Here is a 1,009,674-nt window from a genome sequence, read left to right as displayed (position 1 = left end):
TTGTCCATAGGGCGTACTTGACTTCGGAGAGGTTACGACGGCACTTCCAGGTGCTTGACGCCAGGTGCCCGAGGTGTTTGGAGCCAGAGGTAGATCTGGATCACATGCTGTGGGGATGCCCGAAGTTAGGGGAATACTGGCCGGAAGTCGGTGAACTCCTGAATGCTGTTACGGACAGGGAGATAGACTTTGATATGGCTGCGTGCATGCTCCTCTGGTTCCCGCATACCAAGAAGACTAAAGTAACGAGCAAATTCATTGATTTGGGGATCATGCTGGCACAGCGTGAAATAACCTGGCATTGGAAGTCTAAGGAAGGCCCGTCAGTGAGGACATGGAGGAATGAGCTGTTGAGGTGGTCAGGCTGCGAGAGTGTGCTTAAGTTGCGTCAGGCAACTAGAACTGGCAACGAGAAATGTCTGGAACTGGCGCGGTCCTGGGAGTTGGTAGTACAGGCGTTACGGGACTACGTAACAGACGGTGCGGAGGAAGACTAGAGTTTGGCTGAAATTCCATGTGACGTGCATGTTTGTCTGAATATCCTGATGGATGACGTGCCTCAGAGCTGTGAGAGATTCTGGATGCCCGCATTAGCAGCAGTTATGGGGGGAGGAGGGAGGAGAGGGGGTGTTCGTGGAGTGGGTAGTTTAGCACCGCGAGGCAGTATATCAGACCCGGATGGCCCAGTGAAGAAATAGATTGGATCTGCAGGGAGCGACCATAGGGGCAGCCTGGGGATTGGCGGTGCGGGGGGGGAGGGGTGTTGTGGGGTAAAAGCAGACATTACACAACATAACTGACCTACAGCCCGGACAGGGCACACACTGAGGCATTTCCCGAGGAATGATACTTTGAAGCGCCGCCCAGCCTCCGGGATGTGGGCTAAATGGCTGTGTATTTCAATACTGTCATATTAACTGTCGGGAGGCCATAAGTGTGTGGGTTGGCCTATTGAATGGTTTTATTTCTGACTCTGCAATAAAAATATATTTTTAAAAAAAAAACATCGACCCCATCTGGCCTCTCTGTTTACGCAACCCAAGGAGCAAATCAAGAGCCTGGGCATCTGGCTTGACCACACCCTCACCTTCAACCATCAGGCTTCCAAGCTAGCTGCCACTTACTTTGGGTTGATGAGACTGCTTCGGAAAATTCTTCCCCTCCTCCCATTCCACTCGAGACGAATTATGGTTCAAGGATTGATCCTCTCCCGCCTCGATTGTGGTAACGCTCTGTACCTTGGAGCTCCCCAATTCACACTGAACAGACTCCAGGTTATTCAGAACTGTGCGGCAAGAATCCTCCTGAACATTCCTCGCCGAACCTCAGTAAGAACAAGACTGAGAGACCTTCACTGGCTCCCGGTGAGAGCCAGAATCGAATTCAAGAGCATGTGCATTGCACATCGCTCTTATTGGGGAACAGGCCCCCCCATCAACTCTCCCCTTTTGAAAGCATATCAGCCCACCCGTTCTCTCAGATCCGCGACCTCTCACCTCACCTCAGTACCACGCATCAGGAAGGCCAGATGTGGTGGTCGATCGCTCTCCTACAATCTAGCTAGGATCTGGAACTCCCTCCCTCTCCACATCAGATCCGAACCTAACCTCCTCACCTTCCGGAAAACCCTTAAAACCTGGCTATTCAGAGGAGCCGCGCTAGCGACCAAGATGGCCGCTTGAGCATCGGCTCCGCCGGCCGCCTCATCCTGACCGCCTATCCGGCATAATATCCTGTACCCCGTCCCCGCTATCTGGTGGAGGACCATCACCTGAGTCACTAGGTGAAATTTTGGCTCGCTTGCCTGCTCCGGCGACTGATTATCGTTGTCGAAAGAATTGGGGCCTACGATATCGGAGCCCGGGACCTCGAGTGTGCCATTGCCCGGGGCGCAGTGCGACAACATCGGACACCGAGACCGGAAGTGGCCGGCCGGACCATCCTTTGTTGCACCCGAGTGGCGATCGGAGTGCCATCGTCCTCCCTGCGGTACCCTACAGTCTACTCTCGCAAGACCCCTTCCTGCTCGATTGAGGAGTGGTGGGTTTCTCCATCCTTTGCGATTGAGATGGCTTCTCGTGACCCTGACAAGCCGAAGACACAGAGATCGCACCGCCCGGTCCAATCGAACCGGATCGACAAATATGCCGTCTCCAAGGGATCCCCGTCAGAGGCGAAGCGCTCCCCTGTCCGGGGCCCCGTGGGAGGTCCGACTGATGATGATCCGACCATGAAGGAGATGATGGCGGCCATCAAGGGGATTCAATCCTCCTTGGGGTCAATCGATCTAAAGTTGGACACTGTCACTATCGAGGTGGGGCTTGTCAGGGCCGACCTCACTAAGACCTCCGAGAAGGTTAAAGACTTAGAGCTTAAGACGGGGAGCCTCATCGAAGACGTGTCTGAACTGCAGAGAGCGGTTTCGGATCTCAGGGTGGCCCGTAATCAGTTCGATCGTAAGCTCGATGAGTACGAAGGTCGGGCGAGACGAAACAACATCCGCATCCTTGGGGTCCCGGAGCGAGCGGAGGGGGCATCCCCGGACCTCTTTGTCGAGGAACTCATCCTGCACCATCTGAAACCCAAGGGTCTGAGTAACATTTTCACGGTGGAGAGGGCTCACAGGGTGGCCGGTGGTCGCCCGAAAACTGGGGCACTTCCCCGGCCCATTATTGCCAGGGTCCTGAATTTCCGGGACAGGGACGCCATTTTACAATCCGCGAGAGCATCAGGCCTGCTGGCCTACGAAAACGCTTCCTTGCTCTTCTTTCCAGACTTTACCCGGATGGTGCAGAGGCAACGGCAGGGATTTGTGGCTATCAAGAGGAGGCTTCGGGATCGGGACATGAAGTACTCGATGATGTACCCTGCTCGCCTGCGGATAGTGCATGCTGGCAAGACTTGGTTTTTCGATTCACCGGAGATGGCGGCGGACTGGTTCGATCACATCGGGGACCCGGGTCCTGAAGGCCGTACTCAACCTGAGGACGAGGAGTGATACCCCATTTGATGATGGCTATGTACTATTACTTTTTCGTATTGCGGGGCTGAAGGGGGGTTTATTGCACTTTACCCTCCCCCCCTGTACCTTCTAATGCGAGACTATTATTCTTGGGTTTTCTAGGGGGGGATTGGGCGGTCTGGAGTGGGGGGGGGGCTGGCGACCTGTTGTAAGGTCCTCCTCCGTTTTTCTACGTTTAGATCTAGTTTTTGGGGGCGACAGGCACACTGCGAGTTGGGGATGTGTACATGTTACATGCAGGGGTGCAGGGTGGGGGGAGTTCGTACTCAGGGTTTGGGGGGAGGGGATGTTGTTGTGTTTGTGGTTAGTGACCGATGCATGCTATGGAATCCTTTGAATTGTGTTCGATTGTCATGTACCGATGACTACATCTAGACAGGGCCTGGGATTCTCGGTCCTTAGTTGGAACGTTAATGGCCATGGAGACAGGATTAAACGCACTGCTGTGAACCAATTAATTAGACGGCGTACGCGAGATGTTGTCCTGTTGCAGGAGACCCATTTGCTTGGGAAACGCTGTTTGGCCCTGCACAGGGGTGGCTACAGACTGGTGGCACATTCAGGTTTTACCACGGGATCCAGGGGAGTGGGTATCCTGGTTAAGAATTCCTTCCCGTTCACTGTTCAGTCTACCTGGTCTGATAATCGTGGGCGCTATGTTGCCATCTCTGGTGCATGGGAGGGTAGAACTGTGTCGCTTATGTCTGTGTATGTTCCCCCATCGCTGCAATCTGATACCTTTAGTGACCTGGGTCGGATGTTCTTGGCTTTGCCCATGGCCCTTATGGTGATCGGGGGTGATTTTAATGCAGTCGCAGATGGTGAACTTGATAGGCTCCCCGCCCTTGCTTTGTTGCCCTCTCGCAGGTGGTTGCCCGATTTTCTATCAGTTACGGGCTTAATAGATGGCTGGCGCACTCGACACCCGGGTGCGACGGAATATACGCATGTGTCTGCGGCGCACCGCTCCCTCTCTCGCATTGACCATGTCTTGTTGCCGGCGGCCCACGCGGCCGTGGTTGGCGAGGTGTCACATTTGGTGCGGGGGGTTTCTGACCACTCGCCAGTATGGTTACGTTTGTGTGTGGGACGGGGAGATGTGGGCAGGATTGCCCCCATCCCCGCTTGGCGCTTGCGAGACCCCGTGGTGAAGAAGGAGCTGGGGCGCGTGACTGAGTGCTACTTCAGTGAAAATGAGGGCTCGGTCGCCTCTAGATGCTCGCTCTGGGAGGCTTACAAGACAGTTGTTCGGGGGGAGGTCCTCTCGCTTGTTGCCGACCAGAAATGGAAGAGAAGGGCTGAGCTAGACAGGGTGGAGGCGGAGCTATTGACCCTAGAGACTGCTGCTTCCTCCGGGGGCGACCCGTGGGCGAATCACCGCCTCGGGCTGCTCTGGGATGAATACAAGACTTTGACTCGTGACACCGCTAGGGCGCAGCTCGATACCACCCAGGATAGGATTTATGAACATGGGGACAAGGCCGGCAAACTGATCGCTTGGCTGGAAAAGGGCGACTGGGGCTCTAGGCTGGTCCCGAGCTGCAAACTGCGGGCTCTGCGGCCACGTCGGATCCCCAGTTGATAGTGGAGGAGTTTGCCCGCTACTACTCTGGGATTTATACCTCTGCTGGTGTATTCTCTGAGGCGGACAATTCGGATATGTTGTGTGATATCACCTTGCCTGTACTGTCGGACGAAGATAGGGATTATTTGGACTCTGCTCTCACCAACGATGAGGTGGCGATGGCCATCCGGGGCATGCACTCTGGCAGGGCCTCCGGCCCTAACGGTCTTCCCATAGAATTGTTCAAGCCCAACGCCGATCGGCTGGCCCCCTACATTAGGGGCATGTTTCTTGAGAGCTTGGAGTGTGGTCAATTGCCGTACGATCAGCGTGTGGCCAACATTGTCGTCATTCATAAGGAGGGTAAACCTCGGTTGGAATGTTCTTCATATCGCCCGATCTCGCTCTTAAACGTGGAACCTAAGGTTCTGGCGAAAGTACTCGCCACACGGCTTGTTAAGGTCATATCCACCCTGGTGCATCCCGATCAGTCTGGATTCATGCCCCGGAGGAATACGGCCCTTAATCTTAGGCGCCTTCATGGTGTTTTGGCCAATGCCGCCTATATTTTTGCAATTTTCACCCCGAGTGGGCTGGGTATGCTCAGACGTGAGTCCCAGGCTCTCCACACCACTGGAGTCAAGCTATCCAGGCTGAATGAAGGCTGATAGCCAGAAACCGGTCCTTGGATGCTTGATTCCGGTCTGGGAAAGACATGGCTTGGTAGTTCGGACTGGACTGTTCCCATGAGGCACAGGGTCAGAGCTGATTTGCATATAGCCAGTGTCTAACCTATGACATTGTTCTACATTCTGTCCATCAACTGTGTTTTTTGCAATTTTCACCCCGAGTGGGCTGGGTATGCTCAGACGTGAGTCCCAGGCTCTCCGCACCACTGGAGTCAAGCTATCCAGGCTGAATGAAGGCTGATAGCCAGAAACCGGTCCTTGGATGCTTGATTCTGGTCTGGGAAAGACATGGCTTGGTAGTTCGGACTGGACTATTCCCATGAGGCACAGGGTCAGAGCTGATTTGCATATAGCCAGTGTCTAACAAAGGGTGATGTGGAGCACAAAAAAACGATGGATTTAGGCTCAGATCCTTGTACTGGGGTGAATGTATGACATTGTTCTACATTCTGTCCATCAACTGTGTTTTTTGCAATTTCCACCCGAGTGGGCTGGGTATGCTCAGACGTGAGTCCCAGGCTCTCCACAACATTGGAGTCAAGCTATCCAGGCTGAATGAAGGCTGATAGCCAGAAACCGGTCCTTGGATGCTTGATTCCGGTCTGGGAAAGACATGGCTTGGTAGTTCGGACTGGACTGTTCCCATGAGGCACAGGGTCAGAGCTGATTTGCATATAGCCAGTGTCTAACCCAGGGTGATGTGGAGTGCAAAAAAACGATGGATTTAGGCCCAGATCCTTGTACTGGGGTGAATGTATGACATTGTTCTACATTCTGTCCATCAACTGTGTTTTTTGCAATTTTCACCCCGAGTGGGCTGGGTATGCTCAGACGTGAGTCCCAGGCTCTCCACACCACTGGAGTCAAGCTATCCAGGCTGAATGAAGGCTGATAGCCAGAAACCGGTCCTTGGATGCTTGATTCCAGTCTGGGAAAGACATGGCTTGGTAGTTCGGACTGGACTGTTCCCATGAGGCACAGGGTCAGAGCTGATTTGCATATAGCCAGTGTCTAACCCAGGGTGATGTGGAGTGCAAAAAACGATGGATTTAGGCCCAGATCCTTGTACTGGGGTGAATGTATGACATTGTTCTACATTCTGTCCATCAACTGTGTTTTTTGCAATTTTCACCCCGAGTGGGCTGGGTATGCTCAGACGTGAGTCCCAGGCTCTCCACACCACTGGAGTCAAGCTATCGAGGCTGAATGAAGGCTGATAGCCAGAAACCGGTCCTTGGATGCTTGATTCCGGTCTGGGAAAGACATGGCTTGGTAGTTCAGACTGGACTGTTCCCATGAGGCACAGGGTCAGAGCTGATTTGCATATAGCCAGTGTCTAACCCAGGGTGATGTGGAGTGCAAAAAAACGATGGATTTAGGCCCAGATCCTTGTACTGGGGTGAATGTATGACATTGTTCTACATTCTGTCCATCAACTGTGTTTTTTGCCTATATTTATGAGCCGGCCATTTTACTGTCTCTGGACGCCACCATGGCTTTCAACCGAGTGGAATGGCCCTATCTTTTCACAGTGCTGGCCAAACTGGGATTCGGCCCCGGCTTTATTGGCTGGGTCCGACTCCTTTACTCTGCTCCCCTCTCACGTGTTGTTGTGAACAACCACAGATCGGGTAATTTCGCTCTTGGGCGTGGCACTCGTCAGGGCTGCCCCCTCTCACCGTTACTCTTCGCCCTAGCTCTGGAGCCCCTGGCAGCCTGGGTGCGCTGGGACCGCTCTATCAAAGGGTTGCGCTGGACCCCGGAATGGGAGGATAAGATCTCGCTTTATGCGGACGACATCTTATTGTATCTGTCCTCCCCCCGGGCCTCTTTGATCGCATTCATGGATGTTCTTGCCATCTTCAGCAGACATTCTGGATTTTTAATAAACTGGGCTAAATCGGTGCTGTTTGTACTGAGCGGAGATCCCCCTAGGGTCCCCGCGAACTGTCCCGTGAGGGTGGAATCCACCAGCTTCCGCTATCTGGGTATTCACATCTCCCTGGACCCCGCGGTGCGCCACAGGCTAAATTTGTTACCTCCCTTGGTCAGGCTACGTGCGGACACGGTGCGGTGGAAGGCGTTGCCTCTCACCATGCTGGGTCGCGCCACCCTCTTTAAAATGATGGCCCTTCCGCGCTTCTTGTCTGCTCTCCAGAACTCCTTCGATTCGGTTCCCCCCTCGTATTTCCGCGAGATAGTCTCTTCAGCGCGGCCTTCTGTGGGAGGGACGACTACGCATAGCTCTTTCCAAACTGATGTTGCCCTGGTATGATGGTGGGATTGGCTTGCCGAATGTCCGTAAATATTACTGGGCATCGCAGCTGGCCCCTGTCAACCAGGCGATTTATGGCTCTCCGAATGATCCTGGTTACGAGATGGACCGTAGCCAGTTGCCGGGGGGTGACTTCACCCGAGTTTTGTACGCTCGCCGTGGTCGTTTCCCGTTGACGGGACCCACCTTGTGCTCCACGAAAGTGTGGCACGAGGCAAATACTGCCCTTCGTTGGGCGGGACGTTTGACTCTGTCTACGCCGCTCTGGAGCTCAGAGAAGCTTGGGATGCTCTGGAAATCGAAGGGGTTTGACCGGTGGGATCTTATTGGCATTTCACGGATTCGGGATCTTTGGGGTAAGAACGGACTCTTGACATTTGAGGAGCTACAGGCTAAGTACCAGTTGAGCGACACCGAGCGGTTTCGCTACCTGCAGGTCAGCCATGCTTTGAGGGCGGTGGTGCCCAGCGGCGAGCCATTGCCGGAGTATTCCCCCCTGGAGGATCGCCTACTCGACGGCCTCTTACCGACCAAAGCGATCTCCCTCACGTATCGTAAACTGATCAACCACTCGGAGGACCCGCTGGTGCGCCTTCGCGAGCAGTGGGTCGCCGATGGTCTAGTTCTGGATGATGAGGATTGGACAGAGGCGGTCGCGTCCCCTAGAGAGGTAGCAGTACCAATGAGGCTGCGTTTGATCCAGCTTCGAATCCTGCATCGCTCCTATGTTACGGGCCTGGGCTTGCAGAGGATGGGGTTGGCTGATTCGCCTGACTGCCGCAGGGGATGTGGGATGCCGGGATCGTTTATACATATTCTTTGGGAGTGCCAAGAGGTTCGTGAGTTCTGGGACCGTATACATGCGGAGATGAGTGAAGTTTGGGGGGTGCGGGTTGACCCCGAAGCAAGGCGATGTTTGTTAAATGTGTGGGAGCCCACAGACCTGCCGAGTCATGGTAGGGTGTGGGTTACCCTGGCGTGTGCGATTGCCAAGCGCAACATTGCGCGGCTTTGGGGGGCGGCCCGGGCTCCCAGGGTTGGACAATGGATGGTAGATCTCGACTGGTGCATGTTTCGTGAAAAATCTGTTTATGTGTCCAGAGGGAGGCCCCGTAAATGGGTTAAGATATGGAGCGCCTGGAACGCTTATCGTGGGGACATTTGCGAGCCACCTGCATTGGAGCCCATAACTGTGGACATGGAAGGTTCTTAGGCCTGCTTTTCTATTATCTGCAATGTATTGTCGTGCACACATAAGTCATTGGTTGTACTTTGCTGATGAGATTTCTGCATTTCGGTCACTGTTTTTATGTGTTTTGTTTTTCAATAAAAAGATTTAAAAAAATAAAAAAAAACTGGCTATTCAGCAAAACCTCGGCCTAAAACCTCACTCCGCCTCCCCCTCCCGCCTCTCTGAATCAGCTCAAGCTCCCTATAGCGCTGGGACGCCCCTGGGTAGCCAACGCGCTTTACAAATCCTAATTCCATTCCAAGAGAAATGCATTTAAAAGTGTGGAAGGAGCTGATAGGAAAAGCCTTCAGTTGAAGGGAGTTTCTAAAGATGCCTGCAACACCTCCCCCAACGTTGTCAATTCTGTCATTCCTAACTATAGAATTGTAAGGGCCGACCTAGCCGCGCCTGTCTAAATTCGGCATGAAAACTACAATTCCCATGATGCCATCGTCATGGAAGTACTTAGGCGAGGCGGCGCAGGAGAGGGTGCGCGTAATTCTGAACACTTCCTGGTTTGCCGGCCAGACAGAGGACTTACTGTCGGCCATTCCTGTTGTGCCTCCGTTGCCCTATGGGATCGTGGGGATTCTATGTCCTGATCGGAGACTTCAACTCTGTGAGTACCCGTCGACCCTTCGTGAGCGGAACGCGGTAGTGTTGCTACGCGTTACCGTGTCACGTTTGTAGGAGTTCTGATTTCATTCCGGATTGGAGTTTTGCCTTCATTCGGAGCAGAGCACAGTAGTGGGGTTAACTGCGCGCCGCTGTTCCTTGACTCCTTGTTTGTTGTGTTGCTATTGGCAGTACCAGATGCGGTGGTGGTCGCAACCACGCATTACCGGCCTGCTGGGTTAAAGACTGTGTTTTTCTTCCCAGAACGTGGTGGTGGTCGCAACCACACGTTACTGCATTTTTACTTTTCACAAGTGTTCTCTTCCCGGAGCACGGTGGTGGTCGCAGCTACGTGTGACTGGTGGACATATGCAAAGACTAGAATTATGCTCAGGTCGAGCTAGAGAATTCTGTAGGGTTATCAAATTACTTTTCCTTCTTTTGCTTTGCTTCATTCTACAGAGATCTTTGGTGGTCGCAACCAGGCTTCACAGTCTCTTTCATTGGTGAAACGCTGGTACAGAGACTCTTATTGCCTTACGTCTCTGATGGAAGAAGTCATTCCTGTTATTTACTTAATTTTTACTTGAAGGATTGGGGATGATTTAGGATCAGTATTATTGTTCCAGTATACATTTGTGGTATGTTTCAAGTTTCTTGTGACATGGGGGGGATATAAGCAGGAGTAGAGGACAAAGAGATTGTAAGGCTTAACCTCTCTATATCTTCCTCAGATTGCTTATTGAACCTGGAAGACGGACTTGGGTGTATGCTTGTCTGTCCAGAAAGACCTTTGTGCAACAGGTATTACTCCTTTATTAGCGAGACATTTTGAGAGTAGTCTATATGTATGCATAGTGCTTATACTGCCCTTTTTTTGTTTCAGGTCTCCTGGTCCCAGAGGGTCTCCCCCCCCTTAATTTTTCCCTCACCTGATGATTCGAACACCCTGTATGATATATACTCAGGGTGTTGGTAACGTCTGGAGGTGGACCCTTACTAGCATCAATCAGATTCTGCGGAGCGCCATCCTGACAAGAATAGCCTGTGGGAAATAGGAGATCAAACATAGAGTGAGAGGTATCATTGAACCAGGTCTCTGTGAGGAAGAGCATGTCAATATTGTGAAGGGTGATGGTATCGGAGATTTCAAGTTTGTGTTTTACTGCCGATCTGCAGTTGTGGAGCATACAGCGCAGCTCTGGCAAGACTGTTTTGGTGACGTGGGCACTTGGGCTCTGAAGGGTGATCGGGATATTGTACTTATACGGGGGTGCTCAGGAGTGTTTAGGTGGATGCTTGGTTCTGACAGAGGAGATGGTGGGAATAGAGTAGATAGTAGGGTTCTTAGGAGATGCAGGTTGAAGAAGGGTGGCGTTCAAGGGCTTGTGTGAGTTAACAAAGTTTGCAGACGACAGGTTGAGCTTGGCTCTAGTGGGGTGAGGGGGCGAGGTGCATCTCGTGTGAAGGTGAAGGGTTTCCAAAGGAGTAGAGGTGAATGGAAAGGTGGAAATCTTGGAGCTTAAAAGTAAAATGGCAGCTACAAGCTGGGAGATGGAGGTGATAAGAGAGTCTAGCTTATGTTCCAGAGAGAGTAAGGCAGAGCACGGAATGTTGGGTGGCTCGATGGAAACAGGAGGGGGTGGAATTGGTGGTGGAAGGCAGGGAGAGGTGGTGGACAGGTGGAGAGTTGGGGTATAGGGTTCAAAAGTGGGGAAAGGTGGAGGTTGAGAGCGGGAGTTGGTGAATCAGAGCTGGAGGGGGAGTTGTCTTTGTTGGTGTGAAGGAAAGGAATTAAGGACATATTTAGGGGGAGATGGGTGCGGATCAGGGCGGTAGGGTAGAAGGAGAGGGGAGGAGTGTGTGGAGTCATGGGAATGTAGGAGGTTTGGGAGGAAAAGAGGGGAGGTGGTTGAAAAGGTCCTGTCAGCTAGAAGAGGAGGCTGTGGGGGAACGGGCATCTGGCAGAGTGAGGGGTGTTGGGAGAAAGGGAAGTTGTAGAAAGGAAGTGGTTCTGATAGAGCAAGATTTCGCATCGCGACTTGCTCGATTCATGAACCTCGACTTGTCATAACCTCATAACAAACGTACGTTATTATTAATATCCTTATTTTGGATACGCATGAAAGGTAGCGAAGCTTGCCTATGTGTTTTACTAAAATAAGCAACCCCTGTGTCAAAAATGGCCGCTGCTTGCCTTTTCGCTTTTGCGCATGCGTTAGTCACACTCACGTGACTCTACGTAGAGGTAGTTCTGGAGGGAAAGGGGGCGCATGCGTAATACGCAGCTTTCGTGATAACGTGGTGATGCTCGTGCAGTTGCTCTCGTGTCAGTGTATATATTACTAATGTCTAATTGCATAGTATATTTTTTGGATGATAAAATCTGAAGTACAAAGTCACGACATGTAATACATTCATTTATTTCTATGTGCTAATTTGTTTTCGCTTACTTTTCATGTATCCTCGGCACTGAGGGGTGATGGGGCTGGGGAGTCCATCTTGGAGTGCCGCATCGCGCATGATCAGCGATGGCGAGGTGGCATTGAAACCAAGCCAAAGAAGGTTGCTGCCAGAGCCTGCATGGGAACGTGCACCTTCGCCCAGCAAGAGCATCTAGATTGTATTATATTGTAACACATTGTATTCTTTTGCATTGTATTCCCTGCGACTTCTCGTGGGAACCCCAATTTTGCTAGGCGGCACCTTAGGATGCAAATTAGGCCTCCAAATAGTCTGTTCTGATTGGTGTGTTAACCAAATCCTACCTTAGGACCAATCCAAATTGGGGATTCTGACACTTTGCAACATTTGGGGGGTTGGTACCCTGTCCCAAAACAGTATATCTACCCTGGGTTCGCCTAGGGAAATTGTCCGACTTGTCTGAATAGCTGACCTGTCACTGACCCAACGCACTCAATAGGTGACTGAAGATACAGAGTACTGCGGAGCACTCTGTCCGAAATTGACCATAGACTAAGGTTTTACTAAACCTTAAAAGTGCTGGCGGAGCACTTTGCTGGGAACTCGCTGACCCAATCGGGGTTCTGATCGATAGCTGCAGAGAGGGTGGAGCGCAGGCGTTGCTTCCAAACTGCGGGTGCTGGTCGTGTCCTGGTGGTCCTGTCCTGATCCTAATCTGAGGGTTTCCTGTCCTGTCCTGGGTGTCCATTCTGCACCTGCTGTCCATTGAGGGGTATCCTTCCTTGAGGGTTTCATGTCCTTAACTGACCCGTGGCCAGGGTTGGTTTCCACACCAGTCTAGGTAAATATTGCTCTGAATCTCTTGAAACTGCACCTTTCTTTTTTTCTGTCTTTGCTTCAATAAAGACATATCTTTGCATATGATAAGTTTTTCCATGCCTTCCGCAACTCATTGCATCTCATGAAACGTATGCATTTATTTTCATAGCATGTTCCTATGTTACCCTTCCTTTTACAAAATTATTTTTCCCATTTGCAGTTTATAACTTGTTTGATGTGTTCTATAAACTTTCTCACTAAACTGAATGAAGAGATTTTTCTGAAGTTATAGCGTGTCCTATTTTCCCACGTTAACCGAACTGTTTAGATTTCTAAAGTTTTCCCATTCCCTAGCATAAATGATACTTGCCCTAGTTATTTCTTCATCACCCATGTTCACTCCTACATGATTAGTTTACTAGCTTAGCAGGTTCCCAGTCGCATTTCTCTTGAATCCAAATGTTTTGTTATCTTGCTTACTGACTATCTGCTCAATGTAAATTGGATTTTTACACTGAATGAACTTTAGATAAAACTTTATAAAACTTCTAGTTGTCCGTGGTCATTTTATGAAAAGTAAAGTCATTTATTGAAGAGTATATTATTTTTGCTGCCTTTCCTTTTACAGCTAGCTCCCTGATCCATGGTGGTCATAGGTACCCGTAACGGTGGATGGTAAGTCGGGTACACTAGGAATTATCGAGAGGAATCCCACAATTATTGGTAGTAGATTGTGAGGTCATCCGATCAATGTATCTGGTGATTTGAAATATATGGGCCCGAAGCCGGAAGTGGCGAAATTATTGGTCGGGTGACCCGCGATCTCTAGCAGTAATTTTCTGGTAGCAGAGTTATGGTTAGGGAATAGTTAAAGGTTAGGCAGGACTAGTTAGTCTAGCTAAGTCGGAAGCTGCTAATATATTGATGCTGCTACGAAAGTAGGCACTTCGGGAGATATGATCAGTCACTTGAAATGTTTGCTTTAAAGAATTATGAAATGTTTTAAACTGTTTTTCTTATTATTATACTGATATATGTATTAACCCATTTCGTTCGTAATTGTTAAATGTTTTGTTGGGAATCCCCGGGGAATTGAATAGCGAGTGGTGAATAGAATCCATTCGTGTTGAGGTCACCTGTTCTAAGGAAGGTTGGTGCAGGTTAGGCAGAACTGGAAGCACTAACTAGGGTTTTTTCCGAATGAATGTTTGAATAAATGTTAGTAACGAGGTTCATTGGCAAAATTCCCATTGTGGCATAAACCTATTTAGGGTCACATCGGAAGAGTAGCAGGTTCATCGGAGCTTGGGTGAAAGCAAAGGGGCTCGCTGGGGAAACCTTAGTCTCGGATATATCCCGGTAAAGTGGATGAGTCTGGGGGAGTAACAGGTTCTCCGATGCTAGAGTGATGGGTAGGCAGAGAAGACCTATCCGTAGTGAGTGAAAAGTAAATGGAAGTAGTTTACTTGCAGTGAAAAATTTCTTTCTATCTAGACACTTGAGCACGGTGGCGAATGTGTAATTGTTGTAAAATAACCAAGGACTAAGCACTTTAGAAAGTAAGAAAGTTTCTGTTACCTTGTGAAGGAGGGAGTCAGTCGCGGAGCTGCTCTGACGTCACTCCGTGCCGCGCTGGGATTGGTAGAAGCAGCGGGCGGGTAGCGGAGCTGGTATTGTAAAGGAGGGGTGAGCGCCGAAGCGTGAGTACTGTCTCGCGAAAGGGCCGCGCACCCATTGGTCGAGAATATTTGAACTCGTGCATTTTATTGGCCGCACGAAAATAAAAGACGCATTCGGATTGGGAGTGACTTGTAAACAAAGCCGCTTGCAGAAATCGTATGTGGCACACGTATACTCCGGAGACTAGACCCGATCCAAGATACCTAGGGTTTGGAAGAGATCAGTGGAAGACTAATAGATACGACATTATGTACGGAAACAAGCGAAAGTTGTCCCTTGTAAATAAAGTAAAGAATTACTTCAAAAAAGACAAGCCGATTAAAACTAGAGAAGGTGTTGTCATTCCGCCACCAAATACTCCCGCATCTTTTATGATGTTCGATAAAGGGTACAATACCTGTGTATGGTTGGAAAATTGGGCGGAATACACAAAGGATGACGGAGTATTGGCGTTTCCGTTAGATGGAACATTTAACAGCAGGATTCTATTTAATTTGAGAACCCGAATGAATGATTTACACCCCAGACCTAGATTAACGCAGTACGAAGCACTAGAGGAATGGGAGATTGAGGCTTTTGAGAGGGACAAGCCCCGAATGGATAAAAGGTTAACTAAGTTTTACCCAAAATTGAAGCAGGAAGCCCGAGCCAAAAAGATGAAACAGTGGAGACAGAATATGATTGTTGAGGGACTGTTTCCCATGATGCCAGCAGAAGATCCTCCTGGGGGGGGAAAAGGACAGAGAAATCCAAACACTGGGGGCCCCTCGGAGAATCAGATGACGAATTGTTAGATGACATATGCATGAGAAGTCCGCCTCCTTATAATGAGGGACACAGACCTTCGAGTGCAGGGGATATTCCCCGGAGACCTCTACAAAGGGAAGAGGTCAGGTCCGCAAGTGTAGGAGGGGGTTATCTAATTCCTCCTTATCCTGAGAGTCTAGGACCCGTAGAAACCAGAAGTATTTACCCCAGGAGACCCATAGGTGGGGTGACGGGATATTCACGTGAAGGAGATTTTTGTTCTCGTCCCCCCTACGGAGGTGAGGTGAAATCCTTAAGTTCAGGAATGCCGTTATTACAGCCACAGGATGAGGAAGAGCTGAGGATTCTAGGCACAGGAAGTTTGTTCCCAAGACCTAATTATGGCGGAGGACCAAGTGAAACACATCCCACTGCCCCGAGTTATGCTCCCACTCTAACCCCACAGGTGTTACATGACAAATCATTGGACAGGTTATTAGAAGAGAAAGAGCGAGAAGCGCTAGCAAAGCAGAGAGCTGAGATAATACAGAAAATGTCACAGCTAAATACAAGTCCTGAAGCCTTGACGATCCCAGTAACTATCGGACCAGTGGTTCCGTTGTACGGGGACCGTCAAGGGACTCCGAAAACTCCAGTAATTACTCCTGTCATTGCACCGACCAGACCAGAACCCTTAATTGTAGATGACCAGACAAGTGAGTGCGAGTCGGAGGTCTCGCTGATAGATCTGCCCGTTAGAAATACCGGAAAAAGGATACAGAAAAGACATAATCCTTTTAATGCGAGGGAAATTCAAATGGAATCGACCTCGGGTACTAAGAGTGTCACATTGGTGACTCCTGAAGAAATCGAAAGATGGAGTCAAGAATTTGAAAAACAAGCGTCCCCAACGAAACCTTTAGATCTCTACAAACTGAGAATAGAAATAGAGGAATTGATGGCAGGAAACGTAGGATTAGACAGATTAAATACCTACTCCGAAGACGAAATGCTGTTTATCTGCAAGAGTCTCACCCGAAATACCCGAGTACTTTATGAAAAACTGACAGACACTGCTGCTAGCATGGGAATAGATATTTCAAAATCGAAACCGCTGCAGAAACCATATAGGGCAGATTTCTCAGACAAGGATTTGGAAAACTTGAATGTTTCAGGGAAGAAAGCACAGGTCAAAGAACTATTGACAGTATTACAAAAATGGGGAGATGTGGAAAGATGGAAAGCCAGATGGGCCAAGAAAAAGGATCAGGCCAGGTCTAGGCAGGCAACTCCCGAATTTGTTCTAAAGGAAGCTGACAACCAGAACAGCTATGCCCTATGCGCGAAGTACCAGGTGGAAAATATGTACACGTCCCATGGTCCAGACAGGATATTGTGTCCTTTACCAATGACTTCCGAAAATTACGCGAGAAGCCCGTGGATTAGTATAGGCAGGTAGAAAGATTTGTAAAAGTACAAAAATGCCTGTGGAAGGACCTCGATGGGATCTTCGACATAGTGGTCCCTGTAGATCTGTGGACCGAGTGTAAAATAGCCATAGCTTGGCCTAGTGAGGAATACGCGAGAGACGAAAAAACAGGGGAACCATCGAAAGAGGTGATGAAAAAATATGAACAAGTAATTCAACATCTGAAAGCAAAGGTGCCCACAAAGGAAACTGATTGGACCAAGATAGATAGAACCACGCAAGAAAGAGACGAGACAGTGCATTCCTTTTATGAAAGGCTGTTGCAGGTGTTCAAAACATACAGTGGTATAGATAACATCGAGATGAAGGATATGACACACTTCATTTACAGGTTTGTAAACGGTTTAAGGCCCGAAATCTGTCAATGGATAAAGGATAATAAGATCTGTTGGCATACTAAAAAGATAGATGAGGTCCTACGGTACGCAAAGTACTGCGAGGACGAAATGGCAGAAAAGAAAAAGGCTCTCAAAGAGAAAGTGATGTGGGCTCAAGTAAAGCTCGCAGAACAGCAGGAAAAGCAGTTAAGCAAGATGAACAAAACTACCCCGAACCAAAGCCCTGGGGGTGGGGGTGGAGGAAAGCCCAGAGCGAAAATGAGTAGAGAGGAAGCCAAGAAGAAATTTCCTTGCCATCAGTGCGGGGAAATTGGACACTGGAGAGACGAGTGTCCCTATTTACAAGATGATAATGCCCAAACACCTGATTTAATTCCACAGACGCAGAATGAAAAACAAAGAAAGACCCAGCAGCAGGTAAAAACGATCCAAGTGCCCAGAGCACCAAAACCTATTTTTAAAGGAAAATCACCACAGGGTGATGACGTAGAAATCTGGGGAGGCAATGAGAATAGAAATACAGCAACTTCGTAGTATTTACTGAATGACACTTTCTTCTGTGACGACCAGTACTGACGGGGCCTGAGAGGGGAGGACGAGGAGTGCGTACTGGGCGCCTCCTTGCCGGTAGACCAGTCGGGACCATACATTGAAGGAAAGGTTGATGGAAATGATGTCACCTTTCTGTTGGACACTGGTGCTACCCGTTCTACTGTGAGAACAGTGGACGTTCCAAACCTACCCCTCTCGGGAGAAGCAATCCAAGTAGTGGGTGTATCTAATCAACTGATTAGTACACCTGTTACCGAGCCCATGGAGATCTCAATTGGAAATTTTAAACAAATGCAGATTTGTTGTCTGTGATACCAGTCCGGTAAACTTACTGGGACGTGATTTGCTGTGCAAAATGAATTGTACCATCTTTTGCACACCAAAGGGCGTCGAAATTCAAACTCCAGACGAGGACGGTATCTACAAGCTAATGTTAATTAGACCTGACTCAGAAATAAAACGAATGACTATACAAGACTTACCGGAAGAACTCCAGCAGACAGTGAAGCCAGAAGTGTGGGACTTTACAGGAAAGGATGTAGGATTAATGAAAAACGTAGACCCCATACAAATAACCATGAGAGAGAATGCAGTGTACCCCAATACCAAGCCTTACAGAATGAGTGCAGAAGTGAGAGCAGGGGTTGCCATTGAAATACAGAAATTGCTAGAAGCAAACATAATACAGGAAGTGATGAGTAGCCCGTGTAACTCACCCATTATGGGCATCAAAAAGCCTAATGGCAACTACAGAGTAGTTCAGGACCTAAGAAAGGTAAACAAGATAGTGGTTCCTTGCTGCCCTATTGTCCCGAACCCAGCAGTGATTCTATATCAGATCCCCTGGGATGCTGAATGGTTCACTGTGATAGATCTATGTCATGCATTCTTTTCGATTCCATTGCATCCAGATAGCAAATTTCTTTTCTCCTTTGCTTTCAACAGTCACGTGTATGTCTGGAATAGGGTCCCCCAGGGGTACACAGAGAGCCCCTCTATCTTTAATCAGATCTTGAAAAAATGTCTTGAAACTTTAGTCTTACCTGGAAAGTCCGTTTTGGTCCAGTACATTGACGACCTATTGGTGGCGTCTAAAAGTCATAGGGACTGTGTGGTTGACACCATTGCCCTACTGAATCACCTGAGTGAAAAGGGACATAAAGTGGCCCCTGAGAAATTGCAGTTTTGTACAAAATCAGTAAAATATCTGGGACACCAGATAGAGAAAGGCATCAGAAAAGTTACCTCAGAGAGAGTCAGAATAATTCAAAATATGCAGTTACCCCGTACTCAGAAAGAAATAAGAATGTTCCTGGGAGTTGTAGGTTACTGCAGGCAATGGATTGTGGGATTCGCAGTCCTTGCAAAGCCCTTGATTCAAATGACAAAGAAAGGAGCGAAAGATCCAGTGGAATGGAATGACGAGAGCTTGACATCTTTCACAAAGTTGCGAAATTGTCTGTGTACAGCCCCTGCTCTAGGGATGCCTGATTACTCCAAGGAGTTTGGCCTATTCTGTGACACCCGTGACAATTGTGCATTGTCAGTCCTGACTCAGGAACATGGCACGACCAGAAGGCCTGTGGCATATTTCTCTGCCACTTTGGATCCAGTGGCTGCTGGATTACCTGGGTGTTTGAAAGCAGTAGCTGCAACTTGCACCAGTTTAGAACAGAGTGAGTCCATTATCATGGGACATCCTGTAACTGTGTATGTTCCACATGCAGTTGTGATTCTATTGACCCGAACAAAAACTCAGTATCTCACCCCTAGTCGGCTGACTAAATATGAGAGGATTCTCATGGGTGCTGCAAACATTGTCATCACCAGATGCAACATTTTAAACCCCGCCACTCTACTCCCTGAATCAATGGTAATGGAAGATAAGGGAGATGATGAGCATGACTGTATTGATCTGACAGAGTTCAGTACTAAACCTCGCCCAGACATTAAAGAAACTCCTTTGCCTGTGCATGATGAGGAATGGTTTGTGGATGGTTCGTGCCTGAGGCATGAACTAGGGGGCCTAAGTGCTGCCTATGCTGTGGTCACGTTAATGAAAATTGAAGAAGCAGCTTATTTATTTGGAGTAAAGTCTGCACAAGTAGCTGAATTGATCGCTCTGATTATTTATTTTTTTTTTTTTTTTTTATTTAAAGACCTTTATTCAATAGGAAAGGCAAGTACAAAGCAACAAGAGCTCTATGGCTCGCATATATAGTACATCACAACTTACTGAAGCACAAAGGATCTATTACAGAAGAAAGAAGGTCTAATTTTAAAAGTTTTCCTTGTAGAATAGACATGAACAGGATGACGTGGCGCAACAGAACGACACCGGCAGAGAACAATCAGGATAGGCAATCACGAGGCATAAACAAACATCAGAGTCGTTGCGCGGCACCCAGGAAAGAAGCGTCTAAACCCCAGGGAAGGAAAAAGGGGAAAAAGAATAGTAGGCCCATAGAACAAAAAGAAAAACAAAAAACAAAAAGAAAGCATCCCCACCCCCTAAGTACCCCCCACCCTGCACCCCTGCAGCTGGCTACGGCCCGACCCCCCCTAGCAGTGTGCCTGTCGCCCAAAAAAAGGAGTCCCGAAAGATAGAGAGTGAGAAAAGGAGAGAATCCTAAAACTCTCGGAAAAAGAAAAAGAAAAGTGGGGAGGAGCCCACTACCCGTCCCCCAGCTCCACCATGTCGTACCAGTAGTTCCAACAGCGGTCTGACATTAAACAAGTAATGTGTATCCAATAAGCAGAGAAAATGAAGGCACAACAGCAGCGCGCAGTATCTGTAAGGCGATAACATCCAATCAAAGTACAAACCCCCGCTATAGTCTTCTAACCCCAACGATGTATGTCCGAGTCACTGAAAGAGACCAGATCCCCCGCCGCCCCACCCACCCGAATAGCACAGGAACAAGAAACAGTAGCCCCAATGGCGTACCACGGTCCCAGAGCACCGAGTGGAGTACTGCGGCAATATCAAGAAAACCAAGTATCGATAACATGCCCCCCATCAGTCACGATCCGTTATCAAAATCCAACAGTCCAATAATGGAAGCGGCTATCCTTGTCCCGTTCGTTCCGCGTCAGCGCAAATCCACGCCGCCAAAGCAGGCGTAGACGGCAAGCCAGGGAAGAAACACGTTGTAGGGGACCAGGTGCAGGCAGGGCGATGCAGTCTAGGAGTCCCAAAGAAAATGCCGGGTATGCCATCACAAACACTCCCAGAGTAGCCAGGGCAGGGAGGGAAAGCTCTGCGTACCTCTCTTCTCGGAGCGGGTCCCGGGGGACAGCAAACACGGCGAGGAAGGAGGGCTTGCGTCGTCGCCAAGGTCCCAAAAGATACGATGTCGGGAGCCACTCTCCCGCGACTAATGATAGCGACAAACTTGGGGTCACGAGAGCGCCAGCAACACCAGTGGACACCATCGGAGCGCAGGCGATAGTGGAACAAAGGGCGGTGCTGAGCCCCTGCGAGACGGCCATTTTAGGGCAAGTGGAAAAGCCGAGGATGTCCTCCATTTTGTCTAACAGGGCGCAGCCAGTGCGTAGAACCTCAGATTGGAAGGAGAGGACCGCTGCCAAAACGCTCCCAGAGCTGTAAGGGGGGGCACATAGAGTATCAGGCACGGTTCCCTTCATGGTGAGGCCGAAAGCATCATTCACGGCCAATCAACCACAACACACAGCAGCATGTCCGCCATAGCATTAGGCAGGGAGACCCCGGGTAAAAGCAGGCGCGCACCACAGAAGGACAACCAAGCGTGCTACGAAGGTCGATGCCGGAGCTTGAGTGCAAACAATAGTGCAGTCTGATAAATACGCCCTCCGCTCAGTTTCCTGGGCAGGTCGGAAGTCCAGCGCTAGTAGCGGGGCGAAATGCAGACAATAAGCACCCAAAGCACAACGCGAGTGTTCATAGCGTCAAAGTTGTAGCCTGGTGTAAGCGCCGCAGGGCAAAGAGCGCAACAGGATGCAGGTACAGGGTCCGCTGGTCGATGCGAGCTGCAAAGCGGGACCTCACCGTCACCAAGTCTGGAGGAGCTTATTCGATGGCCAGCTCCGATAGATACGCGAGGTCCCGGTCCAGACGTCGATGCGGGCCACCAGCTGCGCCCAAGTATTTCTCCAACTTGCCAAGGAGCAAACGCTTCAGGATTTCGGCATGGGTCAGCGAATCGCTTCCGCTGTCGAAATCAGCTACTGTATCGCAGGATATCAGGCAGGAGAGGCTTAAAGGCAGCGACGGTCTCCGGAGCCGAGGGACTACACGTCCGCTCCGAGCGCCATCTTGGCTCCTCCCCCTTCTGTGTGATCGCTCTGATTAGAGCTTGCAAATTGGGAAAAGACAAGAGAATAACAGTATATACTGACAGCCAGTACTGTTATGGGGTGGTGCATGACTTTGGCCAGTTATGGCTACAAAGAGAATTCCTGACTTCATCAGGCACCCCCATTCGAAATGGAAAAGTGGTTCAAGACCTTTTAGAGGCAATCCAGTTACCAAAGGAATTGGCAGTGGTCAACTGTATTGCTCATAAGAAGGGCCTTGACCCTGTATCTTTGGGAAACGATTTTGCTGATCGAGTGGCAAAACAATGCGCCATGGAGCAAATGCGAATAAATCCGAAGCGGGGTGAGACTGGAAACAGCTGCCAACTTAGGATGTTTGAAGAAGTGCCTACATGGGATGAAGTGAGAGAATGGCAGCATGTGACGCCCTGGGAGGAGAAAGAGAAGTGGAAGGAAGAAGGTTGTAGACCGAGACGTGAGGATGGTGTCATTGTGGGCCCGAATGGTATGGCTGTGTTACCCAGACAACTACTTGCCCCAATGGCCAGACTGATACATGAAGGATCACACATTGGTAGGGATGCCATGGTTATGGTATTTCAACAGACTTGGTACAACAAGAAGTTCAGGAAGGTAGCAGAGTCCCTTTGCCAGAGGTGCTTACCCTGTCAGCAGTTCAACGCTGGCAAGAAAACAGTAGTTGAGCTGGGGAAGATTGGAAGATCAGAGGGTCCCTTTGTGAGAATACAAATTGATTTCATTACCATGCCCCGTTGTGAGGGAAAGAGATATGTCCTTGTCATTGTCTGCCTGTTTTCAAAATGGGTAGAAGCGTACCCATCCTCCCAATGCGATGCCATATCAGTAGCTAAGATGTTGCTGAGAGAGCTAGTACCGAGGTTCGGGGTTCCAGTCTTTATTGACTCAGATAGAGGCGGACATTTTCAGAATGAAATCTTGGCTCAGCTCTGCAAAGCATTTGGGATCACACACAAACTGCACTGTGCATATCATCCAGAGGCTTCTGGAGTGGTAGAACAAATAAATGGCACCATAAAGAATAGATTGGCAAAAATATGTGATTCCACTGGCATGAACTTGCCTTGCCTCTTGTCCTGATGGGACTCAGAAGCATTCCAGATCGGAGAACAGGCCTGAGCCCCCATGAGATCTTGATGGGAAGAGTGATGAGACAAGCATGGGTACCAGGATACAAACTGTTAAGCATTTCTGATGATTTGGTACTTGAATACTGCAAGCAACTGGGTGACCAAGTGCGTTCTATCTCTCGCCAGATTGGGGCAGACGCCGTCGCCAACCCGACAACACCAGTTCACAAATTGGTTCCTGGTGACTGGGTTAAAATAAAGAAGCACACTCGTTCAAGTTGCCTAGCACCGAGGTGGGGAAAAAAGCGGCAAGTAATCCTGGTAACGACGACTGCTGTGAAGTGCGCCGGCGTTCCCAAGTGGATCCATGCCAGCCATACCCAGAAGGTGATACCAGACGAGGAGCCTGGAGCAGAAGGTTGTCCAGCTGAGGGGTCTGCAGATGTTGGTCCTGAAGTAGCTGACGACAGACGACGAGCACCAGCCCAGTGGAGGGTCCCGTAAACGTTGGCCCGGAGGTAGCTGATGACGCATGGCCAAGCACCAGTACTGCTAAACATCCAACGGAGGCTGGTCCAGAAGTAGCTGATGACGAGCTGCCGGGAATCTGGCCAGAGGATTGGATACCCATAGCCGATCTCTCTGGAGACCCCCTCAGAACAAGAGAACGAATAAGAGAAGACAGAGAATGGAATAGAGAGGTCGAGCAAGGCACAGGCGAAGACCCTCAGATCATTGAGATTCACATCAAGTCTGAGGACGAAGAAGAAGGTCAGACAGGGACAGATCAGGTGATTGACACACCTCCACTGACTCCTGAAATCGAAAAGGGACAGACTAGACATAGTGTAATAGTTCGAGCAGAAGAAAATCAAGGGATCGAAGTGCTTGAACAGGATCAGAGAGAACTAGAAGAACGTGTTCAGGACACAGAATCAGAGACATTTGAAAGCCAAACGCAAATTCAACCTGAACAAGGCCAGCTTAGTGACCAGGCAGAAGAAATAGATACAAGACCTGGGACTAGTCAGACAGGAAGGGAAGAAACAGAAAACGAAGCGCCACAGACAAGTGAAAATAAAAGAGCATTAGGAGAAAGCTCGATCGCAGTGCCAGCCAAAAGACTAAAGAAAAAGAAACACATTGAGCCAAGGTATGTTAAGAGACTGAAATTAAGAATAAAAACAGTCAGACGGGGGAGGAGCCTAGCTCGAGGACGGAATGGCTGCCTTTTAGCTCGGCTCCGTCGGCCCTCCGGCTAACCTCGACTATCCTGCAATATATCCTGCACTGCTACGATACTTCACTACAGAATTTGACATTTAAAGATCCACTCTTACTCACCGTCTGGTCCGGAGATTCCTGTGTGCTGTGGGACCGCGGCTGTGCCCTCGGTGAGATTGGGGCCTCCGGACACCCGAGACCGGGACCTCGCCTGCGGGACCCAACCGGCGGAGAAGAGATAGCCGGCCCGGCCGCGAAAGTGAGCCACTGGTGGGAACCGTTATGCGTGTGCCCCGGAGATCCTGAACCGGCCCGACGACTGGGCCGTGCGGCTGGAGGGGGACGAGATGTGTTGGGGGCTGACCGTGTGAAGGGGTCCCTTCGCCTTTGTCCTGTCCGGCGACCCTGCACCCCGCGCCTGGCTCTCGCCTGTGGGGCCTGCCACTGCACTGTTCGGAGGGGGGACCCCCCCCCCCCCATCGGGCGCTCGCTCATCCTGTGCCGGTGAGGCCGTTGTTGGGAGCCTCCGGAGGTCTGTAAAGTCCTCCATTTGGGAACTGTTTGGGGGCCCACGGTGGAGTGTGGGGCGGCGAAACTCACAAGATGGCTGCCGACAACGCGGGGGATGCTCCGCTCTGCATTGGTGCTCCATACCGGCCGGATTGTGCGGAGGCCTGGGTGTGTGCTCGGGCGCCCACGCCCGGAGATGTTCTGGATGCCTTGATGTCATTGTACGCTGTCTTGGCCCCCGGTGCCTCTGCCGACCCCATGCGGCTCGTCGCCATTGTGGGCCGCCGCTCTTCCATGCACCCCTGTCGTCCTGATGCCGCCATTGCTTCGCCCCCTTCGGCTGCGCCAGGAGTTGCTGTTGTTGTTCTTCGGCCGATTGATGGGCCGGTGACTTTTGACCCTCTACCTCCTCACCGCCTGGATTTCGAGGACTTCCACACGCCGCGGAGATCTGCTCCTTCCCGGATACTTGGGTCTTATGGTGGGCCGCTGCTCGATCCCACTTCGTTAGATTCGAACTTTTGTCCTGGAGGGGTACCTTTGTATTGTCGAATTGCACGTCTGGACTCCGGCTTGCCTTTGCTTGCCCTGTCGTTGCTACTACAATTGACTTGCTTTATTTACTTTTTGTATTCCCTCCGTACGAAGGCTCTCCCTGATTTATATCACTGCCGTGACTCTGGACAACATTACGATTATTTTGAGCTGGTGGTCCGCTCCACATTCTCCTTTATTGGGTTGGTTTCGTGGTTAAGAAGGGTTGGGGGTGAGTTGTACGACAAGAATAGTTTGCTGGTTTGCTTGCCCGTTGCACTGATGTATGTACTCCCTGACACGGTGAATCGTTAAAATCTCTTCCTCCTCCCCCTCCCTGTGATTTTTGCTGTATGTGAAGATGTAGTATTGACTTGATGCTTATTCATTTGTTGGTCGGGGGAGGGTCGCGACCGAATGTGTTTGCTCATATCCTCTGGCTCCTCCCTCACATTTATTTTTGTTTTGTATTTCTTCTCCTCCTCTTTTTGTCTTCTTCCTCTACTTTCCTTTTTTTCACTATATTTCGGGTTTCGGATTAGGGCGACAGGCACGCTGTTTGGAGGGTAGGCCGTAGCCTTCTGCAGGGGTGCGGGGTGGGACGGGTGGGCGGGGTCTTTCAGATGGTTTCTTTTGGTTCTATGGCCCTTTTCTATCCCTTTTTAGTGGTGCCGCTTCTGTCCTCGCTTCTCAGGCATGAGTGGGTTGGGGTCTGTTGCTATGCCACTTTTATCGGTCTCGATGCTTCGTTGCGACTTCCATACCCTTCTTTTTGCCAGCTCTTCACTTTCTTCTGTACTATTAGCCGCGGGTTGCCTGGCCCGGGGTGGCGCCCATCTTGCACGATTGTGTTTCTCCTTTTATATTTCTTATTTTGTTCTTTCTTCTTCCTTTCCCCCCCCTTTCTGTCCCCCCTTTTTGGTTTCCTCCCCTTTGTTTCCCCCCCTATTTTTCCCCCTTTCCCGATCCCTAACCCCCCCTCCCCCCCTTCCCCTCCCCCCTTTTTCCCAGGCTCGTATTGTTAGAAGTGGGTTTGGTTCGTATATTTTATCCGTTCCCCTTGCCTCTGTTAGCTGTTATTGGGTGGGGGACATAAGATCTTGGTAGCACTTGTATGCTTCTCCACTATATTTTACGTTTATTCTGTGCTGCGATCGACTAGTGCCCTTACATCCTCCCTCGCCCCCACCCTCCCCCGCTCCTCTCGTTTCAGCATGGGTGTATTCCTGTTTCTGGGTTAACCCGTATTTGTGCGTCAGTTATGAGCCTTGTCCCCTTATCATAAAATAGACCTCTTTTATCCTGAGATTGGGCCGTTATTGTCGCTTATCCCATTTCTAGAATTGTTTAATTATGTTTGCTCGCCTGCCAACTGACCTTGTGTCGCTTATTTTGACTCTTGATCGTCTTTGACTTGTGGCCGGCCGGTTTGGTTGTAGGCCCGCACATGTTTATCCTAATGATGCAAATAAAGGTCTTAAAAATAAATAAATAAATAAATAAAAAGAATAAAAACAGTCCAAGAGAAACTTGCAGATCTAAGAAGAAGTCCCCGAATTGCAGAAATACCTGAAGATAGCTCCAAGAGAAGGAGTGAGCGAATAAAAAGACAAAACGAAAAATATCAGGACCCGGAGTGGACCTACTTAATCTTGGAAAATTTTGAGGAACTTGACATCACTGACGAAAGTGACGGAGAACCAGTTGCTGAGTACTCCGAAGAAGAGGAAGACGAGCTCACCTGAGGTTGCACAGAGTAAGCTGCCTGTGTAAACTTACAAAGAGGGGTTGAGAAACTTCTTCTGAGCCAAAATGTCTGAGTCAAGAACAAATGGAAGGCCTAGTCGCAGTTGTTGCAAAACATGCTGCAAAGTATGTGTATGTAGTATAGTTATAGTTGTATTAGTTTGGATAGGACTAACAGTTTTCATTCCCTTTATGGTTAGTAAAAATACTAATATTTCCCCTACTCAGATCACTGACCCTGAAGAACTGACAACACGAAGTGTAGAAAGACGTGAGAAAGCACTCAAACAGACAAAACGAGACTTAGAAGCATCAGATGAGGAAGGACTACATTACCACGGAGTTAGGAATCAGACACACTCAAATGTTTTCGCAAACTTGTTAGTACATTATGTAGAGACTATGGAGATAGAGGATTGTTATGTCTGCATGAAGCTACCTACCTCTGTAGCTGAAGGCGTGACATACCATTACTTGCCCCTGACATATGGAATTTCCTGTAGTATTTTAGCAAGCTTATTTTACAAAAGAGGACCGTTACAGTACTATTACTCTAACAATGACGTGATCTTTTCTGAACTTCCCATTCGTGGAAATCTGAATCCTGTACATATAAAAAGTGACGTAATACGCTATATGGGAGACTACTTTTTGACTATAGGCAATATAGACATAGCTGAAGCACATAGAGACAACCTGACCTGTTCATTGCATGAACAAGAGAAAATATTTTTAAACATGGCAGAAAAGAGGAGGGAGAGTTTCCAAAGAAAGGCAAATGACAAAGGGCAGAAAACTCCTAAATGGGCTGAGAACATGGAAAGCACCTCAACTGGTGGGGCGGGACCTGCCCTGTTGCTGGATTTCGAGAAGAAAGGGAAACTCTGTCTTCACCGCGAGAAGACTGATTATTATAATAACATTTTCATTGGTTCCAGTCAATGTGAGCACAATTACAAGGTAATTGGAGGTTGGGGATTCAAAAATGGGTCAGAGCCTGTGTTTCCTGGAATTTATTATATATGCGGAGACAAGGCTTATTTCAAATTGCCGGATCCCTGGTATGGAAGCTGCTACTTTGGCATTGTCTTCCCGAAAATATACCATGTGAATGAAATTGCTGGAAGCAATGAAAATACTAACGGCTTAGTGCGTAGTAAAAGAGAAAGTGTAGGTGAAATAATGGGTAGTATTTTTAGTGCACTGATACCTGGAGTGGGAGTGGTTCTGAACACTCACAGAATTTGCAAATTGTCCACAGTAGTGGATGTGCCGTCTACTGACACAGCTCATGGATTTCTGCTGGTCAATACCGAAATGGTTGCGATCAGGGCAATGGTTTTACAGGACAGACTTGCTCTTGACACCTTATTAGCAAAAGAGGGCGGAGTCTGCCGGATGTTGAAGGCGCAACATTGTTGCACTTACATTCCGGACAAAAGCGTGCAGCTCAAAAGATATGTGAAAAACATTACTAATTTGGAAAAGGAACTCAAACCACTCGAGGTTGACAGTGCCTGGAGGAGACTAGTTGATGGTCTCTCGAATGTAGGTCACTGGTTTGCTAACTTAGGTAGAAGCTTATTGTTCAAAGTACTGATGCCAATTGGAATTATAGGTCTTATCCTATTTTTCATATTCGTCTGCTGCAAATGCAGAAAACATACTAAGAAATACCAGGTGAATGCGAGAGGAGTGAAACGGAATGCGGATGAGCTTGAATTGGAGGAAATAAATAATCAGATTTACAAAAGGGTGAAAAATTCTCACCCTACCAAAAGTGAGAAGGAAAACTTGAATCGAATGTTGGAAGAGATAGAGTTGTACAAAGTGTGAAAGAAAGTTGGCATCTGGTTCCATTTATTTGTGATGATAGTAAATATCATCAAAGAGGGGATTGATAGAGCAAGATTTCGCATCGCGACTTGCTCGATTCATGAACCTCGACTTGTCATAACCTCATAACAAACGTACGTTATTATTAATATCCTTATTTTGGATACGCATGAAAGGTAGCGAAGCTTGCCTATGTGTTTTACTAAAATAAGTAACCCCTGTGTCTAAAATGGCCGCTGCTTGCCTTTTCGCTTTTGCGCATGTGTTAGTCACACTCACGTGACTCTACGTAGAGGTAGTTCTGGAGGGAAAGGGGGCACATGCGTAATACGCAGCTTTCGTGATAACGTGGTGATGCTCGTGCAGTTGTATATATTACTAATGTCTAATCGCATAGTATATTTTTTGGATGATAAAATCTGAAGTACAAAGTCACGACATGTAATACATTCATTTATTTCTATGTGCTAATTTGTTTTCGCTTACTTTTCATGTATTCTCGGCACTGAGGGGTGATGGGGCTGGGGAGTCCATCTTGGAGGGCCGCATCGCGCATGATCAGCGATGGCGAGGTGGCATTGAAACCAAGCCAGAGAAAGTTGCTGCCAGAGCCTGCATGGGAACGTGCACCTTCGCCCAGCAAGAGCATCTAGATTGTATTATATTGTAACACATTGTATTCTTTTGCATTGTATTCCCTGCGACTTCTCGTGGGAACCCCAATCTTGCTAGGCGGCACCTTAGGATGCAAATTAGGCCTCCAAATAGTCTGTTCTGATTGGTGTGTTAACCAAATCCTACCTTAGGACCAATTCAAATTGGGGATTCTGACACTTTGCAACATTTGGGGGGTTGGTACCCTGTCCCAAAACAGTATATCTACCCTGGGTTCGCCTAGGGAAATTGTCCGACTTGTCTGAATAGCTGACCTGTCACTGACCCAACGCACTCAATAGGTGACTGAAGATACAGAGTACTGCGGAGCACTCTGTCCGAAATTGACCATAGACTAAGGTTTTACTAAACCTTAAAAGTGCTGGCGGAGCACTTTGCTGGGAGTTCGCTGACCCAATCGGGGTTCTGATCGATAGCTGCAGAGAGGGTGGAGCGCAGGCGTTGCTTCCAAACTGCGGGTGCTGGTCGTGTCCTGGTGGTCCTGTCCTGATCCTAATCTGAGGGTTTCCTGTCCTGTCCTGGGTGTCCATTCTGCACCTGCTGTCCATTGAGGGGTATCCTTCCTTGAGGGTTTCCTGTCCTTAACTGACCCGTGGCCAGGGTTGGTTTCCACACCAGTCTAGGTAAATATTGCTCTGAATCTCTTGAAACTGCACCTTTCTATTTTTCTGTCTTTGCTTCAATAAAGACATATCTTTGCATATGATAAGTTTTTCCATTCCTTCCGCAACTCATTGCATCTCATGAAACGTATGCATTTATTTTCATAGCATGTTCCTATGTTACCCTTCCTTTTACAAAATTATTTTTCCTATTTGCAGTTTATAACTTGTTTGATGTGTTCTATAAACTTTCTCACTAAACTGAATGAAGAGATTTTTCTGAAGTTATAGCGTGTCCTATTTTCCCACGTTAACCGAACTGTTTAGATTTCTAAAGTTTTCCCATTCCCTAGCATAAATGATACTTGCCCTAGTTATTTCTTCATCACCCATGTTCACTCCTACATGATTAGTTTACTAGCTTAGCAGGTTCCCAGTCGCATTTCTCTTGAATCCAAATGTTTTGTTATCTTGCTTACTGACTATCTGCTCAATGTAAATTGGATTTTTACACTGAATGAACTTTAGATAAAACTTTATAAAACTTCTAGTTGTCCGTGGTCATTTTATGAAAAGTAAAGTCATTTATTGAAGAGTATATTATTTTTGCTGCCTTTCCTTTTACAGCTAGCTCCCTGATCCATGGTGGTCATAGGTACCCGTAACGGTGGATGGTAAGTCGGGTACACTAGGAATTATCGAGAGGAATCCCACAATTATTGGTAGTAGATTGTGAGGTCATCCGATCAATGTATCTGGTGATTTGAAATATATGGGCCCGAAGCCGGAAGTGGCGAAATTATTGGTCGGGTGACCCGCGATCTCTAGCAGTTCTACTGGGCCCAAGGGAGGGAAATGGAAAGGGTTACCCAGGGGGAAAAGGGGGTAGCACAGCATTGCTGGAGGAGTGGGGGAAGGAGAGAGAAGCAATGGGTTTGTGGAGAAATCAGGGTGAGTAACGAGGGGAGGAGGGGGTAGAGAAGAGGGGGGAGGGAGGAATAAGGGGAGTGTAGGGAAAGTTAACTGGGGGAGGAGGTTGGAGGAGAGGTGGACTAAAAAGGGGGGTGGCTGGTAGGAATTTGGGGGAGGAGAAGAGATTGGATTACCAGGATGGTGCAGATTGGACGAGGAGCGTATTAGCTAGAGGTAAGGCTGAAGTGATGAAGGGGGGGCATACTGTGAGGGGGAGGAATAGGAGAGGAGGGCACAGGGGAGGGGGAGGGAAGAGGGCGGACCTGTGCTTCTCGAGGGTGCAGCCTATTGGAGTGTAGGGGGTGTAGGGGATGTAGGGGGTCAGGGGAGGAGAAAGGGAGTAATGGGTGGAGGCCTAAACGGTGCAGCTGGCACTACTCGCTGCGCAGCTGTAAAAGGCCTAAACAATGCAGCTGGCACTACTTGCTGCACAGCTGTTAATGGCCTAAACGGTGCAGCTGGCACTATTTGCTGCACAGCTGTAGATGAGGCAAAGGCCGCCAGGGCACTCAATGTGCCCTTTAAATAGATAGGTAGAAATGTTGCAGCTGCCCACGCTGTTGCTACATTAGATCTATTGTCCGATGGTAACGATTTATCAGTGGCACATGGATGATGTTAAGAGGAGAATTCCTAAACCAGATATGTGGGATACTGTCCGTTTGTCCATTCCAAGATGGCCCCCAAATGCAGAGGGAGGATCCAGCCCATTTCACTCTCTATGCACAGCCGAGCATAGAGACCAGGGAGGAGGGGGCACTCCTCTTCAGTTTCTTTGCCCAAAGGACAAGATGGATGCCCAAAAGCAAAGAATATAGATGAACAAAATGGGTGATGTCCCTCAATGGAAACACCAGAGCTAGGGAACACCAGACCATGCGCGTGATCCTTAAATGTGCCCACAAACACAGAGGTTAGGAAGAAAAAGAAGTCCGAGCCTTTCAGGCAGCTTTTGATGTGATCCAGAGCATGTGTCTGGGAAATGCAGGCCGACCGACACGTCCCCGCAGGGGACACAGATAAGAGGGCGGCCACCGTAGTGCCACAGGAAGGCACACGGGGCAGCCCAGCTCTTTAGGACCCTGGGGGGGTCCCGCGCGTCACTTCATTCCTGTGGTGGGCGGGGGAGAGTATATATTCCTCCCCCGCCCACCGAGCGGCCTCTTTGTCCCTGTCCCCTCACCCTGACGCCGTTGGGCCGGACAAAATGCTGGTCCAGGCTGGGCTGGGGCACAGGGTTGTCCGTCCAGGCATGGTGCTTATGTTTTATTTGTCCCGGAATGAGCATGGGGTCCGGTCGGATAGGGCGCGCTTTTCGGGTTGTTTTTGTAAAACAATGAAGCTCATGCCATTCCCAGCCCTTAAGGCATCTGGGCTGAGCTGATGGTGGTAGTTCCTCGTGCAGCGCCGCCTGTATTACACATACATGAACTGCTGCCACTAGATGGCAGTAGGCGCACACTATTGTGTAGCCTCTTACCTGCCCAACAGTGGTGGGGCTTGAGAGTCCATGGTGGGGCCTGTATGTTAAACGGGATTGGTGACCTATTGTGCGTGCCGGACGCTCTTGAGACCCTTCTGTTCATGCGACACTCTTTGGTCAGGGAGGCACTGATTTGCTGTGGTTGCGTCCATACTCACCACAGCACAGCAGGGGCAACACGGGCCCCGTCCAGGGGGCATGGAACGCACCGGCTCACTACTCCCTGGCACATGGGCATAGCCGTGTGACTGCCACTTTCCGTTTGACACAGTTGGCTAGAGTGGCACAAGTTCCCATTGGTGGTCGTTCTAATTTCGCGCACTGGTGTTGCTCTTCCTTGATTTATAGCCTACTAGTCAAGGCGTGTTTCGGGAGCTGAGCCCAATATGTCGAATGTGTGGTTGTACATTCCGGAAGGTTTTGCGTGGAGCCTATCGACAGCCTCGAGCGGCTAGTGGGAGTGGCAAATGTGGCAGCGGTTATCTATATAGGAAAGCCAATCTGGTTATCGGCACAAGCACCGGATTACACCCAGGCTTGGTTTGGGGTGCCCAGCGCCATTTTGCCTCATGATTTCCACATTTCTCGCTGTCTAGAACTAGGAATTTTATTGCCGCAACTCTTTTCTGCCTGTCCCGTGGGCGCGGAGCGGCCTTTTGATTTGCGGCCGCCGTGTTGGCTGCTCCTGGCAGAGGCACAAGGGCAATTTAGAGCACGGCACAGCTACGGATGCGGTGGATGCGTACTTGGGACACTTCGCAGTGCATGTAGGTGCCCGCGGGACATAGACATTAGGAATACAGTGCTGCGCTGTTTGATCAGGTTCCTTTTTGGTCCGAAGAACTAATAGTCTGCATTTATAAATGCCGAGCTTTTACTTAAGTGTATCCCGTGGGTACTGAGGCTGCAGTGCTACCAACGGCGTAAAACAGGTTTCAGTGTTGGCTCACGAAGGATTGATCATTAAAACCAGAGATTTTCTGGAAGTATGTCCCGCGCCTCCTGTATTCTGCTAACGTTTTGGTGTTCATAGTTTAATAAGCAGGTCTGTGGTGATTTTCAGACGACACGTGTAGACTGAAGCGAATTCTATTTACTAATGCTGCAGCGTCTGTCAGACTTGGAGTTTCCCTGCCTGAGTTTCGTGCATGGGAATTTCAGGGATGGACGATGTGATAGGATAGCTCGGTGGGTGCCTCTCCTTTAGGGTATCGAGCTCCGGAACTGGGTGCTGCAGAAAGTAGAGATGCAAGGAGCAAGATTGTTTATCTCGCAGCTCGAGTTTTGGTGGAACATTTACTATGTTTGCGTCCTGCGGCAAAGATGGAGCGGTTGATCCCTCATAATTCTGTCTCTTGGAGTTAGAATCCGGTTTACTGATGCGCAGGGAGTTCAGCCCATCCCTGAGTGTTAGAAGGGCTGCGATGCTGGCTCAAGTGTGAGAGGAGCTGGGAGTATGGGCGCAGCCAACCTCGTGGCGCTGCTTCTTGCGCCGGGGGGGCCCGGGGTCCAGCCTCGATGGGGGCGCGAACGGTGTCCCTTCGGCTAGCTGCCTTCCATTATTTATACAGAGCATTGGGAAGGATGCAGGGCCCTCCCATTACTGGTGCTGTTCAGCAGTGGTACAATCTTTTCAGGGGTTTTGTCACGCTACTTTGGGCATTTGCTGATAAGCTATGTTTCTCATCTTCACTGGATGACACTCTCAAATAGGCGTCACTCGTAGCGGAGATTTATCTCTTTCATGGGAAGGTTGAAAATGCCACACATATCAGTCTAAAAGGGGGCAGCTACGATCGACATGTTGGCCCCTTTTCCTCTGCCATCCTTTAGGAACCAAAATCGTACGTTGTACTGGGAACACGTCTGTTTTCGCTATTCAGCGAGTCGTGGTTTCTATCGCTCGCATGTATGTGCAGATGCGGCGCTAGACACTGAGCTTTATTCGCAAGAATGTTCGTGTCTGGGATAGGCCGGGTGGATTAGTCTGTTTTGGCAGTCTTTCAGGTCTGCTCTGGGTTCTTTTTATCTATTTAATTAAAGTGGGGGGAATTGGGAACGCTGCAATCTCTCAGGCCTTTGGCCCCTCCCGTGATGGTGTTTTTAGCAGTGGCACGTTGCCGTATGGGTTTTGTTCTTTGTCCTCCTATCGAGGCATCGCCTGATGGCTGCATGAGCGATTCCCGCCTTCGATAGGGCTTGCTACCGAGAGTGTCCCTCGAGTCTTCGACATTGACTCTATTCCATGGTATGGTCTCTTCTGGCAACACCCTCAGTGGCAGTTATCTTTGGGGCGTGCTTTCCCACTCATAATTATGCCTTTCTTTAGCGCGAATTTAACCCATAGGTGTCAGGCGCTTCTCAATAGGAACAGATTGGATGCATGGGAACACTTGCACTCGTGACACTTGACCTTCCTTGGTTGTGTCTTGAAGTTGCAACATAACGTCCTTTCCTTATTTTAGGCTCCCGCACTGCGGCGCTTAGGAGTACCTTCTTTATTGAGAGGTAAAGATTTCGTCTGTTGCATTTCGCAGGGCTTTAAGTGGGCCGGGTCTTAAGGGGTCTGAGCACCGGCAGTTTTTTTCAGGGGCCCTCGAAACGGGTCTCTATCGGGCTCTGTTTTGAGCACTGACACAAGCGGTCCGTTTTTTTTCCCAGATTTCAGTGACATCAGTTTGCTGTCCCTGCATTCCGGAAAAAAGTGCCAGGGCGCAAAACAGACCGATAGAGACCCGTTTCGAGACAGCCTGCACATCGATGTGCGCTGCACACATTGCTCACTTCTCATTAGGAGAGAAGTTAGGGCATGACGTCATGCCAGGTGAGCGTTGTGGAAGAAGGGAAATCCTTTTAAGAGTCATTTTCTTTCTGAAACGCAAGAGCACTGTGATGGTGTCACCAGGGCTTTAATTGGAAGCTTTGTCAATGTTCTATACAAGCCATAGTTGCAGCTTATTTATCTTCTGCAACTAATAACCATTGACAAAGCCAATAGTCCTGACTTGCTGTAGGTAGGATGTTACTTGTTGTATCACATATCTGGATGCAATGACCGAAACAGCAAAATACAAGTTGGGTGGCACACTGTGCTAAACTCAGATTTGTAGTGTGAGTGTTTTAAAGCCACGCCTCTAATTACACTGGCCACGCCCCTTTGAGAGACCCCCCAGTTTTTTCATCCCACTTAAAGCCCTGGCATTTCGTATGCCCTGAAAGGAAGTAGCGTCTGTCGGGGACGTTTTCTAGTCTCCAAGGCCGATGGCATGGCCCGTAGCGCGCTCGAGGTCATGCGCTGCACCGCGAGTCTCCCAGGTTCGCTTTGCGGGCCACCGCGGTCATTGGTTCTTCGCATCTTTCCAGGATTGCCGTGACCTCGTGTATGGCACCTTCTGGCCACCCTCGGGTCGGACGGCCTTGGATTGCTCAGGGGGCCGCTCTTTTGGTGCCACAGTGATTAGTGGAACGGGCGGCCTTTTTTGCAAGGTGTCAATTCAGTATGACAGTGTTCGGTCATGGGCACACGTGTTTCCCTTGGGCCTGCATATACATGTGAGGCGCAGATATGTGCCTAGTGGTGCACGATTAATAAGGCATGCGGGGGAACTGGGTTCGAGGGACATTTGTGAGCACAGTGTGTGAACACTTCTCAAGTGATTAGTCAAGAAATAACTGTCAGCCTTGAGCAATATATGCAAGTAGTAGCAAACGGTACATTACAGGAAGAAAGTGTCTTGGGTGCAAAGTTCTAATCAGTATTTACAAGTCGAGGTTTGTGCTGAAATAATTAGATCACTAATTCGCGGGAGCTTATGTAGAGTAGACTCCGTGGCACTCGCGCAAGTGCCAGAACATATCCCTATGTAAGTGGTAACTATCAGGGTGTTGATTAGAAAAGTTAGTGGGCATGTTCTATAGAGTACCAGACACGGGTAAAAGGAACATACTATCAATTCGCAGATGCTCAAATTACAAGTCCACTGTGGAATAAATGGGTGTTTTCCCTTATATTGACTGAGCATGTACTCTTGATTATTCCCCGGACAATATCTGGTGTGCTCTTGTTGAAACATTTTCATGAACACCCTGTAGCCATTAGTGTAATGTGTTTTCCGTTAGCATTTGGGGAGGCTGGGCTATTGCAGGCATCTCCCGTGCTGGGACAGTATATGTGCTTTGTACAGGACCTGGTGCGCAAGTAAGGGACCCGGATCTGCGAGCGAGTTAGCATGTCGCTTTATTGTATTTGCTGGTGACGGGCTGTTCTCAGGGATCTTCTCTCTCTTCCAGAAACGCAGTCTTCGTCTGCATGGTCAATCCCTCGTCTTGCTGGATGGCCTGCTGGGCGCGGAGCACGATCTAGGGAAGAATACACTGGGGTCCAGTGATTGGGTTTCTGGGTCAGCACGTCCAAGATTTAGTATGACTGTTTTCCAATTGCAGGACAATGGGAAAAAGTACACAGGCTCCACCCGTAGTATACAGTTAGGGCCTTAAAGTTTGGGAATAAAAGGGTGTGCTTGTTGCACTTAAGTATTGGGGTTTAGTGCCTCTGACATGGACGTAAGGTTATACTCGGAGATACATTGGCTTGTGATCTCATGCACAAGGACGGACAGGCTATGTTTATGTAGCCACTGACAGGGCTCGCAGGAGGGCATCACTTTTTTAGTGTATCTGGTGGAATTGTTTATGAAGCTATGCTGGGTTTTGAGCAACCATTGTGGAACCCTTTTCACTTGATGTACAATAATACACCGGTACTCACTAAAGTATAACTATGTTATGCTTCTTGTCATGGTAAGTCACCTCCGTCAAAAGGGGGAGGGGGTGCCCTTTCTAATTTCCTCGCCACGGGGTACTCACTGGTCATACTGGTAAATGCTAACCCAGCTAGGCGAGAAAGTTTAGGCTTGACTTCTTCATGGTGGAGACGGCCCGCCGATGCTACTTTCTACAACAAGATAACAGGGCTTTTGAGCCAGGGTGGGGGTTGCTGGTACACTGCACCATCCCTTAAGGGTCGCTAAGTAGCACTGCTGGGCTGTCAGATATGTCCACTACAACAGGAACGGAGTAAGTCAAGACCATGGGTGACCTTTGCCGTTGGAAATAGCGTGTTTTGATTGCTGGGGCCCATTATAATTCGACTCTTGCTGGCACGTTTCTGGCCAGACAGGGTTATGTCTCGACAAGAGGACCTGCATTTCTTTTGGCAGGAGTTGCTGGTAGGGCCCAGAGGTGGGCAAGTAGCAACAATAGTCTATTGAACGGCAAGGGTTTACACGGGGTCGAGGGCCCTCGGTTAGGTACTCTGGTGAGCGTTCGATCAGAGACAGTATTTATATGGTTGTTCAGGTGGAACCCGTGTAGCTCTGAAAAATGGTGGCCAGTTCATGAGGGATTATGCGAGAAAGCTTTATTGTGGCCTCTTAAGCTTGTGCACTAAGCAGCATTGACCATGTCAACAGATGGGCGGTTGGGAGTGGAGTGCTCCTTTGTAAGAAATTTAGGGAGGCTATGGCGTAGCAGCTTTTCCAGGCAATATACAGCACATCTCCTGATTAGATGGTTAGCCCTACAGTTTAGATGGGCCTGCACGAGCCACACAGATAACCCATACTTCCTGGCCCACGCCGAGACACTCACTTAGTTGGACCACAGCATTGCCAGTTTGCGATTCTCCGGCTAATTGGCACTTTGTTGATGCATTGTCTATTTGCTCAGAATTTTGGGCCTGCATTGGCCACACATACCTCCCCCGTCTGATCCCACGAAGACCCATCAGCTCTGACTTCACCTTGGTTCAAGCTGATACTTTTAGACTCCACTTCTTCATTTCGTGGGACACTTGGTGGTCCACATGCGGCCAGGTAGGCGATTGCTTTAGCTGTTTTTCGTGTCCGCAAGGGGCAGGCAATTTCCACAGTCTATAGTGCCACAACAGGGGTTGTCTCGCATTGGAGGGCCCTTGGCTAGGTGCTTGGGTAAGCGTTCTACCCAGACCGTATCTATGTAGTTGTTTTCAGGTACGAAAGTTGGGATTCCTCGTGCAGCGTTCACATACCAGAGAGTACGAGGAGGAGGTATTTGTCCCCTAGTTGCACAGCATGTATATACAGTTGCATAGGCTGCCTGATAGCGCATCATAGGGGCCAACCGAGGCCAAGCACAGGGGGACGACTTGCGCAAATGTCAAACCTTGCCAGGGCATGGGTAGCCATCGTTAGCTAGAGCCTGTGGGGGTGATGGGGTTCAATCCCAGTCTGGGGGTTTTGGGCCAGTTTTCCCTCGCCATGCGCTGCGGGGGGCAGCGGGCTCTAGGTGCCTCTGAAGATCAGGCAAGGGTGTGTTGGACTGAGGTGCGTGTAACTGTATTTATACTTTCTCAGACGGGTTCCAGCGGATACTCCTACCCACATATTGGGAACCTTGTGACACTCTATCTTGATTCGACTCCACCCCGGTGTATATAAAAGGGTCTCAAGTGGTTAGCAGGGTCCAGGTTCCTGTGACCAGGCGCTTGCTCAAGTAAGCAGCATAGGTTGATCCGTTGCAAAGCCTTGCAGTGTATCATGATCAGGACGCTACGCGCTCAATCCCCCTTTATGCTGGCCGTGACACCTTGTGCGTGCACCTAGGTCCTTTACTAGGGATTGCGCTGGTCACTGCAATGTTCTAGGGCACTTGATAGAACGACCACAACGATCTTACGGTGGGTCTCACCACCAGTGGGGGACAGGTAATTTACAGTGGTCGGACATGTCTCCATCTCTTTAGGCAAGGCGCTAGTCAGGGGAGGCGCTGGAGCCAACACACAGGAGGTCCTGTGCTGTATATAATTAAAGGGGCAGAGACACATATCTTGGTAGCCCGACACCGTCTCGGTGGAAGTATCTAGGCTCACACAGGTGGTTAGCAGGGACCGGGATTCGGTGTCCGGTCGTAGGGTCAGCAAGCAGGGTAGACCGCACCTGTTGGCCCTTCATGGAGGTTTTCAGTACCATCCACAGGCAACACACTCTCTTTCCCTCCGCCTTGTTGTGACACCAGGCTGCGTCGCCGGGGAGCTTTGGAGAAGTATCGTTAATTTGTCTGGGCTATGGGGCTAGCAGGCACTTTAGAGGAAGAACACTAGGGGAATTGCCACACGGTAGTGACAGAGGAGCTCTGTGGTCTGATTTCTTATCCCGAGCTCCAGTGGCATGATGCCCTGTGTGGAACAGTAAGGCAGCTGGCTCGCACGAGGTTTGCTGCGCCATGCGTAAATATCTTGGGCAGTGATTTTGCCTTTTACATGTGGGCTATAAGCCCAAGCCAAACTCCCTTGGTGTTGCTTGACTTTTGGGTCAGCGGTCCACGTGGGTATGGACCTGTTTTTCTGAATAGGGAAGAGACTCTAGTAATAGCAATTAAGGAACAGCTAGGAGGAATGCCGGCCTTGGTGGGGGGCCCTGGCTGCGACGGTCGCCACACCCAGGTCTGTGGAGGAGTTACAGGGCGATTCAGAGGCGGAAAGGTACCCGGGAATACCCTCTTCAGGAGCACAAAGGATGCTGAGGCCTAATATCCCCAGGAAGTCTGTGCGGTGGACCCTGGGGGTACGACCGCGCCCCGCTATCCTACGGGCGGTTGGAAACCTGTACAACCGGGGGTCACTTGAACGCTCCGCCCCTCGTAGGGGGGGGCGTGAGCAAGAGGGTGGACCAATGGTTCACCGGAAGTGGGAGGGGCTATCTCCTCCCATAACCGCTAAGCAACGATTGGCTAAGGCCACGTTGCAAATTGGCCCGTCAGGTGGTAGGTCGCGAGGGGCGGCTTGCCTTTTGGATCGCCTGTAAGATAACCCACCTTGTTGGCATTGTGTATATGCTAATAAACCTGCAGCTACGTTTCTCCAACAAAAAAGTTGTCTTGTCTGCTTATTTCTGCCAAATGTATGTTACTGTGAGTGGGCTGGTGAGTGGCGCCGATATTGGCACTATGCCAGAGTGAAAACGGAGGTTCTAAACAAAAAGGAAATCTGAGCCTTTCAGGTGGCACTGCTCACGCGCTGTGTGTGTGACGAGAGAATTCAAGTATCCTGAGCACTTCAATGGGCTCATAATTCGATCACGCATTCAGGAAGGGAAAGCTCTTAAAACGTTACTCACTAACGAAAAGACTGAATATACATGAGTTGTGCGCTCACAAAAAGACCTCTTTCTTTACCATAGAGTGCTGTCTGCTCGTTACTGTAAACAGACGCCGTGCAACAGATGGGTGCATACGCACCAGGTCACATGCTCCGTTGTAACTTTTAATGGTGTTTACAAAGTTGTTTGCTTCCGTTAGTCCTAAACATTAACACTGTAAATTTTGCTTTCAACTTCGCAAGTCATTCACGCTGTAAGCGTGTAATAAAATAACTGGCACATGATTCTTCAGATTTACATTGGTATTGTCCTTTTACAATACCCCATGTTGTGATTCTCAAGAAAAGCTTAGACTGGGCAATATATCTATTATCAATCAATCAATCAAATCACTTCATAAAAGTAACAACAAATCACAATCAACATTTCATTCAGTTTAAAACACACTAGATGTTATCAATAATTAAATTAAAATTGCAAGTAACATTGATTAAAATAAGATAAAGTGCCATGTTCCTTCACGGTTTATCATGAAGTCGACATGATCAACAATTTTCGTTTTCCAAGTAATTAAATTGTGATATGTACTTAGTTCGACAACATCTATCAAAATGGTAAAGTACTACGTGCCCTGACTTCTTGCTTTAAGAAAGAACCTACATGAAGGCATGTTTCATAGTCAGAATAATAACACGAGAAAACATAGCTCTACACTGTCTGATGTCCCTATATTTCTTTTAAAAAAATGGAATTAGGAATTTGCAAAACAATAAGAAATGTAGCATAGTTTGACCTAACTTATTGTCACACGGACAGGAAATCTTAGCAAGGTTTGGTTGATACCTAAGTGGAAAGCACAATAATTATTTTACAGTGTCGGCATGAAATCTGAATAGCAAGGAGCGCGCACAGCTCCCACAAGGCTGCTCTAAGTAAACAGGAGGTGACATCGAGACACACAAGGACAGATAGGCTGTGATGAGTGATTTACCAATTACCTTCCGTATTTTTTAAGCGATTTTCTTCAGTTTCCTGTTATTAACGTTGTCAACTTGTTTGGTCGTTATATAAGCCTTGTAGCGTAAACGTTAGGTGATCTTAACCCGTTGGCTGCTTCTGCTTTTTTGTGGCAGTGCGGCCGTTTTAAAAAACGGGCGCGGTCGCGTCGGCCATTGGCAGTCGGAAGCACCAGCGAAGTATTGCTGCCGTCGGCCAATGGCCGACGGCAGCATGGAAGGGTTTAAACAACATTCTTCACTCTTACATGCCTGCCCTCCATCCATCACCTTATGCCCACACAAGCTATGTTACCTATTTGTTGTTTATAATCGGTTTGGTTATTAGTTTATTTACTTCAGAAGGATAAAGGTACACTCAATATTTGTAGCCTACAACCATCGAATTATACAGGTCTACAGAGCAAAAATTCAACCCACTGAACTATCAGGAATATACTTATAGGGCTGGAAAGATGGGCTTTCATGTGAGTGAGGAGCCTTGTGTAACGCAACTCACCAAACGGAATCACTCCCAGACATTTCCAATGTGAACAGCACAGTCGCCCTTGTGAGAAAACGCCTTGTGCTGCTGTTTAGCATGGTACATCAATCAATCATGGATTTATAAAGTCTGGCAAATCACCTGAGAGGGTCTCTTGGCACTGGAGTTACTAACTACTTCGTGGTGATCTGTTTTATTCGAACAGCCAGGTCTTGAGTCCCTACCTGAATTGACGGAGTCATGAGGCAGTCCTGAGGTGTAGGGGAAGATTCTTTGAAACTTTGGCCCTTGGCCGCCAGGTGTGAGAAGGAGCGTCCTCCGCTGTTGCCTCAGCGGTTCTGTGGGAGGGGCGCTTGCGAGTAGAGGGAGGCAGATCGTAGGTGCCTGGTTTGTTAGTGGAAAGACATGTGTTTGTTAAAGTATACTGGTCCTTCGTTGTGCAGGGCTTTGTATGCATAGATGAACATCTTGAACTGGCATCTCTTCTGGATTGGGTGCTAACGTAGCTTTTTGAGGTGGGGTGTGAAGTGGGTCTGTCTGGGGAGGTCGTGGATGAGGCTTGCCACTGAGTTTTCTATTGTCTGTAGTCTCTTCAGGGGGCATGCGGTGATTCCTACGTAGAGTGCACTCCATTAGTACAGCCTGCTGGTAATGAGGGCCTGCATGATGGTCCTTCTGGTGTTCACTGGGAGACACCTAAAGAACTTGCGGAGCCTGATTATGGTGTGGAAGCAGGCGGATGAGACTGTGTTTACCGGTTTCTTCATAGAAGATGATGCTGAGGTTGCAGGTGTGGTCTTTCGGGCGGGGAATGGGTCGAGTTCAGCAGGACACCAAGCAAAGATGAGACAGTTGTCCTTCATCCAGTCGGGGACATTTACTACGCATCTGTGGAAGTTGGCTCTGGTGATGGAGAGGTCTTTTGACAGCAAGAGGATGAGCTGGGTGTTGTCAGCATAGGAGATGCTGTTGAGTCTGTGCGATCTGACATTGTTGGCCTGGGGAGGTCATGTATGTGTTGAAGAGGGTGGGGCCCAGAGGGATGATCCTTGGGGGATGCCGCAGATACATTTCTTGGGTTCCAAGGTGAACTGTGAGAGGCAGATTTTCTTGATTCTTTCAGGGTGGTATGAGGTGACCCATTTGAGGGCTTAAATGTATAAAGTCCGCCACTTGCTCGCTGCAGCGCTCGCATCTCGAGCCTTCCCGCAATCCATATCTGTAAAGTCTTTCTAGGGTATAATAGACTATTGAGGTATTTGAAGTGTATCAAGCGGTGTCTACCATTAAGGGAAACTCGTTTCGTATTAAGGCAGCAGTACAACCACATTTCGTCATCAATTTCCTTATGCAGGCCGCCCTGCTAGGCCAGGCGGGCTTTTGTATAATGGTTCTCCCTGTATGACATAGCTTGTTTGTAAGTTTTAGAAACTATTCCCGAAGGGGCTTGCGTTATTATAACTAAGGAGAGGGCAGTAACTTCCGGCGGTTCAGCCAGGTCAGTCCCCAGTAGCTATAGCAATGCATGTCGGGTCCTGTGATATTTGAACTTGGTGAGGAGTGAGGGCGTAATGTCACCCACAACCACAGAGTCCCAGCGCCTCCCTCAAATAATTCCCCTGTAGTGTTGACCCCAAAGGCGTTAAGTGCGCAAACCACACTCCCATCTCTACATGGCAGCAACCGATGACACCATTCCAGGGGAGCTAGGAGTGAATACAGAATAGCCCCCGCTTGCATCTTTAATAGGTGATGTCAGGCGTGAGTGGTCGCATTTATCGAGTTTAGAATGCCAGTTCTTCAGTCTGGAGGTATAAAGGAGGTGTTCTGGACTTCCTTGAGCTTGTTGCCAATCATCTTGCTCACAAGGCTAAAGATGTGTTGGGGACAGGGGACCTTGGGTGCTCCTGAGTGCAAGGAGTTCATGATGGAGATTGTGGCTTGAGTTGTGAGAGGGTCCCAATGGGTGAGCATGTGTTCCGTGTTTGTGTTTGTGGGTGTGAGCAGGCTGATTCTATCGGAGGCAGAGGGTTGGGGTTTGAAGTTTTTGTAGATGACTGAGATCTTGTCATGGAAGAAGTCCCCTAGTTCTTGGGAGGGGGTGATGTTGTTACCTGCAGCTGTGGAGTTGGAGAACTCTTTCACAATGGCAAAGAGCTCCTTGCTGCGGATTGTGCTGGCTTCTATGTGGTCTGCTAGTGCATTCTTTGTTTCTTTCAGGAGGCGGTAGTACTGGTTGAGTGCTGTTTTAAAGGTGGCATGGTCTCCTGTCTCTTTGCTGGTGCGCCACTTCATTTTTAGTTGCCAGCAGTTGCGTTTGGTGGATTTCTGCTCCGCGGTGAACCAGATGGCTCTTCTCGCAGGTCCTTTGGATTTGGCTGGCTTGGTAGAGGTGATTGTGTTGGCACATTCTGTGATCCACTGGGAGAAGTTCTTCACCAATTGTTCTGGGTTGGATGTTGTGTCTGGGAGGTGGTAGTGGAGAGCGTTGTCCCACTGGTCTTCTGATATCTTTTTCCAGTTTCTGCGCATGGAGCTACGGGGCATGGTGCCAGTGTTGGCAGGTACTGGGATGATAAAGTGGACGCTGTAGTGGTCAGTGTAGGTGAGCTAGGAGACATGATTGCTCTGTCGCTGGACGTGAAAATGGGGTTGAACGTGTGTCCCACAATGTGTATAGGGTCAGTACAAGTTGCTTGAGGCAGATGTTGCTCATCCTTTCCAGGAGGTCAGTTGTGTTGGTATTGCTTGGGTCTTCAAGGTAGAAGTTAAGATCCCCTAGGAAGATGTAGCGCACTGAATGAATGGTGAATGGGACGATGATGTCAGGGATGCATTGTAGAAGCAGGGGCATGGTCCTGGTGGTCTGTAGGTATCAGTGCCTCTGATGGTGCTTTTTCTGTCAAAGTGGAGTTGGAAGTTTAGATGCTCCATTATCTGGGTTGAGTCGTCTTAGGAGGTTGTGCAGCACAAGCGGTCCTTGTGAAGGAGCGCAATTCCACCTCTGTGTTTGTTGGTTTGTTCCTGGTGTGTTTTCTTGTAGCCTTCGGAAGTGCCGATCCCGATGTCCGGTGCAGAGCCAGGGATCAGCCAGGTTTCTGTGAGGATGATGCGGTCATGGATAAGGAATGAAATTGTGTCCCAGAGCTCCATGGTGGGCTTGCTGAGCGATCATGCGTTGAGTAGAATGCACTGAAGTTGTGCCATTGTGGTCTCACTTGGATTGGGAGACACAGTCGTGTTTGCGGAGTCTCCGCCATTGTTGGTTGCTACTGTGTCGCAGGTGAAGTAGAAGTGCTGGCAGGAGAATGGTCCTGTGTTGGTGCATGGAGACGTGTAGCAGCAGTTGTTGTCGATTATAGGAAGCTGGCTCTCTATATAGTACACTAAAATGAAGTACACTGTGTAGAGATTCCAGGTAACCCGTAGTGATTTAGAGGGGCTGGCTTTAAAAATCCCAAAGCGCTCTATTAGTGGTAGTGTGGGCGAGCAGTTTTAGGATTATCAGAGCATAGTGTTGAGCATTTATTGTACACACAGAGTCAATAAATGAGACATACATTCACTAAAGAAATACAACACCAATTTATAAACAAAAAGACATTTTTTAATTACTTTAGGCACCAATATCTTTGTGATCAGGTAAGTACTTTTTAACCCTTTGCATGCGTCGGACGGCCCCCGGCTGTCCGACGTCACAATGGGCGTGTGCGGAGGACGGCCGGGGGCCATCCGAACCACGTCCAGTCATAAATCACCCGCACCGCGGCGGAATTCGCGCCGCGGTCAACGGGTTAAGATAGGTTTTTAGCATTTAAATAGACAATACTGTATTCGGGGAATGTTGCCACTTGTCAACAACTTTCAGGACTGTTCTTCTGGACCTAAGGTAAGCAGGGGCCAGGGTCCAAGGCAGCACCATCAGGTCACCTCAGTCGGCTCTGGAGCATCCGGGTGCAGAAATGCTTTTTGGTGTCGGGTGCCCCGTTTAAGTCAATTGCAAAAATACCTGTAAGAAAGATGATGCAAGTGGGGACTGGGGGACCAGTCCGGTTGTACAAAAAGGGAAACTCAGGTCTATAGGAGTTCTGTGTCCCAGGGACACCGTTGGTGTAAGAAAGTGCCCTCTTTTTGCATGGTTGCACCCACTCTTTGCTAAACCGCTGATGTACTTTGACTGAGTGTTCCCTGGGTTCCTACCAAAAAGATATTCAGGGCCTATGTTCTTTCCCTGAACTGCATTAAAAACAAAATCCAATTGCCACTTTTTAGCCACAGGTCAGTCCCTTGTAAATGGCACCAAGGGCATTGTAGCCAGGGAAGGCCTCTGAGGGCTGCATCACTTATTGTGCCACCCTTAGAGGCCTTGTACCTTTTTATATATATATATATATATATATATATATATATATATATATATACACACACACACACACACACACACACACACACACGCACGCACACACACACACACACACACACACACACACACGCGCGCGCACACACGCACACACACCCTCCTTTTTTGCAGGCAGCATGTTTTGGTACAGAACAAAGTGAAGAGTTGACATGGCACACATCCCTGTGTGCCATGCCTCCAACCCACTTCCCTGGAATAGGCCGTCCGCCCCTCTAGCTGGGTTCACTATACCGGTGGTGAGGGTACAGGTGCATAAGCCCTGTACCCCTACAGTGTCTAAGCCAATTCTAAGACATTGTGAGTGCAGTGATGCCATTAAGAGTATATAGTGCTGGGAGTTTGTCATTACGAACTCCACAGCATCATAATGGCTTTACTGAAAACTGGGAAGTATGGTATCAAACTTCTCAGCACATGCCAGTGTGGGGTTTAATGAAAAATACACTTGGAGGCCATCTTAGAGATGCCCCCTGTAAAACGACCTAACACTGGTGTCCAGGCTGAGTGGCTGCTTGCCAGCTGCCACCACCAGACATGTTTCTGGACTCCTGGGTTGAGACCCTGCTGCTCTCGGGGGTCTAAAACAATGCACATCCTGGTAAGAGGTGCCAAACCTCCTCCTCCAGGATGGACAGGGTTCACAAAGGGGACGCTTCAAGGGCTTGCCGCCTTTGTGACCTACCCCATGCCTTTGCTGCTTCCAGCAACTGACCCCCACCGGTTTTGACCCCCACTTTGGGCAAGAGAATCGGCGGGAAAAGCAAGTGAGGAAGGAAGGTTTGCTCACCTTTGCCAACCCTACCCCTCAGGTAGGTGAGGTGTAGCACAACTCTCATTCCTCGCCAACTTGCAGACGGGGGTACCCAGCCAACCAGACTGAGGCATATGCCCTTCTCCTACTGGAGGGTGCTATAATAGGGGGTGTACCCACCCCAAGGAAGGGATCCATTGGTCCCAGGACCCCTAAATCTAGTATTTAGAGGTAATCCTGAACCTTGCTTCCTCAGGCAAGAATCAACAAGAAGAAGAGAAGAAGGACCGACCAGCCATGCCGAAGCTAAGAAGAGGAGGACGCCCACTGACTTGGCCCGAGCCCTACCGGCCTGTCCCCACCTCGAACCTGATCCAGCAAAACCCCGGTGTGTCCTGCAGCCAGCAACCTCAAGAACCCTGAGGCCTGCCCTGCCTTCCAAGTCAAAGACTTTGTTTCCCGTGAGCACCGGATTTGCTCACACACAGAGTCTAGCTCTGGCCAAGTCCGCGGGTCTACACCACTCTGCACTCGATGCATACGGCCCTAGTTCAAGTGGCCCAACACCACGAGAAGGTCGTCCCGGTGATCCGAACATGAGATCTGATGATCTCTGACCTGCCTCGAATCTCCAAGCGAAGCCTGAAGCCTCTTTCTGGAGGATTCCCCCCCCCCCCCCTCGACTGCGACCGGAGCTGGTAGGAAATCCCGACGTCTAAAGACAACCCTGCACCCGACGCCCCACGGCCTTGGGTGGTCCAACTGACGGTGTTCCAGCATCCCCTGGCATCCCAACTTACCTTTACAATCTGTGGTCACCTCCAGAAGATCTTCATCCTCGACCCTGCAGTCTTTGTTGCAAACAGAGACTCCTCACTGAAGTCGACAGGGCACCTGACACCAAACCAGCACCCTGCACCCAGCCGCCCTGGCGCTGCTGCGGGTGTACTTTGGGTGCTAACTCAGATCCCACTTTGCCCTGAGCCTAACACCAGGAGCTTTGCTCCCACCACCTTGTGGCCTGCTCATGAGCAGCCACCAACCGGAGGCCCCCTATCCCCTATGGATAACATTTGGCCTCAGCACTCTGCTTCCGGCCGCCCTAGTGCACCTGAGGGTGATGTGAGAGTGCATCCTTTACCCTAGGGAACCCAGGTTCTAACCCCAGAATACCAACTCCCACAACCAAGTACTTACCTGTTAACCGATAACCATATTTTCTCCATAGAAATACATAGAAATACATAGACTGTTTTTCCTTGAAAATTGTTCGGTGTGGAGTTGGCTTTGTATGAGAACTTGAAAAACCGCAAATAACAAAATCTGCTTTACTTAACTTTTCTCTAGGAAATGTCCCAGTGTGATATCTAGGCATATCACACTGAGTAGAAAAAGTAATCAGTAAAGTAATCAAAAGTAATCTAACAGTATTTCCACTGTATTGAAAAGATTTACAAACCTGAAATAAAGACATTTTCATTCAGCTTTCTTGTATTGTTCAACCTGCCTTCGAAAAGTATAATTTACACTTACCTGTACCAGGCTTGCTTGGTTCTAGAAAATAAATATAACTAAATAATATTTTGTATTCAAACAAATTGGTCTGAGTTCAGTCTTTGAGTGTGTGAAATCATTCGCTGCCAGAGTGTGTACAACAAATGCTGAACACTAACCTCTGATAAAGCCTTACTGCTCACACACACTACCACGAATAAAGAGTATGGTGCTATCTACTGTTACTTCTGCCTACCTTTGGGGTTCCACTGGACCCCGTAAACACTATGCCTCATTTTGGTATTGTATATACAGAGCCAGCTTCCTACATTCAGTTCACCCGTACTCGCACTGGGGGGCTCATATACAACGTTGCTTTGTCCGGCGGGGTCGCACTGCGGGAGGCTCTCGCGGTCATCGGTCTCTTGCAAAAGAGGCTGCTGGCGTGGACCGGGCTGTGGGGCTCAGGTGCAGAGGTTCTTTTCGGTGTCAGGACACAGTGGTCAGAGACTCTTACTTCGGGGTCGACATGTAGATGTGGGGTCAAAACAGGACAGCTGGGTCACACTCGGTGCTGGCCTCTGTGCTGCTTAGGTCTCTCATCAGCTGGTTGGTCTTTGTGGGGTCGGTGTCCGGATTGGACCAAGATCAAGTTTTGGCTGCTGCAAAGGGTTCAGTACCCCAGGTGTTGGTGCTGTAGAGCTCCTGGAGGGTCTATCATCTCGTTACTTGCTGGGGAGATGGGGCTGACCTCTGGGAGCACCTCCTCCTGGGTGGCTGCTGTGTTGGAGAGTCCAGTGGTCAGCAGATCAGTAAACCAGAGCTTGAGTTTCGGTAACTTCAGGATGCAGGGAAGTAGCTCCACTACTCTACTGGAGATGCTGGTTGTTTGGCAAAGGGCTGGCAGTCCTCCCAGGCTTTTGGAGGTCACCCAGTGGCATTACAAGTTGGTGCAGTTGCAGGGAGCAGCAGACAGGCTGGGAGGGTTGGCACCACGTCAGTGGCCGGTCCTTAGTTCTTGCTTCTTCGGCTCTTCTATGTCCTTCTTGAGTCAGTTGATTCTCATTCACAGGTGCCGAGGGCTCACCTACATACTAGATTGAGGGACGTGAAGGGTAGCAGCCAATGGCCCACTTATCCATGGGTTCACTACACCCCCTATATGACCACTTTCTGTGAAGGGTGGGCATTACCCTATCCCAGAGCTCCAAGTTCCACCAAAAACAAGATGGTGGAACCCTTCCTTCATGGAGCACATCTGGTAGTCCACTTTATGAGTGTTACTAACCTGTGTGTGCAACACACCTACCGCATAGTTAATTTCCCACCTGTCCTGATGCCAAAAGGACCTCAGGCAGGGGGTAGTATTCTCCAGGTCTGAAGGATGCCAGGGTTGCACATCAAATGTGGTAGAGACTTAGAAACCTCTGGCCTTTATTTGCAGATCCACTAGCCATCTCCTTGGAGGAGGTGAGAACATCTCCTGTCAGAGCAGGCATTGTTCTTTACCTCCTGAGAGTGCATGCTCTCACCCCGGGGCAGGGGGGGTCAGTAACTGCTTTGTGGTGGCCGGCTGGATCGGACCAGTCAGACAGCACACTAGAGGTTTCAGAGGGGACCTCTAAGGCGTCCTCTAGGTGCATGTCATGATAAGTCCAATACTGGAATCAGTATGGATTTATCAAGACAAGGTGTTTGATACCAAACACCATAGGTTTCAGTGAAGCCATTAGGTAGCTGCGTAACTCGTAATGACAAGTGCCCAGTACATACCTTAAAGTGGCTTCCCTGCTTAGTTGCAATATCTAGTAATCTGGACTAAACATCACAGGGGGCATATGTGCTCATGCAGCTATGTTATCACATAGGATATTATGCACCCTGCCATTGGGCTTTAAGGCCTGCTGTAGGGATGACTTACATATATCATACGCAGTGACTTGGGAATGGCACACAGGGGTGTGTGCCATGTCGTGTTTTCACAATTGTTTCCACCATGTCACGCAGCCTGCAAATTGTATGGGGGTTCCTTGGGTGGTATAACACCTGTTGCAGCCCTTAGAGGCCCTCTGTGGCACCTCTGCCCATTTACTGGAGATTTACAAGAGTGCTGAGGAGTGTGCCAACTGTATCACAATTGTATCAGTTTACCTTGTTTAGAGAAGGATCATTGGCATGGGGGCCTGGTTAGTGGACTTCCAGTTAAAAACATCAGCATTGGTGAATGAAAAGTGGAGGTGACCATGACAAAAAGGGGCACTTTCTTACATCGATGCGCTCGGGATCCAGGGCTCTGAGGTCTGCGGCAGCGCAGCTGTGTGGGGTGGAAGAACCAGGGTTCCTGGCGCGGGGCGTGGTCCAGCTTCAGACAGGTGCAGATGGACCTGCCTTTGGTGCGCTGGTGGCGCAGCTCTGCTGCGTCCTCCATTCAGTCAATCCTGGGAAGAGGGAGGGCTGCTGGGAGGCGGGATGGAAAGAGCGAGAGTGAGGTAGAGGGGAAAAAATGAGCAGCAGGGATCAGCGGAACAAGCAACGTACTACAGAATGAGAAGTCACGTGAAATACAAAGTTAAGCACAGGTACAATGTTGGAGAAAGTGGCAAATGGAGTATAGAGTTTGCAACAAGCGGTGGCGGGGATCGGTGGAAAAAGCAAAAGTACAGAGTGAGAAAGCAGGTGGAATATCAAGTTAAGCAAAGTTCAGCATATATACAATGTTGTAGGTAGCTGCAAATGGCTATGCAGAAAACACAATAACAGAGGTAAGGATAAAGAACAACAAGGCATTGCAAAAATTAGCCACCTCATGGTATCAGATCTAAAAATGCGTAATGCTTCACAAGGAGATTTAAATGACAATAGGTAACAGACTGGTATTATCGAGGTTTTCCTATGGTTGACATAAGTGGGACAGCAAAAGAGAAAATGTTCCAGAGTCTCTGATCGGTTGTGACATGTAGGGCACAATGGTGTTACAGCTTGATTCCCCCATGTGCTAATTCTAGAGTTTAGCGGTAGGGTTCCGAATCTAAATTGTATGTACAGAGCTTTGGCCTGTGGGGGTTCGATGTCATCCATAAATGTTTCAAAGCCAAACACTCATTTAACATTACAAAAACGAGTGGTTAAAGTGCCATGTGCAATACCCTCTGCATTATGATGATCCATAAATTCCCAGAACCTTTTTTTAAGGAGAGGGACCAACTGTTTTACTATGGACCACGGGTCCTCCCAGACGCACCCCAGCCCTAGTTCCAGGAACCAGGCCTTGATTTTAATTAACCATTTAATGCGGCCTGTTTGTTTGTGCAAGGCAATCAATTCTTCTAGAGCCTCCTTCAACGGGACCTGTGTGTTGCTGGTCCAGATTCCAATCCAAAATAGGAGTGCCCTAAGAATAGCAAAACGGTTTTAGGCCAAGATCCAGTCTTAGCTGCAGTAAGGGGGTGCTTGCAGGTAAGTTCAGGACTGCCCTGATACATTTGTTTTCAGCTAGGGTTAAATCTTTTAGGTTTTCCAGCCCCCATAGCTCAGCACCATAGAGTGCTGCTCCTAGACCTTTGGCCCTATGGAGCTCCAAGATAGGCGATACTGGGCGGTATGGTGACGCCCTAGCTCTCCAAACTATAGCACAATCAGTATGTTGGAGAATCAGAGTGCTCTTCTCGATTTGAGATGTCCAAACCAACCTATCACTGTTGCGTATGCCGAAATAGTCAAAATACCTGAACTGCTCCAGTACTTACTCACCCAGCTTAAGTTTACCCTTGTTTGATTTGTAGGGATTAAAGGTCATGTATTTTGTTTTGGAGCAGTTTATTTCTAGCCCCTTCATCCTACATACTTTATCAAATTTATTTAGTAGATTCTGAATCCCTTTGGGTGTTCTAGAGATTGACAAGGTAGCGTCGGCGAATAGCAGACAGGGCACTGAGCTGCATGCTAATCTTGGGGGATCACCACCACAATCGTACAGTTCTTCTATTAGCCCGTTAATGTAGAGGGTGAATAGGGTTGGGGCGAGGACACATCCTTGACTTACTCCTTTCCGCACTAATATGTCTTTTGTCAGACAACCTTCAGTGTCCCACCTGACCTTTGCATATGTATCATGGTGTAAGCGGGTCAAGTTGTTGAGTAAATATGCTGGGAGACCCAGTTCCCTCAGGGCTAGCCAAAGTTGGTTTCGATCTATCGAGTCGCAGGCTATTTTTAAATCCACAAATATAACGTATAGGTGGCCGCCTCTGATGGTCACTTCCTTCCAAATTAATAGGAGGAATCTAAAAACGTGGTCAGTGGTACTTGTGGAGGCTCTGAATCCTGCCTGAAGGTCTGACAGGATTTTATTACCCTCAATCCAGTTTTGGATCCTAGATAAGATAATTTAGCAAAAGATTTTTGGGGAGACATCTATAAGGCTGATCGGTCTGTAGTTGCTGGGCAACCCTTTTTCTCCCTTTTCATAAATAGGAAAGATCTCAGCTCCCCTCCAGGTCACAGGGATTTCGCCACCAGAAATTATGGCATTAAAAACTAATTTCAGTAAAGGACCCCAGATTGAAGGTTCAGCCTTGTACATGTCTCATGGGAGCTTGTCCAGGCCCGGGGCTTTCCCATTCTGTAATGCATTTATAGCTATAATGGTTTCCTCTACGGTGATGACTGTCTCCTCAGTTAAAACAATGTTTAACCATCTCGATTGCGAGCCAGGGTCAGACGAGGCACCTTATCCTGCGTAAAGCTCCTCAAAATACTCCACCCAGACGTGTGGATGTATATAAAAATCAGTTTCTATTTTTAGATTGGAGGATCCCTTAGACAAGAGATGCCAGAACATTTGGCTATTCTTTCGCTTTGCCGCCTTGACAAGCATTGCCCAGCATTCTACCTCCCATTCTTTTTTTCCTTGGATTGGGCACATTTAGTTCTTGACATCTAGGTGAAGTTTCAACTTAACCGCCATAATTAGGCCTTCTTTGGCTTTATGACAGGCCTCATTGTACCAAGGGGCTGTCTTCTGGTTTACAGGTTGACCTACATTGACCATTACATTGTTTAATAAATACTGGTCTATTTGCGGCAGTCAATTGTGAAAATATAGCCATGGTGTCATCTATACTGGTGGCAGTAGTGCTCAGATCAACAAGAACAATATATCTACAAAGAAAGCCTAAACGGCCATTATTTTGACAACAGTTCGGCCTTTGATGGTGTTGAGACCTTTGTTGCAGAGAAAATTGAGCGACTTAGACATTATCAATCAGTTCCTATGTGCTATAACATTTCCATAGTTTGTGACATGGATCAGAATCAAGGTGGGTGATGGCAAGAGTGTACCTGAATTAATTTATACAAACAAGGGGTGTGTACTTGCACCCCAGTTGCTCAGTCGCTATACTACTGATTTAAATATGATCCTAGAAGATGTGAGGTAATTTTCCCCGTAAATTGGTCAACATGTCCAAGCATTACAATGCACTGACCACGATATTATAATTGATATAAAGTGTATTGGCCTGAGGAGACTCTGGAATAGCTTGAATGAATATAACAGCCAAAAAGCTACTTGTCAAGATAACAGTCTTTGATAAACAAATCAAGAAGTACACATCATGGCACATAGGAGAAACAAAGCCTGAACAAACTCCAAAGCCTGATCAAATTCCAGCATTTTAACAATGGTAATGTATATTCAAACACCCACCAAAATATCCTCAACACTCCGAGATCCATTATTGCTGCAGGACAACACTTAAACCCTGGATTTTGTTTTACACCATTTTCAGGGACCAAGACATATCAAAGATTTCAAAGCGCAATTTAATTTGATGGTAAAGCTTCATAAGAGCAGCCTCACAAGCTAAATCCAATCTAGTCAATCCAAATGAATCCGTGTTAGTTTAGTGCTTTTTGGAAGATGGAACATTTTCATAAATGCATTACACTATAACATGTCTAATATCCTTGCTAATTTGCCAGGAAGGGCCAATTGATCATAAGTGACTGCAGGAAGCAATTTAACTTTCAGAATTTTACATACTGGTTCAGGAGAGCAGCTAATTAAGTTAAGATTTAGTCTGCTAAATCAGGGGAGGATCTAGGCTCATGGCGGCCCTGGGCAGGGAGCGTAGGTAGGGGATCCAGGCGGGGCGGAGCATGGAGGCCAGTGAAGAGGGAGGGGGGTCAGGGTGTTTGGAAGTGGAACAGAGCCGGAGGCTGCCATATCCCTGCCAGGGGCCGCCACGCAAATATGTATCCATCCTCAGTGGATTATTATATTAAGGATATATATTGGCGTGGTGGCCCCTGGAGTTTGGTGGCCCTGTGCAGGTGCACAGCTTGCACATGCCTAAAGCCGCTCCAGGCTAAGTGCAAACAATAAGGCACTTCCCTGATTCTTGATTGTGGCCAGATGATACATTTGAAATATAGTGTGAGAAAGTCAGATACCACGGTAATTAAAGGTATGTCCATGTGCCATGGGCTATGTAGAGTTTATGAAAGGAAAGCATGCAGACCTTCTGATTATCATCACTTCCTTCAATATGCCATCATGCAAACTGCTTGAAAGAATGGATGACATATTTTATTACAAAAATAATTATTCGCATGTGTTTTTGTTGTTCACGGTTCATGAATTCAGCCTTGGCCACCGCCCTTTTTCTCAAGCTCAGTGGAGTGCAAACTTTGTGGTTATAAGAGTCATTACAACGCATACAGTGTTGTTGTCCTGCTATACTGAATGAGTGAATGCGACTGCTTAATTTATAATGAATAAAATTACAACTAGCAGTGAAACAGTCAATGTTTGCCTCAATAACGGAAAAGTGTTTGTGCTTTGTTCTACAACAAACTTCTTAAATATTGTCATGAGAAAACTCTCCCTAGCAGTTAACTATTGGGTAATTATAGTATTCCGGTTATTAGTACCTTGTCTTGTATAATACATGGCATGATTTACAAGGTCTTTAGAGGATGGTGCGGTGCAACCCCTGGGGTACTGGCAGCACCCGAGCGTCCCCTGCTGATGTGGCAGGAGCAGAAATTATGGGCTGTCAAAAAAAAGATGCACTCATAGTGAACTGCGTTAAAAAAGATAAAAGTTTCTTTGATCACTCAAGGTACAACACACCATGATCACCCCTTAGCAAAAACCAAAAGTCTCTCAGGCTTCGCCTAAACAATGTTCTCATGGTGCCGGTCATAACCTGGAGTAGGCACTGTATGCGTTCTTTAGGGAATAGCGAACCATTGGCTGTCCTCGTGACCCGCTTTGCATCAACAGGATAATTGCTCACACTATACCACCCCACCTGAATTCCAAACTCCAGATGATGCGGCACCTACAATACTGGAGAAGTAACTAGCGTTGTCATAGGTAATAAGTCTCGACTTTGTGACCGCTATTGGCTTTGCCAATGTCTTTTAGTCAAGCAGAGGGGAGTGGTGTGACATAGAGCAGAGTGACGTAGATTAGATTGGTATAGAGGGGAGTGGAGTGGCTTACAGTAGAGCAGCATAGAGTGGGGTGGCCAAGAGTAGAGTGGCATTGGGTGGAGAGGCGTAGAGTAGCGAAGAATGGCATGGATTGGAGTAGAGTGATATGGGTGGCATAGTGGCATGGCACAGTGGAGTGGCATAGAAAGGCATTGTGTGGTGAGGAGTGGTATTGAGTGCAGTGAAGAGGAGTGACATGATGTTGAGTAGCATAGAATAGATTGGTGTGGCATAGCGCGCCGTAGAGTGTTGTAGAGTATACTAGAATAGAGTACAGTGGTATAGAGTAGGACAGTTGTGGGTGTAAGTAACTAAAGCTTCAATAGAGACGGCAGCTAGAGTGAAAGCAACATAAATAAGAAGCCATTTGCCTGTTTTAAAAGAAGGAAAGCCGATTGCACATCAAGGAGTAATGCCGAAAGAGTTATAAAATAATAGTGTGTTACAAAAAGACAAGGAAGAACACATGTAGTTGATACATCCTCAAGGGATGAACTAACACAAGAAAGGATGAGAAGACTACAGGACCTAAGCAATCAAATAATTGCAAATGAGTGACATTGAAAAGAACTAATGCTATGTTTCAGGTGGGTTTTTAGCCCACTGAATTGTAAACAATACATCTATCAGCACAGGTGCTATGTACGCAAGACCTAACAATAAATGTAACTATACCAGTCACTGTGCCCTTACACCAGACACCAACAATAGATATCAAGAGCTTGCTTGCAACATACACCATAGGAAAAAGTTCAGACTGTCATTCAAATTTCATCCATGGACTGTATCACATATAAAAATGGAACTTGGTGACAGCACACCAGGGACAACTTGCTTTAAAACGGGTTCCATGATTTAGGAGAGGTATGTAGTGTTGTACATACACCAGTTTCATCAAAAAACACTTTAATAAACCTCACCCGGCCTTGGAACACAACCGTGTGCTATATATAAAGTTTATAAAATCCTCCAGGATGAACTGGCTCCAAGGTAGTGTGAACTATTTAACTATATATATATAGCCCAGAAGGAAGACGTGAGTTTGATGGTGTGGTGCTTTCTTGTGTGCTCGTAACTCTGCCGCACATGTACTGGGCTTTTAAAAATATTTGCACTTACTTGCCTTACTTTTAAATTTCGTGCGCCGTAACCCTCAGGAAATAGAATTTTAAAATAAATTGTTGACTGCTTATTTTGCACGGTTTGTCCCCTCCTCCTGCCCTGAGTTCTTCACCTCTAGAGCGCTAACGCGGGGCCAGGAACTTTACCCTGACCCGCCTGAAGATTAGCGCTCTAGTTGTAAGGGGTGTTTCACATTTCTGGCTCCCCCCCTCCACTTCCTGCCGCCTACTTAGGCACGGATGTGGCGAACGCGCAGCGGGCGCGCCAAAGGCAAGCCTGTCTGCGCCTGTCCGCGCCAAGTCGGCGACAGACGTAGGCCACGCTGGACAAAACCCGGCAAAAATGGCTTATCATGCATGTGATCTCCGAAAGTTTAATCTTTCAAGTAAGTCTTTGTGCTGTATCCCCATAGGACAGATATGGGGCCCTTTTTCTTGTAGAACTTGTAGATGGACTACACCATGGTCCTCACCTGACTTCCTACCCCATTTAGATACTACTCCTACCTGTCTTCTTATTTTCAAAGGGGGGCTTATTAATGCACGTTCTATGTGCTGTCATAGTCAGGACATCAAGGAATTAATCATTGACCACCATCTAGACTTCCTCTTCATAACTGAGACGTGGCTCAATGATTTCAGGAACCCTGATCTGGCGATTGCCCACCCGCCCGGCTACGCCATTTTCAGGCTGGACAGGCCGAGTGGAAGAGGAGGCGGAGTGGCTATAGTTATTAGAAGTTCCCTGAAATGTCATACATTCAATTTGGGCCCCCTCAAAGGCGCTGAAGGCATAGGCTTTTCTATCATGCTCAATGCGGCCTCGTCCTTCACGGGTGGCATAATATATCGCCCCCCTGGTAGTGCGACCATGTTTCTTGAGTCCCTGGGGGATTCCCTAGGCCAACTCCTACTTCGTTATCCACACTTTACGCTCCTGGGCGATTTCAACCTTCAGTTGGAATCTAAAATCGATGCCCAGGCTACTAATTTTCATCAGACACTCGAAATCTTTGGGCTCCACCAAAGAGTGGCCCAGGCCACTCATTGTGCAGGACACACTCTCGATGGGGTCTGTTCTAACCTCCCCTCACTTGTGACACATATGCCTATTCCTCAAATTTGGACTGATCATTGTTTTATCCCGTTCAACATTAGCGTGCTCCGCCCTTTTAAAATATTAAAAGCAATTCAGCAGCCTCTACCCAATCCGAACTGGATGGCGGTTGCCGAAAGCATTATGCTTAAGCCTCCGCTGCAGCCTCAGGCCCCCAGCCTGTCTGGTGAAGTGGTCCAGGATTCGAAAACCTTCCACACATGGATGCAGCAAGTTATTGTTCCCCCAAAGTGCCCCTCTACAAAGGAGAAAAGGAAAAAGATAATTGCCCCCTGGTACACACAGTCCCTTGCTGAAGCACATCAATTGTGCAAAAAAAGTGAACGCAAATGGAGAAAAACCTATGACCCGATAGCGAAAGCTCTCTATGTAAAACATAGGAATACATATTTTTCTAACATTAAAATTGCCAAGAAGGACTATTATACTAAAGCCATTAAAGATGCCCAACAAAAACGAAAAACTGTTTTCTCCATAGTGAAATCTTTCACTCACCCTAAAGCCCTTCAACCTGAAATTCCGCCGTCTCAAGTTCTATGCAACCAGATTGCTTACTACTTTGAGGAGAAAATTTAACTTCTACAGGGGCATTTCCCGTCCATCCCTCTGTCCTCCACGCAAGGCCCCAATGATACCATGGAGACAACGGCTCACACTTTTAGTATGTTTAAACCAGTTTCTCTTTTACAAACTTGTGAAGCCATTATGGCCTGCAAATCGGGAGCGCCTTCTGACTCCTGCCCCCGCTGATTCTTCACCAGATAATTGATGTAGTTAATCCCATCATAAATGTCATAGTCAATGCCTCACTTAGTTCAGGTACTGTTCCTTCTGATTGGAAAAAAGCAATAGTGAAACCGTTAATGAAAAAACAAAATAAAAATACAACTGACCTTTCCAATCTACGACCAATATCTCTCCTCCCAGTTCTTGGGAAGATAACAGAATATATGGTCCACCAAGAACTCAAGAACTTTGTCGAAATGCATAATATTGTACATCCTCAGCAGTCGGGCTTCCGCCCTAGGCATTCCACTGAAACGGCCCTCATCGAACTCACCGACTCAATCAAACTTTTACAGGATGAAGGTAAAAACGCCGTCTTGATATTATTAGATCTATCGGCGGCGTTCGATACCATTTCCCACAAAATACTGATTGGTCGGTTGAGAGAAAAAGGTATTACAGAGGTTGCCCACGACTGGATAAGCTCTTTTTTATCTGAGAGAACACAAACCATTTCATTGGGACCTTTCCTCTCTAACGAAAAAAAGGTCACATCTGGAGTCCCGCGAGGCTCTATTTTGAGTCCGTTGCTATTTAATATTTACATGGTGCCCCTTATCACTTTAATTGAATCATATGGGATACTAGTAACATCGTACGCCGATGATACGCAATTGATTGTATCCTTAGATAAGAACTCCACAAATGCTGAACAGAACTTTCAGAATTGCCTGACGGACGTTTTTTTGTGGATGGAAAATAACCACCTGAAATGTAACGCTAACAAGACGGAAATACTGCCCATGGGTAAAAATGTCAATTTCAGCCCAAGCAAATGGTGGCCAGAGGGTACCACCGCGCCACCTAGTTCGGTGGAAGTAGCCAGAAATCTGGGTGTCCTTTTTGATTCCTCATTGTCCTTCGACCATCATGTAAGGAACGTTGCGGGTAGTTGCTTTAGCATTATAAAATCCCTAAAGAAATTTTTTGACTTCCTCCCCACTGCATCGAGAAAGGCGGTGGCAGTGGCCCTCATACTCTCCTGTCTTGATTACTGCAACGGGCTCATGGCAGGGGTTAAAAAGGTCACATTAAAAAAACTACAGAGCGTGTAACACGCTGCTGCAAGACTGGTACTAAAATTACCTAGAAAATCCTCCGCATCCACAGCCCTTAGGACTCTGCACTGGCTGCCCCTTCATAAAAGGATCCTGTTTAAAATCCTTCTGACCACCTTCCGAGCTCTCAGCAACATCGGCTCAAGGTATCTTTCAAGAAGATACACCCGTTACAATCCTACCAGAGTTTTGAGAACAGTAGGTTGTAACTTAATCACCATCCCCAAATTCCACTACAAAACACCAAGGGGGGAAAAACTTTCACTGTCCTGGCCTCTAAAGCTTGGAATGCCATGCCTAAAGAACTTAGACTCCTGGATCTAGAGAGCTCTTTCAGGAGACAACTAAAAACCTGGATTTTCAATTTGCCGGATGCCTATGTAATGGCCACCATTTAGTTCTCACTGTTGTGCCTCCGATTTCCTTAGCACCAGGATGCTCCTTCCGGAGCGACAGTTTGCGCTTTATAAATACCAAATACAAGAGTCCCGAACTCCTGGAAGGAGGCTACGATCATCCTTTTCTTAAAGTCAGGAAAGGATCCTTTTAAAGCCGACTCATATAGGCCAATCTCCCTGATCAATGCTGATTACAAGATCTTTATGAGTATTTTGGCAGGGAGATTGGTCAAGCTAGTCCCGCAGCTGATAAATATGGACCAAAAGGATTTATCCCGGGGAGGTTTATTCAGGAACAGACCCTACAGTTAATAGGTAGTATCGATCTAGCAGTGGCACGGTCAGAGCCCCTGGCTGTGGCGGCTTTCGACGCAGCTAAGTCATTCGACTGTGTCTGCTGGGCCTTCCTGTGGGAAACCCTAAAGATAATGGGATTTGGTTACATTTTTATACAGACCCTGATCAATTGCTACCAGGGCACCTCTGCAGTGATTTTGTTAAATGGCATGTTAACATCAAGCTTCAACATAACGAGGCTGGGCTGCCCCATCTCACCCTTACTTTTTGATCTATATATAGAGCCTCTCGCCCAAGCTATAAGATTGGATGAATCAATCACCCCTTTTAGCGTCCATCTATATAGCAGCAAGTTAACCCTTTATGCGGACTACTTGCTGCTGTACACTTATAATCCAGTCGGGTACTCCCTAGAGTGGAGCCCTCTTGGAGGAATTCGGCTCATATTCAGGTTATTTGGCCAATTCCTCCAAGACAGAGGTAATGTGCTGGAACGTCGACAATTGGGCTGGTAAAATAAGTAAGGAATTTAGATATCTTGGGATAACCATAGTTAATAACTTAGAGGATATCCCCCAGATCAATCTAAAGAGGGTGTCTAAAGAGATTGACCGCCTCTTTGTAAGATGGAAAAACCTGCCTTTGACAATATACGGCAGGGTCAATCTGGTAAAAATGGTCATCTTACCAAAATTAACTTATCTATTCAGTAGCATCCCCCTTGACTTTCCATGTAGAAATATTAGTAAAATTCAAAGCAAAATAGGCAGTGTTATCTGGTCTAATAAAAGCGCAAGGCTCTCATGGAAAAAATGAAGGCGCAAGCTTCTGAAGGGGGGGGCCTTGCTCTTCCTGATTTACTTTGATATTCTTTTGCTTTCCAGTTTAAAAACATTCGGACACTACTTACAACTACGGGGGGAACCAACTGGGGGAAGATATTGAATAAAATGGTTATCTTTGAGGGTGGAGGAGAGGGCTTCCTATATATGTTTGGGGCTTTGAGGTTTTTCAAAAAGGTTTGCCTAAAAGCAGCCTTAAATGTATGGTACAGGGTTAGAAAAAAATGGGGGAATCGGCTACTACTCTGAATTTGCTCCCAATTGGGATTCCCCTGGGTACCCGCATGCTTGGAGGATAGCCTTGCGCTGCCTATTAAAAAAGCTGGTATCCTGATCTGGTCCGATCTTATATCTTCAGACGGAGTCCACCCCTGGGAGGTATTAAGATCCAAAATAGGAAGCTCTTTCTCAAGATTTAAATATTTACAACTGGCCTCCTGGTTTACAGCAGAGAAAGAGTCTATTGGCAGAAACTGGGAAATGGAGCTTTCAGAATGCAAACCTCATAAACAAGCATTGGAAATGCAATAGGGCTCGCATTAGGAAAGTTTGAGCTATTGGTCTTATAAATGAATTTTTTTTAATTTATGTTTTATTTTTTAAAATAGCTAAATGAATAGCTTTGTCATTTACAATAGTTATAACTTTCACAAACACCTATAGCATTTGTAATGCAACATGTTTTGTATTTACGTGACTTAGATGTATTGATATTACAAATAACAATGGCTTTTAATTTTTTTAAATAATTAATACTTAAATAATTTATTTAATTTAGAATGGCAATAGCTTAAACTTTTGTAAATAACTTTTGTGAAGATTATGTTCAGTGTTTTTTATTGTGATGAAAATCCAAGAACAGAAGTGAAATATTAACATCTTTTTGTGATTTGTAATAAAGCAAGAAAGCTTGAAAACAGCTTGAAACATTGAAAGAACATATTTGAACCAGTGATGCTGTGGTTGCGCTGAGTGATGCTGTTGTTGCGCTGAGTGATGCTGTGGTGGTGCTGAGTGATGCTGTGGTTGCGCTGAGTGATGCTGTGGTTACGCTGAGTGGTGTGTGCATCGGTGGAGCTTAGTGGGTGCATTGGTGGAGCTGTGTGGTGGGTGCATTGGTGGACTTTGTTAGAGCATCGGTGGAGCTGTGTGGTGTGTGCATCGGTGGAGCTGTGTATTGGGTGCCTCGGCTGAGCTGTGTGGTGGGTGCATCGGTGGAGCTGGGTGGTGGGTGCATCTGTGGAGCTGTGTGGTGGGTGCATCGGTGGAGCTGTGTGGTGGGTGCATCGGTGGAGCTGTGTGGTGGGTGCATCTGTGGAGCTGTGTGGTGGGTGCATCTGTGGAGCTGTGTGGTGGGTGCCTCAGTGGAGCTGTGTGGTGGGTGCATCGGTGGAGCTGTGTGGTGGGTGCCTTGGTGGAGCTGTATGGTGGGTGCCTTGGTGGAGCTGTATGGTGGGTGCCTCGGTGGAGCTGTGTGGTGGGTGCATCGGTGGAGCTGTGTGGTGGGTGCATCGGTGGAGCTGTGTCGGTGGAGCTGGGTGGTGGGTGCATCGGTGGAGCTGGGTGGTGGGTGCCTCGGTGGAGCTGTGTGGTGGGTGCATCGGTGGAGCTGTATGGTGGGTGCCTCGGTGGTGCTGTGTGGTGGGTGCCTCAGTGGAGCTGTGTGGTGGGTGCATCGGTGGAGCTGTGTGGTGGGTGCATCGGTGGAGCTGTGTCGGTGGAGCTGGGTGGTGGGTGCATCGGTGGAGCTGGGTGGTGGGTGTATCGGTGGAGCTGTGTCGGTGGAGCTGTGTGGTGGCTGCATCGGTGGAGCTGTGTGGTAGGTGCATCGGTGAAGCTGTGTGGTGGGTCGTTCGGTGGAGCTGTGTGGTGGGTGCCTCGGTGGAGCTGTGTGGTGGGTGCATCGGTGGAGCTGTGTGGTGGGTGCATCGGTGGAGCTGTGTGGTGGGTGCATCGGTGGAGCTTAGTGGGTGCATTGGTGGAGCTGTGTGGTGGGTGCATTGGTGGAGCTTAGTTGGAGCATCGGTGGAGCTGTGTGGTGGGTGCATCGGTGGAGCTGTGTGGTGGGTGCATCGGGGGAGCTGGGTGGTGTGTGCATCAGTGGAGCTGTGTGGTGGGTGCATCGGTGGAGCTGTGTGGTGGGTGCTTCGGTGGAGCTGTGTGGTGGGTGCATCCGTGGAGCTGGGTGGTGGGTGCATCGGTGGAGCTGTGTGGTGGGTGCTTCGGTGGAGCTGTGTGGTGGGTGCTTCGGTGGAGCTGTGTGGTGGGTGCATCTGTGGAGCTGTGTGGTGGGTGCATCTGTGGAGCTGTGTGGTGGGTGTCTCGGTGGAGCTGTGTGGTGGGTGCATCGGTGGAGCTGTGTGGTGGGTGCATCGGTGGAGCTGTGTGGTGGGTGCCTTGGTGGAGCTGTATGGTGGGTGCCTCGGTGGAGCTGTGTGGGGGTGCATCGGTGGAGCTGGGTGGTGGGTGCCTTGGTGGAGCTGTATGGTGGGTGCCTCGGTGGAGCTGTGTGGTGGGTGCATCGGTGGAGCTGTGTCGGTGGGTGGTGGGTGCATCGGTGGAGCTGTGTCGGTGGAGCTGTGTGGTGGCTGCATCGGTGGAGTTGTGTGGTGGGTGCATCGGTGGAGCTGTGTGGTGGGTCGTTCGGTGGAGCTGTGTGGTGGGTGCATCGGTGGAGCTGTATAGGTGGAGCTGTGTGGTGGGTGCATCGGTGGAGCTGTGTGGTGGGTGCATTGGTGGAGCTGTGTGGTGGGTGCCTCGTGGAGCTCTGTGATGGGTGCATCGGTGAAGCTGTGTGGTGGGTGCATCGGTGGAGCTTAGTGGGTGCATTGGTGGAGCTGTGTGGTGGGTGCATTGGTGGAGCTTAGTTGGAGCATCGGTGGAGCTGTGTGGTGGGTGCATCGGTGGAGCTGTGTGGTGGGTGCATCGGTGGAGCTGTGTGGTGGGTGCATCGGTGGAGCTGTGTCGTTGGAGCTGTGTGCTGGGTGCATCGGTGGAGCTGGGTGGTGGGTGCATCGGTGGAGCTGTGTGGCGGGTGCATCGGTGGAGCTGTGTAGGTGGAGATGTATGGTGGGTGCATCTGTTGAGCTGTGTGGTGGGTGCCTCGGTGGAGCTGTGTGGTGGGTGCATCGGTGGAGCTGTGAGGTGGGTGCATCGGTGGAGCTGTGTGGTGGGTGCATCGGTGGAGCTGTATGGTGGGTGCCTCGGTGGAGCTGTGTGGTGGTTGCATCGGTGGAGCTGTGTGGTGGGTGCATCGGTGGAGCTGTATGGTGGTGTCCGTGAGTGATGTGGTGGTGTCCCTGTAATCTTACCTAGTCACTCTTGCGGTCACATTTTAGAGCTTCAATTCTTGAGTTTCATATTCTGTTGTATGCAGCTGTTTGCACCAAGGCTGAGCTTTGTTTCTACCATTTCCACTTTTGTCTGCCAGATGTTTGGAGACTTTTCTCAGAACGTAGGAGGAGGGAAAAATATTATATTGGAACGTAGCTTTTGCTGGCGGTGAAGTGCGGGAAGCAATTTCTGTAAACGACATGGGCAGCCTCAGCCTTTTATAAGCGCCACAGATATTAAATACGTGCAGTCAGTGTCCACTTAATAGGAAAATATTCAGCGGTACTGGTCTCACAAATTCTCAATTTTACAACAGGCCAGATTTAAGTCACTAAGGCATATATTTAACAAGATGCAGCTTTTGGAATTCAGAAGACAAAACATTATCTGATGGAACAGCGATAAAGGTATCATTGCTAACTAACCATTGAAATGGGGGTTCATTCATTTCTATTTGGTGCATGAAAAAAGGATTCTCAAGGTTTTTGGTTTCAAGGACAGCTTTTACATCACTGCTGAATGCAGACCTTGAAAACGCCTCCCTAATGACATGCACTCTACGTTCAGCAGTAGAAAGTTCCCTTTCCTGGCCCGTATGTTACAGACTAAGAGGTTAAGAGATGTACTTGGGGAGGGGAAGTTGGATCTGGCACGAAGGACAGAGACGGAGCGTTCCTCCAACACTTCACAAGTGTCCCTGAAAACCAAAAGCGTTTTTACCACTGTACGTAGCAAAACATTTTTAACACTGGAATACACACATAATTGCAATGTTCCTGCTCTAGCCCTCGGGTGAAACCTGCAGTCCGAAAGGGAACGTTTAAAATGGAATTAAAGGGTTAATGGTGAGAGAGTTTGAGCCCGTTCACTGTAACCCTGGGAGCTGGCCGAAGAGCTAGGATGGGTGCAGGATGGGGGGGGGGGTGCCTGGAGGCGGATAACAGGGAGGAATGTCTTAGACCATTAATAAACAGTGCCCATCCTAATGAGTTTAGAAAGCTGGAGAAACGAAACTCAAGGAGAGCGAGGCAGAGAGAGGAAACGAAACTTAGTGGAGGGGTTGAGGTTACAAGATTAGAGCGAGCGATGCATTAGGGAAGAGAACAGAAATTGAGCAGCAGCTGGCGGTAGACAATGTAAACAAGCCTGAAGCATACCTCAAAGAAACGGCCGGCCGTGAATAATTAGGGGGTGAGAAATGCGCTGGGAGGGCTGCCTTTGATGTGGTAATGCGAGGCAGCCAGGCAGGCGGCTGGTGGCATTGTGCACGCGCTTTTTAGGGCTTGCGCTTGCGCAATGACCTAAAAAGCACATGCACTGCAAGGAATCGCCAGTGGAATCGCCAGTGGTGGTTAAGCTCTGTTTAAGCCACAATAGAGCTTCACCAGCTATGTGCAGAAGCGCATCAGCAGGCGAGCCCTAAAAAGGAGGTTGGGTTTTGGTATAAGAAGCTTCTGGATGCCGACGATACAGATTTTCTACCACAGCATGCAGTTTGGAACATGTCATCCCTGGACTCCACTGCTGTCGATCTGTATGAATCTTCTCTCCAGACACTATATAAGTTGGTTAAACCAGCCTCGTTAAAAAAGAACCATTACTACGTTATCAACAGACTATATTATACCCCCATGAAAATAGCTAAATTTGCTCCTCTCTCCTCTTCAAAATGCCCAAGATGCGTATTCTCCCTTGCTCATGATGTACATATATTTTTTTGAATGTGTTATGTTAAATGGGTTTTTGGCAGAATGTGGAATGCGCACTTGGAGCCATTTTTAAAGTTAAGATCCATGTGAATCTATCTATAGTAATATTTGGCATCGATAATGATCTGATGAACTTGTTTTTGACAATACAAAAGGGCTTGCTTTTGCATTTGATTCTTATCGCTCGGAGGGAGATTTGCAAATTGTGGAAGGATCCACGGCCCCCACTATATGAGAACTGGCTGAGGGCTTCATTGGGTCTGGCCCGCTTGGACTTGGGACACTTGAACGATAATAGTCTTAACATCTGGTCACAACTCTTAGCATGGGGCAGAGAAATGAGACTGATTTAATGCTCCTAAGTCCAATGATTACACCAAGCTTCATGCGAAGAAGCTGGCCTGGCTAGGCCTACAGCCAATGCAGTAGCAGAAGCCTGGGGCGCTTAGGTTGGAAGGTTAGCTTTTGCTTATATTTACAGATGCTATATGGTGAGATGAGGACAAAAAAAAACACTTTAATAAAAGGCTCTGCTACACATTCCAGGCACAGAGCTACAGGTACCTCTAGGTGGAAAACCCAAGATTTCCACGTATCTACATACTCCCCAAGGTACACAAAAAGGGGGATTTCCCACCAGGGAGGCCTAGTATATCAGGGGTGGGATCTCCCACCGAGAGATTATCTGAATTCGTAGATCTGAAGTTACAGAAGCACATGCAAAACTTACCATCATACATCAGGGACAACAAGGACATACTGACTAAGTTCAAGGACCTTACTTGGTCCGATGATTTGTTTTTTGTGACCCTAGACGTGGTTGGCCTTTATAACTGCATCCAACACAAATTTGGGCTCATGGCAGCCAGGTCTTTTCTGGACAGGGAGGGGGCAGACTGCTACGAAAATAATAACATGGGCAAATGTTGCAGCTGATCCTCTGTAAGAACTATTTCCTCCATGACGGCACTTGGAATCACCAGAAAAGTGGAACAGCTGTGGGCTCCCGGTTTGCTCCCTCTTATGCCTCTTTATGAGGTGGTGTGAGAGGGAGCATGCCTGGAACATATGTGCCTCCCCCTGGACAGAACACATAGTCTTTTGGGGGAGGTACATTGACAACATTATCTGTGTCTATGGTCGTGCATAGAGCACTCCCTCAGGGACTATTTTCAATATCTTAACAATAACCCGTACAATGTCAGCCGGACTATGGAATTCCATAAAGAGAAAATGAACTACCTTGACCTCCACTTATACATAAAGGATGGTACAGTACAAAGCACCCTCTATCGTAAGGAGACGGCGTGTAATGGAGTGTTGCACGCCAGTAGCACACATTCCGGCTCTATGATTAAGAACATCCCTTACGGGGGATGGTACGGGTCAGGCGCAATTGCAGTGAGGAAAAGACATTTGAGAAAAATATTCGGGATGTTAAGATGAGATTTGGTGCAAGAGGATATGACAGGAGATTCTTGGACTCAGCGGAGAGAAGGGTACAGGCTCTGGCAGAAAGCAGTAAAAACACTAGGTATAGGGGAGGAAACACCGATGTTAGATTCATCACACAATACACTACATTTAGTGAAAATGTCATTAAACTTTTCATAAGGAACTGGTACCTTTTGGAGGAGATCCCTCCTTTACAGGGATCCTTAGAAAAGAATCCCTCGATCACATACAGTTCCATGGAATTGATCAGGTGGATGCAGGCCTAATGGGAGTGGGGTAAAAGAGAGCTATGCCTGAGTGCAATTCTAAATGGATATGCAAACTACGTGCGATAGACCAGGGTCACAATACTGATAACAAAATGCATTATTTCCTGTGCGGAAATCAAAAGAAGGGGTCCAACATTGATTTTTCTCATGTCTGAACCTAACTCACACTTACCAAGATGATGCGGACTGGCTTTCGTATCATTTGGGACCATGCATTCACCATTCAATGCAGTAACACTGATAGGATCCCTATTACGATTGTCCCTTTCCGCCTTTGGGACTGGGGCTAAAGTTATGCACACACAAATGCTTGTGACTATTTTAACCATTTCACAATTGCAAATAAAGTTTAATATATATTCTTGTTTAGTCAAATATTTATTTTACTTATTTCTTATTTATTCTTTCCACTTACCTTTCTCAATATTGTGAACTCAACTCTGGTGTGTCTTCTTAACTTTTTGATTTTGACATCTGCTAGTACCATTTACTTTTGTTTAAGATGGTCCATTACATCAACTTACTGACGCCTGTGTGCTCACAGGTATTTTTTGCCCTTAGATGGTTGTCCTTCCCCTTTGTTTTCCACATTATGCCCGTGGCATTTCTAGAGCCTCCCCCCTACATTGCCTTCTTTTTCGCTTTAGGGCTTACGACCAAAGTTATGCACAAGGGCTGTGCCTCTTTTTTGGGTGGGTTCTTGCTAGAACCGTTTTTAGGGCTCGCCTGCTGATGCGCTTGCGCATAGCTGGCGAGCTATATTGTGGCTTAACCAGAGTTTAACCATCTCGGCGATTTGTTGCTGTGCCCGAGAAAAACAAACTCAATGCGCAAGCGCATTTGCAAAAAGCGCGTGCACATCAAAGCCACCAGGCATCTCAAGCATCCCCCAGCCGGCATTTCTCCTCCCCTAATTATTCACTGCACGGCCGGCCGGCACATCAAAGGCTGCTGCTGCCGTGACTCGCATTTCTCCTCCCTCCTCCCCTTTCACTGCCTAGGCACGGCTACATTTGTTTGTTTATACAACACTTGTATTATTTTATTGGGCATTTATTTAACTTAACATGGCTGCACAAATTTGTTTGCATACTTTTGCTCATTTTCGCTGTTTGACCAGCAATGTATGACTGTATAAACTTGTTTATTACAGACAACAGGAGCATTCTTTTCTGGATAAATTTAACCCCCAAAGAACCCGCCCCCACCATGCGAGGAGCTTTCAATCAAACAGCAAGCATAGCAGCTGTTTTCCCGGCCGCTTTTCCCCCGGCCGCTTTTACTTTAAGACACACTTTAGCTCCTTCTTCTTATCTCTTTTCCCCTCCCCCTCTCGCCAGCCACATTTCTTTGCTTCCCTCTCTACCCCTCCCTCCACCGGCTTTCCTTCTTTTTCTTTCCTCCCACATCTCTCCATCCCATTCCCTCCCCCTGCTGCTCGCTGTCTTATCTCCTCCCTCTTCCTTTATCTCCTCTTCCTCCCCGGCACAGAAAGCTCTCGTGACCCGCAGTCCCTTCCCTCGCGCCCTCTCCCTCCTGTCGCCCTGATATCTATCACCAGTCCCCACACTCACATCATTCTCCAGTCTCTGCCCGCCTTTTCTTCTCACGGTCTCCTCTTTCTGTCTCCATCTTTTACGAACAGCCGTCTCCCTCCCTGCCCTCTTCCCGCAGTCTGCCTCTTCCTCCCCCGCCATGATAAACTGTTGTTTTCCATGATGTGCAGAGCAGCACCGCCCGGCCCAGCCCCACTCCCAATCTCGTGTCTAGTTTCACCGGTGCAAAGTGTGTCTGTACTTCTCTCACGTTAAGCTTTAACTGCGTTTCTGCACTGTGGCCCACGGCTGTGTCCGTCCTGTTTTCAGAGCACAATTTTCACAATCGCATGTCCACTGTTGGTGCTGACGGTTAATCATTCCTACCTTCGTTCTGTGCTCACCCCGACCCCTCTAGCTCTCTATTTCATCATACTCTTGTCTCTTATTTTCTTGCCCTTTGTTTCAAGCTTTTTTAAAAGTTTTGTTTTCATTCTTCTGTCCTTTTCCTGTTTTGCATTTTCTCTTCATACCAGTTTCTTCTTTTGTTGGTCCATTTTTCTTTCTTTTTTTCCTTATTTGTAATATCAATACATCTAAGTCACGTAAATACAAAACATGTTGCATTACAAATGCTATAGGTGTCACATTTGCGAAAGTTATAACTATTGACATTGTAAATGACAAAGCTAATATTTTACCTATTTTAAAAAATAACACATAAATAAAAACAATTTAATTTATAAGACCAATAGCTCAAACTTTCCTAATGCGAGCCCTATTGCATTTCCAATGCTTGTTTATTGTTGCAACATGACCAGAGAATCATTGGTGGTCAGGGACCGATTACATTTTCACACTGGGACTTTGTTGTCCCCTTATATGACAGGACGGTCTGTTTTGGCATAATTGGTTTATTTTTTGGCCACCCTCCTCTCGTATACCTGCCACTACAATATGGCGGTCCGGCTGCGGCTATTCCACACACATCATCACCTTACTCATGCAGTATTTTATAAGTGTAGCAGCCGGTGAGTTTGCTTGCCACTCCATTTTTGTGTGTGTTTTTTTTTCTCCTTTTCTCATGCTGCATGTACGGTTTATGATGTGCTACAGGAATAGGACCTTTTGTGATAATCGGGTTTCCGGTCTACTTGAAGGCGAGTGCAGATTAACATGCCCCTTGGGGATGAACTTTTCTAATTTTTCTTTTTTGTCAACCTACACACTTGGTGATATCTCCTCCGCCATTTCATCTAGACGGCCGCCTCTCGCCCTGTATTTTCCTAGCTAAATTTTTGCCATTCCAATATGGCAGGCCCGTAGCTCATACCGCCACAACTAGCTTTGCCACACATGTTGCTAAGACACGGGCCCAAGCACAGCGCTCCCTTGAGAGCGGTGAATGGTTACATGTTTGTTAATGGGCGATGGTTTTCGGGCTTTAAATATAAGTCCCAGCATGTGAATTGTTTCTTGTCTCATCAAGTCAAGTTTTTTTTTTGTTTTTCTTTGGCTTTTCTGAAAAATATTTTATTAGTTGAGTACTGTGGATTCTGTCTGAGTCCTGTGCTGTTTGTACTGTATTTCTGTTTCTGGTTATTGTCTGTGTTTTGATTTTGGTTATTTTATGTGTCAATTTCAGTCCTGATGAAGTTCTCCTTGTGGGAACGAAACACGTTGGCTGAGCTGTATGTGCTACTGATATCAAGAAAATAATAATTTAAAATAAAGGTTTTGAAACTATAACAGTGTTTTGGACTTTATTACCTGGCACACCCCGCTTGCGTCAACATTTCAGGCACCACGCAACGGCTGGTGCTGGGGAGTTAGTGTGCAGGACAAGTTACTTATAAAACTAGCATGAGGTACAGATCTATAAGTCCGCCGTTAGAATTTTGGATAGAAAAAAAATATCAAAAGCTTGTTTGCAACAAACACCATAGGAAAAAGTTCAGACTGTCATTAAAATTTCAGCCATGGACTGTATCACGTATAAAAATGGAACTTGATGACATAACACCAGGGACATCTTGCTTTAAAACGGGTTCCATGATTTAGGAGCGGTATGTAATGTTGTACATACACCAGTTTCATCACAAACACTTTAATAAAAGGCTCTGCCACACATTCCAGACACCGAGCTACTGCCAGCATCATATCTTTCTGTATTCTTCTTTTGTGCTGCGACACGTCAGTGAACAAGAATACAGAAATGCATAGGCTGATGTATAAATACTCAGCACTATACACTGAAACGTTTATTACTGATGATTTTTTTTTTTTTTTTACAGCCGGTGCTTCCAGAAATGAAAACTCAAAAAGGAGGTGCTCAATGAGGTGAGCAAAGTACAAATATCATGTATCGCAAGCCTGCATTTGTTTTGGAGGGCCTTTCTAATCCGCTTTAGACTGAAGTAGGTACTTTTGCACATTTATCTATCTACAAATACTCTGCTGCTCTTAGGAGTTTGGAAGCAAGAAGCATGAATAGTCCAAGTTAGGCAAAGGTGATGTTGGAAATACCTAATAGAAAGTGTGATATTTGAAATTGCAATTATAGTGTGTAATAATCTGGATTTTTATAACAAAAAATATATGTTGAATGTAAAATATTAAAAATAGTTTCGATCACATTTGAATAAGCAGATTTCAAGTATGCATTAAAAGACAACTCAAATAAAACACGCACAAAATCCATATTTTCTTAGTCACTGCAGTGTGCTCCATAGGAAATGTCAATTCAACAGCTCTCATTCCTGCAACATGGTTTTCCTGTTGTGTCTCACTTGTGTTGTGTTGATGCAGTCAGCACTCTATTTCTATTAGTAGTCTATAAAGTGGCAGATTGTTTTGTAAAACTGCCTTTGTTGACAATGTGGGATAGATAGCTTTTTGGTAGGCAGTGAATTGAAAACCTACATCACTGCTAACATTGTGAAGCTATGTTGAGTGATATTTCTCATTTAAATGAGACAAGCTTTCAATTTCAATACAAATGCATTGTGTAATGTTATAACCTACCACGTCTTAAGTCTTAACACAAATGTGACTGATTACTAAAGAGTATGTCTAGGAAAGTAGAACCTGCTTGCATGGTCACCCCCACTTTTTACTGGTGTCATTATGTTTTACTGACTAGTCTGACTGCGATCCTGCTAATCAGGACCTCAGTCTTGGTGCTTCTTCCCTAAATTGGACATGGGGTGTACTTGGGTAACTCCAGATTGGCTACTGGTTTACCCTTGTAAGTACCTAGTATATGGTACTAAGGTACCCAGAAAATAGATACACCAGAGGCCCCAAATGGGCTGAAGCATGCATTATGTCACCCATGGGTGACCACTCAAGACTACAGGTCCTCATTGCAGCCTGTGTAAGCTGGTGCTAGCACCACTTACAACAGATTTAAATTTCCTTATACCTGAGGTCACTGCACTTAAAACCTGTCATCCCTAAGCAGTTCAATCCTGAAGGCAGGGTGCACGGTCCCAAGTGTGAGGGTGCCCTTGCAGGAGCAGGACATCCCTACGACCCTCGGAGAGCATTCTCCTGGGATGTAAGTACATCAGCCATAGCTATACTTAGAGTGGCCATGCGTCATTACGTGCTGGCTATGTCCAAACTGGCTGTAACAAACCCTGTTGTGTTAGGTATCAAACATGTTGGAATCATACCCCCACACCGTAAACATAGTGTGGGGGTATGATTCCATGCACTGTAAAGCTCCTCCGCGAGGCCCTCAGTGCTCCCGGTACCAGTCTTCTAGACCCGGACAGCAAACTATGGCAGCTGCTGACCAGATACACAATTCTGCCCTCCTGTTGCTCAGTCAAACTTCAGCAGGACAATAGGTTTCCTATCACAGGGAGGTGTGACCACCTCCCAGACAGGATTTATTGTATTGGGAAAGGGTGGGGGCGCTTGCCAGTGCCACTAAACTGCTTTGAAGGGCATATTTAGTGCCCTCCTTGCATACTCCAGTTGGAACCAGTTCAGAGAGCCGTTGGCTCCCGGTCTGGATTGAAACTGTACAAAGGACATGGGAGTATCCTCCCCACTGTCCAGCACCTCTTCTGGGAGGGACCCCCTGAGTTGTCCCAAGCCATGGAAAATAGGGTACTTAAGGGCCTACCTGTGGGTGGGTCCCTAGATTTGTCGTGGGACCGAATTCAGATCCAAAACCACTTCAACTTCAACCATCTGGACATTCTGAACTTCGCTTTGGGAATGGAGACTGCAACTGGGAAAACTCCTGCTGCTCCTCGTCATCCTGCCGGTCTTCTGCAAAGTCTGTGTACAGATTCTTCGCAAGGCCTGTGGATAGCCAAGACACCCAAAGGAATCTCCCTTGGAGTGAAGGAGTCAATCCCCTGCATCTGCAGGCACCCCAACAAAGCAGTGTCGTCTGCTGTTCCTGAGCTCCTATGGACTCCGAAAGGTTCAGCAACACTGGTGGTGGTTCTGAGACCTGTACTGTCTTCACAGCGAGTTTGAAGCCAGCATCCCTCTTCAGAGCAGCTTGAGCAGTACCCGTGTGCACCGCGTCGACTTGCCATTGCCAAGGCTTGTTGATTCTCTTTACCAGAGATCTTCGGGCTCCAGCCTCAAGCATCTCCTGCAGCCAAGATCTTCGCCTGCACCGCATCCTTTGCACCGTGGGCTTTCAACCTTAGGCGAGCTTCTTGATGTCCTCTTGAGACTTGTGCCTCCGGCCAATGGTTCCTCTCAAGGGTCTTCTTTGGCTCCAGTGGGCTCCCCCGGGGCCTATTCTGACTTACCTTCTCATGGCGAGTCACTTGAACCTTGCTGGTCCCGACACTGCACCATTTTCTACAACCATGTTGATTGCCGTTGCCAAGGCTTGTTGGTGCCCCTGCCGCACACTGACCCCTTGGCTCTTGACATCCGACATGGGACAGTTTGTGAACGGCTTATGGTCTTCCACAGCGTCGCCTGGTCCGCACAACTGCAACTTCAAGGGCACGTCAACTCTCCTGCATCTCCGACATCGGTAGACATTCGACTTCAGTGCCTCCTGGTCAATCCTGAGTGGCATAGACTATGTCCCCTCTGCTTGCAGGTACCCCTCATCTTGAATCCACCTTTGGGTTCCACCAGACTCTTTCACCTTCTTCACTGAAGTCCTCCATTGTGGTCTACGTCAGTTTCCAACGTCACTTCGCACCTATGCACCCGGCTTACCTGGTGTAGGTATCCATGGATGGGGTGACTCTCCAACCTTCCATTTTCCATGGGGTTTCTTCAGGGTCCAGTGGGAAGGGTCTTTTTTTGGTCGAGCCTAGCGTAGCGCGCATGCGCTGCTCTAGGAGAGGGCCTCTTGGAATCCCTCCAGACTTTAATAAAACTTGTGTGTGTGGCTTTAGTATTGGCCACATTCTATTGGCCTTTGCGTGTGGCTTTCAAAAATTGAAAGCACGCAATTGCCCCGCCTTCTCTTTAAACGTGGACTCCCATGGCCTAGTTGTCTAGGGAGCGAGTAGCAGCATGACCAGGTGCCAGCTGCATTCTTGGTTCATATTACTGATTAACAGAGCACGGTTGCTTTCACTTTCGCAACCGCACTTGATTTCAGTTCCATAAACAGCACCCCCTCAGACTCTCGCATTGCTTTGTGTTTCTTTTCTTTTGGTTTGTCACCTTCCCATCAAACCAGTCTCCTCTTCCATTTGTACTGTTGAAGGCTTGGCCTAGTGAGGAAACAAGAAGGTGTGCTCAGGCGACTTCTTCTCTCCTGCTCTGCACCCCGTGGCCTACTTCTGTCAATCCAGAGCCTTTGAAAGACATTTCTGCCCCGTGCAGATGCCTCACGCCTCTATTTAGCGCCAGCGCCTCAGGCAACCTCACCCACCCCTCCACTGTATGCCCCTCAGCTCCAGGGTAAGGGAGGGGCGGCAGGCAGGAGCTGGGGAGGGCCAGAGGCCAGGCGTGCCGTTTCATTTTCCACATTCATAACCCTTGCTGTAAGTGCCATGTCACCCTGAGGAAATTGACAAGATGAATGCTTGGGAATGCTGGCAGTTCGCCGGGTTAACTCTGGATTTAGTTTATATTATCCTGCGAAAGCATTAGCAGCCTTTAGCATGTTTAACCCCAGCGCTGGGCTTTGTGAATGCCCCGTTTGTGTACAGATTTGCCAATGAAGCAGTAAGTTGTTTCATGTGCTCCGGTCCTCATTAAACATACACATCCTGCATGTATGTGGTGTGGTGGGTCTCTTGCTAACGTGGGCTGCAGGAAGCAGTCCAGAGAGCTGGGGGAGGTACCAGGAACGAGGTGCTGCCTGCAGGTGCTGAAAGAAAGTATCACTTAGCGTAGCTCCACCATCAGAGAAAGAGGCACACAGCACCATCTAGCCACCATTGGCAGAGGACAGCCAGGGTCAGATTGGGATCACGATTAGGCCCGGACACTTCCCCCAAACAAGCATTTACGTGGGTTTAGGCTATTGGTATTGTGAATGACAATGCATTTTATTTATATTTTGAAAACAAACATAAAGGGCATTGTCATTTACAATGCCAATAGCCCAAACTGCATAAATGCGGGACCGATTGCATTGCAAATGCTTGTTCTTCAAAACTGCAACCGTAACGTACCCATCAACTTGGAATGAGCACGCAGTAGATCCCACTCTGCACACATCCTCTGTGGGGTTCACCATGGGTGGTTCCTTGGGTCCCAGACTCTTCTACATCTTCTGAGTCCATTCTCAACTTTGGTCGTGGATCACATTCCACTATTCTAGTGTATGGTTTGGTCTGTTCCAGGAGACCACAGTGTATTTGTGCTACTTGGTTATATCTCCGGGTACGAGATATTGCAATGTGTTAGTAAGTGTTTATAACTAATACATATTTTTATAACTACACTGTGTGGTTCTTTTTCACTTAATCTACACCCTAAGTTTGAGTACTGGTAAAACAAGCTGCTTTACACTCATTCTGGACTAAGCCTGGAGGCTGCTCTCCACAGATACCACTTAGAGAGATTTCTAAGGTTGTCTAAGACCACTAAAATCACCATAAGGGTTGCCTGGATTAGTGTAGGATGCAGGACCAACATAAGTGTGCACCCTATGCTAAGCCAGCCTCTTACAGTATGGCTTTAGGCATGCATGTTGTTCATGTTTATAACGGACTGTTGGGGTGGTGCCTGTGTCTACTTTGAAATATTCTTGAAGTAATAAATAACTGTCAGACAGCAGTATGTTTCTTCAGCTTATTCTCAAGTTTCGATTTCCAACATTGTACTTTTTTCATATAATGTATATACATATTTTTTACAATATGCATATGACAGGTGTAGGAAGCTGGCTCTTTAGATAGTGAACCAAAATGAGGTACACTAAAGAGTCCATGCAAACCCCATTTGGCTCACAGAGGCACAAATGACACCCCCAAATACTCTCTTTTGTGGTAATGTGGGCGAACAGTTAGGCATATCAGAGGGTAGTGCTAAGCATTTATTGCGCGTGCACACACACGCACACACACAAAGGCAGTGAGACACACTCAATACAGAAATCTGACACCAATTTATAAAAAAAATAACACAAACCTCTATATGTATTTAGATACCAAGGTCATTGGAATCAAGTGAATACTTTTCGAGTTATCAATTGTACAGTTTTCAAAAGTTGACAATGCAAATTTTGGGAGCGGTAATGTTATGGGGGGGGGGGGGTAGAGAGGACATGTACTGCATTCGCCATTTAATAGTCTTTTACTGGAACCTTTTCCTGAATCTAAGGTGAGTGGGGGCAAGGTCCAAAGCCACACCAACAGGTCACCTTCTGAGGCATCCAGGTGAAGAGTGGTGTTCGTGTTGGGTGCCCCATTCACTTCAATTGGGGAAAGGTTAGTCAAAAAGAGGCTGCAAACTAGGACTGGGAAGGGAGTCTGAGGGAACCCACAAGGGGGGGGGGTGTTCAACCCTTGAGATGCTCAGGCACAGCCCACTTCTCCTCAGACTGTGGGGATCAGATGCAATGGGATCTTTTGGTGTCTGGTTCAGTGCTGGAGCCACTCGCAGCTGGAGGAGGACCAGCAGAAAGAGGCTGCAACTGGGAATCCAGTGTTGGCAAACCCGAGTGGGTTCAGCGTTCGAGGGTCTTGGGACCCCATTAGCAACGTCACCACCTCAGCATCGGGGTGGGGGCACTTAGAGGTGGCAGAGGTGAGTCTCTCGGTTTTGGTTTCTGCTGAAGAGGGGCAATTCCTAAGTTAAGATGCTACCTCCACCGCATGCCCCACCATACTAACTCAAGCTTCACTCCAACCAGTAAAAAAGGTCTAACAAGAACCATCACCACTTATTGCTCTTGCAGTACTTCCAAGTTTACACATGTGGCACTTTATGTTTTAAATGCTCTTGACACAATGCTTTTTGTGGAGTATAATTACTGGCAGTGGCACTAGGTGAATATTTAACATACTTTAGGTTTTCTAAAGTCAAATTGCAATAAAAGTAACTTTAAAAAAAGAATACCCACCTTTGGGACAATGCTGGTCGTCCACTTGAGGAGGAAGAACTGGTTTATGAGAGCACCTTGACAATTTTTAAGATTAGTTAAGCTGTGTGCAGTTCTAGGCTGCGGTTCTTAGGTGAACTTCCAACACAAACGAACCCCACCAGAACCCTTCTGATACTATACAATGAATGAAAACATACACTGGAGATTCTGTACTAGAGCTGCAGAAGATGCAAAAAAGGGTTGCTGTTACGCTTGATCCCCTGCACACAGAGATTTAGGGGTATGTTACCCAGATTGGGCAGCCAGCCTCCTCACTTTCAATGGGATGACAATCTATAGGATGTATGCACTAGACTTGTCCAGTAACTTGTTCCATCAGGAGTGTATCGCCAGCCCTACTTTATACCTCTCCAACAAGCTGTTCATTAAATCTCTTCTCGAAGTGGGAATCCCACTAATGGATATGCCACTGTCGGCGGTAAATACTGTGCAGGACCAAAAGCAGCTTGTGGTTGTAAATAAACTACTCTTTTAGGGAGCAGAGTGCTGACAATTTTATTTCTGGTGAATACATCACCTCTTTTGGCTCTTCCCCCTAAGTCTCCATATCATGGCTCGATCTCCCTGGCCTCGCCACGTGCTCACATAATGCTCTTTTAGCCATAAGTCAGCACTCATGTTATGTTGCATCAGTTCCTCAAACCGCTGCCACCACCCAAGTATGAACTGTTTGGCATATGATAAAGCCACATCTGCATATACATAATGATGGTGCTGGGCACCAATACTCTTTAAACATTGCGATTCTCCATTCACAAGCCACACTCACTGTTTTGCTAAGAAACCCTTCCTTATTGATGTACTCTGAAACCCAGACTCCTTCCCAGCCTGTGAACTTTACAGCTACTCGGTCTCTATTTCCCCAAAATCCCGCACAAGCACTGGGTGAGCCTTCCCACCTCCATTGTTTCAGATTAATTCAATCCAGGCCTTCCTTTTCTGCTGCAAAGCACCTTGCTATTCATACACAAGCGAACATTGCTCTAGATTCAGTTCTTAGTTCATGAAGTCCTTTAGACCACTAACTTCACCATAGCCGCCTTCAGAGGCAACATTACCTGAATCACAAATAGGGGACCTGTCCCACGGGAACAGGTGCCCCATTGTGAATCAGACACCACACTAACTTTGATGTTAGTATCGATCAATGGTTTACAGCGACAGCCACCAACCACCGATAAAATGAGTTAGAAATCACAGTTAAGAGGAGGCACCCCTCTCACTGAGTTTTATTGTGGTGGATCTGGATAGATATGCAAGATTGTAATACAGATAGATACGGCGTACAGAACAACAAACATAGGAGACAACACTGCACGGATTGTATATGCATTTCAGTGTTGAAATGTATCTCCAATACTGTTCGAATTTTGAAGCAACTAAAGGGCAGGGTCAAGACCTCGCTGAAATAAGAGCGGGACATTGTGAACTTTGGTTTACTGTGAGCAGATTAAGTAAAAACAAAAATACATTGTGGTGGGTAGGAGTGACCCCTCTAGCACCACCTCAGTACTGAAATTAGGGAGGAAATCTGCAAATCATTAAGACTTTTCCACCTTACACAATGCTTTTATACACTGCACCCTTGCATTTTGCAGTAGGAAAGGCCGTGATTTAACAAATAGACTTTCTTAACCCAAAATTCTGTGACATCTGGCTCCAATCATCAAAATATTTAAATCATTTTCTCTCTTACATAGATGCCTGGCATGTGTGACTTCTTTCATAAATATTGTATTATTAAGGGTACTATTTGGAGTTCCACATCACTAAAGCTGCTCTGAACTCAACATTTTATACTAATTACCTTCCATTCTAGGTATGCTGGATGCGACCCATGAATACACGTACGGAATCTGAATCTTCTGAGTCTGACAGAAGCATCAGATCAGCAGTGGTGAAATGAGACTTCATCTTCCCTGCACGCTGTAGCTATAAAAAAGGAGTACAGTTCATAGATTTCACAAAGAGGCTTTGAAGCAGCACACTGGACAAATGTCATATCTGGCCTTTTAATTAATCAAAATTGTGTGACTGTGGCCACTGAATTCTCCATGCTTATTTATGCAGCTGTACAGATGCACATAGCTGCAACTTTAAACCGTTTTGACCAGCGTCCAATTGTACGCAAACTGTATAAATGTTAAACTTCAGGAAATAATTTAGGTTTAAAAATAGTACTTACAAACTGTTTTAGAAAACAGGGGGTATAATAATCTCGCGGCACCCATAAATCTTATCCAAGAACCAGAAAACCTCTGCACCAGGATCAAGTTCCTCTACTTAAAATGCAATTCACCAGTCCTTAGGTCTTCCTGATTTCTTTCCTGATCGTTCCAGACCAGTCACTATCCTAAGCAGTGTCTAAGCTGTGTTCATGCCCAGTCGCCTCACACCACAGAAGCACATCAGTTGATGCACCCTTCAGCGCCTGCGCCAGGTCATAAAACTGGAAGCTTAACAATGAAACCAGCTACAACCTCAAATTTGCTATAGGACATTACAGTACAAGCTGATGTCCACAGTCCAGTGACTTCTGAAACTGAGGAAGCAGGCAACATGACTTCCTAAAGTGCCAAAATATTAGAGTATGAGAGTAAAGTAGGGTGCATGCAAATGACAGAATGTAGAGTAGTGGCAACTATTCACTTAGCAGTATCACACTTTTAGTACTCTTAACACCTTTATATGCAGTCAAAGGAAAAATCGATTTCTACAATAACCACTGTAAAGTAAAAACAAACCAGGCATGTTTCACAATAGCACACTGTTCAATTTCTTTCATGGTTCGAGTGTAACAGCATATTGAATTTAGATTTTATTTACAGGAGTAATCGATTTCAGCCTTTACAAACATCAGTGCTTTTGAATGTAGCAAGTAGCAACACACATCCTTATATTTGGCCAACAACTGCAGTATTAGGTTATCGATATAACATGCAGTGTCTAAACTTTTAGATTTGTCCGATCGTGGTACTTCTGGTATGGATCATCCACATACCAGTTCCTTCTCTTCCAGAAGGAAGTGGTCATTTTATCCAACAGCTTGCTCTGTGTTCTGTTACAGAAGACTATTTCTCTCAAGCGCCTTTTTCGTGCAGGTGTCTTTTTCCATAACTTCTTCTTGTAACCAGCCTATTGAAAATAAAAAGTACAAAATAACCAGAATGGTATAATACCCTTCACAAGAAGCTACATGGAAACAATTGTAACTATATTTTAAAATTGAAAACAAGAATATGAATTTGCAGATACAAGTACATTTGTTACACCTTTCCCTAAATTACAGTGCGCTTTTGGGGAGGGGGGAGGGGAGAGGGGAATAATTGCTTGCCCAAAAATAAAAGGGGCCCAATAGTTCTAGAAGCCACCTTTATCATATGTTAAACGATAAATGTCTCAGTGAGGAAACTTCTACTAATACATTTGGTTAAGCATTTTTTTTCAATGCTTATAGCAACTGATTAATTAACCCCTTCAGCGCTGATGACAAATACAGCTCGTCATGGGCGTTACCTGCGCTACGCGCATGACGAGCTGGCTTTGTCACGTAACGCGGGTTTTTTGAAAATCCAGCGCGCAGCGGGAAAACCCGCTAGAGGGCATGCGGTTAAGAGAAAGAAAGAAAAACATTTGCTCAAAAATGTTTGACATATTGTGTAATAAAGGAAAGGAAATTATATAATAGGCATGAACTATTTTGACTTCTAATTAGGCAGATATAGCAGGCTTAGGATACAATTTTGATTTAAAGACCCAGAGTAATTACAAGCACCTTCAAGCATTCTGAGGCATTAGTAAAGCCCATGTGAACCATAAATGATGAGCCAAGCCACTGGCAAACTAGGTAAGAGTAGACACACAAATTTGCGGACTAAGATGGATCTCGTGCAGAATGATGTCATATCGTTTTATGCAGATGACATACTCCTTTAGTTAGCACACCTGCCACATTCTATACCTAGAACGTTGGAGATTCTGGTTGCATTCAGGAAATTCTCTGTGTGTAAATTGTAGGAAAGTGCCCCCTTTTGACATGGTAACCCCCACTTATTGCCTCGCAATTGATGCAATTTTGACATGTGCTATGGGTTCCTACTATCCAGGTCCCCAAAGCCAGATCACTTTCCCTAAAACAGTACAATTGTTCCCCCAATTGGGAATACCTTTAGCACCACCTGTAAGTCCCTAAAGGCTGCAGCATGTATTGTGCCACCCTAAGGCCCCTCACCACATTCACGCAAGCTGCCACGGCAGGCTGTGTGACATAGTGCAGACAAAAGTCAAGACATAGCACACCTCCTGTGTGCCCTGCTGCAGACACTGCACACTATATATGTAAATCCCCCTTACAGCCCTAAGGCAGGATGCATTATATTTCATGTGAGGCCATATCTGCATGAGCAGATATGCCTCTATTGTGTCCAAGTAGATTCTTGGACATGGACAATGAATAGGGAAACCATCTTGAGCATATGTACTGGGCATTGGTGATTAAGAGTTCCCCAGCTACTTGATGGCTTCACTGAAACCAATATGTTTGGTAATCAAACATTTCATATTAACAAACCCACACAGATTCCAGTAATGGATTAATTAATACATGCACCCAGAGGGTAACTTAGAGGTGCCCCCTGAAAACCTACCAACCTCTAGTGGGCTGGCTGGCTGACTAGTGTAGGCCAGCCTGCCACCACCGACAGGTTTCTGATACCAATCTCTTCCCTCCCCACCCCTCCCACCCCTTCCAGGTGGGCATCCTGATGTGAACAATAGTAGTCCTCCATCTTGGTTTTGGTGGAACTGGGCTCACTGGGTCAGGGTTAAGCCTACTTCCCACAGGAAGTAGTCATATAGGGGGTGTAGCCACCCTAAAGGTTAGTAGCCCATTGGCTACCACCAGTCACCTTAACGCCCCTAAATTGAGTATTTAGGTGGCACCCTTGATGCCAGGAACTCTTCTTTGTCCTCTGATTCGAAGGACCTAGGAGAAGAGTTGCAAAAACAAGAACTCAAGACTTGCTGTGGTCTTTTTGGTACCAAACCCTGCCTGACTGGACCAGTCTCAACAATTGTGAAGGAACCGATTCGTGGTGCAGCTGAGCATCTGCCCAGAAACTCCGTAGACTGCCAGCCCTATGCAAATTGCCAGCAAACTCCCTTGTAGTTGAGGAGCTACTCCCCTGCAGTCCGCAGGCAACAAAAAATGCCCAGTTTACCGTGCTGCAGCTCCCCGGTTGTACTGATGCAGCAGCCACCCAGGAAGAGGTCACTGTGCTCCAGGAGGTCAGATCCATCTCCCAACCAAGTGAGAAAACACCAGGACCAACCAGAGCCGTCCAGGACCTATACCCAGGGTACCAGACCCCTTCCAGCAACCAAAACCTGTGTGAGTCCAATCCAGACTCCGACAACACCGGGATACCGTCAAGGGACATCAGCACCACAGAGATCCACTTCGAGTGGCATAGCTGTTCTGATTTGTGCACCCTCAACCGGCGAGACTGACAACCATAAGGCCCTGTGAAGCACCAGCCCACCTATTGGATCTCCACACAAGCGCCCTGGCCTAGGTGAGAACAGACTATGCTATCTTGCCCCAAGGACTTATTTGAACTGAGTCCTGCTGTTGTGAGCTTCCAAACTTGTCCCCAAGCCCCTCTCTGCAGCCTGGTTTTGTGCCCCCCCCCCCCCTTTCACCTCTCTACTTCGGTGTAGCATATAGGACTACCAACCCAACCAACACCTATGCACCCGGACGCTCCAGGGCAAGTAAGCCTTAACTGCTGGTAGTTCTTTGGACCTTACTCCCCTACCGCCTTAAGTCCTGCAAGGGGGAACCCTCCCCCTCGAAACCTACAGCAAGAACGTGCATACCAAATATATATTTTTCTTCCGTAGGAAAGCATTACACTTAAAGACATTGTGAACATTTTACTTACCTGTGAAATTCAAAAATTAAAAAGCACTTACTTGCTTACAAAGTTCTTGGTATCAAAATTTATATAAAATAAGAGTCATTTTTCTAAATTGGTCTCCGATTTATTCTTTGAATGGTGGTCTCATTTATTGCCTCTGTGAGTACAACAAATGCATAGCACTACCCTCTGAGAAGCCTAAACTGCCTGCTCACGCTACCAGAAAAGCATTTAGTTTTATCATTTTTGCCTCAATAAGCCAGCAAGGGTTACCTGGACTCTCTACACAGTATACCTCATTTTGGTACACTATCTAGAATGCCAGCTTCCTACATACATACATACATACATACATACATACATACATACATGAACTGGGGTGAGTTTGCGGCTTTTCCGATTAATCATTGGTGGCCGCTGGCGGACTGGAAATGCCCGATACAGTGATCATGTGAGGAGTTTTCTTATCTGGGAATATATGTGATGTTAGACCCAGCTGAGTTCCAGCGATGCAACATAGGAAGGGTACAGGAAGACTATAAGTTGGATGAGAGTTATTGGTGGAAGCTCCCAATATTGTTTCTGGGTAGAGTATCCCTTTATAAAATTTCTATGTAGGCTACAAAGTATGAAATACAGGAGCACTTTTTCTGGGCAACTGCTGCAGTGACAAGACAACTGCTATGGAATGGGATCGGGTCCCATAGAATAGTTTTGTCAACCCGGACTCGGAACCCTTATTATAAAGATAGATAGATATTCCATAACACCTGTTGCCCTTCGACGAAAAGCACACCAGCACATTTCAAAGCTTCAAGCCTTTATTAGGTACAGTGTGTCCTCTGCGCAAATGTCTTTTAAAAGCAGCTCCTCTGTCGTGCCTGATGCGCTTAGAAGATAAGTCTTCTTTCTCAAAGGCTTTGTGTTGGTGTTGAGTGCTCTAACAGGAGCTGCTTTCCATCCAAACTTGAGAACTACCCAGAGTTCTCTCCTTTTTTGCATAATTTATGCGTCACTCTATGCCTGAAAGGGTTTTGTTTTGACTTGTACTGGGTGCTCCTTTGTGTCTGGACAAAGCTATACCTCTCCGAAGCGCGCTAATTAGAGCGAAACAGACATTTGAGGTGAGCAGATCGAGTCTCTCTGGTGTTGAGAGTGCTCTAACAGGAGCTGCTTTCCACCTAAACTGGAGAACTATCCAGAGTTCTCTCCTTTTTTGCATGATCACTTTCTTATGCTTCTCTGCATTAATCTTGTGTACTCAATGCGGATTTTTACACCAAACACTATGTCAGACAGTGGTATTGAGATCTAGATACTTAGCAGATGGGAGAACTATGATGTAGAAAATCGTATGAATAAATTAAAACTGTCAAATATTGCCAGAGACAAAATGACAATAAAAAATTATGAAATGTAAAAAAAAAACAATAACTGTAGAAGTCCTCTATACACCCAAGAGTAAAACACGTTTACCTCCACAGTGTCCAAAGGAGGCTGCTATCAACATAGAATTTACAGGTGGGTAACTTCACAACAAGGATGTTTCAGGCGAGTCTGCGACAGCGCATTTGCTGCATGCTCTCTTACTTGCGAGGCATATTTTCTAAAGTAAAGGGCTTAGAGCCTGCCCATTGCTTACCTTTCATTGGCTTTATTGTCTCTGCTCTTTTGCAGACTCCTAATTGGCAAGCTCATGCCACGCCTCACTTCCTTTCTGAGGCAGAAGGACCGAGCACAAATTGATTAAACGTAATTAGTGCCCGTCCACAGCGATTCAGGTACTATTTCTTCTTACCCCCTCCTGCTCCCTTTCCCCATATCTCCTCCTCACGAGTTATTGCCCCTCGCCCCCTTTTGTTTTGGTGCCAACCACTTGCTGACAGCATGGATCGACTGACAGAACTTTCCATCCTTGATAGGCCTGTGTATTAAGTGCGTTAAATATGATATTAATATGTATCACCCATGGTGCTTAAAAGCAACCAATTGACTTTTGACATTGTGTGTGTTTTTTTTAAGCATTCTTTCTATTGTGCTTTAAGTGCGTCTTTCTAAAAAGACAGCACACAAATGGGCAAAGGCAGGTGCATGTCCCACCTTTCCCAGAAAATGTATGCGCCATAGCTTGTGGTTACTAGCGGGCGCGCCATCTGTTCGAGGTCATGTCACCATCTGTTTTTAATTAGCGCGTTCACCGCGCTGCCGTGCTCGCATGCCCCCGCTTCTCTCTCGCGCCATTCTTTTTAACCAACCCCCCCTTCACATGCCACACGCACAGCTCTGCCAATGTTTGCACTGAGAAACTTGTGCATTCGCTGTCATGCTAGGCCCATTGCTGTTGCCTTGAAGAAGAAAGGCAGCAGAATAGTGTTTTGACAGTGGCGGCAGAGGTAGCGAGGCCTCTGCTTGCACACATGGCTCCTGACTTTCTCTACTGTGCTCGCTTTCTGATTTGGTACTGGCATTATATAATAGAATCTTAACTTTAAGGCAAGCAGCCTATTAATCTTATGTTTGACCTCACAACCGCAGGTTCGAACCCCAGGGCGTCTGCTCAGCCTTTCATCCTACCAGAGGCCGACGGACTAATTAACATTAATTTGGTTGGCAATAAACATCTGTCACTCGGCACTAAGATGCAGCATACTCCAGCCCCGCCTTCACTTGCACACTGGGATAACTCACTTTTGCCTCCTTTCAATTTGGCTCCTGATTTTCTATACTGTGCTCGCTTTCTGATTTGGTACTAGCATTATATAATAGGAGCCAGCAGAGGCGGTGCGCAGGCTGCCACCTATTTTAGGTCAGGTTTCATTTACAGACCTTGCCGCTTTCATTAGAAAACGCGTCCCCTCCACCCCACCTCCACCAGAGTGTGCTTTCAATTTTTCTAAAACACAAAGAAACAGACACTAAATCAATTACGGTGACATCTTACTTTTCAGTGGAATCGTCAGAACCATCTAATGAGCGGACCTTGGCCAACAAGCCTACCCTGGAAGGTAGCAAGCAGCTGCTACAGTAGTTAAAACTCCTTAAAGACCACTCATGTCTTGGGGAGAAAGGGAATGATCCTCGTGGGCTGTCAGTAAATAGCTACATTGTGACGCTTAACCATTTGTTGACCGGATGATCATGCTTCTGGTTCAACAAAACAGAAGAACGGTAGCAATCAGCATTTTAACCAAACATCTACAGCAGGTAGGAACAGCGCAACGCTACAGAGTGCATCTTTTCGCTCCCCCACTTCAGAAATCTGCAAGCACTTCTCCTTCATTCCTTTTTATTTTTTGCATTATGTAGAGCGAAGGTATCAAAGCACTTTACATAAGTACTACTTCCATTACGGTGGGTGATAATGTGCTTCATAGCTAAACACTTATAAGGTCCCAAAGTTAAGACCTATTGGCTCTGCCAATGCTTGTTATAATGATGGACTGAAGACAGGAGAATAGAAGTCCTGGCAAAAGTGTGTTTTTCAGGTTGATGCAAGAGCCACGGATAAAGATTGAAGTACTTGGGGAACAAGTAACATTTCTCTTCCCCTTGATCGATTCAGTTACTTTACTGTACATTATTCCAAGGCGCTCTGAAACCCCTTCTGTATGGCTCACGCGATAATTAAACAAAAAAAGAGGCAATACAGTTTGCCTGCTTCAAGTGTGTGGGCGTTCCCCGAAAAGTACTCAAAATATGTTAACATTCGTACTCAACCCTATACTTTCTATCAATTGTGATCAGTTTGCATTAATCTGTTATGTTATTTTAATTTGTAGCATGCACCGATACTCACGAGTGTCTGTTTAAGCGAAAAGATGTGTTTTCAAGTTTTTTTTAATACTGCTGGGTCTTGTATGTTACGGAGAGTAAGGGGCAGCGCATTCCAGGCAACAGCGGCCTTCCTCGTCCACGAACTGCCACCTAGCCTCTGGTATTTTAATTGGGGCACCTGAACAAGGCGAAGGGATGAAGAGTGCAACTGTCTAGCTGGTACATAGAAAGAGAACCGTTTTTGTAGGTAGGAAGGGCCGAGGCCATGCAGGACACGGTGAGCCACAACCAGTGCTTTAAACTTCAACCGTTCCACCACAGGCAGTCAATGCAAAGATCGCAGGTGATGACGCACGCTGTTCCTGGCAGAAATACCCAGTAGAAGTCTGGCGGCCGCATTTTGGACCACGTGGAGCTTTTTCAACAAGTATCACGGAATGCCCATATGAAGAGCATTGGCATAGTCTAGCCGGGATAAAATAAGAGCACAGGTGACCGTTTCTCTCGCTGCCTGGGGAAGGAGAGGAAAAAACTTCCTCAGAGTCTTGAGAAGACCAAAACAGTTGCCGGCCAGCTTCTTGATCTAGTTTGCGAAAGAAAGGCTCTCATCGAACCACACCCCCAAGTTCTTGGCCAGCTTCCCGGCAGAGGTGGGCAAGCGAAACTCAGGAGGCCAGAGAGATTCCCGAAAATTGGGCGGAAATTCTCCGTATAGGAGAATCTCAGACTTGCCCTCATTACATTTTAATTGCGCCGCCGCTAACCTTTTAAAAATGGATGATAGACAGTTCCAGGCCATACCGGACACACCGATCATGGAAAGTCGTGAGAGAAGAAGAGAATGCGGGACTGTGTCGAACGCCGCCGATAGGTCGAGTAGAATCAATGCTGCCCTTCCCGCGGCATCCAGACACCCACGAATAGCCTCAACGACCTCCACCAGGACCGATTCGGTACTATGGGCGGCCCGGAACCCAGGCTGTGCTGGATGCAGAATACCATCCATCTCCACAAATGCTGTGAGTTGTTTGGTGACGACCTCCTCATAAACCTTGGCCAAGCCAGGCAAAAGAGATAGTCCGGTAGTTCCCCGGCTTAAGAGTGCCTAGAGGATTTTTTTTTTTTTTTTTTTAAAGTGGCAAGATCTTAGCTTGTTTCCATGCTACTGGGACACTGCCTGTCTGAAGGGACAGGTTAATAATGCTGTTCACCTCTGCATTAATCGTCTCTGCTGCTGCTAGTAGTCTAGCAGGGCAAGGATCCGTCGGTGAACCAGATTTTAAACTCTTGAGTATTTTGAGAGAGTCGGACAAGTCCACCGGCTTAAAAACATCCAAGCGATGTTCAGTAGCGCCAGGTGAGGACAGACCAATTGCCTCAGTCCCATTGCCACTAGATGAGAGAGTTGCCTGAATAGTGCGAATCTTATCCAAGAAAAAATTCGACAGGGTGTCGCACCAGGAGACGGAGTTGGAGGTGGAGGTGGATGACATGCTAGCTTGAGCCGAGGGAGAAGACATGGCTTGGCAGTTCGGGCTGAACTGTTTCTGTGAGGCACAGGGTCAGACTGATTTGCATATGGCCATGTCTGAACTGGGGTGGTGGAGTGAGCTAAAGAATGATGATGGATTAAACCCAGATCAGTTGACTGGGGGTGAGTGTTTGATTTGCTCAAGCGCTCCGTCCATCGTCCCCTTTGGTATTGCTTTGATTACCAATCCAACTGTTTTCTTTCGTGTGTTCCTTATGGAGGAAATAGTTTTTTGGCGTTACATGTGAAGATTGTGTTGTATTATTCTTATACATTGTTATTACAGTTTTAGTACAAGTTCCCGTTATATGTAAATTAGGTGTTCTGAAGTGTTCCAGCTACTGTATCCTAGCAACTGTTGTTGTGATTAGAAGAATGAGTTGGTGGGACAGAGGAAGAACTGCGAGCTGTGGAGGGGATGTCAGCTGTTGAGGGCTGCTGCCTGTATCTACAATAAATCCTTTCCTTACAACTTGTTTGCGTCCCTTATCCTTAAAAGATTGCATAATTGAATTACTTGTACGAGAAATGTGCTACGCATACCAGACAGAACCGTTGGTTTTCTGTAATACATACCCAGGTTCTGAGGGACACAGGATCACCCCATTGTTAGATTGATTCCCCCTCCCTTCTGGGCAGTCGGCCCTAACAATCTTACATCCCTCAGATGTAGCAAGGGTAATGACGGGGTCTGATGTAGAGTCAAGCCAAGACTCCGTAATGAACAACAAGACTAACGGACTGTCTTCAAGGAAATCAAAAACTTCCACGTAATGTTTCCTAAGGGACCGGATATTAATCAGGGCTGCAGAAATGGGGGGAGGACCCAAACGGACGAAGGGAAGGGGTGCTAACTTGGTCAGAAATAAGTCTTAATCCCAGCCTAAAACTACAAATTGGGCATACATTGTTGCTACCATTGGAAACATCCCAATTACCTTGAAGGGGACAGATGTTGGAGTTCCATCCCCTGAGTAGCATATACTGACCTCCTGCCCTGGGACCTGTCGGGCAGTGTGGCCGGCGCCGGCCGCCGCAGACAGGCATGCCTTAGGCGTGCCATCAGCGAGTCCGCACAGCGCGCATTTAAATAGGCCCGGGTGCCGAAAGACTAGAGTGCGCACTGCCCAAAGATGGCGCCTCTAGTTGCCATGGAGATGGACTAGGAAGTAAGTGCGGGACGCACTCCCGAACACGTCAGAGAAATATCGAAGTCCCCAAAGCCCATACCCTTCCAAATTCCCAATCGGTTTCTTCTGACAAGATACTTTAAATAATTAGATTTGATGAAAAATCTAGTGCCTATTGGGAATGGCTTTCAGTTTCAATATATGAAACCGGAAGTAGAGGCCTCGGAAACTAAGCTTGTGATCCTCATTCCACCTGCATCTTTCAAAAATAGTCACTTAACCAACTTAGCTTTTTTCATCATTCGAGAGAGAACCTCATCAAACAAAACCCACTGACGATGTTGGACATTTGATTGTGCTGATCAGTCCTTGTGCAGGTCTTATGACTTTAGTGAATTCAGTGTCGTAGCTATCAGTAGTACAGCAGGTGGACTGGTACTAAGGGAGGCGTGAAGGACCCACTGTGCCTTAATGATGGTTGCCTTTAACTAGCCATAGTGGCACTAGAATGGCTAAATTCCCTTGTTTTGCTTGCCTGCCTTGGGGCCCTTGTTGCCCTGTGCTAAGCACATCACTATGCAGTCAGCTGTGATACAGTCTCAAACAGTGTGATAAGTTGTGGTTTGAAATAGTGAAAGATGTAAGCTATGTGAAAATAAGCATTGGCAAAGGCAATAGGCCTGACCTATATGAGATCTATTGGCTTTGCAACCTGGAAAAAGTTAGTAAAAAAAACATAAAAGCACTAAGACGCAGCCAGTTTTGACCGAATCATAGCGTTTTCATTTTCTTTACTTTCAGCCATGTTGCGCAGCCATGCAACATGGTTAAAAAAAAACATTGGGAAAGCCAAGAGATTTTTTTTTATAGCAAGACTACTGGCTTTGCCAATGCTTGTTTTCATAAAGTGGTTCTGAGTGCCAACAAATAAATGAAATCAAAGTTCGAGTTGTCTATATGGTCACGCAGAATCCAGAGCTGAAAAACATCCCTTTTATTCACATTACAGTTATCTATAATGTTATGCTGTGTACGCCCTGAAATTAGCGGCACCACCTTCCTGCATAAACACTGAGGCAGGAGAATAATCGAGAAATCATATATATCACGGCCTGCCATCCAAATGTGTAATTTTCAACATTCACTCACCCCCAGCACACTTTGAAAGGTTCCCACCCCATCCAAATATTAAATAAAATACCTGGCCGTATATCACTCACTGACCGAAAAAGAAATAGTTTGTCTCCTGCCACCCACCTTCACCGCCCCTGAGAGCGGCAAGCCAGCTGACCATGGCTCAGAGACAGCCGCTTGTCGGCGTGGGATGTCTCTTCCCGTCAGCCGAGGTCTGTAGAGACCTACAAACAGGAGAGAAGGCAGGGGGCGCAGGAGAGGCAGGAAACAAGGCGGGTGACCTGGGAGAGGCAGATGAAACTGACAACCGCTGTCACCAGCTGTGATTGGTCTCTGAAGTCCCAGCCGATGCGGTGGGGTACAGGAGAAGTTAATTCATTTGTACAACTTTGTTGTAGGAGTAACCTTACATTCTGGGGTCCGTCAAGAGACTTTCTTTACCTAGTGTACAAAATACTTTTGGTTTTCTGCAACAGCTGAATAGCTGCAGGAACTTCTAGAACAATATGGAATCAAAAAATGACCATATTCCTGGCATGATCTCTGTATCAGCGACTTGAAAACAATTAGTAGATGAGATATTAAATGCTACAAATAACAGAAATGCTCTTACCTTTCTCCTTATCCAAAGACCGCAGTGCAATCGGAGAAACCTTTTGACAACAGCTTTCACAGTTTTTCTTTTTCCCTTACGGAAACCAAAATATGTTAACGTTCTTACTGGCTGCTGGGTAATGCGGGTGGGCAGAAAAATCGCACTGAAATGAGAACACAGGGTAAATGCATTAACAAAGGAACACATTTTGGGATAAGCATGTTCAGAGCATTAAAATGGCAACTGTCAAAATCGGCAGCTGATGGTAAAATGTTTTTTTTTTTGCAATGCTTTAGATAGAGTCATTACAATTACTACCAAGCAGTATCAGGATGCGATAATGATTTCCTAAGACATTCTTGGTGTTGATATTAAAAAAAAAACACACACACACACACACATACATACATTCACAGACAGAGCTGCCTCCAAGTTTAAAATGGACAGGCCCACACAGAATCAAATCAAAGCCTTTTCTCTGTTGTATGCTTACACTTCTCAATGCAATGTGTTGAAGCTGAAAGAACATTTAACATTATGCGCCGAGTTACATGATAAAAAAAAACACCACTGGTAACCCACTGTCCTTCTGATTCTACTATCTAACAAAAAGCTACATCACTTTAAGAACCACCTCACACACAATCTGACAACCTAACATACCACAAGCACATTTATCAGTAACACTGATCACTCAACTATGATTAATATTATTAAGTAGATGATAGGGGCATAGCAGCTATGGTGGTAATGTATTACCTTGTATAGGCATTCCACATTGATCATACATTTTTTTGATGGATGCGCGGAGGTGATCGCTGCACGGAATTTTGCAAATGGTGGCCCCTAATGTATGCTGGTCTGATGCGGTTACTACTACATCTCTAGTAATAGTAGCTCTGGAGGACTTTCATTGTACTTAAGTAGCTCTTATTATAATAATAATACAAATTAAAAAAATTGGCGACTGCTGCTCTAGCCCTTCCGGAGCTAGAGTTGTGGTGCAAAGTCATTCATTATAAAAACAATGTAAAGTCCATTCCTCTGGTGTGGAACAAGGAACTTACATATATGAAACCATATTCTATTGTAGTGGTCACGTGGTTACACCATGCAAACCCCCCTTACTTTATTTGACATACGATCTGCATTAAAATGTTTCTATCAGTTATGAGCAATGGAACTAATTTATAGGCAGACTGACAATTGCCCAATGAAGATGCTGTAAGTAAGAATCACAATAACGGGGAAAGCCTAAACCCATCTTCATGGATTAAACATATTATTTCATCCTGGGACAGAAAAGCCTTCTGAGAAGAGTCACAAATCTTTTTGGTTTAACATAGTATTATTGTGCCCGTCGGGTTACGACAATATGAAGTTTAAGAAACTAAATGCAGCAGGCGGATAAATACTTATTTTATTTCCTTTTTAGGTCTTGCCTGAGCCAGCGCATGCGCTGCTTGGAGAGACAATTTGTAAGCGGCTTTTGAAAGTGCCACCACCAGTCTTTTGGTGGCCTCAAGCTTGTGTGCACGCGCGCAGGGCCATCTGTTGCACCATTTGCTTGTTCTTTACTTTTGCTACAATCGCGGCACCTGCGCTTTACTTTAAGCAAAGCGCCGGTGCCGCGATTATAGCAAAAGTAAAGATATAGAAAAAAATATAAATTTCTTTACTTTTGCTATAATCGCGGCACCGGCGCTTTACTTAAAGGTAAAGCGCCGGTGCAGCGATTGTTGCAAAAGTAAAGAAATAGAAAAAACCATCTACTTCTCTACTTTTGCTATAATCGCGGCACCTGCGCTTCACTTTTAATGTTAAAGGTAAAGCGCGGGTGCTGCGATCATAGCAAAAGTAAAGAAATAGATTTCTTTTTAAATTTCTTTACTTTTGCTATAATCGCGGCACCGGCACTTTACTATTTACATTAAAAGTCAGCGCGGGTGCCGCGATTATAGCAAAAGTGAAGAAATAGATTTTTTTCTATTTCTTTCCGTAACCAATCCTAGCGCGCCACAGAATTCCTACAGTGCATGTATAGGTTTTTGACTTCCTCACATGTAGGTGATTAAGTTGTAGAGTCTCGTTAACTTATGCTATATGAATATACTTTAATAAATCTTTATTGAAGATTAAGGATATATGATGGGGCATAGCAGCCACTCCTTCCCAACCCAATCCTGATACTTCTGAAGACCAGGTAAGGCAGGGTCACTGAACTTCACATGTGGTATGAGAAAGGCTTCAAAGAGGCCATGTATACAACTCACCTGAGCATCACATACCTGAACAGGTGGGCAAGAGGTGAGCTCGGATTCCATAGTCACTGAATATAGCAACACTATGAAGAGGTTTTGTTATGCTCCTAATAAAAGTCAGTGCCAAAGAGAAGTTGACACCATTATAAGTATAAAAGTATAGGTAGTGTAATGCAATTTACGGCACAGCAGTCCTGGGAAATGCAGGCATGTACTAATAACAAGCATTGGCACAGCCAATAGGTCTCGCCTTTGGGGGACCTTATAGGAGTTTCGCCATGCAACAGTTGATGTTGTACCAGGATATTGTGCTGCCTAACTAAATACTTATAAGGTCCCAAAAGCGAGACCTATTGGCTATGCCACTGCTTGTTAACATTGTACTCCATGATCCCACTATGGGTAGATCTGCAAATTTATTACCAAAAAGAACATACCTTTTTAAAACTGGCACATTTCCCGTCAATGGGTTCAGATGTGTAGCTGTCTGAATAGTGGAGGATATGCTAGATTTGCATAGAAGAGGGGAAAATCCAGAAGCAAAGCGAACACCATGTGGAATGTTATTATGGGTCAGAGGAGTCAATTTCGAACATCCTAGAAAGAAAAAACATGCAATACTTAATTTTTAGATTGATTGCTTTTCCAAATATTTTGTAATGATTTTCATACACTAAATTAAACAGAGGACACAAAGTGACCTTAAGATTTTCTTAGTTGTATTTTTTTTTAAAATTGTCTCCATCACTGCAGAGTATGTAGAATCACGGATTGCAAGAGATCAATACTCCATCCAGATCTCAAATCCCCTAAAAGACCATTCTCTCTCCAAGGAACGTCAGACTTTAAAGCTAAGGAGTCCCCTGTTCACTGAAGAAGGGAAAGTTAACGTGACTGTGCCACTGATTATGCAGTCTGAAAACCTAATTGAAAATCCATGCTTAATCATTAAAACAGTTCCAAGAAGACCAAGCCCACATTTCATTTGCTAAAAGCCCTGAATCTGGAAGGATCCCTAAGATAGCATTTCAGTAAGGCAGCATTTACGAATTGACCTAATAAAGATTATTTTGGCCCAACCCAGTCACCCACAAGCAGCAACAGGTCACACAATGAAAGAGTTGAAATATCTATTGAGGGGGAGGGGTGGTTTGAGAGTGAAACGGGTGTAGTCACTGTAGCAGAAGCACGCTGCAGAGTACCAGCATTAGGTGTGCCTGGAGCACAAGAGAATAGTCCTGTAGAAAGAGAGAAATTATTATTAGGTGAAAATTGAGCGAGAGAATAGCAACGAAAGCCCAAAAACATGGATAGTTGACCCCTGCAGAACCAGCAACAGCTGAATTCCCGGGCTGTAGGTAGCTGGAGAGAAGACAGGGTTAGCCTCTGTAACGTAACAGGAGCAGACTAGATCTGCAGCAGAGTTTGGGGGGCTGTCTCGTACAACAAAAGAGTGCAGTGATTAAAGTTAGAGGCTATCTTTGAGTCACAGTAGTGAACGAACAAGCAGAGTAGATCTTGCCACTGAGAGCTGCAGCATAACGTACCCCCTCCTCCCCTATGCCCACAATTCCTGCTGCCTTGCCTGGCACTGCTGATTGCCTACATGACCAAAAGGCATATGTAGGAACCTTCTTGAAATATTCAGACAGTGTGCAATACAGTTTAGAATGAAAATGGCAATTTTGGTTTTGTCGGGTTTTTATAATGAACTTTCATTTTAAACTGGAAAACCTAATCATAATAAACTGTGGGCCAATGATGACTTCTAGGGGAATTTTCAAGTTGAAGGAAGACCAAATTAAGGGCTATTTTAAAGGGGATCTGGATAATAAAGACCGGATCTCAAGGAAACACATCAGGACTTTCACGGCGTGAAGTGCCTTTCAAGAACTCAATGAGTGAAGCCAGACCGTCCTGGATGGTGAAAGCTATCAAATGATTGGAACACTAAAACATAAAACTTGCATAGCGATACATTTTACACAATGTGTCATAAACCAAATGCCACTATGCTTAAAGCCTAAAGAGGTTAAGATTGAGAAAACTGGGGGTGGCACAAATGATGACTTAGTATTCAAAGGATTAGTGGCATGGTGCAAAAGGAGGCTATTACAGTACTGTAGCGTGATTTTGCAAATGTGGAAAATGGCAGAACTGTTTTTAGGGTGTGAGGGTGAGAAAGCCACGCCGTTAGCTTTTTCAATACATGTGTAAAGATAAGGCTGAAACCTCTTGGATCTATTGGCAGCCTTCGACACGGTTGACCACAAACTACTCATCAAAGCACTTCAAGAAAGGGCGCGAGCAGAGGAGGTGGTCCTACAGTGGTTCGCCTCTTTCCTACAGAACCGCACCCAAAATATAACAATCAAGAACTTCTCGTCTGACCCACTCCATGTATGTAGGGGTGTCCCCTAAGGATCAGTACTCTCCCCACAACATACATACATATATACATAAAAACAACAACATTCCCTTCCACCTCTATGCAGACAATACCCAAATTTACCTGGAAACATCCTCCATCGAAGACATCCAGAGATTGAACGTCTCTCTACGAGAAGTCCAGCACTGGCTCTCATGCAACCACTTAAAACTAAATCAGGACAAGACGGAAATCCTCCTCATCTCTAACAAAGAGGAGAACACCCAAATCACAGAATCGATGAAAACCATTGAGGCTCTCAATCATAACCTCATCCTAGCTGATTCCGCAAAATCGTTGGGAATCACTCTGGACCCCAAACTAGACATGAACAAACATCAAAAACACCAAAAAAAGCGCATTCCTCAACCTTAAACTACTCAACAAAATTAAACCCTTCATTCCTCTTAGTGACCTCAAACAAGCCACACAATCCCTGGTACTGTCCAGACTGTACTACGGAATTGCAACCCTCACAGAAGCAGCAAAATCCCATCTAGCTCCACTCCGATCAACTCTGAATGCGGCAGCCAGAATGGTCACCGGAGTAAAGAAATATGATCACATTTCGCCTGCAATTAAAGAGCTAAAATGTCTCCCTGTCGAAATGCGTGCCAGCTTCAGAACCGCTTGCCTCACGCACAAAGTGTTGCACACTGGGAAACCCGCCTACCTGGCTGCTAAACTACAGAAGACTGGGCAGTCAAGAAACCTGAGAAGCACAAACACTACTCCTTATCCCCCCGAAATCTCGCAGACATAAAAACGCATCTCGATCTTTTGCAGGCAATACGTCAAAAATATGGAACTCCCAGTACAAATCAGGACTAACCCCTCCTACATAAAATTCAAAAGGCAACTCAAGGACTTCCTCCTCAACCGATCTCCCCCAAACAGATAGCTACAAGCCAGTCGCCAAGGTCATACCATAGTCGCACACAAACACTTTGGCCTCAATGACCTCTACACAGTGACTACCTCCTGCCCCCCCCACTCACCGGCCGAACCCATCCGTGAGTCATGGGGTTCCCCAAGACTACCTCATACAGTCCCTGTACAGTCCACTGTGATATCTTACTTACGAGTGACAAGTTTCCTTTATATATACTAAATTGCTTAATGTATCCTATGAATGATTCTTGCTGTAAAGCGCTCAGATATCTTCGGGTCTGGCTAGCGTATATAAAACTCATAATAAATAGTTAAACTTTGCCTCAACAATTTCTAAAAAAGAAATTATATATATAGATTGCTTGCTTTGTGTTGTGCTTTCAACAAGTGGTGGTGGTGGAGTTTGCTTCCTGTGCTATATTTCGACTTTCTGTGGAGTGCTGGTGTAGCACCAATTGATCTGACCTCTGTGTGGCGTTCACTTGTGATGCACCGAAGTTGGATAAAAGAAGCAGGATTCCATCGCTAGTGAGATTACAATTGCATCCAATAGCTAAAATATTTTACTAGAGATGAAAATTACTTTAGGTTTCTAACAAAAGTTACTGTTAGATGTTTTGTACATAAATCTGATGTAAATATTCCTTGTCTCGGACTGCCTCACAAGCATTGAGAAAAGGAGCGACAGCCATCAGGCAAATAAATTATTATTAAAGAACTGCTTCAGGAGGATCAGAGCCCAAGTGTGTAAATCAAAGAAAGATGGAAGGATCAGCAAACGTACAGCACATGTAACTAAATTACACGGCTCCTCATACATTTGCAAGTGGCAATGGCAGTTTTAACGGAGTGTAGCTAAGCTATTAAATCAGACAAACAAACGGAACTCCAGCTTTGAGGCATTTCAGGAGGAACCATGTCCCATTCTAAGTCACTTTAAATACGTGAACCTCAGGATCCTATGACTGTTTTCTTGAGATAGCTTTTATTAGCTCTAGGCCTGGGCGGTGAACTTCACCCCGTTTGCGGAGTTTTCTGCACTCCGCAGGGCTTGCGGAGTGCAGAAAACTCCGCTTCGCGATGTGCAGCGGAGTTTTTCCCCCGCTCGCGATCGCAAACAGTAAGTTAGCTAACGGTAAGTTGGCGAGCGCGAGCTGCCACTCGGGTAGAATTTCTACCTGAGCGGCAGGAATACCAACACAAACTGCAGTACGCACTGCACTCCGCCACTTGCGGATTTTTTTGTAACTTCGCAGTGTTCCCCGAAGCAAAACTCTGCGAACTATGCCCAGGCCTAATTAGCACATCGTATTAGAAGGAGATTAAGATAAAATTCTTTTAGGAGGTTTGAAAAATGCACAATCAGGCATTTACTGCAACAAATCATGGTTTAAAAAAAGAATGGAAAGGAATTCTACTAAAGGAGGATGGGGTGCAACTAGAGAGACATTATGGATTCTCTAATGCCTTGCAAAAATCAAACATTTCCTGATCAATTGAGAATGGGGGCCTATGCACTAATCATCAGTCTCCTGGATTAAAGCAATGCTGTTTGGGTCCCACAGTCCTACTGCTCTACCATCAACATGGGCTTTCACGCCATGGGTGATCTTGTTCAAGAGGAAATTCTATTCAATTTTGCCCCTGCTTAAGAAACTAATGCCTACCGATCCAAGCCAGAATACAATTCAAAATCTGTTGTCTGTCTCACAAAGCCCTTCACCTAGGTAGTTATTTTTACCTAGCTGCACATCTTTCTATCTCTGGGGGTCAAAGAGGGCTTTAAAGTAAGGGCTCGCTCCTCCACAAACACTAGTCTATTGGGGCCACAATCAGTCTCTGGCACTCCCTTCCACTGTCCTCTGGACCCAACCAAGTCTGCTTGTATTCAGAGCTCCTGAAAGCTCACCTGCTCTGGCTCAATCTAATGTCTTGTAACCCTCCTATCTGATATTTCATATTCTATCCAGTGCCTCCTCTTTATTACTTTCTCCCTTTCAAGAAATGTCTGGTTATTTTTAAAATGCTCTTATGTTTCCCAAGGAGGAGCAGAGTTATCAAAAGTCAAATAAAATAAAAAACGAAATTTACTATGATCTAGACATAGGGAACTAGGGAGACGGTACCATGTCCAGACTATAAATAATTTTATTAATTTAGATATTTAACATTCTGTCATTCTTACATAGCACACTAGAACTCAGGGGCACATAATTTAAATCCAGCACATGGAACAATTGAGAAGATCAAGTGAGATGAAAGGTAGAAGGTAAACCTTCATCATATTGTAGTAGGAAGAAAGTGTGTCAGGTGAAGAGGACGTGAGAAAGTGACAAAGGAGAAGCATAAGGGGGTGAGGATTACTGTAAAGAACAAAGGGGACATCAAAACTAAATCATCTCAAAATTGCCAAGAAGAAACTGGACAAAATAACAGGGCTCTACTTAGAGGAACCTAGAAAGAACGTAGAGAAAATATTCGTCATTCAAACTTCCCAGCCTGCCTACACCCATTTTTTTACCTTTCAAACCAAGCCCTGATAAGTAGACAGTCAATATGGCTTTCATCTGGATAGCCCCACCATTAGCTTAGCAGTACTGGGGATATCCTGTTTAAAATACTATTATCGTAGGAATGCCATGGAAATGTCATTAAATAAATAAGAGCATCTCTATCGCTTTCTGTAGCTGTGAGGCGTTACCAAAGGTTGTCAAACGGTACAGGTAGTAAGTAAAAATGAATTGGCAAAAACGAAATGAAAAGGGCTGATTGACTTCTTGTAAAATAGACAATTGCTTAGAATGTAAAAACTGTTTTTATTTTGTTTGATAACAAATTATTCTTCCAGATGTTAGCATCATTGTTAACTTTTAGACGCACAGTGTGCAAACCACTACTACCAACATTAGAATCAGGCACGATGTTACGACGAAATACCTGTTGTGACTGTAGCCCTTGCCTGAAGATTTGGAATTCCAGAGCAAAGCCTAGAAAAGAGCAAAAATATGCAATCAAATATTATAGTGAAAGGCAGTAAGATAATGATCCAACTGTTCATATCCAATTCTTCGCAGTAACATTTCATACAATTGCAATGCTGGTGCACTGAAGGAAATTGCACTATTTATGCATCTTTAATCCAGATACTTCACACATCTCTTGCTGCCATCCACAGAAGTACCATGTGTAGTTTAGTGTCACAGTTAAAGTGAAAGCACACAACCCGGTCAAACCATTCCCCGAAATTTAGGAAGGGGTCTACTCTGAGGCCTTTATTTTGGGGCGGTCAATAACTATTAGCCAGTATCATATAGAAGCACTGAAAACTAACAATGTGCCAAGTATCACAAAGATCTTGGACTCAAACTAAGTTATTCCCTTTAGGCATTTGACCTTCTGTGGTAGTAATGTCAAGCCCTGAACGTTTACCCGAGCAGGTGGTAGGGTCTAAAAAAATAAATAAACAGATGCAGCATGACACTGTAAATTATACTCAAGGTTCAGCCAGTGCCATGACTTTAAAGTAGTGGTATTTTTAGGTGTCTCCTGCGCATGCGCTGATTAGGAGGACCTTTAGCAGTCGCTCTGGTCATTTTCAAGCACACACTCGTGCTTGTGGCGTCATCCACCTTGCGGGAGCGAGTAGGGGCGTGCCACAAGCATGAGTTCAGTGCTTGAAAATGAGCATGCTCTCCCAAGCGTGCACGCTAACCATTTGCTTTCAATTACCCTTCTCTCCAATCGCAGTTTGCCTTTTTCTGTCAGTCTTTCAACTCTGCGTTCCCACTCTCCTCCTGAAATATAGCTGGCTGAGAAGTATATCAAGCTCATAGTTCCTTAGCTGCTAAGCTGTCTACATTGACCAGTAAATGCGTGAGGCTAAAGATGTTTCTTCTGTAGAAGGTATCTCGCCGCCTCACTACTGAAGAGTGGCTGTCATCGGTTTCTACTGTTGAACTGCTGCACAGATGTCTTTTTGCGCCATTCTTTTTTTTTTTTTTTTAGTATTGTATAGTGCTAGCTAGACCAAAAGGTATCGGAGCGCTTCACAACATGTAAATCATATACAATAGTTAGCAAATGTTCAACTGTACAGAATAGGTCATCTAACTGATTGTTCCCAGATGGAATCTTGAGTTGAGAACGTGATGATCATCCCGAAGTTTTAGAAAAATTGGAGAGACAGTTGGAGGTAGTCTGGGGTCTGTCAGTTCCCTCGAGCACGGTCGAGGAAGAGGGCTTTGAGTAGTCTCTTGAATTTAGAGAACGAGGGTATTGTTCTGATGTGGGGAGGAATGGAGTTCCAGATTTTCGGAGCGTTACCAGCAAAGGATTTGGCTACGGTTCTGTGCTTGCGAGTTTTCAGGGGGATTAGCAGTAGAGAGTGGGAGCTCCTGAGGTTCCTGGACTGGCCTGCCCTGGTGAGCTTGGCTGCCAGGTATTCTGGTTTGCCTGTGTGCAGGGCTTTGTGGGTGATGCAGGCTGTTCTGAAATTGGCTCGCAACTCCACTGGGAGCCATCTGAGTTCTTTAAGGGCTGGAGAGATTGCTCAAATTTCTTAATTCCGGAGACCATTTTCGCTGCTGCGTTGAGTGTCGTCTTCAAGGGGGCAAGGTGGGATTTTGCTGTCCCTGTCAGGATTGCGATCCCGTAGTCTATTCTGGAGAGGACTAATGCTTGGGTGGCTTGCTGAAGGTCCTTGGGGGGAAGAGGAAGGGTTTTATTTTGTAAAGTAATTTTAGGTTGAGAAAGGCACTTTTAGCAGATTTTGAGATGTGTTTCTTCATGTCAAGTTTTGGGTCTAGGGTGATCCCTAGAGATTTCACTGAGTCTGCCAGAGAGAGGTCGCCATTGAGGGCATCAATGGCGTTGAGCCATTCTTTGATTTGAGGGTTATCATCTTTGTTAGAAAGGAGTAGTATTTCTGTCTTGTCTTGGTTTAGTTTCAGGTGATTGGTTGTGAGCCAGTCTTGTACCTCCTTGAGCGTATTGTTTAGTCTCTGGATGTCATTAATTGAGGTAGTTTCCAGATAGAGCTGAGTGTCGTCCGCATATAGATGAAATGGGATATTGGATTTTCTGAGTAGAGAGGTGAGGGGTTTGATGTAGATATTGAAGAGCTGTGGGGAGAGTACAGACCCTTGAGGAACGCCTCTGATGACCGGATGAAGGTCGGATTCGAAGTTTTTGATTTTTATTTTCTGTGATCGGTTGTGAAGAAAGGAGGAGAACCACTGGAGGACTGTCTCTTGTAAACCGACTCTATCTTGAAGAACCCTTAGGAGGAGGTTGACTGTATCGAATGCAGCCGATAGGTCTAGGACGACGAGAAGGCAGCATTGATCGGAGTCGAGTGACTTGAGTAGGTCATCTATGACGTTGAGGATTGCAGATTCAGTACTACATCCCTTTCTGAATCCCGATTGATGGGGATCTAGAAATTTGATGTTTTCAAGGTGAAGGGTTAGCTGGGGGAGCACGCATCTTTCCATGATTTTAGCCAAAAATGGAAGGTCCGAGACCGGTCTGAAATTGTTCAGATCTTCTGTGTCTAGACCTGTTTTTTTTAATAGTGGTGTGACTTGCCCTACCTTGAGGCAGTCTGGAACAGATCCAGAGCTCAAGGAGCTATTGATAATCTTGCACCATATTGGAGCTAGGACTCGCTTTAGGTCTTTGGTCAGGAGAGGCGGAAGTTGGTCCAGGGCGTGGGCTGAGGGTTTGGCCTTGGAGATTAGATTTACTATCTCTGCGTCCTGGATGGGAATGAATGAGGACCACTGTTGTGGAGATTTCATGGAAATGTTGACAAGGGTTTTGGGCATATTGTTCTCTTTGAGAGAGATGGGGTTTAAGCCCAATGCGAGGTCGATCTTGGCAATTTTGTCGTTGAAGTAGGTTGCGAAGCTGTTGCACTGAGCTTTGGATGCTTGAGTTAAGGAAGGAGTGGGTTTGGAGGTCTGATTTCTTATGATGTTGAAAAGTTCTTTGGGTCGATTTTTTGCATTTTCTAATGTTGAGCAGAAGAAAGCAGATTTTTTATTCTTGATGTGATTTTTATATGTCCTGCGGGCTTCTTGGAGTTGATCACGGTGGGGGGTTGAGGGATTATTCCTCCAAGTTCTTTCTACGGCTCTTAATTGCCTTCTTTCCTCGTTGATGTCAGTGGTGAACCAGGATCTGGAGGGGATGTTTCTAGTTTTTTTGAGTTTCACAGGAGCAATTTGGTCTAGGGTAAGCGTTAACTGAGTGTTATAGAGAGAGGTGATATCATTGGTTGAGAGGTGGTCAGTGGCGCACGGGAGCAGCAGATTGATTCTTTCTTCTAAGCTCGCTCGTGGAATTTGGGCTGTGTTTCTCACCCATTTGGGAGGGTCTTTCTTCTAAGCTCGCTCGTGGAATTTGGGCTGTGTTTCTCACCCATTTGGGAGGGTCTCGTTTTGGATTTGAGATAGTCAGGATTGGAAGGTTGATATGAAAGAGGACTATGTGATGGTCAGACCAGTCGACGGGGAGGATGTGATCGATGGTGATAGACTTCCTTTCCGCTATAATGGCGTCCAGGATAGCTCCTCTGTGATGAGTTTCTTCTAAGCAGTGTTGTGTCAGATTGTTTGCTTGAAGTAGGTTATTTAAGGATTAGGTGAGTTTGTTCTTGGTTTCATTCCATCTTAGGTTGAGGTCGCCCAGAATTATGTAGTTAGAGTTGCCTAGTGCGCAGTGGGCAATCAAGTCGGAAAGGTGAACCCCGAATTCTGAAGAATTGCCTGGAGGATGGTATAGAAGATGACAGAGTATGGGTCTGGACTCCTGAGTTTTGATGTTGACAGAGAGGCATTCAAAAGAGCTGTAGGCACAAGAGGAGGTTTCCGTGATGGCGATGTTACTCTTGTGGATGATTGCTATGCCTCCGCCTCTATTCCCTAGCCTGTCCTTGTTGATCATCGAGAATCCAGGGGGGACCAATATGTCCATAATAGGGTAGGAGAGGTTGTTGAGCCAGGTTTCTGTTATGAATGCTAGGTCTATGTCGTGGGAGAATATGGCTTCTGCTAATTCGGAGGTATGTTTAGAGGCTGATCTGCAGTTTATGAGCATGCAGTTGATGGGGGGGTGCTTCTTTATACTCGTTCGGTTGGGCCTTAGGGAGGAGGGCCAGGTGGGAAGGGGGTCTTAGGGTTCTCGGAGGGGGGTGTTTACTTCCGACTCCCGTGATTACTTGGATCGTGGATTTTGGGGAAGAGTTCAGTAGAAGTTCGGAGGATGCCTCGTGGGGTGTCAGGCCCTGCGGGGAAAGTGAGGATGAAGTTCTTGTGAGTGTTTCCAGGGAGCTGATCTTCCCTTTTCTGGGGGACCCGACTTTGGGTCTGGATGGGACGTATGGCTCTGTGGGGCGAGTTACCTTGCCTAGGTTAGGTTGGATGGGATCTACTAGCTCAGAGGGAGGCTGGAAGGACTTTTGGGTAAGGGTTAGGGTGGAGAGAATTTCACTCAAGCCTCGAACCAGGATTTCCAACTGTTTTTCTAGTAGGGAGAGGCGATGTGTCATGTTGTCACTGTAGGGAAGATAAGTGTCTGAATCCGGAGTGATCTTGGGTGAGGGAGAAGGGACCAAGAGAGGAGGGACCACTGGGTGAGGAAGGGTGTCAGAGGCCGCATTGTTCTTGATGGCGGGGGGTGGATCTGTGACTAGAAGGTAGTTTGATGAGGGACGAGAGTCCTGTTCAAGATGATTCTTGTGAAATGGGCTGCCTGGATGATCTATAGTAGGAGCAAAAGGAGAGGGGATTGATGCCTCAAGGCATCAAAGCATTCTGTAAACAGTGCTTTGTACGGGGAGCACGGAGAGGGCTCCGGCAGAGCAGGCTCTTCTGAACATGTGGGAGCTTTCCGCTGAGTGTGGTCAAAGTGACTTTATATGGAAAGACTGGAATTTCTCAAAAATCACTAGTGAAATCCGTATTTCAGATGTGTGCTTCAACTTGCAATGTGTGAAAAGACATGTAGCCGGCGCAAGAGGCCCAGCATAAGCACCTCTAATATGAACAGCACTTGTAAGACTTCTTTCTGTAGCACCCCACCCCTCCCAACTCTGTGTGTATCCTTCTCTTCACTTCTCTCCTCTCCCTCTCCTACTCTCCTCTCCCTCTCTCTCGCCTTCCCTCTAACCCCTTCTCTCCTGTCTCCCTCTCTGCACTTCTCTCCCTCTCCTCCCCTTCTCTCCTTCTCTCTCTTTTTCCCCTCATCCCTTTCTCCCCTTATCTCCTCGCTCCACTTCTCTCCTCTCTCTCTGTCTCCTTCGCTCTCTCTACTTCTCTCCGCCCACACTCCTCACATCCATGCTCTCCGGTTCTCCATCACTGTGCCCTCCTCTCTGCCTGGCTCTCCATCCTCTGCTTCGCTGCAGCCCCCTTCTTCCATGGTGCCGGCATCTCTCTCCAGACTCCCTTCCTCCCGTTTCCTTACCTCTCCGGGCTTCTCTCGCTCCATCTCTCACTAACACACCCTCTCATATTTTATATCTCAATGTCTCTCTCTTACTTTTTGGCACTCTTCATCTTTCCTTATCACCCTCCCACCGTATTATACTTCTCTCTTGCACTCCTTCCCTATCTCTCTCTCCCGCCCATCTCAGTTTTCTTTCACCCCTTCCAGAAGGGTGTAAAAGGCTGCTTATTAGGAAGCAGGGCGGGCAATGAAACAAACATCCTTCAGCTTCGTGTTGTACAAGCTGAAATCCTGTGATTAAAAACTAAACAGTAAAACAACTGATGTATCCCACCTTCCCTAACAGTTTCTGCCCCCTTTACATTTTCCTTATTCACCTACTGTGAACATCTGTCCATATCCCTCCATTAGGCTCCTCTGTCGTTTCTCCTGGTCCCCTCTGCCTTCTCCTGCCTTGGCAGGCTTGCTCATCCATCCACCAAGCATGCCCTTCCTCCATTCACTCCATGCCTGTTAACTTTACTATGGACTCTTCCCTCATACCTCAAACCCCATCTAACCGCTTGCCCCAACCAACAAAATTAAATGCTTAAATGGATTTATAACGTTGATGTTGTAATAAAACACCAGCTTGCAACTGAAACAAACAAGCATTGGCATAGCCAAGAGGTCGCGCCTTTGGGACCTTATAAGTGTAGTTATCCAGCACAATATCCTTGGTGCAATGACATCAAGTGTTGCATGGCTAACCTATTCTTTTCCACACCTCAAGTGGAGAAACGCCTACACTGGGAATGTAGCACCTCTATTTCTGGAGAACACAGCTTTAGGGTACTTGCAACAACATTTTTCTAACTTGTTGTGGCAAGATATTTTTCATCTCCATCTTTCACTGAGCTAGTTTGGGTTGTTTTGGTAGCCAATGGACAAAAGTCTAAGACTATGGGTCTTCGTGCCAATGCTAGTTTTTAACTTTTATAATTGGTATATTCATATTATATTGGTTTTAATGTATATCCATAATTGTTTGCAGCCTTGAGAAAGTCCTTTCGGAAGAAACGCGTGTTGGCTGCCTGTTGCTTATGTAATTGATTCTGGCAAGAAGTAAAGGACACATAGAAGGAAATAAAGATCATCTTGCGGACTTCCTCGCGGGCTTCCTCTTTTTTACAATAATGGCTAATGCCTACTTTACAGACTTGGACTGACTTTGGATATACCTCAGCATTTTATACTTTTATAATTGGTATTTTCATATTATATTGGTTTTAATGTATACCCACAGTTGTTCGCTGCCTTGAGAAAGTCCTTTCGGACGAAACGCCTGTTGCTTATGTAATGGATTCTGGCAAGAAATAAAGGACACATAGAAGGAAATAAAGATCATCTTGCGGACTTCCTCTTTTTAAGATGATGGCTAAGGCCTACTTTACAGACTTGGACTGACTTTGGATGTGCCTCGGCATTTGTGTAACACATTTGGGGACCTCAACGGGAAATGTTCTCCTTGGAGAGTCAGTTTGGTCTCCTAAAGGCGGTGGGAGGCTTAAAGCTTGGAGAGCACCAAAATATACTAAGGAACGGTAAATTACTTTCCGACGGACGAAGTGGGTGGATGTGCATTCGCAATTTGGCAGCTCTTCCTTGGTTCTCTGTGCAATTAACCTCTTAGACATCTTGAGGCACATGCGACCAAACACTCTTGAGTGTCCCTCTTCTGGATCAGCAAGGCCACTAGCCCTTTTTTACTTGCATCTGTTACAATGTATGTCAAATCACCTGGTTTAAAGCCTGTAAATCAGGAGCACTTTTGAGATCCAACTTGACCCTCACAAATTCTTCTTTGCACACCTCATCCCACACAAAATCAGTTTTTTTGCACGACAAACTTCTTAGATGGCAAGTTTTATCCGCAAAATTTCTTATAAACTTGCTGTAAAACTCAGCCATTCCCAAGAATGATACCAGCTTTTCCTTCGAACACAGTTCCTTAACATTTGCAATTGTATCTACCAACTCTTTCTTCAGTTTTACACTACTCCCAGATATGTGATGACCAAGATAATCTACCTCAGTCACTACACATCTACATTTGTCAAAACACAGTCAAGCCAGCTTTTATTAGTCTCTCTAACACTTGCTCTACTCTCCAAGCATGTTCTTCAATACTCTTAACAAAAATCAAAAGATCGTCCTGATAACACCTGACACCCAAAATTCCCTTGACCACATCACTCATAATCCTCTGAAACATGGAGGCAGCTGAAACTAATCCAAAAGGCATCCTTAAAAACTTGAAATGCTCCGATAGGAGTAAAGAAAGCAGTAAGCTCCTGTGAACTCTTATCTAGGGGCACCTGGTGATATGCTGAAGCTAAGTCTAAGCTAAGTCTAGAGTACTGAAATAACAAGCACCATCCAGTGTCGACACCATCTCATCTATATTCGGTAGCGGAAATTTGTCCACAACAACTTCTTTATTAAGCGCATGTAGATCCACACAGACAAATCTCATTGTTACTCTTTCTAGCCACGACTATGGGAGCCAACCACTGTCGCTTCCACAGGCTCAATCACACCAAGTAATCTGTCAATTTCTTTTTGTACAGACTCTTGCAGACTCAGTGGAATCCTCCTCACTTTTGCTGCAACAGGCTTTGCACCTAGCTTCAGTTTAATCCTGTGACTGTACCCCTTCAAACGTCCCAACGTATTCTTGAATAATTCTCCAAACTTCTTCACATACCTGTCCTCAACATCTATAGACTGCACCTGTACAGGAGGATTACCATTGGGATCGAGAATAATGTCAAGACGTGCTTGGGGTGTCCAACTCAGTAAGTTATCTCCCAACTCTTCCACATAGATCTTGGCATCAGTAAATGAAGTACTAAAAAGACAGCTGGAAAACCAAACATACTCTGGAGGAGTGCTTAAATAAAAAGAAAAATAATTGTGCGTGAATAGTGAGCAGTGGAAGTACACAAGTAATGCATCCATGATCCAGGGGAGGCACAAAAAAAAAGACGACGAATGCAAGTCCACATGCGCTAACGAATAAGCATTGGTAAATGCATTAGGTTTCGCCTACGTGATTAAAAATAAGCTGTTTTTTGATGGAAGGTGTAGCTTGCTTAGTAGTTGTACAAAATAGGTTACAGAAAGTCTGAGGAAAGATGGAAACATATACTGAACATGAATGGACACAGAGACCAATACCTGTACCTTATCCAAATCCTATCAATGCTCGTACTTACTGCTAAACTATAAATACAGGGATGCAATTCGCAGACTGGCAAGAAAAAAAAGTAATGTACAATATGCTGAATCCCAGATATTGTATTGCAATTGCATTTTTATAGCGCTTACTACCCCTGACGAGGCGTCAAAGCACTTTCATTCTACCCAGAGTTTACATCTGAGGTATGTGTAGCCCACTGCAAATTCATCAATCTAATGAACAATTTGCATAGAATGCAAAACTCGTAAGCCATGCTCTAATCGGCGAGGCTAAAAGTTACATGGAACAACAAAGCACCTCGGTTTCCAGAGGCTTGAGCGGGAGAGGACTCCTTCAAGAAGGTTGGGAAGGTGAGAGATGCAGCTGCAACGTCTCTGCCAGGGAGTGGTGCAGAAAAAGGTGCAACTGAACGCTTCGGACGTTCTTGTAAAATACAATGCATCACCCTGGGCACTTATCTAACCAGTTACTTTCACTGCAATTAACACAGCTCCGATAACGTTTAACCTAATTGGTGCAGGTTACTTTAATAGATTGTGAAATGCTATGATCGTGACTTTAACTCAACATGCACAACACCACATAACAAGGTAAATGATGGCCGTCTGCCCAGCACATCACCTGGATGGCACACAAACACTGTAATGCTTTGAGGTGCCATGGGCGTGCAGAGTGCAAGGTGCTTGGCAATCCGGACCTTTGGTGGCCTCAGCTAAATCTTTACTTAATATTCATTTCTGTATTGCTAATTTACATTAACATGGTTATTTTGAGGTTACGCGCTGCAAGGACAGGACAGCAAGCAGTTAGCTGTTGGGATCCGCACCAAAAGTACGTGCCGCTTCGTGGGCTTTCGTACATGTGGAATAAAGCCTCTTCAATCAATCATCTTGCCTACACTCAGCATTCGTTCGTCTTGTTACACAGACACTGTTCCGAGTACCTCCACTTCCTTAATTTGAAAGAAGGGAAAACTGAACTTCTGGGATATCCTACAATACAGTTAAAAGACCGGCACTTCCTAAAAGTAGACAAGTACACTGGGTAGTGAATAGTATTACTATTAGCACTAAAGCATTGCCCTAAACAAAACCCTACACGGTGCAGCAGACAAGATTGCCAGCTCACGACTTAGAGATGGATAGTCAGCGGTATAATATAAATAGTAGAACACATTTGACAGCCATGGCGCTAGTAACTCGAAGGTCACCTTTCTAGTGGACTTTGCCCAATTGGATCATCGGAACCGGGTCACCATGAATGTTCCGTAACAATCCACCCGGATCCCGCTACTCCAGTTACAAAACTCACCTGGTGCCGAGCCTCAAAGCCTGTGACCAGCACCGACCTCCGCTCAGCAGCGAGCTGAAGCGAACAGCACCAGCTGCCGCCATGCTTTCGCCGCACAGCCTGTCGGGAAACATTGTCCGACCTATCAGATAACTGCGTAGACAAACGATTGGATACAGTGGACCCACGGAGCGTACATATTGCAATTGTCCTAGCGGACGTATGTTTTCAGCTATTTAAGGAAAAATGCAATGATGTATTTGATGTGTATTAAAAACAAACGGATATATACAATTGAAAAACCTAATATTCCCAGTTGAAGGTTAATGTAAGAAATAAATTACTTCTGCAAAAACTGTGCCAATAATTAGTAAAATTCACAGTATGTGCACTTTTAAAAAATAAACAACGTTGCAATCAACTATTATTTTAATAGAACTTCAACATAGTTCACTTGTAGATGATATCGACATATTTAAAGATGGCCGGTAAACCGAGGGTAGCTTATTACTACCTCGCTCTTAGGCGAAGTTGTCTATGTCTATGATTCGGTATACGTGCCATGGACAGTGACAGGCATGAGCGCAACTATCTGCTCTAAGAGCGGGGTGGGGGATTGAACGAGCGCATGATGTATGGTGCCATAACACGACAGTCTCACAGTTTATCAACATTACACCTCAAAGTAGATTAATTGACTGTATAGCACGACATTTGATCATATCGTCTCGCTACTTTCATTGCTGCTATCAGAGGACATAACGGGCGCCCCCGCGGTTCATGTACAGGATGGACCAATCCAGTCCAGTCCCATAGCTCCATGTGGATGTACCCTGGGCATGTTTGTTGCTATCTTTCAACATGTAAATCGGTGACTTCTATCTTGGTAGTGTAACACCGGATGCCACCGGCAGCCACCATGGCGATCGGCAAAGAGATACCCTGGAGACGCTTGCAAGGGATCTCTTTTGGGATCTACTCAGCCGATGAGATCAGGTGAGGGCAGCTCTTGAATTAGAAATCTTGAAGTGCAGGTACTCCTGGCATCAGACCTGTCTGCTGCTGAAAAGTGCCGGCACTTTCCATTAAAAACATTGAAGCTGTGCTGAAAAGTTCCTATAGTGTCCCTTCTAAATTAAAGAAGTGTAGGTACTTATCTCTCGCTGGGCTTACCACCTTTCCCTATTTTTCGCCATGAAGTTTTTAAGTCATTGTACATTTTTCATATATATTTATATTTTTGTTTGTACATTCTGTGCTTGCTGTGTTTTGATATTGTGTTCCTTTTGCCTGCGTTGTTTTCATTCTATGGCCTGCTATTTTTGTTTGTTCCATTTTTAGGTCGAGCGACCTATCTCAATGCGCATGCGCATTGAGCGGGAGCTCGATATATAGGCGCTTAAACAAAGCTTACCGAGATCTGGCGATTCCATGGCGATTCCATGGCGATTCCATGCAGTGCCCGTGAAAAGGAGCTCAATGCGCAAGCGCATTGACATAGAAAAGCGCGTGCACAGGAAAGACAGCCATCTGCCGCCAGCAGCTTCACTTCATAGGGATCATTTCGCTCTCTCAGGCATTTCTCCTCCCTAATTTAGTCACTGCCGACGGCCAGCCGTACTTTCACTTTGACGGCGCCAGGCCGTCTCTTGTTAACTCCAGGTTCCGCCTACTGCACTTCATCCACTACCCGGATGATGAGATTGTCTACTGCACTTATCCGTGCCAGCGCTGCACTTCAGGTAAGAGACCCTCCTTCAGCCCTCGCTCAAGAACCTTACGCCCTTAGTTCTCTTTACTCAATCTGCGTCTTAATTTTACCTTCCCTTCACAGCACGCTTACTAGGACGGACCCGTCCTGAGACGTGCCCGTGTATTATTATTAGGGCTCCCGGTTTTCCGTATTTACGGATTTATACATATAAATACAGACGGAAATCTATATTTCCTTTGTCTGTATTTATATATATATAAACGGCAAAATACTAGCAAATTGTACCACGCTGCCGTCTGGTATTTTGCTACCAACGGGGCACTTGGAATGACTTGGGATGCCTGCTGTAGTTGAGGCTTCCCACACTTCAGTCTGGCAAGAAGGGGTGAAATAAACAACAAAGCCTCGTTAACATGTGAATGGTCTTTATAATGACCTGTGAAGTACTCGGGTGAGGCTTGTCAGCTTCGTTATCTCGCGCAGCAAGAAACTCCTGTCAGGGCGCCTCCTGGCCCTGACTGCGGCGGCGGATTCCTTCCAGAAAGAACACTGGGGTTTAGAGTATGGCCCCCTCCTTTGCTGGCTCATGCTGCGGGACCCCCGCGAGCGTAAATAGCTGTCTCTGGGAGCTGACTGCGGTGGCTGCTCACTGGTGTTTAGTGTATTGCCTCCTTCTTTGCTGCGGGGGAGGAGGGGCCATACAATGAGGTAGCGGTGACCATTTCATGGAGCCGAGTGGAGATTGTCACCAGGCACGGAGAGAGGTGAGCCAGGCGGCCGTGTTGCTGCTCTCGGTGGCACAGGCCATTGTTGCTAAAGTAAGTGTGCCTACAGTGTGGAGCATAAAACCATTTACCGGTGCGCTGGTGTTGTAATGTTTTAAATTCCAAAGTGCTGGCTGCACCAAACACACAACCCGCACTCGCGGCCACTGACACTTGATTTGCACATTTAGTTTAACATGCACAGACTGCAGTGCTGCTCTAGGTACGAACCGTTTTACACAGACTATTAACAAAGTCGCCCTCCCCAGGCAGTGCAGGACGTGCATGATCTGTGATATGTATTTGGAGACTGTCGCACGATGAAAGGAGCAGTGGTCAGAGTGAGCATGATTTGAAACTCAAACAAAACCTTACCTTCTTTCAGTGTACCACCTGTGTCTGAAGCCAGCACAAGCCACGAGTCTGCAGACCGAGTGCGGCTTTTTATTAGACAAAATAGTTAATGCACAGACTTTATGCCAAAAGTGTCAGTGAGACTGTGCCAAGCACGAGTTAACCTGCAAATTTACTTGTTATTGCTAGTGCGCGATTATGACTCGGTATCACTGATATCGGACACTACAATGAGGATGTTTAGTGTAAAATGTCCTAAATACTGTGTGACATCCGGCCTCCCATGCTGCGGCACTGGCAATCGCAGCCGTCCGGTAGGAGGCCTGAAACTACCCGATAGAAGCAAATTTCATATGCCCAGCTCTTCAAGTGTTGAAGAGGGGGGGGGGGCACTTCTGCGCCCCACCTGACTAAGAAAACATCTGCGTACTTCCGAGGGGCCCGAGGCACACCTGTCTGGTTCTGCCAGGGTCACCGAGCGCACAGTGCCTGGACGCCGCTCTCCAGCAGCATGATTGACACCAGTAAGCTGTGAACTGGACTGATGCATGATTTGCAGCGATTTACAACTGTCCTGAGCTCTAAGACAGTAAGACACAGCCTCTGATGGTGTGCCTGTCTACCTTACCGTGGATGCCTAGACAACATAGTCAACCCACTCGTAAGTAGTGTTGCCACCTTCTCCAAACAAATACCTGCCATTGGTTCACCTCTTTTTAGGATTTAAGAGTCAAATAGAATATACAATGTTATGAAAATTGTCTTTATAAAGTTTCTTCGTTTTTATAAATCGCCTTTCTGTCTGTTTACTTTAATTAGCATTAAGTTGGCTGTTCCAGAACATTGTAAAGTGCATTCTTCTTCTTGTTTTAACTGTTTAATGTATGTATTAATACGGGTAAAAAAAACCCGCTTTAGGTGCTTTTCACTATTTTTCCAAAGGCAATAAAATACTCCTCATGCCAAGAAAAAATCCAACCGGGTGTAACTCTACTGATAAGTGGCCAGTTCAGGAGGACATACCTGTGAACTGCTGCAGTTAATAAGGGCAATAATCCACAGAGGCCAGTCCAGCCCTGGTCAGACACAGGTGCTTATTACTGGAAGGAGCGTGAATGTGCAGACTGAGAGAATTTGACACAGCATTTGAGCCGGACCAGGACTGACTGTCACTTCTTCTTATTAAGGCCTTAAGCTATTTATGAGCTGACATTTGTGTCAGAAGGTGGTGTTAAGGGTCACATGGTACGGGCGGGGGGAGCGGGGGATACACTTTTTGTGCTGGTTCGTTCTGGGCTTCTCAGCACAGTTTGATCAGTTCATGCAGAGGGAGGATGAGGCATGTGATTCTGGTTTTAAGGGCAGTGAGGCTCATTAGCAGTCAGTATGGCCTCTCACATCCTAGTTGGTACAGTCGGGTTTCACAGTGCCCTTCCATTTCTTGTGCTGTGCAGCAGTTGTAAAATCTTAGAGTTTCTCGTTGCTCAAACGGGTGTAATTTCTGATATGTATATTATGTTGCGGTCTTCTTGCGAGAAAGTGTCACTCATAGTCGTTGAGATGTCACTCATAATTACACGGAAATTATGAAAATGTCACACATAGAAATCTAAAACCTTGGCAGCTATGTATACACTAAACATGTATGTCATAGGATGTTACACATTTCGAAGAATACATCTAATTTATATAATATTCAAGACAAATATGTTGAACTTACAGTGTCTGAATGATTAACTGTATTACATTAAAAGTGGAAATATAATGACTGTGACTGTTGAATTAATGTATGCAACTGCTGGCTGGCTGGGCTTTCTGCGCAGGCCACAAGGTCAAAAGAGGAGGCCATCCCTGGCACCTGCGGCACATGACTGGAACTTTTAAGCTGAGGGCAGAGGAGTGTAGCGCAGGCCAATATTTTTATTCCGGGGCCGTCAGTGGTAGTACTTTCTTGTGCCACTACAGATTGAAGGCCTTGTGATCAAACCCCACTTTGGATGGTGTGAAATTAAAAACTTTGGATACAGTTGTTGCACCAAGGATATTGTGCTGCATAACCACATACTTATAAGGTCCCAAAGGCGAGACCTATTGGCTATGCCAATGCTTGTTATTTGTTTTCTAGTACAATATAGACTATATTGTACTAGAAAACGAATAAAATTGTCAATTTAAATAAATGTGGAAAAATACTAGCTGTAGCGTCGTCTTTGCTTGTGGTAAAAATAAATGTGGATAAATACAGAAAAAATGGGCAAAAAATAAATATGGATAAATACAGACGGAAATGGCAAAAAAATAAATACCATAAAACCGGGAGCCCTAATTATTATATTTATTTCATTTTCCTCACTGAGGAAACGGCTTCCATCGATACCATCATTACCCCTACTCCAACCACGCTTGGCGGTAAGATGACGTGCAGTCCTTTGCTTTGTGCTTTACACCATCGTGATCGCCCGTGCCTTATACCCCGTTTCCCACACATGCTTAACGTTTCCCGCTCCTTTTCCACAGCGCCATTTGAAACGGGCCGCTTTTTACTCACAGGTACTGCCCCCTTCCTCACTTTTCTGCTCCTTACATGCTGCCCTTTACCTCTTAATTTCTCTTTTGCTCCCGCTTTTTATTGGCAATCCCTTTTCCGTCAATCTTAGTTTACTTGTTTTGAATACTTGCCTGTCACTTTTTAGAGTCTATTTCGATCTAGATCAGTTTCTAGATGGTCCGCTAATACTTATCGAACCGTGGCATTTTTCCTGTATTTGGGTAACTCTACAACTCTATCCTTCTTCATTATCTATGTAGGAAATGGCCATGCAAAATCCGTTTGGTTTTCTCTTAGAGACAACACGTCACCATCGTGAACACACCCAGTATGCCTCCAGACTATGCTTTTATTGTGTCTTCTCTTAGGTTTCTCTTCTGTGCTGTGGTATCTACAATGTACCCTCTTTCTGTTTCTGTTAATCAATTTGTGTAACTTCATTCACGACCGATTTCCCAGCCGGTTTGTCTTTTGTTTTGCATTAGAGGTACGCTCCGCATCTGACCCTGCTTAACATATAGACTGTGTAGTTTTTCAACATATTGAATCGTTTCATTAATTGTTTATCACCGCATTGGCCCTCTGAACCTTAAATTTTGAATTCTATCCATTTTGCCTCCCAGATGGAATACTCACCGTACTTTTAAATTCCTGTTCTACTCCCCCTTTTTACGCCTCATAGTCCTCCAATTTTCTGACGCACTTTACGCCTTGTGTTAACCCGAATATAGTGCTCCTTTTCCTGTGTTATGTATAGCCTCTGACGTTATAGTTGTCTAATTTTGCTACGGTTTTTCCTTTTTACATTTCTTAAATTACTCATCTGTCACCCCCAGCTTTTTTTCTATTACGACACGGGATGCAGCCACTGTTGAAATGCATTGTTAACGCGTTTTTAATCAATTAATACATGTTCAATTGATAAAATAGGATGTTGACGTGTGTCTGCTATAGGTGTCACATTTGCGAAAGTTATAACTATTGGCATTGTAAATGACAACGCTATTAATTTAGCTATTTTAAAAAACAACACATAAATAAAAAAAAATTCATTTATAAGACCAATAGCTCAAACTTTCCTAATGCGAGACCTATTGCATTTCCAATACTTGTTGTAACAGTTCTCTCATGTAAAGTATCTGGTTCTATTGTACAGTGGTTTGACACCTTCGGGTAAAGTCCGCGCTTTATAAAAATGCATTCAATAAAATAAAAAAACACATCGGCCGTCTGTTCAATTTTTAAGATTCTCAAAGGCCCGGACATTCTTCTTAAGTAGATCTTTCTATGAGATTGTCTGTGTTCATGGCATTTTTGTATTATGTTTACTTTGTTTGTCAGTCTGCGGTAATTTAGACAGCTGTAGAACACAATTTAAGGGCTTCCCTGTTACATTTACTGTTTAAAGTTTGGACTTATAAAGGGAAACATACCGGCTTTAGATGATTTTCCTAATTTTAGCACCGGCAAGGACTTCCAAATACCGGTAATGCTGGTATAAAATCGGCCAAGTGACAGCCTTAGATCTACCCTTTTAAAGCACTGGGTGAGGGGACAACATTATACTTAATCTACCTTTTTCTAAAAGCCAAGTTAAGTGTCAATAATGCTGCCTGTTTTGTGAGGGTGTTTACCTGCAGTGTCCTCGAAGTTCCCTTTCCTTGTAGTGGAAGCTATCCAACATTACAACCACTGATGGGCTGTTCCCAAATTAAACTATCCTGCAAGTGGAGCACCCCTTCTCTTGTTTCACCTTCTATCTCTCCTGAAAACAAGGGTGTGGATGTCTCAAGCCTTTTATTTAAGGAAATGCTCCCATTGTACATTCGCCGTGTAGGATGCCCCGTTCTATTTCCAGTTGAGACATATTGCCCAAATGTACATGTTCTTGAGGTTAAGTATGAATCTAGAAGTCTCGGCGTACTACATGCAGATCATTAAGCCACAAATGCAAAGAGGTTCCGTTCGCAGCGATGGAACTACACTAAAGCTAGAGCCCCTGTCTCTGGTCAGGGCTTGTATCCTCAAAGCAGAGCAGTAGTGCAGTTTCCAGTGGCTTACTATTTATTGCTATGCCCATTGCATTTTCATGCTTTAAAATCATCTCCGCATTTACTAGTCTGTCTTGTGACAGTTCTGCTTTGCCCGGGTGGCTATTACTTCTCCCTTTCTAGTATGTATCGAAGCAGATTGATCCATACCAGTGCCAGATACATATGGCTATTCAACTGATTACATCTGGTCAAATGTTGGCTTTTCGTTTCAACATTGTCTCCTGTTAATCAGATACTCAAAGAAGAGAGTCACCCCAATTAAGCCAAGAAGGGACTAGGTTGTTAGAAAACTTAAAACAAGCCTTGGCATAGCCAATAGGTCTCGCCTTTGGGACCTTATAAGTGTTTAGTTATCCAGCATAGTATCCTTGATGCAACAACATCAACTGTTGCATGGCTAAACATGTATAAGGTCCCAAAGGCGAGACCTATTGGCTATGCCAATGCTTGTTTATCTCTTTGCAACTTCTTTGTGAAAATTACTTTTGCGACAATTATTGTGCAATATATTTGTATTTACCCCTAACAAAGTCGTTTTACAAAAAATATTTGTCACAGAAAACAGTTAATGATCTCTTGCACTTTTGGCTCAAGACATGGAAATTTCATTCTGGACAATGTACCCTTTAGCTAGAGGATTAGGTATAGAATTTCCACGGGCAATGAGGAGCTGAGATCAGACAGACCAGGAGGGGGATGGGGTGGGTTAGGGAGGGAGTCTGTAGGGGGTTTGTATAAGTTCTTGTTAGATATATAAAAATGCACACCATTGTACTGACACTAAGGGTGTAAATTGTCTGTTCCTCAAATGATAATGTTGGTTCTACTTGGGTGGGGCCTGATTGTCCTTTGACAACATGTATTATGCCGGGAACGAAATCTTTTTGTGGTTTACTTAATGGAGATTGTTATAATTGGAAAAGACTGTACCGACTGAATCACCCTGTTACTGCATTTGCCATATTGCGGTCGCTAATAACGTGTGTAAAAAAAAAAAAAAAGGATCTCTTGCGTGACTAGCCATGCATAGAAAACCCAAAATTGCGAAAAAATATGCATGCCTTTGCTATTGCACACAGAAAAACTCAGCAAAACGTACAACAAAATGAAAGATTCTGCATACATTTTCCAGCTTGGCTCATTGGCTGGGTTCGAGTAAGTGACGTTCATCTCGTCAAGCGGGGACAATTAGTGTAGGAGGGCATGTGTTCATGCGTAAAGGCAAGAATAAACAAGGATGCCCGAGAAACAAACCTAAGAGAGAGAATAGTGAACTTTGAAAATCCTGCGTAAAGGCAAGAACAAACAAGGATGCCTGAGAAACAAATCTAAGAGAGAGAATAGTGAACTTTGAAAATCTGTGGCAATGAAAACAAGCGAACTGCACTTTTCAAGCACTCGTGCCTTACGGGAGCGGGCAGCGGCACGCAAGGGCCATTTGTTTGTAATTAAAGTGGCCGCGCCGCTGCTCGCTCCCGCAAGGTGGATGCGGCCACAAGCACGAGTTCTTGAAAAGTGAAGACCAATCCCTAAAGGCCTTCTACTAGAGCTGCCTATGTGTGACCTAAACAAGGTATCCCTTGTGTGCTATTAATTAATAGTTCACCTATGATCAAAAACAGTACACTGAACTAACAATTATACAATCATCAAGAAGAGGAGTATGTCAGGCTAGATCTAACGAGTAAGCAATCCTTAATTTCCTCAATATATTAAAAATGCCACTGCAGTCAAACACCTGAAGGAGCTTAAATCAAAAACAGACAAAACCATACTGTCGTTAAGACGCTTAAGTCTTCGCTTGGCCAGTCCCTCAGTCGAACCAATGCTGACAGTGCTCAGGGCAAAATTGATCCCCGCCATCTCGTATGGGCATATAGCCTACCCAGGTGCATTTGACAAAGTGGTCAATGCGGAAAGCGAAGGCGAAAGCCTACAAGATGGTGCTACAGGCCCCCAGATATGCTAGGAACAATAGGCTAAGGCTAGAAATAGGCCTTAAGCGACCATAGCTGGCACTACTGGGGGACCTGTTAAAATTCTATATCAGAGTATCGAAAGCGCCAGAACACACCTTTAAAGTACTCCCTAAAAACAATCTTTGGTGAAGTGGGCTCCCCATGGCACTGCAAGGTGGAACTAGCCATTGATGCACTGAAAATCGAGAGGAGGAGCCTGCCCCTGCACGAAATTCCATTTTCAGCCTGGGCCCAAGCCGTTAAGCGCCAAGTCCAGACGATCTCTTTTGGGCTCGACCTTGCATCCCTTCATCAAAACCCACTAACTCAGGCCCTGGATAAATCATATATTTCTGGTAAACCCCAAACATACCTGCAAGACCCAGTATCCGCCCACGTGAGAAAGAAAATTCAGTATTTTCGCCTCTTGGCCCTCAGGATCGCGGACTTTAACCCTAACTGGGCACGAACGGATGGCGCCTTAGCCTGCCGTCTATGCAACTATCGCAGAGAATCCTGGCTACACTTGCTGTGTTGCTGCACAAAGTTGGTCAACGACCGTCATCGCTTGCTGCGTCCGACCTTACGGAACTTAGGCTACAGAACTTGTAGAGAGGCCTCGGACTGGTGCCTTTCTGTTTCCGCGACCTGTCTGATAGCCAGGGTCGGGAAATTCATACATCAGGTAAAAATGGCACTCGACTCCCACTTAATGGCCACTAATCCCTAGGGTTCTAAGTATTGGGCCGGCGCTCTACCGGTGGCCCCAGTGATGCTAGCCCACAGTTACTTTAGGGTGCCAGCAAAGCAACTGGAATTCATCGCCCCCAGTCATCTAATCTGGGTTGGTTTAAGGGCCCAACGAGGTAGCCATCTATCGTCAACCGGCTTTGGCGCATGAACTGATTCTATCGAACTTTCACGTGCCTCTCTTCTTCTGTTGTGGAACAATGGAGTAACCAATACTCTCCTCCTTTTAAAAGAACTCTGTTCTGGACAACTACGCAGTTTTAACTGTCAGCATTTTAACCCAAAGTGGTATTTACTTTTTATGTGTGAATGGGGCACGTCGGGGGGGGGGGGGGGGAATGTTCATCAAGTTTTTATACTGTAAAGATTTTAAGTAATCGTGCAGTTCATCAATAAAAAAATATATATATTAAAAAAGTTCTTTATTCATTTATAAAAATATACATATTAATGGTGTTGCATTCATGAAATACATTTAATTTTGTTACACAGACAAAACAATCTTTTCAATTCCACAATTTTGTTAGTAATGCACCAGTGCACAAATTTGTACAAATCGCCGAAATATCTTAGTAAAATCAGATCACATACATAAAAAAAAAATGTATTACATAAAAATGGTATCTTCCACAGATCCAAACCTTTTACTACAGATTGCTTTACTATTTGTTGTGATTGAACTAACGTTGACGCGGCTGTTATTCAATCCACTAAGTTCACTTAATTACTTGATATACCAAAATGCATTACGTTGTTAAATTAAAATCACACGCTGAAACATGATTGCTCGAGCGACTAGGCATCATCACCTGTTATTAAATAGCTGCGTATTGTTAGCAGAACTATGATTGCTGTAACTGCTACTTAGATTTCCAAAGCCATGTGAAATGTCAGCATGGTGCTGCTAGAGCCAAGAGCAGTGTCCCTTACTCTTCAGAAGTGGTCTATGTCACACCTTTATTTTTCCCAGGCGGTAGTATAGAAAGCTGTTTTTGCCTGCGGTGCATCACAGCAATGTGGAGAGCAATTTGTGGTTTGTGGGACCGCTGTCTGAATTAAAGGAAATGCAAACAGAGATAATAAAGCGAGTGCAAGTAACCTGCATCATTTTAGATTGATGTGTTGAACTGCTTCTTTCACTTGGCAGTGTAATGATTATTTAGGAGGCAACTAAAAGGGTGGCTTCTTTAGAAGCCTCTCGACCAAGGCCAACCTATTTTGGTTTTGAACAGTAACTTTGAGTATTAGATGCAATTAGCCATTTTATTTTTATGAGGGTGGAGGATGAGTACAGTGTTTTTATATATGGATGGCCTTTTGAATATTGAACAGTTTCTGAAGGGCAATTGTCCATAGTGCTCTTCAGCCTGCACGTTCTCCTCATTGAAGTATCTGATGTTGTTTAATTTTAATATTGTGTGGGTGGCTTACATTGCTATTTGCGTCACTTTTTTCTTGGGGGGTGGAGCACAAGATTCTCCCAGATGTTTGAACCAAATCCCATTATTCATGAGTCCCAATATTTCATCACACCAAAATATTTACAAAAATAATTCGGCCTTGGAGTCTGTTGTTTATCTAGTGGTTAGGGACTACACTCCTCATCAGGAAAAACACAATTTAGCAAAGTTAAATGGAATAAAATGTTAAACGCATAAAGCACTGAGTTCTAGATCAACAATAGAGCTAAAAGAATATTTATTACAGAATAATTAAAAATGCGGTATAGAGGAGAAATGTATGGATTGCCGTGAAGGCTTAATACAGAATTGCAGATAAATACAAAATCTCAAATCTATACAATCCCCAGTTAGGCATATTCCAAGCAAACATTCTAAGTGTCAGACTCATAAAGGGAACTGGCAGCATGGCAAGTCATATACAAGGAAAATGATTAAAAAAAATCCCTTGAAAAACAATCTCAGAGGTTTTATAGACAAATCACACATTCTATTAATACATTCTGCACATTCAGCATTGTATGATCATGGTTAGGTTTATATTTGGCAAATCCGAAACAACAAAGTAATAGTTAAAAGTATGCAGTTATTTAGCTCTAACCCATTTCTTAGGTAAGGGAAATCTTCCATTTGCTTCCTCAGAAGCTGCACTCTGCAGATGTATAAGGAAAATGAAACATTTCTTAAACAATAGCTCATACAAAAGTACACGTCTTCAACAAAACTTCCAGTGGAATTCCTTGAAAATGATACTTTAGGTACATCAAGAAAGCTTCATTTACAATACACATTTTCTAACAAATGTTGTAAATTGCTAATATATTGATGTCATTCATTTGATGCTCTGCAGACCCTTGGGGGGAGATAGTTTTACAGCGGGACACTGATTGGGAAGAGGAACGAGCAGGAGAAGATCAATAGAACACAAGAAACTGCAACAATTTAAAAATAATGGCTTAAAACATGGAAATGTGGCATAACTATCCATAGCTTTATTTGCACTTCTAAGTGACATAGATAATTTGTTTAGGTGCAACCCCATTAGTTCATCGGTTACAACTCTATAGATCATTAAAACTCAAATTATTCCAAAATAATTTCCATGCAGTATTTGCATATTTTACATAGTTAAAAAAATACCATAACAATTCCCCCCTCTGATTATTTTATTAATCACTAAAAACCCCATTAATGACTTTGTTAATTTAACCATTCGTCTTTAATGTCTCCAGCTTTTTAGTTCTCGAAGTGTCCTACTCCATTCTTCTTATCTGTTAAAACGTTCAATGCAGATAATTATCTAACTCACAATAGTCCTCTGATCTCCTCCTTTTTTGAGACTTTGTCACCTTTTTTCTTTTCTTTCTTCTAATCATATCCTTTCTGTGTACACTTTATTAGTTTTAATGACAATAAAAAAGAAATTTCACACATCAATATTATTATTATAGGAAGCTTGCAGAAGTCCATCTCCAATACTACCTAGCTACTCACATACTCTCTCAAAACCACTCTAATTTCTTTATCCAGGAAACCACATTTTCCCAGATACCTGGCTCTTCTAGTGATTTAATTTCATGTGTCAGATTAGCTATGTTACTAATGTATCAATCAATCACTCCACTATAACCAGCAACAAACACACTGCAGGAGAGAGAGTATGAAAGCTCCAGTTGCTCATACATTACCCCTTCCCCAGCCGAGTTAGGTAGGAAAATACACATCAAACCGTTATTAGCCCACATAATATTAACATATTCTCTGATCATTCTTGTATATACATTAGCACAAAAACTACTAACTAAATACTTGTTCATGTACTGGTATCTCTTGTCTCAATTCCTTTTGGTTATTTCTAATTGCAGCATTACTAATGACATGTTTTGAAACATTTCCCTCAGGAATAAGTAAGCACACTAACGGGTCAACTACTATCACTAATATTAAAGTTAATAATGTCATCTCGAACATTTTACAGGAAGTGCTGTATCCAATCTACATGTTAGAGACAAGTAAATAAAACAAAAGCAAAAACAACATTCTTGTAGCACAGGCTTGAAAAGCAAAAATATCTAGTTTCTTTTATTTTCCTTTTCTTTCAGCTTCAAATCTAATTTTTTGTTAATGTGAAAAATTAAAATCAAAATAAGTTCCACTAAATCAGTTCATAAGATTTTCTCTGCATGTAATCTCTTTCAGTATTTTAAAACGTTAAACAGCATTCATTCCCGGTCCTATCTTGGGCTTCATTAAAAACACAATATTTCAAAGTCTCTAATTTACCCTTAAGGTGTTTTTTCCTCTGTATCTGTATCAGATTCTAGATCTTGGCGTTCTCATAATAATCATGGCACTCGTTCAGTGGGATGTAATCATCTTTATTCGTGTCATCCACTGATATTGTAGCCAGATATACCCACCCTGGTGAAGCATACTTCCGAATAGGGACTCTCCTTCTGGTGGATATTTTATCAGTCATTGTTTTACTCTCATTCATTTCCCAGGCTGACTGGTTTTCTGCCCTTACCACTGGCTCACAAAGTTTTCACTTGCAAGTTCTCTTCCTGGGACTTTCTTCAGCCCTTACTTTTTCAGTGACCGTCTCTAGTTCTCAGTTTCTCTCAGAATTACGGCTCTTACTTGATCTTTTATATTGATCAGACTTTTTATTGTTTGTTTTTCCAGCTGATCTCTTCCTTGAGTTAGCAGTATTAGTATTTAATCCACACTCTGATTTTCTACATAGGACAGCTACGCCTGTCACAGTGAAATTAGCTTTTTGAGCTTTTAAATACCATGCACCCTGCCTTGTGGGCGGCGAGATCTCCATAAGGGTGACTTATTAATATTAAAAATGAGTTTTTCTCCAGTGTTAAGGTTTTTTCTGACAGTTCAGGCTGAAGGTTACATTGCAGCAGTCAGGCTACACAGGATAGGCCTGAAGCCATGTTTGCTTTGCTTTATAGTGGATTGCACAGTAAGTGCTTCAGTGCACAAGTGAAGTGCACTTCCAGGCTCTGGGGGCACTTTTTATACCATATACAACAGTTCTTATAGGCAAGTTAAAGGTTCCAATTAGGAGTAAACCAATGTACCATGTTTTAAGGGGTAGCTTCGGCACTTTACTACTGTTTAGCATGGGTACAGTAACAATGTTTTAATGCCAGCAACAAAAATAGGGTACAGCATCCATATGTGCCTGACTGGTACAGACTCCAGAGATCACTGGATGCACTCTGCTCAGTGTATCTGTGAATCCCTCATTCCTTGCCCCAGTCATGTGGAGCACCTGTGGCCCATGTTGAGCACTGCTTTGTAGGCCTCTACTGTGTGTCATCTATTCCCTTCAATGCATACACCTGTGCTCTCTGATGTTCAGATATAGTGTTTATGATTGTCGGTCAATGTGCATTGAGGACTGTATCTTTGTATGCATGCTGTATGTTCCAGTATGTTATGTGCCTTTCAATGCTTGCAATCTACAAAAGTCAAATGTATTGGGCTATGTTTAATTTATTTGCCATCAATTTGATGGAGTTTAATGTCTTCTTGGTGAATCTAACACTTTCTTTTTTCCACCCTCACAGGAAATTGAGTGTGAAGGCCGTAACTAACCCGCGATACTTGGACAATGTTGGCAATCCAGCAGTGAATGGACTCTATGACTTGTCTTTGGGGCCTGCAGACAACAAAGAAGTGTGCAGTACATGCTCCCAGGGCTTTAACAACTGCCCTGGACATATGGGACACATTGATCTCCCACTTCCAGTCTACAATCCTCTCTTTTTTGATGTAAGTGTTTTTACCCAGAGTGCAAATTCTTTCTCTGGTTTGGTATTTGTTACTGTGCTATAGTTGCTGGCTTTGTATCTTCTATTTAGTTTCCAGTAAGGGTTCTTATGTTCCACTCTTCTGATCGAAGTGAGACGAGGTGAGGGTTTTGTTGTAATAGGTATGTTTGGACCCAATTGGAGGCTAAATATTTACTTTATTTTAAAATAGATCCCTTTTACCCATGTTAAAAATTGTTCCATAAACATTTCCTCCCAATGCAGCCTGTCATGTTTTTTAAACTCTGTAAAAGATTGATTCATTTTGGATTAGATGAACCTTTAAACTTGGCAATCCTGTAAATAATGTGATATAGCGATTGGTACATTCCAGAAACTCTTCAAATATGAAACCAGTTTTTTTTGCACTTTATTTATCGGATTCACGCAGATCTCTTTTTGTTGTGTGTAACGTTTTCTATGGCATATGCACAAAACCGGACTGCAGGAGTGTGAAATTCCTATAGCCCAACTCCCAGGACATATTGTTTGGGGTCAAGGACAACCAGTTTTCATGTTTATTTTGTCCTAAGGAAAAGTAGGGCCAACCCCCAGCAGCAAAACCCCCTTGGCTGCCAGTTCACAGTACCTCATTAAGAATCAGTGAAGGGCTTTATATGGAGTTAAAGTAATATTTGTGTTCATATGTTAATACTGTTTGACATACTTTTTATGGTTCATTAATGCAAAGCCTTTATTATTAGGGTGAGTGCTCTAAGGAAGTGTTTTAAGCTCAGACTGACTACTGACAGTGGTTCCAGTATAAAAATGTGTTCACATGTTTGCAAAGGTTAAAAATATGAAGCTACGTTTAATGCTCACAGAATGCTCTCCGATTAGATGCAAATATTTGGAGAAGCATGAAAGCAAGATTGAGGATTCTTAGTTTTCAAAATAAAATGTTCACAAAAAAATGCAACTGGGGGAAAAAAAGTTTTTCTAAACTACTGTGAAATTTTAGGTACCATTTCTTTGATGCATCATTTAGTAAAATGTGTTAATGCATGCTAGTATTTCCCAAAATATTCAATATGGAAATCAGTGGAGCCAGTTTAAACACGATTAGGGGAAACATGAAATTAAACAAGCATTTGCAAAGCCAACAGTTCTGCCATTGTTGGTCAGAGTTTTATTTTTGTTGATGCGTTTCTTGTTTTGACATGGTTTTTGTAAAACTTTGTTTTTTGGGCTACTGCGCCCTCACCATTACACCAAACATTGGCAAAAAGCAAAAGTATTTTTTGATCTCGAAAAGCACACATTGCCACAGTAGTCAGTTGCACTGAACAAAACTACTTTGTGTGCCAATATGCTGTTTGTGAAAGAACAGAATGCTGTCACTCACAGTGGAGTTAGCCGATTATTTATATATATGTATATATATGTGTGTGTATATATATGTGTGTGTGTGTGTATATATATATATATATATATATATATATATATATATATATATATATATATATAAAAAATAAATAAACATCACATCATTCATAGTCACATGCCATTTTACCAGATTTGGTTGAAAGCACCAGTACAATGATGCTTTTCTCTGCCTAGAACTCTTTAATATGATATTCCCATTTTATGGTGCACAATTGCCAGACTCCAGAAGAAACACAAAGGACTTTTATCGCTAAATTGGTGTTGACAATCCTTAAAATCAGCGCATTTTGAATGTGGATCTGCAATTCTGTGCTGTGTGTAAGACTGGTTTAAACATATTTGACAATACCTGCACCAGTAATAAAAAAAAACATTATTCACCTCAGCTGCAGTTGATCAGGAAGTTAAACTCTTTGAGACAACCAAGAAATTATGGATGACTACACTAGAGTCTACAGGTCTTAACCACTGGGAATTTGCTTAGATAACTTCCATTCTGTTGTATGTTTACATTGTTTGTTCAGTTACAGAAGAACCCTGACCATATGCAGATTATTAGCTCTGCTTCCTACGAGACTCTCAGCCTCAATTGCCAGTCTCCGTAACTTCTGCATAGGATTAAAAGCAATGGCAGATTCATGTTGTCTTCATCGATGAGGGGGATTATAAGTCTCTATACACTGCAAATCCAAATATCAGCTTACAAAGGCTACTATCAGGCTGGAATATTGAAGGATGGAAACGCTTACGCCATCCATTACCATTGTGAATTCTTCTGTGCGCACTCAATCACTCTAGCTCATCTGTGCCATTTCTCCATTCCATGTTTCTGGTTTTACCAATCCTTCGAATGCTTTTGAGATTTTTCAACCCATGTGTGTAACAGGGATAATTAATGCACAAACTTCAGTGTCCATCAACATTACATGCATAAAATAAGGCTAACCATTTGCAGAAAAGTTGATTTATTCTGAGGTTACTTCTTTGGTCTTTAGATCTTTAATCTGGCAAAAAAATCTAAATGTAGAAACCTTGAGCATGCTTTTGCATTGGGAATTAGCATAGTAAAATTAGTGTTTTTTTGTCTGCGCAATGCCAGTATACCCTGTCCTCCTATTAAATGCAATCAATTTTCCTGTAATATATATGCAGCATTTGTTGCTGTCCCACGCGTCTTTCTATTGTGTATATTAATTTGTGAATTAATTTTTGTGCATTTAGCATTCTTCATACGGGTGTTTCAGTGCCAACATCTCCTTTCCATCTCTTTTTTAATAGAAATGTTTGTGTATGTCCTTTAAGAAAACTTGTCAGGAGACATGCACACAGTAGAGCTTGTCCTTAAATGCACCTTTTTGGGATAGATGTATTTTTGTTAAAGACAGTACCGAAGAGATTAAAATACAATTTAATGCGTAGTGTACTTTCACTGTAGTTTTGTGGAAAGCGTAAAGAAGTTTCCTAATTTTTCTTTATTACTCTGTTGTTCATTTTGAATTGTATGCATTGCTCTCAGGCTACTAACTGTGGGTATTGTCAGCTCAGTATGTAGTAAGGTTTGGATAATCCCCCATTTATTGGTTTCACAGCAGCAGTTGTGACAGTAATTGAAGGCAAGCTCAGATTATATTGTCATCAGAGCTACATTTGCATGGAGGTTCAGATAGCGTCTACAGTCCACATAGCTCACAGGCACCCTGCTTTTGCGTTTGTGTGCATTTGTGAATGCAAACACCAGAGTAAATGGTGCCTATGTTTATAATTCATTGATACTGGGGAAGGGTTTGATTGAAGGCCTGAGCTTTGTAACTTCTTTTGGACTACGCAATTCTTCCCTGGTTCCCCTGGGCTGCACATAGGTGATCATTGGAGGCATAAGGAACAGTCTTTCCGCCTGAGCAGATACTCGTCTTCACACTGATTTTTCCAGCAACTGGAGAGCCTGGAAAAGTTTGTTGCCACTACTACAGGGGTTGGCGGTGACTCACCATAACTTTGCCCCTTGTTTTATCTCTCTTTGTTACTCGTTATGACTCTAAGGGAGAGAACCCTGCTGGGAACGGAACAGCATGACAAATGAGATATGAACGCCAACAGGGAAGAGGAGGAGCCTCTTTAAAGCGGGCATTCCCAATTTTCCTATGTTGCCAGTGGGACCGGTATGAACCGGGAAGAACCCCCTTAGGGGCACACCATTAAGAAACTGGGATAGAGTTGAAAGGGGAGGATCAACCTTTGCAGGACCCTACACAATCCAGGTCTTCCTACCAGTTAATGAGAATACTGCTGTTCTCTTGCAAATTACTTCCTATCTTTTTAGGCAGTTGGGGTATCCAGAAGCAACAGCTGAGATTGTGCGACTACTCTGGTTCTGCTCAGGGGAGAAGACTGCTGTTCTATAAGATGCTCTTATAGATGACCTTTTATTCATTCAGGAGATCCCAAATAGTACATCTGAGGAGGGTATCCCTAAGCTCCTGAGATGGACTAATTGGGATCTCAATAAGGAACAAGCTTAGCTTCTCCTTTATAAGAATGGAATACAAAGATAGGAATGACCTAAAATCTAAAGAAAAGTAAAAGTTGTAGAAGGGGCATTAAATAGCGTATTAAGACTAAATACTGTTAATAAAAAAGTCATATTAGACCCACGTAAAGGCTCCAGCGCCTCCTTGGCTGTAAGGAGTTTGCAAAAAGCAATCCCCTTTCCTCTTTTTTCGGTTTCGGCGAGACTAGTCATAGTTTACCCTAAGGAAGGGTACTCCTTTGCGGGATGCGGCCGCTTGTGTCCACGTGCATGTGAGTGGTAATCAGCGTCCACTGCTTGATAGTGGTGCATTCAGATAACGTGTGTAAATTAATGTCACCAGCAGGATCCAGCGTCTGATTGGGGATTGCCTGAGTGCCTAAATGCTCAGCATGTGTGAAGCTTCTGGTTTGGGGATTTCTAGATCATGATTCATCAGATTTCCACTTTGGTTGGGCTGTCCAGTTCATAGTTTGTTGCTTGTGTCTGTGGAGGTAAGTCTAGGATTTATGAAAGGATGCAAGTGCTGATTATACTGGTTCGTTGGATGAAGGGTCGAGGAAGGGTGATAGCTTAAGATTTAGGACAATGGTGGAATCACTGGACAATTCCAAGACCTAACATTTTGAAACGAGAGGCAAGACCAATCTCACTAGTCTTACTTGGCCTCTGCTAATACTCCTTTGTGGAGTGTCACTAGAGGTTGTGCTTATGAAAAGGACCTACACACATGAGTGCTGGCCAGTTGGAGGCCTCCGCTGTGGAAATTGATAGAATGAATGGAAAAATCTGAAAGCACTCTCTGTGGCAAATCTTTCTCTTGACTGGTTGGGTTCCTTTTTGAGCGGAAGGACCTTCCAGGCCTTTGATGGCGACTCCTGCTCCACTAGCAGACCTCTAAACTGCGGGGTACCCCAAGGCTCCTCCCTAAGCCCCACGCTGTTCAATGTGTACATGAGGCCGCTGGCTGAGGTCGTCCGACAATACGGTATCAAGCTCATCTCGTATGCGGACGACACTCAGCTGGTGGTTTCTCTGGCACAGAAGAACAGCAGGCTCCCCCAGTCCAACCTAGCAGCTTGCATGGAGGACGTCAGGAGATGGATGACAGCATCCTCATTAAAACTCAATGGCGATAAGACCGAGATAATGCTCCTTGGCCCCCCCATTCTCACTCCCATGGACCAGCTATGGCCTCCCAGTTTGGGTCCTCCTCCATCCCCGAAGGAGGACATTAAAAGTCTGGGAGTCTGGCTGGACAAAACCCTCACCTTTAACACTCAGGCAACCAAAACAGCAGCAACTTGCTTCGGGATTATCCGAATGTTGAGAAAAATCCTGCCTATTCTGCCCATGGAAGCTAAACAGGTTGTCATTCAGGGTCTCATCCAATCTCGGCTCGACTTCAACAATGCCCTTTACTTAGGAGCCCCTGACTACGTGCTGCAGAAACTTCAGCGCACACAGAACTGTGCAGCTCGCACGCTACTCCAAATCCAACGCAGAGAATCAGCTAAGCCAGGGTTTAGGTCACTTCACTGGCTCCCGGTTAGGGATAGAATAAAATTCAAGACCCTGTGCATATCGCACCAAGCCTTCCATAGAGCCAGACCTGAGATTAACCACACACTTCTCACTCCCTATTGTCCCGGTAAGTCACTTCGCTCAGAGAACGCATTCCTTGCTGCAGTTCCCAGAGTCAAAAGGTCCAGAGCAGGAGGCAGGTCCTTCACGCTCAACGCTGCTAAATTATGGAACTCCCTTCCCTTCTCACTTAGGTCCAACCCTATCCTTTCATCCTTCCGTAAAGAGCTAAAAACATACCTTTTCAGAAATTAGCTCCCCACCTGGATCTCTCCCCTCTTCCCTCAGAGCTCTGTTACTTTTACTTGGCGCTTGGACGCCCTCGGGCAGCAGCCGCGCTTTACAAAACCCCTTCACTTCACTTCACTTTCTTGGGTGAATAAGGGAGAAGATAGATGATGGAGAGTGTGTAATGGTTATGCAGTGAAATGGTTTAGAGTAGGGATCCTCCAAGAGACCTTTCGTGGCCAATGAGCAACATATTGTAATTGTAAATTGTATTTATATAGCGCTTACAACCCCAAACGAGGTGTTGAAGAATTAGTCTGGAATCCAAGATTAGAGGTTAATCATTAGTAGATTAGAAATAGTTGTTTTGTTTGCTTATGCATTAGTTGTGTTAGTTTTGTGCTCTTAATTTCTTGTGTGTATAGTGGAGTTCAGAGTAGGGATAGAATGATGGGAATTTATTCGAAAGGGTTAATTCGAAGGTTGTTTTCTGTAAGTAGTGATCATGTGTATGTTAGTTGGGGCTGATGTGTAACAAAGGAGGGGGAAGTTTGAGGAGGGTGTTTGGGAGTTCATAGTAGTCTGACGTTTTCATAGCCGGCGTAAACTCCTCTATATGTGCATCTGTACATACATAGAAGCAGCAATTATAACATGGTGTGATATACCCATGTATCTTGTGGTGTAATATACATTTTTGTCCCTTATATAAATGTATCTTCTTCTAATGGGAAGTATAGTTCAATGACACATTTTCCCTTAGTAGTGCTGCATACAAAAATACGCATGTACACCCCATTCTTCTTTTCCCTAAACATGAGAAGCAAAGTTAGAAAGAACTGTTTAAATGAAGATGTCAAAGTTAGGCAGCCTATTAATAGCGTTTGTGGCTAATAACATTACAAAGGACTTGATTCTAAACGCCACCAAAAACACAGAAAATATCGTGAATATGTGCAGCAAAATTGTAAGAACTTCATAAAACATTACCCCTGGCGCAGTCCTGTTTCAACTGCCACGCTTGTGAAACTGACCAATCAAGAGAGATATGCTTCTCTTAAAAAACGAAGCGCTGTGAACGAACAATTCACACCATGAACACCTTAATGCACTGATGAAAGCCCACTGCGCTGAAACGCGTCTGCAAAAATAAAGGTGTTTTCAAACCTTCCCGGAGTGCCCGTGTGTGCTGTACCTTGCACGCGTTGGAGCCGATATCTACAAGTGAGTCCCTTCCTCACATAAACGAGAGCACCCGCCTAGAGTTCTAAAGTCTGCTGTGAAGGAACTTGGAGCGTTGAACTATAACAGACGCTGAACCGTCTCTTCGTGGAAGGGCCCGCGATCATATGTCTGAATTATGCAAATTCGAGGTACAACTTTAATTATTGTTGCCTGCGGTCCCGACCTGTTAGAAGAGGCTTGGCGAGGAAAGGCGAGCACAGCGTTTGTGGCTAATAACATTACAAAGGACTTGATTCTAAACGCCACCAAAAACACAGAAAATATCGTGAATATGTGCAGCAAAATTGTAAGAACTTCATAAAACATTACCCCTGGCGCAGTCCTGTTTCAACTGCCACGCTTGTGAAACTGACCAATCGAGAGATATGCTTCTCTTCAAAAACGAAGCGCTGTGAACGAACAATTAACACCATGAACACCTTAATGCACTGATGAAAGCCCACTGCTGAAACGCGTCTGCAAAAATAAAGGTGTTTTCAAACCTTCCCGGAGTGCCCGTGTGTGCTGTACCTTGCATGCGTTGGAGCCGATATATATATATATATATATATATATATATATATATATATATATATATATATATCTATCCCACAAAAAATAAGTGTCAGAATTTAAAGGACAAAATTAATATAGACCACAATCACTGAAACTTTGATCGGTAAACTAGAATTTCAGCCATTTTCCTACAAAAGGGATAAAAAGGTAGGGCCTACATATTAGCCATATCTTCAATAACTGCAATAAAAAGGAAAGCAAAACTCTTAAGTTAGCACTAACATATGACAGTAAGACTGAGTAGCCTTCAGTGATCAAGAAAAAATTGTGAAACTACCCGCAGTGACATTAAAATGCAAACAGTTTGCAAAATAGAGATCTTCAAACTTTATGGTACATTTTTAACGGGCTGAACACATGGGACTTATGCCTCTACAAAAAATCCAATCCCCCCTGAGGTTGTTCCTTACATTGATTGCTTGTCTAACAATCATGATGGCATCTTGCAACGATCTCTCAGTTTCTTCCATGAACAGCTTTATACCGTCTCTCAATATTATTGTGCAGGTCTTTGGTTTTGGACATCCTTTAAAGAAGTTATACCTTTCACCTCCAACATACGCATGTGAAACTGAATTTTCAGCAAGATCCGAACCACAAGAGAACTTACTGATGTAGCTGTGATGGTAAAGTGTTAGAAATATGAATTAAACCTTAATATATCGGCCTACTATATTGTATATTGAATATATGAATTGGATTTGACATACATTTATAAATATGTGTGTGTATATATTTATATAAATGTGTGGGTGCATAATATGTATAAATATATCAGTCCACTCAAGGACCCGGAACAAGTCTTCAGTAAAGAATCGTGACCTCCTGGCTCATAGTTTTTAAATATTTAATCCAGAAATATGCATAGCTGTTTTATGGCACAGGTAACATGTGCCGGTCTAATTGAGACATTCCTCCGACCACCATATTGTTTTCTTCTCCAGAGTTAAAAAACACCCTGCAAAGCGAGTGAGGAGGAATGGAGATGTCTGAAGGGCTGGTGGAGTTTCAGTCGATGGTCGATGATTGATGTAGGATGGTCCTGGATTGTGGAAGGCCTTGTAGGCTAGCGTGAGGATCTTGAACTGGCATCTCTTCCGGATGAGGAGCCGGTGTAGGTTTCCGATGTGGGGTGTGATGTGTGACTTTTTGGGAAGGTCCAGGAGGAGTCTGTATGATCTGGAGTCTCCTGAGGAGCTGGGTGGAGAAGCCAGCGTAGAGAGCATTGCTGTAGTTGAGACAGCTGGTGACAAGGGCCAGCGTGACAGTCTTTTTGGTGTTGATTGGGATCCATCTGAAGATTCTGCGGAGCGTAAGAAGAGTGTGGAAGCAGGAGGAGGCAACTGCGTTGACTTGCCGTTTCATGGTCAGTTGGCTGCCGAGGATGATCCCTAGGTTGCGTATGTGATCTGTTGGTGATGGAGTTGGTCTGAGTTCAGCTACCCAAAAGCTGTGGTCCTAGGTGGAGGTATTGTTCTATCTTGTCGGAGTTCATTCTGAGGCAGTTGTCTCTCACCAAGTTGGCTACGTTGGTCATGGCGTTGGAGGGGTACTCAGTGAGTTGATTGTCGTCAGGCTCTAACCGTGGCTGTGGGATCTGATGACGTCTGTGAGGGGGTCATGTAAACTTTGAATAAAGTGAGGCTGCGTGAAGATCCTTGAGGTACACCGCCGATGAAGTTCTTGGGTGCTTAGGTGGAGGTAGGTAGCCAGATACTCTGTGTGAGTCCTGTAAGGAAAGTGCCGATCCACTTGAGGGCGACTTGTAAGCCAATTTCGTGGAGTCTGTTGATGAGGGTGTTGTGGGAGACGGTGTTGAATGCCACAGAGAGGTCGAGGAGGATCAGGTACAGAAAAACAGCATGAAAATTGCTAAACCATATAAGGTTATAGGAATACACAAATACTGTGATGGGTAAAGAAGGTGTGCAGTATTTATTCAGTATTTAAACTTCATCTCTTTCGCATGTATTCAGGAGGAAACACTGACTTCTATCTGAATGAGTTTCATTGATCACCACTGCACTGTTTGGGGGAGGAAAAAAACAAACTTTCATACACAGGCACACAAGTAGTCAACCAGAGCCCTTATATAGGAGTCCTCACCAGAATGGGATAACTATAGATGTAAGCACTAGACTTCAATCGAAATGAAATGATGGCTTTTATAAAGCTCGTGTTGGCTGTGGTGTCTTAGCGCTAGCTGTCGTTACTCTATTCAGGGACGGTCGGCTGATCGGCTAAGATTTATGAGCGAATAACCAGGTTTCCAATGCCCTCCTTAACAGCAGCAAATTGGTTTGTTTCCTAAGACTAATGGGCATTGTGTTTCATAATTTTGGGACCAAGTGTAGAAAACCTCTGCCACTCCACTTTAACGTCTTTATCCTTGGGACCACCAGCAGAGAGGCTGATGCTGATCTAAGCTCTCGCTGTGGTGTATATCGCCTAACATGTTGGTTGAGGTAGGCTGACCCCGCTCCATGCAGAGTATTATGCAAAATGCACATGGATTTAAAATGAATCCTTGCCTGGACTGGCAGACAGTGCAGGTCTCGACTAGCTTGGCTTATGGCGCTGAATTCTGGAATTTTGAGGAGTAAACAGGCTGCCACATTGTGTAGGGTCTGCAGCTTGCATAAGTACCAAAGCCTTAATGAATGTCTTTCTGAGGGTCATGGGAATAAAAGATAAAATCTTTCGAAGAACTTTCAGAGTAAAAAAGCATGAGGAGGTGATGTTATTTACCTGGTCAGATAGGGTGAACTGGTCGTCTATCTTGTCCCAAGGTTTTTAACTTGTTTGACAGGCTGAGGGCAAGGCCCTGCGGCTTCCGGCCACCAGGTCGAGTTCCAGATGGAAGTATCTCTTCCAAAGATGAACACTTCAGTTTTTCCGGTGTTTAATTTCAGACAGTTGTCCAGCATCCATGTAATAATCTGACTCATGCAGTTATTACATTTAAATGCCACTTCCTCAAGTTTGGATGTTAAGGAGACGATTATTTGCGTGTCGTCAGCATAACATACACCTTTAAGACCGTGGGAGTTTTTTTTAGGATTTGAAGCACTAAAAAACATATATAAACCGAATGATGGAATGTACTTCAAGTATATGCAAATTGATGATTTTATCGTTCACAAGATGAAAGTCAGGGAAGTTCAGCAATCAGACATTTTTAAATGTGTGTACTCAAAACGGACTAAGTCACTTATTAGTGAAGGTTATTATAACTTGAACAAAGATAAAAAAGATGATTGTGGTAAATTGGCTCTTAAATGGTCCGATCGGCTGGGTGTTAACATTTCTGCCAAACAGATCTCTACTACACTCACTCAAATTAATAGAGTGGTGCATTCTTCTAACATTAGGCTGCAAGCATATCGTACGGTTTGTCAACTTTATTACACCCCAGAAAGGATTGCTAGCTGGGCTCTAGAGAATCAGGCTAATGAGCGCACCAGATGCTCTAAGTGTTTATTAGAAGCTGCAAACATAGAGCATATGTTTTTCTCATGTTCCGCTTTAACTAACTTTTGGAAAGGACTAGAAATGATACTTAATATGAATTTGCTTGCTTTCCCACCTTTATCTGCTCATCTGATTTTATTAGATATCCAGGATGTGAACTGTCCCAACAGGGACCTTATTTCTATTATTTTTGCTTGTGCCAGACTAACTATTGCCAGATCTTGGATATCGCCAGATCCTCCTCATACAATAGAGTGGTGGAGTCTAGTAAAGGAAATTTACACAATGGAGATTGCTCTGGCGAGACTAAGGGGTCCTAACTCTTTGAAGAAAAAAGAGAAAGTCTGGATGAATTTATTTGGATAAGAATTGGGGAAGATGTTGGCTGGCTATTAGAGACATTTTTGCAAATTGAAAGATCATTGTTTTTCTGTTGTAAACAATGTGTTAATTGGTGTTATCTACTTCTGTTTGTACATATATTGTTTATATTTACCTCTTGCAATATCAATAAAGAGATAAAAAAAAAAAAAAAATAAGACCGTGGGAGTATATGAGTTTGACTAGTGGGGTGACGTAAATGTTGAACAAGGTAGGAGAAAGTGACAATCCCTGAGGGACCCCACAAGGCAAGGCATAGGGATGCGATTTATGTTCTTCCATCATAATGGATTGCTCTCTACCAGTTAGGTATGTATGATCGGAGAATATCAGAGGCTTTATCTACAATTCTTATCTCCACCAGACGCTGAAAGAGAGTATGGTGCTCAACCTTATGAAATGCGGCCGATAGGTCAAGTCACTGCTGACCTCCATTGGATCTAGGGTTGGCTTTTTGGTCTAACCAGAACTTTTTCCAGGTGTCGGGAAAATTTCCGGTGAGCAGAATGTTATTAAGAAGAGGTGTTAATTTGTTTGCAGGTATACTGGGAAAAACCATGGCAGGGCAGGGGTCCAAAGGAGATCCCGACTTTGTCAACATGTTGAAAGGTAGGGCCGAATTCGACCAAGAACCCTTCAGTATTTGCCCGGCGTTAGTCGCCTCTCATACCATTCGAGATTACCAAACAAAGAGGCAGGCGCTGGAGACAGAAGGCAGGAAACAGGAGTTTATTCCGACGGAGCAGAACACGTCAAATCAGACAACAGGGTATCTTCTCGAGGTGCTCTAAACGCATCCTTGAGGCCTGGCCTCTTATACACAGGTTTATTGCTTTATTACATGAAACACATTTTTGTCAATACTTTGATGTACGGAAAGACATCCTCGGAATCCTCACTTTGGGCCTGTTCCCACACACATTTACAGTAGAAGTCCCCACCCCGGTCACAGTGGGTGATGACTATCGCACACCAGGACATTCCGTCGATTCCCGGAATGTGTGCGGCCAATCGGATCTCATGGGGTGGGGGCTTTGATCTGCCATAGATTCGTTGAAGAGGGACAGCTTCCTACTGTAAGGGGCAATAAACCGTGTCCGCAGGGCTAGGTGATAGCCTGGGATCGGGCCGGACAATCGGGCACAGAGGAAGGGGGTTCATCAAAAGGATGTGTGATCATCAAAGGGACGGAGGGAGGTGTTAGCCGAGTACGGGATGTGGCTCCGAGGCAGGGCCGCACTGAAGGGGTGGTTTATGGCCCAAGCATGTGAGAACGTGGGCTGTCAGCGCGCGGGGGATGCTGGCGGGGTCAGAGAGGGAGAGAGAGAGACGCGCTGGCTATCGGCAGTGGGCAGAGAGGCCATGGCGTTCAAAATGGCTGCTACTTACGCGCACATTCGAGCTAAAAGGGGACAAGATGGCGCCGATAATGTTTACGTCGCAATCTAGATTTTAACAGTCCTCCCTTTTCAACATATCTAGCCAGCTTGTCAATTTATGTCTATCCCCATCATATTACGGATTTCTACATCATACAAAGCTTTCATGCGTTCAGCTTCAAAGTTCGGAGTCTTAGGGCAAACACAGTTAGCAAATAGTGAACACAGAGGTGGCAAGCATTGAATACCCAGGCAGAGTCCGCATATTACGACGATTGGTATCAGTACAATCATGAGCAACCTCCATCCCCAGTCCTTTACAGTACTCCAGAACATAACCACATGTAGTCGATGCGATAGGCGAGGAGGCAGTGCATACAAAATTACATTAGCTGTGTCATATGTTAGACCTTGGAGACGGGGATATTATTTAGACGATGTAGGAAATTCGTTCGAATACAAACATGATGTCATACAAAAATGTTCTGGCCAAATAAGGGCTATTAAGTATATTTCTTGAGGTCTGGACTTCATGGGGGTTAAAACTAGACGGTATGCTTATGTGCATAACTGGTGCTCTACAATCATCATGATACAGAGTTAACGATTTCTTGGGTATCCATGTACAGTTGAAAGTGACCGATGTAAGGTCTCGAAAGCTCAATTGGGTGATAATCAATACAAGTGGTTGGGAGAGGAATTCAACTTAATACAAGGGACAGTCAAGAGGTGGCAATGTTCAAAAAGGGTTCGTCTGTCCAGTGTCTTTTTACAGCGAGCCATCACTGGTAGGCTCTCATTGTTTTTTTTTCTTTCGTTGGCACTGTTGAGCACCGGCGGTGGAGCTATGCGTCCAGCTCTACTTCAGATCTCGCGTTGCAGGGTGTGGCCATTCTTTGCTCTTGGACCACAGTCCTGTGTTTGTCCTGTTCCTTAACTAACCTATCATAGGTACCTTAGGCGGGGTACCCGCATTCCGTTCTTCCTTCATGACAAACCCTATTCTATCTTTTGTGCTGTCTTTCGTCTCAGGGTCAAGTTCAAAAATTCCATATGAAAAAAGGGGGTGATGGGGGCGTGCTTTGGGAGGCCGAGGGAAGAGAGGGTGGAGTGGGATCAGATCTGAAACGGACCAAGGAGGGCAGAAATTTCAAGCAAGTGGGCCAATCAATCGGGCACAATGGGCTGGGACTTTCGGCACGAGCTCATCAATGTGCAGGGGCTTCTGGGCGGCCCTTCTTTCCTTCACTTTCCACGCTGAGAACGGTGCCTTGTCCCGCAACTCTTTGCTCTGTGGCTCCACCTTGGTCGAGGTCATAGATATTCCCCGATCTGCAGCCAGGCTGTGCGTCACATCCGGCCCCTCTCCTCCGACGACTGCACGTTATCCTTAAAATGAGTACAAAAAAACCCAATTTTTAGAGAATTGGCAGGGGAAGACGTTTATACACTTTAATTTCTCTCCCAACCCCAAGTAGTTGGGGAAACGTTCATTGGTCACGATAGGGTGGATGCTTAGTAATCCTTACATCGGTGTATGTTGTTAACTCATGCATCATTGCTGTAGTGCAGGTCGGCAAGCATTTTTTTTTATTTTCAAACAACATGTCTGTCTGGCGTTTTACTCTGGTTATATTTGCGAACGTGGCAAGAAGTCTGATATCTAAAATTTACATAGTTTATCGAATTCAGACCGGCTCCTTCAGTAGAGACTCGCGTTTGTCTAAAACAAATCCTGTTGAGCTATATGTTTCTTCAAGGTCTGTTAATTTATAAAAAATGTGAAATGCTGTTATCATGGGATTATAGCTACAGTCTTTAAGATTTTCTGGGACGGCTGGTACAGAACTGGGACCATTCTGGAGGAACGGGGACGTATCGGACATTCTGTTTTTGTACAATGGGCGGTGGTAATCCGAACGATGAGGGTGGTGTTACCAAAGTACTTAAGACAAAAGCCACTGACATATAGTTCCCTTATTAAGGGTCAGATTAGGGGACATCAGTCGTCTCACCTGTCCTTTCTTTCTCAGCCAATTAAGTTTCATCATTTTACAGAAAGGAGAGGCAGTAATATGGCAAAATACGATCGTTTTGTTTCTGTCAATTTGTTCAAACACTGTCGTGTCTAAAAGCCAATTATTCCCGTACCGGCGAGGTACAGTGTCGTCATTTATTAAAAAAGGGAGCGAGGGAGCCCTCAGAGGGAGAGAGCGTCGTGCGTACCAAATAGGCTATTAGTACACGTACAACATAAAAAGAGGGAGAGAGAGAGAGAGAGAGAGAGAGAGAGACGTGTACAATAATAGGCTATTCAGTGCACACACATATAGATTAGTACGGGTCAGTTTCACGTATAAAACACAAGCTGAGGGAAAACATAAATTCATAGTTTACGTATACACAAATACCAGATAGGGTGCGACAGTACATACATCAAGTACGAAAACTTAAGATAAAACAGAGGGCTATTTTTGGCGAAAGAGCCTTTTCATGCTGGTTGCATATTTTCAGTACTCCATTTAATTCATTTGGGGGTCGAGTTCTTCGTTCTCCTTCCTTCTGTGGAAAATTAGTACGGTTTGGTAAACATTATCTGCGCCATCTTGCCTTTTCCCCTGATGCCACACTTTTTGTTGTGCGCACCCGCCATTTTAGGTGCCTCGATCAGAACCACCCCTTTGCATGCCACTGGCCCCCAGCATAGCCCTTCGCCCTCACAAAAGCCCGCACGCTGACAAACCCCCTCGCTCGCACATGCTTTGGGTCATAAACCCCCCTTCAGCGCAGCTCTGCTTCAGAACCCCATCCTGTTCCCAGCGCGACACCTCCCTTCATTCCTTTCATGGTCCCAGGCCCTTTTGATACAAACCCCCTTTTCCTGTGTGCCCGTTTGTCTCCCTCGTTCCCAGGCCGACACCTAGCTCTGCCGATACTGTTTATTGCCCCTCCCCGTACAGTAGAAAGCTTCCCTCATCAAAGGACCCCCGAGTTGATCAAAGCCCCCACCCTATGAGATCCGATCAAACCCCCACATTCCATGAATCGGCGGAATGTCCAGCTGCGCGATAATCATCACCTGTTGTGACCGGGGTGGGGACTTCAACTGTAAATGTGTGTGGGAACGGGCCTGAAGGGGAGATTCGGAGGATATCCTTTCATACTTCAAAGCATTACAAGACTGTGTTACCTGCAATAAAATTCATTTAACTGTGTATAAGAGGCCAGGCCTCAGAGATGCGGTTAGAGCACCTCATGACGATACCTGCTGTCTGAACTGATGTGTTCTCCTCCGGAGAGAATAAACCTTGTTTCCTGCCTTCCCGTCTCCAGCGCCTGCCTCTTCATTGATTAATATTTCGTGGGTTAAAGAGGCGATACCGCCGGGCAAATATCGATTGTCCCTGACCTAGTTTCAACACTTCCTAATAGCAGACAATTTCTGTTGGTAACCTCGCTTCAATAAATACTTACTCCTTTTAATTGGTCGGACACTGGTCCAGTCGTGCTTATACTCACGGTGGTACCTTCCAACATCTAACAAATGTCGATCCAAGTTGAGGTAAAGGAGGGGTGTCTGTCGGATGTGCGATGGTGCAATTCTGACTTTTCTATGAGGATGGAAGAAGAGGGGGTGAATCTAAAACATGACAATATCCCTAATTTCCGGGCTGAGGGGGGATTTTGGATGAACCCCAACCCGGGGTATCCTTAACTTTTCTCATCTAGTCTGCACATTAAGTTGACTCACTGGTGCGCGTCATTTAGGGCGTTCATTTGGGATATCGGTTGGGGTCCGAGGTACTACAATAACCCTTCAAGTTTCTGGCGTAGGCCACTCTCCCATTCACTAGCTCCAGAGAGGGAGAGAGTCGTTCCTAGGTAAGGTAAGTGCTATATTCTTTTTCGTCCTTCACATGCAGGTATCATGTTCGGGCTCGTTTTTCTTATTCCATTAACCGCTCGATCCATACCTCAGTCATACAAAAAAAAGCATTCGTCTTTCAACCCAGACGTGCGCCACACATGAGCATTCATACAACACAAATCGGGGCCCACGCGCGCATTCATACCATACAATTCTTCTTCTTTCTGCGTGTAACACGGTGCATTCTGGGTCTTCTCCATACTCCAGCTGAAATTCCGACATTAACCTGCAGAGAAAGAGAAGAGGGGGGTGGAGGGGGTGACAGCGTACAAAGCACATCAGCGCGCAAAAACATGAAAATGTTTTTACCTACCACGTGCCTAACTTATCTTCTTTGGGAAGCAGTACCTTGCATCTCGGCGTTGCAGCCCAGAGGAACTGGTCTATTGTCCTATTCATAGATATATCTAAATATCCGGACCCTTTACCTATTGCTTATGCTGCAGGAATGCAAAAATACGACAGATCTTGACTATTCTTTTCGCATTGTTCGTATGTACCATGCCTTTCTAATTTTTTATAACCAAAATTGCTTCATTTTACTTGTCCTTTATTTATTTTGAAAATAGTAGCCTTTATCCGAGAACCTATCAATCTAAGTGACTGATATGAGGCTAGTTCTACATATTTTTTTCTTTCTTTTAAAACCTTGATTGAAAAAGATATCAGCATAAAAATACGGGCCTACAACCACGTGGACCGGCCACGGGGCAGACGGGAAATGTATGAGGTAAGGAGAGATTACACTGGTAGTATAGGAGTACGTAATGAGCGAGCCATTGTAATTGGAAAAACTTAAACGAGACAAATGGTTGCAGGATCAATGAAGGTTGATTTTATAATTGAAAGTAAAACAAGATCAGTTACAATGAAATTATCTAGCTATACATTTGCGGGAAAGTACCATGAGTAACGTTAATTCGAACTTTCAATAGTACAGTAATCAATAATACATCAGAACTTAATATCAATAGGGATATCCAAATGTTCAATCAGTACCCGTCCCCGCCCGCCCTGTGCTCCAAAACTGCATACATACCTCATGATATCAAGGCTGAGCAACCAGTACACATCAAGGAGTTGCGAGTCTCATTTATACCGGCGCCATTTTGGGCGAGGCCGGGCAGGTCCAGAATATAGTCAAAATGTCTCCACCAACCAGCGGTCGGACCAGAACCCCTTTCGGCAGTCCAAAAAGTTCCGTTAAATGACAACAGAAGGGACAGGCAACAAGAACCATCCGTCAAAGAGGGGAGGGCAAGTTCTTCCCTACCGGGTCACGTTGGGGCTCCACCGGAACTGATCGAATTGGAAGTCTACAGTGTTTCTGGATGTTTCAGACTGAAGCTGGCGACAGTATGAGAGCACCACCATCCCGTGGCTACGTCGTGGCCATTCCGCGAGCAATCATGGCAGTCGCTCCCCACCGGAAGTCTGCGGGAGTCGGGGGCCCCGGTGACTCTTGTAGAATCTTCAAGGCTGAGGGGACGCTTTCGGGAATGGGGCCCATGCCCTAGCAGTCAAGCGTCCGAGTTCCAGGGTTGCCCAGAGCCATCCTTGCAGGCCAGGCCCAAGTCTGTGGAGCCGACCGCCATTTCGTGAGCTCCGTGGCAGCCGCCTGTCGCTGTACCGCAAGAGGATGGTGGGTGAGACGCTGTAGCCGCAAGAGCAGGCGAAACTCAACCGGCCAAGTGAGGCACTGTGCTGCAAGAGCGGGCGCAACTCAGCTGGCCGAGTGAAGCGCTGGGGTGCAGCTGAGGAACCTCCACCTGGGGAGGTGGGGGAGGCTCGTTCGCGCCGCCTCTCCCTCCCAGTGCACCCCACGCGTCTTCTGGCGCAGGCATATGTGATGGTCGGACCAGGCAATAAGAGGGGGGGGTCATCAGCAAGGCATTCACCCCCCCCCCACCCGTGGCTCGCTGGATGCCACCTCAGGGTGGACGAATGGGAAGGCCAGTACAACAACATCGTGGCCGTGGTGCTTCCGGGCCATCCACCCAACGACCTCTTCGGCCGATGGCTTTTGTAGACTTTTTATAGCCCAAAGCCTACTAAAAAGTAGCTCAAAGTAGCCCAACATTGAAGGCGGGACAGGAACAGCGTTAAGCAGACGGCGAATGCATTTGGGCTTGTTGTTGCAGCCGCTGCCATGTAAATAGTTCTTTAATAAAAAGTTTTAAATAGTTGTTTTAATAAAAAGTATTAAATAGATACTTTGCTGGGGTGTTGTATATATTTATAATATTTGCATATTGTTTGTCGTTATTTGAGCGGGGTGGGCGGTGGAGCCGAGCTGTCTTGCAGCCATCATGGCGTCGAGCTCGATTCTTCTCACTAGTTTCATATTTCTCATGAGGGGTTGTTCCTAATGTTTCTATTTTAGCGAGGTCAAAAAAGAAAAAAAGAGAGATCCCATCAGTGGCCTACTGATTTTGCTCGATTCTTTTTGTTTTTCCTAACGATTTTTATGTTTTTGTTTGCTAGCACGATACAGCGGCTAACCCGCAATTTTTTATATATATTTATGTCCTTTTTATTAGGGGCGTCTTCCGGTGGAGCCGGATGATCTACCTCTAATAAACGGTCCGGGCTGAACCAACTACCAACAAACGGGGCAAAGATAGGCATGACGGGTTACAAAGGGGACAAAAGTCTGCACTACCTATCCTTCACTATTCACAAAGAATAAACGGAGCATGGCGACCCTGTGCTTATTTGTAAATAGAGAATAACCCAAAGAGAACCAATTCCGAACGATCAATGTTCGGTCAAACAATCATTCAAATGAGGGATAAAAATAGGCACGACGTATTACAACGGGGGCAAAAGCCTGCGTTACCTATCCTTCACTATTCACAAGGACTAAACAGAGTATTGCGACTCTGTGCTTTTTTGTAAATAGAGAATGATCCAAAGAGAACCAATTCCAAAACAGTAAATGCTTGGATAACAATCAATCAAATGGAGAGGGAAGTAGGCACGACGGATTACAAAGGGGGCAAAGGCCTGCGTTACCTACCCATCACTATCTGCAAAGACTAAACAGAGTATGGCGACTCTGTGCTTGTTTGCAAATAGAGAATCTCTCAGAAACAATCAAATGAGTAATACTAGTATTTTCAAACAATCAATTCGCAATTCGTCGTGTTTACACGACCTTACCCGGACCGCATGGACAGTTTCTCGTCTTCCGCTTCCAGCGCCTGATCGTCCTCTATTCTCCGTAATTGCTGTGGCACTCCTGATGGTTCCCAGTCAGGACCGTAGATCACTCGAGAGAGGTCTGCTCGGAACCGGTGAAGTTCGGATGATCGGCTGCCAGACGAGGGTCTATCGGGCAGGTGCACTTCCCGATCGTTGCAGTCATTCACTCTGTCGTTGGGACCTCTCTCACTGGATCCACGCGTCGCTGATGGGCCCCACGTTTGGGACGCCAATTGTTGAAAGGTAGGGCCGAATTCGACCAAGAACCCTTCAGTATTTGCCCGGCGTTAGTCGCCTCTCATACCATTCGAGATTACCTAACAAAGAGGCAGGCGCTGGAGACAGAAGGCAGGAAACAGGAGTTTATTCCGACGGAGCAGAACACGTCAAATCAGACAACAGGGTATCTTCTCGAGGTGCTCTAAACGCATCCTTGAGGCCTGGCCTCTTATACACAGGTTTATTGCTTTATTACATGAAACACATTTTTATCAATACTTTGATGTACGGAAAGACATCCTCGGAATCCTCACTTTGGGCCTGTTCCCACACATTTACAGTAGAAGTCCCCACTCCGGTCACAGTGGGTGATGACTATCCCAGACCAGGACATTCCGTCGATTCCCGGAATGTGTGCGGCCGATCGGATCTCATGGGGTGGGGGCTTTGATCTGCCATAGATTCTTTGAAGAGGGACAGCTTCCTACTGTAAGGGGCAATAAACCGTGTCCGCAGGGCTAGGTGATGGCCTGGGATCGGGCCGGACAATCGGGCACAGAGGAAGGGGGTTCATCAAAAGGATGTGTGATCATCAAAGGGACGGAGGGAGGTGTTAGCCGGGTACGGGATGTGGCTCCGAGGCAGGGCCGCGCTGAAGGGGTGGTTTATGGCCCAAGCATGTGAGAACGTGGGCTGTCAGCGCGCGGGGGATGCTGGCGGGGTCAGAGAGGGAGAGAGAGAGATGCGCTGGCTATCGGCAGTGGGCAGAGAGGCCATGGCGTTCAAAATGGCTGCTACTTACGCGCACATTCGAGCTAAAAGGGGACAAGATGACGCCGATAATGTTTACGTCGCAATCTAGATTTTAACAAACAGTAGTAGCTTCTCTACTCTGTCCAATGTTAGAGTATGGAATTCATGTAGAAAGATCTGTGTAGTTTCCTTGTCATCATTAAGTTAGTATGATTATTTTCCAGTTTTGCTGCTTGAAAACTCGTCGTAAACTTTGACTACTTTATCATAAAATAAATCTGCGAGTTTGTCGCAGAACTGTCGAGTCGAAATCCAGGCTCCAACCACTTAAGCCCTTGAAATGTAATTTTGTGCAGATTAGTTATGTTCTCTCTCTACTTTTTTAAAGATTTATGCTTGGAAGCGTATACATTATTTACAGATTCTTAAATCCCCAAATCTTCTGTGGTATGTACATGTCTGTGTGGATTGGCAATTAAATGCATTGTTTTCCCTTAGTCAATTACCCAGATATATCACAGTAGTTTACTGCTATATATGTTACAACGGGAGTACACTTGAATGGATAACTTCTACTCCTATTTTCCTCTGTGAATGGGGCAGATTTAACCTTTACATAAATAACACACTACAGTGTGTGTAGGGATGTTTGTGAACACTTTGTTGGACTCCTTAGTGTATGGTTTGGAAAGGCAGCTGACCCATGTGACCAGACATCCCCCTTAGGAACACAGACGTCATTGTTCCTTCTCTACATGATTTTAAGACACTTAGTAGTTGTTACCAGCAATGCCGTGGAGCTATCATTTTGAAATGACGGTCACTGCCATTGGCATAGCCATAGCTTGAAGATAGCGATGTTAGCAACCACTCCCACCATAAGTGACAGAAACATGATTAGTCAATTATTCAGCCACCTATTCTGCTTTGGGAAGCGGTAACCTAAGAATTGCATGTGAGTGCATGTCTGTTGAATTAGATTTTTTATTTTTGCTAAATAGCAGTATGTTTCTTTTTTTTTTAACTTATACTATCAATTTCCAGCACTGTGAACAAATCCTTTTATTGCGCCCAGTCTCCAAATTCTGTACCTACGGATAAGTATTACAAACCTGTAGCTACAAATGCGCATGCTCGGACTGTTCACACGTGATAAGTATTATAAACCTAAGGCTTCATGCGCATGCTCTGACTGTCCACACTAAAAAAAAAAAATTATATTATGTTATGTTATATTAGATTTGTAGAGCGCACAGCTACTCAAAGTATCCCGGCGCTAGATCCTGAAAGCCTACCACACTCATCTAAATAGGAAAAAGAAAAAGAAAAAAAAGAAAACCTCAGAAAAGCAGAGTCTTTAATTTCTTCTTAAAAACTACCGGATCCGATACCCTCCTCATGGCCAACGGAAGCACATTCCAAGCTAGGCCTGCTTTGCGGGTGAAAGAACACCCGCTCAGCCTGTAGCGATTGAAACGAGGGTTCTGCATTAAGAACTGGTCAGAGGAACGCAGTTGCCTAGAAGGTTTGTAAAAGACAAAGCGCTTCTGAAGATAGAGCGGACCCAACCCATACTGGGCCCATTGGACAATGGACAACAGTTTGAATTTGAGACGGGACTCAACTGGGAGCCAGTGCAGGTGACGTAGATGGATCCGCACACTCTGTCTTGGAGAAAGCCCCAGGAGTAGCCTAGCTGCCGCATTCTGGACTACCTGCAGCTTCTTTGTCAAATAACCCGGACATCCCACCAGGAGAGCATTAGCATAGTCCAGGTGGGAGAGGATCAGAGCCCGGACAACCGTCTCTTTGGCACCACCTGGCAAGAGGGGGAGAAACTTCCTCAGAATCTTCAGGGTGCTAAAGGAAGTCCCTGTTAACTTCTTCACCTGTGTTGCAAAATTTAAATTTTCCTCAAACCAAACCCCCAGATTTTTGGCTAGACCCTTCTCAATCAGAGGGCGCTGGAAGTCAGGCGGCCACAGCCTGGCTCTGAAATCCCCAGGAAACGAGCCGAACAGGAGAACCTCCGATTTTTCTTCATTGCACTTTTACTGTGCATTTGCCAACCAGTGAAACACCGCTGAGAGACAGCGCTGCACCGTGCTGACCGAGTCCTCACCCCGTTTCCAGGAGAACAGAAGCTGCGTATCATCCGCATAGGCCATCACCTTATCCCCCAAGGACTCCGCCGGATAAACCAGGGGAGTCACATAGATATTAAACAATAGGAGGCTAAGTGAGGAACCCTGCGGAACGCCAGTGGACAACGGCGTCGGCGCAAAGGCACAGGGGGGCAGCCATATTGCTGTGATCTATCCTCCAGGAAGGATCTAAGCCAGCTCCAAGCTGACCCCTCAATGCCGATAGCTGTTAAACGAGCGAGAAGGAGAGAGTGGGGCACTGTATCGAATGCCGCCTAGAGATCCAGCAACACCAGGGCTGCTCTCCCGCCGGCATCCAGACAGTCGCGTATAGCTTCCGCCACCTCCAGCAATTCTGACTCCGTGCTGTAAGAAGCACGAAACCCCGATTGCGCAGGATGTAACAGACCCGCCGTCTCTACATAGTAGGTAAGCTGAGATGTGACTGCCTTCTTGCAAACTTTAGCCAAACTAGGCAAGAGCGAGATAGGTCGATAATTGGCAGGAAGCAACGGATCCAGGGTCTGCTTCTTAAGAAGAGGTAGTATGAGAGCCTGCTTCCATGAAGGCGGAACACAGGCCTCACGAAGCGACTGATTAACCAGTAGATTAACTTACGGGTTGATCGTGTCGGACAACTCGGCCAGAAGCCTAGTCACACAGGGGTCCTTAGGGGAGCCCGAATGAAATGGCCTTGGCTGGGATCTCCTCCTGTAGGAGTCGACCCTCTAGCAGGGCGTATTCTGGTATCGTCTCCCTATCTAGTCCCTCAGCAGCCCATGCATGCTTCAACCGGAGGTATGGATATGCATGAGTGTCATGAAGTTGGTATCGGACTTGGAGTTTGCTGAAAGAGGCCAACACCCCTTTCTCTAGTACTTCCCCTATTTTAGAAATACCGATCAAGTCCAACCGCTTAAAGCCCCATAATTTCCCAATCTCGGTCAATCTAGTTCCCTCCCACAATGGGGTATCTCTGGTTGCTTTCCGGTCACACTTCATTTGCTGCTCAGCACTTTTCCATGCCTCTAGCGACCTCTGGGTCACTTGTAACAACTGGCTGCGTCCCTTCCCTCTGTAGATATAGTGTAGGTGGGTGCGTTCTTTTAATTGCATCCTTTCCAGCGTATACGTCTGATGATCCCCGGGTGCGTGAATCCATTCATTAATTACAGTGAGTTGTGTGAGGCTTTATAGTATGCCCTAATGTCAGGGAGGGCCAACCCCCCATTGTAGGGGTTTCTCTGTAGTGTATGAAGTGCAATGTGTGGATGGACCCAATCCCAGAGAAGCAGGCGCAGCTCGTTATCTATACTTTTGAATGTTGTCTCAGGTAACTTAGTATAGGTGTTTTGTAATACCTAAAGCAACTGGGGAAGCGTGATCATTTTATACATGGTGGCCCTACCCATGACCGTCAGTGGAAGCCTCCTCCAGCTCTTAACATTCTCTTGGAAGTTAGAGAGACCCCGCCTGATGTTGCGAGCTATGCTAGTCGCCACATCAGTGGTAATGTAGAGGACCAGGTATGTAAATCCTTCTGTCAACCATTGCAGGCAGCTAGGATAGGTTAGGGGCTCCACCCTCCTCACTCCCATAAGTACAAAGTAGATTTACTCCAGTTGATCTTATACCCTGCATGGCGCCCGTAGACTTAAAAAAATTTGAAGGATTTGAGGGAGTGTTTCAGTGGGGTTTGTCACATATAATAGTATATCGTCCGCATATAAGGATATGCGTTCCGCCTCCAACAATCGAACTTTGTCCACAAAACCACCCAGCCCCGTGGAGGTTCTAATAACACAGGCCAAGAGTTCCAGTATAAGGGCAAATAGTAAGGGAGAAAGGGGGCACCCCTACCTACTCCCTCTTTGAATCAGCCCATTAACGGAGAGAGTTCCATTCACCCGGACTCTAGCTTCCGGATTAGTGTATAATAGTGCCACCCAGTCCCTAAACCCCATGCCAAATCCACATTTCTCCAGCACGTGCCTCATAAAAGGCCAATGGATGGTGTTGAAAGCTTTTATTAGCATCTAGAGAAAGGAGCAGGTGTGCCTCCTCACGGTCCCGAACAGCAGCCATCCAGTTAGCCCCTCGCCGCAGGTTGTAGTGTGTGGCTCGTTTCGGCATACAGCCAGACTGATCTCCATGGATCAGAGGGGAGATAACGGTTAAGAGACATGCCGCAAGGATATTGGCCAGTATTTTGGTTTCTATATTTAATAGTCAAATGGGCCGATAGGACCCACAGTCCTCCGGGGGTTTCTCCGCTTTGGGTATCACCACCATTGTCGCCATTTTAAGGTCTGGCGAGAACGTCCCCTTGTCCCTGGAATCCTGAAACATTCTAAGTAAGTGTAGGGCCAATAGAGTATTATGTGTGTTAAAAAATGCCCCTGGGAGGGTTTTCCCCGACTTCAGCGGACTGTCCACACTTGATAAGTATTAAAAACCTAAGGCTGCATGTGCACGTGCTCTGATTGTTCGCACGCACTTGTCTTCAATGGATTCGGAGTGAAGTACTAAATGCTAATGATTAGAATAAACTTTAAATTAACATACTGTGTAGATGGTTTTGGAACACAACATTTTTACATACTTATTGCACATCTTTTCAATCATGTTTGTGGTGTGCCAGTGAATTCTTTAAGGCCTTGTCATTGATGTGGTAACTCTTCTTGTGGTTATTTGCCACCAATGCCGGTAACATGTAATTTTCAGTAAATCTGTTTTCTATTATCCTGAAGCTTATCCATTATAGGGTGGTTGCACCCTATGATATTGCCGAAAAGCTTTGCTGCTACATTTTAACGTGTTAGTCATTGTTCATCAAGAAATACTTTATTCGGTTCAATTTACAAAAACCATAAAAGTACACAAACATGAAAAAATAGTCCACAAGTCACCAGGCAGCATAAAAATGATAAAATACAGCATAAAAAGGGAGGGAGTACCCATTAAGATATGCAGCACATGGTGGAAAGAATTTAAAAACAACAGTATATACGACAATCAATAATTAAAAAAGTAATTGTAAGAAATTGAAAATTTAAAAAAAACTTGATTCAGGTAACAATGGTCGACATTTATGAAGAATCGTCTAGGACCAAGTGATCTTTTTGCTGAGTCTCACCGCTATGGTTAAAAATTTAGCCACGTTATACAGGGATGTGGAATTCCTATAGCCCGACGCCCAGGACATATTGTTTGGGGTCCAGGGCAACAAGTTTTAATGTGTATTTTGTCCTTGGGACAAGTAGGCCCAACCCCCTGCAGTACAAACCCTTTGGCTGTCAGTTTGCAGTACCACATTAAGGATCAGGGAAGGATACTGCCTATAGTTAAGTTAAAATTTGTGTGCATGTGTTAATGCTGTTCAAACTTGTATTTATGGTTCATTAATTGAAAGCCTTTATTATTAGGGTGAGCGCTCTAAGTAAATGTACGTTCTGCCTGCACTAAAGACAGTGGTTCCAGTATGAAAATGTGTACACACGGTTTCAATGTTTAGCAACATGAGGCTATGCATGATGCACACAGAATGCTCTGATTAGATGCAAATATTTGCAGAAGCTGAAAGCAAGATAAATGTTTCTTTGCTTTCAATATAAAATGTTCCTAAAAGATGAAAGTAGGGAAAAAACATTTTGCTAAACTACTGTAAAATTTCAGGTACCATTTCTTTGCAGCATCATTTAGTAAAATGTGTTGATGCATGCTACTATTTCCCAAAAATATTTATATTGGAAAATGTGTGTAACCAGTTTCAATAAGATTATGGGAAACAAAAATAAACAAGTCTTGGCAAAGCCAGTAGGTCTGAAATTGGTGGTCAGCTTTTTAGTTTTGGCAATGCGTGACTTGTTTTAGCATGGCTTTTGTAAAACCTTATTGATGTGAGAGCTGCCGGGCCCTCACCATTATAACAAACATTGGCAAACGCAAAAATAGTTTTTGGTCTCAAAAAAGCACACACTGCCACATTAGTTACCGGTACTGAACAAAACTAATGTGTGTACCGATATGCCCCTTGTGAAAGAGCAGAATGCTGTCACTCACAGTGAAGCCAGCCAATTCAGAGTGCAAGAGAATTTTAATAAACACAAATGGTCATGGTTAACGCAAGACTAAATTAGGGGCCCTATTATTAAAGAAAGTTACAAAAGTGCACCTTTGGTATATGGCCTTCGTGAATTCACAAGAATTTACATTAGTAGGGCAAGAAACTGTACTTCTACGAAATATTTGTGAACTGCATTTTAGCATGAGCAAATATGCATGTGTAGATTTGCTCATGTGAAAACCTGGATGTTTGAAAGTTCATTTTCCCTCCAACTACTTTTTTCCCAACTCAGAAAGAAGGTTTACGTCTGCCACTCTCAGGAGTAACTTTCCAAGATTTCTTAGTATGGGAAAGATTAGAAAAGATTTGTTGAAAACCCTTAAAACATGTAAGTTAGTAGGTTTGTACGGACTCAAAGGGGCATTCCAACCCTGGAACTACTGTTTATCACCATCTTCAGTCCCAGTATGTAGATCTGCGGAAACGTGGCAACATAAAATGATCACTAGTATTCAAACACTACTATGGTATATACCCTGGCATAATCAGAGAGGCTAAATAAGAGCTCTTATATAATGAGATTGCTGCCATAATTTGTGGCAGCACTACATGGCACCAAAGGGACAAGTGGATTTTGTTACAGGACAAGTAGATTTATGAAGCAACCTTCCCCATGGACAAGTAGATATTTTAATAAATTCCACACCCCTGGTTATAGATTTCCCATATTTCTGCTAAAAGTTGAAGGTACAACAAAGCTGGCTTAACTTGCCTAAATCCTTTCCCTTTTAACAAGGGTATAATGAACTTTTTCCTGATGCCTTTAAAGTGATCACAAAAAAACAGAAAGTGGACAGTATCCATGATTGAACAACCGTCACATTTGCACAGATCTAAGTCTGTACCCCTGGTCCAGCCAGGGCGGCCAGAAATTAATAAATGGATCTTGTTCAATCGGAACTTAGTTAAAAGATATCTGTGGTTGGAGTTGTTAACGACCTTAAGGTAAAGTTCCGGATCGTGGCCGGAGGAAACAACCAATTGATGGGTCCTGACAGAGGGCTTTAACAGCTCCCTGCCTTCTCTGTCCATTCCTCTGTTCAACAAAAAAGTGTTTTTAACCCATTTCAAATCACCTTTCACCAGACTAAAAGGTTTGTTGAACAATTCAGGCCGACCCAACTTTTCACACATTTGTTGTACATATTTCAACCAAGGGATCTTTTCCCAGTGATCTAGCATTAGGCAGTCCTTTAAGATTTCATGATTCACTTCAAGCTCTAGATTAAGCCAGACTGATATCCATTTTAAAAGGGGGGCCATGGGGATTCGGTCCTCCAAATAGTCCACGCCGTATTCCTGATGAACTATGAAGCTTGCCGTGGATCTTGGGTGGGAAAGAATCGTTTTTAAGAAGTTATCTTCCGTAACCTGGAGCGATGTAACTGGCCTAAAGCCCCACAGGTCTGCACCATACATAGCGATGGCAATACATTTAGCAGCATATACTTTTAAAACTGCCTCAATGGGCTTCACCCCTAATTTACGTGAGAAGCCCAGCACCGCAGAAATAGAGCGTGCCAGGACTTTTTTTTTCTCCAGCATTTGAGGGTGCCACGTAGAACCTTCATCAAAAACAACCCCCAGGTAGGGAAATCTGGGGACTCTTAACAACTTGTGTCCATTACAGTGCAATGTCATCACATTTTTTTTGGCCTTCGCTTTATGGCCCACCACCATAACGTGGGATTTACCAAAGTTAATGCTTAAGTCAAGGTTTTTCATAAAAACATAAAAAGAGTTCAACAGGCATTGAAGACCCACTGCAGTTCTTGCTAGGAGAGCGGCGTCATCCGCATAAAGTAAAGCGGGCAATAGATGTTTCCCTGCCCTCGGGATGTCCTTACACGCTGCACCCAAAACTCTACCCAAATCATTTATATATAGTGTAAAGAGCAGGGGAGCAAGGATGCATCCCTGCCTTACACCATTAGTGATGCTAATTTTTCCCGTGCAGTTCCCCTTTCTATCATAACGGACCGATGCTGTAAGGTCCCTATGAAGGTCTGCTAGGAAGTGCACAATATTTGGATCTATTCCAATGCTAAGGAGCTGACCCCACAGCTTGGATCTGTTTACTCGGTCAAATGCCGAGGACAGACCCATAAAGGCAATGTACAGAGATCCTTGCTTTGCTAGTGTGTACTTCCCAATAAGCAGTTGTAGATTTAGGCTTTGGTCGATGGTACTGCGCCCCTTTCTGAAACCGTACTGTAGAGGGGAAAGAGTATTAGTCTCCTCTAGCCATTCGGTCAGTTTACATAGGACCGCTCTCCCTAAAACCTTCACTGCAGAATCAATGAGGGATATAGGTCGGTAGTTGCCAGGGTCACCCCTATCCCCTTTTTTATAGATAGGGACAATTACCGACTGGGTCCATGACTCTGGAATTCCTGTTTTAGAGACCCTGTTAAAAACATTGGCTAAAACTTTGGACCAAAATAAGATATCGACTTTAAAAAGGTCGGAGGGAACGCCATCCGGTCCTGGAGCTTTATTACTGGTCATCATACCAATGGCCACAGCCACCTCTTCCTCGTTCACAATCAAAGTGTAAGGCAATTGGGAGAAGGCAGTCGTGCCCTCTGCCCCCAGAGTCTCTTGTTCGTAAACGGACCTAAAGTGCGAGTGCCATTTATATTCTTGGATTCCACAGTCCAATTCATTGTTACTAGGATCAGAAAAATAGGGTTGATTAACCACAGCCCAGAACTTGGCGCTACTTTTCAATACATCAGTTGAGGTCAGGTCAGCCCAGGCATCCTCTCTAATCTCACGCCGCCTTCTTTCGATGGCAGTCTTGTATTCTTTCCTGAGAGTAGCCACGAGCGATCTATCTACTGGTTTGGACTTAAGTGCTACCTTAAGTTTATGGTTAGCCGCTGAACAGTTCTTATCAAACCAGCCTTCCTTCCCTTGTGTTTTGCCTTTACCCTGACGCGTCAGGTTGGAGAAAATCTCGAGGCAAACCTTTTTATACGCCTCCACTACTTCACTGTCCCCCACCTGGTCATCCATACAGAGCTTTAAATCCTCCCTGCTACTGTGGCAGAGATTACAGAAAAACTCCTCTGGAATTATCTTGCACCATTTAATTCTGCGTGCTTGGTCAGTCAGCCGCATGTCACGTTTGTCTACCAAATTCAAACTACTTTCCTTGGTAACAATTACATTCTTAACTTTTAATACAACTGGATTGTGGTCGCTGAAGTGGGACCGCACAACTGAATAGCTAGTAATTTGGCCTCCACAACTACTACTAAGAAAAATATAATCAATCACAGAGCCGCTGCCATGACCTGTAAATGTGGGAATGTCCTCATCACATCCATTTGGCAGTATTAACCCATTTTCGGCCAACAGTGATTCCAAAAAGATACCCTGTTCTGAGTGTTCAAAATGAGTATTTTCCTTATCTGGAGGACCAAATAGCACATTTGAGGGGCATTTATCCTGACAACCATGGACATTGAAATCCCCCATTAATATGATGGTGCATTCCTGCTCAACGGACTCTTTGAAGTCAGTCAGGAAAGAATTTAACATCATCAAGTTACTGACTGGCCTGTCTCTATCGAAAGAATTATAAAAGTTTATAACCAAAACATTATGGTAACCCCTGTGGGTAATTAAAACCGCAAGACAATAAGGACAATCAGTAACTATTTCCGTATATATACCCGGGATTTTAGCGGAAATCAGAATAACCAAGCCCCCTCTGGCCCGCCCCCGCGTTGAGCTGACAACTGGTAGGAAGAAAGTAGTGAAACCATCCACTGTCAGTATGTTTTGGGTGTCCCAGGTCTCCTGTATAGCTATTATGTCCATAGTTCCTATGAAGTCCCTCCAGATAGGATCATCCACTTTATTTTTGAGACCCGCAATGTTCCATGTTGCCAGAGTTATCTCCCGGCTACCCAATGCCTGATCCATTTTTTTACGCAGTGGGGCCCCACCTTCAGCACCCTGATCAAAAGTTAGAGTTAGGTCAGTATTTAACACCTGCACGGCCAGAATACTATTTTCATTTTGCAGGGGGGTAGGAGAAATATTTTGCCTCTGTCTGAGTGGTGAGCCCTGTGTTGGTCAATCAACCCAATCCATAGTTGGCAGACACTCATAGCGATTAGCAGTTGGAATGTTAAAGTGATTTTCGTACCCATTTACAATCTGAAGGTGATAATATGGGTGACTATTCTGAGGCCCTACGGCGAACCCTCCTTGAAGCGGTCTGCCTCTTCTTCTCCTGATCAAATTCCATTCCTCATCACCACCCTCATCCCACCCATAAGGTTGCGCCTCCCCTGGGGGGTTAAACCTCTGTCTGGCTTTTTGTTCGTGTGGGCCCCTTAACCAGCTCCATCTTTTGTCCACTTGATTCCCAGGTAGGTAGAAATAAGAGAGAGGCCTAGCAGTAACAGTGCTTGCTTGATAACGAGAGGTTCCTCTACATATATGTTCTACCACCTGTGTGTTCTCAAAAGTGACCACAATGCAATCCCCTTGTAAGTTTTTTTCTGTTCCCGCCCACCCATGGGGTTCTTTCCACCATTAAAATATTGCTTGGGATATTCGGCGGTAGGGGATGGTTTTTAGAGAGCCAGTGGCACCCTTTATTTTTCAGTGCCTGGTAGGATTCTACTTCAGATGGTGAGATTTCCGTTGGCATCAGGGGACAGGCATCAGGGGGAAGATGGATGTTTCTTCGGGCCACTGCCTTATCTCTTGGGGCCGAGTCCAGATTTGGAGTCAGAGGTGTGGGATCTTTAAATTTGACTTGAGGAGTTGTATTGGGTTTGATTGAATTCTCTGTTTGTTTAGGGTCAGGGGTCTTTGTTTTAGCACCTCCCAGGTTTGAGGTATTACTAGGGTTCTTGGGAACATTATTTTTAGCCACAGTGACGCTTTTATCAGCCAGAGATGGCTTGTTTACTGTATTCACTACATGGGGTGCCTTGATGTTCAAGTTAAAGCTTGGGGCACTTATGTCCTTGTGAATATTTTTCAATACAGTTTCTAAACAACGTAGCCTAACCTCTATGGGTTCAAGAAGAGCTTTTAACATTTCAAAAATATTATTGTTTGCCATGCTTAACCCATTCCTATCCTGGCTACATTTGGCTAAATTATTAACTTCACCACTTAATTCCAGGATTTCCTCCAGACTATTGTCTATAATGGTGTCGTCTGGGAGGCTTAATGGCAGGCCAACTTTTATTGTATGCACCCCCCCAGTGTCATTTGCACAGGCTACCGAGTTGTTGTTCACAATTATCGGATCTAAGATGGTTTTGTCCCGGTTGTGGGTAGTCTGTGCTTTCTTCCCTTTGTAGGTGGTGGGTTTATTGGCCTTTTGTTTAGGAATTGCCCCCTCTTTCAAACCCCTTTGATTTGTAGCACTAACCAAAGGTGGATTATCTAGCTCATTACTGTCTGAGCCACTCTCTGTCAACAAATTAAGATTAGGGGTGGCCTCCAAGTCCTGTTGTGAGCTTAGATCATCAAAATCCCCAGCATTATGTACCATGGCAAGAGTGTTGGGGCGGGACTCGATGTTGGGCGTGCATGCCTGGGCAATAAGGCCTAAGGAGGATCTCTTAGCCATAGCTAAATCTTGGGACACCCTTCTGTCCCTTAATACAATCCCCTCATCAATTAAAGCATGGGTGCGAACAATAAAGTCGTCCGGAGTACCGGTTAACTTTTTCGCTCCTGCAACAGCCATGCTTCTAGTCTCGTGACAATTCATAACAGACCCTGCTACTATTCACCAATGACAGTTTGTAATATCAACACTATAATAACAGGCCCTTATGATTAAAACTTAGCAAAGACAATCAAAATACAACCCAGTTGATTAGAGTGAGATGTATGTAGGGTCTACAGGCTTACAGTTTTTGTGTCCAATAGTCAATGGGCTGATGGTGATCGGGCAGGGGGTGTGGCCCAGGCCAGGCTCCTCAGGCCTCTGAGGGCCACAGAGGGCCCGCCCTTTGCCCGGGCTTAGCCCGCGACCGCCCGCGCGCGTCCCGCGCTGCGGGGCTCCGTCTGGTGATTTAAAGCCCAGGCGCCGCCTGATGACGTTGGTACCAGGCGCCTGGGTTAGGGCTTCTGGGGGATGTAGTTTGCTGGTCACCGATGGCCGTTCCCCTCACGGCGTCTGTAGAATACCAAGGGCCGTTTCCCTCACGGCAGCGTGCTGGCAGGATTGACACCCTCTGCAAAAAGGTAAAGGAAAGCGCGTCATTGTTATTTACTTGTTTGAATGTTTCTGTGAGGGTAAGTAAGGTTAGAAGGTTCAAACTGTGCTCTCTCAATCTCAGTTTCTCTACCATCCAAGGAAAAGCCCTTGATGGTATATCTGGTGCCAGCGGAGAGCCCTTTCCTTGTCTTTCATTCATCCATTAAATTATTACAATTTAGACATCGGCTGCGATAGTGACAGTGCTCTAAAGAACGTCTCTAGAAAATGCATCGTGCTCTTGGTAAGGCTTTGTAGCAGCACACCGCTCTAGTCATACCACAGCATTATGGAATGGTAGCGCTTTAGCCTTCTCACCGGTCTTTGAATATGGTTGGTGTTGACCTATATCACACGCCTACTGCCATCACTGATACTGGACCACAAGCATCTTAAGTCACTACACGAAGATACCTCTAAATCTATCAATCGCCCAATTGCTCCTTTCTATGTAGAATTAAACTGTAACATTTTATTTATATGAAATTGTTGGTCCTGATGTGTCATGTATTGATCATGTTTACTGGTTAACAAGGGCATAAGTGTTTGAGTGGTGTATGTGCATTTTAGTAGCCAGACAAACCTTTAATTAGATTACTTCATTCCACACATTTGTTCCTTTCAGAAATTGTACCTGCTGGTTCGTGGTTCCTGCTTCAGCTGCCATATGCTGACGTGCCCGCGAGCCGTGATCCACCTGCTGCTGAACCAGCTGAAGGCACTGGAAGTGGGAAACCTTCATGCAGTGTATGAGATCGAGGCTGCACTCAATAGGGTAGGGTAGCTTTGCATTTTACTAAGTAGTCAACCATGCATCTCTAGTGTTACTTTGACTATACACTGAGATCGATAGCTGCACCTTACTCCAAGAAACAGAATGTCATCATATGTATGTATGTATATGTAAATGTATAGGCATTTATATAGCGCACTACTTACCCGTAGGGTCCCAAGGCGCTTCGACCGCTGCGAAACCCTTCCTGGCTTCCCTGAGAGATGGTCCCTTAATGGGTATCTCCAGGGTGAGACCAGGCATCCCCGGCGGTCTGGTGGGGCCGTTAGTGAAGATGAGGCAAGCTAATGCCCAGAGTTGCCGAGTGTGATCGCTGTTCAGAGTGGGCACCGAAGGGAGAGAATTATCGAGAGTGCTGACCCTGGTCCAGAAACCTGCCGCGCCGGGAATCGAACCCTGGTCCCGGGCCGTCCTCTGCTCTCGGGTCTGCCGCCTCTAACCAGTGAGCCACACTACTTCACATCTGATGGTTGTTATGAAGTGTGGGTCTAAAAATTGCCTTTTCTGAACTATAGGAATTCTCCACTTTTAAAAGATGTATTTTAGCCATTCAACAGGGAATACGCTTAACTACGTTTTGCACTTAAGTTGAAAAAACATTTCAGTCTGCATTAGTAGTTAAATATGCACGTCCTGGAGAAAAATTGCAGTGCCAGCCGAAAGTAGAAGTCTCTGCAAAGGTGTGGTGGTGTACCCTGTTACTTCTTTTCAGAACCACATTAAAGCTGCCAGCCAGAGTTTCCAGTTTTTATTAAAATGTCAGCATGTTTGGCTTTCCAGTTCCAGACACCTAGTACCTGTTTGTATACTTCATTGTAAGCCTGATTACCAATAACCAGTATTTCTGACCTCTGCACCAGTGAGGGTCAATCAGTAGGATTGCGGCATTGACCTAACTGACCTGACATTGATCTGTACAGAATGTTCAAGTTTATGCCACTGCAACCATGTGGCTCACAGAGATGGACAAACATGGTGCTCGTGTGGAATCTTACACCTGGTGTGCTTTTGGGCACCAGCGCTCTGCAGTACTAATACTATGTCCTTTCCAGTCACCGAGGTAGAGTGCACTTATCTTTTATGAAAGGTTTCCATCTTGTAATAGCTGCCAACATTATTGCACATCTACAAGATGCTGGGGAATTTCTTATTGCTATTCTAATTTGAGAGACCCTGAATAATATTTGTAACATATGTGTAGTTCCCCAAAAACAAACTGTGTAATATAGGCTAAATAAAGACTTGAGCATTGCTTACAGTGCAGCAGTCTCGTCTCAAAGATGGATCCACTTAATGATTGTGTATTTGGCTTGGAGTCAAGCAAGGCCGGGTAGCAACAAAATGTGTGTAACAGGTCCTGCAGTGATTTTCAGCTAACCAGCCCCATTCTGAACAGCTGTGTTCTCGTGAGGTATGTGTGATGCAGCAATTTGAGCTATATCAAGCAGAACTGTATGGCTATCACAGCCTCCATGGGGGCGGCCACCCCCTCATTCCAGTCCTCGTCCTCCAGCGACCTCAAATCCTGTGCCCACACCTCCCTCCTTTGACCATGGGATCCGGTTGGTTGCATAGCAACATCTGATTGAGGACTGACACAGTGTGTTACTTGATGTAAGCATGCAGGATTTTCACCTCTAGGGGAGAGTATTCGGGGATGACCGCGTTGGTCAGTAAATATGGCGTGAGTATCTGTTGGAGCTGCAGTGCATGTGATACTCCTCCTGCAGCCCCTGTAAGAACTTAAGAGACCCTTTGTGGAACACGTCGCCCAAGGCCGTTCTACAGATGGTGTCCCACCTAGCGAAGTCGTGAAGTGCTGAAACCTGGGTGAGACTGGTCTCCCTTCATAGCAGAGTCTCCAAAAAGAATATGCCTGCCCAACTCGTGGCCTTCGCAGCCACCGCCCAAATAGACAGCACTATCCAGGTGGAAGTGGGCCTGGAGCTCCAGATTTCTCCATATACAATTAATGCTGGAGGTTATCTTGAGCCATAACACCTCCATCCACTGCATATACCGGGTCCCGAAATGCCTCGAACCACCAGTCATTAAGAACCATAAGCGATACTTGGTGGCCCCCTGAGTTGGGTCCCACCCCCACTCCGGTTTCGGAGATTAAAAATCTGGGGGTGTGGTTGGACCCTACCCTCAGTTTTGTAGGCCATACTAAAAGGTTGGCGGCCTGCTGCTTTGGCATTCTGCGTAATCTGAGACCTGCACTCAAATTCTTTGATGCCGCGACCCGTCAACTTGTGGTTCAGGCGACGGTGTTGTCTCGGCTGGATTATGCCAGCTCCCTTTTTATAGGGTTAAATCAGGCCGAGCTCACCCGCCTCCAGCGAGTGCAAAATGCAGCAGCCAGAGCAGTTGTAGGCCTTCCTAGGTTTTGCCCTGTCTCTCACACCCTGCGTGCTCTCCACTGGCTGCCTATTAGGCAGCGAATTCACTTTAAGGTGCTTTGTATGTCCTTTAAGATCCTAAAAGGCCCTTCTGCTCAGATACTGCATAACCTTCTGTGTCCCTACATTCCTGGCCGTTCTCTTCGCTCTTCGGATCGTGAACTAGCAGCAGTTCCACGTTTCAAACGTAGCCGAGCTGGGGGACGTTCCTTTCGGGTGCGGGCAGCCACTCTGTGGAATGTCCTTCCTTTTGAAATCCGGACCCTTGTCGACCTGCTCTCTTTTCGTAGGGCTGTTAAGACTCTTCTGTTTCCGTAGCCCTTTCTTCTCTTTACCATCCATTTCTTAGTTATGTTGTGTGGCTGCCTTGTCGGGCGCCGGGACGCTCCTTCGCTGGAGCAGCTGTGCGCATAATAAATGCCAGTAACATAACATAACATAAGGTGAGCCTCCTTGTAGTATAACCGTAGATCTGGCATGGGTATGCCGCCCTTCAAAGGCAGGTCTACACCACTTTTCAAGAGCAATCCAGGGAACCCCTTCCCACCCCACAAAAGATCCCTTATCAGAATATTGGCCCTAGTAAAGAAACCTCACCTCATCAGGAAGGGGTAATTCTGGAGCTGCTACAAAAGTCGAGGGAGGGAAACCATTTTGAATACATCCAAACACACAAGCCGGGTCAGCCAATGGGATTACCAAAATGTTGCTTCTTTTGCCAGACCCACCAGTTGAGATTGGAGGTGAAGGTTGGCCTTATAGGCCAGGGCCCTGTCTTCAATAACAAATACCCCCAGGCAAATAAAGCCCAGAGGAGAGCACCCGTAACTCCGGTGCCTATGGCAAGGCCTTCGGGTTATGGGCAATAGGGTAAATGGGCGACTTAGCCCTGTTCATGCGAAACCGGAGTAGATCTCAAAAGATGTGTAGGATTTGTTGGACACGGGGGCTGGTTTTTGTGGGATTGTCTAGAAATAGCAAGACATCGTCTACGTACAGAGATATTCAGTCACTGACCACAGGGGACTACTGAAAGTCATGAAGCAAGGCACCCACCCTCACCCAAGCCACCAGGGGCTCAATTGCCCAGGCGAAGAGCAAGAGGTTAAAGCAGGCATCCCTCGCGGTTGACATCTGCCTCAAAGAGATCTCTGTCCGCTGGGGGTCAGATGGGTCACTGGCAGTTCCACCACAAACTGGTGCAGGCCGGTATGTGGGCCCACATCGTCAGGGCCATAGAGGTGCTGGTAATACAGAGCAAATGCTTCCGTTATGGCCTCGCTGGCAGGTATGTGTGAACCCTCATCTACATTGATGTAAGATCACCGGAGGACCGAGGGGTGCACATTTGACAGTGCAGCGTTTTGTTCGCTTTGTCCACCATTAATAAATTTGGCTAGGCGTAGCCATCCATGCCTCTTGGGTCTCCTTCATGTGTTCTTGCCTTAACATTGTTAGAGTGTGTAGGGAGTCACACAGGATTGAGACCTCTCCTGTAGCTAAATATTGCTGCTAATGCTCAAGGACTGGAGACTCCATGTCCGCCACCGTTTGTTGAGCTCGGCCCTGTGCCCCTTGTTGTAGCTGATAATCTCGCCACGAAGGGTGACCTTGAGGGCCTCCCAGAGAACACCCGGGGAGTCCACCGACCTGCAGTTTTCCTTCAATAACTGCTGACTGATATGTCAACAGGCTTCACAGAGCTCCGCTCTCTGGATCACAGTGATTCATGCACCACTCCCCTGCAGATCGACCAGGTCCACAGGCGAGGTCAAGCAGTATTGGTGAGTGATCTGACAGTCCTCTTGCTAATGACCGGACAGTAAGCCGACAGTGAGCTTCCTATTCAGGGAGGAGGAAATAATCAGGGTGGAAAAAGGACCTATGGGCATTCGAATAAAAGGTGTAACAGCACTCCAGGGGTGGTGGGCGAAAGATCTGTATTTTCCTCTTCTAAAACCATAAAAATTGATTAATGATGTTACTTTTTTATATTGGTGCAGATATCTTTTTTAGTGTGTGTATCATTGATTGACTGTGTGTATGCAACAGATGTCTAACACTCCTTCTTGATAAGGCCTAATGCTGTTCGACCACACTCCCAGAAAAAGAGCACTTTGGGATTGTTAAAGCAAACCCTTGTCCACTCATACGGGAAACTTGGACTCGTAACACAAATACCTCTTTTTGGAATATTCTATAAAGAGCCAGCTTCCTACATATACCAAAACGTACTGTGAGCTTAGAGCCTGCTTATTATTGGTTGGCTTGCTTGTCACTCTTATTTTCTGTGCTTGTGTCTTTCTTTCCTCGTCTTGTGTTTGTCCCTCCCTTGGAGCATAGCCTGTTTACCATCCTTTTGTTTGGCTGGCTTGCATCCTTCTATCACTCACATCGTAGGAACTGCTTTTCTTTTTCATTAAGTATTTCATGAGAGTGCAGGTTTTCTTGCTCTCTTGTTTTCTGCTTCCCCTTTTTAAATATCCTCTTTCGGTGCTTCTCTGCACCCATCTTCTAAGCACTCCTCAGTTGTGTTCATACCCTATGCCAATGCATGTTAAACTAGTGCACCCTGATCTGTACAGAGATATAATTTCAACTTATCTTTGTTCCATTCTTAAGAGGAGTAGCAATCACATTCATATTCTCCCTTCATGGAGAGGTTAATTACTCATTTTGTAACTCTTTGTTTTCTTTTTTAGTTCCTAGAAGGAAATGCAAATGCCTCTGGCAATGACATTCAAGAAGAACTAGATACGTTTACATCGGAAATACTACAGAATTATGACTCTGGTCTTCAGAGTTCACAAGTAAGGGAATTATTTTCTGAAATTATCTTGCAATTGCAATTCAGACCCAATAAAGCATGAATGTTGTGCCTTGTATGTAATTTTTCAACTATATAATCCTAAATGAAAAGTATTTTTATTGAAGTATTGAATGTTCAGTCGATAAAAAGAGAAACCTGTTTTAAAGCAATAAATAAGACGTTAGATCAATATTATAATACATTTTTCAAATTCAATAGTACTAATTTTATCGTCCAGGGAGGATGATACGAGTCTATGAAAGACATTGGCATACCTTGAGAGATTTGAACCTGTGAACTTTAGCTAATAAATAGGTCTTTGCTGCAGGAGTTTTAAACCACCTGCACTACTTTTGCATCAATTGCATGTTATCTAGTATGAGGCAGCCACAGGCCTGGTGGAGGTGTAAGAGAGAGAAGTGGATTAATGCACAGTACTCAAGCAGCCACTGAACCAAGTCTCAGAAAAGAACCATAGTCTATCCAATGTCGTCTTGCCTTACAGTTTGGCCGAAATGCATTCTTAGATTACTGTAGTCTGTCCTACCCCATACCGCCTGTCTTGGTGATAAATATGTATTCTCGAGCACCCCAATATGTGTTTGTAAGCATCTTCTTCATGCATGTATTTTATTCAGTCTGTCATATTACTTGTTCACCTATCAGGAAAACTATCCAACTACCTCGGAGATAAGGTTGGAATTGTAGTGGCCAGCACTCCTTTCAGTGCCATTTAGCATTTTCATCTAACTTGCAATTGGACCTTGTAAGCATTCATTGAAAGGTTCTGCAAAGGGCAGCCTTAATAATCAGCTTTTCTCCACTTAATGTCTTAATCAATATTTGAATAACTTCAAGATAAATTAAGTTTAAAAAATGTTTTAACAGGTGAAAAATGTCTGTGAGTGCAAAAGCAATCTGGTTGGCCAATTTTGGAAGGCACATATGAACGCCAAGAGGTGTCCTCATTGCAAGTAAGTATTGCAAAGGTTTGTTTTGCTGGTTTGACATAGAGAAACGTGTGCTCTCTTGAATTAGTTTATATTTAGTGCTGATGTATTTAGGCTCTGCTGCTCAGTGGTACAGCAGCAAGTTGCCGCACAGCTCTGATCAGGATGTCTTCAGTACTTGCTTTGCCCCAGCAGGCCAAGTAAATGACGACAACCACTTGATTATAGTGCACAGATGGACCAAGAAATCAATTGTACTAGGAATCCTAGATGTACCTGAAAATAGGGTGTGGAAAATGAGATCACTGCAGCCTTAAGTCAATTCTGTTGATATTGGCCCATCTCTTTTCTTTTTTGAGTCTCTTGATTAATTTCTAAAAGCTAAGCAGTGGTAAAGAATACAACTGGTGACCTCAACTCAGAAAATTAGCAACCAGCTCCAGAAAGCATATTTGAAAAAGTGGTAATGTGGTTTAATGTGCCAGTTAGCGAGCTCAAAGAAGTGATGCTAATTAGAGGTGGAACTGGGGTATCAATGTTGTAAAATAATCTTAACTCTTTCCTTTTTATTTGTCAGAACTGGAAGATCTGTTGTAAGAAAAGAACACAACAGCAAATTAACCATCACATACCCAGCTACTGTCCACAAAACCCAGAAGAATCCGAAAGGAGGGCTTCCGCAGATTGACAGTAAGGGGCCTTGATTTTGAATATGTCCCTCCATGTGATTATCATATTTAAGCATTTGCTGTATTCAGAAAGATTTACGAGTATTTTAGGCCTCCATAGTTGTGAGGGTGCACCATTTGTTTTCCAGATTTTTTTTTTACCAGGACATAAACTGTTAAAAGTTAGGCTGCAAACGTCAACATTATCGGCGCCATCTTGCTCTTCTTGAACCCATCCGTGCACGTAAGCGGCAGCCATTTTGAGCACCATGGCCTCCCTGCCCCTCGCTGATAGCCAGCGCGTCTCTCTCTCTCCCTCAACCTCGCAGGCACCCCCCGCGCGCTGACAACCCCCCCCCCGCTCTCACATGCCTTGAGTCGTAAACCCCTCTTCAGTGCAGCTCTGCCTCGGAACCCCATCCTGTTCCCAGCGCGACACCTCCCTTCATTCCTTTCATGGTCCCAGGCCCTTTGATACAAACCCCCTTTCCTGCGTGCCCGTTTGTCTTCCTCGTTCCCAGGCCGCCACCTGGCCCTGCGGATACTGTTTATTGCCCCCCCCCCGTACAGTAGGAAGCTTCCCCCATTAAAGGACCCTCGAGTTGATCAAAGCCCCCACCCTATGAGATCCGATCAACCCCACACATTCCGTGAATCGGCGGAATGTCCAGCTGCGCGATAATCATCACCTGTTGTGACCGGGGTGGGGACTTCAACTGTAAATGTGTGTGGGAACGGGCCTGAAGGGGAGATTCCGAGGATGTCCTATCATACTTCAAAGCATTGCAAGAATGTGTAACCTGCAATAAAGATCATAAACATGTGTATAAGAGGCCAGGCCTCAGAGATGCGGTTAGAGCACCTCGTGACGATACTTGCTGTCCGAACTGATGTGTTCTCCTCCGGAGAGAATAAACCTTGTTTCCTGCCTTCCCGTCTCCAGCGCCTGCCTCTTCATTGATTAATATTCTGTGGGTTCAAGTGGCGACACCGCCGGGCAATACTTAAGGATCTTTGTTCATCAGTTGTCCGTGACCTTTTTACAATTGGCGTCCCAAACGTGGGGCCCATCAGTGACTCGTGGATCCAGTGGGAGAGGTCCTGACGACAGAGTGAACGACTGCAACGATCGGGAAGTGCACCTGTCCGATAGACCCTCGTCTGACAGCCGATCATCCGAACTTCACTGGTTCCGAACAGACCTCTCTCGAGTGATCTACGGTCCTGACTGGGAACCATCAGGAGTGCCGTGAGGATTACGAAGAAAAGAGGACGATCGGGCGCTGGATTCGGAAGACAAGAAACTGTCCATGCGGTCCGGGTAAGGTCGTGTAAACACGACGAATTGCGAAATGATTGTTTAATTGTTTAGAAAATACTAGTATTACTCTTTGTTGATTCATTTGGAGATTCGCTGTCTGCAAACGGAGAAACAACAGGCTCTCCCTTTGCAAGCAGTGAAGGATAGGTAACGCAGCCGTCGTGCCTATCTTTCTCCCCCACTGATTAATTATTTGAACCTGAACTATTGTTCACTGACTGTTTTCTGGAGATTCTCTGTCTGCAAACAGGAAAGAGTCCCCCCCCCTTTTTACAGATAGTGAAAGGGTAGGTAACGCAGACCTTTGCGGGCCTACTTATTCTCCCCACTGAATTGTTTTGATTGACCGAACGTTGACTATTTGATATTGGTTCATGAGGTATTCACTGCCTGCAAACAACGTAGAATAGGAATATTCTGTCTAGTCTTTGCACGCAGTGATAAGATAGGCAGTGCTGACTTTTGTCCCCGTTGTGAACCGTCATGTCTGTCTTCTCCCCACTGATTGGTAGCCTGTTTAGCCCGCACCGCTTATTAGAGATGGACCATCCGGCTCCACTGGAAGGCACCCCTAATAAGGACATGTTCATGAAGCATGGATTGATCGCTATAGCCTATAACAAGCTGTGGCATAAATATACGAAAAAGGATCGAGAAAGTCAGTGGCCACTGATAGGATCCTTTGATGATGACAAAATAAACGCGCTAGAAGCAGCCCTTGGTAAAAACAAGACAACGCCCACTATGCTTGATAGTTTCGGCATGTGGCGCAAAGAAACTGAACAACGTAAAAAGAAAACTGAGAGTAGGTTGGGAAAAGAGCTGCGAAAAGCAGCCCACCTAGCTGCTCAGAAACTAGAAGGAGAGATAAAGGAAAGAGAGAAAGCCAAACAGAAACTAGAAATGGAAACATCAAGCCAGTGTCCGGTTAGAACGTCCTCCACGCTCTACCCTGATTTACCCTCGAGACAACGAGCCAACGATGATCTGCTGTTAGGTCCTCCGACCATCTACATGCCCCCTCCATATGCCCCTTCCCAACCCTTAGCACAGCACTCACCACCCCCAGGTACAAACGAGGGTAGCGCCACAGCTTCGGCCCCCATGGCCTCTGTGCCGGCCGAACCCCTTGTATTAAATACTACACAAACGACAACGTTAGGCGACCCTGAGACCCGAAGGGTTGGTTCTGCAAGAACAAGCAGACTAAGCAAAGATGAGCGAGCAGGGATCGACAAGATAGCAAGGGCACTGGTAGAAAGGAAGGAAGATGAAGAGTACATCACGGATATGTTTAACTCGTATACAGGGAGTCACAGACGACATTTTTCCGTACGACTGTGTTACCATGTCTTGAACGCATACGAGGACCGATATCGAGACAAAGGTCCCGAGAGCCTAACGACTCTGTACCGGAAGGTCGATATCGGGGATGAGGGCGAGTGTGATGTGACGGACCTCCTTACGCGTACGCTTGAGGTTTTCCGCCACCTCACTGAACGAGAATCGGGAACTAAACCCACGACATCCGTGGCGACCGAACCACAAACTGAGCAATCTAACACCATGATGCCGATACGAGAGGCTGCCCCTTACTGGGTTCCTCCCCGAGGTGCAGAAACTAACGATGATGCAAACCACCAAGATGCAAAAGGAAGGGTAGTGTACAACTGGGTCTACCAGCCATGGGACCGGCAAGAGATTCTGACATTCCGGAAATCTCTGCCTGACCTACGTAAAAACCCCACTGCCTTCTATACTGAATTGGGTACAGCCCTAGGTTCAACGATTATGACCCTGGCTGACATCGACTTGTTTTTCGGGTTATGTCTACCAGCTGATGTGTGGAAGCAAATCCGGAAAGTCGACCACCTTGAGCTGTTTGGACATACCTGGTCACAACTCGATAACATTGATAAACAACGAGGACCTGGACAAAAGCCGTTGAAATCCATTCTAGACCTTCCAGATAAAATCGTACAGAAATTAAAAACCCTGATTCCAGAAAAGAAAGTGGACTGGTCAATAGTAACGGCCTGTAGCCAGAAACCCCAGGAGGATGTATCGGAATACTTCTCCCGGTTTGAAACGGTGTTCTCCGATTACAGCGGCCAGGACATGACCACTGCAACCGGACACCATCTGTTTGTCCAGAATTATGTTAAGGGTCTGTCATCGGAGGTCTCCCAGAAACTACAGGCTAGCGAGAGTAGTTGGGCAGCCTCCAAACCTACGGCTATCCTCCAGATGGCCCAATATTATGAACATCAGAAAAATGAAAACGATAGGGCAACCGAGAAAAAGAAGAAGGACTTGAAAGAGAGGGTGATGATTGCCCAACTGCAAGGGGTGACTATAGGACGAGACCAATACCGGGGAAACTATCAGACGAACGTCCCTAAGGCTGCATTTCCCCAGGACCGCACTTTGACTCCCCACAGTGGACGTACAGACCTTAGAGAGGACCAGTGTGCTTTCTGCAAAGGAACTGGCCATTGGAAGTCCCAGTGCCCAGTTCTTCTGGAAATAATCAGAAACAAAGACCCCAAGGACATAGCAAGTGGACCGAGAAATAAGGGACAACAGCGAGGGCCCCCAAATGACACGACTAACGACAGATCAGGCAGACCGAATACATTTGATCGACCCAGGCAGAACCAATATCAGCAATCTGACTACGATGACGCCCACAACTTTGCATAGGACTGCCAAGGGCAAGGGAGGGATCCAGTCGACCTCTATGTTGACCAGCAAGGCCCTTACGTCACTGCTAAGGTCCTGGGTACAAAGTCTCCATTTCTGGTAGACACTGGCGCAACACGTAGTGCGTTATCTAAACGACTGATTCCAAGGGCACCCTTGTCTGGCTCACTTATAACATCGACAGGTTTCGATGGAACGCCCTCCACTAACCCTTTGTCTGCCCGATCCTCTTTGACGTAGAAAATAACACCACTGACACCACGTTTTTGCTTTCCTCCAATAGCCCTGACGCCATTATGGGACTTGATTTATTGAAACACTTCCGAGCGACAATAAGATGTTCTCAAGACGGAGTTCGAGTTTTCCTTTACGACAACCCCGTTCTGCTTAGACATTGCCCTCCCCGACGCATGTTTTCCATCACCGATGCTGACACATCCCTGCTTGACACTCTGCCTCCGTATCTGTGGGCCAAGACGGATTCGGACGTAGGGCGCATGTTGATTGACCCAGTGCACATTACTGTCCGACCAGATGCAACACTCCCGAAACTTCCACAATATCGGATATCGCCCGAGGGCGAGAAGGCACTGGTGAAGATTATTCAATCGCTGATAGACGCAGGAGTGGTAGAGGAAGTGGTTAGCAACGTTTGCAACAGCCCTGTTTTGCCCATCATCAAGAAACAGGGAGAGGGAGATGAGAAAGCATACCGTTTTATCATTGACCTACGAGAGATCAACAAAGTGGTGGTACCCCAGTACCCCGTGGTCTCAGACATCACCACCATCCTGACTTTGATTCCTTCTACTGCCACCACCTTCACTGTCATTGACCTCAAAAACGCATTCTTTTCCATCCCCATCCACCCAGACAGCCGATATCTCTTCGGCTTCACCCTAAAAGCCCGCTCATATAGGTTATGCCGAGCACCCCAGGGCTACACAGAAAGCCCTAGCATCTACAGCCAGGCCCTCAAGAAACAACTGGATCAAGTCCAGTTACCCGATGGAGTGGTGTTAGTGCAATATGTCGATGACATCCTTTTGGCAGCCGACACCACTCCTTTAGCAGTTACAGCCACCATTCAACTCCTGCACTTCCTTGCGGAAAATGGCCACAAGGTCTCCAAAAAGAAGTTACAATTCTGCCAACCACAGGTCACTTACCTAGGTCACCTTTTGTCCAAAGAAGGAAGGAAACTCACTCCCGACCGGATCCAAACCATTCTCGAAACTCCTGTCCCTAAAACCCAGAAACAGGTTCGTTCCCTACTAGGCCTCACCTCCTTCTGCCGACAGTGGTTACCGAACTTTAGCCTCATTGTGAAACCGCTGCTTTCTCTGCTAGCTAAAGACGTCCCCTTCCCACTCCCTTGGACCCCTGAGTGTCAAACCTCCTTCACGGAACTACGAGATGCCCTTTGTTCGGCCCCTGTCCTAGGTACCCCCGATTACGCAAAGCCCTTCTCCCTTTACACTCACGAGAGGGAGGGGTGCGCCTTATCTGTCCTGACCCAGTCCATTGGCCCAAAGCAACGACCGTGTGCTTACTTCTCTGCCACTCTTGACCCTGTAGCCAGAGCCTTGCCTGCCTGCCTTCGAGCTGTAGCTGCTGCTGCAATCTCTATCCGACAAAGTGAGGGGATCGTGCTCTCGAATTCCCTCACGGTACTGGTACCCCATGCAGTTGACACCCTCCTGAACCAAACCAAGACGCAACATCTGACGAGTGCACGACTGACTGGATACGAACTGACCTTGCTTGCACCCCATATCACCCTGAAAAGATGCACCACACTGAACCCGGCAACTCTGTTACCCTTACCAGAGAATGATCCCAATGTGCACCCTGTACATGACTGCGTGACTCTTACGGACGAACAGACCAGAAGTAGGGTTGACCTCAGAGACACGGCTTTCCCTGACCCTGACGGAGAGCTGTGGGTGGACGGTTCTTGCATCAAACTCCCCGATGGCACCACTTCCGCTGCCTATGCAGTCACCACGGCTCGAACTGTAGTCGAGACAGCCCGCATCACGCAACGATCTGCCCAGGCAGCGGAACTGATTGCCCTGACACGAGCCTGCATTCTGGCAGGAGGAACCACAGCGAACATTTACACCGACAGCCAGTATGCCTTCGGGGTGGTTCACCATTTTGGGCTCCTTTGGAGGGAAAGGGGATTCCTGACCTCACACGGCACCCCCATTTTGCACGGGGATCTAGTCTCCGCCTTGATCGAAGCTGTCCTTCTCCCCAAGAAGCTTGCAGTCATCAAATGCCAGGCACACAAAAAGGTGACAGACATTATTGGACAGGGAAATGCACTAGCCGACATCACTGCCCGAACGACAGCTGAAAACAGGACGACAACACATATGTACGTGACCAGGTCACAAGCAGAAAAATGGACTGACGCTAGGGACACTATCAGAGACATTGAAATGGCTAGCACACAGCACGAACTGACTGAATGGACCCGGGTGGGATTAAAAGATGACGAAGGCTGCTGGCGGACAAGAGACACGAACAAATGGTTGCTACCTGACTCGTACCTGATTCCCATACTGACTATGGCACACTCCCCTGCCCACATAGGATCAGCCCCCATGATTGAACTTGTCTCCAGAGTTTGGCACAATGATAAAATCACAGACTCCGCCAAACGTCTGGTCCAACAGTGCTTGATATGCCTGCAACACAACCCCGGGAAAGGAACTGTAGTACCCCGGGGAGGATTTGGGGTCCCAGATCACCCGTTCGAAGTCCTGCAGATGGACTACATCCAGCTAGACAGATGCCAAGGCCTGAAATATGTACTTGTTGTGGTATGCGCATTTAGCAAATGGGTGGAAGCATACCCAACCCGCGACAACACTGCTATGGCCACTGCAAAAGTACTGTTAAAGGAGTTTTTCCCCCGTTACGGCCTTTGTCGTATTTTATGGAGCGATAATGGCCCCCACTTCATAGCCGAAGTCATCCAACTCATCTTAAAGGGGTTGGGCATCAAACAGAAGTTCCACGCAGTCTTCCACCCCCAGTCTGCTGGACTTGTTGAGCGACACAATGCCACACTAAAGCTTAAACTGGCCAAGATAGTGGCTACCACGGGTCTGAAATGGCCAGACGCCCTCCCACTGGCATTGCTATCGATGCGTTCCACCCCCACCAAACATCACCTAACACCTTATGAAGTTGTTTTCGGCCGACCCATGAGTGTCTGGTCAGCACCGAAACCAACTTCCATTCATGACGTCCCGGACGTCCTAATGTCTGATTATCTGTATAAATTGACTGAAACTCTGTCTGTCATTCATCAGCAGGTGCAGCAGGCCATCCCCGATGCTTCCAGGGGTCCGGGTCACGCCATCCAACCTGGGGATTTCGTGCTGATCCGAAACTTTCAGCGGTCGAAGAGTTTGGAACCCCGGTGGACGGGCCCCTGGCAAGTGTTAATCACCACCCGGACGGCTCTTCGTGTGGAGGGGAAACGGCACTGGCTGCACGCACACCACTGTAAGAAGGTCTCCTCGACCCTGGCCACGACAGAAAACATCGACAACCAAGAAGAGCTCCTGAACAAGGACCGACCGTCGCTAACCTGCTATCCTGATACCGAAGCACTTGAACTTTCAAAATTCTCTGATCCCACTGTGCCATCCAGAGAAGGGTATTTCCTGCGTCGAAAGGAGGGAGCTTCGGCTAAGTAGACCACGAACTAAGTTGAATCTCAGAACGGTGACCCAAAGCAACCAAGGGTTACCTGGAGAGAAGCTAAACTAAGTCTGTGGTTCTGCCCACTACCGAGCACCTTGAAGATGAAGATGATGGAAGCGCCAGATAAGAAGATGATGGAAGCGCCAAATAAGAAGATGATGGAGGCAACAGGAAATACCCACTACAGAAACCCAAGAACAGACAGACTCCACAGCTCAAAGACAATTGCACTCTTCATCACAATCCTTTTCTGCTTTCTCCTCATGACCACACTCTGGATTGTGGAAGAAAATGCACCTGCTCACGAAACATTCCTGACCACTGCTCAGCCTACCACCATGAAGGAACATTATCTGATTTCGCTCTCTCCTCAACTCAGAGAGAGGCGAAAGGAGTTTTGGAATAACTCTTTCGTACAGCTACTTCACCAGCACAATCTCGCCACCAATGCCACCAACTGTTGGATCTGTGGGTTGCTACCCCACGCCACTGGACACTCGATACCATTCATCCCTTCACCCTTCTCAGTTCATGGCTCCTGCCTTGCTTGGCTGATCCTCCTGCAAGAAAGCTATAAGGATAATGCCACCTCCAGCAAAACCGTAACGCATTTCTTCCACGGGGTCTGGCGAAACAAAACAAAGACACACTTCTGCCCGCAGACCTCCAACGACTCAGTCCACATGGACATCCCTGCTAAAGAACGAATTGAAATGCAGGTGTTCAACAATCCAACCAGACCCACCTTCTCCTACCTGCGGAAACGAACGGCCGCCACTCTGACTGTGGCCCTATCAGTCATCAACGTCACAGGCCACATGTGCATAGAAGGACGTGGGACACAGCTGGTGGGTCGCAGTGCTTGCCGTTTTACCAGGACTTTGGACTCCATGGATCCACCTTCCTTTGTGTCGTCCCCAAACATGTATTTCGTCTGCGGCACAAAGGCCTACACCTGGCTCCCCAAAGGCTGGGGGGGCACTTGTTTCATCTCCTTCATCCTTCCTCCGACTTATGTGGCCCCAGCGAATCACCATAGACAAAAACGAGCCAAGGACATTGAGCAAGCCGACTCAACAGGAGCGCAGTTCCTCGATGCTATGAAGGGACTTGTTCCCCTCTGGGGCCCGATGGCAAACAGCCGTGCCATCCGACATCTGACTCAGGCAGTTGAGACAACAATGAACATCACAGCTGGTATCTTTGCTAACAACACCGCCGAGCTTCAAGCGGTCCGCTTGGTGGCCCTCCAGAACCGCCTTGTCCTAGATGTGGTTCTTGCGGACCGTGGTGGAGCATGCCGCATTATTGGGTCCAGCTGCTGTACATACATACCGGACAACTCACCCTCAGTGTACAAAGCCATCGAACATCTTCACAGACTCTCTTCAGAAGTCCACCAGGAACAGGAAGAATGGTCGCTTGGTGGTTGGTTCTGGAACACCGTTAAGAACTGGGGCTGGAGACTGTTCACCATTATCCTGATTCCTGTAGTTGTAATATGCGGTCTATGCTTAGGAATTCAATGTCTGCCACCTCTGTGTTCATTATGTACAAATTGTCTTTGCCCTAAGACTGTGGACTTTGGAAACGAACGCATGGGAGCATTATATGATGCCGAGGTTAGGAATTTGATGAAGATTGACATTGAGTAGGCAAGTTGGCTAGATATGTTGAAAAGGGAGGACTGTTAAAAGTTAGGCTGCAAACGTCAACATTATCGGCGCCATCTTGCTCTTCTTGAACCCATCCGTGCACGTAAGCGGCAGCCATTTTGAGCACCATGGCCTCCCTGCCCCACCTCGATAGCCAGCGCGTCTCTCTCTCTCCCTCAACCTCGCAGGCACCCCCCGCGCGCTGACAACCCCCCCCCCCCCGCTCTCACATGCCTTGAGTCGTAAACCCCTCTTCAGCGCAGCTCTGCCTCGGAACCCCATCCTGTTCCCAGCGCGACACCTCCCTTCATTCCTTTCATGGTCCCAGGCCCTTTGATACAAACCCCCTTTCCTGCGTGCCCGTTTGTCTTCCTCGTTCCCAGGCCGCCACCTGGCCCTGTGGATACTGTTTATTGCCCCCCCCCCCCGTACAGTAGGAAGCTTCCCCCATTAAAGGACCCTCGAGTTGATCAAAGCCCCCACCCTATGAGATCCGATCAACCCCACACATTCCGTGAATCGGCAGAATGTCCAGCTGCGCGATAATCATCACCTGTTGTGACCGGGGTGGGGACTTCAACTGTAAATGTGTGTGGGAACGGGCCTGAAGGGGAGATTCCGAGGATGTCCTATCATACTTCAAAGCATTGCAAGAATGTGTAACCTGCAATAAAGATCATAAACATGTGTATAAGAGGCCAGGCCTCAGAGATGCGGTTAGAGCACCTCGTGACGATACTTGCTGTCCGAACTGATGTGTTCTCCTCCGGAGAGAATAAACCTTGTTTCCTGCCTTCCCGTCTCCAGCGCCTGCCTCTTCATTGATTAATATTCTGTGGGTTCAAGTGGCGACACCGCCGGGCAATACTTAAGGATCTTTGTTCATCAGTTGTCCGTGACCTTTTTACAAAACGTACAAATATGTCACTGATGTATAGATCTATATAGTTTCCTGCTGTTGTAATTGAAAAGTGTCATAGCAAGTGTGTGTTTCATCAGGCACTTTATTTTTAGTATAACATTAAAAATTAGTATACCATTAAAAGACAACAGCTGATTATTATCACTCCATGCAGTTGCTTATTCGTGATTTTGCATACCGTACGTGTCCCTATAGCTCTTCTTTTGCTGTCTCTATACTATTGCTCCTCCAGTCAATTTGAACAGCACAAATGAAAAACAGAAGATGCTAACCAAGAAGCAAAGAAGTAAAAGAGGATTACCGAAGAGTATCTCAAGGCCAACCCACCCTCTTTAAATGGCTCGCTACAGTATGAATTACAACTTGTTCCAGAGAGAAGTGTGATGATTCAGAGGGTTCCAAATACTGAGACTAGGATTAAAAAGAGGCAGAGAGCCCTGGAGGTGAGTTTCTGAAAGAAGAAACCAGGACAGCAGCACCACTGTCTGTAAAGCAATTCCATGTTGAGCCCTGCAAAGAGCTCCAAAAGGACAGCACGTGTATTTACGTTGATCTAGGTGGCTTATTGCCGAAGGGTGTTAATTGCAATTCAGACCGCCTCCTATGCTGTGAGTATTAGCAGCAGAAATGGTTTGGCTCCAAGTGGTACTGGATAACCTAGCCAAGTCCATTGCAGGTCATAGAGAGCATAACAAGATTAAATCAGCCCCAAGTTAGCCTTGCTGCCCACAAATAACAGGTCCTAGGTTTGCAAGTCATGCTACTTGTAGGAAAGTACTCCTTTTTGACAAGGTCACCCCCCACATTTTGCCTGGTAAATGATGTGGTTTCGACTGGAAGTGCACTTGGTTACTGCTAACCAGGTCCCAGTGCCTGAGCTCTTTCCCAAAACTGTAAAATTGTTTCCCCCAATCGGCAAAACCTTTAGCACCCTCTGTAAGTCCCTAGCAAGTGGTATCTCTGGTACCCAGGGCCTGAGGTTCTACAGAGCATCCCTAAGGGCAGCAGCACGAATTGTGCCACCCTAAGGGACCCCTCACCAAGCACAAGCAAGGCTCCCATTGCAGGCTGCGTGTCTTGGTGCGGACAGAAGTGAAAATAGGTCATGTCACACATTCCTGTGTGCCATGTCCCCTAATGACTGTGTGTAATATTTGTAAGTCACCCCTACAGCAGGCTTAGCAGCCCTAACGCAGGATGCTGAATATTACATGTGAGGGCATACCTGCATGAGCGGATATGCCCCTGTGTTGAACAGTCCTATTACTGCCAGTACAAGTGACCAGGGAAGCCATTTTAAAACATGTGCTGGACACGGGTGAAAACAAGTTCCCCAGCTACATGATGGCTTTTATTGACGATAGGGATGTTTTGTATCAAACATCTTCTTTTGATAAACCCCACTGATTCTAGTAATGGATTTACCAGTACATGCACTCCTTAGAGGTGCCCCCTAAAAACCTACCAGCTTCTGGTGTGCTCCCTGACTGGTTTGTGCAGGTTGCTACCCTAGACACTGTTCTGACCTACTAGGATGAGAGCCTGCTGCTTTCAGGAGACCCAGAAGAAAAGCCTGTACGGAAAGAGGGTGCCACACCCCCTCCCACAGGATGATCTACTGATTCGCCTTCCCAGGTTGGCAAGCTTTAAAGAGCTGCCGCCTTTGAAATGCGAATCGGGCTCCTCTCCCAGGAGAGGAAGCCGCCCCTTTTGTCCACAGCCTCTTTGGCACCTGCACATGTGGCAAATTAGCTAGTCAGGTAGGCTTGCCCACCACCAGACTAGTACCACTCCTAAAGTGGCCTAAACCGATGTGGGTACGACTTTTTAGAAGTGGCCTTCATTGTGTTGGCACACTTAGAAACTCTGGGACAGGGTTATGCCCACTTCCCACAGGAAGTGGTCATATTGGGGGCATAGTGAATCCAAGGGTCAGCAGCCCATTGGTTACCATCCTACACTCCCCTAATGCCCCTAAATTCAGTATTTAGGAAAGACCCTGGCACCAGGAAATCAGATCGTGCCAAACTGAAAGATGAATAAGGGCGTGAAAAGTCGTATCCTGCAAGAACTGAAGACCCAGCAACTGACCCTCACCCCAACCCCGCTGGCCTGCCTGCAGACTTCGACAATTGCACCAAAAGCCGACATGTTCTGTGGCTATTGCATACACAAAGTCCGGCGGACCAGCCAGCACTTCACAAAGGAACCAAGACCTCCAGAGAAGTAGCAGAACTGCTTCCTTGCATCCTGCAAGCATCCAAAGACTCTTGTGAGGACTTCATGACCGCAGAAATTCGACGCTTGAAGACACAACTGCACCGGTCGCTCCAAACCCAAGTTAAAGTGGGCCAACTGTGTCATCGCGGTCCCTCTGCCCTCCAGAGACCGAGTCCGATGTGGTTTCGCCCCCATTGAACTCTCCGAGTTGCCTGCAGCCTCTGCACGCAGGCCCCCTCTACATAAGACAACGTGTATTTGTGAAGCGTGCGTACACCCCCATTGGGGCATCTTGACGCGAATAACAGATGTTATTGTTATTTTTACCCAAATCAATGGTACTCATTTCATTGACCTGAGAAAGGATGACAGGCTACCACGACTGCTTCCGTTAAGGAACACCCGATGCCCAAAAACACCTCTGCACCCATCCCCCCTGGGAGGTGGAGAAGAGTACTAAAGGTGTCCGTACGTCCCAGAGCATCGTGGGGCCTGAGCCCCTCTGTTGGTTCAGCCTGCCTGGCCTCCCAGTCTGAGCTTGCAGCCTCTTTACTGGAAGACCAAGCCCCATAGAGTAACATTGGGCACCCAACGGTGGTTGTACCTATGCACCCGGATACCCTAGTGCCGCTGATGTTGCCTTGAACCTTGCCCACCACTCACCTTAACTCCCGGAAATTGGTCCCATAAGTCGCTATACTGTACCTGAATGCCTCATTGACTTTTCCTCCCATAAGATAGCATTGCAGCTTCTAAAAATTACACTTTGTCGACTTTCTGAGCTGAAATGAATTCTTATTTAAAACGTACTTACCTGAACAAATTGCTTCTGGCCCCTAAACATACATAAAGAAATGTGTTATTTTTATAAATTGGTGTGGTTCTTCTTATTGAGTTCTATGTCTCCATTATTGACTAGTGTGTGTATTTTCAGATGCCTTTTACTCCTCTGTGATAGGCCTAAGGCTGCTCAACCACATTACCCCCTAGAAGAGGACTTTATGATTGACCTAGTAAGCCCCTGTCCACTCATAAGGGAACCCCTGGACACTTTACACAAAATATCTCATTTTGATATATCATATATAGTGGCAGGTTCCACATGTGGTTTTTAAACATAGTTGGATGTTGTCTACAAGTTGGTGCAGGATTACACCTGATTTGTTGATGATAAGTATAAGAGGCTCCATCTATACGTGAAATAAGGTCAGAGTTAGAATGTGTTCAGAATTTTTTTTTTTTAAATAATGTTCCCGTGCTGTATTTTTATGAACGATTGGAAGCACTAAAACAAGGCTCATCACAGGCAGCAGGCTTATATAATTTCTAAGGGATTATGTAAAGAAACTACAAGGTATAATAGGTAGAAATAATTCTGCCATGTTTTCAAAATGTTCGGAACTAAGACTCTCCTGACTGAAAGTCATGATTTTCTCTCCTCTTTACCTGTATGTTTCTGCTCACCTTGGATGCTGTTGTGCTGTGTGAGCCACACTTCGTTGACGCTCTATCTGATCTGTGACTTGTGGTAATAGTAGTAGTAAGTCTTTGAATTATAATCGCAACCGAGAGCACTTTTCATCCCCTACCCCATCCTCCTTGTAGGCAGCTTTTGACACATTTGCTGTCATTATTTTCCTAGACTTTGATGTATTATATTAGTTTTCCGAGCCTTTTATGTCCATAGGTTAAAGTGAAGTTATGTGCATTACAACGTATATTTAAAAATCCTCAAATTAAAACTGACAAACCACTGAAGTTCATAAATTATGGTTAGAACCACAACCCATAATTCCTACAACGGAAATGTCAGTCATAGATCGCACCTCTCATGCAATGCATTAGCAACACCTAGAAGCAAGATGTAATTAAGTAACGTGCTCAAGCTAGTAAATAATGCTGCATTCATAGTTGTCTCTTACAAAGTGGTAAAGGTAGTGTGGTATGAATTCTCTTCTTTAATATTATGTCTGTAGGATCTGTCGCTGTAGATACACTTGCTTGAAACTGCCATCTGGTGGGCTGGATATTTGCAACTTGTTTTTCTTCAAAGAAGTTTTGATTCGCAAGACTTAATGTGACTTCTTCTGAGGTCCACCGTGCACGAGGCCACCGGCTCCTCCTCCCATTGTTTTATTCTGCCATTGGATTGGACATTCAAGTGCCAGCTCCGACACCAGCAGGTTTTTCGTCAGATTCTCTGGGACCCCCTTTGAGCTTTCCTCCCAGAGACTTCAAAACAATTGCTGCTCATTCTGCACCCGGTCAGAGGGTTTTCACTGATCCCTGAGCACCTTCTTCAGAGGAAGAGCAATGCACCCAAGGAAATTGGGCACCCAGCTCCAAGTCCAGCTTGAAAAGTCACCCAACGTCAGCCAGTGGCGCCTCCATGCCCTTTCACCCCTCCACAGCCTCACTCCACACACAAGCCCCTCCAGAATATTTACACTTTGATTCATGCCCCGCGGTCCTTATTACCCCCTTGACTTGCACGGCTATGAAACGGATATATTTATAAAATAAGACTACATGGCTTTGCGAGGGAGCAACAGAGGAGGTAAAATTAAAGGTGAAGGGAGAAAGGCAAAAGCAGCACCTGAGGAAGGGAGAAACCCAGAGGGCAGAAGGAGAAGCACAAGGGAGAGAAAAACATGGGGTGATATTCGAAGCGCATGAGGGAGAGCACAACACTGAACTCGGGTTGGGGGTGAAGCACATGGGTGAGAGAGAGCAGCATGCATGTGTAAGAAGGAAAACAAATGAGAGAGGCAGCTGGGAAACACATGCAGTCTCATGAGTTCTTTACCAAAAAGAAAAACAGGTTCCCTAAAAGTGAGAAGTGGAAGGGTAGAAGCCAGCCAATTGGAGATGTGAAATGGCCATGCTCCAGGGGAGGGCCAAACACAAATTTGAAAAGTTGGGACAAGGCAAGCAATTCAATGAGAACCGAGTAAATGCATGTGACAAAGTAATTCAGTCGTAAGCAGTGGGCAGGCTGTATTCCCCTAGACGTTCCTGGTACACATCCATTGGGCTAGTGCAGTCTAGGGTTTGGATTTCCATCTCCTGATAAGTCATGAAGTCAGGGTAGGATAGTATAGCCCTGAGCAATGTCTGATTCCTGGTTTGAGAAAGTTGCCAAAGCCCTGGTGAACACGTACGAAGGAGTACAGCAAATGTGGTTTAGAGTACACGGTGTACTCTTGCTTTTACCCATGTTCAGCCCACCAGGCATTGTCCTACTCTATTATTCCCATTGTGTGTTAAAATCCTTGTTTACCCAAAACATTTCTGCCATACAATGAATATTAGTATTGTCTAGCTTAGATGACAATATATGATTAAAATCCCTCCTTATGATGAAAAGGAATTGTAGTGACGGCCAAAGAATGAGAGAGACGCTTTGTAGATAAAACCTTACAGCGTTTATTAAGAACAGTAGTTAACTTGACGACCTCAGCCACAGCCTCCACACAGTCAGCTTCGCATCGCTCGCCCCGGCGCTCGCCTTTGAACGCTGGTCGCGGTGACATTCTAAGTGATGTCACCGCGAGCAGCTCCATTACACGCGGAGCCGCCGGGGGGAATATGCAGGTGGGAGATACCACACATCCCCCTCCCCTGCGGAATGAACACATGAGATATAACAAAACAACAATACAGCAAAGTACTACATCATGACATATTGATCGAAATGTCTGGGGGGTCTGGTCACTCTCCTGCTAGACCTAACGCTTGGGTGGGGGAATGGCAACAGTTTCTTAGTGTCCGAACATTTGCTCCTCCTCGCATCACTCTCCCCCTCACCCTCACCCTCACTCTTGGAGTCATGCCCGGGTGGGTGAAATCTCACTACTCACCCCAGATTCCAGATCTTCCCCTCTTGAGTCTTCACAGCATTCTTGAACAATTTGGTGATCTTGGTTGGACTACTGTATCCTGACCAGCTTGCTCTACCAGTTGGGGTTCTGATCTTGATGCTATCCCCTACTTTGAATCCGGCCTTCCGTGTGGATTTCAGCTGGTCATATCTTTCCTTCCTTTTTGCCATGGCTCCCTCTTGTTTCTCTAGGCTTTTCGCTTCTTTGGAGTGGTCTGACCATCCCTTGTGCCACCCCATCCACCCAGGGGATAGCTTGGTGTTGGGTATCCTTTCACGGAGCAGCTCGAATGGGGTGACTCCCGTCGTTTGGTGTGGTGTGAACCTGTACGCTTCTAACCGCCTCCATGCTTCTTCTTTCCAGCTTATGCCACTGGCCTTGGCCAACTGTATGCTCTCCTTGAGGGTTTTCTTAAATCGCTCGACCATGCCATTAGTTTCGGGGTGATACAAGGCGCAACGCTTGTATTCGATGCCCCTCTCTCCAAGGAAGTCTTCCATTTCTTTTGAACACAATTGCACCCCATTATCCGTGAGTATGTTGCTGGATAGCCCTTCCCTGATGAACACCTCTTCCAAAAACCCAATGACTGTCTTAGTTGTGACTTCACTTACTAACTTCATTTCAGGCCACCTAGAATGCAAATCCATGAGCACTAGGATGTACGGTGTGCGCAACTCTCCAGACAATGCGCCCATGATGTCCAGTGCCAACTCCTCCCAGGGTCCTGACGGTGGCGGCCTGCATACCATCGGGGGTGTCAGTTGCTTCAAGACCTTGTCACTGTTGCTGCATGGAATGCAGTCTCTAATTTTCCTTTCGGTGGCAAGGTCCATGTTTGGCCACCAATAGCTCTCTCTGAGTCTTTGTTTGGTCTTGGTGATACCCATATGTCCTTCGTGGGCTATCTCAACAAGGTTGTCTCTCACCGACGCGGGTGGGACTAGTCTCGTCCCCCTGAACAGGCACTCATCTACTATGGACAGCTCATCCTTGACAACCCAGTATGGACGCAGATTTTCCTCCCGTTTATCCTCGTGTTTCCACCTGTTTTTTATTCTTTTGCACACCTCCTCCAAGACCTCATCTTCCCTCAATGCATTTTTCCATGTTTCCTCTCCTAACGCTCTCTGGATGGCGCAGACATTTTCCATCTGAAGTTCATCCGCTTCGTCATCCACCTTCCTTTGCTTCTCCCTCGCCTCATTCTCGTTGACCAGTCTCGACAGACAGTCTGCTGCGAAATTGCGCGTTCCCGGGACGTACTCGACGCCGAAAGTGTATTCTTGGAGTCCGACCACCCAACGCCTAATCCTACTGGAGATGGCATCCAGGCCTTTTTTGCTGAATACTTCCACCAACGGCTTGTGGTCAGTATGAAGAGTGAACTGTGTGCCCCACAGGAAGTCTCTGAATTTCCCCAATGCCCAAAATACTGCCAGGGCCTCTTTCTCAATCACCGAGTAGTTGGTTTCGGACTCCTGGAGTGACCTTGAGGCGAAGGCTATCGTTTCCTCTCCGTCCTTGCCTACTTGGGTGAGGACTGCTCCCAGCCCCTTAGCGCTTGCGTCGGTGGTGACCACAGTCGCCCGGTTGGGTATGTATGTCTTTAAGCTGGGGGCTTCTGCAAGTGCCCTCCTTACATCTTCAAACTCCCTCTGACACTCCTGACTCCAGTTGAACTCTGTCTCTTTCTTTAGCAGCAGCCTGATGGCGTAAGTCCTTCCTGCCAGGTTCTTTATGAATTTTCCGTAGAACTCCAACATACCCATCATTGACTTGATTTCGTCCTTGCTCGTGGGAGGCGCCAGTTTCACAATGGTGTTTTGTAGTTCAGCTTTGGGACATATTCCTTCAGCCGTCACCTTGTGCCCCAAGAAATCCAGTTCTGCGCAGCCAAACACACACTTATCCCTTTTTACCGTTAGTTCTTGTGACCTGAACCTTCCCAGCACGCGTCTCAGCCTCTCATCATGGTCTTCATGGTTTTTAGCAAATATGAGCACGTCGTCCTGGTAACACATGACACCTGGGATGCCTTTCAAGGCAATTTCTCTAGTTCGGACTGCACCTCTTCGTGGATGGCAATGGGAAGCTTCCTGACCTTGGCCACGACTGGCTTAGCGTTTTCTCTCAGTTTTATCTTGTGACAGTAGTTTTTTAAGCATCCTAACTCTTCTCTGAACACTTCTTTGAACTCTGTCACTACGTCTGTCTTGTGCTCCTGTATCTCCTGTATCAGGATCTGGGGATTGCTATTGGGATTGAGGTAGACCCCTAGCTCCTTCTGTGCTTGCCACCCCAAGATGTTATCCCCGACCGTGGACACATACACTTTGGACACAGTTGTCCTGTTCTTGTATTCGATTTTTCCTAGGAAATAGCCTTTCATAGAGATAGGGCGACCAGCATACCCCCCAGGCCTCAAGTCCATCTTTCTCAATATTATCTTCCCCTCGGACACACAAGTGAATTCTTTTGCATTAATAATAGTTATCCTTGAACAGGAATCGAACAATGCATCTAGCTCAGTGCTCCCCACTTTTATTGTGTCTTTTGGGCTGCTGACCTGACCCTCATCAACTTGTACCACAATTTCTTCACACGTGGCGTCATTGAAGCTTTGGATCTGCAACTCTTTGACCTGCACTACAATTTCGTCACAGACTACGTTCGTCCTGTCTCTACTCTGTCTACGGACCCCTTGCCCACACTTGCAATACTGCTTGAAGTGACCTTTCTTGCCGCACTTATTACATGTAAACCTGAGGGCGGGGCACTCTTTGTCATTAGCAAAGTGCCCCTGCTTGCCACACCTATAGCAGGTGCCCTTGAATGGTCCTCCCAATTTGCTCACCTTCTGTTCACTACCCGCTACCTTCTGGCCTTTGATCACAGACACGGCCTCACACTCGGTCACCACTTCACTGACATTAGGTTTGTCTTCACTTCTTTTCTCCCCGGTGTCTTGCTTTATCTCCCTGACGCACTGTAACATGTGCTCAACCTGTTTAGCTATAATGAGAACCTCCCTCAACGGTGGGTCATCCTTAAGCCACAACTCTTCACGCACACGCTCCATCCTGCAAGCCAATACAAACTGATCCCTGATCCTTTCCTCACTTGCCCCACCAAACTTGCATGTAGCTGCTAGTTTTCTCAATTCAGAGACAAAATCTTCAATAGATTCCCCCTCCTTCTGTGCTCTCTTACCAAAGTGGTACCTCTCCATAATTGTGCTTGTTTTAGGGAGGTAGTGTAAATCCAATTTCTTTAGACTTACTTCTAGCTCATTAAGACCCCTTGCTTCCTCCGTCCCTAACGCTGGGAGGTGGTCTAAAACCTCCTCTCCTTCTGCACCTAGGTAATATGCTAACAATGCTACCTTCCTTTTCAAACCAAGGTTAGGCCCACACACAGTGGCGTAATTCAAAAACACTTTTTTCCATTTTTTCCATTGAATAGTGGGGTCACCTGGGTTAGTCAGGAAAAAAGGTGGAGGGGTCACACTCTGCATGGTGAAAAGTCACTGAGCGATGTTGCACTCAGAAAAACCCAGAGAACAGTGTTTTAGTTCTACTAACCACAGTGTTAATTTAGTGCAGAGTACTATTTTCAGACACAAATGAGGCAAAAACGCATATAAAACATTGGCATTCAATTCCACTTTTGCATTTGGGGAGAATGTGACCCCTTCATGGGAACAGTGGTGGCTACGCCTGTTAACGCTGATATCAGCTCTGTATATCAGAGGACAACATTCCACACTAATAGAATTGCACAGCACACTCCCAAACTGCAGAGAGAACAACCCCACAGTTATGCTTCCTAGTCTTGTAGTCTCAGCCAGCACCCCTTAGAGCAGAATGCTACAGGCTTGTTCCACAATGCACGAAGACTGAGGATCAAGGAAACACTCCCCAGTGCACGATTCAAAACGGGGTGGAAACAACCGTTTCCCTTTGAATTCGAGGGGGGCACCTGAAGGAGAAGCACTGTTACTCTTCCAGCCTCATACATGTAAATGCAGAATGAGGAGAAGATGAAGACGCCATTCGCTGAAAAGCTGAAAGTAGTTGGGCAAACGCTTCACTGCTACTGTCTCTGATTCAAGCACAAAGCCCACTCTCCAGACCTTCAGGCCATCCTAAGCGTATTCCTTTATGACATGCGCTGAATAAAAGAAAAAAAACGTGAAAGAACACAATGCGCTCACCCCGCTTCCGTGACTGACTGTCATGAACCCACCCCTGTCTCCCTCGAGGGTGTTGTCCCAGTGCGCCAGATTCTATGTGCTCGAAATTCAGTCACAGGCTGGTTGTCGAAAATGAAATAGCCGGCGCCTCACGGAATGAGTCAGACACCCGCGGCAGCAGCCGCATCGCTCGTTCTCCTGATCACAGTCACGACTTCACTGCAGACCGATTGTAAATTTGGGTGGTCCCCACGGCGTAACTAAAGACAGCTGGGCATTCCTACTTCGTCGGGGAGGGACGGATAAATAGATCCCCTCTGACTCGCTGCCGCTCGTCTTCATGCCCCTCAGACACGCTTCTAGGCACTTTCAGCAGCTGCCCGCCATTATAGTTGCTGCACCCACAATTCTTTTCTTCAGTGGAAGTACAAAGGCTAGGTGGATGAGCACAACGCACCTCACATTCAGCTGACGAAAGTTACTTTTAACCATAGGCGGAGACAGACACCACTAAGAAGACGGAAACACAGCTGCTCCTTCCACGATCTCCCCTCTGCACTTTGCTCAGCACGGGATCGCAATATCATTCAGACATGAGAGTGTATAGTCCTCTCTTATTCATTCTCCATCTTCCGTTTTTCCTGCGCGTTAGCTAGTTGTTCAACATAGTGGGTTCAACCACCGCGCTACGATAGCTAGTAGGGGTACCTTACTTTAGTATTACATTCCGACGGGAATGGCCAAAGAATGAGAGGGACGCTTTGTAGATAAAACCTTACAGCGTTTATTAAGAACAGTAGTTAACTTGACGACCTCAGCCACAGCCTCCACACAGTCAGCTTCGCATCGCTCGCCTTGGAACGCTGGTCGCGGTGACATTCTAAGTGATGTCACCGCGAGCAGCTCCATTACACGCGGAGCCGCCGGGGGGAATATGCAGGTGGGAGATACCACAGGAATCTCGTTTAATTGCTTGTTAAAGTAGTTTCTCTGTGCCCCCTCAATTAGAAGGTGTTGTCCCGAAAACAGATTATTCCTAAATAAACTTTGCTCATGGGAACTTAGGCACATCGCTAAATTCTTCATGAATATGAGTATGATCCGTTTTTCATACTTTTGCTTTACTTCTACGCAATCATATTTGCTTCATTTCACTTTCATTGGCATGGTAAAAGAATGTAATTTTCTTACTTTCTCTTTAATGTTTATTTTGAAGTTTTGTTCTAAATAAATAATACATCTTTCCTTCTTATGAACTTCATGGATTTGAGACTTAGTTTAGTGTTTGTTTAACCGCATTGCTAATTTGAGTTGTTGATCCTGAGCACCTTGCTCCAACTAATTCTTGACTTCAACGCCGGCTTCGAGGGTGAGGCAATGATACTTTATTAGGTTTGGAAAATCAGAGGGTCACAAAGCATCCTGTAAGAAATCAGGACAATGTGATGCAGCACTGGGGGAAATCCCAAACAACCCCCAAAGCACCTGACCGAACAGTGAGATTCAAAATGAAACTTTGAATATGACTTAGGGTGATAATAGCGTTACCCATGGTTCCGTTCTGTTGCGGTAAAACTGTGTGCCCATTTTGCAATTGTTTGTAATAAGATCCCATCTGATTTAGCACCCATGCATTCCAATAATAAATCCTGCATGGAGAGAGACCTAGCTGGCGTCTCCATCTTGTTACATATCTGACTAACTTTGAAAGGGTCCAGTTAATGATGGTTGCAGAGTTAATTGTACAGGAATCACATTGTTGTTGGATATTGCATGACAACTGGTTAGTCGCCAAATCTGGTAAATTATCTCTTTGAGGGAGGATAAACGTTCTTACCAAGTTGAGAGTGGGATTTTTGTCATTTAATGGACACTGTGGGCCCGATTCACAAACGGCCTCCGTACTCGTGGTGGAGGCCCGCACTCCTGGCGAGACCTTCGTACTGCAGCTACGCATAGTGGAGGTCCCGCCCGAGTGCGGACCCCAACACGACTGGCTGGGCTCTGCCACGAGTGCGGAGGCCCTTTGTGAATCGGCATTCCAGTGTTTGATTTGCAAAAAGAAAGGGTGAAATATATACCATGATTCCATTATGGAGTATTGTTTTCACATCCAAATAATATAAGCAACTGGAAGATAAGTTAAGAGACTTAACAGATTTGCAACTACAGTCTCAGCTTGTCTGAATCATGTAAGCAATCCTTAGTGCTAAAGTGAAACATTTAACACCTTCGCCATGGGGCTAATTCCCCTGCGGCGCCGGGGGGGAGGGAGGGCGCGCGCAGCACCACGGTGCTTGTGACGAGCTCGGCTCGTCACACTGCACTGTGGCGCTGTGCCACGCCTGTTTTTCGGAACGCTCAGCACAGCGGGGGAATTAGCCCCGCGTGTGACATGACGAGCTCAGCTCGTCATCAGCACACGGCCACCGAGCCTCATGACGAGCTCGGCTCGTTATGAGCACGCAAGGAGTTAAAAGAATCTATTGAATGTACTATAGAAGCAATTATACCTCAACTATTTCATAGGAGCTAGTGTAGCAGGGCATATGCTTAAGGTAAAGTATCGCTCTGCACCCCACAATACTTCTCAGCATTACAGCAAAGGTACAGGACTAATCGTACTCTAGTCAGGGTACTCCGGATGTAACATTCACTTATATGTAAATCCTTCTAAGGAGGTGGGTGAAGCTGTATTTTCCACTTGTCAGCTCAGGGAGTCCTCGACTTTTAGACTGTAAGGCAAGACAGTGTTAGCATACAGCTCCGGACTTTAATTTGGGCAAATTTAACCAGTTAACCAGTTAATTTGCATCCAACATTGTAGATCAACTAGGTGTAGGAAGCTGACTCTTTATATAATATGCAAAAAAGAGGTATATTTTGTTTAGAGTCCAGGTATCCCTTATGAGTGGACATTGGCTTGCTTTTTCAATCCCAAGGTGCTCTTATTTCGGTAGTGTGGTCGAGCTGCCTTAGGCTTATCAAGAAGGGAGTGTTAGACATGTGTTGCATACACACTGTCAATAAATGATACAGACACACACCCAATGAGGAGCTCCACACCAATTTAGAAAAAAAGGATCTTGTATTGTTTTTGACACCAAGATCTTTGTTATTGGGCAAGTACTTTTTATAATGCCAGTTTTGAGGAAAACTGGAAAATACCCTTGTGTTGTCTCTAATGCAGTGCCTTTTATCCTATGGGGAAAGACATATTCTACATACGGGTACTTAGCAGCGACTTACAGGACCAATACTCTGCAGTTAAGGTAAGAATGGGGCAGAGTACAAGGCAGCACCAACAGGTTACCTCAGTAGGCACTGGGGTGTCTGGGTGAAGAGGTGCTTTTCGGCATCAGGCGCCCTGTTGGTTTCAATGTGAAGCAGTCCTGGAAAAGAGATTGCACGTTAGCCAGTCGGGCTAAACCAATTGGGGGGGGCTCAGATCTTGAGGGTTTTGGGCACACAGGGCCACCGTTGGTCCACAGCAACCCGGACTGTGGAGGGGGGCGGGGGGAGGGGTGTCTGGCAGTCTCGCACCGTCAAGACTTCTCACGGTTTAAGGGGGCCTGCGAAAAGAGGCTGTAACTGAGTGACCAGTCTGGCCAAATCCAAGGTGGGGTTTGACTCTTGTGTGTCTCTGCACCAGCTTGACATTGTTGGTCCACTTCGATTCGTGCTGGGGGCACAGGTGCAATGGTGCTTTCCGGTAATCAGGTTTTTGCTGTTTGGAGTCCTCACGGTTCGCCTTGGGTGCCTACAGAGTGCAGTGAAGTAGCTACGATACTCCACAGGAGAAACTGGTTGCTCCTTAAATTGCTGTCAGTCGTCTTTGGTATAATTGTCGGGGACAGCAGGCAGGCCAGCAGGGTAGGCGCCAGGCAGTTGCTGTTCCTCAGTTCCTGCTCTTCGTGTCCTTCTTCTTCTTAGGTCAACAGAACCTGCTGTCCTGGTGCCAGGGGCTCCCCTGAATACTAGATTTTGGGGCATTAAGGAGTGAGAAGGATGGTAGCCAATCGGCTACTTACACTTGGGGTCACTATACCCCCCTATATGACCACTTCCTGTGGAAAGTGGGCGTAACCCCGTCCCATAGTTCCTAATTCTGCCATCATCAAGAGGGCTGTAAGGCCTGCTGTAGGGGTGGCTTTCCTACTCTGCATGCAGTGACTGCAGGCATGGCACACAGGCATGTGTGCCGTGTGTTGTTTTCACTTTTATCTTCACCTAGACACGCATCCTGCAATTGTACTTTGCATGTTGGTGCTCCCTTAGGGTAGCGCAATACATGCTGCAGCCCTTAAGTACCCTCTTTAGCCTCCCTGCCCTAGGTACCCAGGATACCCACTTACTAGTAACTTACAGGCGTTGCTAAAGGCATTGCCAAGTGGAGGAACAATTGTACATTTAGGGAAAGAGACCTGGCACCGTAAACCTGGATAGCAGGGACGCAGAGTTCACTTCTGTCAAAATTACATCAGGTGCCAGGCAAAAAGTGGGGGTGTCATGTCAAAAAGGGGCCCTTTCCTACACTAGGTATTTGTGACCAAATGTCAGAAAGCACCGATCTTGTACTTGGGTTTTGACGGAAGCTCTACACCCCGGCACCACATGAAAATGGACCACACAGTATTACATGTTGGACATATAGGAGGTAAGGTGAATAGGATAAAAGAGAAAATCAGGAACTAGAGATTACTGCTTTGTCACTCTGCTGTGCATCAACGTCTGCATATTGGAATGAGTATCCAAACGGAAACAGGAGCACTTATTAAACCCACAGGATTGTTGTGCATCTATCTTAAATATTGAAAGGATATACCTAAACAACGTCTCTGTGTAACCAACTCTCTGTGTTCTTGATATGTAGCTGACCTAAATTAAATGTAGCGCGAATTGGGACAACTGAAGTGCTCAGAAGTTCCTTTCTTATTATTCCTTCAAAAAAAAATTCAAAGTTCCAGAAAAAAATGTAATTCCGAATGTCTTTAAATATTAATGTCTATGTGCTACTATAATTCAAAGTACTAGTTCCGACTGAACCTGATATTTAGAATACTCCTCTGAAACAGAATTTTTGTTCAGCAGGCTCTCAAGGACATATTTCTGTTTCCAACTGAAATCACAACTCGCCTACAAAGATGCCAAGTAAGGGTGACCAGGAAAGTTATACCAGAGTTTCCAAGATGACCGGTGCCATCTTCAAACATCATAAGAGTTAAGGGCTTGGTGGGAAATGTAGTCTTCTGTCGGACATCATCAAATAGTCTTTTCCACGTGGAGAAAGCCTTTCGCTGAGGATGCACTCTCAAACATTGCCCACCGCTCCACTTTTGAACCGACTCTTCGTGGGCAGGTTTGGTGAAAGGCACCTCTGTACCCACTGAGACACCATCAGCAGTAAGCCTTATTTCCACCTCTGCTTCCTGTGACCAAGTCTGAGACTAGTTGCAACTGTTACTTTTCTCCACCTGGACCTCCAATTGTGTATCATCTTCCTGTATTTGGATCAGTCGATGACACTGGGAGAAATCCACCAATATACAAGATATAGGAGAGAAAAGGGAGAGTCCTCTGGCATACCAAAGCTGAATGACGCCTCAAGAGATTCTGCAGCCTTTCGTTTTCCATATTTTGTGGCAAACAGATGACCGCGACGATTATTGTTACATATGGGAGCTGAAAGCTAAATAAAAATAAAGCTTAGTGCTGCATCTTTTCTGCTCCCATCGCTTTTCTTCAAGTTGCGATCTTGGCAATTGTTCAAACACTGTAAGTGCTCTTGGCATACCCAGATATCCTGATGCTGTATCAATCATTACTTTTGCCAATTGCAACAATAGACTTTCTATTAAGGACTTAGATTCATTTGTTTTCTTTTTCTACGTTTGTCAATCATCTGTCATCAAATATCAAGAAATTATATTCTAAATACTTCGGAAATGTATTTGGCCAGTACTTCAGTACTTTGGTAATGTATAGTGTGTTTGGCCATATCTGTTGTAAATGTGTTCACAATTTGAGCACTGCGTCGTCTGCACTATGAATACCTTTGTAGGAATTACACCTTGTTTTTTTAATTAATTTAATCAAAAAATCTTGGAAAGAAGCAACGTTTGTCCTCTACTTAATACCAAGTAATTAAAGTGTGAAGATTGATATTTATAGTTGTTTTGGATACCTCAGAGGTACATACAAGGTTTCCTTATAAAAATGACTGCCATGGGACAGTTGTTGAAACCTAATACGGTTACCCTACTTCTCATGGCTTGATAGGGTTTCCGCATTCAATAGGTTGACTGGTTGGGTTCTTCTGGTTAGGACCCAACGGAGGGCGGGTCCTTGAATGCCAGTCTTGTGCTGCCATCTGATCAGGATGGGGTGTAAGACAGCGTCAAAGGCTTATTAGAGGTGCAGTAGGATGAGGGCCACAGTTTCTCCTCTGTGTAGGATCCTTTTGATCTTATCTGTTGCTGTGATGAGGCTGTCTCTGTGTTGTGTTTGAGTCTAATTGGGAACAAAAGGGGTTAGGTCCTTTATGTGGTGAGGGCTAGACCTAATAACATTAGTAAACAACACAAAATGCCCAAACCACAGTTACTCAATACAATTTTTTGATGTAGGGTAAGAAACACTTTATTATCGCTTCCCTGGACACCATTATTTTGTGTCAACCATTTTGTATTTTCTATAATTTGAAAAAATTGCTGACAGAAAAAAGACATTGATTGCAAATATTTACAAGGCTGGACTAATGTTAGCAAACATTAAAGGCAAAGACTATTTACACATTTAGAAATCCTTAGAACACACAATAGAAAATATTCTCACATCAGACATTATTGAAAAAATAATAATACAAACATATCAATTACGAACAACAAAAAGCTAACAAACACTGAATGAGAGAAACTAGGGGTTGGGAAGATAAATGATTAAATATCTTGTATATTTTAGTGCTGGACCAGCCGGTCCTAGCTTTAGTTCAACAGTAATACTTTATATCTCCCAACCAATACTGCTGACACGTTTCTAGACCAGACTGGAGTCACTGGTCTGTCATCAGGGCTGTATGTATCTTGTATCTGTGGGATACAAAAGCAATGTTTTGCTTAATCTAGTGTGTGGGCTCCTTTTTATCATGCAGTAGCTGAAATGTCGGTGTGCGCTACATACCAAGGCTGCTCAGTGTTGAATTTCAGATCGGGTCTTTTGGGGGTCCGTTTAAATAAAATAACGTGGCCAAGCAGAGAAGCCTAAAAGAATTTAAGGGATGTTTTTAATTTTTATCATTACGAGATTGGTACAATATATTCACTAGCTAAAACCAGTTGGGGAGTGGAAGCATACCTTTTACTTTCAGTAGTGCCGAGTGCTGGCAGGGTCCATTAAAAGCGGCGTGACCATCAGTTTGGGTTCTGAGATATGGGAAAGATTAATATTCAGACGCTTAGCGGTGTGCACGTTATGTTAAACACTCGCTTGGAGAATTTGAGAAGGGATTGCCTACCTTGATTTAATCTCTCATTTGCGCATAAATGGAATTGTTGATTTCAGCATTCTACAAAGAAAAACAAAGCGCACCCTTAGTAAAATATTTTAACTGATTCAGCGCTCAGCAAGCGCGTATTAGTGCAAGTGGGACAAATACCTGTGGCTGGAGCTGCTGCTCTGTGCTGTGGGATTCGAATTTCTCTCAGTAAAGATGGCCGCCGCTATTTCCTGTTTGTTATATGCAAAAGCTATACTGATGCATTGTGGGGCATGTAGTCCCATGAGTCACATTTGCTTGAAAATAAAGGCTAGACGTACTGTCTACAGCACCTTATCTTAGTCTAAAGGTAATGGGTACGTCCTTCCAATTGTTTATTGTATCATGTATTTTAAAACAAAAAATGAGTACGCTAGATTGTACTAGAATTTTGGGTGGCTTCTCTGGGTCAGTGACCTGTTCTCATGCAATAGAGGACCAAGACCAGCGGGCAAGCCAGGGATGTCTAACCGATGCAAATCAGGACAGATGTGGTCAAATATGCGCTATCTCAGACAGGTTATTTAAACCAGTCTGTGCACTATTGAATTTTAAAATTAGATACGCTTCTTTTTGTAACAGAACGCGTTCGACGTCATGGCATTTTGACCTGGAGTTTACAGTGTATATGACAGACCATTTGAATTCTTGCTCATTGTGAGACTTCTCGCAGAAATGCTCCACCATTGGAGCAGACATGACCTTTTTCTTAATCCGCGATCGGTGCTGACTTATTCTGTGGTTGACTTGCTGGCTGGTTTTTCCAATATAAATTAGTTGGCACGGACATAGAATCAAGTACACAACGTTCTTTGTTCTACAATTAGAAAATTCTTTGTGCTTCCACTTGGTCCCATGGTGTACAAACTCGTCGCCTTCTATTGTGCTAGAGCAGGCGATGCAGTTACCACACTTGTGGTGACCCTCGATAGGCTTGAGATTCCATTGCGCCAATAAGTCGCTTTTGGTCTTGGGAATAACCACGTCAGCTCGGATGAGTTCCTGGCCAATGCTGCGGTTTTTTCTGTATGCAAAAATTGGTTTGGGGAACGGGCAGCTCAGCCCCTCCAACAAATGCCAATTCTTTAATACAGCCTGTCTCAATTTGTGGGTGTCCGGACAGAAGGTAGTGACGCACACAAGTTTCTCTAGAGGTGCTCGCTGTTTGGTTTGCAGTAGACATTCTCTAGGCGTATATTTTGCACGCTTAAGAGAGTGTTTGAGGAGCTTACGTGGATAACCACGCTCTTGCATATCACAGCAAACTGCTTGGGCATGCAGGTCATAGTCTTGTATTTCTGAGCAATTCCGTCTTATTCTTAATAATTGCTCATAGGGTAAATTAGCTTTTAGACTGCGGGGATGTGCGCTTCTGTGGTGTAAAATCGTGTTTCTGTCAGTGGCCTTCCTGAACAAAGACGAACCCAACCTCCCGTCCACACACCTCATTTCAATATCCAAAAAAGTCATATGACTGGGGCTATTTTCTATCGAGAATTTTATATCTCTGTGCCTAGTATTGAGCCATCCATGAAAGGCCAATAACTCGGTCTGACTCCCCTGCCACAGGAGCCAGACATCGTCTATGTACCTGTACCACTGTAGTATTTGATGTTTAAAAGGGTTATTCATGTCCACGAACCTTTCCTCATACTGCGCCATGAAGGGCACCACCATTTCTGGGGCATAAGGACATCCCATGGCGGTGCCCTTCACTCGCATGTAGAACTGGCCGTTGAAAGTGAAGTAATTTCTCTTCAGTGCTATTGCTGCCAATTCTAAAATAAAGGCAGTCGGAACTCGATGTATGTATGTATTTCGATTTATATAGCGCACGAATCACCCAGGGGTCTCAAGGCGCTTGCTTAGGGAACCCGTCCTGGTATTCCCCTGTGAGATACCCCGGCAGGGTATTCACAAGGTGAAAGCCAGGCATCCCGCCGCGAGGGGCCTAGTGGAGATTAAGCAAGCTATTGCCCAGAGTCGCAGAGTGTGACCCCGTGAGTCGAGTAGGCACCGGAGCGAGAATTGTCGAGTCCATGGAATTTTTTGAGCCCGAGACCCGCCGAGGCGGGGAATCTAACCCTGGTCCACGGCTGATCTCAGCTTCCGGGTCTGCCGCCTCTAACCACTGAGCCACACTTCTCCTTTCTCTCATGTCCAGATATATCTGCATGACTTCTAAGGCTTCTTCCTGGGGGATTTGGGTATACAAGGACGTGACGTCCATTGTAACCATGATTTGCGATTGCGGATCAAAGATGGTACCTTCGACTTTGTTAAAAAAATCGGTTGTATCGCGCAAATAAGATTTAACCTGGCACACAAATGGCTTTAAAAAGAAATCCACGTATTGCGCTATTGGCTCTAAACAAGAGTCACAGCCCGACACAATGGGACGTCCGGGGGGCTCTGTCAAGCTCTTGTGTATCTTCGGAAGAAGATAGAGGACAGGAGTCCTGGGGTACTTCTTTAAGAGGTAATCATACTCCTTATTACCCAGGAAACCACTTTCTTTGCCGGAGTCCAAGACTCTCGCAATTTGTCCCTGAATATCCTTTCTAGGTTGTGTTGTTTACTAGTGTTTGAGTCTAAAGCATGACTGTGTGGGGTTGAGGAGCTGGTGTTTGATAAGGTGGTCTGCGTGGTGTCTGTTGATGTCCTTTTCTAGGACCTTGGCTGAGTGGTAGGAGGGAGATTGATTGGTAGTTTGCCAGTTATGCGAGATCTGCTGCTGTGGTCTTCGGGAGAGGGTTGTCATAGCTTGCTCCAAGGCTTCTGGGAATGTTACTGTGTCAATCAGTGTGTTTAGGATGTGGATGAGTGCTGTGCTGATTGCCATGGTGGATCCTTTGTGGAAAGTGTGATGGGGGCAGGAGTCTGACTGGACCATGGAGCGGATAGTCTTCATGATCGTGATGGTTTTGTCTGTGGTGGTGGTGTCGCAGGAGACCAAGACATGTTTTCCAGTTTAGATCTGCTGGCTGACTGAGGTTTTTGTGGTCTGGTTGATGGTTGAAGTTGTCATATATGGCTGTGATTTTGCTGCTGATGAAGTCTGTGAGGTCAGTGCTCATTGTTGAGATGGTTTGGTGTTGCGAGCGGTGGCTGCGGGGTTGGTGAAGTCCTTGATGAGTGGGGAGATCTCCTTTTTGCAGTTTGAACTGTTAACAACGCTGTCTTCTAGGAAATCTGGTATCCCAGATTTGCTACTGGGAGTGACTCAAGGCGGATTTGAAGGTGTTCTTATCCACAGTTTCCAGGTTTGTTCTTCACCTCCTTGCTAGTTGTTTGCAGTGCCGCTTGGTCATTCTGAGTTCTTCCATGTACCAGCTGGCCTGGGTGCGTGTTAATTGCAGGGTGTGTTTGTGAGGGGCTATGGTGTCCGCTCAGGTGGATTTCCAGTTATATAAGTTTTTGATGTTGTTTGGTAGGTTGACAGTGTTCCCTGGTAGCTTTTGGGAGAGGGTTGAAGCTCCATCCTAGTCACTCCAGGTGGGGTTGGGGGGCGTAGGTTTGTTGACTGTGGTGTTGAATGAAGTGAAGACTGGGGCCAGAATATGACGAGTGGTGTGGATGGGCTTGTGAAAGTGAAAGGTGATAGGTGAAGGTTGAGGTCTCCTAGGAGGACGTAGACACAGGAGACCATAATTAAAGGGGCAACAAAGTCTGCGATGTTCATGAAGTTTGCACGGGCCCCTGGGGTTTGTAGACCAGGGCCAGCTCAAGGTGAAGTTTGCTGGGATGTGCAACTTTAATATGAGGTGCTCAATATAGCTGGATTTGGTTTCCATGATAGTGGTGTGGCAAATGGTATCCTTCAAAATGATGACGATTCCTCCTTGAGGCCTGTGTTGGGGGTCTTTCCTGATGATCTTAGTCTGACGGAGATGGTTGTGGAAATGTCTGAGCCAACGCTGGGGTCATCCAAGTTTCCATGAGAAAAAGGAGGTCTGGGCAGAGTTGCTTAGCAGGTCCCACATTTCTGTGGTATATTTACTGAGTGAGTGGGTGTTGATGAGTATGCATCAGAGTGAGGGGTGGGATGTGTGGAGCCTGGTTTGTGTGTGCTTCAGCGAGTTGGGTGCTGGGGAGCTGTTGGTGTGTTTTTGCTGGTTGTTGGAGTGATGAGTGTAGTTGTGCTGCAGGTGAAGGCTCCGTCCGTGTTCTGTGGTGAGGCGTGGCAGCAGCCTGATGAGCGGTGGCCGGCATTGAAGGTGTGGAAGAATGTAGTGGGTTGGTGATTGGTCGAGGAAGGACCGCCATTCCTGGTGCTTGGTGTGGACAGGCACAGGCATGCTTGCGGGGGAAGGGGAGTGGGAATGGGAAAGGGGGAGAGGGGGAAGAGAGGAAGAAGGGTGAGATCTTTTGGAGCCTTAAGGTGCTGAAAGAGTCTTAACCAGTTGGAAGACTGGTCGCAGGTAAGCCCTAGTGGGTACAGGGTATCCACCTGCTTAGTAAGTCAATCTTGGAGAAGTATAGACTGCTTCTGAAACTTTTTTTGGTTTAAACTACTTCATTACGCGAAGAGACCAAACCATCACGTGTTTCTATTCAGCTGTCTACCATGCTCTCCTAATTGTTAAGAAACAAAAGTAATCTTGCTCCATCACGTAGTTTGCTTTAAATAACTTCAGAAATTCTTCCATGTCTGGGTTTTTATCCTGGATACAATTGCTAAATTTGTTGAACTATTGAAGGTACTTGTTTGTTTATTTTTTATAATTGTTTATCCACCAGTATTTTGTTATTGCAGTATATTTCTTGGTAACCTTTTTGTGTTATATTTTGTGTTGTGATAACCTTTTTTTCAGACCAAGGCTACAAAACAGTAGCCTCACCCATTAAAAAGGTAAACATGTAGGTGAAGTAAACAAAATCCAAAAAAAAGACCAAGAGGTCTTGTGGTTATGTAGAAAATACACCACAAATACCTGTGGTACTCACAAAGTATTCCTAATTGATATTTGGTCTTCATATGGACTGTTATTAGAATGATGATAAAAGTTTTCATTAATGTTGTTAAATCTGACAAGTTTAAACTCCTTAGATGGAAACTGTGACCACACTTTTTATATATTTCTTCCTTAGCGATTGATGAATCTCAGTTGGGCAAGCGAGGTTATTTAACACCAAGCACAGCCAGGGAGCACATCATGTCTTTATGGGAAAATGAAGGTAGGTTTATGTGTTATTGTAATTGTGTTATTGTGTTTATTGTCTTGTATAACAACATCTGTAAAATTTGTAATTTAAATATTTTTCTTTCAATTTCTTTCATGGTTGCAACACTGTAGCAGGATTTAAATTAATACTTTTTTAGATGAAGATACCATTTGTGATTTTTGTATTCGATATGTGCTGTTCTCATTGATGTTCTTTTTATGAGAATTAAGTTGGCTTTAGAGGTAGGTGAATTTTTATCTAGGAGTATGGCTGTGGCTACAACATCTTAGTTCGTGGAAAATGAGTATGAACAAGGGAGACATACAAATGACCAGCCTCCCACATCTAGATGTCCTGTCAAGACTGATGGACAGAGAATTTGTAAATTGTGTCTCATTGCCTCTAACGCTCAGTCCATCATCCCCCTTTGGTATCGCTATATTTTATTCCTTGCACGAGATTTAGTCTCCTGACTAATGGGTTTATCCGGAATGGTTTTCAATTGAAGCTTTATGTCAAACATTACCAGAAAGTGGTCGGACCAAATGAAAGGAATCTGGGCTTTCATCGCCACTTGCGGATTATTATAAAACACTCCTTTTAGCGTATGGCCTGCTCTATGGGTGGGATTTTAACTAATTGAGACCAACCGAAACCCTCGAGTCTCCATTAGAGCTACTGTGTTTTCCAAGTTAAAGTTAAATCTCTGTCTTTAGCCGTCAAACCTTTCTCCAGGAGAGAATCCACATTTTCTATAAAAATTCTCCTGGGACCTGGGGGGCGATAAACTAAGACGCCTAAAAAGAATGTGTATTAGAAGGAGCCCCATTAGATTTGAAGGCTTCACATTCCAGTATGGCAATTGTTTAATGACCCATGACAGATAGTCCCAAAAAATCATAGCAAGAACCCTTACCCCGTATCAGGGATCCATCTACAAGGTGAAGCGTGAAGTTGGGAGGGGTCGCTGCCGCTTAATCCAGTCCTGATGTTTGGTCTGCCCAAGTCTCAGTAACCCAGGCAATGTCAATTCGATAGTTATCTATGAAATCCAAGAATTAAAACTGATGTTTTATCAGGGATCTGGCATTAAGAAGGGCACACTTGAAAGCCCCTTCGGTGGAAGTGACTGTGGAGATACCAAAGACTGGGCAAGCATCACTATTGTACTTTCCATATAGCCATGTGAAGGTACTATCACAGTTAGTGCAAACCAGAACTTTGTCTTAATGACAGTGCTAGAGTCTAAACATAAATATCCCTGGAACTTACCTCCAATGTTCAGTCCAGGAAGCGCTTCCCTAGAATAGACCGTGCTGGGTAAGAACTGGGGACCCCAACTGGCAGGGGGGGCTGGTGCTGAGCGCGGATGGGCGCAGACAGGCTTGCCTTTGGCGCACGAGCGGCGCGGACACGCTCCCTGCCTCATTTAAATCCCCCATGGGACAAGTGGGCGTCGTCCAGGTACCGGGGCTTTGTGACGTGTTAAAAGCAGAACAAGTAGGAAAAATTAAATAGAAACCAGGGTCCAGCAACCCCGAGTACCCACTCACCAGGCTCCCCTGGGGGGATTGCGCCTGAAATAGGAGTCATGCACTTCCTCTTAAAAGCACAAGGAGTGCAAGATACAATTAAACAAACACGCTTACGGAGTTTAAGGAAGCTTATGATAGTGCGAACAAGGTAATGTGTCATAGAGAAAGTGAGATAGGCACTGTCTGTACAATATTTACACACTATGCATCTTTAATTTCTTTTGACAGTTCAGAGCAGCGACTCGTGGTTTGCAAGTGTTCCAAATAAATGCCATCTTTTGTCTTCTAGAATGCTGATTCCTCCTCTCAGGCCTGGTACAGCAGACTCATCCACTGCTTAACACTGCTACGTTACCTTACTTGCCCACCTTACTTGCCTATAATTGCACACAAACAAATCATTCGATTGTCCTAAAAGCAATAAGATTTTACGTGCATCGCATCTTGCTGTGGTGACCCTTTTCTAAAACGGGTCTTCTGTGGGGTCTCCTCGAAAAAAGCTAGATTCAACTTGGAAGACACTCAATTTAATGTCGGAACTTTTTGAGTTTTTAAAAACTATTTCAATAAAAACTCATATATCCATTATTGAGTGACATTCAGTATAATAAATCATAATCCGATCTTTTATATATTTTTCAGTGCCACTCTGTTAAAATCCGGATTTTTTTTACTGTTTCTCCGAGTAATCTTTGATTCTTTTTTTTCTAGGATTTTTTCTGAATCGCATCTTCTCTGGACTTGAAAATAGTGGAGATTTGGAATCTGAATTCAGTCCTGATATGTTCTTTCTCGACCTCGTTGCTGTTCCACCCGCTAGGTAAACATGCATTTGTGATTTCATCCATTTACTAAAGGCATTAAGTTTGCATAACGACCTTCTTCCTTGTGGGTCATGAAGATGTTCTAGACTGCAAAATTAAGGCCATATGAAATAACTACCTATGTAAATTTCGATCTGAACCGATTTCAACCACCAAGTTTATACCCTCAGATATACTAGGACTGATCTTATATTAGTGTATATTTTAACAGGAAACTGTTTTTTTTTAATGTGAGTAATTTTCCATTTGTATCTTTACAATAATAGTCTGGTTTTACAGTACATTAGATTGCCTTCTCTGGGAGCAGACTGAATAAACTTCTTGTAGCTAACCATCAGATCATAAGCATCACAGCCAAAACTTTGAAAACTTTAAAATAGTCACATACAAGAGGGCCTGAAAGGATTCTGCTGCCGAGCAGAACACTTTTCTGAAGAGGTATTTCAAGTGGGAAGCAATTGTACTACTGTTACAGATATGTTTGTATATGTTCTAGTTTGTGCAATTCTCTCCTCTCCAGAGGCTGAAGAATTTAGGGAATATTTATTTGGAGGACAGAAATGATGAAATCGTAAGTAAGGAAACTAAGCTGAAACAGATAAGAATTAACATAGTAAGGAACATGAGCAGAATTACAGTAAGGCGGCTTTGCACTCTGAAAGCTTGACAGGCAACCTCAATAGTATTAATAAACCATAAACTTGATCCCATAAAGTGCTGGTCATGATCTAAATCTAAATCCGTATTTGTAAAGCGCAAACTACTCACCCTTGCAGGTCTCAAGGCGCTGAGGGCCGTCGTGGAAATTAAGTGAGCTATTACCCAGAGTCACATGGTACTGAGTTGAGCTGCCGCCGGAGCCAGGGATCGAACCGTGAACCCTGTGCTCTGAAGTCAGCTGCCATGGCCACTGCACCACACCTCTCCTACCTGATGAATTATTTTGTACAAAAGACTACATAATTGAAATCTTTAGAAGACAAGCAACACTGCAGATTAGAGATTATAAGTATCCTTTGTGGTGCAGAAATATGTAATATATGATATGATACAATGGCCACGTGGTTAACTCTGAAACGTAGACTAATTAAATAAACTAGAGGTTTTTAGCAGCATTACTAGCGCTCTTGCAAGCAGCACACACATGCTGGGGTAAGGACAGTGCTCAATTTGCTAAAGAAAGAGTGCCGGTGCCTGAAGCTTCGCTCAGAAGCCCACGGCTGGTGCTAATACATGTCTGCGTGCAGAATACCAAGTCTGCATAGTCTGGAATCCACCTCAGGTCTCTTTAATCCACTCCCCGACCCTTTATCTCAATCTTGAAGGTTCTTGCTTACTCTCTTTGTGAGGATTCCCCATGTTTCTCCTTCTTTCCCCTTTGGTAGATTCCCCTTTCTTGCTCTCGGATATGTCCAATAAGAACAATAAATGTCAGTGCTCAAAAATTAAGCGGCTCAAATTAAGCACTGGTTAAGTGTAAGTAACAGGGTAAGAAAAAACATTACTGTTGCAGAGAGGTTACAACTACACAAGCAATATAAGAATAAGATGCAAAGCCACATAAACTAATGCATGTACTCTGAGCTTATGGCCCTATTCTGGTAGGTGGGACTTTTGGAATGCTTGTTTTACCGAATTGTAATCTTTACAATTAGATTTATTTATATAGAGGGTACGAAATGCATTGAACATGTTGCCATTACCACTACATTAGAGCGTATCTAGACACTTCGATCAGCGAGGTAATTAGGTCTGTCAATTTTCATGTTGATTAATTGGTTTTGCAAGAATCCATTATATGGTCTGCTGTAAATTTGGTTTTGTATCTGTGAATTCAATGTTCTTTTATTTTTTTTTTAATGAGTTGAATGATTATTGTTGCAGATGGGTAGTGGTATCTACCTGTCTGCCTTCTCCTTGGCTCTAGTGAGGTCACGCCCTTTGTAGAGTGCAAGGGTCAGGGTGCATTGTTGATCTCTTTTCTTTTTCTATTTTTTCTTTCAATCCTTTTTATCGAGTTTTACATTTCATTAATTGCAGGAAAACAGTGCAGCAAACTAAGAACAGTGCAGCCCGCCCCTATACATCTTTCGTCATAATTAAAAAAGAAAACAAATGCTGATACGTGCAGAACACTTTTCATCTGTTAATACCCAATCAAGCCATACTGTGCCAGTTTGTTTATAGAATGGAGAAGTACGCTAGGACATTGCTCACCATGCGTCTCATATTTTAGCATATTTTTAAGTGCAACCCTTCCCCGGATAGATCCTCTCCTTCGCTGCAGCTCAGAGTTCCATTGATCCGGTCCAGTCAGGCAGCTGGGGCCCTCCACATAAGGGCAAGTTCTGGTTTTGCAATTCGCAGTCCCAAGTTTCTTCCAGCCCAGTTATTGTCCCACTCTGGCCTAATCCCCAATGATGGAAACTTCTGGTCCGTTCTCAAGGCACGCTCTGTTCTATGGAGGTGCGCTGACGTAAAATAAACTCTCTGGAAGTGTTTGAATTGGATATGGTGGAGCCTCGCCAGGTTCACTAATTCCCGAGCAGCCATCTTTGCCTCAGCCCGTTCATTGTCATCTGGGGAGCCCAGATCTTACTCCCACCGATCCATGAGAGTCTGCGTTGGGTCTGCCATGTTGAAAATTAAGGCTCTGTATAACCTGAAAATTTATTTTTGGGCTAATAGTCTAAGGATCCATTTGATCTTGAGCGGTTTGAAGTCAAAAATTCTCTGCAGACGCTTCCTAGAGCTTTTTAGTGCGTATTTGATTTGAAGATAGCGGAACAATTGTGGCTTGGTAAGTCAAAATCAGACTGTATCTGACCATATATTTTTATGCTAGAGGTTTCCCATATGTCTTTTACCCTAGATAGCCTGATGGTATCCCATCTGCAAAATCCAGACAACTGGGAGACTTGCGTTAGCCATTTACTATCCCAGTGGCGTGGGTTGGGTGAGTTTCTTTCATTATGTGACCATTCTACTCCTTGTCCTTGAGCGCACCCGATGCCATCATTCAAGGTCAAGCCTGGTGACCATGGCCAATTTCCTGGACACTTGGTGGCTATTTATTTAGTATAGGAGGAGTCTTGCACTCATTGTCACAACCTCCAATTAGATTGCAGAGTCAGCCCTGTCAGAGAACAAGTAGTCCTTTATTGGCAAGAACTGGGTAGCTAGATAATACCATCTTATGTCCGTGAGTCCCAACCCCCTATTCTATGAAATGTGTGCATATATTACAGGCAACCCTCTGGGTCTTACCGGCCCATATGTAATTCGGAATAGTGCTTTGGAGAGGGTTAAAAAAGTCTCCTTGGAGAAGGAGTGGGTAATTATGGAGGTTGTACTATAATTGGGGAAGGGCTATCATTTTCAAAAAGACTCCGCGGGTCCATCCTTCATTTTGGCAGTTTGCTTCAGAATTAGAAGTGAATTCAATTGAATACAAATGTTTACAGTTGCGATCTGACTCTAGCCCAGATCAAAACCCCATACAGAAATGAGCTTTAACAAACACCCTACTGGGAACAGCCAGGTCATCAAAGGTTTCTTATAAGTCAATAAATCTTGACATGCTCTTAATGATTTATAAATCATGTGTTAGCGCGCGCGCCGTTGGCGCGCCTAAGGCAAGCCCGTCTGCGCCCGTCTGCGCCCGTCCGCGCCTGTCCCGCGCCAAGCGCCAGTCACCTTGCTCAAATCGAGCCAATAGCACGCCGCGGATGGCCTAGACATAGTCTCTTAGAATTAAGACCTCCAGCAGCAGATAATCACTCAAAATACAACCCGGCCTCTCCCCCGGAGCACTTCAGCTGTTCTAATTGTCATTATTCTCTACACCCCCCGCCGCCTTCTTCATGTAAGGACATAAGAGAGAGATACCCCCACACTCCCCCCGCGGGAACTGAAAGCCTGTTTAGTCAACTGTCGATCCCTGCCCAAACACGCAAGCGACATCTGGCTCTCTCTAACAGCGAACGCCTGGGACTTAATGTTCCTTACGGAAACATGGATAAAAGAGGCTTTCAAACCCGATATTGCCCTAGCAGTCCCCCCAGAATATCAATTTATCGGGCTAAATAGACCCGGATCTCAAATAGGGGGAGGAATTGCTATTATCCTCAAATCCCACTGGAAAATTTCATCCAGAATGCTAGATAACCTGGGACCTATTGAAGCCATGTACTTCAGTATCTCTGAGGCCTCTCTCCTTATCGGGGCCGGAGCATTGATCTACAATCCCCCCAACACCACCCTCCCATCCATACCACAAATCTACTTACAATTCTGGCGGATCTCTCCTTAAAACACCCCATTTCACTGTCCTCTGGGACTTTAATTTACACACAGATGACAAAAACTGTGCAAAGGCCTGCTCCCTTGTGGAGACTATGGCGGGCATTAACCTTTCTCAAAAAGTTGTGGGCCCCACACACACTGGTGGTCATACTCTTGACCTGATTTTTACGAACCTACCCGGCCTCTCTACTTTTGCCCCCCTCCCCGTGACATGGTCCGATCATTATATTATTCCTTTTAATCTCATATTTCCACCCACTAAGACTTCCACAGGTAGGACAGAGAAGGTAGGAAGAAAGTGGTTTAAAGTAACGCTGGAAGCAATAGAGCCGGCATTTGCCGAGCTCAGATGGCAACCTTCCTCAAATATAAATGAGGATGTAGCGAACTTAAATCAATACTTCAATACGGCCATAGAGAAAATCGCCCCCCTTACCACTCTCTCCTCAGCCAGAACCAAACCCTCTGCGCCCTGGTTTTCCCAGTTGCTACGGGAAGAAAAAAGCAGATGTAAAAAACTAGAACGCCTTTGGCGTCGCACCTACGATGCAGACGCCAAAACAATCTACAGAATGGCGCTAAAAAAATTCCATAAAACCAAACAAAGCACAATGAAAGAATATTTCGCAAGCAAAATTAAACCTGCGGACAATTCAAGCAAAGTGCTCTTTCAAATTGTAAAAGATTCAATCCCGCGGTCCTCTCACACAAAACGGAACCCTGTCAAGAACTCTGTGACGGATTGTCGAATTTCTTTCACGAGAAAATTAATCTCATTTATGCCTCTTTTAATACAGCACAGAGATCGGTCTCGGAGATCGTGTCGCCTGAACCTACTACTACTAAGGACGCTATGCTTAGCGCGTTTCAACCTGTCACCTTAGACGCAGCATTAAATAAACTTCAGCTATGTAAGTCAAGCTCTCCCCTAGACCCCATGCCCGCTGAAGTTTTCGCTACCATTGCCCCTGCGATTGTACAACCTCTAGTAACCATATGGAACTCCTCTCTCCTATCGGGTCAGTTCCCGGAGATATGGAAACAAGCCACTCTCATCCCCCTTTTGAAAAAGCCAGATGCTGACCCGGCTGTACTCAGTAACTATCGCCCGATATCCCTGCTCCCAAAACCAGCCAAAATTCTAGAAAAAATTGTGTAATGTGTATGTCGCACCCTTGGCCAAGGTGATTGAGACATCCGGGGTTAGAGTGATCTCATACGCTGATGATACTCAGCTTATCTTTTCCATCAGAGATCACTTACCCCTGGGTTTTAAAAATTTCAGAACCTGTCTATCCAATATTGTAGCCTGGATGACTTCGAACACACTAAAATTGAATACAGAAAAAACGGAGGTGCTGTTTTTTAACCAAACCATCCCCCTGACACCCACCATCTGGTGGCCAGCGGAGCTCAACCCACCGCCCACCCCGGTAAAAACGGCACGCAATCTCGGAGTCCAATTCGATAACGAATTATCTTTTAAGACCCAGATTCAGAAAGTCACCTCCTCGTGTTTCGGCAAACTCTGCATGTTAAAAAAAATCTCCCCCTTTCTCCCCATTGATTCTCTAAAAACAGCGACGCACGCCTTAATCACTTCGCACCTAGACTATGCGAACAGTCTGTATGTAGGATTGCCGGCCTACCTACTTCACAGGCTACAGATCGTGCAGAACGCCGCAGCCAGGCTGATCTGTAAAGTCCCCTACCGCCATTCCATCTAACCCCACTTGAGAAAGTTGCATTGGTTTCCTATTACGGCTCGTATTAAATTCAAGGCCCTCGTATTAGTCTTTAGGGCGCTGAATGGAAATGTCCCCAGATACCTTAGACATATACTAAAGCCAGTAAAATCAGCTCTCAACCTCAGATCTAACCACCTCCGGCTCCTACTCCCACCCAGATTCCGTCTTGCAAGGAAGGGAGGCAGAGCTTTTGCAGTGGTGGTTTCCAAATTCTGGAACTCTCTTCCCATCAGCCTCCGTCTTATGGACACCGAATCTCAATTCAGGATCAAATTAAAGACCTTTCTATTCGCTGGATACTAATTCCTTTCCCCTACTGTCTGCAATCCTTAGCGCCTGGACAACCCCGTTGGGGGTAGCTGTGCGCTTAACAAATGCCAGAAATAATAATAATAATAATAATAATAATAATAATGATAAAGGTAAAGTGTTCCAGTATTGGGCTCCTTTAACTAAAAAGGCCCGGCCTCCCGCTCTGAATTTTCTCAATTTGGCAGCACAAGAAAATTTCCAGAGTAAGATCTCAGCACTCTAATCGGTCCGTATGCCTTAATTTTTCTTTGAAGAAACATCGGGCCCATCTTATGAACTGCCCTAAAGATGATACTAGCTTATGAACTGCCATATAGATGATATACATGGTCTTAAACAGGACTGTTTCGTGGACAGGGAGCCGAAGTGTGTCTTCATTTGGTGAATTAAAGGGGCAATTTTGAACTATCACCACATCTTCGCGTCCAGTGAAACATGAATTCACCCAGTTCACTTTGAGACCTGAAACTTCTCCATAAACCTTCAGGATTTGTATACGCTGAGGGATAGAAGTCTTGGGGTGCTGAACATATAATAGGGCATCACCAGCTATATAATCCACGTGTTCCTGATGGCCGTTTAGCCACCCACACATAATCATGAGATCTCACCCATTTAGCTAATGGTGCCAAAACCAGGGCAAAAAGAAGAGGGGAGATGGGGCAGCCCTGCCTGGTGCCCCACTTTATCAGGAAGGGAGTGGAAGATTACCCATTAACCCTTTTTGTTTCTCATGGGAATTTATATAGCAGATGGATGAGCATCAGACCAGAATTCATCTTCTCAAGGACTTGAGGCCTTTCTACTGAGTCAAACCCTTTCTCGAAATAAATCAAGACTAGCACTTCTCAGTGCAGTACAGTTGAGTAGGGGATCCTTGTGCCAAATCTAGCACCACCTGCAGCCTTTTGATGCAGTGTCTACTCCCCCTGTTCTACATGAATCCATTTTGATCCCAGTGTACTAGGGACTGAATTATTCCACCAGTCTACTGGCCAGCACTTCCGCTAGAATCTTTGTCTCCGTATTTATCAACGAAATGGGCCTCTGAGAGACGCACTCCAGCGGGAGTCTGCCCTGTGTATGCAGAACCACCAGAGTGGCTCCTCTCAAGTCATATGGCTAAATCTTCATCCAAGGGGTCTCTTCAAACATCATTATCAGTTGTGGGACCAGGTGGGAGGTATAACGTTTGAAGAATACCCTGGGAATTCATTAGGATCAGGAGCCCTTCTAGCAGGCATATCTCTGATGGCCTCCAAGGATTTCCTCTCCTAGAGTGTCAGCTTGGTAAGGGGGAGGTCCCGGAGAATGGGCCTATGTCTTGTCCCAGCTGTTGGTTCACGCTAGGCATAAAGCTGCGCATAATACGTGGCAAATATGTATGCTGTCTCCTGAGGACTGGTTACAACACCCCCTTCGGGGTCTTGGATGTGAGGAACAAATCTAACTTTGGTCTCCCTATTTGCGAGCCAATATATTAACTTTCCAGCCTTGTCTCCAGCCTCATAAATTCTATATTTTGAGGCCAATATTTCCATCTTGTCCCACTCCCAGAGCTTTGTCTTCCGAGCCTCTCTAACTACATCAATCCGTTGAGAGGAGCCAAGTATTCATGCGCCAGTAGGACCAGTCTTCCCATCTCCTTGCGAGAATTTTCATCCTATCAAATTTTCAGGAAACATTTAAAAGCCTTCCTTTATTAAGGTATACAAACAGAGCCACCCAATAATCCCGTGAGGACTGGGTATAATCAATAACACATACACAATTATCCTCAAAGGAATCGTTTTCACCAATTTCAATAATTCATATTGTCACAGAAAGTGATCAATCATTTGACTGAAAGCAAGGTACATACAGTTTCTCATACTGTTTTATTATTTTTCAAAAGAATATAGTATCAAAAATGAATTTATCAAACATGGCAACATAATACTACTATAATAATTGATTTCCAGTAGTATTCAACACCTTCTGCACTCTACATGGAAGAAATGAAATACCATGTACAATCAAATATAAACCAGTCATATGATTTTATCTAACATCAATGATATTAGAAAAGGCAGAACGGCGTCAGGCGTCGACGTTTCGGTCCTCCTTGGTTAATAAATCCATAGGACCATCCTCAGGACCCGTTGCACATAATATATCACTAACCACCAGCCGGTGGACGTGACGCCTCAAAGGCAGAAATATTTGACCGTTAAGGCATGAGGAAGAGAGACGTGAACGCTCTAGAACGAAAGAGATTACAGAATAAATCGAAGAGTTGGCATTGGAACCTCCCAGTTTACATACAGGAGTGAGTTGATAAATTTATTTGAAAAATATTTCTGCCTTTGAGGCGTCACGTCCACCGGCTGGTGGTTAGGTTAGTGATATATTATGTGCAACGGGTCCTGAGGATGGTCCTATGGATTTATTACCCAAGGAGGACCGAAACGTCGACGCCTGACGCCGTTCTGCCTTTTCTAATATCATTGATGTTAGATAAAATCATATGACTGGGTTATATTTGATTGTACATGGTATTTCATTTCTTCCATGTAGAGTGCAGAAGGTGTTGAATACTACTGGAAATCAATTATTTATAGTAGTATTATGTTGCCATGTTTGATAAATTCATTTTTGATACTATATTCTTTTGAAAAATAATAAAACAGTATGAGAAACTGTATGTACCTTGCTTTCAGTCAAATGATTGATCACTTTCTGTGACAATATGAATTATTGAAATTGGTGAAAACGATTCCTTTGAGGATAATTGTGTATGTGTTATTCCTTTATTAAGGCCTCCCCTTTTTAGTTTTCTCCTAGGGCTGTGTTTCTTAGTAAGCGCCGAGATGCCTCACAGTGATTCGTTGCGCTATAATAAGAAAGCATAACATAACATAACATAACCAGTCGCCTCCCTCTCAGAAATGTAAGTACAAATACAATAGGGGAATTGTCCTAAAGACATCTGGGAAGAATGCTCAAGTCTACGATCTCTGGGAGCAGACCAGCTGGAGCGAGGAAGTAGTCCAGTCTAGACTGGGTCCGGTGGCGCGGTAAATACTTGTACAGTGTGCGATGAGGGTGCACGATGCACCAGATGCCACACAAGCCCACGTACTGTACTCATCCTCTGACAGATGTTCCAAACATGGGAGAGTAAGCTTGTGGAGTCCAGTCCAAGAAGGAGTAAATTACAATCCCCCAATATTAGTTGTTTCGCTGGGACATTTAGTTTCAAAAATCCATCCTGTTTGGTGTTGGTTGTATTTTCTTTTTTGGCTCATAAGGAGGGACAATACAAACCTGCCATTTTCAAGAGAATGTGTTTCACTTTGAATGAGGCTATATTTTTTCATGCTGCCCATAAAGTTTGTCTATATGCCTGTCCTTCTAGATTAGAAAGGATGTGCTGAAGTTAAAGCCAACGCTGCTTGGTGCATTGGAAAGGGAAACTGAGCAGAAGTCTCAGCTTTGATGAGAGTTTAGTAGCACTGTTGGCAGTACATTAGTTTAGTTCCAGTTCACCGAGTTGCCTGTTGGTGGGTATTGTCTGCCTGCGTTGGTATTCTGTATAGTGATGCCACCCAGCCCAAGTCGGTCAGTCATCTAGCGATTTCCCCTCACCCAGGGTGAGATAATCCCCTGTGCTGTCCTCCCTTCATGTGGATGAATGTGCCAGGTACATGCACTGAAAAGCCCCTTTGCTCCATTTGGTAACTGTGTGTGCCCTACATCTTGTACAATGTGGCTCAATTAGAAAAAATCCCTCTTCAGGCAGTTTCATCAGACCACGTAAGTGTTATCTTCATGATCATTAAAGTTGAACATTCTTAATTTGGTTCATTCATGTGCTCCTGGATCCTAGTATTAGGAGCTGCATAATTTGTTTTTTATGTGATCATAAGCCTGGTACGTCACCAGCCTTTTTTTTGTGGTCGAAGCTTACCAGATCTGGTTGCAAAAAGACTTCTTGTGAGCATTCTGCAAGCTTCCCCGGGAATGCATTCTGCCCATTGCATTCTGCCCATTGCAGTTTGTAACTCCCATTTTCTGACTTTCTGCTTGCTAGCTTTGTTTGTTTTAGGCTGTCCAGCATGTCTTCATCGCTCCCGTGAAACAAAGCTGGTTAAACAATGCTCCTTGTGTTGTTTCAGGAGTCCTCGCTTTCTGTCACCTTTCATATTTGTTCTGATGTTGTCACGTTTTCTGTGCATTTAAAGACAGAGGTCAAATGTCACGCTCTGTCTTCCGAGGGAGCTTGGTGTGTACTTTTATTTCTCTGACTTCAAAGTGAAAGGATTTATGTGACATCTTGCCAGGTATTGGGAAGAAAGGTTTTTGTCTAGCACACAACAAAATGTAAGAATCTATAAATGAACAGTTCAAATATATCAGAATTAGGAAAGCACAAATGAAGCAATTTTTGGAAATTCGTGAGTGTGGTGGAAACAAATATTTATACGAACAAAACAAATCAGTAAATCAGCTGATGCTCTTTCCACACATTCTCATTTGTGCACTGTATAGTTTTATCAGTAAAACTGTATGTGCAAATGTAATGGTCATTTCAATAAAAAATGTGTTGTTTGTAATGGCAGTGTGCTACCACACCATGCATACTCCACTCTACAACACTCAACTCCACTCTATGCTGCTCTACTCTAAGCCACTCTACTCTACAACACTCAATGCCACAACACTCTAGTCCATGACACAACACTCCACTCTATGTGACTTCCCACTCTTCTCCACTCTGACACTCCGCCCGACAACACTCCATGCCACTTTACTCCACTCTACTGGGTTCTTGGGCGATAACCCTTCCTTTCTTATGGTCATGCCGTACAACGGGACTCACCTGGTTGGAGACCAGGCTAGTTACACTTTAGAGATTTTTAAGGAGCGCAGGGCTACAGCACACTCTCTGGGCCTCTCCGCCCGCCTCGCCAACCGCACCACTCTTGCTGCTCCCTTTGGAAATGTGTTAGAGCTATCTCATACCGCCAACCTGCCTCAGCAAGAAACAGAACCGTTTTGCAGTCAAGGCTGCAAGGCCCACCTTTCCTGCAGCCAAAGTCATCAGGTCATCCAGTCATCCCCCTCGTAGCCCCCCCTGCAATGCCCCTTCAGTGTGCTCATAGGGGAGCATCGCCACTTGTTGGTAGGCATGATCAAATGATTCTTTCTGGATTGCCAAGCAATAACTTCGAACAGGTAGTTCATGTACATCGTGACAGGGGCTATGTCTTACCCATCCTCTCATCTACTACATCTTCCGCCGCTTCCCCAGCAACTAAGATGGCCATCTCTCCATTTTGAGGCAGGAAGTGCAGCCCTTCTGGCCATGTGGTCTATTTTATACCAGTACCCTCTCAATGCCTCCTCCAGAAGGAGAAATTAAAAATGCTCACCCTAGCTTGGGTCTTATTTGCCCTTGACTCTGGATGGTGGTGTCGACCTGCAGGATGCCTATTTTCATATATCCACCCTGCCCGCGAGTTGGTGCTACCAGAAGTTTGTGGTGGGACACGAGCATTTTCAGGTCGGTGTGCTCCACTTTGGTCTCACTATGTAGAAAGTCCAGGCAACCCTTATTGGCTTACAGGGCTTGAATTTAATAATACTAAAAGCTCTATTTTGTGGTAGTGTGGACAAGCAGATTAGGCATATCAGAGGGCAGTGTCAAGCATTTGTTGTACACCCAGAGTCAATAAATGAGAGACACACTCAAGAAGAAACATGAGACCTATTTAGAAAAATAGCAGGTACTTTTATATATATTTTAACACCAAGAACTTCGTAATTGGGCAAGTACTTTTGGAGATATCAGTTTTTATATGCAACTAAAAATATCACGCATGCGTTTTTACGCTGTAATGCTTTAATTTGGAGAAAGAAACATATACTTCATACAGGTACTTGCACTCGTGTTCCGGTGGTCCCCTTTAAGACTTAGGATGCTAGGGTGTCAAGGTCTCAAGGATCGCCAGCAGTTCAGGTTTACCGACCCTGGAGTGTCCACTACTCCGTTAACCCGGAACAGGAGCCACCTAAAAACTGGCTGCAGAGGGGGATTTGGGGCAAGTCTGGTAGCTCCAAATGGGGTCGGGGGGGGGCTCAGTTCGTGAGGGTCTTGGGACTAAGGGTGCACAGTTGATGTTAATGGACCGAGAGTGGCCCAGCTGTGTTGTTTTTTTTCCCCCCTCTGCCGGTCTGAATGAGAGGCATGAGTGCCTTTGGCACACGTGACTAGCCGATCAAAACCATCTTCTTGGATGCAGAGGGTTTTGGTCGGCTGGTCTCGTGTGCCAAAGCCATGCCTGTCTCTCGGTCAGACCCGCAGAGGGGGACAAAACAGGACAGCTGGGCCACTTTCAGTGCTGGCCTCTGTGATTGTGACATCCCTCATCAGCTGATTGGTCTTTGTGGTATTGGAGTTTGGGTTGAACTTCAAACAAGCCTTTGTTGCTGCAAGAGGTCCAGTACTCCAGGTATTGCTGCAGGGTGGCTCCTTTTGTTTCCCAAATTGGTTGTGAGATAGATCTGACCCTCTGGAGCATGGTGACCTCCTCCTGGGTGGCTGTTGCGTCATTGGAACTGGTGGTCAGTAGATTGCTGAACCAGATGTTTCGGTCAGTGCTTGCAGGTTGCAGGAAAGTGGCCCCACCACTTGGAGGGATATGCTGGCTGGTTTGGGAAGTGCTGGCAGCTATTTGAGGCTTTTGGAGGATGCACAGCTGCAGGACAGTTCTCTGTGATTGTCAGAACAGAAGCAGGGTGTCTGGGTTGGGCACCAAAAGTCCGCAGGTAGTCCACAGTTCTCGCTTCTTCAGGTTTGCTTCTAGTTTAGTCAGAAAAATCTAAGTTCCTGGTGTTCAGGGGGCCACCTAAATGCTGAATTGAGGGACGTTAAGAGGAGTGAATGGTAGTAGCAAATGGGCTACTTACCTTTGAGGTCACTACACCCGACATATGACCACTTCCTGTGGTGAGTGGGCATAACCCTCTCAGAGAGTTCCTAATTCCACCAAAATCAAAATGAGGGAACCCTTCTTTCGTGGAACACATCAGGCAGCCTACCTTAGGGATGTGTCTAGCCTGGTAGTGCAACTTGCCTACATGCATAGCTAATTTCCCGTCTGTCCTGGTGTCAAAAGTGCCTCAGGGCAGGGGGTGGAGTCTCCCAGGTCTGGGGGAAGCCGGGGTCGCATATCAAAGATGGCAGGGGCCTTGAAGCGCCTGCCCTTGATATGCTAAATCGCTAGCCATCCTGCGGGAGGAGGTGTGAACACCTTCCTCCAGAGCAGGCATTGTTTCTGACCTCAGGGAGTATAGGCTCTCACCTGCAGGGGGTCAGAAACATGTCTGTGGTGGCAGGCTGGACGATACCAGTCAGCCAGCACACTAAGGGGCTGGCATGTTTTATTAAATACACTACTGGCATCAGTTTGAATGTGTTAAGACCAGGTGCTTGATACCAAACACCATAGGTTTCTGTAAAGCCATCATGTAGCTTGGGAACTTGTAATGACCAGTGCCCAGTACATATACTTCAGATGGCTTCTCTGTTTACTTTTACTATCTAGTTATTGGATTAAACTGCATAGGGGCATATCTGCTCATGCAGATATGTCCTCATGTATAGTATAATGCACCATTCCTTAGGGCTATAAGGCCTGCTATAGGAGTGACTTACATATACCACATGCAGTGCCTGGGCATGGCACACAGGGTGCGTGCCATGTCGTGTTTTCACATTTGTTTGCACCATTTTATGCAGCCTGCAATGGCAGTCTTCATGAGTTTGGTGGTGGGTCCCTTAGGCTGGCACAATACATGCTGCAGCCCTAAGGGACCCTCTTTAATAACCATGTCCTAGGTAACAGGGCTACCATTTACTAGGAACTTACAGAGGTGCTAAAGGTCTTGCCAATTGGGGAACAATTGAACAATTACCTTGTTTTAGGGAAAGAGCACTGGAACTGGGGACCTGGCAGCAGGAACCCAGTGCACTTCCGTCAAAATTGGCTCAAATACCAGGCAAAAAGTGTGGTTGAGCATGTCATAAAATGGGCCCTTTCCTAGAGGGGTTCTCTGGAGCGCGAAAAGGCAAGGCTATGAAGAGAAACATATCCAGCTGCATTAAGATCTTCTATGCATTGGTCAAAAAGCAGCCTCCAGAGGACAGCGTACTTGTTCTACCAGGGCCAAAGCTGTGACTACTGTGTTAGCATGTAGAGTCTCTGGCCTAGAAATTTGCCAGACGGCTACGTGGGCATCCCTCCATATGTCCATAAAGCACTGCAGTCTGGACAGTCCAGCCACAGAGAGCGGCATTTTGGCCGCTCGATTTTACAGGACTTTCTGGTTTGAGTCGATTCACAGATCCGCCTCCAATTTGCCACTGATGGTATCTTTTTAAAAGGTGAGGAAACTGCGGCTGGAAGTCTCTTTCAGGAAAACAGATTACTTGCCTTTGGTAAGCTCCTTCTGGTAGAGACTCTGTTTATCCGCAGATTCCTCCCAGACCCTGCCATTCTCCCCATTCAGTGACTGGACTCTATTCTTTAATAAGATCCCAAGTCTAGGAATCTGCTCACTGGTCAGACCAGTTTGCATTTGGGTGCTCTGCGTCAGGGGACACAGACAGTCTCTAAAGCAACTGACGTTGACTCGTGGAAGTGGCTCCATGCATCATTTCCAGAGCATAACAACATCAGTACAGAGCCGTGCAGTGCAACCTACCGGTGTACAATGGTGGTGCTGAAAAGTTTCCAGATCCAGTCTGACGTCTGGGGAATATTCAAAACTTGAGGAATCTGCAGCTAGATAGCTTCTAACAGAAAGAGCATTACCCAAAGTAAGTAGCTTGTTCTTTGAAGACATAAAGCAGCTGGCTAAGTTGTTATTAATGTGGCACTGGCCCAGGTCCCCCACTACATACCACAAAGTTCCTCTCGAAAGTAGCACCCCCATAAGCCAGCACGTACATGTTCTATTTATGTAGCACATTCAGTTGGCAATACAAGCCAAAATTATAGCCATATTTAGGAATACCTTTTTAAACAAATCCCCACTGTAGGCGAGAGCAAGTGAATACCAAAGAAGCTTATGCTTGTATCAGATATTGTAAAGGTTTGAAAAACTGAGAAAAATCATCAGTCCTCATTTAGGATATGGTGCTATGTTTTGAAAGTCAATGCTTCGGAAATGTAAGGTGTTTTTCAAAAATAAGACTACTTGTACAAGTTGAATGAAAGAATGGTTTTCCTCCATTGCAGGTATCGCCCTGTGAACCGCATGGGGGATCAGATGTTTACAAATGGTCAGACGGTGAATTTGCAAGCGGTCATGAAGGATGTTGCGGTGATACAGAAGCTGTTGGCACTGATGGCTAAGGAGCAGACCAAGCCACCAGAAGTGACCGAGACAGAAATCCAGCCGGTAAGGGTGGTGAAGGGTTAAACTTCTGCGGTGTAAAATCTGTGAAGAGAGAATGTGTTTATGTTGCTGCTTGGAGACCAGAGTAGCATGGCGATGTGTGGAAGCACGTCTTTGTGTGGTCCCTGGTGCATGAGGCTTTTACCACAGTATTATCCCATAATTTCATGCCCATATGTTACAGTAATGAGACGATTCCTCCATATGCTTGTTCCAGTTTCACACAATAGACTGAATTTCATGACATGCTTAATCTTATTAACTCAGTATGGTGACACCACCTGCTGTTCTTAGCTAATTAATTCCATCCTGCACTGGAAAATAATTGCATTGATGCTTGCGGGCACGCTCTATGCTAATCATTTTTTACATTTTTCAAATGGGCAGAAGATGTAGCCTTACGGCTAGAGGGTCGACTTTGAACCTGGGGAACCGGGTTCGAGTCTCGGCAACGACGCTCAACATCCTGTGATTCTGGGCAAATCACTTAATTTCCCCGTGCCTAACAAAAAAATGAATGTGTCCGTCTGTAACGAAACTGGTGCTCCTGTAAAGCGCTCTGATACCCGATTTCTCGGGTCTAGTTGGCGCTATTTAAAACCCTTTAAAAAAAATGTAGTTTTTGATTAATGGTGAGTGAGGAAGAATATAGCACTGCAATGCCTGAAAAAAACTTTCTGGTAATTCTGGCCGCAGGAATAGGTAATCGATATCCTCAGGCAGACTTACCCGTGGCTGGGCTCGCCAGAGAGAATGCTCTTGCATATTAGGCAGGCCTTGTACATTTTTAAATCCTGAAATATGTGGTCATCTTTGATTGACCTGTTTTGATAGCAAGACTAGTTGTTCTTTAGAGAATGCTGTGGCCACCGTCAAGACTTTAACCCCTTGCACACTCGTGACGGAACCATTCTGTCACGAGCCACGGTGGGGTTGTGCTGGTGACGTGATTCCGTCACGGCTCGACCGCCGAGCCTACGCGACGCTGATTTCACGCCTGCGCGGTGCATTCTATTGAGCAGGCGAGGCCGTTACGGAACCATTCCGTCACAAGCACAGCGCCACCGCGGCTCGTGATGGAGTGGGTCCGTCACGAGCATAGTGGCGCCGCGCGGCCCCCCTAGCACCGCGGCAGAATTACCGCCGCGGCCAAGGGGTTAATGAATTAGACAAGCCTGCTTGAAAGTTACACTATGTTAAATAGTGTTTCCAGACATGATCTGTGTGCATGGTTATCCATACTGCTCTCAGTATCCAAGCTGGAGCCGGCACTGGTAATAGCTAAATAAGTAGAGAGAGAATGAACTGACTTCACAATAAGATTCTTTAAATCTCTTTGGGACTATGTGCCTGATTTAGATCTCAGCAGGTGGGTTACTCCGTCACAACGGTGGCGGATATCCCGCCCGCCAAAATATAAATCCCATAGGATATCATGGGATTTATATTTCATCGGACAGGATATCCATCACCGTTGTGATGGAGTAACCCGTCCACCATGATCTACATCAGTCCCTAAATCTCTTTGGGCTATCCTTCCTTTTCTAGACTGGAAGATTTCATAACCAGATATATTGATGACCACAATTTGAGAGGTCCCGAAGTTGCTCCAGGCAGCTGGTTTTTTTACATTTAGGTGCGTTTTCTATCAATTAGTTTGTTTATATTTGCTTTTAACTCTTATCAGATGATTACCACTCGTGCTGGTTTCCATCAGTGGGATAGCTCAAATCTGCTGGAAGTATGAGCTGAATTGCTCATGGACTTCTGACTTCTGTTAGCTGTAATGTGTCTGTTGGCTAGCTCTCATTTGTTTTCTGATATCAGTCTAATACTTCAACTTTGTTTTTTTCTCGCTGTTCTGGTTTATTTACTCATTTAAGTGTAAAGTGCTAGAAACCACTCAACAAAGGCGTAAAAGCAGTTTAGAGTGCCGGTGTGTACAAAAGTGTCAGATAGTAGGATAGTGCTTTGCAGACCTTGGTGATGAAGAACTTGTTGGTCCATCAGATAGGGTAGTGCATATCTAGGACTTCCTATCAGATGTGTCTGGAAATAAGACATTACCTTGAAGGACAGGGCCCTGAATACCAGCAGTGAAGGAGGCATGCTGGTTTTAGGTGTTTGATCAGCCAGGACTCTGAGAACCAGCTGGGGGGTTGACATGATTATCCAAATGCCGCGAGGATCGCTGAGTCTTTAAGGAATTTTGGAAACTAACAAAGCACTCCTCAAGTCTCTCAGTAATTCAATATGGAGAAGCCCTAAACATGTACAGTTGGCGACCAACTCTCACTTATATCTGGTCGGCTGGGTAGTCGAGACAGTTTTGACAGTCCTGAGGCTTCCAGTCAGGATGAAAGGAGCAAACTGTGTAGTCAGGTAGTTCAGTGTTCGAACATGAAGCATCTTATGGTCTAGAAAAATGGATTAAGGGCACCAATGTACAATGTTATGTCTGGAGTGATGTTTTATGTCACTTCAAACCAAATATAGGATCACAAACGGAGAAGCATGGGATATCCATTTTACTGCTGGCCCCAAAACATTCTTGAAGTACTCTATATTTACTTTTGGTTAGTTCTTATCCTTAAATTTTAGACATGTGTCTTACCTGGAATACGGACTATAAAATATGCCTGTTTTGTAAATCCTTGTATTCTTTGGTTGGCACTAAAGACTTACGTCCTTTCCCTCACGCCTCAACTTGCATGCGCGTACCAGAATTAATCTATGTAAGTCATAGAGGTGATTTTAGTCTGGTAACAGAATATAGAGTTTTCTCTCTTCCATGGGTATGTTTACAGATGATGTTCTGCCTGTATAAATCATTGTTTCTTTCTTTCTTTTTTAAATGAATGATGGGTTTTAGGTGTGTGTAATATCTTTAACAAAACCTAAATTGATTGATATAAAAAAAGAATCCTACGAATGCAAACGTTTTCAAATTGCTTTTGGCATGATGGACCAAGCAGGTAATTTACCCCAACTTGTATGATTTTTCCTTAAGGTAGTATCGGAGGCGCTACATTATCACCTCATTTCGTTTCTGTGACCAAAAGCGGACATTCGTGGACACCTATTATTTTTTTTTTTACATGTGAAGGGCCTCATTTAGATATGGATTGTGTGGGGAAATTCTGCAATTTGTGGCAGAAGCAGTAAATTATCAGTTGGTAAATGAGGCTATTCTACCGCAGGATGGACTTCAGGCTGATAGTTCTTCAGGCTGATAGTTCTTCAGTTTTGCGCGTTCTCCAGAAATAAGAGGATTATCAGCAATGGATGCCGTTAACGAGTTGTCTAGGGAAGCACATAATGCGGGTGCCTCCGTGCCAGCAGCTGACGCCCCACGCGGCTCTTCAGAGTTAATCAGCCAAGAAAATGTGCCCAGAAGAAGGGATTCTGAATGTGCCCACAATGAAGTGGGCCTTGTGTCAATACCTCTGCAAGCATTTGGCAGTCCCCGGTAAAAAGCAATGGCACCCATATGTTTCCTGGTACAGTTAAAAATGTGAGCAGCTTGGGGCTAGCCTTGGTACACTCTTTTCACCTTTGGTGATCGCTACATTCCCTTGGACTATGAACTCCAAAGGCAGAGTAAACATATTTAAATGCAGTTTGAGTATTGCATCATTTGTATGTTGCCCTGATGCTTATTGGTTAATCAGTTTGGCAGCCAGTTTAGGTTGCATCACCATTCGATGCTTTAGGATTGCCTGCAAGCGAACACATTAAATTGTTGAATAAACCTGCAACACAACTTTCTTCGTTGCCTTCTAATTTGAAATCATACTCTAGGCCTTCAGCCACTGGTTATTCAACTGTCGGGCTAAGTTTTAGAGCGTGAATCATTTCTGGATACACATGCTGTAAAATATTCCGCCATCTAGTTGTTGGGTCTGGAAACTCTCCCTGAAGACACACCTCTCTCTCTCTCTCTCTCTCTCTCTCTCTCTCTCTCTCTCTCTCTCTCTCTCTCTCTCTCTCTCTCTCTCTCTCTCTCTCTCTCTCTCTCTCTCTCTCTCTCTCTCTCTCTCTCTCTCTCTCTCTCTCTCTCTCTCTCTCTCTCTCTCTCTCTCTCTCTCTCTCTCTCTCTATCTCTCTACCTCTCTCTCTCTCTCTCTCTCTCTCTCTCTCTATCTCTCTCTCTCTATCTCTCTCTCTCTCTCTCTCCTCTCTCTACCTCTCTCTACCTCTCTCTACCTCTCTCTCTCTCTCTCTCTACCTCTCTCTACCTCTATCTCCCTCTCTCCTTTTTTTTGTTTGTGGGCATCGTTGACCATTTGGGTTTAAACCCATCCTTGTATGATGTCAGACATGTGCCATGGAAATCCCTTGACACAGGCGACATTTTCAGATTCCTTTTTCCGCAGTTGGGTCTGGAAGCCTAAGAGAGAGCTTTGGAGTCGAGGAAGAAGGAAGTGCGAGAAGAATACACTATTTCTTCCTCTGAGTATCACTGTTGAGGGAACAGAATTGGCGACGACTGATAGGACGTAGGACACTGAAAAAAACATAGAAGATCACAGAGTGACACCGAGGTGAGAAGACTGATGCAACCAGACCTTGTGATTGTAGAGCTAGAAAGGGTCATAGAGCACACCCTCTTTAGTGTCTGCCCCGAGTGCCACCTCAAGTACGCACAGAAGGACATGCATGAGGTCTGTAACCTCTGCCTCCCGAAGGACCACAGCAAAGAGGACTGTGTGGCATGTGCAGAGTTCTAACCCAAGACTATCTGAGCAAGCCTGAAATAGCACTGGGAACACTATGCAACAATGCCACCGCATTGTTGCATAGTGTTGCACAGAGCACTTAAAAGACCTGGGCCTGTCGAGCGACGAGGAGGACATCCTGGAGATGGAGGAGACCCAAGGGGAAGGACCAGAACTCAAGCATATCATTGATGGCCAAAACAACAAGAGCCAAAAGAAAACGTTGAGGGAGGAACACAGACAAAAGGTAATTCCTCAGAGCCAAAGCACAGTCCACCCGAGAACCACAGACTCTAAAAAACCAGCAACGGCGCTAAAAAACATTGAACCTGGAGGGCAAAGTGAAGCCCAGGATGTCACAGAGGTCCAAGACAAGAGACCCTGATGCAGGCACATCTTCAAATTCTGCTTCGACCCTGAGAGAGGATCAAAGGCATGGGAAGGAGATGGCAAAAACCAGCTCGACGCCGTTCACGAAGATGAGATCCACAGTGGCATAGAAAGACCAATCGGCACTGAAAGCTGCTGAACCTCCAATGCACCTGATGTTTAACAATTCCTTAGCATTCTTTTCCCATATGCTTTGTTCATTTTGCAAGACCATTCATTAAGATGGCTTGCATGAAAGGCAGGGTCTTCTCTACGACCCAGTGTGAATCACAAGGAAGCAGAAGAAAGCTGTAGAATGTGTATTGGAAACCCATTGTAATGAGCACAGAAGCTTCAGTGAACACTTGTTTCATTTCATGGTCAAACTTCGCTGGAACTTCAACAGCCTTCTAGCCTGCTTCTCTCCCTGTAAACTCCCTTCTTAAGAAAGAAGAGACAAATCTATCTGGTCAGTAGAATGTGAATCAAACTATGCTGTTCTATGAGGCTATGAGTATTAGGTTTGCAAATTACAGAGCCAGGAACAAGTCAGGTTTGAGAAACTCCTCATCTAATCTGTTAATATTGTTTCACTTCTTGATTATCCAACAATTGCATCATTTCTCGCATGACCATGCATCTGCCGTACTGCCTCTACTACAGTGACTGATTGCTAAATTGACCTGACCGATTCCTTGGCCAGGGCCATGACCACTAATTGAGCTTGCCTTTATGTTTACTGAGCAGATCTACAGTGCTAACCATTTGAGTGTCAGTGCACAATGGTCATTATCCTTGTACTGGCCAGGTTGATGTAGCGGTCTGTCGCCGTATTAGTCTCAAGGAAGTCAGGTTGCAGTATTCTATGTTAAACAGATTGGAATTGTTGACACTATTATGAGCTAAGCGGTACAAAAGGGGGTGGTGATGGACGGAGCATCTGAACCAATCAAACACTCGCACCCAGTCAACAGATCTGGGTTTAATCCATCACCAATCTTTGGCCCACTCTACCACCCCAGTTCAGACATGGCCATATGCAAATCATTCTGACCCTGTGCCTCATGGGAACAGTCCAGCCCGAACTGCCAAGCCATGCCTTCCCTGGACCGGAAACAAGCTTCCTAGGACCGTTTTCTGGCATTACAGCCATCGTCAGCCAGGCTTGCTTGAATCCAGTGGCAAAGTGAGCAAGGGACTCCTTATTCAGGAAATGTACAAGACTCTAGCCATCGCACAGGGAGACAAGGTTATACACAGCAAGCCGCCTACAACCCAGAATGGGCCGGCCGCGTTACCAATACAGTGTGATTTAAAAACCTCCCCCATGTACGTCATCCTGTGTGCCAGCTGGGGAGTGCCCTAACCATCAGCTGAATTACACAGTCTGCATTCAGCCATCCTCCCCCCTCGTACCTTCCCATCGCCATGGCACCCCGAAGTTTTCACGGGGTACCGCGCACCCCAGGCATCTGAATTAGTCCAAAATTGACAAATCCTTCCCAAACAGTCCCACCCCATACCCAACTCCCAATACTCCCTGAGCCCCCCTGTAACTCCCCTCCTCCCCCCACCCTTACCCGTATCTCCTATTGTCCATGGTTCTCATCTACTCTCTCCGTTGGTCTCCTCCCTACTTCATAACTGGATTAGTTCCTCCCCCCTCCAGCTCGGACTCGGGTAACCTCAACAGTCGGAGGTATCTCGGACAAGTCACTTCCGTAAACTCAGAAGCCAGTAAAGATAGAAATGGCTGCCATAGCTCGGCATAGCACGCTCCCTCTCCTGCCCTGGACAGTGATAACCTTTCCATGCCCAAAACCATCCAAAGGCGGTGAAGCCAGCCCTGGCGTGTGGGTATTTGTCTCGTCCGCCAGTGCGCTGTAATGTTCTGTACCGTTGACCCCAATGCAATGGCTATCAGGCGGCCTCTCCTGGATTTTAAGGGATAGGTCAATGCATTAGGCAGTCCTAATAGGATGTAGGCGGGAAAGCGAGGGATATCTGTGTCAAAATGTTCGTTTACTTCCGTCAGTATCTGGTCCCAGTATCCCTGCAGCAAAGAACACTCCCAAAGCACATGAACCAATGTGCCTATTTGCCCACAGCCACGCCAACAAAGGGGATCCCTGCTGCTGTCCATCTCATACAGACGTTCGGGAGTGTAATACCAGTAGGTCGCAACCTTCGTCAGCGTGTCTGTGAGGCCCATGTGATAGGCCGAGTGACGTGCCCTATAGTACACCCCCTCCCACTCTTTGTGTGTAAGGGATCTTCCTAGCTCTCGTTCCCATCGTGCCCTACCCGAGTGGTATGTGTATCTGTGTTTGTGCATGAGCATCTTATAGAGATCTGAGATCAGTTGCTTATCCGTGGAGCGGGTGATCAGCCACCGCTCGAAGGCCGTCAAGCGCCTATCCGCCGAGGAGCGCACTTCTGTGTTGAGCGCCCAATGCCGGACTTGCAAGTAACGAAGCCTCTCTGACTCCGGGAGACCGAATTCCTGACGGAACTAAGGGAAGGGGATCGCGCCTTCTGGGCCATAAATATGATGAAGGGCACGACAACCGGCAGGTTTCCAGCGTGCAAAAGCCTTCCCATCCAGTCCCGGTTGAAAGTCCAGGTTCCCGATGATGGGGGTGAGGGGCGATGGGCTGGCGGTGAGTTCTTGACTAACCCCAACACGGTCCCAGATTTCTAGCGGTACTCTTGTGATAGCGGACGCGTAGAGATTAGGGGGTCTATGTTCCCGACGCATAAAAGGGATCTCCTGAAGGGTCCGTCCGGCGACCGCCTGGTCTTGAAATAGCCAGTGTCTCCCGGATTCCCACCAAACCCATTCCGCCAGGAAGCGCAGCTGAGTTGCCTGAAAGTAAGTCGCAAGGTCCGGGATCCCTATCCCGCCTAGTTCCGGTGCTAACATAGCTATCCGTAGCTTCAGGCGAGGCTTCCTCCCATTCCATATGAACCTTGTCAATTCCGATTGGATCAGTTTTATCCATCCTCGTGGGGGAGCAAGGGGAATTGTGCGGAAGAGATATAGAATTTGGGGGAGAATCGTCATCTTAACCGCTGCGACTCTGCCCAGCCAAGATATAGGGTAGTGCTTCCACTGCCCCAGCTCCCGCCGGATTTTCCGCCGCAATTGTCCATAGTTGATCTCTACGGAGGTCTGTAAGGAAGGCGCCAGTTGAATCCCCAGGTAGGGGGACCGACTCCGATGCCCACTGTATGGGAAACGCCGCTTGCAGGTGGGTGCGAGTGTCTGCCTTTAGTGACAGGTCGAGGGCCACTGACTTAGTCATATTGACCTTGAAGGCTGAGATCCGGCCAAACCACGTGAGGTCAGCGATACATGCTGGAAGGGAGCTACCAGGGTTGGACAGTAATATTAACACGTCATCAGCATACAGGCTTACGGTGTGGGTGTCGCCCCCAAACTTGATCCCCTGTACATCCGGATCCGACCGGAGTAGTTGCGCGAGAGGCTCCATATAGAGGGCAAACAACAGGGGTGACAGCGGGCAACCCTGTCTGGTTCCTCGCTCTATCCTGAACCTGGGCGACGTGCAGCCATTTACCCGAACCATAGCAGAGGGGAACTTATAGCAGTTCAACACCCTGGTTCGGAATTTGGGTCCCATGCCTGCCTTCAGTAACACCTTTTCTAAGTAGGGCCAGTGTACCCTATCAAATGCCTTCTCGGCATCTATGGCCAACAGCATATACTCCCCCTCCGTGCGGGCAGCCTTTTCGAGCAGGTGGAAGGCCCTTTTGGTGTTGTCAGAGGTCTGCCGGTCTGGGATGAACCCTGACTGGTCAGGGTCAATCGGGCCTCCCATGTATGGACCCAGTCGGGAGGCGAGAATCCCGGTGTAAAGCTTGAGATCTACGTCTAGGAGGGAGATAGGTCTGTACGCTCCGCATTCCGCGGGGTCTTTGCCTGGTTTGGGTATCACAGCGATGGAGGCCTCCAGTAGGTCTCTCGGGATCGCACCTTCCTCCGCAAAAGAGGTGAAGAGTCGGGCAAGTATTGGGGCCACCTGGACACAGAATGTTTTATAGAAGCTCGCCGGGAAGCCGTCCGGGCCAGGAGCCTTACCCAATTTGAGTCGCGAGATGGCCGCAATCACTTCCTCAGGGCCGATTTCCCTCTCCAAGCACTCAACCTGGTCTTGCGTCAACGCGGGTAGGGGGATGGCTGCTAGAAAATCTGCCTTCCCTTCCGGGTCTGGTGGGTCAGCCGCGTACAGGTCCTCATAGTAGGCACTGAAGACCCCCGATTTAGCGCTGTCTCCTGTCACTGTTAGGCCATCCAGCCCTCTCAATTCCCTCACCTCCCACTTCCGCGTGACCTCGCGTAACTTATGCGCCAGAAGGCACCCACAACGGTCCCCGCCCGTATAGTACGCATGACGCAATCGCAAGGCGGCGTATTCGGCCCTGTCCAGGTCTAAGGCTGCAAGCTGCTGGCGGGCCACTCTCAGTTGCCACCATACTCTCGGGGCCCCTGTCCTTCTGTGTATTTGTTCAAGTTCCCTGGTCCGTCGCGTAAGCTCGTCTCTTTTGACTTGTCGTTCCGCATTCTCTGCTGTCGCGACAGAAATAAACTTCCAGCCTTCAGTGCAGCCCACTGTGTGGCCAAGGTAGTGTCAGTGTTGCTGTTGTGAGTAAGGTAGTCTGTTATTACGCTTTGGATTTTGGCTGTCACCCCTTTCCTCTGCAGTAGTGATTCTCGGAGGCGCCACACTCTACGAGAGAGTTGCTCCGTAGGCACGGAGAGGCTAACTGTGATCGGCGCGTGATCGGAGATGGAAGCTATACCAATGTCAACGCTTGAGACAAGAGCTTGGGTAGCTGTGGAGGCGAGCAAATAGTCTAGTCGCGCGTAGGTTTTATGGGCAGCCGAAAAATATATGTAGTCCCGCTCTCCAGGGTGAAACGAGCGCCAAAGGTCCACCAAGCCCAAATCCCTCACTCGGGTCAGGCCCATGTCCGAGAGCGCTCCCACCTGTGTGGTGCGTTGACAGGACCTGTCCAGGGTGTTGTCAAAAACTAAATTCAGGTCCCCACCCAACAGGAGGTGACGGTCTGTTGTGTCTGTGATGTCTGTAAGTGCCCTGTGAAAGAATTTTTCCTGCCCTTCATTGGGCCCGTAAATCGTGCCAATCGTATATGTCACATCCTTCACTGCAAACCTATATACCAGTAGGCGGCCTTGAATTTCGGCGGTCTTACCCAGCACCTTCCCTCTAAACTTTTGTGCCACCAGGATCGCCACCCCCGCCTTTTTGTCAGGGCTTGAAGAGAAGAATTGAAAGGGGAATTTGTTGGATTTAAGCCGATGACAATCCCTGCCCAAAAGGTGTGTCTCCTGTAGGAGGCAAATGTCCGCTTGGGACTGTTCTAACTGTAGCAGTGTCGCTTTGCGCTTGACGGGGTTGTTCAATCCTCTCACATTTAAAGTGAGAATAGTTATCTCCCCCGTCGGCATCTAGCCATACTTGTTCGTGACCCTGCTGTGATGACCACCCTGTAAGATCTTCTTCAACCAATTAAAACCCCAGTCCCCCGGCTGTGCCTCGAGTCCCGGAGGAAGGACCAACCCTCCCAACCAATGAGCCATGGACCAATCCTTCAACCCCAACCCCTCCCCGCCCCTCCCCCCCGATCCCCCCCAAACTGATGTAGTCCTTCATCCTGAGATGAAAAGGAAAAAAAGCACCCAGCATGGGGTAGTCTTACGTATTTGTCCGGGAGCACTCTCCCGCCAACAGCCGCTCGGATTGAACGGGTAGATCTGCCAATAGTTCTTCGTGAGCCCTCATCATGTGGGCTCAGCATGACCATCAACTGCCACTGCCTCCACCGCCACCCGTTGACCGGCTGCAATTTCCGTCGCCGGAGGTTTCTTCACTCTCTTCCTCCGCTGCTGCTGGCGCCACTGGGACCTCCGCTCCTCCGTCTCCGGTGTGGCTCTCCGGGTCCCATCCTCCTCTTCCGGTTGTTTAATGCCCAACAGACTGCAGGCCTCCGAGAGCGATCGAAGTTGGTACTGTTTGTTCTCTAGCCGAAAGACCAGGCGGAAGGGGTGTCCCCAGCTGTATGGGATGTTCTTCATCTGTAGGTGGGTCGTGACTGGTTTAAAGAGACGGCGCTTATGTGGTGTGAGTGCCGCCAAACCCTGGAACAGCAGCAGCGACGTGCCCTGGAATGAGATCGGGTGCTTCTGTCGTGCCTTTTGTAGTATCTCCTCTTTCGTGCGGAAATCCTGGACACAGACCAAAATGTCCGGAGGCGCCATCGCCGACGCCCGAGGAGGACCCGTTCTGTGCGCTCTGTCAAGATGGAGCGTCGAGTCCAGTGGCCTCCCCAGCACATGATTGAAGAGCTCTCTGGCATAGCGGAACGTGTCCGGAGTGGCATCGGATACGGCAACATTCCTAATACGTATGTTATGGCGCCTTGAACGATTCTCCAGGTCTTCCATGTGAAGTTGAAGATCTACCTGTTGGTCATGCAGACGGATGATTTCCTGTTGCAGGGCCGCCAGCTCGGTATCTTTATTGTCACTCTTGGTCTCGAGATCTGCCACCCTTTCCCCTATGCCATCAATCTCCCGCCGGACTTCTTTGATTTCATTGGCAAATTCTGTCTTGAAAGTTTGAATGTCATCCCGCAGGGATGTGAAAAGGGATTCCAGAAATGCCTTTGTGATGGGCTCCGCTCCGCTGCCTGTGTCCTGCTCCATTTTCTTAGGGGCAGAGGCCGCAGTGTCTTTCTGTGGGGGAGGTTTGCGTTTTCGCGAAAAGCTCTTTGACCGTCTTACCGCGGGGGCCCCTGCCAGCCGACATTCCGTGGCCCCGATAGTTGCTCTGCTCGGCGGCTCGGTGCCCCCTCTCTGCAGCCGTGGAAATGCTCCCCTCCGCTCCCGCAGGGCGATTCTGGTTCTCCGCTGCGTCCGCGCCCCTCTATCGCCACTCTTGGCGCGTTCGCCTCTCTCCTTCTTAGCTGCCCTCCGTTGTTATAGTCTCACGCCGTCCCGCGCAGGCTCCGGACCAGTCGGACTCTTACTCGCAGCCCGGGGGGGGGGGGGGCACACACCCTTCCCGGCACTCCCAACCGTGTCACAAACTGCCCCCATGGCGTCCTCCTCACCATACCCGGCTCTCGGGCCGGTGGGCTTCCGAATCCGGCCTCCCTGAAGCCGTGGCCGTAAATGTAAGGCAAAGTCATGCAATGGCGCTTCGCCTCTCCGGGGGACTCCTCACTGCCTCGCCACCTTCGCCTGTAGACCAAGGCCTCCTCCACCTCAGCTCTCCAGAGCAGGCCCGTCTGTGAGGGGTGCTCACTTTGCCGTTTATGCACTCCCCTGCCCCAAACACAGGCCCCCTCTCACCGGCTTTGACTCCGGCCGCTTCTGCTGCACCCCTGGCCGTTGCTCCGGCTCCGGGACTCTCCTCGCGGCTCCGTGACTCTGCCGCCTCTCTGGGCCTCCAGCTGTTAAGAATCTCACGACACCAGTGAGTAGTAACTCCTTTAATATAGACCAACACGAATGCTCCTACAAGCGTGGAGCGAAGCTGCAGTCAGTTCGGCGATCAGCTGGTAACTGTCACTTCTGACAGTTATCAGCTGGTGACCTCACTGCGGTACGGTGTCCTCGCAGGGACACTGGCAAGCACTCAGGGTAAGGTGTCCCAAGAAGGACACACGTATTAAAAACACAACACATCCCCCTCCTTAGGGGAGATTTGGGACCAACAAGAACAGGAAGGAAGCATAAGGCTCCGCTATGCACATATATAGTCCTTAAGATTAGCTGGGGGTCCAAACGGTCTACCAGCCCTGCTTCTGTCCATTGGTTGCGCCAGGTTACAGACCGGGATGGCAGGTAGCCTGCGCCTTGCATCTACAGGTCTGGATGTAGAGGTCGAACGGTCCTCAGGTTGGATGTCTTCATGCACACCATCCTCACTTCTCTGCCCTGGGGTTGCAGGAAGTTCAATGTCAGAAACTGTGTCAGAAAAGGATTGTCTTGCCGTACTTCCCATCCGTGTACTGGACTGCTCTGTAGTGGCATCCAAGAGTGTGTTGTCCACTGCTTCATTTCCAGGATGTTTGTAAGCCGACAGTGCAGAGAAATGCCAGACCTTCCCATCACTCTGGCGTGCAGAATTGTAGTACACTTCGCGAACGGCAAGGGGTTTGGTGTATGTCTCTTGACCCTCGCCAACATGTCCGCTTCTTCTTACCTTCACCACATCACCTGCCTTGATCTTCACCTCCTTGCACCCGTGCTTTTTGTCGTAGTAACTGTTACTCCTAGATTGTGCTTGGGCCAGCCTTTCTTTCACCACCTCTGAAAACCAGTGTACTCTGCGGGCAGCCTTAACCCAACCCACATTTTCCTTCGTGAATGGAGTCCGTCCGCGCATGAGTTCAAATGGGCTGTGACCAGTAGACTCACACGGTGTTATCCTGTAAGCCCATACAGTCTTCATTATTTCATTCTTCCAGTCCAGTTGGTTTGTTTTGGCTATCTGAATGATACTTTTTAGTACTCTGTTAAATCTCTCTACAGCTCCGTTGGCTGCTTGATGGTATATTGGCGTTGTTATATGTCCAATGTGATGCTTCTTCAGGTATTCTTTGAATAGGTCTGAGGTGAATTGTACTCCGTTGTCACTTACAACTCTTTTTGGTAATCCCTCACGCGTAAAAGTGTCTTCCAATAATTGGACTACATGTCGAGAGTCCGCTTTTCTGGTGACCCTTACTTCTGGCCACTTCGTGTAGTGGTCACTTATAACAATTATGTATTTTAGTTCGTTTTCATCCGACACAGGTCCTATCACGTCAATGCCAACCATTTCCCAAGGCATGGATGGGCACTGTATTGGCTGCAGAGGAGGCCTGTAAGTCACATGGGTTTTATCTGCTTCCACACATAACTTACAGTTTCTCACCTTACTTTCAACGTCTAGGCTGATGCCTGGCCACCAATACGTGTTTTCCACCTTGTTTATACTTTTGGCGATGCCCAGATGTCCTTCATGGCATTCTTCCAGTATTTCCTTCCGGATACCCATCGGCGGCACGTATCTACCGCTTCTCATAAGTAGTCCGTCTTCTATGGATAATTCATCCTTCGCTTCCCAGAAAAGTTTCATTCCATCCTTTAGTTTATTCTCGCTGGGCCACCCTACCTTGACCATTTGGATTACTGTTCCAATATCTTTGTCCTTCATTTGTTCCTCCATCCATTCTTCCCTTGTTATTCTGCTGGAACATATCCATGCATTTGCCCTGCATAACTCATCCACTTCTTTTGTTTCAGTATCATTGTCGGTCTTGATAGGCATTCTGCTTTGTATTTCTGCGTAGTCGTTGGTGTCTGACATGCAAAGCACGGGCTCACGACTGTTTGGATCAAGCTTGATTCCCAAACTTCCTTGGTCCATCCATCCAAGCACAGATGGTCCAACTCTTGATATGTATAGTTTACATTGAGCCTCTCTACTCTTGAATGTAAACTTGAGACTTCTGTACCCTAATATTTCAATAGGTTTCTCATTGAATGATTTTATAATTATATTTGGTTCATGGAGTTCCTCACCGATTACCTCCTTGAATTTTGCTTCCCATACCTTTTCGTTCACGATGGTGTAAGGCGAGCCTGAATCTGCCGCAATGCTAATTTCCACCCCTCCAATAGTCATAGTACACATCGGTTTTCTTGTCTTAGTCCCTTTACCTGTTCCTTTTACCTCTTCTTGTTCATCGTCTATGTTGAGGATGTACATGTTTATGTCTTCATCTGTGTCTTCATCCAACTCATCTTCATTGTTTACCACTGCTTTTACATGCTGTGTTTTTTTCCTATTACATGCCTTGTTGAAATGTCCAATTAGGCCACAGAATGTGCACTTAGCTTCACGGGCGGGGCATCTAGAATCGTATGCCATGTGTGCAGTGCTTAGGCATCGGTAACAATATCTTTTCCATAGTTTCTCTTGTCTTCTTTCTGGTTGGATAGTGTCTTCTCTTTTTACAGTGTGCTTGCTAACTTTCCAATTCTTTTGATCCGACACTTTGCTGACATGGTCACATTCTTTCTTTATCTTGTCGTCTTTTAGCACAGCTTTGGCACATCGTCCAGTGAGTTTAGCTTTCCTAGCTATAACAATTATGTTCTGCAGAGGGTACTCCCCCTTGGCCCATAGATTATCTTGTATGTTTTCATTGGAGCCTTGCATTACAATTTGGTCTCTAATGAGTTCATCGTGTAGTCCTCCAAAACGACAGTTAATTGCTAGTTCTTTTAGAGTAGATACATAGTCGTCTATCGTCTCTTCCTTTCCCTGTTTCCTATGGAAAAATGTATATCTGTCTACCCCAACACAAACTGATATTATCCCATCCTCGTCGCCTGTATTGTTAAGAATCTCACGACACCAGTGAGTAGTAACTCCTTTAATATAGACCAACACGCATGCTCCTACAAGCGTGGAGCGAAGCTGCAGTCAGTTCGGCGATCAGCTGGTAACTGTCACTTCTGACAGTTATCAGCTGGTGACCTCACTGCGGTACGGTGTCCTCGCAGGGACACTGGCAAGCACTCAGGGTAAGGTGTCCCAAGAAGGACACACGTATTAAAAACACAACACAGGCGCCCCGGCCTTTCAACGCTCTGTCCCCGCGGCGCTTTTATTGCCGACAGCCGGATTCACCCGGGGGAACAGGCAGCAGCCTCGTCAACTCCGCGCCCGGGGCCTCGGGATCCAATGCGCGGCCCTCCACACTTGCCCGGGGTCGGGCCTCGTGTCTGGCTCGGTGGGGGATGGGCGCCTCGCGGGACGCGAGCGCCAGGCCGCTGGGCGAGTGCGATCCACCGCTTATGGCGTGCTCTCTGGTCTTGTTCCGCTCCGTCCACAGTCTCGGCAGCTCACGGGTCCGACACAGAGGACTTTGGAGCGCCAGAACCGGTGCTGAGAAACGGGCACCGGCGGGAGCAGTGAATTTACACGTCTGCTCTCGCCGCCATCTTCTCAAGTCCACTTTAAATGGGGAACAGAGGTAACCGTAAGATGATCCTTCAGACCCAAAGTGAGACCAGCGACCATCAATCAAATGGTACACTTTCAGGGGAGATTAACTTGTTGTGGCCTTACCAATGGAACTGTGAAAAAACGTTAACTCCAGAAAATTTAGAGCGATGCTAAAACACATCTGTTTGGAAAAGCTGCTCCTCACTCGCCCTTGCGTCGATCGGCACTGTCCTTACTTTCCCTGGTCTCTGAAGTCAAAAAGACAGCAATAAAAACATAAGGTAAACCACTTTTGTAAGAGACCTCTTTGTGTTGTCCAGTTTCTACTCCTTGGCCTTCCTGTAGTCCCTCGACAGCACTTAGAAAGCTGTTGCGAGATAAGGGTCTTACAAAGGATCAAACTTTAAAATTTGGTCAAAGGTTGCATGATGTCACTTCTACTAGCCCAGGCATTTTGTTGAATCAACAGCCATGGAAGAGGGATCAGATCAATGCAACTGGTTTGATGAGTCACTTTACCGAGCTAGTGGCTCGTGTTAAATGTAACATCCTTGTTGGAGTAGATTTATTTGAAACACATGATTGCTTGATCTGAATTCAATTAACTTTAGCCGGTGGGGAGTAGCTCTTTCTTCTGGTGAAATGTTTTTGGTTCCTGCCTGTCGTGACTGTTTGTGTTTCCCATTTTGTCACAGGTAGAAAGTCAAGAGCTGGATACCACGGACCGGGCATTCCTGGCCAATCTTGTAGGAGTGACCCTGACAGACAAGCTGTACAGTGCCTGGATCTATCTACAGAGCCACGTGAACATTGTATTTGACAGCGACATGGATCGATTAATGACAGAAAAATATCCAGGGATACGCCAGGTGAGGAACTGAACACCCCCATATTTCTTCGGGTTGCTGGGGAAGGGATTCTGCACATTTAGAAAATATTCTCCATGTGGAGAAAGCTATAAATTTACATGTGAACACATATTCATCAGATTTCTCATCTATTGTAAAATCTACATGAATACATTTTGCGAGTTGGTATGCTCTTGGAAATCTATGTGTATCGCAGGCTTTTTGTGAACCCCATCGAAGTTGGAAATCTTTTGCATACTTAGGAGGATACCTACAAGGGTAGATTTCCAACTTTTCCAACCTCCGCTTTTTGAATTGGACTCCTTAAGATCAGATTTTTCTAAGCACTCACAATTTTGTCGGGTATTAGATAATTACATCATTTGTATATTCTATTTTCTATTATGTTTATATTCTGCCAGTTTGCACTGGCCAGGCATATAAAAGGAATAGAGTCAAGCCCCTCAAGGAATTCAGCCCTCAGAATATTGAACAAAGCATATCCCAAATTTCAGTTTAGGATTGATCTTGTGACGTGACCATGAAACCCCTCATCAAACTAAAGAAATGTACCAGTCCACCTCCTTCCTACTTTTCCTGTACCTGTGCTTATTAATTACGTCCATTGGACTGTTGGGTTGGAGAAGCTAATTGTAACTGAAATCCCACAATAAATGTCAAGGTCTGTGCGGGTGCAATCTCAAAAGCATAGATTTCAATTATTTTACCACCCTCTAAGTGATGCCCAGTGTGACCAGAAGTCTTGAGTGTTGCAGGATTTGTAGAAGCCTTGGCAATTACTGCTAAACCCTTTGAAAGTCCTTACCGTTAGTGTCCCAAACTTTCACCCTCTAGGCCAACAGAGGAAGGCTCTAGATCAGTAGCCTTCAAACCTGGGGGCATAGCCCACTTTGCAGGGGGACTTGCATCCCACTGTCCTTGTTTGTGCCACAGCGAAGCCTTAAGCAGGTGTGCCGGGCATAAACGTGAAAGTGTGCCCTATTAAATAAAGACGCTGCCGGAGGGCAGCTACAAACTCGTGCTGCCCTGGGGGCAGCGCATCAAGTGAAATACGTAGCAGAGGCCTAAGAGCCCCTCTGCCTGCACTTGAGAGATGGGTTAGAGATCCCCCTGCAGGTGGGTGCAGCCAGTAACTTTCAGTGCGCCTCCTAAGGGCATGTTTGTCACTGTGCCTGTGCCGGTAATATAGTTCGGGCGCAGAGGCAGAGTGATTCCTTCATTTGCATGGAGCCGCGCCCGTGCAAATGAGGGAACGCCTTCTGAAGATAGCTATGGGGCTATATGTGGGCCATCGCTATCGGTATTACAGAAGGGGCCGCACAAGCGTCTGCACCCCTTCTGCAATACCATAGTGCCCTGGGAGCTCATACAGCAGGCGCACACGCCCGTTGTGCCCTGGTGCATTTCTAGGCTGTTTTCTTTAACCCGTCAATCAAATTGAGGGAGCGTGGAAGATGAGGCCGTCAGGCTGGCAGTGGTGCCAAGTTGCCAACCTAGAACACAGCTGCCCAGAGTTTGGGGTCTTGGAGTGATGGCCTAGGTGAACGTGACAACAAAGGAGAGGAGAAAGATTCACTATGATGTGTTTATAAATAGGCAGCTACTTTCTGGGAGACGAGGAGTAATAGCCCAGGGGGTAAGGGGTCAAAAGGTTGTAGGTCTAGAGTGTGTGTGTGTTTGTGTCTGTGTGTAAGTATTTAGGTCAAGCCTAGACGATGGCTCGAGCTGTCTGGTTGAAAAATACCTTTTGTCAGCTTAACAAGACGTTACGGTCAGCTTAATGCCCATTGCATGGTTGGCTTTGTCACTCTCATTTGCTTGCCTGTTATTAGATGACTTATGTTTATCTGTCCCCTGGAGCATAGCCTGTTTACTTGGGTCCTTCTACTGCTCACTTTTAAGCAACTTCTTTTTATTTCTTTTTTTGCTTCAGCCGTTCATGAGAATGCATGTGTATTTCATCTGTTTCCCTCATGCACTTCTCTTCCCTCCAGGGCTCTGCTACTTTCTCGTCTGTGAGCTTCTCCACCCCATACTCCGCGTTGATCTTGCCTGTGTGCTCGCACTTTGTCCTGTGTTTTCTCTTTCGCATGTGCATCTCTCATGCCCTCCTTGTTGCTTTCTCCCCCCACACACTACCCTAGAACTTGTCCATAAATGCTCCAGCAGTCTTAGCATCTTACAGTAGATCGGCAAGCCATCTAGTAAGAGGCAGGTAAATGAAAGTTGAGTTAAAGCAGCAGATCTTGAGATCTGTTTCTTCAGTCTTTTATGAGATAGTTTGCCTTAGGTGGATTTCGCTCTCGCGTGATACAGGGTTAGCCAACATGCTGCAGCAAGCAGGAGCTGCATACAGCTCGCCTCCACCCCCATAGGCTGTTACTCTGAGGTCTCGAGCAGGCAGTTGCCACTGCCTATTTGCTTAAAAGAATGCTTATCTCTTCTGCATTGGTACTGCAAGCATCCCCAGTATATCAAGGGGCATTAGTTGAGCCACCTCATAGGACAGGAAAGACAGTTTGAAAATGTGGCAGTTTCATCTTGGAAGCTAATAGTTGTGGATTAGCTGTGAAGGCATCATACTTGCGAACCTAGAACTTAAAGGTGTCATTGGCTTGTGTACTCACTGAGGTCCCTGGAGACCTGGCTGCCCTGCTGTGAGGTTGAAAGCTTGATGTTTCACATCCGGGAGTCAGTAGAAGAACTTGTGCTCCTATTCGCTTGTACTGGAGTGTTATTGGTGGCAGCATAACACTGGCAACGAGAAACACCTTCATGGAACAGGTGCATGCCTCCAAACAAGAACCCATGTATATGGACCTTGTGCTTGAATACCAGTCACTAAGGAGTGTTTAGAGACAAAGGCAGGATTGGTGACTGCTATATTTGATGATATTATTACCTGCAAATGCACTTGAAATATGGATTGCTGACTTCTGTTGTGGTGCCAAGGGGTTTGGATGCAGTCTACTTAAACTACTGGTAGCGGTCAGAGACTTTGCTACTGACATTGCAGACTACCTGTAGGACTGTCTGAGGGATGGCCTGAAGCGGATATCGCCTGCCAGTGAACTCTGATGAAGTGGATGATGAAGCTAGAGATTGTAACGCCCGGCAGGGACACACAATGGTTTGCTTTTGTTCCTGAAGCTCCTTATTCGCTGCCAGGCTTAGCAGAGTGCTGACCTCTTTTACGTGATGTCATGCGTTACCCGCATATATGATGCCATGCCATAATCAGCCATTTTGAATAGGGAAAGTGATTTTTCTGGCTGTGACGCTCTACAGGTTATATTTCCTCAAGACTTTATTAATTCTTCCAGGTTAAGATCTGCATCATACCTCACCTAAGCATAGCACAGCTTTGCTCTTGCAGATGTTCTAATTCCATGATTGAGGTACTGGGGATAAATTGTGAGTTTTTTTAGAGGTGATAACAATCCATTCCTTTACAAAAAGTTCACTTTTTTTCAGTGGCAAGATTTCTCAGTGTAAAGAAGATTCTTTGGAATTTACAACTTGTAATCAAACAGTTTTTATTAAAAATGAACACTATCTGCCATAATATATAGTGCTTAATGAGGTGGAATAAACTCTGAATGAATATTCCAAGTTTAACCGTGCAGCATAAAAGGTTCAATGCAATGATAATAGATCTCCACTCACATTATAATAATGGAGTGCTTATAATAGGATCTGTTACTCAAGTATTCTATAGTAGTTTGTTATTCCTAAATGTTTTATTGCGTATTACTGTTAAACAATCTTGAATTGTCTTAACATGTCTGCAAGAAGCAAGACTCAGCCATCGGTGCTTGTATATGAATACACGGGTCCTCTGCTATCTCGGAAGCAGTGAAGCAAAGTACTCAAAACATACCTTGCTGCTGTGGGCAGTGAACATTATTCAGCAAAAGCATAAACTGTGTGTGGACTTCATGGACCTCCACAAACACTTCCGGGTGAGTCACCAATCGCTTCCAAACATTTCAGAGACTGTGCTCGGAGGAACCACGTTATTCAGCATCACTGATGTAGCATCAGCCTATTACGTGCCCCAGCTTGCCGAATCTAAACATCTGACCTGTACTCTTTCAAAGTTCAAAGAGAACAGAAAAATATCCTGGAGGAAATTCCACATGCCTTTTTGTCCCAAAGCATTATATTGTTGTTGGGTCGAGACAGAGAAGATCATGACAGGATTTTGAAGCGTGTCTTGGAGAGATTGTAGTTGTCAGGTTTAACACTTAAGAAAAGTAAAAGTAGGTAGTATATGGTTCAGATGTTAAGTCTTTCTGAACTAGTCAAAGGATATTGGAATGTAAGGGAAGAATTGAACCTGACAGAGTGGAAAAGTTTAGAGGCACACGTTTAGTTCCTCCAGTTGACCTAAGAGACTTTTTACAATTCAGCACATGGCAGGCCCTTGGAAAGAATTTAACTAATGCCAGGGTGCTTAACCATTGCTGGTGGATAATAGAAAGAGTAGTTCTAGATTGTTGTCTTTGTGCCAAGAACGATAAGAACAAAATAGCCCACTTGGTACTTCTCTCCTGTAGAAATTCCTTCTGAAGCCTGGAAGATGTTGGGCTTAGAAATCGATGGCCCGTTTGAGATTCTGCTTCAGAAGGAATGTTATGTTTATCTGCTTGTTGATTACACCTCTGTGTGGGTAATGACCAAATATGTGTGTGTTCAGTGAATACCCAAGTAGTAACTGAATTTCTGAATGATGGATTTGCTCATGAAGGAATTCCCACATTTATCATCACAGATAGTGAAGTGCAATTTTTTCAGTTAGATTAGTGAATTTTTTTAACAATGTGTCAATTGAACATTTAGGAACTGCTCTTTATTTCCCGGAAGTCAATGGCCTGGTGGAACAAATAAGCATGATGGTCAAGGCATGTGTGCAAAGAGCGGTAGATACCATGATTCTGCTGAAAGATGTAGTGTAAGAAAACTGGAGGGGACATCTCAATATCCCCAAATCTGTAATATTCAAATCTTCCTTCTTTGCTTTAAAGGGTAGAATAGCCAATTCCAAACTCAACCCAGGTTGACTGTGTGGTAGGGCGGGAGGAAGGACAGAGACTTTACTTGTAGTCACCAAGTGTTTTATTGGTCTAAACACTCTTTTGCGGTAAGGTACAGGTCTGTAATAGGGTAGAGGGGGCTCCGATGTCTTCTCGGGCGACTCCCTATCCCTCGGTGAGATCCGTCCTCTCCTTCTGCACTCCCGTGAAGCGTCGTCAGGTCGAGGATCCGTCTTGGGGAGGCATTTAGGAAAACAAAACAAAGGACTCTGTTTGAGTATGGTGCTCAACAACTCAAACGATAGTGAGGGAGGGTAAGTGAGGAAACACTCGGTGCGCTGTACGTCTCCACAAGTGAGGTATGTGCTCGGGGCCGGGATACCGGGATAGAAGGAACGGGGGTGTCTATCGCTGAGGTCTTCCCCTCTTGCCCACCCAACCCGTGAAACGTTTGCGTACCTGCGCTAGCCACGCTCCTCCTGGAACGTGGCTGGGCAACCCACGGGGACGTTGGCCTCCTGGCTCCGACGTATCTCCAACCCCCTCTCCTCCTCATTCGTGTTCCGTCTGCTTCGGTCTGCTCTCGACGCTCTCACTTGTCCCGACTCCTCCGGTGTACACACACACCGTTCTCTCCCGGCTTCCTGGTTTTGACGACCCAGCCCCTTCTTCGTCATCCTTCAGGGCGGGGTTAGGAGTAAGCTCTTCCCAATTAAAGAAACAGTGTTCCTTTTCGTCGTAGTCGGAATAGTGTAGAAAACCCGGGTCAGTCCAGTTATCCTGTTGTTGGAAAAGAAAAGGAGAGACTGGGTTGTTTTCATGACATTCGGCCTTACTGTTTGGGTCCCGCATCTGGCCAGTCCGCCCCTGTCACAGACTGGTTACCAGCAGTAGGAAGAACAAGGAGGTAGAATGACAAATGAAAGGGGGATTGTTTACCCGGAGAGGAGTGTATCCGAGACAATATAATGCCTGATTATTAACAAGAAGTGTGTGAAACAAATATTGTGGAGAGTAGGTAATATTGTTCTGGTAAAAAAAGAAGGTTCACTTGGTAAGGAGACTCCAAATATATGGGACCCTTCATTATACTGAGGTACATAGGATGTTTTGGTTTTTGACACAGGTGATATGTGGAGTATGTCCGGCTGGTAATTTTGGCACAAAGCTGCAATTTCAAGAGGTGGTTCAAGGCACAAGGACATTTTCTGATTATCATGCTTGAGGTATTCCTAACAAATTCTCCACGTCTTCTTATGTTATCTGTGATGAAAGGTATGTAATAGGTAAAGGAGGTACTGTGGTAGGGTATCTCTGTGTATAGTCATAATCTAGTGAATAGTCCCGCCCATGTGCGTGGACCCCGGAGCAATCCAAAATAATCTCTTAAGGTGTCGAATAATGCAGAACTGCACAGACACCTAAGAGAGAATTAAAGACAGATAATGCAGCCTATATCCACAGGCTACACTGTCCAGTACTTCAACTAGAAATTCCACCAAAAATCCACAAACAGCAAAGTCTGTCCAGATTCCCCTTGCTTCAACAGCAAAAACCCTATGGAATGATAGAGAGGAAGACATGGACAGACAAGCCCCATAGGCTGCCATTATGTGGCTCAGAACAGGATACTGTGCCTTTAAGAGAACTTTCCAGAACTTCTCAGTATCCCAGAATGCACTGCAGGTCCCTTTAACTTTCAGTTCTTTTTTCCGGCTCCTGCAAGCAGGACCCTGGAGCATTGAGCTCTCCCTTTTCAAGGGTTTATTGGTGATTTTTTTCACATATTTGAGTACTTTTCTGAAGTACTTTGGGGCTTTGGTTCCTGGTGTGTGTGTTTTGGTGCACTCTTTAAGGACAATATGCCTGCATTATTCGACAAATGCCCTGAGTGCTCCAGGAAGAAGGCCAAGTCGGACCCACACGAGGTGTGTATCATCTGCCTTTCTTCATCTCATGTCCCAGAAGAGTGTGACATCTGCAAGGGTTTCTCTAGCAGGACCCTGAGGGATAGAATGAAGATCAGGCTTCAGGGCCTCGAAGACAGAAGACTGAAGGCACAAGGTGGGTCTGGAGGGGCTTCCTCTGCCCATGCTGAGGCCTCTGGGGGGCTCCCCAGGGGCAGGAAGACCAGCAAACGTCCCCATTCTCCGCCTGCGTCGATTGAACCGACTACGGCGTCGAGAGGGATGACTGCAGTCTGTTCCCCGTCTCCACAGGGCTCTGGGTCGAAGCGTCGTCGCCGGTCGGCGTCGAGGGAACTGAACAGACCGCCGTCGAGGTCTCCGGTGACTATTTCGTCGTCGGCGTCGTCGTCGAGTATTCAACGTCGAGAGGTGACCCGGCGTCGGCGTTCGCCGTCGTCGAAGAGGAGAAGGTAGTCGTCGAGGGAATCCTTGACGTCGAGGCGAAGATCGCCGTCGAGGCACAGGAGGTCGCCATCGAGGCACAGGAGGTCGCCGTCGAGGTGTAGGAGGTCGCCGTCGAGGCGAAGGCAGTCGCCGTCGAGGGATAGGCGCTCGCCGTCAAGGAGAGGAAGCTCGCCGACGCTCGCCGTCGGGTCGCCGTTCTTCAACGCCGAGAAGGCGCAGGAGTTCTGGTGCCAGGAGTTAGTCTGGCAGGCGTCAAGTGCCTATGGGAGACTCTCCAACGTCCCAGCCTAGTCAGGAGGGCGGGTCGCCGGGCTCGGTGTACTCCGTAGTGTATACCCCTGCTAGGCCGAAGCCAGTTACGCCTCCTCCTCTTCCATTACCCAGAGGACTTCCTCCGCGGGCTCCCACCCCGCCTCCACTTCCACCACTTCCACCTCATCCTCAGCCTCAGCCTCAACCTCAACCTCAGCTGCCGGCTGGCAAGCCTCCTCTGATTCCTCCGAGGACGGTTTCACTGCCTCGATGTCCAACTCCTCCTAAGGGGACCCCTCGGCCGAGGGCCCCAGCCAAGCCAAAGTCGCCCGCCCCGGTGGAACCGGCCGGACAACCGAAGCCAAGGAGGTCGCGATCCCGCTCCGGACGGAGAGGGAGGTCGCGCAGTCGTCACAGATCCATCACAAGGTCATGGCGCCACAGGAGGCGCGGATCACGGTCCTGCACGACTCGACCAGGACCTACTCCCCGACTTTATCGGAATCCCCGGGGACGAGAGTGTCTCCTGTGGACGACATCAGCACGTTCCAGGATGTTCTCCTGAGGGGTGCAGCAAAATTGGGAATCACGGTGACGGCTCCAACACCTACGACGTCCGTGATTTTTGAGACGCTTCATAAGAAGCATTTGTCTCGCCCTTTACTACCGCTCGTACCAGGATTGGTAGAGCCCGCGGAGGAGCTGTTCCTCACGCATGCAGTGACGAAAGCCGCGCCATCCCGGCTTCTTAAGAAGTACAGGGCCCCGGATTCCGACCCGGATTTTCTGCGGATAGACCCGATTCCGGACTCCGTTATAGTGACGGCAGCCAGGAAACAACATTCTACCTCTCCGTCTTCTACCGTGCCTCCTGATAAGGAGAGCCGATGGATCAACTCAGCTGGCAGGAAGGCCTGTGGGACGGCATCTACGGCCATGAAGGCCGCGAGCGATGCGGCTTTGCTAGGGCCGTATGATCGTGCCCTGTGGGAATCCCTCCAACAGTTCACGGAACTCCTGCCACGAGATAAGAAGGAGGATTTACAGGAGATCCTGAAGGAGGGGATGCTGGTATCGAACCAGGTCATCAGCACGGCTGCTGATGTCTCTCTTTTGGTGGTCCATGGGTACTGTCATGGGATCAACCAGCGGCCTCATGCTTGGCTCAGGCTCACATCACTCAAGCCGGAGGCCCAGCAGCAGGTGGCCATCTGCCCTTTTCGGGGGAAACTCTGTTCGGCAAGCATGCAGATGATGAGATGGCCTGCATGAAAGCGGAGGCCGAGACCCTGACGGCTGTGGGCTTGGAGAAGCCCAAGGAAAAGAAGGCCTACCGCCCGTTCCAGAGACGGTTCGGGGCACAGGGCAGAGGGCGAGGACAGGCTTCGGGACAGCAGCAGCAACAACAACAGCAGTTCCGGAGGCCCTTCCGGAAGCGCCCGAAGGGTAGAGGAGGCCAGCAGTCCTCTACAGCGAACAAAGGCCCAGCTGGGTCTCGACCCTGAGCGGTTACTTCCCCTACATCCGTTACCTGCTCCGGTGGGGGGAAGCGTTCAATTTTTTCTGGCAGAGTGGAGAAAAATTACTCGGGACAAGTGGGTGCTGAATATTGTTTGCAATGGATACAGTCTTCGGTTCACCAGCCCGCCTCCATCAATTCCTCCGGTCAGCTCAGTTTCAGCTGCGCGAGCTCCAGGCGGAGGCCGATGTCCTGTTACGGAAAAGGGCGATAGAAGACGTACCTCTATCTCAAAGAGGAAGAGGTATGTACTCCCGGTTCTTCCTGGTTCGCAAGAAGGACAAGAACGAGTTCAGGCCCTTTCTGGATTTGCGACAAGCAAACAAGTGGATTCGCAGAGAGAGGTTTCGCATGCTGTCATTGCATCAGATTTATCCTCGGCTGCAACAGGGAGACTGGCTGTGTGCTATAGACCTACAGGATGCGTACTTCCATGTGCCCATTGCACACAAACACAGGAAGTTCCTGCGATTCCAAGTCGGCGCCAATCATTATCAGTACACAGTACTGCCTTTCGGACTGAAGTCTGCACCCAGAACATTCTCGAAGTGCATTCCACTGGTAGCCGCACACCTGAGCTAGAACAAGGTGATTGTCTACCCGTACCTGGACGATTGGTTGATCAAGGCCTCCTCCTTCTCGGAAGCTCAAGCACACTTCCAGAAGACGTGTGTTCTCTTGAACAAGCTGGGGTTGCACATCAACATGTCCACATCGGTCCCGACTCCGGTCCAGTGTATACAGTACTTGGGAGCCTCCATCAATATGCTGTCAGCAAGTGTGTCTCCTTCGGAGGAGCGACGATTATCACTCCTTCGGAAGGCTCAGGCTCTTATGACCACTCCATCTACAACAGTGAGGACGGTGTCTTCTCTACTGGGATCGATGGCCTCTTGTATCTTCCTCACGCCACACGCACGGCTGCACATAAGACCGTTGCAGGAGTGCTTGGAGGATCAGTGGGATCAGAGGAAAGGATCTTGGGACGACAGGATACGACTGTCTCTGCATGCTCGTCAGTCTCTGAAGTGGTGGTGTTCGGCAGAGAATCTCCTGACAGGGGTTCCCTTCCACAAGGACATTCCCACGCAGACTATCGCGACGGATGCGTCTCTCCACGGCTGGGGGGCGCACTCCGGAGACTTACAGATTCAAGGGACGTGGTCCCAGACGGAGTCCATGTACCACATCAATTTCCTGGAACTCCGAGCTGTTCACTTGGCGCTGAAGGCCTTTCTTCCATCCTTCCAGACCAACTCTCTGCTTGTGCAAACGGACAATACGACCACAATGTATTACCTCAACAAGCAGGGGGGCTCTAGATCGCGCACACTGTCGCAGGAGGCGCAGGCGATCTGGCACTGGCTTCTAGTCAGAGGACTGACGATAACGGCTACCCATCTACCAGGTGTGCAGAATGTTCAGGCAGACGCACTGAGCAGTTTGATTCAGGTAAACCACGAATGGGTCATAAACGACGAAGTACTAGGAGAAGTCTTCGCAAGGTGGGGGACTCCCGACATAGATCTGTTCGCCACCGCCGAAAACAGCAAATGCCGAGACTTCGCCTCCAGGTACTACCAGCCGGGGACACTGGGGAATGCGTTATGGATCAACTGGTCGAACAGCTTTCTGTACGCTTTTCCACCCATTCCCCTGATTCCGACGGTGCTCATCAAGCTGTCCCAGTCCAGGGCGCGGATGATCCTGATTGCCCAGGAATGGCCTAGGCAGTGGTGGTTCACGGACCTACTTCACCGGTCTCTCCTTCCTCACATACGGCTGCCGTGCAGGCTGGACCTTCTCACGAAGTTCGGGGGGCAGATGTTGCACCCCAACCTCTCGTTTTTGAGTTTGGCGGCATGGCTCCTGAGATAGTGCAGTATGGCCATTTGAATCTGCCTGAAGATTGCATGGACATCCTGAAGGAGGCTAAGCGACCTTCCACTAGGACTTCTTATGCTTACAAGTGGAAGAGGTTTTGCATCTGGTGCAAGTCCAAGAACTATGACCCTACGACATGTAAGGAAGATGTCATCCTTCCGTATCTTCTACATCTGGCGCAGTCTGGCCTTAATGTCCATTCCATTAAGGTTCATCTTGCTGCGCTGACGTCCTACAGGAAATGCCCTTCACAGACCTCCTTCTTTCAGATCCCTGTGATCAAAGATTTTTTGAAAGGCTTGAAGAAAGTGTTCCCTCCTATCCGGCTTCCTTCGCCTTCATGGGAATTGAATGTGGTGCTGTCCAGACTGATGAAGGAGCCTTTTGAACCCATTCATAAGGCTTCGTTGCAGCACCTGTCCTGGAAGGCGGCGTTCCTCGTGGCCATTACATCGGCCCGCAGGGTGAGTGAAATTCAGGCGTTGTGTTGCCAAGAACCTTATACTGTATTTCATGCTGCTAAGGTTGTTATGCGTACTCGCCCTACATTTTTTCCAAAGGTTATATCTGATTTTCATGTTAACCAGACCATAACTTTACCTACGTTTTTTCAGAATCCTTCCTCTCCAGCGGAAAGGTCCCTGCATTCCCTGGATGTTAGGAGGGTGTTGAAATTTTATCTGGATAAAACCAAGGATATTCGTAGGTCATACCAATTGTTTATCAATTATGGATCAGTCAGGACGGATCTTGCTACCTCTAAACAGTCCATCTCGAGGTGGATTGCGTCCTGTATACAGTTGTGTTACCAAAAGGCTAATAAGACCTTAGGGGGTAAACCTGAGGCTCATTTCACCAGGGGCAAAGCTGCCACGACTGCTTTGCTCCGTAATGTTCCAATTGCAGAAATTTGCAAGGCGGCCACTTGGAAGTCGGTCCATACCTTTGCTAAGCATTACTGTCTGGACACTGATTCCAGGGCAGACGCTCAGGTTGGGCAGGCTTCGCTGCGAAATATGTTTGCACAATAGTGGTATTATTTCTCTTTTCTCCACCGCCGCTTTGGTGTGGGGATGGGCTTGCCATTCTATTCACTAGATTATGACTATACACAGAGATCCCCTACTACAGAAGGAGAAGTTTCTGTCCTGTAACTCCAGTTCTGTAGTAGGGTTATCTCTGTTATAGTCATAAGCGCCCGCCCTCCTCCCCGGTGGAGAGAGATATTCATGTAAGGAATGCTACAGGTCTGGCGTGTTACGCCTTCAAAAAGAACTGAAAGTAAAAGGGACCTGCAGTGCATTCTGGGATACTGAGAAGTTCTGGAAAGTTCTCTTAAAGGCACAGTATCCTGTTCTGAGCCACATAATGGCAGCCTATGGGGCTTGTCTGTCCATGTCTTGCCCTCTATCATTCCAGAGGGTTTTTGCTGTTGAAGCAAGGGACAGACTTTGCTGTTTGTGGATTTTTGGTGGAATTTCTAGTTGAAGTACTGGACAGTGTAGCCTGTGGATATAGGCTGCATTATCTGTCTTTAATTCTCTCTTAGGTGTCTGTGCAGTTCTGCATTATTCGACACTTTAAGGGATTATTTTTGATTGCTCCGGGGTCCACGCACATTGGCGGGACTATTCACTAGATTATGACTATAACAGAGATACCCCTACTACAGAACTGGAGTTACAGGACAGAAACTACTCCTACTGGAGGCCAAAATGGTCGGGTAATCTATGTTCTGGAATTATTATATTTCTGTAGTAATGTTCTCTTAATGTGTACCTGCATAGCAATTCTTGTTATTTAATTAATATTCTTGCTGTTATATGTAGGTTATCTTAGTAACTATGTGTGATCATTTTATAAGGGGGTGGTGTGTGTGTTGTGGATTAGTTGTGGGCTTTAGCAGTGAAGTCATCTTACTGTAGAACTTAGAACCATAGATGTCGTGTCCTCACTGAGGTTCCAATATTTGCAGCTGGAGAGCTGGCTACCCAGGTGTGAAGTTCATGGTTTAATGTTTCACATCCTGAAGCCAATAAAAGAACTTGTGATCATCTTCGCTTGGACTGGAGTGTTATTGGCGGCAACATAACATTGATGCGGAGTTATCAGAGCTGGGGAGATGTGGAGGAGACGGCACATACTGGGGATCAGCCCTCCTGGTTCATGTTGAACTGCTTTGAGGTATTGGAGAAGCGTGGCTCAATGGTTAGAGCGGCAGACCCTGATGCAGAGGTCTGGCCCGGGACCAGGGTTCAATTCCCGCCTCAGCGGCTCTTGGACTCAATTTCCCCAGACCTGATAATTCTTGCCTCTGTGCCTAGTCTAATCATGGGTCCCACTCTGTGACTCTGGGCAATAACTTGCTTAATTTCCACAACGGCCCCAGCAGCGCTTGGATGCCTGGCTTCACCTTGGGGGTGCCCAGGAGTGGACATTTCACAGGAAAGTCAGGATGGGTTCCACAGCGGTATGAATACAGCGCTACGGGACCTCTGGGTAGAAGTGCGCTATATAAATACAAACACATTTACATTTACATTTATATTTACATTTACATTTACATTTGAGAAGGGCATTGCCATAATTCAGCCCTAGAACTTACCAAAGCCTAAACTACTGTGTTTAGGAAGGCAGTTTCTCTTTTAGAAAGCATGGTTTGCCACACAGCCTTCCTCCTTATGGTACTGGTGTGCTGCTCTAAATGCATTTCTTTTTTAACAATGAAGTCAACACTAGCAGTGTGTTAAACTTGACACAAGAATACAAAAAACTGTTTTCAGGCAACTGAACCTCCCACATCCCTTTTGTTGGAAGTGGGTAGCCTGGCCTAGGGCAAGACATGCATTTCAGAGGCACAGTGTTAAGGTTGCAGACCACCCAAAAGTAAAACCCCGCAATAGCACACAAAAGAAAACGCTACACCATAAATGTAGGAAAATAAGCACTGCTTTATAAAAATAATATATATATCTCTTAGCTCTTTTCACTTTCAAGATTCACAGTTAAATTATCATACAGGTTGGTTGGATTATAGCAAGAATACTTTTTCAATTCTAAAACATAAGAACGACCAACATTTGTAAAACAGATAAATCACCTGGACATTTGGCAAATAATTCTTACTCTTTTATAATTCAATCAAGTAATGTCTGTACCCAGCTTACTTTATATTATTTCCAAACACAGCATTACTTTAAGTTTTGGCACAAACAACTTCTAAATCCAAGCAGAGCAACACTCCCATCTACATAGGAGACATTTAGATATTCGTATTACTCAATTGAAGGCCATTGGGTTAAGCCCACTTAAACCAGCATTTAATTAGGCCCCTACAGGTAGTCGAATGGAATTCTATGGAGTACACTATGCTTGATTTACACAGTACCAGTAACCTCCTTCTGATAGTACATAGTCATTGAGGGATTTCTCAAGTTCCTACCCACTGAAGGCTATACCACTGTGGAACAATGCTCATTGAATGAGTTATTTCTTGCTTAGGTTATAGCGTTTCTCTCCCCTTCCAATAATACCTCCTTACTTGCTTGTCAGGCGGTGATGTTCTTGTTGTATTAGAGGATGAGGGAGGGACAGTGGTTAAGACAAGGGGGAGACTCGTGCGGGTGAGGTATATTAATCTCTGGGGCCCCTCAGCTCTCCTCCGAGTATCACCAACACTCAAAGAGGCAGAAGGCCTCAGAATACTTCAGCCGCTCTTGGGCTTCTAGGCTCTCCCTTCCCGCTCGCGCTCGCCTCACCAGAGGGCGCTTGAGCAGGGGGGAGAGAAGCTCTTCTGCCTGGCTTCCGCCGAGGGACTCCCGGCGCCTCTCCTCACACTACCAGGTGTCGCGCTGATCCTCCGGTCATGCGCGAGGGCTCCTCCTCACTCTGGAAGGGGACGCGCTGTTCCCTGGGGCATGCGCGACGCTCTCCTTGCTCCCGCCTTCAAAGATCCGGCTCCGCCTCACGGAGCCTGACAGCGCCACCGGGCATGCGCGAGGGAGCAGTGTCTCACCGCCTGGGACCGCGCTGTTGATCTGACGCTGCTCTCCAACTTGGCAATTAACAAGGACTTCCCCCAGTCCACTTCTCACCACAGGGCACACAAATTCGGCTCCACAACGGCGCCGCTCGCCCAGTATCAGCTTGGGGTTGAAGAAGGGTGGAACAGCCCGTTTTCTCCTGGTCTCTGCTCTCCTCAGTGGCGCTCCACCACAGCAGGTGAGAGGGGACGCTCCAGGGAATCAGGGACAAGGGGACAGTCTAGCACAATTACCAGTCTCTCCAACTGGGCAGAGGACTGCGCTCCACAGCGCTGCAGTCTCCTTCTCCTATGGACTTCCCCTATATTATTTAGAAAAGGGGCCAGCCAGGCGCCCAGGGTCTCCAGTAACTTCCCACAGCGGGGCCAAGACAAGTAACCAACAGGGGAGTAGTGGGTTGGACCAATAAGGCAGCTTCCCAGTCCAGGAGGTCAACCCTGAGTCTAACCTCTTCCCACCCTCAGCTACCACCTGTCCTCCAGCTGACTTCCACAGGTAGACAAAATGGCTGCCCCGCATTCCGCCTTTTATAGGCTGCCCTTCAATGGTCCAGCATGGACCAGAAGGTTCTGGAATGCCCTATGTTAAGCTATGGCCAAGTTCTAGGTGTGACAGTTGGGGCAGTTGGTGGCCACCATTTTAGGTGGTGCCAACTTTCCTGTCAGAACAGGCCTCTGGGCCTGAGGTAAAAGACTATGGGGGGAAAAAGAACACCTATCCCCTTGACCAACACCTAAAAAAGTAGTAGACACAAAAATTATCAAGGGTATGAGGGGCAAAAAGGGGACAAAATAAATAATAATGAGGAGGGACTGCGCAATAAAAATCCAGACAGGTCTAACACCTTTGATACAAGTTTGGTTACAGAAGTGGGCCAAGCAAGCATTGTATAGTGGAAGAGGAGCATACGTTTTAGGTCTCGTCTACCAGGCAGCGCCTGGTTGTGAATGACCTATTGTGGACTTACCAGGAACTTACAATGGGCTTACACCATTCCCATTGTTAACCATTGGTTGACTTTATTGACACTATCATTTGCTTGTTACTTAACTTATGGCTATTTTTTTCCCATCTTGTCAATTTTGTGTCTGTCCCTCCCATGGAGCATATCCTCTTTATCATCCTTTTGATTGGTTGACTTGTATTCTTACACTGCTCAATTTTAGGTAATTACTTTTTTTCTTTTCTTCTTTAAGCACTTCTAGAGAGTGGATGTGTTTTCCTGCTCTCTCCCTTGTTTGCTTCTCCTACAGTCAACTACCCATCCCCTGCACTCTGTGTTGCTCTCTCCCTTATGTGCTCTTTGCTCTCCTCTCTGTATTTCTTTCCCATCTCCTGTGTTGCTCTCTCCCTTTTGTGCTGCTTCTCCCCTCTTTTTTCCAACCTGCTTTTTTTTTTTTTATTTCCCTACCCACTCCTGTTTACGTTTCAGCCACCTGCACCCATTACCATCGTATCCATACCCCTGCTGGTACTTTTTTATTTAAATTATTTTTTGTAAAAAAATTTTGAGGGTGCCACAGGAAATTGCTGTCGACGCTTTCACGTTACAAAAAAAAACGTTGTTGTGCTACTCAAATTTCATTTTTGTATTTCCTGATCTATCATGGATTGTAAATTCAAATTTAGTACCTTTACACATGCGTCTTGACCCATGCAGGTGTATAATCATCATCATGCATGCGCGCACCTAGGGTCAATATGTCACAAAGTTGACATCTACTAGCTTTGCCAACGTTTGGTAAAGTTGGCATGAGCCTTAGTTACCATGGCAGATTTTGGCCACGCTAAGGGCTGCTGCATTAAAAACTATCATAAGACCGCGCTGCCAAAAAAAGAGACTTCGGATATGGACGTTTATGTACACTTGGTGCATCCAGAATTAAAACTGCAGTCCTTCCATTGATAGTCCAGAGCGCTATGCAGAGGAAAGCCGGGACTATGCTGACCATTAAAAATGATGAAGTTTGAAAGCCAAATAAAAAGTTCATATTGTCAGGAATTTGAGAAGGATTTTTCTGGGCATCTGACTGTTGGTGGATGGGCTGGTTCATTTGCAAGACACTGTTGTGTTTTCTGCTTTGTGTGATTTTATACTGATTTGTGTTTTGCACACTTGCAGATCTTGGAGAAAAAGGATGGTCTGTTTCGGAAGCACATGATGGGGAAGCGTGTGGACTACGCGGCACGTTCAGTTATTTGCCCTGACATGTACATAAACACCAATGAGATTGGGATACCTATGGTAAGTAAACATAGTGTGCTCATACCTGGTAAATGCCTTGTTGCTAGAATGCTAATATCAATATTGCATGCTTGCGTCATATGATATGGAGTGCATTTTCCATGTGAGGCTGCCAGTGTCCATTTAAAAAAAGAGCTGTCTTAAGGGTAAGATACCTTTATTTGGCTTCAAGTCAAGCAAACCCTTTAATTCTTGTCTGAATGCCAGTCCTGATTTTTTAGTACTTTGTAAATACATAGGTGAGTAGAGTGTCTTTAGTAACTGTCAGCGGGGCAATGAGCAGTGCCCTTTTCTGTGCCTTTTGTAGTATGTTTGAATAAATCAGCATCCAGGTATGGGTGTCCGTGCACAGCTCGAGTACATGTAGTTTTTTGTTGTAACCAGGGGCAGTCCTGCCTAGTGCCACGCTTTACGAGTTTTTACACTAACACATTTTAGCTTATTCTCTGCATTACTGCACTTGAACTTTGTCACACATATTCAGAGCTCCTTAAAGCTTGTCCTTCATCACTCATTTATTTATTTATAGATTTATGTAGCGCATAGCTGCCCCAGCAACGGGGCGTCCCAGTGCTACCCAAGGAACAGATGCCAAATACCACTCTAACATACATAGACCGTTACACCGGAAAGAGCCAGCTCTTTAGAGCCTTTCGGAAGGTCAAATGATTCTGGAGTCCTCGGATAGACATCTGAAGGGAATTCCAAAGTTTAGCCGCTTGGACCTTAAAAGATCGACCACCAGCTCTGGCTCTTTGAAATCGGGGGGGTACACACCAATCCCAAGTTGGCAGAGCGAAGGGGGCGGTTCGGGATGTACTGAACTAGCAGATCTTGTCGCTAGTGTGGGTCGTAGGGGTATACTGTCCTTGTATACAGTCACTGTCCTTTTGGGGTCATCTGCAAACAACTGGTCATCCGATATGTCTCTCATTTGTATGTTGGGATCATGAAAGATGACACATGCCCACATCGTATGGGTGTGGTCACTTGCCATCAAAGTCCTATAGGCAGTAGATATCTCCAGAGCCTCTACTTCCAGGATGAGGTGTTTGCCTGCCACCTCAGATTAGGGGTCCTGGCGCCGGAAGAGAAAGTTCTTTGGTAATTTGACTAGTCTCCCTGTCAATTCAGGTGTTTCTGCTGCGATGGTATACACTGCCTTAGTGAAGGCTAAAATGTCTGAGGGTCTAGCCCTAATACAGTCACCATCTGAGGTGTGTGTGTGTCCATTGTCATGATGCATGTAGGAGACATTCCTGGTGTTGAACATATCAAAGGCCCATCCGCTGCACAGTGGATGGACATGTTTAATTTTGCGATAAGGTTGTGACTTAACAGGTTGGCACAGGCGGCCGGGGAGAATAAGTGACTGCTGTCAACATACCCCTCATACCCCAGGTTTAGTCAATGGAACCCTCATCACAGCCTCGGAGAACCCATGTGTGCCCATTGATGAATCTGACAGGGGGAGTCCCTTCTCACAAATACAGGAGCCTGTGGCCACAATGTCAATGAGAAAGTTGTACTCCTTGTCATTCATGGCTACTTTCACAGAGTGTTCCCCGTTTGGCCTGTGGGTTACAGATAAGACTGGACACGAGACTACTCTCTGGGCACTTTCATTGGGCATATCCTCCTATGTAATTTTGCTGAAAGGGGTTTCCTCCCCTGACAGTTACCCCTTCTTGTGTGTTCAGCTAAGATGGGCTTCATTGTCTGTTGTGGCCGGTACAGTATTTGGGATACGGCATGCTGTAGTTGCTGGGGCTGCAGCTGCAGTTGATGTTGCATTTGAGATTGGGGCTGGGGGTGATGCATTACTTGAGGACTCATGGCAGGTTGTGCCACAATGCCATCAGGTGGTGCCACTTGTTGGTCATATGTTGCATTGCCTGGTTTTTACGTTCATCACTCTTTTTGGACTACAGTCCCTAATGAAATGTCCTCGCTTCCTGCAATAGTGGCACATCTGTTAACTCTGGAATGTGTTTAATCTATTTCCCCCAAAACATCCTCACCTTCCTCTTTCAATCATGTTATTTTTTTTGTGGGCATATGGTTGAGGTTGCATTGGGATGCCTGCAGGAGGCACACCCTGGGATACGGCAGCTGAGTAGCGGCAGTGGCAGTTCCACCCTCCGTTTTCTTTGTCAACTTCTGCTGTACTAATTTGGCTGCTGCTTTTTCTATTTTGTCTTTCTTGCTCTTCTTTTCTTTTCTTGCCTCTTCATACAGATGTGTATTATGTGTGCTTGTATCTCTTGTCCATGGTTTGGCGTCTAAGGCCGCTATGTTGTCTAGTTTGTCTAGCACTTCGGCTGGAAGTCCCTTTTTCACTGTATTCTAAAACAGTACTGCATTTCCTCCAGTCACGTCCCAACTTTCACCAACTTTCTGTCTTCATGTTTCCTTCCTTTTGCTAAGGAATTGGGCTGGATCCTCATTTGGCTGCATTTTCTGTGCAATAAGGGGTCTGACCTGTCGGGATACATTTTTCTCAATTGTTTCCAAACTATTCCGCTGTAGTTATTAAAAGGACAATTCGTCACATCTAGGGTCAGTCAGAATTACATCCTATACTCATGCCTTCTTGAATAGTTATCTGTCTCGTCTTCTATGAGGGAACTTTTGAAACTCTTGATATCATCTATTGCAAGAGTACTCCCTGCAGTATGTTTTTCGAGAGATGCTAGGTGAGAGTATTCTGCTTAATTCAGAGACTCTGTCCATCACCACCCCTTGTTGTAAATATTTTTGTCCACCCTAAGCGTGGAAGGGTATACTCAGATGTGAGTCCCTTGCTCATTGCACCATCAGGATTCAAGCAAGCCGGGCCGAAGACAGCTGAAATGCCAGAAACCGGTCCCCGGAAGCTTGTTTCCTTCCCAGTGTAAGAATTGGCTTTTGTAGTCTGGTCTGCCCTGTTCCCATGATGCACTGGGCCAGGGACAGACTAATTTGCATACAGCCAGGTTCTGAAACTGGGATGGTGCAATGAGCTAAAAAACGGTGTTGGATCTAGCCCTGATCTCTTGACTGGGTGAGAGTATTCTGCTTAATTCAGAGACTCTGTCCATCACCACCCCTTGTTGTAAATATTTTTGTCCACCCTAAGCGTGGAAGGGTATACTCAGATGTGAGTTCCTTGCTCATTGCACCATCAGGATTCAAGCAAGCCGGGCCGAAGACGGCTGAAATGCCAGAAACCGGTCCCCGGAAGCTTGTTTCCTTCCCAGTGTAAGAATTGGCTTTTGTAGTCTGGTCTGCCCTGTTCCCATGATGCACTGGGCCAGGGACAGACTAATTTGCATACATCCAGGTTCTGAAACTGGGATGGTGCAATGAGCTAAAAAACGGTGTTGGATCTAGCCCTGATCTCTTGACTGGGTGAGAGTATTCTGCTTAATTCAGAGACTCTGTCCATCACCACCCCTTGTTGTAAATATTTTTGTCCACCCTAAGCGTGGAAGGGTATACTCAGATGTGAGTCCCTTGCTCATTGCACCATCAGGATTCAAGCAAGCCGGGCCGAAGACGGCTGAAATGCCAGAAACTGGTCCCCGGAAGCTTGTTTCCTTCCCAGTGTAAGAATTGGCTTTTGTAGTCTGGTCTGCCCTGTTCCCATGATGCACTGGGCCAGGGACAGACTAATTTGCATACAGCCAGGTTCTGAAACTGGGATGGTGCAATGAGCTAAAAAACAGTGTTGGATCTAGCCCTGATCTCTTGACTGGGTGAGAGTATTCTGCTTAATTTAGAGACTCTGTCCATCACCACCCCTTGTTGTAAATATTTCGAGAGATGCTATCCACTTTCAAGCCCCTTCAATGAGAGGTGGCAATTGGTTTTTAAGGCTCTTGGGGCAATGGTACAAAAAGTTGTACTCCCCAAACTTTGTACACTAGGGGCATTTGGGACAGAGGTACATAAACTAATCTTTCAGGATGCAGTGAATCATATTTTCTGGCGTACTTTTACCGTATGTGCAGACTCTTATGCATATAGGATACTCCCATTCTGAATCCCCTATACCCTGAAAAATGAACATCTCCACATTTGACATTTCTCAGAGTTCAAAAGAACCTTCTCGTGGCCATGGCGCCATTTGTGGTGCCAAGTCTTCTGTCTAACCCAGCTGTCAGTAAAAGGGACTACATTGTACCAACTATTTTCTTCCTCAGCCACTATCTCGTTTGGACTGAGTCCTTTTCTGTCTAGCAGTCCGAGGGGCACTGGGTACTGACCCAATGTATCCCTTCCTAATGTCACAAGTACTCCTATGTCAAATGTCCCTGTATAGGGCTGACCATGATAACCATCAAACTGTAAATTGTATACCTCAGTTATCCTGTTTCTTTTTGCTCAGGTGAGAGCTGTTATCATCAAATCCCCGTCAATGTCACCTCCTTCCAATTTTGAAAGGTAATGAAATGTGACCCCTTTGTTGTCCTTTCAAGGCACTTCCTTAGGAAAAGTTTGGATGTCCTCTTTTAATTTCTTGCTATTGTCTAGTTAAGCTTGCCTTCTTTTGAGGTTGGTCTCCAAGTCTGAGGCATGGTCCTGCTGCCCACCCCATACTAAACTCATGCCTCTTTATCTTCATATCACTCCTTTGGGTCACTGGGTCCATCATTCTGACCCTTCACCTATTCTCCTGTCCGTGCCTGACAGTGTTGCTGTCCTAACGTTCCCGGGGCACCTGATATTATTTGTGCTGAATCCTTTGCCATTTCTGGGGCCCAGAGGCTGAGGATATAAGTGAAACTTCATTGTCCCTGTCCTGTAATTTATTAGTATTGTCCTTGTCGTCATCGCCTTTTTCCTTCTGTTCAGGGGATGTCTTGACCATGAGTAAAGTGAGTTGTGCTTTCACCTGCCACATATATTTATTTCCAACACCGTCCGGTAGGTGTCTAGGGGTACTGGTGTTGGTAGGTTGGGGGGTCATTCGGACTGAGTGTAAAGACTCTTCCAGAGTCCCAGAGGTATTGGTGACTACCAGGCTGTGGGACCGAATGTGGGGCGTGTTCTTCATCTGATTGTACTGTATACATTTTAAGGGTCTGTAGTGGTATGGTGGTGGGGAAGATGTGGGAGTACGTATTATGTAGTCATCGTCAATCTGCTCATCTTTCTTTTCACAGAACACCCGCCATATGTATGAGGTTGTCTTCCTTTTTTCCAATTTATACCCTGTGTATTTGCTTTGCAAAAAAAATAGTCATGCGATTTAATGTTATGTCAGCAAATATGCCCTTTTGGGGACAGGCATGGGCATATTTTAATGTTGCGTTATGCCATTCTTTATTTTGTTTTTCTGTCCTAGCCTTATCTCTGAGGGACACCTTCACCATGTGCTTTAGAGGGGACCCCATGTCTCTTTGGTGGACATGGTATTCTATTTAGTCCTCAATTTGTTTTTAATGTAAATGCTCAATCTCCCTAGTTTTATTGTTTATGTAGTACTTGGTTGCACTTACTATTATGCCCTTTACACCGTAAGTGGACCCTAATCTACTTTGTGGGGTATTTTTGGACTTCACATACATAAATCAGTTAAAGATTGCCATTCAGGCTCACAAAGTCCTTCACTTTAATACTCCCAGGTACCTTGCGCAAAAACTTGAACTATCCTGTGGTTTTAGAGCCTCACGAAGCGCTACTACCTTCCTTCTGAAACCACTCATCCTTCACAAAAAAGAACTTGTCACCGAGCCTTCTCCGGCGCTGCACCAAAGATTTGGAATTCTCTTCCACCAGAAGTATGCAGAATCTCTTTATCTAAGGCTTTCAAATTAGAAGCTAAACGATTCCTTATGAACAAATTCTTACCCTAAGAGGGATATGCTCACATGCTCGGTTGTTGATATTGCATTTATGTTATTCCTCCCATCATATTGTAAAGCGCTCTGATATCCTTCGGGATCTTGTTCGCGCTATATAAAACTTTATAAATAAATAAATAAAAAATAAAATAAATAAATAGCAGATCCGCATGCCAGGCCCCGTTAATTACAAACGCTGATACTGTCTATCTGTTTTCAGTCCCTGATTTTCTCTATTGTACCTATATCTGCTGTATCTGAAAAGGGTTGAGGAGAGCTTATTTCCCAGGTTAAGTGCTCAGTGCTGCATGGCTGCAGGCCCCCATCTGCCTGCCCTCTGCTGCTTGTGAATTATGAGGGTCTGTGGTATGACCTGGCTGGCTCTTTGCTGCTGGTTTTGCTATAACACCGGTGATTTTGTCAGTAGTGGTGACTCTTCCAGGCTTATAATCATTGATTTTATTACTATAATTAACATATCACCTGAGGTGGTCATATCCATGGCCTAATAAATTAGCAACCATAATTCTGAAGTCAGCATTATATTTTCTTGTCCCTTTTTAAACAAACCATATTGTTGACTGTGTTTCAATAATTATATTTTTCAGTTTGCCCAGTGTTTGAAAACAACACATGTATATTAATTGCATTTGCAGGACTGGGTTTGGCAGTTTCTTGTCAAATAATGTCACACCACTGCAGGCATTATTTTGGGGGCCTTCTACACATTGCATAATATTTTGGACTCTCACCAAGTAACAGATGCTTCGTTTTAGATGTGTAGGAGTCTGGAGTATTGTTAGCCAATAGAAAAGTATCACTCCAAGTGAACTCTTTAAAGAACATGCGCGCTCAAGGCTTGAGGCTTCATCACTCATGAAAACCAAAGGGGGTTGGGCCACAGCTAGTGGCGTAGTAAAGGTTCCACGAGCCCTAAAACAGCCACTGTGCCTGCTGAACTAACAGTGGTGTAGCCCTGACTGCTGAAGCATTATGATTAAGCCAGCCTGAGCCCAGCTTTCAAATCTCACAGGTTGTGCCTACTGCCCTTCCTCTGCATAGGAGAGGGGCAGTTAAAGCCTGTGTGCCACAGAGGGCATCTCTTGACTTACGCTGTGCCGGGCTGATGGGCAGGTCGAAGTCCTCCAGAAGGAAAGGTATCTCAGCCTGCAGCCAGCAGACAAATAACTACATTGAAACTAATTGACAGGGCAAGACCAGAGCATATGAAATAGAGACCCTTCTGGGGCACGACACCTTGATCACTGTCGGATGCGGGCACGCCTCATTTTACATAGTCTATATATGACTATAGTAGATTCAATGAAAGTAGGTGAATTGGGTTAGTCGCAGGTTCAAAGGGATGGAGAGTATCCGGGCTGCCATCTGTGTCTCCTGCCATTCATCATCTCCCAACCCTCCCCTCACAGCCTCCCCCCCCCCCCGCCCCCTACCCACTCCCCACACCTGTGCCCAGGCATCTCGCACACCCTTGAGAATGTCAGGGTTGTTAAGCAGAAGGGACCGATACTGTATTGATATGACCTTCCTGCCCAAAGCCCCATTGTCAGTTTGACTTCAAGGGGGTAGTCCACTGGCACTTCATGTACAGCGTCTCAATATGTGTCCACGGCGTGACTTTGATTTTTTTTTTACTTTGTCGAGCTCGAACTCACTGATCCATCACCCAGACAGGAGATTCCCATAAGGTTCCTCTGGCTTAAACTCTCCAGTCTTGTGACCTGTTTCAACCGGTTTCCAGCCGTAGTGGGTGTTTGTGCTGTAAGTTTAAAATAAACACATTAAGGAGAGCCTGAGGAGATTTAAAGACCTGCAGGGGCTACCTCCCCAAAACTAGAAGTGAAACACAGGAAGGCCCCTGGGTCTCCACAGAGAATGAATTAATAGAGTTGAAGCGTGCAGGAGTATTCCGTTTATGGTGGGTGAGGTTCCCCTCACCCACCATAGGTAGCATGCTTCATCATCAGGAAACCTCCTTGCATCGCTAGCCTAGTCTTAATGCGGGCTACAACCCGCTCCCTGTGAGGTAGTAGCTCAGGGATGTTTTCAGTGTAGCAGTGTTGTATAGCTCCTATATATCCATATTTCGTGTTAAGTTAGCATAGGTACATTTCAGATTTAAACGCCATTTTTCCTTTCTTGCAACTTCTGCACACGACCCTTAATTGTTGACTTAGCTTTCAACCTAGTGGTTTGCCGTGGTGAATGTGAGAATAATATGTTATTGCTCTGATATCTGCTTTGTTTAATAAAACATGTCTGCACGGAGAGTGCTGAAGTTTCAGGAGCAACACGATATGGAATTGTTATGAGGTCTGATCTCCACGCCTTCATAGTCATAACACAAGTGCAGCCTTTGCCAACTTGGGCTTGAGGCGGGATTGATATTGCTTTGCACGAGAATTGTTAACACACTTGATGCGGTGCACATGCAGAGAGAGCTGGTGTATGCTGATGTGATTCCTTCATGCTAGGACACTAAGGTATGGGCCCGCCCTAAAACAACCCAAAGAGACCTTCTTAGATAATAATATAATATATGTGTTAGGGAGGGTGAGATATAAGTGTTGTTAACTCTTATTCATTACAGCATGTTAACATGCTGTCACCATTCGCTTTTTATGTCTTAGTAACTATGCTGATAATTTTGCTACTGATAATAAGTATACTTGTATTATCAAAGATACTGCGCCTGAGAAGACGGCATTAGTAAATAAACATTTCAAATGCACATGTGTCTTCTTTACTCCATGTTCTGGTTTGTAATGATAATATAACGAAAGAGTGTTCATGAGTCCCACGTACCCTGAGGTACTGTAAGTTCATGTTCTGGTTTGTCTAAACATTGGGTGTTTGATATGTCCAATGAGACACTGTAGCTAGCTCGGTAAGGGGTGAGTTGGTTGCTAAGGTAAGTTTTGGGACATCCTAATTTGCCGAGGTTCCACTCCTCTGTGCACAGTTCTGTGTGAGTACAGAAACCCTGCAACATGGCGCCCAACGGTTTCGGTGGTCTTATATCATGACACTCGAGTAGTTTATCGTTCATGCCTTAACCCTTCACGTCCGTTTCCGGAAAGCGGGGTGTTGGTGAAACCTACCTATTTTTTGAAATAGGTCTTTATTCAAGCTTGATTCTTACTTAAACGGTTTCTTTGAATTACTACCCAGTTGTGCTACAAAGTATTCTTTGTGTTTTCTTGTTTCCAATTCTGTGATGGCGGCAGCGGTGGCTATTGCGCAGCATAGTCGCGTAGCGGTACGCAACCATCTTCAGACGTACCAGGTCCCAGTAGATGGGATGGCTGTGATTTTCGTGGTAAGTGCAGATCCGGCGTTTCCTTACGAGTTGTTTTACTCTTGGGTTACGTTTCCGGCTGTGGACGCTAATTCTGGTTTGTACCACTCCTACACCGCCTCGGATGTCCCGGCTGAATATACGCCATACAGAGCTTTGGAAATACCTATTGATCATTGGCAGCATCGAGTTTGGTTTGATGGCGCCCTCCCCCACTCTTTGTCCCGTGCGAGGTTAGGTCCACTCTCGATTCCAGGTACTAATTGGCCTGCGCTGGGTGGCTTTACCCCGCACCCGAATCACGGGGCTTGTACCCTGATAGAAATTCGCAGGCTGCATGTAGTTTCCATTTCCGTGATTCGTGCTTTAGTGCAATACATCGGTCGACATCTTCCTGGTGGTCCCCAGGTGGGTGTGATCGCTCCCATGGAACGAGGCGGAATGCGTCTCAATCCTGTTATGGTAAATTCGGTTTTTGGTGCGCGTCCTGTTGACAACGATGACTTCCCATTCTGGCTAGCGGAGAAGTTTGATCAACTGGAGGCGGTTTTTCCGAATTCTACTCCTGCTGATAAACATAGAATGTTGACGATTACTCTACCGAAGGATATTACTCCTGAACTTGCTGACTGTGAAAGCTGGGGAAAAACTTTTGCGGCAGTTTATACGAGGTGCTTCGGCACCCCGTCTATGAATGCCCTGCCTGAAATCATTAGACGTGTTCAGAATGATCACGGTCCAGAGGCAGCGGTGGAATTGGGTATGCGCCTGTGTGGTTCTTTTGAGATTGTAAGTGATCTCATTCTCTCCAATGTTAAAGGAGATGCAGTTAACTTTCAGGTGTCGAATGCTTTGGCTGCTCTGCCCGATGCCGACAAACCCCGCCATTTAGCAAAGATTGTAGTGGCCGCTTATAAAACGATTGGCCGCACAAGTAGAGGTCTAAAATATTTTCCAGTGAAGGATAAAAAACAACCACAGGGACAATCTGCAGTGACAGATGCCCAGCCCAAGTCCAAGAAATCGAATTGGCCTAAAAAACAGACACAGGGGAAGCAGACAGTGCAGACTCAGGGTCCTTTTCCTGCAATACAAGCTCCTGCGCCATCCGAAAAAGTTTATGATTTGCGCGTGATTTGTGACAATTCCTGATGTTGGGGAACGGCTGATTCCCAACTCGGATCGCAGAACAGACTTGATTACAGCGGCTCATGAAGGTGTGGCGTCTGCGCATGCGGGCGTCTCAGCCACTGTAACGCAATTACAACAACGTTTCTGGTGGCGGGGACTGTACAAACAGACGCGTGATTATGTCCTTCTTTGTGACATATGCCAGCAGATTAAACCTTCAACTGCTACGCGTCCGCCTCAGACTCAGTTGTACATTTCTAATAAACCACTAGGCTGTGTTTATTTAGATCACTGCGGTCCATTTTCATCTGATACTGCGTATAAATACATCTTAGTAGCAGTTGACTCATGCACACGCTTTGTGTGGTTATGGCCACATCGCAGCGCTGATTCCCGGACTGTCATCAGAGATTTGCGTATCTTTATAGGGATTTTTGCCTGTGGTACCTTCCATTCGGATCAGGGTCCGGCTTTCGCCTCTAAGGCGTATAAGGATGCCATGACTTCGATGGGGGTCCAAGTCAAGTTTTCGTCACCCTACAGACCCGAGGGTAATAGTGTAGTTGAACGAATGAACCGTGATTTAAAGCAATCTTTGACAGCCCGAGTTATAGGCACTGGCAGAAACTGGCTGGCTCACCTCTATGGCGTGCAGCGTGCTCTTAATAATCTCCCTAGAAGGTCTCTGGGTGGGCGGACCCCATACGAAATGCTCTTTGGCATCAAGATGTTCGTCCCTGACCTTGACGGTCTAGACTCGGTGGTTCGCGCCACTGCCTTTGACGCAGATGAACATTGCAATGTTTTACAGAATCTACAAAAGACGAGAGACACTCTTGCAAAGGAACATTTGCCCTCCACATCGGATGATGCGTTGCAGATCCCGGTAGTTGGCTGGCTACCCCAAGTTGGAGAACTGGTTCGAGAGAAGATCGACAACAAGAAAGAGTTTGGTCCCTCCTATCGAGCTCCAGTCCCAGTGCTTGGAGTGAAGGGCACAAGAACAGTCATTTTACCACCACTTCCAGGTCGTAAGGAAAACAGGTTTATTTCTATTGACAATGTCAAGATACACAGAGTGGCCGATTCTTCTTAGCATGACACCGGCAGTTTCCTGTCCTTCCATTGTGAGAAATTCAGTTATGCACACTGCTTCTGATAATGAACCTGAGGTGGCAATCGATTTACCTGCTGTTTCCAGTCCATTATTGAATAATTTACCAGGAACTAACCTTGATGAGACAGACTATACATACCCCACTGATCTGTCCATGCCTGACCTGCAAGCTCGTTTAGCCACGGAATCCAGATTTTCATTTGACTCTGCTTCCCTTGCCTCGAAAAAACCCTCTAAAATTGCAGTATATGCCAGCCTGTTTAAAAAACATTTTTTGATACCTCCTTGGATATACATTTGGCTGGTCCTTTTTTCAGTTTACCTTTTTATGTCAATTGGTTTTGTGTTTTATTTTTTTCGGATTGTGAATGGACACTATGTCGAGGAGAGAACTTGCATTACTCATTTAAATGGAACTTTGGCCCCACTTTCCTCTTCACATTCTACACACAGATTAAAAAGAGACTTGACTTTGGTTAACATCACAGCGTGGCCTGTTCTGGATGGAATCGCGTGGGATGCAGTTCGTTTTCAGATTCATGGCCCAACGGAAGTCGTTAATGTCCCTAATGTACTAAGAGTTAATATGGGGGATGTAGTGAAACAAAACATTCGTTCTGATGATTGGGATGTTAATGCTGTGGAGAGTTTGTTTTCTGATTTAAAATATTATGCTGCTTTTGATGCTGAGGATTTATATTTAGAATCTGCTAATTATGGTGAATTGTTCTGTTACCAACATTATGGCAATCACTTCTTACACAAGACATCTTCCCGAAGGGATGCGGTTAATTTTACTCAGTGGGAACATTGCCCAGCACCAACACAAGGGAGTTCTGAAACGTTTCTTAAAAAGTATACTTATTTCACTGACTTTAATCAGTCCAATCCCGAGTCCTTTTATTTTAAATTTCACAAACAGCCACAGTCCAAGGTTCGACTTACAGATACAAAATTGTTATATTCAAAAGCCTTCCTGGATCAATTAGTAACTGGAGGGTATGAGTTATGGAAGGATACCATAGACCTTAAATCAGTTTGGGGCTCAAGGGCCTGGCAGGTACAAGGCACTGAGGCTTTGCACCGTGCATGTCTCATCCCAAATCATATGTGGTTTTTAAATGAAACCATTTCCCAGACCACGTGCTTTGGATTGGCTACGTCTAAAAGGTTAAACACCCCGTCTTTCCCGGAGTTGGAGGAATATGAGAATTGGAGTAATTTCACTAAATTGTCCATTAGAGAAATACAGGCTTTGCTTCTGAATTCCTCCTTTAACATTTCCAGTATGAATCCCAAGGGTTGGCTGCTTTGGCACCGTAGTGCTGATTCTTGCCAAAAGAGATTTTTAAATATAACTAACGGTTTTAGGGCTGTTAGATCTGATCCCCGTTTTGATTTGAGTCATACTGTCACCTCTTACTCAGTTGGCAAGTTGTGTCAAGCTTGGCTGAAACATTCAACTTTACCTGCGGTTAAGTATCACCTTTCCAAACTGAATGCAGACGTGGATTTGAATGATTTCATTAAAGGCCCGGCTAGTGGCAGGTCGAAAAGATGGTTATATGGGGTTTACAATGAAATTTGGAAACTCTCACAGATTGAGGCTGCTTCACGTCTTAGGGCTATTGATCAAGCAAATCTTGAAAAAGTGCTTGCGGTGGTTGACAATAGCATTAACGTGCTTTCCTCTAGAATTTACACATTAGATAATATTGTGTCGTCTGTTGTTGATATTGTGCATGATGAAGTGTCTGTATTATACCATGGTCAAAATCAATTACGTTCAATCATGCAGTTTGCATGGACACTACAGACTCTAAAAATGGGTAAAGTTCCCTGGGGATACATGAACGTTTCCTCTTTATTTGCACCGTTTAATTTGACAGACAAACAACGCTTGCTTTCAATGCGTGATGCTTCCTTTTCAATGCTCCATATTGAAAGGTTGGAATCTTTACCTTTCTCTGTGGCAGAGACCACTGCTGCTACGTGGCTTATCCACGGTTTGATAACACTGCCTTTTGCTTTATATAAGTTTTCAAATTGTATGAAATATGTGCCAATAGGTCGTTTTGAACCCTTAGGTAGCGGTTTTCTTCATGAGGTCTGGTCACTCCCATACACATACAGATGTTTCAAGGATGATCAAGAGGTTTATCTGACAGGGGATGAGTGTACTGAGACTCCAGATCATTCTTTAATGTGCAGACACATACAGTTGCACGGTTCATGTAACAAGGACCGCCCGAATATGGCTTGCGTTTTACAGGGCACGCCAGTTCCTGCTATCATCCCCACGTTTAAATTGTTAGAGAATGGTAGTTATTTAATGCTCAATAATGAAAACTGTTGTGGTTTGATTAAAGGTATAGCTTTCATAGTAACAGTTAGTGAGCGAGTTATTTGCTGCAGAAATGTTCTTTATCCTCCCACACGTGAACATAGGGAGTCTTCCATTTGGCCACAGATACCGACCTTGGGAGCAGAATTCAGCGGCATGGCTAGAATAAGAGCTCTATTGTCCCAGAAAGAGGTGGCCTTGAGCTCGGCCCGTGAAACTTTCGTGCTTCACATTGCTAACACCCGCACGGAGGTTCAGGCTCTTTTAAACACTGATTTGCCCTTGCATTTCGGAGCCATGGTCCGTTCTATCTTTAACGCGTCCTCCACGACGGGCCTAGCACATTTTTTTAAAGTTGTTAGCGGTGGTCTCGTGACTTCCTTTGAGAAGATTTTTGGAGTCATCCCTGCTTTCTTCCATTCTATTTTTTCATCCTTGTTTGGAGGGTTTCCGTTTTTGCTTGCATTAGCGGCTGGCGCATTGGTGGTTTTCTGCCTTTTTAAATATGGATGCCCTTCCTGTGCAAGACCACGCACGGCTACTACTGACGCGGTTTCGCAACCGCATGCTTGATTACTATGGCACACTGCCGTTAGCGACTCTAAGCACGGCTTTTGGATTATCTTTTCGGTTCTCCTATTTCACCTGTGTCCAGCCTGTATTTCGCTGCCTGACCTGTGATTTCCTTTGGGCCATTGATTTGTGTCTCTGCGGACCGATATCTGCTGACGTCGATTTTGATCAACTGATGAGTCCTATCATTGCTCACGAGTTGGTTTGTTCTGACGAAAGGATTATGGCCTTGGCGGTGGCACATGGACTAATGGGTCCCTGGGATGTGTTGTCGGCAGCGCGAAATTTCTTGGAACTAAGTTTTCTTGAGAACCCACCGAGCTGTCCTCTGATGGTTATAGAGGATCCGGTGCTGGCAGATCACGTATGTTCCTTTCATCTTTTAAATTGGATGGCTGAACTGTTTTCGGATGAGGACGGTGACTTCCTCCTGGAGGCTGTTGCAGCTTACTTTTCATATACGGTCTTATCATAGACACTGCCTCAAATTGGCATGCTGATTGATAGCATTTCCTTGGTTTATTGACTTTTGGTCAAGACATTTTATGTTTGCTTGCCTATTGGCTTGAGCCACTTTATATTTGTGGACTATTTTTTAGCATTAGTTTTTATTTTTGAATTTTTGTTCATGCTCGTTTATAACTGAATTCTGCTCTCATGTGATGGCACTTCTGTTACCTTATTTAGTCCGTTCTCGGATCATGGGGGGGTGTTGTATAGCTCCTATATATCCATATTTCGTGTTAAGTTAGCATAGGTACATTTCAGATTTAAACGCCATTTTTCCTTTCTTGCAACTTCTGCACACGACCCTTAATTGTTGACTTAGCTTTCAACCTAGTGGTTTGCCGTGGTGAATGTGAGAATAATATGTTATTGCTCTGATATCTGCTTTGTTTAATAAAACATGTCTGCACGGAGAGTGCTGAAGTTTCAGGAGCAACACGATATGGAATTGTTATGAGGTCTGATCTCCACGCCTTCATAGTCATAACACAAGTGCAGCCTTTGCCAACTTGGGCTTGAGGCGGGATTGATATTGCTTTGCACGAGAATTGTTAACACACTTGATGCGGTGCACATGCAGAGAGAGCTGGTGTATGCTGATGTGATTCCTTCATGCTAGGACACTAAGGTATGGGCCCGCCCTAAAACAACCCAAAGAGACCTTCTTAGATAATAATATAATATATGTGTTAGGGAGGGTGAGATATAAGTGTTGTTAACTCTTATTCATTACAGCATGTTAACATGCTGTCACCATTCGCTTTTTATGTCTTAGTAACTATGCTGATAATTTTGCTACTGATAATAAGTATACTTGTATTATCAAAGATACTGCGCCTGAGAAGACGGCATTAGTAAATAAACATTTCAAATGCACATGTGTCTTCTTTACTCCATGTTCTGGTTTGTAATGATAATATAACGAAAGAGTGTTCATGAGTCCCACGTACCCTGAGGTACTGTAAGTTCATGTTCTGGTTTGTCTAAACATTGGGTGTTTGATATGTCCAATGAGACACTGTAGCTAGCTCGGTAAGGGGTGAGTTGGTTGCTAAGGTAAGTTTTGGGACATCCTAATTTGCCGAGGTTCCACTCCTCTGTGCACAGTTCTGTGTGAGTACAGAAACCCTGCAACAGCAGCAGAGGTCTCCTAAAACCAGTAAAAGAGCAGGGTGTGTTGGGGGAAATCAAACTAGGTGAGTGGTGTAAGTGAGATAAAACTAACTCTAAGGTACGCGTAAAGTGTTATTGCGGCGTCCGTAGGTTAGACTAAAACAAGTACTATGAGAGGAGAGAATTCAGCCTCTCATGGTACTTGTAGCCCGCATTGCGTCTAGGCTCGCGATGCGAGGAGGATTCCCGATGATGAAGCATGCCACCCACGGGTGGGTGAGGGGAACCGTCCTATAAACGGAATACTCCAGCACGCTTCAACTCTATTACTTCATTCTGGTGTAGACCCAGGGCCCTTGCTGTGTTCCAGTTTGCCTGACCACCAGTTGATGTGAGTGAGTGCTGCATATCGGCTGAGGAAAGGAAGCCTAGTGACCCTGGGAAGTGAGTGCAGGAGTGGACCTCCATACAATAAATCTAATGTACTCGTTCTCTTAAGGGTAGTCCACTCCAAGCGCCATGAGCATTCTTATTGATCCCCCCCCAACAGCCAGTCCCCTATTGGTACCATTTGTGATGAACAGTAATAGAGGCAGACACCCCGAAGCCCCAGCCCCACCTCACATGAGTACCGGCAGCACGCACTTTGAAAAGGAGACTCTGGGTATTTTACCCACCCATACTAAGCGGGGCATCAAAGCCTGGAGATCCCGGAAGAAAGCAGGTGGTACCACAAATGGTTGATTTCGTAGAATGGAGAGTAACTGAGGAAAAAATACCATTTTATATAATGCCACCCTCCTTATCCGGTGTAACAGCAACGCGACTCATGATTCCAAGTCTCTACGTGTACGGCGCAGGACGGGCAATATTTTGCTATCCCAGGCTGTGTGAGGGTCACAAGAGATGTGCATACCCAGGTGTTAAAAACTGTCCTCTGCCTTCTGGGATTGTGCGTCTCATGAGTGTTGGACAGGTGTGCTATTAAGTGTACATATGTAGACTTGCCCCAATTCACAACTGGTCTGGAGGCCTCCTCATAAACTCAGAGTAAATGCCATAGGCGCTGTAATGTGTATTCTGTGGTTGCTGTAGGTCGAAGAGCATGTTGTCAGCATATAATGCTACTCTCTTCCGCTCCCTTTGTCCAAGGAAAGTCCTGTAGCTTTGCATCTCTTCTAAGCCGCTCTGCCAGTGACTCCAACGCAGATATTAATGGTGACCGAGGACAGCCTTGCCGTGTGCTGCGTTGAATAGGGAAGTAGGATGGAAGAACTTTTTTGACATTAACCCGTGCCACGGGTTATTGTAAAGGTTATCAATGCTCTAAATCTGTAGCCAATATGCATCTTTTGGAGAACTTCGAACAGAAAGGGCCATTGTACTGTATTGAATGGGTTTTTGTTGTTAAGAGGAGTGCCACCTGGCCCCGTAGTTCCTCCACTTGTGCCGGAGCCACATGGTTCCTCTGTAGACAAAGTCTCATGCTCTCCGTTGGCATAAAGTTTTGTTCTTCATGGACCAGCGATCTCACCACCAACTGCAACCCGCATGCTAGTGACTTGGCTAAGATTTTAACTTCTACTTTAAGGAGTGATAAAGGTCGGTACGAGGCGCAGTTATGAGATGTTTTATTCAGTTTGAGGATAACTGAAATTATTGCACAGCAAAGGGAGTTGCCCTGAGTCGCCCACGAGTTATAAAGATTGAGTGCGTGCGGTGCCAGTAATGATGAACCCCTTATAAAAACAATTCCACTGGACTGTTATTGGGCCTCTGGGTCTTGCCAGAGGGTGAGGTCTTTATTGCCTGTATCTCCTCCAGCATTAGTAGGGTGTCTAGCAATTCACGGTCCACCGCCAAAAGGGGCCGAAGGGAGAGGTCTTTTATTATGGGATGCAGCTGCTTCAGTAATTGGGGAAGGGGTTACGTTCATGGCGAAGATCAGTGTAATAGTCCACAAATACTTCGCTGGCACTTGCAGACCAGATGTCCCGTACATGTGTAGACCCAGGGGATTATCTCAAAATTAGAGAGAGGGACCCACCGTCCAAAGAGAGGGGAACCACAAAGCCCAAGGTCACAAAAGAGCCCTTTTGGACAAATCCACACTTCACACAACATTCATACACACATTGCCTCTCAACCGTGGAATGGTTATGGACACCAGGGATGCAGCAAAAAAAGGAAGAAATCTAAAAAAATCTAGAAAAGTAGACAAATGTATTCATAGTTAAAATACACCATATAATTCACAGTCTATCCAATGATGTAATCTTCATTAAAAACATACATATATCTATATATAAACCACATAAATGTACAGAGAAAATATTATACAGAAAAAATCATACAGAGAAAATTATATAAAAGAGTTGGGAACATAAAAGGAAAACCTAATTCCTATTACAAAGAAAAACCAATGAATCGTAAACAGATCAATTGTGGCAACTATTGTTCATTTTTAGAAATGCTGTAATTCGAAACTCTGTGGGATTTTTTCTGTATAATATTCCATCCCTGGTGTCCATAACCATTCCACGGTTGAGAGGCAATGTATGTATGAATGTTGTGTAAAGTGTGTATTTGTCCAAAGGGGTTCTTTTGTGACCTTGACCCGGGGGATTATCCTAGTATGTCTTCTTCTTAAGTTTGCCTGTCTTAGCTCCATGTTCATATATTCTGAACTTCGACTTGACCTAAGCCTGTTTAGCCGTATCTAATAGCCTATGTTGGAGTGTTGTATTTATTTTTTATTTATTTATAAAGTTTTATATAGCGCGAATAAGATCCCAAAGGATATCAGAGCGCTTTACAATATGTCACGGCATTCCCTCCAAGCTTTGAGCCATCTATTGAATAGTTCCATTAGTAAAGGAATTTTTATTTTTGGCTCCAGTCCTGATACATATATATATATTTTTAAAGAGGTGTCACATACTGTACCATTTTTTTGCAAACCTGCCATGATTTATTTTCCATGCACTTATCAAATAGACTTGGATATTCTTTTAAATATGTTTTGTCTTTTCCAATAGAAGTGCAGGTCATCGAATGGTATAAACATTGCCAGCATTTATTTTAATTTTATTTATTTTGAAAGAAGTTTTATAGCGCGCGAACAAGATCCTTACGGATATCAGAGCGCTTTACAAACAGAGTGGGATAAAAAGGCAAATGAGTAATAATTAAACAAAACATTTGAGGAAAGAAGTGTAAATGGTTACAAAACAAAAGAAAAACAAGGTAAGGTAGAATCGGTGCATAGGAGGTCAATATACATCCAAAATACACAATGTATGCTCGAGGTTGAGGATCCGTGCCTCCAATTCGTTGTCTCTTTTTTTGCCCCTTACTAGGGAGAGAGCCTTGTCCCATAACACCGTTTTAAAGGCTTCCCAAAGACTAAGCGGATAGGACACCAAAGGTATATTAAGATCAAAGCATTCTTCGATTATTTCATAAATAAATTCTGTGAAACCCGTTTTTCCAGCCACCAGGTGTTCATCGGGCCCCCCTAAGAAGGTGTGGAGACCCATTGTAATCACTGTGATCCAAGAGATCTCTGGGAAGAATGTGATCGCCGGTCGCTTGATCAATACATATTGGTGGTACGAACCGTAGTGTATCCTCGAGTTACAATTATGTGAGGCTAAGTATTGTGTGTATTCAGTAATGAGGGCAACAGGCATGCCATACATTGATTAAACTGATAGAAGTTGCCATCCTTGCCAGGGACTGAGGTCTTTTAGCTGCTGTGCGTGAGACTGTGTACTGGGTATTATTACATATTAGCATATTAAAGTCCGTCCCCCCACACCCTCCAGCCAGCAAGACCCCCTCTGCAGTATTTAGTAGTTCTGCTGCCAATACCTGAAGTGTACCGGCTACTGACGAGGGGGGAGAACAAACTTTGGGAAGCGACCCTAGGGAGCCATCCAGTATCCCCTTTACTATAACAAATCTACCCAGATCGCAAGGGGAACCAACACCCCTCAAGAGCCCTTATGCAAAGCCTGCATAGTAGACTTTTGAGTAACCATATTTTCCCAGGGAGGGGGTTCTGGCACCCAGGAGATGAGTTTCTTGAATAAGGAGAACTTCAGATGCATGTCGTTTAATGTATGTCAGGGCGGCCCATCGTTTGATTTTATAGAGGTGCCCGTTAACAATCCATGGCATGATTTTGAACTGATCAAGCGTTGTGTTAAGCAGCATCTCTACATAAAACAATTTAGGATTCGAATCTGCTTAGTGCCTTTATCAACCTCTTAACAAGCTTAGAAAAAGAACAATCCTTATTCTCTTAAACCCTCGACCCTATGCTTCCACCCCAGTAGCATTTGTCGCCCAAATTAATGTTAACACCCAACCAAACTTACAAAAACCCTACACAGTGATAAACATCCCTATGACATCTCTTAGTCAAATATTGAAAGAACTGTAGACCATTGAGGCTGGTCCAAAGGGCGGCCAGTGTATGCTCCACCATTCGAGGACACAGAGCGGCCATCAAACGTAATATCTGTGGAGTCTGCCCACTGGTCCCAGTTCTGGGTCGCCAGGAAATATTTCTGTTCCAGTGCAAGGTGTCCCCTACCGGGCGGAGACTTGAGCTTTGTCCTACATTCCCAGCCATTGCTCTGGTAAAGGTATCTTACCTCCAGTCATTCCCGCATTCTAGCTGGATGATCGAAGGTCAGAGTGATCTTCTGATATATGACTTTTAGTTTACCTGGCTACAGTAATATATATTATAATCTCCAGTGCACTTTGTTTTTCTTTGACTTGTGTGCATAATTTCCTCCCTACTGCACCAGCTTAATGTAATAAGAAAACATCAGATTTCTGTGCGAGTCCTATTTATGTTCTCCTTTCTCTCACACCGTGAGGAAACCCATGTCTATTTCTCTTTAATTCAGGAAGGGGCGATGGATGGTCTGGTGGAGTGGGAGGGGGGATATCACCAGGTGAGGGTTACTTCATCAGTGCTCAGTGTGCCCTCTCGATGAAGAAGCGCGGAGACATCTGATCTACTGGCAGGAAGGTTAGAAGCCAAGCTATCAGGAACTTTCCTGGTTGAGCGCCTTCAATGCCCACCGGGAAGCCTTTATAGTACAAATTAGCATTCCTTCATGTCCTCAATTCTGGCTGCCATTACTCCTCTGGTGCTTTGTAACTTCTGCACTGTCTGGCATAAAAACATGACCATGTCCTCCAGTGAGGAGATGTGGTCTCTGCCTCAGTTACTCATCCAGTAGCATTGCGTAGATTTTTTCAGAGGACAGCCACGTCTGCCCCCACCGATACAGTTTTATCCTCTGGGGGCCAGATGGGCGGAATGAATGGCCTGCAGAATCGCCTTGATATCGGAACAGATTCCCTCCCCACTGCCATCATGTCTTTTAAGGTTAGTATCTGAAAGAGACACGTTAGTGATAGATTCCTTACCTTAGAATATCCCCAGGCGTCAGACTGGGTCCGGAACTTTTTGCGTAGCAGTACCCTTGCGCGTCGGTAGGCGTCGTCTGCCGCTCCGCATCCGTCGTCGGCGTCGTGGGCGCCGTGATGACGTCGTCGGAGTACTTAGACGCCGCCTCCGCGTGCTGACGTCAGTTCTTCTTTTTTCCGCGCCAGCAGTGCAGATCCGGAAAAAGTGGTACCTTAGTCACTTTTTGACTAAAACTTTTTGATCTTTTTTGATCATCCTTTTTTGAGTCCTCGACTCCGAACGGTGCCGATAGGGATGCCTGGTTTTAAGCCCTGTGAGGATTGCGACCGGCTGATGTCGGTCACGGACCCTCACCGTCGGTGTCTCCACTGTCTCGGCGTCGACCACGACGACAAGACCTGTTCCGACTGCCGGGCCCTGACTTCGAAGGCTAGACGGGAGCGGTCCCGTAAGCGAATCGAACTCCGGCAGACGGCCCCGCGCCAAGAGAGGTCCCGGTCTGGACGGAGGTCGAGGGACCGGTCTCGGGAGAGGAGCTATCATAGCTCCGGGAGTCGACATCACTCCTCAGGGTCGAAGTCGTCAGGTAAGCACAAGAAGTCGAAGAGGCGTCATCGCTCTTCCGACTCCCCCCCGACGCTCGCGCGACGCGGCCAGGGGTTCAGGTGGCACTGCCCACGCGGCTCCGTCGGAGTCGCAGGCGCCGCGTCCGGCCTCATACCCTCCGGTCCCTGGGCCTAACGCGGCGCCGGAGGAGATCGAGCGGTTCCTCATGGCCATGAGGTCCCTCTCTCCTCCGACCGGCTCGGCGGCGCCTTCGGGCACAGCAGACCCGTCTGGGGATCCTAGCGGGTCGGGGGCTTCGGTCCAGACGCCGTCGGGTGCTTCGGCTCCGACGCCGCCGGTGCCTTCGGGCCCGGCGCCGCAGGGCCCCGCTGGATCCGGTTCCGGATCCGGGTCGTCGCCGGTGGACTGAACGACCTCCCCGGCACCGGCCCCTCAGGTGTCACCACCGGCGCCGTCCTCGTGCGGCTCCGTCCCCGACGCCTCCCTCGACCCGGTTCCGGCGCCGGAGTGGCGCCGCCCAGACGCCGTTCGGAGAGTTCACTTTCCATGAACCGACCCCATCCATTGCTAACCCTGAGTACCAGGAGATGGGTGATGAGGAGGATTGGGAGGGGTCTGAGGACTCTCTGGCACGTGAATGCCAGTCTCAAGAGGACTGGGCAGGTGAACTTGGGGAGGCCAGTGGTATAGACACTTCGCCTGACACTGGCTTTGTCTCGCCTCCTACCGTGGCTACGGAGGAGGGGGCAACCTATAGTGTGTGTGATGTTGATGAGGGCGCCAAGGCCTTGGGCCTTGAGCTCCCCGTCGCGGCCGTGAGGACTAACCTCCTCACCGAGGTCCTTAAGCCGCAGTCATGCTCAGCCGAGCCTCTGCTGCCGTTTAACGAGGCCTTAACCGACGTTCTTTTGGGCACTTGGTCCAAGCCCGCTACGGATTCGCCCGTAGATAGGAACGTGGCCAGACGCCACCGCCCGGCCCCGGGCGACCCATGTTTCCTGTCCACCCACCCCACCCCCGAGAGCCTGGCCATCCAGGCCTCCAATTCCCAGACCGCATTCCTGTCGGCTCCGCCGGACAGGGAATCCAAGAGGTACGAGCAGTACGGTAAAAAGATCTTCTCCTCCCTTAGTCTGGGACTGCGGTCTTGCAACACCGCATGCCTCTTGGGCTGCTACACCCACTCTCTGTGGGATACGGTTGCGGAAGTGCTGCCAGAGTGTTCCTTGGAGGTACGGCCAAACTCGGCCAAGCCCTTGTGGAGGGCCGGGATGCAGCCAGATATTCTATCCGGTGTGGGCTGGATACCACCGACTCACTAGGTAGAGCGATGGCAACGACGGTGGTGGTCAGACGCCACGCCTGGTTGAGGTCCGCCAACTTTTCGGCCGATGTCCAAAACACACTGAGGGACATGCCGTTTGATGGCCGTCGCCTTTTTGGCGACAAGGCAGACCATGCGCTTGAGCGCTTTAAGGACTCCAGGGCTACGGCCAAGTCCTTGGGCCTCTCGGCCCGCACCAGCAATCGGCTGCCTTTCACTCCTTTCGTGGCCATGGAAGGGGTGTACCCACACGTGCTGCCAGCCACGCTCCGCAGGGTAAAGCCCAACGCGGTGGCGGCCGTGGAAACCGTTGTGGCGGCGGTCGGGGTCAGTCCACACCTTCCCCCGCAGCATCCGCCTCAAAACCCTCCTAGTCCGTGCTTTCAGGCCCATGTGACGCCAGTGGGGGGCAGGGTTCGCCATCACCTCCTCCACTGGCGCACTGTCACGTCGGACAGGTGGGTGCCCCAGATCGTCCGAAGGGGCTACTCCCTCCCCTTCGAGGCGACTCCTCCAGCCATGCCACCGCAGAACCACCGGGGATCATTTGCGACTTCTGCAGGAGGAAGTTACGGCCCTCTTGGCCAAGGGGGCCATCGAGCGCGTTCCTGGGCCAGAAGTAGGGTGTGGTTGCTACTCCCACTACTTTCTGGTACCCAAGAAGGGCAAAGGGGGCCTACGCCCTATGTTGGACCTACGGAACGTCAACTGCTTCCTCCGGAAGGAGAAGTTCAAAATGCTGACACTGGCTCAGGTCTTGGCTGCCCTGGACCCAGGAGACTGGATGGTAGCGTTGGACTTGCAGGACGCTTATTTCCACATCCCCGTCCTGCCGGTCCACCGGCGCTACCTGCGGTTCACGGTTGCCCGCGAGCACTTTCAGTATACCCTGCTCCCCTTCGGCCTTACCAGCGCCCCATGGGTGTTCACGAAAGTGATGGCGGTGGTCGCAGCTCATCTGCGCAGGTTAGGGGTTTCAGTCTTCCCCTACCTCGACGACTGGTTGTTGAAGGCGGGCTCGCCCCAGTCAGTCGTCAGCCACCTCCAGACTACGGCAGACATCCTGCACCAGCTGGGGTTCTCCATCAATGTGCCGAAGTCACACCTGTGTCCATCTCAGAAGCTCTTCTTCATCGGAGCGGTACTCGACTCGGTGCGGTTTCGGGTTTATCCACCCGAACAGCGGGTCCGGGATATTCAGGCTCTGATTCCCATCTTTCAGCCGTTATCCCGGGTCTCGGTCAGGTGGACGCTGCGGCTTCTGGGGCTGATGGCCTCCTGCATCCTACTGGTGCATCACGCCAGGTGGCGGATGCGGGCTCTGCAGTGGGACCTGAAGTTTCAGTGGGCCCAGTATCAGGGCAACCTGTCCGACCACGTCCTGATCTCGGAGGGCACTGCGAGACAGCTGCAGTGGTGGCTCACGGACCGCGATTGGGTCAGCGGCAGATCCCTCTCCCTTCCCCAACCGGAGCACGTAGTTGTGACGGACGCGTCCCTCCAGGGCTGGGGAGGCCACATGGGAGAGGCGGATATCAGAGGCCTCTGGTCTCCGGCGGAGGCCCGGCTCCACATCAACCTGTTGGAGTTACGGGCGATTGGTCTAGCACTGAAAGCATTCCTCCCCTCTGTCCGGGGGAGTGTAGTGCAGGTGTGCACGGACAACACCACTGCCATGTGGTACTGCAACAAACAGGGCGGGGTGGGGTCGTGGCCTCTGGCAATGGCTGGAACGCCAGGGCGTGACCCTGGTGGCTCAACACCTGGCATGTTCTCTGAACGCCAGGGCGGACGAGCTCAGCCGGTGGTGCATGATGGATTACGAATGGCTTCTGAACTCGGACGTGGCGCAAGGCCTCTTTCAGCAATGGGGAGAGCCTTGGTTAGATCTATTCGCCACCGAAGAGAACGCGCAATGTCATCTGTTCTGCGCGTTGGAATTTCCAAGGCGGCACTCGCTCGGAGACGCTTTTCGTCGCGAGTGGAGTTGCGGTCTATTGTACGCCTTTCCGCCTATACCAATTCTGCCCAGAGTGCTGAAGAAGATCAAGCGCGACCGGGCACAAGTCATCCTTGTGGCTCCGGACTGGGCACGAAGGTACTGGTATCCCGATCTACTCAGTATGTCAGTCGATCCCCCGGTTCGTCTGCCTCTTCGGGAGGACCTTCTGTCGCAGCAGGGGACGGTCCTCCACCCGAACCTGTCCAGTCTCCACCTCCATGCTTGGAGATTGAGCGGCGACAGTTGAGGCCATTTGACTTGCCTCCTGAAGTCTGTAACGTCATTCTGGCAGCCAGGCATCCCTCCACAAAGTCGGTATACGCCTGCATGTGGAACAGATTTGTGGCATGGTGCACAGAGGCTGTGGATCCTCTCTCTGCCCCTCTTTCTGAGGTTCTCCTCTTTCTTCTTTCTCTTGCCCAGCAGGGCTCTGCTCTGGGCACTATCAAGGGCTACCTTTCTGCCCTTTCAGCCTTTCTGAGGCTGCTTGATCAACCTTCTTTGTTCAAGTCCCCCATTGTAAATAGATTTCTTAAGGGCATCACACAACACACACGTTCCCTCCTGCTCCGTTTGTGATGCCTCAGTGGGACTTGAACCTTTTTCTTACATTTCTGATGTGCGCTCCCTTTGAGCCACTTCACAACTGTCCTCTACGCCTTCTTACTCCGAAGACTGCTTTCCTGGTTGCCATCACCTCTGCCAGGAGAGTGAGTGAGCTCCTGGCCCTTTCTTGTACTCCTCCTTTCCTTTCTGTCCATCCGGACAAGGTTGTGTTGCGTACTAAGCCATCTTTCCTGCCCAAGGTTGTCACAGCCTTCCACATCGGGCAGTCCATCACTTTGCCAACCTTCTTTCCACCACTGCACCCCTCTAAAGAGGAAGAGCGGCTCCATCGTCTGGACCCAAAACGTGCGCTCTCATTCTACTTGGATCGCACACGCCAGTTCCGGGTGGATGACCAACTCTTTGATGGCTACGTGGGCGCTAAGGAGGGGAAAGCGGTACACAAGAGGACCATCTCCCGGTGGATCATCTTGTGTATCCAGGCATGCTACTCCTTGGCTAGGAAGGAGCCCCCTGTTGGATTGCGGGCTCATTCCACCCGAGCCACGGCGACTACAACTGCCCTGGGCCGGGGAGTGCCCTTACAGGACATCTGTCAGGCAGCTACGTGGGCATCGCTGCACAAGTTTGCAAGACACTACTGCCTGGACAGCCAAGTCCGGAGGGATGGCTTCTTTGGCCGTTCTGTCCTCCAGGACTTTCTGGTGTGATTATTGGTTCGCAGACCCACCACCGGGGTTGGTATTGCTGGGGTATCTATTCTAAGGTAAGGAATCTATCACTAACGTGTCTCTTTCAGATGCACAAGTTACTACTTGTGTAACAATATGTCTGTAAGAGACACTAGTTAGTGATAGATTCCTTACCGACCCACCCATCATCCCCGTTCTGCGAACCGATATCTCGGGTTAGGGTTACCCCCCTTCAGGGCCCTAGTTCAATAGCACCAGTGTTGGTTTTTAACATGGCTCAGCGCTTCTGGCGTGGAAAAGCTGTGTCTAAGAACTGACGTCAGCACGCGGAGGCAGCGTCTAAGTACTCCGATGACGTCATCACGGCGCCGACGACGGACGCGGAGCCGCAGACGACGCCTACCGACGCGCAAAAATTTCCGGATCCAGTCTGACGCCTGGGGATATTCTAAGGTAAGGAATCTATCACTAACTAATGTCTCTTACAGATATATCGTTACACAAGTAGTAACTTGTGCTATAGTGGCAGCGGCGCTGATAGGTTTCCTGTCAGGCTGGATAGGCTCCGCAAATCTATCCATTTTGCCCTTTTTGAGGCGATTTTGTTCCTGAGGGGAGAGGATGTGGCCTAACGGCCAGAGTTGCCGACTTTGGAGCCGGGGAACCAGGTTCTCGGCGTCTGCCCACATCATGTGATTGTGAGTAAATCAGCTGTAATTGCATTTGGTGCCTTGGGAGTATTTGGCTATAATGTATCCCATCATCCATAATGAGGAGCATGAGATGGAATAACTAATCAGGTCGCCCTCCACTCATAACATCAATATATCAAAAAAGACCTGATTGTGCTTGGACACAAAAATTTTCCAAGAATCCTTAAGGCAGGGTAGTAATATCTCTGCACAAAAGCTGGCTTCTAAAGAATGCCAATGACAGCCGGACCTGGGTGTTCAAATTTCAGTGTTTGTCAATCAACCACACTTGTACCCCCACTATGTTATGTTACGATTTTGTTGAAGCGCGACAGCTGCCCCAGCAACGGGGCGTCCCGGCGCTGAGAAATCATAGCATAAACTGCTGAGAGGGAGTTGGGAGGCCATAGGCTTAAGGCAATGGGAATAGGTGGGTTTTTATTGCCTTACGAAAAGCAGACAGATTGTCAAGGCGGCGAATGTTCAAGGGAAGGGAATTCCAGAGTTTTGCTCCCAGAAGCCTGAAAGAGCGGCCCCCGACACGGCAGAGTTTTGTGCGGGGGACCACTACCAGATGTTGGCCTAGGGAGCGGAGGTTGCGCTGGGGAATGTAGGGTGTTAGAAGCGGACGGAGGAGTTCAGGGCCATCGGTTTTGAGGATTTTAAAGGCAGTGGTGAGAGCCTTGAATTGGATTCGGGCTTCCACTGGGAGCCAGTGGAGTCTTTGTATGGTGGCTCTAACAGAGCATCTTCTGGGAAGGCCAACTATCGCCCTTGCCGCAGAATTCTGAATTTGTTGAAACCTGGTTATCTCAGCTTTGTTAGCGCCTAACAGTAGGACGCTAGCATAGTCTAACCGGGACAGGATGATGGATTGGACTATGAGCTGACGTGTTTTGTGGTCGAAGAACCCTAGTATGGGATTAAGGCTTCTCAATAGTCCGACACACGTAGCTGCTATCTTTTTGGTGTGGGTTTGGTAGCTCAGTGAGGAGTCCAACCAAACTCCCAGATTTTTTACCAGCGCTTTAGAGGGTGGGGTGGGGCCCAGCAAGGGGGACCACCAATGGTCGCTCCAACACCTGGGGTTTTTCCCAGGATCAGCACCTCTGTTTTCCCTGCGTTCAATTGTAAGCAGTTACCCGTCATCCAATGGGCGACGGCAGCCAGTCCACTAGTCCGTGTATACAAGCCAAATTTGTGAAAGGTCAGAAAGTACCTCATATAAGCATCACCAAGGGGGCTGCTGGTAGGTACTCACCAGTTTGCTCACGTTTATCATCATTGGTGACTGTCATGACAGTGAAAAATGAAATGTGTGTCAAATATCAATTTAAGAGGTCAAAAAAAGAAGAGATAAGTAGTGAGATGTGAACAGATGCACAAAAAGTGCTTATTTTGTGCTATCCCTCTTGGAACCCATAGTGAGATAAAGGAAACTAAAATGAGTTGCGACTCACTAGCAAATAAGCCTACTTTCTTGGATGCCGTGTGCCCACTCAGGTTAAAAACGGAAACAAAATGTTGCGTACCACTTCGATTAGGAAAAGGCCAACATGTTTCATTGCCTAAAACCTTAGGGCAATTTCATCAGGGCTCGAGCAGTCTTCACCTCACTGGTAGTTCAATGTGAGCCTGGGGTGACACGTGGTTGCCATCAGCATTCGTACCAGCAACCCACTTCCTGGGGGTGTTCTCCAAACGTTAGCCACACACCCCTGTAGACACACTCAGTTGCTGCCTTCAACGGACGCTCCCCCAGTATCACCTCCTGGGGACCGCAGTCTTGGCAGTGCGAAAACTGTCCTCCCCGCAAGATTGGAGGCACTAATCACCGACCGTGGCAATGGAGAAGACATTGTGCGGCCCCAAACGCAGCTCCTCAGACACGGAAGCAGCAAGAACAGCACACAAGTAGACAAATCGAGCATACACATACCTGCCAACTTACAATTTAATGCCACCGTGTGAGGAAGGGTGGGATCTCGTGCAGAGAGCTACGTAGGAGACCAGCTGCCCCACAGGAAGCCCCCCACCAATCTCCCGGAAAAAATGCAAACAAAGGGTCATTGAGGCTGTCGCCGATGTCCTGGGGTGTTTACACACCTTTTAATGGACATCGGCTGCTTACAGCCTTTAAAAACGAGCTGAAAATGTACTGGTTACAGTGGTTTTCACCTCGTCTTCCCTGCCACTGTGTGATTTTAGCTCTTCAAAGGGTGACCGTGTGAAGGGAGACGAAATCATGTGACACACGGTGGCACCGTGTGAGATGGCAGGTATGCGTGCACCTATTTAGTCCAGGCGGCCAAAGTCAGAACGTCTCTGATGGGCCAGGAGCCTCGAAGAAATCTACCTACCTTCCGCATTTCACTGCAGCTGCGGGTCGCTATACTGCGGCCGCCATCTTAATCGGGTCCAGTGCCTTACAATAACCCCTGCAGCCCAACAGATTCCAAAGCGGGGGCTCCTAAGCTCCAGGGGGGCCCTCCGGCACTGCGCTCGAGCGGCATCCCTGGCCTGAAAGCTCCCGACTGGATTCGTAGCATGGGGGCCCCTTCCATATACTTTGCAGGATGTCTCCCTCAAGTTACGTTACGCCACTGATCGGGTCAGGCAGAGGTCCCGCTACTATGCTGCTAATATTTAGCCATACAGGGTCCTGGCGGTCCCAATGGCCTTTCACCAGGGGATGCCCTGGGCAAATGCAGGGGACGGACAGTCTGATCGGAGGTGACTATTTCAGTAAAGACTTCACTTGGGCCTACCTTCATGCAGCAACACAGACACTGGACACGGTCAGTAGGGCGATGACGTGCTCAACCACGAGGTGAGCAAAAAAAAGATCGATTTATGCCCAGATCTCTGTACTGGGGTGAATGTATGACATTGTTCTGCATTCTGTCCATCAATTGTTCTTTTTGCATTTGTCACCTCGAGTAGGACAGGTATGCTCAGACTTGGGTCCTGTGCTCTCCATGCCACTGGAATCAAGCTATCCTGGCTGATGAGGGGTGAAAGGCCGAAACCGGTCCTAGGATGCTTGTTTCCGGTCCAGGGAGGACCTGGCCTGGCAGTTAGGGCTGGACTGTTCACATTGGGCACAGGGTCAATACTGATTTGCATATGGCTGGGTCCAAACTGGAATGGCATGGTGAGCAAAGAAACAATGGATTTAGGCCCAGATCTCTGCACTGGGGTGAATGTATGACATTGTTCTGCATTCTGTCCATCAATTTTTTTTGCGTTGTTCCCACAAGCGGTTGCCGCACCCTTTATTTGAACCCTCGGGCCTTGCTCGGCCCTTGGGATGTATGTGGAATAGTAGAGGCCGGGTGGCTCACTACGGCGGCGAGCTGCTGCCAGATTCGTCTGCAGCAGCACGATGATTAACACCTTCACTGCGGCGGCTATTCCGCCGCAGTGCTAAACGGGCGGGGCGGCCGCACGCTGGTGATGGAACCGCTTCGTCATCAGCCGCTGTTGGGCTGTGCTCATGACGGAGAGGTTCTGTCATGGCCCCGCCCGCTCAATAGAACGCCCAGCGCAGGCGCGGAATCGGCGCAGGCGCGGCGGCAGGGCCATGACGGAACCGCTCCATCATCAGCACAGCGCCACCGCAGCTGATGACGGAGCGGTTCCGTCATCAGCATCGAAAGGGTTAAGGGTATTGCAGATTCGGTCCAAGAACTCTGCAGTTATTCGCCCGTCGTGTTGCGCTGCCAAGGTGTGCGGATCTCATTTTGAATTAAGCTGGGAACAATGTAAAGCCTAAATGCATCTTGTGATGAGCATTCCCTGAAACTCTGCCAATAGCTTTCCTGCTGCATTGCAGCCTCTGTTTGATGAATTTCTCTCTTTTCATTTATTCTCAGATACACCAGCTGCTGCAGTACCATTTCACTTGTCATAACCTTTCCTTTTTTTAATGCAGTACCTTAATCATCCAAGCCACTGACCTGCCCCACAGGTTTGTGCAGTTCATGCCAGGACACCGCAGTGGCACGTTCGGACACGTAATGTCCCCCCCCCCCCCTCCCGACCTCCCCTCCGCCTTCTAAGACGGCAGTTAGATAGACCCACACAACTCCAGTGGTATAATGTGCCTGTGTAAGGCCTGAGTCCTACCTTTATTGCCTTGCAGTGAATTCTCAATGAAATGTTCATAACTCGTGTAACCACACTCCTCTTGTTTCCTGCGGGGCTGCCAGCTCGGTGGCACAGTAAGACCCTAGATTTTTTTGCCAAAACCACGCGTTGGCACAGTTACAGGGCCCATAGTTTCTCTAGGTACAAAGAATGCCATTTGACATGCACTTTGAGCGTAGCTTCTGCGAAGCTGACAGCGGCCCTGTTTGCACCTTGCAGGCAGGGGGCTCCCAGTGGAACCTGCTAAAGGGCTGAGCCGACCTCGCCCTTCTGCTGACATGTTTCCTCAGTGGCACAAGCAGCATAATGTGTGAAGGATGAACCCTCAGCAGACAGGCTGGCTATGTACACAGGGATTCTATTTTGATGAATGAATGTTAATTTATTTAAGTAGATCTCTGCTTTTGAGCGAAGTTTTTAATGAACCTTTATATCCATTTACAACATGTTTCATTACCATGATTTAGTGACAGACAGTTGTATCTAGGCAAGGAGGTTTTTTGCCGTGTGGTAACCTCCTGTGTGACACATGATGGACGTACTTTCAGATGACAGCCCATATTTTACTGAAGTACTATTAAAAAATTATAGGAGTACATTTTTATGTTGCCCCCATGGTTTTCATGAGGAGGTAATGTGAAGGAAGAAGGGTACAAACCTGTCACAGACACCTTAACATAGAACAAGAAGGTCATTCTGAAATAAACATTATTACACAGACTTAACTACGTTATTTAGATGATGATAAAGAATTACTCCTAGTATCACACATAAGGAATTAAATGTCACACTCAACCAGCCAGGCAAATACCACACATAACCCAAGTGGAAGCTTTGCAGCTGTTCAGTGATCGACTTCCCGCCTATGGTACTGATAATCTGGCATTGTCCTGTGTGGGCGACAGAGAGACAATCTGACTTGTCGGCAGCAGGGGGCAGCAGAGACCTGCGCACCGCGTCCTTACAACCATCCTCTGCTCTTGGGCCTTTCTCTCTGGCGCTTCGGGTGCGTGACTCAGCAGAAACCCCCGTGGCCGCGCGCAGGATGTGGCTGGAGGCCTCTAAATACAAACATTAGGACCTGCTGTCCCCACCTTCAGTGTTTTTTAGTTTTGACACATTACTGCCTTTAACACCGTTCTGTCGACCATCAGTCCAGTGTTCGTCGTTATTGTTTAATTTCAACCCTTCGATGGCTTCTGCCTCCGCTGTGACGCCCTTTCTGACCCTCGTTTCATGTTCAAACAAGCATTTGCAATGCAATAGGTCTCGAATTTTTCAAGTTAGAGCTGTTGGCGTTGATAATGACATTTTCTTTACTTTTGTTTTTTCATTTGCAGTTCAGTAATTATATTTGCGCAGCGCTATTGCCACTGGTGCAAAAAGAAAAAGTAAAAAACATTGTCATTTTCAACGCCAACAGCTCTAACTTTAACAAATGCGAGACCTATTGCATTGCAAATGCTTCTTTATCTGGCCATGTTGCAGGGTGCAGTAATCATGGGACCCCTTTTGGACTGGGTCTAGGGTTCCCTGATGGGTGTCAACGGAACACAAGGACCCCTGCATGTTTAAAACTCCACAACAAAACTCCTTGTTAAAGATCTCCCACGGAGAAGACCTTGTCCGAGCCAATTCCACACACTCGTAGGCTTTGTCACCCGGCCACCCTATTGCTTACTTGGGCAAGGGTTAACTCTTGGTAGGCTACAACATGGAGGCTGGTGATGATAGACACACTTTGCTTTTGTTGTGGTTCGGATGTGGCTTCAGTGTGTAGTGTGCGCTTTGCATCTTTCATGTGGTGTTAATAGAGATTGTAGGCGTGTACCTGTATCCTCCTCTGCGTTGCTGATGCTACGGTGACAAGTGTCCTGTGTTTTAACATTTTTATGATTTGAGAATTGTGCAGTGTGTGTGTCTGGGCGCACATCTTGTTACTCGGTGAATGCAATTCTGTCTCGGAACGCCCAGTGCGTCTTTGTTACGACTTCCTGCCGAGGTAAGATGGCAGTACATCAGGAGCCAACAGAGACGCCTCCACGGTCTGTGTAGCTTCTGTAGTATTCCACCCTGCGCCCTGAACTGAAGGCTGCTGTGCCTGCGCAGGGAGAGGCTGCACTGTGCCTGCGCAGGGAGAGGCTGCAGTGTGCCTGCGCAGGGAGAGGCTGCACTGTGCCTGCGCAGGGAGAGGCCGCACTGTGCCTGCGCAGGGAGAGGCCGCACTGTGCCTGCGCAGGGAGAGGCTGCACTGTGCCTGCGCAGGGAGAGGCTGCACTGTGCCTGCGCAGGGAGAGGCTGCACTGTGCCTGCGCAGGGAGAGGCCGCAGTGTGCCTGCGCAGGGAGAGGCCGCAGTGTGCCTGCGCAGGGAGAGGCCGCACTGTGCCTGCACAGGGAGAGGCCGCACTGTGCCTGCACAGGGAGAGGCTGCCGCGTGCCTGCACAGGGAGAGGCCGCAGTGTGCCTGCGCAGGGAGAGGCTGCACTGTGCCTGCGCAGGGAGAGGCTGCAGTGTGCCTGCGCAGGGAGAGGCTGCACTGTGCCTGCGCAGGGAGAGGCTGCAGTGTGCCTGCACAGGTAGAGGCTGCAGTGTGCCTGCGCAGGGAGAGGCCGCAGTGTGCCTGCGCAGGGAGAGGCCGCAGTGTGCCTGCGCAGGGAGAGGCCGCACTGTGCCTGCACAGGGAGAGGCTGCACTGTGCCTGCACAGGGAGAGGCTGCCGCGTGCCTGCACAGGGAGAGGCTGCAGTGTGCCTGCACAGGGAGAGGCTGCAGTGTGCCTGCACAGGTAGAGGCTGCAGTGTGCCTGCACAGGGAGAGGCTGCAGTGTGCCTGCACAGGCACAGGGAGAGGCTGCAGTGTGCCTGCGCAGGGAGAGGCTGCAGTGTGCCTGCGCAGGGAGAGGCTGCACTGTGCCTGCGCAGGGAGAGGCCGCACTGTGCCTGCGCAGGGAGAGGCCGCACTGTGCCTGCGCAGGGAGAGGCCGCACTGTGCCTGCGCAGGGAGAGGCCGCACTGTGCCTGCGCAGGGAGAGGCCGCAGTGTGCCTGCGCAGGGAGAGGCCGCAGTGTGCCTGCGCAGGGAGAGGCCGCAGTGTGCCTGCGCAGGGAGAGGCCGCACTGTGCCTGCACAGGGAGAGGCCGCACTGTGCCTGCACAGGGAGAGGCTGCACTGTGCCTGCACAGGGAGAGGCTGCCGCGTGCCTGCACAGGTAGAGGCTGCAGTGTGCCTGCACAGGGAGAGGCTGCAGTGTGCCTGCACAGGGAGAGGCTGCAGTGTGCCTGCACAGGGAGAGGCTGCAGTGTGCCTGCACAGGGAGAGGCTGCAGTGTGCCTGCACAGGGAGAGGCTGCAGTGTGCCTGCACAGGGAGAGGCTGCAGTGTGCCTGCACAGGCACAGGGAGAGGCTGCAGTGTGCCTGCACAGGGAGAGGCTGCAGTGTGCCTGCACAGGGAGAGGCTGCAGTGTCCCTGCACAGGGAGAGGCTGCCGCGTGCCTGCACAGGGAGAGGCTGCCGCGTGCCTGCACAGGGAGAGGCTGCAGCGTGCCTGCACAGGGAGAGGCTGCAGCGTGCCTGCACAGGGAGAGGCTGCCGCGTGCCTGCACAGGGAGAGGCCGCAGTGTGCCTGCACAGGGAGAGTGTGCCTGCACAGGGAGAGGCTGCAGTGTGCCTGCACAGGGAGAGTGTGCCTGCACAGGGAGAGGCTGCCGCGTGCCTGCACAGGGAGAGGCTGCCGCGTGCCTGCACAGGGAGAGGCTGCAGCGTTCCTGCACAGGGAGAGGCTGCCGCGTGCTGCACAGGGAGAGGCTGCCGCGTGCCTGCACAGGGAGAGGCCGCAGTGTGCCTGCACAGGGAGAGTGTGCCTGCACAGGGAGAGGCTGCCGCGTGCCTGCACAGGGAGAGGCTGCCGCGTGCCTGCACAGGGAGAGGCTGCCGCGTGCCTGCACAGGGAGAGGCTGCCGCGTGCCTGCACAGGGAGAGGCTGCAGTGTGCCTGCACAGGGAGAGGCCGCAGTGTGCCTGCACAGGGAGAGGCTGCAGTGGGCCTGCACAGGGAGAGCGTGCCTGCACAGGGAGAGGCTGCCGCGTGCCTGCACAGGGAGAGGCTGCAGCGTGCCTGTACAGGGAGATGCTGCAGTGTGCCTGCACAGGGAGAGTGTGCCTGCACAGGGAGAGGCTGCAGTGTGCCTGCACAGGGAGAGTGTGCCTGCACAGGGAGAGGCTGCAGTGTGCCTGCACAGGGAGAGGCTGCACTGTGCCTGCACAGGGAGAGGCTGCAGCGTGCCTGCACAGGGAGAGGCTGCAGCGTGCCTGCACAGGGAGAGGCTGCAGCGTGCCTGCACAGGGAGAGGCTGCAGTGTGCCTGCACAGGCACAGGGAGAGGCTGCAGCGTGCCTGCACAGGGAGAGGCTGCAGCGTGCCTGCACAGGGAGAGGCTGCAGCGTGCCTGCACAGGGAGAGACTGCAGCGTGCCTGCACAGGGAGAGGCTGCAGTGTGCCTGCACAGGGAGAGGCTGCAGTGTGCCTGCACAGGGAGAGGCTGCAGTGTGCCTGCACAGGGAGAGGCTGCAGTGTGCCTGCACAGGGAGAGGCTGCACTGTGCCTGCACAGGGAGAGGCTGCAGCGTGCCTGCACAGGGAGAGGCTGCAGCGTGCCTGCACAGGGAGAGGCTGCAGCGTGCCTGCACAGGGAGAGGCTGCAGTGCGCCTGCGCAGGGAGAGGCTGCAGTGCGCCTGCGCAGGGAGAGGCTGCGGTGCGCCTGAGCAGGGAGAGGCTGCGGTGTGCCTGCGCAGGGAGAGGCTGCGGTGTGCCTGCGCAGGGAGAGGCTGCGGCGCGCCTGCACAGGGAGAGGCTGCAGTGTGCCTGCACAGGGAGAGGCTGCAGTGTGCCTGCACAGGGAGAGGCTGCCGCGTGCCTGCACAGGGAGAGGCCGCAGTGTACCTGCACAGGGAGAGGCTGCGGTGTGCCTGCGCAGGGAGAGGCTGCGGTGTGCCTGCGCAGGGAGAGGCTGCAGTGTGCCTGCACAGGGAGAGGCTGCAGCGTGCCTGCACAGGGAGAGGCTGCAGCGTGCCTGCACAGGGAGAGGCTGCAGCGTGCCTGCACAGGGAGAGGCTGCAGTGTGCCTGCACAGGGAGAGGCCGCAGTGTACCTGCACAGGGAGAGGCCGCAGTGTGCCTGCACAGGGAGAGTGTGCCTGCACAGGGAGAGGCTGCAGTGTGCCTGCACAGGGAGAGTGTGCCTGCACAGGGAGAGGCTGCCGCGTGCCTGCACAGGTAGAGGCTGCAGCGTGCCTGTACAGGGAGATGCTGCAGTGTGCCTGCACCGGGAGAGTGTGCCTGCACAGGGAGAGCGTGCCTGCACAGGGAGAGGCTGCAGCGTGCCTGCACAGAGAGAGGCTGCAGTGTGCCTGCACAGGCACAGGGAGAGGCTGCAGTGTGCCTGCACAGGGAGAGGCTGCAGTGTGCCTGCACAGGGAGAGGCTGCAGTGTGCCTGCACAGGGAGAGGCTGCAGCGTGCCTGCACAGGGAGAGGCTGCAGCGTGCCTGCACAGGGAGAGGCTGCAGCGTGCCTGCACAGGGAGAGGCTGCAGTGTGCCTGCACAGGCACAGGGAGAGGCTGCACTGTGCCTGCACAGGGAGAGGCTGCACTGTGCCTGCACAGGGAGAGGCTGCAGCGTGCCTGCACAGGGAGAGGCTGCAGCGTGCCTGCGCAGGGAGAGGCTGCAGTGCGCCTGCGCAGGGAGAGGCTGCAGTGCGCCTGCGCAGGGAGAGGCTGAGGTGCGCCTGCGCAGGGAGAGGCTGCGGTGTGCCTGCGCAGGGAGAGGCTGCGGTGTGCCTGCGCAGGGAGAGGCTGCGGTGTGCCTGCACAGGGAGAGGCTGCCGTGTACCTGCGCAGGGAGAGGCTGCGGTGTGCCTGCGCAGGGAGAGGCTGCGGTGTGCCTGCACAGGGAGAGGCTGCAGCGTGCCTGCACAGGGAGAGGCTGCAGTGTGCCTGCACAGGGAGAGTCCGCAGTGTACCTGCACAGGGAGAGGCCGCAGTGTGCCTGCACAGGGAGAGTGTGCCTGCACAGGGAGAGGCTGCAGTGTGCCTGCACAGGGAGAGTGTGCCTGCACAGGGAGAGGCTGCCGCGTGCCTGCACAGGTAGAGGCTGCAGCGTGCCTGCACAGGTAGAGGCTGCAGTGTGCCTGCACAGGGAGAGGCTGCAGTGTGCCTGCACCGGGAGAGGCTGCAGTGTGCCTGCACAGGGAGAGGCTGCAGTGTGCCTGCACAGGGAGAGGCTGCAGTGTGCCTGCACAGGGAGAGGCTGCAGTGTGCCTGCACAGGGAGAGGCTGCAGTGTGCCTGCACCGGGAGAGGCTGCAGTGTGCCTGCACAGGGAGAGGCTGCAGTGTGCCTGCACAGGGAGAGGCTGCAGTGTGCCTGCACAGGGAGAGGCTGCAGTGTGCCTGCACAGGGAGAGGCTGCAGTGTGCCTGCACAGGGAGAGGCTGCAGTGTGCCTGCACAGGGAGAGGCTGCAGTGTGCTTGGCAGGGAGAGGCTGCAGTGTGCCTGCACAGGGAGAGGCTGCAGCGTGCCTGCACAGGGAGAGGCTGCAGCGTGCCTGCACAGGGAGAGGCTGCAGTGTGCCTGCACAGGGAGAGGCTGCAGTGTGCCTGCACAGGGAGAGGCTGCAGTGTGCCTGCACAGGGAGAGAGAGGCTGCACTGTGCTGCAGTTATAGGGACTGCACTGGCTATCCCTGTACATCACCATCGCAAAGTCATCATGTCTCCAAGTGTATCATTTCACTTCTACTATTTCATTTTAGGTAGTTGGCAATTATATCAGACCGCAGGATAGGTCAGTGAGTTAAACGCTCACTGCTGAAACACGCTGTGCTCTGCAGGTCTGAAGTTTGTGTCCTAGAGTCTGCTAACTTGACTGATACATGGGATAATGTTAACACCTGTTACTTGCAGGGTTTTGAAATGGCAGACTCCTAGTATAAGGTGCTGTATAAAGTACAATTATATTGTAGTGGTGGTTGAGGCAGTGTGATGGCACAGGATTCAACAAGATGATTTGTTTCTGAATTCAGCCCCCTACAATGCCTCATTGTAATCCTATTTAACCATACAATTAGTTCTGATGTTGCTTTATAAAAGGTTACACCCTCACATCTATGATTGTTTGGTAGTTTTACAATAGATTAATTTAAAACACTATGAGAATTAATATCTAGATTATACATTTGCACGTGCGGGATATCCTACATTTTTATATATCTCTTAAAAACTTACTGTTCATTTTCCCTTTGTATTTAACATTTGTCATCCGGAAACCAATATATACTGCATTTGGCCTGACTAACACAGGAAAACAGTTTCCTGCATCCTACAGCAGAAGGTGGGACAATGGGTAGGCAGAGGAGGTGCTTGTTCAAAGGACCTCTGTGAGGATCGGGTAACACTGTGCAGCCATTAACAGGCATGCAATGCTTAAGATACTGCTTCATGTCTGAGCAGGCGTCTGTGGCACAGACAGGAGGTGTTTTACTAAGCAACAGAACAAACTAGAAAACAGGAGTAATATGCTGCCTGGTGAAAAAAATAGCATTAAGTTAGTGACAGGATACAATTGTTTGGAATCAAGACCGTGGTAATAGATGTGATATGCCTGTTTTTTTTAAAAGTGTTGTTGCCATACAAATGTCAATAAAACATCAATAAAAATAAAATAAAAAAGTTAGTGACAGGAAACGCACTTTCACCGATACAGTAGTGCACAATAAAATCAGCAGGGCTATTTTTAGAGCCTTTACAGTAATTTTGTTTAAAGTATCCCAGTCGGCGAGATCGGAATGTCAATAAACCGGATCGCCTCCCTCCACTACCCAGGCAGTCGAGGTCGCTTGGGCCCCTTAGTACCTGTATTTATATCAGTACTTCTGATACGGGCGATGTTGCTGTGCCTCGAGGACTGGGCAAGCGCTGTGCATAATGATGACTTGAGGCACTCTGATTTTCAAAATAAAAACAGTGCAGTGTCCCTGAAGCGGGCACAGAGGTCATCAAAGTTTTAAAAAAAGAAAATGTAAAAACTGAACGCTGTCTCCCTACAGCGAACGCCGCGCTCAGGATACAATTTAGAGAGCATAGTGCTGTATAAGAAATCGGCCGAAATTGTCCCCACTCTTAATAAACAAAATAATGCTCCCCCCCCTTATAATGCAGACCTTATAACAAGCCAAGTAAAAGGTCCAGTGGTCATGGGTGGTAGCAAATGGAGACAAGGCGGTACCAAGGAGGGACTAACAAGCCTCATAATGAACCAGAAGCCAGTGTTTACGAAGGACAATGACACAAGCTAATGACAAATGTGGGTGGAGAGTCGGTGGGGCTTCCAGTGCATACCCTGATACAGCATGCCTCGCAGAGCGAGCAGCGCATGCACGCGGCCGCTAGGCTCGACCTAACCAGGTAGTTCAGTCAGGGAGTCTCAAAAGCAGGACCGAGCCCGGCTGGCCTGCTTCAGTAGGCTTCTTCCAGAGCAGGAAGAGTGGACTTACCGCATCCATTCCCCAATGGCCACATTTTAGTGGCTGCATCCTGCAGCGTGGGGCTGCTTTGAACATTCTTGATGGGACCGATTTTGGTTCCTCACCAGCCCCGATGCCAAGTGAACGTGGCATAGTGTATGTAGCGTCCCCAGTTCTTTATCTGATAAGCCACTAGAGTATCTTGCTGTAGAGGATGACGGAGGACGTCATATATTAAACATTATTGTCTGTTAACACACCCTCCTCTGCTTCAAATAACTGCAAATAAAAATGAAAATGAGAGTTTGAGATGATTTGTTAAGCAATTTATATGCAGTGCACGTTTATTTCTCAATTATTTGTCCTTTTAATGTCTTTTTTTGATGCTGCAGATCTAGACTGCGATTGTGGAGTTGCCCACCACAGTTCTTGTGTGAGGGTGCCACTGGACAAGATGAGTGAGCGTGGTGTAGTGTGGCTTTTATCTGCGATTGAGTTCCACGGGGAATGGTCAGTCTCGCTCGCATCCAGCTATGTGTAGGGTGATGTATGTTTGGCTTGACCGTGTGAGAAGCATCACAGTGGTGGTGTCTGTTCTGACCACACTCCTTTGGTTGTGAAGGTGTCCTCCTTTGTGTGGAGTCTTGATGGGCCCTTTCATGCACAGTTTGCTGAGCTGTTCTTTCTTATGTATTAGGCGAATGATTGTGCTGGTTTTCAGGTGCTGTGTATGATGTTGGTTGCCCATGTGAAGGTGTTTTTCCACTTACAACTTGGAGTGAAATACTAATTTGTTACCTGTTCTGTTCATTTGATGTTTTTTTGCTTGAATCTGTTGTTTTTAAGAAAAACAAGCCAGAATATACCTAAGCACACACACATGGTAGAGAGTTGACATATCCATATTCCATTGTACTGTGGAAAAGTAAATTTTGCCATGTTCTGTGTCCCTACGTGTTTCCCATCTTATGCTATATGTGCATGATTAATATGCATATGTATTCCCCATGATCGATTAAAGACGCAATTACAGTTGTGTCCAACTCTAGTATGCCAGTTTCCAGTTCTCGTGAAAGCTACGAGTGTTAGGCCTATGTAAAGCTACATTGCCACGTTTCTCAGTGTGCACGTTATTTCATTGAAAGTCCCCGTTTCTAGGCCTCAAAAGGGCCCGGACTCAGATTCAGCTCCTGTCTCCTGAACCCTCTCCAAGGAGCGATACAGCCCCCACGTGTATCCCTGACCCTTCACTTACTTCCTGCCTCACAGTGCCCGGCTCGGCCTGGCTCTGCCTGCCAGTCTGCCAAGAGTATGTTATGATTCTAGTTATCAGTCCAGCTCTCCTTCTCTGCATTCCTAAGCTACTGAATCGCATCAATAATTTCAGTCATCGTCTAGCCTTTACGTCTCCATGTAAGAGAAATACTGTATTTATGGTCATCTAATATTCCTCAACACACACTACATGTAGAATAATGCATGCACCAGTCTTAGTGTCTGTTAGCCTTTGCCCTGATAACTTTTGGATTCTATCAACATGTTCTCTAAACATCAGATACTAGATAGTGTTTAGGTACATGTCGCTCTGACTCTCCAGACTTTCGTCTCTCCTTCTAGCTCAGAAGTCATAGCCCCCAGCTTCTCCCTAGTAACACGTCATTGCCAGCTTGCGCGCACCACTAGGTTAGAGGTCCCGGCTCCTTAGGTAGCCCCCTCCATGTTTCCGCCCCATTTATGACATATTCCGTTACGTTTACATCACATGTCTATGTATACGCCCTGTTCACGCCTCTTGTTACACCTACTTTCTGCCTTATCTCTCACGACTGCTACAGGCCCTGCCCACTGCTACGCCTATTGTATTGAACATCATGTATTTTGTTTAAGTATATATACTTGTGCACTGTTATTAAAAGTTGCCATTCCATTCCTTTGTCCCTGCCCCGTGCAGCGCTGCCATCCTATTCCCGTGCAGGTTGTCCTGTTCCTGTCCTTTATGCTGTATTAAACCTGCAAACTCCTACTACCTCGAATCTTGACTCTTATTTATTGAGCTATCTGTTATTGTTATATCCAGTCAAAAATAGAGGTATTATTTATTTATTTACCACATAATGGCGCCCGAATAGGCACTTGCCCTTTCCCCACGCGCCGGAGAAGCCACGCAAGCCCCCTGATCCTCTGCAGCCGTGACGGAACCATACCGGCCACGTGCAGATATTTCTGCTTGAAGTATCCCTCAGGCCCACGGAGGAGACGGAGGTTGCGGTCCAGCGTCCAGACGAGGCGGTGGAGGAACGCGGCGAGTCCCGACCAGAGCCCAAGCCGAGAGTCCAAGTTCCGAGGTATCCGGAGGCCCACCTGTAACTGAAGTCCGAAGTTCGTCCGTCCGGCGTCGTAGCAGTCCAGTCCAGTCCGAGGCCTTCCGTTCTTGCTGCCCGGTGAGTACCGTTGCTGGGGTAGTATCTAGACAGGGTCAATTGCATTGTCTCTGGTCCGTGGGTTTGGGTACACAGATCCAACACGAAGTATCCACCTAGGTGGATGCGGGTCCTGACGTGTCTCTTTATGAGACCGGTATGTTTCGTACTGTTTCAGCAGTGCATCTAGTAACTCTAGTAAGTTCTAGTCTCGAGAAATTCATGTGTTTCTGTTCTCAAGTATTCCAGGTAATGTTTCTGTTCGAACTGTTGTTTTAAATGTCATTTCAATGTGTTTTTAATGTCGTGGTATGAGTGATCAGTCTCAAGTCATTATTGTGTTCATTGTGTATTGTAATTGTGTCTAGACTCCAGCCCAGTCATGCCATTGTTTTCAAAGTTACGTCAGTTAAGAACTAGAAAAGGTCTGTTAGAAGAAGCAGTTCCTGTCCCGCCTAGGGACAGTCCAGGTCATTTTATGTATCAAAAGCATGGCATAAGTGCCATATTATACCTAGATTTATGGGTGGAGTACACCAAACAGTTAGAAGAAAAGTATAGATGGCCCGTATCGGGTACATGGGATGCCGAGTGCATCATGCGAGTAGAAGAAGCATTATGGAAAAAGAAAGCCAGACAGTCACAGAAAGATGCCATCGAGTTATGGCGCAAAGAATCTCATAAAAGAACCGAAAAAGAAATCAGAAAGTCAGAATTAAGTAGAGAATCCTTAGAAAGAGCCCAAGAAAGGGAATTAATCGAAATAGGTGAACGAGTTAAAACCGAACAGTCAGACAGACAGAGGAATGCCCTCATTAAGGGTATGTATCCTCTTCTTGCCGAGGGCTTGCCAAAAGCAACCCCGGAAGCATCCAGTAATTTTCCGCCACCCTTCGTTCCGACCAAGCTACGTCACAAACCGACCGCAGCTGATATTTTTCTCTCGTCCTATTTGGACGACACAGTCCCAGAATATGCAAATCCTGTTCCGCCAGCTCCTGTAAATAATGTAAATCCTGCTCCTCCAGTCACCGGGGCACCTGTTACAGCACCTGTTACGGTACCCCCGGTCCAGCCTACATTACAAGTACCCGCTACACTGGTCACTCTGCCAGCACGAAGAGTATCAGTCGACGATTCCAGTTTAGGGGCCGCGGGAGGAGGTCCTCCGGGAACCCCGCCGCCACACAAACGTGTAACGTCAGTCGAGTTACATGAACGTGCGTTACAGCGTACGCCCAAACATCAGTCTGTTGCAGATATCAGACGAGCTCTTACCGAATGCCGTTATGATCCGGTCCCAGGTGATGATAGTATGGTTATATATTCATTACGTGTAAGACGGGTGACCGAGTATTTGGACACCCTACCGAATATGAAAGAAGATCTAGACAGAATGTATCGTTTCATTCGTACAGGACAAGATCCAGAAAGTATTGGTGAAGTCATGTCTCACAGAAAATCTGAGATCCAGTTCATGCTGTTAAAATTTCTGATCAATTGTTTAATTAGGGAACAAGATTCCCCGACTAAAGATCCGACCGAAATGAAAATTCTGACAAAGTGGAGTGATAATATAGCCGAGGGTAAGCACAAGACACTCAATAGTATAGAGAGTATGTACAAGAAAATACGTAAAGAAATAATAAGGTTACACGAACAACGCAAAGAAGCTCTAGGAAGCGAGAAAGAAAATGACTCTCCTACTGAAGAGGTAGACGACGAGAACACCGCCAGAATAGCGTATGTAGGTAAATCTAGATTTCCAGACCGACATTTACGCCTAGAACACAAGAAAACTGTTCCTCTTCCAGCACCAGAACAAGGTTCTCTAGAACAAGTATTTCAAGCTACCGATCACATTCTGAAATCACGAATCGGTTATAGTGAGTTAAGTACCATGCATGAACAAGAACTAGCCCGATCAGCAGTCCGATGGATTACTGATTCTACCACTTTTCCAGACGAAATAGTGGCACAAATGTTTCTGAAACTGCCCCCAGCCGAGCAGCGACTGGTGGGTATGTATATGATCCAACACCTCATTACTCTGTATGAGGGTCAACATTCTGATCCAGGTCCGTTACATGATGTCCTGAACGAATTACTCCAGTATAGATGGAAAGGTTTAGGCACCGATTTAATTAGTGTCATTCTAGAACAGCGCCACAAATATAGAACGTTCCTAAATCCGCATTTTGTTCATGTCTCACCTCCAGAAAGTAAACCGTTTTATATAGATAGACAGCATCCGTTACGAGAAGTACACCCAGTTAGGACAGCGGGTGGTGAAATGCAACGAGTATTTGTTTACACCCCAGTTACCAAGATGGAACTCTTAGAGATGAAGAAATTAATTCCCTGTCACGACAAAGATCCAGCAGGGTTCCACCGAGAATTAAAAGACATGCTCCGTATGGGAGAATACACGTATCCAGATATAATTAAAATGTTAAAAGTCCTGTTGCCTGCGGGCATATATGAAAAACTCAAGGAAAAGGATTGGGAGGTGGGAGAGAAAAAGATCGATTGGACAGCTCTAGAAGCTGAAGATAAGATACGAGTACCAGGTACCGGTCTTGGAGACAAATGTAAAGAATTACCAGAATTATTGATACAAGTTTTGCCTAGGTTATTAGCCACGAAAAAGGAAGACTGGGATGCAATCTCAGCATGTAAACAGAAACCAGACGAAGATACTAGTGATTTTTATTCTAGATTTGAGAAATGTTTTATAATAAACAGTGGTTTGAAGACGAGTAGCAAGTCATACCCTCATCTTTTTGTTACTAAATTAGTCGAGAATTCAAGTCCACAAGTTAAAAATCGAGTTTTGAAAGTCGAAAGTACTTGGCAAGCTAGTACCCCGTCCCAGATGCTCCAAATGCTCCAGTATCACCAGAATAGAATCAGAGAAGAGCAAGAACACGAGAGAAGACGTATGAAAGACACAAAAATGAAAGTACTAGTTGCACAATCTGTTCCTCAAGACAGTCAGAAGAGGGGTCCGAATCAAGCCAGTCATCCTGCAGCTCCCGTTAAAGGGACATGCAATTATTGTAAACAGCCAGGTAATTTCATAAACGAGTGTGCAGTTCTGAAACACAATATAGCCACTGGTAAAACTAAAGAAAGACCACGTCCGCCTAGACAAGAACAAGTTTCACAGACTTCTCAGCCACAGAATGCACAACAGACAGTTCCAGCACCGCAGCCTATAGCTGCAACACAGCATGTTACACAGCAGATGTACCAGTATGCACAATCCGAGTATCCAGAGTATCAAGCGTATTCATGAAACAGCCTAGAGAGGGAGGTAGGCTTGCTTCTCATCGAGATTCCTGTAGATCAAGAAGGTCCCTATGTTCACAGTCAAGTATTAGGGAAAGACAGAAAGTTTCTGATTGATACAGGGGCAAGTAGGACTACCATTAGTCACGACGAGGTTCCAGGGGCTCCGCTCTCAGGCTCTAGAAATGTTTCCCTTGGATTTTCAGGAAAGCCTATTGTAAACGAGATATCAAAGCCAGTTACTCTAGAAGTAGGTCCATTGTCCCGAACTACTGATCTATTGCTTACGAAGTCATGTCCAGAAAATTTGTTAGGCATTAAGACACTGAAAGAATTAGGTGCAGTTATTTGCTGTTCCCCAGAGGGGATACGTTTGTTTTTACGTGACTTTAAGGGTCACTATGTATTACGAGATTTTGATCCGAGATTGTCAAATGTCCCGCAACATCTATGGGCGCAAGGTCCAACTGATGTTGGTTTCATGCAAATCACACCCCATCGTGTGACTCTCAAGCAAGGTGTAGTGTTACCACGAATCAGACAGTACAGATTGCCACCTGAGGCTGTAGCAGCCTTATCCAAAATTATTGACGAGCTTATGGCTCAAGGAGTAGTTGTAGAAACTGACTCCAATGTATGTAATTCTCCTATCATTCCAGTCATGAAACGTACTGATCCAAATGCACCCGCAGTATATCGATTAGTGATTGACCTTCGAGAACTCAATAAATGTATCATTCCTCAGTACCCAGTTGTTCCAGATATCTCATCTCTATTGACAGCTATTGATCCTGAGGCAATATTTTTTACAGTAATCGACCTCAAGAATGCATTTTTCAGTGTCCCCATTCATCCAGACAGCCAGTACCTTTTCGGATTCTGTTTAAATGGAAGGAGCTATAAATTCACACGAGCTCCTCAAGGTTTCACAGAAAGTCCTAGTATTTACAGTCAAGCACTTAAGAGACAACTAGACAATATTCACATGCCAACTGACACTGCCCTGCTCCAATATGTCGATGATCTACTGATCACAGCCCGTTCTGAACGTGCTTGCGAGCGAGCGTCACTCACAGTTCTGTATTTCCTAGCCGAGATGGGGCACAAGGTGTCCCCTTCAAAACTTCAATTCTGTGTCCAGCAAGTGATCTACTTAGGCCACTTACTGTCCAAGTGGGGTAGGCAGTTGACACCTGACCGTATCCAGTTAATAGCGAGTCTCCCTCAGCCCAAGACACAGAAGGAGGTACGTGCTTTTATAGGCCTTACTTCTTATTGCAGACAATGGATTCCTCAGTATGCATTTCTAGCCAAGCCACTGATACAGTTAACGACACAGGAGGCAGCCGTATCGACTGTTCTCCCTTGGACATCTGAACATACACTTAGTTTTAATGAATTAAAGAAAGCCTTATGCCAAGCTCCTGTTCTAGCAACACCGAACTACAGTAAGCCTTTTACACTTTTTGTCACAGAACGCGATGGTACAGCATTATCTGTTCTCACACAAGATCAAGCCGGACAATACAAGCCCTGTGCTTATTTTTCGAGCACATTAGATCCAGTAGCCCAGGCTCTGCCTGCGTGCCTCAAGTCAGTTGCAGCCACAGCACTAGCTATCAGACAAAGTGATTCCATAGTATTAGGACATTCCTTGACAGTACAAGTTCCACACTCCGTGGAAGTTCTTTTAAACCGAACACAGACACAGCACTTGACCATTGCACGTTTAACAGGTTATGAACTGACACTATTCCAGCCACACATAGAAATCAGACGCTGCAACGTTCTAAATCCTGCTACCCTGTTACCATCAGTTACTTCAAATCCTGCCACACATGACTGTGTGGAAGTCATTAACACTATGACTAAGCCGAGACAAGACCTGACAGATATTCCGTTACCAGATCCCGACCTGACACTTTATGTGGATGGTTCATGTATGAGAACAAGTACAGGAGAACTAGTAGCCGCGTATGCAGTGACTACTGACACTGAAGTTATTGAAACACATCGTATTGACACCCTGTCTGCTCAAGCAGCAGAGCTAGTTGCTCTGACTCAAGCCTGCATACACGCCAAGAACCTGAAAGTTAATATTTACACAGATTCACGCTACGCATTCGGAGTTGTACACGACTTCGGAGTGCTCTGGCAGGAGAGAGGTTTCATGACTTCTCATGGAACCAAGATTCAGCATGGTCTCCTTATTCAAGCTCTGTTAGATGCAATACATTTACCGACATCTATCGCTATCATGAAGTGCAAGGCACATACTAAAGTTACTGACATTATTTCCCAAGGTAATGATCTAGCAGATCTAACAGCCAAGCTTACAGCACAGACTCCAGACATACCAGTTAACAAGACACCGACATCCACTCTCGAACAGACTACTTGTATGACAGTTAAGGATCCTACTCAAGATGTCATAGATATCCAGTTACATGCTACTCCCGAGGAAATCAAGAAATGGTCCGAACAAGGAGGGGTCCAGACAGATCAGGGATGGTTGACGAGGGGAAAAGCAACATGGTTTCTCCCCGACTCAATGGTTCAAGTCATTATCAATACCGCACATAGTCCAGCACACTTAGGAGAAAAAGCCATGTTAGACAGTATCCAGAACATTTGGTTTAACAAGCATTTACGAGCTGCAGCCAAGCAGAAAGTCCGTACCTGTATGATATGTTGCCAGTTCAATCCAGGTAAAAGTGTCCCGGTGGAACAAGGTGGATTCCAACCTCCTGACCACCCTTTTGAAGTCCTCCAGATGGATTATATTCAGATGGAGCGATGTCGAGGTTTCAAGTATGTCCTTGTAGTTGTATGCGCTTTGTCCAGGTGGACAGAAGCATATCCAGTCCCAGATTACACAGCCGCAACCACTGCCAAGCAGTTGGTTCGTGAATTCTTCCCCCGTTATGGACTCCCTAGGGTCGTGTATTCTGATAACGGCCAGCCATTCTCATCTGAACTAATGAAGCACGTTTCCCTTTTGTTAGGGTACCAGTGGTAGTTCCATTGTGTACGCCATCCAGAAGCAGCCGGTCTCGTAGAGAGACATAATCAAACCTTGAAAATCCGCATTGCCAAAATCTGTCAAGAAAAAGGTGTAGACTGGTTAGTTGCTCTGCCAGTCGCTTTGTTTTATATGCGCATGGTCGCACACTCCAGATCAGGTCTGTCCCCTTATGAGGTCGTATTCGGCCGCCCCCCGAATATGTGGGGTACACCTAGACCCCGAAGTATTACCGATGTTTCCAGTAATATGCTGACAGATTACCTAGCTTCCTTGATGTCTGCCCTACACTCTTGTCGTTCACAGGTTGCCGCTGCATTTCCCGACAATACTGAAGTCAAGCCACACGAGATCCTTCCCGGCACCCTGGTCCTCGTCCGCAATTTTGATCGTTCAAGTCCGCTGGAGCCTCGCTGGAAGGAGCCGAAGTTAGTCCTTCTAACCACCCGTACTGCCGTCAAGTTGGAAGGCAGGAAAGGGTGGGTGCACCTGTCACACGTCAAGAAATTTCACGGACTAAAAACTGTTTCCAAGAACATTTCCAAGGATTGTCAAGATTTTAAAGACTGCCAAGATACTATTCTTAAGGACTGTCCCGCAAATGACATTGATATCAAGCCCTCCCTGTTAGAGAAAACTCCGCAGCAGGAGTATAAAAGTAAGCTACGGTCTAGTAAAATAAGTCAGCCAGTTTAATTGTCTAAGTCCTCCCCTAGGTGAAACGGTTAGACAGGTATCTGACATGTATGAGATAGACCCCCATAGTGAGAGAGTTAGTCAAAACTCTATCCGATGTATCGTTTTTCTAAGTTTTATATTGTTTTTAAGCTTAATGGTTACCTGCACGAGTTATGCATTTCATTTATGTTTTCCAATTTCTCATGTAAATATGTTTTCTAATGCTACAGTAGAGCACACATTTAGTGATCTGCCTCCTCACGAACTATCCTATCGTCTTGCTATGCGCAATAACACATTTATCCGTATGTTGCATTATTCACACCAGACCAGCAATGCCACTAATTGTTGGGTGTGTGGTCGACTTCCCCCTTTCCAGACACCGAAGGGAGTTCTGCCACTGTTTCCTTATCCGTTTTCACATAATGGTTCATGTGGAGCATGGTCCACGTTAACGTCATCCTCAACTGATATGTCCCTTCTGAACAGTACATGTTTTCCAGACAAGCAAGGTCTTCCCCACAGAACAGGGTTAGATCTAGAAAATGAAGTTTATAATTTGGGTAATTATTCTTCGAATTTCATGGTTCTGAATGTTCAGTCTGATCCTACTCCAGACTTACCTGCTATTTCAGTATTACCAGTCAAAGGCGAATTATGTGTCCGAAATAATGGTTCCGTACATGTAGGACATAGTGATTGCACTACTATTGTTAAGTATAGTGACAGTGGGAAATCTATTTTCAAAGCTTCACGTCATTCTTATTTTGTTTGTGGTCAGACCGCATATGTTCGTCTGCCCCTCGATTGGGATGGAACCTGTTACATTGCCTTCCTACTGCCACCAGTTTTCCTAGCCCCATCTGATTATCATAGAAACACACATCTAGTACACATTAGACATAGAAGGGAGATCGAGTCCCCGATTGTCGATCAAACTGAAACTGCTCTAGAACAGTATACAGATTTCAATAGAGGATTCTTTTTCTTTATAGGACCTATCCAGAATAGTAAGTTAATCCGTAGGTTAACAAGAACTCTTGAAGCAGTAGTGAATGAGACTGCCTCTGCCCTAGGTAACTTAACCGAAGAGCAATCTGCTATGAGATTTGTCGTGCTCCAAAATCGTCTCGTTCTTGACGTCATACTGGCCGATAGAGGAGGAGCATGTAGAGTCATCGGATCTAGTTGCTGCATTTTCATTCCTAATAACGCGCCGTCTGTTTATTCAGCTATAACCAGACTTCATAAAATTGCCCATCAGTTACACCAGAATCCAGGTACCTGGACATGGTCCGGTTGGTTTTGGAGTATAATTTCTGCCTGGGGATGGAAAGTATTGTCCTTTCTAGGTATTGCAGTAGCGATCATATTCAGTTGCTGCCTCTGTATACAATGTGGCCCTGCGATTTGCGGCATTTGTGCTACCTCTTGTATTCCTAGTCCCAAGTCCCGTCCTAGATCCCGTTCCAAGAAATTTCGAGACGAGCAAATGATACTGTATGAAATGATAGATGGTATCATGAATATTGATGTTTCCTGATGGAAACGTAGTGACAAGGAGGGAATGTGGAAAAGTAAATTTTGCCATGTTCTGTGTCCCTACGTGTTCCCCATCTTATGCTATATGTGCATGATTAATATGCATATGTATTCCCCATGATCGATTAAAGACGCAATTACAGTTGTGTCCAACTCTAGTATGCCAGTTTCCAGTTCTCGTGAAAGCTACGAGTGTTAGGCCTATGTAAAGCTACATTGCCACGTTTCTCAGTGTGCACGTTATTTCATTGAAAGTCCCCGTTTCTAGGCCTCAAAAGGGCCCGGACTCAGATTCAGCTCCTGTCTCCTTCACCCTCTCCAAGGAGCGATACAGCCCCCACCTGTATCCCTGACCCTTCACTTACTTCCTGCCTCACAGTGCCCGGCTCGGCCTGGCTCTGCCTGCCAGTCTGCCAAGAGTATGTTATGATTCTAGTTATCAGTCCAGCTCTCCTTCTCTGCATTCCTAAGCTACTGAATCGCATCAATAATTTCAGTCATCGTCTAGCCTTTACGTCTCCATGTAAGAGAAATACTGTATTTATGGTCATCTAATATTCCTCAACACACACTACATGTAGAATAATGCATGCACCAGTCTTAGTGTCTGTTAGCCTTTGCCCTGATAACTTTTGGATTCTATCAACATGTTCTCTAAACATCAGATACTAGATAGTGTTTAGGTACATGTCGCTCTGACTCTCCAGACTTTCGTCTCTCCTTCTAGCTCAGAAGTCATAGCCCCCAGCTTCTCCCTAGTAACACGTCATTGCCAGCTTGCGCGCACCACTAGGTTAGAGGTCCCGGCTCCTTAGGTAGCCCCCTCCATGTTTCCGCCCCATTTATGACATATTCCGTTACGTTTACATCACATGTCTATGTATACGCCCTGTTCACGCCTCTTGTTACACCTACTTTCTGCCTTATCTCTCACGACTGCTACAGGCCCTGCCCACTGCTACGCCTATTGTATTGAACATCATGTATTTTGTTTAAGTATATATACTTGTGCACTGTTATTAAAAGTTGCCATTCCATTCCTTTGTCCCTGCCCCGTGCAGCGCTGCCATCCTATTCCCGTGCAGGTTGTCCTGTTCCTGTCCTTTATGCTGTATTAAACCTGCAAACTCCTACTACCTCGAATCTTGACTCTTATTTATTGAGCTATCTGTTATTGTTATATCCAGTCAAAAATAGAGGTATTATTTATTTATTTACCACAGTACCGAGGAGCCAGTGATAATTAAAACACGCTCGAGTCACTTCTATCTATACATGTGTTAGTCAACATGCTACAACCGACGTGAAATCCAGAGGTGACGAGGATCATATTAAACGTGTAGATATCTGCGTATGTACTGTGCGTGCAGAGATTTCTATGCATGGGAACTCCCACAGCAGTTTGTTAAAGTTGGTTTTCATAAAGTTGACAGTAGGTTGTCAATAGCAGTGGGGGGTCTAAGATTATTAGGTAAAAGAGGGAGACAACAAAAAAGGGGGCTTGGAGGGGATGAAAACTGGGGTGAAACTTACCCAACGTGGGCGCTACGGCCCGTCAAGCTTTCCCTAATGTTAAAAAGAATGTGGCCTCTGCTTACGTTCCTCCTTTCTACAAGCACTTTAGGTCGCAGAATGTGTACGGGGCAGACTCCGTGTCATCATAACATCTCCTACATGTGACTCGATGTGTGGGGTTGTTGTATCCATTCCTCCTGTTGCACTGTCAACTTGCGGCATGGCCTGGGCTGGTGTGTCGGTCAGTTTGGAAGTCCTGTAGACTAGTGTCCCAGTTCGCAACAATCAGGATCTTGCAGAGTCCAGTGCGCCATTCTCAGCCTGGACCCAAACCAGTAGTGACCGCCTCCAAGACGTTGAAGGGGGTGACTCATGCGACCACCAACGCCTGGTGATTAAGTGCTTGGCCGCCAATAGCCCTAGATCAAGAAAACGGGAGGTAACTCTCTGACTGTGAAACAGGCCCAGAATGCATGTCTCCCAGGCGTGCAGGATCGTGCGTCCCGCACATTCTGATAGTTGAGTCATGACCTGCTGCCAATATGTCGTAAGAGTGGGGCATGCCCATAGCATGTGCAGGAGGTCAGCGTCCAGCAAGTGGCATCTGGGGCAGTGGGCATCTGCGCAGTTAGAGTATCTGTTTTTTCTTGGATGGGGTTAAGTAGGCCCTCTGGGTTATGTAATATTGGAGAAGGCGGAAGCGAATGTTACGAGGGTCGTGAACTGGGCTCTCCAGAATAGCAGCCCATTCCTTATCTGTGCACGGACGGGTTAAGTCTATTTCTCAATGTTGTTGCAGAGGTGTGAGTTGGGTTGTATTATGATGTTGTACGCATTCAGCAAAACATTTGTGAGGTGTCTCCCCGTCCCAAGAACGTGCAAGTATTGAATAGTGAGGTGTGTCGGAGGTTCCCTTGACATGTCTCCCCATTTAGCCCCCAACACTGCAATGAATGAGGTATGGAAAAGGAACTGGGGACAGAATGTGGCCTTATGGCTAGGGCGGTTGACCTCGAAGCTGGGGAACCTGGTTCAAGTTTCGGCAACGATGCTCAACATCCTGTGATTCTGGGCAAATCACTTCATCTCCCCGTGCCTAACAAAAATGAATGTGTCCATCTGTAATGAAACTGGTGCTCATATAAAGCGCTCTGATACCCGATATGGGTCTAGTTTGCACTATATAAAACTCTATAAAAAAAAAAAAAAAACCTGGCCATGCGGTACTCCCTCTTCTTTCATCAGTGTGTCATAAGGTGCCAACTTGCCTTCCCTGAAGCGGTCCCCTAATGTGTGTGGGCCTGCCTTGACCCAGGTGGAGAGCCCTGCTGACCTAGGTAATGTTGTCTCTCCTGGGCATCTCCGGCCGAGGCAATGCAGGCGCATATGGGGTGGTGGCGTGTGGGATCTAAAGGCACCGGCAAAAGCATTTGTAGGCCACCTCCAGTAGCAGAGGTTCTGGTGGTCTTCACGAACACTAGGATCATAGTTAATTTCTCCTATTACGTCCAGGCCCATTATATCTCGAGTTCTACGTGTCTCATATCTCTATATCACCCTTTTCCTGTGGCCCACTCACAGTTTCCCAGAGGCAGCCCTTCTGGTCCCCTGGTCCCAGTTGCTCAGTATATATTTAAGGTTCCTTGTTTCGCTCTCTCTTTCTGACGTCATTCATACTCTTTGCCCGTCCCCTTCTTGTTCCTCCTTTTGTGCGCTTCATACTGCGCGCTCTTTTAAATAGGAAGTGGTACAAAAGGGGGTGGTGATGGACGGAGCATCTGAACAAATCAAACAAACACACCCAGTCAACAAATCTGGGTTTAATCCATCACCGTTCTTGAGCCCACTCTGCCACCCCAGTTCAGACATGGCTATATGCAACACCACCCCCTTTTGTACCGCTTTTAAATATGAAGGCAGACTTTAAATGGAGATTCAGAAGGAGAGCTAAAGAAAGATTAAAGATCTCGATGACAGGCACAAATGTCCACTCTGGAACTGGGTAGGATGATATGAGTAAAAGAACCTGAAAAGTGCATCTACCATATCTAAGGAGCCAATGTAGCCATCTGTCTGGGTTTTTTCAGCTATGTTTTTATTCAGTAGCTAAACACGCGCCTTGCTTTTCTTCTGTCATCTGATGGTGTTAATGTATGTGTTTCTATAAGATTTTGTTACAGAGAACCTACTGCTTCCTTTATTCTCTCATCCATGGGTGTTTTACTAATGTGACATTGTTGTTTTCTTTGTAGTTGTGGAACTCTTTTGCTATTTGATTGTCTCTCCCACATGGCTTGCAAGGCCTTACCTCACCCCCCAGTGCAATACGTATGACGCATCTCATTTACAAGAAGCTCGCTTATCTCTATGTAAGCTTCTGTGTAACTCCCCTCCTGACAACAAGAATCGCGCCCTGTATTCTCCTGTGTGCTTAGACAGTCTGCAAGTGTGGTTCGGTGCAGCGCTTGATCTAAACTGCACATGCGCCAACTTGGCACGAGCCAAGCTGCTTGTGCTTCTTTCCAACCCTGGATGGGGTCAGAATTACTGTGATCACTGGTGGAGCTTTGTTTTAGGCCTACAATGTTGGGTAATAATTTATCTGATCATTACAGCAGGTTGCAGTCACCAAAGACTGTCTTGTTCCTTTGGGTGACTTAGCAAATATATGTTAGCACTAGCATTTTCTTATATTGTTGGTTTTGATGCTGTTCACTGGATCAGCAACTCAGTTCCTCTATGTTTTTTGTTGTTGCAGTAAAATAATGCATAATAACATGACTTTTTTTGTGGGGCAACAGGATTACAAGCCACCTTCTTTACACAGTATAAACCAGGGGGCTCCAACCTTTTATATAGGAAGAGCTACTTATCTTCAAAGAAAATCATCCTGAGCTACTAATATTGTTAGTTTTGTAATAGTGACCATATAAGATAAGATTACAGTAGCGGTCGCCCTCTTCAAAATTACTAGCCGTGATCACCTCAGTGCATCGGGTAGGGCGCCTGCAGTAAAAAAAATGCCTATCAATTTGAAATTCCTCTACATGGGTAACACGTAACACCCATAGCTCCAATCCCCCTGGCACAAAGGTACTAATATCAATAAGAAGTCTCCCAACGACACGTGATTTATCACTCAAATGCCAGCTTTAAATGTATTTTGGACATTCATCCATTCGCCAAACTTCAGCTTACGAGTTCTGAAAATACACACATTTTCGTCTTCAATACTCACTCTCCATTTTAGTATACATATGTTACAAACAAAAATCTTCTAATTTAATACGCTGGGCTGCACATAGGAGAGCTACTTTCAGGTAGCCGAAGAGCTACCAGTAGCTCACAAGCTACTCCTTGGAGAAGCTTGGTATAAACCTTATTTTTGCATTGTTAGAAACATGAATTTTTTCATTTATCACAGGTTTCGCATTTTTGCCTTTTTTTACATTTAGAGCAGAGTTGGGAGTTTCACTTGTTGGCTTTTGGGGAAGGGGTGTGGATTGGGTCGAGGCCCGTGATGTAACAAGCGTGCCATGGACCCTAATTCTAGAGAGAAAATGAACCCTTACCCGCTTTGCAGGGCAGTGAACGAATGCCACAATATGTGTGCATATTCCCCTTCCACCCCTTGGAACAGTGCCACTGCACCTCCCGTGCTAAAGATAAATGTGACCGGGGTCCGACAGACCTTAAATTACCAATGAACCACTCGCCTGTCTGCCTTTTTCCTTTGTTTTTCAGTAATGTGTTCTTTCCTTTTATGCTCTCGAGCACCTGTTGTTCTCCCCTTTTGTGTTTCTGATGTAATTACATATCCCCTCCACCCTCATGCCAGCCTGTGGTAGATCCCGTAAACCATCATTCAGTGCTTAGTGTTTTAATAGGTAATTTTATTTTTATAAAGCGCAAACAATTACCCGGAGGTGTCTCGGTGCTAAAGGGGGAGGACAGAGAGAATGAGATTAGACTTTAGTAAAATGCCAAGTGGTTGTTTTTTGTCTTTCAGTCCATTATCATTTTCCTGAATGCTTTTCTTTGTACTTTATTTTGCCCTAGCCTTTCCTGCTCTTGTCTCTTGTTCATTTCTGAATCAGATGTGCCAGTGCTTTTTTTTTTTGGCATGTTTCTGTAAAGAAGGCGCGTGCTTCCTCTTAGTAGCGCCGTTGTCGTAATTCCTTCCCGGTGGACCGGCAGGTCTCCGGCGCTGATCCCAAGTGACTCGAATGGCAACTCTTACATCTTATCGTTCACTGCTAATGACTAGTTTCTGCTACACAAGTTCTGAGATGTTTGCAACTGCTTGTCCCTTGGGCAGGAGGGCGTGCCAGGACTCGGGCACCGTGTGTCGAGTAAGAAAACAATGTTCTTCTGTGCCCCTGCCTTCATATAGCAACTGAACCTCCAGCTCCCGGCATCCTCAGTTTTCACTTAAGTAGCCATGCACCCACCGCTTTACCTGTAAATGTAAATGTAAAATGTAAATTGAAACTTGTATAGCGCACTACTCACCCGCAAGGCTCTCAAGGCGCTTGTACGAATACCGCTGTGGAACCCATCCTGGCTTTCACCGTGAGGTGTCCACTCCTGGGCACCCCCAAGGTGGAGGCCAGGCATCCTTAGCGTTGTGGGGGCCGTTGTGGAGATTAAGCAAGCTATTGCCCAGAGTTGCACAGTGGGACCCATGCTTAGAATAGGCACGAGGCGAGAATTATCAGGTCCGTGGAATTTTGAGCCCAAGACCCGCCGAGGCGGGGAATTGAACCCTGGTCCCGGGCTAGACCTCTGCATCAGGGTCTGCCGCTCTAACCATTGAGCCACACTTCTTCACTGGGTTTTAAAGGTGACCACAGGAAATGTATCCGGGATGCCAATCATACCATGACTCTAACCCAGAGATTGTTGAATTGAAATAATTTATGTGGCTGTGGAATCGAGGAAGTTATCCACATTCTATGTATCTGTAACAGCCTTAGAGATACAAGGATAACCTTGCTAAAACCAACGTTCAGACATCATGGAGTTAGGTCTTGCAGACAAGTGGTAATGATGTGTTTTAATCCAGAGATAACACAGCTAATCTGCCGGCTAACTAAATTACTTGATATAACCGCAAAAAGACTGAAACACTTGCCCGTATTGGCTAAGAACTAACTTTCATCAGAATAGCCACTGTTTGGAATAACATCAACAGATTTAAAAGAGGATGGAGCAGAAGCTATTCCCAACTTGAGCCCTTCTTTGATTTTGTACTCTTACTATTTATTACTGTAAAAATGTTAGGTCCTTTTTAATAGCGTTTTTTATTGCATAAGAGTTAAATATTTTATTCAAAATGTATTCATGTATGCAATGGTTTTAATTATTCAAGCACAATAAAAATTTACCTTACCTTACAAGAATTCAAATAAACTGTATCAAATGTAAGATCTGCACTGGATTTCTCCTGTACTGTTGAGAGCCAGGAAAATGCCTGCACGTTACCCACAGGATTATCTGACTGAAGAAAGCTCAAAGAGGAGAAGTGTTATCCCTAGCCAAGAGTGTAATCCTCATCCAAACTTAATTATTGTGCAGTGCAGACGTATTGCTTATTACTTTGAAGGCCAGGAAGGTAGAAGACTGGATGCTATTAATCACCTATGTCAATTAAAACTATTGACTGCTGTGATTAAAAGTTGACACGGTACAGGTTGTGTGTACTTTAGGGTTGAATTAGAACTTCAGTCTATCTGCTTGCAGGCCGATATATACAGACATTTTTTTAATATAGTTTCTATAATTCATATGCAATCTGTAAGTGCAAGTGACTAGAATAAAGACCGCGGCCAAGCTTTGTGCCCAGAACCTGTTGAAAATGGCTGAAGGCCAAGTACATCAGTTGCACTGTTATGGGGGCTGGAGAAGTACCTGGCTGCAGGCTATGATGCAGACTAGACGCATGGGTGGTTGGTCGCTCCCAACTGATAGATCGTATAGACTCCGGCCTTAGGCCAAGGTCTTTATTCTAGTCACTTGCACTTACAGATTGCAATGCACAACAGCGGCTGCATGCACAGACAAGCCCTGGGTCCATCTTCTGCTATGCACAGATCAAGACTGAGGGTCTAGTTTCACGCCATACATTGATGCCTTGGGTCCAGAAGGAAGGATGTCCAGGAGGGTGGACCTTGGGCCTAGCTACAGGCCAGGCCCTTTGTTCAACTCGTGTTGCCCACTGCCAAAGGCAATATGAAGCAGGTGATATAGACGCACACACGGTGTCCCTACATTCAACCCTTTAATGTTCCTTTTGAAAACAAACCTCATAAATTTACTGGAAAATCTTAATTGAACGCGTGTGATAATTCTGAATTTATGTTATTGCTACACAAAGCATAACTCACAGTCTTGCTATACACGGCTAATGACTGCTAGTAAGGTTATGGACTAGAAGAAGGAGCACAGAGGGAAACACAAGAACTAGGACGCCCTCCACTCATTAAGTCACAACAATAATGATGTCCTAGTGCTCAAGGCAGAAACAATATTGTCAAGAAATCTGTGGCGTCACAAGTTGCACCAAAATTACAACATACCTCCCCTCTTGCAATGAATTTGGGGTAGGGGATGCCTCAGTCTGCTGCCACTATTAAAATAGCCCAACTCTGATAGACTTAACAAACATTTACAAAGCCCACATTCACCTAGTGTAACAAAGAAAAAAGGTGAGAAAGCGAGATGGCACCTCACGGGCGCAACACCAATCAAAAGTGCTTATATGCGTCGTATACACCATCATGCTGCAAAGTGTTAATATTTACCCTTCAATAATCCTAGCCTCTCATACCAGCCGGCTGGTATGCATGCATGCATGATGGTGTATGCGACGCATATTAGCACTTTATATTTGACTACGGCATCAAAGTGGGATAACCTCGATTCTGTTTATTGTTTATGTCTTGCTACAGTGCGCAAAGCCCAGTGTCCTTTGCAGTGGCATTGAAAGGTATATGCCCTGAGGGAATTCCCTGACACAAACCAAGGCAATGAAACATGTCAGCTGTGAGTAGGTTGTGAATCGATTGGTAGTATTCACAACCTCCTTTTTTAATTCTATATATGTTTTGTATGCAACAAATAGGAACAAAATTAAAGGAACTAGTCCTAGTTGCAGAATAGAATAGGTGTTATGTGTTAAATGTTGTACGTTGAGTCACATATAATTTTTGTTCACTGCATCACGCATGATCTTTTCTTTGGGTTTAGGACACGTTTCCGTTATAGCTTGATGGTACCAATGATGATAACAGGGCCATCCTGGTGAGTACCAGCCAGGGGTCCCATTGGTGTTGCACCCGTGAGGTGCCATCTCGCTTTCTCACCTTTTTTCTTTGTTACACTAGGTGAATGTGGGCTTTGTAAATGTTTGTTAAGTCTATCAGAGTTGGGCTATTTTAATAGTGGCAGCAGACTGAGGCATCCCCTACCCCAAATTCATTGCAAGAGGGGAGGTATGTTGTAATTTTGGTGCAACTTGTGATGCCGCAGATTTCTTGACAATATTGTTTCTGCCTTGAGCACTAGGACATCATTATTGTTGTGACTTTGCAAGTAAGGTTATGTCTGCTTGGTCTTCAGAGTAATTGTAACAATTCAAACTATAGTCAAAGGTTACTGTCTAAGCTAATCATGCAAATGGAAATATAAGTACAGGCCAACATCAGAATCATGTATTCAGTCGATGAAGACCCGAGTGTGATCAGAAAATTCTCCAATGTCTGTATGAAAGTTACAACACTGAGGGAAACTTACTGGCTAACTTGTCTATCAGAGGGAAAGTGTGGTGGAGAAATGTCAGATCTTGCAGGATTTTCAGCTCCTGCATCCTCTTAAGTCAGGCCATAGTTTCCACTAATGGTAGTACCGGTGGGTAGTTTCGCTGTGGGTAGTACTAGCAGGGTTGTGAGTTATAATTCATGTAGGCAATCATAACTTGCAAAATTTCAGGGGTTTTGTTTTAGAATTATTACTATGTTTTTTCTGTACAATTCTTACATTTTCCCCATGGCGACGGTACTGTGTTTGTACTACCTGAACAAGACCTTTTTGTAACTTCATTTTTTCAATAATATTTGCATAAATATAGGTGTACTGTCATTCAAATGGTTAATATTGCCTCATACAATGGCCTCCCCCGAGATTCAGGCCTCCCTTTGGGTGCATATATTGGGCTTCTCCAGGAGGGATGGTAACGAGTTAAGAATAATAGAGAGTGGGTTGGGAGGGACACAAAAAAGGTGTCTGTGGTAGGAAAACAATATGAAAACCTGATCTATAAAGGTCCTCAAGAATTTACCCACTGTATGGAAATATGTGCAGTGGAGGAGAAGTTGCAAGTTGGAACAGGGACTAGATAAATAATGGTGGGAAAAAGACTATTCGGTAACCTGGTAGGTATCGTACTATTTAATTGACTTTACATGGCTACATTCATAAGTACTCCAAGGATAATGGGGTTTTACCTGTTCCAGTTCAGATTGATGAACCAGGAAAGTTAGATTTTTTTTTTCTCTTCCAATTATCTTTATTGTTCTATCATAAACAGTTGCCTTGTATATACAGTAATAGTAACATTAGCAATTGGGCAAAGGTTATCAGGGCACCCAGCACAGCAAAAAGGAAACTTACAGGAGTACTGCAGCATAACCGGATGACCTCTCACGCTCGAAGGAGAAATCATCTAATCCCAGTAGAACAGTCAAATAGCACAACATAACTAGCTCCTGCTTCCCACTCCCCCAATCGCACTACCCACATTTGGCAAACATTTATATGTGTGGTCCACTTGCCAACACCAGCACCATGTACCCCCCGACCTACGCTCCCACACAGACGCAAACAGCACCCTCAGGCGACCGACTCACCGTCAGGCCATGCCAGCACTCCTGCCTCCTCTCTAGACGGAACCTTATTTGGGCGTAAGGACCGTATCCCCCCCTGTTGAACATCCGCACCTGGCACAGAAGATTGACCACTGTAATCATGCGTTAAGTAATCTGTACAGTCATTCAAAAAAATCGTCCCATTGATCCATGAGGTGGCATCACCATCTGTAGCTGTGGCATCAGCACGTACTGATAACTACGCCAAAGCACAGCAGGCGACATCTTTCTGCCACATGTGGACAAAGCGGCCGCCTTCCAAAACCTGGCGATGCGGCGCTTAGCGATTCTTAGTTACCACTGCAGTATTAAGGGGTCCTGTGGTAGAATAGAGGCTGTCATCTCTCACCAAAAGCCAACAGTCACCGGGTATGCCCACAACATATGGAGAAAAAATACATTCTATTTTACCGGTGTTCAGCTTGAGACAATTCTCTGTCATCCAGGCAGCAATTGCTGTCATTCCAGCAGGAAATGTTGCTTTGCTCAGATCTTAAACAACAAGGAGCTGAGGCAGGAGCCCTTGGGGGCCCTCTTGTCCAGCACCTAAGTGCGAGTCTTGAATGAACCTAAAGTTATTGTTTGGTTTCTATTAGAGAGAAAGTCGCAAAGCCAGTGTAGCGCTGTACCGCGTACAGCAGCGGCTGGCACAGGTAAGTGTGGTGGGGCAGGGCGGGGGCAGGACAGGGTGGGAGTGGTGGGGAAGTCGACAGGCGACTAAATAGGTATAATTAAATAAATAATACCTATTGTGTTGTCTGTCGTCTTCCCCCCTGCCGCGCTCTGCCCCGCCCCACCACGCTTACCTGTGCCGGCCGCCCGCATATACCAATCTCCTGCAGTCAATTGAGTAGCATAAGATGAGACCGTATCAAATGGTGCGGACAAGTCCAGCAGAACCAGAATTGATGGTATGTTACTGTCTAGTGATCATCTGAAATGGTCAGTGATCGCTATTGGAGCGGTTGCGATTCTGTGTGATGGTCTGACCCTAGATTAAGACTTGTCCAAGATCTGGTTGACTGCTATGAACTCTGTTAGCTGTTTATTTATTAGCCCTTCCAAAAGCTTGCCCAAAAGAGGCAGCAGCGAGATTGGACAGTAATTGGAAAGGTTAGACGTGGCCAAGTGGGCCTTTTTTGTGAATCGGCAAGACCTCTGCCGCCTTCTAAGTTGCTGGAATTTTCCCGGTATAAGTTGTCATTGAAATTTCCACCTAAATGTAACTTCACTTTCACCTCTGTTCTTTTCAGTGAATGTGTGTGTATATATATGTAATATATATTATATATAATATAGGATTTATTTATCAATATCCTGTGGTATACTACCCTTATTTCACAGGGAACCAGGTAATGTGGGAAATCTTTTGGGGTTCCTTGTGAAACATGGGTTTGATACTCATAATGAAAAGAACCCCCATACTGCTCAGCAGAGCTTTACCCATGTCGGGCCTCTAGGAATATGTTGGCAAGGTTATCTAAGTAATGCAGCAAGGTTATCTAGATTAGGTGTCAAAACAGGCAAATTAGTTGGCTCATATTAGCCATAGCCATATTACCTTTAGCTTTTTGAGCTAGAAGCAATCTTTTTAAATAAAATTTGGAGCTCATGTAGCAAATGTAAATTGATAATTATTTGGTAAATGCAGCAGCCACAGAATTGCATAAACCTAATGACCTCCACCATTGTCTGCTGTTGAATCAACAATTTATTCATAAAAGGTAAACCTAAGCTTTTTAATTCTAATCTGTGCTCATTGTTAGCTACGCCTTGAAGGAAACTTATTCAAGTGAATTCCCCCCAAATAAGGATGTAATATTAAGGTATTCCAAAAGGATAACGTATAATATGATCTTCTGTTTCAATCTTGGGGTTCAGGGAACATACTGCTTTGCAGTTTATGAATTACCAAAACCCTTTCAATGGCAATTGTGGACCATATTTTACGGTTACCTGTTATGTATACTCTAAATCTGTGTGTGTGTGTGTGTGTATGTGCGCACACGCGCCGTCTATCTGTATTCATGACGACATTATGGAGGTTTGCGCAAAATAGTGTGCCCAATTCCAGGTCTGTTCTTACCATCGTTAATGCACAAGTGACACAGGCCAGTGAGTGGTAGTCATTTACTGGTGGGATGGTGGTGGCTGTATTTTTTACACTATGTTGCTTTTTCATGTGGATTACCTGTGTACTAAAGCCCATGGCAGAATACAGATAAAGTAAATGTTTGTTTCCGTGCATGTTATAAATGCACACTGCATGCCATGATTTAGTGTGTGCTACTGAAGGCAGATCAAAAACGAGCTTTGATGTTGCGTCAAGTAAAACGGCCATTTTCAACTACATGAGGCATATCATACCAATGTCATGTAAGTATAGTAAGGCTGTACCTTAAAATTAATTTGTTTGAGGTTATTGAGTTGAAATGTAATGTGATGTTGTGTTTGCTAAGTCAAACCTGCCTCTGGATAAATATTTGACGATGCCCTGTTTTAGGGCAAGTGTGGGCAAAGATGACGTGTATTTGTAAAGCACACGTTCACCCGTAGGCATCTTGGCACTGAATAACAGAAATTGATTGTTACCCAACTCAATGGTGCTCCTTTTATTGACACCAAATGGATGAAAGGCTGAGTGGACCCGAAGAAATTAGAACCTATGATAATTAGGTCAAGCACAGGCCCCTGCAGTGGGTGCATTCGTCCACGAGCCCCCAGACCCGGCTCACACCTATTGCATAGGAGGATACTTGTTTCATTGTAGTATGGTTATAATGTTTATCACAAAATATTACATAGAATTGAATGCTCTGGTTTTTGCTTCTAGCTGAATTTGCGTGACACGGAATGGCACATTTTACGATTGAGCGGTAGATTTAAGTTGATTTCATACTGAGAGAGGTGCTAAATTATGCATGGCATATTAATCCTCCCGTACTGAGAGATTAAGGATTGTTCTTCATTCTTTATTAATAGGATCCCTGATGAAGTCCAATTTGTTGGACGAAACGTGTTGGCTTGGGCTGAGAATCTTTTTCTGAAGAATAAAAACTTTGTGCTTAACAGGGACTGGCTCCAGTAATCTGAATGGACTGAATGAAGAATGGATGTGGATTGGGATATATAGCGAACCTTCCCTTTTACTGACGTTTATGTAATTTTTCGGAGATTTTAACACTTTTTTAGTGCTCCTCTTTGCAGTGGGTCTGTCTTGGTGTCATAAAGAGGGTCTCTTGGCAGTGGGGACTGTAAGAGCTGTATGTAGCACGTTACCACAGACTATAGGTGGACTTCCGCAGGTTTAGTATATATTGGTGTCATTACTGCCCTTGGCTATATTTTGATGCTGTGTTGGTTGCGTTATATTCTCTACTTCCTGCTGGGATCATGAGCTGTATGTGCTCTGCTGAATAGAGGTGTGTTAGTGTGAATGAACTGTTGCCACACAGCAGGCTGGCCTATGGCCAGGACAGCTACAGTGACTCAACACTTAGAGGCTGTGTTTGCAGCAAGACCCACATCTTTCTTACATTTTATTGTTGCTTTGCTGTAAAAGGGAAATCATATTAAACATAACTGCATGACCTTTCTGCTAGTAGAGATGTGCCAGTTTCATGTACATTACATCACTTTCTTGCTCACTGTGCCACTACACTACAGGCAGGGACAAACCATATGCACATTAGTCTTATCCCCACCCCAAAAAAAAGGGACGGTCAAGGTTGAACTGCTAGGTCGAGACTTCTCTGTGCAAGAAGTCCTTCCACTACATATTTGTATCTATGGCAACTGAATTCTGTTAGTTAGCTGACTATCTTTCTAATTGGGTATATTTTCTTGATTCGACACTTTTAATAATCTTAGTAATTCCACAAAAAAATCAAGCATTTGTTTCAAGAACCGTAAAATTCATTAAGTACTAGTTACATTTGTAAATGTGCACTCAGATTAATTACTCACAATTAACAGAAGCTAAAGTCTTAAATGAATTACCACAACTTTTAAAATTGATATATTCATGCATCTGGTACAATTTTTAGTCATGTTCATAGAACATGCCCTTGTCTGGCTAAAACAAAGATGTATCCTAAATATAGTACTGCAAACCCTTCTTCACCCTACAAGTATTCGCCATAAAGTCACAGTCATTGGCCGTAATGTCTACTGAGGAATCTCCTCTCCTGTAATTATAATTAAATGTGTTTCCCCGCGTCTGTTATTCCAGAGCACATTCTGTTTTCCAAAGGAATTACATAGGGTTTCAGTTAAAATGTGGAAACCAGCTACTCTAAATTCCATTACCTGTTTTATATTTTATCCCAGAGGTGACTTTCTATCTAAATTCTTCATAACGTTCTTGCAGCATGTTTAAAGAATGTTGCCTTAGCATGTACTTTGGAAGTTATTCACGTTTGCTAGACTTCTGGACTGGTACATCCATCCTTAACTCAGACTGTGCAGCCGGTCGATTGATCCAGTAGCCCTTTTAACAGCCATTTTGCCCAGTTCACTATGTATGATGGTCGGTGGTTTTGATTTTACACTGAACTTAATCCGACCGTGTATTAAAAGCATCTGTTCTTTGCAGGTTATGGCTAATGTGAGGAAATGGAGTGTATTGTATGGTGTGGTTGTGCGACCTCGCCGTGCAATACTCACCAACCCCTTTAGGACCCTTGGGCTTCGTCTGTCAAACCCTCAGCTCAATCCTGGGTAGCTGTGGCACTGAGAGGAACAAAAAACAATTCAAAAAGAAATCAACACAACACTCAAGAAATCAGGCACCAATTTATAAAAATAGACTGTATTTATATAAGAATTTGGACACTGGAACATAAAAGATCCACTGGAGGGTTCCAGAGGTTTTGATTTTACAAGCAATAATAATTCAAAGCATTTGACTCAACCTCAAACAAGTCTTGGCAAAGTCAACGAATTACACACTAAGGTTTTTCCAGTAAAACTTTAAAAAGTGTCAATGTGTTTGGTTAGAAGAACTTGGGGTGACCAACTCCTGTAGGGAGCTAGTCATGGGGACCAGCATGGTCCTCCAGAACAGTTACCTTCAGAGAAGAAGCAGTCCCTCAGCAGTTCCAGTCTCTTTATCCGTGCTGCAATGGATACCTATGCAGTGGTCCTTATGCAAGTGTTGAAGGATGCATAAAATGCTGTAAGGATGCTGTGGATGCAACGTGGTCGATGGAGATCATCCTGCATGGATTCCTTGGTCCTCGAAGATGGTGATGGGGGTCTTGGTTGCAGGACCGAACTCCAGATGCCACTGGACTACCACACTCCAGTTGTCTAGGTCACAGGCCAATCCTTCCTGAGTTGATTACTCACCCTCGGAGGGTCCTACTCTCCAATAGCACTCCCGGGCTCAGTGGTCTCAGGTGCAACTCTGTGTGTCTGGTCTTGGTCTTTGGTGCTGCACGGTGGCGGTAGTAGAAGCTTGAAGACTTTGGACTACCCTCTTGCCCAGCAGGCTTCCTCAGCTGCTGTGTCTCTGTGCTGCAAACAGGAGGCCAGTCAGCTGGCCCTTTGAATTATCTTGGCTGGACTGGCCTTGGGGACACCTTCTCCTTGAGGAGGACACAGCAGGCACAGTCCCTTTCTTTGCTAGCCAACAGGCGCAGCCCTCATCAGTGCAGTCTCTATTTGCTGGTCCCTCGGTGCAGCAGGGCAGTCCATTTTTGGTCCTTCTTCCAAGTCAGTGGGGATCTATGATATACGTGCCAGGGGCGCCCTCTTTATGCTTGGAAAGTGCCCTCAAGGCAGGATGCAGTTTGTAGTCAATGAGATGCCAGGTACCCTCTCAAAATGGTGACCTCTTCCTGTGGAGTGGAGCCTCTGGCTATCCCAGGATGCACCATTCTGCCCACTCCCAAGATGGCAGACCTCTTTTTCAGTGTCCAGTGTGGCTACTTCAGGGCTATACGCCCTTGAGGGAACTGGTTTGGCAACTGGTTTCCTCTGTATGCGTCCTGTGCCAGCCAGTCTACCACAACAAGGAGGGCGGAAAAACTCTCGTGGAACAGACTCCATGTGTGCCCGGGAAGGCTTAGGAGTTTTAAATGGAACCAAGTGGCAGCTTTGGTAAAGCTACAGACTGCAACAAGTTACATTACCTTCGACTTGAGATATGTCTGGCTTAATGTAACAAATTGTTTGATACCTTCCTACTTTGGTCACACCATTCAGGGTTTAGAACAGCTGATGTGTCCGTGTGTAACCCTGTACTCTCCATCTGGGTGACCAAGTCTTTCCACAGTAAAACAGCTGTTTTGTGTGCTTCACTCTCAGGACTTGCAAAGTACATGTTCAGCCTGGGTCATATGTTGCACCCTGCCTTTAGGGCTCGATAGGCCTGCCAGAGCAGTGTCTTTGCCATTGCTTTCAATGGCAAAGACAGGCTAGCAGTGCATGTCTGCTCTACCAAGCTGGAATGGGGGACTTGATTTATTTGGGGGTCAGCCAGGGTGGCACATTCAGTGCTGCAAGCCTTGGGATACCCTTCCAGCTTGCATGTCCTGGGTACTAGGGTACCATTTACTAGGGACCTACTCTTGTTACCCATTTCCAATTGGGTATAGCCAATTCGACATACACTTTAGGATCAGGGTAGTCAGATTGAGGTTTGGTTTGGAGGCCTCAGTGCACTTTCAGAGTTGAAAAACCAGCAGCATCAGTCGAGAAACTTGGGGCGAACATACAAAAAAAAGACGCATTTCCTTACATCTACATCAGAATCAAGAGAGAAAAGCAATAAAGTGATGAGCAGAATGCTTAAATTAACTTGTCTGGTTATTACTCTGAACCTTATTCCGGTCCATTGCTTTGTTTTGCTCCTCATGCTACTCCTTACAGGGAGCAACCCACCTTAGTCTTTGTTTTGCTCCAATATGAACAGGTAAGCCTAACTACTAGACCACATCTCCTCTGAACAGGAACACAAACACCCAAGACCAGCTTGACCCTTGTTGTGCTTTACAAATAAGGGTCAGCTTGAATCCTATGGCCCACTGAGATACGCGACCTGCATCTGGCATAACCGCTGCACATACAGGATCACAGTGAGGACAAATGTAGTTCTCATGTTCACTATGACGTTCGACTTAAGCTGCGTATGGGTGTTTCCAGTAAAGTGGCCATGCTCTGTGTGGTCTGCAGAGGGCAAGGATTGGATGGGAATGTGGTCTAAACACCTTAATGACCCACTGGCAGGCACTGTGAGCAACTCATACTGCTTTCAGCCACAGGGCTCCCAATGTACCTTGCCATAAACACCCACATACAACTTGAACTTACCCAGATACCAGGTGATGACTCAGTTCACAATGTACACTATTAAAAAGACATATGTTACATGGAACTAAAACTAAAGAATACAACAGCTGGAAAAAGTAGACATTCAAGTAATAAAGATAACATAAAATATATGAAATGCAAACAAAAGACTGCTATGCTTACATGGATCGCCTTAGTTTTTTTACAGACGTTATTGAGAAATAGATCAATGCTTTTGCTTTTAAAGTTAAGGACATGAATATAGGAACCCATAAGGGACCCACTGCAAAGTCAGTTTTAGGTCGTGTGCACTTAAAGCCCTGGGTGGGTGAAACATGGAAAGGAGCCACAAAGCCTAATGAGATTGCACAGGTCAGCGGTGGTCTGAATGTGGGACAGAGGTAATGATGGAAAGGGAATGAAGTGGAATGGGACAAGAGTAGTGATGACCGTATCAGCAGAGTTGAGGGAGAATTTATGTTGAGATGTTGGGGAAGGCTATTGGTGAAAGCTTTGGGAATGGGGTATTTTTCCTTTCCACTCCAATAGCTTTGCTTTTGTTTGGGCCCCAAACAAACCCATCTATGTCTTGTCAAGACTTGGAGCTTCAGTCTACTCGCTGCTGCAACACGAAGGCAGTATCATAATTAAACAAACTAAGGACTGCAAAGCCGCCATGAGTGATTACCAGTGGCTGAGATTAATTAAAGCATGGTACCCTTCACTTTTCTTTTGTTTTTATTAGTTGTACATTCAGATCAAATCAACTTTTCTGTTATAGTTTCCAATTTGTGGTCCCAACAATTAACCCCTTTTTAGAAATAGTTTGAATTCAAATGTGTAATTGGGTACTTTATTCCAACCTCCTGCCAAGTACATTTACCAGCTGGATTAAACATAAGCTCAAGCTGTTTATAAAGATTCAAAATATCCTGCATGCTTGCCATTCCAGCATTTAAAACACAAAATCCTGGTATTTTTCCGAATTATTCACATGTATTCCTGTTATTTGATGTTTGAATACTCGATTCTGATTCATCTTAATTCTGTCAGCAACCCACGTAGTTAACACTTTACCCTACCTGTTAGACTTGGCACCATTGGCGTGGCTCTCCCTTCCATTTTTTTGCTGTTGCCTCTTGTGTTATTGCTGGTCTAGATGCTTTGGGCACTTTGCCTCTGCTGTTCAGTGCCAAAGTGCAAGTGCTCCCTTTATAAAATGTTATTATGTATTAGTGATTCCATGATTGTTTATTTGATTTACTTGTCAGACTCCAGGACAGTGCACCATGTGTGCCCAGGGCCTGTAAATCAAATGCTGGTGGGCTTGCAGCACTGATTGTGCAACTTCTAAAATTTGGCTCAGGCCTGCCATTGCATAGCCTGTGTGCAGTCTGGGACTGCCATGTCGACTTGGCATGTGCACATACTTGCCAGTCCCCAAACCATTCCTTTTCTGCATGTTAGTCACCTCTAAGGTAGGCCCAAGTTACCTCTGTGGACAGGGTGCATTGTATGTGAAAGGTAGGACATGCCTGGTGTGTGTGGCTTGTCTTGATAGTGAAATACTATCAATTTCGTTTTTCACTATTGCAAGGCTATCTAATCCCATAGGACAGAATGGGTAGTTTGTTTACAACATCTTATAAACATAACTGACCCTGGGAACAAGATCGAAAAGAAAAGTTTAGTATGCCTGGACTCAGAATGTTAAAGTGCATCTATTAGTGAGGAGGACTTTTTCATTCTGTGTTTGAAGATACCACTTTTAGAAAGCGGGTATTTTCTTGTCTAACCATCCAGTGTGCCTCTGCTAGGTTTGTGTATTGCATGTCTGGCTCTTGAATGACAGGGTCTGGTGAAGGGGCAGTGGCTCGAGAAGTCTGATGAGTCAGGGCTGGGCTGAATAGGGCTGGGCTGCATTTAGAGTAGGCGGAGGAGATTTCCTTTTCACCTGAATGGACCTGGTCTGTCTTCAACAATACTGTCTCCACCTCCTGACAGGAAGCTGCACCAGTGACAGAACTGGTTTTGGCTGGGTACAGACACTCTCTGCCTTCAAAGAACAAAGGATTTGTGTGTATTAAAAGTGGGGCCCAGACCCCAGACTTTTAGGTCACTTCTGGGAAATCAAGAGGAAACATTTGCCAAGGAGAAGAGCCAGAGAAGCTGTTGATTAATACTGCCCCTGTGCTGTTTGCTGTCTGAGGTTGGCCTGCAGTTGCTGCTTGCTGCCAAGAAAAGGAGAAGAAGGACTTTGCTGTTTTGCTTTGTCACCTGTTTAAAGAAAAGATCTCCAAGGTCTTGAAACGGAGCTTGCCTCCTGTTCTGAAGTCTCAGGAACACAAAGACTTCACCCATTCTGTCTCTCTGCATCTGGAACTGCTGTTTCAGTTGCTACAGAAGGAAATTGCAACACCGATGCCGGCGAGCAACGCCATAACCTGCACCGAAGTCATGAGTGCTGCTCTGACTTGCGACATAGGCTAGACGCCTGCTATCGTGCCGCATCGACCCCGAAGCTGACTTCATCATCGCGGAGCCGATCCTCGACATGGATGACTCCCAAATCCATCGACAGCGCACCGTCGTAAGGAACAGAGGCTTCGGCGCCATCATAATGTCACCTCACCGATGCAGTAAGGAACAGTCGCCTTGCCTCCCCTGCGCTGCAGTAAGGAACAGAGGCTTCACCTCCCCTGGGGTCTTAAGGAACTGACGCAGTGTGGCCCCAATGAAGCATCGCCTCCCTGACGCCGTGAACTTCCTTTGATTTTCATGGTTTTCATGGTACAGTTCTTTGTGGGCCTGACCCGGCTCACCTCACGGTTGGCGTCGTACTTTGGGATTTACACCGGTCACGATGGCGTTATAATTCCAACTGGAGTTATTTGTTGCTACCAGCTTTATTTAAGTTAATAAACTATTTTTAAGGATATTTTTCATACTGTATGTTGGATTTTTGTCGTTTGGTCTTCTTTTGGTTTAGATAAAGATTTCTTATTTTTCTAAACTGGTGTGGTGTCCATTTGTAGTGTTTTCACTGTGTTACTGTATGTGTTCACAAATGCTTTACACACTGCCTCTGAGATAAGCCTGTCTGCTCGTGCCAAGCTACCAAGGGGGTGAGCAGGGGTTATTTTAGGAGTGTATCCCCCTTACCCTGACTCGAAGCAAGGGCCCTTATTTGGACAAAGGTACCAACCTCTGACAACTAGAGACCCCCATTTCCAATACTACCTAATTCCTACATTAGGTGAACAGTATTGAGATTGAACAGAATAGAGTTAAGTATGCAAGCCTTGCTTAAATCCTCTCATAGTTTCATTCTTTTAGAACCATATCCCATCTTTCTAGTTCTCATCTTCACCTTCACCTTACAAATCCCTAGTGAGTTACAATGATGGTGCAATGCATTTTTTAAGTCATTTAATGTACTTGTTCGGTCCTGCAAATTAAATCCTGCTTTGTCAATGAAAAAAAACCCTGCTTGGTCAGTACACATGATATTAGGTGTGTGCTGCCCCTGTTCTCTAAATGCTTTAATTGTAGTTTGCCTAACTTCCAAACTAAGAGAGCGCAAGACAGAAATAATTTGACCAGCTTCTAGCTTCTTTTTTGTAAATGTGAGCTAATAGGTTGCCATTTCAAGGGTCTGGATTCTCTGCTTCAATAGCCGTTAGATGAAATACAAGAGTAATTATAATAAATTACATATGGCTAGATCCGGTTTCATAGTATCAATCGGAATTCAGTTTGGATGAGGTGTACAACAGGAATTAAGGCTTTGTTTGGTTATCGAAGGTTTGTGTTATTAAGTTAACCTGCTTCCAGGATTGCATCACAGTTTTTTCTTCCTGGCTGCGTGGAAAACCCCAGGCATGGATTAAGGTATCAATGTCACCTGTGCACACCTGCCACTCTTAGCAACCGTCGTCCAAACGACTCTTGAATCTCAAATTACTTTAATTACCTCATTCATAGCTTTCCAGCATTTGTGGTGTCCTGAAACCTATTTTGCAGTAATCCTTCTTTTATATTTCTTGCTCAATATTTTAACTTCCTCATCTGAGTTGATCATGTAAGATTTTTTAAATAAATTCTTCTTATTGCGGAGGTGTACGGATGCTTCACGCCATGGAGTGAAATAACAAACCAATTGTTTAGTGACATATCGTCTTTCCTATATGCCTTATGGTTATTTGGATCTCTGAGTTAAATAACCTAGGCCATGTTGATCACATATTTGACTACCACGGTCCAGCTGTTTTAAAAGCTCTCCATTTAGAGACTATTTAGCTGTTCTGACTATGATAAGAGTAGCTCACTTTATACTGCTGCTCTTCTTTACTCAGCCAATTACTGGCTTCAGATATAGTACCTTCCGTACTGTTATTTAATGTTATTGCAAACCTTTGGAGGACATAGTTGCTTTTCTGTCTACAGTCAATAGAAAAAATGGAATATTCATAAGTTGGCGAAGGAGTTGTCCAGCACTTTACTGTGTGTGGCAGATCAATCACAGGCCTGACATTTAGAGACCTTGTTTGTAATTCATATGTATATATAGTCTAGGTAATAACCAACATCCATATTTGTTTTGACACTTGTTTCTCTTTGGAATATTTAATAACTCTTTTTAATATTTCTGTTTCTGATGGATACTGCTAACTGCAGGATCCTCACCTTGTCTATGTCTTAACTGGATTTAGAAACTGAAAAGCAGTCCTAGGTTTCACCTTCTAACTTAGGGCCTGATTTAGATCTCAGCAGACGTGTTACACCGTCACAACAATGACGGATATCCTGTACGCTGAAATATAAGTTCGAGGCATATGAGATGCAGATTGTACATTTAGCAATAGATTGCCACCTGGTGTTGGGCTCGGATGATTGCAGGTTGTTGTTGTCTTCTTGGAAGAAGTCTTTGTAGTCACGAGATAGGTGACTCCTCCCTTGGACAATACTGCGCATGGTCATCGACTCCATCCTCAGATTGTTTTTTTCCGCCACTGGGTTCGGATGAAAGTTTTCCGCTCCGGCTAGAAAATATTTTTTTCGGCATTTTCGAAGCGTGAAACTTTAGACAAACAACTTTCGACATCGAAGACACTTTTCGACATCACCAGCTACATCCAGGTGTGTCGACGCGGGCCGATGGGCCTATCGGCGCCGTACGGCCTTTGCCTCATGGACAGAACTCCATTCAAGAGATGTCCGAAATGTCGAGCAAAATTCCCTCATAGCGATCATCACGAGGTTTGCAACCTCTGTCTCTCGCCAGAGCACGAAGAGTCGACCTGCACAGCCTGTGCCTCCTTCCGATCGAAAAAGACCATTCGGGATCGGAGGGCCCGTCGACACGAGATGAGGAGATCAGCACCAGCACCGGAGGCCATCTTCGAGGAGGAGATCGTCTCCGAGGACGAGAACCCACTCGAAGATATCTCCGAGGACGAGGCTCCACTTGTCGCCGAGGAAGACTCGCCTGATCTCCAGATCATATCGGGAGCAGAGGACTCGGACGATTCGATTCCATCTCGACAACCCGTGAGTACCTCTGCCCCTGCACAACAGACACTGCCCAAAACAAAGACAACGGTCAGCATTCCGCCCATGGGGCCCAGCCGAGACCGAAATTTACCCTCCAACGCCCCGCCTTCCGGCTTGGCTCCGAGGAAAAAGACTACTACGCCTTCCGGTGCCTCGGCACCGAAAAAACCGCATGTGCCAATTCCACCTCCTCCATTGGCACCGAAACATGCTTCGGCGCCCAAAGACTCTTCGGCACCCAAACCTAAACAGGCATTGGTGCCGAAACGAAAGACAGTAACGGAACCGAAAGCTTCGACTCCGAAACCATCCGGCTCCAAAAACAAAGACGAGAAGATAGACTCCGGCGCAACAGGCCCAACAAAACCTGTATCCATGCCGAAATCTTCGATAACGGTACCAAAGACCACAAGGCCTGATACACACAAGCCTAAACCATCTTCGGCACCGAAGAAATTGCCGCGGGACTCAATAACTCCTACTAAGGCAAAAAACACTAAAGAACCACTATCGACACCGAAAAAATCGGCGCCGAAGAAGATTATACAAGAGGAAGAACTATTTAGACCAGATCCAAAGCAGAAAAAGGTCTATATCAACCCAAAAACTGGACATGTGGAAGCAATTCCACACAAAAAAAGACCAGCAGACACACCACTTCCAACTGTAGTTCCTGCTAAAAAGGACTGTGCAACATCTCCAATGCATCCTTCCTCTCCTTCACCTTCTTCCTCTCCTATCACTCCATATATTGAGCCTATAACTTCTCGTGCTCAATCTCCTGCATCATCACACCACACTGACGAAGAGTATGACTTAGGTGGGGGGGGGATGATGTACCAGAGACACATACATATCCCTTAGATGAGGATGAAGCTGTCAACCCACAATATACCAAGGAAGATGAGGCATATAATTTCCAACCAAATAATGCATCAGACATCCCTGATCCTCAGTACTACCCAACAAGGATTTCTTATTAGACTCGTTTGAGCAGTCACAAAGATCTCTCAAATACTACCTATGATCAAAGGGGTCATTAAACATGCCCCAGAGATTTTTAAAGATCCAGTAAGGTGTAGGGTACTAAATCCAAGAATAGAGGAAAAGTATAGACCAGCACCAGCAGATCCTACCTATATTAAGGGACATCCACCATTGGACTCTTTAGTAGTGTCAAATGCACGTAAAAGAGCCAATTCCCATACTTCTGGTGACACAACCCCGCCTGACAAAGAATCAAAAACCATTAATGCGTCAGGGAAACGGATTGCTGCACAAGCAACAAACATATGGCGCATAGCAAACACACAAGCATTACTCTCACGCTACAATAGGGCTCACTACGACCAACTAGAAAAGTTAATGGAACATCTACCAGATCAATACAAAGATCACGCAGCAGAGCTCTTACAGGACGGCAAACTAATATCTAATGCCTCCATTAAATGCGCACTAGATGTAGCTGACACAGCATCTAGGGCAGTTAAAACCAGTGTTATCCTCAGATGTCATGCATGGTTACGCATTTCCGGTTTCAAACCAGAGGTACAAACTACCATCCTCAACCAGCCCTTCAATCAGAACCAGTTGTTCGGGCCAGAGGTAGATAATACACTAGAAACAATGAAAAAGGACACAGACACTGCTAAGTCTATGGGTGCATTACAATCTACCCAGATTAGAGGTTATTTTCGTCGCTCCTCTTATAGAGGAGGCTCCAAGCAGACCGGCGCAGATAACACATCATCTTTTAAAACACATACACAAACCTCCTCCAATAAGAGTTACTTTAGAGGAGGGTACAGAGGCAACAACAATAAGTGAAGAGGTAGAGGTAGCAACAACAACCGCTCCTCTTCCACTCCCAAACAGTGACTTCCCTCTGCCTCCCCTACATCATTCCACACCGGTAAGGGGCAGACTATCACAGTTCTACCTGTCTGGGATTCCATCACAACAGACAGGTGGGTAAGACAAATTATCCAACATGGCTACTGCCTAGAACTCACAGCAACCCCCCCAAACATACCACCCAGGCAGCGTCCAATGTCCACAGAACACATAACACTGCTTCAACAGGAAGTTCTAGCACTTGTACAAAAAGATGCTATTCAAGAGGTCCCCTTACAGGAACAAGGAACAGGAGTCTACTCCCTGTATTTCCTAATACCCAAAAAGGACGGGACATTAAGACCGATCCTCGACCTCAGGCCCCTAAACCACTATATTCAATCAGATCATTTTCACATGATCACTTTACAACAAGTACTCCCATTACTACAACAGGGAGACTTTCTGACAACACTAGACCTAAAGGACGCCTATTTTCATATTCCTATACATCCTCCACACAGGAAGTATCTAAGATTTGTCATACAAGGACAACACTATCAGTTCAAAGTCCTTCCATTCGGAGTCACAACAGCACCACGAGTGTTTACAAAGTGCTTAGCAGTAGTAGCAGCACATCTCAGAAGACAACAGATACATGTCTTCCCTTACCTCGACGACTGGCTCATAAAAGCAAGATCGTTCAACCAGTGTGTACAACACACAAAACAAACGATTCAAACATTACACGACTTAGGGTTTACGATAAACTACACCAAGTCGTACCTAGAGCCTTCGCACGTTCACCAATATCTAGGAGCTACCATAGACACATCATCAGCTCTAGCTTATCCCACTCAAGCCAGGATTCAAAGCATTCAGAACTTAGTCTCACTTTTTCAATGCCAACACTCTCTTCAAGCCAGAGTGTTCATGAAACTAATAGGCATGATGGCGTCTTGCATCTTCATAGTTCCTCACGCAAGACTGCAAATGCGCCCACTGCAAGAATGTCTAGCACAACAGTGGAACCAGGCTCAAGGTCAGCTCACAGACCTGGTGTTGGTAGACAGCGGTACATATCGCTCTCTGCAATGGTGGAACACCAAAAACTTGACAAAGGGACGGCCGTTCCTAGAACCTGTTCCACAAATAGTGCTGACAACACATGCATCCCTCACAGGATGGGGAGCCCATCCCCTGCACTATACCACTCAAGGCCAATGGAACAGCCAACAAAAACTGGCTCCACATCAATCATTTAGAGCTGCTAGCGATTTACCTAGCACTCAAGGCTTTTCAAGTAGAAGTACAAAACAAAGCTGTTCTAATCTGGACGGACAATATGACAGCTATGTATTACGTACAAAAACAGGGGGGGGGACACTCTCTGCAACTGTCCCAGCTTGCACAGAACATTTGGAGATGGGCCATCCCTCAAAACATACACCTGACTGTAGAACACCTTCCAGGAATTCACAATCAGATAGCAGATCTGTTGAGTCGTCAATCACAACAGATTCACGAATGGGAGTTGCACCCACAGGTTCTACAACCATTCTTCCAAATGTGGGGGCACCCACAGATAGATCTGTTTGCCACCCACGAAAATGCAAAATGCCCAACCTTCGCCGCCAGGTTTCCACACCCGCGGTCGGAGGGGAATGCAATATGGATGAATTGGTCAGGCAGATTTGCGTACACTTTTCCGCCTCTCCCACTCATTCCACTAGTAGTACGCAAGCTCAGACAACAGTCTCTGGAACTAATACTAGTGGCCCCCACATGGGCACGCCAGCCGTGGTTCACCACTCTACTAGATCTCTCACTGGTTCCACATCAGAAATTACGGCTCACGCCATCCCTGTTAACACAGAACCATGGAGAAATAAGGCACCCAGAACCAAGCCAACTGAATTTGGCGATCTGGCCCCAGAGGTCTTAGAGTTTGGCTACTTAAATTTACCACCAGAATGCATGAACATAATTAAAGAAGCTAGAAGACCCACCACTAGAGCATGTTATGCTGCTGAGTGGAAAAGATTTGCAATATACTGTAACAACAATCACATTGATCCATTGGATGTTTCCATCCAAAATATTATTTGTTACCTTCTACACCTACAAAGGTCCAACTTGGCTTATTCTTCCATACGACTGCATCTAGCAGCAATTGCAGCCTATTTACAAAATAGACAGCACCTATCTCTCTTTAGAGTACCTGCGATAAAAGCATTTATGGAAGGATTAAAACGAATAATCCCACCTAGGTTACCACCTGCACCAGTATGGAACCTGAACATTGTCCTTACAAGACTCATGGGACCCCCTTTTGAGCCTTTACACAGGTGTGAATTGCAATTCCTAACATGGAAGACTGCCTTCCTTGTTGCCATCACCTCTCTCAGAAGAGTTAGTGAAATACAAGCATTCACAATAGAAGAACCATTTTTTCAGATACACCCTAACAAAGTGGTTCTTAGACCTAATCCAAAATTCCTGCCAAAAGTGATTACTCCTTTTCACCTTAACCAATCAGTAGAGTTATCAGTGTTTTTCCAAAAACCAGACTCTGTTGCGGAAAGGGCTCTACACACCCTAGATGTTAGAAGAGCTCTTTTATACTAGACAGACGGGACTAAATCTTTCAGAAAGACAAAACAACTATTTGTATCTTTCTGATCCCCACACAAAGGCAATCCCATATCTAAAGGAGGAATTGCCAGATGGATTGTAAAGTGTATTCAAATATTTTATCAAAAAGCTAAACGTACACTAACAGTTCCTCCTAGAGCGCACTCCACTCGCAAACTAGCAGCCTCTATGGCTTTCTTAGGAAACATACCACTAGAGGACATATGTAAGGCAGCAACATGGTCTACCATACACACCTTCACTAAACACTATTGTGTTGACGTGCAAGCCAAGCAGCAAGCTGCAGTAGGCCAAGCTGTCCTTAAAACACTATTTCAGTATGCTGCAACGGATACAAGCGACCACCGCTAGGGGAGACACTGCTGCACAATCGTTGCTAAATGTACAATCTGCAGCTCATATGCCTCGAACGGAATATGCTACTTACCCCAGTATGCATCTGTTCTTGGCATGTAGAGCTGCAGAATTGTACATGCCCTCCCGCCTCCCCGGGACTTGTATCCATTCCAGTACTCATCTTACTTAGATGCACACGCATGGACATCCTTTCTCTTTACTTCTACTAATTCCATCATTTCTCATCATGGCGAAAAACAATCTGAGGATGGAGTCGATGACCATGCGCAGTATTGTCCATGGGAGGAGTCTCCTATCTCGTGACTACAAAGACTTCTTCCAAGAAGACAACAACAACCTGCAATCATCCGAGCCCAACACCAGGTGGCGATCTATTGCTAAATGTACTATTCGGCAGCTCTACATGCCAAGAACAGATGCATACTGGTAAGTAGCATATTCCTTCCTATTATATTGGGATATCCGTCACTGTTGGGCAATAGAGGGAGTCAGGCCCGGGTGTGAGCTACATCTGCTAGTGACAGGGAAGGCATCTTTGAAAGTAATTAAGTTCCTGGTCACAGCCTAGATGGCCATCATTTCAGGAGAGGGTCAACCCCTCTCCCTTTATCTCAGCTCTGGTAGTAACTTCAATCCTAATCAAGGAGCCATTCAGCTCCTGGATGACCCTGAACACTAGCAGAAAGGCTCATTTGGCTCAGGCAAGAAAAAGACAACTTTCTAAAGGTGTCATTCATAAAATAGTAATATAGAATCCGACTTATCCATTAAGTTGGGTTGGAAATTACTATTAAAATGAGTCCTTAAATAATTTTTCGAGCCTATCCCAAACTGAAGTTAACAATTACGAAGTGTTATAATGTTTTTTATTAAGGGAGAGCCGGTTTTAACGCAGTGAAAAGTGACTTTGGAGGATTTTCACTACCACAACATGTAAAACGTCAAATATACATGTGCTGCTTTTTGAATACGCACCATGCCCTATGAACCTTTAGGGTCTACCTTATGGATCATCTTAAGTATTAAAAAGGAAGGTTTAAGCCTGGCAAGAGGTTTATTATGCCAGGTTGAATTGGCAGTTTTAATATTGCATACCCAGGCTGCAAGAGACTTATATGTAAGTTATATAAGCCAATCATAAGTGTAGATAATTTCGACATGTTTTAGGGGGGTCAGAGCACAAGCAATGGGACCTAGACATTAGTGTTCCTGTGACCATAGTCAAAAACGTAGCAGCAAAAAATATAAGAATGACCTTGCAAAAAGGAGCATTTTCCTACAGCGGTCATCAGTGCACATGTTCACGAGCAATACTGCCTCTACAGCCAGGTGTTTTGTGATGGGCATTTTGCTTGCTCGGTCCTGCAGGACTTTTTAGACTGAGCCATTCCACAGACCAACCACCTTGGGAGGTACTGCTTTGGTATCTATTCACAAGGTGAGGAATCTGCGCTTTGAAGTATCCTTAAGAGGAACAAGTTACTTACCTTTGGTAATGCTATTTCTGGTGAATAGTCAGATTTCTCACTGTCCTCCCGCCTCCCTTTCTTCCGTCTTAAAATGTTCAAGTTTACGAATCTGTACATTGGTTCCTTTGATTCGCTGATGGGCTCCTAAACTGAGTATTCTGACAAGTGCATGAAAAAAAATGATGTCTCGACACATGGGTGGCGCTTCTATGTACCTCCGTTCATCACTCCTAAAGCAGAAAAAGGTTGTTGCTGAGTCGAATAGTGCCCCCTACCGGCGAGCAGGAGCACTGCCTTTGAGTTTCTGGATCAAGTATGGCACCTGGGGATACTCACAATATGAGGGATCGTTGGTTAGGTAGAGTGCCTGCAGCATATTCCTGCACGGTGTGGCATGCATGCCGCAACGTGCAGCAACTGGGGTGCAGTTATAGGGGGTCGCAACATGTGGTCCCCCCTGCATGCACCCTCCAGATCCAGGAGTGGCACAGGGGGCTTAGTTGCCTCCCTGCCACACTTTTCATGGCTGGCTCACCGACATGAACCGAGTGGTGGGAGGGCAACTCAGAATATGCTTGGCAGTGCCACAGAGGTGCTGCATATTCCTGCTCCTGACCGGTGCGCGACCGCCTGGTATCTACAGTGGTCCAGTGGCAGTCCGACCGCCCTTATCGTAATAGTGCGAGCGGGCTTGCAGTGTGGTGGTGGTCGGACAGCCACCGCAAGTACGATAGTCCTATGGACCATCGTACTCGTAATAAGGCCCTTACTATTGATAGGTATTTGTTGTGGCAGAAGTCACATTTTTAGCAAATTACAGCATTTAACATTTACAAAGTATTAAATGTTAATGCTTCCTTTTATTTGTTCTTTTTGAAGGCCATCTAGAACTTTTTATGTGCGGAGACTCCGCACTCGTAAAGATATTACTCGTAAACCCCTTTGAGAGTAGCAAACAATAGTAAATTTACACAAAAGTGTAAGTTTATCCTTGTGAATCAGGTCCTTTATGTTTAAATTAGTTAGCAAATGTATGTGGACCTTCAGAATTATACAAGGGGATAACCAGTTAAGTACTTGGCACGGATTCAGATTCCCTCCTTTTACTTGCAAAATCTCCTTTTAAGGTAATTTTATTCCCAAAAGGCATAGCTATTGATTTTAAGGTCTTGGGCTGTTTAAATAATAACAGAGTGTGTGTGTGGTTACCAAAACCCTGTTGTTTGTTCCAATTTTCCAGAGTTTACACATATATACAAAGGTTTACTATGTATATACTTTCAGTCTCTGCACAGTTTTGAATACCCACATCTGTTTATTTATTTGACAGTTGGTAAGGCATAATGGCTATTCCAACGGAGTGTCCGCGCGCTAGGATTCCACAAAAAAGGTGTGTTGGACTTGGCCCTTCTGGCAGGTTCACCCCTGAACTTTTTGCTTTTTGTATGTGACCTGGGGATGGTGATTCTTGGTTTCTGCACACTTTCACTGTGTCCCAGCGGAAAGTGCGTGCGCACTCTTGAGTGCGTGTGGTGAGATAGGCCTGCCCTCCCATAGGAATGCATGGGGAATGTATGTGTCCCTGGTAGTTCCTGATGCATGGGGTGTGCAGGCTCGAGTTTGGTATGTGCGAACTCGTGAGATTGAATGCTGCGCAATGATGTGTGCGGCATGAATGTGTCTAGTGTGGAAGTGCCACTTCTAGACATGGGTGTGCGTGTGCAGTGAGTGTGCTGGCGTGTGATTGGCTGGAGCTGGCTAGTGAGCCTGACTCCAGGAGTCTGGATGGGTCTGCCCCAGTGGTGAGTGGAGAGATTAGCATGCTGATGTGAGGGAGGGGAGCACCTGGGACCTGAATAGGGCTGGGCTTTCCCCACACAATGCTGGCTCCGCCCCCTGTGGTGCATCTAATGACCCTCGCCTGCCTAGTGAATGGAAAGGGTGGCTGAAGAAAACAAGGTAATCCAAAACCAGCTGCGACTGGTTTTTCCCCCACCCTGCACCCTGAGACAAAGGGATTTAGGCCCAGATGTAGGTAAAAAATATTTACCGATTCTTAATTACCGAATTTTACCGATTCGGTAATTAAGAATCGGTAAATATGAAGGGTGGACATGTAGGTCCATCCAGATGTGTATTTTACCGATTCGGTAAAAATCGGTATTTACCGAATCGGTAAATACCGACCGGTAATGCTCCATTCATTCCTATGGGCTTTGAAGCCCATAGGAATGAATGGGGCATTACCGGTCGGTATTTACCGATTCGGTAAATACCGATTTTGACAAGGGTGCAGGGGGTGTCACTTTGACACCCTCTAGCACCCCCAAAAAAGGGTTGGGGCCATATGGCAGGCATACCTGCCCTAAGGGCAGGTCTGCCTGTCATATGGCACAGGTGTGCATGCACACATGTGCACACCGGAATCGGTATTTCACCATCAAATTGAATTTGATGGTAAAATACCGATTTCTTAGGCCTTGTGGGACTCATAAGAGTCCCACCTACATATCAATTTTACCGATTCTGCAAAAATACCGATCGGTAAATTTACCGACCGGTATATTTACAGAATCGGTAAAATTACCGATCGGTAAATTTACCGAACGGTAAATTTACCGATTCAGCCCCCTACATCTCAAAATCCTTTTACCGGTCGGTAACGGCCGAATTCGGCCGTTACCGACCGGTAAAACCCTACCTACATCTGGCCCTTAATGTATAAAAAGGGGCTGTGTCCCCTTACAAGTTGTTCTCTTCTTGGATCCTGTTGCTGAGGGGGGGCTGCTGCTGCTGGGCGCCAGGAGGACCACCACTGAGGTTTGCCTCCCTGCCCCCACCTCCTGAAGGACTTTGTGCTGGTCTCTGGACTTTTGGGACCCTAGCGCTTGAGAGCGCTTTATTCTCACTTTCGCGGCTGCCCACGCTGCATACTGCCGTGTCTTTTGCCCTTGGGTGACCCCTGACGGGTGCCCACCCCGCCAGGGACCTGGTGCCGTTTTGTGCCCCCCAAGCGAGTGCCCACCTCGCTTTATTGTTGATCTAGAACGGGAGCCTACCCTGTATTGCTGCAAAGAGAATCACCCCGCGGGCCTCAGCAGCGCGACCCGGAGCCTGGGGGCTCGTCTGCAGGGCCGCGCTGCCATTGGCTGTCCCACCAGCCTACTGCGTGCTAGCCTGGCCGGAGGGTTGCCCGGCAACCAGGACTCTCGCGGCCTCTTCCCCAGCGAGGCCGCCATTTTGGAAGTCTGGCCAGAGGAAGGAGGTAGGCGCCGCAGCCGGAGACACCCCGGCAACCCAAGAAGAAGCTGACTGATTAGAGCGGAGTCCCCGGAACCGCCCGGTGAGTAAGGAGGGCTGGTGGGGGCTCTGCGAGTGCCACAATGTGGCCGGTCCCAACCCGGCTCCAGTTCTGAGCGGGCCCACCGTTGCGGGCCGCTCCAACCAGAGGGGCCATTGTTTTCAGAGTCCCCAGTGGGGGACTCCAACGATCGGGGGCATTTCTTAAAGCCCACGAGGCTTCTGGGAGCATGGTGACTTCGAGCCAACGAGGGCTCTGGGGGCAGATTTGGTGACAAGCCCCGAGAAGCTACAGAGCGCCTCAAGTGTTTATTCTGAGCCAGAGAGGCTCAGGGGCCTAGTTGTTTTACGAGCCTGAAAGGCTCCAAAAGGCGGCATTTCGTTGTTAGAGCCTGCGAGGCTCTAGGGGCATTTGTTAGATTTCGAGTCCCCTGGAGCGGTACTCCAACGGTGGGGCCATTTTGTGTGAAGAGCCCACGAGGGCTCCGGGGCACATTTGTTCTTTGGGGCCCGAGGCTCCCACTTGCCCCAAAGTTTGCTCTTGAGCCCACGAGGCTCCAACGTGTGGTGATTCAGCTGCCCAGCACTTAGTGGGCAGCTGCTACGTTTAGCCCCCCCTGACATTGGGACACAGGGCGTCCTAGCCCCCTGAGAGGTCAGTTGGCCTAGGGACAGTCACAGGTTGTGACCTTATGTAATTTCTGCGCAATTGTGTTCTTTGTTACACCGCTGAATGTATGTCCATGCATCATGTGTTTTTCCCTACACCTCTGAATGTTGTGATGCATCATGTGTAATGTTCCTATGACTATACCCCTAAATGTATAGTGATACTTAGGTGGTTTGTTCTTTCTAGTACAGGTGTGCTAGTGAAGCCCAGGTTCCCTGTGTAATATTCTCCTAAGGTGGTTAGGGTTGCGTAGGTGGTACTTACCTGGTACCAGTAGTTACTGGTTGTGTGCTCTATGTCCTATTTTGTGCTACAGTAATTTTATATTCTATGTTCTAGAAGTGCTATTTCCAACAAGTATTCTAAACCTAAAAGTGCATATTCCTGACAGTGTTCCATGTGGCCTTGTCCTGTACATATATTTTCCCTGTAAATTCTGCCCGTGCCGGTTGGCACATTGTAAAGTGTGTGTTTTTATCTAATGTGTTTGTTACAATACAAAGGCTATTTTTATACATAACCTTCTATGGAGTTTCCTCTGTGGTGGGCCTTGGGTGTTGTTGCTGGGTGCGCGCGCAAACACTTAACTCACATTGTCTCCGGGTTTAGCCTTACTGCTCGTGTCACATTACTAAGGGGGTGAGCAGGGGTTATCTTGGTGTGTAACTCCCTTGCCCTGACTTAGAGTGGTGGGCTCTGAAAAGTTTTGGCTCGAGCCCTGGCCAGCCAGAGATCCCATTTCTAACCAGGTGGCTACAAAGGATTCTACATAGAGGATTTTCGTGTTAGAGTGGTATGAAACAACCGGTTTTTAACTTCTTCCTGAAAATAGTTTGACTGTTACTGCCTGAGATGTAACCGTAACGCATTCCAAAGTTTAGCAGCAAGATAGCTGAAAGAGCACCATCCTAGACGCGCTCGAGCTATCCTGGGAACCAAAACCGCGTCAGAAGACCTTAAGCAGTGATTGGACTGGTATGGTTGTATCAGGGGGAATAAATAACAGGGACCCCTTAAGTTCAGAATTCTATGACAGAAACATAGAGCCTTAAAGGAGATCTTTCCCTCTCCTGAAGCCAGAGTAATTCTCGAAGGCCAGTGGCTGTGGAAGGGAATCCAGGGATGGTAAGCCTCATCCTTGTTGCCGCAGTCGGGACGCGTTGGAGCGTTCTCATTCTACCTTTGGTAATACCGAGGTAGAGCAAATTACAGTAGTCCAATCTGGACACCGGGAGGGCTTGAATCACAGTTTCATCATCAGGAAGCAGCTCCAGGATCTTTTCCTGCAGTACCATTGAAACGGTCGCTCCAAACAAAATCTGTGTTATGTTGAACTGAGATTTAAATATATCTAGGGGTGAAAAAAAGATTAGTTACAAATGTCTGCGGCTAAAAGCATGTTCGGTGTAACTATTATGGATGATCGGTTTCATTGTATGATTTAAATTATTGTTGAAATATAAAACTTTGGAACTTAGCGTCCAGACAGATGAATATTAGATATCTAATAAACCTTTTAGATTTACATGTTATGTTATGTTAACACATATTTATTGAGCGCGCGGCTACTCCCTGGAGTGTCCCGGCGCTAAAAAACATCCAAATATCAGTAACACAAACACAACCAAAGACTGCCAGCAACTCACAGCTGAAAGATCTAGCCCTTTCCTAAATATAAGAAGCTCTTGTGAGGCTCTTGACTAGTATGTTGTTAATTTTACTGATCTTTCGACCCTTTGTTAAGAAAAGAGTTTCTGCTCGTTTGCTGATGTATTAAGTTTAGATAAATTAATCCATGTTTTATATGTAATCTTGCATGAAATACTGATAAATGTGTTTGTAGCATGAATGTGGGGTGCAACCTTAAGGACTTTATCATAGACTGTCCATTAATCCTTTCATATGCTATTGTATCCTAATGCAGTGTATATCATACAGCAACAGCTATGGACAGAATAGAGAATTGTTCATGGAGAATGGAGTTTAAGGACCTAGCTATGGGATTCGCTTGTTTTTCAAGTCTTCTAGAAAAGCCCATTTCAATTGTTTCTTGTCAATTGTGTTGAAGAAAGTTTATGGCCATTACATTCTTGAGGTGTTTGTGGTGTTGTGAAGTTTAAAAGGATGTACCTAAATACAATTACTTCTTAAAAAAAAAGACTAGGTGATGAGTTATCTTCTTGAGGTCGGTGGAATGTTTTGAATACTTACATTGAAGTTTAGCATGCTTATTTTCTACAAAAATGTGTGTGCGCGTAGGTCAAAGGCTGTAGTCCGTTGTATGCCCTTTGTGTCATAGTAAAGCCTTCTGTTCTGGTGGCTACTCTTGCAGGTATTTGCTACCAAGCTGACATACCCTCAGCCTGTGACCCCTTGGAATGCCCAGGAGCTGCGGAAAGCCGTTCTGAATGGTCCAAATGTTCACCCCGGCGCTTCCATGGTGATCAATGAAGATGGGTCTCGTACAGCGCTGAGCTCCACAGACCCGGCACAGAGAGAGGCCATCGCCAAGCAGCTCCTCACCCCTCCAACCGGGGTGCAGATAACCGGAATGAAAGTTGTAAGTACTTACTATCTTGGATACCATTGAATGCCTAAATATTTAAACTCTGCAGTCTGTAGTATAAGAAATTGTGATGGAACCTGGTCGTGTTAGGCAACGACAAAAGCATTTGACCTTTTTTTTTTTTTACTTCCTACAGAATTCAGAAAGTTTTTACTTGTAAATTGGGTTCACATTATACCTGTTCTCTTGCAGCATCTGTGTCCTCCGGTCTGCCCATTAAATAGGCCAATATATATCGCCGGGGTAGCAGCTATGAAATGTGAAACACCAGTGGGCAACTAATTTTCACTGTACTTGCCCCGTTTACTTTATTTCTCTCATATACTGGTTACGTTCTTGACAAGCAACGCTTCGCCTGCCAATCCTTGTTTTATGTTCTTTCGTTAATAGAAAAATGTTATGGAAAATGCTCTATGCTGGTCCTGGGTGTATAAGTCACTTGAAGTTTATCAATGCAATATTATATATCATTACTTGCATGTCTAATAAAGCATTTAAATACAAAAGAGTAGCTCAGCAGTGAGGGGGCAGTGTGGGATAGCGGTCAGGAGGGGCGCTCAGCACTTCAGGAGTTAAGTTACTCCAAAGTCACTTCTACAGTGGTCAAATGACGTGCTGGACCTAAATGGCTTATTTGAGTAGACACTATATTCACTGAAACTGCATGAGTTTTTTTAAACACATTTTTAAGCACAGTTAGGAAACATCATCCAATAAATTATAAACAGATATTTTTAAGTGGAGCAATTTCACATCAGTCAAATTCCTAGTCTGGTGCTTGTTTTCAGTAGTGTTGAGTTCCAGGGAGATTGTTTTTTGATTCAGACCAAAAATACATATCTAAAGTGTGTAGCTATTTATTTTTCTGAAACAGTATTAGCAAATTTAAAGAATAATCTTACTTAAATGTATAGTAAATGATGGTGTCTAATTGATGTTTGTGTTTGCAGGTATGCCGCCACATAAAGAACGGTGATGTCCTCTTACTAAATCGGCAGCCCACCCTGCACAGGCCCTCCATCCAGGCTCACCGCGCCAGGGTCCTGCCTGGAGAGAAGGTGCTGCGCCTTCATTATGCCAACTGCAAGGCTTACAATGCCGACTTCGATGGTGATGAGATGAACGCTCACTTTCCACAGAGCGAGTTGGGGCGGGCGGAAGCCTATACTTTGGCATGCACAGATGAACAGTATTTGGTACCCAAGGCAGGTATTTTATTGTTTCCATTCTCAGTTTTTCCATGTTGAACTAACAGGTAATGTGTAAAGTTGGACCAGCAACATCATTGTGGATGTGTCTTCCATGATCACTAAACATAGAATATTGGGGACTGTTTATTATCCAAATAAGGCCTTTAGTATTCATTTATTTGTATCTTCTGCATCTACCATTATCGGTAACGCTAAAAAAAAAAAGTGCTTTGTGATGGCTAGACTAAGCTGTTTTACTGCCTCAATACCTCTTCTGTTATAGGGCCACCAACTTCTAACTCAGCAGTGTGATTTCCTATAGGGCTTAATAGATGAACCCACATACCCAATCATCCTATTTCTCTATATGGCTTCTTGGTGGCCGAATGGGCAGATTTCAAAGGGATTTTGTTTTAGTCACAGGGCTTTCCCTGTCCTTGACTCTACTTTTGTTCTGAGACAGCACATTAGTTTTTTTTCCAAAGCTTGAACCTGAGGTTGCTTTTGGCCAAACTTCTGGCAGTCCCCACAGTGCATCATATGACTTGGGCTATTTTGCGTTCCCAATGCCTGCAGTCACACCGTGTCAGATAACTGAACGATCATCTTCTTTTCGGGAAGAATCTTAAAACTTTGACTGTCTCCTCTAAGCTGTAAATGAGTTACTAATGTGTATCCCATGACTTCCAGTTTATCAATACACTGCCAGGACACCCAGTCTCTGAGTACTAGCACACTTTAGAAAATGTCTTAACAATAAAACTATTATAATCATGCTAATGGATATGGTGACGTGGTTTCCTCTTTTTCTCCTACACAGTATTTCAAAGAGATCAGAGATCGAGCCTTGAAGTTAACGGGCTCGTTTATACAGAGTCAGGGTGCTGAATGGCAATGATAGACATATTTTCTTCTAACAATTTGCTTTGGTGTTCTGTACTACCTAGTGATTGGAGATTTGGTGTTTTGGAAAACAGAGGTAAAGTTAGTTGGTGCAGAGTTGATAGAATTACCTTTGGTTGGAAAGAAAGGGAGCATATTTCAGAGTTAGCAAATTGAGTAGTGGGATATGCCAGTCACACATTTAATGTGAGCATTGAGTATCATTTCTCATTTGAGGTTGATTAGAAGGCGTTTGACGTTGATACTGGTGTGATTTACAGGCCAAGAAGTGGATGAGATTGATTTACAGGGAGGTTTGGTTGTCTTGGTGTTGCCGAATAGAAGTTATGTTATGTTCAATTCAGATTCAGTAGCTGACACAATATTTCTGAGGCATTTTGTTAGGTTTTCCCCATTGGTTCCTCCATAGATTGAGCTAAGTATCATCCACACAGGAGTGGAAGTTGGACAGGAAAGAATGCAGTTTAACTCTCTGAGATAAAACAAACGCACAACTAGAGAGGGAGCTGCCCATACTTAGTGCTACTTTGGAGAGATTTGCCTCTCTCTGGTGCTATAGGCCATAGTGAGATCTTGAAGATAAGAAGGCACGTCCTCGTTGCTACTTTAAGAGCTTTATTCAGGCTTTCAGTTCCATCGGCCATCCAGAAGTTGTATAGTCGATTATTTAAGAAGCCTAACTGTAGAAGTGATTCTAGAGTTTAGAAGGCATTGTTTGTTTCCGAAACTTGGATTTAGTTGGGTGGTGAATCTATTGTTGATGGTGGTTTTAGTGAGTATGGCTTACTTTGAGAGAGTCCACAGCAGTTCGCTCTTCGCATGGCTACTTGAAGTAGTGAAATACTAACTTATGAAGTTGCCAGCAGTGCAGACTTTGATGAAATGTGATGGTGCCAGGTGGCAAGGAGTGAATCTTCCCAAAGCATCATCCTCCCTCATCCCACCACTCACAGAAGCATAATCTTTAGTTTTTTTTATTCAAATATTGATGTTTTATAGCCTTGTCAATAAAATGATGTTTATTGCTGACTTTGTTAGATATATGGTCACGGTAGGTTAACTGTGACTGGATTATGATTTTGAATGGCTTAAGGACCACATTTATTTTATTTTGGGTCCGTTCTGAAGGGACTGATATGTACTATTTAAGGTTGAGTTTTCGTCACTTTCAAGTAGTTCAATCCTGTTGCACCAGCTGTTTCTCTTTTTGGAGAGTGCCTTGGAGTTCAACAGTCTCTGCAATTAGTATTATGAATGAATTAAATGGACTACATCAGATGAGTTTGGCAGTACTTTGCTTTTGTGGGGGCATGATTGTGCTGTTGGAAGAGTGATATTTATATTTATTTTACAGCGCTGGTATAGTGGGTGCTTGTCAAGAAGAATTGTAAAATAGGGCTAATACGGGGATTGCAGAGTAGTCCATCCAAGGGCTCATGTATATGGCTGGTTGTAGATCTGAGGCTTTCAGTCAATGATGTAAATATAGCCTTTGACATTTTTTTTGTAGTGCCAAGGTAATTGTTTTTTTAATGCAGCAGCAGGCTTTGGCTTGAAATCTGAGATCTGCTATTTAAGTGTATGTTTTATGGGATAAGAGTTACAGGACAAGATTTTCCATGAAAGTTGGTGTTGTGTGTGGTGAGGGTTTGGTATGGTCCATGTGTGCTTTTTTTATATGACTGCTGGTACATCTCTTCTTCAGCCTAATGGAATACTTCTCTTGCTGTACGTCAGCTAAGATGGTGGTAATGCCATCCAAGAGTCTACGTTAATTCATATTATGGAAGCAAAGGAGTTGAAAAGGTTAAAATGATACATCTCATCAAACAGTAGCATGAAGGATGGGCTTTAAACTAGTGGCTGCAATATTTAGCCCTCTGCTGAGACCGCATCAGCTATTGTTTCTCCCACTGACGATAGGTGACATGCCACAAATCCCACTGTCAGTCATCCCTGCTGCTGACCATAAACTCAAATACAGCCCACAGCATGGGTTCACCACAGTGGTTCATTGGCCACCATGTACTGCTACTGTGTATGTATGTGGTATTTGACTAGCATGAACTCAGCCGAAAGGCAGCGGAGCACTGAACATGGTCGCAGACAAAGATACAGGAGTAAATAGGTTCTAAGAGCAGTGGTGGACGATTACTACATTGTCATGGTGCCAGGGCCTGGTGCTTATCACTAATACTCCTGATATCAGAGACAGATATTGGCAGTGTTTGTTAATGGCTTTGGCAGGATGCGTAACTTTAACATATACATTTCCCCTACTCGTACTCCACTAACGTGTTTACGTACTTCATGTCGTCTTCTAGGATGGAAAGCCACTGGCAGGTTTGATTCAAGATCACATGGTTTCTGGGACACGCATGACAATTCGAGGACGCTTCTTTTCAAGGGATCAGTACATGGCTCTGGTTTACCGAGGACTGACTGACAAGAAGGGGCGTGTAAAAATGCTGGCACCAGCTATTCTGAAACCATGTCCTCTGTGGACAGGAAAACAGGTAATATCAAAATGCCCCCAGAGGTTGCAGATATTAATCCTTTTTATAGTGTCTGGAACTGCTGTGTTGTAATTATTATACTTTGAAGATGTTTATGTTTTTTAAGATGATGTCATAATCAGTATTGTATCAAATAATTTTACTCAGCTGGGCACCAGTGAGATGCTAAGCATGCATTGCCATGGTGGGGACCACAAATGTTTAAATTCTGTTGTCATGCTATACCGCCCATGTGATCTTTGCGCAGCGGGTAGAAATGGACCTCTGTGTTCTGTGGGGGGCAGGAGACCTTTACCCATCTCTTCTGAGGTGGGAGCAGATAACGCCACAAGTGCCCTCCGTGCCTTCAACATCACTCTAGTTCCTCCTGCTCCTCTGGTTGTCGCCCCACTGTTTCAAGCCCTTGCACCTTGGGCTGTCATTGTATTTCCTGTCTTGCTGGTGCTCATTTTGATGACACATGTTCATGTCCTTGCTCCCTCTTGGCCACTTCCTGTGTTGGGTGATGTTACTGACTTTGATGTTGGGGAGGGGCGATGGCCTCTAGAATCAGCCCTATCATTGTGTCCAAAAAGTGCTCTCATTAGAGCAAGATCGTAGGGATATGTTGATGCTCATTTCTGCTACTGGGTGTCTTAAGGTTCCCCCCTCGTCACAGGAAGGTACTCAGCCGGTGGATACTCTTGATAGAGACTGACAGGGCTTGCAGATTGCTGCTCGACCGGAACTGGGAGCGGGGTGCTGTTTGGGGGGATGCTAGTAAGAAGCACTGCTCTTGCTTTTGTTACAGGGGGATGATATTGCAGCATTGCTGCAAAATGGGCTCCCAGCAGGGGCGGATTGGCAATGCGGGCATTCGGGCATGGGCCGAAGGGCCGGTGTCTCCGTGCCCTCTGTGGGCCGTTTTTTTTCCTCCCCATTCCCAGCCACACAGTGAAGCTGCATTAATTTCTCTGTCTCTGTCTCCGTGCTCCCTGTGGACTAGGAAAGGGGAGGACAAAAAAACGGCCCACAGAGGGCACGGAGACAGAGACAGAGAAATGAATGCAGCTTCACTGCGCGGCCGTACAACGATTATCCCCTGTGGCCTCTCCTTCACCCCCTGCCCTGCAAAGCAATCACGCTGAGGGTGGCTGGGGAGGGGGTGATTGTTTGCAAAAATCAGCCTTCCTGGGTCCAGGTGTTGCTCAGGCCTTTGAGCCACTTTCACCTCGGCCCCCCAGGGGCCCACGCAGCACATCAACAGTGTTAGTTTTAACACCTCGCCCACATCCCTTCACATTCAGGGCATAGAGGGCGAGGAAGAATGGGTCTCGCTGTGGGGGCCAGGTGATATTTGGAACTCGCACCATCTTCACCTCAGCCTCCCCCTGGCTACCTTGGATGACCCAGCAGCTGTGTTTTGTGCACCCCTGCCAGGACATTGCCCTGAGGCCTGGAGGGATGGGGAGGGCTGATTAATTTCCTAATTGCAGGGGCCATACTGCTCTTCATGTGCTCCTCAGCTGAAGGTCTGGGGAGGGCTAAGTAGGTTAGTAATAGCAGGGGCTTCCTGCTTATTAGGTGCTCCTTCGCTGGAGGGCTTGAATAATTTTGTGACAGAAAGGGGCCTTGCTGTTTTTTTAGTTGCTCAGCATGTAGGCTATTGTCACCTTGGCCCTGTGTCCTGTGCAAGAAGAGTATCCTCTTACTTTCATTCCTTGTCTGTGCCAAACATCAGCACTACCATACTTGTCCAAAATCTTAATGTATTTACATCTAATATTCAAGGACATTGACGTGTGTTTTCAATATTACAACACAGTAGCAGCTCACTAAAATTACTGAAAATAATCTCAGTGACATCCTCCCATTTCTCATATGTGATGGCCTGTTTGATCTCAAAGAAATTTTTTTATGGATGTTGCATGAAACATAAACACATTTTTCTCCAAAATCTCTGTGATAGGTTCTTACTCATCGCCCATATTAAAAATAAATTTGAAAAAATGGTATTTAAAACAATCTGTTTAAGGAGTATGCATGGTCATTAGGGCAAGATTCTCTGCAGAACAGAGCTGGCTCTATCAGGGGGCTCCCTGAAAGGCTGGGGCCCTGGGCCAGAGCCCACATTGCTCATACCTTAAAACGTCTCTCTTCTGTGCATAGGCATATGTGGCCTGACGCCAGAGTTGCAGAGATCGGGATTCAAGTTTGAGTCCCAGCGTCTGCTCAACAACCTGTGATTCTGGGCAGATCACTTCATCGCCCAGGCCCTTAAATAAAAAATCGGATCATGTGTACTGTAATTGGTACTCATAAATAGAACTGTGTTTTTTGTATATGGACATCACCTGCTGGTTGTGAAATATATTTATGACTAGATTGTACAGATACATTTTCCAGCATTCTTTATACCCCAGACTGCCTTTTCCTCGTTTATGAATTCTTACTTTTGTTATTACATGTTCTATTCCCAGAGATTCCAGTCTTACCCTTTCTCCTTCACTTTGTGCTAGATTTCTGATTCATGTGATGATTAGAGTCTAGGACATAGCTGGTTGGGAAAGAGTATCTCTCGGCATTGTGCAGGGCGTTAAGACTGCAAGTAAGTATTCAGTTATCAGAACTGCAGTGCTCCTAGTCTTTACCAATGTTACCTGCTCTGTAAGCTTTAAAAGGCTTAATTTACTAAATATTTCTCTACAAATTAGACCTCAAAGAGTAACCAAATGGTGTTCCATGAAAGGGCACGCCCCTTTGAATGTGGGCCACGCCCCTTAATTGTGGGCCGCGCCCCTTGAATGTGGGCCACTTTTTTCGTCATTGCCCGGGCCAAATTGTGATCCCAATCCGACCCTGGCTCCCAGTGACAAAACGAGCCCCCATGACCACAAAACCGGCCCCCACCCCTACAGCTATTCTGGCTCTGGAGACCGGCCTTCCTGTTCTTCTTACCCTTCAACAGAGGATTCTCATAGTCCTGTTGGTAGAAATGTCCTATCAGGACATTGCTCCCTGGAAGGTTTTGGTGTAAAGCATGGTCCTTTAAAGGAGTTGTTGCGTACTTCTCTCTTTTGTGGTCGATTTGCAGATCTCACCTGCATTAGTCTGTGGCTTTATCCCATTGGACTAAATTGATAGGAAGGTGGATTTTACTCTGTATAAAGAACATTTAGCCTTGGCTGGTTCTACCCTACAATAGGTATCTGTAATTGACTGCTTATCGTCATCATGTGGAAAATCTGGTTTCAGTCTAGTCTTTCCTCAGTTATCCGTCTTGAATTTCCCACTTCTTAGCTGTAAATTTTCCAAGCCTTGTTTTAATCAGTGATGGAGGAGGAAGTTGGGCTTTGTCCACGCAGATTGAGCCAATCTGACTTTTGCGTCCGGCTCACAGCAATCTTGACTTATGTGTCCTAGTTCCTACACTCCCTCCAAAAACACTTGCCAGTGTGGGAAGGCTACAGTTTGCAGGCTTATGGGAGCAGAATGTGGTTGGCCTATTGGCCCTGGGACTCAGTTTCTCGATACTGTTTGGCTTGTCTGTTTCCATGACTTCAGACCCCCTGGCCCAATGAGCACTTGAAAAGGTCTTCCAGTTTCTTATGAATGGATCACAACCATGTGACCATCATCCCTGTTTCCAAGGATGAGTGATGGATGGAATGTATGCTGTCTTCTTTGTGATGTCTCTCGGGATGGGGTAGTTCCACTTAATTATTGTCTTCTGAGTATTTGAGGGTTTGTCACATCAATTGCTTCCTGAATGTCAACCAACCCGTAAGAGGATTTTTCTGATGTTCTTTTTGGTGGCTTCCGTACCTTTCGTGGTCATGTTTGATGGTTGCTTCATGTCGCCTTGTTGCTCCATTGGAGTTCATGGGAGTGCTGCCACAAATGTACGTTATACGTTTGTTGTGTTCACCAATGTGTTGCCTTCCTTGGGGGCTTCCTTCATGGAATTGGTTTTCACTTCTTTCCATGCCACAACGTCTGGATAGCAATGGCTACCAGTGCTACACAGTAGGTCTACTGCATCGTGGAGGATTTTTACTATCTCTGATTCTCACCTTCTTTCGGCCCTGCATTTGAAATGTGTTAGTAAGATGTAGGTTGTCCTACTTCTGCTTCATCCTTGTTATATGGTTTTTTAGGTTTCACCTGCGCAAGTGCTGCGCTTGAGAAATCTATTGTTTTTAATAGAAACTTAAAAGGGACTCACATCCGCCTCCTCTCTTTCCTGGCTTCTCATTGGTCCCTGTGCATGCCAATTACCTTTCCTCTATGTCTATAGGCTTGTAGCATATTTTCCCGCATTTAGCAATGCTTGTTCCTTGTCTGTGTCTCTTAACCTTTTTCTTAACCCGAAATACTGTTAACATCTGCTTCGGTGGAGCTATATTTTCATAAAGTTGTGCCTTTTACTCTTGCAGCATATTTATATACCAATTTATCACCTGGAGAGACAGTGATTTGCATAGAATCACAGGATATTGCAGAGGTGCAAACTGGGATCCCCAGCTCTGGAGTCTGCAGCTCTGGCCACTGCCCCACATCCGCTCCACTCCCGTGTTGTCCGTGAACTATTTCCTTCTACCAGACGATGATTGATGAAAACAGCTCTTTGTTCATTACAGAGGCGAAACCGATGCATTAGCAATGCTTGTCTTTTCTGCCTGCTCTGCTCGGGTGTGGCTGTAGACTCAGTGGGACTGTGCCTTCTCTGTTTGGGTGGTTCCCTGGGCCCTCCCTGCCCCCTGGCTCAGGGGGTGTCCGGTGTGCTTTTCTCAGGAAGTTCCCGGTGTCTCTGGCGAGCTCCCGTGCCCTGCAGTGTTGACTGACAGCTGTAACCCTCTGACGAGGCTTGAGCCTCTTTCGATGCTGCCGGTTGGTTTGTGTTCGTGGATGTCTGGGCGGAGGGTTTGGCTCCGACACCTGTGATGTTCTCGGGGTGGCCCCAGCGAGAGGACCAGCCTGTTGGACATCCTCTGCCCATGTTTCGGATGCGCTTCTAGCGCCTCGAACCCTCTGGCTCAGTCCGAGACTCCGCTGCGCTTGGTTTTGTTGACAGCTCGTGACGTCACGCAGACGGCGGCTGAATAGAGAAACCTTCATTCCGGCCACTCTTCATTCCTGCACCTATATTCGACTGACTTGAAATAGGGCGGTCAATGCCTCACTGTTCATTTGTGGGCACAGCTGTCTGTCACAGAGTAAAGTCGTTCTTAGACAGCTGCTGTTACACTTAATGTTTACGAAGAGGTGACGTTTTGAGAATAAAATACAATGCTGCCCATGTAGCACCTCCCTTCACGCTCCTGTAATTTGAAGCGTGCACTTCATGGTGTATTATTACCCAATTACATGGCACAAAGCTTAGCATTAAAAGCGGGGCAGTCTAATAGGATTCCATCTGAAGCTCAAGTTACGCCGCTCGCCCTGTCTGGCGCTTTGGCCGCATAATTAACTATAATTGGTCTGACTGAATTAGCTCAGGTGAGTCAGTTAGAATCGTTTCCTCCCCCTCGTCACATTTCACTTGCTGAATGGTGTGTCTTGAAGCGTACGCAGTCCTTTTCTACAAGTGTGTCCAGCAGGTTTTCATCATTGTGAATGGGCCGCGCAGACCTACCAAGGACCTTTACAATAAAGCCAGCATATACGTCCCTGGTAGAACCGTGGTCCCGTCTAGCCCCAATTAACCTCTTCTTCATTGGTTTCCAATAGGTTTACTGCTTTCAAGTCGCGCCATCCCACCCCGCCTTTCCATACAATAACTGATAATTGTTTTATACAACTTTGTGATTTTTATACAGTTGTTATTTTGAGTTATTGCGGTTGCTCAATATGATAATCTCTTTCTCCATTTTCTAGCTTTGTTAGCATCAGGAGATGCTATTATCCTACTCAGTGGTACTCAATTTCTCGGCCTCAGAAAGATCAAAAGATGAGTAACCTGATGGGATGCAAACCATGACTTATTGGTTATTCGCATGCCATTGCGTTAGCTTTTTTTCTTTGATAAGAGATATTTAGTCTTAAAATATTTCTGTAACCCAGATGACTTTGTTGACTGGTTATAAAGATGCCCCTTTCACATGTTGTGTTTCTTTTAGTAGTGAGCAGCCATCAATAAAGCGATGTTCCTTTTTATACTCGTGTTTATTTGACCCATTTTGGTGGCTGAATTAATGCATCCGTGTTCTGTAGGTAGCGTTTATTGTAGTCAGTGCTTTAAATATGAAAAAATAAGTGCAGGTACTCATTAATATGAGCTAGAGGTGTGGCAAGTGGGCGGGGCTACGGGCGGGGCTAAGAGCATTATATGATGATACATAGCCAGTGAGCCTACCTTTCATGAGTATTGGTACTCTCCTCAGCAGTAGAGAAGTGCCGGTACTAACAGGGATAACAATAATAAGAAGTGCTGGTACACAGTACCTGTGAGTACCAGCCCATTTAAAACAATTCCACTGCCCTTTTCCCTAAGACAAGGCTCTTCCTGGTTCCATGCCTTTACATAGGCATGTCCTCTCCATTCGCCTCTCATCTTTACCCAGCCTCTAAGCTTATCTCTCTAGTTCTGCTCCTCTTCCTCCCACCTTTTTGCTTACTCTCGCCACAAGTCTTTAATTTCCTCACTGTTTTTTCCCCTACTTGTCTCCTGTTCTCCCCTCCATGCTGTACTCATCTCCTAAGTTTGCCATCTGGCCAGTATTTTGTTCTGCAGTGTGTGTGTGTGTGTGTCTGTGTGCATCTGTCTGGGTGTGTGTGTGCCTTGGTGTGCGTGTGTGTGTGTCTGCGTGTGTGCCTGTCCTTTGTGTGTCTGTCCTTCTGTGTGTCTGTCTGTGTGTATGGGTGTGTGTGTCTGTATGTGTCTGTGTGTGTGTGTGTCAGTGTGTGTGTGTCTAGGTGTGTGTGTGTATGTCTGTATGTGTGTGTGTCAGTGTGTGTGTGTCTAGGTGTGTGCGTGTCTAGGTGTGTGCGTGTCTAGGTGTGTGCGTGTCTAGGTGAGCATGTGTTTAGGTGAGCGTGTGTCTGGGTGTGTGTGTGTGTGTGTCTGTGTGTGTGTGTCTGTTGCATGTCTGTCCGTCTGTGTGTCTGTCTGGGTGTATGGGTGTGTGTCTGTGTTTGTGTGTGTCTGTATGTGTGCTAGTGTGTGTGTGTGTGTCAGTGTATGTCTGTATGTGTGTCAGTGTGTGTGTCTGTATGTGTGTCAGTGTGTGTGTGTCTGTATGTGTGTCAGTGTGTGTGTGTCTGTATGTGCGTCAGTTGTATGTGTGTCAGTGTGTGTGTGTCTGTATGTGCGTCAGTGTGTGTGTGTCAGTGTGTGTGTGTCTGTCAGTGTGTGTGTGTGTGTCTGTAGGTGTGTCAGTGTGTGTGTGTCTGTATGTGTGTCAGTGTGTGTGGGTGTCAGTGTGTGTGTGTTTGTATGTGTGTGTGTCAGTGTGTGTGTGTGTCAGTGTGTGTGTGTGTGTCAGTGTGTGTGTCAGTGGGTGTCAGTGTGTGTGGGTGTCTGTATGTGTGTCAGTGTGTGGGTGTGTCAATTATAAGAAATGTACGAGAGTTATGACTTTACAGAAAAGTGTGTTTAAAAAAAATACAATTTCTAAGATGATTCATGAATACAGAACTCAACAAATAACTGGTATTTTTATCAGAAAATAAGTGTCAATCCTAACTTCACCTGTCACCTCACTTCTTTACATTCATCCCACCTCTTTCCTGCTATGTTCACCTCATCTTTATCCCCAACCAAAGCCATTGCCAGTTGTCCTGTAGCTCATTCCTAGAGTGCCGCAGCGTTCCCTGCTATTCGTTGCCCTATGGGCAGGGCTACCTTCACACCCATAGAGCCAGTACTCAGGTCAGTCACTGGTATCTTGTAAATACAGTGATTAGTGTTGGAGGGGCTCACAAAGAGGAGCAGCTCCTCAGTACTTAATTTGTAAAAAAAATAAGTGCCAGGGCTCAAAGTTTTATTTCAGAACCTCATTACCAGCGATGTTGACATTTGTTTCATCTACCACCAGACACTCTCTCCCTCTTCATCTCCGTTTTGCAGGTACTTTTCACTCTTACTTTTTCCTGTTGTCTCTATTTTCCAGTTGTTGCCTTCTTGCATCTTTACCCATTTTTACCTTTCTCTCCCGCGCCTTCTGGTCCCTAAAAATAAGTGCTGCTGGCCACCAGCTGCAATCACAAACTCAAATTATGCACTGGAAATAGTATTCGTGATGGTAGTGTTGGCCTAGATTTTGTCTCTCCGGGCCTTACTTGATATTTTAAAGTAAGCTGCCCTCGATCATGAGAAAGCACGCACATATTTGTTACCGCTGCTAAGTTGACATTAGTTAGTTATTGAAAGGCTTCTCCCTTTCTGTGTAACCGAGCATGTTGACCAATGCCCAGTCTAGGAGGAGGCAGAAAGAGGCATTCACTGGCAGATTCATAGTGAAGTCGATCGTAGCAGTCATATCCAGCTCAGCTCCGGCAACTATGTGCCCAAGAGGCTGTCCCAGGAAGAGAGACGCATGCAATGTCAGGTCACCACTGCACATGACGGGGAGAGGGAAACAAGAGGTCCAAAGTGAAGGTATTATTCCTAATTGGAAAAAAAAGAAGGCACAGTGACATGTATTCGTCCACCTACCCTCACCCACCACTTACATTTCTGAAGCACTCATGACACAGGCAGTGTCTAAGGGATGATAAGAACTGTAGGCTCCGCCCTACTAATGGCTCAGCTGGGGAGCCACCGTCGTAGGCCTCTGTGAAATATTTTATTAGTAAACGCTAAGCTGAGCACACAGGCTAATGTAATGTACGCATATTTTTATTTGCTCGTCACGTTCCTTCATCGTCCTAGGCGTGCGTTTCCAAGCTTGACTCGCCCCAGCAGAGTAGCCAGCCCCTACCAATACGTATCTAATTAGAGGCTCATGCAGGGTGCAGGCCTTATGATGAAGTGGGTAAAAGTAAAAGCAGCTCGAAGATGATTTGAGAAAAATACAGCAGCCCTGCAGCGTGCCTTCCTCTTTGAAAAATTATCTGCATCACAGCTGTCCGCGTAAAAAAATAGCTACAGTGCCGACCCTGGTAAATAAGTGCCGGTGCTAAGCACCGGCACAAATTAAGCACTGCCTCCTGTCCTGAATAAAAATATGCAAAGAAAACCGGTTTTGGCGAAGGCAGAGGATTTTGTTGGGCTACCACTCGCTTTAGTACAGTCAGTGCCATCAATATTTTAATTACAACTGGATTACTGACTGTCTTTCTTAACCCATTTACACACCTGATTGAAAGGGGCGGGGGTGAGGCTAAAGCACTTTCAGCTGAATGGTCATTGTGTTTGTGATCAACAGGGAAGGGTCTGTCTTGACCCTGTCCTGTTAATCACTGCGTGACGCACAGCAAGCCCTCTTAGACCCCTGCGGTCTCAGGCCATTCACAGGGCGCTGCTGGAATCTCCAGCAGGGAGAGGCTTGGCACGCTTACAAGCTCCTGTAAAGCAGAGCTGCATCTACCCTGTGCAATCGGAGAGACATAACCGGAGCCTGCAGTCCCGTTTATTAGGGTACCGGTACTCTCCCTTGGCTAATGAGAAGTGCCGGTACTGGGGGCCCGAAAATTCAGAAGTGCCGGTACTCAGTACCGGTGAGTACCAGCCCATTTAAAGCACTGATTGTAGTAAGCTAATACACGAATAAATTAAGTTAAGAAGGTAAATTATTTATTATTGAAATATAGCAGAGTAAATAACGTGACTGACCCTCTGGCCAGTCAACAGCAACTGACTAGAAGTGGAACGGCCAGTGCACATAGGAATGTAGAATGCATTGTGTTCAGCGCTCCACACTCTATAAGCAACATAGAAGATTACTACATATCCTCTTTCCTTTAACAAATAAAAACTTTTAAAGATGACTTAACAATTTCTTACAGAAATTCTATAAGGATCCAAACAAAATGGAAACATGACAAGCATCAAGAATAAATAAATGAATAAGGATACATAACAGCATAGAAAAACATAACTGTGAAGTACATGTCAATTAAACAAAATCACTTGCAAATATAATCTTTCAGATAACCTGGAGGACACCGATTCCTAAGCATTCTTGTCCCCCGAGTAGGTTGAATTGCATCCAAGGAACCTGACGAAATAGGAGTAGGAGCAGGGGCATCACCTCCTCCCTGTATAGCACTGTAAGAAGCAAAATGTCCTCGAGAATTACAAGTCAGATCATTGTCAGACATACTTAAAAACGTGTTACCCGAAACACTCTCACAACTATTATTTTTTACAATATCACCTGTACTTATTTAGCCCTTTTGATATAAGGCTACCCTCCTAAAATTCCACCTGTCACCATTATCAAGAACTACACCATAAGGTAAAATGGATTTAACCTTGAATGGTCCCAGATATTTCTTGAATGAGTTTCCAGATCTGCCAGACCGTACTTTCACCCAATCACCAGAACAAATTTTCTTCTCTAGTCTTTTATTGTAGCTCATACTACTTTGTGATGAACCAGAATTTGACTTATCCTTAACCATGTCTTTTGTTAATAAATCTTTCATCCAAGTGGGAACTAATTTCGTATTGGGTACTCTTCCACGCATAATCTCAAAAGGTGGTTTATTAGTAACATTGTGTACACTGGAGCGATAAGCCCATATCATTTCTGACACTAAAGAATCTGCATCTTTACCACTAGAAACTGCCATTTGAATGACACCTTTGATCAAACGGTTTGCCCTCTCAACAATTCCATTCCCCTGTGGATTGTACAAAGAAGTTCTACTATGTCTAATGCCACATGTGGATACAAACTCTTTCATTTCAACAGATGTCAACTGAATACCATTGTCTGTTAACAGTACAGAGGGTATACCCTCTTCACTCCAAATATTCCTCATCACATTTATTGTACTCAACGTAGTAATATCTTTTGTAAATTTTACTATCAACCACTTTGAATGAACATCAACCACAACAATACCAAAGCGTAAATTCTCTTTAAGACCATTCATGGGACCTATAAAATCCATGCATACAGTGTCTGAAATGTGGCCTTGAGATGCTTGACTACTGACCTTCAACCGTTTGTCACTATCCCTACAGACATCACATTTCGTGACCCAAGTATCTACGTCAGAAACCATCCCTGGCCACCACCAATTCATCCTAAGTCTTTTTTTAGTTCTAGTTTGTCCCAAATGCCCTTCATGAGCTATCCTTATTAGTTTGGCCCTCAAAGAAATTGGAGGAATAAACAAATCTCCTCTCATGATCAAAATATCTTCATAAACAGGGAGTTCATCTACTAATTTTACAAATGGTCTAACCGAGACAGGAACAGTGCTTTCTCTCCTGCAACCTTGTTGTATCAATTTCTTAAGTTCTAACATAGAACTATCCTTCACCATGGCATCAACCCATTCACCCGTAGTCAATGCCTGAGGTTCATATACATTCAACACATCCTGTACAAAGGCAACTTCACCCTCATTCTCTTTTTTGAGGACTGCCTCTATATCTACTGTGTCCCAGTCAAGTGACAATCTTGACTAGCAGTTTGCCTGTATGTTTCTCCAACCTTGGATATACTCTAAATCGTAACAAAATTCCTGAAGGCGAGAAGCTAATCTTGATAATCTTGCTGAGCAATTTGCATCACCACCTGGTAATAACACACAAATAAGAGGCTTATGATCGGTTTTCAATATGAATTTAGACCTCCATAAATAGATTCTAAAGTACTCACACGCCCAAGCAGCAGCCAAAGTCTCATGTTCTATAACTGAATAATTTTTCTCACACACAGTTAGCGTTCTGGATGCAAATGCTACTGTCTTTTCTTTTCCCTTATGAACTTGAGCTAACACAGCTCCCAGTCCAGTAGCACTTGCATCAACAGTGAGCACAGACTGCAGCATAGTGTTGAAAGGCGTAAGAATGTCAGCATTGCATATATCCTTCTTGATGTTATCAAAGCACATTTGTTGAACCTCACCCCACATAAAACTAACACCCTTTTATTAAGAGAGATCTTAATTCTACAGTCTTTGTTGAAAAATCTCTAATAAATTTCGAATAAAATTCGATTAAACCTAAAAATGAGCGCAATTTGTCTTTATCAGAGGGTACAGGAGCTAAACGAATAGCATTTAAGAGATCTTTTTTAGGTTTTACACCAAGTTCCGAAATTTCATAACCTAAATAGTCTACTCTATCCACTAAGAACTTACATTCTTCTTGTCTTAAAGTAAGACCAGACTCTCTAATTTTGAATAATCCTTCACGAAGAATGTGATTATATTGTTCTACTGTGTCCCCAAACACCAAGATGTCATCCTGGAAGAAGACAATGTTCTTCATCTCCTTAAAGAACACGTTCATCATTCTCTGAAAAATGCTCGCTGCGGAACATAACTCAAAAGGCATCCTAATACATTGAAAAATACCTTCTGTAGTGATAAATGACGGCAATGGTTGCGAATCTTCACGTAATCTGATTTGATGATATGCATTTTTTAAATCAAGCTTTGAGAAAACTTTACCCCCACTCAATGCTAGGACTAATTCATTAATGTTAGGTAGTGGAAATGTATCCACCACCACATTCTGGTTAAGGGATCTAAGGTCGATGCAGAACCTAAACTTGCCACCTGATTTCTCTGTGATAACTACTGGTGAAACCCATGGCGAACTCTCTGCAGCTTCTATCACCCCAGAATCAAGCATGTCTTGAAGCATTCCTTTGATGGCCTCCCTAGCCCCTAAGGGTGTTCTTCGTACTCTATGCTGTACCGGAATTGAGTTGGGCTTAAGAATTATTTTGTGTACGTATATCCCTTAAAACAACCTAACTCTTTCTTAAATACATCCTTAGCCTCTTCTAAGATTTCTTCTATTGAAGGATTATCGACAACTAAAACTTGTGTTGGAGCTCTCGGATTTATGATGATAGATAGATCAAATTGATGCATCCATCCTAAAATAGGAGGTCCATCTTTAGCTATATATACCTTGCCTTCTGTTAGCCTACCTTTAAACTCAATACTTGACTTCATGTAACCAATGAGGTCAATACTCTCCCCTTAATATCCCCCTGGGTTGATATCTTTAGGTTCTAGTGTGGCCACAATTTCTCATAAATGTGCCTTGGAATGATAGTATACATAGACCCACAATCGACCATTAAGTGTACAACTACTCCATTAATTTTGAATTCAGCCTTAGGTCTATTTTTCCAGCCACTTTGGTCATTAGGATCATCTACACATAGAATTCTGTCCACCTGTGAAGAAACTACATTGTTAGTGTCACATATGTTTACACTTTGAGACAAAGAAGTATCAGCACTATCTATCATGGCAACTCTCTGTTTGAAGGATTTCCTGCACATATTGGAAAAGTGACCTTTCCTACCGCATTTGAAACAATTTTTGTCAACAGCAGGACATTTCCGAATATCAGCATTATGGTATGTGCTACCACACCTAAAACATGATCTAAATTGCTGTCTGCCTCTCTGTGAATATTTTGTTCCTTTAGAAATTGCCGCAATGTCTGATTCTTCACTAGATACACAAGAAACGTTGGTAGGGTTGATTTCTCCTTTCTTGTTCATTTCTTGCATGCAATATTGTGAATGTTCCATTACTTTCGCTATCTCAATGGCATCTTTCAAACTTGGATGTTTCGCTGCCCAAAGTCTCTCCTGTGTCTTTTTACATTTACACTGTACGATTAGTTGGTCGCGAACTAATTTATCTGTCATCGGCCCAAACTTACACTTAAGAGATAATTCTCTTAGTTTCAAAACAAAGTCATCTATGGACTAATTTTCACTCTGTCTGTGAGTATAAAATTGATACCTATTCATTACTATGTTGATCTCCTTAGCGAATCTTGCTTCCAACCTTTTTTTTGTTTCCTCATATACGTCTTCAATTTCCTTACCATTGGGTAAAGTCGCTAAAGGTAAGTACTTGAAGATGCGTTGTCCCTCTTTTCCTAAATTATTTAATAGTAATGCTTTTTTCTTGAAGCGCTAAATTTAGATCCATCTATAGCATCTATGTGGTTCTCGAACATAGGTAACCAATCTTCCCACTCTACTGAAAGTGGTCCCGGAGAAGCTAAAAATACAGGAGGTGTTACTATTGTACCTTGGTTGGCCATTTTGAATAAACAAATATTAATATAAGTTGTATTATTTGTCTAAATGATTTTGAAGTCTTCTTTTCCAGAATCTAAAAAAATTTCACTTGTAACAATGGCAACAGTTCGAAAGTTAAGGTCAAGGCAAAAATGTTCTTTTAAAACTGTTTATTTTCAATTAAAAGAAATACCTCTATATTTATTATGCAATCGTCACCTTCCGATTATATAACTGCCGACATCCAAGTTTTATTTGTGTCAAAATTCGTCTCTCGTAGTACAGCTTCCCCGAGTATTTACTTTTACTTAAAATGGCCGCTACGTCCTCCTTACGTTTGTTTCAACACAAAGTAGAGCTTGTATTTCATGCGCGCCGTGCGTGTCTCAACAATCTTTCTTTAGGCGATCGAGCACAATGATGTTGTTCATGACCAGCTCGCGATTGCCTAACGTGATGTCACAGCTTGACTTGGCTCATCCAACGGTCACTCCCAATGCGCTACTACTATTTACTGTGTTTACTCACAGTTAAATCCGATTACACATCTGATGTGATAGCAACGACAATTCTTCTCAAATCGTCGCTTCCTTCATGCGACAAAATCATCGTTTTCTTCAAACGGCAATTCTCCTTCAACACGCTGGAATTCGTCAGCCACACTACTCTGCATAAATGACTGGGCCAGATCGTCGCCAAGAATTGTAGTAAGCTAATACACGAATAAATTAAGTTAAGAAGGTAAATTATTTATTATTGAAATATATCAGAGTAAAAAACGTGACTGTCCCTCTGGCCAGTCAACAGCAACTGACTAGAAGTGGAACGGCCAGTGCACATAGGAATGTAGAATGCATTGTGTTCAGCGCTCCACACTCTATAAGCAACATAGAAGATTACTACATTTATCAGAACAATACACCATTGTGTCTCACTTCTTTATTTACTTGAGCTCATCAACAAAAGTCTCTCTAAAGATTCCCTGTAGACTCATTAACAAGCCCACCCCATCTCTGTCTGATTCAGCCCTTCAGCAGTGACAATCCCTTAGGGGTGGCTTCTTGGTTGTGGTTTGTTCTTTAAACTCCCACATCACCTCTCAGCCTTTAATGCCCCAGCCAGGAATGTGTATGTTACCCCTTGCACCATAAATGTTTTGTAAAGGGCCATCCAATGCATGAACGCATTACCAAAGGGTATGATGGACGGAGCGTTTGAGCAAATTAAACACTCACCCCCAGTCAACTGATCTGGGTTTAATCCATCATCATTCTTTAGCTCACTCCACCACCCTCAGTTCAGACTTGGCCATATGCAAATCAGTCTGACCCTGTGCCTCATAGGAACAGTCCAGACGTGGGTCTCTTACTCACTTTGCCACTGGATTCAAGCTAGCCTGGCTGATGACGGCTGATGAGCCAGAACCCGGTCCCAGGATGCTTGTTTCCGGTCCAGGAAAGACATGGCTTGGCAGTTCGGGCTGGACTGTTCCCATGAGGCACAGGGTCAGACTGATTTGTATATGGCCATGTCTGAACTGGGGTGGTGGAGTGAGCTAAAGAATGATGATGGATTAAACCCAGATCAGTTCACCGGGGGTGAGTGTTTGATTTGCTCAAACGCTCCGTCCATCATCCCCTTTGGTATCGCTTTGTTCGCCCTAAGTTGGCAGGGTATGCCCAGACGTGGGTCCCTTGCTCACTTTGCCACTGGATTCAAGCTGGCCTGACTGAAGACGGCTGAAATGCAAGAAACTGGTCCCAGGATGCTTGATTCCGGTCCAGGTAAAGCATGGCTTGGCAGTTCGGGCTGGACTGTTCCCCTGAGGCACAGGGTCAGACTGATTTGCATATAGCCATGTCTGAACTGGGGTGGTGGCGTGAGCTAAAGAATGATGATGGATTAAACTCAGATCAGTTGACTGGGGGTGAGTGTTAGATTTGCTCAAACACTCCGTCCATCATCCCCTTTGGTATCGCTTTGTTCGCCCTAAGTTGGCAGGGTATGCCCAGACGTGGGTCCCTTGCTCACTTTGCCACTGGATTCAAGCTGGCCTGACTGAAGACGGCTGAAATGCAAGAAACTGGTCCCAGGATGCTTGATTCCGGTCCAGGTAAAGCATGGCTTGGCAGTTCGGGCTGGACTGTTCCCCTGAGGCACAGGGTCAGACTGATTTGCATATAGCCATGTCTGAACTGGGGTGGTGGAATGAGCTAAAGAATGATGATGGGTTAAACTCAGATCAGTTGACTGGGGGTGAGTGTTAGATTTGCTCAAACACTCCATCCATCATCCCCTTTGGCATCCAATGCATGAAGTCACAATGTTTCTCAGAACCCAAGGGGACCTAATCAAACAAAGGAACATTCTGGAATGTACATTGTTACTGATGTACAGCTGGGTAGAAAGACTTTCTTTCTTCTTAACCGGATGGGCCCATTAATTATGAAATAGTTCTTCGACTTGGATACTCCCTATAGCATACCCTTGCTGGCTAGCGCTTTTGGTGCTATCCAAGGCCCTAAATGTGAGGGCTGGAAGTGTATATTTATCCATTTTGTAACAGAAAACACGTCTTTGCCCTTTACTGCTGTCTGCTGCCAAGGCGATAGATACTACACATGCTTGTACACTGTTAGGAAAGCTGAATCAAATCAAATCAAAGATAGCTTTATTCGGTTTTTGTTAAAAGACCATAAAAGCACATAAAAAATACATCCTTTTTTATCATGATAGAAAATTATATAAAAGAATTTTAAAATGTTAAAAATACAATGATAAAAAGGCGTTGCGGATGAAACATTTCATGCGAAAGATATCTAGAAGAGAACACACATTAAAGTGGATTTTCTCCTTCTTTTAAGTATTTAGGCCATCGTAGATCTGCATCTCATTATGAACTTCAGAAATTTAGCAGTTGCAGCTCTGGTAGGTTCATCTTGTAGCAAATACAGTCTAAATAGGGCAATTCTGCATTGTCTGAGGCCCCAGGCCTTTAGGAGGGGTAACAGGTACTTCTTCCTTCCCCATTCGTAGTACTTGCAAAAAAGAATGCTGTGAATGTTTGACTGCACGGACACGTCGTCACATGGACAGTTTATTAATGTGCCGGACCAGTCATTGGGTACAGGAAATGTTATCATTCTATAAAAACATTCAGTCCTCATCCTGCTGAATAGCATCCGCGTATGACAGGAAGTTTCGGGTGCCAAGTATGGATGTAGTCCTGGACCATGAAGAAGACGACGATGAGAAATGACAGAGGATTTATTGCCGTCCAGATACCATCGCCTGCCTTCTAACAGATCTAAACACATTTCCTTCAATGCTTTTTTAGATGTCAAGGAGCAAGAGGTAGGGGTTAGAAAGAATTCTGGATGGCCAATGGAGTTACAAAACTTTTTTATATACAGAAGCCATGTGATCTTTCTGGCCGCGGCTAAATTCATGCAATCCTGTATCACTTCTCTATTAAAGAATGTTTCGTCTGATGTCCAAATTTTGTACCACAACATGATTGGTCGTATCTTAATTAGATCTACAATGTGTACGCGGGCCAGTTCACTGTGACAGACAGTAGTGGATATCGATTTTGGGACTGCTAGCAAGTACTTAAGAAATGCATTTTCAGTTAATTGAATTTGATTGCAGTCACCTGTCCCCCAGATGCCAGCCCCGTACGTTGCGGTGGAAACTCATTTGGCGACGTAGACCTTCAAAAAGATATCAACCGGTTTACCACCCAGTTTCTTGGCGAACTGTTTAACCGCGCCAATGGTGCGTGAGTACGCCAGGTTACGCGAGGTGATAGCTGTGGTCCAAGTACCTCTGTTGTTAAAAACAATGCCCAAATAAGAGAAAGTTTTGTTCAGGTCCATATTTGTACCATTTACGAAAGTTTTACATGCTAGTTTGGGATTTGGATTTGATGCACAGCACATCGTGTACGTTTTCCCCACGTTGATCTTTAGCCCTCTGGAGCCCATAAAGGTGGAAAAACCGTTTAGGGCCTTCTGCAGGCCCAGCTGGGTTCTAGACATGATGACGGCGTCGTCGGCATATAGTAAAATCGGGACCGACGCGCCGTTGATTTTGGGGAAATCCACCTCCAGACTAGACAAGTTATCAGCCACTTTATTTATGTAAAGATTAAAAAGGAAGGGCGCTAAAATACATCCTTGTCTCACGCCCTTCCCAATGTGAAATTTCTTGGAGCATTCGCCATTTTTACCGTAGCGTACCGAAGCCCCTGGATCTCTATATAATTCTTTTATGAAGTTTAGTATTGTTGGGTCTATCCCCAGGTCTTTTAGGGTGCTCCATAGTACGTTATGACTCAGGCAGTCAAACGCCGAGCTCAGGTCGACAAACGTCATATAGAGCTTCCCTTTTTTTGCCAAAGTGTATTTGCTAGTGATCAATGCCAAGTTAAGGCCCTGCTCTACCGTGCCTAGCCCACTCTTAAACCCATATTGGAATTTGGACAGTACCCCTTCCATTGTGGCCCAAGTTTGTAACTTGGTAAGAATGACTCTACCTGCTACCTTCATCAGGGAGTCGAGAAGTGATATGGGCCTGTAACATTTCGGGTCCTCTCTATTTCCCTTCTTATATATTGGGATCACAATGGCTTCCTGCCAGGTAGCCGGGAACCCTAACTTGATATAAGAATTTAAGACATTTGAAAGGAGCGGGGCCCAAAGCTCCATATTTTCCTTAAAAAGGTCTATGGGGGTGCCGTCTGGGCCTGGGGCTTTGCCACTGGCACTCTCTCTCAAGGCCTGCTCAACCTCGTGTGGGAGGAAGGTGATATCTAGTGGGAATATATCAGTGGTAGATGTCTCTATGGGAGGTGTGGGGAGGATGGTGTGAGTATATGCCGCAGGGGGGCCAGCCGTAGTCAAATTATCGCTTGAATAAAGCCCTGTGAAGTATCTGACCCATGTGTCCTCTGCAATGACTATCTCTAATAAGTCAGTTTTCCTATCTGTGAAGAAGGGAGCGTTGACTTCTTTCCAAAAAGAGGCTCCATCACGCAAGGAACTGGCCTTAATCAGGGCCTCCCAGGCGTGGGCTTTGATCTCTATTTTCCGATTCTGAATGGCATGTCTATATGTTGCCCTGGCTGATCTCACTACCTCAGTTATTTTAGGTTTAGCTTTTATTGCTTGGAGGAGATCGGTGTGGGCCTTCCTGCAGGCAGTATCAAACCACCCAGTAATTTGGCTGCTTTTAACGCCATTGTTTTGCTTCTTTGTTAGTTGTATGTTAACAGTGTTTAATATACTGTCATAGGCTATTCTTATTTTATGCGGATCGGGACAAGCTTCTAAGCATATCATGATCTCCCCCAGGTGCTCTGATAGCAATTCCTTTAGGAATTTTTTAGGGTCCACCTTAGCCCACTTGATCGTATACCCATTTCGGCTTGCCAACGAGATGGAATGACGGTATAGTGATTCGGATAGTTTATTGTCATTAGTGGCCATAGTGCCTGTAGTGAAATAAGCACTGATTGGAAAGTGGTCACTCATCGCCATTTCCTCTGTCGCAAAGTCCTGTACTATAGCCTGATGACTATTGGACATTAGCATGAAATCTATAATAGTCCCCTTGCCCCTGCCATGGAAAGTTGTTTGAAAGGGAACCATCGGCTCACATAGTTCATTTACGAAGCCTAAGTCCCAGGTGTGCATAAGTTGGTTCAAGTGGCTACCGAATAGGGTGTGCTCAAAGTGGGTACTCGGTTCACCTTTTAAGTTATAAATGCCACACCGGTCAGCACCACTGTGAGGACACAGGTGGCAGTTAAAGTCCCCAACTATGAGGATGCCGCCCGCCGTCTTAGACCCGTTGTTCAAACAGTTGTTTAAATCCTCTAGGAGCAGCTCACCCTCGTTGTGTGTAATGTTGTTATATAGATTAATTAGCGTGAGACTCGCACCCTTGCCCCTGAGGAGAAACCCTTGCCAGGGTTTGGATTTGCTGTACACGGGCCCCCCATAATCTATTCTCTCTATTGTCAGATTGGACAAGTTAGACAGATAGGTACATAAACCTCCTGAGCCCCTCCCCCGCTGCCCTAGACTTGGTGCTGAGAAGAGGGTACTATACCCCTCGATGTGGGTTGCCTCTTGATCCCAGCACTCCTGCATGCAGATTAAATCAAAGTTGTTAATAAAGGACAAAAAGGTTGGATCCTTAGCATTTTTCGAAAGGCCTGCGATGTTCCAGGATGTTAAGGCAATAGTGCATGTACTAGCTACATGTGTCGGGATTTTTATTTGAGCGATTGGACTTGCACTTACTTTTAGCCTATGCAACTCAAAGTTACATGAATCTTACCCGCTTATGTCCGTGTTGACTGAATTACCTAAGTGATTGTTGGAGTCAGTCTGACTAGGGGTGGGAAGTTCGTGTGTACCTAATAGATCAGAATTAATGCGTGAGGGGGGCTGGCTTGTGTGATCAATAGGGTATGTACTGTTGCTCCCTATGGGTTCACTCACTATCCTTGTGCAACATGGCTTGGAGCTATAAATCTGTGGGGTACTGGTTTGGGCCTCTCGTGGTCAATCGACCATGTCGAGACACTCGTATCTGTTTCTAGTAGTTAGCCCCCTCCAACCCTCTGTGGTAAAGTAATCCCTGCTAGGGGGACAGTATCTCGGTTCCCAGGCCCTGGGCCTGTGCCTGTTCCATGGGCCCACATGGTTCCAAGACCAATCCGAGCCTTGATCCCATAACGATGTGGCTCCATGGTCTTGGATGTTGGGAGATGGATAGAAAAAGGATAGGCGAAGGGCATCGACCCTTCTCTTTTTCTCTAAAGCGGGCCATGAGCAGATGTAATTGACTGAGGATGGGTCATCACAGGTGACTATGACACAATCCCCTTGTAGGCTTTTCCTGGTGTCTCCGATCCAATAAACTCTGCGAACGGAGGACATTCTGCACGCGGAGTGTTGATTAAGTGGTCGATTGAGACCTAACCATTGTAGCACTTTATTTTGGAGTGACCAAGATGGTTCATCCGTGTTATCTGCCAATTCAGGCACCCCCGTAAGTACAACGGTATAGGGGGATGACTCAGGTGGCAGATGTATAGAGCGCCTGGGTCTCGCTCCTTGCGTACCAGCCGCTGTGGGCTGAAACGCCACGGCGTTTGATGATAGCAACGGAGTGGGTTTTTGTGGGCGGCTTTTTAATACAACAGGGGTTGGCTGTGACTCTTTTTGAGGTGTATTCATCTGCACTTGTTTGACTTTTAGGGGAGCCTGGGGCGTGGCAACGGGTATCGGGGGGCTTTAGCTGCGCCTTCGATACCTTTGTAGATTGGGGCGTTATTTTAGCAGGGGGGCCTGGTTAGGTGGATTACCTTGGATCTTATTTGTTTTTTGCTTATCCCCCACCACCTCCTTAGATCCCAGGGTTTTCTGCGTGAATGGCTGAGCGGTCAGCTTAGCTAGCTGTTTTTCGACATTCATGAGGCTTTTCTCTATAGGTTGGAAGTGACGTTTGAGAAGCTCTCCTAGTCCTACTAGGAGTGAGTTATTGGCTGCACAAGTTTTACAAAAAGGCCCCTCCGCCCCTGTGCTGGTTGCTATTTCCAGCATTTCTGTTGGAAGGATGGGGGGGGTTAGAGGTTCTCTTTGACTGATGTGCGGTTTGCTCAGTGATAACAGGCGTGGGTGATATGATATTCATGGAGTTTAAAATGGCATTATTTGTCTTTTTTTTGTTTTTTGAACTTTTTCCATGTTTTGGTATAGCTCCCTCTCTACACCTCAAGGAATGGTCATCAATGTATTCGTTTTGTGTTTGGTTGTGAAGTAGGTCTGGCGTTTTTTCCAGATCATCAGTCGATTGTGAATCGAGGGAAAGCTGAGTAACCGAGAGATCCACTGAGCCAGGGACGGTGTGAATCTCTGTAGTAACAGTAGAGGGCGAAAGCAAAGGCACAGTTGGCCCCAGCTGAGTAGGAGTTTGAGCAGCAGCGAGAAGTCCCAAAGATGACCTTCTCGCTATTGCCAGGTCTCGGGAGACCCTGCGCTCCAACAGAATAATGCTTTGGTCAATGACCTCATTGGTTCTAGAAATGAAATGGTCTAAAGGGCCAGTAATTTGTGCGGCGTTCAAGGCCGTCTTGCTCCTGCTCCCTCTTGTCATGTCTGCTAGTTGTAAATGAAGAAAGTGATTATAAGAATCTAAAAAAACAGCAAGCAGATGATTCTGACACTACCTTATGGGGGCTAGCTATTTCTTTGACAGCTAGTGTTTCGCAGGGTATGTGGGATCACTAGAGGGAAGGGACAGGTAAGTCTAATGCCAACACAAGCAAACAAAGCAATTAAAAAAGAAGTAAGACAAGACAGGATTAATACAGACAAGCCTGCCCGGTCTCACCAGACCATAGTCCTGGGTGCTTATGTAGTCGATGACTAGGTCCCCAGACGTTGGGCCAAAAGAGGGGGGGCCCAGCCCAGCCTACTTCGGTCTAGAACGGGCTAAAACGGGCCCGCCCTTGGCCCGGGCTTCGCCCGGAGTCCCGCGAGACGAGGCCGGTGCTGAATTTAAGCGCCTCCTGGCGCTGTGACTGGTGATGCTGCGGCCTCAAGGGCTCCTGGACCTTGGAGTCCGCCCCTCGCCACACTCCGCACTGCGGCCCCTCGCTGAGGTGTTGAGAGCGAAGGGGCGGCAGGACGCAGGCGGGAGGTCCGCTGGCAGCAAGAAAGCACAAAAGCACGGATGAAAACCCACTCGAACAACAGAGTGGCAGTAGGGTCTCTTTTTCAGAACGCTGTATTAGTGACTCCTTTACATGGACGGCTGCTATCTATTGTCGATTCATCCAGCAGAGCAGCTCTGTCTCAGTCCCCGCCTGGTGGCTTGCATATTGAGCACGGTCTGTCTGCCATGGCTCCTTACCCTTCCCCTGACACTAAGAGTACCATATCACTGAACCAGGTCTGCCACTGTTCCACTCCTCACCTACACCACACCCTACCTGGTTTTTTTCATCAGCGCAAAGGTAGGATGCACTCGTGTTCACTGGGACTCAGGGCGGTCCAGTGTGACAATCACTGTGCTCCCTGCTCAACTGTCTTTAAGGTGGTATCTCACTTCTTAAATCCCTAATCCTCTAGTCCTCCTATAAGGGGTGATTTCAGTGTTTAACTTCAGAGGGAAATGCATAGTCCTGGGTCTGTGGTGTTCCGCAGCATTCTGGCTCACCATGCGGCCAGTAGTGGGAGGAGTGTCCCAGAATTAAAGCAGGAGTTTTAAGGTGGACCGTGCTGCTGTTTACATTGTACCATGCTGCTGTGTACATTGCACCATGCTGCTGTGCACATTGTACCATGCTGCTGTGTACATTGTACCATGCTGCTGTGTACATTGTACCATGCTGCTGTGTACATTGTACCATGTTGCTGTGTACATTGTACCATGCTGCTGTGTATATTGTATCATGCTGCTGTGTTCATTGTACCATGCTGCTGTGTTCATTGTACCATGCTGCTGTGTACATTGTAAGTTTGGAGTGTCCTACTTTTCCTACTTCCTGGAAAGAGAACTAGCCATCAAACAGACCTTCCATCTATTTCTTGACAACTCCACCAGGTGCATCTGAGTCTGCAGTTACTCCATCTGTTCTACTGACTGAGAAATGCTGATTCCATGTTCCTGACTCATCAGAGTCCGGTTGCAAAACTCACAGCAGGAATCTCTCCATAAGTTCTTTATGGGGTAGATTTGATACTTTATTCCAAAGATTTAACTTACTGGAGCTCAAGTGATGTCGATTTTCTCAAAGATGCTACATCCATTTTAGGTCTAGGCTGGTAACATCACTGGCCTATTCTACTCAAGGACACAGGATGCACGGGCTCTTCAATGCACAGCTGGCTGTAGACCTCTGGAAGCGAGCCATCGTTTGTACCATACTGGTATCCCCATCAAAAGGCCAGCCTCAGCATGGCTGAGCACTCCCCTTGCGTGTGTTAACACCAGCAAGAAGTCCTTGGGCCTGGTGTGCCAAGCATTAGACACCCTTGCAACTCACTCATACTCCATTTGGGTACACTTAGCTTCTTGGACTGGCCAGGACCCCAGGCTAATGCAAAATCAGGCGATGGTCTGATGTTAAATAGGAAAAAAGGTTCTGATTCCGCATGATCCCGCATGTCTTACCAAACATCCAGGGCACGGCGCTCATGCTGGGTCATCGAGACCCGGCCAGGTCTGGTTCTTGTGCATCCTGCTTTTTTATTCTCCGCACTATCCGTTCTATTTCTCGCTTTTTCTCTTTCCCTGCACTCAAACTGATCATGTCCGCACTGGTCCTTTCCCGCCTGGACTACGGGAATGCCCTGTTCAACGGCATCCCACAGTACAGCTTACGTAAGCTACAACTGGTTCAGAACCAGGCGGCTCGCCTTGCCTTCGGTCTCCCCAAATTCCACCACACCTCTCCCCTATTGAAGACCCTCCACTGGCTTCCTGTCCGGGAACGCGCATTGTTTAAACTAGGCTGTATGGCTTTTCAGGCCAGGTCGGGTCTGGCCCCTATCTTTATATCTTCAGCCATCAAAACCTACGTCCCCGGCAGAGATCTTCGTTCCTCGGCTCAACATCTCTTAGTAGCCCCTCGTTTCAGGAAAAAAAAACAGGGTGGCTCTAAATTTTCTACTCTTGCCCCCGTGTTTTGGAATTCCCTTCCCTTTCACCTCAGAGCCCTCACTGAGTATTCCCTTTTTCGCAAATCCCTGAAAACTTTCCTGTTCACTCAGGCTTTTTTTTCTTCTTAAAAACCTCTTTTCCTTCCCCCTGTCTCAGTTTATGCCCTTGCGGTTGACTCTGTCACGCAGGCTGTCTGCAATTTTAGCGCCAAGAAACCGTTCAGGTGTACGTTGCGCTCTACAAATGCTTTAAACTTAAACTTAAACTTATCCAGAGGAAGCACACTTGCCTCTACTAGTTAAAAGTCATAATGATCATTGAGAATACTGTGAGGTAAAGGAGCTTGAAATTCGGAGACAGCAGTATTTTAGGCAACTACCGCTCAATTAAGACCCTTTTACAAAAGCAAATTGAGTGAACTTACATGTCCCAAACTGATTAATGAACTTTAATCTTGAAGTGACATGACAATACAAATTCCATTCCTCTGTAGCACAGTCACATATACAATCTAGGTCAGCGCTTTTGTTGGGCCGCAAATGTCCTGGTCTATGTGATAGAGCGCGCAGGTCACCCAACCAACAAAATTTACCATACACGTATCGGGCCCATATATTTCAATACACCATTATTTACTGATCGGGCGACCATACACTCTACTACCAGTAACCCAGTTCCTTCCTATATATGTCTATTGTACCCGACTTACCAATCCACCGTCACGGGTACCTAATGACCACGATGAATCAGGGAGCTAGCTGTGAAGAAAAGGCAAACAACACAAATACCAACTTTATATCCTTCATAAGACCACAGACTCCGGGGAAGTTTTAAAGATTTTATCTAGATTTCAGAATCCGTTTCAGAAAGCATTAGATTTATGACAAGTAAACAATCAATAACAAAGATACCGAAGAGTACATATCCATAAAGGAAATATATCAAGCTGATCATTTATGAGTCTGTAGTAAGGTGAGAATGAGGAAACAACTAGGCAAATAATTTCAGATTAAAGGACGGGGAAGAATAAAGATCAAACTAGAAACTTCACAGTAAAATATTTCCCCATGAAGAGGAACTACAGGTAAGGTGAAAATAGACCGTACTAATAAACTGGTGCAATTACTTGAATCAACTAAAAGATGGGTAAAACAAAGAACCTCTGTATATCATGACCTGAAAAGGAAATGTACTCAAAGGATGGGTAGAAAATGGAACACGCTAGAATATCGACAATAACGTATGAGCTTTCATTCAGTGGTTTGCAAAAAGCATGGAAAAATCAATATATGCAAAGATATGTCTTTATTGAAGCAAGAGACAGAAAAATAGAAAAGTGCAGTATAGAGTTTCAGCACTATATTTACCTAGAATGGTGTGAAGACCAACCCTGGCCACAGGTCAGTTAAGAACAGGAGGGACCCCAAAGGAAACCCGTCATCAGCAGGACAGCAGGTGCAGAATGGACACCCCAGGACAGGACAGGAAACCCAGATTAGGATCAGGACAGGACCACCAAGGCACGACCAGCACCCGCAGTTTGGAAGAAACGCCTGCGCTCCACCCTCTCTGCAGCTATCGGCCAGAACCCCGATTGGGTTATCGTTTTCCCCAGCAAAGTGCTCCGCCAGCACTTAAGGTTTCTTTAACAAAACCCTTGAGTCTATGGAAATTTCGGACAGGGTGCTCCGCAGCCCTCTGTATCAAGTCACCTATTGAGTGCGTTGGGTCAGTGACAGGTCAGCTATTCGGACAAGTCGGACAATTTCTCTAGCTAAACCTAGGCTAGTTATACTGTTTTCGGGTCAGTGTACCACCCCCCAAATGTTGCAAGTGTCAGAATCCCCAATTTCGATTGGTCCCCAAGTAGGATAGGTCAACACACCAATCATATTTCATTTCTACAAGCTCACATTACATACTCTGGAACCACCTATTTGAATTTGGGGTTTCCATGAGATACTCTACAGAATACAATGAGACTTATACAAATGTAACTTTTGCAGAACATTTTAGCTCCATCCTGCTGGGTCGCAGGTCACTTTCTCAGGAGCATCTTGACTGTGGCTGCCAGCTGGCTGAGTTCCACTGTTCAAGGTTGTCTTCCCTCTGCCAGGGTGACATGCACAGTAGAGATTTTTTCCCTCCCAGGCCCATGAGTTGTGACACATGAAAAATAAGCGAAAAGAAATTAAAACATACAAATAAATGATTACACTGTATACCATGAATAGCTACTCTATACCCCTTACTTTATATAAACTATTTGCATTAGGTTTTAGTGCAAATAAACTATAACACGAAAACATCAGTGCAAGCTTCAACATGTGAGGACACCAAGCGACCATATTAATTACAATTGCGCAGGCGCAAAGGTTCCCACCAGAACTGCAAATACGTCACGTCACCTGAGTGTGACTAACGCATGCGCAGAAGAAAACCCGCCAAGCAGCGGCCATTTTTAGTAACAAACGTTATTAAGTTTTAGTAAACACATAGGCAAGCCTCGCTAGGACACCCAAATGTCAAAAAAATAAAGGGAAATTAGTAAGACAAACAGGTTGGATTACTTTGTTACATATTACTCGAGGTTCATGAATTCAAGCAAGTCGCGTAATATGCGACTCCTTGCTCCGTCATATGTTTAAGTAATATCCAAAATGACTAGCTCTGTTTGTGCATCATTGCAAAGGTGCTGAACTGTGCACCTTAGTCCAGTTTAAAACAAACACTTGCAATTATTCCCAAGCAAGACTCTGGGTGAACCTTCCAGTATTTGTTGCTGTTTTTTTTTTTATTTCACAAAACCATTTCAACAGAAAGTGTGCTGTGCTCACTATATGTGATCATACATATTATTCAACTCATTATACAATTGCCTAGCAATGAAATTAACCCAGCCACTATCTCTTGCAGTTCTAAGTGTTTTCGTCATCTGTTTGTCTGCAATTGGATAGCCAAGCGGCTGTGCCTCCTGTTGTGTGTTGAGTTGCAATGCAGGGTGTTTTCCTACATGAGTCTTCCTACTCGGTTGTTGCGTTCTCCTATTCTTATGTGGTGCTGGACTGCATGTAATCCCACCAGCGGTCCCAGCAGCCCCAGATTTGTATGCTATTTTTCTATGAGTGAGCAGTAGTCCACTCCTTTTAACCACTCTGAATTGATGTTTTGGCGGGGGGAGAAAGCCCACCGTTTGTTAGAATTGTCTGTTCTGGCTAACAAGCAGTTTAGCCGTTTTAGTGAACTGCTGTGTCTTGTACCTCCCAATTTCTTCTGAATTCCCAAGAGGAGCGGTTTTCTGCCTGCCTATCCGTCACCCAGCTTGGAGATCCCTGTATCATTCCATCGCTTGAATCCCTGTAGTTCTGAAACCTCACAGTGTAAGTGTCTCGTCCCATTCTATGTACTCAAGAGCTTTGTGCCACACCCTCACCATAACCCTTGTGACCTCAGGGAGGGTGTTTCCAATGATTGATGCATATAAGAGAGATTATGGGCTTATATCTGGAAACAGGTGTAGTTCGAGCCTAGTAGGTAGTCTCGCTCATCGAAAAGCCCGTTGTTCCTGGTGACCACTTGTGCTTCTCAAAAGTAAAATGGCATGTCTGCTACCCCCAGTCCTTCCTTACATACAGCTGAGTGCATTTAGTAAGTGAGATTCTAGACGGTTTGCCCATCCACAGATAACTCTGTGTCTGCTTGCAGATTGTCAAAAAAGTGTTCTGGGATAATTTATGGGTAGTTTTGGAGGGTGTAAAGTAGTCTTGGTAGAGCAATCATTTCATATAATGGGGTAAGGCCCATTATTCACAGTGACCCGGGGGGGGGGGTGCAGAGCATCTACAGGGGGCTAATATTTAGGTACTAGCTTTCTCGGGGGGCAATGAAATATGTATTCCTAGGTATTTGAAACTTCTGATCTGTATCTGAAGGTGTTTTTCTATTTTTAGTTAATGTGCCACCTCTGTTTCTGCCAATACCGGGACTGATTTTTCCTAGTTCATGGTGTAGGACATGGATGGGTTGTGCAGGAAGAGAAGAACATCGTCAGCGTAGAACAAAATGAGCTTTTTCTGACCCACCTGGCCAATGGTCCATTAGCAAGGCGAATAGCAGGGGTGAAGGGGCATCCCTGTCGCTTAGCTCACTCAGTCAGGAATATCTTATGCAATGCTCTGTTCACTCATACAAGGAGCCCATGGTTCTGCATAGTGTTTTGACACAGGCAACAAATCAAATTACAAAATGTATTTTATTTAGGATTTGGAACAGGAAGCTTAATCTTATGGAATCAAAAATCAAAGTCAATTAAGGCTAATCCATGAGGTCCCTTGAATTCGTGACCTCTGGCGAGTGCTGGGTCGTGTAAAAAGGCCAACAATGAAGCCGTTCTGGTCTCGTTGTATGCTTTATTATGTGTATAGGGATGATTTGTATCACCCTCCCACCCCCACTCACCTTCTGATCACAAGTCTTGGCCTGAGTATTTGGAATGGTGCACTACTGAGCTTCTCTTCCAAAGTAATATAGTACAGAATATACGGGCAACGCGTTTCGTTCAAATGTCATTGAACTTCATTAGGGCTTTTAAAGTAATACATAGGTCAAATGTCCAAATTGAGTAGTGAGGGTAATACCAAGGCAAGTGTAGCTTGGGTTACATCTCCATACGTTTATATGTCATGACCAGAGCTGGTGAATTTCAATACAAAACAGCTCCACGTCAGGGCTCTGGGTCTACTATCATCGTCATCAATACCGTAGCAGCATGGCGGAACACCTAGTCTCTGGCGGGTTAGTAATCCTACTTTACTAACCTGACGTGCATCTATTTCGTATTGAAATTCACCAGCTCTGGTCATTATATACGAAAGTATGGAGATGTAACCCAAGCTACACGTGCCTTGGTATTACCCTCGCTACTCGATTTGGACATTTGACCCATGTATTAGTTTAAAAGCCCTGATGATGTTTAATGAGATTTGAACGAAGCGTGTTGGCTGGAGTGTGTACGTTGATGCAAAAACTCTGATCTTTTCTAATAAAGGAGAAACCTGAAAAGGATACTTGTCCGTATATTCTGTGCTATAATACTTTCGAAGAGGAGCTCAGTGGTGCACCATTCCAAATACTCAAGCTTCTTGATCTGCGTTGCAGTTGCGCCTAACGATGGCAGGTGCAGGATTTGATGTGCCCAATTGTATTGATTATTTGAAATATTGACACACAAGGAACAAAACAGTGAGGTGAGGCTTTCATAGTCTGACGTCGCTCTGCCCGTTCACAAGTCTTGGGCCTTCTGTGCCTCCCCATCCTACCGCTGGCCTCTGGATGGCCACCTTCATAGCCTCGATCAGCACTGGTTGACTGACTATCCCATAAATGCCTCTGTTCACTGTACTGTGTCTGGGAGCTTCAGGCCTAGCCCCTAACTAGAATAATCTCAAAAGCAGGTCTGTAGCAAAAGAGGCCTGTGGACACCATAGGTAAAATGCTTGCCCAGCAGGAGGGTATGAGCAGCCTCACTTTCTCTCCTCCACAGCACTCTCCTCCTTTACCCAAAGCGGGGATACTCCATTAACTGCCTCGCCATGGCCTGTGCTCTATCTCTCAGACTGCGGCATGCGTGGTTCGACTGCCATTTTTGGTGGGGTATGGGTGGGTGCTGGTCACTGTGCTTCGTATACGCGCAGCACCACAGAGAGGGTCCCAGCATGCCAACAGGCCTTCAGCGAATCTGGGCTGCCGGTCGAAGAATACAGCAGGGTCTTGTGTCTCTCCGGTTATGGATATTTGCCATCATTGGGCAGCGCTATCACTCCACCCTCGCAACCTGCCTACCAGCTACTGGGCTGGCTGCCTATCTGCATCGTTTAAGGCTCCCTGGGTGGCGCACAATCAAAAGCTTCAGCACACCCACGGCTGGTTGGAACAGTGAGGCACTGAACACACCCCCTGGGCCACAAAAGGGGCAAAACCGTGCCACTCAGTCGTCTGTAGATCTTTCCTGCTATTGGGGTTGACACAGCATTTACTGGATGCAAAGGATATTGGGGGATTACTGAGGTTTAGCAGCAGAGCTAAATAAAGGATGACCTATATCTTCATGGCCTTGCTACATCAATTGTAGAGTTCTAAAACGTATTCTCTTCTTTAATACAACACCAATCATATGCTAAAATTGGGCGCTTCACTATAGTTAAAATGCAGATTCTGTGGGATTTTTGATTGAAGGTACGAGTCACCTTGATCAAAACATAAAAAACAACATAAGAGCAGCACAATTCTCTGATATTAAGCATAAAGGTACTTCTTGAAATAAATAAGGATGCATCTTTACATGGGGTATCACATAAATGAAGCAATACACCACACTGCTTTCTTCCTGTAATCATAGCTATACAAATGCACCAGGCCTGTAAAATTGACATGACCCGAAGGCGTATATTATCTGCATCACTTCATTACAGCCATGCCTGGGTGGGTGAGCACCCACTGAGGAAAAGAAGAGTAGAGGAAAATTACTCCAGAGTTTGTAGAGTTATGTTTAGAAGGACTTCAGCCATCTATTCCTGGACTTTGTAGAGAGTGCCATCTAGTTTAGTGATGTATGGATATGTCCAAGTTGAATGTAAATTCCCTAAAGGATCCTTGTAGATATTGAAGAATGTGAGGACAAGATAGAGCCTTGCTGGACCACCTTGGATTTAAGGTTAATATTGCATGCTTGTTTACAAGTTTGTAGCGACATTTAGGATAGTATCTAAACTATTTGAACACTTGGCCTCCACCGACTGCATGCATTTTTGTCATAGTAAGAAGGGTGTAATGATTCATGGTGTTGAAGGCCATGTTCACTTTGGGGAGAATAACTAAGCATGCCTTGCCTTTGCTTGGTATACAAAGCACATCATTTTCAATTCATAAGGTGGCAGTTCGGGTGCCACAGCCAGAAGAGAATCATGACTGCAGTTTTGAACAGAGATTGTTTATACCAAATAATGTGTTCAGTTGTATAGTTAAAGGCAATGGCCTTCCCTAGAATTGGGATGGACGAACTAGATCATATCATCTTGGGTTGTAAGGCCTGCACATTTTCTGCATTAACAAAACAAAGTTTCACTGATATGCTGTTAAAGTTCAAGACAGTTGCGTGTCACTGTCTCAGAGACCAGCTAACCTAGAATATTTTGATTTGATCAAAATTTCATTTCTGATAGGGAATCAAAAAAGCTTCTACTTGCCTAGCTGTTCTTTTGCAAGATTCTAACACTTTCATACAAATCTCAAGCCTCTTTTTGAACACTTCGGTCATCTGCAATTAATGTTGTTCATTAAGCATAATCATTTTGTTGACTCTTTTTTTATTGAAGGTTTGATAAAGTGTTTAAAACCTCTTATTTTTTCAGGTCGTTTCCACGCTGCTTTTAAATGTCATCCCAGAACATCACGTTCCACTCAATTTGACGGGGAGTGCCAAAATTAGTGGGAAGGCATGGGTGAAGGAGCATCCTCGCCCGACTCCTGGATTCGACCCCGAGACCATGAGTGAATCTCAGGTGGGTACTCTTAAAGAAGCTCTTAAGGTACATTCAGCAACACAGATTCATTATTGTTTTTAAGATTCATCTGTTTACAACATTGCATTGCTGTGGTGTGATTGATGTTTAAATGATCTTGATACACTCAGATTTTATGTTAGGTTATGCTAACAGGTTCATGTATAGTGTGCCAGTGATAATTCCCTTTAGTGTGGTATTGTAATGCGTGGAGTTGGTTCATTGGTCTCTTCTGACGCAGACTGGGTATATAACCTGGAGCCTGGTTAATGTATAGTTGATTCAGTATAGTTTTATTGGGCATATACCTGGGTGGACAGGGTACACTTTTCCATTGTCCAGTGCCAAGCATCTAGTTTGGGTTCTAGTAACATTTATTTATTTGTAGTTTAATGTAGTGCATTTCAAGTTAAAACCAATTAGTACAGTCGGTAGCTAATGGCTGATCACAAGCAGTCCTTGCAAGATCCTGAAATCCTGCAAGAAGGCCCAGCAGTCATCTTGGAGGCATCTAACTGCACTCAGCTTTCCAAAACAGACCTGCGTGAGACAGTGCAGGGAACGCAAAAGACTCACTTGATCCTTATTAAGAAAAATAAATCCTGCTTCTTCGAATCAGATCAACTGTGGAGTGAGTGATCTCAAATTGTAAAATTAGTCCTGCAAAGAAGAATGCAAGATCAAGATAATGACATAGTATGCACATGACAAATGCAAGCACTGAGAGTACCTCGGTTACTCAAGCAGGACTGCACAGTTTTCAGCGAATACTGGACAATCCCATGGCTAACATCATGCACAAAATTAAACAAATTAGCTTTTCCAACATTCATTATTTTTTTGTAAACTCTTTTTATTGAAACATCGCTCAGCATACAGTAGGTACAGGAATGACATGATAGTGAACATTCAGTACACATTTTGATTAAACTAGCAAATTGCAGAAGTGAAGCATGAGTATACATTTGAAATGGAGCCTTTATGGCCAATGACATTTTGTAGTATATAGAGATAGCAGACTTCCAAGCAACATTGTACATCCTTCCCTCCCCGCCTCCACTCAATCAATCAATCAGGGAATTGTAAAGCGTGCTACTCATCCGTGAGTAGCGCCCAAGGTGCTGGGGTGGGGGCAAGGGCAGGTGGATTAGTGCAGCTCCGTGTTAGCCGTACTCAGTACCCTCAACAGTTGTGTCAGTTATCCCACACATATTCCCACTTCTTCCAGCAGCCCCTGCTTTGATAGACCACCTGCTCTGTCCATTGGCACCAGTCTTAAGTTGGGCTCCCAGTCCTCTATACAAGTGGGAGTTGCAGCGCCCCTGCTCCACACAGTATTACGTTTAACCACCCCTGCTGCAACCACCAACCAGATCTTTTGATGTTTTGTCCAGCCCACCTCCCCTGTCGTAGTCGAAAGGAGTCATTTCGTGTCTAGGGGAACCTGCATAATTAAAACTAGAGTCATTCTCCGAATCACTCCTCCCTAATATAGCTGTAAGATCAGACACTCCGAAAGGATGTGAAAGAATGTGTCTTCTTGCCCACGCCCTTGCAAACGGAGAGCAGAGTTCCCCTTTCCTATGTTCTGAAGTAGGACTCTAGACAAGTATGATCTGTGCTGGATTTTCTGCTGCACCAGTCGAAAACAGATATAGATAACAACCTCTTGCAGACTTTGGAGGGCCTCTCTCCAGTCGTCCTCATCCAAATCACCTAGGTCTCTTACTTATGCCTCTCTCAATGCCATCATGGGCTCGGGGTATTGATTATTTTTTAGTAGACTATAGATATGGCTTTATCAGTTATAGGCTCCATGAGAAGGTGGTCTTCAAGCGGCGTTGCCTCCGTCAGTTGTTTTTCCTCTACTATATGTCTCCTAAGGGCATGTCCAATCTGTAAGTATCTACACCGCTCAGTCTCTGTCAGTACATACTCCTGTTGCAGGACCTCCATCGCAGCTGGCACTTGCACTCTCCAGAAATCCCCCAAGCTTTCAATGCCAATCAAGTCCCACTTCGAAAACATTTCAGGCCACCCACCTCTTGCAGTACGTCGCTGTCCCATAGAAGGGGGTTTGGTTAGTGAGCTTCTTCCCCCATCCGAAATAGTTGGTGGCCTCCCTCCATATGCGGATCACGGGTCTGGGTATGCAACAGGAGGTCTCCTGACCTACTGCCACATGACCTTTGCGACCGATAGCCTCTCTATCTACTTGGTAGGCTGGTTCACTACGATCAGTAAATACCCAGTCCTTAACTGCCACCAATTTAGCAGCTCAGTAGTACTTGAGTAGTACTCCTAATGACCAGTGCCCAGTACATGTACTTAAAATGGCTTCCCTGTACCATCTAGTAATTGACCTAAACAGCACAGGGACATAGCTGCTCATGTAGATATGCCTTCACATGTAATATAGTGCACCCTTCCTTAGGGCTACAAGACCTGCTGTAGGTGTGACTTACATATATTACATGCAGGGACGCTGGCATGGCACACAGTGAGTGTGCCATGTCGTGGTTTCACTCACGGTTTGCAGCATGAAATGCAGCCTGCAATGGCAGCCTGCATGCAATTTGTGTGAGGGTCCTTTAGGGTGGAATAGTGCACTTGCAGCCCTTATATAATAATGCAGCAGCCGTTAGGGAACCTCTTTAGCACCCATGCCCTAGGTACCAGGGGTACTGCTTACTAGGGACTTACAGGGTTGCTAAAGTGTGTGCCAATTGTGTTACAATTAGGGCATATTACCTTGTTTTAGTGGGAAAAGCACTGCCACTGAGGTCTAAGTGCAGGTCCCAGTGCACTGTCAGAGTTAATAACCAGTATCTAGTAGTTAACAAGCATTTGCAATGCAATAGGTCTCGCATTTGTGAAAGTTAGAGTTATTGTCTTAGTAAATGACAAATGTTTTTAATTATGTTTTTTGTTTGCAGTGGAGTGATTATTTAAAGAAAAAGTGTGTTCCAAAGCCATGCTTGTGCCTTGGAATTGTCGCACAAATTGTTTTTTTGCTTTTAAAATGGGGTACTGGAGGGAAAACTACACGTACCAGAATGCAACAGGGAACTAGAATCTACACCCATAACACAAAAGACGTGGTTTCTGTTTCCTTTTGTGTGGATGTACACAACAGCTAACTGTGCACGAACATACACACAGTGCACATACAGAGAAATCATAGTTTACAGACATAGCACACATGGAGTGTGCAAACAGCCTACAGAGATCACCTTGTTCACCTACTCTGGGCATAGATGCATCATGCCCACGGATAACGGAAAGTACAAGACACAATGCTTGTGGCATGCACCCAGAGCAGATGACACATAAACACTCACACAGGAGACTACATGTACAGCATTCACAAAAGGGACGCACGCACACAGTACGGTCAGCCTACCAGATAACTGAGTGAACGCACACAAAAACACATGCAGAATGCATTACATTAGAGTCAACCCCACCAGTAATCACAGCAGCTGCATGAGAGCTCTCGATGACCAGCGGAGGCACTTACTTATTTAAGCCATGCAAATTACTGTCTCCGTGGTGGCATGGAGTTGGGCGAGCCACACAGAAGAAATGAAATACACGGTCGCCGTTGTTGAAGTGTGGGATGCAGCAGAGCCGTCAGCTATACCAGCCTGGCCATGGCAAGTGAGCGTGGAGGGGGCCGAAAAGCCTGTGCCAGTGAGCGACCTCCTCAAGGTGTCATGATTAGTGCATGGGTGGGGGTGAGTGTGGGGAAGCGGGATGGGGTCAGATGGGGACAGATGGGGGGTTGTGACATGGAACAGGACTCGTGATGAGTGAGTGAAGGACTAAAATATAGTTTGGTGAGCGGCGCAGAAGAAAAGAAAGGCGCAGCCAGCATTGTTGAAGCTGAAGTGCGGCGTGTTGCACTGTTTAATAAAAAATAATATAAAGTGTGGCGTTTAAAAAAAAAAATAACAATATTAGGTTGCGTGCAGAATCAGAGCAGCTGCATGAGTTCTATTGATGATTAGTGTAGGCACTTACTTTGTTAAGCAATGCTAATGATTGTCTCCGTGGTGGCATGGAGTTGGGCGAGCCGTGCATAAGAAAATAAACTTGCATTCACCATTGTTGAAGCTGAAGCATGCCGCAATGTTTAAAATAAACTCAATATAAAGCATTGCGAGCTGCGCTGTTTATAAAAAAAAATAAGATGAAGCATGGCGTGCTACGCTGCTTAAAAAAATATATCCGGTTGTGTGCATTTCGCATTTACTTTGTTGAGCCATGCTAATGACGGTCTCCATGGTGGCATGGAGTTAGGTGACGCGTGTGCGAGCATAAGAGACGCTGTGCGTGAGCAAAATCTCCAGTCCTGGTGGGCAATCCAGAAAAGAGACAGGGAGGGGACCAAAAAGCCTCACAGCAAATCAAAAGCATAAACTGTGATGCGCGCTAATGAAAAGCAGAGGCGGAGCTTCCACCCCACTTCCAAAAGCGACCCGACAATAGATCTCGCAGAGCTAGCAGCGCATGCGCTGCGACGTTAGGCGAGACCTAAACGGGGGGCAAAATGTGGGGAGACAACTGCAACAAAATGTCAGTTTCCTACAAGCGCCCCTAAGGAAAAAATTGCTGATGCAAACATTGTCACCTATTTCAGTGTTTTCCTACTTATTTCCTTAGTTTTTTAATTTAAACTATTATCTTCTTTGGCAAGGCGATGAACGAGCTACACAATTGACCCCTTGCTGAATTCAGAATTGTACCTCCTTTTCAGGAATATGTTGTTTTTTGTGTTCAGCCGTGGGTTTTACACCTGTTTCTATGATTCCTGACACATCTCCAGCCAGGATAGAATAAATGCTACACCAAGCTTTTTCAGTGCTTTTCTGGAACTTTGTGCCGTCAGGCAGAGAAATAACGGGTTCCAACCAGTCAAGGTGTTTTTTAGGCGAGGTTCAGGCATCTGTTGCTAAGATGTGGACATTCGATTTATAACACATCCTTCAAGAAAGTAGTTAAACTATCCCTCATGAGCAGATTTCTACCTATTAACTCCCTTTCCGAGCAGTCTATACTCATCAACCACAATTTAAGATTACTGCTTGCCTGTTCCACCATTGTCCTTATGATTTCTCTGTTTCAACACTGAGTGGACCCTACCCTTATTGGGGATGTATCCTTTACTGTCCTAGATTGTGTCTTCAAATAAATAAACAAAAGCAACGTCTATTTTATGCACACTAACCAATATGGGTCTTTTTTATTACCATTAACCATGGATATAGGTGCGACAGACAGTGTCTCTCTCTCTTCTATATGTGAGAGTTTACTTTGGGTGCACAACCTCCCTCCTCACCCCCCACCAAACCAGTACTTTGGATGGTCTTCGCTCAAACTTATAAACACAACATGGGGCATATCCAGAGTACTAAAACATGTTTAAAGCCAAGGCAAGTCAGCAAAAATAAAATTGCACAGAGCGGTTCAGATTTTCAAAACCATAAGAAGTTTTGTGTCCCTACTCATGAGCAGATTTCTACCTAGTAACTTCCTTTCCAAGCAGTCTATACTCATCAATCACACCTTAAGATTACTGCTAGCCTGTTCCACTATTGTCCTTATGAGTTCTCTGTTTCAACACTGAGGGGACCCTACCCTTATTGGGGAAGTATCCTTTACTGTCCTACAGTATGATATTATGATCACTGCTTGCTTTTATGTTTTTGTTCTGCCTGATCTAATTGTTCTAACACTGAGATAATACCACCCTCAGCCAGGGTGTTGTCTCAGACTGTACTGTTCTCGATTATGACACCCATTTTACTATGTGTGTATTATGGTATTGTCTAGTTTAATCTATTGATCACAACACTGAAAGGTCACCACCCCCTTATTGGGGGGGTTGCTGTATCTTGTAATGCTCTAATTATTCTAATTTTTCTACATGTTTCATTACATAACTATATCCTCTCTAACAATTGTAAAGCGCTCTGATAACCGCGAGGGCCATGTTCGCGCTATATAAAACTCTTCAAATAAATAATTAAAATATATACACACCCACAAGAGGTGAAATGTTCAGAACTGCAAGTAAAAACCTTTTGATTTTTGGCCAATAAGAGGGCTTGCTCCTCACAGTACAAGCTAAGTTTACACTGCAAGCAATGGGGAGCTCATCGTCCTCCACAGTGAGAATGGCATCTTCCTAGAGCTATACTAATGCGGTTTCCTGCTCTGTGGTTGTAAAAGCTTTCTAGTTGTGGTTTGACACTCGGCACAGTCAATCTTGTCATTTGTCAGTTGAGCAACATGTTTTCAGATGTGTTAGAACCACAAACCTCATTTAAGAAATGTATTTCATAACTTTGGAAACCAACAAACCCATGTACTCCTATTAGTCATGATGACATGCATGTTCTTGTTCATCCGTTCCGTGAGAAGCGAGAAATAAAACTATCATGGCCCTGTGATATCTTACATTTGTGAAGTTTGTTTTTCATTGTTATTAGTTTTGGCTTAATCCACATTTGAAATAGTAGCCTCCATATGTATTGTGGTATTTCCTTTGTTGCGAGACATTGTTCTCAAGGCTGGTCTATGTATGTGCTTATATCAGCAGAGCAACAGAACGCATTATAAACAAGTAATAGTTTACTATGATAGTTCTAATAGAACTACTGCATGAACACTTAGTTGGACGGCGACTCTTATTAGGAACAATATTTGCCTCAAACACTGACCAACCCTCGTTTTTGCATCCACTGCCTAACAAATTGTCCAACTGGATTGTGATCCCATGGCTCATGGGAGATAATTTTAACTCTGTGATTGACATAGCCCGAGTCCGCTCCTTCCCCCCTTTGTCGCATACACCAGTCACCTCAAATGCACAGGCAATCCCTGACTGCCTTTCACATTGGCAGCTTGCAGACATATGGCGAGTATATAACTCACACACATGCGTGTATTCCTTTTATTCCTCTGCACACAGTTTACATGTTGGGCGTGATCGTTTTGTTGGGTCCCTACATCTGTTTCCCACTAGGTCGCACCCACTCGGGCCATAATCCTCAATATTTACAACTTACATGAGGGGACAACTTACCAGCTATACATACATGGCGGCTCCAGCCCACTGCACCCTTCCTTTCTCACGAATATGGGCACAGCCGCAGCAGAATATTTCTAGCTTAATGCTAACACCGCCACTAACAAACAAATGGAAGGCTTTTAAAGTGACCGCACTCTCATGCGTCTCGAAACACAGTCTGTAACAGACCCAGACTGTGTCCAGTGGCTGGCCGAAGCACGTTGTGAACATACATTTTCTTACTGGAGCAGCTCCGGTGCCTAAACTATGCAGCGCATTCCTCGTCCACTCCTGCGACGTCCGACCATACGGGTAGACTACTTGCGTGGTTGATACGGAAGGCCCAGGTGAGACAGCTCATTCTCATGCTCAACTCGTCCATGGGGCAGCGCCTTCACACCAAACACGAAATACATGCGGATTTAAATAGCCATTACACCTTACTTTACAAGTCGGTGGTAGACGCTGACCCGAATCGGCTAGAGGCCTTTCATTCTGTGATCCACCTTCCCAAAATCACACCTGAACAATGCGAAGTACTGAACGAACCCATAATTCTATCAGAAATCAGTGGGGCTATTAGAGCCAAGTCTTCAGGTCCTGACGGCCCACCAGCCGAATTCTACAAGGCATCTTCAATCAATCAGAGGTTTATATAGCGTGCTACTCACCCGTGAGGATCTCAGGGCGCTGGGGTTGGGAGGGGGAGGGAGGAGGAGGGCGGGCGGCTCCGGGTCAGCCGAAAAGCCAGGTTTTGAGGTCCTTCCTGAACGTGTGCAGGGTCAGGGAGCGTCTGATGTCCACAGGGAGCTTGTTACAGGTTTTGGCTGTGATGCGGGGAACCTCTGCCAGGGCGAGGTCGGCGGAGCTGAGGTTTCTCTTGGGTGCGTGGAAGGATACTCTCTCGTTGAGGTATTTGGGTCAGATGTTGTGGAGGGATTTGTAGGCGTGGGTGAGGAGTTTGAAGGTGACCCTCTTCTCAACGGAGAGCCAGTGGAGGTCTCGTAGGTGTTGGGTCATGTGCTCATGGCCCAGTGTCCCGAGGACGAGTCTGGCTGCGGCGTTCTGGATGGTCTGGAGTCTGTGCAGAAGAGTTCTGTTGATTCCGGCTAGAGGGTGTTGCCGTAGTCCAGTCTGCTGGTAATGAATGCGTGGGTGACGGTCCTTCTGCAGTCGGGGGGATCCACTTGAAGGTCTTGCGGAGGATGCGAAGGCAGTTGAAGCTGGCGGAGGCGACGGCGTGGATCTGGCGGTTCATGGAGAGGGAGGAGTCAAGGATGATGCCGAGGTTCCGAGCGTAGTCTGTAGGGATGGGTGGGCTCCCGAGGGCAGAGGGCCACCAGGTGTTGTCTCAGGCGGAAGTGCAGGGACCGAGGATGAGGACCTCTGTCTTCTCTGAGTTTAGCTTCCGGCAGCTGTCCTTCATAGAGGCTGCCACGTTCTTCATACCTTCCTGGAAACAGTCTGGTGTCTTCGGGATTCTTCGTGAGCGAGAGGATGAGCTGGGTGTCGTCGGCGTAGGATACGATGGTGAGCCCATGCTGTTTGATGATGGTAGCGAGGGGGGCCATGTAGATGTTGAAGAGTGTGGGGGTGAGTGAAAATCCCTAGGGTACTCTGCAGTTGATTTCCGTGTGTTTGGAGAGGAAGGGAGGGAGTCAGATCCTCTGGGTTCTGCCGGAGAGGAAGGATTGGATCCAGTCGAGGGAGGCTTCTTGTATACACGCGTCGTGTAGTCAGGCTGCGAGAGTGTGATGTGAAACGGTGTCCAAGGCTGCAGAGAGGTCTAGAAGGATGAGGGCCGCGGTGTGTCCCTGGTCGAGTAGCATGCGGATGTCGTCGGTGCCGGCAAGGAAGGCGGTCTCGGGGCTGTGGTTGCTGCGGAATCCAGACTGGGAGGCTTCCAGGATGGAATTCTCTTCAATGAAGGCTGTCAGCTGGGCCTTTACGAGTCTCTTGGTGACTTTGGCCGCAAAGGGGAGGAGAGAGATGGGCCGGTAGTTCTTCAGGTCTGTTGGGTCAGCCGGCGGTTTCTTGAGGAGGGGTTTGACCTCCACCCGTTTCTAGTCATCTGGGCAGATGCCTGATCTGAGGGAGGCGTTATTGGTGCGTTCAAGTTTGGGTGCAATGATGGTGGCGTTCCTGTGGACGATGTGTGGTGGGCAACGGTCCGTTGGGGCTCCTGAGTCGGTTTCCTTCATGGTAGCTGTGAGGAATTCGACAGTAGCGGGATAACAGGACGCGATGGTCAGCTTATCGGCGGCGGTGTGTGGGGGGTTGGGGCTTGTCGTTGGTTCGCTGAAGTTGTCGTAGAGGGCTTTTTGATGTGTTGCCTCGTTACTGTATTAGAGGACGCATCCTGCAATTAATTGAACTGCTTTACACTAAGCCTCTAGTTCATGTCAAAACAGTGTCTTACATATTCAGCCATATCCCAATAGACTGAGGCACCTGCCAGGGAAACCCGCTCTCCCCATTGCTTTTTCTTTGGCCATAGAACCCCTAGCTTTAGCAATCCGGGCACAGGGGGACTAATGGGGCACCCCACTGGGAGATGAATTCCATGCAATCTCATTATACTCTGAGGACCTCCTCATTTATCTTAGGGACACAAGACTGGTGCCCAATGCCCTCGCTGCAACACTTACAGAGTTCGCCGCCCTCTCTGGCCTACGGGTTAATTAGGCTTACTTTCCTTTACCCCCTCCTCTTCTGATCCTGCACTCATTCTCAATGGGGTCCCAGTTGAATGGCAACCCAACATGTTTCGCTACCTAGGGGTCTGGATATACCATCAAACTGCTGACTTGTTTGACTGCAGTCTCAAAAGGGCGACCACTGCCCTCCCATCCCAAATGTCATTCTGACGCACACTTCCGCTGTCCACCATGGGATGGGTAACTTTTCTCAGAATGGTGGCCTTACCTAGACTATTCTATTTCTTCACTAACTTACCTCTATCTCGCACCCCCATACACCAAAGCCCTAGACGGGTTCATGTGGGAGTTCATATTGAACAAATCTCGGTGTAGAGTAGCACTAGCAAAACTGTACCTTCCCACAGATCAAGGCGGTATCCCAGTACCAAATATGCAGCTATCCGACACTGCAGCGTTGACCCTGGCCTGGACCCGATCGGCAGGGCTCTGACTCTTTCATCCTTGCGCATGCGGGATGCCACCAAAGCCTTTCCTAACAGGGGTTGCATATAACTGCTACCGTCATAGCTTATACCTTACAAGGTCCATAACACCATATGTACCTGCGATACAGGCTCACCCAGAGGCGATGTAATCACCTCGTCAGCTGAGATCGCAACTTGGCTTGACGCTGGACTGCACTCTCTAGGAGACTTTTATCGAGACCGCGAGTTAGTACCCTATAATACATTGGCGAACAAGGAGGGACTGCCTCTGGGCTTGTTCCTGCTCCACACCTCACTGTTTGCAGCTCTTGACGACAAGTGGGAAGATGTGCTGAGAGACCCTACATGTACCTCACAATACAGTATCTTCTGCCTTATCCAATATTACATTACTCAGCAGGCATATCTCATGCCGGCAAAAATCATCAGATATTATTGGTGAACAGACCCATGCTACCCTAGATGTCATTTGCTGGACTCAGATCTCCTACACATGTTATGGGCATGTACTCACCTTCATGCTTATTGGCGACATGTCACTACTAAACTAGCCACGTACTCTGGTTGCACAAACCTACACACGTGGTAGGTATGCATTTTAGGGCTCATTCATAAGAGCAAGCGACACAAGGTCACGCCCCGATTCCTAGACCTGGGATTGATAGTAGTCAAACGATTGATCACCAGGCAATGGAAATCGCCTGAACCGCCCCCATTGCTGGTATGACGGCAGTCACTGCTGGTGGTAGCCCAGACTGAAAGCGTCGCATTACACAGAGAGAACATTTGGGGCTATGTAAGACACCTATTGCCACTTACTGGGACACCATATTGCATGATGTTTGACAAGATAATATGCTGGACTCTGGGCATGAGGACGTGGCAACAGAGGTGACTGGGCAGACATGATACCCGAATGTACTGAGATACCCTGTGTAGTTGAGACAGTAATGTAGGGTTAGCGTCAGCCCCACTCAATTAAACATTTGCTGCAATGAACATTAATGGGAATTGCACACACTGATATTTTCATATTTCTCTTCTCATTGGGGATTGATGGGGGTGGTAGGGAGCCGGGGAAAGCCAAGCTGGGTTGAATCACTGTTATTTAGCCTTATTTTTAATCCTCTCTTATTTTCTTTTAATGCGGTAATGTTTTGCTATGCCATTGACCATTGACCTGCTGAGGGCCCTCATCCGTGGCATTGTCGCTGATAGTCAAATGTGCAGGTTAAATGTACGGCGATTTAGTAGCGTGTTTATCAAAAATGTCATTGTAAACCTTTTTCCAGAGCTTTAAATTATGTCTCCCTCTCTTATTCTAACGAATGCCTGCCTCACTCACCGTATCCTTGTATATCATTTGCATCACCCTTCTCCTCTTTGGGAAATTTTGTTAAAACCAAAAAAACAATAAAATAGATTTTAACAAAAAAAGATTGAATAGAGTAAGGTAGACAACAGAAGTACAAGCATTGGGTGGGAATGAAGATGAGGATTACAATGTTGTGTCGGTGTAGTGCTATAAATAAATATAGGTTTTGCCACACGTCCGTTGAGTAGACAATGTTTCAAATGTGATCATTGCAAAAAAAAACTCTAGTTCTTGTCCGCAATAGATCTATTTTACTTTCTCATTGAGCTGAGTCACTCACAGTTGTCTTTTTTAACAATAAATGTATTTGTATTTTAAAATAGTTTCAATAATGTAATTTAACATTATTTCCTATGGGTGTGTTTTTTAACTCTCTACTACCTCCTTTGACTTTCATGGGAGGGTGTTGCAGTACCGGGTATTGGCCATGTGTGATACTGGACTCACTCCAGCTTTGAGCTGGAGTACATTTACTAGTGTTTGGGGAACTTTTTACTGTAGTAGAATTACAAGTGCAGTTTGTGAATAGCAAAGGACTTCCTCTTTTGTGGGTGGGTTATTTATTTAGTAATATACGCCACATTTTTCCGGTTTAGTGTCCGACAAATGTATGTAAATATTGATGTTATAACATTGTTATTGTGTTTATTGTTCTCTTTTGCCAGAGCAGTCAGCACATTATTGTGCTCTCACATGGAGTTCAAGGCTTCTGGTTTACATTGAGTTGTGCTTTGATGTTTGTTGCTATTGCAGCACTATGTTCTGTAAATGACTTCATCTCTGAACTAAAAGGTGAAAGGCACAGGAACTTTTCTTTTCTTAAAGACACCCCAGATGTTGTCTCCTGATGGTAAACTATATACCTATTTGAATCCCTCCACTTACTTCACAAGAGTAGGCTCATTAATAGTGTTTATCTCAAGCTTCACACAAGTGTGAGCAAGACAAGATCAAGGTGATTGCTGTAGGAAGCTGGTTCTTTATACAGTGGACCAAAATGAGGTACACTGTGTAAAGAGTCCAAACAAACCCCAGCTGGATCACAGAGGCACGAATGACACCGCAAATGCTCTCTTTTGTGGTAGTGTGGGCGAGCAGTCCTGTATATCAGTGGGTAGTGTCTAAGTATTTATTACACGCACAAGGGCAGTAAGTGAGACACACACGCAATAAAAAATCCATTTCCAATTTAGAAAAATAACACTCTTTTTATATGAATTTGGATACCAAGATCAGCGGAATCAGGTATGTACTTTTCGAGTTATGAATTTTTACAGTTTTTAAAAGTGCAGTTTTTGGAGCTGTAATGTTATCCTATGGGGTGAAAACATATACTGCTTTCGGGCACTTGTCAGCAACTTACAGGATTGTTCTCTGGGACTTAAGATGAGTATGGGGCAAGGTCCAAGGCCACACCAACAGGTCACCTCGGGGGGCTCTAGTGCGTCCGGGTGAAGAGGTGTGTTACAGCGTCGGGTGCCCAATGCAGTTCAATGGAAATGGGTCCGGTGAAACAGAGGCTGCAAACATGGACTGGGCTGCCAGTCCGGGGAGAACTCAAAGGGAGGCTCGACCCATGAGATGCTCTAGCAGGCAGGTACACTGTTTGGTCCACTTCTCCTTGGGCTGTAGGGCTCGGGTGCAGTGGTGTCTATTGGCGTGGGGAGGCGTGCTGGAATCACTCGTGGTTGGCAGGGCCCTGCAGAAAGAGGCTACAGGCAACAACGGGAAGTCCAGTCTGGCCAGAACCAAGGATGGGCTCGATATTTGTGGGCGTCAGGACCTCATTGTCACCGTCACCTCCTCTGGACTTGTGCTGTGTGGCGCGGGTGCAGAGGTTTGGTGGCGGCGGTCGGGGATTCACTCTGTCTTTGGTTCTGCAGAAGGGGGTAAACAGGACATCTGGGCCACTTTCATTGTGGGTCTCACTGTCCCTAAAGTCATTCTATGTGCATGTTGGTTTTCCTCAGCTTTGATGTCCAGGCTGGACACAACAAGCCTTGATTGCTGCAAGGGGTCCAGTACCACAGGCATTGGTATTGTATGACCCCAGTCAGTTCTGGTGTCCTAGCACTTGGAGGGAGGACGGATCTGACCTGTGGGAGCACAGCCATCTCTTCCTGGGCAGCTGCCACGTCAGTAGTCCTGGTGAGTGGCAGCTCGGTGAACCAGTTATTGCTTCTTTTGGTGCCTGCGGCTGCAGGGGAGTAGCTCCTCTACTACTAAGGATTCTGCACAGAGACAAGACAAGTCGGTTACTCCACGAGGGTGGGGTGTAGCAGGCAGGCTGGCAGGGTTGGTGACAAGTCATTCATGACCTCTGTTCTGAGGTCTTTGTCCACTCCATATTTTGTGTCAGTCGAAATCTGAGGACCTGGCATCAGGGATGCCACCTAAATACTGTATTTAGGGGCATTACAGGTCAGGTGGTAGCCAATGGGTTACCTACCTTAGGGGTGACTACACCCTCTATATGACTCTTGACTGGCTAATGTTCCCACCTGTGCGACTGCAATTGGGCCCTTGGCAAGGGGTGGTATTTCCCCTGTCTGGGGGGAAGCCAGATTTGCATATCACAGGCGGTGGATGCCTTTGAAGCCTCCTGCCTTGAAATGCAGATAACTGCCAGCCTGCCAGAGCAGGCATTGTTTCTGACCCCAGAGAATTTGGGCTCTCATCTCCAGGGGTCAGAAACACGTCTGTGGTGGCAGGCTGGCCAGGACCAGTCAGCCAACACACTAGATGTTGGTAGGCTTTCAGGGGGTACCTCTAAGGTATCCTCTGGGTGCTTGTATTAGTATTAATAAATCCATCACTAGAATCAGTGTGGGTTTATTACTACAAGGTGTTTGGTACCTAACACTATAAGTTTCAGTGAAGTCATTATGTAGCTGGGAAACTCCTTTTGACCAGTGCCCAGTACATAACTTGAGATGGCTTCCCTGTTCACTTGTACGGTCAGTAATTGAACTGGCCAGTACAGGGACATATCTGCTCTATGTCCTCTTGTGTAATATAATACACCCTGCCTTAGGTATGTGAGGCCTGCTGCTGGGGTGATTTACAAATATTACATGCAGTGTTAGGGGACATGGCACACGGTGTGTGCCATGTTGTGTTTTCAATTTTTAGAGCACCTTGTCACGCAGCCTGCAGTTGCAGTCTGCATGAGTTTGATGCTGGGTCCCTTAAAGAGGGACAATATATGCTGTAGCTCTTAGGGACCCTCTGTAGTACCTATGCCCTAGGTACCAGGGTTACCACTTACTAGGGACTTCTAGCTGTGCTAAAGGCCTGGTCAAGTGGGGATCAGTTGACCAGTTAACTTGTTTTGGGGAAAGAACACTGGCACTGGGGATCTGGTTAGTAGGAACCCAGTGCACTTCAGTCAAATTTGCAACCATTGTCTAGCAAAAGTGGGGGGTGGTGGACCACTGCAACAAAAGCCCAATTTCCTGCTGACATCAGGATATGGAGAATAGCTGTATATCTGGGAGCATCCTTGATAGTGCTGTTCATATGAATATGTCTAACCACACATTCCTCACCTTTTGAATTCAACCAGTCGCAAGGCTGGATCTTAACTTTTTCTGCAATTTCTCCCGCACACTGGTACTTAGTGCAGTAGTGAGCCTACAGAGGTTTTACACCACCTCCAGACGTTGTGACACTGAGTCACTGACGAGACTTCTTGAGAGTGGAGCTCTGAATCTATGTGGAAAGGTGCAGAAAGTACGGCATTTATCCACAGGGCAAGTTCAGGGTGCTATCCATGGGCAAAGTCTTGCTGGGCCTGATTGTGGGAGATCAGTTAGCGTCCTTGGTTCTCCATGACACACATTTTCACCTTCCAGTTCTCCCAGCCCAAAGACATTACCTGAAGTTCATGGTGGGATTTCATGGTCATGGTTGTGCCATTCAGGCTGACGACCATGTATTGTGTTTTGAAGAAAGGGCTGATTTGTTGTGGCAGCTTATTGAGGTGGTCTGGAGACCCTGTATTTTCATACTTGGAAGACTGACTAGATCAAGCAGAGTCCCCACCGCTGGTCGAGGTGCAACTTCAGCTCAGGATGACTCTTCCCCATAACTTGGGATTTACTATCATTACTCAAAAATCTCACCTCACTCCAATGCAGTGGTTGACCTTCATAGGAGGGCATGACCCTCATGAAGGCTTTCACTCCTCCTCAGAAGATCATGGCTATTTGCAAGATGATTCTCCAATTTCCGACTCATACACAAGTCTGGTTTCTGCAGGTCCTGTGTCTGCTTGGCCACATGGCTTCGTGGATCCATGTGTCTTTCTTACCAGCCGTCATTGTTTAGACCATCTCTAATGCCACGCTTTCTGGAAGGTTTACTTTGCTTTCTTTTCTTCCACTCTATCATTGTTCCTAAGTGGGATTTGAATTTCGTGTTGACTTTTTTAACCTCGTTAAAGCGATGGATGATCCATTGACCTTCACTACATTATCTCCATAGTGTAAAGGAAATGGACGGTCGCCACCTGCATTTTCTTTTACTTTCTAACGAAATTCAGGATGCGAAGATAGAGCTTCCCTTGCATCCAGAGTTTGCCTTTTTGGGATATGTGACTCCGCAGCATGCCTAGTTTGAAGAAATGTCTGAGTTTAGTAGGTTTCCCTGGGGGGCAGCTAAGCCCTGACCCAGATATTACTGCTACCCACATCGCCAAAATGGTTTCATGGTTAAAATGTGATGTCTCTGTGTTGCGTTTTGGGACCTTCCCTACCTGAGTGCTAGGCCCACCCACACAAATGGGGTACTGTTTTTATCTGGATATGTTAGCCAGAGTGCAAGAAAGAACACATTTTTCAAAATGCCCTCTGGGTTCCACGAAAGTAAGGTTAACCCAAAATTTAGAGTTGTACAAATCACCACTATTCTAAAAAGTGGTATCTTGGGTATATTTCCATCATACTTAGGTTTCCTTTATACCCATTTTTCAGTCATTAGATTTTACTGTATGATAAGAAGCATAGTGGGTACACAATAAAAAATCATTATCAGTTGCAGCTCAGTTGATGGCTCTGGGTACCACGTATTTTGACAACCAATACACACTGCATAGCTCTGTGGCCAAAGGATCTGACAGACGTAACAGTATATTGCTTTTGTAAATTGGTCATCAGGGCAAAAAATAACAGATGAAAACGTTATCAGCTATTTCTTTTTCCAAAAGATGTTTGCTATTTTTGATTTAAACTATTACTTTTTGGGGTAAACCATGAGTTTACACAACTGACAACACAATGAATTTGGAATGTTGTCTGGTTTTCAGAAATGTATAGCTTTCTAGGTTCACCTATGGTTTTCTTACCGGTTTCCACTACAAACTGGAAGGTGAAACCACAAAAAATAGGTAAAGTGGACTAAACACGTTAGAAATATGCAACTGAGTAGATTTTCTTTAACGGATCTGGTTGTTTTTTTAAAGCTCGGATCTTCCAATACACAAGCAAACCTTTTTGGTTGGTACCATTTTAGAAAAAAATTACATATGCTTTATTGAACTGCAGTATTTTCTTATTTTCCCCAAAACAAATGTTGCTGTATTTTGGCTATTTTCTGGATTCCCTTGGGTACCTTTAGACTCTCCAACATGTGTGATCAAAGGATACAAATTTTGGCCTGGAGGTCTTTTGTGAAAATAAAGTTCTGACATCCAAGCACGAAGTGCCCCAAGCATCAGAAAAAGGAATCAACTCTGGGGAATAAAAAGTGTGAGCAGTAGGCCTGGGCGGTAAATTCATGTTCCGCAGAAAACGCAGAGTTGCCAAAAATCCCGCCTTCCGCAGCTTTGTGGAATTTTTGGCTTGTTCGCGCTTTCAAAATGCGTGTTTGTTTGTTATTTCTCCCCAAGCATGCAAACAGCGTTCGCGAACAGGAAAAAAACATTGCGAATGGGCGGAACAAGCATTTCTGCGTGTTCGCTGAACTTTTCCGTGCTCGCGGAGATTTTTTACCGTTAAGCAGGGCTTTGCGTTGCGCAACTATGCAAGATCCGCCCACCCCTAGTGAGCAGCTAATGGTTAATTGCATCCCCTTTTGAGTTGAAATGCAGTAGCCCGGTTTGACTTCTCACTTTAAAGACAGCCCATAGGGTCGGAGAACTTCAGGCCCTCTCAGATAGTCCACCTTTTACAGTATTGTACCTAGATCAGTTGATCCTTCTTACCCGCCAAGCCTTGCTACCCAAGGTGGTGTTGGCCTTTCAAATGGGCCAGCTAAGGGGAGTGAGTACATAAAGAGGTTACCAGATGTACTGTTTCTACTACATAACTTGCACTCAGCAGGACTGAGTGGATGAAGTGGGCGTTCCTGAGGAAGACCCGCAGCCGAGGAAGCAAAATTCCCTAGAGCACCAGGGTCGAAACGTCGACATTTTTTAATTTTTGTGCCTGTACCCCTCATAGTCCCCCCTTCTTTCTCCTTCAGAACAATTTGGACAGGCCTATCAAACCAGCGGAAATAATACCGCTTGATTGTTGTTTTTTGTAAATAATTGAACCTATGCTCTAACTTTTCTCCTTTCTTCTCCACTCGAGCACCCCTTTTCACTTTGACTATAATTCTCTTAGTCTTTGCGCCGTCTAATTGAATTGTTGATGATAATGTAAATAATTGTGTCATCCTGTTTTTTGATAAATACAAATTTTGAAATGTGGGTTTGGTGTTCATTGCCTTTTCATTAACCTTCTTCTCCCATGTAGCTTGACTTCTCAAATGCAGATTGAATCGCATTTCTAAGCTATAAATTAACCTGTGGATTAAGTCAATCTAATTAATAGTCTAGGGCCGTTGTTTTGTTTATATCACTGATACCCAGGTCCTTTGATTTTGTGGGTGTTACCCCATTGATTTAATGTTCTATGATATAGCCATACCATATACTCTTAAATGCATTATAATCCTCGCGGTTAATGCTAACTTTGGTTTGGCTTTATCAAAACATGTTGTGTAAGGTGTCAAACACTTTGGAATACTACCCCCTTCCCCCGCCCCCCGGTAGCATTCCACCCTTCTAGAGGAAAAAGACATGTATGTAACAGCTTTATCCGGTTAAAGTTAAACAGAGCCTCAGCATCACAAAATGGATGCTGCTGCCACAGACACAAGTCTGACCTCCTGGTATTGGGGAAAACTCCAGCAAGGGCGGCCTGGATAATAGGTTTCCTGTCCAGAGAGGTGCCAGCACCTCCCCAGAAAGGGGTTTTGTGTATTGGGGCAGGGAGGGCTGCATTCAGTGAATGCATCTAGACACTGCCTGGGGCACACAAGGTGCTCCATGCATAGCCTGGTTCAAACCAGTTGCTGGGGCACTCCAGCCCCAGCTCTGGCGCGAAACTGGACAAAGGGAAAGGGGTGTAACCACCTCCTTCTCAGGTCCACCCATAGGAGGGACCTAGTTAGGTAAACCAGCCCCCATCCTTAGTATAAGTATAGGAGCTATGTTCCCTGGGACTTTAGATTATCCTGGAACGAAACTTTGATACAGAACTCTTGGACCTTCGACATTCTATTCTGACTAGGAGACAGAAGACATCTCCCTTGTGGTCAAGGAGTGACCACCCTGTTCAAACAGGCACCAACAGCAACTTTGCCAGTCTGCAGTTTCAAGGCTCCCGCCGGAACCCGAAGACTCTGCGATTCAAGATCTGGACTTCCAGACTTCTCTGACCCCGACCCACATCCACAGCAAAGCTGAGACCCATGGCGGACACGAGAGACGTGGGACCGGACATCTTGCACATCCTGCATTTTGCTACCTGCGCTCCTTTACTGAAGCCTCAGTAAGTTTTGCATTGGGGTACGAGAAGCCCCAGCCCCGAGCATCATTTGACCTGAACCCCAGGCCTCCACACTCCGCAAGTGTCCCGTGGGCCCCGCCTTTACATTTGTGCTCGACACGTCTTCCCGGCTCCTTGCCCGTTGGCCAGGGAGCCCCCTGAAATCGCCATCTTGAATCTGACTTGTGATCCTGGTTGCTCCAGGCTTGCTCCAGCTTCCCTAAAAAGGAGAAGCGCCACAGACCTTGCTGGTCTGCAACAGAGCCAATCTCGACATCCTGCGTGGGTTGCGGTTGCCAAGGCTTGTTGGGTCCAATCCGGATACCGACGCTGCAGTCATCTAGATCCATCGTGAGACAGCTCGAATCCAGCTCCTGGTCATCGTCGATGCCTCCTGGACCTCGTGGCTGAAGAGACAAACTCACCTTCTTCACCTTAAAGCACCCGACATCGCCTGGTTCCTTCCTGGTCACTGGCTAGTGACCCAGACCCTGTCCCCTCTGCTTTCAGGTTCTTCACATCTCCGATCCACCCTTGGATCCACCCAGACACTTTTCCTCTGGTCGCCTGCAGCACTTCTTTGCAGCTCTCCATAAAAAAACGACGACGAAACCCGACATCAAAAGACACCTATGCACCCAGCTTCCGTGGGTGAGGTAACACGAGTACTCTGGTAGTCTCGAGGGTATTGGCCCTCCTAGTGTCTAAGTCTAAAAGGGTTCCGTCCTAGTCCATCCGTAAGTGTCCTTAACTTGTAACTTTGTAACTTTTACGAACTCCATAGAAAGTCAATGGGAACCTGCGCCTGTGTTTAGACACTGCACGCGGCTCCCGTGGGCCTCCTACTCCCTACCCTTTGGTTGCTTAGTGTAGCCCCAGTGATTCTACAGACCCCAGGCCTACTTTCTAACTCTCACGTGGTACTTATACCACTTTCTTAGTATATGGTTAGTGAGGCCCCTAGGGCATAACGTATACTGTGCAACTTATTGTGTATTAACTGTGTGACTTGTATTTTATTTTTACCTCTGACCTCATAAAGAGTGCAGAGGGGTTGTGTTTAGATTAAATACATATATAGTTGATATGTACCTTGTGTGGTGTCCTTTCATTTGGTATTCAAGGGATTATATATGGTAAAACAACTTGCTTAACTCGCCTACTGAAGTCTTAGCCTGAAGACTGCTGGTTCATGCTACCACTAGGATACCTTTCTATAAGGTTGACTTTACAACCATCATCAATAAGGGTCGATTAGACTGGTGCAAGGTGCCCACTAGAACTAGTGGACATCATATGCCAGGCTAACTTCTGACAACGACAAAGTTTTACCGCCAAGTCTGACGCTTCGTTTGGGATATTCTAAAGTTGAAGAACCTACAGAAGATTAGGTATCTGCCATAAATATATTTGCTGACAGTAACTTTTTGTGCGTGTTTATTTGCAGTCCGTGCTTTTGTTTTGCAGTGAAGCTCAAGTGTTTTTTTTTATTTCAAGACCTTTGTTTTGGACATTGAGATGGGTGCTTATCAGACCGTATATTAATTTCCTTAATTTTAGTGTCAAAAACACTGATTGATTTCTAAACAATTAATGTAAAAACGTTAAGGTAATCCATGGCAACACTTTAGTTCCTGTTTACATTTCACATATTTTACTCACTCTTGCGCCCCTATCAGTGAGAGCTTCCAGGACTTTGTGTTTCTGAATTTTTAGTGTGTAGTATATTACTTTTGCATAGGGCATACTTTGAACTGAGTCACCCCCAGGTATTATAACAAGCCACAAATGAGAGCTGTGGAGTTGTCGGAGGGCAGTGCGAGTTTCTCACACTGTTGGTCTGTGTCAAAATGTTATTCAGAATACTAAGGGCCTAATTACGAGTTTGGTGACCCATAGGACCACCGAACCCATGGTGGCGGTCCGACCACCGCCGCACTGCGGGTCTGCCCACAGTATTACAACTGCAGCAGTTGGACCGCCACAGGACCGCTGCAACCACCAGGGATCCAAGATTCCCGCGGTGTTATGAAGGTCAGTGGCAGAAATATGATGGCAGTGCCGCAAAGGTACCGCCAAGCATATTTTGAGTTGCCTCACCACCACCCTTTTTATGGCAGTAAAGCCTGCCATGAAAAGGATGATGGTGAGGCAATTAAGGTGACCCTAGTAGGGCCCCCTGCAGCCTCAGGGCCCATGGGGTGCATGCAGGGGGCACATGTACTGCCTCCCTGTGGCATGTATGCCACGCATGCAGTAAGGTGCTGGTGGTGGTCTGCATTATAGGCTCTTCTATGAGCCTTGCAGACCCCCGCAGTCAGACCAGGATTTCACTCCTGATCTGACGGGCGGTGGCACCATGGGTTTGGTGGTCTTCCAGCGGATGGTGGAGGACTGCTACCGCTGTAGAACCACCAAACTCTTGAGAAGTCCCATAGTCTTCCAATCCTTGGTCTCTCTGCATAGAGCAAGGGTCTCGTATTCCACTTGCACTTGTGGTTTTCTGCAAATGTGTGTGAAGAAGGTACAGAGTTGTCAAAATATTGACAAGGCGAAAGTAAAAGAAAACGTAATGCTTACAGGTGAGTTGGTGCGTTGTGTGTTTGTCGGGCGGTGAAACAGGGGCGTTGCAAGGGTGCCGAGTGCAGAAAAGGCAGATGTGTCCTCTTAGTGCAGGACAGCTAGTAAAATACAACAATAAAGGGTCCAAGGGTCCCTAATGTCTTTGGGCACTGGTACCGCTGCACCATTGGTAGCTACGTCCCTGTGGTTGAAGTGAAGGAGAAGCTCAGATGTGCATTTAGGGGAGAGTAAAAAGAGGGCGCTAAAGAGGGAAAAGAGATGTGCAGAAAATAATGCGTACAAGTCTAACCGAGTGAACATTACAGCGATTGACCCTTCCCCTGGCCTCAGTAATGTTTACTTCTCAGAATCAGGCCGACGCCGACCCCCCACCTTTTCTCATCCCACTCAAAGCCGAGTGACTAACTCCACCGCATGTCTCAACCTGGCGACGTTTATTTATTTCAAAGCCGCCTTTTGCTTTGTGCCTCTTCGTTGCTGTGTGCGTGGTTTTCTTGAGTCGAAGGCCCAGTTTCCAGTCTGAGGTTGCGGGGCCGCCACCGCAGCGCTCTCGTGCGCACCGGAAGCGCGCGGTTTAGCTCGTGAGCTGGCTTTGTCTCCAGCACGCGACATCGTCATTAAAATGTTCTGCCTTAAAAGGCAGTTTGTGCTACATCTATTAGAGGAACCCTCACAAAATATGACCAACGGGAGCCTAAAACTAAAGACGCAGCGCGCGCCTTCCTTCCAGGGTTGTATCATGCACTGCGTGGATGATCGACTATTACGAAGCCACTTGCGGTCTCGTGTTGTCATCCCAGCGCCACCTTCCCGCACAGGAACCCCAGCGCGCAAGTTCCCATATTCCACGTGCAACTTATTCAGGCCTGTTTTACTCTAAGAATTCTGGTACTTGTAGTCCTAAATGTATGTGGCATGCACTCCTAAATGTATGTGGCAAGCACTATTAAAAACCCGTCACTAATAATGTAGTCACACATGGACATAGAAGATTGAATTATAAAGCAACCATTATATTTGCTTTGCCTGTAAACGTAGTAATTCTTTTTCTGCCTAAGTTTACTTCCTCATGTGCACCCTGGCTTCCTCCACACGCTGGATTTTTGATAGTGCCTTTAATTTTCGCATATTCTTGGGCCCAATTCACATTGTGTAAAAAAATTGTCAAACATAAATGTCGCCGATTTTGTTCCTCTGGGCTCTATTATAGCACACCTTTTTAAGCGATTGGGTGAAGTCTCCAGGGGTATAGGCAGAAAGGTAAGAATTCTGAACACTTCCACGCATGCTCCTGCACTCCTCGCTACATTGTCCATAGATGTAAGTGTGGCGAAAAAGCGCAATTGTACATCTAACTTTCTTGTGTTGGAAATATCTTTCCATACGGAGAAAAGTCTTTCCCTACACTCAGGGCTTTAAGTGGGATGAAAAAACTGGGGAGGGGGTACAAAGTGGCGTAATGAAGGGTGTGGCTTAAAAACAGGTAAGCTAAAAATCTATGCTTAGGATAGTGTGCCGCCTGACTTGTTGTATATTGCTGTTTCTGTCATTGCATCCCGATATATATTACAAGTAACATCATACCTACAGCAAGTCAGGCCTATTGGCTTTGGCAATGGTTGTTAGTTGCATAAGATAAATAAGCGGCAACTATAGCTTGTATATAATATTGAAAAAGCTTCCACTTAAAGCCCTGGTGACACCACGACAATGTTGCTGCTCCTGAATCTCAGAAAGAGAAGGGAAATCCAGAGAGAACATGTCTCTCTTTAAAGGATTTCCCTTCCTCTACAACGCTCACCTGGCATGACGTCAAGACGTAACTTCTCCATTAGTGAGAAGTCAGCAGTGTGAGCAGCGCACGTCGATGTGCCTGCTGTCACTGCAGGACCGCCTGTGCCAGGGCACAAAACAGAGCCCGATAGAGACCCCTTTCGAGGCCCTCAATAAAAACCTGCCGGTGCTCAGCACCGGTGAGACCCGGCCCACTTAAAGCCCTGCCTACACTCCTTTATACTTACAAGATGTTTGGGGCTTTTTCACACTCACGCAATCCAATTTTTTCACCAAGGCTAAGTGCGCACCTTAGAATCAAAAGCTTTAGGGCATGCCTGGGAGTGCTCACTAAGATGGGATTTAGTGAGTCGTCACAACGCTTGCAGTATCCATCCTGCTTGGTCTTCCCTGGAACATCAGTGGTCCCATCCCTGTCAACTGTGAAAAATGCCACCCAGGCACTCTCTGCAGAAGTTACTTCTGTCTGCGGACTTCCTGTGACTCCAGATCTGTCATTTCCGCTCAGATATAAAACATTTGAGACACCTAAACGAGGCCTGGCCAGGCCATTCAGGAGGTCTATGAATCTGTCTTTGGTACATGCACCATTTGAATGTAGGGTCATTGAAGAAGGTATTACACGTGCTGTGGCTCACCCTACTATAATTTGGTTGCCTTCAGCTGTGTGACTTCATAAAACTGCACAAGGCACCAGTTATACTGGCCCGTTTTTTTCTCTTATACTTCATATGCAATGAGTGTGTCGTTATTCGGTACCGCCCACGGGTCACGTGACTCTTGCATATCTCCACCATACTTTCATAAGGTTTTAACAGAGACTATGGTTTCCCTCACTAGAATAGTCTGCTGATCTGCATTAGTGTATTTTGGGTGCAATTAAGCACTCATCTAACTCAGTACCATTTTTTGGGTTGCACGGTTACCAGAAGACTCGGTGTCCCAAAGATGCGGTTCTCTAGCCCTGTGCATTGTGGGAGCTGTGGGCCTGGTTCACTGGAGTAGACGCACTAGAACTAACACACCTGAAACCAGTGATTTGTAAAAGAAAACCTCAAGGCTGGAGCATTGTGGCCTTGGAATCATGGGGCCGCTCGACAATCTTACTAAATAGGTAGTACAGTATTAGTAGTATATAAAATATATATATATATATTTATGAGTAAGTACTCTATTGTTCCTGCATGGGTTAGAGGCTAAACAAAACTCTCATCAGGTGCCGGTCACGGATGTGACTTAAGACTCTGAGTAGAATACACTCATTATTAATGCAGCCATAGAGGACTTTTTTAGCATAGATTTTAAATCATGCATATATTTTAGAAAGTTCCTTTTATCTGGTTGATTTTAGTAATGGGATGTTTTTATCATGAATAATGATTATAATTATTTATTGATGTTTCTTACTCGGTTTTGTAAATATTTATTGTGAATGTTTACAATAATAGCAATTTGCACTTGAACTTGGCACGTTTTGCACTTTGAATGTACTGTATTTAACAGCCAGATTTGCACAGGAGAATTTACAAGCGTGTAAGCCAATTTGTACTGTATCTTACAGTTAAGAATGCATTTACGCAGGAACTGAGTCTTTCATCCATATCCATCATGATTGAAATTGCACTGTCACTTTAAAAGCTGTTGATCTGCCCATGTGATGTGTCATGTGATCAAGGTCCGAGAGGGACCGAAACGCGTCATGGCGGTGGTGTTGGGCAAGTAACAGAAAATAAAGAAATATTTAGCACGATTTGGGTCTGCATCGTCTCTTGGGATTCGATTCCTGTGTGCTAGAGGCGAAATCAGGATATATATATATATATATAAACTATAAAATAGTACAGGGCAACTGTGCTGTGCGTTTACGGGTTCTTGTGTTAGGACAGCAGGATCCGCTGTTTCAAGTGGCAGCCATGTTGGACCCTAGGGCTCAGGTTTGCATTTACTATTAGCATGAAATGACTCTGAGGGAGCAATGAACTTAGAATTGCTGTGTCAGGATCCTGGGGAAATACGGTTAACACTGCTCGTTCAAGCCAGGCACTAGATCTAGGGTAACAACACTACTGGGGCACCATGATCTAATTGGCCTATCACTGAGATGAGACCACCCTCAGCCAGGGTGTTATCTCAGACTGTACTGTTCTAGATTATGACACCAATTTTACTACCTGCGTATTATGGTATTGTCTTGTTTAATCTATTGATCACAACACCGAACGGTTACCACCCTCTTATTGGTGGGTTGTAAAACGCTCTGATACCCGCGAGGGTCATGTTCGCGCTATATAAAACTCTTCACATAAATAAATAAATCCTGCCCAGGGCTTTCTTTTAGGAACTCAGTGCTCTCCAAGTCGCACCTCATTATTGTGTAATTCTTCTAGTCTTTGCTTCAGCTCAGTTGTACCAATCACACTAACACCTGAAAGTATGATGTGTTAAAAGAAAGCCTAGGACTCAAAACATGCTGTCCCAGTTACATGGACCCTTCTGGTCACACCATATATGTTATTAAGTATTTAAATGGGTATCCACACCAATTAGTTGGCCTTTTAGTACACCAAGGTGTATGTTGGTGGTTGTGGGTATACCCAGAGGCAAGATTCTCTGGTGGTGCCTGTGGACTGACCTGGCCCAGTATGATGTGTTTTGGTAGATGTTGAGTTTACCGTGTGGCTGTGCTCTTAAGTTAGAGGGGGAGCAAGAGGACCTGCCAACCAAACCCATGAGGCATCTTTGAGTTGTTACTTTGGAGCGTAATGAAGTGCGACTGTGGATCTTAACCTACCAGTGTCATGTCTGTGGTATACTCAGTTAACAAACAGGCTTTTCTAACCTTACAAAAACATATGGGTTATTACTGCACTTTCTTTGCTGTTGGTGGTGTGGTTGGTAGCAGTGTTTATGTTTAGGAATTTGTAGAGCGCATGGCTGCCCGAAGGCTTCCCAGCGCTAAAGAGTACTGTTTACAAGCTCTATCCATAAGGCGTCTACAAGGGGACAGCAAAGTTTTGAGATGTTTGCTGAAAACGGCTTCGTTGGGTAGGATTCTTATTTTTTATGGGAGGGAATTCCGCATCTTTGGTACCAGGTGGGCAAATGATCTGCCCCCCACCTTGCTCTTTTGGCTCTCGTTGTCCTAAGAAGCTGTTGCTGAGCTGATCTTAGATGCCTGGTCGGGATATACCTGGACATCATTTGTCTGTTTTATTGGGCCTTTTTCTGTTAACAGCCCTATATGCTAGGCATAGGGACTTAAACGTTATTCTAGTTTCAATAGGGAGCCAGTGTAGCTGTTTCAGTGCTTCTTTAGTCGAAGTGTGTTTGGGGATTTTTAGAAGGAGTCTTGCTGCCGCATTTTGTACTACCTGTAGTCTCTTTGTCACATATTTGGGTGCGCCCACGTAAAGTGAGTTGCCATAACCCAAGCGTGAGATTATAAGAGACTCAATGACTATTTTTTTCAGATGTTCTGGTATCACCTCAATAATCGTCCTTAGTATTTTAAGCAGAGAAAAATATATTCCTGACAGTTTCCTGGACTGGGAATCCATTCTGAGTGAGTTCTCCATCCAAACCCCCAAGTTTTTTATAACTGGTTTGGGGGTAGGTGGGTTTCCCATGCAATGGGGCCACTGTGTCAGGGGTGCCTGGATAATAGGTTTTCCTAGTAGAATAATCACTGTTTTTTCACCATATAATTTCAGATGAATATTGCCCATCCAATTTGCCACTCTCTCCAGACAGTGACTCAGCTGCTGGTTTGCGTTATCTATTAGTGAGACTTTCAGCTGTGTGTCTTCAGCATATGACACCACTGAGACACCATCTTCCTGTGCTATATTAGCCAGCTGCCGTACATAAATACTAAATAGGGTAGGACTAAGGCAAGATCCCTGTGGGACGCCACATGTAATTGGGAGGTGGTCTGAAAAACAGTCCCCTTCCATCACTTGGAAGGACCTGTCTTCCAAAAAAGAAGCCAACTAGTCCATGGCAATGCCATGGACTCCTATTTCCCTTATTCTCCCCATTAAAGTGGTATGCTCTACGGTGTCAAATGCTGCACTGAGGTCTAACAAAAGGATGGCAGCAGAGCCACCTTCGTCCAATTGTGCCTTTAACTCCTCTGTGACCACCAACAGTGCTGCTTCTGTACTATGCGAGCCTCGAAAACCCATCTGAGTGGGATGCAATATGTCATTAATTTCCAGGAAGTTAGTCAAGGTATTGTTTACATGCTTTTCTAAAAGTTTGCTGATAAATGGCAAAAGTGAAATAGGGCGTAAATTGCTAAAGACAGTAGGTTCCATGTTGGCATTTTTTGTAAAGACCTAATGATTGCATGCTTCTAAGGTTTTGGAACAGAAGTGGCTTCTAATGATAGGTTGAGCATTTCTGTTATGGAGGGTAAAATGGTCTCCAGTGCATTATCTAAAATCTGGGGCGGGGCTGGATCAGTAGGTGATCCAGCTTTAGTAACTTTTATTAGATTACGAACATCTTCTCCCTCAACACTAGGGAATCCAAGTCCCTTTCCTTTGGGAATTGGTCATATATTTCTATTACTTTTTTATGGAAAAAAAGTAGCTATGTCATTACACCTTTCAACTGAGACCGGGAGGGTTTTCGTATTTTCAATGGGGTTAGTTAGCGTTTTAACCACTCTAAAAAGTTCCCTTGATTAGCGGATTGAAAGATTTTTTTTCATAGAATTTAGCTTGAGCACTCTTCATATCATTTTGATAGGCCCTAATTAGCAGCTTGTATCTAGATTGTAAAACTGGATCCAAATTCTTTCTCCATAGTCTCTCACATTGTTTTTTCAATTCCGAAAGCTGTCCATTGTACCATGGTGCTCTTCTAGGGCATTTTTTATTGTTAATAGTTCTCATGGGGCACACATGTCAGCCGACTGGGTAATCCAGTCTTCCCATTGCTGATATTTTTCTTTTATATTACCAGCACATTTTGGAGTGTTGTCCATTAGGACCGTCTGCAAGGTTTCTGGGGCCAATCTAGCACAGCTACGCCTTACAACCGTTTGGGCTTGAGATTTCTCCTGCTGTACGGGTTTGGGTAGACCAAATCTAATTAAAAAGTGATCTGACCAGGGGACTGGGATAGTTGTTAATACAGTGATTTTGGAGTCATTAGAAAAAATAAGGTCAAGTATATGCCCTTTCTCGTTCGTGGGTGAGGTCACACGTTGCGTTAATTGTAGAGCTTCTAAATCACCTTGCAGCCGTTTGATGTGGGGGGTATCTTGTTCTTCAAAGTGAAAATTAAATCGCCCAAAATAGTCAAATGGGATTTCTCCATCGCAAGACTAATTAGGGAGTCAGGGAGTGCCTCCAGGAACCTGCAGGTTGTGCCTGGGGGCCTATAAATAAGTTCCCCAGAGAAGGTGCGGTTAGGGGATAGTGCTGTGTGAAACTGGAGACTTTCACATTCTGGGAGATGAAACTGATTTATAGTACATTTGAATTGACCTATCAGGATAATAGCTATACCACCCCCTACCCTCTCTGTCTGATCCACTCTGTGTATGTGGTAACCCAAAGGAAGGGTAAGATGGATGTCCGGCCTGAGCTGTCATTGAACCATGTTTCGGTCACAAACAGCATGTCTAAAGGATCTTCCTCTAATAAGGCTTCTATATCAGCGGTATACCTTGGGATTGAACGGGCATTGATTAGGCCTACGTTCCATTTGGGCCCGTAAGCACCATTAGTCCTAGTTTGCCTAATTGGGTTAGCGTGTAGTGTAAGTGTTTCATTGCCTCTATTGGACATCTTTATATTAGGCCTAGCATTGGATAACCTTACGGTAACACTTGCAGTTATTTTTCTTCATCGTCGCTGTATCTGTCTTAAAAAGTCTGTCCACATGTTCCATGATCCCTTTTCTCCCTGCTGCTGTATTCTTTTGTTGTTCTTCAGGATACATGCTCCAAGAGTATGTCCTTTTCTTAATCGTACCTTACTACAGCCGAGCAGGCATTCTCTCGAATTTGTGCAGATCAGCACAAAACCTGAACTGTTGGGTTCAAACTGGCCCAGGTGTAAACCATTTGTGAACATCATTATTCACCCAATATTGGTTGCAAATGTTTTTTTTAAGCGGTCATCTTTTTTCAGTCCTGTATCTTGTTTTTCAAGTTCCACTGTGTTTGAGAAGGCAAGTTATTAGAGCACCTATTTAGTTTGTTCAGAAGACGTTGGTGCAGGTGTTCTGCACCAATGTCGGGTGTTTTAGCTCACTTGTGTGTGTTCCAATATAAGGAGTGAAATTATGTAGCAGATTAGATCAGTGGTTCTTAAACCTGTGCTCCCCTGGCCACTTGGGGGTCTGCGAAGCCTACTCAGGGGACGCACGACTGCTTAGAAAATTAAATTATATCAGCAGATTGATAAAGTGTATATAAATAAAGAAGCAAAATGTAAAGTGGACATTTTTACAACACTCTCTAAATGTGAAGGAATTTGAAACTGGAGAGTTTGAACCAAAGTTTGTGTGGCACAAGCAAGCAATATATGTGTAAATAACAACATGAATTAAACAGCTGACATGGAAAGGTCTTAAATTAAAAATGTACTAACGAATTTGTTCAGATAAAAAGCTCTATTTCATTTAATAGGTGTTCATTTTAAAAGGAAAACACATATCGCACATTCAATTTACAAAAAATATAGCATCTCAATAAACAATTTTAAAACAAATCTTGTACAATTATCATAAAATTAATGACACAAATTATATAAAATTTACATAAATTCACAATAAGTGGCAGACAATATTCTCTCTATTTAAAAATTAAAATGAACAATATCACAGTAGGTGGCAAACAATATTCTCTCGACGCGCGTTTCTGCGTTTCTGCAAACGCCTTCTTCAGGAGCCACGTTTTTACTTCGTTAAAAAATAGGATCTTCGCTTGGTATAATTACTTCTTATTTTCTTTCTAGAGAGTCTGTTTGTGGTCGAAGGGATATGCCATAAAATCTCCAATTAAAACTTCAAGGGAATCATTAGCGTGTCTTGGATATTTTCTTCATTACGAAATGACCGCTAGATGATATAGTTGTTTTAAGGCGTTACTTCTTGGCAAATCTACGTGATAGATTCAGTTACAGGAAGGTATTATCGTTTCCTCGTTCTCAGATAGGGAGACGGTAAATCTCTAAATAGGCTCTCCTAACCAGTAAGTCCTTTCAATTTGGGATTTAACCGGTGTTTCCTGAGGAGACCTTTAATACGAAGATGGAGAATCGATAGAGGTGGGGCCGCGGCGTTGCGAGATAGAGCTACTGGCGTCTCACGACCGTTAACAAGTGATGTCATCCTAGCAAGCAAGCAAAGCATGTCTTCGCAACCCTCATCAGAAGAGCTTGCTTGTCTCTTCCATCCAAGAATCTATCCATTCAACCTTTCATTCATCCCACCATTTCCCCTGTACATTCTGGCATCCATTCACTCTTTTATCTATCATTCAGTCTGTCACCAGTCCGTCCGTCTGTCCCCACCTCCCTATCCAACTCTTCACTTATCCATTCATCCATTCACTCATACCCCTCTCGCCCCTTTCACGTTAATTATGAGCCTTAATCTGCGAGCTGCAGACACAAGGGGCCCATCAAGAACCCCATTCCGCCTGTAGCTGCTAAAGGGGGTACTAATGATTAAGTGGGGGTCCACTGAAGTGAAAAGGTTGAGAACCACTGGATTAGCACAGATACCACTTATAATACACAGGCCACCTCAGGGGCCATCTTGTGGCCTGTATAGCCGCTATGCCACAGAGAATGTGCATACAGCAAGATGGCTGCCTTCCGTTGGCTTACCTTAGTAGATTCTAGGCGTTGATCTGTCCTCGCACTCTGATTTTCACATTATCATCCTTGTAGTTTAAGCAAAGTGGCTTTGCACTATAGACCTCTACCTTTAAAATATATTTTGTCTTATTTATTTAAGTTTATCAAATGTTTTGCGTGGTATTTCTGTAGATGAAGCTTAAATGTATTCATAGTTTGTTTGTTTTTCTCCAGGTTATTATTAGAGAAGGGGAGTTACTCTGCGGTGTTCTGGACAAAGCACACTATGGCAGTTCAGCTTATGGCTTGGTGCACTGTTGCTATGAACTCTATGGTGGTGAGACCAGCGGTAAGCTGCTTACTTGTCTGGCTCGGCTCTTCACGGCGTACTTACAGCTCTACCGAGGATTTACAATGGGTAAGGGAACAGTGGAAGTTTTGTCATTGGTGCTTGGAAATAGTAATTTTAAGCTTAAATGGAGTCTGGCAGATTTGTATTATAAGCCATATAACTCTACTATTAACAAACGGTTCAATTGTGACAAATTTTTCATTTTGGAAAGATGAATGACTGAGTCATTCTTGCCAACATCAACATTTCCAAATTTGTTACCCATCACAAACTGCTGTGAAGTTGTTTCCTGTGAAGCTAGAGTAGCTTATCCAGTCATGGTTTAATTATTTGCATGCTCGTACTTTTAATTTTGCTGTTGCCATTATAAACACATGCAAAAGAAACAATTGATGGACGGAATGCTGGACAATGTAAATGTAAATGTTTTTGTACTTGTATAGCGCGCAGCTACCCGGACCGGGTCTCCCGGCGCTTGTACTCATCCCGCTAAGGAACCCTTCCTGTTTTTCCTTGTGAAGTGTCCACTCCTGGGCACCCCCATGGTGAAACCAGGCATCCTCGCGCTGTTGGGGCCGTTGTGGAGATTAAGCAAGCTATTGCCCAGAGTTGCAGCGTGGGACCCATGATTAGAATAGGCACTGAGGCGAGAATATCCGGTCAGAGGAATTTTGAGCCCGAGACCCGCCGAGGCGGGAATCAAACCCTGGTCCCGGGCCAGAGCTCTGCATCAAGGTCTGCCGCTCTAACCATTGAGCCACACTTCTCCACAATGCAGTTACACTTTTCGCCCTAAGTGGGATGGGTATGCCCAGACGTGGGTCCCTTGCTCACTGTGCCACTGGATTCAAGCTAGCCTGGCTGATGAAGGGTGACATACCCTGAAACTGGTCCCCTGATGCTTGTTTCCTCTCCAGTGAGGACCCGGCTTGGCAGTTCGGTCTGGACTGTTCCCATGAGGCACAGGATCAAGCCTGATTTGCATACGGCTGGGTCCAAACTTGGGTGGCGTAGTGGGCAAAAGAACAATGGATTTAACCCAGATTTCTTGACTGGGGGAGAATGTTTGAATCCATCAGCATTCCGTCCATCATTTGTTGCAGTTACACTTTTTGCCCTAAGTGGGATGGGTATGCCCAGACGTGGGTCCCTTGCTCACTGTGCCACTGGATTCAAGCTAGCCTGGCTGATGAAGGGTGACATACCCTGAAACCTGTCCCAGGATGCTTGTTTCCGGTCCAGGGAGGACCTGGCTTGGCAGTTCGGTCTGGACTGTTCCCATGAGGCACAGGGTCAAGACTTGATTTGCATATGGCTGGTTCCAAACTGGGGTGGTGTAGTGGGCAAAAGAACGATTGATTTAGCCCAGATCTCTTGACTGGGGGAGATTGTTTGAATCATTCAGCATTCCGTCCATCATTTGTTGTAGTTACGCCATTATGAACAAAGCACTACAATTCCCATGATGCAAATAAACAGCTTCGATAAGCTATTCACTCATGGCGGAAAACTGCATAAGATCTCTGCACAAAGTGGGTGTATTGATTAGCAGCTGTATCATTAGGTTTTGTATGACACAAAACCCATAGGCTGTAGCTCAGTAGAAGGTGTGTAAAGTAACATAGGGCAATTTGACGGTATTTTGCGTAAAACGTTGTTAAACTTTTCAGGCGATTTAAAAGCTGATGGAATGGCATAAGGCAATCTTTCAAGAGCTAATATTCTCATTTAATTTTCTTCTTTCTGTTATCACAGACGTGGAAGACATTTTGGTCCGACGCAGAGCAAATGTGAAAAGACGTAAAATTATTGAAGAATCCATGCATTGTGGTGCCCGGGTAAATTTTGTTTAATGATATCTTTTAAATTTGGAAATATGTTATGTCTTGCTTATCATACTTTATTATAGATACTTCTTCAAGTAGATTTTTCATCTAGCATTGTCTCCTTGCAGCAGACTGGATTCAAGTAATTAATCGCTCTGCCAGTAGGTAGTGTTGCTGTGGCACCTATAGCATATCTGTCAGATACCTTGGCAGAGAATAAAGGTGAAGACACATAAAGGATACTCTTGGCATGATTAATGTTGGTTAGAATTTATCTTGGTGCAGACACAGATTCATTGGTCTCTGTTGTTTCTTATGCTTTTTATCTACTAAACAGTTTGTAACACACACAATATTGCTTTACTAATCCTGCGGCTATCCATAATGCAGGAGGTACATATCTGTGTCCGAACAACACTCCCCATGTGTGAGTTATGGGACAAGAGCATATTGTACGCTAATTGTTTAGGGATTTTTAGGTCTAAATCTCACGCGTCACAGGGCTGACCAACAACTACTGTGAACTATTCTCCTCCTTGCTGAAATAAGCACCACAGGTCAGAGCATCAGGAAAGATGTGCCCATGAGTATAGGCTGCCCATGAAGATCAGTCTGATTCTTCCTAAAACTGCAATCCTGTCCTTTAAAAACTTCACACCCACAGGCAGGTAAGCTTTTCACCTACTGATGCTGTACCTAATCGAGGCCTTCAGATAGCTCATGATTAGTATTTTGATCTTCAAATGATGCAACAAAACTCAGTCAAGGTTCCCTCGCCTTTAATAGGTGCATTTAAGCAATGTGACAGCACAGGCATCTTCACTGGCAGGTCAGATCCCCTCGTCATCCATACTTTTACTCCAGTTACAGTGCTTGCAGGATTCCTATGCCTATAATGGATATTATTCTCAAACATGCTGTAAAATAGCATTGTTATTATTTTCTGATGCAGGGACCCCGGTTACAAGGTTGGAAGCTTTTAACATGTACAATGTCCTTTGTTAGTATTCTACTTTGAAACAAAATGTTGTCTGTTGATAGGAATACACTCCTGGGCCATTCTTTCCTTTTAATGTAGCTCCTACAGTGACTCAAGCGGTGGCTTGAGAGATGCTTCAATAAGCAGGTATCTTAAATAGAAAGGCAGCCTGTAAACACAGACTGAGACACAGTGATCAAAAGTTTTTTTAATGTTAATCAGCCAGCTTGGTAGTTGATGCTTCATTGAGAAAGCTGAAATCAAATGCCTTTTCTGGTTCCCTTCATTTGGAAATAAGAGAGGTTTTTTCCAAGGTATGTACCTCTAAGTGTTTGACCCTTGCAGTGCTCTGGACGTTTGGTGTGATGGCCAGTTTTCATCGTCTTAGAGAAGGCCACCAAGCCATCTAACTCAAAAAGGTAACATTTTAAAAAAGATTCATTCCTTGCCTCACATTAAGTAGAAACCAACATATCAACCTCCTTAAGCCATGGAAAAATGAGGGTGTGATCTTTAGGGAATGGTCTTCGTGCTGTTCCCCTAATAAAGGAAGTCATCATGTCAGCAGAATCAAGATCTAAAATATATCGCATAGTTGCAGCAAGCTGCAGCAGACCGGCCCAAGGGATATCCTCATTTAGCCCACATGCGACTCATCAATCTAAAGACCCAGTTTTTCAGAAACCAAAATTGTGTCCCATCTCAGGTATTAGCAGTTATATTGGCTATATTTCTGAGACCATTGGGGATTGCCTCGCTATCTTATCTACAAGATACTAAAAATACCCTAATTATCTCGGAGACTCCGCCTTTTGATATCACTACAGACTTCTTGATTTCCTTTGATGTAGAATCTTTCTGCCCCTTCATTCCTCAGGATGAAACTCTGGAAACCATACAGTCTTTGTTGTTGAACAGCCCCCGCCTCCTGTGTCATTCCTATTGTTTGTAAAAAGGCAGAAGGGAGGGTTCCTGCTGTTCTCGGACCCGGCAAGCGCCTGTCGGGCAGGAATTGCACGTCAGTGAGTAAGAGACTGGTTCCCGCTCTCTTTGCTTATTATTTACAGTGAGGCTGCTACATAAGTGGCCTGTCACAGTCATAGCAATGAATGTGGCTTTACAAAATGGTCCTGTTTAGAACCCGAGCACGCGACATTTGTCTGCCATGAAATTTGCTTTTGTTACTATAACGCAGTTAATTGGTGGTTACGTTTCTCAGTTTATGTTGTGAAGGGGCATGGTGTATACATACACGGTATGTCTCCTTGGTTAATACATAACATCAATGCACACAAATGGAATTCATCATTACCAGAAATGTGGCAGCTAAGCAGTCTGCCCCACCTTTATCAAACTATCATAACGGACCCTCATTTAATTAGTACTTCTTTTATGGCTGTATTCTTGTTTGGGTGGACATCCAACTTAAAAGAACAGATGATGGTCGGTGTTAGACGGGGACCTGGAGGGTCGGCCGAGCACAAGGGGAGAGGCCTCCGGTGAGGGCCGTCTCCAGCGATCGTACAGACAAGTAACTTCCCCCCCACAGATGGACACCACACGAAGGTCAGCTTAACACCTTTTATAGGCAATTCTTTGAGTAAGGTGGTACGATACAAGGAGATCAGGACCCGATGATCCTCTCAATTCTAGTCTCTATTAGGGGAAGGGGGTAGCGGGACAGTCTTGGTACCTACAGGTACTGAGGTGAAACGGTGGTAGCTCACAATCCTCGAACTCGGCGTTCGGACGGGTCAGACCGCGGCTGCGCCAGCAGGTCCCGAAGAGGTCGTAGGTGGCAACGGGCCGCGGCAGCGCCAGTAGGTCCCAACGAGGATGACGGTTACAACGGGCCGCGGCAGCGCCAGCAGGTCCCACGAGGATGAACGGTGCAGAAGGCCGCGGCAGCGCCAGCAGGCAGGACAATAGTTCACAAGGCAGGGCCGCGGCAGCGCCAGCAGGCAGGACGATAGTTCACAAGGCAGGGCTGCGGCAGCGCCAGCAGTCCGTCAAGGATGAGTTCTTCTCGGTGTCTCTCGACTCCAGGATACAACTGCCTTCCTGCTCTGGGGCTGCCTCAGTTATAGGTCTGGCGCCCTTTGATGTCCGGACCCTCGCACTGGGAGGTCGGGAGGTCCGGGATGAGGGAGTCCAGACACCCAGCAGGGGGGTGGAGCCAGCACCCGGGGAGGCTGGGGGCGATCGGCACCTGGCGGGGGAGAGCCATCGACACTTCTTTCTCCCATTAACCTGCCAAGTGGTCCGTTCACCTCCTGGATGGATGGTGGTGCCGGGATGTCTGGGCCCGCCCAGAGTTGGGGTCGAGCCGAGGCCACGCGGCCGCGTGGTGCAGTGTCCAAGATGGTGGCTGGGCCGGGCAATGGGGTTGACGGGGGCCTGGGCCCGTGGTACAGAGATATCCGGGAGCCGGCGTCCCGGAGGGGGACGGGTTGCGGGTTGCTTCTGCGGGTAGCACCCGGAGAGCCGATGTCTGGGCCCTGTCATGCGGGGAGGGAGCGAGCCCTTCGTGGGGCCTGTCCAACAGTCGGAATGCTAAACAATGCAAACCTTCACCGCCAGTCACAGATCTGGGTTGAAACCCATCGTTCTTTTGCTCACCAGCCCAGTTTGGACCCAGCCGTATGCAAATCAGTCTTGACCCTGCTCCTTATGGGAACTGTTCAGCCAGAACTGCCAAGCCAGGTCCTTCCTGTACCAGAAACAAGCATCCTGGGACTGGTTTCAGGGTAACACCCCCTCATCTGCCAGGCAAGCTTGAATCCAATGGGACAGTGAGCTCAGGACCCACGTCTGGGCATACCTATCCCACTTAAGGCGACAAAAGCAAAAAGAAAAGATGATGCTGAACAATGCAAACATTCACCCCCAGTCACAGATCTGGTTTTAATCCATTGTTTTTATGTGTGATGAGAATGTTACTGCAAAATAGAATCTATGGAGGCTAACCGAACTCTGAAGTATTCTCTTCCACCAGAGGAGGTTGATAGGGTCTATGTACTCCAAACCATATTCCAACACCACCAAGACGCATCACAATGTGCCAAATTCTGGAGTGCTCAAGCTTTGGGTGTATTTATCAAGTTATGTCAGTCTCTTCTTTCCAAATTACAGCTGCAGTTCTAGGCATACTCCTTATCTTGAGAGTTGTAGCAACAGAGTTGTGCTCTGATCTGTACACTCCTCTTTGCAACTACTAAGAGCTTAGAAGTTAAACGTGAGCTCAGTGGTGCTCGTATATTTCAGCATTTGAGTGCAGTAGAGGGAACCCAGCGCCCAATCGCAGGGGTTTGGAGATTTAGGTTGCTGTGTGATTGATTTAATTGGGCTATTCCTGTATTTCCCAAGCAAACACAAGGTGGATGGTAGAAAAGCACCAGATGGTCTGGGGTGTAAATTGGGTCCACTCATCTAAGAAAGTCCTTTGTTCAAGTTTGGTCAAAGATAGTCAAATTTTAGAGGTTGTGCCTACATCCACTGGAAGAGCTAAAGAGCTTCACAGTGCTGTAGTTTTTCTTTTGCTGGACAGGCCTATAGCTAGAAGATTAACAATTGAGTAAAGGAAAACATGCTCTCTGTGGGTGCAAACTAAATGCCGTGCCAGGCACAGGTACTTATTCTAGGGGTCAGATGCCAGACTGGTCTTAAGGAAAATCATTTGTGATCACTGTGCCCTTCTAAAAGCATTTCATACATACTGCACTGCACACACACACCACATGGTTTTGAGAGAAAAGAGTAATGAGTGACTGATATGGGTTTACTACTGTCGCCAGTATACTCTGTACCCACGTTTTCATACATGCGGGTCAGAAGGCTTGTACCCAGTGTTTAATTTGTCATTTAATCATTGCTGGCACCAAATGTTTTGTTCAGAAGCTCGCAGTCGGCACTATCGAAGACAAGGTTGCTAAATATCATGGCAGCTTAGTCTTAATTGAACTGTTTGCCTCTTTAACCTACCATTAGGCATTCCGTCTCTAAATCACCCTTTTAGGTCCTTTTCATGCATACTTTCTCCATTTGGCACTGTTTTTCCTTCTTTCTCTGCTTCTTTCTTTTTGCCTTGTGTGTTTTTCTCTCGTTTGTTCTGGGTAAAAGTCGGATGAGGAACAAAACGTTCTAGTACCCAAAAATAACTGCTGGTGGCCCCGCCTGCAACCACTGGCTCGAATTAGGCACTGCTCATATCCCTGAAATTTATAACCAGCTGCAAGTAACAGGCAGCCTGGTGAGGGTATTGTAGCCACCCTCTAGTAGGACTATACTGTTAGTCTAGCAGAATGGGAACTGTGCAAGAGAGCGCAATACCAAAAAACATATGTGCACCTCTCCTTGAGAGCAGGAATCATGTCCTCTGGGTGAGACAGCTACCAGGACAAAAAAAAACAGCAACATTGAGGCATGGTACCAGATTTGCAGTTGTGGACTTATGACCCAACACCTGTGATTCAGACAAGTCAACTATTTCTTTCAGGCTGTAAGAGCTGCATTCAACCTGCCAGAAACTGCATCAACCGAGGAGCTCCAAGGGAAGTGGGAGGATGCCCATCTCAGCAAAGAACAGAGGGACTTCAACATGGTTGATCTGAAGTTCAAGGAGGAGGTCAACCATTTCAGCAATGAGATTAACAAGGTCTGCATTAATAGATGGCGTTGAAGCAGTGGAAGTGCAGTGTTCTGCATTCTGTGTACAACATGTTTCACTGAAACATAGTCTAGTGTGACTACTCGAAATGTCAGATCTTCATCTTCTTGCAGAATTCAAGAAGTGAGGAGCAGGTTCTTATGTTTAGTGGCAGGTCTCTCCACGCTTTATGAGCGATGTCGGTGAAGACTCGACTGCCTGATCTGATTTTCGTTATGCGTGGGATATGTACAGTTAGGAGGCCGGGTGGGAAGAGGTGTTATGAATGTTTGTGAAAGTAGATGTGATTGTTGAGGTATGCTGGGCCAGTGTTATGTAGTGCATTGAAAGTGTGGGTGAGGATTTTGAGTTGTGATTGTTTGTGTATGTGGAGCCAGTGGGGCTCCTTCAGGTGTGCTGTGATGTGAGTGCGGCGTGGGAGGTTGAGAGTAAGTGGCCGCTGAGTTCGGAATTGTCTGCTGCCTTCTGGTGAGGTGTTTGTTGAGCCAAACATAGAGGGTGCTCCAGTAGTCTGGCTTGCTTGTGACCAGAGCCTGCATTACTGTTTTACAGGTGCAGATTAGGAGCCGTTTGAAAATCTTCCTCTGCATCTTCAGGGCATGGAAGCATGAAGCTGTGATGGTGTTGACTTGGGCAGTCATGTTGAGTTTACTGTCGAAGACTATCCTGTGATTCTTGGCGTGGGTGGTGGGGTTGGTGTCGGTTCCAGATCTGTTGGTCTCCAGATGGAGTCCCATGGTGAAGTGCTCTTCCTGAAGATCGCAATTTAGGCTCATCGGTGTTCAGCTCTAGACAGTTGGTCTTCATCCAGTGGGCAAGTTGGGTTTTAACTAACATTGACTGTGTTTATCATTAAACCTAGGCTTGCATGCCCCTGGGGCTTCACAGATCCTTCCCTGACAACAACCTACAGATGATGGTGCAGTCGGGAGCCAAGGGGTCAACTGTGAATACTATGCAGGTATTGTGTTCTCTTTGCGTTGTCAACTTAATAAAATCAGGTTTTTTCTGGACATAGATTTGGAGCTCATTTCTTCAATGTTGATTCATCTTAATGGGCTCATGTCATAAGACTGACCTTCAGCCATTCCTAGTTTTTCGGCTAGGGAAAGGACATTTTACCACTGGAAGTACAGATCTACAAATCACTTCACGCTTCAGCCTTTGGCTGGAGTTCCAGGACTGTCAGAATTCCACCTCCAAGAAATGGGGAAAGTAGACTGACATTGGAGTAACTTACAAAAGTGTAGATGTCTGTTTCCTTACGACTTGTCGAAGGGCTTGGTAGGGATATTACAATCTCCTAAAACTTGTTTTTGACTGTGCCTTATTATGTGTAAAGTAGCATATTCTTGGATGAGTGATTGCTGATGTGCAAAACCTTATAAGTGGTTCTTTACTTGCATGTGTATTTTTTCTATCTGTAAAGTTTTGTAGACTTTGCTTTAACCTGTCGAGTGACATGGTCTACAGGGTGCGTTCATTCACTTTTGTGTCTGTCCTTCTTGAATAGTTACAACAAGGGGTGGTGATGGACAGAGTCTCTGAATTAAGCAGAGTACTCTCACCCAGTCAAGAGATCAGGGCTAGATCTAACACCGTTTTTTAGCTCATTGCACCATCCCAGTTTCAGAACCTGGCTGTATGCAAATTAGTCTGTCCCTGGCCCAGTGCATCATGGGAACAGGGCAGACCAGACTACAAAAGCCAATTCTTACACTGGGAAGGAAACAAGCTTCCGGGGACCGGTTTCTGGCATTACAGCCGTCTTCGGCCCGGCTTGCTTGAATCCTGATGGTGCAATGAGCAAGGGACTCACATCTGAGTATACCCTTCCACGCTTAGGGTGGACAAAAATAGTTACAACAAGGGGTGGTGATGGACAGAGTCTCTGAATTAAGCAGAGTACTCTCACCCAGTCAAGAGATCAGGGCTAGATCCAACACCGTTTTTTAGCTCATTGCACCATCCCAGTTTCAGAACCTGGCTGTATGCAAATTAGTCTGTCCCTGGCCCAGTGCATCATGGGAACAGGGCAGACCAGACTACAAAAGCCAATTCTTACACTGGGAAGGAAACAAGCTTCCGGGGACCGGTTTCTGGCATTACAGCCGTCTTCGGCCCGGCTTGCTTGAATCCTGATGGTGCAATGAGCAAGGGACTCACATCTGAGTATACCCTTCCACGCTTAGGGTGGACAAAAATAGTTACAACAAGGGGTGGTGATGGACAGAGTCTCTGAATTAAGCAGAGTACTCTCACCCAGTCAAGAGATCAGGGCTAGATCCAACACCGTTTTTTAGCTCATTGCACCATCCCAGTTTCAGAACCTGGCTGTATGCAAATTAGTCTGTCCCTGGCCCAGTGCATCATGGGAACAGGGCAGACCAGACTACAAAAGCCAATTCTTACACTGGGAAGGAAACAAGCTTCCGGGGACCGGTTTCTGGCATTACAGCCGTCTTCGGCCCGGCTTGCTTGAATCCTGATGGTGCAATGAGCAAGGGACTCACATCTGAGTATACCCTTCCACGCTTAGGGTGGACAAAAATAGTTACAACAAGGGGTGGTGATGGACAGAGTCTCTGAATTAAGCAGAGTACTCTCACCCAGTCAAGAGATCAGGGCTAGATCCAACACCGTTTTTTAGCTCATTGCACCATCCCAGTTTCAGAACCTGGCTGTATGCAAATTAGTCTGTCCCTGGCCCAGTGCATCATGGGAACAGGGCAGACCAGACTACAAAAGCCAATTCTTACACTGGGAAGGAAACAAGCTTCCGGGGACCGGTTTCTGGCATTACAGCCGTCTTCGGCCCGGCTTGCTTGAATCCTGATGGTGCAATGAGCAAGGGACTCACATCTGAGTATACCCTTCCACGCTTAGGGTGGACAAAAATAGTTACAACAAGGGGTGGTGATGGACAGAGTCTCTGAATTAAGCAGAGTACTCTCACCCAGTCAAGAGATCAGGGCTAGATCCAACACCGTTTTTTAGCTCATTGCACCATCCCAGTTTCAGAACCTGGCTGTATGCAAATTAGTCTGTCCCTGGCCCAGTGCATCATGGGAACAGGGCAGACCAGACTACAAAAGCCAATTCTTACACTGGGAAGGAAACAAGCTTCCGGGGACCGGTTTCTGGCATTACAGCCGTCTTCGGCCCGGCTTGCTTGAATCCTGATGGTGCAATGAGCAAGGGACTCACATCTGAGTATACCCTTCCACGCTTAGGGTGGACAAAAATAGTTACAACAAGGGGTGGTGATGGACAGAGTCTCTGAATTAAGCAGAGTACTCTCACCCAGTCAAGAGATCAGGGCTAGATCCAACACCGTTTTTTAGCTCATTGCACCATCCCAGTTTCAGAACCTGGCTGTATGCAAATTAGTCTGTCCCTGGCCCAGTGCATCATGGGAACAGGGCAGACCAGACTACAAAAGCCAATTCTTACACTGGGAAGGAAACAAGCTTCCGGGGACCGGTTTCTGGCATTACAGCCGTCTTCGGCCCGGCTTGCTTGAATCCTGATGGTGCAATGAGCAAGGGACTCACATCTGAGTATACCCTTCCACGCTTAGGGTGGACAAAAATAGTTACAACAAGGGGTGGTGATGGACAGAGTCTCTGAATTAAGCAGAGTACTCTCACCCAGTCAAGAGATCAGGGCTAGATCCAACACCGTTTTTTAGCTCATTGCACCATCCCAGTTTCAGAACCTGGCTGTATGCAAATTAGTCTGTCCCTGGCCCAGTGCATCATGGGAACAGGGCAGACCAGACTACAAAAGCCAATTCTTACACTGGGAAGGAAACAAGCTTCCGGGGACCGGTTTCTGGCATTACAGCCGTCTTCGGCCCGGCTTGCTTGAATCCTGATGGTGCAATGAGCAAGGGACTCACATCTGAGTATACCCTTCCACGCTTAGGGTGGACAAAAATAGTTACAACAAGGGGTGGTGATGGACAGAGTCTCTGAATTAAGCAGAGTACTCTCACCCAGTCAAGAGATCAGGGCTAGATCCAACACCGTTTTTTAGCTCATTGCACCATCCCAGTTTCAGAACCTGGCTGTATGCAAATTAGTCTGTCCCTGGCCCAGTGCATCATGGGAACAGGGCAGACCAGACTACAAAAGCCAATTCTTACACTGGGAAGGAAACAAGCTTCCGGGGACCGGTTTCTGGCATTACAGCCGTCTTCGGCCCGGCTTGCTTGAATCCTGATGGTGCAATGAGCAAGGGACTCACATCTGAGTATACCCTTCCACGCTTAGGGTGGACAAAAATAGTTACAACAAGGGGTGGTGATGGACAGAGTCTCTGAATTAAGCAGAGTACTCTCACCCAGTCAAGAGATCAGGGCTAGATCCAACACCGTTTTTTAGCTCATTGCACCATCCCAGTTTCAGAACCTGGCTGTATGCAAATTAGTCTGTCCCTGGTCCAGTGCATCATGGGAACAGGGCAGACCAGACTACAAAAGCCAATTCTTACACTGGGAAGGAAACAAGCTTCCGGGGACCGGTTTCTGGCATTACAGCCGTCTTCGGCCCGGCTTGCTTGAATCCTGATGGTGCAATGAGCAAGGGACTCACATCTGAGTATACCCTTCCACGCTTAGGGTGGACAAAAATAGTTACAACAAGGGGTGGTGATGGACAGAGTCTCTGAATTAAGCAGAGTACTCTCACCCAGTCAAGAGATCAGGGCTAGATCCAACACCGTTTTTTAGCTCATTGCACCATCCCAGTTTCAGAACCTGGCTGTATGCAAATTAGTCTGTCCCTGGCCCAGTGCATCATGGGAACAGGGCAGACCAGACTACAAAAGCCAATTCTTACACTGGGAAGGAAACAAGCTTCCGGGGACCGGTTTCTGGCATTACAGCCGTCTTCGGCCCGGCTTGCTTGAATCCTGATGGTGCAATGAGCAAGGGACTCACATCTGAGTATACCCTTCCACGCTTAGGGTGGACAAAAATAGTTACAACAAGGGGTGGTGATGGACAGAGTCTCTGAATTAAGCAGAGTACTCTCACCCAGTCAAGAGATCAGGGCTAGATCCAACACCGTTTTTTAGCTCATTGCACCATCCCAGTTTCAGAACCTGGCTGTATGCAAATTAGTCTGTCCCTGGCCCAGTGCATCATGGGAACAGGGCAGACCAGACTACAAAAGCCAATTCTTACACTGGGAAGGAAACAAGCTTCCGGGGACCGGTTTCTGGCATTACAGCCATCTTCGGCCCGGCTTGCTTGAATCCTGATGGTGCAATGAGCAAGGGACTCACATCTGAGTATACCCTTCCATCTTTGGACTGGGTAAGAGTGGTCTGCTTAATTCAGACACTCTGTTCATCACCACCCCCTTTTCTGAATCGTTTTTGGCCACTATAGGTGTGGCAGGGTATACTCAGACATGAGTCCCTTTCTCACTGCTCCATCAGGATTCAAGCAAGCCGGGCTGAAGAGGCTGAAATGCCAGAAACCGGTCCCCGGTAGCTTGTCTCCTTTCTGGTGAAGAATTGGCTTGGTAGTTTGGTCTGCCCTGTTCCCATGATGCACTGGGCCAGGGACAGACTAATTTGCATATAGCCAGGTTCTGAGCTGGGATAGGGCAGTGAGATAAATAACGGTGATGGATCAAGCCCTGATCTTTGGACTGGGTAAGAGTGGTCTGCTTAATTCAGACACTCTGTTCATCACCACCCCCTTTTCTGTATCGTTTTTGGCCACTATAGGTGTGGCAGGGTATACTCAGACATGAGTCCCTTTCTCACTGCTCCATCAGGATTCAAGCAAGCCGGGCCGAAGAGGCTGAAATGCCAGAAACCGGTCCCCGGTAGCTTGTCTCCTTTCTGGTGAAGAATTGGCTTGGTAGTTTGGTCTGCCCTGTTCCCATGATGCACTGGGCCAGGGACAGACTAATTTGCATATAGCCAGGTTCTGAGCTGGGATGGGGCAGTGAGATAAATAACGGTGATGGATCAAGCCCTGATCTTTGGACTGGGTAAGAGTGGTCTGCTTAATTCAGACACTCTGTTCATCACCACCCCCTTTTCTGAATCGTTTTTGGCCACTATAGGTGTGGCAGGGTATACTCAGACATGAGTCCCTTTCTCACTGCTCCATCAGGATTCAAGCAAGCCGGGCCGAAGAGGCTGAAATGCCAGAAACCGGTCCCCGGTAGCTTGTCTCCTTTCTGGTGAAGAATTGGCTTGGTAGTTTGGTCTGCCCTGTTCCCATGATGCACTGGGCCAGGGACAGACTAATTTGCATATAGCCAGGTTCTGAGCTGGGATGGGGCAGTGAGATAAATAACGGTGATGGATCAAGCCCTGATCTTTGGACTGGGTAAGAGTGGTCTGCTTAATTCAGACACTCTGTTCATCACCACCCCCTTTTCTGAATCGTTTTTGGCCACTATAGGTGTGGCAGGGTATACTCAGACATGAGTCCCTTTCTCACTGCTCCATCAGGATTCAAGCAAGCCGGGCCGAAGAGGCTGAAATGCCAGAAACCGGTCCCCGGTAGCTTGTCTCCTTTCTGGTGAAGAATTGGCTTGGTAGTTTGGTCTGCCCTGTTCCCATGATGCACTGGGCCAGGGACAGACTAATTTGCATATAGCCAGGTTCTGAGCTGGGATGGGGCAGTGAGATAAATAACGGTGATGGATCAAGCCCTGATCTTTGGACTGGGTAAGAGTGGTCTGCTTAATTCAGACACTCTGTTCATCACCACCCCCTTTTCTGAATCGTTTTTGGCCACTATAGGTGTGGCAGGGTATACTCAGACATGAGTCCCTTTCTCACTGCTCCATCAGGATTCAAGCAAGCCGGGCCGAAGAGGCTGAAATGCCAGAAACCGGTCCCCGGTAGCTTGTCTCCTTTCTGGTGAAGAATTGGCTTGGTAGTTTGGTCTGCCCTGTTCCCATGATGCACTGGGCCAGGGACAGACTAATTTGCATATAGCCAGGTTCTGAGCTGGGATGGGGCAGTGAGATAAATAACGGTGATGGATCAAGCCCTGATCTTTGGACTGGGTAAGAGTGGTCTGCTTAATTCAGACACTCTGTTCATCACCACCCCCTTTTCTGAATCGTTTTTGGCCACTATAGGTGTGGCAGGGTATACTCAGACATGAGTCCCTTTCTCACTGCTCCATCAGGATTCAAGCAAGCCGGGCCGAAGAGGCTGAAATGCCAGAAACCGGTCCCCGGTAGCTTGTCTCCTTTCTGGTGAAGAATTGGCTTGGTAGTTTGGTCTGCCCTGTTCCCATGATGCACTGGGCCAGGGACAGACTAATTTGCATATAGCCAGGTTCTGAGCTGGGATGGGGCAGTGAGATAAATAACGGTGATGGATCAAGCCCTGATCTTTGGACTGGGTAAGAGTGGTCTGCTTAATTCAGACACTCTGTTCATCACCACGCCCTTTTCTGAATCGTTTTTGGCCACTATAGGTGTGGCAGGGTATACTCAGACATGAGTCCCTTTCTCACTGCTCCATCAGGATTCAAGCAAGCCGGGCCGAAGAGGCTGAAATGCCAGAAACCGGTCCCCGGTAGCTTGTCTCCTTTCTGGTGAAGAATTGGCTTGGTAGTTTGGTCTGCCCTGTTCCCATGATGCACTGGGCCAGGGACAGACTAATTTGCATATAGCCAGGTTCTGAGCTGGGATGGGGCAGTGAGATAAATAACGGTGATGGATCAAGCCCTGATCTTTGGACTGGGTAAGAGTGGTCTGCTTAATTCAGACACTCTGTTCATCACCACCCCCTTTTCTGAATCGTTTTTGGCCACTATAGGTGTGGCAGGGTATACTCAGACATGAGTCCCTTTCTCACTGCTCCATCAGGATTCAAGCAAGCCGGGCCGAAGAGGCTGAAATGCCAGAAACCGGTCCCCGGTAGCTTGTCTCCTTTCTGGTGAAGAATTGGCTTGGTAGTTTGGTCTGCCCTGTTCCCATGATGCACTGGGCCAGGGACAGACTAATTTGCATATAGCCAGGTTCTGAGCTGGGATGGGGCAGTGAGATAAATAACGGTGATGGATCAAGCCCTGATCTTTGGACTGGGTAAGAGGGTCTGCTTAATTCAGACACTCTGTTCATCACCACCCCCTTTTCTGAATCGTTTTTGGCCACTATAGGTGTGGCAGGGTATACTCAGACATGAGTCCCTTTCTCACTGCTCCATCAGGATTCAAGCAAGCCGGGCCGAAGAGGCTGAAATGCCAGAAACCGGTCCCCGGTAGCTTGTCTCCTTTCTGGTGAAGAATTGGCTTGGTAGTTTGGTCTGCCCTGTTCCCATGATGCACTGGGCCAGGGACAGACTAATTTGCATATAGCCAGGTTCTGAGCTGGGATGGGGCAGTGAGATAAATAACGGTGATGGATCAAGCCCTGATCTTTGGACTGGGTAAGAGTGGTCTGCTTAATTCAGACACTCTGTTCATCACCACCCCCTTTTCTGAATCGTTTTTGGCCACTATAGGTGTGGCAGGGTATACTCAGACATGAGTCCCTTTCTCACTGCTCCATCAGGATTCAAGCAAGCCGGGCCGAAGAGGCTGAAATGCCAGAAACCGGTCCCCGGTAGCTTGTCTCCTTTCTGGTGAAGAATTGGCTTGGTAGTTTGGTCTGCCCTGTTCCCATGATGCACTGGGCCAGGGACAGACTAATTTGCATATAGCCAGGTTCTGAGCTGGGATGGGGCAGTGAGATAAATAACGGTGATGGATCAAGCCCTGATCTTTGGACTGGGTAAGAGTGGTCTGCTTAATTCAGACACTCTGTTCATCACCACCCCCTTTTCTGAATCGTTTTTGGCCACTATAGGTGTGGCAGGGTATACTCAGACATGAGTCCCTTTCTCACTGCTCCATCAGGATTCAAGCAAGCCGGGCCGAAGAGGCTGAAATGCCAGAAACCGGTCCCCGGTAGCTTGTCTCCTTTCTGGTGAAGAATTGGCTTGGTAGTTTGGTCTGCCCTGTTCCCATGATGCACTGGGCCAGGGACAGACTAATTTGCATATAGCCAGGTTCTGAGCTGGGATGGGGCAGTGAGATAAATAACGGTGATGGATCAAGCCCTGATCTTTGGACTGGGTAAGAGTGGTCTGCTTAATTCAGACACTCTGTTCATCACCACCCCCTTTTCTGAATCGTTTTTGGCCACTATAGGTGTGGCAGGGTATACTCAGACATGAGTCCCTTTCTCACTGCTCCATCAGGATTCAAGCAAGCCGGGCCGAAGAGGCTGAAATGCCAGAAACCGGTCCCCGGTAGCTTGTCTCCTTTCTGGTGAAGAATTGGCTTGGTAGTTTGGTCTGCCCTGTTCCCATGATGCACTGGGCCAGGGACAGACTAATTTGCATATAGCCAGGTTCTGAGCTGGGATGGGGCAGTGAGATAAATAACGGTGATGGATCAAGCCCTGATCTTTGGACTGGGTAAGAGTGGTCTGCTTAATTCAGACACTCTGTTCATCACCACCCCCTTTTCTGAATCGTTTTTGGCCACTATAGGTGTGGCAGGGTATACTCAGACATGAGTCCCTTTCTCACTGCTCCATCAGGATTCAAGCAAGCCGGGCCGAAGAGGCTGAAATGCCAGAAACCGGTCCCCGGTAGCTTGTCTCCTTTCTGGTGAAGAATTGGCTTGGTAGTTTGGTCTGCCCTGTTCCCATGATGCACTGGGCCAGGGACAGACTAATTTGCATATAGCCAGGTTCTGAGCTGGGATGGGGCAGTGAGATAAATAACGGTGATGGATCAAGCCCTGATCTTTGGACTGGGTAAGAGTGGTCTGCTTAATTCAGACACTCTGTTCATCACCACCCCCTTTTCTGAATTGTCCTTCTTGAAAGGCAAACAAAGAATTCAGGTTTAAGGTCTCCTTTTAAGAGTTGTTCTCCTTTTCTCCTTTTGCAGATTTCCTGTCTCCTTGGTCAGATTGAGTTAGAAGGCCGGCGCCCCCCACTGATGGCATCGGGTAAATCTTTGCCCTGCTTCCAGCCTTATGACTTCTCGCCTAGATCAGGAGGTTTCGTGACTAGCCGCTTTCTTACTGGAATTAAGCCTTATGTGAGTTAGTATAAAAAATATTGCCATGTTTCTTTTAATATAATCAGTTACCACATGCTGGAAAATGCAGGTTGTTAAGTACCCTCTTATGCCCTTTCTGTCAAGTTTAGGTTAATTTTGAACTTTTGCAAGATGAGTTTTGTGGTTGCTCCCTCATTTTCAAGTCTTTTGGTCGCTGTGGTGAAGACTCCTCTTCGCTGTCTGCAGTGTTAATCAGCCAATTTAAGAATTTCCTAATTGTGGTGCAATCGGCAAAGCCATGCAGCAAGGTAGTGCACCAACAGGGAGACAGCATAATAACTTTACAGAGATCAGTATCAGTCGAAAGTTTGGCAAAAGGCTATTGTAAGATAATTGTGCAATATCTCTTTTCGTTTTTGTATGGTTATCCAGCTCAAACACGTGCGAAATCTGCAGCTTTCTGTCTGAACTTTTCTTAGATCAGCTCCTGCTTTTTAATGTTGTTTTAAATTTATTGACTTTCTTTACTCTGTTTCTCACGTGGGTTGTGCTCTCTGTGTTCTTTCTTAGGTCGTTGATTTATGCCGCTATCCAATGTGATTGTTTGACATCAGAGAGCTAATCATAGGAAATTAATTAGATTTTCTATGTATTACTGAAACATGGTTAAAAGAAGACTGCAGCATAGATATTGCAGTCGCTCTACCCCCTAACTATACCATCTGTAGGAAAGACGGAGAGGACGGTAAGGGGGAGGGGTGGCTGTCATTCATAGAGACACACTACAATGAAAGAATGTTACTTTACACCAGCTCAAGGGAGCAGAAAGCCTTGGCTTCTGCTGAGCCATAAACGGATCACCCTCATTTTCAGGAGTCTTAATCTATCGCCCCCCAGGCAACAGCAGTACCTTCTTGGACTCATTAGGGGAAACTCATGGTCAAACTCTGCTTATATATGCCAATTTTTCAATGCTTGGATATATAAATCTACACTTAGAATATAGTAATAACCCTGGGGTCACCACCTTCTTGGAAACGGTCACCCCCTTGGCCTGAACCAACTAGTTAAGGGGCGGACACACAGGACAGGACATTCGCTGGATGGAGTTTGCTCCAACTTCACCTCACTTTGGATAGAGGCACCTATCCCGCAGGCTTGGTCAGATCACTACTTTATTCCCCTGGCCATCCCAATACCCAAGACGGCACAAGCAGTCATGAATAGCCCTATGGGGAAGCCGAGGCGTAAATGGCATTTGCTTGCTACTAACCCCAGCTTGCCCATAATTGCCCAAGAAAAGATAACAACTCTTACTGGCGAGCCAGAAGAGGATTCCCAACGCTTCCACACTTGGATGACGGCCATAAGTGATGAATTAATTCCTTTAAAACACACTGCCAGAAGGGGCAAAATAAAATTACATAATGATCCATGGTTCACTAAAGATCTAGCGAAGCAACAGCTACACTGTAAACAATTAGAACTTAGATGGAGATGGGGCTGTGAGATAGCCAATTTACATATTTTTAAAACTCACAGGATTCAATATCATTCAACTTTCAAACTAGCAAAAAAAGAATACTTTGGGAATAGAATAGCTATGGCGAAGCAAAACCAAAAAGAGATATTTGCGAGCGTAAAATCTTTTTATCGGCCCTAAAGCCTTACACTCCGAAGTCCCTCGCTCTCTAACTCTTTGTAATGATATTGCAACATTTTTCGAGGATAAAATCAAGAATATTCAAAAAGATTTTGGAACACCTAGCTCACAAGAATCTGTTAACGAACAGGAGTCGGATCATAGGCAGGATAGGCCCGTCCTTCACGCCTTTCAATCTGTCACTCTATTTCAGACACACGAAGCAATCTTAGCTTGTAAATCAGGTTCGCCATTGGATGCATGCCCCCCAACGATACTATATCGCATCATGGATATAGTGAATCCTGTGATTAACGATATTGTGAACTCCTCGCTTTCCTCCGGCATAGTGCCCGATGAGCGGAAATTTGCTACTGTGAAGCCACTAAAGAAAAAACAAAATATAGATCCTTCTAATCTTTCCAACTATAGGCCCATATCCTTACTGCCAATCTTGGGTAAGATTACAGAAAGAATGGTCTATAAGGAACTCTCTAATTTTGCAGAATCAGCCCAGATCTTCCACCCTCGACAATCCGGCTCTCGCCCGAAACATTCCACGGAATCTGCTCTACTGGAGATATCGAACACTCTGAAATTTATCACAGACAATGGCAGGAAGGCAGTGCTGATCCTTTTGGATCGGTCGGCCAACTTTGATACCATCTCTCATAACATCCTCTTGGCCAGACTAAAAATCTTGCTGCACTTCCAACACGGCACTGGCCTGGATCACGTCCTTCCTGTCTAAACGGAGGCAGGCAGTTTAGTTTCCCTTGGCACCTTTCTTTCCTCAGAACGTACCATCACCACTGGAGTCCCACAGGGTGCCTTGCTTAGTCCACTCCTATTCAATATATACATGGCCCCGCTTATCTCCCTCATCTCGGCCTATGGGATTGAAACAACATCTTACGCTGACGATACTCAGCTGATCCTGTCCCTTGATAAAAACTCCACGGATGCTGAAGAAAATTTCAAAGCTTGTCTTACGGCAGTCACCAAATGAATGAATATTAATCACCTCTGATGTAACACGGATAAGACAGAAATCTTGTTGATAGGGAAAGATAATTCCTTTCAACCCAAGGATTGGTGGCCGGAAGAGGCAGCAGCCCCTCCATCTACTGTGGAGGTGACTAAAAACCTAGGGGTGTGGTTTGATTCCTCCCTCTCCTACAAACACCATACACTCAAGGTGGTGGGTACATGCTTTGGCCTAATTAAAACCATGAGAACATTATTTGATTTGATTCCGCTTGCTGCGAGGAAAACAGTGGCTGTGACATTAATACTTTCACGCGTAGACTACTGTAATAGCCTTCTGGCAGGGGTCAATAAATCAACTCTGAGGAGACTACAGGTAGTGCAACTCGCAGCAGCCAGATTGGTCTTAAAACTTCCCCATAGGGCGTCAGCATCAGCGGCTCTGAAAACTCTTCATTGGCTACAGCTACACAAGAGAATTCTATTCAAACTCCTGGTTACGACCTTCAGAGCTACTCGCCGACTAGGACCAGTATATCTCTCCACAAGATATACACCATACACCACAATGAGGACACTCCGATCTACATCTGCAAACCTCCTCACATTGCCTGGTTTCCAACTCAAGTTTCAAAACTTTATTCGACAGCAGTCATAAAAGCAATCTTACACTATTCCATACACAATAAATACTACAAGAAAGTTAAGAGCATTTCACTTTTTAAGAAACTCATTAAACATAATGCTGTCATTTAAAGAAAATTGACTACATAAAATCATACAATCAGCCATATCAATAATTTCATTAAACAATATCTAGCTGTTGTAAAGTGCGGGTGCGTATAGTCCATAACCAGCCTAGGAATTTTGCCACAGCAATCGCCAGAAAAGGGATACAAACAGATTCTAATATTCTTAGCGCCTCTAAACACCTGCGTGTTCCTACATTTTGGCAAGCTGGTTTTATCCATTTGCGTCGAGGATTAACTTACAAGGGACAGACAAACAATATATGGGCCGTGGTCTCTAACAAATCTTTACAGTAAGGACATTTATCATCCTGGTTTGTCGACCAATTTCGAGTGAACGCCTTTGTAGGTAGCGTCCCGATTCTAAACTGAAAATACAGTTTTCTATCGAGTGGTTTTTCAATGATGTCCCAATAGGGCTCACAGGATGGTACAGATTTAATGTTTAGATAACGTCCTGTTAAGTTTGTGTTAGAGCCTTTACATTGGGTGGACATCCATATCATTTCCCAGTATATGTTCTTTAATATATCCTTTGAGGGAAAACTTTCAATATTAGATGAGTTCCACAAATGGTCTAATTCCAGCTTACCAAGGAGCCCTTTTATTTCTTTTAGCCACACAATCGAGTGAAAACGATCTGCCCTAATGATATCCTTTAGGGCAGTTGCAAAGTGCACAAGTTCAGGGGTGGTCATAAGGCGTCTCCAGTAAAGTAGCGGGCGTAGTCGTGCCAGATCCTTGATGTGTTTCCTACCTAAATCATACGCCAATGCCACGGTAGGGGTACTTTGGGGGACCCCGACCAACCTTCGAAAGAAACTATTTTCTGCTAAAGTTAATTGCTTTAGATTGGAGTAACCCCAAAGTTCCGAACCATATAGAGAGGCACTAATCACTTTCATGTTATGTATTTCAAGGGCAGGGGTAATGGACTTAGTCTGTGAGGCTTTATATTTGTGAGCCACTACTCCTGCCAGTTGGTGAAACTTTAAGGCAGCCATATCGATAAGGTTTTTCCAGCTCAGGTTACATTGGAGGTTTATTCCCAGGTATGTGAATGCCTCGACTTGTTCTAGAGGGATACCATTAGAATTTATTGAGCCCCTAAAGGTGTTCCGCTGGTTTAAGCATATGAACTTGGTTTTGGATGTGTTTATCTCAAGTCCATGTGCTTTGCAGAACTCTCCGAAGGCGTTTACAGCTTTCTGGAGCCCGCTAGGTGTACGGGACACTATGAGCGTGTCGTCCGCAAACATGAGAACAGGCACACGCTCTCCAGCCAGAATCGGTGCATCAGTGGGCGTGCGACTTAGATGTTTTACAATACCATTAATATAGATGGAAAACAGTGTCGGTGCCAAGACACACCCCTGCCGAACCCCTCGTTAAACTGGGATTGTGTCGGTCACCTCACCCTGAGCACCCCACCTGATTCTAGCGTAGTTGTTCTCATGTAAACGGACGAGTAGCGTCACTAGTTCCGGAGCCATCCCAGCTTCAACAAGTACCCCCCAAAGCTTGGAACGGGGAACTAGATCGAAAGCTGATTTTAGATCTACAAATACAGCATAGAGGGTTCCTTTAGTGAGCATTACGTTCCTCCAATAAAGGGCTATAAAAAAAAAACCTGGTCTACTGACCTTGTACAAGGACGAAACCCTGCTTGGTAGGGGGATAGAATATCATTTTCATCGATCCAGGTTTGTATTTTATTTTGTATCATACGACCTATTATTTTTTGTGCAGAGTCTATAAGACTAATTGGTCTGTAATTACTGGGTAATGACTTGTTACCCTTTTTATAAACTGGGATGATTTCTGCTCCCTTCCAAGAGGTCGGTATGGGAGCACCTCTGGCCACAGAGTTTGCTAGCCACTCTTAAAGTACTGGCACCAAGTAGGACGGTCACTTAGGAACACATCTGCAGGTATGGCATCCATTCCTGGAGCACGGCCCCTTGTCACGCAATCCAGCGCTAAACTAACATCTTTTGTTGTATAAAGCTGGCTTTGATAGAGAACTGTGGGGGGTAAAGAATAATCCCTTTCAGTTGGCACACACGCATATTGGGGCCTGAAAAATTCTACCCATTGGTTTTGGGCTACGTTATTTTGTGGGGGTAGGGCCACCCCTCCTCTATCCCATTTGACCAGAGCCCAAAATTGACTCTGGTTCTTTGCGTCACATGCGGATTTCAGGTCCCGCCAGAGGGCCTCGTCCCAATTTTTCTTAGCCTCTTTTTGGGCTTTCCTATAGATGTCTCTCGCTTTTCTCACCCCTAAGATATTCTTATTTTTAAGTTCTATGCTAAGATTCTGGCGGGCTTCTCTACAAGACTTATCTTACCATCCTGATTTGGGCATTATATTTTGGGGGTTTCCTGGTTTCTTCTCCTTCTTAAAGAACTCCTGAAGCTTGGTAAAAAAAATAGTGTGGGCTTCAAACATAATTTCAGAGAAATTTCGCTTGTTAACGTGTCGGTTAATCTCAGCTATTTCTTCTAGCACAACTTTTTTAAGCTCCCCTAATCTCTCAACGTTCTCTATTAATCTGCCCCATTTAATGTGACGCTGATTATTCGAAGTTACAATATCTAGGGTAGTTTTAATTCCTCCTTGATTTATTTTTCTTAATCCTTCGGTTTCTTTAAGGCCCATACAAAGAGGATTATGGTCACTCTCCATTCGGGTTTTTACTTCCATGTCAATCAACCTATGCCATAATGTAACATCCACTAGGATATAATCTATCCGACTACAGGATCTGCCATTATCAAACGTTTTGTTTCCCTGTCGATCCGAGGGGGTTCGCCCATTTGTTGCTCTGAGTCCTCTAGCTAAACATAGGGCCTTCATTTGGATAGCCACCGCTGTCCATCTAGTAATTGCGGGAAGCTCTAGCTGCGGGATACCCCACTTACTATCCTCTTCTTCAGTTAAAGTTTGGTCTTCTAGGCCGAGCGGTTCAAAGGTGGTATTAACATCGCCCCCAACAATGAAGAGCAGGTGATTTGGGAGAGCTTCGAGCTCATGATCCAAAGCGGATATAACTTCTGATGTTTTGCCACTCGCTACTCCCCTAGCATAGATATTAAATATGACCATCCCATAACCATTGACCCAAGGAAGAGTGATTGACAATATAACGTCTATTAAAGAGCTCCTTTGTTGAATGCTGCAACATAGATTTTGGCGAACCCAAATTATTAGGCCCCCTACCGGTCGAACCTTGGGGTTTTTTATGGCTGGGATGTGGAAATTGAGGTAGCCTAGATGATATATTGGGGTCACAGACGATGTTTCTTGGAACAGTAGGATGTCAAACTGGTCTATAAATGTGCACCAATCCGGTGATGTCAGCTTATTTGAAATCCCAGCAATGTTCCAGGAAAGAAAAGACAACCCTGGCTCTACTGTTCCCTCTACATCTAAGGGGGCATAAGGTAGAAAAGAGCTTTGTAAATCATCCCCCAGCCCTATATCTAAATCAATATTGGTGTTATGATGACGTGTATGTTGAAACTCAGATGCAACTAGGTCAGGAACAGGACATGGTTCTACCATTGGGGGGTTTGGCTGTGTCTCCAAATATCTGTTCTTAGTACTACTGTTTAGAGTAGATGTTTCCTCTGTCGTTTTCCCCGAGAATGAGGGGATAGCGTGCATCAGACGAAGGTCCTTCTCTATGGGAGTGTCTACATTTTTTAACTCAGCTGGCTCGTTAGACACAACTCTGTCAGACTGTTTGAGTCAATCACACTCATTCAAGTCTGACAGTGCCCCAAACCGATTTTCAAGATTGATTTCCCATTCACTAGGTTGGGGGACTCTACCCCACTTGTGGGACACCAGATTCCATTTGGTCTTTAAGATACTTGGATTCCCTATTTTACTGCGCTGAAAAAAAAAATCCAGAGTTAATGGAATGATGTCTGTGCTCCTACGGTGTGGGGGAAGAATGTTCCTCAAAACCTCGGGAAGAACTTCTGGGTTTAGGAAATACAAAACTACACAGTCACCCTTGAATTTTTTTACGCCATTCCCTATCCATTCTACCCTTCTTGCCATGGTGATTTCCTCAGCTAATTGTTGTTTACCCCAAGGGGATATCACCATGTTGTTAGATAGCCAGTGGAAGGCTTTGCTAATCAAAGAGGCTGTAGATTCCACTTGACCCAGCTTTAGGAAGGGTACATTGGCCAGAACCAAAACTAAGGGGAAGCCTCTACAATTAATTGAACCGGGCCTTTCTCGGTGCCTGTGTTCATAAGTTTAGGTCGGAGAGCTTCGATATTAGTTCCCTGGTTAGTATTGGGTTCAAATTGATGGGGCGTTTGCACAATGGAGGTAGTTTTATCCCTGCCCTCTGTCTCTACATCTGGTATGCTAGCTATGGGGTCGGGTCTGCTTAAGGCTGGGGTTGGTATATTGGCCACCTTTTCCTCTATCTGATTTATGATGCCCCCTAGCCTATTTACCTCTATTGTTAAATGGTCAATTTTGGCTAACAGCGGTTTAACAGCATTCCTGATCTTAGAATCAATCATATTCACTAATATTTTGATTTGGTCATCCTCCAGTAACACCTTCCTACCTAACTCCCCATTTGTCTCAATTGTGGGTATGGGTTTAGGAGGGGAGACAATCCTTTTCCTGCTAGAACGTAACCCCCCACGTTTAATCTGGCCCTTTCTACATGTTCTTACTGCTCTAGTTACAGGGGGAGGCGCAGGGGAGGGGGGGAGGGATTTTACTGGGGTCATATTAGATTCATCTAGGGACTCGTTAACCAAATTAATAGCAGTTGAGGTGATTTGGTCAAGATTATCTTCCTGAGTAAAAACATTATCAGGGAAGTCACTGCAATGTACCTGTATCGGGACTTCGACCATATTTGAATCTAGCGAGGAATTCAATGTAGGGATTAAGGGAGAAGAGCTCAAGCCCAGGGATATCCTTCTCGAACTATTTATTTTACTAACTACTTGTACTAGGTAGTTATCCATGGTGTTGGAGGCTGAAGATGTCTTCTGTTTAGACATATTGCACTCAATAAAATAGTACCCCAGTTACACAGGGAGCTCAAATAAGCCAGTAATTAGCAAATAACAAGACAGACCAACATAAATGATACTTGGGGGTGTTAGAAACGGTAAATCTTACTAACAAAGCTCCATGGGAGAAAGACACGGGAGACAAAATAAGATTCCTGGCCCAGTCCAGTCACGGTCAGTCTCGGACTGTCTCAGACTGTCCGCCCTTTGTCCGGGCTTCGTCCCGAGCTGCGTCCCGTGCACGCGTCCCGCTGACGCGCTGTAGGGCCGCCTAAAATACTGGAGGCAAGCTGAAGGGGAGGAGACACGGGAAGAGGCGGCAGGTGTGCGCAGTATGGATATCGCACTGCCTGGTGGGCCTCGCAGTCCCAGTCCCAAGCTGTCTAAAAACTCCAGGCACGATCACCAGCAAAGGTAGCAAAGGCAGCAGACTTCAATCCTTGCGAGATAAGGCAGTATCCCAGAAAACCGACTGCGAGCGGCTCCCGCGGAGCGGGGGCCGCGAGTCGTGTTTTGAAGGCAGGCAGGCAGGACAAGCAGCAGAGGGGAGGAGACACTGGAAGAGGCGGCAGGTGTGTGCAGTATGGATATCGCACTGCCTGGTGGGCCTCACAGTCCCAGTCCCAAGCTGTCTAAAAACTCCAGGCACGATCACCAGCAAAGGTAGCAAAGGCAGCAGACTTCAATCCTTGCGAGATAAGGCAGTATCCCAGAAAACCGACTGCGAGCGGCTCCCGCGGAGCGGGGGCCGCGAGTCGTGTTTTGAAGGCAGGCAGGCAGGACAAGCAGCAGAGGGGAGGAGACACTGGAAGAGGCGGCAGGTGTGCGCAGTATGGATATCGCACTGCCTGGTGGGCCTCACAGTCCCGGTCCCAAGCTGTCTAAAAACTCCAGGCACGATCACCAGCAAAGGTAGCAAAGGCAGCAGACTTCAATCCTTGCGAGATAAGGCAGTATCCCAGAAAACCGACTGCGAGCGGCTCCCGCGGAGCGGGGGCCGCGAGTCGTGTTTTGAAGGCAGGCAGGCAGGACAAGCAGCAGAGGGGAGGAGACACTGGAAGAGGCGGCAGGTGTGCGCAGTATGGATATCGCACTGCCTGGTGGGCCTCACAGTCCCGGTCCCAAGCTGTCTAAAAACTCCAGGCACGATCACCAGCAAAGGTAGCAAAGGCAGCAGACTTCAATCCTTGCGAGATAAGGCAGTATCCCAGAAAACCGACTGCGAGCGGCTCCCGCGGAGCGGGGGCCGCGAGTCGTGTTTTGAAGGCAGGCAGGCAGGACAAGCAGCAGAGGGGAGGAGACACTGGAAGAGGCGGCAGGTGTGCGCAGTATGGATATCGCACTGCCTGGTGGGCCTCACAGTCCCGGTCCCAAGCTGTCTAAAAACTCCAGGCACGATCACCAGCAAAGGTAGCAAAGGCAGCAGACTTCAATCCTTGCGAGATAAGGCAGTATCCCAGAAAACCGACTGCGAGCGGCTCCCGCGGAGCGGGGGCCGCGAGTCGTGTTTTGAAGGCAGGCAGGCAGGACAAGCAGCAGAGGGGAGGAGACACTGGAAGAGGCGGCAGGTGTGCGCAGTATGGATATCGCACTGCCTGGTGGGCCTCACAGTCCCGGTCCCAAGCTGTCTAAAAACTCCAGGCACGATCACCAGCAAAGGTAGCAAAGGCAGCAGACTTCAATCCTTGCGAGATAAGGCAGTATCCCAGAAAACCGACTGCGAGCGGCTCCCGCGGAGCGGGGGCCGCGAGTCGTGTTTTGAAGGCAGGCAGGCAGGACAAGCAGCAGAGGGGAGGAGACACTGGAAGAGGCGGCAGGTGTGCGCAGTATGGATATCGCACTGCCTGGTGGGCCTCACAGTCCCGGTCCCAAGCTGTCTAAAAACTCCAGGCACGATCACCAGCAAAGGTAGCAAAGGCAGCAGACTTCAATCCTTGCGAGATAAGGCAGTATCCCAGAAAACCGACTGCGAGCGGCACCCCTCAAAACTAACGGAGGGAAATCTGCTACTGTGTTAGGTGCAAAGGCTTGGAATTTTATGCCAAACAAATTGAGATCGATGGAATCCGAAATGCAGTTTAGGAAAGCCCTAAAAACCTGGATCTGTGGAACAACTGACGATTCTTGTCTTGCCCTCATCTATGATCTTCATTCTCCACTGTCAAGCTCGTTATCTGTACAGCGCAAGCAGGCTCCCTTGGGAGTGACAGTTCGCGCTTTATAAATGCCAAATTTCATTTAATTTGTTAGTCATATAGCTACCGTTTCTTGAACCTCCCGGATAGCTGCTTTCTGCTACAGATATTTTTCAATGTGATTTTGTTTGGCCTTAAACTGCAGGTTTCATCCCAACTGGATAGGCTTTATCCACATGCCATTCATGCCTCCTTGACTCTTTGTTCTTGTGTCGTTGTAAATGTGGCCTTTCTAAGTGGCAGACTCCTTTTTCTTTTCAAATTTACAACACTACAGAACTGTCATTTTCTTCAACATTCCATGAAGCTGTAAATTTTATTCAGAATTATATATAGGAATCTGCCCATAATTAAGTGGTTTTACATTGAGTGGTTCCAAGAGGGCAATAATGGAGCTTTATGGTGCACACTGATGGAAAACCGTGCATTATTTATTTATTTGAAGAGTTTTATATAGCACAAACATGACCCGCGCGGGTATCAGAGCGCTTTACAATTGTTAGAGAGGATATAGTTATGCAATGAAACTGGACAGCTACAAATGTATGTTCTGCTTGCCCCCCATTCGCACCCCCTGTATGATGATCTCATGGACCTGTGGAAAGGGAGAGGAGTCCTGGGGGAGCTGCTCTCAACATGGCAGTTGTTACCATCTTTCCCCTCTACATCTCATTTCTATAAAAAAAAAAGTACCCAGTGTCCTAACTTGACCTCCTGCTGGTCAACCCTTCTCAGTCTTTATCAAAGGCATTGGGTAATAGTAACACCAATCATTTCAAGCACTTAAATGTTGCAGAAACAACAGTATGAAGCACTACATAAAGACTAAACCTTGCAGGTTTCATATCTGTTGGACAGCTAAAACTAGGTTCCTGAGGAGCTTGTCAAATTGCACATGTCAGACGCATCTTGGAGCAATACTAGCAGGACAAATGTTTTGAAGCCCTGACCACTAATCTCTCTCATGTTGGTCTAAAAGTCAGTCCAGTAATGTTCTAGCTTAGTGCCGATCCGGAAGTCATGGACCAATTCATTGTGGCTGCCAGTGTACACTGAGGGGCATTGAAGAAGCTGAAGTTCAGCCATGCCTCACATAGACCTTTGCCAGCCACCAGTCATCACTTTGACCATGTGCTCTCTTCATAGATGTTTTTAAAGTTGACTCTGCCAGAAGACATGTAGGTGCATTTGATTGGTCCAGTGAACAGTTTGGTAGTTAGTTCTCCACAGGCAGGAGATCAACTCCACATGTTGTACCTAACTTTTTAGGAAGTAAAGAATCTGAGAACTGTAGAGCGTAGATGCGTGGCCTTTCAACATTTAAAGCAGTATGATTGTGTGTGTGTATTCATTGAGAAAACACAAAAGTGATAGAGGGCCCAAGGGATTTTATAGATTTGCTACGGATTAAATCCGCAAATCCATATGATCAAAAAACAAACGATTAATGCTGGGTCTAATATATCAGTTGCCTACTAGAGGAAAAAAGATAACTACACACCTCCGTCATCAAGGATAAACCACAAGAAATTATGTAAGATTATTAGTAAGATTATGGAGTAAAGAGACCCTTTCTAATGGTTGGATTCCCATCATTCACCAGCGTGATTTTTATCATCATTTGAGCATCTGTTCTACCTATTCTGGGTGTATACATTGCCAGAATTTCGATATTTGACTTGAAATTCACTCTACAGTTCTTGAGAGAACCAGTTCTTGTGGTTAATTGTTTATCATGTGCTGGAGGTTGTGAATTCAATGTTTTTTTCAGATTTGTTGGATCATCGGACTAGAACTTTTTGCGTATCTTTGGGTGCTTGTGAGGGGAGATTCAAGCACCAAGTGTATAATGGACTTTGTGGATACACTGTACGGGCAGACGATGAGGTGTGCAGCAGGTATAGACTGGGACAGTGTCCCGGCTGCGGAACATAATCCTGGCATAACCTATCCTGGCCTCCAGATTTTCAAAGCTAGGTGCAGTGAATCTGCAACTAGATCATGTCTCTACCAGATAAGACGTTAACGAACTTGTCCGTTTTCTCCTTCGGACCCTGAGTGCCCAACAGATGGTAATGGGAGGTTGCGCAAATGCTTGTTTAGCGTGCTTAGTAACATTAACCCTCGTCTTTCCAACTTTCCAGTCTTCCAGTGACATTTCATCTATCACCAATACTCAAACTGTAAAAACTTCCCCTGAGATTGTAAAACTTTTCTGAGTCTGCCATGGTAATTGTATTGGTTTCTGTTTCAGGAATTCTTCTTTCATTGCATGGCTGGTAGGGAAGGTCTTGTGGACACAGCTGTAAAAACCAGCCGCTCTGGATATCTTCAGAGGTAAGTTCTCATTCCCAGTGACCCTCCCCACTTTGTGGGATTTGTTGTGAATTGTGGTTGATATCAAGCTTCTGAAGGGAATCTTTCCTTTCATAACATGGTGTTTGCTAGTGAACGGAACCTTTCGAGTTCTCCTCCCAGAGATGGTAATTCACGTGTATGAGATTTGGGGAAGCGTGAGGAGGCATAGCTGAAGAAATCCAGCACCGACAAGGCATTTGGGTCTGGGTTTCTATTAGTGAAAGTGCTTGGTAACTGATGGGTGAGTATGTGTGTTTGAGGGTTCTGTGGATGGGGGGGGTCAAGAAACCCAGGGTTGTGCACGTTTGTGTATGCTAGTGATTTCTTATTGATTCATGGTTGAATGACTGAGTGCATTGTTGAGAGAGTGAGCAGCAGGAGTGGAAAGTAGCCTCCCTATCGCCCACAACTATGACTTTGGACTACCATGTACCCACTCATCATCATGCTCGTTCATACGCCCATTCATTCATCTATCCATCCACATGTGACTGTATTCATTCACTCATTCATACATGCCCCCAGTCATCCTCATTCATCCAGGCACGCAGTCATTTACTCATCCAGCCACCCAGTAATTCCCTCATCCATCCATCCTTTGACCTAGTTTTGCATTTATCCATTTAACAATCCACACAAACACAAATTCGGCAATTAGTGAAGAAGTTCCTTCATTTTTTAAATAAACTTTAAAGACTTTTTTGATGTGGGCGTGTGTCTGTTTATATGTGCCTATGTGTACAGGTGTGTGTCTGTATGCTAGTAGCCATGTCTCAATGTTTATGGGTGAATGTTTTTTTTAAACATTTTTTTTATAGTTTTATTTAAGTTTTTGAATACAAACAATAGGAACTGCGAGTTCCAACAAAACCAGTCAGCATGACATTGCATTAATAAGACAGCATTACCGTACAAAGCAGCGGAGTGTTATATATAGAATAACACATCAGGTGAGCAGCTCGTACATTACAGTGATCAAAATAATAATTCACATACCTCTATCTTCAATTTCAACCATTTCAGACCTTAAACACCCATGGATCCACGGGGGCGCACGAATAGCAGATATCAGACAGGCTTATTATATCAAAAACATGCGTGTCTTTCAGAATATAATATCAAGGCCATCCACAACAAGACCTGAAGGTGAACATCATCGATCATCTATAGGCGGGCTGGGTTCAGGGGAATCGGCCTTACTGCCGTGCCCAAGTTAAGAATGGTTCTCAGATGTCACGTGGCCTCGAAGTCGAGGGCATTAAATCCCAGAAAACGCTGAGCTGCGCGTGTCCATACGTGACATCAGCCAGCCAATCCCTCATACAAGGTACTCTTTTCCACCGCCAGCTAAGGGCAACCTGTCTTCGTGCAAATAATAGGAGGAGAATTTCCCTGAACTGGCTGCCTTTTGAAGCCAGAATTCATCTGAAAATAGCCTGCTTGACACACAAGGCAGTACACCTGAACTCACCCGGCTACCTCACTCAGAAGCTGACAATCTCTGGCGGCTCTAGAAACACTAGAGGCACAAACAATCTTCTGCTGAAGCCTCGAAGATTCCGGAAGGAAAAAACTTACAAACGCTCCTTTTCAGGAATGGCACCTAGGATCTGGAACTCACTCCCTCCCGAAACCAGGCTCATCTCCTCTACTGCACTCTTTAAGAAAGAAGTAAAAGCTATCCTCATGGCTAAATACACCTGAACTATTATTTCGGACTCTCTAAAGACGCTGGACCAATCTGTACTACTTGTTCGACCGCTTTGCTTATTTGCATGAACTGTATTATTGATATGTATTATTGATATATATGTATATGATTGGCTTTGCCCCCACCTATTTGTACTGTTAGCGTTACTGACTTACCTGTTTGACTATGTTCCCTCATCTACCCCTTCCTTGTAAAGCGCTCTGATATCTGCAAAGATCTTGTCCGCGCTATATAAAACTTTCAAAATAAAAAAATAAAAGGAGTGCATGTAATTTGCGCTGTGTTGGTGGTGTGCAAAAGGTACAGCCCGATGCTCAGTCTCAGTGGGGGGACCTAAGCTCACCGTTTGGATAGAAGTCTGCAAATGTGTATAGGTTAATTTCACTCACCACGGTCTTACTCACCCCATCTTTAATGCAGGGAAGAATGGGGGTCCGTGTCAACGGTATGGATGGAGCATACAACAGAGGGACATTTGCCCTTCTACGAAGCGCATTCCACGCCAATCTCAGGGTGCCCGCAGTGTCCACGTCTCCACTGGGATGGCTTGACGCTTGATATAGCGCCACCCCAAGCGGTAACGGGGCCACTGCATCAATCTCCAATGCTACATGAGGTTGGTACGGCGTTGGGTGAACCCAGAAATAAAGGAACTGAGCTTGAGCGCATAAAGCGTATATTTGCATATCTGGAGCACCCAGACCGCCCTGTTGCAACAGGAGAGTCAATAGATCCCATGAAACTCTAGCTTGACCTCCAGCCCAAACCAGGGACAACAGCTGCGATCTCAAGGTGGAAAAGAAGTGTTGCGTAAGAGGAATGGGCACGTTGACAAAAAGGAATAGAAATTTCAGCAATATTATAATTGTGGCCAGCGCTATCTTTCCAGCAAGGACAAAGGCAGTTTAGACCAGAGTTCGACTTTACCCTCCAGCCAAGTGGATGCCCTACCGAAATTCAAGTTCCATAATCTCCTGCATGTCCCGGCTGAGCCATACTCCCAAATACTTGACTATGGGTGTATGTTTGAGTTTATGGGTGTATGTATGTGTTTATGGGTGTATGTATGTTTATGGGTGTGTGTGTATGAGTTTATGGGTGTATGTATGTCTTTATGGATGTATGTATACGTTTATGGGTGCATGTATGAGTTTATGGGTTTATGTTTGTTTATGAGCGTATGTATGGTTTGCCTCTCTGTCCTTATGTCGTTCTGTGCCTTTAGCAGTGTATGCCTTTGAACAACATTGCAGTATCATCCAGTTGCCCCATGGAAATGGATATCCAAGTATAAGGGTGCCGATTGCTACAGTTGGTTTCTTAGCCAGTAGTACCCGCCTTCTGTTGTTTCTTTAATACACTACCAGAGTCTGAAGTTTGAAAAGAAAGCCATTAATCAGAAGAAATAATGTGCTTTTTGACCGGATGCAATGATATCAGATGCCATAGTCAGTCGTTCGCGTTGTACTAATATTGGTTTGCTCTCTGGCTGTAAGTATTTTATTACTTGTAGTAGTGTACACTCCCACATTTAACACGGTAACCTCACCCTGCAATAAATAAATGCAGCCGAAGAAAGCCGCGATTCTGGTGCTCTCCGAGCATTAAGCTGTCTGAACCCTAATAACCCTCAGGCCTGGGGTGCTGAGTCTTTCCCTCACATGACACTCTCGAGGCTTCTATGCGCCTCATCTCGTGCGCGCCGCGGCTGCGGACAGCCGTCTGTTGCTTCCGGCTTGCTGAGGTGTTTCCGGTGAGGGCGACACTTTCGGCCCCTTTTCAGCAAGTCGCTGCACTATTCAAAGATTGCGTGTGGTGTGGGTGACACAGCCGTGCTTTAGCGGCTTTCATCTGACGGTATCTGTCAAAGAGAAACACACTGGAAGGAGGTTTGAAGTGGGACATGATGAAACCAGTCTGAGTCATGCAAAGAAGGGTGTGAAAAAGAAGCACCCCTCAGACAGTCGTGTAACTGGAACTGCATGAGGTCAGATGCCAAGATCGGTATTAAACACACACGCACAACTTTAAAATGAGCAATGACAACGAAACCTTCTGATATATCATCTACTTGGCCAAATTGTGAAGAGTTTCTTTCAACAAAAACATTTATCTCAAGAAAAAAAACGGACTTTTTTTACAGTTTCTTTTGTACTCGTGTAGCATTTCTATCGAATTCTCTGTTGAGTTTCCAAGAATTGTACCATCTCATGCCATAAAGGTGTCATGCATACATGGCTGACAGATCATGTTTAAACCGGTTTACCTTCCGTCTCCATGTCGGAGGGCGCTCCTTTTTCAGTTCTGTACATTCCATTCATGAGTAACCGGTTTCAGGTGTTCGACTGCTCAATGCGGCCCATTGAACCAAACCAAAGCTGCAGTTCCCAGACTGCACGGATGTGATGAGTGAAAACCAAGAACTGGAAACTGTCTCAGCCTGACACACACTCATGTGGTGACCTTAGCTCGTTTGCAAGTCGGAGCATTTGGTGCATCGTGAAAATGAAACAGAATAGTTAGTTGTAAAAAAAAAAACAGCAAGCAATGGCATAGCCAATAGGTCTCGCCTTTGGGCCCTTATAAGTGTTTAGCCATGCAACAGTTGAGGTTGTTGCACTAATTTATTTATTTTATTTTATTTATTTCACTTCTATAGCGCTACAGCTACCCAACAAAGGGTTTCCCGGCGCTGATGATTCAGTGCATTGAGATATTCAGATTTTTTTTAGATGTTGAACAGCCAGGTTTTTAAGGCCTTCCTGAATTTCAAGTGATTTGTTTCCTGCCTAAGGGTCAGTGGAAGAGTGTTCCAGAGGGAGGGTCCAAGATATGAAAAGGATCTGCCGCCCATTCTCGCCAGCCTGATTTTGGGGATCACAAATTGGTTGGCTGTAGCTGAACGAAGGGTACGGGATGGACGGTAGGGATGTATAAGATTTTGTAGGTACTTGGGTGCCTTGTTAGTTGAAATCCTGTGCATAAGACATAAGGATTTGAATTTTACCCGGTTCTCGATTTTCAGCCAATGCAATTCGCGGATGTACTTGGTGGTGGGTGTGGAGATGGGAATTTTCCACAGTAATCTTGCGGCAGCATTTTGCACTGTCTGTAGTCGTCGGGTTGTGGCCTTGTTGGCCCCCAGGTATAGCACGTTGGCGTAGTCGAGCCTGGAGGTTATCAGAGCATTGATGACCGATTTTTGGGTATTTTTGGGCAACATCCAACAGATTTTCTTCAACCACTTTAGAATCGCAAAGCAAGTAGCTGATGTCTTAGTAGCTTGCTGGTTAAGACTAAGTGATTCATCAATGATGACTCCAAGATTGCGGGCTGATTTGACTGGAACCGGGGGTGTACCCATCACATCATCAGGCCAGTGCTGGGGTCCCCAGAGTTCTTTGTTCTTGCCCAAAACAAGTAGCTCTGTTTTCTCGCCATTAAGTTTGAGAACATTTTTTCTCATCCACTCTGCGATGTTAGTGAGGCCGATTTTTAATGACGAGATGTTGTTGGAGTCCGAGGATGATAGAGAGAAAATAAGCTGTGAATCATCAGCATACGAGTACATGAGTAGACCAGACTCTTCTATCATTTTGGCCAGTGGGCTCATGTAAATATTGAAAAGCAGCGGGCTCAATATAGAGCCCTGCGGCACTCCATGTTTAAGGATCATAGTGTCAGAGCATGCTGATTGGGAAAAAACTTGGAAGGTGCGTTGTTCTAGTAGGGATTTAATCCAGTTGCAGGCGGCGCCCCTAATACCGGTGGCGTGGAGAGTTTGCTCAAGTACAGCATGTGACACAGTATCAAATGCTGCACTGAGATCCAGTAACAGCAAGGCAACCGTTTCTCCGCGGTCCAACAATAGACGGATGTTCTCAGTTACGCCCAGCAGGGTCGTTTCCGTCGAGAATCCTGTGCGGAATCCTGACTGATGAAGAGGTAGTAGATCCTGGGTGGTAATGAAATCAGTGAGGACTCTGTGAACATGTTTTTCCAATATCTTTGCAAAGGTTGGTAATAATGAGATAGGCCTAAAATTGGATGGCAAGTTGGGGTCTGTTCCAGCTTTTTTTTTTCTAAGGATATTGTGCTGGATAACTAAACACTTATAAGGTCCCAAATGCAAGACCTATTGCCTATGCCAATGCTTTTATTTTTTTTAATGAGTTAATGTGTATTTTTGCCCTTTTTAAGCAACAAATGTCTACTCTTATTCATTTTCGCATTTCATGCTTAAATATAGTGCTTAGTGCAAGTGTTGCATAATTTTGTGCAATTTTTGCATAACTTCACAAAAGCAGATTACACAGATTTCGTACATCACACATTTATAAGGTGGCTCCTTGCAGTGTTCACCATTTTAATGCTACTCAAGTAACACTAACCCTAAACCAGCATTGGGGTACCTGCATTAAAGCACTAGAATTCTACGTACACTATGTTGAGCTGAACTCACATCTATCCTCAAGTGAAATTCACTCGCCCACTAACTCCCCAAGAGGCTCTTCTGCCAGCTGATTATGCATTCCAATAATTACCGATTTCCACTGTGCCACAGTAGTGAAAGGCCTGTAACAGCGTAGCGTCATTACACAAGAAGACCAATTCTTAAAGAGTGAAACCAGGGATGCGCGAAGAACCCAACAAGGATACAGTTCAAGTCTGGGGTGCACTCACATTAAATCGGGGTGCATGGTAACTGCACTCATAACTGACTGAACGTCAGAAAAGTGGACGCTGTGGCCATCAAACAGTTGCGGCGGCGTAGCACGGATATGTGATACCAGCCAGTTGCGCTAAGTGCTTGAAAGGTGCAATGCGATGTGCTCCACAGGGGCTCACTGAGGATCTTAGCTCGATTGTAAAATGCACTCAGATGTGAACTGAAAGTTTAAAGTGCACTCAAGTGAAATGTTCAATGACTACTCTGCTGACTGATTTGCGTGTAGGGGGCATCGCAGCTGTTAGCTTGTTGTAGTGGTGGTGTAATAAGGGTGGGAGGCCAGCAGTTAAAGTGCCAAGCACTTGAAAAGTGCAACAGGAATGTCCAAGATGCACCAAAATGCTACGGATCCTAAGTGAGGCGGTGTGAGCAACTCTGCATCTTTATTCTGGAACGTTCCGATAATGCCAAGGCACCATCCAAAATACCATACACTGTCCATTCCTTCCTGGGCGAAGCCATTCCCGAGGCCAGTGAAAGCAGCTGTGTGCGTGTGTGAAATCTGGCAGATTACACACGCACGAGCATGTGAAAAGGTTGGAGCGATTCCAAAACTTTGTTTTCCTAAAGCAGTGCATGCTTGCTGCTCTAGGCTCGACCTAAAAAGACCTTTTTCATTTGGGTCTACACTAGGGGTGGGTGGAACTTGCGTAGTTTCACCCTGCGGAATTCTTCAGAGTTACATAAAAACTCAGCGAGATTCCATGGAGTTCCACGAGCATGCGGAATTTGGCACATCACGATCCACGGAATGATTTGTAATGCCGGGAGTTTTTGTTTCGTGATGTAAAATCGGCACAAACAACTTCACGCGGCATGCCAGAGGGTGCTGCTTTTTTCTGCCGCACAAGTAGATTTTCTATTCAAGTGTTAGCTTTCTCAACGCGAACGGTCGGGACTTGTCGCGACTGACCGAGTTCAGAAATGGGTCGAGGAGGCGTTCTAGCGCCCGAAAATTGCACTAGGGGACCCAAATTTGCACCCCCAACTTAGTGTTGGAGAGCAGTGCATGATAAAAAATGCCTCCATGCGGCAGTTGGTGGAGTTGTGCCGGAACTTCACGTTCCACGTGGAACGCAGAGTTGGCAGAACTCCGGCGGAGCGGAATATTTCATCCACCCCTAGTCTACACTTGTTCGACTAAGAATATGAAGCCCCTTTTCATTCTCGTGCTATCCCTACATTAATCCGGACCTCAATTTCATAGCAGTCAGCACTTTATCTGCTTGTTGAATATCTGCTCAGATTGTGTGTGACAACGGTGTCCTTGTATATTTAATTTAGTCTCTGCAATACTGTTCGGGGCTCAGAACATGTCCCAGATATGTCCATTTTGTGTAAATATAGGGACACAAGCTTTCCTTTTGTTATGTTAGGTTAGGTTGTCTTGTAAAGCGCATGGCTACCCCAGCAATGGGGTGTCCCAGCGCTGTAGACCACGGGGGATCCCGTCCTGGCTTTCCCTGTGAGATGATCCCTGCTGGGTATCTCCAAAGTGAAACCAGGCATCCCCGGTGTATGTGGGGGGCCGTTGTGGAGATGAGGCAAGCTAATGCCCAGAGTTGCCGAATGTGATCCCTGGTTAGAGTAGGCACTGAAGCGAGAATTATCGAGTCCGCTGACCCTGGTCCACGACCCTGGCGCGTCGGGAATTGAACTCTGGTCCCGGGCCGTCCTCTGCTTCCGGGTCTGCCGCCTCTAACCAGTGAGCCACACCACATTTTGCTCACCTCATCTCTAAAATGTGTTCTTATAGACATTTCACAGTTTATTTTCTGCACAGCTATGAGCTCTGCATTGCTATGGGGTATTTTCAGGTGTCTCGTGACCTTACTACAATAGTGGGACACCCTAAAATGTGTCTTGGGTGTGGTCATCACTGCTCAGAACTTCATATGTGCCCTTTCTCTAATGATAAACAGCCCAGCAGTACCACCAAAATCATGAAAATAATCTACTTGGCGATCTCCACCGACCCCTGCCCCCACCACATCTACAGACAACTGGAAACACGCATATGTCACAGTTCCCCTCAAGAAACCTTCAGCGGACCCGGAAGAGACCAGCTTCAGACCCATCTCGCCCCTGCCTTAGCCATCCAAAGTCATGGAGAAAGCAATTAATAGGTAACTCTCCAACCATCTATAACAGCACCATCTCCTAAACATCACTCAGTCAGGTTTCTGCAGCAACCACAGCACGGAAACCGCCCTCATTGCAGCAACTGATGACATTGCTCGACCTCTCCATGGCCTTCAACAGTGTCTCCCATGGTAGGTCTGTCATTGTGGAGGGCTTTAGACATGGATGAGCAGTTTAAATCGGTGACATTTCTGGATGGGTAGCCAGTGTAGCTCTTTTAGGTGGAGTGTGGTGTCTGGGGGTGTTGAGGAAGAGTCTGGTGGTGGTGTTGTGGAGTCTTGGTATGAGTTGGTTTGAAATACTAGTATATAGTGTATTACCATAGTCCAGTCTGCTGGTGATGAGGACCTTAACTTCCACCATCTAAGTAGGCAATTGTGCTCAGCCACACTCTGCCTCACACAGATAACACGCATCTGCAGAAGCAAAAGAGGAGGACACTCTTTTTCCTACTTCGCTGCCAAAGCCTGTAACAACCTTCCCCATCACATCAGTACCTCCCCATCTCTACTCGAAGTTCCGCAAGAAACTGAAGACCTAGCCGTTCAATTAGTAGCTCTGATTGGCCTGCACGTCTGCTCATGTGCCTGGACACCCCCTGAGGTGATAAGTGCCCTCTACTATACCAAATAAGATAAAATATGTAGAAAGGGCTGCAACTCTCAATTGGATCAGCATTTAGCTCATTTTGAATGTGTGTCTCGTGGCACGCCCAGAGAAAGAAATCATGAATAAAATGCGTCTGTAACTAGCAGGATAGCTGCAAAATACTCCAGTGGAATTATCCAAATGTGAAAGGTACTGCAACCAATCTATGGCGGAAGGGTGATGACCCGAATCCCATTTATAGGTCGAGGCCTGCCATATAGTGCAGCTGTCTGGTTTGCTAACAACATCTTGGAGACATTCAGAAAGTTTCCCTTGAGGAAGGCTGTACAATGTTATTTTATTTTTTTATCACTCAACAACATTTAAACGTCAGAAAATGATCTGTGTAGATATTTCAGGATATATCAGATTTAGAAAAGCAAAAATAAAGCACATTTTCGGGTAATTCTAAACTGTTGTGGAAACAGAAATTTGAACAAATTAATACACTAGGTGAGGACATTTCCACACATTATCATTTCAGCTCTGTATACTTTTATCAGTAAAACTCTATGTCTGTGCAAATGTAATGGTCATTTGAATTGAAAATGTATTGTCTGTATTGGCAGTACGTTTCCACACCAGGCATACTCCACTCTACGCCACTGCATTCTAATCTGCACCACTCCACTTTACACCACTGCATGCCACTCCACACTGTCACAGCACTCTACTCTGCACCACCCCATGCCACTTCACTCTACGCTTCTCTACTTTACACCACTGCACTCTACCCCATACTGCTCTACTATGTGCCACTGCACTCTGTGCCACTCCACTCCATTCTACTCCACTCCGCACCACTCCACTCTGCGTCGCTCCACTCTGCAACACTGCACTCTACTCTGTATGATTCCACTCTACACCAGTCCTCTCTATTCTATTCTATTCTACTCTACTCTGTCACTCTACTGTACACCACTATACTCTACCGTGCATCACTCCAGTATACTCAGAAATAATCTACTCTATTCCATTGCACTCAGCGTCACTTCACTAAGCGCCACTCGATTCTCCTCTACGCCACTGCACTCTATAGCACTGCTCTCTATATCACTTCACTCTACGCCATTCTAATCTACCGTACACCACTCTATGCCTCTTTACTATACCCTGCACCACTTTACTCTATTTTAGTGCACTCTGCTATGCGCCACTGCTCTCTTCACCACTGCACTCTACACCAGTCCAGTCTAGGCCACTCCATTCTATGCCACTCTACTCTACAACTCTTCACTCCAGGCCACTACACTCTACTCTGCACAACTCGACTGAAACAATCTATTCCATGTAACTCTACACCAATACTAGTGCACTTTACAACCCTGCACTCTCCACCACTACTTTGCACTACTACATTCTACTCCACTATACTCTACAACACTATGCCACTGCACTCTATGCCACTCTATTCCACTCTACACCACTGCTCTCTGCGCCACTCTACTCTGCGCTATTCTACTCTGCACCACTGCTCTCTGCGCCACTCTACTCTGCGCTATTCTACTCTGCACCACTGCTCTCTGCGCCACTCTACGCTGCGCTATTCTACTCTGCACCACTGCTCTCTGCGCCACTCTACGCTGCGCTATTCTACTCTGCACCACTGCTCTCTGCGCTATTCTACTCTGTGCCACTCTACTCTGCGCCACTGCACGTGGTGCCACTGTATGTGGTGCCACTGCACACTACCCTACTCTTTCCATGGGACACTGTCACTGCACTCTGCGCCACTCCTTTCTACTCTGCACCACTGTACTCTGTGCCACTACTCTCTGTACCACTCTACTATGCACAGTTCTTCTTTATGCCACTGTACTCTGCACCACTCCAATCTACACCACTCCAATCTGCACCACTGCACGCCACACCCTTACACTCTGTGCCACTCTAGCCTACACCTCTGCACTCTACCCTGCACCACTCTACTCTATGCCACTGCAATCTACTCTGCACCACTGTACGTCACTGAGCTCTATGCCAATGCACTTTATGCCACTTTACTCAGAAGCAATGTACTCTATGCCCCTACACTCTATTCCAATCTACTTTACACCACTTCACTCTAGACCACTCCACTGTACTACACTACACTCTGCTCCACTCTATGCCACGCCACTCTACAACACACAACTCCACTCTATGCCACTCTACAACAGTACTCCACTCTACAACGCTGTATGCTTCTCCCTCCATGCCACTCAATGGCACTTTACTTCACTCTTTTCTACGACACTCTGCTCCACTTTACTCCACTCCGACACTCTGTGCCACTCCACCCTATGCCACTCGACTCTGTAACACTCTACTCTGCCATTTCACTCTCCTACACTACTCCACTCTGTGCCACTCTCATCTATGACAATCTACTCCTCTCTACACCTCTCCACTCTGCTCTACACCACTCCACTTTACTCTACTCCACACCCTTCTACTTTACAGCACTCTGCTCCCTCCACACAACTCTATGGTGCTCAATATCACTCCACTCAACTCTATTCTACACCACACTAGGCGACTCCATATACTCCACTCTACGACACCCCACTCCATGCCACTATCTTTTACCCCTCTAACATTTAGGCATGCTGGTTTACAACTTGACTAAAACATATTAGCAAAGCCAATAATACTTGTGTAGGTGAGACCTATTGGCTATGCCACTGTTTGTTATGTATTGCTCATAGACAGCTTTAGCTGTCTGTTGTCGAAAGATCTGCTGGGTACAATACACTAAATAAAGTGACCTTTGGTTCATTGTGAGACATGCGTGTCTGTCTCATCCGCTTGCTTCTTGTGTGATGGTTTTCCTTCCTCTGTTACTGTTGGTACCTCCCCTAGCGCGTGGCTACTTTCCCCCTGGCGATTTTGCCACTTTGTTTCCTACCACGCCAGCCCAGCTACATCGTTGCACCCCGCCTCTTCCTGCTCGGTCTTGCTTTTTGTCGTTTGGAGGCAGTGATTGCTCTCTGTCTATCCCTGAATTTTTCTTATATTTGTATTACTTTTTTTAAAAACTTCTTCACGCAGCCTGTCAGCTGCAATTTGCTAATTGGCCTTTCTTTTCTCTATGATGCACTTTTGCGCGCTATTTACTTTTTACTTATCGCTCCAAGATGGGCGGCCATGATTTTGGAACAGTAAGTTAAAAGTAAGTATGCATGCCTGCGTATCCATCATCATGTTGGATTTTATTTTTGTTAATGCTGTTCAGCATCAGTAATATGCACATGTTTGTTGTAAGTCGTGTCGACATGAGCAGTCTCCAACCAGACCTAATAAGAATGTTAATTGATTAGAAAATGTAGGACTTAGTGGGCAGGTAGAACAAAAATTCTGGAAAGTCTGTGCTTCACAAAGAACCATCTAATTTGTGGATTGAGTCGAGTTAAAAACAAATACAAAGTTGTGTCTCTTTCTGCTGCAAGAGGTAATGGATCTTTTGCTACTAAAATAGTTGAAAGAATTGGTAGATTAAACCGGCCTGCCAGTCTGTCTTTCTTCCCCCATTTTCTCGCCATCTTTGAAAAGTACCAGGTGCCTGCAGAACGTATGGAAGTGTGCGGAGGGAGGAATCACCTGGGTCCCCATGCATTTCATAGTCACAAACTAGGAAATGATGCTCACCATGACCTTGTGTTTGTTGCTGGGATTTGCTGTCTCTTGTACTTATCTCTTTGGGCAGAAGAAACAAACCTGTGTTGCGTTGTTAGATTGGTGCAGCATGTCCCAGCTGAAAAGCTGGTGTGCAGGGGTGCCCACTGAGGATGGCTGCTTGGAATCACACTGTATGATGAGTAGATTAAAATGCAGCAATAAAGCATCTGCATCTCAAATGTGACCTTTGATACTCGATTAAAGGCAGCACACAGGTCATAGAGGTGAATACTGACTTGAAATGTGCAGGTTCAGACAATGAGGCCTATATAATATACTGCATTGGATGCACACCTGTATTAGTAAGGGCACCAACACAATACATTTTTTGTTCTGATACTTTACAGGCTGTTAACCTGTCCCATTGTGTATCCAGGGAATTCTCACTGCCTATGTGGGCAATGGACCAGACAGTGTGATTTATGTCTCTAACAAACTCTCATTAATCTGTTAATATAAGATGCAATATTTATGGTGTTTTATCCTAAACTGACCAAAATATCCTGTAACCTTGTGGTTCTCCCTCAGGTGCATTATAAAACACTTGGAGGGGTTGGTGGTGCAGTACGACCTTACAGTACGCGACAGTGACGGAAGCGTGGTTCAGTTCCTTTACGGCGAGGATGGCTTGGACATCCCAAAGACACAGTTCCTGCAGCCCAAGCAGTTTCCTTTCATCGCTGAAAACTATGAGGTAAAACCTGGGCAAACGTTCAAGTTCTTTGAGAGAATGACCCTAGGCAAACAGAAACAGAATCGAAGAGCAGAGCAGAGCCAGGCCTGGGGTCTGGGCATGGTCTTGTGGTGGAGATACATCTAATGGGGGTTGTCCTTATTTTTTTGCAGCACGTTTCAAAGAATGCCTGAATGAATGAAAAGGGTTCCTTGTACAGCACGTTCTCTGTATTTTAGTTATCTACAATATCTCTTCAAATTAGCGCTCTTACTCTTTTTGATTTGCTTGTAATCGAGAATGTCTACTAAGGGTGAATTTGTAGTCAAAAAAGACAGGAAGCCTCAGTCTTTAATTGTTCCCTCTGCCTCCTAGTTGAGTTCTATCTGGAATCAGCGGTCTAGTGAGTGGGATCCCCGCTGCTGCCAAAAACATCATATGCTCTGTAGGCCGGAATATTTGTTAATGAAGGCACTAGCCATAAGAAGAGCAGGAATACTGAATAAGGTGTAAATATGGAGGCGAAGCTCATGTCTTAACAAAAAGAGGATCCATGGGAAGAGTTTATTAGATTTTAAGAGTGCACATCGACAAGTGGAAGTGGCACTGTTAGTTGTGCAAAGAGATGCAGAAATGAGGAGTGTACCCTAGCACCTGAAGCCAGGAAGAACAAGACCTCCCACTACCGAAGTGCAATTCTGATATTTCTGGCCTAAGTCATGAAACAGAAAAAGAGGAGAAGAGATCTGAGTGACTTGAAAAAGAGTTTTCTTAGATCAGACATGGTGTTTATCGGTATTTGAACCTGCAAAAGTCCTGCGCAGTAGAGGGTACTTTTGTTTCACTCTTGTACAAATGTCTCCAAATCTTTCCACGGTGAAGCTATCCAGAGATAACGTTTTAGAATAGTCCCAGCTAAGTCAGAAGGTAGAGGCTAAACATTTTTTACATGCTTAGTTCAATTTAGGTGCTCAAAAACAGCTATCTTTGGTCTCCAGTGTCTGGTCCAGATTCATGTGCAGACAAAAGTGACATATTTTCCAACAGAGTATGATTTAGAGTCAAGGGTGCGAAAATATTTAGTCAATGGTGCATATAATTCGTTAGATACTACTGTGTAATGAGTTGTTATCATTAGCATCTCTAGTACTAGGTCATTCTGGCAGCTCGTATGTACGTATCTATGTATGAAACATTGTAAGAGGCACATTAAGAGGCGTCAAACAATAATTTACCAAGTCACATTTTGAATTTGTACTTATCCTATCAGAATTCATGTCTTTGTATATCCAGTTTGATGCCATATGTCAGTAAAGACCCAATCAGCGATACTAAAAGCGGAGATAAATAGCAAACTTACCCAAAGGACGGCTGAGCTATACCAGTCCCACCGAAATAAGATCTACGAAATGGGAGATAGGGTGGGTAAGCAGTTGGCCCTTCGAACTCGCCAAAGTCAATCTCTCAATTCAATTACGTGTATCGAGTCAGAAGGCCAAGAATATACAACACCTGAAACTATTCTAGAAGTTTTTCAAAATTATTATGGGAAATTGTATAAGAATGAGGACTCTGTGAATCCCAACGCAATTAAAGAAACATTATCTAAATGGGCAATTGAGCTCGAAGACAGATCAGGAATGGATAATGTAACTAGGCTGGATCTAGAAAGAGACATAACTCAAATAGAAGTGGAAATTGCGCTTGCAGAGCTAGCTTCGGGAAAAGCTGCAGGGCCCGATAAAATACCACTTGAATTTTATAACATTTTGGGCAATATCGTATCGCCTCTACTTCTTGATTTATTTATTGGGATTCAAGTTAGTGGTGTTCCCCCTAGGTCATGGCTGGAAACCAATATTGTAATTTTCCCAAAGAAAGATAAGCCCCCCCAGTTGCCCTCCTCATATCGACCTATCTCCCTTATAAATTCAGATTTAAAACTTTATTCCAAGATCTTGGCTAATCGGCTCAGGGGGATCGTCGAAAACCTGGTCTCCCCGTGGCAACATGGCTTCATTCCGGGCAAGGGCACTACGGACCACACCCGACGCGCTATTGCACTGTTTGATGCCGCAAATGCTATGGGGGGCCAGGTGTCGATGGTCCTCCTGGATGCCGAGAAGGCCTTCAACAGGGTTTCATGGGCATTCTTGTGGGCAATACTAGAACAAATTAACGTTGGACCGTGTTTGATGAAATCCATTAAGGCAATGTATTACTCACTGAAGGCTAGGGTATTGGTAATGGGCCAGGAATCTGGGTTCTTTAATATACTCCGGGGGACTAGGCAGGGATGCCCATGCTCTCCGATCCTTTTTGCCCTCTATATAAATCCTCTAATTTTAAAATTGCTAAAAGCCGAGGCAATTAGACCAGCTATATTGGGCCCCTTCCATACAAAAATATTAGCATATGCCGATGATGTGGCAGTAATAACATCACATCCCACTGAGGCTATAACAGAAATAGAACAGATTACTCAAACCCTCGGGCAGCTATCGGGATACTCCCTAAATAGGGATAAAACGATGGTCATCTGTACCAACAATGTATACTTTATTGATCCCAGAAGGGTAGAATCCGCTGTATATCTGGGAGTTCGAATATCTGCCAAAATAGACGAGATTGTTAAAATTAATTATGAACCGTTGCTTCAAAAAGTAAAGAAAGATCTTAAAAAGATTGACGGATTACATCTCTCAATCATCGGAAGAGGCAACTTCCTTAAAATGAATATTCTACCCCGGGTACTATACCTGTTTCGTGCGATTCCTCTACTAGTGGATGATAAAATCTTAAAGAGCTTAGAATCCCATATGAGTAAATTTATGTGGGGATATGGGAAGATCAGGAGATCTAGCCGGAAGCTCTCTCTACCCATTACCAGAGGCGGACTGGCAATTCCTGATTTGGGATTTTACTTATGGGCTGCTCTTCTACAACAGATGATGTCAGTATTTCATGTTAAACCTTTGGAAAACGAGGTAGGGGCTAGCTATATACCCTCAATATTTGAATTGTCCATTGGAGATAGGGCTAATGGTTTGTTATTGAAGCAGGTTGAACCCTCATACTTTAAGAAAGTAAAGTTTAAGGTTATAACAAGTGCCTGGATAACGTGGAGGAAAATTACGAAGTATATGAAAATTCCTAAACATAATAGATATACTTACCTATGGCATTCGTCAATATTGCCGCCACATGTATATGACGTTATTTCCAGATGTTGGGAAACATTAGGAGTATTAACAATAGGAGATTTCTTACTTCCCAACTATGGTCATAGATTCCAACAACTTCAATCCAAATTTGGAATCCCAAATAATAGTGTATTCAAATTTATACAAATTAATACAATTCTAAATCTAAAGGTTGCTGATATCTCTCTGGATATTATCCCTATAATTGATTGTATGTCTAGACCAACAACTAGGATTGGTACTATTTACGATATTTTAATTGAAAACCAACATGATCATTTAGAACCTACTGAAGTAGGTTGGTCCAGGAAACTAAATAACCCTAATGTGGATATTGACATGTCTTTGATACTCTCGATACAGTTGTTTATGTCTTCTAATTTGAAAGCTCAACTCTACAAAACTATCTATGATTTATATTTCACTCCTGCCAAACTTTACTCTTGGGGGAAAAGGTCTACTTCAGAGTGTCCAAGGTGTGGTAAAATTACGGCAAATTTATTACATATGCTCTATGAATGTGATAAACTACTAGTACTGAGAACAATGATTGCTGGGTTCTGGCAGGAAGTGTTCGGGCATTCAGTAGCCGAATCTCCTACCCTTTATATTCTCGGTTACGATAATACTCTGAGGCATACCAAAGCCGAAGAAATATCTCTCTTTCTGGGCACAGCAGTGTATAGAATAATATTAACAGCCCGCTGGAAGGATGCCGATCCCCATAATTTTCAGATTTGGCTCTCCCGGCTGTTAGGTATGTATAACCAAGAGAAGGCGATTTTCGCCTCTAAAGGAACAAAGTCAAGAGCTCGTGGTATTGAGATCTGGAAACCAATTGATAATTGGAAAAATGACATTAGAGATTTTGCATAAATGAATGTAATTAGGGTTTTATTTTCATTTTGCCATGTCCTCAGCATTCCTGCTTTATTTAAGCTAATTTATCTGCTTCTTATGACTCTTTGTTATATTTACTGAATCCTTTTTTGTTATTGCTTTATCTTTGTCTGTATCTGCAATTGTGAATTACCAAATAAAAAATATAAAAAAAAAAAAAAAGACCCAATCAGTATCTGTCACAGTAAATAGTGCCGCGCCACTGAGTGGTGTGGCTCACTGGTTAGAGGCGGCACACCCGGGAGCAGAGGACGGCCCGGGACCAGGGTTCAATCCCCGACGCGGCAGGGTCTTGGACCAGGGTCAACGGACTCGATAATTCTCGCCTCGGTGCCCACTCTAACTAGGGATCACACTCGGCAACTCTGGGCATTAGCTTGCCTCATCTCCACAACGGCCCCCCACATACGCCGGGGATGCCTGGTTTCGCCTTGGAGATACACAGTAGGGACCATCTCACAGGGAAAGCCAGGACGGGTTCCCCAGCGGTCTACAGCGCAGAGATACTCCTTCGGGAGTCGATTCTAGCGCTTTAGAAACCCACAATCAATCATCAATCAATCAATCAATTTGGGTGCCAACTCGTATGCCCACAGCCTGTTAACGATAGTTACGAACTGCTTGTAGTCATGGAAGCACCATTACCATGTCAGAGCAGGCAAATTCACTTCAAAACTCCCATGTGCTCTCTTTTTAAGCTTGGTAACATTTGCATAGGTTATGTGGACATTCCAGCCATCCTGTCTGCCAAAAGTTCGAGGGCCAGGCTTCGTATAATATATGTGAGGCGGATGTTAGTTCCATTTCTATCATTGTCATGTTTTCACTGTCTTCGTTTGAGCTGAATTTCTTATACATTAATCTGTGGAGTTGTACTTTCATGATTCCAGGTTTCGTACCACCTTCTAGGTGAACATCATTTATTGTGAGTAAGGATGGGTGAGGGCTGTTTGCCCACTATTTATGTGAGCGGGTAATGCAACTACATAATAAATTCAGTGTTTATGAATATATTTTTTACAGTGGTTTGTAAGATGCTAATATTGTCACCTTGCAGACACTCCTGACATAGAGTGTGCTAGAGTCAAATCTGTAGGTATCTAGGTAGGCATCAAGCCCATGGAGCTACAAAGTAGTATTGCTAAAGGTTATTCTCACTCTATTCCTACGGCCCAGCTATTTGCTGAATTGCTTCCAACCCAAGCTGGTTGTAGGGGCGGAGCGAGATGCTCTTTCAGACCAGCATGTAATGCTCCTTGTGAGCGATAGAGGCTGAGGTTGGGTAGAGTTGTCTGCACTGACTCCATCTGTCACTAACAAACTCTATGATGCATGTAGATGGAATGAAGACCTATGGGTCCCTGGCTCTTTTTATATTTAGCCTTCAGACTCTTGTGTTTGCGAGATTGACTTCCTTTTGCACTTTTGGCTACTTGCTTCCTTCTTGTAATGCACATATGCTCAAAAGACTGACCTTTTTAAAACCTTACACTCAAAACTAAATTCCGTCCACCTCCCATCTCCCCTCATTTTAGTACTGTTTTTACTATTTACTTAGATGTGTGTATTGTCCTGGGTTCTTGTCGTGTATGCACACCCCTCTATCCTCGTATATTGTATTTGTATCTGGTTGCACTGTACAGAGCTCAGAAGCCTTTGGTGCTAGGTTTGCACTTTATAAGTTAAAACACACCTGGAAAATACCTGGATAAATAGCTATCAACACCTCGCAACTAACCTTCCAAACGGGATTTCTGAGGCCAGCCTCCTCGCAGAAGAATTGCACAGGCTAAGATGAGAAGTTACTGCTTATTCTGCTATATTGCATTTTTATGTAGCATCTCTATTAAGAAGTCCACGCTCTCAGAGGAGGCCTTTGTAAAACGGGCCCAAAACGTCAACCATTGGGTTAGGCTCCATTTCCAGCTCCACTCTTGGTAACAATGGGCCGAGTGAGAGGTTATTGCAACCAGGTTCCTCTTGCTTCTGGCTCACAGGAGAGCCAACACAAAAAACAGGGGGCCTCAGTGTTTAATTTTTCCCCCTGCCTCCTAGTTGAGCTCTATCTGGAACCAGCGGTCTAGTGAGTGGGATCCCTGGCTGCTGCCAAAAACATCATACGCTCTGTAGGCTGGAATATTTATTAGTGAAGGGCAAAATGAAGGCAATAGCCATAAGTTTATCACTAACATAACATATTGGCTATTTAACTCTTAGAGTAGGAAGTCACCCCGTTATCAGGCCATAGGAGAACATCTTACATAGCGCCAGGAAGCCCTTGGGCAGCAGTGCGCTCTATAAATATCACTAACATAACATAACATAAGAAGAGCAGGAATACTGAATAAGGTGCAAATATGGAGGCGAAGCTCACGTCTTAACAAAAAGGGGATTCATGGGAAGAGTTTATTAGATTTTAAGAGTGCACATCGACAAGTGGAAGTGGCACTGTTAGTTGTGCAAAGAGATGCAGAAATGAGAAGTGTACCCTAGCACCTAGAACAAGACCTCCCACTACCGAAGTGCAATTCTCATATTTCTGGCCTAAGTCATGAAACAGAAAAAGAGGAGAAGAGATCTGAGTGACTTGAAAAAGAGTTTTCTTAGAGCAGACATGGTGTTTATCGGTATTTGAACCTGCAAAAGTCCTGCGCAGTAGAGGGTACTTTGGTTTCACTCTTGTACAAATGTCTCCAAATCTTTCCATGGTGAAGCTATCCAGAGATAACTTTTTAGATTAGTCCCAGCTAAGTCAGAAGGTAGAGGCTAAACATTTTTTACATGCTTAGTTCAATTTAGGTGCTCAAAAACAGCTATCTTTGGTCTCCAGTGTCTGGTCCAGATTCATGTGCAGACAAAAGTGACATATTTTCCAACATAGTATGATTTAGTGTCAAGGGTACGAAAATAGGTTCCTCTAGGGTAATGCGAAGGGGTAGCTACCATTTAGTTATGTCTGCTCGTGTCTTCGTAGTGCTATCACTTAATATTGTCATTAAGATATCTTTTTGGGAACCCTAGAAATGACTGGAAAAAGGCCTGAAATACAGTTCTAAGCTAACATATGGTATGACCAGTTTCTGATGATAACTCTTGTCTCAATATTCACCATTAGTTGGTTTATTACTTTAGGAAGTAGAATGAACCTACATATATTTATTCTAAGTCTTTTGACTGACAAAAATGTGTTTGTTCTTAAAAGTTCTAGCTTATTGTGTTCACTTGGAATTTATGAGGGTAGATATGTAGATAAATGATTAATACACTATAAGGCGTTACGGTGGCAGTTCTGAAAGGACGTGTTGACTTCTCATAAGCCTGTATTTTGTAGGGAATACTTCTTAGTGGGAACTTGTAGGTTTTTAGTGACTGGCACTTACATTTACCTATGAGAATACATGTGAATGATCGAACAAGGTATGAAAGTGAGAACAAAAAAAAAGTTCAGTGAGTTGTGATAGCAGTATTGAGGTGCCAAAGACACTGCTGATTAAGAAATTGCATAGTATGGGAGCCCTCAAGACAATTTTTGTAACAAAAAACAGATTTGATCAAAGTATGGCATTGTTATAGGGGATCGAAATTGATTTCACTCACTGGAGAAATATTGGCTACAGAGAAGAAAAAGGTGTGCTGTCGGAATATGGACAATGTCATAAATCGCTGCGACCCATAGGAGAAAAAACTATTATGCTTTTTCATGTAATCTTAGATCTGTCTGTTTATACTTGTTCATGTGATACCACAATTGTAAAATAAATAAAATTGGTCCCCCCAAAAAAAGAGAAGAAAAGGTTGCTGAAAAATATATAGGAGTTGTAGAAAAATCAGCATTCAAGGTACACAATGAGCAGTATCCTTATAGGATAGTTGTGTGTTCATGCAGGGTTGTGAAGGTCCTAAAATCAGCATATTGAAAGATAAATGCTGTATGCCTGTTCTCGGTACAAAAGGGGGGTGGTGATGGACGGAGCATCTGAACCAATCAAACACTCACGCCCAGTCAAAAGATCTGGGTTTAATCCATCACCGTTCTTTAGCCCACTCTGCCACCCCAGTTCAGACATGGCTATATGCAAATCAGTCTGACCCTGCGCCTCATGGGAACAGTCCAGCCCGAACTGCCAAGCCATGTCTTCCCTGGACTGGAAACAAGCTTCCGAGGACCGGTTTCTGGCATTCCAGCCGTCTTCAGCCCGACTTGCTTGAATCCAGTGGCAAAGTGAGCAAGGGACTCACGTCTCAGCATACCCTGCCACACTTATGGCGGCCAAAGCGGTAAAAAAGGGGGGTGGTGATGGACGGAGCATCTGAACCAATCAAACACTCACGCCCAGTCAAAAGATCTGGGTTTATGCCTGTTCTCTGCATAGGCAGGGGTAGTTAAGTTTCATAATGAGGACTGAAGTTTTCTCAGGCAAATGATTGCTGAATAACAGCGCTTTGGGTACGGTACTCTATCCACAACAAAAAATAATGCAGATTTTTCTTGCCTCCTATTTAGGAATAAACACTCTCTATAGGCTTTTCGGGTTGCTCTGTTGCCCCAATGCCTCTAAATGTGAACAAAAAGGAGGATCTTTTTCAGCACAAGTAGCAACATGAAGACCACATTTTATGAAGCTGTGTGTCAAAAAGATATATCAGGGGCAAAAATAATACTCTGTGTTTTTAGCCCTGCAATCGGGGATGGGAGCTTGTGCAAGATGCTAAACCAGAACATGCTGGACCAGGCAGTCTGGATCTCCCTGACAATCAGATATTTTATTTTATCTTCGGTCTTATTCCTCTTCAGTCTCAAATAGTTGGAGGTCACCTAATCCTGGATTGCTGCAAGGACATCTCTCAGCATTCACACACAGCCAGACCAATGGTGATCAGATGTAAGCAGCATCTGGTTGTCCTGGCCATGATGGAAATGTATAGATCACCTTAAATTCAGAAACCTTCTTAAGACAGAGCTGTTCCTAAACTAGTGTTGCCTTCCTTGCCTAAGTTCAATACTGTGCTTAGATACCCTTCCGGGGGTGATTTGTATGCATTATTAGCTAAAAAAACATAACATAACATAACATAATATAGTGCCTTGAAACTGAATGTCTGCATGACCTTACCCAGGAGCTAAGTTACAGATCCCTGCAGAATAAATGGGGAGAATGTGCTGAGTGTCCTGTGTGACACCACGAGATGTAGGGTGTTAAACTGAACAACACATGTGGACAGCCACCACCGGGGTCAGACCCCAGAGAAAATACCTAAAACCAACCCTGCGAAGGACCAGGTAGCCGAACGGTGTGTAACCTGCCTATCAGAATATCATGATAAAGCACCTCTTGCTGAGACCCCTAAAAGGATGACCATATTCTCTTAAATGGTACAAGACCATTACCTCCTCAATTATTGTAATTGAATCCTTCCAGTAAGCATGGACCTCTCCCCCTTCGTTAATAAGTATTTGATGCGGTCTTGTGAATATGTTTGATTCTGGTTGGTACTAAGTTCTTCCTATAAACAGTTCATGCACAATTAATTTCACTGTGCTAAATGCATCTTCTGTACAGAATATTGTGGCTTAGATGACTGACCATACTTGGTTAGCACAGATCTTGCCCAGGTCTTACACCCCCAGTCATGATCCAGTTACCATATCAAACCGGATGTGGGAGCTTGTGGATTTTTTCACTGAGGGCTGTATGATACTATAACTCAAAACTTGTGTATTTGTAAGGCTCCTGCTCATCTCTTAGCATGTTGTGGCACCGAATAACAGATGTTTGTTACTCAACTGAGTGGTACTCGTTATATTGACTCTTTAGGAAAGGCTGACTTCCCTAGCCGGGATTTGAACCTGTGACCATGAGGTCAGCCACTGGTAGGTGGATGCGTTATTCCACCAAGCTACCAGATCTGGGCTGCTTCTAATTGGCAGATATTTCATTTATCACTAGATTGGCTTTTGAAATTGGCTTTATTTCTTTTAAACTGTCCATTTCCTTTGCAAACATCGGCCGTCATTTTGAATTGGTCATCCTCTCATCGCTTGAAAGAAGTTGCCTTTCGGCTCTTTGATAAAACTCTGGTAACGTAGTATTGACATCCATGGTGATGTGTAGGTGGTAAGCGTCTTTCTTTGACAAGTAGGTGGTAAGCGTCTCTCTTTGAAAATCACTCCGATATCTTTTGGTAAGTTACATCACATCGCTTGCACTGCAGTGAAGGAAATCGGTTTAGTTCGTCGAGCAATATCAAAGAACCCTGGGGCATGTTTGCCATAGCCATTTCTATATTTAATCCAGTTTTACCAGAAATTTGCTTCGGCCATTCATGATCTACCTCCTGTTAACACACATCCAGACCAAGGTTTGGCTGCTCCCTTCCTCTTGGTCTTGTGATACTCTAGGGCAGCAGTTCTTAACCTTTGACCTCCATGAACCCCCAGTGAATGCTGCTGGAAGCTGAGCATCCCCTTCAAAGCAATTCGGTTTCACTTTCGGTTTCAATTTCTATGATTTGTACCTGGAACCACTATATAAAACCATCTATTAATCAAACAGATGCCCATATGAAGGATATTTAATTCACACAAAAAAAAACATGAAAACCGAAACTTTATTTGTAGTCGGAAAGTTGGAGATTTTTACATTCTAATTTTATTTCTGCAATACGAAGCAATATGCAACACTCTAGCATATCACTTGTCCTTTTTTCCTCCCAAGGCATGCTCTCTTTTTGTCGGCAGATACCAATAATTCATATTCATTTTTGTTTGCTGTTCTTGCTCTGCTCCCACAAATCAAACTTTGGATACCAATTTAACTTTTAGCTTTCGGTTTCAATTTTCTTCACATACACAGATCGTTTTAAACCATTCTACATATACTTTATTAATCAGGTAATATTAATGAATTTGATGACCAGCCAAGGACCCCCTGAATAGGTGTCGCAGTCTCTCAGAGGTCCTCGAACCACGGGTATCAACTACTGCTCTGGGGCTTCTCATTCCCTAAATGAATGAACACTTGCGATTTGTTTCTACAATTTACCTGTCCTTTTCCACATGACTCCCAGAAGGATGTAGACCTGAAATTAATCTAGGTATTAAATTAAGTCTGACTAGTATGCGTGCGTATATGTGTGTATATATATATATATATATATATATATATATATATATATATATTAAAACATTTTTTTTTTAACTTGGCCCATAAGTTTCATGTTTTTTTTTAACCCCACCTAATTTGTCCATTATTGGCTCAGTTATACAGCGTGTTGGGTAGGAGCTGACATATCCACTTATCTCTTACAAGTATTCAGTACCTTGGATGTTAATCCAGATATCGATACGAAAGAGGCATGCCACCCAAGCAGTTCCAAATACTGCAGGCTCTTTTTCAAGGCCCCTGAAACGGATCCATTTTTTATTGCCGTTTTTTGATGTGCTGAGTTAGAGGCCTGCAGCATTCAGGCACTACGTTTATTGTCACCTGTCCACCTAATCTAAACCACGCAACAGGCGCGTGCCTGCGTTCCTCGTCTGTTTCAAGTCTTTGTGCCACACTTTCAATAAACGTATAATGCAAGTATAGAATTAAGCCTCAATGCTGATGTCTCAGGGTTTTAATTGTTGTTAACACCCTCTGCAGAGAGCGTTAACAGCTATTAATTGACCTTCTATAGCCCAGTCCTTAGGCGAGGGAACATAGTGAGGGAAAGGGCAAAGAACAGCCAATGCTCGACAGTGGTTGTATTGATGGAGCGGTAATTTCTTCTGGTAGTTTCTCAATGCAAAACCCTCATGCTACCTCTAATTTACCGCTCAAAAGGTGTTGGGCCCTTCACACCATGTATTATCTTCAGGAGATTTTAAATAATCATGAACAGTAAAAACTGCAATTATTATTCAAGCCAATAAAGAGAGTTGTTGAGTATTTTAAAGGGTTTTAATTTCTAGTCCAAAGTTAATTTTTCTCTGACCCTTTATTCATTAGTAAAATATCAATCAGGTTACAGAATTTGGAAAACATGAAAAATATCAATACAGAACACATTACAGTCTGCATATAAGCATTACATGTAGTTATGAAAATGTGGCGCAAAATTTCAGTCACAATTCTTAGAGTTTCTAAGAAAAATAGTCTTGCAAGGCTAATCAATAATTAAATAGTTGGCAAAAATCTCCCATAAAGAGAAATACATGCATAAAACAAAAAATCTTTTTAGACCTAATTAATTAGTCAAAACTTAAAGTTTAGCATCTAAATCTAAAGAGCCTTTCTATCTGTTGCTGCTCTGTGCATCTCTCTGTGTCTAAAGAGCAAAAAGGAGGGAGACAGCCCGCCCTTCACAAGAACTCAAAGGAATGTGGCCTGATGTGCCAAGATATTACGTCGAAGCAAGAAACCTCCCCCTGAATCTCCTCGGACGCACCTCCCCTCCAGCAATCTCCCGGGACGTTTCGCGTACCTAACCCATAGAAGCCAGCTGAGCTGAGAAAAGCCAGCCCCCATCCAGAGAGGACAGTATTTATACCCTAATTATTGGCAGATTACACAAAGATGTAGCATCTTTCAGTAAAACCTGTACGTGATTGGTCAGTCATGATGGCATGAGGTCACACTACCCTGACTCATTCTAAAAACCTGACTTTACCAGTGTTAACAAAAGAAGCATACATGAATAACTACATTTATAAACGTTTGCAACATTTACTAGGAAAAATGTTTCATTCTAATTCTCTTCCTTCCTTCCACAGCGTAGTCAGAACGGATACTTTTAACTAACTGGTACATTGGCACAGTCACAAGAATGTACAGTTCAGGTTGTCCTTGACTTTTTGTCATGAGGAAAGCTGCCACAGTCTGCGCATGCTCCCTTCTCATTAAATTGCAAGCCATAGCCTTGATGGATTCACAGGCAGCCATGTTTTGTGTAGGCCCCAAAAATAAAACAAACACAAAGATAATATTAATTTCATGTAAATCAGCCCATTATGTTTCCCACGTGCATTATTAATTCACACACATTATAAAAAGAGGCGTTATTAACTGAAAATATTTATCAAAATATGCAACAAGTCAAAGTCCTTTAAGACAGGAATAATAAATCTAGATTACATGGATGAGCTGGGAAAAGAGAAACACATTCTATTAATCCTCAAAGGTAAAAAGGCCACTTTTTCTCTACATTGCAAAAAAAAAACACATGTTAATTCAGCAAAAGCATTTTCAGACCTCACTTTCATGTTTTTCATGTGCCATGTTTTTAACCTGCACCAAAATGTGCGTGGCAATTTAAATGCAGCCTGTCTGTAGCACAAAAATAACACAATGCCTGACTGCAGATGAAATCTGCTCCATCAGTATGACGTAATATTGAGATCAGTAACATCGACCTACAGCAATATTATTGTCGCTAACTCGACCTAGCCGCTCTATCACAGTATAAATATATAATTACTATTTTTACCTTCACCTCAACTTACCTGTACTTAGCCGCTCTATCACAATATAAGTATATAATTACTAGTTCTTACCTTCACCTCAACTAACCTGTACTTAACCTGTAATGTAATGGATGCAATATTTATTGTGATATTTTATTTATTTTAGGGTATACCTCAACAGCATGCTGGCAATTGGGCTATTGGCACCCAAACACCTTAATGTGCCCAGCACAGGTAGACAAACAGCCCGACTATCCCTTCTTTCTCTATGTCCTTACTTCACACGATCACTGAGCTTCGAATGCAGGCAAATACCAGTAGTTAGTCAAAAGGAGTATTTCCTACTGACCACTAAAATTGTTAATACTCACCTCTAAGCCTTATGATGGGCTGAGCCGTTGTCTGCATTCCATAGAAGGTTCAAATATTGGTTTGTATCTATAATGGCTCAAATAGGTCATGCAGGTTTTTGACATTGCAGCAGGCGCCGCTGTTCGCTACCTTTACCTGTTTTACCATTGTTTTAAATATATCTGATGCCAGGTCTTTTGGCTCTGTAAACATATACAAACTCTTTAGTTTATAAATAGGCATCCTGTGGTTGTCCCTATCTCTACGTCTTTTTTTTTTTTTTTTTGCAAGCGTCCATCACACCCAATGACGGGGGAGCTGGTCTGTTGGCTTTTGTGCCACAAGCTGCTTCTTTGGACCCAGAACAAGCAGGTTGAAGAAGGACGTAATTGTGGCAGACGTGGTAGGTTTTGCTGCTCATAGAGGTTGTATAGAAAGGGTGATTTACGTCTTTTGGACTTTTTGGCTTGGTCATGCTTAGCTCATAATTTACTAGAATGGATACACCTCTGCTTATGTTGTATTCATGATGAATCCTTAGCAAATAAGCTGTACAACATTGTGGTATATGATCTTTCTAGTGGACATTATCATGCCTGTACCATTTCCCCCTTAAGGCAGCTTTATGTGGATGAGGCTTGGCCAAATGGTGATGTGGAGCATCGTGTCTTGGGAACCGTGGCTGCGATGTGCCCAAATGTTTCTGTAGCATCTGCCAACGCCTATTCTCTTGATGCTTCCGATCATATGGCAAAGGCGATTTAATTAAGGCTGCTTGTCTCTCTGGTCCGTTGAGGCTTACGTGTGCATTTTCCCTAGCTACCTGTCCCATCACTAGGTCTCCCTCCCTGCTGTTGGAGACAAGAGGACCCATGAGACTCTCTGTAGACACTCCAGCTGTCTGTTTTGCTGAGATATGATAACATTGGGGACACATGACACTGCAGAGACACTTTGATGCCTATACTGAGCTCCTGATTTTCCTTCCAACAGCAGGACTTAGAAGTTAAAGCAATAGTGCGTTTGCAAGGGGTACTGGGGAGTCAGTCTGTGCAACAAATTAATAAGTGGACTAGTAGATGGTTAATGTCTATCTCATCTTCATTTAAAAAGATCTGAGGACAGTCTAGTAATATTTTTTGAAGAAGGACAAGATATCCAAGGTAGGCATAATTAGGCGGTGCTTGTTGCGTGTCCTGTTATTGCATCAGGTGAGACCGAATGTTCATCCCCTCGAGTGCTTACAGTGAGATCATTATTATCTGAGCTTAATTGGACAATGAACCTCAGTGGTCCTCTACTCTAGAAATATTAATTACAAGATTTTGTTTGGTGGTAATTATAAGACAGTATTTATTAAATGTATATGTACTGTATTTTCTTTAAACATCTTTAGGTTTCTTTTCTCAAAACCTTAGCCACGTGGTTCATTTCTAGGGTTTGCCAGCCTGTCAGACAATTTTAGGTTTCAAGTAGGCAAACTCAGTGGTAGTAAAAAGTACTGTAATCATTCATTCTCTGCTGGATTTTTTTGTAACTGAATTTTATTATTCTTCCCTGAATCAAATACATTATTTCATGAACCCTTTAAAAAATCTGTTGGCCTTCTGCAGATTGTGTTTCAGGGCCTCTCAGTACTGACTTGTCTTGTACCATTCTGGTCAGTATCTGTTAGGGTTACTCTCTTTTACCGGTGGTGTCCTGCAGCCACAATACTTCCGCACTGACACAGAATTACCAGGTACTCCATTTTAGCACTTGAGTCTCTGAGTAGCAGGGTCAAGCAGCCAGAGCTTACTCTAGGACGTGGTGTAGGTTTAAGAATGAAAAAACACAGACAGGCTTTCTGCATCTTTGTGCCCAGGATATCGAACAGCATCACAGCGGACATCATAACTTCCCCAACTTTCCAGCAATTCAAAAAGAAACTGTAAGACCCACCTCTTTAGACAATACTATCCTCCCCCACAAAAAAGACTCCACAAATATTTCCTCTCTCTGAATGACTTTAAAACATAGCCCTGGGCTCTTGCCCTTTTTTACTACTCCGATGCTTCAAATAAATGTCTGTGCTGTATCAATACCCTTACATGCATACATAAGTACAATAAAGCCCTAGAAATTGTGTTGCCTACATCCTTAACAAAGGGCTACTAAAATACCTGCCATCATATAACTGCATGTTCACTCATTGGGATCCTTGGAACTTGCTGAGTTCTCGTACCCAGAAAACTTGCCTCTGATGACCGCTTGTGGGAGGCTGCAGTCCAATATAGTGGAGTCCCGAGTCCCACTGGGCTTAGTTGGGACAATTGTCAAACAGTTAGGCCAAATCCAACGGTGTGTCCCAGATGAGATTTTATTTCGATGGAGGGGTATCCACAGGAGCCGGGGCCACCCACTAGGAGTCACAGTGGCAGCGGTGAACAAAAGTCAAAGGTCAAACGGTTAAAGTGACTACAACAGTAACTGACAATATCTATGGAACTGTATCCGCTAGGAAGCTGGTTCAAACTGTTCAGGATTCAGAGTACTACTGAATTCTTCAGCTGGGAGATGAAAACCAACATTCTCAAAGTCCAGCAACATCCTAAGAGAAGATAGCTACTGGCACCTTGGCGTCAAGGGAAGTGTTGGGGCGACATAAGTGGATCACTGTCCTCAATGTTGAAGGGCAGCTATTAACCCAGCTGTTGTTCTTGCTTGTGGTGGGCAACTGGGCCGGGTTAACTGCTGGACTCCTGGTGACTCTGTCCGTTGAATTACCCTTTCATTTCTTTCTAAACAGCTGGGTCTTGCCTTTCCTTCTGTATATCAGGTTACGTCTTCCTGGCAGGCTGCATCCTGCTCCTTCTGTGTGCTGGTAGGTCTTCCTTCTCTCATCATTCTCAGCGAGTCTGCAGGCTTACCCATATTTATACTCAGTGCTGAAGTGGTTCGACTACTGGCTCCATTTCTTTTCAAGGGTGCTGGTGACAGGCCTTCTCAGTGTTCAGATGAAACATTGACTAATGTGCAGTTGGAAAGTTTCAATACGTAACCATCTTTGGTGCCCAGGCCTTGCTTTGCCAGTCAGGCTGTTAAGGAGGATCCCAACAATCACTCTTGCCTCCCTGTGGTGAGTCTCCTTACAAGGAGGGATCCTCCAAACAGTCCTCGCACAAGAAAACACCAGAAACATCTCTGAAAAGAGAAGTCCTCTACTTCATCATTCATGAAATGGTCCCAATCTCAAGGAGCTTTTACTGGAATGTTAGGCTTCATCTGCCAATCCATCTCAAGCTGAGGTCTTTTGGCAGATCATGTGGGACTTTTTAGGACTCCCTTCTTCTCACTGAGCACCTTACAGGTCACAAAGGTAGACCAGACCTTTCTAATCTGGCAATTCATTTGGTTCTGACCCTAATTCGGTCTGATCTCTATGGCTCCACAGGCTCTGACCTTGGTGCCAACTCATTGGAAGCTGCCTCTGTCTAAAAAGATGACATGATCGATGGCACTTACTGACATGTCCGGTCCAGCTATCACTAGTTGCTGACCGTCTACCCAGAGCCCAGTCCGTTTGTACAATATTCCACCCTGATTTTGATACAATTGTCCCTTTCGTCTTTGGAGCCCAAATCTAACATCCTTACTAAAATCCTGCAGCTGTCTTTGGCAGCTCAAGGACCTGTTCTACCTTTCAACAATGTTCTTTTAGAAAGGGTTCTGGCTCCTTGGGGAAAAACAGTTTTATGGCCCAGCAGTTAACATGTAGATTGATTGACGCCACAGGTCCATGCCTTCTGATCTGTAGTTGTTGTGGACTCATTCTTCTCCTGATTGCCTGGTTGTCCAAAAGAATTCTGCAAAATAGAGTCCAAATGCTTTGCGTAAACCATAGCTTGAACTTGAGTCCAAACAGTTCGATTTCTAAGGTGCAAAACTATGCTTTTGGCTGTGTGGCTCTACACACCACCAGTGCAACATACCTCCTTGGATGGTATGTTCACGTCCTATGCGAAATGGTGAAGATGGTTATAATTAGCCTTCCAGATCATATTAAATGTTCATTTTCGGAGTTTATTAAAGATGGCCTTGGTACTACAAAACTGATTCTGAAATGTGGACTAGACTTAGCCAGCATTGTGACGCTCTCCATTGCTGTTCTGTTACCTTGGGTAACCAATCCTTTATACACCCCATTGAATTTTCTGGCAGCATTCAGGCTTCCTTAATAGATTGCTGTTGAATGGTGAGAGAATTGAAAGAAAGCAGACTGGTCCTCCTAGAGCTTCCAGACAGTTGTGCTCCTGCACCCTCACTAGGACTGACCTCCCAGGCAAAACAGTTCCACCAGCGATAGCCTTGCTTTTGCTACTCTTCCAGGTGTCAACCTTCCCAGCAATTCTCTTAGTTGGTTTAAACCCCACTTCTTTTCTACGAGAGGTGGATTTAAATCGTGGCAACTGCAGACTCTCCGTTGTTCCACTGGTTTAGCTGCCTCAAAGCTGCATTGATTTTCTGTCACATTTTTGGGAGCCAACTGCGAAGGTTTTTTGTGTGCTTCAGTTGTTCCACAAGGTTTACGTCCTCTTTTTCTTTACTTCTTCAGAACATCTTGCATCCTTACTCTTGGAGGTGGAAGGACAGGTGTTGCTGAAAAAAGGCACAGGCTAATTTTGTCTATGGAGGAGATGGGCACAACATTTTATTCCTTCTACTTCTTGGCCCCAAGAAGGACAGGAGCTCCAGGGCCATTCTGGACTTGAGTCATGTACGTCTTTGCCTGTCGGGGCAAATTCAGGATGCTGTCCATGACTGATTCTTTTGACTCAGTGCACAGGCTTGGATTCGTTCTTGCATTTCCAGTACGCCTAATGTCATCTGCCGATCTACCTAGTTCATAAACATTACCTCCACTTCATTGTTAGTCCAGCACTACTAGTTTGCAGGGCTGCAATTGGTCTTATTTTTTTAACAAATGTATTTTTGCAGTTACAGGGATGTTTGACTTGCATCATTTATTTTCAAAATCTGAAGTACGATTTCATATGATTGTATTAATCTTTTGTATACATCTCTTTGTAGTTTGAATTGTTCTATGTGAGTCTTGCAGGCATTCTAAGAATCAGATTGGCAGCGTTCTTCTTCTGTACGTTCAGACGATGTAGACATTTTGCATAATAAGTGATGCATTATGTGGGACATAGACGCTCGCCTCCTCCCGAGAGAGATATAAGTGCTTTTATATGAGTTTTATATGGAATCTAGACTCTCTCAAACTTATTCATACTGAGGACAATTTTTTTTTTCCTTAGAAAGTATATTCTAGTCCTTTTTCCTCCACAAATGTATTGGTCTGGAGTTTTCAGATGTGCTATTACTAGCATAGTCGCCAGCAATAAGTGGGGAATAAATTTGCCTGATGTGGTTAGTGGGTAGGTGCTATTCTCGCACAGAACCCCAAATAAGATTTAACGGGTGAAGAGGAAGGATAAGACCCTTTATACCTGCAATGTGTTTGGGTTAATAGTTTCTCTTTTGGGGGTTTCCTGTAGGTGTGTGCAAAATGTCTGTAATTTGCTATTGTATTTGCATAATTTTGGGAAATTTCACAAAAATAACGCATAATGCAAAATCTGGCATTTAACGCTATATTTTAGTGCGAAATACATCCATGCATCCATTTTGCGTTTAAGAATGAATTTTATGTTTATGAAAATTATAGTGCCGCAAATGCAAGTGGTGCAAATGACAGCCACTCGTGCTCCTGTCATTTGCTTCGTTCCCACATTATAATGTTGTGGCATAACTAAGCGATATGGTGTAATGGCGTAATTTCAAGAATTTTCCAAAACAAGTGTAACTTGAAACCCCACAATCACGCAGTTTAAGCCAGCATAATTGACATTTTTTCCTGCTGTACTTTCTATGGCTTTTACTTACCTGGTATATTTTTTGCTTTCTGTTGAAAATTTGCCTGCTCTTCCCGCCTAATATTTAATTTAGTTTGCTCATAATTTTCCCTCGTTGCCTTTATTAAAGATCTTATGCCTTAACTGCACACTATGAAAAAACATTCAACCCATTATAACATCAACAAAAAACATCATCTGTTGTGACTGGCGTTGCTTCCTCACTTTTAATTATTTTACCACAGTGACCATGTTAGTCCAAATAGTCATCATAGTCATTGGAATGCCAGCGTCTGTGTAAAGCACCCAGGCCCTGCTCGACCATGTTAGGCGATCAGCTTTTGTCTTGCAGTTGAGGGCCCCTTGATTAAACAATGGTTCCAAACTTGTTTTGTTAATGACTAGCCTTCCTGATTGTCAGTCTGTTTTTTTAGAGATCTTTCGTTTGAGTCTTACTGATAATAGTAGAACCGAAGTCTCATTCTAGCTTTGACGCATGTGTCTGGACTGGACCTTGAATTTGCCTTTGACTTGAGGAGTTAGGGTATCTGATGCTGGTCACTTCAGATGCTAGCCTGCTTTCTCTTGCTGATGGCATGTTATTTTTGTCTCTTTATGTTCTCTGCTCTATCTCTGGGGTTGCCATTCTCCTTGTGTATTCTTTGACTGAGCTTTTATTTTTCTTCTACTTTGTTGATTCATAGATTTTCTATCTCTCCATTTAATTCCTTCACCATGTGCTGCTTTATCTGTATCAAAAGTGTAATCTAAATGGGTAACCCCTCAGATATGGGACTTTTTCTTGTCGCAAGCAGGGAGTCTTTGAACTCTCTGCTTGTCACTAGTGTTAGCAGAGACATCCAGGAAAATTGAGATTATGTCTCCCCTGACATTCTGTGGTTTTTGTTTGTGAGCTGCCAATAGGATACTTTCCTTTCTGTAAAGTAATGTAGTTGTGTCATTAAGGTGGGAACACTATGGGTATGATCTAAGCAGATGTCATCGTCAATGTATTGAAGGAGGTGTCTGAAGAGGGCTTATGTATGAGCTTCCAGATCTCCATTATTAATGTCTTTAATGATTCCTCTTATGCTCATATTGTTCCTTCTGGAACGATTTTTGATGTCATTGAGTTTATTGAACAGTTCTCTCTTCTTTATTTCAAGAGTGATTAGTGTGGCTACTTGCTAATCCCACTCATGTGACTGTTATGACACACTACTTTCAATGTGATCTAATCTCATCTCGGCCTTCTGAAGAGAATGATCCAGATCTCAGATTACTTTACCATACTCCTTGCATAGAGACGGTATATCTTTCTGGAAATCCAAAAGTAGGGACCATGTCTCCTTTGGTGGCAGGCACATGAAAGTCTGTGTTAGTGAAATAAGCATCCTTGCTAGGCTGGTGGGATTCTGCACATCTGGACTTTGAGCTTCAGCTTTTGGGGATGCAGTGCATGTTTTATGAATGCCATTTTGGGGCCATTGTTTTCAAAGATGCCCTCTTGTGTACAGATTTGGAGTCCTATTGTAAGCCGGATTTGGTGTCGCATTGGAAGAGTTGTTTTCTCGTCATAGCCTTGTAGACGTCATTTCTCACTTTCTTGACTCTTTGATGTCAGGCTCTAACAACCACGGATTCTATATGCTATTGACTCTAGTCACTCCTGGTCCTGTATTTATTGAGGTGCTTCTGTCTTTTTTCTTTTTTTTTTGCATATGCAATCTTCTTACTACCAAGTCCTGCTCCCCCTTTGTTCTTTCAAATTGGCATGGTAGCTGTCTTGAATCTTGACACCCATGTGTGTGACTACTTTCGAGCTCCTTTTAATTGGTGGTTTGCTCCCACTTTCCCACTCCCAGCCTTATTATTGGTTTACTATTTATGGGGTGTTTCTCAGGAATGTATGATGATACAATGCGATCATGTTGATCGTGGTATCCTACAGTGCCTGTTTTACAACTCAAGTTGTTTCAACAACTTGGGCTGGAGGACTAAGGGACAGTACGATTTACTATGCCAACACCAATCTACGTACAGTAGGGAAGGTGTTGGATAGTAAATCGTACTATTCCTTAGCTTGCAGCACCCTCCAGCGCAAGTCGTTGAAACGACTTGCGCTGTAAAAACCGCGTTGTAAACCTACTGCGGTGAAACTCCCGCGTAGTAAAGGTCTTCTCCCGTTTCTCAGCTGGCGGAGTGCTTCAACAGAGTGCTATCTGTGGCAGCAGACAATTTCAAAAGTCAATACGTTTCTCGATTTGGCAGTTTGGCTGGTGAAGGAAGATTTCCCTGCACTACTTTCAAACCACCTGGGGAGCACCCTGACAATGTCTCATTGGCTGGGACGCCAGTGACCTACAGAAGTCCTACCTTGACCTTGCTCAGACACTGACGTTCATCCAGGACTCTACTTGCATAAGTGCTTTTCCTTTGCTTCGGAAGATCTCAGACATTCTGGATATGATCCTGATGTTTCGTACTTCAACTCTGATTCCAGTTTTGAAGGTTTACTACATGTTGGGCGTAATGACCTCGTGCATCCTTCTAGTGCCATCCAGTTCGTGTAGCATGAGGTACTTCTATTAGTGCATCAGACAGCAGTTGCTTCAACATCACTAGTGTGTCTCCCCTTGCTTGAGGATCTTCCAATCTGCATTTGCAGACCTCAATTGGTGGTTGTGTCCCTCCAACCTCACAGTGGAATGTCCCTTATTTCCTCAGTAATTCTAGGCCACTGTTGTTATGGAGGACTTTTTGACCTGGGCCGCTCAACCAGGGGAGATGATGGTATGAGACCGCATCAGGACAAAGCATGCACATCAGAGTTCTGGAGTTGATGGCTGTTAGCACTCAAGGTATTTTTCCTTCCATCTCGGGTCATGTTTTTTTTTCCTTCAGTTTTATATAGCGTCAATTCGACCTGGAGGTATCAGAGCGCTTTACATGAGCACCAGTTGCATTACAGATGGACACAATCATTTCTGCGCATGGGGAGATTAAGTGATTTGTCCAGAATCACAGGATGTTTGATCCGCCCCCCATCTTCAAAGTCGGCCGCTTCAGCTGTTGGTCAGGTCATTTCAAACAAACGCCGCCATACACTATATCCTCATTCATGATAGCCTCGGGACCCTGTGCTAAGGGACCTTGTGTTTGGGAAAGTGGGTTATGATGTATGTATTATTTTCCTTGTGGTGGGTTGCCTGGTAGGGATTATCAATGTAAACGTGTCTGTGGAAGATCCTGATAGAAGTTCTACCCTAATGTGATGGGTGTGACCTTTTCCCAGGTTGAGCTTCCCTGCAACAGCTTGTTTGCCATGGTTCTGAACACAAAATGCCAGCTGTTCTGTGCTCTACATTTCCCACCATGTGTCTTTCCCAGATCTACTTATGACTCGCAGGGACTGATTTATGTCTTCCGTGCAATCCACTAATCTCGAAGGCTGTACAGTAAGTGTGCGAGGATTTGGTACGACAGTCTGTTGGAACTTAGTATTTGGCCTCCTGTTCCGCTCCAGTACAGAGTAGATATGCTTTAGTCTGTAGGATGGTCATGTCCGCCACCTCACTCCTACAATGCTTCATCTGCATGCGTGGAGCTAAAGTGGTGCTAATTACACACTTTCAGCCTGCTGCCAGAAACAGCGGGTGTTGCCTGAGCTAAGCAAAAACTGTCCACCAAGTTTGCTTATGCTGGATGTTAAGACAAGTTTGTCTCTTGGTGCCGGACTGTGGGCCAAACCCTTTTGAAACTTGTGTATCTGACATTCTGTGCTTTGCGATTTACTCCGCTCAACAGGGGTTGGTGATTTCTAGTGTAAAGGCATATGTAGCTTCCTGCCTGCCTTTGTTTACCTCCCTTTCTCTCTTCATATCTCCTAGTAGTTGTTGTCCTGTGCTGTATATGTTTCAGCTCATGCCATTTGTTGTTCTACAGTTGGATGTACACTTGATACTGACTTTTCTCATGGGTTTGCTATTCAAATCGATACTCAGTTGTTCCTTTCTCCTCTTGACACACCCTGCAGCCCTGTAGTCTGCCTTTTCGGGGAATTTCAGGAAAGCATTATTTAATTTTTTTACCTTCAATGTTCACTTCGCTAGGCAATTTCTTATGATTCAGGCAACAACGTTTTTGCGTCCAGCCATGCACCTTAGATTACAGTCAAACTAGAGTTGGGATTTTCTTGAGCTCATTCAATTTATGAAAAAATTCATGTGACCTTCAGACGATCCCTGATGTGTCTCAACAAGGAAATTAACGTGATTGACCTTGACATGAAACAACTCACCCACTGTTTCATTTTTGGTGATTGTAAGTGTTCCGTGATTGTTTTGCTAGTAAGTGGTTCATTAGAGGCCCGTCACTTCCTATGGTCCACTGTCTTCCAAATCAACTGAGGGGGACATTTAGGGCCCGATTACGATGTCGGTCGGAGTTCTTACGATCGACCTAGTCAGTTTCCATTCTGACCGGCTGATTATGATGCAGCCAGTCGGAATTGAAACCGGCCGGTCTTTCTGGCTGGCTTACGATGGGTTGGACATCATGGTCCTTGAGACCTGGCTGTCTCCGGGGTTCTCAGCTGTTCTAGGGCATTGGGGCAGCTCCGTTTTGGACTTTGCGAGGGCTCCCTCTACACCTCGGCTCTGAATGGGTGTCCCTCCGTTTATAGGCCCGCCTGCCATCCAGCGCATGCAGTCCTCCCGGCCTCACTGCAGGAGGGCCAACCCACTCGACCACAACCCTGTCCAGGCCCTCTGCGCACCTCCAGTCCCAGCCACTCACGGGTGAGTGGCCGTGGCCTCGTTTCCTGTCTCCAATTATTATCAGCTCAAGTGGCACTTTTTCCCTGCCCTGATCTGACGTCGGGTGCACTGCAGTCAGGGGCTCACAATCCCAGGACTCCAGCCCCAGAGGGCCGCTGCCCATTAAATAAATCACCGGGCCTCCATGCAGGTGCCGCTGGTCCTCGCTGTGCAGCCCTCCGCTGGATCCGCAGCCCACAACTCTGTAATCCGAGGCTGGTGTTAGATTCACCCCACCAACCCCCGGATCAGTGCCCACCGCAAAACTAGTCAGGCAACACCATTACCGGATCAGGCACGCCGCATTCCGTCTCTTTTGATTTTTTGGGAACACAAAAATGCAACTGCTGTGTATGGCGGTCTGACGAATCTTGTTGGAGGTTCAGTCACATGTCAAGCAGCTCTGGTTTTTGATATTGGTTCCGCCAGGATTCAACAGGATATTTTATTTTGGGGCAGGAGCTCCGCTCGAGCACGTCTACTCTGCCATCTTCTCAGGCCACGCAACCCAAAAACTTGTGACTTGTTGTGTCTGCAGCGGTTACTAGGTTAAAGTCTTTAAGTTTTGTATTCATGGGACTGGCCATTGATTTAATGGGTCTCCTATCTTTTTTTTTTTCCTTTTGTTGTGAATACAATTGTAATTGTCTTTTATTAACCTATATAATAAGATATTCAGATTTAAGTAGCTCCAAATGGAATGAGACTTTTCTTTTTGGTATTTAGGTGGAACCAAGCATTCATTTATTGCAGTAAAATATATTTCAGGTTGTTAATAAATTTCTTTTCACTTTGCGTATGCTAGCTACTGTTTTCGACTATTAACAACATCATTCATTCTTTGGATCTGTTCACTAGGTGATAAAAATGTCTAAGCACTTAGATGAAGTTTTGGCCAAAATGACTCCAGAGCAGGCGAATGAACATTTCAGACTCATCAAGCGGTGGAGAGCCAAGAATCCTGTGCGTGTATCACGGCAAGGTGCATTTTTGATGTATAGTCAGAAAAAAATGGCTGAGCTCCAGGCGGAGGATCAGATGGGAGGGCTGATAAATGGAAGAAGTTTTGCCACTCAACTGGTATGTTTTTTTGCAATATGGTTAATTGTGTGATCTCTGCCAAATGTATACATCTGTCTGCACAACCACTTTGCCCTTTATAGCTTACTTAGTAATCCTGAATGGTCTTGCTCTAGGACAGTGAGACAGATGCAGTCTAGGATGTCTCCTGCCTTTTGAAGTGTGTCTCTCTAGGTCTTGCTCTTAAAGGTCAAAAATGCCTTGAGTGGCTAATGTTTTAACATACTTTGAAAAACCTACTCTTTTCTCCTTAGAAAAGCTAATGTCTTTCATGTGGCTTTTCTAAAGTATATTAGCTTCCTAGGTTCACTGGTGTTTATGTTGATTGTTGCTTCAGTGAGGGTGCGAATTGGCAAAAGAATTGCCTTGATCCAAGGTTCCTAGAGAACACAGGAGGTCTACCTATAGAACAGGATTGTCCAGCAATGATCATGGAGGGTTGGAGCCATGCCAGATTTTCAGGCTAAGTTTACAAATCTGATAGAGACATCTAGGCGCAGATTCCTTACCTTTGAATTCCCCAGGCATCAGACTGGATCTAGAAGATTTTTCTTGCGCATTACCCCTGCGCGCCCACCGGGTGGTGTTGGCTGGTTCCACGTGGCTGTCGGAGTCGAGGCATGGGGGTGGGGCCAGAGATGACAGGCCAGTGGAGAAGTGTTTTGCACTGTAATCAGAGCGCATTACGTTTTGGCTGCCCAATCAGTCATGAGCAATGAAGCTCTGTCCAACCCCAGCTGCGTTGCTTGATTGGAGAGAGCAGGGCACACGCTCCCAGCCTACCTGGGAGCAGAAATCCACGGCGCTCATGCCAATCTTGACACTGTTTTCATGCAGTGTCAGGATTGGCCGCAGGGGATTCTGGGACCCCGGTTCCCCCCTCCCTCCGCCCCGCCACTTAGCACAGATACCGGTCGCTACTGTCCGGAGGTGGTGCAAGGTCTCCTTCAGCAGTGGGCAGAGCCTTGGTTAGATCTGTTTGCCTCCACCAAGAACACGCAATGTCAGCAATTTTGCGCGCTGGAGTTTCCAAGGCAGTTCCTGCTCAGATACGCTTTCGTCTTGAGTGGTGCTCTGGCATCCTATACGCCTTTCTGCCCATACCATTCCTGCCCAGAGTTCTCAAGAAGATCAGGAATGCCTAAGCCTTAGTCATCCTTATAGCTCTGGACTGGGCATGGAGAGACTGGTATCTAAAGCTTCTACAAATGAGCATTTATCCTCCCTTCAGGCTGCCCGTTCGGGCGGATCGTCTGTCGCAGCAGCATTGGAGGGTCCTCCACTTGAACTTGTCAATATTTCGCCTTCTTGCATGGAGGTTGAGCGGTGGCAGTTGATAGCTTTTGACCTTCCTCCCGTAGCTGGTAATGTTATTCTGGCAGCCAGGTGTCCCTCCACCAAAATGGTATACGCCTGCCAAAATTTGTAATATATTGTACAAAAAAGTCTATTGACCCTCTTTTGTTCCCCTTTCCGATGTTTCGCTTTTTATTTGGACCCTTTCCCAGCAGGGCTCTGCTCTAGGTACCCTGAAAGGGTATCTTTCTGCTTTGTCTGCTTTCCTGATGCTGTCAGACCAAACCTATTTATTTAAGTCACCTGTTGTACATAGATTCCTAGATTTCTGAAAGTTCTTGTACATATGTTCCCACCGTCTCCTTTCATTATGCCTCAGTGCTCCCTTCATTTGGTTCTCACCTTCCTGATGTGTGCTGATTTCGAGCCCCTGTATAAATGTCCTGTCCCCGCTATTCACCATCAAAACAGCCTTTTTAGTGGCAATTATATCTGCAAGGAGAGTGCGTAAGCGGCAGTCTTCATCGTCCATGTTGGTGCTTTGCACTAGGGCCTCTTTCCTCCTGAATGTGGTAACACCATTCCATGTGGTACAATCTGTCACCTGGCCCACTTTCTCCTCTCCTCTGCATCCCTGTAAAGAAGAGGAGTGAATCCACCGCCTGGACCTAAAGAGAGGCGGATGTTCTACCTACGCCACACAAAAGAGGTCCAAGTGGACAACTAACTCTTCGTGGGATATGTTGTTGCGAAAAAAGGTCAGGTGGTGCAGAAAAGGACCATCTCGCGTTGGGTTGTTCTCTGCATCATGCTTTGCTATGCGCTGGCAAAGAAGCAGCGTCCTGAAGGCTTAAGGGCGCATTCCACCAGAGGTAAAGCTTCTACCACTGTGTTAGCACGTGGAGTGCCAGTCCTGGATATCCAGCAACGTGGGCATCCCTGCACATGTTTACCAAGCATTACTGTCTGGACAGTCAGGTCTGCAGGTACAGCCATTTTGCCCGTGCGGTCCTACAGAACTTTTTAGTCTGAAATTTGTCTGCAGTTCCTCCCTTGGGAATGGTATTGCTTGGGTATCTAAGGAATCTGCGGCTATATGTCTCTTTCAGAGGAAAAAGTTACTTTCCTTTGGTAACGTCTTATCTGGTAGACAATATCTAGCCACAGATTCCTTACCAATAGACCTATCCTCCCCACACTGAGGATAGGTTTCTAGGGTCAGAGCTGATCCCTTTCAGGGCACTTGTTTTCAAACACACCAATGTCAGTACACTTTATGACGCTGCACTTCTGGTGTGGAAAGTCGTGAAAAGTAACTGACGTGAGCGTGGCAAGGTGATGCCTATATAGGTGACACGGATGTCACTTCCTTCGCGGAAGATGTCGCCGACACCACACATAGCCGACCGGCACCACCTATCGGCGCACAGGGGTACTGCTCGAAGAAAAATCTTCCAGATCCAGTCTGATGCCTGGAGAATTCAAAGGTATGGAATCTGCAGCTAGATATTGTGTCTACTAGATAAGGCATTACCGAAGGTAAGTAACTTGTTTAAGTTTACATGAAATACATATAGGAATAATTTGCATAGTGAGTGATTATTTTGAAAATCTGATATGGCTGCCTACCTTATATACCACATTTGAACATCTGCTCCAAAGTATGATGACACATTAAGGTTTCCTGCTGACGTGGTGCACTTGTTTTGTGTTTACTTTATTAGGGTCACATCATTGACTTCACAAGTCTTGGGGCCATCCAGCGCCCGCTGGTCTTGGGGCTCACCAGCGCCCGCTGGTCTTGGTGCCCACCAGCGCCCGCTGGTCTTGGTGCCCACCAGCGCCTGCTGGTCTTGGTGCCCACCAGCGCCCGCTGGTCTTGGTGCCCACCAGTGCCTACTAGTCTTGGGACCCACCAGTGCCCGCTGGTCTTGGGGACCACCGGTGCCAGCTGGTATTGAGGCCCACCGGTGCCAGCTGGTATTGAGGCCCATGGTGCCAGCTGGCCTTGGGGCCCACCGGTGCCCGCTGGTCTTGGGACCCACCAGTGCCCGCTGGTCTTGGGGCCCACCAGTGCCCGCTGGTCTTGGGGCCCACCAGTGCCCGCTGGTCTTGGGACCCACCAGTGCCCGCTGGTCTTGGGACCCAACAGTGCCCGCTGGTCTCGGGGCCCACCAGTGCCCACTGGTTTTGGGGCCCATCGGTGCCCGCTGGTCTTGGGGCCCACCAGTGCCCGCTGGTCTTGGGGCCCACCAGTGCCCACTGGTCTTGGTGCCCACCAGCGCCCGCTGGTCTTGGTGCACACCAGTGCGCGCTGCTATTGTGACCCACCAGTACCTGCTTCTCACTCTGCCCACTTGTGCACATTCTCACAGTCAACAAGTGCCAACTTCTCACACTTTTCTGTATCGTCTGCTCCTACTGCTTATGTGTGCAGCTAGCGCCTCACAACGATCACCAGTGCAGACTAATCACTAGGGCCACAATATGATCACAATGTTTACACATCTTTCATGCAGTTATCAATTAGCGTCCGACTCCATTTTACCTACATTTGTGGTTAGTAAAATGACCTCGCCCTTCACCCAAGCATGGTGGCCCCTTTTATTGTGAAGTAGGGGTTCGAGAAGCATTTTATTCGCAGCTGACTGTCACGCCTCAGAGTTAACGAGCGCCTTGATCGAGGCCCTAGGTGTAGGATATGTAGGGTCACAAACTGCAAAAGCAAAAACAATTCCCCAGCATAAGCTCTTCCTTTCAGCTTGTGGGTCCTCGGTTCTACTAGCAGGAAGACGCAGTTTCCGCCTAGCCATTGCCAGTCACGTGCCTGCGGTTCAAGTGATCCGACTCGGGCACGTATTGCATCCGGTTCACGTTTGTGGCAGGCGATGTCACTTCCTGTCTCGTGGCCGCTTTCCTTGGTGCGTCACGCTCTGATCTGGATTTCTGCCAGAAACAGAGACTTCTGTCTCATCTGCTGTCCAGCTGCATGCACTCTGCATCGACTGCACGAAATGGAAAGAGAAATAAACGCATTGCAGCTGCCTTATACTTTCACGGGAAACGGCCATTACAACGCGGCCGTTTCCACGAATACATTAACCACGCATGCATTACAACGCATGCGTGGTTAACACGAAAGCCTTTACCACGCATACCTTTACTACGAGGTGTGTAGTAAAGGCATATGTGGTAAAGGTTCAAAATAAACATGGGGGGGTTGGGGGGGTCTCCCCCCCAAATAAAAACCTCACCTGAAATCGTCGTCGTTTAAGAAGAAACGGAAAGAAACTTCCGTTTCTTCTTAACGACGTACGACGTCACCACGCATGAATTAGAGGAAAAAGTTATGCGTTGATAAACCATTCCGTTGTAACGCATGCGTGGTAAAGGCATGCGTTGCAACGGAATTCGTTGTAAGAACATATAGCCTACTTTCACCTTTTGAATATAGTTAAAGATTGAAATGTGTGTCCCTGTTCGGGAATCTCATTGGCCAGTTAATGAAAGCTAAAACCTCCTTGTGTCGTGTCATATAGAAGTGACACAGCAAGGGCTAATTCCTCTGCCAGTTTTGGGCTGACTGGTGTCTCAATAGGTGAAGAGCTGGCGGTATTTTACTATCCTAGTGGTAAATGGCTGCTTGCCATGGGAACGTTATGTAGCTGTATTTATTGACGTATCTAAGGTAAACAATAGAACATTACACAGTAACATACCCAAGCAACATAAAAATCCAATGAAAACATAATAGTGAAAAACACAACAAAAGTGTAAAAACAGTACCTAACACCCACACTACAACACAACACAACACCTCACTTCATTCAGTAAATTTCCACAGCAGCACAAAAACCAACAGAACATGTCACCAGCACAAAAAACGCCTCCCATTACTACCTCCAGAAACCTGCTTTTAGCATACTTCAGTAAAAGTTATATACACCAAGCACTGCCTTCATTTATGACCTGGGACATGAAATAGCACCTTTCAAAAACAAGCATTGGTAAAGTCTGCAGGACTTACCTGTGGGAACTGTTGGTTTTGCCAATGTTTTTAGCCATCCTGTAGAGCATCTCTGATGCTGTGTAGCGTGGATAATCAAGGTGCTGTGACACCGCAATTGCATATTTTTGCAGGCACACGCACTACTCGTACGCTCACACAAAATGACACATACTTGAACATTGAAGGGCCGATGGTGGGCGAGCAACCGGAATCTTCGCTCACAATCCACAGCAAGAGCAGCCACCACTCGAGCAAAGAGAGCCAGGATGGGCGGGCGTGCCTTTTCCCATCTGGCTTTAAACATTTGGAATGACCTGCCAACAGATCTAAGGCTCACGGATTGTTACCTTACTTTCCGAAAAAAACTGAAAACCATACTGTTCCCTAAAACAGACTAAATTCTATGTCAGGACCGGAGGCTTCAGATTATGCTTTTGTACCTTCTCCACTGCTTTATTATAAAAGTCGCAGCAGCCAAAAAAACAATCAAATAACAACAGCCCTACCTTAGAACAAAGGATATGGGCAAAACAGAAAAGAAATGTCCATAAACCACAACTCCCATGAGTCCCATTAGGCAGTCCATAACATAGTCCTTCCTTAGTCTCCACCGCAGCTAGATATAGGACGTCCTTCTCATGACCACTTCCTCTTTCTTCGCTGCTTCGCAGCCAGTTAAGTGTTTTCCTCCCTTTCTCCTCAAGTTGGTGTTTATTGGGGACTGTTAAGGGGGTTCTTCGTTGTGTAATTGCTTGTGGTATTATTGTGGGGCTTATTGATGCGCTCCGTTTTTCTTTCAGAGCCCTTGTCGGTCGCGGGAGCACTTTATTGCTCTTACGCGCCTTTGCCCATGTTCTCGGCCGCCTCCGGCCGCTAGGGGGAGCCAAAGCGTCTCGTTCCCCTCAGCGCGGTGTCTCGCCAGAGAGCCGCGCTGAGGAGCTCGTTTCTGCCTAACGCTCGCCCGGTCGCCTCACCTTGACGCTCTCTGAGCCGGTATTCTGCCCCACAGTTCATTGCATCTACTTGACGCCCCGCTGGGGTCTGTACTGCGGTTCTGACCGCGCTGCCGCCTACGGGCGTTACTTCACACTCGTGCTTCCTATCAGATGAGTTCCTAGCGCGCAGGGAGGCGACAGAGGCCCGGTCTTTTATAGAGGGCCAGCGCGCTAGTGGGGTGAGTGTCCCTATATTCCCGGTTCCACTGGGCATTTTATAAGTGCAGCCTTGTTTCTGCCCCAAAATCATATCTACGGGCTACAGCCTGCTACCCTGTCATTCCATTAGACCTTCACCCTCCTAGGAAGGGGGCAGTGTGGTGTTGCTGAACGCTTGGTTGACATGGGGGACGAGTATTATGACGAAGAGGAGTCACAGGGCTACCTCAATGATGATGAATTCTATCAGGCCGTAGATAGCTCTATATATAGGTGCGTCACGGAGATAGTGGGGCCTATGGAGGAGCGCCTCTCTGCGCGTATCATACAGGAGTGCGAGAGGGTGACTCAGGCACATCTAGGGGTCCCGGTTAATCCTACGGCCCCGACGGGGAGTTCCCCCCCAGTTCCTAAGAAGCCCCGTAAGGAAGGGGTGTCGAGTGGGTGTGGATAAGGACGCCTTCGAGAGGCTGCGTGATGCATTCTTGGCGAAGGCGATAGATCCCTCCTCGTCGCCCTCCCCAACCCCGGGCCCCTCGGGTGTTCCCGCCAGTTCGGCCCCTTTGTCACCGGCGCCAACCTCCCCGGCGGACACCGATGACGACGAAGGGTATGAGCGTTCTTGGAGGCCTTCGGGCTCCGCCACCGAGATACCGCAGGATAGTTCAGGTATGCTGGACCCGGACGAGATAATCCATCCGAGGTCGGCGGCTTGGACCCCTGGGGAGAAGGTGGCGAAGTTTGTCGCTGGCCGCCTACGCAAGCCCTTAGAGAAAGAAGCAAGGAGCTGTTTGCGCGGGGAGTGCCCTAGGCCTACGCTTGAAGGGAAGGTTGCCCTGACCCCTGAGTTGGACCCCAAGATGGCTACCTTCTTGGCGAAGTTTGTTAGGGACCCTCGGAAAGGGATTGATCGCTCCTGGCGGGCTTGCCAGGACAAGCTGTTGGATGCCATAGGTCCCATAACGAAGATTCTGGACATGGCTGAAGAGGCCAAAGTGTCCGGGGCGGTCATTTCCCCCGAGGTCCTCTCTAACTAGGCGCAGAGAGTAGTGGTGTTCCTGGGGAATGCGAACTGCGCGTTGTCCACAGAACGTAGAAGGTCCCTCCTGATTAAGTTAGATCCTAAACTGGGAGACCTGGCCTCTTCTGAGGCAGGTGCAGTAGCCCAAGGAGGTCTATTTGGAGAGCCTTTTATTAAGGAACTGGGGAAGTTCGTTAATACCTTTACGTCCCTAGATAGGGCCCAGTCAAACATCAAACGGGTCTTCCACCAGCGTTTCTCCAGGGGGGCCGGTCGCGGAGGGGGCCGCGCGACCGGCCGTGGTGGTCAGCAACCGACCAACAGAAATCAAGGCTCCGGGCGAGGGCAGTACAACTCCTCGCAAAACTACAATAACTTCTATCCTACCAGAGGACAACGCTTCCGTGGCCGTGGTGGATTCAAGAATGCTGCTGGGACTTCCTCCAACGGTGAGTGTAATCTCGGCGGACGAGGTCCGCGTGGGGGGTCGTTTGGCCTTGTTTCCAGACGCCTGGGCCGCAATCACAGCGGATGCCTGGGTTTTACAGACTATTCGAGGTTTCCACATAGAATTCTACGATCAGCCCCGACAAGTCAGGCCACCTCCTCCTATCGTTTTCTCGTCTGCGGACGCGAGCCTAGTCGACGAAGAGGTTTCGGACCTGCTTCGCAAAGGCGCCATCTGCCCTTCTTCTCAGCACCCGATGGGGTTTCTGAGCAACTTGTTCCTGGTGGACAAAGTGGATGGTGGGAAACGCCCGGTTATCAACCTCAAAGAATTCAACGGTTGGTTAGTCTACCGGCATTTCAAGATGGAGGGGATTCATCTTTTGAGAGATGTGCTCCTTCCGCACGATTGGATGGTGCGTCTGGACCTCAAGGATGCGTACCTTGTGGTCCCTATTCATCCCCCACACCGTCGCTTTTTGCAGTTCCGTCGGGGGGGTCAGGTGTTCGAGTTTACCGCCCTTCCTTTCGGACTTTCTTCAGCCCCTTGGTGTTTCACCAAACTCCTTCGGCCGGCGATGGAGGTTCTGCGGAGCCAGGGCATCCGGATGATAGTCTATCTAGACGACATCCTGCTGATGGCTCAATGCCCCGAGCAGTTAGATCTCCAGCTGCGCCAGACCATTGCCTTACTCCAGGGTCTTGGGTTCGTGATCAACAGCGGAAAGTCCGTTCTGATTCCGTCCCAGTCTGTAGTATTCTTAGGATTCACCGTGAATTCCATTCACTGCACCCTCAGCCTTCCTTCTCGGAAGCTGGGGAAGATCCGTCACATCCTCCGCCAGACGATCTCACGATCACACACCTCTCTCCGTCAGATTGCCCGAGTGGTGGGACTACTGTCTTCCTACATCCAGGGAATCTTTCCGGGGCCCTTGCACTACCGAGCCCTGCAGCGCCTCAAGGCGCATCACCTCCGACGGGGCCTGACGTACGATCAGGTGGTTCCCCTGTCGGACGAAGTGAAGGAGGAAATGCGTTGGTGGCTCACGCATATGGAGGCCTGGAACGGCAGGGCGATTTTCGGTCCTGTACCAGACTTGGTGATAGAGTCCGACGCCAGGCGTGCAGGCTGGGGCGCTCGCTGTGGAGAGTTTTCCACAGGCGGCGCCTGGTCATCCGAGGAGCAGGAGCTCCATATCACCTGTCTGGAGTTGTTGGCCGGGTCCTTCGCGATCCAATGCTGGACCAAGGACACAGTTCGTTCTTGTGTCTTACTTCGCATGGACAATATCTCGGCGGTGAGATATGTCAACCATCTGGGAGGCCCTCGATCCAAAGCCCTTTCGGACTTGGCGAAAGTTTTCTGGGCTTGGTGCCTAGCACACCAGGTGTCGGTGACGGCGGAATACTTGCCGGGTTGCGACAACCGGGTGGCGGATTGGCATTCCCGATATGAGGGACTCCAGTCAATGGCAACTCGATCCACAGGTGTTCAAGTGGTTGGACGATACCTGGGGACCGTTCTCAGTGGACCTCTTTGCGTCCCGTCTGGACTTCCAGCTTCCACGTTTCTTCAGCTGGAGGCCGGACCCTCTAGCAGAGGCCACGGATGCCTTCCTCCAGGACTGGAGCAGGGAGAAGTCGTACGCATTTCCCCCGTTCTCGATGATACTGAGAGCGGCGGCCCATCTCCGTCGCCAACAGGCGGATGTGGTGATGGTGACCCCCTGGTGGAGGTCACAAGTGTGGTTTCCAGTTCTTCTGGAACTTTCCTGGGATTCTCCAATCCTACTCCCCCGGTTTCCGCGGCTTCTTCTCAACGCGGACGGGGAACCCCATCATCTGCTCACGCAGAGCTCGCTTCACCTCATGGCGTGGAGGCTTTCGGGCGACGTTGGTCGCTCCCGGGCCTTTCGAGACCAGCTGAAGATTTCCTCTCGAAAGCCTGGGCAGGCAGCACGACAAAGCGTTATCGATCTGCCTGGAATAAGTGGTCACGCTGGTGTCTTCGACGACACTTGGATCCCTTGGTCGCAGGCGTTGTTCCTGCATTGAATTATCTGGCGGAGTCGGCCGCGGCAGGTCTGGCCTATCGTACCATCAATGCAATGCGATCGGCGATCTCGGCGGGCCATCAGCCAGTGGAAGGAGCGCCTCTAGGAGAGCATCCTTTTGTTTGTCGCCTACTGCGGGGCGTTCGCCTGTCTTTGCCGCCAGAACCGCGTTACTCGGTTCTTTGGGATGTTAACCTAATACTGAATCTCTTGTTGTCATGGCCGTCGAATGAGTATCTGTCCTTGAAGGAACTTTCGGCGAAGTTGGCTATGCTCTTATGTCTGATTTCGTGCAGACGAGTATCGGATGTTCGTGCCTTGGATGTCACGGCGAGGGTTTTTTCCCCTGATGGGGTGATTTTTACCTTGGGGCGTCGCACGAAGTGCGCTTCACGGTCAATTTCTTATCCGAGCTTCGCGGACTCTCCCAAACTGTGTGTGGTTCAGTGTTTAAAGGTCTATGAGGACCTAACCTTGGAACTTCGCCCTCCGGGCGAGCGACAGCTGCTAATCGCTCTGCGTAAGCCACACAAGGCTGTCTCTTCTCCCACCATCGCCAGATGGGTACGGTGGATCATGCAGGAAGCAGGCATCGACACGAAACAGTTCGGTGCACATTCGGCTAGGGGGGCCATGGCCTCGAAAGCCTTTGCTGTAGGAGCCAGATTAGAGGATCTGATGAGAGCTGCTGATTGGTCTTCGGACTCCACCTTTAAAAGGTTTTACTTCAAACCGGTGCTTGATATTGCCCATTTGGTGGTGAGTAAGCTTTAAACTAGCATAATCTGAAGCCTCCGGTCCTGACATAGAATCGAAATTTGCCTAGCAGTGTAACGGTAAGTTTCAATTCTATTAAGGACACGGAGGCGAGGATTATCCCTCCCGGTCTCCGGTGGATTTTACCCGCCCGTACTGCAGTAAGTAATCTGTTTTCCAGTCTCATGTGGTTGTACCTTGCTGATGTGCAATTTACGTGACCTGGATGTCCTTTCACGGCTGATGTTGTGGCATTTTTCTTCATAGGAAATGAGGGTGCCAGGCAGGATCAGTGATGACATAGCGTGCCTCGCGCGAAGAAAGAGGAAGTGGTCATGAGAAGGACGTCCTATCTAGCTGCGGTGGAGACTAAGGAAGGACTATGTTATGGACTGCCTAATGGGACTCATGGGAGTTGTGGTTTATGGACATTTCTTTTCTGTTTTGCCCATATCCTTTGTTCTAAGGTAGGGCTGTTGTTATTTGATTGTTTTTTTGGCTGCTGCGACTTTTGTAATAAAGCAGTGGAGAAGGTACAAAAGCATAATCCTCGCCTCCGTGTCCTTAATAGAATTGAAACTTACCGTTACACTGCTAGGCAAATTTCGATTCTCCAGCTTAACGCACCAGCCCACCCTTGCAATCTTAGCGCCGTGATATCCTATCTAGGATGAATGTTGCGCTTTAGAAATACTATGAACATGAACATAAAGCAACATTAAGGGCCAGGTTGGGGTGGGTCACCATGGAGTGCCAGATGCGAGAAGAAAGCTTCACAACTGGGGGTGGTAGCAAGTAGCATTGGTGTGACGTAAGCATAACTGTGGGCGATGGTGGGGAGGAGTAGCAACAGGTGAGACAGAAGGAGGACGCAGGTAGGGGGAAGCAACATGGTGGATTGGGGTGGGTAGGAGAAGCAGCTGCAAGAGCAATTTTGGGTGGGTGGAGTAGATGCACGGGGAGAGCAAGCAACTGCGGAAGTATGGGGTTAGGGAGAAGAAGCAACGGGTGAGTGAGAAGGAGAGAACAGGTGAGGCTAAGCAACAAGGAGTGCAGCAGGGGGTTAGGAGCAGCAAGAGAGCATTGTGGAGCGGGCAGGGGGAGAAGTACTCATGTGAGAGATCAACTTGGAGTTGGTAAGAGAAGTCCTCTAGGAAGATGGAGTGCTTAAGAGAAAATAAAAAAAGTAGCTCCCTAAAAGTAAGCATTGGAAGGATACAAGTAAATTGGCAATGCTGCAGAGGGGGAACAGACACCAGGTGGGCAAGGCAAGCCATTGATAAGAGACAAGCAAATGCTAGTGACAGGAAAGCACACCTATGGTAGGCAATGGGTGGGTACCATGGCCCTCTGTGTTCTTGCTTAACCTCACAATGTCAAACAACAAAAGGCAGCACAGTTTTGTCAAGTAGGCAACCTGGCCTCTTTACTCTTATTGAGTGATGCAGAGCATACCGAACTAAGTAATGGCGCTGGTTAATCGAGTAGTTTTGGCAATGCGTTCAAAATAGCTCAATACTTTTAGGTTCGCCTGCTTAGATAAAATAACCCTTGATGTCTGTGTAATGGATTCCTGAATATTTTAGGATACATCTCTGAACTTCATGCTACCAACAGAGCTTCAAATGTTTGAGCCTCACTCGAAGACATGCCGTTCCACCACTCCACCAACACACTATATGCATGGAAGGATCCAGTGCATGCAAGACACTAAACTGAACATGCCTGCCTATGAAGCCCTGAGTCACAGCTAGACAAAAGTGGCTGCTGACTGATGTTATAGTCACAATAATTCATGTTGACACTTTAAATGCAGTGGCCCCAATGGGCTCAAAGATAGCTTGACTGTGCAGTAGATTATTGAATGCAGGTTGTGATGATGCATTTCCCTTTCAAGGAACTTCTAATGTTTGAGGTTCCTTTTTTAAAACAAAATATGCTCTTGCTGGTGTGCTCAAACTGTTCTTCCAGGGACACCTTGTGTGCTTTGACAGGGACACCATGTGTGCTTTGATTCCACTCGCTCTAAAATTAAGCTCCACTCACTCAAATTAATCTCCTGAGAAGCACAGGTCTTGTCAAAACTGCATTAGAAGCACCTGCACATTAATCCTTTGTAAAAAAAAAAATCAACCAGCACGAAGCTCCTACAAAAAAAGAATAATGAGAGATCTGGGGTCTAATGACCCATCTGATTCAATGTAACGTGTCAGGTGCGTGGACAGAAAATTGTCCACTACCTGGAGCTGGAAGGGAGAGTTTTACCAGCTGCATGAAAACGGAAGTGGGAAAAGGGATAATTATTGTGTGGACTGATTCAACACAGCAGCTCTAGGATGGGGCATAGCATCTATTTCCTCCCTCCCACAAGTGGCCAGCAAAGAGTCAGGATGACAGGCTGCAGCAGCAAACGGTCTGCTGCCTTTCAGCACCAGTAGCAGGAAGGGCCCCGTGCTTACAATCTGCACCGGAACAAAAAGTTGGTAAGAGGGGAAGCATGCGAGAGTCTGAAACCAGCTCCATAGTTAATAGCCCCCCCTGAAATTCTCACAATAGCTGCACTTATTTATTTATGCAAAACATTTATAAGGCACACTATCCCCATACTGGTATCCTGGCGCTGAGGCCTTTACCGGGACAGAAGCAGCTGCAACTGAATAAACAGCGAAGTGCACAGATGGGTTACTTGGGGAACAGCCAACATTTCAAGGCCTTTCTAAAGTGCAATAAATCAACTGAAGTTCTGAGGAAGGCTGTTCATAAAAGCCCGCCCTCGCTGTCTAATCTTCCAAAATTTGGCAATGCAGATAAGATTTGCTATTGTGGAGCGGAGACATCTCCCCTGGGGTGTATCTTTTCAATCTGTTTTGAAGGGGCACAGGGCCCTTGCCCTGAATTGCTTCGAAGACTATAAAGAGTGATTTAAAGACTATTCTCGGTTTCAGCGGTAGCCAATGAAGTTCCCTCATTGCATTAAATGCAGAACTACTCGGTCTGTTCAGCGCCAAATTAGCGGCAGAAGCTTGGACTAAGAGAAGCTTAGGGGAAGGACAAAGGCCACCCTGTGCACTTGGTACCTGCTGGATGTAGACACAGTAAAGATGCTAACAAGGGAATTTGTTCAACAATTGAATCGTAGGTGATTGATCGCTCAAATATTTGTGCTTCTGATCAACTGAATTAAATTAATTCCTGCTTTTGTTATAATTTGTCCCATAAATTAGGATACAGTAATCAAAATACTAAAGAAGAAAAGCTACACGGATTTTGAGTTTGACAATATCTCTTTATATAAATCTGTTCTAAAAGGGTATTGTTGACTACATTGAAAGAAGGCTATGCTATGCTGTGCTGAAAGATACTGCCATAATTTGCTGCGTGACTGATTAATAGAAACGCTGCTGTATTTGTAAATTTTAAACCTGTGACCAAAAGCGCTGAAAACGAACGCTGTTCGAGCGCCTCACTTTTATTTTTGCCACCGCGCCGATTTGATTTTAAAAACAGCACGGTGTGATGTTAACTGTGTACCTCACCTAGAAATACGTAGGTCCCCTGTAGCCCGGTCCTCGGCATGCGCTAGGTTTGTTGTGGGGAAGGCACAGGGCGGTACCTTCTTCCTGCCTCCTGGCTGGGGCAGGCTCTGATTGGACAAAGTAAGTTTGGAGAGGCGGAGCTGAACTAAAGCACGTCCTCTACAAAAATCAGTCCCTTTGTATGACGCGCAGCGAATACGCGCAGCACCCGCGCCAAACACCGCGCCAAACACCGCGCCAAAGACTAGCCTAAGACATGCCCGTCTGGGCCCGTCCGGGACAAGACGGGACATGGGGCATGACATCCTACATCCCTCGTGTTGCAGGTATGACCTCCATGCAATTAAAAGCGCTGCACCCTAAATTACATCACGACTGTATTGGCCTCTCGCCACTAGGGGACACATATTGTAACAACTGCAACTTAGAACTTACAAATATCCAACCCTATTCGGACCCAATACCAACTTCCCAAACTACAACTAAATGCTCAAATCGCACTCACCTCAACTACTCCTTCCTTAGCGTTAATTGCAGATCCCTACCTCAGCACAAATTAGACATCTTCACCCTTTTACAAGATGACGCCCCAAGTGCCCTCTTCCTAACAGAAACTTGGCTACACGAGAGCTCCGGACCAGATGTAGCTATGGCTCTCCCTGATAACTATGCTATTGTACGGCAAGATAGACAAGGCCAAGTGGGTGGAGGGATTGCAATTATATATCTTAAAGAATTTATTTGTAAATTGCTCCCAGCCAATATCCCAGACTGTGAAGCCGCCTCCTTCCAAATCACCCTCAACCCGAATTTCACTCTGTCTGGTCTGCTAATATATAGACCACCCGGGAGCGCTAACTCCTGGACAGCCAACTTAGCAAACCACATCGCCCCATTGCTGTTACATTTTAAAAATTTTACACTCCTAGGGGACCTAAATCTGCACCTTGAGGATCAAACTAATGTGGCTTGCTGTAATCTTATAGAAGATTTCACTGCTCTAAACTTAACGCTTCTCAACAGCGGTCCTACACACAGGGCGGGTCACCTATTGGACCCTGTTTTTTCGAATACCCCTGACCTAAAATGGACCCAAACCAGCCCCATATGCTGGTCAGATCACCATCTCGTTAGCTTCAGCCTAACTAGACCATTTCCTCCCAGGAATACTACCTGGCCTGCACAATCCATGAAAAATTGGAAATTATTAGACATGCATAGACTGAACAACGTACTTACAATTAGCACCCCCTCCTATGACCAAAATATGGAAAACATTGCGACAACTACCAACCAGTGGCTGGAAACAGCAGCCAACCAATGCCTTCCTTTAACGGGGGCAAAAAGAAATCTCCACCGCCCCCCTGCCCCTTGGTTCAATGAATCCCTCAAAAATGAAAAATCTAAATGCAAAGTTTTAGAAAGGAAATGGCGCAAAAACTACAACCATGAAAATAAAATAATTTACAATAATGCAAGAAATGCGTATCATACTTCCTGTAGGAAAGCCCGAGCCCTTTATGTGGCAAACACCGTTAACAATGCCACAAACAAAACAAAGACCCTATTTAATATAGTAAAGGATCTAGCAGGTGCGCAAACAACGGCTACAGCCCACCCGTTAACAAAAAAACAATGTCAAGACCTGGCGACATTCTTTAATGACAAAATTGAAATCATTGTCACAAATTTCACCGCTAGTCCCCAAGACATCGCTTTAAAGCAGTATATCCAAAATACCCCGGAGAAAGAAAAATCTCTTGAGAAATGGCCCCCCATAACTTTGGACTCCCTAAAAATGTCTTTGAAGTCCATTTCCTCAGGTTCCCCCTGTGATCCTCTCCCAGTTCGATTTTTAAAACAATTAGACACTTCCCCTTTAACCACTATAGCAAACGTGCTAAATACTTCTCTTCTAACTTCCACTGTTCCGTCAAGCTGGAAACACGCCATCGTGACCCCATTATTGAAAAAACCTTCAGCTGACCCCACGGTCCTATCGAATTATCGGCCTATATCTTTACTCCCCGCCTTTTCTAAATTGATGGAAAGACACATACATGCCACCCTCACTTCCTTCACGCTGAATAACAACCTCCTTCACCCATCGCAATCAGGTTTCCGTGCAGGACACTCAACGGAGACCGCTCTATTGGGTGTAACGGAAAAAATCCGAAAGCTCCTGGATGAGGGTCAGACTGTCGCACTCATTCTTTTAGATTTGAGTGCGGAGTTTGATACTATATCACACAAAATTCTCCTGACCACACTAGAGAGGTTCGGCATCCGTAACGAGGCCCTTCAGTGGATAAAGTCTTTTCTAACCGATAGATCCGTTCAGATCAAATCTAGCATTGCATGCTCAGACACGTTCCCCACTCCCTATGGAGTCCCACAGGGCTCCATCTTGAGCCCGCTGCTTTTTAATTTGTACCTGAGACCACTGGCCGATCTAGCCGACTGCGTTGGCCTTACCTTAATGTCATACGCTGACGACTCTCAGATAATTTTTTCTCTATCTGAGTCAAATCCCTCAACCCCATCCGCTCTGAAAAATGGTCTTCAGGAAATCTTCAACTGGATGACCACCAACCAGTTGAAGTTAAACGGGGATAAAACTGAGGTCCTCCTTCTGGGAAGAAAAAAAGAACTTTGGTGCCCCTCACATTGGCCAACAGAGATGGGCAACCTTCCCATTCCAGCCACACAAGTGAGAAATCTAGGAGTCATTATTGACAATACTCGATGAAACAGCAGGCAAATAAAGTGGCTGGCCTCTGTTTCACCATAATAAAATGGTTAAAGGAAATTATCTGGATGTTGCCCCAAAATACCCAAAAAACCGTAGTCAACGCACTAATAACGTCACGCATTGACTACGGTAACATTCTTTACCTGAGCTCAAAATCTAGCAGTGATCAAACGACTGCAAATGTTCCAAAACGCTGCTGCACGTCTCCTATGCAGGATCCCAAAGTTTGACAGAATATCAAAACACTTAAATGATTTACACTGGCTCAGGATAGAACATCGGATTAGCTTCAAAACCTTGATATATATGTTTAGAATTAAAACCAAAACTGCACCCGGCTACCTACAAGCCTTGGCCTCCCCCTATCTCCCAACAAGGGATCTCCGATCTCAAACAGCAGCAAATTTCACTGTTCCAAGATTCAAACTGCAAAAAACGGGAGGACGCTCTTTTGCTGTGAGAGGGCCCACTCTATGGAACTCACTCCCCCCGCAGATCCGGAAAGAAGAAAGCTATACTAAATTCCGGAAATGCGTAAAAACCTGGCTATTTCAGAAGCAATTGCAGTAATACCACAATTTGGCTATCTTCCTTCTATCCAATCGAATGTCACAGGCGCCGGGAAACCCTTTTTGGGTAGCTGTAGCGCCATACAAATGCAAAAAATAAAATAAAATAATAAATTGTTACAATAAATAAATAAAAATGTCATCAAAGACAAATGGACAAGAAATAAATGAATTGTTCTTAACATCCACTTGTGTTGTAGTCCACTCTTAATAAATGGATAACAGTGAATCTTGCACAATCTAAGACAATGATTCAGTTGTCTGAATTTCTTAAACTTGGAAGATATGGACAAAAAAAGTCGATTTGAGCGATCAATCACCTGCGATTCAATTGTTGAACAAATTCCCTTGTTAGCATCTTTACTGTACAAAACTTTAGCCCAAGCTCGCAAGGGTATATTGGGTCACCCATCTTTTATATAATTGGATGTAGGCACAGTCACAGGAAGTAAGTGTGCAACAGGTGGAAGGTCACCACCATGTGCTAGGTGTGAAGCGCCTGAATATGTGGCCGGTGGGGCGAGGGAGTAAACGACATGATCGAAAGTCTTGCTCAGCGCCCAGAGTCTGCCAATCATTGTGTCTGGTGGATGGATGCGCCGTATGAACTTCAGTCAATGGGCAAAGTATGTTATGGCAAAACCTAGGGAATACACTTAAAAAAAATTGAGGTGGCACTGGGGTTGTTTATTGAAAACGCAAAAAAATGTGTTTTGTAAAAGACATAAAAGGTCCTCCAGAGCCTTCATTTTATAAGGAGGTATAGATAAAATCCAGAATTCTATGGTTATAGTGATGTATCTAGACATAACTCATCCAATGCACTGCTTAAGACTCTGCAAATGCATCACAGGTACATTACAAATCATACCATGAATGAAACACAGAAATATAAGAGTCTTACCCTATTAGGATATTGTGATGCTGGGTGTCATCTGCATGATATAAGCATAATAATTATTGACGTCAGTGAAGTCACAAGTGAATTGTTTTATTCCCATCAGCATTGCTTTTGGTTTGTAAGTTATGGGTTTAATGGCTGTATGGATTGTGCTCCTAACCATAAATTGCGAATTTCTGTGGTTTTCAGGTTTGTTGCAACCATAACTGTATTTATGCTCTTAGGAAATTACATAAATAACACCACTGATAACATCACATAACACTTCATTATATACGTCATTGATGAACTCAATGAAGCTTGTTTGATTACTCTTTCTACATCTTTTGCTTGACAATGGACAGGGCTTTAAATGGGTTGAAAAAACGGGGGGTCGCTCTAAAGAGCGTGGCCAATGTAATATAGGGCGTGGCTTAAAAACAAATAAGCAAAAAATCTGTGCTTAGCATTGTGTGCCGCCCGACTTGTATTTTGCTGTTTCTGTTATTGCATCCAGATGTATGATACTAAAAGTAATATCATACCTACAACAAGTCAGGACTATTGACTTTGTCAATGGTTGTTAGTTGCATGAGATAAATAAGCAGCAACTATGGCTTGTATATAATATTGAAAAAGTTTCCACTTAAAGCCCTGGTGACACCACGACAATGTTGCTGTTCCTGAGTTTCAAAAAGAGTAGGGAAATCCAGAGAGAAAATGACTCTCTTTAACCCGTTGACTGCGGCGCGAATTCCGCTGCGGTGCAGGGTATTTTAATCAGTCTACGGGTTTGGACTGCCCCCGGCCGTCCCCTGCACACGCCCATCGCCACGTGGGACTGCGGGGGGCCGTCCTCAGCATGGACTCTCTTTAAAGGATTTCCCTTCCCCCTACTACGCTCACATGGCATGACGTCATGCCGTAACTTCTCCACTAGTGAGAAGTGAGCAGTCTGAGCAAGCGCACATCGATGTACCTGCTGTCACTGCAGTCCGGAAAAAAGCGACCGCCGGTGCCAGGGCACTAAACAGAGCCCGTTAGGAACCCATTTCGAGGCCCCATTTAAAAAACTAATGGTGCTCAGCGCCAATGAGACCCAGCCCATTTAAAGCCCATACAATGGAAATATATCTTTGTTTCTATGTCTCCTTTGTAAGGATACCCTGTACTGTCCCCATGCAACTACAGTTAGTATATATGAATATGCAATTAGAGCGAGTTTATTTACAGCAGCCATTCTTCTCTATATTCTTTGCAACAACACGTTTTTGCTGACAGTACTCCAGCCTTTCAAACTGAATTTAAAGTTTTAATGTAATCAAGGACGGTTTGTGTGAAATCCTAAACAGTGCTTGGAGAAAGTTATGGCTGCTAGCTCACCATAAGTGTTAAATTATGGCTTTTTGGTTTTTAATTTTAAATATAATATCCCATCAAATAGGATGTTTGTAGTGTTTATTTTAATTCTTGGTATTTTGTGTTATTAATAAACACCCATTTTGTTTTTCCTGGAAGTTATATAATTTGAAGGGTTGTTATGGTTCAGCGTAAAACCTATAAAATCGCAGACATTCCGCAGTTAGATTTAACTGTGCAACCATAAGGCCTTCTCAATGCAGTGCTATTAACGTCACACATGATTACATGTATGACAACACAAATTATGTGATCATTGATTTAATTTATGGAGTGACACATTTGCATCACGTAGAGACAAAAAGGAGCTCCATTTTGACTCACAAGTAAGACCTATTTCTGGCAGTCTTGCAAGGCAGTTGTAAGACTGCAGTACCATTGTCACCACCCAGATGTCCTCACGAAGGATATATAGAGCCAAAGGTTGCAGCAGTTGCACTCACAGTTACACACATTAAAGGCAGTTGTCTTGCTGCATTACCGCTCACAGCATTTCCACGTTTTTACACTAAATAGAACTATGAAAAGTTCATTTTTGTTTGCATTCAACCCATGTATACCAAATTAAGTTAAACAATCGAGCACATCCTCATGTCAGAAGGACATGTCGAATATGACTCTGATGCCATTCTTTTCATTGTACTTGACAGTAGCTAATTGACAACAAAGTAAATTCTAAATTCTCTTCAGGACCCTACAGAACCTTATATACCACAATATTCCGATGACGGCGAACCCGGCAACAATAGATGGGTTTCTTGCATCTTAAGCAGCCAGTTGAACTGCAGTAGCAGTAAAGCCTAGGACACCAAATAATTAACTCAGCTGCTTTCGCTCACAAACTGGAAATGTTACCAACTTGTTGAACGCACCCCAAAATAAACTTACATTTCAATTTAATGTAAGAGAAGATGAATCTACTCGAGGCCGGGGATCGCGGCCTGGTGCGGAGGCGTGCAGCGGGAGTGGCCTCACTGGGCTCCCTGGTGCCGGCCGTGTGCTTGTTTCGTCGGCGGAGCCTGCTGCCATCTGAAGCTCCGCCGTTTCAGCGCTTGTGACGCCCTGGAGGGCTCTCTGGGAGCACTCGGCGCGGCCTGTGATCTGCAGGGAGACCGGAGGTGAGGCGCGGCGCCCGCCCTCTCGCCTGGAGCTCCCGAGGGCTCTGTGAGGGGCCCCCCCGCCCGGATCGATGCCCCTGGAGCCGGGGCTTGGCAACTTACGTGACGCCCGGGGCGGAGTGGCCTTGTGTCCCGCCCTGAGGTCCTGAACTCTGGAGCTGAGGCCCTGCGGGACTGGGCCGCCATCTTATCCGCGGCTTAGCGGAGACACGGACTGCCTTGAGGCCTGTGTGCGGCGGGGGTTTACGGACCCCAGCGGCAGCGGTGTGCTGCTTCCCCCCCCCCCACGCGTACGGGGGACGGGTGCCTGAGCGCCTTCACGTTGGGCCGTGGAAAAAGGAAAAGGGAAGTGGGGGGCCGACCTCCGGTGTCCCTGACTCAACGCTTGGTGGAGCCGTTTCTCTCCGCTGCTGCTGGGCCCCGGCCCCTCTGGAGTGTGCTGGTTCCCCTGGACCCCTCCGGCGGCCTGGTGGGGAGAGGACTGCTTGTTCGCGCTTCGGCTGCTCCTGAGGCGCTGTTTCCTGGGCTGGTGGCCCTTGAGTGATTGACGCGGGGCTCAGCTTTGTGGGCAGGCTTCCCGGATCTCCAGGGGCCTGAAGACCCTTGCCCACAGGTCTGGTGGAGTGTTGGCCTCTCACGACATCCTTGCTCCCTGCATTGGCCTGCCGGACCCGAACTCCGCCGCTTGCTGGGCGAAGGAGAAGGGGTGCATCCTGTGTTCGCTCTCCTAGGACCCCTGGATCCGTCCATCTCCTGACCGCTCCAGGGCTGAGCAGGTGGCCAACTTCAACTGCCCCCCGCGATAGCCACTGCCCGGAGGGGGCGAGGGTGGTCATCATAGCCTTCGGCGCAGGTGTGTGGTCCTGCCTTTCTGCGGCCTGGGGTCCCCTTGATCCTCGAGGAACTGCCTGGAGCCCTCAGGCGGGGAGACAGGGGGTGTGAGAAGTCTCGGAGTCTCCCGGAGAGGAATTGTTGAGTCCTGTGACCTCCGGCGATGCGTAAATACAGGATGTCGAAGTCCACCCAGCCCAACACAATCACCCAATACACTACCCAGAGGCTGCCCTCACAAAGAATTACCCGTCAGACTGGCCAGGAGGAGGGTGCGGAGGGGCCGGCGGAACCATCCAGAGCTGAACTGCTGAAAGCTATACAGGGCTCCCACACTGCGCTTGAGCGGCAGATCGAGACAGTTTCTATTGATGTCAACCTCTTGCGCACGGACCTCCGTAAGGTGGCGGATAAAGTCTCCGACGCTGAGGGCAATATCACTCAACTACAGGGTGAGGTGGCCTCCCTCAAGAAAACAGGAACGACCATCACGGCTGCGACACATGCCCTGGAGCGAAGAGCGGAGGACGCGGAGGGTAGGGCGCGCCGTAGTAACATTAGGGTCCTAGGTGTACCGGAACGATTGGAGGCGGGCAACGCCGAACGTTATCTGGAAACTTGGATTCGGACCCACCTGTGCCCACAGGGACTGTCCAGTGTCTTTGTTATCGAGCGAGCACACAGGGCCCTAGTGCCGCCTCCGCGCCCGGGGGAATCCCCGGGAGCGATTATCGCCAAGATATTGAACTACACGGACCGGGACTGTATACTGAGGGCAGCAAGGGAAGCGGACAACCTCACTATTGAAAACAGCCGCATCTCCATATATCCGGACTACACCCAGCAGGTACAGGAGCAGCGGAAATCTTACCTGGCCGTGAAACAGAAGCTCCGGGAAATGAAGCTGCAGTATATGCTCTTGTACCCAGCTAAGCTCAAAGTACTCTCACAAGGTCGTGCTCATTTTTTCGAATCCCCGGCGGAGGTCTGGGAGTGGCTTGAGATACGCGGCGATGATCTACCACCGGGAGAACGAGGAGGTCCCCGGGAGACGTGGGGCACCCGCCCTCAGAGACGGCGCCGCGGGAGACGACGGCGCCGGTCGGCCTCAATGGATCCTGCAGAGCCTAGAATCATGGTGGGTGAGGATGGTGTTCTCCTGTTGGGACCACCCGGGGGGGAGGCGGGACCGGAGTCTCTGATCAGGTCTCTCCCTGGAGACACTTTGGTTCCGGACACTCTGCAAGATACGGTGCCCACCACAGACACCGAGGCACCGGTGATTCCTAAGACCGGACTACCCGAGACAATGACGCAGCCGGTCTCATCCTGAGGTACTTGTAAACTCCACAATGCTGTCCTTGAGGCGGGAGGAACTTTGATGCCCTTGCTGATGTTTTGTGAGGCGGGTGGGCTCCACTGTTTCCCGGGGAGGATGGGATGGAGCGGAGGACTTGCAACCAGTTGAGGGGGAATCTAGGGCGGGGTAACTGCATGCTCTGTTATAGTATCTTGCCTGAGTTTTGCTATGTTAGTCAGGGTCTAGCGGGGAGCTGGGAGGGGGGTGGGTGGGAAGTGCCGGTTGGGTTGGTGTGTGTGTGTGGGGGTTGTTTGGAACGGATGGGGTGGCTGTGCACGTCCTGGCACTGGCAGGGGGAGGGCAAGGTAGCATGTTTTGTTGTTTTTACTGCCTGTATGCTCGAAGGTGGGGGTGGTGGGGTGTGTTTTGGGGGCATTAAAGGGTTTGGGGCTTTCGAAGGTTGGGTGGGGTATTGGGGGACGATTGTTGTTGGCATCGAGGCACCGTTCAGGGTCACAAGCGGGGGAACCCACTGGAATGCGCTTACTGCCCCAGAAGGGCATCAACACAGGCCATGGGTTATAAGTTGATGACATGGAACGTGCGGGGGCTCGGCACCTGCGCCAAGAGACATAGGGTCCTGTCCTTCCTCCGCCGCCACGGGGTTGCCATCGCATGTCTGCAGGAAACACATCTAACAGATGAGGGTGCTCAAAAATTGGCTAAAAAATGGAGAGGTCAGATGTTCCACTCCTCCTTCTCTACCTATGCTAGGGGGGTATTGATCTGGGTGGCCCCCGGGGTGCCCTTTGCAGTCCAATATGTGGAGGCTGATATAGAGGGTAGGTACCTACTACTACGGGTGAAACTAGATGGGAGGGATTTCTCGATCTTGAATTCATATGCGCCCAATGTTGATGACCCTGACTTCTTCTCCCGGCTCCAGGATGTCCTGGTTTTGGAGCTAGATGCCCACCTCCTTTGGTTTGGGGACTTTAACTGTGTGTTGGACTCAGAGTTGGATAGGCATCCCCCCAGGGCCGGCACGAAACCTCGTATGACGGCGAACCTTCGGGTAGTGATGGCTAATCTGGGGCTTGTAGACGTATGGCGACAGCACCATCCCTCACAAAAATTGTATACCTGCTAGACTCCGACACATAATACACATAGCAGACTAGACAGGGTCCTCGCTGCGAATAGGGACGTGTCCCTCTCCCTGACGGTCACCCACCAGGCCCGCTTTTTGTCAGACCATTCCCCGGTGGCGTGCATGGTCCAGTGGCTTGCCCGGCCATCTCGTCCTCGGACTTGGAGGATGCCCAGGGATCTATTACAAGACCCGGTGGGTAAAGCCCATGTGGAGACAGCTCTTACTGATTATTTGGATTTGAACTGGGGTGGCGCTGACTTGTCCTATGCGGTCAAATGGGATGCCATGAAAGCAGTGGTGCGAGGTACGTGCATGGGCTTGACCTATGGCGTCCGGAAGCAGTTGCTCCGTGACCTGGATAAAGCGGAAGACCGCCTACGGAACTGTCAGGCTCTTTCGGACCCAGACGACCCGGATTTGGAGTCGGAGAGGTCGGCCAGGGAGGAGGTTCAGGACATACTGACTAGGCTTGATAAGTACACTCTGGGCCAGTATCGTCAGCGACTCCATCGCAAAGGGGATAAGGCTGGGAGACTTCTGGCCTGGATTCTTAGGAGGAAATTCGCCCCGGAACGGATAGCTGCTCTGCGCAACCCTGCGGGGAACCTCGTACATTCTGAGGCGGGTATCCTGGGGGTTCTACGGGCCCATCTACAGGCAGTATATGCTGCAGACCCCTCGGTTACGGAGTCCGGTTCTCGGGCTTACCTTCAGGGGTTGCCCCTCCAGACTTTATCGGAGGAGGCGGCGAAGGAGTTGGAGGTGCCCTTATCCCTGCATGAGCTCAAGGTCGCGCTGGCCAGTCTGCCGCGGGCCAAGACCCCTGGTGGGGAAGGGTTTCCCCCGGAATTTTATCAGACATTTGAGAAGGCCCTAGCGCCCCGGCTCCTGCAGGTCTATGGTGAGGCGCTGGAGAGTGCCGCCCTCCCACCCTCTATGAATCAGGGGGAGGTGTGCATGATTCTCAAACCTGGAGGCGACAGCTGCGACCCTGCAGCGTATCGGCCCATTACTCTCATTAACACGGACGCGAAACTTCTCACGAAAATGCTTGCGAATCGTCTGGCACCACACATGGCGCTTCTTGTGCATCAGGATCAATGCGGCTTCATTCCCGGACGCAACACCGCGATGAACCTCCGTCGGTTGAACCATATTATACATGAAGTACGCGATAGACAGGACCCCCAGGTCCTGGTGTCCATAGATCTGGCCAAGGCATTCGAGACGGTAGATTGGGGATATCTACTGGAGGTGCTTCGAATGGTGGGTCTGGGCCCCATCTACTGTAATTGGATCCGGATCCTTTATGGGTCACCTCGAGCTCGGGTTCGCCTTGGCGCGGCCCGTTCGGAGGACTGGCCCCTGGGCAGGGGCACGCGGCAGGGGTGCCACCTCTCGCCGCTGCTCTTTGCCTTGGCAATTGAACCTTTGGCGGTCCAGGTGCGGATCGAAATGGCGCGGTGGGGTGTCAGGGTGGGGGACACCGTCAATGTGGTCTCCCTGTACGCGGATGATGCTCTATTTTACCTAACTTCCCCGAATGAGTCGCTGCCACTCTTACTGCAGCTATTGGAACGCTTCGACGCGGCGTCGGGTCTCCGGATTAATCCTGATAAATCCCTAATTTTCCCCTTGGCGGGATATGGCCCCGACCAGCGGGCGCACCTCCCACATCTGGGGTTGCGATGGGAACTGGAAGCCTTCCGATATCTGGGCGTTCAGGTGGCGCCGACGGATGACCAGTTGCTGGCCCGCAATGCCGGACGCGTGGTGCGGTCCCTTCAGCAGTCCATCTCGTTCTGGAACACGCTTCCGCTTTCCCTCATGGGACGATTGGCGGTGGCTAAAATGGTGATGCTCCCGCGACTGCTGTACGTCCTACAGAATTCGCTGTGCCCGATCCCGACAAGCCTGTTTCGCACACTTGACTCACTCCTTACGTCATTGCTCTGGGCGGGTAAGCGTAGTAGAATTGCTTTGCACACTATCGTCCGGAGTCGAGAGGAGGGAGGTCTGGAGGCTCCGAGATTTGACCTGTACTATTTCGTGGCACAGCTCCACCCAGCTGCGCGCTGGTTCTCCGGCACGGCTAACTGGGAATTGGCCCTCTTGGCGGGACGGGCTGATGAGGAGACACTTCAGGTGGCACTGATGCAGGGACGGGAGCGGATGGGTCCTTGCCCTATGTGGTGAGACACGCTGCAACGATCTGGCAACGGTTCGTAGAGAAAATACTGCGGCGAGCCCCTTTCCATAGGGAATTGCCTGTGTGGATTCTGGCGCCTGTAATGCGGATGGCAGAACACATGTCCTTCCGTTCCTGGAAGGAGGGGGGATGTGAAACGTTGGCGGACCTGTACCCAGATGACTCCTTTGTGACCTTCGAGGGGGCCGCGGCAGCCTTTGGCCTGACGGAGGGACATTACCTACATTATAGGGGACTGCAGGACATGGCGCGAGTGACCTGGCCGCAGTTCCCGGAGGCGCCTCCGATGTCGCACACCCTTAACATTCTCCTTTCCTGTGGCAGGGGCCGACGGCTTACTGCATTGTTGTATGCCGCGATGCGGAAGGACTCGGTTCCTCCGGTCTCCCCGGCCTGGGCTGCGTGGGAGGCGGATCTCTGGGTCCCCCTGGAACCCGACCGGCGCAAACGAATCGGCACATTGACCCGTATGGTTTCGTGTAACGCACGGTTCAAGCTCATCCACTTCAATTTTATGCACCGCGCTTATATGACCCCAGTGTCCTTACACCGCATCTCCAATGACCGACGAGACGACTGCCCTAGATGTGGACAGAGTGGGGCGGGCTTTTTCCATTTAGCCTGGGAGTGCCCCCCGGTAGCGACCTTCTGGGGACAGGTGGTTGGGCGCATCAGGTGGATTACGGGATTCCGGATCGCCTTGGATCCACTACATTGTCTGTTAGCCCTGGTACCCAAGCCCAAAAAGAGTAAATTGTCCTATAAGCTGTTGCAACTGCTATTGGTGCTCGCAAGACGCAGGGTGGCCATCACCTGGATGGGTAGTCGAGCCCCGGAGCTGACATCTTGGCTTAGAGACTTCAAGGAATGGTCCCTGGTGGAGGAAACACACATGCAACATACACGCAGAGATGAGAAACTGCAGGAGGACCTGTTAGCATGGCGCATGATGTGTGCGGTGGGTTCTGTAGACAGTGATTCCGATGCCACAAGTGCTGAGCTGTTGACTCCACAGGGGTCGGTCTCCGGGGAGTGGTGCCTAATACCGCACGTATACCCTCTGTAAATAGGTGATTTACTTGCTATCCCTAATGGATCTGTGTTTGTTTTTGATATGATACCTGCGCCCAGATGGGCCCTGTTGACCTGAACGGAATGTATATACCTGGGTTTCACTGATGCCGAGTTTGTGGGGGGGGGAGAGTTTTTCCATTTGTTCTAGTAAACAGAAAAGAGCATAGTGATGATGTTTTTCTTTATCTGGCTGTAATACGGCATGTTTATTGATTTGTCATGAATACGGAGCCCTTGTCTTTGGTACCTACCTGCCACCCAGCCTCCGGGATGTGGGCTGAATGGCTGTGTCTGTTGAGATCTCACTGACTCCTTGCGTTACGGATGGAACATGTTTCGAACTGCTCAAATGTATCTTTTTACATCACGCTCAAAATAAAGTATTTAAAAAAAAAATGTAAGAAAAGATACATTTAAAGCAGTTTAATTTTTTTCTGTGGTTGTAATTTGTAATAATATAATAATAATAATAATCCACATTTGTAAAGCGCACAATCACCCGTAAGGGTCTCTTGGCGCTGGGGGCCGTCGGGAAGATTAAGCAAGCTATTGCCCAGAGTCACATGGTGCTGGGCTAATCTGCCACCGGTGCCGGGGATCGAACCGTGATCCCCAGATTCCAGCGTCAGTCGCCCTGGCCGCGGCGCCACACCTCTTCTTGGGGCATTAGTTTAGGGAGGGGTAAGTATCAACTTCAAGTACTAACCATAATCCATGTCAGGGTGAACCACTAAAGTCACTAAATAAACCTAAGCTCAACTCCCTGGTAGCTATGGCACAGAACAGACAGGCTTAATGTAGAGGCAAAGTATTGATGCAGTACTAAATAAGTAATGACGTTGTAATGCAAACCAATAAAAATCTCAAAATAAACTTAGCAAATAGAGTGACATCCAGTACACATAATGACAAAACTTTGATCAGGGGAACCATAGATATGCATTTTTAAGTAGAAACACAAACAAGCCCAGGACATAGGTGCAATTTGATGCCAATGGTGGTGGAGCATGGGTCGGATACTTGATCCAAGTTCGACCTGGAATTTTTTTTTAACTTCTTACTCTAGTCCTTTAAGTCCCAGTTTATCACAAGGTACACTTCTAAAGCCCCCCAGGACATCAGGGGAGGCACTTAGAGAATCACTTACAGACAGGCAAAGTCCAGTCCAGGTCCACTTGCCACTGATCAGCTGGGCAGGTGCAGGAAAAGCCTTTTGTAGTTTCAGGCAGAGGTCAATTTATGACCCTTTGAGTCCATGTATTTGTCCTGGGTACTAAAGAGAGCAAAGGGATTGTCCTCTAGAGCTGGTTCAGTCTTTTTGTGATCCAGGAGTGTCTGGAGATGCCATATTTATTTTTAGCACAAACTTATTTGTGGGAATGTCAAGAGGCCCACTGCGAAAGGGGCCTGACTTGCTGGGGAGACAGCAGAAGGGTGCAGGTCTGCGTGTTAGCAAACTCTGCTTGTGACAGGATAGGCTTCTACGAAGGTAATCAACTACTTGGCCATTCTGTCGCACAACATCACCTCCCCACAACCTATGCCTTGTCAGTGAGCTGGGAGCAAGTTCACACCTTATTCTCACCAAATACTAATTACTGTCTGGCAGATGCTGGAGAGCAAAATGCAGATTTAGCTTCCATGGACTTCAGGCAGGGAAAATGTAATGTATTAGATGTTACTTTTATGTAATAACTAGAAAAAATATGACTTCTCAATTTTAATCGATTTTTAATAACTATTTTTTTTGTTACTATCAGAATAGTTGTTTAATTTCATAGCTAGTACCATTGCCAAGATACAGTGTTAGTATTTAATAGAGCGACCCCGTGCTTTCCTATGGAACAGTCAACCTGCTAGCTTTAGCCATTGTACGGACATTTGGAACATTTAACTTTGTAATGTCCTACTTTTAAATAAAATGCACCCTGCCTTTATGGACACAAAGGCCTACTTTAGGGGGGGGACATAATAATATTCAAAAGAAATGTTTTAGGCCTGTCACCAGGGTTTATTTTGACAGGTTGAATTGGCAGTTAAAAAACTGCTCTGTCAGACTACAATGGTCTGGGGTCGGGTTACTTTTTGAGAGTAATGGGTGGCACAATATGTGCTGCAGCCCACTGGTGTCATTTAACTTACAGGCCTAGGGTATACCTTATACCATATAATAGAGGGGTGTTAGAAAATTAAATGTGCCACTCTGGCATATACTAATTTCATTACGATTAACAGGGAGCTTGGGGACTTTAATATTGGTTAGTAGAGGTAAAGTGTACAGAGTTCTATGGGCAACGGAAACTGTCAAGGAATAAAACTGGAATAATAACACATCAAAATTTGTATTTTCCAACATTTCTTACTGTTTTGCCTAAAAGGCATGACTGCCAAAAATGCTCAGAATAACCTTTGCCTATTTATTGCTGATTAACAATGACTGTAATACTAAAACTGTAAACATTAGACAATTTGTGGCATTGAGGGTATGTTATCAGCCCCTACAGTATGAAATCTATACTTTCATAGTTGAAATAATCAAAATGGAGGTGGAAACTTCAAAATTCACTTATTAAATTGTTGACAATTAAGGGAAATCCTAGCAAACAATAGTACATACCTGTTAAACCATGTATTAACTGTGGCTGTGTCCTACTCTGCGGCCATCTATATCCACTCTCGCACTGGCCCTGTTACTAATTCTTTCCTTAATTTAACAATATAAGATGAGCAGGAAAAAAGCGTAGCTAATTGCCTTAAGCTCAATGGCACACAAGAGCACTGTAGATTCATGCTGCTGGTTTCTTTAAGCTGCTAGAATGTACCCATAGTTAAAAACCTATTCTAGTGGACACGGGCCTCACAAAAACACAATTAGAACCATTGTAAATAGACCATCTATGTCGAGCTCTACGATAACAATTTGTATTCTTTTTAATTGTAGTTGTTGGAAAAGTGGTATTCCTTGGAAGAAAAGAGCAGGAGGAAATATCGTAAAAGAGCAGCTCTTTTGCCTGATCCATGCCTGGCAATCTTTCAACCTGATATTTATTTTGGGTCTGTATCAGAAACATTTGAAAGCAAAGTTGATGACTACATCAGCGAATGGGATACTCAGAAAAGTGTAAGCTGTGTCTCTTCGGAGCTGTCTTTAGAAAGGTAATGTTTCTTTGTGTTTCCGAAGGATCAAAATGTGGTAAAAATTGTAATGTTGTAAATTTATGAAGGAATATAACTTTGAGGTTGACTGCAAGAAGATGACCGATCGTGAACACTATCCCTTAAACTCCAGACTATCAACATTTTAACATTATAGTTGTCAGTACAAATTATAATGAATTCACTTTGTTGGCAACGATTATAACGCTAAAAGATTCATTTGATTATGAGTTGCATTTTTATACTGAAGTATAGTGTTCTATCAATGTAAATGTTACTAGCTACATGAATGAATGGATGTATCAACAATGACTAAATAGGGGGGCGGAGCTTGCCAGCGATGATGGCGGACGCCTAATCCCAGAGCTCCGCGCCATCGCCACTGAAATCCTTCAATAATCCTTACCCCACGAAGCCTGAAGGGTACAACGAGGTGCTACAACACCGCTGCAGCCCGCCGCTACCGGCTGCAATCAAAATTAACGGCCCGGCGACGCGCAGAGCCGCTCACGGCGAGAGAGCAAGTGCCGACACACAGGGCCGCTCCTCCCCGACCTGGATTTGATACGCAGCCCAGCGTGTGTGCCCCGACGTGCGGCGGCCGGACTGACCTTGGCCCGGTGGGACAGAGGTGACTGGGGGAGCGCGAAAGACCGCATCGCGGCGCAAGAAGTGAGCGGACAAGTTTAATCTGCCTGTGCGGCTCTATCTCTTTGCGGGGGGGGGGAGCCTCCTTTTGATGACACACGGGCGCCCACTCGACATTGTGTTAAGCGCCCCCTGGACCTGAGTACTCGGAGCTCCCGCGGTCTCCCCCACCCTGCTTAGCGTGGACACGTGGCACCCCCCTCGGCACTGCAGGACTTGGTGCACGCGCACCGCGGTGCTTGTGTCAGTACTATGGCGGCGTAGGACCCTGGGGGCTACTACTCGGAGCCCCCGAGTCACTTGTGGTGGACTGCTGACTGGAGAGCCCGCTTCGTTGAGGTATTCATGCTGCGCATTTGGAGATAAGGCCGCATTCTACTCACGCGGGCGGTGAGAACGGCACGCCATAGTGGAGACTTGGTGGTGTGCCCTTGAGGTGTCCTGGTGGAGCAGTGGGTGAGCGCATTAGATCTTCGCATCTGCGGAGTTGACCGCCCTGGAGGTGTGGAAGGGCCGTATCCCTGGGCCTGAGGTGACCTGCTAACTCGGAGACAGTGGAGAGGGTGGTCTGCTCAAAGGCTGATTACTTGAAGGGAAGACGTGACACCGGCTAGACGATTTGGCCGAACCCGTCTGGAGCTGCCCTGCGCATTGGCTACAGCATGGGTAAGGGGGACAAAACTCAAACCAAATTGCCCTTCGAACAGCGACGCACTAAGGCCCCAGAAGAGCCAGAAATGGAGTCTGCTCCACAGCCTAGGGGGGCGGAAAGCACTTTTTACGCCGACATTAAAGCCCTGTTGGTAACAATGGAAAAAGGCCTACAAGACAGCATGGCCTCCCTGGGCTCCAAGATAGATGCGCTCTCCTATCGAATGGACCGCATGTCTGAAAGAGTGGATAAACATGCGGAGCGCCTGGATATGGCGGAAAGGCGCATACTGGAGGTCGAAGGAGCACAAACGGAACAAGACAAAGTCCGTAAGCAGCATGATAGAATCCTGCAAGTAATTCAAGAGAAGTCGGAAGACTTGGAGGCCCACTCCCGCAGATCGAACATACGTATTACGGGAGTATCGGAGACCACCCAAACGGGAAAGATGGAGCTGTTCGTCGGGAAGCTGTTGACCTCGCTTCTGGGAGCTGACGCATTTTCCCCGATGTTCATAGTGGAGAGGGCGCACCGCTCGCTGGGCCCGCGCCCAAAGCCGGGGGCACCCCAGAGGCCGATTATTGCCAAGCTACTGAATTACAGAGACAGAGACACATCCCTGCGGATAGCACGGGGAAAAAAGACGCTGCAATTTGAGGGGTCTGACATCTCCATATATCCGGATTTCACTGCGAAAGTGCAAGAAGAACGAAGGCACTTTGCTCCATACAAGAGACAGCTCAGAGACCTTGGACTGGACTATGCCATGCTGTATCCAGCAAAATTGAGAATTAATCGGCAGGGCCATTCACACATCTTTACAGACCCAAAAGACCTCCACAAAGCATTGAAAGTATGAACAAAAGAAAATAGAGGCAGCCCCAGGAGCCGGAATGACGAGGAGGAAGCCTGTAGCCAGCTGAATAAACAGGACTAAATACTCAACATGTAATGGGAGCTCTACTCTGCACGGAGGTACCTCGGTTTGCTAGTTGCCCTGTGTTGGACTGGGAGTGTGACCCCACTACATGACCCATCTACGCACCTGCGCGCGTGGAGCCCGAGACACTGCAGAGGGTCCTGTGGGGGCCTGGATGATTAGACCAGCTGGTGAGACTGGTTTAATTTTCCTATTGCTGCCACGGATAAGCTGTTTTCGCTTGAAAAGCTGCTGCTTGTAAATTGCAGTGGGCAGAGATCGTTTATTTGACTTGATTAGGGACATTTTTGGCGGTGTGAGCACCAATTTGAAGCTTAGTTATCACAATTATCTGAACCCCTGTCGACTTTCGTTGGGATGCTTTCTTTTGGTATTGGTGGCGGAGGGGAAGTATGCGCAGGGAGTAGACTAAGGTGGGATTGATACACCTGGCAACCTCGGCCCCTGCGCTGTGAGCACTTTTGATCCCCCTTTGGGATTCCTTGTGTTTCCTGGGGGGTACTGGGAGGGAGACAGTTACATGCTAGGCCAAATTGGGGTAGGTCTGCTGTGGGAGGGAGTTGGGGGGAGCTCAGGGGGGAGTTAGTGGCCGAATTGGGGTTGGTCAGCGAGGGGAGAGGGGGGAGGAGGCCAGAGGGAGGGTCTCTCCTTGCTTTCCCAGTGAGGTTACACTGGATTTACCGCAACCACAGATGGCTTTGTTTGAATTGGGAGAAGTTTGTTACAAGTCTTTTGAGGCCTTGCCCAGCCTGATGTTTCACTTTATATCCTTTGCCTGCGCTGCTACACAACAGCTACACACATACACTACTGTGTTGCGCGATGGCTGAAACCGATATAGGCGAGGGGGGTGTACATATGCCTAAACTAACAGCCATCACTTGGAATGTTTGTGGCCTTAAGGACCACCGCAAGGTCAGGATGTCCTCAACTACCTGCAACGCCAACACGTAGATATAGCCCTGCTCCAGGAAACACATCTCCCTACACACAGTCAAATGGTTAGAAGCAGGGGGCTAGAGGGTAACATCTCAGCAGAGGGGTACACCACTAGCTCCAGAGGAGTGCTGACATGGGTGAACCCTAAATCCAAACTGCAGATACAGACCCTGGAGACGGATACTGATTGCAGATTCGTGATATCCAGGTGTCACGGTCCTGCTGTTGTAAACACCTATGGTCCGAACTTTGACTCGCCGGAATTTTACGAGACCCTTACCGCCAAGATCAAGCGAGTTGACCAGAGGAGCCCGCTACTCTGGGGGGGGCGATCTTAACCTGGTCTGGACCCGACCCTGGACCGGTCAGCCGGCCCTGTTAGCAGGCCTACAGCCGCCGCGCTAGAACTCCAAAGCGCTATAACTCGCTTGGGGTTGGAGGATGTATGGCGATCACGTAATCCTCATCAGGGTGGCTACACGCATTACTCTGCATATCATAATATCCACACCAGGATTGACTACTGGCTCGCCTCCTCCTCCCACATAAGCCGTATAAAAGACTGCAAAGTTTTGCCTAGAACATTGTCTGATCACTCACCAGTCTTGCTGGAATTGCGTATTCCAGGTAAATTGGTACCGCCATTTACGTGGCAGTTTCCGCCTAACTCACTACTTGACCCAACATTTAAGGCAGAGCTTGCGGCGGCCATAGATACTTTTTTTTAGCACAATGTGGGCTCGGTAGAGAGCTTCCAGATGATATGGGAGGCCTTCAAGGTCTATATTCGAGGTGTCGCACTGTCAAAGCACTCGGGCATACTTAAATCCACTCGGCGTAGGCTGGCGGACCTTGAGAGACAACTGGGACAGTTGGAGCGCAGGCAATGTAGTCTTGCGGACGACACTGTGGGAGAAGAGATTAAGTCCCTACTTGCGGAGTATCATGATGAAGCAGACAGGGAGGTCAAACACATGAGCAAGTACTCCACTGCTAGGGTGTATGGCGAGGGGGAGCGGCCAAGCGCAGTACTAGCAAACCTCATGAGGGGAGCGCGACGGCGTCAACACGTCACAGTAGTTAACACCCCGAAGGGGGAACCGACCACTGACGAAAGGGACATTGCCGAGGTCTTTAGAAGATACTACTCCGACCTGAAACTTGGAAGAGGAAAGTCAGGACTACTTAGGCCACATTGACCTCCCCGTCCTACCCGACTCTGACAGGGATTTCCTCACGCAACCTATAGATAAGGATGAGATTTTAGACGCCCTGGCTAGCATGAAATCGGGTAGCGCTCCGGGCGCAGACAGTCTCACTGCCGGCTTCTATAAAACATTTAAGGACCAACTGCTCCCACACCTATCGACACTATTTGATGACATCTGTGTAGAGGGCAGTATGCCGCAATCTATGAGGGAGGCACTTCTGGTTACCATTTTGAAGCCAGGGAAACCGCACGATGAGTGCAGCTCATATCGACCCTTGTCGCTTTTAAATGTTGACACCAAACTCTTTGCTAAGGTGCTGGCCACCCGATTGGCGCTCCTCGCTGGTAGCCTGGTAGCCCCGGACCAGGCAGGATTTATCCCTAGCAGAAACCTGGTCTACAACATAAGAACTGTTTTGGGGGTGATTCAACATGTTAGACCTGACAGAAAGGCGCTGGCCGTCATCCTAGACATGGAGAAGGCCTTTGACTCCGTAGAGTGGCCGTCCATCGCAACGTATTGCAACGTATGGGCCTGGGGCAGCCGTTCCTACAAATGATAGGGGCGCTATATCACGAGCCGAGGCCGCGGCTACGCATGGGAGATTTGGTTACGGACTCCTTTCCCATTAGCAGAGGGACTAGGCAGGGGTGCCCCCTCTCGCCTCTCCTCTATGCTCTTGTGGCAGAACCGCTGGCATGTGCCCTGAGAGAATACCACGGAAACGAGGGCATAGGCTTCCCGGGATACAAGATCATAGTGTCAATGTACGCAGATGACACCCTGCTATATGTACGCGACCCCGATAACAATCTATCATCAGTCCTTAGGGAGGTAGTCCGCTTTGGGGCACTCTCTGTCTTGCAGTTCAACTGGACCAAGTCGCTGGCCTTTCCATTCACGCCGATTACGCGACCAGCGACAATGGAATATCCCTTCCAATGGACCACAGACGCGGTCCACTATTTGGGTATACAGCTGCATACCGATGCGGACATCCTTTTTAGAGCCAATTATGGCACGGCCTTTAGAAAACTGGAGGATGATGTAATAACTTGGAGCAAGCTCCCGTTTCCTTAATGGGGCGCATATCCCTAATGAAAATGGTGGTGCTTCCCCTTTTTTGTTTTTGTTTACGACCTTGCCAATTATTCTCCCCAGATCATTCTTTGCAAGGCTGCGACAACAAATGATAAAGCTGGCCTGGGCGGGCGGACAGTCTCGTGTCCGCTGGACGACGCTTACCATGCCATACTCTATGGGGGGGCTTGGCGCCCCTGACTTGGAGGCGTACTACCGAGTAGCCCAGGCGTCACATTTACACACGTGGCTCCATGGAGACCGTGAAATCCCACATGTACGCATGGAGACCCTCTTCGCTGACCCTGATACACTCCAACACACGATTTTTCGCCCAATAGATCGCAGAACGGGTGTACTAGACTCATTAACGGCCACTAACCATGCATGGCACAGTCTATTATAGATACAAAATGGTGCGCTGCTCTATTCACCGGTAATGCCGATAGACTGGGCCAGATGGCTGCCCCCGCTTACGGAAAAGGGGGTAGTCGCTGCCTTACATAAACTGAACATACACACGGCGGGTGATCTGTTCACTGACGGAGTGGCTAAAACCTGGGAGCAGGCACTGGGAGCCTGTGAAGCGCCCCCTCTACTAACACGATTCCAAATCCACAGAGTGCGCAGTGCCCTGGGCGACCTACTGGGTAGCGACATGGCGGAGCCTCCGGAGGTCTCTGAGCTAACGCATGTAATCAAAACCACATCGCTCAGGGGGCTACTGTCCAGTTTATACAAACTAACGCAGACAGACACACGATACCCATACACTAAGGCACGATTGTCATGGCAGACGGACTTGGACACTGTCCTAGACGATGACACATGGCGATAATGCTGCAATATCACTTAATGGCCGGCATCGGCTGATCCACTTCAAATTCTTAAACCGAGTATACTACACTCCAGCTCGACTCTGCAGATATGGGCTGAGAGACTCTGCCCGCTGCGAAAGATGTAGCGCCCCAGAAGCTGATTTTTTGCACCTCGCTTGGCAGTGTCCTGGTGTTTTGGACTTTTGGGAGAAGATATTCGCAAACATAAGTGAGCTGACGGAGGTTGTCATTGCACCTAACCCTTTAATAGCCTTGCTAGGGTACACTAAACAACTCCCTAGGGCGATTAGACGCCTAGTAGATATGGGACTGCTGATGGCCCGCCGAGTTCTGGCCTGCTGCTGGATGAAGGGCCCGCTGCCTACTCTGAAACGCTGGGCGCATGACATGCTTTACTGCTGTACACAGTCAGAAAACTATAGTGAACTGCAACCCCCCCACTAGTAGGCCCAAGAATTTCTGGGGTTTGTACCACACATTCTTGTCGAGCAAGGAGAACACTGCTGAATCCACACAAGAATAGAATATGGGAGTGTTTATTGCCGGGAGCGAGGGGGACAGGACTCAGGGGGACCCCTCTGAACTGTGCAGGCTGATATGCGTAATGTCTCTCAATGGCAAAGTCTTCAATAGCTGTGATGGAACGCCTCCTGCCCGACTTTGGGTTGTTGGCTGAATGGCTGTGTATACCTATCTCTTTAATGAATATGCCGAACTGATGCTGTGTATGCGGAAGACTACAACAGTTTTGGGCGGGAGGGAGGGGGACTTGTAACTCCATCTTGCTGTTTTTTCTTATAAAATGCAATAAAGACATTTTAAAAAAAAACAATGACTAAATAATATTGTATTTTAAGTCTGTAATTGTGCTTCAGATAGGAACATTTTTAGATTTGATGAAAGACAAGTTTATGGTAACAAGCCACAATGAAAAGTAAAGCTCCTTCGTATATTTTGCGAAGCTGTGCTTGAGCCTAGATGCGGTCAAAGAGAAACTATTTGATTAAAATAAGTAAATTGTTTGACCATATTTTTTCTTACAAAAGTTGCACTTTAGATTGATACTTGCTGTTTTACATTTGGTAATGATTAGAAACTCGTTACTGAGCAAATCAGATTTTGGGAGCCAAACTTTAAGTAAAAAGGATTCCACAAAAAAAAAATTCATTGATGAAATAATTCTTACAAATGGTAGCAAAAGATCTGTATTTTCTTGAACACCCTGAGGAAAAACGTTTGTGTATGAAGACATTCCTGTTGGTGGAAATATCTAAATGCAGAATTTGTTCCCACTGTCTACACTGTGATTACACCCCATTAAATGTAGGGTTATTATGGTCCACTTCCTACCTTGGCAACCTACTTTGACAGGAGCAGATTTTCTTCTGTTTCCATCATGAGAAACCAACCACAAGTGATGTGTACGTGCCCTAAGTCTTATGGGGGACAGCTTTTACCTACTTTTTCAGGACACACAGAGGAATGTTCATGAACCCACCCCAAAGCTCAATTTGCAATGGGATAAATCCCAACATTCTGTTAGGGAAACATTCTTACAATACTGATAAATAATGCATGCAAATGTACACTTACAAGTGTTTTTCTGTGTGCCTGAGTTGAAAATTGGAGTGTAAAATTCTTTTAGTATCAAATTCAAAACATTTTCAAACAAAACATTTCAAACAAGAATAAGTAAAGGTTATATTTTGAATCAAAACATCTCTATTGGAAGACATTATGACTGAAATATCGAATTATTTTCAATTCTGACACCTATATTCATTAGTAACCATGGTGCTAGCAGATGGTCTGAACAGAACATAAAGAAACATATAACCTCACTGTAAGTATTGTATGGTATGTTGGTTGTCAGTCAGTGGCTCATTTTTCAGTTTCGTATTACCTCTTTACCTAAACTCTTTAAAGGAACTCCGTAAGGTGTTTAGAAAGCTGTTTACCAATTAATATGATTATCCCAGATGACTTATGAACACGCTACCAACCCCACATCCATCTAATTCTGCTGCTCTCAGGGCTCTTCTAGTCACCGCCAGCATCAGGGTTCAAAGCTTGAAAGTGTGGCCTTTTCTTGGGGTGGTGAGGGCACTCAAGGGTTACTGGGCTGTATCCTGTCTTGGTGTTAGTGTTTAAGGCCCCAATACGCTTTCACTTTAATTGGATACCAAGCTACTACCTTTAGGCTCTTTGCTCTATCAAGGTAATGAGGAGAAGCATTCAGTGTTTATTGTACTGCAGTTTTGAGAATAAGACAAAGTAGGGCACAATATACAATACTCACTAATGTCAATGACCTGTCAGTGTTTTATCTTTAATAAGAAATGAACATATGTTATCAAGTGGGTAGGTAGATCATTTGTGGATAGGCTAGCACCTTCTGAGGGCAAGATACAACCATAAATGTTAGTAAAAGCCATGGGTGCTGGACAGTCTGTTTTCTATAACATTGGATGTTTGGCCAATGTTAACCTTTAGGCCTGCGCTTGAATCACCATAGGAACCAATGCAAGTGTGACTGTATGGATTATTTTTAAGTTTATGCTTTCTGGCTACTGTTGCGGGCTGTTTGATTTGTTGGTGGTAGTTTCCTATCACTGACCATTACCTAAATCTACGTCTTTTGTCGAAGAAGCCTGCAATCAATCAGCTGTAGGAATCCTGTGCTAGGCTTACTTGATGGTGTATACACAGAATGTATTTATCTGATATTTTTGTGGCTCACTCCACTCAAAGCTCTTTGCATGATTTACAGTGATTTAACATGTGACAAACAGCATTTCTTACAAAAGAAAACAGCAAACAATCTTCATCCTTAACATATAGAGATTTTTAAAAAAGGGGACGCTACGTAGAACTGAGAACCACGGAATTGGAGAGAATACAACTGATAAGGACCTTTAGTGACAGAGAAAGTAATGAACAAGGAGGAAAAGGGGTAACCTATAAAATCAATAGAAGGAGCATTGATAGAGAATTTAGATAAAACGGAGACAACAGCTCATACTGAATATTAGTTGATGCAAGTTAGAAAGGTATAATTTCACTTCTTTTGGTAAAGACCATCTTATTCCGGTCTTGAGGGGAATAGAGCTCTATATTGAAGAGGTAGAATTAGCGAAGGCTTGAGAAGCTGCTTTTTTGTGGTGAACAGCCTTTACGACGCGGCTGTTACACCGCCGTGCCGTTACAACGCGGTCTTTTCAAAGCAAGTCGTTACCACGACGTGCGCTGGAGGGCGCTGCAGGACAAGGAATTTTTTAATTTACTATCCAACACCTTCCCTACTGTACGTAGGCTGGTGTTGGAATAGTAAATAAAAAAATTCCTAAGTCCGCACCCCCTCCAACGCAAGTCGTGGTAACGACTTGCGTTGAAAAAAACATGTTGTAGCGGCACGCGTTGTAAAAGTACGCGTCGTAATGCCGTACATCCCTTTTTTGTATTTGCATTTTTTTGTATTCATGATAAAATGTTGAATGCTACTGAGACTTTAAGAAACAACTGATAAAGAACACAGTTATTTAGGTGTCGCACAAATGTGCTTTTGTAGGTGATGCAAGGCAATTTATTATTCTGGCTTCTTGTGGCGGTCTTCTAACTCAGTAATGATGTGATTATATTCTTTGGATACTGAAATTAGTCTAGCAGAGACAGTATAATCACCCATAAAGAGCATAATGATGCTGGCTAGGATGGAAGTACTGTAGTCAATTTGAAAGAGGCCGCAAAAAGTGCTTTAGTGTTTTTCACAGTGTGAAGGGTTGCAATAGGTGATGGTCAGTCCACATGCCTTAGGAGTGGACCTTCTTTGACTACGTTAGTGAGAAACCATCTAATCCCAAATCTTTCAAACATTCGTCATTGGGGTTATAGTCATGTGAATGTTTGATCAGAATAGATTCATTGTTTCTGGTTTTAATTTAAAGAGATTGACAATATCTAATCTTTGAGGTTGGTGTGACAATATAGCACATTCATGTCACAAGTGGATGAAATCTGTACATAACGTTGGATATTGCCCATGTGCTGGTGAATAGATACTGTTTTCTTTAAGTGCAAAAGATGGATTCAGTTCCCGAGGTTACTGTAGACTTCATTTTCTAGCACTGGCAAGCATTTTTAGATAACAAGGACCTGATACCAGTCAGCAGCTATAAAGTTTAGTGGGACAGTGGCTTATAATGCACCTCAGTTTAGAATTCTACTTATATCTGCTTAGTTGGTCCTAGAATTAATTCCTCCAGGTATGATAATGGCAAGAGTTTAAAAGGTTATCCTTATTGTGGAGAAGGGGACATTTGGACTTGTTTACCACAAAATGACCACTTCCAGGTGAAGTTTTGGCATGGAACCACCCTTGGATCTGCATTGTGTGGTTGGAAGTCAGAAGCTTGTTTGTAACTGGTGGGGTACAACCCCAGTTGTGGTACTCACCACAGTGTTGGAAGTTGCCGTCGCTGAGGATGCTGCTGGGTGCCCTCAGAGGCCATAGTAACACCATCTTCCACAAAAACCAAGATAGCAGCAGTCTTTTCTGGACCTCTAGTCTGCCAGAGTCCTGGCAACAATATTGAGAGTCCTGGAGGCCCAGGTGAGTCCCTACCTGATTGAACTGTATCGGAATGAAGCTTTCATTGAAGGAGATAGTAGAGGCACTCATTTGCCGGGAAAGTGATGGAGGCGAGTATGGAGTTGGAGGCCTGTGATGCAGCCCAGTCCTTAATGGAGTGATGACCTGCCCCACATTTGACATCTCAAGACGCTGCCAACATGAGCAGTGTCAGACATAGAATGTTGAGGCGAAGACCAAGAACAGCCTGCTATTGTGGGTGTGGTCCTCACGTGGTGGGAGGCCCATATCATGTCCACCTGAGAGATATGCAGAGCACCCTGAGGCATTTTAAAAACAAAGTGCTGTATAAGATATCTGAAAGAGACAATTAGTTATAGATTTTCTGTAGCATTACCCCTGCGTGTCAGTAGGTGGCATCGGTTGACTCTGTGTCCTTCATCTGCGTCATGGTCGCCGGGATGACATCGCAGAGTCTACTTAGACGCTGCCCCTGCGTGCTGTCGTCCATTCTTTCTTTTTCCGCAGCAGCCAACGCAGATCCGGAGTGAGCGTGCCCCTTAATCATTTTTGACGAAACCTTTTTCGACTTTTGTCGATGTCTTTTTTGAGTCTTCGACTCCTGGTAGTACAAGTGATGTCCCATCGTCAGACCGGCTTCAAGTCTTATGACTCCTGTCACAGGTTGATGTCCATCACGGATCTGCACCTCATGTGTCTCTGGGGCCTGGAGCGTGACCACAACCCGAAGTCGTGCTCCGACTGCCAGGCCTTGAATCCAAAGTCTTTGCAGAAGCGGTCACAAAAGCTCTTGGAGACCCAGGCAGTCCACTCCACTTCGTTCGAGGTCCGGGTCGAGAGGAAGGTCTCGGGACCTGTTGCGGAGCCTCCACCACTCGTCATCAAAGTCTTCGCACTCCTCGGGTAAGTCAAGAAGAAGGCGAAGAAGCATCGTCGCTCTTCGCCTTCTCCCCGTCCGTCGGCCGATGCGATGCGGGACCCGGATCATCATCGGTCTCCAGCTCCATCGTTGGAGCCTGCTTCTGGGACGGCTCCGCGCTTCCCTCCTTTTCCCAGAGCTGGAGCATTCCCTGCCCAGGTTTAAGCCGTTTACGAGGTTCTTGATAGCATTTTTGAGCAGCCCGACTCCGCATGTGGGCCTTCGGGCCCCACAGACTCAGCTGGGGGCCCTGGGTCTTCGATGCCGGCGGCTCTGGTGCCAGAGGGCCCCTGAGGATCTAAGCCTGGATCCGGATCAGTGCCGGTCAACCTCATGGTACCTTCCCGTGCTGATTCCAGTTATGACTCCCCCGACACTGGTTGTACCCCAAACTGACGTCGACCCGAGCCTCACCCCCCGACTTGGACCCGGTCCTGGACCAACATCGCTCGATGTCTGTACCGGCGCCGGAGGGTACTTTTGTACCACTGTTCATCTCTGGTGTTCCCCATCGCCCTGAGTGGCGGCCAGAGGATGGTGAGGAGGACTGGGAGGGGTCTGGAGATCCTTTGGCTGACAAGTTTGAGGAGCCGGACTGGTGAGAGGAACTGGGTGATGGCAGTGGTTTGTATACCTCCCCAGACCTTGGCATGCTCTCCCCCCCTACCGTGGCTACGGAGGAGCAGAAAGGGAATCCAAGAAGCTGGACTACCTTGGGAAGAAGGTGTTTTCTTCCTCCCGCTTAGCGCTTCAGTCGGTAAACACCAACTGAAGGGCCATTATTCCCAATGGTATGGGTTACGGTTGCGCAAGTGCTGCTACAGTGCCCGGAGGAGGCCCGGGCCGTTCTCACCCGCGAAGTGGCAGTGGGTCGAGACGCAGCTAAGTTTGCCATTCGGTGTGGGCTGGGTACCGCCGACTCTCTAGGCGTAACAGTTTCCACGTCAGTAGCCTTGAGGCAGTACGCCTGGTTGAGGTCGTCTGGTTTCTCTGAGGATGTCCAATACACCCTTTTTGACATGCCCCTTGATGGCCGTCGCCTGTTCGGCGACAAGGCGGACTCTGTGCTCGAGCGCTTCAAGGATTCTAGGGCTACGGCCAGATCCTTGGGCCTCATTGCCACACCTCACTCCGTTCAGTCTGCCTTTCTTAGCTACGGAAGGAAGGCCCTACCACATTCCACCCACTCTGGCCACAGAGCTGCGCCAGCTACCCAGCCTCTGCGTAGCCGCGGACTAGGGACCCAGCGACGCAGGTATGGGGTCAGAGGCCAGGCCAGTCTACCCAAGACTCCCCTGCAGCAGCCTCCAAACCCTCCTAGTCCAACCTTCCATGGCAACCAGTTGCCAGTAGGCAGCAGGCTCCACCATCACCTCACCTACTGGCAAAACATCACTTCGGACAGGTAGGTTTTACAGATAGTCCGAAGGGGCTATTCCCTCCCCATCGAAACTACTCCTCCCTCCATGCTACCATCCTTCCATCACATGTCGGAGGATCACTTGGCCCTTCTCCTCCAGCAAGTTGCAGCTCTCTTGGCCAAGCTATCAAAAGGGTTCCTGTGCCAGAAGTCGGTCGTGGTTGCTACTCCCACAACTTTCTGGTACCGAAGAAGGACAAAGGGCTGTGTCCTATCTTAGACCTCAGGGCCCTCGCTGCTTCCTCCGGAAGGAGACGTTCAAGATGCTCACGTTGGCTCAGGTCTTGTCTGTCCTCGACCCCGGAAACTGAATGGTAGCGTTGGACTTGCAGGACGCCTACTTCCATATCCCCATCCTGCCTGCCCACAGGTGTTACCTACGGTTCACTGTAGGCCATGAGCATTTTCAGTTTACCGTGCTCCCCTTTGGCCGTACCAGTGCTCCTAGGGTGTTCACGAAAGTGATGGCGGTGGTCGCAGCTCATCTGTGCAGCTCAGGGGTTCCATACTTCCCTTATCTTGACGACCGGCTGTTGAAGGCGGGCTCGCCCCAAGCAGTCGTCTCCCATCTCCAGATTACAGCTGATTTCCCGCACTAGCTGGGGGTTCACTATCAACGTGCCGAAGTCCCACCTGACTCCCTCTCAGAAGCACCTTTTCATCTGAGCAGCTCTTGTTACAGCGCAGTTTCGGGCTTATCCTCCTGAGCAACAAGTCCGGGATATTCGGGCTATGATACCGATGTTTCAGCCTCTATTCCGGATTTCGTTTACAGAATGACTCTGAGGCTGCTGGGCCTCATGGCCTCCTGCATTCTGTTAGAGGATCATGCCAGGTGGCATATGCTGTCTCTGCAGTGGGACCTGAAGTTCCAGAGGGTGCAGCATCAGGGAAATCCTTCCAATGTCATCCAGATCTCAGAGCGGACTGCAAGTCAGTTGCAGTGGTGGCTAACGAACCAAGATTAGGACAGCAGCAGCTCCCTCTCCCTTCCCCAACAAGAGTTTACAGTTGTGACGGATGCGTCACTCCTGGAATGGGGTGGCCACCAGGGAGAGGCAGCGATCAGGGGTCTCTGGTCTCCAGCGGAGTCCGGTCTCCATGTTAACCTTTTGGAACGCCAGGCAATCTGTCTTGCACTGAAGGCATTACTTCTTTCTATCAAAGGAAGAGTAGTGCAGGTGTTCACAGACAACACCATTGCCATGAGGTACTGCAACAAACAGGGCGGGGCGGGGTCATGGATCCTAGGTCAAGAGGCTTTTCGCCTTTGTACTTGGCTGGAACATCAGGGCTTATCTCTGGTGGTTCAACACCAGGCAGGTTCCCTGAATGCCAGGGCGGAGGAACTCAGCTGCCAGTGCATGATAGCTCACAAATGGCACCTTCGCTCGGGGGTCTTTGTCAGCAGTGGGGAGAGCCTTGGTTAGAACTGTTCGCCGAAGAGAACGCGCAATGTCTGCAATTCTGCGCAATGGAGTTTCCAATGCGGCAGTAGCTCTGTGACGCTTTTCGTCGCGAGTGGAATTGCGGCCTCTGCGCGCTTTTCCGCTTGTACCACTTCTGCCCAGAGTACTTAAGAAGATGAAGCGTGACCGGGCCCAAGTCATTCTTGTGGCTCCAGACTGGGCATGAAGAGTCTGGAACGCCGAGCTCTTGAGCATGGCCATTGATCCTCTGATCAGAATGCCTCTTTGGGAGGATCTTCTGTCGAAGCAGCAGGGGACGGTCCTCCACCCAAACCTGTCCAGTCTCCACCTCCTTGCGTGGAGATTGAGCGGTGACAGTTGACCGCTTTCGACCTTCCTCCCTAAGGCTGTAATGTCATCTTGGCAGCCAGGAGTCCCTCCACTGAAATGGTGTATTCCTGTAGATAGAACACATTTGTGGCATGGTGCACAGCAAAGGCTGTGGATCCCCTTTCTGCCCCTCTTTCAGTGGTTCTCCTCTTGATTCTATCTTTGGCCCAGCAGGGCTCTGCTCTGGGAACTCTTAAAGGCTACCTTACAGCCATCTCGGCCTTTCTACACCTTCCTGATCTGCATTCTCTTTTCAAGTCTCTGATTGTAAATAGATTTCTAAAGGGCATTACTCATCTCTTTCCTCCTTCTCCCTTTGTAATGCCCCAGTGGGGCTTGAATGTTGTTCTTACTTACCTTATGTGTGCTCCCTTCGACCCTCTACACAATTGTCCTCTTCGTCGTCTTACCTTGAAGACCGCTTTCCTTGCCATCACCTCTGCTCACAGGGTGAGTGAGCTTCAGGCTCTTTCCTCCAAGACTCCTTTTCTTGCAGTTCATCCGGACAAGGTGGTCCTTCGCACTAGGCCCTCTTTTCTGCCCAAAGGGATTACCTCTTTCCACAATGGTCAGACCAACACATTGCCCACCTTTTTTCTGCCTTCGCACCCTTCCAAAGAGGAGAAGAGACTCCACCGTATGGACCCAAAATGTGCGCCGTCCTTCTACCATGACCGCACTAAAGATTTCCGGGTGGATGATCAAATCTTCGTGGGTTATGTGGGCGCTAAGAAAGGTGGGGCTATGCACAAACGTACCATCTTTTGATGGGTTGTCCTATGCATCAAAATCTGCTATTCTTTGGCGAAAAAAATAGGGTGTAAAAAGCTAGAGCGGGAATGGCGCAAAGGCTATAAGGAAATGGACAAGAGGAACCTAAAATACAGTCTTCTTGAATATAAGAAGTTGATTGCTCAAGCAAAACAAGAGCATTTTACTAACTGTATCAATCAGGCCAGTAACTGTTCAAAAGAATTATTTAGAACACTCTCTAGTCTTGTATCTCCTAAAGTGGCAGGGCCGCAGCCCAGCCAAGCTCTGTGTGACGTCTTGGCCACATTTTTTATGACTAAAGTTGAGACTGTTTTTAATGCTTTTTTGGGCTTAACGATGAGGTGCCCTCGGGGATGCAATCAGAACCCTGAAAGGGACGATCAACGGAAAGACACACTTGAAGAGTTTACACCTGTAGGCATGTAGAAGACTAAAAAAATGCTTCACGGGTTAAAATCAGGGTCACCATATGACCCATGTCCGGCAAAGGTAGCCAAGTTGGTGCCTGTACCTATTGCCTTAGCATTAACAACAATTTTCAACAATATGTTTGCCACTGGACAGATTCCCGCATGTTGGAAACGTGCATCGATCCTTCCATAGCTGAAAAAGCCAAATTTAGATACAATGGATCCCAACAACTATCGCCCCATCTCAAGGCTCCCACTCTCAGCCAAACTAATTGAAAAGATGATGAATCATCAACTCTGCGTGTTTTTGGGGACAACTCGCGCCCTGCACCCCTCCCAACATGGGTTCAGAGCATGCCATAGCACTGAGTCTGCCCTAATAAAAGCTACTGAGGAAATTAGAGGAGTAATGGACCTAGGGGGCAGAGCTGCACTGGTCCTGTTGAAACTTTCCGCAGCCTTCGACACGGTGCATCATGGAATTTTGATGGACCGGTTGAAGGACTGTGGGGTGCAGGGGATCTCTTGAATGCATTTCTGACTAATAGAGAACAGAGTGTGTCAATGGGAGAGTACGTATCAAAATCTTTTGTTCTACCATGTGGGGTCCCTCAGGGCTCCTCCCTAAGCCCCACTCTGTTCAATATATATGTCACCTCCTTGGCCCTGATTATGAAGTCTTTTGGCTTTAATCTAACCTCTTACGCAGACGATACACAAATTGTGGTATCAGTGCTGCCTGGGAGGGAAGATGGAGTGGCCTTACAATTTCAGGAATGTATGTTGGCGGTGGGTAGGTGGATGGGCGAAAACTGCCTGAAGCTGAACACATCTAAAACTGAAGTCATTGTTTTTGGCGTAAGTAATGACTTTTGGAGCCCGCAATGGTGGCCAGAAGAGATGGGTGTCCCCCCCCTTCCTGTGGCAAAGGTGAAGAACTTAGGAGTTGTAATAGATGACCAACTCACATTTAGGCCCCAGGTCAACGCCTTAACATCCTCAAATTATTTTCTTTTGAAAATGTTGCGGAAGATACTTCCTTTCCTCCCCGAAAGCAGTAAAAAGACAGTTGTTACGGCCCTGGTCTTACCCCAGCTGGATTACTGCAATAGTCTGCTGCTGAATGCCCAACAGGGGCTTCTTAACAAGATGCAGGTGCTGCAAAATGCAGTAACCAGACTCCTGACGGGTTTTCCAAAGTACGCATCCGTGTCGGGTGAACTCACGAGATTACATTGGCTGCCAGTGCGGAAGCGGATTGCTTTTAATGCCTTGTGTCTGGTTTATCTGAAAGAGACACGTTAGTATTAGATTCCTTACCTTAGAATATCCCCAGGCGTCAGACTGGATCCGGAAATGTTTGCGTAGCAGTACCCTTGCGCGTCGGTAGGCGTCGTCTGCGGCTCCGCGTCCGTCGTCGGCGTCGTGGGCGCCGTGATGACGTCGTCGGAGTACTTAGACGCCGCCTCCGCGTGCTGACGTCAGTTCTTCTTTTTTCCGCGCCAGCAAGCGCAGATCTGGAAAAAGCAGTAACCCTAGTCATTTTTTACTAACTTTTTTGATCATTTCTCGAAGTCTTTCGACTCCGATCGGTGCCATAGGGATGCCCGGCTTTAAGCACTGCGAGGATTGCGACCGCCTGATGTCGGTCACGGATCCTCACCACCTGTGTTTAACTTGTCTAGGCGTCGATCACGACGACAAGGCCTGCTCCGACTGCCGGGCCCTCTCTTCGAAAGCCAGGCGGGAGCGGTCCCGCAGGTGACTCGAACTCCGGCAGTCGGTCCCGCGCCGCGAGAGGTCTCGGTCCCATGGGAGGTCGAGGGACAGGTCGCGTGCTCGGAGCCACCACAGCTCCGAGAGTAGGCCGCACTCCTCCGGGTCGAAGTCGTCGTCCGGTAAGAAGCACAAGAAGTCCAAGCGGCGTCATCGCTCTTCGGACTCCCCCCGACGCTCGCGCGATGCGGCCGGGGGTTCGGGTGACACCACCCACGCGGCTCCGTCGGAGTCGCGGGCGTCGCGTCCAGCCCCACACCCTTCGGTCCCTCGGCTAAACGCGGCGCCGGAGGAGATCGAGCGCTTCCTCATGGCCATGAGGAAACCCTCTACTCTGACGGGCTCTGCGGCGCCTTTGGGCCCAGCGGACTCGTCTGGTACCCCTAGCGGGTCGGGGGGTTTGGCCCCGACGCCGTCGGGTGCTGCGGCCCCGACGCCGCCGACACCTTCAGGCTCGGCGCCGCAGGTTCCCGTTATCCCGACGCCGCTGGTGCCTTCGGGCCCGGCGCCGAGGGGTTCAGTTGTTCCGGCGCCACCGGCGCCTTCGGGCCCGGCGCCGCAGGACTCTGCTGGACCTCCTTCGGGATCTGGTTCGTCGCAGGTGGACCTTACGACCTCCCCGGCGTCGGACCCTCAGGTGTCGCCTCCGGCGCCGTCCTCGGGCGGCGCCGTCCCCGGTTCCACCTTCATTCCTGTTCAGGCGCCGGGACGGCCCCGATGGGCGCCGCTCCAGACGTCGTTTGGAGAGTTTCACTTCTATGAACAGGCCCCATTAGTTGAGAACCCTGAGTTTCAGGAGATGGGTGATGAAGAGGACTGGGAGGGGTCTGAGGACCCTCTGACCAGAGAGTGTCAGTCTCATGAGGGACTGGGCAGGAGACCTTTGGGAGGCCAGTGTCCTGGACACCTCTCCAGACACTGGTTTTGTCTCCCCTCCTACCGTGGCTTCGGAGGAGGGGGCAACCTACAGTGTGGTGCTGATGAGGGCTGCCAAGGCCTTGGGCCTTGAGCTCCCCGTCGCGGCCGTGAGGACTAATCTCCTCACTGAGGTCCTTAAACCGCAGTCAAGCTCGGCCGAGCCTCTGCTGCCCTTTAATGAGGCCTTGACCGACGTTCTTCTGGGCACTTGGTCCAAGCCCGCTACGGGTTCGCCCGTAGATAGGAACGTGGCCAGACGCCACCGCCCAGCCCCGGGCGACCCATGTTTCCTGTCCACCCACCCCACCCCCAATTCCCAGACCGCGTTCCCATCGGCCCCGCCGGACAGGGAATCCAAGAGGTATGAGCAGTATGGTAAAAAGATCTTCTCATCCCTTAGTCTGGGTCTGCGGTCTTCTAACACCGCATGCCTCTTGGGCCGTTACACCTACTCTCTGTGGGATACGGTCGCGGAAGTGCTGCCAGAGTGTCCGTTGGAGGTACGGGCCAAACTCGGCCAAGCCCTTGTGGAGGGCCGAGATGCAGCCAAATATTCCATCCGGTGTGGGCTGGATACCACCGACTCGCTAGGTAAAGCGATGGCAACGACGGTGGCGGTCAGACGCCACGCCTGGCTGAGGTCCGCCAACTTTTCGGCAGATGTCCAGAACACATTGATGGACATGCCGTTCGATGGCCGTCGCCTCTTTGGCGACAAAGCAGACCATGCGCTTGAGCGCTTTAAGGACTCCAGGGCTACGGCCAAGTCCTTGGGCCTCTCGGCCCCGCGCCAGCAATCGGCTGCTTTTCACTCCTTTCGTGGCCACGGAAGGGGTGTACCCACACGTGCTGCCAGCCACGCTCCACAGGGCAATACCCAACGCGGTGGCGGCCGTGGGAACCGCCGTCCTGGCGGTAGGGGTCAACGGCGAGGTCAGTCCACACCTTCCCCCGCAGCATCCGCCTCAAAACCCTCCTAGTCCGTGCTTTCAGGCCCATGTGACGCCAGTGGGGGGCAGGGTTCGCCATCACCACCTCCACTGGCGCACTGTCACTTCGGACAGGTGGGTGCTGCAAATCGTCCGAAGGGGCTACTCCCTCCCCTTCGAGGCGACTCCTCCAGCCATGCCACCGCTGAACCACCGTGTATCGGGGGATCATTTGCAACTTCTGCAGGAGGAAGTTACGGCCCTCTTGGCCAAGGGGGCCATCGAGCGTGTTCCTGGCCCAGAAGTAGGGTGTGGTTGCTACTCCCACTACTTTTTGGTACCCAAGAAGGGCAAAGGGGGCCTGCGCCCTATCTTGGATCTACGGAACGTCAACGGCTTCCTCCGGAAGGAGAAGTTCAAGATGCTGACACTGGCTCAGGTCTTAGCTGCCCTGGACCCAGGAGACTGGATGGTAGCGTTGGACTTGCAGGATGCTTATTTCCACATCCCCGTCCTGCCGGCCCACCGGCGCTACCTGCGGTTCACAGTTGGCACGAGCACTTTCAGTTTACCGTGCTCCCCTTCGGCCATACCAGCGCCCCACGGGTGTTCACAAAGGTGATGGCGGTGGTCGCAGCTCATCTGCGCAGGTTAGGGGTTTGAGTCTTCCCCTACCTCGACGACTGGCTGTTGAAAGCGGGCTCGCCCCAGACAGTCGTCAGCCACCTCCAGACTACGGCAGATCTCCTGCACCAGCTGGGGTTCTCCATCAATGTGCCAAAGTCACACCTGTGCCCCTCTCAGAAGCTCCTCTTCATCGGAGCGGTTCTAGACTCGGCGCAGTTTCGGGTTTATCCACCCGAACAGCGGGTCCAGGATATTCAGGCTCTGATTCCCATCTTTCAGCCGTTATCCCGGGTCTCGGTCAGGTTGACGCTGGGGCTGATGGCCTCCTGCATCCTTCTGGTGCATCACGCCAGGTGGCGGATGCGGGCTCTGCAGTGGGACCTGAAGTTTCAGTGGGCCCAGCATCAGGGCAACCTGTCTGACCACGTCCTGATCTCGGAGGGCACTGCGAGACAGCTGCAGTGGTGGCTCACGGACCGCGATTGGGTCAGCGGCAGATCCCTCTCCCTTCCCCAACCGGAGCACGTAGTTGTGACGGACGCGTCCCTCCAGGGCTGGGGAGGCCACATGGGAGAGGCGGAGATCAGAGGCCTCTGGTCTCCGGCGGAGACCCGGCTCCACATCAACCTGTTGGAGCTACGGGCGATTCGTCTAGCACTGAAGGCATTCCTCCCCTTTGTCCGGGGGAGTGTAGTGCAGGTGTTCACAGACAACACCACCGCCATGTGGTACTGCAACAAACAGGGCGGGGTAGGGTCGTGGACCCTTTGCCAGGAGGCTCTGCGCCTTTGGCAATGGCTGGAACTCCAGGGCGTGACCCTGGTGGCTCAACACCTGGCAGATTCTCTGAACGCCAGGGCGGACGAGCTCAGCCGTCGGTGCATGATGGATCACGAATGGCGTCTGAACTCGGACGTGGCGCAAGGCCTCTTTCAGCAATGGGGAGAGCCTTGGTTAGATCTATTCGCCACCGAAGAGAACGCGCAATGTCATCTGTTCTGCGCGTTGGAATTTCCAAGGCGGCACTCGCTCGGAGACGCTTTTCGTCGCGAGTGGATTTGCGGTCTGTTGTACGCCTTTCCGCCTATACCACTTCTGCCCAGAGTGCTGAAGAAGATCAAGCGCGACCGGGCCCAAGTCATCCTTGTGGCTCCGGACTGGGCGAGAAGGTACTGGTATCTAGAGCTACTCAGTATGTCAGTCGATCCCCCGGTTCGTCTGCCTCTTGAGGAGGACCTTCTGTCGCAGCAGCAGGGGACGGTCCTCCACCCGAACCTGTCCAGTCTCCACCTCCATGCTTGAAGATTGAGCGGCGACAGTTGAGGCCATTTGACTTGCCTCCTGAAGTCTGTAACGTCTGCAGCCAGGCGTCCCTCCACAAAGTCGGTATACGCCTGCAGGTGGAACAAATTTGTGGCATGGTGCACAGCAAAGGCTGTGGATCCTCTTGCTGCCCCTCTTTCTTAGGTTCTTCTCTTCCTTCTTTCTCTTGCCCAGCAGGGCTCTGCTCTGGGCACTATCAAGGGCTACCTTTCTGCCCTTTCAGCCTTTCTCAGGCTGCCTGATCAACCTTCTTTGTTCAAGTCCCCTATTGTAAATAGATTTCTTAAGGGCATCACACACACGTTTCCCCCTGTTCCGTTTGTGATGCCTCAGTGGGACTTGAACCTGGTTCTTACGTTTCTGATGTGCGCTCCCTTTGAGCCACTTCACAACTGTCCTCTTCGCCTTCTGACTTTGAAGACTGCTTTCCTGGTTGCCATCACCTCTGCCAGGAGAGTGAGTGAGCTCCAGGCCCTTTCTTGTACTCCACCTTTCCTTTCTGTCCATCCGGACAAAGTGGTGCTGCTTACTAAGCCTTCTTTCCTGCCCAAGGTTGTCACGGCCTTCCACATCGGGCAGTCTATCACCTTGCCTACCTTCTTTCCGCCACCGCATCCCTCTAAAGAGGAAGAGCGGCTCCACCGTCTGGACCCAAAACGTGCGCTCTCATTTTGTTTGGATCGCACACGCCAGTTCCGGGTGGATGACCAACTCTTTGTTGGTTACGTGGGCGCTAAGAAGGGAAAAGCGGTGCACAAGAGGACCATCTCCCGGTGGATCATCTTGTGTATCCAGGCATGATACTCCTTAGCTAGAAAGGAGCCCCCTGTTGGATTACGGGCTCATTCCACCCGAGCCACAGCGACTACCACTGCCCTGGGCCGGGGTTTGCCCTTACAGGATATCTGTCAGGCAGCTACGTGGGCATCGCTGCACACGTTTGCAAGACACTACTGCCTGGACAGTCAAGTCCGGAGGGATGGCTTCTTTGGCCGTTCCGTCCTCCAGGACTTTCTGGTGTGATTATTGGTTCGCAGACCCACCACCGGGGTTGGTATTGCTGGGGTATCTATTCTAAGGTAAGGAATCTAATACTAACGTGTCTCTTTCAGATGCACAAGTTACTACTTGTGTAACGATATATCTGTAAGAGACATTAGTTAGTATTAGATTCCTTACCGACCCACCCATCCTCCCCGTTCTGCGAACCAATATCTAGGGTTAGGGTTGTCCCCTTTCAGGGCCCTAGTTTGAATGGCACCAGTGTTGGTTTTTTAACATGGCCCTGCGTTTCTGGCGCGGAAAAGCTGTGTCTAAGAACTGACGTCAGCACGCGGAGGCGGCGTCTAAGTACTCCGACGACGTCATCACGGCGCCCACGACGCCGACGACGGACGCGGAGCTGCAGACGACGCCTACCGACGCGCAAGGGTACTGCTACGCAAACATTTCCGGATCCAGTCTGACGCCTGGGGATATTCTAAGGTAAGGAATCTAATACTAACTAATGTCTCTTACAGATATATTGTTACAGAAGTAGTAACTTGTGCTTAAGGCCCTCCAAGGCGTTGGACCGGCCTGTCTTTTTTCAATGGTATAACCCCCTCAGACAGTTAAGATCATCGAGTTCGTGACTGGTCATAGTTCCCCACATAAGGAAAGCACTATGGGGGTGTAGGAGCTTTGTGTTGGGGGCCACAAAGGCCTGGAATGCCTTGCCCTCTGCCTTGAGAAATACCACTGATCTTATGACCTTCAGGAAAGGCATTAAGACTTGGTTGTTTACACAGTAATCCCGTCGGTTCATATCCTTTTGGAGCATTTCATTAGCGCCAGGACACCTCCGGGTAACAGTGCGCTCTACAAATGTTCAAATAAATAAATAAAAAGGAACCTCCAGTAGCACTGCGCACCCATTCTACCGGGGCAACGGCTGCCACTACTGCTTTGGGACGTGAAGTCCCGCTCATTGACATCTGCCAGGCAGCCACGTGGGCATCTTTGCACACGTTCCCCAAACAATATTGCCTGGAAAGCCAAATCCACAGGGACGACTATTTTGGCCGCTCTGTTCTCCAGGACTTTCTGGTGTGAATTTGTTTTGCAAAGCCATCTCCGGGGTTGGCATTGCTGGGGTATCTATTGTAAAGTAAGGAATCTATAACTAATTGTCTCTTTCAGATGAACAAGTTACTGACCTTCGGTAACGATTTTTTTTTTTTTGCAGAGTTTTATATAGCGCGAACTAGAACCGAACCGAATCAGTTATCAGAGCGCTTTACATAGCACCAGTTACGTTACATGAGGACACACTTTCATTTTAGGCACGGGGAGATTAAGTGATTTGCCCAGAATCACAGGGGGTTATTGGCGTTGTTACCGAGACTCGAACCAAGTTCCCCAGGTCCGAGGTTGAGCGCCTTAGCCGTTAGGCCAACCCCTTCTCCCCAACGATATATCTGTAAGAGACATATATTAGTTATAGATTCCTTACCGCCCCACCCATCCTCCCCGTTCCGCGAATTGACTTCTAGTGTAAGGGACTCCCTTTCAGGGCCCTAGTTTTGGGCACCAGTGGTCAGTGTCCTGTGTGACTCTGCGCTTCTGGCGTGGAAAGTTGTGTCAGAACTGACGTCCGCACGCAGGACTTCATCCCGGGGAGCACGACGACGGATGCAAAGTCAAGCGATGCCACCTACTGGCACGCAAGAGTACTGCTACAGAAACATTCTCTGGATCCAGTCTGAGGCCTGGGGGTAATTCTAAGGTAAGGAATCTATAACTAATGTATGTCTGTTACAGATATATCGTTACCGAAGGTCAGTAGGTAAGTAACTTGTTCATTTTGGACATTTGAAAACCTGCATTGAGATCGCAAAAAAGTGAGGTTAGGATCCTGAACCATCAAGTGCCAGGTGTGGGAAAGACAGTGCAGGAACATGGAGATATTGCTATGGGGACTAAAGATTTATAGATTGTTAATACTCCTCTTAGAAGGACTATTGGCAAATAAAGTGAATGGTGTGGGTTTATTAATCTGGAGAATTGCTGCCCTGGATGGTGTTAGAGTTAAAATCAGAGGTCAAACAGTTTTTTAGTGTGTTTTCCTTGAAGGTGTAAGCGAACCTTCTGGGCCCATGATATGAGCCTCCCATTTGCCCACCAAGTGCTATGTCGATGGAAAGATGAATAAAGATAAAGGGTTGACAGAACCAGGGAATAGGAGGCAGCCTGAAATTGTTACTTGACTGTACGCAAACAAAAGGTGTGATAGTGTGGGACTCTATGGTGTATGAGTTCCAGGACATGAGTGCCATGTGGCCCCCACGATGCTAGCAGGACCTGCAGACCATAAAACGAGACCCTTAAAGGATCTACTTGGTTCCCAGTCAAAATGAGTGTCTATGAGAGAGAGAAGTAGTTTTTGTTTCCTAATCCTGCAGTTTCTTGCCTTAAGGAAGGGACAAAAACACCGATCTGAGTCTGCTTCATAACCCAGTGAGACACCTGACATTCTGATGCCTTGGGCTAGTCTGAGGATTTTCTCCATGTGAAAGCTGGCAAGAGTTGTGTTCAGCAATGATATCTAACTTTTAAATGTAACAGAGAGAATTTATGTTACCAGGGATCTGATTTCTTTATCTGTCTCTCGCCCCCTCTTCCTTAAATCCCCTGTTCAACCCGAACAGCTGTTCTGAAGTGGCAGAGTTGATTTAATTTATCAACCTTCTAACATAATATTGATTGATCTGTAGAGAGTTTGACATTTTGGCCAACAAGGATCCATTGTTGCAGTTTTGGTAGTTTTCTGAGGTTCCAGTTAAGGGCCATCATACCCCATGGACCCAAGGTGTTGTGCTGATAATCCGGCATTTGCTAAATCACCGCAAAAGGGGACCCATTTTGGCTAGGCCCCTTTGTAAGTCTAGATATTGACTAACCATTTTTTTTTATAAATGGCCTTCATGCACTGATTGTTCAAAACTCTGTCCAGACTCAAGACCCACCCCTTTCAAAAGAGCTTTATTGAGATTCTGAAGTTGTCAGGCCTTTACAAGAAGTTTTTCTTCTCAGAAATAATGTATAAGCATATAAGTTAGAAGTGTGTCAAGAAGCTAAAATATGATATGAGGCTGTACATATTATCTTGATGACTCTGGTCCATCCTACTACTAATGAAGGCTGAACAGTTAACATCTCATCATAGTACTCCCTGGAGGTTCAGGAGCTGTAAGGAGGCTTTAACTTTCTACAGGCCTCCTCTTTTGAGGGCATCATACCTTAACTCTGAACCCATTTCCCAAATGTGGACATGGTCTCAATAGCAAGACAATCTGAATTTCTGATATGATTGGCAACTCCACCTGTGCTGGCATGTGTCATGATCTAAATTGCCAGGTTCAGTTAAAGCAAATTAAATCTCTCCATTGAGCTGCTTTTGTCTTACCTTGTGTTGTCCATGTCCCCTTTGTACTGCTATTGTGAACATTTTTTTGAAGGTGATTGTGAATTATATCCAATATTGTCTTTTTCCATTCTCCTATTTAATTCTGCCTAGAGCTTTGGCCATAGAGATAACTAGGACAGGCAGCATTTGAAAAGTCAGGTTCACTTGGCGTATCGAACTCTTTGTGGCTGTTTTTTTTGTGTCCTTTTAGCAAGTCTGAGTCACTGTCCATTTTAAACATATTGAAATATTAAGAATTCCTCAGCCATACAGCTTTCTTGAGTTACAACTTGTGACCATCGCTAAACAAATCTGTTTTCCAAGACAGTTGTGTAGGAACATACCGATCCATGGTTTTCAAGTGCCTTACTGTAATATATCAAGTGGATAAGCTATACCACTATTAATCTGTATATGGTGTAATGTTGTTAATGCTTATAGTCGAGTTAATCATTGATGGCACTATGCCGTTGCCTTATTGTGTGCTTTTGAGGACTGTATGTGAGGCAGTCAGATTTATATCTACTTGATCTCTATCTTAGACATTAGTGGTTTACATTGTTTTGCAAAGTTGTCTTCTGTATTTGTGCTTGTTGACAATTCCACAAACCTGAAGGACAGTTGGTGGCTATAGACTCTATCTCCTGGTGCCAGTCAAAGCCTAGCACCATTATAGGACAAAAGGTCTGTTTGTGCAACTAGATAAGGGTGGCGCGGGGCACTCAAAGTTAATTTTCAACTTGTTTAGCATTTAGTTTATAGTTTGGTAATTATCTTCGCAACAATCTTCAGTCCAAAGTGCGTTCTATCTGCTCTTGGTTTGTTCTGTTTGCCCATAACCCCGCCGCTGTGCTAAAGAAAATACAACAACGAAGGAAACTAAAGGAACTTACCAGTGACGCGTCTGAACCAGAGGAGATGCACAATATATGATATGGTTCATTCTTCAAAGAATTCTGTCAGTGTGTTTACTACAGTATGTGATATGGGCAGCAGTGAAAGCTCATGCTCGTGGTGAGCCCTCCTCCAACATACAGTGAGATGTTTAGCAGAGTAGAAAGAGACACACTGTCGGGTAAGAGTCAATCATGGCAGGCCTGAGAATGCAGCCCCTTACTGACACGTTGCACAAGTCCATCGATGGCTGGTATGTGCTGTGACGTGCCTATATCTTGCAGTGTAGAATCGCATTACAATTTGCAGTGAATAAGAAGAGAGAGTTTACCAACCTTGTACAGTAGTCAAAATGTTACTATTTATCAGTAATCTGTTAATATGAGATGGATGAATCCCAGCTACTGATATCAATGAGAGAGAAGAGTTCGCTTCAATTGAGTTGCTACCATCAAAAACGGAGAACAGGCCTATTAAATTGTGAGCACACAAGCAGCATGTCCCTGGAGTCTTACTGCTTTTTTCCCTTTTTAGTCCTAGTGAAAATGATGGCCAATGTGCGATCGCTAGTGGCTGCTATGAATTCAGGCTTTACTTCCATCACTTTGCCTTCCATCACTTTGTTGCAGTAGACACCCTAAGCGCAGACGTGGATCCCACAGTTCGCGCTGGACTGTTCCTGTTGAACCAGGACCAAGGCTATTTGTATATGGCAGGTGTCTGTATTGATTGGCATCGAGTCCAACAATGGACTGGAATGTGGCCCTGATAGGACCACTCGTGGCAGAAGTTAGTTAATTCAAGCATTCCTTCCATCACTTTGGTATTTGATCGCAGAGTAGCTTGAAAATACCCGCAGGGCGACACAACTTGTGACTATGCCTATTTACATAGGAATGCTAGTGGCTGTCACTAGCACCCTTGCCTCACTACTAAAACATTCCTTGGAGGAGCAGTAATTGTGCTTTGCTCTCTAGGTTGCCCTCTAGGCTCTATGCCTCTAGTTCCAAGGTGGCCATTAGCCCCCTTGCCCAGGTGCCTTTGTCCCTCATTCATTCATTTGCATGGAGTCACAGCTCAGTGCAAATGAGGAAACGCCTCTATGAGATCGCGCAGGTGCCGAATGTCCGCCTACGCTGTCAGAAACATTTGCACTCTTGTGCCACTTGTGTTACCGCCCCAACTAATGATCCTCGAGCAGGGATGTCTTTAAAAGTGATGCATCTCTTGGAAATAATCTAGTTTCACCTCACCACTTCTGCTATTAGGCTCCTGTTACACTTGTAATTCTCTCACATATTCACAATTTGTATTCCTTCTGCTTGGGACTTTAATTTCCTACCTCTTGAAAGAACTTGTGACTAACTCTATATCATTTATTCCGGCAATCTTTCGTCTTTATTGTCCCTGTGCCGCTTCACTGAAATGGCTTCCTTTCTAACTCCCTCCCTAGGAGCCATAGTGAATGTTTGCTTAGCCCTCACTAATGTGTATTATTGATTGATCTTTAGTTCATGACCTCCTGCATCTCTGTCTCTGGATTGGTGCTCTGTTTCTTTGTTAGGATGTAAACATTACCTTTGCACTACTGTAACCCAGGTAATTGTGACATATGACTTCAATTAAGATGCAAAGCTCTTCACCTTCCTCCAGCACTAATATGCCTGTGCATATGTGACAGAAGAGTTACCCGCTACTCTGCATACTCAATACAGTTTTCCAACAAGGAGAAAGACAAGTTAGTGTGGTGTTGCAGTCTAGCCTTTTTCCCCACACGTCATGCGCTCGCTGTGCATTGTGGGTAATGTTACACTGAGGCACTTGGGGAGCAACTACCGTCTCGAGAGAATGTACGCTTTCCCTCTCCAATAAAGACAAATCATCTTCCAGCTCCTGTCTGCGAGTATTCTGTTAATGGTGGTACTATCACTACAAACTGGCGACGAGCTGAACAAACCCTTCAACGGATGCCACCGAGAAAGGATTGGGGGTGGTCCTGTCTTAACAGTCGGAGGAAGGCACAGAAGCTACTATAGGATTCGCTTCACGTTCCCTCGCCCCTAATGAAGAAAAGTCCTCAGTCATTGAGAAGGAAATGTTAGCATCCATCTGGGCCATGGAAAAATTCGACAGTACTTATGGGGGTCCAGGTTCACCCTGAGGACAGACCACAAACCCTTGATTAAAGTTTTAGCGTCCAGCGGGCATGTAAAAGCAACTCCACGCATTGCCGAGATGACACTAAGACTGTTAGACTTTTTCTATGATGTGGAGTATCTGCCCGGGAAAAAGAACAAAGTAGCGGATTACTTGAGCCACTCTGGCTCCATGGAAGGGGAACAAGCAAAAAGTGAATGGAATGAGTACACGGTCGCATTCACAGAATAACCGGAAAACATCATTAGCGCGCAGGATTGGAAAGCGTTTATGACAAGGATCTACTGCAAATAAGAAAATTTGTGATGCAGGGGTGGCCAGAGAAAGAGCACCTAAAGGAAGGACTAAAGAAATTTTGAGAGTTGCGTGATGAATTGTCCATTAGTGATGATACCATATTTCTGCTCAGGGAGGACAAAGTAATTCCCCCTAGAGATTTAACGGCACGCATCCTCAGCATAATGCACGAAGGACACCTGGGTATTGTAAAGTCAAAGAGGAGAGTAACATCATCATACTGGTGGCCTGGCGTCGACAACGAGGTCAAGAAGCATATGAGAGTGAGTGAACTGTGTGCGAATGCCGACAAATCGCTGACCATGCTAAGGCCTCCTTTGGGAGAGTTTAACACCCCAGACAACCCTTGGGAAGCACTATCGACATTCTGGGCCCTATTTTAGAAACTTGGGGTATACCGAAATACACTCTAGTCATGCTCGACAGATACTCCAAATGGCCCGAAGTGAAGGTGTGTGAGAAAACAGACACTTTCGACAGTCCTTTAGTTCCTAACCAATGCATTCCTGAGGGATGGCATTCCCAAATGTGTGACATGCGACAATGGCGTGGAAGAGAGCCTTTCACAAGAGACAACAAGGTATGGATGAACCTCAAACTACAAAGCAAATGGTCACCTGCAGTGGTCAGAAGCAACCTAGAGAAAGCACAGAGGATCTAAAAAGAGAACTGCGACATACGTTTCCCTAGCTAAAGTGGATTGGGTCAGAGTCAAATTAGGCTCCATATGCAAGAAAGGCAACAGCAAGTTTAGTGAGCCCCTACAGGTCAGAGAACGTTACTCCCATTCCGCCTAGCTGAGTGACGGAAAAGTATGGTCGCAAGTGAGGATGGCCAAATGCAGCGAAGTAATAAGATGGAGAAAGGACAATGTTCCCACAAACACAAAGGATGGATGGCTATGGATTGAGCTTGAAGGCCAATGACCAGCTGCCAACAACTGGGAAATCGCTAATAGCAAGGCAAGAAGCGGTGTTAGCGACACAGAGGAGACAGATAACTCAGATCGCACACAGTGCTCTTCACCTTAGGATGCTAATGACACTATAAGCTCAGACAATACGGAGGGACCAGCCGCTTTACACCACAGGGAAGTTGAGGGAAAGACATTAGGGTCTAACTCATCAGATGCGCAACCGTACTGGCAGGCCTGTGGTGTTACCCAAAAAATATGGTGAATACGATATACAAAATACTTGAGACATCACCGATCATATTATACGGCTCCTTCTGGGATGGGGGTGTAGCCTTGGAACAATCTTCTCCCTTCTTTGTTCCTTCCTTTTGCTGTTCCTTTCTATCTTTGTGCTTCTCTCTCTCTCTCTCTCTCTCGTTCTCTCTCTCTCTCTCTCTCTCTCTCTCTCTCTCTCTCTCCCTCACTCCTTCCCTCCTTCCCTCCCTCCCTCTCCCTCCCTCCCTCTCTTCTTTTCTCCCTCCCTCCCTCCCTCTCTCTCTGTCTCTCCCTCTCCTGTGCCCTCATGTTCCACCCCCGGACATCCACCCGCTGATAGCCATTCAGTTCTCTCTCGTACAGTTATCAATAAACAGTGTTACCTGTTGGCAACCACTCTAGTGGTGCCTAGTTTATACCATGCTAATGTTATGCGCGATAGGATGTACTCCTTGTGCTCTTCCTTTCTGTTAACTCTCCTTATCTATTGTTAAAGTACATTATGTATTGCAGGTACAAGACAACCACATAGGGAGACCCCCCTTCTGGTTTTGTCTTCTGTTGTTGCAAAGGGGGTAGATGTGTGGTGTTGCAGTCTGCATGTCATGCGCTCGCTTTGCATTGTGGGTAATGTTACACTGAGGCACTTGGGGAGCCACTGCCGGCTCGAGAGGATGTACGCTTTCCCTCTCCAATAAAGACAAATCGTCTTCCAGCTCCTATCTGCGAGTATTCTGTTCAGGGTGGTACTATCACCACAGTTAGTCCATATGAAACAATACTTTACAAATATACAATATGAACTCATTCAGCATTCACCGCGAACATTGATGGTCACTCTAGACCTAACTTGTCTAAGCCGGTGAGATTTCTAGCTGTTTCATTAGTTGGACTCCTTACTCTGTGCCCTATTCCTTCCCTTTGGGTGGCACTAAACTACTGCATGTTATTTAATACTTCATGTGCCCTACTTATACTCAGTACCTATGTATTCCATTTCTTCTCCTTAGGCTGTTTCAGTTTCTACATGTGATTGAGGACTGTTATGGCTGAAGAGGGCCTACCTGGGCCGTGCCCTTTTCCGAGGCACTTAGTTGCACTTTAAATGACCATCCTTGCCCAGTCTTGAAGATAACCCATTCTTTAATACACCTTTTGACTTGCCAAGTGTGGTTCGCCAATATTTTTACGATCTACTGTTAGACATTACTGCTCAAGAACAACGATTGTCTGGATCATATCCTTCAAAATTAGTTATCTGCTTGTTATCAATTCAGGTACTATCCCAGATGTGTTCCTTCATGGTCATGTAGACTAGATATTCCTCTGTGCCCTGCATATTATAGTGTATAATCTGAATATGTTGACTAAAACGATTTTTGTGGCTGTGTAACTTGTTTGTATCGTTATAAACTGCATGGATTGTGTCCAATTGACCACTTGGACACAGTTTTGATGGTTTTATCAGGTTTTTGCATGGCCAGCTCCCTGGCTGTCCTCTGTGCTCCAGTTTTCTTTTCTCCAGTCTTAATTTACTCATGTAGTGAAGTTCACCAAGTAGGGCGTGCTTTCCAAAAGAGGGAAATATTATGTCAAATAGGGATACTTAGATGCAGAAACCTTTGTGACCCGAGTCCATCCTCTCTAAACCACCACTATAAAATGTTAGATGATAACGGGCACTTTTTTTCACAGGAAAAGATTATGGCTTGCATGTTTTATAAATCCCCAGTTCATTTTATACTCCTTTAGATGTTTTTATTTTCATAGTTGATAATTCGCTGTGCCAATGATCTTCTTTAGATCTAGCTTTATGTTGTTTGGAAATTTGCCATCCAAATCTTCTTTTAAAGTGTGTGGGCAAATCGCAGGCCCTCAGCATGTCAGGAGCGTCCAGATGAACGTCAACGGGGCGCCAACGGTTCCCGGTGGCCCAAACCACTGACTCAATCCTGTATCTGGGGATAGAGTTAGCCCCCAATATTAAGCAAACAGTTGTTTTGAATTGTGCCAAGCTGACCCGACTGATTAGAAAGGAATTGGCCGGTTGGAGGCACCATCATCTTTCACTCCTAGGATGTATAGCAGCAATCAAGATGTCCATCCTGCCCAAGGCTGCCCAAGGCTCTATATTTATTCCAGACACTCCCGATCTTTTCTCCTAAAGGAACTATTGCCTCCATACAAAAATACATTTTCCACTATGTCTGGGTGGGCATACTGATTGTAGGGGTAGCAGGTATGCGTGCGAAACGCTAACCTCAGGTGATTATGTGCATTGACATCTGTTTTTAAGTACAACAGCCAGGGACTATGTTTAAATCTCAGATTTAGCAGTAAAGATGGGAAGCATTTAATCTATGGCTCATTATATTTTATATATTTCATAAATCTGTCGTGTTTTCCACCACAGGTGTGTGTTGTTATACAGTGGCAATAACAGTGGGCACCCCCATTTGCCCTGAAGAAGTTGCAGAAAGTACAAGCAACGAAACATGTTGGCACTATGACCCACCTGAGAGTACATATGGTGTGAGTCATTTTTACGTCAGAAGGTTTCACAGCCCAGAATAAATCATGAGTGGCCAGTGAACTCTTCTGTTTTAACTGTGTGAGATTCACCTTTCTTTCTCACTGGGGGTTTGTTGGTTTTGTGGTTTGTGTTAATTGTGCACGAAGCACAACAAGGGCAATACGTTGTCTTGTTTTGTTAGGAACTATCAGCAGATTGTGGGGCTGATATCGAAAAAACACTGTTACATGTTGTTAGTTTTTTCTGTTTCCTTTTCCCACTGTTATGAGAGTGAGTCACCAATGATGATAATTGGGTATACTGGCAATTGTGAGTCAGATAACCCGATTGGCGGTTCTTCCGTGAGGGGCTCACTCTCATTTCCACACTTTTTCCACAAGTGGTGTCTGGTGGGTGGTGGTACCACGACAGATTGTTTGGTTACCGTGGATGTACCGCATTGATGTTTGACACCTGGCTGGATTTGAATCACCAGAAAGATTGAGGGGCGGTGATAATACATAAAGCTTATTTGTATCACCAGTATCCATGCCATATTAGCAGTTTTCTAAGAGTGTCTTGGGTGACAGGCCGATTGTTGTGTGTTATGGTTTGAGTGGGGGGCGGCCTGTGCCCTTTTCTTCCCCCTGAGACTCCTTTTGTTTGGATATGGGTGGGCGCGCAGCCACGTATGCTTAGAGAGCTGAGCTACCTGACCCCGGAGGATGGGGGCTGGGGATCCCAAACCTCATGGACTACTTAAGGGCAGCTCAGATGCGATATCTGGTGGAGCTGAGTAGAGAGGAATCAGAAAAAAAGATGGCTATTCCAAGATAGGGCGATAGTGGGACTCCCAGTGTGGAAGGTGCTCTTCCTATGGAAAACCGACAGACCGGAGAATCTACAGCGGTCACCCATTACAAAATTAGTGATGGGGGTGTGGGACGGGGTGGCTGTTAAACGAAAACTGACGATGTTTCCCTCCCCATTTTCACCACTGTTTGAAAATAAGGAATTCACCCCGGGTATTGAGAGCAAGGCATATAGCGGTGGGCCACTTGTTTGACATCGAGGGGATCATCTCATTCCCACAGCTGCGTCAGGATTATTCACTGGCAGAGTCAGAACGGTTCCGCTACCTGCAACGACGATACTGCTTGCTTCAGCCCAACATACGCCCGCAAGTCAGTAGGAAACTGACGAGATATGAAAAATGGTTAGTCGTAAAGAGTAACGATAAGAAATTAATTTCCGAACTCTATGCCATGATCCGCCAGCCTGCCCCCAAGCAACCTACCCCTAGACAGAAACACTGGGCAAAGGAGATAGGTGGGGGAAAATATATTTAGGGCCAGGCATACGGCACAAAATCCTTCCAGCACCGAGACTGCTACCAAGATAGCGACGTATTGGTATTTGACACCAAAGCGGCTTAACAAAGGGAACCCAGACAGAAGTCCTAAATGTTGGCGGGGCTGCGGGGAGGATGGTACCCTGTTGCACGTACTGTGGGAGTGTAGCGTACTGGCATCGTACTGGTCTAGGATATTAGATGAGATTGACCAGAAGTTCGATACGCAGATTCCTCGATCACTGGTTTATATTATATTGGTGTTACCAAACCCATTGACATTCCCCTTAAAATCTCGTAGCGGGAAACAGGTGGGCTTAGCTTTAGGGGCCGCTCTCCAGAGCATCTTATCACATTGGGGGACGCCAACAACGCCAACGTATCTGGGGTGGCTCCACAGATTATGGTATGTTTTGGGAATGGAGCGAATCAATGCTACTTTGACAAATTCTGAAGACACATGTAGGGAAGTATGCAAGCCATTTATCACCCTTCTAGTGACGGAAGTTAACGAAATCACATGCCCGAAGTATCTCTGCTCCCTTAGACTAACAAATACATACTAGGTCCCGCAGAGTATATATGACTTCATCCCAGATTCATCTCCGTTTACCTGTTTGGGTGGAAATGAGAATACCCGGGTAGCGGTTGGGAGGGGGGGGGCTGTTTTCTAGTTTGTTTCTTGTTTGGGGGTTATAATAGACACATTATTTACAATTGAAATACCAACACATGCTATTTGATGTATGTTTAATATGCATCTTCAGCTAAAAGTTGAAATAAAGGATGTAATGTATAGCTGCTGGAGACTACGAAATGTGATGTAATCAAAGCACGTGTGAACACAGCAATAATTACAATGAAAAAAGATTTAAACCTAAAGTGTGATAAATATTCACAGAAAAACATACTAGTATATTCATATTAATTACCTATTGCAACTTTATGGACTTGATTACAAATTTCGAGCAGTACATTCTGATCCTTTCACAATGGTAGTTCAGATGGATTTGAATTCAGATATTTGTGGTAATTCATGCAATCCACGCTATTTTCCCCTGATAAGTGTTTTGGAGAACATGTGTGAAAACATTCAGATATATGTGGAACTTGATAGTTAAACATAATCTGCGCACCTAGTGTATCTGTGGTATTGCTATTTACCGGTTGCAGTAATTACTCCACCCTTTCTTCGCCCACTTGTAACCAGGGCCTTGGTTTTTATTCTGAATATTTTAGTTCAAAAGACACTTTTCTTATGTCAAATTATTTTATTTTGCTTTGTTTAAACACATTGTTTCTTATACTTATTAAGAGTTGTGTGAGTGTTTTATTGCAGTTGCTTTTTATTGTAAAATATATTTCCTCCACCTCCAGACTACAGCAGACCTCCTGCATTCACCGGGGTTCGCTATCAACGTGCCAAAGTCACACCTGACTCCTCTCAGATGCTTCCTGTCATCTGAGCTGTTCTGGACACAGTGCAGTTTCGGGCTTATGCTCCCAAAAGGGGAAGTCCAGGATATTCCGGCTATTTTAACGATGTTTCAGCCTCTGTCCTGGATTTCAGTGAGCCTGACTCTGAGTCTGCTGGGCCTCTTGGCCTCCTGCATTCTGCTTGTGCACATGCCTATTGGCATATGCAGACTCTCCACTGTGACCTGAAGTTCCAGTGGGCACAGCGTCAGGGGAATCTCTCCGACAAGGTCCAGATCTTGGAAGGAACTGTGAAGGACCTGCTGTGGTGGCTTATAAACCGTGATTGGGTCAGCAGCAGACCCCTCTCCCTTCCACTACCAGATCTGACAGTAGTAACTGATGCCTCATTGCTGGGATGGGGCGGCCATCTCGGCGAGGTGGAGAACAGGGACTCTGGTCTCCGGCGGAACCCGAGCTCAATATCAACTAGTTGGAGCTCCAGGCGATCCTAATGGCATTGAAGACTTTCTGCCCTCCATCCAGGGAAGGCAAGTGCAGTAGTTCACGACAACACCATCTCCATGTGGTACTGCAACAAGGAGGGTGGGTTGGGGTCGTAGACTCTTTGTCAAGAGGCCCTGCGTCTCTGCACAGGGCTGGAATAGCAGGGCATATCCCTGATGGTTCAACATCTGGTGGGTTCTGTGAATGCCAGGACGGACAAATTCAGCCAAAGTGGCATAGGGGATCACAAATGGTGTTTCCATCCGGAGGTGGTGTAAGGTCTCTTTCAGCAGTGGGGAGAGTCTTGGTTAGATCTGTTTTCCAAAGAATGAGAATGTGCAATGTCCGGAGTTCTGCTCGCTGGAGTTTCCAAGGCAGCTCTCTCTCAGAGACAGTTATCTTAACATTTACCCATAGAAACTGGTGCTTTGTACTGGAACTTCCTTTCTTCCGAAAGTGGTCACTCTATTTCATGTAGGCCAAACCGTCACTCTGCCTACTCTTTAAGTTCCGCCTTATCCCTCCGAGGAAGAAAAGCAGCTTCACCGTCTGGACCCAAAAAGAGCATTGTCGTTCTACCTTGACTGCACAAGAGTTCCGGATGGACGATCAACTCTTCATGGGGTATGTCGGAACGAAGAAAGGAAGGGCAGTAGAGAAGGATACAATGGATCGTCCTTTGCATAACAATCTGCTACGTATTGGCTAAGAAGCAACCCCCTGAGGGTTTGTGGGCTTATTCCACCAGAGCTAAAGCTTCCTCTACTCCAAAGAGAGAGGCAACGAGCTTGCAAGGTTTTTTAAAAACAAGGTGAAAAAGATATATATTCCCTGCAAGTGAACACTGATTCAGACAACTCTGCTGAGCAATCAGGGACCAGTGCTATTCCATAGTACAGACTCCGCCCTGTTGGTGGTCACGCTCTGGTCACGAGCCGACTGGACTACGGAAACACCCTCTACGCCGGCACCACCGCAAAACTCCAGAAAAAACTACAACGCATCCAGAACGCCTCAGCCAGGCTCATATTAGACATCCCGCGTAGAGAACACATCTCTGATCACCTGAAAAACCTCCACTGGCTCCCCGTCAATAAGAGGATCACTTTCCGGCTCCTAACCCACGCACACAAAGCACTCTACGAAATCGGACCCGAATGCCTCAACACACGACTATCCTTCTACACCCCCTCCCGCCAGCTACGATCCTCCAACCAAGCCCTTGCCACTGTACCTCGCATCAACAAAACCACCATGGGAGGTAGATCCTTCTCCTACCTAGCAGCTAAAACTTGGAACTCACTTCCCACTCACCTTCGCCTTACTCAGAACCACCTAGCATTCAGAAAGCAACTCAAAACGTGGATATTCGACAAGTAACTCCCCACCCTTCTTCAAGCGCCTTGAGACCCTCTGGGTATGTAGCGCGCTATACAAATCATCTGACTTGACTTGACTTGACTTGAAGTAACTCAAGGGAATCCTAGATCAGGGGTGTGTAGCGGCAATCTTGCTTCTCAATCTTAGTGCAGCCTTTGACACGGTTGATCACAACACTATGATCCTCAGGTTAGAGGAAGCAGGCATCACAGACACTGTGCTGAAAGGGCTGTCCTCATTCCTAGAAGATCGATTCTTCCAGATAATGGAAGGCGAGCACTTCTCAGATATCCTGCAAATATCATACCACAGGGATCCACCCTGAGTCCCACACTATTCAATTTATACATGCAACCTTTTGCAAAAATAGTGCAGGAATTTGGGTTATCTATTGTATCATACGCAGATGATACCCAGTTGGTACTATCAGTGACTGAGGGCCCACAATCCATCCACACCAATTTGTCCCACTGCATGGTAAAAGTAGCAGAATGGATGAACAGGTGCAGCCTAAAACTGAATGGAGAAAGAACAGAACTTATGTTCCTGGGAAATAAGTCTGTTCCTAGAAACATCATCCTCTGGCCTCCAGAACTAGGCAACCCCCCAGTCCCAGAAAATTCTGTATAAAATTTGGGAGTATGGTTAGACCACAGCCTTTCGATGGAGTCACAAGCCAAAAAACTGGCAGCACATGTTTTGGAATACTTCGTATGATCCGGAAGATTCTACCTCTTATCCCAGAACAAACCCAGAGAACTGTGGTTCAGGCCATGGCGATATCACGGCTGGACTATGGTAACTCCCTCTATCTGGGCGCCCCCAAATATGTACTGAACAAACTATAGCTGGTTCAGAATGCCGCTGCCAGGATACTGCTGGGCATTCCCAGACAAAACTCGGCGGAAGCCGCGCTGAAAGTACTGCACTGGCTCCCGATCCAAGCCAGGATTACATTTAAATCGCTTTGTATTGTCCCCAAAGCCATGAACAACAAAGGCCGGGCCCTAATAAAAAAGCTTGTAGTTCCTTATGTTCTTGGTAGATCTCGAAGATCCTCTTCAGATCTGCTCATGAAAAAGGTAAGAATAAAGAGGTCAAGATGGGGAGGAAGATCATTTGCACATCTGGCCCCTAGCCTGTGGAACTCCCTACTAAAGAAACCAACTACTAAAAGAGGAATTGGTATTTAGGAAAACATTTAAAACATGGCTCTTTCCCCGATAACCTCTTTGACCTGACGGCACCTTCTCCTCAGTGTTGGAAAGCCTTCGGGCAGCCATGCGCTTTATTAATCCATAAACATACTGTGTTCACTTCCGGAGTTCGGTCCCGGACATCTGCCAGGCAGCAGCGTGGGCTTCCCTGCTCACGTTTACCAAACACTACTGTGTGGAGAGTCGGGTCTTTACCCGTTCATTCCTGCAGCACTTCCCTTGTGTGAAATTGGTCGGCAGACCCACCTCCAAGGCGGTATTGCTTGGGTGTCTATCTTAAGGTAAGGAATCTGCTGCTGGAAGTCTCTTTCAGAGGAACAAGTTACTTGCCTTCGGTAATGCCTTATCTGGTAGACTATGGAGCCACAGATTTCTATCCGACTCACCCATCCTCCCCACTCTGCCGACTGATTTCTAGAAACAAGGCTTTTCCACTTTCAGGGCCATAGTTATCCATACCAGTTGTCAGTATACCTCGTGGCTCCGTGCTTCTGGTGTGAAAAGTCACAAAGAGTAACTGACGTCAGTGCGCCTGGGAACACCTATATAAGTTAACTGAGCACTGACTAAGTTAACTGAGCCGAATAATGTCAACTACTGGCGCACAGGGGTGCTGCTCATGAACGAAAAAATTCTAGATCTAGTCTGAGGCCTGGGAATAATTCTAAGGTAAGGAATAAGTAACTTGTTCTTCTACACATATGTCTTTTGGTGTTGCAGTCCAAAAGGCATTCTACTGCCTTTTCTGCCATCTCTGGTTATCCTCCTAGGAGGATGTGGATTTTTGTTTATCTTGCAGCTTAGCTAGTCATTGGGGAAGAATATACTTTAGTAGTAGTTTCAGGCAGTTGTTTTTCTTCCAGCCCTGCATTTTCTATTTCTCTCTGCTTGCCTCCATTCTACCCCTGTAAACCCCTCCCCCCTCCTCACTTTCCCTCTGCCTGAACTAATGGTTACCTAGAAGCACACATCAAAATTAACAGTGTTTTGAAAATCAATGGATTCCAAAAGTCTTGTGGTTACATGTGTTTATTTGTTTGTGTTTCAGATTGAAGACCTTGCTTCATTTGAAATGGCAGCGGGCCTTGTGTGACCCCGGAGAGGCAGTGGGGCTTCTTGCTGCCCAGAGTATCGGGGAGCCTTCCACACAGATGACACTGAACACCTTCCACTTCGCAGGTCGTGGTGAAATGAATGTCACGCTGGGTATTCCTAGGTTAGAAGATTGATTTGCCATTCTTATCTTTTCAGCACAACCTCTCTTGATTTTTGCCACAAACAACAAATGTCTTCTACCCCAATAGAGAAGAGGTTTTATAGGTTGAATGACACCATTGGAGCACAAACTCTGCATGCAGTTAAAAAACAGCAAACAGCCACCTCTTGTTTGTGAACATAAAGGCATGTAGAGACACTAAACAATGAAATTCAGTGTTTGTAAGTTGTAGCGTCTTTTTTTAAATTAATATTTTTGTTTTACCCTATTGGGGGTTGTGGAGTGAGGGGGTGGTTGGCCTACCTTCGCTGGCCTCCCATTTTGCATTGTGTTCCTCCATTCTCTTTTTTTCCTCTTTCTTTTATTGCTACTTGTTTGCTTTATTCTGGCTTGTCTGTGTCTAATTTTTTTTTATTAAAATGAAAACTGAAAATGTGTTAAATATTTAAATGTTGTTCTAGCCCTGCCAGAAATGTGCCTTGCCCAACTCTTAAAGGACCCTGCATCAGAAAGCACTAACACTCTAGTCTGGATCCAAAGGGAGCAATGCACGTTTCGGCCATTCTCCACATAAACTCCAGAGGGAACCACACATTTGCCGCATTTAGGCTAAGCTAACAGTACTGAGAAAGAGTAATGGGTTAAAGGTCAAAACAAAGACACTGGATAGCGTTACTATGGCTTATCACTCTTCTTGGCATTAACGTCTGTGAGTCACAGTGGATATCTGAAGACAAGATGAACATTTGATATTTGATCATCTATCCCGATCTATAGACCTGATACACCTTGGGAATGAATCTCTCTAGGTTTTAGAACTTGTGTAGAAGTGAAATATTGGTAGTCTTGAAAAGTAGAAGATAAATGATATTGCGTAATCAACGTGGTACTCATCCTTGAGCATAACCTCCTCTCTCACTATAGGGGCATGTACCATCTAATTGTGAGTACATGCTCTTTGCTGCTGATGCTATATATGCAAGATAGACTTTGTCAAACTGTAATGCAAATTAAACAATATTACTCAAACCGAATATCAATTAGTTTCTTCCCTAAACATCACAGGCACTTAAAAAACATTATGCGCATTGTGAATATTGTAAGCGTTTTCTTAAAGCAAGAAGAAATATCTTCAGTTGCTTCATATAACGGATTCCAGGAATGTTCAACAAACATTATAGTTATCTGCTCCCTCAAGGAAGTTCAGACTCTATACTTTACACTGCAGCGCGGATTTCCTTTTGCCCATCCACATACATATTGTTTGAGGCCACGGATAAAATCTTTGACTGCTTGTTTACATAATCACAGTATAGATATTTGAAAGAGAATTCGTATAAAACCTTTACAGCAACATCTGGGCAAAATTTAAATATTTTAAAAGCCCGATTCCTAAAATTGTATATCTATACATTGGTGCAGATTTAGGACTTGCATCAGTCATAATAGTTTACACAAGTAGGCCAAGAACCCATACTCTTAGCAGACTTACTAATTTAATTCTGTTTTTGCATAAGCAGATGTGCATGCATTGCTCATGCAAAATTCTGTTCTAGTGCATTTTCTCTTTCCCTACACTCCCTTTTTTCCTCTCCCTAAAAAAAAGTTGTATTCCTCTCATTGTCAGGAGTACAAGTCAACCCTTTTCCCATGTGGCAGGAGATTGAAGAGGTATTTGTGAATACCCTTAAATATGTGGATGTGCAAAGACTCGCAATGGAATTCCAATTTCAGAACTACCACTTCACGTCTACTTTCAGCCCCCGTATGTAGATTTCGAGAAAAGGGGCAAATGAGATCCTTGCTAGAATCCAAACCCTCATAACATATGAGTTCTTGCATACTCTGAGAGGCTATTACCTGGGTTCTAATATAAAAAGAATGCTGCCATAGTTTGTCATCTCAATGAATGACTCCAAAAATGATAAGTGGATTTTTTTACAGGATAGCTTGATTTCTGAAGCATCCCATCCCTTTGACGTTAGATATTTGATTAAATTCCAGAGCCCTGTTTAAATGATCAAAGTTTGTTTCTCTAAAAATGACATTATATTCTTACTCTACTTAGTTGTGTCCAGATTTCGTTTTCCCACACATGCTTCATTGAGAAGGTAAACATCCCTAAGATAGTACCAAGAACTGAAATACAGGCCCTGGGTGAAAAGTAGCTCCATTGCCTAGCAAGAGCCAAAATGTCTTTGACGTGGGCCCTGCCATTTCCAAATAACTTGAGACTCTATTAGAGTCAAAGGAAATGTTCTTGTTTGGATACCAATGTAAAGTACACCCTCCAAAGATGCAAAGCCTTTATCTCTGACATTTTGTGACAACCTCCAGGCTTTTCTTCCTTTGAATCCTGTTAGCGCAGGCAAGCTAGGACGATGATGCTAATGTGCTCACAGAGTGCTACAAAGTGAGTCACTGATCATTACATCAGAATGGTTCAGGCCGCCAATATTAGTGTGGATGAGCATTGTGTGAAATTGTGCTGCAAAAGTGACAAGGAAATAGGGGAGAAGGGTATCTGTTTGAAGATAGTGATAGCATCCCCAGTGTGGTTACAGTTCAGAGCACCATGGGTTTGCTGAGGGGGACTCTGTATAGTTAGCTAGCAGCAAATGCTGCCTGATCACATCAGATCTAAATCACATAAAATCACATCAGAAGTGGTGATTTTTGATCATGTGCCTATATAGCATGTTTTCATAATTCATACCTTCACCCATTAATTTCTTTGAGCTAAATCACATAGTTATTGTTAACCAACTCACTATTATTAATTTATTGATTTGGGTTGGATAAGCTGAGTGGGGTCGTAAAAAGATTCCTGTGTTGTATTAGTCCACTGGGCTATCAGACCCACCATTTATGAAGGTAGAGAGACACATGGGCTTACCGATTACCAAATTGTGTGTTTTAAACCAAGCTCAGTGGGCGATTCACTTCTCTCGAAGGCATAGCCAGTTTTTATGTTATGTTAATTTTATTTGTTTGCCACATGTTTAAAGAATAGCTTCCTGTCACCCTACATAAATACTTTATGCCAAGCTAAATACTATAGGAGGATGGAAGGGAGCAATGATATTAAGCTAACAAACCTATAATAATTCAGAATTGCATATTAAAAATCCATGTCTTGATATGCAGACTTTTTTTCGGGTCTAATTAAAGGAAAGGGCGTGTTCCACAGCTTGGCTGTCGTGACCGCGAAGGCAATATCTCCATATGTGACTGTTTGGGATCTCTGAATAGATTGATGATTAAGGTTTATAGACCTGAGGGAGAGAATGGGGAGAGTGAACTTGTTGGAAAGTCAGTTTGAATAATTTCCACTTATCGCTTTTTGGACAATGGCCGAAGCCTTGGGCTTGAATGGGAAGACAGTGGAGAGACTTCAAAACAGGGATGATGGGTAATTGAAGTGGGGTCTTAGTGATTCATCTGGTTGCTGCTTTTTGTACAAGTTGTAGGTAATGAAGGTTTTTCTGAGACAATGTGAGGTAGATAGCATTTGCTCAATCCATCAATATGAACAATTGCATTTACAACATGAGTGTGGAGAGGTTTTTTGTGAGTGTAAATAAGGATTTTCTTGAGAGTCTACAATTGAAGAAACATGAGGCAGCAACTATAGAAATCTAGGGGGCAAGAGTAAGCCCTCGATCTGTCTGGACACCAAGATTTCAAACTGTATTGGAGGCGAACCCATGCGGAATGGGCCAGCTGGCGAGACCCCTAATATTAGAGGTCGGGTGAAGTGGAAAGGGTCTTCAATTTAGCAGGATATAATATGACAAACGTTAGTGCTGTTACTCATCTGTCGAATAGAAAGAGATTTTAACTCTTATTAATAGCTTGGCAGTTGGAGGCTAATCAGCAAACATGGAATATTTCCATTTTCTGGTGGAGCATAGTTGCCAAAGTGTTGCATTTAAAGATTGAACAAAAATGCTGGCAAGATAGTTTCCTTAGTTCAGTTTGCGAATTGCCGAAGTGAATTGAAGCATTGCCACGACCTGACCGGATGGAATAGATCTATTTAATGACTGTCCCTGAGAAAACAAGATTGTGTAATGTGTGCAGAGGGATACTGGGGGCGATGGTGTTGAATGACACTGACAGGTCCAACAGGAACAAGGCTCCTACACTACCACCAACTGCTAACCTTTTCAGGTTGTCAAAGGTAGCTAAAGTAAAGTAAAATCTCAGTACTGAAACTGTGTTGAAAAGCTGCTTAGCACTTGTGCAAAAGACCTTTCACTTCCACATATTGTTGAAGTTGATTAAAGGCAACTTTTTTTCCTGGAGTGATCCTAAAAAAGACAGAATTGAAATATGACAAAATTTGCTCAAGTCTTGTAGTTTTTTTTTTAGAAAAGGTTTCACTTCTGTACATTCTGTGGTTTGGGCTAAGGAGCAGATATAAATAGAAAGCAGATCCTTTATAAAGCACAGTAGATGTTTCATGATGTTACCTGCACATAGGTCATGAGGTGACCTTGAAGAATGTCTGGTTGGTATAATATTACTTAACTGTTTGTCAGTGATGGGCAGAAGTTCTTCTAAAGGGAAGCCTTATTTTACAGTGGGTTTGATTGGTTGCTTATAGAGGATGAGAACAATCAGGAAATGTGTTGAAAAGTCATTGGAATGGCACATCCCGATGGATGGCTTAGGGTGCCATTAAGTCCCATACTACATAGAAGAGCTCCTTTGACATATTTAGAGCTTGACTAATTTGCTTGTAGAACTGATTAATTTTAGATCCCATATTTTCTCTTTTATACAACAGTAGGTTGAAAGGTTATCAGATCTATTTTGATCACCATAATTCCATCTCATTTTCTTTCTGCTAGAATTATTTTAACAGGCTGAAACCTTTATGATATGATCTTATAAGAGTCAAGTTAGAAGTTAGTCTCTATAAGACACAACAAAAATCAAAATGGTAAAGGCATTTGGATAGGGCCAACCAGAGAAGACACCTTGGCCCTCAGTATGAGTGGCTCTGGATTTGGGAGCACTAATACTGCCTGTGGAAATACCCGGGCCGCATTTTTGCAAGTTTCAATATTACTTCCCAATAAAGCATATTGTGTGTAATAATGCTGCAGTATCGTGCCTGTTCCCCGTTCTGCGCTCCAAATCTCAGAATCTTGTGGCTTTTCTCCAGCACATATTTCCCAAATTAAAATACTACATGGTGAAACTTGTGTCAAACCACTGTGTGATTTCAAAATGTATACAAAAGTTATTCTGCCGATTAGGTACAAAATATTATTTACACTATTGACACTCAGTTCTATATTATTAGCTAATTCAGAATAAAGGACTGTAGAAACTTCAGAAAAAAACACTTTGACACAAGGGAGGACTAAAGTACTGACAGTTAATCTGAATAATTACCTGTACCATGAACCCAGGAACTAGGGCCAGATGTACTATCTACTGCTCGCAAAATACTAATCGTATTCGGTGACCTGTAAAGAATTTAAGAACCGGCTTTTAAAATGTCTAATTATAGTGGATTGTAATACTAATGAGTTAGTTTGCAAATTGTATATCATTACGATTGGAGGCCATCACATGGATGGTGGCTTGCCGGGGTCAGCAAACCACTATGTCTGTGTTCGCATTTAATTTGAGAGAGCTTTTATGTTTTTGTAAATTCAAGGTTTTCTGTGTTTTTTAAACGTTTATTTGAGTTTGCAATGATCCCCTGGACCCCTACCCATTGTTCAAAGTTTCTTTTTTATATTCACCAAGGGGAAGGAGTTCTATGTGGATCCTTTCCATTTTGGGAATGCAATATCAGCTCCTTTGAGGTGTCAGTACATTTTGAATGTTTTGTTACCAGATTTCAATCACAAAACATTAAGACAATAGGTATCAATTCAGTATTTGGGTGGGATGCCTACATCATGCCACTGCCATATACTGAATCTATATCAATTCAGAATCCCATTTAAGGAGTCGAAATAAGTTTTATGAAAATGGTTTTGAGCAGTTATAAATGCTGAATTGGAGCATTAGCTACCACTAACATGCTTAGTACATCTGGCCCAAGATTCCTTACTGCTATTGCATATATGCAAAACCTACCTAGCTTGGGAGACAAGAGAAAATAGCCAGGTCCTTCTTGAAAGTAGACAAAACTGTATATATATATATATATATATGTGTGTGTGTGTGTGAAATATTCTGTGCATAATTTAATTGCATACATAATACATTACATTTTTTTCTAGATTGAGGGAAATTCTTATGGTAGCTAGTGCGAACATTAAAACTCCAATGATGAGCGTGCCTGTGTGCAACACCAAGAGAGCCCTAAAGAAGGTGAAAAGGTTGAAGAAACAGCTCACCCGAGTTTGTCTGGGAGAGGTAAATTTCAGAGCTTTAATGTTTATTTTGAATTCTCCTGCGCTTCCTACCACCATTTCCCTATTTCAGGGTTCCTTGTACTATTTAAATATCATGATATCAGCTTACCGCCCAAGGATGTTCTCTGACCAGAGTCAGCGTTAAAGTGTTCCCAGACTCTGAGGCTTTGCACCTGTACCTGGTCTTGCATTGATTCTCTCTTCACTGTGCATAGTATCCTCCAGTAATTCTGACACAGAATGGAGGTCACATAAACAATACAACCCCGCTAGATACATGTTTGGTTACACTATCCAATGTATTATCGAAAATTAAACCACTTTCTGCATATTATTTTTAGGTTTTGGAGAAGATAGAAGTGGAGGACACATTACGTGTGGAAAGCAAGTTCAGCAAATTCAATGTCTGCCGTATAAAATTCCACTTTTTGCCACATGTATTTTATCAACAGGAAAAGTGCCTGAGGCCAAATGATATTTTACGCTACATGGAAACCAAGTGAGTACTGTTTTACATTTGGGAGGTGAGATTGTTTAAAAAAATCTTGTTTAAAAAATGTGTGCATGGCATTTTGTTCCATGTATGGTTACATTTTCCTTTTGATAGTGGAGCCATATTGAAGAGAGATGTGCAGGACTGGCACATGTGTTTGAATATTGATTCAGACTGAAGAGCTAGATAGCTCTGCTGGTTAGATGTGGAAATAACAGGCTCCTGACTCTAGACTGTAGCAATAATTCTCGAGGCTGTTCTCCCAACAAACTGTAAAGAATATGAATCATGGTCCTTAAGACTAGTTATTACCGGGTTACAGTTATATACTTGGTATGTTAAGTCATTTTGTAGATCACTCGATTCATCCATAAGGGTGAGCAGGAAACACAGCCACCCAAAACCTAATTGCACACATAATCCGTGAGTTTCCTGGGTGGGACCACAGGGCGTCACATCAGTGTCTGCGGAGAACAACTTAGAGCTCATGGGGGAATTGTGTTGAGTAACCTCCTCCTCTTCGTAGTCCAACCATCTCCCCCCCTCACAAAGGCGAACACGCACTGCACTTCTGCGAGCAGAGTTTGAATCATGACTATTCTGGCTAAGATCAACCCTTGGCATTGAAGCAACCGCACGTTTGCACAAAGATAACACAGAAAAATGCCAAACCCTACTGTCACTCAGCTAAGCAGAGATACAAAACACCTGCTGACAGTAAAGGTTGAGAAAACTTACTATGTGCCTTGACTGTGTAGCCACTGTTTTTATACTCTTACAACATCACCCGCTTTCAAATAAACAGGTTTGATGCAATGTTTTTTGTCAAAATGCTCCTTAACCTCTAACTGAGCTCCCTCCAGTTTACTTCTTACTTGGTCAGCTGACCAGTCCACTCTCCTGGCTTCTGCTACCCAACCCACATTGTCCTTAGACATAAGCGTTCTGCCCCTCATAAGTTCTAAAGGGCTATGACCTGTGCTGTAGCACGGTGGGATGCGGTACGCCCACAAGGTCTTTAGGGTTTCAGATTTCCAAACCAAATTGTTGTTGCAAGGTAGCTGTATAATACCCTTAATCACCCTATTAAAGCGTTCCACAGTGCCGTTACCATCGCGGTGATAAACCAATGTCGTTTATGGACAGTCTTGTTTCTGTTCAGATAGCCTGCAAAGATATCTGATGTGAATTGGGTACCATTGTTACTGACTATGCACTTGGGTAAACCTTCCCTGAAAAAAACTCTCCCAGAAATGTTACTACACTGCAGGAGTCCGCTTTGGTAACAAATCCAATTTCAATCCACTCGGAGAAATGATCAATTAGTACTTTAGCAAACACATGCTCACCGCGATCCATAACTGGACCCATGATATCAATCCGAATTCTTCCCCATGGCATGGTGGGCAAGTGATGCGATTCAGCGGAGGTTTGAACGCGACTTGTGTTTTGTCAGAATTACAGCACTGCAGACATGTTGAATATTAAGTGACTTCTGCCACTCTTTTACATTTGGATTGTCTAGCTTCTCTCCCTAAAAGTGGTAACTTGATGAGGACGCTAAAGCCCTGATATGAGTGAACTGGAAAATTCCTAACCATTTCCACAGACTGAAATTTTGAATTGTACAGATTTAATCGCCCCTGGTAACTAACAAGATCATTGAAGTGAACTACCTTGTTAAATTTCAGAAGGATTTTAAAGGGTGAAAAATGCATAATAAGTACCAGAAATGCAGAATTAGGTGCAGAAAACACAACATTTGGCATTTTATGCTCCATATTGAAGGGCAAAACTCAGAATAGGTACATAGTAAAATCAGAGCCTAGAGGTACCTAATTTTATCAATTGAGATAACTATTAAATCCCATACCAGCCACTTCATAATCAAGACTTAAGATGCAAAGGTGTTCTTTTATTTCTCTTGTTGTGTAAATATTGAGCAGAACATAAAAAAAAGATCTTGAAGAAAAAGAAATATGAGCAGTGTCAATGCATCCCCTTAGAGAGAAGTTTTGCTGTAATTGAAGTTTTTCTTTTTCGAAGTGTGATTTTGTTGGGCAGTAAAAAACTTGTCAGTCTATTTAACCATATTTGCATTTGCTCTGCTTTGGTTTATCAACACCATGAATATGTTTTAGATAAACAACTAAAGGTTCCATCGTCTAGGTGTAATTGAGTGAATTAGCAAATATTTTCAATGTAGGTGCCTTTCCTTTTTTGTTGTGCCTAAAAACAAAATAAACATTTAAATCAAAAGTTAGTACAATTTAGTTATAAATCGTGGGGTTTTCTTACAAATTTCCGATTTCTGCCAAGGGATCAGATGTCAATCTCTTGGATACCCGCATATTGGGGCATTCCTTGAAATTGGGATTGTAAAGGTTTGCATGATACAAAGAAATGAGTGGATTTTTGCTATGGTTTTACTTCAGTAGTGTAAACGATCAGGAACATGGTCCAGTCTGGTTTGAGTATGAGATACGACTCTGGTTTTAAAGTAGATCGCTAGAGATTTGAGTTACTGGATGTGCATTACTGACTTTCATATTGAACTTTATCCTGACCCTCATGGGTATGGTCCTGTAGTAGCTCAGCCAATGCTGTGCCATCCGCATGTGTTCAGTATTGTCTCAATAATGTCTCCTGCCCCGTATGACAATATAGAGCAGAATGTCACCAGGCTCATCCTGTTCCTTGCAGCTTGAGGGCATGCGGATTGAGAAGCAACAGAGATGGGATGAAACTTGGGGTACTGTACCCCCTACCCCCATATGTGAGGGCATGTACCTGAGATCAGTGCTCACCGCCATCCACGACTGCTTTGATTCAGCATTTTTAGAAATTCGTGCCTCCAGTTCTTCTGAGCACCCACCAAGTCCTTTTGATTCGCAGAGTGTTACTGTAATCCGGATAGGGGTCTCCGAGTCACGTCTGACAGTTTACTAAAGTGTTTGATTGTGATGCAGGCCCTGCATGTTTTCTGTGCTTTGCTCTGTAAAGGAGGAAAAACTAGACTCTTAACCACGCATTGTGTTTTCAGGTTCTTCAAGCTCTTACTGGATGTCATAAAGAGAAAAAGTGCGAAGGCAGCATCGTTACGGGTGGTGAACACTCGCAAAGCCACGCGAAAGGATCTCGACAGTGCAGGAGAATCCCAAGGAATTAGGGTAAGAAAATGAACAATGTTGAAAGTGTTTGCCATTCCTTCATTTCAGTTCATCCGTGTAAGTTTCTGATTGTTTTGGTGCTTTTTTTCTCCAATCTTTTTATTGAATTTAGTAATTACTACATGAATTATAACACAGGGCTAGCGGAAGAAAAAGCTGTGCGAGCCAATTCTATATCATGACTCTTATCAAAAACATGCACAAGGATAGTATTTGTCATTCACAGCATTGTACACAGTCAGTGCATGACCCTAAAGCATATCAATCCTCACTGTTACCGTGCACAACCGGGATCCAGGGATCTATACATCATTTCTGTCATCTCCTGATGGATCATCAAAATGGTAGAGGTTGCCATAATTCCAGAATGTTTAAGCCATCTTTCTAGCCCTTAGGGTTCCTGAGGTTTTGGTGGTTGTAGACATATCGACTTCGAAAGGACCAGATCCTGGTTGGTGGTAGTTGAACTGTCCCACTTTAATGATTACCCATGGTCCTGTTTGGAACCCTCACTACCATAAGAAGCACTGGCAAAGCCAATAGGTCTCGCCTTTGGGAACAATAGGCTTCGTCAAAAGATTTTAGCTATGCTGCCGAGCATCCCCGATGCTCTACAGCATGGCCAAAGAATAACAAAAAAAGTTAACACAGCTACTGGACTAATATTGTGTGCGCACACACCATGAGTGTGCACTCCTGCAAAATGATGCGGGTGATGTTTTTTTCTGTTTGGTTGCCGATCCAATTTGGATCGTAGATAAAAGCAAAAAGATGCGCAAAAGGGTTTTTTCTTTCTCTTTTTCAAATGGGGAAGGGAGGAGAAGCAACTAGTGAGAAGCAGAGTGCAAAGGGTGAAGGAGAAGCTCAAAATAAATAAATAAATAAGGCAGAGGGCAAGAGGGGAGGGAGTGGGTAGGGAGGAGACTGCGAATGAGAGTCTGTGGGGCGCAGGGAGTAGCACACAGGCGAGAGAACAACAGCGTTAGCACATGAAGGCAAGTGCAACATGGAGGTAGGTGGGGAGAAGCACATATATGTCAGAAAGCAACATGAAGTGCAGGGGAGAGAAGTATATGAGGAATACAGCTGGTAAAAACATGCACTGTGATGAAGTGCTTACCCGAAAATAAAAAAGTTCTGCTTGAAAAACAAGACGTGGAAGCATAAAAGCTAACCAATCAAAATTATGGTAAAGAGTAAATGCTACATGGGAGAGACAAATACACGATTGACTAGCTGAGACACAAACAAGAATCTGGCAAATGAGATTGACAAGAAACCCAGCTAGGGGTAAGCAGTAGGTGGGCAACAAGCACTTGTATGTTCTTGGTAAACCCCCAATATGTATTGCAACAGACAGCACATGCTCTGTCTAGGAGGCAAAACCTACAGACGCTACCACAATTAATAGTTTTAAAGACAGAAGCCGTAAACGTAAAAAGCTGTCAAGACCACCCTTGTGAGTGCTTACTCACTAGTCTGTCTAGTCCTTACCAAAATCCAGCACCACCTGTTGGGCATTTGGATGTCTCCTTAACCAGATACTAGTGACTGGATAATGAGGTCACTGAGATATCCTCACCAGGAGCACCAGAGGCTGGGTGTGCTTGCAGTTGTTTGACTGGTGGGGGTTTTACTTTTAGGTTACATCTGTTTTTAGCGCTAACTTATTTCACTAGGACAATTTCCCATTTTAGGGAGTGACCTCTTGGTACCTGAGAAATAGCCAGGGAAAAACGTTGGGCTATCTGGAGCCCCACTGCCCAACTTTCAGGCTTTTTATGAGAGTTTGGCAATTAGATTATTGCGGCTACCCAAACTAGCCCCCTTAGATTGGCACTGCCATAGGCTCAATAGTAACAGAAATCATGCAGCTAACGCTAAGCCACAATTATAATGTTTATGATCATACACCAGACTTGGGTGATGCTTTTTGTGTATATTTTCGTTTTTGATTGAGGTATGTAGTTACTTGGTAATTAATGTAAAGTATCGATAGGATGTTGATGTCATTGACTATTATGTATTACTTCATACTGATTCTGAGTGTCTAACCCTTACCTACTCCTAGAGTAATCCCCACTATTCTGAGAGATTCATGTGCCCCTAATGTGTAACTTGGCTGACTAATTGAAATGCAATAATATTATGGGCGTGGGACATTAGATGGAAACGGTGGTAACCACACTGGTTGCTGCCTATTTCAGCCCACTAACAACCTGTCCTATAGAAACATACATCATGCGCACTACATATCATTTAAAGTGAATATCTCCAGGAATGTAATCTAGAACAACAAAAGTAATTAATTCTTAGATGTTGTTGCTCATCAGCCTGAAGATGATGATGAAGCCGAGCCTGACGATGACGTTCGGATTGTAGATGCAGAAGCAGATGAGGGGGATGATGATGCCACAGATGCGAAAAGGAAAGAGAAACAGGATGATGAGGTAAATACATTGTCTAGTACTTAAACAGTGTGCTCTTATTTTTCCATTACTTGGCTTTGGGTATTGGTTCATGTAACACTCCATAAATAGTGTGTTAGTGTAAAGTGTTCCAAAAATAAGTGTGAAAGTTATTGACTTGAAAAGATAGAACAGGCACTTTCATCTTAACATTTTTCAGCAGTATATATTGTGAAAAGCCACATTACAGTTAGTGTTACACTGCTTTCCGTCTACCTTTTCTGATTGTCCTGTTGCATAGAAGGCTGCTTCATATTTTTATCCCTTGCATATATCATGTTCCTGCCAGTCTCATTGTCTATGGCTCTTGGTCGCTTGGGCATTTATAATGTACGCTGTATATTGTAATGTTTTATATTGTTCTGCAGTTGGAGGCTGCAAAATCTGGCCTATTTTCAAAGTACAGTACATTAGATATATTCATTCAATATGTATCTGATGAATGAGATATAATGAGCCATCAAGAACATATTCTCCCAGTCACGTTAACCTCAAGCCACATTGCCCCTTTCAACGTGATAATAGCTACAACATAACTGTAGACATTTGCAAGCTTAATCTCTCCATAATGTTTGTCGAATCTTGAATTTGCTTATGCAATTTTGGTATAGTATATCATTCTTCGCTGTCTTTACTACAGTTGCTTTGGTTCAGTTTCAGCTTCTAAAAAGTACAGTTTTGAATGATACCAAGGAGACCACTGTCTTAAGGAATTCCATACCCAGGTTCCCATGGTTTAAAGATTGCTCCTGTTGCCTGCCTATAGCAAAGAAAACCTGGTCGCATGATGTGTTAGTTGGCACTTTGTGAGCCAAAATGAAATAGTTGGTGGGTACCGTAAAGAGAACTGTGCAGGGAAGGGAGCTCAAACATAGCTGCAGGAAAGTCAGGAGCACACAGGCAAGTGGTTCTGCGTCAATTGACCCTGGCCTTCAAGAGTTCGCTATTGTGCACAGGGAGATATTGCGGCCTATGAATAAGAGGGCTAACATGGTTGCGTCTGGATAACGTGATAACTGCCCAGCTTTGTGCGCCGTGGACCAGTTGACGTGTGTCAAACTGTTTAATTGAGGCACTTTACTTAATTGAGTTGCCATAGTCTTAGTGTTGGCTAATGTACCATAATTACGGGACAAACACATAGATTCCACTCCACAGTTAATGGATAAATGCCTGCATTGGCTATCTCAGCACCTAATGCACAAAGGAAGGAGTAACTATCGGTTACATTATGAGATTATCATGGCACGGAGAGTGGGCTGGGTTGGCAAATCCACCAAATCCATGGATGGTGACTGTGTGGTGGTGAACTTTGACAACGCATATATAGGCAGTGCCATTCTAAGTAATTGTCAGAGAATACCACCCAGTCGCACCCAGTTTATACCCATATCCCTCGAATATTTTTATAAGCAGGGTTTACAGCAAGGAAGGGACCAGAGGCAAAGACAAGTTCATCAATTAAGTTATGGGGGAACCACACTACCACCGTGGGGGTGGGGCTTCACAATAGATTTGCAGCCCTCTTCGATCTAGAGGCCTGTGACTGACTAACCTCAGTTGCTGGCCCCCCATCTGAGAGTTCCAACGCCCTAGCCCCTACAAGAAAGGGAAGTCCGCTGAGTCGGCAGACCCTGAACCAGGCAAGTACTACTAAAATCAAATTAGCCTCTTGGAACATAGCTGGAATTACCCAGATACTAGGAAATGAACAGTGGCATAAGCTTTGGCATCCCCTTCAAATCATCTGCTTACAAGAGTGTTGGTTGGTGGCGCCCGTTTTTGTGGCGGGTTATCGATCCCTCGACACTACTGCAGTTGCCTCTTTGTCGGGCAGAGCAAAGGGGGGGGGGTTAATAACTTTAATATCCAACACTCTCCCCCTGCAAGTAAGGATGGTAGAATCCCAAAATAAACAATTCCATTTGCTTTTATTTGAGGATATAGGTGACAGTCCCTGGCTCTTCATGAACTTCTACAACAACGAAACAGGGAGCCGAAGGAAATTAATAGTGGAGGAACTAAATGGGGAACTGGATAAAGTAAACTCTTCCACAAAAAAGTACCCTCTTATTAGCATTCTGGTGGGGGACGTTAACGCTCACCTTTGTAAGCATAATGAGGTTAGGGTGTCTGGGCTCACAGACCAACAGGGCAACCCCCTTCGCCACTTCATACATGATTAATTTGGTGATACCCTTAATAATATCTTCTACATGAGAGACTTGGGAATATCGAATAATTACGAAACCAGAACCTTAGATAAAACATTCAGGAAGGTTAGCTAGGAGTCTACCATTGACTTCATTCTAGTTTCTTCGAAAATTAGGGGGAAACTTGCCCACATTCAGACTACCTTCCACTGTTACAGTGACCATACAATTTTATTCAGTCACCTAAACATCCCCCATAAGCAGCACAAACACCAACCGATAGTCGGAAACATCTCCCTAATAAGGAAAAATGGTTACCAACGTAAGTGGGTTCAAGTGGTTCAACAAAACCAGGTATAAGCCCTTTTAGCACAAGTATGGGACAATATTTTACTATGCTTATCGGCGGAGTCTGCCTTGGTTCTACTAGCATCGCAGTTTGAGGTCCTGTTAGGGAAATTAAAAGACTCACTCACCCGCCCCAAGCATTCAAAGAGTAAAGTGCCTAGAGGCTGGTTCAACACACCCTGCTCACAAACCAGTAGTGCACTCGTTAATGCGCTACAATCTCAGCGGAGAGACCCCACTGAGATAAGTAGGCTACGTAGAGAGTATAAGTTTGCAAGAAGTGAAACAGAGAAGGAAATCAGGGAAAAAGCCTGGGACGACCTTCAGCAAGCTGCACACAGTGACATCTGGAAAGTAATTAATGCCCCCTACTTCAAAGACCCTAAAGACCCGTCCCTGGATGCTCATATGAGTGAGGACAACTGGATAAGATATTTTGAAGATATATTTGGCCGTGAAACACCCTCTGCCTCCTACTACCACCCTCCACTAGCAAGATACCTTGATATTTACATTGGAGAAAGTTAGAAAAGGGTTAGATGCCTGCGTCCCAGGGAAAGCAGTTAGGCCGGACGGGGTGCCAGTTGACCTCTTTCAAGACAATTATGAGCTGTGGGCCCTGTACTAACTAATGTATTCAATAGCTTATTGAGTGTGGGACCCCTAACATCCTGGAAGCACAGCATATTCGTCCCGATCTATAAGAAAGGGGACAGAAGTAGCCCAAAGAACTCAGACCCATCTCCCTACTGGATACCACGGCTAAACTCATGGGGCGGATACTACTAGCTAGACTAGAGGACTGGGCCCAGGAACATAACATCTTGATGGATTGTGTATCCCATCAATGGCTATGGACCATGTTGAAAGAGATTAGGATTGATCCACCAATACTACTTTTCATTCGGCAGCTATACGCCAATGCCACTGCCTGCGTTAGATATGGCCCAAATGGTGAATGCACACGCCCTTTTAAGATCGAGAGAGGAGTCAGACAAGGCTGCATGCTTGCTCCTTTTCTTTTCTCCCTTTATACGAATGGGGTTGGAGCCGCCCTGACTGACTCCCCTCGGGTCTGCCAATTTTCGACAGCACACTCCTTCCAGTATTGGCATATTCCGATGTTGCTGTGTTAATTGCCAGGTCTATGGTAGCCCTGCAAGGCTTAATAACATCTTATGCCTCATTCATGGCCTCAATAAACTTGATGGTAAATGAGTCAAAATCGTTCATCATTATAGCGGGAGCGCCTGGAGGTTCTAAACCACCCAGTTTTCATCTGGGTCCAAAGAAAATCGAGGTATGGAATCCTTTCCATACCGGAGTGTACTATTTGATAAAAATCACTCCTGGGAAAACCTTGGTTCGAGGCATATGAGCTGCAGATTGTACATTTAGCAATAGATCGCCTCCTGGTGTTGGGCTCGTATGATTGCAGGTTGTTGTTGTCTTCTTGGAAGAAGTCTTTGTAGTCACGAGATAGGTGATTCCTCCCTTGGACAATACTGCGCATTGTCATCGACTCCATCCTCAGATTGTTTTTTTCCGCCACTGGGTTTGGATGAAAGTTTTCCGCTCCGGCTAGAAAAGACTCTTTTCGGCATTTTCGAAGCGTGAAACTTTAGACAAACAACTTTCGACATCGAAGACACTTTTCGACATCACCAGCTACATCCCGGTGCGTCGACGCGGGCCGTTGGGCCTATCGGCGCCGTACGGCCTACGCCTCATGGACAGAACTCCATTCAAGAGATGCCCGATATGTCGAGCAAAATTCCCTCATAGCGACCATCACAAGGTTTGCAACCTCTGTCTCCCGCCAGAACACGACGAGTCGACCTGCACAGCCTGTGCCTCCTTCCGATCGAAAAAGACCATTCGGGATCGGAGGGCCCGTCGACACGAGATGAGGAGATCAGCGCCAGCACCGGAGGCCATCTTTGAGGAGGAGATCGTCGAAGAAGACGTCTCCGAGGACGAGAACCCACTCGAAGATATCTCCGAGGACGAGGCTCCACTCGTCGCCGAGGAAGACTCACCTAATCTCCAGATCATATTGGGAGCAGAGGACTCGGACGATTCGATTCCATCTCAACAACCCGGGAGTACCTCTGCCCCTGCACAACAGACACTGCCCAAACCAAAGGCAGCGGTCAGCACTCCGCCCATGGGGCCCAGTCGAGACCGAAATTTACCCTCCAACGCCCCGCCTTCCGGCTCGGCTCCGAGGAAAAAGACTACGCCTTCCGGTGCCTCGGCACCGAAAAAACCACATGTGCCAATTCCACCTCCTCCATTGGCACCGAAACATCCTTCGACACCGAAGGAATCTTCGGCACCGAAGCTAACACACCCTTCGGCGCCCAAAGACTCTTTGGCACCCAAACCTAAACAGGCATCGGTGCCGAAACCAAAAACAGTAACGGACCGAAAGCTTCGACTCCGAAACCATCCGGCTCCAAAAACAAAGACGGGAAGATAGACTCCGGCGCAACAGGCCCAACAAAACCTGTCTCCACACCGAAATCTTCGATAACGGTACCAAAGACCACAAGGCCTGATACACACAAGCCTAAACCACCTTTGGCACCGAAGAAATTGCCACAGGACTCTCCTCCTAAGGCAAAAAACACTAAAGAACCACTATCGGCACCGAAAAAAATCGGCGCCGAAGACGATTATACAAGAGGAAGAACTATTTAGACCAGATCCAAAGCAGAAAAAGGTCTTTATCAATCCAAAAACTGGACATGTGGAAGCAATTCCACACAAAAAGAGACCAGCAGACACACCACTTCCAACTGTGGTTCCTGCCAAAAAGGATTGTGCAACATCTCCAATGCACCCTTCCTCTCCTTCACCTTCTTCCTCTCCTATCACTTCATATAATGAGCCTATAACTTCTCCTGCTCAATCTCCTGCATCATCACACCACACTGACGAAGAGTATGACTTAGGGGGGGGGGGGGGGGGGGGGGGGTGATGTACCAGAGACACATACATACCCTTTAGATGAGGATGAGGATGTCAACCCAGAATATACCAAAGAAGATGATGCATATAATTTCCAACCAAATAATGCACCAGACATCCCTGATCCTCAGTACTACCCAACAACACCTTCCCCTCCAGAGGATAGTATTGGGTTCAATCATCTACTAAACAGAGCTGCACTTTACCACGGAGTTCCAATGCACTCTGATGCCATTGAGGAGGATTTCTTATTAGACACTTTTGAGCAGTCACAAAGATCTACTCAAATACTACCTATGATCAAAGGGGTCATTAAACATGCTCCAGAGATTTTTAAAGATCCAGTAAGGTGTAGGGTACTAAATCCAAGAATAGAGAAAAAGTATAGACCAGCACCAGCAGATTCTATCTACATTAAGGGACATCTACCATTGGACTCTTTAGTAGTGTCAAATGCACGTAAAATAGACTTCTGGTGACACACCCCCGCCTGACAAAGAATCAAAAATCATTGATGCGTCGGGGAACGGATTGCTGCACAAGCAACAAACATATGGCGCATAGCAAACACACAAGCCTTACTCTCACGCTACAATAGGGCTCACTACGACCAACTAGAAAAGTTAATGGAACATCTACCAGATCAATACAAAGATCAGGCAGCAGAGCTCCTACAAGAAGGCAAATTAATATCTAATGCCTCAATTAAATGCGCATTAGATGTAGCTGACACAGCATCCAGGGCAGTTAACACCAGTGTTATCCTCAGACGTCATGCATGGTTATGCATTTCCGGTTTCAAATCAGAGGTACAAACTACCATCCTCAACCAGCCCTTCAATCAGAACCAGTTGTTTGGGCCAGAGGTAGATAATACACTATAAAAAATGAAAAAGGACACACACTGCTAAGTCTATGGGTGAATTACAATCTACCCAGACTAGAAGTTCTTTTCGTCTCTCCTCTTATAGAGTAGGCTCCAAGCAGACAGGCGCAGATAACACGTCATCTTTTAAAACACATACACAAACCCCCTCTAATAAGGGTTACTTTAGAGGAGGGTACAGAGGCAACAACAATAAAGGAAGAGGTAGAGGTAACAGCAACAACCGCTCCTCTTCCACTCCCAAACACTGACTTCCCTCTGCCTCCCCTACAGCATTCCACCCCTGTAGGGGGCAGATTATCACAGTTCCTACCTGTCTGGAATTCCATCACAACAGACAGGTGGGTAAGACAAATTATCCAACATGGCTACTGCCTAGAACTCACAGCAACGCCCCCAAACATACCACCTAGGCAGCGTCCAATGTCCACAGAACACATAACACTGCTTCAACAGGAAGTTCTAGCACTTCTACAAAAAGATGCTATTCAAGAGGTCCCCTTACAGGAACATGGAACAGGAGTCTACTCCCTGTATTTCCTAATACCCAAAAAGGACGGGACATTAAGACCGATCCTCGACCTCAGGCCCCTAAACCACTACATTCAATCAGATCATTTTCACATGATCACTTTACAACAAGTACTCCCATTACTACAACAGGGAGACTTTCTGACAACACTAGACCTAAAGGACGCCTATTTTCATATTCCTATACATCCTGTGCACAGGAAATATCTAAGATTTGTCATACAAGGACAACACTATCAGTTCATAGTCCTTCCATTCGGAGTCACAACAGCACCACGAGTGTTTACAAAGTGCTTAGCAGTAGTAGCAGCACATCTCAGAAGACAACAGATACATGTCTTCCCTTACCTCGACCACTGGCTCATAAAAGCAAGATCGTTCAACCAGTGTGTACAACACACAAAACAAACGATTCAAACATTACACGACTTAGGGTTTACAATAAACTACACCAAGTCACACCTAGAGCCTTCGCACGTTCACCAATATCTAGGAGCTACCATAGACACATCGGCAGCTCTAGCCTATCCCAGTCAAGCCAGGATTCAAAGCATTCAGAGCTTAGTCTCCCTTTTTCAATGCCAACACTCTCTTCAAGCCAGAGTGTTTATGAAACTAATAGGCATCATGGCGTCTTGTATCTTCATAGTTCCTCACACAAGACTGCAAATGCGCCCACTACAAGAATGTCTAGCACAACAGTGGAATCAGGTTCAAGGTCAGCTCACAGACCTGGTGTTGGTAGACAGCCGTACATATCGCTCTCTGCAATGGTGGAACACCAAAAACTTGACAAAGGGACGGCCGTTCCTAGACCCTGTTCCACAAATAGTGCTCACGACAGATGCATCCCTCACAGGATGGGGAGCCCATCTCCTGCACTATACCACTCAAGGCCAATGGAACAGCCAACAAAAACTGTTCCACATCAATCATTTAGAGCTGCTAGCGATTTACCTAGCACTCAAGACTTTTCAAGTACAAGTACGAAACAAAGCTGTTCTAATCCGGACGGACAATATGACAGCTATGTATTACATACAAAAACAGGGGGGGGCACACTCTCTGCAACTGTCCCAGCTTGCACAGAACATTTGGAGATGGGCCATCCCTCAAAACATACACCTGACTGTAGAACACCTTCCAGGAATTCACAATCAGATAGCAGATCTGTTGAGTCGTCAATCACAACAGATTCACGAATGGGAGTTGCACCCACAGGTTCTACAACCATTCTTCCAAATGTGGGGGCACCCACAGATAGATCTGTTTGCCACCCACGAAAACGCAAAATGCCCAACCTTCGTCGCCAGGTTTCCACACCCGCGGTCGGAGGGGAATGCAATATGGATGAATTGGTCAGGCAGATTTGCGTACGCTTTTCCGCCTCTCCCACTCATTCCTCTAGTAGTACGCAAGCTCAGACAACAGTCTCTCAAACTAATACTAGTGGCCCCCACATGGGCACGCCAGCCGTGGTTCACCACACTACTAGATCTCTCACTGGTTCCACATCAGAAATTACGGCTCACGCCATCCCTGTTAACACAGAACCATGGAGAAATAAGGCACCCAGAACCAAGCCAACTGAATTTGGCAATCTGGCTCCTGAGGTCTTAGAGTTTGGCTACTTAAACTTACCACCAGAATGTATGAATATAATTAAAGAAGCTAGAAGACCCACCACTAGAGCATGTTATGCTGCTAAGTGGAAAAGATTTGCAATATACTGTAGCAACAATCACATTGATCCACTGGATGTTTCCATCCAAAATATTATTTGTTACCTTCTACACCTACAAAGGTCCAACTTGGCTTATTCTTCCATACGACTGCACCTAGCAGCAATTGCAGCCTATTTACAAAATAGACAGCACCTATCTCTCTTTAGAGTACCTGCGATAAAAGCATTTATGGAAGGATTAAAACGAATAATCCCACCTAGGTTACCACCTGCACCAGTATGGAACCTGAACATTGTCCTTACAAGACTCATGGAACCCCCTTTTGAGCCTTTACACAAGTGTGAATTGTAATTCCTAACATGGAAGACTGCCTGCCTTGTTGCCATCACCTCTCTCAGAAGAGTTAGTGAAATACAAGCATTCACAATAGAAGAACCATTTTTTCAGATACACCCTAACAAAGTGGTTCTTAGACCTAATCCAAAATTCCTGCCAAAAGTGATTACTCCTTTTCACCTTAACCAATCAGTAGAGTTACCAGTGTTTTTCCAAAAACCAGACTCTGTTGCGGAAAGGGCTTTACACACCCTAGATGTTGGAAGAGCTCTTTTATACTACACAGACAGGACTAAATCCTTCAGAAAGACAAAACAACTATTTGTATCTTTCTCTCCCCCACACAAAGGCAATCCCATATCTAAAGGAGGAATTGCCAGATGGATTGTAAAGTGTACTCAAATATGCTATCAAAAAGCTAAACGTACACTAACAGTTCCTCCTAGAGCGCACTCCACTCGCAAACTAGGAGCCTCTATGGCTTTCTTAGGAAACATACCACTAGAGGACATATGTAAGGCAGCAACATGGTCTACCATACACACCTTCACTAAACACTATTGTGTTGACGTTCAAGCCAAGCAGCAAGCTGCAGTAGGCCAAGCTGTCCTTAAAACACTATTTCACTATGCTGCAACGGATACAAGTGACCACCGCTAGGGGAGACACTGCTGCACAATCGTTGCTAAATGTACAATCTGCAGCTCATATGCCTCGAACGGAATATGCTACTTACCAGTATGCATCTGTTCTTGGCATGTAGAGCTGCAGAGTTGTACACGCCCTCCCGCCTCCCCGGGACTTGTATCCGTTCCAGTACTCATCTTACTTAGATGCACACGCATGGACATCCTTTCTCTTTACTTCTACTAACTCCATCATTTCCCATCATGGCGAAAAACAATCTGAGGATGGAGTCAATGACCATGCGCAGTATTGTCCAAGGGAGGAGTCGCCTATCTCGTGGCTACAAAGACTTCTTCCAAGAAGACAACAACAACCTGCAATCATCCGAGCCCAACACCAGGTGGCGATCTATTGCTAAATGTACAACTCTGCAGCTCTACATGCCAAGAACAGATGCATACTGGTAAGTAGCATATTCCTTACTACCAGAGCCCTAGGTATGGAAAGAAGTCTGCAAGCTATTATAGGCTTTGCTAAAAAGCTGGGCGCAAGCCCCCTGGAACCTATTAAAAAGATATATGCCGCAAAAACAAAGTCAGCAGCAACTTATGGGGCGGGAGTCTGGGGGATGGCCAAGGTTAAGAAATTACAGATGTTAGCAGATAGCTTCTTTAGAAACAGGGTGTCCCTACTGCAGTCTTTCTCCAATTTCCTCCTACATAGCGAAATTGGGTTGCCGTATATGACAGACTCAATTAGATTGGCCCCAATTCTGCTGTGGGTATCAATTTGGCGTAGAACTACTGTCAATCTAACGCAGCGCATAATTGAGGACTGTCTGAAACTGGAGCACCCCAATAAGATCGATTTGCTCAGTTATGTAGAGATACAGCTCAGTGAAATTGGAATGGGCCAATTATTCTGGAATCCTGTATCTTGCAAATTGGTGTCTAAACAGAAATCTTTCGAGGCTTTTACTCAGAGGGCGAATTTTACCCGTAGAAATAAGAATCGCCACCAAAAAGGCTTAACTGTATATGATCTCATTTCGAAAAGAAAGATGTTTCTTCTGTTTATCTAGTATTGTGCCTAATCAACACAGATTCATCCTCCTTCGCTTTCGTTTGAACCTCTTTCCCTTATTGATAGGGTTCCCGGCAACGCAATTTAAACACATGGATCTGATACCCTCTCCATGCGACTACCACTCGCCCCAATCAGATCTTCAACTCGTACTGTACTATACATTTTATCAGACAGAAAGAGAAGTTTTTATTCTTCCAATTTTAAGACGTAACAATGTTAGACAATGCATGGTGGCACTGTATTTTTTAAAATCACTCCCAGATCTATTTGTCTGTTTCTCTGTAGCCATCTTTTTATGGGCATGCTTGAGACCGAGAAAGTCACAGGGGAGCCTGTGGGTATAATGAGCTAATTACTGTAATTGTGTAATTTTGTAACAACGAGGCTCTGGGCACCATAATAATTATAGACTTTTTATGATCTGGAAGTTTTATTTGATGCATACTATTTTAATGTAACGTCTATGAATTGTGTTTGTAATGATTCTCTGCTTTTATGATCACTACCAAGTGTTCGAATGGAGATTTAAAAGTAAAGAGTTGCCATAGTCCAAACCTAGACAGAAACAGCATATTCACTACTAGGACATGATCTGGGCGATGGATAAAAGGCAAAATTGTTCTGGGTGATTTATTTGCAAAAAGCAACGCTGGGAACCTTTGTAACCTGGGTTTCAAGAGAGGGTTGCTTAGTGGTGGATCCCCAAACGATGCACACTTCCAGAAATCAGCGGTGAAGGGTCCATGACAGCTGGTCAGGTGGACGGGTTTCCGGTGTTGAAGTCCCAATTGGTGATGAGGAGGTTAGTCTTTAATGGATTTGACTTCAAGTAGCTGACTACCATCCACTGATGTATGAGGGTCCATGTTCGCTGATCCAGTAATCCCAGTGCTGGCTCTTAAAACTGTTGACAAACCAGAGATCAGTTCAGTTTCATCAGCGTGCATATGAATGCGAGCCTGTCCTAGAGGGTGCAGTTTGGCTAAGTTGCACATCATTTTTAACTAAGAGTATAACTAGAGTTTAACTAATAGTATGGACTCTTGGGGTATGCCTCAGCTAGGCAGTGTTGGCTGAGAGCTGAAAGGGGGAAGCATAAATCACTGACATCTTTCAGTCTGATATACTTTCAGTCATTCCTGCATTGAGCCAAGCATGAGATACCAACTTATGAGCATCTGGATATGGGAAGGATGGTGATCAGTGGCTTCGAAGGGGGCTGAGAGTTCTAGCAAGACCAGTGCTTGAACTACACCTTTGTTTGTTAGCCTCCTTAGATCCTCAAGCTTGGCTAGAACAACGAATTAAGTGCTACCGCCTTTGCGAACCTGCCTGACATGAATCCAGTAAGCTCCCTCCCACAGCAAATTGTTGGAATAGGGCAAATGGCAAATTTGCAAGCACTGTGAGTCGTTTGCATTAAGAAAGGTTTCTTCAGAAGTGGTTGAACCATGTCCACCTTACATTGCTTTGAAACAAAGCCCCGCTTCAAAAGAAATTGAACAGTGTAAATATTTCATGTACCCGACAAATCCGAAGGATTTCATGAATCATGCCCGACAGTTGTCTGCTTTAGAGCCGAAGGGTGAATGTTGACTATCACAGTCAGGAACTCGGTTTCAGTGATGATGTTAGATTGCTCCATGCGCCGTGAACTAGGATCTGTATGGGTCACTATATTCTCAGATAGCACAAAAGCTTTCTGTACCATATGTATGCAGATTGAACAAATCTTTTCATCCAAGAAGGTGGCCAAAACCTCGCATAGGCTGGCCAAGTGAGAAAGTCATGATGAGGTCTTCGCTGGACTTTGTAATGCCAGAATGATTCCGTACATGTCTTTTAATAGGATATGACTGATTTGGTGTGAAATATTGGATACATTTTTCTTGAACCTACAATCTGCTGCTAGTGCCAATAAATGGAGTAACAGTATCACTAGCTCATGATACATGGCTTTACACATTGTTTAACAAGAAATATTAAAATTAATATGGAATTGGAGAATGTGGCGCTCTGTTCGAGTTTCCCTAGTTAGCTCTCATGAGCCCTACACAACACTCTTTGCACTGCTGCACAATAGATTTGGTATTCCTTATGGTAATTTTATACCTCCATAAATTCAGTATTCTAATGTGCATTTACCACTTAAACCTAACCTAGGATTTACGTAGCTTGAAAGATGTTCACTTTTATTAACTATAAACCATGTCAGCTTAGAGAAGAAGTTTATCATTAGATGGTCTTTGTACTATCCCGGAAGACCAGTTGAGGCACATTTGGCACTAACTCCTCTAAGTGAATAATTTCACTAGCTATGTAATGCCTAAGATTTCACATACAACTGTGATCGCACACAGGATACACAAATCAGGACTGGTACCTCCAGGAACATTTTGCCACTGCCAATCGGAGACGGGTGATTTCATGCGTTGTATATAATTTGGAACATCCTCTGTCATGTAAAGGTGTTTACAGATATATTTGAAGTCTTCTTATTAGATCCGCTAACTAATGCTGCAGTTACCTATCTGGGAGCGATTGTTACTCTTAATGGATGCCTGGTTATAGGTGGCTTGTGTATTAGATTTAATGCTCGTCCACAGATCAGAACAGTGACGAGAAACTGGAGATGGGGATGCACTAGGGATTCTTGAGTGGCCTTTGTGCCACCAAAGCAGCATAAACATTCACTATGTATTTCTCTGTATGTCAACTCTTTCCTTGAATCCCAGTATCCCAGTGAAGTCCATTTGATGTGCAAGAGTCCCACTCCCTTAACACTTCCTGTGATACCACTACTCTGATGACTTCATCCTGGGCTTCCAATCTCCCACCTCTACCCAAATGTGAAAGTAAAAACTGTTTGATGGTATAAGCAGTTTGACTGACATCTTAATAGCCAAACCCCTTTACTTCCACATCCCATGGCCCTACATTCTTTTCACCTTTTTCACCACTTCAATAGTTTTTAAGTTCAATGAATAACTATTTGAGGACTACTTTTGAGGAGCAGCGTCCGACGTTTTATCAATTAATTGTTCAGTAAGCGTGCCATGTTTTCCCTTCAAAAGAAAAGGTTTTAAGATGAAGAATTAAATGGGTTTAGCAGGCAAATATGAGGCACATAGACAGTTGTTTTCATATTATGTTTCAAATAACTTGGATATAAAGCACTGGTTCTTGAGATGGTGTCTGAGGTGTTTGTCTTTTTAACAGTCTAAAGAAAAGGATTCACCATCATTTCCTCCATGATACAGTCTTTTATATTGTGCAGTCCCTTCAATGGCTGTAAATTCACTATCACACAAACTGGAAATATAATTGTACCAGGGAGCGTAAGCACAACACAGAAAAGGATTCTGCAGTTGTGTTGCAGTTCTGGAAAGTTAACTTGGTAGCAGGCCTTTGGGTCACAGTTTGGGGAGGGGGTTGATTAGATATGCTACAGGAGCATGTCTGAACCAGTGCCAAGAAGAAAATCCACTATGATGTCTTCCCCTAAAGAAGGTGTCTACATAGAGCTTTCATGTAGTCGCTTCACTCCGGTGTTCGCAGCAGTAAAGTAGATGCTTTATTTGTGTAGTTAGTTATTTAATGGGTATTTCAATCAGATATTTGTACGGTTGTGTTGAACTGTTCACTATGTTTTAAAAACATTTATGTCACAGTATTAAAACAGCATCTTGACTGTAGGATGCAAGACCTACTTTTAAATTATCAATCACTGAAATATCCCAGAAAAAGTTAACATTTCAATATTTTGAGTTAGATATGAACTATAAACATTTGCTGTACTGTACATTCTTTCTTTCAAATGTAGGAAAGTGCAGGTGCAAAATTCGTCTTGTGACATTGATCCAACATACACCACTTAATGTATTGTTAGGTGTAGTACCTAATTAGATCACTACTTTCAGCTGCAGCGGTACATGAGGCCGCTAAATATAGTCCTGGAGCACCCTCCCCTTGGAGAAAAGGTCATGGAGCTAAATATATTCCACAAAGAGAAGCTCAACTGTTCTACTGGAGAACAAACAAAAGAATTGCAACTCTTATGAAAGTGTCCTAATATGAGCATCAATTCCTATATACATCTTAAAGATGAAAGAGAGTTAACCTAATCCAACCACGGTAGAATACAGAAACACAGGCCGTGCCATTGTTGGTTCCAAGGCCTTGAAGCCAGGGGAGAAAAGCCGACTTTGATGTTGAACATCAATCGCTTCTGTTTGTGTTCATGGATAGCTAGAACGGGTTATTATTTTCAAGATGGAGTTTCCGGTTTGCAAAGATTTCAAAGAAAGGGTTGTCAAAAGCAAAAACAATAAATTGACATTTAACTTTAAAATGGTTATTAAAGATACATAACTAGCCTTTTTTCCCTGAAAAGTTTCCTCCATAACTCTGTTATTAAAGATGCAAACTAGCCTTTTTCCTGAAACGTTTCTTCCATTCCAATACATGTCATGGTTTTTCAAACGCCTTTATGTAAAAAAAAAGAATATAAATATTTATATTTTGTTTACTTCTTCCCCTGCAGATTGACTATGAGAGCGAAGAAGAATGTGATGGCAGTGAGGAGAATGCAGAAGAACCGAATGAGGACGACCCACCATCCCATACTAAGCGGGGCCGCTCCGATGCTGAGAATGGAGATGAGGACAATGGTGAAGCCGTCAATGAAGAACATCTTGAAAGTGCTTCTTTGCTCTCCAGTCAGGCAACAAAGAAGGGGCGCACCAGGCCTGCTCAGACTGAGGAGGCAAAGGAACTCAGAATAAACGCTGTCCTGAGCAGTCTGCAGGCTGTGGAGAGTTATACATATGACACAGAAAACGGATTGTGGTGCGAGGTGAGTGGACAGCGTTATGTTTTTCCGCATCTTGGTTTTCAAAAGTCTACACTTTCAATAGTACCGGTGGCCGAAGACCGGGATGAGGACCCAAAAATAGTTAATGCTTTGTAGTGGTGCATGCATGTGCCCCCCAACATAGCATGTGAATGTGCCTCCTTTAGTTGTTTTGACTAGAGTTGAGTCATAGCCTCATGCTTTCTTATCCTATTGTTTCATGCAATAATATTTTTCTTAACAGGCAAATGGGTGTTCTGTAACCTTGGTGCACCTCTTAATCTGTAAGCTTTGGCCAAATCACCCTGAAGTGTATCATGACAGTTCAGATATTTGGGGTGAGTTCACAGGATTCTTTGTTAATACACGTAGATAGCGGTGGGATAGCGAAGTTGTTGATGGTACTTTTCACGCTCCACTAGCAGCCACACCGTTGGGTAGTTGTAATCACAATTGACCGTGAGCCTTCCCTCGGACACTCTAAACCTGGCTAACTCCCCCTTAACAGACCCAATAAATCCTTTCAGACCTAATGACTGTAATAATCCATTATCAGTTTTTCGACCATCCTGGGAACGTTTGCCTTGGTCGCTTGTAGGCGCAACATGGCTCTGAGTTCATCGACAAACTTTCCACATCTAACTACAACACATAGACTGGCTTGAGAAAAGAAGAGCGTTGATGCTTCTTGGTAGGTGTGAATGCCCCGTGCCAAAAAGATTGGCTTTAGAAGTCTCCTCCTATGTCAATCTAAATTGGGGCAGCAGCACAGGAGGTGCAACCATGATTCATGTTTGTAATTGCAGAGTCTGTAGGCTCTGCCCCCACCCTGGCGAGCCCTTGCTGGATTAAATTCTGCAACTGGTAAACTAATAGCTTCATATACAGAATCGCTATGCTGGCCCTTCTGTTCATTGTTTCTAGAGAGAAGTTGTTCAAGTGGGAGTATGATAACCAAGTTCCTTAATAAGGTTTAATCCTGGACTCTCAAAGGTATTTACACTTGCCTGTTCATAACCTTTTTCTGGGCTGTGTAGAGCAGCTCCCCGTTCTTTAGCGCCAGTTGTTCAATTTGGAGGGACATAATGGCATTGTGCAGATACTGGTATTTTAGAGGTTGCCGTGGATCTCAAAGATGACTTTCAGTTGAACTTTTAGTGAGTTGGCGGGTGCCTTCACGATCCTTATATAGTATTTCAGTGTTGCTGGTTTGCTTGCTAATACTTGTCTTGCAACACCATATTCCATCCAGTTTGAGCCGTAACCCTACGCGTGTAGCTTGATTGCTGGAATATTTTCCCGAGCCCTGTGCAATGAATAAAATCCAAGACTGGTGAAAAGAGGCTGGAAAAGGATGTCACTCTCAATCCAGGACATTGGAAATGCTAAACAGAAATTGGTGAGGGAGGTGAAGAAAGGCCCTAACCTCCTGGTAGCATCAGTAAGCCCAACGTCGGAAGTAGTAGGTGTGACAGGCCTACCTGGTGGCTACTTGGCAGACATAGCAAAAGAGGACAGTAGGGAGATTTGCAGAATAGATCCCTGATTGAAAATGACTGATGCTTTTAGGTTTGGAGGTGTACCAGAAGCAGCTGTATTAAGATTGGGTCCAATTTAAAGCTACAGTCTTATCCGGTTTCAAGACGTGATCTTGGTATAAGCAGGAAACTCCATTGTCTCATTTGATTTTCAACAGGACATTGCTCAGGTGATGAGGTGGGTTCAAGTTTTGGTACGCTTATTGTTTACTACGAGGCATAGTAGCTCTTTAGATCATTGGGGAGGGAAGGTCGACGCACTCAGATAACTGCCTAGCAGTGAGAGAAGGTTTCACTTTCCTAAACCAGTCCCAGAATGGGTTTTGCAGTATGTTGGTGAATGTTGAGTCACAGTTCATAGCACCCCTCAACAAAAACTCAGCTTAGAGCCTAAATGTCAAAATATAAAATAAACTGGCTAAAAGATTGGCAATCATAAAATATTTTGTTGTATACTTGTGTCTACTGCACTTTTGTTCAGCGACCACAAAGAGAGCGGGACTAGCCATATTTTGTGGTCTGTATTTACAGTGACCATGAAAGCAATTTTCCCAGATAGGTTTGCCAGGATGCTAAGCAACTGCAAAACCAAGAATGTAGTTTACGCTATCACTTGCAGTTGCGATAAACTGTACATTGGGAAAACGAATCAGCAAATCAATATTCGCATTACACAACATAGATCACGGATTAAAAATAAAGTTGTGTCTGCACTCATGGTTCAACATTTTATGGAACAGGGTCACTCAGAAATGGATTTTAAATGGACAGTCCTATTTACAATAGGGCACACAAAAAGAATCCAAGATGTTGATGATGTCTTACTGAAAAAGGAAGCCTATCTGATACTGCGATTTAATAGCATACAGACTGGGTTAAACTCTATGTCAGAAATTTCCAGATTGTAAACGTCCAGAAAATGTACTATATATCGTATGGGCTGCATTCTTTATGTGGGATAAGCTGAATGGACTACATATCCCACAATTCCAAAAATCATGTGATGTATCTAAAAATTCACGCCCCCATCCAAGATGGTGCACTGATGGAAAGCCACGGACAGTGATGAGTGCAGTTCTGAATAGAAGAAACTGGGTAGGTAAATATACCGTTCAGACCGATCTGCTTAGATGCTATGAAGACGACAAGCGGTATCTAACTGAATGCCTGTCATCTCATTAGGAACGGACCGCTCTAATTAACATCAAGCAGTCCCCGCCAAAAGCAGCGAGAACAAACACAACGACTCGGGAAGTGCAGGTACATATTTTTGTAACAAAGGCTTGATGCCGTGCACGCGAACAGGGCACATAAACAGAACGAGTGAAAAATTATTATCTCCCTGTACAGGCACACGGGACCCACAGGGGCGCCTTGAACAAACGTGCAAATATCGGATGTTTACTGAACTTGAAGCAAATCAGAAATAGAAGTGACTACCCTAAAAAGGTAGGATTTATGAGTGTTTTTTGGTATCAGGCCAAGGGCTATTGATTGGAACGGAGAACTGATTCCATTCCATTGGTTTCCCCTTTCCTAGATACTACGGCAGGGACCTCCGTACAAAAAACGAACCCTATCAAACTGCGAAGACCCTTGTAAGGTATGCACCTTGCAGTCAATGTAGATAATACAGCGATAACATGAGGCTAGCTAGTCCAAAAGAGGAACTGATGTAATTTTTCCTTCTTTTTTATTCATTTTTTGCACAAACCCTGCAGGAAAAAGTTATAAAGCCCTGATGAGAACACGCAAATTAAAATAGCGAGTTCGAAACGCGTCGGCAAAATGGAGACAAGTATTTGATAACCGCTAGGAACAAATTGCACCTTGGATGACTGGAATATAGATTAAGTCTTTCAGTCGTATTTGTACTTTTCATTATATTGATTTTCTCTCCATCTGATTGTTACTTTATTTCTCAAGGAAAGATAGAGTAAATAATGAATATTTCTGTTGCTGCATAAATAATTGTGCAAATGTATATATGAAATGTTCTGATTAATGTTCTGTTGTTTATATACTATGTTGTCTGAATAAGTACATGTTGTTTGAATAAGTGTATGTCAAATCTATATGTAATGTCTTTTTCGTACAAATGAATTTCTAACTTTAAAAAATCAAAAAGTAAATGGGTATAAATAAATAATACCAGACAAATCTTGAAACAAGCTTGATTTGTTACTCCAATTAAGGAGCAGTTACAAGCACTTTGTATGGTCAGCACTTATTTTTCTAAAACATTATATATGGTCCAGCTGACCCTACGTCCCAGGACCTACCTCCCAGTTGTCACAAAGGATAATAATACAGCAGGGCTTGAAAGAGTATAATATATTTATATGCTTCTAAGGAACCATTACTAACCATTTCTACATCTATGGAGTACATTCAGAATGACCTAATTGTTGGCAGTGGCATGAACATTGTGATGGACCCTATAAAGCACAGATCACACCAACAATTTGATAGTGGTAGCTGGTTCTCCACTCACTTTCAAGAAGTGGATTTATGAAGAGAAAAAAATCCAAATAATATATATCTCATGTTTTACTCCACAGTCCATAAGTCATATGATCGCCTTGATCACTTTCTATTTAGCACTAGGATTTGACGTGAGATAAGAAGTAGCAAAATAGGTTGCAACATAAACTGTGCCATGATCAGTCTTGCAATTGAAACTACATTTTGGCTTCTAACTGATTATCCTCTTCACAACCAAATAATCAAATTTAAGATGAGGTAGGAAATATTGAGATATGGACTGAGAATGATTCAGAGGATGACTCTTCCTCCATTCTCTGAGATTTATGGAAAGCGACATTACCATTACATTAGAGGGATCTTCATTACGGGAGTAGCAATCCAAGATGATGTAGGCTGACGTCCTATACTCCCTTGAAACCTCCTTAGCAGATGTAGGGAGAGAACACAAAAAGACTACCTCCAGTAAGTGAAAGTGCAAAATTCTGGCACTCAAAGTTAGTCTTTTGGTCCTGGATAGGGAGAAGGCAGACTATGCCTTACTTAGAACCAAACAAAAATTCTGTAGCTTTGGCAATAATGCATGGAGACTATTGTTCACCCAGCTAAAAAATAATGCAGATTCCAAAAGATTATCACCATAAAGGAGATCCAGCTCTTAATGATGAGGCAATAGCGGTGGCCTTTCAGGCCTTTTAGCAAAAACTTAACTTTAGGGAAGAGGTTTTGATAACACATCTCAAAATACTTTCATAACAGTATAAATTACACACTACCTTTGAAAAGGGGACCCCTATATATCTCAAAGACTGGCTATACATAGGGAAAGAGGTACTACACGTAAAGGTCTATAGCTGAGTCAGTCAAACATTGACAAAAGCAGTTCTAGGTCTATCAATAATGTGTGCCACTCCACATAGTGTATGAAACCTATTTCTCGTAGATCATAATTGTCACACAAGATTATTCAGATATCATTTCATTTTATTTTAGTATCATCGTTTCAATGTCTCTTTATGTTTTATATCTATATTTCAAATTTTTGATATCAAAAAGTAACATTCATTTAAATAATTATATATACAAAAAGATGTTTTTCATAAAAAACAGCATAAGCATACAGACAAGGACTAGAGATGATGGAGGCAAAGCCGTAGATAAGACTAGGCGCGTTTCGGCGTTATGGCCTCCATCAGGTCACCGTCTTTTGCACTGGAGCTAAATGAGACATACAACATACCTGTTATTGTACAGATGTGGAGACACATAAAATTTACATTTCTAATGCAGTTATAATGCAATATTTCACATTTGTTCCATCATATGGTTTTCTAGATGAAACCGCTACAGTGGTTTCATACTACAAGCTAAATTGTGTTCTACTGGAGGTCACATTGTTTTTTTTTTTTTTTTAGAGTTTTATATAGCGCGAACTTGAACCGAACCGAATCAGTTATCAGAGCGCTTTACATAGCACCAGTTACGTTACATGAGGACACACTTTCATTTTTTAGGCATGGGGAGATTAAGTGATTTGCCCAGAATCACAGGGGGTTTTTGGCGTCGTTACCGAGACTCGAACCAAGTTCCCCAGGTCCGAGGTCGAGCGCCTTAGCCGTTAGGCCAACCCCTCTCCCCTATGTATTTGTCATAATTAAGATTATGTGGTCACAGCAATTGTTTATGATTTACTAATATAAAGTTGTTCTAGGATCTAAGAAATGTAAATTTTATGTGTCCCCACATCTGTACAATAACAGGTATGTTGTATGTCTCATTTAGCTCCAGTGCAAAAGACGGTGACCTGATGAAGGCCATAATGCCGAAACGCACGTAGTCTTATCTACCGCTTTGCCTCCATCATCTCTTGTCCTTGTCTGTACGCTTATGCTGTTTTTTATGAAAAACATCTTTTTGTATATATAATTATTTAAATGAATGTTACTTTTTGATATCAAAACAAATTTGAAATATAGATATAAAACATAAAAAGACATTGAAAGCATGATACTAAAATGAAATGCTATCTGAATAATCTTGTGTGACAATTATGATCTACGAGAAATAGGTTTCATACACTATGTGGAGTGGCACACATTATTGATAGACCTAGAACTGATTTTGTCAATGTTTGACTGACTCAGCTATAGACCTTTACTTACAGTAAATTACACACTACCACAGGACTGCAGGAAGGAAGGTCTTAGAGGCGTCCATTACAAAGTAGGTGGATAGCAACATTTAACCTTAAAAGTGGGAAATCTCCAGGCCCAGTCAATCGGTACTTGTAGAGCGCGACTTATCACCTGTTAGAGTATCAAGGTGCTGGGTGTAGTCGATGCGCCAGATCTTGAGTTTCTTCCTGAAGTTCGTCAGCGAGGGTGATGTTCGAAGGTGGAGGGAAGGGTGTTCCAGGACTTGGTGGCGCAGTGGAAGAAGGAGCGTCCTCCGTGTGGTTTCAGCAGATGCACGATGTTTGTGCCAGAGCGAGGGAGGCAAAGCAGAGGTTTCTGGATGGTTGGTGGAAGTTCAGGCATTTGTTCAAGTATGCTGATCTTTGGTTGTGGAGGGCTTTGTAGGTGTGTGTCAGTAGATTGAATAGGCATCTTTTCTGGATGGGGAGACAGTGGAGGTTTCTCAGGTGCTGGGTGGTGTGGTTCTGTTTGGGCAGGCTGAGGATCAGTTTGGCTGCTGGGTTCTGTATCGTCTGGAGCCTTCTCTTGAGTTCGATGGTGATATAGGCCCACAGTGCATTGCCATAGTCCAGACAGCTAGTGATTATGGCTTGCCTGACTGTTATTCTGGTGCTTGTGGGGAGCCATTTGAAGATTCTTCTGAGCATGCGGAGAGTGTGGAAACAGGCTGAGGAGACTGTGTTGATCTTTTGTTTTATGGTGAGTTTGCTGTCCAGGAGGACCAAATGGTTTTGGAAGTGGCCACCTACTACAAACTATTCTGTAGCACAATGGCGCAGACTCTTACCTGAGTAAGCTTACCTTTAAGGTACAAGTGTTGATGAGACCGATGTGATCCATTTGGGTTCAGAAGAAGAGGGACGGTGCACCAGGATGAAGTCAAAATAAACTGTGTGTATTCCAAAAATATGTTCTTTATTAGATTTTCAATTAAAAGTATGGACATCAGCCAACGCGTTTCGTTCCAGGTGGAACTTTGTCAGGGCAAGAATATATTGTGTGCACGTTCCGCATTCCACAGCTATCCAAGTTAGTCAATTTTTTTTGACACAATCACAGTACTCCTTGCGTAATGTGATATGAGTCTATACTTCAGGATATGAAAAGAAGAATCCTAGGGCCAAATAGTAGCCAGTGTTCCTTATGTAATGACAATTAAGTCTATACTTCAGGGTATTGGAGGAATAATCCAAGGGCCAAAATAACAGCCAATGTTCCTATTCCGTATCATCCGTCGCGATCTCAATGCTAGTCCCTCATCCGGACTCGCAAGAAACTTGTGCCTTTTTTCTGTAACATAGTCAATGCATCATCTAGTCATGGTTTGCTTTACCCTATTGGATCAGTAATAATTAGGAAAACTCCATTTCTTTTCTTTTCTTTTCCAGATCACACTGAAGCTGCCCTTGATAAAGGTTCACTTTGACATTTCCTCTGTTGTGTTCACTCTGGCTCAAACAGCTGTTGTCTATGAGACCAAAGGAATCACCAGGTGTCTTTTAAATGAATCTACCAAACCAAATGGAGACCGGGAACTTATGTTAAACACAGAAGGAATCAACTTACCTGAACTCTTCAGATATGCTGACGTAAGTATTTGCAGATAGTTTGCAAGTTCCTCTACAACTGTATTACCACTTTTGAGTCTGACAGTGGACAGTTTTGTTTTGGTTATTGTAGAAACGTTTATACAGAATCCCCACCAAGAAACTGTTTGATGTGTGGGCTTTATAAAAGACATATAATGTAACATAACATTTAACAGTGTCCATTATATATTTTCATTTCTGACAGAGTCCTCGAACCACAGATTCCTCATCTTTGGAATTTTCCCAGGCACCAGAATAGATCTGAAAACTTTTGCTAGCAATTCCCCCACACATCGGCAGCTGGCAATGTGTGGCTCAGCATCGGATCCGTCCTGCCCTGGATTTGACGCTGGGTCCCCCTTATATGCGCCACCTCTGTGCACTGGTGTCAGTTCTTTTCTTTTTGTGCCTTCCAAATCGGATCATGCCCTTTTGAGTACTGTCAAACTTGTTTCCCTCTAAAAACATGTCCGTGTGCAGTATGTTTCCTTCTAAAACAAGAGGCTGTAAGACGTGTCATGACTGTCATCATCAAATGTCGGTGACTGACACCAACAACGTGTGTCTCTGGCGCTTCAGCTCCAAACACAACATGACCTCATGTGACTGCAGAACCAAAATCAACCATAAGGCCACCTGTAACTGCAGAGCGAAACTCGTTGTCTCTGAACTTCCCAAGTTGAAGAAATGATCCCAGTCAAAGTTGAGGGTGCGGACACGCTGCTGCTCCTGTTATCAACCTTCTTCGATGTCACGGAATCGGATAAGTCAAAAAAAGTTGTCAAAGCGTGGGTCTCCATCGTCCCGCCACTCACACCAATCAGATTTGTGTGATGCGCCAGACACCTTTAGGCCGCAGAGTCGGCCTCAACCTCAGAATCGATTCAGGTTCTGCTTCTGAGGTGCCCTGAATTCCATGGAACTTCAACGATGCTACAACCTTCACCTTCCACCCAGACCTCGGCAATATGCCTAATCAGAATCTGACTATCTGACTCATATGTTCCCCACAATGATGATTGAGAAAGTGATGATGACCAATATAACAAAGACAATGATGGCCTTTAGAATGCCAGTGATTTGGACACATCCCCGGATATTGGCCTCTCATCCCAACCCAGGATATGCCAACAGAGGAATCCACCTTCTTTGCCACTGTGACCACCTAGGTGAAAATCAACATACTTACCTAGGTCCTCAACTCTGCACAAATTAGCAAAAAATGTCTCTTACCATTTAAGGAGGCCCTGACAGATGCCTGGTGAGCACCTGGATGAAATCAGCATCTTGCCCAGGCCTACTCCTGGAGCCTAAACCATAATAAATTCCCCACTACTCCCCTTGACAGGGAATCTAAATATGTGGAAAGATTTGCCAAGCAGATGTTCTCCTCCGCTCTCAGTCCATAAATACCTTGTGCTTCCTAGGCATGTATTTGCACGTGAGACCAGTGGTGGAAGTGGACGGGATCGGGAGGGCACGGCCCCTACTTCTTGAATTTTATAGATTCCGTTCCCATACTTTCTACTTTTAAACATGCGTCCCGGATTGCAGAAATTCCAAGGCCGATAGTTAACGCTCGGCTTTTGGGGAAGGGCGGAAGAGGCAGAGAAGGAAATGCATCTGTCTTTTCCTCTGTGCCCGTAGAAGACCAGGACAGTGTCAAGTTCCCCTGCGGCTGGTAGTTGCCCCCACCCCCTCTCTTTGTTCCCCCACACAACAAAGCCACGTTAAAAAAGTGAATGAAAATACAACAAAAGCCTCATTTACAAGTACTCGGGGGGGGGGGCACGGGACAAATGTGCTTACTTTAACCAACTGCTCGGAGAAGCTGAGGTGGGGATTGTGTAAGGACACAACAGGGCCTGTATGCTGGCAGTGGTGAGCGTTCCTTGGTGCCCTGTGACATGAAAAGAGGGTGGGGTGGGGGGGGGGGGGGGGTCAGGCAGGCGGGGGCCAGGAGCCAAGGCCAGATTGTGCTTGCAGCCTAACCCTGGTGTGGTTTTACCGGCAAGTAAAATCAGTTCCGTTGTTCTCACATCTGGGAAACCTGGGTGAAGGTTATAATTGGCTGGAAGTTAACAATATCCCACCCAGGCATACTGCCCCTTCAAATTTATCATTTGGGCACAAGAGTGTGTTTCCTAACATTAGTCTTGATTTCAGTAGACACCCTGGGTGCTTGTCTTGCTTTTAGAAACGTTCGTGGTTTTATCCCATATGTCCTACATTCAGTTTGAATGTGGGGGGGGGCTTGAAATCTTACTGTAGCTATTGAGTGAAAATGACTCCTCAGTGTCAGTTATTACAATGATGCTGTCCGTGTGTATTTTCGCATATGGCCACTATGGCATCACCAACCTTTATGTCGATAGATGTCCTTGTATGTGAAGAGCATTGCACATCTGTGTATTGGGTGCTCATATCGACATTGGTGGCAACTGATGTGCATTGCTGTGTACAAGTTGGAGTGAAGGACTGCGAGGTCTCCTCGGCAACCATAGACTGTGACCCAAATCATTAGCGCGGTGAGGAACCATGCCACGCCCCCAAGACACCGTAACCTCTCCGGCTTCAACACTCTCCTCTCCATCTTTCAGGACGTTCCTGTACCCCAGCCGTCACTATCTGCTGAACTGTGAAGCCTACCCTCTCTGTCCCTATTTTAAACCATCTCAGTTATTTCGATGGATTATGCAACCCCCAACCCCATTCCTTCACCCACTCCACTACCCATGCATACCTATCCCTGCCCCTGTCTTCAAATCACTCTCTCCACTCCCTTTACCTTCCTCCTTTCTGCATCCCTCTGTCACCCGTCACTCTACCTCATTTCCTCACCATATTACCCTTTTCATTTCCACCCATCAACTCTTTCTTGCCTTTCATATCTTCCTCTAACCACTCCCTCTATTAGTGCAACAATCTCTCACTCTTTCCTCCATTGCTCCTTCCCCTAACCGTCTCATCTTTTTCTGTTCATCCCGTTCTGTTCTCTCTATCCCTCCTCCCAACCCACCCTTCATACTCTCGTCCATCCCTAGCCTGCTTATGCCTGCCTCCCTCACCCCTATCTCCCCTCACAATTTCACAGAGTACCCCCAAATGGAAGTCTGGACACGCTAGAAATAGGGCCAGTCACAGAGCCTAACTGGAACATAAGCAATTGGTGAGCCATTGAGGGAACCATGGATGGGCCGAGGGCTCGAGGCGCAATCTTAGATTCTGTCAAGGACTGGAACATAGCACCGGTGACACGAGAAGAGACAGAATCTCAGACAGAACCAATAACGGGGCCAGAGAAAGGACCAGCGATAGGCTCAAGACCAGGGACTGTGTCAGGACAGACCCCAAACAAGCATTGGCATAGCCAATAGGTCTCGCTTTTGGGACCTTAAAAGTTTTTAGCCATGCAACACATTATCCTGGGTGCTGTGCCAACCTAACGAAAGACAAATGTAGTTAAAATGTGAGACATTCTGTGATTGGAAACTAATCCCATTTTGTGAATGTATTTAATATCAATAACTCATATTACACCTTAAATAAACATGTGTATCCTTTGGTTAAATTAAATAACGTAATAAGCTGGAACCGGTTAGTGAAATGGGAAACAAATACTAAAAATTGGGATATTTTGCTCTTTCTGCCACACCTCTGACTCCGCCCACTGACCCAACACACAGGTTAGTCCCGCCCTCTGATTCTCCGCCCACAGTTCCCCTACTTTTTTCCCCCCACTTCGACCACTGCGTGAGACAGAGTAGCAGACCTCTTCCCAGCTGTCCCAGAGGAAATCCGACCAATATTACAAGATTTGATTTTGTATGGCCAGAACATAGCAAAGTACGTTAGGGCTTTGACACCACTGACTGTATGGGTAGGGCAGTTGGGACCGACTTGGTGCTTTGGGGCCACACCTAAACTTTCTCCAAATGCTTGTCTCAGACGTCCAACAGCCCTTGATGGTCATGCTCCTCAACTGCTGTAGGCTGTTTGGAGTGTAGGCTGACTCTGCCTTAGAAAGGTTTAAATAGAGCAAGGCTATTGCTCATTCTCTGGGCTTAGTTAATCCTGTTTTTAAGTCACCCCAGCTACCTCACCCTTTTCATGGCTTTAGCAGGGGATACCAGTAGAGGCAATGCCAATATGCACCTGAGCTACAAGTTCTTTCAGGGAACTGGTTGGGGTTAGTTCGACAGTATCCGGGCCCCCAGGGCAATGTGATACACAGACTGCAGAATCCTCACCTTCTGCAGCAAAATCACTTTAATTGTCTCATGCGGTACACAGTGGCCCGATCGGTGGTCACATCACCTTTCACCCCCCACGAATGGAGGAATATCACATCCAAACAATGAGTCCTCCACATTGGACAACAGGGCTAATCCCTACCTTTTCTGTCTCAGACCCCAGATATGCCTCCCACACCACAACACCTCCCTGAGGAACATTTGTCCATTCTCCTCGGGGAAACCCAGGCTTTCGTGGTGAAAGGGAGTGATCAAGAGGGTACCGGCATCAGCAATAGGGACTAGCTGTTATTCTTGTTATTTCCTGGTGCCAATGAAGGACCGAGGCTTTCACTCCATCCTAGAACTTCACCCCTGAACAACTTCTTCCGGTAGGACAAGTTCAAAAGCTCAACCTGGTTCCACTAGACTTGATGGTGATGTTGACTTTGCAGGATGTTTGCTTCCTCACCCTCGTCCTGCAAACCCACAGGTGCTGCATTTGGTTTCAGGTAGGCCAAGAGCACGTTCAGTTCTCAGTGCTCTCTTTTGGCCTTACTAGTCAGTGCACCTCGGGTGCTCACAAAGGTGATGGTGGCGATTTCAGCCCAACCACAGATGTTGGGGATTCCAGTTGTTGCTATACAAGCCATTGTGAGCCAACTCTAGAAGACTGCCAACCTGCTAGCGACATTAGGATTTTCCATCAACGTGACTAAGTCACACCTGATTCCTTCACAACAGCACCTCTTCATCTAAGCCATCTCAGATATAGTACAGGGTGCTTCAGATGTTGTCTGTGGCACAGTCATACACTTCATGCTTCCCAGACTAACTGGTCCTCTGGAAGAAAGCAGCATTCCTGCCAAAGGAAGTCACACCTTTCATATAGAGCAATCCGTCGCTTTGGCAATCTTTTATGCATCGCCCTATCCCTCCAAGGAAAGAGGGCCCTTAGTTTCTACATTGACACAACCAGAGAATACTGACAAAATGACCAGCTATTCATTGGTTCTTATGGAGTGAATAAGAACCATCTCCCAATGGATTGTGTAAAGCATCAAGTTCTCCAGTGGGATTGGGCACTCATTCCACCAGAGCGAAGACTGCTACAACTGCACTAGCACATGGCATGCTTGTTTTGGACATATTTGAGGCAGCTATGTGGACATCCCTCCACATGTTCACAAATCACTACTGCATTGACAGCTAGGTTCGGTAGGTTGGGCACTTTGCCCAACCTGTCCTGTGTGATTTACTCGTCTGAGCCATTCCACAGATCCACCACCTGGGAGTAACTGCTTTGATATCTATACGCAAGGTAAGGAATCTGCAGTTAGAAGTCTATATATGAAGAACAGTTCTGTAGTAGGGGATCTCTGTGTATAGTCATAATCTAGTGAATAGTCCCGCCCATGTGCGTGGACCCCGGCAATCAAAAATAATCTCTTAAGTTGTCAAAAAATTGCAGAACTGCAAAGACACTTAAGAGAAAATTTAAAGACAAATAATGCAGCCTATATCCACAGGCTACACTGTCCAGTACTTCAACTAGAAATTCCACCAAAAATCCACAAACAGCAAAGCCTGTCCAGATTTCCCTTGCCTTTACTGCAAAACCCCTCAGAAATGATAGAGAGGAAGGCCTGGACAGACAAGCCCCATAGGCTGCCATTATGTGGCTTAAACAGGATACTGTGCCTTTAAGGAAACCTTCTAGAACCTTCTCCCAGTATCCCAGAATGCATAGCAGGTCCCACTGACTTCAGTTCTTTTTTCCGGCTCCTGCTTACAGGACCCTGGCATTGAGCTCTCCCTTGTTTCAAGGGGTTTTTGCATGTTTTGGCACTTTTGTGTTCTAAAAGTGTTGCAGTTTACTTTCTTGGTTTTCTCTTCTCTTCTGTGTGCTGCTTCAGGTGTTTTAGGGCTCTAAAATGCCTGGCCTCTTTGTGAAGTGTCCAGCATGTGAGAGGAAGAAGGCCAGAGGTGATCCACATGATATCTGCATCGTCTGCCTCCCTGAAGATCATGTCCCTGAGGAGTGTGTCATCTGCCAGCAGTTTACAACTCGCACTCTGAAGGAAAGGACGAAGATCAGGCTGTCTGGCCTTGAGGAGAGGCGCCTGCAGGCTGCAGGTGGGTCTGGGCAGTCAGGGAAGGTTCCCTCTGCCTCTGCTGAGGCCTCTGGGGGGCTCCCCAGAGGCAGGAAGCCCAGCAAGCGATCCCGGTCTCCGTCGACGTCGATAGCGTCGACGACGACGTCGAGAGGGATGACGGCGGTGTGCTCCCCTTCTCCCCGGGGCTCCGGGTCGAGACATCGGGACGACTCGACGTCGAAGCCACCGTGGACGAAGCCGCCCTCGACGTCGTCTTCGGCGTCGACGTCGAGGGCTTCATACCGACGTCATGGACATCGGCGCTCGCCGTCGAGGCGACACCGCCGGTCGACGTCGAGGGGATCCTCGACGTCGAGAACATCCAGACGACGACGGCGACGCTCGTCGTCGAGGAAGGACCGTTCGACGTCGAGGAGGCGTGCGACGTCGAGGAGAAAGAGGTCGACGTCGAGAAGAAAGAGGTCGACGTCGAGGAGTCGGCGCTCGACGTCGAGGGATCGGCGTTCGACGCCGAGGAAGAAGAGGTCGACGTCGCGGAGGCGGCGTTCGACGCCGGAGTCAAGGAAACGCCCTTCGACGCCGGAAAAGCGACGCTCGACGTCGAGCAGACGGAGGTCGACGTCTAGGAGTCGGTCAGGCTCTCCAAAACGTCGCAAGAGGGATTCTAGTCCCAGGAGTCACACTGCTTCCAGTGGGGGACGCAAGAGGAAGCGGTCTCCGGCTGAAGGGGCGGGCTCTCAGCCCTCTTCGCCTAAAGGATCACAGGGCACGGTGTACTCTGCGGTGTACACTCCTTCTCGGCCTCGGTCGACGCATACACCTGTTCCGAAGGCGGTCACTCCTCCTCCTCCTCTGCCTCAAGAGGATCCTCCGACGCTGCCTCCACTTCCAGCGGACGACCCGCCGCCACCGGTCCCTCCGCGTGGGCCGGCACCGCAGCCGGAGGTACCTCCGCCGAGGTCCACTTCGCTGCCGTTTTTGCCTGTACCTCCTAAGGGGACCCCTAAACCTGCGCCCAAGGAGGCTCCGAGGAAGACTCCACCACGGAAACCGGTGGGGAGGCCACGGACTGGCAGGTCTCGCTCTCGCTCTCGCTCTGGGAGACGGGACAGGTCGCGACACAGATCGTCCTCGCGGTCGAGACGCCGCCATAGGAGGCGCGAGTCTCGCTCCCGCACGGGATCCTCTGGCTCCAGGGATCGTTCTCCTACCCTGTCGGGATCACCGGATACGAGGGTGTCCCCAATTGATGACCTGGTGGCGTTCCAGGATGTCCTCTTGAGGGGCGCTGCGAAGCTGGGCATACCCCTGACAGTGCCCACGCCGAAGACGTCCGTGATCTTTGAGACGTTGCACCAAAAACACTCGTCTCGCCCTCTCCTTCCTCTGGTACCGGGCCTGGAGGAACCAGCTATGGACCTTTTCCTCACCCCAGCGGTGACAAAGGCGGCGCCATCTAGGTTGCTGAGGAAGTACCGGGCCCCGGATTCGGATCCGGCTTTTCTGAGAGCGGAACCACCTCCGGACTCCGTCATTGTGACGGCGGCACGCAAACAACATGCCTCCGCTCCGTCATCCACGGTTCCCCCGGATAAGGAGTCCAGGTGGATGGATTCGGCAGGGAGAAAGGTCTGTGGAACTGCCGCCACCTCCATGAAGGCTGCGAGTGCCACGGCGCTGTTGGGTCGGTACGCCCGCGCCCTCTGGGACTCCCTTGAGCGTTTTGCGGAGCACTTGCCTCGTGAACAGCGTGAGGATTTTCAGGAAGTGCTGAGTGAAGGGATGCTGGTGGCCAACCAGATCATCAGTGCGGCAGCGGACTCTTCCCTGTTGGCTGCTCATGGGTTTTGCCATGGGGTCAACCAGAGGCGTCACGCCTGGCTCCGTCTTACGTCCCTGAAACCGGACGCACAGCAGAGGGTGGCCAACCTGCCGTTCTCCGGCAAGTCTCTTTTTGGACAGCATGCGGACGACGAGATGGCCCGCATGAAAGCGGAGGCCGAGACGCTCACGGCGGTGGGCCTCGAGAAGCCTAAGGAGACGAAGAAGCCGTACCGCTCTTTCCAACGGCGGTCCGGTGGACAAGGCCGTGGACGTGGCCAGGCTTCGGGACATTCGCAACAGCAACAACAGTTCCGTAAGCCGTTCCAGAAGCGCCAGAGGGGCAGGGGAGGCCAGCAGTCGGCTCCGACGCCCAAGGGCCAGGCTGGGTCTAGGCCCTAGGTACTTACTTCCCCCGGATCCGTTACCCACTCCGGTAGGGGGAAGCATCCGATTTTTTCCGGCAGAGTGGAGAAAAATTACTCAGGACAAGTGGGTGCTGAATATTGTTTGCAATGGATACAGTCTTCGGTTCACCAGCCCGCCTCCATCGATTCCTCCGGTCAGCTCGCGGTTTCAGCTGCTAGAGCTCCAGGTGGAGGCCGATACCCTGTTAAGGAAAAGGGCGATAGAAGACGTGCCTCTGTCCCAGAGGGGAAGAGGCCTGTACTCCCGGTTCTTCCTGGTTCGCAAGAAGGACAAGAACGAGTTCAGGCCCATTCTGGACTTGCGACAGGCAAACAAGTGGATTCGCAGGGAAAAGTTTCGCATGCTGTCGTTGCATCAGATTTATCCTCAGTTGCAACAAGGGGACTGGCTCTGTGCCATAGACCTACAGGATGCATACTTCCATGTGCCCATTGCGCGCAAACACAGGAAGTTCCTGCGGTTCCAAGTCGGCACCAATCATTATCAATACACAGTACTCCCATTCGGACTGAAGTCTGCGCCGAGAACATTCTCGAAGTGCATGGCGGTGGTGGCGGCGCACCTGCGGAGGAACAAGGTGTTTGTCTACCCGTACCTGGACGATTGGTTGATCAAGGCATCCTCCTTCTCGGAAGCGCGAGCACACTTCCAGAAGACGTGCGTTCTCTTGGACAAGCTGGGGTTGCACATCAACATGGCCAAGTCGGTCCCGACTCCGGTCCAATGCATACAGTACTTGGGAGCCTCCATCGATACGCTGTCAGCAAGCGTGTCTCCTTCGGAAGAGCGACGATTATCTCTCCTTCGGAAGGCTCAGGCTCTTATGTCGACTCCATCTACAACAGTGAGGACGGTGTCTTCTCTACTGGGTTCGATGGCCTCTTGTATCTTCCTGACGCCGCACGCACGCCTGCACATGAGACCGTTGCAGGAGTGCTTGGAGGACCAGTGGGATCAGAGGAAAGGATCCTGGGACGACAGGATACGTCTGTCTCTGCATGCTCTTCAGTCTCTGAAGTGGTAGTGTTCGGCGGAGAATCTCCTCAGAGGGGTTCCTTTTCACAAGGACATTCCCACGCAGACTGTCGCGACGGATGCTTCTCTCCTGGGATGGGGAGCGCACTCCGGGACTCTGCAGATTCAGGGAACGTGGTCTCCGGTGGAGGCCACTTATCACATCAACTTCCTGGAACTCAGAGCTGTTCACTTGGCACTGAAGGCTTTTCTTCCGTCCTTCCAGACCAGCTCCCTGCTTGTGCAAACGGACAACACTACCACGATGTACTACCTCAACAAGCAGGGGGGCTCGAGATCTCGCACTCTGTCACAGGAGGCGCAGACGATCTGGCACTGGCTCCTGGCCAGAGGGCTGACGGTGACGGCTACCCATCTGCCAGGTGTGCAGAATGTTCAGGCGGACGAACTCAGCAGACTCATTCAGGAAAACCACGAATGGGTCATAAACGACGAAGTGCTGGGAGAAGTCTTCGCAAGGTGGGGAACTCCGGACGTAGATCTGTTCGCCACCGCCGAAAACAGCAAATGCCGAGACTTCGCCTCCAGGTACTACCAGCCGGGGTCGCTGGGGAATGCGCGATGGATCAGCTGGTCGAACAGCTTTCTGTACGCTTTTCCACCCATTCCCCTGATTCCGGCGGTACTCATCAAGCTGGCCCGGTCCAGGGCTCGGATGATTCTCATTGCCCCGGAGTGGCCCAGGCAGTGGTGGTTCACGGACCTGCTTCACCGATCTCTCCTTCCTCACATTCGGTTGCCGTGCAGGCCGGACCTTCTCACGAAGTTCGGGGGGCGGATGTTACACCCCAGCCTCTCGTCTTTGAGTTTGGCGGCATGGCTCCTGAGATAGTGCAGTATGGACATCTGAATCTGCCCGCGGATTGCATGGACATACTGAAGGAGTCTAAGAGACCTTCCACTAGGACTTCATATGCTTACAAGTGGAAGAGGTTTTGTATCTGGTGCCAGTCTAGGAACCATGACCCTACAACCTGCAAGGAAGATGTCATCCTTCCTTACCTTTTACATTTGGCGCAGTCTGGCCTTAATGTTCATTCCATTAGGGTTCATCTTGCTGCATTGACTGCCTACAGGAAATGCCCTTCACAGACTTCTTTTTTCCAGATCCCTGTGATCAAAGACTTTCTGGAAGGATTGAAGAAGGTGTTCCCTCCTGTCAGGCTTCCCTCGCCTTCATGGGAATTGAATGTGGTGCTGTCCAGATTGATGAAGGAGCCTTTTGAACCCATTCACAAGGCTTCGTTGCAGCACCTGTCCTGGAAGGCGGCGTTCCTCGTGGCCATTACATCGGCCCGCAGGGTGAGTGAAATTCAGGCGTTGTGTTGTACTGAACCTTATACTGTCTTTCATGCTGCTAAGGTTGTGATGCGTACTCACCCTAAATTTCTTCCCAAGGTTATTTCTGATTTTCATGTCAACCAGACCATAACTTTGCCTACGTTTTTTCAGAATCCTTCCTCTCCGGCGGAACGATCTTTACATTCCCTGGATGTGAGGAGGGTGTTGAAATTTTATCTGGATAAAACCAAAGATATTCGTAGGTCAGACCAATTGTTTGTCAATTATGGATCAGTCAGGACGGGTCTTGCTACCTCTAAGCAGTCCATTTCTAGGTGGATTGTGTCCTGCATTCAATTGTGTTACCAAAAAGCTAATAAGACCTTAGGAGGTAAGCCTAAGGCTCATTCCACCAGGGGCAAGGCTGCCACGACAGCCTTGTTCCGTAATGTGCCGATTGCAGAAATCTGCAAGGCCGCCACTTGGAAGTCGGTTCATACCTTTGCTAAGCATTACTGCCTGGACTCTGATGCCAGGGCAGACGCTCAGGTTGGGCAGGCTTCGCTGCGGAATTTGTTCGCACAGTAGTGGCGTCATGTTCTTTCTCCACCGCCGCTTTGGTGTGGGGATGGGCTTGCCATTCTATTCACTAGATTATGACTATACACAGAGATCCCCTACTACAGAAGGAGTAGTTTCTGTTCTGTAACTCCAGTTCTGTAGTAGGGGTATCTCTGTTATAGTCATAAGCGCCCGCCCTCCTCCCCGGTGGAGAATTGTTCATGTAATTAATGCTACAGGTCTGGCGTTTTACGCCTTCAAAAAGAACTGAAGTCAGTGGGACCTGCTATGCATTCTGGGATACTGGGAGAAGGTTCTAGAAGGTTTCCTTAAAGGCACAGTATCCTGTTTAAGCCACATAATGGCAGCCTATGGGGCTTGTCTGTCCAGGCCTTCCTCTCTATCATTTCTGAGGGGTTTTGCAGTAAAGGCAAGGGAAATCTGGACAGGCTTTGCTGTTTGTGGATTTTTGGTGGAATTTCTAGTTGAAGTACTGGACAGTGTAGCCTGTGGATATAGGCTGCATTATTTGTCTTTAAATTTTCTCTTAAGTGTCTTTGCAGTTCTGCAATTTTTTGACAACTTAAGAGATTATTTTTGATTGCCGGGGTCCACGCACATGGGCGGGACTATTCACTAGATTATGACTATAACAGAGATACCCCTACTACAGAACTGGAGTTACAGAACAGAAACTACTCCTTACTCACCGTCGGTAACACCTTGCCTGGTAGACTACCTGACCACAGATTTCTCAACGACCCTCCCTGTTCTGTGGAATTTTCTCATTCAGTCCATTAATAAGATTCCAAACCTGAAAATCTGTGCACTGCCATAGTCTGATTTCAATAACTGCGTGTCCGACAGCACGGACAGAGACCGGAAAGAAACTAATGCCTGTGTGCTTATGTGGCGCATTTATAGGGGCCCCAACATCATATTCGGGCCAGTACAAATCCGACGAGGAGCCACAGGATGCCACCTGCAAAAGCAAACCTAGCAAAAGTTGTCAGTTCCAGTCTGGGCCCTGGGGAAATTCACCAGGTGAGGGATCTACAGTAAAATAGAATCTCTACCCGAAAAGGCATTACCGAAGGTAAGTAACTTGTTCATCAAAGGTTTGACTTCCTGGAATGTACTTACTTTGAATTTCAAAATCGAATTATTTATGACAGATGAGTGTGATGCTTGTTAAAGGGCATATTGCTTTTTGTGTTTTTTAACCACTAAGTATGGAAGATGCTTTGGGACCTGATGACTTTTGTATTGACTCTTGCGAGGCCTGGGCTAATCACGTGTTACCACCCTGTATCTGTGGTGAGTACTTTCATTTATCTCTGGTGTCCCCGGGCTTTAGTATGGTTGCACTGGAACTGGGTAACCAAGGTACCCTGTTTGTACTCCATCTGATGGGAGCAGGGTGAGTAGTCTCGGATTACTTCTGTATGTGCTAGTAGTTATGTAACACAGATATGTAGGAGAATGCAATCACCTGCATCACATGTTCATGTCAGTCAAAATCAGTAAAAATAGATCTTGTTCTATATGTAGAACTTGTAAGACAGTTAAAATGTGAACAACCAGGGGCCATAATACGCATTGTCATTGTTTGCGCTTGGCGCACCTTTTAAAGGTGCGGCGGGCACAAAGAATAACAATGCGGCCTATCGCAATGTATGCTCTGCCCCCAGAAGCACACTACTCAATAGACATTAAACAAAATCTATCTTGTTTTAACACGTTTTTTACACAATTGTCATTTGTATTTATAAGTGTCCCGAAATGCATTGGGCTACAAACATTTTTTGTTATGAAGCTTTTACAATGAAATTCAGTTTGTGTATTTCAAAAATGCAAATGTAATGCATAAATTGTGTCTTTTGATTTCTAAAATATTTGTGAATAAATTACAAATGACAATTGTGTAAAAAAGGTGTTAAAACGAGATAGATTTTGTTTAATGTCTATTAAGTAGTGCGCATCTAAGTCTCGGTTAACATTTTTGTTAACCAGCCATTTCTTTAGTTTCAAACATTGAGTAAAAATTGGGTACACTCAAATTAGGTGCAGCACACAGAACAAAATAAATTGAATATAGATTGCAAAAACTTTAGGTAACAAGGAGTGCTCAGAACACATTATCTTTTCTGCCCCCAGAGCAGTCACAAACTCACGCTGCCCAGAGGGCAGCACATTCATGTGAAAACACAGAGTGGCTGCTGGCAGCGACTCCGTGTTTTCACAGTGCAGGCGGCAACCCGCCTACACTTTTAAAGGGGATTAGAGATCCCCTTGTAGACGGGTGCAGTCAGTGACAGAACCCGCCTGCAAGGGGATGTCTGGGGTGTCCATGGGACGTCCATGGGACCCCCTTTCTCTTCTCTAGAGGAGAGATAGATTATTTGTCTCTGCTCTCGAGTCTGCAATATGGGGCAGGCGCAGAGGCAAAGGAATTCCCTCATTTGCATAGGGCTCGCCCCTATGTAAATGAGGAAATGCACCCTGAAGGTAGCGCCGGCACTTTAGGTGCGCTAGCGCTACAATATTACTGAAGGCGACGCACAAGCGTCTGCGTCCCCTTCTGTAATACCAAAGTGCCCAGGGGGGGGTACACACAGGCGCAAACGCCCGTTGGGCCCCGGGGCACTTATTGTAATACGGGCCCAGGAGGTTTAAGTACCCTCTGGGTGAATTTTAAAAACACGGTATATGAGGTTTCAACTGTTCTCTGCTCAGTCCTCTTGCTATGCGCTTATGTGTTAATGGAACTGCAGTAATCAGATAGAATGATATAGCGTATCAAGTACGCCAGCTGGAATATTAGTTTGCATCAAGTATGCTATTCTAAAACGTATAGGGTTTGCCTTTGTCCTATGTTGCGGTATCCTGTGATCGTAGCCACGATGAAGGAAGACCATTCAGTGCTCGAAGTCGTCTGCAACTTCAGAACAGGAGGAAAACTAATGCTGTGAAATGGACTATCACTCACCGCAGGTCCCTCCTGGGTAGAAAGCTTAGGGGCCCTTATCTCAAAATTAAATAGCCGTAGTTGATATTTTGGTTCCCAGTAGTGTCCACTGGGTCCCGTATCAATACTGGACCCATGTAACACCTGGGGGGCCTGGGATTTGGAGCTAGGCCCTCTTTGTGCTGTTAAACCTTGAGATTTCCCGAACTGTGAGATCTAGTGAGGAGGTGGTAACGGTTCTGGAATAAGGATGAACAGCCTCATGAAGTGAACTATCATAAAGCCTGGAATAAGAAGTGCCCCATAACCCCTTCCCCCTCTGCCCCTGCCCACTCTACTCTCCCATTCCCAACATTCCATGGTGTAATGCATTGTACTTTATATAGAGCCCGTGAAGGCTGTAAATTGACATTGTCTTTGACTATGGACACGACTCTACCCTATGATTATTTGGAAATGGCTATAAATAAAGATCTCAAAGGATGAACAGCCACAGCCAACTGACCCCTGCCCTAAGACTTGAGATGAAAAATAAAAATACTTGTGTACGTGTCAGGCTAGACACGCGGTGATGGTTCATCCAGTGGTCGAAATGATATCAGGGTCCTGGGTGCCCTTCAAGTACATATTTGAAAGGGTGTTTCTCGTTTGGTCTGATGAAGATTAATGATCTGGTGGGTGGAAGGTGTGCTGAGTGAGGGTTGCTGCAAGTGTGAGAATATACGTGTCCCACTGGCAGATAGGTACCATCTTTTGTGCTGGGCAGTATCTTTATTCTATAGAGTCTACCCAGCAATGACAAAGGAGCCGAAGTAGAGCACCCCATTGGATGCACTGTTAAACCATTGAGGACGTCAGCAGGTCCAAAGAGGGAGGACGCTACAGGAAGATGAAGGCCCCTCTAGGACGGACGTACCCACAGTTTGCAACTGTGCGGGTGTTTCCAGCATTTGCAGTAGACCTGACTCAGGAAGCATTTGCCGCATCTTGAACTCACAGTAATTAATGAATGGGGTACTTTAAGCCATCATTTGCCACCATATCCACATTTTCCACAATCTGGAAATGTATCTCATGCATCCCAATCCCAGTGCAAAAGCAATCAGTTCCTTGGCCTTCCCTACTGTAAAGCACCTCTGAGTGTCCCTTTGATATTGTGGTTTTTCGGAAGAGCAGTGATGCGTTTCCACCTTCGCCAGAGACTCCGATAGCGCCAGCATTGTCTAGTGTATCAGAGCATAGACAGGTCGAGAACCATGGAGTGTGTTAACCTGACCAGCAGCTCTCTCAACTTCCTCAACCCGCATCAAATAACTACCATCTCATCTGAAGCTCACTGTTGTTGGTACTCATCCCTTATTCTGGTAGCCATTGTGGGTCCTTTGTTAGCCAGAATCAAGTGGTCTATTGCTCAAAAGATATTATTTTATGTTATGTTTAATTACTTTTATTTTGGCTTGCAATTGTGGAGAATTACTTTTAGCGGTTCTCGCCTGCCATTAATAGAATCACAATTACTTAGGGATACTTTTCTAGGATTTTCTCGATTGTACCTAAAACAAAGTTGCATAGAGTTCCAGAAATTGAGCCAGAAAACAAAAATATCATCATGTGTCTCTGTTTAAAAATGTGTGTGACGCAGTAAAAATGTATCTTTAGGTCGCATAGATTGGCCGCCTTACAAATCCGAATTTAATCTTGATAGAAAAACAGGGGCCACTCCAAATATCTCATTATGGCTTCACTGAGCATCTTAAAGACAATTTCACTGGAAACTACTGCAAAAGTTTAGATGCTTGCAAAAATAATATTTTTCGAGGCTTCATACTATGCAAACCATAATACTACGCATACCACGGAATTCTGAACAACCACAGGTGAGATCGAAGCTGCTCAGTGGAGCCCAACTATAAAGAGTTACCATAATTTAGTGTTGATCAAATTAGGGCATGCTGTGGAGCTTTTGGAAGAGTTCACTTTTTCGTAAAATGTTCAGCTGATGAAAAGAAGAACTTGTAACTACCTGTATTTGGCATAACAAAAAAGCAAAGTCTTTACCAAATATGATCATGATCTAACAGAGGTCCTCACTGCTGCCCACTCTTTGTAGCCTCTTTCAGAATAGTTCCTCTCCTTTTTTTTTGGTTGGGTGGGGTGGTCCAGTTTGCTCTAGTTCTGTTGAATCTCTTTCCTAGATTCACATTTAGAAAATGTTTTATACCTATTTTCATTGAGCTATGGTTATTCCTGGCTCTATTTGGGCAATCCGAGAATTAGTCCAAAATCCACCCTGGTTGCCAGGCATCATCGACCATATTTTATCTTTCCAGCCCTTTTTAAGCATCTTTGTGCACACAATGGCAGAGGCCATTACCTGGCATAGGATGACTTTGCATAATGATGAGCAAGGCTTTGTTTCTTTGCTTTACCAGTTCATTGCCATTCTACACGTTGCGCTTGTGTATTCCCTTCAGGCTATGGCCTTGAGTGTTCTTTGCTCTGACATATTTGTATACGTTTATTGCGTTATATGGCTGTCGGTTTAATGTATGTTTTATTGCTTGTACTCTGAGTTTGTTAATTATTACATTATTGTTAAATGTTTAACGTTATTTCACATGGTCTTCTTATCATTCCCTTAGTTCCACATACTCTTTTCATAAACAAGTGCTGTGGCATTAGCAGATAGCATGCTTTGTCTCCAGATCTCCAGTACTGGGTCTCTTAGAAGTCCATTGTTTAAAAGGGCTCCATGAAACAACTGAGGGGGTCAGCAACATCAGCATGTTCATTTTTTTAACACCTGATTTTTTCAATAATCTGAATCTTCGAATAAACCTTTATAAGTCCCTGCGCCATGAGAATAGCAGATTTTGAACCTGGTCCTTCAAGTCTCAGATCTCTATTAGAGGTACAGATATCTCATGCACCTACAATAGGTTTACATCCAACCTTACGGTATAGTGTGTACTAGTAATGGGGGTCTTTGATCTATTTGAAACACTCTTCATCTTTGAATATATAAGGAGAGTCAAAGGAGTCTTGGAGGTAGAAAGTTTCTGTCCACTGATCCTTGAGCAACAGAGATCTGATAACCAAAACAGTTGCCTAACATCTTTAACATGCTTAATTTGCCAAGAGATACCATCTGCCAAGCATATGCTGCCTGTTAATTTACCTGCCTATTCCTGGCACAGCAGAACGTGCATGTCTCCCAGCCTTATCCTCGATATCACATAACAGTCTGCAAAGTGACATTTGCTCACATAGGACTGATTTCCTGCTATTGTCTCCAACGTTGTTCTGGGAAATAGGGCCATATATTTTCTATACTTTTTGTTAATGCATTAATATTAATTACATTATTACTTCTCTTCCCCTCCTGGTTTCTCACATTTTCCTCTCCTTCTGGGAACTCATTGCCACTAATTAATACCTACTTTCTTAAACCATGTTTAACTGCTTAAGACTTCACAGCCCCCTATATTCTTTTTGCCAAGTTATACCTTAAGTTACAAAATGCCTGCAGGTTGACACTGCCCCTAAGACAGAGCTTCACTTGCCACATGGGCCACCAACAGAGGATAGTGACTCATTCTCAGTGGTAGTTTGGAAGGGAAACCGAGGTGCAAGACTCTAAAAGAAATATTCTGATGTACATACTACAGCCTGAGCTAACAACATCTGAGCCCTTGCTTCCATTCAATGATTCTCTTACATATACTCACAACCATGTTCCTGTCCACCTGTGAACAGGTTAGTGGCCATACGTCATAGAGCAGTGTCTGGTGACTCGGATTTTCTCACCAAGCATCCCACCTCAGAGCAGGCCTCGGCCAGTAATGTGAATCCCAATTCATTCCCTTCCATCCTCCAGATAGGGAATCTAAGAGGATTGCTGCTGTTGGCTGACATGTTTTCTTCAGCTAATCTGGGACTGTAGTCTGTCAGTCAGTCTGCTTGTTGGGCCATTACACTCATGCCTTTTGAGACATAGCTAGTGAGATCTTTCCAGTAGTCCTGGAAGATTTGAGGGTCTGTTTGGCTCAGATGCTACATTGGCCAACTTTGTAATCCGTGCAAGCTTAGATACTAAAGATTACTTAGACAGGGCAGTTGGTAACAACGTGGTTCTTAGTTGACAAGCCTGCATGAGGTCCACTGGGTTCTGTGAGAAGGCTGACTCCGCTTTGGGGTGCTTCAAATTGGTCGAGATACAGAGCTTTCAAAGGAGATGTCGCAAAACATTTTTAGCTGTCGCCTAGGCAGCGCGCATGCGCTGCTCTAGGAGGGCCTTTAGCCATCGGTCTTCACTTTTTAAGCACTGCACTCGTACTTGTGGTGGCATCCACCTTGCAGGAGCGAGCAGCGGCGCGGCCCTGTTAATTACAAACATATGGCCGCTGTTCGCTCCCGCAAGGTGGATGCCACCACAAGCACGAGTGCAGTGCTTGAAAAGTGAAGACTGCCGATCGCGGGATCGATCACAGCAGTAATTTTCTTTACATTATGATGCGATGAAATCCTAGTAAAGTCGTGCGTGCCAGTTTGAGATGTTACTTTATCCTTTAAGGTTTCTTAACATATCATGGATATAAAATCAGGGTCTCTATCTATAGTTACGGTCAGTTGGGGTGGCGGGGTGCAAAGCTATGGCTTCTGAAGGGACCCCTCACAACTCCTAGACTTGCGGCGAGGGAGGTCAGACGTGGAAGTCCTTACAATAAAAACCCTTTTTCGTCTCTAAGACCAAGGACATGTATACAGAAGCAGAGGTGTAATTGTTCTCCATGTCTTCTTCACGCGCCTACTCCTCACCTGCCCGTCATCCCCCCACCCATCCTTTCAGTTAACTCCTTCCTTTCGGTTAACTCCGAACATTTTCATTAAATTCCTAAGTGAAAGCTGAGCCGCCACTATCTTGTCAAAGGTGAGCTCCAGTGACTGGCCCGGCATTATCCGCAGTCTTGCTCCGGCTCCCTCCGAGAGCCCGCGAGCGCAATGCAAGATGAATGGGCGGTTTCCCCAACAGTCTTGTCCTTCACCTAGATTACCTCCTCCGGGGGGAGGAGCCGACGATCTCCCCCCTCTCCTCCTCTCTCAGCCACCTGTTTGCATGGTGGATTTCCGGGTTCTTGCAGAACAATGATCATTTGATATCGAGACACTAGTGCTGTCCTTTACAATAACTCACAATCAACAGCCTGCGAGGGAGCATGCACAGTGCAAACACTGCCCTCCCCAAATATTTTATCTAGTCGCTATGTCCCAGTTGGGTGTTCCATAGATAAGAAGCTGCAAGGAGTATATTTTCCCCATACAATTAATAGGACACCATGCCAGTACCCCTTCCATACACCCTACACCAGTGGATTTCAATTTTTCATATGCCCTTTCCACTTTGAGCAAATTGACGAGGTGGAAGGGTGTCTTCATGTTACATAACTTGGTAACATTAATGGTGGACATGAAACACGACCAGTAGAGAGCTTTAGAATGTATGGGTTATTTGTTCATGGCTAAATTCAGAGGGCCGTTTAAATATGCACGCAGCACTGCTTTCCACATATTAGATGTAAAGTGCGAAAAATAATACAGTGTAGACAGCAGTCCCTCAAGCTCTCCTGTACCCGGAAATCAACACCAACATTGTTAGCAAGCAGATTGGGCCAATTGGCTTCAATAGAGCCATTCTGCCCCTCCGTGTGCACATACTCCATTTCTTCTTGTCTCCAGCAAAATGTGCAGGTGTCAGGGTGAGTGCAGAGGCTAGTACATTGGTTCTCTGTCATCATCAGATCTTCTGTCAACACTCCTGAGCACGCCGTCTTGCTATGTATCTGTCTGCTGGCCCGAGAGAGTCCCTCAGCCTGCACCCCAGTCATCTTCTGCTCGCCATCATAGACCGTCTTGAAGGTACTGTCTGATCTGGCTCTCTCATTACCTCAGCCACACCTAAAGAATCCGGCCTATACCTGTGCCAGCCATGAGTTAGTCCTGAGACACCTCCAGCCAAACCACAGACAATACTAGAGTGGCATCTGCCTTTTCACAGCTAACCTCATCCTGCCCTCTAACCACCATAAGTCTCTTGCTGCTTGCCCTCAGAAGACCTTAAGGAGCCCTAACCTAACAGTGATACTAACCTAACCCTGAGAAGCTTTGAGCTTCACATTCTCTTAGCTGGCCCTTATAGACCGCCCATTCTGTTGCATCCACACTCACCGCAGAGAGGATATTTGCATGTCCATAAGAGCTTCTGAAGCTTCAGAGGCAGTACATAGGCCAGACTTCTGCATGTAGTAGGTATTTCAAGCAAGCCTACAAAAGAGAGAACGTGAAGAGAAGGTGCATTGAGAGGATGTGGCCTAACGGCTAGAGCGCTCGATCTGGAAGCTGGGGAACCCGGTTCGAGTGTCGGCATCAGCTCAACATCCTGTGATTCTGGGCAAATCACATAATCTCCCCTATCTAACAAAATTAATGTGACCTTGTGTAACTGGTGCCCATGTAAGCGCTCTTACTCTTCGGGTCGCACTATACAAAAATACACGGATCTATAAAACTATACACAGCTAAACACTTATGCAGTCCCAAAGGCGAGACCTATTGGCTATGCCAATACTTGTTACATAAGGTTCAGAAATTTATAGGCTACTCCAGAGGGCTGGTAGATAGACAAAGACACCCTTCACATTCAGTGAGGCAGCAGACAACCCAGTGCTTTCAGAGCCAAAGACACAAAATCAGCAAGAACTTGAAGTTCAGCAAGGACACCAGATTTCCAAATCCTCCTCCCCTGCTACACCAGCAACACGCCACTCTAGTTTGTCCTCAGTGGCTCATGCCCACCCAGTGGGAGAAAGGATCCGCCACTTACTACCTGGTTGCCGAGCCATCACTTCCAACAGGTGAGTCATACAAATTATTCCAAACGGTTAAGCCATACTCTCTCTATCCTCCCCACTCAGTATCTCTCACACGCCAGAACAACGTTCAGAGGTGCATCTGTCTATCTTTTTACAGGAGGTGGTGCACCTGTTACCTCCAAAGGTGCCATAGAGGCTCAGAGAAAGGTGTTGTTGTTATTCTCTCGATTTCCTTGTTCTGGGAAAGGATGAGGCCTCAGGCCTATCTTAAGCCTCTATCCTCTCAATGCCTCCTACGGAAGGACAGATTCAAGATAATCATGTTAGCCCAGATCCTATCTGCTTTGGACCTGGGTGACTTGATGGTGTCCCTAGACTTGCAGAACACATGTTTTTATATAAATGTTACCTGCAGAGCATGGTGGGCCAGGAGCATTTTCAGTTTTCCGTGCTTCCCTTCACCCTCGGCTGCGTCCCTCGGATGTTCATGAAAGCAATAGCTGTGATCAATGCCCATCTTCCGATATCAGGTACCACTGTATTCCTGTAGCTTGACGGCTGGCTGCTGAAAGCAAGTTCGCCTCAGTCAGTCATAGGCCACCTCTAGACAATGATGGACCTTTTGACATAGTTGGGTTTCACCATACACAAGATGAAGATCCACCTGATTCTGTCTAAGAGGCTTTAATTCATTGAGGCAATCCTGAATACAGTGGAATGCAGAGCTTTCCCTTCATCACAATGAGGCCAGGTCATTCGGGCTATGATTCCAATGTTTCAGGCTAGTTGTTAGCGCTAGGTGAAAGCGGCTGCAAGGCTTTTGGGTCTTTAAACGTCTTACCTTCTCCTTGTCTGCTATGCCAGGTGACATATCAAAGCCCTGTAGTAGAACCTGAAATCCCAGTGACCTAGCATCGAGGACATCTTTCCAACAACAACCAGGTCTCAGATGAGATAGTTCAGGATTTGCAGTGGTGGTTGACCTGCTGCATTCTACTCTCACTTCCCCTCCTCGAGCTGAGAGTGGTGATGGACGCATCACTGCTGGGTTTCGGGATGACCTACGGTAGAGGGAAATCAGAAGAATCTAGTCTCCAGTGGAGAGTTCTGGACCTATGAGCCATTCGTCTGGCTCTGAAGGCCTTCCTGCCATCCATCAAGGGAAGGCTGGTGCAGATTTTCACGGACAACATCACTATGTAGTATTGCAACAAACAGTGTGGAGTGGGGTCATGGGCCCTGTGTCAGGAGGTCTTATGTCTGTGGAGATGGTTGGAGCATCAGGATTTCTTCCTGGTCGCCAATCACGTGGCGGTGGGTCTAAGAATGCCTGGGGCATAAGAACTATGCAGATGTCATCTGGCAGTCCACGAGTGGCAGCTACATCTCGCGGAGGAGCAGGGCATCTTTTACCCGTGGGGAGACCCCTTGCTCGATCTTTTCATCACCATCGAACACACATTGTCACCACCAGTTTCGCACATCAGCATTACAGTAAGTGCACTCTTCAGGAGACTCATCTGGCTGGAATGGAACAAGGGACTCCTGTACCCCTTCCCGTCACTGCCTCTCCTGCCTCAAATTCTTAAGAAGACCAGGAACGACCGGGCTCAAATCATTCTGGTGGCCTCGTGTTGGGCCAAGATAGTGTGGGATATGGACCTCCTGAGAATGAGCATCTGTCCTCTGATGAGGCTGTCAGTTCAAGAAGACCTCCTGTCTCAGCAACAGGACAGGGTTGTTAATTCGAATCTATGCAATCTATACCGCCAGGCGTAGAGATTGAGCTTCATACCTTGAGATATAGATTGACAATCGACTGCTTTTGATTTGTTGCCTAAAGTGGTGGATGTCATCCTTGCCACCAGATGACTCTCCTAAAAAAATCTATTAATACCGGGCATTGGGACACATTTGCCACCTGGTGTGGTACTCAACATACAGACCCCTTACAGACGATGCTGTAGGATGCCCTTTTATTTGTTTTACCTTTGGCCCAGCAAGGCCTTGCAGTGGATACTATAAAAGGTTACTTTTTGGCCCTTTCTACCTTTGCCTGACTAGCCCTACTTATTCAAATGACCTGTTGTAATGAGATTCATTAAAGGTTTCTCATGTGTAAGTCCCTCAAGTTGATACGTAGCTTCCCTCTGCATTTCCTGACCTTGAAGACTGTCTTCCTCACTGAGATTAGATCAGCTTGTCGTATGAATGAATGACGATCACTTTCAGTGGAACCCACATACAACACCGTTTACCAAACATTGTCTTGATGGGGTCTTGAGCGGTCTTCTTAAGTTGCATCTCCAAAAATCTATTACTCTACTAGCTTTTTGGGATCCCACTTATCTCTCCACCGAGATGGAGAGGCTCCTCGGTTGTACTCTAAAAGTGTGCTAAGCTTTTACATAGATCATACCACAGATCATTGAGTGGATGAGCAGCTTTTTGTGGGGTTCTCCAGGGCAAAGAAAGGAAAGGCTGTGTAGAAGAGGACCTGGTCAAAGGGGTTAGTCTTCTGCATTAAGGTCTGCTACACACTGGCCAAGAAGCAGACCCTGTAATGTTTAAGAGCCCAATCCACCAGGTGTAAGGCTTCTACTACTGCATTGGCATGAGAATAGTCTATCCTTGATATCTGCCAGGCTGCGACACGGGCATCGGTACGTATGGTCATGAAGTACTTCTGCCTTGACAGCTAGGTCAGGCAGGAAGGACACGTTGCCTACCTAGTTCTGCAAGACTTCCTTGTCTGAGTCCATTCCATATGGACCTACCACCTTGGGCAGGAATTACTTTCGTATCTATTTTAAGGTGAGGAATCTGGGGTTAGAAGTATCCATCAGAAGAACAAGTTACCTTCGGTAACGCTCTTTTTGATGGATGATCTAACCTCAGATTCTTCACTGCCCTCCCACCGACCTATGACTCAACACACTGTAGCCTCCAATTGTTCACACTATGCGTCTGAGGGCACGGGCAGTTAAAACGATAAGAAACTGACATCTGCACACAAGGGTGGCACTTAGTTGCAACTCCGCTCCATAACTTCTAGGGCGGTGTGGAGCCAGTGCAGAGCCACAAAGCGCCACCTAGTGACGTGTAGGAGCACTACAATGAAAAATTCTCCGGAACCACTCTGGCATCTCGGAAATATTCTAAGGTGAGGAGTATCCACCAGAAAGAGAGTTACCAAAGGTAAGTAACATGTTTGGTTTCTATTATCTGCTTTTCAATCTGTGTTGCATCTTGCGAGATGTCTCACTTTCTTAAATTCAGAGCAGGCATTGTGAATTTTTTAAATATTTATTACATATTCTAGAATGAAATAATATGTACTTAATTATATGTATTATTATTAAATATTGTATTTTAAATCAAAAATATGTTCTATTTTTGTATATTTTAACATTAATTTATATTTATTTATATTGTTCCCTATTGTAAATAATTTAAATAAATGTAACCTTACTTCCCATGGGGTTTTATTTTAAGTCCATACCTCCGTTATTTTCATGTGGAAGGGTGTTACAGTACCAGTGGTTCACAATGTGTAGTGCAGGGCGTTCTACATAAGTGTAAGTTAGTACAGGAGTGCAGTATGCGAAAACCGAAAGTGCAGGTTGTGAATCAGACCCAGTGTGGTCAGGGATTCTGTGCATTCCTCAAAGCAGCTGGTGTTGGGCTTTAGAGATCCATCAGTCTGTGCAGTCCAGTGTTTTAGGAGCACATCTTGTCCTGTGGATACCTGTTTGGCTGAGCAGGAAGCTTCACTTAACAGCTCCTTCAATCTTGCTTCTAGATTCTGGACCTCAGACGACTTTATTCTAATGACATCCATGCCATGGCCAATACCTATGGAATCGAAGCCGCTCTCAGGGTCATTGAAAAGGAAATCAAAGATGTATTTGCTGTGTATGGTAAGTTATCTGTGAGTTACTTTAAAAACATTGGGAATTTCATAAGCCAAGCAGCATCCTTCCTTGCAATGACTCTAAAGAGAAGATTGGGTTTAGTGGTCCATGTTCTTCATGGGTGGGAGAGAGACAGAGAGCGAGAGATACAGAGAATAACAGACAGACAGACCACCACCACCACCACCTCCAATTCCTCCTACTCCTCCTCCTCCTGTTCTTCCTCCTCTGCTCGTCGTCGTCGTGACAGGCTCTATATATCTTGACTTCAAAAAAGAGTTCGAGCATCTGCTGTTCAAGCGAAATGTTACCAATCTGTAGCTCCAGGTTTGTGTAATGCCGGGTAAGCACACCTTAAGATATTTACCTTTCTTGAACCGGTCTTGGCAGGCTATCAACCTTCCCAACCTCGTCCCCTCCTACCCCTTTACTACTCTGCTATGATCACTGTTTGCAACCATCCCTGTAATGTTTCTATTGCTTTGAATTCCACTTTGATTTTTTAGGGTTCATTTTCTATAAAGAGGCACTGAGTGTTTGTTATTAGATGTCAACTTTGCAATCCTTAATTGAATCTTGTCTGATTTTGTTGCTCATTGACTATGGCAAAACTCAAGAACTGTTGCCCGTTTGTTAGGTTATTCACAAGTGAATCTTTGTGCTTGCAGTGGCGGCTGGTGACATTTGAAAGTAGTGGGGCGTAAAAGTTAGGGATGACTGGATGGCCATCAAGATTTCTGAACACCTTTTTCACTCACTGATGGGCACTGTGAGAAACTGGCAGTGACCTCGGCCTCTGAGCTCTCAAGTGGTGCAACTCAGTTCAAAGTATGCACTGTACAAGAGCAATGTTATATATGAAAAAAATACAGAAGCAGCACTTTTAGGGAATGTAACTATGCAAGATTAATACATGCATTCTAAATAGGAACTAAATCACTGAAAATAACGGTTTAAAGTTATAATTAAATGTTAAAATGTTGACATTTACTTTCCTTAATGCAGCTGCCCTTGGTTTGCCATCTCTCTTCCTGTAGTGCCCTCACTCCAGTGCCACTGCTCTCTTTGTCCGTGTGGCGCATCACACAGAGTGGACTGTGCCACACTGGTCCATTAAGTTCCCTCTAACTAGCATCTAACACTATTCAACGCAAAGTAAAATACCAAAGACCGTGAAATCGCGCCCAGTATACGGATTTACTCACAAGAATATATATTCACAAGTATACTGGCAATACATATTTTTAACTTGTGGGTTTAACTCGAGTTAAAATTGCACAATAAAATAAATAATACTCACAATTTCAGTGTGCTTGAAGGGATTTCTGCGGCAAGACAGAGTCTGGCCAGCACTGAAGAGAGCAATCCGGCCTATCTCGAACAGGCTGCAGAGATGCCCAACTGTGCCGCATATGGCAACAAAGCGGTACAAAAGGGGGTGCTGATGGATGGAGCATCTGAACCAATCAAACACTCACACCCAGTCAACAGATCTGGGTTTGTTCCATCACCGTTCTTTAGCCCACTCTGCCACCCCAGTTCATACATGGCCATATGCAAATCAGTCTGACCCTGTGCCTCATGGGAACAGTCCAGCCCGATCTGCCAAGCCATGCCTTCCCTGGACCGGAAACAAGCTTCCTAGGACCGGTTTCTGGCATTTCAGCCGTCTTTAGCCAGGCTTGCTTGAATCCAGTGGCAAAGTGAGCAAGGAACTCACATCTGAGCATACCCTGCCAACTTATGGCGAACAAAGCGGTACAAAAGGGGGTGGTGATGGACGGAGCATCTGAACCAACTGAAATGCCAGAAACAGGTCCTAGGAAGCTTGTTTCGGTCCAGGGAAGACATGGCTTGGCAGTTCGGGCTGGACTCTTCCCATGTGGCACAGGGTCAGACTGATTTACATATGGCCATGTCTGAACTGGGGTGGCAGAGTGGGCAAAAGAACGGTGATGGATTAAACCCAGATCTGTTGACTGGGTGTGAGTGTTTGATTGGTTCAGATGCTCCGTCCATCACCACCCCCTTTTGTACCGCATATGGTGACAGCAATGCAGCGGGCGCCCAGAGACTTAATCGGTCTCTCGGTCACACTATGCCTCTGTCGTAACTACCGCAGGGGGGCTCCGCAGACAGAGCCTTCACAGGTTGGCACCTTCGGTATGAGATGCGGGGTGCACAGACTGTAATTGCTCTCCTTTGCCCAAGTGTTTTTTTCTGTCGTCACTCAATGCCCAGTACTGTGAGCGGCGTCGGTCCTCGGAGTAGAGCCCGTCTCCCTGCGTGTGGCACCTGTTGCTGCTCTTAGCTGCACCGCTGCATTCGGCTCCGCTTCTGCCTTTGTGTTGTATATGTGTATGTCCTGCAAGTATTTATACTTGTGTGTGTCTAGCTGACAGTTTGCTTATGGGTTGACAACCACACAGCACTTAATGAATCAGGTGGGCGCTATAGTGATGCACGGACTCGAGCTCTCCTCGACACTAGCGTGTGCTGCCCATTTTCCGCCCTCACATATTACGCAATTGTTTTTTAAGCGTCAGCTTGTGACTAAGGGCCACGCTGAACAGTTGCATATGATGGCTTGAGTGACTGCCCCAGCCCTACCATTCTGTCAGAGACAAGGGTCTGACACGTGAGTGTCTGTAGCAGGGACCGATCGGCCTTTCAGCGGCAGTGGCCTGGCTTGAGAGTAACTTTGCCAGGCCCCGCCGTCCTTTCAGATGCGCCGGCCGGACAGGAGGGGACTGTCTGTCCTTCAGCACTACAGACCTGTGAGAACCACTGGCCTCTGAGCAGGAAAGCGTCCGCTTTCTAAATCCGTCTCTCACCCTCAAAGGGGGAGGACGAGGTTGTAAGATTTCTCTACAGCTGCCTTAAAGAGACAGTAACACTGGGAGATCGGCCGCTTTTATCTCCGAATAAAGGACTGTCCCTTCCATTTCAGGGGGAGAAAATTGCGTCTATGTAACGGTATTAGCGCTGCTCAGCCGGGATGATTGCCGGCTTATTAACATACATTATTAGGGCATGAGTTAATGCTCGCCATTGGCGACTGACAGCCAGCCGCTCCTTTCTATACCAAAGCACGCGGGTCTCTTATGCTTTCATCAGTCCGAGGGCGGCGCAGCAGTGGCAGATAGCGCCCATTCCCCGTGTGGAGCACTGATCGCCGCCTCAGCGAGAGCCAGCCCTCTCTTCCCACGCACTTTGAATGTGGTGGCGCTGGTCCTGCAAGGTGTTTCCTCCTGCACCACCAGTGGTTCGGCGCGAAACATTTTCCCTACCGGAAGCGAAGCAGCCAGCAGGTAGCCTCCCTCCCCTGAGCCAATCACAACGCTGCAATGGCAGCGTTGTGATTGGTAAGGCGCAGCGTAGAGCGCCCCAGCCGGGCCATTTTCTCTATGTAGGCTGCATGCAGGGCTGGCTTTAGTACAGTTGGCGCCCTGTGCGACCATGTTTGTTGGCGCCCCCCCATGACCACCTCACCACGGATTCCCTCACTACCACCATTTGACAATGACGCCCAAGTCTCCATTACCACTGTCTCTTAGATTCATTTAGTTTTCTACCACCCCTCATACCAGTTTAGGGGCTTAGAACACTTTACATCACACATACGTTGCACGGAGACAATCATGCGTGTGTAAATCAGTGTATAGGAAATGTTACCTAAGACAGAGGACTACAATGTGTAGGATGCAAAAACAACAGTTGATGGGCACTCCACACCACCCAAGTTCAGACATGGCCATATGCAAATCAGCCTTTTGTACACTTTGTTCGCCATAAGTGTGGCAGGGTATGCTCAGACGTGAGTCCCTTGCTCACTTTGCCACTGGATTCAAGCAAGCCGGGCTGAAGACGGCTGAAATGCCAGAAACCGGTCCTCGGATGCTTGTTTCCGGTCCAGGGAAGGCATGGCTTGGCAGTTCGGGCTGGACTGTTCCCATGAGGCACAGGGTCAGACTGATTTGCATATGGCCATGTCTGAACTGGGGTGGCGGAGTGGGCTAAAGAACGGTGATGTATTAAACCCAGATCTGTTGACTGGGTGTGAGTGTTTGATTGGTTCAGATGCTCCGTCCATCACCACCCCCTTTTGTACTACAATGTGTAGGAGTCACATGTCATTCATAATGGTAGGCAGTATTTAAAAGTCATTGGTCTGGAAGAGCATAAATTAAGAATTTTAAATATAACATCATTGTTAGCGGTTTTCTTTAATAATGAGAGTTGGTTTCTACCCAAAATGAAAATTTTTTTGGATAAGGAAAGACTGGGCAAAAAACATGTAGCTGTAATATATTTCTTGCAGTTTGCATGAGCTCTTTGATGGCAGTTAATAGCTCACTGCCCTATATTAGGATTTTAACTTTTAAACTGCAAGCAACAAAAGCATATTGCTGACAAAAGTGATAACCCCTTGACCTATTTATAGTGTGTGCAAAATGGGACAAGTTCTTTGCAGCAGGCATATTAACCTTCTTGGCTCTGATGAGTTCAAACTTTCACCAGACAAAGCTCGAGTCTCTCACCAGGAACAACATTAATCACCAGAGTTATCCATCGTGGAGAAGCGTGGCTCAATGGTTAGAGCGGCAGACCCTGATGCAGAGGTCTGGCCCGGGACCAGGGTTCAATTGCCGCCGGACCTGATCATTCTCGCCTCGGTGCCTAGTCTAATCATGGGTCCCACTCTGTGACTCTGGGCAATAGCTTGCTTAATCTCCACAACGGCCCCAGCAGCGCTTGGATGCCTGGCTTCACCTTGGGGGTGCCCAGGAGCGGACATTTCACAGGAAAGCCAGGAAGGGTTCCACAGCGGTATGAATACAGCGCTACGAGAACTCTGGGTAGAAGTGCGCTATATAAATACAAATACATTTACATTTACATTGTGACATTTTTAATGAAGCTTGAACATTCCTGATCAAGGAACGTGGCATCTGGAGCTTTTAAAACAATAAACATGGCGCCCCCACCCCAAGTCAGCGCCCGGTGCGGTGGGACCAATCGCACCGCCCTAGAGCCGGCCCTGGCTGCATGCAGCAGCTTACATAGAGAAAAGGGGGAGTGCACATGACTGCATTGTTAGGCCCTGAGGCCGACCAGTCAGTACCCACAACAGTGGGCAAGCCACTCCCCCTCTGCCCTAAAGGAGGACCGCCCGCCCCCAACCAGGCACTTCTGCTTTCTCGCAGTGCAAGAAGCAGAAACATAAAATTATCGTTTTACCATTTTATGTTTCTGCTTCTCGCACTGTGAGAAAGCAGTAGGGCGATGCCCCCACACCCTATTGGCGAGCCGCCACTGTGTGCTTGAGTGAGAGTGCCCTGTACGTCGCACGTGTCTCAAAGCAGTTACATTTAGAAAGGTTGCAGAAAAACACCTGCTATCAGAAGTAAAGGATAGTTTTCAATGGCCAGTCACAAAAGTCACAAACCTAACCAATCCAGTTCACTGTGACAGAAACGTATAGGGTGAGCTGCTGACTGTGGAGACCAAGCATCGTAATGCACACCCGACGCCCTGCGCCAAAATGGTGTTGTCTGAGCTATTTTATAATCTGGATCCTGTGATGCGTAGACTTGCTCAAGTCCCTTTTGGCCTGTCTAATTTCATTTTTTAGGTGGTCTGTTACACTTCATAGGTGCATTGTTGGCAGCTGTCTGAATATATTTTGCTAGCTAACCTGTTTAAAGATCAAAAATGTTTGCTTTGTGTATATCCTGATTGTGGTCATAAATATGACCTTATCCACAAAATAAAATGATGTTGCACAGTGCGAAACCTCCTAAACCTTTGCAGAGTGAAATCATGAATAATCCAATCATTTTTGTATTGCGGAGGAGAAAAAGTGCAGAAATACAAGACACACAGCTCCTGCTCCGCTTCATTGCTTCCTTTTATTATTTAATACAGGTATTGAAGTCGATCCGCGACATCTGTCGCTTGTGGCAGATTACATGTGCTTTGAAGGTGTTTATAAGCCATTAAATCGTCTGGGAATGCAATCCAACTCCTCTCCTCTGCAACAGATGACATTTGAAACCAGCTACAAGTTCCTGAAGCAGGCAACCATGATGGGTAAATAATATTTGGTGCATTCACATTGTGCATGTAATGTTGACCATACCTACAGGGCTTGAAGGCAAAATGTTTTAGAGCTCTATCGTGCCTTATGCATTGTAAAGAATAAATAGCTGGAATAATTGAGAGCCTAATGCGTGACTTCTAAGTGTGAATAGTTTGAAGAATTGCTTTCGTGTAACAGTGCTGCCACTCGGGGAATAACACACTGCACTCATTTTCACTTAATACCGGCAGGTATATTCATATTGAGTTCGGGCTCCTTCGGTTCCTCTTCTGCTGTTTCCACTGTATTGTTATCAAATTCACTTCACTAGTTGAAGTCCCTCTCTGTCATATTCCAAAGCTGGGGCTTGCATTTCCATGGTAAGGTCCTACAGACCTTGCTTGGCTGTAAAATCTTCTCTGACTTGATGCCTTTTGCCTCTGGTATACCACTAGCTTACTCTCTACAGTGCAATGCCTGTGACTAACCATGTCTGTCATCTGTAACTGCCTCTGCCTTCACATCTGCCTAGCGTTGATACCAATGGGCCTCCTCCTACCTCCACAAACACCACTTTCTTCTGAGTCCCAGCGACCAAGCTTCCTGATAGTTACATCTTTCTGATGCAAGCAACACCCTTTTGCTGCTCTTCAACTTCAATACCCTGTTGATACATATATATATATATATACATATATATATATATATATATATATACTCCCTGCTACACTTTTGTTTGTCATCTGTTTCTTTCCCCACCTTCTTCAGCCTACTGATTCCAACATCTCCTTACAGACTGCATTCTAGAGCTCTTGATAGCTGTTTACTTTTTCCAGTCTGCCTTCACTACTTACCGCACCTGCCTTCCTCCCTCTCTTCACCTACTTTAACTTCCTCTTTCTACCTTACCCCCTCAACTATTGACTGGCATCTTAATCTTGTGGACTTCAGCCTCCGCCTATCTCTAGACTCTCCTACTATTACTATGTACACTCTTGCTATCTATCACTTCCAGAATCCTCTTGCTGTATTCTTTTTCCAGCCCCATTTTCTGCATCCCAATTCCCAGCAAGCCTTCTACTTCTTCCAGTATGTTTTTTCCTGCTACCTACCACTTCCACCATACACAAGACTACTGGTGTTCAGCACTTTCAGAGTATACTTACTTCCTAACACTTTCGGAATTTTCTTGATGCCTACCACTATCAGCATGTACTTGCTGCTGATCGCTTCAAGCATGCTGCTGCTACATGCCCTCTTCTATCCTTCCCCTTGCTGCAGATGATCACAGTCAATAAGAGCAGAGAATAAAATACTTGACCTTATGAATAAATGTTGCCATGTTATATTGAATTATATAGCGCACTAATCACCTGAGACACTTAATCAGGTGTGTAGGTGTGAGGTCCCCAAGGCGCTTATATGAAGAGCCAGGTCTTCAGCGTCTTGTGGAACTCAGTAAGTGAGGAAGAGGTTGTGATGTGTTGAGGGAGGTCATTCCATGTCTTGAGTGTGATGTAGGAGAATGAGCAACTTCCAGTTTTGCTTTTTCGAATGCAAGTAATGTTTGAGAGTGAGGCAGAACATGGGTGTCTGGTGTGTTGGTTAGAATGTGGCTGTTCAGGGTTTCTGGTCCTGTGTTGTGTAGGGCTTTGTATGTGTGAATGAGTAGGAGCCAGTGAAGCTCTTGATGTCTGGTGTGATGTGGGTGCGGCGTGGAGGTCAAGCATGAGACTTGCCGCATTTGGTTCTGGAGTCTGTGTAGAAGTTGTTTGGATATCCCGACATGAAGGGTGTTGCCATAGTATAGCCTGCTGGTGATGAATGCCTGCATGACAGTTCTTCTGGTGCTCTGAGGCAACTATTTGAAAAATGTTCGTAGCATGCGTAGGATGTGGAAGCTGTAGATGCACACCGCTTTGACTTGAGCCGTGATGTTGACCTTGTTGTCTAGGATGATCCCTAGATTTCTTGCATGGTCTGTGCGTGCTGGTCCTAGCTTCAACGGCCACCAGATGGAGTCCCATGGGGAGGTCTTATTACCAAAGACCAGTAGTTCTGTCTTGTCGGATTTGAGCTGCAGGTATTTGGTTCGCATCCAGTATGCTATTGTGGTCATGCAGTTGGTCAAGTTGGATGTTGGTCCTGGTGGTGGTTGTCTTGTCCGTCAGGGAGAAGATGAGTTGAGTGTCCATGGCGTGGGAGATGTCGGTGATATCTAGTGAGCAGATGATGTTGGCGAGCATTGTCATGTATATGTTGAAAAGGGTGGGGCTGAGTAACGATCACTGTGGACTCACTCCGCATATCAATCTCTTCTTCTCTGATGTGAAGGGTGACAGTCTGACCTTTGAGTTCTTCCTGTGAGGTAGAAACAGATCCATTTGAGAGCAGATCCTTGAATGCGAATTTCATGGTGTCTTCTGATAAGGGTGTTATGTGAATCAGTGTTGAAGGCTGCGGAGAGATCGAGCAGGATGACGGCTGCTGTTTCTCTTCAGTTCAGGATGATTCGAATATCGTCAGTGGCAGCGATTAGTGCTGTTTTGGTGCTGTGCTTCTTTCTGAATCAGTGTAAATCTTTATTGCTTGCTTAAGTAAAACTATTGCAAGATACAACATAAGACAATGTAGTATGGGCCTGGTGTAGGCAGCCATTTTGTGGTCTCAACCCCTGCAATTTGCAAAATCACACAACTTTCAACAACAAAATGGCTTTTTGATATGTATTATACCAACTTTCCAAGCCAGACAAATAATTCAAACTCGCGCAGTGGGTTAACTGGCCAATACTGATTCACTATTAGAGGTGTAAAAGGGCGTCCCCTCCTAATTATGATTCATTATGGGATGTATGAGTGGTTTTGGTTTATGACCACAAACATTTGTTTAATTTTTATTTATTAAACTGATCGTTCTGTGACTCGCCTGCAACTGGGGTTTTGGTGATGCAACCTAATAGTACATAAATTAAGACTGGTCCCAAAAAGTTGGTGGACAATTTGGGTCCAATTTTGGCGACCAGTCTTTCTTACATCAGGACCTATAAAACCACAAAAAATATATATATGTAGACGTTCATGCATCCAGTAAAATTAATACAGAAGATAAGTAAATACAAACAAATCCTGTGAATTGTAAATATTCAGCACAAATTTCACAATTTGACCAAAATATACATGGAGATAATTACACCACTGTTGATTCAACATCAGACAAAACTTCCTGTTACCCAATTGTTAGCACAATTAAAGGTATTTACGGATTCAAGTTTTTTTCTTGGTTTAGTTAACTAAACAGTATGGGGTTATATGCTTAGAGTTGTAGTTTCAATCACCTAAAGCTTCTATAGTTCTTATGGCTGCCTTGGAGGAAACTCAATTTTAAATAGCTCACTATCTTTGCTGTTAAAACCCTTTTCAGCTGCGACGATGCACTGGTAATGTTGAATATGCACAGATGAGTGATCGAGGAGGCGCGGGACTGTGGGTTGCTCCCACCGGATTGGAGGCACGCCGAGGTGGTGGTTTTCCTGAAGGCGGGACGGCCTCCGGAGAGCCACGCATCCTTAAGCCCGATATCGCTGATCAATACGGAAGCCAAGGTCATGGCCAAGGCCCTAGCCAATAGGCTTAAGCCCCATATTACGGACCTGGTCCACCCTGACCAGGCGGGCTTTATGCCCCGGAGGGCCACCCGACACAATATCAGGTGTGCCCAGGTGGCGGTCTCGGCCTGGAGGAATCTGGAGGAGCGGGCTGCCTTGTTCCTGGCATACATGGACCGTGCTTTTGATTCCCTAAGTTGGACCTACCTGTTTGACCTGCTGCGCCGCCTTAATATAGGCCCTCGCTTTCTGGCCTACGTGCAGCTGTTGTACACTGGTCTCACGGCCTCCATGCGAGTTGGGGGGGCGGTGTCCCGGCCCTTTTCGGTTCAGAGGGGTACACGACAGGGGTGTCCCCTTTCTCCATACCTATTCGCGCTGGCCATGGAGCCTTTAGCCGCGTAGGTGCGCATAGACGCCCAGCTTAGGGGCTTTCGCTGGTCCCCGGGCCTTACGGACAAGAAAGCATTATACGCTGACGACGTATTGTTCTTCCTTACAGATCTTGATCGGTCGGGGCCACGGCTGCTGCGCATCTTACAGATCTTCGGGGAGTCCTCTATGTGAACCCGGGTAAATCCACCTTGTGGGTGCTGGGCGGCGGGCGACCGGTAGGTGACTGGGCAGCTGGCTTACAGTTGGCCCCCGGAGGAATGAAGTATCTGGGAGTCTTTCTGTCCGAGGATGCGGGGGTCTCCCGCGTTTGTAACATTGCCCCGATTTGGGATCGTACGCGGGAGGATATGAAGGCATGGGGTCGCATGCCACTGTCCATTTTTGGGAGGTCGGCCATATTTAAAATGGTGGCGCTCCCACGACTTGTGTATCAACTACAGAATCATCCCTACCCCGTTCCGCCTCGTTGGTTTCAACAAGTTAATTCGGCACTGGGCGGGTTCCTCTGGGAGGGTGGGACTGTCAGGGTTGCGCTACGGACATGCTTTCGGTCCACATACGTGGGGGGCCTCGCTACATCTGATATACTCTCGTACTATCAAGCCGCGCATCTTTTGGTCCTCAATGATTGGTGGTACGGGGACAGGGGGGATCCAGCATATGCTGTTGAACGCCATCTTATGGGCTTGTTGTCCATTCATGCCCTTCTGTACTCGGCACCGCTTCGGCGGAGTCTTCCATCCGCCACGCAAGTGGTCTTCTCCGTCTGGCGGCAGGCACTGCGCCGGATGGGATGGTGGAGCGTTCTCACTCGGGAGACCCCCCTCTGGCACAATGGTCGCTTGCCCCAATTGCTGACCCTCAGGGGTTTCGACGGGTGGGACGCCATAGGTGTCTCCTCTCTGGGGGACGTGATGTCGGGCGATACCTTGAAGTCGTTCCAAGATCTGCAGAATGACTTTGGGATGCCCCGTTCACAATTCTTTCGCTTTCTCCTACTTCGACATGCACTGACACCATACCTGACGGACATAGACACCCTTCCAGACTTTAGCCCACTTGAAGCCCAGTTGTTTATGGGGGAACTGCCAGACAAAAAACTGTCCCGTATATACCAATCCCTGGTGCGGCACTGTTCCCCGGACCTACAGAGGTTGCGGGAGGCGTGGGTGGGGAATGTTGGAGAATTGGAGGAGGAAGACTGGATGGAGGCCCTGGCGAGTCCCAGGGGGGCGGCGATTTCCACACGTCTGAGACTTATACAATTTAAACGACTCCACTCTGACATTGTAACCACACGGGAGTGCTGGAGCACGTTAGTAGTGCTCTGATGGTTTTGGCATGTGCTCATTGTTTCTCTTATTGTTCTCAGTGAACTGGTATATGGTAGCAGCGCAACCTGGGGGGGTGGGCGGAGGGGGGTGTTTGTTTCGTATGAAAATGTCTGACACTGCTGTGCTCGTTCCATTGCTGTGTGCAACAGAACCCGGGGATCGGGGCTTTGCATTTATATTTGTGCAGACTAATAAAATGTGTTTTGAAAAAAAAAAAGAATATGCACAGATGAGATTTTTGGAACCAACTTTTCTCTCCTTGAATCTCGGGGCATAAATGGATCGGGTGGTATTGTTGATTGACAGAACCTGAAACTGTTGTCTAAAAATTGGATATTTCTAACACTTCCGAATATCGCTGTTGAATAACTTATAAGCATGAAGGAAGATAAATAAGGCTGCAGTTTGCTTCATACATCAGATTGCAGAATCAAATGGAACATCTTTTAGAGCAGGGATCTCCAGTGAGTGTGCATTCCAGCTGCTTAAAAATAGCTCCCCTGTGTGTAGCTCAACCTTGTAAATTAAAATGCTTTTGTTTGGTTATAGGCATGTTTAATATATTGAAAATTATTTATTTAAAACTAAAATGTGTGTATTTTGAGAACTGATAAGCTGATGTTTGTTTAACAAATCTGTTTATGGCTGATATTTGAATATGCTGTGTTGGGAAGTCCTTTCACGATGTCCTTTCTTAGATGCCAGGCGGCAATGTGTATTTCAGGTGGTCTGTGCTAGTAATCCTGCATGCATGCAGTGGCCACTAATAGAATCTTGTCTGGAGTGATCACTATTGTAAAACTGATCATTTGTATTAGGAGTTCTGGATATTTTTAAGGAACATGAATAGCTCTAATAATTAAAAAGGTTGAAGATCCCTGTTTTAGAGACTAAGTAATTCAAATTGCTCTTAAATTACCTTGACTTCAGCTGCTGTTTGAGGTGGAATTCAAAGATTCAAAAAGTGATTTTATTCCAGTTCTCATGCATATCATTTGAGTTGAGTGCACTATGTAATAGTATAAATCCTGAACGTTTGCAAATTCCATGTCAAAATGCATTTCAGCCCAGAGGGGCGATTTTAGGCTAACTTCATTGGGTACTCTTAAAACTGAAGCACTCTGAATTAGCATCCACCGAAAAGAACTGTTGGGAAAAAAAACTAATTTATAACCTAAATTGCGATTGAACGATTGTAGTTGGTAATTAAAAAAGTTTTGTAAAAATATTGCAATGTACCTTGTTGAATCATTTGCTCATTTTTCCAGGATAATTTTTGTTGCCGTGTGTTAGAGCAGGTGCAAATATTACCCTGATTACCTCCAGTAGTCCTTTAATGCTTTGGCTGGCTTAATCCTTCTCAAAGTTGAGTTTGTGGTTACTATGCTGTTATGTGTCTGGGCTTGCTTGTTGTCTTGTCTCGTTCTTTCAGATGAAAATGTTTGAGTGAGCATTTTTTAATAAACTGGACAATACTTCAAACTATACCAAGCTCATTTCGAGCCCAGGCTTTTTGTTCTCTGTTATCGTCTGTGATCTCAAGTCCTCCCACTTGGTCACCTTTTCTATCCCCCCCTCATGCTGTCTTTTATCTCCAGAATCCTCCTGACTCTGTAACCAGCCTGGGCTGCAGTCAGATGCATGGGTTATTGTGACAAACCAGTCACTTTTAATTCACAGGTACCTAGAGCTAAATAAATGTTGCAAGATCAGCCAGGTTTTCTGCATTTCCATCCATAAGAGAATTATCCTAAGGTGCCATTGTTAACCTTCCATAACCTTTGGATTCATAAAGTAACAAAACCAACTACTACCACCCATCTGATACCTACCATCGCCGTCTTGCTGCTTTCTGTTTGCCACCTTCAACAGTACTTTGCCTTCCATCACCAGATGTTCTTGTGTAGCCTCCCACTGCCAGCTCTGTACGGCTAACCTTTGTAGTTGGAGAATCCAGACAAAACCATCGGTGTGGTGAATTCCTTCACTCCCTCTTTCAAACTGAGAAGTTTCTCCGATAAAGGTGTTGTTGTCATTCTCCCCAAGGCATTCACATATACCTCATGCTTTCCCAATATATATCCAACTTTACTCAGTCATGTTTCTGCCCAGTGCCTTAAATCCAAAATACCGTGGCGCCACGCGTTTTACCTTCGATTCATGAAAATATGCTTCGCTTTCATTTGCTTTCTTAATTTTTTGCTGTACCTCTAGATGTCAATGTATGAATTTGCAGAGTTGTGTGAACTATACCTTGCTGTTCACTGATGGGACAGTGATCTTTTTTTGGAGTATGTGTCATTACTGTGTTGCATTGTATCTCAAACTAAACCAATACCGCTTCTTAGAGGACCTCTACATTTGTGGGACTAAGCTATTCTTGAAGATTCAGGTATACAAAGGGAGCCTTAACTATTCTTTTTCAGTGTACTAGTTGGGAAGTCCATGAGGCATAAGTGGCAAATTGTATTATCTACCTTGGGTACTGGCCAGTAGTCACTAACAACCCAAGTGAAGAGGCCTGACTTTGTAGTAGATAATCTGTCCTGGCATGAATGTGTAGTCCTCCCTGTCTTGACACCACAGTTGCTTTAGAATTAGTTGCTGTAAATGAACTGTTTTGCCAGAAATATAATTTTTGTGATCATTTGTTAGACTTATCTGTTTTAGGCGAAAGCATGTAGAATTGTGGACTCCCCAGACAGGGTCCTATGGAATCAAAGCGCGTTCTAATGATGTCTCACCTTCTCTTTGAATGGTGATGAGTTTTGTGGTTCACCCACCTTAAACAGTGCCCAAGCTCCATCTGCTTTGGCACACATTGGACTTTGAGCTCTTTTAAGCATTAACGTATCATGTTTAGTCACAAACAAGATCAAGCAGATCTATATCTGTTATAAAAACAAACCAAGGAAACCGAACTGCCAATATTTCTGATTTAGTAAATTAATGTTCTTCTACCTTTAAAGCATCAAGATATCTGAATTCAAGCATTGAACACAATCATATTCCAGCAAGTAGAGTTAAGGTTACAAAATGGCATTGTATTTCAAAAGTTTTACTCATCCTAATGTTGTCCTGGTTTCTTCAACACCTTTTATATGTTCATCAAACGTGCTCATTCCATTGTTATCAACATTTTCACATCGAATGACTTTGTTTATTTTCTTTCTTCAGGTGCCCATGATGACCTGCGCTCCCCTTCTGCTTGTATTGTTGTAGGGAAAGTCGTGAAAGGAGGCACTGGCTTGTTTGACCTTAAACAACCTTTAAAATAGTTTGCCCATAAACATCAATGTGGCTGGAAGATTATCTGGAGCCCTCCAAAGTTATATTATATATGCCATATGTACATGCCAGAATGTACCATATCCATAAATATTATATTTATAAAACAAAATCGCTGATGAATTGAAAACTGAATTAATGTATGTATTGTGTATAAATGAAAGCTAGTGTAAAAGATATCAGAATATGCAAATGAAGCGGGTTACTCCAATGGAAGTATGCAGGAGAGAGTCAAGTTTTTGAACAATGGAATTTTTAAACAGAAGTGAGATGTAGTGGCAAACTAATACCAGTTAGTGGTGTGCCAAGAAATGTTATGTTGCTTATTTTTTATTAAAAAATAACTGACAAATAAATGTACATGTGTTTTATTGGAGCACTATATTTAAATTACATGCAGACTGTACAATAGAAAATTCCAAATCTGCCAAGAGAGCCGTTCATGACTTACATCTTCCAAATTTATTCTCACAGTGAGTCGGTCAATAAAACACTCAAAAAGGCAACGATGATCAATGCCCAAGCCAGGTTTCTTTTTATTTAATTTATGTATTGCTATTGTTTGGGGAGTTTCAACGAGTGCGCAGACCAGCGTTGCAGGAAAGCGGAAGTCATTATCCCTATTGGTTTTTACAATGTAAATGTTTGTCAGCCTTTCATCTTTAAGATATTGATAAATGAGTACCATTGAGTTGGATGGCAATAAACATCTGTTATATCAGCACCAAAGGACCAAACTTTGGGTGAACATCTGCTTTACAAATGAACATGTTATGTGATGTTGATAGAAAGCATCCCCATTTCGAAGAGATTTCTGTGTCCTTCCCATAGATTATCCTTTTCAGGCCGATAACCGAGGTGATTCCCAGGAATGCAAATCCCATTTTTTGGCTGTCATTTATATTTGTAAGCACATTCTAAATCTTTCATTCCCTCCTTTCTTGATTTAATTGGCCAGGACAACCCATGTCCAGCATCATCCAAGAATACAAATCTAACATTCCAAGGTTAGGATTCTGTAATTTCAGGATTAGACAGTTCAGAATTCAGTTCATGCAGGTTTATTAAGAGTGGTGGTTGGTAGAGCAGATAAGCCACCCAAAACCAAGGACTATCCACCTTCTTTGTCCACCGCAACCATGAACGTATCATGTTTAGTCACAGACAAGAACACTCAGATGCTTATCTGTGATGAAATTGGTGTTCCCCTTCTCAATATAGCTCAGTTTCTTTATACTTACCACATTTCTTCATATAAAAGCATAGCTTTTGTCTTGCCTGATTATTCTGCACATGATTTTTAAGATACCACATTTGACCCATCCACTGTTGTGGGTTTCCCGACTCGCAGCAATTTGAATTGTGACACCTTTGATTCTGGTGTGGTACGGGGAAAACCACAACATAGACCTCACATCATTTAGTACCACACACATATTGGGCAAGGCCCATTGAACTCACTTCCCAAGCACCCTGTTCATACGTTAAACAAGACCGCTGGTTTGGGAATGGTAAAAGGAATTACTTCTGCACTCACAAACTACACACCATTATCTGGCATTAAACTCCAAGGAAAACCCTCTCTTAAAGACATGTACTTCAGGAACTCCACTACCACAATTGAACTAGGTGTGGTGATGATTCTAGCTTCCAGCCACTTACTATAGTATTCTAAAAAGACTAATGCGGGACTGAACTGACAATTGTGAGGATTGTAGTGTATTATATGGTATGGTTGTGCGACCTTACTGTGTAGTACACTCACAAAATTGTCTAAAGTGTAGTCCGGCTCATTTGTAAAACCTTTAGCTCAACCCTGGGTAACTGTGGCTTCGACCAGCAAGGCTTAAACAAAGAAACAATTGTAAAGAATTTAACCCCTTGGCTGCTGGAGTCATTCCCCTGCCGTGCTGGGAGGAGGGACGCGCACAGCGCCCCGGTGCTCATGACGAGCTGAGCTCGTCATGAGCCACGGTTCTCGTGTGCTCATGACGAGCTGAGCTCGTCATGACCACACCCGTTTCATTAGAACACTCGCTCAGCAGCGGAATTTGCCTAGCGTGCGAGCGTTCTAACGGTCATGACGAGCTCAGCTCGTCATGAGCACACGAGAACGATGGCTCATGACGAGCTGAGCTCGTCATGAGCGTGGGAGGGGTTAAAAGCACTAAACAGCGAAATAGGAAAATTACACAACACAAAAGAAATCCGACACCAATTAATAAAAATAGATATTTTTATGAATTCAGGTCACCAAGATGAGCAATTCCACTGGAGGGTTCCGAATATATAGATGTTTAAGTAAAACGTAAATCTCAGCTTTTTAGCCCAAAGAGCAAACAAGCTTTGATGACCTTAAAGTTTAGAATTTTTTTTAAAGTTTGAAAGAGTTGCATTTGGCTACTCTGCCCCGAGTGGGGTGACCAAATCCGACAGGGCGAAGGTCACGAGGACCACTATGGAATATTTGGACAGTTGCCTGACACAGAAGCAGTCAAAATTCCAGTTCCACAATTTATATCCAGACAGCCATAGACTTCAATGGTGTGGTCTTGATGCTGGGAATGCGGTATTCAGAGGATGCTGAAAGATGCTCCGGGTGCTGGGCTGTCAACGCAATTGCCTTTGTGTTTATTTCCCAGTCCATGGGTAAAGTGGCGCAACTTTGGCTACATGGGTGAGTTTCCCTCAAAGTCCTCTTTGAGCCAGTGGAAGGCCAGCTGTGGCTGAGCTACTGATCTCCGTGCACAGTTGATCTAGTAGTATTCTTAGGTGAAGGATGGTGTCCTTCTTTGGTGACCAGTCTGGACTCCAGGGTCAAGTAGACTCCGGTGCAACTTTTGGCCATCGAGAATTGATCCCTTGGGTTGCCCAGCAATGAGTCGAAGAAGGTGGCTACTGACTTGTCGGATGAACCTCTTCAGCTTTGATGGCGATGGTTCCAGGGGATCAGCCGACTGACCTTTGAAGTCACTTCTTTGGGGCCCGGAGTGACTTTTCCACAAGCCAGGAGCTGCAGACACAGTCCTCTCTTTGCCAGCCCCGGCAGGCCAGAAGTCAGTGCAGCCTCTCTTGCCAGGTGCAGGGGTCAGCAAGGCAGTACTCCTTAGGTTCTTTCGCCAGTTCCATCGTGATTTGGGGTTCAGGGTGCCACAGGTGCCATTTATGCCCAGAAAGTGCCCGGGGTATGACGCGATCCTTTGGCATTGGGCTACCAGGATCCCTCCTGGCCTCTGACGACTTACTGTTATGTGTGAGATCTAGCAATCCCCTAGTGCCCTATTCTGCCCATTCTCAAGAAGCCTGAACCCTTACTTGGATGTTAGGAGCTTGGTAGCCACACTAGGGCAGTGGCTACCTGTAGGCTACATGGCCACAGGAAAATCGGTTAGGCCACTGGTTTCCCCTATCTATTCCCACTGCCAGCCTGTCTATGTGAACAAAGAGGCAATTCTTCAGGAGTGTGATCACCATTTGCCCACCAAAGGCAGCTTTGCCTTTGAAGTTCACCTTTTGATCCAACTCCCTGAGTGGCTTTCTGCAGGGGGGAGATAACAGCTCTTCTTGTATCAGGCTTCCATTGTTCTTAAGCCTGGGAGTCGTTCACACAAATCCCTAAGAGAGCAGAAGGCTGTCTGGTGCCCAGCAACTGTGCGAGGCCACTGGTCAAACAGGCAACAGAGTGGCAGCTATCTAAAAGTTGCCTTTCCTTAAAGTTACATTAAATTCGAACTCAAGTTTAATGCCACAAATAATTTGATACCTTGAAGTACGTACCCTCTTTATTAGTTCCATTCCAAAGTTAGCCAGACTGAGACGTTAGCCCAAAATTCTGTGTTAGCCAATGGGGCTGTGTAGTAAAGTGGACTATTATGTGATTTGGGGGGTTAAACCACACCATGTAATACTATTTCAATACCCCAAAGATGGTCCATGGATTCACACTAATAAATCCTCTGCTCAGTCCTGGTAGAGTGGCACAAAGCAGTCAGGCTTTCGTAGAGGAAAATATGGTATGCATTTTGGAGTGTAAACACATAGAGGGGTGGGGAGAAAGAAACTCGATACAGACAAAGACAGAGCTGTGAAAAATAATAATTATTTAGAAAAAACTGCCCTCACTCACACACAATATGTGTGACATGCTTCATCATCGGATCTGCTTACAATATGCCCCCGTTTAGCCACGCAGGGGGCGGAGCATAGGGAGGGGGGAACACAAAACAGAAGGATCAACACAAATGTAACAGACAGTGATCACGACAATCAGTGTTGTCCCTAAGGACTGGGTGAGTGATAGACGAAAAGTGCAGTTAGATAGTGCTCATTAGAACTGGCTCATGGATACCCGTTAACCCTTTATTCATAGGTTCCACGGTCAGGATTAAAAAAGTGTGAAGGATGACAAAGTGTTTAGGCAGGAGGTCAAGATCCAAAAACACACCTCCTTAAACTGCGATGGTCAACATGTTTCGACCGTATTAAAGTGCCCTCTCTTACATGGGTCACGTCGGTCTTCTTCAGGACAGTCTATCTGCCACAGTCCCTATTTACCTCTTACCTCAATATGGTAATTGTCAGAGGAAAACCACGTGGAGGTTACTTCCACAATCGTGGATTGTTATTACTAAAAAAGACAAGAAAAATAATAACAATTCAACCAAATATACGATATAATGCCATGTAATATCGTGTAATGGGAGCTATATCCCACATCAGGCTTTCATATACATAAATGGTTCCTCGAAACCCTGGTTGCCAATAGTGCCCATGGCAAGAATGATGTTCTAGTTGCATTGTTGAAAACTAATTGTTTATATATCAATGGCCTCCAGTCAACTACTGACTGTCTTAATTAAAAACCCAGACACGTGTCACAAACAGTATAGTTGTACAGGCTAGCGGAAGCACTACCCTGTCGATAACTTGTGATTAAAAACATCCCTTATGCATATCACATCACTAAGAATAAACAATCATGCCCCTCCGATATTCCTGGGGCATAGATAGCTTACCGAGTCTATTGATTCTTAAGGCTCAAATTGGCGTCAGGCGGGTGGAGTTCCAAAGAACACAACTTGTGTTCGGAAAGAAACATATTCATTGTACATGCTGTTTTAAAGTTTTACTCTCTTTGTACCTCAATTCTCTAAAGGGATCACCATTCATCATAGTTTTGTGGTTAACGCCGGCGTATCAAAGTACATAGCTCCCTAAGTGCCTTAATGTTAATAGTTGCCTCTATTAATAACTCCTGCCTCAAAATAAAGTAACACTCATCACAAAACTATGACTACAACCAGGGTATTAAAATACGCAGATTCCTACTTGCCAAAGCGTCTCTCTATTGGCCCCCTGAGACGGGGATAAACCAGTCACTAATGTCTCACGGGGTCGAGAAGTGCCCTAGTACGTAAAGCCACAAAGGACCCCCAAGGAAGACACCCGCTTACTGTTCCGATGGAAGCCTCCAGCACCAGTTGTGCCCGCTGTCCGATGCGCCGTGACGATCACGGCGTGTAGGAAACTCCGCCATTTAAAGCGGATCCTGCCGGCAACCCGGAAGACAGCGCGTCGCGTATGAGCCTATGTGGAGGCGTCATTACATGCGAAGTGCTGTCGGGAAAGGTAGTTTGGCCCTTCATAAGAGGCCTGATGCCTTAATCTGGAATGAAAACAATACGTCATTCCGTGTATGAGGCTATCGGGAAAGGTAATTTACTCTATGCAGGGGAAGGGGTGAGAGGCATGAGGGAAGGTGTACCTCGATCTATCAGTGTAATTCATAAATTAATATGCATATGTTTCGGTCCTCATACCCACTACAAACTAATGGGAAATTCCTCATCAGCATAATGATGATAAAGTTAAGGGACCCACAAATCCTTGTGGTCTCTGTAAAGCAAGGTATCCCATAGTGTGTTATTGTAATTCATACAAATCGTAACCTCAGCCCACAAAATTATCGCAGATTTTATGTACCGAACCTGTGTATCTATTAAAAGATGGATGAGTACAAAATTTGAAACCCGGATGATATGCTACATACAGAAGGAAATGGAACAATGTATTCACGTTATATCCAAGTCTGGGATATAAGAGAAAATCCACCCACAGCAGTCTACAGTAGATACAGTTCAGAATGTCAAACATTTCGGTTTCTAGCGCGTAAATGTATATTAATAATATGCACCTATTAGAAAACCCAATCCATCATGATGTATCCTGTGCTTGTATAGCATCCAGAGTCCTCGAGATTCATCTACTCAGGGCATGCCACGGTATATCACCATTAAGACCCCGAAGGTCACTGTGAAGGCTGAAGACCCATTTCTGTTCTCTAACAAATAGGGCTCTGTTCTCATCCTGTCATCGAGAACCTATTCTAGGTTTCTCTATAACCGTCCATCTCAGGTACTCCACAGTGTGTCCCGCTTCTGCAAAGTGTGTCGTCAGCTTAGTATTAGATCTGCCACATCTAATAGTGCTGCGATGTTCAATGATCCGTACGAATCTTCCTGCAGGTCATGCTCACGTATTGTTTACCACAAGGGCATGTGATCAGGTATATTACTCCCTGCGAATTATCGTGTGTGATCTCTGTTCCCAGGGAGTTGGTAAACCTAGGTCAATCTGCTTGGTATTGGTCGTAAGGTGGCATACACTACATGAACCGCAGCGAAAGTGGCCCGTCACTGGGGTAAACCTGCAATGGTGCCGCCCATGCCTTACCTATTCAATGTTCTCGTCTGGTATGGATTAATAGGTCTTTAGGATTCTGGCTGCATTTGAATGAGAAGAGTGGTTTAGCCATTTGTAGATTACCAGAGGTCAGGATTTTCCAATTTTTTAGTATTGTTCGCCTGATTTGTTGTGCTGCAGTGTTGAATGTTGATACAAAGACCGTTTTTTTTACTGTTGGTCTGTTGGTCTTGGATAAAAGGGCTTCACTATCAACATTGCATGCTCTTTTGTTAGCTCGTTTAACTATTTTGTTTGGATAACCCCTCTCGTGCAATTTGGCAGATAAGATACTGGCTTCTGCGGTAAAATCATTTAGTTCGGAGCAGTTTCGACGAATGCGAAAAAACTGTCCCACCGGTAGATTTTCGCGCAGTGAGCGTGGATGAAAACTACTGAAAGCTAGTAGTGCATTTTCATCTGTGGCCTTGTGATGCACCCTAGTTTGTAAAACGCCTTTCCCAGGTTCGATGACTAAGTCCAGGAAAGGCAAACTTGTTTTGGTAACCGTGGAGGTAAAGTGTGAAAGGCAGTTCCTCTGATTCAACCATTCCAGGAAAAGGCCCACGGGATTTTCATCCCCCCTCCAGATGACCAAGACGTCGTCTATATATCGACGCCACAACCTCATGTTAAACCTCCATGGGCTAATTTCGTGATAGATGGTTGCGTGTTTAAAGGCACGACGTATAATCCCGCCAGACTAGGCGCGAAAACACTGCCCATGGAGGTCCCATGGGTCTGTAGATACAAGTTGTTTTCAAATTCGAAAAAATTCAGAGTTAATGCTATCTCTGTCAGGTGCAGGATGAAGGCTCTAGGGGTTTGAGAAGACCAATCTTCCTTAAAGAGAATATCTTCCAACACTCGTAGGGTTTCCCTCTGCGGAATGTTTGTGTATAATGTCTCTATATCGAGCCCGATAAAATATTATAAATCTGGAGTACCAACATGGAAGATAAGTAATTGACACGACTCGAGAGAAATCCAACAACAATTTATAAAAACAGTGTGTATTTTTATCTTAATTTTGACCTCAAACCGAATGGAATAGAATACATATAACCAGAGTTATAAATTCTTGAAGCAATATTAAATCAGTGCATACGAATATAAAAAAAAGATAACATTGTGGTCAATGGGCAAAATACACTAATGACAATCCATCAGGTCGAGTTATGTGGAACCCTTATGCAGGCTCCTGGACCAGGCTACGACAGTCAGGTCAATTTTACTCAGCCTGTGGAGTTTAGGTGTAGAGTTGGCCTGACTGTCCTTGGTGCTGAACGGGAGCCACTCGAATGCTGATTTTACCGCTTACACGGTGCTGCAAGAAACAGAATGCAAAAACGCAACAGGTAGCTGCTGATATCGGATGAAGGTTGCACAGTGTTCCCTATAGATGCAGCATTGAGTGCGTGGGTTATTTGCTGGATTGGCGAACAACAAGCCTTGGCTGCGATAAGCACAGTGAAAAGGTACTGGAACTTCACTGGGTCCTGAGGAGTGAGGTATTGGCCTAAAAATGTGTGGCAGTAGACACTACAACTCCTACAATGCACTGGACCACCTAGATGTGGGTGATCCCACAGAGGGTCCAATGGCCAGCAATTCTTCGGATCCGATGAGTGTTTTTACCTGCAGGTTGAAGGGGACTAGTGCTACTAGTCCAGGGGAGTCTGGGATTGCTGTGGCTTCCACAGGGGTCCCTCTCTTCGGGAGTGCTGAGTTTTAGCCAAGGATGATGGTCATTCACTCAGTTCCACGTCTGTTGCTATGGTGCTGTGGGCAAGGCCCTGCAACTTCCTTGATGCAAGTTGTTCAGATCCGGGGTTCTGGTGTCCAGGGAAGTCCCTTACATTCTAGATTTAGGGGAGTTAGGGGTGTGGGAGCTAGTAGCCAATGGGCAGCACGACTTGCAGCGAGTCTGCCCCTGAGGTTACCATATCCAGGGGTGTAGGTCACCGTTTCTACCCAGAACCCTCTATTCTGCAATTCCTAGATATGGCAGAAATTAGATTGTGCTGTACCGACTAGACTCCTCAACCTGGAGTTGTCCCTAGCCTTCTGGGGGTGTACACCTCCCTGAATAGCTAATTTATCACCTGCCGAGGTACAAATGTGCCTGGGGCAGAGGGAGGGCTGTTTCCTCCATTGGAAGTCAGCCCTGATGCATATCAGAGGCAGTGCAGCATTTGAAGCTCACCACCTTGATGTGCCACTTCAATAGCCTGCTTAGTAGGAGGGAGGTTTGAGATCCTTCCTGCTCAAGCCTTTGTTCCTGACTCCTGGGAGTGATCACACTGCCTGGCAGGAAGTCATATTCCTGTCTTTGGAGCAGCAGGTGCTGGAAAATGGGGGCTTGCCAGCCAGAGCACAGGGATGTGGAACAATCAGCCCATAACGCACCTGATGCCCAGGCTGCTGGCGCAAGACGCCTCTTAGTTCCCATCTTGAACAATTACCAAATAAAGAGACGGGCGCTGGGAGCAGGAAAACAAGAACAGAGTTTTATTTCTCATGAGGAGAGCCTGTCATTTCGGACACTCGCATAGTGTCTTCAGGAGGTGCTCTAACAAGTGTCTCTGAGGCTTCATCTTTTATACACATGTTTACGATGCACAAACATTCCTTATTGCAATAAAGACGCTTTGAAGTAGGAAAAACATGCTTGGAATCCCAGCTTCAGGCCTATTCCCATACCAGTCGCTCAGATGTCATCCTCCCCTCCTGAATGTAACAAGAGATTGTGATCTCTCAGCCGGACATTCCTACAGGACACGAGGGCAGGAGGGGATGATCAGATCAAAGGTTGGGCAGGCGATAAGATCGGGCACTTCGGTTGGTGTATCACGGTTTTGTTATGCTGGGCAGGAAAAAAAGGGGGGTGTACATCCACGAGGCTTGGTCTTAGGACTTGGGACCGGGTCGAAAGGCCAAGTGCAGCTGGGGGGGGGGGGGCTCGTCAGCAGAGGGGAAGGGTGTTCTTGGGAGGAAATGGGGGGGTGTGGGTCAAGCAGGAGTGTTACTTCTAGAGCAGGGTCACGCAGAGGGAGAGGGTCTTATGGCCGATGCATGAGCAGTGCGCGCAGGGAGGGTTGCCGGGGGTTTAACAAACGGGCAGAGAGGCCATGGAGCCTAAAATGGCTGTCGTGTACGTGTGTGCATGGGTCTATGCTGGCGGGATAACACTGTCAGTGTTTCGCGATATCCGTTCTGCATACAACAAGGGGTACAGTGAACACAAATGAACGCCGCTTATGTGCATATACATCGCCATTTTCAACAGTCGCCGCTTTTTTACATAAGCTAGTTCATTTCTATACAGTCCATACTATTGGCGGAATGCGGTACATATGTTTTTACATTTGTTGGGTTATTCATACAAGTCTAAAGATCGGCATAATACCTAGTCGGGGTCAATCAAGAAAAATGTTCCGACACATTATAGAGTCAGGTTCCGACTTTCTCTCCGGTGACATCAACATACAGTAAAAAGTGCTCTGATACCTTCGGGTCTTGTCAGTGCTATATGAGACTTGTGGAGAACTAAATACATTGAGGGAGGAATTCAGTTCGATACAAGCAATTAGTCAAGGGGTGGGTAGAAAGTTCAGGAAGGGGGGTCTTCGTCACAATGTCTTTTTAACAGAGTCCGTCTTCTTTTGTTGGCGCTGTTGAGCACCGGCGGTGGAGCTATAGGTCCAGCTCGTATTCATCCTTACGCGTTGCAGGGTGCGATCAGTCCTCTGCTGTTAGATCACAGTCCTGTTTCCTAACTGATCTTCTTAGGGGTGCCTCATGCTGGGCACCTGCGTGTCTTTCTTCTTCTGTGGCAAAACCTTAATCTATCTAAATGCTGCTTTTCTTTTCTGAGTCAAAAGTTATGCGAAAAGGGTGATGTTGTTGAATAATCGAGGGAAGAGAGGGCGGAGTGGGATCAGATCTTTGAACACACCAAGGGACCAAAGGAGCAAAGGATGACGAGCAGGCAGGCCCATCAGTCGGGCTCAAAAGGGACGGGGACTTCAGGCACGAGTGGGTCAGCAAATCGAGGGCTTCAAGGCAGCCCTTCATTCCTTCATCTGCCGAGTTTGAGAGTGGTGCCTCGTCCCGCGTCTCGTTGCTCTGCGACTCCACCTTTGGTCGAGGTCACACGTGCTTCATGATCTGTGGCCAGGCTGTGCGTCACGTCCAGCTCCTCTCCTCCGGTGATTGTATCTTTGAATGAGTACAAAACAAGTTTTAGAAAAACTGGCAGGAGAAGACATTTATACATCTCAATTCCGTCCCCAATCCTAAGTAGGTGGGGGATATGTTCATCGATCACAGTCAGAAGTCATCACTTATGGAGTATGTAGGAGGGCATTCCCACTGAATTCGTAAGTCTATTTGGCGTCCATTTGTGATGTACGTGGAGAGAAATCGGACTCCTATCAACAGTGTATTATATCAAACTCGAAATAGAGTCCTTAGGTAAAGACTCGCCCTTTTTCTTTTTAACCCAAGTACTGACAATCTTACATTTCCCTTCGGGGTCGGCTAACTCTTGCAAGCAGGGGCGTTATCATCATGAGAGGGGGGCAGAGGTTAAACATGCAATCAAAGTCATCAATTACGCTTCGGGGGTAGCTGATATGGAGCTGGGGTCAATCGGGAGAAGCGAGGACGCTTTGGACAGGGAGCTGGGGTCAATCGGGAGAAGTGAGGACGCTTTGGACATCCGCACGTAAGTGCAGAGGGGTGAGGAAATCGGGGCATTTGGGAATTGCACTTCTAACGAACTGAAAAACAGAAGACCATTGACGTTATAGTCCCCCTATAAAAAGGCCAGATTAGGGGACATCAGTCGTCTTACCTGTCCTTTCTTTCATTACCAACTCGGGTTCTATCGTTTTGCAGAAAGGAGAGGTAGTAATATGGCAAGTTACAATCGTTTTAGTTCCTGTCAATTTTGCCGAACACCTTTGTGTTCGAAGAGACCCAATTAGGTGTGTGCCGGTGGGGCACAACGTTACCACGCAAGGGAGGAGGGAATAGGGGGACCCTCAGAGAGAGAGAGAGAGAGAGAGTCACCCGTACTCTAAACGAACCATTTGGTACACGTATGACATGGAGAGAGAGAGAGAGAGAGAGTGAGAGAGAGAGAGAGAAACGTGTACAATAATGGGCCATTCAGTGCGCACACAACACAGAACAGCAGGGGTTAAGTAATACGGGAACACAGGCAGAGGGATGACGTAGATCCATACATTACGTACACACATACTCAGGTGAGGGAGATAGTACATGTATTATATACAAAAATCCAAGACAAAACATAGAACAGTTATTGGCCATAATGATCTCTTCCTGTATGCTGTGCATCCTTAGCATCCTAAGCTCTTTTTACCTTTTTCTTCTCTTGTATCGTCGGCTGCCTTTACTGGTGGCTTTGGTTGTACACACTTATGCCTTTGGCAATTGGTCAAGAACTAACCTGATCGGGCTAATGTTTTTCCAGGCTGAGGCAACAGTGGGTGTCAGTTGGGAGAACAATGGGGTAGTTTTGAGTTTCATGTCTATGAGGGTGTGAAAAAGGAGGTAGTAGATTTTAAACATTGGCAACATTCCTAGCCCTCCAGGCGGAGGGTACTTGGGTAAACCTCACCTCGGAATATTCCTTAAACTTTCCCTATTTAGTTAAACGTAGGAATTTATTCATTAGTGCACGTCATTCTTGGTTGTATTATTCGGGGTGCCAAGCGAAGTCATATTTTGTAGTTTCCGCTTCAGGCTGTCCTCCCAAGCGCTAAGTTCAGGGAGAGAAATAGTCATTGCTTGCACGTCATGTGTAGGCACCATAATCAAACCCCTTTTTCCCATCTCTTCGTCCGCTAGATCACCATTTTTTCTTTCGTACTTTAATTGACGTTCCGATGTGACCTGCAGAAAGAGGGAAAAAGAAAGGGGGCGGGGGCAGCATTTAAAAACACATTAGCGCGCATAAACCCGAAAAGGCTTTTACTTACTACATACTCGGCCTATCTCCACGGGATGCAGTCCCTGCCAACTTGGCGTTTAAGCCCAGGTGGACCGTTTAGTGTGGGAGAAATTATTATCAGAAGCCTGTAGATAGCATAGGTCGCCCAAGTGTGGTATTACGGACCGTGTGCAGGGGGGGGGGGGGGTCAGAACAAAGGGCAGTCGGTGTAAAGTGGGGGGGGCAAGCTCGTGCTCTCCTTTGAGGAAGAGGGATAACCTACAGTGGTACGGGGTCGTTGTCGTTCGTACTAGGGGGTCAGGTGGTACTCCTTCGGGGCGACTTAGGGGCATTTTAAAACAACTCTCCTGATACAGGTAGCATATAAAGTATAGGCTAAATACCAGGATCTTTAGCGGTTGCTTTAGACTGTACAAAAATGAAAAACACATACAACAAAAACCTGGACCGTTCATATTTGCAATATTTCTGAGTACTATACTTTCTAACCCTTAACTAATCGAGCTGAGCCATTTCACCTGTATTTTAGTTATATCGGAAATAGTGGTCATTTATTCGAAACTTACCAATCTACGCGTGACAACTATGTTTGCTTTTTCCAAAAATCTTTAATAAGAATGTTGGTGCACACATACGGGCCTACAACCCCGTGGGCCGGCCACGGAGCAGGCTGGAACTGTACATGTGGGGACACTTATTAGTGGAAAACCTAATAGAGTCGGTGGTCGTTAATTTCATAATAAAAAGTGCGACAAGTGCAATAAAATCATATCGAAACTTCAGTGTGAGCGAGTATCATAAGTGTTGAAATTCGAACTTTCAATAATAATGATGCGTCAAAACTTAACAACAATTCATTGTCCGAATGTTCAATCAGTACCCATCCCATATCAATTCATTGTCCGAACACATAATCAGTACCCATCCCATATCAATTCATTGTCCGAACTGACAGTACACATCCCATATCAATTCATTGTCCGAACATATAATCAGTTCACATCCTATATCAATCCATGTGTTTAAAAACTGCATACATATCTCATGACACCAAGGCTGAGCAATCGGGGTACAACAAGGAGTTGAAAGTTTCATCTGTACCGGCGCCATTTTGGGTGCAGCCAGGCAGATCCAGGCATAGTCAAAATCTCCACCAACTCGTGGTTGGCCCAGAGCCTCTTTCGGCAGTCCAAAAAGTTCCGTTAAAGGGCAACAGAAAGGATCAGCGGTGTGAACCATCAGTCAAAGGGGGAGGGAGGCAACAATTTTTTTCTACCGGGTCATACTGGGTTTTCACCGGAACTGATCCGAACCGTAGTCTGCAGGATTTTAGTCATTCAAACTGAGGCTGGCGCCAGCATGGGAGCGCCGACGTCTCGCGGCTACATTTTCATCGTTCCGCGGGCAATCATGGCAGTCATTCCCCATCGGGGGTGTCTGCGGGGGTCGGGGGCCCCCGTGGCTCTTATAGAATCTTCAAAGTGGAGGAGAACACTTCTGTTTGTGGGACTCATTTCTTTATTAACAAGCAACCGGGCCATCCCTTCACGCCGGGCCCGCTCCTGCAGGGTCGACCGTCATTTTACGAGTTCCAGCAGTCACTGCATCACAAGAGTGGACGAACCCTTGTCGGGTGAGTGGAGCGTTGGGGGTGCCACTAGGGGCCTCCACCTGGGGAGGTGGGAGAGGCTCGTTCGCGCCGCCTCTCCCTCCCAGTGCACCCCACGGCGTCTCGCTTGACATTTGTTATGGCCGGACCAGGCGATGAAGAAGAGGGGGGGGGGGTCGGAGGCATGTGCAAGACATCCCCCCCCCGTGTTGTCGCAGCCATTATTTAAGAAAGATGAGGAAGGGGCGCCCAGTACGTTTCGGGCCGGGCCTCCGGTTGATGGCGGCCGGATGCTCTTCGCCACGGCCCCAGGAACGGGTCCCTTGGTTCATCCTGGGGACAGACCTTGGCGCGTGGTGCCGCCTCCGGGCTATTCGCGTAGTGGTCCCTCCACCCCAGGCCTCCTGTGGAAGCCGGACCAGGCGATTAAGAGGGGGGGGGGGGTCGGAGGCATGCGCAAGTCATCCCCCCCGTGGTCTGCAAGGCGCCGCTTCAGGGCTGAACGGGGAGCTCATACCAAGCCGGGGCTGGACCAGGAGATACGAGGGGGGGGGGGCGGTGGCATGAGCAAGACATCCCCCCCGTGTTGTCGTAGCCATTATTGAAGAAAGAAGAGGGGACGCCCGGATCCCGTCGGCCTCGGCTCCTTTTCTGGCCCACCTTACGCGACGACCTCCGGCCGACGGCTGGCAGCAGGACACGCCCTACACGTGCCGAAGATCTCGTCTTCCGGATGGGCGTAGCCGCGAACCTGTTGCACTTCGGGAGTTTCCAGAATGGGGGTAGGTATCTGCTGACTTGTATCTATCTCATGTTACCGTTATTGGGGCGTGGCAGGCGGTGGGACAGACATGTTTGGAGCAGTGAGGGGCGGCGAAGCCTAGTTGCCTCGTGGCCGTCGCGATGTCAAGCTTGGCTTCTCTCACCATTTTCATGTTTCTTATTACGGGCTTATTCCTAACGTTTCTTATTTCTAGCGAAATCATGTATTTTATCGTGAGCTATTTCTAACGTTTTCTTATTTGTAGCGAAAATCAAAAACTCATCAGTGGCCTACTGACTTTACTCGATTCCTTTTGTTTTCCCTAACGATTTTTATATATATATTTTTTTTTATTTGCTAGCACGATACAGCGGCTAATCCGCATTTTTCTTTATATTTGTCCTTTTTATTAGGGGTGCCTTCCGGCCGAGCCGGATGACCTACCTCTAATAAATGGTCCGGGTGGAACTAGTTTACCAATCAGTGGGGAGTAGATAGGCATGACAGATTACAACGGGGGACAAAGGTCTGCATTACCTACCCTTCATTACTTGCAAAGACTAGACAGAATATTTCTATTCCACGTTATTTGCAAACAGAGAATACCTCAAAAGAACTATTCCTTGAACAATAAATGTCCAGACAATCAATCAATCAGTGGGGAGAAAAACAGGCATGACGGATTACAACGGGGACAAAAATCTGCATTACCTATCCTTCACTATCTGCAAAGGGGGGGCAGAATATTTCTATTCTTCCCTGTTTGTAGACAGGGAATATCTCAAAGAGCAATAATCGATAAAAATCGATAACAAACAATCAGTGGGGAGAAAGATAGGCATGACGGATTACAATGGGGGACAAACGTCTGCATTACCTATCCTTAACTATTTGCAAAGAGAAAGGAACGTTCCTATTCATCGCTGTTTGCAAATAGAAAATGTCTCAAAGAGAACCAATACTTCAAGTACAATCAATCAATCAATCAGATGGGTAAAGCCATCCTACCAATCGGACGTAAAGACGTCCTACTTAACCTTACCCGGACCGGACCGTGTGGGCAATTCTTCGCCTTCCCCTTTCCAGCGCCCAATCGTTCTCTTTCTCCATGTTTTTACCGCAGCATTCCTGTGGGATTCCAGTCAGGACAGTAGGTCACTTGAGAGAGGTCCGTTTGGAATCGGTGAAGTTCATTCAATCGGCAGCCGGACGAGGGCCCTCTCAAGGCAGGTATACTCCAATCGTTTAGATGTTCACCCCATCGTCTGGACCTCTCTTACCGGACCCTATGTCGCTGATGGACCCCGCGTTGGGACGCCAATTGTGGAAAAGTCAGCCCATAACGCACCTGATGCCCAGGCTGCTGGCGCAAGACGCCTCTTAGTTCCCATCTTGAACAATTACCAAATAAAGAGACGGGCGCTGCAAGCAGGAAAACAAGAACAGAGTTTTATTTCTCATGAGGAGAGCCTGTCATTTCGGACACTCGCATAGTGTCTTCAAGAGGTGCTCTAACAAGTGTCTCTGAGGCTTCGTCTTTTATACACATGTTTACGATGCACAAACATTCCTTATTGCAATAAAGACGCTTTGAAGTAGGAAAAACATGCTTGGAATCCCAGCTTCAGGCCTATTCCCATACCAGTCGCTCAGATGTCATCCTCCCCTCCTGAATGTAACAAGAGATTGTGATCTCTCAGCCGGACATTCCTACAGGACAGGAGGGGATGATCAGATCAAAGGTTGGGCAGGCGATAAGATCGGGCACTTCGGTTGGTGTATCACGGTTTTGTTATGCTGGGCAGGAAAAAAAGGGGGGTGTACATCCACGAGGCTTTGTCTTAGGACTTGGGACCGGGTCGAAAGGCCAAGTGCAGCTGGGGGGGGGGGGCTCGTCAGCAGAGGGGAAGGGTGTTCTTGGGAGGAAATGGGGGGGTGTGGGTCAAGCAGGAGTGTTACTTCTAGAGCAGGGTCACGCAGAGGGAGAGGGTCTTATGGCCGATGCATGAGCAGTGCGCGCAGGGAGGGGTGCCGGGGGTTTAACAAACGGGCAGAGAGGCCATGGAGCCTAAAATGGCTGTCGTGTACGTGTGTGCATGGGTCTATGCTGGCGGGATAACACAGTCAGTGTTTCGCGATATCCGTTATGCATACAACAAGGGTACAGTGAACACAAATGAACGCCGCTTATGTGCATATACATCGCCATTTTCAACAGGGAGACTGAGGTAACCAGGTTGGCAACCTCTGAGGTAGCCACCAGGATGCATGCCATATCACCCAGGGTACAAGATTCGTGTTAGGTGTGAGAAGGTACATTGTGTTATATCAAACATAACATATTTCAGCGTACCATAACGGAGCTGCCAACCTCAAGACTTCCCGGGTGCCAGCCCATGTTATGATAAACACAGACTATATTTTGAGGACTTGTGGATAAGAGATTGATACTCTGTAAAAATGATGAATAGGTCATGAGTTTTTTATTGTTGATTCAAGATTTTTTCATAGGCCAACACGTGTTTCACAACATGTTGCTTCATCAGGGCCAAAGGATACATACTTCACTATTACTGTTAATTGAACACAGCATTGATGCGAACAAATTATGCAACCATAAAAAACATATAGATCATAGATAAGAAAGAACACAAAGAACAGTACCAGAAAAAATATATATAGTACAACATTTTGGGAAATAACACATTGGAAAACAAATTGTTAATTTAACATTAATATTCTTCAATGGCAGACAAAACATTATCGCGAAAAACTAAACGAACTCATGAAGCTAAGAGAGACACAGAAAAGTTAGGTGAAAATTTGAAATATGTTGATGAGGTTAGAGCAGGAAACATTGTTGCCCAAGTATATTCTCGGAATTATACCAGCAACACAGTGTATTAATAAAGAAACCCAAGTGCAGTATAAGGGTAGGACAACATGCAGACCCTACAAAAACATGCATAGAATAAAAAAAAGCTAGTAGACACTAAAAGCTGAGTCTATGCAGTTGCATGTGAGATCATAAACAGGCAAGGTATACCAGGGGCAGTATTATGAAAGTGCCCTGTGGGTGGTATGGGCATTTCCGCCTGCTTTGTGCCCCCTGGGGCACTTTGGTATTACAGAAGGGGCCGCAGATTCTTGTGCGACCCCTTCTGAAAAACCGATAGCACTGGCGTACATAAAGCGCCAGTGCTACCTTCAGGGGTCTTTCCCTCATTTTCATGGGGGCGTGCCCCATGCAAATGAGGGAATCCCTTTGCCTCTGTGTCCGCGCCTTATTACACTGTCAGTGCGCCCCCTGAGAGCAGCCCTTTAGACTTCCCAGACTTACACTTGCAGGCATCACTGACTGCACCCGCCTGCAAGGGGATCTCTCTCCCTTTTAAAAGTGTGGGCGGGTTGCCGTCTGCACTGTTTAAACACGGAGCTTCTTTAAATCAGCCGCTCCATTTTTCACAGGAATTAGTCATCAATGGAGCGCACACCGCTAGCCCCTCCTCCGGATCGCCCCTCGGGACTCTGGTACTTGTAGTTCTTTAGTGGATCACCCAGGTGGGTGCAAGTCGGTACTTGTTGGACTGATGAATCTCTAGACCCGATACATGTCCCGGGTTTTAGGATATCGCCCGAGACATGTCTCGGGTTTCGGGATAACTTCCCTCATCAGTAGAGAAAGATCGTTAGGGGTGGAAGAGAAGGCCGCCACACAATAGTCAAAGGCCTCGATGCCAGAACCGGCACGCAGGTGCGTCGTCCAAGAGCCCGTCGGCCCAAAGCTCAAGGGAGCCATATTGTGTTTAGTCATCAATGGAGCGCACACCGCTAGCCCCTCCTCCGGATCGCCCCTCGGGACTCTGGTACTTGTAGTTCTTTAGTGGATCACCCAGGTGGGTGCAAGTCGGTACTTGTTGGACTGATGAATCTCTAGACCCGATACATGTCCCGGGTTTTAGGATATCGCCCGAGACATGTCTCGGGTTTCGGGATAACTTCCCTCATCAGTAGAGAAAGATCGTTAGGGGTAGAAGAGAAGGCCGCCACACAACAGTCAAAGGCCTCGATGCCAGAACCGGCACGCAGGTGCGTCGTCCAAGAGCCCGTCGGCCCAAAGCTCAAGGGAGCCATATTGTGTTTAGTCATCAATGGAGCGCACACCGCTAGCCCCTCCTCCGGATCGCCCCTCGGGACTCTGGTACTTGTAGTTTTTTAGTGGATCACCCAGGTGGGTGCAAGTCGGTACTTGTTGGACTGATGAATCTCTAGACCCGATACATGTCCCGGGTTTTAGGATATCGCCCGAGACATGTCTCGGGTTTCGGGATCACAGGAATGCTCTTCCCCCAGGGCAGCGCGACTTCGCAGCTGCCCTGGGGGACAGCAGATTCTATGTAATAGGGCGCACTTTCCCTGCACCTGTTTTAAGGTGTGCCGGGCGCAAACAGGGAAAGTGCACCCTTTACATAATAGGGCCACAGGGGTGTTGAGTATACAAAAGAGAAAAGGAACCAGTATTTAGGATACACTATACACAGTTATAACTAAAAACTAAGACACAAAGTGGGTGTTAGTGGAGAGACCAGAAGATACTTAATTGTATGATCATGATCATGATCATACCACTATGGCAATCTTTAACACTTCTAACAAAAGCAAGGCTGATGAGAGGTGTTACCCCGAAACCGGTCTCAGGATGCAAGTAAGACCTGGCTCGGCAGTTCGGGCTGGACTGTTCCCATGAGGCACAGGATCATGTCTGATTTGCATATAGCTGGGTCTGAACTGAGGTGGCGAAGTGAGCTAAAGAACGATGATGGATTCAATCCAAATCTGTGACTGGGGTGAGTATCTGAAAAGTTTCAGCACTCCGTCCATCATCTCCTTGTGTTTTCAATCTTTAACACTTGCCACGGTCCGGAAAAGAAATAACAATAATCTTGATCTTAAAACTGAGAAATTAATTGTTGTATGATTTTAATAATGGCAATAACAGCGAAAAGAGAACACATTCCCTAAATAACGTCATGTGAAGGTGTAGGCCACATAATATAGTTTTCACATTTTGAACAAACATTTTATGTTTGAATGATAGGATGAAGATTAGCGCCACACTTATCTGGAAAAAGGTAAAAGTATAAGGGAACCCCCCATTTAGTGATGCACTCATATTATTCGAATATAGCTTGAAGCGTGACTAGATAAATGGTGATGACAGGCTGCCTTGGTGTTCACTATCAACACAAATGCAAAGTGCAGAGAGAGGTTTGCAAGTCACTCGACTGGACACGAAAGGTGGAATATCTTTATTACAAACAAACCACACTCACATATTAACAGAACGCAATTAAAACTAAATTCATGTCCCTTAGAATGCAAAGCTAACAATGTACAACACTGGAGTAATCATGTCTATTTTAGTCCTTGTTGAACGTAAAAAAGGTGTTGCTACAATTTACCGGTCCCGTGCTAAGGAAGACATGCGCAGGGACGTGTGAACTGTAGTACACACTCAGAGATGCAGTCAGTCGCTGAACCCCTTAATGTGGCGAGATGTTCGCTCATTTTTAGGAATCACATGAAATATTATGCACATCTTTAACCCCTACCATGCTGCTGTCGGCCATTGGCCGACGGCAGCACTACCTCGCTGGTGCTGCTGTCGGCCAATGGCCGACACGGCCCGCCCGTTTTTTAAAACGGCCGCACTGCTGCGAAATCGCGGAAGCAGCCAACGGGTTAAGAGGCAACCCAAACACTCTTACTATAAAGTCAGACCACTGTGACTACAACAGGAAAACAAACAGGGCGACAAAGTAATACGCTCATTTTCAGGACAACAATGATAAGCTACTTAAACCCATATCAGTGGCTTCACGGTGCGATAGCCGATACCTCAAGGTCACCAGGGGGTCTGTAAACGCTGAATCCTCGCTGCGCTGCTTTTTTAAAGGCAAAATTGCAATAACGTGTTTAGTGATTTAAAGAAACAATTAGAGTGAATCTATACTTTCTGGTCAAAACCAACTATTTCTGGTTATGTTAAACTCTCATGTGGGATTGGATATAATGTATTACATCCAATCACCAGTTCTGTGATTGTGTAAGCAACTACAGCGCATCAGTACTTCCTGGTCGAAAACAATTCTTTCCAGTTGTGTCAAATTCTCTACTCATGTTATCCTATGGACCACTAACACTCTACTTTTTTATTATACATTTCTTTATTGATATTTACCATGTGTACATACAGAATGGACCACTTACACTTAATAGTAGTTTCCAATAGGGAACGCAACAATAGGGACATATAGGCTGGCACTTATGTGTCCTCACCTTAAATATACTGCACCATGCCTCCTGGGCTGAGGAGACCTTCTTTAGCGGTGCCTGACATATTTTAAGATCGTATATCTGACTGTGCCACATATCGTGGGGGCACAGTTTAATTCGAGCAGTTTGCACTTCTGCAGTCTGCAATGTCAGGCCTGCTGTCAGTAGTTTACTTGGGTCACTCAGGGTGGTACAAAACAGTGCTGCAGCTCTGGGGACCCCTTTAGCACCTATACTCTGGGTGCCCCTGGTACCATATACTAGTGACTCATTAGGGAGTAAAGTCCTTGTCATTTGGGATTGCCAATTCATGCATAACCGTTTTAGGGAGGGAGAACTGACACTGGAGCCTGGTTAGCAGGCTTCAGTGCAAGATCAGAGTTTAAAAACAGCATTTAGTAATCCAAATGGGGGCAAATAGTGGAAGAGATCTGCAAAGAGCCCTGTTTTCGTACAGGTTAGTAACTTTTTCACAGCAAAAATTACAATTTAGAAGTTTTGCTGTTAGGATATATTAAAAACATATATCCCATTTAGGAAGATACAGCTCTCTGCCTTAGGACTCCATAGGCCTTCTTTAGTGGAGACATTTATATTGCACAGGGAATTTGGGGCTTTTGCATTAGTTTGAATGGTAAAGTCGTACTAGCAGTTTAAAAACTGCTCTTCCAGCCTGCAGTGGCAGGCTGGGGGCCATTTTGTACTTTATCACACACAATGGGGCAGACCGGTGCTACAGCCCTGGGGGAGCACACTTTGTCTTGCATGCCCTGGGTACACTTGATACGATATACTAGGGACGGCTAAGTAAGTCAGCTTATGTCAATTGGGGGTAGCAAATTCAACATACATTTTGCAAATGGTTAGAATACTTGCCCTGAGGTATTATTAGCTAGTTTCGGTGCAAGCTTGCAGTCGAACAATCAGCAGCATGTATCAAAATATTTGGGGGGGATGCAAAAATAGGCATTTCCTTACAACAATGAATTACATGGTTAACTATGTCAATCCCGACTTTCTCCCAAAGCTTTGAAGTTTGTAAATTAATTGTATGGGCGGGGATGGGTAAACACTGCCGCTAAAGCAGCGATAATTTGATCGCCGTTCTTGATAATATGCCCCCCATGTCTCTCTGTGTAGGTTTACTGCTATCGTTGTGTACTGGCCCCAATATTGCATGCACATGCACTTTACTTGACAGACACAGAAAGGATACATATTCAGACATCACAGAATTGTACTGCCCGTTATATACATGTACTTGGGCACTGTCATTCAGGTAACGCAAAGTTTTCAAGGGGTGTCAAAAACGCAATAGGTATGGATTTCAATACTTTAAAAATATATTGCAAGTGCACTAAAATAGATCCGTACTGTTTAATGAAAAAAATCACTGCTATATAAAAACGTTAATTAATTCTGAATGGCGACTTTTACCCAACAGCACAACTGTGCATTCTTCTTCTCTAGTGCTGTGATTTTTATTTTTTTACTAAAAGCACCTTAACAGATGCGCTTTGGTATTTTATAGACACTAAGTATGGGCGGAAAATTTGTTCCAGTCGTGGAATTTGCGAATTTTTGGCAATTCCGCGAATTGCGAGAAATTGCCCAAAAATCCACAATTCGCGAGTTGGCGTTTTTTTTTTTTTTCGCGCTTCAGAAATACAATCTCGCGCGCGGCATTGACTTACCTTGATTCTGCGTTCGCTGATGAGTTTTCCTCACTGTTCACGTGCCCTGGGAGATTTTGGTAGCTGGCCGAGCGCCGCCGCGATCGCGAACACGTCATTGCGACCCGAAACAGGAAATTGCGAACGCGAACACGTCATTGCGACCCAAAACAGGAAAAAGGCATCGCGAGCAGGCTGGTTAAGTGGAAACAACATGTTCGCGTCCGTTGCGACTACATGCGCAAGTTCCCGTTCCCGAACTGGTAAAAAATCTCGCAAACTCGCAAAAAAAAAATCACAAGCTTGCGGAATTTGGCGGATTTTTGCGAATCGCGATTGCGAATTCGCGTATCACGAATTCGCAAATTCCACCCATGCTTTTTTTAGGTGTTTTTTCTATAGCTTTTGGAGCCTTACCTTTAATGAAACCTTTCTTTTTTTCGTTTAACAACTGTATAATTTTTAGCCCAGGACCGCTTATGCTCATTTTCAAGCCCCGTAAATGCAAGTGTTCTGACCTGAATTTTGTAATAGCCTTTCATCGTTCTGAGAGCGATAAAATGGATGAAATAACCCTGCTGGAATTCAAACTTGCTGCAGTCACACATAGATGTCTGCAGGGTGCTCAGTCCTGGCATTTATGCCCACCTACATAAAGCTGCTATCACTGCATGAAATAGCATTCTTTATAGACGCCTCTTGTACCTGATGTAAGAGCGCAATTTTTTTTGGTTCAGTTATAGTTTAAACAACGCCGCTCTTTATGTTTGGTCTTACAGTTCAAAGAAAAGAAAAGAACCATTCAAATGTGTGTTCAAGTTTCTCCTCCTAAAAGTACATAATTATCCATGGGAAGGCAGCATCTTTTTTTCAAGTCCCTGTCGACGTTTTAATTACCACTTAAAGGTAACTCATTGTGTCTTTTGGTTATGTGGGTAGTTGCTAGGTACCCCTATCGTTTATTTGTCAACGAGAAGAGATGTGTTAACAACAGAGTCAGACCTGCTGTGACTTCACACCTCTGCCCCACTGACATTATACACTGCACTTTACTGCTCCTTACCTTAATTAGTACATTTAAAAATTATCATTTACAAAAACCTTTGAAATTCACTGAAAAAACCATAGGTTTGAGCCACGTTATAGTTAGGAATTGGCATTTAAAAAACCTTAGAAATTCACTGAAAAAACCATAGGTTTCAGCCACGTTATAGTTGGGAATTAGCATTTAAAACACCTTAGAAATTCACTGAAAAAACCATAGGTTTCATACATGTTATAGTTAGCTGGACATTTCACTCATACAAAACCATTGAAATTCCCCCATTATAGTTAGTTCAGCTAACTATAACTCGCGCGCCCGCAATGCACTGCTGATGACATCACATATTACATCACTCATTACATGGTGGGTGACATCACTCATGACATCACTGATGACATCTCAAATGACATCACTGATGACATCAATGATGACATCATCCTTGTGAAAGAGTGGCAGACCTCCTCTCAGCGTAATATAACCCTTGATACACACATTCAAAAATAGAATTTACATTGTTCAAAAAAATGGATATACCAATACCAGTTAGAACAACCTATTCAGTAATTCCAAAATCTACATACACATCCACTCATTCACCAACAGTTCTATATAGTCCCTCATACATATACTCACCCATCATATTTACTCATACACCTATACATCCTGTTACACACCGACACTCATCCATAGAGTTACTCACACACATGCAAATAAACTATCAAACATCCATATATTTGCATATACAGCTATACACACATGGGGAGGGCGGGACACTTTTAAGGCTTGGTTTTTAGGTCTCGTGACCTACAATGCGCGCAAGCGCATTGAGGGATCGAGAATTCAAGTGCTCGATCGTCTAGTGAAACCACTGCGGTTTCTTCACAGTGCATGTGAGGTCACGTGGCCACAAAAGCGGGTCACGTGACCACACAAGCATGCGCATCTCCCTAATCTGCCTGCCTCCCCTCGCTCGCATTCACGCCCCAGGCTCTCCCACCCCCATCCGGCTTCCCTCCTCGCTCGCATTCACGCCCCAGGCTCTCCCACCCCCATCCGGCTTCCCTCCTCGCCCGCATTCACGCCCCAGGCTCTCCCACCCCCATCCGGCTTCCCTCCTCGCTCGCATTCATGCCCCAGGCTCTCCCACCCCCATCCGACTTCCCTCCTCGCTCGCATTCACGCCCCAGGCTCTCCCACCCCCATCCGGCTTCCCTCCTCGTTATTTTTAGCTTTTAGTATTTGCAACCAGCAAATGTGTTGGAAAGACCACATCCCAAAGAGCATCCTTGTTAACAAAGTCTTCTTGTTGCCTGAGTTTTCTTTCCTCAGCGCGTTCCGCTCTTCTCCCCGTGCACCATGTTGATGAATAAAAAAGCTGCGTTGCCACTTACTTGCACGCTTCATTGTTCACCCCTCTCCACATCCATACCCTTTGTGTTGCGTGCCCATGTTATTTTGCTTATCTATTTTCATTTCCTGCTGTTTCACTTAATTAGTATTAAAATAATTACCATTAATTAAGCGTTGGGAGTACCCTCGCCGGAACTGTTCTTGTTGAGTGATGACCACGAGGTTAGTGGCGCTGCGATCCGGTAAGCAACCAGCTGCTCTGACTGGGTTAGTATTAGATCGATTTCAGTGTAACTGTTTGTATTCAAGTGCTCTTGCCAAGAAACGGAGGCATAAAACAACATTTTGAGACGAGTCTTTAGCAAACATTATAGACGAGTAGGCTTCACGTTGCATGATAAGAATAATGCTGCATGTGTACTAGATACAAAGCGTTAGCGTGCCTATCAACTACGCATTGATCCAGTGGCCAAATGGATTAGGCATCAGTCTCCGGAGTTTGGGATTGTGATTTCGAGTCCCATCTGGGTCGTATGTCTTACATGTTTTGGATCATATAAGGAAGATTTACAATACAGCAGGCTGTGCTATTGCCTTTTGTATTATCACTGCTATGCGAAAGAACTAAGGATGAAAGTTATCTTCATTTATGTGGTGTAGTTGTTGAAAAACACATTGCGTGAATCTTGCATTTACATAAAATAAAGTAACTTTATTTGTAAACGTATTCCAAATTTAGAAAGCAATGTGTTTGTGTGTGCAGAGCTAGTAGCCTGGAGTACAGTGACACGGCTTCAAGTTTACTTTCAAAGCGGAGCTGCTTCCTTTGTGATTTTTAAGAATATGAAGATTTTTATACAATATACGCATTATTACTTAAACCAAAACGAAAATGTACATCCACTTGTCTATGAGTGCAAAGCAGTGACTGTTTAGAGACCATCACCTAGTCTACATTTAAAGCTCTATCCGCGTATTCATAAACATTTAATCATTTGTTTAACCTGTGATAACTGACATGTATATCGGTGATGTTCAAATAAATAAAAACAAGATGAATAATGGAATTTATTATGATGCCACGTGTCAATGTAATTTATATTTTGAAAAATATGTCATAGTGCATGAGGTTTGTGATTATGTTATACAAAGCAGCTCCTGACTGTATATGCATTTTACACAAACATCAATTTAATGTAGTGAAACACAAATGCGAAAACAATGTCAATTGTTAATTTTTTTTACTTTAAAAAAAGACATATTTTCTCGACAATCTAATGTGCAACTGAGCGTATAAATGTCTGAAGAGGAAAACATTAGTAAACAGACCTGGAGTTTGATAATTACCCTATTAACTTATTTTATGCCTGCTTCAGGGACACCGTGCTCTCTCTTTTTTTTTTTTTTACTTAATGGTGAGCACGGCGCCCGCCTAATGGACACTGCGCTCTGCAATACTATAGGTCTCGCTTTTGGGGAAGATTGACCTATTGATATTGGAAATGACAATGCTTTTTAATTTTATAAATGGCATTGCCATTTACAATGTCAATAGCTCAAAATCTTGCAATTGCGAGACCTATTGCATTGTAAATGCTTGTTTCTATGGTTACTGATAGGATACAATATGATGTAATAGTTAAGGATGATCATCTAATAGAGGTTTTTCATACTTCGTATACAATGCTTACGAGAATGTCATTTCCTGCCTGATTGGGACACTGTATTTGTACGAACGTTACCACCTAAGTCGATGGAGATATGTTGTGGGAGAAAAGTTAAAAGCCTGTATTTTGATAATAACAAAAGGTTGTATAAGATGATAAATCATGCAGTCGCAAATAAAGAGTTTAAAAAAAACCAGCTATACACACACCACTACACTTACTTTAACAGAAACGTACACATACTTATTCTCTTAAACAATCACTTATAGAAATACATACTTATTTATACAGGAACTCGTCCAATCTCTCACTCTCACATATAATCACTTATATACATCAATACTCACATATACTAGATTAAAACATATGTAGTTACTCATTAAGATACTATTGAGACGGTCATTCACTCACTAACACACCCATACACACAGTCATCCACCCAGTCATCCACCCATACAGTCCTGCACACATGCTGTCTTCAAAAAATATACAAATAGTGAGTCACTCATTCATGCAGCTATACCCTAAGTAATATCCCCCACTGAACCATACAGACACTCATACTGATACTCAAAAAACAAACTAATAACCCATATACACACTCATGTAGCTACTCACCAACCCATGCAGCCACTTATAGACAAAGTGAGACACTGATACAGTTATTTACTTATTTAAACATTACTCGCTAATACATATATTCACTAAGATACACTTAATAAGTCAGTTATACAATCAATTTTTCAAAATTAAATCCATTTAGACATTTATTTGCCCATTTATTATTCCATCGACCTCTAGATATACATATAAAAAATATTTATTTTTCAGAAAGACACACATTCACTGGATGATGTCATTAGTGATGTCACTGACCAAGTCATGAGTGATGTAATATGTGACGTCATCAGCAGTACATTGCAGGCGCGCGAGTTATAGTTAGCTGAACTAACTATAATGGGGAAATTTCAATGGATTTGTATGAGTGAAATGTCCAGCTAACTATAACATGTATAAAACCTATGGTTTTTTCATATATATATACATATATTTTTGTATACAAAGGAGGTGGCACAACCAGGATACTTCTCAAGCCTTTTTTATTAGACTTCACCCCACCAACGCGTTTCAGCCACAACTGGCCTTGCTCACGGACCGTGAGCAAGGCCAGTTGTGGCTGAAACGCGTTGGTGGGGTGAAGTCTAATAAAAAAGGCTTGAGAAGTATCCTGGTTGTGCCGCCTCCTTTGTATACAAAAATTTCCCTGGGTCAGGATCCGACCCCTGGGCGGAGCACACACTGCGGAGCGCTCTCGTGTGGCTTTAGGATCACATTGTGTATCGATATATATATATATATATATATATATATATATATATATATATATATATATATATATATATATACCAGCGGCATCTGAGGAAGGCGCAAGCCGAAATGCATCATGCCCAGCTGTTTTTTGTGAATAAAGGCTTCCTGACAAGCACCCCGCTGTGTCCTTGGATTACTTGTTGAAAGTGATGGTTGTTTGGATATTTACGCGTCTGCCAGGAGCGCGTTTCAAGGACCCGCCTTACAAGTGTCCCGGGAGCTTGCTGGCAAACAAACTGTGGCTTTCAAGGTATTGAAAAATCTCCCGAGACCGCCTCATGATCGAGCCTCGCAAGTAGCTGCTGTCACTGACAGGCCGTGACTGCACGGCGAAGAGGGATGACTGCACTCTCTTCACAGCCTGGCCCGGTTCGTGTATTGAGGCTGAGGCGTTGGGGGCCCGAGGGACACCTTAACACTGCAATTAAGGGGACACTAGCTGCTACACGGCCCCACCTTTGATAGGCAATTTTGAGCGTCCACATGGACTGTTATGATCCGGCTGTGGTACTTACCGTCGAGATGCACATTGGGAACTGAAGTTTTTACATGGACTGTAGTTTCCCTCGGCAGTTGGGTCAGCTGATCTCCCGTCAAATGGGAGCGCCACAATAAGTTTAAAAGGTGGGAGGAGGTGTTTCCCAGTTTAACCAGCGGCATCTGAGGAAGGCGCAAGCCGAAATGCATCATGCCCAGCTGTTTTTTGTGAATAAAGGCTTCCTGACAAGCACCCCGCTGTGTCCTTGGATTACTTGTTGAAGGTGATCTTTGTTTGGATATTTACGCGTCTGCCAGGAGCGCGTTTCAAGGACCCGCCTTACAAGTGTCCCGGGAGCTTGCTGGCAAACAAACTGTGGCTTTCAAGGTATTGAAAATTCTCCCGAGACCGCCTCATGATCGAGCCTCGCAAGTAGCTGCTGTCACTGACAGGCGTGCCTGCACGGCGAAGAGGGATGACTGCACTCTCTTCACAGCCTGGCCCGGTTCGTGTATTGAGGCTGAGGCGTTGGGGGCCCGAGGGACACCTTAACACTGCAATTAAGGGGACACTAGCTGCTACACGGCCCCACCTTTGATAGGCAATTTTCAGCGTCCACATGGACTGTTTTGATCCGGCTGTGGTACTTACCGTCGAGATGCACATTGGGAACTGAAGTTTTTACATGGACTGTAGTTTCCCTCAGCAGTTGGGTCAGCTGATCTCCCGTCAAATGGGAGCGCCACAATAAGTTTAAAAGGTGGGAGGAGGTGTTTCCCAGTTTAACCAGCGGCATCTGAGGAAGGCGCAAGCCGAAATGCATCATGCCCAGCTGTTTTTTGTGAATAAAGGCTTCCTGACAAGCACCCCGCTGTGTCCTTGGATTACTTGTTGAAGGTGATCGTTGTTTGGATATTTACGCGTCTGCCAGGAGCGCGTTTCAAGGACCCGCCTTACAAGTGTCCCGGGAGCTTGCTGGCAAACAAACGGTGGCTTTCAAGGTATTGAAAATTCTCCCGAGACCGCCTCATGATCGAGCCTCGCAAGTAGCTGCTGTCACTGACAGGCCGTGACTGCACGGCGAAGAGGGATGACTGCACTCTCTTCACAGCCTGGCCCGGTTCGTGTATTGAGGCTGAGGCGTTGGGGGCCCGCGGGACGCCTTAACACTGCAATTAAGGGGACACTAGCTGCTACACGGCCCCACCTTTGATAGGCAATTTTCAGCGTCCACATGGACTGTTATGATCCGGCTGTGGTACTTACCGTCGAGATGCACATTGGGAACTGAAGTTATTACATGGACTGTAGTTTCCCTCGGCAGTTGGGTCAGCTGATCTCCCATCAAATGGGAGCGCCACAATAAGTTTAAAAGGTGGGAGGAGGTGTTTCCCAGTTTAACCAGCGGCATCTGAGGAAGGCGCAAGCCAAAATGAATCATGCCCAGCTGTTTTTTGTGAATAAAGGCTTCCTGACAAGCACCCCGCTGTGTCCTTGGATTACTTGTTGAAGGTGATCGTTGTTTGGATATTTACGCGTCTGCCAGGAGCGCGTTTCAAGGACTTGCCTTACAAGTGTCCCGGGAGCTTGCTGGCAAACAAACTGTGGCTTTCAAGGTATTGAAAATTCTCCCGAGACCGCCTCATGATCGAGCCTCGCAAGTAGCTGCTGTCACTGACAGGCCGTGACTGCACGGCGAAGAGGGATGACTGCACTCTCTTCACAGCCTGGCCCGGTTCGTGTATTGAGGCTGAGGCGTTGGGGGCCCGAGGGACGCCTTAACACTGCAATTAAGGGGACACTAGCTGCTACACGGCCCCACCTTTGATAGGCAATTTTCAGGGTCCACATGGACTGTTATGATCCGGCTGTGGTACTTACCGTCGAGATGCACATTGGGAACTGAAGTTTTTACATGGACTGTAGTTTCCCTCGGCAGTTGGGTCAGCTGATCTCCCGTCAAATGGGAGCGCCACAATAAGTTTAAAAGGTGGGAGGAGGTGTTTCCCAGTGTAACCAGCGGCATCTGAGGAAGGCGCAAGCCGAAATGCATCATGCCCAGCTGTTTTTTGTGAATAAAGGCGTCCTGACAAGCACCCCACTGTGTCCTTGGATTACTTGTTGAAGGTGATCGTTGTTTGGATATATATACATATGTATATATATATATTTATATATATATATATATACACACACATACATATAGTATTTACTCATAGTAAACTCGATGAGGCTGTTTGGCTACAGTGGATGATACCAAGCCGAGAGGATCATCCCTCAGAAATTGTGTTTGATTGATCTACATAAAGAAAATAAAGAACTTTTTCTGTAAAGGCATTATCTGGAGGACTTATTTGGACTGAAATCTTGAGAATAATTCTCTCTTACTGCTCTATTTCGCTGCTCGGGGACCAATTATTGTTTATGTTTCACTGTTTTCTGTCTTGTACAGGAGATTGTTTTGGGCACGGTGGGCATTGCCTTTGTGTTCCCTTGAGCAATTATCATTAGCAATATACTTCTTTCTACTCATTCATTGGTTTTTGCGCAAGACACTACCCAGCCACGCCCTTCCTTGTTTTCGATGTACATCAAGACAGAAATCAGCAGCCTAAGAGCAGCACACACAGTGCCACAAAGAGGTGGTTAAATACACAAGGCCATTAAGTACCGCAGCCACAAATGAGAAGTTATTTGGTTGTATCGATAATGCATTATTGCATAAAATATGGGAAATAGTGTTTCACTATAGCATTGTGAATCTGTAACCCCTCCATGGCTACATTTTTCATTCTATTAGGTAAAGGACATCTTTATGCAAGCTTTTCCGAGCAATCAATACATGCATATCTAAATTCTGTAACCTTTTGGCAAATATTGTCCTCAGAATGGCTAGGCACCAATAATTCTCCCCCTCATGTCCCAATATTGTGAATATTATCACACATTGGGTCTGTTTGTCATCTGAGCTTCTGAACATAAAAGCAAATACACCAACCATACACATGCCTCAAGAAAATGATGTCCGTATCAAAGCTGCCAAACCAGATCACTCCTGTTCTTGGTAGCAATAACTATTCTCCAAAGATTACTTCACTGTTAACACGCAACTCTCCAAATGTCACTTGTAACTAAATCATCACAGTCTTGAGCTAGGCCTCTATGCCTTCAATCATTGTTTCAATTAAATGCTCAATATTGTGGCTTGAATAATCCTAGAACAAGGTATAATTGCTAGTTCTGAGCATTTTAAAGTTTTGGTGAGCCTCCCATATAACAAAGTTGTTGTGCTTTAGTGCATCCCTGTACTACACATTTGTGACCTTCTACCCACTGTATTCATTTGTAAGCTTTACACACAAACATTATGTTTCTGGTATTCATCACTAATACCTTATATCTGAGCTTTGCCCACACACTGCATATCTACACCTATCTTCTGTGAGCATCTCATATGTGCCTCGCCCAGCAGGCTGTTTTACATTAGTAAGCATCTCTCTCCCACACAAACACTGTACATCTCATTTTTGTGAGCATCCCACACAAGGCTAGTTCTTATTCCTAATTTATCTCAAAGGGCTTCCTCTACTTTTGTGCAAGATAATGCAGTTTATTGCATTATACACTCATATCATCCATGTGCAATAACGCTTCTCATAGATTAGACAACAAAGGTTTATGTAGTGTGTTGTATATTTTGCGATGCATTAAGTGTTTCCCCAACCTCCAGCCACAAGAATACAGGCAACACATTTCCAGTGTTATTCTCTCTCTCCTTGTGCCCTGCTTAACCAGGGGTTTCCAAAAGGGATACGACTGACTTCAATACTCAAAGACACATACAGGATTCTATTCCATGCTATTAGACCTGCCAGACTTAGGGTGGTCTCACCCCAAATGTTTTGCATGCTTACCTCCTCTTTTTGCTGATTCTTGTTATTGGCCGAAGGACTCTGAGCACTTTACCACTGCTAACCAGTGCTAAAGTACATATGCTTCTCCCCTAAACATGGTAACATTGGTGTATACACAATTGGCATATTTAATTTACTTGTAAGTACCTTGTACAGTGGTATACCATATACCCGGAACCTGTCAATTTAAATGCTACTAGTGGGTCTGCGTACAAGTATAGGTGGTCGGAGTCTGATACGTAAAATAGGAATAATCACAAAATAACACTTATTCTTCTAGATGAGAAATTAACATTCTATCAAAGGCATCAATGTAGCTCAACAGAAAAAAGGGTCAATGTGTTCGGTGCATATTTATTTAGCACATTTTATAGTTGTGAACTGCATAAATTTGATCCTCAATGGTAGGATAATATTGCAATTAATGCATTGACAATATCAGCGACAACACATTTCTATAGAATAAGTAAATTCAAAAGTGTATCAATGCGCTCAAGGTGCATAGAGAAAGGGTATTTAGAAGGGATGGGTAAGTGGGGGTGAAAGTGGGGACCGGGTAAAGGTGGTGTGACTGAGTTAAAATCACAGTGAAGAATGAAAAAGCCTTTACAGCCTATATACAGATCTAAGGGTTCCAAAGAACAATCTCAAACATAGGTTCCGTATTTATACATTATTTAGTCCTATGTTTGGAAGAGTGAACAGTAACAATAGTCGACGTTTCGACCCCTGACAGGTACGGGTGATTCAGAACCTCAGGATGGGGTCTTCATCAGGACGTAGGGGTATAACAGGAGCGCCTATAAATAATACGAAAGTAATGAATGTATCTCATACTCCTATACACTAATTAATGCACTCGAAATTGCGTGAAGCATTACCTACTTCGCATGAGGCCCGTTTGGGCCTGCAGCCTGGGGACCTTCCAAGGTTCCTTTCCGGTGCGAGAGGTCTGTAATTAAGTAAAACAGTGTAAATGCAGTGCGCTGGCCCACACTAGGTGAGACACCAGAGTCACACTGTAATCAATCGTAAAAGGGAGAGAACTTACTGGGAGCTTTTCATTCAGGATGCATGGAATTGTAGTCCACTGGACCAGCCGGTCCGTGGTGGAACGTCGTATGTCTCTGCAAAAGAGGTAGGGCACCACACTTTAGTAAAGGAGTTAATCTGTTAGGGCGCGCCAAAAATTCAGATTGATAGTCTCATAATGAGCGCAGTTAGAACGAAAAAAGGGCCTTTTGACTCTAGATGGAAAAATGGAGGGAAAATTGGGTCGCTGTATTATGCATGGAACAGCATTATTCCCCCAACATCCCAGCGAGGGGTTTACTAGAAGGCGCAGTATCACGCGTAGGGCGTGAATGTCCTTTAGATCGATAATATTTAAAATATTTAAAGGGACACAGAGCGGGAGGGGATGGTTTAGAACTCGCGCGGTGTGGCCGTGTAAACTTGGCAATATTGATCTGAAACCCGGGGAGCCCGGGGCGACCGACCCGGTGTGGGCAGTGTCAGGGGAGCGGATGGCTCACTCTGCCGGTCTCCGTGTATTAGGGGGCTTGTTGGTAATGCGTGTAACAGTTGATGAACCGTAACCGCGATATGGAAAACTTTCCGTCCTTGCAGGGGTATTAATCAAACACATTCCATAGACGTGTAGCCGAGGCTCACCTAATTTACCGCAGCGCTTGTCCGTCTATTTCCTCTCCTCTGGCTGTCTGAACTGAAAGGAGCCGCCGCGCGGTGCCGGCGCTAAATGTTGCTGGAGGGGCTCGCCCTGCTCTGGCCAATCAGGCACGAGTGGCCCAGGGGGTAGGGAGAAAGAGTTGTTGTTTTGCGCTCTAAGGGCGCTGTTCCTGAGCAAAGGAACTTGAGTGTATTCAGAAAAATGGAGAGTGACAAAGTCGGTGGTTGCTCATTGATCTGGTGTGAACCGGTCATTAAACGTGGGGCTTTCAAAAGGCATTGTGTCTGATTTAACAGGGAAATGACCACATAAGCCACTGGGGGCGGCACGATTCGGTGTCATCATTTGGTTCTGAGATAATAAAACCAGATCCAGGACATTACCTCATTACGTGTAAGCATTGTTGGGAATGTACAGAGTAGGGGTACATCACCAGAGCCAGGACCTCAATGCATTATGCGTAAACATTGGTAAAATGTAATATATGAACACATCATTCTATAGCATTGATTGACGCGATGTATCACAGTGTACATGACAATGAATGTTCAAGGTAAAGACATCATTAAAGCCTACATAGAGGCATTCAGTAGTTGGATTAATCCGGATCTAGAAGGGCCACTGGTAAAATTGTACATTCGGTCAAGTGTAAAAGACCAATATATAAACACATCCTTCTATAGCATTGATTGACTCGTTGTAATACAGTGTATCTGACAATCAGTATTCAAGGCAAGGGCAAAGGCATCATTAAAGCCTACAGAAAGGTATTCAGTAGTTGGATTAATCCGGATCTAAAAGGGCCATCTGGGAGAAAGTGGTTTCCAGTTCATTGAGGCCCCTTTGTACAGAGTCAAAAAATTGCATCCACTTGCATTCACGCACATTGAGGATAGAGTTGAGATTGCCACCCCGTGGGCCCAGTGTGATTTTCTCAATAACCACCCACTTGATTGATTCAGGTGTATGTGAGTGCTCCTGGAAATGCTCTACAAGGGGGGCTCCCACAGTTTTGCACCTTATTCTGCTGCAATGTTGTAGCACACGGTTCTTTATCTTTTGCTTAGTCTGGCCTATATATATCAGACCACAGGGGCAAAAGATTGCGTAGATCACCCCTTCGGTGTTGCAGTTTGTGAAGGTTTTCAAGGGCACGGACCGACCATTGTGTGTTACTGTTCCAGTCTCTAGGCACAGTTGACAGGCCTTACAGCTTCCGCATTTATGGTTTCCCACGATGGCCGGAAGGTTCCACATTGATTGTATTGTGGGGGCAGTCGGGCTTTCTAACATGGAGCATACTACCGAGTCTCTAATGCTCTTTGCTTTCCTGAAAGCATGCATTGGTAGATTGGGCATCTGGAGGGTCTTTGCTACAATATTCCAGTACTTATTCACTATTTTACGTACTGCATTGCTTTTACAGCAGTAGGTGGTCACACAAATCATCCTTTCCTCCAGTGGTTGGCGCACCTTTGGTGTCAGCAAGGATTCTCTATCGCTGAACCACGCCCTTTTCCGCGCCCTCTTGACAAGCCTCTTCGGGTATCCTCTTTCAATGAGTCGGAGGATCAATCCATCGGATTCATGAAAAAAGTCATCTTTCATCGTGCAATTCCTCCGGATCCTGAGGAATTGTCCGAAGGGTAGGTTGTCTCGGAGGGCCCGGGTGTGATGACTAGAGTACTGCAGCAGGGTGTTTCTTTCCGTCGGTTTCCTGTACAAGGTGGTAAGAAGGACTCCCTCACTCTCCTTAATGGTTATATCTAGAAAGTCAATGGACTCATTACTGCAGGTGCTGGTGAACTGGATGTCGCTGGATTGGGCATTAAGCCAGCGCGTGAAAGCCTCCAATTCTTGCTTGTCACCTTCCCATATCATCAGTATATCGTCTATATACCGGCGGTACTCCACAATTCTCTCATGGTATGGATTGTTGGAACAAAGGACCCTATGTTGTTCGTATTCGTTCATGTAGAGTATTGCCAGATCTGGGGCAAAGGCCGCCCCCATAGCCACTCCTTTCATCTGCATGAAAAAGTCATCTTGGAATAGAAAGAAGTTTTTAGTCATAGCAATCTCAAGTAAATCAGAGATGAATTCCGTTGGGACTTCCGCTGGTTGTGGACGGGATTCCAAAGCCCTTCGTATGGTTATCAAGGCTGGTTCTTGAGGAATGCTCGTGTATAAAGACACGATGTCCATAGTTACCAGTAATTGTTTCTGTTTGTCAAAAGGGCGTTGGTCTATCAAGTTGATCACCTGCATTGTGTCTCTCAAATAGGTGTCAGTGTCTTCTGCCAAAGGCTTCAGGAACACATCTATATACTTGCAGAGGGGTTCGAGGATAGACCCACATCCCGATATAATCGGTCTTCCTGGTGGTTTGGTGGGGTTCTTGTGGACTTTCGGTAGTACATAAATCGTTGGTATACGTGGTTGGTCCACATTGAGGTAAGCATGTTCTTTCTCAAGTCATCAAGCCGGCAGATAAAGGCGGAGCAATCGTCATCATGGGGACGGAGGAATATAAACAGGAGATATACTCACAGCTGAGGGACAACGTGAGCTATCGGCGCCTGACAACCAACCCCACCAACGAGATCAGACGACAGATTGTCGCTATTACGACCAAAGCAAAGGATGCTGGCTTCCTCTCTGAGAAAGAACATGCTTACCTCAATGTGGACCAACCACGTATACCAACGATTTATGTACTACCGAAAGTCCACAAGAACCCCACCAAACCACCAGGAAGACCGATTATATCGGGATGTGGGTCTATCCTCGAACCCCTCTGCAAGTATATAGATGTGTTCCTGAAGCCTTTGGCAGAAGACACTGACACCTATTTGAGAGACACAATGCAGGTGATCAACTTGATAGACCAACGCCCTTTTGACAAACAGAAACAATTACTGGTAACTATGGACATCGTGTCTTTATACACGAGCATTCCTCAAGAACCAGCCTTGATAACCATACGAAGGGCTTTGGAATCCCGTCCACAACCAGCGGAAGTCCCAACGGAATTCATCTCTGATTTACTTGAGATTGCTATGACTAAAAACTTCTTTCTATTCCAAGATGACTTTTTCATGCAGATGAAAGGAGTGGCTATGGGGGCGGCCTTTGCCCCAGATCTGGCAATACTCTACATGAACGAATACGAACAACATAGGGTCCTTTGTTCCAACAATCCATACCATGAGAGAATTGTGGAGTACCGCCGGTATATAGACGATATACTGATGATATGGGAAGGTGACAAGCAAGAATTGGAGGCTTTCACGCGCTGGCTTAATGCCCAATCCAGCGACATCCAGTTCACCAGCACCTGCAGTAATGAGTCCATTGACTTTCTAGATATAACCATTAAGGAGAGTGAGGGAGTCCTTCTTACCACCTTGTACAGGAAACCGACGGAAAGAAACACCCTGCTGCAGTACTCTAGTCATCACACCCGGGCCCTCCGAGACAACCTACCCTTCGGACAATTCCTCAGGATCCGGAGGAATTGCACGATGAAAGATGACTTTTTTCATGAATCCGATGGATTGATCCTCCGACTCATTGAAAGAGGATACCCGAAGAGGCTTGTCAAGAGGGCGCGGAAAAGGGCGTGGTTCAGCGATAGAGAATCCTTGCTGACACCAAAGGTGCGCCAACCACTGGAGGAAAGGATGATTTGTGTGACCACCTACTGCTGTAAAAGCAATGCAGTACGTAAGATAGTGAATAAGTACTGGAATATTGTAGCAAAGACCCTCCAGATGCCCAATCTACCAATGCATGCTTTCAGGAAAGCAAAGAGCATTAGAGACTCGGTAGTATGCTCCATGTTAGAAAGCCCGACTGCCCCCACAATACAATCAATGTGGAACCTTCCGGCCATCGTGGGAAACCATAAATGCGGAAGCTGTAAGGCCTGTCAACTGTGCCTAGAGACTGGAACAGTAACACACAATGGTCGGTCCGTGCCCTTGAAAACCTTCACAAACTGCAACACCGAAGGGGTGATCTACGCAATCTTTTGCCCCTGTGGTCTGATATATATAGGCCAGACTAAGCAAAAGATAAAGAACCGTGTGCTACAACATTGCAGCAGAATAAGGTGCAAAACTGTGGGAGCCCCCCTTGTAGAGCATTTCCAGGAGCACTCACATACACCTGAATCAATCAAGTGGGTGGTTATTGAGAAAATCACACTGGGCCCACGGGGTGGCAATCTCAACTCTATCCTCAATGTGCGTGAATGCAAGTGGATGCAATTTTTTGACTCTGTACAAAGGGGCCTCAATGAACTGGAAACCACTTTCTCCCAGATGGCCCTTTTAGATCCGGATTAATCCAACTACTGAATACCTTTCTGTAGGCTTTAATGATGCCTTTGCCCTTGCCTTGAATACTGATTGTCAGATACACTGTATTACAACGAGTCAATCAATGCTATAGAAGGATGTGTTTATATATTGGTCTTTTACACTTGACCGAATGTACAATTTTACCAGTGGCCCTTCTAGATCCGGATTAATCCAACTACTGAATGCCTCTATGTAGGCTTTAATGATGTCTTTACCTTGAACATTCATTGTCATGTACACTGTGATACATCGCGTCAATCAATGCTATAGAATGATGTGTTCATATATTACATTTTACCAATGTTTACGCATAATGCATTGAGGTCCTGGCTCTGGTGATGTACCCCTACTCTGTACATTCCCAACAATGCTTACACGTAATGAGGTAATGTCCTGGATCTGGTTTTATTATCTCAGAACCAAATGATGACACCGAATCGTGCCGCCCCCAGTGGCTTATGTGGTCATTTCCCTGTTAAATCAGACACAATGCCTTTTGAAAGCCCCACGTTTAATGACCGGTTCACACCAGATCAATGAGCAACCACCGACTTTGTCACTCTCCATTTTTCTGAATACACTCAAGTTCCTTTGCTCAGGAACAGCGCCCTTAGAGCGCAAAACAACAACTCTTTCTCCCTACCCCCTGGGCCACTCGTGCCTGATTGGCCAGAGCAGGGCGAGCCCCTCCAGCAACATTTAGCGCCGGCACCGCGCGGCGGCTCCTTTCAGTTCAGACAGCCAGAGGAGAGGAAATAGACGGACAAGCGCTGCGGTAAATTAGGTGAGCCTCGGCTACACGTCTATGGAATGTGTTTGATTAATACCCCTGCAAGGACGGAAAGTTTTCCATATCGCGGTTACGGTTCATCAACTGTTACACGCATTACCAACAAGCCCCCTAATACACGGAGACCGGCAGAGTGAGCCATCCGCTCCCCTGACACTGCCCACACCGGGTCGGTCGCCCCGGGCTCCCCGGGTTTCAGATCAATATTGCCAAGTTTACACGGCCACACCGCGCGAGTTCTAAACCATCCCCTCCCGCTCTGTGTCCCTTTAAATATTTTAAATATTATCGATCTAAAGGACATTCACGCCCTACGCGTGATACTGCGCCTTCTAGTAAACCCCTCGCTGGGATGTTGGGGGAATAATGCTGTTCCATGCATAATACAGCGACCCAATTTTCCCTCCATTTTTCCATCTAGAGTCAAAAGGCCCTTTTTTCGTTCTAACTGCGCTCATTATGAGACTATCAATCTGAATTTTTGGCGCGCCCTAACAGATTAACTCCTTTACTAAAGTGTGGTGCCCTACCTCTTTTGCAGAGACATACGACGTTCCACCACGGACCGGCTGGTCCAGTGGACTACAATTCCATGCATCCTGAATGAAAAGCTCCCAGTAAGTTCTCTCCCTTTTACGATTGATTACAGTGTGACTCTGGTGTCTCACCTAGTGTGGGCCAGCGCACTGCATTTACACTGTTTTACTTAATTACAGACCTCTCGCACCGGAAAGGAACCTTGGAAGGTCCCCAGGCTGCAGGCCCAAACGGGCCTCATGCGAAGTAGGTAATGCTTCACGCAATTTCGAGTGCATTAATTAGTGTATAGGAGTATGAGATACATTCATTACTTTCGTATTATTTATAGGCGCTCCTGTTATACCCCTACGTCCTGATGAAGACCCCATCCTGAGGTTCTGAATCACCCGTACCTGTCAGGGGTCGAAACGTCGACTATTGTTACTGTTCACTCTTCCAAACATAGGACTAAATAATGTATAAATACGGAACCTATGTTTGAGATTGTTCTTTGGAACCCTTAGATCTGTATATAGGCTGTAAAGGCTTTTTCATTCTTCACTGTGATTTTAACTCAGTCACACCACCTTTACCCGGTCCCCACTTTCACCCCCACTTACCCATCCCTTCTAAATACCCTTTCTCTATGCACCTTGAGCGCATTGATACACTTTTGAATTTACTTATTCTATAGAAATGTGTTGTCGCTGATATTGTCAATGCATTAATTGCAATATTATCCTACCATTGAGGATCAAATTTATGCAGTTCACAACTATAAAATGTGCTAAATAAATATGCACCGAACACATTGACCCTTTTTTCTGTTGAGCTACATTGATGCCTTTGATAGAATGTTAATTTCTCATCTAGAAGAATAAGTGTTATTTTGTGATTATTCCTATTTTACGTATCAGACTCCGACCACCTATACTTGTACCCATCTAATTGACCTAGGTCAAGGAGTTCTTAGGGTCTACCCCGTTGTAACTCACTACTAGTGGGTCTGCAGCACTGGTTGTGCCACCCACACAAGAAGCTCTTTAAACATGTCTCAGGCCTTCCACTCCAGAGCCTGTGTGTGTGGTTTTACTGCCATGTGAATTTGGCATTAGAACCCCCTAGCAAAGCCTTAAACTTCCCTATTATTACACATACGTCACCCCTAAGGTATGCCCTAGCTAGCCAATAGAGCAGGGTGCTATGTTACTAAAAGGTAGGACATGAAATTTGTTTTGCATGTCCTTGTAATGAAAAAACGCCTACATTCATTTTTCACTACTGTGAGGCCTACTCCTCTCATAGATTAACCTTGGGAATTCCTTAATAGACTCCTTTAAGCTGTATTTCCTAGTTAGAAAGGAGTACCTTTGTCATGTTTTATATCATTGGAATGGCAATGATAAATCCTCTTTACTAGGAAGGTTGGATTGCACATTACTATTTTAGATATGCCTCTTTTAGAAAGTGGACATTTCTTTGCTCTTACAGGTCTGTGTGCGTGCAGCCTGTCTCCAATACACTCCAATATTAGTCTAATTGCATTTTGAGGTTTAGGATTGTCGCAAAGAGCATTCAGTTTATTCTTGCATTTTTCATCCGACCTTTGTTTGCTTGGTGCATAAAGATGTAAGATTCAATAACATGTTTTTCACCTTTGGTCTAATTACTTTGTGAATGTAAATAACAAATAAAGCATACCTGCAAACTGTGACTACGTGCCTGCCATTATCAATATTTCTCTACAAAACTATGCAATTGTATTTGTGTAAAGGAGCGTACAGCTCTCAGACAATTGGCGATTTGTATAGGGAGACTGGAAAATCCAAAAGGCTAACATCACGAACTGTGGGGGAAGAGCCATCTTCATAACCAGAGTGAAAATTACTTATGGGGGCTTCTTTCACTCTTGTCGTGCATAAGGGAGGTCCTTTTCTGGGTAATAATTGGTCAGTGATGCACCAAGTGCCACTGGCGTTAGTAATGCAGTCTCTGCCGATTCCTTTAAGTACTGTTTGGTTTATACTCTCAGCACAGAATACCAGCACAGAATACCTTTACAATGCTGTGGGACCAAATGTTCGTACCAGTGCTGGTTAGTGACCCACAAAAATGGTAGGTCGACATAAATACAATTAAAAAACATACATACAAACAAATATTTAAATATGAAAAAAAAGGTTTCACTTACCTTAGCCTGCAGCATGTCCTCGATGTTCTGTCCTCTGCTCTCAGAGTCCTCCGAGCGTAAGGTCCCACAGCTCCCAGAGGTCCTTATCCAGTCCAGACACTACTCCCATGCTGCATGAGTGAAGCGACTGGATTGGTTGGAGCAGGCTGCCTCAGAGCTCCGAAGAACACTGAAGGTCTGTGCCTGCTCCCCAACCTGGCTGTCTAAGACAGCCGGGTTGGAGAGTTTGAATTGCGCATGTCGGTTTAACCGTAGCAGGTAGCTGGCCAAACAACATGGGTAATTTACACTGAAGGGGCCAATCATGCTGTCAGTAGGAATAACCCTTTGCGTTCATGCTCTATACCACATAGACTGTTGAAGCTTTGCTCCTTGGTGCTACATGACAACCCTTAGTTCAGTCTCCTAGTAAATGTTTATGGATTGATTAGCTTTGTCACTACCCCAGCCTGAAATGAAACCTTCATTTGGAGACTTTGTGGGTGGTACCAGTGACACAAATATTATACAAGCTGGCCAGATGTGAACATCCATGATGCCTCCAGAGCGCACATTGACCTCAACCAGAGGCATCTATCAGTAGGAGAGCTGCTACAACTGGTTGACATGTGATACTCCTGGCACTGCCATTGCTATCCCTGGTCTCAGGGTTTGCCACAGGCATTGGCAGGATATTAGAAAGTCAACACAGCTCTACAAGTCCAGAGTTCTTTCTTTCTTTACACTTTGGTGCCTTCAGCTATCTTTTGAGTAATAAATAGGAGGTTCTTAAATGGTTGAGGGTGGCTCATGGGGTCACCTGCTGGATGAAGTTGGTGGTCAAATGGTGTGTGATGTCACTTCTGGTCAAATGGTATGATGTCACTTCAGCTCCTGTTGGTATCTTAATAAAGTACACTGCTGTCCAATACCCAAACCTGCACCATACTCTTAAACAATAGAATATCAAATTAATAACCTTTGCCGCAATATTCGGAAACAGTACATGAAGATTAGCAAGTACAACCGAATTATGTGGAACGATTACATACATAATATAGTTCTTTTGTAAAGCAAAAGAATCATTAATTGAGATTTGTTGGGGAGGGAATAATGCTCAATAGTAGTATGGCAAAGTACTTCCAAAAAGAATGGTAAATATATCAAACTGACGTTTACCAGAAAAGATGGGGCTAAACCAGAAACAATGGGAAAAAAGCTGTGAATTAATCGGACTGATCGTAGTGTGAGAAAAAGACTGAGTAGCCAACATTCTGGTGTCTACTGGGTTGCAGCACGAAGGAAATTGCTTCAACAGATCGGTAAAACCATTATTTTTTTCTTCATAATTTGAGGAAATTACATTAGTCACCTTAAATTACGGACTTGAACCAATGATACGCCTAGACTGTGTGCTATTATATAGAACATTATTATATGGCACTGCTTTAAAACACGTTATCCTAGTGAAAACAAAACACAGGGATAACCCAGTGAGCCAAACTCTGTTCCTGTTTCTCTGCAGCCCTGTCCATCACATGAGGGGTCCCCAAGGTTCAGGGCTGTTGCTCCTTTTCTTAAATGTCTATGTCAGCCCCTTACTAGGGCTTATTAATCAAACAGGGCTTCATTTAACTTCATATGTTGATAGCATTGAATGTACCCTGAGTCAATGGCCCAAAGATAAGTATTATGATGTTATCTCAAGTGTCCGAATGAAAGTTTTTTGTTTGAGTTCTAAACATGTAATTTCATCTGCACTAGGTTCACAAATTAGAGCAATACCAGGAGTCCGACCAAACTAAAGGAGAGTATTAATAAAGTAAGTTTTGTTTGGAACTCAGACTTCAGTCAACTGCACAGTACACTTCCCTTTCAACACAAGAGCATGTATGATCTGTGGGGTGGGCATGTGTTAGAGACTATCATTGATTCAGGCAACACCCTTTCATGGGCTTTCAAAGAGTCTCAAATACAGCTACAGAATGTCAAAAAATGCTGCACAACTAATTTTGCACTGAAGGAGGGGCAGATTGTGCCTGATTTAAACACAGGGAGGTCTATGTGTAAACAAGATGGTACACAGTCAAGGTGTTAAAGACAGTCAAGGCAGCAGGGCTCAGAGAGAGCAACAAGACAGGAGCAGGAACATCTGGTGATAGCAGAAGGTAAGTGCTCTGCAGGCTGCACAAGAAGTGGAACTATATGCCAGAAGATGTGCAAGACTAGGAGGTCACTGCAGTCCCTAATTTATACTCCAGCTGAGGGTCAAGCAGCCACACAGGGCCACTCCACAATGGTGAACCCTATAAAGACTCAGCAGTGTCCTTGTAATACTTATAGAAGCACCAGAAACAGACTGCAACAAGAAGACTGTTGTCACCAATCAGGATGGTACAGGCATCCCACAAAAGATGGTAACAGTATGCTACGATGCTGCCACTGGGAACAGCACCAACACCCACCGACCATGCACGCAATCTAGGATTCATCCTCAACTCCTCCCTCTCCATGCCGAAACAGGTCCATGCTCTCTCCTCCTCCTGCTACAACACCCTCCGTATGCTCCGCAGGATCTACAAGTGGATCCCGAACGAAACAAGAAGACGCAGGCCCTCGTCAGCAGCAGACTGGACTACGAAAACGCACTCTAGGCAGGAATCCCAGCCAAACACCTATGATGACTACAACGCATCCAAAACGCCTCCGTCCGACTGATCGTCAACGCACCCCGCTGCAGCCACATCACCCCCCACCTGAGAGACCTACACTGGCTCCCCGTCGACAAGAGGATCACCTTCAAGCTCCTCACCCACGCACACAAAGCACTCCACAACGCCAAACCTGCCTACCTGAACAGCAGACTCAGCTTCCACACCCCCACCCGCCAGCTCCGCTCCGCCAGCCTCGCCCACGCCGCTGTCCCCCGCATCCAACGAACGCCCTCCTGCGGCAGATCCTTCTCCTACCTCGCCGCCAAGACCTGTAACACCCTCCCTACCCACATGCGGCAGACCCAAGACCTACTCACCTTCAGAAGGCTCCTCAAGACTTGGCTCTCCGAGCGGCAGCAGCCCCCCCCTCCTCCCCTCAGCACCTTGGGACCCTCATGGGTAAGTAGCGTGCTCTACAAGTACTCTGATTGATTGATTGATTGAGTAGGCACTAAAGAATTAACTACAACAGGTGGAAAAGCAAGTGCCACCAGCATAGATGCTGAAAATGCATGGCACCACAATTAGGCTAAGATTTGGACTCACCAGTCAGATGTATGTTGAGGTGTCACCTGTAGATCACATGACACCACCACCGAGCACTGATTCTGAGTAACAGTATGCCTCTAACAAGATTTCTGCAACCGCCTGCTGGGTTAGTCTTAGAATAGATGTCTCCTGCCTTTTCTACGGTTAGAGCTACTTCTGCTCAATGAAAAGCACCCTGAGCTACACCCTTATAGGAATTAGGCAACTTTGCCTCCACCTTTTTAGGGCTCTCAGTTCTGATGCAGTGGACACAGAGCACCAATGTCACAAGAGCTGCGTATACTGTACATTTACCTGTGGGGTCCCCAAAAACAGTATTGTCCCTTTGTTTTAACTTGTGAGCCACTTCTGAGTGTGAGTGTTTCACTGGGGTTTGTGGTCTTTCTCATGTAATGCATTGGATGACACTGCTCTGATTATGTAAGCTGGGACCCAAAAGATACCACTCATCTAGCTAAGTGTGCTGAAGTCTATTGGTTGTTGACCAGAAACAGGTTGAGACTCAGTAACTCAAGATTAAGAATTACTGATAGAAGGAACAGTATAGGTTTTACAGGCAAGGGTTTTATATCCCCTAAGGCACAATGCCCACATACTCCCCATGACACTCACAATGAAACCAAACTTTTTTTTTAACACATACATTACATTTTTAACTAGGACCGTTAACTAGATGTCTGACGTATTTTTGCATGCGCAAACAGGTTTGCGACCCATTTGCGCATGCAAAAATACTTAAGGCTCACGTACAAACCCTAATTAGAGAGTCACAATTTATTTGTGACTCGCTTATTAGGATTTGCGACTCGCTTTTAGGAAGGGGCGTTTCAAGGGCGTCCCTTCCTAATAGCGAGTCTGAGTCCTATGTATGACTGTTTTGCAAACAGTCGCAATTTACCACCTACTTTAAATAGGTGGTAAAGCATTCGCAAATGCTTAATGCATGGGAAAATATTTTTCCTTGAAGGAAAACGGGCTGCATTTTTTTTTACAAAACCTGCTTTATTTAAAAGCAGTCCCAGACATGGACGTCTGCTGAGACCAGCAGGCCTTCATCCCTGGGAGGGCCAGCCATTCCCAATGGTGCCGCAAATTGCGAGTGGCTCATTAATATTCATGAGACCCCCATTGGGAATCGCTAACAGTGTCTCTGACAGTTGTACATTTGCTTTTGCGACTCGCAAATTGCAACTTTCGTAATTTGCGAGTCACAAAAGCAAATGGTCGTACATCTGGCCCTTTGTCTCCATCTCTATGCTCTAGCGAACCATTTCCACAACAAGATATCCACCATCTACAGGAACTTCGAACCCAACCTGCCCCGCACTCCCGCGGACACCACCCTTGACCACCCACTGACCAGATGGGAACAGATCACCACACAGAACACCACAGGCTTCATGAACTCCATCCACTTAGGAGCACCCACGGACCCCTGCCCCCACCGCCTCTTCAACCGTGGAAGCAAGATTATCGGCCGGCAACTCACCGCCATCCTCAACGCATCCATCTCCACAGCCACCTTCCCCGATGCATGAAAACGCATAAAAGTCAGACCTCTCCTCAAGAAACCCTCCGCTGACACCAGCGTACTCCAGAACTACTGCCACATCTTGTAGGTCCCTTTGCCCACCAAAGTCTTTGAGAAGGCCATCAACCAGCAGGCCATCGAACACCTGGAGAGAAGCCACCTGCTCGATGCCTCTTAACTCTGTTTCCAAGCCATCTACAACATCAGGACTACACTGATTGACACCGCCGACAACATCCGCACCCTCCTCGACCTCTTCGCAGGATTCAACACTGTATCCAACCACACACTCATCAAGAGACTTCACCACATTGGGATCCAGGGAGATTTATTTCTTTATTTAAACATTTTTTATAGCGCTAGCTAGAGCCGAAGGTATCAGAGCGCTTTACATATAAAGCGAGATCATTACATTAGTACATGCCCTCAGATGTATTGCATCATTCCTCATAGATGAGCTCAGAGACTCCACTCTAAACCAATAAAGAAAGACAAATTAAGGAATGAGAAGATTAATTTAGGAAGTTTAGTACTTATCATGACTGAAGAAAAGAGAAAGCGAGAGGACAAGAGAAAGCAAGAGAGAAGATGGAGAGAAAGAAGAAAGACAGGAGAAGAGAAAGAATAGAAAAAACAGCAAATGTGATAAAGGAGCAAAGTACAGAAAGAGAAGAAGAACGAACGTGAGGACAGAAGGGAAGGAAGGAGGAAAGAAAGGATGGATGGTAAGAATAGTAACAGGAAAAGGGAAGGATGGATCGAGAGAAAGGGTGCAATGAGATGAAAAAATGAGAGAAGGGAAGGAATGAAAGAAGCAACAATGTAGAGGAAAAAGAATGAAACAAAGGCAAAGGAAAGAAGGGATGAAAGAAAGGAGCAATTGAATAGAGAAAATGAGAATGGAGCAAATGGAGCAAAAATGGAACAAAATAGAGAACGAAAAGAGATGGAGCGGAGGAGAGAGTGAAAAAAACACAAGGAAAGGACAGGAAGAGAAAGAAAGGAGGGGAGAGAAAGGAAAAGAAGGAGAATGAAAACAAGGACAAAAGAAAGATAGAGACAGAAAGGAGGGAAGAGAGAAAGGCAACAATGAAGAAAGAATGAAATGAAGAAGATAAAGAAGTAATAGAAAAACAGATCAAAGAATCTGCCTAGAGGCATTCATTGGAGGTCAGGCTTCTAACCAGGCAGCACCTCTACATGGTTTATTTAACAAGAGGATGGGCTGTGTGCTGCTCCTGCACTTTCCCGTTTGGAAACCTCACATAACTGGGAGTAAATGGTGTAAGAAGAATCATTAGAAGAAGGGGGGCCGCATACTCCTGAACTCCACTGACAAGCAAGCTACTCAGGATAGCCTGCGATCAACCTGTGGAGACCCCTGGTCTAGGGGTAGTAAAAGCTAAGGGCCATATGTATCAAGCAACATTTTGCCAAATTGTATGTATTAAGGCAAAATAAGGAATCGCAAAATTTGCGATACTTTATTTTGCAATTGCATTTAAGGAATCACAAATTTTGCGATTCCTTAAATGCAATGCAAGAAGCACCAAAAAAGTGCAATTTGGCCTTAAGGAATCGCAAATTACCACCAACTTCAAGTTGGTGGTAAATTGCGATTTCTTTGAAAAATTTACTTTTTTGCATTTTTCAAAGTGCAAAGTGAAGCACATACATGCCCTTAGGGCATGTATGTGCACCACAAGTGCACCCATGCTTATTTCAGGGGTGCATCAGGGTGCCCTTTTGACACCCCTGCACCCTTGAAAATATTCTCAATTTGCCATTCTCAAATTGCGAATCGCAAATTGAGAATAACTTTCCATTCATTCCTATGGACCTCCTGGCCCAAAGAAATGAATGGGGAAATATTCCTTAATTGCGATTTGCAATTTGCTAATCGCAATTAAGGAATATTAAGAAATCGCCAAAAAAAATTGCGATTTTTTACATACATCCCTATTTGCAATTCTCAAATAGCGATTTCTAAAAAATCACTATTTGAGAATCGCAAATCAGGATGTTGATACATATGGCCCTAAGTCATCATCAGAACAACACTCAGGTTAAAAGGACTGAGGAGCAGCAGGAACAATCATTGTTATGAGTCTGCGGAAGCAAACTCCTCTCCCAGCCATCACCCCTCCGTGGACAAGGATTACAAAACCCAGATTAAATTGCAACATTGACTCATCTATTCTGGGAAGCATGTTACATGTGTTCAGGGTTTACCCATATTCTGGGTGTGTAGGGAGAGAAAAAAAACGTGTTTGGTCATCTTCCAAACACCACGAATCGAGCAAAACTGCAGAAAGCCATTACCACTGAAAGTCTTCGAAGTTAGGTTAAAGAAATGTACATTCATTCATACCGTATCCGAGCAACAAGACATTTAAGGAAGGCAACCAAACGTGTACGAATCACACGGCCCTCAAAAAGCATATTCATTTAGACAAACGTAATGGATCCTATTAAAAATAAAATGTGGTTGTAAACCTAAGTTTACAACCAAATTATCCTTAATTACGCCTGTCAGGATTTCACATAAAGATTTCTGGCAGTCGTGAGCCCTTTTACAGGTGTCGAGATCTCTGCCACGAGTGTGGAGCTCTCCACACCCACAAATCACTGCCAAGGGTGGATGTATGGCGCTCTGGGGCATTTCAGGGCGTGGTAGCCTCGTTTGTGAGCATTGACAAACTTCTCACAATTCCTTGTACAGCCCGGAAAGGGCATAGGGCCATATTATCAAGAAAGGGCGATACATTATCGCTGCTTTTATCGGGAGGAAACTGCCGCTAAAGCGGCGATGATGGGCTTGATAATATGCCCTTGTGAATTCCCATAGAAGCCCAGGTTAACACCAGAACCTGGGCTTCTATCCGGTTCTGGTGTTAACCTGGGCTTCAATTCCGGTGTGGATGTAAACGAAATCCGGTGTGGATGTAAACGAACTGCACATGTAGAAAACATATTCCCGGAAGAGAAAACGACAAATGCATATTCACAGGTAATTAATTCCATTCCGCTTGTGCAGAACTTGCCAGGGAATATGTGAATTTCAAAAAGTAGCATAGTTACACTTGAACGAGGATCTATGGGGCATATATTGTGCCCCCATAGCCCTCTGTGTAGGTTTACTGCTATCGTTGTGTACTGGCCCCAATATTGCATGCACTTTACTTGACACACTCAGAAAGGATACATATTCAGACATCACAGAACTGTACTGCGTGTTATATACATGTACTGTCATTCAGGTAATGCAAAGTTTTCAAGGGGTGTCAAAAAACGCAATGGGTATGGATTTCAACACTTTAAAAATATATTGCAAGTGCACTGAAATAGATCCGTACTGTTTAATGAAAAAAAATCACTACTACATAAAAACGTTAATTAATTCTGAATGGCGACTTTTACCCAACAGCACAACTGTGCATTCTTCTCTAGTGCTGTGATTTTTATTTTTTATTTTTTACTAAAAGCACCTTAACTGATGCGCTTTGGTATTTTATAGACACTCCTTTAGGTGTTTTTTCTATAGCTTTTGGAGCCTTACCTTTAATAAAACCTTTCTTTTTTTCGTTTAACAACTATATTATTTTTAGCCCAGGACCGCTTACGCTCGTTTTCAAGCTCCGTAAATGCAAGTGTTCTGCCCTGAATTTTGTAATAACCTTTCATCCTTCTGAGAGCGATAAAATGGATGAGATAACCCTGCTGGAATTCAAACCTGCTGCAGTCACACATAGATGTCTGCAGGGTGCTCAGTCCTGGCATGTATGCCCACCTACATAAAGCTGCTATCACTGCATGAAATATCGGGCCATATTATCAAGAAAGGGCGATACATTATCGCCGCTTTTATCGGCAGGAAACTGCTGCTAATGCGGCGATAATGGGCTTGATAATATACCCTTGTGAATTCCCATAGAAGCCCAGGTTAACACCAGAACCTGGGTTTCTATGGGAATTCACAAGGGCATATTATCAAGCCCATTATCGCCGCTTTAGCAGCAGTTTCCTGCCGATAAAAGCGGCGATAATGTAGCGCCCTTTCTTCATAATATGGCCCATCATTCTTTATAGACGCCTCTTGTACCTGATGTAAGAGCGCAATTTTTCTTTTGGTTCAGTTATAGTTTAAATAGCGCCGCTCTTTATGTTTGGTCTTACAGTTCAAAGAAAATAAAATAACCATTCAAATGTGTGTTCAAGTTCCTCCTCCTAAAAGTACAGAATTATCCAAGGGAAGGCAGCATCTTTTTGTCACGTCCCTGTCGACGTTTTAATTACCACTTAAAGGTAAGTCATTGTGTCTTTTGGTTATGTGGGTAGTTGCTAGGTACCCCTATTGTCTATTTGTCACCGAGAAGAGATGTGTTAACAGCAGAGTCAGTCCTGCTGGGACTTCACACCTCTGCCCCACTGACATTATACACTGCACTTCACTGCTCCTTACCTTTGAGCGGAAAAGATTAGGTTTACAGGCGCGAGCAAAGGTGCTCACAGAATACAAGACAGAGGTTAATGGAGTTTCTTTTGTCAGTCAATAAAAACTTTATTTGGTTTGTTACAACCATAAAAGTATACTCTTTACATATTATATGGCGTTTGTAAACCTCACTGGGGACTAGAGCAATAGTTTTTGGATGTGACTGGCCTCAAGGTGCTTTAGTCCCCATTGACGCTGGAAAACTGAGAGTTCTGCTGTGAACTGACTGGTCTCTTGACTGCGAATTGCAATCTCCGCATTATACATTTTAAATATTTACACCAGTTGTGCTCCACGCCCAGTCAATTGCAGAAATTTAGGTTGAGGGAAAGTGCAAGATGTATGCGATGTGGACAAGTTGAAGCGGATTTCATGCGTCTGGCGTGGGGTTGTGCTATAATATATACTTTTTTGCAGCGTGTTGCAGAGGTGCTAACTGAAATAAGTCTTGAAAGAATTGCATGTACTCCTGAGCTGTGCTTGCTTGTCATGGTAAAGAAGCTTAAGCCCTGTAATAGGTGTTTTGTCGCAATATCCACCCTGTATGCAAAACGCGCAGTGGCAATGCATTGGGGTGGCAAGACAGGCCCCACTATCCAGAAATGTATTCGAGACTTGGTGTATTGTAAAGAGCAAATGGGGATATATGCAGAAGAGCTACCTGTCACCTCAAGGCCAAAAGACTTTTGGAAGCCTGTTAGACTTGGCATCTTTTGGTGTGTTTCCCCTGAGTTTTTGTTTTCCGACCTCCCGGTTTTGACTCTCTTTTTGCTGATGTAACGTTTCTGCGCACTTTTTACACTGCTGATCAGTGGTAAAGTGCAGGCGCTCTCTGTGTCAATTGTGTTATAGATTGGTGTTTCCACGATTGGATATTTGATTTACTTGTTAGTCCCTAGTAAAGTGCACTGAGTGTGCCAGGGCCTGTGAATCAAATGCTACTCTTGAAGACGGCTGTAATGCCAGAAACCGGTCCTCGGAAGCTTGTTTCCGGTCCAGGGACGGCATGGCTTGGCAGTTCGGGCTGGACTGTTCCCATGAGGCACAGTGTCAGACTGATTTGCATATAGCCATGTCTGAACTGGGGTGGCAGAGTGGACTAAAGAATGGTGATGGATCAAACCCAGATCTTTTGACTGGGTGTGAGTGTTTGATTGGTTCAGATGCTCCGTCCATCACCACCCCCTTTTGTACCACTTTGGCCGCCATAAGTGTGGCAGGGTATGCTCAGACGTGAGTCCCTTTCTCACTTTGCCACTGGATTCAAGCAAATCAGCTGAAGACGGCTGTAATGCCAGAAACCGGTCCTCAGAAGCTTGTGTCCGGTCTAGGGAAGGCATGGCTTGGCAGTTCGGGCTGGACTGTTCCCATGAGGCACAGGGTCAGACTGATTTGCATATAGCCATGTCTGAACTGGGGTGGCAGAGTGGGCTAAAGAACGGTGATGGATCAAACCCAGATCTTTTGACTGGGTGTGAGTGTTTGATTGGTTCAGATGCTCCGTCCATCACCACCCCCTTTTGTACCGCTTTGGCCGCCATAAGTGTGGCAGGGTATGCTCAGACGTGAGTCCCTTGCTCACTTTGCCACTGGGTTCAAGCAAGCCGGGCTCAAGACGGCTGTAATGCCAGAAACCGGTCCTCGGAAGCTTGTTTCCGGTCCAGGGAAGGCATGGCTTAGCAGTTCGGGCTGGACTGTTCCCATGGGGCACAGGGTCAGACTGATTTGCATATAGCCATGTCTGAACTGGGGTGGCAGAGTAGGCTAAAGAACGGTGATGGATCAAACCCAGATCTTTTGACTGGGTGTGAGTGTTTGATTGGTTCAGATGCTCCGTCCATCACCACCCCCTTTTGTACCGCTTTGGCCGCCATAAGTGTGGCAGGGTATGCTCAGACGTGAGTCCCTTGCTCACTTTGCCACTGGATTCAAGCAAGCCGGGCTGAAGACGGCTGTAATGCCAGAAACCGGTCCTCGGAAGCTTGTTCCAGTCCAGGGAAGGCATGGCTTGGCAGTTCGGGCTGGACTGTTCCCATGAGGCACAGGGTCAGACTGATTTGCATATAGCCATGTCTGAACTACGGTGGCAGATTGGGCTAAAGAACGGTGATGGATCAAACCCAGATCTTTTGACTGGGTGTGAGTGTTTGATTGGTTCAGAGGCTCCGTCCATCACCACCCCCTTTTGTACCACTCTTGGGCATTCAGCACTGAGTGTGCCACCCACATGAGTAGCCCTGAAAAGGTACCTCAGACCTGCCATTGCAGTGTCTGTGCACATTTTGTAACTGCCCTGTCAACTTGGCCAGTCCCTAACCTTCCCTTTTCTTACATGTCAGTCACCCCTAAGGTAGGCCCAAGGTAGCCCTGTGGGCAGGGTGCAGTGTATGTGAAAGGGGGGACATGCCTGGGTGTGTGTGGCTTGTCCCGATAATGAATTACAGCCAATTTAGTTTTTCACTATTGCAAGGCTACCGGTTCCCCATAGGAGGGAATGGGAGGTTTGTTTATAACATCCTATAAACATAACTGGCCCAGGGAAGTAGGGAGGAAAATGAAGTATAGTATGCCTGAACTCAGAATCTAAAGATGCATCTTTTAGTGAAGATGATTTTTACATTCTGGGTTTGAAAATACTTTTAGAAAGTAGGTATTTTCTTGCTCAGTCATCCTGTGTGCCTCTGCTGGAATGTGGATTGCCTCTCTGGGTTTTGGACGACAGAAGGCTGGGGAGCCAGAAGGGCGCCAGATAGTCTAGATAGTAAAGGGCTGAATAGATCTGGGCTGCGATGGGGGAAGGGGGAACGCGTACCAGCATTGCAAAGAGACAGGCTAAGCAGGGACCACATCAGTGCTTAATTTGTAAAAATATAAGTGCCATGGCTCTCAATAGGAGGCCACTGCAGCTTGCTGCACCCATTGCCCCTGTCAGTGCTGCCAATCACTGTACCAACACTACTATTAACATTCACACTCCTATAATTGTAACAATTCAGACTATTCTCGGCCCCAAAGGTAAAGAATGGCTTGGGTGGCAGTTATTAGTCATTTGTAATGTATATTGAAGTAATAAACGTTGCTGTGTTCATTTCTAAATAAAACAAACAGCGCCACCATGATGATTAAGTTACTACAACCTCCAGAGGTAGTACAATAGAGCAGTCAAGGCTTACTCTAGGATGGAATAGTGGGCTAGAAACTCAGATAGTGCATGCCAGCTGTAAACAACATGCAATATACTCATTGCTCTGATAGAGTCATTGCTTATAGAAATGTCTTTATTTACAGGTAAATAAAATAAGGCACTTAATATAAGGATGTACACAAAGGATGAAGCTGTCAGTTGCAATTGCAAGCAAACATCAACATCATGTAGTTTAATCAATGGGTGCTAGAAAATAAACAGCTTAGGGCCCTACGGCCAATCTTAGTCAATAGAATAAATGAATTAAAAACTTTCTTGTTCAGTTAATTAACACTTACAATTAAAACAGATAAATAAATGAGAGAAGTGAACGCAAAATTATCACATTATTACATAAAGTGCCTTGTGCATATCAAAGTGTGTTAAAAGGACAAAGTATTAGGATGGGGAACAGCAACTAACTGTAGAGTGACCAGGCCTGTGGCCCTGTTAGCGTCATTTGACTTAGGCTGCTGGTCCCTTTGTTGCGTGAGATTACCTAGTTATGGCCACGCAGCGTATAAAGGTAAGTATGGGCAGGGAGCTGGCAGTTATCAGTGTGGTATTGCACTCCTAATGTCAGCAGCTAGCTAAATAAATAGAAAGCCAGAAGCAATCGTAAATGCCTCAATTAAAAGGTGGGGTTGAACTAAAGTGCTGTCAGTCCATTTGGGAATATAGTATGAGAGAGAGCTAATTGTGCTGCAGGTTGCATAATAAAGGACACAGATAAGCAAAGTGCGATCAGTGCAATGGCCTAAAAGAATTATATCCTGTCCCACGAGCAAAGTGCATTCAGTGCTTTGACAATAAACTATTTGTTTTTGCAAACTACAAGGTGAGTAGCAGAAATAAAAAGATGATATCCTGCCCCTAGAGCGAAGTGCAATCAGTGCTTTGACTGTAACTTAATTTTTTTTAGGTCTCGGGCTGTGAAAAATTGCGCACATGCACAGTCAAGCTGGCGACATTTAATGATATAGGGTATTTTCTACTAGCGAGGTTAAGCCCCGCCCCTCTTTTCCATTGGCTGGCGTCCTAAACGCTGGCCAGCCATTGGCAAAGAGGTCCTCGTGACGTTCTTCTTTCTCTGTAAGCCCCGTCCTTTTCAGACTGGCTGACTTGACTTCCTTCTACTGTAAAAGATTTGTTATCTTTATGGGGCCTGCCCCATAAAGATTAGAAACCTTTTACAGCAGAAGGAAGTCGGGGGAAGAGAAAGGCTACGTCAGACAACCGCTACGCGAGCGCTTGTTCTGGTTGGCTTCCCCACCCCACTACGACCACTCCATTTCTTGCTTGCTAAACAAGCATTCCTGCTTTTGCTGCTCCTAGTTTTTAATTCAAACAACAGATTGAGGGGCACTTTACTTTCCTGGTAAAGGACTGGACACACTGGGTTCTCTAGTTGTTCAGTCACCTAATTCCATGGCTACTGTTCGTCCTATCACGGGGCTGCATTGGCACCCTTGCCACATCAGACGGTCCTGTGTTCTGTGTCCTATTTTTACTGCGTTTTGCGGCCCGTTGTTTCTCTCACAAGCTCTTACCTGCACGCGCCACCGTACCTGGTGCAATCAGTGCTGTGACAGACCTTTCCAATGTCGCCATCTGTTGGCTGTGTCGCCGGCCGTCACCTGCCCTCCCATGGAGTCGCTGTCGAGTCCGCCCAGTCTGTCCCCACGCTCCGCCTACCCTCGCCGCTGCTCCCAGTCGCTGCAGGGTTTGGGGCAGAGGCCGATGTGGTTGCCAGAGAGGTGGAAACTGCATGTTTCCTTCTCAGGTTTGTAGTTCACGTTGTTTCCAATCACGGGGCCCATCTGGGCATATCTACTGGGAGGGGAGCACAGCTCCATGGCCCGGAAGGGGCCGGCGGGCGGCGTCGGGTGCCTTTTTGGCTTGAAAGTGACATAATTTAGGTCCTGAGAGGAGCTGCTGCTCTCAATGGAAACTCTACATTTCCCCTCCTTTTCACCCCTCAGCGTTTTTTCCTTGGCAGGAATCCCAGCTGTTTGTTTAACCCTGAGGTGCCCGCGGGAGCCGGGCCTGCAGACTAGGTGGTGGGGGTCTCTAGGCAGGGGTTTGACCCCCTGCTCCTCCTTCACCTCCCATGGTGCACTTCGGTCCATTCGATGAGGTGACATGGTGCTGGGACACTAAACTAGAATGGCGGAAGCCACTTTATAAACTCTAGAACGGGGCCTAGCGCTGCGTCCCTGAACGTTTCAAGCTTGATTCGGCCTGCAGGCTTGGGTGTAAGCTACCGGCCTTCATCCTTACTGCGCTGTGCGACTGTAGGTGTTTTTAAGTGCTGGCTACATTTATTGAAGTGCCTCAGGTGGAATGTTCACTCACTGGGAGGCTTGTGACCCCTGCACGTCCCTTGCTTGGCAGGTGAAATGATCACACACTGGGTGGTTTGTGATAACGCACGCCCCTCGCTGGGCAGGTGAGGTGTTCACACACTAGGTGGCCTGTGGTTTTTAATCCAGTAGAGTTGGGGTACACACAGCGTCTAGCGCTGTCTGCTTTCCCTTGTTTCGACGAGTTTAGCTCGGCGCTGTAATCTCTTAGGCTTAAAGTCTGCCACCAGTCTCTCGATTTCTGGGAAACTTTCAGAGCCCGGAAGACTCCCCTCCCCTCTCTCCCCACGAAGAGTGCCATGGATGGTATCCTTTCTGCTTCTGTTCTAGAATGTTGCCAGTATCTGTGCTGAGTGCCTGCCCTCCCTCTCCTCCCCCCGTTCCCGGTCTGCACATTTCCCCATCTGTGCACAAGTCTCTGTACTATCAAGATACCTCACGCCCGGCGACTCCTTCATTTGGTCCTAGCTGTTGGGCCATGAGCTTGTTGCATTCTGGGACTTGTAGTGTCTTTTCGCGTTGTACTACTGTAAGCATTCAATTCCAGCATGACCCATGTGGCTGCGATCTTTGTGGGGTCCTGTAGGTGGCTAAACTAGTAGCTAAATCCAAAGAGCCCCCAGCTCTGTACTGCGGGGGCTGCAAGCAGCTCCAGGTCACGTGCTGGTGACCGCTTTGTTTTCCCTCACCCATTTTCGAAGAATTTGCTTTTTCTGCTGTTTTATCAGATATCTGGTCATGGTCCTCAGTTTATTAAAACCATATTCTTTCTACAGCATGAAACGGTTTTAGTTTTTTTTGTCTAATTGCATAGTTTATTTTTTATCCTTTGCAGCATTAACTGTATTTCAGATTTTTCTACGATAAATGCCTGGGACCATTGTTTTACATATACCAAGAGGGTGCGCGCACGTCATTCACTGGGCAGGGATCAGTAAAAGGACGAGAAAGTGTAATTGGAAAAAGTGCTTTATGGGGGCGGCGGTGAAGTCAGGGGATAGACGTCTACTACCTAAGCTACCTTCAGCAGGAAGCAGCAGCAGGCAAGGCCGCGCTCTTCGTTTGGATTGCGCACCACTTTTTTTTTCATTCGACCATAATGAAAATGAATGACATGAGCTGTCAGCACCTCCACTGTGCCCCGGATGCTTCTTCACAAGTAATTTATTAACTGCATTGTCTCTTGGAATTATGCTCTGTGGCTCTGTGTATGTGGGTGTGGCTCTGTGTGTGTGTGTGTGTGGCTCTGTGTGTGTGTGTGTGTGGCTCTGTGTGTGTGTGTGTGTGTGTGTGTGTGTGTGTGTGGCTCTGTGTGTGTGTGTGGTTCTGTGTGTGGCTCTGTGTGTGTGGCTCTGTGTGAATGTGTGTGGCTCTGTGTGTGTGTGCGTGTGGCTCTGTGTGTGTGTGTGTGTGGCTCTGTGTGTGTGTGGCTCTGTGTGTGTGTGTGTGTGGCTCTGTTTGTGTGTGTGGCTCTGTTTGTGTGTGTGGCTATGTGTGTGTGTTGCTCTGTGTGTGTGTGTGGCTCTGTGTGTGTGTGTGGCTCTGTGTGTGTGTGTGTGTGGCTCTCTGTGTGTGTGTGTGTGTGTGTGTGTGGGTGCAAATGCAATAGGTCTCGCATTTGCTAGAGACAAGCTATTGCCATTGTAAATGACAATGTCATTTATTTATCTGTTTTTAAAACAAACACACAAATAAAAATATTGTCATTTACAATGCCAATAGCTCTAACTTTGCAAAGGCGAGACTGTTGCATTGTAAATGCTTGTTACAAATTACTAAAAAGATGCAGAGCACACTGGCAAATGGGGTGGTGCCTGTCACTTTGAGGCTTGCTGTGTCAGTTTTCTTTAAGCCGGTGACCTGGACCTCGGGAATTTCCCACAGAGCGCGAGATCCTCTTCTTGTAAACAGGCTCCTACTGCCGAGCAGCACGTGCGGGTTCCATTCCTCAGAATGTGTTGTTTGCAGGCTCTTTCTCGCAGCCTTCAGTGCTGGGCAGATATGTCTTGCTTTGCATATTGGCACAGCCGGCATGCGGTCACGTGGTTTGTCTCAGCCAAGCAGGGGCGTTGCCCCCAATCCGAACTATTCACCTAAATATGGCTGGGGTTTGAGAGGCCATATGAGAATATTGTCATCGAAGAGTGTGATCTTTTGGACAACGAGGCTTTGTCAGTGAGGGAGGACAACATCTTAGCTGCAGAGTTAAGAGCTCTATTGAAAGCAGCTTGAGTGAGGGATAAGGCCCAGAGCAGCTTTGCCTGCAATGTTGTTAAGGGGCAATAGCTTGCAACAGTAGCGGCTCCTGGTGGGAGTGCTGCCCGGCGCTGACGTGAGGTGGGAGGATAGTAAAATTCGGAATACGGCAACCAGAGGTAAGTAAACAAAAAGATTCAAAAAACGAGTTTTGTTGCGCGCCCTGCATCACATTTGGCAATGGAATTCGTTTTATTTATTTGTTTAGTTACCTCTGTTTGACCGTATTCCGAATTTTACTACCCCCACCATGCCCCTCCCCCGCAGTTTGCGAGGGCCGGTTTCGTCCGATTTTGGTACAGGGGGACGATATCGCTGACCCCAGGTAACAAAAACGCCCCCCAGGGGCCCATAACTCCCACCAAGGACCATTATTGCAGTCATATAATCATGTGCCCGGGAGCCTATGGCTGTCCACAGAGTACTGCTTAGTGTGGCTCCAGTCATATAATCATGTGCCCGGGAGCCTATGGCTCTCCGCACAGTACTGCTTAGTGTGGCTCCAGTCATATAATCATGTGCCCGGGAGCCTATGGCTCTCCGCACAGTACTGCTTAGTGTGGCTACAGTCATATAATCATGTGCCCGGGAGCCTATGGCTCTCCGCACAGTACTGCTTAGTGTGGCTCCAGTCATATAATCATGTGCCCGGGAGCCTATGGCTCTCCGCACAGTACTGCTTAGTGTGGCTCCAGTCATATAATCATGTGCCCGGGAGCCTATGGCTCTCCGCACAGTACTGCTTAGTGTGGCTACAGTCATATAATCATGTGCCCGGGAGCCTATGGCTCTCCGCACAGTACTGCTTAGTGTGGCTCCAGTCATATAATCATGTGCCCGGGAGCCTATGGCTGTCCACAGAGTACTGCTTAGTGTGGCTACAGTCATATAATCATGTGCCCGGGAGCCTATGGCTCTCCGCACAGTACTGCTTAGTGTGGCTCCAGTCATATAATCATGTGCTCGGGAGCCTATGGCTCTCCACATTACTGCTTAGTGTGCCTCCCATCTTGTTTTTCAGTTTATGGCACTTTTATAAGTCTGAACCAAGGCTGATAAAGTTCTGTCTCCATAAACCAAATTTAATCCTTACATGAACTGGGGAAGTGTGCCATAGGAGGTTAAACTCTCGCCAATAGGTGCCAGCTGGTGCATTTTCAATCACTTTGTCTGCTCTCTGCACATACCTTCTACTCCATATGTTATTGAGGATACGTATTTTGCAGCCACAACCTACACCAAAGGTTGGAGAGTCAATGCTTTCAAGGTGTTCCTCAGAGAGAAGAAAGCTGACATCAGCAGGGCCGGGCTGGCTACCGGGCAGTTAGGAATGCTGCTGAGCTGGGGGGTGATTTCGTTAATGGGGACCTGCGTGAGCTAAACGAAATTCATTTTGCTTTCATTATTTCGCAACGCACGCAAGTCTCCATGGACGAAATCAGCCTACACTGCAGTAAAATCAGGCAGCAGCTCTGCATTATTCCTAACTGCCCGGTGGCCAGTTCGGCCCTGGACATCAGAGAATTACTTTTCCTTAAGATTAAACGGCAGTGGCTCGCCAATGTACCACGTAAGTCAAAAATTACACAAGTCCTCTTTCGCTGTTTCCAAGGGTAAGCCTTCTAGATGGAATTTTGGTAGAGGGCCTTGTCTTTTGATAACTGACAACGTTTATGTTTTATTAAGATTAACTTGGAGCTAATGCTTTGCCTCATATGTGGCTGTAGCATTAATTAGCCTTTGTGGGCCAACCTTCGTATAGATGAGTGATGCTAAAAGTACGGCCCAGGGGCCGCATGCGGCCCTCCTGACCTTTAGATGCAGCCCTCTGGTCAACAGCTGCACTGGGCTTCTGCTTACTCGAATCAGCCCTAAAATTAAAAAGATGTTAAATAAACAGTCCAAGAAAGGAAGTGAATAAGGTGTCCTGCACCCAATTAACTTAAGGAACACTTTCATTTTTAAAGACATCTTGCAACAAACCTATGAAAATATGATAAAGTTTTTCAAAATTCAAAAAGTGTATTTCATTAACATGCAGCTCACCTTAGTACATCAGTTTATATCGGCGCATGGAGAAGTGTTTTTCTTGAGTTTGAGTTTGAGTTTGAGTTGGGATTTGTAGAGCACGTAGCTACCCTAGGGCGTCCCAGCGCTGACATGACCGAAATTCCAGAGGAAATGAAGAAGAGGAGAAGTTGAGAGGTTTAAGGGAAGAGCCATGTTTTTAATTGCCTCCGAAAGGCCAGGAGGTTATGTTCTCTCCGCATAGCAAGTGGGAGGGCGTTCCATAGTTTTGGGGCGTTGTAAGAGAACAGACGCCCCCCGGATCGGGCCTTTTTTATTCTTGGAACGCTAGCGACGGACATAGAGTCTGATCTTAGTTGTTTGTTGGACTGGTGGGGTCTGATCAGGGGTCTCAGAATCGGGGGGCCTCTGTCATGCATTATTTTATGCGAAATGCATAGGGTCTTAAAGGTAATCCTTTCTTTGACAGGTAGCCAATGTAGGCTTCTGAGTGCAGGTTTGGCCGAGCATCTTGATTTGGTTCCAGTTAGGATTCTGGCCGCAGCGTTCTGAGCGCACTGCAGCCTGTAAATAACTGATGCTGGTGCCCCCAGGTACAGGACGTTGCCGTAGTCCAGTCTGGAGTTCACCAGCCCTTGCATCAGTAGTTTCCTCGATTGGAGGGGGATCAGGTGGAGGATTTTTCGCGCCATTCGGATGAGGCCAAAGCAGGTGCCTGAGGTTTTTCTGGCCTGAGTCTTGAAGTTGAGGTCTTGATCCAGCCAGATGCCCAGACTTTTGACCTCGGGTTTGGGGGTAGGAGGTGTTCCCATGCATGGGGGCCACGAGAGGGATGGAGGGAGCTTGTGTCGGTTTCCCAGGAGAAGTATCTCAGATTTATCTCCGTTCAATTTTAATCGAGATTCACACATCCATTGGAAAACGCTATCTAGCCATGTAGCCAGATTGTCTAGGCTATTGTTCAGCTGGTTAATAGAAACCACCAGCTGGGAGTCATCGGCATACATGACTGTTTTTATACCGAATGGGGCGATGATGTCCTCTAAAGGGGACATGTAAACGTTAAAAAATGTGGGGCTCACGGAGGAGCCCTGGGGAACCCCACACTGAAGTGGCCAGGCTTTGGACGTGGCGGTGCCATCTGACACTTGGAAGGTTCTTTCTTCCAGGAAGGATTTGATCCAGGACAGGGCGGAGTCAGCGACTCCTATCAAACGTAACCGGTGGATAAGGATGGCATGGTCCACCGTGTCGAAGGCGGCACTCAGGTCGAGGAGGATCACTGCCACTGATCCTCCTGCGTCCATGATGGTTCTTGCCTCCTCGATCACGGCTAGCAAAGCGGTGTCAGTTCCCTGTCCCGGTCTAAACCCTGTCTGAGATTGGCGGAGGAGGTTATTGGATTCAAGAAAATTAGAGAGTTGGTGGTTGACAATTCGTTCGGCAACTTTGCTGATAGCGGGGAGAAGTGATATGGGTCTGAAGTTGGTTGGGTCCGTTGGGTCGAGGTGGGGTTTCTTTAAGAGAGCCTTGACCGTAGCTTTCTTCCAGTTAGCCGGAACAGAGCCCAGACTAAAGGAGGCGTTGATGAGGTGGGTAAGAGGAAGGGCCACCGTGGAGGCGACCAATTTTAATTTGCTCATGGGAGCTGGGTCTGAAGGGGCACCACTTTTTACAGTTTGTAAGGTGGACGGAAAAGTTTCTGTGGTGATCTGGGGAAAGGTTCTAAGGCATATGGCGCCTCTGGACCAGGGGGTGGGGTGGCGGGGATTTGAAAGGAAGTGTGGCCAGGGAGTAAGGTAAGGATTCTGTCAATTTTTGATGAAAAGAACTCGGCCAGCTGGTTGCATCTGGTGCCCGATGGGTCAGGTCTGGGTAAGGGGTCTGGAATTTTTGTGAGCAGGCGTACTATGTGGTAAGTTTCTTTCGCGGAATTGGCTGCTGCTGATATCTTTTCCTCGAAGAAGGTAGCCTGTGTTTTTTTTATAGAGTTTTTGTAAAGCCTGATGGCGTCCCTGTACTCGTTTTTGCTTTCCGTCGTCCAGTTTCTTCTCCAGAGGCGCTCAAGTTTTTTGCAACTCTTTTTGAGATTTCGTAATTCCTGGGTGAACCACGGGGATTTGGCAGTTTTCTTTGCGCTGGGGAGGGATTTGATTGGCAGGGTGACGTCTAGGGATTGGTTAATCCACTCGTGTAGTTGGATATCTGCTCTAGAGGGATCTGGATCCAGTACTGGTATGGTGGAGGACAGTGCTTGTGACCAGGCGTTTAAGTCCAAGTTTTTCCACGGGCGAGATGGTGGTTGAGGGGGGGGCCTCTCAGGAGCCTCAACCGAGAGTTTGAGTTTAAAAGGGACTAAGAAGTGGTCTGACCATGGGAGCGGGATGGGGGAATTTACTACCAATCTCGTGAGATTGGTGAATATGGGGTCCAGCAGGCAGCCCTTGATATGGGTGGGTAAGTTGCTTTGTAGCTGGAGACTTATAGAGGTTAAGTCTGCTTTAAGATCAGCAGCTGTCTTGTGATAATCTTCAAACATGAATTTAATAAACAATCATGCTTCCTTCCACCCACACTGACAACAATCGCAATAGCGAACTAAGTGGCAAGTTACTTGTTATGTGCACCCTTAGGGTGGCCTCGTCTGCTACTATACATGGAGAATATGATAGTTTATTAAATAATACAGAGGAGAAGGGTTTGTACAGCACACATCCTGAAGTCACAAAGTCTTGTGTATCAAGGCCTTTTTATATGTGATAATGAAGAAAAAAAAGGGGGAAAGTGAAATAAAACAATTTCATAGAATCACACAAAGTGGAGAAGCCGGGATTGATCCCAGGTTTTCTGGTTTCACATTATACAATCCAGCCACTTGATGTGCATGCTTCACTTACCGTACACCCACCTTACAGTACCCAACACCACCTCCGCCCCACCACTCTGCTGGCATCAATGCTGCCCTCAGCCACACCACAGATCACACCTTTGGGCCCTTGGGAACATGTTTGTGAGTACCCATGGTATAGATGATCAAAACGACATTGTTGGCGTACAGCATATATGAGATGTTGAACCCGGACAATGTATGGGCATGCAAGTTAACAGTCAGCTGCGCCAGATACAGGTTGAACAGGAGTGGGGCAAGGACGCATCTATGCTTCAATCCTTTGTGTATATTTTTGTTGAGACAGTTGATCTGGTGCTCAGTTTTACCCATGTCCATGTGTTCGCATATAACAACTGAATGGCTCTGGGGGCGTGGCTACCGGCCAAACATGGAGGACGTGAGCTGAGACTGCTCCGTCCACCACCCTGAAAATAAGCTGTTAATCCTGACTTACCCGTCACCACGGAACCCCCACCACCACACAGCGGCAGCGGGACACACAAGGCTGGAGTGCGACAGAAATAGCGGGCTGCCGGGCGCTTCCTAAGACACCGCCGAGAGCACGTCCCTGAGAGGCCGCAATCAGGGTGAAGCCGCGGTCCACAGTGAAGGCAGGGCCGTGGGGACTGCCGAGGAGACGGGCGGCCGCTGGGACTGCTACGCGCTGCCTGAGGGCCGCGGCTCGCGGCACCTGCAACTCCGGGGTGAGTGACCCCCCCCTGGCCTACCATCGAGCTACGGAGCCACGGCGGGCGGAGCGGACGATCCTGCTAAGCGGCCCGACGCCTCACACTGCCACCGAGAAGCGAGGCTGATGTGCCCGGGGCAACGGAACAGCCAACGCCGGCCTGTGAAAGCTGCAAACGGTGCTCGGACACAGAGGCGAGGAGAGGAGCAGCTTTGGACAGGGAGGCTGCCTATCACGTACCGGGAGGGCTCCCTCCGCACCCCATGCGCTAATTGCCCTGAAAGAACACTGCTAAGAATACAAAGGCATTACTACACAGCGCAACATGGCGGCGTGATGCGGAGGGGAGGCTAACACAGACTACCAGGCGCCCTCGACATTTAAATACTTAGGGATACAAATATACCGCGACACGCGAGACCTCCTAGATGGTAATCTGGGTAGGGCGCTTACAACCCTCAAAACACAAAAACAATTTTGGGCTACCCTGCCATTGTCGATAGCGGGAAGGATAGCTATCTCCAAAATGGTGGTCCTACCCCGACTAGTATACTTGTTTACGAACCTCTCACTCCTCATACCGATGAGCACCTTTAAATTAATGAACACAATGCAGACGGAACTGATATGGGGGTCAGGGAGACGACGTGTAAGCCTCGCTAAGTTACAATTATCAACGTCTCAGGGCGGTATGGGAGTCCCTGACATGGCGGCGTATGGATAGGCCTGCCAGCTCCAATGGCTGGCCTACTGGCTGGCGGATCGTAACCTCCATGAGATAAATATGACCGCAACTGATAGAGACTGGGGAAACATACATCGCCTGCTCCTGCCGAATGCCATGCTGCCCAGATTAATGCCGCACCTATTACGTCTAGCAATCGGGTACTGGAAGAGAGCTATCAAATATACGAACGAGACGACCCCTTATGCACCCACAATACCCTTGCTAGGCCTGCCCCTCGGGACAGGGACACTTACAGAGCACGCGCTCCAACCATGGCATGACTCTGGTGTTGCGCACATAGGCGACTTCTTTGCAGACGGCAGTCTCATGACGCACATGGACTTCACGCGAGCGCACCAGACCCCTGAAGCCTTGTTCTTACTTCATGCACGAGTGATGCACTACATTAATACGACTTGGGCACGGGACGGAATAGAACCACCTACAAATCCGCTGCTCACCATGCAATATTTAATGGGGAATGGAAGTCATTTAACGAAATGGCTGACGTATGGCATACGTGCTAGCAGGGCGATCTCCTTACAACCCACTCGGGAACGATGGGACCGGGACACAGGGCGAGCGCTCAGAGATAAAGAATGGGACAAGATACTGAAATTCCCCAAAAAAGGTGTCACGAAACCCTAAATTTAAATTTATACAACTAATGATTCTACATAGAGCGTATCGTACTCCCCACCGACTGCACATCATGTTCCCCCGACACGGCAGACACGTGCCCTCGGTGCATGGCGTCGGATGCCGGACCTCTACACATGATATGGAACTGCCCCAGGCTGGGCCACTACTGGGGAACGGTCTGCAAGGCCCTGGCTACGGTCGCCCCCGCAAGACCTTACTCCTCCCTGGCATACTGTATACTAGGCCTAGGCCCTACTGAAAAGAAGAAAGGTACCACCACACGATTCGTGGACCTGGCCCTCTTATTCGTAAAAAGGACGATAACGACGAGGTGGAAATCAGCCTGACCCTGGTGACTGGCACGGAGAGGTAGTACGTTGGGGGAAAGCAGAAGGAGCCGAACTGCAGAGGGAAGAGCGTAGAGGCCTCCGTAAGACGCATATCTCAATGGAATGGCAGGCCATACTCATAGAATTTGAAGCATTTGATGTCATTGCGCAGATATAGGCCAACGCTGTTAGTGCAGTGGATATGACGATACACAGATACAGAAAAACAGATCCCCCCTCCCCCCCCCTGCTTGACATAGTCGCGCACCGCAGGGTGCAGTAGCTGATGAAGTTGGAAGAAGAAAATACAGCAGACAGAGGTGTTGGAAGTAGGGGAAGTAGAGAATATTACTGTAACATATAGCGTTGGCCCAGTGAAGTACGAAATATGTAGATACTTTGAACTGAGTGCGGGGAAAGTTGAGGGAGGGGGGCTTACGAATTTCTTGCGATTAGTTATATGTAACAAGAAAACTGCATCACTATGTTTACTCATGCTCTCTGTATACAGTATATTGCAAAGAACATGCTATGTTGGATTTAAATACTGCAATGCTGTGACAATTAATGCAGAACAATAAAAATATATTGAAAAAAAAAACAACTGAATGGCTCTGATGAGTGTTGGACGAATTCCCCAGACTGAGAGCTTCTCAAAAAAAATGTTACCCTGAACTGCATCAAAGGCGGAGTGGAAATCCACAAAGATGTGGATTTTGAGAGCAAGACCTGGTTGTATCAATCAGCAAGGAAAGCATTAGGGTGTTTGTGATTATTCCTGTATTTTTGATGAAGCTACTTTGGTTCACAGGGACCAGCGAGTCTTGAGCTGCCCATTTGATTAGTTCAGCCAGCAAAATTTTGGTGACGTACCTTGCCTCTCCATCTAACAGGGCTATTAGCCAATAATTTGATGGCAGCGACTTCTTTCCTGTTTTGATCGATCGCCACTAGCTGTCAGGTACAGCCTGATGAAGAAGGGCACAGTTGTAAAGGCCACAGAGTTCCTTAGGCCAGTATTGGGAGTTTTCTTTAAGATGGCCTGAGGTAGGCGATTAGAGCCGGTGGTTCCTTCACGCCACCCTGATGTGATTACTTCCGTAATGTCTTCTGACAGGATAAGATCATGTAGTTTGTTGTCCTTCAAGACCTTAATAGTACTTTCATGCTAAGCCGAAACAGTCTTGCTGTCCCCAAACATTTGCAGAAGATGAGTAATCTACACTTTTTCCGAGATGTTGGAAGATGCAGGAGGAGGCCTAGCACCTGTAGCAGGATTCACCAATCTCAAAAATTCCTTGGAATACTTTCCTTTCACAGCTATGTGGAGCATATGCCAAAATTGGTCAGACTGATTTAGCCGACTGCATTGTTGCTTTTTTATAGAGAGCTCTCAGCTTAGGTAAAGCCAGTATCCGAAGAGAAGAGTTTGCAGCACTTCGAAGTTTCTTTTTTGCTATGGCGAGTAAAGCTGTGAGCTTCCTAGGGTGGTCTTCAGGTAGGGGAATTGGTATTCTTGAGGAGTGCCCTTGATCAGGCAAGAGGCGGACCGAGAAATGAGACCATAGCTCCTGGAGGTCCTTTGGTGCCTTAGACGTGACTTCCCATAGGTTCCTAGCTTGGGCTTCCAGCAGGGAGATAGATCCTGTTGTCCAACTTAGTCTCTGGTAGTTGGCAATGGAGACTGTGCAGTGTAGGTTTAATATGATCATTTCGGGTAGATGGTCACTTTCCAAACAGGTTCAGATCTCAAAAAGGCAGACCATATGGAATAGGGTAAGGGACACCAAGATATACTCTAAAATCGAGTTCACTGTTGCCGATTGTAAGGTTGGCAGAGCAGGTATGTCTAGGTTTACTATGCTCCTCTGGGTCTGGATGGGGTGAATATGGGCATACTGGGGTAACAACGTAGGACGGGGACAGTGTACACCCAATATACACCCACCAACATTGTACTTTTGGGAAATATCTTTGCAGCTCTTCGAACATAATCACAAAGTTCCTGGGGGCTTATTTACAAGCCCCTTGCTCGGCCGGTACCCCACTTCTTCCTATAGCAAAAGCGACGCACCAGAGGTGCAAGTGTCTTGTAAATAAGCCCCTTGGTGTAGTGATTTGTGACAGCTGAACTGCAAGGCCCACATGCCTTCTGGGTGCCACATCCTGTAACCTTACCTGGTACTCAGCTCACAATCCTCTCACACAGACACTTTCTACTTCTTCCATCAGAACAATGACTTCACTCCTGCTTTTCAGGCATATATCACACATCTCCCTTCCAACAGACAAGAAAGGAATGTATATAGCAATGCAAAGAATGTGCAAAGAGATACAGTCACTTTATAATACACCAGCATATGTGATAGTCAAGCCCAAGGCGATCTGCATTTTTAACATTGTCTTTTCTGACAAACTGGAACTTTTCCAAAGCATGAGACCATTTTCCTGAAAAATGGCTACCTCTTCTTCAATTCATTGCACTTTTCTTTAGGGGTTGTTTGTTGGTAAGATCTTTTCAAGGCACTTCTGTCAACCAGGCATTTTTAATCTAATGATATTGTACTTTTGTTTTTCTTGTGTTCCTCGTCTTGGTTTTATTTCCTGTTTTTTTGGGTGTACTTGTTTATTTTATTAGCTCATTAGTGATATACATTTCACCATCCCTACCTACGAACACGTCATGGTGATCCAAGCCAGTTGCCGTATGAGCCGATACCCAGGAATCTACCTTTCGACTTTTATGCCAATAGCATGCACTTCTATGATACGATGGCCTAGGACCTTTCCTAATATGCAACATAACTTATGCTGTTTGTAGGCAATTCTTCAAGTGAATTTTTGTTTACTTTTTTATGTGGTTTTCTGAATTTTGTTTATTTTTTATCAATTTCATAAGCTGTGACTGCTTATTCCAAGGTGACTGTACCAAAGAACTATTGCATAAAGCACGTTGTCACTTTATCTTTGACATATGGGTGAGTCAGGTCAGTGGATATGTTATTGCATCTCTGTTTTGGTGTTTTTTGGCCTCATTTTACTATTAGAGCTGTTTCTCATCTGTTCCGCAGGGCTGCCATTTTTTTCTCCTTTGCCTGCACCTGACAGCAGCAGCCATTTTGAGTCATATAGCAAGCTAGCTGTTTTCAGGGGCCATCTGCAAAGTGCAAATGTGGCTATGTAGGCCTCCCTGCAGTGTGTCAGCACAGTGCACCTGCTGAAGGTGCACCCTAGGCTAGGGGGCTTCCAACTGTCTCTGGTCCCAGGCACTGGCTCCCTCAACAAAACAGGCAGAATCACTGCGTGAGGAGGGTATAAGCCTCTCACTGTTCCAGGAGCTTTTGTATTATCCTGGACATTACAACTAATGAACAAATGGCTAGAATTTCCCTTATCAATTTCCCTTATCAATCTCTGAGACCCAACAGCCTATCAATAATGAGAACTGCCTTAGTTTATCCAATGATTCAGAAAAGGGGGTGGTGATGAACAGAGTGTCTGAATTAAGCAGACCACTCTTACCCAGTCCAAAGATCAGGGCTTGATCCATCACCGTTATTTAGCTCACTGCCCCATCCCAGCTCAGAACCTGGCTATATGCAAATTAGTCTGTCCCTGGCCCAGTGCATCATGGGAACAGGGCAGACCAAACTACCAAACCAATTCTTCACCAGAAAGGAGACAAGCTACCGGGGACCGGTTTCTGGCATTTCAGCCTCGTCGGCCCGGCTTGCTTGAATCCTGATGGAGCAGTGAGCAAGGGACTCATGTCTGAGTATACCCTTCCACGCTTATGGTGGACAAAATGATTCAGAAAAGGGGGTGGTGATGAACAGAGTGTCTGAATTAAGCAGACCACTCTTACCCAGTCCAAAGATCAGGGCTTGATCCATCACCGTTATTTAGCTCACTGCCCCATACCAGCTCAGAACCTGGCTATATGCAAATTAGTCTGTCCCTGGCCCAGTGCATCATGGAAACAGGGCAGACCAAACTACCAAGCCAATTCTTCACCAGAAAGGAGACAAGCTACCGGGGACCTGTTTCTGGCATTTCAGCCTCGTCGGCCCGGCTTGCTTGAATCCTGATGGAGCAGTGAGCAAGGGACTCATGTCTGAGTATACCCTTCCACGCTTATGGTGGACAAAATGATTCAGAAAAGGGGGTGGTGATGAACAGAGTGTCTGAATTAAGCAGACAACTCTTACCCAGTCCAAAGATCAGGGCTTGATCCATCACCGTTATTTAGCTCACTGTCCCATCCCAGCTCAGAACCTGGCTATATGCAAATTAGTCTGTCCCTGGCCCAGTGCATCATGGGAACAGGGCAGACCAAACTACCAAGCCAATTCTTCACCAGAAAGGAGACAAGCTACCGGGGACCGGTTTCTGGCATTTCAGCCTCGTCGGCCCGGCTTGCTTGAATCCTGATGGAGCAGTGAGCAAGGGACTCATGTTGGAGTATACCCTTCCACGCTTATGGTGGACAAAATGATTAAGAAAAGGGGGTGGTGATGAACAGAGTGTCTGAATTAAGCAGACCACTCTTACCCAGTCCAAAGATCAGGGCTTGATCCATCACCGTTATTTAGCTCACTGCCCCATCCCAGCTCAGAACCTGGCTATATGCAAATTAGTCTGTCCCTGGCCCAGTGCATCATGGGAACAGGGCAGACCAAACTACCAAGCCAATTCTTCACCAGAAAGGAGACAAGCTACCGGGGACCGGTTTCTGGCATTTCAGCCTCGTCGGCCCGGCTTGCTTGAATCCTGATGGAGCAGTGAGCAAGGGACTCATGTCTGAGTATACCCTTCCACGCTTATGGTGGACAAAATGATTCAGAAAAGGGGGTGGTGATGAACAGAGTGTCTGAATTAAGCAGACCACTCTTACCCAGTCGAAAGATCAGGGCTTGATCCATCACCGTTATTTAGCTCACTGCCCCATCCCAGCTCAGAACCTGGCTATATGCAAATTAGTCTGTCCCTGGCCCAGTGCATCATGGGAACAGGGCAGACCAAACTACCAAGCCAATTCTTCACCAGAAAGGAGACAAGCTACCGGGGACCGGTTTCTGGCATTTCAGCCTCGTCGGCCCGGCTTGCTTGAATCCTGATGGAGCAGTGAGCAAGGGACTCATGTCCGAGTATACCCTTCCACGCTTATGGTGGACAAAATGATTCAGAAAAGGGGGTGGTGATGAACAGAGTGTCTGAATTAAGCAGACCACTCTTACCCAGTCCAAAGATCAGGGCTTGATCCATCACCGTTATTTAGCTCACTGCCCCATCCCAGCTCAGAACCTGGCTATATGCAAATTAGTCTGTCCCTGGCCCAGTGCATCATGGGAACAGGGCAGACCAAACTACCAAGCCAATTCTTCACCAGAAAGGAGACAAGCTACCGGGGACCGGTTTCTGGCATTTCAGCCTCGTCGGCCCGGCTTGCTTGAATCCTGATGGAGCAGTGAGCAAGGGACTCATGTCTGAGTATACCCTTCCACGCTTATGGTGGACAAAATGATTCAGAAAAGGGGGTGGTGATGAACAGAGTGTCTGAATTAAGCAGACCACTCTTACCCAGTCCAAAGATCAGGGCTTGATCCATCACCGTTATTTAGCTCACTGCCCCATCCCAGCTCAGAACCTGGCTATATGCAAATTAGTCTGTCCCTGGCCCAGTGCATCATGGGAACAGGGCAGACCAAACTACCAAGCCAATTCTTCACCAGAAAGGCGACAACCTACCGGGGACCGGTTTCTGGCATTTCAGCCTCGTCGGCCCGGCTTGCTTGAATCCTGATGGAGCAGTGAGCAAGGGACTCATGTCTGAGTATACCCTTCCACGCTTATGGTGGACAAAATGATTCAGAAAAGGGGGTGGTGATGAACAGAGTGTCTGAATTAAGCAGACCACTCTTACCCAGTCCAAAGATCAGGGCTTGATCCATCACCGTTATTTAGCTCACTGCCCCATCCCAGCTCAGAACCTGGCTATATGCAAATTAGTCTGTCTCTGGCCCAGTGCATCATGGGAACAGGGCAGACCAAACTACCAAGCCAATTCTTCACCAGAAAGGAGACAAGCTACCGGGGACCGGTTTCTGGCATTTCAGCCTCGTCGGCCCGGCTTGCTTGAATCCTGATGGAGCAGTGAGCAAGGGACTCATGTCTGAGTATACCCTTCCACGCTTATGGTGGACAAAATGATTCAGAAAAGGGGGTGGTGATGAACAGAGTGTCTGAATTAAGCAGGCCACTCTTACCCAGTCCAAAGATCAGGGCTTGATCCATCACCGTTATTTAGCTCACTGCCCCATCCCAGCTCAGAACCTGGCTATATGCAAATTAGTCTGTCCCTGGCCCAGTGCATCATGGGAACAGGGCAGACCAAACTACCAAGCCAATTCTTCACCAGAAAGGAGACAAGCTACCGGGGACCGGTTTCTGGCATTTCAGCCACGTCCCTGGCCGCTGTAGCACTGTAGAGTGAGGTCGCACTCTACTCTCTCTCCTGCCGGGATACTATGGTCCCAGTGTTCTGTATCCAGGAATGCGGCTACTCGCTGCACTAACACAGGCTATTATAGCTGGTACACTCGGAGAAGGGCGGCTAAAGCAGAGAACACTAGCGGCGGTGCAGATCTGGAGGAGTTATTGGAGAAGTAAAATCAGTGTTCTCTCTGCTCTCATCACGATGGCACAACGCGGCAGGCAGGACAGAGAAAAGCTGCCAATCACTGTTGCAGACACGACTAAAGGTGTAGCAACGCATGATGATCGCCGCCTGGGAGCAACCCCAAAAATACCCACCGGCTCAAAAAAAAGTAACGCTACCTCTTTGCCCTCAAAGGTTACCCAGCAGAGAAAGACCGACAGAACCGAGAGAAAGCCTGAGACGAGGCTTGCTACGGCCGGTCTAACCAAATTACAGAAAGAGGCATTACAAGACACTGAGCGAAGCAGAGCGCAGCGGGCTCCTCCTCACTCACAGAAAGATCCTATGCGACAGCCCACCTTATCGGAGTCTTTTGCAGTAGCAGTAAAAGCATCCCCTGCTCCCTCGGCTGCCGAAGGTGGAGCTGCCCGGCGCACTTCCGTGTTGAATGCAGAGGACGGGAACGCCGTCCTCGAGGACGCAGCCGCTTGTGGTTCGGTGCCGGGCAACCATCGACAGATAGCACTCATACCGCCGGGAGCATTGGTGCTGGTCTCAATGGAAATGGGAGCTCTGCGCAGGTGAGTGGGGATACAATGGGGATGACAGAGGGGCCCCTGGTGTTACTTGAAAAACAAAACAATGTTTTGATGTTAGATGCTATACTAACAGTGGAAGCAGAGCTCAATGCGCAAAAATCTACAGAAGGCAAAAGGGGGAGCCTAACAAGTATAGAAGCACAACACGAGCAGGACCAGGAACTGGAACTGGGGCAGGAGCAAATGGGGAGGAAAGACAAGCATGGTTCCCCGGAGTTTTTTTCTGTCAATGAAGGGTCTGACACCACCGACATTAGTGAGCATGAGCATGAGGGCGAGGATCCCAGCTATTCCGATGCCACTTCTGGCTCAGATACAGGCTCCAGAGACATAAGTACGCTAAAAAGAAACAAAATGAGAGTAAGAAGAAGTGGACAAGGGTCTACGAGCAGCATGAATAAAAAACTATCATGGGATTACTCAGCCACTACAGGAACTTACCAAGAAAGCGGGCTAGGTGAAGGGGCTAAAGGAGGGCCATCGGCTGGGTCTACTTCCCAGAATGTAACAATGGAAATGATGTTTGGTACCCTCAAACAGATGCAATCAGAGGCTAGGGTGGAAAGTCGGAGGGCGAGACGCGATACGAAAAAGATACAGGCGGCGCTCAGAAAATTGGACAGAAAATATGAACAGATCGAGGAAAGAGTTACACAGGTGGAAGAGCGAACAGGGAGGATGGAGGATGAAGTAACAGACTGGCAGGTCTTCCAAAATGAACAAAGGAAGGTAGTGGAGGACCTTCAATGGAAGATTGAAGACTTTGAGAATCGTCAGAGGCGGAACAACGTGAGACTCTTGGGACTAGAAGAAGGGCTGGAGGGGCAAGATCCAAGGGGGTATGTGATTAAACTCTTGAAAGGGGCCTTTCCGGAGTCCCAGTGGCAGTGGGAAGTAGAAGTTCAAAGAGCTCATAGATTTCCTCTAACAATTAAGAAAAACCGAGGGGGCCAACAGAATACACTACCTAGGGCAATGCTAGTGTTTCTCGGGAACTTCCTTGCAAGACAAGAGAATATGGATAGGGCCAGGCCAGACTCCAGGAAAGTATATGAGGGTGTAACATTTTTTGCCAGGCCTGACTTCTGCCATGTTACAGTAGAGAGAAGGTGGAAATTGAGACAACTGATCACCCCTTTTCAGAAACAAGGCGCGGAAGCATACCTACTATACCCAGCAAGGTTAAAGGTTATCAGTAAGGGGCATACTAGGATGTTCTTTTCAGAAGTCAAGGCAGGTGAATTCCTGACAGAGCTTACTGAGCAGTATAGGGGGAGGGATAACAGAGGAAGAAGCCCAACGAAAACACCATAGGATACCAGGTATAAACAGATATACACTGATTGAATCAGATAGAAACCAGTAGGTGGAGGTAGGAGAGATGGGCGACACTACAGGCTATAGAGGCTACATATAGGTCACTATTGACCTATTTGCCTGTAATCAGGGGGGAGGGATCCCAAAAGGGGGGGGGGCAAGGGAGGGGGGCAGGGGGGGGAGGGAGTGGGGTGGGGAGGAACTAAGGATGGCGAGTACAGCACTTATGGAGAAAGTATTTGTAGCATGTACGAATGTAAGGTTTTTTGCATGGGAGCACAGTTCAAGGGAACATAGTTTGCAGGTGGTTATAAGAACATCGTTTGGGATTATAGAAAGGAAAGGCTTAACAGAATAAGATGGGGGTAAGGATTGTCACTATTAATATCTGTGGATTAAACGAGGGAGGTAAAAGACAGAAAGTTTCTGCCATGCTAAGAATGTTGAAAGTCGACATTATATGCCTCCAGGAAATGCATATAGAGGGAAATAATAAACATCTGCTAGAACAAATGGGGTTTGAGGTTCTAGCCCATACGAGACAAGAAACTAAAACAAGAGGGGTGGCCATATTAGCAAAAAAAGGGACTTTTATAACAAAGAGGAAAAAAGAAGATCAGGGGGGGAGATGGGTTATGATTGAGGGCGAGTCAAAGGCAGGATATTGTACTATTGTTTCGTTATATGGACCTAATGATGATGACCCGGAGATTTTTGAATTCCTAGATCAGGAACTATCCTTGTGGCCTGAACCGATTATTTGTTGTGGGGATTTTAATGTCAACGGTTTAATGGGTTTGGGTATGACGGGTGGGAAGTATGGGGGGAGGAAAAAGAAAGTTTGTAATGCAGTTTGTGATCTTGCACGTCATAACGCTTTAGTTGATAGTTGGTCTCAAAAACACCCTTATGGTACGGGAAGTACATACTATTCGGCACCACATAGAATGGTCACTAGACTGGACTATTTTTGGATTTCTAACTCTCTGGTAGGCGAATGTCAATTGGAGAGGCTCCCGAGGATATTATCGGACCACAATCCACTTGTGTTAACCCTACCATTGGCTGTCGGGCGGGAAAGAGAGCCTTACAACTGGACTTTTGAAAGAGGGCTCCTTAAAGATAGAAACTATCTGATTAGGATGAGAGTATGGATTAATCAATTCTGGGAGGTTAATAGAGGCACTACCTCGGCTGGTATGGTCTGGGACGCCTTCAAGGCTGGCATTAGAGGGGAAACCTTATGCTTCACACTACAAAGGTCCAAAAATGAAAAAGAGGAAATGGCTAAAAAACTAAAAGATTTAACAGACTTGGAAGAGTGCCTCATAACAGCTATTTCTAAGCAAGACCCCCTGGAAGATATTTTGCTAAAAATGGAATTGAATAAAGCAGACGCAACTGAAAGCATAGTTACCAGAACAGCAGCTAATTATCTAACTAAAAGGGAGAAAAGTTACGAGTACAGCGACAGAATAGGACATCTTCTTGCAATTCGGACTAGGCAGAACTTGGCGGCAGGACAAATAAAGGAGATAAAAGATGAGACAGGGGTGCTGGTAAATAAGACAACAGACATACAGGAGGTTTTCAGGAAATTTTACATCAAACTGTATGAGCAGACACTCACAAAGACAGAACAAGAGATCACTGGATACCTGGGGAATATAGAGCGCGTAGAGCTAGATGACGAGGAGAAGGAAAAATTAGAGCTTAAACTCACATTGCAAGAAGTGCAGGGTGCAATAAACAACCTTCCGATTGGGAAAGCTACGGGCCCTGACCAGATCCCAGCAGAGTTTTATAAAATCTTCTGGGATGTATTGGGAAAGGACATGCTTGAAACACTATTGCAGGCACAGATAGGTAATTCAATTCCACCTTCATGGGGAGGAGCTGATATTATCGTGATTTTAAAGAAAAACAAACCCCCACTAGAACCCGGTTCCTACTGCCCGATAACTCTAATGAATTCAGATGCTAAAATCTATTCGAAATCACTTGCACAGAGATTAAGTAGGATCATAGAGCACTTGGTGAGCACAACACAGCACGGGTTTATCCCAGGAAAGGGAACTACACAGCATACGAGGCAGCTGATCACTATCCTAGACGCTATGGGAGTTGCAGAGGACCCTGTCGCGGCTATATTTTTGGACACGGAGAAGGCCTTCGACAGGGTCTCCTGGAAATATTTATGGGAAGTAATGAAATGGCATGGGATAGGCAATGGATATATTAAGGCAATTCAGGCATTATATAAAGAACCTAACGCCAGAATAAAAATAAATAAAGGATATACTAATCTAGTACCTATTAATCGAGGTACAAGGCAGGGTTGTCCAGCTTCTCCCCTATTATTTGCCCTCTATATTGATCCTATTTTGCGCAGACTAGAAAACAACTGTACGATCTCCCCAATTAGGCTACATAGCAGCAATTATAAAGTATTCGCTTACGCGGATGATGTGGCCATAATCACAAATAACCCAGGATGCGCTCTACCTGAGATAGAGAGGGAAGCAGCAGATTTCGGAACAATTTCAGGATATAGTATTAATAGCGAGAAAACTCAAATAATACAAAACAGCTATATGACTTATCAAGATATTAGAGTCGTCAAAATTGCAACATATTTAGGAATAAAAGTTACTACAGAACTAGATAATCTGGTAGAGATAAATATGAGTCCACTAGTTAACAAAGTAAAAGAGAACACAGAAAGGATACATAAGTTGCATTTGACATTGATGGGGCGCATAAATGTGATCAAAATGACTACCTTTCCAAAATTTTGGTATTTATTTAGAGCAATCCCACTGTTTTTCGATCACTTTTGGTTTAACAAAATAGAAGCAATTTTAAATAAATTCATTTGGGCACATGGTAAAACCAGAAGGGCATATCGACACTTAACACTGCCAAGAGAAAAAGGGGGGTGGGGTGCACCGGATTTTAGGTTTTATTATTGGGCTACAGCTATGCAATACTTTCATGGATTAATAGGGGGCAGCAGTATAGAACCAGGAGTAGACACACAGGGTTACACCAATGTTTATACAGCAATTATGGGAGTAGGGGCTGATAACGGATTCTTAAGCACAATTGATTTTAGTTACTTCAAGCATACTAGGTTTAAAACTTTAAAAGCTGCTTATAGTATTTGGAAGGTGGTACAAAAGAAAATGGGATTAGGAAGTTACAACAGTTATACACAGTTTGCCAATAGATCCTTACCAGGTGATATTTTTAGGGATACGGTGATGAAAGACTGGGACAACAAAGGGATCAAGAAGGTAGGGAACCTTATGAACCGACAGGGGGAAATCTTACAGTTCCAAGAGATCCAAAGCAAATTTAAGGTAGCAAATAACAGTTTTTTTAAATACCTACAGATCAGAAGTTTCCTATCGAATAAACAGGGTGGAACACTGGGCTTTGGGAACTGCCGTATAATGGATTACATAGAAAGGAATTCTCACCCCACAATTCGATACCTATACGCCGAATTGTGCATATATAAATCCGATGACAGAGGGAAATATAAAAAGAAATGGGCGGATAAGTTGGGGTTGCAGTCAGAGGGTTTCCAGGTGTCCCTTGATCTGGGCCGAACGATTTTATGCTCGGCCTCTTTACAGTCACAGCATTACAAGACCCTGTACTCACTTTATCATACGCCAGACAGAATCGCACAATGGGGGGGTAACACTCGTACATTATGCCCACGATGTGACGCGGAGCGGGCAGACATCATTCATATGTTTTCACAATGCCCACAACTGTATTCCCTTAAAAAAGAGATTGAGAAATATTCTGAGGTATCCTTAGGGTTTAAAATAAGGCTAACGGATGATATACTATTGCTGGGGGTCTCGTCAGGAGCAGAAGAAGTTCCTTTGGAATTTATGTTCATGATGGCTGCAGTGTTCCGGATTTGTATAGCCTCTACATGGCTTGATAGGGTACCACCAACTTTTCAGATGTGGATTGCAAGGTTATTATCAACATACAATTTAGAAAAGGCAATTTATGACAGGAAGGGAAAAAGAGGTAGAATTCTGGGGAGGAAGATTTGGTATCCAGTGACTAACTGGAAAAATAGACTGGTAAATCAGGTTGGGACGCCGGCTGTTAGTGATTAGTTAATTGTTGTAATGGTCTGAATTGAAATGCAATGTATGGGATTGACCTCTGTATTTATAGTTTTGCCCTCTTTTTGTTTCTTTATCGTAATAGCTGCTACAACTATCTGCAAAAAAACGATTTTAGTATTTGAATGTGCTTGTATGTCCAGAATTTGGAAACGTAGTAATGTGCTGTAACATTTACTGATTGATCATTTTGGAAAATAAATAAAAAAAAAAAGAAATGCCAGAAACTGGTCCCCGGAAGCTTGTTTCCTTCCCAGTGTAAGAATTGGCTTGGTAGTTTGGTTTGCCCTGTTCCCATCATGCACTGGGACAGGAACAGACTAATTTGCACATAGCCAGGTTCTGAACTGGGATGGTGCAGTGAGCTAAAAAACGGTGTTGGATCTAGCCCTGATCTCTTGACTGGGTGAGAGTATTCTGCTTAATTCAGAAACTCTGTCCATCACCACCCCTTGTTGTTAAATATTTTGTCCACCCTAAGCGTGGAAGAGTATACTCAGATGTGAGTCCCTTGCTCATTGCACCATCAGGATTCAAGCAAGCCGGGCCGACGACGGCTGAAATGCCAGAAACCCGTCCCCGGAAGCTTGTTTCCTTCCCAGTGTAAGAATTGGCTTGGTAGTTTGGTTTGCCCTGTTCCCATCATGCACTGGGACAGGAACAGACTAATTTGCATATAGCCAGGTTCTGAACTGGGATGGTGCAGTGAGCTAAAAAACGGTGTTGGATCTAGCCCTGATCTCTTGACTGGGTGAGAGTATTCTGCTTAATTCAGAAACTCTGTCCATCACCACCCCTTGTTGTTGAATATTTTGTCCACCCTAAGCGTGGAAGGGTATACTCAGATGTGAGTCCCTTGCTCATTGCACCATCAGGATTCAAGCAAGCCGGGCCGACGACGGCTGAAATGCCAGAAACCGGTCCCCGGAAGCTTGTTTCCTTCCCAGTGTAAGAATTGGCTTGGTAGTTTGGTTTGCCCTGTTCCCATCATGCACTGGGACAGGAACAGACTAATTTGCATATAGCCAGGTTCTGAACTGGGATGGTGCAGTGAGCTAAAAAACAGTGTTGGATCTAGCCCTGATCTCTTGACTGGGTGAGAGTATTCTGCTTAATTCAGAAACTCTGTCCATCACCACCCCTTGTTGTTAAATATTTTGTCCACCCTAAGCGTGGAAGAGTATACTCAGATGTGAGTCCCTTGCTCATTGCACCATCAGGATTCAAGCAAGCCGGGCCGACGACGGCTGAAATGCCAGAAACCCGTCCCCGGAAGCTTGTTTCCTTCCCAGTGTAAGAATTGGCTTGGTAGTTTGGTTTGCTCTGTTCCCTTAATGCACTGGGACAGGAACAGACTAATTTGCATATAGCCAGGTTCTGAACTGGGATGGTGCAGTGAGCTAAAAAACGGTGTTGGATCTAGCCCTGATCTCTTGACTGGGTGAGAGTATTCTGCTTAATTCAGAAACTCTGTCCATCACCACCCCTTGTTGTTAAATATTTTGTCCACCCTAAGCGTGGAAGGGTATACTCAAAGATGTGAGTCCCTTGCTCATTGCACCATCAGGATTCAAGCAAGCCGGGCCGACGACGGCTGAAATGCCAGAAACCGGTCCCCGAAAGCTTGTTTCCTTCCCAGTGTAAGAATTGGCTTGGTAGTTTGGTTTGCCCTGTTCCCATCATGCACTGGGACAGGAACAGACTAATTTGCATATAGCCAGGTTCTGAACTGGGATGGTGCAGTGAGCTAAAAAACGGTGTTGGATCTAGCCCTGATCTCTTGACTGGGTGAGAGTATTCTGCTTAATTCAGAAACTCTGTCCATCACCACCCCTTGTTGTTGAATATTTTGTCCACCCTAAGCGTGGAAGGGTATACTCAGATGTGAGTCCCTTGCTCATTGCACCATCAGGATTCAAGCAAGCCGGGCCGACGACGGCTGAAATGCCAGAAACCGGTCCCCGGAAGCTTGTTTCCTTCCCAGTGTAAGAATTGGCTTGGTAGTTTGGTTTGCCCTGTTCCCATCATGCACTGGGACAGGAACAGACTAATTTGCATATAGCCAGGTTCTGAACTGGGATGGTGCAGTGAGCTAAAAAACAGTGTTGGATCTAGCCCTGATCTCTTGACTGGGTGAGAGTATTCTGCTTAATTCAGAAACTCTGTCCATCACCACCCCTTGTTGTTAAATATTTTGTCCACCCTAAGCGTGGAAGAGTATACTCAGATGTGAGTCCCTTGCTCATTGCACCATCAGGATTCAAGCAAGCCGGGCCGACGACGGCTGAAATGCCAGAAACCCGTCCCCGGAAGCTTGTTTCCTTCCCAGTGTAAGAATTGGCTTGGTAGTTTGGTTTGCTCTGTTCCCTTAATGCACTGGGACAGGAACAGACTAATTTGCATATAGCCAGGTTCTGAACTGGGATGGTGCAGTGAGCTAAAAAACGGTGTTGGATCTAGCCCTGATCTCTTGACTGGGTGAGAGTATTCTGCTTAATTCAGAAACTCTGTCCATCACCACCCCTTGTTGTTAAATATTTTGTCCACCCTAAGCGTGGAAGGGTATACTCAAAGATGTGAGTCCCTTGCTCATTGCACCATCAGGATTCAAGCAAGCCGGGCCGACGACGGCTGAAATGCCAGAAACCGGTCCCCGAAAGCTTGTTTCCTTCCCAGTGTAAGAATTGGCTTGGTAGTTTGGTTTGCCCTGTTCCCATCATGCACTGGGACAGGAACAGACTAATTTGCATATAGACAGGTTCTGAACTGGGATGGTGCAGTGAGCTAAAAAACGGTGTTGGATCTAGCCCTGATCTCTTGACTGGGTGAGAGTATTCTGCTTAATTCAGAAACTCTGTCCATCACCACCCCTTGTTGTTAAATATTTTGTCCACCCTAAGCGTGGAAGGGTATACTCAGATGTGAGTCCCTTGCTCATTGCACCATCAGGATTCAAGCAAGCCGGGCCGACGACGGCTGAAATGCCAGAAACTGGTCCCCGGAACTTGTTTCCCTCCCAGTGTAAGAATTGGCTTGGTATGCCCTGTTCCCATCATGCACTGGGACAGGAACAGACTAATTTGCATATAGCCAGGTTCTGAACTGGGATGGTGCAGTGAGCTAAAAAACGGTGTTGGATCTAGCCCTGATCTCTTGACTGGGAGAGAGTATTCTGCTTAAGTCAGAAACTCTGTCCATCACCACCCCTTGTTGTTAAATATTTTATCCACCCTAAGCGTGGAAAGGTATACTCAGATGTGAGTCCCTTGCTCATTGCACCATCAGGATTCAAGCAAGCCGGGCCGACGACGGCTGAAATGCCAGAAACCGGTCCCCGGAAGCTTGTTTCCTTCCCAGTGTAAGAATTGGCTTGGTAGTTTGGTTTGCCCTGTTCCCATCATGCACTGGGACAGGAACAGACTAATTTGCATATAGCCAGGTTCTGAACTGGGATGGTGCAGTGAGCTAAAAAAACGGTGTTGGATCTAGCCCTGATCTCTTGACTGGGTGAGAGTATTCTGCTTAATTCAGAAACTCTGTCCATCACCACCCCTTGTTGTTAAATATTTTGTCCACCCTAAGCGTGGAAGGGTATACTCAGATGTGAGTCCCTTGCTCATTGCACCATCAGGATTAAAGCAAGCCGGGCCGACGACGGCTGAAATGCCAGAAACCGGTCCCCGGAAGCTTGTTTCCTTCCCAGTGTAAGAATTGGCTTGGTAGTTTGGTTTGCCCTGTTCCCATCATGCACTGGGACAGGAACAGACTAATTTGCATATAGCCAGGTTCTGAACTGGGATGGTGCAGTGAGCTAAAAAACGGTGTTGGATCTAGCCCTGATCTCTTGACTGGGTGAGAGTATTCTGCTTAATTCAGAAACTCTGTCCATCCCCACCCCTTGTTGTTAAATATTTTGTGCACCCTAAGCGTGGAAGGGTATACTCAGATGTGAGTCCCTTCCTCATTGCACCATCAGGATTCAAGCAAGCCGGGCCGCCGACGGCTGAAATGCCAGAAACCGGTCCCCGGAAGCTTGTTTCCTTCCCAGTGTAGCAATTGGCCTGGTAGTTTGGTTTGCCCTGTTCCCATCATGCACTGGGACAGGAACAGACTAATTTGCATATAGCCAGGTTCTGAACTGGGATGGTGCAGTGAGCTAAAAAACGGTTTTGGATCTAGCCCTGATCTCTTGACTGGGTGAGAGTATTCTGCTTAATTCAGAAACTCTGTCCATCACCACCCCTTGTTGTTAAATATTTTGTCCACCCTAAGTGTGGAAGGGTATACTCAGATGTGAGTCCCTTGCTCATTGCACCATCAGGATTCAAGCAAGCCGGGCCGACGACGGCTGAAATGCCAGAAACCCGTCCCCGGAAGCTTGTTTCCTTCCCAGTGTAAGAATTGGCTTGGTAGTTTGGTTTGCCCTGTTCCCATCATGCACTGGGACAGGAACAGACTAATTTGCATATAGCCAGGTTCTGAACTGGGATGGTGCAGTGAGCTAAAAAACGGTGTTGGATCTAGCCCTGATCTCTTGACTGGGTGAGAGTATTCTGCTTAATTCAGAAACTCTGTCCATCACCACCCCTTGTTGTTAAATATTTTATCCACCCTAAGCGTGGAAGGGTATACTCAGATGTGAGTCCCTTGCTCATTGCACCATCAGGATTCAAGCAAGCCGGGCCGACGACGGCTGAAATGCCAGAAACCGGTCCCCGGAAGCTTGTTTCCTTTCCAGTGTAAGAATTGGCTTGGTAGTTTGGTTTGCCCTGTTCCCATCATGCACTGGGACAGGAACAGACTAATTTGCATATAGCCAGGTTCTGAACTGGGATGGTGCAGTGAGCTAAAAAACGGTGTTGGATCTAGCCCTGATCTCTTGACTGGGTGAGAGTATTCTGCTTAATTCAGAAACTCTGTCCATCACCACCCCTTGTTGTTAAATATTTTGTCCACCCTAAGCGTGGAAGGGTATACTCACATGTGAGTCCCTTGCTCATTGCACCATCAGGATTCAAGCAAGCCGGGCCGACGACGGCTGAAATGCCAGAAACCGGTCCCCGGAAGCTTGTTTCCTTCCCAGTGTAAGAATTGGCTTGGTAGTTTGGTTTGCCCTGTTCCCATCATGCACTGGGACAGGAACAGACTAATTTGCATATAGCCAGGTTCTGAACTGGGATGGTGCAGTGAGCTAAAAAACGGTGTTGGATCTAGCCCTGATCTCTTGACTGGGTGAGAGTATTCTGCTTAATTCAGAAACTCTGTCTATCACCACCCCTTGTTGTTAAATATTTTGTCCACCCTAAGCGTGGAAGGGTATACTCAGATGTGAGTCCCTTGCTCATTGCACCATCAGGATTCAAGCAAGCCGGGCCGACGACGGCTGAAATGCCAGAAACCGGTCCCCGGAAGCTTGTTTCCTTCCCAGTGTAAGAATTGGCTTGGTAGTTTGGTTTGCCCTGTTCCCATCATGCACTGGGACAGGAACAGACTAATTTGCATATAGCCAGGTTCTGAACTGGGATGGTGCAGTGAGCTAAAAAACGGTGTTGGATCTAGCCCTGATCTCTTGACTGGGTGAGAGTATTCTGCTTAATTCAGAAACTCTGTCCATCACCACCCCTTGTTGTTAAATAATTAGTTTATCCAATGACAGGACTTTTCTGAACCAATCTAAAGTCATCAGATGCTCTCATCCATAGTTGAATTGAGTGGGATCTAATGGGAACAGCTTGTCCAATCTTTTTTAATTTTTCAGTAACAGTCCGGGCCAGACTGGCCGTAGCGGGCACAGGGCATTTCCCCGGTGGGCCACTAGGGTGGGGGCCGATTTTGGGCCCCTGGGGGCCGTTTTTGTTACAGGGCCGTTTTTCCAGCATAGCTGCAAAATTGGCCGAAACAGGCCCTGGCAAACAGCTTGGCTGCTCCCAGGGGGCCGGCCGAGCTCTTTGCCAGGGCCAGTTTTGGTTCCCAGTCCGGCCCTGGTAACAGTTCTGGTACTTTTTGTTAAAAAACACTGTCACTGGTGAAGTGTCTCGTAAATAAAGTACAATGGAACTCCTTTGGTTCCCACTGTACACCGTAGGCCTGTGACGTACGTCTTGGAGGGATGAGTTGAAGGTAGGCTTAGCACGTTGAGTTCTGAATTACACACAGCGGAATAAAGTCTTGTAAAATTACTCTCTATGTGTGGAATAGTCATTGTGAGTACCTGGGCTGGGAGGATGCTACACCTGAATGCTGAACGCCGACCTTTGGGTGCCTCCGACTGAAAGGGAAGGCAGGGGTGCCTCCTGTGCTGTGAAGCCAAGGTAGAGGCTGACAGCTAAAGAAGAAACACGCCTTCTAACCAGGTGCGTGTTACCTCAAAGAAATGTAAATGTGCGCAGTTGGCTAATCAGCTATTCTAAAGGCTGCCCAAGAGACAATATGTTTCTTTAATTGGGAAGGAGTTATTTAAAGCTGCGTGGTGACAAAGATGTTGTGAGTGGTAGTGTACTGGTATTAGCGTATGAATTCTGGAGTGTGTATTTACAATGGAAACTTACAAAAAATGGTTTGCGCTAGGACCAGTCTCATAGCATGCTATTAGAAACATATATTATTTTAAGGCACTTGCTTTTGTCTTAAACGCTACGGGAAAATTTGCAAGCCCCCTGCGCCACATTTTGTGATGTACTGGTGGCGTATCTTATTGCTCCATATTTACAAGGACAGGAAAAGCCACCCTGTGTGGCTTTTCCTGTCCTTGTAAATATGGCCCCTTTACACGCAGGACTTTGTGTGGAAAGGGCGTTCCATGAGTGTTGCTGTGGGTGTTCCCACGCAACACCCATGGAACGAGACACATTTCCAGATTTACGAGGAATTGTAAATCTGGAAATGCGTGTGAATGCTACACCCCCCAGGGGAGGCGTAGGGAGGCGCAACGAGGAGAAATGTTTTCATTTCTCCTCTTCTTTTCCTTTTTTAATGCATTCTACAGCACGCATTGAAAGAGGAAAGTGCCTGTAGTGATTGTTTTTATGCAGGAAGGTGCCCCTTCCTGCACGAAAACAATGTCCCCATGACGCAGGCATTCTTGCACCATGGTGCAAGGGTGCCAGCGCCGGCGCATGGCTGCAGTTTGTGCGCCAGCGCAGGGGGAAGCACAGAGATGCGACATATTGTTGTAAATGTGTTGCATCTCTGTGCTTTGAAAGTGACTCAGTGCTGTGCAGCCAAATGGCTTGCCGAATGTACTTTGCCACTTTCAGTGTAAATCTGCCCCTACATCTCTGCACATTTTTCAACATATTGTCTTATTTTGGATGTAATACAATTTCAAAAATTTATATCTACAGTGTTTTCAGACACAACCTGGGACCTCACAGCACTATTCCCCATTGCACCAACCTGCATTCAGTTTGGGGACTATATGGTTACACATATAGACATCTGCAGTGATAACATTAACCATCTGAGCTTTCATAAGGTAAACCATGTTCCACCGATTATTTTTTTTAGTTTAAAGAGAAGTTTATTTGATATAAACATAAAATGAAATACAGTAAACAAAAAATTATATATATGTATAATTCACCAATATAACAAAAGGGAAGGAAGAGGAGAGAGAAAAGTGAGAGAAAAATAGAGGGAGAACAAGATAGAAAAAATAAAAAGGGGAAGGGGGACATCCAACTGCGTAATATGAGAAAAAAGTAACATTTATGCATGAAAAAATTCCTACAAACAATGAAACAATGTAAAACCATAAGTTAGTTTGTAGGTAAAACAACAATAAGTATAAACTCAAGGAGGTTTGGGAAACTCTTCAGTGCGATGATTAGATACAGGTACTTTTTTAGCAGGCTTATTTAAGAATTCAGTAATAGGCATCCACAAAGATTCTCTTTTAACAGCAAGCAAGACTGGATGCACATAAGCTCTGTCAAGTCTATGGTTATGACAAACACCATACCACCATGCTTGAAAAGGTACTGTTGAGGTGTCTTTCCAGATCTAGTGATTTGTTGAAACAGAACTGCTATAAGGAGATCAATATCCACCGATTATTTTAACTTGCGTTTATGTTTCATTTAAGGTGTGTAGGTTACATTTTATATTCTGAAGGTGGAAGGTCAACAAAATATTTACATATCAATGTGTTCTTTTTGGCCACTTCTTTGGGCCCGCCCACACACCCTTTGACCTCGCCCCCAATGCACACAGGATCATAGTTCACATGTATTTATGAACTAAAACCACAGTACAGATCACTATGTGAATATGTTTCTCCCATTTGAGTGGTAGATAGCAGAGAACTGCCCACACTCTGGCCCTGCTTGTTGTTATAATAGGACAGAAGGTGTTCCTGAATGAACGTTTTATCAAATGAAGACTTTCCAGGGACTTTTTGAAGAAAACTCAAAATATAGGTGCCGCACCAACCTTAAACTGTGCTCACATTCCTCTGAATTTGTGTCCAGAAGTAAGTCTACATTGCCAGGAGACACTGTATGATATAATTGCTTCTGCTTAGAAATACAGCTTAAATCCATAAAAGTGATGACCCTGACCAAATGTTCCAAAGCAACAAATGCTAGTAGCTAATATGAGCACATCCTGGTCTCATAGTACAAACAAATAAATCACGGCCACTAGCGATTCGCCGTGAGGCATATTATCAACAACTAGCGATATTTATCGCTAAATGGGCTTAGCAATATTTTTTTTATCGCCGCGCATCGCCGGATTTTATCGCAGAGATGACGTGCTATTAGCAACGTTTATCTTTAAAGCAATAAAATATTCGGCGATAGTGGCGAAATGCGTGAATATCGCTGGGAATCCAGCGATATTCAGGCATTAACGCCAATAGGGTCTTAACCTGAATATCCAACTCCCATTGGATATACAGGTTAAGAACTGGTCTGAGCAGGCGTTCGTTTTCAGGGATATTCGTGCTTAGCGCAAATGTTTTTTATCGCTATGCCTGCGTTGATAATAGGCGATAGCGATGTTAGCGACTGCTTTCAGTCGCTAACAGGTTGGGTACGCCCACTTTGCATGTCATTAGTGGTAAATATCGCTGACATGCAAAGTGGGCCCTAAACCGCTCGCTATCGCCTCAAAGCTGTTGCTAACTGATGTTAGCGACAGCTTGCTAATAGGGCGATGAAATTATCGCTGCTTTGCGACCGAAAATGGCCGCAAAAGCAGCGATAATTTCATATTGCCCGCCTTGATAATATGGCCCAATAGGCCTTAGGAAAGTACCAATAGCTACACACTGGGAGGTGATCCTTATAGCGCCGCAGCAACATGCAGACCCACCACCCCAACCCGCATTGGCACGCGACCCGGATGGACAAAGCCGTGCATGCAACTAAAATCCCTGAAGCGCCCAAACACACTGCTCCCACATCCACAATAGGGATTGTCACTCTTATGGGGGGCATATGGCAACAGCATGGGGCACAGGCATAACAGGCAACATATCCCCACACAAGCACAGGCAAGCAGAGGTGCTGCAACCCAGCTCCAAGTTCCAAGTCAGGGCCGGACTGGGAACCAAAACCGGCCCTGGCAAAGTGCTCGGCCGGCCCCCCGCCCCCCGGGCAGGATGGGGGCGAGCGCTTTGCCAGGGCCGCTTTTCAGCCGATTTTGTTACAGGGCCGATTTTGCAGCTATGCTGCAAAACGGCTCTGCAACAAAAACGGCCCCCAGGGCCCAAAACCGGCCCACACCCTTGCGGCCGACCGGGGGATTGCCCGGTGCCCACAATGGCCAGTCCGGGCCTGTTCCAAGTCCCTCCCCTCAGTACGGTTAACAGCACAGTCTACCACGATCATTGGTACCACTCTAGCGACTCACTGTTACTGTCTGCACACAGAGGTTTACAGGTCTCCCTACAAGATTAGCTTCTGAATGCTGATTACCGTTCTGGTACACCTCTATCGGTGCTGTCACGCATGCACGTCTAACGAATAACTTACCTGTAAAGTTTGTTGACGCCATGAGAACTGATGGAATTGTCCTAGGGACATAAGATGTTTACTATGCAGTACTGCTTTATTATTGTTCTTGTCGTATTAAAAACCAAAGAATTATAAAAAAAGATTTAAAAAAAATAAAATAAATCACGGCCACAGTTTTTTTTGTGTGTGTATGTTTTTTATTGTTGAAGTTTTATAAAGCGCTAACTCGACCGGAAGGTATCAGAACGCTTTACATGAGCACCAGTTACATTACACAAGCCCACATTCATTTTTGTTTAAGGGTTTGCTAAATTGATAAATCTCTTACAAAGTAGACCTACAAATTCAAAAAAACACCTCTTGGTTTGTTTTCCTTTTAGGGTTAGCTAAACTGATAAATCTCTTGCAAAGTAGACCTGCAAATTCAAAAAACTATCTCTTGGTTTGTTTTCCTTTTAGGGTTAGCTAAACTGATAAATCTCTTGCAAAGTAGACCTACAAATTAAAGAAAACATCTCTTGGTTTGTTTTTCTTTTAGGTGGAAGCACTAAATAGGTCCTTGTTGGCTATTTTTCCACCTATCAGCGTTTTGTCCTCATCTCATTTCCGCCTATCCGCGTTGTTTCCTCAACTCCCCTCCACCACCACCATTGGTCTGTGTTACTGTTTCTCCTTAGGTAGATTAGGGTTGCCAACAGACCAATATTGTACCCTCCTAATTGCTATTTTCATGCAAAGACATAGCAAAATATCAAGAAAAAAGTAACATGCGCCATTTTTTCCACTTTGGAATCTAGACTGAAAACAAGAAATGCAAGATAAAAACAGGTCAAAATAATTGTAATTCTGTCTAGACTGTTTCTATTTTTTTTAAGCAAATGGAAGCATAATTGTTATGTTAAGAAAAGGAATACAGCAGATTTTAAACAAACTTGTCTTTCTACAGCTCATGAACAGTCCAGAAGCCCCCAGGCGCAATTAGGCAATTTTTTTCTATGCGAAAGATGGCAACCCTAATGTGCACTCATGCATTTCCACTGAAATACCCAAAACTGGTACAGAGAAAATATTCCATATGTCATGAATTACAGTTTGAGTCAGAGGCATAGCTTCCAATGGTGCAGCAGGTGCAGTAGCACCGGTGCCCAACTGCCTGAGAGGCCCGATGAACCCTGATTATTGGTGTATTTTCTGATTCAAACAGCAGCGAAGGGGCCCATTTCCATCCTTGCCCAAAGGCCCATGACACACTGGCTATGCCACTGGTTACGTCAAACATTGGGCTTTAATTTGGGCTGATAGAACGTCCAACAAGCAGTGGCTAAAAGGGCTCACTTATTGCTCCATTGTGTGTTGATGTAACATTCTGGATAGATCTGAAATCTGTAGCAATCTGCTGCAGCAGAGTTGGTGGCTCTGATAGCTGCTGACAGGATGAAGGTCTTTTCTCACAAAGTAATCTTCTGAAATCTCAGTGTCACATTGCTTCACAGCTCAGTCCTTCAGCAAGCGGTGGCTCATCCTACATTTTGTGGTTTGCGGAAGGAAGTGGTGAGATTCTGAACTTAAGCATCCATTGACTCATTGTGGAGACCGAGTGTCTGACACTCTATGCATGTGGTTAACTAAAGCGGTTATTGGGAAACAAACCACTTGACACAGCCTGTTTAGGTCTGCGGTGCAGGAAGGTGGGGGATTCCACCATAGTCTGGATTCGGCAGCTATTATTGAGTGCATGGTTGAGAGAAGCAAAAAGTCAAGATTTAAAATGTACTGTAGTGGTTGGAGTTGTCTATACTAATAATAAGACTACTTCTGGAGAGATTGCAATCTTGGATGGACGAGAAGAATATTTTAACCCCGCTACAAGCGGGATTAGGTCAAAAATCTCAACCATCCACCAAATTTTTAGATTGCAGTTAATCCATTGGAAAACAGTAACCCTGGAAGGGGGTAGCCTTTATCCAACCTTTGTGGACCTTAAGTCCGCATTCGATATGGGTCGGCGCGACCAGTTATGGGGTCTTCTCTATGACATGGGAGCCCCGGTCTATCTTTGCCAATTATTGAAACGCCTGCATGAAGACACCTATGCGAGGGTAAGATATGGCAAGAAAGGAGAATTAACTGCTCCTTTCCCTGTGGAGAAAGGGGTGAGGCAGGGATGCGTGTTGGCGCCCATCCTTTTTTCCCTCTTTTTAAACGGCCTAATTGAGACACTCTTAGCAGTAAAGGACATAGACTCACCAAGGCTAGCACAACGTAAAATACCGGCCCTAATGTTCGCTGACGACACGCTGCTTTTGTCCAAATCACCAATGGGCATGCAGCGCGTATTGGACGAGTTTAGTGCATTTTGCAGGATGAGGAAACTGGAGATAAATATACTGAAAACTAAATACATGGTCTTCAACGCTAAAACCACAAATTGCCCGCATCCCCAAATGGAGGGTAGGTCCCTCGAAAGAGTGTCTATATTCGATTATCTGGGAATTGCACTTAATGACAAGATGGATTGGGGTACTCAAATTAAAAAGGCCAACCTGAAATAAACACAGTCAATGGGTGGGATATTGAAAGTTTATAAAAATTGTACCCAAAAAGTGGTTGGCCCCCTGGTAGAAATCTATAAAACCCAAGCAAGGGGTACTTCTTTATATGGTGCCGAACTTTGGGGGCACTGTTAATCTCAGCCTCTGTCAGCTACAGAGAATATATTTATTAGGCAGTTGCTGGGTCTACCAAGAAGCACGCCTCTAACTCCACTCAGGATGGACTTGGGTATTGGCCCTATTGCTGACACGACTGCCTCTCGTCCCCTACTTTTTTGGCGTCGTCTATGAAGCACGCCTGAGTTGGCCTCCTATAGGGAGGTACTGAGGGAGGTTATGTCCATACAGGGAGCAACTACATTACCATGGTTGTCATATGTTAGGCATGCATGTCACTCCTTGGGGTGGGCAAATATTTGGTCCACTCCTGACGTAACGTGCCCCAGTATCTCGAATAAGACCCTAGCCCATGCATACAAAGAACATAAACTAGCCCTGCTGACCCAGAGCAGGAATTCTTGCAGCCTGACTTCAAGGTTTCTTGACGTCAAGCTGCAGTACAAACTAGAGCTGGCCCTGGGCACCATCCAACCGTTTATGGCCAAAAAATTGTATTTGCAATTTAGGCACGACACGTTACCGCTCTGTGCATTCACGAATAGATGGAAGGGTGCAACTAAAGCTGATTGTCCTGGTTGCTCTGCCTCTGAAGAGACAGAGCTTCATGTAATGCTTTCCTGCCCTGCTTATAGTAGAACTAGATCGAAGTGGGTCCTTCAACTCTGTAGGAACTTGGGGCTTAGCAATTACGCCGAGGTACTTAGGCTACTTAAACATGAAACGCTGTTATTATTTGTAGTCGCCACCTCGAAATTTCTCTTTACAATGTGGTGTATACGTGGAGGCATTTTAAAAGGCAAAGAGCGGGGTTTTAACTAGATTTTGTGTGACCGCTAAATATGTACTGTCCCATGTCTTAATTAGCACATTAGCTGAACTGCAATACTATTTTGCTTCTGGAAAGCAACATTAATGTTTTTGTTTGAATTTCTTTTTTTAACATAGTGGAAGATTTGAACTTGTTTTAACAGTTAAATAACATCCCAGCAAGGTGATATGCCCTATTCTGTATTTTATCTTGATGTTTATTCGGCTGCTTACGTATGTTAAACTTGGGGGGGGTCAGCTAGTCAGCCGGTGAAAGACAACATTACGATAAGAATGTATTACAGCACTTTTTAACAAATTCACTGCTGCCTAGGACACTTTACTTGACTCGCATACTTATGTATAATTACCAATCAAATCTTATGAAATGTACTTTTTAATTGTGCTTTTATGGCTGTATAGCCGAAATAAAGTTTTTTTTTACTTTGATTTTGAATAATAAGACTTTGGGCCTGATGCAGGGTTTGATGGATGGAGTAGTGTCTGTCAGGATAGTGAGGGACATTACCTCTGCCATCTGGCTGGTACTCCATCTGCCAAATTCAGAGTTGACTGTTGGCTCAGCAGTCTTCTCTGTACTCTGGAAGGAACCATTGTCACGGTGGTTCCTTTCAAAATATTAAAAGCTGCAAGGATAGCTGCCGTTAGTTTTGACTGCTATCCACCAAACGTTTTACATATTTTGTTTTTTCAGGAACCAACTCCCAAAGCAGAGTTTGTTTCTGAAAAAAATTAAATGAAATAATGACCCCAACACCGTGGGTGCAATCTCCCAGGGAGTGGTAGTCATTCTTTTTGCCTGTCCCTCACTACCAGGTTTTTCCTGGGGGTGATGGACAGGGAAAAAAAGACATTACACCACCCACCCTCAATAGCATGGGTGGTGTAATGCCTTTCATACAAGAGCTTCTGCTCCCAATGAACAGGTCTCCATCTCTTGCCAGGACTCTAGCCTCGAAAGCTGGCTAGAATCAGGGTTGCCCCTCTGAAAAAAATTAAAATCAAACACCCCACGATCCCCAACGCTGGTTCTCTGAGGACCTAAAAAAGGAAAAGCTGGCCCTTAGGCAGGCAGAGCGCCGTTGGCGGCGAGCTTATGCCCCTGATGAGAAAACGGCATATGTAGCCCTGTTAAGACACTACAAAAACTCTATTCTTCAGACTAAGTCGGCCTACTTCTCGCAAAAAATCACTAACTCATCCACAAAGGCTAAAGACATCTTCTCAATTGTCAATGTACTCACACAACCTGACCGGGTGACTGTTAAATCGGTCCCTTCACAAACACTATGTGACTCACTGAACTCTTTCTTTATCCATAAAATTATTTCCATTAAAAATAATATTCCTACCCCCACTTCCCCCACCATCCCTCTCACATCTTGTAAGAACTTACTCACACTGGATCATATTCCCCTGATCTCTAAAGTAGAGTTCTTGACTCTTCTGAACAAAGTGGGATCTGGCTCTCCTAATGATTGTTGCCCTCCCCACATTCTGAAGGAAGCCTTTCTCGCCTGTCCTGATCCCCCGCTTTTACTTCTTAACAACTCCCTGAAAACAGGCATAGTTCCGGATATCTTTAAATGTGCCGCAGTTGTCCCTATTTTGAAAAAACCCAATGCAGACCCCTCGGTACTGAGTAACTTTCGGCCCATTTCTTTGCTCCCCTACCTCAGCAAAATATTAGAGGCCCATGTTACAAACTGCCTCGGCTCATTTATTGAGTATTCCCTGTTTCTTGACCCCCGGCAGGCGGGTTTAAGGACAGTGCACTCCACAGAATCTGTCATCTTGGCTGTAATGGATGAGCTTAGGAGTGGAGCCGATAAAAACATCGCCCAGGTACTGGTGCTCCTGGATCTATCGGCGGCATTTGACACGGTCGATCATGAACTTCTGGTCGACCGTGTCAATAATGCTTGCATCCAGGGTCTGGCCCTTAAATGGATCAGATCCTTTTTACATCATCGCTTCCAGGCGGTGCGCTTGTCCACCTTCTCAGCAGGGAAAACAAAACTGACCTGTAGGGTCCCTCAGGTCTCTGCTTTATCGCCTCTTCTATTTAATTTATATTTGCAACCCCTGATTGTCTCCCTACGTAATAGCCCGGTCACTATCTTCAATTACGCCGACGACCTTCAGTTGGAATTCAATCTTGACTCCACCAATGCATCCATTAAGAATTTCCAATCTACCATGATCTTCATTAGTGAATGGATGTACTCCAGTCAATTGAAACTCAATCCCGACAAGACAGAGCTTGTCCTGACTGGAGGGCCCACTAACCCCTGGAATTCTAGTTTCTGGCCGCCATCCTTGGGCATTCCACCTCGCCCCGCAGACTCTGTAAAATGTCTTGGTGTCATCATTTGTAATGACCTGTCCATGAAACCACAAATCAATGCTGTAGTCTCCTCGTGTTTCTTCCATCTCCGGAATTCGGAAAATCTGCAGGTTTTTGACCACGGAAGCCCTTACACTTGTTATCATGGCCCAGGTCACCTCTCGCATTGATTATGCAAACGCTGTCTATGTTGGCATTCCAGCCTATCGGCTTCACTGCCTACAACTCGTATAAAATCAGGCAGCTAGGCTCATTTTTCACCAACCTAAGCACCAACACGTTACCCCCTGCTGAAGAACGTCCACTGGCTCCCGGTAGCCAAACGTTGTGTTTTTAAACTTGGCTGTACCATCTTTAAGGCACTTGTTGGTCAGGGCCCTGTCTTCATTTCCTCCAGGATCTTCGTTCCTCCCATCACAACCTGCTCATCATCCCCGCCTTCAAACGGAAAAAACATGGTGGCCTTAGGTTTTCCTTCTTGGACCCTCACCTCTGGAACTCCCTTCCGGATGAGTTAAGACTAGTAACCAGCTACACCCTTTTCAGAATCCTTCTTAAAACTTTTCTGTTTTTGCAAGCCTATGAATAAGGCTCCACTAATCTTCTCGCCATAGTCCTTCCGCTCCTAGCGCCATGAAACCGCTTGGTGTCCGTGCGCTGTGCAAATAATTTTATTTGTTCCGCCCCCCTTGCACCTGTTCTTCTATGTTATGCAGGGTCAGGTCTGGTCCATACCTGGGTGGCTGACCCCCTGGGGGTGCTGTTGGCTTTTCCCTATGTGGCTTTTGTCCACTTTCTGCTTCCACCTTCCTTGTGGCTATTCTGGCGATGGTGGCATTGTGGCCTTGCTCCGGTTTCTGGGGTTCATTTTGGTTCTGGCCATTTTTCTTCTGGTTCCTGTTCTGGGCCTTCGGTTTCTCGGGGCCTGTTCGTCACTTTGCGGGGGCTGTTTTCACCCTCCGGCTCGGTTCTCTTCCCTTCTTCCCTGTTGGCTCTTTTGTGGGTCCTGCTGAGTCGCCCTTCTGCCCTTTGGGGTTGGTTGCGGATCCAGGAGGTGGTGGCTGCCTCCACGGCTGTGGTTCCTTGGGTTTGCCTGTTCCTCCTGTCCTTGGTGTTTCTTCTGATTGGCTCCTTGGGTCCTTTTCCATGCAGGTTACATGGCTCTGGTTCCTCTCTCCCCTGTTCTGGTTCCTACTTTGGCCTGGTGGCTTTGCTCTCCCGACCTGGTGTTTGGGGTGCGTTTTCAGCTCCCTTCTCTCCTCTTGTTGTCCTTGGACGCCTGTCCTTGGGGTTGGGCGCCGCGTTGGGGTCCTTGGTGGCTGTCGAGTTTTTTGATTCATGCTGGCCTTCCTGTGGCTCTTTGCTGCTTGGGCCTTCTTGGGGGGACCAGTTGCATGTCTCTGTTCCTGCTGGCTTCCATGTGTTGTTCCCACAACACTATGGCTCATTGGTGTGTCATGTGCCTCTGGAGGCTCGGGCTTCCGCAGCTCTCTCTGGGCCGTGTCTCCTCTGTGGGCTTTGAGTTTGTGTTCGGGACCGTCTGCGTTTTTGTTCGTAGACGCTGCTTGGGCAGTTTCCTCCTGTCCTCTGTTTTGTACCCTCTGGTGCTCGCTTCGGCGGCGCATTTTTCTTTGTTTGGTTCGATTTAGTGTGGATTTGCATGGCCCCTGCAAATTTCCTTGGCCTTCGGGCTTTCTGTGTGCCTTCCCTCCTATTTCTCCTCCTGCATAGTCAGGGGATGTAAGGGGGGGGGGGGTGTAGATGTCTGTATCGTTGGCCTCACCGTCTTTGATTTCCGCTCCTGCTGCTGCTGGCGGGGGTCGGGTTTGGCCGGACTTCATTGACTCCGGCTCCGCTTTTTGGTCCACAGCTGGTTTTTGCCCTGATGTCACTTGCTTCTGATGGCCTGGCTCTTGTGCGGCTGTGGTTGGCTTCTTTGGGTGGTTCCTCTGTGGTGGCTCGTGGCATCCTGTTGTCACGTCGGCCTTCGACCCTTGGGTGCTGTGGTCGTCTTTGGGGTTCTTTTTTCTCTTGGTGTTCTTCCCATTGGGTAGTTCCTGTGCTGGAGGATCCTACCTCTGTGTTGGATTTTCTCAGGACTAATTTTTTTTACAGGGCCTTGCCCCTTCCGCTTTGTCTTCTCAGTGGGCGGCGGTTCGTGCTTGTCGGGGTCCTGGTGCCTCCTTGGTGGTTTTTGCCCCTTTGGTGAGTCGGTTTCTTCTAAGCTTTCGGTTTCGACGGCTGGTCTCTCCTGTACTCGTGCCTTCTTGGGTTTTTGCCTGCTGTTTGGGGAGGGGGGGGATCTGATGTTGCCCCCTTTTGAGCTCTTGCTGGTAGTTGACTTGTTCTGGTTGTCTGCTACGGTGGCTTTTTTGCTGGCCATCACCTCCGCTCGTCTGTTGTGTGTGTTGGGTGCTTTGCTCGTTTCTTTTCCCTATTGTGAGTTCCTGCCGGATTGGGTTGGTTTGTGGCTTGTTCCGGCCTTTCTGCCTGTGGTTTCTTCCTGTTTCCTTTGGCAGCTGGAGGGGATTCTTCCTGATTTGCCTGCTTGGGGGTCCCTTGTTCCCCTTTCCTTGGTGGTTCGCTGGACTCACCGGTTTTTCCCACATTCGTTCCCTGGTGTTTTTCCATTTTCTCCTGCCTTGTTTGTCTCCTGTGGAGGTGTGGCTTGGGGGATTTGGGTTTCCGGTTCTGAGGTTGATCGGTGGGTGCGTTTGGCGGTCTGCCTGCCTTTTCGGTCCTTTGGGTCTGCCTCCCCCATCTCTGGTGCTGGGTCGTTAGACACGTTCTGTGCCTGCTTCCTGGGCTGGGGCGGCAGGGGTTTTCTATCTGGGAGTTTGTTGGGCGGTCACCTGCTGTCCCGTCTCGTATTTGTGCTACCTTCTTGGCTTGTTGTTTTACATGCCTCTGCTGGCTGTTTTTCTGTTGGCGTCTTGGACGTTGCTGTTCATTGATCTTTACAGATTTGTGCTTTGCATGGATCCCTGGTGTCCTGCGTTTTTTGTTGGTTCTCTGCGTGTGAGTTCCTCACGTTGTAAGGACTGGGACGGGGAGGACCCATGAGGGGTAATGTCTTATTACTTACCGGTAATCTTCATTACCCCGATTAGGGTCCTCCCCGTTCCAGTCCTGTGCCCTCCCGCTGTGTTTGTGTCGGAGTCTTGTTGATAACAGGCATGGCGGTAGGTGGGAGGGGCTTATGTAACCTTTGAATACTGGTGTTGTGATTGGCTGGGTGGAGGCAGGACTGCCTCACGTTGTAAGGACTGGGACGGGGAGGACCCTAATCGGGGTAATGAAGAATACCGGTAAGTAATAAGACATTCACAATGGTGGTACATTCTGACTGGAAAACAAATTTCATGCCAACTTGCATTAAAGTCATGTGGAACGAATAAAGAATGAACTACAAGGTCCTCATCAAATAATGGTGGGGCATTTCAATGAAAATTGATCAAAAGCACGTTGGGTGGATTGGAGCGCCCGCCAATTCGGAAGTCAGACATCCTTTTACCATACTTACTCTTTGCTTTCCAGGAGGTGCGAAGGAAGGGAGTCTGCTTCACCCTACTTGAGATGCCTTAGGACAACCACACTGTGTCCTCCTCACTCTGGGGAAGGTTACTAATAGCCAGAGATCTTCCACACACCTTATGGTTGACTATATGCTGAGCACCAAGAAGAAGATGGGAACTTGCTGGAAAATAAAGGAATACAATTCACAAAAAAGGCAAATGAGGCAAACTCACATCGCCATAAGAAGATCTCCCATCTCGCCATGAGAAGACAAAAAGAGAATACCAGGGCCCAATGGATAGGTGAACCACAGATAATAACTCGGAGCAAACTGAAGGACATTCAGCTCAGTACCAGCAGGCAGAGAACTTACTAGTATATCTGAGCTTGGTAACTTTGACTGAAACAGAGCTATAAGTACTGAACAAAGTGCTAGTGGTTGTACCCACCCCTCAAACTGATTGATTTGGATTTATGCGAATGGGCACATTCTTTTTAGAAAAATTAGATTGAAGGTGCTTCACCAGAATAACATTGAAACAATACAACACATTATGGAGAGAATACTGGATTGAAATGTAAGTCCAGGTTTCAACCTCCAATTTCATCTGTTCCAGAAGAGGTAATCACAATTGAAAAAACAGTCACTCAGGAAATAGAATCCATAGACATGATGAACATGTCTTTAATAACTTCTGCAAATAAAGAAATGCTCTTAGACATTTGAAAGGCAACTAAACAATTGTAATAAAACCAGCTGATAAGAGAGGAGGTATTGTTGACATGGATAGAGAGATGTATGAAGCTGAATATATCTATGTCCTATCAGAAACTAATAGCTATGAAATTTTAAACAATGACCCGACCGGAAGACTCAGTAATTTAATTGTCAATATTACTGAGGAAGCATTATCCTGTGGGTGGATTACAAAACAAGAGCGTGAGTTCCTCGTCTCTAAGGAACCTCACATCACACAATTTTATGTCTCCCACAAGATACACAAGAATAAATTCCCCCCGCCTGGCTGCCCAATAGTATCTGGGGTTGGCTCAATCCTAGAGCCCCTTTCACAATTCTGTGATTGGGCACTTCATCCCCTGGTCAAGAAAATGACTTCATCTCTTAAGGACACCAAGGATATCTTGGTTCTTCTGAGGGAATCTGCATATTGATATGACTAACACTCTCCTCATTATTTTGGAAACAGAAGCTCTTTACAGCTGTTTCCTCAAAGAACGCACACCAGAGGTAGTGGAGACTATTCTTAGACAAACTGAAGTGGATATCATCACCCCCATTGAATTTGTAATGGAATGTGCATGTATTGCCCTTACTGAAAACTATTTTTAGTACATTAGAATAATCTATCACCGGATACAGGGAGCAGTACCTTCTCCCTAGCATGTCTGTATGTCAATCAGTTTGAAACTGACCACATCTACCTTCTGACAAATCTTTTCTCTGAGCATAGGGTAATCAGATATATTGATGATGTCATCATTACCTGGAAGGTAGAAGAGGTGTCAGCTTTGCAGTTCAGTCCATGAATGAATACTATTTGATCTCTAGCTTCGGTTTATCCATATGATCATATATAGAGACATTGCTTTTTTTCCTGATTTTAATTTAGAAGTAAAGGATGACTAGTTTGTTACTAAGGCCTGTGAGAAGCCAACAGACTAGAGTGATTTATTATGCATATACACTGACAGATAACACTGAGGAGGCAGCTCTGGTTCAGAGGGGGCTAAGATACTAACGTGGAACGTTAACGGCCTGGGCAGTAAGATTAAGCGAGGGTTAGTGCACGCCTATGTGAAGCGTGTGAGCCCAGATATAGTCCTGTTACAGGAACCACACCTTCAGGGCACCAAATGGAGCTTTCTGGCAAGAGGGTCATATAAAGTACTTGCACATGCTGGGTTCACCATGGGCTCTAGAGGCGTAGCCATACTGATTAAAAAGACTCTTCCTTTTGTGGTAGCACAGACTTGGATAGACCCCCTAGGGACTTATGTAGGGGTGCGGGGACAATGGGGGAGGCAGGAGTACACAATCATCTAGGTCTACGCACCGCCAAAACTGCAGGTAGGGACACTCTCGGGAATCACTAACATTCTACTGAACACATCGGAGACACTGCAGGTAATAGGGGGCGACTTTAATGATGTTATGGTCCCGACACAGGATAGGACAGGAGATAGGGCCAGGGACTCGACCCCCACCCAGCTGTCCAGAACAGTCTCTACCTTGAGATTGGTGGACGTGTGGAGATGGCTCCACCCAGATTCCAGCGCTTATTCATTCTTCTCCGGAGCTCACTGGGTATATTCCAGGTTAGACTACATCTTTATGGCCAGGCTGACACTAAGTGTAGAAGATACGGCAGAGTACCAGGCGAGAGGTATAATCGGACCACTCACCCCTTCTGGCTACGGTGGGGGGGGGATGGGGAGGGGGGCCAAAGAAATGGAGACTGACGGCTTGGGATCTGCAGAATAAGCAAATACTAAAAGGCCTAAGGGCGGATGTGAAAGTCTACATAGCCAAGAACGAGGGTTCTGTCTCGTCGGGGTGGTTTTCTGGGAAGCCCTCAAGGCGGTCTTGCGCGACAGGGCCCAGAACAGACTGGCATGGGAGAAGAGTAAAGTACAGGAGGAGGTCAGAACATTGGTAGCCCAGATTCTGGATCTGGAACGCGAGCATCTACTCACTAAAGACCCTGGGACCCTCTGACGACTGTTGGATGTGCAGCGACAATATAGGGACTTGGTGACGGGCGAGGCTAAAACGCAGGCGCTGGCGACGCTACATCGGTTGTATGATGTAGGAGATATGTCAGGGAGGCTACTGGCATGGCTCAGCAGGAAGGAGAGGGATGCGCGGTGGGTAGAGCAGGTGAGGGACGATCAGGGGAGACTGTGGCAGACGGACGAGCAGATAGCCAGGACCTTTGCCGAATACTACAGGGCATTTTATGAAGCTAGAGACTTGGGATCGCTGGAAGACGCGATGCAGTACATGGCTCACACTGACATCCCAGTGCTTACAGAGGAAGACCACTGGGACCTGGAGGGCAGCATTACAATAGACGAAATTAAGGGAGCCCTGACTAAACTTCGCTCGGGGAAGTCCCCAGGCCCCAACGGGTTTCCTGCTGAATTTTAAAAAAAACAGCGGACCTCCTTGCGCGCCATTTATTGGCGCTGTTCTAAGGGGCGGCGCAGGAGGGTGTGCTGCCACCGGACCTCCGTCTGGCCACACTCGTCCTGATATTTAAGGAGGGAAAACCTGTGGAGGATTGTGCGTCGTACCACCCCCATATCCCTTCTGAATGTGGAGGTAAAACTCCTAGCAACAATTCTAGCTCTCCGATTAAGGCGGGTGATCCCGCGTCTGGTCCATCTGGACCAAATAGGCTTTCTCCCTGATAGGGCCACCAGATTGAACCTTAGAAGGACCCACATTTGGCTGATGGAGGTGAGTGTGAGGCGTGACCCTCACTTGTTTTTTTGTCCCTGGACGCCGAAAAGGCATTTGACGCGGTCCACTGGCCTTTCCTTGAAGGGGTGCTGTTACGGTTTGGCTTCGGACCTAAGTTTCGGCAGTGGGTGCAGTTGTTATATACAGATCCTAGAGCTAGAGTTAAGGTCAATGGGGTGCTGTCTGGGGACTTCCCCATAAGACGGGGCACCCAACAGGGGTGCCCCCTGTCTCCACTGCTCTTCGCTCTTACCATAGAAGTGTTGGCATGTGCGGTCCAGCAAAATGGAGCTATTCAGGGCTTTAAAATAGAGCAGTCAGATACCTTGGAGGAAAAAATATCGTTGTATGTGGACGATGTCCTCATGTACATTACCCACCCTGCCACCACGATCGCAGCACTGTTCTCGGAGCTGGATCGATATGGAGCTCACGCAGGCTATCAGATTAATTGGCACGAGTCAATCCTCTACGATGCCCGAGGGGGAGAGGACTGGTCAAACCTGCCCAGGAGGCTGAAGACGACGGGCGAGGGGTTTGTATACCTAGGGGTGTATGTGACAGTAGATAGCAACCTCTCCTATGAGAAGAACATCAAGCGAGTACTGAATAACTTTGCTGAAGATGCGGCTAGGTGGAGGATGCTCCCCCTCACGATTATGGGCCGTGCAGCCATGTTTAAAATGATGGCGTTGCCACGGTTTCTGTACGCATTCCAGAACGAGTACTTCCCGCTTCCCCGCAGGGTGTTCCTTGACATAAACGCAGAACTGAGGGCCTTACTGTGGCTGGGGAAACAGTCTCGGGTGGCACTGGGGACCTTACAACGTCACCAATACAATGGGGGAATCTCACTGCCGAACATCGAAGCCTATTATTGGGCGGAACACCTGGTGCCTATCAACGACTGATTACATGCCCCTGCCATGCACCCCACTTATGCTCTAGAGAGGAGTGCCATGGCGCAGCGCACATCCCTCTACTATCTCTATGGAGGCAAGGGGAAGGACAGATTGCATTCCGCCACCAGACTAGGGCGACTAGGGCCAGAGGATGGGCGCGTAAACCGACAAAACAAACACCAATATGGCAGTGCGCCTGGTTGAAGGAGCTATGCAAATTGCGGGGTTTCCAGAGGTGGGACAACATAGGTATTTCGGTGCTAGGGGACTTGATGAAAAAAGGGGAGCTAAAGTCAGTTCAGGCATTAAGAGCGGAATATGGGTTGCGTCACACACAATATTTCAAATATGTGCAGCTGCGTCACACCTGGCAGGCAGAGGAGACACTGACGGGACCTATCCCGGAGTATGCACCACTGGAGGGACGCCTGCTGCAGGAACACATTCCGGGTAAGGCAGTCTCCCTGATGTATAAAACCCTGATAAACAACATACCAGATGGCCTGGTGAAACTTAGAGGAAACTGGGAGCGAGATGTAGGGGAAATGGATACGTTGGACTGGGACACAGTCCTGATGCACCCGAGGGAAGTTGCCATCAAGTCCCGCCTACGGCTTATTCAGTATAAAATGCTACATAGGACCTACTATGATAGGTGTGGCCAAGAGAGGGGGGATTTTTATCACATTATTTGGATATGCCCTGCAATTCAGACTTATTGGACGTTGGTCATGAGAGAGCTTGGAGAGATCCAGGAGGTTACCCTGCCGCTAGACCCCAAGCTGGTCCTGTTAGGTATGACGAATGATGTAGACCTGAATCGCCCACTGTTGATCTTTCTAGTTCTGGCCCTGGTGGTGGCCAAGAGAGATGTGGCAAGGAGGTGGGGGGCCCCAACACTGCCACGGCTGGAGGAGTGGAGGAGATGTATGGATCTATATATGGCAGCAGAAAGGGTCACATATAAGGCAAGGGGATGCCCTAAGAAGTTTGGTAGAGTGTGGGGCAAATGGCACCGATACCACGGACTGGATGGAGGACTCTGATCTGGGGGAAGTGGGGGGCCACTCTACCCTAGACGGAGGGAAGTAGTATTGCGGAAATGATACCCCAGTGGACGGGGGTCCATGGAACAACACGATTCAATCAGATGGTGTAGAGGAGTGTAAAGTGATTTTAAGGGAGGAGGGAAGAGGGTGGGGAAACGAAGGGTGGGGCTTGATGATCAATTGTGACATGCTTGTTATGTTTATGCACTGTCAAAAGCAAATAAAAACAGTTAAAAAAAGAGTGTTTTATTATGTTTCAACAACTTCCACCCAGGTCACTCAGGGAAAACCTCTCTTTCTGGCAGTTTCTCCGAACTAGGCACAATTGCTCTGAGTTGCCAACTTTTGATGAACAGGAAGAAACACTTACCAACAAGCTAAGGACTAGATTATACACCACAAACATTCTAAAGAAGGCAAAAAAGGGCTCATACCAACAATAGGGATTTCTTAATTGAAACTATCCCTAAATCCACAGAGGACAGGCTCACATGTGCTACTTCATTTTTGACTCTCTTAAACATAGTGAAAAGGATAATTTTAAAACACTGGAGAATCCTACACAGTATGGGTAATTATTGCCCGCACTGTTTTCTTTCAAAAGAGGCACCAGTCTTAAGGACCATTGTTAGAAAGGCGATTCCAGGGGAGACAGAAGATGTCTGACTGCCGCCCCAAAACCCACCTCTCCGTATGGAATTGGCCGAGCGACGTCGAGAGGCCTCCTTGGCGAGGTTCCTCTCCTACTATCGTAACAGCCGAGCAATCACACCACCACAGAGAGACACCACACGAGAGTAGATTTAAGAGTCTTTATATAAAGAATAAAGGCAAGGTTCCGCAGCAATATGTACGGGGGGGATCGAGGGATCCCAACAAAGTCTCAATGTCCGGGGAAGGGGGTAGCGGGACAGTCTTGGTACCAGCTGGTACTAGTAAACCCTGCGCACAGCTCTCAATCCTCGAGCTGGGGGGTGCCGGGAGCCGCGACAGCGTCAGCAGGGCTCCGAAGGTGGTTCAGCTTGGTCGAGCCGCGACAGCGTCAACAGGGCTCATAGGATGGTTCAGCTTGGTGGAGCCGCAACAGCGTCAGCAGGGCTCGGCGGATGGTTCAGCTTGGTAGAGCCGCAACAGCGTCAGCAGGGCTCGGAGGATGGTTCAGCTTGGTAGAGCCGCGACAGCGTCAGCAGGGCTCGGCGGATAGTTCAGCTTGGTAGAGCCGCATCAGCATCAGCAGGGCTCGGCGGATGGTTCAGCTTAGTGGAGCCGCGACAGCGTCAGCAGGGCTCAGAGGTTCCAGGTTCCAGGTTCAAGGAGTTCTTATCAGGATCAGCCGCGACGAGGTCAGCAGGGCTTCGACTACCAGATACAACTGACTACCTGATCCAGGGCTGGCCCAGATATAGGACTGGAGTCCTTTGATGTCCGGACCCTCGCGCCTGGGGGGCAGAGGGGCCGGGATGAAGGTGTCCAGACACCCAGCAGGGGGGTGGAGCCAGCGCCCAGGGAGGCCGGAGGCGATCGATACCAGTCGTCCGGGGACGGCTGGAGGGCCATCGAAACTCCTCTCCTCCGGGATCCGCCAAGTGGCCACTTTACCACCTGGGTTGATCTTGGTGCCATGATGTCGGGGCTTCGCTGGGGCCGCGGCCGGGGTCGGGCCGAGGCCACGTGCTCAAGACGCGATGGGCCCAAGATGGAGTCGGGCCTGAAAGGGTGGCCCGGGGGGGTGACCAGACCTGCGGAGTTGGGGCGAGCTGGGTTCGCCATGTTCCAGGGGGGGGAGAGCCGGGGTTTGCCTGGGGGGGCGGCTCTCGTCGAGAGTTCGTTGAAGGTGGTGTCCGGGGGGGCCACAGCGGGTCGATGGAGGGCCGATGTCGTCCAGGGCCCACCATGCGGGAGGGGTAGGACCACGCCACGAGGCCGGGTCCAACACACGTCCCCTCCAGCTGAAGGCGGGGAGAGTCACCCATCTTCTTGGGGATTCTCCTCATCGAGGCGGAAGAAGCGGGACAGGCCGTCAGCGTTGGTGTGGTCGTTGCCAGGGCGATGCTCCACAGTGAAGTCCATCCCTTGCAGGGAGATGGACCAGCGCAGCAGCTTCGGGTTCTCGCCATGCATCTGCATCAGCCACCGCAGGGGCCAGTGGTCGGTCTGTACCCTGAAGTGGGTGCCGAAGAGGTAGGGCCGGAGTTTCTTTAGGGGCCACACAACGGCGAAGGCTTCTCTTTCGATGGTGCTCTACCGTTGTTCTCGCGCCAGCAGCCGCCGGCTGAGGAAGACCACCAGTTGGTCAACCCCCTCGGGGTTAACTTGCGACAGGACCGCCCCGATGCCGTGCTCCGAGGCGTCGGTTTGGACCACAAACTCTCGGCTGTAGTCAGGGGCCTGGAGCACAGGGGCGGTGCACATGGCGGCCTTTAGAGCCTTGAAGGCCGTCTGACACTCGGGGGTCCAGTGTACTTTTTGTGGTTGCCTTTTGGAGGTCAGTTCAGTGAGGGGACCCACAATGCTCCCGTAGTCCTTTATAAAGCGCCGATAATATCCCGTGAGCCCCAGGAAGGCTCGGACGGCTGTCTGGGTGACCGGGGGCTCCCAGGCCATGATGGCGTCAATCTTGGGTTGGAGAGGAGCCACCTGGCCGCTCCCCACTTGGTGCCCCAGATAGGTCACGGACCCATGGCCTATCTGGCACTTGCTTGCTTTCACTGTTAGGCCGGCCCGCCGGAGGGCCGTTAGGACCTCCCGGAGGTGTCTCAAGTGTTCGTTCCAGTGGAGGCTGTACACCGCAATATTGTCCAGGTATGCGGCACTGAACTTTTCTAACCCCGCCAGCACCCTATTCACCAGTCTCTGGAAGGTAGCGGGGGCGTTTTTCATGCCGAAGGGCATCACCTTGAATTGGAAGTGGCCATCGGGGGTCGAGAAGGGGGACCGTTCTTGGGCCCCGGGGGTTAGTCCGATCTGCCAATATCCGGCCGTGAGGTCGAAGGTGCTGAGGTATCTGGCGGCCCCCAGGCGATCGATCAGTTCATCCGCCCGGGGGATGGGGTGGGCGTCGGTCCTGGTAACGGCATTCAGTCCCCGGTAGTCGACACAAAACCGGAGCTCTGGAGGGGCGCCGGGGGCGGCGGCTTTAGGGACCAGGACAACTGGACTGGCCCAGGGACTGTCTGAGGGCTCGACCACTCCCAGGGCTAGCATCTTGGCAACTTCGGACTGGATGCGGGCGGGCTGTCCCCGGTGTTTACATCGTGGACACACCACTGTGTGACCCCGGGAGTGAGCGAAAACAGGTCCGCAAACTGCCCCAACAGTTCTTGGCAGTCCTGGCGCTGTTCGGGGGTCAGGGCGGAGGAGAGGGGAACTCCCTCGATGGAGCCATCTTTTTCAGAGTACTTCAGGAGGTCGGGCAGGGGCTCGGAGTCGTCTTCGGCCCCGTCATCCGTAGCTAGCAGCAGGCTCAGCTCCGTGCGGGCAAAGTGAGGCTTGAGCCGGTTGGCGTGCAGGACCCGGAGGGGGTTCCTGGGGGACTCCAGGTCCACCAGATAGGTAACGGGGCTCTTGCGCTCCACCACTTTGAAGGGCCCCATCCATTTGTCCTGGAGGGCACAGGGTTCGACCGGGGACATGACCCAGACTTGTTGGCCCGGCTCGAACTCGATGGACGAGGCGTTCTGGTCATACCAGCGTTTCATCTCCTCCTGACTGGCCTCCAGATTGGCCTCGGCAAGTTCCCGGAACTTCCGAGTCTGGTTCCGGAGAGTCAGGAGGTACCGGTAGACATCTGGCGGGGCATCTCGGGCTGTATTCTCCCAGCCTTCCTTGACCAGGCTGAGGGGACCTCGGACAGGGTGCCCATACAATAGTTCAAAGGGGCTGAACCCCAGGGACTTCTGAGGTACCTCCCGATAGGCAAACAGGAGGCATGGTAGTAGGACGTCCCATTTGCGGCGGAGGGGTTCTTCTAGGCCCTTGATCATCCCCTTGAGTGTTCTGTTAAATCGCTCCACAAGTCCATTCCCTTGGGGATGATACGGGGTGGTGAACTTATATGTGACCCCGCATTGTTGCCACAGGGACCGCATATATTTTGATATAAAGTTTGTGCCCCGATCACTCACGACCTCTCGGGGGAATCCCACTCGGGAGAAGATTCCCATTAGTGCTCGGCCCACCACGGGGGCCGTTATGGTCCGGAGGGGGATGGCTTCTGGGTAGCGGGTGGCGTGGTCCACCAGGACGAGGATGAAGCGGTGTCCCTGTGAGGTGCGGGGGTCCAGGGGCCCCACGATATCGATCCCCACTCGTTCGAAGGGCGTTGTCACCACGGGAAAGGGTTGGAGCGGGGCCTTGACTTTTCCCCCGCTCTTCCCGCTGGCTTGACAGGTCGGACAGGTCCTGAAGTGATTGCTCACATCGTTGCGCATCTTGGGCCAGTAGAAGTGGGTCACCAGGCGGCTGTAAGTTTTGTCCTGCCCCAGGTGCCCGGCGAGGGGCACGTCATGTGCCAGGTTTAAGAGGAAGTCTCGGAATCGTAGGGGGACCACCAACACTCGGCTGGCCCCCAGTTCAGCAATTTTCTGTTCACTGTATAGGAGGTCGTGGTCCCAGTAGACCCAGTGGGACCCCAACGTGTCCCCGGCGGCTTGAGCGGCGGCTTGCTGCCGGGTCCCCTCGAGGGAGGGACAGGTCTTCTGTTCCTGCCGGAATTGTTCTCGGGTGGGACCACCTTCCTGGTGCCACTGGCTTAGTTCAGGGATGTCGCCGAGCTCGGCGAGGTCTTCGCGGTTGGGCCCTGGTGGCCCGGGCTCAAGGGCGGTTTCTTCATCGATGGCGGGGGGCGGAGGCGCGGGCCATTCCTGTTCTTTGGTCGGGGCGGCCTCCGCCGGCGCCGGGGCCCGGGCGGCCATGGATCGGGTTGTCACACAAACCCACTCGGGTAGTCCCAGCATCCCCAGATGCTCTCTCCGCTCGACTTGGGCCCAGGGGGAACTCTCGAGATCGTTTCCGAGGAGGCAGTCCACGGGGGCGTGGTCCCGGACGGTTACCTTTAGCATGCCCGACACCTCTCCCCACTCGAAGGGGATTCGGGCCATCTGGCACAGGGTCTCGGAATTGTCGGCGGCCAGCACGGGGCACAGCACATTCGGTAGGATCTGTTCGGGGGTCACCAGGTGGCAGCGGACGGCTGTCACACTGGCTCCAGTGTCACGGAGTGCTTCGGTCCGTCCCCCATTAATGTTGACCCACTGACGGTACTTTTGGGTGTTGCTCGGGAGTGGAGCCCGGGGAATCATGTCTCTCTCGCCCAGGCAGACTAGGGCCATGGCGGCTGGCTCCCACTCGGTCTGGTCCTCGTTGTAGACCTCTTCTTCTTACTCTCCTCCTTCTCCCAGGGCTGCGGCAGCGATCTGGCGTGTCGGAGGTCCGGCGATGCCGGCGCGCTGGTTTATTGGGCATTGGGGGTCACCGGCGAAGTGACCTGGCCGCTGGCATCTGTGGCAGGTAAAGTTTGGGTGGGGCCCCGGTCGTGCTGGGGGGGGCCCTCTTAGGGTCATGGTCGGTGAAGTGTTGTTCTGGGGCGACCCCTGGGGTGGGCTCCTGGGCGGCGCAGGCGGGAAGTCTCGGCTCCGGTTCTGGCCTCCTCCACCGCCTCGCTGGTGGGGGTGCCCTTGCGTGTTCCGTCCGGACTCTATCGGGGTCCGGGGGACCTGGGTGCTCACCCATCAATCGGCCTCGACGGCGAGTTTCCGTGGCTCGGTCAGCTTGCTGTCGAGTAGATGCTGTCTGAGCTCGACAAAGCAGTTGTTGGAGAGGTGCTCCCATACGATGAGGTCGAACAGCTGCTCGTAGGTGGTCACTTTGCTGCCCTTTATCCACCCATCTAGCGCTCTGCTATAGAAGTTCACGTACTCCACCCATGTAGTACCGGGGATCTTTTTACAGTCTCTGAATCTCTGCCGGTACATCTCAGGGGTGAGTCCATACCGGGTGAGCAGGGCGTCCTTCATGTGATCATAGGAGGACATTACGTCGTCGGCCAGGTCCAGCATGGTGTCTCTTCCTTCGCTGACGAATCTCCCCCATAAGCCGGCACCCCAATCTTTTCGGGGTATGCGGTGCGCGGCCATGGCGACTTCGTAGGCCTTAAACCACTGCTGGATGTCGTCATTTTTGTAGTACTCTTTGACGACATCCTTGGGAATGTGGACCTTCGGGTCGGCAGGAGGCGGGGGGTTTCGGAGCACAGCGGCGCCAGCTTCTTCGCTCTTGGCCTTGATCTCCAGCTCTTTGAGGCCACGCTCGTGTTCAAACGTGAGTTTCTTTTCTTCCAATTCGCTCTGTCTCCGTCTTTCCTCCAGGTCTCCTTGCAGCCGTAGTTGCTCAAGGGCGATTTTCTTTTCCGCTAGCTGTAGTTCTCCGTCCAGCCGGAGTCGGGCGAGCTCCAACTCGTGGAGCCGGCTTCTCTCTCGTTCTCGGGCATCTTCGTGGGAGAGGCCCGGGTCTCGGTTGGTGTTTCTTTCCTCTACGGGGGCTGCTGAGGTCCCCTGGTGCACGTCTGGGACCGGTTCACCTCCGGTCGGGGGTGGTGTCTCTCGGGCCTCCACCCATGCTTGCAGCGCTTCTTTAAAATCTTCCTTTGTACTTAGTCCGGTGGTAGCGATACCTAAGTTTTTGCAGAACTGTTTGAGTTCTTTATGTGTGTACTCCTCCAATAGTTCCTTCTGGAACTCTGCGGTCGTTCCGGCTTCTTTATCGCTCATGGTCGCTGTGGTCTCTGTTAGTAGTGGGCGAGTTGCTCGCTGTACGATATGCGTCGGCTCGGATCCCGTCGCCTGCCACCAATGTTAGAAAGGCGATTCCAGGGGAGACAGAAGATGTCTGACTGCCGCCCCAAAACCCACCTCTCCGTATGGAATTGGCCGAGCGCCGTCGAGAGGCCTCCTTGGCGAGGTTCCTCTCCTACTATCGTAGCAGCCGAGCAATCACACCACCACAGAGAGACACCACACGAGAGTAGATTTAAGAGTCTTTATATAAAGAATAAAGGCAAGGTTCCGCAGCAATATGTACGGGGGGATCGAGGGATCCCAACAAAGTCTCAATGTCCGGGGAAGGGGGTAGCGGGACAGTCTTGGTACCAGCTGGTACTAGGAAACCCTGCACACAGCTCTCAATCCTCGAGCTGGGGGGTGCCGGGAGCCGCGACAGCGTCAGCAGGGCTCCGAAGGTGGTTCAGCTTGGTCGAGCCGCCTCAGATGTGAGTCCCTTGCTCATTGCACGATCAGGATTCAAGCAAGCCGGGCCGACGACGGCTGAAATGCCAGAAACCGGTCCCCGGAAGCTTGTTTCCTTCCCAGTGTAAGAATTGGCTTGGTAGTTTGGTTTGCCCTGTTCCCATCATGCACTGGGACAGGAACAGACTAATTTGCATATAGCGAGGTTCTGAACTGGGATGGTGCAGTGAGCTAAAAAACGGTGTTGGATCTAGCCCTGATCTCTTGACTGGGTGAGAGTATTCTGCTTAATTCAAAAACTCTGTCCATCACCACCCCTTGTTGTTAAATATTTTGTCCACCCTAAGCGTGGAAGGGTATACTCAGATGTGAGTCCCTTGCTCATTGCACCATCAGGATTCAAGCAAGCCGGGCCGACGACGGCTGAAATGCCAGAAACCGGTCCCCGGAAGCGAGTTTCCTTCCCAGAGTAAGAATTGGCTTGGTAGTTTGGTTTGCCCTGTTCCCATCATGCACTGGGACAGGAACAGACTAATTTGCATATAGCCAGGTTCTGAACTGGGATGGTGCAGTGAGCTAAAAAACGGTGTTGGATCTAGCCCTGATCTCTTGACTGGGTGAGAGTATTCTGCTTAATTCAGAAACTCTGTCCATCACCACCCCTTGTTGTTAAATATTTTGTCCACCCTAAGCGTGGAAGGGTATACTCAGATGTGAGTCCCTTGCTCATTGCACCATCAGGATTCAAGCAAGCCGGGCCGACGACGGCTGAAATGCCAGAAACCGGTCCCCGGAAGCTTGTTTCCTTCCCAGTGTAAGAATTGGCTTGGTAGTTTGGTTTGCCCTGTTCCCATCATGCACTGGGACAGGAACAGACTAATTTGCATATAGCCAGGTTCTGAACTGGGATGGTGCAGTGAGCTAAAAAACGGTGTTGGATCTAGCCCTGATCTCTTGACTGGGTGAGAGTATTCTGCTTAATTCAGAAACTCTGTCCATCACCACCCCTTGTTGTTAAATATTTTGTCCACCCTAAGCGTGGAAGGGTATACTCAGATGTGAGTCCCTTGCTCATTGCACCATCAGGATTCAAGCAAGCCGGGCCGACGACGGCTGAAATGCCAGAAACCGGTCCCCGGAAGCTTGTTTCCTTCCCAGTGTAAGAATTGGCTTGGTAGTTTGGTTTGCCCTGTTCCCATCATGCACTGGGACAGGAACAGACTAATTTGCATATAGCCAGGTTCTGAACTGGGATGGTGCAGTGAGCTAAAAAACGGTGTTGGATCTAGCCCTGATCTCTTGACTGGGTGAGAGTATTCTGCTTAATTCAGAAACTCTGTCCATCACCACCCCTTGTTGTTAAATATTTTGTCCACCCTGAGCGTGGAAGGGTATACTCAGATGTGAGTCCCTTGCTCATTGCACCATCAGGATTCAAGCAAGCCGGGCCGACGACGGCTGAAATGCCAGAAACCGGTCCCCGGAAGCTTGTTTCCTTCCCAGTGTAAGAATTGGCTTGGTAGTTTGGTTTGCCCTGTTCCCATCATGCACTGGGACAGGAACAGACTAATTTGCATATAGCCAGGTTCTGAAATGGGATGGTGCAGTGAGCTAAAAAACGGTGTTGGATCTAGCCCTGATCTCTTGACTGGGTGAGAGTATTCTGCTTAATTCAGAAACTCTGTCCATCACCACCCCTTTTTGTTAAATATTTTGTCCACCCTAAGCGTGGAAGGGTATACTCAGATGTGAGTCCCTTGCTCATTGCACCATCAGGATTCAAGCAAGCCGGGCCGACGACGGCTGAAATGCCAGAAACCGGTCCCCGGAAGCTTGTTTCCTTCCCAGTGTAAGAATTGGCTTGGTAGTTTGGTTTGCCCTGTTCCCATCATGCACTGGGACAGGAACAGACTAATTTGCATATAGCCAGGTTCTGAACTGGGATGGTGCAGTGAGCTAAAAAACGGTGTTGGATCTAGCCCTGATCTCTTGACTGGGTGAGAGTATTCTGCTTAATTCAGAAACTCTGTCCATCACCACCCCTTGTTGTTAAATATTTTGTCCACCCTAAGCGTGGAAGGGTATACTCAGATGTGAGTCCCTTGCTCATTGCACCATCAGGATTCAAGCAAGCCGGGCCGACGACGGCTGAAATGCCAGAAACCGGTCCCCGGAAGCTTGTTTCCTTCCCAGTGTAAGAATTGGCTTGGTAGTTTGGTTTGCCCTGTTCCCATCATGCACTGGGAAAGGAACAGACTAATTTGCATATAGCCAGGTTCTGAACTGGGATGGTGCAGTGAGCTAAAAAACGGTGTTGGATCTAGCCCTGATCTCTTGACTGGGTGAGAGTATACTGCTTAATTCAGAAACTCTGTCCATCACCACCCCTTGTTGTTAAATATTTTGTCCACCCTAAGCGTGGAAGGGTATACACAGATGTGAGTCCCTTGCTCATTGCACCATCAGGATTCAAGCAAGCCGGGCCGACGACGGCTGAAATGCCGGAAACCGGTCCCCGGAAGCTTGTTTCCTTCCCAGTGTAAGAATTGGCTTGGTAGTTTGGTTTGCCCTGTTCCCATCATGCACTGGGACAGGAACAGACTAATTTGCATATAGCCAGGTTCTGAACTGGGATGGTGCAGTGAGCTAAAAAACGGTGTTGGATCTAGCCCTGATCTCTTGACTGGGTGAGAGTATTCTGCTTAATTCAGAAACTCTGTCCATCACCACCCCTTGTTGTTAAATATTTTGTCCACCCTAAGCGTGGAAGGGTATACTCAGATGTGAGTCCCTTGCTCATTGCACCATCAGGATTCAAGCAAGCTGGGCCGACGACGGCTGAAATGCCAGAAACCGGTCCCCGGAAGCTTGTTTCCTTCCCAGTGTAAGAATTGGCTTGGTAGTTTGGTTTGCCCTGTTCCCATCATGCACTGGGACAGGAACAGACTAATTTGCATATAGCCAGGTTCTGAACTGGGATGGTGCAGTGAGCTAAAAAACGGTGTTGGATCTAGCCCTGATCTCTTGACTGGGTGAGAGTATTCTGCTTAATTCAGAAACTCTGTCCATCACCACCCCTTGTTGTTAAATATTTTGTCCACCCTAAGCGTGGAAGGGTATACTCAGATGTGAGTCCCTTGCTCATTGCACCATCAGGATTCAAGCAAGCCGGGCCGACGACGGCTGAAATGCCAGAAACCGGTCCCCGGAAGCTTGTTTCCTTCCCAGTGTAAGAATTGGCTTGGTAGTTTGGTTTGCCCTGTTCCCATCATGCACTGGGACAGGAACAGACTAATTTGCATATAGCCAGGTTCTGAACTGGGATGGTGCAGTGAGCTAAAAAACGGTGTTGGGTCTAGCCCTGATCTCTTGACTGGGTGAGAGTATTCTGCTTAATTCAGAAACTCTGTCCATCACCACCCCTTGTTGTTAAATATTTTGTCCACCCTAAGCGTGGAAGGGTATACTCAGATGTGAGTCCCTTGCTCATTGCACCATCAGGATTCAAGAAAGCCGGGCCGACGACGGCTGAAATGCCAGAAACCGGTCCCCGGAAGCTTGTTTCCTTCCCAGTGTAAGAATTGGCTTGGTAGTTTGGTTTGCCCTGTTCCCATCATGCACTGGGACAGGAACAGACTAATTTGCATATAGCCAGGTTCTGAACTGGGATGGTGCAGTGAGCTAAAAAACGGTGTTGGATCTAGCCCTGATCTCTTGACTGGGTGAGAGTATTCTGCTTAATTCAGAAACTCTGTCCATCACCACCCCTTGTTGTTAAATATTTTGTCCACCCTAAGCGTGGAAGGGTATACTCAGATGTGAGTCCCTTGCTCATTGCACCATCAGGATTCAAGCAAGCCGGGCCGACGACGGCTGAAATGCCAGAAACCGGTCCCCGGAAGCTTGTTTCCTTCCCAGTGTAAGAATTGGCTTGGTAGTTTGGTTTGCCCTGTTCCCATCATGCACTGGGACAGGAACAGACTAACTTGCATATAGCCAGGTTCTGAACTGGGATGGTGCAGTGAGCTAAAAACGGTGTTGGATCTAGCCCTGATCTCTTGACTGGGTGAGAGTATTCTGCTTAATTCAGAAACTCTGTCCATCACCACCCCTTGTTGTTAAATATTTTGTCCACCCTAAGCGTGGAAGGGTATACTCAGATGTGAGTCCCTTGCTCATTGCACGATCAGGATTCAAGCAAGCCGGGCCGACGACGGCTGAAATGCCAGAAACCGGTCCCCGGAAGCTTGTTTCCTTCCCAGTGTAAGAATTGGCTTGGTAGTTTGGTTTGCCCTGTTCCCATCATGCACTGGGACAGGAACAGACTAATTTGCATATAGCCAGGTTCTGAACTGGGATGGTGCAGTGAGCTAAAAAACAGTGTTGGATCTAGCCCTGATCTCTTGACTGGGTGAGAGTATTCTGCTTAATTCAGAAACTCTGTCCATCACCACCCCTTGTTGTTAAATATTTTGACCACCCTAAGCGTGGAAGGGTATACTCAGATGTGAGTCCCTTGCTCATTGCACCATCAGGATTCAAGCAAGCCGGGCCGACGACGGCTGAAATGCCAGAAACCGGTCCCCGGAAGCTTGTTTCCTTCCCAGTGTAAGAATTGGCTTGGTAGTTTGGTTTGCCCTGTTCCCATCATGCACTGGGACAGGAACAGACTAATTTGCATATAGCCAGGTTCTGAACTGGGATGGTGCAGTGAGCTAAAAAACGGTGTTGGATCTAGCCCTGATCTCTTGACTGGGTGAGAGTATACTGCTTAATTCAGAAACTCTGTCCATCACCACCCCTTGTTGTTAAATATTTTGTCCACCCTAAGCGTGGAAGGGTATACTCAGATGTGAGTCTCTTGCTCATTGCACCATCAGGATTCAAGCAAGCCGGGCCGACGACGGCTGAAATGCCAGAAACCGGTCCCCGGAAGCTTGTTTCCTTCCCAGTGTAAGAATTGGCTTGGTAGTTTGGTTTGCCCTGTTCCCATCATGCACTGGGACAGGAACAGACTAATTTGCATATAGCCAGGTTCTGAACTGGGATGGTGCAGTGAGCTAAAAAACGGTGTTGGATCTAGCCCTGATCTCTTGACTGGGTGAGAGTATTCTGCTTAATTCAGAAACTCTGTCCATCACCACCCCTTGTTGTTAAATATTTTGTCCACCCTAAGCGTGGAAGGGTATACTCAGATCTGAGTCCCTTGCTCATTGCACCATCAGGATTCAAGCAAGCCGGGCCGACGACGGCTGAAATGCCAGAAACCGGTCCCCGGAAGCTTGTTTCCTTCCCAGTGTAAGAATTGGCTTGGTAGTTTGGTTTGCCCTGTTCCCATCATGCACTGGGACAGGAACAGACTAATTTGCATATAGCCAGGTTCTGAACTGGGATGGTGCAGTGAGCTAAAAAACGGTGTTGGATCTAGCCCTGATCTCTTGACTGGGTGAGAGTATTCTGCTTAATTCAGAAACTCTGTCCATCACCACCCCTTGTTGTTAAATATTTTGTCCACCCTAAGCGTGGAAGGGTATACTCAGATGTGAGTCCCTTGCTCATTGCACCATCAGGATTCAAGCAAGCCGGGCCGACGGCGGCTGAAATGCCAGAAACCGGTCCCCGGAAGCTTGTTTCCTTCCCAGTGTAAGAATTGGCTTGGTAGTTTGGTTTGCCCTGTTCCCATCATGCACTGGGACAGGAACACACTAATTTGCATATAGCCAGGTTCTGAACTGGGATGGTGCAGTGAGCTAAAAAACGGTGTTGGATCTAGCCCTGATCTCTTGACTGGGTGAGAGTATTCTGCTTAATTCAGAAACTCTGTCCATCACCACCCCTTGTTGTTAAATATTTTGTCCACCCTAAGCGTGGAAGGGTATACTCAGATGTGAGTCCCTTGCTCATTGCACCATCAGGATTCAAGCAAGCCGGGCCGACGACGGCTGAAATGCCAGAAACCGGTCCCCGGAAGCTTGTTTCCTTCCCAGTGTAAGAATTGGCTTGGTAGTTTGGTTTGCCCTGTTCCCATCATGCACTGGGACAGGAACAGACTAACTTGCATATAGCCAGGTTCTGAACTGGGATGGTGCAGTGAGCTAAAAAACGGTGTTGGATCTAGCCCTGATCTCTTGACTGGGTGAGAGTATTCTGCTTAATTCAGAAACTCTGTCCATCACCACCCCTTGTTGTTAAATATTTTGTCCACCCTAAGCGTGGAAGGGTATACTCAGATGTGAGTCCCTTGCTCATTGCACCATCAGGATTCAAGCAAGCCGGGCCGACGACGGCTGAAATGCCAGAAACCGGTCCCCGGAAGCTTGTTTCCTTCCCAGTGTAAGAATTGGCTTGGTAGTTTGGTTTGCCCTGTTCCCATCATGCACTGGGACAGGAACAGACTAACTTGCATATAGCCAGGTTCTGAACTGGGATGGTGCAGTGAGCTAAAAAACGGTGTTGGATCTAGCCCTGATCTCTTGACTGGGTGAGAGTATTCTGCTTAATTCAGAAACTCTGTCCATCACCACCCCTTGTTGTTAAATATTTTGTCCACCCTAAGCGTGGAAGGGTATACTCAGATGTGTGTCCCTTGCTCATTGCACCATCAGGATTCAAGCAAGCCGGGCCGACGACGGCTGAAATGCCAGAAACCGGTCCCCGGAAGCTTGTTTCCTTCCCAGTGTAAGAATTGGCTTGGTAGTTTGGTTTGCCCTGTTCCCATCATGCACTGGGACAGGAACAGACTAATTTGCATATAGCCAGGTTCTGAACTGGGATGGTGCAGTGAGCTAAAAAACGATGTTGGATCTAGCCCTGATCTCTTGACTGGGTGAGAGTATTCTGCTTAATTCAGAAACTCTGTCCATCACCACCCCTTGTTGTTAAATATTTTGTCCACCCTAAGCGTGGAAGGGTATACTCAGATCTGAGTCCCTTGCTCATTGCACCATCAGGATTCAAGCAAGCCGGGCCGACGACGGCTGAAATGCCAGAAACCGGTCCCCGGAAGCTTGTTTCCTTCCCAGTGTAAGAATTGGCTTGGTAGTTTGGTTTGCCCTGTTCCCATCATGCACTGGGACAGGAACAGACTAATTTGCATATAGCCAGGTTCTGAACTGGGATGGTGCAGTGAGCTAAAAAATGGTGTTGGATCTAGCCCTGATCTCTTGACTGGGTGAGAGTATTCTGCTTAATTCAGAAACTCTGTCCATCACCACCCCTTGTTGTTAAATATTTTGTCCACCCTAAGCGTGGAAGGGTATACTCAGATGTGAGTCCCTTGCTCATTGCACCATCAGGATTCAAGCAAGCCGGGCCGACGGCGGCTGAAATGCCAGAAACCGGTCCCCGGAAGCTTGTTTCCTTCCCAGTGTAAGAATTGGCTTGGTAGTTTGGTTTGCCCTGTTCCCATCATGCACTGGGACAGGAACACACTAATTTGCATATAGCCAGGTTCTGAACTGGGATGGTGCAGTGAGCTAAAAAACGGTGTTGGATCTAGCCCTGATCTCTTGACTGGGTGAGAGTATTCTGCTTAATTCAGAAACTCTGTCCATCACCACCCCTTGTTGTTAAATATTTTGTCCACCCTAAGCGTGGAAGGGTATACTCAGATGTGAGTCCCTTGCTCATTGCACCATCAGGATTCAAGCAAGCCGGGCCGACGACGGCTGAAATGCCAGAAACCGGTCCCCGGAAGCTTGTTTCCCTCCCAGTGTAAGAATTGGCTTGGTAGTTTGGTTTGCCCTGTTCCCATCATGCACTGGGACAGGAACAGACTAACTTGCATATAGCCAGGTTCTGAACTGGGATGGTGCAGTGAGCTAAAAAACGGTGTTGGATCTAGCCCTGATCTCTTGACTGGGTGAGAGTATTCTGCTTAATTCAGAAACTCTGTCCATCACCACCCCTTGTTGTTAAATATTTTGTCCACCCTAAGCGTGGAAGGGTATACTCAGATGTGAGTCCCTTGCTCATTGCACCATCAGGATTCAAGCAAGCCGGGCCGACGACGGCTGAAATGCCAGAAACCGGTCCCCGGAAGCTTGTTTCCTTCCCAGTGTAAGAATTGGCTTGGTAGTTTGGTTTGCCCTGTTCCCATCATGCACTGGGACAGGAACAGACTAATTTGCATATAGCCAGGTTCTGAACTGGGATGGTGCAGTGAGCTAAAAAACGATGTTGGATCTAGCCCTGATCTCTTGACTGGGTGAGAGTATTCTGCTTAATTCAGAAACTCTGTCCATCACCACCCCTTGTTGTTAAATATTTTGTCCACCCTAAGCGTGGAAGGGTATACTCAGATGTGAGTCCCTTGCTCATTGAACCATCAGGATTCAAGCAAGCCGGGCCGACGACAGCTGAAATGCCAGAAACCGGTCCCCGGAAGCTTGTTTCCTTCCCAGTGTAAGAATTGGCTTGGTAGTTTGGTTTGCCCTGTTCCCATCATGCACTGGGACAGGAACAGACTAATTTGCATATAGCCAGGTTCTGAACTGGGATGGTGCAGTGAGCTAAAAAACGGTGTTGGATCTAGCCCTGATCTCTTGACTGGGTGAGAGTATTCTGCTTAATTCAGAAACTCTGTCCATCACCACCCCTTGTTGTTAAATATTTTGTCCACCCTAAGCGTGGAAGGGTATACTCAGATGTGAGTCTCTTGCTCATTGCACCATCAGGATTCAAGCAAGCCGGGCCGACGACGGCTGAAATGCCAGAAACCGGTCCCCGGAAGCTTGTTTCCTTCCCAGTGTAAGAATTGGCTTGGTAGTTTGGTTTGCCCTGTTCCCATCATGCACTGGGACAGGAACAGACTAATTTGCATATAGCCAGGTTCTGAACTGGGATGGTGCAGTGAGCTAAAAAACGGTGTTGGATCTAGCCCTGATCTCTTGACTGGGTGAGAGTATTCTGCTTAATTCAGAAACTCTGTCCATCACCACCCCTTGTTGTTAAATATTTTGTCCACCCTAAGCGTGGAAGGGTATACTCAGATGTGAGTCTCTTGCTCATTGCACCATCAGGATTCAAGCAAGCCGGGCCGACGACGGCTGAAATGCCAGAAACCGGTCCCCGGAAGCTTGTTTCCTTCCCAGTGTAAGAATTGGCTTGGTAGTTTGGTTTGCCCTGTTCCCATCATGCACTGGGACAGGAACAGACTAATTTGCATATAGCCAGGTTCTGAACTGGGATGGTGCAGTGAGCTAAAAAACGGTGTTGGATCTAGCCCTGATCTCTTGACTGGGTGAGAGTATTCTGCTTAATTCAGAAACTCTGTCCATCACCACCCCTTGTTGTTAAATATTTTGTCCACCCTAAGCGTGGAAGGGTATACTCAGATGTGAGTCCCTTGCTCATTGCACCATCAGGATTCAAGCAAGCCGGGCCGACGACGGCTGAAATGCCAGAAACCGGTCCCCGGAAGCTTGTTTCCTTCCCAGTGTAAGAATTGGCTTGGTAGTTTGGTTTGCCCTGTTCCCATCATGCACTGGGACAGGAACAGACTAATTTGCATATAGCCAGGTTCTGAACTGGGATGGTGCAGTGAGCTAAAAAACGGTGTTGGATCTAGCCCTGATCTCTTGACTGGGTGAGAGTATTCTGCTTAATTCAGAAACTCTGTCCATCACCACCCCTTGTTGTTAAATATTTTGTCCACCCTAAGCGTGGAAGGGTATACTCAGATGTGAGTCCCTTGCTCATTGCACCATCAGGATTCAAGCAAGCCGGGCCGACGACGGCTGAAATGCCAGAAACCGGTCCCCGGAAGCTTGTTTCCTTCCCAGTGTAAGAATTGGCTTGGTAGTTTGGTTTGCCCTGTTCCCATCATGCACTGGGACAGGAACAGACTAATTTGCATATAGCCAGGTTCTGAACTGGGATGGTGCAGTGAGCTAAAAAACGGTGTTGGATCTAGCCCTGATCTCTTGACTGGGTGAGAGTATTCTGCTTAATTCAGAAACTCTGTCCATCACCACCCCTTGTTGTTAAATATTTTGTCCACCCTGAGCGTGGAAGGGTATACTCAGATGTGAGTCCCTTGCTCATTGCACCATCAGGATTCAAGCAAGCCGGGCCGGCGACGGCTGAAATGCCAGAAACCGGTCCCCGGAAGCTTGTTTCCTTCCCAGTGTAAGAATTGGCTTGGTAGTTTGGTTTGCCCTGTTCCCATCATGCACTGGGACAGGAACAGACTAATTTCCATATAGCCAGGTTCTGAAATGGGATGGTGCAGTGAGCTAAAAAACGGTGTTGGATCTAGCCCTGATCTCTTGACTGGGTGAGAGTATTCTGCTTAATTCAGAAACTCTGTCCATCACCACCCCTTGTTGTTAAATATTTTGTCCACCCTAAGCGTGGAAGGGTATACTCAGATGTGAGTCCCTTGCTCATTGCACCATCAGGATTCAAGCAAGCCGGGCCGACGACGGCTGAAATGCCAGAAACCGGTCCCCGGAAGCTTGTTTCCTTCCCAGTGTAAGAATTGGCTTGGTAGTTTGGTTTGCCCTGTTCCCATCATGCACTGGGACAGGAACAGACTAATTTGCATATAGCCAGGTTCTGAACTGGGATGGTGCAGTGAGCTAAAAAACGGTGTTGGATCTAGCCCTGATCTCTTGACTGGGTGAGAGTATTCTGCTTAATTCAGAAACTCTGTCCATCACCACCCCTTGTTGTTAAATATTTTGTCCACCCTAAGCGTGGAAGGGTATACTCAGATGTGAGTCCCTTGCTCATTGCACCATCAGGATTCAAGCAAGCCGGGCCGACGACGGCTGAAATGCCAGAAACCGGTCCCCGGAAGCTTGTTTCCTTCCCAGTGTAAGAATTGGCTTGGTAGTTTGGTTTGCCCTGTTCCCATCATGCACTGGGACAGGAACAGACTAATTTGCATATAGCCAGGTTCTGAACTGGGATGGTGCAGTGAGCTAAAAAACGGTGTTGGATCTAGCCCTGATCTCTTGACTGGGTGAGAGTATTCTGCTTAATTCAGAAACTCTGTCCATCACCACCCCTTGTTGTTAAATATTTTGTCCACCCTAAGCGTGGAAGGGTATACTCAGATGTGAGTCCCTTGCTCATTGCACCATCAGGATTCAAGCAAGCCGGGCCGACGACGGCTGAAATGCCAGAATCCGGTCCCCGGAAGCTTGTTTCCTTCCCAGTGTAAGAATTGGCTTGGTAGTTTGGTTTGCCCTGTTCCCATAATGCACTGGGACAGGAACAGACTAACTTGCATATAGCCAGGTTCTGAACTGGGATGGTGCAGTGAGCTAAAAAACGGTGTTGGATCTAGCCCTGATCTCTTGACTGGGTGAGAGTATTCTGCTTAATTCAGAAACTCTGTCCATCACCACCCCTTGTTGTTAAATATTTTGTCCACCCTAAGCGTGGAAGGGTATACTCAGATGTGAGTCCCTTGCTCATTGCACCATCAGGATTCAAGCAAGCCGGGCCGACGACGGCTGAAATGCCAGAAACCGGTCCCCGGAAGCTTGTTTCCTTCCCAGTGTAAGAATTGGCTTGGTAGTTTGGTTTGCCCTGTTCCCATCATGCACTGGGACAGGAACAGACTAATTTGCATATAGCCAGGTTCTGAACTGGGATGGTGCAGTGAGCTAAAAAACGGTGTTGGATCTAGCCCTGATCTCTTGACTGGGTGAGAGTATTCTGCTTAATTCAGAAACTCTGTCCATCACCACCCCTTGTTGTTAAATATTTTGTCCACCCTAAGCGTGGAAGGGTATACTCAGATGTGAGTCCCTTGCTCATTGCACCATCAGGATTCAAGCAAGCCGGGCCGACGACGGCTGAAATGCCAGAAACCGGTCCCCGGAAGCTTGTTTCCTTCCCAGTGTAAGAATTGGCTTGGTAGTTTGGTTTGCCCTGTTCCCATCATGCACTGGGACAGGAACAGACTAATTTGCATATTGCCAGGTTCTGAACTGGGATGGTGCAGTGAGCTAAAAAAAGGTGTTGGATCTAGCCCTGATCTCTTGACTGGGTGAGAGTATACTGCTTAATTCAGAAACTCTGTCCATCACCACCCCTTGTTGTTAAATATTTTGTCCACCCTAAGCGTGGAAGGGTATACTCAGATGTGAGTCCCTTGCTCATTGCACCATCAGGATTCAAGCAAGCCGGGCCGACGACGGCTGAAATGCCAGAAACCGGTCCCCGGAAGCTTGTTTCCTTCCCAGTGTAAGAATTGGCTTGGTAGTTTGGTTTGCCCTGTTCCCATCATGCACTGGGACAGGAACAGACTAATTTGCATATAGCCAGGTTCTGAACTGGGATGGTGCAGTGAGCTAAAAAACGGTGTTGGATCTAGCCCTGATCTCTTGACTGGGTGAGAGTATTCTGCTTAATTCAGAAACTCTGTCCATCACCACCCCTTGTTGTTAAATATTTTGTCCACCCTAAGCGTGGAAGGGTATACTCAGATGTGAGTCCCTTGCTCATTGCACCATCAGGATTCAAGCAAGCCGGGCCGACGACGGCTGAAATGCCAGAAACCGGTCCCCGGAAGCTTGTTTCCTTCCCAGTGTAAGAATTGGCTTGGTAGTTTGGTTTGCCCTGTTCCCATCATGCACTGGGACAGGAACAGACTAATTTGCATATTGCCAGGTTCTGAACTGGGATGGTGCAGTGAGCTAAAAAAAGGTGTTGGATCTAGCCCTGATCTCTTGACTGGGTGAGAGTATACTGCTTAATTCAGAAACTCTGTCCATCACCACCCCTTGTTGTTAAATATTTTGTCCACCCTAAGCGTGGAAGGGTATACACAGATGTGAGTCCCTTGCTCATTGCACCATCAGGATTCAAGCAAGCCGGGCCGACGACGGCTGAAATGCCGGAAACCGGTCCCCGGAAGCTTGTTTCCTTCCCAGTGTAAGAATTGGCTTGGTAGTTTGGTTTGCCCTGTTCCCATCATGCACTGGGACAGGAACAGACTAATTTGCATATAGCCAGGTTCTGAACTGGGATGGTGCAGTGAGCTAAAAAACGGTGTTGGATCTAGCCCTGATCTCTTGACTGGGTGAGAGTATTCTGCTTAATTCAGAAACTCTGTCCATCACCACCCCTTGTTGTTAAATATTTTGTCCACCCTAAGCGTGGAAGGGTATACTCAGATGTGAGTCCCTTGCTCATTGCACCATCAGGATTCAAGCAAGCCGGGCCGACGATGGCTGAAATGCCAGAAACCGGTCCCCGGAAGCTTGTTTCCTTCCCAGTGTAAGAATTGGCTTGGTAGTTTGGTTTGCCCTGTTCCCATCATGCACTGGGACAGGAACAGACTAATTTGCATATAGCCAGGTTCTGAACTGGGATGGTGCAGTGAGCTAAAAAACGGTGTTGGATCTAGCCCTGATCTCTTGACTGGGTGAGAGTATTCTGCTTAATTCAGAAACTCTGTCCATCACCACTCCTTGTTGTTAAATATTTTGTCCACCCTAAGCGTGGAAGGGTATACACAGATGTGAGTCCCTTGCTCATTGCACCATCAGGATTCAAGCAAGCCGGGCCGACGATGGCTGAAATGCCAGAAACCGGTCCCCGGAAGCTTGTTTCCTCCCCAGTGTAAGAATTGGCTTGGTAGTTTGGTTTGCCCTGTTCCCATCATGCACTGGGACAGGAACAGACTAATTTGCATATAGCCAGGTTCTGAACTGGGATGGTGCAGTGAGCTAAAAAACGGTGTTGGATCTAGCCCTGATCTCTTGACTGGGTGAGAGTATTCTGCTTAATTCAGAAACTCTGTCCATCACCACCCCTTGTTGTTAAATATTTTGTCCACCCTAAGCGTGGAAGGGTATACTCAGATGTGAGTCCCTTGCTCATTGCACCATCAGGATTCAAGCAAGCCGGGCCGACGACGGCTTAAATGCCAGAAACCGGTCCCCGGAAGCTTGTTTCCTTCCCAGTGTAAGAATTGGCTTGGTAGTTTGGTTTGCCCTGTTCACATCATGCACTGGGACAGGAACAGACTAATTTGCATATAGCCAGGTTCTGAACTGGGATGGTGCAGTGAGCTAAAAAACGGTGTTGGATCTAGCCCTGATCTCTTGACTGGGTGAGAGTATTCTGCTTAATTCAGAAACTCTGTCCATCACCACCCCTTGTTGTTAAATATTTTGTCCACCCTAAGCGTGGAAGGGTATACTCAGATGTGAGTCCCTTGCTCATTGCACCATCAGGATTCAAGCAAGCCGGGCCGACGACGGCTGAAATGCCAGAAACCGGTCCCCGGAAGCTTGTTTCCTTCCCAGTGTAAGAATTGGCTTGGTAGTTTGGTTTGCCCTGTTCCCATCATGCACTGGGACAGGAACAGACTAATTTGCATATAGCCAGGTTCTGAAATGGGATGGTGCAGTGAGCTAAAAAACGGTGTTGGATCTAGCCCTGATCTCTTGACTGGGTGAGAGTATTCTGCTTAATTCAGAAACTCTGTCCATCACCACCCCTTGTTGTTAAATATTTTGTCCACCCTAAGCGTGGAAGGGTATACTCAGATCTGAGTCCCTTGCTCATTGCACCATCAGGATTCAAGCAAGCCGGGCCGACGACGGCTGAAATGCCAGAAACCGGTCCCCGGAAGCTTGTTTCCTTCCCAGTGTAAGAATTGGCTTGGTAGTTTGGTTTGCCCTGTTCCCATCATGCACTGGGACAGGAACAGACTAATTTGCATATAGCCAGGTTCTGAACTGGGATGGTGCAGTGAGCTAAAAAACGGTGTTGGATCTAGCCCTGATCTCTTGACTGGGTGAGAGTATTCTGCTTAATTCAAAAACTCTGTCCATCACCACCCCTTGTTGTTAAATATTTTGTCCACCCTAAGCGTGGAAGGGTATACTCAGATGTGAGTCCCTTGCTCATTGCACCATCAGGATTCAAGAAAGCCGGGCCGACGATGACGGCTGAAATGCCAGAAACCGGTCCCCGGAAGCTTGTTTCCTTCCCAGTGTAAGAATTGGCTTGGTAGTTTGGTTTGCCCTGTTCCCATCATGCACTGGGACAGGAACAGACTAATTTGCATATAGCCAGGTTCTGAACTGGGATGGTGCAGTGAGCTAAAAAACGGTGTTGGATCTAGCCCTGATCTCTTGACTGGGTGAGAGTATTCTGCTTAATTCAGAAACTCTGTCCATCACCACCCCTTGTTGTTAAATATTTTGTCCACCCTAAGCGTGGAAGGGTATACTCAGATGTGAGTCCCTTGCTCATTGCACCATCAGGATTCAAGCAAGCCGGGCCGACGACGGCTGAAATGCCAGAAACCGTTCCCCGGAAGCTTGTTTCCTTCCCAGTGTAAGAATTGGCTTGGTAGTTTGGTTTGCCCTGTTCCCATCATGCACTGGGACAGGAACAGACTAACTTGCATATAGCCAGGTTCTGAACTGGGATGGTGCAGTGAGCTAAAAAACGGTGTTGGATCTAGCCCTGATCTCTTGACTGGGTGAGAGTATTCTGCTTAATTCAGAAACTCTGTCCATCACCACCCCTTGTTGTTAAATATTTTGTCCACCCTAAGCGTGGAAGGGTATACTCAGATGTGAGTCCCTTGCTCATTGCACCATCAGGATTCAAGCGAGCCGGGCCGACGACGGCTGAAATGCCAGAAACCGGTCCCCGGAAGCTTGTTTCCTTCCCAGTGTAAGAATTGGCTTGGTAGTTTGGTTTGCCCTGTTCCCATCATGCACTGGGACAGGAACAGACTAATTTGCATATAGCCAGGTTCTGAACTGGGATGGTGCAGTGAGCTAAAAAACGGTGTTGGATCTAGCCCTGATCTCTTGACTGGGTGAGAGTATTCTGCTTAATTCAGAAACTCTGTCCATCACCACCCCTTGTTGTTAAATATTTTGTCCACCCTAAGCGTGGAAGGGTATACTCAGATCTGAGTCCCTTGCTCATTGCACCATCAGGATTCAAGCAAGCCGGGCCGACGACGGCTGAAATGCCAGAAACCGGTCCCCGGAAGCTTGTTTCCTTCCCAGTGTAAGAATTGGCTTGGTAGTTTGGTTTGCCCTGTTCCCATCATGCACTGGGACAGGAACAGACTAATTTGCATATAGCCAGGTTCTGAACTGGGATGGTGCAGTGAGCTAAAAAACGGTGTTGGATCTAGCCCTGATCTCTTGACTGGGTGAGAGTATTCTGCTTAATTCAGAAACTCTGTCCATCACCACCCCTTGTTGTTAAATATTTTGTCCACCCTAAGCGTGGAAGGGTATACTCAGATGTGAGTCCCTTGCTCATTGCACCATCAGGATTCAAGCAAGCCGGGCCGACGGCGGCTGAAATGCCAGAAACCGGTCCCCGGAAGCTTGTTTCCTTCCCAGTGTAAGAATTGGCTTGGTAGTTTGGTTTGCCCTGTTCCCATCATGCACTGGGACAGGAACAGACTAATTTGCATATAGCCAGGTTCTGAACTGGGATGGTGCAGTGAGCTAAAAAACGGTGTTGGATCTAGCCCTGATCTCTTGACTGGGTGAGAGTATTCTGCTTAATTCAGAAACTCTGTCCATCACCACCCCTTGTTGTTAAATATTTTGTCCACCCTAAGCGTGGAAGGGTATACTCAGATGTGAGTCTCTTGCTCATTGCACCATCAGGATTCAAGCAAGCCGGGCCGACGACGGCTGAAATGCCAGAAACCGGTCCCCGGAAGCTTGTTTCCTTCCCAGTGTAAGAATTGGCTTGGTAGTTTGGTTTGCCCTGTTCCCATCATGCACTGGGACAGGAACAGACTAATTTGCATATAGCCAGGTTCTGAACTGGGATGGTGCAGTGAGCTAAAAAACGGTGTTGGATCTAGCCCTGATCTCTTGACTGGGTGAGAGTATTCTGCTTAATTCAGAAACTCTGTCCATCACCACCCCTTGTTGTTAAATATTTTGTCCACCCTAAGCGTGGAAGGGTATACTCAGATGTGAGTCTCTTGCTCATTGCACCATCAGGATTCAAGCAAGCCGGGCCGACGACGGCTGAAATGCCAGAAACCGGTCCCCGGAAGCTTGTTTCCTTCCCAGTGTAAGAATTGGCTTGGTAGTTTGGTTTGCCCTGTTCCCATCATGCACTGGGACAGGAACAGACTAATTTGCATATAGCCAGGTTCTGAACTGGGATGGTGCAGTGAGCTAAAAAACGGTGTTGGATCTAGCCCTGATCTCTTGACTGGGTGAGAGTATTCTGCTTAATTCAGAAACTCTGTCCATCACCACCCCTTGTTGTTAAATATTTTGTCCACCCTAAGCGTGGAAGGGTATACTCAGATGTGAGTCCCTTGCTCATTGCACCATCAGGATTCAAGCAAGCCGGGCCGACGACGGCTGAAATGCCAGAAACCGGTCCCCGGAAGCTTGTTTCCTTCCCAGTGTAAGAATTGGCTTGGTAGTTTGGTTTGCCCTGTTCCCATCATGCACTGGGACAGGAACAGACTAATTTGCATATAGCCAGGTTCTGAACTGGGATGGTGCAGTGAGCTAAAAAACGGTGTTGGATCTAGCCCTGATCTCTTGACTGGGTGAGAGTATTCTGCTTAATTCAGAAACTCTGTCCATCACCACCCCTTGTTGTTAAATATTTTGTCCACCCTAAGCGTGGAAGGGTATACTCAGATGTGAGTCCCTTGCTCATTGCACCATCAGGATTCAAGCAAGCCGGGCCGACGACGGCTGAAATGCCAGAAACCGGTCCCCGGAAGCTTGTTTCCTTCCCAGTGTAAGAATTGGCTTGGTAGTTTGGTTTGCCCTGTTCCCATCATGCACTGGGACAGGAACAGACTAATTTGCATATAGCCAGGTTCTGAACTGGGATGGTGCAGTGAGCTAAAAAACGGTGTTGGATCTAGCCCTGATCTCTTGACTGGGTGAGAGTATTCTGCTTAATTCAGAAACTCTGTCCATCACCACCCCTTGTTGTTAAATATTTTGTCCACCCTGAGCGTGGAAGGGTATACTCAGATGTGAGTCCCTTGCTCATTGCACCATCAGGATTCAAGCAAGCCGGGCCGGCGACGGCTGAAATGCCAGAAACCGGTCCCCGGAAGCTTGTTTCCTTCCCAGTGTAAGAATTGGCTTGGTAGTTTGGTTTGCCCTGTTCCCATCATGCACTGGGACAGGAACAGACTAATTTGCATATAGCCAGGTTCTGAAATGGGATGGTGCAGTGAGCTAAAAAACGGTGTTGGATCTAGCCCTGATCTCTTGACTGGGTGAGAGTATTCTGCTTAATTCAGAAACTCTGTCCATCACCACCCCTTGCTGTTAAATATTTTGTCCACCCTAAGCGTGGAAGGGTATACTCAGATGTGAGTCCCTTGCTCATTGCACCATCAGGATTCAAGCAAGCCGGGCCGACGACGGCTGAAATGCCATAAACCGGTCCCCGGAAGCTTGTTTCCTTCCCAGTGTAAGAATTGGCTTGGTAGTTTGGTTTGCCCTGTTCCCATCATGCACTGGGACAGGAACAGACTAATTTGCATATAGCCAGGTTCTGAACTGGGATGGTGCAGTGAGCTAAAAAACGGTGTTGGATCTAGCCCTGATCTCTTGACTGGGTGAGAGTATTCTGCTTAATTCAGAAACTCTGTCCATCACCACCCCTTGTTGTTAAATATTTTGTCCACCCTAAGCGTGGAAGGGTATACTCAGATGTGAGTCCCTTGCTCATTGCACCATCAGGATTCAAGCAAGCCGGGCCGACGACGGCTGAAATGCCAGAAACCGGTCCCCGGAAGCTTGTTTCCTTCCCAGTGTAAGAATTGGCTTGGTAGTTTGGTTTGCCCTGTTCCCATCATGCACTGGGACAGGAACAGACTAATTTGCATATAGCCAGGTTCTGAACTGGGATGGTGCAGTGAGCTAAAAAACGGTGTTGGATCTAGCCCTGATCTCTTGACTGGGTGAGAGTATTCTGCTTAATTCTGAAACTCTGTCCATCACCACCCCTTGTTGTTAAATATTTTGTCCACCCTAAGCGTGGAAGGGTATACTCAGATGTGAGTCCCTTGCTCATTGCACCATCAGGATTCAAGCAAGCCGGGCCGACGACGGCTGAAATGCCAGAATCCGGTCCCCGGAAGCTTGTTTCCTTCCCAGTGTAAGAATTGGCTTGGTAGTTTGGTTTGCCCTGTTCCCATCATGCACTGGGACAGGAACAGACTAATTTGCATATAGCCAGGTTCTGAACTGGGATGGTGCAGTGAGCTAAAAAACGGTGTTGGATCTAGCCCTGATCTCTTGACTGGGTGAGAGTATTCTGCTTAATTCAGAAACTCTGTCCATCACCACCCCTTGTTGTTAAATATTTTGTCCACCCTAAGCGTGGAAGGGTATACTCAGATGTGAGTCCCTTGCTCATTGCACCATCAGGATTCAAGCAAGCCGGGCCGACGACGGCTGAAATGCCAGAAACCGGTCCCCGGAAGCTTGTTTCCTTCCCAGTGTAAGAATTGGCTTGGTAGTTTGGTTTGCCCTGTTCCCATCATGCACTGGGACAGGAACAGACTAATTTGCATATAGCCAGGTTCTGAACTGGGATGGTGCAGTGAGCTAAAAAACGGTGTTGGATCTAGCCCTGATCTCTTGACTGGGTGAGAGTATTCTGCTTAATTCAGAAACTCTGTCCATCACCACCCCTTGTTGTTAAATATTTTGTCCACCCTAAGCGTGGAAGGGTATACTCAGATGTGAGTCCCTTGCTCATTGCACCATCAGGATTCAAGCAAGCCGGGCCGACGACGGCTGAAATGCCAGAATCCGGTCCCCGGAAGCTTGTTTCCTTCCCAGTGTAAGAATTGGCTTGGTAGTTTGGTTTGCCCTGTTCCCATCATGCACTGGGACAGGAACAGACTAACTTGCATATAGCCAGGTTCTGAACTGGGATGGTGCAGTGAGCTAAAAAACGGTGTTGGATCTAGCCCTGATCTCTTGACTGGGTGAGAGTATTCTGCTTAATTCAGAAACTCTGTCCATCACCACCCCTTGTTGTTAAATATTTTGTCCACCCTAAGCGTGGAAGGGTATACTCAGATGTGAGTCCCTTGCTCATTGCACCATCAGGATTCAAGCAAGCCGGGCCGACGACGGCTGAAATGCCAGAAACCGGTCCCCGGAAGCTTGTTTCCTTCCCAGTGTAAGAATTGGCTTGGTAGTTTGGTTTGCCCTGTTCCCATCATGCACTGGGACAGGAACAGACTAATTTGCATATAGCCAGGTTCTGAACTGGGATGGTGCAGTGAGCTAAAAAACGGTGTTGGATCTAGCCCTGATCTCTTGACTGGGTGAGAGTATTCTGCTTAATTCAGAAACTCTGTCCATCACCACCCCTTGTTGTTAAATATTTTGTCCACCCTAAGCGTGGAAGGGTATACTCAGATGTGAGTCCCTTGCTCATTGCACCATCAGGATTCAAGCAAGCCGGGCCGACGACGGCTGAAATGCCAGAAACCGGTCCCCGGAAGCTTGTTTCCTTCCCAGTGTAAGAATTGGCTTGGTAGTTTGGTTTGCCCTGTTCCCATCATGCACTGGGACAGGAACAGACTAATTTGCATATTGCCAGGTTCTGAACTGGGATGGTGCAGTGAGCTAAAAAAAGGTGTTGGATCTAGCCCTGATCTCTTGACTGGGTGAGAGTATACTGCTTAATTCAGAAACTCTGTCCATCACCACCCCTTGTTGTTAAATATTTTGTCCACCCTAAGCGTGGAAGGGTATACACAGATGTGAGTCCCTTGCTCATTGCACCATCAGGATTCAAGCAAGCCGGGCCGACGACGGCTGAAATGCCGGAAACCGGTCCCCGGAAGCTTGTTTCCTTCCCAGTGTAAGAATTGGCTTGGTAGTTTGGTTTGCCCTGTTCCCATCATGCACTGGGACAGGAACAGACTAATTTGCATATAGCCAGGTTCTGAACTGGGATGGTGCAGTGAGCTAAAAAACGGTGTTGGATCTAGCCCTGATCTCTTGACTGGGTGAGAGTATTCTGCTTAATTCAGAAACTCTGTCCATCACCACCCCTTGTTGTTAAATATTTTGTCCACCCTAAGCGTGGAAGGGTATACTCAGATGTGAGTCCCTTGCTCATTGCACCATCAGGATTCAAGCAAGCCGGGCCGACGATGGCTGAAATGCCAGAAACCGGTCCCCGGAAGCTTGTTTCCTTCCCAGTGTAAGAATTGGCTTGGTAGTTTGGTTTGCCCTGTTCCCATCATGCACTGGGACAGGAACAGACTAATTTGCATATAGCCAGGTTCTGAACTGGGATGGTGCAGTGAGCTAAAAAACGGTGTTGGATCTAGCCCTGATCTCTTGACTGGGTGAGAGTATTCTGCTTAATTCAGAAACTCTGTCCATCACCACTCCTTGTTGTTAAATATTTTGTCCACCCTAAGCGTGGAAGGGTATACACAGATGTGAGTCCCTTGCTCATTGCACCATCAGGATTCAAGCAAGCCGGGCCGACGACGGCTGAAATGCCAGAAACCGGTCCCCGGAAGCTTGTTTCCTCCCCAGTGTAAGAATTGGCTTGGTAGTTTGGTTTGCCCTGTTCCCATCATGCACTGGGACAGGAACAGACTAATTTGCATATAGCCAGGTTCTGAACTGGGATGGTGCAGTGAGCTAAAAAACGGTGTTGGATCTAGCCCTGATCTCTTGACTGGGTGAGAGTATTCTGCTTAATTCAGAAACTCTGTCCATCACCACCCCTTGTTGTTAAATATTTTGTCCACCCTAAGCGTGGAAGGGTATACTCAGATGTGAGTCCCTTGCTCATTGCACCATCAGGATTCAAGCAAGCCGGGCCGACGACGGCTGAAATGCCAGAAACCGGTCCCCGGAAGCTTGTTTCCTTCCCAGTGTAAGAATTGGCTTGGTAGTTTGGTTTGCCCTGTTCCCATCATGCACTGGGACAGGAACAGACTAATTTGCATATAGCCAGGTTCTGAAATGGGATGGTGCAGTGAGCTAAAAAACGGTGTTGGATCTAGCCCTGATCTCTTGACTGGGTGAGAGTATTCTGCTTAATTCAGAAACTCTGTCCATCACCACCCCTTGTTGTTAAATATTTTGTCCACCCTAAGCGTGGAAGGGTATACTCAGATCTGAGTCCCTTGCTCATTGCACCATCAGGATTCAAGCAAGCCGGGCCGACGACGGCTGAAATGCCAGAAACCGGTCCCCGGAAGCTTGTTTCCTTCCCAGTGTAAGAATTGGCTTGGTAGTTTGGTTTGCCCTGTTCCCATCATGCACTGGGACAGGAACAGACTAATTTGCATATAGCCAGGTTCTGAACTGGGATGGTGCAGTGAGCTAAAAAACGGTGTTGGATCTAGCCCTGATCTCTTGACTGGGTGAGAGTATTCTGCTTAATTCAAAAACTCTGTCCATCACCACCCCTTGTTGTTAAATATTTTGTCCACCCTAAGCGTGGAAGGGTATACTCAGATGTGAGTCCCTTGCTCATTGCACCATCAGGATTCAAGAAAGCCGGGCCGACGATGACGGCTGAAATGCCAGAAACCGGTCCCCGGAAGCTTGTTTCCTTCCCAGTGTAAGAATTGGCTTGGTAGTTTGGTTTGCCCTGTTCCCATCATGCACTGGGACAGGAACAGACTAATTTGCATATAGCCAGGTTCTGAACTGGGATGGTGCAGTGAGCTAAAAAACGGTGTTGGATCTAGCCCTGATCTCTTGACTGGGTGAGAGTATTCTGCTTAATTCAGAAACTCTGTCCATCACCACCCCTTGTTGTTAAATATTTTGTCCACCCTAAGCGTGGAAGGGTATACTCAGATGTGAGTCCCTTGCTCATTGCACCATCAGGATTCAAGCAAGCCGGGCCGACGACGGCTGAAATGCCAGAAACCGTTCCCCGGAAGCTTGTTTCCTTCCCAGTGTAAGAATTGGCTTGGTAGTTTGGTTTGCCCTGTTCCCATCATGCACTGGGACAGGAACAGACTAACTTGCATATAGCCAGGTTCTGAACTGGGATGGTGCAGTGAGCTAAAAATACGGTGTTGGATCTAGCCCTGATCTCTTGACTGGGTGAGAGTATTCTGCTTAATTCAGAAACTCTGTCCATCACCACCCCTTGTTGTTAAATATTTTGTCCACCCTAAGCGTGGAAGGGTATACTCAGATGTGAGTCCCTTGCTCATTGCACCATCAGGATTCAAGCGAGCCGGGCCGACGACGGCTGAAATGCCAGAAACCGGTCCCCGGAAGCTTGTTTCCTTCCCAGTGTAAGAATTGGCTTGGTAGTTTGGTTTGCCCTGTTCCCATCATGCACTGGGACAGGAACAGACTAATTTGCATATAGCCAGGTTCTGAACTGGGATGGTGCAGTGAGCTAAAAAACGGTGTTGGATCTAGCCCTGATCTCTTGACTGGGTGAGAGTATTCTGCTTAATTCAGAAACTCTGTCCATCACCACCCCTTGTTGTTAAATATTTTGTCCACCCTAAGCGTGGAAGGGTATACTCAGATCTGAGTCCCTTGCTCATTGCACCATCAGGATTCAAGCAAGCCGGGCCGACGACGGCTGAAATGCCAGAAACCGGTCCCCGGAAGCTTGTTTCCTTCCCAGTGTAAGAATTGGCTTGGTAGTTTGGTTTGCCCTGTTCCCATCATGCACTGGGACAGGAACAGACTAATTTGCATATAGCCAGGTTCTGAACTGGGATGGTGCAGTGAGCTAAAAAACGGTGTTGGATCTAGCCCTGATCTCTTGACTGGGTGAGAGTATTCTGCTTAATTCAGAAACTCTGTCCATCACCACCCCTTGTTGTTAAATATTTTGTCCACCCTAAGCGTGGAAGGGTATACTCAGATGTGAGTCCCTTGCTCATTGCACCATCAGGATTCAAGCAAGCCGGGCCGACGGCGGCTGAAATGCCAGAAACCGGTCCCCGGAAGCTTGTTTCCTTCCCAGTGTAAGAATTGGCTTGGTAGTTTGGTTTGCCCTGTTCCCATCATGCACTGGGACAGGAACAGACTAATTTGCATATAGCCAGGTTCTGAACTGGGATGGTGCAGTGAGCTAAAAAACGGTGTTGGATCTAGCCCTGATCTCTTGACTGGGTGAGAGTATTCTGCTTAATTCAGAAACTCTGTCCATCACCACCCCTTGTTGTTAAATATTTTGTCCACCCTAAGCGTGGAAGGGTATACTCAGATGTGAGTCTCTTGCTCATTGCACCATCAGGATTCAAGCAAGCCGGGCCGACGACGGCTGAAATGCCAGAAACCGGTCCCCGGAAGCTTGTTTCCTTCCCAGTGTAAGAATTGGCTTGGTAGTTTGGTTTGCCCTGTTCCCATCATGCACTGGGACAGGAACAGACTAATTTGCATATAGCCAGGTTCTGAACTGGGATGGTGCAGTGAGCTAAAAAACGGTGTTGGATCTAGCCCTGATCTCTTGACTGGGTGAGAGTATTCTGCTTAATTCAGAAACTCTGTCCATCACCACCCCTTGTTGTTAAATATTTTGTCCACCCTAAGCGTGGAAGGGTATACTCAGATGTGAGTCTCTTGCTCATTGCACCATCAGGATTCAAGCAAGCCGTGCCGACGACGGCTGAAATGCCAGAAACCGGTCCCCGGAAGCTTGTTTCCTTCCCAGTGTAAGAATTGGCTTGGTAGTTTGGTTTGCCCTGTTCCCATCATGCACTGGGACAGGAACAGACTAATTTGCATATAGCCAGGTTCTGAACTGGGATGGTGCAGTGAGCTAAAAAACGGTGTTGGATCTAGCCCTGATCTCTTGACTGGGTGAGAGTATTCTGCTTAATTCAGAAACTCTGTCCATCACCACCCCTTGTTGTTAAATATTTTGTCCACCCTAAGCGTGGAAGGGTATACTCAGATGTGAGTCCCTTGCTCATTGCACCATCAGGATTCAAGCAAGCCGGGCCGACGACGGCTGAAATGCCAGAAACCGGTCCCCGGAAGCTTGTTTCCTTCCCAGTGTAAGAATTGGCTTGGTAGTTTGGTTTGCCCTGTTCCCATCATGCACTGGGACAGGAACAGACTAATTTGCATATAGCCAGGTTCTGAACTGGGATGGTGCAGTGAGCTAAAAAACGGTGTTGGATCTAGCCCTGATCTCTTGACTGGGTGAGAGTATTCTGCTTAATTCAGAAACTCTGTCCATCACCACCCCTTGTTGTTAAATATTTTGTCCACCCTAAGCGTGGAAGGGTATACTCAGATGTGAGTCCCTTGCTCATTGCACCATCAGGATTCAAGCAAGCCGGGCCGACGACGGCTGAAATGCCAGAAACCGGTCCCCGGAAGCTTGTTTCCTTCCCAGTGTAAGAATTGGCTTGGTAGTTTGGTTTGCCCTGTTCCCATCATGCACTGGGACAGGAACAGACTAATTTGCATATAGCCAGGTTCTGAACTGGGATGGTGCAGTGAGCTAAAAAACGGTGTTGGATCTAGCCCTGATCTCTTGACTGGGTGAGAGTATTCTGCTTAATTCAGAAACTCTGTCCATCACCACCCCTTGTTGTTAAATATTTTGTCCACCCTGAGCGTGGAAGGGTATACTCAGATGTGAGTCCCTTGCTCATTGCACCATCAGGATTCAAGCAAGCCGGGCCGGCGACGGCTGAAATGCCAGAAACCGGTCCCCGGAAGCTTGTTTCCTTCCCAGTGTAAGAATTGGCTTGGTAGTTTGGTTTGCCCTGTTCCCATCATGCACTGGGACAGGAACAGACTAATTTGCATATAGTCAGGTTCTGAAATGGGATGGTGCAGTGAGCTAAAAAACGGTGTTGGATCTAGCCCTGATCTCTTGACTGGGTGAGAGTATTCTGCTTAATTCAGAAACTCTGTCCATCACCACCCCTTGCTGTTAAATATTTTGTCCACCCTAAGCGTGGAAGGGTATACTCAGATGTGAGTCCCTTGCTCATTGCACCATCAGGATTCAAGCAAGCCGGGCCGACGACGGCTGAAATGCCAGAAACCGGTCCCCGGAAGCTTGTTTCCTTCCCAGTGTAAGAATTGGCTTGGTAGTTTGGTTTGCCCTGTTCCCATCATGCACTGGGACAGGAACAGACTAATTTGCATATAGCCAGGTTCTGAACTGAGATGGTGCAGTGAGCTAAAAAACGGTGTTGGATCTAGCCCTGATCTCTTGACTGGGTGAGAGTATTCTGCTTAATTCAGAAACTCTGTCCATCACCACCCCTTGTTGTTAAATATTTTGTCCACCCTAAGCGTGGAAGGGTATACTCAGATGTGAGTCCCTTGCTCATTGCACCATCAGGATTCAAGCAAGCCGGGCCGACGACGGCTGAAATGCCAGAAACCGGTCCCCGGAAGCTTGTTTCCTTCCCAGTGTAAGAATTGGCTTGGTAGTTTGGTTTGCCCTGTTCCCATCATGCACTGGGACAGGAACAGACTAATTTGCATATAGCCAGGTTCTGAACTGGGATGGTGCAGTGAGCTAAAAAACGGTGTTGGATCTAGCCCTGATCTCTTGACTGGGTGAGAGTATTCTGCTTAATTCTGAAACTCTGTCCATCACCACCCCTTGTTGTTAAATATTTTGTCCACCCTAAGCGTGGAAGGGTATACTCAGATGTGAGTCCCTTGCTCATTGCACCATCAGGATTCAAGCAAGCCGGGCCGACGACGGCTGAAATGCCAGAATCCGGTCCCCGGAAGCTTGTTTCCTTCCCAGTGTAAGAATTGGCTTGGTAGTTTGGTTTGCCCTGTTCCCATCATGCACTGGGACAGGAACAGACTAACTTGCATATAGCCAGGTTCTGAACTGGGATGGTGCAGTGAGCTAAAAAACGGTGTTGGATCTAGCCCTGATCTCTTGACTGGGTGAGAGTATTCTGCTTAATTCAGAAACTCTGTCCATCACCACCCCTTGTTGTTAAATATTTTGTCCACCCTAAGCGTGGAAGGGTATACTCAGATGTGAGTCCCTTGCTCATTGCACCATCAGGATTCAAGCAAGCCGGGCCGACGACGGCTGAAATGCCAGAAACCGGTCCCCGGAAGCTTGTTTCCTTCCCAGTGTAAGAATTGGCTTGGTAGTTTGGTTTGCCCTGTTCCCATCATGCACTGGGACAGGAACAGACTAATTTGCATATAGCCAGGTTCTGAACTGGGATGGTGCAGTGAGCTAAAAAACGGTGTTGGATCTAGCCCTGATCTCTTGACTGGGTGAGAGTATTCTGCTTAATTCAGAAACTCTGTCCATCACCACCCCTTGTTGTTAAATATTTTGTCCACCCTAAGCGTGGAAGGGTATACTCAGATGTGAGTCCCTTGCTCATTGCACCATCAGGATTCAAGCAATCCGGGCCGACGACGGCTGAAATGCCAGAAACCGGTCCCCGGAAGCTTGTTTCCTTCCCAGTGTAAGAATTGGCTTGGTAGTTTGGTTTGCCCTGTTCCCATCATGCACTGGGACAGGAACAGACTAATTTGCATATTGCCAGGTTCTGAACTGGGATGGTGCAGTGAGCTAAAAAAAGGTGTTGGATCTAGCCCTGATCTCTTGACTGGGTGAGAGTATACTGCTTAATTCAGAAACTCTGTCCATCACCACCCCTTGTTGTTAAATATTTTGTCCACCCTAAGCGTGAAAGGGTATACACAGATGTGAGTCCCTTGCTCATTGCACCATCAGGATTCAAGCAAGCCGGGCCGACGACGGCTGAAATGCCGGAAACCGGTCCCCGGAAGCTTGTTTCCTTCCCAGTGTAAGAATTGGCTTGGTAGTTTGGTTTGCCCTGTTCCCATCATGCACTGGGACAGGAACAGACTAATTTGCATATAGCCAGGTTCTGAACTGGGATGGTGCAGTGAGCTAAAAAACGGTGTTGGATCTAGCCCTGATCTCTTGACTGGGTGAGAGTATTCTGCTTAATTCAGAAACTCTGTCCATCAACACCCCTTTTTGTTAAATATTTTGTCCACCCTAAGCGTGGAAGGGTATACTCAGATGTGAGTCCCTTGCTCATTGCACCATCAGGATTCAAGCAAGCCGGGCCGACGATGGCTGAAATGCCAGAAACCGGTCCCCGGAAGCTTGTTTCCTTCCCAGTGTAAGAATTGGCTTGGTAGTTTGGTTTGCCCTGTTCCCATCATGCACTGGGACAGGAACAGACTAATTTGCATATAGCCAGGTTCTGAACTGGGATGGTGCAGTGAGCTAAAAAACGGTGTTGGATCTAGCCCTGATCTCTTGACTGGGTGAGAGTATTCTGCTTAATTCAGAAACTCTGTCCATCACCACTCCTTGTTGTTAAATATTTTGTCCACCCTAAGCGTGGAAGGGTATACACAGATGTGAGTCCCTTGCTCATTGCACCATCAGGATTCAAGCAAGCCGGGCCGACGACGGCTGAAATGCCAGAAACCGGTCCCCGGAAGCTTGTTTCCTCCCCAGTGTAAGAATTGGCTTGGTAGTTTGGTTTGCCCTGTTCCCATCATGCACTGGGACAGGAACAGACTAATTTGCATATAGCCAGGTTCTGAACTGGGATGGTGCAGTGAGCTAAAAAACGGTGTTGGATCTAGCCCTGATCTCTTGACTGGGTGAGAGTATTCTGCTTAATTCAGAAACTCTGTCCATCACCACCCCTTGTTGTTAAATATTTTGTCCACCCTAAGCGTGGAAGGGTATACTCAGATGTGAGTCCCTTGCTCATTGCACCATCAGGATTCAAGCAAGCCGGGCCGACGACGGCTGAAATGCCAGAAACCGGTCCCCGGAAGCTTGTTTCCTTCCCAGTGTAAGAATTGGCTTGGTAGTTTGGTTTGCCCTGTTCACATCATGCACTGGGACAGGAACAGACTAATTTGCATATAGCCAGGTTCTGAACTGGGATGGTGCAGTGAGCTAAAAAACGGTGTTGGAACTAGCCCTGATCTCTTGACTGGGTGAGAGTATTCTGCTTAATTCAGAAACTCTGTCCATCACCACCCCTTGTTGTTAAATATTTTGTCCACCCTAAGCGTGGAAGGGTATACTCAGATGTGAGTCCCTTGCTCATTGCACCATCAGGATTCAAGCAAGCCGGGCCGACGACGGCTGAAATGCCAGAAACCGGTCCCCGGAAGCTTGTTTCCTTCCCAGTGTAAGAATTGGCTTGGTAGTTTGGTTTGCCCTGTTCCCATCATGCACTGGGACAGGAACAGACTAATTTGCATATAGCCAGGTTCTGAAATGGGATGGTGCAGTGAGCTAAAAAACGGTGTTGGATCTAGCCCTGATCTCTTGACTGGGTGAGAGTATTCTGCTTAATTCAGAAACTCTGTCCATCACCACCCCTTGTTGTTAAATATTTTGTCCACCCTAAGCGTGGAAGGGTATACTCAGATCTGAGTCCCTTGCTCATTGCACCATCAGGATTCAAGCAAGCCGGGCCGACGACGGCTGAAATGCCAGAAACCGGTCCCCGGAAGCTTGTTTCCTTCCCAGTGTAAGAATTGGCTTGGTAGTTTGGTTTGCCCTGTTCCCATCATGCACTGGGACAGGAACAGACTAATTTGCATATAGCCAGGTTCTGAACTGGGATGGTGCAGTGAGCTAAAAAACGGTGTTGGATCTAGCCCTGATCTCTTGACTGGGTGAGAGTATTCTGCTTAATTCAAAAACTCTGTCCATCACCACCCCTTGTTGTTAAATATTTTGTCCACCCTAAGCGTGGAAGGGTATACTCAGATGTGAGTCCCTTGCTCATTGCACCATCAGGATTCAAGAAAGCCGGGCCGACGACGGCTGAAATGCCAGAAACCGGTCCCCGGAAGCTTGTTTCCTTCCCAGTGTAAGAATTGGCTTGGTAGTTTGGTTTGCCCTGTTCCCATCATGCACTGGGACAGGAACAGACTAATTTGCATATAGCCAGGTTCTGAACTGGGATGGTGCAGTGAGCTAAAAAACGGTGTTGGATCTAGCCCTGATCTCTTGACTGGGTGAGAGTATTCTGCTTAATTCAGAAACTCTGTCCATCACCACCCCTTGTTGTTAAATATTTTGTCCACCCTAAGCGTGGAAGGGTATACTCAGATGTGAGTCCCTTGCTCATTGCACCATCAGGATTCAAGCAAGCCGGGCCGACGACGGCTGAAATGCCAGAAACCGTTCCCCGGAAGCTTGTTTCCTTCCCAGTGTAAGAATTGGCTTGGTAGTTTGGTTTGCCCTGTTCCCATCATGCACTGGGACAGGAACAGACTAACTTGCATATAGCCAGGTTCTGAACTGGGATGGTGCAGTGAGCTAAAAAACGGTGTTGGATCTAGCCCTGATCTCTTGACTGGGTGAGAGTATTCTGCTTAATTCAGAAACTCTGTCCATCACCACCCCTTGTTGTTAAATATTTTGTCCACCCTAAGCGAGGAAGGGTATACTCAGATGTGAGTCCCTTGCTCATTGCACCATCAGGATTCAAGCAAGCCGGGCCGACGACGGCTGAAATACCAGAAACCGGTCCCCGGAAGCTTGTTTCCTTCCCAGTGTAAGAATTGGCTTGGTAGTTTGGTTTGCCCTGTTCCCATCATGCACTGGGACAGGAACAGACTAATTTGCATATAGCCAGGTTCTGAACTGGGATGGTGCAGTGAGCTAAAAAACGGTGTTGGATCTAGCCCTGATCTCTTGACTGGGTGAGAGTATTCTGCTTAATTCAGAAACTCTGTCCATCACCACCCCTTGTTGTTAAATATTTTGTCCACCCTAAGCGTGGAAGGGTATACTCAGATGTGAGTCCCTTGCTCATTGCACCATCAGGATTCAAGCAATCTGGGCCGACGACGGCTGAAATGCCAGAAACCGGTCCCCGGAAGCTTGTTTCCTTCCCAGTGTAAGAATTGGCTTGGTAGTTTGGTTTGCCCTGTTCCCATCATGCACTGGGACAGGAACAGACTAATTTGCATATTGCCAGGTTCTGAACTGGGATGGTGCAGTGAGCTAAAAAAAGGTGTTGGATCTAGCCCTGATCTCTTGACTGGGTGAGAGTATACTGCTTAATTCAGAAACTCTGTCCATCACCACCCCTTGTTGTTAAATATTTTGTCCACCCTAAGCGTGAAAGGGTATACACAGATGTGAGTCCCTTGCTCATTGCACCATCAGGATTCAAGCAAGCCGGGCCGACGACGGCTGAAATGCCGGAAACCGGTCCCCGGAAGCTTGTTTCCTTCCCAGTGTAAGAATTGGCTTGGTAGTTTGGTTTGCCCTGTTCCCATCATGCACTGGGACAGGAACAGACTAATTTGCATATAGCCAGGTTCTGAACTGGGATGGTGCAGTGAGCTAAAAAACGGTGTTGGATCTAGCCCTGATCTCTTGACTGGGTGAGAGTATTCTGCTTAATTCAGAAACTCTGTCCATCACCACCCCTTTTTGTTAAATATTTTGTCCACCCTAAGCGTGGAAGGGTATACTCAGATGTGAGTCCCTTGCTCATTGCACCATCAGGATTCAAGCAAGCCGGGCCGACGATGGCTGAAATGCCAGAAACCGGTCCCCGGAAGCTTGTTTCCTTCCCAGTGTAAGAATTGGCTTGGTAGTTTGGTTTGCCCTGTTCCCATCATGCACTGGGACAGGAACAGACTAATTTGCATATAGCCAGGTTCTGAACTGGGATGGTGCAGTGAGCTAAAAAACGGTGTTGGATCTAGCCCTGATCTCTTGACTGGGTGAGAGTATTCTGCTTAATTCAGAAACTCTGTCCATCACCACTCCTTGTTGTTAAATATTTTGTCCACCCTAAGCGTGGAAGGGTATACACAGATGTGAGTCCCTTGCTCATTGCACCATCAGGATTCAAGCAAGCCGGGCCGACGACGGCTGAAATGCCAGAAACCGGTCCCCGGAAGCTTGTTTCCTCCCCAGTGTAAGAATTGGCTTGGTAGTTTGGTTTGCCCTGTTCCCATCATGCACTGGGACAGGAACAGACTAATTTGCATATAGCCAGGTTCTGAACTGGGATGGTGCAGTGAGCTAAAAAACGGTGTTGGATCTAGCCCTGATCTCTTGACTGGGTGAGAGTATTCTGCTTAATTCAGAAACTCTGTCCATCACCACCCCTTGTTGTTAAATATTTTGTCCACCCTAAGCGTGGAAGGGTATACTCAGATGTGAGTCCCTTGCTCATTGCACCATCAGGATTCAAGCAAGCCGGGCCGACGACGGCTGAAATGCCAGAAACCGGTCCCCGGAAGCTTGTTTCCTTCCCAGTGTAAGAATTGGCTTGGTAGTTTGGTTTGCCCTGTTCCCATCATGCACTGGGACAGGAACAGACTAATTTGCATATAGCCAGGTTCTGAAATGGGATGGTGCAGTGAGCTAAAAAACGGTGTTGGATCTAGCCCTGATCTCTTGACTGGGTGAGAGTATTCTGCTTAATTCAGAAACTCTGTTCATCACCACCCCTTGTTGTTAAATATTTTGTCCACCCTAAGCGTGGGAGGGTATACTCAGATCTGAGTCCCTTGCTCATTGCACCATCAGGATTCAAGCAAGCCGGGCCGACGACGGCTGAAATGCCAGAAACCGGTCCCCGGAAGCTTGTTTCCTTCCCAGTGTAAGAATTGGCTTGGTAGTTTGGTTTGCCCTGTTCCCATCATGCACTGGGACAGGAACAGACTAATTTGCATATAGCCAGGTTCTGAACTGGGATGGTGCAGTGAGCTAAAAAACGGTGTTGGATCTAGCCCTGATCTCTTGACTGGGTGAGAGTATTCTGCTTAATTCAGAAACTCTGTCCATCACCACCCCTTGTTGTTAAATATTTTGTCCACCCTAAGCGTGGAAGGGTATACTCAGATGTGAGTCTCTTGCTCATTGCACCATCAGGATTCAAGCAAGCCGGGCCGACGACGGCTGAAATGCCAGAAACCGGTCCCCGGAAGCTTGTTTCCTTCCCAGTGTAAGAATTGGCTTGGTAGTTTGGTTTGCCCTGTTCCCATCATGCACTGGGACAGGAACAGACTAATTTGCATATAGCCAGGTTCTGAACTGGGATGGTGCAGTGAGCTAAAAAACGGTGTTGGATCTAGCCCTGATCTCTTGACTGGGTGAGAGTATTCTGCTTAATTCAGAAACTCTGTCCATCACCACCCCTTGTTGTTAAATATTTTGTCCACCCTAAGCGTGGAAGGGTATACTCAGATGTGAGTCTCTTGCTCATTGCACCATCAGGATTCAAGCAAGCCGTGCCGACGACGGCTGAAATGCCAGAAACCGGTCCCCGGAAGCTTGTTTCCTTCCCAGTGTAAGAATTGGCTTGGTAGTTTGGTTTGCCCTGTTCCCATCATGCACTGGGACAGGAACAGACTAATTTGCATATAGCCAGGTTCTGAACTGGGATGGTGCAGTGAGCTAAAAAACGGTGTTGGATCTAGCCCTGATCTCTTGACTGGGTGAGAGTATTCTGCTTAATTCAGAAACTCTGTCCATCACCACCCCTTGTTGTTAAATATTTTGTCCACCCTAAGCGTGGAAGGGTATACTCAGATGTGAGTCCCTTGCTCATTGCACCATCAGGATTCAAGCAAGCCGGGCCGACGACGGCTGAAATGCCAGAAACCGGTCCCCGGAAGCTTGTTTCCTTCCCAGTGTAAGAATTGGCTTGGTAGTTTGGTTTGCCCTGTTCCCATCATGCACTGGGACAGGAACAGACTAATTTGCATATAGCCAGGTTCTGAACTGGGATGGTGCAGTGAGCTAAAAAACGGTGTTGGATCTAGCCCTGATCTCTTGACTGGGTGAGAGTATTCTGCTTAATTCAGAAACTCTGTCCATCACCACCCCTTGTTGTTAAATATTTTGTCCACCCTAAGCGTGGAAGGGTATACTCAGATGTGAGTCCCTTGCTCATTGCACCATCAGGATTCAAGCAAGCCGGGCCGACGACGGCTGAAATGCCAGAAACCGGTCCCCGGAAGCTTGTTTCCTTCCCAGTGTAAGAATTGGCTTGGTAGTTTGGTTTGCCCTGTTCCCATCATGCACTGGGACAGGAACAGACTAATTTGCATATAGCCAGGTTCTGAACTGGGATGGTGCAGTGAGCTAAAAAACGGTGTTGGATCTAGCCCTGATCTCTTGACTGGGTGAGAGTATTCTGCTTAATTCAGAAACTCTGTCCATCACCACCCCTTGTTGTTAAATATTTTGTCCACCCTAAGCGTGGAAGGGTATACTCAGATGTGAGTCCCTTGCTCATTGCACCATCAGGATTCAAGCAAGCCGGGCCGACGACGGCTGAAATGCCAGAATCCGGTCCCCGGAAGCTTGTTTCCTTCCCAGTGTAAGAATTGGCTTGGTAGTTTGGTTTGCCCTGTTCCCATCATGCACTGGGACAGGAACAGACTAACTTGCATATAGCCAGGTTCTGAACTGGGATGGTGCAGTGAGCTAAAAAACGGTGTTGGATCTAGCCCTGATCTCTTGACTGGGTGAGAGTATTCTGCTTAATTCAGAAACTCTGTCCATCACCACCCCTTGTTGTTAAATATTTTGTCCACCCTAAGCGTGGAAGGGTATACTCAGATGTGAGTCCCTTGCTCATTGCACCATCAGGATTCAAGCAAGCCGGGCCGACGACGGCTGAAATGCCAGAAACCGGTCCCCGGAAGCTTGTTTCCTTCCCAGTGTAAGAATTGGCTTGGTAGTTTGGTTTGCCCTGTTCCCATCATGCACTGGGACAGGAACAGACTAATTTGCATATAGCCAGGTTCTGAACTGGGATGGTGCAGTGAGCTAAAAAACGGTGTTGGATCTAGCCCTGATCTCTTGACTGGGTGAGAGTATTCTGCTTAATTCAGAAACTCTGTCCATCACCACCCCTTGTTGTTAAATATTTTGTCCACCCTAAGCGTGGAAGGGTATACTCAGATGTGAGTCCCTTGCTCATTGCACCATCAGGATTCAAGCAATCCGGGCCGACGACGGCTGAAATGCCAGAAACCGGTCCCCGGAAGCTTGTTTCCTTCCCAGTGTAAGAATTGGCTTGGTAGTTTGGTTTGCCCTGTTCCCATCATGCACTGGGACAGGAACAGACTAATTTGCATATTGCCAGGTTCTGAACTGGGATGGTGCAGTGAGCTAAAAAAAGGTGTTGGATCTAGCCCTGATCTCTTGACTGGGTGAGAGTATACTGCTTAATTCAGAAACTCTGTCCATCACCACCCCTTGTTGTTAAATATTTTGTCCACCCTAAGCGTGAAAGGGTATACACAGATGTGAGTCCCTTGCTCATTGCACCATCAGGATTCAAGCAAGCCGGGCCGACGACGGCTGAAATGCCGGAAACCGGTCCCCGGAAGCTTGTTTCCTTCCCAGTGTAAGAATTGGCTTGGTAGTTTGGTTTGCCCTGTTCCCATCATGCACTGGGACAGGAACAGACTAATTTGCATATAGCCAGGTTCTGAACTGGGATGGTGCAGTGAGCTAAAAAACGGTGTTGGATCTAGCCCTGATCTCTTGACTGGGTGAGAGTATTCTGCTTAATTCAGAAACTCTGTCCATCACCACCCCTTTTTGTTAAATATTTTGTCCACCCTAAGCGTGGAAGGGTATACTCAGATGTGAGTCCCTTGCTCATTGCACCATCAGGATTCAAGCAAGCCGGGCCGACGATGGCTGAAATGCCAGAAACCGGTCCCCGGAAGCTTGTTTCCTTCCCAGTGTAAGAATTGGCTTGGTAGTTTGGTTTGCCCTGTTCCCATCATGCACTGGGACAGGAACAGACTAATTTGCATATAGCCAGGTTCTGAACTGGGATGGTGCAGTGAGCTAAAAAACGGTGTTGGATCTAGCCCTGATCTCTTGACTGGGTGAGAGTATTCTGCTTAATTCAGAAACTCTGTCCATCACCACTCCTTGTTGTTAAATATTTTGTCCACCCTAAGCGTGGAAGGGTATACACAGATGTGAGTCCCTTGCTCATTGCACCATCAGGATTCAAGCAAGCCGGGCCGACGACGGCTGAAATGCCAGAAACCGGTCCCCGGAAGCTTGTTTCCTCCCCAGTGTAAGAATTGGCTTGGTAGTTTGGTTTGCCCTGTTCCCATCATGCACTGGGACAGGAACAGACTAATTTGCATATAGCCAGGTTCTGAACTGGGATGGTGCAGTGAGCTAAAAAACGGTGTTGGATCTAGCCCTGATCTCTTGACTGGGTGAGAGTATTCTGCTTAATTCAGAAACTCTGTCCATCACCACCCCTTGTTGTTAAATATTTTGTCCACCCTAAGCGTGGAAGGGTATACTCAGATGTGAGTCCCTTGCTCATTGCACCATCAGGATTCAAGCAAGCCGGGCCGACGACGGCTGAAATGCCAGAAACCGGTCCCCGGAAGCTTGTTTCCTTCCCAGTGTAAGAATTGGCTTGGTAGTTTGGTTTGCCCTGTTCACATCATGCACTGGGACAGGAACAGACTAATTTGCATATAGCCAGGTTCTGAACTGGGATGGTGCAGTGAGCTAAAAAACGGTGTTGGAACTAGCCCTGATCTCTTGACTGGGTGAGAGTATTCTGCTTAATTCAGAAACTCTGTCCATCACCACCCCTTGTTGTTAAATATTTTGTCCACCCTAAGCGTGGAAGGGTATACTCAGATGTGAGTCCCTTGCTCATTGCACCATCAGGATTCAAGCAAGCCGGGCCGACGACGGCTGAAATGCCAGAAACCGGTCCCCGGAAGCTTGTTTCCTTCCCAGTGTAAGAATTGGCTTGGTAGTTTGGTTTGCCCTGTTCCCATCATGCACTGGGACAGGAACAGACTAATTTGCATATAGCCAGGTTCTGAACTGGGATGGTGCAGTGAGCTAAAAAACGGTGTTGGATCTAGCCCTGATCTCTTGACTGGGTGAGAGTATTCTGCTTAATTCAGAAACTCTGTCCATCACCACCCCTTGTTGTTAAATATTTTGTCCACCCTAAGCGTGGAAGGGTATACTCAGATGTGAGTCCCTTGCTCATTGCACCATCAGGATTCAAGCAAGCCGGGCCGACGACGGCTGAAATGCCAGAATCCGGTCCCCGGAAGCTTGTTTCCTTCCCAGTGTAAGAATTGGCTTGGTAGTTTGGTTTGCCCTGTTCCCATCATGCACTGGGACAGGAACAGACTAACTTGCATATAGCCAGGTTCTGAACTGGGATGGTGCAGTGAGCTAAAAAACGGTGTTGGATCTAGCCCTGATCTCTTGACTGGGTGAGAGTATTCTGCTTAATTCAGAAACTCTGTCCATCACCACCCCTTGTTGTTAAATATTTTGTCCACCCTAAGCGTGGAAGGGTATACTCAGATGTGAGTCCCTTGCTCATTGCACCATCAGGATTCAAGCAAGCCGGGCCGACGACGGCTGAAATGCCAGAAACCGGTCCCCGGAAGCTTGTTTCCTTCCCAGTGTAAGAATTGGCTTGGTAGTTTGGTTTGCCCTGTTCCCATCATGCACTGGGACAGGAACAGACTAATTTGCATATAGCCAGGTTCTGAACTGGGATGGTGCAGTGAGCTAAAAAACGGTGTTGGATCTAGCCCTGATCTCTTGACTGGGTGAGAGTATTCTGCTTAATTCAGAAACTCTGTCCATCACCACCCCTTGTTGTTAAATATTTTGTCCACCCTAAGCGTGGAAGGGTATACTCAGATGTGAGTCCCTTGCTCATTGCACCATCAGGATTCAAGCAATCCGGGCCGACGACGGCTGAAATGCCAGAAACCGGTCCCCGGAAGCTTGTTTCCTTCCCAGTGTAAGAATTGGCTTGGTAGTTTGGTTTGCCCTGTTCCCATCATGCACTGGGACAGGAACAGACTAATTTGCATATTGCCAGGTTCTGAACTGGGATGGTGCAGTGAGCTAAAAAAAGGTGTTGGATCTAGCCCTGATCTCTTGACTGGGTGAGAGTATACTGCTTAATTCAGAAACTCTGTCCATCACCACCCCTTGTTGTTAAATATTTTGTCCACCCTAAGCGTGAAAGGGTATACACAGATGTGAGTCCCTTGCTCATTGCACCATCAGGATTCAAGCAAGCCGGGCCGACGACGGCTGAAATGCCGGAAACCGGTCCCCGGAAGCTTGTTTCCTTCCCAGTGTAAGAATTGGCTTGGTAGTTTGGTTTGCCCTGTTCCCATCATGCACTGGGACAGGAACAGACTAATTTGCATATAGCCAGGTTCTGAACTGGGATGGTGCAGTGAGCTAAAAAACGGTGTTGGATCTAGCCCTGATCTCTTGACTGGGTGAGAGTATTCTGCTTAATTCAGAAACTCTGTCCATCACCACCCCTTTTTGTTAAATATTTTGTCCACCCTAAGCGTGGAAGGGTATACTCAGATGTGAGTCCCTTGCTCATTGCACCATCAGGATTCAAGCAAGCCGGGCCGACGATGGCTGAAATGCCAGAAACCGGTCCCCGGAAGCTTGTTTCCTTCCCAGTGTAAGAATTGGCTTGGTAGTTTGGTTTGCCCTGTTCCCATCATGCACTGGGACAGGAACAGACTAATTTGCATATAGCCAGGTTCTGAACTGGGATGGTGCAGTGAGCTAAAAAACGGTGTTGGATCTAGCCCTGATCTCTTGACTGGGTGAGAGTATTCTGCTTAATTCAGAAACTCTGTCCATCACCACTCCTTGTTGTTAAATATTTTGTCCACCCTAAGCGTGGAAGGGTATACACAGATGTGAGTCCCTTGCTCATTGCACCATCAGGATTCAAGCAAGCCGGGCCGACGACGGCTGAAATGCCAGAAACCGGTCCCCGGAAGCTTGTTTCCTCCCCAGTGTAAGAATTGGCTTGGTAGTTTGGTTTGCCCTGTTCCCATCATGCACTGGGACAGGAACAGACTAATTTGCATATAGCCAGGTTCTGAACTGGGATGGTGCAGTGAGCTAAAAAACGGTGTTGGATCTAGCCCTGATCTCTTGACTGGGTGAGAGTATTCTGCTTAATTCAGAAACTCTGTCCATCACCACCCCTTGTTGTTAAATATTTTGTCCACCCTAAGCGTGGAAGGGTATACTCAGATGTGAGTCCCTTGCTCATTGCACCATCAGGATTCAAGCAAGCCGGGCCGACGACGGCTGAAATGCCAGAAACCGGTCCCCGGAAGCTTGTTTCCTTCCCAGTGTAAGAATTGGCTTGGTAGTTTGGTTTGCCCTGTTCACATCATGCACTGGGACAGGAACAGACTAATTTGCATATAGCCAGGTTCTGAACTGGGATGGTGCAGTGAGCTAAAAAACGGTGTTGGAACTAGCCCTGATCTCTTGACTGGGTGAGAGTATTCTGCTTAATTCAGAAACTCTGTCCATCACCACCCCTTGTTGTTAAATATTTTGTCCACCCTAAGCGTGGAAGGGTATACTCAGATGTGAGTCCCTTGCTCATTGCACCATCAGGATTCAAGCAAGCCGGGCCGACGACGGCTGAAATGCCAGAAACCGGTCCCCGGAAGCTTGTTTCCTTCCCAGTGTAAGAATTGGCTTGGTAGTTTGGTTTGCCCTGTTCCCATCATGCACTGGGACAGGAACAGACTAATTTGCATATAGCCAGGTTCTGAAATGGGATGGTGCAGTGAGCTAAAAAACGGTGTTGGATCTAGCCCTGATCTCTTGACTGGGTGAGAGTATTCTGCTTAATTCAGAAACTCTGTCCATCACCACCCCTTGTTGTTAAATATTTTGTCCACCCTAAGCGTGGAAGGGTATACTCAGATCTGAGTCCCTTGCTCATTGCACCATCAGGATTCAAGCAAGCCGGGCCGACGACGGCTGAAATGCCAGAAACCGGTCCCCGGAAGCTTGTTTCCTTCCCAGTGTAAGAATTGGCTTGGTAGTTTGGTTTGCCCTGTTCCCATCATGCACTGGGACAGGAACAGACTAATTTGCATATAGCCAGGTTCTGAACTGGGATGGTGCAGTGAGCTAAAAAACGGTGTTGGATCTAGCCCTGATCTCTTGACTGGGTGAGAGTATTCTGCTTAATTCAAAAACTCTGTCCATCACCACCCCTTGTTGTTAAATATTTTGTCCACCCTAAGCGTGGAAGGGTATACTCAGATGTGAGTCCCTTGCTCATTGCACCATCAGGATTCAAGAAAGCCGGGCCGACGACGGCTGAAATGCCAGAAACCGGTCCCCGGAAGCTTGTTTCCTTCCCAGTGTAAGAATTGGCTTGGTAGTTTGGTTTGCCCTGTTCCCATCATGCACTGGGACAGGAACAGACTAATTTGCATATAGCCAGGTTCTGAACTGGGATGGTGCAGTGAGCTAAAAAACGGTGTTGGATCTAGCCCTGATCTCTTGACTGGGTGAGAGTATTCTGCTTAATTCAGAAACTCTGTCCATCACCACCCCTTGTTGTTAAATATTTTGTCCACCCTAAGCGTGGAAGGGTATACTCAGATGTGAGTCCCTTGCTCATTGCACCATCAGGATTCAAGCAAGCCGGGCCGACGACGGCTGAAATGCCAGAAACCGTTCCCCGGAAGCTTGTTTCCTTCCCAGTGTAAGAATTGGCTTGGTAGTTTGGTTTGCCCTGTTCCCATCATGCACTGGGACAGGAACAGACTAACTTGCATATAGCCAGGTTCTGAACTGGGATGGTGCAGTGAGCTAAAAAACGGTGTTGGATCTAGCCCTGATCTCTTGACTGGGTGAGAGTATTCTGCTTAATTCAGAAACTCTGTCCATCACCACCCCTTGTTGTTAAATATTTTGTCCACCCTAAGCGTGGAAGGGTATACTCAGATGTGAGTCCCTTGCTCATTGCACCATCAGGATTCAAGCAAGCCGGGCCGACGACGGCTGAAATGCCAGAAACCGGTCCCCGGAAGCTTGTTTCCTTCCCAGTGTAAGAATTGGCTTGGTAGTTTGGTTTGCCCTGTTCCCATCATGCACTGGGACAGGAACAGACTAATTTGCATATAGCCAGGTTCTGAACTGGGATGGTGCAGTGAGCTAAAAAACGGTGTTGGATCTAGCCCTGATCTCTTGACTGGGTGAGAGTATTCTGCTTAATTCAGAAACTCTGTCCATCACCACCCCTTGTTGTTAAATATTTTGTCCACCCTAAGCGTGGAAGGGTATACTCAGATCTGAGTCCCTTGCTCATTGCACCATCAGGATTCAAGCAAGCCGGGCCGACGACGGCTGAAATGCCAGAAACCGGTCCCCGGAAGCTTGTTTCCTTCCCAGTGTAAGAATTGGCTTGGTAGTTTGGTTTGCCCTGTTCCCATCATGCACTGGGACAGGAACAGACTAATTTGCATATAGCCAGGTTCTGAACTGGGATGGTGCAGTGAGCTAAAAAACGGTGTTGGATCTAGCCCTGATCTCTTGACTGGGTGAGAGTATTCTGCTTAATTCAGAAACTCTGTCCATCACCACCCCTTGTTGTTAAATATTTTGTCCACCCTAAGCGTGGAAGGGTATACTCAGATGTGAGTCCCTTGCTCATTGCACCATCAGGATTCAAGCAAGCCGGGCCGACGGCGGCTGAAATGCCAGAAACCGGTCCCCGGAAGCTTGTTTCCTTCCCAGTGTAAGAATTGACTTGGTAGTTTGGTTTGCCCTGTTCCCATCATGCACTGGGACAGGAACAGACTAATTTGCATATAGCCAGGTTCTGAACTGGGATGGTGCAGTGAGCTAAAAAACGGTGTTGGATCTAGCCCTGATCTCTTGACTGGGTGAGAGTATTCTGCTTAATTCAGAAACTCTGTCCATCACCACCCCTTGTTGTTAAATATTTTGTCCACCCTAAGCGTGGAAGGGTATACTCAGATGTGAGTCCCTTGCTCATTGCACCATCAGGATTCAAGCAAGCCGGGCCGACGACGGCTGAAATGCCAGAAACCGGTCCCCGGAAGCTTGTTTCCTTCCCAGTGTAAGAATTGGCTTGGTAGTTTGGTTTGCCCTGTTCCCATCATGCACTGGGACAGGAACAGACTAACTTGCATATAGCCAGGTTCTGAACTGGGATGGTGCAGTGAGCTAAAAAACGGTGTTGGATCTAGCCCTGATCTCTTGACTGGGTGAGAGTATTCTGCTTAATTCAGAAACTCTGTCCATCACCACCCCTTGTTGTTAAATATTTTGTCCACCCTAAGCGTGGAAGGGTATACTCAGATGTGAGTCCCTTGCTCATTGCACCATCAGGATTCAAGCAAGCCGGGCCGACGACGGCTGAAATGCCAGAAACCGGTCCCCGGAAGCTTGTTTCCTTCCCAGTGTAAGAATTGGCTTGGTAGTTTGGTTTGCCCTGTTCCCATCATGCACTGGGACAGGAACAGACTAACTTGCATATAGCCAGGTTCTGAACTGGGATGGTGCAGTGAGCTAAAAAACGGTGTTGGATCTAGCCCTGATCTCTTGACTGGGTGAGAGTATTCTGCTTAATTCAGAAACTCTGTCCATCACCACCCCTTGTTGTTAAATATTTTGTCCACCCTAAGCGTGGAAGGGTATACTCAGATGTGTGTCCCTTGATCATTGCACCATCAGGATTCAAGCAAGCCGGGCCGACGACGGCTGAAATGCCAGAAACCGGTCTCCGGAAGCTTGTTTCCTTCCCAGTGTAAGAATTGGCTTGGTAGTTTGGTTTGCCCTGTTCCCATCATGCACTGGGACAGGAACAGACTAACTTGCATATAGCCAGGTTCTGAACTGGGATGGTGCAGTGAGCTAAAAAACGGTGTTGGATCTAGCCCTGATCTCTTGACTGGGTGAGAGTATTCTGCTTAATTCAGAAACTCTGTCCATCACCACCACTTGTTGTTAAATATTTTGTCCACCCTAAGCGTGGAAGGGTATACTCAGATCTGAGTCCCTTGCTCATTGCACCATCAGGATTCAAGCAAGCCGGGCCGACGACGGCTGAAATGCCAGAAACCGGTCCCCGGAAGCTTGTTTCCTTCCCAGTGTAAGAATTGGCTTGGTAGTTTGGTTTGCCCTGTTCCCATCATGCACTGGGACAGGAACAGACTAATTTGCATATAGCCAGGTTCTGAACTGGGATGGTGCAGTGAGCTAAAAAACGGTGTTGGATCTAGCCCTGATCTCTTGACTGGGTGAGAGTATTCTGCTTAATTCAGAAACTCTGTCCATCACCACCCCTTGTTGTTAAATATTTTGTCCACCCTGAGCGTGGAAGGGTATACTCAGATGTGAGTCCCTTGCTCATTGCACCATCAGGATTCAAGCAAGCCGGGCCGGCGACGGCTGAAATGCCAGAAACCGGTCCCCGGAAGCTTGTTTCCTTCCCAGTGTAAGAATTGGCTTGGTAGTTTGGTTTGCCCTGTTTCCATCATGCACTGGGACAGGAACAGACTAATTTGCATATAGTCAGGTTCTGAAATGGGATGGTGCAGTGAGCTAAAAAACGGTGTTGGATCTAGCCCTGATCTCTTGACTGGGTGAGAGTATTCTGCTTAATTCAGAAACTCTGTCCATCACCACCCCTTGCTGTTAAATATTTTGTCCACCCTAAGCGTGGAAGGGTATACTCAGATGTGAGTCCCTTGCTCATTGCACCATCAGGATTCAAGCAAGCCGGGCCGACGACGGCTGAAATGCCAGAAACCGGTCCCCGGAAGCTTGTTTCCTTCCCAGTGTAAGAATTGGCTTGGTAGTTTGGTTTGCCCTGTTCCCATCATGCACTGGGACAGGAACAGACTAATTTGCATATAGCCAGGTTCTGAACTGGGATGGTGCAGTGAGCTAAAAAACGGTGTTGGATCTAGCCCTGATCTCTTGACTGGGTGAGAGTATTCTGCTTAATTCAGAAACTCTGTCCATCACCACCCCTTGTTGTTAAATATTTTGTCCACCCTAAGCGTGGAAGGGTATACTCAGATGTGAGTCCCTTGCTCATTGCACCATCAGGATTCAAGCAAGCCGGGCCGACGACGGCTGAAATGCCAGAAACCGGTCCCCGGAAGCTTGTTTCCTTCCCAGTGTAAGAATTGGCTTGGTAGTTTGGTTTGCCCTGTTCCCATCATGCACTGGGACAGGAACAGACTAATTTGCATATAGCCAGGTTCTGAACTGGGATGGTGCAGTGAGCTAAAAAACGGTGTTGGATCTAGCCCTGATCTCTTGACTGGGTGAGAGTATTCTGCTTAATTCTGAAACTCTGTCCATCACCACCCCTTGTTGTTAAATATTTTGTCCACCCTAAGCGTGGAAGGGTATACTCAGATGTGAGTCCCTTGCTCATTGCACCATCAGGATTCAAGCAAGCCGGGCCGACGACGGCTGAAATGCCAGAATCCGGTCCCCGGAAGCTTGTTTCCTTCCCAGTGTAAGAATTGGCTTGGTAGTTTGGTTTGCCCTGTTCCCATCATGCACTGGGACAGGAACAGACTAACTTGCATATAGCCAGGTTCTGAACTGGGATGGTGCAGTGAGCTAAAAAACGGTGTTGGATCTAGCCCTGATCTCTTGACTGGGTGAGAGTATTCTGCTTAATTCAGAAACTCTGTCCATCACCACCCCTTGTTGTTAAATATTTTGTCCACCCTAAGCGTGGAAGGGTATACTCAGATGTGAGTCCCTTGCTCATTGCACCATCAGGATTCAAGCAAGCCGGGCCGACGACGGCTGAAATGCCAGAAACCGGTCCCCGGAAGCTTGTTTCCTTCCCAGTGTAAGAATTGGCTTGGTAGTTTGGTTTGCCCTGTTCCCATCATGCACTGGGACAGGAACAGACTAATTTGCATATAGCCAGGTTCTGAACTGGGATGGTGCAGTGAGCTAAAAAACGGTGTTGGATCTAGCCCTGATCTCTTGACTGGGTGAGAGTATTCTGCTTAATTCAGAAACTCTGTCCATCACCACCCCTTGTTGTTAAATATTTTGTCCACCCTAAGCGTGGAAGGGTATACTCAGATGTGAGTCCCTTGCTCATTGCACCATCAGGATTCAAGCAAGCCGGGCCGACGGCGGCTGAAATGCCAGAAACCGGTCCCCGGAAGCTTGTTTCCTTCCCAGTGTAAGAATTGACTTGGTAGTTTGGTTTGCCCTGTTCCCATCATGCACTGGGACAGGAACAGACTAATTTGCATATAGCCAGGTTCTGAACTGGGATGGTGCAGTGAGCTAAAAAACGGTGTTGGATCTAGCCCTGATCTCTTGACTGGGTGAGAGTATTCTGCTTAATTCTGAAACTCTGTCCATCACCACCCCTTGTTGTTAAATATTTTGTCCACCCTAAGCGTGGAAGGGTATACTCAGATGTGAGTCCCTTGCTCATTGCACCATCAGGATTCAAGCAAGCCGGGCCGACGACGGCTGAAATGCCAGAATCCGGTCCCCGGAAGCTTGTTTCCTTCCCAGTGTAAGAATTGGCTTGGTAGTTTGGTTTGCCCTGTTCCCATCATGCACTGGGACAGGAACAGACTAACTTGCATATAGCCAGGTTCTGAACTGGGATGGTGCAGTGAGCTAAAAAACGGTGTTGGATCTAGCCCTGATCTCTTGACTGGGTGAGAGTATTCTGCTTAATTCAGAAACTCTGTCCATCACCACCCCTTGTTGTTAAATATTTTGTCCACCCTAAGCGTGGAAGGGTATACTCAGATGTGAGTCCCTTGCTCATTGCACCATCAGGATTCAAGCAAGCCGGGCCGACGACGGCTGAAATGCCAGAAACCGGTCCCCGGAAGCTTGTTTCCTTCCCAGTGTAAGAATTGGCTTGGTAGTTTGGTTTGCCCTGTTCCCATCATGCACTGGGACAGGAACAGACTAATTTGCATATAGCCAGGTTCTGAACTGGGATGGTGCAGTGAGCTAAAAAACGGTGTTGGATCTAGCCCTGATCTCTTGACTGGGTGAGAGTATTCTGCTTAATTCAGAAACTCTGTCCATCACCACCCCTTGTTGTTAAATATTTTGTCCACCCTAAGCGTGGAAGGGTATACTCAGATGTGAGTCCCTTGCTCATTGCACCATCAGGATTCAAGCAAGCCGGGCCGACGGCGGCTGAAATGCCAGAAACCGGTCCCCGGAAGCTTGTTTCCTTCCCAGTGTAAGAATTGACTTGGTAGTTTGGTTTGCCCTGTTCCCATCATGCACTGGGACAGGAACAGACTAATTTGCATATAGCCAGGTTCTGAACTGGGATGGTGCAGTGAGCTAAAAAACGGTGTTGGATCTAGCCCTGATCTCTTGACTGGGTGAGAGTATTCTGCTTAATTCAGAAACTCTGTCCATCACCACCCCTTGTTGTTAAATATTTTGTCCACCCTAAGCGTGGAAGGGTATACTCAGATGTGAGTCCCTTGCTCATTGCACCATCAGGATTCAAGCAAGCCGGGCCGACGACGGCTGAAATGCCAGAAACCGGTCCCCGGAAGCTTGTTTCCTTCCCAGTGTAAGAATTGGCTTGGTAGTTTGGTTTGCCCTGTTCCCATCATGCACTGGGACAGGAACAGACTAATTTGCATATAGCCAGGTTCTGAACTGGGATGGTGCAGTGAGCTAAAAAACGGTGTTGGATCTAGCCCTGATCTCTTGACTGGGTGAGAGTATTCTGCTTAATTCAGAAACTCTGTCCATCACCACCCCTTGTTGTTAAATATTTTGTCCACCCTAAGCGTGGAAGGGTATACTCAGATCTGAGTCCCTTGCTCATTGCACCATCAGGATTCAAGCAAGCCGGGCCGACGACGGCTGAAATGCCAGAAACCGGTCCCCGGAAGCTTGTTTCCTTCCCAGTGTAAGAATTGGCTTGGTAGTTTGGTTTGCCCTGTTCCCATCATGCACTGGGACAGGAACAGACTAATTTGCATATAGCCAGGTTCTGAACTGGGATGGTGCAGTGAGCTAAAAAACGGTGTTGGATCTAGCCCTGATCTCTTGACTGGGTGAGAGTATTCTGCTTAATTCAGAAACTCTGTCCATCACCACCCCTTGTTGTTAAATATTTTGTCCACCCTAAGCGTGGAAGGGTATACTCAGATGTGAGTCCCTTGCTCATTGCACCATCAGGATTCAAGCAAGCCGGGCCGACGGCGGCTGAAATGCCAGAAACCGGTCCCCGGAAGCTTGTTTCCTTCCCAGTGTAAGAATTGACTTGGTAGTTTGGTTTGCCCTGTTCCCATCATGCACTGGGACAGGAACAGACTAATTTGCATATAGCCAGGTTCTGAACTGGGATGGTGCAGTGAGCTAAAAAACGGTGTTGGATCTAGCCCTGATCTCTTGACTGGGTGAGAGTATTCTGCTTAATTCAGAAACTCTGTCCATCACCACCCCTTGTTGTTAAATATTTTGTCCACCCTAAGCGTGGAAGGGTATACTCAGATGTGAGTCCCTTGCTCATTGCACCATCAGGATTCAAGCAAGCCGGGCCGACGACGGCTGAAATGCCAGAAACCGGTCCCCGGAAGCTTGTTTCCTTCCCAGTGTAAGAATTGGCTTGGTAGTTTGGTTTGCCCTGTTCCCATCATGCACTGGGACAGGAACAGACTAACTTGCATATAGCCAGGTTCTGAACTGGGATGGTGCAGTGAGCTAAAAAACGGTGTTGGATCTAGCCCTGATCTCTTGACTGGGTGAGAGTATTCTGCTTAATTCAGAAACTCTGTCCATCACCACCCCTTGTTGTTAAATATTTTGTCCACCCTAAGCGTGGAAGGGTATACTCAGATGTGAGTCCCTTGCTCATTGCACCATCAGGATTCAAGCAAGCCGGGCCGACGACGGCTGAAATGCCAGAAACCGGTCCCCGGAAGCTTGTTTCCTTCCCAGTGTAAGAATTGGCTTGGTAGTTTGGTTTGCCCTGTTCCCATCATGCACTGGGACAGGAACAGACTAATTTGCATATAGCCAGGTTCTGAACTGGGATGGTGCAGTGAGCTAAAAAACGGTGTTGGATCTAGCCCTGATCTCTTGACTGGGTGAGAGTATTCTGCTTAATTCAGAAACTCTGTCCATCACCACCCCTTGTTGTTAAATATTTTGTCCACCCTAAGCGTGGAAGGGTATACTCAGATGTGTGTCCCTTGATCATTGCACCATCAGGATTCAAGCAAGCCGGGCCGACGACGGCTGAAATGCCAGAAACCGGTCTCCGGAAGCTTGTTTCCTTCCCAGTGTAAGAATTGGCTTGGTAGTTTGGTTTGCCCTGTTCCCATCATGCACTGGGACAGGAACAGACTAACTTGCATATAGCCAGGTTCTGAACTGGGATGGTGCAGTGAGCTAAAAAACGGTGTTGGATCTAGCCCTGATCTCTTGACTGGGTGAGAGTATTCTGCTTAATTCAGAAACTCTGTCCATCACCACCCCTTGTTGTTAAATATTTTGTCCACCCTAAGCGTGGAAGGGTATACTCAGATCTGAGTCCCTTGCTCATTGCACCATCAGGATTCAAGCAAGCCGGGCCGACGACGGCTGAAATGCCAGAAACCGGTCCCCGGAAGCTTGTTTCCTTCCCAGTGTAAGAATTGGCTTGGTAGTTTGGTTTGCCCTGTTCCCATCATGCACTGGGACAGGAACAGACTAATTTGCATATAGCCAGGTTCTGAACTGGGATGGTGCAGTGAGCTAAAAAACGGTGTTGGATCTAGCCCTGATCTCTTGACTGGGTGAGAGTATTCTGCTTAATTCAGAAACTCTGTCCATCACCACCCCTTGTTGTTAAATATTTTGTCCACCCTGAGCGTGGAAGGGTATACTCAGATGTGAGTCCCTTGCTCATTGCACCATCAGGATTCAAGCAAGCCGGGCCGGCGACGGCTGAAATGCCAGAAACCGGTCCCCGGAAGCTTGTTTCCTTCCCAGTGTAAGAATTGGCTTGGTAGTTTGGTTTGCCCTGTTCCCATCATGCACTGGGACAGGAACAGACTAATTTGCATATAGTCAGGTTCTGAAATGGGATGGTGCAGTGAGCTAAAAAACGGTGTTGGATCTAGCCCTGATCTCTTGACTGGGTGAGAGTATTCTGCTTAATTCAGAAACTCTGTCCATCACCACCCCTTGCTGTTAAATATTTTGTCCACCCTAAGCGTGGAAGGGTATACTCAGATGTGAGTCCCTTGCTCATTGCACCATCAGGATTCAAGCAAGCCGGGCCGACGACGGCTGAAATGCCAGAAATCGGTCCCCGGAAGCTTGTTTCCTTCCCAGTGTAAGAATTGGCTTGGTAGTTTGGTTTGCCCTGTTCCCATCATGCACTGGGACAGGAACAGACTAATTTGCATATAGCCAGGTTCTGAACTGGGATGGTGCAGTGAGCTAAAAAACGGTGTTGGATCTAGCCCTGATCTCTTGACTGGGTGAGAGTATTCTGCTTAATTCAGAAACTCTGTCCATCACCACCCCTTGTTGTTAAATATTTTGTCCACCCTAAGCGTGGAAGGGTATACTCAGATGTGAGTCCCTTGCTCATTGCACCATCAGGATTCAAGCAAGCCGGGCCGACGACGGCTGAAATGCCAGAAACCGGTCCCCGGAAGCTTGTTTCCTTCCCAGTGTAAGAATTGGCTTGGTAGTTTGGTTTGCCCTGTTCCCATCATGCACTGGGACAGGAACAGACTAATTTGCATATAGCCAGGTTCTGAACTGGGATGGTGCAGTGAGCTAAAAAACGGTGTTGGATCTAGCCCTGATCTCTTGACTGGGTGAGAGTATTCTGCTTAATTCTGAAACTCTGTCCATCACCACCCCTTGTTGTTAAATATTTTGTCCACCCTAAGCGTGGAAGGGTATACTCAGATGTGAGTCCCTTGCTCATTGCACCATCAGGATTCAAGCAAGCCGGGCCGACGACGGCTGAAATGCCAGAATCCGGTCCCCGGAAGCTTGTTTCCTTCCCAGTGTAAGAATTGGCTTGGTAGTTTGGTTTGCCCTGTTCCCATCATGCACTGGGACAGGAACAGACTAACTTGCATATAGCCAGGTTCTGAACTGGGATGGTGCAGTGAGCTAAAAAACGGTGTTGGATCTAGCCCTGATCTCTTGACTGGGTGAGAGTATTCTGCTTAATTCAGAAACTCTGTCCATCACCACCCCTTGTTGTTAAATATTTTGTCCACCCTAAGCGTGGAAGGGTATACTCAGATGTGAGTCCCTTGCTCATTGCACCATCAGGATTCAAGCAAGCCGGGCCGACGACGGCTGAAATGCCAGAAACCGGTCCCCGGAAGCTTGTTTCCTTCCCAGTGTAAGAATTGGCTTGGTAGTTTGGTTTGCCCTGTTCCCATCATGCACTGGGACAGGAACAGACTAATTTGCATATAGCCAGGTTCTGAACTGGGATGGTGCAGTGAGCTAAAAAACGGTGTTGGATCTAGCCCTGATCTCTTGACTGGGTGAGAGTATTCTGCTTAATTCAGAAACTCTGTCCATCACCACCCCTTGTTGTTAAATATTTTGTCCACCCTAAGCGTGGAAGGGTATACTCAGATGTGAGTCCCTTGCTCATTGCACCATCAGGATTCAAGCAATCTGGGCCGACGACGGCTGAAATGCCAGAAACCGGTCCCCGGAAGCTTGTTTCCTTCCCAGTGTAAGAATTGGCTTGGTAGTTTGGTTTGCCCTGTTCCCATCATGCACTGGGACAGGAACAGACTAATTTGCATATTGCCAGGTTCTGAACTGGGATGGTGCAGTGAGCTAAAAAAAGGTGTTGGATCTAGCCCTGATCTCTTGACTGGGTGAGAGTATACTGCTTAATTCAGAAACTCTGTCCATCACCACCCCTTGTTGTTAAATATTTTGTCCACCCTAAGCGTGAAAGGGTATACACAGATGTGAGTCCCTTGCTCATTGCACCATCAGGATTCAAGCAAGCCGGGCCGACGACGGCTGAAATGCCGGAAACCGGTCCCCGGAAGCTTGTTTCCTTCCCAGTGTAAGAATTGGCTTGGTAGTTTGGTTTGCCCTGTTCCCATCATGCACTGGGACAGGAACAGACTAATTTGCATATAGCCAGGTTCTGAACTGGGATGGTGCAGTGAGCTAAAAAACGGTGTTGGATCTAGCCCTGATCTCTTGACTGGGTGAGAGTATTCTGCTTAATTCAGAAACTCTGTCCATCACCACCCCTTTTTGTTAAATATTTTGTCCACCCTAAGCGTGGAAGGGTATACTCAGATGTGAGTCCCTTGCTCATTGCACCATCAGGATTCAAGCAAGCCGGGCCGACGATGGCTGAAATGCCAGAAACCGGTCCCCGGAAGCTTGTTTCCTTCCCAGTGTAAGAATTGGCTTGGTAGTTTGGTTTGCCCTGTTCCCATCATGCACTGGGACAGGAACAGACTAATTTGCATATAGCCCGGTTCTGAACTGGGATGGTGCAGTGAGCTAAAAAACGGTGTTGGATCTAGCCCTGATCTCTTGACTGGGTGAGAGTATTCTGCTTAATTCAGAAACTCTGTCCATCACCACTCCTTGTTGTTAAATATTTTGTCCACCCTAAGCGTGGAAGGGTATACACAGATGTGAGTCCCTTGCTCATTGCACCATCAGGATTCAAGCAAGCCGGGCCGACGACGGCTGAAATGCCAGAAACCGGTCCCCGGAAGCTTGTTTCCTCCCCAGTGTAAGAATTGGCTTGGTAGTTTGGTTTGCCCTGTTCCCATCATGCACTGGGACAGGAACAGACTAATTTGCATATAGCCAGGTTCTGAACTGGGATGGTGCAGTGAGCTAAAAAACGGTGTTGGATCTAGCCCTGATCTCTTGACTGGGTGAGAGTATTCTGCTTAATTCAGAAACTCTGTCCATCACCACCCCTTGTTGTTAAATATTTTGTCCACCCTAAGCGTGGAAGGGTATACTCAGATGTGAGTCCCTTGCTCATTGCACCATCAGGATTCAAGCAAGCCGGGCCGACGACGGCTGAAATGCCAGAAACCGGTCCCCGGAAGCTTGTTTCCTTCCCAGTGTAAGAATTGGCTTGGTAGTTTGGTTTGCCCTGTTCACATCATGCACTGGGACAGGAACAGACTAATTTGCATATAGCCAGGTTCTGAACTGGGATGGTGCAGTGAGCTAAAAAACGGTGTTGGAACTAGCCCTGATCTCTTGACTGGGTGAGAGTATTCTGCTTAATTCAGAAACTCTGTCCATCACCACCCCTTGTTGTTAAATATTTTGTCCACCCTAAGCGTGGAAGGGTATACTCAGATGTGAGTCCCTTGCTCATTGCACCATCAGGATTCAAGCAAGCCGGGCCGACGACGGCTGAAATGCCAGAAACCGGTCCCCGGAAGCTTGTTTCCTTCCCAGTGTAAGAATTGGCTTGGTAGTTTGGTTTGCCCTGTTCCCATCATGCACTGGGACAGGAACAGACTAATTTGCATATAGCCAGGTTCTGAAATGGGATGGTGCAGTGAGCTAAAAAATGGTGTTGGATCTAGCCCTGATCTCTTGACTGGGTGAGAGTATTCTGCTTAATTCAGAAACTCTGTCCATCACCACCCCTTGTTGTTAAATATTTTGTCCACCCTAAGCGTGGAAGGGTATACTCAGATCTGAGTCCCTTGCTCATTGCACCATCAGGATTCAAGCAAGCCGGGCCGACGACGGCTGAAATGCCAGAAACCGGTCCCCGGAAGCTTGTTTCCTTCCCAGTGTAAGAATTGGCTTGGTAGTTTGGTTTGCCCTGTTCCCATCATGCACTGGGACAGGAACAGACTAATTTGCATATAGCCAGGTTCTGAACTGGGATGGTGCAGTGAGCTAAAAAACGGTGTTGGATCTAGCCCTGATCTCTTGACTGGGTGAGAGTATTCTGCTTAATTCAAAAACTCTGTCCATCACCACCCCTTGTTGTTAAATATTTTGTCCACCCTAAGCGTGGAAGGGTATACTCAGATGTGAGTCCCTTGCTCATTGCACCATCAGGATTCAAGAAAGCCGGGCCGACGACGGCTGAAATGCCAGAAACCGGTCCCCGGAAGCTTGTTTCCTTCCCAGTGTAAGAATTGGCTTGGTAGTTTGGTTTGCCCTGTTCCCATCATGCACTGGGACAGGAACAGACTAATTTGCATATAGCCAGGTTCTGAACTGGGATGGTGCAGTGAGCTAAAAAACGGTGTTGGATCTAGCCCTGATCTCTTGACTGGGTGAGAGTATTCTGCTTAATTCAGAAACTCTGTCCATCACCACCCCTTGTTGTTAAATATTTTGTCCACCCTAAGCGTGGAAGGGTATACTCAGATGTGAGTCCCTTGCTCATTGCACCATCAGGATTCAAGCAAGCCGGGCCGACGACGGCTGAAATGCCAGAAACCGTTCCCCGGAAGCTTGTTTCCTTCCCAGTGTAAGAATTGGCTTGGTAGTTTGGTTTGCCCTGTTCCCATCATGCACTGGGACAGGAACAGACTAACTTGCATATAGCCAGGTTCTGAACTGGGATGGTGCAGTGAGCTAAAAAACGGTGTTGGATCTAGCCCTGATCTCTTGACTGGGTGAGAGTATTCTGCTTAATTCAGAAACTCTGTCCATCACCACCCCTTGTTGTTAAATATTTTGTCCACCCTAAGCGTGGAAGGGTATACTCAGATGTGAGTCCCTTGCTCATTGCACCATCAGGATTCAAGCAAGCCGGGCCGACGACGGCTGAAATGCCAGAAACCGGTCCCCGGAAGCTTGTTTCCTTCCCAGTGTAAGAATTGGCTTGGTAGTTTGGTTTGCCCTGTTCCCATCATGCACTGGGACAGGAACAGACTAATTTGCATATAGCCAGGTTCTGAACTGGGATGGTGCAGTGAGCTAAAAAACGGTGTTGGATCTAGCCCTGATCTCTTGACTGGGTGAGAGTATTCTGCTTAATTCAGAAACTCTGTCCATCACCACCCCTTGTTGTTAAATATTTTGTCCACCCTAAGCGTGGAAGGGTATACTCAGATCTGAGTCCCTTGCTCATTGCACCATCAGGATTCAAGCAAGCCGGGCCGACGACGGCTGAAATGCCAGAAACCGGTCCCCGGAAGCTTGTTTCCTTCCCAGTGTAAGAATTGGCTTGGTAGTTTGGTTTGCCCTGTTCCCATCATGCACTGGGACAGGAACAGACTAATTTGCATATAGCCAGGTTCTGAACTGGGATGGTGCAGTGAGCTAAAAAACGGTGTTGGATCTAGCCCTGATCTCTTGACTGGGTGAGAGTATTCTGCTTAATTCAGAAACTCTGTCCATCACCACCCCTTGTTGTTAAATATTTTGTCCACCCTAAGCGTGGAAGGGTATACTCAGATGTGAGTCCCTTGCTCATTGCACCATCAGGATTCAAGCAAGCCGGGCCGACGGCGGCTGAAATGCCAGAAACCGGTCCCCGGAAGCTTGTTTCCTTCCCAGTGTAAGAATTGGCTTGGTAGTTTGGTTTGCCCTGTTCCCATCATGCACTGGGACAGGAACAGACTAATTTGCATATAGCCAGGTTCTGAACTGGGATGGTGCAGTGAGCTAAAAAACGGTGTTGGATCTAGCCCTGATCTCTTGACTGGGTGAGAGTATTCTGCTTAATTCAGAAACTCTGTCCATCACCACCCCTTGTTGTTAAATATTTTGTCCACCCTAAGCGTGGAAGGGTATACTCAGATGTGAGTCCCTTGCTCATTGCACCATCAGGATTCAAGCAAGCCGGGCCGACGACGGCTGAAATGCCAGAATCCGGTCCCCGGAAGCTTGTTTCCTTCCCAGTGTAAGAATTGGCTTGGTAGTTTGGTTTGCCCTGTTCCCATCATGCACTGGGACAGGAACAGACTAACTTGCATATAGCCAGGTTCTGAACTGGGATGGTGCAGTGAGCTAAAAAACGGTGTTGGATCTAGCCCTGATCTCTTGACTGGGTGAGAGTATTCTGCTTAATTCAGAAACTCTGTCCATCACCACCCCTTGTTGTTAAATATTTTGTCCACCCTAAGCGTGGAAGGGTATACTCAGATGTGAGTCCCTTGCTCATTGCACCATCAGGATTCAAGCAAGCCGGGCCGACGACGGCTGAAATGCCAGAAACCGGTCCCCGGAAGCTTGTTTCCTTCCCAGTGTAAGAATTGGCTTGGTAGTTTGGTTTGCCCTGTTCCCATCATGCACTGGGACAGGAACAGACTAACTTGCATATAGCCAGGTTCTGAACTGGGATGGTGCAGTGAGCTAAAAAACGGTGTTGGATCTAGCCCTGATCTCTTGACTGGGTGAGAGTATTCTGCTTAATTCAGAAACTCTGTCCATCACCACCCCTTGTTGTTAAATATTTTGTCCACCCTAAGCGTGGAAGGGTATACTCAGATGTGTGTCCCTTGATCATTGCACCATCAGGATTCAAGCAAGCCGGGCCGACGACGGCTGAAATGCCAGAAACCGGTCTCCGGAAGCTTGTTTCCTTCCCAGTGTAAGAATTGGCTTGGTAGTTTGGTTTGCCCTGTTCCCATCATGCACTGGGACAGGAACAGACTAACTTGCATATAGCCAGGTTCTGAACTGGGATGGTGCAGTGAGCTAAAAAACGGTGTTGGATCTAGCCCTGATCTCTTGACTGGGTGAGAGTATTCTGCTTAATTCAGAAACTCTGTCCATCACCACCCATTGTTGTTAAATATTTTGTCCACCCTAAGCGTGGAAGGGTATACTCAGATCTGAGTCCCTTGCTCATTGCACCATCAGGATTCAAGCAAGCCGGGCCGACGACGGCTGAAATGCCAGAAACCGGTCCCCGGAAGCTTGTTTCCTTCCCAGTGTAAGAATTGGCTTGGTAGTTTGGTTTGCCCTGTTCACATCATGCACTGGGACAGGAACAGACTAATTTGCATATAGCCAGGTTCTGAACTGGGATGGTGCAGTGAGCTAAAAAACGGTGTTGGATCTAGCCCTGATCTCTTGACTGGGTGAGAGTATTCTGCTTAATTCAGAAACTCTGTCCATCACCACCCCTTGTTGTTAAATATTTTGTCCACCCTAAGCGTGGAAGGGTATACTCAGATGTGAGTCCCTTGCTCATTGCACCATCAGGATTCAAGCAAGCCGGGCCGACGACGGCTGAAATGCCAGAAACCGGTCCCCGGAAGCTTGTTTCCTTCCCAGTGTAAGAATTGGCTTGGTAGTTTGGTTTGCCCTGTTCCCATCATGCACTGGGACAGGAACAGACTAATTTGCATATAGCCAGGTTCTGAAATGGGATGGTGCAGTGAGCTAAAAAATGGTGTTGGATCTAGCCCTGATCTCTTGACTGGGTGAGAGTATTCTGCTTAATTCAGAAACTCTGTCCATCACCACCCCTTGTTGTTAAATATTTTGTCCACCCTAAGCGTGGAAGGGTATACTCAGATCTGAGTCCCTTGCTCATTGCACCATCAGGATTCAAGCAAGCCGGGCCGACGACGGCTGAAATGCCAGAAACCGGTCCCCGGAAGCTTGTTTCCTTCCCAGTGTAAGAATTGGCTTGGTAGTTTGGTTTGCCCTGTTCCCATCATGCACTGGGACAGGAACAGACTAATTTGCATATAGCCAGGTTCTGAACTGGGATGGTGCAGTGAGCTAAAAAACGGTGTTGGATCTAGCCCTGATCTCTTGACTGGGTGAGAGTATTCTGCTTAATTCAGAAACTCTGTCCACCACCACCCCTTGTTGTTAAATATTTTGTCCACCCTAAGCGTGGAAGGGTATACTCAGATGTGAGTCCCTTGCTCATTGCACCATCAGGATTCAAGCAAGCCGGGCCGACGACGGCTGAAATGCCAGAAACCGGTCCCCGGAAGCTTGTTTCCTTCCCAGTGTAAGAATTGGCTTGGTAGTTTGGTTTGCCCTGTTCCCATCATGCACTGGGACAGGAACAGACTAATTTGCATATAGCCAGGTTCTGAACTGGGATGGTGCAGTGAGCTAAAAAACGGTGTTGGATCTAGCCCTGATCTCTTGACTGGGTGAGAGTATTCTGCTTAATTCAGAAACTCTGTCCATCACCACCCCTTGTTGTTAAATATTTTGTCCACCCTAAGCGTGGAAGGGTATACTCAGATCTGAGTCCCTTGCTCATTGCACCATCAGGATTCAAGCAAGCCGGGCCGACGACGGCTGAAATGCCAGAAACCGGTCCCCGGAAGCTTGTTTCCTTCCCAGTGTAAGAATTGGCTTGGTAGTTTGGTTTGCCCTGTTCCCATCATGCACTGGGACAGGAACAGACTAATTTGCATATAGCCAGGTTCTGAACTGGGATGGTGCAGTGAGCTAAAAAACGGTGTTGGATCTAGCCCTGATCTCTTGACTGGGTGAGAGTATTCTGCTTAATTCAGAAACTCTGTCCATCACCACCCCTTGTTGTTAAATATTTTGTCCACCCTAAGCGTGGAAGGGTATACTCAGATGTGAGTCCCTTGCTCATTGCACCATCAGGATTCAAGCAAGCCGGGCCGACGGCGGCTGAAATGCCAGAAACCGGTCCCCGGAAGCTTGTTTCCTTCCCAGTGTAAGAATTGGCTTGGTAGTTTGGTTTGCCCTGTTCCCATCATGCACTGGGACAGGAACAGACTAACTTGCATATAGCCAGGTTCTGAACTGGGATGGTGCAGTGAGCTAAAAAACGGTGTTGGATCTAGCCCTGATCTCTTGACTGGGTGAGAGTATTCTGCTTAATTCAGAAACTCTGTCCATCACCACCCCTTGTTGTTAAATATTTTGTCCACCCTAAGCGTGGAAGGGTATACTCAGATGTGAGTCCCTTGCTCATTGCACCATCAGGATTCAAGCAAGCCGGGCCGACGACGGCTGAAATGCCAGAAACCGGTCCCCGGAAGCTTGTTTCCTTCCCAGTGTAAGAATTGGCTTGGTAGTTTGGTTTGCCCTGTTCCCATCATGCACTGGGACAGGAACAGACTAATTTGCATATAGCCAGGTTCTGAACTGGGATGGTGCAGTGAGCTAAAAAACGGTGTTGGATCTAGCCCTGATCTCTTGACTGGGTGAGAGTATTCTGCTTAATTCAGAAACTCTGTCCATCACCACCCCTTGTTGTTAAATATTTTGTCCACCCTAAGCGTGGAAGGGTATACTCAGATGTGAGTCCCTTGCTCATTGCACCATCAGGATTCAAGCAATCTGGGCCGACGACGGCTGAAATGCCAGAAACCGGTCCCCGGAAGCTTGTTTCCTTCCCAGTGTAAGAATTGGCTTGGTAGTTTGGTTTGCCCTGTTCCCATCATGCACTGGGACAGGAACAGACTAATTTGCATATTGCCAGGTTCTGAACTGGGATGGTGCAGTGAGCTAAAAAAAGGTGTTGGATCTAGCCCTGATCTCTTGACTGGGTGAGAGTATACTGCTTAATTCAGAAACTCTGTCCATCACCACCCCTTGTTGTTAAATATTTTGTCCACCCTAAGCGTGAAAGGGTATACACAGATGTGAGTCCCTTGCTCATTGCACCATCAGGATTCAAGCAAGCCGGGCCGACGACGGCTGAAATGCCGGAAACCGGTCCCCGGAAGCTTGTTTCCTTCCCAGTGTAAGAATTGGCTTGGTAGTTTGGTTTGCCCTGTTCCCATCATGCACTGGGACAGGAACAGACTAATTTGCATATAGCCAGGTTCTGAACTGGGATGGTGCAGTGAGCTAAAAAACGGTGTTGGATCTAGCCCTGATCTCTTGACTGGGTGAGAGTATTCTGCTTAATTCAGAAACTCTGTCCATCACCACCCCTTTTTGTTAAATATTTTGTCCACCCTAAGCGTGGAAGGGTATACTCAGATGTGAGTCCCTTGCTCATTGCACCATCAGGATTCAAGCAAGCCGGGCCGACGATGGCTGAAATGCCAGAAACCGGTCCCCGGAAGCTTGTTTCCTTCCCAGTGTAAGAATTGGCTTGGTAGTTTGGTTTGCCCTGTTCCCATCATGCACTGGGACAGGAACAGACTAATTTGCATATAGCCCGGTTCTGAACTGGGATGGTGCAGTGAGCTAAAAAACGGTGTTGGATCTAGCCCTGATCTCTTGACTGGGTGAGAGTATTCTGCTTAATTCAGAAACTCTGTCCATCACCACTCCTTGTTGTTAAATATTTTGTCCACCCTAAGCGTGGAAGGGTATACACAGATGTGAGTCCCTTGCTCATTGCACCATCAGGATTCAAGCAAGCCGGGCCGACGACGGCTGAAATGCCAGAAACCGGTCCCCGGAAGCTTGTTTCCTCCCCAGTGTAAGAATTGGCTTGGTAGTTTGGTTTGCCCTGTTCCCATCATGCACTGGGACAGGAACAGACTAATTTGCATATAGCCAGGTTCTGAACTGGGATGGTGCAGTGAGCTAAAAAACGGTGTTGGATCTAGCCCTGATCTCTTGACTGGGTGAGAGTATTCTGCTTAATTCAGAAACTCTGTCCATCACCACCCCTTGTTGTTAAATATTTTGTCCACCCTAAGCGTGGAAGGGTATACTCAGATGTGAGTCCCTTGCTCATTGCACCATCAGGATTGAAGCAAGCCGGGCCGACGACGGCTGAAATGCCAGAAACCGGTCCCCGGAAGCTTGTTTCCTTCCCAGTGTAAGAATTGGCTTGGTAGTTTGGTTTGCCCTGTTCACATCATGCACTGGGACAGGAACAGACTAATTTGCATATAGCCAGGTTCTGAACTGGGATGGTGCAGTGAGCTAAAAAACGGTGTTGGAACTAGCCCTGATCTCTTGACTGGGTGAGAGTATTCTGCTTAATTCAGAAACTCTGTCCATCACCACCCCTTGTTGTTAAATATTTTGTCCACCCTAAGCGTGGAAGGGTATACTCAGATGTGAGTCCCTTGCTCATTGCACCATCAGGATTCAAGCAAGCCGGGCCGACGACGGCTGAAATGCCAGAAACCGGTCCCCGGAAGCTTGTTTCCTTCCCAGTGTAAGAATTGGCTTGGTAGTTTGGTTTGCCCTGTTCCCATCATGCACTGGGACAGGAACAGACTAATTTGCATATAGCCAGGTTCTGAAATGGGATGGTGCAGTGAGCTAAAAAACGGTGTTGGATCTAGCCCTGATCTCTTGACTGGGTGAGAGTATTCTGCTTAATTCAGAAACTCTGTCCATCACCACCCCTTGTTGTTAAATATTTTGTCCACCCTAAGCGTGGAAGGGTATACTCAGATCTGAGTCCCTTGCTCATTGCACCATCAGGATTCAAGCAAGCCGGGCCGACGACGGCTGAAATGCCAGAAACCGGTCCCCGGAAGCTTGTTTCCTTCCCAGTGTAAGAATTGGCTTGGTAGTTTGGTTTGCCCTGTTCCCATCATGCACTGGGACAGGAACAGACTAATTTGCATATAGCCAGGTTCTGAACTGGGATGGTGCAGTGAGCTAAAAAACGGTGTTGGATCTAGCCCTGATCTCTTGACTGGGTGAGAGTATTCTGCTTAATTCAAAAACTCTGTCCATCACCACCCCTTGTTGTTAAATATTTTGTCCACCCTAAGCGTGGAAGGGTATACTCAGATGTGAGTCCCTTGCTCATTGCACCATCAGGATTCAAGAAAGCCGGGCCGACGACGGCTGAAATGCCAGAAACCGGTCCCCGGAAGCTTGTTTCCTTCCCAGTGTAAGAATTGGCTTGGTAGTTTGGTTTGCCCTGTTCCCATCATGCACTGGGACAGGAACAGACTAATTTGCATATAGCCAGGTTCTGAACTGGGATGGTGCAGTGAGCTAAAAAACGGTGTTGGATCTAGCCCTGATCTCTTGACTGGGTGAGAGTATTCTGCTTAATTCAGAAACTCTGTCCATCACCACCCCTTGTTGTTAAATATTTTGTCCACCCTAAGCGTGGAAGGGTATACTCAGATGTGAGTCCCTTGCTCATTGCACCATCAGGATTCAAGCAAGCCGGGCCGACGACGGCTGAAATGCCAGAAACCGTTCCCCGGAAGCTTGTTTCCTTCCCAGTGTAAGAATTGGCTTGGTAGTTTGGTTTGCCCTGTTCCCATCATGCACTGGGACAGGAACAGACTAACTTGCATATAGCCAGGTTCTGAACTGGGATGGTGCAGTGAGCTAAAAAACGGTGTTGGATCTAGCCCTGATCTCTTGACTGGGTGAGAGTATTCTGCTTAATTCAGAAACTCTGTCCATCACCACCCCTTGTTGTTAAATATTTTGTCCACCCTAAGCGTGGAAGGGTATACTCAGATGTGAGTCCCTTGCTCATTGCACCATCAGGATTCAAGCAAGCCGGGCCGACGACGGCTGAAATGCCAGAAACCGGTCCCCGGAAGCTTGTTTCCTTCCCAGTGTAAGAATTGGCTTGGTAGTTTGGTTTGCCCTGTTCCCATCATGCACTGGGACAGGAACAGACTAATTTGCATATAGCCAGGTTCTGAACTGGGATGGTGCAGTGAGCTAAAAAACGGTGTTGGATCTAGCCCTGATCTCTTGACTGGGTGAGAGTATTCTGCTTAATTCAGAAACTCTGTCCATCACCACCCCTTGTTGTTAAATATTTTGTCCACCCTAAGCGTGGAAGGGTATACTCAGATCTGAGTCCCTTGCTCATTGCACCATCAGGATTCAAGCAAGCCGGGCCGACGACGGCTGAAATGCCAGAAACCGGTCCCCGGAAGCTTGTTTCCTTCCCAGTGTAAGAATTGGCTTGGTAGTTTGGTTTGCCCTGTTCCCATCATGCACTGGGACAGGAACAGACTAATTTGCATATAGCCAGGTTCTGAACTGGGATGGTGCAGTGAGCTAAAAAACGGTGTTGGATCTAGCCCTGATCTCTTGACTGGGTGAGAGTATTCTGCTTAATTCAGAAACTCTGTCCATCACCACCCCTTGTTGTTAAATATTTTGTCCACCCTAAGCGTGGAAGGGTATACTCAGATGTGAGTCCCTTGCTCATTGCACCATCAGGATTCAAGCAAGCCGGGCCGACGGCGGCTGAAATGCCAGAAACCGGTCCCCGGAAGCTTGTTTCCTTCCCAGTGTAAGAATTGGCTTGGTAGTTTGGTTTGCCCTGTTCCCATCATGCACTGGGACAGGAACAGACTAATTTGCATATAGCCAGGTTCTGAACTGGGATGGTGCAGTGAGCTAAAAAACGGTGTTGGATCTAGCCCTGATCTCTTGACTGGGTGAGAGTATTCTGCTTAATTCAGAAACTCTGTCCATCACCACCCCTTGTTGTTAAATATTTTGTCCACCCTAAGCGTGGAAGGGTATACTCAGATGTGAGTCCCTTGCTCATTGCACCATCAGGATTCAAGCAAGCCGGGCCGACGACGGCTGAAATGCCAGAAACCGGTCCCCGGAAGCTTGTTTCCTTCCCAGTGTAAGAATTGGCTTGGTAGTTTGGTTTGCCCTGTTCCCATCATGCACTGGGACAGGAACAGACTAACTTGCATATAGCCAGGTTCTGAACTGGGATGGTGCAGTGAGCTAAAAAACGGTGTTGGATCTAGCCCTGATCTCTTGACTGGGTGAGAGTATTCTGCTTAATTCAGAAACTCTGTCCATCACCACCCCTTGTTGTTAAATATTTTGTCCACCCTAAGCGTGGAAGGGTATACTCAGATGTGAGTCCCTTGCTCATTGCACCATCAGGATTCAAGCAAGCCGGGCCGACGACGGCTGAAATGCCAGAAACCGGTCCCCGGAAGCTTGTTTCCTTCCCAGTGTAAGAATTGGCTTGGTAGTTTGGTTTGCCCTGTTCCCATCATGCACTGGGACAGGAACAGACTAACTTGCATATAGCCAGGTTCTGAACTGGGATGGTGCAGTGAGCTAAAAAACGGTGTTGGATCTAGCCCTGATCTCTTGACTGGGTGAGAGTATTCTGCTTAATTCAGAAACTCTGTCCATCACCACCCCTTGTTGTTAAATATTTTGTCCACCCTAAGCGTGGAAGGGTATACTCAGATGTGTGTCCCTTGATCATTGCACCATCAGGATTCAAGCAAGCCGGGCCGACGACGGCTGAAATGCCAGAAACCGGTCTCCGGAAGCTTGTTTCCTTCCCAGTGTAAGAATTGGCTTGGTAGTTTGGTTTGCCCTGTTCCCATCATGCACTGGGACAGGAACAGACTAACTTGCATATAGCCAGGTTCTGAACTGGGATGGTGCAGTGAGCTAAAAAACGGTGTTGGATCTAGCCCTGATCTCTTGACTGGGTGAGAGTATTCTGCTTAATTCAGAAACTCTGTCCATCACCACCCCTTGTTGTTAAATATTTTGTCCACCCTAAGCGTGGAAGGGTATACTCAGATCTGAGTCCCTTGCTCATTGCACCATCAGGATTCAAGCAAGCCGGGCCGACGACGGCTGAAATGCCAGAAACCGGTCCCCGGAAGCTTGTTTCCTTCCCAGTGTAAGAATTGGCTTGGTAGTTTGGTTTGCCCTGTTCCCATCATGCACTGGGACAGGAACAGACTAATTTGCATATAGCCAGGTTCTGAACTGGGATGGTGCAGTGAGCTAAAAAACGGTGTTGGATCTAGCCCTGATCTCTTGACTGGGTGAGAGTATTCTGCTTAATTCAAAAACTCTGTCCATCACCACCCCTTGTTGTTAAATATTTTGTCCACCCTAAGCGTGGAAGGGTATACTCAGATGTGAGTCCCTTGCTCATTGCACCATCAGGATTCAAGAAAGCCGGGCCGACGACGGCTGAAATGCCAGAAACCGGTCCCCGGAAGCTTGTTTCCTTCCCAGTGTAAGAATTGGCTTGGTAGTTTGGTTTGCCCTGTTCCCATCATGCACTGGGACAGGAACAGACTAATTTGCATATAGCCAGGTTCTGAACTGGGATGGTGCAGTGAGCTAAAAAACGGTGTTGGATCTAGCCCTGATCTCTTGACTGGGTGAGAGTATTCTGCTTAATTCAGAAACTCTGTCCATCACCACCCCTTGTTGTTAAATATTTTGTCCACCCTAAGCGTGGAAGGGTATACTCAGATGTGAGTCCCTTGCTCATTGCACCATCAGGATTCAAGCAAGCCGGGCCGACGACGGCTGAAATGCCAGAAACCGTTCCCCGGAAGCTTGTTTCCTTCCCAGTGTAAGAATTGGCTTGGTAGTTTGGTTTGCCCTGTTCCCATCATGCACTGGGACAGGAACAGACTAACTTGCATATAGCCAGGTTCTGAACTGGGATGGTGCAGTGAGCTAAAAAACGGTGTTGGATCTAGCCCTGATCTCTTGACTGGGTGAGAGTATTCTGCTTAATTCAGAAACTCTGTCCACCACCACCCCTTGTTGTTAAATATTTTGTCCACCCTAAGCGTGGAAGGGTATACTCAGATGTGAGTCCCTTGCTCATTGCACCATCAGGATTCAAGCAAGCCGGGCCGACGACGGCTGAAATGCCAGAAACCGGTCCCCGGAAGCTTGTTTCCTTCCCAGTGTAAGAATTGGCTTGGTAGTTTGGTTTGCCCTGTTCCCATCATGCACTGGGACAGGAACAGACTAATTTGCATATAGCCAGGTTCTGAACTGGGATGGTGCAGTGAGCTAAAAAACGGTGTTGGATCTAGCCCTGATCTCTTGACTGGGTGAGAGTATTCTGCTTAATTCAGAAACTCTGTCCATCACCACCCCTTGTTGTTAAATATTTTGTCCACCCTAAGCGTGGAAGGGTATACTCAGATCTGAGTCCCTTGCTCATTGCACCATCAGGATTCAAGCAAGCCGGGCCGACGACGGCTGAAATGCCAGAAACCGGTCCCCGGAAGCTTGTTTCCTTCCCAGTGTAAGAATTGGCTTGGTAGTTTGGTTTGCCCTGTTCCCATCATGCACTGGGACAGGAACAGACTAATTTGCATATAGCCAGGTTCTGAACTGGGATGGTGCAGTGAGCTAAAAAACGGTGTTGGATCTAGCCCTGATCTCTTGACTGGGTGAGAGTATTCTGCTTAATTCAGAAACTCTGTCCATCACCACCCCTTGTTGTTAAATATTTTGTCCACCCTAAGCGTGGAAGGGTATACTCAGATGTGAGTCCCTTGCTCATTGCACCATCAGGATTCAAGCAAGCCGGGCCGACGGCGGCTGAAATGCCAGAAACCGGTCCCCGGAAGCTTGTTTCCTTCCCAGTGTAAGAATTGGCTTGGTAGTTTGGTTTGCCCTGTTCCCATCATGCACTGGGACAGGAACAGACTAATTTGCATATAGCCAGGTTCTGAACTGGGATGGTGCAGTGAGCTAAAAAACGGTGTTGGATCTAGCCCTGATCTCTTGACTGGGTGAGAGTATTCTGCTTAATTCAGAAACTCTGTCCATCACCACCCCTTGTTGTTAAATATTTTGTCCACCCTAAGCGTGGAAGGGTATACTCAGATGTGAGTCCCTTGCTCATTGCACCATCAGGATTCAAGCAAGCCGGGCCGACGACGGCTGAAATGCCAGAAACCGGTCCCCGGAAGCTTGTTTCCTTCCCAGTGTAAGAATTGGCTTGGTAGTTTGGTTTGCCCTGTTCCCATCATGCACTGGGACAGGAACAGACTAACTTGCATATAGCCAGGTTCTGAACTGGGATGTTGCAGTGAGCTAAAAAACGGTGTTGGATCTAGCCCTGATCTCTTGACTGGGTGAGAGTATTCTGCTTAATTCAGAAACTCTGTCCATCACCACCCCTTGTTGTTAAATATTTTGTCCACCCTAAGCGTGGAAGGGTATACTCAGATGTGTGTCCCTTGCTCATTGCACCATCAGGATTCAAGCAAGCCGTGCCGACGACGGCTGAAATGCCAGAAACCGGTCTCCGGAAGCTTGTTTCCTTCCCAGTGTAAGAATTGGCTTGGTAGTTTGGTTTGCCCTGTTCCCATCATGCACTGGGACAGGAACAGACTAATTTGCATATAGCCAGGTTCTGAACTGGGATGGTGCAGTGAGCTAAAAAACGATGTTGGATCTAGCCCTGATCTCTTGACTGGGTGAGAGTATTCTGCTTAATTCAGAAACTCTGTCCATCACCACCCCTTGTTGTTAAATATTTTGATCACCCTAAGCGTGGAAGGGTATACTCAGATGTGAGTCCCTTGCTCATTGCACCATCAGGATTCAAGCAAGCCGGGCCGACGACGGCTGAAATGCCAGAAACCGGTCCCCGGAAGCTTGTTTCCTTCCCAGTGTAAGAATTGGCTTGGTAGTTTGGTTTGCCCTGTTCCCATCATGCACTGGGACAGGAACAGACTAATTTGCATATAGCCAGGTTCTGAACTGGGATGGTGCAGTGAGCTAAAAAACGGTGTTGGATCTAGCCCTGATCTCTTGACTGGGTGAGAGTATTCTGCTTAATTCAGAAACTCTGTCCATCACCACCCCTTGTTGTTAAATATTTTGTCCACCCTAAGCGTGGAAGGGTATACTCAGATGTGAGTCTCTTGCTCATTGCACCATCAGGATTCAAGTAAGCCGGGCCGACGACGGCTGAAATGCCAGAAACCGGTCCCCGGAAGCTTGTTTCCTTCCCAGTGTAAGAATTGGCTTGGTAGTTTGGTTTGCCCTGTTCCCATCATGCACTGGGACAGGAACAGACTAATTTGCATATAGCCAGGTTCTGAACTGGGATGGTGCAGTGAGCTAAAAAACGGTGTTGGATCTAGCCCTGATCTCTTGACTGGGTGAGAGTATTCTGCTTAATTCAGAAACTCTGTCCATCACCACCCCTTGTTGTTAAATATTTTGTCCACCCTAAGCGTGGAAGGGTATACTCAGATGTGAGTCTCTTGCTCATTGCACCATCAGGATTCAAGCAAGCCGGGCCGACGACGGCTGAAATGCCAGAAACCGGTCCCCGGAAGCTTGTTTCCTTCCCAGTGTAAGAATTGGCTTGGTAGTTTGGTTTGCCCTGTTCCCATCATGCACTGGGACAGGAACAGACTAATTTGCATATAGCCAGGTTCTGAACTGGGATGGTGCAGTGAGCTAAAAAACGGTGTTGGATCTAGCCCTGATCTCTTGACTGGGTGAGAGTATTCTGCTTAATTCAGAAACTCTGTCCATCACCACCCCTTGTTGTTAAATATTTTGTCCACCCTAAGCGTGGAAGGGTATACTCAGATGTGAGTCCCTTGCTCATTGCACCATCAGGATTCAAGCAAGCCGGGCCGACGACGGCTGAAATGCCAGAAACCGGTCCCCGGAAGCTTGTTTCCTTCCCAGTGTAAGAATTGGCTAGGTAGTTTGGTTTGCCCTGTTCCCATCATGCACTGGGACAGGAACAGACTAATTTGCATATAGCCAGGTTCTGAACTGGGATGGTGCAGTGAGCTAAAAAACGGTGTTGGATCTAGCCCTGATCTCTTGACTGGGTGAGAGTATTCTGCTTAATTCAGAAACTCTGTCCATCACCACCCCTTGTTGTTAAATATTTTGTCCACCCTGAGCGTGGAAGGGTATACTCAGATGTGAGTCCCTTGCTCATTGCACCATCAGGATTCAAGCAAGCCGGGCCGACGACGGCTGAAATGCCAGAAACCGGTCCCCGGAAGCATGTTTCCTTCCCAGTGTAAGAATTGGCTTGGTAGTTTGGTTTGCCCTGTTCCCATCATGCACTGGGACAGGAACAGACTAATTTGCATATAGCCAGGTTCTGAACTGGGATGGTGCAGTGAGCTAAAAAACGGTGTTGGATCTAGCCCTGATCTCTTGACTGGGTGAGAGTATTCTGCTTAATTCAGAAACTCTGTCCATCACCACCCCTTGTTGTTAAATATTTTGTCCACCCTAAGCGTGGAAGGGTATACACAGATGTGAGTCCCTTGCTCATTGCACCATCAGGATTCAAGCAAGCCGGGCCGACAACGGCTGAAATGCCGGAAACCGGTCCCCGGAAGCTTGTTTCCTTCCCAGTGTAAGAATTGGCTTGGTAGTTTGGTTTGCCCTGTTCCCATCATGCACTGGGACAGGAACAGACTAATTTGCATATAGCCAGGTTCTGAACTGGGATGGTGCAGTGAGCTAAAAAACGGTGTTGGATCTAGCCCTGATCTCTTGACTGGGTGAGAGTATTCTGCTTAATTCAGAAACTCTGTCCATCACCACCCCTTGTTGTTAAATATTTTGTCCACCCTAAGCGTGGAAGGGTATACTCAGATGTGAGTCCCTTGCTCATTGCACCATCAGGATTCAAGCAAGCCGGGCCGACGACGGCTGAAATGCCAGAAACCGGTCCCCGGAAGCTTGTTTCCTTCCCAGTGTAAGAATTGGCTTGGTAGTTTGGTTTGCCCTGTTCCCATCATGCACTGGGACAGGAACAGACTAACTTGCATATAGCCAGGTTCTGAACTGGGATGGTGCAGTGAGCTAAAAAACGGTGTTGGATCTAGCCCTGATCTCTTGACTGGGTGAGAGTATTCTGCTTAATTCAGAAACTCTGTCCATCACCACCCCTTGTTGTTAAATATTTTGTCCACCCTAAGCGTGGAAGGGTATACTCAGATGTGAGTCCCTTGCTCATTGCACCATCAGGATTCAAGCAAGCCGGGCCGACGACGGCTGAAATGCCAGAAACCGGTCCCCGGAAGCTTGTTTCCTTCCCAGTGTAAGAATTGGCTTGGTAGTTTGGTTTGCCCTGTTCCCATCATGCACTGGGACAGGAACAGACTAACTTGCATATAGCCAGGTTCTGAACTGGGATGGTGCAGTGAGCTAAAAAACGGTGTTGGATCTAGCCCTGATCTCTTGACTGGGTGAGAGTATTCTGCTTAATTCAGAAACTCTGTCCATCACCACCCCTTGTTGTTAAATATTTTGTCCACCCTAAGCGTGGAAGGGTATACTCAGATGTGTGTCCCTTGCTCATTGCACCATCAGGATTCAAGCAAGCCGGGCCGACGACGGCTGAAATGCCAGAAACCGGTCCCCGGAAGCTTGTTTCCTTCCCAGTGTAAGAATTGGCTTGGTAGTTTGGTTTGCCCTGTTCCCATCATGCACTGGGACAGGAACAGACTAATTTGCATATAGCCAGGTTCTGAACTGGGATGGTGCAGTGAGCTAAAAAACGATGTTGGATCTAGCCCTGATCTCTTGACTGGGTGAGAGTATTCTGCTTAATTCAGAAACTCTGTCCATCACCACCCCTTGTTGTTAAATATTTTGTCCACCCTAAGCGTGGAAGGGTATACTCAGATGTGAGTCCCTTGCTCATTGCACCATCAGGATTCAAGCAAGCCGGGCCGACGACGGCTGAAATGCCAGAAACCGGTCCCCGGAAGCTTGTTTCCTTCCCAGTGTAAGAATTGGCTTGGTAGTTTGGTTTGCCCTGTTCCCATCATGCACTGGGACAGGAACAGACTAATTTGCATATAGCCAGGTTCTGAACTGGGATGGTGCAGTGAGCTAAAAAACGGTGTTGGATCTAGCCCTGATCTCTTGACTGGGTGAGAGTATTCTGCTTAATTCAGAAACTCTGTCCATTACCACCCCTTGTTGTTAAATATTTTGTCCACCCTAAGCGTGGAAGGGTATACTCAGATGTGAGTCTCTTGCTCATTGCACCATCAGGATTCAAGCAAGCCGGGCCGACGACGGCTGAAATGCCAGAAACCGGTCCCCGGAAGCTTGTTTCCTTCCCAGTGTAAGAATTGGCTTGGTAGTTTGGTTTGCCCTGTTCCCATCATGCACTGGGACAGGAACAGACTAATTTGCATATAGCCAGGTTCTGAACTGGGATGGTGCAGTGAGCTAAAAAACGGTGTTGGATCTAGCCCTGATCTCTTGACTGGGTGAGAGTATTCTGCTTAATTCAGAAACTCTGTCCATCACCACCCCTTGTTGTTAAATATTTTGTCCACCCTAAGCGTGGAAGGGTATACTCAGATGTGAGTCCCTTGCTCATTGCACCATCAGGATTCAAGCAAGCCGGGCCGACGACGGCTGAAATGCCAGAAACCGGTCCCCGGAAGCTTGTTTCCTTCCCAGTGTAAGAATTGGCTTGGTAGTTTGGTTTGCCCTGTTCCCATCATGCACTGGGACAGGAACAGACTAATTTGCATATAGCCAGGTTCTGAACTGGGATGGTGCAGTGAGCTAAAAAACGGTGTTGGATCTAGCCCTGATCTCTTGACTGGGTGAGAGTATTCTGCTTAATTCAGAAACTCTGTCCATCACCACCCCTTGTTGTTAAATATTTTGTCCACCCTGAGCGTGGAAGGGTATACTCAGATGTGAGTCCCTTGCTCATTGCACCATCAGGATTCAAGCAAGCCGGGCCGACGACGGCTGAAATGCCAGAAACCGGTCCCCGGAAGCTTGTTTCCTTCCCAGTGTAAGAATTGGCTTTGTAGTTTGGTTTGCCCTGTTCCCATCATGCACTGGGACAGGAACAGACTAATTTGCATATAGCCAGGTTCTGAAATGGGATGGTGCAGTGAGCTAAAAAACGGTGTTGAATCTAGCCCCGATCTCTTGACTGGGTGAGAGTATTCTGCTTAATTCAGAAACTCTGTCCATCACCACCCCTTGTTGTTAAATATTTTGTCCACCCTAAGCGTGGAAGGGTATACTCAGATGTGAGTCCCTTGCTCATTGCACCATCAGGATTCAAGCAAGCCGGGCCGACGACGGCTGAAATGCCAGAAACCGGTCCCCGGAAGCTTGTTTCCTTCCCAGTGTAAGAATTGGCTTGGTAGTTTGGTTTGCCCTGTTCCCATCATGCACTGGGACAGGAACAGACTAATTTGCATATAGCCAGGTTCTGAACTGGGATGGTACAGTGAGCTAAAAAACGGTGTTGGATCTAGCCCTGATCTCTTGACTGGGTGAGAGTATTCTGCTTAATTCAGAAACTCTGTCCATCACCACCCCTTGTTGTTAAATATTTTGTCCACCCTAAGCGTGGAAGGGTATACTCAGATGTGAGTCCCTTGCTCATTGCACCATCAGGATTCAAGCAAGCAGGGCCGACGACGGCTGAAATGCCAGAAACCGGTCCCCGGAAGCTTGTTTCCTTCCCAGTGTAAGAATTGGCTTGGTAGTTTGGTTTGCCCTGTTCCCATCATGCACTGGGACAGGAACAGACTAATTTGCATATAGCCAGGTTCTGAACTGGGATGGTGCAGTGAGCTAAAAAACGGTGTTGGATCTAGCCCTGATCTCTTGACTGGGTGAGAGTATACTGCTTAATTCAGAAACTCTGTCCATCACCACCCCTTGTTGTTAAATATTTTGTCCACCCTAAGCGTGGAAGGGTATACACAGATGTGAGTCCCTTGCTCATTGCACCATCAGGATTCAAGCAAGCCGGGCCGACGACGGCTGAAATGCCGGAAACCGGTCCCCGGAAGCTTGTTTCCTTCCCAGTGTAAGAATTGGCTTGGTAGTTTGGTTTGCCCTGTTCCCATCATGCACTGGGACAGGAACAGACTAATTTGCATATAGCCAGGTTCTGAACTGGGATGGTGCAGTGAGCTAAAAAACGGTGTTGGATCTAGCCCTGATCTCTTGACTGGGTGAGAGTATTCTGCTTAATTCAGAAACTCTGTCCATCACCACCCCTTGTTGTTAAATATTTTGTCCACCCTAAGCGTGGAAGGGTATACTCAGATGTGAGTCCCTTGCTCATTGCACCATCAGGATTCAAGCAAGCCGGGCCGACGACGGCTGAAATGCCAGAAACCGGTCCCCGGAAGCTTGTTTCCTTCCCAGTGTAAGAATTGGCTTGATAGTTTGGTTTGCCCTGTTCCCATCATGCACTGGGACAGGAACAGACTAATTTGCATATAGCCAGGTTCTGAACTGGGATGGTGCAGTGAGCTAAAAAACGGTGTTGGATCTAGCCCTGATCTCTTGACTGGGTGAGAGTATTCTGCTTAATTCAGAAACTCTGTCCATCACTACTCCTTGTTGTTAAATATTTTGTCCACCCTAAGCGTGGAAGGGTATACACAGATGTGAGTCCCTTGCTCATTGCACCATCAGGATTCAAGCAAGCCGGGCCGACGACGGCTGAAATGCCAGAAACCGGTCCCCGGAAGCTTGTTCCCTCCCCAGTGTAAGAATTGGCTTGGTAGTTTGGTTTGCCCTGTTCCCATCATGCACTGGGACAGGAACAGACTAATTTGCATATAGCCAGGATCTGAACTGGGATGGTGCAGTGAGCTAAAAAACGGTGTTGGATCTAGCCCTGATCTCTTGACTGGGTGAGAGTATTCTGCTTAATTCAGAAACTCTGTCCATCACCACCCCTTGTTGTTAAATATTTTGTCCACCCTAAGCGTGGAAGGGTATACTCAGATGTGAGTCCCTTGCTCATTGCACCATCAGGATTCAAGCAAGCCGGGCCGACGACGGCTGAAATGCCAGAAACCGGTCCCCGGAAGCTTGTTTCCTTCCCAGTGTAAGAATTGGCTTGGTAGTTTGGTTTGCCCTGTTCCCATCATGCACTGGGACAGGAACAGACTAATTTGCATATAGCCAGGTTCTGAACTGGGATGGTGCAGTGAGCTAAAAAACGGTGTTGGATCTAGCCCTGATCTCTTGACTGGGTGAGAGTATTCTGCTTAATTCAGAAACTCTGTCCATCACCACCCCTTGTTGTTAAATATTTTGTCCACCCTAAGCGTGGAAGGGTATACTCAGATGTGAGTCCCTTGCTCATTGCACCATCAGGATTCAAGCAAGCCGGGCCGACGACGGCTGAAATGCCAGAAATCGGTCCCCGGAAGCTTGTTTCCTTCCCAGTGTAAGAATTGGCTTGGTAGTTTGGTTTGCCCTGTTCCCATCATGCACTGGGACAGGAACAGACTAATTTGCATATAGCCAGGTTCTGAACTGGGATGGTGCAGTGAGCTAAAAAACGGTGTTGGATCTAGCCCTGATCTCTTGACTGGGTGAGAGTATTCTGCTTAATTCAGAAACTCTGTCCATCACCACCCCTTGTTGTTAAATATTTTGTCCACCCTAAGCGTGGAAGGGTATACTCAGATGTGAGTCCCTTGCTCATTGCACCATCAGGATTCAAGCAAGCCGGGCCGACGACGGCTGAAATGCCAGAAACCGGTCCCCGGAAGCTTGTTTCCTTCCCAGTGTAAGAATTGGCTTGGTAGTTTGGTTTGCCCTGTTCCCATCATGCACTGGGACAGGAACAGACTAATTTGCATATAGCCAGGTTCTGAACTGGGATGGTGCAGTGAGCTAAAAAACGGTGTTGGATCTAGCCCTGATCTCTTGACTGGGTGAGAGTATTCTGCTTAATTCAGAAACTCTGTCCATCACCACCCCTTGTTGTTAAATATTTTGTCCACCCTAAGCGTGGAAGGGTATACTCAGATGTGAGTCCCTTGCTCATTGCACCATCAGGATTCAAGCAAGCCGGGCCGACGACGGCTGAAATGCCATAAACCGGTCCCCGGAAGCTTGTTTCGTTCCCAGTGTAAGAATTGGCTTGGCAGTTTGGTTTGCCCTGTTCCCATCATGCACTGGGACAGGAACAGACTAATTTGCATATAGCCAGGTTCTGAACTGGGATGGTGCAGTGAGCTAAAAAACGGTGTTGGATCTAGCCCTGATCTCTTGACTGGGTGAGAGTATTCTGCTTAATTCAGAAACTCTGTCCATTACCACCCCTTGTTGTTAAATATTTTGTCCACCCTAAGCGTGGAAGGGTATACTCAGATGTGAGTCCCTTGCTCATTGCACCATCAGGATTCAAGCAAGCCGGGCCGACGACGGCTGAAATGCCAGAAACCGGTCCCCGGAAGCTTGTTTCCTTCCCAGTGTAAGAATTGGCTTGGTAGTTTGGTTTGCCCTGTTTCCATCATGCACTGGGACAGGAACAGACTAATTTGCATATAGCCAGGTTCTGAACTGGGATGGTGCAGTGAGCTAAAAAACGGTGTTGGATCTAGCCCTGATCTCTTGACTGGGTGAGAGTATACTGCTTAATTCAGAAACTCTGTCCATCACCACCCCTTGTTGTTAAATATTTTGTCCACCCTAAGCGTGGAAGGGTATACACAGATGTGAGTCCCTTGCTCATTGCACCATCAGGATTCAAGCAAGCCGGGCCGACGACGGCTGAAATGCCGGAAACCGGTCCCCGGAAGCTTGTTTCCTTCCCAGTGTAAGAATTGGCTTGGTAGTTTGGTTTGCCCTGTTCCCATCATGCACTGGGACAGGAACAGACTAATTTGCATATAGCCAGGTTCTGAACTGGGATGGTGCAGTGAGCTAAAAAACGATGTTGGATCTAGCCCTGATCTCTTGACTGGGTGAGAGTATTCTGCTTAATTCAGAAACTCTGTCCATCACCACCCCTTGTTGTTAAATATTTTGTCCACCCTAAGCGTGGAAGGGTATACTCAGATGTGAGTCCCTTGCTCATTGCACCATCAGGATTCAAGCAAGCCGGGCCGACGACGGCTGAAATGCCAGAAACCGGTCCCCGGAAGCTTGTTTCCTTCCCAGTGTAAGAATTGGCTTGGTAGTTTGGTTTGCCCTGTTCCCATCATGCACTGGGACAGGAACAGACTAATTTGCATATAGCCAGGTTCTGAACTGGGATGGTGCAGTGAGCTAAAAAACGGTGTTGGATCTAGCCCTGATCTCTTGACTGGGTGAGAGTATTCTGCTTAATTCAGAAACTCTGTCCATTACCACCCCTTGTTGTTAAATATTTTGTCCACCCTAAGCGTGGAAGGGTATACTCAGATGTGAGTCTCTTGCTCATTGCACCATCAGGATTCAAGCAAGCCGGGCCGACGACGGCTGAAATGCCAGAAACCGGTCCCCGGAAGCTTGTTTCCTTCCCAGTGTAAGAATTGGCTTGGTAGTTTGGTTTGCCCTGTTCCCATCATGCACTGGGACAGGAACAGACTAATTTGCATATAGCCAGGTTCTGAACTGGGATGGTGCAGTGAGCTAAAAAACGGTGTTGGATCTAGCCCTGATCTCTTGACTGGGTGAGAGTATTCTGCTTAATTCAGAAACTCTGTCCATCACCACCCCTTGTTGTTAAATATTTTGTCCACCCTAAGCGTGGAAGGGTATACTCAGATGTGAGTCCCTTGCTCATTGCACCATCAGGATTCAAGCAAGCCGGGCCGACGACGGCTGAAATGCCAGAAACCGGTCCCCGGAAGCTTGTTTCCTTCCCAGTGTAAGAATTGGCTTGGTAGTTTGGTTTGCCCTGTTCCCATCATGCACTGGGACAGGAACAGACTAATTTGCATATAGCCAGGTTCTGAACTGGGATGGTGCAGTGAGCTAAAAAACGGTGTTGGATCTAGCCCTGATCTCTTGACTGGGTGAGAGTATTCTGCTTAATTCAGAAACTCTGTCCATCACCACCCCTTGTTGTTAAATATTTTGTCCACCCTGAGCGTGGAAGGGTATACTCAGATGTGAGTCCCTTGCTCATTGCACCATCAGGATTCAAGCAAGCCGGGCCGACGACGGCTGAAATGCCAGAAACCGGTCCCCGGAAGCTTGTTTCCTTCCCAGTGTAAGAATTGGCTTTGTAGTTTGGTTTGCCCTGTTCCCATCATGCACTGGGACAGGAACAGACTAATTTGCATATAGCCAGGTTCTGAAATGGGATGGTGCAGTGAGCTAAAAAACGGTGTTGAATCTAGCCCCGATCTCTTGACTGGGTGAGAGTATTCTGCTTAATTCAGAAACTCTGTCCATCACCACCCCTTGTTGTTAAATATTTTGTCCACCCTAAGCGTGGAAGGGTATACTCAGATGTGAGTCCCTTGCTCATTGCACCATCAGGATTCAAGCAAGCCGGGCCGACGACGGCTGAAATGCCAGAAACCGGTCCCCGGAAGCTTGTTTCCTTCCCAGTGTAAGAATTGGCTTGGTAGTTTGGTTTGCCCTGTTCCCATCATGCACTGGGACAGGAACAGACTAATTTGCATATAGCCAGGTTCTGAACTGGGATGGTACAGTGAGCTAAAAAACGGTGTTGGATCTAGCCCTGATCTCTTGACTGGGTGAGAGTATTCTGCTTAATTCAGAAACTCTGTCCATCACCACCCCTTGTTGTTAAATATTTTGTCCACCCTAAGCGTGGAAGGGTATACTCAGATGTGAGTCCCTTGCTCATTGCACCATCAGGATTCAAGCAAGCAGGGCCGACGACGGCTGAAATGCCAGAAACCGGTCCCCGGAAGCTTGTTTCCTTCCCAGTGTAAGAATTGGCTTGGTAGTTTGGTTTGCCCTGTTCCCATCATGCACTGGGACAGGAACAGACTAATTTGCATATAGCCAGGTTCTGAACTGGGATGGTGCAGTGAGCTAAAAAACGGTGTTGGATCTAGCCCTGATCTCTTGACTGGGTGAGAGTATACTGCTTAATTCAGAAACTCTGTCCATCACCACCCCTTGTTGTTAAATATTTTGTCCACCCTAAGCGTGGAAGGGTATACACAGATGTGAGTCCCTTGCTCATTGCACCATCAGGATTCAAGCAAGCCGGGCCGACGACGGCTGAAATGCCGGAAACCGGTCCCCGGAAGCTTGTTTCCTTCCCAGTGTAAGAATTGGCTTGGTAGTTTGGTTTGCCCTGTTCCCATCATGCACTGGGACAGGAACAGACTAATTTGCATATAGCCAGGTTCTGAACTGGGATGGTGCAGTGAGCTAAAAAACGGTGTTGGATCTAGCCCTGATCTCTTGACTGGGTGAGAGTATTCTGCTTAATTCAGAAACTCTGTCCATCACCACCCCTTGTTGTTAAATATTTTGTCCACCCTAAGCGTGGAAGGGTATACTCAGATGTGAGTCCCTTGCTCATTGCACCATCAGGATTCAAGCAAGCCGGGCCGACGACGGCTGAAATGCCAGAAACCGGTCCCCGGAAGCTTGTTTCCTTCCCAGTGTAAGAATTGGCTTGATAGTTTGGTTTGCCCTGTTCCCATCATGCACTGGGACAGGAACAGACTAATTTGCATATAGCCAGGTTCTGAACTGGGATGGTGCAGTGAGCTAAAAAACGGTGTTGGATCTAGCCCTGATCTCTTGACTGGGTGAGAGTATTCTGCTTAATTCAGAAACTCTGTCCATCACTACTCCTTGTTGTTAAATATTTTGTCCACCCTAAGCGTGGAAGGGTATACACAGATGTGAGTCCCTTGCTCATTGCACCATCAGGATTCAAGCAAGCCGGGCCGACGACGGCTGAAATGCCAGAAACCGGTCCCCGGAAGCTTGTTCCCTCCCCAGTGTAAGAATTGGCTTGGTAGTTTGGTTTGCCCTGTTCCCATCATGCACTGGGACAGGAACAGACTAATTTGCATATAGCCAGGATCTGAACTGGGATGGTGCAGTGAGCTAAAAAACGGTGTTGGATCTAGCCCTGATCTCTTGACTGGGTGAGAGTATTCTGCTTAATTCAGAAACTCTGTCCATCACCACCCCTTGTTGTTAAATATTTTGTCCACCCTAAGCGTGGAAGGGTATACTCAGATGTGAGTCCCTTGCTCATTGCACCATCAGGATTCAAGCAAGCCGGGCCGACGACGGCTGAAATGCCAGAAACCGGTCCCCGGAAGCTTGTTTCCTTCCCAGTGTAAGAATTGGCTTGGTAGTTTGGTTTGCCCTGTTCCCATCATGCACTGGGACAGGAACAGACTAATTTGCATATAGCCAGGTTCTGAACTGGGATGGTGCAGTGAGCTAAAAAACGGTGTTGGATCTAGCCCTGATCTCTTGACTGGGTGAGAGTATTCTGCTTAATTCAGAAACTCTGTCCATCACCACCCCTTGTTGTTAAATATTTTGTCCACCCTAAGCGTGGAAGGGTATACTCAGATGTGAGTCCCTTGCTCATTGCACCATCAGGATTCAAGCAAGCCGGGCCGACGACGGCTGAAATGCCAGAAATCGGTCCCCGGAAGCTTGTTTCCTTCCCAGTGTAAGAATTGGCTTGGTAGTTTGGTTTGCCCTGTTCCCATCATGCACTGGGACAGGAACAGACTAATTTGCATATAGCCAGGTTCTGAACTGGGATGGTGCAGTGAGCTAAAAAACGGTGTTGGATCTAGCCCTGATCTCTTGACTGGGTGAGAGTATTCTGCTTAATTCAGAAACTCTGTCCATCACCACCCCTTGTTGTTAAATATTTTGTCCACCCTAAGCGTGGAAGGGTATACTCAGATGTGAGTCCCTTGCTCATTGCACCATCAGGATTCAAGCAAGCCGGGCCGACGACGGCTGAAATGCCAGAAACCGGTCCCCGGAAGCTTGTTTCCTTCCCAGTGTAAGAATTGGCTTGGTAGTTTGGTTTGCCCTGTTCCCATCATGCACTGGGACAGGAACAGACTAATTTGCATATAGCCAGGTTCTGAACTGGGATGGTGCAGTGAGCTAAAAAACGGTGTTGGATCTAGCCCTGATCTCTTGACTGGGTGAGAGTATTCTGCTTAATTCAGAAACTCTGTCCATCACCACCCCTTGTTGTTAAATATTTTGTCCACCCTAAGCGTGGAAGGGTATACTCAGATGTGAGTCCCTTGCTCATTGCACCATCAGGATTCAAGCAAGCCGGGCCGACGACGGCTGAAATGCCATAAACCGGTCCCCGGAAGCTTGTTTCGTTCCCAGTGTAAGAATTGGCTTGGCAGTTTGGTTTGCCCTGTTCCCATCATGCACTGGGACAGGAACAGACTAATTTGCATATAGCCAGGTTCTGAACTGGGATGGTGCAGTGAGCTAAAAAACGGTGTTGGATCTAGCCCTGATCTCTTGACTGGGTGAGAGTATTCTGCTTAATTCAGAAACTCTGTCCATTACCACCCCTTGTTGTTAAATATTTTGTCCACCCTAAGCGTGGAAGGGTATACTCAGATGTGAGTCCCTTGCTCATTGCACCATCAGGATTCAAGCAAGCCGGGCCGACGACGGCTGAAATGCCAGAAACCGGTCCCCGGAAGCTTGTTTCCTTCCCAGTGTAAGAATTGGCTTGGTAGTTTGGTTTGCCCTGTTTCCATCATGCACTGGGACAGGAACAGACTAATTTGCATATAGCCAGGTTCTGAACTGGGATGGTGCAGTGAGCTAAAAAACGGTGTTGGATCTAGCCCTGATCTCTTGACTGGGTGAGAGTATACTGCTTAATTCAGAAACTCTGTCCATCACCACCCCTTGTTGTTAAATATTTTGTCCACCCTAAGCGTGGAAGGGTATACACAGATGTGAGTCCCTTGCTCATTGCACCATCAGGATTCAAGCAAGCCGGGCCGACGACGGCTGAAATGCCGGAAACCGGTCCCCGGAAGCTTGTTTCCTTCCCAGTGTAAGAATTGGCTTGGTAGTTTGGTTTGCCCTGTTCCCATCATGCACTGGGACAGGAACAGACTAATTTGCATATAGCCAGGTTCTGAACTGGGATGGTGCAGTGAGCTAAAAAACGGTGTTGGATCTAGCCCTGATCTCTTGACTGGGTGAGAGTATTCTGCTTAATTCAGAAACTCTGTCCATCACCACCCCTTGTTGTTAAATATTTTGTCCACCCTAAGCGTGGAAGGGTACACTCAGATGTGAGTCCCTTGCTCATTGCACCATCAGGATTCAAGCAAGCCGGGCCGACGACGGCTGAAATGCCAGAAACCGGTCCCCGGAAGCTTGTTTCCTTCCCAGTGTAAGAATTGGCTTGGTAGTTTGGTTTGCCCTGTTCCCATCATGCACTGGGACAGGAACAGACTAATTTGCATATAGCCAGGTTCTGAACTGGGATGGTGCAGTGAGCTAAAAAACGGTGTTGGATCTAGCCCTGATCTCTTGACTGGGTGAGAGTATTCTGCTTAATTCAGAAACTCTGTCCATCACCACCCCTTGTTGTTAAATACAGCGTCAGCAGGGCTCGGAGGATGGTTCAGCTTGGTGGAGCCGCGTCAGCGTCAGCAGGGCTCGGCGGATGGTTCAGCTTGGTAGAGCCGCGACAGCGTCAGCAGGGCTCGGAGGATGGTTCAGCTTGGTAGAGCCGCGACAGCGTCAGCAGGGCTCGACGGATGGTTCAGCTTGGTAGAGCCGCGACAGCGTCAGCAGGGCTCGGCGGATGGTTCAGCTTAGTGGAGCCGCGACAGCGTCAGCAGGGCTCAGAGGTTCCAGGTTCCAGGTTCAAGGAGTTCTTATCAGGATCAGCCGCGACGAGGTCAGCAGGGCTTCGACTCCCAGATACAACTGACTACCTGATCCAGGGCTGGCCCAGATATAGGACTGGAGTCCTTTGATGTCCGGACCCTCGCGCCTGGGGGGCAGAGGGGCCGGGATGAAGGTGTCCAGACACCCAGCAGGGGGGTGGAGCCAGCGCCCAGGGAGGCCGGAGGCGATCGATACCAGTCGTCCGGGGCCACTTTACCACCTGGGTTGATCTTGGTGCCATGATGTCGGGGCTTCGCTGGCGCCGCGGCCGGGGTCGGGCCGAGGCCACGTGCTCGGGACGCGATGGGCCCAAGATGGAGTCGGGCCTGAAATGGTGGCCCGGGGGGGGGTGACCAAACCTGCGGAGTTGGGGCGGGCTGGGTTCGCCGTGTTCCAGGGGGGGGAGCCGGGGTTTGCCAGGGGGGGCGGCTCTCTTCGAGAGTTCGTTGAGGGTGGTGTCCGGGGGGGCGACAGCGGGTCGATGGAGGGCCGATGTCGTCCAGGGCCCGCCATGTGGGAGGGGTAGGACCACGCCACGAGGCCGGGTCCAACAACCATCTAGTACACACTCAACGTAGGAAACAGGATATCACCCAAGCCACAACATTTTTGGGTCACCCCCATCACAGGCCACTACCCATGTGGCAGGTGTGCTGTCTGCAAGTTAACAAGACCTATAAGGAGATTGACACTGGCACTGACCGACCCTGGGTCTTGCAATCCCACTCCAACTGTAACATGGAGAATGTGGTATATATGATCACATGCCTGTGTAGGTTAAAATATGTTGGCATGACATCATGTAAAGTCCGTATCAGGATCAGTGAGCATAGTAGCATAGTAGCAACATAAGATGCAGGAAGAACACCACGAAGATGACGACCCATTTCTTGGAATACAAACACAATGAGGATGGCATTAGTTGGGTGATGCTAGAGAAAATTCATACACCACAGAAGGAAAATGTAACACAATTACTCCTTAATACGGACCAACACTGGGTGTACCGCATGGATACACACACCAAAGGACTAAATGATGAGATTCCATGGTTACATGTCACGTAATAACAGCTCATGATATCTTGGCACCATGCTCAACAGCTTTAGCTCTTATGAGTCTTCATTTAAACTGGAACAGTTCCTTCACAGATATATCAAAGGCTGGGTTATTAGGCTACACAAGAGTGCAAATAGCTTCAGTGACACTAATTAGGCTATGTTATGAGACCACATTAAGAATAATGCAGTTTGTATTCAGCTTTATATGAAGTGTCAGATTGCTAGAGGAGCTTGCATGCACTTTTATTCGGCCCTCAGCCACTATTGCTCTCTGCACACAATAATTCAGAATTTTATAAAGATATAAATAAATATTTTTTCATACAAATAGAGAGACTCCGATTCAATCTTCTTGTTCAACAACAGCAATCCTGGCGATGAATCACCTTTCATTTTCTATAGGAACAGTGTGGGACTCCAATTCCCAGACATTCTACACTCCATGTGACTGCGTGTAGGCCAACGTCATTGCGTTTACGTGTTCATGTAGTACACACGTCCACGTGACCCCGGCACATGCCTTGATTCTCTCATATAGCTCAGTGTACCTCCACCACCTGCTTCGTTGGGAGGAGACTAGACACCACAATAGGTGAAGCTGCAGGGTGTAATCTTTAACAAAGCGAGTAGACAGATGAATTTCACTACCGGGGGTATTAATACCATGTTTGTGTGATTACCTGTTGTTTTTTTTTTACTTCTCTCAATTTCAGTGTGTGTCTACGAGAACACCTTTTTAGGTCACGTCTGGCATTGGAGCGCGCATGCGAGAGCTATAGTAAACAAGTCAGTTTCGAGAAGGGGACTCGAGCCCCGCCCCTCATTTCCATTGGGTAGCATCAGCGTTTATGATAAAAAGCTGGCTTCCCATTGGAAAGGAGGGTTTTTTGTTGCCTCCCTTTGGCTTTTGTCCGGACTGGCCCACCTGATTCACAGCTGTCGTGAAGACTTTTCTTATCTGCTTGTTTATTTAACAAGCAGATAAGAAAAGTCTTCACGACGGCTCTCTGTCACGCTGCCTGCACGCGCCAGTCCGGCTCTGTGATTGGGCATGTATTACAAATCACGCTGCCTTCACGCCGCATTCTCTCCATAAAGACGTCACTGTCCCTCCTCTCGGCTGCGCAGTTGTACTTGTTTTTGTTTACTCTTTAGCTGTGCTGCACATCATTGGAGAGCATCGCTAGAAACCTTTGGCAAGTAGTTACCTCTAGATTTTTTTTAAGTGCTTTCTTTTTCTCCTACCATCACTCATCAATCAATAATTGCATCGCCTCTAATTTGTTTCTGTTTGTGGTCTAATGCGCTCTTATTTCGGCAACAGTTTTTCAACAATAACCAAATAAATAAATGGAACATTTTTTATTTATATTCTGCGATCTACATGTCTACCGCACAGAATGCTTCAACATTTATTTCACTTTAACTATAATTATGATTCTTTACAATAAGGATAAACATATATTTCTGGGCACTGTAACATTCATAAGTTTACCTGACTGAAAAGCATTTCTTTAAAATAGGGAAAAACATGCTTTAGCCATATTCTTATTTTGGAAAAACTTCATGAGAAGTGCGCTAACAGACAAAAAAACTAATATGCATACCTTCTCTAAGTACAACAGATGGCATGTGGGCTAAATAATTACGAGCTGCATAAACCACGGAAACGACACCGCACATGTGCAAACCGAGGCACAGGCACGCAAACAAGTCAAGTTTAACACACGCGCACATTGATGACGCAGTTCTGGATATTCAGTGCCTTCATCGGCCAACAAATAGCGCCATATTTTAGAATTTGCAATAGAGGCAAAAGAACGGAAAATGTCATCAACATGAATGAATTCCTTTGAAATTACAGTATATTGAATGAACAGAGCACTGAAAAGCTTTTTTGTTGTGAAAGTGCGCTAAATAAATGAACTTAGTCAGACAGAGCACATCTTAGTTGTATTGCTCTTCAGCATTACTTATTTCTGTGAAAAAAAACGACGAATTCAGCAGAACCTAAGCCTCTTTTGCAGAGGAAACAGACACAAGGGTGCATGGATGCCTGGAGCAATGGAAAAGGATCAGGGGAGTGGCTGGCAAATATTTCTTCAGAACATGTGAGAAAGACATGTGACAAATAACGTACAAATTCCTTTAAGCGATTGTGAGAGCCGCAGAGGAAGCTGGTCGGTGTTATCATCAGCATGCTTGTTGTTCATAGATCCGGGGGCACGCCCTCTAAGACACCTGTCAGCATGACTGAGTGGCAGCCATTGTGAAGCTTTGTAATTGCTCTCTTTGAACACTGACAGGACACACGGGCCTGTCCGACATCCTGCATAAGAAGGCTCTGGCGAGGTGTCAGACACAGTATGAAGTTATGCTAATTGTTCTATTTAAGTAAATCTTCCACTGAAAGGTCATAACACAGCATAATCTAGGATTTGGCATGGTCCACGACAGAGCCTTCACTATTTTTGCAAGTCCTTATTATTGATCTGCACTAAGGAAGTGCTATTTATATACAATTAATAACACGCATTTGCAATGCAATAGTTCTCGCATTTGCTATAGTTTGAGCTATTGGTATTGTAAATAACTAACTGGCAGATGCCTCAACGTAGCCTTTTGCGATTCCTAAATAGCGATTTTTAAGGAATCGCCATTTAGGAATAGCAAAAGCCTATGCATGTAGGAATCGCTATTAAAATAGCGATTGCTAAACATTCCTTAATTGCTATTCGCAAATTGCTAGTCACAATTAAGGAATGCTGTACCATTCATTCCGATGGGCCTACAGGCCCATCGGAATGAATTGGAGATTGCAGGAGCAATTTGCGAGTACCAGTAGGTACTTGCAAATTACTCATGCAATTTCAAGGGTGTCAAAATGACACCCTGTTGCACCCCTGAAATTGATCTCTGCACATATGCTGCTAAGGGCATGTGTGTGCGCAACATGAAACTTTGAAAAATGCACAAAAGAGCTTTTTTTCAAAGTTTTAGCAAATTACCATGAAGTTCAACTTCATGGTAATTTGCTACTCCTATTAGCGAATTCGCTATTTTCTTTACTTTCATGCATTGCATTAAGGAATCTCAATTTGGAATTCCTTAAATGCAATCGCAATTTAAGGAATCTCAATTTAGAGATTCCTTAAATTGCGATTTTTGCATTTGGGATGATGCCTCCCAAATGCAAAAATACCTGTTGCAAAGGGGCAGATTCTGAGAATCTGCCCATTTGCGACCGGTATTTACTTTGATGCATATGCCTGAATGCATTTTATTTAAGTGTTGGTTTTTAAAACAAACAAATAAATAAAATGCAGTGTCATTTACAATGCCAATAGCTGAAACTGTCGCAAATGCGAGACCTATTGCATTGAAAATGCTTTTTTTTAACTTCTCCATGGGGTGTTTCCTAGTTTAGTGCATGGTATGTACATGAGCCAAAGTGCCATCATTTTTGCATGCATGTGAGCGCCCATCATTCAGTCGTTGTAGGACCTCAGCAATTACTCGATGACTAAGCGCAGCTCCATAGCAGGAGAAAAAGAATTAGACAAATGGGTATGGTGTGCATGCGTGCCTGCATGAACTGTAAAATTATGAGATTAGAATTTAGAAAATAGGGATTCCTGGTCCTGAGGAAAACTGCGGACTCCTTGGGTCAATTGGCTGAAACTTGTCGACTCAATAGATGCAAGAGTAATGATGACTCCCAGGCATCGCTATATACATATTTTTTTATTCATCCCTTCACCCACATTACCGAATAAAGGTAAATCCTCATGAGTGTTCCTGGGATTTTTAATCTCTGTGTTTTGTGTGGACCCCACCCTAACCCTCTTTCATCTAGGCTCCCGTTTTATCTCATTGATGAAGCTGACCTGCCATTAGAGAACGCGGTGGCATGGTAGGATGACCGATGATACCCAAGGGCGGGAGATGAGGCCATACCTTTCAGATTTTTTAAAATTCTTTTGCCATAGGTTTGATCTAAGGTCCTACATTGACTAATGCAATTTATTGTTAAGGTCAACAGAATTTCCAGAATTGGAGAATCTTCCTATGGAAACCTGAGTTTGCCTCATTCGCGTTTTTTGTGTGTATTAAATTACGTGAGGGATGATGCGTATGTATGCATCCCACTTGTCCTTCTCGGTCCTGTGACCCCTATTGAGTTTGGACGTCATTGTGTAGATGGAAAAACAAAGGGCCATCCAGGACCTGGTTAAAAAATGGTATGATCAGAAGACAACTCTTACTAGTATTTTAGTTGTGGTTCACACTCTCACATAATGCACCAGTTTCCTTGCAATGCATTATCCTAGATGCAGTTCATTTAGTCACAGTTTAATTGTTTTGCCATTCAGTTTATTCAAAGGTCAATTATTTTAATAGTCTCATACTTGCTCAGTTAGTGCTGGAAATCTTTTACTGGCTGCTAGGATGGTCAGGAAGTCCTGATGAAGGAATACATCTGTCCCCTGGTAAAACAGTCGAGACGTTATGCTGTTCTCAAAAAGAACAGCTGTATCAACCACCTAGTTGACAACAGACAGATTTTCTCATAAGAACCGACAGATATCATGCACATTGTTATCCCTCATTGCTCCTGACCAGGATTAAGAGGACAGTGAGCCCCTCCCAGACCTGCTTCAAGGAACAGTCAACAGATGGCTCACTGGGAGGAGTTCAGCTAGTTCCCAACTAGACTCAACTGCAGGATTGATGAAGAGACAATTTTCTCAACCTTCCCTGCTGACTCTGGGGTTGACCCTGCTGTGCTCTCACATCATCAACAGTAGAAACAGTCTACATCATGTGGCATGTAGGCCAGGGTGAAATTATGCTGGAGTAATCGCAATACTTTTTGTAACTTCGTGTTACTCTTGTGATGAAAAATGACTGTAAATTACCGAATTGTGCCCACGAGTATAATTTAGAGTAATTTGGGGGCAAAATGCTTATCGCAAGAGTACAGGAACATAGCGCGAGTGGCTGATGTCTGCAGCTGTTCGTGTTCTGTTGTATTTAGCACTAGTTCTTTAGCGCTAAATGCTACCTTTGGTCCATTTGGGGCTCAGGTGTATTTTGTACTACGAAATGGCACTGAATGAAGGGTTACACTCCTTGTGTAAATCTAGGTAATCTCATGTAATTTTGCTGTAATTTCATGTTATTATGCTATCAATTTATGCAAGTTAAGCTCACCACTAGTAGTAAGTCATACAAATATATGAATATATATTAAAATAAACAATAATGACCTTTTTTAAACATATTAAAAATGTTAAACACATATAAAAAAGTATAAAATAATATACATAAAAATTACAGATGATTAATTAAAAATTAATACAACTACCAAACAAATACTTACCATCCTATACTTACCAATGCATTGTAATAGCATGCGCTGTAATTGTATACATTGTAATGACTTGCGTTGTAATGGTATATGCGTTGTAATGGCATGCGAAGTAATGGTGTCTGCGTTGTAATGGTTGCAATGTAAAGGCATTGCGTTGTAATGCCTACGCTGCAATGGATGTCTCCCAAGTCATACAGGACCTAACATTCATGCACTGAGTTGCAGATGATCTATTACCCATTTTATGCTGGGGTAACTTCCGAACCGTTTTTAGATTAAGGTATCTCTGTAAAAACACTGTTAATGAGACAGCAATTTGGAAACTAGTAAAACGTATATTTTTCCCTAAGCTATTTTAATGCATGCTATAATGCTTGACACAACACTGTCAAGATCTATGCCATGTTTGTGAGTCACTTCAATGGGAAAACTTTGATTAAATAAACTATAGCTGGCAATCTTGAAGTTGAAACCCTACTCAGGAGTGTTCACTGAAATTGTAAACTGCACAATATGCTGATTCTTTCCACCTGTATTTTATGTAGATGGTTGTATGTCAGAATATCGAGCCCCAAAATCTTGTGCTACCAAAATACCTTAATATAGACAGCCAGAATATTGTGAAGGTAAGTATATCAAGGTAAGTATAGGTTTTGGGCCCGATTACGACTTTGGCCACACCGCTGCTGCTCCCACACCACCAAAGCCGTGTGAGCACCGCCTGTCAGATTACAAGTTTTCTCATGTCTAGGGATTGTTTCTTTGGCAGTGCCTCTGAAAAAGGACAGCGCAATGGGAGCGTCAAAGGCAGTTCCTGCATGGCATGGACTCTGCAGTCCATGCAGTGCAGGAACTGTAGTGAACGCCCCCTGCATGCACCCTATTGCCCTGAGGTCCTCTTTGTTTCCTCTCCACCAGTTTTCATGGCCGGCTCACCTTCAAGCATATCGCAGCATCAAGACCACCGCAGCACCGGCAGGGATCAGTGATCCCTGGCGGTTGTGGCGGGCCCAAGGTGGTTCGACCGCCCAACTAGTAATAGGGTGGTCGGACCCTGGTGTGGCCGCCACCATGGCTAAACGTCGGTCCATTTAACTACCGTAGTCATCGACCTTATAAAATTTAAGCCAGAGTTCTGGGCTCCTTTACTATTAAATGTTTTTAACAACCTAATCACAACAAAAATTCCTAGTACATGGTCAACTTCTGTAATTATTCCAATTTTTAAAAAAGGAAATAGATCTGATCCAAGCTGCTATAGGCCTATCTCGCTAATTGACAATACTCTTAAAATATTGGGGAGAGTTTTATTTAATAAAATCAAGACCTGGGCAGAGGATGAAAATATATTAAATAAATGTCAGTTGGGGTTTCGTAGCCACCTAGGCACTGTGGAACAGTGTCTGAACCTTAACTTAATAATAGGGAAGTACACTATCGCTCGACACAGTCCGCTCTACCTGGCATTTATGGACCTCTCGTCCGCCTTTGATTTTGTTAACAGATCGAGGCTTTGGCAATGTCTTTTGAATTATGGCCTAGACAAAGATTTGGTGTACTTTTTAGCATATCTGCATAGAGACTTAAAGGCCCGGGTAAGGATAAGTATGGAGGGAGCAGTGTCAGGAGACATAGCGGTCGGTAGAGGTGTTAGACAAGGGTGCGTCCTCGCCCCACTTTTATTTATTTGATATATTAATAAACTTCACAACGTCCTGTCTAACCTAACCCCGACGTCCCCATAATTAATGGTAAAAAACTGCCTGCCTTATTATATGCAGATGATGCTGTTTTAATGGGTCGTACACCGAACGCTTTGAGAATTTTAGTTAGGGTATTTGCACACTTTATGAACAGTTTGGATCTTTGCACACATTTAAAAAAATCGTTTTAATGTGCTGTGGCCGCTCTATTAATAGCATTATTAATAGCATTACTCTGGGCCAAGACTCCCTGATATGCACCCGCACTTTTCCTTACCTAGGCATACAATTTTCGGATAACGGATCTTGGAATCCTCATTTGACATATGGACGAACCAAATTCCTAAGAGCTATAAACTCAGTATTAAATCTCCCTAAACCAAAAAGAATTGAGGTGGTACTGTCCCTACTTAAAATCTATAGGACACAATGTATACCTATCATGACCTATGGGGCTGAAATCTGGGGCCACATAATGATATCATATGATATGATAAATGGAATTTGTATAGCGCACGTTCACCTACGGTTTCTTGGCGCTGGAGTGGAAGGGCTGAGTGCTACAGAGCGGAAGAAGCTAGTCGTGAGCTAGAGAGAAGAGCCAAGTTTTAAGTGATTTTCTGAAGTGAGCATAGAAAGGGGGAAGACGGAGTGCTTGGGCAAGGGAATTCCATAGGAGTGGAGCCTGGGTGGAGAATCTAAGGTCTCCATGCTTCTTACGTCTGAAGGAGCAGGGGGTCAGTAGGTTAGAGTCGGAGGAGGGTAGAACGCGGTGGGGAACATAACGGTGTAAAAGAGAGGAGATGAAGGAAGGTCATTGGGAGGAAAGGGCTTTGTGAATCAGGCAGCCAAGTTTAAAGAGGCTGCGCTGGGCCACTGGGAGCCAATGAAGGCCCCTAAGGAGAGGCTTGGAGTGACTAGACCTCGGATGGCCATGAATCAGCCTGGCTGCCTGGTTCTGGATGAGTTGATGACGTTGGGATTGGTATGCAGGTATGCCCACATATAGGGAATTCGTATAGTCAATGAGAGACATGACCAGTCCCAGAGTGACCTGAACAAGAGCTTCATGAGAAAGAAGTCTGCTGATTTTCCGAATGCGACGCAGATGGAAGAAGCAGATGGATACTACTGAGCTAATTTGAGCCCTCATGGAGAGGTCCTTGCTAATAGTGATGCCTAAGCTCTTGACAGAGTCAACAGGGGAGGGAGAGGGACCAAGGGAGAGGGGCCAAAAGGTGGAGTTCCAGGGGTTTCCTTGGGGCCCCGTGAGGACTAACTCGGTCTTGTCAGGGTTAAGTTTAAGCTGATTTGAATTCATCCAGGAGCTGATGAAGGTCATGATGGAGTGGACGTTATGGATGGAAGACGGGGAGGGATCAATGTTAAAAATGAGCTGAAAATCGTCAGCATAATTGAAAAGGATCACAGATTTTTTCTGAAGCTCCGACATTAGGGGACGGATGTATAGGTTGAAGAGGAGTGGTGAGAGAGAGGAGCCCTGCGGGTCTCCACAGGTAAGACACTTGCCTACCGAAGAGAAGGGGGGGAGGGAAACAGCCTGGAAGCGGTCTTGAAGAAGGAGGCGATCCATCTCAGTGGATGTCCCCGGATGCCGGCTTACTCGACACGGTCGAGAAGGATGGTGTGGTCGATGGTGTCAAATGCCGCCGACAGATCCAGGAGCACCAATGCCTGAGGGATGTTCTGATCAGCCCCCTTTCTTAGCTCCTCGTGAACGGCCAGGGTGATTGATTCCGTGAAATGCTGAGGCCTAAAACCAGCTTGGTGAGGATCTAGATAGTGGGTGGAATCAATAAAGGTGCTTAGGCAGTTAGCCACAAAGGCCTCCAGGACTTTGCCCAGATAGGGGAGGAGGGAGATTGGGCGGTAGTTAGAGAGCGTACCGGGGTCTGCTCCAGTTTTTTTGAGGATGGGTGAAACCACTGCCGTTTTCAAGGGGGAGGGGACCACCCCAGAGGAAAGAGAATTATTCAAAATAAAGAGGGGGGGCTTAGGAATGTTGAGAAAGATCTCCCGACTTATATGAGGCGGACAGCTGTCCCGAGGGGAACCAGACTTTATTTTCCTGAGGAGAGAGAAAAAGACTTCTTCAGTGAGCGTGGGGAACTTGGAAAACTGGACGTGGTTGGGAGATGCCGTGGTGGCATCAGGAAGGGCGACAACTTTGGGGATGCTTGTTCTAATTGTGATGATCTTTTCGATAAAGTAGCTATTAAGAGAGTCACAGAGGGTTTGTGAGGGGAGGGATTTAGCAGTGACACAATCGGGTTTTACCAGCTCATCCACAATGGAAAAAAGGGTTTTGGATTTACAGTTAGAACTCAATATTTTTGCAGAGCAATATACAGATTTGGCTGAGAGAATGGCTGCTTCATAGCCCTGTAGGGCCGTGAGGAAGGAAGCTTTCTTAAGAGGACAATAATGTAGTCTCCACTTGCGCTCCAATTGGCGCAGCGCGAGTTTCTTGTCCTTGAGGTCTTTTGTAAACCAAAGTTGGGCATCGTGGGGTCTCTTCCTCTTGAGGGCTCTTAGGGGGGCAAAGTTGTCTCTCGCCTGGGTCAGCCAGGAGTCAAGAGCTTCAGCCTGTGTGTGGGGTGAGCAAGACAGGTCGGTTAGATTAGGAAAGAGGTGGAGGGTAGTAATGAGGTTCGTGCAGAGGGAGGGAATGTCTACACGGCCCCAGTTTCTGACCATGATGGGATCGGCTCTATGGGCTACAGTGGCGGTCGGCTGGATGATGGAGAAGTGGACAAAGTAATGGTCAGACCAGGCACAGGGGGAAACTCGGAGGTCAAGGTTTAGACTCCAAACCTGGTCCAGGGCATGCCCTTTGATGTGGGTGGCCACTTTGATCAGTTCTGTAAAGTTCAGCCCATTGAGTAAGTCCGTGAACTGTTTGGAGTAGGAGTTTTCATGTAAGTCGTGAGGCCAATATTTAAAATCCCCTATGATGAGTAGTTTGGCGTGGTTGACTGCTAGTTCTGCAGCCAGGTTGCTAAAGAACTGGATAAAATTCGACAAAGAGTTTGGTGGCCTGTAGCAGATAATGCTTCAACAAAAGAGATAATGCAAGTAAGCGGGAAGTGTTTAGCGTGAAGTGTGACTGCTAAGATGTCAACCGAAGGGGTATTGGAGATCGTTAGGGAAGTGAAGATGTGCGAGTGAGAAATGATTGATGCGACTCCCCCCCTATCTTCCCATCAGGTCTGTTGGCCTGCAGAATGTAGTAGTTGTCAGGTAAAGCAGCCAGAATGTCTGGCATAGACTCGGACGCGAGCCATGTTTCGGAAAGAAACAGGATGTCAGGTCTGGTGGTGTCTAGTGGGTGGAAAATCTCTAGCTGGCGCCTGACTAGCGAGCGAGTGTTTAAATACCGGATGGAAAGTTTGTTGAGGTTTGGGTTAGGGTCGATAGAGGGGATTGAGGTCTGAAGGGCCCTGGGGTTCGCCGGGGGAATAGGAAGGGACAGATCTTGTGAAGTGCAGGCGGGACATAGGTAGGTAAGGACTGAATCCCAGTGTTATATAGAATACTGAGGAGTTCAGTGCTGAAGGGCCAGTTACCTTGGAGAGCTTTAAGCTCTGTGGAGGAGTAAGGAGGAATAAATTGGGCAGGGAGTGTGGCCTTAGGCCCCGGACGGCCCCGGACGGGCGCAGACGGGCTTGCCTTTGGCGCGCCAGCGGCGTGCCCGCTGCACGCGTCTGCTGCGCGACGGGAAGCACATTGCTAGTTAAGGACAGCGGCACGGCCTGATCGCGGTGCTCCGCCCCCAACTATGATGGAAAAAAGACTGTCGTCCTGTGTGAGCCTGCACCCTCCACAACAATCGGGGAGCCCCGTGGTGGACCGGGGTGCAGGCGGAATGCGAAGGAGGCTGAGGGGTGCCCAGAACGGGGAAATAGTGCAAATTAGCAATAAGGTGAGCAAAGTTAAATTTTTTAAAAATCACATGAAAAACACGCGTTTAAAAGCGATAGGCTGGGTAACAGGGGAGCTCTCTGGGAGACTGCTGAGCAAATGGATGCAGAGCCTTATGCCTCAAACCAGCTTCCCACACATACCTCCAAGCGCGCTACCACGAAGAAAGTGAGGACACCTCCCTGGTTAAGGACAGCGGCACGGCCTGATCACTGTGCTCCGCCCCCAACTATGATAGAAGAAAGACTGTCATCCTGCGTGAGCCTGCACCCTCCACAACAATTGGGAGAGTCCCGTGGTGGACCGGGGTGCAGGCGGAATGCGCAGGAGGCTGAGGGGTGCCCAGAATGGGGAAATAGTGCAAATTAGCAATAAGGTGAGCAAAGTTCAATTTTTTAAAAATCACATGAAAAACACGCGTTTAAAAGCGATAGGCTGGGTAACAGGGGAGCTCTCTGGGAGACTGCTGAGCAAATGGACGCCAAGCCTTATGCCTCAAACCAGCTTCCCACAACATACCTCCAAGCGCGCTACCACCTAAACGTGAAAAGCGTCCAGGTCGAGGAAAATAGATTTTGTAGGAGGCTCTTGGGTTTACCAATTTCATCGTCCACCTTTGTATGCCATAATGAGCTAAGAATGTCTTACCTGGAGGATTATATTAGGTCACGCCCTGTCTTGTTCTGGGTAAAGGTTTGGAAAAACCCAGCAGCCGCTTTGACCGGGGAAATTTTGGCTGATTGCCTAAAATGCGATACGGGCAGCGATATCCCCTGGTTGGCCCTAGTACGGGCGAATTTGATTGCGGTTAATCTTGAGCATATCTTTAATAATCCCGATCAATTAGATGGAACTGATGAAAAGATTATTCGCAAAATTTTATATAAATACTATGGGGATGCAAGATATCCCCAGGAATCAGCCAAAGTATCCGTAAACCAGTATAGTTTAATGACAGGTGATAGCGGACATCCTTCGTGCTTACCCATTAGTTACCTTTTAAAAGATATTACACGCTGGGAGCGTAGCCTTCTTTTTCGTCTCAGATCAGGATCAATAAAGTTTTTGCTGTGCTTCCCTACAGGGCTACCAACCCAATATTGAGAACTTGGCCTGCCCATGAGGCAACCTAGGGAAACAGTCCTTGTTACATTTTCTTTTTTTTTGCTCTTCTATCAAAAATATAGCATGCAGTTACTGATACCGTTCTTCAGAGCCAAGGGCATAAATGATTTTAGGGTAGCATATAAAACTATTCTCCAGCTCAATGATGATGACATTTTATATCGAGTGTGTACCTTTCTGAAAATGGCCATTCGATCATGCTCTTCTATGAATTAATGATTGACGGATCAGGCTGTACCATATGCATTTACTGGTTTTTGTTTGTATTGCTGCACTTATCTTGCACTATGCACAGTTACACTTTATTTGATGCTGCTAATTGTAATCTATCTGAGATTTTGTGATTTGCTCATTTCTAGCTGCTTCAAAGGGAAACACTGTACTTTGCACATTGTCATTTTAACACCGTCGTTTTGACCAATGATATGGATAATCTTGTAATATTTGATCAGAATATTTTAACGCTGATTGTATTATTAATAATGAAGGACCGGGGGAGGAGCCACGCTAGCAACCAAGACCTCTTACTCTTGCCGGAATATCCTGATATTTATCCTGTTCTTGCGCCCAGCCACAGTGTGTATGAACCTGCCGTCAGATTAATGGTGCTTTCCCGAGATCTCTACTTGCTCGGCTGACAAAGATATGTCGAGTGGAAGTTTGCGGCCTAGATTTGCCCAGAAGCCGGGGTCTCGAGTACTGGCCCTTCCGGGTTTCGGTTGAACAACATCGGTTGTGGTGGTGTGATTGGGTCCGGTCTACCGGAGTAGGGGAAGAAAAAAAAATGTCTCCGCTTTTTCGGATTGATGTGGATGACGGTTGGCTGCCTTGCTGAAAGTCGGAGGAGAGGTGACAACTCAACGCTTGCAGCTGTGGACGGGGGCCCTGCCCGGTGACCCGGTAACGGGCCCGCTGGTGTTCGCTGGGTTTGGATCTCCGTCAGCGTTGGCAGCCCTAGGATATCGTCGAAACAACCGATAAGTCTCCCTCTTCAGTCGCCCGTTCCCTATTCGCCCGTCCCCCTCTGAGACATCGAGCTTGCCGGGGGAAGCGATCATGATCGACACCGATCGAAGAGTGGTTGAACGGAATGTGGGTGATCCGTCGCTACGAACTGTATTGGCAGCCATTGAGTCAATTCATGTGTACGTTGAAGACCGCATTCAGACGATGATGGCGCGCTTGGCTGAGATGGAACAAATTGGACCGGACCCTACTCCACTACAAGAAACAGCGACAACCGAGACACCCAATATGGCCACTCTGATGAAGGAAATAGACCCCTATCGTGTGAGGTATCGGAGCCTTTGACCAGTGTTTTGGACGATGAACACAAGCTTGATGCCACCAATGGATTGTTTAACCTAAGATCGTTGCCGACTATGGAAGGACTAATTGATGTTCCCACTCCAGAAACTTTTGACGAGAATTGTTATCGGAATGAAACTGCGCCACTTCCCTATGCATCGGAGCCGCTAAGAGGGCGGACGAATCAACGCTGGGAGTTCATAACGGGGAAGGGAGTCTCTGGACCTGACGATGTTCACGGCACTTTCGTTCTACTACTTTGTCTTGCATTAAGTTCTATTACAGTCTTTTCTGCTCGGACTGTCCTGTGGAAGAGGTGGTTTATTCGGAGGGGACTCATGTGTCTGATCGGGAGGGGCAAGGATGAGATCGAAGGACTGGGTTTGACTCAAGTATCAATGGGCACGGGATCTGCTAAACTTATGATATAGTAAGGCTGGGCGGGGTTTGAAGATCCCCTTTTTGAGACACATATTCTCTATCTGATAGATTTTTTGACTTCAATTTGGGGATCCTTGGTTCTGGCGGGGGGAGGGGCGACCGGGAGACTGTATAAACATGCCCTCCTCCACTTCTCTTCTCTACTTCGGTAGATTCTTCTTTTAGAACCTTGTTAGTTGGGGTGACAGGCACGCTGCTACTGGGGGTTAGGCGATAGCCGTTTGCAGGGGTGCAGGGTGGGGGGATGGGTTTATTGTTTTCTTTTTGTTATCGCCCATATGGTTTTTTCTCTTTTTCATTTTTTCCCCAATCTTTCCTTTACTTGTAATATTGGCAAAATATCCTGACTTTGATCCTTAACCTCTAGTATCTGGTTGCCATGATTCTCCTGCCGTTTCGATTTTATGGGTGGGAAGGTTTTGAGGACTCGCAACTAAACTGTTAACCGATTATATTGATGCACATTTTGTTTTGTGATTAACTGTGCGAACCTCTTGAATACATTTGTTGCTTTACGTTTATCCTGTTTTTGTACCAATTCACCCTGTCAGTATTGGATGTAGGTATGGCACCGGATATGTCTGTTTATTTTTTTCGCTTTAAAACAATAAAAAAGATTTATAAAAAAATAAATAATGAAGGACCATGTACGTGATTATGTGTATGTTTGTACTTTTATGGAAAATGTATATCCGAATAAAGATACTTTGAACTGAACTGAACTGCCGTAGTCATAATTTGGCATTTTCTATTCTTAACTCCTCATCTTTGTACCTCCCGTATATATATATATATATATATGATCTATCTATCTATCTATCTATCTATCTATCTATCTATCTATCTATCTATCTATCTATCTATCTATCTATCTATCTATCTATCTATCTATCTATCTATCTATCTATCTATCTATCTATCTATCTATCTATTTATCTATGTCATCTATCTAGCTATCTGTATAGCATATATATATTTTAAGGTATATATATATATATATGAGAGTTGAGTATAGTAATTCTATGTTTACCAATACATAGACGTCCCTTCACAATATTTCTGTAGTCAATGTTCTGGCTATGATATTTTGATAGGTCGATCTTTAAGTGTACCTCAACCCTACGTTATTGTCCACTACTTGTACAGCGCACTAAAACCCCAGTGAATTACTTCAGCAGTGTAGAAAACAATTAGAAAAATAATATAAAAAGAAATAAACCTGCATCAAGGTAAAAGTGACTTAGTTGCTGGACCTTGGACCGACTTTGGGTCCTCAGAGTGAATTAGAAAACCTGGGTTTGTCCCTTCAGTATCAGGCTTCAAAGGACTTCAAGCAGTCACAATGACTCACAACAACCACACCATTCCTGAAATGAAGGACATGGTGGCTACAGTGGAGACTGCTCAACTACCAATCGCATTTAAGGTGGAGGCTGTTCACCTACCAATCACATTTAATGTAACAGTGAGCACTATCAGGTTGCTTTGCCCCCATTACCAAACAACTCCTGAATGGCTATACAAGTTGAAGGACATGCCCTTTGTGTTTTACAACTAACCAGGTGTTCCGCAGCTGGTCATTCTGGAGAGCTACAGTTTTCTTTCTGTTTCTGTCCGTTTGTACTTCCTGCTGGATATGACTTGCTGTTAGTTGTTTTGCCCTTCACCCAGGATACATGAGATAACGGTGCCTCAAATCACAGAGTAATTAGCAAACATGAGCCAACTAAGAGATAGCAATTTTGGAAAATACTCAAGAAACATATAAAAAATTACAAACAACTTAGCGGCATATGTATCAAATACCGTCATTGCGATTCTCAAATAGCGATTTTTAGAGAATCGCTATTCAAAAATCGCAAAATGGGATGTAATAAATTCCCAAATATTTTGCGATTCCTTGGCATTCCTTAATTGCGATTAGCAAATTGCAAATCGCAATTAAGGAATACCTTCCCATTCATTCCTATAGGCTTGGAGGCCCATAGGAATGAATTGGAAGACATTCTCAATTTGGGATTCGCAATTAGAGAATTGATTGATTGAGAATGCAATTTTAAGGGTGCCAGGGTGTCAAAAGGACACCCTGTTGCACCCCTGAAAATATGTATGTGTGCACATGTGGCGCACATACATGCCCTAAGGGCATGTATGTGTGGCACATGGCACTTTGAAAAAAGAAGAATTTGCAAATTACCACCAACTCTAAGTTGGTGGTAATTTGCGATTTCTTATGCCAAATTCGCACAACTTAGGTGCTTTCTACATCGCATTTAAGGAATAGTGTAACAAGGAGACTAGGCCGGTGGATGGGGTTAGCCCTACTGTAGATTGGTGGGTTGTTGACTCTGCTACCCCTCTCTCTCTCCAAACGCACCAGAACTAGTGGAGTACAGACAGGCACCCACTATAGACCACACAAGAGGAGGAAATGTGGGAAGGCCCCTTTAACTGGGCGTATGAGGGAGAAGAGGACACGCCCCAGCTGACGCACGATCGGTAGGATTGACCAAAAGGGAGGAAGACCAGAGAACGGTGTGTGACATCACCCAAGAGGAGTTTACAGTGTGGTGCGGAATCCGAGCGGTACTTGAGCAGAGAGGCGAGCAGAGAACCATCCGAGGGAGTTACAGCACCAGGTGGTCAACGTCCCCAGGAGTCGCCGAGCCACACTCCAGGAGGAGTGTGGCTTAAGCAGGTACGGCAGCGGGTTTCGGGCTGGGTGGGTAGGCAGGGAGACTCGTCTCGCTAGCTTACTCAACCGACCTGCTAGTGCCTGCTTTCCCTTTGTAAATTGTCTTTCCAGACCCCTCTTTCCCGTTACCCCTTTCACGCTCTCCTCATAACCGCTCTCCTCACTCCTCGTGTATATAGCTTTGCTGTATAAATACACGTCCTCAGCGGTGCTCCCATCACTCCCTGGTACCCCCGGGCATTACTAGAAGAGAATCGTGACCTGACCGGCTATTATATATTTTCTTTCTGCATGTCCTGCGGTGAGGCAACCGAGGAGGAGCAGTACTCATTCACCGAAGGGAGAAGAGCAAGACCGAAGAGACTCCCCAGAGGGCCCCAGTTACCACGGATCCAGCAGCATATTCCCGGGAAAGACTTATTTCACATAGTAAAAGGACATTTACTACTTATCCAGATCCAGCTTCCGACCCCTTTCTGCAACCCCGCCACAAATAGCAATTTGCGATTCCTTAAATGTAATCGCAAAATAGAGAATCGCACATTTGTCAATTCTCTAATTTGCGATGCCCTTTTGGGATGATACGTCCCAAAAGGCCTTTTCTCGTTTGCAAACAGGCCGATTCTGAGTATAGGCCCGTTTGCAAATCGGAAAAGGGCTTGATACATATGCCCTTAAGTCAGACAATGGAACTAAGGCACAATTCTAAATTGGCTTCCAGCCTTTTGTTTTTTTCAATGCTTGTTTTATTTTATCTTGTTTTTATTAAATGATAAGAAGCTCTGCGCTCCTACATTAAAACCTAATTTGTAAAAAGCACTTAAGGGAAGTACTTTGTGCACAGAAGAGTTCCTTGCGAGACAGCTGAATGCTGTCACTCACAGTGAAGTTAGCCAATGGCTGAAGTAGGCTGACCCACTGCCCCACGCTGCAGTGAACAGAAGAAAAATGTGAATGGCACAACCACAGACCAATGGCTGAAGAAGGCTGGCTGAAAGCCCCTATAAGTAAATAAATAATATATATGATTTTACTAAAATCAAAAGGTCTTGGCTAAAGCCAGTCCTAAGAAGTAACATTAATAAAAGCCAGGTAGCATTTTAACATACTTATTCATGGAAGATAATCATGAGCTCACAGTTTTGCAGGGTCCAAGGCCAGGCCTGGTGATGCTCATCCATGAGCAGGGACCAAAGGGTTAGACATTATTGCAATATATTATATTTGTATATTTATATATTTATATTATTTATTTATATATATATTTTTAATATTTCATTTGGCTGATTTTAAATACCAGTGCTTGCAGTTTTAACTATTTGTAGAGGCTTCGTCTGGGTTATGTCTACAAAGGTCTTTTGTTTAACACGCCCTGCCTGGTCCCGTCCACAGTCACCTCGTCCTGACTGCCAGGCTCGTTTGACGGCACCGGATGCTCTCGGGTGCATCATGCTTCAAAACCGCCTGACCCCTCTGCAAAGGTCAATCCTTTATGTAAACCTGAGTTACTCATTGACTCCAAAGGTTCCTTTTATCTCAGCTCGAGCCGCAGAAATCGCCTCGGGGAAGCTTAGATAGTATCCAGGTAAACACTGCAAAGTCCTGCGGCAGCACATTTCTTGGCTCCAGCCTTTCTTTGCACAGCCTCCCTCAGAGACATCAACTTATGCACCAAGCCTTGCTCAGTGCCACTAAAACACCCATGGTGGTACAAGTCGAATGCAGGCAAGCTGGTTATGTAGTACACAGACATAAAACAATTCTACAGGTGTAGCTGCAGTGTGCAAGCCAGCACCTGCTTCACACTCTTCTGATTATAAAATAGAAATATATCACATCAGGCCAGGGTTGGATTGGGATGAAAAATAGACGCCCCCCAAAAAAGTGGCCCAAATTTGCGGATTGCGCTTTTTTTGTGTGCAAAACACTGTTTGCGTGTTTTAAGCATTCTGAAGGGAAGGAGGGGGCAGTTTTCTAAAATAGGCATGTTTTACTAGCTTTGCTGAAATAAAACAAAGTGCAAATGTTGCCAGGACCCTCTGCACGGATTAGTTCACACTGGTGAACCACACCTGAATATAAGTGGTTCCACTTCTACTCAGGGCCCCTGTCCCTGCTCAAAGGAGTAATTCGTGTGTATAATAATTTGAGGTCTAGAGGGAGATCACTTTCTGGTTTTGGTATTGTTTCCCCTCTTCTCCCTGACCGTTATCTTTCTTTCAGAGGCGGTCCCCTACATATTGCATAACCTGCTCAATCTGCATACATTAATGGGCAGAGGCGGCCGGCACAGGTAAACCTGGTGAGGCGGGGTGAAGTCAACAGAATAGGTATAATTAAATAAATAAATAACACCTATTCTGTCATCTGTCGGCTTCCAAATGCCCTGCCTCACCGCCCACGGTGCTTACTTGTGCCGGCCACCGCTGTTGATGGGCCAGTCCAGCGAGAGACTAGGAATGATACCTCCCCCAAGTGCCTGAGTGCCCGTTTTACCAATCCAACCCTACATTAGGCGCTGTGACCCTTCTGCGCACACATACCCCTCCCCCCCCTAGTGTGGCTCACTGGTTAGAGGCGGCAGACCCGGGAGCAGAAGTCGGCCCGGGACCAGGGTTCAATTCCCGACGCGGCAGGGTCGTGGACTTGGGTCAGCGGACTCGATAATTCTCGCTTCGGTGCTTACTCTAATCAGGGGTTCCACTCTGCAACTCTGGGCATTAGCTTGCCTAATCTCCACAACGGCCCCATCAACTCTGGGAATGCCTGGCTCCACCTTGGGGACTCCCAGCAGGGACCATCCCACAGGGAAAGCCAGGACGGGTTCCCCAGAGTTATACAGCACCAGGAAACCTAGTACGGGTAACAGTGCGCTTTACAAGCTCAAATACATTTACATGAGGACCGGCCATTGACGGTAATGAAGTGTGTGATTACTATTCTAACCCCATGCCTGCTTTGATAGTAGTTTCTATATATCGCAGGGGTAACCCATTAAACCAAGGAGGCATCTGGGATTCTAAACTAAAGCTTATCTGAAACAATGCCTATGGTATTTGTTCTAAGGACCATTAGTTTAAAACAGATACAACAAATTATCTGTCTTCAGTTTTTGAAAAAATACTCCATGAATTAATCTAAACATCTACTTTATCGTCATTCATCTGGTCACTATCCAAATAATTCAATACATCCACAAAACAAAACAAACATAGGTTTCTATATCTTATTTTAGTAAACCAATTATTTTTTTTCATTTTACAGGAAAATCAATTTTCACATATATAAAAATAAAACACATTTAACATATTTTCAACACCCATATTTGTACAATATCTACACTATCTACAAACATATAAACAAACACAAAGGAGTAAAGAAATCTTTTTCTCCCAAATCGTTTTGTTAGTTCCAAAGCCCAATCATTTATACAAGGAAAAAATGGTACTAGATTTTAGGACCTAATTCCCTTTGTCTTGGTCACCACACAGTGTGGCTCACCGGTTAGAGCGGCAGACCCTGAGCGGCAGACCCTGAGGCAAAGGTCTGGCCGGGACCAGGGTTCAATTCCCGACGCGGCAGGGTCTTGGGCTCAATGTCCACGGACTCGATAATTCTCGCCTAGGTGCCTACTCTAATCATGGGTCCCACTCTGCAACTCTGGGCAATAGCTTGCTTAATCTCCACAACGGCCCCGAAAGCGCTGTTTAGTGGTTGTGGTAAGTGTAGTTTCACCTGGGTCTTAACCACATCAGTGCTAAGGCAATTCATCCTTGGTGCTGATTTCTTTGAATCCCATTGTTCATGATGAGCACAGGAGCAGTGTACTACATGACGAGCTGAGCTCGTCATGAGCATGGAAGGGGTTAATTGAGTTACTATTAATCCTGCAGACACGAAAGTAGTTCTTTGTCTGGTGAATACCATCTCGTTTTCCTGTTTCCTCTAATGCTCTAAGCAGGGTTTATTGGTATACAGTAAACAAGAAATTGGCACAGTTAATGTTTGTGGAGCCGGGAGACTTTGATTTATCATCTTGTCTTTACTACTTGGCAGAATTTGTGATGCTGGGCAAAACAAGTTCGGGCCACTGAACTTTTGTGATTCTGCAGCTGTGGCTTTTTCAGAACTATGGGTTTGCCACATAATACAATCTGCAGATTTCACCCAAACAATGTGTTGGGATCTGGTTCTTCTATCTGGGAACCTTAGTGCTTGAGCGTTCCCTGCGTGGAACATACTGTGGTGAATGTTCTCTCATTGGCAATTGCTGCCGGGGAGTTCCTGTGTCTGGCTGGAATAAAGTATCCTCCAATTTACCTTGCTGTGTGGAGCTCTACTTCCTTTCACTGGCGACGATTGATGCCAGATCCAGCCTCCCCATCGTTGTTTCAGCTGCTGTCAGCTGTCTTCGTGTGAATGCCTTCGTGGGATCGCTGGATTCTTTGCTCCTCCTCTGACGATATCTGCCTCTTTTCCGGTTGTCCTGGCAGTTTGTGTGATGTCCTAACCAACTAGGAGTCTCCGTGTTCAGCATTTCGAGGTACTCTGTGTTTTCATTTTCTTCGCGATGGAGCCGTCCTGCTCTCGCGTCAGCGCGTATGCGCCTGACTCTGTCCCTGACGTCCTGCCTGATCCTTGCACACGTCTGCGTGTGGCCATTTTGTTGCAGCATTGCCATAGCAACCCCGCTGACGTGCTCAGCTTTGTTTCTTAGCGCGTTTGTTGACATATCACCATAGCTACCTCGCTGACGCGCACAGCTTTGTTTTCAGCGTGATCTGCAATCTTCAAGCTTGACGTTTAAAGGAATGGAAATAAGTTCGAGTTACTTCTTGTGAAAGTTATTTAACCTTCATTGCCTCATGCCTTATTTCAGTTGTGCTTAGTTATACAGGAAGTGGATTTTTTTTTTACACTAAGTCATCTAGTCATCTAGACTAACCATGGTCATAAAAAAAAAAGAAGTAAGACATTGCTTTCTACTCACAGTTTCTGCCTCAAGTTATTTTCTACTTCACTGATGTGCACAATTTTCTTTCAAAGCATTCTTGAATATCTTCCACTTGACTGACGTGCACAATTCATGATAACTGGCTCAACCCCCTTGCAATTTATTCTGTGCATTATTGTTTTGTTTTTGCATTGTTTTCCTTGCAGTTCTCTTTGTTCCTAATATAAAGTATCCTTGTGGGGCAGCAACTCACCCACGTGCCAATATGGATCACATCATTGCACCTCCACCCTTTTTACAATCTGCAGGTACACCTCCTGTGAAATGGGATGATTGGAAAGACACATTTGAGGCTTACTTGGAAGCAACTGACGGAGAGACTTTTACTTCTAAAAAAAAGAAAGCTTTATTGATTTACAATCTTGGGGCTGAAGGCAGGAGTGTTTTAAAAACCCTACCCACGGAAACTGTAAGCACTTTAGTGACTGGTAGGGACAGTGGTGATTCTTTGTTGGTGGATGAGTATGCCACAGTCGTCAAAACCCTAGACAAACGTTTTAGTCCTAAAAGGAACATTGTTCTTGAACGACACAAATTCCTTCAGCGAGCGCAAATTCCTGGTGAATCGATTGATGATTTTGTGGCTGCGCTCAGAATTCTTGCGGTAAATTGTAATTACAGGGAATTTAGGGATGAAATCATCCGGGATCAATTGATTGAGAAGACCTCCAACAAAAAAATTCAGGAGAAGCTGCTATCATCTGATGATCCTGATTTAGAAACTGCACTCACTCTTGCCAGATCTATTGAACATTCTCAGTTTTGTGTGAAAGAAATGAGCAATCCATCCTCTTCTGGCGAGGTTAAACTTTTGAAATCTAATCCCAAACCCACCAAATTGCCGTCAGTTATTAAGCCTGTTTTTGGAGTTCCATGTTCCTCTGTTGTGACTTCTAACCAAGCCAAGACTATACCTAAGGATGTAATATGTTTCCGTTGTGGTAGTACCACTCATCTTGGCAATGCTAAGTTTTGTTTTGCACTTAATCAAACTTGTTATAACTGTGGAAAGAAGGGCCATTATTCTAGAATCTGCAAAGTCGCCTCCACCAAGAGGAATCAGGATCAAATTGTGAAAACCATTACTGATGACTCTGACGAAGAGTTTAATGAACTGCTTATGCTGTCCTCCTCTTCATTTCTTGGTGATGGTGTGGTAGAATTAGCTGCTTTGGGAGGTGTTCACAAAAGAAAATCACCTTCCTGCAATATTTCTGTAAATGATACCAGTCTGACTTTTCTGGCTGATTCTGGTTCTCCTTTTACCTTAATTAATGCTGCGGATTATGACATGTTAAGTAATGTGCAACTTGGGGAATCTTGTATAAAAATCTTTGCGTATGGTGGGAAACGGGTTGAAGTTTTAGGGAAATTTGTTGCTAATATCAAATTTCATTCCTTGCTTCTGGTACTATATTTGTGGTCAAGGAGGGAGCCAATCTTTTAGGGTGGGATGATCAGGGTAATTTAAACATTGTCTTGGATCCCAATCATCCTGAAATGGTGATTTCTCGTAGCGAATTTTGCAATTCTGTTCCTGTTTCTTCTTCTCATATCGTGACTCAACTCTCTGGTGTCAAGTGGGAACGTATGTTTCCTGAAGTTTTCGACGGGAAGCTTGGAAAACGTATTGGTTTCCAACACCAGATTGTTCTCAAGAACGATGCTAAGGCTGTTGCACATAAGGTACGTAAGGTACCTTTGAGTCTTCGCCCTGAACTCAAAAAAGAACTGGAACGGTTGTGTGCGGCCCCATTGAGGGTTCTGAGTGGCTCGCACCAATTGTTTTAGCACGGAAATCAGACAATTGTCTGAGAATGTGTGTTGATTTACGTGACCTTAACGCCAACATCTGGGTTGACCGCCTACCCCTCCCTAATATCAATGAATTGTTGACCACTTTAGACAGCGCTAGATTCTTTACTTCCCTCGATATTTCTTCTGCGTACCATCAGATTGAGCTTAGTAAAGAGTCTAGGCATTTGACCTCCTTTGTTACTCCTGAAGGCGCTTACCGTTACATTCGTATGCCCTTCGGCCTTGCCTCAGCTTCGGCTGTTTTCCAATGTTTGATGAAAAACTTATTTAAGGATATTCCTGGTGTTGTATTTTTTCAGGATGATATTCTCATACATGGGAAAACTGAACTTGAGCATCATGAGAGGGTTAAACATGTTTTGAGTATAATTAAGTCCAGTGGTTTAACATTGAGGGCTGACAAATGTAAGTTTTTGCAAGATGGCGTTGATTATTTAGGACACCACATTTCTCACAAAGGCATCGAACCTAAATTTAAGATTATGGATGCGATTCAAAACGCACCCATGCCTACGAATAGGGATCAGCTTCGGTCATATTTGGGGTTAGTGGAATATTATTCTAAATTTGTCAACAACTTCTCCACTAAAACTGCTTCTATGCGCAATTTGCTTTAAAAAAATGTCAAATTTGTATGGGATGAGGATTGTCGGAACAATTTTGTGTCAATTAAGAATGAAATTGTACAAGCTAGTCCATTCAAATTGTTCAATATTAATGACTTATGCATTATTTCAACCGATGCTAGCAATGTGGGTCTAGGTGCGGTCCTTCTTCAAAAAAGAAGTGATGGTCGTGAAGAAACAATCGCTTTCGCTTGTAGAACACTGAGGGGTGCTGAAGGCACTTATTCAACGATTGAGAAGGAAGCCTTGGGTTTGTGGTGGGGTGTGCAGCACTTCAAAAACTTTTTATGGGGAAATGAATTCATTTTGAGGACCGACCACAAACCTTTAGTTGACTTATTCACTACTAAAGGGGGTGGTAGGGCTACACCGTGAGTTGCCAAATGGCAGTTCAGGTTGCAAGAGTTCCGCTATCGACTTGAGTACGTGCCCGGTGTTAAAAATCATATTGCAGATTGTTTGTCTAGATTGCCCCTTTGTTCTGAGAATGATATTCTTGAGTGCGATGATTTGGAAATGGAGTGTGCGGTGTGTTCTTTATATGACACTGTTGGTTGTGCTCTTTCCGAGCGAGAGAGGTTGGATGGAGTAACTGAAGATAACATAGTTTTGAAGGTAATTGATTGTTTATCTGGTGTGTGGCCGTGTGATAAGGATTGTCCTTTTCAATTGGTTCCTTTTAAAAGGGTCAAAGATGAGTTGTCTGTTGTGGATGGCATATTACGTAGGGGTGGTTTACTTGTGGTTCCTTTTTCCATTCGGAACAGAATTCTTGATTTGGCTCACGAAGGTCATCCTGGCATTCGTGCCATGAAGCGTAGGGTTAGACAAGATTTTTGGTGGCCAGCACTGGATAAAGATGTGGAACACTTTGTGCGTGATTGTTATACATGTGTCACTAGTGACAAGTCTCAAGTGACAAGACCTTCTCCTGTTGAACCTATTGTGGTAAAGAATGTACCTTGGTCAAAATTGGCTTTTGATATTGCTGGTCCTTTTGGTCTCATTGGTTGTTCTCCCAAGTATGCCCTTGTTCTTATTGATTACATGTCTAAGTGGCCTGAGGTGAGGTTTGTTGATAATGCCAACTCGTCATCCATCATTGGTTTCTTTCTTGATGTTTTTCTTAGGGAGGGTTTTCCGGAAGAGCTGGTCTCTGATAACGGCACTCAGTTAACCTCTTTCGAGATGCAGGGATTTTTAAAGGATGTGGGTATTGAGCATGTTTGTACATCACTTTATCACCCACGTAGTAATGGTTTGGTTGAACGCTTCAACCGGGTTGTCAAGGAACAGGTGCAACTTGCTTTGGTGAATGGGTTGCATTGGCGTAAAGCTCTTTGTGATATGTTGTGGGCTGTGAGAACTACTCCTCATATTAGCACTGGTGTTGCCCCGTTCACTTTGCTTCGGGGGAGGGTGGCTGTTTGCAAACTAAATAAAGAGTGGATGTCTAGAAGAATTGTCGATTCTTGTAAATTGTCTGGTGTAACAGATGTCAGAGCTGCTGTACAAGTGAAGTATGATACCAGGCCTGGTGCAAGTTATCCCCTGGATGTTAAGGTGGGTGATTGGGTGAGATTCAGAAAACCTGGTTTTCTCCGCAAAGGTGAATCTCGGTTTTCATCCCCTAAAAGGGTGTCTGAGGTAAAAGAACGAGTGGTGGTACTAATGGATGGTAGAGTGTGGAATAAGTCTTGCATTTCCATTGTTCCTAAGTCTACGGTTGGTGAGGTCAACAGAAGATTGGGCACACATTCTCCTCCCGTTGAAGTGTCCTCTGATGTTCTTGGCAGGGATGATGTTGCTCTTTCTGGTCGTGCTCCTCCTTTCTGTGTGTCATCCAGGCCTTCCAGGACAAAGCGTTTACCTGCAAAATTTCATGATTATAATATGCAGTAGTCTGTGGCTTATTCATTCCTGTCTTTCTCATGGCATTTGTTCTTTCTGGTCATGTTCTCTTGCTGATGTTTGTGATTGTGCTTCTTTTTCTGGTTTCTTACTTTGTCTATCTTGGTTCACATTTTCCTTTTCTTCCTCCTGTTCACTTTTTCTTTTTCCTTATTAGTTCTGTTTGTCTTTCTATAGAAGGAGGGGAGATGTGTTGGGATCTGGTTCTTCTATCTGGGAACCTTAGTGCTTAAGCGTTCCCTGCGTGGAACATACTGTGGTGAATGTTCTCTCATCAGCAGTTGCTGCCGGGGAGTTCCTGTGTCTGGCTGGAATAAAGTATCCTCCAATTTACCTTGCTGTGTGGAGCTCTACTTCCTTTCACAATGTTGTTTCTAATTCAAAGGAATCCAACGTTATTTGGATCTGAACAACTAGAGTCTCTTTACATACTCTGCCTGATTACCTTTCCGTTGCTGATTGCTGTATGCAAGTTATACACTGGTAGCAATGAAGTGCAGACAGTAATAATAGGTATTGAAATAACAAAATAACAGTCACAGATTGTTTCACAATATGCCACATAATTTGCCTTTTCTCGCTGCATGCTTTTGTCAACTGTGTTGCAAGATTTGGCCCTCCATTTCCATGTCGCTGGCTCTCCATTGCCATCTAATTTGGCCCTCTGTTGCCACATAATTGCAGTGGCCTGCCTATACCGCATGTCCCCAATGTTCTAAAATTGTTTACTTCTAGAAATAATCAGAACCACAGCACTAACTGCAATCTGATCTGTTAATGTTAATGTTAATGTTATGAGTACTTATAGAGCGTGAACTGATACCTGGAGGTGTCCTGGCGCTATGTGAAGAAACTGCTGGGGCAAGGACAGGAGAGAGTGGTACAACGGATCAATTAGGGAAAAGCCATGTTTTTAGTGCTTTCCTAAAGGGCAGCAGATTGGTCATAATTCTAAGATCCAGAGGAAGAGCATTCCAAGATTTAGCCGCATTGACAGTAACACATCTGCCACCCCAGTTGACTATTTTTTACCCGTGGGACATTTACAAGTTTTGCGTCGAAAGACCGCAATGTTCTCTTAGGTAAGTACCATTTAAACTGGTGTTTGAGGAATTCTGGGCCAATTCCATGCAGGGCTTTACAAACCAGGCAAAGAGACTTAAATTGAGTTATTTTCCTGACTGTTAGCCAGTGAAGCGTTTTTATTTTGGCTGAAATTGACTCATACTTTGGTGTGGCGGTAATGAGCCTAGCCACGGCATTCTGCAAGATCTGCAGTTTATTTAACGACCCTTTGTGGATGGAAAGGTACAAAATGTTGCAGTTATCTAATTTGGACATAATAAGTGCAGTAACTCCAATTTGTTGTGAGTCTATCGGCAAAAGAGGCATTATTTTTTTGCAAGATATGAGGGTAAACGATGTGGCAGATGCGACCTGATGTACCTGGTCCCTGAAATGTAGTTTATCGTCAATCAAACCTCCTAGGTACTTCACTTTCTTGATCGGCATAGGTGGGGGACCCATGTTTTCTGGTCAGCACTTAGGAGTCCAGAAAGTAGGGTTGTTGCCAAACAATACCACCTCCGTTTTGCCGGAGTTCAGTGTCAGACAGTTTTGGGCCATCCACCCTCCTACTGCTTTCATGCAGTCCTGCAGCGTTGAAGCGGTTTCATGAGTGGCCCCTGGGAAAAGTGTCACCACTATTTGGGTATCGTCCACGTAGGATGTTAAAGTGAACCCAAAGTTCTGAATTAGGGTTGCTAATGACGATACATAGACATTGAATAAGGTTGGGCTCAGCGGGGAGCCCTGCGGCTAATCTACACAAAGCACTTCTAAACTAAATATTGAACCACTCTCCACTGACCTCACACAACCTGACACTAGCACACACAATTGATTAGGCGCACGTCCGGGACTGATGGAAAGAGTGCCAAATAAAGAATGGACTTTGATGCCATAAGAATGAAAGATAGAACGATATAAATATGAATAGCATTCCATAAAAATAAAGGAGTACAAAAGGGGGTGGTGATGGACGGAGCATTTGAACCAATCAAATACTCACACCCAGTCAACAGATCTGGGTTTAACCCATCACCGTTCTTTAGCCCACTCTACTACCCCAGTTCAGACATGGCCATATGCAAATCAGTCTGACCCTGTGCCTCTTGGGAACAGTCCAGCCCGAACTGCCAAGCCATGCCTTCCCTGGACCGGAAACAAGCTTCCAAGGACCGGTTTCTGGCATTTCAGCCATCTTCAGCCCGGCTTGCTTGAATCCAGTGGCAAAGTGAGCAAGGGACTCACGTCTGAGCATACTCTGCCAACTTATGGCGAACAAAGCGGTACAAAAGGGGGTGGTGATGGATGGAGCATTTGAACCAATCAAACACTCACACCCAGTCAACAGATCTGGGTTTAATCCATCACCGTTCTTTAGTCCACTCTGCCACCCCAGTTCAGACATGGCCATATGCAAATCAGTCCCACCCTGTGCCTCATGGGAACAGTCCAGCCCGAACTGCCAAGCCATGCCTTCCCTGGACCGGAAACAAGCTTCCGAGGATCGGTTTCTGGCATTTCAGCCGTCTTCAGCCCGGCTTGCTTGAATCCAGTGGCAAAGTGAGCAAGAGACTCACGTCTGAGCATACCCTGCCAACTTATGGCGAACAAAGCGATACAAAAGGGGGTGGTGATGGACGGGGCATTTGAACCAATCAAACACTCACACCCATTCAACAGATCTGGGTTTAATCCATCACCGTTCTTTAGCCCACTCTGTCACCCCAGTTCAGACATGGCCATATGCAAATCAGTCTGACCCTGTGCCTCATGGGAACAGTCCAGCCCGAACTGCCAAGCCATGCCTTCCCTGGACCGGAAACAAGCTTCCGAGGACAGGTTTCTGGCATTTCAGCCGTCTTCAGCCCGGCTTGCTTGAATCCAGTGGCAAAGTGAGCAAGGGACTCACGTCTGAGCATACCCTGCCAACTTATGGCGAACAAAGCGGTACAAAAGGGGGTGGTGATGGACGAAGCATTTGAACCAATCAAACACTCACACCCAGTCAACAGATTTGGGTTTAATCCATCACCGTTCTTTTGCCCACTCTGCCACCCCAGTTCAGACATGGCCATATGCAAATCAGTCTGACCCTGTGCCTCATGGGAACAGTCCAGCCCGAACTGCCAAGCCATGCCTTCCCTGGACTTGAAACAAGCTTCTGAGGACCGGTTTCTAGCATTTCAGCCTTAAGTGTTTATGGCTATTCCCTGAATATTCCCATTCTTCTCCCATATTTGATGTTTTCGTTCAAATTCATAAAGACATATAAGAGTATGTGTCAGAGTGCTACAGGAGTACCATTTCACATTCTCCAAATGCCTTTGTGAATAGGCCACAAGGTATTTAAGTATTGAAGAAATGTTAAAAATGTAGAAAGAAATGTGCAACAGAAAGACGATTTGGAAGGAACTGAAGCCACATGATAACAGCATACGTAAAATCAACGAAAAAATACTGAGGTCGACCTCACTCATCTATGTAGACCTTACAATCCTGTAGTAAACAAGACAGCTTTCTTCAGAAATAGCTACAACGCCAATGCCCACCAGCCCTCCAGAGAAATTTGGCTCTTTCTTTCACTGACCTCCTTAAATATAAGGAAAATGGAAGACACGTAACACTGAAGGTTGAATTAAGAAACAGAAGTAAAGCGAACTTCAGCGTATGCCACACTTACAGCAAGAAACAAGGAGGGATATTTACAAGAAAATGCCAGAGTGTTGTGTTAGTCCAAAGTTGGCAACGCCTCAATCTGATATATTCAAAACGCAAGGATGTGCCTTATTTACAAAAATACAAAAGACCTCCTGTGTTTCCCCAGCGCAGGCACCCTGCTGCCATGTTGCAAGGATGCCTGCACTGCAGGGGCAATTTTTTATGTGCAGGAAGATAGCACACATGGACAGAGCAAACAACGAGGAGAAAGGAATAATTTCTCCTCGCATCGCCAACCTAAGACCAGGTACTACCTGGCCTTAGATTTTGGCACTGCCCCAGCCTTGAAGATCTGGGGCAGCGTCAAAAAGCAATGGGTGTTGTGGTGGAACGCCCAGAGCAACACCCATTGTCCGGCCCTTTGCTGTCCCAGACTGCTGCAGAAAGGGGCATATTTACAAGGTGGCGTTAAGCCACATTACGTGGCTTAACGCCACCTTCGAAATATGGGGAATGGCGCAACGCCACTGGAGTGTAAAAAAAATGATGCTCCGGTGGCGTTAGATACGAAGAACCAGGCCAAGTAGACTCATGGAAAGCAGTCCACGTACAGAGTAAACACTGCTACTTTTGCACACATGCACTTCTCAAACATTAGAATATATTAAAAATGGGTAGGTGAGTGCCTTCTGAGCCTTAATGAGCAACATCACAGTACTGACACTTCTGATTTCACCGGGTGCAGAAAACATACATGGATAAGATTAACCAAAGTTTTCTGTTTCCAGCTTTGGAAGGAGCGGGCATTGCTGCAAATTACCTAACTCGTTTCTATGTTAACTATAAAAACCATCCTGAATAGTTAAGAATTATTGGACAATATTTTGGAAACTTGATTTTCTGAGGAGGTTAAACAGGCTAACCCTTGTCCCAACTTCTAGTTCAGTTGAGCACTCAGCACAAACATTACGGGATAACAATATCATTCAAATTAAATTTTGGAACAAATACACATAAATTTAATTCATTTGAAGTGCTGTACAAATGAAATTTCAAACGAATTGCAATGTCTGTCGATTATGAAAAGGTCTCTGTAGACCCTTTCATGACTCTTCTTTGCGTTTTTTGCTAAAGAAATGTAAAAGTCACAAAAGATTCTCCCAGACAACTTTTTTTTAAAATAAATTGAAGTATGAGACCCTCAGAAGTGGGAGGTAATGTGAGATTTACTGAAAATTGGCAGGTGCCCTGACATTTCCAAAGGAGAAGCTGCCACCAGCTCTGCTGTTGGAAAACCCTCTCGGGGGAGGCAGCCCCAATAGAATGATGTTGGGAGAGCCCACCCTGGATAGGACCTCCCCTTAGATATCTTGCCCACCAGCTTTTTCTTGTCTAGATCCATCAGGCAAACCATGGCGGTCCTGGAGAAGAAATGCTATGTTATGGTATACCTATTTATGCCCTTAAAAGGGCTTCCCGGTGCACCTGATGAATAGACGGTAGAGGAACCTACAGCTAGAACAGCCAAGTCTTAAGCTGCTTCCTAAACCTAAAGAGATTAGACACAATCTTTGGAAGATTATTCCAGAGGGGGGAAGCCAATACACGAAAGACCTTCCTCCCTGTCTGACCAGCTTGAAGCGTACAATCATCAATAGCATTTTGCGATGCAAGGCGCACTACGAAATTAGTTTTATTAATTAAATTGTTTACTTACCTGCAATTATCCATATCCCGGTTTTTAGCACCCTCCACCCTGCCCCTCCCCCTCCCCGCCTCCCTGCCTCACCGTAACGCCCTCCACGGGCTGCGGCTGACTGTGAGTGTCCCACATATGGTGAAGCACTCTAGCTTTGCATAAGCCACAACCTAAATAAGTTAACAGAGTCCGTAAGGGGCGGTTCAGCAGCCCAGATTGAATCCAAAGCACAGTATTCCACCTGGGGTCAGCCGAACTCACGGCAACCGGGAAGCGGGGGTGGCAGCCGCTTGTAAGAAGGAAGAATGAACTGACATCATGACTCTAGAGATGCGTCCAGGGATAAAACGAGCCTACCAGCCGGTAAATAGCGTCCAAGATTTGATTTATTAGCAGAACGTTCATTGTATTACGCGTTTCGACCCTCCTTGGTCTTAATCATATGCATCATGTGACAATTGGTTAGTTGTCCTTCTTTTAAAGCCACAACATTAAACACTGAAAATGGACTACAGCTGACTTATCACGATGTTTAAACTTTTTTTAGCATTATAGTAGTCCTTAATATTGGGTACCACGGTCATAATTAGGAGTCCTTAATAATGCATTCAAAGAATATTCACCAATAGTTGGTATAAAAACAATTTCATTATGCTATTTCAATCCGTTTTTTTAGGTCAGACAACAAGTCCCACAATGCATCAGTTGCGCTCAACTGCATCTAACTCGGATTTTTTGACATTCCAGACCTTAATTCCACAGTTTATAGCACCTCCAGTCACTTTAAACAATATTATACTTGCGTTGCCTCAAAAAGAAGCCAATTTTATACAGGGCAGAACAGTAGTGTACTCGGTGACTCATCGAGGTGCAACCTCTGCCAGTTCACATGTATTTGTTATCGAAAGATTTTCACTTCTTCCGAGCAATCTCTGCAAAATAATTTTCGTACACGCTCCGGGCCTGGAGTAAGATACAAGTAGTAATAGCAAAAGCTTTCTGACCCAAGTGAACACATGTAGAGTTCAGCCGAGCATAAGTCAGTTATGTAAGTTTTTAGTAGACAAATACCCCGGCACTCAAAGGTAACTTTATGTGTCAAAATTAGTTCAACTGAAGAAATTAAATATACTGAATCAAATATCACTGGCAATCCGCAGTTTTTAGTTCTCACAAAAAGTTTTAATATCAGGCAAAGTACAAATCATTATCATTTTGTACGAACATACGTTTTTGGAATAAAATTCATAAACAAAGACCAACAGAGGACAAGAGATGTAAAAGATGAATATTAACAGTCTTTGAGTCCTCTTCTTCTTGGTCCACAAAAGACAACCGCCGACACGTGTTTCGTCACATCATGTGACTTTCTCAAGGCTGTAAAATAACAATGTTTTCTTATTGATCTGATATCTTTAATTTACATTGTACCTACAAGAGATGTTTTACAAAAGGTACATAAGATCACTAATCAACAAAGAATTCTTGTATGTTCTAGAAGGTGAGGCAAAATCTATTTACCACATGCTATCGATCAAGAGAATACATAAAAGGAAGGGAAGATATAAGTGAGAAAATCCCGAAGGATACCAAGAGAAACACCCAAAGTGCCACACCATGTGTTAAGTATCATTAAATCATCAAAAAACTTTATTAAAAAAAAAATGTATTAAATGAAAGGGGGGAGGAAGAATGGACACGTAATTGTTGTTGTTTATATGAGAGGGTCTCCCCCCACAAAAATAAAAAGCGTGGGTTAAAGAAGAAAAAAACGCACCTGTTTTGAAAAAGATGTGAAGGAGATCGGCGTCATAAGAGGAATAAAACACTGCCGCTTCCTCTTAATGACGTACAACGTCATCACGGAAAAACAAGGAGAGGAGAGGTAAGGAGGAATAAGTGGGTGGTTGAGCGGAGAGTTAAATTACTTTTTAGGGTGAAAACCCTTTAACATGAAAATACCATTTACATGCATACTTTTAAAACGAAAATCATTGTAAAAGTATGCTTGTAAAAGGTATTTTCGTGGTAAAGGATATGCGTGGTGATTGCATTCGCGTTGTAACGGAATGCGTTGTAAAATCATACAATCCTTCCAGGTAAGTTTTCCAGTCTTCTTCATTACATCCGACTGCCGGTGCCACAGCATTCCATGTTCCACGCAGGGAACCCAGAGACAGGAATGCATAGCAAGTGGCACGAGATGCCAACACACCCCCCTTCCTTCACATGAAAAACAGTAAGATAATGAAAACATTCTTAACAAGCATAAGAGAAACAGAAACAAAATACATTGCAAAGATGACAGGTTAAGCAAAAAATTCAATACCTAACATAGTCCTGGAATTTAGAGGGAACAACTCTTGTTGTAGAAGAGGTTGCCCCGGGGAACAACCTCCCTGACAGGAACGGGAACCTTTGCACTTGCCCCCATGAGAGGCGGAGTCGTAAAAGGAGTGTGAACCCCAAATTTTCCCCTCACAAACTCAGCTTTTGACTACGGCACCACTGAGACAGCACATTTGTTCCAGATCTTCCCATTCTCACAAAACAACAACATGCTCTCTCACCTCTCTCACTTTAAATGGAGCAGAAAACCGAGAGGATCCCTTGCGAACAAGAACAGGCTTCTTGATTCTCACCCAGTCCCCTTGATATACCGGAGATGCTTTGACACAATCTGATGCATACTTGGCTTGAGCAGCAGCCCTGACATCAGCTATCAAACAAAGGTCACTTCTGTGTATGACTGAAAGAAACACCCAGGGCCTGATTCCCAAAGGGAACATGAACTTTTGAGTATGACCTGCTCTCAGGACACACCCGCGCCGCACGGCCACCAGCTGTGTGTGTGCCCCTTGCCTCACTGCCACTGCTGCCCGTAGCCTCGCTGTGACTGCCTCCATGCTCCCCGCCCCTACGCCGCATTTTGCGTGCGTGTGTTTCTGCCTTCTGTACTTAACCTTGATTTTGTTTTTTAACAGTTTCCTTCCTCGTACGTGTGTCACTGCATTACTGTATTGACCCTTTATTTGTTTTTAACTGTTTCCTTCCTCGTGCGTGTGTTTTTTCCTCCGAGTATATTGCTTCATTTCTGCTCAGCCCCCTGTGCCCGCCCCGCTCCCCGCTTCCCGCCGCCGTCCATCGGCCACGCCCCCTTCTGTTCTGTGCCCTTCCCGCCTCCCAGCTGCTCCTCTCGCCCTCCCACTTCGCCATAAATGGCGACCGCGTGAACGCGCAGCGGTCACGCGCAGCGGGCGTGCCGATTGTGCGCCGAAGGCGCGCCAAAGGTAAGCCCGTCTGCGCCCGTCCGCGCCTGGACCGCGCCCAGTGCCAGGACCCCTGGCCCCCACCGACGCAAGACGACTCAACAGACCTACGATGCTGCCGCCCTCAACGCACTCAATGCCGGCCGGAACCCCGCCTGCTGCCGGGCCGCCCCGAAACGCTTCCACGGACCCTTCAGCTGCACAACCTGCAAATTCACCTGCCTCCGAACATGCACCGCGCCCGCCAAGCCAAACCCCAGCAGCGACCTCAAATGCATCCTGCTCAACGCCCGCACCGTCCACAGACACGCCGTCGAACTCTGGAACCTGCTCGACACTACTTCACCAGACGTCGCGTTCCTCACTGAAACTTGAATGAACGCCTCCTCTGCCCCTGACATCGCCATCGCCATCGCGGATGGATACAAGATCATCAGGAGGGACCGCGGCAACCAGACTGGGGGAGGCATCGCCATCGTCCACAAGAGCACCGTCCGCATCACGACCGACGCCGACGACACCTACGCCGCCGCCGAACACCTCCACTTCCAGATTCACACCGACCCAAAGACGACCCTCAGAAGCACCCTCATCTACAGACCCCCGGGACCATGCACACAATTCAGCGAAGACATCGCAGACTTCATCAGCCCGCACACCCTCCCCTCCGCCGACTACATCCTCCTAGGGGACCTCAACTTCCACCTGGAAAACAACATGGACCGCAACACCATCACCCTGCTGGACAACCTCGCCAACCTCGGACTCAAGCAACTGGTCAACACCCCCACCCACTACGCTGGCCACACGCTTGACCCCGTCTTCTCATCCAGCAAGCACATCGCCTTCAGCCACTCCGCCGGACTTCACTGGACAGACCACAGCTGCGTCCACTTCAGCTTCAGAAAAACCACAACCCACCACCACCCGCAACAGGCTCCTCACAGAAGCTGGAGCAAGATCACCGCCGACCAGCTCACCTCCTCCCTCAGCCAGAACTCACCTGCCAGCACACCGGACCCCAACGAAGCAGCCCGCAACCTCGGGCAGTGGCTGACCGCCTGCGCCGACGACCTCGCACCACTGAAGAACCCTCCCAGCAAACCCAGAAGCAATAAGGCCCCCTGGTTCACCAACGAACTCAAGGACTCCAAGAAGACCTGCCGCACCCTCGAGAAAGCCTGGCTCCTCGACCGGACCACTGACAACATGACCGCCCTCAAACACGCGACCCGCAAGCACCACCAGCTCATCCGAACCACCAAGAAGAAATCACTAAAGGATCGACTGGACAACAACGCCCATGACAGCAAAGAACTCTTCACCATCGTCAAGGAGTTCTCCAACCCCAGCACCGGCAACAACGACATCACCCCTTCACAAGATCTCTGCGACTCCCTCGCCTCATTCTTCCACCGCAAGATCGCTGACATCCACAGCAGCTTCGGCGCACCATCCTCACACCCAACCGCCGAACCAACGCACCCCACCGCCACCCTCCGCACCTGGACCACAGTGACCACCGAAGACACAGCCCGCACGATGAACACCATCCACTCCGGATCTCCGACTGACCCCTGCCCCCACTACGTCTTCAACAAGGCCAACTCCACCATCGCACCCCAACTCCAAGACGTCATCAACACCTCCTTTGACACCGCCACCTTCCCGGAGAGCTGGAAGCATGCCGAGCTCAGCGCCCTACTGAAGAAACCAACAGCGGACCCCACTGACCTCAAAAACGTCCGCCCCATCTCGCTCCTCCCTTTTCCGGCCAAAGTCATTGAGAAGATCGCCAACAGACAGCTCGCCGCCTTCCTCGAGACGAATGGATCCCTCGACCCCTCGCAATCCGGTTTCAGAGCCAACCACAGCACCGAGACCGCCCTCATCGCAGCCACCGACGACATCCGAGCCCTTCTCGACAACGGGGAAACAGCGGCACTCATCCTCCTGGACCTCTCCGCCGCGTTCGACACTGTCTGCCACAGCACCCTAGTCCAACGCCTCAGCAACACCGGCGTCCAAGAGAAGGCATTGAAGTGGATCACCACGTTCCTCGCCGGAAGAACACAAAGAGTCCGCCTCCCCCCGTTTCGCTCCGAGGCCACCGAAGTCATCTGCGGCGTCCCGCAAGGATCATCACTCAGCCCCACCCTCTTCAACGTCTACATGAGACCCCTTGCAGCCATCGCACGCCAACACAACCTCAACATCATCTCCTATGCCGACGACACCCAGCTGATCCTCTCCCTCACCAGAGACCCCGACACCGCTAGAACCAGCCTCCACGAAGGGATGAAAGACGTCGCCGTGTGGATGAAGAACAGCCGCCTGAAACTGAACTCAGACAAGACGGAAGTCCTCATCCTCGGACCATCACCCTCCGCCTGGAACGACTCCTGGTGACCCCCAGCCCTGGGCACCGCCCCCAAGCCAACAGACCACGCACGCAACCTGGGCTTCATCCTGGACTCCTCCCTCTCGATGACCAGACAAGTCAACGCCGTCTCCTCCTCATGCTTCCACACCCTGCGCATGCTCCGCAAGATCTTCCGATGGATCCCGATCGAAACCAGGAAGACAGTCACACAGGCCCTCGTCACCAGCCGGCTGGACTACGGAAACACCCTCTACGCCGGAACCACAGCCAAACTACAGAAAAGACTACAACGCATCCAGAACGCCGCCGCCCGACTCATCCTGGACATCCCTCGACGCAGCCACATCTCCGGCCACCTGAGGAACCTGCACTGGCTCCCCGTCAACAAGAGGATCACATTCAGGCTCCTCACCCACGCACACAAGTCTCTCCACAACTTGGGCCACAAGTACCTCAACGACCGCCTGACCTTCCACACACCCACCCGCCAGCTACGGTCCGCTAGCCTCGCACTCGCCGCCATACCACGCATCAGAAGAGCCACCGCCGGAGGCAGATCCTTCTCCTACCTGGCGGCCAAGACGTGGAACTCCCTCCCCATCCACCTTCGGCTAACCCAGGACCACCTCGCCTTCAGGAGACAACTCAAGACCTGGCTGTTCGAGCAGTAGCGGCCCCCTTCCCCTAAGCGCCTTGAGACCCTTCCGGGTGAGTAGCGCGCTATACAAGTATTGTGATTGATTGATTGATTGACCTCCCTTGCCCTCCTTAAACCCCTCTTACTACTCCCTAATTCCATGCCTTTTTCTGGTAAGCCTGCCCCTTCTTCAAGCCACTCGCCCTGTGTCCATCCCATATTTACCTCTAAAACCTATACGTGTAGGTAATGAAGAGGAGAAAAACTCAGTACGTAGTTTGTAAATAGAAATTTGTAGTACATTTTATGTACTACCAAATGCCCTACAAAGTACAGATTTTGAATCAGGCCCTCATAGATTATGGCCAGGTGCAGGTCTAAACTATACAGGGTGTAAAGTACGAGTTGTTTAGTGAATTGGCCCGACGTGGTCAAACCCTGTGAGAGTGTTAGCACCAACCACTGAACTTCAGTCCTACAGATCGCAAATAATCACAATGTGAGAGATTTTTGTTGTGCATTTATAAAGTTGCATTATTAAGATTGTGCAAAATGTGATGTTACATTCGAAGTTAGATGTGTACACTTATGTTATTGTATTTCCTTTTAACAAATTTGCTATGACTTGTTAAATTGCCTTTTACTGGCTTATGCTAACTAGGCCTCAATTCTATCTTGTTAAAAATGATTGTCTCCTCTTGCATGTTCACTGTTTATTATTTTTGCAGCACACAGTCAAGAGGATACATGTTTGTTTATTTACATTAATGTTTTTCTTGACTTTTTTTGAAGAAAACTTTTTAACATTGGCTCACTAATGTTGCGAGCACTCAAGGACCCTTCCGCTAGCTCCTTGCATTGTATTAATTCACAGTTGGTAAATGTTGTTTTGTAACTAGTTTGCCCTGCCATCTCTGGATGATATCAACATCGAGGGTTTCAATCAATAGTCATGAAGTTGACAAGTGATTAGATGTCAAGACAATATGATGTTTAATAGAACTGTGATCTGATTTGCTGAAGCGGTAGCTCTTTTGGTTACACTAGGATGATTTTGTAGTTCTAGTTATCTTCCATGGGAAGATTTCCTATAAAAACCCTCAAATTTGGGGGTGAGTCAGAGCTTTCCGAAGACTTTTCTGATGCTACTATGGCTACTGCCTTTGTGTCAATGATTAAATGCATTTGCAATTTATATACACCACCTTTTGAAATTTTGTAATAAATCTTTCTAAATTTTCGAATTCTGACATAGAACTTACTTATTGAGTCTTCCCTTACCTAATGAACTCTTTTTAGGTCTCGAGTGGCGTACTGCGCACATGCGCAGTCGAGCTTGCGAATGTTATGTCTCTTAGTAAACTTCACTAGGATAGTTAAGCCCCGCCCCTCTTCACCATTGGCTGGCCTCCTAAATGGTGGCCAGCCATTGGAGAAGAGGTCCTAGTGACGTTCTTCTTTCTCTTTAAGCCCCGTCTTTTTCAGATTGACTTACCCGACTAACTGCTGGCGTAAAAGGTTCCTTATCTTTTTTATGGGTCCAGATGGCCCCATAAAGAAGATAAGGAACCTTTTACCCCAGCAGGAAGTCAGTGAGGTCAATCTGAAAAAGATGGGGCTTAAAGATTAAAGGCAGCGCTTTCCCTCTCTCTGCCGTCCTCTTCCCTCTCCCCCTCCCAGCGCCCCTCGCCTCTGTGTGCCATGTATCTGAAAACCTGTTCACATCTCGAGTGTGTGACAGGCTGCTAACAAGATCCTGTTCTTGCCCCAGATAGTTCGGCACTCAGATGCGGCAATCACAAGTGGGGTGTGCACTAAACACTGTTTCTGATCTGTATTTTACCCAGCCGATGCTGTGAAGGGAGGTAGCGTGCCTCCTCCCCGGGCATGCTTCAGCAGCGTCACTAGGTCACTGGCAGCGGCAGCCTCGCACACGGCTCTTAATCTGCTAATATATGCCTTGGGATTAGGGAGGGGGCGCCGCTCCACGCATGCCCGCCCCCACCACCCTTGCGCTCGGGGGCTCTCTGCTTTCTGTGGGATTGGGGGGTGACCATGGATCGGTGTCCCGGGATGAGACGTGCGGTGGGTGAACAGCGCACGGGCGCCAGTGTGTGAAGGATGCGCTCGTGGGGTCTACGTGCAGGCCTGCCCTCTGTGCGTGTGGATCCATCTAAGACTAATGTAGGGTGTCCCGGATCAGCCCTCGAGTAGACATCTCCCAAGCACGGACAGGCGCAGAGATGGCATCGCCCCCCAGCACTCTCCTCCCTGCAGGATTAAGAGGCAGAGATTAGCCTGCTCCGGTGAAGGAGCCCTGGAGCCGCCGCTTCCTCGGTCAGAGAAATAAATGTGCTTGGGGTGGGGGAGACCAGCCCTGTCGTGCATCAGGCTGGGAGGTGAGACATCGGAGGCAATATTGTGACTAAAAATAGGACAGCTCGCTGGCTGCTAGAGGTGCAGCTTTTTTGCAGGCTTTATTTACCGCAGGGCGACATTACTGTACATTTCAACCTCATCGATCCCATTTTACAAAAAGTAATCAAAATGAACATCCACCACCACATCCACCACATCCACCACCACCACATCCACCACATCCACAACCACCACATCCACCATCACATCCACCACCACATCCACCACCACATCCACCACCACCACCACATCCACCTCCACATCCACCACATCCACCACCACCACATCCACCACATCCACCACCACCACATCCACCACCACCACATCCACCACCACATCCACCACCACGACATCCACCACCACCATATCCATCACCACCACATCCACCACCACCACCACATCCACCACCACCACCACATCCACCACCCCATCCACCACCACAACATTCACCACCACCACATCCACCATCACTACATCCAACACCACCAGCACATCCACCACCACATCCACCACATCCACCACATCCACCACATCCACCACCACGACATCCACCACATCCACCACCACCACATCCACCACATGCATGTGTGTGTGTGTGTGTGTGTGGCTCTGTGTGTGTGTGTGGCTCTGTGTGTGTGTGTGGGTGCAAATGCAATAGGTCTCGCATTTGCGAGAGATTAAGCTAATGGCATTGTAAATGACAATACCATTTATTTATCTGATTTCAAAACCAACGCATAAATAAATAAGTTGTCATTTACAATGCCAATAGCTCTAACTTTTGCAAAGGCGAGACCGTTGCATTGTACATGCTTGTTTTGATATGCTGTGTGGTGTCTTGTCTCATGAAATGTTCCATCCACCCATCGGTGTGCAATTGAGGTATCTTTTAGGGTGTAGGAATGTTGGACTTGGCCTCCTGGCGTGGTCCTACCCCTCCCGCATGGCGGGCCTGGGACGACATCGGCCCTCCGTCGACCCGCTGTCGACCCCCCTGAACACGAACCATCGACGAGAGCAGCCCCCCCTGGCAACCCACGGCTCCCCCCCTGGGACCCCGGCGGACCCTGCTCGCCAACACCGCCGGTCAGGCGACCATGCTAGGCCACCATTTCCGGCCCGACTCCATCTTGGGCCCATCACGTCCCGAGCACGTGGCCGCAGCCAGCCCTGGCCCCGGCCTCAGCGAAGCCCCGACATCGAGGCACCAAGATCCTCCCAGGTGGTAGAGTGGCCACTTGGCGGAGCCCGGAAGAGGGGAGTTTCGAGGGGCCTCCAGCCGTTCCCGGACGCCTGGTATCGATCACCCTTCAGCCTCCCTGGGCGCTGGCTCCACCCCCGTGCTGGGTGTCTGGACACCTTCATCCCGGCCCCTCTGAACCCCAGGCGCGAGGGTCCGGACATCAAAGGACTCCAGTCCTATATCTGGGCCAGCCCTGGATTAGGACTTCAGTTGTATCTTGGAGTCGAAGCCCTGCTGACCTTGTCGCGGCTGATCCTGATCCGAACTCTTGCACCTGGAACCTTCGAGGCCCTGCTGACGCTGTCACGGCCTGCCCAAGCTGAACCACCTTCGAGGCCCTGCTGACGCTGTCGCGGCCTGACCAAGCTGAACCACCTTCGAGGCCCTGCTGACGCTGTCACGGCCTGCCCAAGCTGAACCACCTTCGAGGCCCTGCTGAAGCTGTCGCGGCCTGCCCAAGCTGAACCACCTTCGAGGCCCTGCTGACGCTGTCGCGGCCTGACCAAGCTGAACCACCTTCGAGGCCCTGCTGACGCTGTCGCGGCCTGACCAAGCTGAACCACCTTCGAGGCCCTGCTGACGCTGTCGCGGCCTGACCGAGCTGAACCATCTTCGAGGCCCTGCTGACGCTGTCGCGGCCTGACCACTTGAACTACCCACGCACCAGTTGGTGCCAAGACTGTCCCGCTACCCCCTATCCCTGAAACCAAGACTTTACGGATCCCTCGATCCTTGCCTGCTAACCTGCAAAGAACTTGCCTTAATTGCTTATATAAAGATTCTCGTGAATATTCCTCCTGTGTGGTGTCCATCTGTAAGTAGTGTGATTGCTCAGCTGTCACGATTGTAGGAGAGGAGCCTCGCCAAGGAGGCCTCCCTACGGCGCTCGGCCAATTCCATACAGAGAGGTGGGTCTCGGGGCGGACAGTCAGACACCTTCTGTCTTCCCTGGGGTCGCCTTTCCAACATTGGTGGCAAGCGACGGGATCCGAGCCCGCGCAAATCGTACAGCGAGTAACTCGCCTACTAACAGAGACCCACAACCACGATGACTACTAAAGAAGCCGGAACAACCGCAGAATTCCAGAAAGAGCTGTTAGAGGAGTACACCCATAAAGAACTCAAACAATTCTGCAAAGCCCTAGGTATTGCTACCACCGGACTAAGCACAAAAGACGATTTTAAAGATGCGTTACAAACATGGGGGGAGACCGGAGCGACCCAACCCCAAACCAACGAGGACATTGTCCTAGAAGTACCCCTGAGTACAGTCGTAGCCCCAGTGGAAGAAAGAACCGCCAACAAAGAACCGGGCCTCTCCCACGAAGACGCCCGGGAGCGAGAGAGGAGTCGGCTCCATGAACTAGAGCTCGCCCGACTCCGGCTGGATGGAGAGCTTCAATTAGCAGCAAAGAAAATGGCCATTGAACAACTACGATTAGAGGGAGATCTGGAAGAGAGGCGGAGGCAAAGAGAATTGGACGAAAAAAAGCTCACGTACGAACATGAGCGTGGCCTCAAAGAACTAGAGATCAAAGCCAAGATCGAAGAGGCTGGCGCCGCGGTAATCCGGAACCCTCCACCTCCTGCCGACCCGAAGGTCCACATTCCCAAGGATATCGTCAAGGAATACTACAAAAATTACGATATCCAGCAATGGTTCAAGGCGTATGAGGTTGTCATGACCGCGCACCGCATCCCGTGAAAAGATTGGGGTGCCGGTTTGTGGGGGAGATTAGTCAGCGAAGGAAGAGACACCCTGCTAGAGCTGGCCGAGGACGTGATGTCCTCCTATGACCACATGAAGGACGCCCTGCTCACCCGGTATGGCCTCACCCCCGATATGTACCGACAGAGGTTCAGAGACTGCAAAAAGATTCCCGGTACCACGTGGGTGGAGTACGTAAACTTTTATAGCTGGGCCCCGGAAGGATGGATAAAGGGCAGCAAAGTGTCCACCTACGAGCAGCTGTTCGACCTCATCGTTTGGGAGCACCTCTCCAACAACTGCTTTGTCGAGCTCAGGCAGCATCTCCTCGACAGTAAGCTGACCGAGCCCCGAAAACTCGCCGTCGAGGCGGATCGATGGGTGAGCACCCGGGTCCCCCGGACCCCGATAGGAGAAACGGGACGGAACGGCCAGGGGCACCCCCGCCAGCGTGGCGGCGGAGGAGGCCAGAACAGGAGCCGAGACTTCCCGTCGGCCCCGGGCCAGAGTCCGCCTCGGGGGTCCCCCCAGAAGCACCCTTCGCCATCCCTGACCAGACGAGGGCCCCCACCAGCGCGGCCGGGGCCCCACCCGAACATTACTTGCCACAGATGCCAGCGGACCGGTCACTATGCCAGTGACCCCCTCTGCCCCATGAACCAGCGCCCCGGCACCACCGGGCCTCCGACCCGCCAGTTCGCTGCGGCGGCCCTGGGGGAAGGGGGAGAAGAAGACGAAGAGGTCTACAACGAAGATCAGACCGAGTATGAACCGGCCGCCATGGCCCTAGCCTGCCTGGGCGAAAGAGACATGGTCCCCCAGGCCCCGCTACCGAGGAACACCCAAAAGTACCGTCAGTGGGTCCACATCAATGGACGACGGACCGAAGCCCTCCGAGACACCGGAGCCAGTGTGACGGCCGTCCGCTGCCACTTGGTGACCCCAGAACAGATCATACCCAACGTGCGATGCCCCGTGAGGGCCGCCGACAACTCCGAAACTCTGTGTCAGATGACCCGAATCCCCTTCGAGTGGGGGGGGGGTGTCGGGCACCCTCAAAATGACCGTCCGGGACGACGCCCCCGTGGACTGCCTCCTTGGAAACGACCTCGAGAGCTCTCCCTGGGCCCAAGTCGAACGGAGAGAGCATCTAGGAATGATGGGACTACCAGAGTGGGTCTGCGCGACGACCATGACTGCCCGGGCCCAGGCGGCACCCGAGGCCACCCCGACTGAAGAGCCAGAGTGGGCCGCGCCCCCACCGCCCGCAGTCAATGAAGAATCCGACCTCGAGCCCGAACCATCGGAGCATGACCAAGAAGGCAGCGTCGAACTCAGCGACATCCCCGAACTAGCCCAATGGCGCCAAGAGGGTGGTCCCACCCGAGAACAATTCCGGCAGGAACAAAAGGCCTGCCCCTCCCTCGAGGGGACCCGACAGCAAGCCACCGCCCAAGCTGCCGGGAACACCTCGGGGTCCCACTGGGTCTACTGGGACCACGGCCTCCTATACAGTGAACAGAAAATTGCCGAGCTAGGGGCCAGCCGAGTGTTGGTGGTCCCCCTACGATTCAGAGACTTCCTTTTGAACCTGACACACAATGTGCCCCTCGCCGGGTACCTGGGGCAGGACAAAACCTACAGCCGCCTGGTGACCCATTTCTACTGGCCGAAGATGCGCAACGATGTGCATAACCACTGCCGCACCTGCCCGACATGCCAAGCCAGCGGAAAGAGCGGAGGGAAGGTGAAGGCCCCGCTCCAACCCTTTCCAGTAGTGACCACTCCCTTCGAACGAGTGGGGATAGACATCGTGGGGCCCCTGGACCCCCGAACCTCGCAAGGGCATCGCTTCATCCTCGTCCTGGTGGACCATGCCACCCGCTATTCCGAAGCCATCCCCCTACAAACCATAACGGCTCCCGTGGTGGGCCGAGCACTGATGGAGATCTTCTCCGGAGTGGGGTTCCCCCGAGAAGTCGTGAGCGATCGGGGCACAAACTTTACATCAAAGTATATGCGGTCCCTGTGGCAACAGTGCGGGGTCACGTATAAATTCACCACCCCGTATCACCCCCAAGGGAATGGACTTGTGGAGCGGTTTAACCGGACACTCAAGGGGATGATCCAGGGCCTAGAAGAGCCCCTCCGCCGCAAATGGGACGTCCTGCTGCCCTGCCTCTTGTTCGTCTATCGGGAGGTACCACAGAAATCCCTGGGCTTCAGCCCCTTTGAACTCTTGTACGGGCACCCTGTCCGAGGGCCCCTCAGCCTGGTCAAAGAAGGCTGGGAAACTACCGTCCAAGATGCACCGCCGGATGTCTACCGGTACCTCCTGACCCTCCGAAGCCAGACTCGGAAGTTCCGGGCCCTTGCCGAGGCCAATCTTGAGGCCAGTCAGGAGGACATGAAACGCTGGTATGACCAGAACTCTTCATCCATCGAGTTCGAGCCGGGCCAGCGGGTCTGGGTCATGTCCCCGGTCGAACCTTGTGCCCTCCAGGACAAATGGTCGGGCCCCTTCAAAGTGATCGAGCGCAAGAGCCCTGTCACCTATCTCGTGGACATGGAGTCCCCCCGAAACCCCCTACGGGTTCTGCACGCCAACCGGCTCAAGCCTCATTTTGCCCGCACAGAACTGAGCCTGCTGCTAGCTACTGACGATGGGGCCGAAGACGACTCCGAGCCCCTGCCCGACCTCCTAAGGTGCGCTGAGAAAGACGGCTTCGTCGAGGGAATCTCTCTCTCCTCCGACCTGACCCCAGCGCAACGCCGAGACTGCCAAGAACTGTTGGGGCGATTTACGGACCTGTTCTCCCTCACCCCCGGGGTGACCCAGTGGTGTGTCCACGATGTCGACACCGGGGACAGCCAGCCAGTGAGACACCGGGCCTACTGAGTTCCCGACCGAGTTCGGGCCTGCATCCAGACAGAAGTTACCAAGATGCTGGCCCTGGGGGTGGTCGAACCCTCCGACAGTCCCTGGGCCAGCCCAGTGGTCCTGGTCCCCAAAGCCGCCACACCTGGCACCCCTCCAGAACTCAGGTTTTGTGTCGACTACCGGGGACTGAATGCTGTTACCAGAACCGACGCACATCCCATCCCCCGGGCCGATGAACTAATCGACCGCCTGGGAGCCGCCAAGTACCTCAGTACCTTCGACCTCACAGCCGGGTACTGGCAGATCGGCCTCACTCCAGGCGCCCAGGAGCGGTCGGCATTCTCCACACCCGATGGCCACTTCCAATTCAAGGTGATGCCCTTCGGCATGAAAAACGCCCCAGCCACCTTCCAGAGACTGGTGAACAAAGTGCTGACAGGGCTAGAAGAATTCAGCGCCGCCTATCTAGACGACATTGCAGTGTACAGCCTCCACTGGGCCGAGCACCTGACGCACCTCTGGGAGGTCCTGACGGCCCTCTGCCGGGCCGGACTAACTGTGAAAGACAGCAAGTCCAAGATAGGTCAAGGATCCGTGACCTACCTGGGACACCAAGTGGGGAGCGGCCACGTGGCTCCCCTCCAACCCAAGATTGACGCCATCGTGGCCTGGGAGCCCCCGGTCACCCAGACAGCCGTCCGGGCCTTCCTGGGGCTCACTGGATATTATCGGCGATTCATCAAGAACTATGGGAGCATTGTGGGGCCCTTCACTGAACTGACCTCGAAGAACCGGCCACAAAAAGTACAATGGACACCCACGTGTCAGGTGGCCTTCGAGACTTTGAAAACAGCCATGTGCACCGCCCCTGTGCTCCAAGCCCCTGACTACAGCCGGGAGTTTGTAGTCCAGACCGACGCCTCGGAACACGGCATCGGGGCAGTCCTATCCCAGATTGACCCCGAGGGGATTGACCATCCGGTGGCCTTCATCAGCCGGCGGCTGCTGGCCAGAGAGCAGCGATGGAGCACCATTGAAAGAGAGGCCTTCGCCGTCGTATGGGCCCTCAAGAAACTCAGGCCCTACCTCTTCGGCACCCATTTCCGGGTCCAGACTGACCACCGGCCCCTGCGGTGGCTGATGCAGATGCGTGGCGAAAACCCAAAGCTGCTGCGCTGGTCCATCTCCCTCCAAGGGATGGACTTCACGGTGGAGCATCGCCCTGGCGACGACCACGCCAATGCTGACGGCCTGTCCCGATTCTTCCGCCTCGACGAGGAGAATCCCCAGGAAGATGGGTGACTCTCCCCGCCTTCAGCTGGAGGGGACGTGTGTTGGACTCGGCCTCGTGGCGTGGTCCTACCCCTCCCGCATGGCGGGCCTGGGATAACATCGGCCCTCCGTCGACCCGCTGTCGACCCCCCTGAACACGAACCATCGACGAGAGCAGCCCCCCCTGGCAACCCACGGCTCCCCCCCTGGGACCCCGGCAGACCCTGCTCGCCAACACCGCCGGTCTGGCGACCATGCCAGGCCACCATTTCCGGCCCGACTCCATCTTGGGCCCATCACGTCCCGAGCACGTGGCCGCAGCCAGCCCTGGCCCCGGCCTCAGCGAAGCCCCGACATCGAGGCACCAAGATCCTCCCAGGTGGTAGAGTGGCCACTTGGCGGAGCCCGGAAGAGGGGAGTTTCGAGGGGCCTCCAGCCGTCCCCGGACGCCTGGTATCGATCACCCTTTAGCCTCCCTGGGCGCTGGCTCCGCCCCCCTGCTGGGTATCTGGACACCTTCATCCCGGCCCCTCTGAACCCCAGGAGCGAGGGTCCGGACATCAAAGGATTCCAGTCCTATATCTGGGCCAGCCCTGGATTAGGACTACAGTTGTATCTTGGAGTCGAAGCCCTGCTGACCTTGTCGCGGCTGATCCTGATCCGAACTCTTGCACCTGGAACCTTCGAGGCCCTGCTGACGCTGTCGCGCCCTGCCCAAGCTGAACCACCTTCGAGGCCCTGCTGACGCTGACGCGGCCTGACCAAGCTGAACCACCTTCGAGGCCCTGCTGACGCTGTCGCAGCCTGACCAAGCTGAACCACCTTCGAGGCCCTGCTGACGCTGTCGCGGCCTGACCGAGCTGAACCATCTTCGAGGCCCTGCTGACGCTGTCGCGGCCTGACCCCTTGAACTACCCACGCACCAGTTGGTGCCAAGACTGTCCCGCTACCCCCTATCCCCGAAACCAAGACTTTACGGATCCCTCGATCCTTGCCTGCTAACCTGCAAAGAACTTGCCTTAATTGCTTATATAAAGATTCTCATGAATATTCCTCCTGTGTGGTGTCCATCTGTAAGTAGTGTGATTGCTCAGCTGACACGATTGTAGGAGAGGAGCCTCGCCAAGGAGGCCTCCCTACGGCGCTCGGCCTATTCCATACAGAGAGGTGGGTCTCGGGCGGACAGTCAGACACCTTCTGTCTTCCCTGGGGTCGCCTTTCCAACAAGGAATTTAGGGGTTCCCCTCGCACACAGCAAAGAAGGGTTTTTCCTCACCAAACTGTTACTCGGTTATTTTTTTTCATGGCTATACTGATCGTTCCAGGATTAAATAGTACAAGTTCACAGCTGCACAGACATTGTGCCTTTTGCACTTCAGGTCGATAATTACCTACTCTTATCTAATCGCCTTCTCTGGAACTGCACTGTTTGTTGAGCCATGGACATAATGGATTGTGTACCTACTGTTTAAACAACATGAGGCCAGTTATATTTATATCATAAAACTAATATTAAAGACTTATCTTTATTGATTACTGAACCCTCTATGGTTGGAGATGGAACCTTCAGACATAAGTTTGATTGGGGGACAATCGCTGTGTTTTCATCAATGTGAACCTCGCGAGGCAGCATCTGCAGCTTGCGGTGCACTTGTTCAATGTAGGGTTCTTCACAGTGGTGTTGTAAGGGCGCCACCTATACTGCACCAACTTCTAAGCCGAGGATGTGCTTGGAATGAGGCCATTATTTGTCCCTTTTCTGTATCTCCAGACGGATGTATGACGTTACAACGCATGCTATTACAACGCAGGCCTTTACGATGCAAGTTTTACAACGCAAGTCGTTACAACGACTTGCGTTGGGGGGCGCTGGATAGTGAATAGTTTAATTTACTATTCCAACTCCAGTCCCAGTGGATAGTAGGGAAGGTGTTGGAAACTATTCCCTATCCTAGAGCGCCTCCCAGCGCAAGTCGTTGTAAAAGTTGCATTGTAATGGTTGCGTCGTAAAGGTACTTCGTTGTAACAGTTGCGTTGTAAAGGATGTTCCCCTCTCCAGACAGGTCTAACCCCTGCTTCAAGCACTGTTCTGGTAAATAACATATTTTGTTTTCCAGTCCAGGGAGCGGTAACTTTAACCCATTTGCAGTGAAATGCTGGCATTTGCCTCTGAATGGCTACCTCTGCCTTCTCAACCACCAGGCTGTTAAGAAATAAAGCAGAAAGCCAGAAACTACATTTTAATTTGCTTTTCATAACTGTGTGCTTTGTTAAACTCTCCCCTACTTTAAAATTCTATGTGGGCGAGCTAAACATGTTTTTCCTGGTGTCTCCCTGCAATCTTTCATTTCCCGCAGAGTTGGGAAGACAGACGGGTTTTCAGCTCTCACTAAACATGTACTGCTAATGCATGAGTGACATACAGGTGACAGAGAGGTCTCTGGAGTGGGTGCTTAAGTCACTGAGATGAATGTGTAGGTGGATGAGTAAGTGTATATGTGAGCTCTGATACCATTCTCGCTTAGATGGTATTGCAAGTCATCATCTGGAAAGTTCTGCTGCTGTCACTTGGAGACCTGCTGTCTGTCTTTCATTGGTGTTCCATGTAGTGAGACATAGCCGTACCCAGAAGGCCATACTTGTCATCATATTGTATTTATTTATTTATGCATTTTTATATAGCGCGGACTTTACCCGAAGGTGTCAGAGCGCTTCACAATAGGAACAGAACTGATACATGAGAACATTACAAGTGAGCAAAATACAAAGGCAAACGTTACATTAAATGAAGCAAAATTACAATTGTGCGCCAACAGAGTATAAGAGGTAGTAAACGGTGCATTACAAAAGTGACAATCGTGAGTCAACAAAATACAAGAGGTGGCAAACGGTGCATTGCAGGAGGAAAAAGTGACGTGTGCAGGTTACAAAAAGCGTACAAAATAAATATAGAGGTATAATACTGCAATATATGGAGGACACTCCAGCACAAGAACAAACGTTACGTAGGCACTGGTGGCACTTGTGCAGGTGTCGAAACAAACAAATGTAGGAGGTAGAAAACAGTGTGTTACCGGAGAGAGTGATGGGTGCAAGTCACCCACGCGTCCCAGACACAGGAGGAAGGACAATACTGCAATAAGAGGCAGACTTTCAAACCACAAGAACACACTTGGAAGACACTTCCATAGTCAAATAAAGTAGGTTTTTCAGTAGTTGAAGGGCTTCCTTCAGATAGCAGAGAGGGCATGAATTACATTTGGAAATGTCTTTGAAGAAGGAGAACTTTGAGGTCAGATTTGAAGGCTTGGGAGGAGGAGGTGGTCCGGAGCTGAGGCGGAAGTGAGTTCCAGATTCTCACTGCGCTGCCTGAAAAGGATTGGGCCATCGATCCCTCCTTCATAAACCAGACTGATGTAGTGGTTAATTACTCAGTGTGCATATGGACCTGGGGTAGTTATAGAGGACAAAGCTCACTACAGAGCAATGGAGCGCTGCACAGGATGGGGTTCACGAGACGAGGAGAGGTCGGGAACTGGGAAGGGGATTAGGAAGTAGGACATCAAATGGACAATCAATTTTGTCTGCATGGGATTTAAGACACTCTAAAAATAATTGTAGCCCTGAAGTATCCAGACGTGGACACCATCTATAGCTGATGTAAAACCAGAGTGGGAAAAACATAAATGTGGTGGGAACTTGGAGGCACCGGCAACGTTGAAGTACTTTGGGGCAGATTTATAAGCCCCTCGCGGCACTTTTGCGTCACTTTTCCCATGTTAAAAATGACGTAAAGTGGCACAAGGGGCTTGTAAATCTGCCCCTTTGTCTCTGCAATGTACCCAAAGTTTGTAAATGTTGTTTTTAAAAGTGAGTGAAAATTGTCATGAAAACGTGATGGCAGAAGCATCCACAAAACCGTCTCCTGCACAGAAAACGTTTACACAAAAAAAAGGTTTACAGAGGAAATTGTCTCCAACAAACATTTTTTTTCCTTGTGAGAAACATGAATTTTTGGGTGAAGTGCAAATTAAAAATGTTGTCAGTCTGTAATTAAATCTTAGACACATCGGTTCAAAGACTACTTTGCCCATTTCATACAAAGACAAAAAATTAACAAAAAATGTAAACGTCATCAAACATTAGCATAATGTAGAATCAAAGAATTTAGGGGAATATTTACTAAGATTTTACGCCGTGTTCGCATCGCCAGATGGCTGAGGCCTTGGCGCGACCAGATGGACGGGCTCGAAGGACAAACATCTAGTCGCACTGTGCCTTAACAAAAGGGGTTCTGCTTGCCCTTGGAGGGCTTGGGGGCTCTGCAGCCCAGGGTCTTGGAGCCTCAACTAGGCCTCAGACACAGGGTTGCGAGGGGGGCCCCAACCGGCCTCCAACCCAGGGCCTGCGGGCAGGGCCGGACTGGCAACCGAAACCGGCCCTGGCAAAGAGCTCTGTCAGCCCAGGGGCGGGGGCTTGCTAGTGAAAAGTTTTGTGCCACTTTTGTTGCAATGCCCATATTACAGCTATGTTGCAAAACCGCCCTGATAACAAAAACAGCGTCCCAGGGGGCTAAAACCAGCTCCAACCCTGGCGGCCCACCGTGGAAATGCCTGGTGCCTGGTGCCCGCTATGGCCAGTCTGGCCCTGCCCGCGGGGGTACATCAGGCTGAGGACGGAGCCCAGGGTGGGAGTGCCCACCCCAGGGCACGGTGGGGCCCCGGGCCGGGTCAGAAATCTTGGGCCCAGACCCGCTGGGAATGCCTCCCCAAGACCCCGGACCCCCATCCTGGGCACTTTGCCACACCACAGGCTGAATGACGGAGTCCAGGATGTGAGGTCCCCCCCCCGGGGCCCACTGTGGCCCTGGTCAGAGCTCCTGAACCCAGCAAAGCAAGGGAAGCCCCCCCGGGCCCGATGGACACCCAGCCTTGGCCTTGGCAGGGCAGCAGGGTGGCAGGCAGGAGGACTGCACCCTGTGCAGGGGTATCCACCCTGGGGCCCGGCACGGTACCGGGGCCCAGTTGGAGCTCCTGTGCCTGGCTGGGCATGCGGGAGCCCATTCCAAGGGTTTGGCTATATGGTGTGCCGGTAGACAGAGCCCAGGATTGGGTGCCCCACCCGAGGCCTGCTGGGGCCCGATCAGAGCTTCTGAACCAGGCGAAGCAGGGGAAGCCTCCCCAGTACGATGGACCCCCGTGCCGGGCCCTTGGCAGTGCGGCAGAACCGAGGATGGAGCCCGGGGCTGGAGGGCACGCCTTGGGGCCTAGTGGGGCCTTGGGCACAGTAGTAACTTATGGACCAGGCCATGCAGGTGAAGGCACCCTGGGCCGGAAAAAAGATAAAAACACTTGTACTACCATTTTTGTTCCCCTAATTTTTGGACCCTAGCTCAGCCAGCATCCAGGGAAACCTGGCCAACCTACGGCTTTCCAGAGTGGGCAGACTTGAGTTGCTCTCACCACATTTTATTACCCAGAATCCCTTGTAAACATCAAACTTCGACTATAAAAAAACACATTTTCCTCACATTTCTGTGACCGAGAGTACTGGAATCTGCGGGGAGCCACACCCTTCCTTTCATCCGACATTCCCCCAGGTCTACCGATACAAATTGCAGGGGCAGCTCTTCCCATGCTCTCCAGGCTGAAAAATTAAAAAAAAATTAAAATCCCACTGCTGTAAACAGAACAGGGATTTCCGGGACGTGTGCAGAGGATGTAATGGTTGTGTCCTCCGCACACGGTCACTATGGCGAAGGACGTAACCGTCACATCCTTGACACAGAAAGAGTTAACATGGTACCAGCGGCAACCTCCGAGCTCGTCTTTGTGGAATGGTCTTGATATGTTGGAAACCACATGCCCAACGTGGGGACATTAACCCTAAGAGAAGCCCATGACTATCAGTATTAAAACCATTCGTCTCATAGAAATAGGACATAGATGGGTTTGAGCAAACGGTACAATGGGGACAAAATTAGTCAAGAAGCAATCAGGAAGAAGGAGTTGTAGACTAGGGAAATGTAAATATAATAGTCTTTCAAGGAACTTGTCCCAGATACAGTCAGTGATACAAACAACCAAGCACAGGGAAATCCCAGGGCAGTCTGTGAGCAGCCAAGTACTAGACACTTCTCAGCAGTTGACACATGGTTTGCCCTTGCCTACCTTATCAAGGCTGCAATATAACATCTACCATACTATATGTATCCATCCAGAACTATGCTCTAGAAGTAAAAAAAATCCTTACTTGGCGTGTGGAAAAGTCAGCCCATAACGCACCGGATGCCCAGGCTGCTGGCGCAAGGCGCCTCTTAGTTCCCATCGTAAATAATTACCAAATAAAGAGACGGGCACTGGAAGCAGGAAGACAAGAATAGAGTTTTATTTCTCATGAGGAGAGCCTGTCATTTCGGACACTCGCATAGTGTCTTCAGGAGGTGCTCTAACAAGTTTCTCTGAGGCTTCGTCTTTTATACACAGGTTTATGGCACACAGACATCCTTCATTACAATCAAGACATTGTGAAGTATGAAGATATTCCAACACGTGGCTACAGTAGGGGCCCTGATCCTCCATACAATAGGAGGGGGCTGTCACGCAGCTGAGTGTTCTGCTGATTCTTTGGAATGTGTGCGCCTGATCGAATCTCAGGGGGTGGGGAGGTCATGATCAATGGTGGCTCCTTTCAAGAGAGGCGAGTGCATACAGTAGTGGGCAATAAACTGTATCCTCAGGCTAAGGGATGACCAGTGGTCCATGTAGACAATTAAGTTGAGGAAGAGGTCATCAAAGGAGAGATATTCATGAAAGGAAGGATCAGTGGGGAAAATCGAGCGTAGAGAAAAGGGTTTATCAGAAGAGGGGTATTCATGGAAGGAAAGGAGGTGTTGGTCAGGCGCGGGGTGTGATTCTCAGAGACAGAGTCATGCGGGAGGGGAGGGCTCATGACTTGTGCATGTGAGAGCGGGGGCGGTCAGGGTGCATGGGGGAAGCTTGCAGGGTCAGGGAAGGGCGCTGGTGATCGATCGCAAACAGAGAGACCACGGTACCTAAAATGGCTGTTGTATATATGTGTGCATGGGTCTATGCTGGCGGGATAACACAGTCAGTGTTTTGCAATATCCATTCTACTTACGACAAGAGGTACAGTGAACACAAATGAACGCCGCTTATGTGTATATACATTGCCAATTTCAACAGTCGCCGCTTTTTAACATACGCTAGTACATTTGTGTTTACCCCAACTGATGGGGTGTACGTATAGCCATGTGCGGCCAAAGAAATAGCGTTTGTCAATGCTAGCAGATTTGCCTATAACCATATGTAGTCGCTATGATTGGCGAAATGTGGTACGTATGAATTTACATTTGTTCGGTTATTCGTACAAGTCTAGAGATCGACATAACACTTTAGTCGAGGGCAATCAGGAAAAACGTTCCGACATATTATAGACTCAGGTTCTGACTTTCTTTTCAATGACATAAAAAGTGCTATATGAGACTTTTGGACTTGAGTGACCGATGAAACATTTTTGAAAGCAATAAAAATAGTTGAGGGAGGAATTCAGTTCGATGTAAGCAACTAGTCAAGGGGTGGGTAGAAAGTTCAGGAAGGGGGGGGTCTTAGTGAAAATGTCTTTTCAACGACGAGCCACCACTGGTAGACTCTGGTAGTCCGTTTTTTTTTCGTTGGCGCTTTTGAGCACCGGCGGTGGAGCTATAAGTCCAGCTCGGAATCATCCTTACGCGTTGCAGGGTGCGATCAGTCCTCTGCTGTTAGATCACAGTCCTGTTTCCTAACTGATCTTCTTAGGGGTGCCTTATGCTGGGCACCTGCGTGTCTTTTCTTCTTCCGTGGCAAAACCTAATTCTATAGTCAAAGCTTATACGAAAAAGGGTGAGTTTGTTGAATAATCGAGGGAAGAGAGGGCGGAGTGGGGCCAGATCTTTGAACACACCAAGGGACCAAGGGAGCAAAGGACAACGAGCAGGCAGGCCCATCAGTCGGACTCAAAAGGGGACGGGGACTTCAGGCACGAGTGGGTCAGCAAGTCGAGGGCTTCAAGGCAGCCCTTCATTCCTTCATCTGCCGAGTTTGAGAGTTGTGCCTCGTCCCGCGTCTCGTTGCTCTGCGGCTCCACATTTGGTTGCGGTCACATGTGCTTCATGATCTGTGGCCAGGCTGTGCGTCACGTCCAGCTCCTCTCCTCCGGTGATTGTATCTTTGAATGGGTAAAAAACAAGTTTTTAGAAAAACTGGCAGGAGAAGACATTTATACATCTCAATTCCGTCCTCAATCCTGCGTAGGTGGGGGATATGTTCATCGATCACAGTCAGAAGTCATCACTTATGGAGTATGTAGGAGGGCATTTCTACTGAATTCGTAAACCTATTCGGCGTTCATTCGTATGTGGGGAGAAATTGGACCTTTATACACAGTGTATTATATCATCACTCAAAATCGAGTCCTTATGTAGAGACTCGCCCTTTTTCATTTTAACCCAAGTACTGGCAATCTTACACTTCCCTTCGGGGTCGGCTAACTCTTGCAAGCAGGGGCGTTATCGTCATGAAGAAGGGGGAGGGGGGGGCAGATGTTAAACATGGTTTTCTTGGGGAATGACCGTTAATCAAGGTCATCAATTACGTTTCGGGGGTAGCTGACATGAAGCTGGGGTTAATCGGGGGAAGCGTGGGCGCTCTGGACAGGGAGCTGGGGTCGATCGGGAGAAGTGGGGTACTCCGGACATCCACACTTAGGTGCAGAGGGGTGGGGCAATCGGGGCATTGGGGATCGCATTTCTAACGAACTGAGGAACAGAAGACCATTGACGTTATAGTCCCCCTATAAAAAGGCCAGATTAGGGGACATCAGTCGTCTGACCTGTCCTTTCTTTTATTACCAACTCGGGTTCTATCGTTTTGCAGAAAGGAGAGGTAGTAGTATGGCAAGTTACGATCGTTTTAGTTCCTGTCAATTTTGCCGAACACCTTTGTGTTCGAAGAGACCCAATTAGGTTCGTGCCGGTGGGGCACAAAGTTCTTGCACAAAGGGGGGGGGGAACAGGGGGACCCTCAGAGAGAGAGAGAGAGAGAGTCGCCCGCACTCTAAACGAACCATTTGGTACACGTATGACGTGGAGAGAGAGAGAGAGAGAGAGAGAGAGAGAGAGAGAGAGAGAGTGAGACGTGTACAATAATGGTCCATTCAGTGCGCACATAACACAGAACAGCGGGGGTTAAGCAATACGGAAACACAGGCAGAGGGATGACGTAGATCTATACATCACGTACACAAACTCAGACGGGGGAGACAGTACATGTATTATATACAAAAATCCAAGACAAAACATAGAACAGTTATTGGCCAAAATGATCTCTTCCTGTACGCTGCGCATTCTCAGCATCCTAAGCTCTCTTTACCTTTTTTTTTCTTTTTATTGTCGGCTGCCTTCACTGGATATTGTGGTTGCACACACTTACACCTCTGCCAATTGGTCATGAACTAACCTGGTCGGGCTAATGCTCACGGTGGGATTTTCGAGTCATTTTAGCAAATGTGTTTCCAGGCTGAGACAACAGTTGGTGTCAATTGGAGAACAATGGGGCAGCTTGGAGTTACATGTCTATGAGGATGCGAAAAAGGAGGTAGTAGGTTTTTAAATATTGGCAATATTCCTAGTCCTCCCGGCGGAGGATACTTGTGTAAACCTTACCTCGGAATATCCCTTAAACTTTCCCTATTTAGTTAAACGTAGGAATGTATTCATTATTGTACGTCATTTTTTGGTTGCATTATTCGGGGTTTGTCGCGGTTAGGTACCATAATCAAACCCTCTTTCCCGTCTCTTCGTCCGCTAGATCACCATTTTCGTACATTAATCGACATTCTGATGTGACCTGCAGAGAGAGGGAAAAAGAAGGGGGCAGGGGCTACATTGATAGACACATTAGCGCGCATAAACCCAGAAAGGCTTTTACTTACTGCATACTCGGCCTATCTCCACGGGATGCAGTCCCTGCCAACTGGGCGTTCAAGCCCAGGTGGACCGTTAGTGTGACTTTTTTTTTTTATACAGGTAGTATATAAAGCATAGGCTAAATACCAGGATCTTTAGCGGTTGCTTTTGGCTGTATAAAAAGGGAAAAATACACAACTAAAACTTGGACCCTTCATATCTACAATATCGCTATATATTATACCTTTTAACCCTTAACTAATCGAGCTGAGTCATTTCACCTGTATTTTAGTTATATCGGAAATAGTGATCATTTATTTGAAACTTATCAACTTACGCGTGACAACTACGTTTGCTTTTTCCAAAAAATCTTTAATAAGAATGTCGGTGCACAAATACGGGCCTACAACCCCGTGGGCCGGCCACGGAGCAGGCTGGAACTGTAGATGTGGGGATACTTTATTAGTGAAAAACTTAATGGAGTCGGTGGTCGTTAATTTCATAAAAAGTGCGCCAAGTGCAATAAAAATCATATCGAATCTTTTAGTGTGAGCGAGTATCATAAGCATTGAAATTCGAACTTTCAATAATCATGATGCGCCAAAACTTAACAACAATTCATTGTCCGAATGTTCAATCGGTACCCATCTCATGTCAATTCATTGTCCTTCATTGTCCGAACACATAATCAGTACCCATCCCATATCAATTCATTGTCCAAACTGAAAGTACACATCCTATATCAATCCATTGTCCGAACATATAATCAGTACACATCCTATATCAATCCATATGTTTAAAAACTACATACATATCCCATGACACCAAGGCTGAGCAATCGGGGTACAATAAGAAGTTGAGAGTTTCATTTGCATCGGCGCCATTTTGGGTGCAGTCAGGCAGATCCAGGCAGAGTCTAAATCTCCACTAACTCGTGGTTGGCCCAGAGCTTCTTTTGGCAGTCCAAAAAGTTCCGTTAAAGGGCAAAAGAAAGGATCGGTGGTCTGAACCATCAGTCAAAGGGGGGAGGGAGGCAACAATTTTCCTACCGGGTCATACTGGGTTTTCACCGGAACTGATCCGAACTGTAGTCTGCAGGATTCTAGTCATTCAAACTGAGGCTGGCGACAGCATGGGAGCGCCGACGTCCTGCGGCTACATTTCCATCGTTCCGTGGGCAATCATGGCAGTCATTCCCCATCGGGGGTATCTGCGGGGGTCGGAGGCCCCCGCGGCCCCCATAGAATCTTCAAGGTCGTGGAGAACTTTTATGATGGTGGAGTCAACAAGTGACCGGGCCATTCCTTCATGCTGGGCCCGCTCTTGCAGGGTCGACCGCCATTTTGAGAGTTCGGCAGCCACCGGCAATCGCGGGGTCAAATGAGCAGACGGGCTCCAACCTGCCGGGTGAGGTGTCGCAGCATCGCCACAGTGGACGAACCCTTTGCCGGGTGCGAGGAGCGTTGGGGGTGCAGCTGGGGAGCCTTCACCTGGGAGGTGGGAGAGGCTCGTTCGCGCCGCCTCTCCCTCCCAGTGCACCCCACGGCGTCTCGCTTGACATTTGTTATGGCCGGACCAGGTGATGAGGACGAGGGGGGGGGGTCGAAGGCATGTGCAAGACATCCCCCCCCCAGTGTTGTCGCAGCCATTATAGTAGAAGTGGCGCCTAGTACGTTTCGGGCCGGGCCTCCGGTTGATGGCGGCCGGATGCTCTTCGCCCTGGCCCCAGGAACGGGTCCCTTGGTTCATCCGGTGGGGCAGACCTTGGCGCGTGGTGCCGCCTTCGAGCTATTTGCGCAGTGGCCTCTCCACCCCCAGGCCTCTTATGGAAGCTGGTCCAGACTGTCTGAGAGAGGGGGGGGGGTCGGGGGCATGGACATTCCCCCCCACAACTCTCCAGGGTTGTCGCAGCCGCCACCGCGGCCGGATCCTGTCGGCCCCAGCCTCTCCTCAGGCCCACCTCATGCGATGACCTCCGGCTGACGGCTGGCAGCAGGACCCGCCCTACATGTGTTGAAGATCTCGTCTTCCGGCTGGGCGTAGCCGCAAACCTGGTGCACTTTGGGAGTTTCCAGAATGGGGGCGGATGTCTGCTGACTTGTATCTTTCCCAGGTTGCCGTTATTGGGGAGTGGCAGGCGGTGGGACAGACATGTTTGGAGCAGTGAGGGGCGATGAAGCCTCGTTGCCTCGTGGCCGTCGCAATGTCAAGCTTGGCTTCTCTTATCATTTTCATGTTTCTTATTACGGGCTTATTTCTAACGTTTCTTGTTTCTAGGACAATCATATGTTTTATCGTTAAGTATTGTTATCGTTTCCTTATTCGTTATTTAATAAAAATTTCATCAGTGGCCTACTGATTTCGTTTTCCTATTCCTTTCTTTCTAGTTTGTTTCATGCTAAAGTTTCTGTTAACAGGATACAGTGATCACTTTGTTATTATTGCATGTGTCCTTTTCACTAGGGGTGCTCTCTGGTCGGGCCAGATGACCTACCTCTAGTAAATGGTCCGGGTGGAACTGGTTTATCAATCAGTGGGGAGTAGATAGGCATGACAGATTACAACGGCGGACAAAGGTCCGCATTACCTACCCTTCACTACTTGCAAAGACTAGACAGAGTATTTCTTTTCTATGTTATTTGCAAACAGAGAATACCTCCAAAAAGAACAAATTCCAAACAGTCAATGTTCGGACAACCAATCAAATCAATGAGGAACGAAATAGGCACGAAGGGTTACAATGGGGGCAAAAGTCTGCGTTACCTACCCTTCACTATCTGCAAAGGGAGAGAGAATATTCCTATTCTTCCCCGTTTGTAGGCAGAGAAGATCCTTAAGAGAGCCAACTTCGAACAATTCAATGCTCGATCAAACAATCAATCAATGGGGAGAAAAAATAGGTATGACGGATTACAATGGGGGACAAAAGTCTGCATTACCTATCCTTCACTATCTGCAAAGGGAGACAGAATATTCCTATTCTTCCCCGTTTGTAGACAGCGAATGTCTCAAAGAGCAACAGAGCAACCAATCAATCAGTGGGGAGAAAAATAGGTATGACGGATTACAATGGGGAACAAAAGTCCGCATTACCTATCCTTCACTATTTGCAAAGAGAGAGAGACGTTCCTATCTGTCGCTGTTTGCAAACAGAGAATGTCTCCAAGAGAACCAATACTTCAAGTAGCACCCAAGGCTAAATGAACCAATCAATGAACAATACCAGTATCTAAATACCGTTTCCAATATCAATAATCAATCAATCAATCAGATGGATAAAGCCATCCTACCAATTAGACTTAAAGACGTCCTACTTAACCTTACCCGGACCGGACCGTGTGGACAGTTCTTCGTCTTCCTTTTTCCAGCGCCCGATCGTTCTCTTTCTCCATGTTTTTACCGCAGCATTCCTGTGGGATTCCAGTCAGGACAATAGGTCACTTGAGAGAGGTCCGTTCGGAATCGGTGAAGTTCATTCAATCGGCAGCCGGACGAGGGCCCTCTCAAGGCAGGTATACTCCAATCATTTAGATGTTCACCCCATCGTCTGGACCTCTCTTACCGGACCTTATGTCGCTGATGGACCCCGCGTTGGGACGCCAATTGTGGAAAAGTCAGCCCATAACGCACCGGATGCCCAGGCTGCTGGCGCAAGGCCCCTCTTAGTTCCCATCGTAAATAATTACCAAATAAAGAGACGGGCACTGGAAGCAGGAAGACAAGAATAGAGTTTTATTTCTCATGAGGAGAGCCTGTCATTTCGGACACTCGCATAGTGTCTTCAGGAGGTGCTCTAACAAGTTTCTCTGAGGCTTCGTCTTTTATACACAGGTTTATGGCACACAGACATCCTTCATTACAATCAAGACATTGTGAAGTATGAAGATATTCCAACACGTGGCTACAGTAGGGGCCCTGATCCTCCATACAATAGGAGGGGGCTGTCACGCAGCTGAGTGTTCTGCTGATTCTTTGGAATGTGTGCGCCTGATCGAATCTCAGGGGGTGGGGAGGTCATGATCAATAGTGGCTCCTTTCAAGAGAGGCGAGTGAATACAGTAGTGGGCAATAAACTGTATCCTCAGGCTAAGGGATGACCAGTGGTCCATGTAGACAATTAGGTTGAGGAAGAGGTCATCAAAGGAGAGATATTCATGAAAGGAAGGATCAGTGGGGAAAATCGAGCGTAGAGAAAAGGGTTTATCAGAAGAGGGGTATTCATGGAAGGAAAGGAGGTGTTGGTCAGGCGCGGGGTGTGATTCTCAGAGACAGAGTCATGCGGGAGGGGAGGGCTCATGACTTGTGCATGTGAGAGCGGGGGCGGTCAGGGTGCATGGGGGAAGCTTGCAGGGTCAGGGAAGGGCGCTGGTGATCGATCGCAAACAGAGAGACCACGGTACCTAAAATGGCTGTTGTATATATGTGTGCATGGGTCTATGCTGGCGGGATAACACAGTCAGTGTTTTGCAATATCCATTCTGCTTACGACAAGAGGTACAGTGAACACAAATGAACGCCACTTATGTGTATATACATTGCCAATTTCAACAGGCGAACACAGCAGATTTGCGGCAAGGAAAACAAATCCTTTTGTTATTTAACCCTCACACATCCTATTGGTGTCGAGTTTCATGATCGGGTTCACACTGACTCCTAAAGGTCAGGGTGGGCTCAACTGTATTTCAGGGAGATGTAGACCAGGGGGACTTAAAGATAAAAATCCTACTCCGTTCCCCAGGTATCCCTTTTATTCTCTGGGACGTAGTGGATATTAAAAACAGTAAAAACGGGTCTTTCTTGGAGTAATGGTCTTATGACCCTAATAGTCTGCCAACATGTTTCAGCCCAAAACAATAATGGCATCAAGGGTCCTGGGCTTTAACAGGGCTCAAATGGTTCCCTCCCTGGTGTTGACAGTGATTCACTCTCTCTCTCTCTCTCTCTCTCTCTATATATATATATATATATATATATATATATATATATATATATATATATATATATTACCTACTGGCGGTCGCCAGTAGGTATATATAGTTAGGATTTTTTCCCTATGGGATTTTTGAAAATTCTATGTCTAATAACTTTGGCGTTTGTGGACGGAATTGGCTGAAATTGTCAGAAAAATGGAACATTTTGTTTCTGAGCAGCCCCTGAAAATTTGGGGGGGGTTCGTTAAGGGGGGGCCGAGAAAAAAGGGGGGTCCCAAAACGCGTTTTTCCCATGTTAATTTCCATAGGGCGGTTGGCCTCACTTTTAGCCCGAACGGCTGAATGGATTTGCACGAAACTTGGCAAAATTGTAGGGACTGGTAGCCCGATGTGCCTTTGCTAGGTCTCCATATATGTGCTCCAGTGGATTTTGAGAATTTAACGTTCAAAAAAAGATATATATCTGTAACAGCGCTCCGGGCAGCGCTCCGCTTCGCGTACTTTTCGCGTTACGGAGCTTTGTGAAGCGAAGCTGATTGGTTCTCCGGCATCTGTAAACATTCCAAACAGTCCGTAGCGGCCGCCATCTTGTCTCTCGGTAGGATCGAGAGACAAGAGGAGGCCAAAGCGAAGGGGCAAATGACCATAAGGGGGCATAGTAGATCCTCCCTGACCCCCTAGGTTTGATGTGGAGGTTTTAAAAGGGCCCCGCGGGGCAAAAAAAATAAAAATAATAATAATCGAACGGATGAATGGATTTGCACGAAACTTGGCAAAATTGTAGGGACTGGTAGCCCGATGTGCCTTTGCTAGGTCTCAATATATGTGCTCCAGTGGATTTTGAGAAATTAACGTTCAAAAAAAGATATATATCTGTAACAGCGCTCCGGGCAGCGCTCCGCTTCGCGTACTTTTCGCGTTACGGAGCTTTGCGAAGCGAAGCTGATTGGCTCTCCGGTGTCTGTAAACATTCCAAACAGTCCGTAGCGGCCGCCATCTTGTCTCTCGGTAGGATCGAGAGACAAGAGGAGGCCAAAGCGAAGGGGCAAATGACCATAAGGGGGCATAGTAGATCCTCCCTGACCCCCTAGGTTTGATGTGGAGGTTTTAAAAGGGCCCCGCGGGTCAAAAAAACAAACAAAAAAAAAAGGTTTTTTTGGTGTGGTGCGCCCGGTTCGCGTAACGGGAAGCGGACTGGGGAGCGTACTACAAGGAAACAAGAATGATTGACTTTTAACTTATTGTATGTTTATAGACTTTTTTTTTTCTTTTTTTTCTGCTGAGTGACGTCTCGGCCTATCTCCACGGGATGCAGTCCCTACCATCTCGGCGTTTAAGCCCAGGGGGACCGGTAGTGTGGGAGAGATAACGTCTGTTAACGTTCGATTCGAAGGGAATCAGGAAGTGTTGATAAACATTGTCTGCGCCATCTTGCCTTTTTTCAAATGCCACACTTTTGTTGTGCACGGCAGCCATTTTAGATGCCTTGACCAGACCCACTCTCTGCACGCTGTCGATCCTTAGCATGGCTCCCCACCCTCGCAAGCATCTCCCCCAGGCACTGGTCACCCCCGCTCTCTGTCTTATGCATGGGCAATAAACCTCCCCCCATCTGCGCTGCTCTTCCCTGAGAATCACACCCTGTGCCCGCTCGACACCTCCCTTTCGCCCTATTCACTACCGCACCCTCTGACACTCCTCTTCCTCTGTGTCCGATTGTCCAGGCCGGTACCAGGCTATCAGCTAGCCCTGCAGATGTAGTTTATGGCCCCAGCTGTAAAGAATCACCCCTCTTCAAAGGAGTTATAGTAGATCAAGGCCCACACCCGATGAGATCCGTCACACCACACGCGTTCCTACTATCTGAAAACCATCCTGTATTGTGATTGGGGAGGGGACCGAGCCTGAAGCGGAAGATTCCAGGGATGACTCTTTGTACATCAAAGTTTTTACAATTATGTGTCACATTAAAAATATATAGCACTCCAACAAAGTAGTAGGATTATAAAACTTTAATAACTTATAAATATATACAACAAAACAAAAACAGTAAAAACATTTAAACATTTTTAGGGAAAAAGAAGGAACAATGGTCAGTAGCGGTCGGTTGTGCAAATAGTCCCAAGGCAGCACAACGTCCAGATTTCTGGACGGCACCCAGGTGATGTTGCCTGGGTGCCGCACTGATTTGGGTATCCGGCGTGGGGCATCCCGGGGGGTGGGTCGTCAGTAGCGGTCTGTTGTGCGAATAGTTCCAAGGCAGTAGAACGCGCTGAAATGTGGATGGCACCAAGGTGATGTCCAGTAAGTTGCCGCCCTCCGAATAACGGCGTGGGGCGCCCCGGGGGGGGGGGGGGGTGAGGCGGCGTGAACGGGCCTCCCCAGGTGGAGGCTCGTCTGCTGTAGTGGGGCGCCCCTTTACCGTTTCAGTTGCCATTCCGTCCGCTTTTGGTCCACTGTGTCAAAATCCGCCATTCAGCTGAGTTGCGCCCACTGTTGCGGTGCAGCGATAGGCGGCTGCCACAGGACTCTGAAAATGGCGGCAGGCTCTTTCCTTTTTGGGCCTGGTCCACTGAAATGGCCCTGGGACACCTTGGAAATCGGACGCTTGTCTGCTAGGTCTTGGACCCCATTCTCGAAAGCGTCCCCTCAGCCTTGAGGATTCTACAAAAGTCTTGGGAGCCCCCGACTCCTGCAGGCTTCCGGTGGGGAGCGGCTGCCATGATTGCTCGCGGAATGACCACGACGGAGCCACGAGATGGTGGTGCTTTCATGCTGACGCCAGCTTCAGTCTGAAACATCCAGAAACAAGGTGGGGCTTTCATCGTTTGGGAAAAAAAAAAAGTTTTCATCCAATGAAAAGTGTTATTTTTAGGTCATATGATCAAGCCTTCCATCATTAGGAAACCAAAAGTAAAATGAACCAATGAAAAGTTTTATAAACAAGTCACATGACCTGTTATGCGGCATAGGGTATAAAAAGCGTAGAAAATCCGTTGGCACGTGAGGCGGCGTCAGTAGCGGACCGATGTGCGAATAGGCCGAAGGCAGCACAACGCGCCAAGATCCGGATGGCACCGAGGTGGTGTCTAGCAAGTTGCCGCACTGGTGTGGCCATCCTACAATGCTGAAAGTCGGCGTGGGGCGCCCCGTTGGCCTGTGAGTTCGCGTCAGTAGCGGACCGATGTGCGAATAGGCCGAAGGCAGCACAACGCGCCAAGATCCGGATGGCACCGAGGTGGTGTCTAGCAAGTTGCCGCACTGGTGTGGCCATCCTACAATGCTGTAAGTCGGCGTGGGGCGCCCCGTTGGCCTGTGAGGTAGCGTCAGTAGCGGACCGACGTGCGAATAGGCCGAAGGCAGCACAACGCGCCAAGATACGGATGGCTCCGAGGTGGTGTCTAGCAAGTTGCCGCAATGGTGTGGCCATCCTACAATGCTGAAAGTCGGCGTGGGGCGCCTCGTTGGCCTGTGAGGTGGCGTCAGTAGCGGACCGATGTGCGAATAGGGCCACAGGCAGCGCAACGCGCCAAGATCCGGATGGCACCGAGGTGGTGTCTAGCAAGTTGCCGCACTGGTGTGGCCATCCTACAATGCTGAAAGTCGGCGTGGGGCGCCCCGTTGGCCTGTGAGGTGGCGTCAGTAGCGGACCGATGTGCGAATAGGGCCAAAGGCAGCGCAACGCGCCAAGATCCGGATGGCACCGAGGTGGTGTCTAGCAAGTTGCCGCACTGGTGTGGCCATCCTACAATGCTGCGCCGAAAGTCGGCGTGGGGCGCTCCGTTGGCCTGTGAGTTCGTGTCAGTCAGTGGGGGTTGTTTGAGGATCTGACTGCATTGGAAAGCAATGTGATGCTGTGCGTCGCCCCCAAGATGAAGGTTCCTCGGCTGCAGTGGGGCGCCCCTTGGTGTTTCACTCGCTATGTAGCTGAGTTGCGTGCGCACTTGCGGCGAATAGGTCGAAGGCAGCACAACAATATTTTCTGAATAGAAGACACCACAAGGCGCTGAGATTCGGTTGGCACCGAGGTGGTGTCTAGCAAGTTGCCGCACTGGTGTGGCCATCCTACAATCCTGCTCCGAATAACGGCGTGGGGTGCCCGAAGGGGGGGGGAGGCGGCGTGAACGGGCCTTCCCAGGTGGAGGCTCGTCTGCTGTAGTGGGGCGCCCCTTTACCATTTCAGTTGCCATTCAGCTGAGTTTCGGCCGCTCTTGATGCTACAGCGACAGGCGGCTGCAACAGGACTCTCAAAATGGCCGCCTGTTTTTTGGATTTGGGCCTGGTCCACTAAAATGGCCCTGGGACACCTTAGAACTCGGACGCTCGAATTTTTTTTCCTTTCCTCTACATGCAAAAAAAGGTAAATGCCCGGTACGTTACACGCTTCATCTGCCACGATGTACTCTCCAGAGGAACCAAAAAAATATATAGTTATGGTAACTATACCATGCATCGTCATATGGAGAGGTGGCACCGATTAATTATAGTGCTGCATAAAAGAGAGATTTGGAGGAGAACCCCCGACCTGCCAGTACATTCATCAAAGAAGTGGCACTGACAGCATCAGAGGCAAGGGAAACGGTCCCAAATATTTAGAAGAACTTTGGAAAGATTAAAATGACATGTTTAGATTGTGGCAAATTAATTTCATGTGGACAGATGAGTGTTACTCTAATAAATACAGCATATGAACATCATCATAGGCGATGGTTGGTAGAGACATTTTGACTATATCCTGGACCTGCCCGTCCTCGCCCAAAATGGCGCCGGAATAAATGGGACTCGTAACTCCTTGTTGTGTACTGGTTGCACAACCTTGATATCACGAGATACGTATGCAGTTTTGAAGCACATGGCGGGCGGGGACGAGAATTGATTGAATATTTCGACATCCCTATTGATATTAAGTTCTGATGTGTTATTGATTACTGTACTATTGAAAGTTCGAATTAACGTCACCCATGGTACTTTCCCGCAAATGTATATCTAGATAATTTTATTGTAACTGGCCCTGTCGTATTTTAATTATAAAATGTACGTCCACCGATTCCGCAACTGTTAGACACCTTAGTTCTTGCAACCTAATGGCCCGCCCGTTACGTTCCTCTACAGTGTAAATGTCTACTCATCATATACGATTGCAGTTTGCTCCGTGGCCGGCCCACGTGGTTATAGGCCCGTATTTGTATACTGACATTTTCACAATAAAGGTTTTTAAAAGAAAACATGGTAGTAGTATTTACATTGGTAAAGTTTTTAATAATAGTCACTGTTTTAGAATCAGTAAAAGGCAAGTGAAATAAAGCAGTCCAATTACATGAAGGGTAAAAGGTATAATACGCAGGAACGCAGTAAAGATAAATGGTCAAGGGCTGTTGTGTTTTCTACTCCTGCAACATAAAGTGATCGATAAGAATCTCATATTCAGGCGTATCGGCGACTAAGACAGCAGGCCGACCCTCTTTTGCTCAACGGCTCCGTCATGGGACGAAGAAACACCCTTTTTCTCGAAAAAGGAATATATTTTACTTGCAGGACAGTTGTAAATTTTCCGGGAAAGTACATTAGCCTGGAACATTATAACATATGTTTAAGAAGAAATAATGTTCGAAAGTAATAAAAAGCTTAATTTTTAGGTCATATGACCAAGCCTTTCATCATTAGAATAAGAAAAGTAAAATGAACCAATGAAAAGTTTTATTAACAAGTCACATGACCTGTTATGCTTACGTTACGCGCTGCGCGCCGCGCCCCGGATCGCGCCCCGGATCACTTCCGGATGCGCTAACGCGGCGCGTCATATGACGCATTACGCGACAACGCAGGTCCAGAATATAGTCAAAATGTCTCCACCAACCAGCGGTCGGAACACAACCCCTTTCAGCAGGCTAAATAGTTCTGTTAAATGACAACAGAAGGGACAGGCAACAAGAACCATCAGTCAAAGAGGGGAGGGCAAGTTCTTCTCTACCGGTCACGTTGGGGCGCTACCGGAACTGATCGAATTGGTAGTCTACAGTGTTTCTGGATGTTTCAGACTGAAGCTGGCGTTAGCATGAGAGCACCACCATTTCGTAGCTCCGTCGTGGCCATTCCACGAGCAATCATGCTAGCCGCTCCCCACCAGAAGCCTGCGGGAGTCGGGGGCCCCCAAGACTTTTGTAGAATCTTCAAGGCTGAGGGGACGCTTTCGAGAATGGAGCCCAAGCTCTAGCAGACAAGCGTCCGAGTTCCAAGGTGTCGCAGGGCCATTTTAGTGGACCACGCCCAAATCTGAAGAGCCGGCCGCCATTTTGAGAGTCCTGTGGCAGCCGCCTATCGCTGCACCGCAAGAGCGGGAGCAACTCAACTACATGGTGAGCGAGACGCTGTAGTCGAAAGAGCGGGCGGTAAACAGCTGAATAGCGGAAGAGGCACAGTATAGCAAAAGCGGGCGGAATGGCAACTGAAATGGTAAAGGGGCGCCCCACTACAGCGTGTCTTTAGGTGAAACGGATTGTGGGACAAGGTCAAGAATGGAAGAGTTACCAAAAGGCAAAAAGTTCCGCTTGATCCCGGGAGCCGGCCACCTATGTCGGGGGCGATCTCAGGCCACACCAGGAGAACACGACTTGGGGAGGGGGCCGGAGCCAAGCGCCCCCTCCGAGTCCGCGCCATCACACCGTCCCTCGGGGGCCTCCGTCAAGCGGTTCAGGGTGGCACCGCATCACATTGTTTACAAATGCAGTCACGTCCTCAAACAGCCCCCACTTACTTTCAGAATAGTGAAGCTGAAGCAAGTGCAAATAGGCTTCAGACAGTGTTACAAGCACTCCTCAAAACTTTGAACCATCAGAGTGCATGAGTTTCATGCTCGATCGATTGAGCTAGCCGGATCGGGCAACAAAAAGTATAAAATAGTTATGTAAATAGTTGTTTAATAAAATGTTTTACCCTGTTACTTTGCTGGTGTGTTGTATATATTTGTAATATTTGCATAGAGTTTATCGTTATTTTGGGCGGGGTGGGTGGCGGAGCCGAGCTGTCTTGCAGCCATCATGGTGTGGAGTTCAGTTCATCTCACTAGTTTCGTATTTGTCATGAGGGGTTGTTCCTAATGTTTCTATTTTAGCGAGGTCAAAAAGAGATCCGATTAGTGGCCTACTGATTTTGCTCGATTCCTTTTGTTTTTTTACACGATTTTTCGCTATCTGCAAAGACTAAACAGAGTATTGCGACTCTGTGCTTGTTTGTAAATAGAGAATGAACCAAAGAGAACCAATTCTAAAACAGTAAATGCTTGGATAACAATCAATCAAATGGAGAGAGAAGCAGGCACGACGGATTACAACGGGGGCAAAGGCCTGCGTTAACTACCCTTCACTATCTGCAAAGAGAGAGTACTCCTAATAGAAATGAGGGGGGGGGGGCAGCATTCAAAGCAGATCAGTGTGCATAAACACGAAAATGTTTTTTCTTACCACGTACTTGACATTCGACAGCTTATGATATTTGCGATTAAAAAAACATTGAAATTCACTGAAAAAACCATAGGTTATAGACCATATATAGTTAGGAATTAGCATTTACAAAACCTTGAAAATTCACTGACTATATATGGTCTATAACCTATGGTTTTTTCAGTGAATATATATATATATATATATACACACACACACATATATATATATATATATATATATATATATATATATATATATATATATATATATAACGCCAAATCTTCAATCAGCACATGCTCGTGCAAAGAAGACACGGACCCCAGGCTACAGTAAGGGAGATTTTATTCAACCTCTCAGGCATATATATGTTGAAGGAACAGTTAGCTGTCACCTTCGTGCTTCGTAAAAAAGGAGAATACTAAACTCCTTTCTTCAGGTATGAGAAAAATTCCTCCCTACTCGGGGGAACTACTGGTATCTCATGGATAGCGGCGTAGGCAGCCTTGTAGTCGCACGTACTTCAAAGGTCCTAACCCGTGGATCACCTATTTGATCTCCGTCTATCACGTCCGTGACGTGTGCAGAGGACGTAATGGTTTCGTCCTCCGCACATGGTCACTGTGGCGGAGGACGTAACCGTCACATCCTTAACACAGAAAGAGTTAACATGGTAACAGAGGCAACCTCCAAGCTCGTCTTTGTGGAAGGGTCTTGATATGACGTAGGAAGATTAACCCTAAGAGAAGCCCATTACTTTCAGTATTAATCCTGTTTGTCTCATAGAAATAGGACATAGATGGGTTTGAGAAAACAGCACAATGGGGACAAAATTAATTAAGAAGCAATCAGGAAGAAGGAGTAGTAGTCTAGTGAAAGTCCATAGAACAAATTTAATAGTCTTTCAAGGAACTTTTCCCAGATACACAGTCAGTGATACAAACAACCAAGAACAGGGAAATCCCAGGGCAGTCTGTGAGCAGCCAAGTACTAGGTACTTCTCAGCAGTTGACACGTTTCGCCCTTGCCTACCTTATCAAGGCTGCAATATAACAACGTCAAAAATATGTCTATAATGTGTCCTAGCTAATTAGGCTCCCAATCTTTGTGGTTTCTGTAATAGTTACCTCTAGTAGCACGGTGTCATATTGTGTTGTTTGCAGCACAACTCTGCTTTTACTGTTCAACTCATATTCTTTCTGCACTGGTTTTTCGTGACTGACGTATATATATATTTTTGCTATCGCTGTAATAGGAAGTATATCCTCTCATAGAAACTTCTTCTCATGTTTTATGATCTCTCAACACAATGTGTATTGGCCCGAAACACAACAATTTTGCTATGAATAGATGTGACTTGCTTTTGTAGTACTCCTGCCTTACTCCTCTGTTACAGAAGGAAAGAAGGTCTCCTCTATGAATACTTCTGACTTACTTCTGGTATTCAGTAGTAAGCCTGAACTGCTACAAAATAAAGTCACAGCAAAATCTTGTTGAATCGGGTCTAGAGATTCGATAAGAAAGGAAAGCCCGACACAAGAGTGTGTCTTTGTTCTAAACCTATCCCTTCTGTTGTATGTAAGCACACCAGCTCAACAGTATTAATAAGCAGATGTGTAATTTTCAGGCCAAAGATTTGGCTGCCTTTATTAGACTGAAACAGAGGAAACCATTGTTGAAAAATGTCAGGTCAGGTCCCTTACAGTAAATCATTGTGCTCAGTTAACCTTCTAGGCACCAAATGTTTCCATGGTCAGGTTTTATTAAATGTCATTGCTAAATAAAGTTTCATCTGACAAACCAACAGATACTCAATAGGAACTATTTGTGATAAAATAACGTCTTTTGTAGGAATCAGGCATGAATGTATGTGCACAATGAAGATTCTGTGAGCATCAGGTAGATTATGTATATGCACCTTTTGGGACAGCAACAGGGACATTGACTTGTTTCAATTATTAAATAAAAACTTACTGTTTGAACATGCCAAACCAGCATGTGAATTTTACTCACCCCTACAAGTATACAACATAGCCTTTTAGACCTCTACCCAAGACTATACTTATTGTTAAAGGCCCTGAACCCGAGTTATAGGCCCAAGCTTCAGGCGAAGGCCTTAACAACTGGGATAGTAAGACAGAAAGGTTGTAAGGCTATTAGAGCATTCCATCTACTGAGGGCAAAATGCCCTAAATTAAAAATGGAAAAACACAGACATTGGAATGTTGTAGCAGAAGGCCTACACCAGCCATCAATAACCCCAAGTCAATCCAATGTTTGCAATGGAACTCTCAACATTTCATTGTGCTAATTTAGAGTTATAGCACGCTTCTGAGGGCTGTACCAGTTGTTAAAGGCCCTGAACGCCATAACGAGGGATAAGGTCTGTAACAACCGGTATAGCCCGAGGCAGAAGGGCTATAAGGTTATTAGTACACTCCACCCACTGAGGTTAGAATATTCTAAATTAAAAAGGGAATAACAAAAAGACCAACATTAGAATGTTGGAGCAGAAGACTTATACCAGCCAGTATTAGCCCTGAGCCACTTCACCTGTCTTCAGTGGAGCTCTCAACATTCCAATGTGCTAATATAGCCTTATAGCCCGGCGCTGAGGCCATACCAGTAGTTAAAGGCCCTGAACGCAATAATGATGGGATTCGGTCTTTAAGAACCGGTATAGTCCGAGGCAGAAGGGCTATAAGGCTATTAGAACACTCCACCCACTGAGGTTCGAATATTATAAATTTAAAAGGAAGAAACAGAAAGACAAACATTAGAATTTTGGAGCAAAAGGCTTATACTAACTATTATTAGCCCTGAGCCACTTCATTGTCTGCAATGGATCTCTCAACATTCCAATGTTTTATTATAGCCTTATAGCGTTCCGTAGCGGGCGATACCGGCCATTAAAGGCCCGCTTCAGCGTTCAGCAAGGGCCTTTACCAAGGGAGCGGGACTTTGATGACCGGTATAGCCCCGCTACGAAGGGCTAAAAGGCTATTAGAACTCTGCCACTAGAGGGCAGAATGTTCTAACAAATAAGATAAAGGCTTCAGGAGCCCGAAGGGGTTTAAATCCTCGCGGGCTCCAAGAGGCTTTTGTTCAAACAACATTGGAATGTTGCTCTGCGGGCCTTTACCGGCCCGTAGAAGTACGGAGCACTCCATTGTATTCAATGGTGTGCTGCACATTCCAATGTTCTAATAACTCGTTTTGCTTTATAGCATTTCAAACAAGCTATCCATCTGACTCTTACAACAACTGGGAGAACCCAGCAGCCAGTGCGATATAATCCATTAGGTTTTAGGGAATTTGCCCTCAAGGAAGAAATCCAGGCCAACTGGAGCTGGGGAGAAAGAGAGAGCTGCAAGCTGGGTTACTGAACTGCAACCTGTCAAACTGTGCAACATCCAGGAACACTCAGAGACCGGCACTCTTGGGCAGTATCCAAGACTTTTCAGCTGTACTACTGGCATACTTAGAAGCACCATGGGTATATTGATCGGCACCGCACATATTAAACAGCAGCCACGTACCGTGAATAGCTTCTTACTGAGCAAAGCTAGGACATTGAGCAGCACATGGGCATACGGAAGCAGGCCTCACTTGTTTAGTAACACTATATACTATTTACGAACTGCACTTGGACACATTTTAATAGCAACTCGGCATTTTGCACCGCATTTAGGCAGATTGAGCAGTCCCCAGGTGTAAGTGGCTTCCCCGTGGCACATATACCAACAGTTGGATGTTACCGGCAGCCCTCTAGTATACAGATCATCATTTTGCTTATTGGACATATATTTGATAATATAAGTAGAACCCAGATAATGCCAGCAGTTTCATAACTTCATAGCAGCATCCTGGTATAGTGATCAACACAGGGGCGATTGAGCAGCATCGCTCCTTTCTGAGTATGGTAAACAGTAAACACACATTTATCAAAATCCACAAAACTTTGTTGAGTAGAGTGATATAGTTAGCAGCACCCTGGCATGTTGAGCAGCACTCTTGGCATTTGAGTGGGACCTTGGCGTATTGAGCATCACTGTTGCAATATTTTACATTGCCGTGGCACATTGAGCAGCACCCTGCCATATTGAGAAGTAGAACCCTTGCCAATTTGAGAAGCAGGCTGGCATATGTATATATGTATGTAGGGGGTATTTCATCGGCCAAACCTACCAAAATGCACAGCACTGTATAGTTTAACTCATCAGTGGGCAGTGATAGGCAAAATCCTGGGCAAAATATGGCAGCCTGGGGTCCCCGATAAAATCTATTCAGATAAAAATGGATTTGTTTCTGGTGACTCCACCTCCCCAAATTAAAGAAGATTAATAAAGGCAATGGAAACCGCTCCAAAATACAGGTCAAAAGCTGTGATCATTGCCCTGGACCTAGAGAAAGCACTAGACAAGCGCAATTGGCAATGCATGCTTAAGGTCCTGGAGAAATTTGGCGAAGGCATTAAAATGTCACGATGGCTTAAGATCCTAGGCACAGGTGGTTCCATCCCGCATTCATGCTGGGTGGAGCGGTGCTACCCACTTTCTCCCCGGGTCTTTGCCATAACTATGAAGCCCTTCATGAGCCTTCTTCGTGAGGCGGATAAAGGTGGGGCATCCCCTTAGAAGATAATACACATATTGTCTTACTATATGTGGATGATACGTCACTGTTGGACTGGGCAACCAAAGCAGCCCTGGCAATTTTGTAGAACCAGCCTCCTTCTCTCCCAGGATGGGACACAAGTGTGAAGCACTTGCTACTGGGGGTGATATTGCAGCAACGCTGCGAAACCATCCCCCAGTAACAAAAAAATGGCCTCCATCCTTCGAGCCTCCCAGGAAAACGCATGATGCCCGCTAAGGCCATTACGGCTCTGCCTTGAAGCATATTAGAGTAGAACTATTTGACATTGGAGGATTCCTGGAAAAGTTTAGATTGCTGTCAGGGATGGAAGTCAATAGGGCGAAGTCAGGTGCTAGCCAAAAGCAGCAGCTGCATGACGTAGACCTGGGAGGAGGCAATATAAAATGTGAAACACCATGTTTCACTACTTGGGTACCAAGATATACCACACATAAACTGGCCTTTCGACGGCAATCAGATGGCTATCCTGAGATCCTTGAGATCTCAAGTGACGTTCTAGAGATCTCTCTCACTCATGGTAAAGGGCAGAATTTCACTGGTGAAAATGATGATGTTGCTATACCTTATTTACCTTTATTCGAATCTCCATCTTGTGATACCTGGAAAACCCTTAAAGACATCGGCAAGCCCCTGGGGATGTCATACGGCTCACTGGCAGGTACAGGGTTGCATTAATACAACAAAAACTCCCTGCAGATAAGGGTGGTCTGGGGACCTCTGATTTTAAAGGGTATTAAAGTGAAGCACATTTGCAGTGGACTTCGCTCTAATTGACTGGGAAATGAAAGGCGGAGACTGGGCAGGAGAAGTGTCACTTACGCAGTCTGCTTTATCTAAGTGCATGGTCTCCAAGGGGCTGCACCACCTGGCACAGGTCGCTCGAAAACACTGGGAAAGAGGTTCCCACTTAATAGACCAAGGTGGCAGAATGCCCCAGTGACACAGTTCCTTGAGATTCCAGGTCACACAGTGAGGTTTAATACTAAAGATTTACAACTATGGGAAAAACATGTATCTTTTTGCACCACAGAGTATTTATTTAGGGACAGTACGCGAAGCACGTTCCAGAGGCCAACACAAGAGAATGGCCTGCGAAAGGACAGCGTATGACTTATAAGGAACTAATCAAAGCTTTAAGCATCCATTTGGGGATCAGGGATGAAGAGTCAGCAACAAATGCATAGATAGACGCCATTCACACAATGGTTAATGGATGGATGTTGTACTCAATAAATATTTATTTCGGCACAAGACCATAAAAGAATAAATAGACATAATACAATAAATGAAAAAAAAACAGTTTGCAGAGAATTCCAACTCATAGATTAGTCCAGCCAACCTTTGATAAGGTGCCATACATACATCATTCCATACTATCTAACAATCACATATACATAAAACGTGAGATACAAATTAAAATCACTTTAACCTTAAGAACACATTACTCATAAAAAGAACAGGAATTGGTCAGCATAAAAACTACACCCACCAATTTAGTGAATTTTTCTGTTTACACCTCTGCTTTTTTACTTGCATGGCTCTACAGGGCAGCTACACAGCGCACAGGGGTATTCCTAGTATCGCTAGGAGACAATCTGGAAATTGGCATTGGGAGTGTCCTCAACCATGGAGAATGGCAGTGAGTTTTTGACTACCAACAAAACATTTCACAGTACTCTAGATTAAAAATATATGCAACTCAGGGCCTTTCTGAGGAAAAGCTCCAGGGATGGGCAAATGGCTGAGAGCAGTCAGAGTGTAGACAGGAGGGTGGAGTGGAAGGAACAACCCTAGGCAGAGGGAAATGTAAGGGACAAAGTAATACCCATGTGGGGTGAGGGGCAGGGCTGGACTGGGAACCCAAAGCAGCCCTGGCAATTTTGTGGGACCAGCCCCCACACCGGGCGGGGAGGAAGGGGCAAGCGTGAAGCACTGCTGCTTAACAATACCAGCCCTCAACACTGCTGCTTTTGTTACTGGGGGCCGATATTGCAACATTGCTGCACAAATCTCTATCAGATGATCAAAATGATGTATATATGCCACCCTAAAAATGTCAAATAAAATGTTGTAGTAGTATTATTTCTTACTCATACAACAGAATAAATCCTGGGAACACACCTGAATGTCACAACCTGGAACTGAAACAGAAGAGTTCAGCAGATGTTGTCTCTCCCCCACCTTTTGACTGATAAAGAGGCGCCACTGTCATGAGTCATAAAAGATAGAGACAGGATGGTTCCACGCCAGCCTGATACCGCCCCGGTGAATAGCTATTTGTTTTAAAGTTCTTGTCAATTATTGATTTATCTCTTTACAACCAAAGCAAGGCCAGGAAGCGGTAAGAATACAAGGTGTACAAGAGTACTCCACTACTCTTCTTCTAGACCAGAAGAATTCATCTATGCAATACTAATGTCAGAGCATGAGAGACCTAAGTTGAACTAAATGAAAAAAATAAAAACATATTTAAAAATAAAATCAGTGGGTTGTGTTAGCAGTAGCCCCCACCTTCCACCCTACAGAGTCAAAGGAAAGGATATAGTTAATGAGTGATTGATAGGGCAGCAGAGTTGAGAGCTGGGGCATAGCTATCGTTGGTTCATTAGGTGCAGTGGCACCGGGACCCAGAACCCTAAGGAGCCCATAAAATCCTGTGAATTGTTGTATTTTACTACCTGCAACATCAGTCAGGACCCATGACATCCTTGCTATGCTCCTGTGTGAGTGTGACGGTGGATTTATTGTGATGTTGTGTTATTTAAAGTGGCGTCTTCAAATCTTTCCTAAATTGGAGCAGGGTTCAAGCAGTCCTGAGGGATACAGCGATGTTGTTCCAGATCTTGGCTGCCTAAATAGAGTCACATTGCCTTGTATATTTTTACTATTTAAACGTCTTTGACTCCAGTCTGAAGGCTCCTTTTGGTAGTGTCTTGCCATACTGAGATGTGCCCCGGTGTCCTGGGGAGCATCTTGGAATATTAAGCCGAAATCTTGACACATTGAGCGGCACACCGACATATCAAGCAGCACACTGACTCATTGAGCAGCACTCTGACATGTTGAGTAGCACACTGACATATTGAAGCACACTGACATATTGAGCAGTTCTCTTACGTATTGAGCAGTACTCTGACATATTGCGCAGCTCACTGACATACTAACATAGAGACCAGCACACATTGACATATTGAGCAACACACGGACATACTGAGCAGCACACTGACATGTTGAGCAGCACACTGACATACTGAGCAGCACACTGACATATTGAGCAGCTCACTGACATACTGACATATACAGCAGCAGACTGCCATATTGAGCAGCGCACTGACATACTGACATATACAGCAGCATACTGACATAGCGAGCTGCTCACTGACATACTGACATATACAACAGCACACCGACATATTGAGCAGCTCACTGACATACTGACATAACCAGCAGCAAACTGACACATTGAGCAGCACACTGACATACTGACATATACAGCAGCAAACAGACACATTGAGCAGCACACTGACATACTGACATATACAGCAGCAAACTGACACATTGAGCAGCACACTGACATACTGACATATACAGCAGCAAACTGACACATTGAGCAGCACACTGACATACTGACATATTGAGCAGCACACTGCCATACTGATATATACAGCAGCAGACTGCCATATTGAGCAGCACACTGACATACTGACATATACAGCAGCATACTGACATAGTGAGCTGCTCACTAACATACTGACATATACAGCAGCACACAGACACATTGAGCAGCACACTGACATACTGACATATACAACAGCAAACTGACACATTCAGCAGCACACTGACATACAGACATATACAGCAGCAAACTGACACATTGAGCAGCACACTGACATACTGACATATACAGCAGCAAACTGACACATTGAGCAGCACACTGACATATACACCAGCAAACTGACACATTGAGCAGCACACTGACATACTGACATATACAGCAGCAAACTGACACATTGAGCAGCACACTGACATACTGACATATACAGCAGCAAACTGACACATTGAGCAGCACACTGACATACTGACATTTACAGCAGCAAACTGACACATTGAGCAGCACACTGACATACTGACATATTGAGCAGCACACTGCCATACTGATATATACAGCAGCAGACTGCCATATTGAGCAGCACACTGACATACTGACATATACAGTAGCATACTGACATAGTGAGCTGCTCACTAACATACTGACATATACAGCAGCACTAAGACACATTGAGCAGCACACTGACATACTGACATATACAACAGCAAACTGACACATTGAGCAGCACACTGACATACTGACATATTGAGCAGCACACTGCCATGTTGAACAGTACACTGACATACTGACATATACAGCAGCAAACTGACATAGTGACATATACAGCAGCACACTGCCATTTTGAGCAGTACTCTGACATATTGAGCAGCTCACTGACATACTGACATATACAGCAGCAGACTGCCATATTGAGCAGCACACTGACATACTGACATATACAGCAGCATACTGACATAGTGAGCTGCTCACTGACATACTGACTTACAGCAGCACACAGACATATTGAGCAGCTCACTGACATACTGACATATACAGCAGCAAACTGACACATTGAGCAGCGCACTGACATACTGACATATACAGCAGCATACTGACATAGTGAGCTGCTCACTGACATACTGACATATACAGCAGCAAACTGACACATTGAGCAGCACACTGACATACTGACATATACAGCAGCATACTGACATAGTGAGCTGCTCACTGACATACTGACATATACGGCAGCAAACTGACACATTGAGCAGCACACTGACATACTAACTTATTGAGCAGCACACTGCCATGTTGAACAGTACACTGACATACTGACATATACAGCAGAAAACTGACATACTGACATATTGAACAACACACGGCCATGTTGAACAGTAACTGACATACTGTCATATAAAGTAGCACATTGACATATACAGCAGCACACCGACATATTGAGCAGCACAATGACATACTGACATATACAGCAGCACACTGACATGTTGAGCAGCATACTGACATACTGACATATTGAGCAGCACACTGCCATGTAGAACAGTACACTGACATACTGACATATAAAGTAGCACATTGACATATTGAGCCCCCCACACCACCACCTCTGACACTGTGGTTTCTGTAACCCTTTTTCAACTGGACCCACTCAACCATCATTTTGGGGATGTGTGTGCACCTAGAAGCAAGTCTTTATAAAGAACTCTGCAGAACCTAGGAGTTAGGTTTGCAGTGCAGAGATGTGTTGTGTTTCCTTGGGCCACTGGAATTATGTGACAAGAGAGTGCCAAATTATGTGGCAGGGTTGAGTAAATTATGGGGCAAAAAAAGCCAAATTACGCGGATGAATGTGGCACATTTTATAAGAATATTATTTCATTATTTTATCTTTTTTTTCCTTGGGAACACTGGATGGGCATTGGTTGCACCTGATGAGTGCCAGTTTTATACCCAAATATAGCAATAAGCAACAGAACTTCCACTGTGCGGACGTGTCGCTGCATTTTTAGTAATTTTTGAGCCGTTTGAGGTAGAAGCAAAATATTTTTTTGTGATAATCTGCAGATTATGCAGCAGATTATTGATTATGTGGCAAACAAGGCAAATCTATAATTATGCGACAATCTCCGTGGCCACACAATCACATGATTCCAGTGGCCCTGGACTGTTTCCTGAGACCAGAGCTTGTGTCTGTTATCTGATCACTGAGCAAACATGGCGAGCAGATGAGGTGTTCCTCTCCACCACACCAGCTGCAGCTGAGCTAACACTGCCATGCACCCTCTCAGCCAACCAACCAGAGGCACGCCAGAAATCTACTTTAGAGTTAAAGGCACTTATGCGCAGCCACTGATCCTGTCTGCTAACGACCTGCTTGTAAAACCTGCGCCCTAAAAGCCCTGTGGTCAGGTTTCTCAGACAGACTGTTCTAGCACAGATAAGAAAATTAGGGTTAAGACATTATCAGTGTCAGAAAATCTTTCGTACTTTGCCAAGCCATACTGGCAGCAGTTGTTGTTCCATAACCGTTGTACTTGTTACTGAAGAACTCTCCCCTCTCTCCACTCCCTCCTCAACCAGTCACCAGGAACAAACAAGCATTGCCTATGCACAGACTGCCAAAACTGCAGGCAGGCAGGCGTGCACAGAGAATACACACACAACGCCGACAGTCACACATGCACACACAGCAATGGTCCAAAGGCACAGAAAGCATGCTCATATCAACCACACAAAGAGGTCAATGTTCACAAAGCTAGCACACATGAAAGCACAGCATGTGGGATACATGTATGAATGATGCTTGAGGGCCTGTGGTCAGCTGGCATAGACTTCAGGAGAGCCGGACATCTTGGCGTTGCCACTGCAAAGAGAACAGAGGGCCATGAACAACAAATACATTGTGAATTCACATGACAGTGTCAGCTGTAAAGCTACCTACCTACCACACACACCCAACTGAACTTTACCTATTTCTGACATTGTCATCACTAATATGGCCCCCCAAATGACTGCTTGTGCCCACCACCTGCAACCACCGGCACAAATTAAGCTCCAGCATCAAGTACAGGTTACAAATTATAGCCATTTCATGTAGACAATTTACTAAAACAACCAGACCTTCCGTGCCTAGTCCATGGCATCCCTGACTCTTCTTTAGGTCCTCTCAGGATGCCCCCGTGTGCCCAGCTCAGCTGACACAGCAACATCCCTGAAGCAGTTTCCATCACCCACTCAGAACAATCTGCACAGCAGCTCCATATCCACAGAGGTGGGTATCTCCATGGACCCCGTTATCGAATCTGCCCCATCCTTCTTACCCTCTACAGTCCCTTCAAATACTCCACCCAGTGCTGGGGCCTGATCGAAACAGCACAAAAGGCCACAAAACCTTAAGCCTGCATTGCCATTTAGACAGCACGTTAAAAGCAAACCCAAACCAGCCGACGTCCACACGAAGAAATCATGGGACACAGCTCTACATAGTTTAAATACTAAATATTAAATTCAAATTAACACAATCATTTCCATATCTTGCATGTAAATAGAAAAATGTTTACAGCGCTGCCTGGAGCCCACCAGCCTCGCTCTGTTAGGACTAATAGCAGCAACATGGCTCTGTTGGAAAGCCGTTTTAGGCAAATCCACTCGGAATCTGCCAGTTTCGACCTTAAATGCAAATTCTTCAGACCCTGGGTCTGCTTTACATTCCCTGGAAGAGAAAAAAATACATCGAGAAGCAAAACAACTAGCATTGAAATTAAAAATATATGATCTCGACAGTACAGCAGATCTTTCAAAACAGGAATGCGAAGAAAGCAAAGAAAAACAAGCACTGGCAAAGCCAATAGGTCCGGCGAGCCTCGGCTTTGCCGATCCTTGCTTTTTTTCCATGGTTTTTGCACAACTTGATTGTTGGGAAACTGCTGAGCTATCATCGAGCTACAAGCAATTAAGACACTGGCAAATACATTTTTTAGCTCAAAAATACACATTTCCATTACAGCCCCAGGCACTTACTGTAGCTACTTTGAGTGTGGAAGTGCTCATTGTGAAAGAGCAGAATGTTGTCACTCTTTATTAATTTATATCCAAAGGTTCAGGTTGTTATGCAAATTAGTGATTCAACTCACAGTACTTGTTGTCACATCCTTTAAACAAGCAAGTAATTCCTTCAACGAGTTGGGTTCTTTTTCCCTTTTGTTCAGGATAATCTATCTTCCTTGTTAAATCCTTTCTTGCATATGTCTGGTTAAGTATCGTCGCCAAATGTGTTGTGATATATAAAGCAAGTGGGTGTGATAATATTTCAAAGTGGATTTATTCTTCAAAGAAAGACCTGGACATCTTCTTGCCAGACACAGCTGGACTAACTGCTGACTGATGCCACTGGCATGACATCAGCATAGAACCTCAAAGGCATCATAAGGATGCAACATTCTAAGCAGTGAAACATGTGAGTAATAATAAAGTGGCAAAGAACATAACATCAAATATAACACACTCACAGTAAAGTTAGCCAATGGCTGAAGTGGGCTGACCCACTGCTCAATGCTCTATGCTGCAATGGATGGAAGAAAAATGTGAATGTCACCCCAGACCAAATGCTGAAGAGAGCTGGTTGAAATTAAATAATAATTTCTATTTGTAAAACACAAACATATCACACCCCCTCAAGGGTTTCAAGGCGCTGGGGGCCGTCGGGGAGATTAAGTGAGCTATAGCCCAGAGTCACATGATGCTGAGCTGCTGCTGGCGCTGGGGAGCAAACCGTGAGCCCCGCACTCCAGAGTCAGGCGCTCTGGCCGCTGCTCCACACCTCCATATTAAACAAATAATTTCAATAATTTCAAAAAGTCTTGGCTGACACCATTGAGGTCTGAACGGACCGTGTTTTCCACCTGCCATTTCCCTGTGGGTTGAAACCTCTGGATGTTATTTTTTGAGACAGGGGCCGCTGCTGGCACCTCTGTTGCTTTCTCCTGCTCTCCTAGGTAATTACAGCAGGCACTGGAGAGAGAGGGGCTGCAGAACAAAGAGAGAAATAAGAGAGAGAACAGAGGCGAGAGAGAGAGAGAAAGAAAGATGATAGAGTGATGCATAAGGGAAGAGAGATGGTTTGAACATTTTTGCCAGGGTTGCTCTTAGTTTTAACCCCTTCACTGTGGCGGCTATTCCGCCGCAGTGCTAAGGGTGCGGGGCGGCCGCGCGGCGGGCGCATGCTGGTGACGGAACCGCTCCGTCACCAGCCGCGGTTGCGCTGTGCTGATGACGGAGCAGTTCCGTCACGGCCCCGCCCGCTCAATGGAACGCTCAGCGCAGGTGCGGAATCCGCGCCGCGCAGGCGCTCCGAGCGGGCCGCGACGGAATTGCTCTGTCATCAGCACAGCGCGACCACAGCTGATGACGGAGTGGTTCCGTCACCAGCAGGGGAGGGGTTAAGTCCGTCCTAACCTGACCGAAAAACAAACTGTCAAGTAATCAAAGGTAATAGCAAGTGGTTATATAATCAGGGTGAAGCCACGGGTCAAGGGGTATATCTACAAACATACAATGCTAGCAGTATGTTTGACCATTAACTCGAAGATACTACGGCTAATTAATTTAATTGATACCCTCCTAGTTGCATTTGATAATGTAAGGGTAGGACCTAGCATGCATATCTTGCACATCCGAAGCGATAGCCCAGTTAAGGCGCTGCAAAGCAGAACATGGGTCCACCTTCAGAACTAGGGTGCATATTTACATTTTGCAGCACTGCCCTACGCCATTTCGAAAGGGCTGGAATGCACTTTGTTTACAAGATATAGTCCATTTCTGTCCTTTCAGCTGGCGCATAATAAGCAGCCGTGTGCCAATACAGGCACCTTCCACCATGGTGCAAGAGTGTGTCTGTCTTGTTGGCAGTGGCGGCTTGCACAGATCGGGGGTGGCTGGGCAGAGGGCGAAGGGCAGAGGAGGAGTGGGGGAAGGGTTAAAGAAAAAAAATTACTTCCTCACCGCGTCTCTCCTTGTTGTCCCTCGTTGTCGTCTCTCCGCTCCGGCTGGAACAGGAAGCATCCAGGCTCCCCTAAGCCAATCACAATACTGCAATGCAGCGTTGTGATTGGCCTAAGCGCTGTGGTTCAGCACTCAGCCAGGGAATGGGAAGCTGGACATGTTCTCCACCAGACTGTAATGCAGCCTGGGTGGAGAACATGCCAAACATTCATGCGCACTATACAGAGTGCCCACCACTCCTCCCTGAGTGCCCACCACTCCTCCCTGAGTGCCCACCACTCCTCCCTGAGTGCCCACCACTCCTCCCCCTGCTCTGAGAGCAAAATCAAATGATAGTAATAATAATGAGTTATTATCATTTTATTTTTCCTTCATTTCCACTGCTGAAAGCAGTGGGGCAACGCTTCTCCGCTTTAGTGGAGGAGTCGCCACTGTTTTTTTAGCAGAATTATTTTTGTGTAGGAAGGGAGACCTCCGGCACAAAAGCAATCATTGGAGGCATTTTCTTCATTCAATGTTTTGGCGATGCCCCAAGTTCACACGATATTGAAAAGCTAGGGCAGCATCAAAGCCTATGGCTGTTGCGTGGGAACACCCACAGCAACACCTATGGAGCGCCCCTTTGCCTTACTCCATTTCTACAAGGCCATTAAAAGCCACTCAGGGTGGCTGTACATGACCTTGTAGATATTGCTAAGCCCTGTGCGCCATCGGAACGTCACAAATAAGCCCCTGGCTATCACTCTTTTAGGTCTGGCAAAGACTGCTTTAGTTGTTTGGCAAACCACATGTTAAAGAAGACAAAAAGACTACAGAGAGGGGCTTTGGACCAGCCCTTTTGCTGATGAACTTCTGTACAGCAGATCAGCATTTGGCATCAGTTGTGTTACTCACCTTATGAAGTGCTTCCATTGAGTGCATCAACGGTGAAGTGTCTAATCACTGCACTAGAGTTGCATTTTTTCTTTCATTTATTTACGGAGCACCCCCAAAGAGGAAACCACCGCTCATGCTGATGCATTGCTACAAAAGTTCCATAGAGTCACACTGCAGACTGTGCATGCTCCAGCAGTAGAAGGGCTGGTTATGTTATGTGTATTTGTATAGTGCGTTAATCACCCGTGAGGGTATCCAGGCGCTATGCAGATGAAAACAGCAGCTGCCTTCTTGGAGTGATTTTTTTGGAAAGCCGGGTCTTCAGCTTCGTGAGAAACTTGAGAAGTGAAGTTTTGATGTGGTGTGTGAGGTTTTTTCATGCCTTGGGGTGGTGTAAGAGAAAGCCTGTATTCTGGCTATTGCTTTGTAGGCTGTTGTGCTGCTGAAATGATGTGTTGTAGTCCGTATGCCAGCAGCACCTGGCTGAATCAATTAGTTACTGGTAATCGTCATTACCTTTAGGGTAGTCCCCCTCGTCATAGTACTAACATTTGAGGCCAACGCACATCCAACAGAGATCTCTACACAAGCATCGATCTAATCAACCCATTGGTTTTGGTGCATAAGCATCCCTCCCATCACTCCCATTTCCTGTTGGTAACCAAGCACTTATCATTGTGTCACAGGAACAAGGACGGAGGGTGCAAACCTACTATGATGAGTGGGACTAACCTAAGGATAATGAAGATATATCCTACGTCTCATCCGCCTCATGATACTAACATCTGAGGATGCACCAAAGCCAACGAAGAGACGGACACAGGTATATGGTGCTCAAGTTTATAATTTTCTACAACAGATACTTCATGACTGACTTCAGTACAGATGTTCCAAAATAATTAGCATCATTCGAAAATAGATCTAATCTGTAATGATCAAAAAGGTATTTGGGTTCCTCCATGAGGTTGCCTTGTATATTTCTTCTAGAAAAAACCCTCCTGCCCAAGAGTAATCTATAGACCAAGTTGTTCTGGCTAAGACGTTGCCTGGTAAGAACTGATCCATTGAGACATAAGATTAGGTTATTGTCTGCTTGACCCAGCTGCTAATTATAGCCACTGTTGCTTACTGACTACTATTGCTGACAAGTTAAAGAGGGATTCTGATTTCCTAAAACCCTTTGACCTCTCTTAGTAAACCAGCAAGCTCTTGTTACATCCAGTGAAGAAGGGACGCTATCTGTATATTGAAAAACCAAAAGAAGAATTTCCTGGGATAAATTATCTACAGTTTCAATTTTGAATCCAGTGTAAGAACCACTTTGTCAAGAAAGAAAAGTCATATATGGCCAAGCAATTGATAGGGAGGTCAATTTATCAAACCTTCTTGAGGAGGTTATGGCCACCAAGAGAGCCACTTTCAAGGATAGCCAGAAAATATGAGCCTGATCTAACGGCTCGAAAGGCTGTTTTTACGACTCTACTAACACCATGGAAAGATCCCATGTGATCTTGAATGTCACGAATCTGCTTTGCATCTTCCTCTGTCTTCGAAAAAGAGGAGTCCAAATAAGGGAATAATTGAACACCAAGCTTATGTGGATGAGCCACTACTGGAAAAAGTACCTTGGTGAAAACCATCAGGAACAATGGGAGGCTGAAGGAGAGCACTCTGAACTGAAAGTGATCTGTCTTACAGTAAAACCATACTGAGGAAATTATGTTCCTTAGAGAGATAATTTTGAACAATAAATGTTTCAAAAACGTGTTCAGGATTTTCACGTCCAGAAAAGGACGAAAAATGCAATCGGATTTCAGCATCAGAAACATAACTGAATAGAGCCACAGAGCTTTCTTGGGAACTGGACCCAAAATACTGCTCATTTTCACACTTGAATCCCTTGAACCATAGCCTACTTCTTCAAAAGGTTTCTGGGTCACAGAGCTTGCACAACACAAGACTCTGGAGGAGGGACATTAAACTCTATCATGTAACCATTCTAAACAATGCTCAAGACCCACTTGTCTGATATAATTTCTTGCCATTTACCCAAAAAGAGTTTCATTCTTCCCCCAACCATAGTGGGTTGTTTGTTATTGCTTTTGCTGTTGGTTCTCTGATTGCTTTGATGGCCGAGTTTTACTTTCTGCCCCGGCTCCCCAGCCTTGAGCCTGGCCTTAAAAGGGACTTTTGTCCTAAATACCTTGAACCCACCTTTTCTGAATTAAATACCTTTTGGAAGTAACTAGTCTAAAAAGCTGAAGACTTTTCTGTTCTTTGGCAGCTTTTTTTCACAGGATCATGCAACTGTGGCGAAAGCCATTTGTCTCATAGAAAAGGTAGACAAACGAATAATGAACTTTGAGATTGGTCAAGTTTCCACATTCTAAGCCATAAAAGGCACCTTGTCGCAAAAGATGCTCCAGCTGCAGTGGTGGAAGGCCAAAGAAAATCAAATGAAATGTTGCATAGAAACTGGGCTAGAAGTTCCATATTGGTTAAAATGTCTGTAGGATCCTTTTGAGTCTGCAGACTGTCATATAGGAGCTGAAAATCCTTCAGAAGGGTTTGCTTAGCATGTGCTTCATAAGTGGAAGAACACAAAGAAGAATTGGAGGCTGCATAGGCCTTCTTCATGGAACCTTCCACTTTCTTTATCCAGGGTTTCTGACAAGGATGCTTTCTCCGAAGTCAATAGGGAGGGAGAAGTCATACTGGCTAAAATAGTAATGACCTTTGGCACTTAAAGATATTTTTCTTAACGAGAAATCATGGAAAACTAGTCTTGTCGATTTCCTTCCACTCTTCTTTAAACTTGTTCTCTGTGACCTCGTGAACTGGTAGGTCCTTATTATTATTATTATTATTATTATGGTACATACAAAAAATTGACCTAACAGCGTCGTAATAATGTAGAGATATTGTTTTAGATTGTAGACCTAATGTTAAAGAACTTGAAGAAAAGTACTGAAAAATCACTTTCCTTCAATGCCACAGCCAGAACTGGGATTATTCTGCTACTTAGAAGCCCTAGTATGAATCTTCCAGGCAGAGGCATCTTGTGCCAGATATAGTCTCATATACCAAAGAATCGTTCCTTGTTTCCTATCCTGTGTTCCGTGATGAGAGAATCAGAGAACGTTGGGAGCTTTGATAGTCCTATCCACTTGGTTAAAAGACATAGGTGAATGGAAACACCTCCGTACCAGTAGGAGAGAATGGCCATTAGAGGAACCACGGCTGTGGCAGCTCTTTTGAAGGTATAGAGGTCTCGGCCAGGCATGGAGGTCTCTAATTATGGTAGGTAGTAATCACGCCAGGGTGACAGGCGTTATAACCTCATCACTCTAACAGATGGTAAGCCACTTTTCATAATTCTAAATAACCCCAACAGTCACTAGAAGTAAATCATTATGTAAGTACAAGCTCATAGGAGACCAGCATATATCCAAATTTGTAGGAGGCCGAGACAAAATCATTGCCCTATCTGAGTGTATGCCACCTGTGCAATTACAGTAGCTGTGCGATTGATTTAAAAGGCATCTCCCTTCATTGTCATACAAGATAATCGGTGATGAGCACAGGAAAGTCCTGAACACCTCCATCACCTCTGCCTCCTTCCTGGAAGACTTAAAACACGTTGAAGTGAAGCCCCTCCTGAATAAACCTTCAGACGACCCAGCTGAACCAAAAAAACTGCCACCCCATCTCGCAGCTCCCCTACATTGCAAAGGTTCTCCAGAAAGTGATCAACCAGCAACTCATTGAACATCTGGAACAACACAACCTCCTGGAACCCTCCCAATCTAGTTTTCTAGCCAACCACAGCACCAAGACGGACCTGATCACAGCTGCCAGCAACATCAGTGCCCTCCTGGACCACACTAAAATTGCAGTGCTCATCCTTCTGGACCTGTCAGCCATCTCCCATCACATCCTGATCAACAGACTCTGCTACATTGGAATCCAGAGAGATGCCCTCCAATGGATTGTCGTAAACCTGACCAGAAGATCCCAGAGGATTTGTCTCCCACCGTTCACCTCGGACCAAAGAATATCATCTGCTGAGTCCCCCGAGGATTGTCCGTCAACCCCACCCTCTTCAAAGCCTGCATGACCCCAGTGGCCCACACCACAAGATCGCACAGACTCAACATCATCTTGTAAGCTGACGACACCTAGCTCATCCTCCCGCTGGCTGAAGACCCCTCAACAATCAGAGCCAACTTCCACAGATGCATGATGTATGTCGCTGAATGATGAAGGACAGCTGTCTCAAACTTAACACGGACAAGACGGAAGACCCCCATCTTTGGGAACAACACCACACCCTGGAACGGCACATGGTGCCCCAAGGCACACGGCCCACCCCATGTCCTGTCAGACCAAGCTCGCAACCTTGGCATCATCTTGGACAGCAAGCTACCTAAAGAAAAACAGGTCGATACAGTCTTCTTCGCCTGCTTCCAAACCCTTTTCATGCACTGAAAGATCTTCAGGTGGCTCCCAGTCAACACGAGAAGGACAATCATGCATGCTCTCATCACCAGCAGGTTGGACTTTGGAAACACACTCTATGCAGTAATTACTGTCTGCCTCCTGAAAAGACTTCAGAAGGACCCACATCACACCACACCTCAAAAAACGACACTGGCTCCTGATTCAGAAGGGATGCCAGTTCAAGATGCTGACCTGTGCTTACAAGGCCCTGCACAACGAAGGGCCAGCTTACATCAATAAACGCCTGACCTGCCATCAACTGACCAGCCACCTCCGGGCCGCCTCCCTTTACCTCGCTGACAATCCCCAGATCCATTGACCCAACAGCAGAGGTAGCTCCTTCTCTAACTGGTGGCCAAGGGATGAAACAACATTCCCCTGCACCTCAAGACCGCCAACTCACTCCAGAAATTCAGAAAAGAACTCAAAATTCAAAACCTGGATGTTCAAATAAATAACCCATCAAGAAGCAGCCAACATCTTCAGCACCTCAAGAACCTCAGGGGTGATTTGCTGCAATTTATAAACATTTGATTGATTGATTGAAGAAACAATCAAGAGAAAGCGAGAGCCCAACACAACATCTATAATGAGAAATGAATGAATCCCACACATTCTAGATCAGGGTTCTTCAATCTGTGGCGCGCGCCCCCCTGGGGGGGCGCGGCACCATCCCAGGGGGGCGCGGGCTCCACTCCGATCTTCCCTTTGTGGCAGTTTCTTTGTCTGGGTGATTCTCCCAGGAGGGGGCCAATTCACGGAGTCGTCAGCTTCGGCTGCGGTGCGAGGCAGTGGTCTCCTCTGATAAAAAGCAAACAAACAGACACGCTTTCAGTTTTAGCAGAGGAGACCCCTTGCCTCCCACTGCAGCTGAATCTGTCAACTTCGTGAATTAACACCCTTCTGGGAGAGTTAGCTCTTCCCAGAAGGGAGAGAAGGTTTTGCAGAGGTTTTGAGGCACGGGCGGGGTGGGCTCTGGTCCAGGGCCCCAGCCTTTCAAGGGGGGTGGGAGTGAGGGGGAGTTGGGGGGGGGGGGGGCGGGAGTCCTTCAGTTATTTTGGGAAGGGAAGGAGAGGTTGCAATCCGGGTTTGGGCCATGAATCGGGACAGTGGGCTCTGGTCTGCGGTCCTCAACTCATGAGGACCTTTGTGTGGGCACCGAAGTGTCGGTGTTCAGGGATGTTGGTCTGCATATTCGAATTTGAATCATCAAATGTGTGAGGGTGGAGGGGTGGATGTATGGGTGGGGTGTGGGTGGATGAGTGAGGGGATGGATGGTGAGTGAAGGGGTGAATGGATGGTGGGAGAGAGGATGGATGCATGAGTGGAAGGATAGATGGGAGTGGATGGATGTGTGTATGGTTGGAAGGGTAGATGGATGGGTGGAGGGGTGGATGGATCAGTGAAATGGTGGATGGATCGGTGGGGGGGTGGATGGTGGATGAGTCGGTGGGTGGATGGATGAGAGAGGTGATGGATGGATTGATGTATTGATGGGTGAAGGGGTGAATGAATGAATGGATGGATGGATGGATTAGTGAAGGGGTGGATGTGGGGATGGATGGGTGATTGAGGAGGGTGAATGGACGGGGGGATAGATAGAGGAGTGAAGGGGTGGATGAGTGGTCAATGGATGGATTCATGAGTGGATGAGTGGATGGATGAGTGGGTGGATGGGTGAAGGGTGGATGGAGGGATGGGTGGCTGGGTGAGGGGGGAATGGAGAGAGAGGGCGAGGATGGATGGATGGATGGGTGGATGAGTGAGGATATGGATGAATGATTGGCAGAGTGGATGGGCAGGTGTGTGCATGGATGGGTGAGGAGAGGAGCATGGAGATGGATGGGTCAGAGAGTGCATGCATGAGTGGGGGGAGGGTGGAGAGCGGGATGGATGGATGAGAGGGGGGTTGAGTGGGTGGACGGAAGAGTGACTGGGTGGATGGATGAGTGGGTGGGGGGGATGGCTGGATGGGTGAGAGGGTGGGTGGTTGGATGGATGAGTGAATGGATGGATGGGTGGAGGAGTGGATGGATGGGTGGAAGAGTGGATGGATGAGTGGAGGAGTGGATGGATGAGTGGAGGAGTGGATGGATGAGTGGGAGGATAGCTTGGGTGAATGGTTGGATGGATGAGTGTGTGGATGGATGGGTGGAAGAGGGGATGGATTGGTGAGGGGATGGATTGGGTGAAGGGATGGATGGATGATGGATGGATGGGTGAGGGGGTGGATGGAGGGATGAATGGGTGAGATGATGGATGGAGGGATGGATGGTGGATGGGTTTGCAAGTGGTTGAAGGGGTTTGGATGTGGATGGGGCTCAGATGGAGGGACGGAATGAATGGTGGGTAGTTGGTGGATGACAAGGTGTACATGATGGATGGGGAGGGTTGTGATGACTTCCTTTGCTTTCTTGGTGCCATGGGAGCTGTGGTTCAGAGTGCAAGGTATTTGAATTGTTTGGCTGCTCCCTTGCCTATGTGTTACTGTTCTGTATTCTATGTGTGCTCATGTGTGGGATCTATGCATCATGCGTGTGACATTTTGCGTGACGTCCAGCTGCTACTTGAATGCGGGGCCCCCATGGGCTAGGTCGGGCTCCATGTTTTGGGTTCCGCTTGGTGAAGCACCCATGGTGTGTTCCCTATAGTGGGTTCATCACGGAGGTCCTACCTTTGGTTCACTTGTGCATGGTGCTTTACATCCTACAATGTATTTGTTTATTTGTTGGGGAGTTTGTGAGATTGGGTTCTCAGCACTTGCGGTGTTGAAGACTAGGTACCGATCAGGACTGGATGTGGAGCACAGCCTGAGGATGGCAGTGGCAGGGATCCACCCACAGATTGAGAGTCTAGGTGTGGCTGGGCACCGGCACACCCGTCACATTCATGTTGGTGGTGTTGTTGTTGATCTGTGTCCTGTGTAAGGCAGGGCATCCTAGTGGGGAGAATTTGCGCACATTTTGTGTTGGAGGATTGTGTTTTGAGCTGTGTGGTACGCCTCTGTTGTTTCGCCACATCCACTCACAGGCCTGCAGTTTGCTAGGCACTCTTGTTGTGTTGAGCATTGTTTGCCGGATATGGCCCGTGGTGTGCGCGTGGCAGTCGATCATGTGGTGTGCCGGATTCCCGAGGTTTCTGTCGGGTGGTGGGGGGGGCCCACCATCTGGGGGAATTCAGCTGGGGGGGCTCAACCTGGAAAAGTTTGAAGACCTCTGTTCTAGATGGTCATTTCTTCCCTTAAGGTACAAATTGTGATTTCTTGGCATCTCCAACTTATTTCTTCAACACAGTTTCCCTCACACTCCTCTACTTATTCTGCACTATCATACTCACCTCTCTCATACCTTTCAATATTTCTATCTCCAAATGTTTGACATCATTAAACTCCCTATTCTTAATGCTCCTTTCTACCATACAACTCAGAAGCATAAACGTTGCCACTCCAGTACTGGCATGTGGATTAGTTTACATTGCTCAAAGTAAATTTCTCAAAGTTTCCTTCTAACACAATCCATTTATCAATGATATTGCAAAATGGTCCTAGATCACCTTGTTAAAGCGTTTAACCAGCCTGCTGCTTCTTGCATGACAATGCAAGGATGCCCTTATGTTCCTCACACTAATTACCTTCAAATACTCCTTTATCTCTGCAGGCATTTTCCAATTATCTGTCACCAGTTCTAGAAATCATTCACAACTGAACTCATCCCTGATAAAGTCAACTACAACTTTGGTATTCACAATGTCAACACGTTGAATGGCCACTTTGAATGGTAATCTACCACATCCATGCCATCTTTGGATTTGCTACCTAGCACATCAAAGGAGCAGTCACTATCCAGGGCTAATTTGCTCCAGAACCTATCAGAGCGTACACTGGTTTAACAGGACATGGCACTGTCACCTTTGGTTTTTCATGGCTCACGTATGCAAAAACATTCAAACACAAAACATTCTGCAACGTCGTAAAGACCAGCCACCAAAAATGCTCTTGTATTCTCTGTTTTATAACCCTTATGTTAATATGATCTCATGGGACAGCTGCAGCGTGCTTTCCCTTAGTCCTGTCGGCACCACTAACAGGTCCAAACTTCTAAACAGTCCTTGTCTACAACCAGTTCATCAGCCACATGCTCACATGCATCTTCTTCCATGCTCTGTTGCCTGAGGTGTAGCCACCCATCCATTATATGGGCCAAATTATGAGTCAGGCGGGTTCAGACCACTATCTTTGCAGGGGTGTGGCAGCGGTGCTCCAGCAACCGCCGCACTGGCTGTCCCACCACCTCATTAGAAGTTGGGCGGTCAGACGTGAGTCCCTTGCTCACTTTGCCACTGGATTCAAGCAAGCCGGGCTGAAGACGGCTGAAATGCCAGAAACCGGTCCTCGGAAGCTTGTTTCCGGTCCAAGGAAGGCATTGCTTGGCAGTTCGGGCTGGACTGTTCCCATGAGGCACAGGGTCAGACTGATATGCATATGACCATGTCTGAACTGGGGTGGCAGAGTGGGCTAAAGAACGGTGATGGATTAAACCCAGATCTGTTGACTGGGTGTGAGTGTTTGATTGGTTCAGATGCTCCGTCCATCACCACCCCCTTTTGTACCGCACCATTGCACTGCGGCAGCTGCCAGGGAACCGCTGTTCCCTGGTGGTGGCAAGGCGGTCAGGGCCTCAGTAATGTGCTGGTGGTGCACTGCAGCACCGCCATGCATATTACGAGTTTCAGGACAGCCAGTGGTGTCATGAGGGTCTTTCCTCCATGAAAAGGCCGGTGGTCCTGAAACAAAGGGGGCGCACAGGTCCTCCTTTTGCCCATGTGTATGGGAATGCACTCAGGGGGCCCCCCTGTGTGCTTGTACCCCAGTTTCTGCACGGACTTTACAGTCCATGCCATGCTGGAACTTTTTTTGACTTTCCCATTGCGTTGCCCATTTTCAGGGGCACCGCCGTGGGATCACCCAAAGAAGGCCTCCTGAAATACGGAAACTCTTAATCTGGTGGCCAGTGTAATCAGGCCCCATCATGTACCTAATGGGACATTGTGAAGCTGGGATGGCAAAGCGTACTCAACTAGAGCAGTGTAGCATGCCAATGTGCCCCTAACTGGGCATTTGCAATGGCGGCCTAGAAATGTGTACTTCTCTGTGAAAGTGACATACCAGCAATGTGTACTTAACTGGAGCCAACCAGAAATTGCAAAGTGTTATCTTTGGTTTGGTGTTAAGCACCTCTAATAATTTAGTGCCAACCTGATATTGTTGACACCAACCTTGAAATATGTATTCATCATTCGGCTATATTTAGGAAAATTTAAATTTTGTTGGTACTCTAACTTATTTGCTGCAAGTAATTTCTACTAATCTGCAAATTAAAAATAACACTTTCTTGTGTAGAAGGGGGCAGAAGGTATTGAGGCGTGAAACCGTAGCAGTGCACAAATGCGTGCCTGCAGCTGATCCTGTGTTTGATTGGCTACTGCATACCTGGATGATGAAAAAATACTCTGCAGTTCCATATTGATATAACTAATGAGTTGCCCTTCAGAGCTACCTGTAAAACTACGGGGCAGATTTACAAGCCCCTTGCGCCACTTTTGCATCATTTTTAACATGGGAAAAGTGACTCAAAAGTGGCGCAAGGGGCTTGTAAATCTGCCCCTACATGTTAAGCTGTTACTAAATCTTTGTCCAGGCAGTAGTAAAATGTGTACAAAATAATGAAGTAATAGTATCAAAAATGTAGCGCATTGCCTTATCTTGCTGCAGAATTTAGTCAACCTCGCCCTGAAAAGACATAAAGAAACCCCCCAGACAAGAATCATACTCTCAGTCAATCAACACACACCACATTCAAATTACACATGTATCTCATGCATAAGCATCCAAACAAACACAATAAAATCAGGAAACAGAATGTAAAGGATAACAATGACCAACATCCAGTTCCCTTATCTTATATACTTGTACATGTTTATCCGTTAATGCCACACAAATATCATTAGATTCCATATTATCTTATGGATCATTAGATGCCACCAGCTGTGTTGATCAAATGTGCTGGTCCTTGTATTCCAGTCCTTGGTGAGCACCGATGCGCGTTTCGGTGAAGAGCCTAATTAAGACGCACCTTCTTCAGGGCACAAAATAAGTAAAAGCAGCCAGATAAAGGGTGAAACTAAAAAGTATCCCAGGGCGAGATCTCATAGAAGGCAATTCACAAGAATAACTACGTCTTTCGCCCTGAACGTGCTCTTTGGAGTTTTGTTTTCCTTTGACCTCGAGCTAATATCATATTTCTTATTGATAATAGTTGTGAAACCACCTATCCTTTTACATCCTTTCATGTCACTATGCTTTCTTTTTATAATTCGAATTAAGTGCTTGGCGAACAGGCTCAGGCGGAGGTAAGGTAACATGCACAGTTTTATTGAGACATAGCACAAGTAGCCCACGGTTAGTTGAGCAGACGTTCTCAAGAGAGGTCGGTCCAGAACGTGGAACACATAACAACAAAAACACAGCTCGTAAATACATGCAACCAGGGCTTTAAGTGGGATGAAAAAACTGCAGGGTTTCTCAAAGGGGCGTGGCCAATGTAATTAAGGGCGTGGTTTAAAAACACATAAGATTAAAATCGGTGCTTAGCATAGTGTGCCGCCGGACTTGTATGTTGCTGTTTCTGTCATTACATCTAGATATATGATACAACAAGTAATGTCATACTTACAAGAAGTCAGGACTATTGGATTTGTCAATGGTTGTTAGTTGCATAAGATAAATAAGCAGCAACTATGGCTTGTATATAATATTGAAAAAGCTTCGACATAAAGCCCTGGTGACACCACAACAATGTTCCTGCTCCTGAGTTTCAAAAAGAGAAGAGAAATCCAGAGAGAAAATGACTCTTTAAAGGATTCTCCTTCTCCTACAACGCTCACCTGGCATGACGTCATGCCGTAACTTCTCCACTAGTGAGAAGTGAGCAGTGTGAGCAGCGCACATGGATGTGCTTGCTGTCACTGCAGTCCAGAAAAAAATGGACCGCCTGTGCCAGGACACAAACCAGAGCCCGATAGAGACCTGTTTCGAGGCGCCCTTTAAAAAACTGCCAGTGCTCAGAACCGGTGAGACCCGGCCCACTTAAAGCCCTGCAGGCAACTGATACCATGGCTCTTGAATATGGCTAGTGAATCCATAGCATGCGCTGCGTAGGTGAGATCTAAAACGCCTACCTGTCACACCATATTTATGGGGGAGGATATATGCGTCTAGTCAAGTGGTTGGAGTGAGGCAAGGGGAGATCCTTGTGATGAATCAGTAAGCATGCACCAATAGAGGCTCTTTAGGCTGTGGAGAGAATTTTATTTTATTTTATAATTCTTTTTATTAAATGTTATCGACATAACAACCATATTGAAGCATGAAAAGGAGACAGTGTACTTTTCAAGCAGCCGGACAGGGTTACAGAGATTCAAATCACATTACACGATATGTAACAATTAGGGGGTCGTCAGATTCTCGTCTTCATTTAAAAGCGTAGGTGGGGTACAGATATCTCCTCTGTAAGAGTTCTAGGGCCCCCAGACCCTGTTCCATTTCTTGGGACACCCTCTGGCTATATAGACTGACTTTTCCCGGAACATGCACCAGTCCAGATCTTCCTTCCATTTTTCTATTTAGGGTGGTTGGAGGTCTCCCTAGTTTTGTGCTATGTTCCTTTTTGCCATCATTTCTGCTAGTGTTGCCCATTGCTTAGTGTAGGAGATGAGGTCTGTCAGTTCCCAAATGTTCAGAAGGCACCTACGTGCCTCCGAATGCAAGTCTACTGTGAGTACTTCCCTAAGTATGCGATGAGTGGCTTGCCAGTAGGTTTGTAAGTATTCACATTCCCATATAATATGGATGAAAGTGTCGTCTTTCCCACATCTACGTCTGCACTCCCCACTATCAGCCCTGCCCATACGGACCAATCCTGGACCAGTAATGTATATCCTGTGCAGAATTTTGAGTTGTACTAATCGTAGTCTGGCTTGGATTGCCACTTCCCTTGGGGAGAAGACTGCCTCTTGCCAGTCTTCCACATATAGCCCAAGGCCGTCTCGTAACCACTTCTCTTTGAGGGATTGAAGCGGGTCATCCATATTATTAATTAGTTTTTTGTAGATCAGGGAGGTGGCTTTTTCAGGAGGTGACCATAAAGTATTCTTTCTTCCAAGGGGGAGGCACTGGGGAGGGATGACTACCTAGTAAGATGAGTCTGGAGGGCATGTCGGATTTGGAGATATCTATAGCGTTCAGTGTCCGCCAGGCTATTTTGTTGTTGGAGGGAGGTAAACCAAAGGATTTTATCTTCAACCCAAATATCTTTAATCTGGGAAATTCCTATAAGGTCCCATTTATCAAAACCCCTGGTTTGCCACAGGTTCCCCAGTTTTTCGGAGTTCCACAGGGGTGTGGCCAGGGTAAGTCTCTGTTCTCAGCCTAGATGTATATTCAACACATGCCATATGTGAACCGAGTGTGCGGTTGGTCCTGTTGGAGGGTATTTACGGGGTCTACAATAGAGGGCTCTACTGTAATTTACCCCTGGGAGGAGCCATCTGTGGAGAGAATTTAACCATTTCTATCAGTATCCGCAGGTCAGGTCGAGGGAGTTGTGAAATAGAAACCTAAATCAAGTTTTTCTTGCTGTTGAAAATGAAGATCGACCACTCATATGAGAATGATCACAAGCACACACCACTATCAGTAACTCCAAGTAAAACAGCAGCACTCATCAGGGACCTCTACAACAGCAACCTTTGCAAAGAACGTCTCACATTCCAAACAAGCATAGTACTGGCTGTGAGGTGTGAATGCAAGAACAGTCTCTAAAGTCATCCACCTGTTGATTCGTTATGCTACTCTGCCAAGGTGGGATTGCTGTATGTATAAACTATGCCAGATCCAAGACTTTGCATATGACCCACAACAGGGGGCAAATCCACTTTTCAACCAAATGACTTTCCTTGTACTTTCACAGCAATGACTTTGCCACCGGCCTCCTTCTGTCCACGGTTCGGGGTAGGAACAGAAAGCAGTGCCCTAAGTCCCATGTTCCCCCTACCCTTAAATGCATGATCCTATGCTGCTTGAGGGGGGAAGACTACAGGATTAGAACAATCACTAACTTTCGGCTACCAGTATCATGCTACCCCCCAGAAAGTGATTCAACGCATCGACAGAAGTAGTAAGTGCTAATTCTCTCCATTGGTTAAATTCAACATTTACTTTGGGATTTGTATGGGTTTTAAGCATGTGAAGTTCCTCTTCTACAGTACACTACATTACATCATCCCTCCACCTTGCTCGAGCAGGTTCTGTCAGCTGCTGCCAATAAATAGCAATTCTTCTTTGCGCTAACAAAATAGACAACAATGCAAATGTAAATGATGCTTACAAATCAACTAAATCAAACATCTAAACACCAATGTAATTGTTTCAGCAAAAGCAATAGAGTAGATTGTATCACTTGACAGTCCCAGATTGCATGCTCACCATTACTTTGACAACTTGGACAGAAGTCTGGTCTATCATTCTATGTCGAGTAGTGGTGCCAGTTTAACTCTGGTGTTGCCCAATACTATCTTTCAGAACGAAACACATTGGCTGGCTTTTTTTCCTAAAACGGATCATTAAATGAGCATTGAAAATTTATACCAAGACTCAGCGTCTGTATGAGAAGACACTAAGAGAGTTGTCTTGTTTCTTTGATTTGGATGGGATTGACTGATAAAGCGGTGCTTTTTCAAATTGGACTAACAATTGACTTTTTACTCCAGGTTTGGGGGATGCTCTTAGGACAGGGAGCATTTGAAAACAGCACGCCAGAATTGAAGACTAATTTGAGTGGTGAACTTAGGATTGGTGCTTTTCTTTTCTCTGACAGGTCCACTGTCCAAAGTGTTTTTGTACAAACAATTCCTTTCAACACTATTCAATTTTCCTTTTACTAATAATGGGGACAGTGAACAACTTTTCCTGAAGGCCCTATAAAGAACCAATACCCCTATTAACACAGCTGCCAGTTCAACAAGACGACCAGTGTAGATGACTCTGTAAAACCCCACGGTCTACCTTGCTGCCTTCACCAATCCTGCTTCTGGCAAAACCTTACCTGCCACAAAATGTATGTGTATTGTGCACTCCAATCTATATCACATCTACTCTTATTTTAAAGTCAAATGTAACAAATTCCGTGCTTCTCTGAATCGTATGCTGCTATACATACTTAAACAGTAACATTAGAAAGAGCCAAGAACCACTGGTTCCTTGGACTCAGTGCGCACTGCGAAGGAATTTTTCATATGCTGTAAAACAACTTATACACTAGATTTTCATTCTTCTTACTCATTGTTTATTTAAACAATATCCAAATGTAATGTCCCTTTTTTAATACAGAAGCTGATCCTACATACTTTTGAACTTAAAATCTTGATTTTGTTAGAACCTGTTACAATGTTGAGTTAATTGATGTTTCTACTCAAAATTGTTATGCCCAATGCATTTCAGGACATCTGTCCCTTCTTCAGGGGCCAAATAGAAACAAACAATGAAACTGGAGGAATTCTATTTCGCACCAAAAACAATCATTCATATTTTCATATATATCTGTTATATGAACACCATAACTGAATCACCAAAGCACTTGATGTAACCGAAATAAACTCCTTTAATTATGCCACACCACATGAAAAGAGAGGAAAATTGCATTGATTGTGCCACACCACAAGGAAGAAAAAGTGAGTAAAAATTGATAAATTAAAGCGTGCCATCGTAGTCCCAAACACCGCACAGTTCTGCATCATACTTTACAGTGATGCCTATTGTCTTACTAATTGTGCATAAAAGAAGTAACGTGTAAAGTGTGTGGGAAAACTGTCATTAGAACTCATTGTTCTTGGTTCTCCTCGAACCATCAACGATCGAGAATACGATCTGTCGAAATGTGTTACAAACCGCCAAGTTAAAACATTTCTAAATGCATTGCAACCTTAGCTGCACACATATATTAAATTTCGCTTGAGTCGCAGCAAATTCAGCAAATAATTAACCAACCATGAGGCACCATCCCTAAGTGGGTGTTCCCACAGTGGTGCCTCTTCACGAGAAGCTTCCCCACCTCCTGCTTTCAGCCCATACCTCTTCTAAACATATGACATCAATTAAATCAGGCCGAGGCTGTCCACAGAGAGCTCATAATGCACCATAAACAGTTGTATTAATTTTTCAGGTTCCCGCTAATTATCAGTTTTGAACAGTGTCACTGTCTCCTACCCAGTTGGCCATCTATTGCAGCTGTAAAGCTAGACAGTACAAGTCCACCTTCTTCAAAAGGACTTTGCATTGTCTCTAATTTGACACTGAGCCGCAACCCAGGACACAGCATGGATATCACTATATTAGTTAAAGCACATAACACTTACCTCAGGACCTTATGTAATCCAATGTAACTTGTGCAAACAACATGATATCATCCCTATTTTTGATACAGAGGCTCAAGAAGTGTAGAAACGAGCCTGCCCACTCACGCTTCTAGCGGGAAAAGGTTGCACTTCCATCAAATCGTAACTGTCCCTGAAAGGTCTTCAAACCACTGTACCTGCTTTATTAGGTATAACGTATCTCTAATTAAAGAGAGAGACCCACAAACCAAAGGGGTGGGGTACCAAAAGACTGTTAGTCAAAGCAAAAAATCCCCTTAGGATAAACTTACACTAGCATCCTTTGCTTATGAACACAACCTCAAAGCATAGATGTTTACCAACACAACATTCAACTTAAATCAGAAAATTGAGCAGAGAGTGAACATGTAGAGATAATAACAATGAGAAAATCATTAAAAAAGTATACAATTTATTTCAGTAAAAAACATTATACATTGTTAAAAAGACTTGATACAATAATCATCATTAATGAATTACAAACGTAAAGTGGGAAACAAATATAATAAGGAAAATAGTTCCTATGGCTTAGAGAAAACTACACTAGTCCAAAACACAATCACACTGCACAATTCGTATAATGTCGTAGTTTGAGTGGTTGTTTTCAGAGACTTAATGTAGTATGACTCAAGAATTGCATCAACGCGTTTCGGTGGGCTTGAAAATAGAGAGCCAACACCTTCTTCAGGATTAAAATATAAGAATCCCACACAAAGATAAAGTATCTCATAGAGTTCGCCGAATGGTACTTCAAACTCCCCAATATTAAAACACGATACCATAAAAATGGTTATTCGTATGCGCTGTTCAAGGCAGTCCCAAAATCACGACAGTATATTCAGTAGGTTGTCGGTATCTGATAGTGCCGATATTTGGGGAGCATCAATAGGCCCAGAATGCCACAAGTGGTTTCTTGTTTACAAATTATACTACTGGAATGGAAAAGTGTATAACTCCCAAATCTCTTCGGCAGCAAAAACCGCACAAAATCTAACGATACAGATGCGTAGGGAGCGATAATAGGCTCAAAATGCCACAAATTATTTTCTTGTATAAAAATGATGACACGGGTAGTGTGTATATCCCCGATCTCTTTATCTGCACGACCGCCCGCAGTCTACTATTGTCGCAAAACGACGGATATCCGGGTCAGACGTCTCCAGCAATGTAACAAAATATCCCCTTTTAGCTAATTCGTCAAAAATCACAAGAATGGCAGTACAGTTGTAACTCTTGGGTAGTTCAGCGATAAAGTCCACGGATATAGTATCCCATTTCAGCACATCCAGCACAGGTCTGCACATACTGCTTAAAATCTATGGATCATGTTGACCATCAAAAATATCTTTTAGCTGCTGCTGTTGTTTTAATTATTGCAAAATGGACAGCCATCTTAGAGTCATGAAGCCAGCACATAGCCTGTTGTCTTAGTTGTTCTGTGTGTATGTATGTATGTATGTATGTGCTAAAACACAGCAAAGGGCTTCACAGGGTGAAAGATGATGGGGTCGGGTTCCTCCCTACCCATCTTAATGTGGAACCCTAAGACAATTAATCGTTATTACCTGCTGAGAAGTGTAGAAGGGAGAAATAACTCATTAAGGCAGTCGAACAAATTTGAAAGAACATGACTCTAAAGAATCACAGACTCTGAATTCCAATTTAGTGGGTTTATTACAAAGCAGAAAACAACTGGACATACTGACACCTCAAGATGAGTTTGTAGAAATACATTGGAACTGATACATATCCAAACCTACGGGTGAGATTGAAACGCTGGAGCTTGAAAAGAATGACAAATCCCAAAACGCAGGCAATGATTGCCACCACATCAAGATCAGTCTTCATTTGGGGTTGGTAAGTGAAAAGCATTAGTCTGTCCCTACACTACTACTATTGTGACATCCCCAAATTAGCATTCCCCAGGCAATATCAGGAAAAGTTGTCAGCGCGTGAGGACTTCCTAAGAAGTGCACTCACGTTGTATGTGTCAAGTAGCCAAAGCTACAGAGCTCGTTCTATGATGCTCCTTCCCTCTCCATGCATCTTCTCACCTCTTCGCCTGTCTCGACACCCGGGGCACTGTCCCTAATTCAAAACACAAAAACATAGAACACTCCCATAGCTTGCATCTGGATCACCTCATCCTATGGCCACTTCTTAAAGGTGAGTTTCCATTTAGTTTCGATACTCCCAGCTCCTGGCTGGATGAACTTGATTCCCAGGCCTCCTTCAGTGAGTAATAACACTGTCTCCCACTTATCAACATTCTCTGCTTAAAAGTATCATCTCCTCTCCGAGCCTAACTCCTAAAACAAAAGACTTGGGGGCAGATTTATGAAGGCCTTGCGCTGCCGGTGCGTCATTTTTAACATGGGAAAAAGTGACGCACCGGCGGCGCAAGGCCTTCATAAATCTGCCCCTTTATTTTAACTAACAAAGACGACTTTCTCCAACTAAAACAGAAAGGTGAGAACAGAACAAATCAACATGCACATGAAATTCAGCGTACCCCTCTACTAGAGCACCCAGGGAGAATACATTTCAGGGTGACAGAAATCAGCCAACATATGAGTGACATAGGCCCTATGAAAATACACATAAGTGAACATTTTACTTATGCATTTCTAAACCATCATATTACATAAACACATCAAATGCGTAAATCATTGTGAGAAACATATGAAATCCTACACATTAAAGCTTAATTAACCACATCTATATGCAAACCTTAATATGGTGCACGTTTAAATCAATGCATTACATTATAGTGAGCAAACTTTGTTAATCAATTGAAAACAAATGCTAAGGGTTACATTATTCAGAACACAACTGCCACGTTAATTTCTTTACATTGCATGAATTATTCTATCATTTCACTTTCAGATGTTATTACCGAGTACATTCTAATGACCAAATGTTAATACAACAAAGCAATAAATTTAGGTGCACACCACTCGTGATTATGATGCACCCCTACAAAAGAAAGAGCACCTTCGCGCTCCATCAAAGACAAGAATAAAGTCAATGAATGAAGAGAGAGGGAGATTGTTTCTGTTCATTGAATGCACTGATGCAGTGCTCTTACAAGAGATGAACTTTCAGCCCTTTCTAATTTGGAGTTTTGTTAGGCAGTCATCAATGAGTTGAAAATGTTGCTCCAGACCATAGGAACAATGATGGAAACGGCCTGCTGCATTATTTTTTCTTTTTTATATTTCTAAATTTGGTGATGTCCAGGCTGTTGGGTTGCGGAAAACCACCAGAGAAGGTAAGCCTGTCTACACGATAAACAAGGCTGAGGATTGTAATGGCTTACTAAATGATGCAGCAAGTTTTGAATGTGGTGGGTATGGGCTGGCATGTGAACCAATGGAGTTCTATCAGGATAGGATTATATTTATTCAGTTCCTGGCGTGGAGTTTCACAACTAATATCTGTGTTACCTCAACCTCAGAAAAGTGTTTGGCTTGTAAAAAAGAAATGTGTAGTGTTGCATGTATGAGTAGGTGTGAATGTTGAGAGATGTGTGTCAGACAGGGTGCTTGTTTCTTAATATAATACATTGTTTTTTGTATACTTTGTTTTGTAAAGATAAAGGAACTGTTGTTTGAATTTTAATGCAGTAATGAATATAGTTATCGTGGATGAATTGATAAACATATATGGAAAAATCTTTAAAAAGTCCCTTTTGATATATCACTAAAAAATGAATAAAATACCAAAAAATGTTGGAAAAATGTTTGTATCTGTGATAATCTGAAGTTTCACTGTAGAAGTATTTAAGCTATGCTTTTTGAGTAACTATGAACAGACCATGGGGGAATCTCGTTGTATTTTTTCAGTTCCTGGATGAGACATGCCTCGGACTGTGTTGGATGCCTTTATGAGTACAGAGGCTTGACGGTAAATAGAAAAAAATCTTTTCGTTTAATGCAACCTTCTAATTTCTGTCTATCTTTTCTGTCAAGCGTGGGATTCACAGGGACTCATTCTTAATGTCTGTCAGTGAACTGGGTCAATTAACTTGTTTGCACTAGGGCATTTTGTAACAGACTGCCTTATGGAACTCGTCTTAGTCGGATGTATTAAGAATATATTACTGATGGCGATTTGTTCTGATGAGACCAAACCATGATAATAATGATATGGATTCATTTTATTAAACTAATAAAACTAATAAAACAGCATGTATAAAGACAGGGAAATAATCATCCCGAGTCCTTCCTCTTACTTACCACACATTTGGTTTTGCAAATGGCAATTTACTAGGGAGTGACTTCAAATGCTGGAAATGAGCGGGATATATGCATGAGAAGATATATTGTATGTAATTACCAGAAAAGGTTTTGAAACGCATTAATGTTGTGCTTTATAATTACAGATTACTTGCCCCTGGAAGTACTAGGGTGCAGAAACCGAGAATTTCCGGTATTATAAACAATTTTTTACAATACAAAATTTTTTTAACACACTATATATCCACTGGTTGGACACGCCATAGCGAGCGCGGACCACCAGGGATATTCACTTTTTTGGTCCTGAAGAAATCTGCATTAAGAATCCCAGACAGCTGAAACATGTCGACCTAATTCTTAACGGATATAAGTGGTCAAGAAAATTACCACTACTAATATCTAACACATTGTTTTTAAACAATATCAGCGGACCACCAAATAAAGTTGTTTTTGGTACTACTGATATTTTTTAATCTTCACTATCACTTGCAAAGAACACATACCTATAAAAAGAAACAAACCTTTTTTCACAATACCCTGCTCCGCTGCAATTAAGGCGTTGAAGCACACTGGAGGGACATTCGGTTCCTCCAGTGGGAACCCCATGATGAAGCATGTCACCACTAGGGTGAGTGAGGGTTCTTTTTCTTAATCTATTATGAGTTATTGTTTATATCCTCTTTTTGTATGTGTTTCTCTTTTTCTTCTCCATTTCCGGCTCAATAACTGCCTAGTCACAATAATTGTTTGCGAGGTTGTACTTTTCGGTATTTTTTGGTGTCTTGGGCTTTAGTATTTTGACCACAGCACCGACAAGTCACTCTTTAGTTGTTTTTTGCATATCTTTTCTGTCAGCCATGCTTCTTTACTGACAGACAGTAATTATATGCATTCTTTGGTTTAGAAAATCTTCTACTTGGAACAAGGCTATAGAAAGATTGCTCTGAGTTTCAGCTAGCAAAATGTAATAACAGTGTTCTTCTTGTTTTCAGTTCAGTCTGTCTGGCTCAAGCAGCCACCTTACTGTTGAGGAGAGCAGGATCATAACTAACTTCAAATCATAAACAGAAAAGAACAATGTCTGTTTTACTTAGTTAGCCTTAGTTAGTACCCTGTTGGACTTTTAAAAACAATAATTTGCTGTGGTCTGGGTACACCTCTATGGTATGTTTGACTCCTAATACATGATGACTTTGTTCTTCAAAATATTTGATTGCTAAAAGTTCCTTGAAATGGTGTACTTCAACTCTGCTGGGGAGAATGTCAGGGAAAAATAAGCTACTGGATGCACCTGTTCAGTGATTATATTTCCCTCAGACAATACTCCTCACATTACATGATGTGAGGCATCTGCCTCCAGAATTGAATGGAAGCTCAACATTTGGATTTTGCAAAAGAGCGGCACTAGAAAAACTCTTTCAGAAAATAAACGGTTGATTGGCTTGTTTAAACCAAGTGAAAGTAACTTATTTGCGAAGATGTTTGGTAATGGGTCTGTCTAGCTCAGAAGATTGGTGAATAAATCTCCTATAGAAGTTAGAAAAGCCCATGAAACTCAAAATGGCCTTTATAGAAGTAGACGTAGGTCAATCAAAGATTGCTGAAACTTTCTCGTCATCCATCTTAACTCGTTGTAGGCTAATGAGGTACCTCAAAAATTCTAATGATGTGGTCAGAAATATACACTTGTCAAGTTTGGCAAAAATGTTGGTCTTGTATTCTCTGTGGAACTGCCTTAACATGTTTCACATGTATTTCCTGAGACTCATAAATCAAGGTACCCTTTAAATAACAATATAAAATACATCCAAAATTGTCTCAGAACTACATCGATAAAAAACTTGAAAAGCAGCTGGGGCATTACTGAATCAGAAAGGCAGTGCAGCTTAGAAAAGAAATTGAATTTTCATTACCAGATATTACTCCTCCTATGCTGTAGATTGACAAGCATCTGCCCATGCATTGTCAGGTCTGTGCATTAATACAGGTGTTTTGGAGGATGTGCTACTCAACAAGGCAGGGCAAACTTGGGGGCCGATTATGATCGCGGACGGACTTGAGTCCGTCCGCCACCCCTGAGGAGGAGGGAAAGTTCGCAGGGGCTGCGGCGTTCCCTCCGAGCAGATTAGGATGTGACCACCAGGGTGGCGGTCACATCCTCTATCTTTAACATTGCGGCGGGTGCAGCTTCAAGCTGCACCCGCCGCAAGGTTAAAAATGCATGCATCGTATTTGCATGCACAAAGCGGCAGGCACCGCGCAGTGCCTGCTGCTTTGTGCACGCAAATGCAGGGGATAGACACCGCCAGCCATGTTAGAGCTTTTCCGCCGCGGTCGGAAGGCGACCGCAGCGGAAAAGCTGCGGGCGGAATCCCAGACCCACCGCCATCCTAATATGTTGGTGGGTCTTTTGAGGCTCCGCAGCGGTTTTTCCGCATCCTCCGGGCCGGCGGTGTCTTTCGCCGGCCCGGAGGATGCGGAAAAACCACTATCATAATCGGCCCCTTAGTGCAAAATACTGTTTTCCATATATCAATGGTAATGGATACCTTTTCTTCACTGTAATCCTACTAAATGCTCTAATAGTCAATGCATGTTCTTAGTTCACCCCATTTCTGGGTAAAAAAAACTATACTACAAGTTATAGAGTCCCTAGATTCCATATCAGTCTTGCAATCATAACTTCAATGTGAAAATAAATCACTTGCTTTTTTCTTATGATACACGTCGAATAATTTCTCAAAACAAGGTGGGAATGTAACTGTGACACTGTGACAGGAGTTCACATTATTATTGCTAAAGCCTTGGAAGGATGATTTTAATTTGTTCTTTAGTTATTGAACAATAATTCATGCACTAATCAACATTCATTTATATTGTTGTTGTTGCCCAATCAATATTAGGATTGCACAGGTGTAACCATGGCACACCTAAAATCACTTTAAACTGGGGCATGAGGGGATACCATCAGATTAAGGGGAATCTTTTGACAATGGCATTCAAATCATACCAAAGAAATCATGTCTGTGTGCACACTCACTAGCTTTGACAATAATTATTTATTTATTTATTTATTTATTTTTTACACTTGTAATGCGCACAGATACCCACAAAGGGTTTCCCGGCGCCAGGGCTGAAAGATCGGAACACATAGAGCAGCAACTGTCAAGGACCACAATTATTTATTAAAAAGCCAAGTCTTAACATTTTTCTTAAAGCTGGCGAAGTTATCCTCCTTGCGTAGGGCTAAAGGGAGGGAGTTCCAAAGAACTGGTCCCAGATGGGAGAAAGATTTTTCCCCCACTCGGGCCAGTTTAAATCTGGGAACCACAAAATTTGCTCCGTTTAAGGAACGGAGATTCCGTACAGGAACATGGGGCCTGACCAATTTTTGCAGGTACTTTGGTGCGGTCCCTGCCCTGATCTTAAACATGTATGTCAGGGCTTTGAACCAAACCCGGTTCTCGACCCTCAGCCAGTGCAGGTCCCTAAGGTGCTTCGAGATCCTTGCAGTCCTGGGGATCTTACACAGCAGCCTGGCTGCGGAGTTTTGGACCAGCTGCAGCCGCCTGGTTACGGCTAGATTGGAACCCAGGTATAAGATGTTACCGTAGTCAAGCCTAGATGTAATTAGTGCATTGACTACGGTCTTCTGGGTATCCACAGGCAGCATCCAAATAATCTTTCGCAGCCATTTAAGGATCGTGAAGCAAGTACCAGCCACTTTGTTTGCCTGCTGTTTCATCGATAGTGAGTCATCGATACACACCCCTAAATTTCTAACCTGGGCAGCGGGGATGGGGAAAGCACCCAAGGATGGCGGCCAGTGGATGTCCTGCCACAGATCTCTATTTTTCCCCAGGAGAAGAACCTCTGTCTTCTCCCCGTTGAGCTTCAGCTGGTTCGTTGACATCCAGCTGAAGACTTTCTGAAGACCTGGTTTCAGCACGGAGGGGGATGAGGACTCTGAGTTGGTAAGAGAAAAGATAATCTGCGAATCATCCGCATAGGTCATGAGTTCTAGACCTACCCGCTCTGCAAGATCGGCGAGGGGCGGAGATACAGGTTAAAAAATAGTGGACTCAAAATTGAGCCCTGAGGCACGCCGTGGGGTGACAGAAAAATGTCCGACTGGGCATGTGAAGACGAGATCTGAAACGTCCGGTTGCTCAAGTAAGATCTAATCCAATCCAGCGCAGCCCCTCCGACACCATCCTCACCCAGCCTGACAAGCAGTCTGTCGTGTGAGATGGTGTCGAAGGCTGCGCTCAGATCAAGCAGGACAAGAGCAACCGTTTGCCCGTCGTCCAAAAGTCCCCTGATCTTCTCCGTGACTCCCAGGAGGGCAGATTCGGTGCAGTGGCCTGCCCTAAAGCCCGACTGGGAAGAATGGAGTAGGTTGTTATTCTCCGTGTGTGTTGAGAGTACACCATGGATGTGCTTCTCCAAGATTTTTGAGAAGGCGGGCAGCAGGGATATCGGGCGATAGTTGGCCAGCACCTCTGGATCAGCAGACGGCTTCTTCAACAGAGGGCTGACCATGGCGTGCTTCCAGGACGCTGGGACAGTTGCCAGGTGAATGGAGGCATTAAGTGTCTCAGCAATAATCCCCAAAGCAGCGTCGTCCAATTGGCTCAGAATGTTAATTGGGAGAGGATCGCATGGAGAGCCCGATTTAATGGAAGTCGCTAAGGATTTCAGGGTATCCAAGGAGATAGATGGCCAGGAGTCAAGCCGATTTCCTGATAAGCTTTTTAGGGGAGAAGCTTCCCTGTCATCCCTCACCGAGGGATTAATATTGGCAAGAATAGTCTCGATCTTTTCCACAAAATACGTGGCAAGATCTTGACATTTTTGAGGGGTGAGGGGACGTGCAACTGCCATAGAATTTGCTCCGGCTAATTCTTTAACTGTGTTAAAAAGGGTCCGTGCTTTATTTGCAGCAGTATTGATGGTCTCTGTTACATAGGATGCTTTGGCTCTAGTACAGGCCGTGTGATAGAGATTTCTGGCCTTACGATATGTTTCCTTTTTTAGAGGATCATAATGTTTGCGCCATTTCCTCTCAAGTCCCTTACACTTGGTTTTTTCTAGTTTCAGTTCTTCCGTATACCAGGGGGCCGGGGGACGATGGACATTCCCTCTACACCTGGTAGCAGGCAGGCAGATGTCAACTGCTCTCTCCAACCAAGTGTGGGCTTCCAGCGCATTTATTTCCATGTCAGCACCCAAGACCGGGGGGGATACCTGTAATGCATTCTGCAACTCGGACAGATCTAACTTTTTCCAATTTCTCATGAAAATTGGGGGCCGAGCAGAGCCTGGCGACTTGATTTGCCTAAGAGTAATACTGAAAAGCGTTAAAAAATGGTCCGACCAACAAATAGGGTCAGTTTTTAACCATTTTAGCTCCTGTATGTTGGAAATAATGGGGTCTAACAAATGCCCAGCTTTATGAGTGGGACCCTCATTACGCAGGAACATATTCAATGTATTAAAATCCTCCAAAAGGTTGACAGCTATGCTATTAGATTTATCCTCCAAATGGAGATTTAAATCCCCCAGTATCGTCAAGTTTTGGGCATTCAAAAAGTAAGGCGAAATGAAATTAACCAAGTTCGCAGCCCAAACACTGCTGTTTCCCGGAGGGCGGTAAATTAAAAAACCAGAAAACATAAAGTTTGGGTTCAAAGAAATTTTAAAAAATGCTGCTTCACATCCGGGAATGTTGACAGTTTCAAAGTCACAGTTAAACTCCCTGTTAAAGATCACAGCAATACCCCCTCCTACCTGTCTTTCTCTGTCTACTCTAACAATGGCGTAGTTAGAGGGCAGGGCGGCGGCTACATCGGGACCTGCACCGTCATGCAGCCAGGTCTCCGTTAAGAATATTGCACATGGTTTTTCTTCAGCTAAGAGGTGGTAAATGTCTGCTTTATGTTGGGGCAGGGATCTGCAATTAACAGTGTAAAAAGTGAAAGTACAGGGATTTGGATCAGAGGTTTGAATAGGTGACTTAAGCTTGTGTGATACCTCTGGGAAAGGCTGAACATTGGTTAGGGCAAAAGCACAATGGGGACATGCTTGTGTACCCGTTAAGGAAGGCTTTAGGACGGAACATTTACTGTTGCTACTAGGGCGCAATGCCCTGAGCTGATCTGCAGAGATCATACCTGTAGCAGCGTTTCCTGCCCCGTGGCCCGGCCTGGCCCGGACGGGCACAGACGGGCACAGACGGGCTGACTCTGGCTGGACTCCGGCGAAGACGAGGCGCGTCCGCAAAACGCGTCCGCTATCGCGGAGAAGAGCTGTTTCCTTTTATCCCAGGCACTAGAGCGCTCTCACCGCTCTATCCCGCCCCAAGATGGCCGCTCCAGAGTCCCTGAAGCTCGGTGCCTTGCCCTAAATCGGCAGGTATCGAGCGCGTGTGTGCAACAGTGAGTGCAAGTGGCAAACAGGTATTCTAAAAACAAATTCCGTTTTTAAAAGTGCGCAGATCAACAAATTCACAAATTACAATTTTAAAAATTTCAGTTCGCTACAATTAGGCTTTTAAGTCTCTTTGGCAGATAATAATGATTAACCATCTACTGCCCTTACCTCTTCAGGAACTTTCTTTTGTTCGCAGGTATCTGAAATGATTGTGAAAACTTAATATCCATCTAGTTCTCTAAGGAACTTGAATTTAAAAGTCCTGAACCCATTTTAGTCTGTTAGTATGCATTTATTCCTCACCACTAGCCATACCTTAATTCAATACATGATTCTAGTAACATAAACAATGTCTGTGCAAATGGAGGTTTGCTAGTTCCTCTTGTGAACAAGTACAGTATAGTTTGTATTCCTATGAAGGATAACTGCAGCAAAATAGAATTCATAATCCTTGAATGGGTGACTTCAGTACTTGGAGCAAATCAAAGTCTAAATCCTTGGTCTCTAATGTTTATCCGTAATCCTTCTCTGAAACAAGGTCCTTGACAGCTATTGATGAAAGTGTGATGACTTCCAATCTTCTGGCAACAAGGTTCCAGTTGCAGCTAGTATGTATAACGACTGCCCAAAAAAGAACGTCTCAAAATACAATAAACCTACACTTTATGTTATGTATATTTGTAAAGAGCACAATCACCCGCAAGGGTAACCTGTACTAAGTAGGTGTGTCTGCCTAACCCTACCTACCCCTTGTCTTTGCATCAAAGCTGCACCATGCAAACTGAGGCCGCCATTCCAGTAAGGGAAATTCAGGAAACTTGTAAGTGTGTTTCACCCTTTCAGTCTGTTTCTAAAATAGATGCTTAAAAGAATGTCCTTTTAATTGCGATGCCTAAAATAATGTCCTTTTAATTGTTACTGCCAATGGGAAATACAGTTATATTCAAGTGCTATAATTTGGGTTACTGGTTGACTGTGGTATAAGCCCTGGCCAAGCAGCAACCACAATTCTAGTCAGGGTAAGGCACAAGCAAACCCCAAATTAACCTGTGCTCTATCTCCTGGTAGCTTGGCATGGAGCCGTCAGGCTTAACTGAGAGGCAATGTGTAACGTATTTGTGCAACACTTCAAACAGTTAAACAGTGAGAACGTCACAGGAGCTATGAATCCGTAATGCAGAGTCTGGCGTTGTCGTTGAGGCTACCGTCATTGACGGCTACAAGGACCTGGGCTGTCGATGCGCCACACCCTCGGGGCAATCCATCGTTTTTGCGGGCTATGGAGGCTATGCAATGATTTCCAATGGGTCCAATCCAATTCACACAGCAGCGGTAATGTGTCAGTTCTGCCTGGAGATGCACCACCCAGCAGAGGAGATGCGTCGGTTCTGCTCAGAGATGCGCTGCTTAGTAGAGGAGATTAATCACTTCGCTGATAAGCACTTTATGCCCACTTCCAAGGGTCCAGGACTGGGATGGCATCACTTGGCAGGGTAGACTCACAGAGGGCAGAGTCCAGGTGCTGCTACAAGATTGATGGAAGGCTGTTGTGTCCCTGTGGTTCAGATCAGGACCCAGCCAACTAGCCCTTGGAGTCACTCTAGGTTGTGGGATCAGGAGATGCAGGTCCAGTCCTTCTCACCCAGGAGCAGGCAACTGCTGCCAAGCCGTGACGGCTTGGCAGCAGTTCTTTCAGAGCAGCAGCCCTTCTTCCACAGGTCAGGAAGTGTACTGAAGTGGTGGTGTCTAAGATCCTCCGGTTATCCACAGTTGTGCATTTGAAGTGGGGAGAAGCTTCTTGGGGCCTGCCATTGGAAGTGCAAAGATGCCCTGCCTTCCGTACCCTGGCTTTTGATTAACTACGGGGGGTATGGATCCCTTTGTATGGAAACAGGACACAGTCTATTCAGCTGTAAGTGAGGTGGGCCCAGCTCCTCCATCCCATCCTGCCAGCGTTGGCTCACTCAGCCACACCTAGCCTCCCATTCTGTGTGGCTATCTAGGGGGAATAAATAAAGCCCAACTGCCTAGTCATGTGACCAGGCATAAATGGCTAAGGTAAAAAAATGCTTCACAGGAAAAAATTTAAAAAGAGGGTCCTAGGGAAAAGTTTAAAGACCTGCACAGGATTGCATCCCCAATAAATTTTTCTCAACTACACCATACAAAATCCTACACTGACAAAATCACACAGACCTAACTGTGGGATGATCCCTTTCAGGACGTAATCCCTCACCCACCAGAGGTGGCATACTTCATCATCTGGGAATCTCCTCTTGGTGGAAACACCTAGTTCCACCAAGGGCTACGATCCCCTCTCTGAGAGGGAGGAGCTCAGGGATGTTTTAGTACCTACTTTGGGAGGATATTCTAAATCCACTAAATGAGAGAGAATAGTTTTAGGTGAAGGCGCAGCGCAACACAAATATTTCTAAACATTTAGGAAGTGATTTAAAACTAACTAGAGAGAACTGTGATATGTTTTATTCATGTGTTCTTGCTGTTAGGGTTAAAAACAGTACACCTGTGGTATGGATTTAAACCACATTTGTTAGACGAAACAGACTGGAACATAAGAAGTGAAAGTGGTTTATGGAATACACTCCAACTCAATCAGCTTGTAGGTACAATGAATGCAAGTAGCCAAACCCTGCCTTTCATAGTGTCTATTGCTTTCATGAATATGCTGAATTTCAAGGTTTACCAGCATGCAGTAGTTATATTTTTAAATGAAGTCAAATTGTTGAGTTCTGATCAAGAATTGTTGAGATATGATCTTTCCTAACTTACATGTCAGAGTGAGAATCAATGTTGGCACAAAAGGTGTTTGAGGATATCACCCTCAACCCCACTAATCACCCACCTTTGGGTGCCTCGTGATCCTACTGTCTAGGTGCGTATGATGCACACCATTCATCAAAAACAACCCCTATAGTCTACGAACAAAACTTGCACATCCTGCAGACACCACTTAACAAAAAGCTTGTTTATATTACATTCATAAACCTAGATATAGTAAAAATCAAGAACTTTTTGGGGCATATTCACAATGAAAGTGGCAAAGCGAGCCGTTAAGTCAAGAAGGCTCCTTCACTTTAGAAACGCAGGCTGCACCATATTTACAAGAATACAGTGCAACCTTGCGTTTCCCCCTGCGCTGGCGCAAACTTTTGCTGCCTAGTGCCAACGCAGGATCCAACATTACCGAGGATAAACAGCGTTTCTCGGAGGGAATGCTCGCCATTTCTAAATGGATGACAGAACGCTGTCTTCAACTGAACCCAGGTAAAATAGAGCGTATGCTCATGGGAAAAGCCGCGAACATCTGGAAGACTGACTGGTGGCACCCCCAGCTGGGTGATGCCCCTTGCCATCCCCCTCGGTGAAAAGTTTGGGAGTACAGCTGGATGATAAGCTTACAATGAAGGACAATGTCAAGAACATCGCGGGCTCTTGTTACTATAGCCTTCGTTTGCTATGTAGAATGATTCCTTATCTGCCATTAAAACACCGAAGAACTGTGGTACAGGCGATGGTTATAAGTCGCCTGGACTACGGTAATGCCCTATTGGCGGAGGTGGGCGAGACGGTGCTGGCGAAGCTGCAAGTTATTCAGAATACTGCAGCCAGAATGGTGCTAAACCTTCCGCCAGGATCACCATCAATGCCTGTGCTGAGAGAGCTTCACTGGCTCCCAGTTAAAAAGAGATCATTCTTTAAGATTTGCTGCCTTACCTTTAAGGCCATTAATGGCATGGGTCCTGACAAAATAGGCTTTGCATACAAACCTCCAAATGTAATCTTAGGTCAAACTCTTTGGCGCTCTTGAAGATTCCACGCATTCGCCTCAGTCGCACAGGGGGCAAAGCTTTCTCTTACATTGGCCCTAGATATTGGAACACTCTCCCTGAGACTTTGCGCAAAACTACGTCCTACCTTGTGTTTAGAAAACACCTCAAAGCTTTTTTGTATTAAGGCTCTTCTCATTCCTGTTTTATGGTTCCCGGTAGTCGCTTTTTCTATCTCATTGTTTTCCTCTGGGCTTTAAGCGCTGAGATGCCACAGGGTGAGTCACGCGCTATATAAAAGGCACTAACAACAACAACAACAACAAGGCACCCTTGCAATATAGTGCAAGGGTGCCTGTGATGAGGCGAGTGATTATTTATGTGCAGGAAGGTGTCCCTTCCTGCAAATAATCTGAAATGGCGATTTGAAACTTTTATGTGTGCTGCTAAATGTAGCACACATAGAAGTTGCAAAACGCCTTTTTTGATGATTGTTTATGTGCAGGAAGGGACACCTTCCTGCACATAAACAATCAAAGGCGTTTCGCTTTTTCCATGTGTGCTGCACACATTACAACAGCAAAAACGAGGAGTAATTTACATTTTTCCACGTTTCGCTAGGGTAAGACCAGGTTTTCCCTGGTCTTAATTTTTGCGCTTCCCCATATTTACGCACCCTTGTAAATATGTGGCAGCGTCAAAATCAATGGGTGTTGCGGTGGAACGCCAGCAGCAGCACCCATTGCCCTCCCCGTTCACCCTAAGTATAGGGTGAAAGGGTGCCTTATTCACAAGGCAGGGTTAAGCCACATTAAGTGGCGTAACACTGCCTTGTAAATACGGCATGGCTAGTATAGCAACCACAATGTCTTTAAAAGTGACGTTGTGGTGGCGATAGGGGCTTGTAAATATGCCCCTAAGTATTAATCCTTTCTCCCATTCTAATCACCACTTGATCTAGGGCCTTCTCTGCTAAACTCTCAGCACAACCTAAATGATATGTACAGTATACACAGCTGTGCCTGTACACCTGATATTGTGTCAATGGACACTTTGTGAAAGATTAGTACCTAACTTTTCTGGCAGCACCCTGGGTACATCTGACTGCAAAATGCATATGCCGAATGTTATATTTTGTGCCACAAAATAGCAAACTACAAAAAGATTTGTTGATATGAATACAGAATAAAGAGGTTTAGTCCTACAAAATGTGTCTTTCTTAGCTTGCCTCGTGAATCACATTAGGTGTGAATATTTAAAACGTACTAAATGTTTTTTTTATCCTATAATTAATATTTGAAGAATGCTAGAGAACTTAGGGGCATATTATCAAGTAAGGGCGTTACATTGTCGCCGCTTTTATCGGCAGGAAACTGCCGATAAAGCGGCGATAATGGGCTTGATAATATGCTCTATGAATTCCAATCGAAGCCCATGTTAGATGTCTTCACATCTAACATGGGCTTCGATTGGAATTCATAGAGCATATTATCAAGCACATTATCGCCGCTTTATCGGCAGTTTCCTGCTGATAAAAGCGGCGATAATGTAACGCCCTTACTTGATAATATGCCCGATATTAGGGATTCTCATTGGCTGACTTGTGACTGTTGGAGCATTTTTATGTTAAATGTTGACTAATTCATGGTGGAGTCTCGAGCTACATGTTAATTACCCTCTTAGGCACATTGGGCCTTTTCATCAATGAAACCTCAGCGTTAACCTCTTGCACCATTTTCTATCACTTTTCTGGCTCACTGCTTTCATTTTCAACTCTCTCTGCATGTCATTCACAAGGGCATCAGTCAGTGGCATGTCCTTACTTACCTCAGCATCATTTTAAAGGAGAGCTTCTCTCTAATATGACTTTTTACCACATATGGAGGTACAGGGCTCTGGAATGGGGCGCAACCTGAACATCTTTAGATTTGGTTTAATACATCCTCAATTAACCCTACAGTCAATAGAAACAAACATTGGCAAAGTCAATCAGTCTGGCATTGGCTGCTTGCCTTTTGAGTTTATCGCAGCTTGTTTTATTTTGTTAAGGTTTTGGGAGAGTTACTGCATTTTTGATAACATTCAAAACATTGACTAAAAGCTAAAATATTTTTGGCATTAAAAAGAGCACATTGCCATAATAATCCCTGGCACTGAAATGGACAACTTAGTGTGTGGATGTTCTCCTCATGAAAGAGCAGAATGCTGTCACCCACAGTGAAATTAACCAATGGCTGAAGTGGGCTGACCCACTGCCCACGAGAGGCCAGTGCAGGTAAGCACGGTGGGGCGGGTGGAGAGGGCGAGTCGACAGACAATGACGAGGAAAAATAACATAAAAAAAGAAAATCAGTTACCTTGCGCTTATCGCTGCACCGACTCGGCGATGCGGTGCGCGCTCCTGCCACTGCTCCAAGCAGTATATTGCAGTGGGTGGAAGAACAATATGAATGTCGCAACAACAGACCAATTGATGAAGGCGGTTGGCTGAAAGCCCTTAGTAGTATATTATATATGTATATATAATTTTAGTACAATCGAAAGGTCTTGACTATTACTTAATTTGAGACATTGCTTTCAACTGGGCCAAATCTCTACTCATTTTTGTCTAGGATTTATTTTTCCTCATCATACTCGACCAGGAACAAGGTAGAGAAATGCAGATAATGGGGAAGAGAGAGGAAGAAAATGATGGGGAAACAGTGACAATGGGAGAAACCATGGATGATAAAGAACCTGCAAGCTTGAGATAAAGGGCGTAGAGAGTCTGTCATGGGATTAAGCGGCATAAGCAGGGCGTAACAACACCCCCGCAGCCTCCGCAGTGCGGGGGGCCCCCAGTCTTCAGCAGGGTTGGACTGGCCATAGCGGGCACCGGGCGTTCCCCCGATAGGCCGCTGGGGTGGGAGCCGGTGTTAGGCCCCTGGGGGGGGGAGTTTTTGTTACTAGGGGTCGGCAATATCGGCCCCCGGTAACAAAATCAGCCGAAACCGGCCCTCGCAAACTGCTTGGCTGCACTCCCCCTGACCCCAGGGGGGGCAGCTGAGCAGTTTGCCAGGGCCAGTTTCTGTTCTCTGTGCGGCCCTGGTATTCATTACCTGAAGGGGGCCCCCTCAGCTCATAGGTAGAGGGCTGTATGTCTCTTGCTCTGAAGCAGCTGCAGTGTGCAGTTTGCTCTGAGCTCGCTCTGACCCAGGAGAGAAGAGAAACAAAGTAACAACTTACATTGTTCCTCTTCAGTCAGTGCCGGGTCGGAAAAAGGATGGGGGTGGGGGTGGGGCCCTCAGAGTTACAGGCCTGTGATCTGCATTTACAGGGATCTCTGTAAGTAGCTGTGTTAACCCAGTGATCTTTCGCCATGGGGCGGGGAGGGGGACCGATTATGGGGAAGGTTTGCTTGTGGCTGGCACTGTCCCTTGTGGTGATCTGGCTAGAAGTGCTCGTACTGTCCATTGAACGCTCTGGTGTCCCTTGAGAAGTGCTGCACTCTCCTTTTAGGCACTATGGGGTTCTGTTCAGAAGTGTCGCCACTGTCCATGAAATGCTTTAGGACCTGTATGTACTGCCTATGAAATGTTACGAGGTCTGCACGGATTTATGTTTTTACTGTCCGATTTGTGTATGCACTTCGCATTGGTATGCTGTGTGTCTTTTTAGAAATGCGGTTCTGTCCTATGAAATTGTCTGAGATCTGTTTGGGTGTGCCTATATTATCCCTTGAAACGTTTGGGACTTTCTAATTTGTTTGGATCTGTTTGTACTGCCACATGAAATTCTTTGGAATCTGACGGTACTGTCCAAAGAAATGTTCTGGGAACTGTTTGTACTGCCCCATGAAATGCTCAGGGATATGTTTGTACTGCCCCATGGAATGCTTTTAGATCTGTTAGTGCTACTGCTCCGTGGAATGCTCAGGGATCTGTTTGTACTGCCCCATGGAATGCTCTTAGGTCTGGTGGTGCAACTGCCCTGTGGAATGCTCAGGTATCTGTTTGTACTGCGCCGTGGAATGGTGTTAGTTCTGTTGGTGCTACTGCCCAGTTAAATGCTCAGGGATCTGTTTGTACTGCCCCATGGAATGCTCTTAGGTCTGGTGGTGCAACTGCCCCGTGGAATGCTCAGGGATCTGTTTGTACTGCCCCTGTGGAATGCTCTTAGGTCTGGTGGTGCAACTGCCCCATGGAATGCTCAGGGACCTGTTTTTACTGACCCATGGAATGGTGTTAGTTCTGTTGGTGCTACTGCCCACTGGATTGCTCAGGGGTCTGTTTGTACTGCTCCATGGAATGCTCTTAGGTCTGGTGGTGCAACTGCCCTGTGGAACGCTCAGGGATCTGTTTTTACTGCCCCATGGAATGGTGTTAGTTTTGTTGGTGCTACTGCCCTGTGGAATGCTCTGGGATCTGTTTGTACTGCCCCAAGGAATGCTCTTAGGTCTGTTGGTGATACTGTCCTGTGGAATGCTTAGGGATCTGTTTGTACTGCCCCATGGAATGTTCCGGGTTCTCTTTGTAGTGCCTATGGAATGTTCTGGGATACGTTTGTGTACTGTCCCATGAAATGCTATGGGATCTGTCTATGCTGTCCCATGAAATGCTGTGGAGACGGGTTGGATATATGGATACTGTCCCATAATGTGCTGCTTTGTGTCCTAGAAGATGCTCTTAGATCTGTTTGTGTTTTCACTATTCCATAGCACGTGCAACAGACTCGCAGAGATCGGCATCATTCGTGGCGGATGCCTGCTGAGACTGCCTCTGCCCCACGAAATGTAATCAAATTCTTCGGAAAAGTGCTTCTGCCGGTCCATGGAATGCATTGCAGGTATGTTAAGACGTGCCTGGGGTGTCCCGTTAAAAGTGTGCTAAGCGTCAAATGTGCACTGTCCCTTTAAACGTGATGCACCTTTCTAGATGCTAAGTGCTGCTAATATGCCATTGAAAGTGCTGAAGGGGTGAAGCACTTGGTGTCCCTTTAAATGTGATGTAGCTGTGGATGCGAACCGCTATCACTGTCCCATTGTTGCAGTTACAGGTATTGGTTGTGAATTGCCGGTAATTTGGCAGATTTATTCTTAGTAGTGTATTGGGTGAGTTACTGCGTTTGTAGCTGCTGTTATCACGTCACCGTTAACTCCTTCAGGACAGTGGGGATTTTGCAGGCCATACAAGCAGGGAAGAGCCAATGTAGTTACATGAAAGTGCCAGCTCTATCTGTAAAGTGCTGCTACTGATTAATTGAAGGCCGTAATGTCTGAAAGTGTTGGGATCGCCCTACGTAAAGTGCTGTGTTCGTCGTTGTGAAATGCGGCAAACAAGTACATTAAAGGCGCTACAGTTAGAAAAAATTAGAAGTGCCTTACGCCCACCTAGGCAGTAGTGGAAGGCTTGTTTTTTTAACTATTGTTTATATTGGCCTTCATGTCATTTTCTTTAACATCAATGGTGTTCTTGCAGGGTGTTGTGTGAGTAACTTTGATGTATTGGTCACATCTTTGTGTCTACATCCAACAATGAAGGATTTTATTTCTTTTTTAGAGTTTTTCAGTAGATCAGTTTGTCAGATCTCCCTATGACGTGTATATGACTTCAACATGGTCGTGTATGCTTTCAGACCCAATTGGATGATTATCAGTGTCACATCCGCAGCACAACTGTTACGCGTTCTTGAAGAGTGTGACAGCCTTGGCCACGAAGAAGAATGTGTGGTGGCCAAAGCAGTGTTGGCCGCAATGGGGTTCTTCAGTTGGGGATCTATAAAATCCATCAGCTAATGGCCAATTCCTGTGGCATTGTGACCTATAGAAAGAGCGGGTCATCTCTGCATACTCCACAGGGGCCTACAACTGTAGTCGTGGGCACAAAGACATGTTGGGCCTGTCCGGGGCATGTCAGCAAGAGGACTTCATGGGGTCACACCTTCTTGAAGGTTTGCAGAACACTAGCCATGAAAGGACAGAAGCTCATTTAACAGATCACATTTAATTTTTAAGTTTTCATTTTGAGGGATTTTGCATCAATGTAGCAGCTAATGGGTAGCGTAATATCACTTCGATTGTCGATGGTGGGACACTACTCAAGCCTTTGCCTGTCACCCTTAAAAGCAGAAACACTTCCCTAGTTACACAGGTGGTATAGTCCAATTTTCCCAATTGATAAGTGAAATTTGTGTTACAAAATCATCAAAACCAGGTCCTGTTTTTCAGGCATTTGTGATTGTGGCCCATACATAGTAGAGGAGGGGGGATGTAGAGTCCAAGGAAGTAATACTAAGGCCTAAGAATGAGCAGAGATCAGCGGCGGGCTGGCCTGTCTCAAAACAACATTTTCTGAAAAGATCAGTGTGTCTGAAAGCTTGTGAGGGTCGGGACAGAGTCAGTCGCTTCTCAGGCAAACATGCTTAATTTCTGCTGGTGGATGCATGTTGTAGACTCGGGCATTCAATATTTGGGCATCCAGAATTATTTTTCATTTCCAAAGATTGACCTAGTGCAATAGAGAGAAAGGCAGGTAACGGAGAAAGAAGCAGGAAGAGAAGGATACGACCGCAGCAGTGATAAAAGCAGGAGTCAGGATAAAAATAATCCCAGCTGTGAGTTAAGAGGCAGGGTGGGAGTGTGTAATGGAAGAATCAGGCATGGGGTAGAATAGGTTCACAGTTTTCTATCGTGCCTGCGAAAGGCGTATCCTTTGCTCACAGCTTGTATCTAGAGAGATGGGTGGGTAGATGAGTGAATAAAAGGATGGTAATATGGACAGAAGGTATTGGTTTGATATGTGGTTCGAGGCAAGAGGATGGATGGGTGGGGATGGATGAACAGCTGCGTTGATGTATTAGGTTAGCTGAATGGCTGGGTGGGTGAATAGATGGATGGGTTTTGCTAGTTAGATGGATAAAGGGTTTGGATGGATAAATAGATGGGGTTGGATAAGTGGGTGGGTGGATGGGTCATTTGGGTGGTTTAGTTGGATGGGTAAGGATGGGTGGGTTATGACTTGTGGATGGCTAAGGGGTGAATAAAAATACAAAAGACAAATGTGTGGCATTTGACTCGAAAATGGTCACACAAAAGTGTCCGATATTGGCACAACAATGACATTGTGATTAAAAATGCTCCCGCCCTCGCCTGCATAATTGTGAGCATCCTCATAATGCGGCCATATTGCTCTCGCTGGCTGTTGCTCGCCCATATCCATTAATGATTGTTGCCACTGCCAGGGCAATTTTGTCTGCGAGTATGTTATTATTATTATTATTATTATGCGTTCTTATATAGCGCTCGATTACCCTAAGGCATCTCGGCGCTTGCCTTGGGAACCCGTCCTAGCTTTTTTCCCTGTGAGATACCCGTACTGGGCATCCCCAAGGTGAAAGCCAGGCATCCCGCCGCGGGGGGGGCGTAGTGGAGATGAAGCAAGCTAATGCCCAGAGCTGCAGAGTGTGAACCCGTGATTCGAGTAGGCACCGAAACGAGAATTATCGAGTCCGTGGATATTTGGGCTCAAGACCCTGCCGCGTCGGGAATTGAACCCTGGTCCCGGGTCTGACCTCTGCTTCAGGGTCTGCCTCCTCTAACCAGCGAGCCACACTTCTCCACTGTGTGGTTTGTACACCAGTTCTTTGGAATTACCAAAGAAATAGTATTGGGTCGTTCCCCATTGAGCTTCTATTGGCAGCCCTCTCTATTCGAGTAGCATGTGGGATGGTGGAATTTAAATCAGGGGCGTAACACAGGCCCCTGCAGCCCCGCGGTGAGGGGGGCCCCCACGCTCCAGGGGCACCCTCACTCTCAGCGGAGGGAGACGGCTGCGCCTGCAAGCAAGCCTCTTCAGTGTTCGCAAATAAAATGGTGCTCCTGCGTGCACGGCCTCCCCAAGTCCCCATAAATGTAACTGTGCGCGCATGCCGCGGTGACGGCCTCTAAGCCTCCGAGTCTTCCCTCTCTTTCTGTCTCGCTCCTGAGTGAAAACCGAGACTTCAAGAAACAGGAGAAACCCTCTCTTTCCTCTGTTCGTTTATTTGCTCCCCTGTGAAATGGATCCCAAAAAGATTTTTTTTTTGCTGGAAACGTTGTCTTTTTCTGACACAAGTGCAGCCTCGGGGTGGAGAGAAATAAAACATTCCAAATGAGAAAAAAAACAAATTAAAGCAAAACAGAGTGGTTGCAAGGTAGCCAGATTGATTTATTTACAGCGGAACACATTAGCGCCACTTTACAGTGTTTGACAGTGAAGTGATTCTTTAGTTTTCTCCTCTCTCTTTGAACAACATTGTTTTCCCAGTGTGGGAAAGTGCACCTTGCCTGGAGGTACTGAAATACCTGCTTGATGGGTGAATTGGAAAACAACATGTGTACAGTGACTGTGTGTTTAAGAATGTGGTCTTTTTATACTATACTGCCTATGTTTTGAAAGAATAAAAGCAATGGGTACTGAAACGGGTCCCTTCCGGGCCCTGTAGTCATGGCCTTACCTTTTCATGTAAAAGCACTCATTAATTTCAGAATAATGAGTGGAAAAGGAAAAAGGTAACCATGTTGTTTCTGCTTACATTTCACATGCTTTACTTAATCTTGCATTCCCTATGAGTGTTTGCTTTTTCTAGGATGTTGTTAATTTTTTTAGGCGGCATATTACTCTTGTCTAGTGCGTAATTAGAATTGAGTCACATCCAGGTGTTTATGGCAGATCAGTGCAGTGCAAGTTTCTGTGAGTGGGGCAGTAGGGTCTTCAGTGGGGGAGAGGATGTGGCACTACGGTGAGAGCTGCTAAAGTGGAACTGGTGAACCAGGTTCAGCCTTAATGACTAGGCTCCCAGACCTCTCTTCTGAGGGAGCACATTCCTGTGCTACACTTTAAAAGGCGCCGCAAGATCTTTAAAGCCCTGGTGTCTTAGCACCAGCAGGGGGTCCCTAGCGGTGGCAAGTGTGGATTAACCTTGAAGGCCTGTCCACCACTATCCATGAAGTTCACCATCAGTCTTGGGACAGACCTATGAAGCAGCACACCATAGAGTGGCAGTGACTCTTTCATTGAGGTCACAGGACCCTTGAGCAGGGTGGCTCTAGGGCAGTGCGACCGCACCTGGCGCTAACTTCAGGTGGGGGGGGGGTCGTGTTTGTAAGTATAATATGGTTTTAAAAGCACTTGCTGCCTCCTTCCTGGCCTCCAACATTTTTGGGCAACAATAAAAATGTCTTGATAACTCCAGTGATTAATGTTTTTAGTAGAGAGAGATGGTGTGTTGTCTAGTGGAAGGTTTGACTCATGAAAAGGAATGGCAGAGGTGTAATGTGCATGCAGATCACAAAGTGCACATATTGTGAATAGGTCAGTGGGTTACTGCTTTTGTCAGAGAGACCCTATTGTTACTTGCAGTTAATAAATTATAATCCTAACATAGAATAATGAGCTATTAACTGTCATGAAAGAGCTGCATGCAAACTCCAAGGTATAAATTAGAGCGTTGTTTTTTCCCCAGTCTTCGATTGTCCTAATAGTGCAAAAAAGGGATAATTTGGGTAGAAATCAATTCTGATTATTAAAGAGAACCCCCAACCATGGTATTATGTTTTTAGGTCTCGCCTGACCCAGCGCATGCGCTGCTCCGGCGAGACATTTAGTGAGGGCTCAAAAAATGCTACCATGGCCAGCTTGGCCAGACTAGAGCTAGAGTGCATGTGCACGGGCGCGCGCTTAGGACCCGAGATGCCAAATGGCAGACCTCGTCATCCTCATTATGCGGCCGAGATCACTTTTGCCCGCGATCACTTTAGCAGCGCCCCTTTGATGTTCTCGTTCAAAGAACATCAAACATCAAAGAACATGTGTCACTTTCCCCCGCGATCACTTTAGCAGCGCCCCTTTGATGTTCTCGTTCAAAGACCATCAAACATCAAACATCAAAGAATGTGTCACTTTTGCCCGCGATCACTTTAGCAGCGCCCCTTTGATGTTCTCATTCAAAAATATCAAACATCAAAGAACATGTTGTTGTGTTAATGCTTTGCTGTGCCCGACTTACAATGTGCTTTCTCTTTCCAAACACTCGATGTTTGTGTTCCTTTATTTTGTGATGCTTTTAGTATTACTGTCACACACTCAACCACAACCAAACACACAACCACACACACAACCACACGCACAACCACACACAACCACACTCACACAACCACACACAGACAACCACACATACAACCACACATGCAAGCACACAATCACAAACAACCACACACATACACACAACCACACACAAACAGCCAGAGCCACACACACACAACCACACACACAACCACACACACAACCCCAAACACAGCCACACACACACAACCACACAAACAACCACACACACACACACACAACCACAACCACACACAACCACAACCACACACACCACCACACGCACAACCACACACACAAGCACACACACAACCACACACACACAACCACATAAACACACACAACCACTCATAACCACACACACAACCACACACACAACCCCACACACAACCACAAACACAACTACACACACACACCCAACCACAACCACACCCACAACCACACACACAACCACACAAACACACACAACCACACAACCACACACACACAACCACACCCAAACACACACACAAACACACAACCAAACACACACACAACCACACACACACAACCACAGACACATAAAACACACAAACACACACAACCACACACACAGCCACATACAACCACACACACAACCACAAACACACACAACCCCAACCACACACAACCACACACACAACCACACACACACAACCACACACACAACCACAACCACACACACAACCACACACAGAACCACACACACACACACAACCACACACAACCATACAACCACACACACAATCACACACACACAACCACACACAACCACACAGACACAACCACAAGCACATACACAACCAAACACACAACCACAGACACACAACCACACACACAACCACAAACACAACACACACACAACCACACACACAACCACACACACATACACAGCCACACAGACACAACCACACATAACCACAGAACCACACATACAGCCACACATACACACACAACCACACACACACACAACCACACACACAACCACACATCCAACCACACCCACAAACACACACAACCCCACACACAGCCACATACAACCACACACACAACCACAAACACACACAACCCCAACCACACACAACCACACACACACACACAACCACAACCACACACACAACCACACACAGAACCACACACACACACACAACCACACACAACCATACAACCACACACACAATCACACACATACAACCACACACAACCACACAGACACAACCACAAGCACATACACAACCAAACACACAACCACAGACACACAACCACACACACAACCACAAACACAACACACACACAACCACACACACAACCACACACACATACACAGCCACACAGACACAACCACACATAACCACAGAACCACACATATAGCCACACATACACACACAACCACACACACACACAACCACACACACAACCACACACCCAACCACACACACGCACAACCACACACATGCACACAACCACACACAAGCACATACACAACCGCACCCACAGCCACACACACACACACACAACCACACAATCACACATACAACCACTCACATACCCCCACGCACAACCACAACCACACACACACAACCACAACCACACACACACAACCACAAACACAACCACATGCACAACCACAAAAACACACAGCCACAACCACACCCAACCACACGCACAACCACAACCACACACACAACCACACACACAACCACACACAAACACAGACAACTACACACAAACACAACCACACACACACAACCACACACAACCACACACAACCACACAGACACAACCACAAGCACACACACAAGCAAGCACACAACCACACACACACAACCACACACAACCACACACACAACCACAAACACAACACACACAACCACACACACCTCAACCACACACACAACCACACACACACCCACACACACAACCACACACACACAAGCACACACAAGCACACACACAACCACACACACACAGCACACAACCACACACATAACCACACAACCACACACACAACCATGCAACCACACACACAAACACAACCACACACACACACACACAACCACACACACATAAACACACACAACCACACACACAGTCACACACACAAACACACAACCACACCCACACGCAACCACAACCACACAACCACACACACACAACCACACACACACAACCACACACACACAACCACACACACAACCACACACACACAACCACACACACACAACCACACACACAACCACACACACTCAACCACATACACAGCCACACATACAACCACACACACACACAACCACACCCAACCACACACACAACCACAAGCACACACACAGCCACACACACACACAACCACCCACACCCACACACCCAACCCAACACATACAACCACACACACAACCACAGACACAAAAACACACACACAACCACAACCACACACACACACACACACACAACCACACACACAACCACACACACAACCACACACAACCACACAGACGCAACCACACACACAACCACACACACAACCACACACAACCAGACACAACCACAAACACAACACACACAACCACAAACACACACACAACCACAAACACACACACAACCACACACAACCACACACACAACCACACACACACACACACAACCATACACACACAACCAAACACACAAGCACACACACAACCACATACACAACTACACACACACAAAACAACACACACAACCACAACCGCACATAAAACCACACATACAACCACACACACAACCACACACACAACCACACCGTCAGTGCACACTTTCACCAGGCACAGACACCATCAGTCGTCAGTGCACGTTTTCACCAGGCACAAACACCAACAGCCGTCAGTGCACGCTTTCACTGGGCACAAACACCACCAGCCGTCAATGCACGCTTCCACCAGGCACACACCAGCAGACGTCAGTGCACGCTTTCACCAGGAACACACACACCACCAGCCGTCAGTGCATGCTTTCACCAGGCACACACACACCACCAGCCGTCAGTGCACGCTTTCACCAGGCACACACATCACCAGCCGTCAGTGCACGCTTCCACCAGAAACCCACACCACCAGCCGGCAGTGCACACTTCCACCAGGCACACACACCACCAGCCATCAGTGCACACATCAATTGTTAAGGGATCCACAATTAACTATTGTAGCAATCGCAGAATGGTGCACTTTACTTTTAAACATATTCATCTAAAGCGCAGCATGAGACCATTGCTACAAAAATATATACACTTTTTTTGGCCTACAATTTATAGACTTTTGTTGCAATTGGTGTTGCAATATTTATCAATGCCAATAGCTCAAACTTAATTAATGTGAGACCTATTGCATTGCAAATGCTTGTTAATTCTGAGTTTGTGTTGCTGCAGACCAATCACTATTAAACTATGCTGCCTACTAGTATGGTTGTCATGTGACTCCTACACCTTGTAGCCCTTTGTCTAATGTAACATTTCCTACACAGTGATTTGCACACATATGAATGATTGTCTCTGTGTAATATGTGTGATATAAAGTGCTCTGACACCCTACACTGGTATTAGTGGTGCTATAAAATTTCTGATACTTTATTATTTTGACATTTTATACACATGCTAACAGTCTCTGCAAAGATTTGTCTTTATTAGTACTAGTGGAACATACAACTGCAGAAATGAGAAAGGTGACCAGTCAACCTTTGCAAAGGGCCCTCCACTTCACAGCAGCACAAGTCACATTTTTTAGTAACTTTTGATGTGTTTGATTTATAAACAATTTATTAGTTAAAATCGTCAGATTATACAGCAGATGATGTAATATGTGGCAAATATGGCAAAGCCATAGTTATATGGAAAACATTTGCAAACTAAGATATTGCTGATGACAGAAACTCCATGGCTGGGAGACAAATGGCTTGCGATGTTTGGGACATTCTGTGATTGGAAACGTATCCCACTTTGTGAATGTATTTTAATGTCAATAACACATATTTAATAAGCTGTAACCGGTTAGTGAAATGGGAAACGAATAATACAAATTGGGATATTTTGCTCTTTCTGCCACACCTCTCACTCCGCCCACTGACCGAATTCATTGGTTATTCCTGCCCTCTGATTCTTCTCCCACAGTTCCCCTACTTTTTTTTTCCCCACTTCAACCACTGCCTGGCACTAACATGCATTAGAGACAACTGTGGGGCTTTTACCACTGGGTCTCTTAGACAATGACACCTCAAGTCCATACACGGGGGCTAAACACAGCACGTTTCTGGGTTCTTCGCAGAACGTGTTTGCTATTTGATGCCATACTTCTGCAGCTTGTGTTGAGGAAATTAAACAAACCCTTGTGCTTGTATAAAACCTAGCTGCCAAGTGGCATTGGCACCATGTTGTGTCCATTCGTAGCTTTCTTCCAACAACACTTTGCATGCTGGAATATTTAACCCCTTACTTAGATGGTGACAGCACAACTCCCAGAATGCAAGGCGCTGTTCGCTTAAAATCCAGGCCTGGCTGGCGGTGTCACACGTGACGATAGAGCCATTTGGAGGCAATGGTGAATCTGTGATTTAGCAGGCATGTCTATACTCTAAGTAAATTGTAAATATCTGCAGTGTTGACACACTGAGGTATGAGGCCTCTGTTTGTTATGAAGTAAGGCCCAGTCTGGTGGTTCAGGTCAGTCCTTGTGAGGGAAGCTGCTGGACTTGTTTTTACCATGCACTTTGAAAGTATTTTCACCTTGATGCAAGAAGAAAGTTGGATTGTTTTACAAAACATTCTTGATTTTTGTATATTGCTGGACTGGTGATTGCTTTATTTTGCACTTTAAAAATATTTGCACTTTTTCTTTTGCTCTACCAACTACAGTTTGTATAGATTGTCATTAGGTACTTGCTGATATGGTTTGTTTTTATTCTACATGCAGTGTTATTCGTGTTGTTGCATGCACTTGTCTGTAATACTTGTACCTTAAATCTTGTATTTAGCATTGTTTACACTACAGAAATGATAAATTAAAACAGACAAACATCTGCATCAATGTTCTGAAGCATCCAAACAGTTTTCTCCCTCAGCCTTGTTTGCCTGCCTGTTTTGCAGTTCTTACTAATACGACATTATGATTGAAATTGCTTCCTAAGTTCGCGTTATTATAATGCACAACCCTTGACAGTCGCTAGTGTGTGGCATGCAGATAATTCACCAGTCTATTTCTTTTGACTTTCGCAGGATACTCAGTTATAGATTGTATACTTCTCATGTATATTGTCAGTCGAGTTCTTATGGAATTGCAGGTTTGGGTTGGTCTTTCAAAGTTTCAAGGTATTATCAATTCTATTTCAGACCCTTCATAGTTGTTCTTTGTTCTTCAGCCATAGGCAGTTCCAGAGACAATAGGATCACTCCTTGGCATTGTTCTGATTGCTGCCTCAGTTAAATAATCTGCTTTTGACAGTATTGTTACAAATGGCATAGCTTGTATGTTAAGAGTGTTTCCTACTTCCTCATTAGAACTTAGAGAAAGACATTATAGAGGCATTTCATTTAAATGTTGGAGGTTTCAAATCAAAATATACTAGATTTCTGGGTGGTAGGGCAAAGTGGTAGATGGTGGGCTGCGCCGCCGGGGGAGGCGGGCCCCTCCATGTGCTTTGCAGGGGGGCCCCTCAAGTTTCGTTACACCACTGATTTAAATGTCCCCCATTGCATTACGCTTCCCTCTTCTCACAAAAGGCGTGCAGATGTTAAGTGTCTGGCGGCATCTTCCATGGCATGTGCGAGCTATATCAAAAATGTGTGCAGTCAACTCGGTCCTACAAGTTTCCACAGTGGGTCTCGCTTTTGAATCCAGTCCTGGATTTGCACTGGTAAGCTCTCGCTCAGCATGGGCCCTTGACCATGAGGGATCATCCACCTTGTCCCACCCCTAAGGACCATCGGTGTTTCAGTGGGTGGCGGGGTAGTAAACGGATAATTTGGAATCAGGGAGGGCATCATGGTGGGGTGGCTGGGGCCCGGACGGAAATAAAAGTAAAACATGGTGTAGGGTGGTACATACTTCACCCACTCTCCATCTCATGCCGGTCATACACCTGAAGGAAATTTGCCCGCATATACTATAAAATCAATAGATCAATCTACAAGCAAAATAAAAGCCTTTCCAAACTATATCTATATTTTAGTATTTCTATTGGTGGTTGTCTAATCTCACATCGGGGCTCTAACGGAGTCAGTATATATTGATGAACATCATGATCCCTGTAATCGGCAATGTTTCCTTAATTCGCTTACCGCTTTAACTTGTTTATCTATTTTAGTTGATCTTTGTCGTACTAAATCCTATTTTAGGTCATCAGTAACATACTAAAGTCTTTAATATGGCTTTAAGTTTGGCTGATATAAGTTTGCTGTGCTCTCATTTCTCACGTATGTCTCAGTCATGTATTAGTTATTCCTGAAAAGACTTTCCGGCAGTTTGGCCATTCACCGCCCAAAACCTAGAGCTGCCTTTATCAAATGCCTCAGAGCATTCTACGAGGAGCAATGTGTATATATTCCTATCTGTGATAAAAGCGGTACTTCTACCACTTGTGAGTTTAACCTGAGGAATTGCTGGACTGAGATGTTGAGATGATATACTGTAGGTGGTAGGCCGGGCCGCCAGGAGGGGGGGGCCCTCCATGTGCTTTGCAGGGGGGCCCCCTCAAGTTTCATTATGCCACTGGGCATAAGGTGGAATCAAGATTAGAAAGACCTGGTATTACACATCCCTGACATTCGCATGGGTGTTGCTTAGGGGTCACCAGTGGTCACAGCTGCGACCGCTGGCTTGCCCCTTGCGACCCTTGGCACTGCCTTTGCATCCCCTGGCCTCAGTGGTGGCAAAATCGGTGCCAGGAACACTCCGGGGCTCTGCATTTCCTTATTGTCTGCCTGTTTTCCATTATAATAATAATGAATAATGTTCAATTATTCACTATTAGTGTAATATAAAATGGAGCATACCTAGGACCTATGCTGGCAGCTGTGGCATTTAAAAATGGTTTTAAATATATGTTGGGTGAGTTTTGCGGGTGAGAGCTTATTTAAGTGAGAGAGAGTATGCGAATGTGTGATATAAATGTGTAAGTAGGAGAATGTGGAGAAGTGTGGCTCACTGGTTAGAGGAGGCAGACCCTGAAGCAGCGGTCAGACCCGGGACCAGGGTTCAATTCCCGACGCGGCAGGCTCTTGAGCCCAAATGTTCACGGACTCGATAATTCTCGCTTCGGTGCCTACTCGAATCACGGGTTCACACTCTGCAACTCTGGGCAATAGCTTGCTTAATCTCCACTACGGCCCCAGGGATGCCTGGCTTTCACCTTGGGGATGCCCAGTACGGGTTATCTCACAGGGAAAAAGCCAGGATGGGTTCCCAAAGCAAGCGCCTTGAGACCTTGCGGTGATAAGGCGCTATATAAGAACCTTTGACATTTAAGCATGTGTGTGTAAGTGAAAGGGACTGAGAGTCTAGTGACAGATATTGAGGCCCAGATTGTCTATTTTTTGACACAAAGCAAGGCTGCAGCACAGTTGCTGCACTGCATTGCGTCAGAGGAGGGGAGAACAAATGTGCCGTATCTAATAAGATATGCCACATTTTTTCTCTCCGGGCACCCGCACACTTTGGCAGCCATGTGCCAACGCACATGCCCTGGTGCCAGAGTGTAAGATGTGTGCATTCCCTAAAGAATAGGTTTTGTACTGGAAGGTACCCATTCCAGTACAAAATATAAGCTTTACGGTGTTGTCCACTTTGCATGTGTGCTGTACAATACCTCAAACATACAAAATTGGAATAAATTTGAAGAAATTAAAAACGTTTCTTCTCGTTATACCTGCCTCAAAGAGGAGTACGATTTTGGTGCAAATTCCTGTCTACCAATATTCGTTGATAGGCATTTGCTTCAAAACCCATGGGTGGTTGCATGAGAACCCCCATGAACCATCCATGGAGCGCCCCATTGATACAAAAAAATGGAAAGCAGCACATAACACAACTTTGCGTTACTTAGTGATACTATCCAATGCAAATCCTCAATTGCTGGGTTTTACCACGCGTGCCTCTACCACACAGCCCAACCACAAATGCCATACCATATATGCCTTTACCATGAAAGGTAAAGAGGTATGTGTGGCTAAGGTCGCCACTACCCCTGACCTCCGCCCCACCCTTGACCCCACGCGCTGTCCCTTTAACTACCCCAACCCCTTCCTCTGCCCTAAAACCTACCGACTCCCCCAACACTACAAACTACCCTAACTACCCATTCCCCTCCTACTGCCCTAAGGTCTATAACTCTACACTACTCCAATCCCCCTGGCCCCAGCCATCCCTTAAACTACCCCAACCCCTTCCACTGTGCTAAAACCGACCCAATCCACACCCTAAAAACTAACCCAATTACCTATTCCCCTCCCACTGCCGTTAGACTTAAAACCCTGCACTCTAACTTACACTACCCAGACTCCCCCGCCTCCCCTGCGCTGTCCCTTAAATTACCCCAACCCCTTTCACTGCCCTAAAACCTACCCGACCCCCAGCCCTAAAAACTACCCCAACTACCCATTTCCCTTTTACTGCCCTAAGGCCTAAAACACTACACTGCCCAGCACCCCCGCCATATCTTAAACTACCCTAACCACTTCCACTGCCCTAAAACCTACCCTGACCCCCAGGCACTAAAAACAAACCCAACTACCCATTCCCCTCCCACTGGCGAAGGCCTAAAACCCTGCACCCTAACTTATACTACCACAACCCCCGGAGTCCCTGCGCCATCCCATACACTACCCCAATTCCTTGCACTGCCCTAAAGCCTACCACGACCCCCTCTCAGCCCTAAAAACTACCCCAACTACCCATTCCCCTCCCACTGCCCTAAGGCTTAACACCGTACACTACCCCGCCCTGTGCTGTCCTTTAAACTACCCCAACCTCTTCCACTGCCCTGAAACCTACCCCGAACACTCGCCTAAAAACTACTGCAACTACCCATTCCCCTCTCACTGCTCTAAAACCCTGCACCCTAACTTGCTCCTGCTGTGCTGGCCCTTAAACTACTACAACCCCTTCCACTGCCCTAAAATTTACCCACACCCCTCCCAGCCTTAAAAAAAACCAGCCCCACTTACCTCACTGCCATGTCTTCCTCCGTCTGTCTTCCAGAAGCTAGACCGCCCACTGCCTTAACCACGCATATGCATTGTTATGGCATATGCGTAGTTAAAGGAAGCGTGGTAGAGCTTACCTAGTCGAAACATGTGTGGTTCAGACCGTGGTGTTGTGACTGTTTCCCCAATTGCTGTGATGTTAGGTAATGTGACATGCCTTTCTGGGAACAAAATCAGGGCCAGAGGTCATATGATGTCACTTCATGTGGTGTCATTGAGGTCAAAGGGTATGTGAGACCACTTCCGCGACCCATGGCGTTTTGGTGAATCACTGCCAATGGGCATTCAGTAGCACCCGCAGCGGGTGTCTGTGAAAAACTTTGGGCTCCCACACTTAATCTTTTACAAGCTAAGCACTGGTGATCGCTTATGCTGGGCTTAAAAATAATATCCAGAATTTGAAAGGTTTCTCCTTTTGCTACTTGCTTTGTAATTAAATGACATTTGGAGAAGTATATAAGAAATTGGGTTTTCAATATATATTAAATGCATCTTCATCTGATTAGAGGCATTTATTCCTAATACGGATCCGGTTTTTAGAGTGAGGTGATAGGGAGAGAATTGATTGAAAGGGCCAGCAGTAGAGAGCAGACCAAAGAGAGGCCTGGCATGGGATGGGCAGAGCTCTCCGGAATGTAAAGCCGCTGGGTGCGTACCGAGGCTTTGGATGCGTTGCATCATGGAGGAGGCTTTCATTCAAGTTTAGGAACAGAGTGTTCCCCAGGACTACAACACACAGATCTGTCAGACATGTGCGCCCCAGGGGGATTGCAACTTGACTCACTGATTACACTGACCTTTTTTGCAGCACACATGCCATGTTTACGCATTACAGAGCGTAACTAGGTTAGGTCACACTGCCCTGCTAAGAAGATTCCTTCCCAGATCGATGCAGAATGTGCTGCTCCAGCCCAGGTTTTTTTCTTTGAATTCCGGAATTTCTGATATTGTTCGATCCATTATAAAACAGGACTGCAAGTCTCAGAATTCAAAGGACCTGGAAAACGTGGGAGCTGTGGGTCAGAGCAGGCAGGGAGGATACGTTAGGTATTGCCAACCCAGCAGGAAAATGGAAAGTGGTTGGCATAGAACCATTAACATTCTAAGTAATCACCGTTATATGTAAAATGTGGGTAAATACTGAGGTAATCAAAAGGAGGTTAGGTGATTTTGCAAGGAGTGGCAGAAAAGTGTGCAAGGATGGTAATAGTTCTAGGCAGGGTTTGGAATATGAATCAGACATCGAGGACAAGACTTGTCTGGAGGGAACATAAGAGGGTGAGATCAGGGAAATGATTTATTATATTCAATGAAAGCGACTGAGGGGATAGAGGGCGGGATGGTACAGAGAAGAAGAGCAGAGCAGCAGGAGCAGGGGAAGGCACTGAGCCAGTAGCGGCTCCTCGAGGGCGTGCTGCGGGGCGGTGAAGCGAGTCGGGGTAGGTGAGGGGCAGGGTGGGGGTAGTAAACTCCGAAATGCCTCCGAACGGAGTTGAGTAAAGAAATAAAGAAATACAACGAATTACAATGCGCGCGCTACAACGCCAAATCGGCGATGCAGCGCGCATGGTATTTCGTTTTATGTATTTCTTTTTTTACTCAACTCCGTTCGGCGACATTCCGGAGTTTACTACCCCCCACCCAGCCCCTCCCCCGCCCCACCCACCGCCCCGCAGCACTCCCTCGAGGAGCCGCTACTGCAACTGAGCATGAAGAAAGTGAGGGAAGGAGAAACCTTACTGCAGACCCTCAGTCTGTGAACAGAGGAGCAGCAGTGAAGAGGAAGCATGTCCGGCGGGAGGCCGTGGCTAAGAGTCTGGAGAAGCGTCCGGCACCAGACAGGGAGTCTTTTCCAGTGCTTTAAATGGGCCGGTACTTTCCGGTACGGAGTACCGCCACTTTTTTATTTTAAGAGGAAGAGTACCGGCACTTCTCGAGAGAAAAGCTATACTTTTAATTGGAGAGTACCAGCACTTTTCAGAAACAAGCAGGTACTCTGCTGAAGAGTACCTGCACTTCTATTTTTCCATTTCAAGCACTGGTCTTTTCCTACTAGTGTAGAAGGGGCCAGCACAGATTTGACTTCTAGTTTGGATGGAGGAAAGCTGACGCATTTCAACCTATAAAACACTGCAGGCCAGATGTACTATTTTTTAGCGCAGTGCAGCAGCTGCAAATACTGCGCTGCATGAGGAGAGAGCAGACGAGCGACACATTTACTGAAATATAGCATTCTCCTCCCCTCTCACTAGCGCCAGTGCTGAACTGTGCCTCCTCACACCACGGACACACCTTTGCACCTTAGTGCAAGGGTGTCTCAGAGAGTCTAGCATCGGTTTTGTACAGGAAGGGAACACTTACAGTACAAAATATTATACTTAGACTAATTTTAAATATTTTCCCACTTTCTATGTGTGCTGTATAGTGCAGGACACGAGCAAAGTCGGAAAATAAAGGCGAAAAATAGCATTTCTCCTTCATAGCGCCTGGTTGAAGGGTGAGCTAAACCCTGAGTACATTATTTAGTAAATTGGGTTTAGCATCAGAAACCTTGAGTAGTTGAATGGGAACACCCATGCACCAGCTGTGGTATGCCCCCTTGGTGCTAAGTAATGCACAGCAGCGGTGCACTGCTTTGCCTTACTTTCACGTTATTTCCATCGCTAAACAATTTTAATGCTGGAAAGCAGGGCCGGACTGGCCATAGCGGGCACTGGGCATTTCCCCAATGGGCCGCCAAGGTGGGGGCTGGTTATGGGCCCGTGAAGGGCCGTTTTTGTTACCGGGCCGGCAATATTGTCCCCCTGTAACAAAATCGGCAGAAACCGGCCAAGCAAACAGCTCAGCCGCACTCCCTCTCTCCGCCAGGGGGCCGGCGGAGCTGTTTGCCAGGACCTGTTTCGGTTCCCAGTCCGGCTCTGCTGGAAAGAAAATAGCACATAAAGATTTTGCACTGATTTTGTGTTTGAAACACAGTGTAAAATCTTAGTAAATCTGCCCCTGTGATAGTCTCAGTCTTTAGGCGCTCGTCCACCAAATATTAAATGAGGGCTTTTATTTTTAAAAGGTAGACAACTAAACCCAAGCCAAAGTAAGCACTAAAATGATGCTGTAAGACGCTTCACCTGGAAGCTGTTTTTTTGTTGTCATTCACTCAGAAAGGCCCTAACAAAATTGGCGACATAATGGGACAATCGTGTTCCCATATATTGAATGAGAAATGAGGAAATTACTATTCAACCCCAAAACATAATTGGGAAAGAGGCTTAGTAGTAGCCCGAGTGAGCTATATTTAGTTTGTTATAAGGTTGGACCCCCTGTAGTTAAAAGGCAAAAGATGAGGATCTAATTTATCGCGATGGATGCCATGCCACGAAGCCGGCAGAGACTTCTCTAAACACATTGAAGAAAAAGAACAGTTCATTGGGACTGTTTTATCAGTGAATGATCTACCTTGCTTTTTGACATACAAGAAACACAGTCAAACAACTATAAGATAATCTGATGTCATATTGGATCCAACCAGGAAGACATATACTTGATCCATAAAGAACACAGAAAATGAAATCTTTCGCCCTGAAGAAGTCCTTGAAGGACGAAACGCATTGGCTACGGCTACGGTCTGTTTTCATTGGAAGAAAAAATCAATGGAATAAATAAAGAATATACTACAAACAACTCCACTGAAGATTCATCATTTGTATTGAACAAGTTGTGCTAGTATATGAAATGATTATTGTTATATATGTTATAATTATATTGAAGAGTGCTGGATCAATGTATATTTGGATCTAATTTATGTTATTATATGTTAAAGTATGTTACGTGCATTTGGTTATCAGCGTATGTATAGTATGGCACCAAAGTGCTTTTTGATCTGTGGTTACGATAGTCCAGCCTAAGACTATTAATTTATGGTTAATATTGATTTTGTTATCCAATGGTGACCTGCATGTATTTATTTACCCTTTTATTGTATTACGCACACTATAAAAAGCATTGATTGGTTTTACAAAGCATTAAAAAAAGAGTTATGAAAAGGAGTGCCGGTTCAGACATCACAGGAAAGGTCGTTTTAGCTCATTGAAGAGGTGTGACCTCGATTGGCTTTTACTGTTTCTTGAATGCTGATGCAGCAAGCTCTCATCCAGAGATTATGGTGCCTCTGAGATAGTAATTCTGTTGCCTATACATGAATTTATAAAAAAAAACTGCGAATTAAGCATGAAATAGGAAATAACGTGCATAACTTGTGTTCCGGCATGTTTTTTTTTGGCCTTAAGTGCAAAGTAGTTCTTTGCTGGTGACTATTGGACAGATATTTCCTGTGTAAAGAAGTGGGGTGACCACATTTCCTGATGTGGCATTTCCGCTTTTCGCTACATAGAAACATGGTGTTAAATTTAGCTGTAGCCCCTCCTCGCCCACACCCCTCCCTCCAATCTCTGAATGAGGTCCCACGCGCAGGCAGATCTGCTCCACGCACCACATTCAGTCTGAAAGAAAATGGCGGCAGTGAAAGGAATATACATAAACATAAGAGGAGTACTATCAGACACTGTTTAAAGAACACAGTCTGAGTGGGATGACTACAAAAAGGAGAGAGTCCTTCTTTTATTTAAAAACCCCTCACTCACCAACCTAGTTGGTGACATGCTTCATCATCGGGGTCCACCCTGATAGCTGAGTGCCATCAGGGTGTGCTGCGACACCTGAATTACAGTGGAGCGGGTATTTGTGTGTGAGAAGTGAAAAAAAGTGTTAAAAATTGTCCTGGAATACTTGTGTGAAAAGAATTTTTATTTACAAGTTACTGGACAATATTAAAATCAAGTGTGTGGATACAAAACAGGTATTTTATGACCATGTGTATCACTATGTGTAGGGTCTACATGTTTCAACCCGGCAGTGAAAGGAACCCTTTCTCTAAAGCTATCCAGGGCGTCCGGTTCCAGAAAACACAATGCAGTGCTTGTTTTTTTTTTTAGCTTTGTGATCCGGCGCCATCATTGGTTCTTTGCCAGAATCCCTTGTGAAGAAGCAGTGTAAGGTTTCACACCATCATAAAAGGTCAATAGACTTGAGGTATTGTTTTCTACCTGTGAAGGAGAAAACTTTGTTTTATAACATAGTGTTTCAGTTTATGTTCTCCACGCCCCAGCAAAAAGCAATTCATGCCAATCAGAAAGAAAACGCACTGTATTCCTGGGCCAAGGAAATGTGGTAGGTTTCCCACACTGGTTGTATGTCAGAATATTGTATACAGAAATATCATCTAACATAATTATCCTGTGCACTTGTTCGAAGTATTATTTTAATAATACCATCCCATTGGGTGTAACTTTTTTATTATTAACTCTAATGTGGAAATATTGTTGTAAACTATATTTGGGACACCATAGTTATGTCACACACCATTACGATAATAATATTGCAGTATCATACCACTGCGTTCACGTGCCATCGTTCCAACAAGAACTTGGATGTCTCTCGCATGGATACCGTAAAGGAGTGTCTAGTTTGTTTACAAGAGTCACTTCCAGGCAGGATTTAAACAACTGTCTTTTATAAACTGATGAGCCTGTTGTGTAACCTATTGTACTGATACAAGTCGGAAGCTGACATGGGCAGCAAGTACATGGGGAGTAAGAGAGCACACCACCAACACAAGAATACAGAGGTCAAAGAGGCATAGATACGAGGAAATGACGCAGCGCAGAGCTGCAGCAGATTTTGCAGCGCCACGCTCCGCCATTTCCAAAACGCAGGGATGCGCAGTATGTACGACAATATGGTGCACCCATGTGTTTTACCTAGCGCTGGCTCTAAACATAGCACCCTAGCACCAACACAGACCCCCTTGTGCCATAGAGCAAGGGTGCCTGAGTTGCAGGGAATTATATTTACGTGAAGGAAGGTGTCCCTTCCTGCACAATAAACAATCAATAATTGCAATATTTTTTACTTCTATGCATTCTGCAGCACACATAGATGTAACAAATCACCATTCTTTAATTATTGTTTATGTGCAGGAAGAAACACCTACCTGTACATAAACAATCATTAATTAAATTTTGCAAAAGCAAAAACGAGGAGAAATAAAAGAATGTATCCTTGTTGCACCATTCCAGTGCCTGCTCTTTCATGGCATTAGTTTTTGGAGCTGCCTCAGATTTACACCTGATTTACACCTGGAGTAGCGTAAAAAATCAACGGGTGTTGCATTTTACTAAGTGGCGTTAAGCCATGCAAAGTGGCTAAATGCCACATTGTATTTATGATGCAGATCATTGCACCACTGGACTGTCAAAAAAAGTGGCGTTCCCAGTGGTGCTATCCCCTTGTAAATCGCCCCATAGTTTTTATTTGGAACAATGCATGAAATTAAAGGGCAAACATAAGATAAGCGACTGCAAAACTTACATACAGTTGGACTGGGTACTTACAGCCCATGGATAATCAGTGGCTAATGGCCAATATCCTTGGTATGTGGTGTTGTTTAAGACCCCTCCTTGGGTTCCGACTGAACTCTGATGAGAAGCCACCATCCTAATCTAGGAGGTGGTAAGAGGTTTGGGACTCAGAAACAGACTGGTACATTATTGATACTAAAAAAACTAAAGGTTCAGGCAGAGCAATAGCTTAAAGAAAAGATGTATCAGTTACAGCCCAGTCAACGAAAGGTAGTCGGGATGCTAGAAGATGCCTGCCATTCACTCTAGTTCTCTGCAGCTCCGGGCTCAAGGTAGAAAGCTCAGTGGTCTTCATTCAACGTTGCAGAATTTGTGGCAAAACTAAACAGCTCATTATACATCTTTTGGTCATCCTACCTGGACTATAGGATTCCGTCTCATCTAGGCTCCATTTAACCCCTTCACTGCGGCGGCTATTCCGCCGCAGTGCTAAGGGGGCGGGGCGGCCGCGCGGCGGGCGCATGCTGGTGACGGAACCGCTCCGTCACCAGCCGCGGTTGCGCTGTGCTCATGACGGAGCGGTTCCGTCACGGCCCCGCCCACTCAATGGAACGATCAGTGCAGGCACGGAATCCGCGCCGTGCAGGCGTGCCGAGCGGGCCGTGACGGAACCGCTCCGTCATCAGCACAGCGCGACCGCAGCTGATGACGGAGTGGTTCCGTCACCAGCAGGGGAGGGGTTAAACGTTGGGCTTACTTTTACGATAGACCTGTCTATGCAGTCTGAGGCTACATATCACCCTTAGTTCAAAATTCTGTGGGATTCCATGAGGTTTCAGTTATTATGTACATGCCTTCCTGATGAAGGCACACAGCCGAAACGCACGTAGGACACAGATTTCCAAGAGCCATGCCAGAAATGATTGTCCTCTGTATACAATGATATGATCATTTTGTTTGTATGTTCTTGACATAAATTGAACCTTTGTAAACTGTTCTTCATACATCCATGATTGATACTGTGCATATTTCATCTTATATTCGGTCAATAGAAGACTTTACCCTCTGTAATGTGACTGTTTGAACCCAGTGCAACAATAAGTATAGAGGGCTAAAATGTCTTATTCCCTATTTGTGTATTTAGTTTAATTTATCTATAAAAACAATAAACATAAAAATATTTTTGATACCACTGAATAGAGGTTGCATGTACATGTTGTCAATAATTATTGTTTAGGTCCACAAGTATCTCCATCGCTCCTAAATTGTGATATTTACACATTAGGTATTTTCCCTGATTTAGGAATTTGTGTCAGGGGTACCCCTGTTCTTACATACAAAACCAAACAGTTCACCACACTCCGATGACCTGGGAACACAAACCACAAAAAGGTGGTGCTAAAGGGTGTAATGAAAAGCCAGAAAAAGCGTGTTATTTGCATCCTGGGAGGTTAGCTACTGCATGGCGGAGGCATGGCAGGGCAATGGGGATATTGTCTCATCCTGTGACCAACATGCCATTTTGAAAACAATTGTGCTGGGTTGGCAAGGTTTCTGTCACATGGTGGGAGCTGCTGCAATTGTGGTGTGGACCTCTCAGCATTTTTCTTTTGGAAAGTCCCAACAATAAATGTTCTGGATGCAGTCAGAGTGTCTTCCCAACACGTGAGGATACACAAGCATGTTTCCTACCTGGTAGCAAGATAGTATGTAGACCTGGGACTGGAAGAAATGCAATAGATGGGATCTTACTAGACACACCATCTCTACTGGCGGTTTTGCAGTGGTGAGGGTTTTCCTCAGGAATTCATCAGCTGTCCTTTTAATGCCCACCTGTTAATGCCCACTGTGAGAAGTTAGCCTGGCATATAATGTTCACTAATTCTAGTGGGCACCTTGCACCAGTCTAATCGACCCTTATTGATGGTGGTTGTAAAGTCAACCTTATAGAAAGCTATCCTAGTGGTAGCATGAACCATCAGTCTTCAGGCTAAGACTTCAGTAGGCGATTTAAGCAAGTTGTTTTACCATATATAATCCCTTGAATACCAAATGAAAGGACACCACACAAGGTATATATCAAATATATATGTATTTTATCTAAACACAACCCCTCTGCACTCTTTATGAGGTCAGAGGTAAAAATACAATACAAGTCACACAGTTAATATACGATAAGTTGCACAGTATGCGTTATGCCCTAGGGGCCTCACAAACCATATACTAAGAAAGTGGTATAAGTACCACGTGAGAGTTAGAAAGCAGGCCTAGGGCCTGTAGAATCACTGGGGCTACACTAAACAACCAAAGGTTAGGAAGTAGGAGGCCCACGGGAGATGCGTGCAGTGTCTAAACACAGGTGCGGGTTCCCATTGACTTTCAATGGAGTTCGTAAAAGTTACAGTTATACTATTTAAGGACATTTCCGGATGGACTAGGACAGAACCCTTTTAGACTTAGACACTAGGAGGGCCAATACCCTCGAGACTACCAGAGTACTTGTGTTACCTCACCCACGGAAGCCGGGTGCATAGGTGTCTTTTGATGTCGGGTTTCGTCGTCGTTTTCTATGGAGAGCTGCAAAGAAGTGCTGCAGGTGACCAGAGGAAAAGTGTCCGGGTGGATCTAAGGGTGGATTGAAGATGTGAAGAACCTGAAAGCAGAGGGGACAGAGTCTGGGTCGCTAGCCAGCGACCAGGAAGGTACCAGGAAGGAACCAGGCGATGTCAGGTGCTTGAAGGTGAAGATGGTGAGTTTGTCTCTTCAGCCACGAGGTCCAGGAGGCATCGACGGTGACCAGGCGCTGGATTCGAGCTGTCCCACAATGGATCTAGATGACTGTGGTGTCGGTATCCGCAACCCATGCAGGATATCAAGATTGGCTCTGTTGCAAACCAGCAAGGTCTGTGGCGCTTCTCCTTTTCAGGAAAGCTGGAGAAAGCCTGGAGCAACCAGGTCAGCAAAGTAAATTCAAGATGGCGTTGTCAGGGGGCTCACTAGCCAACGGGCAAGGAACCGGGAAGACGCGTCAAGCTCAAATGCAAAGGCGGGGCCCACGGGACACTCGTGGAGTGTGGGGGCCTGGGCTTTGGTGCAAATGGTGCTCAGGGCTTGGGATTCTTGTACCCCAATGCACAACTTACTGAGGCTTCAGGAAAGGAGTGCAGGTAGCAAAATGCAGGATGTCCAAGATGTCCGGTCCCACGTCTCTCGTGTCCGCCACGGATCTCAGCTTTGCTGTGGATGTGGATCGGGGTCAAAGAAGTCTGGAAGTCCTGTTCTTGAGTCGCAGAGTCTTCGGGTTCCGATGGGAGCCTTGAAACTACAGACCGTCAAAGTTGCTGTTGGTGCCTGTTTGCACAGGGTGGTCACTTCTTGACCACAAGGGACATGTCTTCCATCTTCCAATCAGAATGGAATGTCAAAGGTCCAAGATATGTCTTTCAAAGATTCGTCCAGGATAATCTAATGTCCCAGGGACACAGCTCCTAAACTTATACTAAGGATGGGGGCTGGTTTGAACTGGGCTATGCATGGAGCACCGTGTGTGCCCAAGGCAGTGTCTAGATGCATTCACTGAATGCAGCCCTCCCTGCCCCAATACACAAAACCCCTGTCTGGGGAGCTGCTGGCCGCCCTTGCTGAAGTTTACCCTAGCAACAGGAGGTCAGACTCGTGTCTGTGGCAGCAGCATCCATTTTGTGATGCTGAGGCTCTGTTTAACTTTAACCGGGTAAAGCAGTAACTTACATGTCTTTTCCCTCTAGAAGGGTGGAATGCTACCCCTGCCACCAGAATTGGTGGGAGGGGTAGTATTCCAAAGTGTTTGACACCTTACACAACATGTTTTGATAAAGCCAAACCAAAGTAATCATTAACTGCGAGGATTATAATGCACTTAGGAGTATATGGTATGGCTATATCATAGAACAGCTATAAGGAGATGGTTCCAAAAGCTGCAGAGGGGCTCAGGTCATGCAAGGGCACCCTCTCACATAAAACCAAGCACTCTGCCTCCAGGATTGTCGAGGCCAACCATAGGAGTGGATCATAGCTGTATATGTGTCTATATGTAAAGGCAGATATAGGTATACTATATCTAAGTAAGGGGTGATTACACCACCTTACCCAGGCTGTGTGAACAGACCAGTGGTGTCAGTTTGGAAGGTAAATCAGGGGTGGCACAATACATGCTGCAGCCCTTGGTAAGCCTATGGTGCACCTATGCCCTGGGTACCTATGGTACACTATACAGGGGCTCACGAGGGTGACACAGTAACCAATCTGGTGGGTACCTAAAGTAAATGGAGTCCATTTTATAGAGAAAGCAGGTCTGGGGCCCTGAATAGCAGGGTCCCAGGCCAACTAAGTCGAAAACCAGCAAAACACCAGGAATAAAGTTGGGGTAACCATATAGTCAGATTCCACCTTCATACACCCACCTCCAGGGTTCACTGGAGTATCCTATGTTGGACCATCCAAGCTTCGGTGCTAGCAGCAGGGGTTCTTAGACACAGCCCGGGAGCCATTAGTGACCTCAATCTGGTCTCACACAAGTCCAGGCTGCCTAGAATTTTAGGAAGTTGGATTCATACCTTTTACGGTACCCAAAGGTGTCAACATCTCTGGGTGTACCTATCTTATAAATGACTGGCTTGAATTGAAACTCGAATTTCATTAGGTTTGTGCTCCATTCTGTTGTAGAATAGACTTTTGCAAAGTATTAAGTTAACTTGTGTGTGGAGATGTTAATAACTTTTGGTCAATCTGAGCATATAGTAGGAAAAGTCATATTTCATTAGCTGGTCAATCTGCGGCATCTGGTTTGAGCCATGACTACCAGGACTGCAAGCACTCTTGTCTCCTTGGCAGGCTCTCTCTTCTAATCATCCTCTATGCATGTCTCAGTCAAGCGGGCCTTATACGTGCCCTAAAAGTCAGTGTAGCTTCTCCCGCTTGACAGGTAGTTTAGCTGTGCATCCTCCAGACAAGGTACTACAACAATTTTTCTGCTCAGCCCTAGTATTCATGCTAGCCTATAGAACAACCTATAGAACAACAAAGATTTGGGAGTTTTAGTCCTGGTTCAAAATCATTCTGTCAACTGATGTTGCAATCTTCCGGCAAAGCATAGGTGAATAACAAGGTACAGGCTCCAAAAAGGCTGTACTTATGTCCACCTTGAGACACAGTTGGGAAAATAAGACCCCACCAATAGTTGTGCCCCTTCTAATTTCCACCAGCATCCTACCAGAGCAGGCATTCTATGATGGTTGGGGAAACAAGATATAGTTTATTTGGTACGGATTGGAAAGTCACCCAGCAAACGAAGGCCAAACAAACCAAGTATGTTTATGCTGTAGATTAGTAAATGAGAGTCTATGGAACTAAGCCAGTTTCACATACATATAGTGCACTGTTGATTGCATTGTTGCATGGTTGATTGCAACCTGACAGGGAAACCCTACTGTGAGACGCAGCTTCCAGGGCATCTCTAAATACCGGGAAGCTTAATAATCTTAATCCTGATGCAGTTAACCACTGCCTGATTGGCGCAAAATAATGATAGCAGGAATCTGCAACACTTCTTTAACAAGAGCTGCTTAAAGGCAGCCATCATGATCAACTCTCCATCAACCCTTTGGTTTGGGGATGATAAAGTAGTCAACTTGCTTTATAAGGTCTTCGTGTAGGCGACATGAAGTTACTCCCTTAATCAGAGATTACCACCCTGGGGAATCCAAAATGATAAAATATATGCTGAATCTCCTTGGCTCTAAGTGCTCAGAAAAAGAAAGCCTTGGTATACCTAGTGACGGAGTTCACCATATCAAAAATATAAATGCTGCTTGGGATTGTAGTAGGATGATAGGGACCAACAATGCTGATTAATGCCAGATCAAATGGAAATCCAAACACTTGCAGTGGGACAGCACTTGTCTGCCTGACTCTTCAACTAAGGCCTTGATTACGAGTCCCCTGGAAGAGGGTGCAATATTTATCACACCTGATAAAATCTGACCATGCAGGGGTACGGAACTTATAAATGCGATAAATAGCACCTACAATTGGTATGCTCCAAAATGGGGCATAACATGAGAATTTTGATGATTTTGACATCACAATCTGCATGTTCAAGTATTGCGTATGCATTTTTCCACTGTTAAATTTTGGCAGGTTTAACCTGCCAAAATGTACCTTGCAAAAACTGCAGAGTTGTAGTGTTTGTCACAAAACATCTAATTCAGAAATGTGCAGCAGTTACCGCACATATCAGAAGTTACCAGGGCACTCACAATCAGTGCCTTAGGTGGCAAGTCTGGCAGGTCACGCAAAAGCACGACATTTTCCAAGACAAAAAATTTGAAGATGAAGGCATTGACTTGGATGTGACCTTACATGGGTACCTCGTGAGGCACATGCAAACAGGAGGTTCCTAAGGCCCTGGAAGACAACTGAGGTTAGCATCAGGTTCAGGATTCAAGGGCTCACTATGAAGTAGTCCCTCTTCTGATACAAACTTGAAACTCCAAACATATTTATCCACTGAAGTCCCTTCCTAGGCATTAGCCTTACCAAGACCTCAAGTAGTCAACAGAACATGAAGGTATCTAATGCTCCCTGGACATCTGCAGTTAAGTTATATTCAGATTTTTTATGAGCACACAGTTCTGAACGATCTGAGTCAGACTCAACTTACATTCTGGTGATTACTTTCTATAGGAGATCTGTAGCCAGAAGGCTCTACATCCAAGAGTACTCACTACTGCCAACACATTGACCGTCCTTGTTAAGGTCATCCTTTCTAGTGAAGTGGACGCATTTGAAATGCTAATCAGCTGTAGAGCCATTCCAGGTAGGCCTGCTGGGTACCATGTCTACCTGTAAGTGTTAGCCAGCTACTTAGCATTTCGAATGCGTCCATCGCACTAGAAATGTCCCCCACTCGAATGGATGAAGCCCATTAACAATTGTATTGTGCTGCACACACCAGCATTCAATCTCGTTCATGATGGGCCCAGAATCTGTGATCACTGTGATCCTCTGGTCATCCACACAGACATACAATATGGAGATGGTAAAGGTGCTAGGCAGTAACTATGAGAGGATCTCAGGCTCTCCATCAGGACATCAAAGGACACCATCCATGCTTTCAAGTGAGTACTGGTCCACTTGAGGTGAGTACTGGTCCACTCCTCTTCAATATGGAAAGGAGGGTGGACACAACCTCTGCTTTCAAGTGAGTACCGGTCCACTTGAGGCGAGTACTGGCCCACTTCTCTTTAATATGGAGAGGAGGGTGGACATCATCTCTGCTTTCAGGTGAGTACTGGTCCACTTCTCTTTAATAAGGAGAGGAGGGTGGACATCATCTCTGCTTGCAAGTGAGTACTGGTCCACTTGAGGTGAGTACTGGTCCACTTCTCCTCAATATGGAAAGGAGGGTGGCCACCACCTCTGCTTTCAAGTGAGTACTGGCCCACTTCTCTTTAATATGGAGAGGAGGGTGGACATCAACTCTGCTTTCAGGTGAGTACTGGTCCACTTCTCTTTAATATGAAGAGGAGGGTGGACATCATCTCTGCTTGCAAGTGAGTACTGGTCCACTTGAGGTGAGTACTCGTCCACTTCTCTTTAATATGGAAAGGGGGTGGACACCATCACTGCTTTCAAGTGAGTACTGGTCCACTTCTCTTCAATATGAAAAGGAGGTCGGACACCATCACTGCTTTCAGGTGAGTACTGGTCCACTGCTCTTCAATATGAAAAGGAGGTCGGACACCATCTCTGCTTTCATGTGAGTACTGGTCCACTTGAGGTGAGTACTGGTCCACTTCTCTTCAATATGGAAAGGGGGTGGACACCATCACTGCTTTCAAGTGAGTACTGGTCCACTTCTCTTCAATATGAAAAGGAGGTCGGACACCATCACTGCTTTCAGGTGAGTACTGGTCCACTGCTCTTCAATATGAAAAGGAGGTCGGACACCATCACTGCTTTCAGGTGAGTACTGGTCCACTTCTCTTCAATAAGGAGAGGAGGGTGGACACCATCTCAGCCAGAGCTGACATCAGCTCTAGGCACTAGCATTTTAACAGGCTCTTATTTCCTTCATTAAAATAGCGCTTAGTGGACTTCGTCATTAAGGCTGCTCCTACCTGCTGCTAAAGGAGCGCCTATAAGGACAGTAACATTGGTTTCTAAAAATATAAATAAATGACGTTGTTAGCCAAATTGAATTATTGATTCATTTCTATCTGCAAATGTATGATGTTTATATTATGCTTGAGTACCACAGTAGAGACAACCAAATGATGGACTTAAATACAAACTAAAGATGAATGGTTGAGAAAATAAATACTCACAGAGCTAGAGTATTTTTTGCACAAGAATGTCAAATGTTGGTGCTTTACTACCGAACTCAAAATGGTAAAAGTGATTACAGATAGAGTAACTGATGGTGATATCTAATAAATGAAAGGAATTGTGGGAACTTCCCAAACTCATGTAACATTCTTAGCAATGAGTTCACACATTTCTAACCCAAGTTTGAGTTTTTAATGTTGAACACAAGGGCGTGGCTTCCGATGATGCAGCAGGTGCATTGGCATTGGGGCTCCAGGTCCTGAAGGGTCCACTGAACCCTGTTGATAGCTGTATTTTAAAATTCAGATAGTAGCCAGGGGACCATTTCCTTCCTTGCACCAGGACCCATAACACTCTGGGTAAGCTACTGGTTAAACAACTGATATTATGGTGTGATTTTTTTACCACTGTGTTTTCCCTCACTATTGTAACAGCCGTGTTAAAGTTTAAGTGTACACCCTATGATTGAGCAAAACTGATTCAATCAGTGGAAAATAGAAATCATCGAATTTGAGTCAATTTTGTATATTTGCATAGATCTAAATATGGTGGGCAAACTGCTATGTCTGATTGAAGATAACAAATAAAATTAAAACATAATCACAACTCATCAGGCTTCAGACCTGGACACAGCACTGAAACTGCTACCTTTATGATAACTGATAGTATCCTCAGAACCTTTCATGAAGGTAATAAATGCCTCCTAATATTATTAGATCTTACAGCAGCCTGTAACACAGTAGAGCACGAAATACTGAAATGGTTCTCCCCATAATTATCAGCACATTCTAAAAAAGGTGAACATTAGAAAACTCTTCTCAAATCCCATCTCCATGCCTTGTGGTGTCCTGAATAGCTAATTTTGACACCAATTTTATTTGATATTTTGTGGAAGCACTAGTAGAATTTATGGATAAACTTGGCAGTTTATACCACCAATACATTGATGATATGCAATTATATTTGTAAGATTGACCTCTTGAAGCTATTCTGACTCTAAAGATATGCATGAAAGAAGTAGAATCACGGATGAACCATGATCATAGTGCCCGCATCCTGATGGAACAACTTTGGCTCCTCTTGCTGATCCGCAAGATCTTCAGAACATAGTAGTCATTACGACCAGCACCCCCTTATCTTGCAGACAAACTCACCAACTCTGATGGATCTGGCATATTCGTAGCTGGAACGTCAGACCACAGACTAAGAAGTGTGAAAAATATAAAATAAAAATAAAGCAGGCCTTTTCCTTCAATGCACTCAGGATCCTGGACAACATTTCCCATATCCATCCGGACTGCCTTAGAGCTGCTCTAATTCAGGAAAGAGTTGAAGACCTCTTAAATAGCACTAGATCACAATGCAGTAACAGTGCACTTCTGCTCCTAGAAAATATGTCTTCTATCATTTATTGACTGCATCATTTCATATGGCTGTCTAGGTTTATGTTATTCAAATACTACATACATATATGCAAAGCAACTCAAAATCAATACTCTAAAGAGAGAGGGGGATATTCACAAGGAAGTGGTGGAGAGAGGTGTCAGCCTTCTTGGCTTAATGTCTCTCTCCGCCACTTCGGAAAAGCAAGGCTGCACCATATTCACAAGGACATGGTGCAGCCTTGCTTTTCCCCCTGCGATGGCGCTAAGTTTCACAACTTAGCGCCAACGCAGGCACCCTTGCACCAGAGTGCTGCACAAGGCAGCATGCATGGAAAATGCAAAAATGAGGAGAAATAAAGCATTTCTCCTCGTATCGCCAACTTAAGAACAGGGTTTTCCTGGTCTTAAGTTTGGCATTAGCTCCTATTTACGCTGCCCTTGTGAATAGGGGGCAGCGTAAATATCAATGGGTGTTGCGGGGCGGAACACCCACCACAACACCCACTGCACGCCCCTTTCACTTTAAACACAGCGTGAAAGGGGACCTATCACAAGGCTTAACACTGCCTTGTGAATAAGGAGAGGCCCCTATCGCCACCACAATGTCACTGAAAGTGATGTTGTGGTGGCGACAGGGGCTTGTGAATATGCCCCAGAATTTTTTCTGCTCACATCTAAACCCTAGAATCGCAAGAAAAAGAATGTCCTGTTATCCACTAACATCATCACAAAAATAGCTTCATGACTACATCTTTAGCATTCCTACTAGACACATACCTTCACTTTAAAGTGTGTATATATATGTATATATATATATATATTTATATATATACATATATACTGTCTAGCTATGTATATATATATATATATTCCAAGATCCATCCTACTCCAACCAAGAGAGGCATGTGCACATGGCAGGTAGGAATAAGGCCAATTTATTATATTCAGGTCTCCTACGACCCCGCAACAAGGGAGATATATATATACTAGCTTACCCGTCGCGCGTTGCTGCGATCTCCGAAGAAAGGAAATTCAAGGAAACTAGTTATGATAACATTCAATTTACATTGTGTCATTTTTATTGAAACCTATTCATTTTAGTATGGAAAATATTTAAAAGTGTCGTTTTAATTCTATTTATTTATTCGAGTGCTTGTGGATACACGATTTTTTGTTTTTCCGTCTGCTGCAAACATCAGTATTCGAAAGATTATGAGGGCCCTGGGGGGTCGATATTTTAAAAAAATGTATGCCAGAAACCTTCGCGGGAGTGTACTCAACAACTTCCTAAAGTTTCCTGGCGATCGGATGAATGCTGTTTTAATTCTATTTATTTATTTGAGTGCTTGTGGATACACGATTTTTTGTTTTTCCGTCTTGTGCCTACATCAGTATTCGAAAGATTATGAGGGACCTGGGGGGCCAATATTTTAAAAAAATGTATGCCAGAAACCTTCGCCAGAGTGTACTCAACAACTTCCTAAAGTTTCCTGGCGATGAGATGAATGCTGTTTTAATTCTATTTATTTATTAGAGTGCTTGTGGATACACGATTTTTTGTTTTTCCGTCTTGTGCCTACATCAGTATTTGAAAGATTGTGAGGGCCCTGGGGGGCCGATATTTAAAAGAATGTTATGCCAGAAACCTTCTCGGGAGTGTACTCAACAACTTCCCAAAGTTTCATGGCGATCGGATGAATGGTGTTTTAATTCTATTTATTTATTCGAGTGCTTGTGGATACACGATTTGTTGTTTTTCCGTCTGGTGCGTACATCAGTATTCGAAAGATTATGAGGGCCCTGGGAGGCCGATATTTAAAAAAGACTTATGCCAGAAACCTTCGCGGGAGTGTACTCAACAACTTCCCAAAGTTTCATGGCGATCGTAGGGATGGTGTAGTAATGCATAAAGGACAAACAGATAGACAGACAGACATACATTCGTTTTTCACTAAAGTGAAGCAGCAGTCGTACTTAGAATCGAGGACGGGCCCACTTGTGGAGTCCATACAGGACTTGATTGTGTGCTTCCCGGACCACACTTCCCAGAATGCACAGTCTCATTTGAGCCTCCCATCGGTGGGTGTGTTATATATAAAATGGGGAAGTGGGTCGGCGGTTAAGCACACCGCTTCTGTTAAAGCCCCTGAAGAGAAGCACATGGAGCTTCGAAACGCGTCAGGCAGATCCCGTACGGAGCGGCGTCTACGAGTGGATCCCCGTCCTCACCTATACATAAACCAAGCTGCTGTTCGCGTGCTACTCAAAGGTGGACACCTTCGAGCATTAATTTATACGCGGCCATCCAGCCGCGGAGTATGCACCACCCCGGTACCCTGGGGGTCACTAAAGTGAAGCAGCAGTCGTACTTGGAATCGAGGACGGGCCCACTTGTGGAGTCCATACAGGACTTGATTGTGTGCTTCCCGGACCATACTTCCCAGAATGCACAGTCTAATTTGAGCCTCCCATCGGTGGGTGTGTTATATATAAAATGGGGAAGTGGGTCGGCGGTTGCGCACACCGCTTCCGTTAAAGCCCCTGAAGAGAAGCACATGGAGCTTCGAAACACGTCGAGCAGATCCCGTACGGAGCGGCGTCTACGAGTGGATCCCCGTCCTCACCTATACATAAACCAAGCTGCTGTTCGCGTGCTACTCAAAGGTGGACACCTTCGAGCATTGATTTATACGCGGCCGTCCAGCCGCGGAGTATGCACCACCCCGGTACCCTGGGGGTCACTAAAGTGAAGCAGCAGTCGTACTTGGAATCGAGGACGGGCCCACTTGTGGAGTCCATACAGGACTTGATTGTGTGCTTCCCGGACCACACTTCCCAGAATGCACAGTCTCATTTGAGCCTCCCATCGGTGGATGTGTTATATATAAAATGGGGAAGTGGGTCGGCGGTTGCGCACACCGCTTCCGTTAAAGCCCCTGAAGAGAAGCACATGGAGCTTCGAAACGCGTCGGGCTGATCCCGTACGGAGCGGCGTCTACGAGTGGATCCCCGTCCTCACCTATACATAAACCAAGCTGCTGTTCGCGTGCTACTCAAAGGTGGACACCTTCGAGCATTGATATATATATATATATATATATATATATATATACATACATGTGTGTACATATATATCTACTCACTGAAGAAAACATAAGTTATAGTAAGGTTATAGTTAGGTGAAATGTTCAGTGACAATGTAATGTTTTAAACTCTAAAAACCACAGAAATTCACCAGTTACAGTTATAGTTATCTCACATAACTATAACTTGTGCCCTAAGGTAACTATAACTAACACCTCCACCATGCAAATTTTTCAGATTGTTTCAGAGTAGAGTGAAGCAGAGTAGAGTGTAGTGGTGCAGGGCAGTGTGGAGTGGTGGAGGGCAGAGTGCAGAGGTGTAGAGTAGAGTGGCATAGAGTATGGTGGCGTAGAGTAATGTAGAGTGCAGAGGTGTGGAGTACAGTGGTGCAGAATAGATCAGAGTGATGCTGAGTAGAGTGGAGTGGCGCAGAGTGCATTGCCTTAGAGTGGTGTAGAGTTGAGTGATGCAGATTGCAGTGACAGAGTGCAGTGTTGCAGATTAGAGTGAAATTGAGTTCTGTGGTGAAGAGTGCAGTCTTACACAGTAGAGTCAGAGTGCAGTGGCAGAGAGTGCATTGTCATAGAGTGCATTGTTGTAGAGTGCTGTGACATAGAGTAGAGTGGTTCAGAGTTGAGTCGAGAGGCATAGAGTGCAGCGGCATAGAGTGCAGTGGAATAGAGTGCAGCAGTGTACAGTAGATAAGAGTGGCATAGTGCGGATTGGCATAGAGTATATTAGTAAAGAGCGAATTGGTTTAGAGTGCATTGGTGCAGAGTAGAGTGGGGCAGAGTAGAGTGGCGTAGAGTTCAGTGGCAGAGAGGGCTGTGTTGCAGAGAAAGACACACTAGTTCCCCAGGAGACCAAACACTATCGCCCTATATCTTGCCTCCCGTTGCCCTCTAAAATCTTGGGAAAAGCCATGAATCTGGAATTGATTGAGTATCTGGATGTCAACAACATCCTCAACTCTACACAGCATGGATTTAGACCTCGGCACTCAACAGAGTCAGCATTGATTATGGCAACAGAAAAGATCCGCAAGGTGATAAACGGAAGGGGCAGGGCGTTCTTATCCTGCTCGATCTAACGGCTGCATTCGACACCGTAAACCATGCGGTGTTGTTATGGCGGCTGAAAACAGTGCGCATTAAGGCTATAGCTCTAACTCTACTCACGTCTTTTTTTACCTCTAGGGTACAACAAATTCACTGGCAGGGTTTTCAGTCGGGAGAGTTCCACCTCCCATGTGGAGTCCGTCAAGGATCACCCTTGTCTCCGACAATGTTTAATCTGTATGTCACACCTCTAGCTAAACTAATAAAAGACCATGGTCTGATGCTAGTGTCGTACCTGGATGACACCAAACTAGTGGTGTCAATCATGCAAAGTGTGGACATTACAGGTGAACAATTCTGCAACTCTCTCACAGCGCAAATGACTTGGATGAACTCTAATTTTCTGAAGCTCAACACAGAAAAAAACAAGGTTGTTGAGTTTGGTCAGAAACCCTCAGTATGGAGCCAACTATGGTGGCCCCCCGAAGCTGGTACGTGCCCTGTCCCTATGTCCAACACTAGAAACCTAGGTTTCCTGATGGACAAAGACTTAACGCTTGCCCCACAAATTAACCAAGTGACTTCGGCTTGCTTTTTATGATGAAGGTCCTACGAAAAATCCTTCCTTTTATCCCTTTTTCAATAAGGAAAACAGTAGTAGGAGCCTTGGTTCTATCAAGAGTCGATTACTGTAATGCGTTGTACCTAGGAGCTGATGTAAGACAGTTCTCCAAACTTCAGTCAATACAGAATGCGACAGCTTGAATATTGCTGGACATACCTAAACATCATCAAACCACCAGCGGCAATAGGCAGTTACATTGGCTTCCAGTTCGACGACGAGTGGACTTTAAGACCCTCTGCTTGGTGCATAAAGCTTTATATGTAAATGTATGTGTCTTGTAAAGCGCACTGCTGCCCTGAGGCGTCGTGGCGCTGTAGACCAGTGGGGAACCCGTCCTGGCTATCCCTGTGAGATGGTCCCTACTGGGTATCTCCAAGGTGAAACCAGGCATCCCCGGCGAATGTGGGGGGCCGTCGTAGAGATGAGGCAAGCTAATGCCCAGAGTTGCCGAGTGTGATCCCTGGTTAGAGTAGGCACCGAGGCGAGAATTATCGAGTCCGCTGACCCTGGTCCACGACCCTGCCGCGTCCGGAATTGAACCCTGGTCCCGGGCCGTTCTCTGCTTCCGGGTCTGCCGCCTCTAACCAGTGAGCCACACCACTCCACTGGAGGGGGAGCGGCGAATCTCAGGCTCCTCTTTTCTCTGTATGTGCCAACACGTTCTCTTAGGTCTGCTAATATGGGGTTGGTATGTCTCCCCAAGACAAGTAGAGTCAGATGGGGAGGAAAGGCCTTCTTTTTCCAAACGACTAAGCTCTGGAGCTCCCTCCCTGTACAGATGCGACAACAACCCAAAAGGACTCTATTTAGAAAAACACTGAAAACCTGGCTTTTTGCAAAGACCTAGATTTACTAACTCTGCACCACCCGCTCACACCTCAGTGCCATGATGCCTCGGCAATAGTGCGCTTAGTAAATATTTCAGTCAGTCAGAGTAGAGGATCGTTGAGTGCAGTGGTGTAGAGTAAAGTCACGCATAGTGAATTAGGATAGCGTGCTGTGGCATAGAGTGATGCAGAGATTAAAGTGACTGGTGTACAGAGGTGTAGAGTGCATTGTCATAAAGTAGAGTGGTGCAGAGTACAGTGGTTTAGTGATGAAGAGTGCAGTGTGCATAGCAGAATGGGGTAGAGTGCAGTGCCATAGAGTAGAGTGGTGCAAAGTTGATAGAGAGGCGTAGAGTAAAGTGGTATAGAGTGCAGGGATACACAGTAGATCAGACTGGTGGAGAGCTGCTTGGGGTAGAGTGTAGTGGTGTAGAGTGCATTGGTGTAGTGCGAAGTGGAGAGGTGCAGAGTAGGGTGCAGTGGTATAAAGTGCAGAGGCACAGAGAAGAGTGGTATAGAATGCAATGCATGAGAGTAGAGTGGCCAAGAGTGCATTAGTGCAGAGTGCAGTGGCATAGAGCATTGCAGAGTAAAGTGGCATAGAGTGGCATGGTGTAGAGTAGAGTGGGGTCGAGTGCAGTGGCATAGAGTACAGTGTTGCAGACTAGAGTATAGTGGCGTACAGTGCAGTGGTACAGAGTAGATTGGCATAGAGCGCAGTGGAGTAGAGTGTATTGGTTTTGAGTAAAGTGGTGTAGAGTGCATTGGTGTAGCGTGCAGTGGTGTAGAGCGCAGTGGCACAGAGTGCATTGTTGTAGAATAGAGTGGCGTAGAGTGCAGTGGCATAGAGTGCAATGGGGTAGAGTGGAGTGGAGTGATGCAGGGCACATTGTGGCATAGAGTGGACTGGCATAGAGTGGACTGAAATAGAGTGGAGTGGCACAAAGTGGAATGACACGGAGTGGAATTGAGTGGTGTAGAGTGCAGTGGCATTGAGTAGATTGTTTCTGAGAATAGTGAAATCGAGTGTAATGGTATAGAATTCAGTGTTGTAGAGTGCAGGGGTGCAGAGGAGATGAGAGTGGCTGAGGGTGGATTGGCATGGAGAGCAGTGGTGCATAGTAGAGTGATGTGGGGTAGAGTGCATTGGCATAAGGTTGAGTGGTATAGAGTAGAGAGATATTGAGTGGAGTGCCGTAGAGTGGAATGGTGCAGAGTAGAGTGCAGTGAACCAGTGTGGAGTGGGGTAGAGTGAAGTATGCATAGTGTGGTAGCACACTGCCATTACAAATGCATATTCAATTGAAATGACCATTACATTTGCACAGACATACAGGTTTACCGATAAAAGTATACTGCGCGCAAACTGTATTGTGTGGAAATGTCATCACCTACCGTATTGATTTGATTTGATCTTATTAAAATACTTGTTCCCAACACCCTTCAGAATTACCACAAATTTGCTTTCCATATCCTGAGATATCTGCACCATTCTTTTACAGACATTTACATTTTGCTTTGTGCTAGCAAAAAAAAATAACATTGTCGGGCACACCCTCAGTAGCTGACATTTGACCTTTGTCTTGGAATGCACAGGGAATGTGACAAGATATGAACAGGATTTAAAAGCCTGTTTAGAGAAATTCAGTCCTAGTGAAAGAATACCTTAAACAGGGTTTGGGCAAGGGAAGGGATGAACTCAAGGTGGACAGCTTAAAACAAATAAAGCCAGCAAAAAGAAAGCAAGCACATGTGAGTTACATGCCACAAAGCCAATGGTAAGCAATGGGTGGAATGCATTCCCCAGAGAAGCTTTCGGAATGTCCCCAAGATGCCGTTAAGCTTCGACCTGAAAACTATTGTATGACACACAATTAATTTCCTATTAGTTATTGTTTATGTGTATTAAGTTTTATTCATCAGTTCCAGATTCAAGCCCTGGTCTCTCACACATTGATGTGGTGTATATGCATTTGAGCGGCCCAGTAGCAGGTTTACGTAGAAGAAAACCATCTATTAGAAGTTTACTCATACATAGTGCCCAAATGGGCCATGCTCTTGCAGTGATGAGGACGTCCTGTCCAAGACTGCCCATGAATTGCATTAACTATGACATCCCACTTTATATATGAATGCAGTGGAAGTACGACTAATAGTGCAAGTATGTAAAATACGTTGTGCCTATTGAATAAGGGCAATTTGAAGCCAGTATTCAAATGATTAGCCACCCTGTCTTATGAAGCTGCCAGTTTGGGATGTATAGATATATATAGTGGGGTGGCAGAAGTAATGCAATTGATATGTGCAGTCTTGGACAGGATATACACATAAGGACAAGAGAGGGGATGTTCGGGATGGCGGTGAGCATGCACGCCCTGTAAAAATTGTAAATTGATACTTGTATAGCGCACTACTCACCCGCAAGGGTCTCAAGGCGCTTTTACGAATACCGCTGTGGAACCCATCCTGGCTTTCCCTGTGAGGTGTCCACTCCTGGGCACCCTCAAGGTGGAGGCCAGGCATCCTTAGCGTTGTGGGGGCCGTTGTGGAGATTAAGCAAGCTATTGCCCAGAGTTGCAGAGTGTGACTCCATGATTGGAATAGGCACCGAGACGAGAATTATCAGGTCCGTGGAATTTTGAGCCCAAGACCCGCCGAGGGGGGGAATTGAACCCTGGTCCCAGGCTAGACCTCTGCATCAGGGTCTGCCGCTCTAACCATTGAGCCACACTTCTCCACTATTGAGGTGAGATGCTGGCCATGTTCAGAGAGCAAGGGCCCATATGCTCACAGTGAGATGGTACCCAGCTCTGTAGCAGCAGCCTGTAGCTGAAACCTGAGGAGGAGGCTGTGAGTGTGTGTGTGTGGGTGGAGAAGAAAAGGGTGTTGTGTTTGTAAGGACTAATATGAGAGTATGCGGTGTCTGATACAGTATCCTCTGTTCAGGGAAGTTTAGGTTGGCATGCTCTCAGCGAGATCCTATGTTCTAGGAAACTGTCTGCAGTTGTGGTTCTGTGGGAGACTGGACAAGCTATAAACAAGCTCCGTGCTCCCTCATCATGGCGAGGGTAGTATTTGCCAATGATTGGGCAAACAAGTATTTGCAATGCAATAGGTCTCGCATTTGCGAGCCCTGTTGCTATTGGCACTGTAAATGACAATGCCTTTTCTTTATCTGTTTTGATAACACAAATAAAAGTAATTGTCATTTACAATGCCCATAGCTCTCTCTCTTGTAAATGCAAGACATATTCAAAGAAGCAGCCTCCCTTTTCCCGGGCTGCTTAGAAAGTGAAAGCGTGCATGGCGTGCTGAATGTTGCAGGAAAGCATGTCGTGCCTCCAGTAGGAGAAACTATTTAAAAGATATAGGGCCAGATGTAGGTAATCCAAATTTACCGATTCTAAAATACCAAATTTTACCAATTCGGTATTTTAGAATCTGTAAATGCTATGTAAAAAAAAATTTGGTAAGTATTACCGAATCGGTACGATTCGATATTTACCGATTCGGTAATTCATATTCATTCCTATGGGCCTGGAGGCCCATAGGAATGAATGTGAATTACCAAATCGGTAAATACCGATTCGGTAAAATAAGGAAACATTCAAGGGAGGCATGGTGTCACATTGACACCCTGTTGCACCCCTGAATAGTGCTTGTGTGCACATGTGGCACGGTTACATGCCCTATGTCTGCCACATGGCACTGTTGAAAATGCACAGATTTGCATTTTCAAAGGTATTCGGTATTTACCACCAACTAATAGTTGGTGTTAAATAACGAATCCTTAAAGCACATAAGCACTCTTAAAAATGCTTCCAACATGCCATTTATCGATTCGGTAAATACCGAATCGGTAAATAATAATTCGGTAAATACAGAATCGGTAAATACCGATTCGGTATTTACCAAATCATCCGCTACATCTGAAATGGCTCAATACCGGTTGGTAAGCCTGAAATTTACTGAATTTCAGGTTTACCGACCGGTAATGGGCCACCTACATCGGCCCATAGTGCTTACATACTAAAAAAGACGTATCGTGTAACAGCCGAAATAAAAGGGCCACTCCTCATGGGAAGTTACAAATTAAGACTAGGCGGTACTAAGGAGGGGCTAACAAGCCTATTAATGAATCAAAAGCCAGCATTTACGAAGGACAATGACACTTGCCAATGACAAATATGGGCGGAGAGTGGGCAGTGCTTCTATTCCATACTCCAATACAGCATGCCTCGCAGAGCAGCGCATGCCCAGGCTCGACCTAAAAAGCAGGTGTGGCCAAGAAGTGAAGTGGGGGGCTTGAGAGAAACGGTCAAGGATAGAGGTATAAGGAAGAAGGGATAAGCCTTGCAGGGCTACTGTGGGACAGTGAAAGGGTAAGATGATGAACTACGATGGATCGACATAGGGGCAGGGAGGGACGGTAGGGCATAGGAGCCACACTGGAGTTTAACCCATAGGCACAGCAATGCGTCACTGGGGCAGGTGGAACAATACAATCAATGACATTGCATCCATTCCATAATGGTGATCATTGTGTTGTCAATAGGCCACCGGACAACTGTATACAACCAAATGGTGCATTGGCTCCCAGCCAGACTATCTGTACCCAGGAGACGAAAACCCAGAGGATGAGAGAAAACTCATTACCGACACAAAACACCTATCACTACATCTTGTTGCCACGGCAACTGCATCTGAAGATCCCAGAGTTAGAAGAGCTAAAAGAGAGCTAGAGTTAATAATCTGGTTTCCTCACAGATGAGACCATCATTGGGAGATGCGGCTGGAAAAGAAAGCTTTAGAATCCTAACATCCTTGTGCAGGAGGCTGACTATGTACATGAAAGTTGCTGTTTTTTTTCTGATGCCACAAGTTTTAGAAATAAAGGAGTCCCCAAAACATAACCTTTTCATAGTATTGATTTAGAATGGGCTCCCAGTCTGCAGAAATTCCTTTAAACTGAGTAATTATTGACAGGTTTACTGTGTTTTTAATTAGTTGTCTCTTTCAATCACACATGTTGAACATTTTTTGATCATAAGTCATTAATATTTACTGTTTGTTTTACTAAGGAGTCTGTACTTTTGCAGGTCTTATACGTTAGGAATAGATAAGTAGTCGTATGTAAACCTATAACCAGGTATGTGTAATGTTTTTAAATCAAAGTACTTTAAGGAGAAGCTACAGCAGAGCACTAAAAGCCTGCTGCTGCTCCTAAAATACATGTTTAACCCAAACCTATCAGACTTTCCTTCAGATAGATGATGAAGATGTTTGTGAATTTACAGAAAGTCTCCTGATTTAAATATCTGGACCACTAACCATAATGTCTATGAAAACAAGCATGCAGGGACGGTGTTGTGACAAATTCAAGTCCCCGTGAGAATCCGTTCCGGAGTGCCCACAGCGCATGCGTACAAGTGTGATCTAGAAGGGCATGCTTGCTGACAACGCATCCGTCTTGAGCCAGTGAGCCCGCTCTCAGTTCGCTGGATGTCTGTTCTAAGGTGGAGGGCCCGAGAGCATAATTGAAGATGTGCATCCATAAAAGAGACAGAAGGTAATTGAGGAAACAAAATGTCTGTTGTCAGAAGGCACCGAACACGATACACCTTGCCCCCGCAGACATAGCAAGACACCGCAAGCTTCATCAAGAACAGCAGAGGCTTCCAGTTTTCAATTTCACAACGAAGATAAATCTGAGCACCGGTTGTTTGTTCGTTTGTAAGAGACATTAACAACGGCGCACGGCTGGGAGAGATGATGAGAGGGAGTCAGGGAGAGAAACATCGAGCTTAAGCCAAGGAGAGACAGGCAGCGCCAAATAAAGCAAGAGACTGGAAGACATTGAGCCAAAAGGAAAGAAAGTAAAGACATGACTAAAGCAAGCATTGTGCTATTAAAACAAGCGCAGTCCTGAAAGTGAAAGAGGACCACGATGCAGCCGGAGCATGGGGATCTCTTGTCTTTATGGGGCCATGTGTTAGAAACACATGGCCCCATTAAGATAAGAAAGTGCTTTGCCACAGACGCAAAGCAGGCAACCGAGTCTGACTCGGAGGCAAAGGGCGTCTACAGAAAACCCTCATTTCCAATGGCAGGCCACCGTTTAGCATAAACAGTGACGCCAGCCAATGGAAATGAGGGGTGGGGCTTAAAGCCCTCTTCTGAAAGTCCTTATTAACAATTAATCTCGCGAGGCGTGCAGCGCATCCGCTGCCAAGCCACGCGAGACCTAAAAACATCTATCACCAATACCTAATCAAGTCTCAGTAGAGAGAAGACAGTGCGTTGCGCTGCTTTCAGAGGTAAATATTAATATCAATGTATGCAGATGACATCACTTTGTATGTGCGCGACCCGAGCGAGAATTTGAACCCAATTCTCAGAGAGTTTATATGGTTTGGTAGGCTCTCCGGAGTTCAGATCAATTGGGGTAAATCATGCATATTTCCACTCACAGCATCCACTGCGAGGTTTGGGCTGGATTACCCCATCACTTGGTGGGGGGAGATTTTAAGTATTTGGGTATCAACATAGAAAGGGACAGAGATGAATTGCTTAGGGCCAACTATGGCACTACGATGAATCGCATTACCGATAATATCACGAGGTGGATCACGCTGCCACTGTCTATGGCTGGTAGGGCATCCTTAATTAAGATGGTGATCCTCCCCCAACTGTTATACCTATTCTTGAATATCCCTTTTTACCCTGGCAGGTACTTCTTTCAGCAACTTCGGACAGAACTCATTAGACTTGTCTGGGGTGGGAAGACGCCTCGGCTAAAGTGGGACACCTTGACTAGGCCCTATAATAGGGGCGGTTTTGGCATACCAGACTTTGAATTATATTACCAAGCGGCCCAAGCTCACTATGCATATTTTTGGGTGCATCAGCCCAGATACATGCCTCAACTAGCTGCGGAGCACTGGCTCGCCCATCCTATCCCCATAGAGGGTGCATTTTACGCCTTGACTCCAGGAAGGGATAAGACACCCACGACAATGATAAGCACAGTTACTGCGTGGTCCCGCCTTACCGATAAGTTGGGGACAAGCATGCTCTATGCGCCTCTATTGCCTCTGGCTTACCACCCCAGTATGCCATTACTACAAGAAGCGGGATTTCGCAGGCTGCTCCAAAGTATACGGGTTACAACATGGGGAGACCTATACCATGATGGGATGTTTCGCTCTATGGAGCACTTCTATGAAGGCATACAGCCGTTCCCGCTGGATGTGTTCCTATATCTTAGGCTGCGCCAGGGGCTGAAGGCCCTTACCCCTGACTTTCCGCATGAGCCCCCGACTTTCACCCCTCTGCAACTCTTGCTGCAAAATGACACCCCTTGCAAGCTGGTATCGACAATATATAGGTCAGTGCACACACAAATTGACTACCTACCACTGGCAGCTAGACTGCGCTGGGACCAGGAATTAGAGACACCAATTACGGACAGGCAATGGGACTTCTGTCTCCAGCAAACGGAGCGCATCTCTGCTAGCAGTAGATATAGAATAATACATTACAAATTCTTACACCGACTGTACTACACCCTTGTGCGGATGTGTAGATTTCAACTCCGCCTCACCGACAACTGTGACAGATGCCAGGCCCCGGGGGCTGATTTTCTGCATCTAGCCTGGGGGTGCGAAGAGGTCCGGCGTTACTGGGACCGAGTATTTGCAGCATTGTCCAGAATTATCCATGTTGAGTTAGACCCCTCCCCTACTTTAGCTCTTTTGGGATATGTGGAGCCCCTACAGGCGACACACCGCAAATTTATTGCACTGGCCCTTTTGGTAGCCAAAAGACGGGATGCGTGTAGATGGGGCAGGGGCAGAGCCCCCAAATTCAAAGATTGGATCCATGACCTTACTTATTGTCAGGAACAGTTAAATACATACTCCGAATTGTTACCACTTGCGTCACGGCCCAGGGATATTTCGGCCCCATTGCAATGTTACCTAATACAAGGGAATGATGATGCCACTGATGAGGGGGCTGTTTAAAGGACCCATAGACTGACTTCATTAAGATGTCCTCCAATGCATGATTATGTCCAAGAAGCAGAATATGTGAACCTGAGTTGTGGCAGGAGGTCTGAGGCACCGCCCTGCCCGGAGAGGGGTACTATGTAGCTATACTGGCGAGTTTGGATTGTCGAGGCTGATAACTGGAGTGGAGATAGCCGTTCAAAGATGGCGCTCGCATAGTTGGCGTCAGGAATAGTGAAGTCCGTCTTTAGTGGCACTGATAGTTGTTGACCGGCGGGTTAATATATCAACGAACCGGGAACGCGACTAGCGAAATCGTTTTTCCTGGGAGTAACAGCGAGTCGGAGTAAGGCGGCGTGGATGATTTTTGTATTAGGTAAGTTGGCAGTTTAGTGGAGTGGAGAGTAATACAGCGTTGTACGTGTTACTGACGGCAAGGCAAGATACTGAGAATGGTTCTCTTTTGTCTATTCCCCATAGAGAGAGCGGGAGAGTTGAACTGCAGAGGTATGTGGATATTTAATACCGAAGAAGGGAATATTTGATTAGCTGCTCATAAGGTTTGGATTTTTAAAACCGAATATGCGGTATTGTCCGTTTTTGTTTTACAGAAAGCGAAAGTTTTTGGAGAATCAGGTAGGCATTTCACCATGCGCTCTTGTAGCGTTTGCAGTAAAGCATTGTTACAAACAATAAGCAGGACACTAAATATGATCCATGTCTATTGTTTATTACTCAGGTAGTTGTTGCAGCAACAATATAAGCGGTAAGCTGATTGATTTTAGATTTTTATTAGTTGGACTTGATATTGGTACGGATTATTGATCAATGATTAGATGGCAAACAGTTTTTCATAAATATTATAATTTTGTTTACGCAGGCTAGAGCATTGAGTACATCATACCAAGGTAAAACAATTACAATACACACTCAATAACACACATGGGCACCCAATAACAACATTTACAAGGTTACTTTGTTTATTTTTACAGGCTCGCCCCTGATGAAGGCACTTTGGTAGTGCCGAAATGCATTGGGCTCTCTCATAAAATGTACATCATATGGCATTGTAAATTATAACATGAATGAGAAATGTTAAGATTATTTTTGCTGTTACTTTTGACTGTTAATGAAAATTGAAACATTGTTAATATCAATATGTGGTGAAGCGCATATATGACAAAACGATACAAAAGAAGTTAATAAATAAAAAAAGAAGAAATTGAAATCACAACAGGTTTATGTGTTGTTGAACAAGTATAATAAGTTTAGGTGCATAGCACCAAGTGAATAGTGCATGGTTCGTTGGGCCAACGCACCCAACATAAACAAGCTGTAATCTCAAGGGACTGACAAACCCAGTAACCATAGCACCACAGACAAGTATAGAACAACAGAGTGTACGGAGTGCTCCCTCATCCAATAAAATATCATTTATCGTCTGTCAAATCCAGGGAGGCACCCAAGCTAAAAATCAAGATGCAATTTGAGAATATTGCTGGTATAACGGAAAACAGGGCCACAGTCATGGCTTACACTGCCGATCAAGCAGATGAAATATATTCTTTAATCAAGGAAGTACGGAATATGGATGCCCATGGTGGCTCAATCAGCCAACAGTTGAAACAATTAGAATATTTAACGTGAAGACAATTAAATCAAAGGATGCACGCGTCAACGTTGATCCAGTACCATAAAGCCAAAAGAATACCGAGGGGACTACGTTTAGCGATAAAACCAATGCTTTTCCGCTTCAATCTGAACACAAAGTTCATGGAAAAATGGTATAGCATTTTGAAAAAGTGCTCGCTAGACGTTATATTGCTCATTATTGAAGAACTGGCAAAGACAATCCGTGAACTAGAGGAGGAAATTTTCAATCTAAAAGCAGAATTAGAAATGAGACTTGAGGCGGATACTTGGAGAATCAATTTAGAAGGAATCAATCAAAAACTGGATAGGTATGAAAAGGAATTACAAGAAGGAAAATTGCGCAAGTATAAACGGGACACCATAGATTACAAGCTAAACGAGGTTTATACTTGGGCCGACATCTATGCTCGCAGACAATTTGTCCCTAAAAAAACCACACTAGCAACACACTCATCTGAAGAGAGCATTGTTACAGACAAGGAAACATCAATACGTAGGGGTCCAGTCCGGGTCTCAACAGAAGGAGCATCAGTAACTCTGGAAATAGCGGAACAATCCACAAGCAGTGACAATACACCTTTTTTGTCACAGGTACCACAACAAGACCGACCACCCACGCAGCCCTTAATATCAGCAAATGCAAAACCAGGAGAGGAAGAGGCGGGAAAAGCCTTACGGAGCGGAAGGAAAGTGATTTAATTATCAATATATCATCAATGGAGTTGACAAATCAACAAATAGCAGTGCTGAATAAGGGGCTTACATATGTACCTACAACACAAACTAACGAAATGGAAACCGGGGCAGCCTTTTTTAGGTTCATGAGGACACTCAGGTTACGACATTATTTCACCAACGTAGTGGAACCGCTAGAGTTGACAGACACGGCTTCAACTAGTCAATTAGAGAAATTTAAACCAAAAAGTGTGTTTCAACCACCCATCACACACAAGATGTTAGATACATTTGAAGTAATGGTTAAAAAGGACTTGCAAAAACTGGATTACAACAAACCCAAACACAGCAACATGACTAAAAAAGAACGAATCACTGCAGAATTTATCCAATAACAGAGAAATAATGATCCAATCAGCGGATAAAGGGGGTGCACTAGTGGTGATGGATGCGCAGTTTTATGATTCTAAAGTTGACCAACATGTTTCTGACCAAGGTGTTAAATCTACGGTCAAGAGACAATCGATATTTGCCCGGCGGTATCGCCTCTTTAACCCACAAATTATTAATCAATGAAGAGGCAGGCGCTGGAGACGGGAAGGCAGGAAACAAGGTTTATTCTCTCCGGAGGAGAACACATCAGTTCAGACAGCAGGTATCATCATGAGGTGCTCTACCCACATCTCTGAGGCCTGGCCTCTTATACACAGGTTTATTGCTTTATTACATACAACACATTCTTGGTAATGCTCTGATGTACGGAAAGGATATCCTCCGAATCTCCCCTTCAGGCCCGTTCCCACACACAGTTACAGTTGAAGTCCCCACCCCGGTCACAACAGGTGATGATTATCGCGCAGCGGGACATTCCGCCGATTCACGGAATGTGGGGGGTTTGATCGGATCTCATAGGGAGGGGGCTTTGATCAACTCGAGGGTCCTTCAATGAGGGAAGCTTCCTACTGTACGGGGGGGCAATAAACAGTATCCGCAGAGCTTAGGTGGTGGCCTGGGAACGAGGAAGACAAACGGGCACACAGGAAAAGGGGGCTTGCATCAAAGGACCTGGGACCAGGAAAGGAATGAAGGGAAGTGTCGCGCTGGGAACAGGATGGGGTTCTGAGGCAGGGCTGCGCTGAAGAGGGGTTTATGACCCAAGGCATGTGCGAGCGGGGGTTTGTCAGAGTGTGGGCTTTGTGAGGGAGGAGGGCTATGCTGGGGGCCAGTGGCATGCAAAAGGGTTTGTTCTGATCGAGGCACCTAAAATGGCGGGTGCGCACGACAAAAAGTGTGGCATCAGGGGAAAAGGGCAAGATGGCGCAGATAATGTTTACCAGACCGTACTAATTTTCCACAGTCCTCCCTTTAACATATCCAAGACATCTTGCTGGCCTATTTCCAATTCATGTCGACTGTGGTGGTCATAGGAAAAGAAGTAGGTACCCAGGTGAAGGAGTTATAAACATTACATTTTTAAATCTTTCATCTTAGGAGGCGGGTCTATCGATAAAAAACTCGTTGCAGGAAAGCCATAGTAATGCAATAACAGACAAAGATGATTCTGTAGTGAGAGCATTGGGTACATTTCATAGCTGCTTATAGTCGTTCGGAATGTAAATTGATAGGTCATTACACATGTGAGTTCTGTTCATGTTTGGTTGGAGCATAATTAATACAATGGTGGCTGGGAGAGAAATGAGACGTAGTAGAAACGATAATTGAGGGCGTCAATGTTCGAGGTTAATGAGTTCTCAGCATTCTTTGTCGTCTTTTGTTGGCGCTGTGGAGCACCGGCGGTGGAGCTACGGGTCCAGCTCTATTCTAGGTCCCGCGTTGCAGGGCACGACCTTTTCGTCGCGTTTCTGGTCAAAGAGGTCCTTTTCGCCCTGTGTCTTTTGAGTTGATTGTCAAAAAAGGTTCAGATGGAAGAAGAGTGTGTAGTCCATAGGGTAGGTCGGAGAAAAAGGGGGGGGGGGGATGGAGCTGGGCCAAATCGGGAACAGATCAGGGGGGCGGAAATTTCAGGTAGGCGGGCTCATGACCGAATTCAGAGAGCGGGGACTTTTCGGCACACGTTGAACATTGAGTAGGGGCATCAGGTCAGCCCTTTCCTCTCACTTTGACGGAAACAGTGCCTCGTCCTGCAACTCCTTTCTGTCGCGGTCTCGCCTTGGCCAATGTCGCAGATGTTCCACGATCTGTAGTCAGGCCACGTGCTCCCACATCCGGTCCTTCTTTCCTCCGACAGTCGTACCCTTAAATGAGTTTGAAAAGACAGTCTTTAGAGAATTGGCAGAGGAAGGTAATCACATAAGTCTATTTCTCTCCCAGCTCCAGGCAAAAATGGAAACGTCCGTTATATTAGAGTTCGCAACTAACATATAAATGATTGATGATGGGCCTGCTGGATTTACTATAACTTTCCTTCACAGCTATTTCTTTGGTGTTTGTTGGTCGTGGGACGAGATCTGGCACCTTTTATTGCATTACAGTTACATCAGTTCTTCTGACGGAGACCCACCTTCTTAATACGAGCCTTACAAAGCTATACCGTTCTCCAGGGCTTTATATTTAAAAAGGGTGCTGTGTGCTATCACCATGGTCTGACAGGTATCTTGCTGAGGGACGAACATAGGCTAAACATTTTTCATTCTATCAATGCATCCTGCCTAAACATTTTCGCTTTCAACAGGGTTCATTGCAATGATTTCTTCGCTCTGGTCTAATTTTTAACTTTGTAAAACATCATTCTGGTTCCTACGTAGCCTCTTACGGCCTGACTACTTAATTAGAAAAGACAGGGGTCTTATGGGAAACAACTAGGGACATAGAAAACTGTGGTAAGGGCGTAAGTAGACCCATCTCTTATGACCGGGGGTGAGGGACAGTTTTATAACCCTCGTCTGGGGCAGCTGATACGAAACAGGGGGCGTTCCGGGAACATGAGGATGTTTCGATCACCTTTACAGTTTGGGTATTGCGACAATTCGGGACGGGGAAGGTCGCGTTATCTGAGGCATCTTTTTATAACACAGGAGCCGCTGACATGTAGTTCCCTTATTTCGGGTCAGATTAGGGAACCTCAGTCGTCTTACCTGTCCTTTCCCTAATGGCCAAATCTCGGTTTCATCAATTTTTAGCAGAAAGGAGAGGTAGTGACACGGCGTCAGGGTGATTTTTTTTTATTTAGGATAAATTTTGAGCAAATACTTGTGGTATTTGGAGCCAATTGGGTGGTGCACTAGGGGTGGCGGTTTGCCAATTTAGGTGCTAGTCGTTCAGAAGAGCGAGAGAGAGAGAGAGAGAGAGAGAGAGAGAGAGAGAGAGAGAGAGAGAGAGAGAGATGTGCGACAACAGGCTAAATAGTACACGTGCAACATGGGGAGTGACCGTGCATTAAGATAGGCTATTCAGCGCGTTATATAACATAAGACATTACGGGTCTGTGTTAGAATTTTGAAAGCATGCAGTTTGGGATGGACGAGCATTAGGCCGGGTACAGGGGACATACATCGAGTAAAAGGGGCACCATTGTGTCGCATTTCTTGCATTCTCGGTCTTTTAACCAGTTAAGTCAACGCGTCAGTCATACACAAACATCATCTCATAGTTTCGGACATACGTGACAGGCGTCCATTCACGCAACACGGATTAAGGGTGATCGCTTTCATCATGTCATACAATTTATTGGCTCTTTTGGTACAAGAGCAGTTTGTGTGTGTGTTTAGGTGCCACCAGGCAGTGTTAGTCCGCTTCGTGTATCAGACATGGCGAGGCTTCAGATCTTCACCATACCTTGGTCGTGATTCCGATGTGGCCTGCAGGGGGGAAAAAAAGGGGGAGGGGAGGGGGACAACATTCGAGCATATCAAAAGCATGGGTACGAAGGTCTTTTACTTACCTCATACTCGTCTTATCTCCTCGGGATAGAATCCCTGGGGTTGTGGTTTCTGGAGCCAAGGGGGGGGGGGGGCAGTGTGTCCTTATAGGCTGTGAGTAGGAAAACGTTAGAGAATCAGAAGCACTTAGCGCGAGGTTTCTAGTTGGTAGGTGGCCTTAGCTATCGGGGTCCTTAAATCTCTTCCAACGCTGTGATGTTCTAAGGTTTATCAGCTCTTCGGTCAACTCTGTTCCCTAGTACCTTTGAGTGTCGTATCTTTATAATATTCTATCATTTACATCGTTTCACTTTACCCACCCTTTATGTTCCATTTTTTTTTTACACCGTTCGCCTTACCCAACCCCAGAAATCGAGGTCTTTCTCCATGCGCGAGTCCCTGAGTCAGTCGCATATGTGACGGCAGAGTGTCGTGTCTTAGATTCGATCCTCCATCCGGGGCTGGGCGACCATCTTCTATTAACCTTAAAGAGAGAGCAGAGTAGGGTGCACAGAAAAGAAAAACTCTCCCGCCGATCCCACATTTTAAATAAAGCATGCAATACCCGTTCATAGTTTCGAGAACCTTTATTTGCACAATCGTTCAGCATGTTGATAGGACAGTGTGATCGGGGTTGGCTGGATACGGCAATGGCTAAAGTGCGTACAGTAGAGGGGGGGGGCTATCTTGTAGGATTAAAAACATGATTAAAAAGGTTCATTCATTCATTCGTAGTGAACTAAAAACGTTTATCGAATAGTTGAGGGACCAAGGGGCATTCATTTCATAATTGGAAACACAGTTGGACTAGTTGTAATCAAATTCCTATAGGTATACTATGGGAGTGTGTCATAAGCGAGGTTACATGTCAGATATGATAATATCATAATGAATCGTACATTGAAAAACATTTTTCACGAGGTCCTTTTACATGTTCGTCGAGTGAATCCTTCCTCTTTTCCGTCAAGTGTACAAAGGATCATAACATATCTCGGAACATCGAGTCTTTTTTTTTTAGCGAAAGAAAACACCACGAGGCGTTCGTAAGTTCCTATTGTTACCGGCGCCATTTTGGGCGGGGCCGGGTTAGTCCGGAAGTAGTATCAAGGAAAAAATGTTTCCTACAACCGGCAGTTGGACCAGAGTCCTTTTCGGCAGTTCGAGAATTCATGCTAACAGAAGGAGTGACTATGTCATGCTTATTTCGTTAGCGATCAAGGCAGTTGTTCCTCACCGGAAGCCTGCAGGGGCCGAGGGCTCCTGGGACCTTTGTAGAATCTTCAAGGCTGTGGGGGTGCTGTCGGAGGTGGGGGCTCGTGCCCCGGTGGGCAAGCGCCCGAGTTACGTTGCTGTTCACAGTTACTCTAGCGGCCGAGACCCGCCTTCCAGGGGGCCCAGACGCCATTTTGAGGCCTGCAGCAGCCGCCCTTCGTCGAGTCTGCAAGAGTGGAGGAGACCTTTTGGAGTGAACCCATGTCCAGTGCTGCGGAAGTATGGCCACCTGCGGTGCATGTTCGGTGCTGTGCGGGTATTGGCGCAGCCGTTGCATGTTCGGTGCTGCGCAAGTATTGGCACCGTTGCATGTTCGGTGCTGCGCAAGTATTGGCACCGTTGCATGTTCGGTGCTGCGCAGGTATTGGCACCACCGCCTGGCTGGAGGAGTTCGGCGCTGGGCCGGGGGCTGGGAAACCTCCTATCCGTGGAGGTGGGAGAGGCTCGTCCGCGTCGCCTCTTCCTCCCAGCCCGACCTGGACTAATTTTCGCGGAGGTATGTACAAGACATCCCCCCTCCAGAGTTGTCGCAGCCATTATTCAAGAAAGAAGTGGCGCCTGGCGTGTTGCTGCCGCCATTACGGAGGAGAAAAGAAAGAAGTGGCGCCTGGCGCGTTGTCGCTGCCATTACGGAGGAGAAAAGGAAAAAATGTCCCGTCCGTCTCTGGGCCGGGCTTCCGGTGGATGTCGGCCGGACGCCCCTTGCTCTGGCCCCATGAACGGGTTCCTTGGCTCATCGGCTGCAGCCGGATCCAGTTGGCCCCAGTCCCCGGCCATTGGTGGCCGGACCGGGGGAGCATGTGGCGGGACTATCTGCAACTCTCACGCGCCACCGTGGCCAGACTGGGGGAGAGAGAGGGAGGGGGGGGGTCGAGGACATAGACATTCCCCCCCTACAACTCTCCGGTGTGGTCAAGGTGATCCCCTGGCTGGGTCCCGCTGGCCCTTGTCTCTCCTCCAGCTCCACCCTATGTTACGATTTCCTGGCCGACTGTTGGCAGCAGGACCCGCCTTATATGGGTTGCTGCCGGCTGGGCGTAGCCGTAACCCTGCCCTACTTTGGAAGGTTCCAGAATGGGGGGGGGGCGAATGTTCTGCTGACTTTCATTTTCTAGTTTACCATTCTTGTTCCAAACGTTTTCTGTTGTTAGGGCATTGATAGGTGTTATTATTACGTACTGTTATTTGTTTCTTGTTCGTCATGTTAAATAAAAGTTCAAGTTCATCAGTGGCCTGCGGATTTCGTTTTTCCATTCCTTTCTTTCCAGGTTGTTTCATGCTAAAGCTTCTGTAAACAGAAGTTTAAGTAACACGGTAACACAGGCAGAGGGATGACGCAGATTCATGCATCACGTACACACAAACTCAGACGGGGAGACAGTACAAATATTATATAAAAAGACCCAAGACAAACATAAAACAGTTATTGGCTATAATTATCTTATTTCTATATGCTGCGCATACTTTTTGTTAGAGCAATGGGGCAGGCTTTAGTTATATGCCTATAAGGATGCGGAAGAAAGGAGGTAGTAGGTTTTCAGACATTGGCAATATCCCTAGTCCTCTCGGCGAATGATACTTGTGTAACCCTTACCTCGAAATACCCTAAACTTTTCCCTACTTGGCTAAACGTAAGGTTGCTTGATCATGTGTGTACATTATTCTTTCGGGTTTCTTTGGGGTTTGTCGTCTGTCAATTTAGAGCTAGACTGGGTTTTCCCGTCTTATCGTTGTTTTGATCTATGAGGACTCGAACATGTCGCTGAAATCGGCCTGGCGAAATCTGTGCCATCGGGCATAATCGAACGTGGTGGTTCTATCTGGCCTGTCCATGTCAGTCTGATTCATCTTTGTCTCGCGCCTTTTCCCTTTCTGCCGGCCTGTTATTCCTGTCGGTCCTCTGCTCCTACTCACGTTCAGTAGAGTCGGGCATTGGGCTTTCCAGTGCCCGGCATATCTACAAAAAGCACATTGGTTTTGCCCTAAGTCTGGCCGTCCTGTGCGTAGTGTCGGGGGATTACTTTCGGGACGTTGTGTCCTGGGGTCGTCCTGTCGATACGTTCCTTTACCTGCTCTGCCCTCGTCTTTTTTCTTTCGTTGCATTGCTTCTTTGCGCCACATACCGAGGCAGTCGCGCATAATAGGCGTTGTCTTATTATCACGAAGGGCTATTTCTAACGTTTCTATTTTATCCAGATCGAAGGATCCTATCAGTGGCCACTGTTTCTCTTGATTTTCTTTGGTATACCTGTGCCACAGTTTACTATAGGCTATGGTAATTAATCCATAGTTTATGAACATGTCTTTATTAGGGGTGCCTTCCAGCGGAGCTAGATGATCCACCTCTAATAAACGGTCCGGGCTGAACCAGCTATCGACCAGTGGGGAGAAGACAGACATGACAGCTCAACAACGAGGGACAAAAAGTCAGCACTGCCTATCTTATCACTGTGCGCAAAGACTAGACAGAATATTTCTATTCTACGTTGTTTGCAGGCAGTGAATACCTCATGAACCAATATCAAAACAATAAATAAACAACCAGTGGGGAGAATAAGTAGGTCCGCAAAGGTCTGCGTCCTCTACCCTTTCACTATCTGCAAAGGGGAACCTGTTCTTTCCTGTTTGTAGACAGAGAATCTCCAGAAAACAATCCGCGAACAGTAGTTCGAGGTCAAAAACCGTTAATCAGTGTGGGAGGGGGAAATCTCCCGAAAATAATTCGTGAACAAATGAACGATCAGTGGGGGAGAAAGATAGGCACGCTGGCTGCGTTACTTATCCTTCACTGTTTGCAAAGAGAAAGAGCCTACTGTTTCTTCGTGTGCAGACAGTGAATCTCCAAATAGGTCAACAAAGAGTAATACTAGTATTTTCTGAACAATTAAACAATTATTTCGTGATTCGTCGTGTCTACACGACCTTACCCGGACCGTATGGACAGTTTCTTGTCTTCCGAATCCAGCGCCCGATCGTCCTCTTTTCTTTGTGTTCCTCGCGGCACTCCTGATGGTTCCCAGTCAGGACCGTAGATCACTCGGGAGAGGTCTGTTCGGAACCAGTGAAGTTCGGATGATCGGCTGCCAGACGAGGGTCTATTGGGCAAGAGCTCTCCCGATCGTTGCAGTCGTTCACTCTGTCGTCAGGACCTCTCCCACTGGATCCACGAGTCGCTGATGGGCCCCACGCTTGGGACGCCAATTGTTAAATCTACGGTCAAGGGACAATCGATATTTGCCCGGCGGTATCGCCTCTTTAACCCACGAATTATTAATCAATGAAGAGGCAGGCGCTGGAGACGGGAAGGCAGGAAACAAGGTTTATTCTCTCCGGAGGAGAACACATCAGTTCAGACAGCAGGTATCATCATGAGGTGCTCTACCCACATCTCTGATGCCTGGCCTCTTATACACAGGTTTATTGCTTTATTACATACAACACATTCTTGGTAATGCTTTGATGTACGGAAAGGATATCCTCCGAATCTCCCCTTCAGGCCCGTTCCCACACACAGTTACAGTTGAAGTCCCCACCCCGGTCACAACAGGTGATGATTATCGCGCAGCGGGACATTCCGCCGATTCACGGAATGTGGGGGGTTTGATCGGATCTCATAGGGAGGGGGCTTTGATCAACTCGAGTGTCCTTCAATGAGGGAAGCTTCCTACTGTACGGGGGGGGGCAATAAACAGTATCCGCAGAGCTTAGGTGGTGGCCTGGGAACGAGGAAGACAAACGGGCACACAGGAAAAGGGGGCTTGCATCAAAGGACCTGGGACCAGGAAAGGAATGAAGGGAAGTGTCGCGCTGGGAACAGGATGGGGTTCTGAGGCAGGGCTGCGCTGAAGAGGGGTTTATGACCCAAGGCATGTGCGAGTGGGGGTTTGTCAGAGTGTGGGCTTTGTGAGGGAGGAGGGCTATGCTGGGGGCCAGTGGCATGCAAAAGGGTTTGTTCTGATCGAGGCACCTAAAATGGCGGGTGCGCACGACAAAAAGTGTGGCATCAGGGGAAAAGGGCAAGATGGCGCAGATAATGTTTACCAGACCGTACTAATTTTCCACAAAGGTACATACTTATGCTTGCCATCTGACCCTATTATCAAACTGCAAGAAATGTTGGATGAAATACTACAAACAGCAGAGGATAATCATTGGATTGACCAAAAAGTGAGAGCATACCTGACAACCAAATACCCTAGAACACCGAGGTTATATATGATCCCTAAAGTGCATAAACATCTCACTAACCCACCGTTTAGACCAATCGTGTCGGGGTGTGGGTCATTATTTGATCCCCTCGGCCGATTCCTTGATCATTTCCTACAACAATTCGTACAGAATTGGGGCTCATACATACGTGACACTATGGACTTCCTAAATAAACTAACTTGGACAGAACAAGACTTTCAGTCAGAGTGGATCTTATGTACCATTGACGTAGTGGCTCTCTACACGTCGATCCCCCATGAAGCGGGACTGGAAGCAATTGAATGGGCCCTTTTGAAGATGGGAGAATTAGCAACACACAAGGTATTTTTGTTACAATTATTAAAGTTCTGTTTAAACAACAGTTATTTCCTGTGGAAAGACCATCATTATGCCCAGTTGACTGGCACGTCTATGGGATTTGCGGGAGCCCCCGCTTATGCTAATATTTTTATGGCCCACTTCGAATCTGAGAATATCATGTGCAAAGCGGATTGGAAACATGTGAAAATGTACTGCCGTTTTATTGACGATATTTTTCTGATTTGGGATAGTACTAAGGAACACTTGGAAACTCTAATTCAGATGATGAATTCTATTAATCCAAGAATCAAGTTTACACACAAGATGGACTCACAGATGATAGATTTCTTGGATGTCAGAATTATCAAGGAAGCATCAGGCTTTTCAACTCAATTGTACACAAAACCCACAGATAAAAACAATGCTTTGGGATATACCAGCTTTCATCCTAGGAGTTTGATCAGAAACTTACCTAAATCCCAATTCATAAGAATCAAGAGAATATGCTCAGACAACCAAGTTTCCAAAAGCACAATTCAGCAACATGCCAGTAAATATGAAGCCAGAGGGTACCCTCGTAAAGAACTAGAGGATAGCATGGTAAAAGTGATGGAACTGGACAGAAAGGCACTATTACAACCCAAAAAGAGAACCCCTAAAGAAAAAATGGTTTTTGTAACAAAGTATACCACCCAATCAAGAGAGATTAAAAGGATAATTAACACCAGGTGGGAACTTCTAATGAATGAACCAGATTTTAAAGGACTATTCAAGGACTTACCGGTTCATGCATACACCAGAGGGCAAAATTTGCGGGAAAGATTGAAGCAGAAACCATCAATATCCCCAACAGTAACTTACAAAGGGATGAGCAAATGTTTAAATTGCTAGCATTGTAATAATGTGATAACGGGCAACACCATCACCCATCCAACTACAGGAAAAATCATAAACTTGAGACATAGCAGTGACTGCAACACAGCGAACGTAGTGTATGGTATAAAGTGTCCGTGCGGCAAACTTTATGTGGGCAAGACAGAACGTAAAATAAAGGTTAGAATCACAGAACACAAGAGCAGAATTCGAAACTGGAATATGACATCACCCCTAACAGTTCATTGGAAGTACAATCAGCATACTATCTCCCAGTTACGATTTACCATCATTGAACAAGTACAGATGAAGCAAGGAATAAACAACCCACAGAGACTATTGCAACGGGAATTATTCTGGATTAAACATCTACAGACATTAAATCCAAGTGGTCTTAACGATAAATACGACCTATCATGTTACTTATAAGTATACAACAAAAAATATACACTAAAGAGATGACATCACGGCACCAACTCATTTAACAATTCAACCACATAATAATTAACACTGCATCTAACCGGATGTGTATGGAGGAATAAGAAACTAGGCATAGGAGATCCTTTAACGCACCAATGTAACTAGATGGTAAAATTATGGTATTAGGTAATCTGTCCATAGTACACAGAACAAATGATAGACACCAAGTATAAGTGATAATAAAAATCAATATCAATAAATAATGGGATAATATAGAATTGATAATGATAATAATGCATTCTAGCAGTTGAGGAAGGTGTAAGCACGAAACAAGGTAAATTAGCTGAGTATGACAATGCAAGATTGTATTACTTATTATTTATTCTTTTCTATGTTTACAACGGGGATATAACAAAACAAAAGGTTGTATTACAACTCTTAACATGTATTATTGATGCTATGCCTTCGCACACCTCATTCACACATTAAACAACGGTTTTTGACACGAGTTTGGATTGTCGAGGCTGATAACTGGAGTGGATATAGCCGTTCAAAGATGGCGCTCGCATAGTTGGCGTCAGGAATAGTGAAGTCCGTCTTTAGTGGCACTGATAGTTGTTGACCGGCGGGTTAATATATCAACGAACCGGGAACGCGACTAGCGAAATCGTTTTTCCTGGGAGTAACAGCGAGTCGGAGTAAGGCGGCGTGGATGATTTTTGTATTAGGTAAGTTGGCAGTTTAGTGGAGTGGAGAGTAATACAGCGTTGTACATGTTACTGACGGCAAGGCAAGATACTGAGAATGGTTCTCTTTTGTCTATTCCCCATAGAGAGAGCGGGAGAGTTGAACTGCAGAGGTATGTGGATATTTAATACCGAAGAAGGGAATATTTGATTAGCTGCTCATAAGGTTTGGATTTTTAAAACCGAATATGCGGTATTGTCCGTTTTGTGTTTTACAGAAAGCGAAAGTTTTTGGAGAATCAGGTAGGCATTTCACCATGCGCTCTTGTAGCATTTGCAGTAAAGCATTGTTACAAACAATAAGCAGGACACTAAATATGATCCATGTCTATTGTTTATTACTCAGGTAGTTGTTGCAGCAACAATATAAGCGGTAAGCTGATTGATTTTAGATTTTTATTAGTTGGACTTGATATTGGTACGGATTATTGATCAATGATTAGATGGCAAACAGTTTTTCATAAATATTATAATTTTGTTTACGCAGGCTAGAGCATTGAGTACATCATACCAAGGTAAAACAATTACAATACACACTCAATAACACACATGGGCACCCAATAACAACATTTACAAGGTTACTTTGTTTATTTTTACAGGCTCGCCCCTGATGAAGGCACTTTGGTAGTGCCGAAATGCATTGGGCTCTCTCATAAAATGTACATCATATGGCATTGTAAATTATAACATGAATGAGAAATGTTAAGATTATTTTTGCTGTTACTTTTGACTGTTAATGAAAATTGAAACATTGTTAATATCAATATGTGGTGAAGCGTATATATGACAAAACGATACAAAAGAAGTTAATAAATAAAAAAAGAAGAAATTGAAATCACAACAGGTTTATGTGTTGTTGAACAAGTATAATAAGTTTAGGTGCATAGCACCAAGTAAATAACTGATTCTGGTCACCTGATTTATACATGCAATATGGATTGTGGACTAACATGTGTACAAGTAAATGCACTCTTTGACATGGTACTGTATCTTAAAAACTTCATAAATAAAGTTAAAAAAAAAAAAAGTCTCAGTAGAGAGTCAGGATTTTTTTATATGGCAAAATCATCCTAAAATTCAACACAATTGTTAAAATGCAGCACCAATAAATGATTAAACTGCTGCTCCAGATATTCACTCCAAAGCTTTTGAAAAGATATCATGGTAGACCCTTCCCTCCAGAAATAATGCAACAGCAGTGCGTCATGTAACTTTCCACCTATATGGTACCACGAAAAACCACAAACACAACATCTAACTAATAATTTTGCGAATAACATTGCAAATGATAAAGGTCTGATTTAGAAGGGCAAGGAGTGGAGCACGCCCAAGTAGTCATTACCTTGACGGAGCAGGGCCCCCTGCTTACTCTCAAGCCCTCTGACTCCACCATGGTAAGTCACTGCCTCGGAGGGCCCCCTCAGCATTCTTTTGCAGGAGAGCAGCAAGCAAGAAAAAGATATGGGATGCACTTCATCACTTTAATGCATAGTACCCATTCTTTTCCAGGCACCTTTGCGGCAGCGGGTCCTCTGTGGTGCCTCTAAGCTGAAATATAAACATGATGGGACGGGTGCGATTGTATTGTATTGCAGTATTATATAAAGGGCTCCCAGTTTTAGGATTTATCCATATTTATTTTTTGACCATCTTATTAGTTATTTATCCAGATCTATTTTGTGAATAAATGAAGAAAAAAATCATCTATTTACTCATTTATTTAACTGATAAACGCGCTCATACTTTGATGCTGGTCATGATTTAGCAAATGAAGCAGCCAAATATAATATAACAATACACCCACATGTAAATGTTAGCATTATACTACGAAAGTATGTTGACATAACTATTATTGAAGGAAATTTCAACCTGTGTTTGACTCCTCATGCACTCTATCTGCTCAGCTGTTGCCCGGGAATTCATGAAAAACCAGTGTTGAAAAGAAGCCCAATCTTTGGTATTTTTCCGCTTTCCTAAATAAATGTATTTATCACTAACAAGGCTGCCTTGCGTATCCATTGGTCATAGCAGTTGGGGGCGAACGTATGTTTTGTATGCCTGCGAGCGCCATCTTCCTACCGCTTGTATCCCGGACTCGGACATCCCATGCTGTGCTGCGGTCGTGGCTGCCCCTATCCGGAAAGAGTGGGACCCAAAGCTCCTTGGCGGCAGGCCCGCCTTGCTGATCGCCAAGCGCATTACTGCTGTGAACTGGAATTTGCTGAGGTGCGTGCCATCCCTGTGCTTGAACAGAGGCCCCTCACCCGCTGGGCGCACTGCCATGAATGCCCGCAGGCAGCACACGGCGCAGTGTCTCTGATCCTGGATACACTGTAATCTGATTAGGGCCCCTTTACCTGCCTGGTCTGTTTTTGACCGCCTTAGGACCAATTCTACTCCCTTCGCCCTGGGTGTCACGTCGCTGGCCTGAATGCAGTGCTCGGCCAGCCCTTCTCTGGCTGGTGCTACTAACTCGCTGATGCGAAATGCCCCGAAGAAGGCCGTGGCGAACGCGGCCCGGAAGAGCAGCCGCTCGTACCCGTCTGTTGTTACGCCCTGTAGCGCCTCTAGTAGCACTCCCAGCCTTTCAAAGTCTATTGGGCGTCTTGTGTCCACCGCCTTTCCTTCTTTCCTTCTCCACCCCTTCATTGCTGCCTTGATGTAAGGGGATGCACAAGGGTTGTGTCCTGCTGCTAGTTTTGCGTGGTGTGACACAGCTGCTAAGTGGGCCTGTGCCCATGACCTCGATTTCCCTTCCCTGTAGGCCCATCCAATGAACTGTTCCACTGCCCCCTTGGTGTCGTTGTTGTCGGCCAGGGATTGGATGCCCCCCACTCTCATCACTGTCTCTATGTATTTACTGTAGCGCTTGGCCGCCGCGGGGGCAAGGGCGTGCGTGATCAGTTCTGACAGGTCTGTTTTGCCAGCTCCCTGAATTTGCCCATCATGTTTCTTGAGAGTGCATCTGCTACGTCGTTCTCTACCCCTGGGACGTGCCTCGCTCGCAGTTCTATGTTGCTCTCCAGCTGCAATGTAACCAGACGCCGCATTAGACCCTCTGTTAATAGCCTGTACTACGCCCTTGTTGTCTGACCACAGTGTCAGTTTCTTGTCCTGTAGTTCCCTTTTCCAAATCACTAGCGCCACTACGATAGGGAAGAGCTCTAAAAATGTTATGTTGCCTGTTATGCCTTGCCTGTGCCAGTCACTGGGCCACTGGCCTGCGCACCATTGTTTCCTCAGAATAGCCCCAAACCCTGTGCTTCCTGATGCATCAGTGTATAGCTCAATTTGTTTGCTGGTCAGCCAGCCTTCCCTCCAAATCAGTACCCCGTTGAAATGCGCCAAGAAGGTGTCCCACATCTGCAGGTCCCTCTTCACTTGGGGCCCGAGTCGCACGTGGTGATGCCTGTGCGTAAGGCCCTGTGTCAGCTGTGTCAAACGCCTTGCAAACACCTTGCCTGCCGGTATGACCCTTGTTGCAAAATTCAGTTTCCCTATGAGCTGCTGTATGTCCCTCAATGTGGCCTTGTCTCGCCCGCATAGCTTCCTTATGGCCTGTCTGAATTCCTCTACTTTCTCGGGGGGTAGCCTGGACGTCCCTGTGACTGAGTCAAGCTCGATGCCTAGGAACACGATCTTCGTGGTTGGCCCCTCGGTTTTGTCTTTGGACAGAGGTATCCCTAGTTCTCTAGCGAGCTGAGTGAACGCCCCCAGTGTATCTTTGCATACTGAGGACCCTGCTGGGCCGGTAAACAGGAAGTCGTCTAGGTAATGTAGTTTCCCGCCCGCCGGGTGCCTGTCGTGCAGTGCCCACTCTATAAATGTGCTGAACAGCTCCAAGTAAGCGCAGGACACTGAGCATCCCATGGGCATTGCCTTGTCGTGATAGTATTGTCCCTCCCACTGGAAACCTAGCAAGTGGAAGCTATCTGGGTGGACTGGGAGCAGGCGGAACGCTGACTCGATATCTGCCTTTGCCATGAGGGTACCGCTGCCTGTGGTTTTTATCAGGTCTATTGCGTCATCGATCGTGGAATACGTTACTGAGCACACCTCAGCTTCAATTCCATCGTTCACTGATCTGCCTTCTGGGAACGAGAGGTGGTGGATCAACCGTAATTGCCCTTGCTCCTTTTTTGGTACCACCCCCAGCGGTGATATGATCAGTCCCCTCCCCCGTTCGGCCAGGAGGGGGCCCTCAATCCTGCCTAGTTGTCTCTCTTTCTCTATTTTCTTGGCCACCACCCCTGGGTGTTGTAATGCTGACTTCAGGTTTTTCTCGCAAGCGGGTGGGAGAGGGCCGTTGAAGGGGATGGGAAAGCCTTTTTCAAAGCCGTGTACTAGTGTCTCTGCGTCTGCTTTGTTGTGGTATCTATTGGCTAGCGTCCTTAATTTTTGAGTGTTAATGGGGGACCACGCTAGCGGGGGGGGGACCTGTTCCTCCGCCCCCTCTCGGCCCACCCCTCTTGCCTCATTGCGTCTTTTTCTCTCTTTTGTCACGTTTAGGGTCATCCTTGCGCTTACAGCTCGCTGCGGAGTGCCCTCCCCCGCACGTGGAACATGCGTGCTGGAATTTACATGCAGTCCCGTATGTACATTCCCCTGACTCAAATTTCCAGCATATCGCCGGTGGCCCGTTGGCGTGTGCCCACCTGCCTGCGCTGGCGTACTTATGCTTCTGAAAGGGCTGGAAAGGCCTCCCTTTCCCCTTCTGAAAGGGGGTCCGAAAGGAGTGATCGCTCCTCCCCCCCCATGTCCTGGCCTCTTTAGCTGCCATCATCTTATGGATGAAACCGGACACGTCTTCCTCGTTCCATTCTATCTCTGGGTGCGCCTGCATTTTTAGCCTGAAGCCTTTGTCATATTCTAGCCATGCGTCGCCTGGGAATTGCCGCTGTGCGTTATGTATGTTGGCTTCGTACAGCCATAGATCGGCCGCATAGTGCGGGAACTTTTCGACTATAATGCACGCCATGACCCTGAATGCGTCTAACCAATTATCAAATGTCCGCTCTTTGCGCTCCTTCCTTCTTTCCCTCCTATCTTCCTCCTTCTTATCACATGTCGTTAAATCCAGCCCTTCTAACTGAATCTCCAGCAATGAGAATATATCTATAAACTCTTTCTTCCAGATCCTTTCTTTTACTGCTATGGGTATTAGGCTGGCCAGCCCCGTGGCTTTGGTGGTCAATGATGCCGGACCTGGCGAGGGCCGTGCGTATGTTTCAGGTAATGGACCTAATCCCGGGGGTAGGACTGTGGGTGGGGTGATGCCCCAGGCTGCCGTGGGTGACCCTGTCCCTCCCTCTGAGGGCGCTAGCCCTAAGTGGTGTTGCCGCGCTGCCCCGGGGTTGACCAAGTGCCAGGGTAACCCAGTGGACTCCCCCACCTGTGGGATTGTGGTCGCTCCTGTCAGCCCCGTTCCCTGCCCTGCGTTTGTTTGCGCCCCTTGTGCCACCGTGCCTTGCACCCCCAATTCTTTCAGTAACATTGGCGCCATGGCCCTACAACATTCCTGAATTATTGCGCTAATCTGCTCACCGTTAGTAGCTGTGTCCTTGGGCCCCTGGACCGGTCCCTCCGCCGCCGTGATGGCTGCAGGTGGCTGGATCCGTCTGCCAGGTGCTTTCGTGACCTTTGCCGCATCTGCGAATTTGGCTGGTACCTTCCTTCTCCTTCTTTCCGCCGGTGGTGCGCCCACGCCGCGTTGCTGGTCGCTGGTCCCCTCCCCTGGGTCGTTGTTGAACTGTTGTTGCAACCATTCTTCCCCATGCACTGCCGCGGCTGCTCGCATCCTCCCTAGTAGGTCCTGCAGGTTATCCTGCTCTCGTAGTTTGCCCCCTTTTCTTGCCATGTGTCCTGCGCGGGGTGCTGCCGCGTTATTATGCACCAAATTCCTTGCGTGTGGGGGGGGGGGGGCGGGGTGCTGCCGCCAATATCCCTGCACCAAGCAATTGCCTTAGAACTGGGCCCCAGGCGCCTCCTTCACGGCAGCCCGTGCTCGTTTCCTTCGTATCTAGCTTCGGTGCTGTAATGCCCTCCCGCCGCTAGGGGGCGCCGGGAGCTGTTCCTGCTCCACTCGCCGAGGGTGCTCCTCTCTCTCGCCTTTGGTTCTCTAATTTGCAAGGAGCCGGCTGTGGAACAGGGTTTGGAGCCGGCTGTGTGCCTACGCTGGTAAGCCGGTTGCGCGCGGGGGGTTCTTTGCCCCGCAGGGCCTGCTCTCGTATGCACGCTGACCGGGTGGCCTCCGATCGCGTCCGGCTGCGTTGCCCCAGTCGTCCGCTCGCCGGGTGGGCTCCGGTCGGGTCGTGCCTTGTCTCCTGGCCGCCCCGTCGAGTCGGGCTTCTCCTGTGCTTACCGGGTGGGCTCCGGTCACGTGCAGCCGCGCCGCAGTGGTTGTCCTCACGCTCAGCTCCCGGGTGGGTTTCGGTCGAGTTGAGTTACCTTCTGGCTTTCCGCGCTGACCCGGGTGGGCTCCGGTCGCGTCGGCGTTTCTTGCAAGCCGTCCCGCGCTGCTCTGGGGCTAGGGGCACTTGTAGTTTAAGCGCGATCCCGGCGCTTCCCTTCCCAAACCCCGCGCCGGTCAGGGGGCTCCGGTTCCGCTGGGCCCACACTGCAGGGTCGGCAAGGTTCAGGTCCTGTAATCGCCGGGTGGAGTACGGTCGATGTTATGTTATGTTATTTATTGATTTCTATAGCGCACGGCTACTCAAAAAGAGTGTCCCGGCGCTTTAATGGAGAAAGAAACAATGCTGCCACATAAAAAACATAACACCAAGATAAAAACTAACAGAAGAATAGGCCGGAAGTTAGCGGGAGACCGGCTACTGAGTAAACAGCCACGTTTTGAGGCCCTTCCTGAAAGCCAGTAGGCTGGTCGCTCCTCGTAGGGCCAGTGGTAAAGAGTTCCAGAGCTGAGATGCCAGCAGTCCGAAAGAGCGGCCTCCAAGGCGCGCTTTCTTTACCCGGGGAACAACTGCAAGGTGCAAGGCTTCCGACCTTAGAGACCTGGTCGGATGATAAAAGACCAGTCTCTTTTGGAGGTACTTGGCTCCCTCCTTGTGAAGGGCTTTATAGGCCAAGGTCAGCGCCTTAAAGGCAATCCTCTTGCGGATAGGAAGCCAGTGTAACGTTGCCAACAAACCCGAGGCCCTGGAACGCCTGCTAAGGCCAAAGACTGCCCTGGCAGCGGCATTCTGTGCCACTTGTAGCCGCTGCAACAAGTACTCTGGGAGGCCCAGGTAAAGAACGTTGGAATAATCCAACCTGGACCCGATCAGAGCCTGGACAGTCAGCGTCCTATGTTCCACGGATAACAGAGGAAGAAACCTCCGCAACATCCTGAGGATGCCAAAGCACATGCCCGACACCCCCAGGATCTGGGATTTTAAGGAAAGCCTGTTATCCATCTTCACCCCCAGATTCTTAGCGACCTGATCGATGCAGCTGGCAGCGCGGCCGCGGCCGCGTTGTCCCGGGAGTAGCGTTGTCCTCAGCTAGGCTCCCGCCAGGTGTTCCGTCGAGGCCCCCACGTCGTCAAGCTCTTCGGTCCTCCGTCGCGCTGCTCCCCTGCTCCTGGATGCTAGGAGCTTACCTGGGGGAGCCGCGCTTTTAAGCCCCCCCACTGCACTTCGGAGTTCGCGCCACATTGCTGATTGGGGGGTTTGAACCCCGCGCGCCCTCCCGATTGGTCATTGTCCCGCCAGGGGGGCGGGGGGAGGGGGGGCTGAGAGGGGGACACCTTGCCCGGTGCCGGCCTTTTCGCGCCAATCCGTGTCCCCCTCACCTTCTCTTCCGGGGGCGCCACCGGGTTATGGCGCCGGCTCCTGAGCCCCTTCGGGGGTTCGCCTCTGCGAAAATAAATGTAGATAGAAAGTACATTGGTATCAGTCTATATTTATCTGAAAAAATAATTACAAAAGGGAAACTGGAAGCCTAAATGATATGGCACTTACTATCCCTATGTGGGGCACTGAGGCTTGCCTGTAACACCATGTTTGTTGTCAGTAGACTGAACGAGACAGTGAAGTGTAACCACAGCATCCGGTGCTCACGCGCTCACAGGAAGTCACTGCCGCAGGGCTAACCACAAGCCGGCCATTGTGTGCGCTAATGTTTTATCAAGGTACAAAGTGTGCTTTGGCTCCACTCACATGATGTCTGGGGTTAAAGGCCGCCTACACGCCCAAACTCTATTTTTAGGCCTCATGCTTTCCAGAAACGAGGCCACTAGGCATAGATTCTCTTTTTATGCAGTTCATAACTCGTGATGGGTATTCTTGGACGAGGATGGGCTTTCCCTTACAGCACGCAATGCATTCACCCAGCTGCAGCAAAACAGGTAGAGCTGGATGTTTCATATTCCAAATGAATAGCGGTGCTTTGTGGTTATTAATATAAAATATGTAACGGCTTGAATTCATAGAAAGAATCCAATGCATTGAATGAGCAGGCCTGTCAGAGGAACAGGATCATGCACACCTGAGTGCCATACGTGGGAGGAAACCCAGGAGGGGTGTGGCCTAAGAAGCCTATCTGCAGATGCAGGGTGCAGTCCATGTCAGCCTGTCCAACTATTAGCATCCATGCTTGATGCAAGCACAACTCCTCGAGCGTACTTCAGCCTGTCCAACTATTAGCATCCATGCTTGATGCAAGCACAACTCCTCGAGCGTACTTCAGCCTGTCCAACTATTAGCATCCATGCTTGATGCAAGCACAACTCCTCGAGCGTACTTCAGCCTGTCCAACTATTAGCATCCATGCTTGATGCAAGCACAACTCCTCGAGCGTACTTCAGCCTGTCCAACTATTAGCATCCATGCTTGATGCAAGCACAACTCCTCGAGCGTACTTCAGCCTGTCCAACTATTAGCATCCATGCTTGATGCAAGCACAACTCCTCGAGCGTACTTCAGCCTGTCCAACTATTAGCATCCATGCTTGATGCAAGCACAACTCCTCGAGCGTACTTCAGCCTGTCCAACTATTAGCATCCATGCTTGATGCAAGCACAACTCCTCGAGCGTATTTCAGCCTGTCCAACTATTAGCATCCATGCTTGATGCAAGCACAACTCCTCGAGCGTACTTCAGCCTGTCCAACTATTAGCATCCATGCTTGATGCAAGCACAACTCCTCGAGCGTACTTCAGCCTGTCCAACTATTAGCATCCATGCTTGATGCAAGCACAACTCCTCGAGCGTACTTCAGCCTGTCCAACTATTAGCATCCATGCTTGATGCAAGCACAACTCCTCGAGCGTACTTCAGCCTGTCCAACTATTAGCATCCATGCTTGATGCAAGCACAACTCCTCGAGCGTACTTCAGCCTGTCCAACTATTAGCATCCATGCTTGATGCAAGCACAACTCCTCGAGCGTACTTCAGCCTGTCCAACTATTAGCATCCATGCTTGATGCAAGCACAACTCCTCGAGCGTATTTCAGCCTGTCCAACTATTAGCATCCATGCTTGATGCAAGCACAACTCCTCGAGCGTACTTCAGCCTGTCCAACTATTAGCATCCATGCTTGATGCAAGCACAACTCCTCGAGCGTACTTCAGCCTGTCCAACTATTAGCATCCATGCTTGATGCAAGCACAACTCCTCGAGCGTACTTCAGCCTGTCCAACTATTAGCATCCATGCTTGATGCAAGCACAACTCCTCGAGCGTACTTCAGCCTGTCCAACTATTAGCATCCATGCTTGATGCAAGCACAACTCCTCGAGCGTACTTCAGCCTGTCCAACTATTAGCATCCATGCTTGATGCAAGCACAACTCCTCGAGCGTATTTCAGCCTGTCCAACTATTAGCATCCATGCTTGATGCAAGCACAACTCCTCGAGCGTACTTCAGCCTGTCCAACTATTAGCATCCATGCTTGATGCAAGCACAACTCCTCGAGCGTACTTCAGCCTGTCCAACTATTAGCATCCATGCTTGATGCAAGCACAACTCCTCGAGCGTACTTCAGCCTGTCCAACTATTAGCATCCATGCTTGATGCAAGCACAACTCCTCGAGCGTATTTCAGCCTGTCCAACTATTAGCATCCATGCTTGATGCAAGCACAACTCCTCGAGCGTACTTCAGCCTGTCCAACTATTAGCATCCATGCTTGATGCAAGCACAACTCCTCGAGCGTACTTCAGCCTGTCCAACTATTAGCATCCATGCTTGATGCAAGCACAACTCCTCGAGCGTATTTCAGCCTGTCCAACTATTAGCATCCATGCTTGATGCAAGCACAACTCCTCGAGCGTACTTCAGCCTGTCCAACTATTAGCATCCATGCTTGATGCAAGCACAACTCCTCGAGCGTACTTCAGCCTGTCCAACTATTAGCATCCATGCTTGATGCAAGCACAACTCCTCGAGCGTACTTCAGCCTGTCCAACTATTAGCATCCATGCTTGATGCAAGCACAACTCCTCGAGCGTACTTCAGCCTGTCCAACTATTAGCATCCATGCTTGATGCAAGCACAACTCCTCGAGCGTACTTCAGCCTGTCCAACTATTAGCATCCATGCTTGATGCAAGCACAACTCCTCGAGCGTACTTCAGCCTGTCCAACTATTAGCATCCATGCTTGATGCAAGCACAACTCCTCGAGCGTACTTCAGCCTGTCCAACTATTAGCATCCATGCTTGATGCAAGCACAACTCCTCGAGCGTACTTCAGCCTGTCCAACTATTAGCATCCATGCTTGATGCAAGCACAACTCCTCGAGCGTACTTCAGCCTGTCCAACTATTAGCATCCATGCTTGATGCAAGCACAACTCCTCGAGCGTACTTCAGCCTGTCCAACTATTAGCATCCATGCTTGATGCAAGCACAACTCCTCGAGCGTACTTCAGCCTGTCCAACTATTAGCATCCATGCTTGATGCAAGCACAACTCCTCGAGCGTATTTCAGCCTGTCCAACTATTAGCATCCATGCTTGATGCAAGCACAACTCCTCGAGCGTACTTCAGCCTGTCCAACTATTAGCATCCATGCTTGATGCAAGCACAACTCCTCGAGCGTACTTCAGCCTGTCCAACTATTAGCATCCATGCTTGATGCAAGCACAACTCCTCGAGCGTACTTCAGCCTGTCCAACTATTAGCATCCATGCTTGATGCAAGCACAACTCCTCGAGCGTATTTCAGTCTGTCCAACTATTAGCATCCATGCTTGATGCAAGCACAACTCCTCGAGCGTACTTCAGCCTGTCCAACTATTAGCATCCATGCTTGATGCAAGCACAACTCCTCGAGCGTACTTCAGCCTGTCCAACTATTAGCATCCATGCTTGATGCAAGCACAACTCCTCGAGCGTACTTCAGCCTGTCCAACTATTAGCATCCATGCTTGATGCAAGCACAACTCCTCGAGCGTATTTCAGCCTGTCCAACTATTAGCATCCATGCTTGATGCAAGCACAACTCCTCGAGCGTACTTCAGCCTGTCCAACTATTAGCATCCATGCTTGATGCAAGCACAACTCCTCGAGCGTACTTCAGCCTGTCCAACTATTAGCATCCATGCTTGATGCAAGCACAACTCCTCGAGCGTATTTCAGCCTGTCCAACTATTAGCATCCATGCTTGATGCAAGCACAACTCCTCGAGCGTACTTCAGCCTGTCCAACTATTAGCATCCATGCTTGATGCAAGCACAACTCCTCGAGCGTACTTCAGCCTGTCCAACTATTAGCATCCATGCTTGATGCAAGCACAACTCCTCGAGCGTACTTCAGCCTGTCCAAATATTAGCATCCATGCTTGATGCAAGCACAACTCCTCGAGCGTATTTCAGTCTGTCCAACTACCCGCATCCATTCTTGATGCAAGCACAACACTTCCAGTGTGCCGTCCATGTCAGTCTGTCCAACAATCCACATCCATGCGCGATGCAACCAAAACTCCTCCATTGTGCTGTCGATGTCAGCTTGTCCAACTATCCGCATCCCTGCTTCATGTAAGCACAACTCCTCCAGGGTGCAGTCCATGTCAGCGTGTCCAACTGTCTTCTTCCATGCTTGATGATAGCACAACTTCTCCAGTGTGCCATCCGTCAACCTGTCCAACTATCCACATCCATGTTTGATACAAGCACAACTCCTCCCACGTGCAGTCCATGTCAGACTGTCCAACTATCCGCATTCATGCGTGATGCAACCATAACTCCTCCCTCGTGCAGTCCATGTCAGCCTGTCCAGTCAGCCTATCCAACTACCCTCATCCAGGCTTGATGTAAGCACAGCTCCACCAATGTGCAGTCCATTTCCGCCTGTCCAAATATCAACATCCATGCTTGACGGTAGTAGAATTCATCCAGTGTGCTGTCCGTCAGCCTGTCCAACTATCTGCATCCCTGCTTCATGTAAGCACAACTCCTCCAGTGTGCAGTCCATGTCAGCCTGTCCAACTGTCTGCTTCCATGCTTGATGTAAGCACAACTTATCCAGTATGCCATCCGTCAGCCTGTCCAACTATCCGCATCCCTGCTTGATGTAAGCACAGCTCTTCCAATGTATCTCAGCCTGTCCAACTATCCGCATCCATGCTTGATGTAAGCACACCTCTTCCAATGTATCTCAGCCTGTCCAACTATCCGCATCCCTGCT

The 1,009,674-nt window shown here is 46.5% G+C and overlaps 2 protein-coding genes and 1 long non-coding RNA gene across 3 annotated transcripts; 2 read left to right on the top strand and 1 right to left on the bottom strand.

Annotated features, from left to right (window-relative positions):
• Nucleotides 1–81,517: 81,517 nt before the first annotated feature.
• MRPL35 (mitochondrial ribosomal protein L35) lies at nucleotides 81,518–111,494 on the bottom strand. Its single transcript, XM_078678660.1, has 5 exons — nucleotides 111,375–111,494; nucleotides 101,312–101,361; nucleotides 95,493–95,652; nucleotides 92,813–92,957; nucleotides 81,518–81,847 (listed from the first exon to the last, which is right to left on the bottom strand). Exons 1-5 carry the CDS (start codon nucleotides 111,485–111,487, stop codon nucleotides 81,659–81,661), a joined length of 657 nt encoding a protein of 218 aa, XP_078534786.1. The 5' UTR covers nucleotides 111,488–111,494; the 3' UTR covers nucleotides 81,518–81,658.
• Nucleotides 111,495–111,906: 412 nt separating this feature from the next.
• POLR1A (RNA polymerase I subunit A) lies at nucleotides 111,907–626,514 on the top strand. Its single transcript, XM_078678659.1, has 34 exons — nucleotides 111,907–112,349; nucleotides 126,543–126,747; nucleotides 160,782–160,931; nucleotides 166,054–166,161; nucleotides 167,049–167,134; nucleotides 167,688–167,800; nucleotides 201,024–201,110; nucleotides 203,345–203,453; nucleotides 219,107–219,269; nucleotides 236,100–236,273; nucleotides 253,502–253,624; nucleotides 340,367–340,594; nucleotides 341,551–341,805; nucleotides 345,018–345,209; nucleotides 377,455–377,604; nucleotides 409,442–409,625; nucleotides 411,315–411,397; nucleotides 416,860–417,018; nucleotides 417,893–417,991; nucleotides 426,958–427,110; nucleotides 439,956–440,038; nucleotides 453,475–453,640; nucleotides 479,091–479,312; nucleotides 509,835–510,049; nucleotides 550,260–550,427; nucleotides 556,676–556,811; nucleotides 557,152–557,309; nucleotides 560,347–560,473; nucleotides 562,807–562,923; nucleotides 578,110–578,421; nucleotides 586,024–586,224; nucleotides 611,340–611,457; nucleotides 617,380–617,544; nucleotides 626,048–626,514. The coding sequence occupies exons 1-34, from the start codon at nucleotides 112,255–112,257 to the stop codon at nucleotides 626,146–626,148; spliced, it is 5,205 nt and encodes a 1,734-aa protein (XP_078534785.1). The 5' UTR covers nucleotides 111,907–112,254; the 3' UTR covers nucleotides 626,149–626,514.
• LOC144821863 (uncharacterized) lies at nucleotides 581,137–581,552 on the top strand. The gene is made up of 3 exons (XR_013608478.1): nucleotides 581,137–581,216; nucleotides 581,307–581,405; nucleotides 581,497–581,552. It is a non-coding gene; the product is annotated as an uncharacterized LOC144821863 (long non-coding RNA).
• Nucleotides 626,515–1,009,674: the final 383,160 nt, after the last annotated feature.

The sequence above is a fragment of the Lissotriton helveticus genome, chromosome 2_2, assembly GCF_964261635.1.
Source record: "Lissotriton helveticus chromosome 2_2, aLisHel1.1, whole genome shotgun sequence".
NCBI lineage: Eukaryota > Metazoa > Chordata > Amphibia > Caudata > Salamandridae > Lissotriton > Lissotriton helveticus.
Note: the sequence above shows the minus strand (reverse complement) of the source record. Positions and strands in the feature narration are given on the sequence as shown.

Bases quoted from the DNA above. Each gene is read 5' to 3' on its own strand.
- MRPL35 (XM_078678660.1), bottom strand. From the start codon at position 111,487: ATGTTTCCCGACAGGCTGTGCGGCGAAAGCATGGCGGCAGCTGGTGCT. The intron at 92,958-95,492 runs GTATGTTCTTTT...TTCTCATTTCAG, and splicing joins AATGTGCCAGTTTTAAAAAG to TGCGATTTTTCTGCCCACCC. The intron at 81,848-92,812 runs GTAAGAGCATTT...TATTTTCAATAG, and splicing joins GTCTTTGGATAAGGAGAAAG to GCTGGTTACAAGAAGAAGTT.
- POLR1A (XM_078678659.1), top strand. From the start codon at position 112,255: ATGCCACCGGCAGCCACCATGGCGATCGGCAAAGAGATACCCTGGAGA. The intron at 167,135-167,687 runs GTAAGTATTGCA...TTTATTTGTCAG, and splicing joins AAGAGGTGTCCTCATTGCAA to AACTGGAAGATCTGTTGTAA. The intron at 417,992-426,957 runs GTATTGTGTTCT...CTCCTTTTGCAG, and splicing joins CAACTGTGAATACTATGCAG to ATTTCCTGTCTCCTTGGTCA.